Raw genomic sequence first — 1022929 nt, 5'->3', positions numbered from 1 at the left:
TTTAGCAAGGGCGAAGGTGAGCTGGTGGAACTAACAAGTGGGTTTTCAGAAAGCAGTGCTGAATTTGCCATAGCCACAACCCGGGAGCGTTTTCCCCAGCCAAGCACTGGGGCTGTGTGGGGAGCTCTGCTGGGTGCAGTCGGGGGCAGCTGAGGGGTAGACAGGCTGTCCTGGTGCTTGGTGTCTGCAGGGGAAGGGGAATACAGCAAGTACCCGTGCATGCTGAAATGTCCCTAAAGACCTCTGATTAGAAGATGCAAATGTGATGCTTTAAAAAGTGTAATTTACTGGCGGAAGAAAAGCTAATAACGAGCTGAACAATTAGCCTATCTTTCACCTTTCTAAGCGCTTTAACAGCTAAAGATTCAATCTAGAAGAAGTTGGACCATTAATTTGGGGCTGTTGAAGTCTTCCTGATAAATTTATGGTGTTTTTCTGGAGGAAGAGTATCTTACTTCAAGTTATCTTAACCCTCACTTTATTATTGTTACTGGTTAAACTAATTGCTGTCTTTGTCAGAGGTGACAAACCCTCCACAAACCTGATTATATTTATTCAAACGTTTTCATTTATTGAAAGGTGAAGGGATATTAAAAAAGTAAGTGAACTTTGGCGGTTCATTGGCGTGAGGAATCAAAACTGGATTTTCAGGACATCTTAGTAATATACATGACTCTGTAGAACCTATCTGAAATTTTATATGTACTTTAAGGCTTGCTCTTGTTCCAGTTGCAACTTTTCCTCTCTCTTCCCAGTCATCGTTTTGAAAATGTCAGAGGAGTCCTGCCTGAGCTTTGGGATATGAAAGAATAACATTAGCACACAGAGACCTTGGCTTCTTCTTGGATGCATCTGGACAATTTTATCAGGAGTCTACTGGTCTGGGATCACCCTGACAGCAGCTGATGGTGAGCATCGCCAAGATATGGTACTGGGCTGCTAATCAATTTGGTGTCTTTTAGAAGATTTGAAAAATTAGATTCATGAAACGTCACTCCCGTAACCCACAGCCTCACCATGAGGACATTAGGGCAGCCGCAATGGTACAAAGTGTCTTCACCAGCAATCTTGCACCCTCTGACAAATCTTTTCTTCTTGAAGGTAACTGTGGGTGGTCTGCCTTTGTCTCATTTCTGTAAATTCGGTACATCACTTTCTAGTTATGCAGCTGATACTCATGTTTGTGTGAATGGCTATTTAAAAAAAGGAAAGATCAGATGTTTGTTGTTTCATTTCAACATAAATCAAACTTTGTATTCACATAGCAATTCTAGTTTAGCCCCAGGAATAGCTTTAGTATTGCTAAGTGTCTGGAGAGTATTGACTACAGAGACATGATTTTAAGCAGGCTATAATAGTTTCTACAGCTGTTACCAGCTCGCAGAAGAAAGGCAGCATTATTCATCGGTGTTTAAAATGTGCATGACTTGCATTGCACAGAAGTCAGATTGGGAGAATGTCAGAATTTTTTTTTCTGAAATTCTGCCAGGAAAGTCTCCAATAACTGGAGAAATTCTTTTCACTGGTGAAATCAACATGCAGCACATTGTGTTATTATAATTGCTTATAGCTCACCATGAAAGTTGTCTTTGTATGCGTGGATGTACGGCTTGTACTGTTTTGTTTTTATTTATTCTGCATTCTTTATTATAATGTTCTTTCCTTTTTTCCAGACCAGAAAGATTGTTATTGAGCCTTCCACAAAGCTGAAATAATGCTGTGTGTTAAAAAAATGTTAACAATTTGAAGAAGTTATAAAAATTTATAAGTTGACTGAATGCTTTGGAAATTTCTGCATATTTTAATATAAATAGGTAATGCAAATGTTTGTTCTTTGCATTTAGAGGTGGGTCTCTGTTTTCTAAAGGTCTTGTATATAAATTTGATTCTTAAAATTACATTAGAACAAAACCAGTATTTTTTCAGATTGTATAACAGGAAAAATGTATTCGCAAAAGACACAGAACATACATGGTTGTCTCGGAATGTCATATACTCGTGAAATTTAACATAAATAGTATCAGTTGTTTGAATGACTCCATTAAGCACATTTAGGGGACTGCCTGTTGCAGTCAGATGAGGTCTTTCCATTCAGTTCCACGGGTCCTGGGTTGGCCCACAAAGAAAGGACCCAGGCGGTGTCTGACTGAGAAACCAGAGGTGATTTCTTTATAGTTAGCATGAAGTTCCAGATTGTACTGGTAGAACTTGCATAGAACCTCAGTCACAGAAAATCGAAGAAATCACAGCAGATGAAGGGGTTGTTTCAGATGAATTTGGTGTTAGCAAAGAGTTTGAGCTTTATTCCCAACCAAAATTGTAAAACAGAACAAGAATGTCCAAAAGAGAAAACAGAGCAGAGATAGGTGACAGGGACGAGGTGAGCGACAGAACACGGGCAAATAAGCAAGGACCTAAATGATGACGGACAGCTTTAACTAAGACTAGTCCAAAAGGGCAACAGTTCAAATGTTATGATCCATTGGAGGTGCTGGATGGGTAAATATCTGAAAAGAAAGGCATCAGGCTGCTTTTTTGGGAGTCTGAAGGAGTGGTGACATGGGATGGGGCAGAGGTAGGACAGCACCTGGGGGTCACCAGGGGCTGCAGTGCAGGGTGAGCACTGCAGGAAGGAGAAAGGGGCAGTGATTGATGCAAGGCTGCGCAGCTGTGTTTAAAAAATTGAAAAAGATGCAGTGCCCTTACCATGCATCTTGGAAGGAGGATTGTGGAGTGGTTTTGTCCAATGAAACAATATTATCCAGTAACGTCACTCCAGAAGGGGCAAAAGTACCTTTTAGACGTATGCGAGGTGACAGTGATATTAGTTGAAGCTTTGTGGTGTCTGCCTTCTCCTCAGGATGAAGAACTCCCCAGGAAAATTGATGCCTATCCTAATGTGACTGTAATTTAGTATTTCAGGATGCATTATCTCCTGATGTTTTGCGCATTAAATTTTGATGGGACTTGAAGCACTGTAACACCAGCTCCTTTAAGAAGCGTCCAAAACTAATGCACAAGATTCCCAGGTTTTCAATGCATGGTTTTTATAGATCTTTTTCTCAAGGCAGCCTAGATCATGCCTTGCTGTGTTAAAAGGCTTCCTTGGCTCTTGTGACCAGTGCTGTTAAATAGTATTGCTGCTAGCTGGTGGTTTGCTCTTTAGAGAGCTGCTCATAATCTCGTAAGACTGCTTTCCAAATGGAATCACTATGGTAAATGAACCTGTTTAAACTTACACTCGCAAAACTGAATTCAGTTCAGGAAACAGTGTGGATTCTTCAGTTTTTTGTGAGTCATTTCCACTGTAACATTCTCTGGAATCATTCATTTTTGAGTGTAAAGAATGACTGGTTGGTAAAGGGGAGTTATCACAGATTCAGAGGTATTTCCACATTCCCTGTCAATGTGCCACTTCATACTGTATTTATTCTCACAGAGCCTGTTATGTAAAAGCACCATTTTACAGAGCGGAGGCACAGTGAGAGTAAATGATGTATTTGAGTCTGTGTAAGGAAATGCATTGCAGAACTGATCTTGGGTTTCCTCAGCTTATGGTGTTTCTCTGCTGGAGCAGCTCTGCAGTTGTTTGCAGCACAGTTCTGTTCCTCTCTTGCTGTGGTTCCTGCTTGTCCCACCCAGCACAGCCAAAAAGGCTGCACAGGTACAGCCATCAGGCGAGTCTGAATGTTACCGGAAAGCTGATTGGGTCCTTAGCTTTAGTGACAAGATTATGTGAAGTAACATGATGATTAACTGAGACAAATGTGTTTAGTACCTAAGTGTAGCATGATTATCTACACCAGTACTTCAAACACAAGGAAAGCGAAATTGTATGGACAATAGGTTATTGTCAAGAACTGTTAGCCTTGCAATGGGCACACACAAAAGTTTGGCTTTTGAACTTTGCTAAAATGATTTGCTAATATTTTGGTTTATGAAAGATGATGAAATGCATGAGCAGAACACAGAACATCTGTACTAGATCTTGTCAGCAGTCGTGAAGATAAATTTTATCAATGTTAGGATTTTCTGGGCCTTTTTCAAAATGACTGTGTCGCCTCGCAAACTATGCTGATTGTTGTATGTCTTTGTCCAAGAACAGTTGGCCTTAATATCTTCTGAGCAATATTTATTTGGAAGCTCTCAGACAACAAAAGGTAATCCAGAGAAATCCGAATGAATCTCTACTTAGAAACTAGCCATATTCTGTTTGTAAAATACGTAGATTTCTTTTTTGTTGTCTTGGGGAAAGGCAGAAGAGGGCAATAGGTGTAGGATGTGGAGGGAAGCAGCAGTGCCATGACCCTACAGCATTTCTGCGTGTTGAGTCAGAGAGTGACATTTAAACAATTCTCACTGCACCCAATGTGAAGAACTATGATGCAGGTCAAATTGCTGGCCCTGCTCAGAGAGAGATGAGGAGGAAAAAGGTAAGGGTAGCTATCTATAGGTAGCCGTTCCTGTGTTTTGGATGTTGAAGGAGCTTACCAGCAAACCAAATTTTTCTTTAACGCCTTCCCCCCCCCCCCCCTAATTCTTTGAGGCAATGAATGGCTTTGGACTTTCCATCTTTAGAGCTGGTGGTTTCCACACCGCAGTGATTCAGCCAGTGTGAACTCTTGACCAAATCCCAGTTTGTTTCCTGGTTTTGTTTTTCTAAAATATTTTACATTTAGGAGGGCATAAAGGCCTCCCTGCTACGTGATGGCTTAAGAAGCAGAGCTGTGCTCTTTTTACTGATTAGCTCTCAAAGGACAGTTCTTTATGCTACTGAAAATGCTGCAACTAAAGCAGTTGAAAAGGAATCACTAAAACTGAGACCAAATCCTTGCACGCCCCTTGCTTTTTAATGCTGTGTATTTATGCAGAATTTCCTTTGAGGTTTAATAAGGTCTGATTTTTATTTGAGAAATATGCCCTGCCTGAAATGTTCTAAGGTTTAATCAGTATATTGTTGCATAGGAAACTCACACATTTGTTTATTTGCTAAATAAATAGATTAATATTGACAATTATTTCAGGGGATAGTAGGTTGTTAAATTAATGTGAAGGGCCTTGTTCCTTTGCCTTAGTGGATGTTTTTTGATGACTGAATTCTCTGGCATGCCCTTTTTAGGGAATATGCTGGTGGTTATCACTGCTATTGCGTGGTAGCCCCAGTAAGGACTCAGAGTAGCTTAGCTCTGGAGTTTTAAACACAGTTTATTTCAGAGTCCCCTTCATGCAGTAATCCCCATTTTCTGTTTTGTTTTTTACATGAGTCTCCTGTGTCTCCATAATTTTCTCCCTGTAGTTCAGTGATTTGGTTTCTGTCTCAGGTTTTGCCTGGGTTGCCTGAGGCTGTGGGCTGAGGTAAGTTAGCTGTGTGGGGACAAGCCGCCTTTTCAAATGTCACTACTTTTTAAATGGTACACGGCATCCAAAACACAGGACGTAGACGTACGGGTATGCTAATAACATTACAGCTGATTAACAAACTTTCAGGTCACGAAGTGCTCAGAAACTACATGTCTGATCTAAGGTTGTCTTTGCAGTGGAAGTTCAGCCTTGTTTTTTGCATGTTACAATGAGGAAAATACTCATAACATGATCACATAGAGTGTTGTTTTACTTTCTAGCACAGCCTTTGAGTGGAGCAACCAGGAGGGAGCTGATGCAGCCATTGCGATATGCATAGGGACTTGAAGAGTGGCTCTCCAGCCACCTCCTCATGGCACTAATGCTGTGTCACCTTTGCTTTGCCTGAGTCTGGCCACAGTGCACGTGTTGCATGTGAGGCCCAAAGGGGAGCAGGTAAGTGTCCTTGCTGCTGTGGCTCTGGAATCATTGATGACAGATTGCATTGCTGAAGCCAGTGATATATGATCATCATAACATCCATAATTATCTCTGAAACCTCAGATTTTCACATTTCAGAACGTAAAACACCACCACCTTTTGCAATCCGTTTTGTAATGTTACTGGACCAGTCTGAATGTTTTGTCCTGGAGCGGGAAGCAAGTGTTGTACCCTATGTGGAGGATACTATGTCGTGTCCCATATTCAAATATGTGGTTTTCTTTGTGAACAGTGCAAGATGAAAGGAAAGAGAAATAATTTCCTCTAAGTGAATAATTCACACTGAATTTTTCTAGTGAATCCAACCTTCTTTTCTGCTTGCATCATGTTGATGATGCAATTGCTATTCTCTGGTATTTACGTACCTTTCAAAATTTGTATTACTTTTTTAACTCCATGGATTGATGTGAAACAGTGTTTCGTGAGCTATTGTTAATCATGGTGTTGGCTTGGTGGGGTTTGAGTGTTCTTATTGTATTGTTGATGGTTTCTGTTTGGATTAAAGCACAGCCACTTCCAAAAGAAATGCTCCTGAGCTAATGTGAACTTCAGTTTCCCTGAAGGCTGTTCTGTGAAGCTCAGATGCTGGCTTTCTTTAAGTGCATTTGCTGGTACAACTCAGCTGCACAAATGTTTGCAGGTGGTACAGAGAAAAGGGGCACAAAGAAAACCTGAGGTAATGGACTGGAGGAAAAGGTCTGCAGCACAGGCTTTAGCTCCTAAAGGATTCTGAGCTCTTTCTGTGCTCAGAGATGCTTATTGTTCAGAATCTTCATATGCATCAAAGATGAACTTGCAGGACTACAGTGTATGCTATCTGGTAGCCACTTGCCCCTGCAAGCAATAGAGAGATTCCTGTGTGGGTCTGTAGTTTTGAAAATGTCTATTTATTTTGTCTGCCTCCATGATTAAGAGGCCAAGTTAGGTCTTATCTACTTGGGGAAATCCCTGCTAAATAGGCTAGGGTATGAATTTACAGCCTACTTAAAGACCCAGCAGTCAATGCAGAGTAAATTCACACTTCAGCTTACTTCACAGGAACTCCCCCGCAGAAACAAACCCTCGGAGTCACCTCTGTACCTCAGTCTGGTGCTAAAAGTGAGTGGAAGCTTCTCAAAATGTGGGCCTCCGATTGCATTTTTATAGCTGGGTTTTTCTGTCTCCTGGGGCTTTTTGCAGCTGCTATACATCAGTGTCGCTTTGCTGAGGCTGGAGGAGCTGGGCCACTTTGCACTGCTCAGGATCTGACCCTTTGCCTCAAGTAACCTTTTATTATCAATTGGCCGGAGGGTACTTTCCTTTTTTACTGGCTCGTTATTAAGCTTGTTCATTCACTCCCACCACTGCTGTTTTATTTATTTATTTTTTTTTTTTTCCCTGTGAATTTTGTGTTGTCTCTTTCCTCCCATGTAATTTCCTAATAGTGAACTAGTGACAGAGTGGGCTGCTGGTATTTCATCTTGTGGCTGGAGAGGTCAGGCTGTTTCTGATACAGACAAACACTTCATTACAGTAAACTCACAGAAAATTTCCTTTTCAACCTGAAAGAAGAAGGAAACAGACTGTTCACCAGTGGGCTTTCAAGAATTAGTTCTGTGAGCTGGACTTGCACTAAGGGCCAGTTTGGTAACGTTCTGTGTAGAGGAAGGGGGAAAAGAAAAAGAGGAAGACATACTATTTCGTCTTTCTCTTTTTGCCGAGACTGGGCTCAAGTCTTGGCTCCTTATCAGATTGTAGTCCTGCAGTAAAAACACCAACCTTTTGCACTGTGCGTTATTGAAGAAATAGTCATTGTTGATGTCCAGCTAAAAGAGCACAAGGGTTTAAACCTTCAGAGTTCTCTATCTGCTTCTGGTATTTAGGAAAACTTGGTTCTTGGCAGGAAGAACTCAGTAATACGGCAAATATATAGCACAATATGTTAATCTAACCCAGAAGTAAAGTACCTCTTCTCTGAAGGATAGCATCAGAGCAAATATTCCCGGCTTTGCCCCTCCAAAGCTCTGAGCAAAAGCCGTACATAGTAACGGTGAGGCGAAAGAAGTTGATAGGAAACTTTCATTCCCCTTCCGCTCATCATTTTTAATGTTTGCGAAAGCGCGCATGGTTGCCAGGTTTGATTACAGAAGTAGCCCTTGGCACTGGAATCCTTTGGGCAGATTGCTGCCCTGCAATATTGGTGCTCTCTGAGGAAATTCAGGCCCGCACACAGCAGCAATGTAGCTGGGAATGTCTCTGTATTGGCCCTGCTTTGTCCAGTGGCCGAGATCAGTTCAGGTGGTTTTAGGTTTTTTCAGTTCCTGTGTGTGTCCAGTGAAAACCCGTTTCACCAGTGAGTAATGGTTTCTCCACAAGTGACATGCTGAACTAGTGCTGTGCTTATTTCTGTGTTCAGATTTATGATTTTTTTTTCATGTTTTATGGACTTTAGCATGTATTGTAAATATGTTTACAAGAACAGAATTTGACTCTCTGTAATAATAGAATACCCACAATAACCTATGGTTTTGCACCATCTGTTATTCACTCTTTGTTTGAACGACAAATTTCTGTTCACTGGAGTAATTATTTCTGTAGAGAACAATAATCTACCTAACTAACACACGTAAGCACCACTACATAATACATGTTACATGCTTAATTAATTTGGCTGTCAAGTGACAAACATTATTTCTTTGTGGGGTCAGTTAAACGTCCATCTTGTTCTCTATATGCCAGTTGTTCAGGTAATTCAAAAGGCTCGGTCTACTTAGCAGATATTGCAAGTTGATAGCAGTAGTACTGGTTTTTGAGTTACATGTGAATAGTTGCCTGAATGCTTGGTGACATCTGCATAAAATATGTCATTTATTGCCTGTTGAAAAAGAACTAAAACGTGACTGACCATCACTACAAGATAAGGAAACCTTTCTTGCTGTACTCTAGAGCAAGTGTAAAAACACTACCGCTGTCTACTTGATGGTAGTTTAATTTAAAGTTATTAGACTGCTCCAGGATATACACAGGAGTCTAATCCTGTACTCTGAAGTGAGGTTGTATGTACCCAGTGTTGCAGTGTTCCCTGTGCATGGAGTAATTTGACAAAAAATGTGCCTTTTACTTCTACCAGTGTAGCAGAGTATTGTCTTACTGCTCACTGCTTGGACTTAGCTGAGTTTCCCTCTATTAGGAAGACATGAATAAAGTTAACCTAAGTTTTGAAGGAATAGAGACTGCAACATAATAATTATTTATGTGCCAAACTTGACATAGTATCATAAATCAATAATTTTTGAAGAGATTTAATTATTCTTTCTGCCTAAGTACTTGATTTGTGGCACCAATTCACTTTTTTTTTTTTTTTTCCTGTGGTAACTTGAGTAATTTTATGCTTCTCCCTTCTACAGAAAGTTTAGTATTGATTTAATGATTTCCTCTTTAAATGCAGTCGAAAATCCCCTATTTGGTAAATTAAGAAACCAATAGCATGGAATGAAAACATGCACTACATTGCATTGCCTGAACGCTGTGATTTTTTGACTTTGACATATGCTGTCAATTATTAAAATATATGTTTTTATTAAATATATAATATTTTATTTTCCCTACCATTCTGGTATTATACTTGTATGAAAATACTAGGTTAGAGAGTAGCTAAAAGTTAACATATTATCAATTGAAAAATGTTATTTGAAAGGTGACCTTGTAGTTGAAGCAGTTCTGTTGCTTGAATGGACATTGCAAAGTCCAATGTGGATCAAGTGAAAAGAAAGTCAACTGATGTGTGTGCACGCTTTTCTGCTAGGTGTCAGGCATGAATATTGCGTACACTTGATACTCTTCTCCCAGCTTTCAGGCACTGATTTTTATTATTGATTAAATACTTGCAGGAAAGAGACAGTGCCCTCCTGCTGCTCTTAGTTTGCAATGTGTCTATCCCCAGCACGGACAGAACTTGGCCTAAGCAGCCTGCCTCATTTATAAGCCTTGGAAACGGGATCCTTTAAGGAGCAGTACAGGACAAATTGCTGTAAGTAGTGCTCTGAGAGCGGTCACTTGATATTGCATAATAAGCCTATTTGGGTTGGTGGCATATGCTTGAATGTGACTGATCTTTTAAGAGCTGGTTGATGGGAGCTTGGGGAGCCTGTGGAGCTGGCAGTGCCTGGCTGCCCAACGCTGTGTGCTGGCTCAGACAGAAACCCTGGTTCTTTCTGACCGTGGCTGGCACAGGCACTTTCTGTCCTGCCTCAGCCATGAGGTGGGTATGAGCCCAGTCAGATTGGTGTCTCACTGCCATCACAGTCTCTATGCCCAATCTGTGTTTGAAGACATCTCCATTACTCTGGTCAAAGTTCCAGTTTAAAAAAGAATAGTTGGAATTTTTCAGAGGGAGAACAATACACAAGTCAATGATCAATGGAGTGTTAAATGAAGAATGATGTATATATCTTGCAGTCTTCACACCTACAAGAAGCCTTTTCAGAGCCTGTGCCGTATTTCATCTAGCTACCTGCTTTATGCGTTTAGAATGAAAATGCACAAAATCCTGTTGCCCCCAAGAGATAAAGGGCCATGTCACACCACACAGCTGGGTGTTTCAGAGCCAGTCGAACTTGAGCCTGTCCCTTGAACTGCCCTCTCATGGGCACAGCAGTAACCTTCACTGCAACATGGGCGGCTGCTCCAAGATCACTGGAGCACAAGGTCACTGCGTGTGAATCTTGTACCTCTGTACAATGTTGTGGATCCATTGGGTCATTTCTGCCTCCTGGCAGTGCTGCTGTTGTGGAGAGAAGCTTGGCAGCTCACCCTGCCTGGTGCAGCCTTGCAAGAGCTTTGGAGCCCCCAGGAGAGTGTCCAGCTGCTTTCCCACTGACAGACCTCGTTGTGCCCTGCCGCTTCCCCAGCTGTGCAGCTCGCACCCAGCGGACTCTTTGCGGAAGGGTGAAAGTGCTGCAGAAGCCAAGCTAAGGAAATAAAACTATGCTATGTTCAAAGGACCGAGTTGCAGGTGTTTTGTGCAGGATACCGAGATCATGCAGAAGAAATCTCATGACCTGGTGCCCAAAACCTTGGGCCAATGGCTCCTTTTCTTCCTCTTTGAAAACAAACACAGCCTGTGATTTGGCAGTGGCCTTCACACTGTGATACACATTGGCACACGGGTAGGCTGTGGCACACTTGAGTTTCATGTGGAACAGTTGTTGACTTCTACGAGAATTACCTTTTGCATTATCGTCATTACTATTAGTGTTATTTGATGACTGCTTTCATGATAATTTTATATGGCTATTGTGTCAAGAAGCCACAGTCTGAGTTCCTTTTTCATTTGTCTTGACCACTGGACACATTCAAAAGAAAAAGACCATCCAGGTAGAATATATCTTATCCTACTTGAGCTGTCTGAAGGCTACGGATCTAGTCTAAGGAAAGTGTATGGGCGCTTCCTGATTCTCCCTCATCACTGAAGACAGCCAGAGTGATTCATCGTGTATCTAAGATAGTGAATCATCTAGCGATGCTGTCTGTCTCTGCTGGTGATGGAGAGAGCCAGGATGATTAGCCTGGACTAGGTATTAACGTTAGGCTAAAGGGGCATGCTTTTCTTGCTCAGAGCCATGGAAGTGTGAGTTTAATTTCCAATTAGCAGTATTTATATGCGGAGAGAGCCTGGAGTGCTGCATGTCAGCAAAGGCAGCTGTGGCCACTGATGGATGTGCTGCAGATGCTTGAGCACAGTGTATATGCCCAGAGCTCCTCTTTGCCACATCTTCAGTGAGTGTCCCTTACATGATGTGACACAGAGGTTCCCTTTCGCTGACTCTGAAAGGGCAGCTGTAACTTCTGGCAGGATGCACACAGACAGCTAGGGTGGAAATGTCTTGAAGTCTAGTAGAAGGTGGACTGAGTTAATCTGTCAAAAACCTCAGTCCTGGTTTCCTCATGCCAGCAGTCTATAAAGGGCAGTTAAAGGCTGAAGTTTTCTTTACTGAAGTCCTTTTCCTCTTGGGAAAAGTGTACTGCTCTGCACTGAAAGTTTGTTCCCCTTCCTGTGGAACACATCAAGCCTTCTTAGGTCAGTTCTGCTTTATTCATACCAGGAAAAGCAGGGGAAACTTCAGAGTTAGATCTTTTTTGTTGCTATCATGGTGCAAACAGGCATTTGTTATAAAAGAGCACTGGAACATAGTTAAAAATGTATCTTTACGGTTTATGGAAAAAGAGGGCTACTGTTAATCTTATTCCACCATGGTCAAGTTATTCCTAGTGCATAGTATGAAAGTCAAATCAAGAAGTTTTAGATATCATCTTTTGAAGAGAATGAAACTAAATTCAGTACAGCTAGCTGTAGAAAGGCAAGGTCTAGGTACAACTGCAGTATACAGTTACTATTCCGGTTGCCCTTTTTTGTCATCCTTATATATATATGCAAAGATGATCTTAGATTATCTGATTTATCTAGCTCAGGCATGCTTTAGTTCATTCTCTCTAGTGTTGTCATTTAAATCTAAGACTAATTCTGGGGTTAATCTGAATTATTTCATAATGATGAGAAGTCTTGAGGAGGTATCTCAGTGTTCACAGAGCTGTATCTTGCTGTACCACTCTTCAGGGTTATCAACACAGCTAATTCTCCTTTTAGTCTATTATATTTTAACTAGCTCCACATCTTGAGTCATAATATGTTTCTATGGGGCTGAAGTGAACACACACATATTTAGCACTCACATGTCATTTTCTGATCCCATTTCCTTTCTTGATCATGTGTTGATCAGGCAAGAGCAGGAGAAGGAGAATGAAGCAGTTAAAAACCTGCACGGAGAGTAACCACTTCTCTCCTACAACAGGAGCAGAAAATAGCAGCTTGTGTCACTTTGTGTAATGATGATTGCAATGAGAATGGGAAATAGTACACTTCCCTCCTGTCTTCTGCAGCTTCAGGAGTAGATGAATGATAATTTTGGTTCCTTCTCTTCAGATTGAGGAGTGGATGACTAATGTCATTGTGACTGGTGCCATCTAATTGGCTCAAAAAGTATTTTCTGGTTGTTCTCATGATTAGCGTCACTTCCCATCATGTGCAAGCCATTGGAGAGCAAAGGCCTCCTTTTCAACTGTCATGATATGGAGAAGACATTAAAGTACTGAGTTTCTGAAGCAATTCAATGTATATGAAGTATGTATGAATCAGTATTCTGATCTTCCTGTGCAGCAAGTCATGATGACTGATCTATTTCTGCAGTTGCTAAATATATTATGTTAAAAAAGTACTTGGTGTTTAAGTGACTTTTTTGCAAAGTTTCTGTGAAGTTGTGATTTAAGAAGGACTCACCAGGAAGGTACAACTGAAATATTTTGAGTCAGTTTGATCCATTTCAGAATAGTTTGTTGATCTGGATTGCTGTGTATTACTTGATATTAAGTCTGAGCCATCTGCCTGAACTTCTGTGCTATTTTTGGGACAGGTAGCATTGTATCCTGATTATTTCTTACAGCCACCCCCACATTCCTGGACCAAGGGTCCATTGCAGTAACCCTTCTTACCTACTACAGTGCTGGATCATGGGAAACAGCTTGGTCAGAGACCCTCACTCCAGGCATATGAGACAAATTGTGTGATGTCAAACTGAGTCAAACCAAAATAATTTGGTTTTGTTCAACTAATTGAAATGAAATGTTTCAGTTCAGGAATACCAGAACACTTCATAGGAGTGCTCAGTTTGAAAGATGCCAGTGCAAATGTTACCTAGGTAAGCAAAAATTAGGAAACACAAAGAAGAAAAACATTGGAAGGTTTTAGAGAGCGAATATTACAATAGCACCTTTGGAAGGTTAAGAGGCCAATGTCAATACAAACTTGGGAAAAAATGTAAAGGCCCTGAAGTTCTAGTGTAGAATAAAATTAAATACTTGATAAGCAGTATTTCCTGGAATAAGTCACAGGACAGTATTAGTACAGCTAGTTCTGGAAGGACAGGCTTGGAGAAATGGAGAAGCATTATCCGTACTTGTTCTGAAGACGTGGAATAAATGAGGGATAGACTTGTCTGGGTGAAGTTAGAAAGAGAGAGAGAACAGAACCTCTTTGGTAGGTGGGTGTAGTTTAAGCCACCTCCCTGGGAGAAGTTGAAAGATGTTCTTGAGTTCTTGATGTTCTTAGTAGCCAAGCCCCAGTGCCAATGGACACCTTATTGGGATATTGCTTGGAAAGGTAATATGGCAAAAAAACTCAGCGTGCCACCATATTGGGATATGTTGAGGCAACTCTGTTTCATAGGGTAGAAGTTATTAGGGAGTTATTTTAGTTGAATCTTACAAAGGAGGGCTTGCCTGTGCGTCTAACGAAGGGAATGTTAATGAAATTGAAAATGCTAATCCACTTTAGAAAGAGGTTTGGATTCCTGGAACAGACTGTCTGACAGTCTGTACAGAACTAGATTGTAAAATGATTAAAAAATATAATTGCAAAGAGTAATTAATGTTAAACTAAGGTAATTTCCCAGTTTGTAGGGTGGTTAGGTAAGGAAAAATAAGGGAGCAGTAGATATCATAGAGATATTATTTTGATCTTGATATAGCTCTTGATCTTGGCTTTTAACATCATCCTTCGTTATATTCTCTGACTAGATTACCAGTTAAAATCTGGGTAAAAAGACTGGGTAATTTGACCCAGTCAAAGTTGCCTGGTTGGACAAATATCCTAATGAGGTGATAAGGTAAAGCCGCAAGGCTCAAACATTAGGAAAAAAGTTCTAATTGCACGGAAAATTACACAGATTATTTAGGGAGAAAGTAGAATCTCCTTGACTGAATTTTTGCAATAAGAAGGATGAGAAATATTTTAAAGAGCTGGTCTAAGTAGTTATTCTGCTTTAGAGCAAGGGAAGAGATTAAATAATCTCTCCACATCCCCTCTAGGCATGGATTTTTCAGCTTCTATTCACTGGGCACTTTGGGGACTTTTAAAATCCCTGCTTCTCAGGTGGAGTCTGGACAAGGATAAACATTGTGCTACAGAAATTTTCCTCAGGGCAGGTGTACATACAAGCACGGCTTTTGGGTTGTACTGAAAAGAATTATTCTTTATCTGCTCTGGAGAACTTTAGACAAGGATGCCCTGCTTTCCAGGTTGAAATACTGCTTTATCAGGCCAGCATAAGTGTTTCTGGAGGCTACAGCAGATTATCTGAAAATGTTTTTGCACTAACGTAATTTCATTAAAGAGTTATGCTCCAGTGATGAGGAACAAAGGAAGGGCACGTGATGGAAGCGTGCAGTGTAAACCTAGCAACTGCATGGTTTTAATTGGGTAACAGATCATGAACTATATTTGTAAAGATTATTCAGCAGTTTCAAAAACCAGAAATATTCAAGAAAGACATGCCCTTCTAGAGACAGCTGGCAAACAGATAAAGAGCCAAAGTTCATTAGTAGATGAGTCATGGCTTCTGTGTCCTTCCCTGAGATACTCCGACAAAACTCCTGCTGGCTCCAGCGGGTGGTGTGGGCAGCCCGAAGGAGCGCGTGGTCTCCTGGCCTGGCTCTGGCCTGACTCCAGTCTCACACTGATTTGTTGGTGATTTTAGGAAAGTAGAGAGGAAAGGCCACCATAACCATGAAGGTGCTTTAGTTTTCCTCTTTCTCCCTTTCTCTTTCCTCTTCTCACCCTGGCCCTCTCATTGCTGCTCATGCTCTCCTCATGGCCAAGGACTTGCTGTCCCTTTTTCTGGGTGGTGACCCCATGGCCAATCTCTTTGCAAAGCCCTGGCTTGTGAATGATAGCCATAGAACTTGCCTTTAATTGTCCACCACTGCTTTCTTCCAGAGTACCTTGCCCTTACTATAGGGATGGCTGTTGCTTGTGAAGCAAGGGGTGATTTGCAAATGATAAATTTTTAATAATTCTATGTACTTTTATATTGTATTACAGAAGTACTGGTTTCATTGACTACATGGATTTGCAACCAGCAGTTCAGCAGCTGCTTCATGAGCCATCCTTCCAGGAGGGGAACCTCAGAGAAATGGGTGAGTTGGATGCTCAGAAATGGGAATCGGTCTAGTCATCCCAAGAGAAATCATCCCTACTTGTGAGTCAAAGCCTGCAGTCTCTTGCCTGAGATGAAGGGAATCTCCCCAGAGTAGCTAATCTTGCACGATCTCATCACTCGAGATCAAACATCATGATATCAGGTCAATAGATATTTCTAAAAGTGCACGCAAACCTCATTCAAATTCACATTTAGCTCTAGCCAAAACACAACCCGAATCATGATCCAAATAACCTCCTCCTCAGCCCACCTTCATTGCTGTTCTGTTTCAGTGGCAGAGGCAGCATGGAAAAGATGCCTGAATGCTTAATTCAGAAATTTACTGTTTAAGGCATTACTTGTATGAACACCAGCGTAACACGTAGAATACCGATGCCCTAAATTTAGTAGTTTTGTCTGAGTCATTTTCGCTGCGTGGGAGGGCTGTGAAGACACTCCACCGAGTGGAGAAACTTGCTGGTGGTGTCTGTCCAATGAGATTATCTTTTTTTTAAAGTCAGAACACAACAGAATGACAGATATGTTTGTGAGTAAAATGCAGTTTTGTTGCAGACTTCGGTACAGGAAAGGGGTGGTGTTGCTCTCCACCCACTTCAAAAGCTGAAGTCGAGTTTGGCTGATATGTATCTCTGCTACTGAAATAGGTACTGAACTTTTCATGACAGCAACGCAGACACAGGTAAACACTCTGGCTGCGTGATTTGGATGGACATGATGTGGTGTAATCCCCAGATTTGTCTGTGCAATTACATCTTATTTTGACATCTTCTAGCAATAGCAGCTGAGTTGTCACAATCCTACATGTTAGCAGCCAAAAGCTATTCCTGGGCTTATTCACTGAGGGATGAAATGTTGTCCCACTGAAGACCAGGTGACTTTTGCCACAGAAGTTGTTCAGTAGGGCTAGGAATACACATAGTTTTTGAAATAGATGTGGGCACAAATAATTAGGTGTGGATGTGAAGGAGGCATTTAGGCTTGGTGTTCTAAACTGGTAACACTTGCCTTCCTGCCAGTCTGGATTTTATTCTTATTCAGTTAGCCTTTCTGCTTGAATGCAGCTGATTTCAAGTTGATATGAATGAACTTATAATAACAATTCCATTTTGGAGACTTTTCCTAGAACCTTGTGGAATAAACTTGCCTCTCTCCTCAAATGAAAACCTAACTTCACCACCTGAGTTTAGTCAGAATTTATCATGGTTTTACTCTGAATAAAATTTAGTTCTTGCTCAATTCCTGCACTCTGGGTTTGGAGTGGACTCTTCATCAGACAGAGATGAAGCATGTTTTCATATACGGGGTACAGTCTGATATCAGCCATGGCAGATAGGTGAACGTGATAGATAGGGACTGGATCCGGTGGCCCTGATTCTCATGAGTAGTGCCACCAAGTTCAGGGCTCTACTCACACAAACTGGTGGACCTGTTGTCATGTGTTTAATGCCAATGAGATGAACTCTGTTCCCAGAGAAACTCCAGCAAAAGCAAAAGCTTGTTAATATAATAGAAAACGTAGTTAGCTGTTATCACAAACGGAGCAAAATGCCGAACAAAATCCTGCTCTGCTGTTTGTTCTCATGCAGGCATTTAGCTGCCAGGAAAGACCAGTCTTATAAACATGAAATTATATCCATGGTAACATGCAAGCTGTGTTTAACTTTGCAGTATGTTAAAAGGTACATTAAAAAAAAAAAAAAAGGCCTTACTGCTGAGAATAGCAATTATGACTTTTAAGTCAGCTATTTTAACTCAATCAGCTTGCAGGTTGTTGACTGGTGAGGGTAAGGGCCAGAGACCACAGCTTCTTCCTCGGAACACTTCTTGTTGCTAGACATTCCCAGAAGGTATTATTGCTTAAGTACAGCTTGTGTTTTCTTTACCCAGATTCCTTTAACTAGAAAGATAGGACAGGCTGTGATATCAGACTGCAGTGAAGTCCCAGCTGTGCTGTTCTGCCCATCCTGAGCGAGCAGTGCTGGGGCTGTGCAGCTGTCATGCACACCCCATTTTTGGGTAAGTACTGGATTCAGGGAGCCTGCTTTGTGATTGGCACCCTGGGATGATAAGCACGCTGCTCAGGTGCTGTTTGGTGACTCCTGGCCCATGCCAGAGAGCAGACATTGCTCATGGAGCTGGGAGTAGTGTTGAGGCTGGAAAATGGGAAAAGTAACAGAAAGATCCCAACTTGGAGCAAAAGCTGAAGCTGAAAACTGCAGATGGTTTTCTTGTATGTATGATAACGTCAAACCCAAAAAGGGGATTTTTCACACTCTGTTGTCTGTTTAGCGCAAAGTGAAAATTATGTACTGGAAAATGGAGCCCTGTGTCTGGAGAAAACAGCTTTGACTTTGCCTATACAATACCATACAGAGCTCTGTGGAAGTTTGACTGCTTTTGTGGAGGTCTCTGAAGCCTTGAACTGTCTTTGCCATGGAAGAAGGGAAAAAGAGCAGTGAGATTTGTCATGAGTAATTTTCATCTATGAGCAACCTGCATGGTAATGCCACTCTGAGTGAATTGTGCCAGGAATGACTTCTAAAAAACAGAAATTACATCTCTAGGGGCAGCAGAACAGCCAACGCCAGATGTCAGGGAAGTGACAGAGGTCACAATGGCTACAGCTGGAAACCGCAAAGTGTGGTGGAAAAGAAGAATGGGATGTTCCAATAGCTACTGTTGTGTGTGTCTTGAAGCAAAGGGATTGGTGGATATAAGTAGCCTGGGTGTTTGGCTCTGAAAAGATATCAGCATCTTTGAAGGATATACACATATTTTTTCTGTCTTCCCTTAGATGTTCTTTAGGGTTCCCGAGGGGTTTTTAGCTACACAGAGGTGAGAAGAAGATGATACAGGGTGCACTTTGGTAATAAATTTAAGAACACATGTACTAGCATGTACCTCTCTTAGAAAAATTGAGGTAGTTTATCAGCACAATGTGTCCCCTCACTTGAGGAAACTCCTTTTTTACTAACCATCAACACTGTTGTGTAGGGGAGACTCAGACCTATTTCTCTGGCTAGACAAGGAGGGTTGGGCTGTGCTGTGCCTTTTCCACTTCTGTGAAGTGGACATGGTGTGTTTGAGCAGGGTGTATGATCTGGCACTGCAAGACCCAACAGTGGCTCAGTTACTGCAAGTACTGTCTTCAGGCTGGGGAGAATGAAGAGTGTCTGGGATATCTTACCACTAAGTTGTTTGCTTACTGGTGCAAGGGGAGAGAGATAAAGCACCAGGTGGTATCAGAATGGCATCTGAGGGGCCTGAATCCACAGCAAGTTTTTTCATGCCACTTGGGGGAGAGTCATCTGTTCCATCATCTTTGAAATACTCATCTTCAGATGCCTAAAATGAGAGCCCAGGAGCCTCCTCAAGTACTTAATTTCAAGAAGAATATGGCTTTTGTTTGTAGGAAGTTTCCTGGAAGAACTTTAGTGGTCGTTCTGTAATGAACTTTGGATTCTGCCTTGGTGGTGGTGTCCCTTGTGGGCTGTGCATAGCACAGTCTGTAGAGGGGTCAGTGCAAGGAAGATTTGCTGTATCAGCCCTGTGGGTGCTTTGGCCTTTGCTCTGAATCTTAGATCTAGCTATGCATCTCTTCTCCTTTTTCAGGATGATGGTATCTTTAGACCTGTCTGCTGGGTTCTTCCTGCTTTCATGCTGAAGAGGTGTGTGGGAGCAGGTGGCCAGGCATGTCACTTGTGTAATGACCTTTTGCAGCTGGAGGCACACTGGTGCTGTGTACTGGCAACGTGCTCCAGCAGTGGATGCATCTGTTTTGGCAAAGCTGTGCCTCCTGCTGATTGATCTTGTGGGAGCAGAAGGAAAGAAACAGTACTTGCAGGAGTCTGGGTTGGGAGGTGGTGTTGTGTGTGTAACAGCTGTGCTGGTGGACACCCAAAGTGGGGGTCCAATGTTAGCTGTGGGTTTTACCCCTTCACATTTTAGTGTGCATAGCCATGCATGCAAAGTCAGTTGTGTGCATGTAGCTGGGATGTCTTCTGCTGCTTTCATTTCTGCTCTGGGAAATCTCATTAGAAGGTCCTTGAGCACTGGCTAGGAGAACTGTGGCACCCGTGTGGGCACACTGGGACTCTGAGACCCCATTATCTCAAGGGCTTTCCCATAGCCTTGGCAGACCTCAGGGAAGACCACTTGGATCCCCAGCTCAGACCAAATGCCTCTGTCAGGTGTCTGTGAGGGGAATTTGACAGGATTTTCCTCATTCCACTCTAAGTGCCCACTGGTGGGTTGTTTTGTTGAAGAGACAACAGGACCCACCAAAAGGCTATTTTTCCATGAGGTTAACTTCAGCTTTCTGCTCACAGCTATGGTGGGTGGCTATTGAACCAGGAGTGTCAAAGCCAACATCTAAAATGACCTTTAGGCTGTTTACTCAAAGCAGTAACAGACTCGCCCCCGACTTCCTGATAGGGGCCATCACTTATCAAGATATAAGAAGAGCAAGTGGCTAGATATGGAAATCATTGTGGGAGTGAGCCTAATTGAAAACATACAGCATTGTACACAAGTAATATTAATACACCGGTAACCTTTACCTCTTCTGTGGAATATGTACATAGAAACTAAACCAGGAGAATTACCAGGAACTGGGAAAAAAAGAAATATCTATTAAAAGCCCATTCTAAAACAAATAGAAAGCCTTTCCTTGGGCAGACATATTTATAGTTTAACTCAAGTATCTCCCTAAGGCCGTTCCATGTGCCCCATGATCCTTTTACCTAGCTGTGCAGTAAAGTGTCAGAAATCAGTGATTTTCTTCTCACTTGAGTAAAACCTTTTAGAAAAGGAGTCTAAAGTAAACTAAAGGATTAAGTGTAAAGTAAACTAAGGGATGAACTTAAAATTCAGTAAGCTCTTAACTGAGTAGCTAGATAAGCAGAAAGCTAAGTACCAAGTAGAAGCCAATGAAACTGGTTTGCACTCTAATATAGAAAGCTAAATTAGGTTCTTACTTTAAAAAAATTCTACATAATCATAAAGCAAACAAATATGCACTTTAATACATGCTTTAATATGATTTTAAAAGCGCTCAGAATTTTAACGGATTTACCTCATTAAGTTATATTGTAGCGTTTCACCATCTCAAACTAAGTTTGCTTTTATCTAATGTTTACCTGGTTTTGCTCAAGAGGTTGTTTTGGTTTTAATTAATTTTTCTGTTCATTTGAGTCAGAATAGCAGCACCATCTAATCCCACTCTTATATTTGCTAGAAAATGTCTAGACTGGCTAGCGTGATTTTCATCCTGGAAGGTTTTAGTAAGATGCTTCTCCACTTGGTATATACGTCACATAAGTACTGAAACTGAAAGTTTCAGATGTGATAGAACACCTAGTAATAAAATGATTTTTTTTTTTTTAGAGGAAAAGAAACACCATCTTTTGGCAGTGTTTCCTCTCAGACCTCAGAGACTTGCTGATCTGCCATGTAGATCTGTACTGTGGTTGCAAAGTATGAAAACAGAACTAAGGATTTTTATATATACTCTTCCCACCCAGCGCTCACGGCTCCTTCCCCCTTCCCTGTCTGTCAGGTAGTTGCTGAAGGCGTCAAGAAGATGGGAAGGCGAGGGACGCAGAACTGCCTGTTTGACAGATAAATGGACACATAGTGCCAGCAAATAAGCCTCGTTTCTGTAGGAACGTAGCCCAATAAAGCCTTGGTAATTAGAATGGATTTTGAATGTTTTATTTCTTGTGGAAAACTGCAGGTTTTTTGAGGTGGGGGTGGAAAACAAAGTAGAAGCAACTGGTTTCCATGTCAGATTCACGAATTTGCAAGTCTTCAGGGCAAATGACCCATTTTCTTCCTTAAACCTGAGGCTTTTTAAATGTGAGTGATGGCTTTCTGTCACCTTGTGCTGTTGTGATACATCATGGGAAAATCTGGCAATGATGCATGTTGGACATGGAGTCCAGTTGCAGCAAATGGTCCATGAAGGATAATGGCATCCAAGCCGTAACTCCAGTAAGTTGCTGGGATGTTCAATTTCTTATAAAATTTTGGAAATTTCTTTGCAATTTTCTATGCAAAGCAGGCACTCGGAGTGAAAAGGGTCATTTTGATAAAAATCCAACTTTTATCTAAAATCAGTTCTCTTCAGCACCCTGTCCCAAAATCTGTTATGTTCACAGTGTTCCAGAACACTTGCCATCTGTCAGAAGCATTTTTAGGTAGCAAATTATTCAACCTAAATGTGCCCTATCTTTGCCACACCGGTTGTGTGTATCTTTCAGGTTCCTTGGGACAGATAAGCCTGAGGCTCCCCAGTGCCTGCAGGAATCCCTGCAGGAGATGTGGAGGGGGAACCCCTAGAGCCAGGAAACAGAAACATCCCGAGGACATCCTGAAGGACCAGCCATCTCCTGAGGAAGAGACGTCTTTACCTACTGCTGCAGAAAGCGAGTGTGTTTCAGCACGGAGGTAGCGCTGTTTCACAGAGGAGTGTATGTCTTGCTCTCCCTTTAAAATGGTTCCTCTTTTGCATATTGTGTGTTTTGGTAGGAGGTGGGAGGTCACACTCAGACTCTTCCTGACAAGATCCAAATTCATATTATCCACCCCCAGTTACTGCCTAAAACATAGGAAAAGTCCTCAGATGAAGGACTCATCTCTTCCAGCCATGTGTCCTAATCACTGGGCTGAATATTCAGCCCTTTTAGGATCAAAGCCTGAATTTTTGTTGCATTATTTCAGTTGGATAAGAGGGGAGTCCCCTATCCAAAGCCCTCTGGTTAAGGCACCTTCTGAGGAGGTGAGAGACATGGGTTTGAATTGATGAATTCACACATTCTGCTTTCCTTTCAAGAGCATGCTAATTACTAGACTGTGATATGAGAATCAGAGGGTGTTGCCACTATCAGATCAGTTACTCAGCCTGGGTTTCAGAAGAAAGTGGCCGCAGCCGAGTTTGAGAGCCCAGCCAGCACTGGGCCAGCGGGCTCGTAGCTGCGCTGCCTCTAGCCTGAGAGGTTCTGGGTCCAGGTTTCTGTCTGGATGCGAGTTTGGTCAAGTTTCTGAGGCTGGGGGTCTCCTGGCAGGCAGGGGGAAATGGACTCCAGTGGGAGGTGGTCAGACGGTGGCAACATCGCAGGTGCTGGTGGGGAGGCAGGAGGGAAGCTGTTTCTACTCATGGTTCTGGACTTGATTTTTTCCAAATGCTTAGATGTAAATGCAACATGTCACTATGAGAGCTGTGGAATATTTCATCATGAGACCACTAATAAACCTGATAGCCACCTCATCCACCACCAGTTGGTGGAACAGATTTACCCATCATTTCTGAATTTGGGTTTAAGTGAATGGGACTCCACTTGTGGTTAAAGGTTTGGGGTTTTTTTCAGTGCACTTAAGTATTTCGCTGGACTGGGACTTTTAACAGTGTTATTTTGTCTCCTCAAGTCTCCTTCAAGATAAGGTTTTCTTGTATTCTGAAATGATGTGGCAGAAGGCAAAAAATAATCTTGTGACTCATTAGGAAATAAACAGAGGCATAATTGCCATCTGTGTTTCAGTCCGTTTAATCTTTTCTCTCTCCAGTCATGGAAAAAAGTTCATAAGAAAGTTGAGGTCTGGTTTTGTGATATTTTTGAGAGAAGCTGGCTTAAAAAAATTACAGAAAAGAAAGGAAAAAAAAAACCCCAATACTGGCTCTATACATTATCTTAGACAAAATGGATTAAATTTCTGACACCCTACTCATCAAATTCTGACCTTGATTTGACCCCATTGGCTTTTTACTGTTTGATGTTCTCAAACGATTTGGTGCCACTTTTCCTTAGTAGTGCAGTTAATTTTGAGTGTTAGATAGAGATCAATAGTCATAGCTTGAAATTGGCACCTTTGGAGGAAAAATATGTTGTGTGGCAGTAACATAGATTTGATAGTACTTCAGTTAAGAAAATGGTGTACTCTTTCATTATTGTTTTCAATGACAGTATCCAGAGTGTTATTTCATTCTCTTACCAAGCTTCTGACAGTCTCTTGTAATATCTTATCTATCAAAGCGTTTTCATTCTTCTCCTTTCATGCTTGGCTTCTGGAGTGGAACTTTATTTAAAAGGTCCCTGAAATTAGAAAGAATGGCCATGGCACTTTTGCTATCAAGCTGGTCAGTAAGAAATAAACCCCCTTACCTCTAGACTTGCATCTGGCCTCCTGCTTGCCCACACTGAAATCTCATTTAAGATGCTGGCCATGCAATGGGAGCGCAGTTGCCAGGAGGAATTAAGTAGCCTGTTGGATAAGGTCTGATCTTCTCGCAGGTTGCTGCGTTTGGATTTTGGCGTTAAAAGGAAGGATGCGAAAGTCATCTCTACCTTTGTCCGTACAAAAGTGCCGCGTGCCTTGCTTTCAGCCCATTGCTGCAGCGAGAGGTGGGCCTCTGTTTGCAAGGGATGGTTGCTCCTACACTACTACTTGGAGTAACTGCCTCTGGAGGACACAGCTGCTCTGGAGTGCTGGGCTGGGGCTCAGACAGTCTCCAGGGCACAGGAACTGCCAGGACTCTGCTCCTTTCTGTGGGGTCCCACCCCAGAGCACCTGGTACTGTGGAGGTGCGATGGAGCTCTTCAGGCTCACAGCAGTGCAGGTGTTGAACAGCTGGGGGAGTTTTCACCATGCTCCTGATGTATGTCCTCCAGTGCAAGTGTGCCAGTCCTCCCAGGTGATTTTGGATATCCTGACTAGTTTCATACAAATTTGACAGGTGGTTGGAAATAGCTTTTTGAGCAAATTCAATGAAATTACATATGTGGAGATAGGGAAGAACATGCAGACAGGCCCAAGAGAGGAGAGTCTGTGGAGAAAGGCACATGGGAGACAGATATCTTGATGTCTCAGGTGCAGGGAAACATCAGCCATGGCTTGTGCCTTCTTCATACCCAGGAGTCCAGCCTTGGGACACAGATGGATAAGGAACCTGGCTGCAGCAGTCTGCTGCTCCTGGACCTATTTGTTTAATTGTCACATATTTTCTAGGATAATTATGAGCACCTCTGTTCCACCAGCTACTTGAAAAACATTCCCCTGATTCCCCCCAAAAAAAGTTGTTTTCTTCAAAGGTGAAGTAATTTGTTTTTCAGATGCCTTCTGAAGAGCTTTTTAAATGCCAAGCACTGAAAATTTCAGATCAGCAAAGTCTTTCGTTTTTCTTTTAAAATGGAAGCGGTGACAAAAATTACCTGGATGCGTTTTTGGTGAGTGGTGGTGATAAAGCAGGGAAGGGTGGAGCTGTGTGAAACGTTACTCTCCTGTGCATTAGTTAACCATTGTAATTACTACAGTGTAGTCTGGACAGTTGCCTCTTCTATAACACCAGCCTTGTGACTGCTGCCTGGGGGTGGGAATAATCTTCCTCTCTGCTGGGAAACAGCCCATTCAGATGTAGTGATGGGATATTCAGATTCCTAATTTGTAAGAAATCTTACCAAGAGAAAACCTCATCAAAGTGACCACTGTCAGTCATAGCACATGCAGCTTCTCTTTCTAAGTGCATCACTAAGGCCAGATTTAACTGACAGATGAGGAAAGAGTTGTCTGCTACAATAAAGTGATGCTCTGTAGGAACTGGTGCTGATGGTGGCAGTGGCTGGGCAGGAGAGGCTCCTGCTGTAGGCTCAGTGACTCCATTGAGGCTGCTGGCACCCAACAGTAATTATAGCACTGTTTTCTTTGACACTTCAGTGTGTTACTGCCATTATTCCCCTGGTTTGAGTTTGTGATTATGGGAAACAAATGCACCTAGTAAAAAAGACCACAAACATACAACTTATTAATATGTTCTTCACAAGTAATTCAAGAGGATTTCAAGAGCTGTCCCTTTAGGAGTGCTCAGCTCATTTATAGCTGCAAAGGATGGAAGAGTGTTATCAAGTGAGTCCTTTCTAGAGGCACAGCTCTTTCTTATCCCATTCCACAGAAAGGAGTATTAGTTTATGGTTTTCAACCTCCATGGCCTCTTCAGGCTGTCTACTTGAGAAAAAGGTGCCCAAGCCACAAATAATTTTTACACCTTGGAAGCCACGATGCCCAGTTTAAAACCATACCGATTCTTATTGACTCTGTTCTCTAAGTCGTGATACCTAATCTCACTGAGAAAGAGAGTGCACAATATGCAAAGCAGTGGCTCAGATGCTATGCGGGATCTTTGGGTTGTATAAACCACTGTGAATTCAAGAAATGCAACAGAGCACTGTCCATTTACAGTCACTGAAGATCTGCCTTGCACTACTAGCAATTGAGTCTCCTTGGGGCAAAAGAGAACAGGGAGAGGCTTTGGAAAGGCAAGGTTGTCTTGTGCCATGTCATTATCAGCTCATCCTAGCCAGTAATGAGAAGTTAAAGGCTCTGAATACAAATACAGACGGCAAGGTAAATGAGAGGACAAGGCCCTGTTTCCAAAGGATTCCTGCATCTTTGGGTAGGGACCTCAGCAGAGGTGGCTCTGAATGGAAACCGTTGCGGCAGGTGCACCATGGTGCTTTTCATGAAGAAGTGAGGACTTCTGTAACAGGGAAAGGCCTCTGAAAGTGGTAGTATTTTCCTTTCTGCTTTCTTTACTCTTCAGTCTCTGGATAGCATGTTCAGATAAAATGGGGCAGAAATATTTCTCCATGACTTTCTGGCTGCTTAGCAGAGGAGCAGTGGCCAAGTGATAGAATAAAGACTGCTGAGAAGGGGTGTTGTAGATACCCATGACTCATGCTCTTCACCTGACAGCACCTCTGAGACTTGCAGATACAAAAGGGAGTACTAAGGAGTTTCATGCTTTCATCCTCTTACTCAGGACTGGAAAAGCTTTGCATACTGCTTTTCTGGCATGTATCGCCTCCTGAAGGCAATTGCATTTCGTATGCTTTTCAATAGACCTGTGTTCCCCTAGCCACAAACCACAGCCTGTTGTCAGGAATGCTTGGACCTATTAAGGCAATGATCTCCCAATGTGTGACCTGAATTTAATATGGAGCTGTCTGGAGAGTTTTCCCTGATGGGAGCGCTTTGGGTTTACCAAGATACCAACTTCTCAGATGCGTGGCTGGAGTTTGTAAGTCATCTTACATAAAGAAGTCCATAGGTGTACATGTACTCCAAGGGGAGGACTGAAAACTTAAGTTCCTTTCAAGTGCATGTCTTTGTGGTGGACTCTGGTTGTGATCAGTGAACTCATGATAAATCATAAATTCCTCTCCTAGAGACAAAGCCTCAGTGGTGCTGAATACCAGCAATTCCCATTGGCTTCAATGGCAGCTTCAGGTGCTTAGTGTCCTCTGCAAGACTCTGAAATAAGGTTGCCACACCACTTTAAATCCAGTTTAACAGCGGGAACAAAGATTCAGTAAAAACAAACCTTTCATAAAACTTTGTTTATCTTAACTACAGTTTTTACCATCCCCTCAGGGTTGTTTAGCTAGGCCAGCTTCTTCACATACCCTCTGTGACTCTTCTGGGTCCCCGAGCAGCTGCCTTCCTTCCCAAGCTCAGTTTTAAATGTAGAGCAAGGCTCAGGCCTTGCTTCCCAACAGCCAGTAAGCGTGTTTAGAAAAGCAGCACCACTGTAGCTGCTTCTGCTCCTCTTGTTTACACTTTTTCTGGCTGATACGTTTCAGCGCCTATGTACATTACTTGTGAGTTATTCTAGAGCAGCTCCAAAGCTGTGCCAGGGAGTTTTCCCAGTTTATGGCACCAGCTGTACAAAGAGGTGTTTAACAGCCTGCTTGACTGTGCATTTAGGTGTTTCCATTGATTGCTGAAGCGGCACATACGCTTACAGGTACGACATGATTTAAAAATGTCTTGTTGTTCAGGACCGGAGCCCTTAATCTGCTCTGCATACTGCAGTTCACCAGGAATGCTGGATTTGGTTCAGCAGGAGCAACCTCCAAAGTGCTGAAGAGGTGAATGAAAGAGAGAAATTACTGGAAGACTTTGCAATGAGATCTGATTGCCTCGTTGAATCTGGGGATTCTTTAGGGATGGCATCTGCAAGAAATCCCTGGCATGATGCTAGTTACATAAAATTGCTATTAACAGTGAATTATTTTTAGAAGGGAAGCTGACATATTGTAAAAGTGTCAAATGATAATGATATAGTAGTTAGTATATGTAATGTGCATTTGCAGCCTGGATTGTTAGGCACTTCTATGGTTACTAGAAATTTCAGGTACAGCCTTACTGCAACTTTTAGTGTGGGAAAAATACACAGCAATACTTCAGTAAATGAACTGGAACAGGAATTGCAAATTCAAAAGAAATGTCTGATTTACTTTATTTCTAGGGACTACACGTGCTTAAAGAGCTTGGTCCGGTTCACTACAGCCAGATGTGAAAATGCTGCCTCCAGCTAACTCCAGCCCCTGCAAACTGCCTTCTGTGAGCACCTTTCCTACCTGCTGCCCATCTCCTGCCAGACCCCTGATCTCCGCCTGGCTGGTGAGTGGCTGCTCATCTCACCTTTACAGACCCTTACCTCTAAGTGCCCACCCCCTCTCTAGCTGAGCCCAATGCCTGCATGTCTATCTCAACCCCTAGCAGCGTTTGCCTGGTGTATACCCATATTGGTGTGGCAGATTGCATTCTTTATGTGACTGTACAGAAAGGAGTGTCTGAGTATTTGTGGATCTGGAAAGGACCATTTTGTGGGTGCACAACTGGTATGTGGGTCATGAGTAAGAGCAGTTATGCCATTTTATAGACTGAGAACAGTATGCTGGGAAGCTTCACAGTGCCTGTGATATTTTGGCTGAGCTGTTTTGATCTAGGACTGAGTTTGTCTGAATTCCAGGGATAGCCATTTTGAACAATGTCTTGCTGTAATGTCCTGGAGCTGATTGCAGCAATGGGATAAAAGAATGGAGTGTGAGAAGCAAAGGAAATACTGGACTTCAGTGCTTCTAGGAATAATAAAATATCTGTTCTTCAACATGTTTACCAGTGCATACAGAAACAAATAATCTGTGGGGCTGCTTAGTGTGTTTCCAAGCTTTCATTAGGATGTTAAAGGTAAAATCTTGGCCATCTTGGGTCAGGATTTCTCCCTTAGATCTGTGCCTGCTGTACTTGTCAAATCACCAGAAACCCCATTGCAGCTAACCTGGTAAAGCTGGGAGGAGCAAGCGCTTGAGCTTTACTTTCTAAACAAACTGGAGTGTCCCCAGTCAGCACACGGGGCTGGACGTTGTACCTGCCACCCTCAGTCATCTTCCCACTGAGGGTCTCCTGAGCAAAGAGGTGAGAAGAGCCAACAGGGAACACAGATGCTTGAAAACAGGGCTCAGAGGTAGCTGGGGAACTCAGGGCAGAGCTGGGAAGAGACCCCCTTGGCCTGACCACCTCTGATGGTGTAGCTGTCTGCACGTGTAAGGCGTTTAGATAGTATCACGAGCAAGTAAAGTTACACTGCATTAAAGGTATCCCAGAAGAAAGGAACTTCTGCTCCAAAATCCCGACAAACAAACAAACTGAAAAAAAGCCTCTCAATTGCCCAGAAATCTCGCTTATTAATATGCATTAGTGCGTGGGAATTCTCCAAGTTTAAGTGACAAATGTTTGGGGCTGGAGTGTGTGAAGTGGTGCCATACCTCATCTCTGAGCAGTGCAAACCCAAACCAGTTGGACCACAGGCACCTCTCCTCTGGTGCCTTGCTTCTGAGTAGATAGATTATAATAACTATTCCTACTATAGTATTGCTTTTCCTCTTTTGACTTCTGAACACTTGAAAAAGAGGATACTGCCTCAGCTTAATCCTGGGCTGGGAATTCCTGTGCCAAATTTCAGCCTAAGAGCAGTTGCAACAACCCAACTTATAAATCTTTCAAAGATCTTAGAACGATACTGCTGATCTCCAAATGATAGCCTCTTAGATATTATTACCGAAACTTTCTGGAAGTCGTGCAAACCAGGAGGGAGCAACTAATCCTTGGAGTAACCCCATTTACTCGAGCAGTTTGGCCCTGAGGGAGCAGGAGCAGTTGATGTCTGTCAGCAGCCCCAAATGTCAGTATTCCTCCCCTTGTGCATTTGCCTGCTTGCTGTGGAAGATTTCATGCCATTATAAGCTGTTTATGTACAGCCTGATCAAAGTGCTTAATGACAGGGTTAATTTCTACATATAATGAGGAAGTCAAGACAGGAGACAGGTACTGTGTAATCGAATTTTTCATTTTGGAATTTGTTTCTTTTCATGTAGGGCTTAGCTTTGATTTTTATTACCATTAATGTCTGCATTTACTGTTCTTTCTAGTCTGTGAGATGAGCTAAACCTACTGCAGAAACAGCGGAGGCACTGAATTGTTCCAACAGCTTCCATGGAAGCATGATGATAAAGTTAAAAGAGTCTATAACTTCTCTACAAGACCTCTAAGTATAGTTTGGTTTGGGGGACAGTTCTTAATAAAATTACACTGCTTAAATAGTCTACCAAGACATCTAATCCTCATTTTATGACTTGGTATGTGCACAGGCATGGATACCTAGATAGGTGTGTACCTAGCCAGAGAAAGAGACAAAGATCATGTTAAAATCTGGAAATATTATAGTTTATGAAATGTATGTCTTTGACAAGACTTTGCAGACGTGAATGAATCCACACGGCATCCCTTTGAAAGAGCTGATGGTGGAAAGAGGCTGGCGGTCCTTATTTGTCAAGAGATGGAAATGAGAAATGGAGCGTTAGATGTGCGTTTGCCCTGCTTATTTCGGTTTTCATTTTTAGGTGCACTCGGCACTGTGAATGTTTCTGGATATTCAAAAATCTAGGGGTACAGAAGTGATGGAGGCCTCAGAAAACACAGCTCTCACTGAGGTAGCCAGCTTCAGGAATCGAGCTGGAAGTGGAGATGAAATTACCGCTGGGCATATCCAGCTCACCCTGTGTCCACTGTGTTTCTCTTTTTCTAGCCCTCTGTCAATTTTAGGAGAACAGGGAAGTAAAAGTTCATGTGATGCTATATTCTGTGAACTACTGTTAGCCAGATTTCCATATAGCTGAGGTAGAAATCTCTCTTTGTGAGGAAAGTGTGCACCTCTATAAGCACCACTGTGCAAGCTGTAGTTTGCAAATACAGTGGGAGGCTTTGCTCATGCTAATTTGGGCTCAGTCATGCACCTTCTTTTCCTCTTTTACATGCAAATAGCAGCTGTGTCAGTCTCTGGGATGCCTGCTTGTTCCTTTAACGGAGAGATTCCAGTTCATACCTTCTACCAGTGCATTTGTGCGTGGGCAGAGGTATAGCACAGTGGTACAGTTGCTGACAAGGAAAGAGCTGTGATAGAGGTTGGAACAAGTTATTTTCTCCTCTGTCTTCAGCCTTCACCTCTGCTTTATGATTGTGGCTACCTGAACCAAGCCACTACGTTACTGTGGCCTCTTCCTCTTCTGAGAGGCCATCCCTGTGCTTGTGTCACAGAAGTCAATGCAAAATGAAATCAGATAAAATAATTTCAATGGCACCACATTGGATGCCACTGAACTTACTGAAGAAAGTCGGCATTAGTGCCATGGGGCCATGCAGTGTGTTGTACAACAAGGACCTGTTTAAAAGGGTGTTTGATTTAGGGCGTAAGGATCTCCAGGAATCTGGAGTGCAAGGTTTTCCAGGAAGGTCAGCTCAAAGAAATATCATGTGCCTGTGAAGTTCTCGAGTCTGTAGGTGGCTCGTCACAAGGGTTTTCAGAAGGTGACAGCTCACCTTTCAGAAAGCCCTGGCTGGTGTTTGTCCGTTCTCCCCCGAAAAGGCTGCCTTGATGTCAGTGCCAGAGCGGGACTCGGTGTATGCCTGCTTCTCGGTGTGCCCATGGACATCCTGGAGGCTGTAATGTAATACCTGGGAAATAACTGTGCTTCAGCTCCCCTCTGACCCGCTTTATAATCTTCTGGAATAAATCCCCTCTGTCTGGATGCAAGTGGCAGGGAGTGGGGTAATGGGAAGATATGTGTGCACATGCCATCTTCATCTAGGAAATACCCTTAAACACTCCCCTACCCTCTCCACTTCTCTGTGGGGAAACAAGGCTGTGACCTGTAGAGTTTCCATTGACTTCAGATTTGACGACGCTAAATGAAGTGGATAATGTTGTGATGCCATCCTGGCCCTAGTAATGGCAGTGGATTTTCATATTGATTTAGAAGGTATTTTAGGATTTCAGCTCTAGAAATCAGTTGCAAACCCCATGATGAAATAATCTAGTTATTCCCTGTCAAAGAGAGGCTCCTCAGCAACATGGATGTTATAGGACATGCTTTACAAATGGAAATTTATCCTGTTGCAAAGGAATACCTTGAGCTATTGACCCTGCAAAGTAATACATGCATATAATGAAGTAATTGCCTGTCTATTTAAAACTTCCTTGTAATAACGTGGGTGGATCTGGTTATGCTGTTCTCCACCATAACAACAATTTATCCAAAGCAATTTGTTGCCTGGCCCAAATTTTGCAAAAAGATCTTGTCTTTAAAACCTTTGAGAAAGGGGGGATATTTGCACCTGACATGTCTACAAGTAACTTAGATCGGGTTATTGATCAGTCCTGTATATGTTGTTTTCCAGTGGGAGGATGAGACAGAGAGGCCAATCCATTACTGCAGCTCTCTACTACTGCAAAGCAATAGCGCTAATGATACAGGCTTTCAATAGCTGATTTATATTATCCTGCAGTCAATAAAACCTCGTGATTTTGTCACTGTATTGTTTAAAGCAATGCTCCCAAATGCTGGCACGCCCCAAATCTGGCCCTCTGTACCACAGCTGCTGAGTTACAAGCAGGGGAAAACTACAAAACCCCACCAGTCCCCCATAGTGTGGTCTGGGCAAGCTCTTTGCTCGCTGAGCAGCGGGTCCTGTGAGCCCGAACTGGTATGGGCCCGGTTCCAGTGAGTGATCCCAGTCCAGACTGGTCCCCCAGCTGCTCCCCTGCCCCATGCCGCTTGGGCCAGGGAGGATGAAGGAGTTGCAGTCCTGTCTATGGGCAAATATTGCACTTAAAGTCTCAGTGACTGACTGGCAGTTTGGGGGTGACTAATGAGAAATCTGTGTCAGTGGCTATAAATGAGAGGCAGTGAATGGATCCTGTGTGACAACAAGTGTCTTTTTGGACTTGTACACACCTTGTTTTCACGCAAACATTTTGTGCAGATTTGTAACGTGCGATAGCTGCCAAGCATCTTTTACACAGTCACAGTCTAGTGACTGAAGGATCCACTAATTAAGAAGCCCCTAATTAGGCTTTTAAATGATAAACTGTAATAGCTCTAGTGCAGCTGTTGTAAACTATAGAGTAAATTATACCCAGTTGAAAGAGGCTTTAATTACATATTTATATAACAGACTTTAAGGACTTCAAAAGATAAAAGAATTTTTAGTATCCACAATTAAAAAATCAAGAGAGAAACAATAGAGCTCCTAAACCAATGAAAGCAAGGAAATTAAAAGTTAATCTGAAAAGCTGTGCTCGTACTTTCTTTTATGCTCATGGCATTCTAATTTTTGGGGGGTTGTTTTTGGTCTCTTCATTTTCTTAATGGGTGAGATAAAGAATTATTGTCAACCAGGAGTTTATGTCCCCTGCTCTCGATTTTCTAGCTTTTATAGGTCCATGTACGTTCTTAATGATACTTCGGCAAACTTTCCGTGGTTTCATTTTTGCAGAAATCCTAGCAAGGGGGCCCTTATCAGCCAGCTTTTCTCCTTGCATCCTGGTTTACAGAATGGTTAATTGTATAATACATATGTCTTCGTGAAGTCAACAGGAGCTCAAAAGTTGGTTGTATTGGGCCCTTGGAGACCACATTCAGGCCAAATCTAGCCTGCACATTGCTGGTGCAGTTTTGACAGCCATTCACAATACTGTGCTTACCAAGTGGAGAAAATATTTGGATCTATTTGGAGATTGCACTCTGGGCTTCTTTTTTACAGGGCTTAGTCCTGCTCCACTGGAATCAAGGCGAGTTTAGCCCTTGCTCACATTTGGGGCTGGACCCGACTCCAGTCCGCCTGCCCTTCAGACAGCAGCAGTGCTCCTCTGCCCCAGCTCTGCCTGGCACCCACAACCCCGCCGGCTCTGTCCCCAAACTTGGATCTGCCCTCAGGCTCCCCATGTACCCAGCCCTGCCTGCTGCGCTTCTTGCCACAGATGCACTGCAGTGAACAAATGCCTCTTTACAGGGAAAAGGAAAGATGTCTCTGATGTGCTCTCCGTTGCCCGGTGGCTTTGCTCCTCTGTTGCCAGTTCTTTTAGTGTCTTAGATTACTCAGGGTTGTGCCTTTTGTGCCTGTGTGCTGCCACATCGAGGGTACAGATGTTGGGCTGTGATGTGCAGAGAGCTCAGCTCCTTTAGGTGCTCTTCAGGACCGGCCTTCACGGCTGTAGAACGTAGCAGCCCATGGCAGCCAAACAACGGAGCACTTTTTGTTTATTCCAGCCACATCCAAGTATTTTTATCTGGAAATGTCACAGCAAGGGAAATAAGGAATACAGTTCTCATAGTTAATTTTTATGGCTGATTAATTAGCCCAAAGAGTATTAAATTGTGCTAATGTAGTTTGCCTCTTCGATGCTGTCTTTTGACTTCAATGGAACTAAATACATGCTTAAAGTTAACTACATGCCTAAGTGCTGTGGTGAATCAGGGCCTAGGGCATTAATTAGAAGTTGGCTCAGATTTACTTTCAAGGCTTCCCCCCCTCTCTCTTTTTTAACTCTTCAGCGCTCAGCAGTTTAATTGGTATGCAGATGTTCCCCTTTATTGCTGGCAGAAGCCTCTGTCACTGTTCTGAAGGTACTCAGACATCAAGGCTGGTACAGGGGGCAGGAAGAAACCCCCCCTGAAGGCTTTCAGGCTTTGTGGGCAATAATGATGTATGAGACAGGGATTTCTTTGGAACCTGAAGAGAACATGACAGACAGAATAATATGGGAGGAAAACATTGTCTTCACAATTGAGACTGATGGTCTCATCTTGTCTCCTTGTTATTGTCACCAACCAAGACTGGGATGAGCTTTCTTATGAAGAACTTCATTTTGTGGCAGGTTCTATATGTTGGACACACTGCACTCAGTGGTAGCTTTCCATCCGAGGTACAGATACTGACAGGCTCTGAGGAACCCTTTGGGGTGGTGTTTTAGCTTAAAACCTAAAATTCCTTCCAGCATTGAGATGCATTTTGCTGAGAATGACAGTTGCAATTTGATAATCTTTTGCCACTTTGCCTGCCTATCTCAAACAGCTAGCTGGAGGGGAGAAACCCAGGGTTGCTGGGCACAGGAGTGTCAGCTTCATGAATCAGCTTTTCTCACACTTTATTAATTTCACTTTCCAGCGGTTAGTGCAAGAGACAATTGATTTGTACGGATCTGTGTAGGATGGAGCGAAGCTGGAACTAAAGGAGGAGTGAAAGTTGACAGCAATGCAATAGCTCTAATTGACAGATACCAAAGGCACTATTTAAAGCAACTTTTCTTCTGCTGTTTAGGTTAAAAATGGCCCTCAATTTGTCCTCCAGTTGCCATGTTCAAAAAGGAGGGTTTTCATGTATATTCATTTTAAATGGATTAGCTGAAATATCAAGTGCTCATTTTCTATACTTATATTTTCAAGTTAGATGATTCAAAATGCTGTTCTGCAAGGTACAGGAAGACGGCTGTTTCTTAACTCCTCCAGAGTAAAAGCTGTCTTTCAGGGGATGCTTTGCACATGTGAGGTTTGTGTTAGTAGTTTTTGGCACCCACGGTTTCATCAGAAATGCATTTCAGCTAATGGGAGGCAGAAAGACTAATACACATGCTGCATGTTGTAGGTGCAAAAATGCAAATAGAAATTACACCCACCATGGAAAGGACTAGGAAAATGTACCTTCCTGGATATGAGCAGAGCAGGTTAGGACGCATCATCTTCCTTTTACAATTGGCTGTTACTCTTTACATTTCTGGAGAACTGGGATCTTGCTGTTAATCTTGCAAAAATAGATGCTGTGGTGAAGCCTCAGGCATGAATAAAATTGGATGTTAATCTTAAAGCAGATTTTTTACAGCTATGTACTTGGAGCCAGTGAATCCAAAATTATTTGGGAAACTCTGTGTTTGTTACTTATTTAGATCAAAATGCCGTGGGGAAAGAGGTCAGTGGCACAGGTACGTATTGTAACATCTGAGACTCCTTAAAGTTGAGTAGATAAGCACAGCAAACATTAAACGTCTCTGGCTTGACAGAAATAATAGGCAAAGCTGAAAAAAGCCTGCTGACAAGAGGAGTGGGTGTTGGTGGGTGACGTGCTGCAGTTTTAGAGCTGTTAAGTGTAGGTTTTTTAGCATTTTCATTATTTAAAAGTGGAGTGGTAGTTTCTTCACTCCCTCTGAAAAGTTACTAATTTACTCTGAAATACAGGGTAACCCACAATGATTTAACAGATTTGTAATGTGCTTTAGAGTGATTTCAAGTAACAGATGCCCTCCTTCTCTCCAAGCTTCCCACTGTCTCAGCTCTGCCCTCACTGCTTTCTCTGTGTGCATCTGCACCAAAATGCAAAGCGGGGGCTGCCCCATGTGTGGCTTTCATCTGTCTGGCTCCAGTGTCAGCAGGCTGGGTGGCTTTGACCACAGGTGGTCACGCAGGTTTTCCTCATCCCCAGTGTCCAGAAATAGAGGCTGAGTTAGCCACATTTGGATGTTGGGATCATAGAGCATAGAGTCATTAAAAAGCAGCTGCTTTGCAGGTACGCCTTTAGAAAAACCCTGTGTGGAAAGTGCCCCGTGGAGCACGGCCAAAGACTCTGATTGTGGTCCCCAGGATGCCCCTGGAATACAGGCAATATTAAATAATCTGCAGTCATCTGTGTCTGATTCAGAGAAGGCAGCCGAGGCGTTTTCCCTGTGGACTGTCTGACACCACAGGCAACCTGCAGGGATGGGAGGTGGTCAGGGGATTCTCACCAGTTCTCAACCCAAACGGGTGTCGGCTATCTCCTGCTCCAGCCCATTTGTGCCTCCACGTTGCTGTGCTAACAGCCGTGTCTATGGCAGGATGCTTAAGCCGGAGGTCCTTTGGATGAATGATATTTAAATTTGATGGAGGCTTGCTGAGGAGGAGCTGGCCTTGCATGTGCTCAGACAGGTGGCTTGTGATAAGGAATTGGGACCTGGGGCTGAAGCCACAACTTCCAGGACGAAACCACAGACTTCACACAATGGCCATGGCCTGCCCGCTTGCCTTCTCAGCTGAAGGTCTGTCTCACCACACATCTGCTGTTGCCTGCTCTTGTCATTGCTGTTTGAGGGAAGAATCTATTTTGTTCAATAGAGCTGTCTGTCTTAGTTTAATTTTATTAGCTGCTGCTTTGTTATTCAGTGCATTCATGAGTTTGTTTAGTATCAATAACAAAGGGTAGAAATACTTGAATAGAAGGCTAGGTGGAAATGCTGAGACTCTGGAGGACTCCGGGGTTTCTTTTGCTCTTCATTTCCGTGTTCTAGGAGGCCAGGAGAACATTTATCCATTCATAAGAGAAACTACTCCTGGCTGCACGGGCCCGAAAGGACACTGCAAGTTTCTATTGCTCTTCTGGTGTGACTGGTGTAGATCACGTCTTCTAGCAAACGTGAAGGAAGAAAGCTTTTGTTACAAGGAGAGACAGTGAATTTGTGCACCTAACCTCTATTTGAAAGAATATTTTGTTGTGAAACCTTTCTCCTTCTGGAAGCTTGAGCCAACTGTTTTTGATCTGGGATCCTACAGAGTGGGTAAGCGGGGATGCATGAGGCAGGTTAGGTGTCACCCTCGGGATTTGCACACATAATGCTCCTTGACTTGAACTGTGGAAGAGCCTATTTGTTCACTTTCATTTTCTGTCATGGAGAAAAATGAATGCTGTTCTAAAGAAGCTTTAATTTCTTCCTTTCTTCCCAAGTAGATGATGACTAAAGAAGGCCTGAACTGAGTATACATATTCTTATATTTACTTGAAATGAATGTAGCACATAACTCTTATTTTAGCACCAATCTGGAACACTGCTGTGAACAGATTTACAATGTCTGTCTGTTCATTACCTTGGTATTCTGGTGTTTATGCTCATTCTTGCACCAATATTTGGAAGTTTAATGAAGCCTGATGTCTGAAAGGTGAGTAGGTAAAAGGTAGACACAAACCTATTCCTTTTGTGTGCTCCATAATCTTCTTTTAGTTCTTAAATCTGGTTTTATTCTTCTGATTCTAAGGGTCTCAGCACTGATTTTTGTTCTGGTCTGTGTGTCATCAGCAGGAGTTATTAGCTGTGTTCTAGTTGCATGGTCCTTTGTTGCTGGATTGAAAAGATCTAGTAACTTCAACCGTGTGTTTTTAGACTAGAGGCTTACAGAAGACCTTAGCTGTGTTTATACAAGAGCAGATTTAATCTGGAAGACATTGAGAGAAACTAATAAAGTACTTCCTTGATGTGATTTTTAGAGTTACTCTGTGGAACTGGATTGTGTGTTTTCAGGTATTGGACAAAAGGGCACTTGAAAGCCTAAAGAAGGTTAAGTGTAGACGATAATGAAAATATTCTTGGTATTTATAGGTTGGCTGATAATGTCAGTATATTAAAGTGATGTGAAATATCTCTTTCATTTCATGGACAGTGCCTTACTGTATATAGTTTACTGTAATAACATGATCCTTGGTATACATTGATTATAAGTTTATCTTTTTATAAAGTTTATTAGTAATCAAATTGCCTTGAAATGCCTTATGAAAAGTATGTTTATTACAGAACACTTACAGTTGCTACCTGCCTAGTGGTATCTCTGTTATAATGACCAAAACAAAGAAAACACATTTGGAAAAACATGTGCCAAGCAGAGAGGTTTGTGAGGGTTTTTTTTTGTTAGACTTGCTGGAAACATTCATCAACAGTTGGAGATGCGGTCTTTCAACTATATTTCTTTCACACAGATTATATGCAAATTGCAAGATTCTTCAAGCATAAAGTCATATGCCAGGATGATGTTAGTGTTTCTTTCAATAATAATAATAATAATAATAATAATAATAATAATAATAATAATAATAATAATAATTTTTGAACAAGCACCTTGTGTGGTGAATTACCTTCCTTGTCATTCATCACTGTGTACCATCTTTGTAGAACTGCAGTAACTGGAAGGAAGGAAAATACTGGGAAGTGTTTCTGTAATTGGAGCTGGGTTTGGCAGAGAGTTTAGCCTTCCTGGGAAAAAAATGTGGATTTTGATTCTTCACTTTGCCATCCCCTTTTTGTGCTGTTGTGTACTGAACTAAAAGAATAAAAGTGAGCACTAGATGGGCTGTGGATTCCCTTTGGACCAGACTTTAGGAATCTCTGCTCCGACACACATTTCGGTGTTACTTTTTCATGGAGGACTTTATTCACAAAATGTCAGAACATATTCTTCCAATAAGATTTTGCATAGTTTGATAAATGTTTGGATAAATTTCATGCCATCTTATCAAAGCAGACACAGTAGATCTTTATTGAGAAACTAAGCTTAAATGAAATGCTCATATATGTTGGTGGGATAATTAAGACTACAGATCCAAAACAGTGGTTTGTTATTATTTTGCAGGAGTAGGCTGAATCAGAGTCTCTGTCAACAAGTAGAGCTGAAATACTGAATTAACATACCAAATAACACATCAGGAGTACAGCCTTCTCCTCGGGACAGTGCTGAGATGTACCTTGCTCATAGAAGCTCTGGAGATGGTGTGGGACTTGGACAAACCCAGCACATCCTCGGGCTGCGGGGATGCTGCTGCTCTCTGAGCACCGCACACTCCGGGCGTGTTCTCGGCTGATGGAAATCTGCCACTTTGGGGGAGCTTTGTGGTATGGGAGACAGTCACAGCTGCTCAGTTAGGATGGCTTAACACTTGTGGGGCAAGATTCAGCCTCTGTTCTCTTTTGCACCTGTGAAACTGGTATAATATTAATTAAACTGTCATTGGGTTTCATTAGTGAAGCCACATAAAAAGAGGAATGGATCTTCAGGGATGCTAAAACTTAGTATGTTGGTTATATTAAGTGGGTGAGCAGAGATCAGTAACCATGAAGACACTGCTTTTCCAGAAATATGAAATGTTTATGTAAAATATCTAGGTAAAATCTGAACACAAATTTGATTACTGCCTGCTAAAATGATGATCTCTTCCCTTCTAAACAGGTTTGATTCTCCTCTTGATGAGACCCCTGCACCCTCACCTACCTTCCTGAATGGATCTGACCACCGAAGAAATCTGGACCACCGCATTCCTTTTCTTTCTGGGCAGTGAATGAAAACCGTGTGTCTTTTGAAGAACAGTGACTGAAAGAAATATTGATGTCTGCCAGGGCATCTACAGAAAAAGGATAAGAAAATTACTGCAACAGGGAAGACAAAGGGGCTTTGTTAACTCTTTCTTGTAGGTTGTATATATTAATAGTAACAACTAAAGTTTTGTATTTTTTCAGAGAAACACACAAGGCTTTGAATTGCATTGTTTTAATTGCAGCTCACTGAATGAATGAAGTGGAAAATTGCGCACAGTACTTTGATTGTCTAACTCTCTGTATGTGAGGCTTTGGGAACAGCTTGTTATTATAAAAGAACAGCACTAACAAGAAATCAGCCTAACAAATAATTGCTAGGCTGAGGGGCAGTTTGGGCAAAGCTGATGTTTGTTTATAAATTATTAAATAAAACCGCATAATTTGTGGATCATCTCTCACTGCCTCCACACTTCATACATTACTCATCTTCCTAAATTTCATATTCTCCAGGACCTTGCTTCTTATATTATAACCAGTGCAGGCATCAAAACCACCCACATCCAGGAAAGATGCCTGTTCCTTTGTTACAATGGTATTTTTCGTTATGGGACTCATGTGAGAACATGAGCCTTCAGTTCAAGGAGAGAACTCTTGAACACTTGTAAAGGTTGTTTTATGTGCTTAAAATACACAGGAGCACCTGGGAGTCTGTTCAGGTAGCCTGAACTCTGACTAGTGTTTCCTACTGACTAGTACCTTTGGAGACTTACAGTCATCCAATACCCTAATCAGAAAGACTTAAGAGCAATTTAGACATTAAATTAACAGAGTTCTCAAAGACGTTGGTTATATAATTCTTATCAGTTTTGGTAAGAATAAGGTCACCTCTGATTGTCCCTTCTGGTTCTCTCTGCACATTTGGTGCCTTAGTACCTTGGGAAACTGCCACTTTGCAAGACACAGAGAGGAGGTAGGTGGTGGTTAAACTCACCAAGAAGGTGGAAGGTACTTCATCCTCACTGTTTTTTGCTACCAAATACCTATTCCAGCTCTCCTGGGGGATGGAGCTGCCATTCTTTCCTTCAGCATAGATTTGTGGGCTTTTTTCTATGGCGAGCAGAGAGAACTCCTGTCGCTGACCCAGCTCTTCACAGCTGTACACATTTTCCTCTCATTTCTAGGCAAGAGCCAATAAAGTGAAATTATTAGGGGTTAGCACTCTGAGCCTTTCTAGCTGTGTGGGAAGAGCATTCTCCTCTCCACCTTTCCCTTCGCAGCTGAGGAGATGATTTCTGGGGCCAGTCACAGCCCAGTTCCTCGCCTTGCCGCTCTTCTCCAGCACGTGCTGGTGGCTGTGGCACCCACGGTCAGGTACGTAGGGACACCAGTAACAGTCTCTGTTTCAGAGGACCCAGTTTCTACCCAGGTGCCTTGATGCCTAAGATACATGTCCTGCAGATCAAGAGGCCCTTGGTGTTCTGCAGGAGGCTCTGGGGATGGAAAGTGCCATCACCTGGGCAGCTGGCACTGCTGGACACACCTTTGGACTCACTGTGCTGCTATGTAGAAATGACATTCATGCTGGACAAACAAATCACAGTATTAAACCACTTAAACAGTGTTTATGCAACTTTAAAATGGTAGAGGCTTTTATGACATAATTTGCAGGCTTGTTAAAAATTCTGTGTCCACACTGAAGTGCTGTGAAGATCATGTCACTACCTACCTAGCTGAAGTGAGACTGTGTTGTGCAGAAGGTGCTCAAGAGGTTCAACTGGGCAGAGTTTAGTTTTGCACAGCTCTTGCCAAGAGTTGTCCGGTCAGTGTTTTTTGAAGTCCAAAAATATTTTCCACAAACAACCTATTTTTCTACAAGAGAACACAGCTGCATTGATGAAAGGTCTTGGCTTTTACAGTAAATCTGGTTTGTATAGTTTCCTCTCTATATGTGTGTTGCCTGCATAGTTACCAACAGTCATAATGAAAAACACAGTTTTGTTACATGACCTTTCAACAGTGGTTTTCAGTAATTTAGAAAATATTGGAGCTACTTCCAACAAAGGAAAAAATCATGACAAAGGAGATTTGAAAATGTTGATATACTTGGGGAAATAATTTTTAACCCTCTTGTATTGTTCTCTCTCTGATGTTAAAACCCATATAAAGCACTATTGATTTCAGCCAGAACAACAGGAGACAGCTTGGGGCTTCCAGCCTGTGTTGGGGGGGTAAATCTCAGCTGTGTGACCGTGCAGCCTTTGGCTGGGTTTCATGGGACAGCTGAGTTTGATGCTCTGTGAACCACAACAGCTGTCCTCGCTGCGAGAAGTAACTCACCTTCGCTGCACCTCTTTTTCCAGCAACATGTGGGAAAGTTGCTGGATTAAATTCTCCTCAATCATGAGACTTGATGTATTGGAGGCACTCAAACTATACAGCCTTTCAAACCTCTGTGAGTTCACAGTATTTAAAGATAAGAGCACAGTATTGCCAAAAAATGTGGCTTGTTGAGGCCCACAAATAGCTTTATCAAAAGAAGGAATCATATTTTTGCCTGCTGCGGATAGAGGGTGCATCTCAAAGCAGACTAAAGTTAAAGATAGATATAATGTCTGGTTCAGATCATGATATGAAGAAAGATTCACGTTAATTAGTATTTATTCTTAGTTTATAGTTATTCCTTTTTGGCTTGAGCTAACAGGAAGGAGTTGGAGCCCCACAAAGTTGCTTCTCCTGGGACAAGAGATGAATGAGGTGGTCTCCATGACGAAATGGTATTTAGGGATGGGAATGTCACTAAGGAGGACTGGCTTGGCACAGGCGGAGTGGGTTAGGTGTTGGCATGGACTGAGGAGCCCCAGGTGCCATGGAGAAAGGGAAGTACCCCAGGTCCCTCCCTGAACAGGTGCCCTCACATCTCCATGCCTGCGTGACCCCCATCTGCCACCTGTCACCCTTTCTTGGTGTTCGTGGCTGCAGAGAGTGGTTGCCCAAGCACAAGCCAGCAGCTGGCGGCCACCAGCCCGCGGGGAGGGCGGCTTTGCAGAGCCCGTCCAAGGCTTTCAGTTCCCCTTTCCTGACACCATTTCCCACATATGGCCATTTCTCTGAAATGGAGCTGGTCTTCGCATGGGGTCTCTCCACTTCTCCTGCAGCCAGGAGGGACCACCTGGCTCTGGACCAGACCTCCACGTTTTCGCAGCTCCCATTTTTCACACTTTTCCCCCACCCCGTCAGCATTCAGTTGGAGTTGAGCTGTTCCTAGCAGGATCTCCTACGTATTTGGGCAGAGCGTCCCTTTTCCAGTAACTGCATGGCCTGTTTTATTCCCTCCAACATGCACAGAGAAGTTGATTTCTATTTTGGGGGGAATTTTAGATGCCTGGCTTCTAGATGCCTGGTTCCAGTGGCCTCCCGTGGTGGGCCGGGGCTGTTGGTATAAAATGCCTGTGGGGGGACCCTGAGGAGATGGTGGGTGGGAAGAAATTATGGTGGGGCTGGGGCTTTCCTCAGGGCTCACAGTAGGGTGTGCATGTAGCCATAGTGGGGCAGCCCCCACCTTGAGGGCACGGCTGGAGGCCAGGCAGTATATGTGGGTTTATGACTGTCCCCTCTTTTCTGGAAATACTTGCTTTAAACTCTCAACAAAATCCAAGTTCTGTTCTCTTAATGTGCTCTGGGCTGTGCTCTTCCCAGGCCTGCCCTGCAGAGGGGCTGAGTAGGGACCTTGATGAGGAGATGCTACGTTGAATAGAGCTCAAATAGCACTAACTGTGTTTTTTTTGAATGCAGGGGGGTGGGAAAGGGCTCCCAAACTTGCACATAAGCAAACCAGACAGTAATTCTGCTTCTGGAGAGGGTACTGAGGAGCGAGCTCCAGCCTCGGCATCATGGTCTTGCAAAACTCCAGTATCACCAGCTCCTCAACAGGAGCCTTGGTGGACAAGGCTCATTGCTTTTAGCACGTGAAAATTCTAACTTTAAACCAAATAATGTATAGCAAATGCTAAGACCATCCATTTCAGCAATTCTTGTGCCATTATAAAGAAACTACTGAAAGAAGAAAAGCAGGAATATGCTTTGTTGCCCACTTAATCATGGAAGTTTAACGATGTTCTGCTGTGCTGGTGATAAAGGCCTGTTACCAAGGCCAAGTCCTAATTTGATCAGGTGTTTTCCATGTAATTGTAGCCTTGAGAGTCAGCTGTTTTAGCAGTGCAACAAAACATTTGGGCCAAGCAGCCCAGTTCTTTGAGAATTTGCTTGTGTAGATCCTCTATTGACTTTGGCCACAAATTACTGTCAGCATGGCATCCTTACACTGCTCTTAGGTGTGGACAGATGGGCTCGAAGGTTATTAAGCTGATTTAATTTTCTTTGTTTCCCCTTTTCCTGCTCCCTTCTCCTGGTCTTTAATTAAATGACTGTGTGCTCAATAAATGCCTACAAACCTCCTCTGTCTTTTGTTTATCCCCAGAAGGAAGACAACAGCACTCCTACCTGTTACCTGTGTGATGGAAACATGAGGACAACTGTGAATCTGCAGCTAACTTCAAGCCGTATGGCAGCTACAGGTAAATTCAGAAATTACGCTGTTACTGTGAAAAGCACAAAGCTTGGAAACAGTTTGCAGTTGCTCCTTGTGCTGACTACTTGAAAATAAATCCAGGTTTATGCTGCGCTCAGACACAGGCTTTTCCACAGGCTGAGTGTTCTGAAGGTTCACTGGACAGAACTGAGTTTGTGTTTTGGAGATGTGGTGAGGCTGGATGGGAAGGTATGGTAGATGGTCTTCTGTGGATTTGCCACCCTGGACAGTATTTGAGCTGGATTTCAGTTGTGAGATGCAAGAGTTGAAAGAAGTTTTCAGTGTGTCTTCCCTTTTATTTTTGCCTTGTGCAGGTGGGACTTGGAGTCTGGGGTTTTGGATTATTAATTTCTGCTCTTTGCTGTTGCAAAGTGATGGTGGTCCTCCTCCAGTCTTTGCACTGAGTTGGAAAGCTCTGAGTGGGCACAAATCTGTTCCAGGGCTGAACATGAGTGTAGTTGTCAGTGCTAATGTTCAAATTATTATAGCTGGTTTTCAGAGTGAGCCTTTCTTTTAATATGAATTTTGTGCTTCTCTGAGCTGTTGTCTCAGGCTTTCTACAGGTTCACAAAGACTACTTTGAATGTTGGTAAGTTTATACTAAAGAGGATGTGTCTGAGTTCACATTTTGAAATAGCTTTTCCACCACAAGGCTTAGTATCTACTGCCTTTCTTTTAACTGATGGCTTTGATTCTGTAGTATAAATTTGTGTCCGTCTCTCTGGAATATATTTGTAAATGTATTTGTTATAATATATTTGTCAAAGTTATATATTGAACAATTCTTCTGTTTCCAGCATGTCTCAAATGATCACGTACAGGATGTAATTAAAAATGAATATGCTATGGTAATTGCATGTTTCTATCAGCTTTTTAACACCTTACTAGGAAATACTTTTTCTTGTGTTATTACATCTTTGATTTACATTTGTAATTGACATGAGGAAAGTACGCATATGCACTGAAGGGAACTGGCTAAAACTATTAATCATTAGGAAGCATTTTCACACTACAGGCCATTACAAAAATAAAAACATCCAGTGGCACAGGAAGCCTGTGGTTTTCAAGTATTTGGTGTGTGTGGAAGGGAAAGGTTATAAAAGAGGCTTGTGGGAAACATGTGAGGGGAAAAAGGAGGCTGACTTTTTTTGCATGGTTTGTTGACTGGTTGACAAGTCAGACCATATATATTTCTGTGTCTTACCATGGCTGGCCAGGATCAAGCAAAGGATGTCTTGGAAAGGGAAGAGACATGTCTTGGATTCCCAAACATGGTGAATTTCCAGTTGGTGATTATCCTACACTCAGTCCTGCACAGTGCTAAGTCTTTGGTTAGTTTCCCGTACAGAGAAATGGAACACAACTGAAGCAGAGATTGACACTGGGATTGCTAGCATGTTTCACAAAGTCCATGAGCTTCAGCAACACTCTATACAAGCACAGCACAAGTGCCAAAGTATTCGTGTTTCTTCAGGTAACATCTCACAATGCTGTGTTAATTTCTGAACTTGTATAATTATTAAGAGAGTAAAAAGTACTTGGAAAGAACATATTTTTTTCTCAAAGGTTTTCCGCTGATGGTTTTGGTTGAATCTACCTTACTGTACAGACGTGTTTGTTGTGCACTCTGTGTAAGGGGAGCACTCCCTAATAATAAAAAGTTACTGAGCCCTGGGGAGCACCACTTGTAACTGGCCACCAACTGGATTTGACTCCATTCACCACAACTCTTTGGGCTGGGCCATCTAGCCAGGCTTTTGCCTAGCAAAGATTATGCCCATCCAAGCCATGAGCAGCCAGTTTCTCCAGGAGAATGCAGCAGGAAGCAGTGTCAAAGGCTTTACTGAAGTCTAAGTACACGATATCCACAGCCTTTCCCTCATCCACTAACTGGGTTAGCTTGTCATAGGAGGAGATCAGGCTGGTCAAGCAGGATCTGCCTTTCATAAACCCATGCTGACCGAGCCCGATCACTTGGTTGTTGTGTACCTGGCGTGTGATGGCACTCAGGATGATCTGCTCCATAACCTTTCCCAGCACCAAGGTCAGACTGACAGGCCTGTAATACTTAGGGAATGAATGTAACTTTTATCTGTTTATGGGTTCTGCAGCCTTCATAAGATGACCTTTTCCCACTGCGCTGAATACTTTCCTGTTTTCCCTTAATGATGCACATAGTATCGGGCTGTATATATTACTTTACACCAGAAATCAGTTTTATTTAATGAAAGTGGCTGTTTATAGAGAAAATTTGCAGATGAATGCAATTTAGGCAGATATGTGACAGAGCAGTAGAATAAGTAAAAGCCTTGAAATGTTTAACTTTGTTTCTATAGACTTCCTTTTATCTCTGGCTACTAAAATTAGGCTGTCTGCATAGATAGCCTGTTTCCCTGTTGGTCCTTCAGATTCCAAGTGCGTTCAGTAAACTGCTGAGCTGGATGCATTTAGGAGGGTGGGCATGGTGCTGATGTCTTTGCAACCTGAGACAATGAAAACCACTTTGGACTAGTATGCTCGGTGTTTTTAGGAGGCTTTTGTAGTATGAGGAGTGGGCAGATGCTGGAGCAGGCATGTAGCCTAAGTAATACTCTATGGATCTTAATATAGGTGAGACTACTATAGGGTAGGTTGGTGCTACAAGCAGCAGTCCCCTTCAGCACCGTGGAGCCTGCTTTCTTTGGAAGGAGGTAGAAGAGAGGAGATGTAACATCTGCCATTTACACCCAGGCTTTCCTGTCTTCAAGGAACCAGCAGAGCAGCCCATTGCACTCTGGCATTGCCAATGCAACGTCCTAGAGAAGCAGGTGGGTGTTTCATTTGAAACACATTGCTTTCTCTTTTCAAACCCTTCCCGGGCCTCCTGAATCATATGCTTCTGTCCTCACCAAGGAACTGCAGAAACACCCAACCGTGCAGTCTCCCTTTCACTCTCCATATTCTTGGGAGAATGATGGACAAACAATTCTAGTAAAGCTGCTCATGTGCTTAGGTAGTCAGACTCTGTCTGTCCAGACATCTCTCTGAGATCAAAGAGCCCAATCCACACTGCAACACTTCTGGAGCTCCTGTGTTTCTCTGTGTGGACCTTTCAGCCTGTTAAACGTCCCCGGAAGAGCCCTGCTTTTGCACTTGGAGGCTATGGTGCACAGAATGGAAAACTATCCAAGTGTTAGAATAGTCATTCCATAGAATTCCACAGAGCTGTGAATCCCTCTCCACATCAAGTCACTCTCCCAATTCTTCTCTCTCTCTCCCAATGCAAAACTATTTGCTTCAGTAGATCCCTGACCACATTGTCTGTGTGGCTCCTACTGCAATACCATCCAAACTGTTCAAGATCCTCCATTAATTTTCTTTATGCTATTGACAACACTTAGAGAAGTGATACTCACACTGGAAACATTAAAGCAACCAAAGAGCAACTGGGGCTCTAGAGCACACTGAAAGAGCATTGCCGCTGCTGTCCTGGGTCCCCGGATGGGATGTCCTAAAGGCTGCAGCTGCTTTGCCATCTTACCTTAACTCTCCAAACAAGGGTGGAGAGGAAGGGAGAAGAGAAAGATGTTTCCGCAGTGATTGCGACACGCTGTGATATGAAGATTCCCTCTCCCTGCCCTGTGACAAGCATGGTGTAGGCCACAAAGTGCTGCAATCCTTATCGGGGCTTTTTCGGCTGTCTTTTAAAATAATCCCACCTTTGCTGTCACATCTTCCTCCCTCACTGGAGCAAGGACTGACTAATTAGCAATGGTTCAGCGGCAGATGTTATTGTGAAAATGGTTTGATGGTGATCTAACTGGGAATAAAATCCTCTTAAAGGTCTGGGGAAACATTTTCTAACCTCTCTGTGATACGGATTCTGTTGGCTGGTGCACAAAACCAGCCTACACAGTCCTCAAAGGATGAACCCTGTTGCTTGCAAATGGCTGCTCCTCTTCTGAGATTATACCCGTGGGCCTTATAGTTATGTCCTCTGCTTGTACTCACTCATGTATTGAAACCAATCATGGCATTGACTGGTATACCTAGTAACATTTTCTAATAGTAGAATAAAATGCCAGGGTTGACAGTAGTTACCTGCTTGACTCCTCCAAACACAGTTAGCATGCAATCGACATTGGTTATTTTCTTCTCAGTTTGAAATCACATTAACATTAGTCATGTAAGAGGCTATACTGTTTTGAAATAAATATTTATCAACATATCCTATTGTGGTTTACTTTTAGTCTGCTGATGTGTTTGACTAGTATCTCATATGACCATGACATTTGTAAACAGAGCAGGGAGGGTGTGTCACTGCCCTTTAGGTTGGTGTTTTCCCAGTAATTGTTATCAGATCATGATATTCACATGTCAGACCCCCAACTCGAACAGTACAGACAGGAGACCTACAACTTGATTTCTTGTGGTAACCAGCTTTTTCCAGTTATTTTAATTTGGTTTTCAGAAGAATGATTCAGGTGTGTAAATGCCATTTGAGGTGCCCATGCATGTGGTGCCTGAATTTCAGTTATTGCTGCAGAGAGGCAGTTGCCTCCCAAATGTCCTGTGCCACAGTCTCAGACCTATGCAGGCATCGCAGATGCCCAGAGGTGGCTAAATTGTGTTGGACAAGTTGTCCAGGCAACTGACCCTCATCTCAGGTTAGCTGTTTCCCATGGGTGTCACCAGGGAGATACCTTCAGCACGAAACCATCTGGTGACACCTTGCAAGGAGATCCTTGTGCCTCCCTCTAGGCAGGCACAGGTTTAGTCTTCTGAGTTACTCCTGAACTACTGCATCGCTCACTGCAAGCTTGGTGATTTGGGCAGCCTCCAGGGAGAGGTGTACATCCTTCTCCTCCTGGATACTGTTCGGGAAGATTTCCTCACACGTTTGAGAAAATACAGTGGTCTTGCCAGCAGACGATAGGGAAAAGCCTGAAAACTTTGTTAAAACTGCCATGCTTTCAGGTGCAATGAATTTGGCTTTTTCTACAAAATTTAAATCTATAGATGTAAGTCAACTGTATCCATCGTTTTGAGCCTCGTAGAGCTGTCGTGCAGGAGATCAGTGAGTAGTTCAGAGGTGCGTGGGCTGCAGCTTGGCTAGCGGTGGTGGGCTGTGGGAGGTCGCGGCAAGACCCGAGAAAGCCATTTGGTCTCTTACATCTCTCCTCATTTCTGATGATGAACTGTGGAGAGAGAAAGTGTCTCTCACATTTATTGTGGTACTTTCTCAGTGCTGTACTGGTTTTCTCCACTGTAATTTCCGCAGCTGTCACAAGAGTGGAACAGGCTTTGAGGTCGTGGGGATGTGTCCTTCTCTGTCTGAGGTGATGTTCGGGAGCTAGCTGGCAGGTTTCGTGCCTCAGACAAGAGGCTGAGGCCACCAGTGGGGACAATATTCCTGTGATCATTGCACAGCAATGGTGGGGCATGTCCTATGTGTGGGGCTGCTGCCTCCTGCTTGTCCCACTGCTCACAGATGCTGTGCCTGGCAGGTCCTTCCTTCCAGGTTGCAGGAGGAAGTAAAACTGAGGGCCCGCTCCTGTGAATGGCCAGGCTGCCCAGGAAACACGTTTAACTGACCATGGATGGTATTTTCAAGGCAAACTGAGGGATCTGTCCCTGCTCATCAGTATTTCCATCTCACCACAGATTGCTGCGCGCCTTCTCAGCTGGTCTGAGCACTCACGGAGGCTGCTGGGCTGTGCTGTGTCAGAGTGCTTTCCATGCCTTGCTTAGCCTAGCTGATTGTGGCAAAAGCCTGCTCAACCACTGCTACAAGGGAGATTTAAGTTTCCAAATCCCTTTGTCTGCTTAAAAAATCATAAGCTGCAAAAGCAAAAAAAAAATCTGGTGGATGGAATTACGAGTTAGGCAGTTAAGAATATACTAGTTAAGAAATGTAGGAAATAGAGAGTCAACCAGCTTGTTGCCTAGGAGAGGAGGATTTATGGGATGCTGGAGTTCCTGATGCCTTAGGAAATACTGTGATGACAGGCCAGCAAGGCAAGAGAGAGCACATCACTGTCACGTTGATGGTGTGGTGCAGACCTCAGCTGGGATGAGTGGGTGGCATCTATCGCCTTTGCTTGTCAAACTCCTGGCCACCAAATAACGAGTTGCTTGTTAAAACCTTTCAAAATACTTCACAGGGCATGCATTTGCCCATGTTAATTTAACTCTTTTTTAAAGCAGCGGTGATCAGGCAGTGTCTGTTATCTCAGGAAGGAGTGTCTCCAGCCCCAGTGAAACTGGGGGGCTATGCAGAGGCACCTGTGCTGGTGGGGAGGTCAGTTATTACTGGGCAGCCCAGTTTCCCTTGGTTCACAGGGCATCCTGACTGCCTCTCTGTGCAAAGCTGGCTGAGCCGATGGCAGAGTATGGCAGAAGGAACCTCACTCTTCTCCCCACCTTTGGTTTTACCCTGAGGAATGGAGACTTCAAAATCCAGAAAGTCACTGCCTTCCATCAGTGCTGCAAAACCAAAGACAAATGCTAATTGCTGAAGCCTCTTTCAGTATGAATGGGCATACATCAGCTCCTGAAAAACACACTTGCTGTTTTAGTTAAAAATAAACAAATCAATTCTTGGGCTTTTGAGCATTTAAGCTTCCTTAAGTAAGCAATAGATTTTTCAAAAGAAAAAGAATTTACTAGGAGGCAATCCAGTGAGTTCCATTAAGCAGCAACACTATGACACCCAGATGCAAATTTTAGTTCTGCTAACATTTCCCAATATATTCCTAGAAAATTTAGCTAAATCCTTTGTAAGACAAGAATTATGTTTCAGTCTGTTCACAGTGTACTTTTCTGATAAACCCAGAGTGATGACAGGTTTGCTACAGATGGAATAAAATTCACCTTGCAGATGGGGTAATGCGATAACTAATTAGGTACAATGTTTTTGTAGTGTTTTTGATGCAGTGCAAAGGCAGGTGCTATCAGTTCTCTGGTTGTCTGAAATCACTGAGGGGAGCAGCATGTCTTGAAAGAATCAGTTGCTGAAATGTTCTCGTAGCTCATTTGCATTGAGTGAAAGGATGGTGCCATCCTCAAGTTCTTAATATTTCTATCTGTCCTCACTGAACTGAGAGCGCTGGTGGAGGCATTGGCAGGTAAGCACTCCTGCTTAGAGCCGGTTACTACGGCGGCATCTCCTCCCTGCCAGGATAAACTGGATGCTGGAAGGAAAGAATAGGGAAGGTCCCAAACAGGCGTTTCTTTTAAAACAAACAAAAAAGTATTTTTTTTTTTTCAGTTTGTGGCAGTGAGGCAGCCTTAGCGTTTGTTTCATGGAAACCTCTGCAGTTGATCAAGACAGACGATGAGTAAGATCATCCTCTGCTCATGAAAGCACCTTCTTCCAGAGACCACTGCTTGCTCCTGATCTGCTGCTAATTAGTCTCCGCCCTGTGATACTGAGTCATTATATTCTTTGCCCTTTTCCATGGCTGCTTTTGACGTGGAAACTGAGACAACTATTGCTCCCCTGCTGGAAATCATAATCATGTCATCAATTTCATCAGTACCTGTAAGCCCAGGCAAGAAGGGAATAGATATATAGATATATATATCTAAGCCCAGGCAAGAAGGGAATAGATATATAGATATATATATATATATTTTTTTTTTTTTTCCAGTGATCACTGACGGGAATGTTTTGAAGTTCAGCCATGCTCCATGTTATGGTGACACACTGCATATAGCATCTGGCTAGTTTCTGCAATGTCAAAAATTATTTTATTTTTCAAAACAGCAAAGCTATTAAGCAGCCTTTAAAGCTACCATCAGGGAAAGGTGGAGGAGGGATTCCACACTTGAGGCTCTTCAGTGCTTCTCTCTTTGTTAGTGCTTGCCCACAGATTGAACAAGGTGCATTACCTCCAGCCTTGACTTCCCAGTTCATTACAGGATTGTGCAGCACATTGCCCTACAGCTTTCCTGTATCCCCTTTTTCCGTGCATCACTGGATTAAATGCCTCCTGCCTGATGTGGCAAGTTCTGTTTTGCTTTGTTTTCTTGGTGGAGGAAGAAGGCAGTAGGTTGCCAGGGTCACCAGCATCTTTCCCGGCACAACGGACTTCCCTGATTTGGCAGGCATTACTAGCATTGGGCTGTTGTTGAGAATGTGCCCTTCTGCTGAACTGCACTCAGCCGAGGCTGGTTCAGGCTTGGTGCTGTGACTCAGATGAGCTGGATACAGACCCTCAGGACTTATGGAAACAATTAGATTAAGATGACCGAGTTGGAAAGTTGCTTAGTGGGTTACTGTAGCAGATGTGTGTGATCATCCCATTGCGCCTTAACCCCTCAAGTAGGACAAGAGCCCCTCAGTAGTGTCCACTGTGATGGGTGGCAGCAAATGCCCAGGCAACAAGAGTAAATCTGAAGTGGGTCATTAAAATCTGAAAAAACATTGAAATAGATGGACACAAGTTCCCCAAGAATCCATGTCTCCTGCTGTATTGTTCTGCCCCACTGTTATCTCTGAATCCCCAGTGTCTGCTGTTTCCCCTTCTTCAGCACTTTGGGGCTGGGTGACATCTTACCTTTCCAAAAGAGATTCTCAGTTGAAAAGTGTAATTTGCCTGGATGGCCAGCGTGTGCCTCTGGATTGAAGGCTGTGGTGAGGTCAGGAATAAAAAACCCCATAACCTGGCTGAGCCTTTCTGCCTGGGCCGTGCAGGGAGTGTGAGGGTGCTCTCCTAGGGGCTGGGAGGAGGCTTCCGAGCCCTGCCACAATAGCAAATTCCTGCTTTTCTTTCTTTGCTGGGTTCCTGTTGGAATTAAGGTGGCTGTGCCATCCTGGTGGAAGTCATTCCACCCATTACACACATATTGCACTGATGAAACTGATGGTGACTGTCTGAAAAGGCCACATAGATGGTGACAGCTGTCAATGATGGAGGGATAAGATGATCATAATAAACTGATTTTTCTGTGGCACAGCAATTATAAGAGTTGAAGTAGCCCAAGTATCTGATAGCACCCTGAAGAACGGAGGCTTTTTCTGTTCTTTCTCCATGTTTGTCTCTTAACAAGCATCTGTTGCAATAAAAACAAAGATGCAGGAAGAGAGTAAGAGAAGAACCATCTGCACTCAGGTGAAATGTTAAAATAAAGGCAGGTTTTTTTCAAACATGCTTGGTGAAATGGTTCTATGGTAACACTGAGAATCCCAAAAGAGACAATTCCTCACCACTGAATATTTTTTCCTTTTGCATCAAGCCTTGGTAAAACTCAAATAGTCTCTGACCTTACAGTACTAGTTTACAGTATCAGTAGTTTCCTGCCATGACTCAGTGGCTGGAACAGTAATATCTGACAGTCATTTTTGTTCCTCTGTCTTTCCAGATCTCTTTTGAAGATTCTCAGAGTGGGCAGGGGAGACGAGTGACAGATATAGTCCTGGTTCTTGCCCTTCCTCTTGCCCCCGCCCCCCTTTTTTTTTTAGAAAAAATATAAAGAGCCTACTCCTGCTTTTTCTGTTCCTTTCAGTCCTCTTATCTATCCAACTTCCCTTTCACACATGTCCTTGACCAAATCTGACTTTCCTTTTCATTCCTGCTGGTGGTGTCTAGGCCCGCTGATAGTGCCTGGGAAATACTGAGCTCATTCCCTCCCTGGCTTTTTCCCCTCACTTGTACTTTTCTACTCTCCAGATCAAACCTCTTTACATCCTCCCTTCCTCTGCAGTTATCTTGCTGAGCCTGCACTGCTATAATAAACTCTGCTACCAGCACAGACTGAGTTTTGTATAGTCTGGGCTGGAAATGGTGTATAGTTAAGGCTGGAGTAAAAATTGGCTGTAAGGTTGAGGGCAACCTGCCCTAGAAGGCACTGCTTCATCTTTGGGTGGTCCATAGCTGTGCTAATGAGGGATAACGGAATAAGGCAATGGCAAGTGCCACTTGTGTGGAAATGGTCCTAATTCTGCCCTATGGCCTTGCTGTCACAAGGCCCCCTGCTCCAAGGCTAAGAAGCAGCAATTGTTTATTCCTATCAGTTGTCACCAAGGTCTGAGATCTTTCCCAGGAGCCTAGAGTGAAACCCTCCAGCCTAGAGGTGGCTGAGCCACAGGGTTAGGCCAACTAGGAGCAAGGAACATGTTTCATTATGTTCACAGATGTAGCCCTTCGCTCTGACTGCATAAAGTGTAAAAACCTACATGTAGTCCTGACTATGCTTTCTGACCCTTCTTAACCTTTCAGTCTGGACAACAGAGCAAAAGGCCTTTCTCACCAAAGTTAAGAAAAATATTTTGGAGTCTCCATGTGCTGGTACCAATTTAACTCTCGCAGATTTTCCAACACAGTGTAGTAATCCTGGCTTTGCATCTTCTCTTCTAGAGACCTCTAGTCCTGCACTTCTGAACAGCACCCTGGGAGCTTATGTAAGACCACAGTTAAGAAGTCCTTCGAATTTTCAAGTGGTGGCCCTGAGCCAGTCTTCTAGATTGGCAAAATTATTTAATAATTTGAGTTCCGTACTTTTCTGTTGAACTTCATCCTTGTGTAGGCTGTGGATTAGGAGCCCATTTTTACTGGAAAATTTAGCTTCTCAGGTCTGGAAGTAATAATCATGGCTCTGCTGCATGCATTCAGGAGATGTGAATTTGGGAGGCTGAGAGCAGATAGGAGTTCATTTCAGGTAAAAATTAAGTGCGAAGTGTTTTATTCTACCAAAGGCCATCTTCAGCTTCGTATGATCCTTTCAACTGCTGTCTAACCCCAGCAGGTCCACAGGCTGAGAAAGTATCTGTACTCGGTAGAAGTTACTGGTATGTGGAATTGACTTGTTTGTCCAAGGTTACCTCTTCAGGGCATGCAAAGCTGAGGAACAATTTCTGATATGCAGCTTGTCTGCAATCCACTACATGGAACCTGAGTAGATGAGGAGTATGGCTGAGGCCAAAATTAAGCACAGGGTATTTGAATCTATTATACTGATAACTGTCAAGTTGATCATGTCTGTTGCAGCCTCTGTTTCTGGGAACATTCACACTAATATAGGCAATGAAGTAGAAATATATTTCAGGCCAAAAATTTGAGGGAAAGTCTACAGACACCAATTTTCCACTTTCCCAGTGGGACATACAATTTGGCAATGGTCCTGGTTTTCCTCAGCAGAACCCTAGCTCTAACCCTAATCTGTTATCAGCCTAGGAATATGTCTTGGGCTGGAGAATCAGAAGACGAGTGAGACTGAAGGCACCCAGGCTCTCCTCAGGGGATCTTCAGCACTGTTCAATGCTTTTAGTCCTGCAGCTTCTGTTATGGGGAAAGAAATTAACCTAGATTTTTGAAACTGAGTTATAAACCTGACCCTGCTCTGGACACCATATCAGCAACAGATTTCAAGCTACAATTACTTGGAAGCTGTCACAATCTTTTGTTTAGGCTATGGCCTGAAGATGTTTGTCAGAAAAAAATAGGATTATTGCAGGTTACTGAGATCAGCCCTTGGCTCAGCTATGCAATATTTGCTAATAGGAGTTACAGTCTTGTCTCTGAGACCTACATTCAGGCAAACGCCTAATGTGAAGTAGACAACAGAGCAGAATAAAAAATGCTTTTCATAAAAAATGTTAAGTAGTAATGTTAGTGTATGTGGACCAGACTTCTCTTTATCTTGCAGGACTTTATAAAATCAACTTTTTAGCTATACTCAAGGAAACTCTTGAGTAATTGTTTGGCTGCGAGAGGAGGAATGCTTTTCAGGACTATATGAAGTAAAAGCTACTTGAATTTGCTTTTATGTGAAGCAGAAGAGACCAACCCAACAGAAAAAGAAAATCTTTCATAAACTCTGTAACATGGCTTAGAAACCTCCACTGCTGTGGAGTCTTCCTTGTCTCTGCATGGATGTCCTTGTCAATAGGAGCACCGTTTGGGACCCCATGTCCCTGACCCATGGTGGCAGGAGGTGGGGTTCACTGCTGGTGGAGCTGCCTTCTCTGCATCCTGTTGGCAGGCAGAGCTGGCCGACAGCTTTTCAGTGATGGGAGAGCACATTAAGCAAAAGAAGAAATTTTTTGTAAGCTGCTTTCAGTGTCTCCAGACTAGATGTAAACAAATGGTGAACTGCTGCGCTTTGAAAATTGCTTTTTTGTTGTCCTTTCCTATACATCTTGGATGTTTACTTAACTTTGTTTTTTTTTTTTCTTTTACAATATGTGCAATTTCCTATGAGAATTTAGTCCTTCAAAGCCCTGCAAGACGTTTGTGTATCTAACTATTTTTTCAAAAAAGCAAAGCTGCTTCTCCGACTTCCACTTTCCCATCCCTAGCTATTTCCACAATAACCTCCCTCTCCACCCGAACCCCGGGAGCTGCGAACACACCTTGACCTCGGGCACGTTTTGGGCCGGAAGCAGGGGCGATGCTGCCAAGCACGCGTCCCCCACTGCGGCCCTGGGCAGGTGCGGCCAGCGCTTCCCTCGGGGCCGCGCCGCCCGTCTGCCCTCCCGGGAGCCCCGCGCCCGGCGCTGCCCGAGCCGCCGGCGCCCTCTCTCGGCTCCGCGCCGACCCCGGCAGCCTCGGTGACCCGGCGGATCCCTAAATGTTGAGAGATCTAGTGTGCTAGAAGGAATAGAAACCACCTGAAATTTTAGATCTCAGTTAAGTTGCTCTGGACAACAGAGAGGCCGCTGCTGGGAAGTAGGTAGTGGGATTTCCCTTGCAAGTCCTTTGCTTGACGGCTCCTTTTCTCCAGTTACTTCCTCAGAACCAAGTTCTGTCAGGGAAGGTTGTTGGAACAGGCTGCCCAGGGAAGTGGCGGAGTCACCATCCCTGCAGGTGTTTAAAAGGCATTTAGATGAGGTTCTTAGGGACATGGTTTAGTGCTAGAGTTAGGTTAGGTTATGGTTGGACTAGATCTTTGGGGTCTCTTCCAGCTGAAATTATTCTATGATTCTAGTAAGGAGACAACTTATCAACACCCTGAAGCCTGTCAAATTCGTATAAAGATAGACCATTTGAGGGAAAGCCCTAGAGAGCTCTCAGGAGACTTCAGATACTGAAAGTCAGCAGACCAGGTCTGGCTGATTAATAACAATAACCAGTGATCTAAATTCTCTACTGCAAAGCACTCTTCTATCTAGCCTGAAATTTTGGGTTTGTTAATTTTTTAAGTAGCATGTGGTTGGGAGTATTAGTCATGCTAATTTCAGGAAATCTTTTCCTTGTGCTGCTGTCTCCAAATTTAATTTTAATGTCGAATACCAGGATTTGCATGTGAAATCTTTTATGATCCTGAAGATTATAAGAAGGTGAAACCGAGTCCTGTGATCTCAGCAGTATTTTGTGATAACAAAAGTAACAGGCCTTTGCTTTGTCAAAGGCTATATTGATCATATTAGGCCAAAGCATTGGGGAATTTCAAAGCAGAAGTCAGACATCCCCTTTGGATCTTATTGCAGAGGTGTCTGTGCATTTCCATAGCTCAGTGCTGTGGTTACCTGCCTGTCTCACATTTTTTCATGCCTTCTGGTCATCTGGAGTCACAGCCCCATAAGCTGTTCTGAGGAGAATTCACAAAATGTGTTGGGTGCTTGCGCTTGAAACTGTACTTACTGTGCTCCAAAAACACTGATCCTGTGAAACAGACCAGTAGTCTGGCAGCACATAAAGGTAACTCACAGGCACTAAAGAAGGTTTATAAGTGGGTACTACGTCAGCCGTGAAACCAGAGAAAAGTACTGCGGTAACATGCCCTGCTCCAGCATCTCTGTTTGAGCTGAGTGTGGCACTGCTGGGTGAGCAGGGCTGAGGAAAGGAAAGAGATCCTGAGCGGCAAGTGATACAGCCAGGAGCCCTGACCTGGGTATGGTCCTGTCTTGATTGCTGGTATTGTGATATATTTCAGTATTTGTGGAAGCTTTCTGTCAATACATGGCTTTTAAAGAGAAAGTGTGGAGGGTTTCACCCTGTGTAGAACAGCTGTTGCCAGCCCTTGCCAGGGGCACGATGCAGGGCCGGGGAGCATTGCCTGAGGCACAGGGGCAAGCTCCTGCCTTGCTCTGAGGGAAAGCTGCACAAGCACCTGGGATTTGGTTTATTTTGTCAGCACACTTTCAGGTTAAAGTGTGAAGCATTGTAGTGATTGACAATATTTTATCCTTTATACCATGCTTTTTATTATAGCTAAGATGGAAGTGAACAGTAAAATCTTCCCCTTTGCTCATTTCTTCTCTTTAATACAGCACATATATTTCTGCTGTAGTTGTTGCTATAGATCCCGTGTTCATCCCACTATTCCTGTGCCAGTAAGGGACTGTAAAATTGGTTTAAGAAGTCACCTGAGAAATTCTGTATTGTGGCCCAAGTTCACAGGTATCCAGACAGAACTTACACCCCAGTAAGACTGTCCAGTGTCACACTGGGCTTTTGCTGTTGCAGGGGTCCTCTGAGCATTGCTGAAGACAGAGCAAGTCCAGCAGCTTTCCTGTGGCCACAGGGTCTGAGATCTCATACTGAAATTCTTCCTCTTACCTGGTTGCATTGAGATGTGAGGGCTAGTGAGAAAGACACCATGTCTGCAGGACCAAGTGGGAACCATAAACTATGCGGAAGCTTTGCCCCATTATCCCAATGATCTTTTGGTTTTAAACAGCTTAAATAGCAAGTAAAACTCTTTCTTCTGCCTGAGAACTGAAGTGCTTAAGCAAAGGACTGTCTTGCGTGGAGAACGGAGATGTTTGTTCTCCGAGTGTTTCCATGCTCCAAAAAGGTGTATGAATTGCTGTGAACCAGCTCTTTACTGGGGCATATTAATTTCCTAAATGATTTCCCTGGCTTTTGGGCAAATTTTTGGACTTTTTGCTGCATGTCTTTCAGTCTATTGCCTTGTCTGCTAGCAGGAGGTGGAAATAATTTTGGAGAAAACACCTTTGCAGTTTTCTTTTTCTGTTTCCTTCTGTTTCCTACAGAAAAGACCGACAGGGCCAGGAGGCTTTGAGTCCTTAACCTGTTGGTCTTCAGAAGATTTCTCTCCATGTGTTCTGGAGGCCCTGTTTCTCAGCCATCCGAGAAAGCAGAGGATGGAGGTGGTGGAAGGTGGATTTTTAGTGCAGAGTTTGCTGCACAGACCAATATATCAAAATACAACCCAGTACAGCTTGTCAGGGTTTGGTGTGTCACCTAGTAACAGACTTTGCAATTAGATCTCTCTCGCTCCCACATGTTAAAAAATCCTCCCGACCTTGGAAGGGCTCTGCTGCTGTTGCCTCCCTCGGAACTGCTGCTCTGGCTGGCAGGCACTGAGGGTTTCGTGTTGAAACCAGTAACACCAATATTTCAAAGCCATGGAAATCTGGGGCACGCGTCCTCCCCAAATGGCTGCATTTGGCACTTTCTCCTCCAGCATCTGTCAGGGATGTGGTACCTGTTTCTAGTGACCCACCCTCCAGTGAGAACGCTCACAAGCTGTGAAACATAGTAGATTTTGCTTCAGAAACTCTAGTCGCTTTGGGTTGATGGTGGCTTAACATCTGAGTAGCAACCTAAATATTTATATGTGTGTCTACATACAGCAAGTCACCTCGATAGTGGTAAATCATCCCAGTTAATGAATTTTCAATGTGGCTTTAGGTAGCTGTTGTTTTTCTAAACAAATGGGTTTGCTGTGCATGTTTCTCCACAAGGGATGGTTTGAGCAAAGTGCTGCTGACAGTTGTGAGCAAGTAGCAGTGCCACTTCAGATGTTTTGTGTCCCTTTGATGTCATGCGCTTTGCGGTAACGCAGCATAGTGGTTGTTAATGAGAAAGCGGGGTGCACCGGCTCCTGTCATTCCCGCGTGAGAGCTGCCGGCGCTTGCACGTGTCTTTAATTCTGTGTACGAGCACCCTGCTGAATCAGTGGGCAGCTTCAGTGAAACTCTTTCGAGTGATTTGTTTTATATAGCAGCGAACAAGCAGCCTGGCTCAGCACAGCTTCAAAGCATGACATTTTTAATATTTTGATTGACTCGATACAAAAAGGGATGAGACTCCGGCAGTTACTGTGGTAGGTGTTACCAGTGATTAATGTCTCTTACTTTAAATCCAAACCTCTCAGCTCTTTTCATACATTTTTTGCTAGCAACAGCAGATCCTGTGCCAGTCTCCTAGGTCTGAATTTCTTGAGGTGCAGATATTATTGCCAAATTTGGTTTCTTGGCAATTTTGGGCTTAGGAGTTCAGCTCTGACTACACATTCAGATCCCTGAGTATTCTGCCTGGAAGTTGTTGATCTGTTGAGCTGATTTATAGAATGTGTTATTCTGCTTTCCTGCGGCATTTTTACTGTATGGAAAACATTTTGTGCTTATTATCACTTGCCACATGCATTTAATCTATTTTGGGTAATTCTTCAGGGCCCATCACCATGGTATCCTAGTACCAGTGAACATAATGCCGATATCCATTCAGTATGAACTGCTGATGCACAACTCCTTCTAATATTAACACAGCTTTGTTATGTTACTTATTTGTGCTTTAGAGAAGAAAACAAGGCTTAAAGCTAAGACCACGTGTGCTGTAGACGGAACCATTTCTAAATGGCCGAATAGAATTAACGAACCCAGGGAACGAGACCTGCCCGTAGTAACGCTGGCTACGTGTTATCTTGTTGGTGATACACTTGAGATGACGTGACACAAAGTGGCCCAAAGTGCTCTGGGTAGCTCTGTTTCGTGGTACTGTCTAAATATTTTTTTCCTATGTGCTGGATAGTTTTGAGTCTGTAGAGCATGTAACAGTCGATGTGATGAGGGGCAGTGGTGTAACACACAGCGGGAGATGGTCAGTAAGCTTGATGCACAGCAGTGGATGTATACCAGTACGCTTGGTGCATGCCAATCAATGGCAGAATAACAGTTCAGGGATTTCTAGTTTTGTCTGAGCTCATACTGTAGGAAAATGAAGTGCTTAAAAGACATAAGTGGATGAGTATGTAGAAGATAACGCTCTAACAGGTTGTGATTCAGCTCTGCTTCTTTCAGCATAACACAGAAGTTTCCTAAGGTAAATATCTTTGTGCAAGACAATAATGTGCACATTTAACATGTTCAGTGTTTTTCTTATTACCTACACTTACCTCTTGCTAAATCATTATGCAAACGATTCTGAACTAAATGCTTCACAAATATGAATGAAAACAAGGTGGTATTTATTCCCTCAGCACGTACAAGCTCAGGGTATATTTAAAAGACATCAAAGAGTGCTGTGTGGGAAAAATGTAAACACCTTTGGATCAAAACCAAACCAGTAACCTTGTGCTGCTGCAAAAGGCTGTGGTGGGAGCTCTCTGGCACCTGCTGGGCAGGTGTGTGAGGAGAAGGCGGCTCTGCCAGGTGAGCGGCACGTCCTGGTGAGTCTGAGCTGTGTTCTGCTCCTTGTGCACCTGTCCCACCAAAAGCAAACGGGTGGCTTAATATTTTAAGGCCAAAATCCACGAAAGTCCCAAATGACTTGTGTGCCAACAAAACATCTTTCTAAAACCAAGCCTGTTGTTCCTCCTCTAACACCGGCAGATCGCCCCTTGCACTTTTTGTGGGTGCCTTTGTACTATGTCCCTGTGTCAATGTAAGGCAAGCGATACTTTATTTACATGTAGAGCTCTGTGGTGCAGTGGCTTTTTAAAAGTAATACATGTGTATTTTCATTATGCCTACAAAATATTTATAGGAGGATGGTTAATCTCTTGGCAGAGGTTACTTTTAAAGGTTTCTACTTTAGCCATAGGTGTCCAGTCACTGCTAACTGCCCACATTCACATGGAAGGGTGGGTATATCTGAGATGTCTCAGGGCTGGACAAGTTGTGCTCTGTGTTTCCAGGTACTGCATGTCACTGCGTGATTACCAGGTTCTTACAGGAGATAAGCTGTTGTGATTGAAAATCAAAGCAAAACCAGAAACTTCAGCATTCAATATCTAGGATGGATTTAGATGACAACTGTAAAAAGTAGCTGCTGCCCATGCAGACAAGTACCACCTTTGCCAGTAAAGGCACTATTTCCTTTCTTTAGTTTTAAATTATGCCCTTGTTCTGTATAATATTATCCTAATGAGACTAAAAGAAAATTTAGCCTTTCCAGCATGTGCTGGAACTGTTGTTTGCAGAGTTCCTGTTGACTCTCTAATTTCTGCGAGTGTTACAGTCCAGAGTGGTGTAGCTCATCATCGGTCAGGAAAGATCATTTCTGTGTAGTTGTGGAGCTGGGAGCACATCGAGGAGCTCTTTGTCAAAAGCAGGATCAGCATTATCTCCAATTTCTGAAGGATGCTTGCACATTGTTCCTGCATGCTAGAAGCCTTAAAGCTCCCTGATGCAAGCTGTAGCTTTTCTTTACTCCCTTCGCCATGAAGAGGGTTTAGCTCGTGTCTGAACTGTATCTTCCCAGCCGTGCAATAAACTCATCACTTCCTACTCTCTTCTGTACATTATGGACATTAGCAGGTAGAGTCTTCCTTTCATCCAAGCCACAGACTTTATTTATCCCCAAACTGCTTTCAAGAGTTTCCCAGTGTTCATTTCTTTAGATGAAATAATCCTGTCTTCTTCCCTTCTTCAGTGTTGGTACTGTTTTCTGGTATTTTAATTGTCCTTCTTCTTCACTGGATTCTTTCCATTCATTCCCATATTTTGTCAGGTTCAATGCCCAGCCATTGAAACAGGTGTGGAGAAGATGAAGCCTGGGGGCAAGGCTGTGTGCACTGGACAGGTGACTTCATGAGCATTGAAGGCTTCTAGCTCAGTCTGTTCATGTCCATGCTGTGTTCAACTTTCTGCAATACTGTGGTGCAACTGACTTCTGGTCTCCCCTGTGACCCATCCTTCTCTGCAAAGCTGCTGCCTGGACATAGTTGTGAAGCTGATTATTCCTGCCTGGCAGAAGCATCTTTCAATTTTCCCTGTTGAGTTGAACCCCCGCTTCCCTGAACATTTCTGCAAGCAGTCAAAAAAGTTAAGTCCAAACCTATCCTCCAAGATACTGACAGTCCCATCTGTCTTGCCTCCTAGTTTGTGGTGCCTTGAAAGACCCTGGTCTCATTTCTTCTGCCTATTTGTATATTTCTATCCTTACTGCAAAGCTTGAACAGCAAGCTACAGCCTTAAACTGTTTTCTTATGGCGTCGTCAATGTAAAGTAATACTGATCTGGCTACCATTTATTTTGGCGAGTGATGGCTGGAAATGGTCAGGACTCAGCAGTCTCCCATTTATCATATCCCAAAGCTCAAATATCATGAGCAGCAGGACCTGAACAGTCTAGCACTGGCATGTAAAATCCCAGTATCAATAGTAAAACACCAGACTAATCTACCAAGTGGCAAATCAGTTGTCCTTTTCACTAATACTGAAACTAGGTATGTGTTTTGATTCAAAAAGGCAATCTAGTTTGAATCTGAAACCAACTTTCATTTGGCAGATATGTCATGCACTGATATTTATTATTTTCAATCTATTACATGAAATTAATACAATTTCTATTTAAAAGGCTTGCTTTTTCCTCTCTACCTTGCTCCTGCTGGGCTCAGGGGAAGCCTGCCACATAGTGCATGTGAGGAACTTATGCTGAACACACAAGTGGGGCTGGAAGGATCCAGTCCAGTGCTCCTGGTCTGTGATACACCGTACATTGCTGACCCACTGCTGTTGGCTTCACACAGTGTCTGCTGGAGTTTGGTGGCAAATAATTCATTGGGAGCAGCTATAGCTCCAATAAGCACCAGGGCTGACTCATAGGCCCAAGTGCTCATGATAGTATTTTTCCCTGGCTAAATGAGAGGATTTGCTGGCTTTTGTGGTTTTTTAGTACTGCTTTGCTGGGGCACTTACTGCTTGCTATTCCAGTAATGTTCTGGTAAGGTATATGTTGTTTTGAGAGAAGATTTTTATGTCTGGATAATACCAAGCAGTGGTCTGTCTCCTTGCAAAGACTTGGGAGGACATTTTGGAAAACCTTAGGTGACTCTAGCAGGTGTGACCTGTGTGTTACACAGCTCTCTTGCTCATTGCTGTTTTACCAGCTGTGCCCGTCTGCTGGTAACCTCACAAACAATGTCCTCAAAGGGGAATAACAATTTACAATGAGCTTCCATTAGGTGGTGGAGTGCAGTGAGCTGTGATGGTGGCCTCTTCTTCTGCCATTTGCAAGCTGGCATCTTTTTCTGAGCAATGCCTGTATTTTATCCTTGTGTTCAAACTCTCCACATTCTTCCATTTTCTGTCTTCTCCATTGAGAGTCCAGAAACAAAATAACCTCTAATCATTTATTCTGTAACTATATAACTGGAAATGTAAGTGTAAAGGGAAATGTAAAGTCTCTTCCTGTTGCTTATTAGTCAATATAATACATTTTCTAGTCTCAGAGAGATTACAGTAATATTTTATGCCACTTTTTTCTAACCTGCTTTCTCAATTATAAAATCCCTTGGAGGAAAACTTTTCAGTTCACTCATCAGAACAGTCAGAGTTGCTTTATGTGCTGTTTCCATTTTCATTACTCAAGTCTGTATCAGGAAGGGCAAAGAATAACACTTGTATGAGTGTCTGTTCTCAGCCCATCAAGGAACACAGCAAAATTTAGGCTGCCCAATTGCTGGCTCAGCCAAAGCCCAGGGCTCTTGTACTGTTCAACTCTGCATATTTCTATCAGCTTGTGTTTCAGGCTTTCTCTGCATGAGAGTTTAGATCTAAATGTTGCTTAGAAAGTTTGTGAGAGGAGGGAAAGATCTTAGAATAAGGCCAAGGCACTAGAGCATGTCTTCAGTGTTGTGATTCAATCATTCTTTCCATTAGTCTCAAGGATTATAAATTAATGACTCCACTATTTCTTCATTTTCTCTCACTGAAGCGTTTGGTTAAGCCCATAAACAGCGTGAGTCTGTAACTATGAAAGGACTTGGCATTTGATGCCTTCTGTCATACCAGTGGGGTTGCTGCTTTCTGTTTTCCTCTTAAAGTTTCTGTTCCTAAACCACCTTGCTGTATACTCCCTGTGCCAGGATTACTTCGAGGTGACAGCAATCCTGTCTGTGTCAGCCCAGGATGCTCTCATGCCGAGGGAATTCATGACAATACTTTCCTAGCTTTGCACAGCTAGAGCAGTAGAGGAGGGAGAGATCACGGGTAGATGTAGCAGCAGAGCACACTACGATTTGGAACCCTTGTTTTTACTCTCTTCTGACACTCCCTGGGATATCTATGGTGTGAAAATAGAAAACCATTGCATTCAACCTGCTGCAGAGAAGTGAGGTGCTTCCTCCTGGCAAGGGAAACTTTCAGATGACACATACTGCAAAGCACGCCTTTTAAAAGAATTCAATTGGGTACCAATTAGCCATAATGAAATAGGTTTGGCGTGGATGTTTTCATACGGAAGTGAGTGTTAGCTGCTGCAATGTGCAGCGTGGATGGCAGGATCCTGCTTCACAGGGCTTCATCGTGAGAGGGTCAGAGGCGTAATTGTTTGCAGCTGTTCCAGGCTTGTTTCCACTGTCAGTGTAAATACTGGGGAGGAGTGCAGCAGCCGGCTAGACTTTGGGCTGACCTAGACAGCTTCTGGAAACTCAGGATGTGCCATTCCTTAAAAGCTCCTAATTTTTCCCATCCCACCCTGACTGAAAGCATTCCTCATTCAGCCAAAATGTGAAGGAGAGAGCAAGAGGTCCAGCTCAGCTCCCATTGAGAGCAGTGACCCATCTCAGCCAGGGCAGGAGCTGGCTGACAGCGGGTGACAGCAGTCTGCTCATCAAATCAATCTGATTATACCATTTAGAAATACAGGATAGTGTCCCCTGTCATGTGTACCGTGCCACACCCCCCAATTTTCTTTAAAGTTCTGGAGTTGGATTCTGTTTTGGTGCTGGTATAGGGGCCTGCCAATTTGCCAACTATTTCCCTTGCACCATCTGAAGAGCTGGTCCATTGCACAAGCCTGTAATTTTATTTATTTATTCATTTTTAAAAGTCTCTTAGGTGAAGCACTCTATCCACTCCACGGTGAGCACACGTAGGTTATAGGAGCAATAGCCTTTGATTCATTCAAACAGTATTGTAGATTATTTACTGTGTAAAGAAAACAAATAAACAAAACCAACCAAACAAAACATTTTAAGAAAGGAACAAAGAATGAAAAGGGTTTTACTGTAAGGAAAACAGTTTGAAATGAGCCTGGCCATGGCAGCGTCTGCCAGGCTGGTGTTTATTTATTGGAGTAGTCACATTTTAGCCACAAATGGATGACAGAGGAAAACCCACAATTGATGCAGTTGATTATTTCTGAGGCTGATCACTGGACTTGTTAAGTTCCTGTTATTTTCATAAATTGGTAAGTTCTAGCCTTGCATGTGTAAACAAGACAGCTTTGTGTTTCACAGGCTGTCTGAAAAGTCACTCATCCAGAGGGAGAACAAACAGGTGAGCCCTCGAGACAGGTTACCGAGAGCAGTGAGATCACCGTGGTCACCTCCATTGAATGCAGTGGATCTTTCTAGATCTGTTTAAGCCATTGGATGTCAAGGTTTTAAAAACCCGCCATCCTGGAAATGTCTCCAGGAACCTCTTGGGCACTGTTTCTCACCTCGTTTCTGTGGCTGGAACAGACCGTCCCAGCTCTGGCAGCCACTTGAGTGCAGCCTGGGGATATCAGCTGTTAGGAAGCCCTGGGGCTGTGAGCCAGACCTGCTGCTGTGTACAGTCAGCCTGATGCTTCAAGTCATGGTGACTGTGCCAGCCCTGCTACTTATTCTAAGGGCTGAACTTGACCTCTAGAGATCATAGTGTGCTTCTGCGAGAGTTAAAATCCACGAGAAATGGCTTTACAGAGCTATTGAACGACGTGTATTATCCCCATTAATACATTACGGCCATAGGACCCAACCTCGGTGAAAAGCAACCTGGTGCATGACAGCTTTTAAACCTGATTTCTGTTCTCTCTGCTGCACTGTACAACAGGCGTGAGCGATTATCTATGAACACACCTGCCAGTTAACACCTCTGATATTATTGTCCCACTGTGCTAATGAGGAAGTGAATGTAAGGTTTTGTAGCTCATTTTCACCATGTGCAAGCTTTTATTTTTGTGATAGGAACTCCATTTGAACAATGTGCTTCTGCGCATGCTGCTGCCCCAATGCTTGCAGCTGGCAACTGCTTTGATTTGGGCGCAGGCAAATTAGCACTTCTCTTTCTTTGTGATTTCCTCCTCTCCATTTATTTCCAGTTTATGTGGAAATACGTTCTGTTGGCTATACTCTAAGTAGAGTTTTCAATGAAAAGGTAAATTTGTTTCCCATATTTAAATTATGACATTGAGGTATGAAAGATCTTGCTGTTTGCTGTGAGGTATTGAATAGGCTTGCCAGCATTTGGGGATGGAGGGAAGCAAGAAATGTTTGTGAGTCTTGTTGCAAGCCAGAGGAATTTGGCAGCACACTCCTACATGGGGAAGGAATTCTTCCCTGCTCACTGCTGGGGTAGCCCTTAAACAAATAAATAGGATGACCAGTCAGGCTCAAAACTTGTTCTCCACCCTGGTGTGGAATCTGCTGGGTTTTGAAACTCCTGGTAGGATGATTTGCTGCTAGCCTTTCCTCCCTTTCTGGTCACTGGTGGAAGATCTGTGTTGGACAGACACCTCTTAGGCTGATGGTCAGGGTGCAGCTGTAATCCTGGAGAAAGAGGATCATACCTGTTCCTCTGAGGGCAGCCAACCTGAGAGCTTCCAAGCCAGGTAGAAGAGGAGGAGGAGGACAAGCAGGGAGCCTCTGTGTTGTACCAGCCTTGGCTGTTGCTGGCATGTAACATAAGGTGGTCTGAAGCCTTCACAAAGTCATGGTTGTTCTCAGCTACTCCATGTGAGTCAGCACAAGGCTGTTCAAGATGAAGCAGGTGAGCTCCAGCTGTTCATCTGTTCTAGCTGTTCATCTTGCTTCAGAAGGGTTTTATAGGGGGTGTTAGTCCAGACCCAGAGCTCCCTGCACCAATGCATGGAGCTGGGCAAGACCGAGGAGCCAAAAACCAGAGGAAAACACTCCAGAAAATCTTAAGAAACACTGGTGCTGTGCAGCACGATCTCACATAGCCCTCCGGCCTTTGCCATCATGCCTGTCAGCAAGCTGATGTTTCTCTGCCTTTTGTCAGGTGGACATGAATTTCTACCGCTCAGGACAGGTGCACTTATCCCATAGCAGGTGTGTATGATGCAGCCGAGATATTTTTGTTTGTTTTCCATCCTGTGTTTGTGTGTGAATTCAGGGATGTTTGCAAGCACATAAGCAGTGCAAAACAATGTGAATTGCTTGATCCATTATCAGAATCACGGCATAGATCCTCTTTCTAGTATAATTTACAACTGAAAATCATTTATATATTGACCCCCAAAATGCAAGACATTCTTAGAATCTGAATAGAATATTAGAATATAAACATATGCATGTATACATGCATGCATTAAAAAAAGCTTTTGCCTCAAAATGTGGAGCCAAAAGAAGACTGATTTAGCATCTTAAAGTTTCATTATCTCTTGGGTAGAGCTGATTTTTTCCAAAATTCTGTGTCATTGGGTAATCAAATTTCATTTTAAGACCACACTACAGCCTTTTAAACCTGTAAAATAGAAACGATTGAAATATGCTGGCTTTTCCAAATAAGTGCTCTCTGTTAGGATAAAGTAAAAATGAGGATAACAAAAAAAAAGTATATTGGTTTGCTACAACTGATGTCCAAACATCTTAGCAATGTTAACCATAAAGAGTTTTAGTGATTCAGTTGCACTCCAAAAACTTTAGATTCTTTTTTAAACAGTTTTGGTAAAAGACTATCTTGATATATTAGCAAGAAAGAAAAGGTTACACAGTCAGGTAAGACTTCATTCCTTGGTTATTCATTGCTTCATTCATATTTTTCATAGAAACAGATGAAACTTAAATTCCAGAGCATGATGCTAATGAAAGCGATAGTCTAGTCGCAAAAGTTTGGTTTTTTTTCCTTCCCTGACTCTGTCTCTTTTTCCAATCGATGTTTATTTGTATTGCTGTCTGAATTGGTTTTGGACACCGACCTTACGATGTTTCCCTAACTTGAGACCTCATGAAGTGAAATACGGTTTCCTTAGACCCATGATGGAAACAAATTAGATGGGACCGGTTATTTAGATCACATTGTGCAACAAAACTGAAGGGAAAAGTCTTTGGCCCAGGTCCAGGCCAGCTGTGGCTGGTCGGATGTAGCTGACTCAGAGGATATCAGACAGTCCGTGCTGGAAGACGCTGAGCACGGTGACGAGCTGGTTTGGAAAAGGCTCCCAGCTTGTTTTTGAGTGGGCAGGGAGAGGAAAAAGAGTGCAAAGCCACGGCACATAGTTCAAAATAACCTGTGTGATAGGGCACCCGCAGAGTGAAATCCGTAATTATAATGCTGCATGGTAATAGCCCGTGCATGAGCTGAGCCAGCCAAAGCTTTGAGGGGACCCATGTCAGGAGCCAGGCTGTAAAAGTGGCTGTGATTGCTGGAGGCCGCAGTCTGTCGCTCTTCCATCTGGAGCTGGCTGAAGCCATCCCTAAAAATAGATGCGTGCCTGTGAGTCACAAATTACCAGTCTGAAAAGAAATTAGATTAGTAGCCCTCGGCCTTGAGTATGCTGGGAGCCTTCCCCCAGATGTGTTTTGGGGAGTGGGAGCCTGTCCCAGCCGCACACGGGTACCCGCAGGCTTGGCAGTGCTATAGGCTGGCTGGGGTTGTTGGTGGCTGGCAGTTGCTGGGCGCCCTGTTTTCTCACAGGTAGGTTCTTATGTGTGACTGTCACGCTGAGTAGAAGCTTAATGCCAAAACAGCAAAGACTGGAGGAGCAGCCAGTTCCGCCTCGAGGTTGCTGCCCGTGTACCATCGGCACTCAACATCACTCCATCCCTGTGCAATGGACGTGGTAATAGGGAATTGGAGGTAAAATCCTTATAGATGACTATTGGCATAAGCTGTCTACATTCACCCTTCTCTCCCCTCTTAAGGAGGTGTTTTGGCTGAGAGTTAAAGCATTTCTTTACTTAGAAAATGGATCTCCTGAAGAAATTCACCTACATCACACCATGGCTTTTTGGCAGAGAACAGCACTCCATTTGGGTTGCTGGATTTATTGAACTGTTAGGTACAAATAGTATTTGCTCCTAATTTGTTCCACCTCTTTCAAAAAGGACAGTGGAAGGGTTGAGTGGCTTGCTTCTCTCTCAGGAGTGCGATCTGTTCCATGCAGAGCCCCTCTGTTGGCCTTGGCAGGACCAGTGACTGGAAAGGGGAGGTCTTGGTGCTGGAGTAACTACACCATTTGCTGGGAAAAAGTTAGTGTGAAAAATATTTAGTCTGAGCCTCAGGGTTGTGGAAAGAAGCCTGGCAGTTTGTTTGGGAAACCAAGTGCTTTCTAAGAACAAACAGAAAACTTTCTACCTCCTTCTCTTCACATAAATAAAAATATTGATGATGGTGTTTTTCAGCCTCCCTGCTGGAGTAGTTACTATGATGTCTGCTTGTCCCATCCTCTGTCATACTCAGGGTTGTGTCTTAGCACCTCAAATAGATTTTGTTTATTCATTTGTTTCTTTTATTTGTTTGTAAGACATTCATATTCAGGTATTTAATTTCAAATCTATTGGCACATTTCTGAAATTAATGTATTCAGAAACAGTTTGTTTAGTTTGGGTACCACAATACATTTGTTTTCCCATCAGTATATTGAGGGTCTAGATGAATATGTGATGGATTTGTAAGAATGCAATTCTGTTTCAGAAGCTGTTGTAAGGATCTTCTATCTGCCTGCATATGCAAAGCGACGCCATAGCTGGAACTCATATTGAAGGAAATATCCAGCGGCATAATCTGTTTCACCTCTGCTGCTTCATTCACCATTCTTAATAATAGTGGTTACATATCTGTGGTTCAGTTTTGCAGTTCTGCACATATGTTGAGCATGCAATTTCCTGTTGTAATTTAGCTGGCAAAAATAGAACTGACATTTTTCACACAACTTGGTTTTTATTTGTTAATATCCGTATAAAAAACTGGATTTACTGACAGAAAATTTCAGAAGGACACCCTGCTTCTTCAAACCTGAAGGCTGTAGAAATTTGAAGTGCTGAGGAAAGAGACCCACGTTCCTCTCCCGTGCCGTGACACCTCCGGCACTGTCAATAAAGCTCTATTGATTGCAGGGTGCTCATTTCCATCTCGGGCAGATAGCAAGAAGCAGGGCACACCCTCACTTCACCAAGTTCACCCTGGGTAGCACCTCAGAAATGACCGTGAATACTTTTATCTGAGTAGATCCCCTCCGACTGTCCCACCTTGCAGAAACAAGTTAGCCTCCGGGCCTCCGAGGTCGTTCTTGCAGATTTTGAAAGAGGACATGGGAAGCACAGCAATGTTTTTGTCTACTAGACACTAAGAAGGGGTGGTTTGTGAATTCTAAAAGTCCAGATGCTGTTTCTGAGAGCTGCGGGAGGAAGGAATGAAGTTGGGAACGGACAGCACCCATGTAGGAGTCCCCTGCAAGGGAGAGCGGGACAGGATGGAGAAGGGAGGCATGAAGGACAGCTGAAGCTGCTTCCCACCCTAGTCACAGCGTGGCCTTTCTGCCTGCGCCCGGGCTGAGGTTTGGTGTTGCAAGGAAAAATTCCAGACGCATTACTCATTTATGTTAGAGTCTGTTGACCTGATACTGTAAGCTGGGAAAACAGACTTTGAAACAAAGGGGCCAGACGTGAGTGAACAGAATGGTAATGACTTTACAGTAAATCGTGCCGTTCTGAAGAGGTTAATAATATGCTCGTATTTTACTGAATGTATTAAAACTCTTAGTTAAATATTGTATGTTACTGGAAGGGAAATAAAATTTTATTTAAGTGGGAGCGTTTTAATTTTATCACATTTCCTTTGATTTCCTTGAAGTCTCCAAAACTGATTTTACAGGATTTTCAAAGTAGATAGTGTATTTATCGTTTTGCTAGGTTTGCTGCTGAAAACAAAGCAAGCAAGGCTTCAAGATTAACGTGGTTAAGAACCAAGCCCTGCCAAAACTTACACATGTGCAACTGAAAGCCTGCAAGTATTCTCTGTGCACTAATTCAAACTACTCACGCATAGAGTTAAGAGCTTAATTGCATGCAGGTATTGTTTCTTCAAAATTAAGTAATTTGGTTTCTGAGGCTGTGAAGACCTGGTGTTGTGCAGCTCCCATGACCCTTGAAATAAGAAAGCATTGTGAAGACTGCACAAAATGACTTCTTTTGTTAAAATATTACTGAGATGAATGCTCCCCTCCCCGCTCTAATCAATATAATCTGAACGTTACACCATTTCATCTAAAAGAGCCACAGGTTTATATACTTTTTCTGTACTGAGCCATATGAAATGAAAACTAATGAGGTTCAAAAGGTTTCTGAACATTTAAAAAAGAAGTTTCGTTTCAGTTTCCCATCTGGAAACTGCCAGAACTGAGGGGGGAAGGGCTCCTTATTTTTCCACAAGATCCTCTTGAGATCTTTTGTCACTGCGAACTGGCCCTCACGAACCCCCAGAGGGTCTATTCCCAGATGTTTTCCCACCCGCCTTTCGGGACAGACCCCCAGATGTTTTCCCACCTATGGTCCCTGCCATTGGCACGGTGAGCACAGGGTGTGAATTCCATCTCATGGTTGGGGCTGAGTGTGGCTGGGTTGGCGCAATAGGATTTTTGGCAGCAGCAGGCAGTGCGTGTTCCTGGCTCCATGCTCAGCTGTCTCAACCTGCCGGCATTCACCTTCCTCCCTCGGGCTCCAAGTGTCATTGTTATAGATGTGCCCCCCACCCTGCTTGTAATTTGGGTTCAAATCCTTTGTAAAACCTCAGTGTGGAGTTGTTTCCTCCAACTCCAGTAGTTGTTTCAGCTGAGCCGACATTTATCTCCTTCCATTGAAGTGATTTTCACCTGCAAATGGTTTGAGTCCAGTTAGAGACGACCTCCTTTCCTGAGTGGCATTCTCACCCGTTCTTTAATTCTCACGCATCCTCTCCTGATGAAAAGCATTTTCTTGGACACCTCGTCAGGCCGATGTCCATTCCCTGCTTACGGGGCGGGAGTTCTCCGATGACAGGGCTCTCCCATTTCGGACTAAATTAATTACTCTTTTTAACATCTGCTGGCTCCCTGGAGCAGTTCACTTTTAATAACTCTCCCCACTTTGTGTAGGACGGCTGTTCGTGTGCCACAGCCTTGGCTCCTGGGAGCCTTTTTTCTTTCAGTTGTGGCACCCAGGACTCTCAAACCATTTAAATGGAGGGTGCTTGTGATCTGCTTGTGACAGCTCCCCCCCAACTTCAGCCACAATCCTTTTCAGTGTATATTTTAAAGGATGATCATTGATTTCGGGGTAGCTGTTTTTGGCCCCACAAACTTGAGCTATTTTAAAATGGTTTCGCATTTTGGAGTTTGGTGGCAGGAGTTCATCCTCCAGGGATTCTGGGATTAGCCCAGACCAGAAAAAGCCCTTTCAATTCTTGAAGCAAACCAAATATTTTCCCTTCCTGCTGCATATGGATTTCCATGCAGACAGAGGGTGCTGAGGCAGGAGGAGGTGGGGAGGTGACCGCGGTGCAGTAGGATGGCCAGGGTGACACGGGATTTTTCCCAGCCCACCCGTGGCAGTGGGAAGTGCTCTGTTTGCTGCCTTTCTCTGCGCCAAAGAGGGGGGGGAAAAGGCCATTGTTGAAAAGCGCATCTCCTCACAGGTACTAGTTAACTCATTTAAATGTCACTTATCAGACATGTAGACACAACCCTGCTGTTTAAAACATTCTATCTGCTAATAATCACTGCAGAGGGAGTAAAGGCAGCTGTAATGAGCTTGTGGGATCAATAATTACTCTTAAGAGTCTCTTTCTGCCTGGTTTTAAACGCTAGCAAATACGGAGAAATACCCATGTGAGAGAGCTATATCTTGGCTGCCCACTTTGCCAATGCTGGTGCTGTAGAGAAGCAGAGTAACAGCTGCCTTGTGAGATGGGATCAGGGTGCATGGGGCCATGGCTATGGGTAGGGCAAGATACAAACCATCCCAAAATACACTTCCCCTGCTCCCTCGGGGGGCAGCAGCAATACCAGCCAGGCTATGGGGCTCTGAGCCACACAAGCTCTTTCCTGAAGCAGCAAAATTAATTTTCTTTGACTTTACATACCCCCCCCAGCTCCAATCAAAAATCATCCTCTTGAAGCTGGTATATTAGTGAGAGCTGATGGCTGTGACAGCACTCACAGGTGGCCAGCGTCCTCCTTTCACTCTGCTGCAGGGAAGAGAGCCTGACTTATCCATCCTCTGCAAAGGCCTGCCCCAGGTGCACTCTGACATCTGCTTTCCCCCTCCTCCCCATTAAAACTCATGTCTCATTCTTCTGACAAATTTCTGAGTTGTTTAAATCATCTGCATTTGTGGTATATGGCTCCTGCTTTTGATACACGTCTTAGCTCCTTGCTGTCAAATTCACATATTCCGACAATAAATAATGTCACTGATAAGCAGGCTGAACAACGTTCACCCCAGTGCCAGTGCTGGGGGAGCTGAACGGATGCTGCTCCTTGGCCTCCTGCAGCACTTGCTTAATGACTCACTGCTTCCTGGATGTCAACTGGGTTTATACTCACCTTTATTGTATTAATAACTAGACAATAGTTCCTTGCTTTCAGTGAGCCACCTCCATGTCAGAGATTTTGTTAAAACCTGACAAATGACTGTTTTTCCGTCACAGAAGTCTTCAGATTTACTATCTATGCTCAGCAACTGCTCAGGCTAAAAAGGAACGATCATTGAAGTAATAGGTCCTAAACACAGAGTTGGTATTTGCTACACAAGTGAAAACTGCAAACAAGAGCCACAGGTGACTCACTAAAACACTTTGGTGTGATGTGTTTCCAGAGGCTCAGCAGTCAGCAGAGCACTGTAGATGGCTCAATATATGACTGGAAAGGAAAATAAATTAAGCAGCAGGAAAGCCAAGGAGAGGCTTGAAGCAAGATGCTGATACAATTACAGCAGAAATGAAACTCAAGCACTCTCTGAAGAGCTGCATAACATGTATGGTAGAATTGTTAATGTACCTGGACACAATACCTTTAAAAGCAAAATCCTGTTCATTTCCTCCGGTAGGTTTGTTTCATACTGAACAAGACATGCAGTTGGAACACAATATTTAAGACAATGCAAGATGTGCTGGCGAGTGGCCAGCAGCTGCCTTTCCTCCTGACTGGACAGGGAGCTGGTGGCTGGCAGGGTGCTGTGTCCCACCTCACTCCTGCAGGCAGGGGTCCCCAGGAAGTTTGGTGGCCCTCATCCTGCTTGAGAGCAGCTTGAGCCCCCTGGGCTGGGTGAGGGGCCAGCGGGCTGGTGATGCACCCCTGCACCGGAGTGGCTGTAGATTGAGACCATGTGGCACATGTGGGTAGTGATTTGAGGAGCAGACATGCTGCTCCCTGGCTTTTCCCTTTGTTGGGCAAAACCTCTCTGCAGCTCCTGAGAGAAATGTTTCCTTCTTCTTCTCGCCTGGTTTCCTCATGGGTTACCATCTCCTTCCTTCTCTTGCCCATGGCTCCCCTTTGGGCTGGGTTGCATTTGACCACATGATGCTGGCTGTGTCCCTGTCCTCTGTGGCAGACCTGGTGGTGGTTTCTCCCAGGTTTGGGTGCTGTGCTGCTCCAGGGAGACTTGGGGATCAGCAGAGCAAAGGGATAGAGTGGGTCCTTGGGCACTGCTTTTCTCACGTGTCTCGTATAGCAGACCTGGCTTTCCTAGCTGCAGTGTCACCAGCAGAGCCCTGTCTGTCACTGGGTCATGGTTCCACAGGCTGGAGTTTTACAGTGCAATCATGGTTTAGCACATAACTGCTTTATCTTGTACTAACAAATCAGGTTGGAAAACTGAGCCCAAATGATAAAATACTTAATAAAGAAAAGTGAGAAATCAGATTCCAATACGTATTTGGCTTTATTAACTGAAGGAGCAGCAGTATTAAAGCATCTGTTCTCACTGCTGGTATTTTTATTTCCAACAAAAGCTGGAACAGCAGACCACTGGTACTATTAGAAACAGGTATTCCAGTCACTGGGGAGAGATAAGGCAAAAACCCAGCTGAGCTGTGGGCTGTTACCTCAGCTTTGGACAGTCGGTGTGTGTCCTGAGTTGTGGCTGCAGACAGCAGTGACACAGGAGGAGGTACCTGCCTTTACATGAGGCTGTTGTATGTGACAGTCGTGCATGACAGATGTACACCATCAACAGAGGGACAACTGAGTAACGGTACTATTTTCCAGTGAGGTTGTTTCAGAGAAGTACAAATAGTTGTACTGATAAAATATTTCCTGGTTATTTTATTCTTGATGCAAACTGTCTTCTCTAGAAGTTGTCGCTCTGAAATTCTACCCTTCACGAGCACCAGTGACTTTTCTTTGTGCTTTATTTGCTCTAAATATCATCTTTCTGAGGAGGGGTCTGCTGCTTCCCTAGGAAATTGCGTATTTAGTTATGGAGTTCTTTTTTATTTTGAAGGGTAGGCAAATATCACGAGCATTCATTTTCAATCTTCTGGTTTTATTTTTAGGCATAGGACATTAATGAGACAAAAACGTATGAAAGCACTCTTCGTCTTAAATGATATGCAATGTACTGATATGCAATAATACAATGAAGGAAAACAAATAATTGCAAATAGCTATTCTAATTGGTTCTATGTACATTTGAATATGAGTGGGAATTAAGTGGGAATTTTTAAAGGATGATACTGGTGCTTTCTGATGGGAGGTTTATATTTGTCCATAATGACTTGTTTGTCTATTTGGCAAAGCCACATCTAATGGGCCTGTGAGTCAGTCCCCTTGGTAGACCTCTGACATTCTTCTTGAAAGCAGGCACACCAGGGACTCTCTGGTGCCAGGTTTTCTTAGAAAACAGGCTCCAACAGGGTAACTTTTTGAAGCAGAAAATAAAAAGGCTCTTCTTGTGTCCTTGGAGGGCAGGTCCTCATTTTTGAGCCCTGTGCCTCCTGTGTCACAGCCTCCAGCCCACACCCGTGTGTCCCCAGGCAAGCCACCATCTCTCCATCACCACTCAGGTTGCTCCAGGGTGCTCCCCACTCCTCCTGGGGGTCATGCCAAGCCCCCTGGCTGTTGTGGTCATCCCCGTCCCCTCTCACACTCCTTCTCCAAATTGAGGGTGCTCTGAGCTCTCCGAGGACGGACAACTTCTCTCTCGTCCCAGGATGCTACATCAAAGTGCAACAGCGAGAGCAAAGCAGATCAGCAGCTCACTTCTGTGTGGGTGCAGCCCGCTGGGACACGCTGTGCACGTGCAGACAGCAGAGAGCAAACCTGTCAGCTAAAGCTGGGCCACCAAACTCCCTCTTTTGCAGAATTAGTTTGCATTTTTGGAGCTCAGTTTTTTAACCACTCCAAAGTAAGGGCATGGAAAAGCGATGGGAGTGAAGATGACATCGTGGTATTGCCTTGGGCAGTTGTGTTGGCGTCACAGCTGGAGACAGTGGCATTTGTATTGCAGGGCAACTACAAATCGGTGTCAATCTAGTCTAGAAACTCCAGACTTCTTGGTAATATCCGGCTGCATAGGGTTGTTTCTTTGCAAGTTTATTTACTTTTCTTGTATAGTCAGAAGTGTGAGGAAGCGCCTTGTGGAAGGCAACAGGAGCAGCTCTCAATCTGCTGGCTGAAATGCCCAGACAGCACAATCGCATTTCTATTTTTTGTCTAAATAATTGGAAGGGGAAAAAGACCGTAACATCTTTGTTTGTAAAGACTTTGTTTATATTAAGGAAAGTTTACACAGCTTGTAGAGAATTAATTTGTAGGAAATTAAACCTCTGTATCTTCTCCATCTTATATACATGGTCACCACCTCATTCCAAATGACACGACTGCTTCAGTTGGGACTTAGGGTTATTAGCAAGGTTTCAGGTTCCAGAAAGAAATGCTTTAAGTCTTAGAGAAAAATTAACAGAAAGAAGAAATGTAAAATCTTGCTTTATAGCATTTTCAGGGGTGCTAGGCTCAGTTAATATTCTGATCTAAATCTGAGAGATCCTGGGAGGATGCAATTAGTCCAGTTGCCCTAATCTTTATGTCGTGGGGCACAATTTATGTTGGTGCCACCAGGTGCTGATGGGACTCTGTGTTTTGCTGGCCTTACTCTGGCAGAGGACATGGCAGCAATGAGAGGTGTGTGAGGGCTGCCAGGACCTGAGCGTGGTACACAGACACTGGAGGGATGCTCAGCCCCACGGGGCAGGAATGGGGAGGCATGGCTGATTCCTGGGCACGGGAACCAGGAGAGCTGTCAGAGTCGCAGGAAAGCTGCATCAAAGTGACGACCCGGGCTCTGAATCCCTCTTCCCAGGAAAAAAGCCAAGCTTTCTAGTCAAAGCTGAATGGGAAGCTTACAGTGTTTAGGGTCACTTTAAGAATGTAAAAAAGACAGAGTCCTGAATGAACTTTTTATATCCTCTGGTCCTCTGCACATCCTGCTCCCGTGGGCAGTGGGAATGACAAAAGCCTGGCCTATGCTCGTTATATTTTTAGCCCAGGCTGCAACCAGAGGTGCCGGACATATTATGGGAGAGCACGTTTCCACAGACCTTCAAAAATATTTGTTTTAATCTGTAAGGCTTGGGCAGAAGTCAGCTGCCATCTGAGTCTCTGATGCTGATGCTTGTCCATCAGTCAGCTGAAACAGGTATGCTTGTGCTTGTGAAAGGCACTTGTCATCAATGAACGCAGTACCGAAACAAAAACTACGCCCAACGGCACTTGAAATCTGTGGCAAATGAAGATGTTTTGGTGAATGTGGAATCCTTCTCGAGGGACAGAGGAGGAGTGAATGAATCCAAGGGTTCTGGTTTCGGCAGCAGTCGTGTGTGGTCGGTCAAGAGTGCCTCTGCACAGCTTTGGGGAGCTGATGGGCTGCGACGCTGCAAGACTTGGTGCCCCATGCTGCTGGCGTTTTGGACTGAGGGTGGCCAGCTTGCCGGTAGTCTCCAACCCTCTCTCTGCGGTGCCACGTGAAACCAACAGTTGGTAGAAACCTTCTTCACACCCAAAAGTAAAACCCTGGTTGGGTTCATCTGAGAAACAGGAAGGAAGCAAAAGTGTCATTTTTGTGTTTTCAGTAGATTTCCCTTGCCTTCCCTGGGGAGTTCAAGTGCTCCCGTGGCCTTCCTTGTTTAGCCTGGCACAGCTTGAAGTTTTCCATTGGACTGTCACCAGGCACTCACGGTAGCATCCACACTCCCTCACACAGGTCCCCAAGTTGTGAATGTCTCTTAAAACCAAAATAAGAGCAACAATAAATAAATAAATACTGTCATCCAGGACTCCTGTGAGAGAAAAGAATGCAGCCTTAATAATAATTAAGGGTCAAAACATCAAGGAAACACCAGACAGGAAATAATGGGGGGGACGGGATGGGATGCAGCAGGGGCTGGATGTAGTGGGGGCATTGAACTGGCAGCCACGTTGCCAGCTGATGGCTGAAAGAGCTGATGGCCTAAAGAGCTGGTGGCCTCTGATCTGGGCTGTAGCAGGTGGTGGTGCTCTCATGACATGGCATCTGAGTGGTGGGGCCCTTATGCCAAGAGAAATCCCTGTTGTGCTGCTGTGCTGGCTAATGGGGCACCCAAAAAGCACAGCCAGGTGGCACAGGCAGACCCCTGTGGAGACTTGCTCTGCTGCTGACCGTGCTGGGGTATGCCACAGATGAGCACTAAACTCACTGCATTTTTATGAAGAGGAAAAAAAGATTTATTTTCAAGATGGATCATGATGTCCTTTCCCTTTCCCTTTCCCTTTCCCTTTCCCTTTCCCTTTCCCTTTCCCTTTCCCTTTCCCTTTCCCTTTCCCTTTCCCTTTCCCTTTCCCTTTCCCTTTCCCTTTCCCTTTCCCTTTCCCTTTCCCTTTCCCTTTCCCTTTCCCTTTCCCTTTCCCTCTTCTTCTCTTTCTTTCTCTGTCTCTCTCTTTAAATAAAGACCAGTGCATGAAGGGAGGGACCTCTGCCACACAAAATCAATATCAATTACTACACTGTAAAAGACAAGGCCACGCATATGTGCTGCGGCAATAACCAAACCGAACCCCCTTTGTGCAGGGAGTACTTAGCTCTTTCATAGCATTTGTGGCTGTAGTGGTAGTTGAGCTATTACAGGAACAATTGATGAGGCTAGCTGACGTCAATACTTGAAAAGAACTTCACCTGTTTTAGACGCAAAAATAAAAACGGATGTCTGTTAAAAAATATAATTTAAGGTAATCAGAATGCCATATAATGAGAGCACGTAATTGGTTCTCCTCTCATTTAGTGTAGCAGTTTGTCTGTGTTCAGTTTCCTCACATGGTTTGGTTATTGCTTTTGGTTATTACTATCTGTATCTAATGACAAGTAAACTTGTGTTCTTTTTTTGTCATTCCCTTCAAACTGGCCTCGTGTCATCTTGCATTTAAGGGAAAAATACACATTTACCTGGCTGGGCAAAGTCCTAGATAGGTTTTGCCGTCACAAATTGCTACTTCATTCAGGATTCAGGCTGGTTGGCTTTGGTGTGTGAGCAGAAGGAAAGACGTAGAATTTCACCTGGGAGGTAAAGCTCTTGTATCACACTGGCAGTTTGCTGCTCCAGGGTTAGTGGTTTTCTGTCAAGGTCAGGTTGTGATTCAGCATTTTAGAGTGAGCTCCAGAGCCTCTTATGCTTCTCCAGCAAGACAGGCTGACCTTTCTGTTGTCCCATGGCATTCAGCAAGAGAAGCTTTCTCTTACAGTTTCCTTTTGCCAGTGTGTTTTCCCTCTCAGTCCCTCTGCCCCAGCATTAGCTGCTTATGTTATCAGAGTTTGCCCCCCAGATGATCTGTTAGTTGGGTCTCTGTCCAGGATATATTAATTTGGAAAAGAGGATCATCAAGTTTAACAGCTTTCCTTTCCTGTGCCAGCTGCTGTAATTTTTCCTGGAGATTTTAGCTCAATACTGAAACAAAAGCGTACAGAAAAGGCAAGAAAGTCCCTCGTTTAAAATGGGCTCTGTTCAAGGAATGCTCCCCCTCCCCAATCAACGGCTCGGATGTGTGGAAAGGGCCAGCTGAAATGTGCATGTCGGAGTACCATATTATGCTGAATGTTTACTCTTATGAGATTTCTGATGAGATTACTAGATGACCCCTTAAAGCCCTTTCCCACCCAATTATTTATGATTCTGGGTTGCTCTAAGTTCTCATAATGGCTCCTTTATGACTCCTTACATAGTTTACTCGCTATTGAAGTTAAATGAATTGCTTAGTAAATTCCAGGATGCCCCTTTTTATAACTCAGTTGAGTGCTGTATTTTGTAGCTCTGAAATCCTCTGGCACCTCATCTGTTCTCCATGAACTTTCAAAAATCACTGCTCAAGGTATCGCACTTCCCTCTATTAGCTCTGTTAGCAATCTCGGATGCTTGTCGTTCAGTTCTGTGGGTATATAAATACTTTCCCAGGAATTCTTTTCATCTTCCCCTTTGATTTACTCATGGCTCAATCAAATCATTGATAGAATTCAAGCCTCAAAGTTCTCTTCCCGACCCCCCCAATCTTTGATTACAAAAAGGCAGCAGTAATTGCTGAAGAGACCTCAGTTTCTCAACACAGGAAAAATCCTCTTGGTGAAGCTGGTCAGCTGAGACCCAGAAAGACTAATTCCTGCTGTACACTGAATGGTGTTTCTGTTCATGATTGTGAGCAACACATTGGTCAGAGAGCATGCAAATTATCCTTCTATGAAGGAAAGTTGTTGGTGAACTACAAACAAATATTTGATTTGGTTACGAAGACCATCGTTGCTTGAAGAGCTGACTGCTCTGACCACATCTCATTTAGTCATCTTCCTTCAAAATTCAAGTTCCAGGAGCTCAGTAGCAGATCAGGCAGGGGATAACAACATGGGATTAGACAAATTAATGTAATAATTGGAAGAATACTAATAAAATGCCTGTAGTACATTTAATGATCCACTGATTTCAAATACCCTGAATCCCCTTGACAAGAACACTGATTGTGACATATATCTGATCAAATCTTGAGTCAACTAGGCTTAATAAGAAATATGTAGGCAAAAGCTCCTTGAAAGTGTGAAAAATCTTCAGTAATTTGGACAAAATTGTAATAAAATAAATGAAATAATTATTCAGATTAGTTTTACATGGTTCCCATATGCCACAAACTAACCTGTAGTTGAATCTAGAGGAACTCTAATCACCATTGTATAAAAGTACATTTAAGCAGATTGGGAAACAGGTTTAGCAGCAATAAAAAAATTAGATTACAAAAAATAAAACCAATAGCTCCTGGTTATCAGGGGCATGTCTGTTGAGGGAATCTCATATTTCTGACTACATGCTGGTCTCAAAATACTCCGGGCTGCAGCAGAGGCTGTTCGGTTGGCTCTGCTCAAAACCCTTCGTGCATGTTTAAAGTCAGAAAAACTTCCAAGTGATCTAGAGGAGAAAGGCACTGAGGTCTTGATTCTACGCACACGCATATGTTTACACCCGTGAATTAGAGTGGGAACATTCATGTGCAGAAAGCTTAGCATATGTGTTAATCTTTGCAGGACTGACATGCCCAGTCCTGATACAGATCCATGATGGAGCTTGTTCTTCTGCCAAGTGTTTATCCTGAGCTCCAAATGGGCCAGTCCTCCCTCTCGGCGGGGTGCGAGCTTCCCCCACAGCGAGATCTGTCTACAGAGAGATTTCCCGCAGCAGCTCCAAAAATATGTCCTTTGGAGAACGCTTTTTCCCACCTTCTGCAAGTCTCAACCCATGTGACATTCAAACTTTTTTCTTCTGTCACATCCCTCCTTCGTAGGAGAGAACAACACTGGCTGCTTTTTCTCTTTCAGGCTTCTCCAGAGACTTGCTCTTTCTATTTCAGTAGCTTTTTGGAATAGTTAATCTCCGCCTATGGATATCAGGCATAGAGGAGTTCAGTGTCATCCGTCTGTACTTGCAGACCTCAAATTTTGCTCTCAAAGTGGCAGGAGTGAAGAAGGACTTTTATAGAAATAAATAGCACTTATTTAACCAAATAATATTTAACCAAATAATATTTCAGCTCCTACACTCCAACAGTTACAAGTGACAAGAACTAGACTATTAGATTTCACCAAATGTAGGCAGTATTTTGATGTGTGGGTGTCTGTTGAAAAACAGACCACAATCTTTAGAAGAGCCCATTGTGTGGTATTTCTGAATAGTCCAAATCCAAAATGTCTTTGAGCTCTGCTCTTGTAGATCACAGCTCTGTATCATCCCTGATGTGTCCCTTCTGTTTGAATCATGTTGTTGCAAGAAATTCTATCTAGTAACAATATTTTGCTGAGATCTTCAGTAAAGCACTCATCATCTTCCCTCCTTCTTCCTCCCCCACAGTTTCATTTGTTTTCACACTTGCAAATGTCCCTTCTACAGCTGATCACTTACCTCCTGTTATATAAAAATAATAGAAATGTAGCTGGTACATTTGCCTGAGAGGGATTGTGGGTGCTTAAACACAACCATTGCACCCAAAGACCATACTGAATGAGTGATGCACAACTTCACCAACTGGTGTTTACAGATGAAATATTTTCTGTGCATGTGAACCACAACAAACTTCCTATTGCCTGTGTAAACAAAATCCTGTACAACAGAAACCAGAGACTATCCATATTCATGAAAGTAATTGAAGATTTTTTTCTGTTAGCCATTTAAATGGTATTTAGTACAGAAACTGAGCTGAAATCCAGGCACAAGGAAATCAAGCAGGGTGGTAGTAGAGATTCTTCAATGTCCTTTATCTTATGTCATTTGTATTCCTAGAAGTATCACAATTTTCTAAGCTTCCTAAAAGTGTGAAGTGTATCTCTGTTTCCCACATACGTTACTCCACAGACATAAGTCATCTGCTAAAATAGACTCTGTAATAGTCTGAGAAATGCCTCTGTATCTTGCATGTTTGTTTTGGCATTTGTGCTCCAGGCAGATGCACAGGAGGAGGGATGACAGGGGCATCCAAGGGGCCTGTAACACTTGGGGATAAGTAGGGAAAATCAAGTCATTTGTGAGGAGAAAGTCCGCTCTCCCAGTACTCTCGTCTCTTAGAAAGACAAGTGGATCAACAAATCTGGGTGACAGGAACAGACATATTTGTGTGCGTGTATGTGCATACACAGGACTCCAGCCCCAGGACCTTTGCTCTGGCACCCCCACAAGCTTCTCTGCCCTTTGGTTAAGCAGCTGAGCAGCATGATTGCTTTCACAGTGACTAGAAGCAGACCCAGGACACACAAAATCGCAACCCTGGCCCCTGGGGACCACTTATCCAAACCAAAGAGACATCCCAGTGCTGGGATAAGGATGTGCAGAAGCACGTCTCTGAGAGCTTTGTTAACAGCTAAAGCCAAACTCCTCCCCAGGGCCTGGCAGCAGGGGGAAGGATGCCAGGGGGTGCCTGGGGAGCATGCTGCCCAAAACCAAGTATGTGTCTCCTGCCCGGGATCTTGCCCTTGGCGATGTAGGCAATGGTACAGGTAACAGGTCAATGTCACACAGGGATCAAAGAGGAATAATTCTCAGAGTATCGTGTTTTTAATTCAGTCATCTTGTGACTTTTCCATTGAGTAAAACAGCATGTGTCAGATATTCAGTCCTTTACCACTTAGAGGATCTTCCTAGCACATTGGAAACTTCAAAAGATGTTGTCTGATCCCCAGATTGGAGCCTGTTACTATTGCAGTGATTGTAGCTGGACCTGGATTTCCAACAAATGGATAAGCTGTGAGCTAGAGGCAGTGATGCACCAGCTATTTACTGCCAGGAATGGCTCCCCATATCTGTACTGCGGGAGAGCAGCTGGTGCAGTTTCCTCCCGATGCATCGGGCTGTGAGTGAGGCAGTAACCAGCGCTGAGCTTGCTCTGCCCATCAGTTCAGGAAACTTCTAAAAAAAATAAAATCAGTTCTGGTTTGATTCTCTAGCTCCACAGACCTAATGAAGCCGTGTATGGAAAGGGCAGTGTTCCTGTGTAATTCAGTGAAAAATACCCACAGGTTAAATAACAGGATGCACTTTGCATGTGTGTTTTCAAAAAATCCCCCCCCAACAATGGCAGTAGGGACTGTGAAATAAGGTAATAGCTGTGTTTTTCTGTTCCTAGATGGCCTTTAGCTGATTGGCGCTTGAGTGTGCATGGAGAGCAAGGTGCACTCTTTTACCTTTTTCTTTACATTTCATCCAACTGTGCTTTGTAAGAAGATAGTTACCAGCATCAGTGGGAGTTGAAAGCAGCAGGGAATGGCATAGTTCAGCGTGCTTCTGCTTCAAGAGGGTGCTGTTGAGTCACCGCTTAGCAATCCAGAGGCCCACTGCATCACCGATATTTAACATGTCCAATTACTGCAATCTTTGTATTTTATTATAGGATATTATTCATTGGTAATGTACCTGAAATCAGAGGGACAACAAAGAAAGCAGTGAAGAGCTCTGTAGCTCTCATTTTTCCTAATTAAAGTGGTTTTCTGTGCATGACAGATTGTACACCTGATAGAAATGGTAACAAACAAAATCCAGATCTGTTGCCTGCAGTGAATCTTTGTCAATAGCCCACATACACCAAGGCACAAATCTTCTTCGCGAAGAGTCCTTGGCGTTAAGAAGCAATTTCTGCAATAATGTTTATTTTTGCCCTGTGATAATCCCACACACTGACTTATGTAGACATTCCACACATGAAATTATCTGAAATTGAACAAACGTTTGTGCAAAGTAAACATTCAAAATGTACAGAAAGAGAAAAAATTTAGGAAGTGTCCTTCAGCCTGCAGCAGACAGCCCTGAAAATAACAAAACAGGGCTGGTAAAATATACCTCAAGTGAACAGCTTCTCAGTTGTAGGCTTCATAGCAGCACAGGCTCTTCTTTTTGAAAGGGCTAAAGAGGAGTCAATTCTCCTTGTGCACCCTCTTGTGCAACTTATGCCATTGCATAAGTGCCACCATGAGCTGCACTTGTTCAGCTCTTCTACAAGCGGGCCATATTTGCCTAGCGTGCTCGTAAGAAGGCGGCAATGAGACAATTTCATTCAGCTGTTCATCTCAATGCAGCCACAAGCCCTGCTTAGCTGCACTGGCCAGCCCTTTTTTTGGTGAGTGCAGAGAGCAAAATTGACCAAGGAAGTGGGCTGTGTTTTTTTTAACTTTGCATTCATTTTGGTTACTTTACTCTTCACTTTTTGTCAGCCGTTTTCTTTTTTCTTCTCCATGTCTTTGCCCTTGCCCTCCCCACAGCTGCAGGTGACAGAGTGCTGGAGGGAGACCCGCACTCCCCCGCGGTCCCTTCTTTTTACCTTTCCTCATCTATTTCTTTATCCTCGTAGTTTTAGTTAATAATGATATACGTGAGTATAACGCAGTCATGTCAAATGCAAGCGTGCAATTGAGATGGCCACACATCCAGCCTGCAATAAGGCTCTCGGTGCCTCTGGAGCAGATGTGCAGGGAAGAATTTGCTGCAGCAGCTTCTGTGAGGTACTCGGCTTTCCCCTGTCTAGGAGTTGACCCACAATGTGCAAAAGCAACTTCCAAAGTGCCCATGGCTAAAATATAACCTCAGTTAGGCAGGTCTTGGTATTTGAAATTTACTTGGCCAAGTTTATCCAAGTTTCTTGGTGATTCATATGGTGCTGGCAGAAGAGGAGTTGGGGCCACGTCAGCATGAGACAGGTACGAAGCTGGTCCTGCAGTGATCACGGTGGTGCCGTGAGACTTGAGGCATCGCTCCTCCAGGCACACATGGCTCTTTTGATGCTGAAACCTCAACAACCATCAAGCAAAGAGAGGATGAAATTAAATACCTTGCAGAAGGATTCCTGTGAAAAGTTTGACCAGTGTTTTTGAGAAAGGGTATCATGTGAGTAGGAAGCATTTATAAGGCATTGGAGATTTTTTTTTTACACTACTCATGGTCTCAGCATCCTCAGTACGTGTTACTGTGAGTGTTGTGCCAGAGTAGCATGTGACCACTATTAGAAAGGGATGTGCATCTCACATCTTGTTCAAAATTGGCTTCTTGTCTTCTACTAGCTTGGCATGAATACACAGACCTGCCAATTTCACTGTAAATACTCAGATACGCTAAAACAACCAACCAAGACAGCCATGAACCTATTTAAAGAGCTTAGATATAAAATGTTTTACGGCAAAGGCTTCAAATGCTCACACCCAGTTGTCCACCAGCCTAGGTAGAGGGTCACTGAGATGTTCCACGAGACTATGAAGAGTACACATTATTATAGCATAAATAAAGGCAGTCAAATAATAATACCTGGATGTCCGAGGAGAGAAAGCCTCTTGAGACTACATGGGTGCCTTTTTGGTATACTAACCTGTATGCAGGATCCCCAGGGATGTTATATTCAATACTTTGTGTGCAGCTACAAAGTAAAAGTGCCATCTGGACAAAAAGCAAATACAAGGAATACCTGACAGAGCTGGGAGCCAAGGAGAAATATCCCACTTCACCATTAACCATGTGAGCTGCATTTCAGCAGGATTTATACCAAATCATCCAGCGTCGGGGGGGATGAAAGCCAGGCAAAGTCAGGCAGACTTGTTTCGGAGGTAGGCACAGTCTCCAGCACAGCATACTTTGGGAGAAAGTGGACCATTTTTGCACAAGAAAATACTTGGATTTGGGGATGACATTAAGAATTGAGTTCTTTGCTGGGGATCTGAGCACTGCCGGGGAAGCTGCTGTCTGAAGGGAGCTGCTGGGCAGTGGCCTCTCCTGCCACTCAATGGTAGGACACGTGTGCCATGGAGTGAAAATCAAAGCCACCTTTTAGTCATCTTTCCTTTAGCCTTTTTTCCGAGTATCAGGTGCACTATCAGTGCAGTACTGAAGTGTGCAAGGTTTGTGCTGTGGTGATGGTTTGGAAGTTACCGATGAAGTTACTTCTGCACACACAAGGCACTGACTCAGCCCATTCACAGTAAAATGCTCCAAGATTAAACTAAGTATTTGCGAAATTTGGGAGGAAAAAGCACCTCGTGCTCCTTCCCCTCCCAGCTTTCATCTATCACTGTTTTTAAACCATATGAATGAGTTGTAATGCCAGTCGTTTCAGCAACACAGATGTTTGCAATAAGCGTGCAGTTGGGAAGTGTAAAGTAAAGATGAATGTATCATTATTATGCGTAAGTAAACTTTTGTGGCCCATTTGTCAGATCAAGCTGAATTGCGTCTTGTCTTTCCAGATTACAAATGGCTTGCATTAAAGCAACAGCTTTTTAAGAAGGCTGGGAAAATGTCCTACTCTGACTGCTCATTGTAAATACTTTAGCACAGAAACTTTGCCCAGGCTCTTCTCTCTCAGCTTTGGAAATAAAAGCTTAGGTAAAAGCGCTATTATTTCCAGTCTGAGACTCTGTTCTGTGAGAGGCTGCCAGATCCTTTCCTATCAAGGAGAGGTCCTAGCAGCTATCAACTACTGCATCTATGACAAGATGCTCAAGTGATCTATAGATGTGTTCCTCCATTTGTTTTTAAGTTGCTCTTAAACACATTTTCTTTGGAGCAATGTTTCAGCCAAACAAGACAGGAAGGTAGATTTTTTTTTTTTCCTTTAAACTGGTGAACATTTTTAAAAGTGAGCTATGCTTCAGTGTTTTTTGGCACATGGAATCCATCTTAATGTGGAGTACATGACAAAAAGTGCCATGCTTTCTATAAAGATCTTAAGGAGAATGACTGAGCCCCAGTACCACACTGTAAATTAACTATTGTCCTTTGTCAGCACTGAGTGTGCCCCGTCATGTCAAATAACCACAGTTGGCATCCTGTCTATGAGCATGGCCCCATTCATTCCGTTCACCCAGCAGTGAATAATTCATATAGCAAGTTTTACCCTGGGCAAAATACACTGACATCAAGAGTCACTAAACTATAGTCATTCATGGAACAAAATAGTTATTCATGCTTTCAATGTGAACCATTAAATCTTGCCAGTTAAATTTAAGAATGAATCGAATTAATTCATTTAGCATCATCTGAGCTCACAATAACGTTGTTGCATACTTGCTGTGCTTTGCTTTACTTTCCTTCTTTTTTTCCCAAACTGTTTATACCTGGAAACTGAAATGCTGTGCCAAGCAGGTTTTAGTAAGCCCTGTAAAAGAGAGAACTCGGGAAAGAAGATAATTCCTAAGTCATGATGTGGCACCATCAGTTTACAGAGTTTCTTGCATTACACATCCTCAGTTAATAAATAGTAATGTGTTTATTGGTGGCATTTGATGCAGCTAAGTGAGCTGTGATTGCTCCTGAACACCCATACCTGCCTCCCACTGTGCACCAGGCTGGTGGAGAGGGACAGATGAAATGGGAAAGGGTTACGTGAAAAGTCCTGTTACGATCAGCTCAGGCTTCTTATTTGTTGTTTCCTCGCAAGAAAGAAAATGGCTCTTGTGTGCTGGTGGTGGCTCTGTGTGGCTCTGTGTGGCAGTCACCACAGAACCCCATTGGGAGGGATGGTGGAGCCCTTGCAGGTGCCTCTGGTGCTGGTGGCCTCTGTCAGGGGTCTCTCAGGGCTGTCACAAAGGCCTGGGGAGGGGTTTGTGGGTGTTCTCTCAAAATGCTGTCACTTACAGGAAAACAATGGTTCCGTTGGAGGTTTATCTCAAGACGGTAAACAGGGGAAGTGAGTTTTCGTCTGCCACGACCAAAAGGGCCGATGGATGGGTGGTGTTGGTACGGTCCCGCTTAGTCATGTGGCGAGGAGATTGCATTGTTCAACCTCCACGTGTTGTGGCTCCGTCCTTTCAAAGCCTGGTGGCACCGAGAGGTGGGATGGGAGTGGCACCTAATTAGGAGGTGTTAATAATTTACTCTTTTGTGAGTGACGGATGTGCTAGCAATATTTGCACTGCAGGCTCTCTTCCCTTTCAGCGTAACCACTTTAACCTGTTGTGTGCTGGTCATTTCAGGGGTGATGGGTGTCCATGGCCTAGCAAAAGGAGCATCTTCTGGTTGAGAAGGGGTTGACATCTGTTTTTTGGCTCTGTGGCTGACAGTCTTTTCTCCCCATCCTGCAGTAGTCCCTGTGAACATGTGCATCCCCTGGCTGTTTCAGCCAGTCTTCAACAGCTATTTTGTTTATACTGCACAAGGTCCCTCACATTTTCTATTTAATTGCTTAGTTTTCTTCCCAGATGTGTTTAAGTTGCTTGTTAAGTTGGAAAACAGAAAGGGAAAGATGCAACAAAAATTGTGTTTTACCTCAGGCTGGCTGCCAGTGAAGCTGTGCAGAGATGCATGTGAGGCAGGTTGGATCCTTTGCTGCCACCACCCACCATGCCCTATTATCACTGTCAAGCCTAAAATTTGGTCTAAAGTCCTGAGTGTCTTCCAAGCTGACAAGTCCTCTTTGGAGACAGTTTCCTTATGGTTTGGTGCAAAATAATTAGCTGAAAACTATTTATCACATCCTCCTGAAAAAATAGATCATATTCCAAAACACCTGCTTCCCTCTTAGAAATCGCAGCTTCTCATCTGTGTAACGTAACACCGACAAATCCAGGTTGCTGCTTTTATTGTGATGAGGGATATATGTGCTGTGTTGTTTCAGCCTGTTCCCTATGTGTGGTGGAGAGGGTCGGGTTTGGCGCTGGACACCAGGTAGCAGGTCCTGCACACACAGGATGCTGCTCCTGTAGGCTGCAGTGGCTCCACTGCCTCAGCATGGCACAGCAAAATTGTGCAAAATGAGCCTGTATCAGCGTTTGATCCCCTGGACAGGTTGTCTCACCTTTTGAGAAATGTGCTCTCAGCTGTATGAGCCCTTGTGCTTCGATGTGAGCTACAGCCACTTTTACGGCAAGAATTTAATTGTGCAGCTCCAGGTTATCTAATGAGCGTGACTAATCCATCACTGTTTACTTTGGATCGCAGTTCACCCGGAAAAGCTCCCTCAGGGGCTGGAGGGAGCACAGGGGATGTGCACGCCTGGGTCTGAGCTTCCCCATGTCCCCTCCTGCCTCTTGTGCCCCATGGCCAATGCCTGTCCTCGGGAGGTGATGGTCCTTTGGTGCCACCTCCCTGACATGACTCAGGCAGAAGAGCTCTCCGGGGGCTTCCCCAGCTCTAGTGGAGACAGCAGCTTCTCACTGGGCACTCACCAAATTTTAATGTGCACAGCCTCCTGGCTACCCATGAAACAAAACAGAAAACAACTCCCTCTCCTCCAGCTGTAAGGGCAGTTATGTTCCTCTATGGGAAGTTCCGAGGGAAGCGCAGTTTTGTGCAAGTTATCTGAGGACGTGGGCTGTGCACAGTCTTCTTCTCAGGTACTTTTCTTAAGGGCGTGTGGTACACAAGGTGTGGATTATTATCACCATATTTTAAAAAGCTATATAAATTTCTTGGGGTAGTGTGTGGGGGGGGGGGATTTGCATTTTAGTAAACTGGCTTTCTTGCCCTGTTTCCTTGAAATTGCCATGGTGTCCCTCCAAAAATATGATGCTGGTAGAGAGAAGAGCCCTTGCCCTCTCCCGTGGCAGGCTCCGCTTCAGCCTGCGGGACACAGAGGCGGAGGAGCTGGGAAAGAAAGGTCCGCCTGTGGCACTAGTCTCTACCCAGACAAACCTCTCTGATTTGTTCTCAATTTGTTTATGTCTTAGTCTTCTGGCAGTTTCAGGTCCAAATAATTTATTTCTGATTGTTTTTTAACATGGCAGAAGAAGGCATGAGAGAAGTCAGTGAATAAACATTAAAGCTAGACAAAACCAGGCTCAGAAGAAGGCGCACGTTTTTCATAGCAGGCATAGTTAACCATCAGAGCAACTTGTGTAGGGGTTCAGTGGGTTTTCCATCACTCGAAGGATTTAAATTGAGCCTGCATGTAATATAATATGCCTTAAGCAGAACTTGCAGACTTGATTCAGAGTTGCCTCGGTGAGATTTTTTTGGTCTGTTTTGTCCAGCTGGATGGAGCAGATGGTCAGAAAAGCTATGAAAATAACTCCCCCTAAGAGATCTGTGTTTAAATAAGCAAACAAACAAACCCCTTGAAAATTATATCCACACATACAAATGGATGAAAATTACAAGTCCTTAGCAAGACTGGAAAAGGAAATGTTCATATCTGCTATAACTGACTGGTTTGGTACTCCAGACACAGGGTAATTTGCAGGAGAGCATGGTAAACTAATGGTTCTGAGGAGGAAAGGGTTAAGATGTGGCACTTTTTTGAGCGGGGGATGACCCTCCTCTCCCCCAACAGCCACCATCACAAGGCACCAACCCTCCCGGAGAATGTCAATGAACAGTTGGAGCTCTTCATTAGAGAGAACCTAATTAGACGTTTATTATTTATGTGATTTTACATTAATGGCCTGGCAACAAGATTTATTTCTCAACTTATTTGTTTCACAATGTGGTTTCTTCAGCAATCAATTGATATTTGGTTAGCTTAATAACTATCTTGTTAAAATTAAATTAAATGCTACTCTGATTTAACTGTATTAAAATAAATGTTGTCATTGTTAATGAAATGCAAATAACTATTTAAATTGTAGCAGTGCTTCACTGAGTTGCCACTTTTGGGTGGAAGGATGTTGAAGAACGCGCGGGTGAGGCGGGGGGTGGCAGGAGGTGCCAAGAGTTGCCAAGAGTTGGGACCCCCAGCCAGAACCAGTGATGTGAATGGGAGCTTCGCTCTGTCTCCAGCAGGTCCTGGTCAAGAACTGCTACAGCATACAAAAGCAAACGTTTGCTGTTTCAGGAGGAAATGTGAACAACTTTCACTAGGCTAGAAATGAAACTGAGTCTGGCTATGAGCATCTGAGAGCAGATGCGAGTCCTCTGTGGCCGAATAGAGGTTTTAAAGACAATGAGTTAAAATGAGGGATTCTCTTTCCTGGCTATGTGGGACAAAGCCTGACAGAAAGATGGGCCCCATGCTCATTCGTGTTCTGGCACTGTGGGGTCCCAGGCACAGAGGCAGCACCTCAGCAGAAGCAAACGCAGGCAGGGATGGTGAGGTGACTCCTCTGCGGGTTCCTGCAGAAGCCTCTCCCTCCCACCTCCCCATCTCATCCCATTCCTCTGCCAGAGGAACAGCGAGCAGGCACGCAAAAAGTCTTCGGTGAGTTTGGGCTGGAGATAAGCGCTCACGAGCAGACATGCAGCTCATTTGCTGTAAACTTCTGCTGCTCCTTAGGTCCGAGGAGGATTCCTTGGGTGCAGGTGGTGGGTTACAAAACACCAGCAAACTCAGCATCTTCAGCAAATCAGGTGGGGTAAAGGAAAGCTGTGGATCTCTGCAGATCTTTCCATCTCTTTCCACACAACAATGTCCATACAAAGGCGAAATGTGTTACCAAAGCTTTCTGCTGATGTGAATGCCTACATGAAATTGTAGAAAGAGCAGCTGGAGCCATCAGGAAAAAAAGTCCTGATGTGTTGCCAAAGCTTTACGCTGAAACTACGCAACCTAAAACGCGTGGCATGTAGGGTTGATCTGGCTTCCTTTGTAGCCAGCACTGATACCCCCTGGTCAATTCCTTGTTTTTGAGGTGCAAGTACTGTGAGAACAGTTGTGTGTATGCAGTGGGAGCTGTGCCCACAGAGAAATCCTTGAAACAGCTCATGGCAAAAGGATCAGCCACAGGGTGAGTTCCCTGTCCTTCTCTCCAAAAGCACAAGCACATCCAGGTGGTTAATATCCACACAAGCTGTTAACCCTCAGTGGGGCAGCAAAGAACAAACTTCTAACAGAAACTGTGCTGCAGCTTGTAACACTTGTATTTTTGACCATGTGTATTGCCAGTTATTGACAAAAGCACAAGGAGCACATGTGCATGCTGTGCCGAGAAGTTATTCAAGATGAAGTGCAGTCCTGGGTCTGCATTCCCTCCACAGTCCAGACACAGGCGTTTCACCACATATGTGGTGAGGGTCTTTTGTTTTTTTAGGGGGGCATTTCCAGATATAGTGATGCAACAGCTCTAAGCGTAGGTGATATAATAGGATGAGGAATCAGAAAAAAAAAAGGGAGTGAAGTTCAGCTCACCACGAAATATCCAAAGATTTAAACTTGGTGTGGTTTTTAATAAAGTTAGATGAGCAACATATGCTTTGTGCTATATTAATGTTCCAGCACTTGATGCTCCACGTGATTTTCCAGCAGTTTTCATTTACTGAATTTCCTGCTCAGATTTTTAGTGAAAAGCAAGGAAGATTATGAAACATCCCCTTTTTAATTCTAATTTAATTGCATACAATTAGCTAAATACATCATTTGCTACGACTTCAGTTAATACATTGTTAAATATTATTTTTACAATAGTGTGCCAAATGACATGTTAATAATATTTGGTGTCATTAGTACTAGATTACAAAAATATTTGCATACTGCTTATTAGGATGTGATATGATGCGTTTCCGCATTGGTTTGCTATGTAGGTGACTAAGGATTATGAAACAGTTCTCAACCCATATCCTGGATTTTAAAACTTCCAGATTTGTTTGTTTATCTTTAAAAAGAAGTAAAATCAACTTCCTGACACTGTTTTTGTGGCATTGTTTTCTAGAATAAGTGCATTCAGTCTTATTCCTGGTCAGACTACTCTTTCGTAGTTATCCTTAGCCTGCCCCAATTCCCTGAAGTTTGGTTTCTTTATTCTTCTCTATTTCTCAGCCTGCTGAGAATGATGAGGAAAAACTGATCTTGCCTTGAGGATGAGGGACCAGAGTAAATGATCTCCATGGGGTCTTTCCAACCCTGTTTTCCTTCGATGCCGTGCAGTCTGGAGCGGTCTTCCATCCAGCCAGCTCGCGGTGGAGTCCAGGCAAACCAGTGTCCACGCTCGGCTGCAGCTTCTGTCCTGAGAAAAACAAACACAGCGCAGCTCCAGCTGTTTTTCTGACTGTCGTGCTGGTGGGACAGGGGGCTGCAGGGCTCCCGAGCTGCAGCTGCAGAAAAACTGAAGGTGTTGCCTGACGTTGCGCGGCACAGAGAGCCAGCGGCAGCCTGTGCCGAGGTGTGCCAGCCAGCCGTGTGCAGGAAGCGTCAGGATAACGCAAGAGGGATTTGAGGTGCCAGATTTCATCCTGGGTTTGAACTTTGTCTCTCCTAACCCTAGGGACAGCTCGCTCCAGGGTTTTGGTCTGGCCACAAAAGTGATGACAGGAAGCATTTGCAAACTTGAAATGACATTTGGCTTTCCAGGGCCACCCAGTATTTGGGCTGGCCTTTCCAGGGCTACAAGTACTTCCAGGTGTTTGGGGCAGAGCCATGCGTAAAAACATCCTTTTCAAGAGCAATAGGCTCTGCCACTTGTACTGTCTGCAACACGGAAGCTACAACAAACAGGAAACCTTAGGGATGAGGGTCAGACAGAAATACAGGTTCTAGTGACTAACTGGAAACTTTGAAGTTTAATGATTAATTTGGAAAAGCAAAAGTGAGGTGTTACTTTAGTTGTCATGCCAAGTTGGGCTGACTGGCCCAGAGGCTGGAGCTCCCAGGTGTGCTGAGCAGATATGGCAGCTGCAGCGAAGCAGTAGCATTCCGTATTTATGTGATAAACTGAATTTTGTGATTTGCTTTGAAAAGAAATACAAGTAGCTGCAACTCAAAAAATGCACACGTTCTCCCCAGAGCTGCCTTTGCTCTTCTGGGGGATCACATCTGGCAAAAGGAGAGTTTAATCTGGGTTTTCCTGCAGTTCTTGGGCTGGATACCTGTGTCTGTACTGGTGGTAACCCCAGGCACTCTGTGAGACTGCAAAGTCTGTTTGACAGCTATGAGGTGTAATGATGAGCTCATGGAGAAAGAATGGTTGCTTTGGCTTTTATTGTGTCCTTCTGGATTTTTGTTCAAAAGTAAAATTCCAGGATGCTGGTGGAGCATTTCTTTATTTCTCTCCTTCTTTCTTTCTCTTAGCATCTTGAGACAAAAGTGTTTAACAACAGACCTTAATAGAGTGGAAAGTAAGTAACAGCTAAGAGCAATCAGCGAGAGGTGAAGTGAACATGAACTAGCTTCCGCAGCTTTGACAGCTCATCTGGTGGGAATAATGAGTAATTTATGTAGCATCCCCCACTTCAGATTATCGAGTGGCTAGACTGAAGCTGGGAAACACTCCAGCTCCAAATCAGATACAGCAAAGGGGATATTTGTAGTCCTTTGTGTATTCCTTTATTGTGTTCGTTTTTATTAATTTCCTGATGCTGAAAGTATTCGGGGTGGGGAAGACAAGGTTTCACATCCCACACTCTGTCCTTGTGGTAGTCACTCAGGGTGCCGGGGCCAGCACGTCTGCAGGGCTCCGCTGGTGTCCTCGGGTGGGATCCCCGCGTGGGGTGCTCTGCCCGGCCCTGCTGCGTAATCCCTCACATCCTGGATCCCACTGCTCACTGGGGAGAAGGAACCAAAGAAAGAAAGTATTGAGGTTTGATTTACCAGTAGGGAAGGGTGCCTGTGAAGTACCACCAAATCATTTGCTGGTCTACAAGCAAGTCAGTTTGCCTCTTCAGGTCCCTCGGACATGCAGCTGGTTCTGGTTTGTCCCAAAACCTGGGCTAGCAAAGCGACGTCCTCCTCCCCGGCAGAGAGCATGGCGAGGGTGAAACTGCAGCCCCTTTCTCTGCAGTTTCAGCCCGTCCAGCAGCTCCTCCCCAGCTGTGTGTCTGGCGAACAGCCTGACTTTGTAACCTGGTGGCCATACGTCAGTCCCTGTCTCACCCATACAGTCAGCATCATGGCATCCTAGGGAAGAACAAAGATCAGAGAAGTGCTTGGACGGGGTGATGCTGAGGGAGAGAGTGGTCCAGAAGACTGGACATGTTGAGCTCGTCAGCTGCTGCCTCTGAGCTAGTGGTCCCAGCCCCATCGTTGCTCCTGGCACAGTTTCTCTGTTCAACAGAGACACCTACGTTGGACAAGATGATGCTTTGTTGGCTGGAATATACCGGGGAGCTGTGACAACCTGCTCTGACACCCGGGAGTCTGTCCTGCCTGCCCCCCTCGCCTTCTGGCTGGGTTTGGTGGGGAGAAGTGGTGGCATGGGTGCCCTTCTCGCACCTTGGCTTCCTCAGAGAGTGTGTGAAGAAAAAGGCTCTGCTGACGCAGAGCAGATGGGCTCAGGGGGATGCTGCGCAGCGCTTACAGCTACTGCGAGATTTTGGGTTGGTTTTATTTGGTAACATTTGTAATTACTGCACTAATTGTGAGTATCCTTTTGTGTATTTGCCTAAAGAGAAATGATACACAGTAGACTGGGAGATGTTTCCTGTTCTGTAAAAACAAACAAAAAGAAAGAACAAAATATAAATAAACTCCTAAAAGGCGTTTTTCTACCACAACTATTCTACTATAAGGAGTCAGGAGAGCTTTTGTTAAAGGGGGGAAAAGGAATTTCAGCTTGTAATATATTTTGCCTGTTTTGCTGCTAATGAAATCACATGCTACGTGTAACACTTAGTGGCATATTACTTTACAGATTGCAAATAACCTTTTTGGGTAACTATTCAACAAGTTTATATGTGTCCTAATTACATTTATTCACAGCAGCTAAGATTATTGGAAGTAACATTACTTTTCCATTGGAAATCTTTATAGTCGATTTAACATTTCCATTTCTTTCCAAACACATATGTCCTTGAAGAAAAATACACCAACAATTTTTCTGAGCCTGATTCTCTCCATCTGCAATCCTCTTGCTCCATTGCATCCATCTTTTCTAGACAACATTGCTTACTTTGGGTTTATACCAGTGTGGCTAGAAACAGAATTAGGTCTTCTTCCTCCAGTTGACATTATTTGGTGTTAATTCTCTTTGGCAGAGGCAGCAGCCAGGTCGCTGCCAGCTGTTGGCAGGTTGCTGCAAAGCACTGGTGTTGATGTCAGTTGTAGAAGTTGAAAATGCACATGATATTTGATGGAGAAGTATCATAAGTTTCTTTTAAATAAGTGAGAACGCTTAAAGTTTAAGGCAGCTGTTAGGATGGGCCCTCTTTACTCCCTTGAGTATTTGGTAGCTGCTGAGAGAGGAAACTGAAAATGAATTGTCTATTTTTTTCCATTCTTATGCCAATTTACTGTATTAGCACCTTAGTATCTCGGTTTGTCCGTAAAATGGACAAATTGCTCACCCAGACACTCCACCACAGGGCAGTGAGGCTTATCTAATACCCCACAATAGCAATGTTATAATTGTAGCCACCTTCATCAAAAGGACTGAAAGTGTTCAAAGGAGTAATCGTTATTCTAATCTTATAAGTGGGGAAAACGAGGCAGAGAACCACGATGAGATGTCAGAGGGGGTGAGGGGCAGGAGCTGGGCTTCCCAATGGCCCCTCTTCTCCCTCAGGGTGTCAGGTACAAGCTCAGGGCAAGGCAGGAGAACTTCACATGCATTTTGAGATACTACAGATTTGTACGTAGAGTACAGCTTTAGGATATCGACTTCCCTGTGTGCAGAGGAAGCTCCTGCAGAGCCTTCCCAGGAGGTGAGATAAACCATATTCTCCTTACAAGATCAGGGCTGGTTCATCTGTTGTCATAAGAAGAGAAATATCCATAGTTCTCCCCTCTAAAATTTGATATTAAGAATTTCATGATGCAGTTTCTTATGTACTCTTCCTTGCCTTGTTCTTGTGTTGATAAAAATCTACATTTTTCTCTCCTTTTGAGCAAAAGGCTAGTATTTTTTCCATCCCACACAAACTAAACCTAGAATACCTGCAGTTAACTTAAACACCACTAACAAAACCTCAATGTTTTGCAAAGAGTTGGAGGCAAGATGATGTAAAGTGACTCATGGTTTATATACAAGTATATGAAAGCAAAACTAGCCTTTGGATAGCTATGGATAATTCTTTCTGTCCCATAAAAGACTGGTAGTTCATACTGTTTTTTGTATTTTAGTCACTGGGATTTTGTACCGATTATAGTATTTATTTAAAATAACAAGCTATGTGAGTCTGTCCAATTCCCAAGAACCCCATTGCCACCGTTCATTGCGAGCTACGATTAGTGACAGGATTACATTGTTAATGTCTGCAGGTATTCTGAATATTAGACCTGTGTCTTGTGTGCAGTTCTCCCTTCTGGTTACCTGGGAGTTGTCTGCTTGTATTCCCTCACCTCAGATCTTTACCAACCAGAAATTATACACTTGTAAGTCAGGCATGTTGTTCTGTTACCGTGAATCAATGGCTTTGCTCTCAGTCCTCTTTTCATATGTTATTAAAAGTCTTTCTACATACAGCATGACTACTGTTGCTGATTAGGAGTTTGTGTTAGATTTTGAATTGAATCCTTGGTACAAGGGTGAAGGTTAAGTTTGCTGACAGCTTGTGGCTCCAGGTTATGTATCTTTTAAGCTGGAGGTGAGAGAGGAGGACATGATGATGGGTCTTAGTATCCAACTAGAAAAGGATCAAGTGATGGACCAGATTTTGATTTCCAGAAGACTGAATCTTATTTGCTAGTACAAGCTAGTGTTGGCTTAGACCATGTTGAGGCGGTCAGTTGAATTTTCGGTCAACTTGTGATGTAGATCTACTGTTCCGATTCATCTGTAACATCTCTAGAATATAACTTCATTTTCCCATTAGCCTGTACTTTCATTATAAAATAATGTATTTAAACAGTGGGTACAGCCAAACCTTATATCTCCAGTTTCCAATTCTACAAGGAGAAGCCAGCAATAGCCAGATTTGTTGTGGCTGTCTGAAAATGCAGAACAGCCCATACAACCACACAACGGTCACAAGGGCTTGTTAAACAGAAGGACATGTGGTCTCAGAGATTGGGTAGGTTAATTCAGATTAGAAATGCTTTGGGATTTTATCTATAAGATGCGTATACCCTAGCATGGAGTGGTTACCTTTCTTCTTAATGCAGTCTTCAGAAATCTGTGCACTGCCCCATATGTAGCGGCACAGTGTGATGAGTAGGACAGTCTCTCGGTGGAGCTCTTTAATACGGATTTTGGAGTACGGTAACAAGGAGAGCAGCATCCAGTGCACCCGTAGTACAGTAATCGAAGGACAGGGTTGGACTGTGTCTGCGACCGATATTTACTTCCATGGGAAATCAAACTGCAGATAATCTGAACAAGGCACTTGCAGAAGATTTTAGTCCCTGTATTGCTGCAAGAACAAGACAGCCTGAGTTAAAGTGGAAAGAAGGCCTCATTCCGAGCCCCATAACAACATGTTTTTCACGTCTTTCTTTTCAGTTTGACCAAAGTGAAACCAATCTGCCTCAAATTTCATAGTCAAGATTTTGTGCCAAGATTATATATAAAGTGGGTCAGCTATTCAGAGCTGGTAATTTATGTGAATACAGGATTTGTACCAATTTGTTGTTATCTGAAGTGACTAGTGTTTCATAAAAACAAATTTCTGCTTGCGGATGGCTCTGAGAGCAGCGAACACGGCGTCTGTACCAGCGTGTCGCTCTCTGGTGCTGCTGCGGGTGAGCAGTCGCTGCAGCCAGGCAGCCTGTCCCCCTCCTTGGGCACGGGTCGCTGCGGTGCAGAAAGGCAGGACAGCCCCTGAAACACAGTATCACAGTAGGTTTGGGATTGGAAGGGACCTCAAAAGATCATCTAGTCCAATCCCCCTGCTGGAGCAGGAACGCCTAGGTGAGGTCGCACAGGAACGTGTCCAGGCGGGTTTGAATGTCTGCAGAGAAGGAGACTCCACAACCCCCCTGGGCAGCCTGTTCCAGTGTCTGTCACCCTCACTGAGAAGAAGTTTCTTCTCAAATTTAAGTGGAACCTCTTGTGTTCCAGCTTGATCCCATTACCCCTTGTCCTATCATTGTTTGCCACCAAGAAGAGCCTGGCTCCATCCTCGTGGCACTCACCCTTTATATATTTATAAACATTAACAAGGTCACCCCTCCAAACTAAAGAGCCCCAGATCCCTCAGCCTTTCCTCATAAGGGAGATGCTCCACTCCCTTAATCATCTTTGTTGCCCTGTGCTGGACTCTCTCCAGCAGTTCCCTGTCCTTCTGGAACTGAGGGACCCAGAACTGGACACAATATTCTAGATGGCGTCTCACCAGGGTGGAGTAGAGGGAAAGAGTGGGTGTAATTTCTGGAGTGAAGGAGGAGCTATGCCAGCTGGATTAATACATTTCTAGAACATCTGATGTTGTTTGGGGAAAAAACCCTGACCTTTTAAATATATATTTGCATCCGTAAAGCCCCTTGAGGCTTTCTCGGGGCATAGAAACAGCTGATCATCAGGCTTGTGTGCACAGTGAACTGATCAGTGTAATAATGATGGCTGTAATTGGTACATTGATTAATCTTTGATACCTCACCTAGGTGAGAGTTGCCATAGCTCTGATCATCTAGCACGCCCCTGGCATTGGTTTGGACCTGAGCAGGAGCCCACCAGGCAGGAGACCGTAGGGAACATTCCCCTGCCACTGTTCCCACCCATGTGTGGCCTGTCCTTTCTGCCTCACCATGTCTATCCGCCCCTGTGGAGGGGTCCCCTACAGCCCTCATTTTAGCAGTACCCTTACCAGCCGGGGGGTCTTCAGCAGACTCTGACATGGGCCATGGTAGAGCATCAAGAAACAGATGGGTGCACACTAAAGCAAAGGGGGGCCATTTGGTGTGTGGTCGTTAGCTGTTGCCGAATGCATTAGCCCTCTTACATCTTTCAGAAAGTCATCATTTTATAACAGAAAATTGCCATTTTGTTCCAAGCAGACTTAATTTCTATAATAAGAATAAACCCCATTAATTAGGGTTATGAAGAAGCAGAATATCATGTGCTGAAATCCCTGCGCCTCACCAGCCTGCCCAGCACCTCAACCTTTGGCCACTGTTTCAGAAAACTCTGCTTTTTGTCAGTGGACCGTGGTGGACGTTGTACAGATTTGGCTTTGTTAGGAAAAAGAAATTTTGTTAATTTATGTTTGGTGGTTGTCTGTGATTTTGGGATTGGCTCAGCTACTGATACTATTGCTAGCATCCTGTTGCAAGTGACCACGGGTAGCGTGGCATTTGTTCTCTTCATTCACTGTCTCTAGTTAACTAAATGACACTTTCACGTATATGGTAAAGTCCTCTGGTTAATGTGCGGCTGAGGCTGAGGTCAGGCAGAGTGGGCCGTCTCTGGTAACAGCACAGTGTGTTCCAGTGCAATATGCACAACTCCCCGATGGGAACGTGAATGTTGAGGCAAGTGTGAGCTGCTCAGATACAGTGGGACAGGGACTGAGAACATGCTGCACCAATTCATTATCAGCCATCACCACCTACTGGCAAAAAGGCTCCGTCTGGATTCTTCTGCCGATTTATGTGTCTCTTTCAAGGCTTTTTTTTTTTCCTTAAGAACTGGAATATCAGATAGGTTACGCATTTGCTAAGCTGATTCTGGGCTCATGCTGGCTTCTGTGACAACATGAAATTTCCTTCTGTGCAGGGAACCACTTCTGCTTCATGCAAACTGACACCTGAACTGACTCATACAAGTTGCCTCCTTGACAGCTGTGTACAGATAAAATGGAGCTGGTTTAGATCCTGTCCAGAAGGCAAACAGACCTTTTACACCACCCAGATTCACACCCCAATCCTGAAATCCAAGGAGATGGGGATCCGTGATGTAGGTTTTCATCTACATACAACAAAGGGAATAGAAGCCCCTGTCCCTGAAATAAAAATTAATCTGTTTCTTACAAGCCCTTTAATGGTGTACCCTAGAGAACAGGGGTGGGAATAGTATACAGGATTGAGGTAGGACAGGCACCTCCCTTTTCTTGTTAACAAAACTAAGTTACTGAAGCCCACTAGAAGGATAGATGGGAATAGAAACTGTATTGCTGTCCTGGCCCCCTCTTTTAGCAGGTGCAGCGTTAATCTGTTTCAACTGCATCAGTTGCATCTTCCTTTTCATTCTCCCTGCCCACACTTCTGGAAAATTAAACTTCTGCCTGTCCCCTGGCAAATGTTCCTCCTGGTTCACTTGGACCCAGGTTTTTGCTTTCTGCCTGTTGCTCCCAGTGCCGCCCCCCCCCCCGGAGGGTGAAATCCAGATAACATCTAGTAACATTTTCTTCACACAGAGAAAGACTGTACAATAAAACTTATTCCTGACAGTTCAGTATGCTCACTGTGGCAATTAAATCAACTGATAAAGGAGTTACGGCTCCTTGATTAGAGTTGTGATTATGCTTGTAATTTCACTATATGCTAATGGATGAAATGTTCGATGCTCTTCAGAGGACGTCAGCGGGCTGTTTGCTGGCAGAACGGGCTCCCTCTGCCCTTTCTCTGAACTAGTCGGCTCCCAGCACAGCTGAAATAGTTCCTCTGCTTCTAGGGGACTGGAGAAGGGCAGGATGAGCTTGTACATGCTCACAAACTGCCCTTTGAGGTGGTCTCTCAGTGCCTGTAAACTCTGTTTTCAAAGCTGCTGTATGTGATAGAGTTTTTCAACTTATCCTCATGCCTCCCATTACCCCAAATCTTTTGTAGGGCTGGTGGGGAGCCCAGGCAGGCTTGGGAACTGTGCAGCCATGCAGGCGTGCCGAGGAACCAGAGAGCCGTGGCTCTTGGTGCAGAAATGGGTTCAGTTCCTATAAAACCAGTTTGCTTCGTCTGCCCTCACCAGGCTTTGGGTGATGCCTGATCCATCCCTTGGAACCTCAGGCTGATCCCCACGAAGGGGCTGCCCGGGGGTGGCCCTGGCAGAGCTTGGCATGAGCACCATGGCAAACACTGGTGACATGAAAAACGGGTGACTTTCACATGCTCCTCCTAAACAGGTGCTTGCTCAAAGCTTCAGAGGGTGGGATAATTAAACCATGTCATTTTTGGGAGGTCACTTCTATGCTCTGACCCTCGGCACAGTTGGTAGGCCAAGCAGTCTGACACAGAAATAATTAATGGCTCAGTGGTGGGCGAGCTTCTGAGCATAAGCCTCATGGATTTGGGATGATGCAGGTCCATGATAAAGCATTTCAGTTTTTCTGGCTGTTTTCTCTTCACTGTAGGAAAACATGAAAAAAATCTGAGCCTATTTTTTGCAAGGGGGGGAAATTTCTGAAAAAATGCTTCAGATTAATATGTTCTGTGATGCTGAAAGTGATTTTCAGTTGAAGGTGTATATCCAATTCACTGACTGGCATGGTAGTTTTCTTTTGACAAGTTCAGGTTTGGGTTTATATCCAACAGTAATGTGTAATCTTAGTGAAGAGTAAAATCAGAACAAAACCTTCTTTTGAGCATTTTCTTGACCCTCTCTTAGAGTGCACACCAAAGCTGTAGTTTGCATGTATGTGTGTTGTTCAAATACCCAACAATCAACCTTCCCTCTCTTACAAAAAAGCCCCCAACAGTGCTGGCTGGTGGGAGATCAGAAATCCCCTGAGGAGCAGAGGTCTACAACGCCTGCCCAAGCTGTACTTCAGTGGAGGGCAATTACCATACGTATAATATTCCTGTGAAAATACATCTGAAGCGTAGGATGCTTGGCCAAGGCTGCCCTCATTCTCTGGCTGCGGGGCGATGGGCTGCAGATGTCTTCTCAGAAACACACACCTTTGACCTTTCCTCGTTGGTCTATCATCCCTTTGCAAACAGGCATGAGAAGCACGACTGGCGACAGGCAGGCCTGGCACCGGGCGGCGAGGAGCCTGCGGAACACGTGGGATGCCGTGCTAGGAGCCAAAGAAGGAAAGTTCAGATTGGACATTAGGAAAAATGTATTCACTGAAAGGGTTGTGAAGCAGTGGGACAGGCTGCCAGAGAAGCCACCATCCCTGGAGGTGTTTAAAAGGCACATAAACAAGGTTCTTAGGGACATAGTTTAGTGCCAGAGTTAGGTTATGGTTTGACTCAATCTTGAGGGTCTCTTACAGACAAAATGATTCTATGAAAACAGTAATTAGCCTTCAAAACATGTGTCTACAGTGTGATTTAAGGACAGAATGTGTCAGGCCATATATATGCTGACGTGCTGTATGTTAAAGCCTCTTGGGAACAGTGGGCAGCAACATGTCCCCCACCCTTTCACTGCTGCCTAACACGTAATTCTGGTGTCCCCTCATCTTGCATCAGTGCACAATAAATCCCTCTGAGCTGTCACATTCGATCTTTGAAAGTGACTTCTCAAGCGAGTGGAGGATTTCTCCTTCTCTTTCTGTGTCTTGGCTCAGAAGAGCCTCTTCCTCTTTGGTAACATTATAATGAACCCCAAATCTGCTGTATCTATTTTTTCCACCATTTTATGAAAAATTCAAGCCAACTTTTAGCTGCCTGCAGTATGCGATGCTAGGACAGAGACAGAAAGGAGGGAAAGGCTAGTCAAGCCAATGACTGCATTTAACCTATGTTGCTTGTTTCCCCATCTCCTTGGACAAATGTACAAATGAAAATAAAAGAGATCACAATAAAAAAGCGTGGCTAGAGAAGGTGGCATTAGCAACAAAATGGGAAAGGACATTTTGTTCATGTCACAACAGGATCTATTTTTAAGAGCTTGTTGTATGTTTCATGTCATAAAATCACTTCTGGGATTATTTTTTCTAAAAAAAAAAATATATAATAAATAAAATGTCCATGCCTACTGCAGAGAGCACTAAAATAGTCCACTCTAACCACTTCAGACAGGATGTATGGAAACAATCAGCATTAGTCTGAGGCAAGAACAAATAGAGGCAACGATCTGGTGACGCAGAATAAAGAGAGAAGAGCGGGATTTTGCTCAAGTAGATTGAAAGAGCTGGAACATTGAAAGAATTATTAGGGATGATAGAAGTGGCAATTTGTTTGACCTAGCAACTGCTCTAATTGGTGGCCATCCCTTTGGATATGAATATCCTGTTGAATATTTCCAGTAACTCTCCTGGAAACAAAGCAAGTGTGTTCAGATCTCCTCTGGGCAGGAGGGGGGGGTCAGATGCCATCAAGTGCTTTAAAAACATGCTCTCTATTCAACTGGCAGGAGCATCTCGAAATGATTGTGGTTTTTCTATGTACAGCTCTAATTAAAGGTCTTGTTTCAATTAGTCTCTTGTTTTCCTGGCCTATAATGTTACATGTCAGAACATTTTGTTTTAAGCAGAACGCTCACCTGGAAGGGTCCAGCTGGTATACATACTGCTCTGAAATGTTTTTAGTTACAGGCAACGTATGATTTTAAAAATGTATATGGGAATAAGACCTCCAGGTCCTACTGAATTTCACTTTGCTGTGAGCATACAATGCACCTAGATGTCTTCAAAGCACCTCAGGGGGCAGAATGTGGTAACTGCTTCAAATTCATTGACGAGTGGTCAACTTTGTCAGAACGCTTTCAGATTTTTAAAAAATGTTTTAAAGCTGACATTTTCTCACCTCCCAAAGCTCCCCCAAGCTAACAGCAGTGATGGTCAGGCTTGTGCACGTACTGATCCTTCTCAGGCGTTCCACCTTTGTTAATGGGACATGAAGTGTAGGCATCATCCACACTTGCAGCATCAAGTTCTGCTGATGACCAGACATTAACCTCAAAAATAAGCGTAGATTGTGTAACCATGATAGGGAAGGAGCCTTTTTTTCCTGACAAACGTTATTCAGACCCTCAGGTGTCAGAGGGACCTCATCTCCATGTCCAGTCTTCTACGGCATCTCTCCCATGGGTTATCATCGGGACCTGGTTCCCCCAGGGGAAGACCTCTCTTTCCAATGTAACTAGGGAGATGCTTGATGATCCAGCATTCCCCTGAATTCCCCAGGAGCCCCTCTGCCCTTATTTACTTTTTCTGACCCTTCCCTCCACTCTTCCATGTCTGCTTTGGGCAGGTTGTCTGACCATGTGGGTTAGCTCAGGAATTATTTCAAGCGTCACTGAGTAGGAGAGGGGCAGGTGACGCGCAAGCTCTGTGGGCAAACACTGTAGCTGTCGTTCAGGTTAATTTGTAATGCTTTGAAAGATCACAGTCCAACTTCACTGACGCGGTGTTTTATCTGAGCAATAAACACAAGCCCAAGCAGCGGCTGCTGTTTCTTTTTCCTCTGTTGTTGGGGAGGCTTTTGTATTATAAGACACATTGTGTTTTCACAGAATTAAATGACACAGTAACTGAGAAATATATCTTTATTATTAGAATGCTTATATTCTAAAAACTTTTATTTGGGGTTACAGTACAATCCAATTTCTTTCTAATTAACTAACCTGGCATTTGTTCAGGAAGCAACTGTAATTTAGGATTTGAAAAGTCAAGGTGCATGCAACTTCTTTTACTCGCTTTTCCTCCCCCAAAAGAACAACTTATAGTCAAGATTTTGGTGTGATAATAAAATAAACTTCTCATTTGTGAGCTAGTAGTTGCACTTAACTTTGGTGATTAACAGAGTAGATAGGCATTTAAAAATAAAAATATTCTTTCAGTGTCAAGTGGATACAGGAACAAATTAATATATTTTACTTTATTATATTTCTAAAGTTCACTTTTATTATCTTCAAAAAGGGTAACTTTTTGGGGTTTGTAAAAGGATATGGGAAGCAACAGAAGAAACCAAAGGATGTTTCTGTATTGTGGCTTGCCTAAGGAAGTTGTCGTAACACACGATCTGACCCGGACCCATGCAACACAATTAATAACTCCTGTTCACCACACACGATGCCCAGCGTAAGGCCAAGTGGGGCCTCATGAGGCGGTTAAAGAAGTATTAAAACATCATTACAATCTAAATACCTGAATTGGTTTTACACTGTGACTTTCTACTGAAACAGTGTTGATAAAATTTAAACATATATCTGATTGTTTCATATACACTATTTAAAATAAAAGTGAGGAACAATACTCTCTTCTATCTGCTACTTTCTGGGAGCTCTGTACTCTAACAAATGTATGACATCTGTAGTTAGCTGATCCTAGTTGATGGATCAGTCATCCTCTGCTTTTAAAATATTGGAACTCAGGGGCTTATTGCAGCAGTAATCATAGCGATACACTGTCTGTTAATACTCATTTTTGCTTACAGTCATAGTTATAAAAAATGAAAAACATTTTTCACAAATCTTTGTACACATACTGTAAAAATCACCTTCCACAAAAACCATTTACATCTGTTATGAGCATTTAAAAAATAAATTACACAGACTTGTCTCACCTATCCTTTTTCTTGAGAAAACAAATCTCATCAGGAACAACACCAGGATGTTCATATCTGTAAACATGGCATGAGGATTCATGTTACCAAAATACTGTACACAAAAAAAAATCATCTCAATAAATAACTCTGATAAATAAGGATCCTTTTAATTGGCACAAACCAGTGTAAACATGCGCATTCCAGTCCTGCAGTCTTCTCTAATTTCTCTGCTCTTGGCTTTTTACTTGAAATTCAGGGATCTCTAAGCCCCGTAAAGATTTAACAGAGATAAAAATGTGAAGGGTTTTGGATGCGACCGTAGCCGTTCACGGCCTCTAATGTCTAAAACCACGCAGGGGCAAAGATGTGGTGCCATGCGATGGAACACGTCGCTTTGGCCTCTCCCTTGCTGCACCACGGCTGGTGACAACATCCTGCTGAACTTCTGCTCCACGCGGTCCGTGCTGCTCAGGGCTGCGGTCACAGCCACTGGGCTCCTCGCCAAGTGACACCACAGGCTGGTGCTTGTGGACAAACCATAAAGCTTCTGGAATTCGAAAGCTGCGCTTCAGACACCGGCGCAGGCCAAAGATGTCTCAGCAGACAACATGGCAGGATTGAGCAGTTTAATGTATGTAATAAAATCTGGAAATGTGCCCAACTGGGCTTACGGCAGAAAATCTAGAGTAGCAATCTACTGCTGTGAACAGCCTTCAAGTAACTCAAGCAGATCTTTTGCATCCAAGTATGTCTGTGCAGTTAAGTTATCATTGATCTTATTTCTACCTAAGCTGAAAGATTGAGTATTTAGGTGCCGATTAAATGGATTCTTCTGGAGTTCAGCAACAGCACAGATGGAAGATAAATTATCAGGCCACATGCTGCCACTAAAATAATTAAACATACAGACACAGTACTGCCCAGCAAGGTAACTGCAGTCATTTAAAATAAGCTTAAATAAATAAAGAAATAAATAGAAAAGAACCTCCATGTAAACTGAACGTCGCTTCTCTTAAAGCGCCCAAAGAGGGAAATGGCATTACTTAATAATATAAACCTTCTATACTGTATATATTTCTATATATTATATCTGATATGTTTTGGCATGGCCAGATGAATAGGAAAAAGTAGGATGATTAATTTAATTCAATATTATTTCTGTTGAAGCCAAGCTCCTGTGTTACTGTACATATCCAGCCGTTTCTATAGCGGTTTGGCCTTTTTACCCATCTTGGACTTTGCGCTCACTTTCCTGGCAGAGCAGACCGGTTCACCTTTCTTTTGTGCCCTCCATATTTCTCTTGGGCAATCAACAGGTTCATAGAAGCATTTCACTGGCTGCAAGCTGGTTTTTTCATCCTTTGCCTTTTTCAACAAGATTCTTCCTTTTTGAAAGGAATGAGGCTTTGTGTCAGGGATGTTATATGAAGCATGTTGACTTCCTCGGCTCCTGAAATTAATAACAGTCATTTTTATAACTGTTATTCAATCTTGCAAATTGAAGGTCCCCAAAATGTCCCAAACCCATACATTTTTGAAGACAGAAATAGCCTTGTTTTACAGGACCAGGCTGAAAGTTAAAAACAGAGCTGCAAGACGAATTACATTTCTCAATACTCAAAAGTATCCCTCTCTGTAAGAATCCCTAACATGTTATTGGTGGACTCTTCGTGCATGTTCATCTACACTTTCATTCTGCTGATTTTGGAGTGCTGAGACCTTTCCACATTCTCATGACTTGGTGACCTACAGGGATCTGAAAGATGTATGTGCTCATGGCAACCTTCTGCAAAGAATGAACATCCCATGGGCTTTGGAGGACCACACAGTACCAGTAACAGCACAAAGCAGGTGCAGGTACTGCAGCAACTTCTTGGTGGGATCTCAGCACTGCTACTAACAGCCAGTAGCTCAGGAAGCTCCCTGCCCTGCCTTTGTGCTGGCCACCCATCTAGGGAAACTTTAGCTTTGCTGCTAAGCTGTGATCTGAAACAGGAGAAGAGGAAAGTGGAATACAGAAATTGCTGGGGAGAAGGGTATGAAAGCTTAAATGCCAAAGTAAGCTGAGTTCTTTGTTCAGCAGCTGAATTCTTTGTTCAGTTCCAGTGTATGACTACTTCTTGGGCACTGTTACCATGCATTACTTTGTTGTTGTTAAAAGATGTAGTGCTCTGTTTTTCTCAGATGTTGTTATGGTGAAAAAGTTACATCACTTATTCCCAAAGAACATGCAGGTGTTAATTGGAGGCGTTGTCAGTTGCTCCTCTGCTGCACTGATTTATGCTGTTACCACCAGAATTGAACGAGTTTATGGTAGAGAAGTTGGACGCCTGTCCCTAATTTGCAGTCAGGGTAAGAAGGCATGTAAGACAAATGAAGAGGCACGTCACTGCACATGAAATGCAGTGATGCCAGCTCTAGATGTGGGCAATGTTTTCTCATTGAAAGCAGCAGCTCCTCGATACATGTGACTGTGAGAGTTTGGACTTCTACTCAAACATATTCCTGATCTCCTTCATTAAGGAGAAAGACTAAGCTAATGTGACTAAATCCACCCCATTGCCACAGGCACTTGAGAGCAATCCTATTCTTTCTGCATTTCACAAATATCAGTTATTTTTCAAGACAGGTCTCATGATTTCAGGAGATCTAATTCTTAGTTTCTCCACAATGGGAGCTGGCATTTAAAGTCGATTTAGGCACAGAAGTGCCACGCCTCTGAGAAATGGCTGGTGAGCATCAGCAAAGCTCTGCTGTGCCCTCAGTGGGGCACTTACTGAAAACAGCCAGGAGAAACTGGAAAGAAGGAACTGGGAACCAAGCCTTGGAGCAAGAGGGGTTGCAAGACCAGCCATTGATCCCAAACAATGTAAACCACTGGAGGCTCCAAACCCTCTGAGATGACTCTGAATTTTCTGGATGGGTGGCAACACTTTCCATTTTTTTCAGCTGGTACAGATCATTAAAACCTCGTTTTATGTATTTGTCTGAGTTACAGCTCATAAAAACAGCTGGTGTGTTGAGTGCAAATGCTGGATTCATCCACAGAATAGGGAAAGCAAAACTTTCCTACCTCTCAGCATACTCTCCTCTATCCTCTCTGCTTCGTAAGACAAGTTGGGATATTATTAATCTGGTTAGCACCAAATAAAGGCTACTACTAAATTCTAGTTTCGACAGTGTCTTTTCAAAGGAGAAGAATATCAGTAGTTAAACAGAAACCTTTAAACAATTTCATATATGCCTTGAACTCCCACTATTTGTCAGCAGTTAATGGGTTTTACCAAACTACGTTATATTTAGACCAAAGACTTTTCAGTGGAAGGACTCATCTCACTGAGTCACAGAATTCACTGGCTATATTTTAATACTATTTTCCTCGAATCCAATCATATTAAGACATCTAGAAGCCTGAAAAGTGTATATGCAGTCAACTCAAAGTCTACTTTGGACAATCAAGCCCCAATGAGTTCTGCTGCCCCGGGACAGCTGCTGGGGTGACCTGAGGTGCTGGCAGTGCCTGTGCTTTGTCGGGGCACTCGTTTGCTTACACGTGATTTTTAAGTCGACAGTGTTGCTGTCAGTTAGGAAGTGACAACTGTCTCTCCCCTACCTACCGAATGTTAAAGATATTTTCAGCTGAAACTTGGCCTGTGTTTGCTGAGCAGATTCAACTACTGTAGCTTTGCACGAGGCTGTTACAGTCAGCAGGAAGGAGTCATTCATTTAGCGGTTTTTTTTCTTTAAAGAATATCTGATTTTAGCTTCGATTTAGCACAAATCTGTTTTTCCTTTACTATATGACATAAATATAGATCATAGTGAGGTACAGAACTTATGTAAACCCAACCTGATACAGGCTTTTGAATAAGGTGAAATGCAAAAGCAGAAATATAAGCATGTCAAGTTAGTATATTTAAGTAAGAGAAAAATAAAAATATATACATACAGGCATCTGGGTTTCTTATTTAATGAAATGTCTGTAAACTGCAAAGGAAACAGAAACAGGTTATTAATATTACTATTACATTATCAAGTAATTAAAGGACAGGGATAAAATATATTCAGTCTTCAAAATCATATTTCCATTCTCACCTGCTATCAAAAACTATAAGAATATCCAAGACAGAAAGTGAAAAAAAGCTTTTAAAGAATATTACTCCTCCAAGTCTTTACTTCTGTTTTTAAAATTTGTAACATGTGAGTTGCTAGTGGTTGGATTTTTCCCCGTTATTTTTATCCTAACTGTAATCAAAGTAAATTGCTAAAGAAGTGTGGGCTGAGCAGAGATCTTCCACATTAGATTAAACAGTATGGACACAATGAGAAGTAATTATTCTGTTCAAGATAATTAATAACGGACAGTGCCTGAATAAGATGTATTAAATTAACTTTCTCTCAAGCTTTTAATTCTGCAGTGATACATTTCCTTCACACCAATGGCTCGGAAACTCCTGTGACGAGCCCTTGGCTCTGCCCCCAGCAGCACTGAAGGGTGGAGGGTGAGAACTCAAGTGTTTCTCTCCCTTCCCACCCCAAATCCTCAGCCCAGCTAGCGACAACGTAGCCTCGGTGCCAGCACAACTTTGCATGACTTCATTTTTTTACAACAGTTTGGTTCACTGTGTGGAAACACTTTCTAGTCCTTCTTTTTAGTGGGGCTCAGGAAAGGAGGTGTTTCATGCCAGCTCAGCCTAAATCGGTTTGAGTACTAAATCAGTTCTTTGTACTCATCTCTCATCAGTAATATGAGCAGTGAGCCTTTGAATATCATTTAATGAAGTCACTGAGCCAAGGAAGTCAGATCTGGCATCTGAAAATGATTATGTTCTTGTAAATGTTCCCTCTGTCCCTGGTATTGTCCGCACTTTGCAGATGGACTTTTGCCCAGCCTAACTTTGCTTGTCATCTGTCTTGGACGGATTCTGGAGCCATCTCCTGGTGTGCTTTTCTGTAATTACCTCCTGAAGGTCAGGCTGGTCAATACTCGGATGGATGACTTTGGAGGAATGCTGAAGTCACTCAGAAAGCAAGGCAGCTGCCTCAAAAATTAGTGCTTTCCCCAAGGGAGCCTGCTGAGCCAGGGATCCCGGTAACACATCAAGAGCAGGTGAGATTATTTAATACTGAAGCCCATCTCTACAGTCCCCTTCAGTGTTCTCACAGACATGGAGATGTCCTGTGCTAGATTTCAGCACATCTACATTTATTCAGGTCTTACCTGAAGTTCTTTGTCTTCCCAGTGTCTGTCTATTGGAACCTTTGTTTCCCACTGTTACACACCTGTTCAGTGCTGGGCATAACCCAACACCTTTCCTTTTGCCTCCCAGGAAGAGCAGGTACTTAGCACAGGCTGTACAGGGTACTCATTTAAACTGACGTGTTCTTTGGAAGTCATGCGGCTAAAAATTGCCATATGAATGTAATGCATTGCGGGGAAAATACTGAGCTTAAGTATTAATAATGAGAGTTTTCAAAGAAATTATGTATTTTAAAAAATAGCGCTCAGATAGCTTTGGTTTCTAATCTGTGAGGGACAAGCCTGTGGGAATCCATTCACCATTTCTAAGTCCCATGATAGGTAACTACAGAGAGCAACTTGACTTGCCAGCAGACTCAGCATGTCCTCTATAGGGATCCACAACTTTCCTGAAAATCTTTACAGACCTCCAAAAAACTGCCAGGTCACTAAGTGACAAAAAGCAAAGTGTATCTTGCAAAGGTAACAGCAACAATTGCCAAAGCTGGGGAAAAAAAGTTCAATATCTAGCAAATATTTCTTTATTCTCTGCTCTCCCTTTCCCATCTTCGCATACTGCTGCCCTTGCACTTTCTGCTCCTTTCACCCATGTGAAGTGGTAGTTTAAAACATAAATAAAACAAGCCTGAAGAAACATTTTACAAATCCACATGTGTCTGAAGTAGCAATGAGCCTGTCCCAGTGAGCCCACCCGTATTCAAACTCCAGCGCTTTCCCTTTGGTGGCGGGTGACAATGATGTGAAGGACTTTGCTGGCTTACCACGTGCTCGCTGACGTCGATGTGGTTGCAAACCATCTGCTGATTTTGGTAATATTCTAGCTGCCTTTCTGCCAGGTCCACACGCTGCAGCAGGTTCTCGATGAAGTGCTGGAGCCTGGCTTTTCCCCGCACTTCTTTTTCCGCCGCTTCTTCCAGGAAGTGGTTGAAAGTCACAACTTCTCTGCAGGATGGAAACATTGCAAAGAGGCCACATTTAAATAATAGGAAGGGCTCTGGTCTCGCCACTGTCAAAAAATTACTCCTTTTCACAGAGATAGCCCATGGTAGCTAATTACTGTCTTTCACCTCTATTAAAAGATTTCAACCTTTTTGTGGACACAGGAAGATCTGGAGCCCTGAATGCTGAACTTAAGTTTATGGGCAGTTAGTTTGGGTTTTTTTGCCATGTCTCCTGGAAATAGTGCTTAGTGTCCATAGGGTAGAAATGCCATTGAGCATCACCTCTTGAGGTACCTGGATACAACTTACAGACAGTTTATCTTATTTTTTTACTTAGCCATGTGAATATCAGCCCTGAAACATTAAGAAAAGTGGATGAAGCCCCAAATTCATCTTCCTAGTTCACCATAATCTTACAATGGTAGTTTGATGTTGCTACTGGAATGGCTCCTAACTTAAAAGAGCTACTGTGGCCATAAAACTTAATTTTGGCTGCAATCCTGCAAGTATGCCAAAGTGCAGCGTTATGATCTGGAGCTAGTGGGAGCGCGGGAGATTAACAGATAATCTACAGATTACAGACTAAGGAGTGTGTGCGTGGGAAGAGCAAGTTTTAGGTCAGGAGTTAAGAAATGTTTCTTGTCTGGTAATATGACTGGAAAAAACAGATAGTACCGCTGACTGTAAAAGGTCCCAGCTCTGCACTGAGACATAGCTCATTCTAAGTGCTCTGCATACTATCAGTTTACTATGGGTAATCAGGCCACCGCTTGCACCTCTGGTATCAGGAGCTTCTGGGTGGGAGAAGTTTGGTTACAGACTGAAGCACATACTACGAAAAACAGCAAATCTGAGCATGTAGGACTCCCCCAGTTAATAAACACCTGGATAGACAGTTCTTGCTCTGCCAATGAAACCATGTTAATTTTTGCTTTGTACAAACCAGAGGGGTGGGAGTTGGGGGAACCAATGCTTGGCAAATGAAAAGGGCATGATTGCTTGGTGGAAATAATACATTGCCTGAGGAAAAAACGTTTTAAGCAGAAACTAGGAAAGAGTTTGTAGCAGTAAGAGCCTTTCAAGGCTCAGCTTGTTTATAACACATGCAAAGTTTCTCTGCATGTCCTTGTTTTAACTCGGTATAGTTGTAGCTAACTGGTTTCACAGTCTTGGTGTTCTAACAGTGAGCTGGTTTGCGTCAAGAAGAGTTAGGCACAAGCGGTCAGCTATGGCCATTTGCCACTTGGGATTCAGGCTAGGTCTGCCTGCCCTAAACCACAGCAGAGCTCAGCAAGAGGCTGTTTGGTGTACCTGACCTGATAGCAAGAATGAGGTAAAAAAAGCACAAATTATTTGGACAAGAACATCAATTATTATTAACCTATATTATCTTAAACAATCTGATTTAAGAAACAGAGAGGTACCTTGTTTATTGAGGTCAGCTAATCCATTCCATTTCAAGGCTCTGTACAGTTTCTATGACTATTAGCTTGCACAGAGAGACTGGGTAATAAAAAGCTTGAAGAACGCTCAGGAAGAAGCCAATCTAAACTCATTAAGGACAATTTTAGGCCTTTATTCTCACCATGCTTACAGCATTGTAGCAACTTTGATTTCATTATGCCAATCTGTAGTTGTGTTGGGGTAGCAGCCACCCCAAGCCCTTGGCACTCCGGCAGGCTCCCCTTGGACAGCGGGCAGGGAGCTCAGCAGGACAGCAGCTCAGGTCCCAGTCCCTCACCCTTTGCGTGAGGAAGGCGAGCTGTGGCGGCCTGCCGGGCCACTGGCTGTGCTGCAGGAACACCGGGGCAGAGCGGGAGCTGCTGGCCTGGGTCACCACGATGAGGTACCTTCCAAGGCCACCGTCGTTGTGCATCCCACCGCAGTGCAGGCCACAAGCACTGAGGCCTTGGCATTTGTTTTTAGAAGGGTGGTATTTTCATGAATGCTAACGTTTGTAGTTGTGTCAGCAAAGGCAATTCAAAAGCATTCATTAGTCGTCTGCTCCGTGGCATGAGTGAATCACCCACAAATTTTCCTTTCCTACAAGTATCTCCTTGGAGAGCTGTGCTATGGGGGGCAGAGGGAAGCAGTGCTTTTTTCTGGAAGACTTTGGTCACTACCAGGAGGAAAACAGAAACACAGTGTCAATAAATTCACTAGTATTTTCCTTGCTTTCGAGACTACTCAAGGTAACTTGGCATCCTACATGTCCTCATTTGTAGAAGTTGTTATGAGCAGCAGTAGCACTTCCACAATTTTTTCTCTGTTTGTTTAGCTGCCTCTGTACAGCCTATGAACCTCCCTTTAATAACTTTTATCTAAAACTTTTCCTTTCAGCTGAAATGGTACCAGCATTCTGCAAATTCCCTTTATAAAGTCAGGAGCCAGACTATACCCACCTACTAGGTCTTGGTCACACACCTTGTCCTGATAAGCAGCACTCCCATTAGTTCAGCAACTTTCTTTGTTTCCACCTCATTCTCATTTCTCAGAAGAACAACATCAAGCTCTGAGGTGTGACCGCTAATAAGTGTCTCTAGTTGCTCCACCACCTCTTCCTCAGAGAGCTCGCTCTGTGCCCTGGCTGTGCCTTGGTTACCTGAAGGGAGTTCCCAGAAGAATTTTTACCCTTCTCCCACCATGAACAATAGGGAAATGGTTCAAAGAACTTGTGTAGCTTCCTGCAGCCGCTGTTTATCTGTTTAATTGTCTTTCTTGTATCTGGTAGTTTGCCCAGACTTTTTCTTAGCCATACTGATGACCTTCTCCCTTCAATTCTATTTCTAGATAGCTGTGATGATTTTTTGCTTATATTCTTTATTTTACTTTCAGTTTATATTTCCAGGCCTCTGCCAATTTTAGGGAGATTATATGATATTGACTTCTGTGTTTTACTCTCTGCTTTTAAGCTTGTGGAGAGATGGATGTTCACAGAGGTCAGATGCTGCTCCTCACAAAGTCAGGGAGAAGCTGAGCCCGTGAATATTGTGGGGCCCAGTTGGCAGAGGTATAAACCACCGTGGGCCTGCTGGGCTCTGTGCCTTGACAGAACAGCCATCAGCAGCACTCACCTGAAAGAGGAGCCATTTGCTAAAGCCTGGCTCAGACCCGAAGCATTGCCCTTTCTAATAAGAGGTCTCTGCTACCCTGCGCAGACTGCTCTACATCTGGAGCTATACTAAGCAAAGGTTTTATAGAGTTACTAACTGTCCTTGAACTCCTCTGCTCTCAGCATCACCTGTTTCTCACTGCTCTCTGCCTGTCAGCCTGCAGACCCTTGCCACTGGCTGTAGCACTGTGAACTCCTGATCCGGCCCCTATACCTTCTGAGCAGCATAGATGATGCTCAGTGCGGCTCAGATCTCTGTAAACTTCTGTAATGGAGAGCGGAGTGATCTCATCTGTTTGCTCATAGTTTACTATTTTAATATTAACCCGTTATAGTTAACCAGACTTAACAATTAATAGTTTGGTGTTTTGCATTCCAATTGCAGCCTAGCTGCCCTCATAGAAAAACTGCAGATAGCCTGCCTTGAAACTTTTCCTGAGTTCTTCTTTATGGGGGCTGTTGTCATGAAACAGCATCAGCTGCAGTAAAGTTATAAATCATAGACTGACTAGGTGACATTTATTCTTCTGCCTTCACCACTAGATTATACAGCGCTCCTTGCAGGACTACTGAGCTGCAGTCTGTGTTTACCAGAGCAGTTGCTGGCATGTGGACCCTGCAGATGCCCTTAGTGCTGGTGTGGCTTTCAGCAGTTAAGCATGTGATCCACAGAGGCTGGGACAGCTCCAGCTCCCTAACAACTGACAGGAAGGACTAATGATTTCTCACATTGTGACCGAGCCCTCCTACAGATGCACAATACTAGTCCCAGGACTATTTACAGCAACTTTGACACCTGCAGCTGCTCTGTAGGTGGAGACAAGCATGAAGCGCTACAAAGATTCTGCACCCAAGTATCAAATGCCTTTAGAGAATTGCACTTGGAATAACTCTGCCTGAGATCGATAGAAAACCAATACTTAGTATTATTTTACCTGAAGATACGAAAGTTCCTACTACAGTAAGCAGTAAAGTGATTTACTTGTGAAAATTTCACAAGTGATTTACTTGTTGAAAACATTTAAAATATGTACGTTCATTAAGTATGAACACCACTGACCTCATCCATCATCCCACTGCTGTTATTGCCTGAAGGCTGCTATTTGTTATTCATTAGGCTGTTTCACATTCCTATACCACTGTCAGCATATTCGATTTAAGAGGTTCACACCTCCTCCCTTCTGAAAGTTACTGTCCTACCAGTTGCAGCCATTCAGTGGGCTGTGCTCTAGATCTGAGCCCTGAACTTAATGGGGTGACAGTATGGAGATGAAATGCTTTATTTCACAGAACCCTTCTGTGGGATAGTCATGCTACACTGGAACCAGTGCAACTGGAGCAGGGAGTAATCTCCTGAGTGGGAAGATAAAAGGAAATGGGCGAGAAGGAGTGGGATCACCTGAAAATGAGGGTGGAAGAACAGTGTGTAGTTGTGGTCATATTCTTAGAGCAAAATCAAAACTGTTTTGCTGTATAACTGTAATATGCATTTTAAGGAAGGCTGTTGTTTTAAAGCATAAATTGCAGTGACCTCTAACAAGCCAACTCTTAATCTCATTGTCGAGACATTGCTTGCACAGATAGTTCCATTACCTGCAAATTTAAGGTGAAGGCAGTGCCAAGAATAACTGCTCCCCACCACAGCTATTCTGAAGTAGCCCTCGCACTGCAGGGTATACCAGAGCAGAGACATGACTAAACAGTCTCAAAACAAATTCATTAGACTGGTTGAAGAAATTACTGTCAGAGATAGGGCAACTTGCTACATTAATGCTCACAAAGTGAAATGGTTTAAGACACTGCTGAAGGTAGCTTCCAGCTGACAACCATAACTTCAACCGTAACAGCTTTCCCTGTTCAGACATACTAAAAAAACATCTCCACCATAAACAAGTCTGTTGGTGTCCTCTAGAAGTTCATCGCTGATTTTAGTCTCAGTGGTTTTCTTGATATCTTGTTCAATGCAGTCTTATTCCCTTTGGGCAGGCTTCTGTGTTATCTTTAAGATCACAGTACTCACTCTGAGTTGCATTCTCCTTCAGCAAACATTGAATAATCCCTTTTGGGGCATATTTTCTAATTAAATAATTCATTTGCTCAGCAGCTCTGCTGAAAGCTTGACCGTGTAGCCATCAGTCATCAAAACTGCCCAGGGCCCAAGTGAGGCATCTTGGTGAACTGGGACCTGCTTTTGGTAGCTGTGCCTGCTGTTTCCTGTCCAGTTTCCATTTTTTCCCAAGTAATAAGAAAAAGCTTTGGCCTTTTGACTCTCTAAATGTGAGAATAAATGACACAAGAGTGACTTCTGTAACACTTTCCTGTGCTTAGAGTAAGACTACTTCAACTATGCATTAGTATCACTACTGTGGTATCTCCACCTGTCTCGTTCCTCACCAAATCTCATCTCCACAAGGGCATCCCACTAGTGTAACAGCATGTACCCGTGTGCATGTTAGCACAGCCATTTTGCTAAGGGAGCAGGAACAAAATTTAACTAAAGAGACATCTTTGCCTTATAACTGCCTTTGTTGGACTGCTATAGGTTTTATTTAAAACAAACAAACAAATCAACTGACAAGTCTAAAGAAGTAACCCTGCTGACCCTACAAACTCTTTGTGCCTGCTAGTTGCCTAAACCAACACAGAAAAAGGGAGTAAACAGTAAAACCTCCTTGTGCTGTCATTTGAAATTAGTACTTTGATTAGCAACAACAATGTAACTCTGAGAAGAATTTACTCGCTATGGAGTTGTGAAGTCCACAGCCTTGCTGCTTGCTTTTGAGAACACACCAGAGAAGTCATCGTCTGACAATGTGGCCACTTGGTGGATTGCAGTTTTTATGTCTCTATCTCACGTGCTCGGTCCAGGCAGAGGCTCAGGACATCCAGGGGCTTTTGCAGGTAGAACAGGGAAGCAGGAATGAAATGCCATCAAGCTGAAGTGACCTCAGGTCTCCTGCCAGAGTCACAGCAGTGTGATGTCTGTCTTTGCCACGCTGGGCTTTTGCTGAGGCTTTGCTATGTCTCAGGCCTAGAAGAGCCCCATCTCCTCCTTGCAGAAACCCAGGTGCTTAAACGAAGAATTTAGATCTCTCCTCCCTAAGTCTTCTTGGGGCTTCCTAACCAAATTACTCTTGCTAATGCACATTTTTCCTTTCCTTTAGCTTTCCTGTTTGCCTTTACAACTGGATCCAAAATCAGAACCATTATCCAAAGTGCAATTGTCCTGTTTGGTTTTTTGTTTTGTTTTTGTTTGTTCATTTTTTTTTTCTCTTACACCCTTCTGTAAAATAAATTTGTTAAATACCAACTTCCTCTTTTTACCATAGCAAATTTATACGTCAGGAGTAATGGTTAAACCTGCAAATGCATCCTCTTCTATATTTCATTAATTCTTTCATTCTTACATGTAGATGCAGGTCTAGCCTAATAGCCCAGACAGGTCCCTGGATTATATGGACACAATTTGTAAAGATGAAAATAAACTGGACTATTAAATTCAGTATTATGGGGCTGTTTGATCTCCGACAGTGACTGTCCACTCATGTAAGAAACTGACAGAGTAGTTGTATATGGAGTACACTCCAGTATGGGCCCAGTATAAACACCGGTACCTTCTTTATCAGAACATTGTTATTTTTCAATAATTACTTGAAGGGATCCCCATAAAAGTAGTCAGCTTCTCTACAGAGCCTCCAAATAATAGTTTTTGTGACCTTATCTAAGACTTGGACTAGATTTTTTTTCCTCTTTCAGACAGTTTGTTGGTTTGGAGTTTTGTTGTGTTTGGGGTTTTGTTGTGTTTGGGGTTGTGTGTGGTTTTATGTTTGTTTGGGTTTTTTGTTTAACCCTCAGACTGATCTCTAGTAGTCACACTTCAGTCCCTTTGACATCTAGAAATGCATATTTATTACAAACCCTTTCTTTTTTTTTCCCATGCACCCCATTCCATGATCTCTGGTAGAGGGGGCAATCATTCAGCGACCAAAGAAAGATGGGTTTCTTTTACTTTCTTAGAAACAGAATGATAATTAGGTGTTTTCTTTTTCTGAGGAACAAATGTTCACCTACAGTTGCTCAATATCAATGCTACTTTTGGGAAAACTATCCATATTCACAAGACTGCTTATGGAAAAAAAAAAATCCAAAGAAACTGATGAAAGCATTTATTTCTGAAGGTCAGCAAGTATCAAAGCAGTCCCCAAGGGCTGCCTCTGATTTTCCACAATCTGCAGTGAGAACTCCTGCTTCTGCAATTTCCATTAAGCAGTCTTGTTTGGCTTTCTAATCATCTGGACTTCTTCCAGAAATCCAAAGCCAAAGTTGAGATCCTCCTTTTTTGAAGGAGAACGGCTTCTCAGCACTCCAAATGAAGTTTTTGAACACATAAATGAGTGAATATGTAGACAGGTCTCAGAATTTACCAACAGCCCATGAGAAAACCAGACAAGTGATGCTGTTGTTCCCAGAGTCACGAGCATCCATTCTTCTCCCCTCTGCCATCCAGAGCCTCCCTGCTATCGGCACAAAGTAAGTGTCCCAGGCACTTTTAGACATTCAAATCCAAAAAGCTGCCCTTAGAACTAGTAGTCCTGCTTTTACAAAACATTGTTTATACCTACGTTCCTTCTCAATTTGCTAATCATACAATGACCTTTTAATTGGGAAGCCATACAGTGCATTTTTCTACGGCACTATTCCTTGTTATCCCCAAGATGGGGAAAACAGGAATCATCTGAACAAGAAAAAAATTACATATTTTCAGTGTTTCTAAGTGGACTTTACCTATTTTTACACCCTGTCTACCCTCCCAGCCTCCTCAGAGGACCTTCATAGTGCTTGCTGAGACAACACTCTGGGGCCAGGCACGGGCACATACAAGAACATACAATGACTCCCCCCTCTTCCCCTCAGTACTTTGGGCTGATATTCTTTCATTCCACCCACTAGCAAGCATTAGGCTCATTTACCATTTACCTTTAGAAATTAACACATCAGAAATTAACCATTGCGTAGTATCTATTCACTCATTCCTATTGCTACTTTTGCTCCCAAGGTTTTTCTATCTTTTCTATTGAAAACTGAAGCAAGCTGGTGCTAATCCTACAAGAGCAATTCCCTGGGTACTCAGGTGAAGTCCCTTGTGCAACTGCCTCTTCTCATTAGTGTCTCTTACCAGTCAAATAACCTTCAGTTTTCCCTGTAACACTGACTTAGGAGCTGCCTCCTCATCTGCTTATGCATTCACCCTTCTCCTTTGGAGATGGCTAGAATTATAACAGCAATCTTCTGAGCTCCTGCCCCTTTCCCACATCTGGCAATGTCCTAGTGCGAAGGACAGTAATTCCCCACTCTTCCTCTCATTCTGCATTCAGTCTTTTCTCAGAGCCACAGCCTGCCACTGCTGCTAGTAAGCAGTCTGCCAAGGGGGCAAGCAGCCTCTTCCTCATGCCTTTCCCTAATGTAGTTAAAAACTGCAACTTTTGCTGCCTTGTTCTTTTCACAGATCAGTTTCCTTTGCAACTCTCCCCATCTCATACCATTTTTTCTACCCACATAACCCTTCCTCTTTTTCCATGAGCTCTTCTGCTGCACTGCAGAACTCTGGTTTTGCTCAACTGAATGGTTACTGCTTTCTCCTGACAGTCATGTTTTTCCTGTGGATCTCAAGGCTTCAATCTTATAAGCACATTCCGTGTTTAGTTTGGGGTAAGTTTCATACCACTTAACTTTTTATATCTGAAGTTCAGCATCTAGCCTAAGATGGCTGTTCACCTGAGGTCCCCCCTTAGTCTGCAGAGGGAGGAAGGACCTCCACAGAGCAATCCCTTCCTCGCTAAGACACTTTTCTGTAGCACATAGGATGAATCACACTGAGAAAGAACCCATAAGGGGAGCTTGGCAAGATGGGAATACCAAAACTGCTTCAAACTGTAAGTTATCTTCATGGCCTCCTTCCAGCATACTTTCAAATCTCAGTTCCACTATTATCTTTAGCTTCATCTTGAGTCCTTCAGTTTTCTCTTCCATGAGGATCACCTGATATTTCAGGAATCAATTCTATTGCATATCCCTTCATGGAAGATACAGACCGCAGGGGCTCAAATCCCACCACCGTTACTGTCCCCTTTCCTGGGAAATCTATAGCACTACTTCATTAGATAACTCCTACTGATATAGGAGCCATCATCATATTCTCTTTCCAGTACTTAGACTACAGGAAGAAATGATGAAAGCCCTCTAAACTTCCTACACTGAACTCCTACACCACCTTTCTCATTTCTTCCAAGATCAGCGTCATGGCAACTAGCGCTTCTCTTCTTCCCTTTGTAAGCCAATGAATTGGTTTAGAGGCACTCTATAACCAAGGCCCTTCCTGTGCATTCCTCTAAATAAAGTTGTGCTGCTCCAAAAAGCCTGAAAGGTTTCAGCAAGTGCTGAATAAACTAAGTAGTTCACGTATAAATAATATATCACCTACCACTACATATTTAATGGATGCATCACAAACATATTTTTAGATGGCCTAGGTTAGTCAGAATGACTCTGGCATCTGCTTCCCATATAAGTGACTCCAGTTTCAGGGTTCTGTGTCCCTCTGAAACACCTACTTGGATATGGCCTTTTCATCACCGTTTCCAGTACAGTTTAACTACTGCACAGGAGACCATCCCACTCCACAGGCTGACTGTGTTGGGATGACTTCAGGAAAAAGGTGCTATTTGGTATTCTTACACACCTCCTCCAGCACTTACCCACCCATCTCTTCTTAAAACGATTGTGGATTAGAGTTGTCAATCAGATTACACACCAATGATAGCTTCTACTTGACCCTACTCTGTGAAACCAGTGACACAACACAGATATTTGAGAGTGTAGAAGTTGGTCACTGGGAAACCATGCATGAGAGCCACCTGCATTGCCGGGGCCACAGTCACATGGGCTACAACTCTAGAAGTACAGTGATCAGAAGCTGGTGAGTGACAGGCCCTTTTATAACCAGCAAGTAACCAAACCCTCCCCCCTCTTCTCCCCTCGCATCTTTTGCTCGCACAGGTGTCGGCCAGCCCGCGCCAAGCCACGGCTCTCGCCTCCCCACTCACTCCTCTTTGCGGTGAAGCTCCTCCTCGGACTCGCTGAGCCGCTGCTTCAAGGCGGCGATCATCTCCACCGCCACGTCCACCTGCCTGCTCAGGGCCCGCTCCCGCCGCTGCACCTCCTGCTTCTTCTGGGACAGCTGCACGAAAGCCGCCCGCACCTCCAGCAGCTCCGCCGTCTTCTGGGCCAGCTCTTTGGTAAGCTTGTCGATTCGCTTCTCGATTGTTTTGTCCACGGCCTCCACCATCCTGTTAAACTTTTCCCTGACGTGTGCCTCAAAAGAGGCTTTGGAGTCAGTGCCCGGGAGGCCGGGTTTGGAGACCTGCTCGCTGGGGGACTCGGCCGACACATAGTTTGCAACGTAGGAGACAGGCCGCTCGGCTTCCACCTCCAGAGCCTGCCCGCGCTTCTCGCAGGAGGCATCGCAGAAATTCAGGTAGGAGCCTTTTTGCTGCGCGGCACCGCCGGGGCTCCCCGGGCTGCCCTGGCCGGCGGGCTCCGGCGGGGAGATGAGCTCTGCGTCTTTCAGCGGGGAGAAAAGGCTGCTCCTGCCCAGCAGGCTCCTCTCCTCGTAGCTGTGGCTGTACTCCAGGTGCGCCCGCAGGGACGCCAGGCTGCGGAACCGGCTGTGGTCGCCGCATCGCGGGCAGCGGAAGGGGAGGCAGAGGCTGACGCTGCCGAGCGGCTCCTGCCAGGGCTGCCTGCCTTCCTCCCGGGCCGCCCCGTGCATTCCTCGCCGGGCCCTGCGTGGGAGAGAAGAGCCCGCGGTCACGCCCGCCCGGGGCAGCCTCGCCAGGAAACTTGGGAAACTTTCCCGGTGCCTTTTTTCAGGGGTATCGCGCCATCTCCGCCCGGCGCCCGGGCGAGGCACCCGCCGGCACGGCCAGCCGCAGGGCCCCGGCGACGCGACGCGGCTCCGCTCGCCGCAGCCGCCGCCTCCCGGGCCTCTCCGGGGCGGGGCGGAGCGGGGCAGGGCCCCGGCTGGGCGCGCGTCTCGGCCGGCCGCAAGGTCGCCGCACTCACCCGACTTGTTGCTGGTGGCGGTGCCCGGTGGCGGTGCGGCGGGGGAGCCGTTTGCAGCACAGCCGTAAATCAGGCCGAGCGCGGCGCCGCCGCCACACGCTCTCACCGCCCGGCCGCCGCGGGGCGGGGCTGCGGGGCGGTACCGGCGGCAAGCGGGGCCGAAGACGGAGCTGGGGCCGCTCCTCTCCCGGGCAGCCGCCTCCTGCCCGTGCGGGCCGGGGTGTTGTGGGGTCGTTGGGCGGTCTTATGGCTTTTTTATAAAAGCAGCGAGCCCGGTGGGGCGTGTGCTGGGGATGCTGAAGGATAAGGCAAAACTTCAAGCAGCCAGACGAGGCTGACATGTGCAAATAGGTATAACCTGGCCTTGGCTTCTGGTGTGTGGTTGTTTTGTTTGTTTGTTAATATATTGACTAGCCAGAAATATATATATTTAAATATGACCCTAATCTAGCCTCAGGATTTAGGGACGGGGAGTCAGGTGCTAACAGGATTTAAATTTTGAGTATGAGGAGTGGATGTTGCTGCATATGGGCCCCCTCAGCATGGGAATGTGCTTCTGAGCTTTTTTTAAAATACCACAGATGTGTGTCTATTTTTACAAATATTTGGAGACAAGAACAAGGCTGGTTGTAGAGTAGCAGCTTTTTGGAGGTAACAGTGAAACACTGCTCTTCTAAAATCTGATGCTTGAGGCCGTAGTGGTAACATACTGCAGATTTTTTTAATTACTGTGGGAGAAAGCACTGCGGTAAAGTTTAGTTCTCTACTGATATATCTGTTCCTTGAGTGCAATATACAGGCAGAGTCCTAAACACTGAGAAAATCCACAGGCATTGATAGATGCCTTTGATGTGCACAGGATATTCCCAGTAAATTATTCACCAGATGGCACATCAAAGGAAGTTACCCAAATTGCATTTCAGAGCTTCATCTAATCTCTGAAGTGCGTGGGCTACCATCCAGGATGCAACGTTTTGCATGAGTTAGTTGTCCTGCATCACCTTGTCCAAATGTGGTGATTTTTCCTTCCAAAAACCAGGAGGGAGTTCAGGAAGGAATAGTTTTGAACTGAGCTTGCCTCCAAATTGGGGGATCCTGACTACTTCTTGGGAGGACACCAGCATTGGCAGGGCCAGGTGTGTGGGCCTGACCCTGTTTTTGTCCCCATTTTCTTTGCTGTTGTTCTCTCTTCTCTGTTATCTCTCTCTGTTGTGCCCATTGCCCTCCTACCTTCTCCACGTCAGGGGAATGTAATTGATGCTGATGCTCAAAGACACAGACAAATGCTGTGAGGTAAACTCAGCATGCTGGGATGCTACCTGAGGCTCCATCCACATTTAAAAGAGCTGGCACCCACTTGCCACTTCCAGCTGATGGTAACAAGAGCCCTCATGGTCTCGGGAACAGAAAAATGTAGGTGGCTTTGAAGGAGCCTGTTGATCTGCAGCCTAAGCTGTGTGGTTTTGTTCAGATCTCAAACCCAGCAACCATCTAGCCCCAGCAGCTCTCCTTTCCCGATTTCTCAGGGTTTACTTGCACTCTAAATATTTGTTTTGCTGGACTGGGATCTCTTCAGGTATCTCCTCTTGCTGCTCCCATTTGAACATGTTGTTCAGTCATTCTCTCAACATTCGGAGAAGAACAGTCTCCCTTTGATATATCAGCAAGGGTGCATTTTACAGTGGAGGATGTACATCAAGCATTGCATGTCTGAGCTTCATCCCCTGTGATTTAAATCTGGAGTGGGTAGAATCTAACATGATCACTTACACAAAGCCCAAATTTACACAGCCAGAATGTATGACTCATCTCTGAAATTCTGCCAAGTGCTGGGGAGGCATTATCCAGTTTATTTGTGTGCATCTCTCAGGATCTCTTTAAATACTTTGCAATAAGATTTGCAGGAGGACCAAAGTTATTTAAATGAAACCAGCATGTACCAACCTGCCTGATGCTGCAAGGAAGGTGGGAATATTCAGAGTATTCAGACCTTTTCAGGTAATGACCTGTATCTGCCACACTGGGTCCCATAGTTGCTGATTTTGGGTGGAAACTGATTATCTGACCTCTTCCTATTTTGAGGGTTCCTACAAGCTTAAAAATCATATTTCAAAAGTGAAGTAAATTTTGTTTGGCTGATAATTCCACTTTACTGAAGGTGGCTAGAAAAGGGAGTTTTATAAAATCAATTTGCTTTTCAGGAGTTGTCCTAGTTGTTCATCTTCTGGGTTTGTTTTTTTTCTCATCACAGGCAAGGAAAATAGGTATGTCTGTTTTGGTTTTACATGCAGCCACTTTCCCCTTCAGGCTCACGATGCTGACATGTTCATGGGGGTCTTTTTCATGTGGTGTCAAACTGGATTCACTACAATCACTTTGGCTGCATCCACCAGCCTCTGTTTTCCCTCATTTGTTTATTGGCTTGCTTTGTAAAGGGGTTTCAGGAATTTTTGTCTCTCCCCTTCACGCCTGCGCTCCCCACCCAGGTCTTCATTGTGGGATCTGGCTGGTTTATAGGAGATGCGAATCTGCACAGTTTCTGTTAGGGAAGTTTTACTGAACTCTATATGAGTATTTTAAGATAGATGCACACAACTGCACAGCCATTACCACTGCATGCAGATGGGAGTGTGAGCTTGGCTCTGGCAAGCAGCACAGTCCCCCCATTCTGTAAAAGCTCTGCCCGAAATGGGGGTGTCTGGTCAGCTCCATTTGTGTGCTGGGAAGTGCCGTGTTTGTCTTGGTGTCTGAGCACTCTGAGCACGAACCACAAGTGATAAATTGGGTTGCTGAAATTTACCTGCATTTAATATCCACTGTCTCCTGACTCTGTTTATTGAAAGGAATTAACAAACAAGTAGTAAAATCTAAGGAAAGACCTTGGCAACTTGAAAGAAGTATTTTATAGACTTTTACAGTAGTGGTGCATTCGACATTCATATTAGCTTTGCATGCAGATATATTCAGGATACATCAAACATACAATAAAGTTAATTTTATTGCCATGGGCATTCATACCCACCTAGTAGGAAAGAGACTTCCTGTGATGCATTTCTAGCTTACTACTGGGCTGGACTCTGCTTGCAAAGAGAGTGAATGGGAAGGAGGACAATGTGACTCTACATATTGGGTTTGGGTGGTTATTTGGTCCTGGTCAGTTGTTGCCTTCTCTTCCTGGGGCGCTTACATCTGGTCACTGAAAGTCAATCTACCATCTTTGGAAATAAAATAAAAAAAATCCAGTCTGTGTTTTCAGAGGAGTTTTCTTGTCGCAGCAGTAAGAGGCAGCGTGCTGGGAGAGTGCTCTTGGTCCTGCAGCAGCTTATCCTGCAGAGTTTGCAGTTGACTTCCAGCCTTCTGCAGACTTTTCAGACTCATTAGTGTTCCCATAGGCAACCACCTGGCTGGAGTTGATTCGGTTATTTAGCTTTCCCCTTCTCTACCCGTACTGTTGCATGATCTTATGGGTAAAAGAGAGTACAAAGTGTTCTTTTATGGGTTGATTTGCACTGTTTAGCCCATACCTGGTCAGAGTTTTCAGGTGTGAGATGTCTGTGGGCATATTTTCCAAAAGACAGGAGGCAAGTGAGGTAGGGAGGAGCATCAGCAGTGGTCTGGCCTCTGCTTCAGCCGTCTTGATTTTTCCTCAAAATAAGTTGCTTCAGTTTGTTAGGAGGATTTAAAAACATTTATATATGTATAACACCACTCAACAGAGGAAAAGTTGGGGGGCAGGGAACTTCCCTTTCAACTGGGCTGCTCTTTACTGTGCACATTTTGAAGGGGAAAAGTTATATGATCTCCAAAGCTACAACTGGCAAACTACAGATAAACCATGCCAGGCTTGGAGCCGTTCCTGTCTGTGTTCTTATTTTTTGCAAGTTACTTGCCTTGTTGGGGTGTCCCTTCCCATGTCTGATCCTGCGGCAGGCAGAGCAGAGCAGAGGTCCCAGGGCAATGTAACTCTGTGGAGCAAACCCTCACGGATAGGAACATGCCAAGTTTCCAACACCTTTTCCTCAGGGGATGAAAATCTAAACTCTGGGTTGTAATGTACACGAGAATGAGGTGAAGCCTTTTAACAAAGCTGTCTCACTTCTGCTCCTTTTGAAATCTTCCACAGTGTAGCAGCACCTCTGGCAATGGCACGGGAAACTTCAGGTCTGGTACTTGCGGACAAGTAAGAGCAGTTAAACAGGGTCAGGACATCACTGTTGGTGGTGAGGGACAAACCTAGCATGGCTCTCCAGCTGGGACAGGATGTTTTATATGGCTGCAACAAACTGGCCTTGCTTAAGCCAGCTCTGTGCAGCAAGTCAGTTCCAGCTTGGGTATTAACTGTGGGCTTAGCTGCCAGATCTGTGCAGCAAAAGAAGACAGAAGAGAGCAGAGAGGTGTACAGCAATTGCTGTTCCTGGAGCTTTTCTGAAATGAGGGGCAATCTGCTGCAGAAAGGGGCTCATTCATTTTTGGAAGAAGCTGCCTCACACAAAAAGAAAGAGACTAAAATACAGCAAAAAAACCCCCATGTCAGGGCATCTTTAAAGAAAGGTTTCTCCCTACAGCAAAGCCTTTCCCTCATTGGGACTTATTAAAATATAGACATTTTCTCCAAAGGAAAAAAAAGTACAAAGCATGCCATCAAAGCAGAATTTCAAGCTATTTCATTCTCATAGCATTCTTTCTGCAATGTACACCGGATGGTAAGGAATATCACTTTTAGAAGTTCATACCACATGCCTTCCACGTTTGAGGAATTACGTGTGAAATAAATCACACTGATTTCCCAGCTGAAAAAAGCATCCAAAAAGGTCATAAAAGGACTGAGAATTCCATCTATAACTAATTAGCTTGCTTTGGTGCCTAATCCTATGTGCTGGGGTTTTAGAAGTTTTTAATTTACATAAGCAGAGACATAAAAAGAACAGTGTTAAGCTGTGCCGGAAAATTCAGCCTCTACCATTTCCAAGCAGGTGGGAGAGCTCTCCTGGGGCTGTGCTTCCCCTTCCCATGTTCTGCCCCATCCCTGATATCTGCGCTGTGGCTGGAGAATTCTCCTGTCGGGTGGGAATGTTGCATCTATATCAAAGAAGTACCCTTGCTATAGGGAACATGCTGAGGAAGAGAAAATGGCGTTTCTGCAGGAGGGACAAAGTATGGCAAAACCATCTTTCACCTCTCTAATGGACAAAAGATCCACTAAGGGCCACGTGATAGCAACTAACATCAGAATTGTCAGGAATCTGTCTTTGAAGTATAGCCTAAATCAACAAAATGTGAAAATGAAACAAGCCAACAACCAACACTGAACCAAACAGGCAAAACCTCCACCTGGTCCTACCAGGAAAGACACCAAGTGTCACATAGAAACACAAAAGACAGTTCAGACCTGTGTATCTGAAAGTATATTGATTTTACTGAATGTTTAGGGACAATTTTCTTCCATTCCTTCATGCTCTCTCCTCTCTCCTCTTTTCTGGTATTCATATGAGCAGTTCATTTTCTAGTTTGCATTATGTGTAAAGGTCTGAGGGATCAACTGTTGCTCTTCTGGGAGAATGACTGACAGGCTGAAGGTTCCTGCAACCGGGCAGGACACTGAATGGGGAGAATTAATGGGACTTTCAAAGAAGCTGGAGAGGGACTCAAAACTAATGGGCTTCCTATGTGATGAAGAGAAGGAGGACACAATATATGATAAAGGGGTGGATTTAAAAGGAAAGTACAGAGCACTTATTAGTTCCTAAGTGCTAGCAAGAGGAAAAAGCCTGGTTCTCTCTGGTGTTTTAGCTTTGCTGGCAACGTTCAGTATTCACTGAACTGAGGGAGTGCGGTCTAGATGATTGAGTAGTGAGGTGGACTGCGAACTGGCTGAAGGGAAGAAGCCAGAGAGTCGTGGTCAATGGGGCGGAGTCTGGTTGGAGGCCAGTATCTAGTGGAGTGCCTCAGGGGTCAGTACTGGGGCGTATACTATTCAATATATTCATCAATGACTTGGATGAGGAGATCTGGAGTATTGTGTGCAGTTCTGGGCCCCTCAGTTCCAGAAGGACAGGGAACTGCTGGAGAGAGTCCAGCACAGGGCAACAAAGATGATGGAGTGGAGCATCTCCCTTATGATGAAAGGCTGAGTGAGCTGGGGCTCTTTAGCTTGGAGAAGAGGAGACTGAGGGGCGGCCTCATTAATGTTTACATATATATGAAGGGTGAGTGTCACAAGGGTGACAGGCTCTTCTCAGTGACAACCAATGATAGGACATGGGGTAATGGGTACAAACTGGAACACAGGAGGTTCCACTTAAATATGAGAAGAAACTTCTCCTCAGTGAGGGTGACAGCGCCTGGCCCAGGCTGCCCAGGGCGGTTGTGGAGTCTCCTCTGCAGACATTCAAACTCGCCTGGACACCTTCCTGTGTAACCTCATCTGGGTGTTCCTGCTCCGGCGGGGGGATTGGACTGGATGAGCTTTTGAGGTCCCTTCCAATCCCTGACATTCTGTGATTCTGTGATTCATGTCGCAGTCAAGCAACAGCTAAAACTGAGCAAGAAAAGCGACGTGGCTGCACAGCCGTTTAGAAAGTCCTTTGCCTCTTCTGCAGCAGGTTGCATGTGTCAGTGACAGAAATTTGTTGAACACAGTGGGCACCTGGGCACACACACCTTCAGCGTGATGGCAAAGTGTCATTTGTCCCTTGATGCAGCCCTGGTCTCGTCTGAATGGTTGTTACTGTGGGAGCATTAGGCGCTGGCTCTTGGCAGATATGGGCCTTTATTTACATCTGCTCTTTTATGCCAAACAGCCTATGTAAAACTAATGTGAAAAATAAGGCATGAGTTCATTGGCCTTCAAAGGACAATTTTATTTTTGTTGTTATACTGAATTTGCAATTGCTCATTCTGCAGTACTCAGCGCAAGGTGATGGATCATCTCTAATATTTACCACTTTGAAGGCACTGACCATGAGCATGTGAGCAGGTTCAGCTAATGGTTTTCCACACAAAGCAGCTGCTTTTCAAAAGAGGCCTCTGAAGCTGGTGACAAGTTCCTATTCACAAGGGTTAAAAAGTGGGATGAGCTGCTGAGGTCTAAAGATTTATGCAGGTAGCAAATAAATAGACATTGCCATGCTTTAGCCAATTTTAACAGATACATATCCTTAGAAAAATTAAATAAGTAAAAGGCACAGTACTTGGGAAATATTGTGCTCCTGCTACTGCCACATCTGCAATGAAAACATAAGTACACATAATTTGAAAGATAAGATAACAGCTGATGTGGAAAAAGATGCCTGAAAACAGATGACTTCACATACACTTCTGTCTTTCAGGCAGTAGGTCTTGAGGGCTGTGTGACTGGACACTTCTAGCTCCATATGAGGCTAGAGACTGGAAGAACTTGTCTTCACCAGAGGAAAAATAAATAGTATTGTGACATAGTGCATTACATATTTTTCTCAAATTTCTTGCCCCCAGGTGGCTGTTAACTTTATGTAATTTGTAGCCTCAGATCCTCCCACAAGGAGCAGGAACACAGCCCAAACCAATCCCATCTCTGGACTGACTAATTCCTATGTTAAGCTCAGGTGAGACTGAACGACACAAAGGGCAGCTGAGGAGCAACAGCCCGCTCGTGCCTTTCAGAGCTCCCGCCTGGGCTGCTGTTTTAAAGATGGAAGTCAATACAGGTCTGGAAGAGACTGTATGGCAGAGTGAGGGTATTTTTTAAAAATGAAGACTGTTGTGTGAGTGTCCACACTATGAAATAAATGAAGTAAAATCGGTCTTCATGTTAGGTAATGGCTTGCTTTTGCATATGTTTTCCCCCACAAAATGTAATGCATGTACATGTAAGTAAGATGACTCAGTGTTGCAGAGATTGTTGATGGATGGGTCAGGGAAAATATTCCTGAATGTGGAAAGAATAAGAGAAAGCAGATTAAAAATTGTTGTTTAAAACTGTGTATTGCCGGCCTTTGTGCACAACCACTGTTTGCACAAACATATTTGGGAATTATCTTAAGAAGGTGAGATTCTCTGTGTCCCAAATCAGACTTGGGTAACTTCCCCACTGGGTCTGCATTAGCTGCTTAAAGAAACCGTTATGAAAAATTTACTTGCTGTTTGTTGGGTTTTCTTTAAACAGCCTGATTACATTTTGATGACACTGTGCAAACACACGGTTAGAATCAAGTGCTAGAAATAGCTTCCTAGAACTCAAATGGTTTTTTAAAATAAGCAAGTAAAAATGTGCATGTGTGTAAGCCATGCATGCATCCAGGCATAACTAGTAATTTTTATTCCTCCAGATGAAATTGTCTGTAAAAACATGAGATGCTATTTATTGTTACCATTATTTATAATTTTAAATGTGAGCAGTGACATGGAGTGTTGTTTCAGCTCGTTTAACAGGTTGTGAAATGGTTGGAAGGATGATAGAAATCTCTGACAAACCAGACTCAGGTAAAATGTAGTTATTCGTATTTGCTACTCAACCCCTGCTTTTTTCATAATGGTGAGTAAAAATAGGTCATCCCATTAGGCAAAAAATACTATCACTAGCAAGAAATGTTTCCATCTCCCATTGAGGAGAACATAGGCATAGCCCAATGTCACCCCCTCCCTGTGCTTTAACTTCAAGGGGAACTGGAGTAACAGGAGAAAATAGCTGGACTTGCTCTCCGCAGTGAAACCACAGTGAGCTTGAAGAAGGTAACACTGCCTGTCCCCCGCCTGTGGGGCATTTGCAGGGCACAGTGCCCTTTGCAGCAAATGTCTCTCCTGAGATCTTTCTACCTTAGGAAAAAGATGTTTCAGTTTCTCTTACATGTGAATGGACAGTTTTGACCCAACACTTGAGTGATTCAACAAAAAATCATCACCTGTATAAAAAGCACATACGTCACGGAGCTTATTCTCAGGAATGGCCTTATGTCCCAGAGCAGGGTCCCAGAATCAGCCGTGCCATGACAAATGCTTTTTCTTGCATTAAGGCTCTTTTGAGGTTTCTTGGAGGCAAGTTATTTCACAATGGTGTTGCACTCTGAGAGGGAAACACCCTCTCCAGATGTCACACAGAAAATAAAACACAGCAAAACAAACAGAAACGGCACACATCCCTGCCGTGGAGTGCTGCCTTCCCTCTGGTCATTGCTGGCAGGAGAAAAAACCACCGCCGAGTTTGGATTTAGGGTGAAGTCTGGTGAAAACACAGGGACTAGGGATGCTCAGAATGGAAAATTGTCTGGCAGTTCTAAAAATTTAAATACTATTTTTTCCTGTGGATGTATTTCTTTAATCTAAGCACTTGAGTGGTTGAACTGCTCAATAGCTTTTTGGTGACTGTTTCTGTAAGAAATAACTGCAAGTGATGTTTTCATTAAGGACCAGATGCCCAAAACCTTTGATAGAGTCCCAACTACAAATGGTTATTATGTTGCTTTTTAAAAAACAGTATTGATAGTGATGATATATTCTTTGTTTTTAAGTGTGTTATTTTTCTGAAATAACATTTGCCTTGATTCTGCTTGTTTTGGCGGTCTCCTTGGCCTGATCCATATGACAAATGCCTCTTTATGCAGCTGGTACCCAACTCAGGACTTGGAAGAGTGTGGAAAAAAATCATAACTTTGTGACAAGGCAGGAAGAAGTACAGAGCTACAGATGGTTATATCCCTAAGTGCAACTGGGAAAACTATGGAGACAAACTAGCTGCTTACTGATGAGAAACATTTCTTAAGGCAAAGCGCGAGTTTGCAGTAAACTACAGATTCCTACCCATGCCCCTTTGAATGTCCTCCCTGAGACAGGATCAAAACAATTGAGCAAGTGTGTGAAATGCAAAGAAATAGTGATTTTTTTTTCACTAGTCCTACCAGACATGGGGTATTGTGCCTCAGTTATTTGGACCCACATCTGTCACCTCGAAACGTGCCTTGCTAAGGGACAGTTGTTGTTGACTTTCATAGCAATGCTGCAGTGCAGGGGTACAGCCTCAAGACCACATTGTTGTGCTGTTTTTCGCTCCTTAGATGCAGTACTTAGAAAAAATCAGAGAAAGGTAATGGTGATTCTGTCTAAGCTAATATAGGCACCCGCATGTTTTAGGATGACATCTTACTTAACTGACTCCATGACTGCCTTAGAGAAGACGCTTCCTTCAGGCTGCTCAGCTACGTAAAATGGAGACTTACAAACTTTTATCTTGCTTTTGCTTTGGTAGCATTAGGCTTTAGCTCACTGGCATTGTCCAGATGATTAATTTTCACCTTATCTAGTCAAAACTGAAGTGGAAGCACATGACAGTAAGGTCATTACCTATATTTAATTGTTTTGCAGGACTACATGTTGACCCAGCTCAGTGAATGGGAAGACTTCAACTGACCTCAGCAGGCTGAAATGAAGAAATGAGATGGAGGCCAAAAATTTTGCCTTTTAACTTAGCCCTGGCATCAGTAAGCGTTCTGGTAAACACCTGAAATTACAGAGTCTGTAATGGTCATGTGTCATGGAAATCAAAGTCAGTGGCAATCTGTGGTAACAGTTTGCTTTTTGGTTTAAAATTGAATAAGTAGAAGTCAATTATAAAAAGCCTTGCAAACTCTTTTCTGTGTGTCCAGCACAAATCTTCATATATTTCCATTTGGGTGAAATCTGAATGTGAATTGAGTAGATTTCTACTGGCACACTCTGATGATATTCAAGGAGTAGGTGTAGCAAGTTGTGGGAACTAAGAAATTAAGAAAAATATTGCAGTGCTGTCAAGAGTAGGTGTAGACATTTTGTACCTGCTAAACCAAAATTATGGGTCTAACATTTAAAATAATATGCTGATGTAATGCTTGAGCAGAACAGTGATTTAGATAGACAATGATCTTTCCTTTGCTATCCAGTTTCCCTAATACTAGAGGAAAGCCAAATGTTTTGCAATGCAAATAGAGCGGCAAATAAAAGGATGGTGTGAAGGTGTGATTCATCTGGAAAAAAAATCACTTAGCAACCCCAGGAGGCAGGATATAGATCCCCGATTTAATTCACCCTACCCCCTTCTAGTGTGTCCGTACTAGTGCAGCAGTGACGGCGCAGGATTTTCCTTGTTCTGTAGCTTGTGCCTTGGGTTTTCTTGCCCTTCAGTGGACGCTTGTTTGGGGAAGAAAACACAGTTACTATGCTTCCTTTTTTTATTGTTGCTGTCTACTGGGATTATTCTTAAATTAGGGAACAGAATAGTTGCTAGCAAGGTCCCAGATCTCTGGGTGGCATAAAACCTTCTTTATTTCCAGTGAGTCTGTGTTCTGCAACAGCAGGACAGTGTAGCTGGAGTTAGGCTTGGAGTGTGGAGAGAACATCTTGCCTCATGTAGCATCTGCTGACGTGCCATTTAAAGCCTCAGCCTCATGTTCGCTTGAAGGACTAGAAGTTTGGTGCAATGTTTAATTTTTTAATGAAGCATCCGACAGATCAGCTGAATTATGAAGCTTGATTTTGCAAAGAAAAAAGCTTAACCTCTCTAGGAACTGAGTGCAAAAGAGGACAAAAGCAGAAGCAGGTGCATGAAAAGCCAGACTTTGCAGTAACATGTTTCTAATGTAGTGGGAAACTGGGCGTCTGAACCAGCTCAAGAGCAGATGCGCACTGAGCTTGAGAAGATGCTATTCACGTTAATTAGGGCTGAGTCCTACACATTTAACTCCCACTGATTTCTTAAGGGTTCCAATTCAAGTCAATGTCAGTAGGAACGTGTAAGGGCTGCAGGCACGGGCTCTTTACGTTATTAGTAGTCACATTTTGGGGCTTATTAAGATGAGGATTTGCTGAACAGACTGTACTGCAAAACCATGCTAATTATCATCTAAAATTCTGGAAAGCTGCCACAGATTCCTGGGAGCTGTCTACGCCACCAGAGAAATGGCTTCAGAGACGCTGATTGCCTGAAATAGATTGGGGCATAAGTTGTCCTTTGGCGGTGATTTTTATTGCGTCGCTGTAGCCACCCTGGCTTTTGACACAACACTTTTGGTGCACACCTGATACAGCTGTTCTCAGCAGCCTCACAGGGAACGTTTCTGGAAAACTCGAACCAGTCGGTTTGTTCCAGCATCTAACCCAGAGTGCTGAGCTGCTTGGGATGATTCTGGTTGGAAAGTGTTTCAGTGTGTTTTTTTTATGTGTTGTAATAATTTTCTGTGGTGGCATACTACTTTGTGAGCTGGTGGATGAATTTCGGTAAGGCTGAATTACAGCAACTCTTTCCTTATTTGTTTATGGAAAGGCTATCATTTCCAGCTGCTCCCACAGTTACATAAAACTCATCGAGAGGTTTCAGCCATTGATAATTGTGGAGACTGGAGCTCCTCCTCACTTACTTTGATCAAGCCTTGGTTCAACAATAATGCAGTTTATATAACTGGAGACTTTCACTTGCTTCATTTCAATTCCAGAAACGGTCTCTTCATGACATGTCCCTGTTTCTAGTTTTCCTGTACAACCCAGAAAATGACCTGGAGATTTTTGAGGCTGCAATCCCATCCCTGACTGATTCAGGAGAGTCCAGACCACACCTTAAGAGATATGCCTTACCATGAAGCAGAAGGGCACTCTGATTTGGCATCTCTTGTGCTCCCCTATTTTGATGGGTCTCTCTTGATGTGTCTGAAATGCTGAACTCTGTAGCAGAGACAGGAGTGCGAGGCTCCTGCTGGAACGCGTGAAGCACTAGGATTACATGGAGACTTCCTTTTGATCTCCCTCAAACCCCCTCTTAGATATCTTGGGTGTCCATAGGCAGCTTGTAAGGATCATACCTTGATTAATCAAAAGTTCCCTGATGGGATTTACCCACTGGACATAGGGCAGAAAAATTTATTTTGAACAGGGGGCATATCTAAAAATGGGAAAAAACAGAGTGTATATGAACATATAACCTAGGGTAGGGCTTCCCACTTGTGGCATTCGTCCTGCCAATGGTACGCAGTAGACTTCAGGATGGTTTGAAGGTATTTCATGAATATCTGAATGCCTCCTTACTCTCATGAATGTGGCCCAAGACAGAAGCAGGCACTGCTGAACAGGTGCTGCTGCCATCTCTGCCTGGAGGTGGATACTGAACACTCTGGAGTAAGCGGAGCTCCCTGTCCTCTGCTTTCCACCCAGGAATAAATACCTTCCATCTGGAAATTCATGATTTTCCTAGAAGGCTGGCCCCTTGGGTTTGTGCCCATGTTACAAATGTCACGGGGCAAGCTGAGCTGCCAGGCACCTGCGTGAAATTCCGACAAAGCAACAAGGCTTTTCAAATTTCCCCTTCTAACTGTATTTTCTTGTATTTTTTAAAAAAGCATATGTTAGCTGGGAGACTTCTGTCTCCTGCAGAAAGCTGTTAGCAACACGGTGTGTCTTGCTTGTTCCAGCACATTTTACTTCTTGCAGAAGCTGACAGCCCCAAGTGAGGATCCGTGCCCATGGCCATCCGATGGGAAAGATGAGGAATCAGGGATGAGGGATGGATAGGAGCCGCTATTTTGGCTAATTTGTCATGTCTACTGAAGACAACCTGAGCTGCAAAACTGGCAGCAGGGGAGAGACGGCTGCCACTCCTGCCACTCCTCTCCAGTCAGTGCAATGAATAATTGATGCACTTTCAGTTTATCACAGAATCACAGAATGTCAGGGATTGGAAGGGACCTTGAAAGCTCATCCAGTCCAATCCCCCCGCCGGAGCAGGAACACCCAGATGAGGTTACACAGGAAGGTATTCAGGCGGGTTTGAACGTCTGCAGAGAAGGAGACTCCACAACCGCCCTGGGCTGCCTGTTCCAGGCTCTGTCACCCTCACTGTGAAGAAGTTTCTTCTCATATTTAAGTGGAACCTCCTGTGTTCCAGTTTGTACCCGTTGCCCCTTGTCTTATCATTGGTTGTCACCGAGAAGAGCCTGGCTCCATCCACCTGACACTCATCCTTACGTATTTATAAACATGGCTCGCACGGCCGTTGAAATGCCATCGTATTAAAGTCGGATAATGACTTTCTGCGGGACCCTGCCCCTGATTGCAGCGGCCCCGGCGGTTCGCGCCCCGCGGGCGGTGGGCGGGGCCGCGGCGGCCGTTGCGGGGGGCGGGAGTTTTGAACGGCGGCGCCGTTGAGGAGGATGCAGCGGTGTCGCGCGCCGGGCGCCGGCGGTGAGGAGCCGGTGAGGCGCGGGCGGGAACGAGCCGGTGCGGGACGGGGCGGCGGGGGAAGGTGACCGCCCGCGGCCCGGCGTTGCTCCGCCCCGGGGCAGGTGCGGGCCGTTAAGAGCTCCGGAGCGGGGGCAGCGCAGCGGAGTGGTCTGCTTTGCGGGTCTGGGCGGGCAGTGGCGTGTGGGAACAGCCGGTTCGCTGCCTGGGGTGACGCCGCCTTGGGGCTGAGCTCCTGCTATCACCCTCTTCAGGCTCTCGGAGCTCTTTAATCTTTTAGCCATTGATTTTCCTATTAATCAGGATTTTTTAAACCTCGGATCGCTTAAAGACCCGAGTTGGTTGAACTCGACTGTGTCTGTAAAGCTGTTGCTGTCAATTGCAATAAATACTCGTTCCTGTGTCCAAGCTAGTATCTTGATTTCACAGCTGCTGTTTTAGAAGAATCCTTGCTGCCTGACTACTTGCCTCTTTTAAATACGTGTAGTAGACCTATGAGGTTTAGATGTAAGCTACTGTGCTAATCGATCAGCAATATATCCTGGAATAGGCTTCTGAAAGCCTGTATTTAAGATACCAATTAAATAAAGTAAAATTTCAATCTGTCCTGCCTTCAGCAGTACCCATATCATTTTTCTTGGCTGGTGTTGGATTTGTTTTGTGACTCCATCACCTATGTACAACTAGAAATCGTTTAAAATTTCTTATATTCTAGGTATAATTAGGAGGGGAATACAAAGATTTTTTTTTTTTTTTTTCTGGAAGTATTGCTTAGGCGGTTTCTGAGTACAAAGCTGAAAAATCTCAACAGCTACTAGTGATCTTGGCTGGGTTACTCTGCTGCTGGTGGGAGAAGGATGGAGACCGCAAGGGAAACGGTGCATTAGTAGACAGCATATGGCAAAGCAATGCTGTGTCATTCCTCCAAGTCCAGATGGTGTGCTTGTATTTTTAGAAGGAGTTGAAGAAAAAAAAAAGCTGACCTTTTTTTTTTTTTTGGTAGGCATGAAGAATTTTGTACATTCCAAATCAGGGTGCTAAATCATTTCTTCAGCTGAGATTTTTATGGTGTAATTATTTGAGCTGTGGCCCAACAACCATTTTAATGCTAGTCTAGAATATTGTATGTGAGCCTGGCTGAGATGTTGTGTAGTTCTGAAAGTCCCAATACTGATAAACACAGATGCCCCAAACTAGGAGAGTTTGTTTCCTGCCCATAGTTATGTACCAGGTGATGGACCTGGAGAGGAGCTGCGTGCTGTGCTGGGTCAGTGCAGAGGCCTGTTACCCTGGGAAGTGTTGGGGAGAAGTACCACTTCACTCTTCTGAGATTAAATTTGGCTTTCTAGTAGCTGATGTGTTAGTTTAAGTTAGTATAAACTTTGGCTTGAATGGAAAGAAGATCTATTAAAGCTATTCTTTCCTTCTAGAACAAGTGCTGAGAGAAAGCATGGCTGGCAAGGCAGGTGCTGGGGATGTGGAGGTGCTGCTTTACCTTGCGCTGCTTGCTGTTTAAACTTGTGAAAGCAAAGCCAGGAGGGGAAAACTGGGGTAGTCTACAGTGCTGTGCTGGGTCTCAGGCCTTTGTTTATCGACTGTAGGGAATACCAACAGAACTTCTATGGAAAACATCTCTGATGTGGTCTTCAGGGTCTCAGGTTGAGAGTTCTTAGTTTCTGGAGAGTCCTCTGTGCTTTAGTAGTGTCCTTCATGGTGATGTCTAGTCATCATCTGTGTTCTCACCATGTGACTAAATTGTCTTAAACTCTGGCAAGTTCAGTAGAACATATATTTGTCCTGCTTTGCCTGATTACATGAGCCTGGGGTCTTTATCATTTTGGGGGGGTGGGGGGGATGGGATGGGATCCACCTCCTTTATTACCTGAGGAAAATTACAAACTATGTTTGTGTATAGGGTTTTAGCAACTTGCTGGGTCTTGATGTGGGGCAGAAGAACCTGCACAGCTCTAGGTCCCATTTTCACAAGAATTGAGTTGCTGTGTGTAACAGAAGAGGTGGGAAACAGAACGAGAGGCTTATTCTGCTGAAGGGATCTGATGGCCTCTGGGTTTTTATTATGTTCTGAGATGGCTGGTAATGACCTCTGTTCAGATGCTGTGTAGTAGAGTATTACAACTTGAGCACATTGCTGTGCTGGTACTGAATGTGGCTTATTGATTGGATCTGTAAGCAGATGGAACAGCAGCTGAAACATTATGTGTTTTTACATTATGGCATCAGACCTTCAAAAAGAATCAAACCCACTCCTGCAAGGCTGGGAGGGAATGGGCCATAACTATGTAGTGAGCTTCCACCTGCCTCTTGCGATTGCTCTGAAGGGTCACTTTCTCATGGCAAAGGCAGCTAATGACTGATAAGTCCCAAGTAAAGAAGAAAACTGTCTGCATTACGCCTTTCATGGCTTCCGAATTTCTCAGGTGCTTGAGTTGTGGGGAAATCAGCTCCTTCTTGTTTCTATCCCATTTAGAGGCTTGAGGGAGAGCAGCTGCCAGTATTTTACCAGCTGAAATACTGAACTTGTCAATTCAAATTATTGTAGCTTGAGTTTCAGTCAGTTGCTTATAGATCCATTCCAAGGCACTTGTTTAAGAGTTTGGATGTACTATAAAACTGAAAAGTGGCACAGTGCTTTTAATTCCAGAGGTAGCTGGGGCACTTTCTCGGTGTTGAAAAAGCTCCACTCATCACCACCTTGCAATGTATTTGCCATGCAGCCCTACAGTACAGTGACAACACTCTAGTTTTTATGTGTCAGAAATATTTGGTTTGGCCAGGGATGGCCACATAACAAGGAAATGTGTATCAGAGTCACCAGGGGCATCCAGCACACTTTTGGGAGACAGCAAATGGTCTGTGTTCCTTCACCTTAGTCATCTTCTGGCTAGCTGTGGATTGACCTTTTTGAAGTAGCAAGTGAGGAGCAATGCACATTTATAAATATTTGATTGCTCTGAAAGTAGGTAGGAAAAAGGTGGCTTCCCAGAAATTTTTGTAATACCTAAAAAAAACCCCACTCCTTCAAAAAAACAATCAAGTATAGGGATATTCTCCCTTTTTTTGCCTCTGATGTTACCTGAATTTTACATCAACTGGAAGTGAAAAAACCCCAATTTTTAAACCATTTTAAGATGTCCGAAGAAGTAGTAAGATCGAATTTCCGTTTTTAAATATTTCAGATAATTTCTAGAGTTTAGAGTTTATTTTAGTAGGGATCACTTTAAAAAAGTGGGATGTTAATTTATAAGCTTTGTTCAGTTAGGATTCTCAGTGACCATATGAGGGGACCATATGTTATTTTCCTATGAATGACTCACTGAAACATAGATTTTTAGTCACTTTCAGCTGCTACCTTGAGTTAATGTTGCTGCCTGGTTTGGAAGTTGCATGTGTAATGGCTGTAGTGAATCTGTTACATCCTGTGTTTTACTCTTTTGTTCCTGGAAAGAGAACCATTATTTTGTATTTAGTAACCATCTCCTAATGGCTTCATATAATTAAAACCTAGGGTTTTCTATCCAAACTGTGAAGTAAGTAGAGCTTGTTAAAAATTCAAGATATTGTTAGTTGGGTTTTTGTTTAGTCCTCCGTTTGTTTTTTTGTGTATCTAGGAATGCGACATCCAAGAGAAGATCAACTTTGAAATCCGCATGCGAGAAGGCATCTGCAAACTACTCGCAGTGAGCACACAGAAAGACCAACTCTTGCAAGCGGTTAAAAACTTGATGGTTTGCAATGCTCGTATACGTGCATACAGGACAGAGCTACAGAACCAAACCCAAGAGCTGACCCCGTGCAGAACTGGAGACCGGTGAGTAACAGCTCAAATTCAAATGGAGCATTTCTACGATTCATTATCAAGCAGGCTTTTGCATAGGTGAATTCTTAGCAGCCTGTCTAGGAAAGTGGATTTAAACCCTTCATTCTGTCTTCCCCCATTCAAATATAAGTCACTGCTGCCTTAAAATATAAGACCATTCCAGTATCTTCTTTCAACTTTGGAAAATTAAATACAAGTCATATTTTTCTATGTAAGTTTTATTATTAACATTAAACTATAATTCTGCATCTGAATATCAGGTAACATAATAGCCATGTATTCTTGATTACTTTTAGCATGCAAAAAGATACCTAACCAAGTCTGAAGGAACAAAACAAAACTATCCAAGTCAGAATACACCTATTTCTACTTTTCATTCTTTCTAGTGTTATTAAGGTCCCTTTAATGATGGAATCATCATGGTTAATTGGTACCCTCTGCTGGCCATTTCTGTTAACTACAACAAAGTAATCAAGAAGTATGAAAAAAAATCAGTTCAGTTGAAGATATTCTCACGTTATAACTCTTGAATGAGCTAAAGTATACGTGGTTTATTGAATAATGTTATTATTTTTTGCTTAATGGAATATATTTGAGAATCATGATGCAGAGATGCTATTGCTCTCACGTTATTTAATGAAATATATTGTAATTCAGCATAGAAACCTTCCGTGAACATGTGTAACTCTAGTTAGTTTTATCTGTAGGAAAAGTTCTGCTACTTTTTTGCTTTCAGAAATGTGGTCTTAGAGGTGAAATTTATTGAAGGAAAGAAATGTATTTTCTGACTATATCAACTATTATCATGAAAACTGATTTTGAAAACTCTCGTAACTTGTGGTATTCTGTAACTATTTCAATTGTATTGTTTTTTCATACTAAGATGAAGACCTTTGTAACAATTAATCTTTTATTTATGCTTTTAATGATGGAATAGTATGAAGTATGTGTAGATGCTGATTTACTCAAGCTTCTGGTCTTTGATGTGAGTGAGCACAGAATGGTGCTGGCTCATGTCCAGAGCAGGGCAGAGGTACTTGCAGATATATCTGAACAGCTGCACTATTTTCTTACAGTCATAGTCAGCTGTATTGTTTACTTGATTTGTGTCTGTCATGCAGTGCTTAGAATTCTGTCTCAAGGGGTCCTTTGGACTGTCAGGAGAGGCCACTGGAGAGATGCATTCTATAGAGTTATTTCTCTACCATTTAGATCATATCTTTGATAGCTGATAGTACATTTGCAGTTCTTTTTTTCAGTATTTGCTCAAGACTGGAGTTCAGTTAAAGCTTAATCCAGATAAGATGATAATGGCTGAGAGAAAGAAAAAGGGTTTTCAAGGGTTTTCTAGGGTTTTTTTGTCTCTGTTTCTTGTTACATGGGTCTGTAATTTGTGATCTGAAGATCTTATAACTGCCTCTGGAAGTCAGGATATTGGTAGCAGCTAGAAATTTTCATTTCACCTTATATGGTTAGGATTTAGCCGTGGCAGATACAAGGAGAGCACTCTATTGTTACTCATTATCTACAGTTTGTTTTGATTCAATTCAAGGTTGACCTTGAGATCTACAGTCTGGCTACATAGTAAACTGTCTGCCTGCACATAAAATCACAATATTAACAATGCAACATTTTGTAAGTGGTCTCTATTAATAGAGGAGCAGGCAATTGTCTAACCAATAACCGAACCGGTAAATTATGTTACTTACTCATTGATGTCTACAGAAGGGGAAAAGTTAGAATCATAGAATCGTTTTTGGTTGGAGAAGACCTTTAAGAACGAGTCCAATTGTTAATGTATTTGATTCTGTTGGAGCTGGAACAGACAAGGAAGATTAATCTACTTGTCTTTTAAAACTCAGGTTAAATAAGCTTTGGAGTAAAATCTTCTAGGGAATTAGGAAAATTGATGGTGTACTTTCCTCCCAGATTATCCTCAAGAATCTAATGATTCGTATCTTATACCGCAGATACCAAATTTAACTTTAGAGAAAAGCAGTTGAAATGAGCTATAATATGAAAACCCTGACACTTTTTAATGTTTAAAGGGTTGCATTTTAGAGGTCTAAATGCACAGATCTCACCTTGTTTTTCTTCATTTTGGCAGGTCTTCAGAAAATGGGACAAAAGACAGGGTGGCATGCAGAGCAAGGGTTGCTATATCAGGTAAGCAGCTGGGTGGTCAGCTGTAGGAACTAGTTGGCTGGACAGTAACTTGTAATACAAATTATACAAACAAGATAGTATTTTTAAAGTGTGCACATGCTTTTGAAGATCCTACCTAGTATTTCTATTTTGCTTTCAGGGACTCTCACAGTGGGAAATACTTTTTTCTGTTTGTCACTAAACACTGCATACATTTCAAAGCTAAATAAGTGTAAATGTGCTGATAATTCTTTTTCTCTCCACAAAGACAGTCTTTGATATGATCATGCAGAGTATGTCTAACAAACTGGGGGCAGAATTATAACTATTAATAGTATGCAAATGCTATTTAGATAATGCAGATTGCATTACTACAGCAAAGGTATAGTTGTATGGCTTCAATGCAAAGTAGTAACAAGAATATTTAACAGTGATTTCTAGTAGGCTGGCACACTGTTTCCTAGCCTATTCTCAAACTTCAGCACTATGAACTTATTTTGTCTGCGTGTGCCAACAGAGGATGTTACACTCAGTGTCCCTGTAGCTGTTCATTTGGGCTGTTCTAGCTTTGCTAACAGATCTGTTTGTGCTCCCTGACTGGCTTCATTAAAAATAAAATAGTGTAGGGCTCACTACTCAAACTGCTTAAGTTAATTCTGCATATTTTGACATATCTTTAAGCACGGTAACTTCTAGTAGAAGAAGAGTGATGAGCACATGGCTCAGAAATGTTTTCTGCCAGCACAGCTGTTTGCAGAATGTGTAGCTGTCTTTCCTCCTTATGGTAGTTGTCTAAAAGCATCTGTTTGCCTGTCTGTGCTGTGGTTGCACCTTTCTTTGGATTTGTAGAGTTATATGCAGTGAAGACTTTAGGATCATTTAATACATTTTGTTATCTTTAGAAAATCAGAATTATGTAAGGACTCTATTTCTAGTACGAAAATTTTGTTTAGTATATGAAACATTTAGGTATGATAGTTTCTTTTGATGGGACAAGAGAATAGAACCACTTTCTATTGTGTGCCAGTGATTCTGTCCTGTTACTAACATAGCGGTTCTCAAACCTCAGAAGTGTGGCATAGATTGAATCACAGAATGTTAGGGACTGGAAGGGACCTCGAAAGGTCATCTAGTCCAGTCCCCCTGCCAGAGCAGGAACACCTAGATGAGACGAAGAAGAGAAAGAGGTACCAGCTACCTCCGTGTGAACTCAAGTTTGGTGCTAGAATGCTGCCATGCCTTGCCCATCTGCAGATACTCATGTCAGGAAGCCTGACCAGGTCCAGTTTACAGCAGGGAGGTCTAAATATTCTTCTTGGGATCTGCTGAGAGGTTTATGCTTTCTATAGGTCATCTGTTACTAACTCTTTGTTTTCCACTGTGCGTGCCTGAGACGCAGAGAACTGGGGCACATGTGAAGCAATTGCGGGGACAGGCTTGTTTGTGCTTGGCAAGGGCAGGAGCCTCTGGGATACACGATTGGGAGACCCTGAGATGACATTAATACCTGCCTCCCTCGTTCCTCCTTGCGTTGTCCTCTGACCCATTATCCTGTGTCCCTTTAGCATGCCAAATCAGGTCCTGCCCGCTACCACAGCTGCAGTACGTCCACATCTGTAATGTCCATTAGTCATCTTTCCCAATCCTGGTGCAGCACATCGGGTGTGCTGCATTTCTTCTCTCTTGTATGCTGACCTTCAGTGGATTTGCAACTGGAGCTGCCCTGCGTTTTTGGACAGCACACTTGTGTATGAATGTGCCTGCCTTGTTGGGAATGCAGTTGTGAACAGAAGCAGCGTGTATCAGGAGATGTCATAACTGTATTGTCTGGGAGAGGCTGGAAATGAGGAGTGAGCGGTGGTCCATGTAGTGTGACAGGTCATGTAATCTAAGAATTGAAGATATAGAACAGATTTTTTAGGGGAAAGTAATCCATCCGCTTATAAATATATTAGCCTGTCAGATGATTAGTACATGCCAGAAGCTTAGACTATTACCAAAAAAACATGCAATCATGTGGCCAACACCTAAAGTTCAGGAACAGCTATGCCGGAGTTCTGAGGAATGTCCTCCTACGGAAAGCAACTGTGTGTCAGATACTGTGTGGGGAGCGCATTCCTTAATCCACAGATTTTCACACTTCTATTATTTTTACTTATTTATCCCCCATACGTGTGGATAAATTATGTGATTTATGTTATCAATCAATTATTTTGTCAGAAGACAATACATGAAATGTTGATCAAAAAGCATAATCATAAGTTAAAGTAATTTTATAAAGCAATCATTGGCTTTAAATCTGATTAACTGTAGTGCTTGAATGCATCCAATTTGAATCCACATGGATTTACAGCTAATGGTAACTGAAATTAAGGTGTGTGAAAATTGATCTTTGTTTTTGATAAATGGCAGCTCTTTCAATCCAAGAATGAATTGAAAACTGATTTACAAGTATCATGTTAAACTAGCTCAAGCAATTGACTATCTATATCCTGATGATTTTCTGACTAAGGCGCAGATTTTTCAGCTAGTATGATATTGAAAGTGGCATACAGAAGTAATCTTTAATCTAGTACTCTAGTTGTTAACAAGAACTATTGAGCTCATTAAAATTGTCATTTAGAGTTTGTGTATGATTAAAGATGAGAAAAGGCTTTTATTGTAACTCTATTTTCACATATTTGTGTAAATTTAAGACCTTTGTCTTTTAGGGAAGTAACATTCTGTGCTTTGTCTCTGACAGAGATAACTATATATGTTTTTAAAGTTTGAGAGTAACTTTTAATGAAACTATTTCTGTTTCCTTATTTAAAAACGGTAACTATTTTTAGAAATGCTTACTATACAAATGCTTCTGTAGAAGTGAAAGGCAGTATCGCAACGTGACACTGATTTTTAGGAAGTTGTGGCAGTCTACAGCTATATACTGGCAGTTCACAGTTGAAAACTCGTTAGTGTTCGTGAACGATTAAAAATAGATGAATTTGCAAGTTTCAGAATTGAAATAGCATGTATAATAACATGTCCCATACTATAATCAACATTACCTGAAGTTTAAATTTTTCATGTAATATAGCTTCTGAAACAGAGTGACTGTATGCAGTTTCACTTAAATCAACAACAAGTTTTGTGAATAAAACCCTGTAGGAATACATGACAATCTGTTGCCAAAATACCACTGCTGTTTTGCTTCTCAGCATACTTCATGCCAATTTTTCCATCAGCCTCATATGAAGATCAGTACAGGAGTCAGCAATGCTCCTTTACAACTATTTTGAAGATTTTTAGCAAAAGACAATTGAACTAGAGCTGTTCACTGCTGCCATCATGTGTCACTTAATATATTGCATATACTTTTAAACAACGCTGTGTTCTACTTGGGAAAACAACCTTGGATTTAAAAAGCCTTTACTGCATTTGCCTTTTAACAAGGGACTAATAAGAAACATTATGTCTGAATTGAGTCCTGAAAACTGGGAGAAAATGTCACTCAGTACTGTGTTGGGTTGAGTGGATAAATTGGAAAATTTCTTGAAGAAAATACTCCTAATATTAAAATTGCAGGCATGACTTAAAATAACGGTTCTATAATTGCCCATACTATGGTTCTGATGTAGAAGGATATTTTTGAGTTAAAAAAAAATTCTAAACTCTTTTTATGCCAACAAAGAGAATTCTAACTGGGCATGTGACGAGAAGTGATATTTTCTCTGTAGTTAGCAAAACAAGACTTAAGTGTTTGCAGTATAAATATCCTGGTCACTTCCATTAAAACAGGAAGTTTTTCTTTCCGTTGGATGAGCAGTTTCCAGCAGAAGGCAAGCAGAGCCTCAGTTTACATCTGTGCGCAATAACGGGCTCTGAACCTCCGACTTCTGAGAACACCTCTCAGAACTATGTTACACAGCCACTCTGAAATGTTATTTCAGATACTTTCGAATGAGATTTAGAATATTCTTTATCCTAGAATAATTTATACAAGAAAATGGCACTTCAAATTGAACTAATTGATTAATTTTCTTTTGATATGGAAAATAAAATTGAAATAGCTATGCTGTTCATTGGGTAGAAGGTCCTGTTACCTCTCAAACATCAGGAAAAGAAACAAGAAACCTTTTGTAATTTGTTTGATCACAGATCTACAGTATTGGCTATAACTTAATTTCCCTACTCTTTTCTTTCCTTTAGATATTCGAATCCCATTAATGTGGAAAGGCTCTGATCACTTCAGCAATAAAGAAAGTATGTAAGATGTAATGAACTACTGTGATAAGCATTTGCTTGTGCCTGTAAATTTAAAATGGATGGGGAAGTCTATACTCATTTCAGTCTCTTCTTTGACCTTTCAGTAGGTCCATAGTTTACTCTGTTTGTTGCATAGTTGCTCTGATCTCAAAGCTGTTGGTTGTAGCGAGTTGAGTTAGTTCAAAGTCCTGTATTTCTGTATGTTTAAACCCCCGTCTCCAAGAAGCCCTTCTGAGGAGAAATTTCAGAGGAAGTAACGCAGAAGTATTGTTATTAAATGGATAGCTGAGAAACTTGTGATTAAATATGTTGTTCTATGTCTTGTCTACACTTGAGAGAGTATATTGGCAGCTGTTTCCAGTGAGAAATTTAAGTGAAAGTTGTCTGTTGGTGTTGAGTGGATTATTGGATAGTCTTCAAGTACATGCATTCTGCTGTGTCATGGAGATTAACCCTAAATCTGTTCCAGCTGTCACCTGGCATTGATTTCACTTTGATTTTCAATAGGGTCAGAGGGGCTAAGCGTGGCAAAATAGTCTAATCCCATATTGTACATTCATAAAATGATTTGTGGGGTTTTTTTTTTGCTTAAGATCAGTTTTATTAAACAAAATCACATTTTTACTAACATTTCTGAAGTTGCTAGCACAAACTACTCCTGATTATCAGAAAAGAAGTTGAGTAGAGGTAGGCAATTTTCCCCTTGAATGTTGTTGGTAGTTCAATTATAATAAAATGCTATGACAGAAAATTTCTGGTGGGAAGAATTTGAGGGCAATTCCTTAGAGGTCCGAATTACCATTTTTTCTACTTCTGTTTACTGGAAGCATTTAGTATTGTGATATGTAATATGGCTAATAAAATATTTCTTTGTCTCTCTCCAGAATCACAGCGCTATGCCGTTTTCTGTTTGTTCAGAATGGGAGCTGAGGTTTTCGATACAGAGGTGGCTATTGTAGATAAAGCAATAACAGATATCTGTTTTGAAAATGTAACCATATTGTGAGTATGATTTATTTCTGTTGACTGAAGTATAAATATTGCTGTTTTCTTTTGAAAGTGGATATGACTCTGAATATATTGGTTGAGATCCACTAAGTTTTTCTGTGGGCAAAGGCATCAGTAAAGGTCCTGATAGTTTCTGTGGATAGTTGATCCCCTCCTCTGTGTTTTTCTGTATATAAAGAGATAAACAAACTTGTATCTCAAGGACAAAATTAAATTAATACTAAAACCTGAAGGCCTTATAAAAGTATAGGCATGAATGTTGCACCCAGTGTTTTAAGTCTTATTCTGTACAGCAGGCTACAGTCTCTTTTGGTGTTCCCCTAAGTCCCAGTTCTCTTCAAACCAATCCTTCTTTTCCACACCTCATATTCTTTTACACCTATATGAGCATGTGCTACAGCCATAGTCCTTAGAGTTGAGGAATACTAGACAGGAAATTATTCACTTATCTTTAACCTGGAAAAGAGTAGAAAGGTGTTCTCATGTACTTTTTTGTTTCTTTATAATTTTTAAGAGAGTCCTGAGAGGCACTTAACTTTTAATTTTTTTTTTTCCTTTACCCTGCTTTATTTTTTGCATTAGCAATTTAGATTCAGTCTCCTGAGGAAGACTGACTGGAAAGCTAGAACTACTGAAAACTTTAAATCGAGCTCCTGAAAACTGTGTGATTGAGAGTGGATCTTTAAATCAGATTTTAAACTCTCCTAACCACCTGTTAAAGTTAAGAGTGGGGCAAAGATTTAAATCTGATTCTTCAAAGATAGAAGACTTGACCATTATAATTTTCTGTGAAATACCGCAACAAAAGCAGAAAAGACACTCTAATTTGCCTTGTATCCCGTGAGATAAAGAAAGACTTTTTATAAAAGCCTTTGAGCTAATTTTGTTATGGGCATATGTGTAATGACATGATTTGTATCTGGAAGGTGAGGTCAGGCTTCTGTTTTGATGGTGAAGCTTGAGAATATGAGAATCAGTAGAAGTGAAAACAGAGAGCACAGGCTGCGGACAGAAGAACACAGCAGTAGGTAGTTAACTTGTGAATGGCAATTTTTGCTGGTTATGAGACAGGATTTTTTCAGTCATGTGAAAGGGATGGGGTATGACTAAGGTAACTTTGAAACAGTTCACTCTGATTTAGGACCATAGGCATGGATAGGTTTTCAACATGTGATTTTTGCGTAACAGTAGAGGGCAGATTTAAGTGTGTTTGGATGTCTTGCCTATGTATTTCCATAACATTTTTTTTCCCCCAGTTTTCACCTAAACATCAAATTTCCTGTTTACAATTGTTTATGGTTAATTATAACATCTATCCCATGACTTCAACACCAGATTACTGCTGTGTACTCCAGTCTTTAATTCGCTATTAATGTATGTCTTTGCCTGAATCTGATGGCATTGCTTCTCTTGATTAGAAATGTATGTTATTTAATATGTATAGTAACAGTAGCATTCCTTGGCTGCATGCTCAAGTTTATTAACAAATGCTCTGAAATTTTCTCCTCCCCCCCTTCAGTGATGAAGCAAGACCAGATTTCCAGGTGAAGGTTGAAGTGTATAGTTGCTGTACAGAGGAGTCTTTATATGTAACAAACACTCCTAAGAAACTAGCAAAGAAGCTTAAAACATCCCTCAGCAAAGCTACAGGGAAGAAACTCAAAGCTGAGCTGGAAGAAGACAGCACCGAGTCCCTTTTGCCCGCTGACCTTGTCATCCAGTAAGCCCTATATATTGGTATTCTGGTTTTATATTTTTTAAAATAGAAATAAGGCAAATATATTGTAAATTTATGGAAAATTTCCAAGAAAGTGATTATTTCTGTACTTACACGAGTGAAAAAAAATTTACATTTTAAATAGGAAATGAGAAAGTAGGTGTGAATTCCAGCGATGTCACTCAGCCCTGGGGCCTGGTTCTGATCTGAAACACATGAGCAGGCTTTATCTTTCTGCTAGACAGCTAGCTGGTAAATCCACTGTTATTTGCAAACTCCGTAGTGTTTTTAGTTTAATCTCTGGAGGAAATCAAGCTTGTGTGATCAGTCTGTCGGTGTCCCTCTGTCCACCCACCTTTCCTTCTCCCCTCTCCCATTTATTCCTCCCCCACCTTATTTTTGTACCCAGCCAGTTTTGCTCATGCTTGGCAGACAGGTAGACGCGTCTAAAAGTTACAAATTGTGTGATATAAAGAAGTGTGGTAGATAGAAAGGAGAAACCTCCCTTGTAGCCTCTCCCCTAATGCAGCTGACCTGGGGTACATTCTGTGCCCGTGGGGACCATTTAACTTGCTGGCTTTTTGGTAAATTTTTGGGTTGTCAAAGGCACTTTACAGTTACAAGCTGCTTAACAGGAATTTTCTTAATTGACTTCAGCACAGAACATTTTAAAATGACTTGCTGGTTTTCAGTGTCCATGTAAGTAAGTGCTGCTCCCAGTGATTTACCTGTTTCCTTTTAAAAATGATCTTAAGTCTTTCATGCATTTTTTAATGAAGTTAACTGCCTGCTAATATTTCCCAGCTACTCTAATTGCATTGGGATTTAAGCAGACCAAGTACCTAAATTGTAAATACTAATTATATTGATTTTTTTTTTTTTTAAGAAAACAGTTTTTTAAATGATTTATTTATTTATTTGTTTTGGTGGCTGAACTATAAAGAATCAATGCCAAATTCTTTCCAGGTGTTGAGAGTAGTTTTAGTCTAGCTTCATATATCTATTTGCCTGGGTTTTAAATGGAAACATTCAAGCATATTCTATCTTTGTCAAACTGATATTACTGCATACCGATATTACTGTTCCAATCAGAAATAAACATCCAAGAGATCCAGCGTGTTGCACCTAAAGACAGTGTACCTTTCAATCTGCAGCATCTCCAGCGGATCCGCTTTGCACAAGCTGCACTTGGGCGATGACACACTGTCATTAGGCACAGTTTGCTTCAGATCTAACCACTGGTTTATTTGCCAGCCATACTCACTTGAATATAGATTGCCTGTCTTTTGAGGAAGAAGTGTCAGTAGACAACCCAAACAGCCGCCTCCTCCCTTGGGTTTTACTTTTGGTTTCTCAATTGTGATTGTATTTTGCTCTCCTCCATCTTGAAGTTTGTTGTTTCTACTGTAAATAACTATCTCACAGTGACTGTTACTTTCTTAAAGGAGTTAAATAAATGATGTGTTCGATGACGACTTTGCTAGGTGATTAAAAAAGTGTCTTGGAAAGAAATAGGTTATTATAGGCAGAAAATAAGTTGTCAATTTTGTTCTAATAGGCTCCCCTTAGGATTTATGTTATTAGGACCTTGGTATGTAGCCCTTAAAAAGGGAAAGAGATTGCAAGATTACAAGAGATCTTTCAAGTATTCCCAGAGAGTTTTACCAGCCCAGCAGGAGAAATTAAACTGCACCAAAAAAGGGAACTTTCTGTATTCTGTGAACACCTTTTCTCTGTAGATTTCATACAGGCCTTTTTCTATTCAGAGCACACATGGGCGAAGTTCTCCGTTTTCCAGAAGCTCTGTGATCCCTCTATGTCATAATCTTGGCTTAGAAATCTCTCTGGTTAGTAAGGAAACTGTCAGCCTTTTAACTTCTTGCAAAAGCTTAGTGACAAAGTGCTTTGAATGGTTGCTTAGGTTGGTTAACTTCAGTTATACTACTGATATTCTCTCTACTCTTAATTATCCCTCTTTTCATTTCTGTACAGTCTTTTGCCAGCTTAATTTTTCTATGCTAGCTTAATATTTTTTTCTTTTTACATTTGTCGTAGAAGGAAGATGTTTAGTGCAGTTATACTATTGAATTCCAGAGCAATTAGGTTGCTCTTTGGATAAAACGTTGGAGAGACTCCCTGAAGAGCACATTTATTCACTTGCAGAGCTGGCCTACACATGGACTTGTTGTTGTTTCCTTTAATGCATTGTCCTCCACTGGGCTGGGGCACGGCTTCGGTGTCCTGTGTTTGCCTTGGCAAATTCATAGTGATGTTCTGTGAGAAGGACATCGTCTAATCTAACAGCCTCACTTTTACAGCTGGGTTCTTTTTAGTACCTGAAGATTGTATTTGGTTTTGCCTTCTATTACTTAAGATCTGATTGAAAAGTAAGCGTATTAGCTGATTATTTGTTTTGGGGGTTTTTTTGACTCACAAATCTTCCACTCTCTGTATCTGGATGAGTGAACTAAAGTTGGGATTTCTAACACTGGGATTAATACTCAGAAACAGATTCTGGAATCTGGGATGTGTTCATTAATATGCATCGATGGAAAGGGTGATGTTGTTACACCTTCCCACGCCAGTGTCTGTGTGGCAACTTTGGTGCCTCTGTCTCTTGATCAGTAAACAGATTTAACAAGGAGCCTTTGCCACAGGCATGTTGTGGAGACAAGCTGATTTTTTTAAATAAAGTTATTACACGGAAAAAGACTATAGATATGCAAAGTACCGAATGAGATGCAGCAGGCAGATTATTCTTTGTTATACAAAGAAACTGCCATTTAAGGCAGCTAGCTAATTCTGTGAAATGGAGAGGCGAAATGTAGTCAACAATCCTGATTAGCCAGTTAAATTTGAAAAATATTTGCAGATAAAACTTTTCTAAATTACATTGCAGCTGGCTGAAAGGAATGACTGTTATATTTTTGAACGAAAATGTTACTGTGAAGCATATTTTAAAAGTGAAGTAGCTATTTTTTTTGGCAAGGTTGTTGTGGTAATTAGTCATGCTTTAGAAGAAAACTAACTTTAAAATCAGCACAGAAGTTTTATCTGTGAGAAGAAACTGAACTTTTCGGTACAGTTTAGCTAGAATGGTAGTGTATTGATCAACTCCATGGCAAAACATAACCAGTGGAGAATCTTTTGTTAGGGAACAGTCTAGCAGGGAATATATACACATGGTGATGAGTTTCTGTTCATATTGCTTTCTTGAAATGTTTCATAGCAGTGTTTTTTTTTTGCCCAGAATGTTATATTTAGTTTTCTCTTTATTCCCTCGAGATAGATGTGTAACAGACCTCCCTGCTGACAAACTTGCTACTTTTTCTCTTCCTCCTCTTTTGTTAAGGTTAGGGCTAGGTAGGCATCCCTCTTGTTCTTCTGCAGAGCTATGTTCCCACTGTGCTATTAGAAAAAATAATATTTGAAAAATATTATAATAGAAAACTTTTTTACTGATGTTAGTTCAGTAGTATCTTCTCACCTTTTACACCACTAGGCTATCTTATGAGCTGTTGAAGATATTGTCAGGATCTTTTGCTAGATCCTGTTAAGGAGAGTACTTAGTGATATTGAGGGATTTGTTTTCTTGTGAACTTTGTTTAAACTGCCGTTAGCCAGGTGGAATTCTTACTGCATTGCTGGACTGTAAATCTGTTACTTGGTCTGAAGAGTATTTGAGGGAAAAGGTTAAACATGTACCAAATTTATACTAGTTTATTCCAAGAATTGCATTCCATGTGCACTGTGCTGAACTGTAAATGTGATTTTTTTTTCTTTCCCCCTAGGCAAAATCCAAAACAAAGATATAAGATTCTGAAATGTATAAGCACAACAAAAGAGAGTCCTTTATGCTACAAAGCTGACTCTAGGATTTCTGCACAGATTTATGCGTGCGAAGAATCAAGCTATCAGATACTATTGAAAAAATACGTATATAAACAACTGTTTTATAAACAGTGTAGTCTACACAGTCAAAGCAAAATAGCAGAGCAACATGGAGGAGCAGTATAAAGCCTTTAATTTTTAACGTGTATTTTCAGATGAAGTTTGTCATCAGTCGTTCTATTAACTATAGATTTTTTTGAACCTATTACCAAGTGTATTTGATTTAAGCTTAGGAATAAAAGCTGGGGGGTGGCAATCTGTAGTCACTAACAGCTGCTGCCTTGCACCTTGGCGTTCCCATGTACCCAAATGTGTTATCTCAGGCACGTCTACACTCCCTTTAATGACTGCCTGAGCAACGTGAAGCAGAAATGTCTTAAATGTGCCTTTTCTTTCACATTCAGTGGAGCAAGATACAGTTTGCTGGCATATACCACTTTGGGGCTGGAGAGTGCCGAGGACAATTTCAGGACTCACAACCTTACCATTGTAGGAAATGGTAAGTACATGTGGTACCAATTTAAGGAAATAAAAAACCAGTAACATTTTGCATTTCTCTTTCTTGTAAACTAAAGAGCTTAAAGAGATTATTTTTCTTGATACTTAATACAGAACAACTTTAATAAAATATTTAACAGCTCTAAACCAGGCATCTGTACACAGCTGAATAAACTATAAGTTGAGTAAAATTTCAAGTCCAGATGAAAATTTAATTCTTTTGGGAGCTTATTCTGTCATTTGCATCTCGGTCTTATGCGAGTTGTAGCTATATACAAATTATTTCCCCTTCCTCGCAGCCAAGGAAGGGCATCAGAATGAAGAACAGCTTTTTCCCTCTGCAGTCAGAAGGAAAGTAGAAAAATAACTTCAGTTCAGCAAGGTTGTTTCAGGCCCAGATTTAACTCAAGACATAAGCACGTGTGCTTGCAGTTTGCCTTGGTCGCTGTACTTCAGGTCTGGGACAGCACAAGTTGGCAGCAGTCAACCTAGATGCCAATACAGGGACTTTGATTATGCTGCAACGGAAGGTAATGCTTTAAGTAGCAAGAGCACAATTTTGGATACTTCATCCAGCGTTTGCTGAAAGTAGAGCCCCTTCCATAAGCCACTCTCTAATTGTTAACTTTAGACATGGGACTTTCACCATAGCTTCTGGGAACTTTATTTTTTACTTGGGTAAACTTGACCTCAAAGAAAATTTCATTCTTTACACTTCATTAATTCTGAATAAGTAGAGATTTGAAGATTTATGGGGCATTTGTTTCTTGAAGGGTCAGATGAATAATTCTGAGTATCTTTGATATTTGTAAGCGCTTCTTTATTAGTATTTTATGATACTCTTTCTTCAAATTCCTTTTTCTGTCATTAATTTACGTAATTTAGTCTGGTGAGAAATGACATACCTGGATGTTTTTGTTCATTACAAGCATTTCTAAAACATGACCGAAGACAGAGTCATGTCAATGGAATGTTGTATTACCTGCTTCTAATTACAGAAGAGGGAGCCTATTGCACAACGGAGCTGAACGAGGAGGGATATTGCAATTCGTTAAAAACTCCTTCGAATTCTAAATGCTCTTCTAGTGCTGAAGAAAGGAGTAGATGCAAATTCTGAGCATTAATAAAACAATCTGAAACGAAGTGCTCATGTGTAAATGTAGCTGTGTGCCGTGATGGGATGGGCTCAGGGATCCTACTTAGATGAAATGACCAGTGTACTTATCTTTTAAAATGTTTCTAGTTGTGAAGGGAGATTTAGAGCTATATTTTATGTAAGAACAACTTGGTTTTGCAGAACATGTCCATTTTTACTTGAAATTCTTCTGGAAATTATTTTTTTTTAATACAAGTAGGTTACTGAAGACTAAAAATCAATTTTAGTCTAATCCTACAGGATGAAATATCTTTCTTTGGATACAAAAAATGCTTATTTACATTAATGATCTTCATGTAAAAATTGATGTAGAAAGCTAAAATATACATTTAGGGCAAATGTTTGGAACTAAGTGTTTGTCTTTCTTTTGCCTGGGCTTTTCCCCCAGAGGAATCCTCTTTTTGGCTCCCCCTGTACGGAAATATGTGTTGCCGTTTCGTTGCTCAGCCTTCCTGCATGGCTAGGGATATGATGGCAGGATTTCTTAATCAGCAGGTAAGAAGACCTTTACATCCTCTTCTGTTAATGGCAGTCACAGAGAGTCAATTTTTAAAACATTTGCTTTAACCTGAAGTGGTTTATTGAAAACTGTTATTTTTCACCTGTTCTACCTAGAGCAAGGGGAAAATTCTGTCTCACAGCTGCATTTCCAAACAGTATCTTCAGTGGCTAAGTGTGAAGAAATAAATGTTTCTTCGTCATGCTTATCAATAAAGTTTTTTAGGCTGTTACATAAAGATCAAGTGTAGTTGTCATTTCAGAGCTGGTTTAGGCTGGTGCTTGACAGCAGCAATCCTAATAATGCTGTGGCTCTCATCCTGACCATGCCTCCTGTTGTGCTGGCACTGGATTTCATATCACAGCATGGTGAATCTGACTGGTGAACTGAGCCGTATTTAAGCTCTCCCTTCAAAAATGATTAATCCGAACCCAGTTTACTTCTCTATTTTGGTTCATTGCACAACGAGGCAAACGAGGGGGTGATAGCAGGAGGCCAGAGGGGCTGGGTCATTTGTCAGGAGTGCTGAACCAGGCTTTGGACTGGTTGCGAAACTATAATGCATTTACGAAAGCTGTTCAGAAAGTTCATTTGAGAAAGTGGAAATTCTAGACAAATGTCTTTGCTTGACATTTGTTGAATGTACAGTGTATTTCCAAAGTGAGATAATATTTTTATTTCTCTTATTGTGTATTTACTGCAGCTAATAAAGGTGGTTTCTTTCTTAGGGTAGACATCAGTTCTAGATTTCTTTCTGTGTGAGAAAGCAGATTCTCTATTGTTAATGTCACACAGCAATAAATCTGCGAAAACTGTAAAGCACCTAAAGACATTTAAAGTATTGCTAACGTTTCAACAATCAGTGGCTCTGAAATGTTCTGCAACAGAAAGCCTTTGTTTTAGGAAAGAATTCAGTGTGTCTAAGTTTTGATCACACAGGGCTGGTCTTTATATAACTTGTAATATGTTCTTAATTTGTATGTTGTTTGGCAATTTCTGACTGTTTCTTCCCCTTAGCAAACGATAGGAAGTCTCACTAGCTGGAGAAGGCTCTATTGCGTACTAAGAGGTGGGAAGCTCTTTTGTTATTACTCGCCAGAAGAAATTGAGGCTAAACTGGAGCCAGCATTGACAGTTTCTATCAACAAGGTAAAATTGGTTGTATAGGAGTTTTTTGTTTCCTTTGAGGGAGGTTGGTTTTGTTTTAAGACATACTTACAGTCATTTGGGCTCTAAGCTGCTGGTATGCAGAATGCTTTATAGGTAGCATGTGGGTGGGATATGCTCCAGTGAAATTTGCAGTTGCTGAATTTTCTAAGCAAGGACATTACGTATCTTAGCTGTGGACATAAGTTCCTTCTATTGCATTAGACTGGTTAACAGAGAGGTAAAAAGAAAGATGTTTTTCTTTAGGAAAAGTGATAACTTGTTATATGACAGTTCCATAAGACAGTCCTTGGAAATGTATTGCTTAGAGTCCCTTAGCAATGTTCTGGCAGACTTTTGTCCTCAGCAAGATGGAATTTTAACAAAAGCTTTTTTGTTGTTGAGTGTTATTTGGCTGCAGCCTTAATTAGAAGGAGAGCTGGAAAATAGTTCAAAATACTTTAGTGCCTTAATATAAGCTGCTTTTCTTAATACTGGTTTTGTACAGGGCACAGTAACTTTGGAAGTTCTGTTCTCTAGGATGACATTATTGCTGTTTTTCAAACCCTCATTGGAAAGGCTGAGTTTAAAATGTAAAGTGAAAATATTAGTTTGGCTGAAGAAACATTAAGTATTTAATTTGACATAATATTTAGGTGTTTAATTTAGGAATGTTATTGGAAGGACCTTTGGAATGGCAAGCATTAGCATGAACAGATGCTTTCAAAAACTGTTTTTGCTGCAGTCATCAAGAGTTAATATGACACAAGGATGATCAGAGGAATTTAACGTTATTTGCAATTGACATAGCTGGCTTCATCTTACATAAGTGAACAGGCACATTTGGAAGTGGTGTTAAGCACCAGTCGATCTGGATGCCGGTGCTGTACTGCTGTGAACACCCGATGCCAGCTCTAGTTCTGGGAGAAGCATTCTCCCCACTCTGGTCGCCCTTTCAGGCCGCTGTGCTGGGCAGGCACTGGGGCAGCTGACTGATGAGTTGGCCAAGGGAACTGATGTGGGTTAAAATGAGCTTGTTTTGGGGGCAAGAGGAGGGTTGGCTTCAGCGGCGGTTTCTGTTAATAAATTCTCTTATCTAGTTCACTACATGGCTTCACAAATACTTGTGTGGTACAACAGAGCGGCAAGGCTGGGACTGGGAACGTGCGGAGACACAGTAACAAAGAACTGCTGCTTACAACAGCACCGTCAGCTTTTGGTGTCTTTGAAGTTTCTGGAAAATATGACTGCATTCTCACTGAGTGCAAGACTTGTGTATAAACCAAACATTTAAACTAGGTATAACAATGTGACCCATTTGTGTTAGGTCTTCTTTTTTTAGTCACCTAAGATTGAAATTGATTCCTTATTTAAAAACACCTTTCTGCTAGTGCTGGAGCTTTTAACAAAGCCATTTTTTCTTCCAGTTGTTCACACATTTACATGAAATAAATGTTTAGACGGTGGTATATATTTAGGCAGCTTTACTTGCTTACCTCTGCAGTCAATTTTAATTGCACTAGTCAGCCTTTGCCATAATTCTGCTTTCCGACCGTTCACAATGTCAGTTAAGAAATGGTAAACTTTGGAAAATTATAGAAGACTAAATCCATATTCTAAAATGTGACCGTAATATTTTAAAATATGATCTATCAGGCTATCTCATATCTTTCCTTGGAGGTCTTTGTTTTGGTATATATCCTAGTTTTGTCTTTCCTTTTAAAATAACCATATTCTACTAAGGTATTTTTACTCTTCCAAGTTACCAACACAGGTAAAACCTAAAATCCAGCTTATTGAGCCTTTGCTGAGAGACTGTCCATACATTTGCAGAGTATCATTAAAGCTAACATGTAGAAGGTATATAAATCTTGTATCATACACCATTTTACACAAATGTTAGTCTGCTGGAGAATATGACTGTGAATCTTTCTTCAATTTAAATTGAAACCAGAAAAAAATTACAATTTAAAACATATTTGAATACTTTACTACTTAAACAGTTTCTCTTGAAAAGTAACTTAATAACTTAATGCCTGCAGGTATTTTTTTATTCTTTTGTTATGAAATTTCTCTTACTGATTAAATGAAAGCAAACTAATCATATGGGCTTTTCTGCTACATGTTGTTATAGAAACAGCAATTTCAAAATGCAAGTTGAGGTTGAACATCAACTCTGGACATTCTAACTAAAATCTCTTCAAGTTGCATATGTGGCATTTCCATTTGTAATGTGAAGCTGATCCTTTATGTGTAATTGAAAGATACTTTCTGAAAAGTAATGAAATCATTTGGATTTATGAGAAACTCTCTGGAAAATATTCACACTGATAGCCTTATTTCCCATTCCCTTTGAATCGAGACTTGAAGAAGCCATTAAGACCAGTAAAGTCATTACTTCAACTTCAGATGACTTCCCTGCTACTGCTGTTGAGCAAGAATGGTTCTGCAGTTCCTATTATGCAAGTGCTACTATTATTGTTCCAGCTAAATGTGATTATAACACATTATCTTGCACAACTAAATAGGAAAAGAGAAATGATATTTTCTGTAGTGAAGAAAATTTGCTGGAATCCAATTTGAACACAAAATATTCCTCATGGGCCAGTCCCTGATTTTTTTTCAAGTTTTCTTTAGTTCGAAATGAATAATAAAGGCCTTGCCTATACTTGATAGTTTAGCAAATTGCGCCAGTGGTTCATGTTATTTGCTCAGTATTTGGAATACATATTCTATTGTCTCCTGGTCAGACACTCTAAAACTTTTTTCTGTGCCATGTGTGCCTGCAGCTTGAGGAATTCTGGGATGTCACTTTGAATTAACCATACATATCTCCAGGGAACCAGGGAGCAGAGGCATATTGATATGAGTTCTTGACCATGCCAACATTTAGGGAGCAAGCAATAAGAGAAATATTCTTTGTTTGTGTCAGGGAGCTCCAGCAGTGGTGAAATGAGAGCAGCCCTGAAAATATCTGTGTTCTCTGTAGTAAGGACGTTGTCCCACTGGTTGGCTTAGATAAAGCTTTATACATGTGAAAATATTTTGGAAAAGAACAGACTAGGTAAGTGCCTCCAAATGTCTGGTATCTCACATAGCATTGCTCAATTTAGTCCTCAATTGCTTGAAAGAGCTTGTGGATGCGGGCAGGGGAAGCAGATCTAATACCCAGATCCCACAGGCTGGACCTGGTAACACACACGCTCAATTGAGTGGTTTGGAAACGACACTTTATGGCTCCCTGGTGCTCCACAGAATGCTGGCTGGTCATACAATGCTGTCTCCCCTTCCTGGTTTTTAGCTGCTGCGTTGCACCAAAGATAGCTAACATGACATAGAAAACCTAATATTGTTTTTCCGTATTGTATTTACACATTGTACTTGTCGTCCAGTGGCCACAAGAATGTTACATTAATACAAGTACACAAAGCAATGAAGATGAAAGGAGGAAATATTCATAGTTGATCTGGTGAATTTGGTCTTGGCCAATAATGTGCTTGAAAGCCATACTTTTAAATTTAACCATATTTCCCTGCTTGCCTAAAACAGACCCTGTGGAAATTATTAACATTACAGCAGAAACCGGCAGATGAACAGACTGTATTTTGTTTACAGTGTTGTGTTGTTGTTTCTTAGTTTATTTTTTGGTACTAGAAACATGACAGAAGTTTGTTATATGGGATTCGGTTTGTTTAATCTTCAAATGGATACACAGAACTAGATCCTAGGTTATTCAATATTACTCTCAACAACTGTCATTTGTTTTGATGTCTTAAAATGATCTTTATAACCAGTGCTTCTCGGTGTGTCAGGATTGGCTTAACAGGAAAGTATCTCACCTCAGCAATAAAACAGTTCTCTCTCTCTTTTTTTTTCTTTCATGTTTCTGTTTTATTTTCGGCTTAACAGATGAGCTTTCCAGAGAGGTATTATCAGGCAAAGAGATTTTTTTATTTTGGAGGTAAAGTACAGAGGAAGGTTCATATTTACATTCCATTAAAAAAAACCCCAAACCTATTATTTTCTCTTTTAGTCTTTCCCCACCTTCAAAAAACAATCTTTTGCATATAGGATGTAAAACTGTCTTCAGCTTCCCGAGAGGAGTCATTTGAGTTCAAGATCAACTCAGTTTTTCCTATTCAAATCCACCAGGTGTTCTGGTTTTTACAAGGGTTGTAACAGAGTTGGTTCAGTTGTCTGTAAGACAGCCAAATGATGAGCATTATTGTAACATGGTACCTTTAGACACTTTCATTCTTGTGGTGGTGCTTTTTGTGTGTGGGGGTTTTTTTTTTTTTCCTTTTTTATTTTTTTCTGTTTTGTTTGTTTTGGTTTTGGGTTTTTTCTGTGGGTTATTTTGGGAAGTGGAACTGGGCATGTAGTATAATTCACCCAAGCTTGGTAAATTCATCAGCCCATTACTGTAATAGCATCTTGTATCACTCCTTAAATATTCAAGCATCAGATATAGATCGTTGCTTGTGGATTTATCTCCTTTGAATAATACCGTAGTTGTGGGATAAAACCTGCAGCAAATATCATTAAATAAACCTGTGTGTATGGTATGCTTGAAGTTCTTACCTGTCAAATGTTAATCCATTTGATTTAATTTTTTGCTGGTATCTATGGTTACCTGAGTTAATGGGATATAGAGCACTTATGGATGAATTACTTCATCTCCTATTTTTAGACAGAAGAATTTAAATGAGCATATCCATCAGCTATGCTACAAGCAGCTGTTGGTATTTCAAATGGTTACTTCAGTAACGCATTTAAAATCCGGGGAATGTTCTGTAGAATAATTTTTTTTTTTTTCTGAGTATCAGAACTAGGCTTATCCCCATGGGATCCCATGCGTAAACTTAATTTCTGTAGGTGTATGTTTAACATCTTTAGCAGATGTTTGACATTTGGTTAAATTGTGTAAGAAGGAACAGGGCTGATGTGTCCCCGCTGTGTTTTGAGGAATGGCCTGATGCCACCGCTGCGGTCAGGGCCACTGTCCGTCCAGAGGGGACACGCTGGGACGCAGCCTGGCTGTGGGTGCTGGGTGGAAATTCTTTCAGTTGTGTTTTGTCCAACTTTTCCTAAAATCTTTCAGTATTTTACCCACGGGGGGGCGAATCACTCAGGAGTAAGTGCTTTTTTTATTGTAGTAATGCCATAACAAAGAAACTAGATACTATGAAAATACCACTGGATCTAGTCTAGGTATTAAAAATCAATTGAACTATGTCCCTGAATAGAAGAGGAAACCTTGGCTGTAACAGTGCTGCTGTGTAATCTGAGAACCTTTCTAACATTAGCTGAAGAAATTTGATAGACTTATGATATACTTCTCATGTATATTTTTAATTGTTTCTATGTAGCTCTTCCTAATAAGGGAAAACTAAAATGTCTATTTTGAAAATACAAGTAGGATTTTTTTTTTATATTGGAGCAAAATGTTTTCCAATGCTGGAAATTTATTCTGTCGGAACTGCATGGGTAACTGCTACAAATGCTCTTTTAAATGTAGACTAGTAAGTTTCTTTTTAAATTTCCTGTCACTATAGTATTAGCCCTGAATGTCCTGATTCACTAAGATGAACATAAAATAGATACAAGTTTAGAATACATTGCAGAAACAGTGGCCCACAGAAGTACGGTAGGAGATCTAAAAAGTAGCTGTAACAATGTGGTTGTCCCCCTGAAGAGTCAGAGAAAAGGAGCTGCTCGCTGTTATTTTGGATTATTCATAAAACTCCTGTGGGGAAGAATGAGGAGTGTGAGATGTGCTGGTGAGGGCAGACGGAGGGGAAACACAATGTATGTTCTGTAATTCAGAACTAAACTGCAATGATTGTACTCCATTCCCTTGTTTTTCATATTTTATGCCATTTTAATGATTGTATTAGAAAATACTGTTATTAGTCATTCTTTTTATTAATTGGAAATTAATCTGGATTAGATAGAAAGCCAAACAGTATCTCCGTTACGCTGTCCTTGGCCAGAAGGTTATACCAGAGTGGAGCTGAAGTCATAACTCATTACTTGTCGTTCCTAGGAAACCAGAGTTCGAGCTGTGGAAAAGGACTCCAAGAGAAGAACTAATAACTTCTCTGTTATCAACCCCGTGTCTGGAGAGGCTTCGGTGCAACTTTTTGCTACTGACAGTAGGGAAGAACTTCAGAAGTGGATGGAGGCTTTCTGGCAGCACTTTTATGATCTGAGTGAGTAAGCAGGCAGTGCTGGCAGCATGCCCACCCACTGAGGGGGTATGTAACATCAAAGGGGTCTTTGAACAATTTGAATTGGAATTGCCTCATAAGCCTTTGTTTGCAACTACGAGAAGAAAAATGTTCTTTGGGATAATATTGGGTGGTGGTCTAAGCTGTTGGAAGGCAAATATTTGACTAAACCAAAGTCCATGTGTTCAGTCCGGGTTTTTGCAAGCAGCCAGCAGCAGATTATGTCCAGCAGTGTTCTAGATAATTGTTTGAGGACTGCTAAATTCTCACAGCCTCTGCTGTAGAGTCCACCTTTGCCTGGGAAGCGACAGTGGGACGTGGTGGGGCTGCTGGGTTCACTGGGGCCTTGGCTGGGATGCACGTTCAGGCAGCCCTTGCAAGTGGGCACATGTCTATGGGATTTCCTTGCCCTGCAGTATTACGGATTAATTAAATTGTAATTTATTGCATTAGGATTTACTTGATTCTATTGGTAATTCTTGGGTTTTGGTACCCCTTGTCACAGGGGAATATGCTCACCAAGACACACTCCAATCCAGTCATGCAAATACACGCTTCTTACTAGATCCTGGTGTAAACTGTGCCAGAGGCCTTAACAGATGATATAAATGAGATGATAAATCGATACCCCAACCCTTTGGCTAACCTCTGGAACAACACTGTTCCTACAGGAGAGAAGAAACTCATTTATTGGTGTAAACCAGTGAAATGGTATTGAAGTAGTATACTGTGTTGCTTGTTTAACACCCAATATTTATTATAAGATCTATATAGATTAATCTCCATTCACCTTTTTCCCCTGATTTAGTAGTTTGACTCACAGGTTTATTAAGAGTAGAGAGTAACTGTCAGTAGTTACATTGCCATTGACAAGGTATAGTTGGTTCCTGATAGCCATTTTCATCAGGTCAGAAAACAGAACCAGGTCAATTAATGAAATATCAGTGTTCAGTCAGAGGCCACACCAATAAAATCAGTGAATTGAGGCTGCGGAAACTAGGTATTGTAGTTTGTATTTCTAGTCCTTTTTAGCTCTGATTTACAATGAGAAAAGGCTCTATCAATTAAAGAAACACACTAAGCAAAAACTAGGGCATCCTCTTTAAATTAGCTGTGGAGTGGGGTAAAAGAACTACTTCTTATTCATTATAGATAGAATACCCATGGATTTTTGGAGACATTTTCCTTAGGTTTAGAAAAAATGGGTCACTTGGCATTTAAATGCCTTTTTTCTTCCCTGGTTCTAAAATTCTCTTAAAATTAATGTGCTCAGAAAACTTGGAATGATTGGTATGAACAAAGTAATTTTACTGTGCCTTGTTTTCCTTAAGGTCAAAATCTATTAATAGAGAAAGAGGTTTCCTTGTCTGCTAAGGGATAAAAAGCAAGTTACCCTCCATTGAGGACAGAACTTTCTGTTATGTTGTAACATAGCTGTAGAACATCCAGCTTGCAGTACATTGGAGGTTGTCCCCTACAACTTCCTGAAGCGTCCCTAACCTTTAATGAATTTATACTGTGTTTGGGGATTTGATGGCAAATTGTGATATTTAACCTTCGTAGTTTAACAGTACTGCTGGGATGCCTTAACTAAAGATAGTATCTTACGACCTTTGTGCTAAGAGTTAGAATGAGTACAGAGTTGAAAATGCAAATGTATCCTGAGCATTCCTGCTAAACAGAAGGTAAACACTTACTGTTCAGTGTTACTTTGGACAGAGTTTCCTAACACAATCTAATAACTTCAATTTTTTTCAAGCTGAAGTGTTTAAGTTCCAGTCATTGTTCTATTTTCTCTCTCAGGCCAGTGGAAACATTGTTGTGAAGAACTTATGAAAATTGAGATTATGTCACCACGGAAACCACCTTTGTTCTTGACAAAAGAAGCGACCTCTGTCTACCATGATATGAGTAAGTGGGATTTGTCTTTTCAAGTTGCAGGGTAACAGAAACAACATTGTCTGTATTCAGATGGCTTCTGGTGTTGATGTTGAAACACTGAGTTTTTCAAGGGCAATTCAGACAATGAAAGAGCAACATAATTGCATACCAAGGAGTTCATATTAAATCTGAATTTGTAATAGCACAAATAACTAATACATTTTTATACCTTGAGCCAAAAAATTTGCATTCTGCACTGTAACTAGGGAGCTCTGAACACATTCAAAAAAGCTGTCACTAGAAATAAACATTAATTGCAAGAGTAATATAAAGCTCAGGAAATGTAAAGGTAAAGAAGTCTGGACTGCAAACCAATAATGTCTTTAACTAGCTGCATTAAATTAATTTGCAGTTCTTAAAGGTATTTAAAGACTTACTCGACATAACTTACCTAATTGTTTGGTCTTTGGTAATGGTGTTGAAAAATATGCTTGGAAAATCTCTCTAGCATGTATGTGAGACTTCTATTTTTACCGAGCAAAATGGTATGCAGCAGGATTATTTTAATAGTTTCATTACAGAAATAATATTTACAGAGTAGAAAAAGTAGGTCACTTTGTTTTAATGGGTCCGATGCAGTGTTGGCTGAGAAACTCTGTACAACTATAAATGCCTGACTGCTTGCTGCTTGAGATTGGAACTGTGAAGATGCTCAAAATGCCACGTGGGTCATTGAGTTACTGTGCATCAGAGCGCTGAACAGTCGAGAGACTCCTATCGAAGCTATGAATGCAGAGCAGAAAGGCAGTAAATCACCTATATAGAAGTTTTATGAAGGTAACGCTGTAGCATAATTCTACTGATACTCAAGCACAGCAGTGAGGAGCAGAACACAAACTCTGTTTCACTCTCATTATACCATTTTTTTTCCTGCTTATTTATAGCATTAATAGATACAACCCTGTGTTTAAAAATGTGTTGAAAATCATTAACTTGTGGCCTGCAATAGAAAAGATATTGCTGCTAGTTTAGAGGCTAGTATTACTGCAGTATATATAGAAAACTCAATATGAGGGATAAGAAATGAGGCAAGACAGTCTTAAAGCACATAAAGAAAAATGATAAATGTGTAAAGATGTCCCATTTTCTGCAGTCTGGAGGCACAAGAATGTTTAGTCATAGTCTTTTTCATGGGCCTTCTGTGAAATGAAATTTTCAAAGCACTATACAACAAAATATGTTTAATATCTAATACATATAGGTTTCCCAGTAGTACATTATGTTTTCTATTTTCACTTGGGAAAAAAATATCAATGCCTAGCCTGTTGCCTCAATGCCAGCTGTCATGAAGACTGTTCCCTCCCGTCACCTCAGTTCTCTCTTTGAAAGCCTCTGTAATCTTTTTCATCCATTAATACTCTTAATAGTAGTCCAGACTTCATGAGACATAGTTAATACAATTTTGTATTCTGAATAGCAATAACGAAACAGGTAGCAGTAAAATCATTGGTAGTGTTTTAATCTGAGTTAATTGCAGTTCTTTAAAATTACAGGCATTGATTCTCCAGTGAAACATGAAGGCTTAGCTGATATCATACAAAGAAAAATCGAAGAGAGTGATGGTGAGTTCCTGCTTGGCCAGCAAAAAGAGTCAGCAGCTTCCTTATGGGCTTCACTCTTTGATGGATCTCATGAAATGGTTGTTCAGAAAAATGTGCATCTTAGCCCAAAAAGAGATACTACAAGTCCTAACGATAGCAGAGGAAAGAAAAGAAGAGCTCCACCTCCACCCTCTGACAAGGCACCATACAGTGCAAAAGCACAAGTGAACACAGAGCAATTGGGCAAGGAAAACCAGGCGAAGTCTGACCGCACACCTGCTGGTAGTTCTTCCTTTGATGCCAACTTAGCTACAAGAATGCAGCAGTTGCAGACACCTGTTGCTGCTCCTTACAAAGCTGGTGCTTGTAGAAAAAGCAGCTTAGCTGGCCTTGGGAATCCCATTTCACTGCTTACCAAGACCAAGTCTGAAACCAAACCGGTACCAACACCTAGACAGAAATGCATCACAGAAATGCTAGACCCTAGATCATGGTTGCAGCCATAGACAGCATAGTTAGCTTAGAAGAGTCCCTGGAATTTTAAGTTTCTTGGCCTTCTACTATATACTTTTTTTTAGCCCGGGCATTACTACTAGCTGCAGTCTCAGCTGTACTCATTATCACTAACATCTACGTAATTGCACTAGTAACAGGAGTTACCTCTATCTGAAGTAACGGTGCTACTTGTGAAAAGACTGGTTCAGTGCTTTCCCCTTGAAAAGCTGGCAGTGTTCAGGGTAACTCGGTGTCCCTGCAGCAGGGATGTCACTGTTCTCTGTTTAGCCCACTTGCAGCTCCTCAGACTGGTTCAAATGGGAATTTCACACACCTTCAGCACAGATCTTGCAAAGCTGATTTTCTTGGGCTCCATACTTGGCTTCACCTAAAATATTCTTATCTTTCCCTCCCTGTTTGGGAACCACTGCTTTTAAATTAATGTACTATGACAAGTTATTGTGCCCCCTGAATGGCTCTGTAACTCCGTATGAATTTCTGAAGCAGTTCTACCAATTTAGTGTGGGATCTCCTAAGTTCTTGCTGGTGCGCACACTGTCCAAATTGACCAGGGTTGTCTGTGAGCAAGAGTGTGATCCATCACTGCAGTTTGTTTTGGACTAAGATGAGCATTTAAAAGCAGGACTGCATATGAAGAGCTATTCAGGCTCTCATTTTCATGTTGTTGTTGTTTTTTTCCTGGCTAATGTGGCTCTGTAGCAAAGCTCTTCCTTTGTGGAGCCTCTCAGCTGTTCCTGGTCGATAGCTGGTTTGTAAACACGGCAGTCTTACTGGTGGAAAAATCGGGTTTTGTTTGCACTACTCGTTCTTTCAAATAGCAGAGAATAAGTACTTCCGGTGAAAATATTGAACGTGATTATTGAAATAACCAACATGTTCTCCATTTTTGTAAGAAGCATGGATTATTAGGGCTCCTGTGATACCTGCCAAACATTTATTGCATATGAAAAGATTCTGTTCTCCTGGATCCACAGCGTAAATATCCAAACCTTTGCTTGGTTGCTCAGATGCTGGCTCTTATCCATGAGCAAATGTCTGCTCTAGAGCTTTGGTATTCTGACCTGTGTTGAGATGGTCGTATCAGCAACTGTTCATGAATTTAACTGTAATTTTTTCCTAAACTGCAGATGGTTTTGGTGGCTTTACCATTTCTCCAGAACATTCTATGTGCATGATTGGTTTCTCTGTTTATCTATTTGTTTTTATTTCTGCTAGGCTCTTGGCTGCCCAGCTGTAAAGGTATCTGCTGGATTCCCTCAATGCTTCATTGGCTATTTGGGATGGGGCTTGAGGGGCAGCTTTCATTTACATATCTTTCTGCAGGATTAGAGCCCTTCATTTCTAGAATGTCCTTATTCATTCTTCATTTAATCACGTTGCATTTTTCCCCCTGAAACAACCACAATCATTCTTACAATAAATCATGCTGCTACTTAAGTGGATGGTTTGTGAAAGTTTTATAAATAGGAACAGAAAACTGAAGAATAACTACATGATTATGTAAATTGGACACAGTCGGCTAAGTGGACTGTACAACTCTGAACAAGAAATAGGAAACATGAACAGAGGGGGAGGAAAAACATATTTTCCAAAATGCAGATGCAGTTTATTTAGCTTTAAATCCAGCTTTAAATGTTATTGTGCTCTGGAAAGAAAGAATACCTTTTTTTCTTGGTAACCCCTTTCCATTTAGTTGTTAATATTTCACAATAGATCTCATAAATATATAAGGTAAGAAGGGCACCATAATGAGCATTTATTTTTAAATTCAACAGACCATTGAATTTCAACAAGCAGTTTCGCTATTCAGTGGCTTTGTTTTGAACTGAACATTTTAGGAAGGCATTTAATATTAATTTAAAGTCTTCAAGTGATGAGAATTCACTCACATCTCCTGTTGCAACAGTTAATTACCCCACGTACATTTTTCACTTGATTTTCTATTTGCATTTCTAGCTCCACCTTAAGTTATTCTGGTCTTTTTATGCATTTGATTGCTTATATTGATCTCTGTAGTATCAGCTTTTCTAATTGCTTGTGTGTAGTTATAAATCATTATTATGTCCCTTTTAACCTTTTCTCTGATGAGATGTAGTGAATTCCTTAACTTTCTTATGGCAACAAATGTTATCCAAGACTAATTAATCTTCACGTTTTCTGTACTTCTCATGTATTGAAATATTTACAAGTGTGATATCTGAATTAGATGCCACATGATCTATCAGGACCATATAGAGGCATAATGTGATCCTCTTATTCTAATTAATAACTCCTTCCCTTCCTTGCTCAAAAATTGTATTATCCTTTTTTTTTGTGGAATCATTGCCTTGTGTGCTGACTTTTATGGCTCAAGTCCTCTTCAGAGTCTTTTTCAAGAATGTGGTAAATCATCCTCTTATTATCCTACCTTATTTTTTTTAGAAATACACACTGTATTTTGCCAGCATTACAATACCGCTCATGAAGTGATGCAGATTGCTCTGTATAAGTGACCCATCCTCATTCTTTACTACTCCAGCAGTCTGCTTCTCCTTTGGAAATTTATCGCAAGTGATTTTTTACAGTTTCTTCCAGATCATTGATTTTTAAAATGGAATGCAAGGCAAGGTTTGTGGAGAGAGGTGGTAAGTTTTTATTGCATCAGTGACATGAGTAGGGTGATGGGGAAAAGCAAACAGGCCATTGAGTTCATGTTCCTTTTTTCCCAGAGCCTTTAAAAAATTGTATAGATGGAAAACAACTATAGTTCTTACTGATTCCCTACTAGTACTGCATTTTGAAATGAGCTTTCTGTCTTCAACGTAACATTCTGTATTGATATCATCTTGTACTGATATTTTAAAGGAAGTGACATGTTCAGCTGGTTTTCAGGAGGTGATTTTGCGTCCTGACGGGTAACACCTCAGGGCAGGTGTCTTCGTATGAAAGAGTAAAATTCAACCAGTTTTTCAAGACCTGTTCTCCATGAGGCTGTGTTGATTGACGTTTTATATCTATCCTTAGCCTCATATGAGCCAGTTCACTATGTTGCCCTGCTGACTGCTAAGCAAACCAGGTCATTAATTACTCTCTGATCATCCTGCTCCAGAACACCAGTGCTGTTCTCATGGTCCTGCAGACCATCAGGGCAGTGTTGAGACTTGTGTAACTAATTGCACATTTGGGCTTCTACAGCTGGGAAAGCTTTCGCTACTGAATGTAGTCTCTGTTATTTCAGACAACCAGTATGTAATCCCTATTATGAAGCATCAGCTGACTTCAGGTTTTAGTATTTATTGTTGCTGACTTAGTGTTTTTTTGTTTCCTTCTGTGTTGCCATTTATTTGTCTTTGCATCTTCTGTCAACCAATTGGGTTTAACTGATAAAAACTGCAGGTTACCGGCAAATGTTGATCTTAGGTATAAAGTCATTTGTAAGAAATACATTTGTACTCAGCTTTTGTCTACGGAGGAGAACATAAACATTAGTAATATAAACAAAGCACAATTTTAGGAGTATGATCAGATTATATATCTGTGAGGAAAATCAATTTTTTTTTTCTTTTTCATATAGGGATGAATTGTAATACTTTATTGCTGACATCCCTTATCATCACTCAGACTTGTTCAACAATTAGAACTCTTTCTTTGTAGTTGTTTTTTTTTGGTTGGTTGTTGTGGGTCTGTTTTTTTTCTCAAGTTTTCCTGGCTAGAATGAGGATGAATGTTCAAAACAGGATTTAAGACCAATAAATGGCTTGTACCCAGGTGCTCTGACTCATGTGACGTTGTCCATCTCAGAGTGAATGTCCCAAACCACCAGTGCAGCACTGGGAAGCCACAGGGGCATCTGCTGCTGCTGAACCACAACATGTGATGAGGTCCTTTCTGAGAAATGTGTCAGGCCCACGCTGAAAATTGTGCCTGCTTGTTTGCTGCTGGAATGAATTAATTGCTGCTTAAAAGCAGAATTAAGTAGTGGGATTGCTGTCTTGAAACTGGGTGGAGACAACAATCAAACTGAACTCTTCTTTGAGGAAATTCAGCTTTGAAAGCAATTGCTAGTCCAGACTTGAATATAAATTCCACAGAACATGAACAGCTTGTGAAATATTGACTGAACAAAGACTTAATTTAGTAACTTTTAATATCGTACCTAATGTCTTCAGCTGTTCGCTTGGTCTTGGAATGGTAGATGGTACATTTTGTGATTTTAAAGACATTAGCTTAAATTGTTTACATTTTTACTAGTTATGTGATTTTATTTTTTTTCTATGTTAATTATATTACTAGTTATTTTATGGTAGTTTGTACGTATTTGGAAATACTGTTGTAGTATTCAGAGTTGATTTGTAATTAATGTAGATTGCCTTAATAGCAAAATGCAGATTTGGAAACTAATGTATTGTGAAACATTAAACCAGAAATCTCTCTTTGCTGCTAACACTGTATTTCTGTTAAAATATGCAAGTTAAATTAAAAACGTTTCTAGAGAAGAAGTGTTTTGATGGAATTTTCTTGAATCCTGGAAAACTACATTAAACATTCTTCCATTTTATAGACCATGGGTGATGGCTGCTGTAAAATCAGATAACCTCCAGGTAGTTGCCTTTCTCCTGGGCCTGTGGAACATGTCCCTCTGGGCTCAAACTGATGTAGCTCACAGTGTTGGCCTCAGCTTTCTGAGCTGGAGAAAAGGAGAAAACACGTGGCAGCTGGCACGAGTTGCTCAACTGCTTATCCAGTGTGACCACAATGTGGCTGTGAGGGAACACCTGAAGTCAGAAACAGTGTCTAAGATGCACCTTGTTCCCACAAATGTGCCTAAACTTTTAGGTGCCATTGTACTTCTCTGTAGTCTTGCTAAATAGATAGATAGATTTTTAAAAGTGAAGCAGCTTTACCTCGTTCAGTCTGCTGTGTGAGGTGACTTCCATGTAGCGCTGCTAATTCCAAGCTAACTGTGTCACTCCAGTAAAGCGTTTCCTTGGCCTAACTGTCATAAAAGAACCATGATAAACATAGAATTAAGACATTTAATTAGTCAAATATTCCAAAACTAAAAGAGCCCATGAAAAAAAAAACAAAGGGTGATTGATAATTGCAAAGCCAGGCAACACAGCCGAGTGGTTTAATGAAAATCACACTGCAGCTAAAGCTGCTGCAATTTGCTTTAAGGGGTCATAGTAAAGCAAGATATGATGATCTCTTCATATAACCATTACCAAATGGTTATATTGTAATCTTGCCATATATGTACTATATACTCACAGAAAATTCTGTTTGCAAGACATGAAAATAAATTGGTTTTCATGGGGAAAAAAGCAATCTTTCAACATTTTTGTATCAAGATAGCTTTCTTAATGTTCTTTATGTACCATCCAAAGGGAGAAAAAAATAGTAACTGGTGAAGTATCTTTTGTTCTGTTAAGGCTTTTCTTCACATTTCTATAAACCTCTTCCAAAATATTAGATTGGTACAAAAGTAAAGTAATTGCAGGTTTTGGACTGTGACTTTTAAGTCATTATAACTTGACTCAAACACATCTTTGTTAATCAAAAGAGGAACCATCACAATCAACACATTTTTGCCAACCAGTAATAAGTTTGTTTATGCCTGTAGCATAAAAAAGATTGCATGCTTCAGGATTAGACGAACTCTTGGAAAGCATTTTCTGCATCCTGCTTGTTGTGGAAGTGTTTTCCCTGCAAAACGTCGAGATGCTTGAAGAAGTTGTAGTTGGTTGGCGAGAAATCAGGTGAATAGGGCAGATGAGGCAAAACTTTGTTCCACTTTTGAAGTGCTTGTTATTCAACATGCAGTCAGGTCTTGTCATGGAGAAGAATTCGGCCCTTTCTGTTGGCCTATGCTGGCTGCAGGGGTTGCAGTTTTCGGTGCATCCCATCGATTTGCTGAGCAGACTTCTCAGACGGAACGGTCTCGCTGGGAATCAGAAAGCTGTAATGGATCAGACTGGCAGCAGAGGACCAGACGCTGACCGTGACCTTTTTTTGAGGCCACTTTGGCTTTGGGAAGTGCTTTGCAGGTTCTTGGTCCAGCAACTGAGCTGGTTATTGTATAAAATCCACTTTTCATCACACGTCACAATCTGATCAAGAAATGGTTCATTGTTGTTGTGTAGAAGACGAGAAGACGACACTTCAAAATGACTTTTTTTTCCAAATTTTTGGTCAGCTCCTGAGACACCCACTTATCGAGCTTTTTCACCTTTCCAATTTGCTTCCAATGCCAAATGACCGTAGAATGGTTGACGTTGAGCTCTTTAGCAACTTCTCGTGTAGTTGTCAGAGGATCAGCATCGCTGATTGCTCTCTGTTGGTCAGTGTCACCTTCCCACGGCTGGCCGCTACGCTCCTCATCTCCAAGGCGCTCATCTCCTTTGTGAAACCTGTTGACCCACCACTGCACTCTACATTCATCAACAGTTCCTGGGCCAAACACATTGTTGATTTTGCATGTTGTTTCCACTGTTTTATGACCCATTTTGAACTCAAGAAAATCTCTGGAATTTGCTTTTTGCCTAACATCATTTCCATAGTCTAAAATAATATATAAACAGCAAGTAATGTCAGTAACAAATAAAACAAACAGTGAGAAAAGCGCATTTAAGTGACATATAACGTAACCACATTTAAGAATGTATTCCAATGTCAAATGGCAAATTTCAACAAGGCAAAAACCACATTTCCTTTTGCAGCAGCCTGTTACAAAATAATAGAATTTATAATATACATTGTCTCACCTCAGTTTTTCTCTGACATTGTCCCAGTGTCACCTGTGTCAGAAGGCGATGGGGAACACCTGCAGAAGGAAGTTGCGGAGTCACTTTTGGTACCCAGCTTCTTCCCAGCCCTTAGTAATTACGGGCTCTTTTGTAAGCAGACGTGGGAAACCTTTTAGCCTGTTGAAGATTCACTGCACATCTGTCCGGACATGAGTTCACACTGGCACTTCTAAAAAAGTATTTTTAAAATTTACTTACACCTTTCCATCATTATTGCCTTGTAGCCTTTGCAATTTGATTATATGCCACGAGAGTTTTTTTCCTGAGCTTTAAAATTTGTATATTTTCTTTTGCTAAGAGGGAAAGAGTTAGTAATTGTCCATCACCTTCCTTTTTTTGTCAGTGTTTATAGAGATGGTACCAAAACACAAATATCTTTACTTAGCTTTTTTCACCGTGAAGGCAAGCAGTCCCAGTCTTCTCCATCTTTCTTTAGATTATATTTTCCATTTTCTAATTAGTGTCTATTATTTCAAAATCCCACATGGATTTTGATAGTATCTTTCTTGAACTGGATGCTCAGAGCCGAGCACACACTTCTAGCTTGGGAGTACTCTTGATTTACAAGAACGTAGTGTGTTCATGAGTATCATCTCCATTTTAGCTGCTCGTTTTGCCTTAGCAAAAAAACAAACAAAAATGTTTCCACTGCTCTGTGACCAGAATGATCTGTGCTTAAATGAAGATGCGCCTTAGGAAAGATAAGAAGATCCCAGCACCATTGTGGCGAGCTTAGCATCTGACTTAAAAATTTCTCAATAGCAGGAAAAATGTTATGGATGCGGAGCTGGCACAAGTGAGCTGCTCTGTGCACACAACATTTGTTTTTCAGATGGCAGCAGCTGCTTTACTTCCTTTGTTTTGAGAGATCGCTACTCTTCAGTCCCTCATGTCTGTATGCAGGGGTGGAGAGATTATAAATGAAGAGAGAGCACTTTAACTGACCTGCTCACGATGTGGATGTGTCAGCTGGTGTCACAGGACCCACAGTCCTGAGCTGCCGGATCCTCAGCCCGTGAATTTGGCTTGTAGGAAAACCAAGGGCCTGTGGCAGGTTTGCTTTTCCTTCTCCCAAATCCGGGCTCATGGACTGAGCGTAGAGGACAAGGCTGCTCCTCTCACCGGCCCGGCTTTATCTCACAGCGTTTGACATTACCTGGGGCACACCAGCTCTTCAAACCTGGAAGAAACTTTGCTCTAAGTCTGGAGAGTCTCACTTACATTTTATGAATTAAATGAAAAACTTTCTATTAAGCAGCAACTCTAATATTGTTATTCCACACACAGCTCCAGGTCAAACCAGATTTACTATACCATGCCTTCAATATATCAGCTGTTTTTATTATTTTAATAAGAGCTCATTTTAATGTCCAATAATACACTCTGTTTTACTCGTGACCTCATTAGAAAGTTTCTTAAGTATCTGCTTGATCATTACCCTTCAGTGAAGAAGGGTCTGCTCTCTTGGGACTAGCTCAGGTTTATCCCAGCTCATGCAATAACCAGTTAAGCCTATACACCAACGCATGCTTTTCCATTTATCCATTATAATAATTGCATAATTCCTTGGCAAGTAAAGCTAGTGATTTCCAAGCATTAATGCTTAACCCACTATTTACATTTTTCATAAGGATAAACCAGAACATATCAGTTTTCTTCTACTCGTACAGCTTGCAAGAGTGATTAACACAAACCTCAGCAACAACTGTTTACATGTTTCTTTCAGCAGGGCAAATTCTGTCAACCAGACCTGGATAAAAAAAAGGAAAGATAGAGCCAATTATTTAGCTAGGCTCCATCTGTCTCTTATTGAAGCATTAAAGAGAGCCAAGGGGTTACTGCAGAAACAATTATTTGAACCAGGGCACATCGTTACACGTGTATAAATTCAGTTCGGTCTCACCTCTATTAAACAAGAGCCAATGCAAGGGCTATGGCTTCTCCTCACCTATAGGCGGGGACAGGAGTGGCAGTAGTGAACGTCACAGTTTTTGAGGCATTAGTCCTTGGCGGTGCTGGATTTTGCAAACAGTGCAACGTTTCATGGTCGTGACCCGTGACCGCCATCCTCACCGGCTCTTCTGATCTTGGGTCGTGCAGGAATGGGAAAAGAATTCCAATTCTCCCCGTTTCTAGAGAGATTACACTAAATAAGGTATTTTTAATGTAAGAACAGGGCAGTACTGAAAAGCTGACTGTGTCAGGAGTTTGATCTGACCCACAGAAGCTCAATTAGAATGTTTTTTGCAAAGCTGCCTGACGTTACCACTACCCCTCAGCTTTCTGGGCAACTTTTCCAGCTTTTTCTAGTGACAAAGTATTCAGAAATGAAATTGCTTAGTCCTCGTACTTCGCTTTTGAAGCCCCTTACAACAGAGGGTTTGGAACTTTTAAGTCCTCCTTCCCTTTCAGTGTCACTGTAGGAATTAGTCTGATCTGGCAGGAACACATTTGATCTCACCTGGCTTGCAAAGCACGCAAGGTGCAACAGCTGAAAAATGGAAGCGTGGCTTTATGTTTGGCCAGCGCATTACAGGCTGTGACTTGTCTGTGGAGCAGAGTTTGGGGCTGTCTCATGTGAGACACCGAGATCCCGCTCGTGCTGTCCAAGGAGCAGCAGTTACACCTGTGAAAACCCTTCCCGTAACACCATGCGGACAAAGGAGCTGAAGAGAGATCAGAAACTCTTTTCCGGTGGGAAGACCCAGGTCTTCAGTGCCTGGGTCAAACTTGAGCAGCGATCCTGTGATTTTCCATGGTGCTCTGTTCACAATGAAGCACTAAAATGTGCACAGGTGATCCAGACTCTCCTGGACACGTGACAGAGAGCGGCCGGGCCGGCACAGCTGCGCACCGAGACACTCGCCTGTCCGGGTCCCCAGCTCAGACACCCACAAGCCTCGCTCTGCTGCCTATCCCACGCCAGTGCAATCACAGCAGCTCCCTTCGGGAGAAAGTCCTAAAGTGCTTTATAATCATTAAACCTCACACTACCCCCTGGGTTAATGATTTGTACGGTGGGGGAAGTCAGCCACAGAGGCTACGTGTATAAAATATCTGTGTGTCAGTCTTTACAGAGATGCTATGACCTGATTGTGCTCAGGTTTGTTTGTTTTTCTTTTTTTTTTTTTTCTCCATTTTATCAGGATCCTGATCCAATAGTCAAATTATATGTGCAAATTCTGATTTTGATAAACTAAAGCTCAGAAGAACAAACGAGTTTTCCATGGCTCCTCTTCTGTTGCAGTCCAGCGTTTCGAGGTGCGATCCTCACCAAGTGCTCCCCAGAGCTGCAGCTTTCCGAGCCAGAGCCCCTTCTGGCACTCCCATTCATGCATTCTGTCAAACAACATCTTCTTTGATTTTTATCAAGATCTTCTTGACTGAGAGCTTCAAAGCAATTAATTCAGTGCTCCATGATTGCAGCTGCTGAATAATTGTTTGTTAGAGTATTTTCTTTCCCAGGCAAGAGATGTAAAATAGTTGCTCCTCTCAATAAACAAGTTGTCAAATGTGATTAGTTAATGGACCTGTAATCATGCACTATCATAAAGGTAAGGATTTGGTAAGTGCTATGTGAAAATGCATATTTAAATTAAAGCTATAGGGGAAGATTTTTCCCATAGGAAATCTTGCTATCAATGCTGAAATAGACTATTTACCATTCATAATGATTAACTGTAGATCATTAATTAAAGAAAACAAGAGATTAGTCATCAGGCATTTCAAATTAAAGATGCATTGATTATTTGAGTTACCTTTAGGTCTGGCTGGGAGATCAGGTTAGTGCCCAGGTCCCTGTGCCTGAGCCAGCCTTCCTCCGTTTAAGGTGAAAAAAGGACTGGTATATTAAACTCCAAGAACCTTAATGTGATCTGATATTCCTGGTCACCAGCCCTGTGACTTCTTGTCCTGTTCTTGGTCAGACGTGTGTGAGAAATGGAGCACTTGGGCTCGTCAGTTAGTGGGAGAGAGGGAACGTCTCATTTTTCGGCAATAGCGCTAAATTCGAAGCTAAATGCAGTTATGGTGAATGTGTATTATAGCTGAAAAAGCTAATTAGCTTGTTTTCATCCCTAAATAATAAATCTACCTTTCTGACAGCCCTTTAGAAGAGACCTCAGACAATCCTGCAGTGGCATCTGTGGAAAACCAAAGGCCTGCACAAAGGCATCTTGCAAGTTTGGGGTGTTTTCCACCCTCACTTGGGAAATGTACATTCAACAGTATCATTTTCTAAAGAGTTTTCCTTGCCAGAAAAAGAAAACTTCTCTTTTTTTTTTTTCCTTTGGTTAAAAGCTGTTATCTATTATCGAAATTTAATTCTCCATTTGGGAATTACAAGCAGTAATACAATAATAATCATTGTTGGTTACTACACGCTAATTTCAAACTATTCCAGGCAGCCGCCTTCTGCTTTCTGTGCAATCATTTAGCATTAGGCTCCAATATAAAATGAAATTACTCTAAACTGTCTGTCAAATTTGACTATTCTTTTAAAAGGACGTAGCTGTTACTTACATCATATAATAGCAACAGGACTAATTTAATTACTAGTCAGGTATGAAAAATAAGAGTTCAGCTTGCAACCTTCAGGTAATTAAGCACCTACCTGCTATTAAAAAGAAAATCATCAGGGCCAGCGTGAGGGATGATGGTACCGGGTTTCTGCAGGACTTGAGTTTGATGCACCTTCCTTGATGCTTTTCACAAGATGAACGTTTGACTGGGACTGCAGGCTTCCAGGTATGTGTAAATACACCTCTTTGCTAAGAAGATTCCCCTTTGGTAACCCCAGCTCATAACACTGAGGCAGCTGGCTTTTGAAAGGTCATGGAATATTATTTGTATTGACGTTTTGGCTGTTCAATCCAGTAGGTCACACTGGGGAGGCTTTGCTTTTCTCCTCCAAGGCTATTTCATAACGAACCTTGAGATTTGTGAATATGGTGTTTTCAGACACAACCCCACAAATTAAATCACTCACAAAGAGCACCCGGGTTTCCTTGAAGGCTCGTATGTGCTGGAGCAGTGGCTGCACCCCCTTATTTCCCCACACGTTGCTGGAGAGCCGTCCTCCTCCTCGTTAGTATGCAGCTGGTGCGGTGCGCTGGGTCTGCCAAGCAGAGCTTTTTAATTCTCCCTCACTGGAGAGAGGAAACTTCTGAACAAGAGAATGATTAATGGGGGGGGAAGGGGGAGAAAGCAAACAAAATTTAAAAAGGAATAATAAAAACCCTCAATGAAAGTGAAATGATCAAGATTTACGAGGATTCTATGAATTCCTCACATTTGGGCAGAGCAGGATTGCGTTAGTTGCAGCACACCGCGCTCGGCACGGCTATTAAAGAGAAGAGCCGTGTTTACGCTTTCATTTACACCGCCTTCGTGCCCGCAGGCTCCCAGCGCGAGGCCTGTTCACACACGTAAGGAGAAAACAGAAAGCCAGGCCTGAGCAACTCAGGACCAGCTGGAGGGTTTTGGCTGCGGAAGGTGGGTGCTGCTGGCGTGGGGACAACCGGGGAGGGGGACACGTAGTGGGTGACTACAGTGAAATCTGGTTTTTTCAGGACTCCATGAAGCATGGTATTCGGGTAAATCCAGGTTTCCCTGGGAAGGCTAACTAGCTCGCATCCAGCAGTGTTCACTGTAGCGCTGGAGAGATTTCTCAGGCGCTTGTTCTCCTGCCATCTCGTTCACAGCTTTGGTGGAAGTCAAGGAGATGTTGCTGATGATGTTTCTCACCATGGCTGTGGACATGCAGCCTGCCCATGCTCCTGCAGCAGCAAGCGCCAACCAAACTGCACTAAAGGTGCCTCCAAGCTGCTTGAAATTCGAAATCATTGGAGCACATACACTTTAGCAGGTCTTTTTTTTCTATTGCAAATCCAACAGAGAAGTGCCTGGCTCAGCTGTGACACATTTGCAATGTATTGTCTTCATATGAAATACTTCGCTCCCCATGACAGCAGTAGTAGTCTGAGCACCTTTCTTTGAATAGCTTGGCTTTGCTCCCCTTCAACACCCAACTCTATCACTGTGGGTTTGTTAATGGCAGGATCACTTGGGTCCCAGCCAGCAGAAGTCATAGAATCATAGAATCATTTTGGTTGGGAGAGACCCTCAAGATCATTGAGTCCAACCATTAACCTAACACTGTCACTAAGAACCTCATCAGGTCATTATAAAGCACAACTCTTACATGATTATCTTTGTGGGCAGCACGAGCTGACACTTGTTCAGGGTGCATCACAGAAGCTCTCAAACATGATGTATTGCAGAACAACTGATGGAAGCATTGGGGACAACAGCCACAGATGGGCAGATGTGATACCCAAGTGCAGAGATGTCTCAGCCTGGGCAGACAGAGGTGACACCTGAACCCTTCCGAAGAGGTTTTGCAGCATGGTCACTCCTCAGTGCCATGATCCTAAGCCCAGACTGCAAACCTTTCTGGACAGATTTGGAAGCCAGATCAAAATGCTGCAGATTAGTATGACCTACACCAGAGTGTTTTGGAAGTGGCCATGCCAGTACACAGAGTAAATTCAGAGGCCGTGAAGAGGAGAGACAGAGAAGCAGAGACTGCATCCCTATGTAATCCAGATAAAAATAATTCCTTTTTTCTTTTTTTTTTTCTCTATTTAACCTTCATTCTGAGTATTAAATGTAGGATAAAAGAGCCATACAATACAATGCAATAGGAGGTAATCAAAACCAAACTGGGCTCCTAGGAATGGAGATACTCAACATTTACTTATGGAAATTAATACCTCCATTGTAGCTGAAGCAGCAGGACAGGAACCTTCTAGCCAGCTTTGGCAAGGCTGGGGACACACCGCAGCTCTGGCTGCAGCAGAGCGCCCGTCTGCTCCCTGCCCTGGGACCAAGGCCTTCACAGGCAACACTCAAACAACTTCTTAGAACAACTGTGGGAAGAGAAATATACTTTTAACGTGAAGCAACTGAGCCCAGCCTTCTAGAAGCCCCTCTAGGCACTAAAAATACTTGGAAGATTCTGAAAAAAAAACTGGGAATGACAGGATTTAGGAAACTTTGATGAAAACAGACACTAACGGTCTGTGAAATGTTCTGCTCACCACAAAGCAGATACTAATGCTACAGAAAGAGCCTGCAGTTGGAAATCCGGAGTCATTGTATATTAATAATCTAAAATTAAAGCCCGAATGCTTTGCATTGCGCAGAGAAGCTGGTATAAACGCCTCCACTCCTTGCACTCCTGCAAGCCCCCAAACCCCTGCTACAGATGGGTCATAGGGGCAGGATCAGTGCTGCTGAACAGCAAGCACCAGAGGGAGATCCCAGGTTCCAGCAGGTCCCTGCTGGGACATAGCATCCTCCTCCTCCTCACCTGCTTTTCCCCAACCCTAACCCTGCTAAAACTGTACTGGAAGATCAGGAAAGTAGAGCTGAATTACCCATTTCTGGATAATAATCACCACAAGAAACCATCACCTTGTGGAATGCCACTCCAGTGGAAAAATGCCAGTGGTCCTCCAAAGCGCCTTGCCCTCACAGCAAATACTGAATCTTTGGCATTTTGGAGGGTAACAGAAATCTGCCTTTTGACTTTTTTTTTTTTGTATTGGTCTCACTTCTTTGCTTATGGACACTTAGAAAATGGTCTGTCCCTCACACCCAGCTGGCACGAACCGAGGACGGCAGCCCCTGCCATCCCGGCAGGGACACGGTCTCAGAGACGTGCAGCAGCCACACTGAGCACACACACGTGCTCCCTCTCTGTATTAGTGTTGCATATGAATCAATATTTTCTACTCCTTATTGACCGTTTTCTCCATCAGAAATTCAAGAGCCATCTAGCCACAGTTCCTCGAAAGCCATGGGTGGCTGGGGGGAATCCAGGCAGGACGGCATCAGTGTCCCAGCAGGGCAGGAGAAAGCAAATACATCGCAGTGTTTGGGCATCCACATTTCACAAGCTTGTTTCCCTGTGGACACGCTGCTTATGCAGTCAAGGCGCGTTTCCCTGTGTGCCCATGCGTGTCAATTTGTCAGTCGGTTTCTTCCAAATAAATTTCGAGACTAACACCAACCAAATAACCTACTAAACAATCCCAGCTACCAGGGATGGAGGAGCAAGCAGTCTCTGAGGTAATTACATATTTCATTACATATTTATGTAATGAAAGTATGTGTATAATGCAAGTATATATATTTATCCATAAAAATATATATATATTTAATTATGTATTTTTATAATTATATATTTCATCATGCCCACAGGCATTATGAAACCCTGCGAGTGGCTGGAGAGGCAAGACAGCTGGTGTCCCCATCCTGGGGAGGGGCTGAAGTGCAGGACCAACTCACAGACACTGAGGAACCCCCGAGTGACGAGAGGGTGGATGCAGAACCATCCCCCTACAAGGGGACACCCCTCGGCGAGCGGCCTCCCCAGCCCCGTGCAACACGCTCTGCCCGCTGCCGCCTTCGCTCGCGTGGTCAAACCGCTGCTACCCACTTCAGTGCTGAGGCAAATCTGCTAGAAATTCACCATCTCACTGTTTCAGGTGAGCGCTGAGAAAAACACCCACTTTATGTCCTCCAAGGAAGTTACCCAGCTAAAACAGAGACCATCAGCCTAGATACTTGCAGTCCCAGCAGAAAGCAATGCTCTGCTCTCCTTCATTAATTTTTAGGGGAGGGGAAGCAGACAGGGATGATGACAGAGGGAATGAGGTGTGAGTTTGGCTGGGGCCATTTCACATTCACTTTCTCCTGCATCACAAGAAATCAGAAGTGACACAGATTATTTTTGTTCCTCTTTTGTAGGTCACCTCTAATAGAAATGTTAATAATGCTTGCTATCTGTATATCTGAAATCTTGTATGGTAGCTGTGTAATTCACCATCTTTATCAGCCTTCTTTAATGTATAATTTAATGCTTGTATAACTATTTTGTTTGGGAATGATTCTCAGAATCACTACTGAAAAAAATCTGTATGCTAGTTAACTACTTTTTATGGAACGTATTTCTTTCATGTTATTTTAAAACCATGGAGCTGGGGGAAGTATTTTATGGACCCAAGTACCTCGCAGGGTAGTTAATTTCTGTTTGAGCTGGTTTCTCTGCTATTTTAAAGGGTGCCATCAAGATCATTGCTATTTCTCTTGGTTGGGAGCCAGCTGACTTTTCTGCAGTTGCGACACATGCTTAAGCTGCTATTAAAGCTGGGGAAAATAGTAAATACAGGAGCGGGGTGCTGCATCGCCCCACACCAATGAGTGCAAAGAAGGATGGAGCATTTACCTCGCTGTCCCAGGCACCCCAGGGCAGCCACTGCTTGAAATTAGGCACTGGGGATACTGCCTCCTTCTCCTGATGGGCAGAAACTATTTCACCATGGGAATATGGGAAAAAAATGATGAGGACAACTCACATACCCGCTGCCACCGGGCCGTGTCCCAGCCGTCCTGTCCGTCAGGTGTGGGGCAGCCGAGCCGCTGCAGCCCCAGGAAAGACGTTTGCTTCCCACAGGCAGCAAATGTGTCTCGGTGACGTGTGCGCCGGGGGCTCGATGATGCACGTGGGCCTTCGCCGTGTGCCGTGGCTTGGAGAAAGAGCTCTCTGCTGTAAGAGCAGTAATTGGGTGGTCAGCCGAGCCCTAGGCAAGCTCAAGTTATGCGCTAAATATTCCGCCCTTTGTTTCATAATGAATTATTTTGTGTATCTAAGCAAAGTGGGTTTTCTTTTTGGTCTTTTCTCTGCAGTTTGTTCCTAGCCTTCTCGTGGGTGTGTGATGAAATCTTTGCCTTTTGCTTATGAGGTCAAGTGCTTTAATCAGGAGCAAAAAAATTGTGTGCTTTAGTCCTAAATTCTCTGAGCGGCTGCCAAATATAATTAGAAACAAATGGCTTTATTCCTCATTTGAGAGCTCCACAGACATTGTGGGGGTTGAAGGGGGAGAGCTTGCTTTGCCTGGCTGTTTTTTGGGGAGGTTGCAAACAAAAACACTGCCAGAAACACCCGAGGAAGCCCTGTGAGAGGAGGCGAATGCCTTGTGCTCTCTGCAGAGGCCAGAGGGTGCGAGGGGTGGTGTGGGGCGCAGTGCACGGGAGGCTGAGCATCCCCTCCACCTCTCTGGTGTCTCCCAGGACGAGGAGCGGGTTTGTTGCATGCACAAGCTCTTGGAGGTCACAAACCACCTGTCTCAACAAACAGCTTTGGCACGAAAATGGCTACAAAGCATCACTTACCGGCTTGTTCAAGGTGTGAAGTTTTGCAGCATTGCATCACAGCCTGGCATCACCTTGTGGCATGGCATTGCCTCATGGCATCACCTCACAGCGTGGCATCATCTCATGGTATCACCTCCATGGCATGGCATCACCTCACTGCACTGCCTCATGGCACGGCATCATGGCATGACATTGTCTCATGGCAACACCTCACAGCGTGGTGTCACCTCATGGCATGGCCTCACCAGCATGACATTGTCTCATGGGATCACCTCACTGCGTGGCAACACCTCACGGCATGACCTCACCTTGTGGCATCACATCACCTTGCAGCATCACCTCAAGGCATGGTGGTGCCTTGTGGCGTGGCCTGCGGCTGAATAGGGGTGCTGGGGGAAGACAGGGAGCCCACTACCACCACCACCAGCACCAGCACCAGCACCACCACCAAGCCCCCCTGCGGCCATGCCAGTGCTCTGGGTACCAGGACTGCCTCATACACCGGAAGTGGATTTTTTTCTTTTTTTTTCACTAAATTTCAGAGCAAACTGGATAAAACTTGCAAGTTCTGTGTTTTTTCCCTCGCTTTCTCCCTTTCTTAAGGAAGGCCCCCTTGGGGTGGGCACCCTCAGCCACCTCCTTTCCCTGGAGAGCAGTCTCCGGGGTTCAGGACTTTTAAGTTTCCTGAATGTGGGATTTGCACTTGGGCCGTTGGTTTTCAGCAGCCACAAAAATCCTTATGAATTGGTCTAATCCAGTTCTGAACACCTTTGTCCGCAGCCCGATGGCCAGTGCTGAGGAGAAGGAGGGTTCAGTCCCCAATACCCCAACCCAGGGACAGGGACATCCCGTCCCAGGCTTCACCCGTGACACTGGGGGCTCATTCCCCAGGTGAGACACTAGATGGAGCATCTCACACCGCAAATACTTGTTTTTAATCACGTAAGGGATAAATGGAAAAGCTAAATGAAAACACAGATTAGGTTGTATCCAGCAGCCCTCGTGTCCCTATCTGCTCTCTGGACACGCGTCACCTCAAAAGTAGGCGCCCCCGCAGGGGGGACCCCGCCCGGGCCACGACCACGGCTTTCTCTTGCAGAAACACAAACCGGCAGTACTCACAGGTCCAGGCGCACATGAGGGAGACAGGGGATGCTTTGGTGGACTCTCCTTTTGCTTTCCTCGGGGCCATCCACCCTCCCAGGTTCCTCTTCAGCTGGGGAGACAGCACACGCCGATAGCAAAGATACGGGACCTGGTTTTCTTGCTCTGGGAAGAGCCGAAGGTGTCTGATATTCCTGGAAAGCCTGTGGGCGAGCGCTTGTTTCCCAGAGCAATTATGGTGTCAGGGAGGTTCACAGGTGATGGCTGTGTGTGATCTGCTCCTCCCAGCACCAGCAACTTTCCTAAGATCGTTCCTGAAAGCTTGTGGAGCAGAGACACCACCGGTGTGCCAGAGGAAGCTGAGGAGGTGTCTGTGTTCCTCTGCAAGCCCTTGGGGTGATGTTAGCGCAGCCTCCTCTGCTCCACCGCTTTCACATGCATGCGGGTGCACCAACGGCAACACCCAAGGGACCCCAACAAACCCAGTTGGGCCAAGGTAGGATGCTGCAGCCCCTCAGTGCCACTCACACACAGCCCAGACTCATCTGAGTGTGCTGCTCCTGGGGGTCTTCCTCCTGGCACACGCTGCAGCATGGGTATGGCAGCCCAACAGGCACACAGCAGGAACACGCAGCGTTGGATTACGTTAATCCACAGGCTAGGAAGGGCTAAAAAAAAGGAAGGAAGCAAGCATGGTGCTGGAAACCAAGTTGTGTCGGCCACCTCTGCAGCTACTGCAAAGGCCAGCATCCACACGTGTCTGCGTTCCCCCCACCCCCTTCAGGTGTTCGCCAGTAGGTAATATTTTCGATATACGAAGAATAAAATACTCAGCTTGACAAAGACAGAAGTGGATGGGGGAAGAGGTTTGCTAGAGGGTCCCATCTTCTCCCATTGCTTCACAGCTGGTGTGGGGACAGCACATGTGGTGTGACAACTGTTTCTCACAATACAAGAATAGACAACAAGCATCAAAGGAAATTATTGGGCAGCAGGTTAAACCAGAGGAAGGCGTATTCGGTCTGCCCATTCACAGTGCATACTGAAACCACAGAATCAAGTTTGGGTTGCCTTCTCAGAGGGCCACCAGGTTTAAGGAGTACCAATTAATTTTACTTTGTGGCTGTTTACCGTCACCAGCAACATTACCAGGTAGCATCTGATTCCAAAATCCTACTCATGGTCTGGGAAGAATGGAGGGCAACTTTCAGATCCCAGCTCGAGCCTGGAGCACTGGCGGAATAAAATCTTGCTCTGAGATGCAAATGGAGCAAATTCGCCACTGGAGCCACTGGCTAAGCATGGATGTTATCCACCAAAAGCTATTCCTACAGCCTGCCTGACCATGCTTCAGTGCGAGCACACTGCAAAAATAGAGGGGCACTGACTGAAGATCTTGTCTCTTCCTCCTTTAGGAAATTGCAAACTTCCATTTCTTTAATCTAATCATTTGCAGGAGGAGATATTTTTTCTAGAAAAGCCAATATAAGAGGGCTGAAAGGTCAGATGGGATAATATGTAATCCATTGCGATAAGGGCTGTTTACAGAATTATTAATCAAACACAAAAGGGAACAGATAGTAACATTTTTTATTAAATATTACAGTGGATCAAAAAGTACAAAATATCTTTTGCCTGCTATGTGATTGGGAAACTATTGGCACATAATACAGTATCAAAAGCATTAATAAGTACAATTTGGAAAACATACAAAAATTGAGTGTTTATAGTTGGCTCAGCTTTATTTCTGGTAGTGTTTAAACTAACACAAAGGTTACTCAATAACCTTTTAAATGGGAAACTATATAATATTACTGGGCCATTTTTATATATACAAATCATCACCTTACAGAGCATATAGGCTACATAACTTGAATCACAAAAAGTATACAATATTTACAACAAAAGAAAGTTAAAAAAGTATAAACAGCTAGTAGATTATGCTGCCATTATTAGAACATATTTAAAACTGCGGGGCTGGGGGGGGGTGGGGAGGAGGAAGAGAACGAGCAAAATCTCAACCACATGTACAGCAAACACCGCAGGACGCGCTCACAGCAGCGCTGCCAATGCCGCCAACTCACACCAGCGCAAGACGTCCTTTGCTCATTAAAATCACGACAATTATGAAAACCGGAGCAGATGCCACCTTGCTGACCACCGCAAAGGCAGGGAGTTGAGGGGGGAGCAGCCAGAGGACCCCAGCCCTGTGCCCCCCGAATGGGGCGGAACTGTCCTCTTGCACCAGCTCCAGGGGCTGTCAAGCGACTTCTCTGCCATGGGGACAAACCGCATCCCCGGTGTGACACCGTGGCAGGTCCTGGTGCCACCCCACGGGCAGCCACCACAGACCTGCTGCGCAACACCAGCGCGTTCCCGCCCAGCCGTGCTGGGTTTTACTGGGGCTCAGACCCTACTGCCCCCACGCCTTGCAAAGCCCGGCTCAGCGTGCGGCCGGGGGCTACACGCGAGCTGTTTGCTGCGGGGCCTTCTCCTTTGAATCTCACAACCTTTAGCATCCCTAATGAATCCTAGACATAGTGCGTTTGAATTGCAACACTTCTTGGAACCGGCTCCTGGTAAACAGATTTATGACTCCATTGCCAATTAGATTCCACAGTTTCCTTTACAAACCTACCAATAACAATGGTTTGATTGCACAAAGAAAGGCTTGTGCAATTTCATTCAATAATAAGGCTCCTTGAACTCAAACAATACAAACAAAGCCCCATTTAAGACATTAAAAAAAAAAAAAAGAGACTTCTCAGCCAATGGAGAATTCAATAGTCTTTTGAAAGATTTCCAAGAATTCTGTTAATAGTTTTTAAACAAATAATGCACCGCTTCTGTTGGGGGTTTATACTACCATTTCTTCTCCTTCGCCCTGATGTTTTGCCCAGGATATTACGAGCTTCCCCAGCCAGCAGCGGCCAGTCTCCCCAGTCCCCGTCCCCAGCCCCGCGCTGCCCCAGCACGGCTCCACAAAGGCTGCGCCAAACCCCAACGGGACGTAACCAAAAGGGAAATCGGACACTTCGCGTCAACAAACGCACGACTGCGGGACACACAACTTAAGCGCAACATGAAAGAGAAGCGTTTGCTTCGCCAAACACACAACAAGCCTCTGTTTGTGTTTGCTGTAGATTTTTATAGTCTCTCCCTTTCCCCCCCGCCCTCTTCCCCCCCATCCCCAAACCCCTGATTCTCACGTGATTCAGATCTAGTGCAACTTTTACTAGAGGTGACCTCCACACTGCGCCTCTGCCGTTCTGATTCCTGTACGGTTTGTTGAGCAGCAGGATGCTCTGCACCGGCACATCCATGTTCTAAGTTCTACTAGTCTGTTTATCGATCAATTAAATATCGTTTTACCACAGGAATATAAAGTATGTAATTGAAGAAGCTGGATCTTTAACAGTAGACGAGTATATTATTCCGGTTTCCACCTTTGGATATTAAGTATGATACATTATATATTGTATTTGGCTTCATATCATGGGAAAATTTAATGACATGCCTAGCATGCAAAGTGTTTCTTAGTAGTTTCCATTTTTCTTTTCATATCGATTACACTGTCTTTGAACAGAAACTGAGATGGTTTGAATCACAACCAATTTTCACATTGTAAAAAGCCTCCAAGTCACACTTCGCTTTATCAGTGTTTATGCTCAGCTGCATGTTGGTGGCGTCCTTCAAAGTGAATATACATCCACAGGGAAGCCTCTCCATGCCTAGGCCGGGAAAGGATGCCCAGGGAGAGGCCAAGATCCCCGCAGGGGTGTGAAAGGACTGTCCTGACCACCGCACGCAACCCCCGTCCCATCCTACCGAGCCCGGTCGCTCGCCTGGTCCCGGCCCCGTGAGCCTCTTGTTCACACCAACACCAGCGCCTGTCCTAATTTCTCAAATTCCCGACATTCTCGCAAACCTCAAAACGCGTTTTCTGGGCTCCTTTGTCATCCACCAGCTTGTGCCAGGGAGGTTTTGTTTTCTAGACCATTTCTCTGGTAGGCAGGAGGGTTTCACAGCCTCGGTAAGGGAAGTACAACGCTCAACAAATTCACGGACCACAATACGGGAAAGCAAAGCTCGGCAGGAGGGGAGAAGTGGCGAAGGAGCCATCATGACAATGGGAGAGGGGCAAGAGGTGCTCAGCACCTCACAGGGGCCGACTGTGGGGAAAGGAACCGTGTTTGCACCCTCGCACCATAACATCACCTACAGTATGTTTATAACCATTAAGATTAATCTGAACCAGTTGCTTCAGTTTGTAAACAGTGAATGTTACCACAAAAACAAAAATGCTGCTCAGAAGTATAAAGAAACCGGAAAAATTACAAACACATTAAAAAAAAAAAAAAATTAGGACAGCCACAGCCTTTAAAAAAAGTTGCAGGTAAAATGATACTGTTTAATTTAAAAAAAAAAAGAAACCCCAAACAAAAAGAAACATAAAGAGCACAGAATATACTGGACAAACAAAACTATATAAATTATTGTGACCAAATGTGACACTGGTAGTTTACGAAGTGGATATGTACAGTCAAATTAAACAGTGTTTACCCTTCTGTTCTAATAGTGTTAAAATGAAAAATCTATTGCCGTTTTACTATACATTGCATTGATTGAATCTTTAAAAGTCAAGAAAAGTTACCCAAAAAAGCACATCCACTGATTGTACGGATTTCCGGTCTGCTTCTCCTTTCCAGGTTCATCTCGAGTCCTCGACTCATGGGCAACGAGGCACAGCCTCTGTCCTCGGCTCAGAGAAAGGCAAAAAGGTGAATCCCTCACCTGGGATTTCAGTGAGCTCAGGACAGGGCCTGCACTTCCACGGCTCCCTTTGAACATTTGCTCTTACCATATAAAAGTCCTTTCAGAAAACACATATGCAAAATCCAATGATTTTTTTTCCTTTTTTATTTCCTTTTTCTTTTTTTTTTGTTTGTTTTGTTTTTGTTTGGTTTTCTTTTATGCAAGGGCAGAGATAAGGGGTGAGGGGGCTGACGTGGGAGCCAGAATTAAAGAAGCAGTCCTGTCTCCATCGAACTCTCAAGCGCTCTTCTAGGTGGGATACAACCGCATCCTGGTTGACAAAAACACAGATCACTAAATCTGCGAGCCAGCATCACAGGGGGAGGAATGTCGCCAACTTAATGTTTCTCCTCAGACCTTTTTTTGTGAGCGAGGGGGTTTTACAGTTTTGTGCTGGGATGTACAGAGGACAGCTGGGAAGGTGGGAACGCGGCTTGAGGGTTTATAGCAGCTAAAGGATAAATGCTGTTATGCAAAAGGTCACCGTAGGAACTTCCTACAGGTGTTGCTGCAGCCAAGTGTCTGTACAGTTGCTGGGAGCTCGCAGGGGACGTGAGGAACTGTCTCTGCACCATGAAGGAGTGAAGAGCCAACGGCTGCATTAGTGGGGAGAGCACGGTCTGATTTTTCAAGTACTGCAGGGGATGAGAATACCCGGGCGGGAGGCGATTGTTCAGCCCTGTGCACAGGCTTCCCGGGTACAAGCCTGGGAAGATGGGGGCTGAAAGGGGGAATTTGTGGCTTTCCAGCATGCTGCCGGAATGGTGGCCGTGCACCGGCTTGCTGCCGTCCCCCTCCGGGTCGGGAACCTTGTCTTTCGCCGGGGTCTCCTTTGGTAAGTGCAGAGGAGAGACAGCTCGGATTTTTTTTTCAGAAATGACTTTGTCCAAATCCTCCAGGCTCCGTTTCAAAGGCCGGGCAGCTCCCACGTTTTGAGGGCTCGTTCTGCGGCTGACGATAGGATGCACCATCCCCTCCATCTTCCTCAGATTCTCCAGTCTCTGGGCCTGCTGCTTCCCAGACCTGTGGAGCAACTCACTGTGTTTTTTGGGGACTGTCATGGCCATGGGGGACACACGGCAAGCTTTGGGGTTACAGTCCAGGCTCACCGCCTGGCTGCTCACACCCTGGAACGGGGAGATACCTTTGCCTTCTTGCTGGGCCATGGAGGAATGAGGGAGGCTGGAGCCCGGAGCCTTTGCAGTCTGTTTGTGTACACTCTTTGGAAGACTCAAATCTGTTGGCTGATCATCTGAAGAGGCCTCCACTGCTGCCTTTTTTTCTTGCTGATGCAAAGACGGGCGATAATTTAAATTTAGTTTTTCTTGGTGTTTGTGTTGAATAAAAGTGGAAATATTTTCAGACTCTCTGAACATGTCCCGGGGGAGGTACTTTGATGTCTCTTCATTATTAAGGTGGTGCTCTGTGTGCCTATAAAGGCTGTGCAGATGAGGTGATGAATAAAAATCTGCCAAGAAAGTGGGCACATGGGAGTGCTGCAGTGCCCTTTTCTCACTCATTTTGTCTTTGCAGTCCTGGATATCCGTCTTCGGTACGTATGACTCAGCAAGAGAACTGAGGTGATGCTTCGAAAAATCACAGCGCTGAGGATCCGGTTTACTTAGCATGTCATGTTTAAAAACATCATTAATCGATTTCCTTTCTTCCTTGGTTTTAAAACTCTGTACGTGTTGTATGACTGAGGGCCTATTAATTGCTACAGGATCAGAATTAGGGGCGTGGGGACCGTGTGATATGCTCAAGGACAGTTCATCTCGGCTGTTCAGTTTCTTTTTGCTGATCAAAGGTGGCGGAGAACCATAAGGATAGCTACAGGACAGGGCTGCCCCACTGACCTGTGACAGCAGCTTCTTCTTTGCCAGGGGTGACATGATGCCGGGATTACCCTTTGAGTAGAGCAGCGGCGTGTAACCAAAAGTGGAGTCATCGTTCATGGACCCTGGCAGTTCCTTTTCCTTGAACATGTCGAAGTTCTGGACCACCAGTACTTTGGGCGTTTGCTTTAGTGCATTGTGGATGTCTTCGTTTCCCAGCTGGTCCACTTTCACCGTGCAGTTTGCGATGTAATCGGCCATCCCTGGCAATTTGTCATCTTCCACGTCACTCTGAGTGGGCAGCTGGACTGGGAAAGCCGTGAAGGGCATTTCTGGAGGTTCGCTTTCTAAGCTGTCAGCAAAAGCTTTGTGTAGTCTTTGCTCAGACTTTGTATCTTCCAGGGCATCTGCTGGGGGGTGTAATCGTTTTGTGATGGTGGCATCCAGCACGGTGTCTTCTTCTGGGGGCACAGATATACTTGAGAAAGAGGACGGGTGCTGAACCTCCTCCTTGGCTTTCTCACTGTTTGGGCTGTTTTCTGTCGGGTCTGTCTTTTCCAGCGGCGCTGGCCGGGCCGTCTCTGATAAAAGAGGTGGAGGGCCTTGCGTGGGTTGTTTCGTCTCTCCCGTTGTAGGATGTTCAGGGAAATTTTTCTGGTCTGCTGCTTCTTGATCCTTCTCTTGTTCTGATGAAACCTAATAAAATGATTCAACAGACAGTAATAAGAATGTGGAGCATTTGGGCAGACTGCTCGTAAGATCACACACGGGTCACTGTTGTCTACTTTTAGAGAAGTACTTGTCAATCATCTTGCTGGCATGTGAAGGCTCTAACGCCAGGTATCGGACTCAAAAAAAGAAACGTACCTCCTGGAAATATTAAGAAACACCCCATCCCTGCCAGGGTCACAATAAGGCATTTCAAAACAGCAGATGTTTGTAACCTGATGAGAGGCACTGGTGGCTCGACTGGATAGCTAAACGTTGAGGTTATACTGCTTAAAAATTAATTAGGCAAATGCAGGAGAGCAGATTTCATAATATAAACGATAAGGCTAAATAAATTTATCCCACTAGCCCAACTTCACCCACAAAAATGACAGGATTTTCATGTTCTTTCTTACATAAAGTCTCTCCAGCATAGCTATCTTAAATTTCAGTGATCACAGAGGATATCATTCACACCCAGTTCTGCATTAAAGTGTGAAAATGATAGAAATGGCATACTAGGAATCCCTATTGTAGGCAGCAAATCACTGCCACAGCTTAACTAGGACACACATTTTTTTATTAATGGATTAAAATGAAGTTGTCAACATTCACTAAGTGTGTGTGCCTGCTATTACAAACATGGCTTTTATACGTTATCGTCAATGGGACTGCAGCTCTTTCTGCTCCTCCATTAATAAAGCTTGTGTGCACAATTCACACCATTCATCCCATTATGTAGCCGGCTGAACTGTGACCCACAGAGGTCACCAGAGCGTCCCATCTGCGACCCAGCTGACTGACAGCCCTTTTCAAAACTGCTGTCACTCTCCTCTGACACGCCGTGCTAGAAGACAGTCATAAAACGGCAGCATTGTGCGAGTCCTTCATTATTATTGTTTTCTTTCTTTCTTCGTTGTAAAGATAAGACGCATCAAGAAAGTTATTTTCTAAATGCTGCTTTATGGTCTGTCAGAGGAGCGGGGCATTGGAGAAGGTCCTAACGAATCTAACCCTCTCGGATTTATTTCTTCACAGCTGCTTTTAAATATTCCTGTCTGTTTGGTTGGCCTATTAGTTACAGTGTCTGTTAGTCATCCTAACTTCTTTTTAAACTCATAGCTGCCTTTTGCAGCCAAATACCATCATTAGGTCCTTTACAAAGTACCATCGCTAGTCTCTGGAGCTTATAAAATTACAGGAAAATACCAGACAGATGAGCAAAGCAAGTAGGACAAAAAAAGAGAGAAATCATATTTAATAACTGTACATTCTGCTCTTTGTTTCTGTTAAGCAACATTTTGATTGAAGTTTCAGCTATTGTGAGGAAATGTGCAGTCTAAGGCTAATAGCATTTTCTCTGGTATCTCGTTACATTGACAATGTCATTGTGATGGCAGGAAAACACCGCTAAGAGCACAAAAGCAAACGCAACCCTAATAAATTAAAGTTATATTCTCTCCCCGCATACTTCTTAGGGTGTATGAGTTGAACATGCAATTGAGAGGACCACACATTTATAACTTGGTTAGGCTTTAACAGCTGGACGTCTCCTTTCTGTGTGCCCCGTGGCGGAGCGTGGGGAGCTCTGCAGCTTCGCACCCACCTGGGGTGAAGTGCTGAGGCCATTCAACACCCACCCCCATTAAACAGGGGCAGGACATGTCTTCCACCCCAGTCAGGGAGGAGACGTTAATTCTGCTATAAAAGGTATCATTTTACAATAGGAAACTGCCGTAATTGTACATTTTTAGTGTCTCATCTAGGCTCCCTACATTTCTGATAGGCGCAGCTTAAGAACTCTTCCTGCAAACCACACAAAAATAACTGCAGTTTAAGCAGCAGGAAGTTTGAGATAGGGAACAACAAAAGCAAGGAAATTCAAAGTTAAGGCTGACGCTCTGTTGCTGATGTGTTGTGCTTAGCGGTGGCGGTATGGACAGTGTGCAAAGGATCTTGCAGATCCAAGACTCAATAAATAACCAGGCACGAAGGAATGACACGGAAAGCGAGCACAAGCCTTCACTTGGCATCTCCTTGCTTTGGGCAATTTGTGTTGCAGCCTTCCAGTGACTGAAGCAGGTTTGTGTTCACTCTCCTCTCCTCTCCAGGTATTTTTCATCCGAAGCGGTGGGGTTTTCCCCCAACCAGGTTCCCTTCTTTAAAATTACTGTGCGAAAGAAATAAAAAAACCCCTCCCCCTCTGTGGAGTGCTCTTCTATTAGATATTGAAGGTACGGTTGATCAAGGCAATTTAAAACACAAATTCTGGTTTGGATGGGAGATGAAATTGTCCTTGTAAGCAGAACTTAAAGAGGCAGTGGGACGTGAAAGTCAAGATTTTCTGTTCTCAAAACTGGGTGCACGAAGTCTGAGAGGCATCAGTGTTCAATGGCCTGCATTGTTTTGTTTGAACAATAAGGAGCAGGGCTGTTGGTAGCTGACTCAATACCAATTTCCAAATTGGATTTACAGAATCATAGAATCACTTTGGTTGGAAAAGACCTTTTAAGATCATCAAGTCCAACCGTTAACCCAACGCTGCCAAATCGGCAATGAAATCAAGGGAGCAGCCGTAGTCTGCCGGGCACATCATGTGTTTCGACATTCTTTAAATACTTACTTTCACTGCAATGCCTTGAAGGCTGCTGTGATCTGGCAGACTGAGACAGGAAAAGCAACGCGGTGTGTCGGGTTGTGTGCGAGGAGCTTCGCCGCCTCCTTCACACAGGGCACACGAGAGCGTGGGCGGGAGGCGCCAAAGTCCTTAAGTAACACCGGAGCAAAAACTCCATTGATTTTATACCACTTAACAACACGTGAAACTTATTCGCACACAAATACAAATTCTACTGATCTGTCTTACCCCAGGCTGTGAACATAAAATCTGTTCCACAAGGGCTGTCCTATGACTGCAGGTACCATGGTTCTGCATAGAAAGCAGGGCCTGCCTGGGGAAAGCTGGTCTCAGTTAGGGCTTGAAAGGTGTTTCCCTCAAAATCTGACCCTTTTAATCCAAACAGGAATTAGTATAACACAATAAAAATCCTAGGGAGCGATCTGTTTTTTGACATGCATCTGTGAGCATGGAAGGGCTGATCCAGAGGTTACCATTACAAAAATCAGCCGCGTCCAACAGTTACCACAGTATTATCAACACTATTAGAGGCTCCCGCACCCTACACTTAGATTAGGAAATAACTGTGGTAGTTGTGTGGTTTCCTTTTGGCAGCTGCTGATCTTTTAGTGGTGACCACTGTGTAATACAATGAGCAGAAACGGTACTTGTTAGATCCAGTGCTTGGTTTTCTGCCACCGCTGTTCTGCAACGTGGAGCCAACCGGCTGTGCTTGCAGCCCAGCAAAATCCCAACACAGACAGCACCACAACAACTGAATTTCCATTGCTGAGCAAACTCAAAGGCCGAATGGCTGGAATTCTCCAGTTTAAATTATGTATTTTATCACTGGATTTCACATGATTAAAGCTGTACATTTTTAATTGAAAAGTTGAAAAGCAGGAAAGCAACCAACCTCAGATGCATCTTGGGGTTTCTGTGCATTGTCTTTTTCTTTCTTGCTCTTTTGGTTTTCATTTTTGATGCGTTTTGTTCCAGACACTTTTGTTTTCGCTTCACCCTCCTGGGAACTGTTATCCTGTTTTCGAGGTTTCACTGGAGGCAGTGGCTTATCTTCCTCTCCTTTAATAAATCTTTCATACGGCAGGATTAATCTAGGGGATTAAGGAACAAATAATTGATCGGGTTTTGCCATTCTAGCAAAGAATAAAAAGTATCTACTATGAGCAGGTTACTTAATAAATCTATTTTCTTCCATGCCATAAAAGCAGCAGTGTAAACTCTACATCTACAAATCCAAGTATGATAAATCAATTTATTTGGCAAGATTATCATGTGGCATAAATTCAGTGGAGTTGGAGTGGATCAATTGTCAGTAATGCTGCAGTGGTTTATGTGGCTACACCGATTCGTACCAGATGAGGATATGAGCCACCACGTTGTAGACTGATTAAAAAAAATAAATTAAAAAGAAATCCACCATTTATTTTTATTTTCCCTCCCTAAACACAGCAAAACCCCAGGAAAACATCTACAAAGCCAGAGCCAACTCAATAGCAGCTCCATCATCAGTGCAACAGGACAGGGACACGCACCCGCTCCCGCCTGCGCCACCCAGACATTGCTAAGGAGGGAGGAAAAGAGTTAAAAGCCAAGGCATTTTTCACAGTGGAACGGTCCTCCGTGAAATCACTTCAAAAAAAAGCAAGGAAGAAACACAAACAAAAAATATCCTCCCCTAAAAGCATCAAACACGCCGAGTTTTAATCTATCTGCTTTCCCTTTGCAATTCTTGATCTGAAAGGAAAAATAACGGATATAATTAAAAGGGATGGATTGCATTACAGTCTCAGTTTCAACTTCAGTGATTAAAGTTTTTATAATGCATTTGGTATGATTAATGACTTACTGTGGGATTAATACAAGACTCTGACTTTAAAAATATGAACTTTAATACAGCAAACATAATTTGTTTAGGAAAAAAAAAAGACAAGTTGACTCTATGAAGAAAATGTACTTTGCTTATAAACAACATAAATCTGTTCAAATACCAGGAATCCTTAATTATCTTTAATCTAAGACTCCAAGGCAGAAACCTCTTTGGTTCAGATATTCGTTTGTTATCCTAGAATCGGTTTCTAAGCATGCAATTTTGATTTACATACTTAGATGTTCAAACACAGTTTGGGCTTAAGAGAGCAGAAATTAGATTGCTCGTGATCATAATATTTTACATTTTAATAAAATACAACATAAATTATGTTAAAATATAAACCTAATTTATGCTATATTAGAAACAAAATTCATTAACTGAGCATGCTCTGACATGGTATGTGCAAAGAGGCGTGAATAATACTTTCTAGCCCTGAATTTGGCAGGGCTCCAGTAATGAAGCTAAGCAGAGCCCACAGGGAATATTCATCTTCAGATCCCATTACAAACTGAGTTTAAACATGTTACAGCTGCTAAAACTGGAAACTGCTCCCTCTATGCAAACTTAGCAAAATAATACATAGTTGCCAAATACCTGCTTCCCACTGTAATATTACAGTTTAATGTTTATATAATAAAAAGCATAACTAAGCAGAATAAGAAAAAAATAATCCTGTTCATACTTGAGGCTGTTACATTTCATTCGCAAAGCGCAAATATTGGTGAAAACGCTCGGTTCCTGCACAAAGCGCTTTGGACTTCACTAGAGGCAAGGTTGGGTTTCACACAGGGCAACGGCGAGGCCGCTCCGCCATGTGTTAAATATTTAAAAATCCCTTTTAATAAAAACACATTTTATTACAATAATTGTTAGCACTGCGAGGGAAGTGTTTGACTTTTGTTTTGTTTCCACGGGAACGCGTCGCCCATTAAAAAGAATTGACATATTCCATCCGCAAAGGTTTTTCAGACGCCGTCCCGCGCCCCGCGGGAGCCAGGGACAGTCCCAGCCCCAGAGTGGGGTCTCTCCCTGGAAGATGCCACCTGGTTGCCCCCCGGCCATGGCCAGGAGTGGGGCTGGGGACAGGAGCAGGGCTGGGGCTGACACCATTAATCACACTGGCGTGTTCTGCACCGAGCCTTGTAGGGTAACGCGGGACGCAAACTCCTCCTCCTCCTCCCGCACCTCACCAGGACTCATTAGGCTTCGGCGCTAATTACTAACCGTGGCTTAAATTTCCTTTTCTGATCTTAAGGGTTCATGTGGGAGTAACAAGGTTTTCATTTTAGTTATTTTTCACTGAGCTCAGCAGTTGGCAGGCCGACAGCAGTAAAAATACATTTCACATAGCCGGTCAAAGGCTCGGAGCCAGCGGCAGGAAATCTGGAATTAAATGTTTCGTGTATCGGGGAGGCGGAATGACTAAGGTAAAACTGAACCAAAACACAAGGATGGCTTGTTCTAGGATTTTCCCCTCCTCGCTTGAAACAAGGGCCGGCGGCTGCTGTTCCCCACCGCCGCCGAGGTGGCTTTTGGGGGCAGCTGGGGACCCCGGGGAGCAGCACCGAGCCCGGCAGTGCCAACAATTGCCGTTTCACATAGAGATTTCCGTCAGTTGCAATTTTCACTGAATGTTTTTTCAGTTATCCTGTCATGGTACAGCACAATTACCCACAGGATATGATCTTATCATTTGATTATTAGAAGTTTTTACAGCGCGGGAGTAATAAAGCGCATACAGCTCTCGGAACATGTAAGCAGCCGCCTCACATACCATGAAAGCAGCGGGCTCAGCCAATTTAAGGTCAATATTGCCCAACACAGGAAGAATGTGATCTGCTCTTAGCCAAATAGTTTAGCAGAATGTGACATGTCTGAAACCAACAAAAGATCCTTTTTGGGGGGGTCAAATATTTGCAGCGCAGGTAAGATTTAGTCAATCTTTGCGCAAGGACAGGTAAAGACGACATCCAAAAACGCAGAGCCGGGTCCCTCGAATGTACGGCACTTTGGAAACAACAGTCACGTTCTCGGTTGCTTTGAAGTGTGGCTGTATTCCGCGGCGGGGGGGGGAGTATCACAGTATTCATAAAAAAGGAAAAGGGAGGGAATATTTTGTGGTCAAAAGAATATTTACTTGTAAAGCCTGCGAGGAGACCAAATAAAAGGGTCTTTATCATGATCAAGATTCCAATATTAAGATTAATAAAATGTATTATTTATAAGTCAATTAACATAAATAGAATATGTAAGCACTGGTGTATTAAAAAAAAAATCTTTCCACAGGCAGCAGATTTTTAGCAGCATGAGGGTTTTTTTTTTTTTCCCCTGGAATAATACAAAAATAACATTTTCCAGCCAAGAGCAGAAACAGTAGGGGAGTCTTTGCTATCACAGGGCTTCTTATTAAATTCAGTCACTGTGAAAAGCCAGTCTTTTTTTTCTTTTCTTTTTTTTTTAAATAAAGACAACTTAAAATCAATACAAGTTAGATTAACAAATCAGTACTATACTAATCCTGATTTATTACAATCGGCAATATTAAGTTTAATCACGTATAAACTGCTACTCAAAAAAAGATTTTGCTTTACTAAGTACTGAATTAAATAATGGCGCAGAGTGTACTGAGTTTTTAGATCTGCATCATCTGATATTATGAAAAATTCAATGTACTTCTCTGCAGCAGATGTCAGAGGTCAGCAAATCTATTACAGTAATGTAAGTAATCTGGCTTTCTGCCAACCTTTTTTTTAAAAACACTGAAGCAGATAATTTTATATTTACAAATTCTAAAATCCTCCAGGGACTGAATCTCTTTCCCAACAAAAAGCAGAAACTTCACATTAGAGGAATGTATTTCACAGTATATCAAACATGTCTTCATCATTAGCATTTCGTAAAAAGAAAAAAAAGCCCTTAATCTTTATTAGTCAACATTTTTTTTTCCCAGCTACAGAACTGACAATACAAGATTCTCATCTGAGCCACTAACCACTACATTTTCATGTATTGATTATGCAGAATGAATGACTTTTTTGGCCCGACTCTGCTTCACAGGACACGAGAGCACATCTATTTATAGACATGATAAAAAAAGCAGTTACAATAATGCAAAGGATCTGACCGGCCCAGAAAGAGGAAGGAAATTAAATGTTAAGGCTGCCAGCTTCCTCTTTAATTCTCCCCACTGTGTACACATATGACGGGGCTCTCGGGCCGGGGAGGAACCATATGCCCAGGACACACAGGGTGAAGGAAACACTTCAGCACAACCCCTACGATATTTTTTTTATACCACTCGTTTCAGTGTTTATTTTTGTTTTCTTTCTTGCAGAATAAAATACACCATCACGTCTCCCATTGACATCATCTTGCTTTCTCAAGTGCTCCAAGCCCAACACAGAACAGGGCACAATGGAGCCTCTCAGCCACAAGAATAATCTAGGAAGGACTTAAAATACCGAAGCCCATTCCTTGGGAGATGCTGCCCCATTCCCATGCTTGGCCAGAAGGTTAAGGAGGCTGATTGCAATGGAAATAGAAAAAGATTTAAATCTGCCCCACCAAATGAATACAGCAACTGGTTAACCCATGGAACTCACTGCCAATGGATATCTTGGGGCCAAGGGATTAGTGAGATTACGCAAGGATTAGATGCTAATGTAAATCATGAGAACATTAAGCTCTTACAGTTTCAAAAACACTGAAAAGGGACAGGCAATAAATCTCTTTACTGGTAGGAATTTGGAAAACCCTTCCCTCCTGGGCACATTATGCCCCAGTGGCTCCTGCTCCTCCCTCTGAAGGCAGCACCGGAGCTGGGGGACGAGATGACCGCTCTGCCCGGTTCCACAGGACAACATCTGGTTCAGTGGGTCCTCCCAGCAGCTGCAGAGCTGCCCGCACCCCCTGCAGCCAGAGCTGGCTCCAGCAACAGCCCCCGCAGCGCAATGGGGCCCCTATCAATAACCCCAGTGAGAGAAACAGGATTCTTGTCCCCTAGAAAATCGGTGGCAAAACATTCTCTTGTTTTAAGGGACCAACAGGAATGCCCAAGCTCTGATCCCAAGAGAAGTCTTGTCTTTTTCACCTTGATGCTCTTCAAAAGTGATAAATCTTGGAGCAATGCCGCCAGAGAAAGCACAGGAGACAAGCCACCTTCAAGAGCCATGAGCTGGTGGGGATGGCCAGGAGCATGAGGCAGCTCTCCGGGGCACCAGCAAACAACTCCCAGCAGAGAAGAGGGGACAGGAATAACCTGAACTCTAAGGTTTCAGCCTGTTTTCCAACATAGGAATATATGATGCGTTGAGGAAATCAAGCAGTGTGTTCCTCAAGCCAAATTTCCCTGGACCACATTGTACAATACAGGAGTTAGGAATGCCTTATGTGCTTTTATGCAGAACACAATAGCAACAGGATTATTTGCATTTGTCTGAAGTACAAAACTGGCATGTATTTTATCAGCAAAGACAAAATATGTTTGAGTTCAATTTTCTTTCCAAGGAACGTTCCTCCCTTAAAGAAATGGCTCTTTCATCCTTCCATCAACAACTTTCCTCTCAGCCCACTGGGAGTGCTGGTGGGTAATGAGAATGGCTCACTGCTGAAAGGTGGGAACTGCCTTGCTCTAAGAGAATTCAAAGACACTTTGTTTTAAGTAAACTGGAAATTAGTGACATTACAAACACAGCTGTTGATATGGCTGCACAGCCTGGAGAGGGAAGCTCAGCCACTCTTGATCCAATGGCTCAGCAGGGGAAGGCGAACAACCCCAGTCTCTCACCTTTGGTGCAGACTTACTGTATGGGAAAGATCCAAAGGAGGTGTGACAGGGACAGAGCAGCCTTCCCAGGTCAGTCTACTATAATCATTGCAAGCCTCTGTTTTGGCCACAGTCAGCATTTCTACATCTAAAGACAGACATGCAATTTGCTTGGTAGGACCATACAGACCTTGCGATGCTGGGTCCCCGCGCTTAGGACAGCTTGCAGATGCCACTTGGCACTGCCTGTGGTGTGCAGGTCTCCTGGAGGGACTCCAAAATCCCACCAACCCTCTCTGGGAGCTCTGAGCCACATCTCCGTTGCACACAGCTGAACAAAGTAGGGGTAACCCCCGCCGTGTTTGCAAAGTCCTGCAGTAGAATACACGGTGTAGATTCCCAGCCGACCTGGGGAATCTGATGGGAAAGATCTTACTTTCCAGTCCTGGTGCTAGGGTGACAACCCACCCGGTAGCACTGGGGAGGACATGGGATCCCCCAGTTCCACTGGGACAAACTCCCAGGTGGAAGGAAGGATGTACTGGGAAAACAACTCCCTGCAAGCAGAGAGATATCTGTCTCCAGGCACGGGAAGGCTGGGCCCGACCGTCCCGCCTTCTTGCACCCAAGGACTCCTGCTGACTGCAGTGCTGGCCACTAAGTCTCCAAGGCTGTAAACCCAGTCCTGAAGAAATTCTGAAAAAATTGCGTGTTCGCACATGTTTTGAATGGACAGCTAAGGATCTGTTTTAATGGTAAACAATTACATTCCTCTGTCATCTGATACTTTTTAAATTTTGGGGAGGGGGGAGGCTTTCTGAATTTTCAATAGTTCCTTTGTTAAAGCATCTGTTACTCACATAATTGAAAAGATGTTTGTTCAGTGGTATGCTTGAGAGTACAGTTATTTAATCTTAATGATAAAGCCCTGAGGGCAGAAATTCATAAGTAAAAACCTCTTGTTATTTATCAAAAAGAAAAAAAAAGAAACACAAAAAAAACCCAGGAAAAGAAAGAGAGGACTGAGACACCTCATCTATCTTGAGGCTTAAATTTGTGCTTGATGGAAAACTATTGAGACAATTTGCAAGTTGTGAAGTTTTCTGGGAGTCTGGGACTAGCTGAATTGCGAGGTGGCAGGAAAGCGGGGTGAAGACAAAAATAAAACAACCAAGTTAGTGCGACAAGAAAAAAACTGTTGCTTGGCAAGATTTTTGGGTCAAACAAAGCGCTAGCTGTAGTTTACAGCATGACATAACACTTGACTAATTTTTGCCTGAAGATGTTTTCACACTTAACAGCATAAATAAAAATCTTCTATTAATTACCATGAGTATGAAAAGATAACCATAAGCATTTTCATGTAGACGCTACACTAGCCTCCTATTTTTTGGTCTCTGTGGCTACAATTTCCTACAAAGCTCCACAGAAATGCTTACGCATTCCCAAAGTTATCCAAATGCTCTAACAAAACCAAACGGCATTTGCATGGAATGTGGGGCGCTCTTGCATATTGAATTACTGCACAACATCCTTAGGGTAGAGAGACTTTACGGCTGTTAAAGGGACTTATCCTGACCCACCTCGTGTTTCTGATAATACATAATATTTATGTGAGCCATTTAGACAGAAAAATGGGAGAACAGGCTTTGAACTGTATCTCCTGGGGTTTAGTCCCCTGGGAAAGGACTGACGTGCAGGGTCCTCTCTGAGTGCCCAGGGTCCACATTACCAGCCAGAATAAGCCCCTCCATGGGTCTGTGTCTCCAGTGGGGGCACAGCCACCCCCCTGGACCAGCAAGAACCCATCATCTCACCTCCCTGCTCCTCATCATGTCCCAGGTGGTTGTGGCTCTGCAGAACACATTCCCACTCAGTTGCCTCAGTCTTTTGAGAGCGTGAAGCCTAATAAATCCCCCTCCAGCTGGGTTTGACCTGGACCGTCTGGTTTTAAAGGCACTGGTGACTCGTGAGGGTCATGGTACAAGCTACACTGCTGAAGAGCAGAGCACGGCCCATGGGAGGCTCTGGGTCCATCCCAAGGGAACCAGGCTCCCTCAGCACCCAACAAGGTCAGGAGAGCTACTCCTTGATGGGACCATCCAGCTTTCTGCTAGGAGACCCTGCTCATATTTTTAGTTTTATTCAGTGCATTTGATTGGGAACTTTATACACCTTGCAAAATAGCAGCATTTGGTGTGTTTTTTTTTTCTTGTTTGTTTTTTGAGGGGTCATGGGGGTGTAATATTTATGAAAAATCCCTAACGACGTCACCAGCGCTGCAGAAACACAGCCTATCGTTCACGTCGGAAAATTAAAGCTGCCGATCATGTGTTTTGTGTAAAAGCGAAAGAAACCTCAAACCCTGCACGTGAAAACCACATCTGCATTACGAGGGGAAGGCAGCACGGAGAAGAGTGCTCTGCAGAAAAAATAGCCGTTTCTGAGGGTTTCTTGATAAGCGAGAGAGATGTAGGGTACTGACAAGGGCTGTTAAGAGTTTCACAGGAAAGTCTGAGGCTGAATCAGCCAACGCCAACCACACACGCCTCTTGCTTGCTGTGATCATGCGAGGTAAGTGCATTAGAGGCGCACAAATGAAGAAAGTAATGACCAAAACAACAACACGTAAGCTCTGTACGGTTTGAGACGTGCACAAAGCACCAGCCCCGCGATGGGAAAACATTAATGCTTTTTATATTGGTAATCATCTGTAACATGAGCAATTAAGTACAGTACTAATGGACTATAGCCAAGAGCCTGGTACTAATATTAAAAACTGACAGAGATGAATAGGTTTGGAAGGAAAACTAGGCTGACAAAGACATTTTTATGAAGTGCTTGGGCCTATTTGGAATAACCCAATCAGAGGCAGGTTCAGACCAGCCGTGCCTACAGTGACAATAACGCATTCATTGGCATTATACGACGCCTGCTATGCTTTAAATAAAAACACCCATTGCTTCTACTCAGCAACCTGCACTTTCATTATTATACTCATTAATAAAACAAAACTTGTCTAACTAATATACAAATAACACTTACTGAAACACTGGCAACCTCGCCTCATTTTAAAATGAAACCAGTTACTGGAAACACAAACCGTACTACATGAAAAATGAATCCATTGCTAATGCACACAAAATCTTTCTTCCCCTCTTACCAGGGACACAAAGCAAACACCGCACTGACCAAAATGCTCTGCCCACCTACAGCCAGCACCACAACCCCTGCTCCACACACGGCGATGCGGGGGGGAAACTACAAAGCATCCCTACGGCCTTTACATCTGACTGTCTTCCAGCTTTTGCCATCCTTGCTACCGTGGGTCTGCAGCAACATGTTGGCTTTTTAGAGGTTATAAGCACCTTTAGGCCAAAAGCAACAGTTCTTCATGGGATGTGCTAGACAGAGTGGCAAGGATGTCCTCTCCTTTTTTTTTCCCCCTTTGAGTTTTTGTGCAAAACTCCACCTTGCAGAGGGGAACTTGGAGAGGTGAGGAGGGTAGGATGCAGTACCTGAATGGGACATACGTGCCATTCCACTCCTCAGCATCTTAAGGATGTCACTGAAAGGCTGCTGCCACCTAAGCACCCTCGCTGTGCTAAAGCCGCTGCAAACAGCTAGTAGCTTCTCCATCCTCTTGGGCAAAATCTAGTTAGCAGAACACAGATGCCCTTGAGATCTTAGTTTTAGAGATAAATGGCAAGGACAAATCAAACACAGCAGCAGGATCAGTGAAGTCAGGGAACTGTCTGTTCGGCCTCCAGTAAGCAAGGAAAGGCCAGTGGGATTCAGAAAGGAAAAGCCATGAGGTTTGTTCAGCATTTACCTCCCAGCTTAATTTAATTTCCAGTTTAGCTTTACAGCTCACCTTCAAGTTAGAAAATGTATGTGTGTTCTGAATCATGAATACGTATTCTTGCACTGCAGTTCTAGTTTCAGATTAAATGTCATCTGAGCACTTTGGCTATAAATGAGCATTACATTTACAGGTGCTGTAGTTAGAATTACCAGCTGAAACAAACCATGACAATTTCATTTACTTTTTTCCAAGTCTGAGGCTTAATATAGCTTTCCTGTGGTGGAAAATAAAGTGTCTAACACTAGAAATCTAGAGATTGGATCAGTCACTGAAGTTTTTTGTCTGCGTGTTTTGATTTTTTCAGACCAGGGCTAACCTGAAAAATCCTACAAGACTTTTTCTCCAAATTCCATCTTTTGACAGCCTGTCAGAGACCTGGAAAATAGATGCTGCCTCATATCAGACCTAACTCAGAACTACACAATAGACTGGCATCCAAGAACTCAGATTTCAGCTCCTTGGTGTGCTAAGAACAATCTAACTATAAACTAAAAGACTCTTTCCTCAGACTGGCTCAAGGCAAGCAAAGCTGCTTTTGGGTAGCCTGGAAAGGCTTTTCAGTCTTCAAAAGCGCCAGGTTTTCTAGTGAGCACAATGGGCTTTGTGGCACTTTGCAGCACACCCCTGAGTAACTGCTGAGTAAGTCACACAGATGAGTCTCTATGCATCGAAGAGCAGTTCGAGGGCTTTCCATGTAAAAAAATGAACCACTAGCACGAAAACAGAAGAGAGAGACAGGGATTCATGGAGTACTTGTGAATGCCTCATTTATTTTTCCACAACTACAAGAGACGCTCTCTGGGTGACTCCAGGATTCCAACACGGAGCCAGCCACACTCGCTCCCTGCACGACCTAAACCCAGAGACCCAACTCTGGTGTGTGCCTGGGTCTCCTCAGTCAAATAAACAACATCTCAAGCACATCTGGCGAGGGAAGGCCCAGACTGCCAGTCTGACACCCACCAGCTGGCTGGGGGGCAAGAGGAAGCCCGGAGCCTCCCAGGGCTGTGACAACGGAGGGGAAGAGCCGAACACCCACAATCTGATGAGTCAATTAAAACAATCTATAAGATTCATCCGCAACGCAAAGGCAGGGAAAAGATTTGGTCTGATGCACACAGCAAGTCAATGCATTTGCTCTGCCACTTGGCTCTATCTCCAGAAAGCTTCTAACTCCAACTTTTATAGTGGCATTGCATGCAACTTCTTCGTGCACCCAAGTCCTCCTGTAAATGAGGGTGATGACCCTCCCCCTGAGGAGGGCAGCTTCTCCCTTGGAGTGGCCAACATGCCAGGCGAAAGAAGGCGAAAACCTGCCCCCTGAGCACGGGTCTGCTGTGCCACCTTGTGCACAGGCAGTACAATCCCTGCCTGACCCCAGCAAAGCCACTTGTTTATGGGCAGGAACAAGAGCCTGGGCCTTCCTTATCTGAGCCTGAAATTGCAGGGCTTTTATTAACATTTGCTTGTCTAAGGAAAAAAATAAAAAATAATAAAAAAAAAGAGGGAAAAAAAAGAGAAAAAAAAAAAAAAGAGACTTGTTTCTAAACCAAACCAAACCAAAACTCTAGCTCCAGTATTTTATTCAATGCGTGCTGGCTTCACAAGCCCTGGAAGTTATTATCTACATGGGAAGAATAAGAAATCAACAGTTCTGACCAGCAACAATGGCTGCAGAGAAAGAGTGTTTGGCAGCGGCTGGCAGGCAGGGAGGAGGGAAGACGCACAACGAGGAAGAGGAATGCAACGCTCTGCACGACCCACAACAGTAACAGCACCCTGCATTGTGGGCCGCCCCATTACTTTGATCACAACCACAATTTGCTTAATTGGTATTCCTAAAAAACGACAGAAGACAAGTGTTTGCATCAATTAGCTGTCGTTTCTTATTTTTCCCTGAGTACGTTTTGCTCAGTTCTTCAGCTTCTTTAACCGGAAAGCTGTTGTAAAAATTAAAATACGCACCAAAGAAAAATCAGATGTTTGCTTTATTTCTTTAGTCACTGGAGAGATACACTCTGGTTTAAATGACAATAGATTATCTGACTAAACTGTTATGGGAATATTTGCTATATCTTTAAGAAGCCTCCCTCTCTCTCTCTTTCTCTAATTCTTTATAAAACGCTTTGAAGGCTCTCCAAATTAATTTTTTCATTATTAAACAAGCATTTCAGATTTGTTATCTTACCTTTCATAATGTCTGCGAGTACATGTAGCAGCACTTGTGCTTCCAGGGTTACCACCTAATTCATCATAAATATGTTTCCATTGTCGACGGGCTGTTATCTGTAAAAATGGCAATGGAAAATTTAATCTTGCATCTTTACAGATTCTACAGCATTTGAGTTCACAACAACAAATGCATGTGTGACACTTTCAGAACAGCATGTACTACAAGCACTATAAAAGCCCCTACAGAATATACAGAGTGCACAGAGCTCTGGGTGTCTTTTTTTTTTGGTAAGTTAACACTGTATTTTGTTTCCCTCTAAAATGGAGTGATCTGACTAATTCATTATCAAGTCACAAGCAATACAGCCTCACAAAAGAAAATCTCAATCAATACAGGGTCATTAACCATCAGAAGTTATGCAGACAAATCCCACGGTGAATTATGAAAATGAAGCTAAAACCATACTCAGCACAAATAATGATTACATAGTTATTTTAACTGAATTAGAGAAAATAAATCCGCTGTGAAACCCAAATCCACCACAGAATTCTGCAAATCCACAAAAGCATAGTCCGTAACTCTATATGTTACAAGCTGTTTATTTTTACCCATTTATGTCAGTAAAATATACAGATCAAATAGTAATGAAATCTTAACACGCTCCAATGTTAATATTTGAGCTATGTACTTTATTGGACCACGCTGATGAAAATAAACATCTTTGTAACATATTGAGTTGCATACCACGGTTCTGGTTTTTTGTACAGAAATTAGGATTATACAGAATAACAGATGGAAGACCTGGCAAAAGAATTGTTTCTGAATTGTTTCATTATTTTATATATTCTGCTATATTTAAAACAGGAAGAAAAACAGGAATTGGACAAGCACAACAGATCACCCTCTTTTGCCTGCAGCTCATAAAGAAAACCAGTGGAAAATTGTGGGGTCAATTTGGGGAGAATTTTATCATTTTCTACGGAATGCTGTGGATTTTAATACATTCAGCCCCGGAGGCTTCTTTGGAGTTACCCACAGAGCAGTCAATGGCGTTTGCTGAGGAGCTAAAGGCAGCAATCAGAAGAAAACAAATATTACAACTTGCAGTCTGAGGCCTGTAATTTTAGTCTAAACAAGAGGAGATAGGTACCGTCATTAAATATTACAGGGTGAGAGGTGTTTCTTTTTCACTCAACAGAAAAGGAAAATCCTTCCTTTGCAGAAATTATTCTCCAAAGCCAAAAGAATGGATTGAGACTTATCATTTGATAATATTATAATTTTTTCAAGTGTATTTTGCTTGCTCCTTAGAAAACATCAACACCTCCACCTCACTGTTAGTACCTGTACATAGTTTGCATCTATAGGTGCTTTAAAAAAAAAAGGGGGGGAGTATTTTATCCTAAAACTTATTTAAAGCAAAATGTACTGACTGCATTGACTAATTTTATTTTCTGTCTTCTGCAACCAACCCAAAGACCACAAGAGGCACAAGAGAGAGGCTGCGATTCAGGGATAAATTCTGCACAAACAAAGTATTTAAATACAAATACAGATCAAACACTCATCTGAGGAGAAGGTTAATTACAAGAAGAAGGTCTGTTTTGTTTAAGTTCTTATGCTGTTTCTTCCCCAGGCTACCCAACACTCCTTCAAGCCCTTTAGTAACAATAATAGGTGGAACTGGAATCCCAATAAGCCATAAAGAACATCACCTTCCAAGAATGTGAAGAAATGCTCTTTCTGCAACCTGAAAGGTCAAAAAAGGGCTGGACTCTGCTGTGGAGGAGTGGGAACCTGCTTCTCGTCCCGGGAACCTTTGAGTCCAAGTCTCATTAACCACGAGCTAAGGCAAGAGTTGATACTCAAGCTGGAATATCAGTTAATGCGACCATCTTCAAGGGGAAAAGGCAATCTCTTTGAAACCACTGCAGCAGTTTTGGTGTCTCTCTCCCCTAGGCTGCTTAGAAAAACAGTATTTACACAAACATTCGCCCAGCTTTAACCAATTCTGCCTCTGCAATGGACCAGAACTCCTTGGCAATTAGCAGAGCTGTGCCCTCCCACATACAGAGCTAAGTTTAAATTTGACATTCCCTGGAACAACTGTTATTCTAACAAAGCCTGGGGTTGAGTCTCCCCCTGCTCTGGAAAGTTTAGGTTTTTATGCTTAATAAACTTCAAAGGACTAAAGTAACAGATAAAGTACAACCTTAAACAATTTGAATAAAATGCTGCTCTGTGGAAACCTCCCAGTAATCATGCTGGGCAGCACTGCTCAAGCTGGATGCTCACGCTGGCCACGTCCAACTCAAGGACAGCTTTCTAGTCTCATACAAGTCCCTCCCGGCCACCTCAGTGATGATGAACTTCCCAAGGAGCCAGGAAAGGGCAGTGCTTGGCAATGCTCTGCTTACGGTTGCTGATCCTACCAAAAATGCCTGTCCTGGCTGCTTTCACACAGCGATTTTAAGCCTGAAAGGGCTCATATGTGCTCCCAGTTAGTAACACATTCATGACCAGGGCACATGAGGAACAGAAAGACAGATAATGGTAAATTATTTTAGCTGCCTGGGCATGGAATTTCCCACAAACACTAAGGAACAAAGCACTGATTTTTTTAAGGGCATGGAGCTATAGTGGCATAAGGCAACTAAGACCCTTCAAAAGTTTTAACAAGTGGCCTGAACACTTTCATTTCACACTTTTGATTAATTCAGTTTCAGTTTCCTGATATAAGTTGACCTGCCATAGTACCAAACATAGAGAAGACAAGGAACCTTTGCTGCTTTGGTTCTCTGATTTGTTTTTCCCTATTCCTATCAGTATATACATCTGTCCCAGTGCCTGCCACATTTTTGTAAGTGCAGGATGCTCCAAGCTCACCCATTAATCAAGGCATTTGCACAGGCCCATCTCACCTCTGACAGCTTCCCATTCCAATCCTGGCTTTAGTTTTAAAGTAGTCTTCTGGTTTGCAGAGCTCTCCCACAATTTGCTCCCTCCAACCTAGAGCTTCACAGTCCTAGAGCTGGGCCCACTGGAAGCCAAAAGCTTTGAAAACCTCCGTGATATCTTTCCCAATCAGCAGAATTTGGAGTTAAGCAAGAGACTGGTCTGGCCAGGGACCTGAGAGCAGATCTGATCTGGTTCCTACAAGCACAGTATTAGGCAGTGACTGGTACTCAAGAACAGCCAAATAAAAGCAATTATCTTATCTATTAAAGTAGAGGACTGTTTATACACATGCTTTTAATGGTGTCTTCTGCTTTGAGAAATCTTAAGGACTCCTGCACTGCAATCCCAGCTCCCTTCCTCATGAAAAGGCTTCTTGCTTATCTCCTGCTGCAAATCTAATGTGAGATTTTCTGGTGATGGTATGCGACGGTCACAACACTCTTCAAAACAGAGCTCTGGGTATTAGCTCTGTATGAAACAAACCCAGGTAGCTTTGCATTCCACTGACACATCAGTCTCCTTGGGCCTGCCCAGACGCAGGACTGCTCTACGTGTCTATCACTAATTTTTAAAAACCAAAGTACTTTATTGTTGCTTCTAGGAGGCAGCAGCTAAATGGGATCCCACCGACCTTTGGCAAAATTTAAGCTGCTACACAGCAAAGGTTAAGCTCCACCTAATTTTCTTTTTACCCTCCTTATCTTTCTAAGACATCTCCAGGTAGGGTCCATTCAACACCACAGCCCTCTGCAAACATGTCAAGGCACTCCTTTTGTGTTGGCTCAAAAGGAAAAATGCCACTTCATGACTTGCCAAGAACAACTGTTTAGCTAAGTCCTGGAAGCTTCCCATCTACAAACATCTGCACCTTTTACTCACCTGACTTAGGGTGACTGAGAAAATTCCAGGCAATGGCTGTTAAATGCCACTGCAGCTGAGCCCCCTAGAAGGTGACATTGTTTTATATTTCATCCAGAGACTTGAGGACATTTTAAATAATTCATACTGTGAAGGTCTGCTATAGAGAGTGCTTTCCAATGCACTCTCCTATTATTAGTAACAAAGATACTCATTTCATGTATCTTTGTTTAAGAGAAACATGATCCCACCAATTCCAAAGAAACAGCTTCATCTGTTAAGGACTTAAACCAATTTGTATAGGTTGCTGTTTTTATTAAGCCTGTATTATGTCCAACAAGAAGTACATGGGAGTGTGGTATTATAGTTACAGATGACAACTAAGAATTAGTAATCAAATAGCAGACAGATAAGAAATGACCCTCACAAGTACTCTAACTGGAGAGCCCTTAAGTATGACATATCACACACAATCATGACTTGGCACTACTAGGTATGCAGTATATATATCCCATATGTACAGGTAATACTGTCTGTCAGGCCCCACTAGGTCCATTCTATGGATATACATGATAATAAAGTCAGACAGATTTCTCTGCATCTCAAATCCAATCCTTGTTTTCATTCACTTTTAGATCATTGACTGACAGGGCTGGACTCAGAGGTCTTGTACTGTTCTGTGAATCTGGGTGCAAGCTGGAAAACACCGTACATAATCTCTGCTTGTTTCTCAGATGTGTTTTTAAAGCCTCATCGAAACATCTATACAGGGACCAGGTGGATAGGGCAGGGGATGAAATTGAAAATGAGCTGACTATCACTGTTCTGCTAAACAGAAAGACGTAAAGTTTGCAAATGCTTTAACTGTGAAGGTGTCTACAGTTGGTAGTAAAAAACTAGTCATCTGACCACTCTAAGTTCCCATATGTGATTTTAACCAATCTTTTCTTTCCTGTTTATAAAAGGGCTCTCATATGCTGAAGCCAAATACCTACTTTAAATATTATTTTATTTACAATACGTGGAAGTGAAAAGACCCATTTCTATCTCAATGCACAAACCAGAGACTTGTGAAATTTTACAAGTTAAAGATGTTGAAGCCCTTATAACAGACAAATGACTCATTCAAGTCTGATGGAAGGGTCCATACAGATAAATGTCTGTTTATCAGAGTAGGTTCGAGAATGCCTTTGCTCTGCACATGACTTCTCATCGTCAATAGATATTGGTACTGGATGTGTGAGTGGCAGATTCCGGTTGTTACTGAATTACAGCACTCACTCAAAATTTCTACGTCTAAGCAGACCGGCCTAAGATTCTGGAACTCACATCGAGGTCCATGTCAGTCCAGTCATCGACTGCCTTGCTGAAAAGTGAAACAAGAATCAAACACAAAAGCCCTTCAGCAATGCTCACCGTGATAAAATATATTCAAAAAAATGCAGGCTGGCAAACTTGAGGAGTATCAATTGGCCACAAAATAATAAAAATTGGAGTGTGCACAGGTCAAAGTATTGCAACAGCTACCAGTTTCACAGTCAGGGAATATAAAGCAAAGAGAGGTCCATATTGAGGACAAGACTGTTAACAGAAGAGAATGAGGTCAGGAAACCTCATGCTCCACCTATGACTTATACTGCATCACAATGCTCCTCACAACTTCAGCTCTTCTGCAGGGAGCACAGACACCGCTCATGTCATACGAACAGATCAGGCCCATCATTTCAGCCAGGGTCACTCTCAACCAAAGCTGGGCTCCAGGTATGCCAGAGGGTGTGATCTACGCTGGCCTTGCTATTTGCTGACCAGTAAGCTGTTGCCTGGTTTCTTCTCTATGAAGAATACGCATCCCTGGTACATTTTCATCAAAGGTAACAAAAGCCCCTAAATAACAGGGAACATCTGTCACTGAGAAAAGGACGGGAGCTTTGAGATAAAGGTGGACTGATGCTACTCTGGATGACATTCTCACACAAGTGATCCTTCCCCTCTGCTCGTTTCTGCTTCCGTTGGTAGACCTGGCTCCCTAGTCACCAAGGCACCGTCCTATTCCTGCTCTGCCCCAGGTACAGAGGTTCATCTTCTCCAGCATTGCTAAAGCCATCCCTTTCCCCCTCATTCTGGCACTAAAACTCAGCTCTCTCAGGCCAGCCACCACTTTGGCATCCCTGCTTCTACACTCGGTCTCTTCGAGCAGATCCGAACCGCTGTGAAAATCAGCCGACTCCCTGAGCACTCCAAACACGCCACTCTCCCTCCTGGCCTTCCCTTGTGCTCTGGATCAAGTTCAATCTTTCAGTCCTCATTTTCATTGCACTTTACAACTCACGGCAATTACTGTTGGCTCATAATTGCTGTAACGATCCATCTATGGTAGTTATTAATTCATACATACCCATGAGCACACCTACACACACCTCTGTACGTAAGCATGGTATGTGCTGATTAATGAAAGATAGAGGAACAATAAAAGCCAAATCAAGCATATATTTTTGTTCAGAATGTCAGATTTCGTGTTTCACAAAAACCTAGCCACACCCATGCTAACCAACAGGGCTGCTGAGTTCCAGAACAATACGCTGCACTGCATGGAAGGAAAACAGTGAGTTTGGTATTTTGGTTCAAACGACTTTCAGTTTCTCGATAGTGCATTTCTTCTTGTCATTTCTCTACAGCACAGATATGTCCCAGATTACTTCGTAAACAAAGCAAAAATAATTTCTTTCATCCAACTGTGGCAGGAACTGAACAACTTAATCTGATCATTGTGTGCAAAGAAAATATTTCCAATGACGACATCTTCCTATGTCAATTGGTTTTTATTACAGATGTCATCTCGATGTGCCATATTAATGCAGCTCTTTCTTCTCATTTCAAGATTTTAATCTAAGTTTGTTGCTCTAATATTTTATTGGTTCAAAATACATGCTGTAAAATCCATGGCCATCAAATTTTCCTGTGAGCTAAAAATAAACTGCTCTTGTCAGATACAGTTAGCTGATAAAAAGTGTCAGAGACTTCTCTGAATTACTTTGATAACTTCCTGTTTATGTGGTACTGACCCTTGTCTAATAAAGATCTTTTACACTTGGAATAAGAGAAGATACTGCAGCATACTATTCTTTAATGGACAATGCTGATTACTTTTGAAAGCCTTTAATACATTTCCCATATTAGACATGAACAGATGTCAGGGATGTTGCCAAGTGAAATTTCTTTTATGCAATCTTGGCTTGTTGTACAATAATAGCCCTTTCTCAACATGGGAAAAAATTACAGACCCAACTAATTTCCTTGACAGGGAAGAGTTACATATGTTTTCCACTTGTAGTTTTTACGGCAAGTTTACAATTTTGCCAAACCTGGAACTAATTGGGACCATTTCCAAGAACGGTCCAATAAACTCACAATGTGTACAGCTAGCCTAAAATGCAGCAAATGATTGTTTGCTTTTACATTTTTTTTTCTAACAGGGAAAAGTTAGATTGCACAATTATTTCATTTAAGTTACTTAAACACTTACTGTTTCATATCCTCCCAGTTTTTGAGCAGCTTGAAACATAGTCCAAAGGTTAACTGTTAGAGGGACAATAAGTATTTAGATAAGCATTGCATTAACCAACATATTTCAAAGAAATGTAAATTAAACAGTTTTTAAATAAGAAAAAATAGAGAAAAAAAGCTCACAGCCCCTCAAAAAGCTCCTGTGAAACATTTTCCAAATAAGTATTTACATAATCTGAAGAGTAAATATTAACCCATACTCTCTATTTATTTTTAATTACACAAAAGAGAACACACTTAGATTCCTTAACAGGACTGGAAAAATACACCGAGACAAAGGTAATGGGCTCATTTGACTTTGCTGATAAGAGGCAACGTGTAATGACTGTTGCGTGTTTCCATAACTTTGATAACAAAAATTACTCATTGGGAAGAATGTTGCTTTTAATTATTTGCTTAATACCGATTTCATTAGGAAGCAAGCATGAGCCACACACTGGCTCACAGAGAAAGCCTATCGATTAAACAACAATATCCAGTATTTACTGCAGCTCTGATAATGGCCTCCATAATCAATAAACAATACGCTGCATTCTAACGGGTCCTGTATGAATGAACCCAGAGGGAGCACAAATGAGAATTGCCATAATAATTATGGCATGGGTGGTTGTGCCTTGCCCACAGCTGTGGGGTTGGAAGGACAACTCAATTCCAAAGATGTGTTGGGAGATGCTTGTTTCTTCCTGCAGAACTTCTCTCATGTGCTTCTCATCCTGGCCCACAGTCCCATGGGGGCACTGCTTGCTGCTGGTGTCTCACTTTTATTATTTTATTTTATTTTTTATTTTTATTGCCAGAAGAAAAATTGATGTCTTAGCTCTACGAAAGGTGTATGCACTATTCCACCAACAAACAGTGATTCCCCTTAGACGTGCTACCAATACTTCAGGCCAGACTCAGCGATTAGGCTGTGGACCACGGAGGACGGGATCTCTTCCTCTGCGGGGGATGCTCTGTTGTAGCGTTCGTACTCCTGCTTCCCACCAGCCTATTTATATTGGCAATGTTTGCACGAGTCTCGCTGGACAAATACAGAGCCCCGTCCTGCAAACATTTCTGTTCTTCTCAATGTACTTACTCTTGGCATTTCAGTATCTGCCGGATCAGGCCCCTAATTTATAGTGAATGTCAAGGAACTTTCCGTGTATTTCAGCTAAATGTTAGCAGAGGGCCCTACCCCCAGTGGGGAATTTTAGAAAGAATACTTTAGCTTGTCTTTCAAGCTCACCCTGTCCCCAGGCTTGAGGGAATGCAGAATAAAACAGAGGGGGGAAAAAAAATCCTCTCTTCAACACAAAACGTTCTGAAAGCCTCATTGAACCTTGTACTGTTTCAAAGCTATCAAGAGCTTTGCTTAGGCCTTGATTTAATCTGAATCAATGCATAATGCAACGAAGCTGTTCATAGTACATTAATTTTACTTCCATTTCAAGCAGCCAGTTTTCAGACAAACACTGTAATCATTCGGAGTTATATAAGTTTATAATGGCTGCTGGAGGCCTGTTGCAATCAGTGCCAATTGCTATTAGGTATGTAAATTGTTATGTAAAACATACAGGTTTGACATTCTTCATCAAAATAACACATGGTCTTAATCTGGGAGATAAATTAGAGTAAATAATACTTCAATGCATAGAGTTTTCCCTTTAAGGAAATAAAATATCCTACAATCTATAGATAAGAAGGAAAAGTACCCCCATTTACAGCTTTTGTTGGTAACAGAAAGATCTACATTGCGCTGCAATATTTATGTAAAATTTAGTTACAACTGTATCTTCCCCACATACAATTGCTTTACAGATTGTGGCATTACAAGCTGTACATGCCAAAGCAATTCTAAACATTGCATTCTGCATTAAATAGATACAGTCTGGTTTTATATTCTCCACAGTCAGTAATTTATTATCTATAAACACATTTTGGGGCTTAAAAATACGATAGCTTTTGTGCCTTTCTTGACCATGTTTAAATGTCTTCCTTTAATATTTGTCCTTTCATAAAGAACATCTGGGCACAATAAAGATACGTCATATTATTAAGTCAGAAGAAAGGCATTACAGACACTGCAGATTTACAAAACAGAAAACTAGAGAGTTTTCAACATGCCTATTTCTAGTCATAATCAGTGGATTTAAACCTATAAATATCTGGCAGCAACTACCCCAGAAGGAAGAGATGCAAATCCAGGCATAAGACATTGAAATGCCTGGACTGGAAAATGTGTAGATATAAACGTGGTCCCCCCATCCGTAAGGCTTTAAAATAGACTTCGTGTGCAAATGCTTTCTCCAGAGAAGCCAAACCATTCTAAAATGCCAACAAGAAAGTGAGAAAAAGGATACTTACTCTGCTTAAAACCTAAATAGGGTATTCGTTCAATTGGTGTTTTCCTTTCTTTCATATATTTATAAAGAGCCACAAGGAAAGCCTGCTCATCAGCTCTGCATTCTTCACCTACGGCAATCTTTGATTTATCCTCACTTGAGCCTTTTTTACAGTTGCTGTTGTTACTCTTGGGTTTGGGCAAAGCTGACTTAGCCTCACATTTTACCTGGGAAAAGAAAAGATGTCATATCAGATCTGGGTAACCTTTAATTTTCACTTAAGGAGTAAAAACCCTCTCCTAAGCAGCATGGATTGTTGAAAAAAAATGGAGGCCAAACCATGCAACTGTGTTTGAAGGGAAACAAAGGAAGCTATTTATAGAGCTAAATGTCTTGTTCTGAATCTTAGTCACAACATTTTTAAATAGCCACATCTTTAAATCATTATAACCCATTGGTAATGCTCTCCAGATCTGCATTTTTATGACTATACATTGCTATGTCACAGACAGCTCCCATCTCTCACATACACTTGCCATTAGCAAGTCTAATAATAACCTTCGTTCCAGGATTGACACTGAGCATTGTCAACTCCCGTAGACAACCCTTGGAGCTGAGGGTGCTCAGCCCCTTCCAGGAATGCTTGAGCAGCCAGCTCTGAAACGACACATTTTTCTCTCCTTTGGCCCACCGAAATAGATGCAAACCTTGGCAAGCCTTACCCAGGCAGATCAGAGGCTCTGCTGTAGCACGGACTTGAGTGGGGCTGAGCATCTGCTTAAACTTAAGCATAGCCCCTAGTATTCAGCAGAAGGAAGAGGCTGGTAGCCGGAACCCTTCCCGACAGACGCCGGCAGCCCCAGTGCACGCGACTCCCAGAGCTCCGGTTCTCCCACCAGCCGCCCCGGCAGCCCCGTGCCAGTCAGGACGTCAACAAATTGGAACTGCTTTACCTCTCATCAGGATTTAAACATGGGGAAAAACGTCCAGAGAGAGCAGCTTAATCCTGCAGTCCTCCTGAAGATAATCCTCTCATTGAACTGAGCAAATTACAACTCCGGCATTCGCATAATTTATGTATACAAAAAACAAATAGCAGCACCTTGCAAACTGACGTTTAAAAGCCCTCCATGACCAAGACGGGATTGATACACTTCCAGTGAAATACTGGAAGTCCTCTAATACAGAGCAGTGGAGATAGTTACACATATTTTGGGTTTGCACTGTCCCTCCAATGCTTTTGAGTGCTGCTCCATGGCCCATCCAAGATATGTCTTTTGTGCTCCCAGGGGGAGCAGGGAAAGTGCAAGAGCCAGAATTTGGTATTTTAGGAGGACATCAGAGGAGAGCAGGGTATCTCGCTGAACAAGAAGGCAGGAGCTCATAGCCAAGTAAGTCACTGACTCTCGTTCACTCTCCCCACTTCCAAACCAGGTGCTTCCTGGGTACTTGTTGACATTTTGGAAGTAAGTGCTATGAAGAGCATTACGTAAATGCTTGTAAACAAACACCTCATTGGAAAGACTATGATATGTTTATTTTATCTCAATAAAGCTACCCAGTGTTCAGGCTCAGGGAAAGCAAAATCTTTTATATTCCTCCACGGTATTAACTTCGCAGAAAACACTGACTTAAGGTTAGCTGCCTCCATAGCTTTCCACAGATACTGGACAAAGCAACACTGGCTCCTAACCAGAGGGGAGAATGGCCATGATTTTCCAAGGTAATGGATGCTGCTGATAAATCTTCCTGGTGGACGCTGCATGGTACAGACTTGCTTCTCCGAGGTAACGCCGCAGGGACTGGATTTCCTGTGGGATTTTCCTTGACCACTTGCTGCTAAGTTTGTCTGCTGCACTGCTCGATATTCTCTGTTTGCGTGGTTCGAAGAGGTATTGTCTTCCTACGGCACAAGACACCATGCTTTGCCTTTTAGCAATAGATGTGCTCGTTGATTAAACTTCTGTAAAGATCCTGGGTTTCATCCAAAACTCAATGGAGCTAATGGGATTTTTTTCCTATTAAATGAACTTTGGATTTCCTCATCCACTTTTCAGTTCAGAGCTGTAATCCCTTGACTTTTTTACTTTGGCTCCTCGCAAAATTATTTAACAGCTTCCACTTAATAAAGTTTAGATTACATTGTCACAGATTTCAATGCTATACCAATGAATGGGTTAGCACTCCCACTATGAGCCCATTTTCAATAAACTTAGGATTCTTAATTTGAGCTGCAAATTTGCTGCAAGTGAAAACCTGGAATGAGTTCACTGGACCTGGGAACAATTCTTCAGTTTGTCACCCACTTGCTAAGTCAAGTCAATCAATCAATCAATCAATCAATCAATCATCTTTTTAATGGATTTTCCTTTTTCAAACTAGACAACTCAGACCAATATTTGCAAAGACAGCCTGGGCACGGACGATAAATGAAATCAAAGCTCACTACAATGCAAGTGAACTAACGGCAAGGGATGCTATTCCCAAGGAGACAAAAGGAAACAAAAAAATGACATTAAAAAGCCACCAGGAGTGAAAAAACCCATGTTAACACACAACCTCCTTCTCTCCAGGGTACAGTGAACTGAGGTCAAAGCACCTGTGGAACTCAGAGGTGTCAAAATGCAATGGATGGACTCCAAGCAATGTCAAGTTCAACCATGCTTTGAAGAAGGCTGCAATGCTTCATCTGCTCAGGGTTCAAGGCACAAGCCTCACTTACGGAACCTCCCCGCTGTCTAACAGGAGATATGGATGAAGGCCATGATCAATGATTCACGAGAACCAAAAGGGACAAATGTCATTCTGGGTAATACCGGTGTGAACCCAGCATAAACACATAAAAGTCAGTGACAGCAATGCCAGATTTGCACCAGGCACTTTTCTCTCTCAAAACATAATTTTGCATCCTCCTAGAGGGCAAGGACTGGAGGAACGTCCTGAACACAGAGTTTTGCTTGGTTCTGCTCTCTTTTTTGGTCTGCTCATGAAGCCTGAACGACTCCATTACAAATGAAGAGTTCGATTTCTGCAGGAGGAGTTAAAGCTCTTTCATTGTAGCCTCAGTGTGAGGCCTCCAAAAGGAAACAGGGCTAAGGCCCCAACAGGCAACCCAGCGCTGCGGCGTGGATAAGCTGGGGGTGTTCTGAGATGGGCTCTGGGAACATCTGACCACCTCCTACTGTGTGTTCCATCAGGGGCGTATGATCCAAGACCAAATGGCCGGTGAACACTCGTGGGTACCCCTTTACAGCTGTCTTCTCCTGCCAGAGGTCACAGATAACACAGACCACCGCAGACCCGCATTTTAGAGTTTCCATCAGATAATGGCTGAGGCGCTCAGAATAAATCTCTAGGTCTGAAGAGCATGCCAGGACACCTGTGGCCACAAGAAGAGCATATCCTGGTAACTTTTCTGTACAAACGAAGTGAGAGATTTCCTTTAGCATTTGTACTAGGAGATGTAATGAGCAGACTCATTTGGGGACAGTTTCTGTGTTTAACAAGTTAATCCTTTCAGCTCTTCAAAATGGTCAGATCAGCCAGTTCTAAGAAGCTCCACAGTGCACGTCTGCACACTTCGGATGCGAACACTCTTTGGGAGCTCGAAGCAGGTACGACGAGTCTCATGTTGGAGCCTACAAGTCCCAAAAGCATGTCCAGCACTGACGACACGTGAAGAATGAAAGCTTCCAGAGTCCTGGGAGTGTTTGGAGAGAAGAGCTTGATATATGTCTCTCCAGGAGAGCTGATCCTGCCTCAGTAGGCCATGTATTCTTGTGATTTTAACATTTCCAGCCTGGGAGGGAACCCCCCTGGGATCTTCCCCTGGAGGTACTAAAATGGATGCAGTGACCAGCAAGGACATCAAAAGCAAGAGACAGTTCACAAAAGACCCACTTCCCCTGGCAGCACCTGCAGGTCCAGGACAACATTGTCTGTCATGCTATCGCTCTATTTTTAACAAGCCACCTACACTGGAATTTATTCAGAGTTGCTCCTACCCAACCAAACACTCTTCTGTGTCAGGTAACAGTAAAAGCCCATAAAACGATCTGCTCATGGTTCAAGGTAAACAAGGCTAATGAGAACTAAGTTGTAAGAAGGTACAAAGCTTTCTAGTCACTGGCAGCTGGGAACATGAAATTCAGCAAGTCATGACAAACACGTGGCTTCCATTGGCCTTGACAGGCTCAAACCCTCAGTCTTCAGAATGTCGCTTCTGCCGTTTTCCAACCCAAACTGTACCGCCACTGTGTCTCCATCAGAGCCATCACCCTGCCTCCCAAGAGATGAGGCTGCTGCCAGACACCAGGTGCCACAGTTTGAGGACAAAAGCAGCAGAACTTCTGGTCAAAAGGGATTTTAGCTGGAACAGGAATACGGCCAGGACCGCTGCCAAAATGTTTCAGCATCTGACAGAAGTGGATTTGTCCTGTTTACACTAGCAGTGTTCAACCCTGCTCTCCATGGACCCGTTGTCAGCATTAATTGGAGATGCAGTACGGACAGAGGAGAAAAACTGATTGTGAAGCCCAATATGGAGACTGAGATGATGACTTAACATCTCAGCTGTTCCCAACAATTGGAAGACCATAGGTGGATCTCCATTCTCCCCTTCTCCAAATACTCTTTCCCTCCTTTCCCAGAAGGATCTGTATGAAGTGCAATACTTCTGCTGCAGAGGGTTTCTGATTCACTGTCCTCCTCTTATAAAAGTATATCCACAGCCCTGAGATGCAGATTGATGTGAAGAGCAATGGTGAAGTCAGCGTGACTACATGCAAGGACATTTTATCATGAGCATGTCTATTATTTATAATGAAATTAAGCTGGCCAAGATAATTAATGCTATTAATATCTGCACAATGATGAGCACAGTATGACTAGATAAATAGGTGGAATTACTTCTTATCTGAAATATCCTCCCAATTGACTGGAAGGGTGAACCCAAATATAAACAGGGAGGATAAACAATTTGGTATGAAGTGTAACTGCTGTTTTTAATTATCTAATACCTATATATCAGGTACTGAAGAGGCAGAACTACTCATGCTACAGTCCTGGATGCTCTGACAACATGGTCCATGCAGCAGTTTGCTGGTAATATTTTAATATGAAAATGGGTTGGGGGAGGGGGAAACTGAGGCAAATTGAGACATTTTCACACCACAGATTTTGCACATTCTTCCACAGAGCAAAAAATTCCAGGCAAACTCTATAGTGTCTGGCAGGACCCCGCAACTCAACACACCAGGCTCCATCGCCTTCAACCATTCCTGTCTAACACGATAGTACAGACTCCAACCGAGCACAACAGGGCACAGAAAGAAAGAAACAGTGACTTAAGGGCAGAGCTTCATCATGAACTTCAGCCTCTTTAATCGTCATCAACAGAAGGCACAATTTTAACTGAACTCCTAGGGAGGAGGAGGAGGTGGAATTTAATTTGCCTTCCTCTGAGAAACTGAGAGCTGAACACTTCCACTTGACCTCTTTAACCTCCTAATCTCCCAGGACATTCACTGCCTACAACAATACCAATGCAAACGGATCTATAGATCCACTGTATTTCCTAAAGAGATGGTCACAACAATGGAAGTGTTTCTCAGATACACATCCATCTAATTTATTGAAACAATGGATTCAGGAGGAGTTGGCCTAAAAATTCAGTCTATGCAAACCTGTTTAGCTCAAAAGTATCACAGTGACAGAGTTCTGCCTCAGATAAAAATCTACAAGTACTGCTCTAAGTAATTTTCCGTCTTCACATCTTACAGTTTCAAATTAAATCACCCTGAAAGAAGCCATTTGTGCTGCCCTTTTTTTTTAAAGAGAAAACCAAGTTCCTATTTAAAACCACACAGACAACATAGAAAATAGGATATAAATTACACTACAGAAACTCAATTTTAAAATATTTTAAGGAAAACATACAAACCCATAAATATCTAAAAGATTAAGTCTATAAACACAAATCAGTGATCCAATTTTTAGTTGCAGTATGGGCTAAGCACTGCAGCACATACAGACGACTCTGTAAAAGCAAGCACTATTCAACAAACCCTGGAACACGCAGCTCAGCACTCAGAATTAAAGAAACAGCCCAGATTTTGTTTTAATTTTGTACTGAATTTCTGCCTTTATATATATACTTTTTTTTTTTTAAATTTAAAAAAAGTCAATATCTTAACATTGGGGTTATGTCGTTTGTGTGTGCTTCTTAGAAACCATTACTGAAGCGGCTCTTGTTTCATAGTCTGTTTATCTTCAAACTTATATTTAGAAGTACATTGTAACAGGGTGAGCTGCTCCCAGGTTTATTTTTAATTCAAAGATACTGTCACAAACTATGTTTGTGTGTCACAGAATGTGAAAACTAACACTAGATGCCAAGAAAGCTTAAGCACTACCAGTTACCAACAAGCTGATAGCATTAGGTTGTTAGGTGATTATAGTTGCTGGTAACTTTGAACACAGTCACGATTTAAAGTGAAGAATAAAACTACTGAAAAAATTACACTTATCTCCTCAAGAAAATAAGTTACATTCTAAATTTGAAACAGCATGCTGGGAAACAAAGGCAGGGCTGTACCTAAAAAAGGAGAGTGTAATGAAAAGAGTATTATTAAGCGATTTACCTTGGCAACAGCTTTGCTTTCAGAATTATTGTTGGAATCCTTAATGCCATTTAATGAATCTCTTCTCTGTGGGCAAGGCTTCTTTTTGCGCGGTCTGCCTTTAAGATTTGGCGCTGAAAATTAATGGAGAACAATTTGAGCACATTGTCTTATACTGGCTTCTTAACAGCTGAAAGCACAATAAATAACTCCACTACAATCAATCACAGAAATGTACAAATCTGTCTACAGTAAATGCTTATTACAAGACTCCCATCCTCCATGGGTTACATCTTGACACACTATATGTTTCTATAGAATATTCCCCCAAGTCTAATCTATTCTACTTTCACATAACTAATTAATAAAAAGACAAACACTGGTCTCCGAAGGACTCAGAGAGAAAGCACAAATATTTCTCCATGGTACAAAAAAAGGATCAAAATAGAATATTAATAGGTAACTTTGCATTAATCAGCCTGCTGCAATTATTATTTCTAATATTCAAGCAAGAGTACTAACTACTATTTCCAACTTTGGGAAACATCTGTTTTTGGAAATGCTCTGAAATATTAAAATCCTTGCAGCTCCAAGAACTGTTTATATATCCTGTCATTCTTGTCAAAGTTCTTCTAAAAAAGTTTTTTTAAAAAAATTACCCTCGAGTCCTGAAATGGATCAAAAAACCCCTTAACAACTAGTTCTGGAAGTTGACAAGTACTGAAATAAGTGATTGATTGTTTCATAAGGGTTACATACCACACATATAAACTAACATGAATCACTTTCAGTTTTGTCCAATTCTTAAGATAAAACAGCTCTGAAATAACACAGTGACTAAATACTAACTGTGCTGAGCCATACGCAGAATGGGATATGGATCATCATAAAAAACATCAGACTCATCTTTCAATAGTGGTTTTACAACATAAATTACAATCACATATAGAAATAATAGATGAAGCAGATGTTTGCTCATTATTACGTGTCCTGCCTGCTTTCAGATTTAAAAATCAGCCTCTGACTACTATGGCAACATTTAAAATGATAAACAATTATTAACTAATGACTGTACCGAAGAAGATAATTTCCTTTAAACCTTTAATTTCTAGGTAACCATTGTTTTCATTACTTAAAGGGATGATTAGAACAACGTCAGAAATCTAAACACCACAAACCTCTTGAGTGCCTTCTAATTGTTTCTAATCTTACATTTGTCACACAGCAAGCCAGTGGTTTCAGGACATTTTACATTTTAATTAGTTTGCAAACACAATAAAGGGTGCTAATTTGATTTTATAGTTTGAGTAACAGTGTCATATTTGGTCTGCTCAGAGAAAAAGAAAAGCCATGGGTTTAAAACCAAAAGTCCAAAAGACACATCCTTTTTCTTCCCCCAGCACTGGCACACAGTCAATATATACATATATATATATATATATGCATGTGCGTATGTGTGTAAGTCTATAATTGTGTCTATATAAAAATATGTTTATCTCCCTATAGAAATATCTCCATCTATCTCCAGTGAAGCACATTCTGCTTATTGAAAAGTACTGCAGAAAGCAATTCTGAAATTGTCATCTGAGGCTAACATGCAAAATCAAACAAAGAGAGAAAGAAATTATTACCCATTCCAGTCGACAAACATCTGCCTGATTTATATCTGTACTCATGAATGCGACAGCATGTGACTGCACACTACGTCGCTGGAAGTCTCGACTTGGTGTGGATGTCAGTCTTACACAAAATGAACACTGAGAGTATTTGCTCCGTGCTTACAACTCCCCTCCCCCTGCCGCTCCATTACTCATCTGAAGAGAAACGAGCGGCTCGGCGGGAGCGTGGGACGAGCTCCCAGGATCCGCTGCCAGCCCTGGTCCCAGTTACAAACCCCGTTCAACCCGCCGCCTTTGATGCCTTCCCAGCACTTACTGGTTTGTGCACACCTCTGCGATGGGACGGGCAGGTCGTTGAGCACCGTTAGCCCCACCAGTTGCACCTTCTTTAAAAAGGTGCTGAAGAATATAGAAATGTTCCCTCAATGTACTACGCTGGCATGAAAACATCAGCCTTCAGATGAATGGGTCCCTGACCTGGTCTGAGAAATGGCTGGAGCGAGATGTGGTTCAGCTGAGACCAAATACACTTGCTTGTGAATTGCTTTTTCTTTTTTTCTTTTTTTTAACAAACAAACTAGTTCAAGTCTCAATGTTTTCCAAACATACTTGTTATCCTGGGTTTTGGCACTGTACTTTGTATCACACTATAAAGCACTCCTCATGTTTTGCTAAAAGCTTTAAAAGCAAGAAGGCGTTTGTTCCTGAATTCCAGGTATATTGAGCTTGCATATAAACGCTGTTTGACTTGGAGCCTTCCAGGGCAGCGCTGGCACTAACCCACCACGAAACAGGGTATTTACATTCTGCCCGTGGCTCGGGAGCCGCAGCGGGAAGGTCTCTGTGCAGCACACACGGGAACCGTCCTGCACACAGCACCGGGCGACTTAAAGCACTTTAAGCCATTCCAGATCAGACATACAATTAACAAGAAAGCCGCAACTGGAATTAATACCAGAAGAGAAGGTCCCTGCCTCTGGTATCTGCTCCGTAAGAGAAAACATTTGAAATAGTTCCAGTCACACTTGAAACAAAGCCATTAACATTTGCTCCCTAAATCGTTACAAATAAATGCATTATTTGAAGATTATTTATACTTCAGCCGTATCCATTTTATTCTCTGGAGCTAGGAAATACAACTAGGACCAAAGGAATAATTTACAAGTCACATACTTGTTTTAACTCTTTCCATCTTTTGTTTCATTTATGACATATTCATGAGCACGCTGCAGATTTTTTGCATTTGTTATTCATAATTATTTTAAAGCAATTTTACACACATGTTGTGGACTAGTCCTAGTCCATTTCCTGATGACATTGGATGTTCAGTATGTACTGGACAGCTAAGTGAATATCCCATGTTTTTTTGTGCTTTCTGGTGGAAAAGGACTTCTGGTATGACTACCTGAGAATATCTGAAACAACTCAATTTCTTCACGTTTGTGCACATGGCTTTCAAATACATTTTCTCAAAGTGTTTGTGGCAATGAGACTTGATAACTTGTACCTTCCCAGAAGGTGAGAACATAAGCAAAGCAAATTAAAGAAAAAAATGAATAAGTAAGTACAGAAAAAACTTGTATTTATTTGCCACCTCTTTGGTTTCAGTGCCTGAAACTGACATAGGAGAGACAGGACATGCTACCAATTTAAATACTTGGTTTCCCAGGTCTTTGACAATGATTGCTTTTGTCATTTCCTTCCCTTCCCTTCCCTTCCCGATGTCAACTAAAAGAGGGAAAATTCAGCTACTGGTATGTCCACTAGGAGCCTTGGTGGGCTGCTGGGAACTGTTTTGCCTCTACTTGGGTGTGACTCAAAGGCTGGATTAGCACAGCAAAGGTGCCCTGTGCGCTCAAGGTTTGGGATGCAAACCAGAACATCCCACTCCTGCAATTCGCAGGTGACAACACCCCAGGAGAGCAGAGCTGCTGCTGCTGCTGCTCAATGCAGGGACAGATGGACGGAAGGGCTGTAAGTAGGGAGGTACACCCGGTACAACAGAAATGACCCAAACCTCCGAGTTCAGACCTCTGGCAGTGAAAGGGCGTTCATCTACTTGAAGCCCACACAGGCCTGTGCCTTGCTGACTCGAGGAGCCTCTTCTTGAGATTACAGCTCATCCCAAGTTTGCCAGTCATCACAAAGGGCAAGGTCATTTCAAAAATGGCAATGCACAAGAAACCGTCTTCCCTGCAAAATCTGCAGGTGCAATACCAATCTAGAGCCAAGCAGGGAAAGCCACTTCACCTGCTGAATCCAGGCACATGTTTCGGGTATGACCAGGTAGAACACAAGCAGTTCCAGAACGCACACAATATGAGCTGATGCTCCTCGTATTTTGAGAGCTAGAGGAGCATGAGGGCTCCCCACCTTGGGCTGGTTATCTTTCCCATAAATGTCACCATTGTGCCTGCTACCTATACCCATCAAAAGGAGTTCAGAAGGACGTTTCAGCGCTCCTCAGATGCCAGTTTTATACCAGCATGTTGTGTTGCTTCTTTGTTTCCCCCTGAGCCCACCAGCCTGGTTGGCCGCGCAATGCACCCACCACCACCCGCACCGCTGAGGCTGTAATGTGGGGTTTCAAGAGAAATAAAGCAAGAATCCAAGATGAACGAAGATCTAATTCAAGTGCAAGCATTTGTAACTGTAAAGAACAAAAGGTGTGATTATTAACTAGGATGCATGTGGTGTGGACTTTGTTCTTCAGCTGACTATTACTTGGTAGAAGTGCTCCTGATTAAATGAAAGTGTGTGAAATGGATATGTCACAAATATCAACAGTTACACAAGCCAGGATGACAACCATATCTTAACAACTCTTCCCATTCTGGAATACGTCTTATTGCCATCTCAATTGTGAATTCTCAGGCAAAAGAAAATCATTTATAGGAATCTGAACAGAGACAGGAATGTTTTATTCTCCTCCATGTTCGAAAGGGTCCCTGGGTGTTGTCTGGAAAGAGGTAATCATCGCAAATCACACACAGATTGCTGCTTGCCATTTGACATGAGGGATCAGCATTTCTCGGAGGACCACGAAAGGTTAACTTGGGACTGAGCAGGACACAAGAAGACCGGGCAGAAGAAAAGAGAAGAGGGAACAGCTTGTGCCTGTGGCAGTGGAGTGAGAGAGGGAGACGGGGAACCCAAGATCTCATTTGGAATCACACAACTTTCCCTGGCCACAGCCATGCTGAGCTCCTCCCCAATACCCCTTGGTTTGTCTAGAAGCACCTTCAGGAGAGCAAAAGGAGGAGCACACAGCCATGGTCTTCATAAGCAGCAAGTGAAAGGGAAGGTGAGGTGCAGAAGCTGCCACTGCCACCTCCTCTGTGCAAATTCTCACTTACAAGCCCACCTGCCTTTAAAAAAAACAAAAGCATTTAGTCCCTGATGTAACGTAAGTGCCCTCAGTAACATGAGATTAAGATTTAAACACTTTTATTCTTATATGGAGACTTGTATCTTGCCTTCTTCCCCCCAAACCGTGGTTAAGCTCTGCAGTGCCAAAACACCAGCAATGCCCTGCATGTTTTTATTACAAACCCTCACACCTGAGAGGTTAAATGCAAACCCTGCGTTTTGCATGGCACAGTGAGTCAGGTTGTCTGTAAATGTAGACTGGCAAATCTTTGCTGACTGAAATGTACCTCAGGAAGAAGGTAACCTGGTGATCACAAAGCCTGTTCTTGTGAGTTATGGACCACCATAAATCAAACAAGGAGAATCCAGAGGCACCTGCAGCAGAGAATTAAAGACCAGGTATTGGAGATAAGCTCAGTAGCAGGCTCCAACCCATAAAGCAAGACAAGCCCCACAGAAAAGAGAGGAGCTCAGGGTTAATGCTGCTCACAGTAGCTAGATGTGTCCTCAAAGCCAGAGGTCTTCTCTGTTCATGAAGCCATGAAACAGCATCATTGTTCAAAAATTACATCTTCCCCTTCAGCTCTCTCATCAGCCTGTGCAAGCATCAGGATATTGCAGGTGATCAGGAGACGACTACGCTGCCCACCCACTCAGAAAACTCCCAAGGTTGTGGTCACTGCTCTCCTGCCACTACCACCCTCAACTGCTCGACTTCCAGGGACACTCTCTGCTCAGCAGGACGTGAGAAAACAGGAGCATCTCCAAGCCTTGCCACCTAGTATAACTCCCAGCTCGGGGTTAAACCCGAGGACGGCAGGTTCTATGCAGGGGAAAGAGAAGCACCCAAGAATGGGAGCTGCTGTGGTCAGCTGTGATTAAACACTACATATGGTGGAAAAGCATAGGCTGCTACAAGCAGACAGCACCTCCACCAGCCACCTTCTTTACCCCAGGAAGGGGAAACGACTGCCAGACTTACCATCTCCCTGTTATCAAGTCATCCTTGCTTGAGCCATGTCCATGCTGAGAATGGAATGTACTATGTACACACAGCCACCCCCAGATGCACAAATAAGAGACAATGGCTGTATTTCTGGGGTACCTGACTTTAACAGGTTAGTTACAGTAGAATTATCTTTTTTTTAGGAGTCTGATTATCATTGGAAGTCCAATGAGTTCAACCCTCCCCACAGCACTGTTCTCTAGATACACATATTTTGGCTGATGTAAAAGATGTGTTGTTATAGGAAGGGTGTTAAAAAAATAGTGGCCTTCACACAGCTGAGGTCAAGCTATGTTGGCACTTTGTCAAAATCAGTGGTGTAGCCAAGAGTTTTTAATGAGCCTGGAATGCATTACCTCATTTGTCATACCTGGATCACTTACTCATGCTGAGTCCAAAATAACCTTGGACCTTGCTGGCTGCTCAACAAACCATGTAAGTAAACAGTACTGTACTCATGCCTAAAACATGTACCTTTTTCTTGCTCACTCAACATTACTTATTCTAGAGAACATCTAAGCAATTGTAATGCCCACGATCAAAGTTCTTGCCCTTCCCAGGCTTCTCTGATCTACATAACTATTTCCTGATATTACTTTTGATTCTGGCTTGCGGGTACTCCAGTTTCTCAGAAACACTTCAAAAGGGGTGGGGAGGTGGGGGAGGAAAAAGGGAAAGGAAGGATGGTCATTGCCATATTTCGCTGAGCAACGTGCTGCGATAGCTGCTCAGCATTGCTAATGCACTTAAAACTTACACTACCAACCAGATTCTGGCTGCCTGTTGGTTTTGTGACCATGTTCCTATCCTGTGCAAGGATGAAGGAAAAGGAAGGAACAACTGCATTTTTGCCAACTGCAACAGCATGACAACACAAAAAACTCAACTGAGCTTGTAAAAATGTCCAGGACCACTGGCAAAGAAGGGCCAGTGGAAGACCTGGGTCTACGTTTAGGGTGGGCTTAAAAGTCTGGTGAGCTCTAAACCTGAGAGGTGGGAATTCACCAGAGGGAGGTAATCACAAAGCCGGGATTAAGGTGGAGCACTGGAAGGTGCAAGAAGTTGCTTGGCCCTAAGTTGCAAAACCATCAGTAGATACAAAACAGACTAGGAGACTTTCCCTCTTAGGCAGGTGGAAACAGCAGGATGTGTCAGATCACAGATCACCATGATTCAGGTGCCAAGCAGAAGCTGGATGTGGCATACGGAGATGCCCAACCAAAGTCAAGGTGAGAAGAACGGTCCCAGATCTCCAGGAAATCCAGAACCGACCATGCCTGCAGGCAGGTGGCAAATAGCTGGTTGCTGGGGACACCCCTAAAGCAGCCCGGCAAAAGTTTGCTCTTGGCTGAAAAACATGCTTACATGTTGCACCTTCTAAAATGTAATGAATAGAAAGTTAACAGTTTTAATGGTTTTAACACCTACCCCTCTAGGGGGCTTCTGGCATTCTGCAATATCTGATAGTTGAGAAAAGCATATTACTATATTTAAGCACGATCCCAAAAACTGTTCAAAGGCTAGTTAATCTCACATACTGTTCTGGAGTCCCAGCTGCTCCCTCAATTTCCTCATCACCTCCATCTCTTTGTTTTCTCTCCTTCACCTCATTCCCTTTTCCGCATCCCGAGTTCAATATCTTACATTTCATTTATTTTCCTTTCACCCCTCCAAGTTTATTTAAAAGCATCTGCCTCCTGGGAACAGGGTCCAAGGAGAGCCTGTGGCATTTATTGCCCAGGCACAATGAGCAGAGCTGGTGAAAAGCAAATTGCAACCAAGCTGGTACTGCACCAAAAGGCCAGAAAGTCTACAGGATCCTAAGTACACCTTTGGAAGTCAGGGATGAGCACCTCCCAACAACAAGAGCTCTTACACAGCCTCTCCACAACACACACACACACCTCTTGCTTAGTCAGGCTGCAGAGAAAACAATTTCAATACTAAAGCTGTTTTAATAAACAGCTGTTTATTTCTTTCTTTATAACTGAACATGCCAGACCCGTCCTGGAAACTCCAGCGTGCAGCAGCAAACAACCTTGCAGGGAACACAGAGGATCCACGCTGCTTTCTAACGCACGCGGAGAAAGAGCAGGCTTGTGCAGCCATTTCTGAAAGTTTTGTTTTGGAAATGAGATATCCCATGCTCCATGTGGGGAAAATCAATTTGCTACCTCTCTAAAGAAAACATTCCTCATTTGGAAATAAGTGAAACAGACACTTCCTTGTGTGGATTAATGTGGAGACATATGACTTGCTGCAGACTGTTGTTTTGACCCCCCTCCTGACCAGACAATCTCTGAAAAAAGCAAAAAGGTGGTATTTTTCATGGATTACAGTTCAGACTAGCATTGCTTTTAATAGAAAAGTTACAGGCATTGCAAATACCAGGTTGGCCAGTTATGCCAAAAACTGAATGTTTTTCGTTTCCACGGAAGACGGGACAAGCTTCAGGATGAGGCTTGGAGTCTTGTTTTCTTCATTTCAGCATGGTTGGAAGCTAAGACTTTTCCTCGATATGGGCTTCTTTATGTCCTGCTGACTAACATGGGTTTAAAAAACATGGAAAAAGTTCGGGGTTGTTTGTTTGTTTTTAGACAGAATCTATTCATGTGTTAGAAATTACAAAGTGTGGTAAATTGAAAAGGGAAGCTGAAGACTTCAAAGAAAAATCTATGCCTGAGAAATATGGACATTCAAGGAGACCTTAGAGCAAATTAAAATAATAATAATAAAAAATCCAGTGTAGGCCTATCACTGCTTACAGATGACAGGATTGCTATTAATAATTCGAAAGAAGCAGAGGTGTTTGGTAAATATTTGTTCCATTTTTGCAAAGAAGCCAGATGATATGCTTGCAAAAGAATATAATTAAAGCCAGTAAATTGACTTGGTTTTACACAAACCAGATCTTAAAACAACAAAAAAAGAAAAAACAAACAAAGCACCTTATTTTATAACTTGAAACTACAAGCTTGGTTAGAGAAACTAGCTGCACACACGGAACTTACCTGCATTTCTTTAAGACAACTGATTTAATATTAGATAACACTTTGATTAAAAAACAGCACTACATGATTTTATTCAAGCATATATTAAATGGATTAAGAACTGGCTAAATGATAGAGTTAAAAGCAGGCATCAGTGGGGAATTTCTATTAAATGAAAATATTTTTGGTGGGATTCCACAGGGGTTGCTCTTAGCCTTGCTAGCATTCAACATTTTCGTCAGTGAAATAAATATAAGGTCCCCGACAGTAACATTCACACTGACACAAGGACTGGCACAATGCTAACACTGAGTCATACAAACGAGCAATCAGAAGGAAAAACAGACCACGCAAGCTCTTCAGTGCAGCTCCAGCATGAAACCTGTGAGCAAGGACTCCAGGTCCCACTGGCCAAGCCAAGGGTGGCACTTCACAGGCCACCCCCCCACTGGAAATTAAATATACCCTGGCAGGAAGACGCTGTGGCCAAAGAGAGGTCTGTCTTCAAGAGGGAGGTCTGAACAATTCAAGCTGTTTGATCACAAATGACTGAGAAGTGACTTCACCAGGTAATATAAGTATGGCACTCAGAAGCGAGGAGGCACAACCAGGCATGCCTGGGCACTGCAGCACACAGACGTGATCTAATGCCCGAATGCAAAGGCACATATATGACCAGCTTTCAGAAGACCTTTTAGGAAAAGCCTGAGCCAGACACAAGCCGGTGTGTACGGTGCTGGAAGAAAAGTATGCAATTTGAGGGTCTCTGTCAGCCACGGCGAGGGCCGGGTCCGGCCGGGAGAGCTGCGGGCGGCCGCAGCAGCCTGGCTGGCTGCAGCGAGCCGGCGTCCAGCTGTCTGGCTGTGGTCCTTGCTCGAACAGCTGTTTCCCTTCTCCTTCAGAAAAAAGGTGGCGAACTGGATGAAAGCATTTGCTGGTAATTTTGGCCGATGAGCCACTACTTGGGGTTCATACCAGATTAGATGACTCAGTGGTTCTTCGGGTGAGAAACCGCTTGAGTATAGGGTCAAATACAGCAAAGCACTGTGCTGTGCAGGACAAGGCACATGAGGAGCTGTAGTCTTGATTCAGCAAAGTACATGCCTGACTTGTAAAGACCTGGAGCATGCAAAGACCTCTGATGACCTCACTGGGGCTATTCACATTTTGAGGCTGAGCCTGTGTTAAGCATCGAACATGACCAAGCCAGCATGACTCCCTCTGTCACTAGCAGGAAAGAAGCATTCAAGCTCTGAACAAAGAAATCGTCATATCTCATCACGAAACACCTTGTGCTTTGGCAGCATCACAGGATCAGACATGGGTTCAACAAGCTTCCCTTTCCCTCAGAAATCTGCAGTTGCTCTCCAGCCTCCAAGCAACACTCAAAGGATCACAGCAATACTCAAGAAGTGCAAGTCTGACTCCTCAGAATGGTCTGTTGTTTTTTTTTTTTTTTTAAAAAAAAAGGCAAAGAGAGGAAGGAATGAGCGGGCACACAGAGATTATGTAATAACCAAAACAAAAGCAGCTCAAACACAGCAGCGAGAAGTGAAAATGCACAGCAAACCCATGCGAGTCAGCCTGTCCCATCAAAAACTCTGCAGAACACCACCCAAGGCAGACTTCCTATTAGAGGGCTTTAGAACACAAGAGGCAAACGCATAGAAAATCTTAAGGCGGCATTCCTAGCAATATTTCCTTTTCTTTCCAGTAAAAGTCAGCGTTTGTGAAATTGCTGTCTAGCAGAGTCAGCAGGGCCCAATGGAGACGTGACCTACATACCTCAGAAATACAAGAGATACGTAGCCAGTCATATCCACACAGATTTACAGATGAGATGGGCTAATTGACTGGTAAAGGATGGACACTGTGCATGAATCTGAAAAGGCAGAAATTCATGCGAGAAGCAAAAAACGGACAGTTTCCTGAGACCTCGCTTGTGGTAACGACAACAGCAGGTAAGAAGCTATGATCATCCAGTTATGTACAACATGAAAACAGCAAATATATTATTTAAATCTCTTGCATTTCTGATTCATAACTGATTATGTAAGGTTTTTTTTTTTTAGTTTAAGAATATTATAATTTCCTTTCATTTTTTTTCTTTGCACTTGATCATTGCACTGCAAAGTAATCAAAATCTGTTAGGCATAATCAACCTGCATGAAGATATTACTAAAGTGACATGCAGAAACTAGAGGGTGAGCTCCCCCCTTGATGCCTACATCCAGCTGCCACCACCACGAGGACTACGCAGAGATTTAGGTGGAGACAGGAGCAGCAGCCTCAGCCCAAACCCTGCTCCCCATCACTTCTCTGGGTCACCACCAACTTTCCCAGCAGCAGCTGGCAAGGGCCTTGCCAGGCGCCTCCTTGCAAGGCACACAGCCATAAAGAGGTGCAGGAATAACCCTGCTTTGGCAAAAAGCTTAGGACAAAGCCCTGGCACCCCTGGGGTACACCTGACACAGGGCTTTGATGCTGGGGTGTGGAGGTGATGCTGCTCGGCGTTGCTGAGCAGAGGAGGGATCTGCACGTTTTCACCAGTACAATGCAGTGATGGTAACTCCGATAACTTTACCACACTGTGTAAGAGTAGAAAGGGAACCTGCAAAACTGCCAAAACACCAAAAAAAATGACGTTTTTAAAGTCCTGATGGTAAGATCACGTGCCCAGCTTTAAACAAGTAAAAATCCCATGAATCCAGTGTAGCCGTCCCAAATATCAACACAAACAGAACTGAGCACATCTCTGTGATACAGCCCCTGTAATTCTTCAGCACTTGGAAAAATCCAAATAAAACCGAGCTGTACTCATTAATTTATCTGAGCAGGCCAGGGTTTAAACTAAACAGCAAGTCAGTTGTGCAATATTCTTTCGTTGTCAATACCGGTTCTTAGGAAATTATCTGAGTGAATTAAGCGGAGGGACTATTAAACAATTTACACACTTCCTTGTGTTTCAGATGTCTAATTATAGCCGTGTTTGTCTCTCCCCGCAGAACTGTTGTATACCACATGGTATGCATATTTCAGCATCCAGCATTATTAACTCATGACCGACTGTCAGTTGATCATTATCTAACACACGGGGTCTGCAAAAAAAAGCCTTATTTGGGCAAAAGCAGGCTTCTGACCTGCTCCCGCTGTATTTTCCCCCAGAAGAAACTTCAGCTGGATTATTATTTGCTGTCAATGGAAACCCAGAGGTTACACATGCGAAATCTGCAGACAGGAAAATAAATCCTTACCGAGTTTAAACACTTAGTTGATATTAAAACCAGCTCCAGCTTGGTTAAAGAAAACTCTCAGTTGCCCTCTAGTGTTACCCGGCTGCCATGCCAGGCAGCCCGCTTGCCGCAGCCAAGGTCACAAAATTTAACCTGATTTCATGTGATGAGATTTACTGTACGTGTAGTATTTCGTATAAAAGGGTGACTGGGGGTGCTTTCCCCTCCTGGAAATTTCAGTGTTTGGGCCCCTGGAAGCCCGGAGCTTGCACGATGTTTACCGCTGTAATTGCGGCACATGACACATGGGTTTTATGAGCGAGAATCTCTGAAATCGCTCTGCGTGCTGCACTCCATAAAGTTCATTCATAACTAAAAATAGACTAATGTACAAACTGATTTAGCATTATACTGAAGCTAAGGAACATAGGGAGACTGCAGAATTCCCTAATATGGAAGAGAAGCTGAGTTTTCAAAAGCAGCAGTTTATTTGTTTCTGAAAATGGACAACATATGTAAAAGATTTAATATACAAAACCAGGTGTATATATAGCATAGATCTTCATACGTGCCCATTTTCGTTCTATATAAAGTCTTTATACAGCCTGAACCTATAAATTCAATAATAGATTACTAAATTAAGTCTGCACAATCACTTCATAAAAAAAATCATTTCAATTTAAAATACAGCTGTAGGGGTTTGGACAATTTCCTGCATAATAGAGGCCCATCCCTGAAATGTAAATAACACTGGTATTAAAACAAGTCAATCAGGTACATCAGGAAAAAAAAAACCAGGTACATGAAAACATAAATGCATTTTCCAGCCTATCCTAAGTAAGGATGCCAAATCTTTATTTTATTTAAATGTTGCTTTGATAAATCACTACTGCTTCAGCTGGCCTTTTTTTTTTTATTATTATTCTCCAAATGTCCTGTTTTTCCTGAGAGAAATCCGGGGCCAATTAAGTCTTAACATTGTGAATACAACAAACCATCAGGATTGTGCAATAAGAATTATTCACTTCTTTCCTGCGTACCGTCAGCATTCTTAAAATACTGCTACTATAAAATTAAACAGCGTGCTCTTCAGAAACACATGACGTTGCCTGCTCTGGTTTTTCAACTGCAATTGTGCAATTTTAAAATTCTCTTCTTTCTCAATGCCTTTTTCCCAAACAAATACCTTTGATACTTACAAGATCACAAACACAAGTCAGACCTTTTTTTTCTTTTTAAACTTACAGGGCACCTGTAATATTGTTGACTGATTACACAGTAAAAATGACAAACATTACTTTATTTGGTATATATCCTAAGCTAATTGTAAGGCTTTCTCTTCTTAATTTGACAAGACTGAAATATCACAAGAAGTACATATGGAAACTCAGAAAATATAATCAGGGAAAAGGCAAAATGAACATTTGAAAAGACAAATGATTCGATTTGCATAAGCAGATATCTGTAAGGCACTGCCTTTCTCCACCGCCTCAATAGCACCTCCCGGTTGCTCCTGCTCTCACAGCATAGCTCACAAGCACCATAATTGCGTTTTCTACCCCAAAATGTTGCCCTGTTACCATCAGGAGGCTTTAGCCAGCAGCACCCAGCAATGCCGAGATGGGAGAAGAGGAGACACAGTGCAGCCGAGCCGGGAAGCAGCAGCGAGGTGCCAGGACCCCCTGCCCAAGGACCCTGCCCCAGCATCTCCAGCACCCCAAAATACTTGAAACTGCCACTGAAATGATAAAGGGGGTATCGCAGTCCTATTTGACATGGCTTGCTCATGTCAAACTATTTGCTCCACACTCCCAGTGACCAATCCCTGGCTCTCGAGCAGCTGGGAGCATGTAGGGGTTCCAAGCCTGGCTCACAAGCCCAGCAGCAGGGAGCAAGAGCTGGGGAACAACTTTAATACTGACCTGTAGAAGGCCATGGCAATGGGGATGCAACTGGCTGCTGAGCCCAGCATCATCCAGCTGTGTTGGGACCCACCTGCTCGCCTGGCAAGCCACTGTCCCCTTGCCTGCAGACCAGTCTCTTGGGCTGGGCCTTTCTTCGGGTCTGCACAATACCTGATGCTGTGCTCTGCAGGATTAGGTTGCTGGAAGACTGTGTGAGGTTCAGAAAGCTCAAAACCCACCTTTTTCTGCCTCATCAAATACACAGCAAGAATTTTATTAGCTAATCCTGATCAGTCCCCTTCTTCTGACAGCATCTGGACGGGTTTTCACACTGTACGGGAATCCTCATCCCCATTTCCAATAAAGGGATTGCTCCACTCCCAGATTCGCCCACTCTGCCTGCCGTCAGATCTAGGTTTTTCCTAGAAGCCTTCCCACCAGCCATGACCTGACACTGCGTTGTTTAGGAAATCTGACAAAGTGGCCAAACCTTCTGTATATCTAATTTTAAACAAATAAAAATAACAACGAGACAAATCAGCACCTCTCCTGGACTTCCAAGTACACTATTAAGTAGACTTGGACTTCAGCTAAGGTGAATATGAAGATTAATTTTCCCAAGAGATAAATATTGACTGAGGAAAAGCAAAGGTCAAATTGGTCAATATTTACTCAAGAAACTCTAAATCTTGATGCAGTGTAACAGACACTCTGAATGTCTTCATCAGCTGCCTCTGGAGATCTTTTCATTATGACTAAGGATTTCAAAAGTATAATCTTGTCCCCTCTAAAATTTACATTTAAAAAAAAAGAAACTCACGCACACCTATGGCAAGTAGGAAGCTTTCCATGCCTGTGGCCTCAGCAAAAGGGGATGTGTTGGTTTGCAAGCGCTGTCTGCTCAGTCCGCATGCCAAAGCTCAGCGGCCCTGACCTCCGAAGACGTGCACAATAAAAACTTTCTGACTCATCACATGACAGTATTTCAGACTAACATGAACAGGAATTTCTTCTCTGGTAAGGATTAATGCACTCCCTTCTCCCTCCGTCTCAAATATCTGTAAATTAAGGCTGAAATTTTATCTCAGGCTTCTGTTTCACATAAGGAATTACTTTGAGACAATGTCAATCAAGAGCTTTAGGGGAGTTATAGTCCTATTATTTACTGTGGCAAGTATATTAGTCCTATTATTTATCTAAGGTTTCAAGCTTACTGCGTGATTTCTGCTGGTCTTCTACCATGCTATTTTTGTCTGAAGCCACAGCCCTACAGACTCTTCTTTCCACAGAACTGCACTGTTGAAAACAAAAATTCCAGGAAATGTATAAAGGCTGATTTTTCTTAAGATGCATGAGGAAGGAAGACGCACAAATCCTTTGGAGTTTCAATTCTGTCATCCCCCGAACTCCCCCCAGCACCTTCACATGGTCACTCAATGACCGCAAAGGTCCCAACCCTCCCACTCCTGTTCATTCAAACAGTCCAGCATGGCGGGTGAACTCCTATTTCTAACCTTTGTCTCACTAAACAGTCAAACGTAGCACAGATTTGTTGCAATCACCATGGAGATCAGCTGGTTTCAAATTAGGCACAAACTGTTTGTTTCCTTTGCTATTTTTATTGAGTTTTGAGCCTATTATGCTCCTCCCACCCTGCCCTTTCCTTCTCTTTAGTGGCAAATGAGAAAATCTTCCTTTCTTGGGAAGTCAAATCCTGGCCACAGCCACTCCTGACCTCAGCAGGGGGTGGTAGCGATGTCCCCTTCTCAATTGCCTTCCCTCGCTGGTTGGCAAAGAAAGAGTCTGCACAAGGTCAGACTCGGCAGATGACACAGAACGTGCAAATGAAGCCCCTGTTAGCTGGAACAGAAATGCAAGACTTGTTCTATGTTAGGACTACTAGGGATGGAAAAATGAATTTGCTCTCTGTAAGAGGGAATAACAGGTAGGCTTTGGTCTCACATCTGCAATGGCATGGATGAACCATCACGGGCTGCCACCAGAAAAATGGCATTATCCTAGTGTAACAAAGAGGGACCAGGATGGGGATGTGGCCGGGACCGTGCAGAGAAGGGGGGGAAACGGCAAGTGCCTGGCACGGGGAACTGAGGAACAGGAGGACTGGAGCATGGGGCAGTGGGGGAAGCCAGACCTCTGCGCTGTTTAGGTTACACACAGAAAGTAAACAAATCCAGCACCACAAATCCAGGTGCAAGTGTCACTCTTTCACAGGGTGACACCTGGGCTACTGCAGCCAGAGGCTACTGAGCACCCCCTCACTGCGGAAAGGCCGTCCTGCACCTCTGAAAGCACGGAGCAGTTCTTATTTGACTCCCAAAGACGAAAAGTCTCTAACAGAAGTTCCTTTGGAGGCACAGAAAGAGACACAAGGACCGATAGATAGTGCTGAATGTAGGTTTCCCACAGCCCAAGTCAATGGGCTCCCTGTGCCAAACATGCAGCAGGCTGGGATCTGACAGTCCCAAAGGGGCATATGCCAAAGGCAAGCCTTTCCCACAGCTCTGTGACAGGTACAGCTTCCCTCAAAACAGCACCGAGTCTCCACTAAAACATCCCTCTGCTTCTGGAATCATACACAATCCATAATGTGGAACCTAAGTTTAAATTCAAAGACCAATTAAAAAAAAAAAAAAAAAAATCAATGAAATGCTTTTATGAAACAGGAGATTGATCTTCAGCTTAAAACTTCCAGTAATGTAATATTTTAGAACTTTAATAAATAATGCTTTTATCTTGATTGCAAAATAATACCCTGCCATGAAAACACAGAGCAGAGGTAGGAAATTGTTCAACAAGAATTAAAATGTCACACTTTGCACAGAATGCAGCATTACAATTATTGGTGAAACACATTTTTCAAACTTGTTAACATAAAATTAACAATTACATACATCACTTAATTCTATAAGTGCATATCTCTCGAAGTACCCATTAGCTAACCATGCCTAGTTCAGTTTTAATATACATGCAGGCTTTGCAGCACAGAGGGGATGTAACTATGCGAGCGCTGGCACAGTAAACCCTGAAATGGCAAGTGCTATTAAATTGAGATGCAATCACGTTGAAAGGGAAACATTAACAAACAGCAGACAATTGAGAAGAAAATACAGGGCGCTTGTGTTCTAATACATGTGCTTCAAAACCTTATATAACTATTCATTGTCTAGTTCATCTGGCCAGGGGCCCAGTTTGCTCTATGCTATGCTATACTAATTTTATAATAATAAACTGTTACACAAGCTTTATGCAGTCATGCATATGAAGAGGTTGTGGAAGACATTACATTTGATTATCTTTCTAGCAAAGACACCATCTTGAAATGAAACATAGCCTGGTAGAAGTATATGAGTTAAAAAAAAAATAAAAAGAAAACAAATGTGAGTATATAATTAAAAAAAAAAAAAAATCCTTTCAAAAAGGCTCTTTTTTTTCCTCTGAATATCACCTTCACATTATGCATGACAGATGAATACCACTAATCCCATAATACAATGCAAGAATCTGCATGTTCCTGGATTATGTTCATTTGAAGACAATCAGTGATTTTTGGAAATGCACGCCTTTTTTTTTTTTTTTTTTAATACACCTTCTTTTTGTAAAAACAAGGCAAAATGGTTTACAAAGCCAAAAGGAATGCGTGGAATAGCTGGGGTTTAAAAACCCTTTATGTTATTTGTTGCTTTAGCATGAACTAACATGAACCACTGAGATGCTTCAGTTAAGATTTATCTGTACCACAAACATTCGTAGGATAGTTGGAAAACAAGGGGACGAGAGACGGGGCACAAAAGCCTATACAGTACAAACCAGATGCGATCCAGAAAAGTAATTTCATATTCCACATTTGTCTATGGAATTGTCTGAGAATTTTCTGCTGAACATTATTTCCAGGTTTATCACAGCAGTTCAAAACTGGCTATATTTAGTCCCTGACCAGTGCCAGAAAGCACTACCAGACTATAGGATCATGGCATATTTTAAGTTTGATATGTCATCAGCCATCAAGGCCAGAAATAAATGTCTTTTATAATCAGAAAGAGTAAAAGCCTCAGACCTCCAAGATACATACGGGATTTTTTTCAGCTCTAAGTCACCAGATATCAATCTTAAAAATCACATTATTTTGATTACCATTGTGCCTCTGTTACTTCCCAACCACCCCCTGCATATTTTGATTTTAACATCTAATCTAAAAATCCCCCCACTAAAGCTAGTGAACCAATGTTTCATGTGGGGCCCCTGAGGCACTTCCACATGCAAATACCGCCACCACATACCAAAAGCAAAAAGTCAGCAGACAAGTGGCACTGAAGTCAATGGATGTAGGACCAAACCCCAAAAAGCTTTAGTGCCAGATTCTGATCTAAATCACATCACTGTCAATCCAAAGTAATTGACTCCTGTGGATTTACATGAGTGGAAAGGAGATCATAATCTTGCTCTTAACCTTTACCTTTGAAGCTGAGATGGTCATAAATCCAATTTTTCTATCCAACAGAAAAATGCCAGAATGTCATCATCTTCTTCTAACCAGGGCAGGCAGTCAAAAAAGTTCTGAGCAACGCTAATAGACAACTATCAGGCTCTTTAATTTTAAGGTATCTAATGAAAATAAACCAACTGAAAATACTTCTAGAGACCAAAACCCCAGGGCCCTGTGCTCCTGCACCCCACCACACCGAGTGACGGCACAACCACTGGGGAGACCATGGAGCAGCACCATAGCTCATCCACTGACATGGACGGGCACAGGACATGGCCACACCAGCATCGTGGTGACAGAGATGTCCCCAAGAGTATGTCAACCCAGCATGATAAGGTTGTTTCCCACCCTAGACCAAACCTTTCATGTCAACCGTTCTGCTGAAAACCCCCAAAAAAGGAAAAAAGACCATAGTGGCTGAAGGCTGTTACTGCAGAAAATATTTCCATTTCACTCCAATGGCATCTTCCAATGCTAAAAACGGCATCAAAGACTTGACTCAGAAGAGTGAGAAAACCTCCTGTACAGTAAAAGTTATGCCGGAATTAAAATACAAAATGAGAAGAAGTGGGAGTGGGGTGGCAATGCAAGAGATGGGCTGGAGCCAAGCCCCCGGCAAGGGGTTCACCTGGTACTTAGCCCCATGCCCAAAAACCTCCACCAAAGGCAGTGGGAACTTCACCCCTTCTCTAACTGCAGGTGGAATGCAGCACAAGGCAGCAAAACTTTCCTCAGCAAACAAGGAGTGTTTGTTGACTCTCCATCATTTAACGATTGTTACATTGTTTTGGTCCAGGCTCCTGAAACTAACAAAGCCCAAGCGACTGCAACCTCCTGCAACTGCTTCTGGCTGCACAACTCACCCCATCTCTGCATCTGATTGACGTGCAAGACTTTGGCATTGTCTGATTTTCATGGATATTCATGCTCGGGTCCCAAAAGTCAGTGCAGCCCTGACGCCTCCTCCAGCTCACCTGAAATGGGAGCTGATGCTTCTGCTCATTCATCTCGGCTGCCTTTGCTCTCCCGAATATTTCTGATGGTTGCTAGGCAACCATTGTTGAATACATGCATGAGGCGTTAATTGTCTGAGCACTTTAAAAGAGGAAAATTCTTTAAAACTGAGGACATTGCCACACCAAAAATAGGATATTTCCTTTATGAAGGGCAACACTCGTGGCTGGTAACGTTGATGGCTGCAGTATGTCAGAGGCGAGATGAGTCACGGAGATTACTCACATGCAGCACAGCACAAAAGCAGCATCTTAGGAGACCTGACTTTATTATAAAGTTTTATTTTAAACGAAGTGCTTCAGTTCTAGTTTTTTTCTTCTGACTGCTGTCATTGGGATATCACGGTCCATATTTTCTTGAAATTAATGGTGTTGGGTCCAGCCGCTGTTACAGTGCTAGAACTTACTGAGTGTGTCAGTTCACTACCCTCTAAACCCAAAATGGCAGTGGTGAGTACTCCTCTTTGCTACACTTCAAAGAGATACTGCAGTCTCACTGCTGATCCTAAGTGCTCTCCGCTCCTTACCCGTAAATGTGCATTTCATTTTATAGGGTCTTTTTTCCGCAATACATTCCAATGTCATGATCATGCTCTAAAGACAGTAAACACAGACTTCCATGAATTGACTTAAAACTTCTAAACTAAACAACTGCAAGGACTTGCAGCTAGGTAATTTTGGTGGTTTTTTTTTTTGTTTGTTTGTTTTATAACAAACCCATCTCTACCATAACTAAACATTCACAATGTAGACGTATTCATCTTAATTATAGACTGCTTTTCAAAACAGCCAACACCAAAAAAACCCTGAAGAATCATCATTTTTTTGGCAAATCAGTCAAATTATTATGGTTCATTGCAAAACCGAGATGCTATAAAAGAATCAGGGCAACCATACTGCTAATTTTGAATGTGGTATTCTGATCTAAGAACTTCTAAAGACCCCAGGAATAATCTTTTCCTTGTTTTTCACACTCATGCTCTACCTTTGTGAACGTAGGTAATGGGACACAGGCTCATCTCAGCAAAGTTCAGCTGAGGTTTGTAAGACTTCTAAGATGAAGTGACTTATTTAATCAACGAAGTGAGAAGTAGAATCATCAACACCTACTTAAAGTAAACATGCCACCCCACAGCAAAGAGGTGTTTTTATTGGGAGTTTAACTTCTACTATAGTTGCAAATCCAGAGCAAAACACAGAAGGTGATGACAGAGCTGGAAGGCTGCACACTGCCCCTCTGTTGAAGAAGCAGCAGCATCTGCAAATGTTACCCATGGCAGCAGGATGATCACCATTAGTCTTTTCCCGTACTCTCTCACCCTTTCTGTGGGCTGAAATGGCTGATTTCAAATAAATTCCTCCTCTTCTATTACTCACTTGTTGCTAACACCTACTTTTTAATTAACATGCTGTTTAAAGCTATTACGCAAAAGGTAAGGTGACTGGAGACGTCTGTGAAGGACCCATCAGAGAAGACTCATGATGTTGGTACGCTAAGTCTCTAGATCTTGCAGTGTGTAGCTGCACATGCAAATGAGATGCAACTGAGTTACATTTTCCATACTTCAACTGAGGAGACAGCCCTCTGTAGCAGTTACTGAAGTAGCCTAAAATGGACCAGATCTAGTTTTCCTTGAGCAGATGTCCCCAACAGAGCAAGGGACTGATAAGCAGAGCAGAGGAGCTGCGACACAGGCAGCCGCTCATGGTGGATCGAGATTGGTAAGAAGAACAAGGAAGACAAGAGGTCTCAACAGCCACAAAGGTGGACCAGTGAAGACACCAGCATTTAGCTCCTAATGCACCAGGTTCCTCCGTAACCCTGTACCTCAGCCCCCAGTCCCAACAAATGCTAAACTTCACCTTGTCTACTTAAGAGTGTAAGCAAATCTTGGGAAGGTTTGTTGTATTATATAATGGACAAGAGATCCAATGCAGTCAAGCCTTTACTAGCCCAGATGCTACAAATTATTAATAAAGTAACAGATTTTAAGGCCAGAAGGAATTGGTAGGATGTTAGTGGCCTGTTTACTTTCTGCAAATACTGCCTATATGACATCAGAGTGACCACTGGATGAAGACAGTATTTCCTCTTTGGGTGAGGATCGTGGCTTTCAGAAAGCAGTCTTGATTTAAAAGATTCAAGTAATAAATAATCTAAGTTACTCCTAGCTAAGTTGTTCCCATGCTTAATTACCCCTCACTGGTAGATAATTGTGCCTTGGTTTCAGCATTAATTTATCTGCTTTCACTTGGAAGCATGGGGTCCTGCTACGTGTCTGTCTGCCAAATTAGAGAGGTCTCTACCGACACAGGTCTCCTCACGGGGGTACTAAAAGACTGTGATCGAGTCTCTTCTTAGTCTTCTCTTCCATGCGCTAAAGGGATTGCTATTCCTTAGTCTTTCACTTGAAGGCAAGATTTCCATGCTACAAATTGGGTTTTGGCTCCTTCCTTAACCCTGTCCAGTATTTCAATGCAATGTGCAAAGCATGGGTATCAGAGTTGGGCACAAAGCTGAAAGCGGGGAAAAAAAAAATCTCTCTAATAAACTCTTCCTGCTCTTCCATGTTCCTTTGCAGCCCACAGTTCAGGATAATACATTTGAGTATTAGTAGTGCAGTTATCCCATGAAATCGCATCATCTTTTTTTGCAGAAAGCCATCATCATTTGACTGACTTACCAAAAATGTTAGCTCTTAGGGGGTTTGATAATGATTTCCTCTAGCGTCATATGCAGCAGCAGTAACACCTCTATTTCTTCTCACTATCCCCCTGCATATTCATCTAAAAACCAGGTTTGCTCTCCTACTCTCATCAGTCGGTTATCTATCATTACCCTCAAGTAATTTATGGCATTAAGACCAACACAGCAGCCCCGAAGCACAAGGAAATGCTTATCTGATCACTAAAAGACCAAGATACAGCTATATCTAGTACCAGGGCCCAAACTCCAGCTGAAATATAAAATGCTTCACTGGCCTTTGGCTCGTAATGGACAATAAATCAATTAAAAAACATCATAAGGTTCGAATTGCCAATAATAAACCTACAAAAAACCCAGTTTAAAAAAACAATTAGATTTGCCTTCATATTCAGTATTTATGCATAGAAACAAGGTCCTGCAAAGAAACTACCAGCATGCACTGGCTACCACTGGGAGGATGGATGCTCATGCCCTAACACAGTGGTACCTTCTCCAGTGGACACAAGCGAAAAGGGATTGCCGAGGTCTCTTTAAATGTTTGTGTAAATGATAAAGCATTTCACATATTGTCCATGATTTATGGCTTATGAAGATGCTGACAGGTAAAGAAAACTTACTCAAACAGCACTGGGAAAAGTCCTTCCTCTGGATCACGCTGAATGCCTTTACTTGATTTCAGAGAGAGAAAACTATAGCAAGAATTTTAATGCCCTATTTTGCCTCTTTTGCAATTTGCCTGAAAAACAAATTCATAAAAACCCAGCCACATCAAATTTAAATTCTGCAGAAGTCTCACCCACCAGTAATTACTACTGCAGTGTTTAAAATTTTAAAAGAAAACAAACCCAAACCCGAACAAAACACCATTTTTCAATTATTTTTCTTCCTCTGATTTCTCTCCACATTGCATCATCTCCCAATTACTGTGATTTTGCTGAGTGTGCCAGTTTCTTAAAGACACAGCTATAAAATGTATGGACTAATTGTTGAGCAGAACTGAAGAGCTATTAAAACTGCAATAGTACAGCACTTCCAATGGTAGTCTATTATTTCTACATGATTGGTTTTGTACAGTCCAACTCATGCAGTGAAACTCTTAGATAAATTAACTCCTTCGTTTTGACATAAACATCAAAGCGAGAATTAAAGGAGAATGAACATTATTTTCTGCCGCTGTTTTAGACATACTGTTCATAACACCCATGCACGTTCCTGGAAAGTTACAAATTATTTAAACTGAGAAAGCCATTTGCTGTTTTATCAAGGCTGTAATACATAAAATCTAGCTCCAGAATTATCTCATTTTCCCATTTCATGTTTTCCTGTCATCTACATGGTAGAGCATGTTTACAGAACTTTATAATATACAATTCAGTCATTTCTAAACAGCACTATAAGAGTAAGTCTGAAATGTACACATTTTAAAGATTACATAGTGAACACCAAACCCTTTCCCAGCTGTTTTAAATTTTGAATTTCCCAATAAATGAATAACATACTAAAAAAGCAAACAAGATCTGACATTATTTAGTCTAAGTTTCTAAAATGGCATAACATCTGTAGCTAAAAACAATTTTCAATAACTATATTTAACTAGAGCAGTATTCTATTATTCATAGCTCATTTTCCTTACAGTCTAGGGGACATAATGTGGTGTTCAAACATTTCAAACATTTCTTTTAATTGTTTAGGCCTTCCAACAGCCAAACTGCAGCAAAAAGGGGGGGTAACAAAAATCTTTACTCATAACTTTTATATATATTCATGTGACCAACCCATGATCTCAGTTAAGTGCCACGACTGTTCATTAACACACATCACAGCCCCCCAGTCAGCACTGGGAGCTTTGGAACCGCGCCAGAAGCAGGGGCTCAACAAATGGCACTTTGACCTTTTCACTACTAACTTCAATCTTTATTAAAATCTCTAAGACGTCAGCTCTCTCTCCCTCTTTTACCATCTTTTATCTGCACCCCAAATACCTAATATTCATTCATTAAACAGAAAAGTTTGCTACATTCTTACGTAATTATAGATTCCCCTTTCACTGGCAATCGGCTTGTGAAACGCCTTTGACTAAGAAAGAGAACGAAACACTCCCTCCCCGCACCAAGCAACTCTAAATTCAGATTGCTCACTCATTTCCAGGGAAATCAAGCATGCTCCCTAATATTAAAAAAATCTCGCAGCACCCAGGCAAGTTTAGCTTCATTTTATGTTCCTCTCATTAAATTCCAACTTAGCAACATACAACATGCTCACCCTGCCCTTTGCTTGCTTTTTTAATTTCACGTTTGCAACTTCACATCTTCAGTGTGAGCATTTGTAGGGGGATAGAGACCGATTTTTTTGCCCAGCAGGGTTTCTATTCCCTACAATAGAATCACCAAAAACAGTAGTCCCATAGAGTAAAATGTAACTAGAGACAAACAGAGGCTTTGATCATTGTTATGTTGCTCAAACATAGATAGAGGGGGAGAGAAATCATGCCTCATTTTTTTTTTCTTTTTGCCTAGCAGTAATTAACTAATTACACATTAAGAAAAAAAAAATCAGAAAAAGTGCACGAGTCATTTATGTGTTTTCATTCTTTGTAAACTTTCTGGCACACCCTATAAGCTTCATTTCTTGCTTTAAATAAGTAAGTACTGGAAAATATGCACAGTATTTGGAACCAAGGGGAACGACATATTAATTCAAAGTTTGCTTTGTGTCAGTTTGCATTTTCCAGATCTGAAATGAAACTTCAAGGAAACCTAAAAACTCGCCTGCAACCTTTAATTTATACCCCTTTTCACCCCACGGATTACCTAGAAGGTATAAGCTACTCATTTAAGCGGCCCAGGGAAGTATCATCATGAGGTGGCTTAGTTGCCTGGGATACTCCTATCAGCCTGAGCAGTGGGGAACCTGGGAAGCCTGAGCTCCTAAGGGGGAAAACTAAACAAAGTAATGAGTAACAGTTACAGCTCCTTAAAACGTGCACATTAACCTCTGTATTGGGAAACTATTTGCTTTTTCGAGGCAGCACCCTCCGACTGAAATAATGACAAATATTTTGGAAATTCCATCCGAAGCCAAAATGAAATTACTCAAGTGCACTCCGGGAGAACGAAGCTTTTTAGTATGCTTTCAAACGAACTCAGGTAAATTTACAAATGGCCTATACCTAAAAGACCATTAACTAAAATTACATTTGTTTTTATTGAAAGACAGCCTCAAGTGCTGACATGTAATATATGACATGTGATACATAATAATACTCTTAAACCAGTTCTGACATAATATCTCCCAAGGCATAATAACCACAAATGACTGCTTTAGTTAAGAACTAGCCAGGAGCAAAATAGATCCATGTAAAAGTAGCTTTAACCATAAATACCTCAACAATATTTTATGTCACTTTGTAAAAAAGTTAAAGGACTCCCATAATAATTAACAACAAAAACTTCATGTTCTTTACTATTGTATGGTGGTTGTGAAAGGTTATTTCATAGTCCCGCAGCTGCCAATGCCGTAAATTATGCAGGCACCAAGAAGCATTAAGGAGAAATAATAGCAATTTAAACTAAGGCTGACGTAATTCATGATAAACAGTCATTGGAAAATATTACAATGTTGTCTTTTTTTTTTTTTTCTTTTTGAGCGGGTTTAATCAGAAGAATGTGACCATATTCTGACATAAACCACTTCTCTTTTCCATTGTACGGGCGCGGGAACAGGGGCCTTTCCCTGGCTGCAAAGGTCTCCCGAGCTCCCAGCACCTTGGGGACGCTGCTTGTGAGGCTTAGGGTGTGTGGGACCAAAACCTCTCCCGAGACAAAGCCCAAGAGTTTGGGCAGTCCTGGTGCTCAAGGGAGGCACTGACACCAGGGGAACGGTCAAACCAGGATGCTCTAATGAAGTCATACTGCAAACAAAAAAAGATGGCTCCAGAAATGAAAACATGAATGAGGGACATGACTCTCACACTCATGATGAACGCATCTCACCTTACTTCTCACTATAATGATAAGAAGTGATTTTGATAGCTGAATCATAAAACTAGCTACCGAGTGGAAATCTTATATAGAAAGAATTAGTCATTTATATCTACCATCATTTAGTGAATGGACACCAATAAAAAAGACGCATGTGTAATAAATAACAAACCCCATGTGATAAGTTACATTTATCAGACTGAGAAGAATAGCTCACTTGCTGGGGTTACCTTTGTTTGCTGGAACCACACGTTAATTCTTTGCTAAACTCTGGCTAAGAAAACATGTAAACCCCACAATGCCATCACATAATCAACTCTTCAATCAACCATTAAAAAGGAGAAGTTAAAGGCGCCAGACGGGATGTGGGCACACCCAGGCCCTGGGCCCATGGGAGGGCATCTCACCCCCCGTCCCGTGCCAGCCCCAAAAGCTGCCAGGCCACGGCCATGTAGGAGCAGCACAGGACAGTGACACTGTGCAGCCAGCATCAGTCCCTCTCTCCCCAACGAACCCCCAAGGGGACCCGAAAATGGAAGGAGCCACATGGACTCTCCAAGCGGCCTGGGCAGGGGAGCTGTGTTCACAACTCACAGAAAACACACATCTCACATAAAACCAGCATTCTCCAGAAATGAGTCTTGATTACAAAGAGAAAAATAATCTACCTTAATATTTATCCTGGTTACGGCTATGGTTGCTAGTGAAAGTGTACCAGAAAAAAGGTAGAAGCTAACAGCATTTGCTTCTATTGAAGTTCTTGCAGACAGGAAGGTATTTTATCTTACTTTACCACACATTACTTATGTTCACTTAACAGCTTGCTGTTAACATTGAGTGAGATTCTGCCTCTGGTTAACTGGTGAAAATCTTGAGTAACAGCCACTGAAGTGGATCAAGTTATTTTGGATTTACGCCACTAAGTGAGACAGAATGTGACCCCTTATCAGTGCCTTTTTGCTTTGAGTATACAAATATTTTATGCATTTCAATGAGTGACAGAATGCAAAACTTGCAAATATTTATTTTTAGATGTATGGGGAAAAAGCAATTAGAGCTAAAAATGTTAAGAATGAAGAAATCACTTAACAGAAGCGATTATGTTGGGCACATAAACAGCTCTGCCTTCAGACATTTTATTCAAATGCTGCAGAGCACACTAGAAAATATCAATTGTTTAAAAAAACTGCAAGTATTTTTCACAACTGAAAAATCAATCATTATAAACAACATCTGGGGACCATTAATATCTTACTCTACAGTTGAATTAACAAAAAAAGAGAGAAGTCTGACCAGAATCCAGAACATTGCCAGATTTGCTTTTTCAAGCTAAAAGCTTATGTTTACAGAGGTGGGGTGGAAAGGAAGAGGAAATGTACATTTATCTATATGGTATATAGCACTATTATGCATTAATCGCTACTTCCCCTCCAGCTATGTCCTGTTTTTGTTTTGAGAGAGTTAAAATTTGAAATATTTAGCTAAGCCACCCTGCCCAGGACCTTGGAAAATATCTGCATATTTTTCAGACTGTAGGAGATGCCGCCATAAAGCTCTATCAGGATCCCAGTTATCCATGCTAATAAAAAGCCTCCATACTCCTCCTATCGCATTTCTAAACACTTACACGTTCTAGTCTCAGCAGAGGAGCACTAACACCAATTCCACTCCAACATCACATTTGTGTTAAAACAAAGAAACCCGAAGCATCTATCTTGAAACTCTGGGGTTTTTTGAATTTTACTGCTATAAATTATCCCGCAGGTAGCTAAAACAGTCAATATCAATAATGCTGATACGTCAGCTGAAATACGTTAAAAAAACCCACCCTTTCAGGCCTAGTACATTTTTTGTACCAGAGCTGGTTTAAAAAGAAAAGCCAACTTTGACTCACACAAAGTCACCAACAGGAAAACTGTATTTCATTTAGACTGGAAACATTCATTCTTCTTCCCCCTCTTTTTTTTTATGTCTCACACCCTGCCAAGGTTTTGTTTTATTATGTTTTTCCCCTAAACAATTAATTTTATCTATGAGTCACAAACTTCTATAAAACTGAGATGCGCAACGAAAGCAGAGACCAAATTTCACCTATAACCAGGAGTAACGGTACCACTCTACACTCTGATGGCAATCGCTTTCATCCAACACATTTTTTCCGGCACATGACCTATCCCTAGAAAGCCCCTTCTTCTTCACAGCGCTGTCCTGCCATGGTTTCCCTGGTCGATGACAGGAGAGCAGGTGTGTCCTTCTGAAATTGTGGGCTCGGAGGCCGGTAACTCGCCCCTTGCTCCTCACTCCCCAGCCAGCCCTGGAACCCAGAGCATCCGCTTTTCTCCATTGTGTTATAGGGACATCCCTAATTGGTGAAGGTTTTGGTTTTTGTTTTGTTCTTAATGTAGATGTGCACGCAATATATTGTTAAGTTTTACTGGAGGGGAACAGGTGAGGAGGGAAGTGAGGATTGCAACGCCCTTTACACATATATATAGATAATTTTTTTTTTCAATGAGCAGTTTCCCTCTGCATTGCTCGTGTTATGGTAAAGCAAAGAAGTTTCCTTTTTCAGAGAAAAAATGATCTTAATACCACAGCAGGATGTAGTTCTCTCACTTTCTTTGTATGAAATGTTTTATAAAAAATTGGCCTTTACATGCAAAAATTAAACTTTTAACCTTCTTTTTGGGGTGAACAAGTGTTTACAGAACCCCAGGGACCAAACAGCTTTTTTAATGGCATATCGGACCCAGCATGCTTTAAAAATAATCTAGAATTATTTAAGATTTACCAAATAGATTTTAAAAATCAAGAAGAAATAATGTATTCTGTTTTCTCTCTTACTTTTGCTTGTACAAAAAGCAACCCCAAGCTCACAAAACGAAAGAGAGCCTTCTGGTTCATCCTTAGCAGGCAGAATTTGTAATATTTATCTAAGCGAAGCACGGCAATAAATCCTGTGCAAGATCTTCACCTGGGAAAGCTGATGGAGCTGTAGGAATCCACCACCACCCAAGCACCCGACGCTCCTGGTTCTCAGCTGTGTCTCTGTTCCTACCACCTTTTCAGTCCCCAAGCCTGGAGAAGGTGAAGGTCATGCTGACAGAAACATCTCCGGGCTCCCTTGCTGTAGGTGCCCACCTGCATCTGGAAATGCAGCCCACAAGAAGACTGCAAACGGATCCACACTTAACAATGCGCCCTGGGAGTCCCTCGACGCGGTGGAGCAGGAACGAGTCCAGTAGAAGGTTGAGGCACCTTCTTGGGACAAGCAAACGCAGAGGCTGTGTGCTGCTCCAGCAACGGCTGCTCACCCATTTCTGCCCAGTGACCTCAGATACACCTTCTGGACACCACACAGGTAGCCTGGCCTCCATCTACATCTTCAGTTCATAATGAAAACTGTTAGGATCACGATTTTTTCATTCCTTCTCTCTTGCAGCATATCTGACGACACAGCAAATGCCCATAAATTACACGCATTTACAAGTTATCAAATAACAGTAACCCCAGAGGCTGACAAATGAAAAAGATTTTGAAAAATGCCTTTACCAATGACCTTGAGTTGAAGAGAAATGAATTGTTCAGCTGGCACATGTTTTTACTTTAAGGGAGCAATTGTGGACAACTCTACTCCAGCCTCCTATGTGGGTTGAAAATCTCAGATTTCTTGTTCCTAGCCGTTTATCCCAGCATTTCACTGTCCACCCAGGCTGTTTTGTGTTGGTAAGGACCTCTAATTGCTCTTACTTCAGGAGAGAAAGACGTACACAGTCTGACTGTGGTCAGACCCACGAACTTTGGCTATCAAGACATTCAAGCATGGCTTCTGTCTTCTGCTTTCTCAACAGAAGCAAGCTATTGAGACTATTTGCATTCTGGAGGGGAACCCTCCAAGGCAGTTAGATTAACTAATCAGTAGTTATATCAACAAGCACAGGAGCTGGAGGCTTCTCCCTCACAGCAGTCTTCCCTCTGCAAATGGAGAGTGAGCCTTTCCCTGGCAGGCTGCAAAGAAAGAGACGTAAATGTTTGAGCCTTCCAGCTGTCGAGCCGATTCCTCAGCAGCCCTGTTCTCCAGTGGCCGCCTTGACAGGACCTTGTGGCACACAGAACCCAGTCAGAGGAGAACCAGGAAAGGGCTCCCCAAGAACAGTCCTGCCCAGACCACCTGGGCACACCAAAAAAACCCTCTGCATTATTTATTTTCAATAAAGCTTATTTTTTTGTCCTGGTTTTCCTTAAAACAATTTCACATTTCCTGCTTTATTTATTCTTGTTACACCCTACAGAATGGCGGAAAACAAGGGGAGGTCGGGAGTTATGAGGACTCAGAGCTGAAAAGAATTTTTTTTGTTAAAAACGTGTAATAAAAGTAGAGAGAATACTTCCTGGAAAAACATTTTCTATTAAAACTGCCTAACAAGGACAACAGCTTACACGCTGCAGCGAACGGGGCTCTTTGTAAAGGTATTTCTGGTGTCTCACTTGTGACATGCTGGATCTGTCGCACAGTACTCCAACACTCAGAGAACATGTAACACCTTCCTCAACAGCAACGCTTCTCAAAAAGACCTGGCATCCGTATCAGAAGCCAGCACTTCCCACATAAAGACATTAGTAGACCGTATTTCCCAAATTTTGTACTCGCTTTAGAGTTTGGAGAATTTCAGGTGAGGAGCAAATACGTGTTCCAATCTTGCTCCTTCTGCACACTTCTTTCATTTGCAAGGTAAGAAATAGCCAACCCCTTCAAATTAAATGTGTCTGGATCTCCTTATAGACACCTTTTAAGAATTTTAGTCACATTTCTGTAATCTGGTCTCCCCTCAGATTTGACTGATAAATACCAGTGCCTTAGAGTAATCCATTTATCTACTGTACCACCCTGCCTCTGTTTAGCTTTAGCAGTCATCACTTTCCACATGTGACATCAATCTACATGATATCAATGTAAACTGTTTGGATAACGAAGTGTTGTACATTTTATTGTCCTGCCAGCAAAGAAAAGGATAAAATAGCACTTTGCCTGTTGCCTTCAACAAAGGTAGTACAATTGACACCACACATTTTGCAATACAGGAACAGAACCATACCTTGGCCAGTTTTTTCTTCCTAACACAGCAGGGCTTGCAAATCATACCACATCATTATTTTCATAAGAAACACTTTTAAAGAGTAGTAATTTTGTTGTTTGTTTTTATAGGCATTTTTTTAAAATCTGCTCCTAAAACCAAACTAAATTTTAAATACATATTATTAATTTCTATGGCTAAGATTTCTGTGGCTCTGGTTTGATAATGAGATAATTGCCTCGCAAAGGTCAAGAGAATGGCATAGTTAGCTTTCAGAGACTGAACAAAGCACTTGCTATGGTTCACTACGCATGGTTTCTGCATCACTCCACATCTCTTTGATTCATCTATTACTAATATTCCATGATACACTTACATTATGGATCCAACTATTTCAACAAACCTGTAATCAAGGAATGACCCCGAATAAAATACTCCACAGAAAGCAGATGGTACGCTCATCAAACGCCTTCAAGCCTAAAATAACCTTTCCCATACAAAAAGGATAGTTGATTAAAACTGAACTTTATATTCCGAGCTGGAGTTCAGAGTAAATAAAAACCAACACGATACTATTGTGTTATTGGACCCAACTTCCAGGGCATTTCATTCATTTTTTCACCACCTCCACCCTCTAAGAGCAACAAGCGCTTTTATTCATAGTTCATTCAAAGCCTGTAATGTTTTGTGTGAGCGTGAGCAGACTTGACAGTTTGGGCCTGATCCTGCAAAAGCCTGACATCACAAAACTACAACTATCCGCAGCAGTAACATGCTCCAGCGATGGCACATCATGAGGACGGATCTCTCCTGCCTGTCAGGAGCTGAGGAACAGTCCTGCACCACCTCACAAAACGCCCCAATGCCACCAGCTGGGTTGGCGCTTCAGTGCCAACACAAGGCCTGTCCTGGGCACCAAGCTCAAAGCCAGCGTGCTGGAGCTGGGAAAAAGGAGGAGATGATTCTCCCATCGCAGGCATCGCCAAATCCCTTCCCTCTCACTGCTATTGCTGTATGTTAAATGGATAATCAGAAATTCTCTCTCTGAGACCACAGGAGCTTCCTCGCGGAGACGCAGGGATCTCACACCACAAAGGCGCACCCACCACTCTGCAAGCAGACTGCCGCATTAGCCGCAGCGCTGGTGATATGGGTAACAGAACTTAATTCTCACAGCATAGGTACACTGCTACAGAAATTACACTGGACCCATTAACTGGAGCTGCTCTGGGTGTGTGCACAACGTGCATTCTGCCACACACTCAGCAGCACATCCGCTGCCCTTGGGTTGATCTGACACACACCAAGAGAAGTGTGAACTCACCTGGCAGCTATCAGGAGTCAAACTGTGCAGCCCTCTCTCCCAGCTGTAAGGCGCTGCACACTCCCCTGGAGCTGCAGAGTATTCTCTGCATCCTTTGAATTAAGAGGTCACCTCCCAGAAGCATCTCTGCACTTGTAAAATGAAGGTCGTAGCAGTGGCAAAGCCCCCACTGAAGAAGCCAATATTCTGAAAGGCCAGAAGCACACCAGCTACAGCTGACATTTGCTCGGGGCCCTGGGAGCACATGCACAGCTGATGAGTGCTCTGCAACGGGACACACTGGGAGTCTCTCCTGCTTTGCATTTTTTAGCATATTACACCAACAAGGACTTAAAAAACCCCACGCTTTGTAAAGCTTCTGGAAAGACGCAGGATACAGGCGAATGGTTAAGGTAGATAAATTTCAAATCCATACAAGGGATCCTTTCACTCATACTGAGTAACTGTGCTACACACTCTACCCACGTAGCAATGTATTTGATTGTGATAAACTCAGGTTGTAATACCAAGACCACTAGTGGCTAGAAGCCTTCAGTCTCACAGAGGAAAGAGCACATTTGGTACTTAACATTTCAACCATAAATAGCATTGGTTCACTTCAAAGGAACCACATCTTGCTGTTCGAAATCAGTGGACACTTAAAAAAGAAGAAAAATGTCTTTACTTGTGAGAAAAAGAAAATAGCTGTATCGTGACTTACCAAACTCATCACATATACTTTCATTTTCTATTAGAGTTGGATGATCAAATGTATCCCGACAGTAGAAGATTTGGGGATTCTTGCTTGTTACTGCGATGCCTCCCAGGGCTAAAACAAACTGGTCCGTTAGTATTGAAGAAGGCTTGTCCTGAATGCGCTTTAACATGGAACGATATCTACAGTACTGTGGGTAGCTGAGAATTAGCAGGTTTGAATCTTCATCATCCTCACCTGGAAGAAGAAAAGAAAAAAAAAAATACTCTTAGTATGTCAGAAAAATACAAAACAAGAGCTGTATCTCAAGCATCTCAGAAAACTCACAGCCCACACATTCAGTCTTTTCTCAAGACCTATGTTTTATAGCACAGTGGTTTTTGAAAGAGAGGTTAAAAATAGAAATTTTTAAAAAGTTTATTGAAACAGCTTATTCTCTGTCTTTCTGTTTAGTTCTCCTATGCCTACCCACAAAGGCTCTACCTGGACAAGCAAGAAAACACCCCTCTCCAGAAGCTGGCCAAGAGCCTGAACCAAAGTGCTCTCCACGCTTTGCCAACTTGGCTGCTTCGATAGAAACATTAACTGTCATTTTTACTCAGCTCCCTACACAGCCTTACTGAACTCATGTTTACACCAGCTAACGTCTTTTAAAAATAATAATATACAAGCCCCAAAGCACGTAGCTATTCATTCTCCTTCTGAGTATCTGATGCTGGCAAGTCCCAAGGGGCCGTTGGGCAGGGAGGTGGGTTGGTCTGACCTGGCCATTGGTGCTGAGCTGCCCCATAGGTGGAAATAACTTTCCTCACATTAACTGCAAATGCAGCAGGACTCAATAAAACACCTGCAGAGCACAACAAGCAAATGAATTTTCAAACAGCTCATACTGACGAAATGTGGGCTCAAAATATAAAGCAATCTGGAGCTCAGACCTTCCTATTCCCCCAGGTTTTAGATGATATTAGGCATAAAGGCGACAGATTTTGAAATATCACAATCAAGTTTCATCAGATGATAACCAGCAGGAAATCTAAGAGTAAAAAAACCCCACGAACCAACCAGATATGCAAACATGAGAAATTATTCATTTGCAGGTATGCAGCCAGTACTTAACAGCACTAATTTTTATGCTCATTTATCTCCTCAGGTGGGGTAACTGAACGTGGCTTTCCATGCATGCCAATGAAGACAAGGCAAGAGCATTCGCTCTACATTTTCTGCTCTACTCTGATTACTGAATAACTCAGCTATTTCTTTTGTCAGAGACAAAAGGTCTACTATTTAAACCCATTACCGATACTGAAATCATCTTTCTTACCCTTAAAGTAAAAATTGAAAGAAATGTCAGATCAGTTCTCCCCAACTAAACACGATGGCACAACTCATCTTGATTCGCATGAGGCAATGGAAATGTTGACACATAGAAGGCTACATTTTAAGAAGTCTCTAGAAGCAGATATATCACCTAGAATGTCATCACTGAAGATGAACGCAGTGCTGCAAAGAAAATTAACCCAACAGACGGACTTGGGAAGTGCCGGTGTTACAGACACAGCTCCTGAAAGCCAGCGCTTCTCAAAACTCAGAACTTTCCCCACTAGCCTGACATAGGCAGAGAAATCAAACTATCTGTGTAAAAAAGTAAGAGTAATACGTTTTGGTAAACAGCATTGACATTTCTAAGAAAATAACATTTATGGCCCTAAACCCTCTTTTGGTCGATAAGGATGTGGTCAAGCTTTTCTTTGTTTACATGAAGTATCCCACACACAACAGCATGACTGAGCCCCCTGGCCCTCTCATCTTTATTAAGAAACTCTAAAAATCAGATCAGAAAAACTGTTCTAGGAATTAACAAGCATACAATCCATCCTTTAGCTCCTTTGAGAGTTTCATATAAGCCTGCCTGACAGTTATTACTACTTTATACCTTTGTATAGACAGTGGAGAGCTGAATCTGTTGATCTGACAGCAACTTTTTTTATGCCAGGATGTGGTCAGCTTTTTAAACAGGGTGTATATAAATGTATGTCCCATGTGCCTTTGTAGTAAACCATTAGTTTCTAGACAAATGTGGTGTAAGTCACTGCACAGAATTATACAAACTTACTACCCCTGACAACTTAACTCAAAACCCTGGCATAAATTAAAATAAAGTCATTTTTTACAGGATCATTCTTACACGCGCTTGTGCAACTCCAGTGAGTACTTTATGATGCATTTGTTTCCTCTCCTTATTCACTCTGGGTTCAATAGATAATTCTAAGAATGAACAAAGGCTGAATAAACTGAAGATTTGTTTAGTGAAAGACAAACAAAGTGTTCCAGGAACAAAGACTTTTTTCTCTCAACCACGCCCACATGAGAAAGAGAAATCAAAGTAGACCAATCCCTAATAAAATGCAAAGAACTATTTCTTTCTTCAAGCAAAATCTAACACGTGACATTTAATGGTGGGTTTAGTGTATATTGCTGAGTATTCTCCGTAACTATGATCAGAAAGGGTTTACTCTTAGGAGCAGCAGAGATCAAAATGTGGATCACACATCGTTAAAGTCAAGAAAACAACATAATTTCTAAAAACATTTAACTGAGATGCTGTATTTCTGAATCTCATTTTAGCTTCAACAGAGGGAACGTGCTAAAAGACAATACCTACAGCAGGCTGCTTGTAAGGCTCAACTGAAATCACTCTAATCCCATGCTTATGTCATAATTGTGTGTTTTAATAACCGCCTCCAATGTCAATTTCTTGTTTATTTATATATTTCAAGAAAACAGAGAAACTGTAATTAGGAGGCCAGGTTCCACCCCTGTTTTCCGAGCGCTGCCTATATATGCATCAATGTAATCCAACAGTTTCCTTTGTGAGGGGTAAAGAGCTGGGATTTGGCACAGCCTGGCATTTATGTTGGATTACATGTTCTTCAAGTTGTCTTTGTAAGTAAGAGACGCATGAAATGCCAAACACAATGCATCTATGCAAGAACTGACTTTTCAAATCAGCACAACCATTTTTAATATGTAACGCAAGACAATTAAAAGCCCCAAAAGGAAAAAAAAAAAAAAGCGCCTGCTAAAAGCACGAATTCCTAACAAATCCATCTAGAGCCAGAACTATTTACAGAGAGAACAGACAAATACAAAACTGTAACTCGCTTTTTGTTTGCTTGTTTCGGAAACATCAGCCCATAATGTTATTGCTAACCGCCATAATCTACTCTCAACACCAGTAAGCATTTTTTTTTCTTTAAAAAGACCTTCACACCAGGATTTTATAGAGCTTGATGGAAAAACTATGCATGTTCCTTCCTGTACCTAATTACCTCAACTGCAAAAGCTGCCAAGTATTTTGCCCTTTAGTTCTTTTAATCGTATTAGTGCAAATGCGTTTGGATGCCAACAGAAACAAACATTTAAAGATTTTTTGCTTAAAAGATTCCAAATATGTACGAGGCTGGTGCTAGGAAAGCACACTCCACTTCTTCCCAGAAAGCACAGAGTTATTTCTGTGGAAGAAATATGAATTTGTGCCTCTTGTAAGACTAAATGTCTAGTTTCGACCCAATTTAAGTAAAATAATGTCAATATGAACCGCTCTCACAATGATTTATGCTACCTTCTGTTACTTTATTACATTAGACATTCCTTTCTCTAAGCTTTATACTTTTCGCCGTGCTCCTAGCAACCACATAAAGGCTGAGCACCAACTTTACGCGCCTGGCACCCTTCCAGGCTCGACTGTTATTGATAATTATATTGAAGTTTCAATTTAATTGCTGCTCTGTTGTGACAGAGAATATTTTTTGTAATTAGGCATTTCCCATTTTCTGTCCATTCATTTTTTGTATTACTGAAAATGATTTTTTTCCCCCCCCAGAAAACATAAGCAGAACAATGATGCAGATAAGGGTACGTACATCTGTTACTATCATTGCCAACACAGTAATGTGAAGGGAAGAAAAAAAAAATTAAAGGAAAAAAAATTCTGAGTATAATTTCTCGGAAGGTAATTTTCTTTTCAGTTTAAGTGCTCTTATTCTTCTTGCAGTTACTCAATGATTTCCTGTTCTAATTACAAGACATTATACAGAAAGTCATTTTTAAAAAGGAAATGTACTAGAGCAGGAGGCTAAACAGCATCACTCGCTTGGTATGGTTTGAAATTCCAAACTTCTGCATCTCCTTCATCAATTCTCTGTTCTACCTTTATGCAATATATTCTACCACAAATCTCCCATCTCTTCCAAGGCAGGTAACACAAATGTATACATCAAAGAAGAAAACACACTGGCAGTTAAACTGCGGGCAGAAGAAAGAAAAAATCAAATCATTTTTTCCTCTTCAGTGTAGCTGGTAAATTGGAGCCAAGCCAAGCCTAAGAGTGGAAAATATTAAAAAGTAGAAAAAAAAAAAAAGAAAGGAGAAAGCTTGATTAAAAAGCGAGAGAAGAGATATTCAGTTCTAAATCTAAATGAGTAAGCCACAAAGTATTTCATAAAAACATACTGTGACGTAAATTACACATCAGTATTGCACTGTTGTGGTTATTTTGAGAAATGGCTCGTACTGTAAGTCAGCTGGTAAAACCCCACCCTTAATGATTTTGTAATTCTCCATACAGCAATCAACTGGAGCAGTCATGAAATTGCCAAGAAGGAAAACAGACAGAGCTGTAGAGAGTTTGTAATAAAAAGATAATGTACTTTAAACATAACAGAAGTAGAAGATTGGTTTTATTAACTAAAAAAACTACTTAAAAGGTCCCAGGCTTGCCATTTGTTGTGATAAATGTTAACACAGATCTTCATAAGATAAGCAATGGAAGTATCAGGGGAAGCAGATAAAATGGGACAACGCTTTGGTGCATGGGTAGCAAATCGAGCAAGCGAGTTATTTGGAATATAGAGCCAAAATGGAGGCAGTTGCAGGGCTGTCCGTCCAGCTCCGCTCCCGCACGGTGCCCTCGCTCCTCTGCCTTCTCTCATTGCCCTCAGCTACTAAGGGGGTCTCCCAGAGGATACACAGATCATATGTAGTTTATCTCTGCTTGTATGCAAGGCTTTGACCATATCATCAATGTGTGGCAGACACAGAGGTAATGGAAGACGCATCTGGATGTCTAGAGGGACCAGAATGGCGAAGCTTGGCCGTGCTGAATGAACACAGCTGTGAATTCCAGGGTGGGATGTCTCTCGATCATTGCGGGGCAGTGTTCGGCTGTCACTGCCTTCCCAAGCCACTCTGCAACCCACTGCAGCACACGTGATGGGGTTCTTTCCACCTACTAATGCAGATTTAGTCTACAACAGTGGTGCAGATCCCTCTGTAGTCTGAGAGATCTCCTTCCAGACCACTGTTTTTGTAAGACATGGATCAACTCACTCTCTGGAGCTACTACTCCCTCATCAATGACAACCAGCCTTAGTCTAGACGCTTAACTTGCAGATCAAATTGAGGGAAATTATTTCCACCTAAATGACAAAGTAGTCTGCTCTATGCCAAACAGTCCAAATGCATACTAAAAAATCCCCTTCCAGCTGATACACTTGCCATCCAGGTAAAAAAAGTTTATCTCATCTGTGACAACGGACTTTGGCTCTTCCAGCTCTTAAGACGTGATTCTTGCCTCGTTACGCTTTTTTGGCAAGACCTTTCTGCAGTATGGGCATGAGAACACAGGTGTAGACGATACAAAGATGTGAATAGCTGACCCTTCAAAACCAACAACTGCAGGTCAGACAGGCTCTGCACATCTCAAAGCTGCCTGTTCTAAGCACAGCCCAAAGGGAGATGGTACAGCCTTCCAGCAGATAGAAATGAACTACTCAATTACCTAGAAAACCTGAACCTCTTAGAAAGTCTAAAAGCAACAGAAGCAGCAGCACAATGAAAGAGTAACCAGGAGGAGAAAGAAGAAATTTGGTCTTTATGACCTTTAAGAGGAATCATGCAATGGGAACACCTTCTCATGTCACCATCCAGCCATAACCTGCCAAATACCCCCAAATCATCGCCCAGGTAACTGCAGCTGGCCAAGAAGCAGTGACAGCCATCACGTACATCTCTGGGTACTCCTATGAGAAAAAGGATGGCTCTCCCAATGAAATAACCTTCATTGGAGAATGATATCTGGCTTCTTACTTGATCACTTCTTGCATTGATTCCTTTGTGCAGACAAGGCTAAAAACCCTGGTAGGAATCCATGTAAGAATCCTTCGCACCAGGCTGCTGTGATCTTGGAGCAACAGCTGAGCAGCTCAGGTACCTGTATCACTGTCACAGAACCACTTCTGCATGTTCTAGCACACCAATCCACTCTCCAGTTATCAGGAAAGACTTAACAAACACGGATCTTCCAATCCACTCTGCATTTTCATTCCCATGGTCTTTGTTCGCTCTAGTAATGCCATTTGGTGTGCCTTGGCTGGCTAATTAATCACAAGACCTAAAAACATTAATCTAAGAATCATATTTCTCTCACAGATAAATGCAAATACAGTAATGATTTAGCCCCCACTAGGTCTAAAAAATCTGAAAATCTGTTTTGGGGTTTAAATAAATTTGGGTAAATTACTGACACAACAGAGATACCACTTTGTTGGTAGGACCTGTGCTACTCATCCCTGCTTTGAGAACCCCCTCTATTTGAATGCTAATGCAATCAAGAACAAAGGCAACATGTTGCAGGATACCGAACACAGTGATTACATTTATGTTCACCAGATAATGATGATGTTAACAAGTTGCCTGTAACTCTTAGGTGGACATTTGCCTGCCTGATTTTGCTTTTAAGTTGATCAAAAGGCAAAAGCCATTTCTGCCAACATACAGAATAAAAACGTGCAGCGTGTATCAGATATTTCTTCCCTTGTAAGGAGGAGACAAAGCTAATTCTCAGAATTTTGTGTCACTTCCCCAGCCCTCTGTTTTCTGTCACAGTGCCAGCAGAGCACCAGCCGTTCGAAGAATTCCTAAGATCAGTTTAACATTTGAAAGAAAGAGAATACTTGCAAATCTACCGGAGATTGAAACTGCTGTTCAACCCAAGAGCAATACAGTCACTAAAAAAAAAAGGACAGCACCATCTAATACGTACTTAAAGCACATGGTTGAAGAACATTTTACAGTTGGTGATTTGGATCTGAGTTGTTGTAGCCCTATTTAACAGGGACGAAACCAAATATGTTGATTGATGACTGACAGTATGTCCATATAATCAAATCTTCCATAATATTTCTCTCGTTAAATCACTTTGAATTCGAATCATAAATCCAATTTTTGAAGAAGACGAAAGAAATTTAATACTGAAAAAGTTTCCAACCAGGCATTCAACATCCTTTTTCAGACCCTAATCCAATATGCAGCCCCTCGTAACTGCAGCTCCTACCCTGCACTCCCAGGATCCTCCTGCGCCTTAGGAAGCGGGTTTATGAGGTGTTTCTAGACTCGAAAGAAGAGTGACTGACAATCGTCATTTCCAGCTTTTATATAACCCTTCCATCCACAGGCCTCAAACTGCTTTATGGAGATGAGTAAAAATTATTATCCCCATTACACACAGAGAGAAACTGAGACAGAGAGAGCTTAAAGGATTTATTCTACGACATCAAGCAACTTGGAGAGCAACGGCAAGAGCGAACAGGCCAAGCAGAAATCTTTGTCGGGGAGATTTCTGGGTACGTGGGAGCTCGAGAAAAGCCAGCTGATGCTGGGGATGCGGCCACGTTCAGAGCTGGGCTATGAAGTTGTCTCCTTGCCTCCCAAAACCTCCTTCTCTCCTTACCCCTCAGGTCACAGGTATGGGACAGCAAACACCCAAACTGCCACAGACAGCTACAGAAAACCACTCTGATAGAAAAGGTTTTTTAGCTGCCCTATTAGCTTTCTTCCTAAAGCAGATGGAGACAGGGGGAAGGGGGCGATTGATTGTTGAAGGGAGCACATGCTGCCCGTCCTCTTGAATGTTCTGGGTCATGTGGACCATTCAGGTTGAATGTGCATCAGCTTTAAAACAAGTATTTATCCTGGTTGTCGTGGTTACTGATAAGCAGCTTCAGTTCTGCTGATAACAAAAAGAAGAAAGAATTAAAAAGGGGGGGGGGGCCCTGAAAATATAATTTGGTAATATGACAAAGCCAAGAATAGGAATTAAATCACATTAAACAAGCCAATTGTACTGTAAATGGCTCTGCCTCTGTATTTGCTTTTGAATCATCTAAGGCTCTAACATGGCAGCTGCTTCAGTTTTAACAAACAAACAGTAAAAATCCCTTTTAATAACGAAAGGAAATAATGATATACTTTGCTTTAGTCGAATTCAAACATAATTTAATTTTTCCTGAGGTGAGATTTGTACAGGGAACAATCAGATAATAAGTGTTATCATTCTCATAGACAAAACTGAACCAGCACTTTGCAATTCAAAGTGCTATTTAATGCACCATTTTCAGCAATCTCTGAACACCATCCAACATACCACTGAACTACGCTTCAGTACTTACACATAAAGCCTGATCCTGCAAATACTTGAGCATGGAAGTTATGCTACAACACAAGTATGTCCACTGCTGCCATGGCTGAAGTTACACATCCCCTAAAGCGCCTTTATGAGGGGGGTCACATCCAGTAGCTTTTCCTGCAACACCTTCTCATGACCTTTATCATTATGACTATGATTACGTGTCTTGGTGTCCCTTTCTTCTGAAGTGCAGCACCGCACAGAGAAAATACTGGAGAATGAAAAACTCGCAGAGAAACGCACAACTAGAGCCACTGGCAAGAGAGGGGCACACATTTTTACCATGATGACAATCAACCACTAGAAAAATGAGCTCAAGGACTTAACAGGTTCCCTGTTTCAGTGCTCATTTTTTTTTTTTCCCCCCCTGGAGATATTCTCTGGTCCAATGAGTTTTAAACTTGTGGTCCATCATTTGCCCTCTGTGCTCAAGAGGTCCACAACAAATCCATACTTGCCTGGGAAAATGTTATGGCATGAAATACTGGAAAAAAAAAAAAAAAAGGAAAGCCACTGAGAGTTAAACTGAGTTACGGGGCTTAATATCAGAGTAACTGGGTCTCCTGTCGTCTCCTCTCTTTTTCACCTCTGCGCACCATTCAAACACAAATGAGAGAAGCACATGCAGCCTGCCTTAGCAGGGACTGTTAGACCACCTCTTCCCCATGGCAGCATCAACCACCTTCATTTTCCATTGCCCCCAAAAGTATGAGTCAAAAGACTTATCTGGGTGTTTCACACGGGGCCCTTTCACTATCATTCTGAAAATTCGGAGGAACTGCGCCCTCCTCGAAATAGCAACGGCAGAAGCTGCTGGTCCCAGATCTCTGAACAAGGGGTGGAGGGTGGAAACGGTCCAGTGATTTAAACAGTCGAGCTCTGCTTTTGACATTTATGCCCTCTTTGAAACCCTTAATGAAGTAACAACCCCGTTAATTCTTGCAGGGTATTTAGTACACATAAAAACTGCATTATCTACTATTTACAATCTACTACACACAAGCAGTATCTGGCTCCGCACAAAAATAACAAGCTCACTGTAACCCTCCGCTCCCTAACCATACTGCTGATTTCTTTGACACATGGAGAAGTGAGAATAATTACATTTTACTGAGTGCGTCTCATTACACTGATTTAAGTAAGATTTCCAAAGCTGCAAAAATATGCTTTTCAATTTCATTTGTTTCTAGCAATTCACTCCGAAGACGGTTAGTAAAACCTTCAGAAATCATCATCAATATGGACAAAAATTGTACCCTTCTCATGTGGGCATTTGACAGGGGGATAATAGGGTCTAGAAACACCACAGTCAGACGTTTCTTCTCTATTTAATGTTTCCTTCTGTGCCAAACATAATATAACAGACAAGTGTTAGAGAGACATGCAGGGGGGAGCCTGAATAGAGAGAGAGCTTTAAAAGAGGTCCTTAATAGAGAAGCTGTATGCTTAGTCTTCAACAACATTCAATGGCAATTTATTTGCAGCCATTTCCTCATGTAACCTTTCACACAGGAGCAGGTAAGATAGAGCACAAGACAATTTGTCAACTGCCAGATATGAACAAAAGAAACCATTTTTAATAAGCTTCAGTGGCCCCTTGTATTTGTTTTGCAACATGTTAATAACTTTTTTGGAAACCAATCAAAGAGAAGAAGAGAAAAAGAAGTCAAGCTGGGAAACAAAAACCACAGTTAAAGAATTTTGCAGATAAACTTGTGTTATCATCTGCAGTGTAATAATGCTTAAATCCAGGAGTGGCAAAGAATTAGAATTAGCACGATGCCATTCCTTTAAAAACAATAAATGGCAGTTACAAAAATGCTAGCGCCATATATTTTTTCCAAGAATTTGTTGTCATTTATCTCATCCTGATGCATTACAGACCTGTTCCCCAACACAATGTTACTCTGGTTCCTCTCCTTCCCAGGGACGAGGTGAAATTCAATACAAGGACTATCATGAGGAAAGGCCAAACTCCAGGCCCCCAATCCAATTCCCCAACATCCTGCTCCACCAGCTATTCAGGGAGCCTCACCTCCTCACTGAACCTCTCATGTTGCACCAAGTAACCCCCAAATTGTTGCTCTGAAAAACAAACCAAATGTAGCTTCAACAGCTGTTACAGGTAGATGACTAAGTCAGTGGTTATTCATTTAATTCAATTCTGCATCACAACAAAGCAGACTCAGCTGAAGAGGAGTAGGAGGAAGAAGATGTAAAGGAAAAGGGAACCAACGTGCTCCCCCTTCTAGGACACGAGGACCAAAACCAGAGTGATGTGCAGCACGAGACGAACAAACCAATTGTGCAATGCCAGAGCCTTCCTGCGTGACCAGGGTCATAGCGTCGGGTCTTTCTGTGGCACAGCTTCATTTCTGCGGAAATGGAACGAGTCGCAGGTGTGCAAGAGCTTGTGGGACAGTTTTTCCTGATCCCTTCCCCTTCCTGCAGGCACAAGAGAAGGTGCAGAGAGTCTCCCCATACCTGTGCCAAAAAGGTTTCTGCAGGGCTAAGGTGCAATCATTGGGCCAAACGCTCATAAGAGCCCTCAGTCCCATTTCTAAGGGAAGTGTCTTTTGGTGCTGAAGAAAAGTCAGAGCACCCAAACAGAGAGGCATTAAAATCTCAGCAACGTACGCTGAAAAATCTGATGAAGTGTTAAGCAATTTCATTAATGTTATTAAAACACAGAAAATTCCCTTGGAAAATTTCACACAGGCTTTCCCGTCTCGTTGCATATTACTCATGGCTTGAAAGATGCAAGAGGAGAAAATGGAGAGAAATCAAGCTTCTCTCAAGTCAACTTGGACCGAGTCCTAGTCTCACTGGTAGAAAGACCAGGCTTGTGGGCTTCAGTGAGAACAGGGCTGGGTCCTTTGAACTCGATTATTATGGCATCTCTAAGAGAAGTACAAAAGTATATGGTGAGAGAAGATGCGCCAGAGAAGAAAGGTTGCTGCCAGTCAACCCTCATGGTTATAATGATGAAAAGGCTCCCAGGATTCAGCAGACACACGTCTGCAGAGTTTAGTATCCTGTCCCCAGAATTACATTTGCCTCCTAAGGACTTCGCAGAGGAGTCTGTTATCCGGCGAAGAGAAGAAATACAGGCATTTGCTCTTCCAGAAAGAGCAATGGCCTTTTGAATAAGAAAGGGCTCCCTGCGATGGGAACCTACCAGCCCAGCCCCAAGCTCCTCCTGGGAACTAATACAGGATCTTCTCTTCCTCTTCTGCAGAACCAGGAAACCATCACTGCAGAAGAAGAGAAGTTGTGCTACCTGAATTATCTGAAAAGGCCTCAGGTGGAGGCAGGGTGAGAAAGGATTTCAGGGCAAGTTATGCCTATGATCTGAGGAGAACAAGCAAGTATCCTCCCACTCTTTTCTCCAGGCAAACTCTCCTTCCAAGTTTTCAGCGAAAGTGTCAGTCTCCAGCGAATCTGTCCAGGAAGAGCCAGCAGAGCCCTGCCAGACTTCCAGAAACACCAGGCAGCTTTTGCTTGGCTCCTGATGGGCTTTGGTCCGGCACCCAGCAGAGAGGACGGCTCCCAAACAGAAAACAATCCTAACATACTATCTACTAGTCTGGAGCACACTCTAATAATAGATAGCACTGTCTATTTCAAAGCACTTAATGGACGCTAATTAGTCCTCAGGGCATTCCTATGAGGCAGGTAGATAGATAGGTATTATTTTCCCTGTTTTACATATGAAATAACCTCATCGGAGATGTTCTGACTTGCTTAAGGCCACCGAATGAGTCACTGAGCTCAGCTCTCGGCAGGTCCTGGCTCCCATACCTGTGCTCAGACCTCTCACTCATACCTCTTTCACTAGTGCAAAATCTTCATTTCAAACGTGGAAGGAGAGAAGAAAAGAAGATCAAGGAAGGGTGATAACACTGGGAAAAAATACTCTCTGGGAAAGGAGGTTCCAGAAGAACGACAAAACAGAGCCTTATATCTGCTGAATGCTAGATACCAAATCTAGGACAAGGAGAGAGATGAAAAAGGCGCTCTGATACAAAATTCTAAGAGTTTTTGTTATATATTCTCGTCAAGCACACACAGCTATTTATTGTGATTTGTAACCACTGTTAATGCCAGTTAAATAGTTTTAGACTCCTAATTTCTAGCATGACCACAAGTGTTAAAGAATGTGCGAGGGCAGCAGTCCTGGATGCACAGAATATATGTGCTTAGGACATACATGTAAACTACATGCCCACACCCACAAAGTCACACTGAGGCAGTATTCCACACTAGATACTATAGACATCACACTGCCGTGGCAGGCAGGAACACACGAGTGATGGATTCTTTATCTCTCTGGGAAAGAGCAGAGAAGGGTTTCAGCCACCACTCCCGAACGGTGACGGCCCAGCAGTGAGTGGCACAGGGTGCTGCGGGGATCACTCCTGCTCCAAAGGATGCTGAGGGCATCAACACACGCAGGGTCCACATGGAGATGAGAGAATAATAGCACTGACCACACAAGCCCCACATTTCTTATTCCAGACACCCTCGGTGCGTTTCTGACTCTCAACTACGCAAATAAGTGAACCAGGCTCTTTGAAAAAGTGAATGCAGCGTGCCAGCCCGCTAGAACGTTCACTAATTGTTTGTGCTAAAAATAATCTTTATTTTTGTTTCTATGGGATTCAAGGACCAATATCCAGCAACTGCAGGCTACACAAAACATTCCTTATTTTTCAGAGGGAGAAAGATTATTTATGCAATACATTACCAGTCTCAAATGGTGATGCTTAAGCACAAGTTTGATGAGCTATATGCAGCATAATACAGCTGCTTTGCATTTGGATTCCTTTATTTATAGACCACGGCAAATTAATAACTCAAAAATGTTGTTTCAGGCAAAGTAATGGACACACAATAAAACTATTCATTTCCTCAAAGGTCACTCTAGGAGAAGCATACATTGTTTAAAACTCTAGCAGCAATGCTATTGTTCCCAAGAAAAGTGAAAATATATAAAGAGCAGTTAGTGCCTATATCTGCATCGGAGACCCCAGGCTAATTTAAAGTGCAATCTTAAGGCAATCAATCATACTCTGAAATTACTTCATTTTCCAAACTGTTTACACTTTTAAGTTACAAATCCACTTTCTGCTATTTCAACTCGAGATTTACAGCTCCAGATTGAGCCTGCCCTGGCTTGCTGCCAAACCCAAGTCATGAGGGAGCTAATGATCTGAGCAGATCGGGGGCTTCTAATGGAGAAAAGCGCATGCACATTTCCAGCATGTCTGCAAGTAATCACGGCACGATGACTGTAAATGAGGCGGCCTCACATTTATTTTAGGAGAAATATCTTAAAGCTCCACTTTTGATCTGGGCCAACAACAACAAAACTAAAAAACAAAAATTAAAAAAATAAAAAAAAAAAAAATAAAAAATCCTTTTTCAAAGGTACTCCCAAGATTATTCCAAATGATTCTAAATGAAACTGCTAGGCAAACAATATGTTAAAGAATAGTACAATAGCTAATTTCCTTTAATGTTTCTATCTCAGCCAGATCATATCCTTATCATGGCAAGCTGGAACATTAAACTCTCTAGTTCATGGAATCAAAACACAAGAGTGCTTCATATTACATTATAGAAAAATGAGCCATTCCCTACAAACAAGGTCAGATTTCTGGAATGCCAAAGGTCTACATTTAAGCAGAGCTGGGAGGAGGGGAGGCTTTGCCCGCTCCGCTCTCTCAAAAGCAGTGGGAAACTAGACCAGCAATTTAAATTTGTTTTAATAGCCAAAATGGTAGACGGATAGCGAGAAGTCTCTTGGGAGATGGTACTCAAATTAAGTATGATCTTTATTGTTTCATTACAGTGGCATAGCCAAATAATGACTTTGTGTTACTATACACATAATGCCGGATCCTCATTTTCTAGCGGAAATAATTGCTCTATCATTTTCTGCTTACCGTCAACCTCCAGCCCCCTGCCCATGGGGGCAACGGGTTGCGGTAGGTTTGGGGCTGGACTGAGAAAAGTTTCAGATTTTCTCCTGTTTTTAAAGGCCATGCCAAGGAGGCATATTCTGACCCAAAAATGGCTCTGAGAATCAAGCTATAAATATTCTTGCATTGTACTTCATGAAATTCAATTTATTGTGATGGATATTTCTGTTATAACATTATTACATGCCTAAACTCAATTGTATAATTGGATAGGGCCAGAAACAATAAGCTGGCATTGCTTTGTTACAGCATACTACAGCTTTAAAATACCTGTAATCATAAATCAACGTTATGATTTAAAGTTCTGTCACGAAGCAGCGCAGGAAAAGAAAAAATAAACTAGCTGGTAAAGAATCTCATTTTACTTTCTAGAGACTGAAAGTTTTTACCAGCTTTGAGTCTCACCACCACTACAACTGGGAAAGTCCTCCCTAGGTTGCCTGGAAAGGCACGTCCTCCAGAAAGATTTGCTTCCTTACAGCTTTCCAACACAATCGGCAGAGCTGCACCGAGGAATCCCGCAGCTCCAGAGTATGACGGATGCGTCTGCATCGCAGCCATTGACACCAGCGTAACAGGGAGCCAAGGCTGGAAGGGACAAAGGGACCCAAGCCCCTGCAGCTGCTCAAATGTGCCCTGCAGAGCGTGTGCCCAGTGTATGAGAACACTGGGGAGTGCTTCAGGATGGACAGACGGACTGCACTGTGTCACTGTAAGAGGCAGAAGTGCTGAAGGTGGCTGAGGCATTTCTTCCCTCTCCTCACCTGTGGTTACGCAACCGTTCTCCAAATCTCATCTCCACCGACCTCCCAGCCGTGCGGAGCTTCGTGCTTACCGGAGGCACTGGGCTACAGCATGACTGAAGTTAATAATAAAACACGGATTCCTCCTACAGCTTCATTGAAAAAACAACATTGCATTCAGAGGGACGGAGATCTCCAAGAACCTTCTTCTTGTTTTTCTTGCTTCTATTACAGTTAAATAAAAATATCTCTTTTTTCTCCCTACTTTTGATCTTTGTAGGTCTCAAACAATGTATTTTATTGCTTTTGCTACTTATGTAAAAAATGTTAAGTCTTTCATAAAGATACTCTTTTGGCCAAGTGCTTTATGGCTATCAGAGCTCAGCAACACACAGTTCTGTATAAACACACACACACATATATATATATGCACACTTGCAGTTTCATCATGGATAACTACATGTATATACATACACAATAAAGGATACAATTACTGTAACGTGATTAAAACCCTTACTTTCTCAAATTCTCAACTTTTACTCTCACACACTCTGACACCATAAAATGGAGAAGTAGCTGAAAATAGGTGAGACTTGAATTTCCTCAGTCAAAGAATAAGGAAGAAAATCCCCTTCTCTTTCAATATATCTAAATAAGCAAAAAAGGGGGAACAAACAGATCTGAGGGGGGTGAGGCAAGTCAAGTCAAGCTCAGCAAAAAATTCCAAGTGTAACCAAGTATAAATAAAAAGAGGTGATATAAATAGGTAATGTGAACAATTCTCGAGAACAAAATAGCATTTGATATCATCAGGGTTGGTGTCACAGGGTGGCTATTAACCAGCATAAACATTCATGCTCAGTTCCACTGAGTCACCCAGAAAAGCTGGCTCTGAAATAATGAGGCTGATGGAGCCTGAGATCCAGTTCTCCTTTTCCTTACTCCAACTTGGAACTGTTGCACAATTACGATACAGAACGTCAGGATATGATAAACAGAACTGAAAAAGGGAAAGAAAACATTTTTTTCCCCTACAAGTCAGGTTCAGTGCTTTTGCCTATTAAAGTAACCAAATATGTTTCTCTCTGAAATCAAAGCCAAAAGGCAGCTTGCCAGGCACAGTTAACAGATAAATCAATGTTCCCGAAGGGTGGGCTTTTTTGTTTTGGGGGGTTTCTGCCTGACAACAATCTTGTGGCGAGCAAACAGAACACCCACCGCACATCTTGTCAATCTACTTACACGAAACAGGGAAGGAAACATGAATACTTTAGAAGATCTAGGCACTGTTTGGAAAAACCTCATGTTCCAACCTCCCTGTCAAAGGTCATGGTTTTCATAACTCCGAAGTCTGCAGCTATTGTAAAGCCCACTATATATAACAAGTAATTGCAGTTAATTTATCACTAAGGTCATTGTATACTAGCCAGGAGTTTGTAAACAAGAATGAATCACAGGTTTCATTTCTGTGTCCCTTTCAAACTGGAAGACCTAACAGTTTCCTGCTCCAACACACAAAATAGTATTGCTTCTATAAACCTCTTCGGGTCTCCTTGCCAGCAGTTTCCATTTAATTAAACTGACAGCAAAACAGGGCCCTTGCTAATGTGATCCAGACCAGTTTGCCTTCAATGTAAATTCTCGGGCATGAAATTACATCTGAAACAGACACAATAATCCCTCTATATCTTAGTCATGAGTTTAATCTATACTAAAATAACATTTTCTTTGTCTATATTGAAGTCTGTATTAGAACTCAGTGATCTTTTCTTCTTTTCCCACTTGAAGCTCAGGGAATTATTCAACTTCCATTCACCTTAGAGTCAATTCAGAATTTTCTTCTTTCTGTAATTTAAACATTCAGTGTTGGTTTCTAGGTCACGGGTAGCAAAACGATCTCGCATGTGAGAAACCAGATTCAGGACCTACTTCAAACTTTCACTTTCTGGAAACAGAATAGGCTGGTAGCACTATAAAACTAGTTCACCACTGCTAAAGGCCATCTAACTTGCCTAAGCTAGCAGCCTGATCTTCCACACAGATCCTTGGGTTAACCAGCTGTACAGAGGAAAACGGATGGGTTTGTAGGTACCTTCAATGAAATGAAGGTGGGGTTGTTGGTTTAATGACCCGTAACACTTCACGCCAGTCTAGTAATTCTCCTCAGTACGCAACTGATGCACTAATTCCTGCAATGCCCTTGAAGACCTGAATATGCAAACAAATAGTAACTTAATGCACAGCAACCACTGTGTTCATAGCACCTCAATAAATTGCAGGGTGCGTTTATGCACGATGTGAGACGGGAATTTCTGAGAGATGCAAAGCATTTTGTTCCTGGCCCACAGGCTCCTGCACAAGCACCAGGACAAGCTTGATGGCACCACAGCTCCCCTGCAATTCAAGCCTGTGGCATTAGAGGGCTTTGAAAAACAGGGAGGGATGGTACCTACTGAAAAAGTCAGGATTAGTAGGGGAAGGACAAACAACAGATCTTTTCTTACTCGAGCCAGTGCGTGCCATTGTGAGGCACCTTGTCAACCACACTGAGCTCAGAGCATTCCTTACACCATCTGCGCCCCTCAGGACGTTGTGGGACTGGGCCCAAGGACTTCTGTTTCCTGAGAACTTGTGCTCCAGCTGGACATACTATGACCATAAGAAACACAAGTGACAAAACCACTGTAAAGACAAGAGAAAACTGAATCACAGACTATTTTCCAAGTTTCTACTTGCCCAACCAAACATTTGCAAAACCTTAGTTACATGTCCCACTAAAAATACCTGCTGCCTAAGAAATGCTACATGATTTTAAGTAAGAAATTTGCCACATGCCCAGTGAGGTACAAGCAATATTTTTAAACAAATGCAATCAAAACATTTTCAGAACGTGGACAATAACATTTCCAAGCACTGTTGTCACAATCTTCCTCTTCAAATAATAACTTTAATTGCATTGTTTTCCTAAAAAGTAGAAAGTGAAGTGCTTACTTAAAAAAAACACCCATGCATTAAGTAGCCCAACATTCCTGGGAAAAAAAGAAAATTTAATTTGTGCAGCAGAAGACAATGGTCAATCATTAGCACGATCAGAAATCATTACAGGTAACTCTGGCAGCTGCTGCTGCACTGTTCATGAGGGTCTCTTGTTCTGGAAGCAACGCTCAACAAGTATGTTCCCAGTAAAAGATCCATAAATCTTTTCTTACTGCTATATAGACTTTGTCTACAAGTTGATGAGGGAAAAATGGTCTAATACAGAATCGTAGCCTTTCTTCTACTCTGCCCACTAAGATTCAACTGCCTGTGCTACTCCAAGCCTACAGAGGTGGCAAAGAAATACAGCTTTGTGCAAGCGCCCTACATTACCGGCCAAAGATGAGGGAATCACTTTTCATATTAACTCGTACGGATTTGTCAGTATGTCCGATCAGTTAAAAGTCTCTCAACAAGGTAGCAAAATTACCAATAGTTTCTGCTGCAGAGGGCAAAAAATGCTTCTATTCCATTTGTGCAAATATGCTGGGCTCATGTTATCAAACACGTGAATTCCTGTCCACGCTCTCTCCTGCACACCCTGCCATCAAAATAGCAGGGACAAAATTGGCCTCATTTCCTGTAAATTTCATATAGACCTAAACGTTCTCAAGTATGTTGTCAGGGAATATGTTTTAAGGCTGCTATGCTCACATCTGATCTCCTACTCCATGCTTTTAAGATATTAAATAGGCTTTACCCAATAAATCACATGTTTCGTGCCCCGAAATCACATGGTATCTGAAATCACCAAAGGCTAAATCCTGGTTTATTCACACTCATTATATGCAAGTCAGAGGGCCCAGGTCTAAAAAAACAAAGTGAGCAACAACCTTCCCTACAGGGAAAGCAAACAAAAAGCTCAAACCACACTCACCGAACAAAACAGTGGCAAGAGAGAGAAGCAGCCGTTATTGCTGTCTCCAGCAATTCACCTGACCCGTCCCCCAAAATACCAGGAGCCTCCCCCCGACAAAACTGCAAGATCTAACCTTTGATGGTTTACAATAGCACAAAGACAACATAAAACACATTCAAGAAACATTGTGGGAAATGCGCCAGCATGTTAAGGAACGTTCCCTTCGGACATGAAGCCTTTTTTAGCCAAACCACTATGATTTTGTTTTAGTGACTCATACAAATGGATTCTGGATTAAGGTTTAAAAATGGGATATTTTCTCTTCTGCTCCCAGGTTCACCTCAAGACATGTGAATGAAAAAATAGCAGTAAGAATATTAGGCTGGACTTACAATCACCAACAGACACTAAATAGGGGTCTACTAAATTTGTAAAGCTTAGCTGAAGTTTCAAATATATAATTCTAAAAATGCAATTCCTCCTGAAGTCGGGCTGGGCAAGGAACATAAAACTATAAAAAGATACTTTGTCCCTAAAGATTGCAAGAAGCTAATCGTTAGCCACCCATTTACAGTGTTTAGCTTTTTATTACATTATTCTGATTTTTTTTCCTTTGCAGGGACCTACTCCTTATTTCTACCATATGGGTAACAAAAATGATCCACTGCCACTAGGCGAAGTGTTTTTAAAGACAAAGACATTTGCCAGATTAAAAACAAACATACAAACAAAGTGCACATAAATTTGTGTTCGACTACTGTTGGGCATCTGGAATGGCACACAGTTTCTTTGGAAAATTTTTCTTTCAGTTTTTTATACAAACGGCAGTAAAATATGTACCCAGCAGCAAACTGAGAGAACTAAATTTAAAACGCACTTTCAGACCACTCTTTCATTTTGTTTCTTTTTAACTTTCCTTTTCCAAGGCAAGAGGGGAGGAGGGAGCTTGTACTGATGTTTTGAAGTACTGTAAGTTCTTTTGCCTTTTAACAGAAATATGTAAACAAGGTGTATGACTGTAGGGTAATGTTCTAGTCAAAAAGCATTCAAGAGCCAGAGTGAAGCTATTTAAAGAATGGAGTATTCAATTCCTGAGGCCAGATGCTAGTATAAATATGAAACTATGTTCACACTGCAGATTAAATTATTTTTAGTTTCTGCATTTGAACTGCCAAAATTATTTGGGTTGGTGTTTTTTCTTGTTTTGTTTTTTTTTTTTTTTTACTGCACCACAGAACTTATGGGGCCACACTATTATGTATCTGAACAGAGGATTAAAACCACAAGTATAAAAGGACTTTTTCAGCTATTTTCTCTGTGCAACAAAACTAGAGGTGTACAGTGACTGTCCCAAGTAAGGGTTGTTCAGGGAGTAAGGAAACTAAAAATAAAGATGAAGCTGAAACATTTGAGGTTCTTGAAACAGATTTTTATAGTACCTTATCATTTAATTTTCAACCCACAAAGCTTTTAATCTGGAAATACTTAATGTGAACAAAAAGTGAAGACTGTGGTTTTAACATAATTAAAGAGAAAAAACATGCATTAAGACTACATTACAGACTGTCTGCTAGGATTTTTACGAGAGCTCACACAACTATTGCCAAGAATATCAAGTTAAAGTCACCAGTAATTAACTAAAAACAAATAATTAATAATCCCATGACCTTGCCATAGCAAAAAATGTGCACAAATCCAAGAGAGAAAGACAATGAAATAAACTGGGGGTGACAGAAGCAAATCCAGGCTCAGTGGCTGGCTGAGCGAGGACCTATCACTGACACATGCTCCAGCCTAAAATCATCTACAAGGCTGACAAGGACACCCCTGGATGAAAACCATTTCACTGTTGGTATTTTTTTGGTCCTGTAATTATCTTCTCTTTGCTCCATCAGCTGTCAAAGATGGAAGGTCCAGGATGTATCTCAAGGACATGAATCATCAGGGGGTTAGTCTACCAAGACGCAAAGAGTTCCCACATGGAGGGAAGTCAACCAAGCCATAGACCCTTGCCACTACAAATGCCACGAATGCCCTGGAAGGGTGCTTGTATAGCCAGGTGTGTCAATCTGTGAGAAGGGTGAGCAGAACGACTGCAGCTTGGTCAGTGGAGGGACCTCCTGCAACAGTAAGGAATGTGGAATTACTGAGCAGACTTGCTCTGCACCATGCTGAACAGGCATATTTTGCCAATGAGTTACAAGAAGAAGGAGGCCAGTCATCCCCTAGAGCTGTCTGGGGACAGGGGGACGATGCTCGGAGGGGAAGGGGTCCCACAGCACCAGGGCTGTAACCCAGCTCATATTGAGATACGAGAACCAACACCAAGTATCTGCCCCAATTCAGGAAGGCAGGAGACACCAGGCTTAATTACAAACAGGTGACACGGGGCATACTGAAAGCTGTACATGCTCTTGAGTATCACGTCAGGTTCGGCCCCAGTTCCTAATTAACTGTTCTTATCAGGCACGGATCTGGTATCACAACAGTGAAGCCTCCTTTTGGTGGACGGGCTGACAATCCCAGCCTTCCCTGGGTATTTACAACATGCTTTTAAAATGCATTAGCCTGCACTTTAAAGAAACCTGGGACCAGAACGTCTGGGCTTGGGTTGCTTTGTTTCTCAGTAATAAAAAGTGGAAAAAAAAAAAAAGATGCAGATGTGGATAAAATGTTCAGGAACACAGCAGTTACCTTGTCATCTTCTACCTATTTTCCATTCACTGGCCTCGTTCACAGGAGCAGAACAAGACATGAGGGAACTTGGAGGAGGACGAGAGGGAACGTCTCCCGCTTTTTTCTTAAATTAGATTTTCAATTTGTTAGCAGATCCTGGAATTGCACAACATGTAAGGATCTATTCTTCTCATGACACACACGCATAACTCCCCTTGGCACTAATGGGAATGACAAACGTGTTGTGAGAGGAGAATTGCCCCCTAAAACTGCAGGAGTGTGAACAAGGTTGTAAATATATCTCAAGGTTCTGGTAACATTAGAAACCAGCCTAGCATCTTTCTCATGGTTTATTATGATATCACCAAATCCGCTCTATGTATTTATAGCCTTGTAATTCACAATTATTCTGGGTCCATAAATGTTTTTGGCATCTGAATGTAGAACTGATACTATTATTTCACATATTATAGTACTGTCCGTGAATGCTAAATTTATTCCAGCAGAGACTCCTGGAGTTCATTCATCAGATATTTTATGCTACTGTTCTTTTAATGATTCATTTATCCTTAGTAATATTTGTATTCTGAAGTGTGGCGTCTCCAGCCGACAGCACAATGCTCTGCTGAATTATCTTTTTCTTTCACAGCATAACAAAGTAGAGCACAGTCAAATTGAAGATGGCCTTTAGTACATTGTCAGAACAATACTGCTTACCAAGCATATCCAGACACATTTCTCAAACCACACGTAATGCTCTGGCTGCCAACATGCTCATAAAGTCATTAACTGGCATCTTTAAATGAGGGTGTGATACATATATTTAAATGTTTAGGAAAATCAAATGTGTGCTCTTCTAGAAGCTTATTTTGAATTTCATCTTTTACATATATCAATTATACAGCAGTGTGCACATGTAAAAATTCACTTTGCTTTTTCACAAGCTGCTAAAATACTCTCCTGCTAAAATAATACACATTATCTATCACTAACAAAAGCTTCTTCATGGTGTTAACTATTTGTCCTTCACAATGTAACAGAGCAAGAGAGACCAAGCTAAAGGTTTACAGAGCTGAGGATTCATTTTTACATGCAAATTACTATTAGCAGGAAAATTAAGGAGGAACTTATTTTACATGGTGCAGATTTTACTAAATGAATAAAGGTTATGCCACAATGCTCTCCAATAAAAAACCTACCAGGTAAGTTACAATTCATGTTGCTACATTTTTTAGATACACACTTTCTCTGTCACCCACTCCTACAAACTGCACTCTAATTTATACATGTACTAGGTTTAGCCCTACCCTTCCCAAACACCAGGCATGTCACAGTGCACCTGTAAACAAAAGGCAAGTCATCTTTCTGGGCATGGGGGTAATGAAGAGCAACTTAGAAGGGAGGTGGTGAGTAAGTTGGGTCTGGCTAGGGTCCTTCCCCCTATTCCCCAAAGGGAACTGACACCCAGATCAGGCCATGGTGTCAACAGCACCCACAGAAGAGCCCAAGCATCTCAGCACAGCAGCACAGGTCACAAGCCAGAACAATTCCTGAGCTGGCAGGAAGACAACTTCAACTTGATTAACAGAGTGCTCCGAGTCAAAGATGACCACAGGACTCCAAGTCCTGAGCTCTGGCAGTGTGGAATTAGAGCACAGGAAAGTAGCCGGGCAGGAGAGAGAAGGTCCTCAGGGCCCACCTTACAATGTTATATAGGTGCTCAGTTTAGAGATCTTGGTACCCAGCCAATTTTTGGCTGGCTGCATGGAAAGGATACAATGCAGGAAAAAGGCATCTATGATCTATGAGGGACCAGCACCTCTAACCAGCAGGCATGGTGCACAGAGGAGATCGCAGATCACCTCCCTCCATGGTGCTGGGCAAGGGAAGCACAGGGACACAAAACAATAGACGTCCCAATCCAGGTCCCCTTGGGACCCAGAAACAATATGGGCAGGGATGGAAACTAGAGGGAAGGCTGGGGAGGAAAACGGCACCCTCTAAACCCAATAGCTAAAAAAAGAAAAAGGCAAAAAAAAAGGCAGACATTGAGATAAAGTCAGATTCAGAGCACAGCAGCGCTGCACCAGGAGGCACACGTTTCCAGTTACTGGAACAAAACCTCATGGTCAGTAAGAATTAAACACAAGATCCAACAGTGACTAGAAGGGAAAAAATCCTGGAGAGCAGACACATGTGGGTTATTACACAGCCTGGCAAGGTCAATCTCAGTGCTAAAAACAGACAAAAATAAAAAAAGCCGTCAAACATTTTTAAAGGGACACTGTCCCACACTGGCTGCTTTGACGCTGTCTGTGAACGGTCCTTATTTTTTATCTACTTATTTTGTAATTATGTAGGCTACTCCTGTTCCAACCAGAGGCTGCAACAAAACTCTTATTGATGGTGCAAACTGCTGCAACTTGGGCTTTAGGAGAATGCGGGGCAGTTCCCTCTAGCTTCACAAGGCACTAAAATTTAACTCTTCCTCCTCTCTTGTTTTGCAGCAGAGATTCCTTCCCTGATGTTTCCGAATAGACCAGAACTGCAATTGCAAATGGCTGTGTTCTACACCAACGACAAAGTGCCCCGTCATACCAATACATAATTGAAAATGCTGACACAGTGACAACTGCTATCAGCACAATTCTGATAATCCTGTTAGCTTGCTCCTCCTGCAAGAACCAGTGGGGGTGGGGAACAGGCACTGTGATTTTGGGGCTACCTAGAAAGAGAAGTTAGGTGAGATTTTGTTTACAATTCTTGGCAGATCTTCTGCATTTCGAAGAACAAAATATCCACCTCCTCAATTCCCAGGGGCAATGCTACCACCACCTTTTAAAAGAGCTCAAAGGCAGGTCAAACTTTGAGAAGAAATCCAAATTTTATCTCTTTGATAAGGTACACTTGAAGTCTGAGATGTATGGTGTTAAAACTCCTTTCAAGAGCCACAAATAGATGAGGCTCAACACAATCCAGTGGTAAATAAAAAGGCTTCTATTGCCAGTGCTGCATATTAAAATGTTTTTGTCACCCCCATACGCTTCCTCTGTAATGAAGTAGGCTGTCCCCAGAGAAAAGGAAGAAATTAACAGCACTTAAATCATCCCAGCATTGCTTGGGCAAATACATGGCTTCGAGAAGGACCGGGTGGCTACATACAACGTCCTGAGGACTCCACCAACCTCCTCCCAGGGTGGCTGGGGAATGTGCAGAGGAGAGCAGTGGCTCAACAGAGACGGGCAACCAAGGAGTGGAGCCCCAAAGTGCTACTGGAGATAGGGTCACCTCCAGGAGAAAATAAGTCATTATCACGGATTATTGAGGGTACACCACACTTAACAGCAACACCTTTCAGCATTTAGAAAGCAGCCAGCAACTGAAGCCAACAAGCATTAGTTATCTTAACCAATTGGTTTACAAACTATCAAAATAAACATTTATCTTGCCCTCTTCACACAAAACCGAAATAGTCTGTCTGCTCAGCACCTCAGGTTACCTCTGATCCCAAACATGTTAACACTAAAGGTAAGCGGTAATTAAACCAAACGAAGACGTACAACCAAGGGAAGCCTTCCCGCTCCACAGCCGCTCTGAAGAGCAACCCCAACAGCGTTACTCCACAGCCTTCTCCTTCTGCACCAACATGTGCTGGGAGCTGCTCAAGCACAGAAGAGATCGCCAGGCCACAGTCCTTTTCCCCAAGGGAGCCGTCCTCCTCTCTCCAGGCTCCATGGAGCACAACAGACAAGTCAGGTAATAGCCTCATCTATGGCAGAAGAGCTGTATCAATTGGACTGGTTAAAATGAGCTAGAGAGGTCACTCTGACCCACAAGACAAAAAAACAACATACGGTGCACAAGGGCAGAGAGGGGAAAATGGGATAATGGGACACTTACGGGAGCTTTATCAAGATCAAAATGGCATTTGGCTAGGGCAATGGGGACAGGGAGGCACAAGGAAGAAGCAAAAAGTGCAGCCAAACAGGGAAGAAGGGGAGGGGAAGAGAGTTCGAGGCATGACTTAGGCGCAAAATATCCAAAGCAGCTGTTCTCTGAATAGCTAACAATTAGTTGGTCAGAAAATTATTGCATCAAGTTAAGCCAGGAGAGACTGACCTCAGCAGCACGCGACAAACAATGAAAAAGGAGAGTCGGCATCCGTTCAGAAGTCACCACAAGTGTCTGAGCACACTACAGCTGCAGATCATCAGTTTTGATAATAGTATAGCTTGACTACATTATAGCTTGATAGTCTTCACCTGGAGAAGTCATGCCTGCTGCAAGGCCACCAGTAAGTGAAATGAGAAGGGCTGTGGCACAGCCTAGTGCCTGATGAGGAGCCCAGATCTCCTGGATGAAGCTGTGCAGATTATGAGACTGGTGAAGAAGAGAAGGAAAGGAGAGGGTGAGCCAGTCCTGCAGCAGCCAGCCCTGGCTGGCATGCTCCACCAGAGGGTTCAAGCAAGCAAAGCAGGAGACAACTGCTGGAAAACCACCTATGGACTGGGAAAGGGTGACTGCTAAAATATAAACCTCAGCTAGAAGTAGTACTTGATTTTACTGGATTTCATAGAGAACAAATATCTATACACACCCCCAAATGTACGACTGTGAGGCATGACATGGGACAGGACTGACTGCTAAATTTCATTTGGGTTCTCCCTCCCTGGACCCAAACAAACAAGCAACAACTGCAGCAAAAACCCTTCAGTGAGCACCAGAACTTGCTCATCCCAATGACTAATGCTGCCCATGCAGGAGCAGGAGTGCCCACCACATGGCAACCTCAACCACACACTGTGGTGTGATGAAGACTCCTGAAGGACAGACAAAAGGCAATGACAGTTTTGGGACCAAACCCTGAGCCCTCTCATGACAGACCCGTGAGCACGAGGGATGCAGATGGCCAGGACAGCGGCGGTTCCCACCTCCCCGGCGCAGGGACAGGGGCCATTTATTTCTCAGCAAAACACAGGCAGTGCCGCAGACCAGCCTAACTCAAACCAACAGAGCCGGTGAGCACTAAATTCAGTCATTTTCCCCTCAGTCCCTTCTCTCAATTTCAGCTCTGACTCCTCTATCTTTTATTTCTTTTTCTAAAGACACATTTAGAGATGAAACCATTCATAACTGCCTATCCACAGACAGTTTGTGGCAGCATAATTGACAATGAGTCTGCTGCAAAAATGAAAATGCTGTTTTAATAACCTTGGCCCAAAATACATTCTGTTGTATGCCTCAAAGGGTTTCAATAAAAAGTCAACCTGTAGAGACATATTTTCTTGGCTTAAACAACAATCCAAAGCATATAAATGTAGTCCAACTATAATGACATATTTATAGGCCAATAAAGCTTACACTGCAGCTTTCATACTTCACTTAAAGGAAGTCTGTAAGAAGCAGTGTTATATAAAATAATTTGAATTTTTTCAAACTATAGCCCAAGGAATACAAATATGCAACTTTGCTATATTTAACCAATAGTATTTACATTGCTTACTTGCTAAAAATTTTGTAAAATGAAATAATTCCTCTTTTAGTGACTTGCCACTGGTTTACCAAATATGGGTACACAAGTCCATTTTTTACAAAGAAATATCCCCTAAATAATTCTAAACACAAAAATAAATAACTTGCGGCCTTAGCAGTGAATGATTTAATCAGACCAATTCTTCTGGAAAAACAGGTTCTCATGTTCATTATGAATAATGCATTCCTGAGCAACTCTATTTTTATATGCTGCATTGTTGTTCTTTATTTTTCTCAACATTTGAAAGAAATATTCAGAAAGCTATAAATAGGCTTAAGACATAAACTGCTAGAACTCAATATTGACATATTTGTAGAAAGGGACAAAATGTATAACATAAATACCTCAACAGGCAGAAAGAAATAATTCTTAAAAATCATTTTTCAGGCTGAAATCGTGAAGCTCACAAAAAAAAATGCCATTGCTAGATCTTTTATTTAATACAGTCCTAAGGAAAAGTTCTGCATAATTCACTATTGGTAAAAACAATGGCATTTTACAGAAAAAAAACAAATAAAAAACCCCAGTTTCTGCAGAAAAGAATGGCAAAGAGGAAAGGAAAAAAGAGACAATAGGGGAAAAAAGAGAACAAAAGAGAAAAAGAAAAAAAGAGAGAACAAAAAAGGAGACAGAACTACCAAATCTGAATTAGGGTCAACTTTGAATTATAGTTGCACGGTTTCTCTGGGTTGTGGATTAACCAGGAGTCGCCTCAGTTTTGGCTGAGCGAGTGCCATGGAGCGTGCGGTCCAGGGAAACCGCTGCTCGCACCGGGCCCCACTTTGCCCGGTTACTGTGTGAAGCTGCCCTGCTCCCAGCAGCAACATGTTTAACTAAGGGTGTTTGCGCAGTGCCACTTCTGTGGCTCTGTATCTGCTATATTTTCATTTTATCTGGGCTATTTCACCCTCCACCAACTTCTGGACCATGTATGAAAACCGATTTTGTTTCTTCTGTAGAGTTTTTTTGAGCTCTTTGGTAGGGATATAATTTCCTATTACCTTCTACAGCTTGGTTCAAAAAACGTCTAATAGGAAAAATTTCACAATCTACTCACTTTTATGGGATCTTTCTGTAATGGAAACAGGCCAAGAAAAAAGGGGTCCAGGAGATCACCTTGTTTATCTAGACCTTTTCAAACACCTGGTTCAGCAACCTCCTCAGATACAGCCAGGGTTAAATGTGGGCATCCCCACAGACTCATGTATGGCCTGCTGGACCAGCACAAGAAGGGATTTGTTCCCTTCAGATCTAAGCTCTGTACAAAGCGATCTACCCCTCACAGCCACCCACCCTGCCCCATGGGCCAGCCCTCCACGGAATATCCCCATGGGTACAGCACTGAGCATCTGATCAGAAGGGGAATGGTGCTGTAGAGGTGGGAACGGATGGATGTGCAGGAGATCACCTCTCCATTTGGGCTCATTAGCCTTGGCTAATAGAGCTGTGCTGATGCTCTCACCTGAGAGACCTTTGTGTGACCACACGGTGCTCCCTCACAGTTTACAACCCTGTTTTAAGAGAAAAACTACCTCATCCCATTGTGTTGGAGACCTACTGCAGAAGTTATTGCTAGTATATCTTTGATCACTGCAGCTGAGCGTTGCTCTGTTGGCAAGATGCTGAGCATTGGAAAAGGTCTGAGGGCACACATCGCAACAGGCGCTAAACCTGCCATTTTGACAGCAGAGAAGGTAACACCACAGCAGCTCAAATCTCTGTGCCTTGGACACCGCACATTATGCTACTGCCTTTGCCTACAGGTAGGGAGACAGCAATTCCCAAAGCACAATGTCAACCTTGACCAGCCTCTAGAATGAGAAAAATAAGTGTTCCTCACCCAGTGGGTGTCAAACCTCTATCCTGTAGTTCAGCCAAACACCAGAGCTCACAGGTTGCCTGCAGGATGCAACCAAATAGGGCTGCTTCATGAGCAATGAAGATCACTGTTCTGAGTTTTTCTCAGATCTGGGAAGCAAAATATGCTTAGATTTAAGAAATGTCTTTGATTGCGTTTCATAGGCTGGATCGGTTGCCTGTGTCAATGTGCCTACTCAGCTAACTCAGCTATAGGTCTTCTTGAACCTTTGGTTTCACTCCTGCCAACCAGTCATGACGAAGAAAAAAGTAATTATAATCAAACACTAGTCAAAATACCCCTTTCTACTGAAAAAAAAGACCAAACAATAAAGCCAAAGCCACCAACCAAAAATGAGCAACATCAGAATGTGGGTTATCAAAATTATACCATATAGTTTGCATTCCATAAATGTTTTCAATATAACCCCTACTTTCAAAGGCCTACCATGAAACTATAAGCTTTGGGCTTATAGATCATTTTCTTTGGCTCCTAGGGCAGATAATTGCAATTTTGTAACTTACCACAAGGGTTTGTTTGTTTGTTAAAAACAATAAAACATTAACACACAAAAGTTGTCTGAAAAACATTAAGATTCTTCTGACACAACAAACAAATGCAAATAAATGTAGTGCGTAACGAAGATGTTGGGGCAATAGCAGAGAAAATTATGGCATGTAATTAAGAACCAGAAATAAAACCCAACACACACAGAAAAGCAATGGAAAATAGAAAGAATTGCACAGGTTATTTTTTTTTCCCAGAGATGGAATGAAAAATATCTCAACTTCCAACTGCACTTTAATCTTCCAACCTACATATCTCATGGTGAAATCTGAGATTGACAAAATCACTTCACCATTTGATAAGATCAGAAAAACGAGATGCAGAAGATAAATCCTCCAAGACAGATCTTCAGCTTAGTGTAACTTGGCTTCGATGCCAATACGGTCGTGCTGTTATAAAACTGAACTTGGCGCGGCATCTCCTGTTCACGTAGGTACAAAAGCATTTCCTCACATATATCAGCCTTAGCTTTTAATTTCTTACCTTTTCATGCATTACAGCCTAAAGTTGATACTCTTCAAACTTGGAACATTTGTTAAAAGCTTGGTACAATAGAGAAACATCCCTGGGATGCACTTCAAAGCACTGTCTCTGACAGCTATTACACATCCAAGGTCCTAATACCACAAACAGGCACGTTTACTAAGAGAGGACTCATCTCCCCTGGACCTTGGACTCTCACCGTGGATTTTAGAGGTGAGAGTATCTGCGCACCAAAGCAGACCCAGAGCCACAAGCCTGCCTGCAACCATCCAAAGTAGCGGAGCTACTGTTTCCCTCCCTAAAAATGGACAGGCAAAGAAAACACAGCCCTATCTGGAGAGAACAGCAGGGCGCTCACAGGGGGCTGACACTGTATAGTAACATAAAGCTCACAAGGATACCCTATAGAAGGCTAAGGAAGTGACATCTCTCTACCAAACATCACACAAAGATGACCGCACAGAGACAAGACTAGCTCTAGAAGCAGGTGACAATCCTGTGCTTCTGGAACATGGGATGTGAGAAGTGAAAGGCTTCCGCTCTCCCCTGCTTCTTGGAGGAGGCCTCGGGAAGAGGTATCACGGCTCCTCTCCCCATGCACAGCTCTGACCTGATCTCCCAGCCTGCAGAGCCCCAGGGAGAGCCCTTGGCAATTACTTGGGCGCACATCTTCAAGGGTTGAGCCTGAGTGCTCAGGGACATGTCTACAGAGCAGACGGGTATCACAGCATTACCCCACGCTAAGCTGGAAAGAGCCGTGATGAGCTCACCACCAGCACCACCACCCATCCTGCTCAGGCAGCTCATCACCACACCTCTGCCCCAAGCACAGACGTACCTTGGGAATCGTCGACGGCTCGGCAGGATAAGGCTCATCTGCCTCCAAAAGTTGCTCCCTGACAAGTCCCCCTGCCCCAGCAGAAAGTAAGGGATACTCACCAAGGTCAGCCTTCTCCTTCAGAATGTCTTTGAAGTTCAAGCCGCTGTTGAGCGTGGATTGTCTGTATCTCGTCAAGGCCTCCTTCTGCCCATTCTTCCCCACATCCATCGGTTTGACCGGCTCAGCCCGGAAACCACACTTCCACTTGGAGAAATCGGACTGTGCCCATTTTGCCAAGTCCTCGAGCTTCACCGTAACTTTCTCTGAAACAGCAATAACTTCATCCTGCAAGAAGCCGTAAAATGAGAAGACGACACGTCACACGAGGCTCCATGATGACTGATAAACCTGTAAACGCCACCCCACTGTAGACTAATGGAAAAGCCTATCTTGCTGTTAGCAGATTAATTTTTCTGTAATGCAGAATAGCTAGTACTTAATTTATTCCTCCTGCCACCTAAGTGGAAATATTAGTTGTTTACTTGAAGCAAATACACAAGATCTAAAGACAATTTCTAGGATGGGGGCAATGATCCTAAAAGGCATTTGAAATGCAGGTTGCCAAATCACATTCTGTATAACCCAAAGCCTTGAGGGAAAGTTTGTTTTTTAGGTGCAATTAGCTGCAAATGTAAAAATTCATGGCTGGATGACTAATGGTTATAGCTAGTCCTGAAATAAATGGACTAAGTAAATCTCAGATTCTTGGAACTCTGACTCACCAGAAAATTCCTGTGTTTATGGTACATTTTCCCTTGGCTTATACACAAATATTGAATTTAACTTTTGTCCTAAAAATTAAATAAAACTGTGATGTAATCCCAAAAGAAATACTACATAAATGTTATGTGCTTCCCACCAAAAGAAACTTGCACATTCTCATGTTTCTTAAAACCTTTTTCAAGATCAGAACTGTAATTTTTTTCCATTCTTAAACATACATTCTAAGAAAAGCACTTAAACTTAGTTTAGCCTCCAGAACATATACTCGAATTAAACAGCTCTAATTGCTGAATTTTACCCTTCCAGGAAACAATCAACTCCTCTCAGTCATGATGAATAAGCAGAATGTTTTACAGCTGACTCCAGCAAGCAAGGGCTCAAGAAAGCCTCAAAAAAATAAACAAACAAACAAACATACACACATAACCAGCAAGATACACTCAAGAATTTTTAGTTAAAAAGGCAGAAATAATTTATGTTGTAATGAGAGCTGGCTGCATACCACACCTTGCACACCGCACATTTCTAGCACTAAGTAAGGTTACAGGTTCTTGAAATAAATAAACCAGAATCCAATTTTTCTCTCAAATAAACACAAGTATTTGCAAAAGGGACAGGAATTCTTTGAGTTATTAAACAAAGAGAAAAGCACAATTGATTCTCTCTGTGTGTTTTTTTTTTCCACTGAACAAATTCCTCAGGAAATAAAATACTGCTCAATAGGGAAAAAAAAAAAAAGCAAGCTTTATTGTGATAAGCTACACACAATACAAAACCTGAAGTATCTCTGGTGGTAAAAAATAAGCAGATCTGATATTCCTCTCTCCCTTATATAACACCAAATAATTTTATAAGCAGGCACCTTCATTACATTTAGTGCAATAACAAATATTTGGTCAGAAATGAACTGCATGCTTATGTGCTAAGCAAGCTTCTAAAAAAATATTTTCCTTTATCATTGCACAGCATAAGAGCTTCCTCCGAACAACAAACAATAACAGCGATGTTTTAAATCTCTGTTTATGACAAACGTCAATACTCTGTAAACAAGCATTGGGTACTACAAAGTACAATTTCAATGGATGGTTTCACCCGATTTCATTACACCATCCACTTGAAATAAAAAAGCTGTAGTTGCTATGCATTTTATAGCTATTACATGGTGATTATTAAATGTCAGGATGGAAAAAAAAATAAAACATATATAAACATCAGCCTGCCTTCAGACAGTCTCAGCAATTTCTGGATGAAGTCCTCTTTTAGGATGTTGAATACCATCGCCAGCTACTACACAATTTCTAATATTCAACACTAGAGAAATCTATCTAGCAGCAGTTTAAAAAAAAAACAAACCTGACTTGGAGATCAGACGTGTTTTTGGTTAAAATATTATTTTCCAAATAGCTCTCATGATCAAATGATTATGATTTCAATTACTAGTTTCTTCATATCCTTTCCAAGAACTGGTATGACTAATTTTGGCTGGAATACAAAGTAAGCTGAGCAGACAATTTATTAACCAAAAGAAAAGTACAATCACTATTACATCATCAATGAATAAACTTGTTTTTGAGAATACAACCTTCGCACACACGCACATGATGTGTACACAGAAAAAAAAAAAAGGAAGAAAAAAAAAAGCAAGCCTATTGTAACAAGGGTGAAGCAATGTCCATCTTGCACCCGCTGCAACTGCAGCTCCACAGCCACCAACCCCCCCAAAATCCAGAGCCGTTCCTAACATTAGAGACACTGCTGTGGGGTTTCGGGGTTGCCCCGAAAGAAGCGGGGCTGGGGCCAGGCCTGGCCTGCAGAGGCAATGGCCACAGGATGAGCCCCTCGTGAGGGTGGCTGAAGCCACCTCTCCAGCACCCAGCCATCCTTCCACACCAGCTCTGGCCTCATGTCCTCCCCTTGTGCCACTGGGAATCACCATGGCTGCACCATGGAAACAGGGGTGAGTTCACTTCTAGCCAGAAAACAGAAAAATTACCCTGTATATCTCGGTGCCTGCCTTAGGTTGACCTGCCTTACACACAGTGGGACTGGGTAGACCTGCTTCATTTTTTGAGCTTGTTTATTTTCGGCTCAATTCAGAGACAAACAGCCACCTCCTCCCCAACTCCCCCCACACCACAGGTTGGACCACGGTCCTCCTCTGAACGCCACTGCCAACACCAGTCTCGCCAAAGAGGGATCGCATCTCCAGAGACATTTTCACAGAATCACAAAATGTCAGGGACTGGAAGGGACCTCAAAAGCTCATCCAGCCCAATCCCCTCGCCGGAGCAGGAACACCCAGATGAGGTTACACACAACCCCCCTGGGCAGCCTGTTCCAGGCTCTGTCAACCTCACTGTGAAGAAGTTTCTTCTCATATTTAAGTGGAACCTCCTGTGTTCCAGTTTGTACCCACTGCCCCTTGTCATATCATTGGTTGTCACTGAGAAGAGCCTGGCTCCATCCTCCTGACACTCACCATTTACATATTTATAAACATTAATGAGGTCACCCCTCAGTCTCCTCTTCTCCAAGCTCAAATGCCCCAGCTCCCTCAGCCTTTCCTCATAAGGGAGGTGCTCCACTCCCTTCATCATCTTTGTTGCCCTGTGCTGGACTCTCTCCAGCAGTTCCCTGTCCTTCTGGAACTGAGCGGCCCAGAACCGGAAACAATATTCCAGGTGTGGTCTCACCAGGGGAGAGTAGAGGGGCAGGAGAACCTCTCTCAGCCTACCAACCAGACCCCCTTCTAATACACCCCAGGATGCCATTGGCCTTCTTGGCCACAAGGAGGGCACAGGGCTGGCTCATGATCATCCTGTTGTCCACCAGGACCCCCAGGACCCTTTCCCCTACGCTGCTCTCCAACAGGTCATTTCCTAATTTATACTGGAACCAGGGGTTTTTCCTACCCAGACGCAAGACTCTAGGCTTGCCCTTGTTATATTTCATTAAATTTTTCCCTGCCCAACTCTCCAGCCTGTCCAGGTCTCTGGATGGCAGCACAGCCTTCTGGCATGTCAGCCACTCCTCCCAGCTTGGTGTCATCAGCAAACTTGCTGACAGTACACTCTATTCCCTCATCCAAGTCATTGATTAATATATTGAATAGTATTGGTCCTGGTACTATTGAGGGACTCCACTAGATACAGGTCTCCAACTAGACTTTGTCCCATTGACCACAACTCCCTGGCTGCCTTCCTTCAGCCAGTTCACAGTCCACCTCACTACCTGATCATCTAGTCCACACTTCCTCAGTTTAGCTGCAAGGATGCTGTGGGAGACTGTGTCAAATGCTTTAGTGAAATCAATTTTCATCCTGCGGCCTCATCGTACAAACACTGTCACCCAGCAAAATACAGCAGGTAGCTTCAGCCCCTTCTTTCTGAGGAGCCTGAGCCACATGCAGCTTCTAGAGAGGCTGTCTTCCCGACATCTTGGCATTTTGCGGACACAGGAGGTCATCTGCCACAATGCCACCCAAACAGAGGCCACCCAATGATTTCATCAGCTCTGGGATCTCGATGCACCTTGCCAAGCTTTTGCACATCTTTAAGCAACCTTTCCAAGTGTCCAGACCCAAGCTATGAGTTGTGGGTTGGTCTGGGTTGTTTTTTTTTTTCTCTTTGGAGCAGCAGGTGACAAAAGGGTCATCTTTTGTTGAGCAAAAATTTCTCACAACAAAAGTTGCTTCAGGACCTACAGGGCTCTGCCAGCTGCAGGAGCCCCCATAGCCATTCTGTATCAACTGCTGCGCACCTACTGCAGGAGCCCTTCTAGAGAAACCCCTTCAATGAGATGACAAAGGAATACAGATGTTGAATAAATAAAACCCAGGTACACAGTGACACATGACTAACAAACCTTCAGAAGATTAAAGAAATTTGCTTATAGCCTTCATGTCATTCATAATTATATCTCTGTGTAAACATGAAAAACCACCCACGTCGTGTACAGTGCATATATATATCTATACAAAAAAACAACTTATGGTGTATTAACTATGCTCTGAAGTGATATGTTTAAGAGGTCTCCACTGCATGGCTAAGTCTTTAATTGCAGTTTTTTCTCACTACAGCAAGATGAGGTTTGCAGGAGGCAACAGCCAGCACTGCTCAGGAATGAGATTTATCTCGGATGGGCCTCTCTGGATTCTGACTGACCAATGGCAATGCTTTTCCCAGCCACAAAGTTGTCTAAATCTCAAAATAAGCACTGACTATAAAGAGATGCTTTTTCTTCTGTTTCTATAAAACCAGGTATCTCGTCAGCCTATAATTTTAGCACATATTACAAGACTCCTGAGCAAAGTACAATACTTTTACCTATCAAGTGGCAAACACGGAGATGTTTCAAGAAAGATGGTGATACAAAACCTTCTCATCCTTCTTTTTTTTGTTGTTGTTGTTAAAGAGCACATCAGATCTGCATTTTCAGAGAAGTCATCCAGGGAGGAAGGGACAGTATCTTCTTGAGAGCTGTTATGCTTAAATATTATGTCACTGTTGTCTAAGCAACCATCACAGCCTCCTGAAAGCACAAAATGCTATATTGCCTGACTCAGCAGATGGCTGAAATACTTACATTCAGGGAAAGAGGTCAGGCAGTTATAATAGTTTAAAGCGGATAATTATTTTTTAGAAGAAATATTAACTCTTACAAGGCAGGGAGTCACAGGGCAGCACAAGGAGGTCGTACATCTTGATTGCACACCCGCATACGGTACGTCACAACTCCTCACTCATTGCCAATAACTAGGAAAGATTTATATTTAAAACACGCCGAGGCAGCCTTAAAAGAATTACGGCGACTGAGATATCTCAAAATTTTGACATGCTGAGACTGTTTTCACTCCAGTGCTTCCAGAGGTCATTTAAGGAATTCTGGAGGGCACGAGTGAGTTGAACACCTGCTTGGCTGTCTCCTAACATCAAATATGCGGCCTAGAGAGAAACAGGAGACGTACTGTAAAAACTCTTGCCAATAATTACACGAGACACTGCGTGTCATTTATCTGATCAGTACAATTTGCATTAGAAAACATCTTCAAGCCTTTTTACTGAAACCTTTAGCATGGTAGATAGCTGGGGATGCATATTTTACAACCCAGTACATTGCTGATGAAAACACATTCATCCATGGGAGCAAAAAATACAGTGCGACTCTTATGGACTGCATTCACCGAGGATAATAGAACTGCATATTTCACTTGGGCATAAAGGCCGCTATTATTCTGAGCTTTTTTTATATGCCATGTATTTTTTAATTTTTTCGCGATTTAGGTAACAAGAACCTTCCTGTACCTTGAGCTACAACGCAGTTCTCGCCCCAGGAATCTGGTTCCCCACTCCAGATCCCTTAGAGGGGCAGAAGATTGTGTTGTGGAGGTGGAGAAAGGAAGAAGGGGGCTTATTTCCAATAAGCACCTCTCCTGTAGCAAAGTATTTACCTGGATGTTTGAGGAAAGTACCGTCACCCTTACTTGACCACACATTCAAACCAAAAAGCCCTGTTAGCAGAGTCTGCAGTCCAGAGCTCTTCTCTGCCCTACAGATGCTACCAGAGCTTTGGGACAGTGGTAAAAACGAGGCCATCTCCATTCAGCCCTAACCCACTTGCCAAATGTCAGTGAGGAATCTGAAGCCAGGTCTCCAGACTCATGTCCTACAAGCAGTACTTCACCCAAGCTTTCCTCCAGGGACCATATTCAGCCCCGAACAGGCAGAGAACATTTGTACAGGACTGCTTTGCTCTCAGAGACTTTCTCCGGAGTAAGAAGGTCCCATTTCTCTACCACCTGCTGTGGACTGCATCTGTACGTAGGGCTTCTTAAGACTGCGGGGTCTTTCTTTTCCCCTTTCCCTGCCCCGAGTGCCTATTTTGGTGCCATCTCCTCAGGCATCCCTTAGCCCAGGACAGACAGATGTGTCCCAAAGGATGTCTGGAGCGGAACTGACCGCTGGGCTCTGGGCCTGCAATGCTCCCTGAAGATGCCAGCGTGTGGGGACCATCGCTCTCCACCCACAAACATATAGGGAGAGCTTTGAGAACAGAACAGTACAGACCAGGGATTTACCTGGCACATGAGAGAATTTTAAACAGGCCAAGGCAGAACCTTTCATCTGTTAATCCTTCGCTAATTACTTTAAAGGGCTATAATGATCTTGTTAAATTCAGGTGACAGGTATTTCCCCAGCTTAGGCACAGCCACAGGTAGCTGTCTGAAACTTGCATTGACGGAGAGCAGTACATTCCAATGTGTTCATCCCATCTGCTGGGGTCCAAAACCCAAAAGACAAGACCAAGATAAAGGACGCAGGTGAAGTCCTATGGTATTCACTTTCCCTGGTATTAGCAAGCAGCTTTTTCCACATGACCCAGTAGGAACCCAAAGTGATACACGCAAAATGTCCTGGGGCAGGGCAGCACCGTGTTTCTGTAGGATGCTTTGTGGGATACTGGTACATCTGGGCCAGAAGTGGGGTGGGGATGGAGCACACAGAGGGACGGCTGTGAGCAGCCAGACTTGACATTTCTACCGCATGCCTCCTCCTTCATTTCTGGGGTGGTTTGTTCTCCCTCCTCCCACTCCCAAGCAGAGGTTCAAATTGAATTTATATCTGTCGTTGCAGATAGAAGTTCTGACCAAAGAGAAAATAGGCTTCAGTCAAAATGTTTTCCCGTCAGATAGCTCACAGATCTCGAAGAGCTGTTTTAGTTTAGGCAAGCTGACAAGCAATTCATTCCTAATTTTGCCTACTACAGTTACAGTACAGTACAGCTTTCCTCGTAGATTACATAATTATATTTTTCTTAACAAGGAGTACATTGCATTAGCAGGTTTAAATTATGCAAGCTTATTCTTTTGTCTTTTGTTATATTGTGTTCTATTGTGCTGGTAAAACAATATGTGCTTTAATTAGCAAATATCTGTAAATAATTTACTTGCTTTTCATACAGCAGAACAATGGAGCCAATTTTCACATACATCCACTGAGCATGTCTAGGGGGTTTCTTGCCAGAACCTTCCATTGTTCCGTATCTGTATCAATCTGCCCATCATTAGCAGCTAACCTTCAACAACTCAGGAAGACATTAAAGTTTTTGCCCCCGGGAGCAGCCCCAAGCCCCCCAAACCCGAGGCTGCGTTTTGCAAAGAAAGATTAAAATATCCAGAAAATGAAAACAAACTCTTTTATTATCTATAACCCTGGCACCTTCGCACAGAAACATGGACGCTTGCCAAGCATTAAGGTCATTGGATTAACGCCATAAAATGCCGATGTTCATCTGACCTTCTGACTGCATTTTAGCTACAAAATAAAAAGCTCAACTTGATACGACACTATGAATCACGCAAACGTCTAGGCTCTGCAGGGTTAGCGCTGGGTGTGAACCCACACTGCACACACACTAACACACACACACACAAAGAAAAAAGCTCTTAAATCAAGAGTGGATGACTGTTCGGAGACTTAAGGCATTGTTATTTTGAATGCGAATGAAAGGGCCAGAACAAGCATTGCAAGAATATTTCAATTATGTATTTCCCAGAACTACATCTCTGAGCAACTAATGCAAATATTGCTCCCCTAGCAATAGAACTTCTTCCTGAATAAAAGCATATAAGAGCTTGAATCAGAACATACTTTCTATATCATTCGCATATTGTTTGAATATTATTAAAAATGCAAAATCTATGTATGTGTTACTCTCCTGAGCAATACAGTAATTATGATTAAGGGACAAGCAGCACAAAAAGAGCCAATTTATCTTACTTGTGCTTAGGAATACTATTGTGTAACTAAGCAACTAAAGACAAAATATAGTCTAATTAATTCACTCCTATGCTTATTTAAAAGACACAATTAGAACATTTTTATTTTCCAGCCTGCACAGTATCTCAACATGCTTGAGGGTGTACCATGTGAGGCCTATTATTCTCCAAAGACAAGAGTTTAATGTTCAGTGCCACTGATCAGACTGGGGACAGCAACTCTGGAGAGCAGTGGGTGTATTTTACAGTCTGAATGCACTGGGAAGCAGGGCAAAAAAAAAAGGGGGGGCTGGGGGGTTAAAAAAAAAAAGGAATCTATCTTAAGTGACTAGATATGCCAGATTGCTGGCTAATGGCTAGCAACATGTGGCTTCTCTGAGCAATATCATTGCCCTCTCTTTCCTTTGCCAGCATATGCTACTGGTGGTGAGAGAGATAAAAATATACAGAGTGGATATGCAATTACAAAAACCATGATATTTTATGACAAATGCCATTTCTCTAACACTGCTATTACGGTGCGCCTGATTTCCAAAGCTGAATTAATTTGAGCATGTGTACATTGGAGATTGATGCTATTAGCATGATTTTTAAAGCACCCTTTAATAATCATAATCTGCATGTTTGAAACTTGTTGTCATTATCAGTGTTGACAGATACGAGCATAAGGTGCACAACGTGGAGACTAAAACGGGGCCATTCTCATTTCAAATCAGAGTGTACAGATTCCTATGTCTCTCTCAAAAAAAAATGTACTACCGTGCAAAGGGAGTAGCACATTTTTCAAGGGGGATGGCAATAAAGCACCAGCGGTCTTAGACACCACGCTCGGGCCAACCTGCTCTAGTTTCACATGCTGAGGTAGGACCTCCGCACGTGAAGAGACCCTTAGAAACGCGTCAGGCTTCTGAGGGATGCTGTGAGCATCTGTCCCAAAATTAAGAGAGAACAAACCCACCGCCTCCCTTAACCTTCTGGAAGAATCTCTTCTGCAATTATAAAAAACATACATTTATGGAGTGACTTTCCCCCCTGCCCCAATTAGTCTGAAAATGCAAAATACTGCTAGGGAAACAATTACAGGAAACTAGCTGTCTCCTCTCCTCTGTATGAGCAACGCTTACTCATGTAAATTACTTGCATGAGTAAGGATTATTTGCAAGGCGAAAAGCATTGCATCAGATCCCCAGTTTGGGAGAAGAGATGAAATCAACACGAGTTCGTAGTAAACTCAGCTGCTGCTGAATGAACCAAAGGCAGACAGATTCCCACCGACAGGCCGGCCTCGGTGGAGCCAGCATTCACTGTGACACAGGGCAGTGCAGGGAACGTCACACCATGCAAAATAAATCAGTTGCTTGTTTGGGTTTTTTAGGAATTGTACACATCACATCAAATACCATCCCTGGATTTAACAAGAACTAGCTTTGATATATTTATTTTTAAGCCCAGTCTAATTAATGCCAACACCTTCAAAAACATGAAAATACAAGGCACTAACAAGCATTTTGCTCTAGAACTGCTTCTGCAAAGGTCAGCCAGGCCACAGCCCCACGCTGCCCCTTGGAGCAGAAGAGGAGTAAATGAGCTGGAGGAGGATTCAGCCAGGACCCCATGGGCTGCAGGGCTCAGGGGCTGAGCCCACCTTGTGCCCCCTGAGCTCTGTGGGTCCAGGGCACTACACCAGGGGACCAGCTGGCTGACAGCACCTACTTCTCACAGTCGGGCACTGGAAAAGCTGGGGGGCTGCTTCCTACATGTGCCCCATGAAAACGTTTCAAGTACGAGTGTGTGCTCTGACAGCTGCCCCTGAGCATCCTCCTCCAAACCCTGCACAAGGCACCTGCCACCATGGAGGTCTTCCCATCCCATGCGGGAGGTGGCACAGGGGACCATGCCAGCCTAAGAGCAGCCAAGAAAACCAGGGCAAGGAGGCAACTTCCTCCAGCAAAACAGACGCTTTCTCCACTTCAGTGGTGACCCCCCCACCCCCCCCAGGAACAGCAGCCAGCTACTTTTTCCCCACTGGAGAGAAGAAGGCTGCTCCCACTCTCCAACCAGCACTGCACCTGCTGTAGCATTCGGGCTTAACGGTAAGGTTGGGCAGCACAACTGGGCCTCTGTGTTTTAAAAGCAGCAACAAAGTTTTCAGTGAAATAGAGCAAAACTCTTCTAGCTCACCTAACAGCGTCCTCCAAGACAGCATCACTCTCACAAAAACGTTTCCACCGCTCCTGCACATCAAGACCACTGTTCCAAACCTGATGCCAGACCTGGCCCCAGCCTCTCCATTGCCTGGGATGCAATAAACATCAAAAGCCAGGAGTGCTCATACGTGCAGCATGCGACTGACCCCATCCCATGTTTGCCATACACTGAGATTGCGGTTAAGGGGATGCTGAGCCTTAGGCAGAGGAGGGGGTCCCTTGGTGGAAGCACACCTGGGCTTGAACCCTTCACCGGGTCTGGGCCCCAGCGTATGGAAATATCCAGTTTTAGCAGCCGTCAGGGTTATATTTAAGTCTGGATGATGAATTCAGCTAGCTATAAAAAGACTTATATTTACACTTATCACTGATTAGCTCAAACATTTGGCAATCAGATAAAATCCGCCATCAGAAATTTCTGAGTAACAGAAGCATTACATACCTCCTTGCTTCTCATCCCTCCTCGCAGCCACTAGCTGAATATTGTCATAGTGTCAATGCCGCTATTACACAAAACAGGCAGCAAGCTGCTCCTATTAATCATGCTGCTAGCGCGGATAGCTGCTAGCGACTATGTCTAAATCTCCGTTGGGCTCGATCACAAGCCTGCGATCCAACCACTCGCTCCCATCACCAACAATTTTATTGACAGCTGGCATCCTTGGCACCCTCTGTGCCGGACACCGTGGATTTGCAATACACACTGAAGCACCAACTCACTTCATCCCCACTCCCTGAATTAAAGACAAGGTATTTTACCCCCTCAGCAGTCCCACGCCACTTTGGGGACAGCTAGCCATGTCATTTACGTAAGGAACCACGTCTGTGGGGCAGCTGGGTGAAACAGTCTCCCCTGCGTGCCCATGAAGCCAGTTACCAACAGCCAGCGCTTTGCAAAGCACCAGCCAGCACCAAGCCTTTTGTCTCTCGGTTGCCTGTGCAACCCCGAGCGCAATTCGAATTGTTCCAAACTATTAAAAATCAATAATAAAAAAAATCATTCCGATGTCTATAAACAAGTTAATGGAGTAAGTGAAAACAAAGTACATTTCTTAATGGGAGTGTTATGTTGCCCTCTCTAGGCCCTGGCTCTCAGTGCCGGTTTCTGTAGGCTCCCTGCCAGAGAAGTATCACTCAGAGCTGTTGCTGTTGCTGCTGCTGCTACTCTGCTAATGAATGACTAACTTAGGCCAGAGGGGAAATGACATCACCGGGGTGTAAAACACAACTGCATTAGGAAACTTTTTACCTGCTTTACATTTGTCATAATTATTCTGCACAATACAACCAGCATTTGCATAATTTCAAGGCGTGCCATTATCTTAATTGAAAATTGTTTTCATATGGTTGAATAATGCAGAATGACATCAGTTAAAGCCCCAATGAAATGCACAAGTATTATCACATAGCTAATTACTAGCAGTGTTTGCATGTAAAAATAAATAAAATTGTGCATATTATTAGTAAGGTACATGCAGCTGAGAACTCTAGTACCCGAGCAGCGTTTTACTCATAATGGTAGGATTAATTTTCTCTGATGTTCCTACCACAGTAACATGAGCTGATCATTAAGGCGTATTAAAATGATTTGTGTCCCTTTCCCAACCCCCCTCCCTTCCAAATATCTTTCATTTTACACACACACACAAGACACACACAGGCACAGTTTTAAATAGTCACCACGGGCAATTTCAGAGCATCCATTGCTCACTGTCATCTCCCTGATTCTTAGGAAAAGGCTCCCTTATCTCAGTGGCACGCACAGAAAATTAAAGTGAAGAGGTGGCAGTGAGCGAAGGCGGCTCTGAAACGCGTTTCGACTGCGTACGTATGGATATGGGTACACGACCACATCGGCACCTATAGCCACGCGTGCCTCTGAAAACAGCCCCTGCGGACAGCCGCCCCTCCTTGTACCTATACCCCCCCCCGGTATCTTCAACAGAAGTTCCCCTAAAACATCTCGTCCGCCCCGTTTTCAGCCCCTCTCGGGGACCCTCTCCATCCCCGCAGCCCTTTCTGGGTACCTCATCCTTCCCCCTCCCCAGATCACGGACCGTGCTGAAGCAATAAATTTGAAAAGCAAATAACGGGAGGGAGCGGGGATGGGGGCGGGGGCAGCGGCCCGGGGCGGGGAGCGGGGGCGCAACCTGCGCGGCCCCATCCCGGGCGGCGCGGGGCGGGCGCGGAGCCGGCGCGGGGCTGCGCGGCCGCCGGCGGGGGGTGCCGGCGCGCAGCGTGTTTGCGCCGGCCGCGCGGCGGCTCCGAAATACGCCCAGGCATATCTGCAAGTTATTTGAATGTATTATTCCCGTACCTGTCATTTATCACTTTATTCAACACGTCCCTGCCAGCTCAATAGCTTTTGATCTCCCTCAGCCTCCATTTCGTAATTTCCGCCCTCTTAAACATATCGAATACTACAAAAAAGCCCCGAACAATATCGAAATCCCCCCCAACATTTTTTCCCCTCTTTTCTGTTTGTTTTGGGTTTTTTGTTCGTTAACGAAGCCGGAGAAGGGCAGGGCGATCCCCGCACGCACTCCGCTGCCCGCCGGGCCGGGGGCGCCCCGCACCCTGACTCCCCCCCCCAGCTCCCGCCCGCACAAGTTCCCGGGCAGCGCGCACCGGAGCGCCCCGACGGCGCGGCCCCTCCGCGCTGCCCCGCCACGCACCGCGAGGAGAGGGACGCGGGTGGGGGAAGCGGGGGGGTAGCCGAGCCCGGGCATGCAGGTGGGGACGGGCGCGAGAGGAGGGGGCCGGCGCTGCGTTTACCACCTCGCCATGGTCACTGGTCCTGCCCTGGGGGGTGTCCTCGGGGAGAAAATAAAGTTTGGCGCTGGAGAGAAGTTGCCGGCTGGTGCGCTCCTCCCAGAGCAGCTGCAGCTCCGCGATGCAGGCGGGCTCCTCCGCGCGGCACCGCACGAAGAAGAAGTCGCCGAGGGAGAGGACCCGCGCCCGGCCGCCGCCGCGGCGCTGGAAGCGGAACGCCCTGTAGAAGACGTAGGGGCCGTGCGAGCCGCACGGGGCGCCGACCCACTGCGGGGAACAACAACACGGCAGCGGCATCAGCGCCGGCTCCGCGCCGCGCCGCGCAGCGCCGCGCAGGAGGAGGGAGGGCGGGCGGAGGGAGGGAAGGAGGGCAGGGCGGGAGGGCGGTGGGAAGGGGAGGGGGCGCGCAGCGGCGCGGAGGCTCCGCGGCGGCGGGGCGGGGCGGCGCGGGGCGGCGCGGTACCTGCAGTGCGCTGCGCTCCATCGCGGCTCCGGCGTGATTGAACTCAACATTCTCCCAAACTTGTTGGCGTGAATGGAGCCCGGCAGGTCCTGGCAGGGCAAAGCCGGCCCCGCCGCCCGCCGCCCCCCGCCGCCGCCACCCCCGCGCCGCCCCGCCGCCGCCACCGGCCCCCGCCCCGCAGCGCACGGCGACGCCCCCCCCCGCCGCCCGCCCCCCGCTCCGCCGCCCCGCCGGCGCCCCGCCGCGCCCCGCCGCCGCCGCCGCCCGATGCCGGCCGGCCCCCAGACGCCCGCCCCGGCCCGCTAAAAATGCCGCGGGGCGGTGGCGAGCTCCCGGGGGGAGACACGGGGGCGGCGGGCCGGCGACGAGGGCCCTCGCGGCGCCCGGCGATTTTTGGGGGGCCGAAAGGGCGTGCGGGCGCGCTGCGGATCTGACAGGACCTGCCTGTATATGTCTAATATAAAGACCATTTCCTGCGGCGCGAGGGGCGCTGCTCGTCCCCGCGCGCGCCCGGCGGGGCCGCCGCGTTCCCACCGCCGGGCCCTGCGGAGCGGAGCGGGGAGCGGGGCTGCCCGGCCGCCCCCTCCCTGCCGGCAGGCCCGGCCGGGCGCCCTGGCGGCCCTTGGAGGGCGGGCGGCTCGTCCTTAATTTATTTATCGTTTTTCTCCGGGAAAGGAAGAAAGTGGGTTATCGATTATATAAACACATCAATATTCATGCGCCGCTGCGCTGCGCGGAGAGACGCGGCTCGGCGAGAGAAAACAACGAAACCAGGGAGGGGGCGCGGGGAGGCGCGTCCCGCGGCGGCGGAGAGGAGCGCGCTCCCTGCGCGCCCGCGGAGCGCGCAGCGGGACGTGCCGGCACTACTGATCCGCCGGGCGCTGCCGGAGCCGCTGCCGCGGAGAGGCGCGGGATGGTGGACAGGGCGGCTACGCGCCCTGCGGACCAGGGAGGCCTCTCACCTGAGCCCCGCCCGTCACCCCCACGTCGGCACCAAGCGTCGGGGACAGCCGCGGGCTCTGCGCATCCCGCGGAGCCTCCGCGACCCCGCGCTAACGCGGGCAGATTTGTGCGCCGCCGCGGACAGCCCCGGCGAGGGAGGGGAGTGAAGACTGCCGGCTCCGCGGGGCAAGGGGTCCCTTCTCCCGGCATCGCACCCGCGGAAGGGCCGCCCGCGGCGCCGGGCGCGGAAAGTTTCCATCGGGGCCCCATGAGCTGCAGCCCCGCAGGTAGATGTTGCTGCGGCCGGCGGCGGAGCGCGGCCCTCCGCTCCCGCAGAGCCCCCACCCAACCCCGGGCAGTGACGGGCCGGTCACTTCGGTGGGGTTCTGTCCCTTCCACCCTTATTCCTGGATGCTGCCTCGCTGCGCGCCAGCGCAGCCAACTGCGGCTCCGTGGGGTGGTGGAGGGAGCGGTGAGAAGCGGCTCCGCGGAGTCCTGCCTCCTCCCTCCCCCCCCCCGCGCCGTTCTCTAATGCTGGTACTTTCACCCCCTATTTTGGTTTATTTCCCCCAAGCCCCCTCCGCGGACACACGTTTGAAGCCGCCCCAGCGGGGCAGGTCCGGCCCTGCCGCCGCGAAACGGCAGGGGACGGAAATAAATAAATAAACAAGCAAATAAATAAATAACGATCCTTAATAATGACGACAGCGGTGACGTCAGCTCTGCGTGCATCACGACACAGCGCGGCGCGGGGGGCAGCAACAAGTGCGGGCGGCGGCGCTGCGGCCGGGGCGACCCCTGGGGGCCGAACCGCGGGGCGCCGCCCCGGCCCCGGTACACGGCGCTTTGGAAGTGCACCGAATATGAGAACGCGCGTTCCACGTTGCAAAAACAGATTCCTGTGTTGTGCATAAGGAGCAAAATGGCTTCGATGGAGCACAACGAGCCCACAGCCATGGTGTGGCTGGACACTTCACTGGGTCACCCCACCGTCAGCCTTAGGGAATGCTAATTTTTTGGTGACAGGGAAGAAGGCGCAACCCCTGTGTGAGGTGCAGGTGAAGGCTTGCTTGGCCCCAGGCAGAAGGCACATAACGGACACAAGATTTTGGGCAGCGCTCGCAGTGGTGAGGTGGGGGCTTCATCCTGACACCCTCAGCACTTGCCTGGGCCTGGGTGGGTGCTCTGGCCCCGCCCCAGAGATATTGGGTGCTTCTCCAGGGGGAGACCACATTTCTTCTGGATCCTCTGGAGGAAATACCAACTTCTCTGTTCAAGTTTGTAAAAGGTTTAATCTTTCCTGCCCTACATCCTCCTAAGATACCCTGAGCGCCTGTACAACCTGTGGCCCCACAGCCTCTCAGCTCATCCTGCGGCAAAGTGGAAGAGATCTCCAGTGCCAGGGAAGTAGAATTTGCTTCAGGTGACTGGCGTGCCAAAGATGAAGGTGCTGGAGCTCAGGCTGTGGGAAGGTGGATGTGCTCTCCTAGGGCTTCAGAAAGCAGGTGCAGGCAAGGCAGGGGCAAAACCAGAACAGCTTGGGAGGGTTGCGCAAAACAGCTCTTTTGGCCTCTGAAATCTGGTGCTTTGTGCTCAGGAGCTCAGTCACCCAGGGGAGGATGTTTTGCTGGGGATGTGTAGGTATAGGAGGTGATGGAAGGGAAACCCACAGCTCAGTACGTCCCTGCAGAACGGGGAGCAGTGCACCATTTCACCTGCGGTGAACTCCCGGCTGGAGTAACCTGCATTTCTTCAGAAATCTACCTTTGTTTTCACTGACCTTGGCATGTTTAATCAGGGTTATATTCTCATACAGATAAAACCATCCTCAAATGATTGTTACAATATATTGGGCACAAGCAGGTTTTTATTTGTTTATTCATTTTCTGTATCTCAGGCAGGTCTTTTCCCACAATATATAATCGGGCAGCAAGAAGAGAACTTCCTGTCTCTGTGCCTCAATCCCTCTGCTTCTGCCCCAGCAGCCAGGGCCCAGGCACCATCGGCAGCCTCGGTGCTGGCCCTGAGCTCCTGCCCACTGCACAGAGGATCACTCACAGCTTTGGTAGTTGTAAAGTCCCATCCTTCCCACCAGCCATAATCTTGCCCCTCAGGAAGTGGAGCATCCCTCCAAACCATGGCATTAGGGCTGCTATCAAGAAGGTGGTGAGGCTGGATAACCACACAAGGGCACATTTTGGTCCTCTCAGAAGAGACTGCTTATCTGTGCAGCATGCTGGGAGGCAGGGGTCATGCACAGTGACCCAAGCCACAATTCCATGCATTGAGCTCCTGCAGGGCTCCAGCTCACCTCCACATTCTGGGGGTGCTCAACTCCAAAGTCCATATGTGAGATGATGTCTGTGAGGGTTACATCTAAAGCCAGAATTCAGATGGTGGGATGATCGGAAGTTCACTTCTAGACCCAGATCTGTAATGTCTATTAGGTCCCCTGAGTAGGTAGGTTCCTTCTTACTGAACTTCCATAATCTCAAGTTTGTTTTCCAGTGTGAGCTGGTGGTCCAGCTTCATGTCTTAAACACTGGCAGAAGGCAATTACTGAGGATCAGTCACCACTCAGAGGGGACAGTTGGTCTCCCACAGGTATAGATTTGCTTCACTCAAGGCAAAGGTTCATGGAGCCATCAGAAGAGGACAAGATGCTTGTGGCCGTCCACCCACTGTCCCACAAGTCCCTTCCCTGCCACCTCCCAGTGTCCACGGGGTAGGGGAAGGACCCCAGCAAGGGCAAAAGGGGGAGTTCACCCTCCATCCCCATGGCTCCAGCCCCCAGACCATGGTGTCTCTTCAGCCAGTGCTGATGGCTGGTAGGACCATCAGCATCCTGCTTACATTTCTAATTTTGATGGCATTTTGAATGGGATAGCAACGGAGGCGGTGGCAGCACACAAGAATACACATTCTTAACAGCAAACGTATGCGTGTTCATCATTGCTCTGACAGCAATTGTGTAGGAGCCTTCCCTCAACCTACCCAACTCTTTATACTTCAAAATAATAATAATAAAAAATACACAGCTTGTTTATAGTAGAAATTGAAATTCCACATATAATCAAAAGTTGGATTTTGTCCTGCAGGCACTGGATAAGTCTCTTTGTACGAATATTTTGTATCTTTCTCTGGCCAAAAGAAATGTGCAAAATGTTGTAATGTTCCTGTGCTTTCCTTTGGACATTCCAGGCTTTTGCTTAAGCCTCTCATAAAAGGCTATTTTCAGTGGAGGGAGGGGAAAAAAAAAAAAAGAAGCCTACAGTATGCCGAGTCAATAAAGTAATGCAAAACCATAAAACACAGCAATGATAACAACAAAAGATCTGTAGATTACAAAGGAAATAAGATGGGGATCAGACAGAGCAGTAGCTGGAAATGAACGCATAAAAGCCAAAATAAGGCTGCTCCTAATAAACAGCCAGACTTGAACCAAAAAGCATGTGAAGCGTTAATTTATTAAATAGCTTTATTTTCATGCCTTACAATTAAAAATAGTTGTGGTCAGGCATGCTGGGAGACAGGAAGCAATTGGAGTCTTCGAGCCTGGTTTTATGCTTGGAAGGAAACCCAGCCTGACCCAGTCGGCGAGCTGGGCTGTGCCGGCGCAGGGGCTGGCAAGCCAGCCTGGCTTTGGGGTGCCGGAGTTCACTTGCTCATTTGCTACTCCGAGCTTTTCTCTTCCAGGCTTTCAAGGCACAGAGGAGTTTTACGGGGAGGGTGCAGGGTGGGAGATGGAGCCGTGAGGGCGATACCAGCCCCTGCTGGGCACCTGGGGTGGGATGCAAAGCCCTTCCAAGTTGCTGGGAGGCCCTGTGTTCACTTCAGCAGATTTTGGGACTGGTCTCTCGCTTCAGGAGTCCTTTAGATCTGACGCTGGAATCACCAGATCGAAACATTAAGAATACCAGGAGTCATAGCATTTATCTACTCTCCCAAAAATCCACCAGCCCAAATCAGCGACCTAACCAAGCATAAAACCTCACAAGAGATCAGCTTTCAAATCCCAGCCTTTAATTCACATGCGCACTTGGAATTATTTTTATTTACTGTGCATTTCTTTTTTATCATCCTGCATGACGTTTTTAGCTCTCCTATAGGACTGCTAGCAGCTCACCAGGAACAAGCACCCCACTGCCCCAGGGCTCCTGGACCAGGCTTATTAAGAGAAATAATCATCACTGAGTATTGAAAGATTTAACAGTAAAAAGTGACTGTGGTGGGACGGATCACCTGCAAATGTAGAAACTAGGAGGGTGCCCGGATGGTTGCAGATCATTATGAGCCCAATAACAAGGGGTCCAGCCATGGGGTGGGAAGAGCTGGTGTTTCAGCAGCCCCAAAAATATTTGTTCAGCTCTCGTGGTAACAGTGAGCTGAGGTGGCTGCTACCTGCTGCCTGGAGAGCTGGTTTCATGTAGCGGCGCAGGGTGATGGGTCAGCTAAAACAGAACCCACGCAGTTTCTGCCTGATCGCTTGCTAACCAAGATACACTTTTCAGATGCTGTTAATTGAGTCTGATGAATTTTGCTCCAGTGGGACCTATTACGGGCAAAAATACAAGTGACATCAGAGCCATAACTCATAAAAATCAAGTCCCTGAATTACATCTGAGAGCAATATGAAAATGCAAGTGGGATTTCAAATGGTATCAAATAACTTTCTGTCATACCTTATTAATACCACAGAGCTAATAGAAACAGCTATATTATCATCCTAATGTCATTATACATATATAATACACAGGCGCGCATACACACAAACAGTGTGTGTAATTATAACAACATTATTTTGTTCACATAGCCTGAAAAATGTGATTAGATGGCAGCTCTGAAATGGCAATATTCAATCAGGTGTGACTGGTATATTGGCTCAGAGTACAGACTTCTACTTATGTAAAATTATGCCTTGTTACGCGCAGTGGTAGCGTGGACGGCTGTGAAAGAAAGAGGGAGCCGAGGCCATAGAGATCATTTCATCTGGATTCAGAAGGGCTGAATTGTCATTTCAAAGCTGAAACACCGTCACTGTCCAGCAAGCTATCCCTGGCTTTTCCTTCCTGCCTATATCACTTCACAAAACATGATAATTTAGCTGCTAAAAACAGCTGCCTTCTCACAAAATCCCAAATAAAATCTCTCCACTGGAAATGATCTTAAATATGACCCAAAGTATTTCTTTTCATCATAAAGCTCAGAAGGGGATGTTGCCTGGTAGGGCTTTCGATGGGCTTCAGTTTCCAAACGGTGCTCAGGAAACACGAACACCAGCCATCTCACATCCAGCTCCTGTCAAATAATTTAACTCAACTGTTTTTAGTGAAAATATACATATGTATATATATCCCTGTGTGATGGGGATAGCTGGAAATATAGTCGTAAGAATGCCAGGCCATATTTACCCAAGTCAGTGGTCAAAGCAAGTTGCTATTCTCGGTTTGCCAGATTTAAATCGGTTTAAGTAAACAAGCTGACCTCTTTCCACTTAACAGGTCTCAGCCATCATAGCTTTTTTTCTGAGAAAGTGGTTTTTTTAATATAAATTTGGTGGGCCCCAGAGGAGGGTAAGCAGCTATCTCGGAGGGAGCAGCTGGTGCTTCCAGGGAGCAAGCCATGGAAGGCAAGGTGGGTTTCCCAGGCAAAGGATGAACCAGCCAAACTCCAAATTTGCTTTTTTTCTGCCCTGCCCTCACTTGAAAGCAGGGGATTTCATCTCCTCATTGCCTCTCAATACTATGCCCGGCTCTTAGTGCTTATAGCAACTCTTGCTCTTCTGGTCTGGGATTGAGTTTTTCTGTTTTTCCCAGTTTGGTTTGTGCAAGGATATTTGACCTCTTGGTTAGCAGCGTCTTGGGATGAGACGCAGTGACACAGAGAAAAGGCTCCTGCAGTCCCCCAAGTACCTCCCGTGCTTGCAGCTGGAGGACGCGGGGCTGGTGTGTCCACTGCTGGGAACTCCCTCTTCCCTTTGCATAGGGATTTTTCCCTGTAAGCTCTAGCAGACACTTCTACACATTTATTCCCACGTCTTCATCCTCTGTCTGAGCTACAAACGCAACAAAACAGATGAGTCAATTATCCAGCACAGTTTAGCAAATTTTGACCTTTGGCTAAGCTGCCTTCAAGCCGTTCCTACCTAAGTACATACTTGAGGCAGCTCAGCAAACACTTTGCTGGGGGCTGCCCTGCAACTTGCAAATCCCGAATTTTGCCTGAAAAAGGCTTTTGGCATCTGGCGCCAAGTGGTGGTAGAGGAGAAACAAAGCAAAATAGCTGCTGGTACCTCAGCTCCTTGGCCTGAAGGCTGGTTCTTGCCTCGCAGGACAAGCAGCTCAAAGAGCAAGTGCTTCTCTGTCCCAGGGCTGTGCTCCCCGGTACTGGCGTTGGCGGGACATGGACATTTCTGCACCTCCTGCTTCATCGGCCTTGCGGTCAGGCTGAAATAACCGCAGATTATAAACACAGGAGTTGGCTGGTAAACATTGCAGAGGATGCAGAAGTCATTCCTCCTTCTCTCAATTCAGGTGCACACGTCAAACTAAAACACTAGAAGGGAAAAGGAATTGATCTCTAAGTCCAGCTCTACCAAACACACAGGGTTATACAGCCACTGTTTCTAGGGAACACAAATATCTCTTATACCAGAGAGTCTTTCTTCTCCTTTCCAACTTCTTTCCTTACTCATGTGAGCACTGGACACATTTCTGAAGTACAAGAATCTCTGAGGACTAACCCAACATGGATCCAAGCCTCTGGGGATGGTAGAACTCGTGTTTCATTTATTTACTTATTTATTTATTTAAAATCCTCTTGAGAAACAGATGCTTTGGCTCATCTTCATTATACCTAGCCTGATTTATTTTAATTGCTCTGGGTATCCGGATACTACGATTGCATAATCTCATGCACATGCCTTTAAAAGGAAACCTTGGCTGCAACGCCGGGAAGGCAATGTTAGATATGGAAAAAAGTGCTATGCAAAGTCTCGTTTATTTTGGAAATCACTGGAAAGAGTTCTACCTAAAATTTGCAGCAAAACATATGCCACATTTGAATAATGATTTTGAGAAGCGGTGTACCTGGCTTTGCAATAAAAAGGGCTCTGAAAATTACAGTTCTTCGAAAAGATCTCGCCCCCCAACCTCTCAGTTTTGGCAAAATCAGAGGGCAGTTTGGTCCGTGGGGGCAGCCCCAGGGTCGGCTGCCAGGGCTGCTGGCACTGTGCCCCTGGGGGCATCGCTGCCACCTCCCACCAAAATAACCAGAACACAGGAACCAAAGGGAAAACCCATTTGAGCAGAGTCAGTGGGAACCACAGGCTCAGGACGATGAGAAAGGAGGCAGCCTGCTGAGATCTGCCCTTCCTGGGTTCAGAAATATAGGACTTCAGCTCAGTAGAACAAAGCAGGAATAACAGGACTGCAGAGAAATACCTGAATATCATCCGTTTGCCTTATCTGATGCAATTCACAAGAGGCCAAATATTGTCTGCTTGAGAAAAAAGGTCTGCAGAAACCTTCTTCCAATTAAGAAAAAAATACTATTTAAGGTACTTCATAATTGGACCTAGAAAAATGATTTCTTTCGGAGTCAATATCTGTTATATGTTATTAAGACTGCTTTTCTGGAAAGAGATCCATATCTTACCAAAAGCTTTTTCTTTCTCTGTATTCTTTTAAAATTTGTCTCATTGAACAAATTAATACCTGCCATAAATACTGTTCCTGAAGACAGTGGGGGTACTCTGTGAAACCATTTGACCAAGAACTAAAAAAAAAACCAAACAAGCCACACCATACCCATACCTTTGCCCTCTTGATATGTTTTTCTGTCTTCTAGGGAAAGGAAAAGCCATGGATTTTATAGGTTATCTACACTGTATTAATTATTTAAAAATACAACTAGGATTTTGTTTCGCAGGAAACATATTCAATTTATCCTCACCAGCCTTAGCATCCACACAGAGAAACGTGTTTGTGCAGCTTATGCCTCTGAGTGCGCAACAGGGATGATGGAGAATGATGAACCCAAAGGGCTCTGCACAGCTGCCAGGTAAGCAAGCCCAATAAACTGCCCAGGTGAAGGAGGAGACCCATAATCATATCTTCTGATCTTGAAGAGGAACCCAGAGCACTTTTCACTTGATTTCACTCAGTATTGTTTATCTGGGAGGACCAAACTGGATTTGCGTAGATTTGGCAGCACTTGTTTTCCATGCCAGACCCCAAGAGCGCAATCAGTGCTATTGTACCCGGCTGGCAGGTGCTTTGAAAATGGGTCTGATGAGGGGTGGTGGGCAGGCAGCAATGCCACAACTTGCAGGCTACACCTTTAAATGCCCACAAATTCACTCCGCGTTTGCAGATGATAATAAGATTCACTTTTGGGAGAAGGAGCCCACAGAGATTATCAGGAATATTAGTGTTATCACGGAAGTTTATTAGTGCCTGTGTGTTGAGAAGTGGGTAAGGAAACCCGCTGGGTTTTGGTGTGCTATCGGCAATTATCATGCAAGAAGGTTTCCATTCCTGGTCCTCCCTCTGGTAGGATTTGGAAAAAAAGGCTCCAAGACTGATCTTTGGGAAGTGTTTGGGTTTTTAAGTGGCACGGATGTTTTCTTCATTGCCTTCTGCAAACCACCAGTTCTCAAACAAGACCTGAGGGCTTTCCCTTGTCCATACCTCTATGAAGCATTGCTGTTTCCAGCTCAACTAACCTGCCTGCCCCATGCCTGTGATGTTTGCAGGTGCATCTGCCATTGCACAGAACTAAAATAACCCTTCAGGTGTGAGTCTGCACGTCTGTTTTGTTCATGTCTTTCAAGCCAAGCTACAGCCCTTCGCTTCGCTCCCAGCTTTCTCCTGGTGCTCCCATCTCTGTTGTTGGGGAGGTGTCCCCAGGATCGGACGTCTGGTAGAAGTGATGTGGTGCTGCCGTTTATTCAGATGCCAAGAAGTAGTCAGTGGTTGACTCCACAAGGAACAAACCATCCAGATGTGAGCACGGGTTCTGGAAACCCGGCCCTGACATGCCAGAAACCCTTCCTGTCCCTTTTCCTTTCTCTTTTAATGGCTTAAGGGCTATGAAACATTGTGCCTGTTATCTAGGCTGAGATCTAGTCTTTATGAAAACTTTGCATTCTCTTAAGCTCTTTATACATTAAAGAAGGGAAAAAGAATAAAAAACAAAGGAAGAAGCCTGCAGCCGGGCTGACCGATCAGAGAGGAACATCTTGGCACAGTTCAGGGCTGCTGACCAAGGAGGTGTCGATGCCGCAGGAATCGATGCGCTGGAGGCCGGAGCGCCCAGGAGGAGATCCATTTCTGCTGAAAGCTTCATCAAGGCTCCTGAATCCAGGAGGTAACGTTAAAAATGAACCAGACCTCTCTGACTTCTGCATGAACACGCCTGTGTTGGGTTCCAGAGGAGCTGCAGCATGCATGGGAAATTTCAGCCGTATTTACATTTCGAAACAAAATCCAGTCCAGGCCCTGGCTCCAGTAGCTGCCTGGGCTGAGACAAGGCCCCACAGCCACCGCTGCCACCTTTCTGGAGGCCAAAAAGCTCTGGCTCGTTGTCCCCAGGCAGCACAACCAGGCACTGCTGGTCCCTTGCTGGGTGGTTCACCTAAACCTCACCAAAGCGCCCTCCGCCAAACAGCTCCATCGCTGATGAACGTGGTACCCAATAGCATGCCCTGACACCGACATGTCAGCAAAGCTCACCAACTACAGATGCAGCTTTAAATCAGTCTTGGTTAAACTCCTGCTGCTTGGTGCGCTTTGAGAAGTGGGGTGTTTGCTGGTGGAGGAGCTCCTGGCTGTAACATTTAATTAAGGATTCTGCTGAAAGTTCTGCTTAAAATAACAAAGCGTGCTGCTTAGAAAAGCGTAGGTGATTCCCCCAGAGGCCTGGCCAGCATTCCTGCTCCTATTGTACAACATTATTGATTAATCAAAACTAATGCTCACAGCTGTTGCCTGATGGATAATGTCTTTGGTGTTTGCCTGCATATAATTATTTACTACTTTATTGATGTTATTTATTTCTTCATTAAGTATTGTTGGCTGTTTAATTATGTGAAACACAACTGCAAGTGTTGCTGCTAAAAGCCAAGGGAAAGACTGCCCAGAGCTGAAATCTTTCAACCATAAACTCTAAAAATAAATCTAAAGACAAAAATATTTTAGCCAACATTTTGAGTGAAGACCATCAAACCACAACTGCCTTACATGTCATCTGAAGGCTGACGCCGGAGCACCATGTTCAGATAAATTTGCAATGCTGATTTGATTGCGCATGACAAAGGACTTTTGCAGACTTGTATGTTTTATTAAATCTCCAAAACACGTAAGAAAGGTCCCTATCTCATTCTTGGTAGCTGAATGTTTGAAATAAATCAAAGGGAAACTCCGATTTCCCTTACTGTCAGGAGTGCCTAACCAAGCTCCTTTCCAAAGCCAATTCCTGTGCCGAGATCCAAGGACCTGTCCCACGTCCCGGTGATAAACTGGGGAGTCTCTCCAAGAGCTCCCCCCAGGCTTTCCCTTCTGCCCCCTCTGTCCATGAGTGATGCAGACCCAAGGGCCCTGCGCCCCCGCTGCCCCAGCACCCCACTGTCCTTCTCCCCCTCGCAGCAATGGGCACAGCTGACACAGCAGGTCTGTGCCCAACCTCGCTGGATTGCAGAGCTGACATCTAATCCTTGGATCCATGTGAGATGAGAAGGAATGAGCTGAGGCTTAGTTAGTTCCTGATGTAAGACCAGCCTTAAGAGAACCACCTTTCTTTGCCAAGACCAAGCCATGGGGACTTGGGGGCAAAATCAATGTCTTAAATTCTATCTGGAAACCAAGAAGCAGTAAGGACAAACTAGATTTAAGTCATGTTGTGGCTCTCAGCAATCTCTAGGTACTTACCATTAAAAAAACCCCAGCCAGGTACACAACTACAAATATGACGTTAGAGCACTTGGAAGAATCTTCTCAGTCTACAAACAAACTGGAGGGCATGCAAACCAACCCTGCTGTAGCTCACAAATCATTAATGCACCTATAACAGATCAGAAACAGCCTCTGTATCTCCTTACTCATAAAATAAAAATTCCTCCTCTGACATCCTTTCCAAACAGCCCTCATCAGGCCTGTTCCCCAGGGCAGGAGGACAAACAGCTCTGGCAGTCCTCGCTTGGCCATCAGTGCATTTGTCATTCTGTAGCTACTAGCCGGCATGTTTCTACACAGCTCCCTATGGATCTCTTGCTCACTTCTGAGGTAGTACATTTAAATTAGCAAGCTCCTAGCTACTGCTTTTCATAAAAGTACATGAAATGGCCAGTTGCCAAACCTCTGACTTCCCTATGGCCTCTGGCCCAGGCCAGCAGCATCTGCTTTGTCTTTAGGAGCCCAAAGAGGACCAGACTAACACCTGGTGCCAGCAGGTCACCTGCATCTGTCCCAATGCGTCTCAAGCCCAGAACATGAACAGAAGTTGACTGTGGGGTCCAAGTTCTGCCCTTGCTCTTGACACACAGCGTACACTCGCTTTTTTTTGAAAAAAGACACTTTGGGGAAAACCTGAGAGAAGTAGTAAGCAGAGAGGAAGCATATATCTAAAAGCAAACAATCAAACAAAAGATAATAAGAAAGAAGATGGGTCTAGGGAATTTGGTCTCCGGTTCCCTCTTTGTTTCCTCCCCAGCCTCCACGTTTTCATGCATTTCCTCCATCTAGAGCCAGTTCTTCCTCCGCCTGTTTTTTTGAAATGTCACAATCTTTCCTATATCCCTTGTGCCCACATTGTGAGGGCACCATGGGCACCTTTCCAGCAGGGATGTGCAGAGCGATGGGGAGCACAGCTGGGATTTTCAAAGGAAGCTAAGGAAATCTTTATGGAGAACATGGTGAGAATTTGGCACTTGGCACTTTTCTGCTCTTTTGCAAGTCCCACCCTACAGGAACAATCTAAACAAATGTATGCCCCAACACTGATAAATCCGTTTGGAAAGATATCAAAGAAAAACTTGCTGGGTTTGGAGACCTTTGAAGAAAGGGAAATATCCTGCCAACCTGACGCTGAGATCTACTTTGTTCCACCATGTGGTCCAAATCATCAGAGTCCTCCCCAGCTCCCCTTCCTCCTCAGGGCATGGAGGGCACCACTGCATTGCTGAAGAAAGGAATTTGGGGAGCAAGAGGACAGCATAATTTGAGTAAAATTCAAACAAAAAATTACTTGACAATGGAAGTTGTTACTGTATCTAAAAATACCTCAGTGAGTCAGATTACTGAAAACGGCAAAGCTAAGGAGCAAAACCATAGCCTCTTCTCAGCAGTCAGCTGGCTTCATTCACTAGCCTGGCATCTCTTTCCCCTTATGTTTTTAATATTGTAAGAGTGGAGTTTTTCTAAGTCTACAGTAAGTTAATGTTTAATGGATCGCTCTGTACAGTTCTTGGTGTTTACATGTTCTCTAACTAACTAAATTTGTAGAGAAAATTAAAAGTCTGTAAGACCAGGACAAGTGAATTACAGATGTTTGTTGCTCAGAAACTGTCACCTTGTTCAGTCCCACAAGCCCCCCAAATAAACGGTTTCAATTACGTTTTCACCTTCCCCAGCAATATTAACATCTTTCGCTGTTGCTGGCCAGGGCGATTGCTCCTCAGTTTGCAAGGGTTCCGGCTTTGTGCACGTTTGCTGCCTGTGAACGTGCAGCCCCGCGCCGCAGACCCCGTCTCTGCAACCTATGAAACCAGGCTGGCACAGGACCAGGTGCCCCAGAGAAGTGTGGGAGAAGGAAAGGTGGAGACTACAGTGTTGCCAATGCCTTTTTAATACTAATGAGATGGGTGAGCACGGCCCCTTTCTCCAACCCACCAAAATATAAATAGCCAGCAAGAGTTTTCCACTCCCCGTCGGGGAAGCTTCTGCCGAGTGAGCCATTCCCAACGCCACGCCGTGGGGGACTCGCTTGATTTCTCCCATTGTCACACATAGGTGACTTCACCCAGTTGGTCTGCAGGTCCCAAGACGCCTCTGTCCTTCAGACCCAGCCCAGGTGGGACCCTGGGCTCTGGCCCTGCGCCCACCCCAGGACAGTCTCACAGGTAGCTGAGAGGAGAGCCATCAAATTCCCCCAAACACCCCAACACTGACGGGAGAGCAGGGCAGCCCAGAGACGCCACCTTCCCCTTACACGTACCATAACTCTGAATATCACGCACTCTGTGTGATGTTTGGGGTTTGTTTTTGACATTGCCAAGGTCTCCCTGGCGACATGACCCACGGCAGCCAATGTCCCCATGCCAGCCAGTGTTCCTGTGCAGCCAATGTCAGGGGCAGGAGCCAGCGTGGAATCTGTGGGAAGGGGCGAGCACATCTCCCATTCACCCTGCCCCAGGCAGCCAGAAAGCCAGGGGCTGTAATAACTTGGTAGAGCAGGACCTAAGGAAACAAAATGAATTTTTTAGGCTTGAAATCAACAGAAATAGGAAATGAGGCTTGCGTTGTCAGTGGTAAAATTCCCACTGGTGCTGGTGGGACCAGGATGAGGCCTGGGCTGCACCCCTGTGCTTTCCCAGGCTCACAAGGATTTAAAATTTAGGATTTCAAATGATGGTTTATTTCTGGCTGACCTGTTTGACTTGAACTGTTACGTGATTTTGACTGTCTGTCTTATTTTTAATCTACTGTATTAGTACACAAACTTAACCAAGAACAAAACGTTACCAACGCAGAGTGTTGTCCCTACTGCTCTGTCAGCTGAGCGGTTTGTGGTGACCCGAACCCATCGTGACCACCCCCCCCGCCCGCAATGTGCAGCTCCTCTCAGGTCTTTTGGGCAAAGAAACTTCTCATAGACACATTTGGGTCGGGTTTTGTCTTTCGATGTCACTGGTGGGCTGTGACATTCCTCTGTGTTATTTCCCCCACACACACTCCCTGCTATTTGAAGAACGAGATTTTATCTTCCCTTCCCACCCCCCTCCCTATTTCACTAAAACCTGCCTTTCAGGTCAGCGCTCTGGTAAGAGATTAATTTTACACTGCAAGAAACACCGAGCAGAGTATTTCAGCTTTGACGTATGAGACGTCTGTTATAATATTGCAGTTTTTCTAAATGAAATATTAGGAAAAATTAAACCCAATTGTGGTTCAGATTCCTATGGAAAATATTTCTGTTCAAAACAGTCCCTCCATGCTAAATGACTTAAGTAACTGAAAACACAATAAATATGCAGCAAGTTAAAAACCCAGATTATTCAGGTTTTAAGGCTTATAACTAAAAGTGGTTTAATGTTTCATGCCTAATAATAGATTGCTCCTATCACATTTCTAACCTTTATTTCTTCCAGCTTTGAAGTCCAGCCATATAAAGACTGTTTGTAGAACCACACGAAAGTTAAAGCAAATATTACTCAGAGTGATTCATATGAACAAGAATTTGCAATGAAGGCAGAGGGTTTTTTGTGTCTGTATCAAAGGAAATGAAATGTTTGCAATATTTTCCAGTTGATAAATGCATTAAAACATTTTAGTTGTGTAGTATGAACATTGCTGACATAAACAGACTTTGACCTAAAACAGACTGTATTAAGCTCTGTGGGGGAGGCAGCATTAAAAGAAATAGAAATAAAATAAAAATTAGAAATTCCTGGATTTCAAAATCTGCCACAAGGTCACTGCAGTCCTTAATTAGCTGAATACATTAAGAGAAGGCTAGAACACAGATTCTGTAAAGAGAGCAAATGTGTGTTTAATCCGCTGTTCTTTGCTTACAGATTTCCCCTTTCAGAACAAGTAACCTTATTTTCTTTTTAAATATCTATTTACCTTTTTGAGCTTTGCATAGCAAAGCAGGGTTTTCTCTTTTTTTTCTTCCCCCCCCCACTGTTGCAAAAGAAATTAATTTGTTGCTAGTTGCTATGCATTGGCAGGATTTCTGCATAAAGAATGTAAGCCATCTATCTTTGTATTCAAGATATAGTTAATCTGGCAGTTAAAATACTTTGGAAACATTTTGATGACTTATCTGGAAAAGTAGCTTTGCATTTTCAAAGAAAACTCAGAACTGTATTGCAAGGGGAAGATAAAAGATATATGAAGTGTTTGTTCCAAGCGATACTATTCATTTAAAGATCAGAATGTAACCCCACCCAAGCAATTATTGTGGAAAAACAAGACAAAAATCCTTATACAGCTTTCTGACATGGTCTTTATTTGGGAAACAAAATAACTATATTACAGTTATAGCCTAATGGATTGCAAGCTGTTTTATTAGAGTCAGCTGAATCCTGTTTAGCATAAAAAAGAACTCTGTTTGCTATCAAGAACACATTTACATTAATATGACTTTGACAAAGTAAAATAAAATCACATTAAGATGATGTAAGTAGATAAGACAATGAAATCTCTGTGAGATAGTTTTGGCACACCAATTAGAAGCAAGTCCCTACAGGAAAGAATCATATTTTTACACCAAGTATCCATGTGTTTTTAAGTCACAGAGTGGCCAAAACTAATTCCATGCTTAAAATATTTCCAGCAAGGGAAAAGAAAAAGTTTATTATTATTATTATTATTTTTATTTTTCCCTTGAAAGGTAAAATTTCTGATAAACTACATTTTTATTTGCAATAATACAAGCAAGTTTTGTTCTCTGCACTAGCCTGTAATCATCTTGATTATTGCAAGGGACTTTCCAATATAGAGCAGCTGAAAACAAGGGTTTAGATTACATGGTAATTTAGGAATGCATGAAAAGCCAAGCAGTCACCATAATAGAGCACTGCATAAACTTCATGGCTTTTACAGCAAAACATAACATATGTTTTGTGATTCATTCAAATGATTTTTCAATTTTTTTGGTCAAAAAATATGTCGGGCTCTAGTATTTATCCTATATTTAGGCAACCTTGCTCTCGAAAAACGACGACGACACCACCGCCCCAACTTTGATGTCTCTCTTTTTAGTTTGGTCATTAAAAACACGGCAGTGATGGATGGTGATAATGCTGTGGATTTTATGAGTAATCAGGCCTTGGCAGCCACAATATTTCTTGTGTAGTGAAACTTCAATATTCCTTTGGCTGTGCGCAAACTTTTTCTGCTTTTGGAACAACGTTACACAAGCTACTCACTCAGCATTACAAAATGGTTATTACCCAAACGTTAGTGCTTTAATTTAACACCTGACAGGCGCCCCGCTCTCCTCTCGCCCTATTAACGTATTTTTTAGTGAATTTGCTGCAACAAACACCAGGTGTCTCCACTTAGCTGGGCTACAGCTTAAAAAAAGGGGCCTGCCACTAAAAAAAGGAAGAAATAAATAAGGTGGTTCTTTCCACCATTGCTCCTAATCTGCCTGTTGCAAGGCTGTGTGCACAAGGAAGAGAATGTATGTCTGCACAGATATTCTTGTAGCTGGGTCGTATTTTATTTTGTCACTTGATATGCTTCTGTCAGGCAAGGCAGGACTTTCCAGAGTTTGAAATAATCCAAATTCAATCACTTTAAAGCTGCTACAATATGCAAGTCCTGGCAGCCGTTTTAAATTAATGGAACATCAGATGTGCTCTGATCCTCTCAATTTCCTTGGGCAAGGGAAATTCTGCTGCCGTGGTAGTGGGAGGGGAAATACAGGGCTATCAGTAAAATAAATGTCAGCTTTTGTCTGCTGATAAAAAAGTGCATACAGCAAAAAAGCCACAATATTTATTGCTCCATAATTAAAATGTATTTCTATATGCAGTAAGGATTATCTTAGTGGTCTGGACAAGCAAACGCTGTGCGGTCTGATCCACATGAACGGACATTACATTAAACCAAAATACAAAACTGCTTTTTATTTGGGGTTTTACAAATACAGCTATATATTTTGTTTAGGTGTAGATATTTGGTTTTGTGTCTGCTGGTGTGTTTACCGATAAAAATATTAGAATGCCAGCCTTGAAAGCCCAGTTCCAGGGCATGGATAGGATTTTGGCAAGAACTAGGGGGCGGAGGGGTAAAGAATCCCTCCATAGCAAGATGCCAGCCCATGCAAATGCGCTTGGGATGAGATTTACTTAGAAAGTGTAAACATTCATCAGGTTTGTCAAAAGGTTTGCAGACTTGAGAACCTTTTGATCAGACCTGGGCTGTGTTTTGAGGAAACTTGCACTGGAATAAGGTTTTCAAGAGGCAATTCAGTAGCTTTGCTTTTGAAATACAAACAAGCCAAATAATTCAAATCAAGGCTCCGAACCTTTGCACGACAATGTATTTCTTTAATTCTGATTTTTCAATTATTTGCTTTATATGAGGAGAGCCTGGCTTCTTCTGCACTAACTGGGACTCACATTGCCAGACAGTATGTTTTAAGTTATTTTTAAAAGTGCTGGGTTTTGAAGGCTCTTAAATCCTTTGATGTAAATGAAAATAAATTCATAGTCTGGAACCTAACAGAGACTTTTAATCTTGATCTTAAAAGCATGAATCATACTACAGCATAGAGTAAAACTATTTTCTGTCCTCTGCGCTCACCTTCTCTACACATACTGATATTCGATATTTATGGGTGGCAATTAGAGATCTCAGGTAGTTCCAGTGCCTCATGCCAAGCTCTGTACACAGTTACTGCGTTAACAGTCTGTGGCTGAGATTTCTACAGCCTTGCTGTTTTTCTCATTTAAATATGACATTTCAAGGAAGCCCGATTAAAACAAAGTAAAGCAGAAGCAAAATGTCTCACATTCCACATGTGTAAGATTACGGCAACAAAACTTAGACCAATGACTGTCTCAGAGTTGGAAAACTAGTGGCAAAGTAGTGGCATTGCAATAAAATTATAGAAAAAACTTCTCCCATAGCCACCCTAGAGAACCCAGCCATCATTTTGTGCCACAGCCAGGGCAGAGCCCGAGCCTGGAGAGAAATCCCAGGGGAGCAGCTGCGCCCCGAGTCTCTGTGCACAGCTGGTGCTCTCGTGCCAGGTTTCAAAAACTGGATGAAGAATGACCACCTGAAATATATTTTTTTAATCAGATTTTCATACTGTAAAATTCAGACTTAATGCTAAAAGGAGAGCGTCCCCTCCCAAATCTGCCAGCAGAAGCATCTCATCCCTCTGCCTGCCTGGAGCAGGGCCAGCGGCAGCCAGGATGTGCCTCGGGATGGGCACTGGGCAGGGGAGCAGGTACCAACACCCATTGCCTTCTCCAGTGCTCCCCAAACACAGGTGGTCGTGAGCTCAACGGAGGATGCTCTCCTCAGCCCAAAGTTCTCCACTGCAGTCCTCTGCCAAGCCAACCGCCTGGCAGCTGCCAGGGTGCAGCGTGGCTGATGGCAGCCAGATGTGTTGGGTCCTTCGTCCCAGTGTCCATCCCGAGAGCTGCTGGGAAGCTGTATGCAGCCTGTGAACAGACACACGCTGCGGTGGGAAGGGCTACCAGGCCCTTGAGGTGTGCCACGGCTGTTGTCAGATGGCTTTGTCCCAGAAGAAAAGGTTGTGACCAGCAAGAAATGATATCCAGTATTTGTTTACAAGTCACACAGTCTCCTTCCGGCAAGCCTGAAGATGATTCAGGATGCTTTCCACAGTTACACCCACCACCAAGCCATGACAGAAGAAACTATCAAGGTGGACATCCATCCTACCTGCACAATTGAATCCCCATGTCTGAATCCTTCTTGATTTAAAACTCTCCATTACCTCCAATGGAGTTTTAAGGCAAAGAATTTCAAGATTTGTCCCTAAATAAAAAGTATCAAATTAATATAACAGCATGGTGCAGTTTCCATTTACTGCACACAACAGTCAAGTTATTCAGACTTATGGCTCCACTGCAATTGTAATTCAGTTTCCTTGCTCATACATAATGTTTTTATCTACTCTGAATGGGGTTATCTTTAGCTCCTTAACAAGCCCATATAATTGAGCTGTCACAGTTTCCATAAGAACAATACCTTGGAATTTCCTGCCTTTAATTTACACTAACTCCTGTCTATATCATCACATTAACTATGTTTCCAATGTGTGTGGTGACTATGAAATCAATCATTACATATACGTTACACATATATTTATAACATTCAAGTACCATTTGTAGAGGCAATGTCTCAAAGTAAAGTAAGGATCTCATATTGATAAACCTAACAGCCCCAGCTGTTTCAGGCTTTGCAGCTGGGCTGTTCACTGTGAAGGAAATTCTCCTGCCCACGCAGGTGGAGATGACAGATACGAACCTGCCTTGAGTCCTTTCCCCACCTCTTATGCCATGAGGACTTTCCTGTTGCCTGGGCACAGACGGGTGATGGTCCCTCAGGACAGACGTGCCTCCTGGCAGGTGCAGCAGCATCCTGTCTGCTGCAGGAGCGCATTGCGGAGCTCACCCAGATACCCTGTTGCCCTGAGCTGTGCCTGGTCCCGGAGGAGAGGTCTCTATTGCCATCTCTACTTTGTCAGGAAATGAGGCAGGACATTAGCAGTTGAGACCTGAGGCTTCCCAATTAGCCATCCAGTAGTGTACTGACAGATGGCTGTTCCTATTTTTGCCTTCTTTACTCCAGGCCCATTCATTCAGTGCGCTCCTTTTAATTACACAGAACCACATGCCCAAAACTTTGTCCACTTTTCCCGAGTGTATCAGTTGGTCTAAAAGGTTATGTTACTTTTCCCTGGAACATCACTTTAGAGTTTCACCATTCATTTTGCAGCATTGAAGACCTCCAGTTTGATTATGCTCATAACTGGGCAGTTCCCCTCAGCTTCAGGAGACCAACAGCTCTTAATAGAAGAGCAAATATTATCTTTCTCCCTTGCCCCGGCGTCCCACTCTACATACCTGCAAGCTAAGATGGCAAGGAGGGACATCAGGACACAGCAAAAGGCAAGAAAGATTCATCAGAAGGCAATCTGTAGCAGCATAAATCCAAGCAAGGCAGCATCACATAAAGACCTGATAAACGTTCCTAAGTTTCCTTCCTCAAAAGCACAGGTCCTCAATTCAACATACAGTAGGGCCAAAATATATGCATAGGCTAAACAGTCCAAGACATGCTGTTTCATCCCTTTTCCCAGCTCCATATCCTCTTCTCATTCCAAGAGTTTTCTAAAACCATGACTGTATTTTCAAACTAAGAACATCTGTATTTTCAAACTAAGAACATCCTAATCTGCAGAATAAAGAGAACTGATGATGAAAAATGAGACTGACAAAAGGCTGGGGGGTGGGTGACAGGCAGCATCGCTCTGGGGGAACCAAGGAGCAAGCTGCCCTCTGTGGAAAAGCAAAAAATGGCAGGAGCCTGGCCAAGGGGCTCAGGGCTACCTGAGCAGAGCCTGCACCACACACATGGTTTTAAAACCACTTGCCATTTCTGGAAGAATCTCAGTCTGGAACCCACTGTTATTATGCTGCTTACAGGGAATGGTTCTCACCCATTTATCTCCCGTTCACTTGTGATCAATGACCCTATGGAAAAACGACATCAATAATGAATAAGTAGCAAATGATGTGCTCTATCTTTCCAGCCGTGGCTATAACAAAGACCATCAGGTGGTACAAATTACTCCACCTTAGTCATGTTGATTTTCACCAGCTGGGAATCTGGCCCAGGTTTCATCTAGTTCATGAGGGAAATAAAACATATAGTATCATGACCAAATCGACAACACAGGTAGACCACAACTTCCACAAAGTCTGGCTGGAGGAAGGGTAAGGCCATTTGTATTGACCAGATGGCACAAGCACAGTTTACCAAGCGTCAAAAAAACATCCAGCCCCAGAGAGGCTGCTGCAGGCTTGGCTGGGGCACTGGCACCAAAGCTCTGCAGGAACCCCAGCTTTCTAAAGATGCTGCGAGGAGATGTGGGAGCCCATCTAACTCTGAGCAGGCGGTGGCAGTGACACAGCACACACAGATGTTTCTAAGAACACCGAGGGGTGGTTTGGCACTCTGGCGGGTGCTGGAAGCTGCACCACACACTCAGCCACAGCTATCATTAGGGTTTTGCTGCTTTGGCACCTCTTCCTGATTTCCTTAATTTCTATTTATACCACTCTTTTTTCTGTCTCGAGCCTTTATCAGATGCTGACACGTTTTGTGCAGGGCCAAACCTTGGAAGGAGGCTTTGGAAAGAAGTTATTTGAGGGGAGCTTAAAAATGTCAGAGCACTGGGAAGGGCCATTCCCAAGCGAGGGGTGGCCACTGTAATTGTGAAAAAGCAATTGCCCGCTTTTCCCCTAGGCTAGGCCAGTGGTCTCCTGCTCAGCTCCCTGAGGGTCTGTAGGACACACTGGAGAATCTGTGAAGGCTAGTGGGGAAAAAACTCACCATGTTGACAGCAGCTTTCCACACCTGGGTCTGAACCTCTACTGGAAAATTGAAGTAGAGGTCTGCAAATAAAGAGAGGTTGAAAACCACAACATAAACCTGTCCCAGCTCTGTCTCTGGGGTAGCTAGAATTGTGTCCAGCCAATGAGTACTCCTGAAATAAATTGCTCAGTTATTGTGATCATACTGCAAAGAATGAGCAGAGGGTGGGGGCGTATCACTTTCTTTCCTTTGCCTCCCTCTGTGACCTGGTGACATGCTTGTCATGGAGCTCCTGAGAAACAGCTTCTAGGAAAAAGCTCCACATGCTGTATCTGTACAGGACTGATTGGCAGTTTTGGTGGTTACAACTTCGAGAGCTCAAATACAGGTAGCAGAGGAGAAGAACGCAGCTGTTGATGGTGACATGTTGCTGGAATGATGATAAACAGCTGGAAATGCACATGATGCTCTGGGAAATAGGGACAGAGTGAAGAATTTCGGGCTCAATGGAACATCACAAATGAAAAGGCGATCAACTGAGGATGCCTAATTCTTCCTTTGCAAATCACTTGTGGATCTTTTCACTGCTTCATACTACACAGGGCTTCAGTCCCCTGGCTTCAGGAAGATGCACATGACACGGCTTCAGGCTTCCAGGCTGGTCAGGCCTGCACAGGCATCCCCAAAACCTCCCAGTACAGCAAAAAAATGCAAGGTGGATGAATATCTTCAGGCAGAAGAAGAGAAAAGAGAAAGCCTGTTGCTCTGTTTGTGGATGACTGAGAAGATATAGAAAGGGTTCAGCAGAAAATCTCATTCTTCTTATCTCTTGAATGAGATTTTTTTCATTTTTTTTTTCTTCCCCCTCTCTCTTAGTATTTTTTTTTCTCTCTCCTTCTGGGTAATTACACCATTAGCAAGTCCCCTATGCAGAGCAGCCCCAGACTTGAGAACACACTGCTCCCTACACCTCTGTCACCAAGGCCAGGTGTGGCACTAAAGCCGTAGGACTTTTCTTCAAGCCTTCCCCAAGGGGACCAGCTACTGAAGCACAGAAAGCCCTGTCTAGAGCTACCTTAAAACTCTGTATTTCAATGGCATCTGCTGTCGTACTCTGCCATAGGCTTTAATCGTTGCTGTTCTGAAGAAAGCCTTTGTTCGCTGTAACTGCCTACTTCACCATGACATCACCCAAGACTGTGGAAAAAAAGCACAGCTCAGAGTAGTCAGGCATGTGATGATGTATAAATAGCACTGACAAAACAATATTATAAACTCTATTGGTACAGCTGGGATAAAAATAGCGAGTTGCTGATTCATCTAAGATATCGGCTGGAGGGATGGCGTGAAGTTCAGATACAATAAACCTTCTGAGCTAAAAGCATGTTGCTTCATCATGAATCAGCTGCTCGGGTCTTTCATTCTTTTTCAGAAAAGCACCTGTCTCTTTCTGCTCCACCCTCCATTACTGAACACATGAAATATAGAACCTGATTTTATTTCTGCTTTCCCCTTAAGCTGAAATATGTTGCAGTCAGAGAGTTCTCTCAGGCTTTATATACATGTAGGAAAAGCAGAAGCATTCCTAAAACAGCTTGCCAAGTGCTTGGTAACAGCAAGGTTTGTGTTACTGTTCACAGCTATGTTTCTACTTTGCCTGCCTCTAGAAAAACAAACAAGGGACCATTACTTCAGGAAGCCAGGAAATGCTGAACCATACTGGCAACACCTCTGCATCAGTTGTGACGTGGTCATTTTATGGCTTTCAAAAGGATACATACACAGTCAAGTGCCATCCACATACAGTTTGCTTTCCAAACCTTTCAGACAAACAAAATGAAACCTCTCACACTAAGCCTAGAAATGCAGGAATTAAAGGGAAAAAAGAAGCTGAGAGATGGGCGACTTGCTCCTTGGAACACATCAGCAGCAATTACTTGTTCTGTGCCTCACATGGCCCACAATTTATCCGGACCATAACATCAGCCACATGGATGCTATGTCCCCTCTTCACAGGAAAACCCTGGAGGAAATTACAGGGACCACAGTACCAAAAACTAGTGCTAGAGCTGCAAACTCTGGGGCAGCTGCTCTTGGGAAAGAGTCTCATAGAGCAGCCTCTCTGCTTCCAGAGCACGTGTCACAGTGACGACACGCTGCCCGGTGATGGATGCTGCCCGGCCGTGGTCACAGATAAACAGGCAGCACCAGGAAACCCTCTCTTGTGGCAAATTCTCACCCACAATGTGGCCACCATATTTTTAGACACAATTAAAAGAGATCTGAAATGTTTTAACTTTCTGTTTTCAACACTACAGCCATGTGGCAAAAAGAAGCGCACATAATAAATGGTAACTTGTAAATATTGGGCAGGCTTCTCTGTGATCAGTACAACACTACTCAGTGCATTGACTTGGGCTAATGAATAGAGCCAGGACACTCAGAGCATACAATTTCACCTCCTGCACGACTGTATCTCCCCCACAAAGCTGGTGCCTCACCTTGCGATCATAATGATGCCAAAATCTCTAGCAGAAGAAAAGTCAGCCTCTACTTGTAAACACCTCCCTGCTGGATCTCCATGGACAGTGGGTGACAGAAATAAGCTTTCCTCAAATCAGTGCAATTACATTGCAATTTATCATCCATGATTCCACTTACTAGTAACCTCTTAAGTTTCTGTGTGCCAGGAACTTAAGTCCACATTCTGTTCCTCAACGGTGTGAGTATCAACTACATGGACATGAACATACCAGTCCTGTTAGAGCAGCTTGCTTGCTGTAAGTAGAGTGCTTTATCTACTGACGGCATCTTGCTTTGCATCAAAGCTAAGTTGCTTGTTTAGGACCATTAAAATGAGCAAGGCTGATACAATTACAGAACTTTATATTAATTTTTAAAACTTGCAGATGCTGCAATCTGTACATATGGGAATAGTGCCAAATGGTACAATGACAGAAAAAAGAAAAAGTTAGATTGGCTGGGCTTTAAAAGTAAAGAAGCAGGAAAAAGAAAAATCTCACCCTACTGCTATCAAGGCATTACACATATCTGGTTTTGCACACAACTTTTAGTTAGCAGCTTTGCATTTCTGATAGTGAGCTAATCAGTTAATATTTTTATGAGCAAAAAAACCAATAAAATAGTGTGTGGGGGGGAATGACAACAGAAAGCCCTTATTTGCTTTTGAGGTATTTTTATATTCACTAGATCCTGTGCTGCGCATGAGTTTCAGGGAGCAATGCCAGCAGTGACCCTGCACATCTGCCGCTTGTGTCAACACCGTCTTGCGGGGCGAGCAGCGCAGGGAAGAGCATCCTTCGGGACAGCCCTGCACTGCTGTGCAGCGTCTCCAAGCATTTGCAGCTCCAGCATTATTTTGGCTGAGGTTGCTGGTTGATCAACATACTGAGGTGCTTTGCAGAGAGCATTTAAGTGATGCTCAGTGATCTACATAAGCAACATATGTTTTATATTATCAACACCTCCTTTGTATTCCAGTTGCATGTCAGTACTGGTAGAATCTATGGATGCTAAGACCAGCTTCAGCTTTGAAGCTTGGGACAATAACAAAATAACATGCTTTTTGTTTATGTTAGTAATAAAATCTACCAGCAACTATGATTTGATTGTGGCCTTAACATGACGGCTAGCCAAAGGAAACCTCAATAAATAGATGAAGGAAGTGGATGGGCTATCTGTGGATTTTCCAAGAAGCTGATGGTTATGCTTAAAGTCTTAAATTATTTTGGACCTCAGCTTTCCAAAAAATTGCCTGGAGAACAAAGAGAGATTGTAGTGTTTGCCTCTTCCTAGGATAAGCTTTTGAGAGATGGAGCAGAGCCAAACTGTGCAATTGCTGTTTTCCTCAGTCCACCATCAACACCAAGGAGCCAGGGTAGACTTGCTGCCCTGGCACGGCAGAATCTCCTGGTCGCTGCCTTGCCTGGGCATCCCCTCCTGCCCGGCCTCTATTCTTCTGCCACGTGCTCGGATTATCCTGTGCCTGGGGGCTGGGAGAACGGGCACCTTGTTTTGCACTATGAAGCCATCTGGAGAACTGCAGCTGCATGTGCAGGATCACCATATATTTTATTGAATTGAGAGATACATATATATATATATATATAACATAGTGATGATGCCACTGCAACTAGACACACGCTATATGGGAATGGATCAAGTGTGCCTTTTGTGTGTATTCAGTCGTTACGCATTAATCCTGGATTTCTAAGGCAGAAAACAGCTGGTTTATTAAGCACACCTAAGCAGGCAACTTACATTTTTGGCATCTCTTCCCCAATATCTCCACCACTGGTGAACGTGTGAATGTAATGTGGGCTCACCACAGCCTGGCTTGGTGGATTTTTACAACAGAGCATTCCGATAACACTGTAGACTTAGATGTGAGTAAGACTTCTAATATAGCGGCACAATTTATTCCTATTTCCAGTTTAATGGAGCTTTTCTGATTATTTTCACAGCATTGTGCAAGGGTATTCTTTTCCCTGCTGCACAAAAGGGAAAATCTCCTGAAGTGTTCCTGAAATGCCTTATGGAGTTAATGTGACTTATTGTCTGTCATCAAGAGAATGATACTGGAATGAAAGAAAGTCAGTATTTTTTCTCAGTGTCTTAATATTCAGTTCTCACACAGCATAAGGGAGTAAACTCTCAATTACACAAAAGCAAATACAGAGAAATCTGTCAAAGTCAATAGAGTTATTCTGGACACCTGAGTAATTTGTCCCTTGGTATGATTCAGTCTCCAAAATCCACTCTGAATGTCCATAACGACTGTTTGCTATTCACTTACATTTTTAGCTCTCTTATAATTCTAATTTTTTCCATGTTTCGCAAATAGCTGGAGTCAGTTTCTTTCAGATGATGCTGTTTCCCCAACTTGGCTTCCCTATGAATAACCTCCATCATCACTGTGCTACTTTTGCTCGAATGTTTCATTTTCAACAATAAACATCTATCCCAGATGCCTTATTTTCAGCTTCATTAAATGTTTTACTAGTTCATCTTGAGTCACGTCAATATTTACCTTGGACAAGGTTCCACATCCCTTAGTTTCTAGTACCAGAATTCTCCAGACAAGCTTATTGTTCCTGGCTGGACTTCTCCAAGTCACAGCTTAAAACTTTTTTTGACATACTAAATAAGATGCAAATTCACCCAACTATTTGCTTCACTGTGCGCTGCCAGCTATGCCTATTCCAGAGATCTCCAAACTGATTAACTTCAATTTCTGTGTATACATGGGCCCCAAACCTGCACCCAGTTACTGTCAGGTAACTTCAAAGCCAGTTAATCACAGCAATTAGCAGAAAAGGAAGGAGAAATTAGATGTGCCACAACAGACCCTTTCTTCTGGCCTTTTGCATCCCAGCTGAAAGGGTGACAGGGGACCAGGAGGGGTTACCAGTTCCTGCACCTTTGTGTTGGTCCTCGCTGCACAAACTGGGACCCTTCTCTGACAGATGGGACTGGGTTTCCTCATCTCAGCTCCTGACCAGCAGAACCAACGTGTGCTGAGCTGTGGGCAACACAAATGGCATCATGCTGCTCCTTGTACTCACCCGTGTGCTGAAAACCTTGTAAAACAGCAAACAGCAGCAGGATGGCACATTCAGCAGACTGGAGGGCAGCAGCAGTGTGGAAGTAAGTTCTCCAGAAGCATCAACCAGACAGGTAATGGCAGCAACTAGGAGAGAGGAGAGGTGGTGTTGAGGGTCATGTTGGAGCAACAGGAGGATGTAAAGGTGAATGCAACTGGTTCTGCCACTTCTGCAGCTACGTAAGAGCAACCTCTCACTTTGGCAAGAGGTTGGCAACATCTGGGCTACAGCAACGAGAAGACATGTGAAGGAAAGCAGCCATGGGCACAGGGAGGAGCAGGGCAGGTGTGTTGGGGGGGTAATGGACAGTCTGTCCGTGTGCGACCCCAGCGCAAGGAACACCTGAAGCAGCTCCATGTGCTCGTTCCCCAGCAGCTGCCAGCCACAGCCGGGCTGCTCCTCGCTGCTGTACTCGCGCTGGCTGGAGGAAAGCTGCTCTAAATGCCTACAGAACAACAGGGAACAAAAGTTTCAGAAGTGGAATTTTCTTGATATTCTTCTCTATCTTTACACTGAGTTTACTCCAGGTCCTTTTTCAAAGCAGTAGCACAAAAAAGGTAGTGTGAGGTTTGATATATTTATATTCATATACTGCACTGGAATAAAACATTCTGAATTTAATATTGGATATAAAGAAGCAAAGGTGTCAAGCTGGGAAAGTGCTTTGAAAATAACAAAGGACTTCATGTGGGATTGTTTGAGGTCATTTTATCTGTTGTTCCTGACTGTATTTAAATACTTTCTTCCAGTTTCAAATGCCTTCGGTTGTCACTCACTGAAATCGGCAGTGGAGACCTGCAGGGCAGCCGGGCACGCACCACAGGAGAATACATCAAGAAACAAGCACTCTGGTTTTCAGAGGTCTCCAAAGTGAATATTACACCTGTGCCATCAACCCACCTTTGCCAAGAGGTGTCAACGTGGCCTGGAGAAGCCATGAGCCATGTTCTTCTGAGATGGGAGACAATTTCACATCATGGTGACTTCCCTGAGCAAGATCCTCTTAGGAGCAGCTCAAGGCGATTGCTTTAGATCTCAACCCAGGTGTGCAACTGTTTTTAGCAGAAATTCAGGGTTTAAGCTGAGTTCACAGTGCCACGATTTCAGCGATTGCCACGCATGCAGATACACAGGGCTGGTTCTGAAATACCTTGCTTGGGTGCTTTGGCAGTAGCAGCACATGTAAATGATGTCTGTAGTTAGCACACGTGCCATTGCTGGCATCCCAGAAAGAGTACATCTACACAGTGTAATGAAGAGAGTATTTCTGTGTGCCCCACTCCACATTGCAGCTTACCGTTTCCCTTGCTTTAACCCAAAAGGGCTGTACTGCCAAGTGGCCAACTGAGGTTTTATTTGTTTTTGAAAGAACTTGCTCACCTTTAAAGAGAAGTGGCTGTTTTCCTCTTTTGGTCTAAACCAGAATCAGAGAGATGAGTTTGAAACTGGGATGTTCAAATGCCCTTCTCCCCGCCATGTCCCCATGCACATATACTCCAGAAAATAAAAAGCAGCTTGGTACAGAAAGGGAGACAAGACAGGAGGGACCACTGTCTCCCACACACACGTGCAGCCAGGAGATATAAGGGAATGGTTGAATACTAGATTAAACGCAAGTTTCATATAAATGGTCACTTACAGAGACCTAATAAATGATTCTGTGCAATACATTGTCAGAGATTTCTCTCTGCCATTTTTGTTTTGCATGTGTATTTAGGAGCTTTTTCCCCTTGGAGAATAACATTCAGGTTTTAAAATTTATATTGATCTGTCACTACATTCATCTGTCACTCCGTGAAAGAGCTTCTTTTTTTAATAAAGTGCCTTTTTTTCTTTTTTAATGTGTTGCCTTATCAGATGGAGTATTTAGGACAAGCCCTTTCAACAGCAGTGTTGCACAGGGTGGGATGACATGTAGGAAGGCTGCTTTTTACACAGTTCAGTCTCTTCTGACCCAAACAACTAATCAGAGGTTTAGAGAGTTTATATTTACCTTGGCTGGGGACTGGCAAGCGTCTTCACTGCAAAGCTCTCTGATCCCAAGGACAGTCTTCATTTCTAGAGACAGAGGCTTTACTGACAGGTCTCCAACACGTCTTTCAGGCAAGAGTGCTGGTCCAAAAGCTCTCAGAGTGGGGTCTTTAAAAAACAAACAAACAGACAAACAAACAAAACTTTTAGGTTTTTTTTCACCATTGGGTCAGGAGTGCTACTCGAAATAAATGACAAATTGCTCCATTCAGAGCAAAGGTCTTGGACAGCCTCTGCTGGGTACCCTCAGATGTCCTCCTCCCCGCTGCTTCCCATCCCACCTTCCAGCTGGAGGTGACCCCAGACCTGAGCTGCACCTCACCCATCCTGACCTCCTCGTCTGCTGTGGTTGTGAAAATCCCCCTGTGAGCTTCAGCCCTGTGTGTTGACTGAGGCACAGCCATCAGCTCTGTCCTTCCAGCTCTGCTTGGAACATGGTCAGAGAGAGGACAATACAGAAAACCACTGTGGAAAAAAAAACATTGCAGAGGACATCCATATCAAAACTTCACATTTCTTGTTGTTGCTGCCCTAGATAGCCACGTGTGCTGAGTGCTTGCCCACGATCTCACTCAGGTCTGTATAGCTGAGGCCCTGTGGCCACCGAGGACAGCTTCCACTGTGCTGTCTTGGTGCTTCTTATTCCAAACTTGCTCTGCCTTGTGTCCTAACTAAAAATGGCATCAGACTACTGTGCTGTGAACCATCAGCGTGCTCGCTTCCCATCACTCTGTGCCTGTATACCTTCAATTATTCTTTCCCTCAACTGTTTTTTTCTTTCCCATCAAAATACTTGTAAGCATTCCAGCAACTTTCTCCTGCTGCTAAATATGAGCATTTTATTTGCTAACATCCACTTGAGTTTCATCTTGAGCAGCACGATGCCTTTACACATAATATGTCACGTAGGGGCCATGATTTCAGTGCCCATTGCAAGACAGAGATGTGCTAGTCCCACTTGTCTGAGTTGTGTTTTCTCCTTGGCTCTGGGAATTTCCATTTCACTTCACTTCATTCCCAACAGCCCTCCTGCATTTGGCCATATGATTGCTTTCCTCCTGGAACAGAGGGGACAGTCATTCAGCCTCCAGGTCACACCTTGATTATCCTTAGTCACTAGGCAGCTTCACCGATAGCAATCTCATCTCTTCTTTCAGAATAGGGGAAAAACCCTCCATGAAAAGACAGAGGGAGTGAGGATGTTTCTGAATTAGTCACTGACAAAAGGCCCAAGGCTCAATTCTTATTATCAGCCTCTACGCTGAAAACACAGAGTGACTCCAGTAAAATCAGTGGAGCTGCAATGGTGTAGCTGAGATCCAGATCAAGATAGAGGTTTTGGAATATGATGCTCTGAGGTTGGGGTTCTATTTATTTATTTATTTATTTTTATTGAAGACATCTCATCTCCTGCTTTATGAGTTATTTTGAAGGTTTGCTGTATCCAAGAAAGTAGAGCAGGGTTCAGATTATGAACTTTGATTGCTCATGGTTTATTCAATATTTTTAATAAAGTTTGAAAAGGTTCCCTTCCATCAAAGAGTGTCCCCTTTGATTAATCAACTGAATTTGATATTTTCTCCTTGGAGAATACAAAGCAGTATATCCCTCGGCCAGCTGTTTGCAGGCAGCTTTGCAGCACACAATAGAACAATTATTTTCTAAGTAAAAGACCTGTGATCATAAATGTTAATAAACCACTTAATAGTGTAGCATCTTTTTCTTCCTTTATAAAACACACAATAAGGATGTATCAAGCTATTTTTAATATAATCTAAATACTTTCCAAATAACATGTTCAGGGAAACAGAGTCATCTTAAATGGCCTTCTTCACATTTACATCTGTAACAGCTGCAGTAGCAGCTCTGTCAAGCTTGATTTTATTCAGTGGTGCAGGATCAACATAAAATCTAGGCTGAAAAGTAAAAGGAGTAAATGTCCCCCTGACAGTTAAGAAAACGGTTTTGGTCCAAGAGTATTTCTGGCCACAACTCTCTTTCAAAAGAAGCTTTGTCATTTGTGCCTGGCCGAGTCCCAATAAGTGCTATTATGATTTGTTACATTTTCTATAGAACCAGGAGGGCATTTATTAGCCCCATGGTATTGTATTGAGCTTCAATTATGTAATAGTTATTCTTCTGCTGAATATCCAAAGCTTTGTAAGAAAGTTTTAGTTCTGGAAAGAAATGTATAAGGTTCTCAAATGATTTCAGGGAAGATCAAACTATCCCTTTTCTACTAGTAGAAAGAAGAAAGGTCCCTTCTTGATATAAATCATGAATAATTTGAATAGACTTTTTTCTAAAGAAAAACTCCTTTTTCTTTGAAAGCCATTGATAGCTTGGGATTCAAGCAGAAAAGAATAAAAGAAGAAATAATAGTTCCTTCCTAAAAGAGGACGTGATAGGTATGCTTCCAAATTAGCAGGATTTTAACTTAATTATAACCAAGGAGTGTGCGTACATGTGTGATTTGCCTGCTCAGAAGTGAGGAACAAGGGTCTCTTGGTAAGTCACGTGGCAGAGGAGGGGACAGGTCCCCAGCTGCCGTACCCCTCGCCGTACCCAGTTTTGGCAGCTGACCTGGGTCAAGATGTGCCCCACTGTCCTGGTCGCTTGTTTAGCTGCACAGTGGGGTTCAACAACGCGAACTCTGGATACCTAATGGAACACCAATGGCCTTCCACTGCCAACTGGCCTGAACCACTCGCATCTTCTAGACTCATTGACAAATTAACTACCATAAAATAACTAGTTAACTAGCTACTTGTACTGTAACTCATAACTAGTTACCTGACATCATTATCTTTCTATCATTCCTTAGTGTTTCTTAAAAAACCACTTAAATCAAAAGTTTTAAAAAGCACTGACATAAAAATAAGAATCGATCAGCTCCAAGCAATTCTGCCCTTTGCAAGCCATTTTACATGCCAGAAAGCTTCAGCTTCCATTCCTCAGAGGCTTCCCCAGTTCTCAATCGTTTGTAAATTTTTCCCTGCTCTCTGTCCATAGCCAGAGACTCCAGTGCCTGTAACCACCAGGTAAAAGTCAGTCCAGCTGTGGCCTCTGAATTGGTTTTTTTTAAACTAATAACAAATACACCACGCACACAATGCACATACAACATATACATGCAACAGCTGCTCTGCCTGAGAGTAGCAAACCCAATTCCTCTGAGGTATTCTCAGGAAATGGAAAAGCAATATTCACAAGGCTGACAGATTTCTGAAATTAACTTTCTTCAATGTATGCTCAGTTTAACTGGTTTTGGTTTTTTTTTGTTTGTTTGTTTTTTTTTAATAAAATGACTCTAGCTTTATGCCAGTTATAGAGTAAATCAACAAGCAATTTTTTTTAATAGATTTCAGTATCTCAAAATTCACAAACAATGGAAATTTGCTACCAACATTGCACCTCTGTTACAGAAACAGCCAATTCAAACACCACGGCTACAACCTGATGTATTGTTATACTAACTACAGCTGCTGCATAACAAGCATATGTATGCTTGCATGTGTGTTTTGCCCTCAGTGGGGGCAAGCAAGAATAAAGCAGGTGATAATACATTTTAAACACATCCATGTCATCCCCTGGTTATTTTTGCAGCACAAATGAGTTATATACGGACCACATGTATTTGCATTTCATTCACTAATTAGTTCCACTCAGAGCAGCATTTAAGTGTCTGTATTTTTAACAATAAGAGGAAAGAAGTTAGATACTCAGTTTATCTTAAAAAATGTGAATTGAAGTAAAATGCATTTGCAAGTTGCACATTTATTGGATGAAGTGAAATAAGGCATCAAGCCAGAATCTGATCTTGTTTGCCACTATGTAAACAATGAGTAAGTCTGTGAGGGTCACCAGAGCAGCAGTGGAGTCACATGAGTCACAGCACGCTGATCTTTGGAAACATTTCTCCATGGCTAAATATACCATTACAGTTGCTTCAAGAAAAGCTCTGCGTCAAGTTCTAATAAATGCTGGCAGCAATGCTGAGGTCTGAGCAGTCACAAAGCCAAAAGGATGAACAAGAATTAACAAGTGGACTTAAAAACCTGTCAAAGAGAATGGAAGTTTTGTCTGCACAAGAACTGAAGAACCAGAACTCCAGTAACGAAAATCATGACCTAATTTTTCTGCCACCCACATGAAGCCACCTTTAAAACAGACCTGGGGGAAAAAAATTTCTTTGGAATCAAAGTGCAGAAAATATCACTAAACTCTATTGACTAAGTTTGTACAAGTTCCCACTCAACTATGTGAAAACACCAAGTTTGTTTCACTACAGTTCTAACCAGGCTTGTCCCAATAAATGACACCTTCTCCTCCCATGGGAACACATCGAACAAACCTGCAGGAACAGCCACACTGACAGCAGACAAACCAACACTCTGTCCCTGGGACACAGTGAAACATAATTCCCATAAATACCCTTTATATCTCCATCTGATACACCCAGTGCTGAATCTGGAAAAATGAGTGCTCAGTAAACCATAAAAACCCTTTGGTCTGGTCTTCTTTTCAGTGGTGCCATAATTTAGTGCTATTACAACAATAGTTTTAGCTAACTAAAATTGCTTATCAAATGTGGGTTTGCATTCCCTATCGAAGTACTGAATTAGAAGAGATTTCATAATTCCTTCTGAATTTCTCTCCTACCTAGTCTTTCCACTGGAAGCCTGATTAAATGAGTATTATTTCTTCTTAAGTGGTTTTACAGGTCATTTATCTTAGATTTATGAGTATCAACCTACTTTAGAAGGTATTAGATAGCTTTAACGTTTGACACGTATTCTCTAAATCATTTACAGTGCTCTCCATTTGCACTAGACGATCAGTAATCTTCTCAATATCAGGTTTTATTGACAATGCACCATACAGAGTCCTTATTATATGGTAATGATTTAAGATAGGTGCAAGATTGGGAACTAATAAATCCAAAAGCTCATTTTTGATTGTTGACACAGAGACGAGGAATAATGCACATCCTTCTAAATCACTCTGTTTCTCAATAACGTAACACACGTACGTGTTTAACCTGTTCGGAGCGCAGAGATGTGCAAACAGATCCTCATCCCAGGTGTGGGTGATGATGTGGGGGGAGCGGGGGCTCAGCCCCTCGCAGGCAGCTGCTGCCATCCCAGCCCCACAGCCCCAACCAGTCCCAGCACACCTCTGTTGTACTGGGTTATACTGGAGTCACGCCAAGGTAAATATGCCTATTGAGAGCAAGAAGCATTTTGCCTGAGTAGGGAGTCAGTAAGATTGTGATTAAAGGCTTAAAAATCAGCCCCATAATTTATATTTGGGAGGCAGTATCAAAAACTGTCGTATATAACAAAGACACATCTTCATGTAGCCCTACACAATAATAATTTCACAGAAATATTGGCATTTACAGTAATTTAATTCAATTGAATAATTGATTCAACTGCTTCAGCCCCCGTATCTACATTACTCACAGAAAAGTGGAGTGGAATTAAAAAAACCACCTAAAGCAGGAGCCTTTGGTAGCAAATGAACGTCTTTCCACTGAGTTCCACAGAATTAAAATCTCATCTGCAACCCTGTAATCCAAAGGTATGTCTTTGAAATGCAGGCAAGTGATCTATATCAGTCCTGCTTTTATAGTATGTCATTGGAAATGGTTTCTGGGGCATCGGAGCTGCATGAACTGGCAATTTGTTAAATTGAAATGTGACATTTCAAAAAAAAGGCTTGAATGATCTCAGAGCAAAACCAACACAAAATCTGAATCCCGCTTTTATCCCAACAGCCACCTGGTAAGAAAACTCCAGTGGAAAAATGGTGTTAGTGGCAAAATTGTCCTGTGACAATTACACAAGACTGTAATTGTGAATAGCAGAGAAGTACAGTAAAGAGGTGGCTTCCTCTCACCTGGCTCATTCAGAAAACAGACAATCCAAACACCCTTTCTCAGGCCAGAGGCTTGGCAGCTCACCCAGCTGTCTACAGATGATTTAGTAGCAGAGGAACCGGTGCCACTAAATGTTGAGAACTCCAATTAAAACAAAACACACGGTTCAAAGCAATGCAGTAAGCATCACTGTTACTTTGTCTTGGTTCAGTAAAACCAGGCACAGATTTGGTGGGGGAAGAGAGGGGAAAAAAAAAATCTTCCCAAAATTAGCACTCCCCAGCACCGTGTGCACAATTTTGGCCTTGACATGAGGAGCACTTGCAGACCCCCAGCCTAATAAAATATTAGCAGGCCATTTACTAATGTACTGTGAAACAGCAGAAATATCGCAAGTTCCATTTTCTTTGTTAATGGAGCTAACTGCATTCTGCAATGTGGTATCTACATTTTTGTAAGCTTGTTTCATTCACTCAGTTCCTAAATCAGCAAAATTTAGCAATCTTCTACATCTCCCAGCGATGAGTGAAATTTCTTTTACTACTATGAGAAAGGGATGAGGTCAAGAAGGCTTGGGAAAATTTGTTAGTATGATCTGTAATATGAATTTGGCAGAAAAGAAATTGAGAACATTTCTTTGGAAAACAATAAAAGGGCAAAGTTTTCCTCTTGGAGCTGCATAGTAATTCATGACTTATGTGCTCCAAAGAAACTTGTTACTGCGATGATTAGGATAGCAAAATATCCACTGTCTGCCTGACAGACCAAAGATGGTCATTTTTCCTCCCTGTCAGTGTCTTGTTTAAGCAGGGCCATGTGTGTGTCCCTCAACACACAGATAAAGACTGACTGATGCATCTTTGCTTCAGAAGATTATAATTGCTAGACATGGCACAAAAAGAAATGACAAAAAGTAACCGGGCAGGTGGCAGAAGTTTAGGCTCAGCCTTGCAGAGAACGACACAGGCTTCCTCTTACCTGGATCTCAGCTGCTCCTGGTGCACACGAAAAGTCAGTGTCTTCATGGTTAACCACTGACACCACCTCAACATGCACTAGCAACCAGTAAGACCGAGGACCTTGAGAGTCTGAGATGAGTAATCTTGAGCCTCCTGTATTCATTTTAGCTGGGTTAATCAACAACACAATTAAAGAGCAGAACTTAGTGTCATGGAATAGTACTGTGTGGCCAGGAGCACAACTGAGCTCAAACTAGACAAATTCCTGGAGGAGATGTCCTTTGATTCAAACCCCTGTTGGGTCTGGGTATGTACTTTGGCTCCACAGGTGTCTGCAGCACTGATTGATGGAAGGGTTTGCTTTCATGTGGTGGACCTCTCTCAGGGTCCTCCCTTCCTTTACTCTTCCCTAAGCATCTCCCATAGTCAATGCCAAAGGAAGGACCACGGGACACTTGGATCCTGCTTTGTCCAGACATGACATTTCTAACACTACAATCAATGCAATCATAAAAAAAAACACAAAAAAACCAAAAAAACCCACGACTGTTTAGAGAAGAAAATTGTGTTGGCTGGAGTTTAAAATATGTAAGATTCAAATTTTAAGACAGTGTTGTATGAGACATCTTCAGAAAGAATTAAAAAGACCTACGTGAAAACTTTGAAATATTCATATGGACTCACTAAGTGGAGGGAGGCAAAATCCTGAGGCATTCTTTGCCAGCACTGGAGGAACTGGGTCACCTAGAAGGTGCTTCAGAGCACCTTGCAGAGGCTCCTACCATGAATCACCACCCACATCAGCATCCCCAACTGACACAGCTACAGCAGCCTTCTTCCATGAAGAGAGGACTGAACTCATTTTAGGTGAATAACTTCTACAGACCATTTATCCCCGTAGCCTCAAAACAATCTCCTCCTGTCAGGCTACAGGTCTTCCTTCCGCTGCCCAACCTGGCCTGGGCACTTGTAGCAACTCACCTTGTCCCTTTCGGTTCTTTGCATCAGCTGCATAAATATTGAAAATACGCACAACTATTAGCTGGCCTAGGCAATGCTGTGAGTGCAGAATTCTACATGAACACAAATCTCACATTTAATGCTGTCTTTGTTGCGACAGTGCAAGCTTTAAAGGAGAGGGCTACTAAGCCAACTATGTAAAAAGTCAGGTTGTTTCTACCCTAGAAATATTTTACATTCTGTTCTTTCTGCAGTATTAGTAATTCTGAGATCTGTTTAATGCTCTGCATCTGAATGGGACTGTCAATTACATGAGTCACTGCAACTATCCTTTGATTTTTTTTTCTGTCACGTAGGTGTAATCTGAATCCACAACCACTGGAGCCCGGAGCTTGCTCTGCACACTTGAACTGCCACAACAAAACGGGCTGAAATGTTACAGGCAGGTTTGGGTTGCTCATGGCAAGCAACGCTGCCCAAGTGTTCTGTCACAGCTGTCACTTCCTCGTGAACCGTGGCAGAGAAGTGGAGGTGGTTTCACCTTGAACACAACCCTTCCCTATAGGATAACCATGTAGATGCGTGTTGTTGCAGGGGCAGGTGTGACATCGTCCTAAGATGAGGGAGAAGGAGGGAAAAGAGGGTGAATTGACCACTTACCTGCAATATCTCTCGCTGTTGTGCGATGTGCCAGGCTGACTGGTACCAACAGGAGTAGGAACATCCCTCTCACACTCCAGGAAATCTATAGGTATTCACTAGGAATTCATTACCAGCCTTGCCATGTACGCTGAAGTTCTCTTCTGCAGCTCTGTTCTACATACTTCTGGGTCAGCCTAGCATCAAACCCATGCTCTGGAGCCTTTTCAGTGTGATAAAGAAGTACACCTGGATAAATACATTTTGGTCATCAACTGAAGCATGTGCTTAAGAGTCTGATTTAAATGGACCAGTGCACACATTTTGTGGTCAGGTTGGCAGTGTAAGTTATTGAAGAAAATGTCTTTTTCTCACTTGTGAAAAGCTGCATTTGAAGCCTACGCACAGTGGCTTCTCTGGGAAAGCACATTTCCTAGGAAAGCCAGTTACAATTTTAGGAAGGAAACAATGTGGTAATTTTCAAATTCAAATCAAGTTTTGACACAGAAGAGAAGCAAGGCTTGAGGAGAAAAGGTCATGATAAACAACTATGAAACAGGTAAAACACTGCTTTGACTTTTTGTTTTCTTTTCTATCTTTTTCAAGCCAGCTTCTTACTAGAAAAACTGCTTTCTATCCCTTCTAAACTTCCATCACTCTGGCAGTATAATACAGGAAAGCACTGCCTGAATATAGAGCTTTTCTTTTACTAGAGGATAATTACTAATTGTTCACTGTCTCATTATAAAATCCCAGTGAAGACCAGGATTTTATCACGAAGATTCTAAAAAGCTTAAATATAATATCCTATATAGGAAAAACAATGATGTTTTGTCTGTGCTCTGTTCCCTGCAAGACCAGTACTTCTCTGGCAGGCAAAGTAGAATGTAACACGTCTTTCCTTCCTTTCTGAACGATCTTTCTGATTTAAATTGAAAGCTCTGTAGGGTGGGAAACGGCTCGTAACAACGTCAAGTATGTGTATGTGAGGAACTATGTTACATCAACAATGTTAAAAAAAAATACATTGTTATACCAAAGCCTCAACTGTAGGTCCCAGGAATGACAGCATAATTATTTTTAGAGATTACTATAGCAGCAACTCAGCATGACATGAGGGACCTGAGAAACAGCAAGTCTGATTTAAACCAGTGGAAAAGCCAGGAATGCAGAATGGAGACTGTTCTTAATGCACCATATTGCATCTGAACATTTTGTTCCTACCCATCTATCCAAAGAATGACGTTTTGCATTTCATATTAACATTCTGAAGACATTAAAGGATTCTTCAATTTGATGTTCATATGCTGTGTCAGAACACGCACTCTGCCTGCTTAGACAGAAGTTACATCTACCTTTTACCCATCTTCCCTCCTTCAGCCTCACCATCCTCTCCTCCCGCTCCCCCAAAATCCCTGGGGCTGTTTTTATTGGTAGCATTATTTAGTTCAGCAGGAAGATAGTTACAAATACAGTTTGTGGGATTTGAACTTCAGTTTGGATTTCTGCAATACCTCAGCTGTTATGCATATGTACTAAGACGGAATGCTAACAAATCATCAGAGTAATACTTGATGTTCACATACAATTTCTCATCTTCAAAGCACTTTAGAATTTCCCAGAGGTTCTATGAAATCTGGGAGAGGGAGGAAGAGATATGGGCAAAAGTCTTTGTTTAGCATTGGTCTTAACATAAATCATAGTTAGTCCCTTTCTGCTTAGCGCTACAGCAGGAACATTGCAGCCTTCAGATTTAAGTCTGAAGTGCTAAACAACGCTAAATTGCCAATAACACGTTTCACTAAAAAGTATTTTAAAGACTCATTTTTTTTTATACCGATAGCTCTCTTCAGAAGTTCTGTTCTCACCTTAGAATTCAAAACCAAGGAGATTCGTGATATTAGCATAACATGTTGGGAGATGAATTTATGAATCAAAATAAAACATTTTGATTTCAGAAAGTTTTGATGCCAAAATATTTCATATTTCAAAGCAATAAAACAACAAAGAACATACCGGGAATCTTAGCTATACTAAAAGACTGAAATATTTAAAAATTTATATATATTTTTTAAAGGTAAAACTAATAATTCTTCCTGAATTTCTTCAGGGTTCAAAGCAGAGCGGTTAGCTTTTAATAGCTCAAAGGAAGCTCTCACTAATTTTCTGGCCAGCGCTGGGAAGAGCAATCAAGACAACTTGGAAGTGAATCTTACAGAGCTCCCCCCTCCTCAGCGCGGGCCGGGGCGAGGGTCTTTCCTCAACGCATGAGACCCAGGAAAACATCGCCCGCCCAGGATTTCAAACCGCGGCTTTATGGGACGAGCAGCAGCTCATTGCCGGCCCGGGGGTGCCCATCCCGGCGGTGCCCACCCCGGAGGTGCCCATCCCAGGGTGCCCATCCCGGCGGTGCCCACCCCGGGGGTCTGCCCACCCCGGGGGTCTGCCCATCCCGGCGGTGCCCATCCCGGGGTGCCCATCCCGGGGGTGCCGCCGGGTCCCCGCGGAGCCGCGTGGCGGCAGCGCCCCCTGCTGGCCCTGGGCGCCGCTCCAACAGCCGGCGGGAGCGCGCCCGGCGGGAGCGCGCCCCGCGGGCCCGGCCGCGCCACTCGAGGCCGCCAGGAAAAGTATTTCAAGTTATTTTCTTCTTTTTCTATTTTTTTTTTTTTGACTGGGCTGAGTCGGACTGGGAAATTTTTTTTCATTATCACCATAAAAAACGGGGATGAAATGAAACAAAACCTACATTTTTTTTACTTAACAGGAAACAAATATGAAACTGTAATGAATAAAACATTCAGTTTCTCAAATATTCCATTAAACACGTAATCCAATCCAGCCTTCACGCTTGAAGCATGACTTGTAGTCAACATGCTTCCTAGGGCACCGAGTTCTATAACACAACAATCAGTACGGGCTGTGATTTTAAAACATAGATGTTAAACCGGTTCTCCTGAGGTAATTTATTTGGTTAGATTCCTTTTGAATTTGAAACGTTTCCGTAACGTCTGACAAAATATGGAAACATTCTCAGATGAAAGGTTACATGCATTCCAGAAAAATTTCCACTGAAATCAAAAGGAACTCCTCTTGGGAATACTGTAGAAGTGCAAACTCTTCATTTATGCAATTTTAATATGGTGGAAATAAAAAAGTCTAAGATATTAAATTTGTTTAAGAGCTTAGGAAGCAATTTAAAATGAAATAACATGCATATTATTAATGAATAACTACAGTGAAAAGTGTGTAATTACTTGTTAATTAAATTCTCTCCTTGTTATATCTGCAGTGCCTCAAAATGATGTTTTCTCTCTTTCTAACAAAATTTCCTGAAAAAAAAAAAAAAGGTGTAAAGGAGAAACTGTTAAATATTTCACAACTGGAAAAAGAAAAGAGTGAAACTACAGATTTCTTTTTTTTTTTAAATAGGGATTTCTATTCAGAAATGAACTTCAGGATGTTTTATAATTACATATCCTTCTGTTTATTGCCTTCAACTTCAGTCTGAACTAAATAACAACACAGTAAATTTGAGGCAGTGGGATGAACTATTTCTAGGTAAGTGCTAACAGAACCATTTTCCTTTACAGAAAAATAATTACAGTCTTCTGTGTGTGCCACCATCCCCTACCGTCCAATTTCTCTAAGATTCAACATCACCTTTCTTATCTGGCTATTTAGGACTTTTTCATTTTTCTGTTCACAAAGTATGAGCTTCTTCCATTTGCAGCTTTTCATTTATCTCCGCCTGCAAAGAAAATCAGCAGAAAAAGGTGGTTGTGATGGAGCTATCTCAGGCTGCACATTGTCTTTGTGGTTTTGACACGCCGTAGTGTGGTGGGACAGACATTATCCTACACACCTTCCTGTTTTGCAGACATAACGGTGTTTCAGCCTGTACATACGTGATAACACGTTATCACATTGCCGTGCACGGCCCCGACGTGCGGTGTGATGGCCACGAGCAGGAGGTGACCCGGGACGGCCACGGCTCTCAGAACCCGCTCTGGGGACACGGGCTCATTCACCTGGATTCTCCAACAGCCTTTGCCAATAAACACCAAAACAGAGAAATTGCTTTGGGATTTGGTAGTTGCCACTGTTTGCCTTTGCTGCAGATGTTCGTTTGCTGGTGTAATACATTTTATTGAAACATTGCTGGGATTAGAAAGCATTACAGAAAATGAACAATAAAACCCTGTATTTCTGTGATGTTGCTTGTCTTATTAACTACAAACACAATTAGGAATGTGTGTCTCATTCTGGAAATCCAGACTGCTGTATGCATTGAGTGTTTAATTAAGTATGTATCATTTGTGGGGAAGGTACAAGGGTTGTGATGTATTTTAGTGAAATCTTTGGCAATGATAATGTGTAGTAATCTTTAATTCTATAGCATTTGGAAATGTGGGATCACTGAAAAAAAAGACCACAAATACTGGGGGTCTATGGGGAATTTATGTATATTTCTCAATATCAGCATTCATCACTGCAGCTCAGAGTTACATCCTTGATGGACTTCATGTAATTTTTAAGAAGTGAATGGATTCAGCCCAGAAAAAACTTGCAGTACCTTGACATTTTAGGAACTTTTTGGCTTGCCAGTCCTAGAAATCCCTACTCGTGCTATACCACCTATCTATCCATGGATAACCACAGCTAAAACACTTTCAGTGTTCTCAGCAGCTCAGATTAGCACCAAAACCTGGAACTTCTCTCTCAACTTTGTATTTTTGGAGGTGGCCTTCACCACATCCTCAATTATCAACAAATAAGTCCCTAATGCTTTACATTCTACATATATTTAAGCTGCTTTGCTGCAGGATCCTCCAGGCCAATCCTCTCCCAGCTGCCCCAGCTGCCTTTTCTTCCCCAGTTTTTACATCCCTGCCTCTGATTTACCTTCAGTGAAAATCAGCTCACTTCACTCTGGCTCCTGTCGTGATCACTGAGTGTCAGCACCGTGATTTCAGATTAAAAGTTATTTTCTAGGCTCAACTAGATCAACAGCTGCCTTATGTTCCCTGGAGACATAATGCAAATTGTGAAATCACAGTTCACACATGACAACAAAATGGTATGAGTCTGACCATGTACCTGGTAAAAATCTAATGATAAGACTACCTCAGAGGAAAAGAAACTGAAAAATCAGGTGGAAAAGATACAGTGGTGGAAGACTTTTAAAAAGTAAAAGCAAATAATTTTCTGTGTATATAACCAGAGTTGCAAAAGAAGGAAGAAAGGAAAAAAAAAGGCGTTTTTCTTATCTGTGCAGTTTCTGTCAAGAAAAAAAAGCCTTAGCACTGATACTAATGAAATCAAGGTCAAGTGAAAACCAGGCATTTCTGTTTTTTCTATAGGCAGGGACAGGAATAAGACAACATAGGTCGGGTTACCTTCTGTTTATGAAGACATGTTGAAATGGAATATTAAATGAAATAGATAGATCGAATAATAGCATCATTATTCTAATTTATATTTCCCATTCATACATAATCCATGTAAAACCATTTATCAATATCACACTATTTTCAGATAATATTAGATATTTAATAAACTGCTGCTTAGTCAACAGTGCCCAATATGCTGCATCTAAAGTTTAAGTCCCTAATGCCACCTGGTTGTTGCAAATAAGACCAAATTCCACCAGTTCCTTGGTGGAACCGACTTCTAGCTTGTTTGCATTCAATAATTTCATAAGCTTGAGGGAACAGTTTACAAAATAACAATGATCTACTCTGCTGGCTTTCCATATGTTTCAATTTACAGACCTCCCCGCAGAGAGGCTGATCACCCTACAACAAATTTAAGCCCGCTGACAAAAGCTTCCTTCCCTTTCATGAACCCCATGGAAAGAACTCACGACTCCTGAGAGTCTGCAGGCCACATACCGAAATCTGACCTGTTCCATTAAGGCAGCTCTTGCATAGTTACGCACCTACCAAATGAAATCTAGAATTGGCATAGATGTGTTATTTCTTGCACAGACTGAAGGATGTGTAACATAGATACATCTAACAATTTATATTAAGCGCACATCACATATGCTCCATCACAGCAGCTGATCCTGAACACCCCTGAAAAAGAATTTTGTCACTGACATCACTGAGAGCAGGATTTGGCCCATGTTTCTTAACACATAGTAATGCTGAGGATATATGTTGTTACATTACTGAATATTTTTTATCTTATCACATGTAAGCTGACTAAACTAGGAGTTATTTATAGAGGCTAATTCACATTTTTACAGCATATGGATGTGCTTTTTTGCCAGCTTTAGCATGAATACAGTTTATTATTCATTAAGGCTGAGCTAGCTAATTAACCATAGACAGAATTAGTGAATAGCTTTCTAGTAATAGTACCTCGAGGTTGCCAATAATTTCATTTGGGATTTCTTCACCCACTGTGGACTTCTGATCCTCATCAGTGACGCCAGCCACAGCGTCTGCCTCGCAGGACTCCACCTCTGCATGGGGCTCTTCCAGGTCACCCTCTTCATCAGAGCCCTGCAGCAACCAGCCATGAGAAATGCGTGAGTTAGAGCATCCTCCTGCTCCCTAGAAGACAGAGCAGCATCAGCCCAAAGCCAGGTGACACCACACCAAGCCTGCTTTTGAGAACTCCTGCTCAGACCGACTGTCAGCATCTCTCACTGCCCAGGCAGTGGGCTATGAAGGGCTATGAAGTCACATGGGGAGAGAGCCCAGGGGTGCTCTCAAGTGTCCTCTGTGGACTCATTAATGTATTGAAAGCAGCTTCATTCGGTCTTCCAAGAGAATGCATGCTGCATTCTGGGGCATAAATATCATTAGTGACCAGGCTCCAATTGGAATAAATAAGGTAGGAGACTCACAAAAAAAAAAAAGAAACAAAACTCTATACCTTAGATTCTTCCTCTGTAGCTGTTGGTGATACTATGAATGATGAATAGGTTTCCGAAGGTATTTCTTCTTCCAGCAGAGCAGGGAAGGGGGGAACTGCAGGTTGGGCAAGTTCAGTCATATACTGGCAGTATTAAAAAAAAAAGAGAGAGAGAAAGTAATTCAGGTTTAATTATTGTGCCGAGCTTTATTGCAGATTTTTAAAAATGGAAACAAAATGGCTGGCAAACAAAAACCAATACCTTTTTTGTTACTATCCAGGTGCTCAGAAGTGGAAAGCATACTGAAAATGATTATAGATCAGCTTTAATTTCTAGCTGCATCTCAAGGGGGCCTCTTTATAATACTTGGAAAGAACAGATGATTTTCATAATTTCGTAACACTACAGCTTCTTACTCATGTGGATAATTAAGTTTAGAAAACGCAGAGCTTAGGTAACATGCAGTCTTCCCAACGCAAATTTGTCACTTCTGATCAGGGATCCCGTTAAACTTTTTGAATTGAAGGGCCCAGCTGAGCACCAGGGTATTTATTCCCTCACAGGAGTCCGCTGGAGTAAAGTTTTAGTGACACTGCATCAAATAAGGCCCTAAGAAAAATATTTTAGTATGCAACTATAATTTAAGAATTGCTAATGGTCCAAACAGGGTGACAAAAATGAACAAGCAAGCAGCAGGGTATAATATACTACTACAACGATATGTTTGGGGCCTCTACAAGGGGCAGCGCCCACCGAGAATTCCAGGCAGATGTTCCAGGTCTGAGTCAGCTGTTACAAACAGGATTTTGCTTGGATGCTGCAAATCAACCACATTAATTCACATCAGGGTAATTGCAGCTCCCATAAATTAATTCCTTCATACCTTTGAAATCATAGCAAGGTTAATATTTGGTTTGTTTAGTTACTTGCTACAGTTAAACGTGCTGAAAATATTAAAGGTTCTATACGTTTGCAAAAGGGACAGCAAAAATGGAAAGTAAGGGACCTGGCTATTTCACTTCATTGCATTAAAAAAATGTCTCTGTACTCCTAAAAAGCTTTACAGAAATTACATTTGGACTCTGTCATTATCTTCAAGATTCCTTGTCATGCAAGAGCTCCCTAAAAAAGGCAGAGAGCATTAGCCCATAGTTATAAGGACCCAAAAGGCTGACAGAAAGATTTTCAGAATTTAAGGTGAGGGGAAAACCAGATTTTATAGAAGCATATTCCTGTATTACTTGTGACTCAAAATTTACAGCACTGTGCTGGTGCCTACAGATCACAAAAGGAATAGTCAGAAAGTTCTAGTTTTGCATTGAAATGAAAAAGCTTGATGTTGAGCTAAACGTTATTCCTTCTGAAACAAAAAGAAGCTTTGTTTTCAAATTCTACTTTTTTTAAACTAGAGCTCTCTTGATTTAGCAAATATTTCCATTTTCTCTCATGTCTTACCTTATATTTTCTTATTTAAAAATATTAGCTGAATTGGATGAGAATTCCCAATTACTTTCTGCTTCCTTAAACCAACATTTTTTGGCTAGTTAGTTAACTATTCACTCAAAATATTTTATTTAGATTAAATAATTATTTCATTAATTCCCTCCAGTCAAAATGTCAAAAAACAAAATAATGTGCAAAAAACGAGACCAGATTTTTTAAATCAATTTTGGGCTGATCAAATATGTTTTTATAGCACGGATAATATTTTCAGAGGTTCTGTTTTAGAATAATATTTTTACTTCACTGCGTCCTTTTAAAGGGAGCCATTCTTTTACTCATCTGTTCCGCATCTAATAATAACCCTTGGATCATTAAGAAATAACTAAATTACAGCACAACTAGTCTCTTTAATGAGCCATAATAGTCTCAACATTCAGCCAAAAGTTTTTTTTAAAGACTATGAAACTTCAATGTAGAATATCAAGTATTTTGTTCAGTAATAATAAGTTTATGAGCAGCACTACAGTTTACAGCCAAAATATAGTGACCTAAAAATGCCATTCTGCATTGCTCCTTCCTATACATTGTGTCCTTAACAAGTCCAGGGGAAAATTAGAACGAATGAATTGTGGTGAGAGCCCGAAGCCAACAAACGTATTTAAATGAATCCTTCTGATGCAATACTTTCCTTTAAAAAATACAATTAAGTCTTTGTATTTCCTTTGAATAAAACCTCATGTTTAATAGCACCAATGGGTCTGTAGTAAAATCTATTTAAAAACAGAGAAGGAGACACAGTAAGTTTCATACAGCTACAGTTAGCTTTAAAAAATGTTGCTAGCTTCTGAAGTCTGAGTAAATTTATGGTGAATTATTTTCACTGACCTACATTAAAAAATTCATCCTCCTTTTTTTAATTCCTGAAGATTTGTCATTATGTGAGCATTATTCACTATGACAAAGATGTATTACTCAAAGTGTCCTCTTGAATCAATATAACTATCGAAATGTGAGAAAGAGTTTGGCAAGATGATAATGCCTTAAAATTAATAGGCGATATTTTCCTGCACATTGCAGTCTAATGGGTGCACGAGAATTCAAACACAAAGCAACAGTAAGGCAGTTGCACAAATTTAAAGGGCATCTCAGTGTCAGCAGCAGATAAAGGGATGCTGAGAAAGAGACGGCAGGAAGAAGTTAAATGCAATATTCCCACTAATTCCTAGGTGTGGTGGGGTGCCGAAAGGCCACTTGAACCTGGGCAAGTCAGAGCAGGCTGGAGGCCGCTCCAGCATCCAGCTGAGGTTGGCGCAGGAAATATCACCGAGCGTCACCTCCACGTCCCCACCCCGGTGGCATCCAGCCCGGGCACAGCAGGGCGCCCACGCTCAGCCCCACGCCGCGGTGCTTCTCTGCAATGCTTTCTAGCAAACATGTGCGTGAAGAGAGGGAAGTATAAAAAGTGTCCTGTTGTTCCATACATCAACCCACACGTCTTGTTGAGAGCTGGCAAATTACCTTTTTACAAATGTAGGCAGAGCAAAGACAATAAAATAGTATACAGGAAAATTCCTAAACCAGAATTAATGGCGGGAAAGAAGACTGGTAAAGTGTTCTAGTAAACGAGTTCCATAGATGTGGTAGTTATTATAAAATTAGCTTTGCATAACTTACCAATATACAATTACATTTTCCCCCAGATGTTATCTGTTACTGAAATTAATTTTGCTTAAGTTACTATTATTGCAGATTTTATCCACGCTGTATTTTATTATTTAAGTTTCTGTGACATAAAACAAGCCCCGGCTGATAGCATTACTTTTAATAATATATGTAAGAGGTTTTAGTATTATACAAATGGCTGCTGGGTATATCTTAATAGTCATAGCACAGAACGTCTGCTCTCAAAATATTATGTAGATTAAAACTGGCTATTTACTTACACTCTAATTCAAGTCATTGGAAAGGTTTGCAGTATTTATGTATGTGATATGAAGGGAAACAATCTACCCTAGGAATAAATATCAGAGTTTGGAAATTAGCAAAGCTAAGGTCAAGGTCAGTTTGGATTTGCTAACATAGTTGCTGAAAATTAGACTTTATAGTTTATGCTTACTTATTTCATAAATGAGAAAAGAGACTGAGGGGTTGGTGTATTTACCTCTTTGATACAAGGTTTTTGTATCATAGAAACATTTTAAAACCACCTTTTCAGCTTAATATTATCTGAAATTCTGTACTCCTCTCCACAGAGTCTTAACATAAATTCTGTGTAGCTAATCTTACCAAACATAGGGAAATAATTATTTATAAGGATTGGAAAAAATATCCCATGTTCAGCATGGGCCATTTCTAAAGCCTTGTTACATCTTTCAAAGCCTTTTAATGGCCTTTCAATGGATAAGGGTTTGATTTTATATGAATGAGAGGTACATTTTTAAAAGGGTGTTCTTTGTGTGTTATTTTCTATATTCATATAATCTCTGTAGTTCCTAATTGTATGACATAGGACCCTATGCTACCAGAGACCTGCACAGACTTCTCTCTTGTATATATGTGAGATTTGCTATGAAACAAAGTATTTCATACAGGATTTACATTAGTTTGCCATTCATGTTAAGCATGCCCAGCTGCACACCTACAAATCTGCTGAATTTCAGCTGCTGGAATAAAAGGCATTTACAAGATACGGTTTGTTAGCTTCCTTGTATTTCATGTGGTTAAATTTGAATGAATAACTAATGGACAAAGATGCGCTCTCTCACACTGACTCAAATCAGCCTGCCTTTCTTCCCTTTTCCCCTCTTTAACCTGTCAGCACACGCAAACACAATAAATCCACCTCCCACCTTCCAAGGCATCGCCCACCAGCGTCCTCACAGGTGAGGAGGTTACTGGGAGGCAGCCGATAGCTCTGCAAACACCTTTGCCGTCCTATTTTGCAGCAATGCTGCACACAAGGTCCAAAGGACCGATGGATATTATGAAGTGCTCAAAAACTTAATCCAGATATGTGATCTGTGCGGTGTGACTGAGGTGGAAGAGCTACCCTCTGAACGTCTTCACCCTACACATTTGCATTAATGTTTAAAGTAGAATGAAGGTCAATGAAAGACTAAACTTGGCCTTTAAAGTATGTTACCCAATTGCTGATGATGCACATGGAAATTCCGTATGAATGTTCCTGCGCAGGAGTTTTCAAACCGCTTTCCTTAAATGAGACAAAAGTTCAGTAAGTCAAAGGTATCCTTTACACAATTTTTCCTGCATTTCAGAATTCAAGTTAATACGCTTTAAAGAGAGTTTTCCATGTTTGTGAATGGAGATGTGGATCAACTTTGTTGACAATACATCACTAATTAATCTACTCCAAAATAGCATCTGAAGCAATTTGGTGCCTACATTGACAAAACAGGATCTACTCCTCCCCCCAGGAAGCTCTAAATCAGTTGGTGACATCTGGCCTCAAGGACATCAGAGTCATCTGAAATGTGGTAATTTATATTAATGAACATCAATATTAATTTTTAAATAAAAAGAATTTGCTATTGCCATTATGTTTACATAAGGAATATTATTTATAGCTCGTGTTCCTCCTTTCCTACATTTTACCAATGAATTATTGTAAGGAAACACACTGTCACAGTTATAAATATTTTTCCTTGGACTTAAAGCTTTTACATATCCTCTTACTGTTTTCAGCAACTATATGAGGGCAACAACCAGGATTTTCTTGCTGCTCCAGGAACTGCTGCCAATTTTAATGCTCGACTGAGTAGAAAAGGGTGCTTCTACAAAAACAACCAAAGCCTTCCTCTCTAGAGATATCTAAATGCAGAATGCCCTTAATACCTAGATTCTGTAAGAATATCCTGACAAACCAGAAAAGAAATAATACTGATTTTATTGGGCTGCAGTCATCTACTTCTGCTTTTACCAAGCTTCCAATTATTGCTGCCAATTCGCAGATTATTTGGAAAGAGAAAATAAAAGACATTAAAAAAACAATTCCCAGTTGGCTTTCATGTTGAGGACACATCACTAAATGATTCACCTTGGAATGGTCACTCTAAATTCACACTGTATTTAGCTTTGCCAAATCTCCTAGAGTTATGGGATTACAAGAGAATCTCAGCTTTCATTTAAAAATAAAGTTGGTGTCTAGTTCTTACGTTTGCAGAGGAAAGATTGAAAACATAAATCTTGAAAGCTCAAAAACTAGACTGCAAGCAAAAGGAACAAAACAAGCAATTTTTGGGGTTCTGTCTCACCATTTTAAATGTTTGAGCTTAAAAAAAACCCTTTAAAAACAATGCATACCCCACAAAAACAAAAGCACACTGAAAAAAAAAACAAACAAAACCCCACAAGAACCTTGCCCACAGTAGCCACCTAGCTGGGTCTACAAATATTACAAAAAGGAAGGGGGTTTTTTATTAATCACGTGATCACATTAGAAAAGCATTAAAAAAAGGTTCTGTTGAACTCAATACATGATAGGCAGTCTAATATTTTGATGGCATACACCTTATCAGGCCAGAGCTTTACATTTCCTTGTTGTACAATTCTTTTTCCAAATCATTTAATCAAGAAAGACCTGATATGAATGCTGAAAACACTACGAAAAAAATGTGAGAGCATACTTGGCCAGGTGTATTTTGGTACCTCTTTCTGAGAGGAGGCTTCATTCATTTTATAAAGACTTGCTACAGCCTCATACTATCAGAAAAACAATCTGCACAAGAGCATGAGCCTTTGGAAACCAAATGGCCAATAAGAATTAAATTGCCCTAAACCACTTCTTGTAGTGAGCACAAAGAAGACTGGGAGACAGTCAGAGCAACCAGGGTAAGTCAAGAGCTCAATGGTTCCTTAATGCACCTGGACTACAGCAAGTACAGCCGGTTACCTCTCCCCTTGACTATACAGGGAAAAATCTGAAATAATCCTTTCTTTCTCTTCTCTTCTCTTTCCCAAAGGATTGCTGTAGAAACTCAGTGGGATTTAACAGCACCACACCAGTTAGAGCAGGTGTGTCTGGGGAACTGTGTGTTGGCCCACCAGATTTCTCCTAGTTCAGCAAGCGGAGTCTTCAGGATCTATCTAACCATGAGTACAATGTATGGGAAAGCAAGACACCAAGAAGATTCCCCTGAAAAAAGGAAAACTTTAAAATAAACTTTTGAAACAAAAAGGGTTCAAGAAGTGATTGGGAGCTCCTGCTGAGAAAGTCTGACAGCAGAAAACGTATCTTTTGCTGTTGACACAGTAATGTGTAATCACTGCCCCAAGCTGGACAGAGGTGCCATCTCCTGCCTTTGTCCCCTGGCACTCGACCAGCTTCCCTTCCCACCCATCTCCCCCGAAACCTGCGTGTTCCCCAGGCAGGGCTGGTCACACAACTGCCCCGTGCTCTGCATGTTCCTGCACCACAGGCTGGCAAAGGAACAAGCTCCCCTCAGTCACCAGGTGCATTAGCTGTGAACAGCCTTGTCTGTATTGATTCACCCCCAGCTGATGCCACAGAAAAAAACTGCTCTAACATTTTAAAGGCTGGATTAAAAACAAAACAAAACAAAAAAACACCAGCGAGAAAGACCTAAATAATATCGATTCCGAGCTAAGCGGAAAAAATAAAATTGCTCACGCAATTTAAAAACTACAATATAGATTTTTTAAAAATACGCTACATTAGAAAACTTTTCAGGATATACAGTCACATAAAAAAGAAGAGCTTGTGTTCTTTGTTGCTAGACCTAAAAACAAAGTCTTTGCCTGAGTGTGTAAGTTTCTGTTAAAACAACAATTTGTCCTGTGGACTGTAAATTCAATTACTGTTTTTATTGGAATCACATTTTGCTTTGGAAACAATCATGCAGAAAAACAACCAGCAACTTAGACATCTTAAAAACATCTCAAAGCAGGCAGGGCTCTGAGAACAAATCAGTTAGGGTAATTCTTCCACAGTGAACTGCATTGGTTTTTTTAAAATCCATTTCCATATTTTTAATTAACACCTAGTTCAAAAAAAAAATCTTACTGTAGGTCATTTTAATCACAAATTGGAAAACAAATTTACTTTATCAGAAAATTGACTCGACACTATTTTAGAGACTTATTTTTCATGTTTTTATCATCAAAATTAAGTTATTAACATACATTTTCCAATTTGGAAATGCAGAAGTAAGCCAATTTTTGTCTCAAATTTCAGAGTTACAGTTTTCAGTCACCTCTCTATGTGAAACTAGCCTGTTTCAGCACCAGAATATTTGATCAGTACACACAAACCCCCTCAAAAACCTAAGATATCAGTACTTCTTTACAATTGCATTTCTATATAACTCAAATCTGCAGTATCCTCACCATGGCCTGTTAGTCAAAAGAAACCACCACTTCCTTATATCACACTTGAATTTCATATCCCATTGTAAACAGGCTCTCCTTATTCCAGTACATGTTTGCAAATCTGTTTATACTGGATCTCTGTTAGTTTTAACTCTATCTTATAACACTGTCATTCATGTTAAATCAAAATGCAGTTGTGGATAGGGGCAGGGTTGGTCTGGTGAACGCAAGAGTTAAATGAAGCTTTGTCTCAGCAGAGCTTGGCTTGGTGGGTGATTTGAAATCTAATAAGTTTCCTCTTGGTGAACTGCCAAATCCGACCACACCTTGGATGATGTGAGGTTGTTTTTGAGAAGGTAACATCTCTTTACAGATTATCTCCTCCCACTTCAGTTTGGAAGGTTTCTGAGGAGTCATTTCCATTTTTGTTGGGGCATGAAATGGTTTCTGGTGAAAAAAACACAATAAGTCTCATTCTGCTTTGACTTGTTAGGAAGTTCATGACAAATTGTATAATCAAATGTGGATATTTCAAAATTTGTTTAAACAAAGGATGAGAAGAAACAAGCGTCTCTACCAAATAATTTCTCCTAACAGAAAAAACCCAAACAAACAAAACAACAGACCAAACACCCCTCACTTAACTCCTTATCCCTTATGAACTCTAAGTTAACTTCACCTTTTAGAAAACTACCACACATACAAGTAACGAAACCAACAAAAATCTGACATTTGTTCACAGAAGGTTTCCACAACCATAGGGAATTTTAACACAAGTCAGGATCAAGAGCAAATGCTTCAAATGTTAAAGGGAAAATCTTGAGTCAGCTATAGAATAAGTGAATACGAAGGGTACTGGGTTGAATTGTACACTACAGGCTTTCCTCTCCTCCCCTCGCATTTTGTCTTCTTGAGAAATTCTGTTCTACAAGAACAGGCAAAGACAATGTGACCACAAAGTCTGCACACATTTTGCCTGATGAGGTAATGACAATGTGTCTGTGATGGTCAGCTTTTGATGGAAAAAAAACAAAAACCAACCAACCAAAACCCAACAAAACAATGATGTCAAAGGGATTTATCTATTTATTCCTTTTAGTGGCACCTTTTCCCTGGCAGCTTTCCTAAATCGCAACTTCATAACTACCTAGACTGCTGGAGGTGGGTCCTATTCCCTTCCTTATCCACATCAGGCTATTTACCTTCGATAATCCCTTGCTCCATCTAGACCAAATGTCACATATCCCAGGTCCTCCTGTCATATGATTCTTTATTTAGATTTTAACATTTGGCAGAATGTGAAGCAACTCACCACTGCCACTGAGTCTGTGTTTTTGTATTGGATAGAAATATTCACCAAAACACTGTCTTTCTCCAGCTGACACAATCCATACATTTACACATACATGTATAAATCTGTAATTGCTATTTGTTGTTTAAGCCTAGGACTAAAGAATCCAAACCAAAAAATGGCTTTTAAAGAAGGAATCAATACCAGGAGCTGAAAAAAAGACCCTACTAGAGAACCTAAAGAGAAAAGACGTAACTAAATATCATAGACAAATTTTCAGTATAGTCCCCCTGCACAACCTCTCTTCACATTTATAGAACTGACTGGTTTAAGTGTTCTTTGCAGGTGTTCATTATATCATGTACACACCTTAATAAATCACACTGGATGCACCGTTCCATGTGGAAGAAATAGAGCTGATAGGAGATACCTTTGAAAAATTTGACCCCAAAACCAGAGACAAGTTATTTCTCCATGACAAGTAACTTAACAGATATATTTGTCTCTCAACGGTAAATTAGTCTCAAAAGAAACATCCTCCGCTGGGTGAGATTCTAAGGTGCTTTTATAATACAAGCGGTAGCCAATCTGAGCACTTTAACTGGATTTTACAGCCCTAATATTATTAAAATTGTAAACTCCAATTAATTATATTTCAACCAGTGTTTTACTAGTTCTTTCCCTACCTTCTCTGATTTTAATTTTCTCACTTGTCAGCATCTCTTGGCAGCGAGAACAAGAAAGACCTCAAACCTTTGCTGATTGCTTTCCACACAATCTGATTTCTATAAATTAGAAGTTGCTTATGGGGAAGGAGACAGCAGTACCCTTTGATCAAGATACACATCTTGATCTCTTTTATCATTTTTTAAAAAAAACAATAATATTACAACAACAAAAATCATCATACAAGCTTTTCGATCAAAGTGTGTCACTGTCTGCTTCCCAGTCAACATACTGCCAGGAAATTGGCCAGGTGCCCAGAAAGAGCAGGCAGCAGCTGGTGGGTTTGATTACCATCTGTAGATCCACGAATGTACCAAATAGTGTGTCTCCATCTAGTGGGTAACTGCATTTTAGAGGAAATTTGAAAACGGGTTAATGCCTCCTTCCATGGATGGCAGAAGGAGCTTTGCCAGACTTCCCATCAGCAGAACTGGGCTCTAAAGCTGCGTCTCCTTGGGAATATAACTAAAGCAAGGAAGGGATTGAAGCCATGCTGGTGGTTCCATTGCTGTGCTGGCACTTGCCCTTGAAATAAGGTTTTCTCCAGAAACATTCATAGAATATCTGTTTCTTTGGTCTCCCAACAAACCATCTCTTTCTAATACTGTGCAGCAACCTACAAGTCTTAATGGCCAAAACCTGAAAACACGAAAGAGAGGAAAGAGAGGAAAAAGAAGGTGGGAGCGAGGATGCCATTAACATCCAGAACTCCTGAAATAAACTGAAAGGAACAAGACAAATATGCCATGACAATGACTTCCTTTAAGAAGAATTAAATTGCAGCATATTAAAGAATTACCCCCCGACTACTTGATGACAGGACATGCAAAATACTACATTAACTTTCTCCTGGCATTTCAGATAACACCCTTGACTGAACAGCAACAGGGGTATAACACGAGATACGCAAATTTGTTTTTGAGAAAAGTGCCAAGGAACATCCTTGGGACACAGATTTTAGAATCCACGTGGTGACTCAAATAAAGGAGAAACTGAGGCACAAGCCAGTGCTCTGACAGCTCTCTCAGAATAGGCACAGGACTAGAGCAAACAGTTATTAGAAGACAAATTCTACCACTTTCATTACACCACCCTCCCTTTAGTTGATTACCATCCTCTTTGACAACAGCTCTGCCAGCGATGTAGTGACTGGACAACTTTTACGCACAGCCGTCTAGCATGAAAACTGCATCCTAATGAAGAACTATCAGTAGAGCAAGATGAATAAAGAACAACAAGATCTTACTATTGATTTTTTCCATCCACATATGAACTAGACCTAAATCCACTTAGCCTGAAATATCTGTTGAGATAACTTTCCAACACAGCATGATTGTGTTTCATTTAATGACATCTCCAGATGCATGGTAGGTCCTAAAATAGCACTTCTTTTTCTGAATATCTTTTAATAAAGTTGTTAAAGATGCATTTTGATTTGACACACCTAGACTGGTTACAGTAAAGCATTTTCTACTTTTATCATATACTTCATTGCATTAGAAGTTTATTACTCTATAAATAACTCATACAAAGGAACTTCAGTTTAACAGCACCTAATAGACACAGTCACTTAAGGTAGCGTACTGGCAAATCCCAGCTTTAAATCAGAAGCTGATTTGTCTTCATGTATAAGAAAAAAATCAACTTATCAAACAAAAGCATTATTTTTAAGAAACTCAGGCATGAGCACTTAAAAATGAAGTCAATACATGCCAACAACTTTTGTGCTAATTCATTATACTGCTTGTTTGTGTAGGAAGGGGATGAGACTTGTATCAACCTAATCTAATTCCCCTTATTTCTACAGAAACTGCAAGAATTAGAATTGAACACGGTTCTCTCAACGATTTGCTGTGATAGGAGCTTTATTTTTCAGGTCAGCACTCTCTGTTTTTGATTGCTCAATGGCAGCATCACAATGGCTAAAAAAAGAAGGCTCTGTAATGTTAGGAAATAGAAACTGCTGACTACCTGCTGAAGAAATAATGATTTATAATATATGAATAGGGGCAATAATTGGATAGCAGGCTGTACTCAAAAAAGCCTTAATTCACAGATCTGACATCAGAAAGTCATAATCCATCGATCTAGCATCAGAATGATGGATTATGACTTTTTAAGAACATGTAGACATGTCAGCTTCATGAGCATTCCGGGAATCGTAGTCCAAATTGTTTTACTGAGGTCATTTGAACAATTTCAGCTTTTTCCAATAGAGCTGATGCACTAATATTTTGAAATGTAAAAGTTCTGTTGGATCTATTTTTTAAAAACCCTAAAAATCCCCCAAACAAATATCATAGGTTGCCATAAATTGTGACTGAAAAACTATTTTTTTTTTTAATTACTTCAAGTCTGTGTCCTTTTCTTACGGAGAAGAAAACATTTTAAAATTGTAATTGACTTTAATGTCAAAAAAGGCGGGTATTCAAATTCGGAGGTGAAAAATACAAGGTGCAAACCGAGGGATTAATTCCCATGTTTTCTTTCAGGAAGAGCTCTGACATATAATATATATTTTTCCCCCAAATTACTGCAAAAATATCTGATTTTTGACCTCTGACTCCTTCCTTTTTTCAACCCTGATTGTGTTTTAAACTGTCACTGGCCAAAATCAAGTTATGATGTGAATTTAGATGGAATCTTTTATGAAAAGCAGTAATAGTCCTGCAATGTGTGAATACCTAGAGGTTGAAATGCATTTTTTAATGTAGAAGCTTTTGTCATATTAACTCAGAAAGACATCTACCTTCTTCAACAAAACACTTGGAACTTCAGTTTCCTCATAAGTACAAACACGGGATAAGGTTATTGAATGAATAAAATCAGGAAAGTTCCAGAGATCCTTTCATTGAGCATCACCACTTATATACAAGTAAAGCACAATTTAATTTATAAAATTCTATTACAAAGCCTTCTAGTGGTGTTTCCCCATTACAATTAAGTGAAGTCACCTATAAATTAATAACTGCTAAATTAGATTAATTCAACGGCTCAGACAGGTAGGAGTTCTTAAAAAAATGCTTTCTGCTCCAGACAAGTGTTGAGAATGAGAAGAAAATCCCATGTTAAGCACAAAACAAGACTAAATATTTTCAATGTGTACACATATTAAAACCATAAAAAACTTGTGACTAAAACCTCTTCCAAAGGTACAAAAACTTTAAGTATACAAGTAACAAGGGCTAAAGGGCAAAAGAAACAAAGCAAACCAAGCCAGGATTGCATATGTCTATATTTTACCTGCAAACTCCTTTGAACTTCCCCATGTCTCGAAGGCTGAGTTTCTCTTTCTCTGGTCTTTCTCACCTTATTTCCCTTTTACTCATCAAATGTTTTTAAGAGAGCTTATTAATAAATTAACTACTTCTGTGAAGCTTTTTTTTTGTTTGTTTTTCCTGTTGTGTCTGTTGATAACTAAAGCCACTGTAGAAAGGAGAAGTAGTCATAGGGCTCTTTTACAATGGTTCAAATAATTTGTTTCACTAAAAACCATGTAGATTGAGCAAAGACATCCCAGGTACAGCCTCAGCCCAGGTTTCCAAACAGAAAGGTAACAAGACCAAAGGAAGAGACAAGACAGCTGTGGAACAATGCCCTTTAAAATCTTAATGGTTCATAGAACAAAAGGGAAAATAACGCACTTTTTACACCAGTAGACAGAAGCTATTTACTTCATTTTGACAAGTAAATACGAAATGGTTAATAAATCTCCCTGCCATGTTACACACATTCCTTCCTCTAAACATACCTAATCTTAGAGGTCTCACATAAAGGGATCACATCACTGAAACCCAACTACTTCTTTAAAAAAGCCTTCAACAACAATAACACTGCACAACTGATCAAAAGAGAGAGTACCTCATTCAATTAACTTCACTGGACAATTAACATTGGCAGGCTGTAATTACTCACTTAGAAGGCAGTCATGAGGACACCATGGCCAACAGTTTTCTGCTTGTGATTTATATGCTTGAGGTAATGAAAAGTGGTCAGGGTATCAGATCTGCATCTTCTTTCAAAGAGGCTATTGTGCAGTGCCCCAGCAGCATCCCACCAGGCTTTCTAGTACTTCATCATCAACCATCTTCTACCCGAACTTTCCTTGGATCCCTTCTGACCTAGTATTTACCCAGCTCCACTCAATTAAGGTTGTGACATCAAACGAGACCATGTAGGGTGGCTATGACCTTTCTAACCATCCCAGGCTGCAGAAAGAACACAGACCTTAGGGCTGCAGGCAGGGGAAGGCAGGAGCCTGGTAAACTGGGTATCTCTGATCCCTCCTCCTTGTCGGACCTGTACATTAGTCCGACCTCTTTTCTTGTTATTAAACCGGTTGTGTCGTTTGCTTGTCTCCACTGACACCACAAACTCATTTCATGGATGTTACGAAGCAGCAGTCAGATGTTCGCTTTCTGTCTTTAATGATGTGTGCTTGAACCAATGACCTTGAAGCGAAAGGCTCCGTAGATCTTTAGCGTTCCCTCGATACTCCAGGCCCCTTTATTCATCTAGTTTATAAGCAAAACCTGTGTGCAAAAGGAATGCTTACTCACAATTACTATTATGATCTTTCTGCTGTGGCAGTGCACTGCACTGAAAAAATATGAATTATAAAATGCATGGGTTAGTAAAATTTAAATCCAGCAAATGTTTAATATTAAGCTATTTAATCTTTATTCCAAAGTTTGGCAAATTTATTACAAAGCACTGAAATTGCACTTCAAGCCCTAAGGCTTGCAGTGTTGGAGCCTGCCTGATTAATGTAATTAAAAGAATAGCACAATGCAAAATTTATTAAAAATTAAATGTATTTGGCCTTATTGTTTGCTTCCAACTGATAGCATGATTTCTGGCTAAAAATGTGTACTGCTTACTACCTGAGAAGTTGTTAAAGCACATCCCCTTTCTCCTGCTGTGCATATGATTAAAAAAGCAGAGGTTAAACACGGCAATAAAAAAAATTGGGGAATTCTATTTTGGTCACAGTGGTGCTATGTTCCCGCTTCTTATTTTTACAATAAGCAGCAAGTGCTGCTGAAGAGGTGGAAAGTCTCCGGACAGGAGGGCATCGCGCTGCAGAAGCGCAGAAAAATGCTTCCTCAGACAGAATCTTCCTCCCCACTGTGGTCACCAAGTGTCTTGTGTTGCAGCTTTTTATCCTAGAGGTCTGAAAGGCAGGTTTTATGTGACAGAAATCTAATTTTCTTCACTCCAAAACCACAGTAAAAAGGCTTATTTTTTTTCCTGCAAGTGTTCCCTGCACATCTCCATTTTCTCTTGCAACAATTCTTTTATTTTGCTTCAGCCAGTGTACTGATCAGCAGCCCCTCCCAGCACACGAGCTGGAAAATGAATGAAAAAATTAAAACAACTTGGCAAATGTACCTATATATACATATTTCATGTTAGCACAGTTATGCTTTAGAAATTATGGCAACAGCAACAGAATTCTGCTGCTGTGATCATGGATAATCAAAGCAAATGAAAAAAAGACAGTGCTGAAATATTTTCAAAGGTATGAAAGTCTTTGCTGTTGTGTAATTTAAATTTACTTGCCATTACTTGAAACTTTTTTTTTGGTCTGTGTGATTAGAATTTAAATGATCCTAAAGTATATTAACAAATATAATTCCTGTTATATTGCAGAAATATTGCAGTAACCTTTTCTTTGTGTTGAAAATTAACTAGACTCCTTAATCTACTACAGAAAATATAAAACGAAATTAGTTAAAATGTTTTAAATATGAAGTCTTATATGGGAATGATCCCTAAGATGAACTAATACAGCACATTCTACTCTACTTATATGTACACACATATCATAAAGCTATAGCAGTATTTTATACAACTGTAAATATGGTATGTTTGCATTTTGGCAAGAATAATTTTCAATTCAATAATTTTCAGGTTTGGGCCCAATTTTGCTACCATTACATACTGTAGTAATGTAGTGTCTATTTTAGATGCAATTCTAGTAGATCCCCTGAAATTACTTGGGGTACAGTGCATTGAGGATACTAGAATTGGATTCTAAATCCTAACTAGACACTCAAAATTTATATTTGATAACAGTAAAAGAAGGACAGACATTAAAATGGCCTTTGATACAACTGGATGACACTGAGCGGGGTTTAGTTTAACAGTCATGATACTTCTTTACTCTTCATCCATTCTTCCCCAATTGATTTGGCAGAAAAATAAAAAGGAAAATAATAATTAAAAAATTCCATATTTCTGCATAGGTTGGAGTTATTGACACTTATCTGATTAAGCAGATTAATTAAAATTGGTAGTACATTAACTCAATTACTACACTGGTGCCCCCGGGTGCACCCCTCCGGGGTTTCAACACCGATTACAGCTCCGGCAGCCTCAGCGCCGCTCTGCGGGACTCGAACCCTGGACTCCAGCGATCCGACAAGCTCTGCCTCTCTCCACAGCTGGGACAACAGGCACACGCCACCGCGCCCTTTTCAGGAAAGGCAGGCCAGCCAGGCGTGGTGGTGGAGTTGCTCTCTGTGTGAGAGAGCAACTACAATGTACTAAATTCTGCCCAGGAGTGGATGATGAGCAAGTTGAGAGTGTATGGGTCAGGATCAAGGGGCAGGCTGGCAGGGGCGACACTGTTGTGGGCGTCTGTTACAGGCCACCAGATCAGTCTGAGGAAGTTGATGAGGCCTTCTATGGGCAGCTGAGAGTGGCCTCACAGTCACAGGCCCTGGTTGTTGTGGGTGATTTTAACTTCCCTGATGTTTGCTGGAAGGACCATTCAGCCAGCCAGCCACTGTCCAGGAGGTTCCTCCAGTGCACTGATGATAACTTCCTCATGCAGATGGTGGAGGAGCCGACTAGGAGAGGTGCACTGCTGGATCTCATCCTCACTAACAAGGAGGGTCTGGTCGAAGCAGTAAAGGTTGAGGGCTGCCTGGGTTGCAGTGACCACGAGATGGTGGAGTGCAGCATCTTGGGTGGCAGGAACAGAATAGCAAGTAGAATTGCAACCCTGGACTTTAGCAGGGCTAACTTTGGCCTTTTCAAGCAATTGCTGGGGGAAATCCCATGGGCAAGACTGCTTGAAGGTAAAGGGGCCCAAGATAGCTGGATTGCATTCAGAGATTGCTTCTTCCACGCTCAGGATCAGAGCATCCCCACACGAAGGAAGTCAAGGAAGGGAGCCAGGAGGCCTGCGTGGTTGAATAGGGATCTGTTGGGTATGCTCAAGCAGAAGAGGAGAGTTTACAGGTCATGGAAGCAGGGGCTGGCCACTTGGGAGGAATACAAGGCTGCTGTTAGAGGGTGTAGGAAGGCAGCTAGGATAGCCAAGGCCTCCTTAGAATTACAGCTGGCGAGAGGGGTCAAGGACAGCAAAAAGAACTTTTTCAAATACATAGCAGATAAAACTAATACCAGAGGCAATGTAGGCCCACTGATGAATGGGGTGGGTGCCCTGGTGGCAGAAGATACAGAGAAGGCAGAATTACTGAATGCCTTCTTTGTCTCTGTCTACTCTGCCGGAGGCTGTCCTGGGGAGCCCCGTACCCCTGAGACCCCGGATGAAGCCAGGTCAATGGAGGAGTTTCCTTTGGTCGATGAGGACTGGGTTAGGGAGCAATTAAATAGTCTGGACATCCATAAATCCATGAATCCAGATGGGATGCATCCGCAGGTGCTGAGGGAGCTGGCTGAAGTAATTGCTAGACCGCTCTCCATCATCTTTGCCAAGTCTTGGGAAACGGGGGAGGTGCCCGAGGATTGGAGGAAAGCAAATGTCACTCCAGTCTTCAAAAAGGGCAAGAAGGAGGACTCGGGTAATTATAGATCGGTCAGCCTCACCTCTGTCCCTGGGAAAGTAATGGAATAGCTTATCCTTGGTGCCATCTCAAGGCATATCAAGGATAAGAGGGTTATTAGGGGCAGTCAGCACAGCTTTACCAAGGGTAAATCGTGCTTGACCAACCTCATAGCCTTTTATGAGAATGTAACAAGGTGGATGGACGATGGCAGAGCGGTGGATGTGGTCTACCTTGACTTCAGTAAAGCCTTTGACACAGTCTCCCACAGCATCCTCACAGATAAGTTGAAGAGGTGTGGTCTAGACAATAGAGTAGTGAGATGGGTTGCAAACTGGCTTAAGGAGAGAAGCCAGAGAGTGGTAGTCAATGGTGCGGGGTCTAGTTGGAGGCCAGTATCTAGTGGAGTGCCTCAGGGGTCAGTACTGGGGCCAATATTATTCAATATATTCATTAACAATTTGGACGAGGGAATAGAGTGTACTATCAGCAAGTTTCCTGATGACACTAAGCTGGGAGGAGTGGCTGACACACCAGAAGGCTGTGCTGCCATCCAGCAGGACCTGGACAGGCTGGAGAGTTGGGCGGGGAATAACCTAATGAAATTTAACAAGGGAAAGTGTAGAGTCCTGCATCTGGGCAGGAACAACCCCAGGTTCCAGTATAGGTTGGGAAATTACATATTAGAGAGCAGTGTAGGGGAAAGGGACCTGGGGGTCCTGGTGGACAACAGGATGACCATGAGCCAGCACTGTGCCCTTGTGGCCAGGAAGGCCAATGGCATCCTGGGGTGTATTAGAAGGGGGGTGGCTAGTAGATCGAGAGAGGTTCTCCTTCCCCTCTACTCCACCCTGGTGAGACCACATCTGGAATATTGTGTCCAGTTCTGGGCCCCTCAGTTCAAGAAGGACAGGGAACTGCTGGAGAGAGTCCAGCGTAGGGCAATGAAGATGATTAAGGGAGTGGAGCACCTCCCTTATGAAGAAAGGCTGAGGGAGCTGGGTCTCTTTAGTTTGGAGAAGAGGAGACTAAGGGGGCACCTCATTAATGTTTATAAATATATAAAGGGTGAGTGCCATGAGGATGGAGCCAGGCTCTTCTCAGTGGCAAACAATGATAGGACAAGGGGTAATGGGATCAAGCTGGAACACAAGAGGTTCCGCTTAAATTTGAGAAAAAACTTCTCAGTGAGGGTGACAGACACCGGAACAGGCTGCCCAGGGAGGTTGTGGAGTCTCCTTCTCTGCAGACATTCAAAACCCGCCTGGACATGTTCCTGTGTGACCTCACCTAGGCGTTCCTGCTCCAGCAGGGGGATTGGACTGGATGATCTTTTGAGGTCCCTTCCAATCCCAAACATACTGTGATACTGTGATTAACATATAAGTGCTAAGGAAGAAAACAAGTTGTCTTTTTAATTGTATTTATTCACTACGAAGTGGAACAAGAACAATCCATGTTATAGTCTGCAAAGTGGTAAACGTGTTAAAATGGCAATTGAGCACAGAAAAACTTCAGTGTCTAATTCCCAATTCCCAGACAACACACTGTCCCTTGTTTAATATACCATGTCCTGTTGGCCATTAAGGTACACTCTTGAAACTTTCCTGTTTCCTACATAAGCTTCCTTACCGTAGAATCCTACATTTTGTTCTAATGCATGGTTTTTACTGCTTATTAGTTTGTGTAAAGTTCCTGTACTATTAAAGACAAAAAAAAAAAAGTAATCCACAAGACAAGTTCTCATTTTATCTTGCACTTGTCAAATATTAAGATTCTTCTAGTCTGTCAGACTTCTAAGCTTGTCTAATGTCTGTCATTTGCATCTAAAATTAATAAAGTCTATCCATGCTGTATGATTTTTCAGTTGCTCTGATTCTGATAATACACAATAATTTGTAATTTAAATTCACACAAAATGTGCCAATGTAGCAATGTGTTTGTATTGTCAGGTTTAAAGGCTTGGCATTTATGACTTTGACACCAAAGCCCTGTTCTTTCTGCTCCTTACAAAGTTCCAGTAAAGCCTGGACTGACCAATTACTTCTGGTAATTTGATTATCTACCCTCTTTCTTTTATTATTTACCCACTTAACTGAGGACTGATCAGAACAAAGAGACAATTAAGTACACTGCAATAAAAACAGTATGAATAACAAGAGTAGGAACTGAAGTCAAACCAGCAGTAGTTAGGAAACACAGAGATAAGACTGAAATCCTGTCTTCTCCTATTGTGTTTTGCTGTGCCAGGGTTGCAAAGAAAAGGATATTGTTTTTACACTCAGTAACTCAGAGACCTATATTTGCAAGCACAGCAAGGAGGGAGGGACGAAAGATAAAATCTCTGTCCTGGCAAAATGAGTAATGTTTGGCTCCTTACTTCCATCTTGACAATTTCTTGATTCCTCAAACAAAATGTGATTATTAAACAGATACAAATGGTTTAGTACTGAATTACATACAAGCATGCATGCACCTATAAATAGACTCAAGAGGTCATTCTCAAAATGGACAGAAACATAATGATGTTTTTGGAAATCCAGCAGAGTGTACCACAATGTATCACTGGTAGGTCTTAAAAGAAAAAAGACAAAGAAAAAAGGAAAATAAGAAGTCATCAACTTAGCCTCTAGCCCTCACTTTCTTTTAATCTGGGCCTGCAGGGACAACCATAATGCTAAAAATTGAAAATAGTCTCCTGGAACAAGCCTAAGTGAGGGTAAAATCTTTAATTACTTCATCTGAAATATGTTCATTACTGGTAATTTAATATTTCTCCAAATGTAAACCTTCAACCACATCCTAACTCTCGAAGAATACAAAAAACTGGCAAAGTATTTTCCTTAGAACAAAAGAAAATAATGAAGAATCTTAAATGTATAACAGACAGAGATGAAAATGATAAATGGGTGTCATGAATACAGAATTAATACTAAGAAAAAGCCTGAGAGAATGTTAGGTAGATATTAAAAGTAGAATAAGCTATAAGGAACACTCCTATCACTCCTGTGTTTTATTAAACAAGAATAATACATGGAATCTACACACATTGTCAATGGTTACATGTATTGTAAATCTATTCACAACACATAACACTCAGCAAATCTAAAGATATGGACCTGAATTACAGCCCACTAGTGCCTGGAACTTGCTAACAGTCTGGATCAATCCAGAATCCAAAACTTCTCAAGCATGGGATGTTTTCACAACTCCGAGACCATATTTGCATGGCCTAGCCATAAATGAAGCACAACATTCATCTTTATCACTTAGAATGTATGCCACTTCCTTAGACTGTATTGACAAGGCAAATTTGATATGCACAAAATAAAGTACAGAGCAACTGCACAGAAGATATTCTTGTGTAGTTGTTTAAATAGAACAAAGAGACAACAAAACTTTCACCAAGCACATGAATTCTAACACTAAGAACATAGGGCAATACATGTCTTAGCATGTAATTAATGCAAAATGTTTCATGCTGTGAGAGCAGTAACAATATTTTCTGCAACATGTTTTTACAATATTGATGGATTCTTATAGAGCCAACAAAAAACACCAGAAGGACCACTCACCATGAAAAGTGGAGAGCACAGTACTAATGTATTTCAGCTGAAAACATCCATATTTGCTTAGGTTTTACCCTGGACAAAGCATCATCTGCAGTGCAACTCGGCAGAACCTATGCAGGCTCTGGCATAGGCATTGCAGTCTGAGACAAAGACAATTTTGAGAGTGAAATCAGTCTGGAGAAAAAAAATAAGGCAAATAAAGTTCATACAAATACCACCTTAGTGTCTTAAGATCAGCCAAAGATTCTGCCCGCTCTTACAATTAAGGACAAGTAAACATTAGATATAAACAATTAAGCATTCTTCCTCAACTGTTTAAGTTGGTCAAGAGGAGACTCAGGAGGAATTCACTCCAAATTTTCAACACTGTAACATGAAGCCAAACCATAAAATACTTCAAATAATAGTCTTAATCATGAAATACTCTAAGACTCTAACTACTGTCTTTTCAAGCCCAACTTGAGGAGACGCAATACAGTCCATCTATTTGATGTTGGTTTTTTCTGAGTGCAACAGCGGGAAATACACAATGAGATTTTAGCTTCTGTAAGCAATGCAGTGGATTGGAGAGAGACTCCCAAAGCGCAAGGTTAGTTAAGGTGGATGAAAGTTCCAGGTAGGAACCTATTTGCTAAAATAGAGGCAGAAGAGAGAGCGAAGCTCAGTGGGCTGGAGCTGGTGGGACCTGGTCATCAGCCCACGCTGATTGGAAGGATAAAATGTCCTTCTCTGCTCTGCCTCTGGCAACCTGTCGATGACTCCTGCTTCGGGATCAAATGGGGAATGAAATAGTATAGGAACTTGGTCATGGTCCCTTCTTTCCTGCCTGCACCTGGGCTTCCTCAGCTGCTTCTCTTTAGGTGCTCACCAGGCCCAGGGAAAGGAGGATGTGAAGAGCACACTAAGCCTAAGAAGATGACTCTCTTTCCAGCACCATTTGGTAGCTTCTTCCCATATTTCTGGTGCTTCATAATATTGTTGCAGTGCATTCAGAGTCTCATGAAAGCATTATGCTTTGGATAAAGTCCATCTCTTTGCTAAATGTTTTCCTCATTTAAGCCCTAATAAAAACATTGTAAATGATTAAGCTGAACCTAAATGGTGTTGAACTCTTCCAAAAGTCTAGCAAGCTACAAAGAACAAATAATACAAACACAGAAGAAAACAGTTGTTTTGTTAATAATCTATTTACACAGCTGGGATCTTAGGAATTTTATCCATCAGTATATTTAATAAGCAAGGCAAATTAATGTGAAGAACTGCCATTCCCTAAGTGAAAAAAAACCACCAGTAAAATGACAAGAAGGCTCCCGCAGTCTGTCTTTCTCCTCTCCATTCCAGATCGACGTGCACAGCTCCCTTGTAGCCATGAAGCACAAAGTAACTGGAGAGGATTCTTCACAGACAGATGTAATTTATAACAAAGACAGGAAAAAGCAACCCGAACTCAGAGCTTGCTGCCCTTCCTATAAAGTTCACCTCCTTACCAAGAAAAAGCAGAGAATAATTTGTTTGGTTTCTGTACTCAACTCCTTTTTCTTTTATTGTGAAAAGTTTCCATTGTCCTTTTATGTTTTGATTATTGAGTAAGTTTAAAGACTTGCCAAATAGCCCTAGATTGTTAACAGACCACCACTATTTAACTTTGAATGCTTTAACAAAATAAAGGCACAGTTCACATTAATATTCTATGCCCTCATTTTATTTATTATCTTTTCTTTGAAATTTAAACAATTTTCCTAGCTAAGGTTTATTACATGTAAGCCTAAGTAGCAATATAAGTTACCTCACATACCAACCAGACATCCTATAAAACTCAGATTTCTAATTAGTAACACCACATTTTGCTGAGCTTAGCATATTTATAGGAAACCAAAATAATGTTTTATGAATTAAATATTCAAATACATCAGATTCAATGTTCAGTAAAACTACTTTATATTGTATCTTATGACAAGTTGTAAAATCCAAGGTGAAATTAGAAAATATACAAATGTTCTGGTGCATTTTAAAAAGGGACTTTAAAGGATTGCAAAACTTATCCGTTATTTAAACTTCAAATACATTGTTCCTCATAACACCAACTAAATGGATAAAAATTTATAAAATCGTATATTGATTATAAAACTTCACAGTAAAGAAATGACATGCTGTTTATACATATGTCAACATGTTATGCATAACATAAGGTCACAAGATGTATGAATTCGATACATAAATATTCACCCATGGGGATATATTCCCATGAAATATCACATCACTTGTCCATTCCACAGATACTTTTATAAATACTATTTAATCTTTAAAATGATGAAAAGCTACAGACAGAGGTAGGGGGCACAAAATAGTTCACGGATCTCTGTCTGCTAATTAACAAAAATGATGCTGAAAATTATGGAAATACACCAACTGCTCTGGCAAACCAGTCTCATGTAAGTCTCACTGGACCAGCAAGGACCCAAGTGGTACCTGCTGGCAAACAATTGAAAAAACAAACAAAAAAAGCTAAATGTGAACCAGCAAAATATAAATGAAACACAGTGCTTTCTTGAATAACTCCTTGACCCATGCTATGTTACATGGAAGAGTTTAACAAAAAATAGTATTGTTCTGCAGTGGACATACCAGGATAATTCAAATAAAATATGTCTCTTTTATTTTTTGTCAGATTCCTTACAAATGTTATTCTTTGAACTACCTAAAAAATTAGGATGGAGTTGGCAAATTACTTTCTATCAACATGCCAGCAGCCGCCTATCTGGTTCTCACCAGCCTACTTACAAAGTTGACACAGTTTGCCATGCTGGCTGACCTAGCAATCTGCTTTCCAGATTCCTGACTCCCCAAAAACATATCTTATGAACAGCTGGGGGCAGATTGCAGACCCCAGAATCACGTGGACCTTGCTCCAGCAGAGCCAAGTACTCTGTATGGTGCCAGGATGGGGCTTGGGCTCCAAAACCATCTTCAAGAGGTCTGCTTTGGAGTGAAGGAGTTTTAACAGAGACATGTAAGCATAGCAGTTCTGTTAAAAAGTTCATTTATTCTTTTAAACTGGAATTAAATCAAACTACAAAAATCTCAGAATCTTCTATGAAAAAAAAAAAATAATTACTGATCTTTGCTCAGCTCCAATTATTTGGCTTTATGCTGGTCAAGCGAAACAAGAACTTCCAAAGGGCATCAAAAGAGTAAGCTATTCAGGAATACTAGAAAAAAACCCCAAAATTCATATACTAGTAGTCTACCTTCAGGTACTTTGCTTAATGGCTTTAAAATTTCCCCAAGTCAATAAATTTCTGCCAATCTCATTGCGTTCCATTAAAATGTAAGGGTGGGTTGGACTAGATGATCTCCAGAGGTCTCTTCAAACCCCAACCATTCTGTGATTCTGTGAAAATTTACGTACTGATTGATAAATATTTTAAAACATGTGCAATAGTTTCCTGATACAGCGCTTAGTCATTTGGATCTTACAACATTCAGATGAATAGCAGAAATATGCTGCCATTAATATTCAGTCTGTCCTTCCAGTCAAAGTCCACCATTTCTAGCTGACTTGCATTCCAGCAAATAAATAAGCCATTACTCCTGTTAGCAGAACTATGTATGTTTACATACACAAACACACGCATACAGAAATCAAGCCACTTTCTAAATAAATAATTAAAAACTCAGAGAGCACATCTGTGTATATATTAATTCTTGCACAGTTCCAGAAATGTTTTATTGCCAACAGTTCAATTTATTTTCCTCTCTCTGTTATTTAACATCAAGCAGTCAAAAAACGTGATGCTTTGTCAACTGTACAAATGAAATAAAAAGTTACGATGAGCTTCAAAATCTTTTTTGCTCTGGTGTCTTTAGCTTTTCATCCTCCAGGGTGCTGAGCAATGTGACCTCAGTCACTTCGCAGTTTAACTCTGTGTATGTGAGTCAGTCCATTGAAATAAAGGTTCCCAAGTGCTCAAAAGGAGGCACTTGTTTAAACGCTGTCTGGGTCAGAACCACGGTGCTCAGCATACCGAAGGCATAGCCTATGTCAGCTATTTGGCATTTTTCCTGCCTGAATTTTTACTTTCATGACTTCATGCACGTTACTAAATTAAAAAGAAGGTTTGTTTTGTATTTGATGTTTCTTAAGAAAAGAATTTTAAAAACATTTTGCCAATCATTCTCTAAAGCAAGATTTGTAAAAGTACTCAGCACTGGCTTATGAATTCCACTAACTGTCTGGAGCTCTCACTGGCTTTCAGGGCAGCACAGTTCAGCTATTAATACCAAAATTCAGTCATGTTAAAATTGCCGTGGAAGACCATAAGCATGTGACCTATACAAAAAAACCTGCTAAAGGTCAGCACATCTCCACTACTGGCAACAGGGTATGCCAAAGACAATCCTTTCAAAAACAAGGTTGGTTTCTACTGTGCAAGACAGGCTTAAAATATTTCAAGTAATACTGCATACAATTCCAACAGACTCCACTTTTCATACAGACTAATCACAAGTCCTTCAAGATCTCTCTGGTTACAGCCATGGCAAGCTTCAAGATCAAAAGACTGGATATCAGTGATTTTTGTCACAAAACCCACTGGCTCTCCAGTTGCTTACTACAGTAAGCCCATCTTGGATACTACACACTTCTGTAGCAGACATCAAAAATTTCCCCTCAGACATCAAAAGACCAAGTACCAGTTTGCTAGTTTTAAGCATTCATAATCGTAAAATAATGAACTTCTGAAGCTGTAGTTTTAATCTTCATAGCAGTAAAGGCTTGAGGAACATGTTTTGAAGGAAAAAAATAAAAAAGGACATGGAAATTAAAGAAAAATGGGATATAACACAACACTGGTTTATCAAAGATACACGATGCCAGACTCATTTCATAGTTTATTTAATAAGATAACTAATTTTCTAGACAAAAGAAAAGAAAGAGACAGGAATGTCATACAGATGGGACTGAATGATCTTGAAGACTATTCACTCTTGTATTCAACAACAAATTGTGAGGTGACAGTGTGGGGACACAATTTTTTTTAAACCTCCTGGGGACCGGGAGTACCTCAGCTGGAAAATGCAGTAATAAAGGAGAAGCAGAATAGTGATCCATGATGAGACAGCCACATGATACAAGCAGAAAACATGATTCTAGGACTTCTCAGGCAGGCTATTCCCCATAGAAAACAAGAAAACTTTATTGATATTGCACAAGTCCTTGCTTTTATCTCAGCATCAATACTATATCAGTTTGGTCATACATGTCCAAACAAAACTGATTTAAAGTGGAACAACTATAGAAAAAGGCCAGAAGGATGACTAGAGGCTGGAACACATGTAAGAATGCAGGTACTAAAAGTCTATGTCGTGGTTTAACCCCAGCCAGCAACTAAGCACCATGCGGCCGCTCACTCATTCCCCCTCAGGATGATGGGGGAGAGAATTGGTAGGGTAAAAGTGAGGACACTCATGAGTTGATTTAAAGTCAGTTTAAACGAGTAAAGCAAAAGCTGCAGCCACAAGCAAAGCAAAACAAGGGATTCATTCACTACTTCCCATGGGCAGGCAGATGCTCAGCCATCTCCAGAAAAGCCAGGCTCCATAACATGTAACGGTTACTAGGGAAGACAAACACCATCACTTCGAATGCTCTCCCTTTTTTCTTCTTCCCCCAGCTTTATATACCTAGCATGATGCCATATGGTATGAAATACCCTTTGGTCAGTTGGGGTCAGCTGTCCGGCTGTGTCCCCTCCCAACTGCTTGTGCGGCCCCAGCCCACTCGCTGGTGGGTGGTGTGAGAAGCAGAAAAGGCCTTGGCTCTGTGCAAGTGCTGCTCAGCATCGACTAAAACATCAGTTTGTCACCAACACTGTTTGCTACACAGATCTAAAACACAGCCCCATACTTGCTACTGTGAAAAAAATTAACTCTGTCCCAGCCAAAACCAGCATAGCCTACCTTAAAAACAAAGCTTAGAGAAGGCTCTTCCAGCTTAGCTAAATGAAGGCTGATGAGAAGATTGTTGTCTCTTCATACACTAGAAAAAAAACCACTAGGGATGGAACAATAACTAAAGGTCAATACCAGCACAAATTGGCACAAGGACAGACACACCTGAGCTTGTCATGAATACACTTAGACTGGAAATCAGAAGTTTTATAACCATTACAGAAACCTCTCACCAAGGCAGCTTTTTAACTGGAAAAGCAAAGACAAAGAAGATAACTTTTTAAGCTGGAGTTTGACAAGTTTCTGAGGAGGATTATATATGGTTTCCCATGAGAAAATGGCACTAGATCTGACAATTGCAGAGGTCCCTTCCAGTCCTATGCTCTTATTTCCTTCAAAGTAGTCACGATGTCTTTGCCATGGTGATATTTACAAAACAAAGCCACAGAAAATCAACTCAGTGGTTTTTAGGCACTATAAATATCTGAAACCTCCAAGCTTTCAAAAAGCACACACGCCATTAGCCGGAGAATGAGGCTCTCTAGTGTGAACTGATATGCTTATGGAAATGTTCTGGTTTCTTACATCTTTAAAATGCAGTTCTCAAGAAATCATTGAGCAAATTTGTTGCAACAATGATTGATCAACCAATATAAATATGCAACACCTAATGAGGATTATATATCAAAGTCAAGTCCCAAGACTTCAGGTCCTTTGCCATCAGAAAAACAAAAAAGCCTTATTAGCTTTCAAATAGTATATTCTTCCTATTCCCCTTAATTCAAACACAGAAGGGATTTTGTTCAATCTTTGAAAAAATAAAACAAATCCCAACCCACAATTGGATAAAGACCAGACATAGTCCAAAAGCTTAATGTTTCAGAAAGTAAGGAGTACACGGAAAGAAGGCATTAATGGAAACTGGTTTGGAACTCTAAGTACAGAGGATGATATCTAGTGACTGCTATAATACTGAATCTGCACTGCCATTAAACTTAATCTTCGATATTTTTATTGCAACCTGACCCACTATGACATCTCTAAAGAAAATTACATTGTACACTACTATTTCAAGAAGTCAAACTTAGCTAGTCATCTGGGCCATAAAATAGCAGATTACTCCATCAGGCTGGCTAAAGCAACTAGGAATAAAACTAGATTTACCAACCACATTATTTTTATTAGGAAATGTTTCAAAGCAGACATAATCCCAAAAGACCTTAGCCTCATTCCATCCAAAAATACACAACAGAGAGCAGCAAAACATAAACTGCAGTATAAGGTACAATTTGTAAATGTGAGAAAAAAATATACAAGATGTGCTGTAATATATCATCAGAGCAAAATAAATTACTGAATATAGAAAAAGAAAAGAATAAAAACTACACAATACATGTCTTAACAGTTTAAACCTTTGTTATAAGATCTGACATGTGTTAATAGGAATTTCTCCATTGAATCCCTGAACATCAAGATTTAGTTTGTACTCCTTTTGCTTTCTTTGAAATTGCAGGCTAATATAGGTGTACTAAATCACAGCTACAGAGTAAAACCTCTGGAACAGGCAAAGGGAAAAAACAGTATCTTTAACAACAATAATCCTGAAGAACTCTGGTATGTTAGTGCTAAATGCATTTTATTTTGGATCATAGCCATGAAACAGCTAAAGCGCTGCTGCTTCTGCAATCATTCTAAATGTGGGGAACTGCTCATAATAGTAACAGAAAAAAATGCAACGAATTTACTTGGCAATCCTAACACTTCTCGGTAATTCCTTGTACCATCATATTTTCTAACAGGTATTCATGCATACATAATATATAGGTCTTTGCAGATCTGGAATGAAGGAGAAGTAAGGGGTTTGATAGCTGGAAAGGCAAGTTTTAAATTTTAAATACTGCCAAAGTAGGTTAGATGTATGATGTGTGTTTTATCATCTAACCAAGCATTCATGTCTTTCAGTTTTAACCTCCTTTTTTCCTAGGCAATGTGATCACCTCAGGCAGTTTGGTTTAAAGGCTTTAACCAAGGTAAAGATATATTTGAATTATCCAGGCGTTTGTTACTTTATTTTTTTTTAACACTTAAATACGGTCTATATTTTACAAAGGTGGTTCTATTATGCAAGCTGCATCAAACGCATAATACTAATCAGACTGTGAAGCTCCACTAATTATGTGCCACATTTAACTAACTTAAATTTTGTTAAATGGCATGGCCACAGATATTGTATGCATAATCTAACCGAGTTTTGAGTCATTTCCCTTTTCTTGTCTGATTTTATTCTACACAGGAAATGACAGGGTCATTTGGAAATAACTGCAGTGAAAGATCAAAAAGGAAACCTGATTGAGAACACCATATAATTGCCTGTGCTAGAGAAAAAATAAAATCCAATGAGTTTACAATCCATAGCTATAAGATTTTTCTGGAAAACACATACTGCAGTTTCTCTAAAAGGACATTCATCACAACACTAAGTGCTGCTTTTATTTGTTTTAGCTGCATCTCTTTCAAAGAAGCAGGTCTTCTCATTAGGCTGTTGGACTTTTATTTAGTAGATAATGCTTTCAGCAAATGTGAAGGACAAATTTACTCCCGGAGCCAAAGCAAGGCATTTCAGTCAAAGTAAATCATTGCAGTTGAAGCAAGTCATTTCACTGACTTGTATCAAAGTCTTCATTTGCAAAAGGAGATAATACTGTAATTGAACACTTGGAACACCATGGTGCTTGTTATTTGGGCAAATCTGGCCATTACAATTTACAGTCCCCCATTCCAAAAGTACAGACTTTTATCGCTGGAGCTAAAATAAAACTTTTCAGACATTAGCAGCACTCAGCTTAAAGCAAGGATCACATTGAGCTGTGGGCTGGGGTGTGTCTACATGGGCTTTTTTTTTGGTAAGACACTGATCTACACAGCAGGATAGCGGTTGGCCCTTCAGCACAGATTTCCCAGCCCGCCCGCTGCCCCTTGCTGTCCCCTGTGCAGATGCACTGCAGAACACGTGGCTCCGCACCCCCAAACCCCACCGGACCCACCGCCTGTCTGGGCTGGAGCTGCTCATGCCAGGGATGGCCAATGCAGCAGGTAATGCTCTCCTTTGCGGATAAGCAGCCTAAATATAACAAAGTTGTAGAAAAAGAGCTCCAAGTCTATGTCGGGTTCACCTCTCATCACCTTTTAACACATAAAGCAAGCGCCATAAATGCCATAAATTTGTATGTGTAGTTTCAATGCTTTGAACTGTTACTTATTGAAGTACAATGTATCACCCTATCAAAATAAATTCTACAGGAATATAAGTATTGATCTTCTTGGGCACTGCAGCGTGGCTGGACAAAGTAAAGACTCTCTGTTGTGAACTCAGAATACAAAACAGATGGATTAAACTGGACTGGTGCATAGGTAAGAAATACCGTAAAAGAGCTATGGCTAAAAATTGTCAGGAAGGTTTTTGCGATGGTCATAATTGCAGATCGCACTTGTCCCTTTGATGGTTCATCATCAAAGTAATTAACAGAAACACATTTCTGCCGCTTCTTAGCAGAGGTGGGGCTGCCCAGCTTGCTGTGCCATGGCTGGGACAGAGCACACCCGTCTCAGCCATCCAGAAATAGGTTTTAAGAAAACACAAAGACATTTCTTCCAAGCTAGTCCGCAACTGATAAGATACACACGAGAAATTACTTAATCAAAGCCTTGTTAAAAATAATTTTACCCATTAGAATGTGCTAACCAGCCATTGGTTTAACTAGCTAATATAAAAAAGCAACCCTAAGAGAAAACCGCTGAAGTCCTGCCCTGATTATGTAAGGACACTTTTGTCACTGATCTCATCATAGTTGGATTATTAACTCACCTGACAAATCATAAGAATAATTTCTAAATGTTTACATCCATGTCAGGAAGTCTTTCTTTTTTATAATACGGCTATTTAAAAGCAACACGAGAATAAATTATCCCACATCATTTACAGAGTCAAACCACCCGCGTAACGTGTAAAGAAAATTTTCCAGTGCATTAACTTCACTGTGTACTGATAAGCTAAAGTATAAATGCCATCAAAAAAAATCCACTACTGTGCCTCTCTGAGCAACCAGCTATCTCCTAATATCAATTATAAATGTAAATACTTTTCAAAGTACTGTAGCATATATCCTCAAAACACACAGTAAGGCCAAATGAAGGTTTATTTGATGAATTGAAACTGTTTGCTCAAAGGCCACATCCTGCATCCATGTATTTTCCTGTGTATTTTTGCACATATAAGTTATAATACATGACAAAGCTTACAGCCAAGCCAATTCACTGTTATTAACTGAGTGTTTTCAAAATGCTGAATTTCTAGCGTGTTTCTTTATGGTCAGTATAATTAACTGATGGTGGCTACATGAGAAAGGAAACTCTGCACGTACACACGCACACGAATGTTAGGACTGTGGTCAGACTAGGCTTGGAACACAACGTTTTCCGATTTTTGATTGCTGATTTTAAAATAGAGTCAGACTCATGCATTGAAATTCAAATTACATACATCAGCTTATAAATGCATACACAAAAATATTCCTGATTTAACACAACTAACATCTTAACCAAGCAATACATTTACACTTTTTTGAAATCCAAAATTAATTTTGAATATGAGGATCAAAACATCTAACTTGTATTCTTTAATCAGCCATTTTACGTTAGTAATGCAGTAATGTTGACATGAAGTTGCTTTGAGCAATATAAAACATATGCCACGGCGCATTCATTAAATAACTCTGCATAATGAGTTCCATCTATATAAATGACTTACCTCATTACTTATCACAAATTCTTCTCCAGGACTGTGGAAGAGGTATTCATATGCTTTATAGTGTTTAAATAAGCTGGAAAACAAGAGCATATAGTACCATTACAGCTATAAATCTTTGGAAAGGTAACAATATAAAAAAAAATCTGTTAAACTAAGATTCCAGCATGGTAATCCTCCAAATTTTAAAAAGAAACAGTTGTTTAACTTCAGGTACAATATGCAGAATATTCAGTTTACAGGATTTAATATCAGATGGCTGTAGAAAATACAGTATGATACTTAAAAATACATCCACTTTGTCGTTATGAAATTGAACTCCAAGAAGACAAAGTTCTATTCTGGAAAACGTAATTCCTGAAATGCTTATCACCAGGATACTTGTGCCTTTACTATCAGCAATGGTCGACAAGAATGAAACAAAGCCAAATCAACTTTCAGATTCTGGCATGGGCTGCCAGTCCAGGAAGCAAGTTTGGTCTTGGAACATCAAAACAAGAAAGAATGGAAGCATTAATTCTCTCAAGGTCACGTTTCAAAATCAATGTAATATTTCCTCAAAGAAAAACTAAAAAAAAAGAGATGGACACACTAGAGTTTTGCGTACTACAACAAAAGTAACTTTAAGTAGACTTTCTCACTGGCTTGAAATATTTATCTTCCTTAAAACATACATGGCTTTCCTTTTCACGTGTTTTAAATAATTTTCCTTGTTTCCTTTCCTAATGATCAATGATATGTCATTTGTTTAATCAAAGGTTTGGTTTGTCACAGTCCATCTGTTACAATTACTCGTTCTCTTAAAATCATGATACAGAACTTCTGGCTTCTGTCACGTCATTTTGACATATGATTTAAAACATAGCTCTGTGATTTCATAGCAAGTCCAGGTTGAAGAATGATTCCAAGAGTTTATCACACTCCTACCTGATGTACCCATGAAAGATACAGCAATATTTGCAGGGAACATCTGTAACTGGTTCCTGTGCTTTCCGGCTAAAGACATGACACAGGTTCTTTTCATTAACTGGGATGGCAGTGCCTCTTTGCCACATCTGGAACGCCGAGGCCTGCTGTGAGGAGGGCTTTGGACAAGGTGGCCTCCAAAAGTCCCTTCCAACTTCAATTTTCCTACAGGTCTATGAAGTCACTAGTACACCCAACATACATAATTATCCAGCTGATGCTAAAGACACTGCTACCAGCTGCAGGATGCCCTGTCAATGGCACAAAAATGTGTTTATAATACCGGTGCCTGGCCACGCAGCCCAGCATGGGCTGCCCTTTGAGACATGGCACTGTCAGGCTCCAGGAGCAGCCCCGCAGGTGTCCCCTGCCCGCCGGCCCCACGGCACCCAGGCTTTTCTCCCACCCGGTACCAGCCAACTGTGGGCAAAGCCAGAGGCTGCTGCGGTGGCACGTAGGTGCCCAAAATACACCCGTGGCTCCGGGAGGTAATGGGGATGCTGCTGCGGAGTGGATGCGGGGCACATGCTGCTGACTGTCATACTTTGCGACATATGCCCGGCACATATTTTAGCTCACTGTCCATGCCTGAATCACTTACACGCTGCCACTGGCACTGCGGCAGTCGCAGAGGTTACACGAAATGCTGCGGACAGGGACGATTTGCTCCGCATCAGCAGAGTCCAAGTGGTGACGCTGAGGTACAGCAGTGGCTCTGCCAGCCGTGAAAGCAGCTTGGAATTAGGAAACTAAACCAGCAGCATGGCCTGGCTCTGACAGGACGACAGGACATCTTCCAGCAGTCAATCACACGCACCTGTGACACTTTCAAATTCATTTTTACCCAAATGGGCGCAGATGTTCTTGCACATCTGTACAGATGCATCTCCTAATTTGGTGGAAAGTATTACAGCAGCCTCATTGAACATTTGGCTCCTTAAGTGACATATAAAAGTTTTATTCTACAGTGACATTTAATTCAGTCATTGCAATACCATTAGTTAAAAAACTAATGTGTTTACCAACTTGCATAAGAAATTTGCCTATCATAAAATGCAAGTTCCCTTTCCTCAAACTCACAGCACATAAGCAATTAAGTTGTTACAATATTTGCCATTTCATTTGCAGTGCATTTTTGTTGCTGTACTTCACCAAATAATTCGTGCCATGTTTCAGTGGACATACAGAAGTTAAGTTGAAGCAGGCTTCAGGACAGCCTAGAAATGACTCACACCAGTTTATGAACACACACATACACGTCCCCTCACTTACACAACTATTATCTGGTAAAATTCTAACATGGATTATTTGAAAAAGACAAAAAATATTTTACAAACACCACAGACACACAAGAAATAAGATATAGATCTTCCTAACTGCACAGGCAGAACATAACATTTCAAACTTTTTTCTTTTATCTATTCCAGTGCTTTGGACAGGAGCCAGGACTAAAGCACCTGAAAACCAGTTTTTTCCCTTTCCCTCTAAATGTGTTAGGATATTCTTTACAGACCATGTTACAGGTACAGATAATTTATAATATTCCCCAAAACAGAAGTCATTGCTTTTGACATTTCAACCTGGCATACTCAATCCTATATCAAGGAAATAATTCCTCCATTTAATGCTCTTTAAATCAAATCATGCAAATGAAACACTAATATTTATTTAGAAAAAACAGTGTAATTTTCTTTTTTCTCTCAGGCATTATATAAAGTGTTTTTTTTTTTGTTTGTATCTGTTGTAAACAATTAAAACATTCTTAATGAACATTTTTAGCAATTCCACAAAAATAATTTTACACAAGTAAAATTGTTAAGAATAGACCCTCTTGTGATGTCATACGAGAATCTGAAGGTGATTAACGATGACAAATTTCTCTAGCTCCACTGCTTCCTGAAAGAAAATGTCAAGAGCTACGCTGATATGTGTTTGCACATGGAGACAATATAAAAAGATGATAACTGTCACCTTCCACCAAACCTGAAGGTGTCATTATAGTTGCTGCACAGTCTGTGCCAATATGGTTAAGCATTTGTCCCCATTTCCACTATAAATCCCACGGGTTTACAGCTCATCTGTGAAAATGTGATCTGAACTAAAGCATGTCATACTATCATGAGTAGAAAAAAAACCCCAAACCTGATAGGCCTATCATTTAAAATTAAACAAAAAAAAGTGAAGAACAAGAAAAAAAATGTTGAAGCAATACATTAATATGAATTGCAATAAAACCGGTTAACCTATTTCTGAGTTCATGAAGTTCAAAACACACCCACATAACAAGTGTGCTGACTCAGTTCCTATTTAGGAAAAAAAAAAAAATCGAAATGACTAGAATAATGGATTGTATAAACTAGACACATATGACACATTTCTGTGCATATATCCCCGACTTGCAACAGCAGATACTTATTATAAATTGAGCATACAACTACATATTTGGTGGCCAAAATACCATTCTGTTGCAAAAGTCTTGTGGCTTGATTTTATTCCCACCCAGTTAATACCTCAGTGGCAGTAGGATGGAGCACCTAATCTCTTGGATGAAATTCTTGCGACTGTGAAGGAATAACTTCCTAGACAAGATACCTTTCAAAGCATAAATTACACAAAAGCTATAGACATGCTTTACACAAAGACATGCTTTACACAAAAGCTAAAAGACATGCTATTTGGGAAGAACATTTGTTCCAAATAAATATACAAAAGGCATAGTCAAGAAGGGAGAAGTAAAAGAAGTTGAGTGAGACATCTTAAATGCCAAGTTTTATTTTAGTTTATGGTTAGTACTTGGCAGTGCGTTGGTTTGCCTTGACTACAGAAATTTGAGATGTAAAGAGATGGTCATATTTCATTTGGGGAGAACCTGGAGTTCTTTATATTTTCAAAGGAAAAGAAACAAAAGGAAAAAAATTAGAGAACTGGAGAAAGAGACGAACTTCATAGCCCAATTGTAAGAGAAAGCACCTGTGACGGGTTTAAATCCCCAGTCTCAATCCAAGTACCCTAAACTGGAGGGCTATCAGCCATCCTAGTATTTTTGTCTGTCTTCAAGAGGAAATTATTTTCTGCATCCAAGAAAACATTCTAAAAATCCTCTTTGATGTGTTAAACTTTTCCTAGCAAAAGAACAGCCATAAAATTCCCAACAATTCTATGTATGGATCAGCCATGACCTTACTCAATTTTATGCCCCTCTGCCACGAAATCTCTCTCTCTAATCCCTATGCAGGTCAGAAAAGGGGCTGCAGGTTGCAGATGTTGCACAACGTATGAGCCGATATTACAATAGTACCTTTTCCTTTTCTCATCTCCTTGCCCCCAACATTCATGTGTGACACAGCAGCTTGAGGACCATTCTGGCCATCATGTAGTGGAACCACTGGTATGTGAGCAGAGCCACTGTCCTAAGTGTGGCAGCTCAGGGGAGAAAGTTCAATGTACTTTACTGTAGAGTGAAGACTTTACATGGAGAGGTGTGATTGGCTGCTATCAGTCCCTTATTTTTTTTCTCAGAGAAATAACTGAGTTACTGCTGGTTTTCTCTCTTTCTGTGTCTCTGTTTAGAGCTGAGACCTGTCATGAAACCTTTTCATTTAGATGCTGAGCTTTTGCTGACTTTAAAATGCAACTTTTTTATGACTTATATATGACCGCAGCCTTAATTCTGTAAAGCACATAACTTTAAACCACTATAAAAGTCCTCTACAGCTTTCAAGGCCAGATAAATACTACAAGACCTAGGATTCTTTTCAACTGGAATCTAAAAGTAGAATGTTTTAAAAGCAAACCAAGAATATTCTCTATACGGCACTCTCCCCTTTCCCTTTTATCACCCAAAACAAAACCCAGAAGGAAGCTTTTCAGCATAATCTTGCATTGTGATAAACTTCCAGTCTAAATTTATTTCCTGGGTTTTGACATTTGAGACCAGATCTTTACTGCTACTTGCATATTCTCTCTTCTTTCTAATGTTTTAAAGCTAGGTGTGTGCAGTATATTGCCATAGTACGAACATATCCAATTAAATAATTTTAACTTATTTTATCAGCCAATTTCCCACCACATTAAATTATTCAAATAAGAAACAATAGATCCTGCAGAAATACCTGATATTCAAGTAATCAATGACTGCTTTGGCCTGCTCGATGCTGAAGAAATACAAATCACCACTTCCTTCTGAATCAGTTTCTCCTATTCCAGCCATTGCTCTTCCAAGTTCTTTTAAATTATCTCCTAAGGACATATGTTTGTCTGAAAAGCAATCCCGAAGAACAAAAATGAAGTATGAACAGAAAAGGGTGGTGTGGGTTTTTTTACCCATTTTAGTTATAAGACTTACTGAAGTTTAAGAAGTTATATTATGAGCTTTGTAGAAACTTAAAAGGCAACAACAGTCATACATTTTTGTGTGTCACCATTATTCTTATCAATAAAGTGTGCATTAAAATTCCATCACAAAATCACTGATCTACCCTCACAATGTAAGGATCACAATAATGGACATTTGAGATACCACAGCTTGGTCTCTTACTTATGCAGAGATAAACACAGGCAGAATAGTATGTAAATTTGAGATGCATACTGTGTTTATCTTTAAAATAAATTTACTACTGTTTATGTATTGTAAAAGATTGTCCTTGCAATATAAACCAGTAACACGGGAACAGATATTAAAAAGGATAACTAATTTTTTAAAAGTGCTTACAGCCATAATTGATTAAACATAATTATACATAATACTCCATATGTATCATCAAACATTTTGCACACCCCACACCCCCAAACAGATAATTACATCTTTACCCTGAAAATCAAAACCAAATACCAAAGCAGCTTTGAATTAAAATTTAAATTATTTTTGTTAACTGTCTTGACAAAGAGGAAAATCTGAAAAATAAGAGTCTTCACTGAACCTTTGAAAAGAAATGATTCATCTTTCTGGTTTGCACAGTGTGTGCTTTCACTAGAGCCATGCTGGGGTTTACAAAAGTTTTGAATACACAATTTACTTGTTCTTTTTAAGTCCAAAAAACCTAGAGTAGAAAATGAGGAAATACCCACCAGTGGTGAAATAGATTTCTTTTCCTTATTGTTTTAATTCTCTACTGGTCTGCTTCCTTGGGTCTTTGTACACAAAACAAATTAAAAAACTTTCAAGATTCTAGTCTTTATAGTTTTGTCCTTTAGTGGTACAACAATCAAAACACTGAAAATTTCACCTCAGGTTTCAGCAATGGAGGGAGCACAATATAAATAACCATAATTGAAGAAACAAGAAAGAAATACAGAGAATATGGAGGAAATGGAAGCCATGGGAAATGAGAGAGAGAACCAGAAATATCACAGCTCATAGGGAAGTGAAGCCAGAAGGTCAGGAGAAGTCACAACACCCCGGCCTGTCACCACCTAGTCCCAGTTCTCGCTTTCCTCTGCACACCATGTTCGGCCCCAGCCGCCTCTCTCAGAAAGGCTCTCACTCCACTTTGGGGAGGTAAGGAGCCCTTTGCCCTCAATGTATAGAAGATGAATCAAATCACGTAAGTAATTAGTTCTGGTTCCCAGTCAACCGAACACTCCAGTTTCCAAACCTCAGTTTCCCCCTCTCCTTTACCAGCCCTAAATGAGTTTCCAGTACCCTCCAACTCTAAATCCATTATTCCTGCTCCATGCAAGCCTTGCTGTTCTGGTTAAAAAAAGCTCAGTTCTGCAGGCCACTCAGGTCCAGTGTAAGGAAGGGAAAGGAAATAGTCATTAACGCAGAAGACATTAGCATTTTGCTCTTAGTTGAAATGTTCTGCCTTGGAACTTGCACCAGCTGAAAACAGTAATTACAAGGAAATTCATCTCAGCCCTGGGCTACAGCAGACTTTATAAGATGGATTATGCAGGGAACTTAGCTGCGAAAAAAATACAAGAACTCTCCTGTAAGCATTTACAAACTGCATTTTCTTTCCCTAAAAGCCATGTATCTTAGCCAAATACAAATGGATTTTCACAGGACAGCAAAAAGCAAATTCACAACACTCACTTGCCAAACCTTATGTCTTTACTTCAAAGCATAGGGGTATTAGAGCTTTTATGTAAAAAGGGCAACAAATAATACATTTTTTTTTTCCACAGCCTCTGTCTGCAAGCCCATTGAACTGTTTTAGCTGTAATTTTATATATAAATACTAATCAGAGGCAGACACTGCCATGGAAAATTTCAGCTTAAAGAGTTAAAGTTTGGCAAAGCTTTATGCAACTAAGATCACATTCCTGAAAAATGTCAGTCAGCTTTAATCATCGCTTGTGCTACCAGCCTGTCTAGTACACATGCATTACACACAGTCTCATAAAACTCCTTTCTGACATGTTTCCATTCTTCTCCATTGTTATATTAATATAGTTAGCATATGTTAAGATACTTTCTCATTGGAGACAGGAAGGACAACTGGAATTCTAATGATCATAAAGCACGTACATATTCTGTCAAACTTCCAAGTCAGAAAGGCCCTTGAATTAAATTACAATGAAAGAGTATAATAACTATTATGAGCTTGATTTTAAATATTCATCTTCTCTTTGAATGAAACCACTGAGTCCTTTTGCTTTTCCTCTGGGATGGACTTTTCTCGACATAATCACCTTCAAAGTGAATGTTAAGTAAGCATTGTGATCTCTGAAAAATGGGTTTTAGAGGAGGCTGCTACCATTTTTTCTGGCTATTTTGTTCCCACTAGACCCAAGCTACATGCTTTGTTGCAAATTTCCTTGTAGCCACTGGAGCTACAGTCCTTTCCTTGTCATTTTTCATCTTCAGCAGTGATGCCAGTTTACTTCCCTCACCAGTCTTTAGTTAACCGATATATTTTGTGCCAGAAGTGCAGTATTTGCTATATAGAAAGCTGCCTAAGAGTTGACCTCCAAGGATAAAATAAATGTAATTCACCTGCTGTAATGCTACAGGATGTACTGAATACCTCAAACAGCGGAGAAATGTGCCCAGGGCTACAGTGAGTCAGTCACCGAGACAGCTGCAATTGGAGTTTAGGAGCTCCTTGCTCTCACTCTACTGTAATTATTATTTATTTTACCATAGCAAAGATGAGGTCTCTTCAGGACCTGGCTCTTTTGTACCACATACTGTACAAAGAGTGAGGGATATTCTGCTATAAAGACTACAGTCCTCTCTAATGAAAGTTTAATGTCTGCCAATAAGAATTATTTTCAGGTACAAGATACAACATGCCAACATTCAAGAGGAAAAGAAATCATTTTTCAATTACTTGCAATTAAATATGGCTTTATTAAAATGACTGGAAAATGTTCCTACCTTACACTTCAGATATTTATTTTACCATTTTTAATTATACTTACCACTGAGGTTCTCCAACAGGAAATTTAATAGATCCATGAATCCTGAGAGCTGTATAAGACTGAAGTTCATTTCTTTAGCCCAACAAAATCCCGCAGTATAATAATCTAGCAAAATAGCTTCTTTCAAAGATGTCTTTAATTGTTTAAACTTCAGATATTCTTCTAGCTTTCTGGAAGAAATTGCAGAGTAAAATAACAAAATTAAAAACTAAAATATAGGTTCCAAAGTTTAACTTAGTCTGCTTGTAGTTATATCAATAATATTTACTATTATTATATTATACATATACATGTTCCTGGAACTTAGCTACATCAATTTCTAGGCATGAATGATTATAAACAGAGGACATGACAACTGAAAAAAGTAAACACCTACAGGTTTCAACAGACACTATTTAAATGTTAAGATATGATTAATGAAATAACAAATATAAAGCATATATATAAAAAAAGAAGATAAATACACTGAAAATCCCGGATAAAAATCAGTGTTTGTTCAGGAAGGGGTTTGTAGGATGAAATGGAACAATTAGTCTCCAGTTTCTTCTACCATTCTTTCACTCTGATTGAGGTAGTTTTACAGTACTAAGAAGTTCTTTCTTCCCTTTCAAGATTACTTTTCATGTAGCCTCTGAAGAAAAATTACATTTGAAAATTAATGTAAATAATATAATATAAAATTACTTAAAGTACCTAAAATATTTAGAAGTTTAAATTCCACTTTCATAATGGCTAAGACATTTAAGAAGAGCCTCATCCTATTTTACTGGCACACTGTGAAAATTTTTCCACTTTAACTTAAAAAAGCAATGAAAAAATACACTGTCGTGTATGAGACCATACAATGTTGCTGACACATTTATGTCTACTCTAGCCAAACAGAGAATTAGTTATGTCTTCTATAATAATTATGCAGATTTTTCCACATGAAGAGAGGGGATCAGGGCTAGGACTCCAGTTTGCAGCCATGTCTCAGGTAGTTCAGTTCTGCATCAAAGCAATTCTTGGCTTCTTAAATCTACCTGAGGATATGGGAGCCAGTTGTGATCAGAGTTTCTAGTCTCCTGTAAAAGAGCAAAGTCTTCTTCCCCCTCACCGCTTCTCATTCTTCCTAAGAAGGGCATTAAATCTCAGACCTACTGAGCAGCAACCATTAGTTTTTCAGGGTTTTCACCAAGTCACTAGAGATACACTGTCAAATAAGATGAGTTTCTTGTTTTTAATTAAAGCCTCAAGAGCTAACAAAACAAAGCATATAATCCAATCATTTTTGTTTAAAACATGTATTCCTTTGTTCTGCATGACAAATTTGTACGGCTGTACACATGCAAGTCGGCTAAAAACACTTAACTGTGTCCTGAAATAGAAGTGGAACGTGGCCAGCTGAACTTTCCAAGGTTTGAAACAGTCCATATCCTCTCTTTCTGAAGCTTCTGCCAACTCTGTGTTTTCATAATCAGAGCTTCTCAGGGATTTAGATTTTCTCTGATGCTGCTAACTACTTGTCTTTTCAGTATTCTGTAAGGCGTGTCACTGACCAGAGTAGCTATAAATGATTGGGAAAAGATGGGGCATTTAGATTTCCTAGTTGCCCTGATAGCTATTTCTTCCTTTGTGGAAGGTGCTCAAGTCCTACAGAGATGGACGCCAGTAAAAAGCTCCATGATAGACAGGAATGCAGGACACGAAAATTCTCATACTGGATGAGATCAGTTCTGATTTTCTAATGCTAGCTGTGGCCTTCACGCTGCTCTTTTGTACAGACATAGTGCACTATGGCCAACTAACATAATGTCAGCGCTGCTGCTAAACTGCTTAGAGTGCATAAAATACCCTCTGACTATCCTCTTTTCAGTCAGATGCAGTATATACCTTATGTTCCACTTGTACAGAAAATATATGTAAAAAATACATGGAATCAGCTAAGAAAAAATTATGATCTTTCTTCTTTTTTTAATCTTAACGAGGAAAGTTTCACAACAAATTGCACCATTAAGGACATTTTGGTATTCAGTGAGTTGTACGCTTCAGCATTCTCTAAATTAAGAGGCTTAATATGCAAGGGAAAACAGTGAAAGAATATTTTTTTATAATTAATTGATGGGGACAAATTTTCTTTTTCTTTTTTTTTAAGAAAAATTGAAAGAAATCACAGATATAACTTTTTTTTTTTTTTTCTCCTTGGAACAGTGACGAACAGAATACATTTCAGGAATAATATTTTAATTTTTATTAAACAGTTATTCCATTCAGAGGGACAAGGTCGGATCTTTTTATTTCCCCACCCTACCCACCGCCCCCAAGTAGACCAGTGAAATAGCCCTTTGCCTTTTAATTCACTAAGAATTTGCCAGGGGACACAAGCTCTCCTAAATAATTTGGCCATTTCTGAAAAATCCCATCCTTACAATATAAGTCTCAAGTCCCAGGTTGAACTCCTGGCTTCCTAAATTTAGCTGCTATTGCACACTAATAACAAGGGAGAGTGTTGCTACAGGAAAGACAAAATGGGCTTACACTAGAAGTCTTTGGCTGCCTCCGATTTCCCCAGTGCACCATAACGGCTCCCTACTAATGCCTTCCAAAGCTTTCCAGCCCTTTCTGAACTTTGAAAACCTTTCTGATTTTTCAATAACTCATGTTACAGTACAGAATCTTGAACGTTTTAGAAAAAAAGTTACCAAGTGAGGCTTCTACTGGCCTGTTCTTATTTACATTTCGTATTTCATTTACAGCATATTTCATACTATTGTAAACTATCAGAAACTACATCAATATGAACTATCAGTGGGAAAAAAAAGGAGTCGAAGAAAAATCCAGAGATACAGGAAATATAGCAAAACAAAGTGGATCTGAGATCAACAGTATGTCTTCCTATCTTTCATTAATCATATCAAATATCAGTGACTTAACTGAACAATTAAAGAATAATGACATAACCATCAAAAAAGAAATGTAAAAAACTGTCTATAATTCTTATTTATTATATTGGTTCTAGCACTGCTATGTTTGCCACTTACTTTTGAACTCCTTCTACATCTTGTTTGGTCAAAGCAGTAATTTGGGAAAGAGAAAGAAATGCCCGGTTAATAATCTTCTTTTCACATACAGCTTCCTGATCTCCATCTTCCTCCTACACACACATATATACAGGAATATAATTTGAAAGGGTTTATTTTATTATGTCAGTAACTTATCTAAATAAAATTTTTATTTTGAGGAAGTATGCAAGGGATTAAGTCAACAAATGCCAAAAATGTAACACAGCTGTAATTACACGGCAGCAACACTATACCCTAGCATATTCTCACTGGAGAAAAGCTAGGCAGATACATGGAAAAGAATATTTTTATCTTAAATTCATATGGGAACATAGTGACGTATTATGTGCAGCACAAGATTAAATTAACTTGCAAGTAACAGCAACAGAATTATAAAGGCGCAAAAAAATCCATGAATCTAGATTTGACCAGCATGATACTAGATTGCACAGTAATTAAATTTTAAAACAAGTTTCTGCTTAAGATATTATGAGTACACATACACATTACTGTGCTATTTACTCTCCACCCTGTACTTGATTGCATTTTCAGATTTATTGTCTACACTGACTCCTTCCCTAAGCAAAAAAAAAGGTCCAAGATAGCACAGGTAATACAGAAGACAGCTCCTTATAGGAAATACAAGGATGTACATGTTATAGGGGATAACAAACTGAGCATGAATTAACAATGCAATGGTCTTACAAAAACTAGAAAGATTTGATGATATTTTGTTTAGTGCATGTCACCGACCGAAAACATTCGACCAGAGACTTCAGGAAGAAATCTACAAAATAAAATCTACACCCCCACCTGTTTCCCAATAGAATATGTAGGCAGCAAAGTGAGGTGTCAAAGTGCATTATAAAATGCAAGAAGAGTCAGACTCTTCACAGAAGTGCATGGCAGGGGAACCAGGGACAATGGGAACAGAACAGAATATTCCCTTTGGAAGGGATCTACAGTGCGTTAGCATAGGGCAGCATAAGGAAAAACATTTCACTCTGGGGATAATTAGGCATTGGAACAGGTTACCCAGAAAGGTGAAGAAGCTTCATCCTCGCAGGTCCCTGCTGGCTCAGTTCACGTCCCAAAGGTCCCTCCCAGCACCGTGACCCTGAGTCTAACTGGCCTGACCTGCTTCTGCATCAGGACACAAAACACTCTGAGTAAAGCCTGATCACAATTCCTCATGGCAGGTACACTCCTGCATCTGTGGGACTTGGGCTTTACACAAGCGCAGCAAGGCAAAGCCGGCAGACTAATGTCTCTAGCTCACCTAGAGAGAGAGAAGTGGAAAATTTCCTAACATGAGCTGATTTCTGAGCCTGAACAGCATTGTTCTGGGCTAATAATCAACTAAGTCTAGCACTGGTCAAGGAGAGCCCCTAAATAAAGCTACACTGCTCCCCCTGCTGCTGCCAAACTGCAAGATATACTGAAAACTCCGGGACCAGCGGAATTACAGCCTCCTAGACTGATGAAACAAAACTGAGAGCAACATTTAGTGGACAGACTAAGGGTTTTTTTCCCCTATAATTAAGAACTAGAGTGCTTTCACATGTACTTTAATGTTAAAAATTAGTGTTCCCAACTGTAAAGAAGTTAGGCTCCAATACAACTTCTCATCACAACAACAGGAATGAAGTAAACAAAGGCTTCCTTCACATAGTTATGAGCATGACATCACTTTGTATTTGTTTTTATTAGCAATAATTCATGCAGTATAAAAAGAAGTACTCCTACAGCCAGTAATATGTGTATGATATAATCTAAGCTGCATGTCCTAGCTAGGGAAAAAAAAAAAAGGCGCAAGCTCAACATTCTAATATTGTACAATTACTGAAATGCATTTTTTAATAATTAGGAAAAATATGTATGCTTTCCTGAAGTGACAAGTGGTGTTAGAAACTTGTTGAACAAGAGATTCTTTAGAAGTACTAAGAGCTAAACTAAAAGAATAACTGATATAAATGTTTTAGAAACTGAATTAATACCACTTCATCTCTTTCTATCAGGATGTCCAATACATAGGATACTTTACTATGTATTTTTGCACCATTATATAAATGGCATATTGCTGGTCAGTAATGGACTTAATCAGTATAGCATGAGGAATTTAGCACCATATCAGAAAGAAAAGCATCAGAAATTTCAAGGCATAGTGGTTTTGTTCTCATCAAGCTATCTTCCAGCTTCTCCTCTGTGATTACAGGCCAGGCATGAGTAAGAACAAAGACACTCTCCACTACCTGCAGGACTTACAATTTGTGCTGTAAGGAACAGGTCAGTAGGCGAAAAGTCGAACATTCTGGAAAACAGCTTTAAAACTGAACTCCCAAGAATCTTATGCCAACTAATTCCTCACTATGTCTTGAGAGGGATCAGGCAACATCCATCATGTCACAAAAACCTGGTCCAAAAAAGGAATTTTCTTCTGCCTCCAGTATGTACCTGGCTCACTCAAGTACAAAACTTTCTAACCCCTATCGTACTGTCAGGCCGGGCACACTTAACGTGCTGATGCTAAGGCTCATCTCGTTCTCTGAATTAAACAGCTAGAAGGACCTCTGGGAAAATTTACTGAAGTCTTAGTATGTAGTGTTGCACTATAGTGATGTACAAGTTATATAAGGTAACAAAAATTTATTTAAAAATAACTCCAGATGCCTTGTCACCTATAATTTCTTTCAACGCATTTAAAGGTCCTCTAGCATTAGAAACATATTATTTAACCAACAAAAGTTTGCATTTTAAGAGATATTCAAGCTCTTGCAGCTCAGTATTGCAGACAAGGCTCTGTAATCTGCACATCAAAATCTGATGGTTTACATGGCAAGGGGAACACTTCCCATTTCACCATTTAGTGTCTAATGATATTCCCAGCAGCAACATCCCCACCAGAGTGTTCCTCTCTTTGTTACTGCTCATGGTAAGGATGGATTTGTGGCACCGCTGTCCACTGCAGCGAGCACAGGTATCAGATAATAAGAAATACTGTTCCAAATGACCAGTGAGGAACTATAGGAGACAAAGTACATAATTTATACAATTAATTTTAAAATTATATTTTTTTTTTTGTAATTTTAGAAAGGAGTGAAAGTCCACAAATCATTTGAATCATCCTAAATTTGCAGAAAGTTTTTGTTTGGACAGAACTTCACACACACAACTAAAAGCTTATAATTATTTTGACTGAATACTGTTTTGTCTTTCGATTGCTGTCTTTAACAACCATTCCAAATTCAAAGGGAAGTTATTTTATATATGTGTTGACTGATGTCAAAGAATTTACCATTCATTTTATCGTTAACCATAGTGACTGACTGAGGTAATCCAAGGTGAGTTCTGGTAACACTACCTTCATGTGTTGGGAAGAAAAAAAACCTAAACCAATCCTCCCAGCAGTAAATTTAACCTACCGAAATACAGACTGCTATTAGAGAATTATTTGCTGCTGGTTTATTTTCCTCAAAATAATTCTTAGATGTTCTGAACGTACGTTACATTTCTGGCTGTTCAACACATTACTCCAAATGCTTTTGGCATCCCTTGTCAACAGCATCGAATCAAAACACCAGCTCAGATAGTCTAAAACAAAATAATAAGATCTTCTTTGAATCTGTCAGCTGATGTTCACAAACCACCATGAAGCAGAAAATATTAGCAGAAGAGTGATATAGTTAAGTAGCAAATTACAAAAACTCTGCTGCAGCTCGATGGTTTCCAGTACCTGTGTTAGTTCATTTAAAGCTGGCTCAGCCACCTCTGTTCCGAGTGACAGCGCTGACAGCAGGACAGACGTAACCTGGAAGAGTGTTGCGTATCAGTTACAACTTTAATCAGAATGGAATTGAAAAAAAACAAAAACCAAAAACAAACCACAAACCAAACAAACCGACCAGCGATACAGGGTGTTATTTGTATTATACACATTTTGTTATCAAGCTGTCAAGTACTTCAGCAGAGGCAGAAAGTCTTGAAGCTGTCTACATAGTTAAGGCAGAAACAGAAATGCATTCACTGTTCCTGTTTGTCTTTAAAAAGCCCCACTTGTCCGCTCCCACAGTGGGAAGTTAAAGTCAATAGCTGCTATTTTTAGTTGCAATATTTCTTTTGTTGTCAAACAAATAAGGGAATAAAAATAGTAACACTAATTTCAGCTACATTCAAAAGAGAAATACGCAGATAGTCAAAAGTAAAAGACAAAGCTTTCTGAGGACCATTATAAACAACAGAAGCCGATAGTATCCTTTCAATAACAAGATATGTTTCAAAAGTTTCGTACAGGCCAAACGTGAAGATTTATGGATGACCAAATGTCTTATGACATTAAACTTTACTGATGTTTTCACAGCTGCAGGCTTCTTACTGGAAAAAATATTGCTAAAATAAAGCAGTGGCAAGACTTACTAACATTAGGATTTAGATTTTCTAATATGCTTTCTGCTGAAAACAATTACAAGTATGAAAAATTATAAAAATATTCAATTTAAATCAAAAGGAGTTCACTCAAGATCTAAGAAACAATATAACAAAAATAGTGATAGAATCTAGTGTTCCCTACAGCTTACTTATAGACCATGCAAAGATGGTCAGGAAAAACTGGAGACTATACAGTTGGATTTACAAAAGAACCACAATTCCACAGAGTTTATAATAAAAAGAAATCATAAAGGATAGCAGGAAATATCACAAAGGTAAGTTATTGTGTGTAGAACAGAGTTCAAAGCATAAAGAATAGAAAATATGCACTGACTGAATTCATCTAAAGATTTCTTTTACAATGCCACGAAGTAAAAATGATGAAAATTTCAGTGGTACTTTTGAAATGGATGTACAATATATTTTTGACAGCCTGTCGTTTCCCATACAGTACACCTTATATCCTTTTACCATGACCTAACTGACTGCATTACCCCAGCGTTCCACTGTTCCAACTGCCAAAATATTTACAGAGAACACGAACAGAGAACCCTGTGAAAGACATATATTTTTCATAGAGCATTTAGAATACGTAATAATATGCTTCACAGGGAAGAGGATTTATTTATTTAAGGGGACCTAAACGTTAAGCTTTTGTACTGACAATTGCTAGGGTAGGTTTGTGCAGGCTGACGCAACATGGGCTGAAAGTGGTTAATCATTTCTACAACAGCAATGGGAACTTCTCGGCCATGTAAGAAAACACAGCAGTTCAACCAGAACGAAATTATCTCATGGTAGCTACAACTACACAGACAGGCTTGAGGGGGAAGTTCTGAGCTGACATGACACCTCATACGTTCTTGGGAGGAATAACTTGTATTCCTGTATTTCTTTTGAAGTACAGCATGAGTCGCCTGTCAGAAATCACGCCTCTGTCAACCAAGTCAAAATTGCAGTGAAACAAAAAAACAAACAATGTAGGAGGCCAGAGAAAAAAAAAAATAAGGAGAACGACATGGGTTTGGGAAACCCTCCAGCGCACTCCGGCCCCGTGCAGCGATGGAGGGTGAGAAATGCCCATGCTGTCGCTGGCAGCAAGTGGTGCGCTCGCTTCCACCCACCTGTGCTCCTTGAGGGGAAACTGTATGCCTGTCCCTCAACAATCGAACGTTAGAGATTGGTACCAGCACAAATAAGCCAAAAAACTGTCAAATGCTTAATAATAAGAGCCTGTGGCCGACTGCAAGCTAGGCTGGGAACACTGAGGCCTGCGTGGCTGCTGGTGGGGGAGCTGCCCCGGGTGGGTGTCTCTCCCCTAAACTCCCGTGGGAGGGATGTTACACTGGTACAATACCCACACTGCATTTTTCACACTCTGCCCTTTTTACTTTCCCTGAAGCTTGTTGAAGACATTTTTTAGAAAATTATAAAAACAAAGGAGCGGGCGCGCAGGAGGCGGGTCGCCGCTGCCCCAGCCCTACCGCCGCAGCACGGCGGCCCCTCACACCGCCCCGGGATGAGCTGGCGCCGGTGAGAGGCGAGGGACAGGGCGGCGGGGCCGGCTCGGAGGGCACTACCTGCTCCTGCTCCGCCATAGTGCCCGCGGCGTCGCCGTCGCCCAGGCAACAGGGGCGGGGCCCAGGCGGTGGGCGGGGCCCGGGCGGTGGGCGGGGCTCTCTGCGGTAATTTAGATCTCCCCGTTTCCCTAATCCAAATAGTGCTGGTGACTACTGTAAGTGTTGTTCGAATAACAAATATTAAGGACAGCATCATGCAGCTATCCCTACGGTTACCCTAACAGCATCCCAACATTTTCAGCTCCTTGAAAACCATGTTCAAACGAAATACCTAAACCTAAACACAGTCCAAGAACATCAACACCAATTACAACAGCTCAAATGTCAGCAGGTGTAAATCAGAACGTCTGTGAGGACAGATGGAGGGATACAGAGTTAGTCCAGCTCAGGATCTGGACTTAAATGTTCGTATTTTATGCACAAACTATAGTAAGTAGAAGAAGACTTAGCAAATGAACTACATTTTCATTATGATGTACATCTGTATTTGTTGTTTCTCCTCTTTGCCCTTTTTATTATTATTTTTTTTTTAACTTGGAAGACTAGTAAACTAAGCTATAGTGAAATATATTTTCTGTCAGCTTTGTGTAGCATGCAGACTTGCAGCAACAGCAACAATTCAGAGTGGTAACACTTAGCTGCAAGATCAAATAAAATGCAAGCATTTGGTGAGCAAACAGTAATGAGAACAAAGAAAAAGGTAACTTCTTTTGCAAAGCTTGTTGTTGTGCTGAGGGAGCTGGTATGACAAAACAATTTCATTGCAGTGCTCCACATTAAGCAAGGACCTCCTGGGATTTCTACAGCTGTTTCAAGGTCTGCGACTGTTTCTGAGCAGTTTGCCACTTCCTGAAGGTTGTCATCATCAGTTTCTTAAAATGTGCAAACCACTAAGTACAGTAGCTGTGTTTTAGCAGGGTCACAAGAGATGAGAACCTGCCCATTACCCACTAAGATTCTGATTTATAGTGTGAGATTCAACATGGACGTAACTTCTCTCTCTGCTCCAACACCTTGACCCTTGCTGACACATGTACACCAGCCGCGCTTCCAAAAGGAGTCAGAAATCCATTTGAGCGAGGTTCAGAGAGCTGGATCCTGCAGTGTTTTGTAGAATTATTCATAGTATTTTAAAGAATTTCTTAGCTCTGTGTAGAGCCCACACTGTGAATTCCTACAATTTGTGCTGTTCTCTGTAGCTGACAGCACTACAGCTGCAGTGACTTCCTCTTTTACCAAGTATATAAATCTAATCAAATAAGAACACTATTCAGAGCTTCAAGCACCGCACACGGTAAGGCGTAAAAATTGGGGAATTAAATATGATATTTAGATACAATATAATGTTGCGTACATTCATTCTGATGTTACCTAGGCAGTAACAGGCAGATTTTTGACTTAACCCTGCATTCCTTTAGCACTGAAAGTGCCCACCGACTTCCAGGGACATTTTCAATGTGAAAGACATGGAGGCTCCAAGCCCTTAGGAGGAGCTAGTTCCACTTCTCTTACTCAATATTAAAGAACTGTATTCTTTCTTACACAAAACATGCACTGAGCTAGTTGATTGAAGCTGAGCAGTGATTGAAGCTCAGCCCACACCTCCAGTAGTGAGCTCCTCAACTTCCTACTTTTAAATTTTTAGATAGTGTCACAAAGATTAGATATAAAAAGGATACCGACAAAAAAAAGATTCAACAGTAGCATGAAGCCATTCCTTCTAATTTCATGTGCATCCTTCAAGTTTACAAAGCCCACATTTCCATGCACATGTGAGTATTTAAGGCAGCTTTTTAATTTCTTTCAAATGCAAGACTTGTAAGTGCAACACAGAAGTAGTGATCCTAAAACTGATCTAGTCCTTTCCTGCTACAGGTAACCATGGTGGATTTTTCCGTGACCGATGATGGTCACAGACAATCGAGGTCAGAGAAGAACAGCTCCCACTATAGAGCTCCTCCTCCTTCACTGGTGTAGCTGCGCTAGATGTAAAGGTTCCCTGAAGGTGTCTGTTCTAGCATGCGTAATTCAAACAGACCTTATTTGATAATCTGGCTTTACACAGTGTTACACAACAAGTGCAAGAAGCAACCAGAGCTCAGGTTTCTGAGATGTTTTGCTGAGGCTGGTATCACCAGCACATGAGAGTCTCAGCGGGAACACTCTTCTTCCTTCTACCTTTGATTAAACCTCAGCTCATGGTGCCTGGGCCACCCCTAGCCTACTGAAGTTAACCAGGTGGCCCACCTGCACTCAGCCCTGGCAGGAGCTGGGCAAAGACCTGCTTGCTCTCCTCAATTTTTGTCAGGTCCTTGGTTTTTCATTTTGCTCATGATGCAGCGAAGCATCACAAAGATAGCAATTCCAAGCTGCTCAGTGCACAATGAACTGCACTACTGGCTTCCTAGGACTACTTTCTTCTTGATGATATCACATCTTTTGGGGAGGGAGCAGACTCACCTGCATCACCCAGGTCCACATCAGAAGGGAAAAGAAGGTCACAACTGCATGTGAAGCTTCACGGGACTTTGATGGTGCAGGCCACCTGCAATTGGAACAGAAACAGCAGCTGCAAGAGGGCTCCAAAATATTCCATCAAGTCATCCAAAGTTTTAATAACCAAGGTGATTCAGTCTGATTTTGTTACTTGTTTGCAGAGTTCCTTGCATTTCAGCAGCAGATAAAGTTTATGAATTCAAGAAAAAGAATGCGTTTTCAGAAGCTGCCTTTTAGAAAGCCAAGTTTTTGTAAACTCCAAGCCTGTTCACACATGCTCCTATTGATAGAGATTGTATTAAAACATTAAATTGCAAACATGTTTCCACTCACCTTTAGTTAAGCATTACCAAGCACAGTAATTATACGCAGGCAAATTCAGGAGGAAAAGAAGGTGGAAATCCCTAGTGGAGCCCTGCTTGTTACAGCAACATCAGGTGGACATACAGCTCCCCTGACTGCCAGCTCTCACGACAACAAATTGACGCTATTCTTGCCCTGTGGGACAGGGATCAGCAAAACATGGGCACGTGTGGAGATCTTGCACACAGTGTTCAGGTTTGATCTCTTTAGTAATAAATGGGTGATTTGCGAAAGCCACAGTACATTAGTGCTACATGGCTCTTAATAAGGAGTCATGCATTATTGTACATAGGTGCATTAACATAGTCATTAATCATCCCCTCCTGGCTCCTTTATAACATTCATCACAGGTACTCTGTCCAGGGAACAGTATTCCCTCTAGGTAATGTTCTTCTGTTTTACATATCATATATCTTCAAAAAAAAAAAAATAAAAAAAAAATCAGGGCACGATTATTTACTAGAAAAAGAAACACATAAATCCCAGGTTTGTCACAGAAACTTGTTTTAAAAACAAAAATATAATTCTGCCATTTCACAAGCAATGTCCAATTAAAATAAGACACAAGTATGGGAGGATAACTGCTTCAGTGTATCAACAGCAGAATGGACAGCATCTCAAGTTATTTAGGGAGAGATACTGTTTCTTTGAGGTCACCATTCTTGAATACAATCTTGCTCAGAATCTCTCTGTCTGTTTAATTAATAGGCAAAATTTCCATGTGATTTGATAGCAATTTTGAGAGACTTGTAACATTAATAATTGACCCAGCAATAAAAAAGCACAAGTTAAACTTAGCAAATCATAAGTTTTCAATTATTCAAAACAATCTGCTTGCAGAGAAATGAAAGAAGTAAAACAAGTACTTTATCAATGATTTCATTATCTTCTTCCCATAAAGAAAAGTGGCTCAAGAGAATGTAAGAGCAAATATTTGATTGATTCTATTCTTGATCTTAGCCAAAGACTGATATACCTGGTGCCAAAAAAATTGAATTGAAGTTCACAGAAATCCTGAATATTAGATAGAAAAGACTTAAAAATACATGTAGGCCATCTCCAGAGGACCTGTACTTTTTCTTGCCAACAAGAACTTCAAGAAGAATTAGGAATTTGTTTAACCCAGTAGTTTTAAACAGTCCCGTACTATGTATTACATTGTAAAAGTAACATAAACGTGCATATAACATTGTGGTACACTATCAATTTGAACTAAGAAAGCTTAGCGTTTTCTCCCCTCTACGTACCTTTTGGTTCACGAGTCTAAACTATGAGACCTGATACATAAGATAAAGCAATATGGATAATTTAGAGCACAGCTATTTCAGACTACCTAACCTCAAGGTTATCCATTGCTAAAACAAACCCCAAATCTGTATATCTGCAGGACTCCTCACAGTCCCAGCATTCAGACTAGAACAATCCACTAACAATCCACAAATTCAAGACAAGAGACAAAAAGAACAGCGCTGACCATTGAGTGAGTCTAAGCCCCTCAGGACAGGAATTGACTTTCCAAGTCTTATACAGCCGTGCGTACACTGGTGACAATGAACAAATATATAATTTAACAAAAGCTTAATGTAGGTCTTTGGGTTTATTTAGAACGTGTAGGAAAGCATCCTTTTGCTGACTGAGAGCTATATTCTTCAGGGGGACAAGCTGTTCAGTACAGAACATGCCAATTAACATAGTAAGGAAAATTGCCAGAAGGAATAACCCAAATTAAACAACAAAATATATTATAATGGCAAACAAAGATTAAGTTGTTAAATACAATTTTACGTATATTTATATTATTTATAAAATATGAATAATATATTACCCATAAATTAAAGTATTATTTTTATATAAGACATACATATATATTCTTTCTTCAGACTACCTTCTGAGCTCAGATTCCCATCTCCTCTATATCTTTCCTAAAGATATTAACTACCATTAATCTTGACAAGTTTGTACTAACGTTAAACGTCATGCAAAAGACGAGACACTTGTATCTTGGGCAAACTATCTTCAAATTTCATTCTGATAGTCAAAACTTAAATTTTCAGTTTGAACTCTTGTTTCATTCTGTTGGCAGACCAAAGGAGATAAAAAGGCACAACCGGGTAAAACAAAAGTCTGAAACTATTATGACATTTTGATAACATAGTAAAGCCTGTGAAAACAAATGAATTCACTGATTCCCTTGTCCTTGCCATTTGGCCCCCAAATAGGGAACATAATTTCTTTCAAAAATTTCATATTTTACTTTTTTCATGTCTTTGTTGTGAAGCTCTATTGATTTTTTTTTTTTGCCACCTTCTCCATATGATGTTAACCAGCTTTTAGAACAGCATATAACAATATAGCACAGTGAGTGAAAAAATACATCCAGCTGAAACTACAGGGGCATTTTCAATCGAGAGACTATAATTACCCAGGACACAAGTTGGCTTGCATACTGGAGCTTACAAAATCACCTTTTGAAAAAAAAAAATGCCCCGTGACTTTTCTGCCAGCCTGGATCAGTGTGCAACGTTAAGCTTGCCACTATTTCCAGCTTAAATTTGCTGTATTTTTTCTTTGTACCTTTGTGAACAGTTTGCTTGTTGGACTACACAACCAGCTTCCAAGGTGTCTCGATTTTTCTTGTATAATACGGACTGGCAAGCCTGAGTTACTGGAACATAACATAATGCTTAGGTGATGTCTTGGAGCAGCATGACAACTATAGCCGTGATACCTGGAGAGTCAGCACAGCAAGAGTCTCTCCACAGAGAGGGGTCTTTTCAAGAGAGTGAAATTTGTCACTCTGCTGTCTCACAAAAAATCCTAAGTGTCCCCGCCACCAGAACCGAGCAATAAAGTTGGGGTCAATGGCACATGCGTCTTGTTCTTGTGTACGTGGAATCGCGGAGTACAAATCCCAGTGAGTGGGCAAGCACGCTCAGGAAGAATGTGTCCGTGTAGTCTCCTTAAATATCTGAGCATAAAGGTTATTCTGTGATCACTAGGCAATATGGTTAAAATTACGATGAAGCTGTTTGTTATTGCCCTTCCCCTTTTCTTCCCTGACTCATTTGAGGTTATGGACTCATCTTGGCAGAGTACATTAAAATAAGAGGGTGTATAACTCAGTAATCAGTCCTGGGAGCACTTTTCTTCCTGGATTCTGAATGTGAAATATCTGCTGTGCAAGCAGATGTTTAGAGAGAGCTGCAAGGAGGAGTTAATGTCCATATTCACTCCAAAATGATTATGTAGTTGCAAGTAAAAAATGAATTTGCAGAGCTCTAGAGAGCTTAAGTGTATTACTCTTAGTAAAAATAAAACTCATTGAACAGAGGACCTGAGGCCAGCATGTATATTTGTGCTAAGGATATCACTTTAACTGCAGATGAGCTCTGCCTGTGATGTCATATGGAACACTCATGGATTTCTTGTAGAACTGGGGTCAAATGCTTCCATAAGATATTTATTAATTTATTGATTTAGTTGAGGCAAAATCTAATAGAAGCCTCTTTGAGAGTGAAAGTGTTATTAACCTAACCCAGTGTAACCCACTCTTGAGTTCTTCAGTCTCTTGAAACTCAAAATTGAAAGGAAGCCAAAGATGGGGCACAGCTCATGTCATCCAGCCTTTCCCTCAGCCTGAGCATCCAGACATACTCTGTTGCTACTTTGGACTACTCAGTTACGAAAAGCCATGGCATGTTGTGGTCCTCGGGGAGCAGAGTTACCCACATGCTTTTCCCAGAAAATTCAGAAGCAGAATGAAAACCTCAGTGCACGGTTTGACAACGTTCCTTGAACATGAGCTTATGCTTTTTTCATTTGCTTGAAGAGAAATTCGAAGGAAGATGATAGAAGTTAATGGAGTTTCATTCTTGTAAAGCAATGGAAATGAATCAGCCTCCTTGTTTTAACATCTGTGAACACAGTTTTCCTCTTCCTCGCAAAGGGAACTTATGAGATTCTGCTCAAGTTTTAACGCTGTTTGGCGTCTGTGCATATGCTGCCAGGGACATTCAGAGCCATTTACTTTAACAGCAAATATTATTTTTACTGTAAAGAAGGGAATATATCCTTATTGATATTCAGCAAGTGGTGCATCATTGCAACCAATTTATAATTTACTCACTTGTCTGACTGGATTACATTACTCCATGAATTTTGTAGTTTCATCTGTGAAAAATCGAACTTTGGTTCTACTGTTGTCATTTCACATAATTCATTAAAAACAATCTGTGGCAAAAGGATAAAAAATAGGCCCAATAGAAACAGCTTCTAGGGATGGCATTTGAAAGGACATTATTTAGAGTTAATGAATTAGACTAAGAAGTTTGTCATATTCTTTACATGAGCTGTGAGTCAGACTTTGTATACAAGTATTTCTTGCATTTGTGTATTTTGTAAAGGCCGTGGCTTCCTTTGTTTGCTGGGAACCTTGCTGTGAAAGCATTTGGCTTCAGAAGCATGCGGTTTGTTAGGCTGCATGAGTCATATTTCCAGTTGTTCTTGGTTTGCTCAGCACTGGCCACGCACCCGCCCGTTGTCACCTCGGCCAGGGCTCCCGTAACACAGCCCCACAGCCCCTGTGCGGGACAACAGCTCGACTTGCAGCGAAAGCCAGAGCAGCTCAGCGGACACGATGGTGGCGGGACTGAGCCGTTACCTATTTATAAAACTAGCAATTAGAACTTGTACGCAACAAAAATGGAAAGTCCCAAAAATGAAGGATCGGGCGTGCTCTTTCAACTGTGATTTCCTCCTCTGATATAAATTTTGAAACTCCCTTTGATGAAAAGAAGATCAAGCTCCAAACACCAGATTTAGCTTCAAAAGATGATTAGGAGCTTTCCTACACAAAACTGACATTTTGTTTCCTGGGTCTAGCAAACACAATTCAATTTTTTTCTACCTCTCACTTTTACACTATCACACAGATCATGCATTCCTTCTTGGTAACTAGCTTTTCCTTGTTACCCAAGCCAATGAAGACTTTATTCCTGATGAAGGACTATTTAAATTTTAACTGCCTCTGCCATGTTTTAAAGTATAAACTGTAACCGAATGCTTCATATACATATAAGAGAAATATTTTTACAGTGAAAAGTTATTTTGTTGACCATATAGAGTAACTGAATGCAATCCAAATAAAGCATTTTTTAAGTTGAACTCAGTCACGTAAATTCTTGATGCCAAGTGAGAAGTAAAAATCAGAGGCTGCAAGTAGAGGATTAAAATGGAAACCATTTTTCAAGTCCTACCTACACCTTTTGCTGATATTTATGAATCCCATTATCAGTCATGTAATAGTAGTATAGTGATAGTATAGTAATAATAATTACTTCCGTATCTGTCAAAAAAATTCTCTATATGATGTCATCTGATATTGATAAAATGCAAATCATTACAAAGTTGATAATATTTGTCTGGTTATGGAAAAAATTGACTCAATCTTCTTTATCCCCACCCTATATACTAATAATAATTAAAAAAACCCAACACAAAACAAAGCAGAAACCGACTTTTAGCCAAGCATTCATCAGTGTACGTATTGTTAACAGGTGGTGTGTATTTCATTTCCCATGCACATAGTGTTGGAATGCAAAACTGTAATACTGCTCCAAGGAACAAGCAGCATAATTAAAATTCTTTGCGAGTTTGATTTCCTGGCTATTTTCTTCCTTTAAAATAACTACATTGTAAACAAGAGCCAATTTCTTAGATTTGATCTATGGCTTGTACAGCTTATACTTCAGGTTCAAAAGGGTGATTTAGACAATAATGCATAACAGCTGAATAGTCATTTATAATAGCGCAGCACCTGCAGCAGATTGTCAGCTGAAAAAGCAAATCCAAATGCTTTCAAATTCTCTTGTGTATTATAATAGGAGTAGTAGTGGCTGCTATAGATACAATAGTTAGGCATGTAATGTAACTTTTGTTTCTGATTGCTTGCCATTTTCTCAATTTTCTTCCTTAGGATTGAAAATGTTCATACACTCAGTGTCAGTCCATATGCATTTTAAAAAGTCCAGGGACAATTTAGCTTTTTGGTAATTATGGGGGTATGTCAATGAAATTAAATATTAAATAGAACATCAAACTCCTTTCTCATAATTTCAAGATTTCTCACATTTCCCAGACTTTTGTACATGCATAATTAACATAACTTTGGGTTGGTTTTTTTTCTGTCTTGATTAACGCTGCTGAGGTCTCTGAAAAAATTGGATCTGAAGCTTTAAAACTGTAAAGACTTTTTTCTCACCTCAGTGTGTCGCAGGATTTTCCTATGAGCCTTTTCGCAGCGGCCCACATTTAAAATTCTGAAATTGTGCATAGGGACAGTTTCCTTTTATATTTGGTTCCCTTCTGGATTCAAAAGAGCATTGATCACTCTGATGATGTGATAATTCTGCAGTGATCTGGAACACATGTTAGGAAGAAACATAACAGCTTGTTACAGCAGACCCAGGACCATACACAAACTGTCAGTGTGCTGATGTAACCTCCACCCACAACACGAAGTCCATTTAGATGCACCAAGCCACGTTCAGATTTCAACCAGGAGGAACAACTGGTCTGTGAATGTACCAGGACCATTCCCAACACGTGAGCACTCTAAGCTCATTAAAATTTTCACGGCAAGACAGAGTTTTAACTTCTTTTATCTCTTGAATATCTATAAAAGTACCTATTTATTTTCTGAGTGTTACGACGCACGAGATTGATAATGTGCTTTGAGATCTTCAGCTGCAAGGTGACAAGCAGCGTAAGTACAACGGTACACTTCCATTAGAACAAACAAAGTCATATTAGCTTTGAGTAACACTAAAAGCATACGCAGTATCTGTCTCCAGACAAAAGAAAAAGTAGTTTTTAAGGAGCTAATTGCTGATTAGAATACAAACAATAGGAAGAAAAATGAAATAAACCACTGGCCTTTAATAGAAATAGCTGTAATGGAGGCTAGAAGCAATCCACTTGCTCGGGCGTGATGGGATGATGTCATTGCCAGTTAGCATGAGTATTTTGTTTTACAACATCCATCTATTCGATGTATGGCCTATTTTAGCGTGCAGCTACAAAATCATCTTTGGAGTACTTCCACTGGAGCCAAGGGAGTTACTCCAGGAATTAGCTTGGCCGGTGAAGTAGTTTATACGCAACAGAAACACAGAAACTTAATCGGAAAAGAGTAATAGAGAGAGATTAATTCTTGCCATAAATCTTCTTGGCTTTGTGCTAATGTTATTTTTCCACCTGAGACAGGGAGGACGTTATCTGATGTATGCATATTGTGTAATATGGGATGGTGGCTTTGTAATGTAAACTGTCCATTAGTAATGCAAAGCAACTTGTTTTCATCTGCTAGATCATTACTGCAAATTTTTCTCCTGGGTTTTGATGTTATAAATCTTGATGATGTCAACATTTGTTCTCTTTATCCTGTACTTCTGTTTGATTTACTCTACTTAAAACGCATATAAACACCCAGTAAGACCACTGAGCTTTACGTGGTTTCTGTAGGACATTTCCGCTCCTAGGAAGTAGCTGATACCCCAACACCTCAGCCCGCCAGTCGAACTGGGAGAGACTCAGATGCTCCCCTGAACATCCCTCACTCTGTGGTGCCTGCACCACAATAAGACACAAAGGTTTTAAATTGGTTGAAGCACAGCTTGAGAAAGCCAGGAGGAGCTGAAGGGGTACAGCTTCTCCAGCGCATTGGCAGTGACAGTAAAGCAGCTTTTGTCTGAGGGGAGGACTGAGCTGACTCAGGGTCTGACTCACATCCCATCCAGCCTCTCATCCTCCAGTTGCTCGAGCACTTCTTGGCATTGCTTTTGTCAACACAACAGTAAACAATCACTAGCAGTACATTTGGCCCCTTGCCAGCTGGTGACACCAAACCAAATCTGACCTCTTCTACCAACTGAGATCTCAAACAAGTTGCTGTATGGTGAATTTATAGATACAGGTTCACCTGGATTTATTTCATATGGTCACAATATTTACTTCACTTACTCTCCATTTGGCAATAAAGAAAAGGTGGAATGAAAGACTGGAATGACTACAGGTTTGGTGAGAATATCTGGGTTTATTATTAACCCTTTGCTTATAATGCCTATAGAGCACAGAAAGATGTGCTCCAGTGTTGGCCAGCTCCTTCTCATCAGCAAACCTGTCTCCTTAGTGCAACGGCATCTACAGTATTGCACCCAACTGCCTCTCTAGAAGACCAATTCTATGCCAAAGGAGTAGCTTTGCATTCCAATGCCAGGATTATTTGCATGCTCTATATTGTTCCAACTACCTTATAAGATAACAACATTGAAATAAATAACTGGGCTTGTAGGGCACCTCTAGTATTCCACTTCCCACTGAAGATCTGCAAATACAGCCACAAGCACTAACTCTTCCACACTATTATGCTTTCTCTGTAGCTTAATATTTTCGTTAGCTGTTCCTGTAGACTCTCACCAAATGTTGAATGCAGAAGAGCACCAGCTCAATGCTGCAGGTGGCACTTCTGCTAACTTGGTCACATATTTCAGCAGCAGCAGGTCCAGGGATGTCTGTGCTGATTTCACTGAGTATTCAAAGCTGAACCTACTGGCACTTCAGGACCATTAGATGGGCAGCATTTGTATATTTTTGGAATCAAGACAGCTGGAACAGAAAAACCCAGTCCAATACACATACAGCCTGGTTATCGCAGCTAAGAAGGAAAATAAGGACTTCCATTTCCAGCTCTTAAATTTATCTCTCACTCATTTTTGTGATTTTGGTCAAGCCACTAACAATTTTTAAAAGTGATTTCAATATAAAAATAGGGGCCCAAGATTTTCAGAAGTATCAAGGCATTAATGTAAGTTACACCTCGAAGTGTTTTTAAAAAAAACACGGACGGTTTGTATCTGAACCTTACATGCAAACTTAAATTTTCTTTCAAGATTTGTCTCCACTTCCTTCAAATTCTTGATTTCATTATGTAATAATTGCATACACTTTCTAGATATCTTCTAAGTTCACAAAGATGTACTAAAAATTACTTCATTAATATTTATAAACCACAAGTAAAGCTGTAAAGCTTTTTTCTTACAATAAGAATTACCCTTTTAGCATTGCATATATATATTTGCAGGAGGTATTTATTGGGTTTAATAATCGCTGCACTGTAGGAAGCCCACAAAAATTAAGGTTTAGCTGACATTCATTTATCTGGGAAATCCTGATTAGTGGAATCTTACATAAGAAATACAGAAAAGTAATGGTGTTTTGAATTCTCTTTAGGAATAGGCTCTGGGGAATCTGTATTTTTCCCTCTTTGGACAAGCACCTCTGGGGAATTTCAACCCAGGAATTAGAAACTTTTGCTTCTTTCTTTCGTTCTCTTTCATGCCCCATAAGCATCTCCACTCTTCAAAGACTACCAAATAGCTGGCAAGAGGATGGCCTTCATTTTTTAACAGTACTTACCTCTTTAAACATTCACTGACTAATGGTCACAGGTTAATAAGATAAAAGCATTAAGCACTTTCTGTGTGCTTTTCACCCAAGATGAATTCTCAGACACTTTGTACAATATATGAATACTGCAATTTAGCAGTATTCTGCTAAACTAGAGTCATTGGTAGTTGAGCTGACTTTCCCTTGCTGCAGTTAGCAACAATTATTAAACTCGTGTGTGTATTCCACCAAAATTTGTGTGTTACAGCACATTTTAAAATGAATGCCAAGGTTTGGTCCATGTCAGTTCTGTTCACAGTAGCTTCTGGGCAGGCCCAGCGGAGCTGCCTGGGGTACACGGGTGCCAGTGCCTTAAACAGCAACGCCTCGCTCCTGCGGCATGGGTGCTGTCCTGCTCCTTATTGCAACTGTACAGACATGGAACAGTGACTTTTTAATGCTTTTCTAGTTATCAGCACCACTCCTTTTTGGCAGGAACAAGTGAAACACCACAGCAGAACAGCCAGCAGCCATGACCAGGTGCCAAGCCTTCCATGTAGTTCACAAGAATGTAATTTTTGGCTTCAGGCTACAGAAGATGTTAAACCTGCCCATTTGCATCTTCCCCCTCACCCTGGCAGGCAGGAAATGCCTTTCCTCTGCTGCATCTATCATGCAAAGTTTGATGAATGACAACCCTGTAGTATCTCGTATTTACATCAAAGTGGCAGAATCACACTGACTTGCCATCCTGTACCATTTGACGGTAGTCACTGCACCACTGAACCTCCTATCTTACGTGACCATTTTGAGCTTGACAAGCTGCCTGACAGCAAACTGACACCAGATATTCTGAAAACCTTCACTTTATATAGATTAAAGCAATGAAAGCCCATAGGTTATATTTGACTATTGGAGATAAATAGTTTGTTAGCAATAATCCATCATATTTCAAACTATTTGGCAACAGGCAGAGAAAATCTTAAAAGATGTTTTAATTATAAGGCTGAGTAACTTATTTCTATTTATTTTAATAGTATGTATTTTAAAGTGCCCTCTGGGAGCAAAAAGATGTTTATAGAGATAAAGCTGCAGGGAGTAATACATTCATGCCAACACGTGTAGCTGAACCACCAATTTGGTTTTATTAATTTAGTTGCTGGATTTGTTCCTGATATCTACAGCTGTATTACCCCCTCATAGAGGTGGATGAGTGGGCGGAATGAGGTTGATTACAATTGATTTAGTAACCAAAGAGTAATTTTTTTCCATTGTTTGTTCAGCACGTTACTAAACATGTGGCTTAATTACAGTTGCTTTGTGTTCTTTTCAGCCTGGTATTGCTTATTTTACTGAGACACTGATTTATGCAAAATATTAATTGAAATAGAAAACAGACTTACTATGTGAGCTGACATCCATGAAAACATTAGTTACTCATATTTTGCACCGAGCCTATTGGACTTCTCAGGGGAATCAGTATTTACAGTTTAATTTGGAACAACACAGGCTCCCTCCTTCCAGAGAGAGTGGTAGTGCAAGTACCGCAGCCTGGAGAACGGATCAGAATTTCAATTTTCCAGCAGCTGCAAAGGGAAATCCTCAGAGTTCTTCAGTCAAAGTCTCAAAAATGTGCTGAGGTAGCTGTTCCATTTCTGTGTGATTGCAATAATTGTATGCAAATGTCTCATTAAAAGCAATTCAACTTTATATAGCTATAAATAAGCTACTATGCTGTTGTAATGTGTTTCCAGGCCATTAAGTAGTGTAATAAAGATTCATGGATTCTCTCAATAGGTTAGGTAATCAAAAAACCCACCAACCCTCCCTCACCCCCCACCCCACCCCAAATCAAGGAACTATACTTTGAGAGATCTTGTTTTGTTTTCAGAGTCATCTTTGTAATTGATCCGCTTGGAATAAATAATTCAGTAAATATAAATAGAAAAGAATGTTCCGTCACAGAACTCATAACTCAATATATCCAGGAGGAATGTTTTTATATCTCATTTCCTATTCAGGATTTTAATTCAATCCAATGAATTTTGCCGTCGCTTTTTCATAAACCAAATCTAATATCCAATCAACTTTATAACCAGCTAGTCAGAATGCAGAATTAAATGGTTTAGCAGAGACACATAAAATCCTTCCAAATATTTTCAGGAGAGAGTATGAGAATTTTGTAACCTTCACTACCCACTAATAGGATTCAGATAGCCACTGTGAAATGATCCAAATATTTCCTGGGCAACAGCCTTTGCAGTTATAATATTAATGTTTTTTAAAAATACATAGGTAATGCCCATATGTCTATACTGCAGTACAGAGACCATTACAGAAACTGAGATTAGACAATGAGGGGAAGGCAATAGTGAGCCACAATATCAAAGTCAGCAGAAATGGCAGAGAGAAGGGTTCAGATACCACCATTTAGACCTTATCTAAGACCCTGGCAAGAATAAGAAACAGCGAGCAAATTTAAAAATTAATTTAAAGTTTGGCCTATGAGCAGGTGGGGTCTAGAGACATAATTTCTCAGTGGCATTGTTAGGCACCTAAAATTAATTATTGTCTCCTGTATTTCCTTCTGCCTGGCCCAGTTTGGTACTTTAAGATGGGAAAAATCAACGGATTTCCTAATGAGAATGCTAGACATTGTTGTAGAGCCATAAAAAGGTATTATAGTGGTGCATTTTTGCCTTACCTTAACCTCCAAAGATTTTAAAGGATTCAGAAAGAGGAGGCAGTATAGCTAGACTCGAAGTCAAAAGCTAGGAGAGGGAAGGCAGGAGAAGAGTTGAAGTTTTTGTGCCGTTTTAACTTCAGTAACAAAGGACAAGATACATATTACAAGGTTGTGGTGGCATCAGGAGAAAAGAGTCAGGGGAGGCACAGCAGATACAGTTCTCCTGCTGCCTCCAGCCAACAGCAGAAGAACTACATTTTCCCCTCATTCCTGAGAAATCTTGAAGCCTGCACTGGCACGTATCAGTGCTTGCCTCCGTGGGAAGGACCAGCTACAGCTGAACGGTCACACAGCTCACACCTCAGGGTTGTACCCTGGAAAGGGAGGGAAAAGATGGGCACGAAACTGCAGAGCTACTCAAATGTAGCCAACTCAGAACAGGCACCAGGCAAGAGGGACATGCCACTAGGTCTCCAAACAAGGCATCTTCTCCTCCCTGAGGAAGTTCTAAGCCAAGGAGCTAAACCTGAGCCATTCCCAATCCAGGCAGCTCCTAATGAAGTTCCCAGGCAACGGGCAGCACTGACAAGCAAGGTCTGGTTTTGCAAACCACTGAAGGCCATTTTCTAAAACTCTTCATCTATTGGAGACTTCCCTGTGTTAGTGTCTTGGATCCTCCAAAGGTTTGTAGCAGCCTATTAAACACAGTTGTAGTATGATACACTCCTAAACCTTTCCTCCTCTTGGAATGGAATCACAGCATGAGGCAAGATGTGATGCAGTGATACAATGCACATAGTGACAATCTTCCAGAACACAATTATAGGAGGAAAAAAAATCCAAACCCATCAGTCACCCTCATACAGTAACTTGGAAACCTGAACCAACAGGAAAAAAACCAGCAGAGAAAGAAATGAATTGTTAATTCAAGATTGCAATATAATCTGTATAAAATATTAAAGCTGTTTTTCTATTTATTCCTGAACCTATAGTGATTAAAATGCAGCCATAATACATTGTGTTGCTCTTTTTTTAATCATAAATGCAATTTTAAGCAAGTAGACAAACTCTAGGAAATTAAAGTGAATATTTATGTCCATATAAACTTCTTAATGGCAACATTCTTGCTGTGAGCACAGCAGCTGAAGAGGGTGGATTAAATTATTTTGGCCAGATCCTGTTACTATTGTTTTCATTGGCAAAATTCCCACTGACTTAATGGGAGCTGAATTAGATCCTGACTTGAATAAAGTAGAATTCTCAGATGCATATATAACATAATCACTGATATTTCATGCATGCACTTTAGTTTTCATGTCTGTTTTCCCCCTGTGAGTTTTACTAATGCTCTGAAAACACTAATCAGGTGAACTATATACCCATGATTAAAGGTGTGCAGTCTTGTATTTCCAGGGTTTGGGAAAATTTGTGTTTTACTCATATTTGGACTCAAAAACCACAGTATGAATGATATCCAGCCTGTTGTGTACACAGCTTCAAATCTTGGTATGTTTAGTTGACCCTCTTGCAGGCTTTGCAATGCATATGAATAGCATTTATTTAAAAGGCAAGGGAATTACAACGCGTCTGGCAGGCAACAGATGCTGTTGGTATATTTTTCTCTCATTCTTTACCATTTCCACCATTCAGGATTATTCAGAGCGTCCTAGATAAGCAAGGAAGCTCTTGGGCTTAGTTCCTTCCATCTTGAACAATGATCTCACACAGGAGAGAACAAGAGGACAAGGCTATTCTCTGAGCCTCCAGAAATTTTAAGAGGACACATTAATGTGCAAAGGACACAACTTCATGACAGGTCTTACATTAGAAGTTCTCAGCAAGTCACTTGCAAAGATTGCTAATTGTGCATTCTGTTACAGTTTGCATGTACCAGACATGAAGCCTGACACCTAATTACCTGACTTCAGATGTGCACACAGCTCCAGGAAAGGGAGAACAGCCCTGGCAGGCAGCTCAGTCAGGACACCAAAGTTCAAGCTGTCCTTTAAGATATCTTGTTCCTAGAAAAAACAGAAGATGAAATCGTGAGCCTGAGAGGTCTCCAGGACCACCAGACCTAACAGGAACTAGTCACTATGTACTCCATATGCTCTGAATCAGACCCTGGTTTTGCAAACACGAATGGCAGTGAGTGGGTTTTCTAAACGAGAACTCCAAAGCTGCAGAGATTTATCTGTGATTACTAGTGGCCCATCTTTGTTTTGGTTTGGGAAAGCAATGTTACTCTAAAATGACAGCATAATTTCCTATGCAGAGGCTGTTTCTCTGCATGACTCATCTATGTATTATATTCCAAGACGTAAGTATGAATCATAGATAACTGATAGAAGAATGCAAATGAATCCATTAATTTTTTTAATTATGCTTTAAACAGAGGAACTTTTTTTTTTCTCCTTACTGGAAATAAATTGGATTAGATCCAATTGAAAAAAATCTTTGCATTATATAAAGCTGCAGTGTTCTATATATTTTTTTTCTTCCAATGGGACTGGTGATGTGGGGTGGTTGTTGGTGCGGTTGATTTTTATTTTAACTAAGCATGTAGTCAAAGCTTTATGGCAAATGTCATTAGCAGCAATGTAATTAGCTGCTTTTGTTTGTTTTAAATACAATAAAAGCGATAAAAAAATTGACTGCTGTTGGTTATTATTAGGTATCAGAGTAATGGGCTGTGGGTGAGAATCAAAATACAGTAATTCCAGAGTTAATACCTAGCATCTAATAAATGAATACACATTTGATAAATTCACTGCAGACCTATTTTAAAGAGAATAACCTGCCGCGGCAGGTTAACCCTGTAGTACAATGCAGTAATTTAGTTTAAAGAATGGAAAAGTCACCTATGGTGAGGAACCTTTGAGAGGAGCAGATTGTGAGCACCAGCAACACTGAGCCAGTTCCCAGGCACCGAGTGCATGGATGAGTCGGCCACGAATCGGGGATTCTCTGCCCAAGGCTGTTACTGACAGTGCCTGGGGTCCCTTGGGGAGAGGAGCTGGGGACCCGGGGACCCATGGCCCTGCAACAGGTCTTGGGACCATCTCTTCAATCTCCAGGGACACCTGCAAGGAGGATGATGGCCATAGCTAAAGAAGGACAAGTGGCATGGCTGGAGGGATTAATCTAACCTGTTGATTTCCCTCCTGGACTATGCCACCTCTTCCACAGAACAGAGAAGATGTGTAATTCCAAAGCCTGCATGAATCTACGACTGAAGTGTTTTGGTATCTGAATCAATTTAGTCTCTGCACTGTCATTTGGTCTTAAACTATGACACTGGCATCTTCTATTCAATTAGGACTGCTTTGAACTTCAAGGACTGCAGAATCAAAGCTGTGCGTCTAATGAAAGCAGGCAGATTAACAATACTAGATACAGAAACAAAGACAATCTAATTTCCAGCACTGGAATTTTATTGTAGTTTTATCTTGTCTCAGAGCTTTTGTCCATTTAAAACTGAAATGTATGTATTTTTTGATATATTCTTTTCTGTATGCTGCAGGTTTTCCTATTTTAAGACCATAACACTGATTCAGAAGAGACTATTATGCCTGGCATAATAACCAAAACTCAAAATACCTTTTCCTGGAGTCCCTGGGGCAACAAGACATTTATTCCTTTGATGAAATTAAACTGACAATGTCAGCTTAATATTCTCTCATAAAAAGATTAGGATAGCTTGTTTCTAACTGTATTTTGGGATTCGGTAAATGTCTACCTATCCAAACCTCCGTTTTCTGGAAGGACTATTGCTAGATCTGATTCCTTACAAGTACAGGAATTTTATAATGTAACTGCCAAAGTAAGAAAATATGAAATGTAATGCTAGCTCTAATATTTACTTTATACTTTTTGAGATATGTCCTGAAGTGAAAAACAAAATGTAAACTTCCTAAATCTCAAAATCTATAATTAAGAACAACACCTGACAAGATTATTTCTTCCAGCTGACAAATAAATGTCACTTTTAAAGGAATCTTCCACAGAGTGATAAAAACAAGCAAAGGGGCAAAAATTGTTCTGTCTTCATTGGTAAAAAACACAGCAAGGTTTTTGATAAGTACTTACAATGACTGTACTGTTGACTTGGCACACACATCAAAAGACTGACAGACTTGATTCATGTTTCTGTGCAAGACAAACAATGACATGGAGGCCAGATCTGAGCAGCTCTCAGCAAGTAATTGAAAGTAGCGCAAACAGATTCTAAAGAGCAAGCAGCACACAGTTCTGCTGTTAATAAAAAGAATTGCAAGCTAGACATGCACATTGCTGTTTCGTGCTTTTCCTTCAGTAATTTATTTAATTTTTAAAAGTCCTTTTTGCCTTGGGTCAGGGACTTTCAGAGGCTAACGGGTACAGGACCTCTGGAAAAAAGACCAATTTCCTGTTACTTTTGCACTAAGTGGGGTGATGTGCCTCCTGTTGCTGCAGAAGTGAAGATGCCTTCACAAATGAATACACATAGAACCTGTGCACGTAAAGGCCACAAAACGGGAATGTGTCTTGTTTGATTAGATATAGCTGTGGTGGTTCTCCTTAGTCATTTCTCGTTTTGGAATACTGTTCTAAATGATATAGTACAAGCAGTTGTGTTTTTAAATACAACACTCTTTTCACTGGTACCAAGGCAAATGAATAGGAAATCACTAGCAGCACAGCAAATGATGCTAGGTCAATACATAATGCTTTCATTTTCCAGCTCTCTGAATTCAAGTAATTTCCTCTAAAGATGTTCATATGTATTCCAAATTAATAATGCATTTTCTTGTTACATCTTATGGAAAACTATGCTAGTATATCTATCATTCATACCAAAGTCAGAGGCAATACATATTTAAAGCCAAGAAACTCAGAAGAATGTATATTGGGTGGAGCTTGATAGAAGGATAAAATCTAATGGTTTATTGTTCTTGTTATTATTATTATTAAAAATTCTTTGCTTTGGCCACTAAAACATGAATAGTTTTGTGTTCACCTCCAACACATGCCCTATTCTTAGTTTGTTTAAGTCAACTATTGTCTGCAGATACTTGGTGGGGAAGGTGAGAGAAAAAGAGAGTCTTATTTGAAACAGAAGATATTTATAAGGTTAAGTGCTCTGAATGCAGCACTGATTAGGAAAATAAAATTCCACTTTCCTTAAAGTTCAACAGATCTTAAAGTAGGCATTAAAGTAAATTTTAAAGTGAAAGAAAAAAAGAAATCAAAGGCTTATAAAAATATTCTCTTTAAGCTGTCTTTTCACCATAAAGGCAGGAGTTTTTACTAAACATACTAAGGGTCATAGAAAAGTTTCCCCAGGGCTGCATTTAAAAATATGAGGTAACATATTTTGAATTTCTATTAGCCTACATCATCGTTTAAAGCCAAGATAATTTAGCTTCAAAATTTTCATTGAAATCAAAACTTGATCTGGGTGTTTTCTATTCCTTTTTTTTCACTGAAAATTAGTTTAAACAAGTCCTTGGTTTGAGAGCTTCAAGAATCTGTTAAGAACTCATTCAGATAGCCCATCCAGGAAAGAAAAGCAATAATCACATCTGGAGGCAAACAAAGCATAAATCACTGTGCTGGCAACCAGCCAAGACAGTAGGGGACAAGTGTAAAAATATTACTGAAATAGCAGTACAATATTCTAACCACATGCTGTTAACAAGACAACACAAGGTTGAACATTATTTCTATTGTCACAGATCATTGCATATGAGAAGGAAAGAAGAGTGGGGACTTGCAAACTGAGGGTCACATTCATTTGTGGAATAACAAGGAGCAAGTCCTTTGAGAGACAATAAGAAAATGGCACTTATTTACATCAAAACACACTTAACCCACAGGTATTCCAGTTGGGAAGGGTTAAGTATTCAGAAGTTGGCATTTCCAATAAGTGCTTTAATGTTATGTTCCTGATTTAAAATACAACCACACAAGTTCAAAGCAAATCAGGCTGCATTGGCAGAGGGCACTTGGAATGCTACACACATCCGTGACAGTTTAGTTTGTCATCAAAAAGCAAATATAACTGCATGAGATGAATGCCAAAGCTCTTCATTATGTAAAGATTTACATGATGCATAAAATTATTATCAACTAATGTTTAAATATAAGCAAGACACTCCAGCTCAGGGATCCATTATCTTAGACATAGCTTTGAAATAAAAGGGTTAAACTTTGCCACAAAAAATATGTTTGAAAAAACATTTTTTAAAATATCAATTAGATCATGCAGGTAAAATCCCCAATGACAACCATGCAACCTGCAATATCAAATGCAATCTGACACAATATCCACCACTACTCTTATACATATATAATACCTGTGACTACAGGCAGATAGAAAAATGCTGACTTTCTGAAAGGGACAAGACCTCAAGTACATGACACAGAAGACAAGCAAGAACTGCTTCCAAACACTGGGTGACAACATATTATTATAGGTCTTGCAAGGCTCATCTCCATGTTTCAAGCCTGATGAAATGAAGCTGAATTTTTGCTTAGAACCTGTTTACAAGGTTCTGATTTTTTAGATTTTTTCTGATTACTTTAGATACAAACACTAAACAAAGCAAATGCAAATTGGTCATTTGATGAACTTTCCACTTAGGGATAGAATTCTGAGAGAATTTATGACTGACACCAGCTGTAATAAACTGGAATTGCAACTTCATACTGAAATTATGCTTCAAGAACAGCCACCATTTCTTTAGATTCCTACGAAGGCCAAGTGAGCCGTGAATTCAAAATCATCAGAAACCGGTACCTTTGATATATGGTTAAAGAAGAAAGGAGTTTTCTGTAAATGCCAAGAAAGTGATTAGGCAACATACAATGTCAGAAAGTATATGGAGACTTAAAATAGCATTGAATGCATAATATTTGCTGTCAAAATGGCCTACTTCCATCACAGAGCAAATGTAAGACCATGTCAAGGTAGGTCTATGGACACGGACAATTCTGGTTGCACATCAGGTCAGGTGGATGCAACCCAGTTCCAGGCAGTAGCACCAGCCCGGTGTCAGCGCCATGGAGAGGAAGCCCCTCTGTGATCCCCAGATGGACGTTTGCTCGGGCATTAGCTGGGGCCCAGAGAGAGCACACGCTGGGTACCTGCACTTGGCAGTTTGACACATTCTGAGATGAGCAGCAGACACATTCCCACACACATACCACAACCTAGAAAAACCCCAATTTCAGCACATTTCTGCAAAGGTGATAAACCTTAAGATTATAATCCCCAGGTTCAGAGAATCAGAAAGGGCAGACTTACATAGCATTAAACAACCAACTAACACAAGTTCCAGGCCTCCAGATATAAAATTGCCACCTCTTGATACCACAAAAAAATTTAAAGTCACTTGGCACAAAGATAATCTTCTTCCAGCTCGGATCTATTTATGCTATTAAAAAACTCAGAACTACTTGGATGATACTAGTTTCCTAAAAATAGTCTTTTATGAAGGTTTGTGCACACTTTTGATCTTTCTTGCCAGGGCAAATTATCTGTTTGGAAATGATTCTGTCTGTAAAGCAAGAAAGCACTGCTATGTATTAGCTTTCAGTTTGGTGGCCCTGTTTGAGCCACCACATTTTGAACAATAGCACACAATACAAAAAGTGAACAGATTTTCTTTTTCCTTAGCATAGAAAGCATATGCTAATACCCAAGGGCTAAAGGTCACTATAAAGCAGATTCCCCTATGGTATAAATCCCATAAATCTAGTTTCTGTAGAAGAAAACCACTGTACAACACGCTCTTTGGAGGATGTCTACGAGGAAGAGATAGAAGATTCAGAAACAAATCAGAAAGCCAGGGGAAAAAAAAGCTTAAGAAGTTTGATGAAGCAGGATGAAAGCTTGATTGATGAGACACATTACTTGTATTCCTGTCAGCTTAAAGAAATTTGCTGAAGCACAAAGTACATAGAGTTGGCAAAGGAAGCATGCAGTTAACTGCCTGATGAGAAAAGGAGGGAAAGCATTCATCCTTTCTTCTGTTAGCCAATAGTTAGCAGTGGTGAGACTTATTTAATCCTGCATTTTCTCTGAGAGCAGGTAAAATTAAATGGAATTATGTTCTGTGCATGAGAATGTTATGAGTTTTTTGTTTGTGTGTCACATAAAAACAAAACACGGTGTTAAAACATTTTCCTTACTAACACTGTTTTAAAAGATTATTTTGGAAATCCTTTCCATTTTGATTTTCCAATACTTTGCCCCTTCCTAGTTCTGTCATATCCACCTTCCCCTATCACAGATTTATAAGTCCTCTCACACTCACTTCTAATTCTTTGTCTCACAGCCAGTACTAGTCCGTGATGTGGAGGATAAGGGATTATTTGTCAGCACACAGCAGCCCACACCCATACTCTTTAGAGCAAGTTAAGAACGACTTTAAGAAACTGCTCTCACTTTAACACATGGTCAAAGTTTAGAGGGAAAAATAAAAACTGCCTATAAAACAAAAGAATTGTTTAGAAAAATGTAATATGGAAGGCTGGCTGCAAAGCACGTTTTCTTGTTTGCAGGATTTATTTACTCGTTTATTTATTTTAACTCAGCAGGGGATGAAACTTATATACACATGAGGAGATCCTCACACCGGGAGAGGCTCAGAAAAGCAGATACCAGTGTCAGTTCTATAAATGCCAACAGCAGCAGGAGGCTGGTATGTCTGTTTTCTAGTCCAAACAGCACATCCAGAACCTGACTGACGGCTCTGCCACGAGTCTGGGTACCTCCAGCCTGGAGGCAGGAGCATGTTGGGCTGCAGAGCTTGGAGAGCGCTCCCGAGCTGGGGATCTGGGTACACCTCAGAGACAGGCAACCCTGGCTGGGAAACACCCACCCTCCATCAGTGGAAACCATTGTTGAGGAGCCTTCAACAAGATGAAGAGCACAGCAGGCTTAAGACATCTTCCTTCTGCCCCTATCTTACCCCCAAACATCCTCAAGCATAAGTAAGCACGGATTTTCTCTCACCAAAGTACTGTACAAAAGGAGGAATCCATGCCTACCCTTTTCTCTGCTTTGTATGTCTACAATAGTCCTCTGGGTGTTTCACCTGGTAGAATATCTGACCATGCTGCCAATATTGGAGTATGTTCATCAATGATAAAAAGATAAACCTGGTTACAAACTCAGCTACATGTGACAATAGCACCAAACTAATTAGATTCTTGATAAAGTTTGCCATATTCTATCACTTTGATTTGCTTTCAATACCTGATTCTGATCTTATGCCGGTTTTGTACTGGCACAACTAGTTTGACTTTGGTGGAGCTAATGCTGATTTGTAGCAGCAGGCAATCAGAATAAGGCTCTTATTTTTCCTTGGCAATGTGTCCCTGGGGAAAGCTTGTCCATCTCCAGCAGATGTTGCTTTCCTACATCTGTCTAACTTTCCTTTTTAATGTCCATTTTTTTCAAGTTTTTAAAATGTCAATCAGTGTGAGATAACATCATTCAGTTTTCCCTCTTGCAATCAAGTTTTAGCAATCACAGCCAGATGTTGTTTTCATTACAATCCAAACCACTTTTCAATAAAGTTTCACTGTTTAACTATCAAAAGCACTCTTTCCTTTCAATTGCCAGATCTTAATGCTTTCATAATCTATTTCACCCTGACCTGGCATGTTTGATCACCCCTGAATGTTTGCCTTTGTGTTCTTTTCACTTTCTTTTCCTGTTTCTTCTGCAGAGTGTACTTTATCCTCAAACCAGCTCAGTCCAAAGTACTACAATGCATTTCTCTGTCTAAAGATATTTAGAGATTGTTAGAGAGCAGGTAGGGTAGGACAGATGGAGGCAGATGAAAATTTTATTGATTTCAGGACCTGAACTTTAAAGAACTGCTTGATCCTTTTTCTTTCAAAGTTCTGTACATGTTGAGGAGAGATACTGTTGATATATTCAGTATTATACTCTGTGTCTATACATATTAGTTACTTTACAATCCAACCTGCATTTGATTTTTATGTTAAAAAATACAGACAGTTCAGCATCTAAGGAAATGTTTCTATAAGGGTTGAAAAATACTTTAAACAAAATCACCACCTCCATGTTGTACATTGCTCAGGGGCTCTTATGTGGCTACACAGTTGTGCTAACAAGAGGATATAGACTTACTGATGCAGGAAAGTCAGAACAGAGGTCAAATTCCTCTCTGTCGAGTGAGGGCTTTCACACATACAGCCAAGGTGCGAGGCATTCAAGCAAGCCTCGAGCAGGCACAGGGAACGAGTAAGCACAATAAAATTCATCTGAACAACTCCATGAACTATGTAATCATTTCTGTCTTGAGCACTGGCCAGGTTTGCTCTCACCAGTTCTGAAGTAAGGAAAGAAGGAGCCAGAGCCAAGCCTCCACCGTTGTACATTTGCCAACTCATAGCAACTGAACAATGACTACACTTTCCTAAAGGAGCCGCCTGGCTCTTTGAAATGTAGGTTAGTGTAATGTGTGTCAGGTACAAGAAAGGAGTTTCAGAGCTAATCCTGTATTCAACTTGATTGCAAGATTAATTCCTAAATGGTGCTATATATGAGCAGGTCATCATGTGGTATTTTCTCCCTGGAGAATACAGGAGTTCTTATTTAGGCTCCAATCTTGCAATCCAGTCAATAGTGGCCATTCTGATGTCCAAGAGGACAGGCACCTCGTTCCAATGAATGAATAATACAAGCTACATCCAGATAGATAAGATTGAAGGACTGGCCTTATTCTGAAGGAAATTTACATTATTTAAAAGTAAACTTGAAGGATTGAGAATTAGATTCTAATCAGCACTGGGCTTACTCTGTAGTGGTTTGAAGAATCTGGCGTATGGAATCAACAGGAAACAAGACATGGAAGGTATTTGTCATCATGCACCTTGTCACTGCCTGCACTGTGCCAGCTTCTGATGGGGATGGAGGGTGGCATACCAGCTGCTAAACAAAGAGCAGGCAAATGTAGAATTACCTGGTTTATATCAAAGATTTCTCCTAATCTTTTACTGCAGAAAGAAAATCCAACTTGTTAAATGAAATACAGCTCATGAATACATCAGTGAACATGACCGAACAGCAAAGTAAATGACTCAACTCTCCTTTTCAAAATTCCATTTCCAAATCCTGCAGTTTCTTTGCTAAGAGCAATGACATTTAACAGGATTCTTTAGATCACTTCTGTAATGCAATGTCCTAATTACAGTAAACTCTCTCTGTACTTTACCAGTAGCTCGACAAAAATTAATTTGATTTTTCTTTTCATTAGCAAAGAATCAAAAAATAAAAGCTGTGATTACATACAGGTTGGAAAACAGAGTTGCATTATGCTTAGGAACTGCTACGAGGAGAACAGGAAAGTTGAGAAAAAGAAGCCTAACGAAATAAAGTATTTGCTGCTGGCATAACGGAAACAAATGTATAACCAAGTTATAATACATTTTGGATACAAATTAATAAACTTTAGAGTTTTCAGGAAGAAAAAAAAAAACATAAAAGTACTTAAATAAAAGCTGTTTGGTGCTGAGTACCCACACTTTTATAGAGAAAAGACATAATATAAAAACACTGGCTGTGCTGCCAAATACTCTCAGGCCACTGGCCGCAAGGAGAAACTCTAGCTGGTGATCCACCTCTCATGGTGGATTGTTTAAAATGGTAGTGTGAAGGCTGTTGGAGAGATTCTTTGCTATGGAATATAAAAGGAGGTCAGTAACAATGTCAGTATCAGGCAAAACTCATTCCACTTGCATTGTTCCATTTCTGCAGGTGTGTCCTTGGGTGCAACACCTACATCAGCATCTTGGCTAAGAGTGACTGGGACATGCAGCTGGGTTCCGTGCACCCCACCTGGCCAGGACAAGGTGCCACACTCTCTCGTGCTTACGATAGTGGTTGCTAAACCACCAGCTAAGGTTTCTGATGTAGAGTCTAACTAAGGTATGTTTGTAATAAAATGGGTAGACTAAAAAATGTTAGAAGAAAAATACTGACCAGCTGGGAGGGAAGAAAGAGCATGAGCTACGTCTCTTTTGTCTTAGCTTCCATTCACTACTTGATTAGAACACTAAACCTGGTTAAACTGGAATGTGTCCAGATTCAGTCTAAGCCTCAAAGGCCAGATGTTTTACAGCCCCATTTGCCCGTACCATCATCAGGCTTAATATTCACTTTTTAAAGTAATGATGATGCTGGTTCTTTTGTGTTCCACATTCCCCATGGCCTGTCATAGCTTCCTCCACCATGCAGAGAAGAAAGAAAAGACCCTCTTGGCATTTATGTAGAGATCACAGCACCTTTAGAAACAAGGGGAGGAAAGTCTGGCTTTTCAGCAACATACAGCTGAGAAAAACAAGCAAGGCACTTCTTTTCCTATCTCCCTCTCTTCCCCGTCTATTTAGCTATTCTCACCTCAGGGTGCTGCTCTTGTGAAAAAGTCAAATTTATGCTTATGAAGCATTCAGTCACAACAGCAATGATGGCCATGTTAGATAAGTGCTTTCTGTGAGAAGGTGTTTTTTAAATTATGGAGCCCGAACAACTATTGAGCTAAGAAACAGGATAAGATTCTTTCTCTGCTATCACATTTTTGAGTGTTACAGTACAGAGGAAAAAAAAAAAAAAAAAAACAACAAAAACCCCCAAAAAACAACCTCACTCAACTCTAGCACAACTGACAAATATATATTAGTCAATTATCTCGATAAACATTTTTCCATTCCACTATTTGCTTTCCCTTTTACAGTTCAAACTTAGGAACTTTTCTCAAGCACAACTTGCTCTACAGGATAACCGAGTGCTGCTGCGGAAAAGATTTTCAGGTCCTGGGCACTATGATCATATGAATGAGGAATAAAGTGCAGTGCATGAATGAGTTCAACACAAAACATAGAACAAGTCTTATATTCCATTCTAGCTTATGATTTGCTATTCACTTAAATAGGACCGGATCAAGAGAAGTATTTAAAAATTATATTAATTCCTAACACAGAAAGATGATCCTAATGCAGAAATGAAGAAAATAAATTACACAAGGTTTTTTTCCCCCCTCCTATTTCCATATTACTGTGTTATTTAGATTGATTAACAAGTGAGAACTAACATCGATTTCATTCATGTATCCACAGGTGTCCGGAATTGTCACAAGTTTACCTGATGTCTGTGTCCCTAAGTGATACATTATGTACTTTTATCTCCAATGACATTGAAAATGCAGCCAGAAAAGTCTTAATGGCCAAACATCTGAGGAGAGTCAGGGGGGGTAAATTATCCCAGATAAGTGCAGAAACAATTTATAAAGTCTATTTTTTTCAGTTGTGTTTTGTTGCTGTTGGAGTGTGACTAATCAGCAGAGTGCTGAAAGCTCCCTAAAGACAAAAAGAAATCTCAGCACTGGGGCAATCCACACTAGAGACGTGGGGCACAGACCTTGACCAAGACAACACCAGTGCCAGCGGGGCAGTAAAGGTCCATAGGAAAAGCAATGTGCGGCACAGTGGAAGGAACTGAAACACTGTCTGTGTGCATCCCCCACAGCAGAGCTCCCTTCCCAGCCCACCCCATGGAGCTGGTGCCTGGACCACAGCTCTGGGATCCAGGGTGAACCCTCACTGTGAAAAACAAGGGGAGGAGTGAGCTCCTGCTCCTCACGCAGCAAGAACACTCTTTCTTTCCCTCCACAACAACACTGCAGCAAGTAAGTTTGCAAGCAGAATAGCCACCCCAATGGGTTTTTGCCCTCTCCATCTTATGCAGAAGCCTAAGTGTAAGGTAGGGCAACAGGAATTCAGGGATACAGTTTTTCAAGGTGAACACTTTTAGAGACTGCTGCTGTACTTTCCCTGGAGCTCCCTTCCTCTTGCTATAGAGAGAAGATAAATATGAGCTCATTTCCTATTCAAGCAGACAAAATGTAAAATAAATAGTGCCATATATGCAGAGAAATTCATTTCCTGTAACAGCATCCAAACACCCTTACCAATGTTTACCTCACTCCACCAACTCAATTTTATTCTTGAGTAATGGAGTCAGGTCATCAGTTTTACAGGATATTCTCTCAATGAGCTGTCAGATATATGCCAGGATATTTCAGGTGGTGTTACTGAGCAATTTGCTGGCCTCTCTAAGCTCCAGTGCATGAAACACAAGCTTAGGATAACTAGTTCAGTATGGTGCTCCCTACCCAAATATCGACTGCCTTGAACCAAAAATATTGGGGTATTTGATTAAATATCATATTTCAATGAGGTGTTTTATCTGCTACTGACAATCTTGAGACAAACATCATTACAGTAACTTAACATACATTCTCATCCCCCACACACACAGCCCCAATTTTACTCTGCACATTCAGCAGGACTTGGTATCTCTCAGATTGTTCCACTGCCCAGAGGGCTCAGCCTGGCCCCCCAGTAGCCCCCCATCCCTCGTCATGCCCCCTCCAAAGGCTCAGGCTGAAGTGGGCCCGCAGAGTTTGGAGGGAACAGGATCTGCTGCTTGTGCAATTAAAAGCTGCAAGAGAAACTGGCTGCTTAGTATCCTCACCACTGGCTCTGCTCCCCAGTTCCTGTTAAAAGATCAAAGGTGAAGGAGCGGGAAGAGGCTTTTGCTGGATCTTAAGATTAAATGGCAGCCACAGACCTGAACCACTGCTGCTCTTACCTTGTCATCACTCAGCTGCTTTGCACCTGCCCTCACTCTCTGTAAAACCAAGGAATGTGAAAGAGTGCATTTGGTGCTCAGCTATTACTTTGATTTAATTCCTTTCCCAAAGAAAGTTCACTTCAACAGTTTGATATGAATATATTTTGTTTAAAGAATAGATGATATTAGCTACCTCCTGCAGATAAGACTTCCGAGTTTTAAATCTCCCTGTTTTCATTCCAATACTTTGATTAAAGGTTTCAAGAGATTCATTTTGGTCATTTTAATTTCTTTTATCTGGAAAGTGGTAAAGGCTACAGTGAAGATTAAAAGAAAAGGCAAGAGTCCTGAAACAGGACTTCCATTACACTTTTTGTGTTATATATAGTAAAATTTCAGCCTCTAGAAAAAGTTGTGATGGTAGCACGCTAGGCAACCCACATTCATCCTGAGTCCTTGAGACACAGCCTGAGCATGGGAAGATACAGGTCAGCTGAAATCATTGGAACTGCACTGGTTCCAATCAGGAAGGGCCAAAAAGTGGTGGATCTATATGGAAGCTTCTGTCAGACTTGAACTGTTGATAGGACAACAAAACCAAAAAAACAGCCAACCAACAAAAGCAGCCAAAACTCCAAAAGCAGAAGCAGGAGCTATCACTCCATGTGGGGATTAATTCAGCACCTTGTCAGGGTAGGGAGAGGAAATATCAGGTTACTGGGCCAGGTGCTGGGATGTGCAAAGACAGTGCAGTGTGTCCAGCCCCACGTTACCTGACTGGGAACAAAAGATTTCTCAAAACTTGCAAAAAATTGGCCATTCTTACTGTAAACCTACAGAGTCTCCAATTGACAGTACTTCATGTGTTACCTTTTGGATTTTGTTCACAGGCTTAAGGGTTGGGTGGCACCTCACAGTTTCTTCTTCTATAGCTGCCCTCATTTCTGTGGTATTAGACTTATTTCTGATAATAATCAATTAGATTTTGCATGTACACAAGTACATGCATGAAAGCCTGCTAAAAACAGCATTGCTAATGACAAAGTCTGCCTTCCCACCCCAACAGAAAAACATGTCTTGGCAAAAATTGCTATAGAGGTAAAAGAAATATAGGGGAATTAAATTATTTTCTAAAAGTGTTTCTTGGAAATATTTTACTTAAAGTAACATAAATTGATCCAAGCTATTTCACAGCTTGCCAAGAATAACAAATAAAACATGCTCTCCTACTAGTGTTGCATTAAGACACAATAGCTGAAACATTTTTGTTTGTTTGTATTCAATTTAAAGAGTCAATAGCAGCATCTACTACTTAGTTCTAATGCAAATGTGGTTTTCCTTTCCTTGATCACTGTTTGCTCCTTGCAATGAAAAACAGCCCATCACTTAGTTTCATGTCTTCTAAATACATAAATAACCTGTCCCCCAAATGAAAGTCCACTATGAAACTTCACAATTTTGATGCATTTTTAAAATTCCATACCAAAACTTTTTTCAGACATGATATTTTAAATAAATTGCTTTTTGAGAAATTCAAATGCCACTGCTACACAAAACAAATACACCTTTTGAGATGCCTATTGTATATAATTTCTTCTATAAGTACTTTTTTCTTTAACTTTTATTTACCTCATGACATGCATGTGGCAACTTAAAAGGGTTCAAAAGATGTTGTTTCCTTCCACAGCAAACAGCTTTGTTATCTAATGCATGGCAAGATACCTACTACAAATTCTTATCCACCATTATATACAGGAAACTGGAGTGCTTGTGTTTAACCTGAAAATCCTCTTTAATCGCTGCCATTCAAGCAGTACCTGAAAGGTCTGTCCTCATCTGGGACAGGAGAAGCCCATGTATATTAGCTTTCTAGCCCAGCTGCTGTGATTCATTGCTCCTGCACACGACAACCATGGTCCCTTTGGCCCAGAGTATCTCCTGCATTAATGAGCTACTTTTCTTTTCCAAGAAAGCAGCTCAAGTAGCACAGTGAGAACTGCAGTCTGCATGGCTGCCGCTTCCCTCCAAGCACAAAGGTAAGGCAGACAATAAGGATGAGGGCAAAATAAAAAATAAAAACAAAAAATGAACAAGCCAAACAAGGGAAACAGAATTAGTTTGGGGAACATTTCCACTTAAGCTAGTATGGCACATATTGGACACTTTCTTTCCCTCTCTCCCCATCCCTGCCTACCTCCCTTTGAAGATGTTTTCATTTCAGGTCCTATGATTTAAATGTCTTATATCATTTCCATGATATTGAAACTAAGCCTTTAATTATATTCTGACTTTGATATGTTACTCATTGTTTTATATGTGTAATCAACTTTTTTACCACTCTGGTTGTTTTTTTTTTTTCCCCTTCCAGTTAACAATAAAAGACGTGAGATTTCTTAGGCCAGCAGGTAAAGCAGAGCCCACCAGAGCAGGAAGAAGAGGTCACAAGTATTAGGCAAAACTGCTACCTTAAGCTTGAACAATTTTGTTCTCCCTTGGTGACATGGCTAACTTTCCTTTGCTAGTGTAACAGTTTTGAGTTTTTAAATTGGCTCAGCAATAAATACTTCACTTTTACATTGTTATGATGCAAAAGCTCTATGATCATCAGAAGGTTTTGATTTTTATCCTTGTAACTTCATAAAGGATTTTTTATCTCCTTTTAATGCTCTCTATTCACTTCCACTTAACACTTTAATTGCTAAATTTTTTCTGGATGTTTTGGTTTAAATAAACATATGTTAAGCCTTAATATGTATTTATTAGATTTATTAGATTGTTCCCTCTTACACTGAACACTGTTTCCAAACTAAATCAGATGTTCCAAGGACTGTAAGTATCAGTGCTAGGGCACAGATATGAACACCTTTTAGTTTTTATTTTGTTTTGGTGTGGGTTTTTTGTTTGTTTTTAACTATGCTAAGACTTAGTATTTTCATGTTTTGTTTTGTTTTGTTTTTTTTAAAGCACAGAATTCCATAGGACTATATACATGGCACAAAGCTTTGAGAAACAGATTATTCTCTTTTAAACCTTATATCACAAAAAATAAAAAGCTCACAGTCCCCAAACTTACTCTCATACCTCAAATTTTTCTTGTGGGCAACGGATTGCAGGACCTTCATTATCTCCCTTGCCCTTAGCTTCAAACAAGCCTGTCTCTTATTTTCCCCAAGTGCATTGCAGGCTGATGCTGGAATCACTGTGTATCGGTGCATCCGCCGCTCATTGTTCCCTTCTCAATTACATACCACTGGGACAGACCCCACTGGTTTGACTCGTAGATCTCACACGTATCAAACCTTGCAGGTGTGCTTTTCTACAGTTCAAACCACTATTTTTAATGAAGATTTTAAAAAAACAAACCACGCTGCAACTGAAGACCTTGCAAAATATTTGCTCCGATCTGCACACAGTTGCCCTCTCTGCTCTGCTCTTCTGTCCAGTGCTTCCCTACAAGCCTCCCGTGACTCTGCTCTTCACTCATAAGGAAGAATAGTTTATTTATCAGATTGGAGTTAGGCTTGAAGTATGCCAAAGTATATTCATCCACCGATATTCTCCAAGAAAACTGACAGCATTTTTATTCCGATCAGAACTGGCCACTTTGTTGATTATGCTACATAATGAGTGATTGACTGAGCCACACGTTATAACTCACATTCCCCAGTGACTCAACATCAAGTCTTTCAGTCTCTTTTCAAAGCTTAAAGAAAAAAACAACCCTAAAAGCTCCACTCCATCAAGAGTGCCTTTAGGCCAAGATGAAAAGCAGATTCACATTTATCAATCCTTGAACAAGAAAACTATCAATCACTGAAAATGCTTAATGCAAAACAGTGAAGAATGTTTGCTAAAGGCAAACAGCACTGAGCACGGAGTTACTCAGGAATACAGGGTAAAGTCAAACACTGATTGTCTCTGCAGATATGCACAACCTATACATGACACAAAGACACACTGCCCTTTGCCTAAACAAATCAAGATCTATAAATCATGCTGACACTCACCACGGTTTAACTCTCTCACCTGAGAAATTACAGCATTCTTGCTGTTTATGACTTGCAGGGGTACAGTGGAATAAAGTTTGTCCTAGTGAAATTTAACTGTTTCCAGGGTATTTTCAGAGGTCTGGTAATATCGGTGAGCCCTACCATGTTGCTGTAAGTAAGGAGTGATGACATATTGCTGCATGGTATGCAGCATAATTGTTATTGCTGGAAGAGAGTACTTGCAAATTTTGCCTTGCCAGTCAGCAAAGGCAGATCTAAGATTGCCTGTTTACATGCAGCAACGCTTTAGAATGCTTTAGAAGCATTTCCCATATTAACTCTCTCACTAGCCAATTATAATAAGACCAATTTGTACTGAAAAATGGATTAACGATATAAGGCAATTACTTAGCACTGCATGTGTGCAAGTAAAACAGCTTTTTCAGGAAGGGGATAGAGTCAGTCACCTCTAACAGGGCCTGTGCACATAACCTAATCTCATTTGTCCTGTGGGGTTTCTAGGATGTCTGTTATAATGTATCCAATTTTGGATTTCACTTATTTCCTACATTCAAAGAAACCAGTCTTTTACTGACTACACTGATCTCACTGAACAGGAAACGCAATATATTGCTAAAACTAAGGTCCACAGACAATTATCATAAGCTACATTTACTCAGTAAGTCATGTAGTTCAGGCTCTGCAGTGCCATGGAATTCTCTGAAATGTGTTCTAAGCAACTACAACAGTACTTCAAGGACCCTGGCAAATTTCCCACAGATATCAATCAATTGACCATCTCCAAGACACATTCTGTAAAAAACAACTTTTAAACAATTAAATTATCACAGGAAAAAGGTCAGCAAGGGTAGTATTGTGAAACCAATTTGGTCAGCCCCAAGGAACACTAACAGGGTAACAGATCGATTTCTTTAAAATCGGTGTGTTGCAATAGATTGACTTCAATATCTGGGAAGGTATATGCAAGCTTTGGTTGTAGCTGTCCCTCCTACATTTCTGTGACTTTCCCTGGTATGTAACAAGTGACGTGACAACTTTTCTCCTGGTTGGTGAAACATGTAAAATCTCAATGATCTCTGACTTCCGTCATTCCATTAAATTGGGTCCAAATGGGCAATTATTTGGTATAGAACAATAAAAAACAAAACAGGCTTGTTTGTATAAGTCTAAAACCAATCCAAATACCACTGCAATTTTTGGAATAATTCCAAAGGTTAGATTGACAAAATTTTAACATACACATGAGTGGTGATATTATACATGATATGTACATGGTTGTTTGTAAGCTGTCAGGAACATTCTCAACAAATCTTTGAAGCATGATAACTTTTCTTTCATACTCAGATGCTCTGTGACCAGGCAGAAGAATTTGCTCTCAGCCCTTGATGGTTTGGATCAATCCATCTCAGCAGATTTGGTTGGAGCAGTCCAGCATACAGACGGGGCCACTCTAACGTGCGCCAAATAGCTCTAATGGGAACGTACAGCCAGCTAGCCGAGACCCATAAGTACCTCTGATTCTGATTACATTCCTACCATGACTTGAAATAGAGGTGCTGGTGTAGCATCAAGAGAGGTGAGCCCTTTGTCTGCTCAGAAAATGCAAGAACTCTTTTATCACCACTTGCTGCAAGATCAGCAGAAACAGAACTGGAAAAAAGAAAAGCATTGACACGTAAAGCTGATTTTTGGCTGTGTGCCCACTAACATTTATGTTGACTCTTCCCCTGCATATGAATCACACACACACACAAGGCAAAGCACAGCTCTCATTCTATTACTGCAGTTTGTGACCAGCTCTCCACTACAGTTATCGATTCCAAGCGAGCTGTGAGCACAACTCAAATACAGGCACATGGCAGCCCAGTTTAAAAAGAGAAGCCTATAGTAGTCAGAATGTGAGGAATTAGCCTAGTAAAGTGAGAGCAGCTGCATTCATTGATCTGAAAACAAAAGCAAAGTGAATGCGCATTACAATTGTTGGGGAAGTATTTGTTAAGATACCTATTTGTTTTCTCTCTGATTTTGGTGAAGTGGCTAGTATTCCAAGAATAGCTTTCGCAGCAGAACTTTCCACCAAGTCCAAATGGGAAGATGCTGAAATTCTTGTGAGAAGTATCTACTCTTTTGACACTTCCTGCCATATGTTTAGAAGAGAAAGGACTGAACAGGCATCTAGAATGACTAAATATTTGATGATTTGTTTAAACACAGAGAAGCAGAGAGAGAAATGTGCCACACAGTGGTCACTTTAAGCCCTTTATTTTTCCTCATTATTCCCTCTCAACTAGGCCAACAAAACTGCCAAAGGGAATGCCTAGCAGAAGGGTTTGAAACGTCAGCTCCCTGGTGACCTATATATCCTTATGTGGTTACATACTCAACTCATGTCAATCCCTACAGCTTCTTTAAAATCAGAGCATTCAGCATCTGTCCCAAGGGTTTCAGATTTTTTCCTTCTTTCGAGCAGAGCCAGTAGCACCCATTTCTTTCATTACGGTGTGGTAGCAGCTTCAGATGAATGAGAGTTACGGTGACAGTCACTCACCACGACCAAAGCTATTTGTTATTTGCAGCAGTTCTCACATTGTGCAAACATGAGTGGAATCCAGGGTATATCAAAGTAACCAAGGAGATTCTTCTTAGGCTTCAGCACCATATCATATATAAAACAGCTTCATTTGCTAAAGCTGTGCAGCAAAACAGCAAGGTCTACATAGGGAGAGAAAGGCAGAAAACAAGTTTACAAACCCTAAGGCTACTGAAAAGGAGAGGACAGGTACACAATCACTTTGTACAAAAGACTCATTTAACAACACTAATTCAGTTTGTCTTACGTTTATTAAGGTGTAGAAGGAGAGAATTTTAATCTGACAAAAGTACCTGGCCTTTAAGCTGGGAGATAAGGAAAAGTCAGCATGAGAAACATCAAAAATCTTGATGCTTTTGATCATGCTCATCACTAGGTGCTCTGTAATTTTCATTGCCGTTTGCTGAAACCATACCTTTGGCCAGTTTATTGATCACAGAAGAAATAATCAAGGGGGATCTCTGGTGAATATTGTATTTCACCATGCCAACATTTTGTTCTCATTGCATTTCCTGAGGGTGCTGCTAGTGACCTGCTCACTGTGCTTATGCATCACACAGGTACCTCTGTCCTGACCATCACCAGGCTTCCCTCACAGGGCTCCACTGTGCACCTCCATGGTTCACACATCTCAAGCCTAAGCTCTCAGTAAAAATATTTGAATTCAGATTAATTTGTATAACTGTATTACGAAATAATTGAAACCCAGATGGGTCCTGCCAGGTACTCTCATACAATGTGTCCTGAAGATTTCTGGACAGAGCAGCACCAGAGAAGAACATGGCTTTGGATGACATGGCTGCTTCAGGCTGACTTTGATTGTTGCTTTGACACTAACTGCACAGAAATGCCTTGTTGCTCCAAATTTCCTCCTCAACCAGGTTAAGGTCTAAAAAACCACAGAGATAAGTGGTCCAGAATCTAAAGGGTTATCAGAAAGTAGATCTTCCCTACAGCTCTGATGGTGTGTGAATGAGGAGGGTCTTTCACCCATACCTTCTCCATTTACATCTCTGAGGCATATTGAAAATATCTAGCTTTTTTTTTTTTTTTTTTCTTCCCCTGATGGCTGATTTACAACTTTTTTTTTTTCCCTTTTTTCAGCTTTCTGAAATCTTAATTTCTGGCAGTTTTCACAAGCTGCACTTCAGAGTGATTCCATCCATCTAGTGACTTCATCTCAGAACAGCCAAGATAAACAATTCTAGCCATTTCATAGCATTTCATGTATCTCATGATAACTTCCAGATTTTCCTATATTTTTTATGAATCTGGTAACATAGCATCACGCATTTTAGTGATCTGCTGTTTCACTCAACAGCTGTAATGACATGCTCTCCAATTTAGATTCTTCCAATTTATATTAAAACTGCAATGCCTCTGATTACACGAGGCTAAAAGCAGTCCTGAGTTGGCAAAATTTAAGAACTACTCCAACACCCAGTTAGCATAAAGGAAAAGGCTTCAAGTAATCAACTTCAATCAACTAGCTAGTATTCTACTTCACTGACCTTTTCAGAATGCCTAAGACCCATGGAAACAGAGGCTTCTTGAAAAATGAAAGACTAAAACATCCGCTTTAGTTACACACCAGTAGCATAATACCCCCCTATATCTTGATGTATATATTGAAAAAGAAGCAGGACAATTCTGGTCCATAAATCTGGGACAAACAGGTAAATTTAGGAAACAATGTTAACAATGCTAAACCATAAATATTTTTTCCAATGTCAAAGATCAGTGTTTTCAGACAGTAGGATTTAGGTATCAGAGTTCAGAGTCCATTTTGGAAAAGAGAAGAAAAAAAATCAATATAAAAATAATGTTCTGTTACATAGTTCATCCTCTGAAAGTCTTTGAGACTCAGATAAGTGTGTGAGCAGATGTTACCAGCTAAATAAGATTAAAAAAAAAAAAAAAACAAACCAACGGATACTGAGTACATTAGTGTAATTTATGCATTCATAAAACCAATAGACACATTTCTGAAAATCTTTAAAATAGAAGTAATAATGGAGCTAGTCAGCAATGCACCACTAGCAATTAATCATTCTCACAATATTCACAACATTCAGTTTTGTTCTCGTTATTTGAGGAAGTAATGATTAATTGATAAAAGTTTAACAAGTGTACTAATAGCAGGTGCTCCTAATTGCAAACTCTCAGGGATAATTTGGTCTGAGCTACTCTATGCTAATTTGTACAGCATTAGTCATAACAGTCTGTAATTTTACTTTCAGAACAACTTTTTCCTATAGTCCTTATAATCTAATTAAGAATTTTAACAAGTTATTTGTATGGAGAACACTGCTGAATTGTAAATGTGAGAGCCTGATTAGCATAAAAGATTAAAGAAGTCCTTAAAAATATGCCCCCACCTATTAAAAGACCTTGCTAATTGGTTGCAGAGATAGCTGTGTTTTAAAATACTTTTAATGACAACATTTACCCTAATCTTACATAGTCTGAAATTCACTCCCATTGTTCCTCTCCCACCTTTTCTGAAGTTTCCTTTTAACCACAAGTACTTCTCTCAGAGGCTGAACAAAATCAGTAGAAAAAGCTGCATTTGGGTACCCGTTGTCCACTCCCACAGTTGCTGTGAACCCAGAAGGCTCATTGAGGTAAATGAACTCAAGCTACTGGTCAAACAACTGTTAGCAAACAACTAGACAAACAAGCGCTTACTTACAACAGCCAAAGAATTGAACAATGGAATTTTTTATTCTGTTGTTCTTGGGGCAAATGAGCTATATCAGCTCTTGTTCCTCAAAAAAAAAGTCTTTATTCACAAGTATTGCACAAACCATATAATATTGTATTTTTCAACCAAACTATAGTCTATGCCAGGAACTACTACGTTTTCACACATACCATCTGATAGGTATCTGAAATCACGCACTGGGTGCACTGGGGTTCATAATCACATATAGCAAATATGATGGGAATTCACCCCAGCTCCTCCCCTCTCTAAGCAGTCTTCCCTTCCCTAGTCATCTCCCCACCTTGGATTCCTCCTTGTTCCTGGTATTAGGCAGGCAAAGGTCTGGTTAGGAACACAGTACTTAAAAACTGGAGTGTGGTTATAGCAAATGCAATTTACATGCATGAAAATACAGCAGAACCAGCAAACTGCAGAAGGACAACCACAACTGCTGGTAGTGTCAGCCAGCAGAGCAAAACCTTCACATGGCCATGAGTCACAAACTACGCAGACTGACCTCAGAGCCGTGTGGGATTGGAGCAGAGAGGAACTACAGTGCTCTGAGATCCCACAGCTCCAGAGCAGGAGGGAGCTGAGCGGGACTTGTGGCCAAGGTGCAGTGACAGGGCCTTTAGCACCCTGCTTGCTCCACCAGCCCTAGGGCAGCGCAACCCTGCCAGCAGTGCTGGGAGGTTCTCTTGTGGGACTGCCTGCAAGCTGGGACCTGGGAAATCCCTCGATCACGTGGTAAGCCCTCGTGGATGCAGTAACAAGTCAAAATCAAAATACTCCCAGCAACAAGTCCTGTCTTCAATGCCATTTTACAGAGCTATTATAGCTCTTCTTACACAGAAAAAAATAAGAATAGTAACAAACACTGTATCATTCTATATGGAGCAAGTAGATTGTTCACAGGGCATTTAAAGACCTGCTTCAATGTGTATTGGACTTGAGAGATGCTCATATCTCTTCCATGATACTGGATGAGATCTTATCAAGACATGGAAATAAATGGTCAGTTCAAATGCATTTGGAAATACTTTCTGCATATACTCAGTTTTCTTATAGAATTTCATGCTGTGGATTATCTGACAGCTCAAAAGCCAAGCTTGGTGAGTGCTCTCTGAATTTCTAGTTGTCCCATTGGTGTGCAAGCTGATCACACAACAAAACTGGAAGCAAGTCACAGCTAACTCCTCTCATCTGCAGTTCTTAGTAACAGTGGGGAGATAGGATGCAGTATTTGATTTGAAACCAGAAGCAGCTGCCAAACAGATGTTCTTGCCGAGGCATGCAAAAAACTTTGTGCTATACATCTTCAACCAAAATGACAGTTCAAATCTTCTAGCTAGTAGCTAAGCCATCTTCTGCAAGGCTTTGGGAAAGAGAGATGCAGTACAGACCAGGATGTATATACGAATTGCTGAACCTTGTGACTAGAATGGTCCTTTGGAACGCTAAGCATCTTGCCTGTGTTTGAATTTACCCAGTCTACGCTAAGTAAAACTAAAACCTAGGTATTGTTGGATAACTGTAAGAATAGGTGAAAATTACAGGTCCTAAGCTCCTCTCTGACAAGCGTCATGCCATGTGTACAGTACCTAGAACTTAATATCTGAAGCCAGTGCTTAAGCTAGAAGCCCAGATTGGGCTTTTGTAGAACAGCTCAATAAGTGCCCTGGAGAAGCAGCACTTCAACTTAATGCTTTTTTCCCCTGCATTATGGTTATCGAAATAGTTACGTGCACAACAGAGGTCCATTAGCATCTTTGTCAGCACTGTACGTGGGACAGGGAAGAACATTAGAGACTCGCTTCCCTCATTAGCTCTTCAAATTTTTTCTCCCCCTTCACACACATGCACTTCTCATACCTCAGTATTAAGGACTGGATTTCAAATTTCCTTGAACATGAATCATCTATTACTGACGCACTGATTTTGGGCAGAAAAAGAACTTATTTTCCTTCCTGAAATCTGCCCTTCACATGGCCTGAAAATAATTGTCAACTCAGTGGCTAAAAAACTGAAAGCCAGCGATTAACTTTAAATACCAATCTAAGCTCTAGTTGCATTATTCTAAAAGTTCTTATGCCATAAACATCTTTGTAGCACCCAAGTGCCTTCCAGTAGTGTACGAAGCAACCATGACTAACATCTGTCATGTGTCATTAGTACTCTTGTCCCTCAAGGGGAAAAGCATTTGCAGTGAAGTGTTTTGTTTTGGTAGGAAATCAAAAGAAAAAATTGCACGCAGCTAAATGTTTATCTTAGAGGAACCAAGATCAAAGAGATGTATCTTGCCCTTGGAGAAGGATATGATATCTGTGTTACTAGCTCTTGGAGAAGTCTATAACATGGTCTTACACTGCCCCCTCTGGAAAGTCTGCTTTCTGGCACAGGCCTGTATCTTCATCGTAAGAACGTTCCATTAGGTCTGAAGAGAAAATTGTCAATCACAGAGCTGTCAGCTGCCTTCTAGCAGGCCTGAACCTAAGCCATGGGTCTCTGAATAGACACGCTGAGGAGCTGAACTTGATTCAGTGCCAAATAGTAAGTCAGCGTGGTAGAGAAGATGGGCTTGGTGTGCTGAGGGAGCTCATGGTGGCGAGGAGACTCCTGCGCTCTTTGGAGCTTTGGAGACTCGTGAGGCTTTACAGTGAGGTACTGCTGAGCTCCCCTGCAAAGGTGTCTCATCACAGGGGCATCCACAAATGCTCTTGTCAGCTAACTGGAGTCATTGCCACCTTGCTTAAGTTCACCTTCTCCCATCTATTCTTCAACCATCAGCTAACTATGCCGTGTTGCAGTGACATGGCATGGTCACGGGACAGTGTGTTTGGTCATATGTAGGAAAGTACAAATAGAATGTGCATCACCTTCATAGTATAAGCAAATCCAGTCCTCTGTAGGCAACAGCTGGACAAGGGTTGGAATGGGTTTGCTCTAGTTGGAGGTGCAGCCTCTCAACAGTATCCACCAAGAGAAGGCCTCAGACTAGCTGACCTGGTTAAGCTTGGAGAGTACTTGCCAGAGCCCAGGGCAAGTTCCCCCTGGATAGGATCATCTCCACAATTTTACTGAAGCACGTTCAGCTTAATCTCTTGGCCCAAATCCAGATTGTTCTAGGACTGCAATATGAAGCTTCAATTACATTATCTCAAACTTGGCTAGCAGTATTTTATTTAGAAGAAAACGTTTGAAAACTGGTTTCTCTTTTAGCAATGCAGGCTCAACCTGTAATTTCACAGTAACTGATCACTTCATTACAGGTAATGTTGATTTACAGGACTGTACTTGAAAACTTGGGGTGATATAGCAACAATTGAGACAAATGATAAAGCCATATCCAGATGTCTTTTATTCTTTTGCCCCAGACAGTTGCAGGGATTTCCTGGTCTACATCTCCTCAAGAACCAGAAGAGGATTTTCATTCATCAACCTATTTCTAGTCTGATTTTTAGCTTCCTTCCTTAGTGGCTTCAGACACAACAATGCATTAAACCACTTTGAGTGCAGTAGACACCATCATGACATAGCAATTGTTTATCTGCCAAAGCTTTATAGCGCATCTGCCTTTCCTATGCCGGTAGGTTTGCTCATGCAGACATCATGTCTAAAATGGATCCCTGAGCAACACCCATTGACCAAGGTCTGTATACCCTGCTGCAAGGGCTCATAGCTTCTTATGTGCAAATACAAGAGATCAAAACTCCATTAAAAGCTTGCCCTTGGAGGCCAATGCAAGAAATGGAATAATCCCACTCAGAGCCACCAATTTAAATCCCTGCAAGTTTGCCAAGGACACAGACCCTATATTTTAAAGGATGTTTTTTTATACAATAAATACCTGGCAAAAGAAAGACACTTAAACTTTCTGTGTTATTATCAGATATTTCATAGCTCTTTTTATACATATGTGAATATTTTATGTCTGTACCAATGGACAGCATATAGCATCCTTTTTTAACCTGTTTGGTGCAGCAAAAGCAGTTGCCAGGTTTTAAAGGTTAATTATTTTGACTCATGCTGGTATTTTCCATATTCCATTTGTCCCTTACTTAATATGCTTTACTGTGACAATTCTTCTCTTACCAGTTTTATTAGTGTATGATACATGGGCAACAATGACTAAGTATCTTGTTCTTAACACAAAGAAAATTCTCCTTTTGTAATGTGACTAATGCAAATTAAGAGGTAAATGGCATCAAGGGTAAGCATGGGCATAGTCTCCTTCCTCACCAACTTCTGGTAGTGACAGATTGAAGAGGTCAGGTACGCTGCTGAAATACTTAAAAAACCCCTGGTACTAAGAAGTTACTTATGTTACTTAGAAGGAAGATGGAAAAGGATGAGTTTGACAGCCTGCATGAACCTGCAGTACAGCTGGTAGCAAAACTAAAAAAAAAAAAACCACAAAACCAACACACCAAACAAAAAAACCCACACAACCCAGAACCATCAAACTCCAACCCACCCCCACAGAGTTTGTAAAACACTGACTCAGTAATCCTATGACTTCTCTGCTTCCTTTGGGTAACAGCCTCAAAATAAAAAAGGACAAGCCAGAGAGTCCAGATTATAAGAAATCAACTCTGTCTACTCCATTTTTTTTTCATTTTACTCAACTCTTTGATTGTAAACATATTTATCTACAGCATACTGCAGCTCTGGTTGCAGTTCCCAAATGCCTCATTCTTTAAGTGTTCAGTTTTGTAACCATGGTATGTAGGACTTCAAAATCATGGAGCTTGCCAGGAATGGGTGGACAGTTCATCCATATCCTCCAGGGTATGCAGTATGTTCCTTCAGGATACTGTACAATATACTGCATTTATTGCTTGATATATTAACTCATGCTTCACTACTGACATCATCCTAAGTAATGCTATCCTTTTTCACCTCTTACTACGTTTGTAAATCTGTGCTTCAACATCTCCAATATAGTTTCAATTCTACCTTATCTGAAATCTCAGCCACATCTTGCCTTTCTGGTTCGTTGTCAGGCTCAAGAACTGAGTGTTATTACACGTTCAAGAATGCGTATCCAAGCACCACACTGGGAGACTCCTGAACCTGTAGCACCAGTCAGCACATGAGTCATTTCAGAGTCCATTCCTCAGTGTTTAGGCTCACCTCTTCCTTCAGATGCCTCTTTCAGCATCTCTTAAGTTGTGCCTGTTTTGGTGCTCTAATTTAACTATGACCTCTCATTGCACACTAATACCACCTGATTTCTACATCTGGTACAACAGCTTTTTCCTCTGACTTCTCACAGAATGTAGTAACAGCCAGGAAGTTTATTTAACTTTGTATATTATTTCAAATCACAGTCCTACTACCCTTCAATGCTTTGAAAGAGTGAAGTGCAGTAAACCAGTTTGAGATAATTTAATTAAACATACTGTGAAGTATCACAATAAAACTATTAAAATACAATGACAAAACATGAGAATTATAAATGAGAAGTATAGTCCTCCTCATACTGTCCGTTAATGTAATAAACAAGTTAATAAATAATGGCAACAAACAGTAATACAAAAACCACATTGTTATTGTTGGGTTTTTTTTGGGTGGAGCCTTCTCCATTGTAGAAGTGTATTATATTCGGAAACTATCCATTTCATTTGTGCATGACAGTTCACAGACTTTTAGCTAATTATTGCCATCAAACATGGGTAAGACAATTAAGAGAAAAAACACACCTGTCAGCCATAAAGATGAGTTAATCAGTTAAATATATACAGAAAGCTTATGTAGAAACTGGAGCAATCCAAAACTACTGAACCATCCATCTGTATTTCAACATCAGTGTCTCAGAATGTGGACATCATTTACATGTATTAAGTTACCTCAAAGTATGCCAAATTACAGCTTATAAATCATATGCTCATGTGCCATTCACTCTGTCATACTAGTGCCTCAGTTCTGGCATACTAATTTCAATTTCCAGTTCTCTAGCACCAGTGGTTTGCTTTGTTCAATACTCCTCTACATCCAAGTGTTACCTATTGGACCTTTACAACAGTTGTGGTAATTCAGGGTCACAGAAGACAACATTCCTTGCTACAAGGATCAGGAGCCAGATCCTCCCCACACATTATATGTATTTAAAGAATAAAGGTTTTTCTGAATCTCAGAGTTGCAAAGTTCTTTCCAACCAAAGTTAGACATACTTTAAGAAAAGCCCAAGATTTCACAATATTCAGGAAAAGTACTAAATATTTCTTGACTTACCACAGAATGAAAGAATTAATAAAGTGTCTTCAACTTGGAGAGTACTGTAAATCAGGACCCAGAGCTTCTGGGCATTTTGGGCTGCATTTCAAACTATCTTACCTCACCATATGATTTTATACTATCTCTGTGCAATAAAAGTAGTTCTGGACAGCTTGATCAGGCCCCCATCATCCATGCTCACCTCTCTTTCTCTGGCTCCTTTCACCATCAAATTAACACACACACCCAAACCAAACACACAAAACTGAAACCACACAGACAAGCTGTAATTAGTAAAGCAAGGTTTTTCTGATATAACTGTAATTGTGGCCTGCTTCTATAGAACTTTCGAATATGGCAGCTGCCCCTTTGGTTGATAGTCTTCAAGCTCTACATTTTAATGGGCTCACTCTAAAAGATTTTGGTTTTACTTGGTGCAGTCAAAATAATAAAAGCTCCTTCTGTGAACAAGTTACCTCTCTCCTCAAATCCTCCAGTAAACACGTCAAAACTGTGTTGTCTGACTTTGAGACACTGAAGGAGATTGTCAAGCAGAAAACTGACAGAATCTTATGAATCCTGTTCTAGAAGAGCCCCTGTTTTCCGACTCAATTACTAACAAAAAGAATAAATTAGTAGAATTTCTAAAAGTGTACTACATTTAGATAAATGTTGATTTCTACAAAACTCATGTTAAAACACTAAAAGAGTAAATCCTAATCAGACTTCCAGAACAGGAACTCCACAGCTCCTAGTCAACAGAGGTACTGGAGAGTATAAATCTGCCAAGACATTTCAAAGAGCAACAGACTATCTCCCCCCACAGGAACCATTAACAGAAGCTGGCATGGTTGAAATACTCCAGTGGAAACTCTAAGATTAAATACTTTTGCTCTTTAAAAAAACAAACCAAAACCATTATGAGACTCTACTGGTTTTGCCCTCTGTTATTTAGCATGGCAAGTACTCTGATGTACTTCTAAACTTTTCTCCAAAGGAACCTGAGTATTAAGCTGCTCCAAATGCACGCAAGATCCATCAAAACAGACCCTTCCTTGTGTCTTCTTATTTGAATCCTGTAGTGCTGTTACTAGTCTATACTAAACATAGAGAAGTCAGGAGACAATTACACAATCCAGCCTAAAACCTTTCCTTAATATTTCTTGTCAGATGCTGAAGATTCTCCTGGCAGTAAGATTTTCCTATTTCAAACACAGCTTTATCAGACTCAGCAAGTTCTTGAGAATGAGTAGCCATTCTCTGGGATCATTAGTTGGTTTGGTTTGGTTTGTGTATTTTGTGGAGGTTTTTTGTGTATGTGCCTTTTTTTTTTAACTGACTTTTCCCATCAGCAGTACTCAGAATTGACACTTCAAGGCAGTTTAAAGACCATTAGGGACATATTGTGACATTGCTGAGTCTAAACTCCAGAAGATATTTGTACGAGCCTATTATACCATATAAGCTCTCGTTACTCAAGTCTCTCAAGTTATTATGTATACCAAGACAGGCAAATGTCTCAAATAGAGGACAGGGGAGTATAGTTAATGGGATAAAGCACTCAAGAGGAGGCAACAGATGACATTATTTATAAACAAGTTGGCATTGTTAGCCTTATGGTGGGGGCGATCAGAAAATGCTCACTCATCCTTTGATATTGTCAGACAAATGAACAATATTGTTTTACTCAGTAAAAGAAGTTGAAAATCTCTCTGAGTGTCAGATAGGTATTAATAACTTATGGACAAACATCATAGAAAAGAAATCTGGCACTAAGCCTTTTTTTTTGTTTGTTTGTTTTTTTGCCAAGAAAAAAAAATGATTGAGCAGATGGTTTGTTCAGAAACTGCAGTCTTTAGAAAGAAGCTATTTGTAAAATTGAATATATTTTGCAAAGAACAAAGATGTGGAAGTTTTTGTCCTTAGGAAGTTTTCCCTGTTAGCAAAAAGACAGGAAAGCCAGTAGAGTATTCCAGTTTAAAAATATTATGGTTAATCATGCTACTTTCTTTTTAAACTCAGCAGGTCTGTGGCACTCAAATGTAACAGAAGAACAGAATTAAACATCTTGACAGCTTTATGGAAGCCTTGCTCTCAGACAAAGACCCATGTCATTATGTTTCTACTGCAGTGATGATGAATATGATTAGCAGATTGTGACTGAGGGTTTTTTGTGGAAGGGAGAATTGTTTCCTTTATATGTTCCCCCTCCCCTTGTCTGCACTCATGCAATAATTTTGCAATCTGCCAACTTGTATTTTGTGGTACAGTCCAGTCTTTCAGTCCTTTCCAACACACAGACTAAAGAGTCAGCTTAACAAATTAGCTTGTAGAAACATTAAAGAAGTTTTGTACACAGCTTCAGTATTATTTCCTTCATTAAATCCTGAACACATGTCAGGGAACAGACAAAATATACACATACATGCCGATAATTACTGGACCCCAATACTGCCAGAGAGGAAAGTGCCTTATTAGGACCATAGCCAAGTACCATTGTTTAACTGTTCTGAGTGATCATGACAAAGGCCTACACACAAGCTTTATATCATGGAAAAAATACATATAGAAAAGGCACACACAACAAACAAAGACACTTTATCATGTACAGATGTTCAGAGAAGCCAGTGCCCTTCCATCCATGGCTCCCCTGATGAGATACAGTCTGGCTTTGTGAGAGGCATGTCTTCTCATATATCCAGTACTAAAATTACAGGGTTTTCTGGTTTTGTTTATTGTTTAAAATATATTAAATGTTTTGCCAACTGATCAAACTCCCTTACACTTTGGGTTTATCAAATGCATGTAATTGTAATTACCAAGACACCATGCCTGTAATAAGACACTGGTTGCATTACTTTGGCCTCAGACCCATTAGCTTAGACTTGTTGCCATAATAATTACTTTCATACAAATTCCAGTGAGGTCAGATCACGAAGGAAGACGTTAATTGTAAGATACTACGCAAAGGTACCCACAGTGTAAACAAAAAGCATTACCACTAGCTTTTACCTTACAAACTTGACAACTGCGTTACAAAGCCTGAAATATTTCGCCTGTACACCTCATGTTCCATCTGTGAGAGGGGCCAACCTTTTCACTAGCAATAGTTGCACCCAGCCACCATTTCATTGTGTCCCAAACCTGAATAACCTTTTTTTGGGGGGTTCACCACACAATTCTTACAGTAGAAAACAGGAGAGACAATGACTAGAAAGACCATTCGAAGGATTCCTACCCCAAAATGGCAAGTTTTCCTCTTTGCCAAGGATGAATACTATGGTTTTTCAGTGTTTGTAACTTCAGCGCTCCCACTTCAACCATGGTTGAAATGGTGCCTGCAGAACAAGGTTGCTTCTACTCTTCTTTGAAACATGCAGTGCTGCAGAAGTCCTGTGCATTCTCAGAAACAGAGTCCAGACTGGAGGAGGAACTACAAATCCTAAAAAATACTTAACTTTCTTTCCCCTCCAGTTCTTTAAGAAAAAATGGTCCTTCCAGAAAGCTTTTTTCCTGAACTATAAAACCAACAGAAAATATTTATAACTGGAGAGAGTTATAAACTGCCCGTACTCTTTCCCCCAGCTTTAAAGAGAGGGGAAAACATACCGTTCTGCGCCATATTTTGGGGTTGACACAGCTTTGACGTCAGCAGAGCTCTGGCAACTTACACCATCCAACCCTACAGCCAGACGCTGGGTGCTCATTGCAGATCCATGCCCACTAATAAGTGACAATTGCACGTAGGAAGTGCTTTCACCTTCCATTCTCAAAGGCTGTACTCACAATGAATTAAAATATGAATTGAAGTTTGTGCCAAGCTCACTTTCCTGAGTCAGATCTGTGCCTTGGAAGGCACAACAGGCAGTAGCTATCCAAAACAGCCAACCACTTGATGGGCCCCATCCTCCAGGAAAGGGAGAGTGAGAAAACTGACTACAAGCACAAAAAGGGAAGCATGGAGTGAAAATTACGTCCAGGTTACAGAGGGGAATGAGAGAAAATGAGAACGGGCTGGCCACTGGAATCCTTCCACTCTCTTTCTTTGAAAAGCACAGTTTTGCATGTTGGATGACAAGCTTGTACAAGTATTTTTTAAGACTGGATTGTGCAGCTGGCAGCATGGGTACAGGGTGGGACTCAGGCTGCATCTTGTGGCTCTTATAAACTTAATAGCAAATAGAAAGGTGCTTGAAAATACTGGAGACTGGATTTTCAGATGGGGACGTTCTTTTACATGGCTATTTTCCTCTGAACAGAGGCAGAATGGATTGCTAAATTGGAGACTGAGGAAAGCATAAAGAAATAAAAAAGGAAGGGAGGTGAAGGGCAGAAGCAGGCTTATAAGAAAGAAGAGATGGGATTTGTAATGTTCATGAAGTCAAAAGCTAGGAAAATAGATGAAAGAAAACTATCAAGAGGTATATTCTTGTGATTACTGAAACTGCAAAGTTCTCTTTAAGTGAATTATAATTTACTGGATAATAGATAGAGAAAGATCTCCTTACCACCACCTGTAAAACCACATTGGCTTTTATCAAGTAGCTCCTGTTGAGCCCATCTAGTTGATGAACATTCTTATCAACTAGCAAATATAAATGACTTATGGGGATAATATTTCAATATATAATGGCATTGCTATATCTTGGATTCTTTTAAGATCTGGGTTATTAAATATTAAATATCAAAGCTGTAAATTATTGTAGCAGCTTTATACAACTAAATTAAATTCAAACAAAACCTAATTTCCTTAATCATTGACTGTAATCCTCCAGGAACATATGCTATTAACTCATCTACAAATGGCAGAGAAATTGTATGACTTCAGTTAAGTTATTTTATATGAAATTCTAATCCAGAGCCGAGTCCTCAGTAAATCTCTTGCAGGGATTTTAATGCTTCTGCAATCACATTGCCTCTTTACTGGAGAGCTAATCTTTTTCTACTCTGTTTTTTCACTCCTTTATCCATTTCCCTTACACCCTTACTGAGCTACAGCTAGTACCTTCTATATTGTTTTCAAAGATTTGCCTTTCCTCTCTTGCATTTGATCGGCAATTGTCAGGCTTTCACTTATGCCAGAATCGGATAGATTTGTTTCACATGTAAAACTGAATCATTCCCATTTGTTTCAATGTGTATGTTAATTGCCACTTGTTGTGATCTCTCTACAAGGCTGTCAGTTATTCACGGTTTGCAGTCAAGCATTCAGAAAACACAACAATCTCCTCCTCCTTAAGAACCCTATTGGAAGCAAAATTAAGCAGATTTAATTTAAGCAACAAACTTAAGACAATGATCAGATAATAAAGAAATAAACATTAGAGCCCTAGGAGATAAGGCTTGGAGAAACCTCCAGAGATTTCCTAGTCGGCCTTCTGCCCCATGGTGCAATCAACTAAACTGCTGTCATTCCTGGACAGATGTTTCCCTAATCTGTGCTTAAAAGCTGGAGACAATGGAGATTCGACATCTCTCTGCACAACCTATTTCAGTGCTTCACTGTCCTTCCTAGCAAGATATGTCTCCAGAAATCTAACTGCAATCCTTCTTGCTGTTTAAGCCTTTTACTTCCTTTCCTGTGCTTTGGGGCCAGGAAATGGGCCATTCCTGGTCTCCATGCAGCAGCTTCCTGAATACCTGGCCACTTCCATCTCTCCTCAGCTCCTTTTTCTTCTCTAGACTGAATCACAGCACCTTCTTTTTCCTTCCTCTGCCATTTTGTTCTTCTCTGGACACTCTATCCCATCATTTCACTCTCAGAAATGCATCACCTGAATTAGGGTAGTTTAGCTGCGGTCATTCCCAGCCTCAAGGACGGCAGAAATAATAACTCAAATCCGGCATGTTACAGGTCTGTGTATACATCCCAGTGTGCCCCCTTCATAGCAGAACAGCACTGCTGACTTGCATTGAGTTTATGACACATTCTTATCCCCAGACTCTTTCAGCTTGCTTAATACCCTGTAAGTACTTCTTTATGAATATTACAAATCAAATCTTCAAAGTCTTCTGAACTGAAGATGGTAAATAGCCACTACATCCCAAATTTCACTGCCAAAACATTCCTGTTTGTAAGCAATAAAAGTAAATTCTGAGACAATCTCCTTTTTTCAGAGCTCCCCATGAAATAACACTGCATGCGATCACTAAAACCCCCAGAACTTCTGCACTAGAATTCCCCCACAAAGGATTTCTGAACCCCACACTCCTGTCCAAACTAGAGTCTTCTGGGTGCTTGAACAGGGGTCTTTTGATTCTATAAGCACTGCAACCTATTAAGGATGTCTATTTTGCTATTTAAAAATGAATTATTTATGCTATTTATCACCTTCCTACTACAGAAATACTCTTGCACTTCTCCACTGGATTCTCCCCCACTGACCAGAGGCAGGGCAGCACTTCAGCGCAGACCTTCCCAAGTGGAGGAGAGCAGATGCTTTGCAGGTTTCCATTCTGTGTCTAGGTACTGATATGACCACCCGTTTCACAACAGGATGGTACTGCTGACGTGCATTCAGCTTGTGATCCATCTCCAAACCTAGTTGCTTCTTGGGAACTGGTGCAATTTCAAGTTTCTGGCAGTTACGGGGCCTGTTTAGTGAAATCAGCATAGTGACTCAGCCTGAAAGCAGAAATTAGACAAATGCACATACAAAAATTCTGCAGCACAGCTTTTCGAAGTGCCAGATTCCCAGTTTCTGCAGAAGGTCACTGGCACGAGGGCACAATAGTGTTTAATATTTCCCAAATGCATGAGACATGCAGCGTTTGGCTATTATCAGGAAGAGATGTGCAGTAGGTCTTGCCAAGGTGTCTTGGATGAAAATCCCACACACCATGATGTGTTCACACCATCGTGTCCAGGATCTGCCAGAGTACAGCAGTTCATCTGGAAGCATCTAACTCTCAAAGACAATTCTCAGCATTCACATGGATGAAGTTTCCAGATAGCAAAAAGGGGAGGGTATATCATTAGCAGAACACTCCCTATCATGAGTCTTGCTTTGAGCTTGGATCCAACCAGCACTACCAACCTACCATACACATGAACTGTCCTGCTCTTACTCCAAGTTGATTTCTTCAGGGACTGAAAAGTCTCCACTCCATTAGCATAGCCATGTCAGGTCAGACCAAAGGTCCTTCCTGATCTGTGTCTATTTTTCCTTTTTGAAGCTGAGCGCAGCAACGGTAGAGAACTCTGGCTTGTCTTACTCCTGTGAGGATGCTGAGTCTACACACATTAAGATCCCCATTTCAGGGGGGTTCTTCAGCCATTACTTTCTACATCATATCCTGTAAACCACTCAGGACTGAAGTCAAGCATTGCCCTCAAGGGCTCCTGAATGAGCTGCTCCAAAAAACGTCCTCTATCAAGTCTGGATGCAATTCTTGCTTCCTCTAGACTGCATAACTGAAGGCATCCATACCTACTTACCTCGTCTCTCTGCTAAGCCTGTTTTGTTGCCATCATGGTCCATTGGTTAGCTAGGCAGAGCCAACATTATATATTCTACCTACTAAAGTTTGGGGCTTGCACCAACGTGAAGTCTGGATTATTCATTTATGAGATTACCTTGTTAAGCACTTCAGCTCCAAAGTGTCTTTAATATGCAGAACCACTAGCTATCAACAAAGCTCACCACATCCTTCCTGAACACACAATATCATGGGAATGTCCCACTGATGACCATCTTTCCAAGTCGAAGACATCTGTACTGTTAGGATCTCCATGAACAATTAGACATACCAGTTCCCCCATGTCATTTCTTAGACATCAAGCACTCCCACGGAGGAGTATCTTGTTTAAACAATCTCTCAGTCTGTCTGTTCCCTGTTTCCTCTTCAACTAGGTTTGACCTTAACACCAAGGGAAGGGCTGTGAAACAACAGCACTCAAGGCATGATATGGCAGGGTGGCTGCTGGCAGAGGATTATCAGTAGCCGCCCCTTAACTTGAATTAATTTTCCTCTGAGCATGAGGAACTTGGTTTTGTTGCTTCAAAGAGGCATGCTGCACAGTCCATTTATTTACTCAGGCATTTCCTGAGCGAGTGATCTATACTGTGGAATGGCCTTTTGTTTTCGTTTTTTTTTCTGGGCAGGGTTAAAATTGTCTTCCCCACCCCCAAGGATGTCAGCTGGCCAGCACCAGCTTCAGTGCTACATAGAGAAAGAAGCTTGGTTTTGCAGTGAGGAAAATGTGGATCTCAGCAATTGAGAGAAAATATCTGCTTACAAAGGTCACAACTCTTAGCAGAATATCTCCTTGTGTTTAAAGTAGAACAGGATATTTCAAATTAAATCAGCTAGGAAGTGAGGACCTTTGGAGAACCACAATACATTACATGGACTCAATTCTCCATTTGTATTTCACAATCGCGTATCTCAATTCAAGGGCTTTGGTGGTAAATTAATGGAAAACTGGAGCAACACAGTAATAGTTTTGATCAAGAAAAAATTTCTCTTTGGTTACACAAGTGTAAATTCAAATAAAATTTATAGTCGCTATGAGAAATGTCAGAACAATTTTTAAACACACTCTGTACTTCACAAACTGTTCCCATGGAAGACACTACAGGTCAGTCTAGAGGTAACTGACCTAACAGTCAAACTTCTGTGTATTTTTTGTATATGTCTCTATTGGCCTGTTACTGTTAGCCTATATTTCAGCCTGATTTCTGGAGTTCCTTACTAGGGCTGCTTATTAGTTCTGAAGCAGCGTACAGATTGTACAATATACTGGTTTGACTAGATTTCAGTAGTGATTAGCTTTTCTAACTTTTGTTGCACACAGGGATTTCAGCCTTGAACTAAGCACACAGTCTCTGTTTTCTTTATTGCAATGTTAAATTAACAATTTTAAAAGCTCCCAAATATTAAGTATCTATTTCAAGAGGAGGGGAGAGGAAAGAGGGTTTTGCAATCTCAATAAGGCAGGGAAGCTTTTAGCAAGGGAGATTCAAATTAAGAGTGCTTCTTAGATTTTATCTCTTTGCTAGAAATCTACAAGATGAGAGCAGCAAGTGGGGCTAGCAGAGAGGTGGTTACTGTGGGCGACAGAAACCTCCCTGCCTCCTTAAGCCAGAGCTGTGCCGAGCGCTACAAACCACTATAGCCTGGAAGCGTGAGCTCTCCTTTTTTTTTTACCCTTTCAAAAGTTTTCAGGAAGTCTGGAGGAGGGGCGATGCCGTTTCTTTTTTGTTATAATGGGCCCCTTTGTGGAGATGGAAGAGGAGAGGAGCTCTGCGTGGCTGCGGTGCGCACACTGCCCAGGGCTCCGGGACGCGCCGGCCCCCGCGGTGCGGGCCGCGGGGAGGGGCCGGGATGGAGCTGATGGTGCTGCTCAACGCGCTGGTTACTCGCCTGCTCTTTGTGTTGCACTCTCTCATCGGGGTCTGGAGAGTGACTGCGGCGAAGAAAGAACCCAAGTACTGGCTGCTGGCACTGCTCAATCTTCTCCTGTGCCTGGAGACAGGGCTCACCCTCAAGTTTAAGCAAGGCAGAGGCTACAAATGGTGAGCATATCCCACTGGCTCCGACGGAGCCCCTCTTGCTTCTTTGCATGTACTTTGCTGCAGATGTGAGGCTGCCTTCTGTGGCTGCTGACCTGACTTTGGTTCTGCCAGGCTTTCAGGGGATGGCATTTTCTCCCCTGTTGCACCTGGGGGGTGGAGAACTGGTAAAGCCCCGGCTAGTCCACTGCCAAATCCAGAGGGCTTTCAGGAGGGGCAATGTTGCAGCAGACTACTTGGGAGCCACTCTGTACAGTTCCATGTATATGCATATTGAAAAATGTGGGAAATGTAGCTGCAAGGCAAGAAGTACATGCTCTAGAGCTGCCAATGCAGCGGGCTGGGAGAGCAGGGACCACACGAGTGAGGTGCAGAAGAGTGCTGGGGGTCCACATTATTCCATGGGGATGGCCTGCATCTCTTACCCTATTCTGCCATTCCCTGGTTTGCACCTCCTTCCCTGGCGCTGCGTTCCCTGTCTCTGCTCCTTCCAACACCACTAACACCAAGCTAGTGCATGAACCAAAACTCAGTGACAAATAAAAGATGAGCAGCAACCTCTCTTGCAGTAGAGCAAGAGTGGTTTAAATATTTGGATTTGAGAGTCTATTCCAGAGGAGAATTTTCATGCATGAAAGGCTGCCTGAGAAATAAACAAAAAAGTTAGAGCAGAGTTTGCCCAAGCACATGGGTTTTTACATGCACCTAAAGAATCACTGCAGTCATCTACAGCTCATCAGCGCTCAGCCAGCCAAAACAAATGCTCTGTAAAAAGGAAGTGGTCATGTCACTAATTGTCAAGATTTCACTAGGACCTTTTATTTTTAAAAACTCAAACTGCAGGCAGGGCCTGAAAGAAATCCAGGACAAAAAAAGCCCTGGAGTATTTCAATGAGCTTAAATTCCTGCTCGTTGCAACCTGTGAATCTCATTATAAAGAAGTAATATTGTGTGACAATTCACACAAGTATTCCATGCTCTAAATTTGAGTGTAATAAAAGCAGTGATTAAATATGGGACACAGGAAAATTTAACAACAGCAGAGTTCCAAATGCACAGTTATGAGACAGAGTGCGCAGATCTGATTCACTGGGGAGAAGAGGCAGCAGCAGAGCCTTCATGAAGGAAGACTCGCTATGGCAGATTTTGGAAAATCCAAAGAAAACCAGATGCAGAAAGCAGATTCAGTTTAGATGAATACATGTGCTGGAAGACTGGGCTAAATTTAGCTAGAAGGAAATTTTGAAATGGATGTGGTCTGGTACTATAAGCAGGACAGTAAGGTATGTTTATAGGTAAGAACTATAGACAAATGGCCAACATCTATTTGCATCAGGCTAACATTCTGCTATATTCTTCTTCTGTGGAAAACACTCACATTCTGAACAGACAGTATCATCTGCATTTATAGAAACACCCCCATAGTGATCCGGGCCATGGGCAGACTGTGCCACAGTGCTCTCCTGCCTCCAAGAGCCTCGTATTCTCTCCATTCACTCTTGACAAAAGACTGTTACCTATTACATCAGCATAAAAGAATTTAATGGCACATGTGGAGAAAAAGTATTATCATGGGCCTGGCCATGTAATATTTCCTCTAGATTGCTTTCTTGGGAAGAAAGGCAGAGTTAAAGCCCCTGAAGTCTCCTGGCCTGATCTGGCGTCATTAGCTCAGTATTGCTAACCTGCCAGCTGGATAGATTTTTCATGTGCTCAAGTCCTACAGGAAATACTGTAAAATATGTTAGCTCTCCCATTCAAATGAAAGGTGTGTTCTCTCCCAAAATAACCAGGCTAAACCCCCACAGAATCACTCGCTAAGTTGTTTTTTTTTAAAAAAGCAAACAACAAAAGAATGTCACCACTAAAAACAAACACCCCCTCACTCCCACACACACACAAAACCAACCAAACAACAACCTAACACACACAAAAGAACCCCACACAACATGAAAAAACCCCGGGACTGTCTTAGTTAGAGGGGATTGTTTGATGCATTTCATAGCAGCTCAGCAGCACAGTAATTTTCCCGAACAGCAGGCTTTCTTTTTTTATTATTTTCCTCAATACTTAATCTCCACTGGAAAAGTAATGATTACAAAAATAAAAGTACATTCAGGATAGGAATAAACAATAAACACAACAACATTTGACCAAAAGGTTTCTGCAGTTACAAACCTACAAGCAATTTCAGTTCACTGCAGAATGCGCCAATGACAGGGTAGATGGAATCAAGCAAGTATCCTGAGTTTGAGTCCACTGCCCTGCCCCAGGCCAGTACGTATATGTGATGCAAAGGCTGCTGTGCATCTTGGCAGCATTGCAGTGATGATGACTCCATACCATGGCAGAGCTAAATGGAACATCGGTGGCATGAGACCTCATTCCTACTACAAAAGGATAGGAATTGCCAAAACAAACAAACACCCCAAACAAAACTGTCACCTGTCAAGTAAGAAAACATCAGCAACCCTCATAAGAATCAGTGCTTGCAGATAGAGTCATGAAACGTCTCTGGTACTTCTGTATAAACTCAGATCAAGAAGCTGAAGATAATAAAGCTTCACCACCGTAAGTTATATAGAAGACTGTCAGGGAGAGAAGAATTAGAAACAGATATCCTAAAGAATTATACAATTGCCAGCACAAATAGGGAAAGAAGGCCAAGACCCATTTTTATAAACAATTTTAGCCTGCACTGAAAGACCTCCTACTGAAGAAATGCTTGGTTTGGGCAAACTGATGCTATTTCTATATTTCCTGTGTCAGTGCCCAGCATTCCGATCAACAGCCTTTATCCCAGCATCATTCAGTGAAATGACTCAATGTATTAATTCACCCTTCATGAAACCAGAAAGAGCATGTTAGCTAGAGGCTTTTCTTTTATTTTAAGTACAGAGAATGCTGTGTTGGAAATACAAACAGCAGAGTGCCTTTGGTTAGTTCTTAAAAAGAGATTTTAAATAAGCTTCCATATCTGATCTCAGATGGATATACAAATAAACACATAATTCTAATACTGACAGCATGAGGATTCAGCAAAAAATAGCAACTCTTACTTGCAGTTACCCTATTTCTTAATATCCCATATTGCAGGAGGCACAAGATAGATACTTTTCAATGCAGGTAATGATAGGATATTTGGTATTTATGATGTGATATAATACCAAGCTATCTTTTCCTTCACAGGTTTTCACCAGCAATATTTTTGTATCTGATTTGTACAGTACCATCGCTATGGCTACTAGAAATTCATCATGGGACTCAGGTATTTATTATGAGACAAGATGGACTAGTTTGAAATTGATGCAGTATTTGGTATGTTGGATTTGGGCATACAGACAGCAGTCTGCCAGGTCTTGTTCCAATTTTGTATTTTATACTGGTAGGCCTCCCAATCCAGATACAGCTATTCTATTGACTGCTGTACATTTCCTAAATATCAAATAATGACCCTCATTCCTAGCTAAAAATATGACCATTTATTTGTATTTGCCCAAGGAACAGAGAACTAGAAGTTTGAAAAACAGCCTTTCACCCCCAGGCCACCAGTTTGAATCTTGCTCAGGATGGTGAAAGAATTTCATTGCTTTAGAGGCCTTTGTAAAATAATGTATGAGTTTCACAGCACTTACGGGCAGATATCACGACTCAAGCAAGCCAAAACTGAGACAGGTATCAGTGAAAGGGGTCTTAAACTCAAATTACCTCATGTTTGCTGCAACCTAGAAGAATAGTCACAGATTGCTACTACAGGTAGCTGACATGGTAATTTGTCTGTCAGGGTTTATATCCTTCCTTTGTTTGTGCTGTATAGTAATCTGGGAGGGAGGGTGTCTGGATTCCAATTTAGGACTAAAACACATGGTAACATTTTTAAAAGCAATTGTTCTTCTGGCAGATGGGTTAGGGCCAGGACAGCACCATTTAGCCAAGCAGCTTCTCATGAAGGCTGCTTTCAAGTCCCCATAGCATTTCCAGATAGTGAAAAGGGGATTTTTTTCTTTCCCAGCATTTGCACATATGCAGTCCCTTACATCCACAGCAGAAAGGGGCCTGATAGGAACAAGAGCAAAAAGTAACAGAAGAAAATACATAAATTAGACTAAGAAGACATAGTGCCTCATTTTCTTCTTCGAAACATTGTTAGAGCCCACGGAAGCATAATCAAATATTCAAAATTGTGTTTACACTGAAAATGCCTGAGGCTTTTTCTAAATACAGCAGCAGGAATTTATTGTCTTCTTGTTTTGCCAGATCTCCTTAAACAGTCACAGACAGGTAATGTGGATATTGAGAACATTTGTCATAGTTAAATCTAGTTCAAGAAACAGGCTAATTCTGTAGTCAAAGGCAGCAGTTTATTTCCCAAAATGATGTTAGAACATGGCATACTTTGTTCTTATTGATATACTGCTACTGTGAATTAAAGAGGGAGTATATCAAGTTAACAGCTTAGTTTATACCTGGAGAGATAGGATAGAGAGTTCTGGAAATACACAATCTAATAGATTCAAAAACAATACCTCCAGAAGGTGAACAGTTCTCCTAATCATTAATCTCGAACACAGCGCTCAGTCTAGTACTACTCCTCATACTAAAGTATTGCGAGGATTCTCCTTATTAAAATACTAACAGAACGGGTAATGATGCAGCTACCAGATCCACACATTTAAAATACACACACCATGAAAACAGTTCGTGGTCTGTAAGGCAATAGAACTTTACTTTCATGTTTAATCTTTAACGGGAAACATCAGCTGCTTCTGTGGGTGCTGTTGTTTAAGGCACGTGCTAATATGCAGCCTCTCTTCCTTAAGACGGAGGCAGTTCTGCCTCTCTGAGTACTGCAGAACTGGACATAAGTAATACCATTCATATATCAACAGTGAAATACTGACTGCATAGCAACTACTGCTTTGCAGTAGAGTATTTGGGCATGAAATACATGTTTGGGAGAGACTATAAAGTAAATTGAACTGTACTGAGTGAAAAAATTGCTGTCTGCAAAATAGCATGGCAAGAAAATTAAACCCATTTAATCCATTAAACACCTAAACAGTCTTTCTTAATGTTGTGTAAGATCTCAGATAAACAAATACCTCCATTACATTTTCAAATGCCTGGTACATCACTGCCACAGAAAGCAATAACCGACCACCTTTTGCAGGGTTTACCTGACTACCAGTCCTGTAGTCGATGTAGGCTTCCCAGTCAGTAATAAGACTGATACTTGGTAAACCTTGTCATTATTTTTAACCACCTTAACTTGAACTTTTAAAGGAAATAGTTAATATTACTGCCACTTCCTCAGCCTCATTCTGAGGTAGGATTCTCTTAAGCAGCTAAAATTCTAGTGTAACACTCTCCTGAAAGTGTTCTTACATCTTTCACCATTTCTTCCCTCCCACACCCATTATCTTCCTCAATTTGGAAAACAGCTTAAGCAGTCTTCTCTCCCTGTTTTACCTTTCAGCTTTCCAGTATGAGCAAAATGAAGCAGTCACGGTTGCTTTGAATTTCTGACATCACACATGTTGCCATAGCGATGGCCACACTGTTTCCAACACATCGCAGAGAGCAAGCGGGGTACCTGTTGCTTGGCAGAGGGCCCGCTCCAGGGAAGGAATAGCCTCTTCCAAAAGGTACTCAGGCCTCCAGCCTCCAAGCACCTTAGCAGGATTGAGGGAACTCTGCCTTGGTTACTCTTGCAGGCTACACAACAGGACACCACCATGTCATGCACTACAGTTTCTGTTTTGATTAGATGTTCTATAAATCAGAGGAATGTTAACTTCATCTCAGACAAAACAAATGAAGTAAACTAAGCTAGAATTCATGCAATATGTGTACAAATTTTTCCTGTTTTATTTTTGCACAGGAAAAAAAAAGGGCATTTCTGTTTAGCTGAGCACACAGTCTTGATACCTAAGAGTAACAGGGCTCTAGCAGTAAAGAGGTAAACCATGTTTATCAACCACCTGTGAAACTTAGTATTCACTTTTTCCTTGTCACATCCCCATTAAGTCACTACACATACATAATTGGCCAGGCAAATACGCCTGGCACAACAGTTCTATTTCTGTGCATATACGTGATAAAAATAAATGGTCTTTTCCAAACTTCAAAGTGAGTCGTCACCACAATCACCACTTAATAAATATTCAGAGAGAAACAAACCAAACCAAGATATGAACGTTCTTAAATTAAAAATCAGGACTTCACTTAAATGACTGGATTTGCAGATGCAGTTTTCCATTTCCTGCCTGCATGCAGTTGAGAAGAGATACGGACCCAGCCCTGAGAAGCACCATTCCATCAGAGTTCATGGAGCCTTGTGCTGAAATAGTAACCCTCCATTCACCTAGGAGTAGCTGCAAAAAACATATATAAGGAACCTACAAAAGACACTGACAAAGTGAATTCATTTTCTTAAAGTAGTATACTCTGCATCTTTATGCCACTAGAAAAACAAACAAACAAAAGAGCCCCATTGCTGACTCCTGCAGCACCTCTGCCCTGTGTGCAGGTTGAGCAGAGCAAGCAGCTCCAGAGCCATGAGAGCTCTCTGCTCTGGGGTGGTGGTGTGGGAGAGCCACAGCATCTGCTGAGAGGGACCTTTACTCTTGCTACCTCCCATTTCACTCCTGTCCTTCAGCCACCTGATTTACTCACTGGGGCTTCTCATACAGTGCTTGGGAAGGGATTTCCACTGTCTTACACATACAGCAAATGCAACAGGGTGCCCTACATGGGCCCTGCCTCAAATTTGACAAATTCCTCCTCAAGCAAGGTGGCTGTCACAATGAATTAACCTTCATTTTCCAGCAAGAGTTAGCAAGCCCTTTACCCTACCCAGGTTACTTGTTACAAGGTAGATATTTGGTAATATTCTGGGGTGGCTACCCCAGTTACACAATATTTTTAGGTCATGATCTCCCCCGCAGACTGTGTCATGCTGCCTGTGGGGTTACTCAGAAAGGCTGGTTTGGACCTTGAGGGCTGGTCTCTATAGACTTTAGACTTTTTCTACAATCAACAGATAAAAAGGCTTCTCTAGAGCACCAGTTAATTTTCCACTCTGAAACATTCTCTGAACAGGCTGTTCTATCTCTTTCCTTTGCTTGAAGGGCTAACCCAGGGAGATGAGCCCCACAAGGCTGTAGCTGGCAGAGTACCAGCCCCTCCGTTGCACTGTCTCCATGCCCAGAACTTTAGAATTCCCTCCTCCAACTGGAAATATCATGTTCCCCACATCTCTGTGTCAATCTTTCAACACTCTCACACCCACTGTCCCAATAAGGCAAGCATTCCGTTTAAGAGCCCTTACCACCAATTAGGAAAGGAACAAGCACTGACTTTTGGCAGATTTTTCAGACCATGGGAAGTTGCTCCATTTATCTGTGATCAGGTCAGACAAGAGGCAGCATTTACCCAGATACTGAGCAACATTAGAGACCAAGTAAAGTATCAAAGCGAAGTCTAAAATTTGCTAGAATGAGACATTCACTGGAAAATGTTGCCTTGATATTGGCAGGCATTATGCTGAACACAGCTACTCAGTATGCACCAGAACACATTCCAATTGTTGCAGGAAATCACTCCCCATTAAATAAAATGGTGGGGGGCCCAGTGGAGAAATGCAAATCATCTGGTGTTCTCTGGCACAAATAGGACAAGATAAAAGTCTTTAATAACAGCATGGTTTGATTTTCTAATTATCCCTTTTTTATTACAGTGAAGAGAGATGTTAAAGGATTGTTATGAAGGCAGATTTTAGCCACATACCCCAGTTGCTCTGGGGCAGCCTTGGGGGTGAAGGCAGAAGGTCAATGCAGTGCTGCAGACCTCAGGACACAGACCCACCACTGGTTTACTGCAGCTGAAACAACGTTTTAGCCAACACTTGATTTCCCAGAGAACTGGGTACTCAGAGAAAGTAAAAATATCTGTTTTTTTTTTTACTCTGAAGGGGTAGACAACACCACAGGCCCATTTTTCTTAATTATTCCTGACTCTCACCTTTCACATTATGAATTTCCTTGCAGAATAAGACATAGCTAGAAGGCAGGAGATGCAGGTGGGGAGAGAAGGAAAGAAAACAACCCAAAGATCCTACCCCAAATATTCATTTCAACCATACAGAAGGATACAACTATGGCATTTTTTTATGGATAGTAGAGACGAGAAGCAGATATTTTGAGAAAAAGTTTGAATATAGAGACTGACCACGACAAATTTTTACTCTATTTTACTGGTTTAGACAGAAAGAGACTATGTAGGAAACCCAGTAGCCTGTTCAGGAGAGCTGCAGGCACATCGCAGTCAAAGAGTGTGGTCTTAACAGCACAGAGATGTCACCTGCTCCATCAGCCTTTGAATTTACATTCTCTTATATAGCAGAATCCTACACTTTCTCAAAGACCTACCAACACATCACTCCTCTCCTCATGAAAGGAATTCTTCCCTTCTGAATAAGAGGGGAACTTCATTCAGAGTGAGCGCATACCTTTGTAAGCATCAACTGACTTTCACAAAGAAAACCCTCTGCAGTTCAGCAAACCGGGATTCTCTCAGCCACAGAGCACATCTGCTCCCTGTGCGGGATGTTTATGCGTGTGTGATGTTTTTGTTCACAACAGTACTGTGGTAATGAGCCCGGAACAGTCCAGGTGAATGTCAGCAACCAAGACTTCAATCAATCCAGAGACAGCAGTCATGGAAGCGAGGGAACAGATCACCACATCATTCAGACGGTGGGATATATTTCCTGTTTGTAGTAGAGCTCTTACAATATTAAAGAAATTCTATAGGATTATTGTGTCTATTTGAGGAAGCTTCTCACACAGTGATTAAAACTAAAAATAGAAAAAGCAAAAACTGTTTCAGGAAACCATGTTGTGAAAGTGGTCTACAGCATGCTGCATTCTAACTCTTGTCGCTAGGAAAAGTCTCTGTGTGAAGAGGAGACTCTCCTACTACCATTCTCTTCCCAGTCTCAGTAACTGGATTTTAAAACTGTCTGGGTGATGGTTCTGCAAAGGGTGACACTCAGTTGAAAAATGAGAACAGAAAGAGTGGTACACAGAGAAAGACTTATATTCATTACCCAAAGTTTGTATTAATGTGCCTTTTCAAATTATGCCTACCACATAGAAATGATCTACTCTAATACAACGTGAAGGAGAAGAAAAGCAGGCTCAAGGATGCATACAGTTTCTGAAGGCAACTATAATGTCAGTCTCCCAAAGTTACGGTACGTTATTGTTGTTGTCTTTTTGAAACAGGCTAAAGTCTTTGTGAATCAGCTCTCTACGATCTGTGAGACTGTATGGACACTGGCTCTCCACCAGACTTTCCTACTGCTACTAGTGGTTGGCAGATGGCTTCTCCCCATTGGAGTTGAAATTACTCGGGACCAATTGTCTCAACTGCTTCTCATGTTTGTGGGAACTGCAGCAGATATACTTGAATTTGCTAGTGAAACCTTGGACATTGAAGATGTTCGGTAAGGTCTATTTGCTGACATAAATAATTTGCATATTGCGAGACATTTGTTTTGTTTGAAGATTTGTTTGTGCGATCTGCAGTGTTTAGAATAGCGGAACCATATTCCCCACAGATAACAGGCAGCTATGTTCAAGGGCTCCATTTTCCTATTCTCACTTTTTCCTCTGTAAAAGACCTAACAGTCCTAGGAGCTTTAAGGATTACTCATCTGTTGCCAGCAGAGAAGCACGTTGCATCCATCGCAATAAAAGGGTACAAAGAGCCAAACAACCAGCCTAACTGCCCTGCAGCATCAGTTCTCATAGCTACACCCTAAAACACTGGATAGACAGTATGCCTCTTGCAGGTTAACAAATTGTTTTAGACTAGCAAGGAAGAGACTAGAGTTTGATTTAGTGATTCATTATCCAGGTTGCTTCTTTGGTTATCTCATGTGTACTTTCTTCATGATAGAATGACAAAGCGTTCAAAGATAAGAAGAAAGGGAATGGCGTAGTCTGGTGTGAATTTTCAATGTTGTGATCTTTCCCAGAGAAAGTAAGACCATCTCCCCCTCGCAGCACTGAAAGATGAGCTATGAACATCCATCATAAAGAAAAAGAATCACAGAAGAGGTTCATCCTCTTTTACAGACATAGTTAGTTTGGTTTATTTTTTTCTAAAAAATATCAAATAAAAGGCTTTGCAGCAGCAGAAGAGGTCCTTCCCACTTGGCAGAGAAGCTTCAGGCTTGCAAGGAATGTATAATCACTACAACAGTAAAGGTATCTCCTCTTTGAGCCAGAGAGTCTATTGCCATATGCTTATCATTATAACATTAGTGTCAGATATTTAGTGTAATTACACAGCTGGAATGTGTGGCCTGAACAGCAAAAATTCTATATCAAAAGGTGCCTCTGTTTTCCTTACTTTTACATCTCAAGCATGCATTAATCAATCGGTGTTTCACTCAACCACCCTTTAAATTACATTCCAAATACCACAGGAAACATTTTTGTTATCATAAGGAAACTGAGTCTTCACTCTTATCACTTTTTTCCCCTCCCACAGGAAGAATTATGCTCTCATAAATGCAATTCTTGCTGTATGGACCTGGAGTATGTTACAGTTTCCACTTGATCTTGCAGGTTAGTACATGCACATAGACAAGAGATGAGAACAAAGGCTTTTAAGTTTTTGCTGGCATGTCTTCTGGCTGTGCACACACTACAGGCTACACCAAGGGCTTCTGGTGGGGAGCAATTCACATGATGACGTTTTTTGAAGAAAAACCATTGTGGTTTCTTTTGAGGAAACACTTGTTTCTGGTTAACCTCTGATCTCCCTGATAAAACTCTCTCCTTCCAGAAAGCAATAGAATCGCAATATTGTATTGGAGCATCTGCTCCAGCTGGCTGTTACTGCCTTAAACTTTCCCAGGTGAGCTCTCAAGTTAGATCTGGTCCTGGATTATATCATGGTCCCATCTGGGTGGGTTCCCAGACCCTGTGGAGAGAGAGGCTGTCGTCAACCACAGCACAGCAGCAATTACCACAGGGGGATCACCTATTCACAGGGAACACAATGTTGGGATTGTGCACCCTTATCTTCAACTAACAGGCCCAACATTCAGCCAGCTCAGGCTGTTATTTGTCCATTGGCAAAAGGGCTTCTCTACATCCAAGCAAAATGATGAGACACCTCAATAATCATCTACTTCAAGCATTTTGTCCTCCAGTCACTACAAGTTTGCAACTCAACTGCACCAGTTCAAAGAGAAATTATCCTCACTAGCATCTTATATAAAATTCATGACTAGGTTGACACACTGATTAAAATAATTAATAAAATAATAATGAAAAATTATTCCAGGATTTTTTTCATTAGTCTTTTCTCCATGGACAGCACTAGGCTCCATATTCAACACTGAAGTTATTAAAATATTTCAGCACAGCAACTCATCCACTGAAAAAACTGATGCCACCACATTTCAGATTTATCACAGCTAAATTTCCTGTTACTGATAAAATATATTCTGTTGAAGATGCACAACACTCAGGTTTAAAAACAAACAAACAACCCTCAAGTCACCCATACACATCAAAACTATCCAAATAAATTAATGCTATGGTTATTTAAGCACTGTTTGAATTTAAATTAAGTAACCTGTAGTACTGTGCACTTTTTTTTCCTGGCTATTGCTTTTCTCTTTGTTTAATTACATTTATCTGTTTAAAATTAAGCGATGGAACACATATTTCCCTGAAATTTACTGTGGGTACAGTTTATTTTAGGTAGTTCTATACAGTTGTACAGTACTTTTTATTCAAGCATCAGTATGTTTACTCACACACTAAACATGACGTAAAATAGACATTTATAGGCACTTATTTGACTACAGCAATGCAGTTAGGACTATTAAACAGCAATGGCACAAAAACATATTAAAAAATTAGCTGCTGCTATAGCTCTGCTTAATGGGTTCAGCAAATTTCTTTATACTACAGCTCATTTTCCACTTGAGTCTCATCTTGTTTTTTTCCCAGTGTTGACTCAAACAATAGAATTCTTTTGGTGAGCAGAAATGCTTGGCAGTTGTTGCTGCATCACAAGCAGCTATGTTTGAAAACTAATGAAATCCCACTGCCTTAGAGGTTAGTTAATCTCCACTCATTTCCATAAGGGGCAGCCATATTACCACAGACAAACCCTTCTGCTGATCCTTCTCTAGACACCACAAAGAGCATTTTAGCTCACCACAACTTTTATAGCCAAGGGGAATGCATCCATGCAGGTCCCAACGGTTGACGCGATTTCATACCCAGAAGGCTAAGAATGAGTAACCGTGGCTCAGATTTTACATGGCAAGCAGCAATCGAAACTTGTTCCTATCAATAATGCTTGATATTGCCCCACACTGGCATGACTCATTCTTACTATAACAGATAAAGAAGGCAACAGCTATCTGGTCAATCTTCTAAAAGCAAAGTCTTAGCCTGAAACAAATTGAAGTACTGCAGCTCAGGTTGTTCCCATTCAGCATGGCAGCTGGTTTGTTTTTTGTTTGTTTGTTTTTCTAAGATACATATTAGCCTGGCTGGGGAAGTTGTTACAGCAAGATTAGGTGATCTGCTTCTTGTTTTAAAAGCATATAAATGCTCATAGTTTTGTGTGATAGAAAAGGGAAAGCAGTTTTTGGTCCTGTTTGGCAGAGCACACAAGTGCCCACTTAAACATGAGCTTAGTGGGTTTTGCCAAAGCAGATCCCAGAAGATAAGGGTGCACAATCCCAACATTGTGTTCCCTGTGAATAGGTGATCCCGCCTGTGATAACTGCTGCTGTGACTGATGACAGCCTCTCTCTTCACAGGGTCTAGGAACCCACTAGGGGGGTGGTTAGTAGATCGAGAGAGGTCCTCCTTCCCCTCTACTCCACCCTGGTGAGACCCCATCTAGAATATTGTGTCCAGTTCTGGGCCCCTCAGTTTAAGAAGGACAGGGAACTGCCAGAGAGGGTCCAGCATAGGGCAACAAAGATGATTTAGGGAGTGGAGCACCTCCCTTATGAAGAAAGGCTGAGGGAGCTGGGTCTGTTTAGTTTGGAGGAGACTGAGGGGTGACCTTAATAATGTTTATAAATATATAAAGGGTGAGTGCCACGAGGATGGAGCCAGGCTCTTCTCGGTGGCAAACAATGATAGGACAAGGGGTAATGGGATCAAGCTGGAACACAAGAGGTTCCACTTAAATTTGAGAAGAAACTTCTCATTGAGGGTGACAGACACTGGAACAGGCTGCCCAGGGGGGTTGTGGAGTCTCCTTTTCTGGAGACATTCAAAACCCACTGCACATGTTCCTGTGCGACCTCACCTAGGTGTTCCTGCTCCAGCAGGGGGATTGGACTAGATGATCTTTTGAGGTCCCTTCCAATCCCAAACATACTGTGATACTGTGAAATGGAATATGCTTTATGTTGAACTGCTCACAGTTGAATGCATGGTTCAATTTCAGAGAATTATGTTTTAAAATAATTGTGTTTTATTTCCAGTACAGCATATTGGCTGCAAACCAACAGCATCAACCAGGCGGATCCCCAACCTGCTGCTGTGCAGGTACAGCGCGGAACTGTGGAACATTGGGGTCAGCCTCTTCATACAGGATGGTCCCTTCTTCATTGTGCGGTCAATCCTGATGGGTCACTTCAGAATATTCAATCAGATGCTGGTGTTTTTTACAGCTAAGAATATCTTAGTTGTGACTCTACAATTGTATCGTTTGGCAGTGATAATATTGGACTTTCGTGCTACCATTCTGCAGAAGAGCAGGAAAGGAGAAGTCTGCTGTTGCCCATGTGAGCCTTACAACGCGAGTACTCATGCTACCACTGACCAAGATACTGAAATGAAAGACTTTGCTGCTTCTCCTTCAAAAGAGCAATCCCAGGCTCCACCAGAAGATCAGTGAGCACAGTTACTGACTTGAAAGAGGTTGCATTTCCCACAGCTTCTTCAGAAGGGCTTAGCCTGTTTCTATGATCAAACACAGCCTGAGCGAGTGCCTAAGTCATCTCTTCCACCAAGAGATCAACAATTTCTTCTAAATTGTAGGAGAAATTTCTGAAGCAAAACCATAGAAATAGGACATTTTTGTATCACTTTGTATGCTGGGTTTTTACTAATTCCCTATTATATTATCCACAGGGATTTTGTAGCCATAGTTTGTAGTAGCAAGAAAGTTTTGGCACACTAACAAAGTTGGTTCTTACGTTAGCACAGTGCCACCAAAGGTATCTACTTGCATGTATTCAGACAGAAAGACAAGCCTATCCACTATGAGAAGGACAGAAGCATTTAGCTCTACTATAACCCAACTTCAGTGGTCAGGCTGTAAGTAGAGTGTGATGAGCAATATGTTCACGGTGTATGTGAGCATATTCAGCAGCAACACTGTGCAGACAGGCAAGTGAAGGCAGATGACAGATTTCTACTGTTACTGTGACATGGAAATTTAAGAAAGTTTTGTCCAACTATTACCTCAGCCTTGGCTGGATTCAGTTAAAAACTATGCAACATCGTGAAACAGCACAAACAAAACTGCATGGTCTGAGTAGCCTAAATCTTACCAATAAGTAAAAAAGAAAAAGGCAGGCCCACAGATGCATTTGTCCCAGACATTTTCTACAGAGGTGCTTGCCTTTCTATATCTATGAAGTTACATAACAACAAAAAAAGCCACCAAAATATTTATAAAGACTTTTTTTCTGGTTTCACTATACTTGAAGTTGAGACAGGAGTTTTAAAATGTCTCTATTTTATATGATTTTAAAAGTAGCCTGACTCAGGCATGCAATCTAATTAGCAAGAAAATGGCACTGCTCAAGCTTGATGAGACAATCTAGACAGAAGGATTTGGGCTTGTGCTTTACACTTTATGAAGCACCACAAGATCCCATGAAATAATGTGAAAGATTGTCCAGTCTGTTGAGCGTCAAGATCAATTTTTAACAAACAGCTAATAATTATTCATTTACTATTTTGATGTTTGGAGTGAACAACACAGGGTGTGATTAATTTCTCCCAAGAACACACTTTTTATCAGTGTAAAGCCATTGACTTGACTGGTCTTAGCTAATAGAAGCTGAAAGTTAAGTGATTTTTAAAATTCTGCCTAAAATCATATTCTCACAGAAAATGGCTGGTGCTTTTACAAATTTACAAATGCTTTTACATTCATTCTAAAAGAGTAGAGAAAAGCATATTACAAATGTCTAGCAAATATGAAGTGACCTAATTAAGGTAACATCTCATTAAAAATTCACAATTAAACCTTATTTTCGGAAGCCTCCACTATCTAAAAAGAGAATGTGGTTTGAAGAATAGAAGTGTTTCTACCCCCACTGCAGCAATCATATGCTTGTTTATCTATAGCCTGATAAGCAATGATGTCTTTAATCTTCAAAATATTTAAAAATTCCAACCCCCAACCATGTGAACTTGTGGTGAGCTGGTACTGTTCTATGCAGAATCAAGTCCTTCCATTATGAAAGAAGAAAATGTGTAGCCATAAAGAAGTCTCATATACCTTATAGCCCTTTCTAACATTTATACTTTAGTAATCATGTGCAACACCCCCTGCTCCTTATTTTGTGCCTTTTTCCAGTAGAAATTAAAAGCCAGTCATCATTCAGCATGGCATTGTGTGGCAGACATATGGAGAATGGAGTGCAACTTAATTTGGGATTTTAATTCAAGTCTAGAAGTAAAAAAGCTAGAGTGCTGCTGCTGACCAGCTGTGCTGTCTAAAACCTTTCCCACAAGGGTGAATTTAGAATCAGTTGGTAGAACTGTAACACATCTCTTCCTTGTTGATGCAAGGCAGGACTACTCACATTCATTTTGAGTTTACCACTTGCTGATAGAGTAATTATCCTGTTAAAAGGATCCTTGCTAATTAATTTGGAGGGTACTGAGCTTGCTAGAATATCATTCTAAATTCATCAGCACAAAAATTGCAGGATGTACTTTTTTAAACTTGCTGTCTATTTAAAGGGCTTATTTCAGCAACAAACTGCCTACGAGGCTCAGCCCACAGCAAATGCAAGATCCCCTGAGGTCAGTGATACAGAGACTAGTTACAGCAGGAATAGTTTACAAAGAACTGTATTTCCTGGCCTTCAGGCTGTTCCATTTTAAACAGCAGTAAAGCTTCTAATCAGATTTACTGTGAGGAGAACTCACTCCAGTGCTAGGTTTCCACTACTAGATCCCATCCCCATCCACTCACAGACAAAACAGGCTAGATCCTCCCTCACGCTTATGAAGGAATAGATTTGGATTTCCCTTTTCGTCCCTGCTACCAGGGAGGACAAAAACCAGATTGCTTAAAAACGAAAGAAGACCCAAAGAAAAAAGCGCATAAATGGTGGGTAGTTTGTCTCCCCGCCTGTGTGCAGAGGGGATCACACATGCCAGGTAGCAGCAGGAATGATGTGCAGTTCCCTCTACTTCATTGAGAAGCCTGGAAATAGCAATTAAGTCTAGTAGCTTGTATGTTCCGTCACAGTAGCACATCGCAGTTGCAAGCCCTCCTCACCTTGCAAGGGCAGGCTGCAGCCCAGGTTTCCCGCAGGCTGTGGGAGTCAGCAGGATGTGCAGCTGGCTGTGGGGACACACTGCGTCACCCTGCAGGTTCCACAGCTTTGCGCTAGGTAGAGGTAGAACACATTTTCTCGAAGGTCTGCCAGCATCTGTGATGTATCTAAAGAACGAGAGTTTTCATGTTTGCTATTCAGGAAAAGCTGCAATCTGTGAAATATCTAAAGAGCAACTGATGTCATGCTTGCTATTCAGGAAAAGCTGCAATAACTTTCAAAGGGGGAAAATTCCAGCCTTCAAAATGGAAGGATTTCAGAACATTTATTTTAACCATTATTTACTCAAGTCAGGAGAATTACATTACTATATCTCTTCTGCAAATAGTTATCTAGCCATTTACTATTATTTATTCTGGTTGTTCCTGCCTTGTCCTTTTAGATTATTCTATATTAAGCCTCACTAAAATGTTTTACTACTTGTCTCTTCCTGAGCTAAAATGTATTCCTCCTTTGCTTTGGACATTGGATCAAATAAGATCATAGCCCTAAGCCTAAAAAAGAAAAACCAAACCCAACCATTATTTTATTGCATTTCTGTTGGTATTTGTACTGTACTGTATTCTCTGGGACCAAGTGGAAATGGAAGAAAATGTGCAATTACTTTTAAAAAATTCCAATTGTATTTGCAAATAAAAGGCAGTTACCTCCGGCATAGCTGCCAATTTATTATGTGAGAGCTGACTGTTATATGTTCCCATTAATTATATCTTCCACATGCTACTTTTCCTTTCCATCCTTTCTAAGTTAATTACTTAGGCCAGATTCTGACTGCAGCTATTGCTTTGAAAACCCAAAGCAACTGTAGTAAATTCCACTCTATTCTGGATAGCTTCTTCTTTATTCAGAACCTTTATCTCCAAATACACAAATCACAGCACAATCCCAGAGAAGACATGTTTAATATTTGCGCATAGGATGTATTTTACAGATGCACACAAACACATATGCATTAAGATATCCATACACATCGGGCAATGCCTAATCATACATCTTTTATTTCTGTTATGTGTGTGAGATTACTGATGAAAACACCCTGCAGATGTCTGTAAAACACTTCAGAAATACATGAACATTACTAATATCTTAAATCTTGGGGCTGTAAATACTAAGCATGATACTCCCTGAACAATGTACTGGTTAAAAAAATAATTAAAAAACCCCCACACAAACACAACTCCTGCTCGCTCCCTCTCTTCTTACCCTCCCCCCAAACCAAAAGTTTTGTAAGGTCCCTGGAATTTATTCTTCCCATGCAAGTTTCCTAAATTGAATGAAATCTGCCCCATCATTATTTCCCCCTCAAAGGGAAAAGTATTTGGAACAACCATTAAAACAGAATATTAGTGTCTAAGAACCGCACAAAATGTTTTGCTGGTTCTACATCAATAGAATACAGGTAAGCCTTGAAATCACCAGGTTGAAGAGTCCCTGGCCCTCTGGTCTTTGCGTTCAATTCTCCATTTTTTGCCATGCCGTTGCATGAGGAAGGAAGCCTTTCCTTCCTTGCCAGAGCAAGGAAAACAGATTATTCCTAATCTGTAATCGTGAGGCAATAAAAAGGGGTATGATGGCAGAAGTAGCAGAGATGTTTCCCATGAACGGTCATTGCACCAGCAGGGAAATACAGTGGTACAGACCCCTAATGGCATAGATACTAATGACTAGGAAATCCACACTGGCTGTGTTCTGTAAACCTTCACTGGCCCTTCAGAGCAGCATGGGAAAGAGTTCTCAGCCAGCTCCACTCCCGTGATCTCCAGCAAGCTGCTAATACAGAATTCCAGTGGATCATCTGGGTCCTGTTTTTTCCCTTTAGATTGCATTAAAGTAGTGTGAGGGAAAGCGATGTAACAATATAAAACAGTTAATTTATTCACCCAGACTCTTACCTTATCCTCTACATACCGCTGCTCCTCCTCCATCTATGTTTCTGGCTGCTTTCTGGGCCACTTTCCGTATCTCAGTACACAGACAAGAGACACTACACGCAAAACTACCCACTGCTGCCTGTGAAAGTCTTCACATGAGCACACAAGAATTCAGGCCAAAGATTAACAAGAGCCAAGCCTATTTCTTCCAGTTAAAGACCAGAGGTATCTACAGCTGCTAAAGAGCTTCCTCTGTTTGTTTGTAGCCTACTACAGAGAAAATGATGTTTTTCTGAGCAGTTTTTTTTTTTTGTTTGTTAAGGATTTGCTTATTGAAACAGCAGCATCATTTCCTGTAGCCCTATGGATTAATACCTCATTCAATCTTAAGGTCATACAAAGTTTGAAACGAGGCTGCCAGTCTGCAGATAAAAATAAGGTAGCTGAAGGTGGTACAATGTAAAAGTGATGCCCTAACCCAGCGTTTTAAATTCTGGGAGATGGGAAAGGTCTCCAAACCTGCAGTATCATCTGTAATAGCAGCTTAGAAGATCTGAACTGAAAATTTCTCTAAAATCTTCAGTCTCTTAATGTATGTGAACTAATAGCCTCCTGGAATAATCATACAAAATGGATACAATTACAGCTAACAGCTAGGCCTCACAGAAGACTCCAGAACAGCTTTAGAATAGATTTACAGTGTAAAAACTGGTTGAGTATTGCTGTTCTTTCAATTTATATTATCATGAATAAACTGGTGTTTCACATTTGAGGAATGTGTTGAGCTTAATTTTATCCGGCATCCTGCCTAAATTCTTCACAATTTCAGTCCCTTGATAGAATTCACAAAAAGCTTGTCTTTCACAGCCAACTTGCTAGAAGCCTTGTTGGAGCATCTTTCAGGATTGCAAGAGACAATAGTACATTCAGCAACCGCAGTACATGAACCAGGACAGCTGTCAGACACTATAACTCACTGTAGGCCTAATCCTGCTTTCAGTAAGCATTCACAATGCCACTGGTGAAGAACATTACTATGTCTATAGTATTACTAGAGAAACAAAACCAAGACTCATTTTCTCATGCAACCAACTCTAATGTTTTAGGAAGCACTTTCCAAAGAGGTTTATCACAACTGCCAAACTAGAATAGTCTCTTTTTCTCCAAGGCTGGCTCTGCAGAGCAGTTAGCCTTCTCCCCAAGTGAGGGGGAAGGGGAGAACTCATTCTTCCTTCCTTCCCCATTCTCCTTCCAGATTTCAGGTTGAGTTGAAATCTATTTATCCCCATACAATAAGAAACCAACATGAATTCACATTCTGCCTTGTGAGCTGCATATCAAATTTAACTTAAATTTTAAACTCCATTGTGGCAGAAAAAAAAAGAATATTTTGTTTTCTAATTCAAGGAATATTAATTCATTGAAAAAAGACCTCTTACATGCAGAAAAAGGAGAGAATGCATAAGTAAAAGATGCCACAGGGGTAGCCTGAAGCCATATGCCAGCAAGTTACTCTGCTTGTATATTATGAGAATTTTTATCCATCTAATCAATAAGAAATGAGTAGTTACTATGGCAATTTCTGCACTACAAGGTACTTGTGCTGCAGCAGAGTATGTTCTAGAAGGCCAAATGCACTTACCACTCTATTATATGAATTTTTGCACCTTTTACAGTGTTGCAGTGCAGTGTATAGACTTGAGAAAGGTGATAAGAGTAGCGGTGGTTATAAAGGACTACTTGGAAATTCTTACATGACTAACAGATGCCAGGTTAGAGTAATCCACAAACATTCAAATAAATTAATCAGTGAGTGTTTAGATCTTCAGATTGAAAGCAGATATAAAGAAACTAAGATTTCACTACTGTATTTCCCTTTGATTATTTTCCTCAAAGTTTAAACTGCTGGGGCTAGAGACTAGTCTCTCTTATACCGCCATCAATTCATACTAATATTGATTTCAAAGGACAGCAATACAGTCTGTAGTAGTCAGGGCTAATTACAATGGCTGTATTATATTCCCTTGCAGCACAATACTTCACAACCCCGTAGGGACTGCTGACACACATCCAGAGAACGAGGACGTAACTCCAGTCTCAAGATACAGAATATTACAAAAAAAGCACAAGATTCTTTTAAAAGTTTGAAAAGAACTGGTCATAATAATATTTATGAAATACATAAAGTACATATGCCTCCTATAAAATCTTTATCCCTATTCCATCACATTATATTTTGAAGTATTTAGTTTTTTCCCCTACACCTCTTCTCACAATATTATCATTTTTTCAGGTATTAAAACAAATGGGAAAAGACAAATACTGAGGAGAAACTTGAACACTACAGAGACAGGCAGTTCCTGAGAGATGTCAGAGAAGGCAGAGATATCACGGCTGCATACAGACACAAATTAAGACTCATCATAACTGCTGAAGATAGACTAATGATTGGAGCACAAACCTGCCAAAGAGATGGTCAGGAGAGAAGCCAATGTAAATTAGCAACCGGGCAACTTTAGATAAAAGAAACAGGCACGCACAAATGAGGGGGCCTAAGGACACTTTAAAACCTCCATTAACATCTCCTAGAATCCATATACAACTAACACATGGCAAAGTTACAAGTGTGCCCACTTCTGACACATAAATGCACCTGAGTTACAGATGTCGATGCCTTTATTTAAATGATCAGTGCTGAGAACTGAAAGCTAATATGACTAAAGGTACTGGGTTCTTTTCCATAGGATTTAGATACAACTATATTTTTACTCATAAAATACTGACTCTAAAGCTACATTAAAAAGAAACACTAATTCCTACATTGGAATGCGCTGGACCTCACTGTAGTAGCAAAGATATGGCCTCGAAAACCTCACAGGTAAAAAAATAAAAGAAGCAATAAGTATAACCTACAATAAGTGTAAACCCACACTAAATAGACACATTCAGAAGAGATCTTTGAAGTGGAACAATTCCTTTGAAATTTGAGAGGAATGAAAGAAAAAGACACCTTATATCAAAAGATTACACACTTCAGTAATTCTTTTGAAGGCTGGAAAGTTAAATGACAGTTGTATATCACAGCGCAAGCAAAGGCTGAGGTAATGTGTACACATGCAAGCAGAATCTGAAGCTCTAACACACAATGGAAAAACTCTTAAAATAGAAAGGTTGTCTAGCAAGCTTGCCCTACACGCACCATTATGAAAGAACAGACTAAGAGGCTGGGCTGCTCCTGAAGAAGACGCTCAACCTTCACATTCTGCCTGCAGCCTATGTACCACAGTGGCCAACATTTAGCTGCCTAAAATCAAGACTGAGTCTGTCTGGATACAATTTTCTAGAATTTTTGCAAGGACTCACAATTGGCAAGAAAAGAGTTTGAACAGGCTCTTTATTTTCTCTCAATCGTGTTACCTCAACACTACTCCCATCAGATGATTTCAAGTCCATTTCCTTATTAAAAAGACCAGCTACATCAGTCTTTCCACTGCAGAAAGAGGGAGTGAAATACAAGTAGACTGGCCCAGAGACAGTCAACATTATAAAACTAGACTTGGAAAAGGCTTTATTCTCACCTCTTGGAGGTTTACTGCGGTCAATAATGCCACAGAGCAATGCCTCAGAAAATACTGTGTAACAGCTACTAAAAACACAGTTCAGAAGTTAGAGTCTTTCTCTTCAACAGTTACATGTAAGAAATAATATAGTTTTAAAATGAGCAAGAACAGAGAATGGAAGATTTTTACAGCATTTTTTCCTTAACAGAACTGTTTCTTCCAGGAAAGCTTTAAGGCAGTACATTTGTGTTTTAAAGGTCTGTTTCTGTAGATGGGATAGCTTACATCGAGCCTCTCAGTTTGAATTAAGCAAACTGAGCAAGTCTGATACATCCTTTAGGAAATCTTCAGCTGATCACATTTTAATTTGCACCAATACTTCTGTGTCTACCTCCATACAACTCATCCTGGACAGAACTTTCTCATAGCAAGTTGTCCTTTTAACTAGCTCTGCAGCCACAGTTCTCTTTAAAGCACTGAAAATGCTTGTGGCCTACAAGAAAACACAACAGGAATTGACCATGTGTCTAAACTAGCTCTCAAAGTGTCTTTTCTATGGAAGTGTTTCCAATAACGAACATTGACAAATTTCCATTTTGCTATTTAAAAAGCCTGTCACCATGGTCTCAACAGATGTGCAATAGCACCAACTTTTCATATCACAGAAAAAACAAAGCTTTTTAGAAGGACAACATACTTCATTGTGTTGCACTGAGAACACTGGTGCCTACTAGGAACAAGAAATTACCCTGCAAGTAGAAAACTATGATTTGTCCCACAGAATGGTTAGGTCTTAAAAGAAAACATCTAAAGCACGTCAGCCACTCTCAGAACTCCAAGACAGTATATCCAAGACAGAGCATAAGAACATGTCCTGTGAGTTATGAAACACCATGAACTATCTACTTGGAGTATTTTACAGTCCCTAGTCTCCCATTATCTAATTTCTATTGTGTGATGCTCTATTTATAGACTCCAGGCTCTTTGTTGGTTATTTTGTTGTTATCAGTAACAATTGTTTGTTGCTTGCACTAGTTCCTTACCTCAAATTTATAACACACTCTCACTCAAGAACAAAACTAAAACAAACCTCCACAAACATAGCTACATAACCCCACAACACATAACCCACACTTACACAGTGTAATCAAAGATTTAGCAAAACAGGTATTAAAAACACCTGCAAGATCACAGGTCTAAGCAGCAGCAAAGACAATATTAAACATTATACTCAAATTAGAGCATGAAAGGATTTATTCTAGAATGAGTCACTGCTAAACAGTTTAATGGAAAGTAGGATTGTGCCCTGCAGAAGTGTTTAAAAAAGCAAAACAAAGAGGCAGGGGGGAAGAAGACAAGAAAAAAAAAATAAAGGAATAAAGTCCTTTACTGAGTCATCGTAACAGCAAGGGAAGTTAATCCTCTTCATTCTACCTTCCTTCTATGTCCTAAGAGGCTACTCTCCCCACCTTGCTCATATACAGCCTTGTTTCAATGAGTCTCATGGACAAGGATCACTTATTACTTACAGTCATTTCTGAAAGATGGACCTCAAGCTACACAAAAACTGAAAATTAAAGTGAGTAAATCGCAAGTATCATTGTGTTCCCAGTGTATCTCACAGCAGTTGAGAACACTGGTTAAGGACAACAACAGAAAGTACTGCACAGGCACCTTTGTCTTGGTGGAAGCCTGTGTTACTGTAAATATAGATATTGTGTTAGGAGAAGCACATTCATGCAGGATGTGGGAGAAGGGACACCACCACAGGGAGGTTTGACTCAGCTACATACAAGAACATATAGTCAAGCCCTCTACCTGCACATTTCAAGGAACCCAGTGAGGGACCATGTCTTTTTTCAAACAGTAACATTTCAGATGATACTAGATGTGATTCAGAAGTGTTTTGCTTATACACACACAGCTATTAGAACAAAGCCACAGACATTGGGAGGGAAGCAGGTAGAAGAGAATGATGCTTGCTCAGTTAAAAATGGGGCACAGATTTGCACCTTACTCTGGGGTAGGCAAAAGGTTTGGTTAACCCTGGGGTTACTGTAGTTGAATACTGCCTATAATGACTTCAGCACAATTTTGCACAACCATGTGGTGCATACACCTCTTCACACCACACACATCCAACAGTGCAAAAGACACATAGTATTCACCAGCTCGACTTACCGTGCCATTGCTTTCAATTGTCCTGTAAATGGGAAATCTGAAGGACAGTCTCGAGCAGGACAACATCCCATCAGAAGTGGTTACCCTCTTCTCTACTGCATTCAAGATACCAACAAGCCCTTCTGAAGCACCAACTTAGCAACTACTTCTTTGTCTTCCCTTTCTACTCACTATAGGACTATATATGTTATGACTAACATCTCCATCCATCCTCTTTCTGAGTGCCCTGACAGAAGATATCAGAAAACAACAAAACAGCTTCTGAATTCAAAACTTCATTAACAGAAAATGTTCTTACTATGTCAGTACAGTCAATTTCACATCCAACATCTGAGAGAGCAAGAATCCAGGCACCTAAACATTTGAACTAATCTAATTCCCTGCTTTTGCAACCTGAAGAGTTTTCACCTTCCCAGCTGTCTATTCACTAAGCCATTCTCTTCCCTTCTTGCTGTTCCTGGGGCTCACCTGATTGCAGTTAGCAGCTCCAATTTACTAATTCAGCAGAAAACTACTAGGCAAAGGCAGGGAAAAAAGCGGCACAGGTGCATTAACAATTTGGCTTGCATTTAGTGGATCATTACTGACCTGGAGCCCTCTGTTTTGCTGACTCCCGCATGACAGAAGGATTACCCAAGAATGTCTCTGTCCAGTGCACAACATAGAACAAACCAGCAGAAAGCTCCTGTTTGCCTGCACTTGGAAAGTTTCTGAGAAAGTCCAAACTGCAGTAGCAGGATCCCATTCTGTTTCAAGTGGAACAAGTCTATCCAAAATAGCTGCTTGCAAATGGAACAGGAGGCTGTGGGATGCTGATGAGAACACAAAGTGGAGGACTGACCCAAGGGAGATGGACCCTTTCCCCAAGCAGAAAACAGAAGAGGGGCAGTTCTGCCAGTTTTCCACTCTTTCCACACTTCTCTGTGTTCCCTTCATAACAAAGAGGGTTGGGATCCCAGACACTAATGACAGCTCAGACCTCTTTGGCCTCATTCACTTTGGGCTCTGACTATATTCAAATATAGCTGGAAAAAGGATGACTAAATAGCATTGTCAGGTTGACTTGTGGGAAGAAGAAAAAAATTGCATTAAATCACAATTTTAGAAACAGGTCTGAGATTTGGGAGAATTTTTTTAAAGTGACTTAAAAAATTACTTAAGGCTCCTATTTTCATTTGGCAGTTTTTACAAAATATAAACTTCTTTAGTGCTCCATAGCTTGCCTGAATACCAAGTGATTCAGTAAGTTTTCCACTTGAGTACCAGCCAATAGTACGTGTTTATAAGCAATGGTCTGATTCAGCCAAAGAATTCTTTTTGGATATTTTTGTTGTTTAAATGAGGAAGAGAGAAGCTACTGGCAGCCTGCCATTGTGATGTGATATCTTGGCAGGAAAACACTTTGTGTTATATCACAACCATATGGTGGTGGAAGAGACTTTTTTTCCCATTAAGTTCCTGTAACAGTCCATTCCCATTTTTAACACAGCCTTTCTGCCTAAGAATATGGTTGCTTCTCAGTTTTATCACTAGAGTTGGTAGTATATATACACTTTTCTACCTAATAATGGCAAACATTAAAAACATTACAGTTTCAGAGGTACGATTATCTCTTCTTTCAGGAAAAGATAAATGAGCACACTGATAGAATGTAGCTGCTTTGAAGAGTTAACCCCCATTTCCTGTAGGATGGCATTCCTTCTTTTGTTTTTTTCCAGTGGATCAGAATACTGATCAAATCAGCTACAATCAAATGAGGTCTGGCTTTCTTTGGGAACAGTGAGAATAAGAAGATGTGTGGGAAGCTGTTGCTTGCATTTCTCTCTTCACCAGCTCGTCTCCATTCCAGGAACGGCAACAATAAATAGATTCCCTCAGATATCTTCCTATTGTTAGTAGAAACCCAAAGCAAGTCAATGCTATAGAAAATCAAGTTTTTCACACATTCTTAGGACAGGATCCTACTCTGGTCCAGCTGACTTTCTCCTTCTACATGTTTAGCAATCAGTAGATACAAACATCAGTGAATTCAAGTCTTTTAGATTTGGAAATCTGCAGGCTTTGACTTACCTGTTGGGATAACTCTGTTATCTGTATAAAGCTACAAATGAGTTTTTGGCATATGTATTCTCCCCAGAACCCAGTACCACGCATGTGTTACTATGCTGCTCATGTTTCCAACATTCGCTGTTCTTCTATCTTTGCAACACAAAAATGAATAAAAGCACACAATTTCTTTTCCATTGACAGCAATCTGCACACCACCAGAACCCTTTCTGCAGTCATCTATTTTTTTTCCAAGGAAGCTTAAATACAAGATAAGACACAGAGTTACTTATATAACAAAGCTTTCTCCAACACAGCAAATAAATTTCCATTAAGGGTTCCTGAGGCTGATCTGTGCAGGATCCTAGTTCAGAACATGATATCCGTGCAGCTTGCTCTTGCCCAGACACCTCTGCTTGTACTCTCAGGAGCACATAAAGCGGTGGATGGGTAACTGGTTTCTACTTCTTTGCTGAAGTTCGTTGGCCCACAACAGCTACACTGAAGCACAATAATAAATTAAATAATGCCCCTGAACACTTCCAGACACTTGAATGTGAACATCTATGCAGTTAAACAGGATGGCTCCTGGAAGGTTTTTGACCCAGGCAAAACAGTATTGGCCCCTACAGCCCCAAGGTGTGTACTAGAGCCATGGTGTTCCCAGAGCTGTCCCCAGCTGGCAGCCCTGGCACATGTGGAGTTCCCAAGCATAAGCACACACTGTTCTGTGCCAGCAAACCTCAAGGCCTTGATACTTTTATCATTTCTAGCAGGTTTATTTTAGCAGAAAATATGTAAGCTAACCAATTGCCATTGATTTCAGCTATGGATTGATATGAAGAACTAGTTGTGCACCATGAGTTAAAGGAACAGAGTCTGGCCTACATTTGGATTTGCCTCATGATATCATTATGATCATCTGGATGCCTACAAAAAAAAACAGGTAACAACAGAAGTACTGAACTCTGGAATGAAAACCCAAAGCGAGGAGTTTGTGAGAAAATGACAGAAAATTAAACTGCTGTGACTTTTGTGTTGGCAGTGCTGAAGTTTCTGCACTCACCCCCTCAGTAAAAACATTACCAGGAAAGGTATAAATATGAGACTATTTCAACAAATGGTCCATAACTTGCCTACATGTTAGAATTCAATTCTCCCTATTTTCATATACCTTCATTGCACTTCTTGGAACATAACAACCTAAGAGTTTTCTCTTTATGGCATGGAGCATATGAATGTTATATAAGAGTCTTTACAGCAAAATATCCTCAAGAATGATTTAGATTATTGTCAGCTCTTTTGAGGTACTTAGACTAACCCTGTCTTTAAGGATTTTCCTTTTTAAAAATGTCTGTATCCCTTGACAAAGCTCTTCACACTTTAGCCAGAGAAAGCACATTTTGCTCACATGGTGTATTTCTGAATGACAGCATAGTTTGCAGCCTTTACAAATATTCATATGCAGTAGTCAAAACATAGCATGCTTGCAGCCCCTTGGAATCTTAATTCCAAGTCTGTCTAACTTCCTGTCAAAACTTACAGAGTAAGCAGTAATCAGAAAAATCTACTGTGAGAAAGACTAAGTTTCACAGGATCTAATGAGACAAAAGGGTTTTATCTTCTGATTTTCCAGGGCAGAATTGCAAAATAAACAATGTACCCTCAAAGCAGTAAATCTGAACTGGTCATGGTACAGCTCAATGGAGAGTAAATACACTCTGGAAAGAAAATGAGAGATAAAAACTTGTCTGTAATTTACATTTGTTAATATGGAAATTATGAAAATAAGTAAATGCCTATAAAAAGACATTCAAAGAATTCACCCAGATTTACAGTTTGAATTTGATTCTGTCATTCCTTTTTGTACGTAATTCAACAGAGCTCAAGCTGCCTAAAAAGAGTCATTATTACGGTAATACAGAAGTCTGCTATGCCTAGTCATGAATCTTAACTCTACCAGTGGATAGTTTATCAGCAGTAAATGGGCCAAGAGCACAGACCTCCTCTACCTTAACCATTAACCATACCTTCAAGCAAGTGTACCCTGAGTAAAGCTTTGTATTCTGCAGGCATTATTACCACCTCTTTCCAAACCTTTGCTTGCAAGTCAGCTATAAAGAACATCGAGAGTTTGCAAGTGTTCCCTTTGAGATCAGTGGTGAAATTTGCTTATGCTTTGCTGCCTCTAGAAGTGTAATGGCATGTGGGAGCATTCCAAAATGGCTAGAACAGTATAGCAGACTATGACTCTCACTATAAACCTCTGGAGAGATACACTGAAGTTTCTGGTCAGATCCCATGTATAAAGTGAAATCCAAACCCACCTCATTCCAGAGATCACCAAATCAAAACATGGTCAGTGAAAATGTTGATGTGCACACACACACCCCGAGGTGAGCAGGGCTGGAGACAGCAACGCCACTGGTCAGCATGCCTTGTCTTGACAAGAGACCGTACAGATCTGTGCAAAACCAAGTTGTACTATGCCTAAGAGCAATTAATTCTCTCCTCATGTTCATTATATTCTCTCTCCTCTTTATGTGAAAATGATCATTCTGACCAGCAGAAATATGTTTAATTATTATTCACTTTCATGGTCACAACATTAAGTTTTCTCAGAGACATCTTATAAACTGAGAACAAAAAAAATAAAATGCCCTGTTACCTACGAGCCTATTGAAATTCTTTAAGTCTCTGGGCACACATTATGTATTCACCAAGTTTGCTGCTGGTGATGTAAGTTAGAAATTCTCCTGCTGGTTTTGATTACAGCTGTGGAATCACAGACTTGAACAGCAGTAGACAATCATTTTTCTGAGCCTGCACATAAATATAAAAAGTTTTCTTTTTCCTTATCACATAAACCTTCCACTATGATTACTTCAAAATGAATTCCTGTTTTCTTCAGATTTTCTCCACTTATCGTTTTACAATTAACAAAATTTATTCCATCCAACAAAGCTCTGTTATTTGCATATTCAAAGGTCACCATACAGGTTAAAGTTATTTAACTATGAAAGAGATGATAATTTCACAATCTTTTTACATGCAGATAAAATACAAAATTACCTCTGGGTTTTTAATTTGCACATTTACAGACACATGATAAAGAATTTTACAGTAATGGTATAAGCAGCATAACGAACTTTCAATTAGGCTGTGACAGCTCTTCCCTCTAGTCTTTGCATTGTCATTTTATTATTTAAAACACTGTCTTCTCTTTAAGAGAGCAACAAAGGATTTTTCTTACTGCACCCATGCTTTGGAACCAAATGGCAGCTTCTCCCAAGAGTGCTGCTGCAGCTGATCAGCTCACACACGTTCATGGCTTGGCACGCAAATGCTCCTTGCCAAGCAGGGTGGGAAAGAGATAGGATCAGATAGAATCAGACCAGCAGAACATCAGGTTTTATGGGCGTCCCTAGTACCGGACAGTCCAGATCATTGGATCACAGCAGTGATAAATGGTAAAGTCCTATATATTGCCATAGCATGCTTGTGGATTTTTGCTTTATTTCATATTGCTTTTGTACAAACACAACAGAAATACTTCTGGATATGAAACTTAAATTATTCCTGGAAAAAAACAATGCTCACTGAATTTCCTGTGAAATGGTAACAAAGTGAAATTCTGCCCCCCCATCTAAGAAGTTCTTGGTATACCTCACAAAAAATTAGATTCCACAGCATGACACTTTACCCACCTCAGGTAAACCTATGCAACTGGGCTAATTCTGAGTTCAATCCATTCCAGTTACCCTTCTCTCAGCACCATGGCCACAAACCAATCCAGTCTTAGAATGAACAGGCAGAGGACAAACATTTCTTAATATTATGAACTACTTCAAAGTCAGTTGCCGTGACTACTTTCTGTTTGTGTTGAAAGCCAACCATGTCAAAGTCATATTTTGTTTTTTTGTTCCCAACTGTTTGCACTTTTAAACCAGAGAGTAATCGGTTGCAACAAAGCAATTCCTGTATTTTTAGATGTCTAATCAAAACCTGCTACCGCACTTGAAAATTCCTAGAGACACAAGCACTAAAAATATAAAAATTATTTGAATTTCATGAAAAATAAGATCTTACAAATCTCCAGAAATTGCCATTACTTACTGAACATCACAGGTAATTTGATGTCTCAGCTGACTGCAACAGAATGCAGCAATTTCTGGTCATATGTGATGCAACAATATTGCACAGCGATGGTAAATCTTTTACAAATGGAACAATTTTGAAGGGCGTAATCTGTAGGTTGCACAAAACAACAGATAATTTACTTCTCTCTCAGGCACTCTGAACAGAAAAGAAAGGCCAGAGACATACATAGGCAAAGGAATGCTTCTATGTAAGTCACAATAACATATGACTACAATGGTTCTAGAATAGCTATTGAGCTATTCTACTGTCAGAGGTTTTATCCTTTTTGACACGTGTCTTCCTTGTCTTCATTTGCCATGAATTCCATCTGGCCTGGAACTGACAGTTCAACAGGTTACACATTGAGAGCAACCTCCCCTAACCCCATCCTGAGACAGCTTAAAAGATCCCTGCATCTTCTTGGATTCATCTCATTTTATTTTTGTCTCAGTTGTAGATTGGTTTATAGGGGGAGGAGAGCAAATGCAAGTTACAATTAATAGTATCCTAACTGTACAGATTATAGTTATTTGCTGTTTCCCTCATAGTAACTGCCCTCTCCAAAAAAGAAGATTCAAATTAATAATCCAAAATACACAATCTTAGAACTAGAATGCAATTTTTTGAGACTTCTGCTACAGGAAATACAACCACATTCCTTCATGGCTGGACAAGAGAACCCCGATGACAATATTACAATCGCAAAACCAAATGCCATGCATTTAAAATACTATTTAGAAGAACAAAGAATTTAGAAGTCCAGAACACCTAAGACTACATAAGAAGAAGTGATTTAAGACTGACTGAAGTGGAAGTCTTAAGATGTTTAGAAAGTGTTTAGAGGTTGATAAAAATGAGAAACCTGGTGAAGTGCATTTATCTTCCTGATTTCATCTGGAAGTGCTTGTGTAAGAAGCACTACAAAAGACTTCAGTTTGTTGGGTTTGGTTTTTGGTTTTGGTTTTGGTTTGTGTTTTTGTTGTTGTTGTTGTTTTTTTCATGTCAAATAAGGCTACAAATCATGTTTTGGATAACGGGAAGGCTTGTGGCAAGATGAGATTGCCATTGCAGTCCGAAAGAGGACTGCACATGTTTTACAGGTGAGAAGCTTACTTGGATCAACCCTTTATAGAGCTTGATACAACACTGAAGATGAAACTAACAGCTAAACTGTATGAATTAACAACAAAAAAATCCTTCTGTTACTATCACATATAGGACAGAATCACAGTCTAACTAAATTCTTGTCCATGCAATGTACAGGATCTATGGAGTTACCAAGTTGCTTTCAGGAAGTCATCCTGAAATCCTGTCTTTAGTTAGTGCTTGACTGCAGAAAGCATCTTGAAGCCAAAACCTAGCTAGTGATGTAGTGGAAGGAAAAAGTAGTGAAGACTGGTTTGCTATCAACATGCATTTTGAATTACGAGATTTCACATAGCTTAAGGAGTTAGAGGTGTTATTGGTCATAAAATTATTCAGCCCCTTTAAACTATCCAACTACAGTGTCATTCTTGGTAACCTTCCTTGACAATGAATTAAACAGACTTACCAGACATTGAATAAAAGCAGTATTTCCTTTTATCAGATCCACATTTATTCAATTTAATATCATCAAGTTCACATATTATAAAAATAACATAGGAGGATGTTGTTTCCACTATGCATTTGTGCTCTTGATGTAGATTTTTTTTATATTCAACAAATTATTTATCCTACTATTCTTCTGTCCAATGGTATGCCTCTTCAGATTAAATAAAATGATAATATTTTTCTAAAATTGCAGCAGGCATAGAAGTTGACAGTCTTCTTCTGGGATATCTGCTGTCTTGGTACCCTTGCTTCCATTCTGAGGTAAGAAAGGCTCTTTGCATTACACTATAACATGAGCTGTATGCCAAGGTGGTGGAATAAAAAAGACCACTCTTCACCAAACTATTTACCAGTCTATGTGGGGGAGTAACCAAGGCTACTGGATGGAACTGGAAGAAATTATTTTAATAGTCAATTTGTCAAAGAAATTGACATTTCAGGCCAGCTCTCCAGAAATTCGTGCCAAATTCAGAAACATTCTTGCTTTAGAAAAAGGAAAAAGAACACACAAGAAAACAAGACTTGTGTGATCATACCATGCAAATGTTTGTGTGCCTGTCCATTGCTGTCACCATTTTCTTCCCCTAGTAACCTGGACACCCAGTAGCCAATGTAAATTAAACCTCGCACAGCAACAGCAATTGAACAGAAAAATTCCTACAAGTTTCAAGAAAACAAAGAACAAGCTAAAGGAAAGAGATCCTATTAGCACCCACAGTGAGGGGAAACCTCTGACATGAGCTCCTCTAGTAGGTACCGACAGCTCCACATTAGCAAGAGCAGTTGCAGATGCTTCGATTACACTCAGTGTGTTCGGCACCTGAGCGCCAAAACCCGGAGCAATGATTCCTATGAGTTCTACCGCTTTGAGGATGGCAATTAACATACAGAAAAAGAAAGTTTTTCCAACAGTTCCACCACCCAATGTCTAAGCTCCATGAGGGGGAGGATGGAGACAGTCCCACCTCCTTACTGTCTGTAGTAGCCAGGTAGCCTGCACATCTAAGGGATGATGAAGGAAAGGCAGTTTAGTCATTGCTCTAACTTAAGTCAGAAGGAAAATGCTTATCCCACTCCCATTTGGGATCAGCCAAACAGGAAAAGTGACTGAGAGGTGTCCTATATTGTCACAGAATCTCCATGGAGCCCCAGCACTTTGCTCAGGTCTCTGCTTCAAGCCACTGCATCACTCAACAGCTGCTCCACATCAGGTACTACCTGAACACCCAAACACAGCATATTTTCCAGTGAAGAAAATACACATTCTGTTCTTTTAAGGCACAGAAGTACTTTTCTTTCTGTATCTTATAAGTAACTCTGAATTTCTGCTCTTTTCACATGTATTTTAATCGTTTGACTTCAGTTTATTTGATGAACCTTACAGAGATTTTGGAACAATTTTACAAACTTATTTTTTCTCTTTTAATAAAGCCACTCTTCTTTTTTATTGTACCTTCACATTAATATTTTTTATGAATACAATAAAAAGACAAAATAACATCGTATTTAAATGCTCTGCTCATGTTGCAGAACTATACCCTCACCTTTCCTAACCTGATTGCATATGGTGACAAAGAGCTGGATGCAAGAGGGCACAAGGCATTAGCTCAGTGCAGGCTCAGTTAGACCCTGAGGTCTGAGGGCATGGCTGTACACAGAGACTTACCCCTTGACAAGGAACCAAAAGGCAAAACTGCTGCCAGTTGCACTCAAAGGCAAGTTTCCCAGAAAAACACAATCCAGAACTGGAAAGAAAGTAAAAAGATCTTGGCCAAAGGCAGAGTTCCTTCATTCTAACACAGAGAATGTGGTTGCAACTTCCTCCCATCTCTTCCCCCTTAGAACAGTGAGACTTTTTCCAGGTGTCCAGGACCAAAGTGATGGGAATATGGAGCCACTAAAAGGCCCCGAAGATTAGCTATGGAAAAAGAAGGAAAATAATACAAGGTAGAGCATTTTGTTTACAACTTTTAGCAGCAATATTCCTTAGAGAGAGGGAGGAGTCTTTCTTTTTTGGAGTGTGGGTGGAAGAGTAAGTAGAAGGCACTGTGAGTCAGATCGGATCAAGATAGTGCCAAGCTTTCAACTAAGCTTTCTGAAGCCATGACACTGCAAATGACATTCCTTTTAGGCTTCAATTTCCCAGCTGTAAAAAGACAACTTGTTTCATGGAAGCTGAAAGATGGCTGCTATTTAGTGTGGGTCCTTATATATAAGCATTGAGAAGCGGGAGGTTCCAGACAAGACAACACTCTGTGAAAAGCAGAGATTATCATGTCTCAGTGCTGAGAATGTGTTATTTCTCAAGAACCATACCCACTAGTGCTTAAAACTTTCCCCAGTCTGGATTCCAGATGAGTATGAAAGCTTGACATTTCAAAAATTCCTGTGGACACAAAACATTCTTAAAAGTAACATTTTAATGTGGAAAAACATTCATTCTGAAATTATTTTTTTAATGTGGGGGAAAAGAGGATGTGTTTGTCCATCCCCAGGACTTCCCTATGCTGCTTTACCCTAGGAGCAACTCGGGACATTTGGACATAAGGAATTTTTTAGCTCCTTTCCCATGCCGTGATAAGAATAGACAAGAAGTCCTCAGAGTCCTCACTGAGCTGAGGCTCTCAGAGTATTCAGTATGAAGACAGGACCATGATCCCTGGTTGTGAGGCTCCTTGGAGCAAGGATTTCAAACCACCAGAAGGTTTCCAGCCAGCTGGTATGTAGCATTTTGTCTAGAAACCTGGCATTTTGGTCCAAGCTTCCTGAAACCCAAATATTTTCCATGAAAATTCATCTGTGAGTAAATTTATACTGTCTGATGAAATCCATTTAACTAAGAAAGTGCAATTCCCATTCATCCCTCTGTAGCGAAGGGAATAGACCATAAAAATCTCTATGCTAACATTGCAGCAGGAAACTCAGGTAAAAAGGGTGGAGATGTGAGGGGGGCACTGATGTAACAGTCTGTTCTGGGAGTGAGGACAAGACTCATCCACTTCAGGTGGAAATATTTCTAGGTATACCTTACATAAATTTGTCTGTTTTGTCTCTCCCGCATCTCATGTTGTATCTGTAAAAGAAGGCAGACTAGCCAAAGGAGCCAAAATGCCATTTAGGACAATCAACAGTTTTACTACAGGCTTTGAAGGGAAGTTGTTTCATGAAAGCTGCTTGACTTTCTAACCAGCTCAGTATATACTAAAATGTGGTTGTCAGCAAACAGCCGAAAGTGAATGGAATAAGCAGAATTTAGAATTGAAAGGAGTCAGTTTACTAATTATGCACAAAACACTGACATTCCAAAAAACAAACATGCTAAGTATCACCTCTCCTGAATAATGCTGAAGGTTTCATTGTCTAAGCACAGTTACAGGCTTGAAGATGCGTACTGAGTTTCAGCCTTTGGCACTCTTTTCCCAGGCTCTTGGGGAATACACTTACCACATTCTAATCCACACCCTGTTGATTGTTATTGCTGTTTTATATGGTACAGATTAAATAAACTGACAACAGATCAACCTTGACAAGAAAGGTTGATTTTGGAACTGCAGCAAGTCATCTTCTAAATGAGAAATCATTATATCTAACATTAATCCATTAGTATCCTTAGCACATTAAACAAGAACAGTAGAAGCTGTTCTATTTTTTTTATCTTTTCCTTCTTTTTTTCAAACCACCAGCACAAATTTCCAAAGATACTAAAGAAAGAAAGTCTAAATTAAGGGTGATTTAAACACAAAAGTAATTTGGCAGTATCGCATCACTTGATATCTGCATTCACATCACTAATTGACAGAATCTTCCTTTCAATTTTTAAACAATTAATCTATTATATTATATTAAGAAAAAAAAGTTAATTTCTATTGTATACTAACCAACCTTCACATACTATCCCTGAAAAAGCATTAACTATCCATAGAGCTTTCAGGGATAACACAAATCAGAAAGTCCTACCTTTTTTTTTGAATTATTGTTTATTTTCCACTATGCCACAGGTTGCACTTGGATACATACACTTGAATTCTTCTTTTAGCAAAAGCATCTCTTTAAGGCATGCTGCATGACCAAACTGTCAGAAAAGAGTTCCGATGACTAGCAATCATTGTGTGCTATCATTTTTCCCACAAAAATAAGTAGGAGCAAAGGTTGTTTCTTCTATTTGAAGCTGATATCTAATGAACATCCTCAGCAACAAGCACCAATAACCACAATCATTGCTACAGAATAAAATTCTACATCAAGAAAGCCCAAGGAAAGCACATCATTTCTTTCTTCATAAACAGGCATCTGCTAGATAAAAATGATTTTAAAAGGCATTTTAAAACTTGCTTTCAGATGCTGCATTTTGCCTTGACAATTGAGGCTTCTGAAAGGAAATTTCTGGAGTGAATATGGCTGAAATTAGCCAACTGAAATGAGTACTTGAAACCTACTTGTTGCTTCAGGGTTCAGATCCCATCAGCAGCTGCTGTAGTCACTCTGGAATGACCTCATCATTAAAGAGTAAACTCTTGCTATGGCAGATCATCTCCTAGATTCAGTTTGGTTATTCCTTTGCAGTTGATATGCCTTTTCTTAGGCTGAATTAATTCTATATGGGGCACTGCTGCTTGGTAATCATATTCAAGAATGATCTGTATGTTTTGTTTTTTAGCCCTGAGCTAACTCCTTTTCAACTGCAACTTTGGTGCAGCAGCAATCCTTCCAGAAACTTCCTTTGTGGTGACCCTGGATGATTCTTTGGTTTCCAGTCCTATTTCAACTTTCACCAGTTAGACTGACATCCAAAATGATTCTCTGATAGGTGATATGTACCATTCATGGACATCCATTCCTTCAGTTCTCTTGATGGCAATCACATACCTTGCTGTACTGGTTTTGACTGAGGTAAGTTTAATTTTCTGTGTAGCAGTCCCTACGGTGCTATGTTTTGGATCTGTGACCAAACCAGTGTTGATAACACATTGAAGTTTTAGCTATTGCTGAGCAGCGCCTACACAGCATCAAAGATTTTTCTGTTTCTCATACTACTGCTCCACCAGTGAGCAGGGCGGGAATGCAAAAGAAGTTGGGAGGGGACACAGCTGGGACAGATGACCCCAACTGGCCAAAGGAATATTCCATACCATATGATAACATGATCAGTAATAAAAGCTGGGAAAAGCAGAAGAATGGGCATCATTCACAGGGATGTTTATCTTCCCACGTAATCATTACGTGTGGTGAAGCCCGGCTTTCCTGGAGATGGCTGAATTTCTGCCTGATGGGAAATAATGAATGAATTCCTTATTTTGCTTTGCTTGTGTGTGCAGTTTTGCTTTACTTATTAAACTGTATTTCAACTCTCAAGTTTTCTCACTTTTATCCTTCTGATTTTCTGCCCCATCAGTGATCTTCTTTGACAGCATCCTGCTACTCCTGTCCTATTGACGTCTCTAGAACATTGCATAAGCCTAGTCCTAGGAATTTTGGGTTCATTTCAGTATTTAGAAAATGAACCTTGCTTGGGTTTTGTGATTTTTTTGTTGTTGTTTGTTTCCTTCCTTCCTTCCTTCCTTCCTTGCTTTCTTGGAAGGGGCATTATATCATTGGTATAAAAGCCATAAATAAAGGTTTCCTTGGTGAAAGCCTTTCTCAAATGTACTAGCTGTGCCTTCTCACTATCTCAAGAGTGGGTAAACAGGGGAAGTGATTTCTTGAACTTTTATTCTACCACGTCAGTTGCCCAAGCTTGGCACTGCTGCACATTCTGTACTCAATACTTTGTCATGGAAGAACAAGCTCAAAGGAGAGAGAAAGGATAGGAGTGTTTTTCTGTTTATTTGTTTGGGGTTTTTTTGTTTGTGTTTTTACTCCCATAAACCCAGATTTTTTTAAAAAAATATATAAATACCTGTAGTAACTTGTTTTGCAGAATAAAGACAAGACTTATCTATCTAGTACTGTTAAATCAGGAACAGATTTAGATATCTGCTGTACTGAAAGAGAACAGAAATGTATCCAATGTCAAGGCTGAGTGCACTTCCACACAAAAAAGATGGTAATATTTTCCTCCTTGGGAAAGATTGCAGTTCACAGACCAAGGCTAGGAATACCCCATTGTAAGCTGAAATGGCTTTGCTGCCCACTGAGAAATTGTTCCTCTTCCCTTTGTGTAAATGAAAGCTTCAAAGGAAAACCTAAAAAAGAAAATCTGGACTAGACTTCATTGGGTCAACATCCTGAACTGTAGCAACAGCGTCATAAAAACAAGAACTGGCTCTAGTAGTATAAAACGGAAAGAAACTTCAATCCAGTAGAAATATCATAAGAATTTGGCTTAAAATATATTCCCAGGAATGTTTCAACAAGACCACAACTTAACAAAGCTTCAGAACAGTCAAAAAACCACCAAAACAAAACAAAACAACAACAACAAAAAACCAACCTACAACAAAAAAACCCAAACCACCTCTTCAAATAAAACATTAAAAAAGGGAAACAGAAGCAAAGTAATTGTTAATTGTGGTTTGAACAGACTGTTACATGTTCAGTTAGGTACAGCTAATAAACAACTATTGAGCAAAGTTATACAACATATAGAACTACTCTGCTCTGCCTCTTGCAGCAGGGTGATGTGTGCCACAGCTTATTTCTGTACAAGTCATCATCAGATAAAAGAACATGGGAACTCTACCCTGCAAAAAATCAGGACAGCAATAACCCACGCTGCCTCTTCGATACCCAACACAAGCATCACCCTGTTTCTCTCAGGAGAGCAGCTTTCTTCATTTAAACAAGATCATGTTTGATCTCTCTTTTCTCTCTCTTGGGCCTTTTTTTTTTTACTTGCCAGCTGCAAATCAGACTCCAAGCTGACTCTCAGGGTTAGGAGTCTCTTTATCAAAAGGACTGGTTGTCCTTCTAGGTTCTCAAACACCTCATATATCCTCTTACATACCTTAGTCTCCTCTAGAATAATCATTTCATATTTACTTCTTGGTGAAAAATCACGTGTTATGCACCTCTAAGTATTAACGCACCAACCACTTGGCTCCTGCCTTTCTCTTAGCATTGGCACGAATAAGTGTTGTGGGGCTTCCTATGCAACTTCCCCGGCTGGTCAGTTGAGAAGAAAGTAATCAAAGAGGGGACATGGACTAAGGATGTTTTCCTGGAGAGTGAGGGAATTAATAATTGAACAAAAAGCAAGTGTTTCTGGAGAAAATTAACTCCTTTGCTCGTATTACACCTTCAGGAATTCATCACTGAATATTTTTTTCCTACTGGAGAAGCTATTCTGTGTCATCTTGGCCATGAAACAGTGAGGGGAGACTTGGAAGAGGCTGAAATCTCAGTGTGAGTAAGAGCTCGGAGTCACTATATTCTGTCAGGAGGATTTTATGTAGGCAAAATTATAAACTTTACCGGAGTATAGGACTTCTGACTTGGTCAGTCTCATCTGGAGTCAGATTTCATGGTGTCATATGGCTTGGAAGACTATAGCAATTTACAGCAGAGTAACACTCCCATACTGCTTATAGCAGATGTGACTATGTTGACACACAGTTTCAGTGTTTGTTTTCTTAACATTTTCATTATATTTTGCCAATATTTTATTTTGAAAGTAAAAATATTACTCAAATGGTTCTTCCCCACAGTTTTCAATGCTTGTTACTCTAAATTAAAAAGACTCATCAGATGGTTTGTGTTAAAGGATTTTCATAGACCTTTCTTGGCTGAAAAGACAATTCACGTCAGGAAATCAGAGTAGAGAGATATTCCTGCTGGAACTAGAACTGATGAGGTTTCTAGCTCTAACACACTAGAGAAAAGCCCAGGTGCAGTAAACAGCACAGTGTGATTAAGACTGGACAGGTGCTACCACACAACTAAAGGCTACAGCACATCTAGCAGTGATTGAGGGCAGTTTATGTTTAGATTCAATAAGTTATTAATATGACTCATCCGTATGTTACCAAATATCACACCCAGCAAGTGAAAATTGAAACATATGCCTGTGAGATATAAAAGGGAGCTTTTAAGAGAGATCTTGGCAGAATGGGTGGGAGGGAGGGGTAAGAGCAAGGGGAAAGGAATCATGATTTTCTTGCTGTTTGCTTCCTCAGGTTAAATGAACCCATTAAAATTTCCAGGTAAATGAAAATAGGCAACCTCTAGCCTTTTCATTTGTTTTGTTTTGTTTTGTTTTGTTTCCAGCTAGCCTACTTTCTATCCCCTAAAAAAGAATGAGACGAGGATGGAAAGACAGTACATGGAGACACCGTAGCACTGTGCAGAAAATAAGTGCCCTCTGAGGCTCTCTGAGATGTTTCTGATCCCTCCGATTTCCCATTCCTTCAGCCTTTCCTTATTCCCAGAGCTACCTCTGGCCCCATGCAAGCGCAAAGGAGCAGGCATGGGTATAAAAAGGGAGGCTTTTTCAGTGTCCCTCTGAGCTTAGACCAATAACTATTAGAGTTCTTAACCATTTCACACCGAATTCACCAAGTCAGTGGGAAATTACACCGGGAAATCAAACTCCTTTCTTTGATTCTATCCCCATTTATTTTCATGAAGAACACCACTAGATGGCACTGGGAACTGTGACCACCCTCGGCAGCAGCCGGAGTGCGCAAGGGCTGCTGCTCATGGACCTGCCACCCTGGGTGGACACTGCAGTGCAGGGCCAAGAGCACAACACGTTACTCCTACCAACAGGCTCATGAAAGTAGTAGTTCTTCACGTTGGAATAAAAGGTATGATCAGTGTCTTACTACTCTTTAAATCATGCTCAGAATTGTACCAGCTATCTGGCATAATGGCTCCACATGCTATTAAAATAATGATAAAATAACCAGGGACTAATGCTACTACTCCTGATATCAGCAACATCATTTTCAGTTCTTTCAGATTCTGGGCGTGTGGAGGAACACTGAGTTAGTAATGTATTCTTTATCCTAGCCTCACTAACAGGTCTGACAGAAAATACAGAGCAATTATATTTTGCATAAGATTATAGATCCTAGAGGCCAAAAAAACCTTCTGTAAAACTGCATGAAAATACATTTGATCAACGGACTCCCATGACTATATGTACACTCTACATATATGTAATCAATATAATTGAGAGATCATCAGCATATATACCAACTTTTGGTCCTAGTTGTCAGTATATGGTATTTTTACATCAAATCATATTGTATTTGAGATACCATATACCACGTGTCTAAAATAAAATCCTTCCAACACACACAAAAGAATGCATTCATCATCCTAAATCCAATATATAAAACATGGGCTAATCATAGAGCATTCCCATATGTTAGATGTCTTCCATTCCCCTTCTCTTTGTGTGAGAAACTGCCACAATTGATGTCTCTAAGCAGAAGCCAGTTCCACATTGGTAAAGAGCCATTAATTTCAGTTGGATTCGTTCACCCCTAGAACCAGGGCATCGCTCTGAGAGAGGTTGCTTTAATGCTGCTCAGTACCTTGAGTTAGTGAGAGTGGGACTCTGAAGGATCTCTCTCAGCCTAACCTCCCAAGGCACTGTGCCGTCAATGTACATGGAGCTCTGAGCAGAACCTAGAAGCAAAGAAACCAAGCAGTGGGTTTGACAGAGATAAGCACAAACATCTGAGGTCAACAAGAAAAAACATATTTGATCTTTGTGGCTCTGCTTCCCCATTAAAGAGACAGTCTCTGTGTGAAAGGAATATTTATTTATATGTTAAAATGATCTTAGGAACTTCTGCAACCTCAGTGTTCGCTGCCTGTTCAGCATTCAGATGACTTCCTAGGTCGCAGTGGCCAATGACCTCCAGCATCTAACAAATACTTCTATTCCTTACTCTCACACACACCTTCTAGATAAGTCTTTTTACTAAGAATTTATGATATCCCAGTCATCTTCTCTCAATGGCCCAGAGCCATCCCAGCTTCAATTCCATCAACACACACTGCACTCAGTTTCCTTCCTCTGACTGTTTCCAATTAAGGATGAAGGACCAACCATTCATATATTGTCACCTCCCCATCTCAAATCAGCTCAGCAGGATGGTCACTGTAAAACTTCACATGTAGGTCACAAGCAGTGAAGGAGATTGTGCATTTTCTGGGTGTTAGAGGAAATCTGATGTGGAAGTTGTCCCCCTATAAAGACAGTTTTCTAAGTAGAAATATTTATTGGATGTGAGGTCCAATTATTCAGTTCAGTCTCATCACAGACACTGGCAATCCCAGGAGGTAGTTTTTTAATCATTCCGTGATACACAGAAGCAAAGTCAGACACCTAAAAAAGTTAAGCAACCAAATATACTTTAGAAGACTGTGATAAGTTCCTTTGGAATTTAATCACAGACCCAGGGTAATGAAAAGAAGTCATTTCCCATATGCTGCTAGTCAGCATTTTCTTAAGCATCAGCCAACATGTTACACCCATGTCGCAGGTCTAATCATTTGCAACAGCAAGCAATTGCTGAGCAGGCAACAATGCAGTTGGGAAATGCAGACAACATCTCTGAGAAGAGGCCGATACAAGCCTAAACTCACTGTGCAAAAGGTTACCAGAGATCTACAAAGCATTCCACAGAGACATAAAGGTGAGGTCCAGTCTGGTAGACTGGTGGACACAGATCCTTGACAAGTCACAAAGAGAACTGAAAAGTTTTTGGAAGCACAATTTAGCTTTTTCTTGACTGTTAAAATATTTTGTTTCAACATCTGACTGTTCCCTCCTGCTTAGAGAGGAAAAGACAGAACCATTCACTGAGCATTAACAGTATTCCCAAGATTTTAAGATCCCCAAATTGAACATTTTGGCAAAGTTAACTTTTCTACAGAGGAGGCAAAGAATAATCCAGCTCCACATCTCCACTGCAGCAACGTAACTCTGCCACAGTAGTGCTCAGAATAATTGACCAACTCTGATCACAGTGAAAACTCTGTTGCATCCTCGAAGCATAACTCCCTCTAATACTGACTTGGATCAAATTTTGTTTGAAATATTAACCTTCTATTTTTAATTATTAGGAATACTAAAACTCAAATTTTAAAAGACGCATTAGTGCCTTTCTGAATGCAATTGGTACAGACATAAATCTAACACTGGTATATCATGTATTAGCTCTTTGCTACTCTCAAGACCCATCATAAAACAAACCAAAATCAACAAACACACTCCAGCTGGTGTTTGCAAATCTGGCCAGTAAAAGTACTTGGACAGCCCTTCCATAAGTCCTGGATGACTCCCCACAAATGTCCTAATTAAGTTAGTTGTCATTCAGAATTCCCCCAACCCAGAAAGCAGCAAACCAGAAACCAGATAATGTCTCTCCCCAAGGGTGTTTGGCTAGCTTTCCAGATGCTAAGTAGGCAACGAGACGTAAGTCCTCCAACAGTGGATTGCAGCAACAATGAATCCAAGCGAGCTTAACAGAATGACTGACTTCACAGTTTCAGCTTTTTGGAACTGTATCAATTTCAATCTACTGCCTGATTGACAGTTCCTTCAGATTAAGAACATTTTAAAAAGTAGACCTTCCTCTGTCTTGTCATTAGCTGCGATCTCATGGATATTTGTAGCAAGGTGTACACAACCTTTTTTAATGCAGACAGCTAATCCACAAGGAATAGCAAGATGATTGTCTCCTTTCTCAGTTGTTCTGCGATTTATGCTCATCATTTACAAGAATTACAACAGCCTGAAAAAATAACTTTCTTTTATCCTTGGTTCCCAGCCCAAAGACGCAAATGATGCTGCAAAGGCAACAATTCGTTGACTTTTTGCTTTGTCAAACGGCAGCCTCTGTTCCCATTCCCATCCACGCAGTACCTTCATAGAATTTCATTCCAACCTACCTACAAAATTCCTCAGTGCTAAAGGAAAACACAAAGTCTATCCATATCCAGCTTGCTACACACTATGAATTCTTATGAGCAGAAAGAGAGAATTCTTGTACAACAGCTGCATTACTGGAAGACTAAGTATATTAAGAAATTAACACCTGGTCTAAGCAGACCAGTCTCAAGACAGACCAAAGATTACCGAGTTGCTGAAAATAAACACAACTGCTTTCAGCTTCAAAGGTTTCCCCATATGTTACTGGATTTCTATCCTCTTCCTTCTGTACCTTTAAAAACTGATTTCCCTGAAAGGCATGTGCACGCTAGAAATGGATTCCTCACTTTTAATCCTGAAATACTTGAGAGTTTATCAAGACCAGGAAATTTCATAAGAGAAAGACTTTGCCTTTTCAGAGAAGAAAGATTTTTGACATTTTAAACGTTTATGTTACAGAAGTCGGGCATCCTCTGGCTTCTGCTACCAGTAAGAACAGTTAAAATGAAATAACCATGAGACTGAGAGCCCAGTTTCCGTACCCAGCCAATCCACTTGCTTCAATTAACATTAGTACCATCCATGCATACATAGAGGAGAGCAAAAATTTTGTAGCTCTCTTCAGATAGAAAACACTGCACAAATATTGATTTCCCTCTCCCTCCTTATGCCTTAGATCATTAAATATTAACACTGCCAATACATCAATGGTCTAAACTTTCACATCAAGCAGCAACTTAAATAATTAATTTGAGAGAAAAGAAGATAAACATCTAATGTGTTAATTGCTTGGATGAGTAGAGCAGATGGTAGGAATCAGCACAATTTTATGGAAGCTATAGGGAAGCATTATTGGATCCAGATCTATCCCCACAGTCAAGAATAAGCTCTGCTTTCTCTTTGCTCCCCTTTCCTGTTGGATTCCCCAGCCTAGATTCCTGCTCTTTGTAGAGGGGCAGCAGGGAAGGGGGTTGGGGGAATATATTTGGGGCCAGAACATCTGCAACCAAAGGGAGGAAGAAAGAATTAGATTCCCAAGAAATCTTCTGGCTTAAGAGATGTCCAGGCAATTAAGGAACAGGGAATGTAACTACATGAAGAACTTTCAGTGGAGATTTAGTAGAACTACACTGACTTCCTGCAATGGGTTAGAAAGTATTGTGAAACCGCATCTTGACAAACCTATGATTGAATGAGCAGGTTTACATTTTGTTATTAGGGAAAGAGTGCAGGGAACTTCAAGCATCTTGGAAGACCGCAGCCAAGATATTACCCTGACGCTTTTTTCCCGTACTTTAGGTACAGATGTTTTTAATATGTGAGCATTAACACTCTGCCTTTCTAGTTTTGCAGGCCTGGACTCTTACATCATGTTTAAGAGGTCATAAATTTAGTGTAATAAATCTGAGCTAAAACATTTAACACAAAGTGTGTTCAGCACTACTTAGAAACTACTTTTAAATTCTGCATTTGCAAGGCTCATGTATTTCCACAAGATTTTGAGAACATAAAATTCTTTCTTCTATGAAAAAGCCACATTGTGGGTTTTTCATGCCTAGAGAATAGTCTGAAGAAGGATTGAACATTCAAGGGTGAATGTTCAAAACAGTGTTAGAAAATAATGTGAGATTAATTAACACCTCTCTTCTTGCACCACGAAATCAATTCTGCCTGTATCCAAGTTCCTGGAGAAACCTCAGTTGCAAACCTTGAATTGTGGTTTACCAGCGATCTCTGCAAGATGAGGCAAAGAAACATCCACATTTCCTTTGGCTTTCTCGGCCTGTGTGTGTGAACAGCGAAGTAGATTAGCTGCTGCAGTGTTTCCAAAAAAATAGATGAGCTCAGGAGTTCAGTCCTAAAGACGTGCACTTAACTTATGAAGGCAAATTACGTAGCAGAAAACTGAAAAGGGACATTGGCTTGAAGTGTTCTGGATAAAGCCTGGAGTGTGAAAAGACTTGTTGATCATATCTCAGCTGCCAACACATTTCCAAGCCGATAAAGAGGGAGAGAAAACAACTTTTCAAAGATGCTTCATTATTGTAAATCACCTTTCTCTTATGAGGTTTAAGACACCCCTGAGCAATCTTTAAGGCTGACCGACTCTGCACATCTATGTTTGGTTTGTTTTGACTGAGCAACAAAATGAATTAGAGCCTTCAAGTGATTAATTACTCTAGTCCATACAATATTTTTTGTTACTCCCTCATAACAATACCCCATATTGCCTTTGTACAGACATATTGTATCCTTATATTTGGCATGTGACAGAAATTATTTTCTCATGAAAATAACACCTTGACAATCCCTAAGATACCAGCAGTACATCTTCTGAACCTGCAACTAGATTGATGGATGAAAGAATATTATTTAGTGATTCATACTTCTACATTTACAGGATAGTTTATAGATGCCTCTACAGCAGTATTGGAAATTTATATTGACACTGACTGAGTAGCAAACACAAAGACAGCAAAGAAGCCAGTCTCTGAATGAATTAAACCCATGAGCCTGAAGAAAAAAGTAGAGGTTTTGTAGCATAAACTGAAATCAAATTGTAGATTGGTTGGTTTGCTGGATATTTACTGCATCTTGTCCATTAGCTGTCTTTATGGCACGTCTGGAATCTGCTCCAGGAAGATCTAGGCTGGACATTCACTTCCAAGCACTGGAGGAACATTCCTACATTAGCAAGTATAGATAGATAGATGATAGGTAGATAGACAGATAGATAGAAGGATGGATAGATAGATGGAATAATTTACTAAGTCTTTCGTCAATATCACTTGATCACACATCCATAGGATAAGACAAAGGAGACAGCAAGACACTCACTGAAGCTTGTAGGAGCGCTCCAAGTTGGTGTTAAAATGTTCAGCTAAGGAGAAGAACGCCTCTCCCAGTCACCTGACTCTGCCATCCAGACAAGAGTATCTCAAGCCAGGACTTACGGCAAGAACAAAACAGTGTGGAGGACTTGATGACCACATAGTATGTATTACGGGCACAGTTGTTCTACCAGTTCTAGTCTGATTCTGTGGCCTAAGGGCTGTTAGCAGTCCTGTCAGCCCTATCTTATCCTCTCTCCAGAATGAAGTTTGCAACTTCCTTACACACCCTCTTTATTTTCAGTGTCCTAAGTTTGACTTCATAGTTACTCCATGAGACTACACATATTCCACAGCAACAAGATAGAAAATTCTGTAGAATTTCCCAAAGGAAAACTTGAGGGTGTGTTTTCCTACAGTTATATAAATAGCCTGACCTATTTCAAATGCCATTTTTCAGTTCTTCCAGGCACAAGCGCTCACACCTTCACTTGGGGAGTTTCATCACAAAATCCTCCCTTTGCTCTCAGGATTTGTTTTTTAAAAGGCCAACACAACAGCTTCCATAATAAGGCCTTTATCTTCCATGCTGGCAATGGCAAAACCCAACAAAATGTCACTGATTTGAGACACAATAGGCTGATGAAGTTAACCTATTCTTCTTATTCTGTCTTCTGAAAGAGAGTGATACATAGGCAATCTTCTGAGATTAAGTTAAAAGGGACTTTGGAAACAATAATTTTTATGCTGGAGCCTGTTCAGGCACACAGATATGGCAGGTTTTACACATCTTTCAGCAAAATCAGAACTGTAAATGTAGATTCTACCACTTCAGAATATCACTTGTGTTTGTGGCATTCCTCAGAAGATTTCTAACTCTTAAATCAGTTAAAAAGTGAAATAAGTATGTCCTTTCCTGATACACATTGCCTCTAAATAAAGTTAAACTCAAGGTCTGCCCAAAGTAATTAATTCTCCTCGAGATTTGATTACAAAAACCCTGGCAATAATTCTTTATTACTTTTCCCAGTACCAGTAACAATACCCAATTCACTGATCCCTACACAATAGTAATAAACTGCTTGGAAAATGAATATTCTCAAAGAGTATTTGAATTTCATAGAACATATGTGAATGTCTTTGGATGCTTCAGAATCTTCTTGTCCATTAAACTTTACTTTAATAGCACAAACAGAACAAACCAGAAGGCTTGACCAGGCTTGATCACAGTTTTATCTCTTCTTTTAGATGCCTGAACTAAATAATTATTCTAAGGCTCTAATTATTGCACCAGCTTCCTAAGTGTAATTCTTTTTACATGTTTTACATGTTTTACATGTTTTACATGTTTTACATGTAGAGAAATGCTGACATTGTTTAGAGGAAGACAAAAGCCATAAATTGAGAACGTGCTTTTAAACAAAATTCTTTCCAATTGAAACTACTCCAAAATAAGCATTGAATACACTCAAAACAATAGAAAGAAGCAAGAAAATATTCTAACTTTATGAAGGATGCAGTGTCACATTTTGGGCTAAATCTGCAAGGAATGTTTAATAGCAAGCACTAAAGTCACAGCCACTAAAGTCGCCACCTGTCAGCAGAGCTGCTGTAACCGGCCTGATGGATCCTAGTCTGGAACAATTGTCCAGGTAAACACCCAGGCTCAGCTTAAACTGTCCGTAAGGCAGCGCCATGTTCCAACTAGAATAATTTACTCTGTAGAGAAGGATGAATAAATCTAAATAGCGTTTTGTGCTATTTTGACTAGATTGTTTCTGACATCCAAATGAGAAAGAGAATGCTCTGTTTAGGTTGAACTGAAATATGAGCAGCTCCTCACTGCCCCGATACATCATCTGGAGAGCTAACACGCTTCACAGCAGCCAGTGATTTATTCCCGTAAGTAAACAAGGCACATGGGAGTGGGACATAGTAAGTAACACTGGGCACTTGAAAACACAAGACCTTTGGATCTAGCCCAGGGGCCAGGAATCATATTAGTTTAGCAATGCTCTCATGGAGGAAAGTTAAGAACACACACCAGAACCAACTACTAAACTCTTGACTATTGGGGATAAAAATCCATTTTTGGAGGGGTATCTCCATCCGTACTGAAGTTTTTCTAAAATATTGCTAACAATGAGAACAACAGTGCCATCCAACTGTGAAAAAGCACCAGAGCTGCTGATGAGAGGAAAGAACATCATAGCTTTGATTTCTGATGAGAGATGTGCCGTGCAAAACACAAGCCTTTGCAGTAATATCTTCTCATTCCCAGTCTTTTAGAGCCTGTTAAATCTCTTTCCCCTGTGAACACAGTACTGACCTCTCTGCAGAGATATTCCTTCCCCTGGAAAAAAACAGTCTTGTTGCCACGGGAGTTAGAGGGGATACAAAGCATTTCTTTGAACAGGAAGTGACAATTTCTTATAGTCACTCAGAACAAATTATTTTGTTTGTTTTCTTTTATTTGTTTGGGGGTTTCGTTTTGTTTTTAAAGAAAAAAAGACTAAAAATCTACGGGATTTTTCTGAAATCAGAAACAGTCAGGGAGGAGGGAGCTTCTATGCTATGCTCTTTATTTATTAGTGTGTGCATATTTGCTGTCTCTCTAAATTTGTTCCAAAAGGCACAGCTCTTCATACAGGCTTCTATACATTTACTGAAAAATAATAACATATGACAGGTAGAAGGATGGAATCCTTGCTCTGCCGCATGTACAATACTACATGCAATAGGAATGTATGCAGACATCTAGAGTTACCCCATCCATGTAGTTTTTAATACACTTTTTCAGATTTACAGATCTTTGCTTTTTGCATTCAAAGCACTGTTCTTTCTACAAACACATTTCTTCCACGGACAACAGTGAAGCTTCTTCATCAGTAGGAACAGTAGCAGTTTTAGAAAGAATATTCATTACCTTGGAAAATAACTTTCTTCCAATTACACTGGATAATTAAATACAGTTATCAGCCAAGGACATTCTTCAAAACATCAGTGTTTTCATTATTTTAGACATGCAGTTACCACTTAATCTATTCTGCATTGGTGTTGGTGCAGAAAGGATTCCTAGAATTTGACGTTTAAAGCTGAATATTACAATACGATTAAATTCTTATTCGTTCTACAATGCAGACAGAAAAAAAAAAAGAGCTTCTCTCAACCTGGAGGGTGGGAGGGAAATTGAAGTTTCACTGACCAAAGTCTGAGTACTTCTCCAGCCAGGCATCCCATTTAGGGGTGTTTGCTCATTACCTCAGATGCACACATTGCATTCCCTGGTGTCATGTGCCCAATTCCAAAACCCATTAGAAAGTCACGAGGTAAAAGGCGCGTGAGTGTGACTGCATAAACCTCCCACAAGCTGGGAGGACACATTCATGTCTCTGCAGCCGTCTTCATAGTATCACCAGTGCAGTCTCTTCTTCTCCAGTTCATAAAGCTGGGAATAGCAATGTCTTGGCCACCTACAAGTTTTACCAGACAAAGCATTCGGGAGCAGGGATCAGGGAAGTAATAGCTGGCTATTAGCACTGAGCCAGTTTTCCTTGCAGCCATGTGGGGTACAGAGATTTTCGGCTCTGTCAGACTTTTCAAATGATGTGTGAATACAAGGATGCACTTTTAGTGCATCCCTACAGCAGCCACTATAACAGGCAAATGAACAGGCAACTCTGCTAGACAGGAACAGGAGCCATGGCCCCAACCTCTGCGCAATGCAGGTCATTTCAAAAACTTTCCCCAACAAGGGATTGTTTTTTCCACCCTTCCTGCTGACAGGTAAACAAGGTAACAGTGCTGCATAGTTTCCCTAAGATTGTGGCATATTTCACCCCGCAACCTTTTGACATGCAGAGTCATATAGCCTATAAAAAACAAGAAAGAAACTGTTACGTATCATGGAACTCAGGATTTTACATGGTATAACACTGTTTCCTTTCTTCCTATGTCTAAATGTTCTCAGAAATGCACTACCTTATAATTTCTCAAAGCGATCATGAATATTTTGCTCTGTCCAAGTATATCTCTCACTAGTTAAGCCTGCATTTCAAGATCAGGAAGTACTCTATCAAGTGAAATTTTCTAACTAAAAAGTACATTAATAATTCTATAAAACAATTTTGGTGTTTAAGCAGTGAGTGCTCCTGCTTTGCAGATAAATTATACTTTATAAGCTTTAAGATTTTGTTCTCTTAGCATTTTACATCATGTTTAACTACTTAAATCCCAGAACTGTGCTATGAGCAGCAACAACAGAACATAACAAAACAAAAAACACACACACAAGCTAATCCATTGACGTCTTATCATCGTTCATTATGATTTCTAGTGTAAATGCTTCTGAAACTTTTCCAGCCCTAGAGCAAAATAATCAAATATGTAAAGTGAGACCTTCTATAGGCGTTTTCTCAGTTTATTGTTACTAATGTGATGGTACCTACTAGGTCAATATTTTGCTTGTTTACAAAGCACCACAGCTGTTTACATTTCTGCTGTATATGCCAAAAGGAACCTTCAGAAATGTGCTGATTTTCTTCCATATTCCTAACAAGAAGGGGACAAAAATTGAGGGGAGAAGTCCTGTGTTTGCATGAAAAGTTGAAAGTTTGGTGATTAATAAACAGCTCTAATTAAGTCCTCCCAAGCCAAGATCTTTCTACATTAAAAAAGACTACTTGTTTGACTCTCTCTGAATTACTGCTCTTAGAACAAGGCCACCTGGGGATAATGAACAGCTGATTTAATTTTTAATCAGCATTTAAAAGCCTTTTAAGTGGGGCTCATTTTCATTAGTTTAAATAAAGAACACCTCGAAAAGTGAAAGGTCATTAAACCTCTGGAAGTACATTCATGCCAAGTCTTCAGCTAAACATAGGTCCTTTTAACAGGGTGTCGAGGGATTTATTTAATATAATGTGAACAATTGCTCATTTCTGTAGTCAAACAGAGCCTCACAAAGGGATCTATTGTCTCATCAATGCCTTACACAGGAAATTGCTGTAAGAACTGTATTCTGAACATGCCTGTGCAGTCTGAAAGCATCTTTGTAATGACCCCACTGCACAAGGTATCCAGAGCCTGGTTTCAGCCAGATCTGGGAAGACTCTGCACCTCCCAGGATAAGGTGTGATGAGCAGGACAGCTGTAGTACAGACCCAGATGCTTGATAAGAAGAAATATTTTGTGTCACAGTACTTTGATATGAGACTTGACCATTTTTTAATCTGCGGTCACACCCACCATTTGTGAGAGAGTTGTATCCATTTGGTTGTGCAGCCATTTTTACCCTGACTAGTTAACTCAGGCTTCAGGGCTGGCTTTCCAAAGTACACCAGGTTTTCCTTGCCTAAAGAACAGATTTATTCTACAAGACTAACTTGCATACCCTTCAAGTTTTTAATAAAACATTGTCAAGCATAAATAAAGATGAATATGATCAAGGAATGGAAAGTCCATTCAGTAAACAGAGGCTGCCCTGAAAAGCATGAGGCTCAATTTTATCGTTTAATTTTCAGTTTTGTTCCATTCTCAGAACAGTCTGGGGTTTCTTTTTTTGTGGGGTATTTTTGTTTGTTTGTTTTTTAATGAGCCTGTAAACATGTAATAGAACATAACTTGTAACTTCAAGCTGGGAGCCTCAGCTCCTGTGATGCTCATTTTTCAAAAGCAATCAGCTCAATGAATGAGATTCAAGACACATTTAGCACTGTCTGAGATGTTTAACGTTGCAGCCAGAAAAAGCTACCAGATACTAGCTGCATAATGTTTCTTGTTGCGGGTGAATTCGTACAGAGCATAAGAGGATACAATCAGAATTCACACTACCCCATCTCTTAGCAGTCATGAGATCTCGGTGAGGAATACCAAAGAACAGCCACAGTCCCTGGAAAAACATACACGCTTCCACTTCAAGAAAGATTTAAAATATCACCTCTGCTTCCTGTAGAGGTCAGGTTGGGATTGATCTGAATGTGCAGGTTTCTATTGTCACTGGCAACTGCTGGGCTGAAGTGTTGGCTTTTAGCATGACAATTCTTTCTGCTAATGTGTAACATGGACTAGAAATTCAACAGGGAGATGGTGAGCATCCCGGTGTAAGCTCAATTCAGACTGAGCTCAGGGAACTGAGTCTCCCTCAACATTATGCTCCCCTCATCCATTGTCCACACATAACTCCTGCTGAACTGAACACCTCTTACGGTTTCCATCAAAAAAGCTGAATTTTCCCATCCATTCATAAATTCTACCCACATCAATCAGAAGTTCATGTTTGAGATAGTACTTTGTATACGGCACGTATGTGTAAAATAGACTCAAGAATTTGACTAAATTTCTACATGACATGAATGGAACAACCTCTGTGCCCAAGTTTTCTTGTCAGAAATATTAACTTCACTTTCCCACTCCAGCCTGTTAGATGGCTTAACTGTCTCTTTATTCAGAAGACAGGTCTAATTGAAATCATTTCCCCGTAGTATTAATAACTAAGGACTTGAGATTGTAGATTTGCAAAATGAAATCACACATTATTACTTAGGTTTTTCTTTTAAAGCAGCTTTATAGTGTTCCCTCCTTAAGAACAGATAAGCCTAGTGAGATTGGCATATGTTTTCAAGTACAGGAGAAAGTCACAGCTGTAGATGCCTACACGTGTGCCTCAAGTACACTGGTAAACTGATGCCTTGAGAGATGTTAGAAACAATTCTAATTCTCCTGAAAGGGTCAAGCCACCTTTAATTGTTATTAGTGATAAAAAAGTAATTTTTTTATAATGCAGAGATAGTAGAAACTCCATATTTACATTTTCTTACGCAGAGATTTCTTTCCAATCATGGTCAATCAGTTCATCCAGGCTGAAACATGGAGAACATTAGGGAAGAAGAGGCAGTTTCACTAGCAGTGCTGTTCTAAAAGTTAGAGATCCTAATGCTCTGGTTCCTTACGTGTTTCCTCGTTTTCATCTATTTCTGGAAGAATGTACCATATATTTCCACCCAAAAAATCACAATAAAGTGATTAAGTATACAATACCTCGCAATTAATACAGGACTTTGATCATTTCCAGGACATTCTCAGGAACTGTTGTGGCAGAAAGATAATACATAGTTGACTGCTTCCAAATAGGGGGGAAAAACCCCTCGCAGAAACAAAGAACTTCTGTTTTAAATTAAAACAAGGACTAGGTTTCCAAGGGCATGTGATCATTAATTTATAAAGGCCATGGCTTGCTTATCAGGTGACATTAATGGAATCACTGACCTGTATCAAAACTTGTGGAAAAAACAAACTTACATTCTTTGAAACAAATAGGTTGGTGCCATGTCTTGGTTACAGATGTTACTCTAGCTTGTTTTGACCTGTGAAGTGTCCATATCCAGCATGATAGCACAAAATCTTTCGTGATATTCCCAGGAATCTCTGATTACAATGAGGTTTCAATTACTGCAACTCTGGATGTAAACCAAAACCAAACCAAACCAAACCAACCTTTAAAAAACCTGATAATATAAATAACAAAAACCGTCCATCCCTGAGTAGTAACACCATGCTCTGAAGAAATGACCACTTGGAGCTCAGGAACAACCTACACTTCTATTACCAGCCACTGCTTTTGTATAGAAGCTGGGACAATACTGCTCCAGAGAAGAAACCTGGGAAAATCCTCTAGTTATGCCTGATAGGTCCTTTTGCATTACTATTAAGGAAGACTCTTTAAGATATTTACAAAGAGTGACAGATACAGGGCTCACTCAGGAAAAGCAGTGAATATTTTGTCTAGATCAAATAAGAGGGATACTCTGTGGATGGAAGGTTAAGAATTGCAGGTCCCTCCAATTGGCCAGTGTTGTGGCCATCACAAAATATTGCAAATCCAGCCATGCACTTTCACCTGAGATTATCAGGATGTGTATAAAATAACCCACTCATCCCTAGAAGAAAATACAATTTGTAAGATATAAGTCAAATGCTGCAACCACTTTCATGCAAAAACTGCCCATGTGCTAACTAGACCCTATTTAGACTAGTTATATGAATAATAGATATTATATCAGCATCAAACAAATGCAATGATTTTTACAGGAGAGATTGTTTATCAACAGTTATATTAATTTTTAACTAATTGTAACTAGAATAACAGAGAAATCTCTGGTTAAAATATACCAACTTGGAGTTTATGAAGTGAAAAAACCCCCATCCAACATTGTTGCCTCTTCCTCTAAATTATCCCCTTTTAAATAACACCTTTGTTTCTGTTTACTCTTGAATGGACAGAGTAGTCAACTGGAAAACCAAGTAAATGCTGTTGGAAAGTTTGCAGGACTCATTTGTTAAAACTGACTGAACTGACTTTTGATATGCTTACAATTTGTGTTTCTACACATTGAGAATGGTTTCAGAAACCAGAACCATGTGGCTCATTCTCATTTCTAAATTTTAGATAATTCCCGATGTATTCATTGGAGGATATGTAAGCTTTCAAAAGCCACCCTTCACCTATAAACTTTTGGATAAAGAGTCCAGTCAAATGCCTGTTCTTGAATTTGTGCATCACTGTAAAGAGTCAAATGGGAAGTATTATTGGAAATATCAGCTATTTGCACAGTAAAATCAATGAGATATTCCTGTCTAATCACCTGAAGTTCCATTTATTTCATAGGCCTTTAAGCAAAACCAAACCCTTAGCAGCTCTTGTATTTTTTTTCTCTACCTCTTTGGATACAAACCAGAGGCAAGATATAGAAATCTCATCTAAAAACAATTTCAAACTATGTAATTCGCAACATTCATTTATAAATATTAGCTAGGTACTTCACAATAGCCTCAGTGCATATATTCTATTGGTTGACACTATGTTTACATTAGAATATTATCTGAGTTACAGAGTTGTTAAAGATTAACATTGAAAATGTCTTGGAAAGCAAGTCCGACTTCATAAATTTCATGTAAGGATAGTTAATCCTAAAACATCTCCATTAGTTAGTTCAAACCTTTTGAACTAAAACCTAAATGTGACCCAATTTAATTGCTCCTATTACTACCTGAATGAGAATCAGGTGGCTTTTCACATATTAAATTCAATATTAATATATTTATTTCAGTTTCTGGTCAAGGTCTGATACTCTCAAGTCAGTTGTAAGAACTAACAAAACCTTTTGGCTTTTTAAAGGATAATTTATACGTATGTTTATACACAGCTTTACAAAAAACCTTAGTATAAATGGAAATATCTTAACATAATAATAATAATATTTATTAAAATAAATAGAGGTGGTGGTAACTCTTGATCTTCATCAGTTTTACAAAACGTTAATGGATGGAGGAATTGCCTGTGAGTTTAGCAGTGCAAGTTTTCCATACAGGGAACTTCCAACATGTCTGAATCAGAAACAAGAGCATATGTTCATCAATGGAAAGGAGGATGGAGACAGATGAGACAGAAAAAGAATAAGACTGTACTGATGTGAAAAAAAACTTTCAATTGTTTTGCTGACTCTTAAGAATAATACTTTAATGTGCTTAAATGTGCTTTAATGTGCTTAAAAGGCAACACTTTGCCCTTTGTGAAATGGACTTGGAGGAATTCTCAGCACTGAACCAATTTTGCCGTCCTCTTTCCATTTCTAGGAAAGAAAAGTCATCATGGAAACACAGATACAGAGTTAATGATTACGGAATTCCCTTGAACAATTTCACTGGAGCAGATAAAGGCTTCAAGAAAACAGGATGTGGAAATTAGATTAGAAACTAAAATGTAAAAAACATTTTTAGAAGCTATACAAAACTCGTTGCTGCAAGGGGTTCTGATGAATGTTTAGCTATTGTTTCAAAAACCAGCATGGTAATAAAGTTCAAGCAGTTCCCAGCTGAGAAATTAAAACAAAAAATAATTAAAAAAAAAAAAAATAAAGCTCCTTTCATGGCTTCTGAAGAAACTTGCTGGTTTTGAACCCAAAATAGATAATGCTACTTTCCTTCTCTGCCATCAAAGACTGACTATAAATGCTTCATGGCTGAAGATATACATGAAGATTTTAAAGGCCCAGACTCCATGTCTGGCAGTTGACTGTAAAAAGAGGTGAGTTCAAGTTATTCAGAAAAAAAATAAAGAAGGGGACCCTCAGAAAACTGAAAAGAACTGGAAAAAATCCCTGAAAAATATCCCATTAATTATTTTAGACAATTAATGTTAAGAAGTTAAACCATGGGGAAGTGCAAAACCAGTGTAAATGGAAATGCTGCACAATCACAACCTAATCATGACAGCAAGCAATCTGCACACAGCTGGCACAGCGTGGGGCACCTGCGGGTGGCAATATGAAAGGAGAGCTGCTGACATTTCTCAGTCCTCCTAATGAATTTGCTAGGTATATTAGATATGATAGAAAAAAAATAGCAAAATATACTCATCAAGTGGTATCAATAGGGCAAACAGAAAGTATTTCTCTCTAAACATCCATGATTTGCAAATTTCCAATAAATTGAATTTAGAGTTCCTACAAACCCTCCCTAGGTCCACAGCAGTCTGCTTGGGACAACAAAGCTTTCTGGTGTGTGCCCCAAGACAGGCTCAGAGGTCAGGCTTCCAAGTTCATTGTCACAATGCTGGCAGATGTGTGGGCTGAGCCTCCTGACCATCATGAGGAGCCGAAGGATTTCCACACTCCTTGCTCCTCAGCACAACCTTGAAGTAGGCAGCCCACAGCCTTTTAACACCTTTTAAGCAGACTGCCCAGAGCTGGAGAGGTCACAGTTTCCAAAAGTTTCCAAAATTTAACAATCACAGAATGATGAGAATAATAATCAGCTGCTAACTAGTCATATTCATGGCACCTTCCAATGTACATGTTTCTTGCATATTTTATTTTCACGGCATTGTGCCTTGACCTGTCAAAAATTGAGGTAAACATGATCTGGAGAGAAAATCTGGAACAGGTCTTCATGGATCAGGCTTAAATAAAAAATAAATATTTTCCATTATTTTCCATTATTTACCTTTTCACATATTCACCCAGTAACAGTGAGTCCTTCAAAAGTCAGACCCTTTTCCCTACTCAATCCCAGCCATAGGATACCCAAGTTTATTCCTTTTAAGATAGTAAATGAAACTATGAATTAAAAATTATTCAAAGCCAGTCTTCTACAGAGTAATTGTTCTTGCTCTAATAACTCCTGCCATTGGCTTACTCTTCCTGCTTCTAAGGTGTTTTATAATTGATATATTTACACTTATAAGAATACAGCAAGCAGATTACATGTCCACATAACACACTAACAACTGCTTGAAAGTGTTAATTAGTTTCTTCATTTTCCTTATGATTAATAAACTCCAGAGTGCATGTAATCCAGAATATGTAATGCCTCCAGGAGGAGAGATGCTGGTGTTTTCCTTTACTGGGAGAAAGGCACAGATGATGAAGGTGTAACTGCAGTAGGGCTGTCACTGGGGTTCAGCTGAAGGGCCTCTGTATTCCTATGGGTTTAGCAGTTATTTTTACCAGAACAGAGTTGTGAAAATGAGTGACGTCATTGTTTTTTTCTATATTTTCCTCCGGGCATAACACACCTGTCACTATGCATAAAGACAGCCAGAAACACAGAACAGTTTCTAACTATATCAGTACAGCATTTCTTTATTAGGAATGATCTACTGTGGCAGTGCCAACTTTTTGTAAGCAGTAGGCAAAGGAGAATATAATTTTAAGGGAAATATTAATTTTCACACACATAACCTACTGTGCAGTCCCCTTGCCTACCTCCTAAATGTTCTTTGCAAGGGTACCTTACTGGTGATAGAATTCATTGCATAGATTGTGCTCCCTTCCTCTTCCTCTTCCTCCTGGGTACACCTTGATAGGGGCAGTCAGACGCACAATTGTTCTTTGGTTGAACATATTATTACAACAACCAAGTAACAGTCATGGCCACGAAGTGCAGTTGGTTCACACAAATCTAATGGCACTAAATTCAAATGTGGACTATATGCCTGCCTATGCCATCCCCTATACCAATGTAACTCCCTGTACTATATACATGGAAGTACAGTACATGATTTCTAAATACAATTACATCTTCATCAGATGTTTTTATTGGGAGTTCACAGAGACGTGATGCCTTCCTGATACAATGTGCCAGCAGAAGGCACTTCAGTAGACAAACTGATGCCTGCAAAAGTGTATTTTTGACAGGGCTCACTGATTCAAGATCTGTTTGTCCATGCACTCATGTGCACAGATGTGTATAAGTGTGTGTGCAAAAAGATCTTTCAGTATGATTTGCGCTTATATATAAGATTAATTTGTCTGAGCAGCACACTATACAAGTATATTGATATAGACAAAGTGCTCCAAGAAAGTATCCAAGGTAAGATATTCACAAGGTACTTCAATGCTGCTGAATTGCTTCAGAATGCTTTAAGGAGTAGGCTTCCTAATAAATATAGACAACCCTAAGTTCAACCCAAATCTCACTATTTTTCCATTATTAGAAACATTAGATCACATGCCTTCTCTAGGAGAATGTCATAAAAGCAGTACAATTTTTAACAGAAAAGTTCCAGGTGCCTTTAAATAGCAACATTATTCTGATATTGCCTTAAAATAATTTTAGCTAAGTATTTGAAATGTAGTTGTGCTTTTGCAAATCCTTTTTGTCGCTCCTGAAAAGCTTGCAAATCTTACTACAGCTGTACAGTAGATGCTGGGCAATCAAATGTACTGCAGTTTCAAAGCATCACAGTTTACTTTCCATGCATTTCTTTCATGTGATATAAAGAAATGGTCAATTTTTAAATTGCCAGGCTTCTCACGTGGTTAGCATTACAATAAAAAAAAAAAATTGCAGCCTGTCTAGGGTGCCATTTTATGCTTCAAACACCTCTCAGTACAGTCATCTCCTGATCCAGCCTACACCTTGTCCGATTGTCACCTTAAAAAAAACCCAGAACATATATATATATGTGTATATATATATATATATATATATATAAAGCACTCAGAAATGTGGAATAAGAGGTCTTGGGGAAGGTTGCTTGGGTCATCCCATTTCTCTGAGCACATCTTAGTAGAAGTTAAATTATCAGTACAGCCACACATCCTTCAAATTCAACAAATGGTTCTAAAATGTCAGGAAGTTGCACTTAAGCATGTCTATTTTCTGGCTTCTTCTGGTGCAATGTTACTTTATGAGAGGGTCATACTGAAGCAACAGTGTACACAAAAACACTCAGAAGAGGCAGAAACTGTGACCTGGTCACAAAGGTAGGAAGGAAGGAAGGAAGGAAGGATGGTATTATTATATGTGCTAGTCTGGAACCCAGGGTATATCCTGGCTTCATGATAGTACTTCTCTCACTTGATCTCAGTACTTCTTCACATCCAGACCTGGCCCTCTGCTAATCCACACTGCCTATCTCTTTGTTCACTTTTGGGCTGCCCTCCAGAGCCAAGTGACTAGCTCCTTCCAAGAGGAAATCACAGTACAGAATATTCACTGCTGGATCCAAACTAGATGCAAGGTAGGAAGCTAGGACATGGACCACATCTAGTTTGTCTCCTCTCCACCAGCATCAATCCTCCAACAGGACCCAGCAGGCTGTGCTGTCACCCTATGAGACTCTGCAGGCCACCTCAGCATATCCAAGGGTCCGAGCTCCCTGTGCCATACTATGAATAAACATTCTGGGCTGCTGCAGCAGACACCTTTGAGTATTTGAACCCTTGACAGAAGGACAGTAACAAAGGACAACCATGCACAGGGCCAGATGAATGTCACATCTGACTTGATGAGGACCCCAGCTGAGTATGGTACAGCTTAGGCATCTAGGTTCATTTGCCAGAACCTACAGAGTGTGAGCTGACCCATGTGAACTGGCCCACAGAGCAAGGCTTGCTTCCCTGGAGAGGGCAATACAGCAGGTACCAGATAACTCAATCCCTCATTTTTAAAAGAGATAATAATCCCTCTTCTGCCTTTGAAAAGCCATAATGCCACTGAAAGCTCACATGTCTAAAGCAATATGTGAACCACTGCCTGGTTCTGTCTCCAACTTTAACTTCACAGTAGAGCCCTGGGCAAAGCTGGACTCAAGTAGAAGGTTGGCATGTTTGAGACAGATCCTGTACCACATCCTATTATTGTACCCAGTGCAAGGGTAGTGCCAGTACAGGAAGGAGCAGTGGGTGGGTATGGATGGAAGTTTATTTTCAGCCCTTCTCTTACTTTATTTTCTTTGATTCTATTAGTGTCCACCATCCACACAGCATGCATAACAGGTGGCACAAGTAAAACTTCCTGCACCTAGAACAAGTTTAAATACCCTTACACATCATTCAGCACATCTTTCTGAGCTGATTCAAGAAGTCACCATTCCTGCCTACCGTTTCCAAGCTCATGACTGTTACTGCTCCCAGTAGAGAGGCAATAGAAGGGACTATGTGTCTGAATCTCTGTCTTCCATGACCATGAAATTTGTTTTGCACTGAAGAGTTAAGACACAAACACACGATCCTCATCCTGCTTTTCCTGCTACAAGTTCAGTAACCTCCATCAGGAGCTGAAGTGGAGAACAGACAAGTATCTTAAACCATCCCAGGAAAATTTACCAGTTTGGGCACAATAAGTAAAAAATCTGCCATGTTATGAACTCTGCAAACTCCCTCTGGCCCTACCTCTAAAAATAAAAATACCTGTTCCTAGCATTCATGAGTACAAAATTTAAATACCAAGCTAGGTGATTTATCTTATGAAATGTTTCTTTTGTTAAAAACTTATTGCTCTCAGGGTTCACAGTACCATCACAAGTGGCATACAAACTCCTTTTTTTACCCAGTTTAAGATAGTGTTACTCTACTGTTTAAATACTCTGAAAACACACAATGTCCTGGTGAAGAGAAGACAGTTGTGATGTATCTGCATTTTCAGGCTTGGAATACAAATTCTCTTTCGTCTTTTATCACTGTTCTTTGAGCTGAATTCTAACATATATTGCAGTTGTTCTCTTGTCAAATTACTGGATTGTGTGGCAAAGTCGTGATTTGGCACTTCAGGCTCTGAGTAACTGTGAAAGAAAACCTGAATTAAATTAGAAGAGGAAATGCTAAGTAAATAAGGCCAATGGCTGAGTACTTTTGCTGTTGTATTTCAGCAGCAAAATCCTAGCCCCACATTTTTGATCTAGCTAAGCAGGAAGCAGCTGGTTGTTCCTGAAATGCAATTTCAACAGCACAAATAAACCCACAAACTGGACCTTCATTTAGGCCACTCTTATATACTAATTAATTCTCAACAAAACACCTCAGGAGGATGAGAAGTGATGAAACAATCTGACTGTGGACAGAAAGTCTGTGTGAAAGAGGAAATAAAAGGCTGGTAATCCATTTAAAGAAAGGGTAGAGATTCATCTAAACCTGAAGAGGTGTAGCTATTTATTTGGAGTATTCTTTTCACAAACAACCTTATTTACAGAGGTTACTTACAAAAAGACTCAACAAAACTTCTTTGCTTGTAGCCTCATACTTAGATCTGGATCAGACTCTTTACCAGAAACATGAAATCTGTGGCAGAAGCACAAACCAGGAAGCTGTGAGGACTGATTCTTAGGAAAAAAAAAATAAACAGCAAGCAAACAGAAATCCTAGGGACTAAATAAATTTTAAAATGCCCCCTCTGTAAACTCAGCCTGTTCAGATTTGTTCAGATTAGACCTGCTTGGGAAGAGCCAGTCCTGTATCAACTACATAATATCAATCCAATACTCTGGGCTAATGTCGAATGGTCACAGTATACAAAACCCTACATTTTTCAGCCCAAGCATTTGAGGAAACCCTCGAATTTTTATGTCTTAATTCTTTCAAGAAAAACCCTTATAGGAAGGACTAATTTGACTACAGCCCACCTAGAAAGTATCAACAGCACCTCACTTGCAAAATTGGAAGACCTGAGCAGTAGAGTCCAAAAGTGCAATTTTCATTCTTGGCCTATATTATTTCCTCCATGAATGAACACTTAAAATTTTGCAATTACTCAATATCATCTCTAAATCAAGTACATTTACTTGCAGCTGTGACACTAATCCTATTTATATCTTTTTTAGTGAATAAAAAAATGTGATTGAAGTGTTTCAAGACAATAAAAATGTGCTATTAATAATGAATTGTGCTAAAAACATACCCTTCGGTGTTAGCACTTGAGCATCTCACTTAACATGAGAATATCAAAGACACAGGCAATCCTCCAAGCTATCTACTGAGTCCTGTCCAAATGAGAAAAAGACTAGACCATTGTATCATGAATTTTCCATTGTCTCCATTTTTATTCGCTACTCCCTTTTCATCTCTAACTACTTGTTCAACTATGTTCATTCAATTACTGAAATCCAGCTGGTTGAAATGTACCCAGTTGGGCTTTATCATCTCTTGAACTTCCTTTTTAAAGAGGTCTTTAATGACTTTCACTGTTGTTCTTGCAAGTCTCTTTCACTCACACTAGATAATGCAAGGTTGTCTTTGTGAAACCCATCTACAAACTTGACTCAAGTTCAATTGTATGCAAACTTCCAGGATGGAAAAATGCATTTCTTACACAGTGAGAACACTCAGCATTCATTTGCTACCTTCCAATAGCGTTTTATAGTAAATGCTTTAAAAACTGTCTTAAACAGAACCAGATGTTTAGAGAAACTCTCTCTGATTGCTGTCCAAGTGAAACTATCTTCCTCCCTTTCTCTAAACTCCCTTTATCATTAAATAATGCATTGAAATGGAAATATTGAGCATGCAATGATTGCCAGAATTAAACAAGGGGCAGATGGAAAGAAAACTGAATCAGCTGGGGTTTTATGGCTTTCTTTTTGTTATCCAGTCTCCCTTAAACACATTCCATAGTATGTATTTTGATGCTGAAAGTACATGTTTATTCATGACAGTTTCTTTATGGATCATTAAAACACAGGTTCTTTTCTGTACTTTTGTTTATACTCTGCAGTGACCAGCTTTCCATTTTCTTGTGGGGCTGATATGGCCAAGCCCAGAAGAGGAGCAGAAATTGCTCTCACACATTCCCATGATGCACATTCCTGTGGGAACCAAAAGCTCCACTAGGACAAGTCTCCTGTGGAAACCAGTGCTTCTGTGGAGATGTTCATCGTGGCAGTTATGATCTTGGGGAAAAAATCAATTCAGGCATCTATGTCATTTAAAATGCATACAGCATTGGAGCACATAGTGGTTTCTTTCTCCAAATAACAAAGCACATTGAATTCATCATCAGTGAAATTACTAAAACCATGGTAAATCCAGCTCATGATTCACAAAGACACGTATTACTACAGCCAACAACTGAATCAAAGGGAAAGTAACATAGTGTATTAAGCTATATAATCAAACAAGGTTCCTCATGCCATTAGAGGTCAGTGGAGTTGGCTGTGACATCAGCAACATTCTCCGAATATGCACCAATTTGAATTTAAAAAGAAAAGGAAAACACGGGAATTCATTTTCTTGGAATGCACTTCAAACTTTTTCTCCCTTCTGAGCGAAATCTCAACTGGATTCAATATAAACTCCATAAATAGCATTAACCCCCGACTTCCTGTTGAAAGAATGTGATTTGCTTATGTAAATGTTAGTGATCTCTAGTTTTTGAACATTCAGTTAGAAATATTGTGTAGAAAAGCCTTAATTATGGACCTAATTCAGCTCAATAAATTCTGCCAATGTTTGTCCTAAGTGTGCAGTTGTTGTGGCCACCCAGAAAGTCCTGGGAACGAGCAGAAGGGGGAAGAGAGCATGTCATTTCATCCAAACCTTAATATGACTTCAAAGCCTGACAGCAATGTAGAGTGTTTGAAACACGATATCTATTCCAGGTGCTCCATCATCTATATATGTTTGTATAGGTGCACAAAGAACGTACATATTCTCTGTTCAGCTGCTTTGATGATGATATTTTAATATGAGTGCAGACTATAACCCACATGTCCTTAAGAGTCTGTGGCACCCATCTTTTCTTCACTACGTAAGGCAGAACACTGATAGGAAATTATTCAGATTACTGAATATTTGTCTGCACACAGTGTTACAATGTAATACATGGACTAGCCATTAACCTGCAGAGCCCCTGCTTTCATCACGATAGCAGCAATATGGTTCAGCATCAATTCTGCAACTCAGCAGTAGCAATGACAGGTTGATAGAAGGAATCGGGAAAACCAGTGAGAGACTGAAACCCACGTTTCTCTGCTTCCCAGTTCCTCTGCGTAGACCCATGACTGATTTTGGCCACTGTTTTTCTTCATAGTTCCTGTGATCAGCAGTGTTGGGACTCAGTTCAGACCAATGGCCTGATGCAGCTTGGAGGCAGACAGCAGAAGAGAGTGACAAAAGTAGAAATATTTGCAAAGCATTTTTCAAAACCTGTTCCCTTTCTTTTGGCTGGTTGTTGTTTCAGCTTCGACTAATAAGGAACAGTATCACTTCCCCCAGTGGAGGGATCACTAAACTCTGTGAGAGGGCCAGTGCCCTGTATTGTCAAGACCATTGAGTGCTTCTGGTACACCTTTGGCAGTAATGAGACAGGTTTACTTAGTACAGGTACTAAGTACATGTACTAAGAGAGAGAAGTGCTACTGGACCAGTACTCCTCGCACCTCAGATTCCAGGTTTAAGCAGCACTTTGTGACACTGCCACTTCCCTGCCCTGTTCCCACTAAACAAAATGCAATTTCAGCCTTTCATCTCACTATACACAATATCAGTCTCTCCATTTAACTGTGTTATTCAAAACGTCTCTACCTCCAGCCCCATTAACTTCAGCGGGGATCACACAGAGAATACTTGCAATATAGGGGCTGTTGCCAATAACTAGCACTGACCAACATGAAGCAATTGTCCTCATTAAGACTGCAGCTCACGAAAGGAAAGTAACATCCTAAACTTCAGGAAACTGAGGTATCACAGCAGTGAGTGCAGAGTAAGAGCAGAGAGAAGAAATCTCTTTGAACAGAGCCCTGCTGTAGCAATTACCCATCTGACAGGAATGTTACTTCATTAAGCAGGAGACACATCAAGGCTATTATCCCCTAAGTTCTACATCATAATTGAAATATCTGCAGAGGTATTTCTTTTGCTATCTGATACATCTGCTTTTATATCTGCTGACAGGAATTCAGCTGGAATTAATAGCTATAAATGTAGAATGTATAAAAGAAGTGTAGCTCCACACAGTGCACTAATTTTTTCATTACTCTTTGAGCACCTTAAGGATAAATGACATTGAACACTTGGATTCTGAAATGTGTTAAACATCCCTGTGACTCTCAAAGGCATCACTGATTTCACTAATAACAAGTTATGCTAATTGCTCTGTGCACAATGAGGGCCAGATGTCTCAGTACCGAAGGTTACAAACATTCAATGGTACTGAGGCACCTCACTCAATTTGGTCATACTGCTTCTCAAAATCTGCCTTTAGCCCACCGAATCCACCCCTCCAGGTTGCCAGAGCCAAATGTCGTTATGAAGGCTGGGTTTCATTTTGTTTTTAATAAAGCCATGTCAAATCTAGAACCAGCATTTACGTATATCTGCATATACTTGGAAAAGATTAGCAAAGCTTTGTCATATATAGTTAAAAAAATCACTGCAAATTACTTTAAAAAACTTCTGCTTCTGCAGACAGATTATATTTGTTCTTTCATCTCTCGATGTGTTAGGTGCTCACATGATCTATCTCTTTGTTTTCTTTACTTTTTTCACCCTCTGACCCTCCCACTTTCCCTTTCCTCCCACAAATCATAATTTTGTTGATCTTAAACATGTTTCTCTGTTGTCCTACATCTCTACCATATACACTTCTTAATTACTGATTGTATGTTCTTATCCACCAAAAGCTTAACTAGTATTTCAAGCTGGTCAAAACACACCAGAAAAAAAAATTCTGTTAAAAAACCCAACAATAAAACCTAAACAAAACATACACACACACAAAACCCAAACAACAAAACCAAAAAAACCTCAACAACCCCACACCAAAACATCCAGACCTATTGCATGCATGTACAACTAAACAAACAACTAAAATAAGTTCCACAAAACATATTATCTGAACTATCAAGCAGTTATTTTTAAATACTTGGAAGTACAAATGTTTTCTAGGAATGTAGCTGACTGTGAGAATGTAAAAACATAGTAACCTCAAAGATTTTCGGCATCAACAAAAGGCTTTTCTTCCTAATACAAAATGTAGTATTTAAGATGATCCTCTATTTGATGAAGTCTTGTATTCTGTAAAAGGGACTAATGCATGATTCACTGCCTGTGAAACACGCTACTCTCATAAGACCTGTAACCAGAATAAGATAATTATATGGAAAAATAACTACTTGTCAGTGTTCACTACGGCGTTGGTATAAACAAGGGTCTGTCCGGACAGAAACATAGTCAGTAAAGGATCTCCTTGAAGAACAGCTCTTCTCGGTGCAAAATTGAGAAGAATATTTACATTCAAATGTGGGAATCCTGTGTTATATTTAAGATTCTGCATACATCAAGCTATAGCTTCTCAGATCATTGCTAACAGATGAAAATGTTTAGAAAGGAAAATGTGCTTGGAAGCACTCTGAGAAACAATACTGCAAGGCATAGCAGGACTTGAATGAACCAGGTTTTCATGTGTACAGTCCTCCAGGCTGAATTTTAATACCGTTACACAGCACTTTAACTTCAATGAGACTTTCATACATTCCAGTGATTTTAAGAATTGTCTTCCTCTGTGATGCACAGAAAATTCTGATTTCTGAAGCATCTGTTCAGTTTCATCCTTACTAAGCTTGATGTGGTGTATGCATTGTATAAACTCCATGTAGCGATACAAAGGGACAGATGAACCCTTTATTAAAGACTTTTTTCCCCTCCATTGAGAAAAGACCAGGTCTTCAGCTCAAATTCCAGTGAGAGCAATGAGAGATTTATTGTTCAACTGTTTTCTGGATAGCTGCCTATTAAAATGGAAGTATTTCCTTTAATTTCCCCTTTTTAGTCCATTTCAGGAGCCGCAAGTTCCACAAAACCCACATTTAGAAATACAGTAATTGTCTGTCAGCCCACCAAGATTTTAACAAAATTCCTTGTCCTATTCTTCTAAAAAGATTTGTATTCTTAATGAACAGAGCATCTGGATCAATTTGCCTAAAACACTGATGTAATCCCTAATGGCAACAACTCCCATCCCAAACAGTCTGATAAAGATGACTGTAGTACTCCCACTAAGCTTGATTCTGGTCTCATTTAAAATTGTAAAAAGCAGCAGATACTGCAATGAAATGGAATTGTGACACAGGCCACAAAATGTTTTTGTTGCATTTTGTTTTGTTTTCTCAGGATGGTTTACAAATACTGTGAAAATGATTCCGAAACAAATGTTTGCCAGACAAGTCAAGCAGGCAGATCAGCCGCCGCTTAGCCTAGTGGGCAATAGAGCAGACTGGGCTAATTCCTACGATACTCCACAAATTTGGGTGTGGGGTTTTTTGTTTGATTGTTTTGTTCTGTTTTTCAAAACTATTACTGAAGTTCAGCTCTTTCTCCTTTCATCCCTCTTTCACCTCCACCTTGGAACGGCTGTATGTAACAAATTAGTCCTTGAAAGACAATAACACTGAAAATATGACAGAAAATAATTTCCCCTGGGTGTGTGAAGTATTTGTGTTAAATGAAATGAAAAATCAACTTAAACATTCATATGAATGCCCAAGGAGAAATATTTAAGCACTGTGATAGTTTCTACCTTTTCTCTCCTCACCAAGGAATAGAAAAAAATATTTCCATTAAAATAATGTTATGTATGAATTACACTTTGCCCATGGGGAACAGGGGAAATTACAGCTTTTATACTCTGTAATTTACAGGGACTTGACACTTGTTTTGGGATGCACTATGCTTACTACAACAGTCCTGAGTATTAAGTGTTTCTAGAGTGTAAAATATGCCATTTAGAGAAGGAGACCTGCACTGAACACACAGACACCATTCCAGTCATTTCAAGGGCTCTGTTCCTCAGCAATGTGCAGAAAATGCTGATGTGTCTGTTCAAAGTGCAAGCACGAGTTCACAAAAGGACTGGAGTCATTCCCATACCCTAAAATCTTTCTGAGCATTTGACAATACTTGGCTTCTGGCAAGTCTGTTTGATGGTTCTTATCTGTCAGTCAGAAACCCAGTTAAAACCAACTCACATGGATGCCACCTGATCCAAAAGATTGACCATGAACCATGGAGTGGATGAGGAAATAAAACCTTCACATCTTGTACTCTATCAAAAGGTGCAGTTCTCAACTCCAGATGCAACAGCATCCTCGCATGGGCACAGTTTCAGTTGTATTTAAATACTCCAAGATATGGTCCCAAGTACGTTTCTTGGCCTTTTTAGCAAGTGAGACATGTCTGGACACTTTGTGGCTTCACACAGCCAGCTGCAACAAGACCTGGAGTAAACTACTTTGAGTGTCACACCAGAAGCAAAATTCACATTTCAGCAAATTTAATTTTTATTGTAAAATTCACTGTACCTACTCAAAGTTATTACAAAAGCCAGAGTTATGATGGCACTGAGGTATCTCAAGCAGAGAGAGACTAGGTGAAGTGATGCCAGATTCGGTCCAAAGAGATGCTCATAAACTCATTGGATCATATTTTGCCTAAGAGTTAGGGCAGCTTTCCAGCACAGAACTGCCCAGAGATACATTCATATTTAAAAAGATGAAAATTAGTTTGAAAACTTTTATCAATATATTAATAAAACAATCTATATACTAACAAAACAGCTACATATGAGATGCCATTTCTTGAGGTATTTTGACAAAAGATTCTTATACCTTCTTTCACTTGTTAACAGGGCTCAGCAATTGCTGTGTGAGGGAAATTTTGTTTATTACTTACCCATGACACTCCTTCATGAAAAGAGACATTTTGGGCATTAATCTGAGCCCTCTGCAAGAGTGGCAGTGTATTGAATGCAAACTTTTCTATCCAAGTGAGACATAACATGGGAGACTTTGAATAATATGCACATCAAACACTTTCTGACATTTTACATATAACTTCCATCTTTGCAGTCCTACCTAGCCAAGGAAGGTGAGGGAGCTTTTAGTCAAGACAACCAAAGAAGCTGGTAAAAGCTTTAAATTGCCCTTAAACTGAACCATTGTGCATAATACATTCAAAATGCTTTTGTAAATTCACCCAGCGCTTGCACAGACACAGACTGAGCCCTGTTCATCACTATAGCTCTCAGGCAGTACAAAGAATAAACAGTTATTATCATGCCTGATAACTTAATGATGCCTTTGTGATTTTACTTACAACTTTGTATGAAAGCACTGCAAAGTGTTGCCTCAGTTTCCTCTCCCCCCCAGATGATAATGACCTCAGTTGTTATGTGCTCTGAAAGCCGCTTCTGGAAAGTTATTGAAGGACATTTATTATGAAATGAGATTCAGCTTTTGTTATACCACATTCTTCTACATGGTGTCTGTCTCCTTGCATACACAAAATGAGGTGCCCTATCAATGAATCAGGGCTGTGTAGTGGCAAGGGTATCCGGAGAGGGGCAGGATAGAGAGGAAAGACAGCTTCTCAACCCCAGAGACTGGAGAAATTGCAGATTTCCTCTGTCGCAGGCCTTCTGATGGGATGGGCTATCTCAGAGAGTAAAGCTGTCTTGAAAGGTCATCTTGGCTGCACTTCACAAGGATGAAGACAGGTAATTTCTAAAATTCCTCTATATTGGTTCATGGCTGTTTTTTGCCTGCCTCCTATCTAGGCTTTCTTTTTTATCTTGAAAGTGCCTGTGGCCCACTTTTTAGCCTTTCCAGGGCAAGTGAGGTCTGCCCAGGTACTTTTCCATTAGTAAACAGAAACATTTGCTGTCTCCCAGGTGCTTTAGCAAGAGGGAAGGGTAGAGCAGATGTGTACTTCTTCAATTCTATTAATAGCAACGTAGCCTGATTGTCATTCAATGTGGAAATCACCTTTCAGTAAAAGACTGCTGGGTTGATGCAAAGAAGTTAGAAATACAGATGAGCGAAATGTCTTTTATATGTCTCCAGTCATGTCCAGTGTTAAATCAATTGTGGGTGGTTCTTGTTCAAGGTTAGAAAAAATATCATGCACAGTTGGAGTTGTGTAAATCCCATTTTCAGATCTGCCCTCTCCACACAGCTTTCCTTCTTTCGGTCACTGTCCTCTGATCATAGTTTACCCACAGATGCACAGAAATGCCTGTCTCTGTTGGACATGTGCCTTTTATAGTCCTGAGTACTCAAGAGGGCTGTGCGAGGCTCACACAAGGTCAGGCTTTAGAACTACCAGTCCTAGCACCTGGGGAACCAGGTGCAAAACTGGATCTTGAGACCTCTGTTACTGAAGTGATGGGAACATACAGCCAAACTGACAGGAACTTGAAGTGGGCTGCAATATTATTGTCACACTGAGCCATTTTTGATCCTTTTAGGCATCTTCTTCTTGCCTTGTACTTCTCCATGGATACAATTCTGTACCAAAGAACCCTGTCTGGACCTGCTGTCTCAGTATAGCCACCAACTTGCAAAAGAGCTATGTAGGATTAATGACTCGCTGCCATTCCCGGTCTGGGAGCCATGGCTGGGAACACTTCACTCCCTACATGTTCCTTTTCTCACACCTCCCTTGGGCTCACTCACTGTCCACAAGGCTGGCAAATCTGCTCCAGGTGCTGGACTCTGCTCTGTGAGACATTTCACCCCTGACACTGGCATGACTCACTATTTGGGGAATGGGTAGGCTAGGTAATTATACAGGTTTACCTTATCATCTGAAGATTATTTGGTTTTAGTCTCTTGTTGTGTCCAGGCTATTTTTATGTGAGGACTTTGCTGGGTTTTGCAACCCTAAACATACCAAAGAGACTCTGAATATGCTCCATAGCCATTTCTTACTTCTCATGGATACTTATTTTCTACACAATTTTGCCAGCTGACTTGGTGTTATTGAAATGAAAGCACATAAATGCTTCCTAAGAAATACTCATGATTTATTTACTTCTCTTTAAAATTCTAATCCAAAGGATGGATGCATGGATGTTATGCCAAATGCCACATTTACATGTAAGAACAGCATCCTGAACAAATATTTAGAAAAACTGCAGGTTTTTTTTAATTAAACCTGTTGTGAATGAAAGAGCAGATAAATAATGCATATAATAATAAACTTTCCTTAGTCAATCCACCCCTTTGGCAGTGTATTTAGTATGTGATTTTATAAATATTTTTAAATGGGTAACATCTGAGCACGATCCTCCCTGTTTTTCTGATTGTTTGTTGACTGCATAAATGTACATACAAGGTTCATCAGATCAGCTGATTCTCCCATCTGTTCATTTCTGCCTGGAAAAGGAGACTTAATATTTTGCTTATCATGAGTAAACCATAACATAAGCAGCACAAACCCAGATTCAGAGAGACCTAGCCTAGCAAAAGAGCAGCATTCTAATTTCAGAGGACCTAGCACAAGGACTCCGACATTCTGACTCAGTGATCAAAATTTAATACTCCAGATGGGCGACAGCAAAACCTAAACTCTTATCTGTAACAACTGTACTATAAGCAATTATTCTGTCTCACTAGCCAAACAAACTATTATAAAACATTTATGCTTTTTTTTACACAGAAGATATGGTTTAGTCTGCTACTGGAGGCCCATTTTTATTTTTCTTCACTTGCTGACTGAGAGGCTATGCAGTCATTTCATCTGACCCAGACCTGGCTACACGTAAGGGCCGTTCCTGCTCACAGAGCTTCCACTGAAGTTCTTCATTCTATGCAGGAATGAGACCAGCTGCCCTGGGGTTACAGTGTGAACTAGTACAGAACACAACAGTTTCCTTCTTGAGTCACAGAGTGTACTGCTATTTCATCACTAATCTGATTTTAAGACTGGTGCAAAAAGGATTAGAAAGCCATACCACTGATTTCTATCTGTGGACTTATGATCACTCTGTGGTCCTGGCTGGCCATTCAGTGCACGAGTACAATGTCCAGCATCAGCTGTGTCCAGACTGAACCAATAATCTGATAGGAGAAGAGCAGAGGCCAGAAAACACAGAGAAAGAGGTCCTCAGCATTCCCCTAAGGGGCAGCAATATGCCAAGGTCACTCTGGCTGTAGCTGCTGTTGGCCCATGTGGCTGCAAGGTAGGCTGAGCTGCAGAAGTAGCCACTATATGGAGCTCAAATGTGGGCATTGCAGTGACTCCTGAGCTCTGGGAACAATAACTGAACACAAAACACAGATCAACATTCACTCCAGAACCAGAGATACAAATGAGCAGTACTCCCATCATGATTACAACACAGCGCAAACCCAACTTCTCTTATCCACCTTTTCCTGCTTAATTTTCTACAGATTGCATAAACAACAAGAAATTATAGACAATGTTTCAACTTGGGTAAAAATTATGCAGACCCATGGCAATTATGGTGAAATACCATATGTGACTAATATTTCCAGCAGAACCAGACACACACACAAAACTTCCCCCACGCAGGGACAAACAAAAATCCTACTGAATGGGTTAAAATTCATGAAATGATGCAAGGAAACAGTCATACTCTTTCGCTGTCATTTGTAATAGGAATACATTGCATTTTGCATTACTCTATTGCACACTGAAAAATTATGTGGCCCATAGGAAATGACTTACATTATAAAATTCCTAGTACATAAAATTGGTGCAATGTTACCATTAAGCACTCTTAAGAAACAAAGATGCAGTCACAAGATTTCAGGACAGTCTATTTCCAGACAAATAATTTTTCTCCGGTAATTTTTTGAATTTGCTTTATCAAATCTCCACAAGAAAGTGTGTATTTTTTTTTTGTAGAAGATGCTCACTAGAATTTTTTTCCACCATCTAAATCCAGCTTTGGTACTTTTAAATAATAAACATACTGGGAAAAGTTTTCCTTGTAGGTGGTCAGGGAATAGTCCTTGTTCTGCCTGCTGTGTGTCACCACGCACTGAACCATGACTGTGCCAGCTCTACAGCTGAACACATCAGGCTGGTTATTATAGATCAACCTCTATGCACTGGAATTGTTTGAAACTGTGTGTTTCCACAGGTTATATTCCTGCGAAAGCATTATTTCTTCTTTTTAGCAATTTTGGTATATAATTTCAAGATTAAATGTTTCAATGGTTTTCCTCCTCTCATTCATTTTTTCTACTTTTTCCACGGAAGGCAGAGGAAGTTGTAGGGCTGAGGAGTAAAGTGTAAAAAAGAGAAGAAGAAAATAATAATGGAAATTTCTTGAATTCATCAATTTTTTCTTTTTTTGAAAATTGTGCACCAAAAGCCTTAGTCAGGATTTCAGTTCTTGTCATTGCCTTCAGCCTGACCCCAGGTCATGAACTATTACACTAACTTCTCATATTCTCTTAATTCTTTGGAGCTGGCACTGTGTTATGCAGGCTTTGGCCTAATACAGTGATAATTTGGTCCTGAGGGTGACATCCTAGATGCTATAGGAAAACAAATAACAAATTGTAACCACTGGGAATGTGTCTCAACATGCAGAACTTTATTAAGAGCAATTTCACAGCTTTTGTGTGTGTGTGGCTTTTTCTTGTTTTTTGTTTTTTGTTTGTTTTTTTTTTTTTTAATATTGAAATACCTAAGGAATTGAGGTAGAATATTAAGAAATGTAAAAAAATAATTCTTCACACTGCAAATGCAATCCCCTAAAATTAAAGTCTTTACTGATGCATTTTCAGTGGTGAGGGCTCAAACCCAAAGAACCTCTCCCAAAGTTTCATTCTGACATATTTAAATAATGGTACAGTTTAAATCAGCTGCAAAGCTTCCATTTACTTCAATGGGACTGAGTTTCCTCTGAGTATCTAATCAGTTTCCTTTATACTGTCATTTTTCCTGTTCTTATTATGAAGACTACAGAAATTTATCTGCACAACCTTCTCCATAGCTTTTCAGCTCCAAGATAATTTCCTGATTCAGTTTAGCTCAAAAACAACTACATCATTTCGCTCTTCAAATATATTTCAAAAATGGTAAAATTTCCACAAATTGACCCCAACTCAGTTAAATTTGTTCCATCTAACGTCAGTAAAAGCACACGGATTTTCCTCAGGATACATTGTATAATACTTTTGTGTCTGTAGCTGATTATAGCTAGTGTTTTTCTGCATATCATTATAAAGGAGCATCTTCAATACAGCTCACAAAACTAATTCAGATTCTGAACCTACTCTTTTTTCTCCCAAAAATACTAATTCTCCTTTAGAAGTGTGGAGCTTTTTCACTCCTACTTAATGCTCAAATTCACTCATTAATTCTGCCAAGTATAAGGAAGAATTAATAATAAATAATGGTACAACTATGTGGTAAATCTCAGCTGCTCTGTTCATTAAATGCTACAATGGTTTCAGCACACAGTATTTACTCATTATGCTGCAGAATGCTACATATAATCTCATCTAAAGAACTGAACTTGCCTGTTGTGGTAACTTGTTTTGCAATATCTAGAATGATAACACACCACGAACTTATTTGCTCATCAAGTCACTGGAGGGAGCTAAGTAAACACATCAATTATGGTGAAACAGAATTAGTATCAAGAGCACACAATAACAATTCCAGACTATTTGTTCCAAACAACAGTCTAGAAAGACTATGAAGCCTTGAAATGTTTGATGAGTATGAAATAATACGTAGTTACTTTTAAAATTTTGAAAGAATACAGACAGTGCTGCTCACTGGTGGAACACTCCTTAGGTGAATCAGCAGTTTGGAACAAATTCAACATGGCAGAGGTTCAGTTGAGGAAAATCTATTCATATTCATGTAACGACTTTGTAAGAATCAGCTGGTTTCCCTGATTTGTATGTGTAAACTGTGTCTGCAACATAACCTCCAAAATTGCTGCCTGTTCATTTGACTTATATATGTACTCTATTTACAATACTTTAATATTTTTTTAAATCAACAAAATAACAGAAAAATTCATTAGCAACCTGAGCCCTGCTTCAATATCATGTGAGAGGTTACTCCCAAGGGATCACATTGCCATGGAAAAGAGGAAGCTAGTGATGCTCCCTTGTAGCAAGGGTGTTCATATTGACAGAGTCAGATTATCACTCTGCCCAACACAGGTTAACACAATACAGGTAAGTGACAGAATGATGGACTACAAGGTGGTAAGTAGAAGGAAATAAATCTGAACTAAAAAAGACATTATTAGGAGAAAAATATGTAACAGTTCAAAATAACATAGCTGAGTATGAACACACTTTATACCTTGGACACCTAGTGTGCCATACTGCCTTATATACTGCGAGAAATTGAGATTGTCTTGTGTGTTTTTATCGCATGTGAGAAGACAGTGCTAATTACAAATGTCCACATCTTTTCTCCCATGAACAATACATAGATCAGCTTTTCCAGAACATGCCTCCCAGTTTTGGCTTGATGCCCCTGTATCATGGTATTAGAGATATATACAATCAGATCAACTGCTGGCATAAGTGAGTGTAGTATCACTCTGATTTACACCAATGACAAATCTGGCCCACTACTACACTGGATTCAACTGTTACTGTTGAAAACAGAGAAGGTAAAACATCCTAGCAGAAGGGGCGATGTGCTGTACAAATTCATAACACCCAATGAATGTACGAACCTAAAACAGCCATCAGAAGGAAAAAGGCCCTGTCACTGCTGATTTGACCAAAGTGAAAGCCACTCCTAATCATTAAAAATTTCCTGAGTCAGTGAGTTCCCTTAATGTCTGTCACTAATCACACAGATTTACAACCCAGGACAATATTTGTGAACCAAGGGAAACCCTCTGAGATTTAAAGATTATTAAAGATTATTACCCCAAAACTGGGAGGGAGTGAAGCACAACCCTGTAAAGACAATGGTAAGGTGGTAAGCAATGGAAGGATTTTGACTTACAACATTATCGCAAGATAAGAAGCATCTAATCTAAGCAGGGGGAAACAATTACCTAGGGCTAGCTACGTGTACGGCAACATGTCTATTACCACTCTGCTAAATATCAAAGCTCCTGCAGTCCTTCCTTGCTATCCCTGTAAGTTGGAAATCAGCTTTGCCATTTATAACACATGGCATTTCACTGAGGCACCCAATTGGGAGATATTTTTAGACTACAGAGGGGAGATTTGTTGGTTAATAACCTTGCAGCATTCCTGCATTATGTTGGTGGAAGTGTCACTGACAAAGCAATGGTTTGAACACTGGTTTTCTGTCATAGCCTTGTTCTTTGTTGAATTCATCACCTTCAACCAATGGCTTCTAAATAGCTGAAAGTTCAGAAGTCTGTAAAAGTAAAATGCCTGTGTGCAGTGTCTTAGATAAAATTCAGTCAAAGATCACAAGGTTAGGAACTGATGAAGCAAAAATTTCTATTGTGGGAACAGACAATACTTAATTAGACCTATAGATTTGACCTGTTTTGTGTGTATATATTTAAAATCATTCTGTTGTCTGCTGGTGCCCACTTTTATCTTGCTTTATCGACCCTTTTGTGGGAATAGGTTACTTACTATAATCAATGGACATTTTACTTTAATAACATATACAAGGCATTGGCTCACATTACACTGTCACATAAGAACTCCTCACATCACTGAACTCTTGTGGATAGGTTGGCAGGAGAGGGCTCACAGCTTCTGGAACATAAATTCACTTTGTTTTGTACATCAATGTCTCCGTGTTGCTGACCTAGAGAACAGAAGAGATAATTATGAGGTGTTTTCAACACCATTTCCCATTGAAATTAGCTTGCCATATCAGGAGCAGAAAACAAGCCCTGCAAAACAGGTAGAGTCCCCATATCTTCCCACTGAAGCAGAGTGAGTGTTACAGATTCAGCACATTTCTAATACTGGTTATATTGTTTGTGCAATTTAGCTTTCACATTGTGTAAGATATCTTATGCCTCTTTCATTAGCTGAAGCAATTAAAATACAGTCAGACAAAAGATTTATATTTTCATATTCCCTCTTTGTGCGATTCATTTTGAGATAATTAAAATAATTTTTCAGTGAGGCTGTCACAGCATAATGAAAAATGTTATGGGAATATAAACAAGACTTGTAAACATTTTATGAGATTTTTTTAAAGGGGGAGGAATCCACAACAGCTTTAAAAGATCAAAAAGGATTTCCAAGGTGAAGAAAGAACTACAACAGGATTTTTAAAAGTCAGCTTACAATTACTTGAAAATAATTACTTTCCCAGAACACAGGCAGATGAGAAAAACATCCGCTGATTAAAATAATACAGCATTTTCCCCTCTTATTTTCTCTGTATGGTTATTACTGTACCTGTCTAGATAAAAACAGAACAGACAACGTGAAACAGTACACATCATTTCCTGTATTAGCTGCTTTAATCTGCTGTGATTGAAAATGTATTTCTGGACACAGTCCAGACAGGCCTCTGGCAATCAGAACAGTGAAGAGATCTGATGTACCTTGTTAATTCTCTTAAGGCTAAATCCCATAGTCCTTGCCCAGGCGAAACTCTCATTGAGAGTTTTATCTAGGTTAGATTTTGACCTATTAACCTTAACATCTTGAATTCATGGTTCTTTCAGCCATACTTTTCCCTCTTTAAATAAAGTATCAGGTTTACTTAATATACTGATACAAAAAGGTATTACTTGGTACATCTAATGTCATGTATCATCATGCCATTGGGGAACAGCACTAGAGAAAACCTTTCTTTGAGTTATGGTGTAGTTAAACTGATGTGAACACACTGAAATAGAAGATGGGCATTAGATCATTCACATCCCCATTTTGCAAGCTGATATGTACAGGAAAACCACTGAATCCGCATACAGCACCAATTACCTTACTTCAGGACTGAAGGAGTTCAGTCCAGCTCAAACTTTTTGAATTTTGTCCCACTTCAATTACTGTGTATTCCTCTGGAGACTGATCTACATTTTACAATTTTTTCTGAAGTCATCCTTGTGTTCTTTGGCAGTCTGGAATTATTTAATCCTTTGTGAGCATTCACAAGCCAATGTAAGTACTTTGAGGGTGACATTCATTGAAAGAATATGCTTCAACAAAGATCTCTCTTGTTCCTTCAGGTATTGGTTTTGCAACACCTCCCCAGGTAATGAGCAGAGATCTTGCCATGTCTGTCTGCTTTCTCAACAACTCGAATACTTTTATTTGCCTTTTTAATTAAAAACATAAAAAACCCTACCCAAACCAATTCTACAGCAAAAGCTAAGTGTTTCTGCCCTTCTGGTGTCATTAACATCAAATTCATCATTCAAAATAATTCAAGGCTTATTTTCTCTTCAGTACATTCTGTCCCTTAACATTTGTAAAGTTCCTCCTGTATCTCTGTCTGCAAGTTCTTACACAACCTGAATAACTACAATCTCCGTATTCCTTATCCTTTATGGCTAGCATTAACCACCTCTGTTTGTTTGTTGGACTTTTTGCCACAGTCCCTGCTTCAGTCTTCACTGTGTACTTTCCTAAACTGCAGGTCTGGAAAGCTTTCTATAGGGTAACGCAACAGATAGATATCTAAATACCACCGAGTGACTGAAACGGATGTTGGATTTTTTTCAAGGTTCACCATGCCACTTCTCTATCTTCACTTTTGTAGTTCCACTTACTTATGTGCCTTTACTTCTATTACTGCAGAGAAATATACTCTCTGCTTGGAAATGCCTGCTGTCAAAGGCACAATGTAGATAAAGTTATTTGCACTAGCTTTAAGCTAGATGGTCCAAAAAACAACAGTATTAGTGATGCAATAGCAGAAATTTCTACACATTAACAGCAAATCAGTCATACTCTACAGACGTATCCTTTTCATGACAGACATTCCTAGATCTGAAGCCTTCCTTCCTTACAGGTCACACTAGAATAGTCCAAGAGATCACTAGTAAGTTAATGATTCACTTCAGAGCAGAGAGTTCTCTTAAATAAATTATTCTTAATCATATGAAATTTCTGGTACTTTCTTCATCATCTGAAGCCAATACAAATTAGCCTGTTGAATACTTCTTACCTGGAACTAGCTACCAAAAGAGCTTTGATTGTTATTGTAACCCAGAGTTTGATGCTGAGCAATGTTCTCTTTAAAAAACATTTTAAATCATCTACTGCTTTTCATTTTTAGTACTAATACCAAAGCTGCCTGTGCATGCAATGGCATAAAGTTAAAATTTGAAGAAAAAACCCCATGCTTTCTATGTCTAACAGTTTTGTAGTAGGCAAGCACTTAAAAGGAACCAGACCACCCAGTTCACAGCACTGTTCTATTTGAAGTCCTTCTGATGTCGAAACTAATTATGCATCTAGCTAGGCAGGCTAGTATCATAACTAGAGAAAAAGCTTGGGAAAAAACCCCACAACTATTTAGGGTTTAAAGGATTAGATTCACACCCTAATGAGAAGCCACAAATAATAATGAACTCTCACTTTGTTTTATGAGAATTCATTGCTGTTCTGTTAGATGAGATACAGGCTATTTTTAGATAGTAGTTCATAAAGAAAATGTCCTGTGTAGTATGTAACACAGAATGTTTCCTTTTCTTAAGAGTAGAAGTAAATTTCCAAGTTACAGCCATTGGGATTGCTGTGTGCAATAAGCAAAAGCCTGACCTTCCTTTCAAAAACCAACACAGATTTTAAAGAAAGAAACTAAGCTGAAGGTGGAAGTCCTCAGAAGGTAAGTTAGTAGTGGCACACCTTCCCCTGGAAAGAGTGTTTTGGCCAGCATAGTTTCCATCTGTTCCCTAAACAAAGTGAATAACTGTATCACTAAAAGGAGGTTTCTACTGGTATAATCATGTTCAGAGCTGGTATTTGCCAGCATGAAAAATGCACTTTAAAAAAAAAGGCCATTAAGGGGATAAGAAGCTCTGTTCCCTCTCAGAAAAGGGTAAGAGAGAAAAGAACAGAAAAGAATAGAGAAAACATGACAAGCAACTTTATCTTCTGTTTTTCACTATTGTCCCAGTAAGACCACTCTCACCTTACCTGTAGGTTCTCATTCACACACAGCTTCACTTCAAACCTGTCCCTTTCACACAAACATCCTTGTTTCTTGCATAGTTACAGGTCTTGCTTTCAAATGAAGAACAAAGTAGTGCAGAGAATCTACAGCCTCCAAGTGTCCATAGGGCAAATACTCATCTCCTAACCACAACCCCTTGGCAACACAGCAAAGCTACTGTTTGAAAAACGTGCATTATGGGGTAGGGTGTCATCCACCCTACCCCATACTCCATCATCCACCACTGCATAGACACATATGTCCTAGTGACTTAACTTGTGTCATTTCCCCCCTTCTCATTCAGAGCCCTCACAGAATCTCATTTCTGCCAGGCATCTGCAAGGGCAAGCTAACCAAGGGCAAGCCCTCAGCAGAGCCACAGCACTTCAGCAAGAGATGCAGCAGATGTAAGTGCTAGCAAGGACATTGATTTACATACACAGCATCAGCATACATCAGTGTAATTGGAACTGCAGAAGCAACACAAATATCAGATGCAATTAAGAAACCAAAGTTCTTTGGCAAGATAATTCATATTTGTAGCACACCTTTTTCTAAAAAAAGGAAGTTAAAATTGTGTTTTGAAACTTCCTTCAAAGTGGGAATAAAATTGAGTATGAAAAACCTGTTTTTTTAAAAGTGCCATGCTGATTTCTCCTAAAAATGACATCTTCTATTTGAGGACACAACCGCACTTAGCAGTGAATGATGCTCAAAATTTCTATTCCTATTAGCTTTTTCTGAAGTGTCTGCTGTCCCAAACAATACTTCAGAAATGTTATTTAACTTGGGAAAGCTAAAGGTACATTTGGATTTCCAAGCAAATAAAAAAATGTTATTTAAATGTTATTTAAATGAAAATAATCCAGCACCAGTTCCCACTTTCCTTTTTCTGCCCATAGTTTAGACACATGGCTGTTTTTTGTATTTCTTTTTCTCCTGAGTCTAATCTGACATTTTCTTCCAACACACACAATTTAAGTCCTAAAGAAGGCCAGAAGCAAAATTTCTGGCTGGTAGAACTCCACTGAAGTCAAGGGGAATTTATCCCATGTGTAAAAAGATCTGGGGGCATAGCAGCTGTAGCTTAAAAAGAAAGCAGAAAAGTTGAAGCACTCTGGACACAAAAATGAGGTGTAGGAGTTTGCTTATACAGGTAAATTAATGAGCTTCAGTAAGTAATACTGATTTACTGCTCTACAGCTGTCACCTGCTGTATAGAATATCCTTTACAGCCTTGCTCCTTTTATAGTTACAAAGGAGCTAACCCTACTATAAAGGGATTTTAGAGATAGAGAAGTGAATCTACAAAAAACCCAGATATATTTATTTGTAAAATAAAAAACACAGAGTATTGAAAGATAAAAGCAAAAGCATCCTGCACAAAAGACATATATGAACATGACTACTGAGACATTTCCTTCATTTAAAATTAGTTATTGCATGAGCAGCATAACTAATGAAACAGTATTCTGATAGATTTGTCCCCTGCTGTCATGACGCAGTTCCTGCAGCAGTATTTCCAGCCACATCCTGCAAGAGACAGGTAGGAAACAGAATTACAGCTTATCTGACAGTGCACAAATGCTAATTGGATACTCAGGTATATTTTGACTGATCAGCTACAACCAAATGTTACATGTAACATGTGAGTTCTCTCAAGGGGTTCTTCATTTGTACAGTTCTCTTCTAGACACACTCTAGTTCTCACAAATTTTATACCCATTTAGACACCTCTGTGCATCCTACCTATTCCTCTTTCAGATTTCACTAACATTAAGCCCTGAGCTCAAAAGTAAAAGGAGGTAGGGGAAGAACTGACAAGAGGGACAACAACTACACTATGAAAGTGTTTTCCTTCAGCACCAGACTTACAAATAAAAAACCATAACATCTGGAAATATCTCAGCATCCCTGTCACTATAACAAAATACTTCATTTAAACATCACAGGGTTTCTTTCCTTAATCACACATAATTAGAGACAGCAAACATATAACTTAAGAGGAGATGCTTGTGCTGTTATTGCCACCATCTGTCCTCTGTCTGAGGACAAGCTGACGTAACAGATTAGCTTTGTAACCTCAGGAGTCAACCAGTTCCAAGGTCTGAAGGTCTTCACGGGTTTAGAAATAGGGACTGCAGTGGGCTCAACTACCTTTTGGAGCGGAGTTGGTGGTGAATATGGTGAATCTATTTTATTTTTTTTTAAGGAAAAGCCTTAAAGAGGATTGGAGAGAAAATAACAGTGGGGGGAAATGTGAAGCAGCTGAGTCTTGTTAGTCTGTCAGAGCATTTTATAACGTTGAAGACCAAAACCAGATATTCTTCATCAGCAAGGCAACCACACAAACAGTTGTCATGAGTTCTAACTGACATTTCTCTGAGCAGACAGGGTTTGGACATTCAGATTTCTTCCTCGACACTGGCAACGATTTAATAAAGACAGTGGGTGGATCCACCTGAATTGCAGGACATTTTCCTCACCACTTCCACCCTGGGAAGCATGAGAGTCTCAGAATTTTTTAAAATACGGGTCATCAAGTAGTTCCCATAAAGGGAGCGGACATGTTTTGTTTTCTTTCCTGAAACCAAAGTGTTTTGTTTGTGGAAAGCTTTAGTTGTTCCTAAGTCCTAAGCTACATGTTTTCTTAACACATCAGATTTTATTCAAAGTCAGCTAACTACAGTTTGTAAGATGGGGAGGTGTGTGAGAGTAGTTTTCATCTTGGATTAAAGACAGTACAGTGGCACTTGCCTTCCATGACCCTATTTCATCTGGCTAGGCAATGTAATCAGAACTCAAGGCTGCAGCTGCCAGCACAAAATAATACAGCAAAATAATTTAACATATTCAAATATTCAGTGATTTGTTTGAAAAAGGCAATGTATGAGTTGTGCCACCCAGTGGAACAACTAAGAAGAAAATAGTGTATACAGAAAGTTCTACAGTGCTCAAGTTGCAGAGTACTTTCCATGGTATCATTCAGATCACAGTTGCTAATTCAACTCTATTATTTATTGTTCTTCTGTAAACTCAGTAGAAGCTAACCGTACTTCTTTGCCAAAGCAGCAAAAATAAGATTTTAAGCAGTATGCAGAAGGCTAGTTGATGGGAGGTGTGCTCGTTTACCTTATTCTGTATCTTTCATGGGTGCATATAGATTTGATTTCTGAAAGATTCCCTTCTAATAAATTAAAATGTTCTGTCTCAGCCATGTAACTTCTCTTTTTGCTGTTTGGCACTATATTTATTTCTACAAGAGATTGAGGCTGCCACTGAAAAGCCAATGAGTAAAGACTATAGCTCTAGTCTCATTAAAAGCCCTGTAATTTTATCATGCAAAGTGCAAGCAATTTCAGTCCCCATACACAACAACCAAACTGGCACAGGCAGATTTTCTGACCAGAAACACTCATTCAGGGTGTCTAGCAAGATCAAAGGAGGTGCATTTCAAACTAAAGTCTCTAATCTTGTGGCAAGAACTTAAATAAGATGTGCTTAACATGTGCTTGTGGTGACATCTTTTCCTAACTTACTATTTAGCAAGACATCCTCTGCCTCACTCATTTGAGAAAATAGTTTGGAAAACAAAACAAAACAAAACAAAACCCCAAACAAACAACCACAATGCCTGAGGCATTTTCAGGTAGAAGCAAACTTTGACTCCCTTTAAGCCTCCTTACTGTAAACTAAAGGACTGGAAGAATCTAAGTGAAGCTGCAGCATGGGGAAAATACCTTCTATTTTGCCTGGGCTATCAAAGTGGGAGACAGTCAATGCCTTAGCAAGTGCCAAAGGTAACATTCAGAATCATTGTGCTCTGGAGATGATAAAAAGCTATAATTCCTCTCTCCAACAGCTGTCAAAGCCCAGACTCTGGTATCTGCTGATGCATGCTAATATGCTAATACCGTAACATATCTGTCAAGATACACGTTTGATATGAGGTAGAGCCTTCTATATAAACGTTAAATGCTTCCTCTAGTCAACATCAATTGCTGATGTAACTGTCTAAGTCATCTTAGTTGTCAACATCAGGATGGGAGAGTTTTGCTTAAATAATGCTATGCCTTTGTATGTTTTAAAAGGCCTCCAAATACAACGCCATTACACCAGGCACGGAGGAACACTAGGCCTCTTTTCAGAATCCTTGAGAAGCATGTTAAATTGTATTATTCTTAAAACATTAAACAAGTTGCCATACTGCCATGTGACCTTTCAGTTGCAAATCTCTTTTCAAAACTGCTTGATTCCCTAATCATTTGATAGTCATCACAAAACACAAGATAAAAATGACCATGTCTATTAAGATGAAAGGCAACGTGAGTGCATTGTTTTTCGGCATATATTTAAATATTTGCTGTCAAATATGAGACTACCATCCAGCTTAAAAAACTGTAAGCTTTGCATTTTTGGGGCTTTGCCTAAGTGCATTTAAGCTTTGCATGTGTTTGTGTGCATGCATCCAGCAACGCAGATAGCAAAAAAAAATAAAGAAAAACTTCCAAGTACATGCAAATATTTCTTGAATGAAAGCATCACCCTGATTCAATGAGCACATTTGTAACAGGGGCAGCTTCTCCTCTTTCTATGTAGATAAGGATCCTGTTGTGACAAGAGACACAGGTACAGATATGAAGAGAAATCACCAGCTGCTCTTCTCAGCCTTTGCATCGCCTATGCAAGACAAGTAAGAAATAGCAAAAGGATCCATTATGATAAATACACTGTCAATGACCACTGTACTATTCTTAAACTTTCACCTGTGTGATGATTTCAAGGCTGCTTACACCTCATGTAACTTGCAATTATACACACAGCTGTGATCACATGTTCGTGATGAAAGAAGTCTGAAGATGGTTAAATTTCAGAAGTATGGAGCACTTAAAATTTCTTTTTAGTTTGTAATTATGAGTTTAAACATAGGAAGTATATTTTACCCAGGCTGTTTCTTTATTTCACTGGAAATATTGAGGATTGAAAATGCAAGTGAACAAAGACATGGAGAAAATTTGGTTTTGAACAATCCATATGTAATTTACATGGATAGTTTTGCATTTATGGAAAAGTTGTGATTGTGTATTTGCAAACAAGTAGTTATGCCTTTCACTGTTGGCAAAAATCATTTGTTACTAAACCATTCTTTAGGCACATTACCTTCATTCCAGTGTCACCTCTATAGCTTCCAATTTAAACCATGCATCTTTCATCCTCATATACAATATCTTCAATGTTCTGTATTTTTTGTTAAAAAGTTACTAGTCTTTCAAACCTGCATTATACCAGTATGTTCAAGTGTATGTGCACCACCTTTAATGAACCTTGGCAATATTGCAGCCAACAGAAATGGATTTTTCTGTTTACGTGGTATTAGCCAAGCGAAGTGTTGGGCTGACTAAGATGTTTTGTATTATTATCCTGTAAGAGTCATGAACTCAATTCAAGGAGCCTGTATTCTAGAAAAGTGCTAGCAAAGATTCCAGGCGAAGGACACACAGGCATAGATTGTCTGCTTGGAGGAAAAGCCAACAAGAAACAGGCAGCAGTGACTACCTTAGAAAGACCACACCAGAGACAGTCGGGCCTTAGAACTGCCTCTTAAGTTGCTTCATTAGGAGTTACTTGGAGTGATATAACCAAATTTTGCTCTAATGTTTCATATTTGTGAGAGAGGGATATTGGAGTGACTACTCTAGCATCTTCCATTTCTGTTCACCTAGCTCAAAATATCCTTGGTACTATTAAGGTGGTACTAAGTTGTTCTGACTAAGTGACTCAGAACTCAACAGTTAGTCTGGCTTCCTGTGATCTGCTAGGCTCTTCCTCCAGTATCTGCCACTTACTCTCCTCTTTATCTCAGCCCTTGAGGAGTGAAGAGATGGTTGGCTGAATTTAGCGTCTCGCAAGTGTGCTTATGCACTGGAGCATGAGTATGTGAGTCTGACACGGTGAGCTGGTGGAAGAGTACAGCTGATTTAGCAATCACAACAAAATAACCTTTCAAGCCAATCATGTTGTTCCTCTAGGCTCGTGTTTCCAGAGGATCCCAGCTAGAGGGTTTACAACAAAAACAAAGCAAATGTGTATTGCCAGGAAGCAAAGCAGAACACCTTGATGTGGGTCAGTACATCCACCACCTCACGACAGAGCTGGGGCTCTCACTGCTTGAGGGCATGTTCACTTTTGTCTACCAAACAGCTACTTCAAGTTAGGTATTCTACCTTCTGCTGTGGTCTTGATTTTCTTAATGTCTCCAGCTGCATTTTCATATTTTTCTTGGAGCATCTGTGAGAAGGAGAGTAGAATAACTGCTGTTAAAAGCAGTTTGGAGTGAAACATTAGAAAAAAGTATGTATTTTTCAGATCTGCCAGGTAAGACAAATAGCAGACTGTGACTCCCATTGAAACTGTATGGCATTGCATCACCAACTGTCGGCATAGATATCAAGGCAGTGCTCCTCCAACCACACAGACTGGCCTGAAACCATGTCCTTAATTCATTTAACTACATTTCTACATGAAACTAAGCACATCTTTTAGTCTGCTCAGGGCTTGGGCTCGAATTCCAACCTTAGAATTTTAATTTGGTTTTCTCCTGTTGACAATGGATAAACCAGAAGGAACACAAATTTCCAGATCTGAAATTCACTTGGCATTACTGGCAGCTCAAGGCTAAATGTGATTCTGCTAGAAAGCTGACTACCTTTTACACTTCTTTACTCAGATTTGAGTAAGGTGGGAAAAGATCATTGTCACAGGGCTCCTTATATACTAAGAATAAAACATGAGCAAAGCAGCTGCTCTTTATAAGAGAATGATAAATAACACCTTTATTCCAGCCAATGATTTACATGATAATCCTGGATTCTTGCTTTCAACCCCCCATTATATAGGATTCTCCTTTTTTGTGTTATATGAATGCTTAACTTACTCTGTACTTTCACGTACTTTGAGGACCCTCTTGAAAAGAGAGCCTGTATTTATTGTGAAATATGGATATATAGAAATAGAGGGACAGGGAAGAGCTGATCATATCTTTCATTTTAATGTGGAAAGACATGTTTCCTTAACTCAAGAGAACGTCTTCTCTTAGGGTTCTAGTCTGGGTATACTTCCTGCCTATGTGTGCTCTGCTATGGTCTGAGTCCTCCAAGGTATATAGTGTTGCTTAAAGCAGGAGGCTGGACTAGATGACCTGCGGGATCCTTTCCAACCACCATGTCTGCAATTCTGTCTCTCATCTCTATCATATCATTCCTTGCCCTCTCCATCTATGGCAAATATTTAATTTGTAAATTGTCCTAGAACAATTTCCTTTGTCTGCTTGAAACTACTGTCAGCTGGCTGACATATACAGCTGTGCCAATATGCCATAAACTGGCTGCTCAGCAAGAACAGAAGCAGTGATCTGCTCTAAGGTTCTGTTCATGAGAAAAGCTCAGGAGGCACACACAGAAAAAAAAAAAAGAAAAAAAAAGGAGATCTCTACCAAAAGGTCAAAAAGTCTGCTTTAATTCATGAGGAGCCTTGTGCAGTCTGCCTGCCCTTCCTAGCAAAAGCCTAAGGAATGATATGACAACAGTCAGCCAACATTAAGACATCATGAAGTAACTAAGGTCAAGAGGCATCTATGGTCATATCTGTTATAATTATAAACTGTCTAACTAGAATAATCTCACTTAGATAAGTGTGTCTGTGTCATGAAAACTGATCTGACAGCAATCCCAGTTACTGTCAAGAACGTCACCATTAGCCTGTGCAATAAAAATATAACTTACCAGTCACTGTCCTCCCTGCTCCAGAGGTGACCAGTGTAAATCAAGAGGCTGCTGTATCACAGATGAGCTGAGTGACTTTAATGAGAAATCTCGTCCTTATGGATTACTGTTCCCTTGCCACATCTTGTCAGCAATTCTTCAGAAAATTATTCTACCATTCCCAATTGCAAGGAAACAGATGGCACATGGAGGGAACCTCTCTGATGTGTAGTCTCTTGGTAAAACAAGAATAAATATGTTAAAGACCAAAGGCCAACACTAATATTGTCTTCTACCAAAATGCTCTTTAACTAGGCTACATTTATTTTCTATTTAGCAGTTAGATAGGACAGTCATTGTTTGACCTGCATTTAGCTGATTCCTGCAATAGCTGCCTAAGCAATATACACTGTTTTCATAATGTAGAATAACAATAAAACAATCTATTGTAGGGCATAGAAACAGATGAAGTAATATTACTAGGAACACATGATTTTCTTGGATTTCCAAGTATCTGAACAAATATCAGGGCATCTATCCTTTAGTCATAATTTATACATAGGCATACTGCATATGCATCTATGCATATGAAATCTATCCAAGAGATAATACATACTCAGTAAAGCACATTCATAACAACTCTTGCTAGTGCGATGAATCTCAACCCTTATGAATTAATGTGGCATGCTACAAAAATGAATATCTAAGTAGCAGTGAACTGATACAAAACGTATTCTTTATTTCTTTCCATGGTTCTCAGCTATCTAACAGAAAAAAAGAGATGACAATTTTCCCAAAGGCAAAAGTTATACACAAACTTCTAAATAACATCTTTAGCAACTTACAGCTGGAGAATAAGCAGAGAAATAGCATTTTTTTTTACTGAGGTATTATAGGAAAGTTTGGTTAAATTCCTGTTTATAAGGGTAGAGATCGCTCCCTTAGAGAAAGTAATTCATTCAAACATACTTGGCACAGTGTTCAACAATCTTTACTTCTGCGAGCTACAGCCAAGCAAAGCCACTGAGTAAAGCAACAGTATAGATACGCAACTTGTGAACATAATACTAAAGATATCAAAAATTTGCAACTTCTAGTAAGTTCCTGGAACTGTTTCTACATTACTATGCTATTTCTTGGGTCAAAAGCATAGTGCTGTGGAAGGAGACTAGGTACTGCTTATAGGACAAAGAATAATTCAGAGGATGCCCTAAGAACCTGTACCATTGACTATTAATGTGGCTGGTCTTTAGCTGTTCTTAAAAACTCTACATTCATGTAGAAAATGAAAGGGAATCAAGTAATGGTTCAGTTTTGCAGATTTTCATTCACTTTCCAAGGACTCTCCTGGAGAGTAAAAAGTTGGGATAAACATCTGATTTTCCTGTTAGAGGAAATTCCCTTTAAAGTACTGAGGAGACATTCACACAACATTGACTTCCCAGCCCTGTTATACAAGCATCTCAGGCAGGTGCTGCACCAACCTCCAGCCAGCATACATGTCACTGGAACAGTTTCGGTTCTCCAGCCAGTGGCAAGAAAAACAGAACAGAGAATACATAACAATATAAGAAATAAAAGCCAAAAATTAGATACAAATTGCTATCTGAAGTCTGCCTGAACAGTGTTTATCTTATTGGCAATGCTACTAAATCATTCATTCCACCATAAAAAAAGAATTTATCTGGAAAAACAAGACACAGTTTTTCCTAGAACCAATCCAGTAGCCTGGCAGTTGGCATTAAGCATATTAAAGTTTTGATGAAGGGAGACTGAGAACATGTTTGCTGTTTGTAGAAAGTGAACAGCTTTAATGCTACCTTTCATATTTCATAAGTTTTAAATAAAGTAATTACACCCAGTCTTGCCTTCCATGTCACAATCTATTACTTTTCACCTAAACACAGCTCTGCTGACACCTTCAGCACATCAAAAGAAAATGTTATTCTAGAGGCGGTTAAGATGACCAATTCGTACCTTCTTTTATTTTGTGCTGGCTATATGGTAGCTGTTATGATGTGAATAACCACTTATCTCGCAGGGTTAAATGTAGAGGATATGACTCACATGCCCTGATACAGACTTTTTATTAGTCATGACCACATGACCATGCGTTTGTGCTATGATAAGCTCTGACTCCTGCTATTCCTATCACGCCCATGAGTTTTTGATGATGATACATGAGAACATTCAGTTGTAAATGAGAACAAGGTGCCCTGTACTATGATATTGTCTGTTGTACTCCTGTGCATTTTTACAGATGCTGATGGATTTCCAGGAGCAACCGAGCAAACAAACCCAGAGCTGTGATCAAATTTACTGCTGCATATGCAGTGGCCCTAGTTCTAAGTCATGCAGAATTGTCTGAATGTGGATTTCAATATCTTTTGTAAGGCAAAAAGGATAGTTGCACATTTTACAACTTTTTCATCCTACTTTCAGCCAGTAATTCTCCAGCCATGGTTCTTAACACTGTCACTGCTACAGTTGATGTCATTTTCAAGCGAGAAGATGCACCTCATGATTTATCAATGTCACTATAAAACCCACTTATAATTTTCTGTAGTCTGTGAAGGAAAATAGACAGCAAGCAATTATGCATCTTCCATAAACTGGCACGAGACTGCAGCCCATCAAAGAGTCAGATATGTAATGCTTTAAGACAAACAAGTGGAATTGGACTAGCTGATCTTTCAAGGTCCCTTCCAATCCCTAACATTCTGTGATTCTGTGAAACACACAATAAACACAAGTGGCTACTCTGAAAACATTAGGCCTGGCGGTGGTTTGTAAATTCTGAGCTGTAAGATTTTATCACTGGTGGCTTCAGAACCTAGAGAACCTTCAAGTGCATAACGTAGATCCACACTGCATTTCAGGCATGAGTTCCGACTCACACCCATCCCTGAGCTTAAGCTATTCTCCCACCTATGTTATTTCAGTAAGATCCAAGACATGGTGTGTCCTGTTCTACCCTGGAGGTGATTCCAGACACACACCTTCATGCAGTGTGTATGAATGCACACACTGTGCCCAGTCCCATTTCTCCTATCTGCACCTGCTGTGTTGTGACATGGTGACTGGTACAGAACTCTTCACTGAAGAGATGGTGGGGTTTTGAAGGCTTTTGGCACTTTTATAATTTTATGGCCTTGAATCACTAAGTTACAAGTATTTTACATGCAGCAATATGGATAAAAATAGCCAGTTTAATTTTAATTTATTCTTTGACCTGATGTATATAATGTTCATGACTGTGGGAGTCAAAGGCCATTTAATATGGTCATATGGCTTCCCATCCTACCTCTATATTGCTGACAACACTGGTGTTTGTCCAAATATTTTCCAGAAGCCATCCAGACTTTATTAAATATACCAAGAGGTAGACAATCCATCACTTTTCTTAGTATTTTACTATAATTGGTTCACTTTCATTTTTAAAGTTCTTTTCCAGCTCACCAAGTCATTGATTCTTATATCTTTCTTCATCAGACTTGGATGAAGATAGTGGATAACAATAGCTCCAGTGTCACTGTTATCTAATACTGTCAGTAGATCATAGAAATACATTTATTGAATTTGTTGTAGAAAACCTCATTGAAGATTACAAAGTTTTAATTGATACATTTGTTATCAAGAAATTGCAATAAGAGATAAAGATCTTATTTGTGCCAATGGATATTTATGACATAAAAAGTATCAGTACCCACTGTATTTATATCAGTTATACATTTCAAACATTCTAAAATGTAAAATAACATATGTGTGTGTGTGTGTATGAATGTAAATATATATCTATATGAAAAACGTATTAGTTGCATGATAAAGGCCTGATTCTGCAGAAACTCTAACTTTCTGCTCAACTTTACTTTTTGTGAACAGGACAATGCATGAGAAGGACAGTGCATTATGTCAAGTGCTCACATAGCTCTTTAGTGGCTTTGAGCAGATTATGTGTTAGCATCATTTGGCCATCAGCCTAATTTATTCTCCCAAAGACAGCCAATTAACATTACCTAAGGAACACACAAACCATGTCAATAATTTTGCAGATTGCACTGTATTGTCTGACTGAGGTCACTGGGTGAGGTTTATATATATGCAATGAAAATCTGTTATTCCAGTTGTTTTTAACTTGCTTGATCTGCCAGTTCAACAAATCCAGATACAAGCAGCAGATTTTCCAGGGTTATGCTATATATATCCATATAATGCACATAGTCATACCATCCTTGGATCAAAACTTCTTGATAGTGAGCACAGTCACTATTCAGTGGTTTGACCTCTGCCTGCCACAGCAAGTCTGCACTATACTTGTTTCTCATGTATGCTACAGAGAGATTTTTCTGCAGTGGCCTTTTAGAGTGACTGCATACAAATTATCATGCCCTGATATAGTTTTTTGTGACATCTTGAAGCACTGCAGCTACACGCTCAAGGAGAAACTTCACCAGAAAGGAAACATTCTTTGAAAAATCAATGAGATTAGATGTCCTGGCTTGAGAAAGGAAGCAATAACAAAGATTACAAAACATCATTATTATTCAGAATACTACAGATTATTGCACCTAAAAATTTTTGTACATTACTGTTCTTATTTAACTTGTAAGAATTTTCAGATGAACAGCACTGATCTCACCTGAAAAGCTTATACGTTAAAGATATATAACTTTACTCAAATTTTTCTACATCAGCAATTATTCTTTAAGTGTTGTACTTGAGATACAGTGCCGAGCTCTCTTCTATGGAAACAGCAATATAAATAATTATAAATAGCTATGTAAATAACCAAGTAAAAAGCGATAAACAATTTTTTCTTTTACAGCAGTTTTTGAGGAAGTAGCATTTTCTTTAACATGCCATATGTTGTCCTCTCAATCACATATTTCTACTGCCCTTAAACATACAGTGCATAAGGCATATTCATACCTTCTATTTATTATTTAAAATAGAAATTATCGTAGCTTTTAATACTTTTCAGAGTAATGTCTGAATTTCTCCATTTCAAAGAACTGAACCAATTTTATAATTGATCTTTTATCTAAAGCATTAACTTTTTAATACATACAAATGTTAGTCTGACGCTCAGCCTTAACTGAATCAATCTGTCAGTCCCAAGTTGCTTATTTGTGGAAAACAATCTTACAGCTGGAGCTTTTGAAAGTAGGAATTGACAGAAGAAATTCTTCAAATTATAATAAACCTAAAGAACTAGGATATGAAGATGGAAAATAAGATCACAAAACATTTTATCATGTTCCAATCCAGGGTTTCTCAAGTGTGAGAACACTGAGTTTTACTGAGTCTCTCAGGATATAATTGTCCTCAAATAATCCACATCCACTTTTTTGTAATGTTATAGTTTTTTTTAAATATAAACCTTTCTTTAAGGGACTAGCTGAAACAGATAATTTTGTTCATTGAAATGAAAAATAAAAGTCAGGTATTTGAGAGCTCTGAATAAAATAAATCTCTCAACTTTTTAACTTCAATATTTGTTTTCAGAAGTTACACTAGATTATTTATCATTCGTTATTTTTTGCAGACTCACTTTTCAGTGTCATAAATCTCAGCACATATAGTATCAGATTGTTCTAACTTGATGATCATCATAAAAAATTCAGCACATTGTGAAGCAAAAAATAAGCAATTTATACCTAATGTATGAAATTACTATGTGAGGACATGCCTCAACATCTCTGTGCAAAGCTGACAAAACAAACATCTGTACTGTGGAAAATATTGGTGGCTAAGAAAAAGTGATTGTAAGTTGTTATGAAGACAACATCACATACCTTATCAGTAACATACATTGTTGGATCACGTGTTATAGAAGACCTTCAGACAGAGATCTAGAAAGGAAACAAATATTAATCAACAGTTACTTTGCTTAGTATGGCTAGGAACATTATGTTGCCTTGATAACGAATTAATTCAGAATTCCCAGGGCAACCTTTAAAATATGGTTAACCTTCTCTCTGTAATAGTCACAGGAGTACACAGAGTCCTGGGATGCCAAATGGCCCATGGCAACAGTGGTCCTGTGCAGTCACCAGCATCTCTCCCACACTGGCTGCTATGGCCCAGTCGGGAAGTGACAACCAGAGGATTCTGCAGATCTTTTATTCTTATTTGTTCAGACCCCACAGTCTGTGCACTATGATGCCTCTTTTGTGGCCTCATCATTACAACCTCAACAGAGAATATGGCATAAAATCATCAAAGAAGTCCTCATTTGAGACATTCCCAGCAGATTGTATCCTATCTCACCTGTTAGTTACCTTACACACCTTGACACTTTATTGATAAATTCTAGTATGCACTATGATTTTTCAACAGCAAATTATGTCATAAGTTCATTTTAACAAAACAAATCATGTTTTCCAGCCTTTCGTCAGCACACAGATAACTGTGTTGATGGTTCAAAATGTTCTTCACCCTGTGGTCCAGAGATCACTGGCAGACCATAACCCATCATGAAGTAATCTACAAAAAGAATACAAAAGAAATCCAACACAGAAACTATGCATACATGTTCCCACATATGCAAGGAAGCAAGCAAATATGTGCAGGGAAGAAACAAACACAATAAATATTCAGAGTTCAGCAACTTCTGGCCATTATACACAAGATTTTCCAGCAGAAAGGAACAACACTACCATTGCATGTAATTAATATACCAAAGTCAAAATACTCATGTCAAAACAACCACTTCAGATCTCAAACCCAACAGACAGTTATTAAGCCACTTACATGCTAATTAAACTTCATTTTAACATATAATATCCTACAGATGGCTTTGCACAGGCTTTTTTCACTGTTGTAGGATGAGTCTCACCAGGTACCACCTTTGGTCTCTACAGTGGCAAATTCTTTATCGGCAGATCTAACCCAAAAGCTGGTCACTTATCTCCTATAAAATTCATAAAAAATGTCCATAAGCTTTGAAATTCAAAGCCAAGCAATATATTTGCTTTCACTCTTATTTTGTTTCAAAATGTCAGAATCCCCTAAAATTACTGTGAGGGATGCTGCATCAGTAATTAAGCCTGAATATTTAAAAGGGCACACAAAGATGATATAAAATTAAGCAAGGAGTTGTATACTATTTGTATAATTGGGAAAGTTCCAGTTTTGGACTTGATTATCCTTTGCACTCCACTGGCCTCCACTTGCATCGTAAGACAGCGCAGGGACTGTTCTCTGGCACGGGATGTGTGTTGTTCACCCTGCATCCTGTGTGAATCTGTCAGGATACATGACAGTGACACAAAAAGTTCTTTTCTCCCTCTTGGAGCTTTGTGCTGAATAACTTGGCCAAGCCTCAGAATCGTGTTGTTGGCATGCAAATGGCACTGGAAAGTGTATCACACTAAACTGCACTGATGTGCTTCCTGTGCTGCTTTAGAATGTCAAAGCAATCTTTTTACCATTTTGAGTCTAATTGAAGTGAGACAGGGACAACTCTAAAGGTTATATCTTGTGTTCTGCTCACAACCCTGACCTCCTTACCTCATTTCCACTATTAATTGATTTGCATTCCTTAAGACAGTAATAAATGAGGCTAGTCTTGTAAGCGGAGTAGTATCTTTTAATAGCTGAACTGAAATAATAGAAGAAAACAGAGAAGCTAAAGGTGTGGCTTGTGTGCTGAACGCTCTTCTGTTTTCTCCTGCTACAGTAGCAGGTCTAATAAAGGATAATATCATGTTATCTCTCACAAATCATGCTCCATTTGTATCCCAAGACCACCACAACTGCAACAAATCTACTTTAGACAGGTAACAGTTAACAAGCCAGTTTAAAACAGAGAGGAATGGCCTAATATGAAAAGATATGTGTATATCTTCCAGTAACACGGTGGAATAAAGTTGCCTTAGTTGATTAAACAAATAAAAACCTTTCTGTGTTTCTGTAAATGGCAACTAATGGTAGCAAAAAAAAAAAAAAAAAAAAAAAAAAAGTTGTAATTCTGATTTTCAATTGCACCTTTAATTCACATGAGTTTTAGCTAGTTATGTCCCCAGGATTTTCTACAGTTCACCAATAAGTGATACATCTCAGCAACATTATTAAATCAAACTCCTTATATTTAAAGCCCACAATTTCCATTTATTTTTTTTACACAAAGATCATGATTTGCCCTAACCAACTTCCGCCATCCACAAACTAGAATCCTAAACTCACCTTGTCACCCAGGCTCCCTGGCAGAAGAAGAGACAAATACTTTGAGGGGATGACTGATTTGTCCAGATGTCTAAGACAGGCATGCACAACCACCTCCTGAAAGTGCCAGCTTCTCTCTTCTCTGAGCACACAAGGGGCTAAGATAATTTTCCTACGCTAGGAACTAAATGCAAGGGTCTAGTCCCCTGTGAGATGCTCCAGCATAACCATTGCTGCTCCAGAAGAGCAAAGATTTGCCCCAAGTCCTGAGTCATACCTGCCAGCCTCACAAAATGTAGGGCATCTCAAATAACTCCGTAGGGCATCTGAAATGGCACTACATGTCTTCATTTAGGCAATTGATTCCCGCTGTAGATGTCTAACTAGGAGCAGCTGAAATTACATGGCAGAAATTTCAGCCAGAGGGAAAAACAGTGAACTATGTAAAGTTAAAAGATTTTCAGGATAACAGTGTAAAGATGAGACAGAGAAAAGGACAGAAAGCAATGAAGGTAACTCCTTGTTTTCTGCTAAGGCAATAGGAGGCCTTTTTCCCCTACCACTTCTGTGCTCAAAACTGCCTTTCTCCCCAGCATTCCCTAATTTAGATGCTAAGGAAAGAGCTTGCCTTGTTTCAATATACTTCAACCAGGGTCAAAACAAGCTTAAATCTGAGGCACATGTTTATTTTCACAAGGGTAGAACATAATTTGTGTTTGTGTCCTGCAGCAGTCTTGCTGTCACTAAAAGTGGGTTCAAACACTTTCCATTTGCAAATCCACAAAGCCTTCATGAGGCCTGGCTCTCCATCACAATCAAAAGCATGTTTACAATTACTCGTAATCAGCTGAATTTATGTGAACAGACAATACATGAGATGGGACATTTGCCTCTGCACTTGCAATTGCTTTTGATGTTTACTTTTAAAGAAAGATTTTGCAAAAACATAGCATTTGCATCCTGTTAAAATCTGAAATATCTCACATTTTCTCTGCCCACTAAGAAGAAGAAACCTGGGCTGTACATTGCTTTAGTTGAGAACTATTAATACATGGATGTGCAGTTCCTGAATGCAGAAAGTTTGGTTAAGAACAGATTTCATTCCATACGTTGGACATATATCTTGATTATTCTGCATCTACATCACTTTAAAAGAGGTGTTAAAAAGCACTATCAGATTTCCAAATTGAGTTCACACCCCTTGGTATGCTAAGAATTTTAATATGTCTCACACTCTACTGTAAGAATTATGAATTTTGCATTCACAACCTATGCTTGTTACTAAGTATATGATATAATACTCAAAGAGAGAACTGCTCTATATCATTTTATACAGCATGAGCCAGCTAACAACCATTTCTGCCCTGCAACATGAATCAGGAAAGTCTGCTTTTATTCATTGCAACATGAGTGTTTGAAGGCCGTGGAATTATAATCCTATTTTAAAACCACATCTTTGTCTGAAGATACGTTTCTTTTCTAATATATTATAAGAATGCAGTAATTCTAACAGATAGTAAATAAAGCAGATGCAAACCATGAACACTTGGTTAGAAAATGTGGGATGAGGTAGGATGAGATGATGCTATCTTTCAAGTGCCATCATCACTTGATCCAGCTCAAGAATAGATGTTTTCAAATGCAAATATTTATTCTAAATTAGCTGTTCCTCCCTGACCCTCAGAGACACTCAACTGCAGTACAAACCTTTCATATGACTCCATATGCTCATTTTAAGTCAGCTTTGCATCTGATGAATGGTACTAAACAGCTCTATTTGCATAGTCGAAACTCCTTAAATGTGAAGAAAGTAACAGGACATGCAAACTACCAATCAAAGAATATGTCTGTCCTTTTTGCCAAGAACAAGGGGAGTCATATTTGAAATACCACATGTGATGAGAGGGTCACAGGAAGGCACAACACACCAGTTTAGGCAGGCCACATTTTCCTTCCAGAATCAAATCTCGCAAGGTAAAATCAGAGCAGATTGATCTAGACCACAACTGTGATCTAGAAGCAATAAGTACAGGCCAAATTGACATCAGCAACACACATATGGGTTGTTATCTTGTCAGCAAATATATTCAAAGCTAGCACCAATCCATTAAATACCTTCAGGCTCCATTACCTTTTCCTCTCACCCAGATGCTGTTTACAGACAAAAGGAATCCATTCTGTTTTGCTGAGCAGATCAAAGTGTAACTGGCTATATATGGCCTGCAGCGGAGGAAAACAGCGTGGCATGCCATCCCGCTGCATTGATGCAAGGTAATTACAGGCATCAACAGTGACACACTGACTTTTGCACCTACTGCAATATTTTAAGCCTCTTTCCACCATGTCAAGTACAGAGTTCAGCCACCAGCAGCCTCAGGCAAAATGAGCCAGTGCCAGCCAAAGAGGGCTGGGACACAGAGGACAATGCAAGACGCAGATTTGCAAGCTAAGGTCTGACTCAACACTGCCTAAGCCTTCTGGGCAAGTGGCCGACAAGTAAGGTTGCGCAGCAAAGAAGACTCAAAACCCAGCAGGAGAGAGAAAGGAGAAATATCAAGTTTCAACCATAGTTATCTGTTGATAGAAAACTTGTGGAAGCTGCTCCTTTTGCTAATGGATTCTTAAAACATATTTATTGCACAAGAGTTTTCAATTACTCTCTGAAATCCCTGATTTCTTAATTTAGGTAGTTTGGGTATTACCAGTATAGAAAGAAAACTGCTCAACTGTACACCAGGCTATGTGAGCACAGAGGAGGAGGAGGAGGTGGTTTATCCCACTCCCCATATCCTCATGCTGAAAGCAGAGACAAGAACTACAAGCTCTCTACCAGGCCTTGCAAAGCAGAGGAGCAGACATGTGGTTCTTCATGAAAAATCTACTGCTCCACCAGCTACTGCCAGTCCCTTTCAGGGAAATAAAGCCAGAGGGATTTTGTCCATGGACTACTTCAAACTAGTTCCCACAGTCCTGTGGGATAAACAGCACAGCTTGGGAAGACCTGCTGTGGAAAGTGGAGTGACATTTTAGAAATTTCATAGTAGCAAAGAATTTTGACCTGCAACATTTCTGTCATCAATGCATCAGAAGGCACCTGGACTAGAGAACTTGGCCCTACACGGTATAAATTCCACAGGGGCAGGTTCACATCTTTGTCTATTTTGTAACTCAAAGCTGGCACAGCAGTGACAAGTAAAGAATCATTACATTACAAAAATCAAATTCTCCTCTTCCATTCTTAAGGTGTTATGCCAATCACTGAGACAAGTGACTCTCATTCTCTTCAGCATAATTTTGTGCATGAATTATGGAAACAGTATAGTTGTAGTCATAAGTATCATTAAAAAAGTGTAACTGTTTTGTACTTCATTTCATTTTCACCGGCAAGCCCCAATACCTGGGGTCTACAGATTTAATGAAATGTTTGTTTGTTACCTAGGTTTTTTGGGTTTTGGTTTGGTTTTGTGTGTGTTTTTTGTTTGTTTATTTGTTTGTTGTTTTTTTTTCCTGTACATCCAACATGTCTTCTAGTCTTATGAGGCTGTAACAGAATATCATCATGTGAAGCTCTCTTTAGCAGTCTAACCTATTAGTCCTCCACTCAGCCTAAAGTTCAGGTTTAGCATAATGCACAAACAAACCTTGCTTTCTCATCTGACAATGACAGAAAGCATACACAGCCACCGTGTGTACAGAGGGGACACTGGACTAGTCTTCTTCAATTGCACTCGGTCCCTTTCTGATCAGCACAAGGAAAAGTACTGCTGGCTTTGGGGAAGCTCAAATATGTATAAGGGGATAGCCCTGTATCAATGTGGGTGAATCAGTATGTACAGACCTGTCTAAAAATGCCTGAAAAATTTTAAATTGATTTAAATTTACCTGAACAATTATTTGCATAAGCACTGAAACTAAGAGAAAGAAAACATTTTGGTCATGATATCAGTAAATATAGACACAGTTACTAGCTAATGAGATTCACATCAGCACATACAGGGTGTTAGGAACCAGTCCAGACCACTCCTATATATTTATCATAATTCCCTATATTGTAAGGAACTGTACTATCATGCTGTAACATGCGTGGTAGCTTGTGACAGTTACACAGTTTGTTTATTTGCCTTCCAAAAACATGGTATAGCAGTTACCTACAGTAGGACAAGAATGTCAAAAGATCAGAAAAAAAGATGCACTAAAACAAAATATGTGGATGTGATGTGATGTGATAAACACACCTCTTGGAATGAAACAGGCTTTACTTGAAGATTTATATCACTGGAGAATCTAAGCTAGGCTGAAAACAGTGAAATCACAAGCTAGCTAGTATACTGCATGCAGAGAAACATAGTATTGTTTTATAGACTAGAATATGATTAATAACACTATGGGAATGGTACACTCCAGCTGACATACACAACTTCAGCTTAAAAGATTACCTTTTTTTTTTTCCAGTCATCTTTATAGTAAACATTTGTGTTAGCCAAACTAACAAAAAGGAAAGAGGATTTGTTTTAAGGCAAAAAGCATCTCTCACATTGAATGTTTAAGAACCTTTTAGCTTTCCGTTTTCGATCAACATGACTGGTTTATAAACTGCTTGTAAAACAGACATAGTATACAAATCTTGTCAGACAACAATACAACACACCACTAAGCTGTAGCAAGTGATTTCCCTTAGGGTTAGATTTTGCCATGTGTCCAGAAAAGACCAAATAAAATCATGTCCTTGCTAAAATAAAGGTTTTTTTTTCAAAATCCGGCATCCTTCCCATACACAAAACTTGTACTTTTGAAACAAGGTTTTGTTCTCTTCTTGGTTTATGTGTAGAGTACGGCTTTCAACAAATGCCAGTAAGAACAGAGCAACTTCATCAGACTCCTCAGATGGTGTTTCATCTGGCTGTATAACAGCTGCATATGGCATTTAAAGCTGAGAAACCCTAGGTTTATGATTAACGATTTAAATTAGTTGCATCACAAAAGAGGTGCCTTGTGCAATCTTCTTACATAATTTACTGTACATGGTAGTCATTCCAACATGAGTTACAAGTCATCCATGAGTAAGTTCTGAAGAATTAGAGGAAGCTGTAAGCAATACACAGGGAAGCCCGACAACAATGAGCATTTGTGATTTGTTGATAAGTTGATGTGAACCTTTAAGTTTTGGGTTTCCAAATGTTAAGTGTAATTATTAGAAATCTCCAGATCAAATAATCTCTCACGTTCCTAAAATGTAGAATGGGCCTTTCAGACTTCCTTTTTTTTTTTTTTCCAAACAGCTATCTTTGTTAGTGCTTACTGCAGAAAATTACATGCAGTCATAGCTTTTGATGGCAGAACAATGAGCTTCTGAAAAAGTTGGGGTTGAGCATGATCAGGATCACATTCACTTTATATGTGTGAATGGCCTCACGAAACTCTTATGACTTCTTATTTTCACTCAACTGGAACTACTTTTCTCTATATACATAAGGTTGCTAATGCATTTGAATAATTGAATATTTCATTGAAATTAGTAGTTCACAGCAACATTCATAATACTGTAGCTACTTCCTAAACATAACAGCAACAGTCTACACTCAGTGGAGTTAAGCATTAGGGAACAGTACAAATAGAGGTAGAGAAAATAAAATTTCCTAAGTGCAGCAGTTTTTTCAGAGGCTTTCAGGGGGCCTTTTAAATGGAGGGCTGTTGATGAACTGAGGGAGAATGAATCATGCTTGGGGACTAGGATAACCAGACATAAATATTTGTCATGAGAAACACACCCAGTAAATGTACTATTCAGTAAATATGGGCATCACTCATACAAGTGCAAAGTTTTATCACTCACCTCATTGGAAAATTAAAAATTGTCAAATCCCATCCCATGTGTAGAAGACACACTCCTAAAGCTACTTTCCTCTCACAGGCCTACAAACTTTTTGCTTACAGTTTTTAGACACTCTTCAAATTACAAGGCTGATGGGAGTAGGAACTTCATTTATGTAGCTCTCCATACGAAAGGTGATTTACACATAACAGTATCAGCAATGCATCTCATATATTAAACATTATGTTACAGCAGAAAAAGATCTTTCCATTTAAAACCTGCCAGCAGACTCCAAATATTACTGCAGTTTCTTAATGGAAGCAGGAATAGTCAAAGTTGTTTTGAGCTGTTGTGCCCTCCTTATCCATAAAGTGTTTAATTCAAACATCTCTTTTCACACCAAATTTATCAGACCTCAGGGATTCCCTTGGTATCAGGAATTCTGGCTCAATAAAGCAATTAAATGGAATGGAAGAACTGGGTCACTGATTAATTTGTTCTCCTAAGTCTGCAGAATTTGACTGAGTGACCTTTGTTGCACATGGAGCCTGCTTCTTTCAACATCTCCTCCATTGGACCTCTCTTATTGCAAGAGGCACATACAGGAGAAGGCAATGTGCACTCTCTGCTGGTATAGATCCCAATAGCCAAAGCTGTTCTCACATGTGCCAGTGACCAGCCTGGCACTGGGAGGGCTGCAGCTCTGCAGCCACACAGTGGAGCTTCCTTCCTTCCAGCCTCAAGCAGACTGCAGACTACTTTGCTGCAAGGGTTGTGCGAGGTACCAAATAACCAGTTCTCCTTTATACTCAGTACTCATCATAGCGGGTGGATTGTCAGGAATTATTTACGGCACACCTGCACAGCCAGAGTACAGTGATAGAAATCAGCACATGAAAAGTGTGGCAATGCTGATGTTTTTTTCCAGGAAGCAACTAAGTCTTTGTGTGCAGATCTATTTTTCCTTTACACAATTGCTTTAAATGTTTTGTGGCTTGTTGGGTTTTTTTTTTTTTGGCTTAAGTTGCCATCAGCTGCTACACACTATATTTCACAAAACTCAAGCTCTGCCCTGATAATTTAGCTAAATTTTCCACTGCCTGTTCACTGACCTATGACTTTCTGTTTGGTTTCCCTTAAAGGCTTAATGCAGTTGTGATCTTACAGTATGTCTGTTTCCACACAACTGTCTGTGTAGTGGAACCACAAATAAAAACAGCAGGATATTCCATATAGCCATACGCAGAACATGTATGTACATATACAAAAACTGACAGAGCCATGCATATAGGATAAAACCTAAGAATCACAGACAGGAATTAGCGATTGTATCAGTATCAAGGGATCATACCACCAGGCCTTGTGGTAGAGGAAAATTATATGACCAGATTTGGAATTCTTCTTTCAAACAGTCTGTTCACTATGACAGAGACAGAAGATGGTCATCTTAAGTCCTAAGAGAATTAGATTAAAGACCTGCATCTCAATGAAAGTATAAGCTATCTTCTTCTCAGTCTGCCATTTCTGTTTCCAATGGATCCCAAAGACCATAGTTTATTGGAGTAGGGCTGTATTTCACTCATTCTGCTCCTGGGCTCAGAGTAATTCCCTATTTTGCATAAAAATGAGTTCTGCAAGTCTGAAGGATTATACTTTAGTATCAGTAATTAAGCAAGTGAGAAGCTACATAAGGCTACTAAAGGTACAAGACATATATGTGTTCTATATATCTCCAGTGCATCCAAGATGTTTAATTAGCTTTATCCAGATTAATAAGGCTGAGAAAAACCAAGGTTGATAGGAGATCCCCACAGCCGCAAGTGTTTTCTGACCTCTTGCTGCAAGAGTTCTTTTTGTGATTATTATGAAGCAGGTTCTTTCCAGGTGACATTATTTCTGCCCAGAATCACAACATACCAAATGTGTAAGTAAGGAAATTACATGCTGCTTTATAGAGTACAATTTGGGAAAAACTGGATTTGGAATGTGATTTCAAGTTCATGGAGTCAAACTGCCATGTTCATTCTGGATTTGTGAGCACTGCCTTATGTTTAGCTAATCTGGCTTTGTATTTTAATGTGGAATAGAACAATAATAAGAGCTTTGTCTGAGAGACATGTAAGACTTAACGGGAAATTAATGATAAGGAAATTCCCTATGGTGCAATGTGGGGTCACCTGGGCTGAGTAAAGATAACAGCCGAGATTCTGAAGAGTGTCTTAATTCTGGGATTGCAAACGTGAGACATCTTGAAAAGACTGGATTTTCAAAGGACAGGTGTTCCACACTTTTCAGAAAGAAGGCAGCATGAGTGCCACTGGCAATGAGCCAGTAAATTTTGGAAAAAGTGCCTTATTCCAAGAAGAAAGATTGTTTACATTAAGGGTAAATGGTTCTTTTTCCATTTTGCTTTACACATTTGAAAACTCTGCCAGCATCTGCAAAACATATGTGTTTTAATGACTGTACAGGATAAGGCAGTTGTAAGGAAACTGATGGCTATGAAATCCTAAATTGAATTCTACATAAGATAGCTTTACTAGTTGCTGGAAGCTTCTGTATTTACAGGAAACTCTCTCCCTTGGCATGTCCATTGGAGTAGACAGAACTTTTCATAAAGTTGCCTTAGAATCACGCTATAGCAACAACTATAGCAGATGTCCCTAGACCTATACAGAGGAGGATTATGTTATTCCCCTAGTTAGTTTATATCTGCTTTCTGCTGTGCTGCACCCTGTTACTGTGTGCAACTAAATAAAAAAAAAATGTAATCAAAGACCTCCCTCTGTGATGCTAAAAAGATATGTGGTTTATTGGAGGGTGGGTAGGGGCAAGGCAGGTTAAGGGGTGCAAGCCACCTTTAATGCCTCTCTAAGATAAACTGTATTTACATTTTCTCAGCGCCTGGTGTGCAATGACCTTGGAGCCCAACTGTTCTCTCAGTAACTGTCTATTGTGAAGGCAAAAGTACTCAGGTAGCTGCTCCCTCTGCTGCAGCAAGCTAGAAAGCAAGGGAGAGCACAGGCTATCCTTCACTTTTAAGAGTATAATGTACCAGATTAAACATCCCTTTGCCTGTGTGCCTTTCTTTTTTTATCTCTTACTCCTTGTACAGAACTGCAGAACTGCTTAGGAATGCATTGCCATCCACAGCTGCCTCATTGCCTCTGTGTCCCACCTCTCCTCAGATTCTAAATCACAGCTGGAATCCCTCCAAAGGCCTATGGAGATGTGAAATTTCATTTCCCATGCCCTCTCAGTTAACACTCTCCACTAGCTCCTCTCCCTCTGACAGATTTTTATTTTTTTTCATAATCACATATACATTTATAAACATTGGCTGTACAAAACTACTTGATCTGCTCCTTTCTACCATGCTGTTTTTAATGTGTAACTGCCCAGTTGCACAAGCATCATATATCCCAGATATCCAAAAGAAAGAATTTATACCTGGGTGTCTTCTATAATGACATGACATGCAATTCCTGCCCCCTGATGACATTCCTTTATCATATGAAATAGCATAGACATTCAAGACTTTGAATATCACTAATATCGCAAACTCCAAGGTAACAGAAACTGGCATTCACCTATATACCTTGGATGTACAAGACTACAAAACGGAATATTGCTTCCTAATTTTACATGATAGGTAGCCAGAAAGAACAGAAATTGGGTGAAGCCCAGTCATTTCAGGAAAGCCAATGTTCTAGCACCACAAGAAAACCTTGATAGTGAGCCAGCAAATGTAGCTTGTGGATGAACTTGTAATTGGAAATGCACTTGACCGAGTACTTCTCAGGAGCATTGTATACAAAATAAACAAAAAGGATTTCCAGTTGTAATGGCAAGAACATGAACTTTGTGCAAGTCATTAAGTGGCTACCTGTATGCTGAAAGCACTTCACTGATTGAAACAGGATCTTAGAAAGAATGCAAAAAGATTCCCTGCCTCTCAGCTTAAGGCTTAACCTAATTTATTTTAGCTACTGTACAATGATACCTGTGTGGACATCTTTGTTAGAACTGGCTCACTAAACCCTGAGCTCCATGCTGAAAAGTATCGCTAAATCACCCCCATCTTCACCTTTTGGACTATCTAAACATTGGCTATCTTGTCTATTTATGAACATCAAAATATTTGACACATTTTAGTATCTTACTGCAGAAAAAGCAACAGATTTTCTTTCTTATTAAGCTCTCTTGCTTTGCTATACAAGTACAAAATGCATAAAGGAAATATATCTGGCCCTTCTATGACCATGCATGCAAGGAAGCAGTCATGATTTTACAGGATACAGTCAAGGTCACAGATCTCCCCATCTGCCTGCCACCTCCAGAAGAATGTGAGCAGAGGTGTTCCAGGTTTCAGACTTTTACCTTGCATTCGTGAACACCTGGGCAAGCACTCAGCACATCCCCATACCTCCTAGGGACTCAGCTGCAGCCAAGAATCAAAGCCCAGGTCTTTTTATTCTAATGCAACACTATAAGACACATTCAAGAGCCTGCCCTTCACCTTCCCCCACCCTTTTCTTCTCCCCATGGCTGTCAACTCTTTTGACTAAGTACAGTATCACTGGAATAAATTGCACAAGACTTACCTGAATGCCAGTCAAAATGTTTAACCTTCCATTCACCCACACACTCTGAGACACATGACCTTCTTTAAACAGTCACCCTGTGATTTGCAGGTAGGTAAAAAGTGAACAGTGTGGCAGCAGAGTAAGTACAGGGCTTAAAATGAATTGAACTTAAATGTTCCCTATATGCAGGCACTACTAAACAGCAAAGTCCTTGTTGATAATAGAGACTATTTTACCTTCAACCCCCAGTGACTTATCATACTTCATTTGTAAAGTCTGAGCATTAATTCTTCCAAAACCAATGCATTTCATTTATTCATATTGGTAAATCTTTCCCGAAGGAAACTGTCTCGCTAAATCTGTTAGGGCTGAGACAATGCCTGTAATTGTATATCAGCATAAATAAAGGCAGTAAGAATGGGCCAGTTATTCCCATAGAACACGGGCAGGAAATCAGCACCATACATTCCTCGGAAGCCTGCACTACCCTAATCCATTTCACAGCGGAAAATTAAGGCATAGTATATTTTACAGAAAACCAGGCTAGTAGGAAAAGAAACCTTTAAAAATGATGACTTTCATAGCATGACACTTTCTTTATATTCACACATCTAGTCATATCCTAATATCTAGCCAATTTCAGCAACAAATATCCTAACTGTGAGGAAAAATTTGGTCATGATGCAGACACTATTAGATCCCCAGAAGATGCAAACATGAAATTGGATCTTCCTTAGTTCTACTGCTCACAGAACTATTTGTAATTCAAGAGAGAGACATAAACTAGACAAGGTGTCCTGGCAGATCCACAAAAGTGCTCACTTCCTTTCCTGGTAACCTTCTAGTTGCAAAAATGACAACCCTCTTCTCCAGGCATGTGATACAGCAACTACTGAAGACATTGAGTTTATCAAAGATACTCATTCCAGACAAAAAATCCTCATGCTGCAGAGTTTCTCACATTTCCACCAATTTATGCCATGGGCTTTTTCACTTTCATTGCCTCATTCTGCCACTAAAAAGAAGATATGAATCCATCTTATTCTCACTAACTAGTTAGCAGTGCTCTTTGCTTTTAATTCCCAGCAGGATCAATTATCAATAAATAATTAACAAGAGTGCTTGAAAGCTCAGAAATACAACCTAAAGAACTGAAATGTTTTCAGATGAATGCATGGGATTTATTAATCAATTTTACAGTAACCAATCACAAACTGCTTCTTAGTTCTCTTTCTAATGGCGGAGATTAATACCAGAATACAAATGTCCTTGCCAAATTATTCAGAAAGCAAATCATGTCACAGGTGCTACAGCTTTTTTTTACCTCAGAGATCCACTGCAGCCTAAGAAATGAAAAAGTCACATATTTTCCACAAAACAAACCCAAAATTTAAAATAACCTGGCTTTTAACTACGGATTTTGTCAAGTTTTTCTACTGTATTTTCTGTTCTTGGGAGCCACAATATGTAACTGCACAAGTGATGTGATAGAACAGATGACAAGACAGATTGCCATGTTTCAAAGAGCCAAAATAGATTCAGGGGTGGAAAGGAAGGAAACCTTCTATACTCAGAAGTACTGACAATGATTTCCTATCTATGACTTACTTGCTAGGGTAGGTCCTTGCAATTGATTTGCTACCAGTAACATGGTCTATGACCCGCTGATGAGAAGAGTAGCCTCAAAATAAGACCCTGCAGAAGTGTTCCTTCTCTGCACAGTTGCAAATTCAAATTCCTTTTGATAGAACTGAATCTTGATGCCCTGTAGGTTCTGCTGGTGGTGGCAGTATCAGGGTTGCCAGGCCTTCAGCCCTGAAGCTGTGAGTCTGACTGTTTACTGAAGATTCACTGGCAGCCTTAAAACCCCTCTGGCCTTGTGTCTCAGAAGTTTTATTTAGAGAAATTGAGAATAACCGAGGTTTATAAAGATAACTTGGATACAACTTCTCTTAGCAACTCCAGTTGCTGCCATCTAAATTGGCAGGACTCTTCTTTTAGATTATTTTGCTGTTTCAGAATTTGTGGCCAGATTTAATTCTTCATTTCCCCCTCTATCTTTTTTGTATTGACTAGTGGCTATGTGTGCAGTCCCAATGGGATGAAATGGAGCACACCTGTGCTGAAAGACACAAGCATCAATTGATCCTTTTTAGTACTAGTGGCTTGTGTTAACCCTAACAACTGGCAAGTTCCAGGGTACAACTGGTGAGTTACACCATAACTGTTGTCCTGCATTTTCAGAACATAGAAATACCATCAAGATTTTTTTTTTCAGAAGTTCTCAAGAATTTTTCAAACCTCAGGTTGCTGAGACAGGAAATATTTCTAAAATGTGTATGTCAGTCAAATGGCAAGACTTGTGCTTGGATGTCTGCTGGACAAGGAACAGAGAAATTAAAGGTGCTGTTCTTCATAATAGACTATAATTGAAGTGGCAAAAATATTTCAGAAACGTATAACTAAATTTATAGAACCCTTAAAAGCAAAATAGTTCACAGTTTCTGAGCTATATAGAAATACAAATGTAATACACAAGAGTTCAGTGAGTGATTAATACACATTTTAAACATGTCAGGGACAAAAAGGCATGATATTATCAATATTTGTAATGGCTGAACCAAAATATTAAGTACTTATGAGCATATTTTTAACTCTTTACAAACTGTTGAAAGTTTACTTCAGTGCACCTGCTTAAGAGCTGGTAGTCAAATAACAAGAAGCAACATTGCCTGTGCCAACTGGTCTGTACCTTTCTCAGATTTCAAAGCATCTGAATTTTCCTGGAATATTTCAGACTATGATTCTTCAGACACTCTGATATTTCCTGAAAGTCCTAGCAGACTAGCAATGAATATCTAGAAACCTGGATGGAGCTTTGACAGTGATTGATCTCATTAAGGACAATGGAAAATTTTCTTGAGTTTAGTAGTATATGTATTCAGTCTGAAAAGAGTAAGTACTTGGTCAAAAAATGCAGGAGGTTGCCAAAATGTCTTCATGCTTTTTCTTTTTTAGTCTACAAGTACAGCATGCAATGTTTACAGGAGCCAATAATGTATTCAGAAAACAACCTTTCTGTGGCTATCAAGACATACAGACCCCCAGCACAAGTGAAGCTCTCCAGAGATTAAATACTAGTTTGGCATTATTTACTTAAGTATTTCCATAGAAATGTAAATCTGAAAATTTGAAAGTTTTCCCTTTCTTTTTCTCCATATTTTTAAATTTTCTTATATTTTAATAGGTTCATTTAAATGTCTCTGGCATCTTTTCAATCTCTCTCCTGCTGGAAAATGCAGAGAAAATCTCAAAGTTTTCTCATGTAGTATCATAGAATGTCCTTGGTTGGAAGGGACCCACAAGGATCATCGAGTCCAGCTCCTGTCCCTGCATATGAAAACCTCACAGTTCACACCATGTGTCTGAGGACCACAAGCTTCAAATGCAGAGGTAATACAACAATCATAAGCCTCTTCCTCAATCTTCTTTTGTTCTCCAGCTCCACAAACTATTAAAACACAGACCATATGGAGACATTTGTCTGATCCAACATCTTGCCAGAACAAACAGATCAGAATCTGAATGCAGACACAAGGACTCTTCACTGCAACTGCCATTGTAGCAGACATTTCTTATTTACCATGAGACAATTCTGGTCTCCACAGGTCATAGCCTGGTGACTGAAAGGTGATTCTCAGCCAAACACTTCAATGAGAGTCTCATAAGCTAACAGCAAATTAAGAATTCCAACTGCACCTGCAGCAAAGGAGAATGCCCACTCGACACTCAGGTGCCCTCTTAGGGATGGCTTTGTGCCATGTTGGCTTTGGTTTCTGAGGAAAACACTCAACACTTACAGCCCGTGGCAGAAGGCAGGACATAAACCTGAGCTTTGGTTTGGGGCCTTTTTAAAAGCTAAAACTTTTGTTGAAAAAATTTATATAAAAACCTACATTTTATTTTAGCTGATAAATGGGAGATGGAACATAGAAGTGAAAATAGACAGAAAGCAGATTAAACTAGAAAAAATACTATTTATTGTTAATGTTTCTGTTATGGACAGTAGCCTATTACCAGATCTGGAAAAAGATATCTACATGAAGTTCAAACACTCAACAACTAAACGTAATCACAGTAACATATAGTACCAGCTTGAGAACTATCAAAATTGACAGTGTGGCCATTTTGGATATGTTTGTATCTATTTTTGCATGCACATCATAATCTGAGACATTAGAAGGCGCTGTTTTTCCTGTAATTATACACACTGGATTGTTTTGGCCAAATTACTTTGGTACTGTGAGCAGTATTTGTAAGGACAGAAACAAAGTTGTATGTCATATCCTTAATTGCTTGTTCTAACTTATGAACAGGATAAATGGAGGGTAGGAGGAAGCAGGCATGGCAGCTCCAGTATATGCTCCAGAGTTCTTTCACAGCAACCAGCGTTCAAACTGATGTATACTCTCATTACAAAAATTATGCTTATGTGAGAGTGATGCTTATGAGAGACTCCCACACATACTACACAAAAAGAGTTTGGTCCTAGATGATAAAGGTTGGAAGTAGTGTGCTCATCTTCTTAACTGGTCCCAAACTTCAAGATCAGGAGTGAAGGCACACAAAACAACTCAACATTTGAATTGTGCTAAACCTTGGAAGGATGATAAAATAGTTTTGTTTTTCTTGGAAACTGATGGTTACCAGAAGAATTTGTGCCAGCAAACAAGTAATTTGATTAAATCCAATGTGCATTTCCAGCTAACCAGCATTTAATTCACAATGGGCCTCCTTTCTGTTACTTGCCTCTGATCACTTATGTTTTCCAAAGCAGAGTAAAGCTGTTCTAGTTTGGTAATGTTTCACATTCACTGCATGGTGAAAGGTTATGGTGAAAGGTTGCTGAGAACTAAGTCCAGGTGGTATCACAAGCCTTGGCTTGTTACACTGAGGATTAGCTAGGAATGCAGCTACATTGGTGCAAATTCTCCCTACTGCCAGAGTAAACAACTGCACACTCTATGCATTGTTGCAATCCACCTTGGTTTCAAGCAGGGATTAAATTCTGCAATTGAGGCTAGTCAGAGGAAGACTACATGGACGCAATCCTTCTACCAAACGTTGTAGGAGCACACAGCCCCACACAGATGGAGAGACTTAGTCCCTTCTCCTGTCCCATAGTAAATCCATCCCTGAGCTCTGTAGTGACTGTGTAGAAAAAGGATAGGATGGGAATTTTTGGTCAGTTCTTGCTCTGTTTCAGTTGGAGAATGGAGTTGGAGAATGGACAAAGTTCAGACAGTTTAACACTTTACCTTATGAACCTTTTTTGCCTGGATCAATTTTGTTTCATTATAAAGTCACATAAGCTTTCATTGATTAATTTTGTGCTTTCCATAAGACTAGTTGGGTGTGGCTAAATATATTGACTATGTTTAATGAAACTGTAGAAATGAAAGAGGGAAGAGGTTTGTCTTCTCTAACCACCTTACATATCACTACTGTTCTTTCCAGTGTTATTTGGAGTGTATCTTTCATAGGTTTGTTCAAGCTGGCTATAATATTTTTTATTTAAAAAGAAGGAGCTGTATGAGGACACCATTTTGACTGATGCTGGATAAACACAAACTGTCCATCAAAGCAGAGTTAACAAAAGTTCATTTGTTAGAACCACTAGACCTCAGGAATTCTGCTGTCATTTCACTCCTGCTATTTCTGAGCCTCAAAGCAATAGGAGATTCAGGTAGGTTTGCCAAAATTAGGAATGACATCCCTCTGCATGACTTTTGCATATTATAGATCAGGCATTTCCACAACCTAACTAGTACTTCTGCTCACACTAAAACATTTCACTGTTGCAACAACCTGCCAGTGATATCCTTTCTCTCTCATGTAGTTTCCAAGCCAGTATCTTTACCCAAACAAACCTCCACCAGCCTTACATAGAAGATTTGTCTAGTATGAACACAAAGTGATTCACAGTGGTGATTGCTTCAGTGTTTATAATATTATGTTTATAATAGCCTATAAAGATGATGTAAACCTTCAGCAAAAGGTTATAACATGCCTTCTGATGTTTTATTCAGTTGTTGCTCTGCTCACAACTCCCATTGAACTGTGTATAGTGTTTCAGGTGTGGGCTTGCCAAAATCTCATAGAAAAGAAATAAAACCTCTCACTACTCTGGAATGATCTGTTGTATTACAGTTTAAAGCCATAATAAGGTCTTCTAAGAAAGGCTCTGAAAGCCCTCAGTAGCTAAATCAGTGTGATTCTGATGCCTTTTGAGACAAAGAAGCAGCCACCAGGCCAGTACAATCTTTGCCCACACAGAGATGTGGAGAACAGGAGTTCTACCTGCCTAACACCAAATGACAGGCAACAGGAATGTAAGCCAGAGCTGGCCACCACCTGCTGGAAGCTGTGGACAGTCAGAGAATACTCAAGGATGCAATGCTACTACCTGAAGTCTGCTCCTGGCAATGAAGGGCTACAGTAACCACAGCCATAATAATAAGACAATAGAGAGTAAAATATTAAAAACACCTCAATAAATTGTAGCATAATGAGCCATTGGCTTCCAGGCCTAGCTGGAAAGGCCAGGGACATCACTTCCCCTCCCCATCATCACCTCCCATATGAGTTCCCTTGTCACTACAGCTCAGCTAGCGGAACTGCGTGCACAAACACTCCCTATTCCACCACAGTACAAAGGCCTATGCTCTGTCAACTGTGAGTGAGACCTGATGCTTCCAGGCACAGTTTGAAAACAGGTGTTAGGACTTCCGGTAAGTTCAGGCAGTCTATCTCCATCCTACATGTTTAGGGGGTGTTGAAGAAGGCAAATGCACCAACCATCACAGAATAGATTTTGTATCACTTTTCTGCAAAACAAAAACCTCTCCCAAATCTACTATCCTTTTAGAACTCAGACGTATAATGGAAGACCTGAGTCATCTGGAGCTACTGTAGTCAGAATAACATAACCACAGCTCATCTACAATGGAGCAGCAATGAAAAGACTCACAACCATAAATATTTTGTCACCACAGTATCTTCTGTGAATGGGGAACAATGTCATCACAGTCTTGACATCATGACTGGTATCAGCTTGTCTCATGACTCAGTTCAAGAGGTATTGTCATAAAAGTTATACAGCTGTCAGACAACAATTATTCTTAACAGCACATTTAATCAAATGCGTTGGTATCCCTTCCTGGAAGCCTAGGACTTAATATAGCTTCTCCCCATCTCCCCATGGGCACTTTGAAGGATAATATATCCCACGCTTCATCTCTGCTTCTAGCTTCAACACGTGCAATTTTGCACAATAAGAAGCTGCATCTTAAAAGCATAAATGAGTTTTTTGCAAAAACACAAAAGACAATAAATCAAAGTTGGTGAAAACAGAGCAAGTGTGCTGTAAAGACCATTAACTTTCCAAACTACTGCCTAACTAATTTAAGGCTGAAACAGAGTCATCACACTTTAAAAAAGATGATTACTTACTAAATACTTGTTTTTTTTCCTCAATTAAACACACAGTCTTAGTATCCAAGGCATAGTTTTAATGCAACAAAAATATCCTAGACCCAGTAATTACAGGGCAGGGAAGAAACAGGAAATCCTGCCTTTGCTGGCATGAGAAATTAAGTGAATGGACTATCCTCAGCTTAGCAAAGTATCCTCCCTGATAGCATTGAGAAGCTTGCTTGTGCTGTACCCAGTCTAGGATTAAACACGGGAGTTCAATTTCCAAAACTGCCAGTCAAGAACCTTTCACACAGCCTAAATTCATTTTGAAGTGCTAAAGGAAATAACATGAAATAGAAGCAAGTCACTCAGTGTTCACAAAACACAGCTGATTTAAAGCGAACTATATAACCTGTTGCATGGGTTGATTTTTATCTCACATGGGTTTACTTAGCAGAGCTAAAAATGTCAGCCAATACAAGGTTTGAGGCCATTTTCTGAACAGACGCAGATGATAACCTTGTAAGCTCAGCTGTCTGCTCCAACTGCCTTGCAAATGATAGTGTGTTTCCAGCACAAGTTACAGGAATTTAGACAGTTTGTTTCTACTAATTGTAATTGCACGATTATATACTTCTGTAAACAAATACTGTGGAAGCACTGTGGAGGCTTCCTCATTGGGGCTCTAAATATGAGTCACCAGAACTCTGAATAAACTCTTCCCAAACAAGATAATCCTTCCATTCCTAGGGAGTAACAGGGGCCCAGCAACCTGTCTTTCCCCTAACCCTAACCCCTAACCCTAATCCTAACCCTAATGACTAACCCTGACCCTAACCATAACCCTAACCCCTAACCCTATTCCTAACCCTAATGACTAACCCTGACCCTAACCATAACCCTAACTCCTAACCCTAACACAAACCCTAACCCTAAACCCTAACCCCAACGCTGACCATGACCCTAACCCCTAATCCTAACCGTAAACCCTGGCCACATGCAACAAAGGTCATTTTATTTCAGGATTTATTTAAAATCTTAAAATTTAGCCACATTGTTAACACCTTTTTTTTTCCTTCCTTAACAATATCAAGTGTCATTTATTTTAAAGGCCCAGGTCCTGGAATGCTGTGATTATACTCCCACATTTATGTTACAAAGTTAAAGCACCAGGTATGCTGGTACTTGACAGTTTTAAAGCAATTATTTATGTGCTGAAGGCCGTATATCTATGGCAAGCATGGAGTTCCACACAGGCCAATTCACCCTGCTGCACAGTTCAGCATATTGATACACCATGTATTGATACAGGATGCATGTATACAGCAGTATTGATATCCTATAGAGCAAGTACATTTCAGGCCTTCATGACTCCACAGGAAAAGGCACGTGAAATGTAAAGTATCAAAAAAAAAAAAAGAAAGCAAATTCAATGAACTCTGCTTTTGTTCTGATTTTCATGATCTAGGGGCTAGAATCATTAGTTCTTAACAGGATTTCTGACCTCTGCCATGCAAATGGGAGAGCATTTTGACAGCAAGCCCAGCCTGCCTCTACCTGCAATGCTGCCAGCTCCTGCTGCCTTCAGGCGCTGTGTCACTTTTTCTTCAGCCTAGAAGAGCTATGCTGTCAGAAACCCTCCATAACCAACATTAAATGTCACTGCTGAGTGACTTGAAACACCGGCAACTGCTGAATACCTGGCCTCCACAGTCCTTCAAACTCTTCCTAAATCCATGAACAATAAGGCCCAGCTCTGAAAATCAAGTCCAAGACATCGAGCGAGCAGAGAATTCTTTTAATACCAGGCTACTGGGCCATTTCTCAGACTTTACCTAAGTAAATGGGCTCTACAATGGGCTCTACAAGCCTTTAAAATACCGTACAACACTGCATTACTTATGACTTCCTACTATTGTTCTCTTTGAAGAGTTCTGTTGGTGTATCATTGATACAGAGGTCAGACACCCTGAGGACAGTATAAATGGGAAGCATCCTGGTAGGAAAACAGGCTGAACGTTGCTTTTTAGCTGTGATTCAGCCTGAAAATTCTTTGTGGGGAAAGTGAGTGAACAGTTCAGTGTATTTTACGCAACAGACAGAAATGTTACACACGCAAATATACACACTCCATTGGAACATACAGACCCTGATCCCGCGATCAGATGCAACATTTCATCACGCGTGTGCTTACACAAAGCGCGGGTGTCCTTGCCAGCCGCACCGCGGGTGGACACGGGACCTCCGCGCTGCGAGAACGCTCGAGCCTGGCCCCTCTCACCACGACCCGCAGGATTTCCTGTCTCGGCAGCCCCTCAATTCCTGGAAACGGTTCTTCCCGAGGGCAGGACGGGCGGCGAGCAGCCCCGCGGGGTTCACGGCTGCGGAGCCGTCGCACCTCACCTGAGCAGCGGCGCGCGGCACCGCGGAGCGCAGCGCCGCCCCTCCCCGCCCCCCCCCGCCGCGCGCGGCTGTAACGGCTGCAACGGTCGTAACGGCACCGCGTGCTCGAGCGCGCTCACGTGACGGCTCCGGGCAGCCCGCACCAGGGGGCCGGTCGGTTGGCTGGGGCGCGCCGGCCGCTCCGCTCCCCGCCGGCCGGGCAAGGCAGGGCGGGCCGCCCCGCACCGCGTCGCTGAGGAGGCGGGTCGCACCGGGCAGAGCGCCGCGGGCGGCGGCGGCGGTGGTGGTGCCGGCGGCTGGCTCTTTTACCTTGTCCCCAGCGGGTTCCGCTCTGCGCTCAGGTGAGACGCGCGGCCCCGGTCGAGCTCCGCGGGCCGGGCGGGTGCCGCTGTCAGGCGCTGCCCGAGTCTCTCCGGGACGCGGGTGACCCAGCGGGTTTGGTGCCGGACGGGCTGGCAAGTTGCGGTGTACCCGAGGGGAGCGGGAAGCTGCGGGGCAGAAGGCGCCGGCAGCCGCCGAGGAAGGAGCGGCGGGCGGCTGAGGGACCGCGGGGCTCGGGGCGGTGGTTCCCAGCGGGCCGGGGGCAGATCCCGACAGGAGCCCCCGGCTCCTCCGGGCCGCTGAGCGGGGTCGCCGCGTCCGGGCCCTGCGGAGACCCGGCACCTCCCTAGCCCGACTGGGCGTCCCATTCCCTTCCCCGGGAAGGCGGAAAATGCTGACAGCTCTCTCGGGTGTGCGGACGGTCCCGCTGCAACGCTGGAGAGCTATCCAGTACCGTTACACGTAATTATTTCTCCGGTTGAACACGGTGTAAATAATGCGCTGGGATATTTCTCACTACACCTGATATGGCTTTTACCTGTTCGTGCAGAGGGCTTCTGTATACTGTTTATTCTGGCTACACCCTCTTTTGAAAACTCAATGGGCAAAACTGAAATCTTGTTCCTTTTTCCTTTTCTGGGTATTGATCTGGCACATTCGCCATAAAAATTAAACTTGCATATAGATTCTCCAGGTACTTTCTGAATGCACTTTCTTTGAAAAGCAATTTACTGAATTAATGTTAGCATGCACAAAGATAACTTGAGTTGACGTACTAGCAAAGTAACATCTATTGCATGAGCAAAAATGAAATGTTGCTGCCCTTGGGTTCCTTTTTAATCTTAAATTATTAATGGGTCTCTGCATTACATGAATGAAATTTGCAATCAGTACAGAGTGCAAATGCATGTAGAGATCTGGATACAAGAGGAGCTGGTTATGAAGGATGTGGCTCCAAAAAGGTGAGTAGGAGGCTGAAGTTAGAAAGCCCCTTCTGTTCCTTGCAGTTATTGAGTTCCTCTGGGGGAGAAGCAGTGGGCCATACCCAGCCCAGCACTTTTTGCAACTCTCAGGAAAGAGGAATAAGAAAAAGACAAAACCTTTCCTTGCTTGGGTAACATAGGAAATTAGAACTTTAGTACATACACTTTTGTTTAGCAGCTCTTTAGCTTAGTCTTGGGTGCTCCTAAGGCAGGGTTAGTGGCAATCACAGCATCCCATCTTCTTTGAGAACTTGCTTGTCAACTTCTCACCAATGCCTGCATTTGTACTTAGTTTTTTTAAAAAGTCTTTATATCATGTGGCATCAGTAACTTTTGTCTATGTAGTCAATAGAGGAAAAGGATCCTTTATCTGTCAGGGAGACTCCAGAAAAAGCACACCTGTCTAAACTGAAGTAGGAAGGGCAAAACATTTGCATTTGTTATAGATTCTGGAACATTAAATGTTTGAAAATATGTTGAGAAGAAATGTTGGTTTAGGTATCAATGGGAAGTAAAATTTCTACTGTCTGTTCAACCATGTAATGTACAGTAAGTGAGGTGTGTCATAGTAAAGATTGCAACAGTGAACCAAGGTTCCGTTCTTTGTTTTACTTGAGCTTCTTTCAGTATTTGAACTTTTAAAGGCAAAAGTTTGAAGACCATATTAAACAAAGCAGAAACATAATTCTTATAAGCAGTTACTTCTACATAATCCCTCCAAGTTTGTTGAAGAGATTTTGGGCAGACATACTGAAAATGTGTGATGTTACAGAAGCATGAAACGAATACCTAGAGATGATAGGCTAGTAGAAGGAAAGGTTAAGAGGTTAAATTCTGCAATATTAGTGTGGTAATCTTAAAAAAAAACAACAACAAACAACACAAAACAAACCAAAACAACAACAGCAACAACAAAAAACTGGGGGGAGAAAAAAAGACTGGATTGACCTACGCTACTGAACAACCCAAAGGTGAAGCTGGAGTGGATTTGAGCAGAAAATGAGGCTGAGTTTTCCCTGAGTTTTCTTTAGCGTCATTGTGTTAGAAGAGCGATTTGTCCATAGCAGAAGAGGCTTCTAAGCCAGATCAGACATGACCGGTTATGAGTTGTCCCAGAAGGGGCAGTCCAGGGAACCCAGCATTCCACGTGGTCTTCTCTGCATTCCTTCTGGGCACTGCCATTGTATCACCTGCCAACCTGTGGCAACAACCAAGTCTTCCTCCCCTTCCCACCCATTTGAAGGGTGTTCCCCACCTTGGAGAATCAGACCATATAAGTACAACCTTCACTGAATTACTCTTTGTTCCAGCTGCCTTTAGTTTCCCTCAGTTTATGGTGACCTCACTGCATGTCTGCAGGCAGCACTATGGTGCACTTGCTGTTGTGGGTGAGCGTTAGTTCAGGTAATGCTTGCCTGGGTGAGGAGCGGATGGGGGAAAGAAGGAATTGCACTGCTACAGCCAGAACTGATACTCTCTGATGCAGGCACATGGGCTAAGAGTCACATAAAGCCATGTTTCTTTTCAGCTATGAGCTCTTCAAGACTCAGATAAGGAAGCTGCACAAAAGCTTTAGCTGCTCTGTTCTTCTGAGTGCAGATGACCATCACGGAAATAGATCTTCCTCCACTACTGTGATAGGGAAGATGTTTATAATTTGCAGTTGTAACCAGGCAACATAATGCTAATTAATATTAACCTTTCTTTTGTGGTCCTAACTTTCTTCAAAATCAGAAAGCCAAGGTAAGATTGAGGCACAGAGGGATGGAGGCAAGAAACTTTTTTTCCTGTGAAGTGGAACTTTTAGGCTTAGGCTTTAGTAATGATGAAAATCAGGTTTAACTACATTTCTATAATCTCTTTACACTCTTCAAACAACCGGACAAACTTTAAAGCATAACAATTAAAAAATCTCTCAGCAAGCAGGAGAGTTTCAAAGTGGCCTTTAATGGGACAATAATGTAAATAATTAATGATTTCTGAAAAAGAATTATGAATGAGCTGGTAAAAGGGCTTTGTGTGTCTGTTTGAGAGTTAGAAGAGTCTCAATGTATCCATGGGGACCATGTCTGTGGGTTTTAATAAGGGCAAAGCAGAGAAAGGCTGGTTGAAATGTATGAGATCTCAGTGAAATAAAAACAGAGAAAGCTCTGAGTTTATCATCAGATAAAACAGATTTCTTCCCCTCCCCGCCTCCCCCCCGCTTTTTTTTTTTAAAAGAGGTATTCTAAAAGAAGTTATTTATTTCTAATCTGCCATCAGTACAGAGGAGACAAATGAACAGTTATGAAAGGTACAGTACCACATAAATAGGTATATAAACAGTTAGAGACCTCTGTGTGTGCTAATGCCACTACTTAACTATTTGGGGTTTTGTTTCATTGTGGGATAAGGCTGTTATTTGTAGGGCTCACAAAGGGACCTATGTGTGGAGGCTGTAAGGGCCTGCCTTGGAGAAAGTCAGGGTGAAGACAATAAAAAAGGTGCAGTTGTAGCTGCCTGAAACATACCAGTTAGGGAAGACTGATATGGTCTTTACCACTAAAATGCTTAAGGATAAGTACCAAATGCGCTTCAAGGGAAGGACTTCTAGAGGGATAAAAAGACATGCCTCTAGCTGTAGTGTCCATTCCAGTGGCTTATCTATTCCACAAAGGTGGAATGAGGTCTTACTTCATTTTCTGTGTTCACTTTTGCTGTTGTCTTGTGCAGGGTGTCTACAGAAGGTGGGAATTTCTGTGAGAAACTAACTTCAGTCCTAATTCAACTCTGAAATGTAGCTGATAAGAAGGGAGAAATGCCTAGAAAAGCTAAGCAGGCTGCTAGTCTCTTCAGCTCAAGAATCTGTATTTCATGTCTGCTTTTCAAGCTAGCATGAAACCTCTGAGAGCTACTTGTGTCACTGAGCATTGCTTTTAGGGCAGCATCTGAGGTGAAATCAATGTTGCTACCACCTTAGGTTCTTGGGAAACCTCAGCCTTGGCATGGGATGGGAACCAAGCCACAATAATGCAGCCGTTTACCAAAACCAACAAAGCACTTCTATAGTTAATTTCATTTGGGACCAAAGGTGGAAGCAACGCTGAAGTCCCAGTTCACAGGTCATCAGGCTGTCAGCTCATATTTTAGAGTCTTGTCACCTTCTTGAAGCTGGGCAAAACTCCCCTCCTCAAAGTCTGTTAGCTAATGTATGAAGAGCTGGTGATCTGTGATACAGCGGTGTTTGGTTCACATATGTAAGGTAATTTTTTTAATCTAAATACACAGGAAAATTATTCAAGAACAATCCTTATTTAACGGAGTTATGTCAATCTTCAGTTATGCTCAAAAGCTTATTTATCTACCCGTGATTTCTTCAGTGCCTTGGAGTGAACAGCTAGTATTTTAATGCAGATATTCAATTTACCTGTTTGAAACTTTGAAAGACTGTTTTGTTGACCAAGCAGGCCTGTATTACAATATAAAATGGATCTTAAGACATGTCTTTGGTATTGTATGTGTTGTAATTTTAGATTGAAAATAGTAATGAAAATAGTAATGTTTATTATCAGGTTTATCTTTTTTTTTTTTTTTTCTCCTTTCCCCTTCAGGAATGCCACAGTAAAAGAAAGACAGAAATATCTTTAATGGAATTCTGCTTTTGATCAAGCTGTTAAAAATGGATTTGAACATTATTTTCTTCTGTGAGGTAAGTATTCCCAGGGAGAAATAAAAAAAAAAAAAAAACAAAACAAAACAAAAAACTTGTCTGTTACCACTGCTCTTCTATCCAGCAGCTTTTGGCCATGTATTTTAAAGTTATAGCATCTGTGACTTGGAGAACTTTGTACTGAAAGACTTAACTGAGAAGCCCTAGAATTAATTCTTTCACTTACAGGATTAGTCAGTTTTGTTCTGATATTCCAGTAGATAAAAACAAATGTAGAAAGGATCTGCACTTTGCAGAGTTGGTATAATGGGTGGCTTCTGCACATAGGAACTTTTGACCCAAGGTCAAGTTTTCTTCAAAGAATCAAAGAAATGGAAACTGCTAAGTCTAATTTTCATGAGTGAATGCTTACACAGACTAACTGCAGAAGCGGGAAATGAGTGACATCCTGGGATGACGAAAGCGTTTGTACCACAAATAGGCAGGTACTCTTTCATGCAACCAGGTAGCTTTCTCTGTTCCTGCTCTGTGCAGCCTAGGGAAAAGGTGGGGCTGTTGCCAGCCTGAATTACATGTCCATATTAATAATGCCTTTGCCCACACCAAGATCTTCACAGGGTCATACAGTAAGCATGTAAGTTGGCAAAAACAAATACATGTCCTTAATTTAAGAACACGGAAAAATTAAGATTGTAAGGAACAGGAGGTCATATAGTCCAGCCCTCTACTCAAATTTTGGAGTGGTCAATGGCGTTAGGAAATTTTCACCCATTTGCCTTCCCAGTCTGTTATATGTTCAGAATTATTAACAAAAGGTGGATTTATATCTTGCCATGTGTATTAAATGCACATTATAATAATGTAGATAGGAACATAACATGGTACTAAAATTTGTCAGAAAAGAAAATATTTTAATTAAGACAGGATTGTGCAAGAATGGCCTGTTTTTCTGAACAAAGGAAACAATAAATCTCTGATGTAATTATTTCTTGCAATTACAAATGAAACGTCTACAGGTCATCTAGCACAGTGACGTGCTGCCAATATTTTCAAGACAGGTTCTCTGCAAGAACATCCCCTTCCCAGGCATCTCTAGGGAATCTATTTATTTACTTTCTCATGTAAGCAAAATTGCTTTCTCATAATAAAGGGAAGAGAAGCGAACACGTTGCCTGATGCATGTTCTTGCCTGATACATGTTACTGAAACATCTCCTCTGAAGTATAAATATTTTTTCATGGGAAAACATAGTGACAGTGTGAATAAAAATAAGCATATTGTCAGGAAGCTTAGGGAGCAAAGTAAACACAAACAAAGCATTCTTCCCCCCTCATTATGTACTACCAAACAGAATGCTTCATGAGCCCTAGGAATAACTACTTCAGTGTTCTAGCAAGGGAGAGTCATGCAATGAAAGGGTTAATACTGTCAGAAGGAAGAGATTTCAACATTCAGAGCCTCATAGGAGGGTCATTGAAGTGAAGAGATACTTGGTGTGCTTTGGATTTATGCTTATCTCAACGTGCTTTGAATTGATCCCTCAAAATTGGTAATTTAATAGCTTTAATAGTTACATTAGTAATTTAATGAGCCCCCTTCAGCACATCATCAAAGTCAAACATATACTTTGTGAACAAAAATAGAAGTCATTTTATAGGTAATGCAGTTCCTGAAAGCCAGCATAAAATATTACATGTATGCAAGTTGTGATGCTGTGAATTATTTAATATACACTAAGAGTGATCTCAGCATCACAAAGTACTTATTAAGGCAAATGGCACACCTAAGAACCAAACTGTCTCTCTTCACCTCTGGTCCCAGTGTCAAGTCTCATTTCCCAGCCTGATTTTCTGTTTCTGAATGAATTTCTGAGTAACACACATAGCTTATGTAATTAAGTTACAGAATAATATTCTTGGAAATGTACTTTTTCCACACCAGTTTCTGTTGCTTCTGTGATTGGGTTTCAATTCTGGAAGAGAACATATCTGCAGGTCTGGACAAAAGTTAACTTACATATTGTCATGTGCTTGAGTCAGAAAATGCTACATCTATGGTAGGCATGTCTTTGTAGAGGTGTTATTTGCTCCTTAATATTCGGGTCACAGCTTATTCGCTTATGGGCTTCTGTGTCACTTGAGGCATTATGAGACAAGTAGTAATAAATTTAGCCCTCTGGCTAAAGAAGCTACTGCTCTCTGAAAGATTACTTTCTCCATAGTCAGTGGATTAAAATAAGTATGTGTGTTAGCCACTACAGCACAGAGTCTGGCAATTTAATTTAACTGACAATTCAAAAAGGTAAAAACAAAGTTCTGGACTGTGCGAAGACAACAAGGGTGTATGTGTGAAACAGCAACCTTCAACAGAATTAAATATAGCAGAGCAAATTTTAAATTTTAAAACTGCTTGAGCTAGTTCTTGGCAAATTTATGATAGCCTGGGACTAGGGATTAGAAAACTGGGAGGCTGCTGTGTGTCTGTGGCTGGGGTGTAGAGGGAAGGGGCAGTGTTACTGTTTGTTACTTTTGATCTTTGTAATTAAATGTATGTGCTCTAGCACTGTCTATCATAGACTATTGAAATCCTATATTAAACACATTTCTAACTTCATCATGGGATTTCCTGTGCTTTCGTTGAAAGAGAATGATTCTCGCAACACCACCTATGTAGAATCAGGAAACAATTCTTTGTTATTGTTAGGTGGGAAATAAAGAGAGAAATGGTGCAGTTCTCAAATGTCCATTAATTCAGAGAGCTTAAGCAACAAGGTAGCCAACACAAGAAGTGCCAGCTGTGATATAAAAGCGGTGCTGTCACCCCAGAGCATCCTCTTGACAACTGAAATTACCTGTGTCTCACACTTCTGGAAGCAAGGGCCTAACACTCTCAAGATGAGGATTTGTAGCAATAAAAACATAATTAGTATGGTATCAGTACCTAAGCTTGAGTTACTGACTTGTTTTCACCACTTTGTCAGTGGTAAAATGTGCTTCTAAACAGGCAGATGTTCCAATAGTTGTCCTGAGCAACAGGTACCATTTACTCCTGAGACAGATAAATATGCTGTGGCTCTTATGACTATCCATGTTTCAGTTCTTGATTTATGGCTGTTGCTTAACAGTTGACCTCCTTAAATTTGGCCCTTCTATCTGAGATACATGGTTTTGACTGTTATATGTGCTTAGGTATTTTTTTTTTTTTAGATTATTGGTCACTAAAGAAAGAGGAAAGTTTAAAAAAAAAAAAAAATTCTCAGTCTCCTAAGGAAAATGCCTGTGGGTCAGGCTTTTCTTGAGGCAATGCAACTGTCTCCATTGTAATTTCTCCAGGGGTGAACTTGGTTCTTATAATCCTCCTTTTTCGGTGTGTTTGCTGCAGTGGTTCCCACTGCCAACAATATAGTTAAAGGACTTCTCAGCATTTCTCTTACAATTATGGAACAATAGTATTTTAGCTGTAGCTCTGAATTTCAGCTAGAAGCCTAAAGTGAAAAAAATAAGTGCTGTTCACCTATTTTAAATTAGAATGGTGGAAAAATGTTTATCTTCTGGCAGGCATTCTGTTCTCCTGAGGCTTCTGTAATGCTACAAAATGCACCCTGCTCAAGCACTTTTAACAATATGTATGGGAGCAAATAAGATTAATGCCTTTGTAGTAGTTCTACCCTTACCCAGGAAAAGGACTCTTGACCTGGCTCAGAAAAAACTGTAAAGGATTCTTTAAACATAAAAAGCTACATGCCTTGCTACTTTATTGAAAAAGAAGACAACTCGTAGCAGAATTTATGATTCTTTGGCAATATAACTTCCAAGAAATAAATGCATGAGAAGTTTCAAGGAACTGAAATACTTCTGATTTTGTTAAAATTCCATAAATTCCTTATTAAGTTCAAAACCACTGCTGGTGGTTCTAGTTTGTTTTTAATTTCACAAAAGTAAATTCTGCTCCTGGCATATTTAAACACTGCAGTTATCTGTTTGTATATGTGTAGTTGGAAAGTGATGTCTTTTTCTCCATACTTTACAAATCAGTATACATAGTAGCTTGAATCCTTTAAGCTCACTGTCTTTTGCCTGATCTGTATTTCATGACTGTAACAATGATACTTTGACAGCTCCTGAAGGTAATATGTTCTGTACCCTCAGTAAAAACTGCAAATATGTGCAAGAAAGGTGTGCTTTTGTGGTTGGTGGCTTTTGAATGGTAGCACTGAAAGAGAGCAGAATCCTTTCTGGTAACTATTCCTAATAAACATAATGTGGGAAAGGCTCATCAAACAGCCTGCAAAATGTGCAAACTGCTTTCATTCTCTGCTTCTTAGATTTGAAATCACTTGTGTGCATTCACTTATATGGATCACTTGTGTGCATTCTTTTGCAATTTCTTCAATTATCATTATCCTTCAGCTACACAGTTTTGCTAGAATGTACAGAAAGTGGTTCAGGGGGAGAAAGATGTCCATCAGAAACAAACCCAGTAATTTTCTGTATATGATCTAAGGCCTTGACTCAATGCAGAAACAAAAAAGTAGTAACTAGATTTGCTTAGACATATTGAAGTAAACTGCGAAAAGGGAGGAGCAGTGTTTGGACAGTAGTAACCTTGTATTGGTATCATGCAGTCTAACCCACTGAATTTAAGTTTGTATTGCGAAAATGTAGTCTTTGCAAGGCAATCAGTGCTGGTGTAACTAAATCATGTCATTGAACTAGTGTAAATGGTTGGAAGAGGCACAAGGTCTTACCTTCTTGGCAAAGTTTTCTCTTTCAAAAAATGTATGGTTCAAAGGTAGACAATGTGTAGAATGTAACAGGAGTGAATGATTAAAGCCACAGTGTTGCTACTGTGCAGAATCACATAATTCAAAATAAATGAAGAATTGTACTGTTGTCTTGCGGGGAGAGGAGAGGGAGCGGAATTATAATCCAAACTGGTATATTCTTTGAGCAACCTGGTAGAAAAAAATATAAAATAGTATGTGTTTCATTCAGTGCTGTTTTGTTTCAGGTTGACTTCCATAAGAGTCAATGGAAGCTTTTCCCCATCAGTTTCAGTAGGATTTATATCAGGCTCTTAAACCATAACTGGGGTCTTTTGCATCTAGCTGACTATGGGACAGAGGTGCAGAGGAGTAAGTTGTAGTTAACAAGGCTCTTCTCAAAGATTAATGATGGTGAGATTAAGCTGCCCTTGATTCTACTGTTTAATCCTGCTCTGTTGGTTTAGCACCCTGTCAAGATCAGAATAGGCTGTTGGCTGCTGTTCTTGTATATAAGCAGTGATTCAGAGACCAATGATACTAGTCTTTGGCAACTGTGAAAAAGGAGAGAAAATCCACTTTGTTTCCCTTCCCGTCACCATCCCTACCCTACACCTTCCAGGTGTATGTCCAAGACTTATCGTCATGATCTCTGTATAGCACCAGTTTAAGCAACTCAGAAAAGTAATGGCATGTCATTGCATGCTTTTATGTATTGCTCCTGTAGAATTTATGCAATCTTTGACCAATATTTCAGCTTCTGAGATTTGGTCTACATATTGTATCCTTCTGCATATAAAGCCACTAGGCGTTTAATACATTGGGTGATTTTTAGAAGCTTTGAAAGGCAGGGAGAGTGTTTATAATGCTTTAAAGAATGAGAGCTGATCCATTTGTCAATGGCTTTCATAGCTCAATAGCTTGGATCAAGAATGAGAAATAAAGACTGTGTTTGCCATTGAAAACCTGCTCTTGTTGTATAAAGGGGTTCCAAGATACCACTGTCCCTTTGAAACTCAGTACTCAGACAGAAGTGCATTTTGACTGATTTATGTAGAGGAGGGACAGAGACCAATGGCTAGCAAGAGGGTCAGACAGACAGAAAGTCTTCCCCAGCTGACTGTTTGCTATGATTATAATTTCATTCCACAAAGAGGTTCTTCCCATTCCATTAACAGCTGATTAGATGGCAGAAACATTTTAAGAAACTCTTAACAGTTATGCAGATGCTAGCACTGCAGGTGAGATAAATGGATAACATAGTACAGACATTAAATCAGTTTTTCAAGGTGATGATTTGCTCCTGGGATTAGCATTTCATATATGTGTGAATGTTGCCCTGTGAAGTGGCAATAAAGTATTATTCTGAACTGAAAATGTATTTCTGGTATGTCCCAGCCTGCAAACAGAGACAGTAAGTAGGGACACATTTGTCAAGAAATTGGAATAATTCTCAGTCAGCCTTTCACAGCTGCATTGAGCATAGTGTTACCCTTAATTTTGGTTAGTGAGCTTTGTAAAACATGAAACTCCAATAGATTGCCATAGATGGCAAACTACTGATATGAAGATGAATCTCCTGTACCTTGAAAACCCCTTTAAATACTGGAAATGTCTGATAAAGCAGGAATGATTTGGAGCCTTGAGAAAAAGTCTTATGACACTTCGGTGCAATCACTTCCAGTTTCATTCCCTTGCCAAACAGCAAAATGACATTCATTCAAGAAGAAATCCTCCTACTAGTCAGTTCTTCCCATTTAGCTGCTGTTTAGCACTGTTTTCATAAGCTGATTAAATCTTTCTTACCCATGTTGTAGTTCTGAGGATCTAGAAGCAGGGAATATAGCAAATACAAGCTGTTGCAAACTCGTTACCATTAAAAAATTACACATCTAATAAAAAACTGTGCTGTACAACAAATTCTCAATACGGCCTTGTCCTCAACGGGTTGTGAATGCAGCGAGCCATAACTCAGCCACTTCTTCCTTTGGGAGACTCTTATCTAACCGCTCAGCTGTTTCTCTTGCTGTTCTTCATACGAAGCCAAAATTTTATTTTGTTTTATTGTATTTTGGTACACCTAGCTTTGCAAACTAGGACTATTCAAATGAATCCACTCCCTTTTAAGAGCAGACTATGCATCCTATAGAAAGAGAAGTACAGTAGCAGAGGCAGTTTTGTAATGTTTCATGAGATAGACTCTGATAGCCTGAGTGAAGAGCCTGAGACACACCTGAGTCAGCAGAGCGCACTTCCAGCAACAAGGGCTGTTCAGGTACTGGGTGGGCTGCGTTAGGATGCGTGCAGTGAGGAGGTCAGTGGCAGTGGTTATTCCCCAATACTCAGCACTTGTGAGGCTGCATCTGAAGCACTGTGTCCATTTTCAGGCAGTACAGTACTGAAGAGAGATTGACCAACTGAAGTGTGTGCAATGAAGAGCCACTAAACAGTTAGGGGACTGAAATGCAAATCTACATAGAGAGACTGAGGGAGCTGTTTATCTGGCATGGAGAAGGCTAAGAGGGCATCTAATTACTATCTCAGATACCTAACACAGGGTTATAAGGTAAACTAGATTCTTCTTACAGCTACACAACAAAAGGACAAGAGGTACCAGTCACAAGTAGCAGGAAGGTAAAAGCCTACTTGATGTGAAGAAAAACATTTTCATAGTGAATGGCTAAGCAGTGGAACAGGCAGGTTGGAGACTGTGCGCTTACCATCCTTGCTGGTATTCAAACTCAACTGGATAAAGCCCCGAGTGACCCAGTGAAGCTTTGAAGTTAACTGTGCATTGAGGAGGAGGTTGGACTAGATGACATCCAGAGGCCCCTTCCCACCTAAATTGTGATTATGTTGTGGAGTGACATGGGAAGAACAGGGTCTTATAATTAACAGGTTAAATATGGGAACAGGGGAAGGCAAAAGCCAAAATCCTACATGTGGTTAGACTAAAAACTAAAGCATTGTTGAAATATAACCCTCTGGAAAAGTAGTAGGTATCTAATTTCTTTTCCAAATCAGAAGTACTGGCATTTTCCTCCTGTAGATAGTCCCTTTCTTGTTTACCCAGCTGTTTAAAATGTATGCGTATATTAACTTCTATATCCCTCTGCTAGTGAAAAATAATTTGGAAATACAATTCATAAAACAAACAACTGGTGCTATATATCATTCATATAGAATGCTCTAATAAATCTGGTGCATTGCAGGTTTCTTAAGTCATTATGTTCTTGCACTATATTTTGCATTCAGTGAATAACTGAAAAAAAAACCCTAACAAATAAATGCACAGTGGTCTATGTTAGAGTGTCTAATGCACACAGTGAAGATGTTGTATATGTTACATCTCTGTCTCTGAGAACTGAGAAAATTGTGTTGGATAATATGAAAAGGGGTGCAACTGGCCTAATCAATTTGCATAGTTGGCTGAGCATAGATGTTGACATCATTAAATAGAAGCACCTTACGTCAAATTACGTCTGTTCTTATTATACCAAAGAGAAAAAAGGACTGCATGCAATACATAATAGTTTTGAAAAGAGAGTGAATTGTGAATGCATAAGCATTTGGCATGGGTATGTTACAGTTCTGAATGCAAAGCCATTAATACAAAAAATTGTATTTGACAGGAAATGACTTGAATTTTATTTCAATGTGTATAGCATAGGCATTTACATAGTTTCCTTGGGGCATTTATTCTCTTTATGAATTTTTTATGGATAAAATCTAATGGAATATATAGTAATCCATTACAGAAGTATGTTAGAAATTATTTTGATCTACCCACATAATTAAAGCCTGTAAGCCTAATTGTGGGGAAAAACTAGACTTCGAAGACAGGAGCTGGATAATTCTGATATTTTGATTCCCATGCTGCCAGTTGGCTGGGACTCTGAGACTACATGTATCACATACAATGGGTAGATGGTGAAGTCCATAACTGAAGTACTACATCCCCTTAGTTTGGCTGTACATCATGTATTCATGTTCTTTTGTATTGTTGAAAACAAGTTTTATGGACTGGTGGAGAGCACCTTCTGTCCCCATGAGATTGCCATATGCAACATGGAGCCCATATGGGATAATTTAACTTACTTTGTTTACTTACTTCCTTGTGCCTTTAAACTTATTTCCACTAACAATCTTTTAACATGCTCTTAAAGTCTTCTAGCACAAAGGGCCCCTGTGTTCGGGGATAATGGAGAGAGAGGAACTCTTGTTTGTCCTGTATTACTGAGTTTCATTTTGAGACTGTCCCAGGCTGCCTCTGCAATGGCAGGTCTGCCCTCTCTCAGTGCACGTTCAAGCCTGGTCCTGTAACTGTCCCTGCTGACTGCTGTCAGTGTGTGTGACTTGTCTTAGAAAACTGCATTTGTGTTCGGATGCTACTACCTGAAACAGAAGGGAAATAATCTCAGTTATCCTGAATTAAAAGCCTGAGTGGGTCCTCAAAGGGAGCAAGGAGCCATGTTACTAGATTTTATTTTTTTTTTTAGCAGACATGTGCAATATACCCTGCTTAGACCTCTAATAGAGGGAAGAACTGCTTGCTTCTACATGGCTTTGAGTCTGGATTGGTCTGGGATGTAGAATTTCTCAGAAGGCTGTTAAACAGTAATGCAAAAACTAAACCCCAGATTTAACCATGCTTAGACCATCATTCTTCTGCAGATACAGCAGACTTAGATTATGATGGGTGGTAAGAAGCATAGGCTAGTCCAGTTCCTTGCCTTCCAGAAGTTTTGACAAAGAAGGTTAAGTAAATGCTTGTAGTCCCCCTCTTCATTCACCTCCTGTTATCCTTGGCTGGTATTTTTTCAACCTAGCTACTTCCTGAGCTTTTCTGTGCTGTCAAAGGAGTGCAGAGGATGGAAGGGCCTAAGGGCCCTGAGCTTCAGCATTTCTGAGCTGGTAGAGAGCTCCCTAAGGAGTTCTGCTAATACTGCATGTTGGAACAGCCTCTGAAGTTTAACTCTGCAGATACAGGAGTATAAAGCTTATTTGTAAACTCAGTTATGGTTTATGCACAACTGATATTCTCTGCTAATGTTTTTTAATCATCTGAGAAATACATTCTCAAAAACAAAAGGTTAATTTAGCCCCAGAGTAATAAACAAGGTGTTAAGAGCATACGGGAATATAACCTTTACATTTACGCTTCCAAATGTGTTTTGTGATTTAGCAAAACTAAAATAATTCTAAGTAGAATTCTCTATGGGTGGGAATGCATTTTTAAATTACTATTTTATTCTTTTTTATTCAGTTATTCTCTGAATTGTGTGATAGTGTTAAACGTAATGGAGATGCAGTGATGTGGCACACCTGGCAGCCCATAGCCATGTTTTGGAAAGCTGTATAGACTTGGCAGAAGCAGACTCTGTAGTTAAATGCTAGCCATGGTCTGATGCCTTGTCCTTTAGGATGGCTTGCAAGGATAGAACTTCCCTCTCTCTTCCCTTTTTGCTATTATTGTCCCCAATAACAAACAAAAAAGAAAAATCCAAGCTGGCTACCTGGAATACTTAAACATCTAATTGAGTGAAGCTTTACCACTCATATATTTTTAATGCTTGTGCAAACTCAGTGGGAATACTTGTGGTTTATTACTGTGCTTTCTTGTATCAAAGCCTAGAAACTAGCGGTTGCTCTACACCATGTTAGAGATGTGTTCCAGCCAGTTCTTAAGATGTGTCACTCAAGTTTATGGTCAAAACTCTACTGTTTGTTTAAAAGTTTGGAACAACATAAGTATGGTTCAATAGGCTTATGCCTCAGAGAATGGAGAGATTCTAGCTGTCCTGGGTTTTTATTTTATACTTTTCTGGAAAAGTTGCAATTGTAATTGTATAAGAAGTTACACGTTTGTGGTGGGAAAACAGTGAATGGTTTAATAAAAGTTGCTGTAGATGGTCATTAAAACAGAAACTACATAGTAGCATGTAGCTGTTCCCACAGCTGCACAAGCCTTCAGGCTCTAACCACCCTTTGATGAAACAGAAAAAAAGGGAGAAACTGGAAATGTTTTCTTTATCCTCATCAAAAGCAAAACCTAATTTCTCTTTTTCCCATTTTTACCACCTGACTAATCTTTGTCATTGCTGTATTCTGCTCAATTTACTGTTGTGCACTAAAAGTAACACTTTCTCCCTTCTTTCTGCCGTCTTCCTTTGTTCTTGCATAGAAACTCTAACAAGATTGCAAGCAGAGCTGAAGGTGTTTGTTTGTTTTGTTGTGGGTTTTTGTTTGGTCTTCATTTGTTTGTGGGGTTTTTGTGTGTGTTTTAATTATTATTTGTTTTGTTTTGTTTTGTTTGTTGGGGACGTTTGTTTGTTTGTTTTTTTAATTGCAGTCAATATTTCTCAAGTCAGTATCAGAGCAAGTCTGGTTGCTTTCTCCCACGTGATGCTAACTTACCTGTTAGGACAATAATGGTTGCTCTGTTTGCAGCAGTGATAGTCGAGGTGTGTTTAACAGAGACACTGGGTTCTAGACTGGATTTGTCTTCAGAAAGTCATGATTTAGACTGTAAAACAAAGGTACCTATACGGAATTAAGATTTGCTGTACTGAAACAGTCCCCTTTATATCACCCTCCCATTTTTTATCACCCTGCTTTGCTCAGCCCCCTTGAATTAACCGGGATGGACCTGGCCCTTATTTTTTTCCTAGAAGCTGTGTGTCCCAGAAACAAGTGAATACTTGGGATTTGTTGTTCTTGCATAGAATTAAAGTTTTTAGCTCTCATTTTTGGAGAAAAAAATAGTTCATGTAGAGCTTGAAACTTAAGAAATGGAAGGTAATTATTCTATTAATCTTAAATCTGTAGCTTATGAGATTTTACTTTTTACTTTTTTTTTTTTTACTTGCCTGCATTATCAGTTCAATATTTCTTTGGTTACAAGTAGATGTCTGAGTGAAAGTTGTTTTAGTTTCTGATGCATTTGTCTTGTCAATCCAAACTTGGTGCAAAGCTAGAAAAACAACAATGTTTGCAATGGTGCACATTGTTCTTCTGCACCTAACAGCCTCCTGTGGTATGAAGTTGCAAACTGTAATTGTAGATGTACTCAACTGAAAATTATTGCAGTCTCACCTGGTTAATGTGATTTTGGCTTCTGGATGTTTGAAAAATGCAAATAATTGACTATAATCAAATGCAGAGGGATGTTGTTAACCTGGTATTGGTACTGTTATTGGAAGTGGTGTTTTTAAAACTTTATAACATCTTTTCCAAAAAATGACTGTGTTATTGCTACAAGACTGTGCAATATGTGAGTCCAGGTTGCTCTAGGACAATATTTTCTTTCCAACAGTCACAACTACAACCATGTCTAGAAAGTTCCCTTAGCCAAAGCAGTGTTGCTCATGCCCTTCACTGCACTAAAGGATTAGTTGCATTTTTTGATGGTGTAAAGTAGTAAATAGAAGAGCCAGAAAGCAGTGTTTTAGCAGGGAGCCTGATCTGAGTTGTGACCACTTTTCCCATTTAGAGACAGGGCCTTGAGCCATTTTCACTGCTTAGAAAACTCCAAGTCTACATTGTCACCTTAAGAGAGCAGCAGTTGTGGTTTAGTTGCATGTCTGTTTTACACGAAGGGTTCAAATATTAGAGGAAATGGAGAGAAGTAATTTCAAACCATAGCAGAAGCACCTGTGCTAAGAAATTGCGCACCCAGTTTAGCAGATAATCCAGGGAGGCCTTCAGGACCTTTTTACAGAATCACATTCATTGTTTATGCACACACAGTATTTGTCGAGTGTGTGTGTTTATTAGTTTGTTTTTTATTAGTTTCCTGTCCGACCTTTTCCCGTGCGAGGCGGTGGCAGAAAGCATCCCGGCCTAGAGTGCTAGTGCCGGGATGGAGGATGAGGAGGGTGCGCCTCTGGGCTGCCCCCGCTTGCGGTTCCGCGCTCCCTGCGCGGCGGGAGGCGGCCCGGCCCGGCCCGGGCGGAGGCGGCGGGCGCGGCTCCAGCCGCTGGTTTCATGAATGAAATCCAATCGGCGCGCTAAAAATAGAACGCGGGGCTGCAGACGTCAGCGCGAGTCAGCGGGGCGGGCCGGGGCGGGCAGCCCGCCGCACGCCGCGGGGCGGGCGGGCAGAGCAGCGCTGGCGGCACGCTGCCGCCCTGCCCAGGCGGGCTGGCTCCTGCCGCTGCCCCGCCGCTGTGAGGAGCAGCGGGAAGGGGGCGCGGCGGCGGCTGCCACCGCCCTCCCGTCCCGCCGGGGCCGGGGGCCAGCCCCGCTGCGTGCACGCCGGCTGCCGGGCATCCCGCCCTCCCGGGTAGGTCCCGCGTCGCCGGGGCGCGATCGTGCACCGACCTGCCGGCGCAGCCTACGCGGCTGCGTGTGCGGGGCTGGGTCGGGCTGGCAGCCAGCGGCGCCGCAGGGTGCGGGTGGCGGCGCCCTTCGCGTCCCGTCTCCCCGCAGGTGCGCTCCCGCCTCGTCGCGAGAGAGAGGAGGAGGCATCCTCCCCTCTCCTGAGGACAGAGAGAGCTGAGTCCTTGATAAAGCAAATCTGTCTGGCTGCTTCTAACAGCGAGGCCACAAGGTTCAAGGCAAAAATAGAGGGGTACGATGTGTACGGGAAGCAGAAACCTCCCGGTGCTTGGTACTTCTGAGTTTAATTTGCTAAAAACCTGAAGGATTTCTTTTTCCCTCTTTTTTTTCCCCCCTTTTTCCCCTCTTCTGTGTCTGTGGAGTCTGTTTGTGGGTTGCTGTGACAACAGCAGGAGGCTGCAAGGGGGTCTTGCAGGACACAGATTATCAGGCGTCTGTGTGGGGACCTGTTTGCGGGCCACAGAAAGGGGTTGTAGAGACGAACACTAGTGGACTTTAATTTGTTAAGTCAACCTTTACTGGGTATTGTGGCATCTGACATCTACTGCAAAGAGAAGTCAGTCACTGGACAGGCTGAGGCAGGCTAGTCAGAGAGCTCCAAATTGTCTTCTGTTGATCAAGGCACTACTCAGGCTTCTGAAGGCAACGATATACTCATTTAAAAAATGATAATAATACAAGAAAGCCCTTGAAGCTCTGCATATGGTCACAGCGAGAGCAAGGAAGTGATGCCAGAATCTTCTCAATGACTTTGTTCATCCTCAGTTTGTGTGCTATTTCAGGACACACAGCTGACTCAAAGCCAAATGTTCAGCTTGAGCTGTAATAGAAGCTGAGGTGAAAATTCATTTGTTCAGTGTGCTCTTAGGCTACTGGTCTTTCTAGGCAAAAGTAAAGCATGTAGGGAGACAAACACCATTGTTAAGATTGTAATTTCTTTTCAGTATCTTTCTGAGGTCCTCTCCCATTAGGCTATACTTTTATATGCACATTGGATTTGTATGCCTGATTCTATATCTTAGGTACACAATGTGTTTATACGCTATTAACAGAAAAAAATAACTTGGTGAATTCTATATTTGTGCTAGGGTTCTTTATCTAAGTGACATAATACTTACAGAGCATAAGATCTGGGGCAAGAAGAAATAAACATGAATTTTAATTCTGGAGACCTTTCTAAAACTCCTGCCCTTTTAAAACTCCGAGCTTCACGAATACTGTAAAGCATTAGGCTGAGAGGAAGAGATGATCACTTGATGAGTAAATCCTGATGTTTGATTCTTTGCTAATACATTTTGTTCACTGGAAAAATACTTTAGTCCTTCATCCAGATGTTGCCCTGTGCTGAAGGAGATGAAAGGACAGAAAAGCCTCAAAGTAGGAGAAGCAAAGGAGCAACAGGTGTTTGACATGCTCCTCCCTTGCTCCCATCTACCCTGTCAGAAGAGTATGCAAATATTGAAGAACGAAGTATGTGCTTGGGAGGGAAGAAAAGTCTGAGCAGTCCTTGCTGCATACAGCAGACATGCAGAGCAGCTCATAGCAAGACTAGGCTTGTGAATGTACCCTTGGAGCATTGATTTGGTCTCCATAGAAGAGCTCAAAATGTTGTGCTGAATGAATAAGAAGTGTCACATAAAGTTCAAGAAACAAGAAACTGATTCTGTCTTTTAGAAGAAAACAAGCACAGAAAGTTAATTCAACAGCTCACTGTGCTAGAAGGTCACTAGTGTCTCTGGAATATTTTTCTTTGTTTGTTGCTCTCTAGCAAAAGTTGATAAATATTTTCCCCACAGAAATGCTCAAAAGTTGAGACAATGCCTTGTTTGGTGGTTATTTTTTTTTTTCCCTTCTATCCTGTTGGGAATAATGCCTTTATCAAACAGAGTATACAATATCAACACTTGTCTTTATAAATGGGTAAAATCAGTAAGAACCTATGCTACAGTTTTGATAGTTTAATGCTGTACAAACTTCTAATGCTCTTGATTACGTAAGAGTAAAATCGGGAATTTCATGGAGTTTATTACCATGAAAAACAGTAGTGTTGAATCAGCTTTTTCCAGTGATCTATCTCCCTCTGATCTGGAGTTTTGTATGTTATCTCAGATACTCATGAGCATTGCAGTCAGTGAGGATTCAGCTGCAGCTTTGCCCCAGTTAGGTTGATCCAAATAACAAAGCAGGAGTCAGAGCATCTGATGCTCTATCTGCATTAGGGAGTTGTGTGATGCAGTAGCAGGGGATCTGGGGATGGAACAGTTGGTGCTGAGAACCCAGTGTCCGCACTACACACATTTGGGGGGCAAAGGGTGTTAACTCAGATTGCCTTTAATCTGCTCCTGTGGGCTGAAAGCTCGCTCATTGTGGTGGGTGGCACAATTCTCACTTCAGATTCACCTGCAAGGAATTCAGTTTGTTCACTCTGAATGCATGTGATGTGAACCAAAGCATGATAAGTGGTGAAGACTGGGATATTTGCTTCAAAACTGTAATCCTGATCTGAACTCAGATGCTAGCAGAGGTGAACCCTTAATCTGTTCCTGCAGTGTAATTTTATGTTGCAGAAGGTGGACTAACCTAAGCACTCAGTGCACAATGACATTTTATGGGTGGCTGCTTTATGAAGTATTAGATGTTTGGTGATGGTTATCACCATCAATGGGTATTGTCTGTTCTTCATTCACTTTGGCTCTCAGCCACTTTTATGAATGTCAGCCACACTTAATTTCAGTTTGTGATGATATGCCAGATTAGCAACCACAGCAATGCCAGATCTTGGTCTGTGCCTAGTCTCCTGTGCCTGCTATGGTCATCTCTGGCAAATGGCAAAAGCAGTCAGTTGTAGCTAGATGTATCCAGAAGCCTAGCAAAATGCATCTGAGAGGCCAAAGTGTGAGCCTTAAATCAGTCATGTACCAGCTTATTCCTGTCTTACCAGGGGTGAGTTCAGTGCGGTCACGCTTCGTCACAGCAAGAAAGAAGAAACAAAAGGAGCCACAAGGCACTGCCCCGTGTTGTGACCTGTTCTTGAGGTGGACTCTGAAGAACTGGTTCCGGGGAGGCAGTGTTGCAGGCTCTCCCACCATACAGAAAACCCTCACCCTAGATTCTCACACACGAAGTTCTCACATGTTTACATGTCCTTCACCTGCTGTATGGATTCATTTCTAGAGAGATGATCTCACCACAAAGGATATCACAATGTATGTCACAGATCAAAATTATATGTAAGATGCTCAGTGTAATCAGCTTGTTGATTTCTGCCCTTCAGGTCTTCCAGAACTTGTCTGAAAATCGACATAGTTCAAGTCTAATACTAGGCTTTGCGTTTGGATCTCAATTTGGTCTGATGGACTGTGCATATAATACAAAGACAGGTCCTTGTGGACTGCACATTTTCAGGACGCTCAGGAGAATCAGTTATTTTACCTAAAACTGGATATTTCATCCTCAGCTATTGAGCTTCAGGGCAGTCTGTTTTATACAGTAGTATGGAAAGAATATGTATTTTGCTACTGTCTCTGATTTTTGGTCATCTAAGAAGTGCTCATTTTTACTGATCAAAAGGTGTTGTGTCATCACAGAGGTAAGTCAGGTTTCAGTAAGCGTCCTGGTAACTGACCTTTAGAAACAAATCTGGAGTCAAGCGTACTGAGAAGGAGCAGCCTGACAGGCTCTTGGTACTACAAGCCACAAATTATATTCCTTATCTCCAGTTTCTACAGAGAAGTGGTGATGATTTGACTGAGAAGTTTGTCACAAATTATATTCTTCATCTCTACAGTTTCTACAAAGAGGTGGTGATGATTTGACTGGGAAGTTTTCTAGGTAAACATAGAGATGTCTGTTCTGTCTTCAACTTTATATCTTCCTTAGAGGTTCTTCTTTCATTTCTCTGGGTGGCCACAGACAATTTTTTGCTCTCTTCTTTAAAACTTCAGGGATAGAGCAGGAATGATGGCAGCTGAATGGAGGCTTCTGAGAGCTTTCTTCCAGCATGTAATACACAGTAAGGGGTAGCATACAGGATTAAATCTGATGCTTGTTGGCCAAAAGCTGTTGTGAAAGAAGCTGGTTCAGGCAAGCCAAGTGTAGTCTGTCTGTCTTGATGACAACCAGAATACCTACGTTCTCCAGCTGTATAAAATTTTAGTAGTGTTCTGTAGGATTTATTTCTTTGTTAATACTGGCCCAAGGCTGAAAACACCCCAACTATCCCAGAACAGCTGAAAAAGAGTAGAGCTAGGTTCTGCCCTTGTGGAAGATAAAGCCATTTCTGCTGACCTGCACTCTCCTTTTGTGGGCAGCAACAGCCAGGGTTATCTCATTTATCACCTTGTGCAGTAAAACAACATTTCAGTCAGCTAGCCTTATCTTTCTACTCATGGTAGATCTGAGGGTTTCACATTTCAGATCAGGGTAATGTTAGAAAATAAGCGCTGTTCTCCATCCCAAGCACTGGCTGTCTGTTGTCATCTTCTGTCAATGGGCCAGGTAGGGCGAGTAGTTGATAAATTCCAGCGTTAATCTTTAACTTCTTTCTCCCATGTTGGTTTCTTCCTTTTCAGTCTTTCCATGTAAACTGCCAGAAATTTAAATAATGGCAACAGGGCAATGCCTCTTCATCATGAATGAGAATCCAGCCTAATATGCATCATGTCCATCCCTGTCCCTTGGTGACCTAGTGATCTGATCTCACCTTGAGTCTTATTACCCTTTGTTACCAGCTGGTTCTTTGATGCTCACAAGGAATAGCTTTTATTTTTAAAGCCATCTCCCCATTGCCCCTCCTGTAATTTAGTTAAATACTGACATAATTTATACCTTGTGAAAAATGTTTTGTGATGACCTTTCAGCAGCTGGTATAGTTTATCTGTTACTTGATACCATGTTGTGATTTATTTCACAAATATACTTGGTGGAGCCCTAAATTCATTTATGAAATTGAGCCAAACCAGAAACCAGCCTTTTGGCCCCCGTCCTTTCCACAGATCAGAGCTGTCTGTGGATTCTGTGCTCTTGCACAAATGAACAGTAAGTCTCATTGCTTTTCCCCTGGGATATATGTGTTAATCCATTAAGATTCTGAAACAGCACATGGCAAGTTATGTATTGAGAACAAACATTTCATGTGCTTGTTCTGGCTCATGTGTTTTTCGGTCCTTGCCAGCACGCTGTTGCCTTGGGACTCTACAGTATAAGGCAATGACTTCAGTGCCTGAAGAACCTGGCATTTTACATCTCCTTTTCCAGTTTCCATGGTTGCAAGAAGTAATTTTGTAACCTGGGGATGGAGGTCAGAGCATTGGGTACTCTTGTAAAAGTTTTTATACTCTTTTGGTACGTTATTGGGTAATGACTCTCTGAAGGAGTCACTCCAAACCTATACTGTCTCCAGAATTGATTGATAATATGGAATACCTACGAGTGCTCTTTCATATGTTTTCAAAAGAGTGTGTTTTTCAAGGACAGGTGTTGATGGTCTTACTACCTCACTGGTGGCCTGAGTTTTTCAAATAATTGCCACTCAGTTCCTTTAATAATAGTGATGCAATTGTGGTTGGTGACTTTTGAAGGACTTTCTGATTTGTATGTTTGGTCAGATTACTTGAGACAGATTTGAATCATTAATGTTTTTTCCATGAAATAACTTGAAGTAAAAGTTTACTGAGCAGACAAGGTTCTTACATGCTGTCGCTCTGAACCTTCAGCTGAAGAGTTTGCTTTTAGTGATTGCTTGTTTTCATGCTAAGAACTGCTATCTCAGTCTTATTGGACGTGTTTAAGTACTGAGCTAAGAAATAATGCCTACAGGATCACTTGGTAAAAACTGATTAATGTAGACACTCTTAGTTATTTGTTTGTGGAATGTTGCTGAAGACAAAAGGGTTGATAATTAACTACTGCTCTTTGAAAAAATCTTGGGTATGTTTTGTATATGCCAAATGATGATTTAAAACATTTGGAAATTTCAAAATGGGCAGTTTTAGGCAGTGAGATCCGTAGGGAGGGATTCCTGATCCTCAACAGGGAGCTCACAGTTCAGTTTGGATCTTCATCCACTTTCTTTCTAGCAGAGAAAAATGCAATTATAGCTTTAAGTATATTAAACTGCATTCTTAGAAGAAGACAAGTTCATAGTTAGGATCTGGTTGTCTCGTATATAGGCACACCTACATTAACACACAGAGAGAGAAACTGTATGCATCTGTTGTGTTTAATCTGTATACCAGTGGACTAGATAATCAAGTGATATGCTTCATCTACAGATCTTTTGGAAAATTTCTTTAGAAAGGCAGTGTTGCATTACTGAGACCGACTGGCCGGAAGGATCTGCATGCTATGGCAACCACAACTGTTTTTTAGTGATAATAATAACAACTACTTCAGCAATGAGGAAAAACTGAAAAAAAAAACCAAGCACCATACAGCAATTTGATGTGAATGTCTAAAGAAAGAAATCAGTGACCGTAACCATCTGCAAGCCATGGTTCAGAACAGTAACCTTATACTTCTTTGGAAATAAGTCAGCTTTATTTGAAACAGTTTGTATCTGCTAATCAAGCGAATTGATTAAATAGCTTTATCTTAGGTCTTGAGTCTACTCACATCTGATTTTTAGCTGCCTCTGTCTCTTCTTCATCTGCAAACAATCACAGGTGACAATGTAAAAATAGAAACATCCTAAGAGATTTTTGACATCCTGTTTTATTCTTCTGAGTATCAATTTTCATTTCCATCCATCTGCTCACCTTTCTTTAGAACCAGGTGAAGCAGCTGAATGTTTCACTGCTGGCTGTTGGGAACAGCCATAGCTGATCAGATCTTTGCCCTAGCAGGTTTCTGGCTGCTCCTTGTTTGATGGTCTTTCTGTCTTTCTCTGGCTTCTTTGGCAGTGTCCTCTCCGAGACTGGTCACACTTCCAGCAACTTCCCTTTTACTTTACCCTGTTTTGTTGGTAAACTAAACTATTGCAGGTTGTAGGTTGTTTTTAGCAAGTTTTTCATTGGTCTTTGAATTTTATGCTGTTTTTTTGTTTGGTTGGTTAGTGTTATTAAGCTTTATATGCCGTAGTTTGCTCCTGTCTAACCAGTTTTGTTTCAGTTCCAGTTGGTCTTCCCAGATGTTACCAGACTTTCAGAGCTCAAATTCAGATTTTTTTTTTTAATTTAAGTTTTGTAAATACATGTTTAGCATTTTTAATCAGTGTGGTTATATAATAGTTTTAGCACAAGCTTAATCTAGAGGTTACCTTAAAAAAAACTGACCGGGGCTGTATTTTTAAGATCTTGTACATATTCCTGGCTTTAATCATTCCAGTAGCCAGAAGGCTTCTAGCTACATTTACAGGTATTTATTCCACATGTTTTGCTAATTGTTTGTACTCTAATTTGTTGTTATCATCTGTTTTTATTTGGGATATCTAGATATCCGTCCAGGCTTCTGTCTGTCATCTCTTAAGGAGCTATTTCTATTTTAATACCTTTCTGAAAACTAGTGAACAATATTAAAATTATTTGCATTTTTAATACGTAGATATGCTCTATATACCAGAGTGGATTTAAGAACTTTCCTTAATATAGCCACAAAGGTTTAGATTTGCTTTTATTCCCAGTTTATTTTAATCTCTGTCCTGTGCAGTTCTGAGTCACACTAAAAATATCTTCATTAGACTGCCATTGATCTACAACAGGGCATTACGGCATGCTGTGTCTGAGTTCTGCGATAACTTTGCTTTAATTAGGTTACTAAGTACCTTGGAAATTTTTAAAAATAATAATTTTATTTTCATACATTTCCTTTCTAGGATTCTCAAATAATTGTATTGATTTCGTCCCTTATTTTATTTAGATTTGGCTATTATTTTTAAACTTGCTTGGTTATCCTCTTGGAAATTTTTTTAGGATTCCAGTCTGTTCTTTGGGACTGACTGAACAGCATTTCTGCAGAACTACCACTTAAGAACTTTGGAAGAATTTTAAAATCAGGTTGTTATATGATGCCTCATCTGATCTGTGTAACAACAATTTAATGGAATATTGGGTTGGAAGAAAAATTGGTCTCTCTGGTAGTTTAAAACCAATCAGACATATTGGCTATCCACGCTTTTTCATTTTGTTTTCCAGCCTTGTAAACATTTCCACATTCCATCTGTGATGTCTAGTCCATGCATGAATAAAATAGGAAGTAATTTATTACCATATATTATGTCAAAGGGTTGCTGTTTATTCTCAGACTTGAAATGAAATTTTTTAGATCACATACTGAAACCTCTTGGGTTTTTGCTCCTCATTCAGGGCTCTGCCTTTGGGGCCATGATGTCTGATTCTCTGCAATGAGGGAAAAAAATACTGGTTTTGTACTATTATTTATGTTGTGGCTGTGTTCTTGGAAAAGATGCGGACAAGGAAAGAGAAGTTAACTCTCATTTATTTTCTTGTATTTGGTCTCATGGAGTGGTACAGAGGCCATGGCGATCCCAGCTACCAGCCTCATGGGAGCTTGGATCCAACAGGCAGCTATGGCTGGATGGCAGACAGGTAACTGGAAGTCTCTGTAGTCCTTTCCCTCAAGAGTAGTAACCTTTCACGATGCAGGTTACAACTCAGATGAAGGGATAAAGGCAATATCGTAATAGCTTTGTTTCCTTATCAGCCAAAACCTCTGTGCTGCTGTAGCAGGTTGGTATCACAAGGCCATTAGGGTTTATATGCAATAATTATTGCGCATATGTGTTTGAAGCCATGTTATTTGTTCTACATCTGACAGATTGCAACGCTCTAGTTGTGCAACCACGTACTTATGCCAAGATGAAGAGTTTCTGGGCCCATGTTTCAGTCTAGTGTAGGACAGCTCTCTAAAATGTGTTCTTACATGTTAGCCTGTGCTGTAGCATTTCCAGAAGCATTCAATGTTTTCAAAAATATATCAGTGTGACACAGTAGTGGCATAAATTCATCCTTGCATCTTGCTGTCTATTTGGTCTCCAACTCCTCCCATCCACACATAAATAAAGATTATAACTGTACTTTAGCCACTATAGCTATTAGCATGCAGTCCATACTCAACATTTTAAATAAATAGGTAACATTTATTTCTAACACTTAATTTCTTGCTTTGCATCACTTTAAGTAATGAAAGAATACAGCTAAAATTAGTGTTTGTCTAGTAATTACTAAGCATGCTTTTTCTTAATTCAGATCACAGGTCCTCTGACAGTGAAAAATGTACACCAAACCAGCTTATAACTATTATTTTAAACAGCCTGACAGTTAATATATATTCTATATTTATGTGCAAATGAGATGTGAATATTAAAAAAGGTATTAAAACAAATAATTTGATTTTTCTGTCTGTAGTTCTTTCTTCTCAGGAAAAAGGACACCTTCACTCCAGATGATGACCTGTGTTTTGTCAATTAAATTGCTGTAGGTTTCCTTGTGGGAATAATTATTAGGCAAGCCTTCCTGGACATGTTTGTTCCTTTCATTTTCCCTTTTCTCCCTTCTTGTTTACAAGTCTCTGGCTGATTGCGCAGCAGACTATTAGACATTAGAAAACCAAAATCAAATATATCAAACTATGATTCCACATTCCTTCATGTGAAAATGACAGACTGTAGTAAACATGCAGGAGTTGGTTTTAGTTTTTCAAATACAAATTTGTTCTAGTTTGCATTCATATCCAGGTATTTGTTCAATATGTTGCCATAGAATATTTATTTAATATTTTCAATAATAACTTTCCATGAGGCTAATATCTTCAAAAATCTCCTTCTCTTCACTTTCCAGTGTCACATGGAAAAGAATTTGTAGATATAACTAAAAATATTTGCAAGTTCTTGCTGAGCTCTTTGGTTTCATTTTAGTCCATAATTTGTACAAACTTTTCCTTGGAAAAGTGTGTGATACATGCAGGATATGATGGGAGCTGTGGTTTGCAGAGAATAGAGTCTCTGGAGTTATCTTACAAGTCAGTCTTATTGTGTGCACATAACTAAAATCATCTGTGTGACTTGCTGCTGGCAATGTTGTTTGGACAGCCCTAAATCAAATCCTGAATGGGCAAGATTACAGAAGGCAGGTGTATACTGGAATCCTGCAGGTTAAACCCACAGGTATCCAGTCTTTTCTCCTTCTTGGCATAAAAAGTATTAGCAAGAGGTAAGTTTGTGCTAGCTGTCCTTGTTTCACCAAGATCTACCTCCTGCAAACAGGCTTGTGTTTACAGAAACCAAAGTGAAAATAGCATGTGAACAGCATAAACCAACTGTGGTCAAAATAGTCATGCATTTGCATAACTGGACGGTATTTAAAGGAACAGCTAACTTACTTTGGTACAGTTTATTACAAGTTTTTCCTTAAGAGTTTATCTTCTTCAAGCATCTCTTAAGAAGTGGAAGGCTGTGATTCTAAGTAGGATTCTTTTTGCACAGTAGTTGAAAACAAATCTAAATGTTTTGTTCCAGTCTTTGATGAATGGATGCTGACATGGACTACGAAAGACCCAACGTTGAAACTATCAAGTGTGTGGTGGTTGGAGATAATGCAGTGGGAAAGACTCGTCTAATTTGTGCAAGAGCGTGCAATACAACCTTGACCCAGTATCAGCTGCTGGCAACTCACGTACCAACCGTCTGGGCCATTGATCAGTACCGTGTCTGCCAAGAGGTAAGGACTGCAGGTGCACAAAATGCAGAGCACATGCTGCGAGGTTGTACTATGATTTATTGGCAAGCCTTTCTTTGTCAGGGTGCAGCAACAAGCTCACAAGTACTTTGTGCGCTGGCTGTACTGCAGCCATGGTCTGATACGCGTGTCCCCAAGTCTCTCATTCCAAAGTAATTTTTTTATCAAACCTATTTTTATGAAGATACATGTTCTGCCTGTTTCATAAAATACAGCATTTACTGAAAACTATATGTAGGAGTCTCTTGGTCTCTTATGCTTTGGACCTTGTTATGGGGATAATTTTAAATGTACTTGTTTAATGGAGGGCAAGAGAATGTTATGTGTGTTCTCTTCTAGGTCCTTGAACGCTCAAGAGATGTTGTGGATGAAGTGAGTGTTTCTCTCAGGCTGTGGGATACATTTGGGGACCACCACAAAGACAGGCGCTTTGCTTATGGAAGGTAAATTGATCCCAGCAAAATTTTAATTAATACTTGTAGTAAAATTATAAGGCAGGAAAAAAATTGCAAATCTTAATTTTGAAAAGCAAGGACTTAAAAACCATCAAGGGTATTCATATTCCTGACTACTGCAAAGAGGATTATCTGCTGCAAGGATTAAAAAGATATAAATATTTAAAAAGCAGCATAGTTTTACTATGCTACATTTCCTTGAACAGCCTGCTAAGCTCTGTCCAAAACTGTTGTACTATTTTGAATTTTAAAGAACATTCCCCAAAATAAGATTGTAGTTTTACAAAACATCAGCATTCCCTGCCTGTGTAAGCAGTGTATGATATAATTACCTAACAAACAACTAATAGGGAGACATGTTGGTAAACATCACTCCTACTCTATTAAATATTTATTTTATTATAACTTGTGATGTTGAATGGGCAGCTAACTTCTTGAGAGCAGAACCAGTAGGATGATAGGTGAGGCTCTTCTCCGTTTTCTTAAAGCTGAGGAAAGGAAAAGATTTGCTTCTATAAATATCAAGTGTCTGCTAGTGAACAAATGATTAAACCTGGAAATTATTAAAACGAACAAAAGACCCAAACACCACCACCACAAATGATAAAATGAATGTGATGTAGACTTTTCCCATGTGTATAATATGAATTCAGCACAGTCTTGACAAGGACTGAAGCCAGTGATAGTTTTTCTGTTTTGTTCAATGGTAGTTAGGTCTGGTGGTGTGGCAGTACAGATAGCAGAACAGCTGAGTAACATACATTTGATTACATATATAATGAGAGCAGATGACCTGCACTGGACAAATACTAAGGTGAAGATGGATTTTGGACAGATATTTGAGCAAAGCCATGGTCTTTTTCATATCTGCTTCAGTCACTGCAGATGATCAAACTTCCGTAGACAGATCTGTATTTTGTTTCTAGCTGGGAACACCCTTTGCAGCGTGTCTGTCCCAGCTTTGGATTCCATGTTGCCAAGATGTGCTGTCTTACAGTTTTCCTTTTCTTTGTGCTACCTGATGAAACAAGTGATGAGTGTCGTTCCTGTTCTCCACCCCTTAGAACTGCTGGAGAGGTTTCTGTTGGTTGAATCCACCAGTTGAATTTTCACACTGTAAAACTCTGTATGGCAGTTTGTACAAACCTTCCTTTGTATACGGCACTGTGTTAGTTGTGTTTTCACAGGGTCATGAATTACCTTGAATTTTGCTTCAGCATCTAAAGTAGTGACACATCTGGGCTACACAACCTGTACTATTTTTAAACAAGCTTTGTGAGTGAGGAAAGGTTCTGACTTTAAGGTAACATTGGCGTTAGTATTTAGTGCTACTTGAGTATATGAATAGATATTGTTTTAACATTTGACAGCATACAGAGCCTGCTTCGATATATATGGATGTAACTTAAAGTTTCCACTAACTGTTCCTCTTTGATGTGGCCTCCTGATATTCTGCAACAGATACTGTGTCACTGAGAAGATTACTAGAGATTAGGAGAACAAAATCAGGCATGTTCTGAACTCTGATCCCACGTTTACTGACAGGATGGGAGAGGGGAAACAACATACTTAGATTCTAATCCTGCAAGTGCCAAGGAGGACATGAATAACTTGAGATCTCATGGGCTTAAGCATATGAACACAGTGATTCATTTATGATGTGAGCAGAATTGAACCCATGTAGAAAATCAGGTTTGTTATACCCTGATCAACTTTAAAAGGCCATTCTGGAAATCTGCTGTTCTGTTAGTGCTTTTTCCACAGGTCTGTTAATGGAGAAACTAACTGAAAACTCCAAAGAAACTATTTTATCAATAGAATTTCAGTTGTGAAATTTCCTAATTGTAATCACTGATAAGGTACAGCATTGTTTTGAAAGGTATTAATGTTTCATTTGAAACTAGCTCTTTAGTATTTTATTTCCACATTTTTAAATTTCCAGTATTGGATGTACACATTTATAAGAATTGATTTTAAATCACCTCTTTATGTTGAACTACAGTCTGCTCATAGATGAGTCAAATTTTACAGTACAGTGAGAGGTGTATTTTATGCCAAACTGCTCAAGGCTACACCTACAAGTGCCCCATGTTATTGATTGTCTGAAGGATCATATAATAATGTAACCATTTGGTTCCCTTCAAAATTGTTTTATGCACATGCCCCTTGTGCAGGGGAAGGTTTATTTTAGCCAAACACTCAGCCAAGACCTTTTATTGTCTTAAATATGGTGTAACAAGAACCAGCAGGTCATTAATTCACCTACTGCTCATTGGAAAAGATTGTTCCATACAGTTTTACAAAATGTTGCATAAATAGTTTGTGCTATAGGTGACATGATGAACAGTTAGTAGGACTTGTAGCAAAGATAAATCCTTCTTAATTCTTTGTTTTTCACACACAGGAATGTGACAGGAGGTTTGCAAAAGGGACACAATTTCCACTATTTTTTGTGTGACAGAAACAAAGAAACATATTTGAATGCCACTGAGGATGGAATAGTTAGTGTTTATACTGGCATCCTTTAAAATGGGGGAATGGAAAGTGAGATCCAGCTTGCATTCTGCTGTGTGCTGTTTAGTTTAATAATCACAATCCTCCACAAGCTTTGGGAAACAGTTCTGATAGCTTAAGGGTGGGGGGGGGATGTGGCTGGAGGGACTTGTGGAAATATTTGTCGTAGTTTTTTTTATAGTGTGACATGTTTTTTTTTTCCTTAGACTAGAGTGTGATTTAGTTTTGGAAGTATCCTGTTCAGCTCAGCGTAGGCTCTATGTGGTGCCAAACAGTCATTTTTTGATATTGTCTCACAGGGTTTCATTTGATACAAAATCACTCAAAAGTTTTCTAAAATGACAATGTCTTTGTTATGATTAGTGTGTTGATTTCCAGCTCCTATTCACCTCTTTGTTTACCAACGATCTAGTCTCAGTTCTGTTGTATTCTCTAAGCCCTCAAATAAGGTGGGAACTTCATATAAAGCTCAAGTTGTTACTATGTACCAGTTTCCCTGGAAGGCACATTTACATGTATAAAGACATGAAAACATCATAGTTTACATTTCAGCTTGTCAGGATTCATTATCCTCTGTCCTTCTGTCCAATCTGGTTTTGAGTGAGAGTGTCAACATGTCATTGTGTTCAAACTAATTTTAAAAGCAAAATGGGATAAAGACTGGCTTGTGCTTATTTGCCTTTTGCATCCTTTTTTATTTTTTCAGGTAAACATGTTTAACTACAATTTTATTAATATCCTATATATCCTGGGTTTTGATACATGCAACTCTAGTATGTGTAAACATGAGCACGAACCTGCAAAGACTTAATTCAGTCCCAATCAAATATTTATTCTCAATACCATGAATCTGGTTTGTCAGTTAATTCAGCTACGATGATTTATTTACTTGCAACTTAAATATGAGCTGTAGACCAAACAAAATCTGTTCATACAGCATGGACAGAAAACAGCTTTTTCATCATGACTTTCAAATGTGAATGAGCCTTGCTGTGAGACTGCTGACAGAGCCTCTTCAGATATTAATATGTTTAGAGGATTTCCTCTCTTGTGAATGGATTTTGTGTTTGTGGGTATTGCATGTACACAGAGGATCACATGCATTTGTCTTTTTCTGTGATTACAATTCCCTTAACCAGTTACTTCAATGTAATTGAATCCATAGAAATATACCTTTGGAACGCTGCTGAAAAGGGTCAATAACGTGGGGGTTTATCACTGATATTTGGAAACTTCCATCAAAGTTTTTAGGGTTGTTTTGTTTTCGGTTTCTTTTTGTTAAAGAATGGTGATGAAGATTTCCTTCCTTGACTGAACTGAAAAAGTATGTATAAAATATTATTTGTAGAATTACATAATTTTCCTTTTTTCCTTGCTCTCCTAAGTCAGTGGGTGAGTGGAAAGAGGGCATTTGGGCTCTGTGCTAAAATACTGCAAAGCAACATCAGGGTCTTTTGGAAATGCAAAACCTGGAAAGTGACTCTCCATTAAAATCTTGGTCTTAGTGAATTATTTCTTTGTGAATAGGTGCTAGGTGGATTTCTTGAGCTTTTTTCTGCTCCAGGGTTCTCAGGATCTCAGTCTGGACTTCCTCACACAGAGGAAAGAGAAAAGAGAAGAGAAGAGAAGAGAAGAGAAGAGAAGAGAAGAGAAGAGAAGAGAAGAGAAGAGAAGAGAAGAGAAGAGAAGAGAAGAGAAGAGAAGAGAAGAGAAGAAGAGAGAACTAACTCAGTTGGAAGAGACTGACAATGATCATCTAGGGCAATTGCCTGACCAACTCAGGTCTGATCAAAAGTCAAAGCATGTTATTAAGGGCATTGTGCAAATGCCTCTTAAGCACTGACAGGCTTGGGGCATTGACCACCTCTCTAGGAAGCCTGTTCCAGTGTCAGGCCACCCTCTTGGTAAAGAAATGCTTCCTCATGTCCAGTGTAAACCTTCTCTGATGCAGCTTTGAACTGTTCCCACGCATCTCATATGGAGACCACTCTGCGTAACCAGGTTTAACTATTTTAAACTGAGCTTTTATCACTAACTGTGAGATCAAATTGCCAGTTAAAATTTCTTGCCAATTTTTATAAATTAAAAAAAAAAAAAAAAAAAAAGAGGAAGAGGCTGGTTTTGGAGATAGCCCAAAGAAAGCAAAAAAATGTGAAAATCCATATTTTCTCCCCAGAGAAAGAGACGCATCTAGCATCTGTTAATGTTCAGTTTTCATGTATTTTATGACTTCAGAAGTCACTCTCATACTGCATAGAAACCAGACCATATAATTCTTTCATCTTCTCTGGATTTTTGCCTCTTTGTCTTGTCCCTGGCTTCCTATCTGTGTTCTTCATCAGTATGTATAAGGAATGGTGCTTTTACTGAATTTTGGAACCTGGCTTTGGATCTTCCTTTTTCTCTTTGTTGGGTTGGGTTGGGTTGGTTGTTTTCATCCTTACATCCCTCACCTACCTTGAAATAATTTCTTTCTTCTAAATATGTTGCTTCAGATGATGTTTTGACTAAGTCTCTTCTTTTAAATTCAATAAGTTTTTCTGATTGATCATAGATTCCTGTGGGGTTTTTTTAGAGGATGGGACTGGGAGTAAAGAAAGGGTTCATTTCTTCTTTCATTTATCCTTCTGCAGTATCTTTCTTGAAAGGTAGTTGGTCCTCTATAGCCAGATAGCATGTAGATCTCATCAGTAAACTGCTTCCTTACAATAACAGAGAAAAAGCTTGGAAAAACCACCTTTCTCTATGTTTCTGGTTTTCCCATCATTTTGTGAATTTGTTTCTCATTTTATTTTCTGACTGCTGTCCAGGCACCACAGTCAGTTGAGATATGTCTTCCGAAAACATTTATGGCTATATTCTTATCAGTCCCTTTGTATGATATTGTGAGTTTTGGTGTGTGCCTTGGGTTGATCAGATGTGTTCCAGCTACCCCTGTACCTTCTCTTGCTCTGTCATTGTCTTTCATCCTTCTCCATTGATTTGGTGTTCAGGCTTTGTGTCTTATTTTTACAAACCCCAACTTTGTATGTGATACACAAGAATATTTTAGTATTTCAACCTCAATTAACTATATCTAGAATTATATTTATCATGGAATTTTTGATCCTGGGTTAGAAATGCAGTAGTTGAGATCTCCGCTCCAGGGAAGGAAAAGAGACACGTTTTGGTATTTTATGGTGGATGTGTATAGTGCAAACATACCTGATTCCGAAGACAGTTTTACCAAGTCTACTGGCAAAGTTTGGCCCAGAATTGTGCTCAGAAACCTTGCAGCCTGTTTCGACCTGTGAAGTTCCGTTTAGCACTAGGATGGAAATTTTCATATGTAAATGCTAAACCAGAATTATGGGTGAATTTACTTCTTAGAACCAGCAATAAAATAATCCAAATTCCAAACCTGTGCAAGTAGTGCTTTAAATTAAAAATAAAATTGTTTTCCTTTTATTACATTATTCCACACAACTTTGGTATTCATTTTAGCACTATTGCTGGTCAGGCATTTGTACAAAAATAGTAGCTCTTAGAGGTTTTTGCAATAAAAATGATGTATTTTAATCATTCTTTGTGATATCAAAACACTTTTTCTCATTCTCTATAAATGCACCACTGTTTTCCCATGAACACCTCAAAGGAAATAGAAGAGATTTTGAAATGCTTAACATTTAAGAATGACATATTGTTTGTAAGGAGTGTGTGGGAAAACTCTTTCCACTTTTGAAGCACAGTCTTGAAATATGCAATTTTCTTAAAGGTAGCTTTATCTTCTTTCTATTACTGTTGTTTCCAACTAAAAGCAACATTACAGATATTTTAGAAACAGATGCATGCTACTCACCACAAAATCTGAATATATTTCAGGGCATTTTGAAAGTTTCGCACATTACACCAGTACTTAAGAAGCTTCACTGCTGTCGGTAAAGTATAGAACTAATTGATTCCCCTGCTCCCATCCAGGGCACTGCATGGTCTTGCCCTGCCTTACCTGGATATCTTCAGTTCTTCACATGCCAGGCACCCCCTGCATTTCAGTTTTCCTAGCCTCTCATCTGTTTTGAGTATGTGCACCCAAGTCCTGTGGCTTCAGGTCATTTTGTTACGCTCACCAGTCACTTAATGAATTTCTTCTCATTTCATGTGATGGCTGCAACTGCATTTACTAAAAACTGAGTCCAGTTAAAACATTATCAGCCTTGCTTATCTGCACAGTTTTTTTTTCAGCTCAGTGAGATGCATGCATGAAAAATGTTGTATAACTGAGTGAATCTCTCTCTTCAGAATGTATCTGGATTGACATGGAGATGTAACAGGGTTTTGTTCGGCCTTCTCAATTTAATTCTTAGATGGCCTTCTACTGCCTGAACCTACTGTGTGTGTGAACTTGGGAGTTGGTATTTGCACTCAGGCTGCTGCCGTACACAATCTTTCCTTTCAGGTGGTTGAAGGACTGTGCAGGTTGACTTCAGAGAGAGCTCTTGTCAAATTCTGGCCTCAAGTGGGATAAGTTCTACTGTGCTGCAGGTGTCTGAGGAACCTTGGGAAAATTATGGGACATTTGTAGGGGAAAAAATGAGGGCAGAAGGAGTAAAAGCAAACCAACTTTTTATCGATAGATAAATAAATGTCTAAGGATTAGCTGTTCTGGTAAAGTCAAGAGAGCCTGAACCTCTAGCAATTTGCTTCAATCTTGCTTCTTCTCAGAGAAAGTTGATATCTAAAAATAGTGAAAAATAAATACTATATAAGGAAAAATCCACTGGATTTTTTTTCCCTCCCTCCCAAGTCTATTCTTAAGGTTTGATTTGATTAAATATGGGCAACAGAGTTCTTGTTAACTAAAATATAATTTGTCTATCCTTAAACTGATTTTGCCAGATTTAATTCTTGAGTCTTGTTTAAGCTCTCTAAAACATATGTACTTTTGACTTTTCTTCTAAAAGATGAGAATAGCACGGCAATACAGTTCATTTTTTCTCCTTTCCATCTTTCCTTGCATTCATTTCCAGATCAGAGACATTTCTTCTTCACATTTTGTATTCCTTACAGCTTTATTTCTTTGCCTTTCTGAACCCAACAGTATTATTCCATGACGATATGGCAAAAGATAGCCCATACACGTGACCAGCAATTCTTGCATGCAGTGGGTTTTCCCAGTGACTTGTAGATTATAAACCAGAGGGAACAACATCTTCCTAGGTAATACGGTGTGTACCTTTCAGAAGGCAGCCTGTTTCTTTAGGGAGACATAAACTTGCATTAGCCTATCTGCAGCCAGCACCACAGTATGTAACTCTAGATTCGGACTATGAAACATTAAATTTTTAAACATGCTTGCCATGGAATATATGAGATAATATTTAATGTTGCTTTTTCCTTGAAGTTGTGTCAAAAATAAGAGTATTAAGGAAGATGGAAAATATGTAGCAGTTTCTCTTTGAGAGATGGATCAGCAATATGGTGTGTAGGTACATCTGCAGAGCAGCTCGTTATACCAGCTTTGAAACACACATAGCATGTAAGCAGATGACTCTTTAAAAATCTCCATCTTAAACCAGTTGAGTGCTCTGTTATATGAAACAGCTGTAGTTAGAAAATGTTAACTTCTTTGCTGCTTCTAACAGCTTCATCAGAAAGGCTTGTTACATAGCTGATATACTGTTTTTTCTCTCCCATCTTATGAGTTTCTCATTGTAGTGATTGCAGAGTAACTTCCAGATGGTTACAGTGGTTACCTGCAGCCTGACTACTGCTGATAGTGCCTGTTTTTCAGCAGTGACTTGGACTGCTCTCTGTACACAGTCCATAACTCACCCACTAGGAGCTCACAGGAAGGCAGCACACCATGAGCTGAATCCTGCCAGAGATTTTGTTTCTCTTCATTCCCTGAAGTCTAAAAAGGGGTGGCTGCTTCCATCAAAAGTTCTTCTCATTCAAGTTTGGCAAAATGTGGCTGAATACATTGAGCTAATACCTACGTTATTGGGTTGCTTTAAGAATGGTGGCAAGGCTCCTCCTCTGCCCGCAGAAGCATCCTGTAGGTAGTCCATAACTATATTTAGACAAAGCTGGGCTGTCCTCAGATGTGTGTGTTTTGCATTAGGAATTATTTCTGAGATTCCAAGGGGAGCATTTGAAGTGCTCTTATGCTGCTCTTACACTTTAATGTGAGTCTCCAATGCAGGAGAGCCAAGAAGTGACAAACGTGTGAGTGGTGGTTGATTCACCTCCATCTGAGAGAATCTGTTCCCCTTTTCCACCTGCCAAGTCCCACACATCTACATTGTGTTCTCCCTTGTCTGGAGCCACAGTGAGTAGAAAGAAACCTGTTTTCTTACATTGGTGGTGCGGAGTGTTTCACTGGTGGTTGATCACATGCTGGAGCAAGTCACACAGAAGTTACAAGTTTTGGTGGTACTTAAGTATGTTCAGATGTTTCAAATAATAAGAGCAGATGATTCATAATTTCTTCTGATAAATTTGTGAAAAGCAGAATGTAAGTTACGCATATCCAACATGTACCACTGAATATATAAGATGATGTGTTTGGTATCCAAACTACCGTTTCTCTCTGCTGAATTATTTGTAATACTTGTCTTTGTTTCTTGTGATACCTCAGTCTCAAACCATCAGTATTCCCATTGAGCGTAATCCTACGATTTGTTGTATTTAACAAAGGTAAATGCACAGAGTACCTTATCTGTTGCCCATCTCAATTTAATGGTGCTCTAGGAGGAATATGATGGTGAAGTTCTAAAGCACTTTTTGGTATTCTAGTCTATGAAAAGGTTTCTTGAATCGTTCCTGAATTTTACTGGGAAATGGTTATGAAATTTCTTTTTAGAAAGAAAAAAATACAGCTTGTATTTGTGAATATATTGCTGCAGAGAGAAAGAAGAAAGCAGAAATAAACTGTATTTATCCTTTCTCATTCCCCAAGTAACCAAATCACACCTAAATGGCAATATTTTTTTTTTTTTAATCCTATGCTTTAAGTTTCCTGAGAATATTAAAATAATGTGGGTATATTAATGCATTATTTTAACCTGACAGGTTTTAGCTTTTATGAACAAATGTCAAACCAAAATTTATACTGAGGCATTAGCAAGTTGTGAATGTGCCTTTGACGTTAAAAGGGATGGTAGGTATTTTAATTAAAATTTCTAAAGGACAGTTTTTCCCAAATGTTCACAGTCCTATGTAGACAGTTAATTTCCCTTACACATTACTGTCTCCAGTTTGTACTAATAGTGCAAATCATGCTTATGACTTGAATGAAAACTTAATTTATTATGATAAGGTGGATGTCTTTTGTGAGCTCGCAAACTCAGCTGTGGTGCTACAGGTTCAGCATGTGAACTCTGTCACTACCCACTTTCCCACCTATCCTGTTTATGGCACAGGGCCATCTATTTCTCCCTGTTCGGTACAGAATTCTCAGGATATTCATTTTATGGGGAAGACTAGGTTTTAAGACAGGATAAATAATATGCAAATCACATCTGTTTACCTCTTTATTCTGTTTTTCACTTAATTCAGAAGGCAGTAGGATGGAAAGATCCTGTTAGTGCAACGCTATGTGTGTTGTAAGTTATATGTGAAGAAACCAGCTTTCCACAGCACAGTTTATGGTTGCCCAGGGAAGGTCAGAGGTGATGAGTTGCTCAAGAACTGCATGCAGCTCTGTGGCAAAAATGCGAGACTGCCTTGGCAAGGGCTGTAACACATGCAGGGCTGTGCTGGGGCCAGTCTGCTGGCTAGGCTGGGCCTGTCTGTCCAAGGAAACAGATCATCCCTGGCTCTTCTCAGGAGCCCATGGCTGTGGCCAGTTCAGCACTAGGCAGCAGCAGCACTGGCGTGGGGCTGTTGTCATCTCCTGCCTGTGAACTCCTGCTGGAGCTCTGTTTCCTTTTGTTTTTCTCAGAGATGTGATGTGTGTCTTGTGGTTTGTAGAGTCAGGAGGGTTGGATACTCGTGACTGCAATTACTTGGCTTAGGTATTAATTTCTAAAGTACGCAAGACAGTCTGTCTCTCTAAGGTGCTTATAGTTAGGGCCAGCCAGCCAGCCAATGCTTGCCTCTCTGGCAGTTCTGATGATCTTGAATTAAACAAGAATTGACCAGATTAGAATATGTGTAACACGTTTTTCTTTCTTTTTTTTTTTTTTTTTTAAATCTTAGCTGTACATTGATTTCTCCTTTCTGAGAGCTAAGAACATGTCTTCTTCTAGGGCCTAGGTTTTACTCTTATGTGACCTTGAATAGAGCAAGTTTGAGTTTAAAGGATGTTTGCCTGTTATGTAGAAGACTAGTGTATTAGTTGCTTACCACTTTGCTATTTAGTAGATAAATATCCAGTTTGAAAAGCCTTTGTTTCTAGATATGATGGATGTGTTGCAGTTAATATAAGATACAAACTTGGAGCAGGAGCATTTCTCTTGCATCAAATTTATGCTCACAGCAGTACCCGTACTGTATGCAGCTATCTTTAGATTGCTGGATATATCTGTGTCCTCAGTGAAATGCAGAAAGCAGCAGTACTGAGGAGGTATTTCATTATTTAAAAGGTGGATGTTAAGATTCACTGCTGCTGCTCTATGCATTACATGAACTGCAGACACAAGACATTTGTGCTAAATTAAAGAATAATAGAAGAGATATATAGATATAGTATTGCTGGGATTATCTTGCTGACAATTCTGTAGCAATAAGCTGCCTCCTCAAAATGTCCCTTCCCCTCAATTTTTCTTAAGAGTTTCAATTCAAGTTTTAAAAATTCTTTCCTTTTTCTTTTTTCTTTTTCCCACGAGAGATGCAAGAGCTTCAGAACTGCTTTGTAACATCCCATCCCAGTTTATATATAATGAAATTGCCCCAAGTTAGGAATGTCCTGATACAAGTATTCGAGCATTTCTCTGCCTCAGGGTGCTGGCTCTGACAAGAATGAGGTGGTGGTTTAGTGGGTGAACTGTCAGCCTTAATCCTCATACTTACAATTTATAAAGAAAGTTTATTTAGTGAAGTACTCTTTGTCTTCTTAAAACCTGTAAAAGCCTTCAAATATTGTCATGCTTACTCTGATTTAAGCCACTGTCCTATTCTGCACTTTACTGCCCTTATTTTCATTGTAATGTGTATTTTTGCCTATGTTGTAGAAGCGGCCATTCAGCAGTAGTTTGACCTTCTAGCAGGTTATTTATTAAAGATGTCAGAAAATTGCTGTGCAAAGGACATTGCAGAGGAGACCACCTCAGTGTCTAAAGCAGTGCAGTAAAGGTATTTCTCCATGACAAGTTCAGAAGTGATCTGTGTCTGCCAGCGTGGCTGTTCTGAAGTTTTGCATAACACCTTTCTGTTTCCTAAGCACAAATGATCTTTGAATTGCAATTTAGGTGTCCAGTCAGCAGAATTATTTCTTGAGCAATGACGGCCTGTGAATAATTGTAGTGTAAAAGTAGAGTGACAAGTCCTCTTCTTAGTGCTCTGTTCATAGGTACAGGGATCATCTCTCAGCATAGAGGGGCAGTGCTTCCCTGGTATGTGAATTTGTGCTCCCATGCTTTTGTGGTGAAATGTGTAGCTTCTATCAAATCTCTGCACGAACAACATGTATTCAGGCATCTGGGTGTCAGTGCATTTTTTTGGGATAGCTTTTAAGCTGGAATGATGAAAATCGGTAAAGCCACAGCAGAAAGCATGTTTGTTGGGTTTTAATTAGATGTTTTCTTGTTGCCTTTCTAGGTCTGATGTAGTTGTTCTGTGCTTTTCAATTGCTAATCCTAATTCCCTGAATCATGTGAAAACGATGTGGTATCAAGAAATCAAGCACTTCTGTCCGCGCACACCTGTCATTCTGGTGGGCTGCCAACTAGATCTCCGCTATGCAGATCTCGAGGCTGTTAACAGAGGCAGGCGGCCTTTGGCAAGGTAAAGTCTAAACAAAAATAAGAATTAATAAAATCACCTTGGTAATCAGGTACATCACTTTCAAAAGGTAAATGGTAGAGCCTAGGGGTTTTTTGTAAAATGAGAATGTATGTGCTTTCTTCTTTTTAACTCTGTTGTTTTAGTTATTTCTTTAACAAACACAATTGTTATATGTTTCCCACAGTATTTTTGTACATTGGACATCTAAACTTGTTTGGGTGCCTGAGCACTATGATAATATGGAGATAATGATTACTGCAGGTTTTCATGTATGTCTTTCTCCATCTGAACACGTGTATCATGTCCTACGCTGTCACTACTGTCAGATGCTGTTTTCAACTGACTGATTCTACTCAAATTTTCTTAATTCTCGGTTATTATTTTTTGTAAACATAATCCTACATCATGGCAGAAACTAGTGGTTGCAAATCAAATGTTTTTTAAGTTCTGAGATTAAAAGAGAGTTTGGGTTACTGTGGAGAAGTTTTTCCCAGATTCAAAAGACAAACATTCACAAGTTTAGGCAAAAAAGTCCCACAATTACCTGCTCACTTCTGATTTCCTCCTTTGATATGAATTTGAATGAGACTGGATTAATGGTTGCGTAATTAAAGACTGTATTGTAGCAAATTTCCATAAAGGGGCTGAATTGATATTTCATGGGCTCTTGGAAAATTCTGCATTGTGTTCAAATTCTTGACTCGACAATATGATTTTCATAAGTTTGTTTATTAAACATTTCTTCATTGTGTGGGAGGGGTGGGCTTTTTGTTGACTCTTTGAAAGGAAATGTTCTTTCGAAACTCAAAATTCTTCCTCTGCCCCAATCCTCCTTTCTGATTTCACCATTAATAAAGATCAAATCAGAATTCTGCATGTCTAGCACAGACTTCTGCCACCTGAACTGATTATTAGCTGGCGACTAAAGAAAGCTGTTGTCTGGAGTGTGTTCAGGCTGTGCCAGCTCATGTCTGCCCAATATGCTGTGCTCACAGAACACACTGTTGGGCCATGTCTTGTGGTGAAATGATTTTTTTGGTGGGAAAATGGATCCTAGCCCAGACTTTTTTTCTGGTTTGTTTACCCCGTGTCATGTACTAGAACTGCTCTGGAAATTAATGAGTTCCTACAGTGCTTCTACAGCCAAAACAGACCTATTTCTTGAAGTGTGTCTTCAGTTACACTTTTGTCATAGACTACTATGATTTTCTTTAAAAAGCATAAGCTTAAGAAATATTTCTCATTTCATATTTAGCTATATCTGTGGCATGTCTGATAGATACTGACAGAATATCTGAGTGGAAAGGGATGTTAGGAGGTGTTTTAAATAATGAATGTTCTCAAGCGTCCTATCAACTTTTTTACTGTAAATTTCCCTTTAACGTGGAGAAGGCTTAGTCCATTTTGTGCAAATGATTTCTACACGTTTTAGTAACATTGTGAAGACACCACCAAACTCAAACAAATTTACAAGTACGTGCTATGCTAAAACTCTCTGGAGTCACAGTTGTAGATTTGCAAAGGGCTTTGTGTGCTTCATTTTATCTTTTGTTTCATTTGAATGAAGACATTTTGTAAAATTCTATGCTTTCTGAAGTAACTTTTTGATGACCATTGTGTGTGAGAAGGTTTCTTTTTTGTTTGACTCTAGGCCAATAAAAAGAGGAGACATTTTGCCCCCAGAAAGAGGCAGAGAGGTTGCCAAGGAACTTGGGATACCATACTATGAAACCAGTGTGTTTGATCAGTTTGGGATTAAAGATGTGTTTGACAATGCAATTAGAGCTGCCCTGATCTCCAGAAGACACCTGCAGTTCTGGAAATCTCATCTGAAGAAGGTCCAAAAACCTTTGCTTCAGGCTCCATTCCTACCTCCAAAAGCCCCTCCTCCGGTTATCAGAATTCCTGAGTGTCCTGTTCCGAGCATGAATGAAGCTGGATATTTATTGGACAGCCCACTCTGTGCAGATGTTATGTTTGTTCTCCAGGAACAGGACTACATTTTTGCTCACAAGATCTACCTAGCTACCTCTTCTTCAAAGTTTTATGATCTTTTCTTAATGGAATGTGAGGAAAATCCGGACTTGGAAGAAACACAGTGTAAGAAAGAAAATACAAATAAGGATGTTCTGACAAGTTACCTTGAGACAAATGGTGACAGTGATGATATATCTTTGAAATCTCCTGATGTTAAAAGTCCCCCACCAGAAAGTACTGGCTCTTTGAACATGCTAGAACTCAAAACTGGTGAAACAAATTCTGCAGCAAAATCTCTGTCATCCTGGGGTAAGGGGTTTGTTAGTGTGCATAAAGAAATGCAAGTGAATCCTGTCTCGAATAGGACATGTCCTGTAACTGTCGTAAAAATGGATTCCTCTGTGCAGGCCAGACCTTTTAAAACTGTTTTGCAGTTTTTATACACAGGGCAACTAGATGAAAATGAAAAAGATCTCACAAGACTGGCTCAGATTGCTGAAATTTTGGAAGTATTTGATTTGCGAATGATGGTGGAGAATATTATGAATAAAGAAGCCTTCATGAATCAGGAGATTACTAAAGCATTTCATGTCAGAAAAGCTAATAGGATAAAAGAGTGCCTTTGCAAAGGGACATTTTCTGGTAAGTAACTACATGCTTTAACAGGAAAAGCGCTAATTCTTTTCTCATGCATGTTACTGTTGCTTCGCTGGCTTCAAAAACTATGAAAGCTTACATTGTTCTGAGAGGAGGGGTGAGCCCAAAATTAGAGTGCTATTCAGGGCCAACTGTTCCAACCTGGGATTCTGTTGAAAATCTACATCTGGGATTTTCTCAAAATCTACACACAAGCTTTTAAATAAGTGACCCAATTTTCCAAAGTGTTGAATGTCCAATATCCCCCTTTTAAGTGAGACTTTTTATTTAACTATATAAAATGCTAAAGTTATCTTTGAGGTGGGGGTCATTGGAAGTGAAAGAAGTCCTTTGTTAACAATGTGCAGGTGAAACATACTTTTTTCAGACACAGTTTCACTTTAAACGCAGACTTGCAGCATGCCTGTTTCTTTGTTCCCATGGCAGATGTGACATTTAAATTGGATGATGGAACTATAAATGCCCACAAGCCGCTGCTGATCTGTAGCTGTGAATGGATGTCTGCTATGTTTGGAGGATCATTTATTGAAAGCTCAAACAGTGAGGTATTTGTCCATTTTGCTTATAATATCTGATGGATTTAGGGTGATGGAAGCATCATTTTGTATCTGTTTGAAGGGCTGCAATAATCCCTGCAATAATTCTTTATTCTTCCCTTGCAGACCTGGGATGCTTTTCTTCTATAGACATTAAATTAGAATGCCTAGGAGAATAACATCTTTTCTGCAAGGCATGAAACTTCCTCCAATGCTGGAGGGTGTGTTTTAAACCCAAAAACCTTTAAAATATTAAATATAGGGGAAAAGAAAACATGGATTTGTGAATTTCTTTAAAATAAGTTCTGTGAATATAAATTTATATGGTGAGAAGCATTACAGAGAATACTTGGAGCAGAGACATTGAGGAAGAAATTAAAGGGAAAAAATGGTTAAAGAACATGGAGTGTTAAACTAGAAAAGGAGACTGACATCACAGTACTTCAGTAGAAACCAAGCTCAGATTCTCTAGTGCATCAGCTTGTTCCCTTGAGTAAAGAAGGTATAAAGTACAGTATAAAAGATCTCAATGCTTTGGATCAAGATTTTGCAGCAGAAGCCTTGTATTTTCAGGTGCCTTCATGGTCCGTGTTTCAGATTCTCAGTACTCTGCTAACATTTTTTTCTTGTGTCTTATCCATACCCACATTTTGATTTTTGTTTTGATTTTCTTTTTCCTTTCCATACTTAGAGGTCTTGTTCATATGAAGAGCTCAGGGTTTTTTGTATTTAATATTCTGGAAGGTTCTGTTCTATTTAGATTTTTCTTGCTTCTTCCAATACAGCTGTAAACATAATTCCTTTCCCAGAGGCAAGCTTGACAAGTGGTTCATTAAAAATACATAGTTTGATTTGGCAATGAAAAATATACATTTTTTTCCTACCAGCCCATTTCTAATGATCAACTTAACAGTCTTAGATCATCTTTCTAATTTAAAATGTTTAGCTTCCATTTTGCAGAGTTTAAAGCAATCAGTAATGCTTTTGGAAGATTTAAAATATAGGTAGATATGAATTGAAGGGTTTCCTTTGACCGCTTTGCAAAAAATAAAGCCATCTACTTTTTATCTACTACTTTTTCTGTATTTGGGACACAACGTTTTATAAACTCATTCACTGAATGTACTGTTCTCTGCACTAACACAAACATGTTAATAATGAATGAGTTTCACAACTAGCTCCTCTTACTTGGAGAACAGAGCTACTTCCCAGAGTGGTCGATATGTGTAAGAGGTTCACACTTTAGCACTAACAGATCCAGGTTTGAATCCCACCAATCCAGGCAGAGCTGAAAGAAAAATTCACAAGCCCCCGAAAGGTCAGTGACCAGTTACGTGGCACAACTAACCCCTGTCTAGCAGGAAGGGTGTGCTGACTGCTTCCAAGCTGTCAGATTAAGTTGCATGCACATTTAATTCCTCATCATAATTTTATTATTATTTTTCTGCTCTGCCTTTTTTTTTTTTTTTACTGCAAGTTCTTCAGAATACCATGTTGCATTCTTCAGTGCCAGCAGTTATGAAGATCTGCATTACAAACTGCTAATTAATGAGATTGACTAGCTTGGGCGGTGGAAGCAGACTTACCTGCAGTAATCTTGAGCCCTGCAACAATCAGTTTTACCCTGTTCTTTGGAGGAGTGATTGTGTGTGCAAACTGTAGTCGAGATGCCACAGTGACAGGTTACAGGGCGGCTTTCTAACTCTCCTTCCTCTTCTTTTAGGTTTCCCTGCAGTGACGTGGAGTTAGGGTTGTGCTGGCGAGAAATTAAATAGCTTTTGTCCTAGCCATAGTTTCATGACACAGTGGTTACACTTAATTACATGTGTGTGGCAGAAATGGTTTACATTTTTTTTGACTAATTTCTTCAGTTTTCAGTCCCTTCCCAAACATAATTTACTTGGATAAAATGGCTATTTATAAACAGATTGAGAGGGGTGGGGGGTTTGTTATCCTTTGGTTTTCTCTATTTTCAGAATCCCCGGAATACCATGAGCAAGTAGATTGCATTCCTCAAGAAGTCTACCAGGGGAGGTTCGGCATGGGAAGTGCTCAGTGGCTTTATATATCCCACAAAGCTGTCCATTCGCAGGCTAGAAAGCATTAAACAGATTCACTGTTTGATGTGGGTCCAATTTAGTAACTTAGTAGAGTTGCTTGTATATAAACTGCCAAAGGATCTGATTACAGAGCTTTGCTTGCCTCTTGGCAGTTTCTTGAACCTTAATGGGAAATTTTTTGAAAAACGTTTTTCTTGCATTTCTAAAATAAGAGAGAGAAAAAGTGTCAGTCCAGCAAAGCAGCAGAAATTAATTATGGCCTCTCTATGAAAATTTCTCAATTATTAGAGACTTTTTTCTTAAATATCTTTTCCAGGTAGTTCTTCCCAACATAAACAAGACTTCCATGCAAGCAGTTTTAGATTACTTGTATACCAAGCAACTGTCCGCCACTCAGGAACTGGACACACTTGACTTAATCGCATTGGCAAATAGGTTTTGCCTTCCTCACCTGGTTGCTCTAGCAGGTAAGAATTTGTGGCCTCTGCAGTGCAGCGTCTTCTGCAATGGCTGAAACATGTTTTAAATGGTTTAGAATGCACCGGATTTTATCAAGTGTCAGAGAAAATAAATACTTTTTTTGGTGAAAGCAATATCATAGTACAAATTGATATTTTCACTTAAAAAAATTATTTGCCTTTGTCTTGCCTTTTTTAGTTTTGTGCTAAATTACTTCAGAACATTCAAGTATTCTGTGCTTTAAAAAAAAGAAAGAGCAAACCTTCTCTTTAGCATTGATATAATGCCTATGGTTTCTAATATCTATTCTGTTGTTTTTAATTTACCTGAAAACAGGATGGACCCCAGGCTTTCCATTATAAAATGAATGAGGTGCTCCATTATACATTTCTATTCTAAGAGACTAACTGAGCCAATTCAAAACTAATATAGATTATGATGGGATTTTTTAGAAATGCTGTCTGGATTCCTTTTAACTGCTTAGATGGGAATTGGGTATTTTGGTATGTACATGGGAGTTCAATCCTTATTTCAGGAAGAAAAACTTTTCTATCACATATTTGGAGAGAAATTACAGGATAGGATATTACTTAGTTTTAAAATTAAATCCATGCATGCCCCAGTCCTCTGGGGTTGTGGTTTCTGTTTGTTTATTTATTTGTTTCTGCCTAAGTATGTAACTTGGCATTGTTCTGAAGACTTGGCCAAGGCCAAAACTGGGAGACAGATGGGGCAAAGCTACACGTATTTACAGGACAACATTTAGGTAAAATTTAATCACATATGAAATCCTAGCTCTTCTTCAATTGTGCATCAGGACTCTATACCTTGTCTTCACTGGTTCTGACAGACCAAATTGTTATGACCTGATTTTATACACACATTGGTTATTTTTTTTAGTTGCAGCATAAACGTACAGTATTAAGAATATTTCATTCTATTTAATTCTTTATGAAAGAATTTTGAGTACAAAGGCTACTGCTAACAACTGAATTGAGTAGAATCACATCAGCTGACAACATTTCTCAAAAGACACTCAAACGTCTAAGGTCCCAGGGAGCAGTTCTAGTAAAGGCTTAAGGAGACTTTTGAACTGAAGTGACTTTTGGGGGAGCTGATCAGCCTTCATCTGGATCCCTAGGAATGGCTAATCTGAGGATCTGAACAGGACCTAAAGTGATCTTTTCTATATCAGTGCTGTGGGTATAATTGTTAAGAAATCCACAATGCAATGGCAAGTGCACTGTTGCCCAAAAACCTGGATACTGCTTTTGTATTACCCAAAAGAGACAACTGATCTGGATTTCTAATTTATATTGAATATTGCACTCATCAATTCTGCCAGAGAGAGACTAGTGGCTGCTGAACTTTGTCCATCTGTAAGTGGTTATTAATTGCAGGCTGCCTTTCTGTAAGAAACAAATAAGAATTGTGTTTGAAACCAGAAATAAATAGTTTGGGTTGAGGCAAAGTGGCAAATCCTCATATGGACTGTGCTCCACTGGAGCAAGCCCATTTATATAGCTATGATGCAAAATCTCCAGCCACAACTCTAAAGGCCAGAATTTGACTTCACCCAAATATGAAGTTGCTCAGGATACCTGGGTGAATGTGCCACTTGCATAATGCTGGAGTTAACACTAGGAGGAGGGAGAACATGCCTTCTTGGTTCTTTGTCACTTGTGGATGATCTGACTTTGAAATGTGACCGTTTCCCATGTGAGTGATGAGTTTTCTCCTCCAACAGAACAGCATGCAGTACAAGAGCTGACAAAAGCCTCCATGAGCGGCGTTGCAATAGATGGAGAAGTACTGTCCTACTTGGAATTGGCACAGGTCAGTGTGCACTGTTTTTTGAAGGTAATTCTGGCCATCTGAAGGATTTGCTTTTAGCACCGTACTGTTTTTGAGCGTTGCTTCTAAGTGGCTCAAGGTCTGCAGTTCTGAGAGTGACTGACAATAAAACTTAGTTTTATCTTCTATTTTAAAGACGGTTTTTCCATTAATTCAAAGGTGAAACATCTATTTAAGTAATCTCAGAGGAGCTGTCTTTCAAATATATATTTTGGTTTTCCTTGATTGTGGAGCTTCCAAGCTCCGCGTTCTCTTGGCCATGCTTCAGTAATGTGAAATGCAATGTAATGAAGCTCGTCAGCTTTGTAATGGTGAATGATTCCCCAGTTCTTTTCAATGCAATTCTTGAAAGTATATTTAGACCTGTGTTGCAAAAGCAACGTTTCTTGTATTCCTAGACTTAACACTTAGACTGGCTACTCTGAGCCAGTCACCTGATAGTTCAGAATGCGTGCAAATCTTACCATTTTATGTTCACACATGTTCCAATATTTCTTGAGTCCCAGAAACCACAAAAAGAGCAAGCCCCCAGCTTACAGTTTAACTGCATACCTCTGTTTTCCAAAAGGAGTGCTATGGCAGTCTTCCAGATACAGTAGTACAAGCTAAAATATTTTTAAAATTTTATTATTCTTGATTTCACACTAGTGATGAGTCTGGCTGCAGCTTGTCTTGAAGTCTGGGGGTTAAGTAGCACTGAAAGACAGCACAAGCTGGCCACCAGGCAAGACTTCTGCAGCTGCTTTCAAGTGCCTCTCTTGCATTACCTATGATGCTGTTGCAAAACAAGGACTGAACCCCTTCCAAGAGAAGGCAGCTCACTTAGTTCCCATTTTATGAAGGATGTTTTTCCTTTTCTTTCTTTTCTTTTTTTTTTTTTTTTTTCCTCCTGGTTGAAGACAGAAGTAATATGTTTAACTACAGTTAGGATATCTTCTGTGCCCAGTATCTACATCGATATGATGTGTTTATAACTTGAGATCATAGTAGACAGTCAGAACGCCAAAACAGATACACATGCTACACAATCTGACTTGCATTATAGCTGTGCTTTCTTGCTACCATAGCAAGTTTGTACCAGATTTTGTATTGAGCTTTCAGTAATACTTTATTTCTGTCAACAAGCATAGTTTTCCCAGGAGTTACTTCAGAACATGGTTTGCAGTAACTGGTAAGAGATATGTGAGTGGTACAATCACACCAGAAAATTCAGGTCCAGCATGCCTTGGGTTCAGATCCTGTGTGGGACTGAATGCAGTTTGCCAGATGCTGCGCATCCTGAGCACCTACTCATGAGCCTTTTGGGCCACTGCTTGTTCCAGCAGAATTGTGCAACAAGGTCTATGGCATCTAGAGGCCACTTCAGTCTCAAAAGCTCCCCTGTATGCTTGGGAGAGTGCTGGGGACCATTCTAGCTCAAGTTGTTAATTGGGGATGCAAAATGAATTATGACCTCAGGAAACAATAAGCTCTGTGTTTTTCTTTACAGTTTCACAATGCTAACCAGCTGGCAGCTTGGTGCTTGCACTATATCTGCACCAATTACAACAGTGTTTGCTCCAAATTCCGCAAGGAAATCAAAGCTAAATCTTCAGGTATGGGCCGTTTTCTCCCCCAACTTTCATGAGGTTTTCCCTTCTTTCTCCCAATCTAGTTAATTAAGCATGAAGACAAAGATGAGCTCAAATAGCTGAGCCATGAGACTGAACCTCTGCACTATCTTGAGTAGCATTCATAAATTCTTCTTATCTGTAAAAGAGAGGTCATAACCATTAGCCTGATTCTAGGTCAGGCATTATGTTCTATACCTATTTCAGTGATGCTAAAAGGAACAGAGCTATTTTCAGGCTCCACGATAAAAAATGCACTCTGTAAAGGACTTGCTTTTTTTACACTCTTGGTGGACTAAGGCCTCTGGAGTGCAACTGCTTTCAAAGTCTTTCCCCCCCGTGAGTAAGGCATATGAGGAAACCGTGGGAATCCCCAGTAAGCCAGCTAATTTAGAGACTGGGTAAGTGATTAGCAGCAGAGGTTTTTGCAAACATTTCTGGCATTTCTGTATCTTACTGGCTTTGGTGGGGGGGGATTTGATTGTTTCTTTTTAATCAGATAATCAAGAATATTTTGAGAGGCATCGCTGGCCGCCTGTGTGGTATTTAAAGGAAGAAGATCACTACCAGCGAGTTAAAAAAGAAAGAGAAAAGGAAGATGTTGCACTGAATAAACATCATTCAAAGCGGAAGTGGTGCTTCTGGAATTCCTCTGCTGTAGTTGCCTGAACAAAGAAGAAAAGTGGAAATCCATAGCCAATGTCAGACATCAGTCTTCTTGTTAGAAATAAGATGTAGTTCGGGTTTTCAGGAAACTTTGTTCCACGTGTGCATTTATTATTGCTAGGGTCAAAAGCACAAGCTCACTGAAAGTGAGCCTGGAACAGCTCCTTGAAGTCATATGTATATTTTTGGCTAGTAAGCAGATATATGTCTACCATTATTACATTTCTTTTTATACAAAAGAAAAATCCAGCATTGATGTTTCAATCTCCAATTGGGAAATATTTTTATACTGTCTGGTGTGTTTTGTTCAGATAAAATTCTGGATACTGTTTTATTTTACAGACCACAAAATAACCGTGTAGCAGCTTTGTAATTAGATTTTAACTATTTTTACTATGCGAGTGCAGTGAAATAGACAATCTTCAGTCATAAGAGACCACTTTTAGAGTATCTCATAAAAAGTTATCTTAAGAAAAATTCTAGTTGCCTAGAATAGGTTGTCTTTTTTAAACTAAGTACTGTGCACTGGTAATATAATTAGATGGTTATTTCCCCTTTCTAAAGTAAAGGGTTAGAATAAGATCCAATAACTGCAAGATATAGAGCGCTTGATCTTTGCTCAGCTGAATAATAGGCAGTATAATTACCTATTCAACTGCAGGCAAATGTATTTCTAATATTTGCCATGTAAGTGCAAATAATTATGACTATGTGGGCCATGCAAAATCTAGTGATTCTAAGTATTCAGAGGTTTTATATGTCTAGATCAAAGAGAATATTTCTAAAATCATTTAGAAGGGCTTATTAATTTATAGCCTTATACAAGTATGGATCTGAATACAAAAAGCAGTTACACTGCTTGCATTTGAATTACTGCATGGCAGTTACCTTGTTCTGTGGGATCTTAACCATGCAGCCATTCCTCATGCTGAATTCCTTTTTGCTTCAGTGCAAGCAAACGAAAGGGCTGCACAAACAAGTAGGAGTTATCTAATCTTACAGCATTTTGTAAATGAGGAAAGGTCTTCACACACAAGATCACTTCAGTTTGATCTAAATTGGTTTATAGCTTTTCCCAGGAAGAACTCAAAATGTTAGATTATTTGAAAGTAGATCATATATTTCCCCGGAAGTAGGTGTTCCCAGAAAACTGGGGGCAAAATGATGGCAGAAAGGCAGGAATTCTGCACGAGTGGTGGTGCAAGAAAAGAAAAAAAAGCCTCCAAATGTTTTTAAATGGTCTGTGTGTTTGTGACATTTTATCAAGCATTATTCTAAAGCTGTGGTGTTACACTAGGTTACATAAGGGTGAGAGCATTTTTTAAAAGACCAAAACTAAGATACATAGACTGTAGAAAATACACATGCAATCCTGTACAGTGTCTCAGGCACAATTCTATAACCAAGGCAGTATCGTGCATTAGGTTCATTAATATTGTTTTGTGCTGGCAGCTCAGCATACCAATGTGAAAAGCTGTTTGTTTGTTTGTTTGTTTGTTTCTGTGTTCAAAGGCAAGGCAGTACAGTCAAACCCCAGTACTGTAGGTCAGGAAAGACTTTGGACTGAAAGCCATATCCACCTCTACATATTTGCATTCTGAATGGACTAATTCTCGGCAGATGCTACCACAGGATAGTAGAAGCCACCCAGCATGGAAAGAGATGCTGCTCTACAAACTTCTATAAGGAGAGCAGGTGACAGATTCCTACTCCTATAAGATTCATCACCGTATGGTGATAAAGAAGGGCTATTAATGATGGCTGCAAATATGTCTCCTTAATTCTTAGTCAGTGATAACAAATAGTGTGAAGGAGAAGAATGAATGAGAGAAGACATGTCAAGACTGAGATAAATATCTGTTGTCATAAAATGGTAACCAGTCACATTTTAAGTAAGTATTGCTATTAGGTTTCACACAACCAAAGCTACTATATGATTGTAATTTTGCCAAACTGTAATGGATATATAAATGAACCTGAGGTATATGCAATAATATCCAGTTGTTCTAGTTATCAGCTACTATAACCAAGTGGCTGGTTCATTTGGTTAATGCTGTCTATGGCCTTTAATCTTGGTGGTTATTTTGTGTTTTTTATTTTGGGAAAAAAAAGGTCAATAAAACTGTTTAGTTACAAATTGTCTCCAGGCTCTTTGAAGAAGCTTCCTAAGTGTTGCATTAAGTGCTGCCCATTCTAGTGCTGCTTGTAAGCATCCAGTTATGGTATCATTCCTTGAATTTTACTGAATGGATATTTGCATGCTGTATTATGATTTACAGTTGGAATGTCACAAGGAAGCCCTAGAGTGTTTGTACATGATGGTGGAAGGTTGGTGTGTGTCACTTACTGTTAAACTGCATTGCAAAAAATCTCTTGCTGCTTTTCCCCATTGTTTCTGAAATTTAATTACCATTATATTACCCAAGGGACATGAAACTAATTAGTCATGACAGATGGGGGGAGAAAAAATGCAGGTAAACAGCAGGAAATCTGTAAGGTTTTCAGTATGCTCTAAACTTGGTACAGACACTGTTTTTCCTGCATTCTCAGTGCCATAATTGTCAACTGTTATACAGAATCCCTCATTACCTGTCAGTGGACTCTCAGCACCTACCTCCATGAATATAGGTTATATAATTGATAGAGGTAGAAAGTTGATGCTTTTCTAGAGGATTTTTGCAAGATGTCATGCAAAGAATGCCATGTTTGTGATTTTTTTTTTATAGCTCTTAAGCAATGCCAAGGACATTGAAAGTAAGCACATTCAGCACAGAGTGTACATTTTTTTAGTTGCTAATTTATGAGAATGCTACATATCTCGGTGATTTATTTTTGGAAGCAAAATTTTATTTCTTTGAACTTACCATTAGAAAAAGTAATGGGCTCAACATAAAAGGCAGTGACATTAGATGTGAATTTTTTTTTTTTATTATGATAAAATGAGTAGCATGGAAGGAAGGGCCAAATCAGAAGCATTGCTCTTCAGGACATTCTTTTTTAAATATTATTGTCATTTAACAGAAGTTGTGTGTCCTTTGATTCTGAGGAGTCTCATTCAGCTTATTTCTTAGAAACAATGTTTTTCTATTTCTTCTTTAAGATAGAGTTTCTGCGAGCAAGTTCCTCTGCATCACAACACAAACCGGTTTCTGTGGCTTCCCACCCACAAATAGCACAAAGCCAGAAGTCTTTAGTAAGATGGGATTGGCCACACTTCAGCCACAACTCACTCATTTCATTCACTGAATACCTACTCATCACTGTCTTTTAGACAGATCAGGCCTCAAAATGTGCAAAGGTAAGCTAGATAGCTCTAAATATGTGGGTACAGTAAGAAGGGTTGCCTAGTAGAAGAGAATAATCTGGACATCCCTTCTGAGCACTGGAAGCAGGATTGTACCAGAGGGAGTAAGGCAAGAGCAGTAAACCACTTTTTTTGCCCTAATTCTTCAGTAGTTTACCCACAGATATCCCTCAAGGATAAATTATGCCTCAAGAGTTTGATTTGTAAAATAAGAAGGTTTTTATCATGTTCTAATAACAAGAACTAGGAGACCAGCTGAAGGCATCTTAGAAATCCTGCTCTGAGGGCAAAGTCTTCCACCTTCTGTACAAAGAGGTTTAGGTAAAGATTGAATGCACTAAATAGGATTCATTTTGTTACCTAAAGTCTAGGATGGTGAAATATTTCCATTCTTCCAGACTTTTTAAGATTACAGTCTTGTGAAGAGATTTGCTTTGTCCCTATTCTGTCTCTTTTTTCTAGATCACTGTTCTATAGTCTTGTCACTGGATAGGCCAGTATTTATTTACTCTGGGTTGGAATCCAAGGTATGTACTATGCAGTGACATGTCTTTTAAGGTGACTACTTGCCAGTCCTGAAACCCCTTCGATTTTTTGTCTATTAAAATGACCTAACAGCATTTACATTAGTCTCCTTCTCCTGCAGGAGAAATTCCTATTGAAATGGATGAGATGCCCTCCGTACATACACTTTGGGCTTTGAGGTGCCACCTAATGAATTTACACGTTATCACTTGCCAGTGTTCCAAATCTGCTAACAGAAGTTTGCTCTGTGTATTGCATGCAGGATAAGGCAGTGTGATGATAGCAGCAATAATCCCCATCCTGCAGGCTCTACAATAGGATAATTCATTATCAGTTAACATATGTCTTTGCCTTTAGGTAAGAGAGCATAACTTGTGTCGTAGATTCACTTTGCACTAGCAGCCAGAGTAGTGAGACTGTTGTATATTCATACATGCAAACTAAATCCCTCACTGCTGCTTACATAAAAATCTTGATTTCTGGTAGAAATATGAAAAGCTTTTGGATCAAGGCTGCAGGAGACTAAGAAGAAAATGTGAACATCAGAGGATGCAAGAATAATTATGCTAATGTATCCCAGCTCTAGAGAAAGTCAAACTGAGATAAAGATGTGATTTAGACAGAGCAGTTAGCATGGGACAACAGAATTGTAATGGCTCCTTTATAACTGTTCAGCCTTATTATTTCATTTGTAAGCAGGCCATACAGCTACAACATCCCACTGGGCTGTTGTGCAACAATAGATGTTCTCATCACGCAGGTCCTGCATCCCTCCTCCACAGGGTGGGGGACCCAGGTTACTGTTAAAACACTGTGTTGCTGATTCATCTCAAGTCCTTACTTGTATAGCATTGATACCCCACAACCTGTCCTTTGGCCTGCACAGGAGCTCAGTATCACCTGCTGGACATGGTATATCTGGTTTTGTCTCATATTTAAGGATGTTCCAGAACAGCAAGGATCTCACTTCAGCATATGAAGGATCCTCAGCCAGTCTCCTTTACTGGGACAGCACATACTGGAAGAACAAAGCTCCATGACAGCCAGGTCTTAGCCTATTTAAGGATTTCAAGATAAAAAATACAAAATAAACAACTTTGAAAAGCACTCAGGAAGCCGGAGACTGAGTCACAGAACACACAGGGACCAGCTGAATGACAGCCTGGACAACAGTATTTCAGGTAGCATTTAAAGATATTAAATTGGGAAGGGGTAGATTCCCTGTAGATAACAGCTATGTTTTTCATCTTTAAAGAAAAGCAGCCTTCACCATTAGATTAAATTATCAAACTGGGTGCCAGCCTTCCATATTGCACATGTCTGAGCAGCCACACAGGAGGACTGCTTCTTCCCCCCCACCCTATTCTGGCTGCTCTGAAGATAAGCAGCCAGGTGATGACACACAGGGAGGATTTTCTAAAGAAATTTTCTTTTCTTTAACATGTTAAAAAGAGGATTCTTTATTCCCCGTGGGGATTAATATTTTTTCAAGTTATGTCTGTATAATAAGGATTACATGGCATTCCAGGTATTAGTTCTGAGTAGTCAAATTACCATCATAGGTTAAAATAAAAAAAAAAAAAAAAAAGAAAGAAACAAAACCCACAGACTGCAATTAGGAGAAGTTTAAGAGTATATGGTTAAAATAGATTCTTAGTCATTAAATATAAGCTGGTCACTCTGACTGGATTAGCAGAAGTGATTGCACCCACCTGCCAGCTATTATAAATATTAGTTGTGCACTACATGTGTCTTTAGATTTTTCTCGTGGGTCCTCAGTGAGACCTACAGCCTGCTTGCAAAGTTTTGTGGATCCCTGTGCCGATTATATCATATCTACGTTGTCAGTTACAGAGTGTCTGGAGTGAGTTTTTAAATAATTCACAAATCTCATTGTGTGATGAAAGTTTGTTAGATAATGATGCATTTTCCCACAAGCAGTATAAAGAAAGGGGGTTTCTAAGGAGCCCCCCAGGACTCTCCAAGGCCGGGGCAGCTCTGTGTATCCTTCTCGCTCCTGCACAGCAGAGTCTGTGGGAAGAGCTGCATTGGCTTGGAGAGGATGTGGTCAAGCATCACTAGTCCTGTGGTCTGTAAGGCAGCAAACAGCGCTCTGTAAAACCTCAATCAACTGTAAGTACTCAAATGCTTATTGCTTATCTTCAGACATCCAGATTTGCCTCTACTTCATAGTTGTCCAAGGGGTACACAGAGCTTTTCCCACCTCCCTCAGGCTGGTTTGCTGAGGCAGGTCCTCCCCAACTTCATTCCCTCTTCATTTTGGCTGCCCAAGGGCCATAAAGTTTGAGAACACTGAAGTGATTTCTGGCCTGCAGGACATCCTGTGTCTCTCTGGCAGGTACTGCAGTCAGAGGAGGACAGCAGTTCCCACACCTGCACAGTCTTTCCTTTCTCAGGTTTCCAAGGCTAGAAAAAGGAATACTGGGAAGGAGCTGTAGAGACTGATGTCTGCGCTTAACAGAGTTTTTATTTGCCTAGGGCGCCTGTTTGTTTGCTGTAGTCACAGCAAAGTTTGTTTTGTGAAAACTGATTCATTAAGAAGATAGGAGGAATAAGAAATAAACCTGAGTGCATCAAAAGATAATTCAGTAATTAAGTTAAAGATATGCTTTCCTTTCTTCTCAGGCCTCTCCAGTCTGCAGGTGGCAAGGGAACTGAAGATCAGTGCAGGGGTTGCTGGGCAGAATTTTCCTAAGTATTACTAGAATTGATTGCTCCTCCACAGCCGAACAGAGAGGCAAGGAGGCTGGTGCCTCAGTTTGTTAGAAGCCATAAAATGATTTGATGACCTTGCGGTTCTCATCTAGCCCCATGCCTTTTGTTTTTCTCTAGATAAAGACACCAACGAGATATTTATTACCCTCCCAGTCCATTAACACAGGGTGAGTAACCAGGGCAGTAACTTCTTACTTGGAACTACATCATCCCCCTCGTGATTCAAAAGCTCGCTTCTTTAAACCTGGGTATGCAGGCACCAAAGAGAAAACCAGCAGTTCTGCCCACTGCACTTCCATTCCTTCTAAGCTGATTTTCAGTCCTTGTCAGCCAGGCTGCCCATGCAGAGCACAAGCTTGCACGTGACACTGGGCATGTGAAGAGCTTGCACAAGTTTCTAGGTAATTTGGAAAGGTTCACGGATGAGAAGTTTACTGGAAGTTAATAAATACATAGAACATGTGCCTGACTGAGCAATTTCCAAATTCAAACCAATAGCTGGTAGTTTTCAGGAGGGGTATCACTAACTGGTCATGCTGTTCATTCTTTCTCTGAGCATCAAATTTTTAACAATGTCAGAGACAGCATAAGGGACAGATGAATCCTTGGTCTGACCCAGTGCTGCCAGTCTCTGTGCTCCAAAAGTGTTGGGATGAAGGATTCAGTGCAGGGGGAGCTTTTCCGATCTGTCCATGTCTTCCTTTGCAGTGAGCTATCTAATTGGGTTCTTGCCATGTCATTTTGCTGATCACCTTCCATTATTGGAAGTTCTCATGATGCTCTAATGCTGCTAGTAAACCCAGGTGTCATTAATTGTAGCATGCATTAAAAAAAACAAAATAATCATCTGTGCTTTTTGCAGTTTAACATCCAGCACTTCAGGGTGCTTTTACTGTAACACCTACGCTTAATGGGATTATTACCCATTCACTAAGCCCCATCTTCACAGGCTGTCCACCATCCCCGAGAGACCATAAATGCTCTGGCACACCTTACATCTGGGTGTTTGTCCAAAAGCTGTACCATACTGGCTCTGAATTTTTACCTTGATTTTACAGCAGATTTGAAAAAGAAGTGGTTTTGCCAGGGTCACGCAAGTGATTAAGACTGATCTCTCTTCTTCAGGTGCACAGCTAGTTATAACCAACTCTTGAATGGACTGTCAGCTGTAAGCTACAGGTCCAACTAATCTGCTCTTTCACTGTTTCATCCACTGCTATTTTCTTTCAGGGACAGATCTTTTTTAATTCCCTTTTGGTCTTAATTACAATACCTAGGGAGAAAGATGCAGCCACAACATTTTCCCCCTTTCTCTTCAGCAGTCAGCTACACTGTCATCTTCTGATCTGGCAGCATTTGAGTGAAGCACTAATCAAGTCAGAACCATGTGATATGGGCACTTGACATTTCATGAGCATCGTCATTCTTTAATACAGGCTATAATTGGGCATAGGGAGGGAAGACTGGCACATTCACTGCATTTGTGCTGAGCTGTCTGCACATTTGTAGGGAGTGGCGTAACCTAGGAAACCAGAAGGCTTTTCAGGAAGAGTTGGTCCTCTTAGCCTGCTAAGAAAGCAGACGTCTGTATTACATTGAGGGCTGTGTTCATCCTGGGGTGGGGTGAACTGGAGAAGCCCAAGCTCGTGGAAAGGCTGTCAAGGAGCAACTGAGCACTCCCGTAGTACAAGAGCTGAATGGCATCGAATGAAACTAGCATACAGCAGGTTCGCAAACAAGAGCATCTCTCCACACCAGTGCCAGTTGAGCTGCAAAATTTCTTGCCAGAGATCACTGCCTGGAAGCTCACACAGCTCCCAAAAGAAACCTTTGAGGAGGAAAGCTGTTCAATACAAGATCATCACTTCTCCTTCGGAGACTTAAACCCAAGGCACTAAAAGTTGGAAGTATACCACCAAATACCATTTTGTGCTTACCTCTGCTTTATGTTGACTGAGGCATCTGCCGTTGACTACTGTCAAAGGCAGGATTTGGGATGTTCTACTTGTGGCTGTTCCTGTGACCCTCATTAAGGACAGTTGTACTTCACTGTAGAAATATCCACATCTTGCTCTTCCTGTCCCTATGCTGCAGGGACAGTCCCTTGTATTTGTACAGGTTGGTCTTCTATCTGGTGTCAATTCAACTGCTCATTACTTCTCTATTGGCAAGTACAGGCTCAGCCCATAAAGGGAGATGAGGGAAAGCAGAGGGATTCATCCTGCATCTGTCCTTGGAAGGAGGGAAAGCAGAGGAATTCATCCTTCATCCCATTCCTGGAAGGTTGTAGTGTTCCTGTATTGTTTCTGTGCAAAGGATTAGTCTTCCAGAAGAGGTCACATCCATGAAGTGATTGTGTCTACAGACAAAAAGACCGCAAAACAGATGCCCCTTTGAGCACAGGAGTCAGACCCAGGCACCAGCTCCGGGGAATGAGATAGACTAGTCTTGCCCAGTATACTTAATGCAGAAACCTGGCCTCACAATCTACAGAAAATGTTGGTTGTTGTTCTGGATGATGCTAAATCACATGAGAATCTGCAGCATGATAAATACAGCACCTGCCAGGGATTTTAAAGCACCTCAAATTATTTCGCTCTAACCAAGCACCTAAGTAACATATTAGATTCAGCTCTTTGTGTTGTGATCCCCAGAGTCACACTGTCCTGCTCTTCAGGAGGCCCTTCTGCCTGTTGGGAATTAATCAGTTTCCAGTTTTGGAGCTGCACATAGCATATTAAAAATAATCACTCTGATGTGAGCAGTGATACTAGGGAAGTATGGAGATACATCTTACCTTAAGTGTAGCCATCAGCCTGTCACTGATTGTAAAGAGCCAAGGTACATACTGTCTCCAGCCACCACTTCTGCCTGCCCTCTTTGTCTTGCTTCTTACTCACTTTGCTTGTTTTCACACACAAGGCTGATAAAGCACCATCACTTAGTGTGATACACATTTCTTCTATTCCACTGGGAATAATCTTTCATTACAATAAGCTTTTTCAATTTTCTTAAGGCGTTTTACCACTTTGCCAGTGTAGCATAATTTATTTTGTTGAGTGGTTTACACATTAAAGTGTGTGAAGTTGTATTTATATGTCTCTGATGAGTTCTTTGCTGTCTAGTGGATCAGTGTTGTGTTTTGTTGTTGTGGGGGCTTGTTTGTTTGTTTCCTGTTGTAGCTATCTGCTTTTGCAGTGCTATTTTTCACCTAAAAATGAGACTTAAAACCTGCTGACTTCTGACACCTCACAGCAGTTCAATAACCAGTTCAATTCTCAGCTCCAGATAGTCAGTGCAGAGTCTGGCATCCTCCCTGCAGCAGGAGCTTCTCACTTTTGTCCAGAATAGCAGAGGGCCCTTCAAACAGCAAGCTGCAACTGTCCCTCTGAGTTGTCCTTGGGTTTTCTGGCTCCATGCCCTCAGTTAAAGATACATATTTTTATTCATATATATATATATATATATATATATATATATATAGTTTTAAAGTTTAGGCTCTGCCTACTATTGCCTTTAAAATTGAAATAGTTCTCTCCTCCCTCTTGTAGCTTAAGCTTTCCTTAAGCTATGTAGCAAAGTGTGGGCATTAAATCTGATTAAAGATGACTGTGGGCATACTCACATCAGAGCACAGGAAAACTTAACTCAGTTTTGTGCAAGTGCCATTAGTGATGGAGAGTGTGTGCAGCTCTTCAGGTAGGATAAAACAGGGCACAGTCAGAGCCATCAAACACTGTCCAGTCCTCACTGTTTCTTGTGAGGAAAAGAAGGGGCAACACGCTCCTCCCAGATATGCTGATACCACATTGCAGTCACTTGATCTACCTTTTGGGAAGTGCCCAGGTTCAGCTAACTGAGAACTGTGTTTATGCAAGGCTTAGGGCCAGAGTCTATTGGTATTAATCTGGTTAACAAAATACACAGCTTTTCCTAAAAATAGGTTCAGAGGATTTAAAGTTCAGGGAGAGCTGTGTCTTTTGTCCTTGCCCTACATCACTGGCATCCTGTTCTGCAGACTAGGCCCTTAGAAATACACTGCCTTTTGGACTGGGGAGAGGAAAAAAGAAAATAATGAAAAGCAGGTTGTAGGCAAGCCCAAGAGAAACCAGGGCTTGTTTTTCAATGCACAATTATCACTACAAGTGGATTCACCTGCATTCACCTTAGCTGAGAAAGGTGTTAGCAAGCCTCCCACATGTGCTTAGCTCCTAGTCCTTCCTCTTGCACCATCATCCTCCAAGCTCCAGCTGCAGGAAAACACTGGAGCAGCTTGTTAGGCGGTACCACTGGTGAGACCTTAGCACAACCTTTCCACCATTCCCTTTGGCTGTGTGCCACCTGCACAGATGGCTGCTTTTGGCTCCACTTTCTGCTGAGTTGTACATATTAAGAGCCTGCCTTAGATCAAATCTGCCTTTGCTTAGCTAGCCAGAACATAGCTGTGTGGCTAGTTGTGAAAGAGCATCACATTCCCTCCAACATTCCTCTATTTTGAGTTATTTTACCCACCTGCTGAGAGTTTTGAAGGTTGCCAGGAGCAGAGGAAAATGTGTCAAACAAAAAATGCATTACAATATCTAAAAAGGGTAAATTAAAAGCTGAATGGGCAGTTGAAAGCCTGATTCAAGCAACAGGAGTGGCTGATCGTTAACTTTTCTGTAGTATATGAGGCAGTGCTATAGAAGCTTACTAAAGATTAGTTAATTTAGCACCATAACACCACTTTTAGGTAGGTGGATTACCACACTGAATAGGCAAAAAGTATTAAATAAAAGTAATCTGTGGGAGCTAATTGTAAATATATTAGCTGCACCGAGCCCCACACCTATTTGTCTTCACTCATCCCATGAAGCTACAGCAACAATACCCTCTCTAACTTCAAGCAAGCCATTTTCCTTGCTATTAGTGACCAGCTAGGATTTGTGGTCAAGATATCCCACATGGCAACTCATCCCTACAGCTGTTAGATGTTTTACTACTCATTCCTTAATTAAACACATCTCTCTTTAGCACAATAGTGTAGTATAGCAGCAGGGAAGCAGAGACTAAAGTCTAAAGATGACAGGAGCTAACAACTATTTCCTAACAAGAGGCTTTCTACAGTGTTATGAACTAGTATAAGCCAACCCAAATGAAACCAGAAGAAAAAGATCAAAGTCTTAGATGCCAAATCAGGACAGAGGGAGCTGTGAGGAACCCTTAGCTCAGCCTATGGACAAACATAACACCTTAAACAAACATGGACCTGAACTGCCAACAGCCTGTGACCACTGACTTGTCATGGGATGGAAGATTTCTTGCAAAGGAAGAAAGGTTCCTATAGACTTTGCAAGATACAGTTCTTATCTTCCAGCTTACACTTCTGACACAGCAGGAGAAAAATACCGGCTTAAATCAGGTAAGTGTGAAGCAGTTTACCTTTTGCTGCTTTTAGCTCTGGGTATCACTTCTCTCCACCAACAAGCTCTGAACTGGCCAGGGCTGCTGTTTCAGCTTTTATAGCCATCCTGTCCTCCAGAAGCCTTTGCAGCCTCTCTTCCTCTTCTTCCTCCCTCGGGCTTTATTTCAATGGCCTTTAACATACTAGGAGAGTAGATTTTTTTTTTCAGATACAGCATGGGTTTTAATTCTTCTTTCTTCCTGTTTTTCATTGGGGGAGATAAAATAGTTTACATGAAAAAAAAAAAAAAAAGAGCTTATTTCTTACTGGGAATGTATTCATAAGCTTTGACAGGTTCTTCTGTGAGGAGTCATCTACTGCACCCTTATGTAAAATTCAGAGCTTGGATCTTGAAGAGGGCCTCAAAGAGGACCTTGAGGAAAAAAGGTAAGAGAATTCTTCTGACTAGAAATGAAAGACATAGGGGTATTTAATCATTTTCTGTGTGCTGCTGCTTCTCCTTTGGTCTCCAATGAAGTTTTCCTCAAATTTTTCAAGTATAACTTTTCTTGTTTCCATTAGGCAGCAAAGTGTGAGGGAAAAGTGTGTTTTTGTGTTATCGTTCTTTGTACAATGAAAGGAAAATGATCATCATTTGCAGTTGTTCTGTACTGTAGAGGTGCCAGATTCACTCCTTCCTTGGCGAAGCCTTTCCTTTGATTCTTTATCTACCCATATCATACACATGACATTTTGCTAACAGCCTACAGTTTTGTGCAGCTTTGTTAGGGAAAGGTGACTAAAACCTGAGGAAAATGCTAGAGACATTCATGTGCTTTGCTTGTGTTCACCTGGAAACTCTCTCGAGCTATGTTTTCTCCAGCATTATGAAGCTCTCAGGAATGCTCTTCCAATCTGATCTGTGGTCTAGGTTAATGTTCCTCATGCTGGAATTTTACCTGCTGTAGGCAAGATGCTTCTTGCTGTGATCATTTGGTTGTTTATAAAACAGGTCTGTATGGGTTTGTCTGGGTCTCTCCCCTTTGTCTGCTCCTGCCAGCTCCTTTTGTGCCACCAGCAGGGTTTGCCAGTGAGGCAGCCAACTCCAGAGCAGATTGTTGCTGTGGGATATGAGGCAGTCCTGTGTGGCATCTGGGAATGAACCACTCATGGAGCAAGAGCACTGGGGAGGTCCGTCCTTGCACATGGATGGGGGTACCTGAGGCTCTTTGCACAAGGTAGTTGCTGCGTCCTGCCAGCAGATCCAGGCTGACAAGCCATAGTCCAATACAGTTGGTTACTATAATGGTGCAGCTTTTTGCCTTCCAGTTTCTCTGTGAGGCCTAGAGTCTTTAAAATGAATCAAAAAGTGTTTTTGATGAGAACAAATACACTGAGAATCTTGTGTAGCCGTAGGACTTTAATTCTATAGTATTGATGTCTGTTTGGCTGTTGTATCTGGTCAGAAAGACTTATAAGGCCAATAGTGGTCACATTGCTCATAATTTTATAGACAGAAATTATTAAAATAATAAAGTAATAGTATTACACCTTCACGTACTTCAATGTGAAATCTGTCTGACTCTAACTGATTTCTCCAGCTTGCATGTAACTCACATAGCCTGAAACTCCTTTGAATGAGTCCCACACTCTTGTTACCCAATCCCATGGGTAAAAATCTCAAAAGCTGACTTTAACTCCTCAATAGGTGAAAGGCTTTTTAAGAGATTATAAGATATTTTACTGAACAGGAAAAAATCTCCTTTGGAAGCCAACTTATTAAAATGACAAAGTCAAGCACTGTCAAAATCATGGCAAATGCTGTGAGCCTGTCACTTTGAAATTGTAGGGGCAGATGGTGAGAAACTTTCCTGCTGGTCAGGGAACTTCCTGAAGGCTCAGTTACTTAAAACAAACTGTTTGGGTTTTTGGGGGTTTTTTTGGTTTGTTTTTTTTGTTTGTTTGTTTTGGGTATGTTTTGGGGGCTTTTTTGTGTTTTTTTTTAATATTTTGGTTGGGTTTTTTTTTTGTAAGAGCTAAACTTGGATGGCCTCTTATTTGTCATAGACTAAAAGCATCTATCACCTGGTACAGGCCAGCTGCTTCATGGTAATGTAACATCCCAGAATAACCTTTTCGTTTGATTATGCCTCTGGTAAAGCAAGGAAGATCGTAAGCTTATTCCTCAGTCTGTGCTCCTCCTCAAACTTAGCAAGCCAGAAATGAAACGTACTGGCACGTTGGTTTGGTTTTGTTTGTTTGTTTGTTTTCCCCAAGAGACCTGAAGTCACAGAATACTTTCAGAACAGGGCTTAAGAGCTAGGCAGCAAGACAGTCCGCATTCAAACATGAGGAAGGACTGGAGGAATAACTATTGCTGAACGTGGGCTGTCTACCAAACTGATAGCTGCCTTGAATACGCCAATAACAAGCTTTGAGGCCGTTTGAAATGTTGAGGTTTTGGTTAGGTTTTGTTTATCTGGTTGCTGCTGAAGCACCTTTCCTTTCCCTGATTTTTAAAGACGTGTTGTGACCTGTTACTTACTACGTTTGTTTGATGTGAAACTTGAGTCTGGCCATGTCAAAGCACACGGCAAGAATGTGTTTATTTTGCTCTCTGCTGGAGGTAATGCTGAACAGCTTAGTTTCCAGTTTTGCTGAAGTTTCATCTCAGATTTGTGTTGTAAATGTAATAATTACATTTTAGGAGGAAAATTGACATGTCTAGTTTACAAATAGAAGACCCAGAGCCTGCAATTTTGCTATAGCTTCCCCCAGGCTGTGGCTTTCCCCAGGCAATCAGCCATGTTCACATGGAGCTCATTGCAGAAATGGTGCTAGAAACACCAAAGCCCAAATTCACGCTCATGTAAATCTTCCCTAGACAATAAGAGGCCTCTCTAAATCACATCTGCTGAGACTGTTGGCTTCATCATTTGGGAGATACTCTCTAGATTCCAAAATACTGAATGGATTCTAAGTCCATTTACCCCTGTCTTAAGAATTAAAGAAATCAAATCAAACAAATAATGCAACAAAAAAAAAATCAAAAACATTTTTCAGTTCTGCTTGGTTGCAGAGAGATTGCAAAACAGAATTTTTGCTTTGCAAATACTCTATTTAAAATAACCAGTAGATATATGCAGAGAATACTCTTGATTTCCATTCAAATGACACAATAGAGGTGTTGAGGGCTAATCAAAGCAGTTGATGTTTGCTCAAAGCTTGAAGAAGGGAAAATCTGGACAAGCACTGCTTTTTATTGTCCATAAACTCATCTTTTTCTAAGCCAGGGCTATTCTTGTCTAAAAAAATATTTTAAATTGAGTTACATTAATTACATGTGAAAATTATACATAGCACTCACCTATATAAAATGGGTTTTAATTGCAGTAGACCATCATGTCAGAGCTAAAATTTATTCTTCTTACTGACACAAGAGCAAATTAAACTCCACCTTATTTTTCTAGGGCTTTTTTTGCTTTGAAGGGACCAGCCTAGTTTTTCTTGTACGTGGCAGGAACAGCCAGAGGACTCTAGTTAGCATACATTTAATCGTTTGCTTAAGGAGCAAAAAGCATCTTCCATAGATTTCTTTCCTGCAGCCTTTCAGTAAGAAGTTGGGTGATGCCTTGAGCTCCCTAGTCACAGGGTCTTTCCCACCTGCAGTGCTTGCCCGTGTCTCTCCTGCTTCTGAGGCTGAGGAGGAGTCATTACTTTACAATGACTTGTGACCGAGAACACATCTCTCAAACTGAACATGTGAAGCTGCGAGGTTTAGTGTTGATGTTGGAAAGGAACAGAGCCTGGTTATGGTCTGGGGCTTTGAAAATGAGCAGCAAGAGCTAAAACATCCAGTGGATCTTTGACAGGGTTTTCAGGAGCTGAAGAATGATGTACAGCAACTCTCTGAGTTAAGCCAATGACAGATTTTTATTAAAGACTCTCTTTTTCTTTGTACTCAGTCTTTGTCCTTAGAATTGATGTTACTTGTGGAGGTGGATACATTACATGTGATTTTACATCTCTTTCACTGCAGAACACCCCATTATAAAGAAGCAGCACTGGTATTTTTCCCCACTTACTAGTACTTACAAGTACTTTGACAGGCCTACATGCCATAAGAGAGGACACCTGCTGTATATTTACATTTATTCGTGCTTTTTGACAAATCGTGAAATGCACTTTCACCCAGACTGTATTATAAGCACCTGAATGAGAATTGGGAAATTATTAATGTATATTTCCATTCTCAAAGACAATTATCGATGTACATCTCCTACACATTAGCACCTGTATTTCTGCCTTGAGCAGCTCAGTAAACAGAATTATTAAACTTTTGTTAGTTATGTATCTGTACACTGAAAAAAAAACATAGTAATGATTCATGCACCAGCATGGGGTGAATTTTGCCAGGCATGTGACTGCGTAATCCCATGTCTCTAAGAGCAGATCGAGTCATCTGGGAAGCATTTTACATGGTTCTGCTTTTAGTCAAAAATGTTTGCATTTAGGAGAACAACATATCAATAAATAAAAACAAGGCCTTATATTGAAAGTCATTGTTAAGGACCAGATTCTCAAATGCTATAAACTTGACAATTATTACTGTTAGGATTTTTTTCACCAGCAGAGAATCTGGTCAAGCTTATGAAAAGGTACTTAAAAAATGAGAGACTGCAAATCAAAACCAGAGGCACAACTTTGCACACACACATCAGGTACAGAATGGGAAATCCAGAAATTAAGTGTGTGGACTTCTAAAAAAAAAAAAAAAAATATATATATATATATATATATATGTAACAAACAAACCCCACCACTGCAAAACTGGCCACTGTGGAAAAGTGATAGGGATTTGTAAGACTGATGATGAACCTGTTGTAGTTTAACTACATTGACTGGCACTTCTGTGATACTTGCCTTATTAAGCCTAGGCATTTTGATCATTAATTTCAGCATGAAATAGTTTTACAGAGGCTTTTGTGTGTCAGCCTAAGTGATTCTTCACTAAAGAAAGAAATCAGTATGTCGGTATGGTATGGGACATCTTTGAAGTTAGCAAAATTTAACTGCCCAGATGTTTCATGAAAGGCTTTCAATTCAGATAGTATTTTCAGCCTGGCTGCCTACCAAATAATAAATACCCTTCAATTTTTCATGGAGCTGGGAGAGTCTGGTGGAGTTTTCCTCCTCTTCCCCGCCCCCTGCCGTGGTTGTCAGTACCGAGGTACCAGAGTGACATCTCGTGGTCAAGATGGAGCCAAACCAAGGAAAGTTTAGGGATACGAGAATGTACTTTTCATACTAAATGCACATCAGGCCTTCACTACATCTTGTCATAGTTATTCTAAAATAACGTTTCTTACCAATCCATTGGTTTTATCTTCATGCATTTATGTATTAAGCCCCAAATACTAAGAAAGAAAATAAGGTTTTTTTAATTACTGATCCAGGGAAAAGTACCAGATTTCTGCAATGATATAAAAAGTCACGCTTTCCCAAAGTCTTTTAAATTTTATTTTACTATTAAAATCATTATTATTTGTCAGACAACTTAAGAAAGGCTTCCCCATAAGTCTTTTTTCTTCCTCTTATGGGAACAGAAAAATAGTTTAAGTTTTCTCAGCCATCTGCCAATTCTATATGTTCTACCCTGTTTCACTTCTTCCTTTCATCCTTTAGCCTGTTGCCAAAGGATGCCGAGTAATTATTGACTTCCCGGCAAGTCAGTAGTACCAGTACATCTCAGGATGAGATGCTGAGGTAACTCATAGAAGCCATAATTCCTCATCCTCATATTATAGTTTTAAAATAAGATCAAGACAAATCTAAAAGAGAACCCCCTCCTCCTATTTTTGAGCCCACAAATTAAAAGATATTTCAGAAATACATGGCTGCACTACAGGAAAAACATTGGCAGGTGTCAGGGATATTTGTAGAACAAAGTATTATATTTTCAGAGTCCAGAGCAAATATAGTTCAGCAAACAGCTGTGAAATATTTACACTACTGTTCACAGTTTACACAGCAAGGGGTTGAAGTAGAGTATAGAAGCTCAGGGACTTGGTCACAGAAAGTGATGAGGGTCTCTTCTGAGATAACACATAAAAGGTCAAGATCCTGTGGGAGGCAACCAAAGATGACCCATGAAGAGGGACACTAAGAGACTTAGTCTTTTCCCTGCCTCCCTCCAACTAGTCAAATCCTTTCTGATCCCCACAGGTGTCTGAAGACCTGCTAGGTCACAGCATTAAGCTGTCACAGCATGATCCGTTAAGAGAGGCTATAGGGTGAAGAGGACTGACCTTTTCTTTTATTCCTCCATGCCATCAATTGGGAGCATTTTAGAGCCTGAGCTCTCCTCTGATATTAATGAGTCAACATGGGACAACCTTAGGTATTAGGTAACTCTCCTCGTTGTCTTTAGTCCCCATTGGAAGCAAGACAGGCAGAGCCAGCCCTTGTTTTGGTTATGGTGTTCTTTCTCTAGTTGCTGTCAAGGAGGATGGCCTTGAAAAAGGTCTATCTCTGCCTCTTATGTCAATAGACTCATAACAGAGGGGAAGAAAAACAGCACTGAAGGGCAGTTGGAGATGAAAGAAATAGTAGTGGGGGCTTTTAATTATACAGGCACAAAATCTCCTTTTTTAGGCAAAAATAACTTCTGAAAGACCAACGGCAGGAAAAGTGATAGTTAATGGGCCTTGAAAAGAAAAAAAAAAAAAAAAAAAAGGTAGTAAATGCAGTGCAAACAAAGGACAGGGAAGCTCCTTTGGCCCCACTTGGGTTAGAGAAGCCCATAGGGCATTGTTTGCCAAGGAAGTCAAAGCTGTTGTGGGGGCAGCATGTTCCTGCAGGACTAAGGATCCATGCTAGAAGTTACCAAGATCACAGTTTTTGCCTCTGTCACAAGCACATTGCCTTGCACTTACTTGATGTTGTGTGAGTTGTAGACAGGAACTTTTAAAAACTAAACTCAATAGGTTACCACTTCATAGTTTGAGAAAATATTTTCTTAAACAACCCCCCTCCAACATTCTAGCCCAAACCCCACAGAGGTCAGCAGAAAGGCTTTTACTAAATTCAAAGAACTGAATATAACTAATCCTGTAAAACCACTAATTACCCCCAAAGGCATAATACCTCTCACTTTAACAGCTAGGAGAGACCAGCTACCACTTCCAATTCTTGCATTAAAGGCAGCCAACCGCCTATACTAGCTATATATGTTTGAGCTCAGACAATCAGTTAGCAGCAGCATCAACAGAGATTGCTATTGATTAAAACACAATGAGAATACATTGGAATAGCCAGCAGACCACACTGCAGTAAAATATGCCCAGCAACAGACATGAACACCCAGTACCCTGCTGACATTTACATCTAAGGAGACAATACTTTATACAGGAATACACAGTGGGAACAGAACCAAGAGTCATTACCTGAACTCAGCCATTGACACAGCAGATGTAAACCAGAGCAGCTGGTGGTCAAAGAAATAGAAAAAATATTTACCCCATAAATTGATACAGTTTATCAGAAAGTAAGGCAAGGAGCCTGATTGAGAATAAATAGTCAGGCTTAATGAGGTATGGCCTCTGTATCAGTGTTTCCTTATTCTCACTCGGTCTTCACAAAGGTAAAGCAAAATAAAATCAAATAGAGCCAGCAGTAGTGCTATGTCTTCATGCAGGCCTATAGACACCAAATAGGAAATACTGCTGTTCAAAACTAGCTATTCAGAAGTCACCTCACATACTGGTACAGGAATGCTATCATAGTAAGTTCTCAGTCATTTCATACAGAAGAGTTTTATTTGCTGCCTACAAGTAATTTTAAGTGTAGCAAGTACAGCTGCAATCTTGCTGCATATTTTCTTGCAAGTGGTTTATGATGGCAACAGGTACATTTTCCATCCCCTGTGGGCAAATATATATCTTACACCTACCCAATGCTTCATCAGATAAAATAGTAAAGGAGCACTTTGTAGTGCATGTTCCAGGAAAACAGGAGGTTCCTTAGATAATTAACAGAAAAGATGCTTATGTGATCCTTTTTAGCCATGTCACAATAGCTTGACATCCCCTCCCTCCTGGAGAAAACTGATGATACAGATGCTGAAAGCAGATCTGCACACAGCAGTGAGAAGCTAAAGGCAGCGTTCTGTTAGCACCATGGGAATGAGACCAAACACGCATTTACCAGCTGCTGCAGGACTGTCCCAAGGCAGAGCCTATTCAGCTCCTAAAAGCCTCATACCTCCCTGAGCTGCTCCATTTAGTTAACAGCAGCTTTATTCTTTAGTCAGAAACCAATTTATGCGTAAGGGACATTTTCCAACTTTAATTGTTCAGAGGTGTGCAGAAGTTTCCTTCATTTTTTAAAAATCATTAACCTCCTTCCTTTTGTCACACATATCATTACCTTAAGTTTATTCCGTTTGGCACTAACTCTGCACACAGTGTAAAGCAGCAGGTAACATTCTCATTTCCTGCCAAATTGTGGTGCTGCAGTGGACTCGGCTTTGCCAGTCGCAGTAAACACAGTCTTCTGGTTCTAGTACCTGCACTTGCATTAAGTGTTGAAGTTTTTCTTTAGCAGCCCAAATTGACAATAGCCCTTTGCTAGCACTGACAAGTTATTACTAGTTGTAACTTGGGTTAGGACAGGCGTTTAACATATTTCTACAGCACCTAAGGTTGATGTTATCAAATCCTCTAGGTGCAACTATAATTCACCTAGTGAGGGGGGAGAAAAAAGCCTTCCCTCTCTGAAGGTACTTCCTGGTTCCCACTAAGATTTAAATACTGCTATTTTTCTTTTCTAAATTAGAGATCAATTCTGCTACACAGCCCTTAGAAGGGTTCTAACGTCAGGTTGAGTGCGGGAGTCTCAAACTGAAAACTTTCTCCATTGAAAGAGTATTTACAAAACTTCTCCTGCATCTTTCTTGCTATTCATTGCCTTCAGATCACCCTTTTTCTCTTGTATTATTTCTGGTGCTTGCATTTCTTTTGTCCCATATTCTAAGCAGCCTCTTACCTGCTTAGAAAGACCCCTTCTTTCTCATCAACCATAGTTTCTCCTTCAGATCCCCTCAAGAACTCTTCCTGGCTCTCCTCACAAATAAGAGGAACAAAAAAAACCCAAACCAACACAAAACCCCAAACTCCAAACCACCACTCCACGAAGCACACCATTGTGTTGAACTGCAGGATTTAAGAATGAAAACTTTGTTCTTGTCCAGAAAAATCATGAGACTTCTTTCTGCCACAGCCCTGATCACTACCCTAAGATGCACATGCTAATGCAGAGCTTTCCAACTCATGGGTGAGAAGTGCTAATGTTCCTGGACTTGCCCTTGCCTTTTCTCTTTCAAGTAACTCTGTGTATCTCCTACCCCAGTAAATACTGGGCAGAGAATAGCAGCACATGGAGCCAATGAGCGGGTTTCAAGATTGAAAGCCTCGGAGAAAATCAGAGACACTTTCAACAGCAAGTATGACTATAGAACTGGCTGATGTATGACAGGGGAAAATACTTAAGACAAGAAAATAAGCAAGAAAGAGGTATACCCTAGTTATGATTAAATTGTCAAATAAGAGAATCTGAATTAAAGGGAAATGCATGAACAGATGAGTTCTGCATGTTTGGTAGCATCAGTTTCAGGAACAAAGGTATCTGCTTAGACTGTTCCATTTGCAGGTGTTGTACAGGCACAAACAATTATAAGAAGGAGCCCACAAGAAGACAGGTAATTAGAAAAGAGCAGACTGTAAATGAAACTGTTTGAAACAGGTTAACTCCACAGCAGAGCCTGCCTATCAACCAACCCTGCTCTACCTGTTCACGTTAAAAAGAGGCTGGATTCATTGAACACCGCAGCACAAAGGCGTTGCAAGAAGTACCAGCCCAGTATCTGACCCTGATATCTGCACCAGCACATGAAGAAGTATAGGTTTCTTTTTATACCAAGTTTTACAGTATTTACTCCATTCAAGGATTTAGAAAACGACATTCTTCCTCTTTTCTTTGTTCCCTTTAAGATCTCTATTTTTAAAGCCACTTATTTTAAGAGCAGCAGATGGTAATACCGTATTCTCACAAAGATGAATAATGTCCAACTAAAACAAAAGCAGCTGAGCTCGGTCTACAGGTATATAGTAGTTGGCTATTTCAAAAAGAGAAAGCTTGCTAGCACTTGGAAACTAAAAAGCCAAACAAATAAACCACCAAAACTCTACTTTGATCCTGTGTAAAATTACATTCATCTGCACTACTTTTTAATGGGATGGAGAACAAGCAAGTTAAGTGAAACAGCAAGCTAAGTTTATCATTCCCTGCTCTAGCAGAAAACATGTTATTCAGCAGCAGCACCAGAGGTAATACTGATGCAACATTATGAATCTTTGTTTAAACCAAAAGCAGACTACTTTTAAATAAGATAATTTCCCCCCAGTTCTTACAAGACTCAGAAGAAAACTACTGCAAACTTGTAGAGCTTTTACAGATGCTCACTATCATTATGAAATCCCATAAAGGTAATTGTAATTTCAATATAGTTACATTATCTACTAGTAATAACAGTAAGTGGGTACTTAGTACTAAATCTACTGCACATATAGTGGGTAAAACAACCAAATGCACACAAACCACACAACACACACTTCATATGCTGACTTCTAGCCACTTCAGAAATGGTATGATGTTTTCTGGTTTCAGCCATCATTCTCCATCTGCAGCTATGCTGACTTTTGCCTGGTGGGCCCATATCCAACTATTAGTTTAGTAGAATTCGATTGCCTAAACATCCTAATAAAAGTTATGTACCAGTGAAACCCTGCCAAGCACTACAATGTCCTCAACTGAAGGGCAAAAAGTAATGCTGTACTATAGCAATTCAGTTCTCAATACACAGCCAAAGCACTATCAATAAAGCTGACAAATCATACCCGCAGGGGGGTAAATCCCAAGAGTGCCAGACACCCCCATTTTTCACCAGTATAGAATGGAGTTTCAGATGGTCAAAACTGAAGCATCACAAACCTTCCACACACATTCTAGGCAGCAGGGTAGTTATGAAGCGTAGATGATTTATTTTTCCTTGAGTTATTTCCATCATTGGTAACTTTGCACTGTGTTTCAGCATGAAGCTATTAAAATGAGTTATGTCCTGGGGTATGATATTCATCGCCTTATCTGACCTCAGACACAGCTGGACAGCGTTGTGTTCCTTTCAGCCCTGTTTGCTAGGAGTATTGTAACAGTTCATTTAGACCTACAGTGGAAGCTGGGTTACAACACCAAGTGTAACAGTGCATGGGTAAACAAGAAAGATTGCAGACTTGTACTAAATCATTGGGTTTTTTTTTTTTTAAAAAAAAAGAGCTTTCTTGAGAAATTTTAGTACCAAAATCTTTTAGTTAAGATAGGCTAAAGCATTCAGTGTTATCACTTGAAACCAGAGACACACCAGTACTTACGTGACAAAAATAAGGCTTTAGCAGCATTGCAAGCAGCATAAAAGTGAGTTTGCCCAACTTAAGCCTTTTTCTCCACACAAAAAACTTAAAATCTGTCCACCAGGATGAGACAAACTGAAGTTAAGGTCCCCAATATTCACTAAAACAGATTAACTTCTCATTCTCAGAGCAGTTGGTAGCAACTTCCCCTCATTTTTCTACACCCATGTAACCAGTTAGCACCGGCAACACTATCCCTTGGCCTGTAAACTCATGTCGAGTCACTACATTGAAAAACAGATAAATTAACTCTCTACTTTGTCTTGAAATGGCATCCTATCACTGCTGTTAATAGAAAGGAGTCAAACTTAACTAAAGGCAGAGGAGAAGATGATTTTTTAAGGTAACTTTCTGTATAAGCAATTTCAAGAAATCTCTCCTCCTTGTCTCTCCACTGCTAAATGATCCCATTAATATGACAGTCTCCAAATGCTTCTAGAGATTAAGAACCACTGTGCAAACACCAATGCTAACACCAGGACTGATATTTACATACTAAAATACTACTTGTTAACAAAAGCTATATCTAACACTAATACTTCCAGCTGCTTATCAATAGACACGATAAGCAGCTGAGGGACAGGATTTCATCATCATTGCTGCTCAAAGTCTCACTCTTCAGCAGCTGTAGAACAGGGCTCTTACAAACCTTGCTCTTTGTGAACAGTTCACTTTGTTCCTTTCACATACCTGATTTAGAAACTTAAATACCTTCATTACTATTCCACACTTTGCTGCAAGCTTTGGTCCCTAACCAACACTTATATCCAGTAAAACTTAGGACAGACGTGGAACCCCTGTCCATATTGTCACATCTGAAAGCCAAGAATAGAGGTAGCAAGTAGAAATCTAGCATACAATCATTAGTACATACCTCTGTGGGTTGTTTGAACTTCTTACAATACTCTCACCTATTGAGTTAAATGCCAAGGAGCTTTAGAAAGCTCCTGCTTTAATCATGGGAGAGTCTACAGACATGTAGCATCTCAGTTGATGATTACAGTTCCTAGCAGTCAAGTTAAGTCAACATTTACATGAGACTTCATATAGCAAGAGAGACTAGTTTTCAAATTCAAGCATAATCCAGGGGGTTCTACCTTTAATAACAGAACTGTATCACTATTAACAGATGGAAGGGGCCATGTTAAGCAGTTACACATTGGTATATAGAGTCCATGTAAAATTTAAGATATCATTAAGATACATTACCTGGCCCAGGAGCTGGAACTGTGCCAATTCACAAGTTAACATGCTGATGTGTAGATAAATTCTTTGGCCTTTGAGATAACAGAAAAGCATGTAGAGCAAGGATTTTTCAAAATACCTTCAAAAACTCAAACCCTAAAACAAACATGGCCATCTACTTGCCTTACATAATAATCTGCAGCTCTTCAGTTCAAATGTCTCATTTGAATGTCCTTTGGCACATTGATTGCCATGCTCAAGTAAAATTTTAAACTGACATTATACTGAGACAACTCAAACTTCAGAGGAATTTCCTGCAATATCTTCCGACTATATCAGGAACAACAACTTAGTAGCACAGGTTACCCACCCTTTTTAGACAAGTGGAACTTTACCAGCACATTCCAGGGAAAACGAGTCCTTTTGTAGAGCACCCATAGTCTGGAAATAAATTCAGTCCTTCACTGGATTTAAAACTTTATTTTTAGAAACTTCACTGCATTAAAGGCAGCAACATTTGCATTTTATTTGAACTCAGCACTAATAGGTTAATATTTACATTTATAAAACACTTAAACCAAAACAAACTAAACACAGCCACAGTTTTAGAGCAGAAAGACAGACATACACATTACAGACAGGCTTAAAATTAAAAATAATCACAATTATTTCACTCTGGCTCATTTAGTCCAAAGGCCTGTTATTTCTTAATCAGGTTAGCAGGAAGAGTGGATTTGTCCAAGTCATCAAAATATGGATGGTTCAAGGCCATTTTGCCAGAAATTCTTTTTGCAGGATCATAAATTAACATTTTCTGGAAGAAAAAGGAAACATATTTACTCCCTTACGAAATGACAATGAAAATAATGTTAATAGGTATTTAACCACAGTAATAATGAAGTAACCATAAAAACAAGTTTTCCCCTCCATGTTCTGCGCTCTCTCATAGGCAGAGAGGTCATTTCCACCTACAAGTCAATAGCAATGCATAAAATCTCAGAAAGCGAGCACAGATTTTCCCATTCAACAACCAAGCCCATTGGGGTACCACATGCACTGAACTAAATCCAGAACCGGGCATCAAGTGGCAATAATAATTAGCCTCAGTGTCTCAACTAAGAGAAATTAGTAAGCTTTGGCTGTTAAAGCCCAAAATGCTCACAGGGACAGGCAACCCTATGCTTGTTTTGTTAAGCTGACATTGAAGAAAGTGATGTAAAATTACTTTAACTTGGTTTGGTACAGTCATTTACGGTTAAAATGAATGAATGATCACACAGCTACCAGATCCAAATAGGAAAGTAGTGTAACAAGCAGGTGGAACTGAAGAAACCCAGAGTTTAAAAACCCGAGTTTCTTTGCAGTAAGTTACTTCAACTGAAGACCTCAATAATGAAGTTGATAAGAGCAAATACAGAGGATGCCCTAGCCACTAAAACAGCCTCTGGATCTTTCTAGCACAGGCAAGAGATGTGTTTTACCAGCAGTTTTAAAAAAAAAAAAGTCTACAGTTAATATCATACAGCTGGGGCCAAAAAAGAGAAAGCGGTTAGCAGTTTTCTACTAGATCTAAAATGAGCAAAGTCTGAGGGGTCTTTTTGCTCTTATTTCTCCTTAAAATACATTTCAGATTCAAGTAATCAGAATTCTACCAGCTGCTTCTCTGCCATCCCCACAAGCTTATCATCCGGAAAAAAAAAGCTTAACCCGTATTACTGTGCCCAGTATTCAGTCTTGACATTTAACTATCTTTAGATCATCCTACAGCAAGTCTTCCAAGTTGTTTTAAACCACTGAATTTGCATTTATATTCTCTGAACGCCTGCCAAATGCAATACTGTGTCTAGATTTAACCTTGTAGTCCAATTTTACCTTAAGTGACAGGTTCCCTTTAGTTATACCCCAAAACAACAGTATCCTCTAGCTGATACTGGAAGCTAAGGTTCTCTGAAATTGACTTAGACAAGAAGAGTCAAATTTATCCAAAAAAGGGATGCTGTGACATTGAGACTGTAGCACTTCAGCTGGTAAATTGACTGTTTCTACTCTGAGCAGCCAAGAACACAGTCTTTTTCTGGGAATTAGCATCTGATAGACCAAAGCTTTTGATGACAGCCATCAAGTGCTTTCAAATGCTGGCCACGGAAGTCTTTTTGGCTTATGAAGGTCTTAAGTTTACAACCTTACTCAAGCAGTTGGTCTTAACACAAAAATATGTAACACTTTTTCCAAGATAGCTGTTTTACATACTGCTTCCATCTGCAATAGTCTAGAAGGAGGAACTGACATTTTCCTTGACACATCTGAGCTTGTGCTCCAGAACGGAATATTCAGTTAGTTTTGTTGCCTTTAAAATCATATTACTGCTTCAGGCTTAAAAGAGCTATAGGAAACTTAAATGGATTCCAGATGTCTAGGAATTCAGCCATATGATTGTCATCAAGCACTAATAGGAAACTAAAATTTCAACATTTATTAATATAAGACAAAACTACACAAGATTTTACAAGATATGCTTTGATATTAGTACTGTGTTAACACCATTTGAGGAACTAGTAATTTTTTGCCTTTGTTAGCAGCAGCCCCAAACCTTGGTTTTGCACAATGAAGCCACAATTAAGCTACGGGTACTTAGTAGGTCTAATGACTATCAACAAGATTCACTTGCCTGCTCAACTGACTTTAATTTGTAAATACAATCAATAACAATACTACTTCAAACTGATTTAATAACAGTGCTGTCAGTGGACACAGAGGAATTATCGCCAGCACAAGTCAGTTCTCTCTGTAAAAGAATACTGCTACAGGGCTCAGAGAGCCAGCCAAAACAACTATGTGTTTAACTGTTGTGCAGGTCTGAACTGTGGCTCTGTTCTCACAAAGCAAAATTGAGAAAATGTAGTCATTTGAGCTTCTTGGGTAAAACACCTTTACTCAGAGTATTTTGCCATATTGATATGGGTAAACTATTTTTGTTTGGGACGGCTTAAAACAAACCAGCCACACAGGTTATTGCTGTACAAGGTTCCCCCCGTACCAAGATGGTTCTGAAGTTTCAGCTTCAGTTTCATCCCCATAGGCAAGTCTGCACTGGATAAATGCAGCTTTAGGAGAACCAAAGCATAAGTTACCAAGGTACATTTTTATACATAGGTGCATCTAAGATCACACCCAAGATGTAATTTAAATTAGTCCACAGTGGCTGCATATAAGCTGGAAGGGCACTAAATGGAAAAGCCAGATGAAGAACTTGCCAAATAAAAGCTTAGCCTGGTAGTTCAATTGCATAGCCACAGAACTAAAGTAAACTCACACTAGACACAAAATATACCAATTAAAAGTTAATCAAACACAGCTGAAAATGTAAAGGCAAATTGGGACAGACACTACAGACTGGCTTAAACGAAGTCCCTGGTTTCTCAGCTAACCAATAAACTCAGCTACTTCCATTACTGTTTGTCACTTAAGACCACCATGAAATCTTCACCAAGATGAGGCTACAAGGATTAATCCATATGCAACCATAAGAGAAAAACATTTCCAACTGGAAAAACATTTTAACTGGATCAACAGTCATACTGCCCCATTACAATTAGTGCTGGCACCAGAAAAGGGACAGCTACAGTTTGTGGGCAGGAGCCTCCCCTTAAACCTGTTTGTAAAAGCTCAATCTCACTCGCAAATTGCACCTGGCTTATTAGCATAAAAAAAACCTGAGGCATAATTGCTTAATGAAAAGTAGTCTAGTCACATATTATCTATGAAATAAGTGAATGTCACACAAGGTGTCGGTTCTGCAAGAATGACAACCCATATCCAGTTTGAAGATCTCCATACATTCATTCCTGCCAAGACTGATTAGTACAGATCTATGTACGCTAGAGTATTTGAAACAACCGGTTGAGTTTCTTAATTAGCAGTTTAAGATGGACTACTTACAGACAGCAGATCAAGTCCATCTTCATCCAAGTTTTTGACATGTGTTTTCAGGCTGCCAGGTTTCCATTTTGGGAATGTATTCTTGTAATCTTGCAGGGATTCCACTTCAGGCCACACCTCGTTGTTGGGGGTTCCTAAAGCTCTGTGCAAACATAAGCAAAATACCAAGCAGTTTAGTCCAAAATCTGTAAGGCACTATGATTTTCCTAAATGCACAGCCCTGTTGTACAATGTTACACAAGTAGCAAGGAAAGGTTCAGCCTGACATACCTGAAGATTCTGAAGAGCTGGTCAATCTCAGAGTCCCCATGGAAAAGCGGCTTTTTAGTTGCCAGCTCAGCAAATATGGTTCCTATGCTCCATATATCTACAGGAGTAGAGTAACGAGCAGATCCTAGCAATACCTCTGGAGACCTGTACCACAGCGTCACCACCTATTCAACACGGAAATTTTTTTTGTAAGTTTATAGAATCAGGTCCTCTAATTGACTGCAAGCACAATGGCTCATTCATTATAAAGCAGCATTCACAGGTTTTTTTGTTAGAATGATAACCAGTACAAGAAGTTTTAGTGAAAATACTAGTTTCAAACTAATTTACAAATAAGTGTAATAAACTCCTTTGCAGTAGTTGCTACTGCAAACAAGTTGTGTACAGTACTTCCCAAAAGAGGAGGAAGCCTTAAGCACCTAGCTGCTACAGCCCTCAAACTCTAGTACTTTGTGAAGCAAAAATGTCCTTACAAGACAACAGCAACAAGTTCTGGCCCATCTGACTTATTGTTATGGTAATAGCGTGATTCACAAGATGCTTCGGAACCCTAGAGTAAACCCACAGTCAGGGAGATGGAAAGACATTGAATGAAACAAAACCAAAGTAACTTTTTTTTTTTATACACTGTTAGTTTATGGCTTTAAAAGTTCTGTAATATTTTTTTTAGCTGTTTCATATTCAGTTATTACCAGGACGCTAGTAAGCACTATCCAAATCACCAAGAGGATGTTCCAACTCACTTCATGAGTGTACACCCGCACTGGAATTCCAAAGGCTCGAGCCAAGCCAAAGTCCGCCAGTTTAATCACTCCTTTGTCATCTATTAAGAGATTCTGAGGTTTTAAGTCTCTGTGCAGAACTCTTCTTGAATGGCAGAAGACAATACCTTGCAAGATTTGATACAAGTAACTCTGTAGAAAAAAAAAAAAAGTAAACTTTAGTACAAGCCAGTGTTCTGCAACATAAAGCTGTTCCCTTAACATTAGCTCTCCACATTGTAGGAGGAAATGAAGATCCAAAGCTTTGCAGATACTGAGTTAATAACAATCATAAAGCAAACAATACTTAACTAAGGCCTAGTTTAAGGCAGTTTAATTTCAGTAATTAAAATAATTTGAAGTGGTATTTCAGAGTAAAACTGACATTCATCTTATTATCCACAGCTGTTCCTTTAACCTTTTATTTCTCCTCAAGGGGTTAATTATACTGAAAATAAAAGCTGCTTATAGCTTAGGTCACCTCTCATATTAAGAAATTGTCCTCATTACCTTAACACGTGAACGATCCAAATATTGGCCAGATGGAATAGTATCCAAGTATTTCTTGAGATCCATGGAAAGGAATTCAAAGACGAGGTACAGTCTTGCGTCCTGCATGAGAACATCCTGAAGACTAAAAATAGAGTGTACAATCAACCCCATTGCAAAATGCATGGACCCGCAGTTACATTGTTACATTTCACCTCTCAACAGGGATACAAGCTGACAGTTCCAGGTTCCTATTAAGAAAGCCTTAGAAAGCATCCAGTTTTCAAATATCAACAGACTTAGCGAGTTACCTGTCATCTGGAAAAATCAAGTGTATCTGATATAGTGTCAGATAAACTCCCTATCTGCATCCTCTTAATCTTACGTTCCCTCATGCCTGGTATCAGACAGAGGAAGTCTGAGGAAAAAATCCTGTTGCTTTTAAAAAAAGACTATGGGTGTTGACACCCAGCTTCCATTTTAAGTTGGCTTATTATAGCAGAGCCTGAATAACTAGGAGGGGTTAAGAGAATATTGTAATAAGAACCTAGTAGACACAGCAGGATTTGCAGATTTCTGCTTCATCCTTAATAGATAAGGGCTCCTAAGCCCAAGCATACATAGATGGGGATATCACATGGCTGGAACCTGGCCAGTTTTAAGGTACATTAGAGAAAGTATTTTGCTGCATCAAAGGGCAAGTAAATATTTTGTGGGGAAGACAATAGTTGTGATCAATTCTACAAGTCAGCTAGTCACTGATGGAAGTTTCACTCACAGCTCTGATGTGCAAGCTATGACAGTGTCATAAAGCAACACAAATCTCTGCTACGAAACAGCAAGGAAGTGATTAATGGCAGAGGCTCCCATAAGCACACTGAGGTCAAATGGTCTGTTCCAATGTGGCAAATAAAGTTCTGAGACTGACTAAAGTAACAGCTTCGGCCAGTTTTCATGAGGTACAGTGTTTCTGATAATAACTGCTCTGAAGACAATTTACATAAATTACAAAAATGTGTTAGATTCCTAGAATGGGAAGAGGCAGCATGAAAAAAATCTTAATTAGAAAACTGGCATCAACACAAGACTTCGTACTATAGCTATTTCCTTCACAACAGATACTGTGTTAAGCAGAGTAGCTCTCATCTTACTAAATTGGTGGAAGAATAATTTCTTATCTGAAGGGAATGAGTGTCCTTCGAAGAGTTTGACTAAATAGCAGTATATGCATACCAGACTATATTGGGATGATGCAGCTCTTTTAATAAAGAAATTTCTCGGATAGCAGTACTTGGAACACCTTCCTCCTCACTTTCTAGACGTATTTTCTTCATTGCAACCACTTGGCCTGTGATTTTGTGCCGACCTTTATACACAACACCATAGGTACCTGAACAAAAAGACAGTGAGACGCATATAGGAAATACCAGCTTCAGGTACAGGTAAGTCATTGCAAATAAGAATTACTAACATAGGCAAGAGTCCTTGCAATCAAGTATTTTTGCTTTAATTATTTGGCTTGATTATAAACTACTACTTAGTTTTGGCAGTTTACGCATGCAATAGTGTAGCTTGTTTAAAGCATGCCACCCATGAACAGTATCATTTGTTAGGACAGCGTACTTGGCAGCCTAAGCATGAAACTTCAATATTTGAAAGATGTAGCTGTAAAATCAGGTATTAGTTGTATTTCAGGTCGATTAGCTTTCAGGCGAGTTCACTATACCTCCTCATCCCATCCCCAAGGGGTTACAATTTTGCCATGGGTACATCATATTAAAAGGTTAAAGGTTTAGCTGTGAAAAAAAAGTGCTCCCCATGCAATCAGAGATCTATCACTCCACTGGTCAGACCTACAGAAACATCTGTAGCACAGTCCTCAGTGCAGGAGAGAGGGTAGTGCTGTGGGTCTCAGCAGAAGTTAAAATTGGAACCAGCAGTAAATCTCAAATCAATAATGTGTTTTAGGCATTCACAGAAGTAGAACCCTCAACCCAAGACATCCTCAGTATTCTCTTTTCACCCTTCTTGAAGCATTAATTCCTCAGATTAAGCTCCAACTAACTAGTTTATTTCAGGAAGAAAGATCCACTCACAAGGCTTCAATTAGGAAGCTTTGTTGTAAGATCCAACCCAATGCTTTTTGCAATTACCTTAGAGAGCGCCTTCTTAGAGTACCATACTACAAATTCTCAGGTCTGCATAAGGCTAAAGCATTAGAAAACACATGGACTTCTACATTGAACATCGGCTGGATTTCCAGTGAAAAGGAGTTTGTGTCTAATGTCTGCATTGAAGCAATCTTCTCCACACCCTATAGTAAATTAATTGTTAAAATTCACTTCTCCACAGAGTTTTTCAATCTGCTCTTTCCCTTGACAAGTGTAGTGACTGGATATAATCCAAGCAGAACAATCCACGAGCCACTACTCCCTACCAGCAGCTTCAAGCAAAATAAGTATACCACACAGTACAACTCCAGGAGTAAGTGGTACACAAATTCATATACAAAGGAAAGGAGGAGCTGGCTTCAGGCCTTAGAACATTTCTTTTTTTCCCCTGTTGGAGGAAAATTACACCCATTATGCCATCAATATACGAAGGCAGACACTTCTCAACAGTGATCAGTTATTTTAAATAGACCAGGTCATCCTCAAAAGAAGGGCAGCCTGGAAGATTTATATTTAGAGATAATTACTGCAGTTAACCACAAGCTTATTTTGCCAGTTAGTTGAATCTCAGTAGTTCCTCTAATGGAGCGCGCAGAGCTTCTATGGCAACTGGTAAACCGTGGAGTGTTATAGGGCTCAAACAGCTCTCCATACTTACCTTCCCCAATCTTCTCTATTTTTGTGTAATCATCCATTGCTACGGTTATCCCTGAAATGAACAGAAAAACAACGAGGGTTAACAGTTGCTGTCCTGAAGATGGCCGAGTAACCGAAATGACACCAGGTCTTTGCAAGCTCGTTTTGTCTTATATAGCTAGGACGCAACACAGAAGGCTCAGGGTTCTGGATGCCAGCCTCGTATCATTTGATTCAGTACACAGCACAATCTTCACATCTACAAACCTAAACTACATTAATGGGCACAAGATCCCAGGTGGCATTAGCACCTGGTGGGACTGGCACTTCACACCTTCCATGCTGCTCTAAACCTCCTTCATCGAGCTCAGCTGAGCCTTAACACCAAGTTCGGAAGCGTTAAGGGCAACGAGGGGGCTCGTAGCTACCTCCAGCTCCCGAGTCCCGGCAGCCGCTGGCGGCGCAGCCGAGGCCAGGAGCACGCTGCCGCTTGGGCCCAGCTCCTGCTCCGCTGTCACAGGTCACAGCCCCTCGAAACCACCCCTCAGTACCGAGCCCGGCAAAGGGAGAAGCCCAGCGGGCGCCCTGCCCCCCTCCCTGCCCCGGGCTCGGGCCAAGGGTGATCCTGCCCCAACCGGGAAGGGACCAGGGCCGCGCCGTGTCCCGGCCCGCTGCCCCACGGGGGAGAGGGATCTCGTTCTTAGCCCAGCCGCCGCAGCGAGGGCCAAGCACAGCAGCAGCGGACAAGGGGCGGCCCCCGCGCCGGCCTGCCCGCCGCCGGCCCCGCTGCTGGCCCGGGCGCGACAGGGGACGGATAACAACCCCCCAACAACCGTTACCCGGCCGCAGACACCAACGGCCGCGGAAAAGCGAGTCTCCAGCCCCCCCGCGGGACCAGTGCCGGCCTGCCCAGGCCGAAGCCCCCACCTCCCCCGCCGGCGCTGCCCCGGCCCCCGCTGCCTCTCACCGGAGCCGCCGCTGCCGCCGCAAAGATGTCCCGAAACGCGCTCGGGGCGGGCACGGCGCGTTCGAACTAGCCGCGCGCCGCCGCGCTTCGCCAATGGCGCCGCGCCGGGATGATTCAAACCGGCCAATCATCGCGCGCCGCACCGGCGGCGCTAAAGCGAGGCCGAACGGCGCTTTCTGTTTTCCGCAGTAGAACCGGCGCGGCCGGGAGCGGGAAGCTGAGGATGGTGTCGGGCGTTCTCTTGGTTCGCGGATGGGGCAAGGTCGGGCGGGCGGGCGGGTAGTTCCCTGTAATCTGGAACCTTTTTGCCCAAATGGCGAGTTAGGAGGGCACTGACACAATGGGGTGTGCTGGGACAGCCCTAATGGGTGAGCTGGTTGCTGCTCAAATAACACGTTAGGTTATTTACATGGTACAGGGAATATAATTGTGCTTGGATCGATCTAGGCTTGTGGCTTCAGCTGCCCTTCTTAATTAAGCAAGTCTTTTGGATTTACGGCCAAAACGTAAATTAATTATTTCTGGCTGCAAGGGTGCTGATCTGTGAAGTACTGCTGTGACTTTTGAAGCTGGTTTTGAAGTACACACGTTAATAAAAGATCATTGGGTAACTTAATTCCCCAGAAGCTGGGACATACATCTCTAGGCAAATTAAAATTCTGCATCGCTGCCCCAGGATTAAGAACAGTTAGTCCCTGTGCTATCACAGTTTCTGAAAGAAGATAGAACTAGAGAAGCACCTGCCAGGGTTTGCTCAGGGAGTGCTCTTGCAGTTGCAGCCTCACTCCATTGGTACCCAGGGAAATAGTAACAAAATACACTTACATACGAAAAAAAAAAAAAAAAAAGCCTGGGAAAATACTATTCCAAATTTTGCAAAATCGTATTAGTGAGAAACTTCAGTGCTAAGCAGATTTGCAAAGCAAATGTGCTTCTAGTTGTATAGGTCTTTCCCCTACCGGATGATTTCCCTGCGGGTTCTGTGTCGCTGCCGGCCCGCTCTGGCACCCGTTTCTCACCAGCACCAGCAGTGCTGGGTCAGCACGCTCCTGTGGAAACCTACAGCCTCCGCAGGAGAGGGATACGAGCATCGCTCCACGTTGTTGAAGTAACTGTATTTTTTTCTTACTTCATTGCACCACCTGAAGGATGCCGCTGCTGCTCCCTCTCAAGTGTAAGCAGGGCAGGCTGGATGATGCAAACATGTACAGCTCCTCCCCAAAAGCATTTATTTGGGAGGGTGACTGGAGCAGGCAGGACTGTTGATGTTGCGCTTCCTCCTTCTCTTCCCTGGCCGTCAGCAAAGGCGAGAGGCAGCCTGTCCAGCAACTCCACACCGACACACAGACATTGCAGGGCTAAAAATTCTCCACCTCCCCACCCTCCTGGGGAAGCTTTTCAGAACAGTGCACACACACACAGCTTTTTGTTTACCTTGATTTGTGTATTCCCAGCACTTGCTGGAGATTTACCTTCCTAGAACAAGGCTTTTGTACGTCTGGGAAATCCCAGGCAGAAATGTGACCTCACATCTTGTGCAATTCATAGGAAAAGAGTCCGACATACGCTGTGCTGCACGGATATAGAGAAACTCTTCCCTGCATGTGTGTAACGAACCCAGCAGAGCCAAGACAGCCCAGGCTTGGAGGTGTTTGACACGTCCTTCTGTGTGACGTGTCTCTTGGGCCTGACCCTGCACTGACAGCACCACCGGGCTGCAAGGGCTCGATGGCTTTGGGGGGCATTGCTTTTTATAGCTGGCACAGAAGTGCAGCTACTACTGCTGACTCTGCTGGACTAATCCTTGCCCAGAGGCCATAGGAAGGTGGCCAAAGTCCACCTTTTATTTCAGAAAACATGTCTGGGAAATCCCAGACATACAGTAGCCTTAATTAACTTGGGGGACAGGGGAAGGTTAGCAGTATCATGAATGTTTAGTACTATAAGTTATACTAAAATGTATGTGGATTATATATATGTATAAAATATACTGTGTCTGAAAGTACTGAATACACTGATCTGAATTTTCTTTAAAGTGGCATTTTCTTTTTTTTTTTCCAGTTTTAACCAGCTTTAGTTTAAATAAACAGAAGTATTTCTTAGTTGTGCTCAATCATTTCTGTTGGACACTAACCATTCATTCTCAGAGTGCTCACTGAGCTTTCAAACTCTTTGAGATTACAACTTTATCCATATATCCCAGTGCCTCATGAGTTTTGAGTGGTGAAGACCAGGAGGCCCCAGCAGGAAAGCTGGTCAAAGGAGAACAGCTCACTCTTACACAGGAGCCCCGGAGCCTTTCTTCTGTTTCACGTGCAAGGAGACTGTTCCACAAGCCAGCAGCATACAACGCTGTGATCCGTGCGAGGTGGTTGTCTCCTCGACTGGTGCCTGAGATGACAAGTTCAGCCTTTTCCCGTAGCTTTAGAAAAAACACAGGAGGTGGATGTCTTGGAGGTCTGATTGCCGTTGCACTCGAAGCCCAGCATAGCTGCCCTGCCTTCAGGTCCTTGTGACTCTGCCCCAGCGCACAGATTGTGCCGGCTCCATCACAGGAAAGCAGCTCAGGGGAATCATTTTGTCACAGTCTCCATGTTCGGTGGACTAGCAGCTGTTCAGCAACACCTGGTAGCAACAGAGAATGTTGTGTGCAATGGTTTCCGTCAAGAACAGTGGAGTTTGCTTTGCCCTTGGTGTGTGCTGGGAGTGCTCAGTGGCCGAGACAGTGGATATTGACTGAAAGCAGCTCATGTGGATTCCGGCTTGTCCCTGTCACTTCACGGCACAGCTCCGCCCGCACTGATACAGGTGCTGTGTGCTCCACGGCCACACTCCCCACGCTCGCTTTCTCTGTCCCTCTCGGTGTAGCAGTAAGCTCTGGCCAGCTTGCTTGTAAGGCACAGCAAATGTAAGTAATTTGCCAAATATCAGTCTGACAGTTCTGCTTGCCCAATGTTTCCCTCCCTCTTGCTGTTGTCTGCATATCCTTAGGATATAAGTCTCCTTCTTGACTTGTGCTTATCTTGGGTGGATCATTGCTTTAGCTAATGATGCTGCTTGAAAGGAGCAATAGCAGCACATTTGTATTGACTTTTGTGTTTGTGGGGATTTACTGTTCTGCTTGAAGGAACAGTATTAATAGCAGTGAGCCCGCTGATGGACAGAGAGGTACAGACATGGGAATCCCTGGGACTGCTGAACCCCTTTACAGCAAAACATGGATTCAAGTGCAAAACTGAGGGAAAACTTGGAGGCAAACAGCAATGGAATGAGGGTCTATCTTACAATGACACATTAATTCCCATTTTGCTTATATAAATGGACAAAGGGCATGTATATTAAAGCCTCTTTGGCATCCAAAACTTCCACTTGCTTGAACTGCATTGCTATTTGTGCAAGGCATATAGGATCAGATCTACAATGCCAAGCTTGGATTATAGTATTACAGTTGTATTCATGGCTAAGAACCCAGCCTAATACTCTGAACAACTCCTTCTATGCCGAGTAGAGGGCAGCTGCAAAAGTCAATATCATCTTGTCTTGCATGTATTAATCATATTCTCCTCAGCAATAGCATCACTGTAAGGAAAAGAGAAACTGTGTTCTGTCTTTTACATAATGATGTAATTAAAAAAGTTCAGCTGGTTTGTGAATACCAGTGAGGGTATCTAAAATACGTTGTGTTCACTGTACTCAGAAGCGGATAAATACAAACATTAATTGACCTCTTTTAACATTTATTAAAAACAAAAGTTTATTTTGTTAGTATGACAATGCAGAAGTACAGTAGAAGAGATTTAGTAACATTTGGAAAAGCAAGATAATATTAGACGGGTGATATCTCCTTACTACATGTCTCAGGTGATGCTTTTAACCTGTTGAATGCTTCTTGTTATGCAGGGAACTTCCCTATGTACTATCAAGAAACATGGAAGAACTGCTCTTATCCTGTAGTAATATTTTGACAGGATGCCAGAAAGCAAAAAGCTTCTGAGAACTGTTTGAAAATAAAGCAAAAGGATGGAAAATGCTAAGAAAAAATAATTGTCACTGTCTCCTGAAAGCATGACTAAAAAGATTCAAAATGCATTTAAAGTACTTGTATTTATGTTAAAATTATTTTTAAGTGTCATGGGGTTTTTTTGTACCATAGTGTGCAGCATGCACTAAACCACTTTTAAAAAATGAAACATTGATATGATTACCATAATGAAAATATAAACCACCCCTTCATTTCAAAGAACGAGATTGTAGATAGAGGGAAACGTCAGTGTGGTGGTTATTCGTGGGCTGGTATCTTCCTGCAGGAAACCTGGGCTGAATTTGAAATCAGGGGAAGTTTTCCCTTGAACTTTTCGGCAGCACACGAAGAGCAGCCAGCAGTGAGAATGGTGCACAGGGAGCTGGTGGGACCGAGCAGAGGGATGCGCAGAGTCCCCAGCAGCGCTGAAATACATGTGATCCTTGGACGTAATTCTGAAACCTTCCCTTAGCTCTGGCTTTGCCAAACTCTTGTCCCACGGTAGGGAACACTTTACTGTCACTGGAGCTCTTCCTTTGTTGTGGGACTCACAGCTGGGTACATACAAACACACCCAAACTGGATTTTACTTTAATAATTGTAATTAAATGAGAAAGGTGAACTGGGTCTATGTACCAAGACAGAGGAAAAAACAAAAAACAAACAAAAAAAAAAGAGAGAGAGAAAGAAATAAAGAAGTGCTTTCTGTTTCTCTAGATCAGGGGTGTCAAACTCATTCTCACTGGAAGCCACATCAGCCTCGCAGTTGCCTTCAAAGGGATGAATGTAATTTTAGGGCTGGATAAATGTGACTACTCCTACATTTGTCCAGCTCTAAAATTACACTCAGCCCTTTGAAGGCAACTGTGAGGCTGATGTGGCCCCCGGTGAAAATGAGTTTGACAACCCTGGCTTAGACTTTGTCCACACTTAAGGCCCTGTCAATACAGCTGTAGCAATATAACTCTATCAGCAGGTAGAGACAATTACACTTGCTAAAAATCTGTTTGCTGATATAGCTATTTCATTTCAACAAATAATACTTCCCCCCCCTCAATTGCTGCAGGCCCAGGCTTTCTCTGCACTCCTTATCTGTTTATCCTTTTTCACCTTACAGCAACCACCTGCTACAGTGTTCTATCAGATCAAACACACTGCAACAGCACATGTAAATTCCAAGCCTCCGTCAGGAAGCCTGACCTGAAACTTCTCCCCAAGTAAAGGAAGTTAACTTTTTCTTCCCTCCAGCTATCATTCCAGCTGCCAAACAAGCAGGTATACTCTTTCAGATGAGAGAGTAGGTGACACAAGTGAGGTATGTAAGCCTATAGAAATGGACTCTGGATTTACATGTACACATCACACTTTGTTTAAAAATTCCTCTTCCTAATAGTTGTGTCAATGGAGTTACAAAACACTTTTCACTTAAAGTAAAAATGTGGTGGTTTTGTGTGTGTGTGGGTTTGTTCGTTTGGCTGTTTTGTTTTTGTTTGTTTGTTTGTTTTCTTAAGGTGTTATTTTCTCTTATAATCTGCAAATTGTTTGAGTCTTTATAATTTTCCTGTATGCAGTGATGCTGTGGTATGTGAACCATATAAAAATAACGTACGTCCCAGTCTCGGAGCTGCTAGTTGCCAGTGCCTGCAATAGAACTCCTCATCAGTAAAGGTGCTTTCCCCTTTTTTTTAGCCAACGTGGAGCTTGGGATCCTTATTTTCCCTGTCTCTGGCTCCTGGTTCTCTGAGTGGGCTGAGGAAATGAGTCACATCCAAAATAAGAGGGATAAAGACATCCTGGGGAATTAACTTCTCCAACACAGCCAATGTCTTTGGTTAAATATTTTTATTTGGGTTTATATACAAAGGAAAAAGTATACGCTTTAGAGAGTGACAAGCAATTGGTTACACAGTATCACAAAGATGTGTAAACCTGTAGGCAATTTACACAGCTGGGTATTCAGTTCGTAAATTGCACCTAAAGGGCTAAGGCCTGTGGTAGTAACTGGATTGGGCTGTTATAGCAATATTTCTAGGTGAATTAGTGCTTAATAACATTTGTTGTATTTAACGGCTGCTAATTGGTAAATCAAGTTCTAATGAAAACAGGAAATTAAGTTGGTGCACCAGAACAGGCTTTTGACTGGGGAGGAAAAGTAAGACGATGGGATAAAGCCAGTTCAGTTAAAACAAAAATAAGTGCTTTTACAATACTTTCACAAGCTCAAGTTCTGCTATAAAACACACTTTAACAAGATCAATTAAAATATTTTATCAGACTTTTCAAAAGTGTAAATACTAAGAAAAAGCACAAGAAAACTACTGGTTTAATCAATGCAGCAACTCATGTGTGAGGTTTGAAGAGCCTTCAGCTTGGACGGGGAGGGAAAAACCCCAGAGAGACCCACTCAGGCTCAAGTTTACGAGTATCAGGTAATCGTTATCCGTCCAGCAGCTCCCGGCTACGCTGGGTGTGTGAGATATTCGCCTGTTGCCTTTCACACCTGAACGACTTCATATCTGCATTATAGTGAATACACTACACCTGTAGTGCTCATTAGGGAAAACCAGCAGCCACCCTTTAGGTGTAAGCATGGAATTCATTAGCGCCAAGCTAGAGGATTGAGCTGGCTTTTCAATTGCGGGTAACAAACTTCATCTGGGCTTCCCAAACCCGCACCCGGAGCTCTTGCGGGGAGCAGCCGCCGTTCCAGGTGAGCCGCGGTGCGGGTGGGGGCTCCCAGGCCCTCCGAAGTCCGCCGGCACCTGTGGTCCTCCCGGTTTTCCTGTGGGGGAGGCTTCGGGGCGCTCCCCCCGCAGCAAGGCACGTCATTGGGGTCGCAGCCGCTGCCCAGCGACGGGACGGGACGGCAGCGGCTCCTGGAGAGGGGCAGCCGGGAGCCCGTCGTGCCCGCCCCGGGATGGGAGGCACCGGCGGGGCCCGGCTCCACCTGAGGGGGCGGCGGCGGCCAGGGGCAGGCCCGCCCGCCGGTGGGGGTGAGCCCGGGCCGGCTCTGCCCCCGCGCTGGGCGAGGTGCCTGGGAACGCTGCAACATGGCCTCCTCCTCCTCCTCCTGCTCCCAGCCCGCGGGACGGGACGGCACAGACCAGGTGAGCGCGCTGCCCTCGCTCCTGCGCCGCTGCCGTCGGGCGGGGTGCGGGCAGGGCCGCGGGACCGGCGGCTCCTTCTGCTTTTCCTCCTCCGCTCCCTCCTCCGGGCCGCCCCCGGGCAGAGCGGGTCCAGCGCCCGCCGGGGCTGCGAGCGGCGACACCGACGGCGGCTCCGGGCGGCGGTTGCGGGGCGGGGGTGGCTCGCGCTGCCCGCGGCCGTTAACGGTCGCCGGGAGCGGAGCCCCGGGACGGCTCTGCCCTCGAGTGCGAAGGCTGGAAGCGGGCGCGCTGAGCCGCCTCTCCCCGCCGCCACCGGGGCTCCGGGCGGGAGGATCGCCGCGTATCTATGCCTTCTGGGATAAAACCGGCAAAAGTGTATTTTAAAACAACCGTGTGATGACGTTACGTTAACACTTGTGGTGTTCGGTATAATGTGCTTCAACGTGTAACAAGTTGGTGTGTTGTGTGTGCTTGGTTTATGTGGCTGGCATGTTTTGACCCCCGTGCGACGTGCCTGTGGGACGGAGGCTGGAAACCCTCTTGGGTGGGGGCTGAGTCGCCTCCATCCTCACTCACACCCGGCTGCCCAGCCGGGGCCGGGGGTGCCCTTGGGGAGGTGGTGGTGGCTTGTGCCCTGTGTGGAAGAGGCATCCATGCCAAACGAGTCAACTGTCGCTTTTGCCAGCGGCACGGCAGGTAAAGAGAAGGTGCTGTGGGAGGTTCTGTTGCAATGGGACGTGAGTGGCCACAGGAGCTGCTTTTCTCCCCACGCCTCCCTTCTCTGCAGCAGCGAGACCCAGGCCCTAGGGTCAGGTGAAGGAGCTTTCCTTATATGTGTCCTTTAGGTGGTCAATGTGATCGTGTTCTGTTTATTGTTCTAACAAATGCTGCCTTGTGTCATGACTGAGCGGACCGGTCCAACATTCTTCCAGTTGAACACAGATGGCATAATCACTTTTAACTGTGAAGACTTGTGTTCTGAGGGCAGAAAAAGAGCACATTTTGACCTATTACACAATGTCTGACCAGCAAAATAACACTTCTTCTAGTAGAAAAGTTTTAAGGGATTGGGAAAGTATGATAAATGTTGAATTACTTTTTTTTTTTTCTTCTGGCTATGTGCCCAGAACTCCTGAAACTAAAACTGAAAACTAAAATTACAGCTATAATTAATCAAGAGTGAATAAGCTTTATTATTTTTTGTTTTGTGAAGTTGATATCTTCCAAATCATAAAACCTCCCTGCTTCTTATGCTGCTTTTGCTCCTACTTAGGACACTTAATATCCTCTCTTCTATGCCCAGTTATCTCTTTCATTGTAGAGTGCTATGATTTCTCATGCTTCTCCCTCAAATCTGTCCAGTTTTCACACTTTAAAATGGAATGTAAGTTAATGCCTCAAGAGAACTGATCAACTAGAAGCAAAGTGCTGCTATGGCAGCCAGGTCTTCTAAGTTCTGGCTCAGCAAGCTGCTGTTCCCCTAGTCCATCGCTTCTTCATTTAGCGAAGCCAGTGTTTGAAGGAGGAATCCCAGTGCGTGAAGACAGCACTTCTTACTGTGCTGTTAGTGCTCCAGGCATTTTTACTTCTCTACTTTCAGCAGTTGGATCAAGGATAAATGGGGAAAATGTGGCCTCCTGTGTGTTCACAAAGCGAGCGAGCACCTTCTGAACTTATTCTGGAAGGTTTGTAACCCAGGCTGTGTTGAACACATTGCAGCACTGAGTCCTTACAGAAGGTGACTCTTTTCAGTCTCCAAACTGTGCAGTTACACCTTGGGCCTGGAGTAGTTGCAGAACTGTTGAGGTGTCTCAACTTTGTCATTTGATCTTTCAGACCATCAAGGGCAACAGATTTCCCGTCAATTTGAGAAGACTGTTAGGTCAGGCTCTATGTTTTTAGGGTATCTCTTTGCATGGTGTGTTGTGGGTTTTTTTGGGTTTGTTTATTCTTCCACAAAAGGATGGTGGATGTGTAGGATGCTCAGAGCTTGAGATGCTTCTAATGCCCAGTGTTAGAAATAAGGGTGTGCTTTGCAACATTTGGTACTTTTAGTGAGTTCCTTAGAATAATCTTTTCTTCTATTTCGTCTCACTCTGATGTCACAGAATCACAGAATGTCAGGGATTGGAAGGGACCTTGGAAGCTCATCCAGTCCAGTCCCCCACTGGAGCAGCAACACCCAGATGAGGTTACACAGGAACGTGTCCAGGCAGGTTTTGAATGTCTCTGGAGTGTCCTAGACACTTTCCATGGGAATTTGCTAACGCTCATTGCTTGATTGCTGTTACAAAATGACATGGTACTTGCCATTGCTGTGTTGATACTCGCTGGAGAAGATGGGGATTTTTGTTACTGAAAAAATTATCACCTCTCTCATCTTTTCTGGATAGTAATGTATTGGTCATATGTGTTCTTGTATTTTTTGTTTGTTTTTTAATAATGAGATCTATTTGTTATGATGCAGTGATTTGCAAATTCTTGTCAATGATTACACCTGGATAAATATTCTATTTCTATTTTTTTTTTTTCCCCAAGATAACTTCTAAGCTTTGCAGAGGGAATCAAATTGCTGTAAAGACATAGGAAAGAAAATAACTTGCTATTAAAGATATTTTTGTGTGACTGTACTACTCTACTGTTCATTATTAGGACTGTTGTGGTTGCTCTTCATTTCATTTCAGTGTATTCTGAAATGTTTTATTCAAAAGTTTGTATTTTTTTAAAAAGGAACAGGAAGAGTAGAGTATGCACTTTCATGTTATAGGTCTTTATCTATGACAGTTCCGGGCCCCAACACTGAGTGTTACTGAAAGCCAATGCCTAAAAGTAAGTTAATTACACCTGTAAATCACTGACAGTGCTGTGTTTTGTTTTGTGGTGTTTATATCTGGTCAGTTTACCTACATTTTCTTTAGTCATTGAAAACTTTGTTGAAAATTGTAGTTCTGTAGTTAAGAAAGCAAATAACACCAGAGACCCCTCAGTTTGTGTAGTATATAGATCAGATTGCATGAGTCTCAGTTCTGGATAAATGTTTGGTATAGGTAGTTTCCTGCCATTGCTGTCTGTTCTGGTTTTATCCTAATTTTTTATCAGTTTAACATTAATCTTTTTTTTTTTTTTTTTGTCTGCTCCAAAGTTCTTGGAGTTCTGTTCTTACGTATTCTATTTCTCAAAATTCAGCACTCTTGGCACCATGTAAATACTGTTGACACACTGGGTTGATTACCCATTAAAAGTGATTTTTGCCACTCTGTGTTGTCTGAGGTGTCAGTATTTCCCATAAGCATTAGGTTTCATGAGAAGCTGTTGACAATGGTACTTGTACTCCTGTTGGCATGGTTCTCAAAATGACAAAATAAGACCTGGCATGTTGCATTAATTCTGAGGAAAGCATGGTTTTGTAATCTTTAATCAGGCAAAGTTTCATTAGCTCTTTGAGGGAGTTTGCAATGACTTGGCTGAAGGACTTTTTATTTTCTTTTCTTTTTTAAATTAAAAAAACAAAGCAAAACAAAAAACCCCAACCAACCAACAACAAAAAGCCCACCCAAACCAAAAAGAGACCCAACAGCTTGTGGCATGTATTAGGTTTTTCCAGAGAAGCAGAGAGTGTCATGGAACCTGGGGCATGCGGGTAATATAAAATATTTCTGTGGGTTTTATGCTTGAATTCTGAAATGCATAATGTTAAACACACATTTATAATGCTGACATGCCAAAGAAGGAAATGAGAGTTCTGAAGTTTTAATTTTTAAAAATAAATTCTTCCGTATAGTTCGGAACATGTTTATTCTTTGACATGCTAAATCTAATCAGGATTACTGTTCTTTTTTCCCTGAAAATTTTGCAAGATTAGGCAAAAATTGGAAATAAAATGTTGATTTGGCTTTCTCTTTTTTAGTCTAGTGTGGAGGGGGAGAAGAAGGAACTCCAGACTGTTACTCTCAGCTTAGCAGTCAAGAGATACTGAAATTTTGCTGCTCTTTTGATAACTTGTATGTGCTGTGTGATGGTCAGTGCTAGTAGCTCTTGCTCTCAACTATTGAGTTGCATGAGCATTCACATAAAATACATGGTAAATTTTAGTTGGTTGTGCTGTGTTTCTGCTGTCCTTGCCATTGGGATACAGCATGACTATGTAGACAGGGTATGTTACGGGTTGAGAGTAATGAGAGAGGAGGATGAAGAGGATGGCAAAGAAAATTGTTTTATTAAAATAGTAACTAGTGTGATGGTGAAATTCTGAGGAACCTTGCTCTGTCAGTCAATGTCTCATTGTTCACATGACGATTGTGTACTCTTACAATCTTGCCCAGTTTCAGTGGTGTCTTGAGGAAAAACATCCTTTTAAGTCTTGGAGTAGTGGCTGCTGTTCCTTTTATGCTCCCCTGTGACATGCCACAAAAAATAATTCAGTATTAGCCACTTAAATTGATTTAATAGAAGAAATTACAATATAATTAAGACTTCAGTCCCCACTGATCTGCTGAAGAGAAAAAGGTACCATGTTTCCTTCAATCTCCTTTTAAAATTCAGAAAGTCATTCTCCAAGGTTCTCAGGTTGGTGCCCTTCAAAGGAGAAATTGTTCAAAGTTTCCATATAATATCTGATGTGTGCATCATCAGTGTATCACAGGTGTTATCAATGCTATCTGATAATGACTTAGAAAATGTTATGAGCTGATGATGGGAGTTTTGCGTAGCTGTATTAAGCAGCATTCATGGGCCGAAACATCCCCATCCGCCCTGTGTGCTGCTCCTAAAGCAAGAGCTGGCTGAGCTCTGGTCTTGTGTTTTACTTTAAACAGGTTGTGATGACAGCTTCTGTTAGTAAGAGAAACTAAAGTAACATTCCGCAATAACAGAGCAGTTGATAGCATACGTGAACTTGTTTCTTACTGTGAGTCTTCACAGAAAATTGATTCTGGGTTTTAAAACCTTTGTGTTAGAACACCCATTTTGGAAAGTTTTTTTCTAAGTAATTCTAATAGGTAGTTTTCAAAAAAATAACATTTGTTTTATGCGAGTTTTATTATTTTTGCATGCTACTGTTACTAGTACTATATTTTAAGTGTGTGTGTGTTGTGATTTTTTTTCTTTACTTTAAAGAAAGAACTATGGATTCTCTAGCTTCCATGACAATTAGTTTGCTTCATGAAAAAGTAGACATTGGAAAGGTTATGAATGACCACACCCAGACCTAATAATTAACATAAGTTCTTCATTTATTTTTTGTGGAGTCAGAATTTCTACCTGTTACTGTATTGAGGATGCTGATTATGCAGTTGGTGAGGAATTACTTAACATTAGAAGATGATCAGGCAGCTGTCTCTGTTTTTCCCTCTGAATTTGAAAGCTGGAAGTCTAACATCCTCTGTGGTGGGAAATGTCAATTTCCATAGAAACATTATATGCAAATGACTTGGTTTTGCCTCAGTTTACTATTCTGTAGATTTTTGTTGTGTGTCTCACTCTTAAAAGATTATCTGCTTTTCTGTTTATTGTTGTAACTTTTGAGGGGGATATATATACATATATGAATTTCTCTGTTCCGCCCTGTAACCTCTTACTCATTTCTGTCACTTGAATAGTTTAGTGCAGCCTCAGGCAACAAAGCAGTTTCTGTGCAGGTTCAGTTTCCTGAAAACACCTGTTTAGCTTTAGGACAGGTTCAAAGAAAATTCATCCTAGAATTGCTGGATTTACTGTGCAAAGAACAACCAGTCACACCAGACAACAGATCTGACAAAGCTGAAAAATTGATTAGTTTTAGTTTTTCCTTGCTGAGATGAGTCTGGTCTATTTGTGAACCCACAGTAGATTTTAAAAGCACAAAAGCTGGACTCTTATAGTAGGAAAATGAGGCTGATGGGGGAGGCTAAGCAGCAGAACCGCAAGTGTTGCTTACTGAGTAGCTGAATAATTAACATTTTCCTTGTTTCTTCACTTTTTTCCCCTTATTTTGGAGCTTTCTGTTTGTGCTTTGGGGGAATCATAAAAAGCAAACTGCTTTGCTTCTGTACTGACCATTGTGTTATATGAAGGTGTGTAAAGTGCTTTTCTGTAAAGGAAAACATTTTATTGTCAGCCTTAAAATAAAAAGGGTGGCTCAGCACGGGTTTTAGAATTTATTTAAATAGAAAAACTCTATGCTTTATTTTGTTAGTGGTTTTTGTTTTCTTTTGGTTTTGTACATATCAGGCAATTTCTATAAGTGATTATTTCTCATAGAGATTAGATTTAAGGTACAGTAATTGTTATTGCCCCATCTCTCCACTTGTGAGTCCTTTGTGTAATATTTGAGGTACATAAACTGGCACATGCATCACCCAGAACTGTGGAGCGAGTTGCCTTTAAGCTGCAGCAAGTGCAGAGGTAAAAGAAGTTAAAGGTGGAAGATACTCTCAACAGCCTCTTAAACCACTTCACCTGAGAACGTTACATGCACCTAGACTTGCTCTTGAAGTTGTTGGAAACTTTAAGCATAATAGCTACTAAGTGATTGTATTTATAAGTTTTATGGGGCTTTAAATTAGAAGGAGTTAAATATCTGTGTGTCTTCTGAATATCTGGCCTTAAAATTTGTATTATGTGTGGTGTGGGGGTGTGTGTGTTTATTTTTTTAAAATCTGCACCAACAACATGTTCTTACTTTCCCTGTTGTTTCTAGTACAGTGTGGAGGATCTGCTCTGTGCTCTGGCTGAGGTAGCACGGGCAGCTTGCTTTTTATTTAATCTCAGCATCCATAGCAGCATACTTTGCCTCATTATGTTCACTCTGTTTAATAAGAAGCTGTCTATTTTTTTTTTCTGCACAGCCTCATAAGCCTTCGTTATTTATTTGGGGAATTCAGCTCAAATTCTTGGGGTACTGTACCTGCAACTTGACAAAGATAGGAACAACTCCAGGATGTTTCAGGAAATGGACTTGATCCTTCACTGACATTCATTTTTACAAGTAATGACTTCTTGTGCAACAGACATGACCCCATTTTGCAGGTGAATGATCTGTATGTGTGATTCAGTGTTTTGAATATCTGATGGCAGAGCCAATTTCCTTTCTTCTTCCTCTCTACACCTTGATTCTGCTTGCTCCTCTTCAAAGAAAACTGCAGAGAGCACATACGCAAATAATTTCACAGGTCATGACTTTGCAAATGCATGGATCATCCGCACTTTGGGATAGGAACCTCTGGTGGGAGCAAGTTGCTGTGAATCAGGAAAAGGCAAGAACCTTAACGGCATCCACCTCTTAATAATTACCCATGTGAAGTAGCACCAACCAGTGCAGTTCCTCAGCTTTTATATTGAGGAGCATATGTAGCTCGTAAGGCTCAACCTGAGGCTTCCTTGCTTGGTGCTTGTTTCCTTGGTTGGGAACTCAGCCTGTAGCTTCCATATCTCATTCCAGTACCTTTGTTGCAGATAATTTTATCTTTTCTGTGTTTTGAGTTGTGTGTGTGTTTGTTTGATTTGTTGCCCTTTTATTTTCCCCACCCCTCCCTTGGTGCATCAAGCCTATGATGACCCTTACATTCTTTTCCTAAAACGCTTCTTTTCCTAAACCCCCTCTGATATGACTTGTTGAAATTAATCCAATAAGGTACTCTTGGTTTCTGAAGTTATTGCTTTTCCCTATATTGATACAGGCTAAACTTTTTTGACCTTTAGTTGTTTTGGTGATGTGGCTTACAGCACAGTTTAGAAGGGTTTGATTTCTGTAGCTGGGGTGAGATGGGCTGGAGCAATGTGCTGGAGAGCAGGGCAGGTGCTTTGCTACCTGGCTTTATTGCTGCTAAAGGTGTTATGTAAATACTTGAGACTTTCCTCTGATTTCTGTGATGTGTTTCATAAATAAGCTGTGTTGTTTAAAGGTCAAGTGTCAGAGGTAGCAAGCTGAATACTTTCAGAAATAATGGCAGGTCTGAAGAGTAATGTACTTTTCCAGTGATCCTCACGTTAGGAGTTAATCTTGCATTCCAAGGAAACTCACTGGAAGCAGTATCTTTCTGGAAGGGTATGACAAATAGTAATGTGTTTACCTGCGTTTTAGTGGTTAGAAAAGTCTGGGGCTGGCAATAAGTGGGCCAATGACTCCTAAATAAAGCTTTTTTATCAAGTCTCATGAAAAACAGCAATAGTTTTGATATGAAGATGAGATACACAGTCTATTATTTTAATGGAGTCATAAATCAAGTAAAAAAGAAAAAAGAAGAATGCCCATGCATCAGTCTGTGTCAGTTCAGCATGCTTTTCTGTGTGTGGCCTGTATTTCTTTTCATGGACTCCATCCCTGCAAAGCTGCTTTGTGATCTCAGTATTGATGTGGGTCAAAAGGGGAGGATTGTTAACATTCCTCCTGCTCCTCTCTATCACCATCAGCAGCTCTCAGTGGATATCAGCCCTTTGGGATCGCGTGGGAGAGGACTGTGGAATTTTGTGATGCTTGTAATCACTCTTCCAAATATTTCTTTCAATCTGTGTCTCTTATCTGCACAATAACCCAGATCCCAATTTTTGATGATTATTATGAATTGTGTTTTAGTAATTGGAATGCCAATATTGCTGGCAAACTAGTATTTTCGTGTTCTATTGGCGTTATGTGCCCATCAGGAAGTCTATGATACAGCTAAAGAAACAGTTTTTCTCCAAGAGAATTACAATTCCAGGTAGTATTCTCATAATTGCCCTTTAAAAGTTGCCTTGTTTGTCTCTGGCTGGCAGCTTTAATACTGCTGCTTATCTATGTGGCACTTTCTCGCCCATTTAATGATTGTGCTTTGTTTCGCTGCTAGTATAGTTTCACAGTGACAGCTTTGGTTTCACAGGGTAGAAACAATGACTTTTTTTTTTTTTTTTTTTACTAAATTCAGACTGTTTTCAAAGTGAAATGTCCTTTGTTCTACAAATGAATTACACTGGTTTGTTGCAAGCAGTTTAGAGCTGCTTGTTACAGTGATACAAGTAGGTAACAACGTGCTTCTGAAGAGATTAGGGTCTTATTTTATGTTGCATTTGTTCCAATCGTCACAATTCTAATTAAATGCATGTCTCTCTTCTGCAGTTTCTTTCCCTTGTCTTTAATGTGTCCGTCTTCCTAAACAACTTGTTAAAGAATGTATATTCCCTTGATCAAACCGGAACAAAAGAAAACATTCAGTAGTGAACTACAGCTTGAAGAGCAAATGTACAAAGATCATTAACCTCATACTGAGCTCAAATACATTCACCGTTGCGGGAGGGAATATACCAAGTTGCAAAGGTTAGATACTAGGGAGAAAAAAGACTTGGAAGCAGAACCTGTGTTGTATAGCCACTAGAGATAATCTTAAGAGGAATATGTATAAAAAAAAAAAAACAAACTCATAGGTAACAGCAAATTCCATAAAGCTTGTGCATTTTGTGGTTAATTTTATGTCCTACTTTTACTACAGTTAACAAAACCAGTGTAATGTAATGGAAGAGTCTACAGTATGATAATTTTATTTAGTCAGCTGCATGTTATGTTTAACTGGACTGTGACATTTAAGCAACAAAAAGGAATGCCATTCAGAGTGTTCCATGGAAGGCAAAGTAATTGTCTTGAACACCTGTCATTTTGTTATCTGCTTATTTTTGTGCCAATTCCACACACTGCAGATGAGTTTGGCAGTTCAGCATGATAGGTGTGTTAGGTTTTCTGCGTGAAGGACACAGGTATCTGAAAAAAAAACTTCATTGGTAGTGTAAATAAACCACTTTAATGTTTTGTGTTTTACTATGTAAAACCCTTTTGTTCTTGTTTGTGACAGTTGTTGCTGATGTAAGTACAGCAAATCCAGCTGCACTAGTCACTCAAAGTCCTTGCTAGGGTTTTTTGTCAGTTAAAATTCTATACAGTACTCTTCAGCAGAACTCCAAGCTTTACAAACCTTGGAAAGCACTGATATAAATTGTGTTTTCAAGTATAATGTGCCAACAAGTTTGACCTTCCTGAAAATGTGTCCGCGTGCTATAGTGAATTTCATATATCAAATTATGTTAAAATAACAATAGTGGAACAGCTAAGAAATAGTAATAGATTTTACTGCAGCTGTTTCTAGCTAAAGGACGATAAATGTTGTGTGACTGCTGCTGTATGTGATTGCTTTAATTGGTTCAAACAAAAAATGCAATCCTGTCATGTCTTAGCAATACTTATATTTAAAAGTTGCATATCTGTATTTAAGAGCATCACAGCCTTCAGTTGTCATCATCCATACTCATCACAGTCACTTGCTCATGTCTTTCTTTACTCTTCATAGTGCAGCAGAGTCTGCAGCTGAGAAAGTGGCATTGGCTCTGTCCCTGTCCCTTGTGTGCAGCTGCTGACGGGTTTGACTTCTGAGAGGTGCTGAATGGCAGTGGCTGCACTGGAGTTGGAAGAAATGCAGCTCCTCTCAAAAACAGACTCTAAGACTATATGGTCTTATTGTGAAATACTAATTTAGGTGATATAATGACCAGGGGAAATAGTGATGGCAGTATTGAGGAATGACAGATTTATTTTTCTTTTTTGAATCTATGTATATTTTTTGAGATTTGGTTGGAGAAAAGTTTGGGATTAAATGCAGAACAATTTCTCAGAGCTCCTGAATTCTGAAGTTGAAATGCTAATATTTAGATGAATAAGTGATTGATATATACATAAATTTTATATATAAAAATATACTTTAAAGTGTATGTATTTGAGATTTTTGTAATAATAACTGGGAAAGAAGTGTCACAGAGACATAAAACAAAGGGACTGAATAACCAGTCAATATATCTGGCCAGTTCACTAGGGCAGTAATACTGGTAGGAGGCCTCAACAGCCAAATTATTTCTATCATAATGATGCTGGTGCCTGGAACTCTGACTCCAGCTTTTCATCTCTGTCCTCTTGGCTTGTATTTTTGGCAGCCACCTTGCAGGAGTTTCAACCTAGAATACTGTGGTGTGTTAAGGAAGGAAGAGGTCCAAGAAGTGTGGCCTCTGGGAGAGGAGCGATTCGGCAGAAGGTGGGGTAGGAGATGAACTAATCTGAGCCTTTCCTGTCTGTCAGTGGTATCTTCAGTGGTTCCGAGCACACACTCTCTAGCTCTTCTGTCAGGTCCTGGTTATCCAGTTGTTGGTTCTGGCAAGGTCCATCCTGTGCTGGTGCCATTTTCCATGGCTGCATAGATGCTTTATTATTCATTTCTGCTGTTTGTGATGCAGGTGTTACTGTTCCCCTGTGTACCCAAATGTGTTTGGCTGTGATTGAGGTTAATCTGCAACAGAAAGCTGATCATTAAGAAATAACCTTACATTTAATGAACCATGCCAAACAAAGCTCGGGCTCAAAAACCTGCTGATGTTAATAGAAATCTTGAAGCTGCTTATGAATGCCGGAGTGGGTCTCCTTGTAACTGCTATTACAGTCACCTTCTCTACTTCAGCATCAAGTTTCTGTCCTCTTTCATAGTGATTAAGTAGCTAACGTCAGGCAGTGCAAGTTTTATCATTGTTTTCCTCCCCATCCTTGGGCAAAAACACATTTAAAAAGTAATTCTCTTGTGTTCAAATGTCTGTTTGTACAATGCCTATAAGAGAAAGGCCATCTCTGAATTTATTATACTAGGAATCCCACAACGTCTGGTGAAATGCAAGACTCATGTCCTAGTGAAATAATCTACAGTCTTACCTTCCCAAGCTTACTGTATCTCCTTCCATGAAAAAGAAAAAACAAACAAAAATGATCCCACAGTGGAAACTAACATTTCCTTTTTTTTCTGAGATCCTGACTCTATTTCCCCATTAGTGTTAAAGGGAACCCCTGAATACTACTGTGAGTGAGCTCTGTGCTTTCTGGGACTGCTGTGTGCTCTGAGGTCTTGTTGTGAGAGACCCCCAGCAAGGACCATCCACAATATTGATACCAGATTTTCCTAAAATCCTAAATACTTTCCTAAAGATCTGTGTTGAAAAACTATTTTCTGCTATTTGATATTTGCAGCTGGCAAGCACTCATCTGAAATTTTTTCTCTTCTGTTTTTAACTGTGACTATTTAACCCTTGGCACCTGACAACAAAAAGATCTATCTCTGCTTTTTTAATTTTTTAGATTTTTTTTTTTTTTTTTTTATTTAACATTGTGTCCTGTGTAACCAGGCAACCCGATGTGAAATGAAGATATAGAACTTAAGACAGAAATGTGCATCACATTTCCCAGCTAGGTTAGTGTACAGGGCCAGGTAAGCGAAAGTGGAGGCTGACTTTTTGTTGCCTGTCACTGAGACCAGTGGCTCCAGGGCTGCTGTTCCGTCAAAAACATCTGCCAATATGTGGTGTCTTGCACTTCCCCTGCTGGAAGGAGAGTCCTTGTTGTGTTACTTAGACTTGTCAATACAGCTGCCCCACAGGAGCTGACCATCCACTCTGTTTGGGATCTCTCCTGCTCACAGGGATTGGTAGGTGTTTGTCACCCTTGTCATAATGTTCCTCCTGCTCTGCTTTTCTGACAGATGCTCATACCAATCATATGGCTGATTATTCTTTGGGTCAGAAAGCATGTTGAATGCTGGGCTGTTGTCCATCTGAACCACCAGTCCTCTCAAAACACTGTCTGGAGCTTTGTGATGTTCTGATCGTGCTAAATATAAAAGCTTTTCCATTTTGCTGAATGTATTCTTTCCTATTTTTAGTAACTCTTCTAGTTAATGATTAGTTTAATTTATAACAATCATCAATGTCTGCATTATTTCAGTCATGCTGATAAACAGATCTGTGTGTAATAATACATGGTAGTTTGGGAGGGCAAACTCACTAGAATATCTAATAAATGAGCAAATACTTTTGTTAAAGATGGAAAGGTCACTACACTGCACACCTGCTAGCTGTAAAAAATTAGTTTAATTTGAAAATGTATCTAAGGTTTTGTTCAATTTCACTACCTGTCAAACCTGTGAAGACCAAAGAAATTAGGTAGCAATACATTAATCTTTTAAAATGTATATCTTAATGTGGTATAAGGATTTTTTAATCTGTATGCAAAGTCATAGGTTATTTCTTAGGAAAGATTGTAGTTTATATTTAGATAACAATTACTATAAATAAATTTAAATAACAGTTACTAAATAAAAGAACGTGTTTCAGTAATTCTTCTCCTTTCCCCACCCTGTGCGGCAGCCTGAGGTGGGGGGGAGAACCCAACCTGTACGGAAACTGATCTGGTGTTGGTGCTAGTCAGCAGTGAATACTCCATTTATCTGCTCTCAGTTATTTGACGTGGCTAACTTCTAATAAATGAGCTCCACGGTCTTCAATTGAGACTCAGTGATGTGTGTATTCTTGTTTTGTAATCATGTTTAAATGATTAGCCAAGTAGAAAATTGCATGCTCAGTAGAAAAATAAATTGAAGAGGGTAACATTGTCATATTAATCTTCTCTAAATTGTAGTAAAATGCTTTCAAATGGAAGAAACATGTATTTCATGATCTACTTTATTACTAGCAGAAAGTTGTCTAATTTGAATACAAACAGTTTTTCTCTTGTGCTTAATTAGGTGAAAAAATAAAAAGAAGTCTTGAAATTCAGAACATAAGCAAAGTTTGGAGACTTGCAGCCAGTTTCTGGTTTGGAAGTCTTTTAAATGTATAAATTTCAAATGTTCTAGGAAGTCTCTCCTTGTTGCTTATTTGCTCCCACCTACTAGACATCTGGTCTTACCCCAACACTCGGTCCTAGTGAGTGTCAGATTTAAATGGATGCTTTTGGCAGGTTATGCATTTCCCAGTCTCTTCAGGATCTTTATACTTTCAGTAGGAATTATAAACTATCCAGGACTGCACTAATTTGGGCACATTCTCCAGTGCTCTTAGGACATGTTGAACACCAGTTACGTTCTGAACAAGTGACTTCTGGGTGCTTTAGGGCATAAATTACACCAGCCTAAAGACAATGATGTGATGGTCACGAACAGCGCAGGCACATCCTCTAACATTCACCCTGTCATGATTACAGGGCGCACTGCACTTCTTCTCTGTCAAAACACTGGATGTTTAGATCATGCGTTCTTGTTTTCATTCCTCAGAAGGATTTTGCAGAGTACAGTTATTAGTGCAGACCTTACTCACAGTGCTGAATTCATCATACTGCCTGGCCTGATAGTTGAGAGTGATCTTGGATGAGCTCTGTGTGCTGTAAAACCCTGTGATTAGAGGCTGTCTTGAAACAAACTTGTTGCTTTAAAGTGCAAAATATTTAGGAAAAGAGCAATTTAAAATTGTCTCAACGATACATATCCCACACTGTAATAGAGGTACCAACACGTTGAGAAGTCCAAGCGTTCCTAGGGATGAACTGTGGATTTCTGCTTTTAGTTGATTTCTTGAACTGAGGGCTTTTCAATTGTAGCAATGCTTCTTTTTCTAGCCTGTTCTTTCTTGTCCTACAAAACTTCAAATGTAGCTGGTTGAGCACTGGGATGTGCTGTCAGCCAGGGTGGAGCACTTCAGGATTAGCAAACGGACTTCGGTTTTGATTGAGGAAAAATGGGGATTTTAGCAGAGGGAAAGGAAGATTCTTTTAGTCTTCAAAATCTTGCTGCTTTTTTTTTTTAAGTTGTGTGATCCTTGAGAATCTGTAGGTGTAGTACATGTACATAAGCCAGAAATATATATATAATTATTAGCTTCAGATCCATATTTGTAGCAGCTATCCTAAAGCAATGAGAAGAGGGGGGAATAAATACCGCATTTAAAAAAAAAAAAAATCTGTTTCTTGATGCTAATGGAAGCTCAGGTCAAAGTACTATAAGTTAGAAAGAGATCGGAAATATAGAGCAGGCAAAAAATAGGTTTAGCTTCACTTTTTTCCCCTAAATGAATGTTTTCTTCTAAAAGCCATATTTGTATATGTAAGCACTGCCTGCAATGTGTTAGATATTGCCAAACGATCCAAACTGTTGTACAGTTGATATTCAGGATGTATCGCCTTGAAGATGTAGTGAAGCCATTGCAAAGTTGGACAGTGCAAACTGGTCTGACATCTTTTCTCAAACTAGACCTGAGTGTGTGTGTTTCTCACTTGCCTTTCCCTTTCACATAACCAGGTAGTTCTGTGTGCGTTCCTGTGAAGGAACCCTGGAGTTTCTGCATCAAAAAATGAGGTGCTGTTTCCAGAGAAGCTGCAACATTGTTTTACATGCGTTTTCTCTGCCACTCAGATTTATTTGAAAAGCAAAGCACAATGACTTTTTTTTTTTTTTTTGTGGAAAGGAAAGTGGGAGATTTTACCTGCTAAAAGTGATGTCACAGGTTTTGCGTAGTTTACCTCTACCTTGATACACTGGATGCGCTTGGGTGAGAAGGATCCAGAGAGAGGATTCTGAGACATGCCTTGAAAGAAACCAAAGGAGCAACTGGTGTCAGATATAGCCACAGTTTGTGTTTTCTTGCTTGGTAAGCCTATTACAAAACTGAAAGAACTTCCAAGGGCAAGAATAGACTTGCTGTGCTAATTGATATTTAACCAGAGTCTGAAGCAAGTGAGTCTGACAATTTTGGGGTGCTTGCACTTCCCCAGAAGTGACAAACACAATGTATGTGAAGTTACTGAGAAGCCTTCCAGATAACTGCAACGCAAAAGTACGAGAATCCCAGAGGTGGGGGATAGGATGGGGAGTTGTTTCTTTCCCTCTTCCTCTGTCTCAACAGTTGGTTTGAATTCAGGCAGCCCTAGGTGAACAAGTAGAGAAATAAATTCTGCTGTGTACCGAGCCGGCCTGATACAGGACACAGAGCAGATATAAAGCAAGAATCTATAGCTTGGGGTAAACCAGGTTATGGTGGACTTTAGCCTCAAGATTTAGAAAATAAGCAACATTAAATGTTGTTTGGTGGTAGACCTTGCAACTGGATCCCAGACAGATACTGAAGAGACTGCTGGCTTGAACTTTGTATCAAGCCTTACAAAAGCTGGGTACTGATCTTAACTCTATTGAACAGGTCAATAGGGAGAAAGACCAGAAGCTGTTTTGTAAATAGACCTCCTCCTTCAAGTTAAATATGGTAGAACACTCAAAATGCTGGTGGGGAAAAAATATATTTTAATGAGTTACATTCGTGAATCTGATTCCAAATTTCTGGAGTAACTTTTTTTTTTTTTGTGTGTGTATGACCAAAGTTTTGTCTTGACCATTATTTAGTATGTGTCTGTGTGGTGGTGGTGGTATTTTGTTTGGTTTGTTTTTTGTTTTAGTCACAGTACAGATTAGCTAAAGGACAGGAGAGAGGGTGCAGCACACAGGCTCAAGTCCTGTGATGGGAATTCCTTTGTTTTTCACCCTGGTTGTGGCCAAGTGAAAGTGTATATTTAAGTGTGTAGAGGTACCCTACTCCTAATTTCCCTGGAGCTCTAAATGACCATTCAGCTTGAATTTTAGGAACCCCAAATTGCTCTACATGATCAAGTGTTAATGACCTTCATTGCAGGTGGGCTTGGATCTAAGATCAAGGCAGTTTCTACCCCTTTCCACAAACCAGCCCTGTCCTGTATGCACACCTAGGCAATTTGAGCTCTTTTTCATGACTTTTTGCCCTTCGTGCTCTCTTTATAGAATAGTTAGAAGTGCTTTTATTTACGTATGTGTGTGAGGGGAGTTTTTCTGTAGGTTTGGCACTTTGTGCAATAATGGAAATACAAATTGCTAGTCTGTTTGTAGTGTCTAGTAATCTTGTACATTATTTCTCTCCCGTATGTTTCCAAATTTGTCTCCTTTGCTCAGAATAAGTGACTTTATTCTGTACTGTCAGGATAGTAGAAAAAAGAGAAAGTAAAAGGTTTCCTTGTATCTTCTTAATATTTCTGTAGTGTTACCAAAGAAAAGAACACCATTTGTGTTAGCATTGGCAAATCTCAAGCACTTTATTGGTGAATATAGATAAGGAAGAACTCTGGGAGGAGAATCTGAAGAAAAACTTGCATGTTTCTGCAGTGAATGGAGTGTGTGATTGTTTAAACTAGTGATTGAAAGAAACTTGGCATGTTCACTGATGAATGAATGCCAATTTAAAGGAAGAAAAAAAGCTAAATATATATTAGTTATCTAACCTACCAAAGAGGAAGTTGTAATCCTGAAGTTTTGATGTAAATGGTTATACTAAATTGTATAGTGTATATCTTGAAGTGAGGGGAGCAATAAGAAGCCTTGTTTCTCTTGAACTGATGTAGGGTTTTTTTTGTTTGTTTTATTTTTTTTGTGAAGGGGGTTGTCCCCACCCTGAGAATAAAGTAAAACCAGAAATATGCTTGCTCCAGGGGCCACAGAAGCTAAAAAGTGGGAAATGCTCATCATTTATCCATGAGAAGGTTTCTTAAATCAGAAGTGGGAAGTATTTTTTTGGCATAAAACCTGCAAAGATGGCAGCAGCTATTTTATCTTAAATTTAAGACTTTGGCCTTAATCTGCTTGGCTGCATTTGGATCTTGTCAAATTAGATAAGGTCTATTTTTAGTCTAATTCCAAATAGTGCTGAGAGTTCTCTCCAACAGCTGCATGAAAAGGCATTTCGGGAACCACAAGTGATACAAATTGAATGCTGTATGTGCTTGTATCAAGTCAGGCTGCCACGAATCAGCTTTTATGGAAGAAAAAGATTATATGTGCATTTCTACAATTGCCAACTATTCTCACCTCCCCATTAATTTATTTGGGTTAATCTGATTCCTTTTAGTCACAGCATTTTGAGGTTCACTCTTTTGAGAAAGTGAGCAAGCAGCATTTTTTTCAACTTGTTTTTTTTGATCCAAGTTTATTATATTGCTTCCTGAATAACTGTTCACAGCCTGGAGTGGATACTTAATTTTACACTGAAGTTAATGATTTCTGGATCACTTTCTACTTTTTCAGTGCACAGTCCTTCAGTACAGACATCTCTGTTTACTTCCTGGCAAGAATAGCAGGGTAAAAGAATTGCTACCCAATTAATACTAATATCATGCTGTTTTTATTGCTTTTGGCTGACTTTCAGCAAAGTACCTGAGAATATCTGTGGTTTCTGTTGGACTGTAGCACCTGATGAATTATTCTCCAGAACAGAAATATGTTCCTGAATTGTAACCAGAAATTACGATTCACAGCTAAAACACTACTACTAATCTTCCTGGAAGATTCATTATAAGATGTAGGAAACAGAACTGACATCTTAAAGCTCAAGCTAAGACACAAATCTTGTGCTAAGTTCATTTAATAAATAATAGGGCTGCTAATCATTTACCATAAAGAAGTTTGGTTCAACCAAGTATTGTAGGCTTGAAAAATTCTCCGCTATATTTTTGCTACAAAATCTCTCCAGAAGAAAATGAAAGCAAAGAACCTTTCCTCTCCTGCAAAGCACAAATGATTCCAGAGGCAGCAGGTTGAACAGCTCCAGGACTAGGAAATTACAAGTTCCTTTTGTTGTTGGGTTTTTGCTATGAGTTCTGTCGGTCATCAAGGGTGCATAAGCACTTTGTAGGTTGTTGAATCACAGTGCCAACATTCAGCCATTCAGCTGAATCACTGTTTAGTCTTGACATTGTTTCTTTTGGGGAGGAACTGCATGTGGGAGGTAGAAAGTTCAGGGTAATTATTTCACTACTGTGTTGAAAACAAGCTCTGTACCTATTGTGTGCACTTGCCTCTGAAGTATAAAGTTTATACTTTTGAAATGTTTTGGGAAAGCAATGAAGGTGTTGAAGGAAGGGTGTGATTTGTAGCTATTTAAACTTCTGTATTTTGTCAAAGGAGAGCTTTTTTCATTTCCATTTACACTTAATTGATTCAGCTCCAAAGTTGATGTTAAACTGATACATGGATTGATCTAATTTATGGGATCTGTTATGGAAGGTATCTTTACTTGCCTGGTGCTCATAGAGGCTGAGGCTGGGCAGGTCTGAAGAACTTTTGTCACAACAGAACTCTTTCGTGGGGAGGTCAATGGGGGAAAACTCTGAACCTCACTGGTAGCTGCTTCCATTCTGTTGTCTGTGTCCAGCTGACTTGCTGTGGCCCACAGTCTCCTCCAGTTCATCTGGCTGCTGTCACCAGCTCGGCTGGGAGGGCAACAGCCCCAGCCAGAGGAGCTTGGGAAAGCTGGGGGAGAGCATGGAGCCCACAAATACTGAGTTACTGGGATTTGCTCTCTCGCTTGTCATTTTCACAGCTTCTGCTGGCTGGAAATCACTCTGGTTGGAGCTTCCAGGTGCAAGAAGTGAGACAGAAATTGTGAGCAGAGCCAAGTGTGGGAAGAAGCCTGAATCCTCAAACTGGCCATGATGGCTCTGCTATCAGAATGTCATTGCATGGGATAGCTAGTTGAGAAGACAAAGATCCCAGTCAAACCATTCATATATTTTCATCTGTTGAGTGTGTTACTGCATGACCTATTAAATACATAACTCAGCAATGAGCTGACAGAATGTTTGTGGTGAGAGAATGTACTTTTCAGCTGGGTTTTCCCACACAGTAATCCTTTCTGTCAGCCTCTCCCTACTGACGCTCAAGACATTTTGAACTTCTTGGCTGCTTTTGATTAAATTTGACAGACCAGAAACAGTTCAGAATTAGTTTTTCACAAGCTTCACAAAAATAGGTGGGCATACAAATTTGCATTCCCAGTTTATCCACTGTAGTGTGAGCTTAGCTGTATTACTGCACAGCAAAGAATCTAAGTGGGGGTGGGGAGCAGACAGGGTAAGTTGTTCACAAAATGGCTTGCTTAATTGTGTCACATGCTCCTGAACCAGTGGTAGCACCAACCTTTGTTAAAGTTTACTGAAAATGAAACTGAGAGCCAGCTCACAGGCTTGGTTCAAAGATGGGGAGCACATTTAAGAATAGAAGACTCTTTTGTTGTTGTCTGTGTGTGGGTGTTTTGTGGTTTGTGTTTGTTTTTTTTTCTTTATGTTACATATTTACTAGGACCATGTGTCCAATGGAAATAATTTCTCATCATAACAGAAACAGGGTTATGGCATAGGCATGGACACCTGAAAAGTTAAAAAACCTAAGATCATGGAATCTCCATGGTGTCCTACCTGTGGACTTCTCTTCCTGTAGCTCTGCCATTGTAGAACTTAAGCCAACGCTGCCCACAGTCTCCAGAGCTGCTCTTCCGAGGTACTAGTGGTGCTTTGCAATGAGCATCTGGGGATCAGTGCTTTTCCCCCACTCCTGCCCTTCCTTCTTCTCTCCCCTCTCTAATGTTGCATTTTCTTGCTTGTTACTTCCCTCTCCCTCCTGTCTGTGCTCTCATGTCAATGGAAAACGTTTTATTTTTGTGAGTTTGGTTTTTCAAGGGGATCATGCCTGTTTTTTTTTTCCTTGGCTTGGTAATTCAGTTCTCATCCATACAACTGGGCAGGTGGTTTTACTGTGTGGGTAGAGAGCAAAGTGAATCTGTGATTAGTAACTGCTGGTACAAGTTGAGGGGTTTAAACAGAGTCTCCTCAGATTCCTTCAGAAATCAGACAGAGTCCTGTGGATGTACAGAGGAACACGCAGGCACAGTAACCAGCACAGTGCCGCAGCTGTGGGGAGTACCAAGCCTCTGAGGTTATAAACCCTGCGATGAAGCAAGTACACACTGTGCCAGGAGGAGGGACAGGCATTTCTAGTTTATCTCTGGGTGAGATGACAATTATCGGTTTTCTACTCATCAAAGAGCAGAAGAACTGGATTTTTATGCAGAGATAAATTAGACTGGCACGAGGCTTTGCATATTTATTACAATGAGATATTTTGTTAAACAGTGGTTAATTATTAGTGAACTGGGAAGCCTGTCCAATATGTGGTTTTCTTTAAGCTGCCTGTAGGCTGTTGGGAAAACTCATTTGAAGGATCTGCTGTTTTTCACACCTTTTTGTCTTTATCCATAACAGGCTTTGTGTCTTAAGAGTCACATTATGGATTCAAAGTAATCCAATCCTCTCCCATGGTATAGGATCTAAGCACTTAATTTTCTGTAATTTGACTTGTCTTTTAAATAAAACAGAAATCCCGTGGGAAAAGTTCGAATTTTACCACTTCTGTTTGAGAAAGTAACAATTGGAGTGTATGTTATCCTAGAATATGGACTAGGTATTTAAAATCTGTACAGACAATGTATATGTGGGACTTAAGAGAACTGTAATAAAAACTAATTCATTTTATGCTAAATGGGTAGGCTTGGAAACATGCTGCTATGCTCATTTCATTAGTTGAGATGCAGATGTGCTTCCAACTGAACCATTAGAAAAGGAAGGGTGTATATTTACACTGTTCATAGTAGAACCATGAAAATCAGAGATAAAGTTCAAAACTATGCTTAAATGCATGGAAAGAACGAAAAGAAAAATGAGCATTTTGTTTACTTTTTTTTTTAAGACAAATGGCCGTTAAATAATAAGATCAATAGTGCAGTTGCAATCCATTTTGTGGTCATTTGTCATAATAATGTTAAAGATGACACTTTGAATCAGGAATGTGTTGGGAACTTTAAAAAGGATGGATCTATTTTAGCTATTTAATTCACTGCTAAATATGGTAGTTTGATTAGTGTGTTTGTGTGTGTCTGTCAAGGAGGCAGATAAAAAATAACTATACAAATGTTTGGTAATGAAAGATGTTTTTGTAAAACACAACCTTTTTTTTTTTTCATACACAGTTTTAGACAGGGCAAGAGTTTAATCTTGCCTTTTAGGTTTATGTTTTATTGTAACTTAGGAATACCTTACGGTAAGAGTTTCTGCCTGTGGCAATTTCAGTTCAACTCATTCAGTCTCCCATCTGATTTGATTTTTAAAATGTAAATGTCCGATTTGCATAAGGCAAGTCCATACTGGATCTACCTGATACATCGAGGTGATGGCAAAACTTAGTTACTTGGTTAAATGATTGGTTTAAATTGTATTTTTAGCCTTTCTATTGAATGGACACATCTATAGAGTTTTGGTCAAAATTCTTAAATCTAGTTTCTTTAAATTTGGATTCAGAAGCCTAATTTAAATCCTGTACTACAAATGATTTTTAAGCCACTAGGGTATTATAGAATATGTTAACATCAATATTGCAAAACATGCCTTTTGTATCTTTGTCTTATTTCCATATTACTGGCCTGGAAGCTCTCTAGAAGCCTAACTTTAAATAATTTTCTAGGTTTTTTTACTGTATCCATAGCCCGGATTTCAGTAGTATGTAACCTTACACACTTGTTGGGCATCATCTTCATCATAATTAACTTTGCCATCTTTGCAACCACTAGAAAAAGTTATGCCACATGAAAAAAGAAAGGGTGCATACTTTTTATTTTAACTTCTATTCACAATTTCTACCAGTTCAGTCTAAATTGGATAATATATTGAATATATGAATAATATATAGCATATAGAAATAATCAAGTTGAATAATACACTAGTGCTCAAGTAGTGTACATGGTGGAATGCTCAATTTCACGTGTGCCAAAACCTGAGCTCCCTGGATAAGAGCACAGGGAGAAGGGTGGTTTTGCATTATTTGTACTTTAAACAAATGTGTTGATTTGAGGTTGATATGCAAAGGTTGTGCAACCCTTTCAGAAAAGAATGGGGAAGAAAAACACTTTCCTCTTACAGGAAGTTATAAATAAAAGTGGTGTATTAAAACAATAGCACTGCATGAAAACACTCTGATCTTAAGTTGTGTGTCTGCATAGGTAAGAATGTATATAAGGATTATGATTACAAACAATGAAGTCAGTTGTATGACCAGTTTCATAATGTGTGTATTTATATTTATATGCACTTTAAAAATATGCTAGTCGTTGACTTTTTAAATACATTTAATATTAAAATTAAGTTATGATGATTTTTATCTGCCACTTTGTAGCAGGATCTGAACTGATTGTTTATTTTTGATTGCATTTTCTGTTTTATGCATTACTTTTTATAAACAGAAAACTAATAAATTCTAGGTAGTTATTTGTATCACGTGTGCGTAAACTTGACCTATAGATTTAGGGATGTGTTCAGAGCTAAATTACAGTGTAGTTTCCAAACATAACCATGTAATAGAAGTGCTTTTTGTTGTTCAGATGTGCTAAGGAAACTGATTAAAGAGCTGACTCTGCACACAAAGATCTGGTGGTAGTTTTTCCTCTGGTGTTGTGAAACTGCACAGTGAAACTGCTGCAGTGTTTGTAACAGGTTTATTCTCTAGATGTCAGTATCAGGTATCTCCAGGTGCCTTTTACCTAAACCATTTGGGCCTGAGTTCTGCAAAGCATGTGTATGTGGCTGCATTGGCTTAACTTCAGTGCATCCCTGGTACTTTGCTGGATCAGAGCTGTAGCTCTTTGTTGCTTCTTTCAAATTTTTTTTTTTGAAAGTATTTAATTGACTTCATGCATGTAATGCTGTTGGTTATCTTGGTGTGGCTGAGCTCATTGTGCTTGGAGTGGTGTGCTGGGATGGTTTCGATGGGCTTGTGTGTGGCATCAATTGAATAAATGTGGCTTCCAGTGCAAGCAGGATCTACATGCTCTGCTTTAGCCTGACATTAGATGAGTTCAGTGTGTGTGGGGGGTGTGTGTGTTTGGTTTTTTTAAATAAGCAGTATGCAGCTGAAACCTTATCAAAAGGTTTCATAGAGGATAAAAGGATCACATAGAGGTTGCTGCTAAAGAGAGGATTTTATGCTTCTGGTCTGATGCCCTTGTGCCATCTCAGCACTTGCTAGTTGGCATGGCTCACAAAAATGACAGAAACAAAGCAAGCTAGCAGAAAGCAGCTTGTTTGTTTTGTTTTTGAGGGTGAGAGGAGTGGTTGCTGCTTTAATGTGTTAAAGGCTTGCAGAGGGTCTGCTGAGTGCTGGGGGACGACAGGAGTGACACTGGAGGAAGGTGAGGGGGACCTCTCCCTTCTGATGGCAGTTCTGGGTGGGGCTGCTTCTCTCTTCCAGTTTCCCAGAAATCCAGAAGCCAGTGATCCTTCACTTCTTGTGTGTGAAGAACAGATCTCCTTGCATAGTGTCTGAAGTCTTGGCTGTTAGCCTGGGGGTTAACAGTTGTTGTTTTGTAATGCTGTTGCAAAACAGACAAAACAGTTTGCTGCTTTAGCATAAGAATGACCTTAGAATTATGAAATAAACACCCAATATGGAGAGCAATCTTTGGTTATATTTGAATTTGATCCAGCTATGTAAAGTATATGTCAATGGATATATGCAAAAGCATATTCCCACCTTGTAAGGGCTATGAATGACGTCAGTGATGTTATTATTCAGAAAACTTCATTTTGCCAGTAGTGGTATTCAACTCTTACATTTTTAAACTGTTTTCCAAATACTCATAAGCATATGCTTGAACATTATCACTACAGAGAATATCACAGTTCTCTGCAGGAAGTCGGTCATTTTGCGATTGACAGGTTTTCACCAGAGAGAGGGACATCAGTAAATGTACAGAAACACTTCATAAAAGGGTTCTTCTGGTACAACAGGTTTCTCCTTAGATGCTCCAGGATCCTGCCCCTTGAGGAAATGTCAAGGAAAGCATGCAACTCAGTTACTTAATGGAAAGCTCTAGATCTTTTAATTGTTACTAGCAGCAGTGTAAAGGTAGCAGTAAGTGGTGGCTGTTCTGCTAAGCTTACATTTGTATGTGTTTCATCTACAGTTGCACAAAACCTATAACCAATACAGTGCTCTCCATGTACAATGTGGTAATGTGATGTTTGTTTAGTGAACCACAGGACATTCAGACAGCATTGTTTTTAGACTTCTTAAGGCTGATACATTTTTATTTTTAGGTCATCTACACCAGTCTGTGGCATTCTGTGCTAAATGGGGTTTGTAGTTGAAAAACATACTTGAAAGTCACCAGGTGACTTAAGGAAATTAGAAAGGTCTTGGAGAATAGCAATGAGCAGAAACGCTTTTACTGTAGGAGGAATTTGGAATTGATCTTAAGGTATTAACATGAGTCACCTGCCTTGTGCTGTTAGACATTCGGCCCTGTTCCACTGTTTAGTGTGCGCCTGCATGATCACAGCAACAAGGCATAACGACTTGAGGCATTGTATTTTTAACCCTCACTGAAACTAGCCAGTCCTCCTTAGCTGACCTGACTAGATTAGTAAAGCAAATTTGCTTATTTAATCAATTTGCCAATGGTGATTTACCACTGCCTTTACTGGGAGGAGGACCTAAAGACACATGGTCCCCACAACAACAGGGAAAATAGGGAGAGAGTGTTTAGTTTGTTGCAGTCTTTCAATTGTGTGGTTAGAATTGTTGACTTCAGTTGTTTTCACCACTTTTCAGTTGAAAGACATTTCTTCTCAAAACCATGGAAAGGTCTATGATTATAAAACTTCTGATGATATCCAAGAGCTTTAAATTGCTTAGCAGGCTCTGTGGTCAGACTCCATCTCAAAAGCTATCAAGTGTCTTGTTGGATTTGACATCTTTCCTATCCAGCAGGAGTATGTGTAGAGCTCTCTTTTATTTTCTATAAATATATACTGATGTGTGTACTTATAGTTGTTTCATGTGATAAGTTCAGTGCTTTTGGGAAGGAGCAGACTTGGACTGTGTGTGTTTCAGCTTTCTGCAATTGTGCAGTAAGGCTCAATGGAAACCAAAATTACTGGATACGCTGCATACGTTTTTGTAGTATGTGGTGTAGGGCTGATGCTTTCAGAAGAGCACAGACCAGTGAGGGAGAATAGATGCAGTAGGGTTTCTCTTAAAGTTTTGCATTTATTGTGCATGGCTAAAACGTGCACTCTTCTGCATTGCTGGCTCCAGGCATACTGCTAGTGTGTTTAGGTTTTCTTTGCTCTTAACTTATCTTAGAGTAATGTTTGGATGAAGCTAATTGTTTCCCTTCATTTTTTCAAAGTTTGTTTTGTGAATTACATGGGTAACTTCCCCCTACTCACCATAAACGGGGATGCCTTGTTTTATTCCTTCAGAACACTTTCATCTCTGTGCGTATCTTTCTTTGCCTCTCAGTGTCGAAGCATCCTGTCACCATCTTTGCTGCTTAACTGCTTCCTCCAAGTTATGCTCCATGCTCTCACACCATTTTTGGGAGCAGAGGAAGGAAGCTACTTTAATTTCCTGCATATTTGCTAGAAACAATCACCCATTCTATCACTATTTTCCAGCAATTTCTCTATGGTGTTATTTTGCTATGTTTTGCTGATTCAGTTCAAGCAGAATGACTACAAAGTTATATCTCTCTTTCCAGACAACTACAGGGATGTAGCCTGAGCACTATGTCCCCATTATTAGTTGTACTTATTGCTTTGTGTCCAGTATTCCAGTATTTTTTTTTTTTCTGTGAGACATTTAGATTTCTGTGAATAGCTTCTTAATGCTTTTGAAAGATCAAAGAAAAAATGTGCATGACTATCATCACCCTTGGTCAGTATTTGGTGGATCTTCAGGAAAAAGAGTAGAAGAAGGATACATTTGAATTTGGTCACTCCTCTTTACAAGACTTCTTTTCACTGTAGACTGCCTTTTCAGGCAGACTCCCTCTGCCTGACTTGTTGATCAAGTGTGTAGCCTGTGCTACAAACTCATTCCATTTTTAGCCACATTAAAAACCACCTTTGTGCCTACCTGCAAAGCTCTGAGTCACATTTGCCAGTACGTACTACCAACACCCCCTCCGTGATGTTTGTTGCAAAGTGTTATAAATGACATGCCATACTTTTATAGTGTCACAGAAGAGTTGTCATTTTGCTAGATGTCACTCATACTACGTGATGTTGTGCAGCAGACTTTTTTTTTATGGTGGCAATGGCAGACAGTCATCTCAAAACAAATATCCTGGAGCTGGGAGATATATACTAAGAAAAAGCAAAAGAAACCTGAGTCCTGGTGTTACTAGTGGGTGGGTGGTGTTAGGAATTCCAGTGGTAGTTTTTTAACAGCAGTAGTTTCAAGATATAAAAAGAAAAGGTCTCATATAAACTTGTATAACCTTTGGCTTTTACAATATGCCAGAAACAGAGGAAACTGTACAAGGTTTTTACTGTATGAAATGTCTTCCTCCTTTTCTCCCACCTGTATCAGTTATTAGTTGAATAAAAGATACTACTACTTTGGCGTATTGTTGGAGCTTATAAATATATAATGGCTCTGAAGTAGGTATCTTTGGGAAATTAATGAAAAGTGTAGGGGAAAGAATAATTCATCCATTGAATAAGTGAAAACAGTAGGAACAGAATTGAACAATAAGCGGCTGTCATTTCCACGTTTCTGTAGAATATTCTTCCTACCAAAAATCCTGAGCAAGCATATAGACACTTGTTTTAAATACATACCTGTCTGTGAAAAGATGTGTCATTTAACGCTATCTAGTGTTTTCAATCCTCCTATAATTAAATAGATGATGCTTGCCCACACCCAGACATTTTGGGAGTCTGTGTTTCCATGACAGCTCAGTACCCACTTGCTTATAGATGGGAGTAGAAACTAGAAACGGCCAGTAGATGGCATTGAGGCCCCACGGCTGCAGAAACCTTCGCCTGTCAAAATCCCCGTGTGCTCTTGGAGCTGCAGAATCATATGGCCTGACTGTATTTTTCCACTTTGGACACTGGCATGTTTAGGCGCATATCTCGTTCAAACGAGCATCTTTTAAGTGCTATACCAAGTAGTTCGGAGAGGACACAATTTTGTTCCTAAGAGCTCTTGAGAAATGTCAAGCCATTATATAGAACCAGGAATTTCCCTTTGGGTAGCGACAAATTTTATTTTGTTTGGTGTGTGTATGTGTGTGTGTGGTGTTGTGTTTTTTTTTCCTCTTTTGTGATTTTTGTTTGTAGTGTGTGTGTAGCTTGTTTGTGTGTTGCGGGGTTTTTTTGTCCCACTTAAACATAGTATGCTTTTCATACTGTCTATCATTTTATAGAACATCTTGTCTAAAAAGTAATGAAATTGCTGCTCTGCTTTAAAGCATATGCTTCTGCCAGGTATAATCTTCAAGTGCTTTAGCAAACACTCTAACTCTACACAAAGGTTGTAGCTTTGTGTTGTCTCCTATGCTTTTCCTTTCATGCATTTAAACAAGGACCTTTGGAAGTGAATGCCTTTTATCGGAAATGCATCACTAATAGGCTTTTAGTGGATAGACAGGTGTCTAATGAAACATGGGAAAGACCCAAACTCAGCTGTTTATGCCCAAACCTGCAGGTCCTTTCTCTCCCTTTTCCTTCTGACAAATTCAGTTTGTAAACATGAGTTGGTTTTGCTTGACTCTCTCGGTCCAAGGTGGGTAGCTTTAGCTGCAAGAAGAAAGCATTTCTAAATACTTATTTCTCTCATGTGTGTGTGATACAGGCTGTGTGTAAGTAGGGGCAGTGCTAGCTCTTTTGTTCTGTCTGCAGTGTGTTCTGTATGGCTCCCTTAGCTTGCCCTTCTCTGATAATTGATCTTCCTTTCAGCATTTAATCAGTTTAGCAGGTTCAAGTACCATCATTCACATTTATGACTGGTCCCTGAAGTACCACAGCTGTTCAATATCTGTAGGAAGGGCATTAGAAAGTAAGAGGTCATCACAAACCAAGTATATTAACTGAGTAGACGGCATTAAAAAAAAAACATAAACCAAGGTGTTTGTTTATTTATTTTTTATTTTTCCTCTGCACAATGAAACCCAAGGTAAGTAATAGGGTGGGAAGGATTAAGGTGATTTAAGGCTCTAACAGCCCAAACGAACTTGGGCAGATCTTAATGTGCACTTCTTAGATGGGACTCATGGGACTTCCCACAACTTCAGGAGCTCAGACCTTTTTAGTTGTTATTAGAATTATCTCAGTTACATACAGAGAAATTATTCAGACAGTTTCATTTGGTATATTTGGGAAATAGCATCTTGTTAATGTTCTGAACTTGCCATGCTTGCCTGACTACCACTTGTAGTAGTGCTGCCAATCCTTCCTGTGTAAAAGGAGTCCTTGTATTTTCCAGACTAATGCAGAGAAGTCTATAGACCACTGTCCCACACTGGTTACGTTGTGCACATGCATCCTGCATATGTAAGACTGCTCTTCTGTGTGCACGTGTTCTGCATGTATATAGCCCAAGTGGTTTTTCAAATGAGCTCCTAATGTTCTTTACATGCAGGAACAGAAATGAACAGTATGTGGACATGTGTGGTTTGCATATGTTGTGTATGCTCAGTTCCCTGCAGTGGTAGAGGGTCAAAATATTCTGACAGAGTTAAGGGCATGTGTGGAAAAACATCCTTGATCAGAGACCCTGTACAAGACATTTCAGTTCTGGTGGAAACAAGGAGGTAAGGAGGAAACAAGGAGGTATGCTGAACTATTAGTGTGAACAAAGACTTTCTGTGCTTCAGATCAGGGAACGAGGAAAAGCTAAGGTTTCGTCTTGCAACTTTGTCTGCAGACCTCTCTATCCTGCCAAACCTCCTCAGGTTAAGAAGTGCTTTCAAGACTAATGGTCTTTCTAAATTAAATAAAGAGGTTTGAGTTGTGATTTTTCCTAAGGTTTCTCTTTTATTGCTCCTGGAGGGGAGTTGTCATTTTTTGTGGCCACATGGCACAGTCTGTAAGAGAAAAATACAACCACCACTAAAACAAAAACAAAACCACCTCTCCCCCCCGCCCCCCAACAAAAAAAACCCCCACAAAACTCACAACCCCCACAACAACAAACCAAACAAAAAAACACCCCCAGCCAAACCACCTATAAACCCCAAACCAAAAGCCCCCCAAACCAAGCCAAACAAAAACATACCTTCCTTTAATTTACTAGCAAATGTATAAAGCATTCTAATGAACAAATCTGCCTTTTTTGTTCAAGGAGTAACTGATATTGCTGACCAGAGATCAATTAAATCCTATGATTTTCTTCATAGGAGATGATAATAAACTACCCATTGAGTCCCCTTACAGATAGAAACAACAACAAAATTCCAGCCCAATATATTAATGGAAGAATAGGGTTTGGAACAAAAAAGTAGTCTCTGTCACACACGCATAGCTGTGCTGTTGTGTTGTCTCGAAATTTAGTGCAAATGCTTTTTTCCCATCTTGATACTCAGTTCCTGTTAAAACTAGATCTTGAAGTGAGAACAGAAGAGAGGCTGGGTTGTATATTGGGCTCGGTAGTATTTAGTGGAATTAAAACAGTTAAATGAATAACTGGATTCAGTCCCGTGCAACCAGGCTAGATACAAGAAGATGAATTTTGCACTGAGTAATGCTGTTATCACAAAAAGAATGTTCCTCTGTGGGAAACTGTTGCCTTAAGGTCCAACAAGGGTTATGTTTGTCACATCTTTTTCACCTGGAGTATGTTAAACTGCTTAAAAAAGCAGTTAGCTTTTTTCTCTTTTTGTTTGTGATTGAATCTATATTAATTGAAACTTATGAAACAAAAAGGTTAATTTAACTTGATTTTGTTGTTTTGTTCTATGATACTATTTCGAGGAAACAGATCCTTAATTCAGTACCAAGGCTGCATTTTGTGTTGCTAGTTCATCCCACACCTTATGTGTCTCCAAACATGCCGACTTATTTATGCAATTCACTGAAAACTCTTAATGTAATAGTAGTTAATGCTTACCCTAATCTGATAATTCTGAATGTTATTCATAGTTTTAATATTATACGTTTGTATGTATGCATCCAGAACATTATGGCCACAGCCAGTGGTGTTTGGAAGCAGAAGAGGCAGTTGCCAGAGATTAGTCCAGGTTAGCCTCATGTTGTAGGTTACACAGCTCCTGAGACATATCTGTTCTGTAACATTGTGGTTGTGGCCTCAGATGAAGAAAGACCTTCCATCTTCCCTGTGTTTGGAATTCCTGCAGGAAATTGGAGAATGGCTTGTGTTTGGGTTACAACTGTGAGATAAATCTCTGTCTGTGAATACAGGACTGCCTTTGTACCAAATCTTGTGGAGTTCCTAAGTGTGTGTACTTGTGGTTCCTTCTGGCCTCTACAAGCTGCAAGTAGATTAGAAAATGGGTTAGTATAAGCAAGGTGTCTGATGCAGGTCAGAAAGGCAACTTCTGTCATGTGGGGCTACGTCTCTTAGGCTTGAGGAGCTTTGCTGAAGGGACAGTGGTTTGGGGTTTTTACCCCTGGGATAGCATCAGTTTTTGTAGTCACTCAGAAGCAGTGAGAACGTGGGACCTGAGCAGCTCTACAAACATGAGACTGTTGTGAAATACCTTTCAAAAAACATGTTTCTTTATCCCTAATTGCTGACCTCAGTGCTCTGCCATTTGGGAAATGCAACAATTGATCTATTTATACCAGGAGGCTGGGTAATAAACACATGTAACAGATCATGTTTTGGATGCTCTTGCATGAGTGTTGGGGGAGAGAAGAAAATAAGTCTTGTATCTAATGCTTACATCATTTTTATATTTTTCAAGGAGGAACCCATTCAAGGAGGCCTAGTTATAAGAGCAAATAAGAAGAGATCAGGCAAAATCTTAGCTACAATTACCTTTGGTTTCCCCATTGCTGGTGCAAATGGAATCCTGGCACTCATGATCCCTGGGAGGTTTCCTCTGACCTAAAATTTTGCTGGCTCTTGATGTGGCTTATCACATATAGTGTTTCCGGGACAAGCAGCACTGGCTTTCCAGCTGGGACCACCTCTTTTTAAAAGGGTACCTGAAAGTGCCTTAGATTTTGATAATTTCTGTAAAATCTGGAAAGCGTTCTGAAAGACATCTTTAGAGAGAATATTCTAAATGCACCAGATGTCAGCTGATAATTTTACCACTTTTAATACCAACATTTTGTTCTGATATGCAATTTTCAGCTGTGGATCCTTTTTCTATAAGCAAATAAAAAAAACCCACTGCTCATGCATTTTGTTGCTGGAACATTCCTATAAAGTAACAAGGATCTGTTGTCGCGAGCCTTTTCTGAATTACCAAAGCAATGCTTTCTGTCCTTGCAACGTGAATTGCGGCAGTTGCTATATGGAGCACAGATATAGGCTCAATAGAGTATTCTGCGTTGGGTAAGAATGGCACCCTCTTGGTGGATGTAGAATACCCCAAGCCTTGTGTACAGATAACTCCTACATCGGGGGCTAATGATACTGTTCATGTGCGAGATGATGCAAACATTGGTTGTATGACTACAGATATTATTTTGGTTTGTGGAATTTAACTTCAACCATAACATTGCCTTGAACTAGGATTTTCCATTTATACTAGAGCCATGTAATTTTTACACTTTGCAATATTGCCACATATGTAACATTTTGCAGGTTTCCAAAACCCATTGAATCTGACACAGGAATTGTATAAATATATTTATAGTTGTGGTGCTTTTTTTTTTTTTTAATAAATGATACATGAAATATTTGGTCTCAAGACATCTTGTCTTGAGCTTTGCGTTGCCATGGGCACTCATTAGTATTCCAGGGAGGCCTGGTTGTCATGGCAAAGTGTGTAGTTGTACCATGTTCCCATGGCAACCTCCACCATTACGTATCTTCTGCAGATCTGCTAGCAAATCTGTTTGGGTAAATCAAAGATCATTTTATGGTAGCATTAATGTTTTAAATAACATTGCCATCCCATTGCTAGGTGATTAACATTGAAAACATAATCTGGATGTTAATATGGACCATTGGGTCACTATAACACAGTGCAATTTTGGACTTCAGGAATATTGTTTTCAAAAAGCAGCAGCAGGAGATAGCTCAACCCCTAAAGAGGTTAAAACAAAATTGTCATGTGGAAGATGTTTGTTTTTCACACGTTCATGCATGTGTCTGGATTTGAAACTAAAACATTTGAGTTTGCATCTCCTGCCTTGAATGACCTTCAACAGTAACAACCTTTCTGTGTACATTTAGGTGCATGTGAGTGAGTTTTGGTCTTTGAACCCCTTTTTATTTTATTTCTTAGGAAGAGAAAGCAAATTATGTGCTGGCACACAGCTTGCTGTGGTTTGCTTAGGGAGCAAGGTATTGTTCTTGCTGGTGTGGAACAGCATTGTACGTGGCTATCTCTGGATCAGTGAAGTTTTCTACCTATTGCTGGAGAATTTGTTTTTACAATGGAGATGTTCAGCAATGTGGTGGACAAATTAACATCTGTCAGCTCCTTGCTAATGACAAGCTGTTTACTTGTCTCAAATTTTGTTCTACATTCGTATATGTTTTTCTAGTTTGTGATGTCCCTAGTCAAGAAGCTGATGAAAAAACTGCGTTTTTGTGTAATGGTCCAGCAGATGTGGAGTGCCATGCATTCAGAGGGCAATACACTTACGCAGCCTGTTTAGATGGGACAGCTTGATTGGCCCCCGTACAGACGCCTGTCTAGTGTCTATTTTCAGCCATAGAAATGAAGTAGAAAAATATGTAATTGGTTGGAATGCAGGAATCTGTCCAATTTTTTAAATGAAATATAAAAAAAATAATGCTGTGTTTCTGAGAAGTGGTGATGTGACACATCTGGGAGAATTTCGTTCTGCTTAGCCATAAAGCATAAGATTTTCTGCAGCCCTAGAGGGTATGTTAATTCTGTCATGGTTCTGATTGTTTTCTTGTTGTAGTTAGCAGATAAAACAAGTGACTTAAACGAAAGTTATAATTTGGATCAAATTATGTGAAGATTTGAACATTAGAAATCACTTTAGCTGCTCATGTCCTTATTCTTTTGCTTTAAGTTCATAAAGCCTCTTTCCCAACACAGTTTAGGACTTCACATATTTTTTGGAGTCCTTTTTTCTCTAAGCTCTTTTGCTTTTTATATGTCTGTGCTGAAAAAAATCCCTCTTTTGATGCACTTGCTTAGAGAACATCACGAACTTAAATGTGAATTGATAATCAAATAACTGAGTTCTATTTTCAAGCAATGCAGTCTTTCAACATACTGAAAGATGATAGCCAGGAAATATAATGCTTTTTGTCTTTTCTCTGTTTCTTCAAATTGAGTTTGCTGTCAGGCTGCATGGCCTGAATCGCATCTGTGCTTCTGAAAATGCTGTCTCACAGCAGTCCTACACCTGAATAAAAGCAGCGTGCTTTTAAGCTCTTGCTTAGGAAGAAATACACTGTCTGAGGCAAAAGAATATACTTTTGTGTTATAAATTTGTTAATGCATTAAAAAAAATATTTTTATTTCAACATCGGTTCAGCTTTGTTTTGCAATGACCTAAGAATCTTTTCCCATAAGAATCTGTTAGCTTTGTTTAATAATTATAGTTTATATGTAGATGTAGCAACAGCTAAATGCATGGCTCCTTTGAGTTGATGAGTGTGAAGATGGGGATCTGCAGTAGCCAGGACAGGTTTTCTTTTTGTTCTGACTGCCATTGATTCTTCATGGAGTTGTTTCTTATTCTAGGTAGAATTTTTGTAATTAAAGGAAAACTATTTTTTTAATAAAAAGTAAAGGCAGGAAGTGATTGATAGTATGATTAATCTGCACAGTGAAGAGCTGTGCTAATATGAGCAGATGTTTAAGCAGCTTTTTTTAATATAAATCTAGAACCAAGCAGTGAAAATGATGAGAAGCTCATTTTTATACGTTTTTTTATCTATTACTTTTTTCCATTAGTGACTGGCAAACTAGTGTAGAGAAATTAAGAATAACTGATGGAAATCTGGAAAAAAAAACACTTTCAAAGGAATTGAGACTGTGGAATCAATTGCCAGATTTGCACTGGGGTTATGGGAGCTTTTAGCTGGTGTCACCTGCTGTAGCACTTGCCATACCTCTGTACGTTGCCAATGTTGGGTGTTGGAAGTGCTTATTTCTTTCTATCCTGTATATTTAGTCCCCATCAGATTAAGAGGAGAGAGTCTAGTGGAGAAGAGGATAAGGCTTCTGAGTCATCCTCATTGGTATAGAAACACAAAATTCCCAAAAGACACTTGACTATAGCCTGCAGTTTTGGTGTTTGTGGTTTGGAAATGAAAATATGACTCAAGCTTAGAACTTTCCTGAAGAAAGCTTTGGCAAGTTTCTTCATTTTCTGTCAGAAATACTAGGGGCGTGCTTAGGCTCTGCCCATGGAGGGCCTTTCCCTGAAGCACTGGGGTTAATGTGGAAATGAAAGAGAGTCCAAAATACATTCTTGTATCAAGTCACATATTTCTCTTCAATGTGTGTTCTTGTGCCCTTCATCTAACCCTGCACACATAGCTGAAGCTTGCCTATTTGGAAATTTATTGTCTGTGAACTCTTACATAGAAATGTAACAGTTGCATAACTGAATAACCCAAGCAACTACTTAGTAACTTCAAATTGTGAGTTTTGTTTTTCTTGCCAACCAGAACAATATATTGAAAGCAAAAACTAGTCTTGAAATAATTTTAGTCTGTAGGTGGTTCATAAGCCACTGATTTGAAGTGCTTGCACAGAGCATGAAAAGTTCTTACAGAACCATACTGTTCTCTGCCTGGAAGAATACAACCCTTAACCCTTAAGTTACTTAACTTAAATAATCACTTTGTCATTGCAGATAACTACTGTTTGTTTGTAGCAATCAGCTGGGAAGTTACTGATGTATGCCAAAGGAACCTGTTACAAACATATTACATTAATTCTTTTTGTGTTCTATTGCTAAATGTATTGATGACATTTCTTCATCAACAGTTTCTTTATCAATTAAGTATTAATATAACCATAAGAGCAGTGACTGTTGGTAGTAGAATAATAGATGAGATCAGTAACTCTCTATATAGCCCATCTGGGGACAGCAGAGTACAAAATGTCCAGGTTACCGTTAAAAAGAGAGAAGTGAGTTGTCCCTTCCATTATGTGAACTTGGAAGCCTCTCTAGGTAAGACATGGATGTAACTAAAAGTTATATGTGACCGGTACATTATCCAGATATTTGACAGAACTGCTCAGTGTTCAATTGTGGTTTGTTTGTTCGCCAAGCCATTTTCTGTTTGTTTGTTTTTACCTCCTCCTTCCCCACAGCAATGAATGAACCAAGGGCTTTATTCCTCACTTATCTAAATACAGATATTTCTGTTCATGAGAGTACAAGGTTAATTGCGTGAAATTAGATATAGTCCATTAACTTACGTAAACTCTCAATATAAATGCTAGTATTTAATGCATGGGTGGGGGGAAAGAGTTTGGCAGAATAAATGTTATGCAGTGATACTCTTGAAATTTTGTGCTTGGAGCTATTTTTGCTGTCCTAATATTGATGATACTCTCGCATTTTGCGTAGAAGTCAATTATTCTCTTCTGAAAAATATTTGAAATTAATTGTGTGGTATGAGATTGTTATATTTATTTTTTTTCACTATTCTACACACTTCAAATCATTAGCTTTTAAAAATAGTGTGAATATTAATAAAATCTGGTATATTTCTTAGGAGCTTTCTGATTATTTATTAATTAGCATGTCAGTAGATTGCAGTGAAGTGTTAAACTGGATGCTGAGCCTACTTATGGGTCTTTAGCTTAGTAAATATGCAGGTTGTTTAATACACACGGCACTTCCGTACCAATCATTACTGCATAGCCAGGCAGCAGCTTGAATCTCAAAAGACATTTTTCTTTCAGTGGAGCAATTAAATCCAAGCTAATAGTGTCTTCATTGTTGTTGACATACTGGAGCTGTAATAAATTAAAATGAGGAAAGAGAAAGACACAGAGCTTACAACAAAACAACCCAGACAACTTAAACCATATAGCATGCTAGAAAGGCAATCTTGTAACATGTTAAATAAGGAATATTATATGCATGTATTATTATAGTGATACTGAGAGAGAAACTTTCCTGTTTGTCTTTGTAATAATAATTAAGAGAATGTTCTTTTTGTTAGTAAGGCTCTAATTAAGGTGATAATGCCATTTCACTGGTAGTTTTAAAATACTAATCATGTTTAAAGAGGTCTTTCTACACCGCAAGTTGGAAGACAGATGTCAACCACTGTAAGTACTGGCTGATATATGGATGTCAATAGTGGCACTTGAAATAGTTTGGGTGGTCTCCCAGATGAGGATTTCTGAGACATTCCTGAATGTGTGACCTGAACAAACGAAGTTCTCATTGAATCTTTTCTGGGGTGAGATTAAAAGTGTGTCTTGCAGTGGAGATAGAAGTGAAGTCATTTAGAAGACTTGGACTTCAGGCTCTGACTTTTGTGGGAGTGTTCTACTCTGTACATATGGAGGAACAGAAGAGGCACAGAAGAAAGAATTTGAGGCTATCTGTCATTGCTTAGCCTGCAGTTATTTAGAGAGAATTCAGAAAACGGGTTGCTCATTTTCATAGCTTTGATATGTCTCTCCAGCAGCGGTGGTCCGTTCAGCAGTGGTGGTTGAATGAAAACACTCTGCATTCTGCCATTGTGGCAGTAGTTGCTGACTTGCATATGTGGCAAAGTAGCAATGCTTTGAGGCTGGTCTCCAGAGTGCTGCCTGTTAGAGTAGTATTAGCGTCTTCCATTCCAGCCAGTGGTGGCTGCAGTGTGTGCCTTTCCGGTATTGTGTATATAACTCTTAAGGTGAAGCGTAAATACAGGGATATACTGAGGGTGATAATGATCTTTCAGGAGTCCTGTTTTAAAGCAGTGCAAAGCTGCATCATGAAGGTGTCTCTACAGTTGTAAAAGAGTATAATCATAGGAATGTGTGGGGTGTGTTTTTTTGTTGTTGCTGAGGGAACCCTGTAAACTGAGCAAGGATGTGACTTCTGTCTGGTAGCTGACTGCAGCGTATGCTCTCCTGGTTCTGGAGCTAGCACTGCTCCTTTGAACTACGTAGACAAGCTGGGCTCTTTACTGCTTGGGCAGAATAGCTGGCTCAAACCTGGGGTTGATCTGCCTATGTGTGCTGTGGCCCCCAGTGGAAAGCAGTGTGAGCGCAGCAGCACGTGGCACAGGTAGCCGAGGTGAACACGCACTGTACAAGCATGCTGGCACAGCTGAGAGGTGGTTGCACCTCTGGAGTGGAACAGCTCAAAAAAGATGTTTTCCACTGTTTCTACATAGTGTATATTTTTCCAGAAGAATGCTCTGAATAAAAGACAGTTTTAAAATGGGAATACAAAAGGACCATATGTGGAAATGTGTCCAGCTATAGGACTTGAGGTTTTGCATGTGACCTGCATAAATTAAATATTATGCCTTCATCCCACTTATTAAAGTAGGAACCTGTAAATGCAAATATGAACGCTGCCTGCCCTTACCAGTTGCAGAGTATTCTTCTTTAGTCTAAGCATTGGACAGTAATGAAAGGAGGTTATTCCTGTTGGGAATTGAGCCCTTTATTCAAAATGTAGTTCATCAGTTGAGCTGATGAAGAATATCCATTAGCTACCAGTAATAGCACTTGTATCCCCTTTCCTGTATTCTAGCTGCTAAATGGCAAGACATTAAAATGTTACAAAAGCCTGTGTTGAAATGGGACTAGGTACAGCTTTTAAACATTTAAAACCTACCAATTTGAGTGCTAAAGAGCTCATCAGAATTCATACATCAGCTGAAGGTGCTGCTACCAATTTATAGGGAAAAGAGTAATCTGTAAAATATGCAATTTTTTTCAGAAAGAATTGCTAATACATCTGCATCTGTTTCCTATATTTTGGCTGTGTTAAAGTGTGTGATAGGACTAACCTGAGCCCCTGAGCCTCCTGTGTGAATTCAACACAAATAATGTGGTGAGAAGGGGTCTGCGACTGGGAGGTGTGTCCCTGACAAAAAGGCGTTCTCAGGAATATCAGAATGTCTCCCAGCAATGTTACTGTTGGCTTTTATTATTTCTGAAATGCAGAAGCAATCAGTCAAATAACTGTCTAAAACTTTTACTCTACCATAAAAATTCAGTTCTACCCACAATACATATAAACATTTTTAGTGTGAATCACTGTTGAAAGTGATTGATGTTTTTCTTGTCTCTTTCTTAAAAAGGTGAAGCTTTAGAAGCCCATTATCAAATTGGTCTTCTCATTATTGGATTGTGAAGCTTTTATGCGTGGCTATGTTTATTGTTTTATTCAAGCTATGAAACTACCCTTAGTGTTACATCCTTTTTTCCTTCTCTCTCATGAGAACTATTGCGTGGAGTCCTTAGAGTTCAGCTCAGTGTCTTTGAGGATGCAGAAAATAAGTTTCTCCATCAGTGTGAGAGACTGAGCGGACACTTACTAGTGCTGGAAGTGTGTTTGCACATCATTAGATAGTGCTTGTGAGTCACCACATTCCTGATTGCCTTGTAATGCCCTTTCTGCTGTTTTCAGCATTGTGTGATTCTTTTTGGAGAGTCATTAGACCAAATAATTCTGTCTCATAAAAGGCTTTTTTGCATTGACTGCCTGATGTATTGCCAAGGCAGGTTTTGTTGAAGAACATATGGAAGCTTGATGGGTCCCCATATTTTTCTCCTGTAGATCTTATATTAATATTTTTTTCATTGATATTCCAGTTTAACTGGTAGTGGCTGGCATGGGTAGGAGTTGCAGCAGCTGTTTCAGGTAATAGGTAACATCTGATATTTCTAATCCCTTCTCATCAGTGAGCAAATGACATGGTACACCTTGTTTGCAATACCTAACATGGAGCCAAATTCTCTAAAGCTGGAAAGTGATTAGATTTCCTTCCTCAAAAGTGCTATTTACGTTACCTGAAAATGTAGCCTAATGTCTTTACTGATCTCTGTTATTCTAGACATACAGGTGCCCTTTCATAAGTATTAATCTAAGATCAGTATTACAAAAAATAGCATACATATCCATGTGCACACCTATGTGCATGCAGAAACATTTCACACATATGCACACATGTATTAGAGCTCTGCTCAGTTGAATATTCATGAGCACTGTGATGCTTTCCCATAACCATCTGCTACCAAGTATTTACGTGAGGCCAGGATGTTGTAGACTTGTATTCTGTCAAACTCTGCTTGTGTATAAGACAAGACACACAAGCAGCTGCAGGAAGAGCTGACTGTTGTTGTACTGCCATTTACAGAAACTTCAATGTAGCCTAAAAGTAATTTGATAAGAAAATGAATCAAGAGCAAGAAGAACCCAATCTATTAAAAATTACATTATTCAGAGGACTCCTTGTGCCTTACAAGCACTTTCCTGTTTATAAAAAATAGATATGTTTCATTCCTTCCCCCATCCTGCACCGCAAATCTACAACCCAAATCTCTCAACTTCTAATTTGTTAGAAAAGATTTTATAGATGTCTGAATGTGATGATGTGATAATAACTTTGATCATCAAGTTCAAGTCAAAGTAACATATTTTTTTATCTAATGCGAATTTTGGAGAATATGGAGACTGACATTCCCATGGAGTGTAAGAAACATGGTGAAGAGCTAAGCAGCAGGGTATTTGTGTCCTTTTGGCCACTGCAGACACACAGTGACAATTTGTTGCTCTGATACCAAAGCTCCAAGGAGTTGCCTTGCTTGGTTTTGTCGAGCCATATCTCTTCAGTAACCACAATCTTGTCTAGGGATACCAGCATCTACTATGAGCATTTCATTACTACTTTATATATTTTACTGTGCAGCCTCTTGTTGCCTTCCTTTAGAAGGCCACTGTAATAATTTTTTAATTACTGGATTCCTTTACCTATAGAGAAAAGCTCCAGTGCTTACATCAGTGAACACACCAAAAAACCACTGCTTGTCATGGCACATACACTCTTGGTCATGTTATATATTTGCTGAATAATCTCCTCCAACATTCATCCTTGTCCAGAATACTAAATTTTGTGCTATATTGCATTTCCCGAGTGTAATAATTAGCTTATAAGGAACCCACCATGAGTTAGCCTATGACAAATCCAGCTATCTGGATTTTCAAAAGGTGTGAATGCATGAGTAAAACCATGAAAAATTGCTTTAGGCCTGGCACAGCACTGGCAAATTTACCATGAGGTAAATCATGGCTAAATGTTGCCACTTTTTCAATTGCTTATTTTTCAGTGTTGGTTTCCCACACTTTAAAACACGGATCTGCTTATTTATACACAGCTGCTACAGTGTGATTTGCTCCAGCTTCACAAATTGCCTCTCTTTTCATGTGTTCTTGGATGTAGTTACCTTTGAAAAACAATGTTAGGATAGAATAAATGGCCTCTAAAATTTACCTAAACAATTGTTTGTTCAGTAGATTTTGCTGCCAGTTTTGGTCTTGTTCTAGGCAATCATTTGTATGTATAGTCAATTAGGGACTTTTATGCTAACTAGCTAAATTCATGTTCTTTATTCCCTAAGTGCTGTGGATAAATGTTTCTCCTCTCTCTGTGCATCCTCCTTACTGTACCATAGGCATTACAACATCACACACAGAAAACTGCACAGATTGCACAGCCAACAGAAAATACCTATTATTGGACTCTTGTCTAGCTGTCTTGATTTTTCTCATGCCTTCCATCATATAGATTGCTAAGGTACAGCAGTTGCCCTTTGTGTCTTTCCAGTGTTTTGTAGTGTTTCTTCCAGTTCCATGGAAATTGGTCAAAAACATAGTGCTTTTAGCTGGTCTGTAATTTGTTCACAAATCTAACATGCTGCTTAGTTTACAAAAAACTGTAATAACTGCCAAAGCAACATATGCGAGTGACATGAACAGTATTGTAGTAAGCAGCCAGCTACACCAGCATCTTAATTCATCACTCAGTATGGGAGAGTGACAGATTAGCATATGGCCAATCTCTTCAGATGCTGGTTTGTTATTTCAGAGATATTCAGGACTATTTGGATCTTCCATTTGGGAAGTAGATTTGGTTTGTAAAGCAATTTTTCCTTGAGCTTTTTGACCATTCCTTGGTGGTGTTCAGATCTCAGAGTTAGAGCTATAACTGGATTAAAGTTGCTCCTTTTATTCTGGAAGAGAATGGTGAAAGGGAAATATGAATTATTCACTAGGGATTGTAAATTCCTCTTAGGGTACATTAAGGATGGATTGTTGAGTGGTACATGTAATGTTTTGCATAACTTATGAATTAGAACCGGAACAGTATTTACAGAAACAGAACCTATTGTTTGTTTAGAATTATAGCCAAATAATTACTGAACTGAAAGGTGGTTTGACTTCGTGGTGAGAAGACTTAATGAATCATTGAACAATGCTATTCCTCACCTTGCTGTTTGTTTTTTTTTTTTTAACTGATTATTAGTAAAGTGCTTTGTATTCAAGTTAGATATTGGAATAGGAACTTTAGAGATTTATTATATGAAAACATTTTATTCATTACTGGAGTTATTGAAGAGAATGTATTTGGGAACGGGAATACTCTGTTTGGATTTTCATAAGATGTACAGAGAATTAGGTGAGCTTTATACAGATATTGTTAATCCTTTCTGAATTCTCACAGTTTAAAAAAATAAATACATTCTTGCCATGACAAAAACCAAAAGCAAGTGTATGCATCTCTGAGCTTTGGTTCTTACAGGGATTTAAATTAACTGGTATGAGAACAGTAGAAAATGAGCAATTTTACGTGGTACTCTTTCAGTAGGGCTGTTTCTGTAATAAAGGGGATAATTTTGCTTAGTTGATACTCAATCTGGGCAGTCAGTGACAGTACAAGCATATAGTTAATGCCAACTAAATTTTGTAATACTATTATACGTGCTTCATTCACAAAGAAAGCAGAGAGGTGACTACAATGTAAAGCTTAGCTAAATGTTTTGTAACTGCTATGGAAATGCAGCACCTCAAACTGATAAACTCTTCTGTGGGAAAACATAAATACTACAAAAAACAAAAAACACACCAAAAAAAAACCCAACACAAAAACCAACCAAATAACAAAACCAAACAAAAAAATTACAAACAAAACAAAAACCTCAAACCATCCCCGGACTCCCAACAACTTCTGAAGAAGAAAAATCTCTGCTTTTTATGTTAACAGTTGGGCAGATAAGCTTAGCTACAGCCCAGTGCTTGAAGTCTCTTACTGTAACTGAATGTCACTTCACCTGTATTTGAAATCAAATATGTCTCTTTACATTTTTAATAGATTCAAGAGAGCAAGTAGATTAATGTTCTTTCCTGGAGTCGTGTTGGCATTGATTCCTGCATTTCAATTTGTACATTTTCTTGTCTTTTGAACCAGAGAGTTGAGACAGATGGACTTCCATAAAAAGCCGGTGTTTCATTCGATTGGCAGGTTTAACTTCCTGCTTTTTCACCTGAAGAACTGAACAGTTGGACAGCCCGAACTCTGTAGAGATATAAGAAGGATTCTGGGGACTTATTTCATAACCCCATGAAATCTCCTTGGCCTCTTTTCCAACCCCTGCTGAGAAGTTATTGTTGATGTAGTCAGGTCTTTGACTCTTTTCCTTGTTGAAAAGCATTTGGTGAAGCACCGTGGGTGGCACCTCAGATACAAAGTCACCAAGATGCTTAAAACTAAAGTGTGGTGAAGAACATGGTTGGTCCCTGCTCTTGGTATTTTCCAAGTACGTGAAAAGGATATAAGTATATGTAATACTATTTTGTGTGGGTGATGGTTTTTTGTTAGTTTATTCTTTTTTTTTCTCTCCTTGGCTTCATCTTGCAGTTTCTTTGCCCATCTGCAGGTCTTGGCAGAACTGGAGGGATGTTACACTCTCTTGGTGCTTTACAGGGACTGTTTGCCATTTTCTTCTGTCTAGTGACTCCATATTTCACAGCATTTAATCATTCATTTTTTCCTTTTTGAGGGACTTAAATCTTTTGCCCTGTGACAATGTATAGATCTGTTTAGGAAAACTGTATGAACAGATTTCCAGGATGCACAGATTTATGTTTTTTTATGTAGGACCCTGGGTTGAAAACAACTGCTGTGTGTAATATTCCCATGAGATAGTGATGCATCATCATTCTTTGGGATGTGAAATACCTATTGTGACATCAGTCAATTGTGGGGTGTGAAACACATGTGTGTTGTGACTTCATACTTTTGAAACTGATGCTCCACGTTGTATTTCTTGTAAGGTATAGCGTGTGTTTTCCTGAGATCTTTGTTAGAAAGCAATGATGGTCTTTGGATTGTTCCACAGCAGACCCTACTGATATTATATTTTCATGTAAGCATTATGTTTATTTTTCTACTACTAGGGAGATTGTTTTGTCTACCAGTTTTAATTCTTTCCAATTTAATTTCTTTCAGGTATACCACAAATTCTACCCTCTAGGAAGCTCTAGAAAGGTAAAACTTTAAAAATCCCTCTTCTGTTCATTCCCTGGGTTTACGTGCCACTGTTTGCTTTGGTTTTGTCCTTAACATATTGCTATAGTACTGAGCTTATCACTGGAAAAAATCAGAGCATGGTATACTGTAAAATCTTTGGGACTGTCTGTTTTTGAGCACTGGCAGGGAGTATGTTTATCTACCACCTTATATTTGTCTTTGCTTTGGAGCCTCTTCTAATTCATCTGTTTCTGCAAGCATCTGTGTTGCTGTTGTGCATTTCTTTAGTGTTCCACATCATAGATGTTTTGCCTTGTTTACCTGAGCAAATTAACAGTAACTCTTCACCTGCGATCACACGAAAGACATTATCATTTAGAATAGCTTGTTTACACATCATTCTGCCAAAAACTTCTTGGCTAAAGATCACTTGCTATAGAATTTGCTTATTCTTAACAAAAATCCTCTGTCAGTAATTACAGCTGTGCTCACCTGTGGCTGAAAACAATTTGATTCAATGTCCTTCAACAAGGAAATGCCAGGTACTTAGACCTTAGTGTTTTGTTTGGTTATGTCCTCATCAGCTGGATGTTCAATTTACCATCACTTCAATGAGAAGTTAAGCTATGCTGTACTCTTATGCTTGTATTAGCAGTGTATAGTGTTGGCATAAATCATTATTGCCTTTCCCTCTAAAATACCACCTGAAACCTGCATGAGAAATGTAGTCTTCAAATGTTACAAATCTGTGTACAGCTTCCTCCTAATTGTCTTGTTTTCAATCCAGTAATGCTCTGGTGTACACTTTTCTGCCTTATCTCAGGCTAGAATAAGGTGAACAAAGTAACCAAGTTACAGGAAATTTTAGACAGGTGGACAGGGATGTGTCTGCCACTTCTCACTCTCTCTCATCTGCCTTTTTTTGGTAACTCTCCTCCTTGGCTGGATTATGTTTATCTTGGATACAGTCACTGACAAATTACAAAGCAAGATGTATGGAGAAATAATTTACTTGTAGTTTCTCTGGTTTTGTACTGCAACTGGACAGAAGTTGTTCCTTCTTGTTGATACTATCACCCACAGAAACAAATGTGAGCACTGGGCATGCTGGAGTCAGATATTTAAACATCTGTTGTACCATGTAATTAGATGGTTACACTGACTGTATCTCAGCTTTGTTGTTATATTGCTAAGGTGTGGAAATTCTACTTTTTGGGTATAAAAAGAGTTGCTTAATAGAATGAATGCCTTTTGTTGTTTATATATCATATTTATCTTTTCCAGAAAAAGCATTTGGCATGACTGTCTCCACTTAATTTCATATTTGCTGTATCTTGTGACAGGTTTAAAGTATCTAATACTGCAATAGGTTTGATGGACAAGTCTGTCACCCAATTTTCTATGCTATATTTTGTTTTGTGGTTTAAATACCAAGGTTTAATGGTGCTCTGAATTCTGCTGTTACAAGCATTGTATGTTGCCATTAAAGCTACTGGGATTCAGCTGAGAAGGAAAAAGCCTGGTCCCGACACTGCCATCATCTTGGTAGAACCTGGCAACGCTGTTAGAACTCTAAAACTGTAATAAATTTAAATAATGTGGAAAATCTACACTGAACTGGGGAAGAATAAGAAGGTAAGGGAGAAAGTGGCTGAAGCTGGCTCCACCTGCCTTTAATATCTTTTCCATGTTCAAACTGGGACTTCCTCACATGCTCCTCTGGTGAGCTTAACACAATTAAGGAAAGAAGCATTGGCTCTGGTTTTTAAGCTTCTTGGCCATGGAAAACTCTTTGAGTGTTCTGGTAATCCATTGCCTGTGAGAGGGGAGGAAGCAAGCTTGATTCTTTTTGCCAGGGCCATCTGTATAATTGAGTCTATGGAACAAGTCTTGAATTAAGGAAACTGAATTTAGCCGTTAGGTTTGAACTTGTCAAAGTTCTATTGAAGCTGCGCTGTCCCTGCTGTTTTGTTTTTGTACCCAACCTGACATCTGTCAGCTGACTGCAAAATGGAACTCTGCACTGCCTATAGTGAGAAGGAAAAGAAAGGAACCGTGAGATTAGCCATGAAGCAGCAGGAATTGTTCCTGCTTAGCAGGTGCTTCTGTTCTTACCACTGCTCATCCCCTTTTAGCACTGAGTAGTGGTGACCACCGACTAGCAATTACCTGTAATGGGAATGACCAAGCTACTGACCAATGATGATTGTGTTCCTTTTCAATTCTCATACCTCCAACTATGTCACCATGCACGACGTCCACATGTTTGGTGCCTCCTGAGCTCTTTTGTAGTAATCCTATTTTTATTTTCTGAGAGGGTTAAAGTCTACTGTGTACATAACGTATGCACCTAGATGAAATTACACCATTGTATGAGTTATTGTATGTCTTAATAGCTAAGGTGAATATATTTTTCTCTAAATTTCACTAACAAGAGTTTAGACTAATAATCCAGTTTTAAATTTTTTTTGTGATGAAAGAAAAATGAAATAGAAAAACCTTAAAAAAAATATGACAAATCCATTAAACTGTGCAAAGAGCTAAAACCACTTTGTTTCTTTGTATATTTTCGAACTGACAGTCGTTGTCTGAAAATGTAATTGCTTTCTCTTCTGCTTGACATTAAGGATGTTCTTTTTATTGTTGTTCAGGAGGTTATTTCTTACTGTTATATCTTTAACTTGTCATGACTCAATCCAAATTCCAACATTTTACTGATTTCAAGAGCTTTGAACAAGATGATGTTTGAGACGAAAGCTTTTTTCATTACTTAGATTACATATTTGTGTGGGATGAGAATCAGATGGCAGCATTTTGGAAATCTAGTTCACTACTTCAGTCTTTTGTGCCAGTTATCTGTCTGGTGAAGACTTTGATATAAAGGCTTGGAAATTAGAGTTGGCATCTGTAGGCCTTTTTGTTTAAAGGTAAATTGAATTAAGAGAAATAGGCAGAAGTAAGGACTGTAGAAAAAAAACAAACCAACCCTCCCAAAAAACCCAACCAACCAAAAAAACAATGAAAACTAACCCCAAACTCTGAGGCTGAGACTCAATTGTGACACTCAGGCAGGAATGCACAACTCAGGAGATGCGAAGCTGCTAGAGAATAAATGGTCCTTACAGAAATCAGACAGAATCATTAAGTAATGTTAACTGCATCTATTATATGGTGTTTGCTGGTCCAGGTTTATGTAACACCAGATCCTGGAGTTGGAGAGGTATAAAACATTTTTTTTAACCTTGCAGATGATGTTGAAGTGACTGAGGATCCTGGGTCTCTGTGCAGGAATTTGTAGCACAAACAAACAAACAAAAACCCACCACCAAACAAAAACAGACAAACCCAAATCAAAACAGAAAAATTCCCCAACAACAATAAACAAACCAAAACCACCACAAAAAAACCCCAACCAAATGAACAAACAAAAAAATAAACCAAAACAAACAAAAACCTCAAAACCAACCAAACCATTCAAAGTAACTTTCAGGAAAATACGTTGACGTTGACTTTGAAAACAGAGTATTCAGCTCATATTTTGGTAATAGTAGTGTGTCTTACTGCTAGGATCTGCACCTGGAAAACAGTTGGTCCCTTCTCCCAAGTTTGTTCTCCAAATGAGAATTCATTTTTATTGTCAGCCAGTGGAGGGGAAAAAAAAATCAGGCTGTCAGCTTTGGATTTTCAGCTGATGTGTAAAACTGCTTCTAGTAGTGCGCACTTCGTCTTGACTCTTTAGCTGTGTTCATGCTTAGTCTTGATGTACATCAAGATATGTGCTGGAAGTCTTTTGAGCTGTATGAAGATAAAAGTATAATGTGACTGCATTGCAAACGGATGAGTGGCAAATTAACTCTTCTACCTTTTTTTGTTTATGCTTATTAGAAATCTCAGGAAGTTATTTTTAACACAGAGGGTGTTCACATGCTTATGTACTTAAAAACTACAACAAAGATTTTTCAGTGTCCAACCTTTGTTTTATGAAGTGTAGATTTGTATGCAGAGCACTGCAGGCAGAAGACAAAGGTGAACTGATAGTAGTGGGGGCAATGTTGAGAATTTTTGTTTGAACACCTAAGCTTCACTTGGTGTAAATAGGACAATTTACACCTACATTTTCCCAAAGCATGCTATAATTGGGATTCCCAATTTAAGTGTTGTCTTCTGTGTAAATCTGAAAACTTATAACCATGGCAGGGGCCAGGAGGTCAGTGAGGGGGAAGTGGGCTCTTACTTTTTTCCCCTTCTGGAGTACAAACCAGCCAGCTAGTTTAGCTATTTTTGGTAGCTGAATACTGCTTTAGCTAGGAGCCTATTGTACTCTATTCCTTTTAGAACATTTTCATAAATACATAAATCACAATAATGGTTCTCAGACAGGTTGTTCTTTCAGTTTTTAGTTAGATCTGTTTTGTTTTACTCCATGCAAACAGACAATAAAATAGGAACAAAAATTACAAAGCCCTTTGGCAATAAAGTACTACAGAAAATAGTAGTAGTGGTGATCAGTAACATCAGCAATCAGTGAAGTTCTACCTATTTAATTACTCTTAGTGTCAGTGGCCTACGTGTTTGGGTTTTTTTTGCTTATTCAGGATTTTTTAAAGTTAACTAGTTTATGTTGGTTGTTGCTTTATTCACAGTATAAGAAGTGTCTCTTTTGCTAGGCAGACTTCAGCCTGAGTGTGTTCCTGTAAGTGGTGGGGTTTTTGGTGTTTTTTTTTTTTTTTTTTTTTTTTTTTTTTCTCCAGTAGAAGCAAAACAGTACCAAAAAGTTTTAGGTTTAGTTGTTAATATTTTCTGCCTTTCAAACAGATTACAATTTTGAATTTCTCTTTTCTAATGATAAGAAAAGTTTTTATTTCTTAATGCAGCAATTTTATATGCAAAGTGCTGGGAAGGAGGTTTAGGTTCCAGCATTGTATTTTCCTGGCTTCTTGGCTCCTGAAGTAACGGGCCAGAATGATGCCTTGGCAGAAGATGACAAGGCTTATGGGCTTATCTCCAAACTCCCATTATGTGATGGCTTTGTTGTATCTGGACAGTACTTGTTGGAGGAAGGGTGATAAAGGAAAACTTACTTCAAGCAATGGCTGCTCACAGAAACAATGAGCTTGAGGACAAGCAACATCAAGAGATTACCTAAAAGACAGAGTAATGGAAACTGGTAAAGTATGCCTGAAATTTCTGGGATGCCAGTGACTTTGAATCAGTCTGTTTAAGAAATGCTGATGACTTTGTGCTTCTTGTGTATAGAAAGTATCATATTTTCTACTATCCTGTCAGTACCATAACTACGTGGCTTCTTCAGAGCAGGAGACAGGGAAGTCTCCTGCCAAAGCAAAGAGGAGAAACCATTGTGATTTGAGATATGAATTTTATTGGACATTTTTTTCAGTCAGGTCAGAATTGTGAAAGGATTTAATCCCTTCCAACTTTCCTTAAGACAAAGGTGAAGAGTAAGACTGCTAGTAGTTCGAAGACTGCAAGAAACTGCAGGAGCATTGGCAGAGGGGTTTAATAGAGGATGAACCAAAAAGCATTGGAGGTCACGAAGAGGAAATTCAAATTGTAACCGCTCAGTAATGGGTAGGAATGTATGTAAGGAATTGGCTCTAGACTCTTTGTAGAACTGCTTATGATGATAGGACTGTCCAATTGATTGTTCATTATGTGTTTCTTTATATTTAAGCACAAACTTGTATTTAATTCACCTCAAAGGGTGCTGTAAATATTTCCCAATACCTGGAAGATCTCTAGTATGGGCTAAAAGGGACTGGTCAGGCTGTTTGGAAACTAAACATGGGAAGAATAGCCCTGCTGGGTTAAATGGGTGTGGATGATGAGAGAGACCTTGGAGGCAAAAAACACACAGGAAGAAACAAATTAGGGAAAACACTAGACTAGAAAGTGAAAAAGTATAATAAAATGGTGAAAGTTGGTATAAAAATTGGGGCAGATGCTAGTAGTGTGAGAATCAATTAGCTGTGATGTTACACAGAACGAGACTGAGCCAAAACGTAAGTTGGAAGTGAGCAGGTACTCATGCTGTGCCTGGAAAGGAATTAAATAGTAGGGAAATCTTAGATTTCTCACAACAGCAAGGAAGAAATGGAAAAGCAGCTAAAAAGTAGATAGGTGAAGAAATTAAGAAAAAAAAACATGTTTCATGGTAAAACAGATAAATACCACAGAGCTGTCCTAAGCGCTGATGCCAGACCCTGGTGCACGTGCAAAAGGTGACATGGGGACAGAGTTGTGTATAGACAAGGCATATGGGAACAGACAGGTGAAAACGGGTGAGTTTTTGACAAAATGCACTGGCCAGTGTGAGGTTTCAGTGGTTTTGCTGAGAGGTGGAACACTGCACACAAAACTCGGGAAGAGGCAGATGAAGGGATGGAAGATAATGGCAAATAATGCTAGTTCAAGGGGAAAGCAGAGGAGAAGGAGAGTAAGTTGGAGGAAGGGCAAAAGGAAAAGATGTCAGTTACTTTTAAACTATTTTTGCGAAGGATGCCATGTTCACTATGCAACAGTAGAAAAATGACATATCAACTTGTAACTCTTTATGGATATAACGTAATTGGGTGAACGTAATAAAGTGAAAGGTGGGATTGTACTTGCAGAGTAACTTCTGTCCATGTTTGGCCTGATAGAATTAATCAATCAGCTGATAAGCTGTTATAGAAAGTAATCAATGCTGTCCTTCATTTTTAAGTTACAAAAAATATTGACAACTTGTTTGTTAGCAGCTTGAAACTGAATTGTTATGTAAATTGGAGCTATTTCAGTGCTTCAAAAGTGCCACAAGCACTGCATGTACTTTGGACTCTTACTTTTCTCTAAACATGTGTTAATAATAATGATGTCTCCATGAAGCATTTATGACATGCCCTGGAGTTTAATAATGAGGTGGGGTTAATCAGCTCACTTGGTCAGCTATTAAGACTTGAAAATGGACTTCTTAAATATAACATTTGGACTTTCATGTTATGGTAATGAAAGCTGAACTGCTTTTCTGGCTATCAAAATTGTATAAATAGAAGCTGAAAATGGTTCTGAAGAACAAGACGACATGCAGATAGTGAAATGTGAACCTTATTAATGCAACATATGGAAAGCTGTTCCTGCTAATGCCTCCTGCTATCAGAACAAGCATTGTCATAGCTGTTGAAGGCTCTTGTCATCCTTCTTGCAGCAAAAAGATGCTGTATAAATAATGTGGAAACGGCATGTGGAAAATGTGTAAGGATTTGTCTTGAGAAAAAGCCAGAGGGCATGATTGCTGAGCTGGAAAGGTTATTTGAGCACAAATGCTGGTTCAAGCGGCACAGCCAAATATCACAAAAATTAGATTATTTTTCTTTCTGGTAGTGAGCCCTGGAGTTATCTTGAGGGCTTAACTAGGGAGCTAAGGGAAAAGTGATTCTAAAACAAATTGTCTTAAGGTCAAAGTCAGAGCTTTCAGTCTTTTCTTGCTGTTGTTTCTCCAGCTTACAATAGGAACATACATTTAAATGAAACCTTTCACTGAAATTTTCATTTGGCACCTCTACTTTTTTTTTTTTTTTTTTGTAAGATCAAAGCTACTATTGAGGCCCCATTTCTCTTGAGAATTTTCAGATTAATGATAGTGCAGTTCAAAAAAGTGAACAGAAATTAGAAAAATGGGGAAATGAATTTAAGAACTTTATTCAACTCAGCACTGTTATAGTAAAAAATATCTATAGATCTCCTTTAATGCTCTGTGGAAGTTTCAGTTGTTCATGGGTGCAAAGAGAGCTTTACTCCCTAAGATGCTTCCATGGCTGGAATAATTCACCTATTTTGAGCTCATTTTGAGGAAGTGAAACCTGAAACTGAAAGCTGAACAAGTTTGGGTTTTTTTTTTAACTTGTGAAGCTAAACATCTTTAGAGAGGAGGCTGTTCATAATTGTAGTGGAAATTGAGCACACCCATTTGAATTAACAAAGACAGACTGAACAGCCCTGAAGCTTAACCATTTAACAGTTTTGGTTTTGCAAACTCAATCTATGTCGGTGGTGTTAAAACCAATGCCGGTTTTCTTATTTATGCTGTCAGGTGGATTACTTGCACTCCTGAATTACAGATTTTTAACAGTTTTGATTGGAAAGCTGCAAATTATACTCACAGTTGCTCTAGACACCCTTATGGCTTTTACCTACCATGGAAAATGATACTAAACATGATGGAAAAATGCTGTTTGGAAGCTAGAGGAGCAGATCTTTCAGAATATTCCATGTTTGAATCCTATTTGGTATGATTAAGGAGGTGCAGGCAATTACGCTTGTGTTAGCAGCTCTCCATACAGAAACAAGATGGTGAAAAGCCCTTGCAGAGGTGGGAGAAGATAAGAATTCTGAGATGGTGAGAAGGAAAGAGCCTTTCAGATTCTTGCTTTCCTCGCCAGCCAGTTTCCTTCTGTTATCTGGGAACTCTAGTGGCTGTTGTGCTCTTTCTGTCATATATTTCTCTAAAAAAACATTTGACTTCCCCTGGTGCATTGAAGGGCTTAGATGATACATGTTGTCCTCATGCTGACTTTTGTTTCTTCTGGACCTTGGAAAAGTGTCTCTTAGGCCAGTACAGTGGCCTAAGATAATGTGAGAGGAAGTTGAACATAGAAGCCGTTTTCCCCCAGGGAACAACTTCTGCAATATCATGTTGTAGGGCTTTTATTCCTGAATATCTCTTCAACTTTGTACTCAACAAGTTATTGGAGCAATTGAAAGGCACCATTTCTGGAAGAGGGCAGGTTGTGCATTAGAAATGCAGCACAGGTAAAACTCTCCTTTCCAACAGCTTGGACACTCTGGTATTCAGTGTCCCTTTGAGTTGTTTAGCTCGTGTTGTAACTGCAACATTTGTGAGAATGTGAGTCATTACAAATTGCTCTGTTGTGTTCTGTGCAGCCTGGTTCATGGCTTCAGAACAACAAAGTTATTTTACTTTACTGCTGCTTATGTTCACTTAAGCATTTCTGCATACTGCTGTAAAAATTGCAGATGTGGAAGTCTAGATCTTAAGTGCGCATTAAGTATGTAAAATTTATATGCTATAATGACAAAGTAAATCTTATTTAAATGGTGTCTTATTTCTCTTACCCTCCAGCTGATGAGAGGGACAAGAAAATATACTTGAGATAAAGACAACATTTTGGTGATAGTCATCTTTTACTGACTTTTTTCCTTTAAAGTTTTGGATCCTTCCAAATACAGAGTGTCTTTTTTCCCTTGGGCATTTCCTAATTTACAAAATCTGACATTTTAATCACAGACTTTAAATGAATGTCAGTCCTTCTTCTTCACGTGCACCTCTAAAGAGCATAACATTGCAGTTTAGATAACTTTCTTTTATCATGAGGTCTGTGCAGTGGTCCCAGACAGCAGTGGCTGCTGTTGGTGTTGGCTGATATGGCGGGTTGACCTTAACTGGCAGCCAGATGCTCACCCAGCCACACGTTCACCCCCACCTCAACAGCATAAGGGGCAAAACTAAGATGAAAAAGCTTGTGGATTATGATAAAGACATGGGAGTTCACTTACACAGTCATGGGCAAAACAGCCATGAGTTGGAGAAAATTAATTTATTGCCAATTAAAATACAGTTGGATGGTGATAACAAAAGAAAATACTTCCTCTAGAACGGTTCATTTCAATTTGGTATAATAACAAAACTACACACAAATTTCAGCATCTTGACTCTAAAGTGTGAGAAAATCTGTTCCATTGAAGGCAAATACTGTAAATTATATGGAAAATGAGATCTTGTGTATTCTTGGAATTGAGTTGGTTTTCTGGGAGATATTTCCTGGTTGGTTTTTTTATTTTTGTTTGCATTTTTTCCAGTTATTTCATAAAGATAATGTTGAACTATGTTGTACAGGAGAGAGCAGTTTCGGCACCTGCAACATGCACAAAGCTGAAAGTTTGATACTTTTAATACCTTCCACTATATCCAGTTGTGTTTTACATTTAATGCCAAGTGTTGTTGCCATAGCATCGAATATGAGATTTCATGAATTAATTACTTAATTATGAAGCTTTTTCTGCTCATTTTATGAGAAATTGAAAATCTCTTTGTTTTAAAGCTATTCTAATTTAATAACAACCCAGAAACTCAAACTGGCCCTTGGCTAAATTGAAAAAAATCCATATTCTTCATAATGATTGAATTTGTGATTACAGAAACAGAACAAGAATAGAGTCATGTGCAACCCTACCCCTAGTACTTTCTTGATATTTATTTTTCTATTTATTTTTTTTTATTTGTACATTTTAATAGAGAATCTTTCATGTAGTTCCAGTTTTGAAAAGGTTCTTGGAAGTTCTGTAGACAGAAAATAAAACGTACAGGCGGTGTTTGTTTTAAATCTTCCTAACTTGTTTTAGGCATAGAGCTCTACATTATCATGGTGTTATAGACAAACAGATTGTAGAAAGAAGTTTAATTTTGATTCAGTTCTGTTGAAGCAAATATTTGACAGACCTTTCTAGATAAAAGTTTTTCCTTTTGAGCTGTATGTAAATTGCTTCCATAATTGCAAGTGACTGTTTTTAATCAATAGGCACTGAGGTAGAGCAGCTTAAAATTACTCTGTTTGTTCTTGAATTGCTGGGTTTTTTGGTAAAGAAAAGCTTTTCTGGAAGATACAGTACACATTGTCATGTTGGGAAGAGGTGAAACTCCAAACTACTACTGCTTACATGAGATTAAAAAAAATAATAAAAAAAATCATACCAAGGCCAAAAACATTTGTTGCTGTTAGATGCTGAAAGTCTCTGGGATACTTCAAATTATGGGCACAGTGATAGAGAGAAAATAATATAACATATAGTAAAATATAAGTGTCTCATTCTTTTTACGTAACTGAATGATCAGCTTTAATGCATTTTCCTGTTTGACCTCTTAGACTCTGTCTGATCTGGTCTCCCTTGCCTCTCCATTATTTGTGAATTTATTCCCATCCACATACTTTCTAATGAGAGAAATCTAATCATGGTCAGCATACAGCCTTGAATATAAATAGGATATGGTTTATCATTTGGTGCTCTGTGGAATAATTATGGCCATCATTTCACCCATTTTGTATGTGTTGTAGCTGGGCAAAAAGATTACTGCTTTTGGTGGTGGTGATTTAAAACCAAACAAAACCAAAAATATCCTAAACCAAACAAAAAACAAACCCACAAACAGCACCCCACCACAAACCAATCATTTGTTTACCATGGGAATCGCTTTGTTTTTCAACTTTTTCTCCTTACTAATGGAGCAGGAGAATGATACTGTATGACAGAGAGAGGAATGGGAACACCTCCTCCTTTTTTTTCCCTGACTCCCAATGCTTTTTCTAGCTGATATTTTTGTAAAAATTGCAAAAGAATTGAAAAATTTCAAGGAAAATTTTCCTTTTGGAGGGGGAAAATTCTAATTTGATAACTTACATAAACTGATTAACCTCAGGACTCTACTGCAGAATCGTTATCTGTGTGCAAATATAAATAGATTTATAGAGATAATGTTGCAGTATAGAGTAGATTTCATCTGGGTAACAAATTTAGGGGTTTTCTTCTTTAAAAGGCACCTGGGCAGATGGCTGTTAAACCCAAATATCAGCTCTTGCACACACTTAAGGTGCTGTTTGTTGGTCATAACAGTGGTGAGGCTACAAATAATTTTTGTTTTTATATTCCTCGGTGGCAACTTTAAGTTTGAACATTACACATTTTACAGTTAGTGCTATGACTTAACGCTTCTCTTGCAGTTTTACAATGGTTTTTACAGTGGGTACATATGATATCATGGTTTAAAATAAAAGGTAAGAAATGAAGAAATTATCACCTAACCAAAATGAAGCACATTTTTCTCCTGAACTGGGGAGAAAAGCTGCTAAATACTCTTACTGTGTTGTTATGCTCCAAATGTGGTCCTCAAGCAGAGTTGCTCCGACATAACCTTTTTTTCCTGTGTTTAAAAGAACTGCTTTTCTTGCTGCTGCTCTGATATTACCAGTAAAATTCAGATGAGTGTCTGGATTAAAAAAATCCCTTGCAGCCTAAGGCCTTAGAATCAAAGCTAAATTTGGGTTGTTCAGCACTTACGAGTTCAGGGAATTTGTAGGGTTGTGAATAATCTGTCATACAGGCTTACGACATTTTCCTGGCTTGTGAAGCTACTGTCCCTTTTTTCTTTTTATTCCACATGATTGTCAAAACATGCATTTTTCTGGGGAATAAAGAGGCTGCACATGCACCCAAGTATAGATTTGCTTAATCTGTCTCTTGCATTCCATTGTCCCACATACTTGTCTCAACAGGATTGGCATAAGGCTGGATTTACCATACACCAGCTGCAGAGATGTGCTGTTGTGGGACACTGTTGTCAGGTAACCGAACAGGTGAACCCTGTGATGACATGAGACCTGATGGTCCTGCCTGCTGGCTTGTGGTGAAGGAAGCACCATGGCAAGGTGACACACGCTCCCTGGCCACCATGCTTCAACACAGCCTGAGGAGCACGAGCCCTGGGAGAGGCAGCACATTGGCTTGTTTGTGTGGTCTTGTATCCTACATGGAAACATGAGCAGACACTGTGCTGGCAGGCAAACTTCAAATCCTGCCATGACTTCTGATGGGAAGGACCTTGGAGTATAATAAATAGTCTGAAATATTACTTTGCCCCACACTCTGGTCCTTTGGAAGTTTGCCTGAAATTGGCTGTTCTCACTCCCATCCTTCCTCTACAGGAGTTCACTGACAGCTATATGCATGCTTGCTATAAAACCTGTAAACTTAGCTTAGCAAAATGGTCTGTTTTTTCTAGGTTGAAAATTGAACTTCTGTAAAATAATAGGAAAGAAGTCTTGCAAAATGCAAAAGGAGTGAAATGAAACCCCATATCTATCGTGAAGTATCTCACAGCAGGTAAACAGGAATTGAAAGAGCTTGAACATGAAGTATGATCTCTTTGTGTAACTATTTTCAAGCACAGTTAGCAGAGAATTAACTTTGCACAAGCTAAATAATTTCGTAGTATTTTGTGGTATGACTTTTTGTTCCTTACCTAATTTTTGGTTCAGTATCCCCTTGTTAAAATGAACTGTGTTTCTCACAAACTTCAGTTGCCAGGGGATGTTTAAGGCAAGCTGATTTTTCCCCCCTTAAGGAAGCAAGGAAAGGAATTTAATCTCTCAGCTTTCTCCCTCAGAGTAACTTCCCAGCCACTCTGGGCTTCATTCCCAGACTCCCTTCAGTTCCATCCTCAAGGGATACGTGTGTCCTCGAGGCTCCTAAATTCAGTTAGCTAACATATGTTCAAGTAATTGTGGAGATGAGACAGCTTGGTTTTGATTTACGTTAGCATCTCATGTTCAGCCCTGGACTTCGATACGAAAATTAATTTTAACTTGTAAACCTGAGTTGCCTTGTCTTTGCTTCTCTTTTCTTTTCAGTTAGCCTTTCGAAGATCAGAATAATTTTTCTTTTTTACAGTGTAGATATTTGTCCTCTCGAAGGAGCTGTAGTAACTTCTTTCCTGATAGTGCAGGAGAGTTTGCCACACTCGCCGTTGAGGGTTTAATCAGAAGGCTTTTCATTGTTATGGCTTTAGTTGACTTCTGCTTCTGCCTTAGAAGGGGTTTGCATTGATGATACACCTCCACTTAAAAGAAGGGAGATCAAGTGGTATAATGACAGCCTGTAGCATGTGATTTTAGGACAAAAATTCTTCAGGTTGGTAGCTGAGTCTATAGTAAACCATGGCAGTATCCAGGCATTGTTAGTAAGTGGTAATCGCCACTCTATTCTCAATGTTACCTTGAAGATAAGGGGCTTTGGGTGAGATAATGCACCTTTGCAAACAAGAGCAGATAGGTAAATAGGCTGTTAGAATTCTGTTAGAAGTTAATGAAGTCAGTAATGGTAGTATTTGAATTGTCATTTTTTGAACTGGCATTTTGTTCAAATTATAGTATTTGAAAAAGAATTGAGACTGACCACAAAACTATTTTTTTTTCTTAGCTTTCCTTAGCTTAATATCTTAACAAAATGCTTCATTACATACTTGAAGGGACTATATGCATTGCACCTAAAAGGGGTATGACTTTTAGTTGGTTTTAATTTTGTTAGAGAAAGAGGATTAGAGTTGATTTGCTTTTGACTCTCTGAGCACAGATTCCATTCCTGTCTAAGTAATACTTGATTAAACCTTGAATTTTGGCTTAGCATTGAATATTGCTTGAGATGCAAGAAGTAGTACTAAGCCACCTATTTGCAAAGTGATCTTAAAGGAAACGTTGAATGCCACAAGATTTTGGATTTCTACACACATAAATATCAAGCTGGCTTTTTGTCTGCTCTGCCTTCTCCATACACTTAGGCCCTTAGTTAGACTTTGAAGTTGTTTGGCTATTTGGATTTGGATGTTGTTTTGGTAAGGCAAGTTTCTATCAAAGCCATGCTTTTTAAAACCTGTTGCACTCAGTTACAAAACAGATACCAATAACAACTTGCATACCCCTTGCTTCTTGCATGCAAGTCACTCTAATTTATAAATAGAACTGTCCTGATAGACAGAACTTGGCCTATCCTCTCGTCCTCTTATGCGAGTTATTTTGATTTAAAAATAGAACTGTCCTAGAACTGATATGTATCAAAGAGGTTGTGAAAGTTCACTTCTAGATGCTACTGTAATTAAGCAGTAAGTTACAGGGAGCAGTGTGTTTGTTTCTTCAAACACGCTTCTTGTGTCTTCATCAATAATCTGTAGCTTCTAAAGTACAGTGTATTAATTTCAGTTTTTCAAGGAGCTATGTAATTGCAAACTGTTACACTTCTGCATGTTATTCCTTTTGCTGTAAGTTGTCAAAACATACACATGCACTTCCAACGGGAAATACCTGTTGTGAGCGTTATGAAAAGATAAAATACTTCTGTGAGCAAGGGTTTTTTAGAGATGGACTGATGTCAGCAGACACTTGATAGTTGTTTTAATATTGAAGATAACTTTTTTGGGCTCTGCAGAGGAATGAAGTTGAAAGGCATGATTTGAAGAATTATTTTTTATTTTTCTAAAAGCCTTTCCTAAGGGTGTTAAATACTCATATCTACTTAGCTTCTCCTTCTGTCATAGTGGCTTTACCTGGAGTAAAAGAACTTGGCACCTTTTTTGAGGTAAGGAAGAAATGAAAATAAACCTCATAAAAGGGTCTAAATGTTGACATATGAATGATTGCTTCAAATGGCAGAAGATAGATTCATTACATTTCTTTTCTGCAGGGTTGCTATGGTTAGCTGAGCAATATGGGGAAAGAGGAGTGTGAGATCTTTTCCTACCTCTCAGAGCATCTTGTGACTATGAAATTCTTCTATTGCTTATCTGGATTTTTTTCCTTCATGTTCTAAATATACCAGTGCTTGGGAGATTACTCATTTTTGTGAAAGTGAGCGAGAAAACATGAAATTTTAAAGGGGTTCTGAAGTCAGGAGCCACCAAAGGTATTGATGCTTTAGGAATAATTGCATGCTCTGAGAGTTAGAAACAGGACACAAGTCCTACAGCCCAGTAAACACAGTTTCCGTGTCATGGGCTGGACTCGGGTGCACAGCTGAATAACCGAAGTTCAGTGAGAACCTGTGGTGTTCCTTGGCCTGTGTGCCTGAGCTCAGGGACTGGTTTAATGGGTCAGCTTCTCACAGAATCACAGTATGTCAGGGACTAAAGGGACCTCAAAAGATCATCCAGTCCAACCCTGCTGCTGGAGCAGGAACACTTAAATGAGGCTACACAGGAATGTGTCCAGGTGGGTTTTAAATGTCTCCAGAGAAGGAGACTCCGCAACCCCACTGGGCAGCCTGTTCCAGTGCTCTGTTACTCTTACTGAGAAGAAGTTTCTTATCAAATTTAAGTGTTCCAGTTTGCACCCATTACCCCTTGTCCTACCATTGGTTGTCACTGAGAAGAGCCTGGCTCCACCCTTGTGACACTCACCCTTTATATATTTGTAAACATTAATAAGGTCTCAGTCTCCTCCAAACTAAAGAGCTCCAGCTCCCTCAGCCTTTCCTCATATGGGAGATGCTCCGCTCTCTTAATCATCTTTGCCCTATGCTGGACTCTCTCCAGCAGTTTCCTGTCCTTCTGGAACTAAGGGCACAGAACGGGACACAATATTCCAGGTGTGGTCTCACTAGGCCAGAGTAGAGGGGCAGGAGAACCTCTCTCAACCTCCTAACCACCCCCTTTGTAATACACCCCAGCATGCCATTGGCCTTCCTGGCCACACGGGCCAAGTGCTGCCTCATGGTCATCCTGCTTTCCACCAGGACCCCCATGTCCCTTTCCCCTACGCTGCTCCCTAATAAGTCATTCCCCAACTTATACTGAAACCTGGGTCTCACCAGATAACAGGTTACTGTGGAAGAGGAATTTTGTCATTTTTATTCCTGAAGAACCATGACTGTGCTTTATGACCTTTTAATTTCAAAAGTAATACAAAATGACTTTATAATGCATACCATTAGCTAAGCATGCCACAAATTGCAGAGGCTTTCTTTTAGCTAGCCAGTTTAATGTACCAAAGCCTTAACTTGTTTTCAGAAGGCACACTTGAATTGTACTGGAACTCTACCTATTTGGACTTATTTAAGAAAATGTGTTGTCCAGGTGGATGCAAGCATAATAAAAAAGGTAGTCTTGAAGAAAGGAGATTTACTTGGCACATGCATTAGGTTTGGATGGTATTTTGAGTGTTGAAGCATTGTTTTACCTGCTGTTAACCAGTAGAGAGCACTTTAGTTTATAACATAACATCTATAAAAACTGTGAGATTGGGAAAGGCTGGGGTTCTTTTTCTTTCTCAGAAACAGCCATTAAAAACCAACTGCCTGTGAAAATTAAATTCCTGGTTTTGTGCATTATCAACGCTCTTTGTGTTTTGTAGAAAAATACTGCTTTATAAGTATAAATTTCTTTGTATGCCAATGATGGAAGATTGATGTAAATTTTATCAGTATTCTCTTTACAATGTTTATTTAAAGAGGTACAGATATGAGGTACATTTATGAGGTACAGTTCCTCAATATCAACGTTACCAGGCTGATGTGGACACTTACCTCCCTAATTTGGAGCCACAGGTTCAGACAGTGCAGGTTTGTTTCCAGCATGTGAAGATGGTGAGCACAATGACTTGTTGCCAATGCACAGAAAACAGCCTCTGTGTGATGGTGCTGTTGTGGTTGCTCACTGGAATTCATTTACAGGGAAAGATACAAGGAGAAAGCTTTGAGGCAAATAGCATTATGAATCAGTGCATTAAATCTTCTTTTCTTAGTCTGTGCTGTGCCTATTGGTTGCCATGATTGGAATGCTGCTGAAATGGGGGTGAAGGATGGGGAAATATGAAAAGATGAGAGGCAGAGGATATTGATATTCACCTCAGTGTCCCCCATCTGCCATCTCCCCCCAAAGAATACATATATTAATTGGAGGTTGCCTGTTTAAAAACAACAACAAAACAAACAAAAACCAAACACAAAACACAACAAAAGGAAAACCTTGCATTGTCATTTGGCACCTCTGATGTGACTGGAGTTCCCAGAAATGAGCAAATGGATGTTTTGCTACCTCAGATCTGCAGAGTGAGTGCAGTGCATGGGGCTGTTGTGTGCTGTCTGACACCTGTCCCACTCTCCCACAGCCAGCTTGGTGGGAGGGGGCAGGTTGGTATAGGAATCTCTGGATGTACCTAAAGAGAGGTGTGTTGTCTGAAATGTGGTAGTGACATAACATAGACACGACTCCAATGACTGCTGTCATGGCTGTTGGTAGTGTGTGGGTTGTGTGGAACACATCTTAGTGGGCACAGAGGGGAAAGAATTATTGCAGTTAAATGTCTGGCCTCTCCTGAGTTGTTTTTTTTTTTTTTCCATGAGACTTGTAGAGAAGTAGCCAAAGCATTCTGTGGAGTAGGTCACAGCATGTGGAAACATGATCTGTAACCTGTCAGTCGTGCACACACATGAGGCACGTAACACTTCAGTGGCGGAGCTGCGTTAGTAGAGACACCGTACAAATCCTGTCACAGGAACAGGCGTTCAGGGAGGAGCAAGCTCTCACAGGCACGGATAGCTGTGCATATGTGTTTTGCTGAAACATTGTTGCTGCTTTTACGAGATGAATAATTAATATTATAAACCTTATTGTTCAGAGTGGCAATTTGCCGTTCCTTTGGATGGGGATGTGGAGCTGTTGGAAACGTAAACATCTCATCTAGCAATTTCTTCAGCAGAGTGTTGTGCCTTTTATTGTTTGAATCTGCCTGGGAGTGGCTTTAAGATCTGGTAACCTGATCTTTTATCACTCTTGGAAGCTTCCTTTTCGGGTATGCCCTGATGCATTCAACACATGTCGGTATTGTACGCGACCGGCAATCAGAGCGATTCAGGCTCGCTTTTGCTGTCTGCAAGAAACGGCAAATCATCCGCTGGTGAATGCTCCTCCGACCTGTCAGCTGTCTGAAGCTAATTTCTGTGTGGCTCATCAACCCCATTCAAGACTGGAAGTGCTGTGGATGATCAAGCTAGAGAAGCATTGACAAGATCTTATCTCTGGAGTAAAGACTTAGTTAAGAATGAGAAAGGAAAAGGGTTTTCTTGTCTGTAGAGGAACGAGACTGATGTGAGAACACCCAGTTTCTCACTGAGGAAAACAGAGCAAGGCTATGAGCAATTCAGGCTGAGCAGGAGGAGCAGAGACTGCCTTTAAACAGCAGTTATTCTATTACTTGTCTGAGAAACGTCAGCAGATGGACTTTGGTTTCAGTGCTGTGAATATTTGCAGTGGCTTTGCATGTTGGAATACAAGCAGTGATCTCTTTTATTCCCCTTTCCCTGTGTATTTACCTGCTGAAAAATGAGTGAGGAAGCAAAGGAGAAAAATGCTAAACCAGCTCACAGGAAAAAGAAAGGAAAAAAGGTAACTCCCTATACAGGCAGTCTGCTGTAATGCCTTTCTTTTTTAGTCATTTTGTGTTCTAGCAGTTTGCTTCTGGGTGTGGAGGGGCTTTGGTTGGATAATTTGTTTGGAATAAGGATGATGGTAGAATTGGGAAGGTTTTGTTTTTGCTAGATGCTGATGGGTGTGTTCTTTGCTAGAATCAGTGAAGCCATCTCAACTCAGTTGGTTTGAATTATTTAAATACTCCAGTGTTTAAATGTGTTAGTTATAGAATTTCAATGTGTATATAGTTTGCCTAGTGTATTTGAAATGTAACCAGGTACCTAAATGAAGCCTTTTTGAAAGGAGAGACTGATAATCAACATGTGCTCTTGTAAATGAATATTATGGATATTGCTAAGAAAAGCAAGTTTTATAATAAGGCTACATTTTTAAAAAGCTACTTTTTTTTTTTTTTTTTACTGTATGCCACTTTGATCAGTTTTATATATTTTTAAGGCTTAGAAATATTGTGGTCACACTAAACTCTGGAATACAATTCCAATTTCAGTGGAACCAATTTACGTTATGGTGTCGTCTTTGTACGAGGCTGTACTTAAACAATTTCTATTATTGCCTTCTGTGTTGCAGTTTTTTGCTTTCCTGATATCCGTGTAATTTTCCCCTCCCATTTTGAAATGGGTGTTTTTCATGTGCTTACACTCAAGAGCCAGATTGTTAAATCTAGTAACTTGACTTCTTCAGGTTTTTCAAACCCTTATTTTAAGTACTAACTCAATATATTAATTTATAATGTGAATTTTCTCAAGTACTATAAAGAAGACATCCAAAAGGTTTATCATTGTTGCAGATAATATATTCAGACTCCCATCCTTCATTTTCTGAGTGTATGTTTGCCTTCCTACTGTATGAAAGTGTATGACACCCTCATAGCTAATCCATTTCCTTGGTGAAGGATTCAGTAAAGGTTGTTGAAAAGGCAAGTTAAACCAGATTGACCCATCTATTCTAAAACTGCAAAGAGCAGCTTTGGAAGGAAGCAGGGGAAAATATAACTGACATAACTTTTAATGGTAAATTAGGATACCTTCCTGACATAAAAAATGCTTCCGTCAGGCATGACAGATTGATCATAGAATCATAGGTATCTACAACTAAATTCTGGAATGGGTTTCAAATTTTGACTATGTTATTGCTTTTACTCTATTATACAGATAATTTTTATTGCATTCAGCAATTTAGCTGTAGTTTTGTAGCACACACCAAGTTTTATGGCTTAAGCTCGTATAGATCTGTCTTTAGATGACAAACCCAGCGGCCAACAAGACAGAGCAGCTCAGGTGATTTAGGTTTATGTGAAGTTTGGAGTCTCACTTGTTATTCCAGCAGTGGCTGGTGACTGTCTACCCATATCTTCACCTTATTAATTTGATAATCTCTGTGGACAGGAGGCTACAGCTGCCCTGTCCAAATGTGCCCTCCATTGACTGGCACGGCGTGTCTCTGGTCTGAGGGGAGGTGTGTGGGGGAAGCTGTGGGATGTGTTTGTTTGTGAGATGCTCCTGTGAGCACCGAAGGCCAATATCACAATGCTCAGTTGATGCCTTGCAAAGGCAATGGTGAAGCCTACCCTTATGTACCTCCAGCCTTCACTACACGAGCTGTAGGTAACGCCAGGGTGTGACTGCAAACCATTACACTCCAATATGGAGCAGCTAGAGCTTTTTAAACCTGCAGAAAGTATTGTTTCACTGCTCTGTTTGATTTTTCTTCATGCAGTTGGAATCATTGGGACTGTTGCTGGGATATGCTGCATGAGGCTGAGGCGCATCCCTCATGACTAGTGCATATCAAGGCTGCTTGCATGTCAGTGTGAAACACAGGCTTGGGCCAGAATGTACCCAATGGAAAGGGAAACACTTATTTTTTATTTTAAACAAGAAGTAACTATTTCTTCTAGTCCTAGTAGATATTTTCCCCACTTTTCACAGTTTGTTGGGGGAAGGTTCTAAATTTATTGTTTTGATTCAAAAGATAGATCTCTGAATGGCCAGTGAAAAACCTGGTTAACTCAGGAATGTTCTCCAAGAAGAGTTTATTAAACAAATGGTGTTTGGCTGCAAAATCTTGAGCCAGGTGAAAGCTTAACTGGGTCTGGGATTCCATCGAGTTACACCACCTGTCTCTCCTAAAAGTAGGTATCCTGAAATGGGTATTTCTGTGTCCTTCTTTCTGTTCTTTTTGATAGTTCCTTTCTTGGCAGCTGTGCTTTCTCCATATTTAGCCTTTCCTTTGCCGCCTGTCTCATTTGTCTTCAGAGATGAGGGGTGGCAAGTCTTCCTTCTGCTCTTTGACTGCTGAAGTGTTCATTCATATCCCATTCCCTCTTTAGCAACTCTTAGTTTTCTTGTTCTTACACAATTTTTGAAGTATAGATACAGGAAGAGCAGGAGGACAACAATGGAAAGCTCACCCAGTTTGCTATAGGGAAATTATGATCAGTAGTGTGTGGTCTGAATTCCCAAATTTGTATGTTTAGGGTGTGCCACAAAAATAAGCCTTAACCTGGCAAACAGTTTTTCACATTTGAGCACAAAGATGTGCAATAACTGTGTATTTAGAACAGATTGGCCAAAGCAGATTTTCTGCAAGTATGCTGAAAATTTCAGTCTAGATGGAGAGGATGAAGACAAGAAGTAAATTGGGAGTTGTTGCTGAGATTTATTTTGAAGGATGGACAATTGAGATGAAAGCAGAGCAATTCTGTGTTTAGCACTGATATTGTGGGGATACAGCTTTCAAAGGATGATAACGGTACTGCATCAATATTTATTACTGAGGCTACACTGAACAGGATTATCTCTAATGGAATAGGAAGCCTAATTAGTTTCTCTGTTCCATCCTTCAGGGTTTCTCTCTCCCAGCAGCCTGTGTCTCTTGCGCTTGAGCTTCAGTCATCCTGCAATTTCCAGCCATGCTTTACAAAGTCAGTGCTTTGAACCTGTCAAGTTGAATCCTTGGGCACTATGGAGTGGCTTTATCTTGTATGTTTGTGTCATCACTTTTCAGTTAACTTTGGAATCTCAGTTATAGAAGAGTACTGAACTTGACTGTCACTAGAGATGCAAGATGTGTTTTGATTTTTAACAAATGAGAAGTATTCTGTCCTTTTTTGAATCAAACTATCGGGACAAAATCAGCCATGAAATATTTGTGGTCCTTTGAAGCTTTAAAAGATAATCAGGAGTGCATAAACAAGAAATAAATTAGACCATCTCAAAACTTCTGTGGTAAAAGTTGTTTTTCAATTTAATTTTACAGTTATTTGCTGGGCGTAAATCACTTCTCAGTAGTGGGAAATTTCACATTAAACTCTCATACCAGCAGCTTTGCTGGAAATGCATATTTTTTGTTTAGAGGAAACTTTTATTCCTCTCTTCCTGTGTTCCCTACAAGTTCTTCAGACAGCCTGCATGATTAATGTTGCTGTTGCACCTTTCAGTATGTGTATAGCACAAATCAGTGATGGAAACTCCTAACAGAAATGTGTAAAAAAAGAGTTTATTCTTAAATGTGCATGAGAGAGCTCATGCTGAATTCTAAATGTGATTCTAGAGTAATCACTGCCTTATTTAGTTGATCGCTGTAGTATGCTTTCAATGTTGTGTTTTATTGTTTTGTGTATAATATGAGTATGTGATGCAGAGAAGAGTGAGCTACTTGTGCAGCAGATTGAAAATCAGTGCTTGGGGTCTGAATATTTAGGGTGGCCAACATTATGATTTTGGACTAATAGGAGGTTTAACTCAATCCTCATATTTTGAGCCAGTAGCCTTGGCTCACTGCACTGGGAGCACACTTTGCAGTTTCTGCCAGGGATTATTTGCTCTGTCGTAGCTTCAAGGTTGGACTCAGCAGCATTAGTGGCTGTCTCCAGAGAGGACTCCTCTGTTGTTGCACACAGCTGAAAGTCTCGTCAGTGGTGTCTTTATTGGGATGAGAAACTTTGAGGGACAGTTGTGTTGCGAGTAGGTGCTGAGAGGTCAGAGGTTCTCACGGGTGTGATGAGCCACTCCCCACTGTAAAAATGCAATAGCAACAGTGATTTGGGAGAAGAGTTGTCACTGCCTGTGATGGAGCTGGATCGGGTCCTTTATAGGCAAAGATTGCTTCTAGTGAAGTAGCATCACTGATCTCAGTGGGTACAATATTTGTGGGCCTGAGGTCTTGGCATTTAATCTTTAAATGGTCAAATGATTTATCTGTGTGTATGTGATTACAGCGGGACTTTTGATGATCATAACTCAGGACCTGCGAAGAGCAACTTTTATCATGACAAGATGAGAAATGTTGTTTTCTTTTAGAGATTCATGGTGGTATTGCACTTGTTTCAAAGCTATCTTTTACAATTAAATTTACTGATTTGGTTGCTTTAATGAACCCTGTTGATCTATGTTCAATTCTCAAACACATTATGGTTGCTGAGGGAGAGTATTCACTGGTGTTTCCTCCCAGTGGAAAAGTGTTCATTGCTAATGGTAAAGAAAATGTTCGTGATAGAATCAATGCCTATGTAAATATCTTGAGGGTGGAAGTCGAACACGTGGCAACCAGACTCTTTTCAGTGTTGTTCAATGATAGGATGAGGGGCAACAGGCACAGACTGAAGCGTTTGGAGGTTCCATCTGAATATGAGGAGAAACTTCTCTACTTTGGGGATGACGAAGCACTGAAATTGGCTGCCCAGAGAGGTTGTGGAGTCTCCTCCTCTGGAGACAGTAAGAACCCACCTGGATGTGATCCTGTGTGATCTGCTCTGAGTGAACCTGCTTTAGCAGGTGGGTTGGACTCAATGATCCACAGAGGTTCTTTCCAACACCAACTGTTCTGTGATTCTGTGATTTTTCTAATTTTTTGTAGCTTTATTTTTATTTGTAATATTAACTTATTACTTGGAGTGTAAATGGATTTCTAAATTTGGTTGATTCCTGAGAAGGTGAGAAACTAAAAGCTGCTTAGAATTGTGAAATAAAATGGAAAAAGACTCTACAAGGAAACGGTTTCTCTTCTTGTCTTGGTAAATAAGGATCTTATAGATTTAAATTTGACTGTATGGTGATGATCTTAAACCTTAATATGTCGATTCATCCTGTGCTGAAAATTTAATTCAGTGGTATGATAAACACAATTGGTTTGGCCTTGCTTGGCAATTTCTACTTTTTCAGCTTTAACATCTGTTTTTTTGATGTGATAGATTATTAAAGTCATGTTTTCAGCAGGAATATTAGAGGAAAAAAAACTCCACAAAGTACAAAAATCCTCAGACTTCTGGAAGATACTCATCGTTGGCATGCCTGAATAGCAAAAGCCCAAGAACAATAGAATATGGAAAGTTTTCAATCATTATGACTATTCTTCACTTATTTGTTCTATTTTCTAAAACTTCAGGCTTTAAAATTGTGTTCTTCCGAATCAAATGCGTTTACATTTTCATGCTATCTACAATTTCCTGAATTGCCCCAGAATATTAAAATGCGTTGAGTCCTGTTGTCTTGATTAGAATCACTTTGGTACTTGGTAATACCGTTGTTTTCCTTTTCTCATACTGGAACACAATAAAGCGTATGCAATGGCAAGTTAAGCATCTTATTGCTTTGAAAAGAGACATTTCAAATGTTTATTTTCCCTGGAAAAAAAAATACTCTGACATGACTTAGCTTCAGTAGTATTAGTCACCAGTTCCTACTCCCTAGGTGTATAAATAGTTAAAAAAGAAGTAGTTATTGTTATAGTTATTGTTATAGTCTATCTAAATGAACCAGCAATGTACATTAAATTATTGGATTTTTAACATAATTCACTCTGTAAATAAGTGTCAGAACTTGTAACTTGAGAGACAATCCTTCCATTTGCTGCTAAATTACTACTCACGCTGAAGAAACAGACTTATTTATTTATTAACATGATCTTTTAACAGAGGAATCCTGCAGTTTGTGAGAGAACGTGAAACTTCAGGGAGATTCTTGGATCCTGCGAGATGATTTCATCCTACAGTTTTGAGCTTTTTCCAGAACATTCAGGTGTGAATAGTTCTTGTGCTTCTGAAGGATCTAGGAAGTAGAAGTACTATCGTGGATAAGTGGGAATTTTCCTCTTGTTTCAATGAGTGATGTTCCCAGCTCTGATACAACCAGGTGTTTCATGGTGTTGCCTTCTTTCTGAGCCCTGTGTTGATGTTTCCTTTTTCAATTTATTTTGCAGCATTTCCTCATTGGGTTTCTGAGATGTTCTGTCCTTTGAATGATCTTGGCTGTTGCCATATGTTCTCCATCAAGAAGTTCATGGCCTTGAGTGTCTTTGTTTGGTTGAATCTTCTCTTCTCTCAAGACTTCACCCATATCGAACCAGACACTTTATAGTGGGTTTTCATCTCTGGTATATAGAGCCTGTACTTTTTCAGTCATATCACCGCCCAAAGGACCGAGGCCCCACGTGGGCTCTGGTTCCTTGGTGGCCTCTTCTGGGTACGCAGTGGCAGAGCACAAGTGCAATGGGCGTTCTTCCAGGATGGCTTGTGTGTAGTTACTGATAGTGCCTGGCTCCTCAGCTGGAGGACTTCCAGCACCTCCTGCTCCATAAGCTGGGCACTTGCTGTCCAGGTCAGGCTGTCTCTTTTGCAGTAAATTGTTTTATATACAATTAGGTTACTGTTAGATTAGATTACAGAAAGTGGGTTTGAGCTGCAAGAGACCTGATGGGTCAGGTTCAGTTATATACTGTGGTTTTGCAGTAATCAGTGGCATAGAAAATGATATAGAAGTTTCTGTAATAGAATTATTGTAGTAAACACCTGCGTAAACTTCAGCTTACTCCAGCTTCCACTTATTTTGAATGACATGCAGATCTTAGGTAGAGTCAGCTTCAGGTTTTAAATTTTAATGCTGTATAAAAACATTCAATGGTAAGTGTTAGTCCTCATTTTGAGTGATGAAACTTCTGATCAAACCCATAATGTAATGAATTCTCCTTGGTCACATTTCTAGACACCTCACATGTCAAGTTTGGAGTACAAGCAATAGCTAAATACTTTCACAAAGTAATAGTAATCACATTGTCTTCCAGTTATTTTTTTTCCAGTTTGCTAACAGAGGTGCAGGTTGTTGCATTCCACTGACTGAAAGGTGCTGAGTCAGTCAATTGGAAGTATTTCATGGATGAACTGAAACAGCTATGAGCCTTGCGATCCTTTCATTCCCAAAACAGCATGTGGCAAACCCCAAACTGTGCCTTTTTCCCTTAGCGCTGAAGAAGAATGAAATGGGGAAAAACTACACATGGGATATTTTCTTTAGCATTTCTTTGATATGTAATACACACTATGTCATCTTATGTCTAAATTAAATGCATAGCTAAGTATATTTAAGACACTTAATTTGAAGTGTTACCATCACAGACTTGTCTCAGGTATGTGCTTACAAGAGATATTGTTTGCTGAGAATTCTCCATGGCGCATTAGTGATTTGTGAATGTAAACAAGGATTGATCGGTGTGAATACCTGTTTTCAGGAGTTGTTTATTATAAAAGGGAATAATGTTAAGCTATGTGGTGCTTCATGTTGTACACCATTAAGTCTGTTTCATAGCTTTATTTAAAAGTACTGTTTAGGGGGAAATCGTCTTTTTGAGGGGGGTAATAATGGTTATATAACCATCATGTATTGCTGTTGTGTGTGTATGTGGCCTTTTTCTTCTATTATATTCTAATTGTTTGATGCAAGCTTATCAATATGAGAATGAACAGATCACTGCAAGATGCATTCCTTCTTTTTTTTTGGACACGTCATTCATAGAATAATCTGTAGTGAAAGATGTTATTTTTTTTTCCTTAATAAAATAATGTGGAAAAATAAAGTTAAAGAGAATGCTAAGAGTTCATTATCAGTTCTGTATCAGGGAGTGAATGGGAAATCTGTGAAAGGAGAGGAGGTGGTGGAGGAAGTGGGGTTTTTAGAAGTTCTGTCTGGGGGTTGAGTTTTTTGGGGCAGGAGCAGAGACAGGGCCTTCACCCTCTTCTGCTGGTTTCCAGCTTTTTCTTGCTAGACTCCTTTGGCAGGGGATGGTATCTGGGCTTGCTTGCATATTGAAAGTGTGTGGATATATTGAGTGTGCAGGCTCTGAGAGTAAATAATGTTTGCTAAAACACTTTAAAACAGAAGGCATTATATATGGTGAGCATGAAATTTCTCCTGATGGAGATGGCCACCTTCAGGCAAAATCTCAACTGTGTGTGAGGAATGTAAAGGCAGAATATACAAGCCTCAGGCAGAGTGCTGTAGGGTTCAGATGTACCCTAGTCAGACGGGGCTAGTCCTCTGCAAGTGATGTGGTGGATGCTCTTCCCCTTTTCCCTGCTCCCCTAAACAGCCCTGTAATTTCATTTACTTAATTACTGCTGTGTGCTGTTGGGAGACAGTATCACTACTAATTTGTAATTAATATTTGCAGTAGAATACCAGTGTGGAGTTATCACAGGGGAAAGCCTTAGGAATAGAGCAGTGTCACTTTGAATGGTTTTCTAGCTGAAAATTTGTTATCAAAGATGGTCTCTGTAATTCTAGTGGCTGATTCCACTCATACTCAATTGAGTTTGAACAACACATGCTAGAGAGCAGCTTTATTTAATTGTCCTTTTATTATACGAAAATCTAAATATACTGATGTCAGTTCACACTAAACTATGGTGGGATCCAGCTAGTTCAGTCATCCAGGCACCACAGATTTAAGGCTATTTGGTACAGAGCAGTTTCTCACAGCACCTTTCTGCCTAACATTCAGTTTTCAAACAAGTTTAGTTTGAACATTTAATGATCTTCATATGTGTTAGTTACATAATTCTTGTACAGCTCCTTCAAAACAATGAATGAACTGATGAGCCCCTTTCACACCAGTTACACACAGCTTCCTGGCATTTCCTTGGCACCTGGTAAGAAACAGTTCTCTGTCACTGAGAACATCAGATGATATAGTTATGGAAGGTAAAAAATGGAAGTAGTATTCCCTAGGGAGATGAAATCAGTAAGTAGCTTTGCTTTTATAGAGCCAGGAGAGTAATTCTGTCACATATCTATAATGTGCCTCCTATATGGAGAGAGACGATCCCAGCCGAAAATAAAATTTATAGTATTTTAGAATGTGTCTATGGATCATACAAGGATATTATTTGTCTTTTTTTAGACGTAGAAGTGTTGTGAGGATGAGCATAGTGATAGTTTTTAAGTAACAGAAAAAAAAGTGGATGTGTATAATGATGAAGATACGGATCTGAATCAAAATGTAGTTTGAGTTAGCTAATCCAAACCTGTTCATTTTACTGAAATTTTAACAGGAAAATAAAAGGTAGTGCAATGATGGTGATCACTGTGGTAGTATTTGCTTACTACCCAAGTATTTGAGGGAAAAGGTGTTAAAGCAGCTATAGCAAACTTGTGTTAAATAAGGTGTTCACAGTATTGTTTTTAAATGGAACCTCATACTTAATAATGCAATAAACTCAGCAACTTAGTAGCTCAATAAATGAAAATATTTGAAGATCAGCTGCTGACAATTAAAACCAAACAGGATATCTGTTCATCCACAGGTGTTGATGAAATTATATAAAATAATGAAGTGTCATATTTGCAGTATGGTCTGTAGGTGATTTGTCTGAAAGCTGAATTTTTGAACGTGGAATCATGGCTTGAAACATTCTAATTTATGAAAAGAAATTGAAGAGAAAAACCAAGGCTGACTGTTCAGGGTAACTCTTAAACAGGAGCATATCATTTATTTCATTGAATTTAGGACTATAATTAAACTCAAGAACTACAACCTTTGTTTGCACTGGGTTCCCAAATGCATCAGTCAGTTTGACTAGCCATGTAAATGCTAGCCTGACTAGATTTATGCTGAGCCTGTTAACACTACTGTATTACTGGCAACTTACTATTTTGGATCTGTCTGGAACCACTAAAGCTTATATTTCAGGGAAGATACTTGGAATTTTGTTTAAAAAGTTCCTGAGTCCTAGAAATAAGAGTCCATGTGTGCTACATAAACAATATTGTAAAACAATTTCAGCCTGGGAATTCTGCTGTATGCCGGTTTCTTCTGCATTGCCCCCTAGTGTTCTGTTAAACCAAAAAACCCCACAAAACACCACACAAAACAGAACCCAAATGCAACAAAACTGAAAAGTCATTTGCTTCTACTTTAGTGGTTTTTTTTATTGTCACTGAGCCAAGCCTTTGTATTTATTCCCAATACCATGTCTATGCCATTTCATTAATTTGACCACATGCTTTTGTTTTCTGTTTTTCCTATTAAGTTGACTATGAAATGGGAGCCCATGACTACAGATATTCTATTTACCTTACCATTTCCAGGCATCTTTGTCATATCCATGATTTGACTTACTAATACAGGTATTTCTCTCTCTCCATGTCTTCTGCTTACCTTTGTACTACACAAACATATGTGTGTCACAGAATGGCGTCCTTCCTATTCATCCTTGTCTTGGGCTTTTCAGTCATATGAAAACCTGCAGTTCTGTTAAATGAAAAGATGTCTTTATGATGAAATGTTTCACTCTTAGCTGTAGAGCCAGCCTTTCTTACTTCCATACTCACAGTTCTGCTTTTAGGTGTTGGCTACAACACCTAAAGATGTTGAAAACAAAATCAAGCTGTGGTTTATCGCTCTGTGTTTCACTTCCATACGTATGTATTTGTAAGGAAGATGCGTTGTGGCAAAATGGAACCTGATGTCAAATGAAATGCAAAGCTGGCAGGGTCAGTGTGGAGGGGCAGGCAGCAGCCCTCTGCTGTGACCTTGACGGGAAGGGCTGCTGTGGGCTGCAGCATCAAACCATTCCCTGGAGTGGAAGCTCTGAGAGGAAGGCGAGGCAGACTCTGCCTGATCTCTGGAGTGGGTGTTTTTATCAGCAGATTTCAAAGTATGGTATTTACAACACCTAATTGTAAATTAAGGCTAAGCACGGCTCATTTTCTGAAAACTGTATTTTATCGAAGGGACCTATCTACTTGATTCTGACAGATTGCTTCCAGGGCACACCAACAATTGTTGATGGTAGTAAGAAAAAGGCAGCTAGTGATCTAGGTAAGTTTGAGTATGAGACAGGCAAGCTGACTGCCTTCAAAAAGAGTCAATCTAGCTTGAATTTTAAAAATACTGGAGGACATAGGCCACTCGGTGTTTCGGCAGGCCATGCAGGGCAGGAGGAGTGGTGCTTCTCTGACCTGCAAGGTCGCTGGCTGTGTGACTCCAGCTGCTGTCAAGGGCAGTGTGGCTGGCTACCCTAGTTCTTGTGCCTTTTAAAGACTCCATTGCTTACTAAAATTACCAAGAACTGTTTTAAAATGGTGACATTTTCCTGCAGCAGATGATCTGGGGTGGGTAATCGGGGTGTGGGTTTGGTTTGTAGAGTGGGGCATATGGACAAGAGCCCTCAGTTTTCACAGTGCTCACCTCACTGCTTTTGTTATTGCTTTTCCTTCTTGGTTCTTGCACATATGTTAAATTCGGTTGTTTGCTTTGTAGTAATACTCGGAAATAGAAGGGGGAATCTGCTTGCAAATAATGTGGGTAAAGAATGGTCAGCATATCCCTTACAGTCCTTTCAAAAGATCTGCTAGATCAGTTTGCTACATTATAGTAATCTCTGAGATTTGAAGTGTATGTGTAAGAAATATTCATGGTAATAATAAAATGGCTTAAATCAAGTTCAGGAATAAATTTGTCTATTTCATCTCAGGTCTGTTTCTCACCTTTTGAATTTACTGTGAATACACTGAGAAATCAAAATTACAAGGTTGCAATTGGTCCCATTTTTGGTGGTCCTGAAATAACATCCTATCTCATCTTGTCCAGGTTTCTGTAGGGCATCCTGAAAGGACAGCAAATTTCCGTAAACAATGTGACAACTTTGAATGCTGAAATTATGTCAGCATTTCTTCTTTGTAGTCATTCAAGCTTTATGTAGGGTTGGCATGCTTTGTCTGGTTAGAGAACTCGTTTTTATAAAATGATTCCAGAAAAAAATGGCATTATTTTACAGTTTTCATATTTATCTTTATAATACTACTGATTTCTGTGGTGCAAAAGTTCATAAAAACAGGAGTTCATGCTCTTGTTTGATACAGGACCTGAGCAGGTGCATGTCGTCTTTTCTGTTTGTTCATTTTTTCAGAAGTCCTCTTGAATTTGGAAATAAGGGGAATTTAAGTAAGCACATAAAATATTTTGGGGTGCTTATGTAGTCTCTAACAAGGTGTGTTGGAAACATGAGAAAAAGCCCACTATACTTGTACATTTTCCTATTATCCAGAATATTATCTCTTTAATTGCAACTCAAAATCTAGACAATAAATATGCAATAACACTTTGCCTGTGAGATTGTAAAATATAGTTTGAGGGCTTTATGTCAAATGCAATTACTGTTCTGTCTTCTGATGTTTGCTACTTGTGCTTGAAGCTATTTTATAGCTGGGAGGGACAGGACAAACTCTAAAATAGGCAACAAAATGTTAATCTATGAGAGGCTGGAGTTGTGGTGCGAAATGTCAGAAAAACAAACAAACAAAACAAACAGAAAACCCCCCACAAACCCAAAACCATCCAACCTGTTAACTACTGTTTGAGATTTGGAACTTAAAGGGATGCAGTCAAGAGGTGTCATGAAACAAGGTGCATAATAATTTTTTCAAAGCTTACCTTAATATGATGTAAGGGGACATGGACAGAATCTAGATCTGTAATACAGGCTGGTGCAAGTGAGTACTAAAATCTCACTTGCAACAACCTGTATTACAGATCTGGAGTACCCTTACACCTGCCATCACATCTCAAGTCAAAGCTCCATGACCAGTACAAAGCTAGAGTAGTTCAGACTCCTACCAAAAATTGTGCTTATTTATTTTACTCCCATGGCAGGGATTGGTATTGACTAGACTTTTGTCTAAAGTCAAAATTTTCAGAAGGCAGACTAGGAGCAGAGATTACGGAGTGCTGTAATTCTGAAGTGTTGAGTGCTCAGCAGCTTCACTGAAGAGTAGGAGTTGCTTGTCTGTTCAGCGGTTTTTAAATCAGGCTACTTGTTTAGCCCAACTTAGCCTGTGTGTTTTTTTTAAATGCACTACAGCACGCTTCTGTGAATGACTATTAACAATGCCATTATGCAATTCTTTGCCATTCATAATGATAGGCATGTTGCAGAATGCATGCAGAGATAAATCCAACAAAACTAGGAATGGGTTTATAATTAGAACATTGGGGAAGAGAGGGGGAAAAGTAGCTATTTGGAACATATTTTCATTTTATGTCTTTATTTCTGAAAATGTGTAATGCATCTATCTGCAGTTTAAGCAGTATCTGTGCTCAGTCTGTTGGGAAAAGTATGATGGAATGTTCTCACAAGCCTCTTCTGACTGTGCTTCCATCCTTGGAGGAACTCTCCCCTTGCTCACTTGTACCAGCTATCTGTCTCATAAACTGAATCAAGATCTTATTTGCAGTTAAGAGGCAATAATGTACAGGATAGAAAACACTGAAAGAATCAGTCATAGTATTGGCTTGATCTTTCTTTTCAGGAATTTTAGCAACTTTTTTTTTTTTTTTAAGTATTCTACTGTTACGTGTGTTTTCATCTCATTATTGAGGTGTGCATTTCAGCAGAACAGTCAGCCTTAAAAGTCTGCACGTAAATAAAGTGTATTTTTTTTATTTAAAAACAAAGCTACACTAAGGATCACATATCTGAACTGTTCCCACTTTATAAGCATGGTGCTGAATATATAATTAAACAAATCTGAAAAAAAATCATTTGATTTCTCAGGTTAATGAGGGACTAAGAGTATAAGTGACCAGTTCATTCAGGACTATACAGAAGAGAACAGCCTTTTGCATAGCTGTTTTTTTTTCCCCTCGTATTTCCTAAGTAAATGATTTCTTGATGTTTCGTTAATGACAATACTAAATAAGTGTAGTTTATACTGAGATTGATGAGGGTTGTTAGTAGTAGGCAGAGTGCAAGTTTGTTCTTGGTTTCATTCTGGTCTTCTTCCTAGTGTTGTTATTAAAATGATGCAGCCGTAAAATTATTTACGGCTGTTGAACAGTAAAGATGATGCTGTATCAAAATGTTTGAGGTGTATTTCCATCGCTTTTGATAAGACTGTAGTGGTATGCTACTGATCATGCAGGAGGTTGACTGTTCAGAGGAACTCAAGCCTCATAAAGACAAATGTGGGTCATGTGCTGGTTATTGGCTGAGCACGGGAGCCAGTATCACTCTATATGCAGGGGTTCAAACAAGCCGTGCTCTACTACTGACCTGGATCAAACCTTGAGGGGATTGAATAGAGAAATCCTGACATCTTTCCTGGTCAGAACTGCTGTTTCCTTATGACCAATGTGCAGGAGAGTTGTGTGAAGTGTTAGCAGGCACTTGGCTCTTGTGTGTCCAAACCGAAGTCATGAAGAGCTGAAAACAAACTTCAGGATTGAAATTGGCTTGAAATTTTATGTAGTGTGATTCACTTTTATCCTTGGAACATGTACACACTGTTGGGATTTTTAAATAACCTTTAGATTTTTTTTTTCATTAAGTTAATGCATATTAATTCATGGCAGAATGAATCATATATTGATTCATATTGTGCACTGCTTGGATTTAGTCACTAATGCTGAAATTAAAGTGGTCCAAAAAATAAGCAAATGTCATCTTATTCACTCAATACTATTATTATACATTTCTTCTAAGCTCAGGTTTTCATATAGTGATAGTATGATGCAAACAAACACATTACTTCTTTAGTCCTTTAACACATAACTTTGAGGGAAAAATGAATCTCCATCCCTAACCAAGAGCTCATGTCTAGAACATGTGAACATTACATCATCAAGAACAAAATAAATGCAGAGCTATTATTCTAACTGATTCAAAGGAAGAGATAGGCAAGCTGTCCTTATTTTGCTTCCTGGGGTGGAAGGGGGGAACCAACCAACCAATAAAAAAAAAAAAACCCACATAAAGCCCTCAGACAAACAAAACAAAAAGCATGGGATGAAGTAGACACTTTGATTTCAAACTTTGCTTCAGTCTTCGCTCAGAAGCCTGTTGTTCATTGAAGTCAATGGACTGAGAGGAAAATAAGGAACAATTGAGCCCTTATCTGCGTCTGACTGTTGTTTCCTATAGTAAAGCACTACCAAATCCTGACCTCAGGCAATCGTCATGCTTCCATTGCCAAAAAATAAATGTGATGACCATTACAGTATGAAAGTGATTGCAATATCCACAGTTTACAGAATGAGTTTAAACGCTTCTTGTTTACAACAGTTTTATATTTGTGCCACTGATGTGAAAAAAGTATGCCTTTGATAATATGTGATGTACAACCTGATGCAACATTTTGTGTTAGTAGTTGAATGTTTTGTGGGTCTTGTAGTTTTTGAGGTTTTGTGGAACATTCACACTTTGACAGAATTGAACAGAACCTGTTAACAAGTTTGTGATAACAAAAAAATCTGAGTTGAGAAGAATGTAATCAATGACATGGTGAGGGAGGGGGTAAAAGAGGAGATTTTGGGTGTCTGCCTTGAGAGTGGGTTATCATCTAAATCTGGCATGCTGTTGCCTTTATTTGTCTATATTTATTGCAGTGAACTGCAGATACATGCTGCTTCCAAACCCAAGTTTACCACTCATTTCCTTCATACTTGATCTGAATGGATATAAACAGCTGCCAAATCTACAAGGTACCCAAGGGTTTATAGCTTAGGACTTGTGTCTGCTGCCCCAGTTGTGGGGTAGCCATAAAAGTAGAGGCAAGGTCCTCTGAGGGTACAGCCTTTCAAAGCAAGCTGTCATTGTTCCTGAAGTATAAATACCTGGATATGAAGTTGTGGGGTGTTTATATACATTTAACAATCACAGTGATTATACTTTCATTTCCTGTTTATAGTTATGTGCATTTGAAATTAATAAGGTCAGTGAAATTCTTTACAGCTATAATGCTGCAGTATTTATGTGCCTTCATACCTGAACTGTCAATTAAACTTAAAAGTGCAAATTCAACAGCTGCTCTGAGTACGGGAACAGGCACTCAGTGTATGCTGAGAAACCTGTGGGTTTTCCTTTACAGTTTTGTGGTTCTATAAACACTCAGGAAATGGTAGCTTGCTTAGTGCCAGGACCTCTTACGACTTGTAAACATGATACGAGGGTATAGAACAACGGTGAGTTTAAGCTCAGCTGATAGTTCATCCGGTGTGGATTTACATTTTTGATTTATCTCCAACACTTCCGCTGCTTCCTGGGGACAAGGGTGTGCATCTGAGGCAGTGCATGCTCTAGTGAAAGGTGATAACCATAGTGCAAAACTTAATCACTCTTTCCAGGTGTTATATTTTTAGTATATACTAATGATTGTTGAATATCTAAATAATGCTTAGTGAATTATAGCAGTTTTGGGGAATTATGAGTTATGTATCTTTGTGTGTCTTTATTCAGAATTGCTGTATATTCATTTTTTCTCATAAGAATTTTTCATAATTGTTATTTTAAAACCACACCCCTTAGGACTTTTTTAAAATGGCTAGTTAACTAAGGCCCAAGTAGCTTTTAATTTTAAATGCTTTGTAACCCTAAGAGGAATTTAAAGACAAGAATCCATTTTGGTTGACTAGGACAACTTTGCTTTGATTTCTGCTAGAAAATGTATGCATCTCCCTGCTGAACAAATGATTGGCACTTCACTAATTTTAAGTAATTCAAATAATTACAGCAAGCGAATTTATTCAGTCGCATGATCCATTGCCAGGATAAGCATTAGCACTAATGGCTATCTCAGCAAAATCTTCTGTGGCAGCACAAAATGGCAGTGCTGGCAGCCTGTTTTGTGATGAATTATGTTGTGAAAAAACGATAAGGTCTGCATACTTAGGGAGAAGCTAAAAAGCTACCTGCCATTTTGGTTGAAATTTAGGAACCAAACCCCAGATGTATAAAACCAGTTCTAACTGCAAAGTGTCTTAGCTGGTGATTATTTATGCGTGTGTGCTGTTTGGGGTTGTGTACCTACGCAAGGGCACAGTGCTGGCTACGTTCAGGGCAGATGTGACCAGAGGGGTTTGGCATTGATCTCAGCCCTCAGTGTGGTGTGTGGAACGTGCAAGTTTTCTCATCAGCTGCAGCAGCCAGGAAGCCTGAAGTGGTCCCTGGGGTTTGCTCCCCACCTCTGACACCAGGAAGGTGATCCTTGGTGATCCTTTCTGTGCTTTGTAGTGCAGGGTTGTTGTACAGCTATTAGCTCATATTTTTGCTAGCTTTAGTACAACCAAAGAACTGTAAATGGAAAACCAGAGCAGTTTTCAGAGGAATTCAAATATTAAGGGAACATACAGCTGGAAGCTTGGTCCCTTTGACATGGTGGTATCAGCAAAGTAATCTGCACAAGCTGCCTGAAAGATTAAAGCCGAATGCTGTGGTGGAAGCCCAACATCGCAGAGTGAGCTTAAAGGAGCGTATTCAACATAGAGCACAAACACAGTAGGTATTATTCTTATCTACTTGACTTGGTCTATATTGAAAATTTACCATAAAGCTTGAAAAGAAGGAAAAACAATCAGGACTGTATTCACTTATGTATTCATTGTAATTTATGTTTGTTTATTTTGTCTCCTGGCTGTTGATTATTTATGTACATTTCAAGTACAAGAACTTTGGGTAAATAGTGTTTCAGTATAATACCTAAAAATAGACAAGTGTTTTTGCTAGTATTAATATCTACCAAAATAAATGATCTCATTACACACAGATACAGAAATATCTGTGATCTGTGATGGAATGCAAGATGTATGTTGTTCAGAGTAGCTATTTTATCTCTTAAGATATCTCTGTAGCAAGGAGGCCTTAATGTGTGAAGAAACCAGGTTACACAACTCTTTTTTTTCTCCCTCTCCTTTGCCCTGTATAAAAATACATTTCATTTAGGCTTGATTATTTTTCTGCTGTCAGAATTCTTTCATCCAATTGCAAAACTATGTGAAATGGAGGAAAATATTTTCAAATGTCAATGCTATACCGAACTGATACAGACATTTTGGTTATTCTGGTTACTATGGTGAGATCTGTGGAGGATGCCTGTAGCGCATCGGTCTTTTTATGTTCAGGCAGAATGTTTTTTATTTCCTAGGATCATTTACAAGCTGTAATGATATTAATCTATTTGTATCCTCTTTCAGCACTTCCCTTGTTTGCAGTATAAGCCCCTTAATACAGATTGACTGGAGAAGAGCAGATTTGTCCTTCTTGCTGTCTGTCTGAAGAGCCCTGTGTGACTCAGGAGGGGCTATCGGGGGAAGGATGACCTAATATCCCGCAGGCAGGAAGCAGAGCTGCTTAGTCTGCCTCACAGAGATGCCATTACAGGGTGTGACTGGGGGAATATAAATCTGCCACGGAAGGTGTGTGGTTGTGTTGTGTGGTGGTTGTGGGTTTTTTTTGTTTGTTTTGGGGTTTTTTTTTGGTAGAAATGAGCATAGAAAGGAATAGAAGGAAATAAAATCTAAGCACGTATTCATCAATATTTGGTTACTTATTGGTAATTCCCTCCAGATAACATGACAGGGATCCTTCTCTTTCTTCTGGCTTCCCTAGATGAAATGATGCCATTTTTTTTTTTATTTGTTTCTTTGTTTATTTATTTTTTTATCCCCCCCAATGCAGAAATGTTTTTTCACAAAGCAGAATAATCCTCACAGCTTATCAAGTACCCACCTCAGGGATAGTGTGGAATATCTGTGTTTAATCCACTATCTGCTGGTTCAGGACAGAGATTTGAATTGAGAGAAGCTTTTGTCTGGTGATTGAGAGATGTGGGTTCAAACCCCTTCATGGAGAGGAAAACAGGGTATTTGTCTTCCTCAAATCCACATGAGCAGTACATGGAGCTGTAAAACCAAAGGGACACAAGGCAAGAAGAGCATGTCAGTATACCATTGTGACTATTTTTTCAGTTGAATTACTTGACAAATTCAAAGTATATCTGTAACATATCAAGCTGAAACAGTCTTTTCAAGTGAAGTTTCCGTATATTGGATAAATTGCTGCATAAATTATTTCTGGTGACATGATGCAGATGGCATTATTGTCTTTGTGGGCATTAACATATTTAACATCATTGAGGTAATACTTCTAAAATCAAAAAAACCCCAGCATTTTGTCATAGTTGCCGAATGCAGCAATGACAGCAAAGTCAACTAAAACCAAAGTGAAGATGAAGTACAACTTGTTTATTTGTGGAAAAAGAGCTTAACAATTACCTGACCTTAAAGAGGAATATAAGAGTTACAAGAGGACTCTGATCAGCAAGAGGAAGCTTAGAGCCGATGTGGTATCAATAAAAACGATTCAGTTTGCAAACAAAACAGGGAGGCAAAGCAGTTGGCAACACCAGAAAACGATAAAATTATAAACAATTTTGGATCCTATCTACATTAATATAAAATGCAGGATACTACTTTCTATTTTACAAATGAGTAGCACATGTCATGCATAGGCTTTAGTAATTTTCTACTGCTGTGTTGTAAAGTTGCCACTGATGGAGTTCTCTGTATTGCTGTAACAAGATGACCATTTTGGTGTATTTGATTTCAGTTTAAACAGCTAGAGGCTTACACAGGTTACTGAAATTCTGGTTTTGCTACAATTCTCCAAAATTATGGGTACCCTGCCTGGTCTCTGTATTCTAGGTCTTTGGTAGAGTAGTTTAGAGTTGCTGTAGTACTGCTTGTTTCATTGCAAAACACAAATAAACCTGGGAATACATGCAAGAAGGATAATTTTGTGGTCTCATGCTGTAACTTCTGAATGACTCTCACTCATAGACATTATAACCGACCAGCAGAGATGCTCCATGATTGACAGCTTCAAAGGTAGGGCAGAATATTGGAGGTGATGTACTTCAGAGCTTGCAGTGAAGTTGTTTCCTGTAATTGAGATCTGCATCTGCAGTTCACTGGCCTCAAAGTAAACGTATAAAACATATTCATCTTTGCAAAGTATTTAGTCTTTAGGGCTGTAAGAGTATACTCTGAAAGCAGTTTATTATTTTGGCAGTTTAGCAAGAATATTATTTTAACAGTAGCGAACTTCCTATAATTTAAATGTTACCATGTAGACAGGTGCATTTGATCCTTTGAAGTTTGAAGGAAAGAGTCTGAGTTGGGTAAGTGAAAGCATAACAGAGTTGAAAGAAAACTGGTAAGGGGGATTTCTGTCTCCTGCAGTAAAGCATAGGGAGGCCAGTCACAAGGACCTTTTAAAGCATTGATGTATTTCCCAGCACAAGCTATGAAAAACCAACACCATCTCAGGACTAGCAGCCAAAAAAGCTGCTGCATGTGCTCAGGGTGTGTTTAGTTACCTTGCTCTATTCCTGTTGTGGCAGGTTAATACTTTATTTCATACTGCCTGGTTTTGCTCCTGTTGTCCTCTCTTGTAGTTTTCACCATTTGTAAGACAATGGCATTCATAGGGCTGAGTCTGGATGTTAGTTGTCTCTGCTCATAGACATTTCAAAAATCAACCTGGAAATGCTAGAGGATGTTTTTTTCAGAGGGGAAGAAAATTTAAATTAAAAACTCCTTGAATTGCTCAGTGTGCTACTTCCCTTTGCATTTTTTTCTTTCACTATCAATGGAATTTCCAAGGGGAAAAATAATGTATTTAAACCAACTTTAGGATAATCTATATGTACTTTTTAGAATGCATGATTTAATGAGCACATTTTTCTCAGGACCATGGTGGGATAGGTGAGGATAACAATGTCTATTTTGCTGCTGAAAAATAGCAGCAGTGGGAAAAAAATGATTGAGGGAGTTTCTCTTAGAAGTCTTGTATTCATAAGTTTGAATTCATGCAAATGGAGACTTAGGACTGGAAGCCTCTGCATGAAATAATGGACACAAACCAGTGCTTGTTCTGTCCTTTTTAAGACTCTTCATTGTGCATCTGTCATTGAGCTTTATACTGGAACTATAAGAAAAGCATAGCTGATTGTTAATGTGTTTATGTGATGAGCTAAATCAATAGCAGCCACTTAAACTGGCACAGATATGCTAATAAGCATGGGTTGCTGCAGATTTTATGTACAGCTCTAAAGCTTTTTATGTGACTAATACATATGTATTTTCTTATTTAAAAGAACTGGGTACATTAATGCTGGAAACATTTTGAAAATGATTTGCTTTCTTTTGGGATGTGTAAGTATGGAAACATGGGAGAGGATGGAAAGAGTAATTTTGTTCTCTCTGACTGGTACACTGTCAGTTATAAAGACTTCAAACAAGACCCTGCACATTGGAAACAATATTTTGCTGCTCTCCCTTCACAATGAAAAGCACTTAGTGTGAAAACTTTCACACTATGTTGTACTGTATGCCATGAACTTGATACAGGGAGAAACACACTTGATTAACACTTTGCAGTGTTTATGTATTCAGAAACAATTTGCCCATCTTCTCACTTGTCTGCCTTGCTTCTTCCATTTGCTGCTCTTCAGTATTGCACACGATTTCAAGGCGGTCTTAACGTCATGTAACACTTCTCTTTCTTCAATGTAAAGGTAACATTTTTCAGCATGGTTCATTGAAGAGATTTGAGAACTTAAATAGTAACTTGGCCTCTTTCTTCACTTACATGTTTTGAAGTGTGCTGTTTATCTGACAGGCAGGCATTTTAGGTGCAGGAAGCTAATTTTAGCCTTCTGGTTTAGGGTAAGTGGCATCTCTCTAGAGCCACGTATGGCTTGTGAACAGTCTCCAAGTCACTGATGTGCCAGAACTTAAAAACACATGATGCTGTAGGCGTGTGATGGCTGCTGAGAAAATAGAATTACCAGCTCCGAATTGCGAACCGCACTGGGTCTCTCTGGGACATCACTTCCTAACAGTGGAGTGGAAATCTGGGGAAGCGTAATCTTTACCGACCTGAAAACCAGGGGCCCGGCTGCTTTGCAGCCTTTGCAACCACTTACCTCACGAGTTTGAGCTGGGCACCGCAGGCAGAATTTTGGGAATATTCTGTATTAAGGGTGTGTTTTCCCTCCCACTCCATCCCACTGTGCCCCCACACTGTTTCACTGGGTTTGGGGCTCCAGAATGAGATAGGAGTACCTATAGAATTTAGTCAGTTATGTGGTTTTTGGCTGGTGTTTTTGACATGGATTTGAAAAGTCTCATCTCAGTTTTGCAGAGAAGTCTGTGGCTGTTGTGTCATGACAGAATGATCTATAGGAATCATATTGATACACAAGCAGGGAGTTTCTGCCCAAATTGTCTCCTCCTGTCATTTCCACAAGCCAGTGGGATTTGAGAATCGGTTTCTAGATCTTTGCTATGCAGTAGAGTGAGGGGAGATAAAGGATTGATGCCATGTCATAAGAGAAGGGCTGTGTTCCTGTCTGAGATGGAAAGAGAAAGCATTTTTGTCCCTACTTTCAGTATGTGGGATGACAGCCAGAGAGGGAAAGCAGACTTCCAGCTAACACAGGCAAATGTTCCTGATAAAGTGGAGGAGCATTTCCATTTTGTGTTCCAGTTAATTTTCAATCGCGTCCAGGCGAAATGAAAGAAGCTCACAAAGGACCCAACAGAGAAAAAGCAACTGATGACAATCTAAGAAATTGAAAAATCCAATTCCGTTTTTGTCACTAGTTAAAGCTGAAACTGTTTAATTTGAAAAAGAAATAAAACATAGCTCTGGCTTATCACCCAAATTACTTTTGCATTATTTCAGCTGATTTTTAAAGCCACATAAAAGAGGAGAGGTTGTGGGGGGGCACAGTCAATGTTTACTGTACAGAAACTCTTAGTTCTCTTTATGTGTTTAAACAAGCAATTACACTGTAGGGAAGGAATATAGCGGTTTAATGCAAGATGTCTTAATGTTCCATCGGTCTTTTCCTTTGTCTCTTGTAAGAAGACAAATTGCTGTTTTCTTCACAGGTGGCACTCAGTCAGCCAAAACCTGCTAAATATTTGTTGTCATGGTTATCATGTCCATACATGCCATTCACTGGACAGCCATCATAAAATATTAAATGTCAATGCAGGATAGTTCAAGGATGTTTTTTGGGAAGAAAGGGTGGTGTGTTTATAGTGAGAAAGTGGTGAAGAAATGGAAGACAGTCTGAAAAATAAGAGCCATCAGTCTGGGTTGCTGTTTTGGGATGTGAAAGAGTCGAAGATGAGAAATTCCTGTTTAGTAAAGTATAATCATGAATTGTTTCTTAGTAGTAGCACAGAAGCCACAACTATAATCAGAGTCCTTTTACACTGCAGACTGCATGAGGTAAGGACCTGGTCCTTATCTTCAACTTTTTCACCATCTAGAGTCAGAAATTGGGGAGCAAAATATGTGGTCAAGGAGAGCAGTACAACCATGATGGTTCCATGTGTCTCTAAATTTTACTGTTCAATTATTTATGGTTTGCATAGAAGACACAAATCTGGACAGCCTGTTAGGATGGAGGCAATAACAATGGCAACAAAAAGGGAAAGCCGGAGCTTAAGCAGGGAGGAAAACTGTTAGTGGAATGACTAGGGGTCGAGAGGAGCAAATGGTCAGCCAGGAGCTGGGAAGGGCTTGGGTTCAGTGTCAAGTGACCACCTTGGCACTGTTACTGTACTGGTGTTTTGATGGGCTGATGGCAGCTCCATTTCCTTCAAAAAGCTAAGGAGTTTCTTAGGGCCTTTGAAGAGAGTCTGTAGGATGGAGGGGGCTTGCTAGATTTCTTTTTTTTTTCTCCTTCTTCCCATCTTTTATGCAGCTCCTAGACAAATGCCTACTTCTGCTTACCCAGCAGACCTCGACCTGATCTCCAGAGCCCCTGGGGAAGTTCCTTCCTCTCTGTTACCAGTGAGGATGGAAATGGGGGACAGAAACTTTCCCTGCATTGACATTGTTGCAGCTTTTCATGTGAAATCTTACATTACCCCTACTTGAATTCCATTCTGGCTATAAACTGAAAAGCAAGCTGTCTCACAGGCTGTGATCAGTGAACCAGTAGTTATTAGGAGAATAGAAGTAAGTTAGTTTTTAAAGCAGTGGCACTTTTTACCATAAGCAAAGGAGGGCCTGGAATTGACTGCTGTAATGATATCCTCAAGTGGGTGGAGATCACTTGATGTGTGCAGAGCTCTTAATTGACTTACTCAAAAAATATTTTGCCAATGACACTAACACAGTGAATAATGTGGCCTCTTTTACTTACAATGAGGATAGTTTTAATCTCACTGGCAGAATGCTTGTATTGTTGAACTTGAGCTGCTCACTGCTATCGTACAAAAGTAAGTATGAGTAACAGCCTAAACAATTTAAAGAAACAAACTAGATCAAAACCTAGCTGAGAATTGAGAGATGGAAGCATGTACCTATTAATCTACACAGAATGAATAACATTAAACTGATAAATGAAGTACAGGAAATAATAAAAATTTCACAGTGTTTTTAACACGTGTGAGAATGTATATCATGGTTGAAAATAGAAGACCTAGTTAAATTGTTTTACATAGAGGGTTGCAAACACTGGTTATTTTTAAAGGACTTTTCCAGCAAAGTTATGATAAAGGTACTCCAATGAAAATTCTAGTGAACTGCACAGCTCTTCCGGAATAGCAGTTTTAGTTGCTGTGTGTTCTACTTCCATTAATAGGAAAGGTCAGTTCTTTGAAAAACTCTTTAGCAGTTTTTGAGTTTTTTTTTTTTTTTTTTGCACTAGGCTTCCCAAGGCAGCTTCCAGTGTCCACATAATACTCTTATTCAATCTAGTTCATCAATATTGAATATTAGCAGTCTAAGTTTCCTGCAGTGTCAGAATATACACTTCCTTTATGAATGCAGGTAACCAGGATGAAATACAGGGTGGAATACAGCCAATAAATTATTAGCTCTGCTCTTAGTATGCTACACAATCACTTTCATGTATTTTGCATTAGCACAAAACCACATGTGCTATATACTTCATAATATCTCAGCAGGATTTTTGATGTGGATAAATGCTCTGAGCTGAAATCACCTTTTTGGGAATGTTTAGCAGGAAGATTGTTGTAAACTCAGATATATAAATGCCAAAATGCAACTTTGCAGGATCCTTATACTGTTGACCACCTGAAATTAGTCTACTCTTTCTGGTTGATGCCTTTGTGGTTGCCGCTTCTGAGATGGGTGCAGTACCTGCCTGAACTCCAGCGGCCTTCAGGTATTAGTACTAATACATAAATTCATAGCACATAGAGCTAGGAAGAATCGTGGTGATTAAATTCCTCCACAGCATGAGGCAGGGAATTTCCCTCTGACTTTTTTTTTTTTTTTTTTTCTTCCTTTAACCAGCTCCGTAATTTGTAGTTCAACAAATCAGGTATCTGATTTTACTTCAAAAATTCTCTATATATCTATTGTACTTTTTAATCATACTTGTCCACTAAATAACTCCCTTAAGGGTCAATTGGGTGTGTGGTTGTTTTTTATTTTTTTTTTATTTTTTTTCTGGCATTAGTACAATCCATTATAACGTGCTTCTGCATGCTGCTTGATAAGGTTGACTTGGTATTTATTGAAATAATTGTGGGATATATAACACTTGTGCATGCCAGTTCCATTAGGTAAATTTCGGTACATCTGGATAAAGTACCAAGTAGTGTAGTGTCTTGATGCCAAATACGGCATGGTATTTCATGGAAAACAATGCTTATGTTGTGACTGAAAGGTTAAGTATTTCCTTCTGTGAAACAAGTAGTGGATCAGAAGCAAGCTCTTTGTTATTTTTTTTTCAGCTGTGGAACTAGCTGGCATTGTACCAAAAGCAATATAAATTATTTTAGTGAAGAAATCATTACAACTACTGTAAAGCCACTGTTTTTCCCAAAAATTACTAAGAGAGAAAGTGTAGGAGGGAAAACTTTTGTTGAATTTGGAAAAAGTAGTCTTTTCATCAGATTTTGAACTGTTTTGTGTCAGTCTTCTCAGGTAAGTGATGCTGTCAGTACCCTCAACACGTGTCCCTGAGTTTTGGAGAATCTTTTGTAACCCCCTGTACTGTATTTTTCAGTCTTTACCTTTCCAAACTGTATTTAAAAGAAGCCTGGTAAAAAGTCATTGGATTGGTTCAGGAACCTTTTGGGATTCAGCCTATGTATGCAGTGACCATGTGGAAAAAACAATCCCAGCAGCAGTTTTTCCCATTCAGTCCCACTTCACAGCCTTAGCAATTGCCTCCACCTCTGCTTTTTTCACTTGAGAGTCCTGGTCTGAAGATACCCAGGCCAAGAGCAAAGAGAAGAGAGAAACTGTGGGTGGGGGATATCTGTGACATGGTGAGATGATGAATTTCTTCTAAAATGCAAATTAATGCTCGGCACTTCAGGGATTTCATTGTGAAATAAATTCTCTCATGTCCTAATTTATCATGGTTCCAGCTTGTTAAAATCTTGCATAAAGTTGGAGCCATCCACAGTCACTCAAAAATTAATCTCCAGGAGATAACCACTGCACTGTCTTTCACTTTGAACATCTGTTTTTGCTATGTGCCTTCAAAGGATTATTGGGTAGAAAATTATTTCATTTTAGCCAGGCACTAGGGGCAGCCACTTTTTGCCACTTTTCTATCCTTGTTGCTCACTGGGAATTGGAATTAATGGTCTTTTCTTCTAGCAAAGCATTTGCTGACTTTCCCTTCCCCTCCCTCCACCTCTGCCTGAGTGGATTGAGTTTCTGTTTTCAGGAATTATTCTGGGTTTTCTTTGGTTATGTTGGGGTTTTTTAGTGGAGCTTTTGTATTTTATCTTGGCTCTATGTGAACACATTCATGTGTTTTAACTGTAGGCTAAATGTAACCACTCTTACATTTATACAGTCCTAAAATTACATTTGGCCCTTTGAAGGCAACAGCGAGGCTGATGTGACCCCCAGTGAAAATAAGTTTGACACCCCGATGTAAACTGTTATGGGGCGTGAGACCAGTTAACTCTGGATGATTTTTTTGTAAAACAGCTGCCTCAGTCATTTTCAGTTTAGTTGTTTTTATCTGATTGCAACACAGCTGTTCGGAGACTTTTTCTTCCAACAGCTGTGGTCAGAGTGACTCACATGATCCCCAAGTTACTTTCAAGAGGTGAATAGTATTGTATTCTATAGAAGATGCTCCCAAAAGTAGAATAGATTTTTCTTTGCAAAAGACAGCAAGTCTTCCTCTACTGCTGAAAAGCATTGCTTCAAAAAATGTCATGTGTCATTTCAAATATTACATGTTTTTCCTTTTGTGTCTTGCATTCTCCTAGACAACCCTTGTTTCTCAACAGTGCTTGTTTCCTAACAGTCAATTGTAGGGCATGGAAAATGATGCCTAAAAGACATAGCAGATCTTTTTTTAATTTTAGAATGTAAATGGAGCAAAGGGGCATTTCACAATATTAGTATTTTTTTCAGTTCTGTATATATAAAAGGTTTCCAGATTTACATTCCTTCATTGACTGCAGACAGTAAAAACTGGAACCATGCTATTGTTTGGTGTCATAAAATCAGAAAGAGCAAACAGAAGGAAGTCTGACTTATTTGGTAGAGATCAGATACAAAATCCACTTAATGAATCAATGATTTTGTTCAGTTTCATTAAAGCATGTGACAAATTTAGTGTGAGAGTCAATTTTTCGAGGTCTAGTAGTTGGCCACTTACTGTTTGCCCTGCCTGAGTCTCTGCTCAGCTTGTTAGCTATTGGACAACAGGAGCTGATGCACAGGTTTATGAATTAACTGGTGGTATTTTCAATGTTTTATGTTCCTGGACAGAGGTTAAATTTGTTCAGATGAAGGATCTATACTGCTGTTAGGGACTTCAATTATGTCTGCATTCATCTCTTTCACTTCCCAGCCTACTGGTGGAATGAGAGAAAAGTTCTTGGGAATTTCTGGTCAGCTCTTGTAGGTAAATATGATGATCAGCAGTGTCACCAGTTGTGAAACAAGAATGATTGCTCCTTTAAGACAGGCTTGAAGAGTTAAATAGATCATGACTCTTCTGAGGTGTCTGGAGTAGCAGCTGAGGTGCTGATGTAGGCTTCCATTGACATTTCCTTCCCTGCAGACCCGAGAACCTTATATTCCTTTTCAGACTGTGTGGTTTAGATGTGATGCGTGGAATTATTGGTTTGCTGATAAAGGAGTATCATACTGTGTTTAGTGTAGTGACACTTTTTTGTTTGCTTGTTTCCTGTTTATTTTATCCAAGAGAAAAGCCAATCTTTTGATTTTTAGTTCACTTTTTTAGCAGCAGAACATAACTGTCATCTGGAGAAAAGCACTTAAGACAACAGGTTTATAACTTAAGAGTGGAGCAGAGCTGATGCCAAATTTGACCGGACATGTATGGAGTGGGGACTGATGCTGGGTTTCCCTAAACTGTAGCTGGTTTTAACGTGTTGATTTTCTTGCTCCAGGGAGCATCACCTCTGTCTGTGCCAACAGTGTTGATGTTGCTTGGAAGTCCTACTTTTCAGAATTCCACACATTTTTAGACAGTGTACAATGCTATTGGTATCCTTTTGACTTTTATATGCAAGACCTAAATGGAGCTCAAAGTTGTGCTGGTCCTTCACTGGAGATTGATTGAACACTTGATCACTTGACCAGACTTTTCATGCTGCCTTTACATTATATTCAAAACCTTGTTCAATTTTGTCTTTCCTACCTCATACCCTACCCCAGTCTACAGAAATTGCTTACTCTAGTTTCAAACCCTGTGAAGTATTTCTTCTTGTTTTTCATACTTGTTCTCCTAGATTTCCTTCTGTTCTGATGCTTTTTTCCTTACTTCTGTTCTGACTACTGCTTCTCTTCTTTTCCTTCCTTAAATAACTGCTTTCCTTATCTAAGGGTAGCTTTTCTTGCCTTCTTAATACCACCACACTATAAAATAGTGAGTCAGTCTTAAATAGGGAGAAAAAGCAATGTGTTCCTTTTTCATACCGCTCCTCTGCTAACCTTGACTGTGCTCTGACAAGTCTTCCTTCTCCTTTCCTTCTATCATCTCTTGGCTTGGCTTTTCATACTGCAGAGTTCTGAAATCTGTCACTTTCTGTTCACTTCTGCTGATATAAAGTTGGCTTATGGCATGGTTTTCTCTTGGCTAGGTTTATTGTGAGCTCATCCCTCTTCTGTCAGCTCTGACTACCTTTTTTTTTCCCCAGACTTGCTGGGTGTTTGGCATGTGCTTTTGCCATGCTGCTCTTTTCAACTCTTTCTGCATGAAGTTAATATTTTATATTCTGATTTCTAAGACATTTGCTCAGCTCTGTCACTACCTCCATCTCATCCTCTGTCTCTTCAGTCAATGCAATATCTTTTATTCTGGTTTTCACACCTTCAGACTTCTTAGCATCCTGAATCATGTTCAGCTGATTAGGTTTTGCCTTTTATTTATTTATTTATTTATTTATTTTAAACCTCTTAATTTTGCCTGGCTGTGGTTCAGAACAGGGGCTGGCTCTTCTAGTTCTCCCCTCATCTCCTGTACAGAAAATACTGAGGCACGTGGAAGTGTATGACAAACCTGGTGTAATTTTGCGCTGTCATCTTTCTGTGGGAAACTGGGCACTGGAAAGCAAATGAAAATTCTTGGTTTGTCTCCAGTGGGAAGTGTGCTCATTTATCCTCTTGTAACTTGCTTGCAGCTGAAGAAATAAACCTGAGCCTCTTGGTTTTTATAATTCCCTAGTAGACTTGCGACGAAGTTTGTCCCCCAGAAATGCAACAGTTGCAAAAAAACATCATTACTAGTCCCTTCAATGTAAAATGTGAGGTTTCTTCATAAAATTTCCTTGAAGTAATTACTGTATTTTCTTCTTTCTTTCAGAACATCTTTTGACACTGGTCCATTTTTCTGTTGTGTTTGTTTGATGGTGGTGTTGTTTTTTTTGTTGTGTGGTGGTGTTTTTGTGTATTGTGGTTTTGCTTTGTTTTGTTCTTCCCCTCTAAATGATGTTTCTGGTGTTCTTAGCAGAACTTTGATAACAAAGAAAAACTTCCCATTCATAACTCTTTGTAGGAATGTTGTGCTGTAATTTTTCAAGGAGGCTGTTCTTCCCTCCAGTCTAAAGACATATTGCAAAAATTGTCTATGCAAGGAAGAATCCTAATGCAGGAGGTCTTGCCTTTACAGTTATTCTTTGTTATTCTCTGGATAACATCAATACTGAAGGACAGCCATTTGTCGTCATCTTCTAATAGCCTGATGTCCCTCAGCACAGCTGCTGCTGTTGTGTTCTTGGTTTTTGCATCTTGTCTTTTTCTTAGCTATTGCTGTTGATTGTAAGGTCTTGGATCAGGTCTGTTATTGCTTTCCAGAAATACTTGCGAAATTGCTTCTGGCCACCTTGTGCACCCGAGGCCAAGCTTCCAAAACCCTTAACATTTTTTTTGTCCAGCTGAGACCTTTTGTGGGATCTCTGCAAAGGCTTGGTGAGCAACAGCTGTCCCCATTCCTCACAGCCCATCCAGATCCTTCACATGATCAGAGCTGTTAAACAGATATTAACTGTATACTGCCACTGGGACTCCAAACAGAAAACAGTCTTCAAGAAAAGGGAGGAAATAAATAACCTCAGGAGATGTTGGTTGTCCCATCAGCTGAAGAGATGCCTTATTCATTAACAGACGTGACTAATTTGCTCATGTAAGGAATGAGCCTCCTAATGCTCAACACTTCCAACTGAAGACCAATTAAAGACAAGTGTATCTACTCAGAACTGGATTCCTAGCTCAGCAGCTAAGCATTCTAAAGCGGTTTGGTTTCAGTTAATACTGTGTTCCTGGAGGCTGCCTACCCTGTGGTGGCAGAGGTTGACCAAGATAACCAGATAGCTCACTTTGGCTGTGTCTGCACGACACAATACAACATTATGCAGATGTGTCAGAAATCTCTGCGCAAGTCACCTCACCTGGGGGTTTGTGTGATGTACCAAGGCTGTTTCTGAATATTTGCATTACCTTATGTACATCTTCATTTCTTATTTTCATCATGCAGCATGAACTGCATCTGATGAGTCCCTTTTCAACCAGACATCTTTGTAACTCTAACTAAAAACCTGTAAATAATACATTCTGAGTTACAGCAAAACTCTGTATTTAGCCTAAGCAAGACATTGTAAGACTCTTTACACAGAGAGACCTTATTTACCTGCAAAGCTGCTTCAAGTTTTAAAATTGAACTATGCATTTATTCTAATAAAAATGATACACTCGTGACGTTTTTATGTCTGTTTATAAAGGTGTCTATATGACTAATATGTTTACTTATGTATCTCCTTGATATTTTCTCTGTTAAACATTGGGGGAGGCTTTAAAATTAATTTTGACCTTATCAGCATGACACTGACATTAGTTAACAGGATGAGATTTTCTTATGTTTTGGTTGTTTATTTTGTTGGTGAATCTGTGCCTGCTGTTACACGATATCCACACTATGCATTTGAATAACTCAGAGAATACTTTTTTTTTTCTGAAAGCATCCACATATTATATGGAAATATATTTTAAAACTAGAATTCGTTAGATTTTTGAGTCAGTTCCTAATTCTTTCCATAATCTGTCCTGGAAAATGGTCAATTTTCTTTGTAAAATATTGTAATGTGATAAAAATACAGAGGAAACAAAAAGATAAATAAGCTTGCTGTGTAGCTACTCTATAATAAATTTTTAATAATTCTAATATTTCTTTATAAGACACTTGCTGCTTTTCCAGATGAAGTACAATGAAAATTGCTTAAGAAATTAAAAATTACATTTAATGAGCAAGCATGAATGATGAATTGTTATTCTTGGAGAGATGTAATTAAATAATATATGAATTGTAATTCAGAACAGCTGACAACAGATTACTCCTATTTTTCATTTGCTATTTATTGTATTGCTAAAAAAATGCACGAGCGACCTACATTTAATAAATATGTTTGTATTGTAGGCTAAACAGAAATGAGTAACTGTATAAAGTCATTATAATAAATCTTTAAAATATATGGGGATAAGCGCTTGTTTTCTCTGATGCCTGAGGAGCCCAAATGAGTACCTTGCATTAAAAAGAAATGTGTGAACACTGCACTGTTTTCAATTGAGATTTTCTTTGTAAAATCTATCTAATTAGAAATACTTTTTAATAAGCTATTAATTTGTTTTCTGTAACTAGCACACAAATCTGATTCATATTGCCAACCTGTGTGGCTGTAGTATGTTAAGAAAGGGAACACATGCCTTTTTGATCACCTGTACCTTTGTAAGATGTATATTTTCTTGCACAGTGAACGTTACAAGTGCAAACTGCTTTGAGCCTGAATTCAGGAGTGGGGTTTACTGCTTCTATTTGTGGCTCTTTGAGCAGCCTGTTGCCAAGGAGATCACTGGCAAAACCCCAGCAACTGCTTGTACCAGGTTAGCCTATAAAGTAAGCGCTGCAACAGATCTAGTGACAATCATTAGACACTTCCTGAGAAAACACCCTGGAGGTTTTACAAGGGTTTATATTTCTACCACCTGTTTCATTGTCACATCTGCTCTTCAGCAAACAGAAAGGGAAATGTTTGTGATCTCTTGATAAATAATAATGTTTGTTTCTTTCCCCAATTTAACAAATCAATGTCTATTAAAAAACATTTATTTTCCTGCCTCATGTAATTCCTCTTTGTGTCAGAGATAATTAGCAGCCATCTAATAAGATTAGCTAACTTCTGTGATTAGTGAGCTCAAACCCTGTGCTTTTCCTTTTGCAGGTAAGTGAATGTGGCATTGAGCATCCCTATCTACATTATTGTCACTTTCTTTGGCTCTTATTTCTGATGCCAATGTATGGAATGAAAACAATAAAGGCAATAGGAGAATACTGACACGCAGGTACTGTGGATGCTATTGGAATATACATATTGAGGAAGATGGTAAGTGGGATGTTTTCCATCTTTGCATACACCGTGATAGCATTTTCACTAATGTGCCGCTGACAATCCAGCAGCAGCCTGTTGTGCTCTTGGAAACCAGCTCCGTGTGGCATTGTTGAAAGGAGGATAAAATGGGAGCTGCTTTCTTGGATTGGTGGATACTAGTTCTCTGCAGATTTGTTTGTTTGTTTTTGGTGGTTTGCAGGGGTTTTGGACACGCTTCTCTCTGAAAGGTTATCAGCATTTTCCTTTGGATTTAGATGTTTCAGCTGGGGAAGGGGATACTGTTTCAAGAGATGTTGCAGGGTGGTACAGTTAACCTTATATTATCAAACTAGGAGGAGAGATACACAACCAGAAATGGATGTTGTGTACCCTGCTGAAAATGACGGGAGTTTTCAGCTGAGCATGTGTCAAGGAAATATTCTTAGACCACTCAGAGGCTTTGCAATTAAATCTAATTTGAACAAGATAATTGCATTACTTTTTATAAATTAGAAATCAGTCAGGTTTTACAGGTACTTAATTGTGCTCCAGGAGATGCACAATGTAGGGGAGATTTTTGGTGGAATGGAAATATACCACTGTGAACTGATGTTTAAAGGAAAAATATAAGAAAGAGCTTGTTCATATCAGTGCTAGGGTGGATGGAGTTCCAAGTGAGCTCAGTATTATGCTGCATTTTCAGAGAAGGAAAAAAAGGTTTTTGCTTTCTGCAGCAGCACCTGTCCATAGTCTGACACATAAATGCCTTTGGGTGGGTCTGCTTAAATCCTTATAAACAAGGGCTGTTACAAGAATGGTGCTTTAAATATCATGTTTTACACTAGGTACCTCTAGAAGCATTAATGTTGAGTGAATGCCAGTACAAGGTGATGTCCCTGCTTTGCTCACAGGTATTCTAAGGTGTTTCACAATACTTCCAAAGGGCCAAATTACTCCTACTCCTCTAGAGATAACAGCTTCTAGCTCCTTGTTGCCGTTCACACTTGCAGAGGACTCAAAGGGCAGTCTACCCAGTATTGTGATGCATTCTCTACGGTCTAATGGCAAATGAGGAATTTTCGTGATATATTCAGAAGGATAAAAGAAAATTTGTAATACTGATACAGTAGCGTCTCTTATGATATTGCTTAGCCTTAACAGTCATAATTGTGCTTACCCATGTTTCTATGAATTAAGTGAGGTTTAGCCCTTAAATGAGAATTTTGATGATATGAAGGGTCAGTGAGATCTGCTGCATGGCACTACTTACTAGTTAATTCAGTGCAACATGTTTTCTGATAAAACAGTTCATTCTGGGAGAGAGCCAAAATGATTTCCTACCCTTAAAGCATAAAACCCCATGAATTCTTGGTCTTTCTCTTTGTGAATGAATTTCATTGCTTGTTGTAACATCTTCTGTCATCTTTAACATATGGCAAAATAGCTGAAAACCTGTTTACAACATTAGTTAAAACTACTTACATAACCACTTTCTGGAGCCTTTATGGGAATTGAAATACAAGAATATCAAATATAATATACAATAAATTATAAAGAAAAAATTATAGGTACTAAATACCTGAGTTCATTGTCCCCTACCGCCTTACTGCAATTCTTATAGGATAATTATTTATTCATAAGCCTTTTGTTTTACAGAATTATTTTTTCATGCTTTCTATATACGTATGTATGTATGTGTGAATATATTTGCATAATATAGATTTTCTGTACAAATGTGGGTTCTAAACCATCCTCTGGGATATACATGAAATAATATTTATAGTTCCAGAATATTTATTCATATCATCTGTACCCATTGAATAGGTGGTTTGCATTATATTCGCTATTATAATCTCTCCTTATTTAAAACTCATATGATTCACAAAATGCTATAAAATGTCTGGGGATTTGTGTTTAGTATTGCTTAAATGCACAAGTAATTTCTGTGACAGGATTACGAGACCAGTAAAGATTTGGTGATAGTGTGGCTCACTGTAAAAATCATTTTTTTTCACTTTTGTAAAGTTATCATTATATTTTTCCAATGCTTGGATTGTTTTCTGATTTTTAATATTTTGAGGGGAAGTGAGTGGAAGGGAGAAGAAAAGGATATATTTCAAGACGTAGCTAGGGTCAATTATTTTCCTTCCCTCTCCTATGAGATGTCAAAGCAAGCTGGATTGTTGTCATTTGACATGTACATCAGGCCAAGGGGGATGGTTTGTGGGCTATGAGACTATCAAGACTGTCCAGCTGGAAACACCTGGTGGAGTGAGACAATTTGAGAGTGAGTTTGTGATGAAAACTGGCTGGCTTGATCAACAGAAACAAGGTTGAGGTACCACTGAAAGGGGTAGAAGCAACTGGAAAAGGTGACGGAGACTGTAGTGAGATTGAGCCTGACAGAGCATCTTTGTTACTCAGGTACCACTATCTGTGTCTCCACTCAAGCAGATATGGCTGTTTTACAACCTGCAGGGAGTGGTACCTCAGGCTTATTTCAGTAAACTATACTGGTGAGCATCAATGGTTCACCTGTTAAGCTGTCACATTTGAAACCCAAGTTGTCACAATGTTTTAAATGCACTCTGCTTTCCTTATTAGGGCATAGCAAAGTGGTAAATCACTTGAACAAATCTTTATACTGGGCTGTCCATGTCCAGGAATGGGTGGACTACTGGCTTTGTTCTGTAGAATCAAATTTCTAACTCCTTGGGAAGCTCTTCCCTCTCTACCCACCAGCAAACACAATTAGTTGTGCTCATCAGAAGCAACTAAATCAAGAACTTCTAGAATAATGAAGATGAGAGAATTGCGTCAATGCCCTAGGGATTCTAGGTTGCATTTCCTTTAGACTGAATGGCTAAGTCCTATACTCTCCTGGAGCTTTTGATGATGTGGACTGTCTGACACAATGTTGTGAGGACTTCATTAGTCTGTATTAATTATGCAGAGCTCCTATATACGCTGGGGCTGAATTACTAAAAAATACTAACAAGTTAAACATTTATTGGCATTCTTGTTGGATAGCCTCCACAACATGTAGGTAGTTCTAAAACTACAAGGAGATCTTCCCAAAGGAAGCCTAAGATGGCTTTATATCACATCAGTATCAGAGTTTTCCCTCTCATTCTGTAGTCAGAGGACTTTGGGGAATCTGCAGTTGTCAGGAGTTGTGGATTACATACAGATCAGTAAAACCCCAGTTTCTCTAAGTAGCCAGGTTATTAATATGGTTAAATTAAAACTTTTTGTTTTGAACTGTGGTGCAACAGGTACAGTGTAATAAGTTAAAATTGATAAATATATTGAATATTTTCTTGACCTATTCCTTGGTTACTTCTAGAACAGTGCTAGTGATAGGTCAATCTTCTGATAATTTGCTCTGATCATGGTAATGTGGCATATGGCTTCACCCTTATGCCGTCATACATATAAATGCACTCAAAATATATCTGTTTAGTACTAAATATATGATCACACATACTACTTAGATTTGAAATTAGCCTATGTTCATCCTCTTTGGCTTCTTTTATGCTTGTGAAAACAATTTATTAGCTTAGCTTTAGTTTTTACTAATTAAATTGTGCTTAGTAGAAGCTACTATTTGCATTAAGAATTGTAAATACGCATTTATTTTTGAAACTCCACCTGCACTTGATTTATGTCCATGTTCTGTTCTTATGTGTGCAAAGTGCTATTTGTGAGTGATAACTATACATTAGATACCCATCAACTACTTTGCATCTGAACTTATCAATTTATTCAGAAGTCCCTTTTTTAAGTATACTTATCTAAGAACATGCACAAACACACAGACTCTGCTGTTGTTGGTAGAACGAAATCCTGAGAAGCTGTCATCACTAAAAGTGTAGAAAAACAGGTACTATTATCCTGATTTGTGGGGATTTTTTTGTTTGTTTGTTTGTGGTTTGATTCTTTTTTTCTTTCTTTTTTTTACTACCCCTTGGAAAAAATCCAGTTTGGCCATTTATATGTTGTGCGCTCTATCAACTCCATAGGTAACATCCACTGAAAGTGGAAAGGCTTTTCAATGGTGTCATTGTTGCTGAAGGTTAACACTGTCTGCCTCAGGACTGGAAACTTCACTGAGGTCACCTGTTTCCTAACTGCAATTTTTGGTGTTGTAGCTCGTGAATTACCATGGATGTGTGGTCACGCGTGTCCCTTAAGGCTAAGCTGAGATTTTGTGCGATTCATTATTTTCCTCTTTTGCTATTTTTAATCTGGAGTTCCAGAACAAAATTTGCACACTGAGAAACAGACCCTATAGAGGCTGATCTTTCAAGGATAAGTGGATAAATCAGTAGTTAAATTTCATTTTAATGAAAAATAACACCCAGCCCTCTCCAGGCAAAAAAGGCTGGTTATGTATTTTGCAAATGTTCCATTTCACTGTAATCAATGTTTCAAAGTGCGTCTGCAGTTAGTTAATTATTCTTTTCCATTGTACTCTTGGTTTTCCCTTATACAAAATCACCAGGATTTATGATCAGATCATAGCTACTGTGTACCCTTGCTATTTCATTAGAGGGATGTCTATACTAAAAATACTATCCTGTTGTTTTCTGTAGGGTAAAAGCAGGACATAGCCCAATCTGTAAGTTTTCCAGTAAGCTTCTAGCCTCCAGTAAAAATACTGGCAAATCCTTGTTTGTGAATCACGTGGGTGTTTGCTAAAGTTGTTGAGGTGAGAAAATCTTAGCTATAAACTTATCATAATGATGGCATGACTTGTATATTCTCAGAAACTTGTGTGTGTATATTATGCTTATTTGGGTAATAATCACAAAAATAGAAAAGTAGATCTAAAAATTCTGTTTTTTAGAGATAAGAGTATCTTAATCCATTGTGTTTCTTTGGTGGCAATCAGGACAGAATGAAAGTGGCAAAACTCTTCCTGTCTCTCCCTTTAGCCCTATGAGACTGGGGAGCAGATAAGGTGAGTGCTGGACTGTGTAGGTTGGGGATAAAGGCGAAGTTCAGGGCAAGGCTTGGAAAACACATAACCTGACACTTGGTCACTGAGGCTCTGTCTTGTTGATGTTTTTACCCCTCGTTCCTAAGGCATGGTGGTAATGGCTTCCTTGGTGTAATGACAAATGGGACTGAAAATGCTTTTTATGGCAGAATTGATGCTCAATCTTTCCTTTTAGCAGGGAAGGCAGTGCATTATCTGTACTTCTGCTTCTTTATGCTGACTTGTTCTTGGCTAAAGCTCTGTCCCAAGGTGCACACTCAGGAGATTTCCTGGTGGATTCCCCACAGAGAACCACCAGCAGGGTGGCATGGAAGGCACACCCCTGCAGAGATTTAGAAAAACCTCTTGATTTATATTGAATGTGTGAAGAGAATTCAGTTCCCAGCACTGGAGAAAGCTATGACTCGAATTCTGACTTTTTGTGGAATTTTGCCTCACCTTTAGCTTTTTAATTAACGCAGTTCTTGTCTTGTAGCCATACCATACCATCTTAATTTCTTTGCGATTTCTAAGTTGGCAATGGATTGATTTTAATTCAGATGACTACAGGCTACAACTGGTTTTCTCTTTTTTGCTGCAGTTTCTCAGTTGCATACTTCCATCATTTCTGACTGGCGTAGCATTTTCTACTGTGTTGAAATAAACGTATAGGGATTTTAAAAAGGAACGTGTATTTGCATTTAGCTACATATTTGTAGAAAATGGCCCATATGGCTAACACAATTTTATATTGATTATCTGCCAAGCTAATCTTGTTTGCAATTAAGTGGGAGGCATATCCATACAGATGTCTTATTTTTAGTATCACAGTGCTTTGTATGCATTGTGTCCCAGTAAAATCCTTTAGCTTAGCTGGAAAAATGTAAGTTCAAGGAATTGTTCCTGTAAGGTATTGTTTTCATGACAGCACTGTTTCTCCATTGTTGCTAGAAAGCAAGTGTAACAATACATGGGAATCAATAATCATCAAGAGCACTACATAACTTCTCCTACTGACTTCTTACCAAGAGTAAGTCCTTTGCAAGAAGGACTTTTTCTTTTGGGCTAGTAGAATTAAGCTACCGGTCAGACATGGTGGTAAAATCTCTACAGTAGTTCAAACATCCTAAGTGTTTTTAATGTGGTGATGTTGTTATTACTACTGAAGTTGTAATGGGTAAGATGTACTGTGAGGTTTGGAGGGATGTCATACAGGACAGAAGGCTTACGCAAAGCTAAAAAGAACATTGTGTTTTCTGCATCACTCCCCTTAGCTGTGGGAATGAGTTATGAATACTATGAAAGGTTCATTCTCAGTAAGGTAAAAATGCAGTGGATGTGACAACAACCCTTACTTTTGCAGAGAAGCATCCATTTTTATGAACATTGAGGTTTAAAGCCCCCCATCATCCTCAGAAGAATATTGTTGGACTTTCCAGGGTTGTTGAGAAGTTGGATTTGTGCTTTTCATTGTAAATTGCTTAGCTTCCCTCTCATGGAGGGAAGACCACTCTACTTTTAAACCTGACATGGAAAAATCTCTAGGTTTATAAACCAAGTGGGCAGCAGTTCACAGAAGAAAGAGAAAAGGAAAGGAACAGTAAAAGGACTGCCTAGTAATATTACAAAATCTGAAGGTGTGCACCTGATGTTGGACGAAGTATTCCTACAGAAGACTGACTGATTTTCTTAAGGCCAGCAATGACCATTCTATTCAACCTGTCTTGATTTTTCTGCAAAGCAGCACATAACAGTTGTAAACATGCTGGTTACATTGCAACACATTTTATAAGGACTGTTAACTTTCATTTGAAGTTTCAAGTGAGAGAGTTCACTCCATGTTTTGGTAAACTATTTTGTTAATGAAATACCCTTACTGTTACAATTTTGCCAGGCACATATACTCTGAATTGAGACATTAACAAGGTGTATCATTAATCAAAGTTACACTTCAAAGGCATTATCTTACTCAAATATCAACTTTTGCTTTAAGTAGTCAGCTAATTGCTTCCCTAGCTTTTAATATGCTGAATTAAGGTATTTTTATTGTCAGGGGTTGGCTTCATTTGTTCAGGAAACTGGTTGTTCTCAGGAGCTTCAGGTCCCCTATGTAAGTACAAATCCACAAGGAGCTTTTCTCACCTCTTAAAAATAGCCCTCTATTTCAGATAGCAAAATTCCACCCTCAGAGTTTCCTGTTTGTTCCATTTGGTGCTCAGAAAAGTATTTGAAAATGTAAGATAGGAACGGCATATGCCGTTTGCCTTCGAAAAAGCATAAATTGAAAATGCATAGAGACAGAAGTTTTCATCATCTATCTGTAAGGACTTCTGGTGGTACCTGAAATGGCAGGGATGGATGGATGACATGCATGGATCCCTCTTTTCCCCACGTCAGCCTTGCTCCTTCACCCCGTTGTCTCCCTGCTCCTGGTGGCGTTTTCCCGCCTCTTGTCTCCCTGAGGCGTTGCTGAGGGGCCGAGCGGCTGCCAGAACCACCCAGGGCAGCCCTGGTTCTTCCTCACAGAGACCCCCCCACCTTGTTGCCACTCCCAGGCACTCTGTGTGTCTGGAAAAAAGTCAAGTCTTTTATGCTGTCCCCCACAACTCTTACTTGAGTGAAGTTTATTAAATTTTTGATCTGGTGCTGTGAGGAGTGCAGCAAGGACAGCATCTGGAGAGGGGCTACATGTGAAGAGCACGTCCATTTTGCAGTGGCTGCCTGCAGGATCAGAGCAAGTGGTGGGGAGAAGTAAGACCAAAATCTGGTGTCTTGTTTTTGCTGTATGACAGCAACACGGTGGTGATTATGCAGCTTTGTTTCAGGTCTGATCGGTATAGCTGAGCATCATGTGTCTGTGTATTCTTGGCCACTGTTCTTCTGTGTTACGCCCGAGTTGTGCCGCTGATTGTGCTTAGCTCCTTCAGTGGCATTTTCCACAGATGCTATCGCTGCACTTTGCCTGAGAGCAACAGGCATTTTAAGCCACTTCCACTGCACCAAGTGTGGCTCTCTACTCTTGCTCATACTCTCACAGTCTGGGCTGAAAAGTATTCACAGGAGAAAACTTTCCTTGTAAACCAGACTTCACAATATACAGCAGATCTCTCCGTATATGCACACAGAGTAAGAAAACCCCGGGTTGCTTTTGTGCCAGTGAGTACTAATTTTCCCGTATATATTTTTCAAATGTTGACTTGAGGGTGTTGTGCTGAACACAATAGGCTGTTTAGCTGCCTCCCTTTCTCACATCCATCCACCATTGTGTAACAGAAGTGTACTGTGTATGATTAACCCACTTGTTGGCAGAAGGGAAGATGGACAAGCTCCTTTGCTGTGGAACTGAAAACCTAAATACAGCCTAAGTTTTGCCTGTTCTAATTTCTACCTTTTAGGTGGCTAAGTGGGACATTCCTCGTATGACCTTAAGGGACATGTATAATACAAAATGCCTTGTGCATTTCTTCGTAATCCTCACTGCTAAGAATGCCAGCATGTGTTGCTTCATACAGCGTGGCTTTAAGCTATTCTTGTCCATATCTCTCAGCAAAAACAATCAGTCTAACAGGACAAGTTAATTGGGTTGGGATGATCCACTCTTAAAATTTGCTAGCAGGTCGGAGGCAATGTCCTTTATTTAGCCTATAGAACATAACTCCGTGTAATTCCTGGGCTGAGTGGCTTAGAGAAAGCATCTTAATTATTGCAGACAAGTAAACTGGAAAAGAATCAACAAAGCAGTATTTGTTAGACCGTATGAATGCAGCCAGCCTGGCTTATTTAATCGAGAGGGTGAAACAACATTTCAATTTTTACATCCCTTTTAAAGTAGAAATTGTTTGGATACAACTTTGATATAACCAATTAGCTGTAAATATTTTAAACTATACATTAAAATTCAGTTTACTATTCCTCTTCTCCACAGGGTCCTGGAGTTATAAGATGGGATGAATCACATTCTTCTACTAAGTCAGGGCATCTTAATAGAAAACTTGACCCTTATCTGTAGTTTTATATTAAAACAGATGTTTCTGTATATATGCTTATTTCTGTGTTTTGCTGTGATCTGATTTAGAGCTTTTTGCCTTAGGTGTATGCTTCCCACTACTCTCATTTAGTTTTTGCAGTTTATAAATGCGGAACTTGAATGTTTTTTCCAACTGGAACTGTGTGATTCCAGTTCTTAGCCAGTGAGGCTCAGTCTAACTGGCTTCAAGGTGTTGCTCTTGATCTATGAAACCTTTGGCAACCTTTTGACTTTCTCTTTTGCCTTGTAGCCTCATGTGTTTCTGAGCCCTGAGGTATTTTGTACCTTCTGATGCATTAGGAAAACACTTTCTGGTTCTTAGAATTAAAAAAGAAAAAGAAAAAAAAAAAGGAGAGTGAGTATTATGTTTCTACTTGCTTCCTGTAAGTTCTTTTTTTTGTAAGAATTTCTGTGTGTAGTTGCTATGCTGTATTTCTAAAATTCAGTAATTCTCTTCAAACTATCCTATAGCTGATTACTTGTGGATGATGTTGAGAATGTGGTTTCTTAACATTTTATTTGTATGTACCCAGTTAAAAAATAAAAAATGAGAGAAAAATGTCAGCAGATATCTAGAAAACTGAATAATATAATTATAGAATGATTCTTCTGTGATGAATAGAGGCAAGAAGAAAACTACTACATCATTAACATGCCTGTTTTCTATGGTGCTACTTTGAAAATGGCATCGGGAATCGTTGTAACACCTCCTGTACCATCCTTTGACTAGATATTGGATGTCCTGATTGCAAGGTGTATATATAGTGGTGATTTCACTCACTGCAAAAATGTAACAACTGTTGTTACTCTGTGTCACACTGAACATGTTAGTCTCAAACAAGAAGGGAAGAATATTATACTCTAATGAAACTGCAGTGAATACGTATAAAAATAAGTTGAAATTTCCCAAACTGAAATTTATCTGGGTTACTGAAACAGGCATTGAGGTATCATGGGATCTGTAATGATCACAAATGGTCAGGACCTTGTCTTGTATTTAATTTACAACTGCAGCAGGATAGTTCTACTAACATCACACTGGAGAACTGGTTCAGCACTAACTTGCTCTGTGTTCTTGAGCGTCCAGGTGTTCCTCTGAACCACATTAAAGGACCAGTCCAGCATAACTCTGCTTGGGGAGGCAGGATCACAACACCTAGTAGTACATTGTTATACATATTGGATTAATCAGTATTTTTAACTTTGAAATACTAATCTGTTTGGAAATCTTCAAACCCTTTCTTCCCAATTCAGTCATTCTGGATGAGGATGATTTTGCTTTCCTGAACAAACATATCATCCAGAAATAACTTTTAATGGTGAAAAACAGAGTTACCATACGACCCGTGGTAGAGTAGGAAAACTGAGGTCATTCTCTCTGACATTATCATGACTCATTCCTGCTTAACATTTTGATTGTACTGTGGCTATTGTATTTGCAGATTCTGACAAACAAAGCTTGACAAGCAGTAAACCCTGATGTATAGCAGTGAGTCACAGTTGAAGCACCTGGTACTTTCAATACATGTCTGAAACACCTTCAGGTAACCACAGTCTTGGAAACACTGAATTCAAGAAACTTCTGTGATTATTTTATTCATGGCCAGTGTTGCATTATTATTGAATGTGTTGTGGTAGTCTCCTGAGGTTATGTTTTCAGGGCTGTAATGTGACTAATGTGCTTTGTAGCGGGGACAGAATCTACTGAGAATATTCAGAGATATGTTTACTGGTATGAGTATCTGTGCAGTATTTACAGCTATGAGAGACCAGCTAAGTATCCAGGGAGTATATGCAGTGTTTTTGATAAAGGATATATGCAAAATTTGTCCAGTAGTTGGAACAGAGTAACTGCTTGTCAGTGCTGACCTTTACTTTGGACACATAGAAGTCTGTATGTACGAGAACATTGTAGAAACATAAACCCATTAGTGGAAAAGTGTACAAAAAAAACCCAAAACCCTGAAAATATTGAAACAGCATGAAAATGTGATGTTGAAAGCTTAAGTTGCTGCAAACTAGTGCCTTACAGAAGCTGCTTGTTCAGCTCACACAATGTGGGAGGATCATATTCTAATATTACTCTGTGGTGTGTTGCGCTGAAGCCCCTGGAAGTTGTTTAGATCCTCCCTTGTGTGTGCCTACACACCATTGAGACACAGACAGCAGATCCTAGTGAGAGTCAGTAAAGAGATTTTTGTTTGCTAAGAACAAAAAAAAGCCAACAAAAAAACCCAAGCAATAACCCCCCTCCCTCCCACCCCCCAGATTAGCTAATCATTTGACTCATCTCTTAGAGAACTATACCTGAAAGAATTCTATTTGTTCCATCCTTGTTTCACTTTCGATATTCTTTGTCAGATTTTAGTGGCATAATGCCATAGTTACATTAACAAATACCATTAGTCAGCTTTCAAGAAGTGCAAATGTATTTGTTATCCCCCTGGCATCTTACACAGAGGTGTTTAGGCTGCCAAGAGCTGTGGTCTACCAACATCTCCATCATCTTCTTTCTTGTCTTGTACATAACTTCTAGTACAGACCAATTATAGTGTTTTGCAGATCAGCACAATATTGATAAAAATAATTTTCTGAAGTAACTGATGTGTTATTCTAGACAAATAATATTTTAGAAGGAAAAAAGCCCCTATCACTGGAAAAAAGTCTCACAAGGAAAACTGAATTATAAATATCTGTCGTCCTTAAGTATATGGATCTTTCCAGACATCAAAAATAGCCATTGCCTAAAATGGAGTATGAATGGAGACAGACTAAGGCAGTTGGAAGCATGTGTGAGAAATGGTTGTGAATGCTCTGTTCCATATTCTGACATCATCTTTAACATAATGTTATTTTATGTAGAGATTACTATGTAACTTTTTTCCTGTCTTGAAGACTTATTTCGTGCGGAAAATATGAATAGCACAAATGAAGCAGGTGTGCTAACACTCACACTTGTTTATCTGATGTTTATCTGCATCTTTGTTATTACTAAGTATTAATGCAGCTAGATCTGAGTTTAAACTTTGGCCTCGGAGTATCTTGATTTAAAAACAAACAAAAAAACACACAAAAAAACCCCAAACCAAACAAAACCAACAAAAAAACCTCAAACTTGACAAAGCTTTGGCTATCACTAAGATCTGCTCAATTAAAACAAATCCCATAGGCTGAATGAACCTCACTTTCAGAACTGTTAAGATGGAGAATGAATGTTGTGCAGGAATTGTTACAGGTTGGATGGATTTTTCTTCCAGCAATGATCACTATAATTTAAAACATAAGTAGATATACCTAAACCACATTTTTTTCCATCACATTTAACACACGGAGATAATTTCTTTTGTAATATTCTTTATTTTGACTTCTTAAAAATCTTGTCTTTTTTTTCTTTTTTTCAATAGGCCTAATAAAACATGTACTTGAATATTAGTGTAAGAAGAATTCAGAGTCTTTTACAAACAGCCACACAAAAGGATGTAGAAAATAAAATTTTATGGAAATATCACCACATCTAGGCAGGCAGCTTTGTACTTATAGCTATCATTCCTTTCCTGAAGGTAAAATTTTGAGATGAAATTGTACCCGAGTCTATTCCCAAAGCCAGCATTTCAGGCTTTGGCTTCCAAAACACCTAGATCTTTGGCCCTGCACAAGTCAGAATGTCTTTTTCTTGAAAGCAAGGCAGTAGGATCTCCTTGGAACCTCTCTTGCGTGTTGGCCCCCCAGAAGTGTGTGATGCCTCTCACTGAGCTGTTCTGCTGTACATATGGGACCATCCTGGCCCAGCTGGGGTGTTGCACCTTTCCTCTGGCAAATACTGACTGCAGGCTTCCTCTCTTATTGTGCCCTGCTGTCCTGGTCCAACCGATGTGCTAGCTTGTGTCTGTGTATCTCATTGAGACAACTTTGTTTTGTTTGTGTTTTTTTTCTTGAAATCCCACCAATACTAGTAATTAGTCAAGTTTAGATAAGGTATAAAATTCAATTTTTTTTCTCTCTTAACGGTTCTTCATTCAGACAAGGGCTTGCTTTGGTTCTCTCCTGCTGTTGTCTGAGTAGGCATAGAATACTGTGTGTGTGATAAGGATCCCTTTTAAGCTGAATTGTTTGGATTTAAGCTAGCGTGTCTTTCAAATAGCTTTAAATCCTTTAGCTGCATGGTACTACACTGCTAAATACGTTCTGTTCATTGTCATCAGGGATCCCAAAACAGGAGGAGCACATAGTCACCTGTGCTAGCATATGGAGGTACAAAGCCCATCCAGAAACTGGGAGCAGGGGAGAGATTCTTCCTGCAGCTGGCAAATGAGTCTGTTCTGTGTGTTGTATCATCACCATGGGCAGCTGCCATTGTGTTCCTGGCCTGTTAATGCACATGGAGACAGGACTGCCGGGATCTTTCAGATCGCCCAGTGAGTACTGGGTTGTCTGATTTTACATATATATATATATATATATATATATATAAATATATATGTAAAATATATTTTAATCCTGGGAATCCTGTTTTCATGAGACATCCCTAGAAACACTGGGAACCAAATTTGAAGGTGATCCTCCCATTTATTTAACTAGGGAGCTGGTTGGGGTGAGCTCATAGCAGATCTCCATAGCAGGTGAGTTGTTTAAATGCTTCTTCAGTAGACAGTCTCTAATCTGCCTTCAGAGTGATAATTGCAGTTTGCCCATTTCTGTAAAATGTATTTGCTTTTGGTGGATTAGATTTTTGTTTGTTTTCTTTTTTTGAAGGGAGAGGTCCTGCAGAGCAAATGCAGCATTTCTGTGAATAGCATATGATCTGTGTTCCAGGTTTGCAAACAGTACTCACAATTGAGGTAGAACTGCACTTGGTACTCACATCTTTTGTTTTTGTAAAATTTAGCAGTAGGCTAATCTCATCTTACTCTCTCACAAATGTTTTGTTTTCATTTTACCTGTATGAAGGGTTGGGTCATAAAACAATGTGGAATTACATTAAATATGTTGATTTATTTCATGATTAACTTATTTTTGGTAGAAAAAAAAGTTAATGGCTTCTTTAAGCATTGTTTTTTCTTATAATACGAAAAGAAAGCAGTGCTGTACCAGTTGGTACACTGACAGCATAGTAAATAAGTGTCAAATGTTAAATGGAGCTTTCTTATGAAGAGCATGGCGATTATTTTAAAAGCTTTTCTGTAAGCTTTAGATTCTGACTTTCGGAATAGATTTGCAATTAATTTGTGCTTTAGAGATAACTTAAAACTGATTTTTTAGATTAAGCAGAGCAAAAAAGAGCTCTTTCTTGAAATATCCAGAATCCCAGAATGTTAAAAGATATACACAGGCAGCAGAAAATAAGTGTGCAGATGGGAAGGCCCAAAAAAAACATCAAGTGCAGATCCTGAATTTATGCACATTGTTGGATGAAAAATCTGCTCTTATCTTCTATGGGTAACCATGGCTACCGTGTGATGATTTTTTTCAACACAAAATTATATACAAGTGCAGGAGAGTGGTCTTGTCTCAGCTTGCACCATATGTGTTTTGGAGATAAGGATTACAGTCAATGAATGTGGTTATCAGTGTGGCACACTTGCTTCTTTAAAAATAGGCTCAGATTTATGTCTTCATGTCTCTGTTAGTCTGTAAAGGGGAAATGCTACTGTATTTCCCAAAGTAGTTACAAGATATTTAGGCCATTTCCTTTTATGTTAAAATATGTGTATGTTACCTCCTTGTATTTGAGTCAGGATCAAATATAATTTGGGGTGGGGGAAATTCAAAAGGCAACACAAACATGAATATAAAGAAAGCATTGCAGCTTAAATTTTATGATGCCTCAGTGCCATATTCTTAATTATCAAATATTTATTCCCTGAAGACTTATGTACACTTTAGATTAATATGCTTCCCTGTTTGACCTGCTTTTGTTCTCATTCAGATTTTCAGCTTTGATGAAAACAGAGGTGAGCCATGAATTCCTAACCACTGAAATCTCTCTGCCGTTAGGAGGTTTTGTAGAGAAGCTGATGAATGTATTCTTAGTTCCATGCACAAGTTATGTTTATCTCAACAAGTGCATGAGTTGTACTCCAAGAATGGTGACTGTGAATCAAAAGCGTTTGCCTCGCATGGGTGGTGAGGTAGCCTGCTGGATCCTCAGTGCTGTCCTCCTGCTTACTAGGAGCTGTTCTGGGCAATGCCCACTGCTGTAGTGGCATATTGGTAATATTGTATTATACCTGTCAGCAGAAGAGATAGTTGTCATTTGAAGAAACTAGCTAAAATTGCAATTTGCAATGTTTCAGACCTTATAAATCATTGGCTTACCAGTGGGAATTATGTTTGCTTCAGAACAATCATTTGGATTACGGGTGCAAGTCCTTAAACTTCTGGTAATGTTGATTTTGCTGTGATTTGAAAGTGTTTGAATTTATATTAATACTTACCTCTTGCATTTGTTGCCACTTTAAGGGGCTTTGTAACAAACAGTAGAAGAAAGGTTTTGAGCAATATATCAAGGAACGAACAGTGCCTAAATATTGTACCTTTGTAGCAAAATCTTTCTGCTGCACTACAGCAAATGCTCATTTTAGGTGTGGTTTGGCTTCTGAAAGAGGCTTGTGAAATTAAACACGACAATTTTGCAAAACGCATCAATGAAAATAATACAGGCAGCATGTTGTAGGTCAGTCCCTCATAGCTGAGTGAGCCATACAAACTAAAAGGAGAACTAGGAAATTCTGGTGGAATGGAAGAAGCAGAAGAAATAATCATTTTTGTTTGAGGTAGATTAAAGTTGGAGCATGATTCACAAGCAGTAGGCTGGGAAAAGCTCTGTAAAAATCAGTAAGCTTTCTGTAAATGTCTTAATATTAAAAATATGAGATTATTTTCATGTAGTTTTATAGTAGAAAAATCAGGACAAAGTATGCACTTTTTATAAATGTATGGAGAAGTATCTTTGCAACTGTTGAAATCCAGAACTGAAAAAGAGATGACTATATCGTCTGCTTTGGGCAGGACACCTGTTACAGGCAATTATATCTTCCTGAAAGTTAAGCTAATTAATGTAAAATGGCAACTAGAATGAAAAATTTAGGAACATGACTGAGAAGGCTAACAAAAGTCATGCTAAAGCTCCTGAGAAATACAGGAATATCCAAGATACTACAGAATGAGGATGAAAATGCTGCTGCATGACCTTTTTCTTCAGTGGAAGTACAAGTACAGAACAAAACAGACAAAGGTGATGAGAAAGTTGGAACGTGGGTCCAGCAGAGAAAAACATAGCTGTTGAAGATAACCCTCAGAGTAGAAGAGTGGAGTAATTGTAGCAGAAGAAATCATTACACTGAGGACTCTGCCTTATTTTCAGAAGGCAAGCGGTGACTCACAAGGATGAGATAGCATATATGTGACATGAAAGCAGTTCAAAACAGCAAAAGTAAATGATTTGTCGAGCTCAGATTAGCGTCAGATACAATGACAAGTCAGTGACACACAAGAAAACAGGAAATTGAATTCCAAAGATGCAGTAGGACATGGGTGACTGACAGGCTACAAAATCATCCTCAGCAGTAGGCAAGAAAAGAAAGCAAAACTGCAGGCAAAACCAGGCAAATTAAAAATATGGGATGGCTTCCTTCTGCTGAAGCAGTGGCCAGGAGCAGTGCTAGCAGTCCCAGCAGAGCAGCTGAACAGAGACACCTCTGAATTGAACACAGTGTCTGTGCCTGAAAGTCAAGGTTAAAGTTTCTACTAAATAAGAGGAAAAAATATCTGAGGTCGGAAGCCATTGCTTTTGTCCCCGATGGCTGAGGTAGCCAAACTCTTGCCTGTGAGTCGTTCCTGGCTGTCCCTGTAGAAGGGCTATGACTCACAGGGACTACTGGGAAACATTGTCAGACAGTGACACTGTGACCACCATAAATTGGGCAGACATGCAAATTGGATGTCAGGCTGTTTCAGATAATGGATTCTAATTTTCTTACAGCGAGCTTGTCTGTGAATAGGAATTTGGGCATGTTGCAACATCAGCTTGCTGTGACGGATCAGACAGTTAAGTAACTGTTAATATTGTTTAATGGTCCTCCTCAAGAAAGCTTCAAAAAGCAGAGAAACTGCCAGTTCACGAAACGCTCCCTTGGAAGTTCTTGTGAGTAATGCTGTAGAGAAAGCTTCGTGTGAATAGAGAGATAAAATTCTGCCTCTGGCAACTGAAGGTGATTGCAAAACTGAAGAGAAATAATGTAAGCTGGCTACCCTCCGGAAACTATTTCCAAGTGGTACCTAAAAGACACTGTTTGGATCACATTATTACTTCTAAATGTGGTATAGAAGTAAGTTATATACCTTGAATAGGTAAGTTGTAGTAAATTTTGGACAACTTCAGATAGTTGTGCTTACTGCATGCTACAGATAGAAGAGTCATGGGTGAAACATGTGAAAGTGTGGTGAGATATTCCAGTTTGATGAAAAGCTTGCTCTGCTGAATGTGGTTATCAGAAAACAACAGAATATCTGGTGAGAAGAAACTTCTAGGAAGCAGGGAATGATTTTAAAAAACAAAACAAACCCAAACCAACAACAAAACCCAAACAAAACAACAAAAAACCCCAAAACAAACAAAACAGAAAACACCAATAAAAAGACCAACTTTGCATACCCAGAACCACTAGCATGTAGCCATGCTCTTTTCAAAGAAAACATTTGATTTTGAAACAAACCAAGATGCGTATATGTTATTTTGTAAAATAGAAAGGCAGGAAAAAGCAGATCTCTCCAACTCACGGGAAAAGATTCAAGTTCTCATCTTAGAATTTATAACTTTTATTTTTGTATGTATAATAATGATGGATATTTTAAGATCATATAACAGAATATTAAATATGTAAGAAGATTATGCTTTTCCTTATTAATTTGCCAAACTCAATTACATGTGACTGAAGAGACAATATAATAGCTTCATAACAGGGGACTCAGCAGGATGTACATGAAGAGCTTAATATCTAGAAACTTGGAGGATGTGAAGTGCTCATTGAGAAAATATTATATTCCTAAATGAAGCAGTATTACCTTGGATGCCTAACTGTTCCTTGTCTCATGCTGAAACATGGATCACTTGCTTTGCCTGTCTTCCTTTGATCCTGATTTATCTTAGATTTTGGGAAATCCTCCCATGTCACTTGCTCATGGTTTTGCTTTTTTTTGGTCTGTGTCTTATAAAATTCAAGTCTGTTTCCAAAAGTCTGGTGTGGTTGTTTTTTTTTTTTTCTTTCTGCTTCAAATTATCTTTTCTTTTTCACTGTCCTCCTTTAGGTAAGCTCCACCCTGCTTTCTCTGTATTTTGCAACAGCCTCAGGCTTCTCTCTTGTACTCTCTTCTAGATGCAAATCCCTTAGCTCTTCTTTTTTCTTCTTTGCAGTATTTGTCTTTCCTCTTGTTCCCTTTCTTCATCAGGGTTTATTTCCCAGATGTTAAGTGTTTTACATCAGAGTCGTTTTCACAAATGCATGTCACGGGTTTTGTGCCTTCCATTTGCTCTTTCCTAGTTCCTTTCGTCTGGGGCCTTTGAGCTCCTGCTTATAATGTATGGGCTTTGTCTTCTGCAATGGCTGAGCTGGAAAGGATGGTTTTCAGGGGCTGGTAAATCTGGTTTTCCTCTTTTAAAAGAAAGTACTCAGGAGTTGGGGAAACTTTGTGGACCTGCACTCTATTTAGAGCCTGTGCAAATAAAATAGAAGAGTTTTGATCCTTTAGCTTGTTGTAGTACTAGATTGGGGTAGGAATTTATTAAAATTTGCTGGGCAAAGGAAAGAAGTCAAAGATTTAAGTAATATGAAGATATGTTGTCATATTGGAATGCTTTTTGTGTTCCTTAATACCAGCTTGCCCACCTTCACCTTCCATATGATGATCTAAGATCTCATTAAGTCACATATTCCTTCTACCTGGGCCAGTCTAGTAGCTTTAAGGAAACAGGTTGCATTATAGTGAATATGTATTTGGGAGGATTAAGCCTGTGCTAACAAGCAGTTTGGACATTCTGAATGACAAAGAATACTTGACTCTGTGCCAGGGAAGAGTTTCCTTGTGTTTTACTTAATATTTTGGCTATGGAGAAGGTCAGAAAATAAAGTTACACAGTCAATGATTGAACAATTCCTGGGTGTTTTGTCTGTTGAAAGCTACTTGGTAATAGGCTTAAGAATGTAGAGGAGCTGATGTATGTAGGATATTGTGGGAGTTACTGTTTGACATCTGCCAAGGGAATATTATGCTTTCCTCTAGGTTTTGTGAATGACATTCTGCTCATGGAGGCGGGACTGTGAGATATACTTTTAACGGTTACCACTGATAAACCTGAAGACTTAGTGAGGGGGAAAAAGTCCAAACTGAGATTTTCACATTCCCAAAGAAGATAACTATCTCCTGTAGCTCAGTATCATTGTACATTGCTTCCTTGCAGCTGTCCTGGGTGCAGACCTTTCAGTGTTCCTGTGCCTTCAGACGTGCTCAGGTTGGAGTTTCACAATCATTTGAACTAGATTTGGCTACTGTTGAGAAAGGCAGCTCTGGCTCATACTCTTCCAGTCCCAGTCACTCATTCCTGCCTTCCTTGTGCTGTTACTGCTCTTTGTGCATTCATTGGCTTAGCCGAAGGAACTGATCAGGATGAAAGACTTATCTTTATTAAATTTTCCTGCTTAATTTTCAGTTGATCGATTTATTGTTCCAGATCAGTGCACACCTCAGGCTGGGAACAGAGGGCAGGAAGGAGGACAAACCCCCTTGTAGTGGTGGTTGTTGTGAGTGTGATGTGTTTGTGTGGTTGGTTGGTTGGTTGTTTTTGAGCGAGAGGATAGGGAGAGCATAGAGAGGAATGAATCTTCAGGCAGACTTAGAATAACTGCAAATCTCACCATCATTCTTTCTTCTTTCCTGACAGTGAAATCATGTGAGTTTCTTTTGGGGTTTTTCCTTTGGAGCTTCATACCACAGTTGGTGTGTTTGACACCATTGCGATATGTGCAATGTACTACGCCCAGAATTTCTGATTGCTTCAGACAGCTTGTTGGAGGTGATTGCCAGTAGGATTTCTGGGCCTACCCCAATCAAAGTCAAAGGAAGAGCACCAGAATGATTCTTTCTGCTGGAAAATTATATCCTTGTTGTGAATAGCTGTTATCAGTTTCCCAAGTAATATAGTAGCACCAAGCCCAGTATAAAATAGCATTAATAATGAAAATGTCTGAAGCTCTCAGACTAAATTTTTCCTACCCTTAGCATTTATTCATTCTGAATATAGAGATAAGCCATAATATTATTAAAGAACTGTTGCAGGTCTGTAACTATTGAAGAGACATCAGCTACGATGCAGTATATAGCATTATCTGTGAGTTAAGGTTAATAAATTTGCTGTCATATGAGATACGTGGCTTCCCTTAAGTGTCTGTTTACAAAATGCCCACCTGTCTCCAAGAACTAATAGTATATGAACAAGTTGAAGTGACACACAATAAATGTAAAATAAGCTCAAATGTTTTTTGAATATGGATACAGATGAATGTAGCAAGATGAGTAAATAGAATGTGTAATATTTGATGTCTATAAATAGTGAATCATGTTTAAATTCATATACCGCTTTCCTTGCAGTTTTTCAGTGGAACATCCTTTCCTACATGACAGTTTCAAAACGTCCTTCAGTTATTTATCTTAGTTTCTACGTTCTCCCTCTTTATAATGGCTCCTCTGCTTTCACAAATATGGCTTTGTAGAGCTCCCTCTCCCTATAGAAAGGTCCCTGTGAAACTGGTCCTGCAAATTACTGTTGATCTAGTGAAATCTTGGCAGATGTGAAGTCGTCTTGTTGTTGTTCTGCAGAGGAAGGTGATGTATTCTTTTAGTGAGGCTGCTGAAAATGCATTTTCCTCAGTTCTAATCCAGGGTAGTTAATTTCTGCTGTTTCAAGTTTCGTTGCCCGTGACTTCACTTAATAAATTGCACATAAGCAGTATCTGTTAACGTACCTAACTTAGGTCTGTTTAAGCATATTTGAACATCCTGCTTCAAAATGAATAATGTAGAAATTGCTTTTCTAATTGTTCCCGAACTTGTTCCTGTGTTTAGACTAGAAAAGCCTACAGCAAAAAATACGTTAGATGATCCCACTTCTGCCAGTTTGTAATCACAAAATGTGAATTTGAAGTGGTGGAGATATTCATTTGCAAACAGTTTTTGAGCATCACTGTTCAACAAAGTTGTTTGTTGTGGTGTGTGGGTTTTTTTGTTGTTGTTTGTTTGTTTGTTTTTGTTTGTTTTTTAAATAGTGTGCACTTTCTGCTAACCTGTTATATTCACAGCAAGCCTTCAGTGAGCACCAAGTAGAGTAGGAAAATAATGTGCTAGGGTATTGCCGGATATCTACAGAGTTTACAAATGTGCAGACACTATCTCTGTAATTCATTGTCGTGTTCTAGTATGCCCAAGTGTTAAAGTGTTCCCCAGTTTGACATGTTTCAGCAGTTGCGCAGAGACTGAACCAACAAACCCAGTGTACTGTAGTGGCCTCAAGCATAATTTTTCTTCTGTGCAAGTGGCTGCTGATTAAACAAAGAAATGTTGAGTGTTGGGTGAAAGACAATGTCATGTCTAGTTTAGGAGAAAATATTGATGGATTTTATAGAAGAAAAATAAAAAAATTATTCTGTCAGTAAAGGTGGAACAGGGTGCTGTTGTGTTGTCCTGAAACATGTGTTTGTAAGGCTCGGCTTCCTTGTGAGCCTCTGCCACTTCTGCCCAAGTGCCTATATTGGTACAGCGCAGGGCACAGGATAGCAACTGCAGGGCTGCACCAAGGAAACCTATCGCTTCTTCTCATTGTACTTCGTTTTCCAAGATAAGGGATGTTTAGACAGGAGAAGAGGTGGGCAGCTCAGTTCATTCTGAAAACTGGCATTTGATTTGCAAAGGATTTAGTTGTGGGTGTCAGGCACCACTCTTATATCTTCTCCCTCATTTCCAGTGCCTTTCTACGGGGGCAATGTGTCCCACTCAGAAAACTTGAGTTCAGGATGGCTGACTCTGAACATGTGAAGCACTTCGACTGCTTTGTTAGCTCCTATCAATATGTATAGCCTGTTTTGATAAGGAATCCAAATGGTATAGAAGACATTTCTCTTTGAATAAAATGGAGGCATTATCCATTTTTTCAGGTACTAAATTAATGAGGGAGACTAAAAGTATTTGTAAAACTTCAGCGTTGGTGCAACTTAAGAATTTTTACAACTGGGATGTCTTTTATTGATACTAAACACAGACAAGAGAGCACCATTTGGAGAATAAGATTTGCCCAAACACTTTAATATTAAGTAGCTTCTCTTTTAGTATCACAGCTACATAGTTCACTTTGGCAGTAGATCCAGCTAATTGTGTAATACTGTGGTGCAAATAATAGTTCATAGCTCATTTGTTAAATAAAAAAATAGAGTATAGAGCAAGAGAAATTGTTTCACTTATGAAATAGGGCAAAACTTCTCAACCCTGCTTTGCTAAGAACAAAAAAAAAAATGATAAAGGCAACTTGGCAAAGGCAAGCCACTGAAGTGCAGTCTGGTATTGGCATACAGGAATGCCTTAGTTCACTTTAGTGGAACAACGGTTGAAGTATTTCAGTCACAAATTGTTCTAGAAAAAAAAAGTACATCTCACTTATTAAGAAAACCAAATAATGAAGATTAGGTTTTTATGGCAATGGGGATTAGGCTACTTGAAACAGAATTATGAGAGAAAAATTCTGTATTCTTTTCTCCATGAGGATATTCTTCTACCCGACAGATTAATTAGGTTCTTAATCTATACCATGTTTTGTCACTGAAAGTGAGCACCCTGTAGAAAGAACATGCTTTCCTTGTTGCTCTTCTCTGTGCCCTTTAAAATAGTTCACACTCTGGGGACCACAAGCTGAAAAATTGTTCTGTGTGCATACACAAAATATTTTTTGCTTTCCATTTTTAAAAAATGTACATGTGGAATACACACTAAATGCTTCATGTGAATCATGCTCTTCTGGCTTTGGATTCACAGTTTAATGGCTTGGGCACAGAGAAGAGGTTTGATCTAGACTTGTAAGTTTAGGTACTTTTCTTTTTTTCAGTTGTACTTCAAAATATCAGTATTGTTACATTAATTGGAAGAACCTGCATGCTTAAGGTGAGCCCACATTGGCCTCTCATCTTGATGTCTTAATCCTATTTGCTTTGAGCTTTACAACTGAAGTGCTGTTATTCTGCTAGTACTAAATCTTATTGTTACTTAGCATTGCAATGGACAGTGAAAGTGCTGTAGAATACATTTCAGATAAGTGCATTTGCTTTTGTATATAAAGAAATTTGCTGAAACTAAATATCGAATAATCAAGTAAAATTAGTGGTTAGACATTATGTAAAAAATGATCTAGATGCAACTTGATCGGAGAAGTCACTATGAAGATCAATCTTGTTTTTCTTCAAGCAAATTCAGAGAAAAGATGCTGTGAACAAATATATTGGTTAGATAGCGTTCAGGTCTTCAGGGAAAATGGCCACATGCTTGTATTAACCAATGTTTCTGCGAGTGTGCTTTTTTGCCTGAAGACTTCTTTTTGCTAACCAGAAACATCAGTGAAAATGATGTAAATTGACAAGATACAGCAATATACCCTGTAGTTTATTGAGACCATGGTTAGGGTAATACATCTTCATGTTTTGTTGTGAGCCGCAGTACACTGAAATGTTACTGACTGGATTAATGGTCACTGGAGATGTGTTTAAAACTCAGTCTTATGGAATGCCTCAACTTTTGTTTGGCTTTTTAGTGCTGCCAAAGAAGACTGTGCTACCAGCTGTCCTGGTTTGGAGATCTATAATGGGCATTCGTGGGCTTGGCTGTGGCTAGTTTTGTCCTAAAGCCCTTGTTGCTGAATTCCTGGTAGTTCCACAAATATCCCAGGGAATGTAGATGTCGTCAACCCAGAAGGATTTTCTTGTTGAAAGCATGGCCAGGGTTAGCTGGAGGAAAGGCTTTTGAGTTGTAGACAATCACGATACAGGTTGGTTCTGTATGCAGATAAGGGCTCTTGTCAGAATGGTAATTGAACTGTTTTTCTAAGTTTGAATTCTGATTGTAGTGTTCCAACTGCAAAGCAGAGTGCCTAATTTTAGGACTGTTGCTCAGCTTTTGAGCTGTATACCAGTTTAGCACCTGGTGAAGTGGTCAAGCAGTTGGTGCAGTCTTTTACAAGTAATAAGGGTTTTGAATTCTGTGGTCACTGTCTTGTGGGAAAGGAATATTCACTTCCCTTTCTTCAAATGACTTTGCTGTAATTCTCAAACCAGTCATGAATAATGTACCCTTAGTCTCATACTCTATTAATACCCATGGATAAATAGGTCCTAGTTTCCAAATAAGTTGATGTCTGGCTGTTTCATCTTCTTTTTCTGAAATGAAAAATATGGTCCTGTAGAACTCCAGTCTCTTCCTGTTCTGGTCTTGGTCAGATGTTGGTTGTTTTCAGCTGGTGGCTTTCAGTGTATCAATATTTTCATCTCTGAATAGGTGAGCTGCTGTTTTCCTAATCAGGATTTTTGTGCTCTTACTTTAACTTTGCAGCAAGTTTTGTGCTTTGAGATCTCTGGACAGCATCCTTTGTTAAAGCCCACAGCATTGTGAAGTGTTAACATATTGTATCTAGTGCTGTGTAATACAGCATGAGTTTCAGGTAGCATGATGTAACGAAAAAGCGAATGGCTTGAAATTCAGCCTGCATTTGGTTCTCAGCATCACCAGCAATTTTTTACTAATATTTAAGGTATCCTTAGTAAATATGTTATTGAGAAGCTTCTTTCATTTCTATAAGTGGGGAGTGGACAGAAACACCATTAGATTAGTTCTAATTCTGTTAGCTAGGATACTAACCTGTGCAGCTATACGTGTGTCATTAAACCTGGTTAGACTAATCTTTTCTTTTTTAAAAGAAAGGTCTGCTAGAAGCAAGTACTCAAGGAGGAGTGTTCTTTGCAGTCTTTAAACTCTATAAAAGTGATGTGAACTTTAATGAACTGGGTCTTAGGACATCATAGAATTCTTAGCGTCTTAGGATATATAGCAATATAAGTAAGTCCAGTATATCTTTGCAAGCACTGCCAAAATGATGTGTATGTTTAGGTTGTGTCACAGTGTTGCTGGCTTATTAAAGCCTTCCATAAACAGACCTTGTTGCTAAAGCACTTCAAAGACAACTTCAGGAAACCCTTCTTGCCGTTTAGTGAACTAATAGTTCACCATGAACTATTAGTGAACTTCACAGGTGAACTAATAGTTCATGGAATTTATGGAAATAGACAAAAGAGGGGAAGGAGTAGCATTCTGCACATTAGAGAAAAAGAACTCTTGAATTAGCTCAAGTGGCTTGATGAGATTATTATCATAATGTTATATGAAATATAGAAGAGACAAGGGTAATTTGGAGAATTGAATAATATATTCTTCTGATTAGAAATAAGGAAATAAAATAGTGGGGAGAAAAGCTGCATACAATTACATACCTGTTCAGAAATATAAGCATTTTTTTCTATAGTGACCCATTTTTGCCCCCCTGTGGACAGATTGTGGCATGATTTTTTTTTTTTGGTTTCTTTGGTGGTTTTTTTTGGGTTTTTTTTTGGTTTCTTCAAAGGCTGTGGGAGAGGCTGAAATTAATATAAATCTAAGTTATTTACACAAATTCTGAATCATAGGCTCTGTAGCATTTTAAACATAGTTTAAATTTGTGGTTGGCTGTTTTTATTTCACATTGCATTGGCAAAAATCTAAGATCAATTTTTTTGCTGTTCTTGGTAACCACTTCAAAGCAGCTCTCTTTTCAAATACTGAGGGCAATTCCCTGCCCTGCTCTTTGCAAGCATATGGTAGAACTGTCCTTGGAGGTACAGGTTAAATGCCAATCAATGTTATATTTTCTCTCTTCTTGATACTCTTTCTCCTACCTCCCTTTCAAAAAAAAAAAACCCAACCCACAACCAAACCCATCCTAACACACCCCTCCCCCCCCAAAAAAAAAAAAAAACCAAAAACCAAAAAACAACAAACCACACACCAAAAACCCCACCACAGAACACAACAACAAGAACAGGCAAACAAAAAAAATCTCAACCACAAAAAACCCAAACCAACCCTTTCCCTTCATCATCCTCCTCCTGTGCCCCCCTAGACCCACAACGTGTAAAATGGAACAGAATCCCTGGTTGAGTATGGGGGCTTTTAGCTATGCCTGGCTGACTGTGCTGACTTGGGGTCCAGCTGTGAGCAGCCTGTGTCCTCCTGTGCTGGCTGTGGATCAACCTGAAGTTCCACTGAGTGGAGGAAGCCATCAGGCTACCTGTTCAGAAAAGTTGTAACAAGAACCCTTTGTTGAAAAGTAGCCCCGTGATAGATTAATGTTAGTGAGCAGTGTTGTACAAGGGAGGGCATCACTCTGCAGAGCCAGGCTGGGCACAGCTGTGTGCCAGAGCTGCTGCCCTGCACCTTCTGCCCACAGCACAGGGCTGGGGATGCCACGGCCAGCTGCTGAGGCAGGCACGCTGCTTTTGCACAGCTGAACTGCAGCCTCTGCCTTATGCATGTACATTTTTCTGTGCTTGCTGCTGTTGAATGGGCACAGGCTTCTCCTTAGCCACCCACAATGCCCCTGTACTGCAGGTCATTTGTTTTACAGCAACAGTTATTTTTTCTTCTTTCCCAGTTACCTGCAGGGCATTCAAGCTGATGTTTGCACATGAAAAACAGACTTTCTTGGAGGCAGTCTCAGTTGTCTGTATAGCTTCATGGACGTAATAAAAACATGAAGGGGGCAACCGGGCTTCATGCTAAGAAATCTTAAAACACTATGTATTTTAAACACATTCCTGCATTGGCACTGGCAGCCTCATTGGTTGTAGCCTTCTTTTCAGACCCCAGCCACAGCAACAACAAAAAATTTCTGTGCTCATAACACTGTTTGTTCTGATCCAGTCATTGAATTGCTGTCCCTTTATAGAGTTGTTTCTTAAACTGACAATGCAATGTTGGTTGCAAATCCTGTACTGACAGATGTCTCTTTTTTGTACTAATCATCAGCAGACAAGATCCCAGTTTTATATTTTGCTTAAAAGCAAAAGCATCTTGAATAACAAAAGATGCGTCCTACTTTTGTTGTTTTTTCTGAAGTGATGAAGAAGTGCTACAAAAATCAAGGTGAATGGAGAAGTGGTTATGGAGGGAAATGTTGCCCTTCTTATTTGTATATAATTCTCATTCGGTTGTTTATATAAGCATGTTGAGAATACTGAAGTTTGGACAGATGCCATTTTACACACATATTCTTTCAGCCCAATCTGAGTGATGAGAAAACAGTGCTTTCTAGGATTGTTTTGTTTTTAGACCATTTATCTGTATTGATCCACTTAAATTATTCAACTCTATCCAGTGGGCTTGAAGGGAAAAGCACTGCTCAATCACGAGTAGGATATCTCCAGGTAAAAGCTATATCCGGCTCATCTCAATTTGTTAAAATTTGATGTTTGCAAGTGTTGATGATTATACCCATTCTTGTGGTTTTGGGTATATATTTGACGCTCCACTATAAACATTAGGTGTATTCTTGTAATAAACCAAATGTTATTAAAATTCTTTCTATGCATCATTTGAATTTTGACCTCTGCAAACTCTCTATCACAGCACTGGTATCAGTATTTCCTGAAATGTAAGAGCTGCTGGCCATTCTTTTTGGTTTTGGCTTTTTGCTTCCTTCTTGTGGATTATTAATTCCCATGAAAATCGTATGGCAGAGCATTGAAACATACTGTGTGATCAATGCCATTTGTCTTAGGATGATGACTTATGGTTAATAGGAAAAGAAAGAAAAACTGTAGCTCTGGGCCAATCTACAGATAAAACCTGAATGAAAATTAAGAGGAAAAATGTGTTGTGCCAGATGACACCTAGAGTTGAACTCTACTGCACATTTTTCCATACTTATAATACAAAGAGGGATGTTGAAAGAATAATATTTTTATCAATCTGTCCCAGCAAGAACTGTAGTAATAAATTTTTAGAAGATGCAGTTTTGGTTGTAGTCCTAGCTAGAACAAAAAACGCTGTAAGATTCATGCCCATCTTACACAGGTTATTTAGATCAACCATGATCTCAGGATTTGTCTTTCACAAGCATTTGGTAACTGGGAGGCTGACGTGAGGATAAGGAATTCAACAAGTGATTCCAGGCTACAGAAGTGGAGCTCAAAGGGAAATGTCTTCTCTGATCCTCTGGGACTGTGGAGCTTAAGCCCCAGGCAGTCAGTCAGAGCTGGTGGAGCTGGCTGGCAAACAGATTGAGGAGGGTTAGCAAACTTTCAAGTTAAAACCAAAACAAAACCAAAAACAACACACACATAAACCCTCACAAAAAAAAAAACCACTACCAAACCTCAACCTAAATAAACCAGGCTTCAAAATGTGACTAGCAGGAAGAGAAGTAGTCTGGCTGGATCAAGGAGTCCTTCCCTCATAGACAATCTGAAAGAAACAGATGCACCAATGGCTGTGCATCTGAAATACTTGTACTTCTTTTAATTACATAAAATTCAAAGTATTGAATAGTATTCTCATGCAGTGTCTCACAAAAAATGGCATAAACCAATGTTCATAAAAGTTCAGAAGCAGAACGGTATGGTAATAGGTGTACTGCAGAATGGTATGAATGGTGTCACATATAACACCAAAGCAGATATTTGGCATTTGGTGGCATTTTGGTGTCTAAAACCAAACGGCTTTTTCCAGCCTACTGGAAGGCTGGATGTCAGAGTGCACATTGCTACAGTCTTGACATCCTTTGGGTTAAACCAGCCAGCTCTAATAAGCATGGATGCTGTTCTCCTTCCAAAGTCATATTATCCCATCATGACTGTCAGACTGACTTCACTTGCCAAACTATTGTTCAGGCAGTTACTTATTTATATTATGCTTAGTTCCTGTCCAGACATCAACCAGTCTGGCGGTCATTTCAGACCCTGCAGCTACTCCTCTCCGGTGAACATATCAACAACAGAGATTTTTGCGTCATGCAGTCTGATGTCTGTGCTCTGTGCAGCAAACAGGCACATTATTTAGTAGAAAGCAGAATATTTTCTAATATTACTAAAGGAAAGTTCTGTGTGACTGTTATTATAGAAAAAATTAAAAGAATATCAGCATGGAGAGACCTGTTAGCAATTGAAATATCTGACAGGTGAAGAGTGATAGCGTCATTTTAAAAAAACATCTTTGCACAACAATTTTATTCCCTTGTGTGCTCTATATATGTGCTCTGTAATGAGATGCCTTTAGCTGTTATGCCTGGCTACCTGTAGCTGATCTTAATAAAACAGAAACAAGAAAAAAATACTGGCATAGAAATGCTGAAGTTCTTCTAGACTATGGCAATCTATTGGTTTAGCTGATCTTTTAGTCTGAATAGTTTATTTTGCAATTACTTCTCCTGTTATAAATATCAGATATTTTTTTCTTTTCCTCTGATGAAAGAGCTACTGCTGGGGGACTAAATCTACTATTTTTACAAGCATTTTTATTTTTTCAAACATACTGACTTCATTATCCAAAATAAAAACTTCTGCACGATCAGTGTTCAGACTTAACTTAGGTACGATGACCTGTTAACTTGCATTCTACAAGACTAATAGAATGTTTTAGATAACCAACATGCTTTTAAAACTTCTATTCATTTTTTCCCAAAGCTCCAGTCTCATGAATCCCAAGTAGAGCAAAGCAATAGGCTTAAAATGTGCTTATTTTGTTTTGAGCTGCTTGTAGAGAGGGTGAGTCCCTTTAGAAATGGGCACAAATTCTCAATTAATCTGTTTTCTGTCTTGCAGTATTTCCAGTTTCTCACCATTTTAACGCAATGAAGAGTGACACAGCCTGCTTTGCAAACACAGTTGGAGAATAGAAATTTAGATCTTCAATTTTAAGTCCTAGAAGGAAAGTCAAAACCTGTGATTGCATTCAGTCATCCATCTTGTAATTTTTTTCCTTTTTTCAGCTTAGCACGTGACCTTTCTGTTTGGAAAGAAATGAACAAATTCAGCTGCATTTCTCTGCTGTTTATTAGTTGCCCTTAGGTGCCATGGGCACTTCCCCCCACTGTCCTTTCTCATTAATAAGTTCAGAGTAGATTTCTATTTCAGATGTTTCATCTCTTAAGAATCTCTGAAACATCTTCTGGTTGCTATTGTAAGCTTGTAATGCCTTTCTTGAGAGTCAGGGGTGTGAAATGACAGTTTTGTTTTAATCTCGTTTAGCATAAAGTTGAACATATTTACGGATATAAATATCAAGAGACAACATTCATGAAAATTCCCCAAAATGAACGTGAAGATGGGTTATCAGCCTCTTTCTGTCATTTGTAGTTCCTTGTGGTTGTAGAAATTATTGCTCTCCCCTGGATTCTTGCAGCCTTTTCTGTGTCATTTCTCATATTCTGCAAGTGATCCTGTATTTAACACTGGGGCTGATCTGTCCATGTTTCCTTCTTTTCCTGGTATTTGCTATTTTCAATGTTTGACTGCGCTTGCAGTGGCTTACTTTGGGAAAAACACATCAAATACGGCAGGGCTTTTGTTTTTAATGAAATGCTTTGTTTTACGTGAGGGGGAGATTTTAATTACAAAGACAAAAACTAAAGAAGTTTAAATGTTTTATTTTTCATTCATGCTTGCGGCTTAGATCCTTGTTGATCAAGGGTGCTGCTTGGAAGGCAGATGAATAGACTTTGCTCTTGAATGAAGCCGGTGTTAATTCCCCTTGCCACCTGCCCCCTCAAACATTTGGCTCCAACACTACAGCAAAGCCCAGGAGGCCAGAGACCAGCCCGCATGGCTGTCCTCTGCAGGCAGAAAAACCATGTTGCTAACATCTTGTGAATCTGATGACTGTGCTTGGCTTGCCTCTCTGATGCTTTAATCAAAAAAGAAAGCTTTCATTGCAGCATAGCCAGCCTTTGAAAAGAACATAAAGCAGTAGAAACTGACTTTCTGCATTTTTTTGTAGATGAACATTAATCATTTCTGTCTTGCTTCTTAAAAACTCTTGACAGTATTTATATTTAATGGACAGCATTTTCCATGTTTCAGTCTACTGGGTTTCTTTCTTTCTCCCCATTTCTCTTAGCTGTGCAAACTGAAATGCTGATCATTCTTTATTGGTTATCTGCAATATTGATCAGCTGCTTTCACTCTGTTGCTTTGTAGGAAGAAATATTAAATGAAATTGAACATGATAAAGTAGGTTTCATGTATGCCAATTTCTAGAACTGGCTTCCAGATTTTTCTCAGTTCACTTCCTCTCTTTCTTGATGTGTATTTAAAACATGTTTTATAACTTTTAAAAAAGGATATTTCTGATAGACTTTCCAGATATTATAACCACCGGTAGTGGGTTTTAATAGTTTTGAAAAATTTCAGGTATAATTTACAAGCCTAGATTACTATATATATTTATATAACATTCAAACACATATTCATATCAAGGACAAGTTTTAAAAAAAACATAGACAAAGCCTTTTACCTGGGTTCTCTTTTTTTGCATTGTCAGTTGCTCTTCTCAATTGCTGTTTAATCAAAAGCCATTGACATTTCTGTGGAAAAAAATCACCCACACCTAATTGATATGCCTTAATGACCAGGTAGGTGTTTATGGGTTAGTGAGGCTTGTCATATAATCTCAGTGGCTTGCCAGTTTCCTCAGTTATTAACAACCTGTTGTCTGAAGAATTTCATAAACTACAGTAACTATTAAATGCTGCTGGAGTAAGACAGTTTGCTAAAATCAATAACTAATAATTGTAGGTAAGAATAATTTGCACAGAGCTCTGAAGATGCTCCCTCTTGATATATTGCCATTAATTGTTCTTGATGTATGCTGGGTTTTACATATATGAGAAAACAAAGTGGAAGTTAGTTTGTCTTCCTTTTTTCCTCTCAAAGTGTTGGTTGCTTTTTTAGTTAACTATTTTATGCAGAAGCAACAGTGAAAGTTTATAGTTTTAAATGTAGTTCAAACCACACTGAATATTGCTATTTATTGTAGCTACTTAGTGGATCTTCTTAGCAGGCTCACATGCCTTCAAATAGGGCTTGGTACATACGTATTTTGAGATACACTTAGTGTATGTTTCAACAGGCCACATGTCCATTCTAACAGCAGTACTGCACTGTCCATATTTGCACAGGAAGGAAATGAGACTCAAAGGCAAACAGTTATAAATTTCTGGCAAAATTGATGTCCCCAGAGTAAAAACTGCCTCACCTCACCCTTTCCCTTGGCGGTGGGACACTGGTCACCCCAGGTTTGTGGGAAAATGTCAGTCACAGCCCACGCTGATGTTTGGCTGCTCCCTAGCCCCTCTCACTGTCATCTTTGGTGTCTTGTTCTCAGAAGCTGAGCTCTAATCCTAACCTTAAACCTGGCCTTGTCTTTGAGGGCAGCAGCCCTGCAGCAGCGGTCATGGTTGACCCTGAGGATGTCGGTGGGAAAGCCCTATGGTCTTCCTCAGCTGTGTTGTGCTGCTGGCATGCACACTCCTATCTGTGTTTAACATTAGTAGAAAACAATTTGGATTCTACTAAGCTGATCTGACGAAGATGGACTGAACTATCTTGAGTGAAAGGTCTGAGGCTTTCTGTTAATCTGCAGATCTCTAGGCAGAGGTGAGGGGAAAAAATACCTTGTCCATCAAATAGTTAAAATCAGTTGTAAATTTAGATGCTGTGTAAGAGCTTCCTGAACATACTAGATGACTGCTGGGAAGTTTCTCAGTTTTCAGAGAAGAATTATGGATGTATTGGTGAGGCAAATGCATGTATTTTGAAAGAGGCACTTTTGACTTGGCTCTTGTGGATGGCTTTACAAAAGATTTGAGATTTTTTTTTTGACAAAATAATAGAGAAATAACTGAATAGAAAACTCAGCTGCAGTTTGGTAACATATTCTGTTGTAGTTAAGAATCTAGATCTTCCAAACTTATTTTTTTTCCAAAGTGGGCGGGTGGGGGAGGAAGTGAAGTTTTGTTTCATAAAATATTGACCAGTTTTACCAATGCTAATTTAATAGCATCTCTCTAAATGTGGAGTTTCTAAAGGTGGGCATCCAAAGTGTTTACTTTTCACCTGTTATATGGCACCATTGTCTACATGCCGTCATGGCTGGCTGATATGCAGATGATGAGGCGATTGTATGGAGGACGTGCCCTGGGGTGTTAAGCCTGTCCTTGGCACACAGCTGCTGCCACCACCCAACACTTGTCAGTGGTTTGGTTCTCAAATCATTTGCAGTTCTGTCCTGATAAAGGATGGATTGTGTGAACTCACCTGCTTGGTTTTCCAGGCAGAGAAATCAGAAAGTGAGGCTGTTTGTACCTGTCTTAGCCAGTTGTCTATGTTTACTACCTGCTCTGATGTTCACTTCAACTGAGGCAGTTTTCAGGTCTGGGGCCAAAGCCAGGCTATTGTTAAAAATTCACATCTTTTTGAAGATAAAACAGTAGAAAAAATAAAGGGTCATACAGCTGCTGTAAAATCAAGCATGCAAACAACAACAACCTAATGATTGAGCATGGATAATTTGGTAAATCCTGCAGTGGGAATTTTGCTTTTAGCTGTCAGCCTATATAAAGTCATGAGTATTAAAATCAGCTTTAATCTAAACCAATATAGTCTCCCTTGTAGTAGAGAATGTATGTTGTCCCCCAGTTCAGTTCTTTGGAGAGTTTGAATGAAAATAATTCCTCTGAATGTAAATGCAAAATGCAGTACATATGTGGCTCCAGAAAATAATTGAAAAAGCTGAGTCATTTAGTAGCATTTTATTATTTGTAAATAATTTCAGTTTAAGAAACAGAGCAACTGCACCCTCTAGTGACAGACCGTTCATGTACCAGAGGATTAAGGCAGCTTTTGAACTGTCTAGTAGCATGAGAGAAATAGAGATTTCATGTTACAGATCAGGCAAGCTTTGATGGAAACAGAGCATTATTTGTTTTTTTAAATGTATTGATGAGATTCTTAGAGCATTGCCTCTGCTGTAAGGGACTTCTTAGCCTGTCACTGAGTGTCAGACATAGTGAATCGCTATTTATGTTGAGCACATTTGATTAGAAAGGAACTGTCACATTACTTGTCAGTGTGTCATGTCATGCTTTTGGTTACTGCTAAAAAGAACTTCTTGTTAGGAATACCATTAATAAAACTCTGTTTGTTTGAATGGTACAATGTGACAGTGTGTCAAGCGTGCTGTAAGCAACAGCGATTTTCCATGTAGGGAAACAAGTCGTGTTCGAGTTATTTGCATGCATTAGAAATGCACAACTTCCCCTCTGAACTTATGCTATCTGTGAGGTTGCTGCTACAATGCTACTATAATGATATTTTCACCAAAATACACATAAGTCAGTAATGAATTAAATGTAAATGCTCTCAGGGCTTACAGGTGAAGTTTGAAAATGCATCTGCTGATATGCAATATTGTTAAAAGATACAACAAAACCAAAAGCAGAATAAAATGTTGTTGGTGACTCCATTCAAAGCAGCTTTGACTCAGCCAATATTTTGTTATCAGGTACTTAACTGGAACATAGGTTTTAGCCTCTTCTCTCACATAGCTCCTTAAACGATGTTGATATATCCTGGAAACATTGCCTTCCCTGCAGCATACTGATATTGCATTGAGACGGCTTTGCTTGTCAGCTGCTGATTTATCAGTATTGCTTCCTGCCACCCCTCCTCAGCTTTGCTGGTTTCCCTCTGGCAACCATTCCTCTCCCATTGCATCTGAGAGCTGATAGTCCTTCAAAAGGAGAGATGGTTTCATCAGCCAGCGAGACTGTGTCTTGTGTTGGCTGGAACAGTCGTCAGATGTCAGGATGTGTCTGCCATATGTACTTCCTGGGGAGATTTTCCTAATTATTAACTGCATGACTTTTGAAGTAGACGTTAATGGAACATTTTGTGTTTTTCAACTGAGATATCTCACAAAAATAGACATTGAAAGACATAGAAATTTTCACTTGAAAGTTATTTGCATTAGTGGTTTTTGCTTTCTACTAACAAGCACGTATCTTTTTTGGTGATATTATATTTACTGTTGCTTGAGCTAACCAACAATTATTTTTGCCACTCTAAAGAGAAATAATAGTACATTAAAAATACGGAAATGTATTATTTTGTGGTGTCTGTAATCAAATGTTGATATTGTGATATATTAGTGATTCAAACCCCTAAAGGTCTAAGTATTAAAATCCTCAAAGGTATGTTTTAAAAATGTTTCTGAAAGGAAGCCATTACCAATATGCATCAATTCTTTAAATATAAACTTCAACCATTTTGTTGTTTGATTGTCAGAACAACATAGGAACTGAACTCATAGAGAGCTGTTGGATCTTCACATCTGTGGTTAGTGGTGAAAACTGTCTGTGCTCTGGAGATCATAATACTGATACTCCGAGTATAGATGCATAAATGATGCATGTGTGAAAATTTGTACTTGAAAATTTTCATTGTTGTAAGTATTGTTACATAATACTTAATGTAAACTCTGGGGCTGAACACCCGAGTTCCAATTTATTTTGTATTTATTTAAAATATAGTGAATTGAAAACAAACAAAAAACCCCAAACAAAACAAACCACAACTTTTTAAAACAAATATTTTAAAGATTAGACTTAATTCATCAATTATAAAGTTTTGCAAAGAGCAGAAAGTTGCAGATGGCAACATTCAGGAGACAGTGAAAGTACTTTTCATTTAAAAAATAAACCCGAAACACCAAACCTTTTTTTTTTTTTACCAAACGTCCAAGATTTTAATACAAAAGAATGCTTTCTTCTCTGAAGGATCTTAACGATATGAAAATTTCAAGGCTTCCTGTGTTATGTGGCATGTTACAGTAGCTATATCATATAGAAGGGTTTAGAGTAACTACTGAGACGAATCTATTCTACTTCAGTTGTTTCTGTTGTTCAAGGGCATTTCTATTAACAGAGCTCAGCAGAAGTGTGAGAATCTGAAGTCAAATCAGGAGCCTGGTTCTAATCCCAAACTAAAATTTAAATGTAATTTTATCGTTAGATATAAATTTAAATTCCAGTGGCATTTCCCAACATCTCTACAGCTAAATCCAATTTAATGACTGCGTGTACATGTGTCTACAGGCTTCTGAAATGAAAAAGGGTTTCTCGTATGTACTTGGGCACTCTCACGTTTGGCGCTGTTTGTGACGTGGTTTCCTATAGGACAGGGCATCACATTCATTGCAGTAGCTCTCCTGTGATGGGCTAGCTCAGGGTGCCCTATAATCAGCCTTTGATTTTATAAATTCAGAAACTGTTTCAGGAAAGCAGGCAAGTTGTTAACTCTGCATTAATCATTGAACTGTGAAGAATTACTTTTTGAAAGAGGTTGTCTTTAGGTGGCCACATATATGATAGAAACACACACCCATAAAACTTTTTTAAAAAAGTGCCATGAAGAATTCCCAGTGCTGTAAACATGGGCAAGAGCAAAGCAGTGCTTTGAAATCAGCTCATCCTGCTGTGTTGATTCACCAAACAGGTTCTGGACATGCGGTAACAATGAAAGCTCCCATGGGCTGCCCAGCATTTCTTTTCCCCTACTAACACCCAGTTTTATCTTCCACTTTGGATCAGGTATAAGCCTGCCAACAAGAACTGTAATTTCATCTCAAATTGGATGAAAACCAGGCTGACTAGACTAGTCAGACTGTTTTCGTTGTCTTCATGTCTACGATTTTTCAGTCTGTAGAACAGTTATCTTTTCTGGGCTTTATCTAGAAGTGCTGTAGACCCTGGTTCATTAATAGGTGGATTTGAGCTTTCCCCCTGCCCAGTTCAGTCTTGTTAGTCAACTATGAATGTTGATTACCATTGTGGTGGGTTTTTTTTTTTTGTGGCTTGGGTAAAGTTTAGGAGCCGAGCTGTATCTTTTTCCCATACCAGTATTGATAACTCAAGTTCTCTGAAGTTTTCAAAAAAGTGATTAAATAATTGAAGCATTTTCTAACTTAGATCAGAATTGATTCTTACGGTGATGGTTTTATTTTGAGCTGTTACTGTGTTTTCCTGCAAATAAAGTGAACATCAATAAGGTGGGGATAAGCTTTCATCTGTGTTTTCAGTCTGAACTTTAACAGCTATTACTGTTCAACACGTCACTAAAAGTAGAAAGCTTCACTTGTGTGCTGGCATTTGCAGCAGTACCTTAATAATATAATAAATGATGACTTCTATAGATACAATACATAGCAGTACCTTATTGACAAGCGGTGATTCCTTTAAATATTTGATCAGTTATGGGACCTGTCAGATGGCTTGTTACACATGATCATCCTAGAAGATTTTTTGCATGCTGTGGAAGGGCTGCCAGACTTGTTTTGAATTCTTGTGTTGGCACTGAAAAACATTTCTACAATGTGATCTAAATGTCATTTTGGGAACAATTGCATTTTACCAAAATAAAATGTTTAGTTGTGTTATTTTTGGCAATATGTCGAAGCTAACCACATTATGTTGATGCAGCATCATGTTACTTATTGAATGTTTCAACTCTGTTTAAGCAATGCTCATTGCTTTCTTTCTAAAACGATGCTATTTACGTTTTCCTTTTTAGAAAGTCTGAAAAGATGCAACTCTAGTCTTGCAATAACTTGTTTGCATCTTTATGTGAGGTATCAGAAGTGAGCCTGAACAGTGGCTTTGGGTGGGGTGCTGGATGGTCAGAGATGAACCATGAGGAAGTATAATTTAACCTTCAGCAGAAAGGGATGTAGCCAGTTTTTAAGAAAATAGTGTGAATGTGTTTAGCCTTTGTATTATCTGCATTGATTAATCAGCCTCAGCCCTTGCTCTGTCAAGAGGCAGACTGTGAGATCAATACCAAAAGGTGAGCTGTGCCTTCCTGTAGCAATGAGACCCTGGCAGCCTTGTCCCAGGGAGAGGGCTGGGCAGCAAGGGCCAAAGAGGAGCTGTGCTGAATCACTGCAAACCTAAAGAGCTTTGGCAATTCCCCTCTTCTTGGTTAGCACTGCTGCGGTGAAGTCTTTGGATTTTGTTGGTGATTAATCTTTCACAGCTTAAGAGTGAAATGTCTCATTTAATTGTGTATCCTTTCAAAGTACTTTTCAAGTACTACCAAGTAATTGTATATAGCAGTTGAATGAAAGAAATACAGTTGCCTTCTTTACACTGCTGTATTTTTAACAATATTACTGATGGTACAGAAAGACAACCAGACTTTGGCATGATAACACATATTTAAATACGTTGTCTATGAGCAGATTACGTCAATGATTAGGTATTTGATGTTCTTAGCACTTTTTGAAAACATGTCATTTGATTCACTGTTAGCAGGAAAACTTTAATATAACCAGGCAGTGGACTAAAAGTCTGTGCATTTTTTCTTTATCTACTTGTCTCATTACACTTCGATAAATTCAAAGATCGTGTCATTCTCCACAGTTTAAAGTTTGTATAGCTTATTTCTGGATCCACACAGGACATATCTTATGAGAAAGAGAGATGCAGAAGAATGATTCATCATGGAGCTTTAACTGTACTGCAGAGAGGTTCCGAAGACACCCGCAATAATGGGTTGCAGAAGCGATAGAGACAGTTTAGCATATTTCAAATATATACAACTTATATATGTGTATACACACATAGAAACAATGTTTGTATACACACACACACACATATGTGAACAATGTCTTAAAATGTGTTTTCACAAATATTACATATATACATTCGCATGTATATATACAAATATGTGTTTTGAACCATTGCTAAGCAAATCCCCAAAGCTGGCATAGAGTACCAGGCTGTGTCTTCATCCTTCAGGTCACAGGGTGCAGCTGTGCCTGCTGGGGAAGGTCCCACATGTGGGCAGGTGACAGCATGGAGCTGTGCAGAAGGGGAGCTGGAGTCAGCATGGCCTTCACGGGTCTTCTGCTGCTGCTCTGTATAATCTTGCCATTTTGGTGAGAGCTTTGTCCCAGGAAAGGCATCCAGGCATTGATGCTGTCAAAAAGAGGTTTGGTGAAATCTGCCAAGACATAAGAAACTAACAAAATGTTCCTAGTTCTAGGTAATATTTACCCAATGCAGTTTTAGAGCTCTTTTCACTGATTAGTATATACTCTGCATGTGAATTGGTTGTATACATAGAACTTCATTTATTGTTTTTCCTAGATAGTCCACAAGATGGTAGTGCACCAAAATCATGTCTCTTTTTGTACATTATGCTGTGTAATAATTTTTTTTAAACCTCATTTCAATTTGCTGACAATTCAGCAACAGCAAAAAAGATTGTGCATTTAGCGAAGTTAAGTAACATATTTTGAAAGTAAATATGCTGGAATTTATTTGGGAAACTCCTATTAATGTTTGTCATGAAGTCGAATACATAATTTCATAAGGCATCTTTGAGATGATTTCCTACTCTCTGCCTTTGGAAGGAAAGCTTACAGTTAAGAATTAATCTTCAGGCATCTGGTGGGACTTCAGTTACCTTACTGATATTATTATTATTATTATATTATTCTCCCAATCTAATTTTTTTTAATGTCCATCAAAAATATTAACTTTCAAAAATATTTGTAAAACTCACTGAAATGGAGGGAGCTGTTGACTGCAGCTTCTACTTGTCAGGGAAACACTACTGACATTCCATGGGCTTACAGCTTAGTTTCCTGGAGACCACTGTGGATGTATGTATGTACGTATGTAAACACCTCTGTTTTCTCCTGTCCTTTTAAACTTCCTTTCTTGTGCCACTTTCAGCAAACTCTGGCTTTCTCATTACTCCTGACTCCAGTGAAGTCAATCAACATTTTGTTATTGGTGTTACAGTTGCATGTCCATGTTTTTAGCTGCTGTGAGTAATTGTGCTGAACTAGTTTACTGATATTTAGTGCAGCTCTCCTGACAGATCCATGCATGTGTCACTTCTGGATGATTATGCTTCAGGTCATCATTAGAAGGAAGGAGCCAGTGTTTACCTTTGCAGTCTTTACCTCTTTGATCTTCAAGATTACAAGGATGGATCCTTGTGCCTATTTGCAGGTGGAAAAGAGTCCTGAGATACAGGGAATTGTGATATGGAGGAGAAGAATTCCTGAATACTTAGTGGTGCAAGTACAGGTGCTCCCAGACTTGTAAGCACCTCTGCCCCTTTCTGGGCCTTCAGTGGGTCTAAGTGGCATTGATTTCTGTCTGACCTGGAGATGGAGAAAAGGAATCCCATCTTATTCATGAAAGGCACTGCCTTCTCCAGCTGTCTTTGATTGTGAGAGAAGCATTGAAGTGAGAGTTGTTGGTGTGAATGGTCCCTGCTCTCAGCACCCTGGCTGACAGCTTCATTTCTCAGCTGTCAAATTGAATTGTCCTAAACCAGCATGTTCTATTGAGTCTTGCTCAAACAGGGATCTGTGAGCGTTCACCTCTAGGGTGCTGCACAGGCATTGCCCCCCTCTCAACAGCTTGCCATTTATCTCAGTTTCTCCAAACAGCTAAGCTCTCAGTTGTCCCCTGCAACAAGAAGGGGATTTATATGGTTTGAACAGGGCTATATGTGCTGTAGGGAAGGGGATTTATATGGGTTGGACAGGGCTATACGTGCCGTAGGGAAGGCTTTTCCACATCCTTTCTTACAGCTATGTGGAAGCAGCGGGAGGCTGTGCTCCACAGGCGATTCAATGCCCACAGGTTAGCATGAGTTTTTAAGTCTTTAAAGTACTTGGAATGGAGTTGCAGATTTGGGGAGATGAAGTCTCAGTGATCCCAGAGCCCGTGGATGTGGTGTTTGAAGGGTGTGATGGTTACCCATACTATTACATGAACAAGAATGCTGATTTCTAGACCTGCCTGTATGTTTATCATTTTAAAGAAAACCAATGGGTGAGACAGTAAAACTGGTTAATAAACACCAGTTTGTATCTTTCTAAATATGTGGTAAACTTTGTGGATAGATTTTGTATCAGATGTTGTTGTGAGCTTTATTTATATATTTATTTATTTATTTTCATTTGTTAGATGATTTTCACTTTGACAAATCTATTAACCCACATGTTTGGCTATAGCATTTGCCTGCCAAGTCTACTTTTAAAGTAAAAATCATTTTTTTGAGCCATCAAGGCATAAAATAGTCTTTAATGAAAATACCAACAGACACTTAACTCTACCCATTCCAGCCAGATGTCATAATAATGTGAACTATCAAAGTGAAGAGTCACTTTTGATCATAGGTATCTTGAAATCTATATTGATAGAAGGTTGTTGGTATGATATGTAATTTTACTGTATTCTTAGTATGTATTTTTGAATATTGTATGGTAAAATAATTTTTAAAATCAGATCCACTCATTAATTACACTGAATTCCTTATTTTTTGGTTAATCTACAGTGCCAACTGGAAATACTTTGTTAATATAGCTCCTCAGCGAGTGTGCCCATAGGGCACATTCTGACATGCTCAGTTCCCTTCACTGCTTCGACTCCCTTCTTCCATGGCCTTGACTATTTGCCTATGGCTTTATCTGTGCCAGGTATGACACAACCTCTTTAGAGTTGCCAATGTGAACAGCATGTCCTAAAAACAAAGTGATCCAAAATGGAAAGAAATGTTCTCCTTAGGGCCAGGTTTTCAGTGGCAATGTTGAAATCTAATCTCACTCTTAGAACAGCTTTGCATGAGCATTGGGTATATCCTTGAAAATTGAGGACTTGGGGAGCTTCACCTTTCTTTTTTAATTTTAAGACCCTCAGTGGTCACTTTCTGATTCTAGGAGCAGTAGTTTCATCACCATGACAAACAGGTGACCTGAAAAGTCAAATACTCCAGAGGACGGGATCAGTTCAGCCTTTTTCATTGTCATATGCATATAAGATAGTGGTAGTCACTAGGCTGTCTGCATTTATTAATGTCTTTGCTGCCTGGACTTGGACTGGTGCTGGAACTTCATCCTTTGCCAAAGAGAAGACAAGAAATGAGGCTTTAGGTTATTCAGAACTTCCTTGAGAAAGATTCAGAGTATCAGTAAAATACAACATCTTTGCTCTTGTTAGCCCAAGTTGAGTGAGTTTATTTTAATAATAATAAAACAAACCAACCCAAAATATTGTCTAAAAATTTGATAAATAGAGATTTTTTTTTATGCTGCTCTTGCTACAGTGCTCTTTTATGAAGTTTGAAATCCCAGTGATGATAATGACTTTATTTCTTGCTTTAATGAAGTCAATAAATTCTAAGTTGGATATATTTGTTCTGAATATGGAGCTGAAGTCTGATCCATGATGTCTAAAGTTAAGCTTGTGGAAAGGGTTCATACTGGAGAAGGCAGAAGGGGGGAGGTACCTGGGTTCTGTTTTTTTTTTTCTTTTTTGTGTAATGCTATGGGCATCAGTTAGCTTTGGCTTTTGCAGTTATGAAAAGACAGATCTCAAACCTTAAGAAAATAGCTGGTTAAGAATGCAGAATGTCATTAACATTAAACTGCAGCAACTTACCATAAAGCTCTGGAAGCAACTCAGAATGATTTTATGCTCAGTCATCCAGAAGTCAGATTATTGCAAAGCTAGGGGATCATTTGCAGAAGAGAGACCAAAGTTTATCACTTTACCTTATGAATTGCTTAACCCCTGCTCTTTAGACTCGTTGTGTCCTGCTGCCTGTTTCAGCAGATTATTGAGAAAAGCCTTTTAAACTTTAAGGTGACTTTCCAGCTGGGGTGTATTTAACTGATGGTTTTAAAAACACAGGCAAGTTCCAGCCCTTTATTGGGATGCTGCCAAACCCCTGGATCAGAGAGTATCTTGTTGCTAATGCCTCTGCCAAGATGTTACTAGCTTCTGTTATTTCATTTCCAGAAACTCCAACTCAGTCTTGTCTGAAAATAAATAGGCATTCATTTGTCTGTTGCTCAGCCTTTCTTCTGCAATGCCATTTGCAGATGACTTCTTTCTTGACTTGGTGGCATTTCTGAGAACATTCTTTTAGGCTTGCTTTGCTTTGTTTCCTATCAGTTACTTAGATATTAGTTCATTGGCCTCAGTAGCATGTCTTCTGATTTGTACACCCATATAGCGAGATCAGAATCATATCCTTTGTGCATAAACATACCTAAGGATTTCGAGCAATTTCATATCTTTTGTGGAGTCTTGAGTACTAATGGAAATTACATTGCAGTTTTCAGGAAAAAATAAGATTCAGTCATTTAAATCACAACTGTATAAATCATATGAGATGTAAGCATGTAATTTTTCCTTACTCGAGGGTGAACTTGGCAAGTTTAATGGATGCCTTCCTTCATCTTGTGCATTTCAATATCTGAACAGAGATTCGGTGTTTTGGATTTCTTCTTCTTTTAATACCAAAAGTTCAAAACATGCAGGTGCTGCCTTAATGTGTCTGTTCACAGTCCAATGGAATGTAAGTAACATTGGGAATAATTTGAAACAGAATAGAAAACAAAACAAAATTATATTCCTTTGTTATATTTGCCATGTTCTTAGATTGAGAAGAGCTACTGTTGCCGCATTACCCCATGTCTCCTCACAAGAAAAATGTAAAATTAGAATAGATGAAAAGAATGACAAAAGAATAACTTCTTGTATGAGGGGAAATTAAATAGGGTATGTCTCTACAGCTTCCAGAGGAATGAATAAAGAGGAATATGAAAAAGGTGAATACAATGCCTGATGTGGAGAGGATGAGCAGGGAATGAATCATTGGTGGATTTATACAACTGAAATGAAATACTGTTTCCACATGCAAGGTGCAGTTAAATTGTGGATCTTACTGCTGTACTGTTGTGAATGCAGAAAGTATCTGTGGTTCCAAAGCAAATTTCTGCTTCCAGACTTACTTGCCTACTTAATGTCTTCATAGTTGCATCTGTCACTTTGCATCCAACAGATGTAAATTCATGCCAGTTTTCATAACCATAGGCCTCAATGTTTGTCAGCGACCGAAAACAAAGCATTCCAATAACATTAGGGTTCCCTTCCATGGAAAGGACTGGAGATTGCCATCCCTTCTAGACAAATGGACAATAAAAAAGCAGTAGCTGTTTTCTTATGCCCATGATAGTCATCCTTATTTTTTCCTGCAGAATTCCCACGGGTTACTGGAGAAGTTTGTCTTTATCTCTAGTTCTAATCTCAGAGCACGTCGGGTTGCAACAAATATTCCCAGCTCATCTTTTCCAGTTTACTGCTTCTCCAACCCTGGTTTTACAGAATCTTCCCCAGTAAAAAAAAATAATAATTGAAACAAACAAACAAAGAAAACACGCACACACAAACAAATACACAGAAAAACCACAACCCACCAAGCAAAAATCAGCCCCTCCTCCCATCCTCAAATGCCAACTCTGTTTGACTTGAATGTAGTTTATAGTCTTCCCGAAGTTAGGTAGAAGTGGACCAAATGTCATTTTCAGAGGGGCAAAATCCTGTTTAAAGTCCCTGAGCAGTGTTGTCTCCTGGCCAGGCTTTTCCAAAGGCCAGGAAAAACCAGGTACAGGCATGTAGATGGAATTTAAATCATTTGAACATGGCTCCTATTTCCTTTCTTGGAAAAGAAATTTAGGCAAAAGTGCTAACTAGCTATTTTTTGCTCTCCCTTGATTTAAAGGTCTAGATTTTGCACAAAGGGATAGCACAAGCCTCAAAAATTGCTGTTCATAAAAACTACCTGTTGTGAATGAGCATATAATTTAGCCAAATTTTTTTTTGTGTGATGTTGATACTGGTAATTGTCTGCTTTTCAGTTTGTGTGTGTTCAGTTTAACTCCAGTTTCCCAAGGAAATGAACATTACACAAGTGTAAAAAGGCATTTTTGAGAGCTATAGGAAAAGTGGAAGAGGACTGGCTGCTACAGAGGCTTAGTCATGTGGGAAGGAAATGACAGGCATGGTGAGGGTGGGCAAGCTGGGGAAGGGCCGGAAGGGACTGTCAGGAGACCTCTGGCAGTAGCCTAAAAGAAATGATGGGGACCTAAAGTTGTTGTGCAAGGAGTATTGTAGAGACACAAGATCAAAATATGATATGAAAAATTAGACCTTATCAGCTCCACTTTTCAGGGTGTAACGTCTTTAAATTTGAAAAATTTTGCGGGATTCTGGACAATGTACCTGTAAGGCACATGGAATGAATTAACATGAGCATCCAACTGAATATATATTTCATACAGTAATTATGTTTTTTCTTTTAAGGGTGAAAATATGTCCTTTGGAGTGGTTTCTATTTATACCCTTCCTGTAGTGGCAGACCTGCCCGTATTCCAGGCAGCACTGCAACAACCTGCCAGAGAGCTGCTCTTTTTCTGCAGGCAGCAGCAGCCAGCCTGTGTCGGGAAGGTCGGGCTGAACCAGAGCCGGCTCCAGCAGCATTCCAGGAACTGGCAGCTATTCCCTTCTGCCGTAAGACTGTGCTTTCTGAGAGTTTACATGCTGTAAAAACTAAAAAGCATCTACACACTTTTGTAAAGTTTTGGAGTGTGACACTGGGTATCCAGTGCTAAAAGCAGGTGGGAATGAGGCTGGAGGAGGCTGTTGGGTAGAAATCCAGCTGGCACTAGTCCACAGCCTTGCCTGACATGAGTTCATACTGATTAAAAATCTTGTCCAGTGTTTTAAAGTTGTTGCAAATTACAGTGCTTCTCTCTCCCTTGGTATGTCCTTGTGTGTGGATGCAGTCATTAAATACACATGTATCTTACTAAGACAAAAAGAGAGATTCTTTAGTTATGTGTGTATGCTGTTCATAATACATTTATTATGGAGGCAATAGTTTCTGCCCTGTTTTAGAAGATCAAAGATCACATATCAGTACATAGTGTGAATGCACTGGGTGCTCTTTTTGCTTATCCATCAGGAACTGTCATCTGTCTTTAGGTTTTGTACATTTAATTTTGCCATGGAGGTAGTTGATGGAACACTGGTGAATGCCCACTTCCTTTTGCACGAATTTACATGCCTAACCAGACCGATAGCTGGTGTTAATTTCCACTGTTTTGTTAAATTAGAGAAAACAATATAACTACACTTAGAAGTAGATGACTTCAGACCTCCAGTATGATGGGAGGGAGAGGGAAGTGGTGGCAAAAGGCAAGTTTTATGCCCTGGCCCCCATACAAAAAACACAGTAACATGCTGCTTTTGTGAAGCAGAAAGTAGGTTGAAAAAATGAGCTACAGAAAATAAAATTGCATATCAATTTTTATTCTAATTGAGATGCACACTGCTAGTTTTTATTGATACTGATAACTTTGCTATTTCTTTTGAATTAAAGACATAATGGAAAGTGTCTGTAACAACAGGAATTCCAGTCTATGCTTTTCTGTCTACAAAGAAAATCTAGAGATTTTGTGGTCTAAGGCATGAAAAACAACAAGGTTACATCCTGTATGCTTTAACAACCAAGGGTTGAAGCTGCAGGGTAGGATTTTCTTCAAATGCAAAGACTCAGTATGGCTTGTTGTGGGTGTAGGTGTCCCAGCAGCATTTGGGATCTTTGAGCGCAATGGTGAGATCATGGTTATCATAAAGGCTATTATCACGATGAGACAATTATTCAGCCCACTCACTGGAAGTCTATGTGAACTAGCTGATTCTGATTAGGGCTTCGCTGAATAGTATACAAATTGTTAATTTACTGTTCGCAAACACAGGGTGCTTGTGATGCTGTGCAAAACTTGTTTTTCATGATCACTGCATCCGTAGCCGTTGCCAAACTACATAGGTATTCAAACTATATTTGTACTAGATTATGGCCTCTATAACTTCAGAATATATGCAACAACCCTAGAAAGCAGCTCCAAGGCTACAAATTAAACTTTTTATTTTATGCTTTTATAAGTTAAGTTATATATATATTTAGAAGGGACATGTTATTAGCTGCTCCGATATCTGCAAACAGATGTTATTTTATGCAGTGCTTTTGCAATTTAACATCAAAAATGTTGCAGTCTCTATAAAGAGTCCATAAAAAATTGCAATTTGGTGTGTGCGGTAGAACAGAACATCATGTCTATGAGTAAAACGGTGCCTAAGACTTCAACTCACAGAAGTAATCAAAATGTTATTATAAGATAAGACAGGGAAAATGCCTATTAGATCATCTTAGCCATTACTGTGAAAATGTAGAATAGTTCCTTACAATTCTTTTCTGTATTTTCTAGCTCAGATTTAAATGGACAAGTAATGGGCTACCACCATTCTGTTTAGAGTGGAATTTTGTAGTGTGCCTGTTATTTAGAGCAGACTTCTCAGCTTATTGTATATTTCAACACAGTTTATTGTATTTAATTTCTCTTAGTTTTTAAACCCATGAACTAATTGTAGATTTTTTTAAATTCTATTTTGCATACAGTAAAAAATACATTTTTAAGACTTTCAGACTCACCCGAATAATTCAGACACATCACTATTCTTTTGATTTTCATCTTCATTTGGAGCTCTGTTATCTGAAGCAAATGCTTCTGATAACGTGAAGCATGTTAACGGTCATAGATTTTTATATTAGGAACTGAAAATACATTTTTAACTGTCCAAACTTATTAAAGCATACAATACCTAAATCAATAAAATAGTTTTGTGCTGTCATACTAAGGTTGAATTAAGAACAGACTTCTGGATGCTGATATGTCTGTGGTCCTCTTGGTACTGTAGTCATAGGGTGGTTATGACTGTCACCAATATAAATACTGCCAAATGGATCTGAATATTCACTTTAGAAGGGAAAAGCGGTAAGATTTCCATTCTGAAGGTCATAGTTAGAATTTTATATTGCAAAGATTTTGTAAATGGCCACATAACCAACCTTGTAAATATCCAGGATGTAGTTCCTTCAGATTTCTAGTCTGGCAAGGGGATAAGGCTTTTAAGTTTCTTCGGACATTTATACATTTGATATCACAGCTGGCATTTTTATGTTTTAAAAAATTACTCGTGCCTTAGTCTTCTAATGTTCACGTATTAAGCTACATTAGGTAGATCATGTGTTTATGATACAGGGATGTCTTAATTCAGAATGCTATTTAGGGGGTTCTCTGACCCACAATCAGGGCTGCTTTGGTAGTCTTTTATCTTTCTTTTTCAACTGCAGGTCCTGTTATTGATTTTCCAGCTCTGCATGCATTATGTGAAGCATTTTCATAGTGTTCAGCTCTTGCCTTTTGCAAACGAGCTATGCACACGTGTGTTCTTGTTTTTGTAGTGTCCTGCTGACATTCATCAGGCTCTGTAGTATCATGGATCCTGTCTGCTTTCCCTAAAGGTTCATGATGAAGTTGCTGAGTTTCTCTTGAATAATGTAACTCTGCAACAGAATGCTTATTGTTAAAATTTTTCATAGTATCTCACCCAGAACTGTGTTGCTGATGTTTAAACTTTTTATTCCCATTACTATCCATAGTAATAGTGGAGAACAGACTATTTTTTTTTTTTTTCTGCATTTTGGCAGACTTTGGACTTGAGTACTGTTGCCATGTTCCATTAGTCATCTTTTCTTTAGGTTAAATGAGGTTGTGTTCTATAGACTTCTCATTGCTCTCATTGTTTTCCAAATAGTCATATCTTTCTGGAAGCAGAACGGCAGAAGTCAGTCACAATATATCTGCAGATTTACAAATGCTTAATAGAAGAGAGATATTGTTTTGTTGTGCAGGCTATACTTCTACGCTCTACTGTCCTGTTTATCTTTTGTCCCATGTTGAACTTACGATGTTTTATACCTTCCAGACCATGCTGAAGAATGAATTCCCTCTGCCACCTTACTGCCCCCCCACCCCATTCCTCTGGTCTTATAATTTTGATCTGAAATTTCCGTCTTTAATAATATGAATGTACTTATAGTTTCCTGTTTTGTGCGTTGGCAACAAACTTTCTTCTCTGTTGCTCAAGTCATTAATGAAAACACTAGAGAGAAGCAAAGCCAGGGCAGGCTCTTGCAGAACATCCATCCATTTTTGACAATAATTGTTAATATCTCATTCCTGAGTTCAGTTATCATATCCCTCTTGGATTAATCTAACAATCTTTACATCAACATGTGTCTCCTACCTTCATTATGAGAATGTCTGGTACAAACTTTGCTTTTCTCCTGCCTTTAACACCTGTCACCCTTTCCTAAAACAAAACTAATTTTATATAGTTTCCTCTTGACAAATCCAGGTAGATTGATTGCAGTTCTGGGTGATGACAAATTCCTTGATATAGGAGTTTTCTAGGACTGGAAGTTAACTGGACCAGTATACAAGCTTGTTATCTCCTGTTCTCTCAAGTTTTCTTTCCCCACCCTGTTCTTTCAAGTTTAGTACCAAGTACCATGGCAAGTAAACGAGCAAGATTGCAGAGCTGACTGGTATTTGTCTTTGCAAAGGATATGTGTACATATGCATGTCCAAAGCTATTTATTACTAACCACAGATTCAGAGAAGCATTCAGCATTGTTTTGTGAAGAGCAATGATTTCAGAATTAAAGCAATAAATTCTTCAGATCTCCAGCCGACAACTTTTTCCTAGAAATTTAGTGCCTGAAATAGGACACAGCGTTCCAGCTGAAACCCCAGCAAAGCTGTGTAGGAGAGAGATTTCTTTCCTGTGCTTTCAAGGCTCTTGTGTTTTTACATCCCCAGTATGATATTTGCTTTCTGTTAACTTATGTTCACTTTGCTGTACAACACAAACAAAACAACCCCTTCTCCAAGTTCATCATCTCCAGTTCACAATTACCTCTCTCTAAAGCAGGAGTTAGTCCATTCCCCTGTATGTTGTGTATTTAGCTTACAAACAGGTCAGGACAGGAATTACCTCTTACTATGTTGTTCTGAATAGGGCGCTAATATTACCTGGGTTTTCAGGCACCACATAAATACACACACTCTGTGATAATTACAATTATTATACTGGTAAGTGTATTTTTTTTTTTTTTTATAAGCTAGCTTGCTCTTGCCAAGCCAAGAAACCAGCTGGTCTCCTGTGGACATTAATAGCTTTATGTGAAATTTATGCATAAATAACATCTCTGAATTTCTTTAGTGGCAGTGAATTTGGTTTTTTGCATTTGACCAGTCTCTGGTAGTTATCTTTCTTGCTCCATGGGTTTGCTCCAATGGGATTTTAGCATGAAAATTCTAACAGTTGGACTAGCTGGACTACTTATTTTCTTTTTTTTTTTTTTTTTTTTTTTTTTTTTTTAACAGAAATGTCTGTTTTTAAGTTTATTTTTTTTTTACATTAAGTTTTTTACATTAAGTTTACATTTAAGTTTTTTTTATGATACATCCCTGTATCGTAAACACATGATCTACCTAATGTAGCTTAATATGTGAGCATTAGAAGACTAAGGTATGAGTAATTTTTTAAAACATAAAAATGCCAGCTGTAATATCAAATGTATAAATGTCTGAAGAAACTTAAAACCCCTGAATTATATTTGATATTAGCTGTTATTTTCAAAAAATTGAGAATTTTCACATGCTATTGTTTTAGTTGTAAACTTGCAGATTTTATGATGGATATATGAATTTACTTACAGGAAATGAGAAAAACTTCACTTGAAAAATACACATTTGATAGCCTTATGCCTTATTTATTTATTGTTAATGATTCTGCTTCTTTATATTTTTTTCCCTATAAAAGTCAAATTACTACTGCATGGAGTGTTCAGAACACTGACAGTGCTGAAATCTCACTCAGGCAACATGTTGAGATTTTAATGATTCCCTGATTTAATTTGTAGAGGATCCTTCGGGAATGAGACCAAGATGGTCATTTGAACATAGGAAAAGAAATAATGAATAATCATGGAGTTTAATTAAGTGAGTTTCTTATGCCAGAGTAGATTGGGGATTTTTTTTTTTTCTTTGTATTTTCATTTTAAGTGTTTCCTTAAAACTTAATGTATTGCGCATATATTGGTATGAACTAGGGGTCTTCATGAAAAATTCTGCACTTTAATTGTGGACTTCCTATTTTAGCAAAATTAAGTCAGTCAGCAAACCCGACCTCTGTCCTTGTTGAGGGAGCCTGGGTTCAGCATGCAAGTGTGGCACTGGATAGGGAAGGAAATGAAAATGCAGCTCCCTTTGGTAGCGCACATGTACCTGTTTTCCTTGTCTTAGGTGTCTTACATGTGAGTTGCAGATTTTTTTTTTTTTGCATATGAAAGTAGTTCAGATAAATTAAAAATGAAAAATGTCTACCATACAAAACAAGTAAAGGAAGCATTTGTCTTCCTTTCTTGTACTCTCTGTATTTTTGCACCACAGAAATTCAACCAGAAATTGTACAGTTGAAAGCCTCAGGTCAACTGGGAAATGCTGGAAACTTCAAATAAAGCCTTTCTTGTGACCTTTGCCACTGTGTCCTCTGCTACACTTATTCAGCGATTTTTTTATTTCAAAATAAAACAAGCAAGCTGCTCTTGCTCTGCGGAGGTTGACAACAGGAAAAAAAATGGGCAGTGGGTCACTTAGTGCAGCTCCCTACTGTCGAAAGTGGGTTGGGGAGAGAACCCATTGCATAAGATGATGAAGCTCTGCGTTTGTCCAAAGTTATACATATTTTTCCTTTTGTGACTTTATTGGGGTGGGGTAAGTAAAGTAATATTTTCATGGCCAGTGTCTTCTTAAGGTAAAGGGTTTACTAGCCCTGGATACACATTATGTGGTGATTGATGTGTAGGTTCATTAAGTCAAAATTTCTTTTAGCCTAAAGTATATATATTTTTGACTGAAGCCTAACAAAAATCAAAGGACACTAATTAAAGAACACTGGAAAATGATCTATTAATTACAGGCAAAAGTCTTGCATCTATTTGTGACTGTTCGTACCATCCCACTCTTTGTCTTGCAGCTTCTTTTGCTTAAGCAGATTCACTTATTGACCCCTTTGCAGGCATTGCAGTTCTGCAGTGATGTGGCTTTTCATGTAGCTTTTATTATGAGGGGACTTGATGCTGAGTAACTTTAAATACCACAAAGCTTTTTCTTGCTGCTGTTTTGGGTTATTTTTAAGCCACTTTGAGACATTTTTCACCTGAGACAAGCAGGGAAGAACTCCTCTTGTATCTGTTTGGGGGCTGGAGGACCTGGCAAAGGTGCTTCTGAAAGCTATACAGGGACCTTCTTGATCTCTGCTTTCAAGATGTTGAAGGAAACCCTTCCATGGGCTCAATGTTCACTGGATGTGTTAGTGAATTGGCTATTACTTTCATGTGTTAGAGCAGAATTTAACAGATGCAGCAGTGATTAATCATCTGTTCAGGGTGAAGTTTCTAGCTGAACCATAAAATCTTGGTGAATGTTTTTTTTGCATTTCTTTTTTGAAGCTCACCAGGAAGGGATAGATCCTCCCATCATATCACAGTGTTCAAGTTATGTGTGTGGGAGTGCAAAACTGATGAAAAGCCTACTTTTGCACTTAATTCTATAGTCTGGGATAGCTTTTCCTGGCTGTGTTGGTCTATTTTGCAGAGGAATCTAACAATTTCCAGGTGAACTCTGGTACCAGGTAGCACCATCCCACTGACCTCCTGGATCCCTATTGTACTGGGGCTTGCAGTAGCAAAGCTAGAAGAGCAGGTGGACTAGGCAAAGACTAACTATGAAACTAGCAATTGGGGGAATTCTAATATACTGAATTTATGGTTTTAGAACATTATTGAGTAGTTCCAAACAAGGATTGAAAAATATGTCTCTAATTGTGATCTAGTGTCAGTCTCGTATATAATTTTCACGTGTTAACATGTTTGAAACCAATTTGCTACCGTTTCATAGAGTGATCGTTGTCAACATCACTAAGACACTGATACTCTATATGTGAACTTCAGTCCTGGTTGTAGTCTGTTATCTGAATTCATGGAAAAACATAAAAAAAACTTTTCTAAAAGTGCGTGCTTGTATAATTTCAGTGGTTCCCAGTAAATGTAGGTTTTCAGAAATAGTCTTAACAGAGGAAGAATAGGAAAAACTTTGTGTTTGCTCAGCAGCGATTTAGAGCTGACATATTTTACTTGTATTAGGTACATTTCCTGGGCTCCTCAGAAATTCATCTACAAACCCACTCAAAATTTTTCCTCCAATTAGTGTGCCTCTATAAATAAGATACACCAGTATCTTTTTCTTAGTTTGTATGAGTCAGAGATTAAACTTTTCACACCATCTTCGCAAAATTGTTAATATTAATTTGTCACTTTTAGCTCCCTTTCTCTGCATAGGCCTCAAAAAAAACTATCCTGTTTTGGAAGTCAGGGGTGATAAATCTTCAGGTCCTGGGTACTCTACAGACTTCTATAGCCACGCTTTCTCCTCTGCTGGTCCATGAGCACATTATTACCCTCTCCCAGTTTGCTGGTAGGCAGATTTACCGTGCCTGGTGGTGGCCTGGGACAGTTGAAGAGTTATTGTCCCATTTTCTCTGACCCTGAGGCCATGGGTTGGGTAAGCCTTGAGTCAGCTTTTGAACTGTCCTGATTTACAGTGTTAGTCTTAAAGGCAAACCAAAATCAGTAGCTTTTTTTCTTTAAGTGTCATGCCTCAAACTGGAAGTTAGTGATGAATTCATAGACGTATGTTGGAGAGCATGGAGGATTAGTAATTTTGCTCTTAATTCTACGAGATTGAATGTGACTGTTGATTTGAGCTTGAGTTCAGAAGGCAGGTGATATGTCTGGAGAGTGCTTAGTGAAAAGCATATTCAATGTATTCCATGATTGTTTTTTGTGGGGGGTTTCGGGGGGTTTTGAGGGGTGTGGTGGTTTGTGTTTTCGTGGTGTGGGTATTTTTTGGTGTGAGTGCTGTGTGGGGTTTTTTTTGTTGTTTGTTTAAGTTATTACTATTTCTACTAAATTTCTAGAGAGGGCAGCAGGGTCATTTCAGAAGTAGTAAGCCTCTTGGTGGTACAGTACAAAAACTCTCAACTTCAAATATTTGGCCATTATCACTGCATCCTGGAATTTGTGTCATTTCCAAAGCTTTTTGTAAGCTGTTATGCACTAAAGAAATCAAATAAGAAATGAAATGTAATTCAATAAAATTCAAAATATTATATGGGGTAAGCACTATAAAAGTGGTCTATAAAAGGCAGTTTAGATATTTCCTTTCTCTCTGTGTAGTGCATGCATCCCTTTCTGACTCTGTCTCCTCAGAGTTTCTCTGGGATTGTTATTGCCAAAACAGTATTTGAAGAGAAGAGGCAGGTGTCGGGGGAAGCTCAATGCAACAAAACAGAAGAGCAAAACAAGTCTTAACTTTTCTTATTTGCTATTCATTTGCTGCTTAGTGACCTCAATTTTCTGCATGTTTGAAGATGGGTCAGTCCTGTTCTGACATTAGATGTGTGAAAAGGGAATAAAAGGAAACCTAGATACTAAATAAGCTTTTAATCTTGTTTGTTTGGTTTGGGTTTTTTGTTTGTTTTTGAGACACAAGGGCTGCTAGTGTAACGCATGAGCCAGCGAATCTTATGAGACTCCTTTGAAGGGTTCTTTTATAAGTTAACTAGGTATCATGTAGTGGTTTTTTAGAAACCAGAACCCTTATTTCTCCTTGTTTCTCAATATTACCCTTATTTTGAGTATGTCTTGTCCTTCTTTCTTCTCTTTTCTTCCCACTTCCACATTTTTTCCTTCAATAAAATAATCCAGAGCAGGGCTATAGCAGCAAAAGGATAGACCTCCTCCTCCCCCTTTTATCATTTGTTCTCTATCAGATAACTCAGAAATTAAGAGTAACTTGACAAGAACTGGCTTTATTTTCCTTCATGTGTTTTGCTCTCTGCTCTTTCTATTCTACCCATAACACTTCTTTTCTTCTTTGGGAAAATGTAAACATACTTTGTTCACCACTAAGATTTATCATAGTGACCTTCTAGCACTGTCTGTGATCATAAGCCTTTTTTGACCCATAGTGATCTAAGTAGTGTAAATATTGAAAGTTTCTATGATGTTCCATCTTTCCTAAAAACCTTAGATTTTCATAGATCTATTTTTGGTATATTCTTAGTAAACTTATATTTTCATTATTATATTATCCTTTTTTTTTTTCTTGTGTGACATGATTTCTTAACTCTCTGTGCTCCATCAGCTGATGGCTAATTGATAAATTAACTCCAGTAACTAGAATGTGAACACTTTTTCCCTCTTGTATCTTCTTGTGGATTTTCAAGATCTGCTTCAATGTTGAGAGCTAATGCAATTTTACAGTCTCTCTTGAATCTAGTTTTAAAACTAGCAACTTAATCTAAACCAAATGACACACTTCACTTTCAAGTTGATAAAATCACTTCCCAGCCATTTGTGAGTAGATGAAGCTAAGTAGACGTTATCCTTGTGCTAACAGAATGCGTAAATTTCCCATTGTTCAAGTAAGATACAGTTTATCATTGTCTGTAACTTTATCAGAACCCTATGGATTGTGCTGAAACACTCATTGGCATTCCATTAACTTTGTAATTAAGGGTGAAATCAAATAGCTTAATTATTTTACTGAAGTCTGAAAAGCAGCATTTAATGAAGTTTTCCAGTACCTGTTTCCCTTGAAGTGAGTTCTGACATATCTGGCATGAAAACCTTCACACTTGGTCCAGCTTTCATCTGGGCGCGCCCAATCACCTTCCAGTGGATGACGCCAGTTCATCATTTCCTCAAAAGCACAAGTTGTACATATACACTGTCATTTCCACAGGGGTCTGAATCTTTTACTCACACCTTTTTTGTAACCTCTTTTCTGTTTGAGACTGTTCCAGCCTGCAAGCTATACAAAGTCTCCCTAGTATTTCTCCAGCTATAAAGAATCTGGTTTGTGTGTGCTTTTGTGGGGTTTGTTTGTTTTGATGACACTAAGACATAGTTTCTCAAAATCCGAGCTTGAAAAGATATTTTTTTTCTTTCTGAAATCTAATTCAGGAGTTAAGACTCTGCATTCCACAGGGATTATAATCCACATACTAGAAACATCTACATGTTTGGTCCAGCTTCTTATTAACAGAATATGTACTGGGATGAAGCAGGCTTGTCTGACAGATAAAATCCTTGCACTTATGCATATAGCAAGGTATTGGGCAAGTTCACTTATTATCCTAATTTGTTAGAATTATTCTCATTAGTAGAAGCTTGTGTTGCTTTCTACCTGTACAGAATATAGCCTGAGCATAAAGTGGCATTAGGGCTTTTAAATTACATATGTGCATAATATTCTCTGTGCCAACATTTTTAAAAGTATGCTTCAAGTATTTTAAACACACAACACCCTATAATACATTATTTGTATTTCCATTTAATTAGGTTATTTAGGTATAAATTACAGTCTAGTATGGTTAAAAGGATGATGGAAAGTCACAGAATTAGTTAGCAAGCAGTGAATGACAGCAGCATTCACTTTATTTGTGGCTTGAATAAGAAGTTGGTTTCCTAAGGCAAAGTTTCTTGAGTCTTCCAAATTGAGAAGGAAATGTGCTGTGAATAAGAGGGATCCAACCTTATTGAATTTTGTTGAATCTGCTTTCAGTTTTGATCCTGCTGTAATTTCTAAGCACTTCCCTGCTAATAACTGTGTTCTGCCAGACAGGGTACTAATGTTAACTTTCTTTTACAGAGGAAGAACTGAGCTTCAGAGAAAATAACTGCCAAGGTTATGCAGGCAGCTTGCGAGCTAGAAAATGAAGCATTGGGTGCTTTTTTTTTTGATATATACATTTTTTTTTTTTTAATAGGCACATTGCAGTCTTCCACTTCCTGCTGAAACTTGATAGTTTCTCCACTAGCCTCCTTGAGATACCTTCTCCAGCCCTCTTAAATCAGTGACTTTGCCAGTTCCCCTCTCTAGTAGCGCTGCTGTGGTACAATAGAGCTGCCCTGTGCTTCAATGAAGAGCTGGGCCAAAGTCCGGATACCTGTCTGAATGTAGCATTTGACTTGCTTCCAGTGATGCCTTACAGTTGAAAGCATGCTCTGGCCATCCTTTGGGTATACTCATTGCATCTTTAAAAACAGAAATATGTTTATTCAAGCACCTATAGCACATAGAGAAGTGGGAATTTACTACTTCTGTTTCAAAACCAGGCGTTGCCCAAGTGCAACATTCCTCTTTCCCCAGCTTTCCAAAGGCAGCATTATTTGAGTCTGCAGAAGTCTTTCAGATGTAGAGGAGGAAGAGGGAGAGGTGCATGGTTGGTGTGTAGGTACAGGGAGGTTTGGATACAGACAGGAACCTGTGATTTTACTGCACCAGGAAGAAAGGTCCCTAAGGTCACATAACTGTGGTCTCCATCCTTGAACATTTCTTAAAAGTCATTCCAAAATAAAAATCTCTCTAAACCTAGTTTGTTAACCAGTGAACTGCAGACAAACAGTCCACTATGTGCTGCCTTTTGGACAACATACAGTATGTTCAAAGTAGTTTATATTTCAGAGATTTAAAAGGTTTAAATTTACTTTTAGGCATGTTATGTGAAAACTAAAGCAATGGATGTATGTCACTTACTGGACATCAACAATTCAGAAAACATCTCTCCAGTTCAGGGGAAGGAAACTTACAAGCTTGTGAGACCTCTCTTAACGTTATGCTACACTCTGAAGATTCAAGATTATTTGGCTAATCACACTTCCAGTTTAAATTTAACCTTATTTTTAACCTTATTTTTACAGCAAATTCTTTTTTTTTTTTTTTCTTTCTTTCCTTCCGGAAAGAAATACTAGTATCATGTAAAAACATCAGTTTCACTTGTGGGGACTTTTGGTTCTTATCTGGAAGAAATCAGACTGCCTTAAAACGCAAATGTTCATTACTGCAATGCATGCTACTAGGAATACTGGGAAAGGTTAAAAACAGCAGTCTTGAGGAGAGCTGCTGATTGTTCATTTTTGTGTAGAAAAAAAATATGGTTCTGTATTTACTAGATGCTTGCTCTGTGTTCATACTAGGAAAAGATCCTCCTGCAGGCCTTAGTACTGCTGCTATTTTACCTCCCATAATGAATATTCAAAAGCTGCAGTTAGTGAGGACTCAGGTGGCAAAAATAGTAAGATGATTGAAGCAAGCCTTGACATAAAAGCCTAAAAGTACACTTCCAACTACATGGAAATAATGCTGATTTCTTTCTGACCACGTAGAGGAACGGTGCCAGGAAATCTCGCATGAATTAAATGCCTGTTTCACACACTAGCATGATTGCATCTTTCTTTCTGTATGATGTGTTGTAATAAGTATGTTTAAAAAAAAAAAAAAGACAACAGGGCTTTCTGTAATCCTCTCTCACAAAATATATTGGAATTGAAAAATGGGTATAAAGGACACACTGTTAAGATATGGCAATGCATGCATTGTTTTCTACATAATGCAGTCAGGGTCTCCATGGTAAAAAGAAATTTTTATTTTATTTTTTTGTCACCATCAGCAGTTAACCTAAAGTAGGAGCTGCTCCATTTCATTATAGGTTAAATGGCTTACCATAAAAATCTAGCCGAGATATGCACATGATTAACACTGCATTTTTTAATAGGTTTTAAAAACATCCTTTAGAACTAGTGAAGAAAATACAATACAGCATGTGTTATTGTTCTGGAATCTTTTTTAATAGAAAGCGCTCCTTTTCAGCATTCCCCCTTCACTGGAGTCACTTAGACACTTCCAGCTGGTGGCAGGGGATACAGCCATAATACAGCTTTCTCTGTCCCAGCTGTCTTTTTCATTACGTTAAATGCATTACGATGGCTGCACTGTTGTGTCGAGGTTCAGGTACAGAAAGGTATAGGAAGAAATCTGCAACTCTGTATTTTTGTAGTGACTGCAAGCTTCTGTGAGATCTCTGCATCCTGAATGTGTTTCTGGCTCTGGTCACAGATTTCCTTCCAATCACTGGAACATTTGCTGTAAGGGCTGGTGAAAGGTGCCCGAGGAAATCACCTTTTACAAGGCAGTGTTGTTGCAAAGGATTTTTAATGCATTATGGCTCACGCAGCATCACAGTTAAAGAAAACCAGGGATTTAGAAATTAATGCTGATGAAGAAACTGAGAAAAAAAGAAAACACAGGAAAAGATCCCGGGATCGGAAGAAAAAGGTATCTAGATCTGTGCCAAATTCTGACAGGGATTCTTTTGTTTTAATTTTCTTACCTTGCAACTGAAGTATGAAAGCTTGTTCTTGCATGTAACTTGGTAGTTGTTGGAGTAATTTGTTAACATTGTGAAACAGCATTGATAACCATGGCTGTGGGGTTTGCAAAGCAATTGAATGTTTAATTGGATATTAGTTGATTGCAGCGTTGATGCAGAAGGTGTGCATTCGTTTCCCAGATAAATCACTTGTGTTACTGTGATACCAAACTGACTGAGAGTTGATAATAGTTTGTAACTGTGATATGAGGTTAAATGCTGAGCTTTCTCATAGGTTTAACAGCATCATAGTTTAGCCTTACATACATGTACTTAAAAGGGATGTGTGTGTGGAGGCAGATTTTTTTTTTCTTTGTGTTGGGACTGTGTCACATGTTTGGCTTCTGCAATATCTGGTTTTAGGATAATGTTACAGAAATAAGGTGTTTCAGCGCTTCTCTTTTTCCCTAAGGGTGAGCTGTTTTAAAGAATTGAGCTGTAACAATCTGTTATTAGCAACTTTCTTTTGTTAGGGAAATAGGTGACTGCGATCGCAGAGCCTGGGTTTTCTCTGCTGTAGATTCATCTTAGCTGCAGAAAACCCTCCAGCACACCAGGATCTAAAAAATTCAGTAGGCACTGCATTGCTCATTGTTCGATTCAGGAGTCTCTCTGTGATTCCAGCTTTACTGTTTCTCTCTAAGGTATAAAGCACAATAGTTGTGGTTTGTGTCATAATGACAGATAAAGAGGCCAGCCACTTTGCAGCTCTGTGGCTATGTCCTTAGAAATGACACCTTGTACTCTGCTCTGTGGAAATAAGGCCCTGCCATAATTTCTTGCTTTTGGCTGAGTTTTATTATCATTTTTCAAGAACATACCAAGAAGCCACTTGTCTTAACAGAAACCTGGGTATGTAGTATTTCTGTGTCTGTGAAATCCCCCTAAGGGGGAACTGGATAATCTTCATATGCTCAGAGAAGCAGTGCATGTGCTTCCTAAATGACATGTACATTTCCTCTAACATATGTGCATCTTTTGCTTGGGTGAGAGTCAGTATTTCCTTGCCCTTTTCTCTTTTTTTCCTCTACCATGGCAGTACCATATATAATGAAAAGCACTAAGAAACCCACTGCCTTCTGTTCTAGTGAGCACATTAGGAGACTGTTTAGATGGCTGCAGCTAATGTACTGCAGCATGTTAACTGTAGGTATTTTTTCTGTGTAAATGTATACAAACAGATCTTCCGAATCATCTTTAAATACAAAGGAAAGCGTGAAAACCAGATTCTGTCTTTGGGGTCAATTTTGAGGTGCTGCCTTTTGAAACTGGCCTGAATTAGTAATATTTTCCTTGACTGCTGTTTAGATTATGTGCAGGTCTGTAATGTAGCTATCAGGGTGCTTTTTTTTTTTTTACCCCATCTGAACATGACCACGAGAGTGAAGAATTTTAGGAGCTGGCTATATTTATCTATGGCTTGTAAGTTAAAATGTATAGTCTCTCAGTTAACTACTCGTGATGCGGGAAGCCCACGTTGTACTTAATGTGCTCGAGTTTAACAATAGCATGCGCAACCATACCCATATACTGTCTTTGTGTGAGGGTGCTTTCTTACAGTTTGTGATCAGAACAATATAGAAGGGATGTAGCAGTGAGAGACTCTTGAATTCAGTGACGTGAGACAATTGCTTTGTGGACAAAAATGCTTTATTGTTTATACAACTCATTGCTGTAGAAAGGAAATCTCATAGCAACCAGAGTGGCACATGGATGAATATCAGCCTGTTAATCTCAAATGTGTGGATTTTTTTCAGCGTTCTATTTATGCACCTTAAGAATGAGATGAAACTTAGAGCTTTTGATCCATGACAGGCTTTTATTTGGGTTTGGCTCCTCCCCCAACCCCTTCATGTCACACTGGAATTTTATACCTTATTCCAGTTTCTTTCTGGGTTTTCTTAGGACTTTGCAGATTCTGAGCATGCAGAGACTGACTGTACTAGGAGAATGGAGCAAAAAGCAGCAATTGCTTCAGTTAACATTCATATGTTTTGCAATCAGTCTTCTCATAGCAAAGATATGGTTTTGCCACCCAGTTCATGGGGCGTAGGAAGTCCAATAATTGTGGCTTGCCATTTTGTACTTTCTTGACTATTTAAAACATTTTCCCCCCAATTTTTCCACTATGAGTTGTGAGTCACTTCTTGTTCCTCTGCACCACCCACAAGCAAGCAGTATTGAGGGTTTTTTTTTTTCTTGTTGATCACATGATACTGCACAAAACTAACCCTTTGCTTTAGTGGTATATGGAAATATCCTTTAGGGTCTTCGAATCACATTGAAACAACGGAGAGTGCTAATGTTTCTGGATGATTTATACAGTAAGGAGACCAAGGCTGCCAATGGTTAGAAAGTAAGGCTGGTGAGAGCACCCAGCATCCTGGAGTTGATGATTCCAGCAACAGTCATGCTGATTTATGTTCCTATTTAGTTTGAGGATTGCATTCTGAGGGTAATATTTCACTGCTTTTGACTGGTTAAGCAATTAACAGTGTAATAAGGTTTCTGTGAAGGCTTGTTTCAACACTTGCAGGAGAGAAATGACCTTTTTAAAATATACACAGAGCAAACCCCTATATTATATCCAATCCCATTCAATTTCAAGGTGAGATATTTTCAAATGCCCTCACTTAGCTGTGTAGAGACACTGTGCTTCTGTGTCCTATGGGCCCACCACTCTCTTTTCATTTGCCTGAATTCAAGATGTTTCTGAAGGTTCAGAGCTTAAATAATTTAACTCATGCAAAAGAAAGGGATGGGGCCAGCAAGTGAAGTGAGTACACTGAAGGGTCTGCATCATACTGGTTTCCTGTTTAGTCTGTTCAAGTTTATATTACAGCTTCAAACCATCCTTCTTCTGGATGGTTGTGCAGTGTCCTACATGCGGATAGTTTGAATACACCCAAGGGCAGACCTGAGCTTTAAATGGTATCACAGAACAAGCCAAGCCAGCCTTACCAATAAGTGATTGATAGGATGACTTGCTTGATTCCTTATAGTGCGGCTCTGTCATGCATTGCTTAGTTTGTGAAACCTAGAAATTTTTTATCGTGTAATAATGTCTGGAAATAAATTAGTTGCTTAGTCAGTGCTGTTCCTAAAATAAAGGTGAAATCTCTGAATTTTTTTTTTATGTTCTCTGTTCAGTACATAGTAGAAGAGAAGGGCAGCTCTTGGCACATATTCAATGATTTATGTTTTATACAATATTCAGTAGGACTGAAGTGGTTTCCATTTGCGTGTAGTGCTCAGGAGTTAGCGTGTTCTTTAGGAACACAGCATAGCTTGAGCATAACGCAAAGCCCGGCTGCTGCCATCTCTGAGATGTTAGGGGCTGCTGCTGTCATATCCTTTGCTGCTACAAACTTGTGGGCAGCATGGAAAAGAATGGATGCCAATGTGGCAAAACCTAGTAATTTCATCATAAGGCTCACAGTGTTTGAAGGTTTTACTTAACTTTCAGGTATGCTAGAAAAATTGCCCTGCAATTTCCTAATGGGTATAAATTTAAAGGCATCAGGAATGATCAGCCTGTAGGTGTGCAGCTGTTCATGTGGTTTTGAGGAGCTTATGCATCTTCTGTCCTGGGCTCTTCTCCTGGTTGTGAGGGCCTGTGGGACACGGCTTGGACTGCCCTGGGTAGTAGAGCTGAAAACGTCTCCCGGGGCAGCAGGACCTCAGGAGGACATCATCATATTCTAGCTGAGAGACTCCCACTCTTTCTTTTCCCCTCAGCTCTTTTGAGGCTGTCAAATGTTTTATGGATCTCAGCCGCATCAAGGTTTCAGTATGAGTCTCATGAAACTGAAAAATTCACTGTCTGCACCCACACAATTAGCCTGAGCAAAGGGTTGCGTGCAGACCAGCTTCAGTGCAAGTGGCTTCTTCAGTTTACTTCACAGTGATAATTAAGCAGGTTTGAGGAAAACAGGGATAGTTTTCTTTCTGACAGGCGCATGCTCCTGCAATTAATTGTCTATGGTTTTAAAAACAATTTAGGTTGAAATTGGTGCAGTTTTCACTTGCAAACAAGTCTACCTGTCATCAGGCAAAGCCTGAAACGTGAGCGTAAAGGCTTTTAACTCAGCAAGTACAAATCCCCATCTATTTAAAAAAATCAATTTTATGATTTTTGAACAAATCTCAGGGTTAGATGATCTGTTTCATGGTTTCTGAACAGTTGAACTTGACAGTAGTAGAATCCAGGTAGTTCGGGCACAAATTATTGTTCCTTAACTCATTTGTGTTAAGGTACAAACCAGGCAGATGTTGCTCTAACATCTGGGAACATGACCTGTGGTAAATGAAAAGATAATGTAGATTTAGGGCATGAAGGAAAAAATTTTAAGTCAGCGAATCTTTCCTAGTTGCAAGTAAAATTTCACTTGTATCCTTGATTTTTGAACATGAAGCTCTGTCAGAGGCAAATCTAATTAAATAATTTTAAGATATTTTTGACAGATATTTAGGGGTAATGGTGGATGGGATATATATGAACGGTGTGGAATTCTTACTAGCGTGGGGTTTGTCGGTGAAAGTGTGTTTCTTTTTCAGCTGGAAAAACAATTCCTTCTGTGAAGATGACCCCCACAGGAATGAAAAGATTGCACTATGTTGTGTGGGTAGCACTACAGCATCATTTGAAGTGGGCACTGCTCAGTGTTACATTCTTGTTTATAAACCCAGAAAAAGCTTTTGCACTGTTATCCTTCAACATTTTTATTTGGGCAGTTTTACCAAATTTACCTTGTCCTCTTCACCTTTTTGATGCCTCAGGATTGTGTTGTCACAACAGATGGCCATTAGTTATTATGCAAATGTCAGTCTGGGTTACAAACTGTGTTATGCTGAATGTTACCAGCTCTGTGGTGGGAGGAGATGAAGAAGAGGGAAGACTAACAATGGGCAACCTCACCCTTATAGGGAGATTGTTCAGTGACTAGATTTAGAGCTGGACTCTCACTGAGTGTAAATCAATGTTATTTCACCTACCTGGTTGGTATTAATGGAGTCTTTTATCCTTTTGGTTTTTCTACCCAGGCTGGGTTTTATTTGTTGTGGTTGTTGCTGTTGTTGAGGGGAGAGCTGAAGGGGAGGGAGTAGTAGGGAATGTCTCCTATAGAGAAAGTGGATGCTTTAGAAGCAAAAGGCAGTTCAAAGTTTATGTTTGGTGAACAGTGATTTAAATAAAGAAATAAAAATCTCTTTACGTGGTTATGAATATTCAGCCCTGCGCCAAAAGTCAAAGCACTGCTAATTTCAACCTCTTTCCTGAATTGATGGCTTTATAGTAAATCGCACCTACTTGGATACAATTCCCCTTGGCTATTCACTAAATGTTTTTTACTGAAAGCCAAAATATTTGTGAGTGAAATTGGCTGAGCACCTGCTAAAGTTGAGTGTAGACTCAACCAGACCTAGTTTGACTGAAATCAGGGGCTAAGAACCAGGCTCTTGGTGTATGTGGTGTGGGTAGTGAGAAGAAATAGAGAAGAAAAAAAATCTGAGTTGTAAGTTGTATTTTAAAAAAACGCCAACCCAGTCATCACTAAGTATCCTTGAGCCTTGCAGCTTCAGCTGAGAGCTTTGGGCATTCTGCACATCAGGCTCTGGTGTCTATGGTGGATCTTTGGGATCATGTAACACTTAAAAAGCTAAATTAAAAAAAAAAAATCTTTCTGGTATGTTTGTTGCCTGAGCATGGTGTTTGTGTGGACTCTCCCTTTGTGGTGGCCAGTGCTCTGTGCAGTGGCCAGTTCCTGATGCTCATGGAGGTGGTCAGCTTTTGTTTTTATTTCTTTTTACAAAAGTTGAAATCACTGTGTGCTGACTTGAAAGGGAAATACAACAGAATGGTTCCTTAGTATTTAAGACTAATGTGGATAGGAGAACTCGATTGAAATAAGATTGTTTTTCTAATTGAAAAGAAAATTCACTCTGAGATGTATTTATTAAAAAAAGAAAAAATAATAATTTTGCCAGTAAGCTGAAATTCTCCATTATTTAAAAAGTTGTGACTGTTTAGGAATGTGAATTGATCACAGATGAGGTTGTTAGTGCCCTGAAATGTACATAAGCTAAGTACCTCCCTTTGTATCATGTATCAGAACTAAAACTGTATTTTGCCTTTGTAGTTACAGAAAGATACAAGACGCATTGTACTGCATAGTTACCTTCATCTGAGCATTATTTTGGAAAACTTTTAATGGTTTGTTTCAATGACCTGAATGATGTATTTTACCTGACTCATTGGTTCTTCAGCTAGGTGTTATTCGCAGTTTTGGATTTTAGCTTACTAGGTAGCTGAGGGGTCTAATATATTACATGTTGTGCCATCACGGTTATCAACTTTAAATCTCAGTGTGAGTGTTGTTCATTTCAGTATTTTCCTAATCTTTCATTGAAAATCATTTATAATTAAATAGAAAATAACACAATAGGAGGGGTTCATTTGCAGGGGCTTTTTAGGTTAGTTAATTATGCAAATTCTGGAATCCTAGTTTATACGAAATATATCCCACTCCATAGTTATCCAGCTGAAATTAATGGGACTTCATAGAAGCTGTTACTTATTGATAAAAGCGTCAGTATCCAAGGCCTCAGAACACACTCACTGCTCATGAGACCAAGGAGGAGGTGAAGGTCAGTACCTTAACAGGTGTCCACTACCCCCTCATGACAAGGTGTGCAGATGCAGTCTGCAATTATTTCATGGGTGCGACGTGACATATATATCACAGTGCCTAGAGAGGAGGTTGCCCCAACAAAAATATTCATCAGTAGTGTTAAACTTGGTGTCTCTGGTGGCCCCATCTCTAGCAGGAGCCAATCGCTGTGATCCTGTTGTTTCCTTCACTTGTGCAGGAAGGGGTGCATGTGTCACTTTGATACCTGATCCAATCTCAGTGGAAATCACTGCCTACTTTCTGCAAAGAAGTCTACGATGGCTTATAGAAAAGTGCTTTGTAGATTCTGAGCAGATTTCTGAAGTGGCATCTTTGGTGCATATCGAGGAAACTTCACTGGTCACTAAATGAGCCTGAACTACACTAATGTATTCCACACTCATTTGTAATATCCCTTTAAGTAAATATACATAGAGGGGATGAGGGTATGTCAATTGTTTATATTTTTGTAGAATATGGAAGGTATTTTTGAAAGCAGCAAAGTGTATCCTTTTTTTTTTGTGAAATCCTGTCAGCTCAGCTCTGAGCTGCAACCTTATCCTTAACCCTGTGGCCTCTGCCTTTTGAAACAAGATGTTACTACGTATCCAGGCTCTGCTGGGATAAGAGTTGGGAGGGAAGTCGGAAGACGAGTCAGGTAGTTGCGAAATCCTGAGTTGCTACTAAAGGATTTCCGGAGGCTGCTGAAGTCGTTGTTTTTGCATAAATGTATTTTAAAAGTAAGCACCATGATTATGCAAATCCCTGAACTCTGATCGACTACAAGCAACTAGTAGCTAATCTGAATTCAAGTACTTGCATAGTTCACTCAGAGGAGTAACTGTGGGGTGTAACACAAATACTCTTCTCTGCTAATGATGGGATGTGCCAAGCTGGTGCCCTTTTGAAGAGCTGCTTGCATGGCATCTTTGTGCTCTGACTGCTGAAGAGTTCTAGCCGGGTACAAAAAACCTTGTACAAGTCGAGGATATATGTACAAGGAAATGTATGTGTAATGCATGTGCGTAGGGCAAAAGCAGGAGGGGAGGTGGTGGTCAGGGGTGTGACTGTGACTCCCCACCTGGTCCTTTGCATCAGTGTATCTGTAGCCCTTGCTCAGGCATCTCCAAAGTGTCCCTGCTTCCCACAGTGATTCTCCCTAGCACAGGGAGCACTTAGGCTGGCAGAGGGTGCGTGGTGCTGCAAGAGGTTTAGTTTCAGAGGGAATGTGTTCCCTTTGCCCCCGTGCAGTGGCTCCTGAAAAGCCAGGCTCAGCCCAGTGCTACTGGCCAGTCTGGGTCCTTAGGGAAAAGCTGTCCACAAAGTTGTTAATGGTGTTTTCTAAAATGTTCCCTGTGTGTGTGTTTATAAATAATTTGTTTCTTCATACATGTAATTTACAGTGTGATTCCAATTCCATTCTATCAGTGATTCCTAAAGGAATTACAAATACTTTTTTTTCTTAATAAAAAGAAAATTTGAAAGAACAAGTCATTAGATCAAAAAGTTCAACGGTCTTTTCCTAACTTCTGCTACTTTTCTTTTGAAATTCTTCAAATGACAGCATCACCAGCAGTTTCTGCATCATGTTCTGAGTTCACAAACTCAGAACAATTCACAAGTCAGTGCAGTTGTTAATATCTACCTTTCAGCTACAGCACACTGATTTGCGTATTTTTTTAGCACTTTCCTTAAAGGCAATATTAAAATGAGAAACCACAGCGATGCTATCCTGCCTGTATCCTCTGACAGAAGCCATACTTTTACATGCCCTGTTTGGTCATTGGTAGAAAATACAGTTGTGGAATCCAATTTCTGTTTAGCACATCAGTTCATTTTCTGGGGAGTTACTTTTAAATGTCAGGATGTAAAGTAACTCCATCATTGACTTCTTTCAGTTAATTAAGATTGTCACAGTTAGCTGGGCAGTTGTCCTTCCCAGTGATGTGTCCTGTGTGTTATCCCCAAACTTACCCATCTGGAGGTGGCCTCCAGTGTTCTCTGAGAACCTTTAGAAAAGCTGTGCAATATCCACTGGATAGATATTCCCTCCACTTCCCAGCATGAGTTTATGGTGAATTTTACTAACCGAAGGGAAATGTGGAACCGAGCCACTGACTGTAGCCAGCTATGTATAACTTTCAAGTGATTTTTCCAGGGTTGTAATCAGAGTATCTTATAAATTAAGGCATTTGTAGCTTTAGATGATACTCCTTCATAGGTTGAACAATTTTATTTTCTCCCACACAGCTTTTTTCTTTGTCCCATAACTGCATCACCGCCCCTTCTGGACCCTACCATGGTATTTCTGAAATTGCAATCATTTCCCATTCATTAATCACTGGCCTAATGTTTAGCATTTGCAACCATCTCATCAGCTGAATTTACCACTGGCCTGTGAGGAAATATCAGTGTCTGAGTAATCTGAATCTGCAACCTGTTCTCCTGCCCCATTGGGATTTGTATGAATCTAGCAATCACCTCTGGTGCTGAGACTAATGTTTTCATGCCCGAACTGTAGGAAATTTATGCAGATATTATTCTGCTGACTGGACCTTGAAGCACAGGCGAATAAGCCTGGAGTGCTCTCCATGCTTGAGGGGAAAGATCCCCCAAGAGGAGAGAGACATTGTATCAGGCACAGCATGGTGCAGCAAGTTTAAAAAGAGCCTCGATCTATGGGTAGAGTAAATGCAGCATTTTCCTGTAGTGCTGAGGAAGCCTCTCTCTAAACAGGCATTATTTTGGCCAGGCAGTAGCAGACAGTATGTTCTGGAGGGTGGCCTTGGATAGTTTCCTTTTTCTTACACAAGACTGTGAAAAGTTAAAACATCCCATAGTGAAATATTGCTGAGAAGTGGGTGGGAAAGGCTTCCTTTATTACATTTTTACCATCTAAGCAAAGAAAACATCTTCAAGGAGAATTGGTGAATGCACTGCAGTCCTAGTTTTTCCTACCACTTGATTTAACTTGAAACCACCAGCACTTTGAAGCTGTTAAACATCAAAATTCTGATAACTAAAGACTGCTGTTTTTCTACCGGTCTGAAAAGATTAAAAAGATGTTGAGAGGAAAACATCTCTCTGCACAGTTAAAGTTTCTAAGTAGGGCAGCCTGAGGAACAGCAAATGCTTTTTAACAGTTATGGGAAAGTGTATGTTGTTTGATGTTCCTATCTGATATTTTCCTGTCTACCTTTTTTGTAATAACAGAATGTCTGGTTATGCTTAAAGAAGGCTTAATAGATGTTTTGCACACTCAGCACACACTACCCACATAAAAGATAAAAGTAAGCAAACTTCCAAGTCATCCAAGCAACAAACACAGGATGTAGGGGGTTCTCCCATTGACTCTTCCAATTTGATCTTAAGCAATTTATTTAATCTCTGGTTTCCCTCTCTATAAAATACCTCCATATTTTCTTTTTCTGAATTTTAAGGATCTCTTTTCAAATGGCAAGTACTGACTGTTTTTCTGTTCTTCATATAGAATATGGGTTGTATGCCTTGTGTAAGGACCTTGGCTACAAAATAAGGCCCATGCCAAGTTTAAAGTTTTTTAATGACTTTGGAACTGCTCAGTGCTGCCTTGGTGTGTGACCTACTGGCTGTGTCCACAGCTCTTGGGAACATTTTGCTGGTGTCTTGCCATAATTCAGGAGGAAATTATTTTTTTTTTAAAGAAGTCTATGCTTTTAAAAAAGCTTTTGGAGGAGAGGAAGTATTAATGGTAACAATTCTAATTATGGCCCTTGATATTCAGTATAAATATCTGATTTACTGTTATTTAGATTAATTTTATTTTATATAGTATACCACGCTATTAATGAAAGGCTGTTTTATAACAACTGATCATACTAATTAAATTGCAGATAGAAATGTGTGTTGCTTATAAAGATTTTGTAAAGCTCTTTCAAGATTGTTTCTGTTTAGCCCACCCAATACACAGGAAAATTGTTGAAATCCTGGTTTTAGAAGTGCATGAATTTGATGTAAAATGGCTAAATGTAGTGTATTTTATAACATTGTATGTATCTTCTTGTTGACCTATGTGCCTGTTATCCTTGAAGCTAAACTCACTGAATCATGGTCAAGTCATAGGTTCAATTAGAAGAACCACTGAACATATGCAATAAATTCAGCTTGAAAGGCCACATGCACAATTTGCCCTGGGTTGGAAAGCCAAGAGATGCTGTGACCAAACAAGATCTGCAGGGAAGCTGTTCAAAATAGGAACCCTTTGTCCCCAAGAGCAAAGCTGCCCCTTTCTCCTTGTTTACTACCAAATGCAAATGAGCAAACAAAGCTGGTGCACTTTTAAAACAAATGGGTTTGAAAGAAGATCGGAAAAAAAGGAATACAAGCATTAGAAATGGCCTTGATGTTTAAATGTGAGCAGTGATGAAAGGGAAGATACAGGAGGAGTGATTCGGGTGGCTGACCCAGAAGCTGGGCTTTATTTTGGCTGTAACTAGCTGCTGGGAGATGAACTCCTCATTCTGAGGAGCTTCTTATTAACCTGCAATGCTTTGCCCAGCCCGAGTCGCTAGATAAATCCTGGAAGGGGAGGGAGCAGAATTAGGACAAAGCCATCAAAATTCAGTCTCTGCTGGGGATGGGGCTCCAAACCCTGCTGCGTTCAGGGTGGCCTGCGGTTCGTTTCAGTGTGGTGCAGATATGCTGCGTGAGCAGTGAAGGTGATGTACGGCTGATAAGATGGCTGAGGGGCTGGCTCTCCTCCCTGCCAGCATCAGCCGTACTGCAAGTGAGCAAATCCTGGGCTGCCTGCAGGGCTGCTGCTCTCTGATTGCACTGCTGCTGTGGGACTGCAGTTGTCCTTGGGAACCCCTCCTCCCCTGACAGGGATGCTGCCCTGTTGGGAGAGAAATTCAGGCATCGAAGTAGGCAAAAAGATAAAAACCCTCTAGCTTTATATAGCAGGGTGAAGAATTTAATTGGTTGGAGGACATCCAAGAGATTGCATCTGATTAAGTCCTTGAAAAGATGAGATCTCTTATCCATTACCTGGTTGCATGAATTTGTGCTGTGGATATGTAGCAGAGTGCTTTGTCAAGTTCCACAGAGAAAGAGGTAACCACAAATTAATCAGGGCTTGTCAGTTTTAAGATATTTCTGGTACAAAGTTGAGCAATTAATTTATGCCTAGAAAATAGAAATTGTTCCCTGAAATAGCATTTTGCTAAACAAAACATATTGGTTTTACTTTTTAAAGAAGGGTGAACGCAAAATTCAGCTTCATGTCTTTCTGTGTGTTTCATTTGCAATAAAATTTTCTCACATTTTCTTGACAAGTCAGAATCTCTGTCCCAGTTTTTGCAAGACATGCTCTGTGCCTGTTTCCTAGAAAATAGTTGCATGAAAAAGGAGCAAAGGTAATAAATATCTCCAGAGGAAAATAAAGTCACAGAATATATCAATGTTCAAACTAAACATTATCTTAATGAAACATGGAGGAAATATATGAAGAGAAAAAAATAAAACTGGAGGAGAGTAGGGGGAGATCTTGCAAAGCTGGTCAGCAAAAGCCCTGCCAGAGCTTTTGGAGGCTTCTGACTGCAACTTTATAACTCATTGGGTCTTCCTGTTGGTTCAGTTTTGTCTGTTTTAATTATTATTGTTATTATTATTTTTTTTTTCAAGAAACATGCATGTTAATTAGCAGCAGTTGATTTTGTTAATATAAATTCTCTTATGTATTTATTGTTCAGATAAATATTCAGTCCTTTGATTCTTGGACAGTTTTGTTCATGCAAATATGAATTGAAGATATGAAGTGTCATTAACACGAGAGTTGCCTGGCATCAGTTTTATTTCACGGGTAGCTGGTTGCTGTTATTCAATAAACGTGATTGTCTATACTTCTTGTATTTGGCAGTCACAGATTAGAGCTGCATAGCTTTAGGGAGGATTTTCTGCAGTATCATTTAGTAACATATAGCAACCTTGTTTTGAATGCATCCTGCTGTTTGATGAAGACAAATTAGTGGCTGCTCAGGGGAAGAGTGGTGGCAAGAGAGGACAAGGTCAGAGGTAACTTGAAGTATATTAACCAGCCTTAGAATGTCAACATGCACTTTTGCCAATGGCAGAACCAGAATATTTAAAAGCAGAGCAGTGATAACACTGGATTTCAGACTTCCTTCTGTAATAAGAGAAGGGTGGTTATATTTTGTGGGAGACTGCTGATGACTGTCCTGGCACTGCATAGTAACAGTTCAGTGAAGTCAGCAGAGGAAAGCTGGTCCTTCAGCTATGCATCGTATACATACTGCTGGTATTTTAGAGAATATTTTCCTTCCATTATGATGCATTACAAACATTAAGATTTCACGTTAAAAGATGTTGCATGTCTTTCAAGTCTAGTTACATTGCTCTTGGAATGACTTAAAACCGTTGGACTCATGGGCTGTAACATTGTTGCGTTTTCTGAATGATGCTGCCAAATGCAACGGGAGTGCACTTGGGAAGGAGTCAAACCACTTGTAGCACAGCCTGCAAAATGAGGGAAACTCATTTATCTCATCAAAAAGAGAGAATTAAATAAATCTCTCCCTCTAGAGAACTAAGTTTCTTTGTATTAGATCAAGGAACGATTCTCTTTGCTCTGATTTTAAAAATCTCTAGCTGCAAATAATGTATTAGCTATTGTGATGGAAATGCATAGGGAAAAATGATGCTATGTACCAGCCACAGATTTCAGTTTTCAGAAAGCAAAATATTTCGCAACTAGATAGGCTGATCAGCTTTATGTGTTGATCTGACAAGAAAGAAAAACTTTGAGCAGCTTCTGGTTTTGAAATCTTTCTTTAATTTGTATTTCTGCATTCAGCTGGAAAAACAGACAATAAAAAGGTGCACCACTGTTTCTCAGAGCTCACAAGTGACTAAGCAGACTGTGTGATATCCTTGCTTTGGTTGTTATGGGTCTGGTTAGTCAAAAATGCTAAATATTCTGGTACTAATCCAGTACTTAAGTGTGCACTTAAGTTTAAGCCTATTTGTAATTCAGTTGCATACAGAGGGAGCACTGTGTGCTTAAAGCTGGGCCAAGTCTTAAGTTTTATGTTGAATGGGGGCCACAGTGCTTAGTGCATCAGAAGGCAGTGAGTTCGTAGAAGACAAGGCCCGTCCTGAAAAGCTGTCAGTTATCCCAGCTCTGTGCACACAAGGATGGATGTGAGCGCTGCGAGATGCCACCATCTGCAGATGACATAATTTACCTTGAATAGCAGATTGAAATATGGGGGATTCTGACTAGCACCAAAATTTGTCATTTCAAAGACATTGTTTTCTTCCTAGGTGCTTTTTAAAAAAAACCCTGTGTTATCAATATTTGTACATGAGTAAACAATGGTCAAATACAGACAGTGAGAAAACCTTGAAAATGAGAACAATAAGTCCATTAAAAAGGCAAGGAAGGCCACCTAGTACTATGTCACAGCTGCTAATCGCACTCATATTATTGATTTAATCATGCTTTTAAAGCAGCTAATTAACTCATTATATAGCGGGTGTTAGAGAGCTATTAATCCAATATGTAATACGTAAGTATATAAATTCTCTGTTGGGTGGTTATTTGTATGCTACAAGCAAATGTAAATTTGGAACATACTGGCCAAAGCCTAGCAACTAATTCAGGCCAATTTTTTCAGATAAGCGTTTCTTAAGTTGAAAAATGCACAAATTTGATGTAAGCTTAACAAAGTATTTAAGTCAATAGCAGGAAAAAAACAAAACCAAAAACCCAAATGAAAAAAAAAAAATAAAAACCAAAACCAAACAACTCATAAATTTTGAAAATGAAAAAAAAAATTAGTCACTTGAAAGCTTTATTTTGGCATGTTGAACCAAAGGATTTTACTTTATTTTTCTGTTTTGTTTTGAAATTGTTTGTGAGTATTTTGGAACGCTGGAAATTCTTATTACAATGTGTCATTTATATTCAGCAAGGGATCCTAAAATAATTTTTGTATAATTTGGTGCTTTTTTTCCTTTATGTTGTTGTTGTTGTTGCTGTGAGCAAAGGGAGCTGCTTCAATCAGTAACAGTGCTCTCTTTGTCACAGCCCTCCAAATTCATCATGACCCTATAGCAACTTCAGTCTTGTGAAAACTATTAAGGATCAGCTTATGCTAAGACTGCAAGTGAAATGAAATACAAGCCTATGGTGCTGGCAGTTAAGCATGTACTGTCATTCTTGACACATATGTGATTCTGGAGTCTCAAATAAGCAGGAAAATAGTTAAGTATTGGTGTTATTCATATGAGCATGTTCTGTGTGACATTGCACAAGCATATCTCATCCTGTAAAGTGGAGTAAGTTAATTTGCTATAGTGTTTTCCTAAATCCAGGAGTGAAACATGAACATCTCTGTTATGGTTAATACAGGCATTTCATGCCATGTGCTCTTCTAGTGACTACTCCATTTAGTGTTCGCAGTGGTATTAATATTGATTGCAAGTAACAAAACCTGGGCTGCCTGCTGAACTGGGGATGTATGATGCACCAGGAAGTTCGAGGCTGTCCCCCTTCCCATCACCTGTGGGGCTCTCAGGATGAGGCCCAGTGCTAGAGAGGAATGCATTGGTTCTGTAGGCATGATGAGTTACACGTGTGCGTTTCCCTTTTCAAAAGCATAGACAATTTTTTTATGTTTTGAAACCTTTTAAAAAATAGTTAGGGTCAATGGATTCAAACCTAAGATTGCTAAGAAGAGTATTTAAAATCACAGCTGTTATCTATTTTAATTTCCTCTGCTGGAGAGTACCCCAAAACATTCATTATGTGGAGGGTATAATCTCTGAACAAATGACATAGCGGAATTAATGAACAATTAACTATGATCATACATTATAAACAGAGCTGATTAGAATACACGCATGCCTGGGTTTTAGAAAGACTCTTTGACTCAGCTTTGTGTTGCTGAGGTAGGACCATGCAGTCTTCATCTCTTATTCACTGTGTGAGCATAACATCATTTCCTCTGAGGCAAGGCTACATCTTATAGTTTTCATGGCAACCAGACAAAGAATTCACAATTCTTCAACTTCTGTGTGTGGGGAGGGTAGGGGTGAGCAAAATAAGTATTTTTCCTGGTAATTCTCCTCTTATTTGTTTAGCTCATGTGCTTCAGTTACAGACTTTCTCCCATATTCTCAAGCCTGTTCTCCAGTATCCAAAGTGGTGATTAAATCAGAGAGAATACTGTAAAGCTGGAAGAAAGGGAATATCTGTCCCCTGTAGCTGCCGCTGCAGTGTGGCGTATGCAGCGTGGAATGCAGTTACTGTGCTGTGCAATTTACTGTCTTCATTAAATCAGACAAGCGTCGGGTGAACCATAGAAATTCCATCTGCGTTCGCAGTGGGCTCCATGCATACTATTTACACATTTTTCTTCTTACTTTATTTAACTTCTGCAAGTATGAGTTTAATAAATTAATACCATTATAAATTATAGTGATTCTTTCAAAACAATAACATCAGATACTATGATCAAGAATATTTTCGACCTTAAAGGGAAAAATGTATCCATCATTTAAAAATAGAAGCAGGCCTTGAGCTCTCCTGATGTCATTGGGGACAGGCGAGGATTTGTTTCAGAAGCTGCAGTGCAGCACCAGGCGATGACTGGACATACAGCTGGATGATTTTGCATCACATAAAAGCACAAGCTTCCCTCTTATTGCCTCAGTGCTCTGATCATCCTGAAAAGTGAGACAAAAGAAATGATCTGCTATATACTGACCTTCATTGTAGCGTCAGAAACCTTTCATTATTTCATCGCATTACTTGATGCCCTCAAGGGCGATGCATTTGAAACTAGGAAATTTCATTTACAGAAAGAAAGCATGCAAAATTTCTGTTGCATAAGGAGAGGTGGAGTTTTACATGTGTACTTTGTGTAATTGTGCTTCTCAAAATAGGTGCATTTGAGAGATGCTCAAGCAGTAGCTCACAGAAGAGCTCTTTAGTCAGAGACTGTTATGTCTGCATAATTTGTTTTGAATTAATAAAAAGTTGTTCCTGAAGTAGGAGCAACTCAATCAGATACAATACTGTAAGTGGAGAAAGGGTTTGTCTGAATTACACAAAGAAATGTTCAAATGGTACTTTTAATATTCCTAGCATGCTTATCAAGTGTTCTCTGCCTGTAGCGTTTTTTACATTGGTAGGGAGTATGCACACTAACTGTTAAACAATGAACGATTGACTTGCAGGGTTTTTGGCAAAATCCTCAGAATTCTGAGGTTATTCACATTTGTGATGTTAAATATTGGTATGATAATTTAGTGTGTAGACTCATTATATGATTCTTGTGTGTTCTTATCTTGCATTACTACCTACTTTGAATAATGTCCAGATACAAATGGAAAAAAATAAAAAGTTAGGCAGATAAATCCACAGATGTTCAGGTCTGGCTTATTTTATTATCAAGTGTGTTTTGCTTTTAGTATGTTCTATTTTAAACCATGTTTTATCCCATTATCTGTGCAATAATACTGATAGCCTGAGACACAAATTATGAAACTCTGCTTGTCTTCAGATAAAAATGCTTTTAACTAGGAATCTGAAAGTGTCTTTTAAATTATTAGGTGCTAAAGGCTTTGGCCTCTCTCCTCTTTGCAAGGTAAATGTGGAGTCTGTGGAATCTATCTACACCTTTCATAGATATACAGCTGTTATAGGACTGTAGACGCAGTGGCTTTGACCAAAGACTAACAAACATGCCAAAGTACTCGTGGATGACCGTGTTCCTGTGTGAAGGTCCCAGAGCACAGTCCCCAGCTGGATGTCATGAGGAGAAGACCTCAGGAGCCTGGCTGGAGGCCATGGTGCTCCCACTGCAGAGAGCTATTTGTGTTTTTTTCACTGTGTTAAAGCAGATAGGAGAAAACATAACAGGTTTTGGGTTGAAGGTGCAGGGGAGTGCAAGAGTATACATGTAGTAGGCGGCAGGCTTTGTCTTCCTTTGTGCCTTCAGCTTTACAGAGACTGAGCTCCAAGGAGAAGAGCAGGTCCCTGGGTCTGGAGTATCCTCTCCTGCCTGCTTAACTTTAGAGCCACTCTGCTCTGCTGGCTGCCCTGGCTTGAGCACAGCTACCGTTTCTTGCAGTGGTTGTAGATGTGACAGCTTGCTATTAGAAAGGGTTTGCTGTCTTTGGGATGAAAGTGAGGTTTTTGTTCTTCTTTCTCACTGTATTGGGGAGTTTGAAAGCAGTAAGATTTGAAAGTTGAATGTTCAAGAAGGTAAGGCTTGTTTCAGTTGGTGTCTGGAGTCTGGATAAGAAAAGACAAGGGTCCAACTCTCCAGGGAATTGTGAGTTGCTGTTTCAATAGGATTAAAACAGAAATCTTCACAGAGGAAGAGTCCTTCTCCTTTAGAAATTTCTGTTACACACTGATCACTAGGCAGAGACCCTTCTTCTGGCTCTTTATAAAGCAACTCCACAAACAATATAGTTTTATGGGACCATTGCTCCTTACAAGCTGCTGATAGCAGCTTTCCCATAGCCCTCTGTTGTGATTAGGACACTGCTGTCCTCATGCAAATGTTCTCCTTCCAGGATCTGAACAAGTCTCTCTTCAGGGCTTTTCATTGTTCACCCTGGACACGCTAGGCTGTTCAAAGCCGATGTGACTGTCCTTGATTCAGTTCTGCATGAAGTCAGGAACATGCTCTCTGACTTCTAGTAGCCAAAGTAAAATGCAAAGTTCTACAACTGAACTAGATCTCCTGAATCAACTGAAGGAGTATCTTCCTTCAGATGCAAATTTTTAATTCTAAGGGATAGACAACATGGTCAGTAATTGAAGTAAAATTCTTGCTGAGGGCATATCATATTCTTTTCCAGGATAAAATTAATAAAAATCGTGGCTTGATATATTTTGCTTTTTGCAAGAAGCCTTTCTATGTAGAGTGTGGGCGTCTGGAGACCAGACCAAGAAACTGTTGATCAATATAGCTGAAGGAACTGTACGACATTAGTTCCTCAGTCAGCAATACAATTGCTTAATAACTTGTGGCATTGATTATTGAGGAACTGAATACCGTGTGCTAAAAACTGAGAATATAGATTAATTTACGACAAAGTGGCTCATCCCTCTTCTTGCTTTCAGAGAATACTTGTAACCATACTGTGAGCTATATCATGTTGGTGACCCTGGAGAAGCAACAGGGCATTAAGATGGATGAAAATAATTGTGAGACCTAGTTGTAGTCTCAGTGCAATCTTGGAACATGGCCTCATGTTTTTTGGTCTAGATAGACTCCCTGAGCCACTTGCCACTGAAAGTTGCAGGGCTTAACTCCTCTTTTTTCTGCATCTCATGACCCCCAGTATTTCCGTGTTCATATTGCAGATATTCAGTTTGTCTTTAGGGGGACACCAGTGGTTTGGGGACCTAGCAGTGCTGGATCTGTGTGAATCAGAGGTGTGTGTTGGGGCAAAAAAGAGTGCATGAGCACCCTTTGTTTTGTTTGTTTGTTTGGTTTTTGTTTGGTTTAAGATTAAAACACACCCTCAGCATTTTTATGGCATGGTTCTTTCTGTTGAATAGAAGCAGAACCATCTTTCAGCCTCTTAGCTGCTTTGCAGTTTGTTCAGTAACAATTTGTAGTTTCAGATGTAAAAGTGTAAACTAAAAAGAATACGTTTTCAAAACACGCCATCAGTGTCTTTGTTTATCTTACAGGTGTTATGGATTTTTTTGTTACTAAGTTGCCATATCTACAACATTTCTCAATAACCTCACTTAATACCAGGACAATATTTGCCAATTAAAAAATAGTGCCTGGCATTTACTCAGTTGTTTTACTGATGGTAACGGACAAAATCCTGGTAGAAAGAACCAGTTTTTCTCCTGTTATACCTGTCTATTTGAATGATCAGTGTGGCTTTAGTTTGATTAGGAGCATGAGTGAAACCTCTGTGGGCTCAATTCAGGCTCTGATTTCTCCCCATTGCCATCAGAAACTCAAATTACTACCTGTGGTGATAGGAAACATTCAGCTCCAAAACCTCCATTTGTTACCAACCTGTCACCTGGCTTATCTTTTCCTGTGATTTTATGGAAGCAGAAGGAAAACATTGCGGAGTCCAATTCCCAGAACTTTATGGTTTGGCAGTGATTACTATTTAGCTTTAGGGTTCACTGCTGTTCTCTTGTTTCTGTGCTGTGGTGGATTATGCAGGTGTCAGAACTTCAAAGCTCAGTTATCTTTGTTTCCACAAACTTAATTGTAATTTTGGTCCCAAAAGTGAGTGTGAAAAAGCAAAACAGTGTGAGTTTTGAAAATCTGACCCTGAAAAGTATGTTGCTGTTAAATCTCTGAGCTTTAACATTGAATTTTTAAAACTTTCTCTTAAGAAGAAACTGAAAAAAGCTGGTCAATAAAGCTTTCACAACAGAATGCTTTTGCTACACATGAAGTCACGGCATCAGTAAGGTTAGAAGTATTTGCTAAGGCACAAATGATATACCGAGGAGGAAGCAAAGGCAGGTGTGATATGTGTGTTCACTGACTATGGTGAGTGCTCCCTGACCGGCAGGTTTGAACTCACGAGACAGATGCAAACTCTGTAGGTGTAACTGCTCTGGTGTTACAGACCAACGCAATAGGGCTGAGGACAGTGACGCAGGATCTTCTGACTTGATCCTTTGTGGAAACCAAAGTGAATGCTACAATACAAGAGACTGACTTTTACCAAACCTTTCTACTTTCCTCTGTCATGCTGAACATATGTTGGTTTACTCTCAATGTAACATTTGGCCATATGTTGAACAAGTCCTCTAGGAATGACTTGCCAAGTGACAGAAAATGCTCTGCTGTGGCAAATTGACAGATAGACTAATGGTATTCTCTTTTAATGGTGTTTTCACATAAGTGGGGATTTGAATGTATATATTAATATATACATAACATATTCAGGAGGGACTGAGGTTTCTTTAATGTGATACAAGAAAAGAAACAACCATGAGCAGTGGCTTAAAAATCCCTGCCACCTCAGGTCATTTTTTATTAAAGGAGAGTTTAGACTTTTTTTTTTTTTTTTAATATTATGCTTTAAGTAGTTATTTACCTGTTTGTGTTTGAAAGGAGCCTTATGAGATTCTGCTCTGTTAATAGTTAGTCTCTCACCTCTTCAGATATAAATGGTTCCGCTATGAACAAACCTCAAAGAAACAGACCCTAGTGAGCAGGTTTATCCCATTTAATGTTCTGAAGGGAAAGAGTTAAGAATTTTACATTTAAGTCTACCAACAAACATACACATGGCAAAGAAGTGACAGAATAGCCAAACACAAAGATTTCTTGTCGTTATTTAGAATAAATTGAAATGTGTGGTTTCTTTGCAACCATGTAAATTTATTCTGCTTATATAAAGAGAGTATTAGTTTCTTGCAGGGATTGCTGTCTGTATGGAAAGGAATCAATACATTTAATTCCAGTTGCATCTTCTTTTGAGACGGAACATTAACACTTTTCAAAAGGAACAAATGATTCCTGGGTTCCTCAAAGAAGAAAACTGTGTAGACTGGGTTGGGTTTTCTTGGGGTATAAGAAGAAAGCAACGTTCAAATGGAAACTTTTGAGTGTATATATAGTGAAGCAGTCAAATCAAACACACTTTTGTGGATGAGCAAATATAAAACTCCAAAAGACTTCCGAAACTGAAAGTGACAGGAGTTAATCTGAAAGCCTTTCTGTCCTGCTCCTGATCTGGCCTGGGGTCTTCCTGGAAATTGTATAAGAGAATTATTTCTGGGTTTGTTTTGATTTGTTTAACTTGCTAATTTATGAATGAAAGTGGAAGGTTGAAATTGTTACTTTGCACTGAAGTCCTTGTATGGATAATATGTTATTTATTACCTGTGGCTTCTCAGGAGACCGAGCAGAGATAGGAATAGGTATCAGATCTTGTGAGACTATTGTGACTGTAGAACTGTTGTGGAATTCAGCACATCTCCAGTACAGTTGCTGGCTGGTTTTGTTTGTTTTAAACTGAATCAGCAGAACTTTTCTTTGCAGGATTGTTTCAACTTTGTCTTCAACGTTGTTGTAGTATGGAATATATTAATACTTGCAATATTAAGTTCTCAGTGTTTCAGTTAGTGCAGGAAATCTGAGGCAAGCATAACATTTATGCTTCTTTTAAGGGTTAACATTAGCCAGCTTTTTAAACCAGCAAATGTTTTTTATACACAAATATAAGTTATAATTTGCATGAGTTCACATATATGTATGTGTTCATACACTTAGGTTTCTGTGTATGCTTTATATTTATTGCAAAGTACCAATGAAAAACACAACCATAATAACAGTATTAAATATTTTTCAACATTTGATTACATTTTCTAGCACTTTTTCTGCAGTGCATTCTGCCTTGATAAAATGAATAGCTCATCAACACCTTAGTAAACATCAACTACAGCCTCCAGCTTTATTTTTCCATCATTAAACAATTGACGATGTGTTCAGTATCTTACCCCAGCTGATCATGAGATCAAGCGTGACTAAAGACTAGATCATCTGGTGGATGCTCCAGCATTTGATATGACACAAGGGCTCCTTTCTCCTCCCTGGCTTGCCCGTGCTGCTCCTTGTGCAATCAGTGGGAGCTGTGCGTGCCGCTTTGGGGCACGTTGCTGTATCTGAAGCACTTGCTCTGTTTCTTCATTGAAATTAGCCCAGCAATAGAGACATCCAAGCCAAGCACAGCCACCTCTTCTCTATTTGTATATTCAGCTGTTTGCATTGTTAGTTTAGTGGATGAGCTTCTCTTTCATGCTTTTGTGCCTTGCATATAGTCCTATATAGCTGACTGAGGGTGGTATTAGACACATCCATTAACTCTACCTAGAGGCTTCCTCACATAAATATTTTCTCGTTTTCCTTTATTTTATGATATGATCTAGTTTAGTAAAAATCACTGTTCTGTAGACAAACACCCTGCAAATAAGGTTCACAACTGCTGAAGGTGCCACTTTGATTTATTCACACCAAGTTTATCCTGGAAGGACGATCTCTTTGGGGACAGCAAGTTCTACAGTTGCCAGGTGCAGGCAGCGCTGAAGCCACTAGATGTGATACGTAAACAAAGAACTAGGTACCATTTCTGAACACATGATAACATATGAGATGGGAACTGAGCCCACCAGGTCTCCTCTGTGCTTCCTTCAAGTACAAAATTGCAGAGAAGAGATCAATTTAGACTAATGTCAGAGAGCTAACATGGTTCCTTTGGAAGCCTTCTGCTGCCAAATGTTTAGTTGCTGTTTCATGGCTGTAGTTCCTTTATAACATTAATTATTCAAGCTTTGTGTATTTCCCAAATGTGGCTTCTGTTTGTGCCACAGGCCATGGAGACAGAAGCAGCGGCACTGCCTTAGTCTTTGTCTCCATGCAAAGGCAGGGCTGACCCCTGTTGGCTTCAGTTTAAATGTTTTCTGTATCTTGGTGCCTGAAAGCTTAGGAGTTTCGCTTTTCCTAATACCTGAAAAAGGACTAGAAATTTGCATCTCACATGCCAGATACAGCTGGAAGCCCTTATGTATGTCGTGTTGTGGGTGTCTGGGCTGCCAAAGACATTTGGAAATACTCAGCCCTCTGGAAAGAGTCAGATCCTCATGTATATAGGAGAATTTGTTGCAGCTCCTTTTGTAGCCATCCCTTTAGTAAAAAAAAAAATATGGAGACTGCATTTGCACAGTGTTTGTGCTGCTTGCATAGGATTGCTCATATGCACAGGACTTGAATGTATCCATGTGAAGTCTTCATTCAAGCTTTCTGGTTGCAGTGTAGACCATATCTGCGTGGCTTTTTACTTTGGCAGACTCTTGCGTTTTTAAGACCAATGTTGGAGTTAATGTGGAGAGCTATGCTAGGAGCACAGCAGCATCTAAAGAGATGAGAGGCAGCAGAGTTTATTTAGGTCCAACTAGTTGGAATCAAAGGTGAAGATAGCACAAGTTTAGTTGCAGAAGACTGTCCACCCTACACATTGCCAACTTAGTGCAAGTGTTGGCATGAACTCAGTTTGAAAGTAGAAATCAAGGACAGAGTACTGAATGATGAAGCATTTAGATATTTTTCTCTTAATTGTCATTCTTTCATGTGTACCTTCAGTATATTTCCCACCCACCTCTGGCCTAAATTTCTGGTTTCGCATTATCTTTTCAATACTTGCTAGAATTTTTCCCTGTTATGATCAATTTCTTTCTTGTTATGGGAGCTGCATACAGGCATCTGTATGTGTACTGTACCTGTGTGTTCCTGGATCAGTTCGGGCATGAACCAGTCTCTATGGAAATCCATGGGATTTTCGCACTGATCTCAGTGAATGGTGATCAACAGGGTCGGTGTGGGCTACCTTCTGTCTGGAACCACAAATGGCAGCATGTGGTATTTGACACCTACACCCTGGAAATGGCTTCTTTGTTATGTAGCACAAGGATGTAAAAATATCATTGACAAAATGGAGTTAGGGTTTTCATGAGCTGAAGCTTAAAGTGTACCCACATGGGTACACCTACATGGGGGTACTGATGGCAAGAGGGCTGGGGGCAGCGTGTTTGGCTCAGAAAACTTCAACTGCCAGTCAGACAGTTCATGCAAAAATTGTAAACGGTCCTTTTCCACAAAAGTTAACCTTTGGTGTGCATGCACGGGCATTCTAAATCAAACTGATTGATCTACCTCATAAGTGTAATTCTGGTGTATTCTCTTTTCTTGTAAAACAGCCTGTGATAGCACTGAAGTGAATAATTCTGTATTTGGCAATTATTTATGAACTGCAGATCTCATAAACACAGCAGATGCATTTCCTGGATGGCAGCCATTAGTGCATCTGGGGACTTATTTACTAGTTATTGAAAATATTGGACTGGAAGGGAAAAAGATACTGCTACCTCTTTCTAATTTTCACCTAATTTCTGAGGTGCTCCACAGCATTCCTTCCCCAAGATTTGTCACATCAGAAGCATCCTTTAACATCTCTCAAATATTTCATTGTCTTCCAAAAAAATAGTTTTCTAGGATATGCTACAGACCCTGCTTCTCGGAAATTTGCACCCAAAGCCATTTAGGTCAGCACCTACTTACTTTAAAGAAAAACAAGAACTCCTTGCAACATGATCTTAAAATGGTTTTCTTATTCTGCCACACATGACTAAATGTTAGAGCAAATTTCTAGAGTAGCTGAAAAGTGAAATTTGGTATCTCGGATGCCTTAAGATTTCCTGTGAGCTACATGAAGATACAAACCTAGGACAATGAGGGGTGCCTTGTTCCAGTTATGCAAAGGCCACTGAGGAGACTGAAGCAGCAAAAGGATGTCCCGTCTCTCTGCTGTTTCCACCTTGGCTGCCTTGGTTGCAGCTGACTGTAGCGGCGCTAAGCACGGAGATTTCCCATGTGCCATTCATACACTTGTGCTCTTGGGCTGGTGCACGGGCTCCAGATCATTTTACAGGCAGCAAAAGATTACAGCCACACACGAAATTTTGGGGGGAGATAAAAAAATCAGCAAGATAATGGAACCTTTGCTGCTTTTTTTTTGTACTTTGTAAATGTACAAGTACTCCTGCTTTCAGAACTGAAGTAGCAATATAATGGGTAGAAACACCTGTTTTATGCTGATCTTGGGAATTTCATGTCCATTATCTCAATGGCAAGACAGAGTGTATGTTAGACAGTTTGTCTAGTTTTCTTTTTGTTGTTGTCCAAAACTTGTCTTAGTGGTGTGGGGAGTATTGGATACTCGCTTCCATTTTCCCATTCTTGTTCCTCCTGTCTTCCATTCATCTATTTTTCTTTCTTTAATGTCTTTCTTTTGAGAAAAGGGGAGTTTCAGTTGTAATAAGAATAGGCCAAAAGGACAGCATTTGCTTTTATTTTTTTCCCTTTTCTTCTTGAGGAGAGGGGAGGGATGATTTCAGGTGATTAAACATGCAACAAAGCATGCATATCTTTGCAGTTAATATTTCCTCTCCCTGAAACTGAGAGATTCAATTTTAATATGGACTTAGTCTAGGGAATAGCATATTCTTTATGATATAGAGCATTTTGTTCAGTATGGGTTAGGATTTCCAGAGCGAGTCTTTACGGCACTGAGACTGAATCCCTCTGGCTTCCCCAGGAGGCAAAGTCAGTGACAGGGATTGTAGTATCCACTTCCGGTCATAGAATATATTTTTCTGTAGTGGATAAGCAAATATCAAAGGTTATTTCTTTAGCTTATTGCCTCTATGTAGCTGTATGTTGTATTTTATAAATAAAATAAAACACTTAAATATGTATAATAAAAGATATACCAAGTCAAATGCTTATAGAAAAACACTTCTAATAGGATTATGAAAAGTTACCCATTTGAATGGTAGCCATTCATGCTTGATATGTCATTGGCATTTTCCATATTGAGGTGAGACCAAAAGAAATAATGCAATAAGGGACTGAAAACTTGGAAGCACAATTTGATTAAAATATTCCACTTGTATCCTGGTTGCTTTTAATCTTCATGATGGTTGGGAGCTTTAGTGTCGTCACTACTGCAGTATTTTTGAGGAAACTTTTGGCTTTGTTTTCTTTTCGAAATTATATTATTTAAAAAAAAGTTCTGTAATTGCCTAGTAAATAACTTAATTACAAACATTTATCCTACTACTCGTAATAGAGTTTGTCATTTTGAATATGAATTCATTTCCAGTCTTCAAAAATGTCTTGGGGCATAATAATCTACAGTGTGGATGTGAGTGTCATTTTTGATAATTTTCTGCTGCTGCATCTTTCTAAGAAATATCTTAAAATTTCTGAAGGGCCATTAGGGTTTGATGCAAGATAGCAGATGTAGCAGTAACATATAGCTCTTGGGTACATGGTTCTCTGTTATCCTTTGTGTAAGAACATGGTGCTGAGATGCAACCTTTCAAACTGAACCATGTTCCTAAAAATAGGTTAATTGTTTTTTCCAAAAACGTGGGGTAAGATGAAAGACCCACTTTCTTTGCCAGTGGGTTCTTATACATTTCTGGTAACACTGCTTATGTATTGGCTTCCACATGAAACCTTAAACTTGAGGAAGGACGTCAGAGAGGATACTACAGAATACATTACTGGACATTTTAAATAGCATACTGTATACAGTGTGTGCACCTGAGGGCATTTTGTAAGGTAGCAGTTTGCTGTTAAGACATATCCTTGTGTGCTGGCTATGTGTCTGTCAAAACCAGGCTTTTTTCTTGTCGTATGAACTCTAGACTTTCATTTAATCAGAGTCTCAGAAGTTGAAGTCTCAAGTCCAGGTCTGCAAATACTCTGTAGCGGAAACTTCTACTGATGTCTTCCTGCCATTACTCAGAGTTCATACTGAGTCTGGAGATTAATGGCTCTCACTCATTTGTGAACCATCAGAGGTCCATAGAGTATTTGCTGCTGAGGTGATCTTTCCCTATCATTGCTACTTTAAATGAAAATAAGAGGAAAATACCTGATTTCTGCCATTGCTATAGAGCGTGCTGGGTCACTCATAGAGAGCTAAGGAGTATCTGTGCACTAAAAAAGGAGGAGAGTCAACAAGATTATTTCAAATGAGAGAGATTGCCATTTTATGACCATGAGCTTGAAAGGGACAGATTGTGCAGTTTGATTTCACCCACTGTGCCAGCCCTGGACACGCGTTGTCCCTTGTGTGAGGAGACAGACTTGGGTGAAAACTACCTTCAGCACCAGCTGCCTCCCTGATCAGGATCCTACTGAAACGCATGGGCACTGGAGACACAGAGCTGGCAGCACAAGTGGTTTCCTTGCAGAGCCCGGGGCAGCCGGGCTCCCAGCCTCCTGAGGGTGCTTAGTGCAGCAGACGGTATCGATCTTCTGCACCTGTGCTAGGGAGACCTGCAGCTACAGGACCGCATGTCAGTCAGCACATTTGCTGAAATCTCTTGCTCCATAATGGCTCTTTGGAAGTCACTTGATTCGTCTGATGCTGGGCTTGAGCAGCCTCCTTCAGGTCAGTAGGTCTTACCTACAAATGTGGGTCATTTGGCAGCTCTTCCCTACTGTCAGTGTCACTAGGGATAATGCCACATCGGTAAAATGGCTGCCATCAGCAGGATGCTTGCACTGTCAGTTGTAATTAAAATCTTTGGCCCAAATAATCCCTTCCGGATTCAGACAATGAAGGGACTTTGCATATTTCCTCTGTCTGTGCTGAGGACCATGTCAGCGCCCACAAAGACACAACTTCAACCCCTTGATTTGGCAAAAGATTTTGGCTTGCAGTACCCATGAACAGGGAGTAGCCTTGAGTCTGTAGAGAACTGTTTTAGACAGGGAAAGACCTGCCAGGCCCTGGTGGGGTAAACTTTGGACTCAACAGTTTTCATTGTTTTGAACTGGGGAACATGCAGGGTTTTTGGAGTGGGTCACTTTCCATCTGAAGAAGAAATAACCCAGGTGGACACTGGATACTCACCCAGTGATACCGGTGGTGGTTTCCACATTATGCCTGTTTATATTAGACGAAAATATCAGCAGCAATGAGAGAATTGTGCATTAGGTCTCATACACACAAGTAACCATCTCAGTCTCATATCTATCAATTTTTGTGGACTGAGAAATAGCAGCTTCCTTGTGCCAACTCGGCTTGGTTTTAAGTTAAGGTGTTTTGTGTGTGTGGTGGTGTTTTTGTTTGTGTGGGTTTTTTTTGTTTTGTTTGTTTGTTTGTTTTTGTTTTTCTTAGTTGCTTTTGTTTTAGACTCTAGTATAGACAACCCAACCTTTAAAATTCTCTGACTGGTTAAACTGAGTTTTTTGGAATCACCTGAGTTGTAGTCACAGCTTTAAATCATACACACACACAGAAAGGTGGCATCTCTCACTTCTCTGTGGGCAAAAGATCCTCTCAGCTGTTTTGTGCTCTTTTCAGGCGGGCTGCATCCCACCTGTATCTGTGATTCCAATGTTCGCTGCTGGGTGGCTGCCTTTGCTGGCTCCAGGCTGACACATGAAGCCTGGGGACTTACTGCCTCTTCTGCCTATTCCGTACTCACTGAGAGGCAACCTCCTCAGTTGGAAGTCATGTTGCTTTAATTCCTTACACCATACAAAATGCAGCATAGGAAGGAAAAAAGGCTGTTTCCCTCTGCTGTTGCCCAGTTGCTTATCAGTGAAAGAGACCCCTTCAGCCAGCTGGAGCTAAAAGTGCCCGTTCCTGGAGACAGGCGTCACGAGGGAGCTCTGTCACAGAAACGTGGGGCTGCGTCCTGGCAGCTCTCGGGTGTCTGTAGGTGGTGGCTCCGGCAGCTGCTGTGCTGTTCTCTAGAGAAGGCTCTTTAAATCTCAGTGTCCAGGGATGTTTTGTGTCAAAGCTTGATTTACTATGTTAACTTCATGTTGAACGGCACTCTCCTTTTACCATAGTGGTGAGAAGAAGGAAAGTACTTGCTGAAGAAAGGTTTCATAATTGCACATGGTTTTATTCCTGTTATGTGTGTTACATTAGTTTATTGAAAGATCTCCATCGATGCATTCTTGTGAAAGTAAAGAAGCTAATATCTTACTGAAAAAATTGGCAAGTAAAGATAATCCAATTAGGCTGCTTCATGTGGCTGAGTTTTTTAATTATTGATGTTGTTTTAAAACTGGCTGCCTTATAATGCAGTAAAAGCTGCAATGTAGAAGATATATTTAGCTATAGTCACATTGTGATATTACTCTGCAGTATCTTTTAAAAAAGGTCCATAAACCAGATTTTTAAAGAGACTTGTTTTGTTTTAGAGAGCACTAATACAAAAGAATATGTTTATAAATGGAACATCCAGGAAGCAAATAGCAGGACTTGGCTGCAGTGTATCTGCACCTGTCTGTTGTTAAGCTTCAGAGGGAGATGGTTCCTGGCTTTAAAGCTAAACATGTGTGATGTTATTGGCAAAACTCAGGCCAAAATTTGAATCTTCCCTGTTGCAGTTGCCCAAGGGAAGTCCACTTGCAGCTTTTAACTTGAGGGAGGAAAATATTTTTTGTAATGTGGCTCTTGAAGTAAACAAACAAATAAACACAATAAATCCCCACCTAAAGCCAGAGCAACTGGGCAAGCTGGATGGCAGCAGTTCATGCACATGAGCTCTGTAGATGAGGCTGCAGCTCTGGTCCTCCCTGAGATGCTGTGGGATGGCTGCACGAGTCTCTGCAGCAGTGTGATCCAAAACTATTTAGCGCAGGGATGTCCAACTTATTTTCACTGGGGCCACTTCAGCCTTGTGGTTGCCTTCAAGGGGAACCCCTGATTTAGAGCTTTATTTTTTCAAACCAAATAGGCAACAACCATAGCACAGTGATGCTATGTATTAAGACAAGAAATGACTAAAGAAGAGTGCTCTGCACAAATCTAATCTAAAGGTGATATTAAAGCCATGGATCACAGTAGCACAGTGTGTATCCAAAAGCCAAAAGCAAGGGGACGAAATGTCCTCCACAGACAGATTAAAGAAGGTGTATTGATTACTGTCCCTGTTATCAAATATCTGGGACACTAATCAGCATGTCAGTTGTGCATTTCAGTAACGAAGGAGAGCAATAATTCAGTGCTTGTGAAGGCAGCATGATTAAGTGGGAAGGAAGGAGAATAATTATTTTTATTCAGCTGCTGTCCAAAACAGAACATTAAAACTTGTCATGATTGATTTTTGTTTTCTAAGGGGTCTATCTAAAGTATTACTCTAGCAGAATATCCTATTTTAAATGTAAACCTGGACAAGTTTACTATTTCCCATATGTTTTTGTTGAAAACAGCTTGCAAAGTCTCACATACTCTCTGAATAAAGGCTCTTTGCCAAAGAGGGAATTAACCCATTAGTCATTTAACAGTTAAAAATGACTGTTAAATGAAATCCATAAATCCCTATGAGATATTTCAGTTCAACACTTGTTATTTGCTGCAGTTATGATGCCAGTAAAACATAAATGGAGGAAGCTGGGTACTTTCTCAGGTCAAATACCCATCTCATGCACATAAAAAATGAGGAAAAGGACTGTTTTGAACATCTTTGTTGAAACAGAGGAGATTAACCCTAGCTTTCAGCTTTCACTAGGAGCATATTCATGGCACTTGAATTAGGACCCTCACACCTCTCAGTAATCCCTGGAAAGAGAGCGACACCTCCAGAACCCGCCTTGGGCAGCTTCCCAGAGCAGTTCAGCTGACCTCCCCCCACCTCTGCGCTGGGACTGACCTTCCCCAGGGACCTCGACCGAACGCCTGAGGTCACTCAGGATAAACTTGGGTCTGTCTGCCTGTGCCAGACCTTCCTCTTTTGTGTGCATTGGTATTTGGCTTCCCCGTGTCCAAGCTATGGCAACTCATACCCATGCGGTCAATTCCTGTCCTCCCAGCAGGTATTTATGGCTCTGCTGGCCTGAGCGGGAGCTTATCAGAATATTGTGATTTATATCTGTGAGTTTGTTGTTCAGTGTAACGGAAATAAACACCTGTGCAGGAAGGCCTTAAGTTGTGGTTGGCAAAGATGTTTAAACCACTGTCAGCTAACTCTGTTTAAACAAAATCCAACTCAAAAGCTAGGAATTACAGTTTGCACTTTGTGCAGTGTATGTGTGAGGAAACTGAGTCTCTCTTAAGAAGTTGTATTTCATTGTGCAGTTCTTGAGACCTCATTAAAAAAAACTGTACTGAAAGGAGGGTCACTATTCTTGCATTTAATCCTCACAGGTTTTCAATATTCTCCCTTGGCTTCCATATATTATGTAGCTTTAAAGGCATCTCTCAGAAAATATCAAATACATTCTTCCCTGTCGCTAGAAATCAAAGTAATTTAGGGTTAGTATCTAGTTATTAGCTAATATTTACAACTGAAATTACACAGCCATAATTTCTGATCATATTGGATGTATTCAAGGTAGGCTGAGTGTCCTGAAAGTTGAAGAACAATGGAAAATGTGAATCAAACGCGTGAGGATATTTGTATTAATTTTGCAGGCAGACTTGAGATTATGAATGTACAATGGCATTGCCCTCTTGCTATTATTTACGTATTTCCTTTGTGATTTCTATCATTATCTATTATTTCATTGTATTTTAATGAAAAAAGTGTTTATTTTCATTTGAAGAATCCTAAAGGACTCTGCTAAATGAATGATGTAATTCATAATATGTTGTGTGTATCCAATATTTTGCTGTGCACAAAATATTAAAGAAAAAAAAATAGGGTAAGAAACCTCATGTTGGCACTGAAAATGCCAAATGTTTAGCAGCAAGTGTAGCCAATAGTTGAGGTCAGCAGGTAAAGAAGAATACTATAGGTAATTGCCACCACTTTGGGAGAACTGAATTCCCTGAGCTGGAATTTGGCCATGGCAGTCATCTACCTCTAAGTTCACAAAAGGCAAGCTGGGATCTTTGAAGACTATAACATGCTAAGGGGTCTTGTGCTTGATCTAAACTCTTACTGATAATAAATAAGCAAAATTAAACAGCATAAAGACAGGTGAAAGCTTTTTTGTATAAATTTACACAGTTGTACAGACACGTTTGCATGAAGAGTGAGAGGCACGTAACGTATTAATGTCCAGTGAGATTTAAGTGGTAACTGCACAATCTTTTCACAAATAAATACCAACTTAACTCCCAAATCTTGCTGATATTTGAAGGCTGTATGTATCATCCTACTAGTCCCACCCTCTTCATGTTTTAATCATTCTTTTACAGTCCTGTGATTTTCCTGATATCACTGTTAATATTCTCATACAGTGTGGATCTACATGGTGAGCTAAATTACGCAGGAGGACACCACCGGGAACAGCACGTCCATCAGCACCTTTGTCACGAGAGGCAAAGCTGCTGCCCACCTCTTTTTTTATTTCTTTTGTATGCTTTTAGGAAGTGATTTTCCAGCCTTCTATGCATATGATTAGATCAAAGCACTAAAGTAGTTGATAACAAAATGAAGAATGTTAGTTATTTATATTCCACTTGTATGTCTACTAAAATTCTAATAACAAGGACAAGAATAGTGAATTTTCATTTGGGTCATACATACTGATTTGGTATTAGGCATGTGAATGGTGCTTATTGCTTATTTAAAAGGGCACTCTTGCCACTAATTTTAGGAAACCTGATTCATGTCAGTAGTGACATAGCTTTCCATCCTGGAGCAGTCTGTCAAAGCTCCCAGGAGGGTTCATTTTAGTTTAATATTTGTAAATGAACTAGCCCTTGTAGAAGAGCTTCTCTGCTTTTTCTATTTACATTTCAAATAATTCCACAGAATTGTGTGGGAGCAAGAGAATTGTCTGCTGAATGCTGATGGGTACAATAATATTAATAATAATATCATTAGCACTGCTTAGGAAAAGAATAGATCACATCAGTTTGCGTGTGCCTTATTCTATAAAATCCCGTAGCATTTTTTCTTCATTTGCAATATGTTTGCTGCCATTTTAATTTGAAAAAAGAAAGCTTTCCCATCCAGTCTGTTGGATGGCACCTTCCATAACCCAACCACCACAGATTCCCTGGTGAAGGTTAACGTTATGCATCCACAATGCAGACTCATTTTACCCAGCTAATATTTTACTAAGTGCTTGAGCTGAGCTTTTGTGATAAGTACCCTCTTCTAGGGAGAAAGACATTTGCTCTGTAAATCAGAAATGACAGTTTGTAATGGAACTGTGAGATAGGGAAGAGAAGAGGGGGAAATGAAGCTGAACTCTCCATTATGGAGGGACTGTAGTTTCTCATTATAGCCCTGGGAATCCTGATGTACAATTCTTTGCCAATGAATACATCAGCCCTGTTGTGCATAGGGCTTTGTATGAAGGTAGGCAGGGACAAGATTGCCTTAATGCTTTGGGTCGGAGAAACGCTTCTTTTCATTTTTTATTGTGGGTCTGGATGAGGGGAGAGAAACAGTTTTATTCTTGTTTTTTCTTTGTTTTATGGCCAGGTGGCATTCCTGGTCGGTTTATGAGAGAAGCTTGTAAACCTAGATTTTCTTCTAATCTGCAGGCTTTGTAGTTCCACAAGATGGTGCTTACAACTCAAATCAAAATGGAAGTATCTCCCCTCCTCTTAAATTCTCTGCTGATAAATCTCAAATGAGATCCAGTATTCCTGTAGAGACTACTTGTGTGCTGCAAACTACCTGGTGTTTGTTAGACAGCATGAAAAATCCAGTTGAACTTAAAGCACAGTTACTGAAATATGCTAGTAAAATACAGTTTCTGATGCATTCATTTCCCCTTTTGATTGTTTTTGTTGCTTTAATTTATACAGTTAAATAATTTATAATGCCTGGTAATTAATTTATTAAGGAATCTCATTTTTGTGTGGGAGTTGGGTCAAATTTTGTGCCTAACTTCAAGCAGGAGTGGTACATGTCCAAATCCAAGTAATCTTTATTAATGGGAAAAAGACATCGTATACTTATTGGTTATGCTGCTTTGTTTCTCAGGAGTGTGTTACTTCTCTATTCCCGTTTTCTGAACAAGTAAAACCCAGTTGATGAGGTCCATGGCTTCTTTTTGTTTTAAATTAAGGATCAACACTATTCTCTGCAGTTTTCAGACCAGCAGCTGTTTGCATGTTCAAATGTATTGGACTGGGAGATATTTTTACAGATGTCTGATAAACTGTGTGTGTGTGTGTGTGTTTGTGTGCAAGCAGAGAATCATTTGTCTAAACATGGAAATAAGCTTTTTGAAAGATCTGTTGCATTTCCTACCACTACAAAAAACACAGGTAAGTTATTGGAGAGACAACTTTACCCAAAGCAAAAACTGGATCACTGATACACTTATAACGTATCTTAGACATCTTTTAAAAACCACATTAAAGCTTTGGTTCTTTGGTGATGGCTTCAATATGATTAGAGGTCATCAGCTACTGCCCTGGAGAAAAGAACAGAAATATAGAACAACTGTTGGACTCTGGATTATTCACAGGAGGTATAGATACAGGACTGATATTTTTTCCTGGAGGTTCATGTGGGTTACATTTTCAGTTAGTAAAAACCGGTTTGCTATTTGGATGCAATGATCACCTAGAGAAAGCTCTGGGCTGCAGAATGAAATACTGTATATTAAAATTATGTTAAATACCAATGCCTATTGGGGGTGGGGAGAAGGAGAATTAGGAAGTGCCATTTCTGTGTTATGCATGAAGTTTTAATTCTTCATGTCTTGCTCAGAAACTGTAAAAGTTTTATGGAAAGTAGGAAGCTCTTGTCTGTGAAATTATAATGTATTTGCCAAAGGAAAATTTAATTGAGGTTGCTGGGACAACATCTTAAAATCTTGATTTTATCTTCTTGTAGCATTGTAATTTTTAAAAATCTAGGCTTGTACGTTTGTTTTTTTTAATTCCAAGGAAAAAAGAAGGGGATTCTGTTTTTTTAATCTGATTTTAGCCAGGTGTTGTCAGCAAACCTTGAACTCCCCAAAGCAGAGCTCACAGTCCTGCTTCCATGGAGGAACGCAGCTGGGTTGCAGGTTGCACACCCTGCCGGGCTCCTGCCCCGCTGGTGTTGGGACTGTGCTCGAGCAGGTGGTTCCGGGGTGCCACCCTTCCTTATCGCAGCTCCTCTTGAATTCCCAGCACAGTAAGCCCATGATGCTGCCTCAGTGGGGCCCCAGCTCCTTTGGGTGATTTTTGTATAATATTTTTATTTTACTAAACTGAATGGAGAACTAAGGGAAAATGACAACTTTTTTTTAATGGTTGGATTGTCAATTAAAGTTAAATAGGATTTTTATCAATCAGAAAAGGTACATCTGTGTCAGTGAGTTTTGAGATCTGTAAAACAGATTTATAATGGAAGAAGATATTCAGTACACTAAATATAGCAGCTGCTGCCTCCTCCATAATGCAGTGTGAACAGTAGCTAGTTTGTCCTGCCAAGGGACTGCTTTTTCGTGGAGCATCATGTAGGTAATACAGATATAAGAAATACTACTGCTATACAGTAATTTTAGAAGCCTTGTGAAAGCTGTTTAACATCAGATAAGAAATAACAGTTCAGAATGAGAAAGAAATTGTGAGAGCTAGGTGCAATAGTAGCTATAGGCTTAAAGGTTCTCCCGAGGAAAAGAAATGCAATGCTAACTAAGCGGGTTAGAAAAAAACAGAATATGGCCACGTGTGGCGTTGTAATGGCTGCATTATTCATGCAGTCATTCCAAGCTCAATATTTTGTGCATCTGCTCAAAATATTCAGTATGAACCTATTTTACTGATGTAGCACAGATTACAGCTAGACAAGCCAGGACAAAACCCAGTAATATTCTAACCTCATATAGTTTGAAATGCCTTTTGATAAGTATAGCGTGACTATCAGATACAAAGTGGGATGTGTAGGAGTTAAAGCAGTGCAAAGAGAGGGACATAGCTCCTTCATAAAGGCCTTTAATAGCTGTGATTTTTGGATTTTCCCTATAAAGAAAGGAAAAAGCACCCTTAATTTTTGAACAAGTTTTAGGAGAACTCCTTTACTGTACAATAGAAGTTCTCTTCTGGTAGCTTAAAATACCTGCAGTATAGCTGGAAAGTATTGCACTACAACCCAGTGTAATCCACTATCAAATAGCTACACATCTTGAAAGTTCATCTCTATCTTTAGGAATTATGCATCCTACAGTTTCCTCCTGCTCTCCTGTATTTAATTGCCAGGGAGCCATATGAGCACTGATGAGGGCTCTGAAGCTACCCTTTTCTTTTCCTTTGTAGTTCTGATGCAACTTTAGAAAGCATCCGTCTTAACTGTGGCCAGCATCTCATGTGTGTAATGCACATAAAGAGACACAAAGTCAGGGGCAGTGCTTCAGGGACAGCATTAATACTTAGGCAAGCTGCCAGCACTACAGTGAGAGCTGAGAGACGTTTTTATACATGTGTGCTGACAAATATAAGTCCCGTTTGGAATGCAGTTTGCACAGCTGTCCTCATCCCCCTGCAGAATGTCAGAAATTATCTTGATTAGATATTTTTTTAATTCATTTTATTAATTTTTCTCTGTTTGGGGAAATTCCTGCATAAACCCAATGCCAAAGAATGCTTTACCCCTTCCTCATGTAATACATCTTGAGGCTTTTGCATCTAATATCTGACTGCTGCCCTTGTTTTTAGAAATCGTTATTCACAGCCTCAGTGCTGCTGCAATAACAAAATGGAGGCAATATGGCCCTAGTTGTTACGGCCCTACCTAGAATTCGAGGAGGAAAATGTCATGGAAATTTCTTGTATTTGCTACCCTGACATTTCAATGTGGAGTTAAATCTGAGAGACAGTTTTGTACCTGATCAGAGCACTGAGGTCTAAGAAGCTGGAAATTCAGTGAATTGTGTGTATTATTTTATAATTTGTCTGTGCCTTGATTTTCTGCAGTTGAATAACTGAACGTTGAGTAAGATAAATCATTTGAGATTTTGCTGTGGTTACTTTGAAAAGGGACAGTGCATGTAAGATTGTGTAGCTCATGGTGCTTTCTCCTTGATGCACATTTTATTTGAAAAAACTGTGCCTTAGGAAAGGAGGTTGGTAGGGAGGAACCTACTGAACAGAGCACTTACTGGAGGTCGAAGCTAGGTTTTAGTCATTGGTCCACAACAAATACAGATTAATGTTTTAATTGGGAGCAACACCCTGTAGCTGTGAATGCTTACTGTATAGTATTATGATTTTTTGACTGTTGCTGACTAGTTTGCCTGGGTCCTAAGAGGCTACATCAATATTGAGACTAAGGATCACTTTTGAGTGATGCTGAAATCAATCGTAGTCACAGTCACTCATTTTTCTTTGATTGTGTTCATTGCGTTGTATCATCTTATTTTTATTTCATTATGAGAAACTTGAACCTTGCAGTTTTCCTTGAAAGTCTTTCCAAAGTGTAATTTTGAATAAATTTCAGAGTACTTTGAAATGGTAACTCGTAAAGTTTGAAAGGCATAGCAGCCCTGCCAGTGCCTTGAAGAAGAGTGGGCTGTGGTCCTGTGCGAGCAGCGTGTTCTTCCGTAGAGGGTCTGCAGGTGGGGCTCACAGGGACTGCATGTGGCCAGGCACTTGTGTTCAGTGGCTTCTTGTTGTAACATCCCAATGACCTGATGCTGAGTGTGGTTTGCTTGTAGGGGAGCTCTACTCTTCTTATATATCACAGAACTATTAGAAATGGGATTGGGTGTGACTTCAAGGGCTTCCTTTGTTTACCGTCATCCATAATCATCTTTGCTAATCTCTTCCTGCCAATTTTTTTGGTTTATTCTATTTTTTTATTTTTTTTTTGTCCAGCATTCTTAAACTGCATGTATTAGAAATCCCATCACTTCATAGGCAAGCTATTCTCATGTTAGTTTTCTCATGAAAGTTTTAGTGTGTGTCTGCACACATTTTCACAGTGCAATGATTTGGCTGTATTCTATACACTGGAGCAAGCAGCAGACTAACTGGCATTTAGTAGCCTTGGTCATAATACTGCTCCATCAAATTGTCGCTACTGCATTTGTGAACAGATTCAAAGGATTAGTTGTAGTTAGTTTGGTGGTCTGTTTTGCTTTTGTTGCACCATCTCTAAACAAAGATTAGTAAGCCACTATACTTAGGTGATAGCTGTGTGAAGTTGCATTTATTTAACAGGTTGTCAGGCAACCCATATGCCCTGCTTCCCATGGGAAGTGGATACACTTGCGTACTGCTCTTGGTATTTAGTCTACTTCTGTTTTCATTTGATTTGTTCCTTTAGATGGTCTTGAAGACGAGTAAAGTCAAGATGTAAAGTAAAATATTTTGTTAATAGTGAGGTCTTTTTGGCTCAGGTATTGCAGAGACAGTTGTCAGGTATCCTGTACAACTACTGCTTTTGTAGTATTGCACTTGGAATGTATTACACGATAGAAATTTCTTCTGTGCAGAAACTATATCTGAGCATTTGAAATTATCTGGCTTCGTATTGCAGTTATGTTCAGAATAAGTCTAGAAGATAGACAACAGAGAGAGGGAGTGTTTGGAACTACTTACTTGCCAGCAGTCACATTTCTGGTGCTCAACTCAGTGTTAGGATGAAATACTTTGCTGTTGTCACCATGAATCTTAACGATTAATTCTTTGCTCCTGGCAATCCTGAAATATTGAATATTGCTAGAAATAGGATTCAGTCTAAGAGCCAAGTTTTTGTCACATAGATGCCATGCACAAATGGATATGCAACATTCCTCTGATACTTTCAGCTGTTTTTTTAATATATTCTTTAAAAAATGAAGTTATTTCTGAACTTTTCATTATTTTCCTGTGCAGCAATAGGGTTAGCAAGTGTTTTTTATTTCCCTATGTATACTTACATACCTGTGTACCTATGGAGACCATCCACAGTCACTGATCTCACTAGCCTGCTAGTGTTATCTTCTGTTAACAAACAGAAGTTCCATATTCACTGAAAATGCTGAGCTCTGCTGTTTGGATCCAAGGAATCTCTGCTTTCTGGAATCCTCTGCTCCAATGAAGTATGTCAAAGAAGTAGTAGGGTAGTTGCTCCTTTCAGTTTGTACAAAATCCCAATTTTCAGCATGACTTAGAACAAGATGCATGGCATGCAACAAGCCAACTCATTAACCAGCAGAGAATTTGCAAACATCAGCAATGCTTCATGATGATATAGGAAGATCTGATATCGTGTCTCCTTGTGCTTTCCACATATAGTTCTTTGCCCTTGCTCTTCCCCTCATCTCCATGAGAGTTCATGTGAGGTCTGTGGTTTGACTTAACATAGGACTGCCTGGAGTTTCTGGTTTTTGTTCTTTTGCCCTTCCTAATTGGCTTTTACTAGTTATTTTTCAAGCATGATGGTGTCAAGTTAATTTGCTCAGGAGTCAATCATGTGATTTTTCACCATGATGCTTATGTAAACGTTTCTTCCAGCTTGCAGCTTTATTAGCCCAGCTTTTTCCAAAGGCTTATTGAGGTGCCGTCCATAGCAAATCAATGATATGGGTGTCTTCTAGGTGATCAACAAGAGAGAAGGAAATCTTAATAAAGCCCAAGGTCTTTTAGCTGGCTTAACTGAGCCTGCTTTTCGTGGTGCTTACAGGACGGTATAATGAAACTCTGCTGCTCTCTTTAGTTCTTTATGACTTGGAAAGTGGTCTTGATGGCAAGACATTGCCTCAGTAAGTATTATCTTAAGCTCCATTTTCACACAGCAACTGATTCTGGGCTTTTTGTGGTATTGTGGCAGTGTAATTTTTGTAAAATTACCTTTATCTAGGATACATGTGGAAGATGCACCTTTGGCCATGTAGAGGAGGAGAAATTGTTGAACTGTCAGTGGTTGAAGCCTTGAGTGACGTATGATCTGTTTTGGACAGGAGTTTGGGTTAATCTAACAGTCTGTATTCCACTTGGTCGCAGTTGGTCCTATTCCCTGGGGACAGGGTTATTCTGGGGGAGAGTTTGCTGATGTTTTAGCCTCAGGGTAGCTGGAAGTTAAAGGAGCTTTAGAAACTGGGCATGAAAACCACAGTTACTAGATGACAATGAACCAAAAAGGGCTGTTTCAGAAAGCTTGAGATGATTAGCAGGGAAGACTGGAAGTATGTAACCTACTCTGTTAGCTTAAGGGTACAATACAGGGTTAAAAAATGGAATTTGAAGTGCTTTTGTAGATAGCAGCTTAGATGCTTGGGACATACCGCTCATACCACACATGTGTCGCTTATTTTAGTCCGTAATCCCGAGAGCCCCTTGCCCTGCTATTGAAAGCAGCACCCACGGGGTAGGTGAAGTGCTGATGGGGAGGTAACAGGAGCTGTTATGGATCTGCACAGAGTAAACGCTGCAGCGCTTCCGTGTGTGTCTTTCATGGACATTTTGAAGATCTGTAATGTACTGGATTTCACAGGTCACAGCAGGGCTGGCTGCTGGACATGCTGTTTCCAAGTGTTTGGAGAACTCTGAAAAATTACTGTAGGCTATCCTTCAAAAGTGATCACATTTCAGTCTTCAAGGTTTGATTCCAGCTACTGCTGAGGAAGAATGAGATGAGACCATGGGCTTCCTGTTCACTCATTTGGAAAGCCTTTGAAGAGAAATTCTAAGTATCTTGTAGCAGAAGTTATAGGATTTCCTTTGTTTTAGTTCTGCAAAGGTTTAGATTATTTGGTGTGATGGCAGATGAATATCCTTGTCAAAGTTAAGAAGAGAAAAAATAGCTGAAGGATTTGTGGATTTTGTAGATACTTTGTGTTCAGAAGCAATACAGTAGCATAAAGGAGATGTTCTGGGGAAAAAGTGTATCATCCTCTTGTTTCATAATGCTTTTTTAGAAAGTATATTTACTTTTTTTTGTATTAGTGAAAGAGAATGTATGCTTCTGACTATAGATTCTGTGGATGTTTTAACAGAGGAGCTGAGCTACCAGCATTTAAATTGTGTTATAACAAACAATATTTTCTTGAGAGAAGGTGGTTGAACAGCATATTAAAAAAATCGTACAGAAATGACACTGATCATTTTGGTATTTTACAATTAGTAAAGGATTTTGTTTCTGTGGCTGTATATTCTCAGTATCCACAATTTGAGCAGTTAAAGGATAACTGAGTAAATCTGAATTTTCTCTTGGTATCAGCTTTGTTACAGCCTTATAGCTATCTGTTGAGGATAAGAGTATTATGTGCTTAAGATGGGGTCTCTTAAATTGAAAGAAGGGGGATTCTCTGTCTTATGAGCTTCACTATGCCGATCTTGCTGTCTGCAACGTGTGTCTTTCCTGGCTTCACGTACGAGCCTGTGGGTCCCAGGGAACTCTCTCGTGCCTTTGCAATGTCTGCACTTGAACTGCTGTTTTAATGTGTCTCATTTAGGGCATGTGTTAGCTATTATTTTAATAACTACAACAGAATCTTAGGTAATTATATTAAATATCTCAGATACTATCACTGGTTTCTGTGGTATAAGAAGTTTCTAATAGTGAGGACCCTTCGTAGGTGTAACTTGGATAAGCACACATCTGTACTGATGCTATTTGTCAACCATTTGCTCTCTGAAAAGGGGTGCCTGAAACACCACAGAACTAGAAATCCCCTGCTCTGGTGGGCTTCAGCTGACTCTTCAGCTTTTGGAACTGTCTGACATGCAATCCACTGCATTTCAGGAAAAAAAAGAAAAACTTCATTTCTTGCAAAATCTGGATCAGTAACTCCAGGTTATGGTTTAAACTATTTCAGCTCATCTTTCCCATTCTTGGGAAGATATTTATATTGTTTGTATCTCTTGTCAAACCATGTTTTTCCTTCTGCTGAATTCTGCCATGTGTTGCTTTGTTTGCAAGTTGCTTCCAAGCCAGTAATCATAAGCACTCCATCTGGCTGGGAAGCAGAGTAGTGATAATGTAAAAGGACATTTCCACTATTCTGTTTAAAAGAATCCTCCATCTGTACCAAATCTGCCATTTTAATGAGATTGTAAAGGGTTTTGTTGTTTCTTTTCTTTTTCAAAGAGAGGAGAAGATTGGTTGTTGAGGATTTTCCCCCCACCCTCCCTGCTCATTACACAATTGTATCCATGACCATTTCTCTTTCCCAAGCTGAGAATGACTACATCCTGAATGCTGTAAAAGTGATCCACAAGGTTAAAAAAATATAGTGTCACTACGATTTATGACATGAAATTTCAGCAATCAGAGCTGAATTGATGGATGTGAATGTGCTGAGAGGACTTCTTGGTGCTGGGAGATTATAATTTGTGCTTTTCTTTTGCAATTCTGATTCTTGCTCTTTTAAAATTAATGGAGAGAGAACTGGGCAACCTCTTTCATCGGAATGTCACAACCTAAACCAGGACAATTTTGTGGAGGTCAATAGGCGACAGTCTGAGTCAATCATCCACCGGTCTCATCATAAGAATGTGAACTCAAAAACTGACTGGAAAAGGACAGTAGCTCTGGCAGAATAAATGAGCAGGGGCTGGGTAGGGCAGAGTGGTCTCAGAGGAGCTGCCGGCAGGAGCAGCCTGGCACCCAGGCCATGCTGGGCTGGCACCATCTACAAGACCCAGGCTGCCTGGGGAATGAGTGACACAGCGCGCTGGTAAAACCCAGACTGTGGTGAATCCTTTTCTTCAAAAGCTTTGTTGCTTAGATTGCCAGTTCGGTGTCACCATTCATTCCTCTGGACAGTAGGTTACAGTTCAGTGGCACCTGGTGACATGGGGACATCACCCCACAACGGGCTTGGTTTTCTGGGTGGAGTCTTGTGAGTTCCTGCAAAACTGCCTGATTTAATCCTTTTTTCTACAAAGTTATTCTGCAAGCTATAAACTTCATGTGATGCCCTTGAATCCCATTCCAGAAATCATCATATTTCCTTTCTCCTTGTTCTTGGGTACCTTCTCAAGGGCAGGAGAAAGGTATTTAGGCACCTGGCTTTTATTCAGAGCCAACCCCTCTTCAGTTAGAAAAAAAAACTTCAGTCACTGGATAGTGAGCTTGTGCTCTTGGGTTTCTAGAACTGGAATGTTCCTTTTATTGTTTTGAAATTATAGTTCTCAGTCCTCAAAACAAAGAGTAATGCCAAATCAAAATTCAGCTTTAGAAATTGAATATTTTGGAGTAGTATGTATTGTTGTGGCAGTTTGCAATGATGACATTCCCAAGGTAACTGTGGTGCAGATGGTTGAAATCTCTGCTACAGGGAGCTCTGCACAGGTAGGTCAGGGAGGTAAATTCATTTAAACTGACTTGGTCATCATCTTGTATTTAAATTGAGGTGAAAGGCTCCGCCACCCCTGCAGACAGCTCTTGGCTTCTCCGTGTTTAATCAGCAGCAGAAGTGGGTCTTAGTCATAGATACTATAATGCCATAAGCAAAAATGTGCAGAAGCAGAGAGTAGTTGTTAACAGAGCGCATTATCAGTGACATTAACGAAGTTATCTCAAGCTAGATCACCTGAGTGCACGGTCTACAATGTTTATTTAGTGATACATTGGAGCTTCAAATTTTGCACCTTCTGTTTTTACATAGATAATTAATAATAAGTTCTGCATTATAACCCAAGAGCACAGAGTTGTTAACTGGTGGCTGGGCTCTAGTCGATGCAAACATGGAGAAACATTTCTTAAAAATTTGAAATGATCCTTATAGTATTTTACATATAGATTATTTCCTTTCACAGACAAATGAGATATTGGGCATATCTTGTCTGACAAAAATATTAGACCTTGTTTAATTTTTTTCCCTGCTCTTATACTTTGTTGTTCTTCTGTACCAGTGAGTATCTCTGTGCAGCTCATGTGTGTGAGGTGTGATGCGCAACAGGCAAGCGCAGTGCACGTTGTGCAGGTGCTTGTGATGGATTGAAGAGAATTCCATATTCCCTTTCTCAGGAGGTGGACATTCTTTAAAGCCACTCCTTATGTAAGTGACTGTTGGGGTAGTATGCAGAAAATTCCTGCTGCTGGCAATAGCTTTCATGGAATAGGAAGACATCTGTTGTACTGAAATCATGAACCTCATTCTGGATTTCCCTCTGAAGCAAAACGGTTTGCTCTTGCCACTGCTTTAATTTCTCTGGTTTAGGAACTTGAAGTGCACAGAGAGCAGCCTTTTAGTTCAGGAAAATAACCTCTAGAACCAGCGACACAAATCTATCATAATTAGTCATCGGAGAATCTGAATAAATATAAAATTACCATGGAGTAGGAGGCAGGCATATGTGGTATTCAAAACACACGGAGTGTAAAATGATGTTATTGTTGCCTTTAGAAACAGTTCAAAGTAGTCTGCATTAGAAAGAGCTGATAAGCAGAATGACAAAAGCTTGTTTCATGAGTGATTCCAAGCAGCGGTGGTTTTCTGATCAGCTGATGCTGCAGCTATTTTGGGTATTCCACAGATCATGATTACATACACGGGGAATGATTGGAGGCAGCAAATATGGTAAGTGAGCCAGGAATCCTGGGACACGCTCAGTTACTAACTTAATAGTCTTATGATCCCTTGTCCTTTGCCATTTTAATAGCCAAGGGAAGTCTAACAAGTGACTGTGCTTAGTTATTTTTTCCTTTTATTATTTTTTTTAAAGGAAAAAAAAAGTAAAACCACTTCCTGAGGCCACTATTTTTAGCAATGGAGCAGTGTCCAAAGTGTTAACTAATTGAGTCATCAGGTTTCATATCTGGCCACAGAAAATGGCAGTGGAAGAGGGAGAATGCTTTCCAGAACAAGTAAGCATTTGTGGATTCTGAAATTAGAGTGAAGTCTGCATATAGAGTTTCTTGTCTTAGTGTTTTAAGTCTTTGATAGTATGAGACAAAGCTGGATGTAGGAAGAGGTACGTTTCAGCTTGTTTGGTGTATTTTGTGTTCTGAGGGTTGGATTATGGTATAGGCTGAGGCAGCAGTCAGATGGTATATGGAATTATTTGTTCTCTCCTTATCAATGGCTGCATTCTGCTCAGGGCACTCTGTAGGAGATGCCCATTAAAGTTGCAGGAACATTTTGTAACGTCTTCTTCTGCGATCAGGGCCTTAAGTAACCTAGATATACTTAACAATTTGTACACTGAAATGTTCTAGCAAATCTTGTGTATTTTGGAAAAAATAAAAAAAAGAAATCTATGCTCTTAAGGTGTATTTATGAAATAAAACACGTCTTCTGCTGACAATCCATAGGTCAATTAAACTTCAAAAGGAACAAGCTACTATTACCCTAGTAGTGACCTGTAAGGAGGCGCCTGTCTCGCTCTTACAGGAATGGTCCCATTGACCTCCAAGGGCTCCTTGTGTGATTTAAAAATTCCTCAAGTGAGTAAGTGGCTGTGAAATGACACCCCTGTACTCTGGGCTCTGAAGTTCTGCATAGCCTGAGTTATTCACATCAGCTAAAAACACAAAGTTAAAACAATTGTTTTCCCAGCTGCTTTACTGCAGAATTAAAATACCAGGTTCCCAGGAAAGTGTGATATTGTGTTATTATTTTAATATTGATGTGTGACAGGCTTTGTGGAAGTGTCAGTTAATGGCAGCACTTTTCTTAGTTAGAGATATTACCTGATGTGGCACCCAGCAGTTTACTAACTAATTTCAGTATCAGCAACAGCTTTGTGCTCTGAAAAAATATTGCAGTGAATTCTCTTAAACATGTTCATTGCTGTTTACTTGCTGTCAACGCAGGACTGGGGGATTGTTCCCTGTTAAAAACCATCTTTGAATATCTGGTTGTTTACTGGTGATGCTATGCATGTTTGTAAATTCATTTCCACCAGTAATTTCAAAACTATGGAGACTTTTATTTAGGGCATTTTCTTTGTGAAGCCTTCTCTCGCCTGAGAGTTTTGATAGATTCAGATGCTTTACGGTACTTGATGAAACTCTATTTTTTCTGACTTGAGAATATTATTTACTGTCTCCTGTTTTTTAGCACAATAGTGTCAATCTTCAAGTTGATAAACATCTTTGCTGACAGTTTATATGAGTCCCAGCATTACGGAATGTGATACAGTTCTGCTGGTTTCTGTGTGCAACAGTTTGTAGAGCAAAGTGAGGATGTCGCTGCCTTCGGGCCGTGGCGTTGGCAATGCGCTGCTCGGCACTACGCTCTGCCCCTCTCTGTTGCAACGGAATGGTGTTTACTCTTGCTTTACAGGGTTTTGTTAGAAGTTGCATGGAAACTGGTTATTCTGTTAGTATATATTGTTTATTGATGGTGCAGTAGCTATTTGAAATAGAGCTGAGCGATGGAGAATGGGTACAGTGTATATTTGTGTGGGTTTTTTTCTTGCTGTTTGTTTTTTTTTTTTTTTTTTTTTTTTTTTGTAAATTCTGTTTTCATCCATACATATTTGAATAACATCATACGTATTTAAATCTATTATAGGTTGCCATGCATATTTGAAGTGTAAGGGAGAAACCAGCTCTGCTTCACTGTGTGTTTGTTCTGGCTATTCAGATGTGATACATTAATTAACTTCACATGCTAGGGGAGATTACTGTGTAGAGATAGTAGGCAGAATTGTTGGCTATAACTCATCTCTGTAAGTGTGCAATAAGCTGATGTTCGCTTTAATGTTTAAACTAAAAACTCATTCTAAAACTGTGTTTATTAAAATAATAAAGGTAAAGTCTTTTAGTCCAATTTGGGAAGTGTTAATTCATTAGCAAAATATAATTATTTTCCTATTAAACAATGATGTGTTTTCCAAACATACATCATTCTGATGCTAAGAAGCAGTTGTAATTTTCAGATTAAAATCAACTATGGAGTCTGGTTAAAGTGAAGTACAATGTTCAAATAGTTCTGTGGTTTGTTTGTTTGTTCATTTTCAAAGAAATTAGAAGTCCCTCCTGAGATGTTCAGATCATCTAATGTCTAATGTGGAGTGGCTTCGAAAGCCAGAAAAATACTAGTTCAGTTCTGTAACTGAAAAGTGACCATGTGAAAATGACACCTTCTAATCTGCAGTGATTTATCTGCATATTTGGTAATTTTATTTCACTTTAAGAAAAAAAAAATGAGCTATGTCGTGTTTTCCTTCCCCCTCTGTTCATCTCAAAGACTGCATATAGCTAAGCATGTTCTCACTGTTGCTGTTTTCATGCTGTTTGTAAGTGTAAATCCTCATCCTAGCCTTGCCTCCATGGTGGTTTAGACTCCTTCTCCTCTTTCAAAACAGAATTATGTATTTAAGTCAGTAATTGAATCTAGTTTAAAACTTCTGATAACAACTGCAGGGCTCTGACTTGTAGTTGTTGCTCATGGATTTTGGTGCTTGGGCTGGGATAAGCCCACTATCAAATCCGTTTCACCTAGGCAGCCTCAACAAATGCTATCACAGAACTTTCCATGCCATTTCACAAGTTTGTGGCAGTGAATGTCAGTGTTTAATCACAGAGGAGGAGAGCGCAGCGCTGGGCTATGTGCAGACTGCTGTCTCTCCTGTGCCTGGCCCCACTGCTCTGTGAGGGCCACACAGTGTTGCTGCCCATGGTATAAGGCATCATGTCGGGGAGAAGGAAGACAAGTTTTCCTCAGTGTTTCTAGCAGTAATAAATGGCAGTGTGTCTAACAGCTGCTCTGGTTTGCCTTGCCTTTGGGGTTTAGAGGAATGCAGCGAATTACAGAATGGATCTGGAGTTGTTGGGTCCTATCCATGTCAGCAGAATCAAACGGAACACAAGATCACAGTATCACAGTATGTTTGGGATTGGAAGGGACCTCAAAAGATCATCTAGTCCAATCCCCCTGCTGGAGCAGGAACGCCCAGGTGAGGTCGCACAGGAACATGTCCAGGCGGGTTTTGAATGTCTCCAGAGAAGGAGACTCCACAACCTCCCTGGGCAGCCTGTTCCAGTGCTCTGTCACCCTCACTGAGAAGAAGTTATGAGAGGTTATGGTCAGTAGGGAGATTCAGCTCCTGTAGAAGAACGCTACCAAGCCAACTCAGCCCAGAGTATTCTCCAATAGGTCTCATACCTGTCTGGATCATGTTTAAAGTTGTTTCCCTGCAGGTTGCTTAGCTCCTGCATCCTGTTAACAATCCTGTGAGCAACTGCCCTCATGAGTTTGGCAGGTACTATCTGGTATTTTCTGCTCCTGAACCACCAAAACTACCTCAGCCAGTCTCTGGCTCTAGGGAGATGTTCGAGTCCTTTGGTTTATTCAATCCATTGATTCTTTCTCACTGTACCATGGCACACATATATCTCACAGCATTTCTACAAATAGGTGTCAGGACTGATTGTTCTGTAAATGTTACAAGCTGTCCTAAGGTTAATTGCTATGACAAAGCTCATGTGATGCCCCCAGCCAGCCCTGCAGAACTGTTACCAAGTTTATGGGGTTTTGCAAATCCTGCCCCAGAAGTCCTCTTAGTACCTGGAAACTGTTTAGATAATTTCCACTGACCCTTCAGATTCTGTATCTGCTACATGGGCTTTTCCAGCTTGGACTCTCTTCAAACAAAGTATTTAGGTATGTAAATTGGAAGAGGCTCTCTGCTTCCAACAGAGGTCATAATCCCTGCTAGGAGACCTATACTTTGGCATCTATAAACTGATAAAAGTTTGTAATTCCTGTAAGAATCCTGAACAACATGCCAAAAAATTGAAAACTCTAGTAGATAGCTTTAAAACTAGCCATTCAAATGCCTCTTAAGCCTACAAAGATATAAACTTTAATTACATGTGGGATTTGCAATGCTTGCTGTGTAAATTGATGTTTCTGCTTGTGTTTTTGCCACCTTAGAAATGGCTCGCCTGGTTTACCTAAAACAATCTTTCAATTTAAAGATGTTCAAACTTCTAAGGCAGAATTATTTTGCTTTTGAGTGAGAGATGCATTCACAATCAGGCATAAACTGGAAAGGCAAAAAGAGAGAAGGAAATTTCTGACTTCACTGTACTGAAAGCTCTTAATAGATGGGCTACAGAAGAGGTTATGTAGCTTGTCTGCAGTTCCTATAGCTTGTTATCTACAATATTTTTAGGAAATACTTACATGTGTTACACTTCTACTGACATGCAGTTTGCTCTCATTTATGACCAGTAACTTCCACTTCATCTGATTGAAATGTATTTACGTAATATTTTTGTAGTGAGCTCATTTTGAGTGAATAAAATATCTCCCCCTAAAATCAGAAATATTTTTTGATTTAGGCTTATACTACTTTTTTTCCCCATCTGAAATTATAGACAAACAAATATGCTTTAAAAAAATTGCTGATTTTTTTTTTTCCTCCCCTTTAGAGGATCCTAATTCTAAAATCAGATGCACACAGAGAACAGGAGGTGGACCAACGGACATAATTCATGCAGTGATCTGAAGAATGTGTGTGACTTTGGCTTTAAATTTGAGCCTGAGCTGTGCTGAAATTATCTCTGTACTCATTGGGTAGTCAGGTTCTGAGAGAAAAATAGCAGGGAGGAGATCAATGGCATCTCATTTAGTTCGACATATAAGAGAGTTATCATCTTCAGGTGAATATAAACATAAGAAGAAACCCTCAAAGCACATCTAGCCTTTCTCTAGGTCTTTGTGACTGTGGTAGCAGTTATGAAAGCCAGTGATTTACTTTTCACTTGTAAATGTATGATAGGAAAACTTCAGAGAGTGAGAGATGAGTCATTGCAGGCTCAGGAATTTCTTCCCAGAGTTTGAAATAAACTTGTAGAAGTTGAGGCTGTCAGCCTGGGGAATGAATCTTGAATTTTAGATGCTCAAATCTTTTGCCCTCAACTGTATCAGATCCTTTTCGTTGATTATATATGTGCGTTGGTCACGAAAGGCCTGGATCATTCCCTGATTGTGCAATTCTAACGGAGTGCAGTGATTCGCTGGTTAAACCAGTGATTTTTACTGGTTTTGAACAGAGTGTGTCCCAATTTACCTTGTCATTTAAGTTTGTCTTTTCCTACAGGGCAGTTTTATAGCTGAAAAGTCAATATTAAAGGAATCTTATTTTCCCGTTAAAAGGAAATACTTCTTGTGATTTGTTATTAATGCATAATTAGACAGATTGTGTGTCATACAGGCGTGCATTGATTTTGTAGTCCTGGAAAATTAGGATCTTGCTTTTAGTGTTGTTAATTTAACACATTTGTATAAGTAATCGTTTTCATAAATTCTTTAGGTGAAGCTGACACATCAAACTTGTGTTTCAAGGTCTCAAAACCCCACCTGTGCAAACTGGCAAAGAGTATTGGAAGTTGTGTAGAGCCTCACCTCCTGTCTGAACCTTGTCCCTGTGGGATGGGTTTAATCTCAGTTCAAGTGTTTTCTGTTGGGTTGTCAGATGTTAATTTTGTTAGAATTGCAGTTAAATCATTCTGTATTTGTTGAATATCTGTGGTGACCAGTAAATAGTATGGAGATGACAGCTTTAGTGGCATTTTCAACTTGTAACATGTTGAACATAATATCCATGTGGATGTTAGGCAATGGTTTCCCATCTAGTTCTGCATGTGTCTACTGTGCCCTGGAAATCACAAACCCTTTTGCTCCTTGTAGAAAATTAGAATAACGACAGCTAACTTTCATTTCTATCTTGTGCTGGAACTTTCTTAGGAAGCAGCTGTTCAGGCATTTAAAGACACCCAGGGCTGGATAAGTTGCATCATAAACCACAGGACTGACTAGATTTATGGTCTACTGAAAAAGACTGTGTGCATAAGGTCTAACTTATACAGTAGGAAAGCTGCATCATAGCTTCACAAGAGATGTTTGTCATTGCAAGCAAACAACTTGCTCTAGACCTCGTGATGCTGTTAAAGGCAGTGATAAGCACCTCTGGTACTAGAAGCTGTGAATGTTTTTGTACATACCAGCCCTAACATCTCAGGGTCTGGGTCCTTTTCAGCCATCTTCCACTCAATACAGGTAGTTCATTTTCAATGCTAATAGCGAGCCACAGATTCAGCATTTTGCCAAGACAGACTCTAACAGGTAGAGTGCTGCAAGTGGTCTTGAAAATGGTTTATACTAAACCTGCATGTCAGAGACTTACCTTGTCTCGTGGCCTAGTAAGGACAGAGGCTTATTTGTTTGCTTGGATGTTTTCCTGGTTTGGTTAAGGATTTCTAGAAAGAAGGAGCTGAATCTAAAATGCATTTTCCACACTATTTTGAACTGCTTAAATGCGTGGTTTTCAGGAAATATTTTCTTTACAAGCATGTTAAGACTGACTGCTGTACAGGGATAGAGCCTCAGTTGTTGCAAATACAGTTGATTATAGATTCATATACAACTTTTTCCAGAAGTATGAGGTATTTTAGTCTTCACTGGGGTGACCAAGAAGAGGGGTTTCACGCAGCCTGTAGCCAGTGTAGTTTTTAACTGATGGAAAACGTATCATAGTCACATAGCCGGAATCGGGCCAGCTACGGCAACATTGTGAATATACAAAATATGATCAAAGTTGATTATTAAGTTGCATGGCAGGGCAAACAATTAGAAGGATTTGCTTGGGTTTTGATCAATAATATAATATTCAGAGTAGCCGAAAGATGTTTCCTTTGAATTGTCATGCAGTAGGAATGGAGCTTTTCCTGTCGCCCTGTGGTTGTGTTGAGGGCTGTGATCCCAAAAGCATCTCTCTAAAGGATAATTAACAGCAGAACTTCAGATAGCAGTTGGCCCCAGGCTGTCACATTCTTATCGGAAGGAAACACGTATGGTAGTATGGTATGTAAAGCATGAGTACAGCCGTAATTGTTTGCACAAAGAGGATCATCACCTTCTCTTTTGGTGCAGCCAGCCCGCTTTCTGATAAAGGAGATACAAATGAGTCTTTTTTAATACAGATTTGATTATGAGGTAGTAGGGAGATAAAAAGGATACAGACACCTGGAGGATGGATGAAGAGCCTCCCCAGGAAAATGATATGTCTGGTTTATTTCACATCATTCACACATTGCTGTTAACTGGCCAAGATTGTTTATTTGAAATAAAATTACATTCCTTCCAAGTAACTGTAACACATTTGCTTGCAAGAAAGTTCTAAATTAACATAGGAGCAAAATGTAAGAAATGTCAAGGACCTCCAGTTTCCAGTGTAGTGCTCAGTGCCCATCAGATTTGAGCCTTACTGCAAAAAAAATGCCAGCACTTGCTGTAAGCCCACCCACATCAAAATAAACAAAAATGTTATCATCTGTTTCCTCGGATCACCTCATGCTGCTGCAAGACTAGTTTTGTTGAGTACATTTCCAAATGGAAGTAATGTAAGTTCATCCCTTCAAATGAGGTAATTGCCTCCCCCCACAACAAATGTTAGGCATGGTTAGCATCTTTTTGTTGGGACTCAAGCCAGAATGCATCCTACTACGGCACAATGGGAACCTGCTGGGGGTTTCCCTTCACAACAGCTACTGTTAAAGATGGAGTGAAAAACAAAACGCTGCTCCCAATGTGAAAAAAGACTGGATTTTTAATCTGAAAAAGAAGCCACTGTAAGCAGAACACAAAGGAAAGAGAGATGAGCGTAATAAAAATGCCATCAGTATGGGAGGGGACCTGTGCTCGTTGAAAATAATGCCTTTGCACTTTTGAGGGTTCATTAAATAAAACGTACTCTCCATTTTCTGAGAGGACTCTCTCTATTCCGTAGAAAAGACCAGACCCCATGTTGACAGTCAGTGCAAATTTTCTAACATTTTTTGTCTGTCCTTGTGTTAAATAGTCTCTTACTTTGCTGGGAGCTCTTGGAAAAAAAAAGGTTGGGAAGATGTATTTGCTAGCATGAGTCAGCATCACAAATTTCTTTTTTTAAAATGGAGGCTTAAGATAATATCCAAGTGACTTAGGAATTAGTTTTTCCTGTAACAGAAATGTTTTTGACTCGCATAGCTTTTCCTCAAAATGGGGAAACAGTTCTCAGGTCTTAACCTGCACATCACAGGGCTCTGCTGTCCATTGTGCGGCATGACTTGACAACTTCTAGGGTAAACAAGGGTTGGGAAATTTAGGTTTATTCAGCCTCAGTCCTTTCCAGAGACGTCTCTGGGATGAAGGCTGTTGAAACAAGCTCCAGACTGAAAAACCTGTTGAGAGCTGCGGGCAGCCCAGAGTCTGCAAGCTCATCAGCCTGCTGTACATTACAGAATTGGATTTTTACAGCTTAGTACATTAAAGGAAAATACAAAAATTGAAAAGGAATACACATCGCATAAAGACTGCATTCATTAGCCAATCATCTGCTTTTACGCATTTCTTAGAACTAGAAATAGTTCCTCTTTCTTCCAAGAAAGTACAGGGGAGGGGGGAGAAGTTGTGCAATCTATGAATAAAAAGCCTGGTATTATGCATCCATCAGTACTCATAAATTCACTGTTTATTAAATATTGTCTAAATAGCCATTCTATAATTAAATGCTGTGCACAGGGTCTGAGGTCTGTATCTCCAAGAATTAAAATTCTTGTTAGAATTTTGATTTTTAATTTGAGTCTGGGTGTAGAGATTGAAAAGTTAGCATCTTCAGGGAGCACAAGAGGGAGCAGGGAAAGGCTTTGGGGATACAGGCTGACAACTGGGTTCCTGTGCAAACACACAAGCCTCGTGGCTGACTGCAAGAACATTGAAGATTCTGGGTGCTTTGATGTATGTCCTATGTCTGCTGTTCTCTTGATATTTGTCAAGACAGTGGAGAATCAAAAGCCAATTTTCCTCTTTATGTTGGGGTTGATTACAAAAAAACCCCATATCAGAATACATGACTAGTACAGACTATGCCTCTCTCAGGAATATTGAGGTTTAAATAATTAGTATTGGAGAAAATGCTTATTAAGTCTGTTAATGGAATGTCCTGTAGCCATGCTGGCTGTGTGGGGTTTGTCTTTCGGATGCCAGCTAGTGAGGAAGGTGGAACTGGGTACATCAAGAATAGTTCCCCACAGAGGGACCGCTTATCTGTGCAGGTGACCTGAGTGATGGTTGGTAACCTAAAATCTGTTTGTCCCCTCCTGTGTTTTTAATGCGTTTTATATAATAGGTTCTTGATCAGTCTTTGACACGGGCTTCCAGGCATGATGACAATTCATATATATATATATAATTATTAACATTATTGTTACGCTTGTTTGATTTTTGAGTCCTTCAGTGATTTGAGCCTAGGCTCTGATGTTACTCCTGTCTCTTCAATACAGAGGCAATTACAAGCTCTATGAGGGTCTCAAAGAGGCTTTGTTTTAAACAGAACAGTGCCAATTGGAAATGACATTTTTCTGCTCTACTCTGGTATCTTTAAAAAAAAAAAAATAAAAAATTTAGGTTTAAAATAGAAATGTAAAGTTGAGAAAACTTTAGGTTCAGAAATGTGAAAATTTTGGTTTGATGTTTTTGATCAATTTTGACTCATCCCTATGCTTAGTTTTTGGGAAATTTGGATAGCATTTATTGGTTCTTCTGGGTTTTGGAAGTGGAATATCTCAAAACCAAGGGTATTTGAGACATTTTAAAAGGTAAAAGAAGTTTGAAACTGTTCTCTATCTGAGCACATCTGGTGTAATGCTTTGGTCACAGAGAAAGTAATGCTGCTTTTAGAGAGGCTGGAATTGATTTTGGTTTCCAAAGATGCTGGCTGTATGTTCTCTCTAATTATTGCTGCTTGTTTCTGCCCATGGCAGAGACTGTAATGGATGGAGAGAATCCCAGAAGCCTTGCTGAACTTTTTGCATACTGGTACAACCTCAGTCTGTTATCCCTCTGTGCAAATCTCAAAATTTCTGTGTCTCGTGACCCAGAAAGGGTGAGTTAAGCAGCCTCAGCTGAGTTAATCTGGTCTGAGGGCTGGGGAGTTTTAGCCCAGGTCAGATAAAAAGGTTTTCCCCCATTTCTTGGTGCACAGTGATGTGCTTCACCCTGACTACTAAGGCAGCTCAAAGTTTCACAAACTAGCTCACTTCACATTCAAGTAACTGGAAACCAGTAAGGTGGAAACTGGAAGTGCCAACTCAGATCAGCTGAAGTGTGGGAGAGTTTGTGCTGTCCCTGGCATGCTGTTAAATGGCAGCTTCTCTGGGTGCTTCCCAGTTGTGGTTGTAGTGCCAGCACGTGTCAGTGCTGGTGCTTCTGTGCAGTGCCCTTTGTGCTGGGAGCCTATCTGAGCCCAGGGCGCTGTGCCCAGGGCTCCCCAGCCCCACCGCTCAGGTTCCAGCCTGGCTGCTGGTGTCGGTGGTGCTTCTGGACAGTTTGAGCAAAAGGAGTAAGTTTTGAGTGGTGACTTGCAAAGGAGGCCCTGCTTTTTGCTGGAGGGATTTCAGGATTTGTGCATAGCTTAGCGGCACCTGAGCTAGCTTGGTTTGAAACACTTCTATACATCCCCAGGCTGGAAGTGTGACCTAACCTTTGTCCTTCCTCCCCTGAGCAAGCAAGTGCTTCCAAGAGAAGTCCTTAAAAGACATTGGCATTGCTCTTCCTCTACAGTGAAAGAGCCGTTAGCTATTAATGTGAATATCAGCTATTTATCACTCCTCCTGCCTGCTGACTGACAGCCACCTCCATTTTGTTTGAGCAGTTCAAAAGGTTTAAATGTTTCTGAGTATGAGCAGCACTTCTTGTCCTGCATGCATTAATGTGACTGGCGGGAGCTGATTTTCCATAGTAAGCTGCTCTGGTGCATCCCTTCCCCACCCAGCAGCAGCTGTAAACACTGATGTTAATTATCATCCACCTGCTGACTGTGCCAAACAGACATGCCATTACTCTGGGACAAAAAAAGGCTCCCAGTCTATTAAGTCCTCCCTCATACCTTTGGTAATGCTGATAAAATGCTGACCTGTTTTTTACCCCAGTGGCTGCCGTTGCTAAGCGCTGGGAATATGACCTGTCTCCTGTAATAATCTGCATTGCACAGTTCAGATGATCTTCCAAATGTGAAACTGTTTTACTGCACCTTTCAAGGCAGCTGTTTTTGCCCATAGTCTTTACAGTTCTGACCATATAGTTTGTAGCAGCAAACTATAGATAGAGCCAATTAAACATTGGTACTTGGGAGATATTTTGTGGGAAGTACATCACAGAAGTTGACTCATAATGATCAGCATGGTATGCTTGGAAAATAATGATTAAGAGCCAGGAAGGTGGTAAACTAATAACTTACTGTTGCAAAGTGGAACACCATGTCTGTAAAACTTGGGAAAAAATGAAGAGTCTATAAGTAATGATTCTCTCCTTGGAAGAGAGAGATTCTAGTATTGAAAGTACTAATAAATAGTCTTGTAGCTTGTAGAGCTTGTACGAAGAGGAAAGCAGACTTTATACCCACTTACCATTTTGCTGGCATTATGCCCAAGATCACTTCATCTTGCACATGAAGGTGATTTCAGATGGGCTTGAACAGAACATCCCGTTTGTGGTGGCTGCATTGACAGGAGAAAAGTCTGTAGGAAATCTAGAAAATGGGCAATGAAAAAAAAAATCATTTGAGCACTGAATAAGCAACCGAGCTTTGGTGCCAGGATGTTTTTGAATTCTTTCAGCAGTTACTGCTTTTAATTTTTGCACTCTTTTACTACCTCAAAGGATCATAGGGTACTTAAAGTTGTAGAGATGTAAGCCTATGATGAAATGATGCTGAGGGAAAAAAAACCCAGACAGTTCCTGTTATACCAGTGGAGAAGAGGGCACAAAACAATGTGTTGACTGCCCAAGGTGCCAGGGTAAGCACAGATAAGATCAAAGTTTATACAATTTGTACCTCTTGAAAGCTAACTCAGTTCATTCCACTTGCTCTAAGGCAGGATCAGCATTATCTAAACCGTCCTTGGTGGATATTTGCATAACTTGTTGTTAAAACCCTCTGGGGATGGGAATTACTTTCAGTGATCTCTTTCACGACTTAACCATCCTTTCTGCCATCCTCATGTTCAAGCTGAAGTCATCATACAGCAAATTTGCACGGCTATCTCTAAAACAAGATCTGAAAAAAAAAGTAAAATGCAGTTGAGATAATGACACCGTACCCAGGGAATTCTGGCTGCTTCACTGACTGTGGACAGATATTGTGAATAAAATCTGCCATAAATGAGAGAGGATGGAGAAAATAAAACAAAATGTAATCAGACATTAGACTGTAAAGTGCTTTAATTCGTAGAACTATGTTTTTTCATTCAGGTAGTCCAGTACTTCAGTGCCGGGTGTTTATAAATTTGTGCTGGTCCGGTCTGTTCAGCCTGGACATAAAGGTGGTGTGGCACATTTGGAAAGGGCAGAGTGGTTTCCATGGAGTCATCCTGAGCCTTACCACGGTTATCTTCCATGCTGGGTACCAGATGTGTCTCTGGCTACTAGCCTTGCATGTTAGACAGTGCTACATAATTCATGTTTGTACATAAAGTCAATTCTTGTGCTCCCCAGTCAGACAGATAGCCTATTTACACTAGAGGAACTCTGCATAAGCAAGGAGGGCAGGATTTGACCCATATTTGATAAGGCAGTTTGGGATACTTTGTGTGTAGTTAAATGTATGTACAATATTTTATATCATTAGTAACTTGTTTGCCAAGAGAATATATTTTTATACTGTGCTATAATTTCTAATGGGACTTTCCTTTTTTTCTTGTAGTCTGACACAAATGCAAGTTACCTGAGAGCTGCTCGAGCTGGCAACTTGGAAAAGGCTCTCGACTACTTAAAAAATGGAGTGGACATCAACATTTCAAATCAGGTTGATAAAATATTTTTATCAAATTTGCTGGAGGGATACTTTTCTCACTGTTTCTCAAATCTGTCTTTATATTTACACTTCATGTTAGTGATAACTTAAGTGGTTTTTGATGAACCATATTTACTTATTTTATCCAATCAAAACTTTTATTTTTACCCCTTACCAAAACATAATTTCACTTCTACTTAGAGAATGTTGTGCTATTTAATGTTATCTTTCATTCCATTTGTATTACATCAGCTCATGGGACAGCACACAGAACTTGGGGCCCCAGAGCTAGTATATCCTGACTTAATTAATACTGTTTCCTTGTAAAATAGTTCTTGTAAAATTTATGTAAGAATAGTTTTTGGAAGCAGTCCTCTCACTGGGATATAATAATTTGTCTCCTGATATGTTGTTTGCTATGCTGGAAAACCTTTGCCAATCTTTTTCCATTGCTTTTCTTTTTTTTTTCCCCCCTTTTAAAAATCAGAATGGGTTGAATGCTCTCCATCTCGCTTCCAAAGAAGGGCACGTAGAAGTTGTCGCTGAACTGATACAGCGAGGTGCCAGTGTTGATGCAGCAACAAAGGTTAGTCAGGCCTATCTAATTGTTCTCTTGTTCACACGGATGGCACGGGCACAAAGTGTCAGTCAACTGATTACAGACATTACTGCAGCAGTAGTTGCCCTTTTTCTGCTGGTGAAGTGGTCTCAATAATTGTTTAATTGAAGCCATCTAGATTACAGTAAATGTCACAGGTTAGTAGGGATGCAATTTACTGAACAAATTGTAGATTTCTGTCTTGGTTTCTGTCTTTTAGAATAACTTATTAAAAGTACTCAGAGTATATTATGACAAGAAATACTATGTTTTAAAGTGAAACATGTTCTTGATAGTATTGTCATGTATTCAAGCTCAAGTTTTGTACTCTTCAAAAATTACCATTGCTCGTTTCAGAAAGGAAACACAGCATTGCACATAGCCTCCCTCGCTGGACAAGCAGAAGTAGTCAAAGTATTGGTTACGAATCGGGCCAATGTCAATGCACAGTCTCAGGTAAAGTAATATTTTTCCATTTGGTACTATCAAAAACTTTGCTGACATTAAAATCCTTTTCCCCTTATAAACTGCAATATTGGTAAATACGTTTGGTAGATCTTCTTGTATTAATGCTGGTTCTTGAAAACAGGGTATGGTAGAGTCAGTAAGAAGAATGTCATCCTGCATTCCTTTTTTGGTTGTTCCACTCACATTGGTAACTGACAGCAGGTGCAAGGACAAAGTTTAAACAGAGCTACCATTTTATTAGTGAAGCGGGAATTTTAGTGAGTGTAGTGCTGAGTTCATACTCACTTTGTAACTCAACATACAACTAAGCTCAACATGAGCCATCAGTGTGCCCATGTGGCCAAGAAGGCCAACGGTATCCTGTCCTGTATCAAAAATAGCGTGGTCAGCAGGACAAGGGCAGTGATCCTTCCCCTGTACTCTGCATTGGTGAGGCCACACCTGGAGTATTGTGTTCGGTTCTGGGCCCCTCAGCTCAGGAAAGACATTGAAGTGCTGGAGCGGGTCCAGAGAAGAGCAACACGACTGGTGAATGGACTTGAACATACGACCTATGGGGAGAGGCTGAGGGAGCTGGGGTTGTTTAGTCTAGAGAAGAGGAGGCTTAGAGGTGACCTCATCACTCTCTATAACTACCTGAAGGGAAGTTATAGCCAGGTGGGGATTGGTCTCTTCTCCCAGGCAGTTAGCAATAGGACAAGGGGGCATGGGCTTAAACTCTGCCAGGAGAAATTTAGGCTGGATATTAGAAAGAAATTCTTTACAGAGAGAGTGGTCAGGCATTGGAATGGCTGCCCAGGGAGGTGGTGGACTCACCGTCCCTAGAGGTTTTTAAACTGAGATTGGACATGGCACTTAGTGCCATGATCTAGTAAACGGACTAGAGTTGGACCAAGGGTTGGACTTGATGATCTCTGAGGTCTTTTCCAACCCAGTCGATTCTGTGATTCTGTAATACATTAAATGTTTCCAGGTCTCCCCCTTCTGCTCTACCCCTTCCCAGGTGGTCGGAGTGGGCAGATCAAGTCTTCCCCGATAGCCATGACAGCACAGTGAAATGCCAGGTTGTGTTCATGTCTTTTCCCACATGAGATGGCAAACATAAGTTGAGCTTAACTTTGAGTTGCCCCTCCTCATTCATCAATAGAGAAAGTATAGAAATAACATCTCTGGTTTAAGTTGTCCAGAAGCCACGCAGATGCACACCCCTTGAGGTGAAGAAAGCAGAGGTACCTCCAAGGGTGTCTGCAGGACATTGGGAGGGGTTGTGTAACAGGCAGCACAGAAAAGCATTTACCCTTCAGCCTTAGATCTGCCCTCCAGTGTCCTATGAGCTGCTAATTGTTACAGAGTCAGAAGAGAGACTGACAGAACAGAAGAGCGAGAGAACTTGTTCAGATGAAAAGGATCCTGTTTCACACAATTCAGTGTCTCTGGCTTAATCGAGCTCATCCCCTTTGCTTGTACAAGGAGGTACTGCAAACATACACAGAGCTTTTAAGTTGGGTCAAGTCCTTTGGATGAATATTTAGGTCAATTATAGAAAATGTGAAATAAGAAAAAATTATGCTGGTGTTAAGAGCAAAGCAGCAAAATGAAACAGAGGAAAACTCAGGCTCAAAAAAAAATGCATAAAGCACAGGTTGTTGCAAGGAGGGTGGCTGTACCATGGGAGGTGTCCCTGCACTGCACTCCAACCCCGTTCTCCCTGCTCAGGGGCTGGCAGGCAGTGTCAGACACAGGGATCACATTAAGAGATGGTCTGTTCATCTGGCCCAGTGATGCCATTCTTCTGTGTTGTAAAGATGTGGGCATGGTAGAAAATGTTTTTTAAAAAGGGAAATTTAAATATGTACATTTTAAATAAACTTTTTTTTTAAATGATCTCTCAAATAATATGAACAGTTTAATTGAATCTGTTTCAAGAATGTTAGTTACTTGTGATCTGTATTTCATGTTTCTTTCACCCAGACAAAGAAAATGGGCTACTCAGTTCTCTTTTCTTATTCTTTCATACTAGCTCAATACTGCAATATTTGGTTCCAGGCACCATATAATTAGAATTCAAAGAGAACAACAACAATAGCAAAAAATAGTTTTAAGTACAATCTTCAATGACTGTTAAGAAGTAAAACAAAGCAGAATATTTACAGTGGTTTTCTCATTAAAGAAATTAAAGTAACTTTGAAAGAATCTTTACTGGTTGTTTTTGAGAGCTTGTGTATTCATCCCTAAAACTAAAAATGAGGTTGTAAACATCTTATGTAACTGCATTGGCCATACACTCTAAGGTTTTGCCACCTGTTAGCCTTATTTTGCTAACATAGGGGAATTAAAGATTTCCACCCCCCTCCCTGCCCCCCTTATAGATGCCTGTATGTTTGCTTGAGAGACATGTATATTGCCATTCCCCACCAATACCTGGCAATGAGATGTTCCAGTTGGGATTAGTCTTTATGGGGATGTCCCTGGAGCTCCCTGTTACCAAACTGCCCCTGGACCAGCTTTTTCTGTGGTACTGACCATCACTTGAGCCTTCCTAAAGCTTAGAATAAAGTTCTGCTGAATTTAGCATTCCCACAAAGAGAACACCCAAAGATGTTTGTATGTTTGGCTTTGTTTTGCTGCTGACCTTGTTTTCTGTGAGTTCGGCTTTATCTCCTTTTCTCTTGGAGGTAACAGCTCTGCTCTGACAGCAGCAGGGTTAGGGTTGTAAGGCCTTCTTAATCGAGTCTTCCTGTCATTAAAAAAATAATTAAAAAAAAGAAGGTGAATTTTTACTGAGTCTGATTTTGTACTTCTTTTAAGGGCTATTTATTATATTGAAGACAAAATGCTTTCCTTAGGCTTGTGGCTCTCTGGCAGTTTTTACCCCTTTTTAAAGACAGAAGAAAAAGCAAAATATGGAGGGAAACACATTGTGAATACCCTACAGTGATTTAACATAGGAGAAAAGGTTCTACGCTGTCTCCAGATTCTAGTAATACTTGGTTATGAGAATTTTTGCCTATTAATTTTTTTCTGAAACTAATAATTAGGAAGTATCTCCTGCTTTCTTTCTAAATGCAAATGTTTGAAACAAAAATTAAAAAAAAAACAACTTTGTTTCCAGCTGAGTTACTAAATAGATATTGAGTTAGATATTGAGTATGCCATGAAATGATAGGGAAAAATGCCAGACTCTGCTGTTCACTATACAATAATAAATTGTAATGTAACGTATTAGGAACCTTAGCAAGTTCTTTCTGGCTTCTCTGTTTTTCATTAAGCAGAATTTTAACTACACAGTAACTAAATCGTTAGGCCTTGGTTCTGGAGAGTGCACTGAAACACAGGTAACTTCAGGCTGTGGCTCCAGTAGGACTTCAGCGCCTGCTTTGAGCTTGTAGCCTCATTTTCCTGAATAGAGACCAAATTATCAACACGCTGGAACAGCCCCAGCCCCTATAGCCTGTGCAAGCCCTGTAAACATGTGGCTTCACAGCTGGTTGGTGTCTCATTGATGGTCAAGTTCCTCTTGGATCAAACATCAGTTCACGCCTTTTCCTCTCCTACTGCTCTTTCTTCTGTTTGTCTCTCCTGCACGTTTGGCCCCGGGTCACCTGTGCCCTCCTGCATACTCTGTGCTGGACGTGTGCCACGCAGCTCTACCCCGTTGCTGGGACAGTCAAATGTCTCTCAGCTGTTTTCACCGTGGCTACTATAACTCAGCCAAAATTTCACTGCTGTAGTTCTCAGGCTACAGGTTTCCTTTGCCTCTCCAGAGCCCAGAATGTTAACCTTTTTTGATGCAAATATATGGCCCAACTCTGAGCTCACCTCTGTTCGGCTCCGTTTGTTTCTGGCAAAATCTAGGTCAGTGTCATTTGTAACTGTTGTAGTCGAATTGCTGAGCTGCTGCCCCTGCTCCTCCCACCCTGCCCAAACGCCTGCCCTGGCCGCATTGCCAGCTTGAGAGTGCTGGTGCTGTCTCAGCCAAACCCACTCAGATGGAAGCACTTCCTGAACTTTTCTGTTATTTAAGCCAGGTGAAATGTTCTGGTTTACATATTACTTTTAACTAGGCTTTACCTTCTATCTTATTTTGTGTTTTCTTTCTTCCTTGTCCTCCCCATTCCCTGGAGTAATTACCAGAAGTGGTGTGTGGTAGTGTGGGAGGTCTGGGGGGATCTCGGGGAGCAGCTGTTGAGGGAGTCTGCTGGCCCTATTGCAGCTGATTCTGTGCGAAGTTTTCTTTAGAGAAATCAGAGGTTCACAGAAATCCCAATGGTGTGAGGTAGTGAGAGGAAAGACAGCGTCCTAACACAGCCCACTGAAACCTCAGTGACCTCTTGGCATCATCAGCCACGCTAGGATGAGAAAGAAAGGAATCTAGCAAAATCTAGCAGCAGTATGTCTGGCAAAGTGTAGTGCTAGAGTATGAAGGGTAAAAACGTTTATCATGATAGAGCAGAAGAGAAAGGGATTGCTCTTATTGCTGATGCTGCTTTGGTTGCTTCAGCAGTATCAAACTGCTCAGTCAATACTATATGGATATTTTAAGTTATTAACATAAAATGTATTTATCACCAGTTCACAATTCTGTTGGACTGAGGGACATGCTGTGCTATATGAAAGCCAAGCAATTTCAGCTGTAAATCAGCAACTTTTATAAATTCCTGTAGAGGTATATTGAACCTAGGACAGGTTTCATTACTTCTTTTCACTGTTTTGGTTTTGTGAGTGAAGTCAAAGCTGTGAATTTCACAAATGTTTGTAGAACAATAGAGAAAAATACATTGTCTTAATGTTAGTCCCCAAAAATTCAAATCCTGAAAGGCTATGACCTGTATACAGTTAATGCAAAGGCAAAAACATTGACTGCAGAAGGAAAGCATTTGCCAAAGAATGAGTTAATACTTTAATACTTGTATTGCATTGATTGAATAGTATAATTAGAGAAATGCTCTAATGTGGTCGGAAACACTGATAAACTTCAGTCTCAAACTGCTGGGAAACAATGATCTTCAGATCTCCTGGTGGCTGAAATCTGAAGTAGCTCAGTGACCGCAGGCAGGCCATGCTCAGAAGGCAGCTCTTTGAGGAGACAGAAGGCATAAGTAGCCAGCACAAGCGAAGGAGAAGTCAAAGCTAATGGAAAGTAGAGAAAAAATTGGAAAGCATTCTGAAGAGCCACTGCTCTTGCTTTCGCTACAGACGTGCATTTTACTTGTCTGTCCCATTTTGCATTTCCACGGCTGTGGCTGCATTTTTCGGGAATGATAAATCATCTTTACCAAAGGTCTGTCCAGAATGTTTTGTAGTTTGACTTCACAACAGAGGTAAAAGAAAAGAGTCTTGATTAGCTGTGAGAACTGTATCTGTATCTGCCAAAAGATTCTTCTGTGTCCTTTTAAATATTACCCTTCTCTTATCCTCCTATCTTCATTTAAATCAAGGGAGATCACACCATTAACTGATGTGTGTGCGCACAGTTTATTCGATTTCCTCCAGATCTACCAGGGTTTGGCAGATCTGAGGTATGTATGAGATGTTTGTAAAGTGTTTACACTCTTGCTTTCCTATTTCAGAATGGTTTCACTCCACTGTATATGGCAGCCCAAGAAAACCACCTGGAGGTTGTTAAGTTTCTTCTTGACAATGGTGCCAGTCAAAGCCTTGCCACAGAGGTAAAAGTTTTCATTTCACACTTTATGAACAAAGTAAAATGTGCTTCAGCAGTGATTCTTGCCAACTTACATTAGTCTACTAAATACAAAATTAAAGGCCAATATAAAGTTATCTCTCCAAAGAGTGTGCTAATGAATACTGAGCTATTGGCTTTTCAGTAATTTAAACCATCTCTTGCTCTTGCCATTTCTAAAATTAAAAAAATTACTTTAACTAGAAAGAGTTCTAAAAATAAATATGTTCTTAGTCAGAACTAGTAATCTTTTAGGTTAAGTGCTCAAACAGGGAGCTGTGTGCATAATACGGAAGTTCTCTGTGCTCATTAAAAATAGTGAATAATGTTGAGGGCAACCATAAAGAAAGAACACTGTTTATGTGCGCTTTGGAGACAGCCCTGGGGTATCAGGGGAAACCCAGGCTCACATAATGCTTGGAGCATTTTCTGAACTGCATTTATTGCCCTGTTGATACCCTCTCTGCAGCACCTCGTTATCCCATCTGGTCCTGCAGTGACAATTTCAAGCCGACAGAAAGATGTGAGGTCCATCCTTGAAGGTGTTCTCTAAGCTTTCTAGAAGAACACTTTTGATTTCTTGCTTTAAAACTTAATTCTAACTCAAATAAGGCAACCTGGAAGGAAAAAGAAACAGCAGATATATTAATAGTAGTAAATGTACTGCATTGAGATAGGTTTTTAATCTGATGAATTTTCATTTGGCCTAATTTCAAGATTTTGCTACAATAAAATACCAAAAAAGTATTTCAATAAGTGCTCTCTCTAATATTTATTAAATTATGGTTGCTCTATCTGAACTGAATCCATGAAGGAAATAATGGTTATTTGAAAAAGTCCTACTTCTTGCAAAATATGAAATGCAAAATTATTTTATTGCATCACTATACCTCATAGTATCACTGTATAATGATGTGTGTATGGCCTCTTCTGAATTCAGCCCTGTAAAAAATTAATCACTAATGGATTAACAATATGTTTTCAAAATCTGAAAACCGCAGTTTTCAGAACATTAATTTTTATTTCTGTGTAAAAACTTGGAAACAAAGAAGTCACAGGACCCCCAGAGATTTACGGTAGATTCAGGCATTCAAAAATCCGCTTGCCACTGTATGACTTTCTGAAACTAGAATTTTAAAAAATTGTGCATGGGTACTTGGTTATTTTTCTCTGGTATTGTTTTTCCTTTGAGCATTGGATGTCAGTGCAGGTTGAGCTCTTCTCCAACTCGATAATAAGGTGCAATCTAATTTTATCCATGGAGAATTCCATTGGAGATACCAGACTACAAAACAATGTTACCTTTATTACCATACTTGTTTATGGGCACGTTTTAATCTTCTCTCAGTCCAAGTTTTAATACCAATCTGATTTATCTTTATCTTTCTGAGTGCAAAAGCCTCTGTTATTAACTGATTGCCACTTAGCTAAATATTCAAAATAAAACTCTTTAACAAAGATGTTTTAATCTAAATAAAAAAGTGGACCTACTTTTTTTTCTGGTTAGTTTTTTTTGAGTTTGGTTTTGCCTTATGTTTTAAAGCGAAGTTACTAAATATAGTGCTGACACCACGGTGAAAAAATGCTCTTTTTCAGAACTCCTTCTGTTTCTCTTGCAAAATACTCTTTGGTAAGCCAGAGAGAGCAATTCCTTATTAGAAAACATTACTTTTATTTTCAAAAGTTAACACTTGAACTCTGCACTTTTGACACAGAATAATGTAGATTCTCGTACTATGTCATTGCTGCACTTCTATATCCCACTTATACAGTTTCACCATGACAGAAGTAGTTGAAAAGTGAAAGAAGGTGTTTATCTACTAAACTGCAATGAAATTTGGTAATATAAGCTTTGGAGATATCTGTTGAGAGTAAAATGTAATAAATAGTCCATGTAGAGTAATTTTCATTTGTGATTTTTTTGAGTGATGTATGGGTATTATCTTGTGCAAAACTGAATGTGTTCCTGGACTGGAATGATATTTCAATGTTTGGGCAGAAGCAGAATCTAAGTGGCAACTCTTTCATTCCTTAGTTTTATATGAATGCATAAAAAATTATTTAAAAAAATCTCAAACTGTACTTTTCACACATTTGGAGAATCCACTCTAAAATCTGTTAAACAAGAATGTTCAGTTCTTCAGGTTTCTTAGTCTGTACTACTTGGACTATTTGCTAGTCTGAAAGGAAATAACTTCTGTTTGTAAGAGGATTGTCCATCACACCTATATACATTTTCATAAATGGAAGTTGTAGTAAAATAACTGGTATATTGGGAGAATGTGGTATTTCTACTCAAATATTATTAGATTTTAAATCCACATATAAAATAGATCAGAGGACAGAGTTGAAGTGGTTTTTTTGTTGTAGTTGGCTGGTTGGTTGTTTTCTTTCTCTTAAAAAACATAATCTGTAGCGGGGGGAGGGGCCTGGATGATAACTTGCTCTGGAGATCATTAACAATTGTAGTTTTAGGATTTCAGCTATTTATATCTTTTTTACATAGTTATACAGTCTGTTATGCACATATTTATGTAACTGTTAATTTGTGATTAATTTCACCCTTTTTTTTTTTTTGAGTCTTGGTCATTTTTGTTTGCTTGTCTTATTATTTTATATTTAGGTCTGGGCTGCCAGAAAGGTGTTTTGAGCATTTGGGACCTAGTTCACCAGCACTTTACTCCAATTTCAGTGACATTGCAGAATACTTTTAATTTGTACTGTGTTACACTTCACGTTTGAATTTGAGCCAGTGCTGTTACTAATGCTGAGATCTCTTCCCTTCCTATTTCCATTGCCTGGGGAGCCTGGAACATGTGTTGAGAGTCCCCATTGTATGTTGCAGGATGGCTTCACGCCTTTGGCAGTAGCTTTGCAGCAAGGTCACGACCAGGTGGTTTCACTGCTGCTGGAAAATGATACGAAGGGAAAAGTCCGTCTTCCTGCCCTTCATATCGCTGCTCGCAAGGATGACACAAAGGCAGCAGCTCTGCTCCTGCAGAACGACCACAATGCTGATGTGGAGTCAAAGGTTAGTTGTAAAAAGCAACAAGGTTTGGTGATGTAAAGTTCTGACCACGTGTATTACATCCAGTGAAGGTCTTCCTTAGTGTGAAGTATTTTGCTGCAGTTACACATAACTTTCTCCTATAGTGTGTAATGAAGAATAATGTTTCATTTGCTTTCTTTGCCTCTTTCTCCCGTATTCCCTTTTTGTTTTAATCAGGGTTAATTTCTCCTGTAGAAACTTTGCAAACGGAAAATAATAAGCAAAATATTGTTAGAATTAGTTTCTTGGGGATGAAAGCCACTCCTGCAATGGTGTGCGATAGGTATTGTGCAATTAAGTAATTTGATTAGTTGCTTATGCAATTGCTACTTTAAGAACTTGGTAAACATGTAACAATTAGCATTCAAAATACTCGATCATTCAGCTTCCATTCAGTCGAGCTTCCTTTGTGTGCCAATTGTGCTGTCATCTGAGCTGCCGTGCCACATAGCAATCATGAGGCTTTTTGCATCCATATCACCAGTGGTGAACTAACCGTTCATTTTTTCCCCCTCTTTGCTTCCAAATGTGTTAACCTAGATGATGGTGAATAGAACAACAGAGGTATATATAAATATATATATGCATCATCACTCCTTCATGACTTAGTGCTGCTGCATCATTTCTTCCTCCTCCTTTTTGCATCGCCTTTTATAGGATAGATACCTGCTTTAGATGAAATGAAGTAGCATGTGCTAGAGAAGACTGTAGTTTAGATACCAGGGCTCTCTGCAGCTGAAACTAGGGTTTAAAAGTAAGAGTAAGCATCTTGGGAACTAACTGCCATCATAAAAGAGCCATATTATGTAAGATGGAGATTTCAGGGATTCTCATGGAGCATATGTTTATTAGATGTGTCAAGAGCTGCAGACAACCCTGTCATGTTGTGCATCCAGGTCTGATTTTAGGCTTCTGCATGACACTTACCTTGATGGTGTCAGCAAATAGAATGATCTGAGAGTGGTTTTATATCTGCAAAACTCCCAAAGCGAGGCAGTGGCAGCTAGCATGGCTTGCTAACAATTTAGAAATGCATCTAGTTCCCGTAAGGACTGATGGAATTGCTGCATGTTTTAGCATTATTTTAAAAGGAAATAAAACTACTTAAATATGAAAATAAGTTCCTGAAGTAATTTTATCAGTAAGGCATCTTCTAATTAGGGTGGTAACTCGTGGCGTCTGAACGTAACCCAGTGTGATTGCCCACAGTGGGAGACTGATCTTTATGGTACTAACCCTTGAAAAAAAATAAATCCATATTAATAATTTAAAATAATCTTTGATGTTGTTTTCATTTGCATCTACTTTGAATTTATAAAAAACAGTTAGCAAGTATCACTAAATGACTTGTATCTGAACTCCTGCAAAGAATCTCTAAGAGATTTAACTTGTGACACTGACATAATACTGGTAACAACTAGATATTTCTAGTTATTAGAAACTAATTTCTTATAAAAGACAGGTCATTGCTTTAATACTCAAATGTTTTGCTATTGTTTTTCTGGAATAATGGAAAGTGTTATCCTACTTTGGGTCTTGTAGAATAATTATGTTAATTTTTTTCCTCCTGCATAGCAATATGATTTTATTTAGACTCTCTGAGAGTCTATAAATAAAAGTCAATGAGTGGAAACTAGTACAAAATTGGAATGGTGACGTGCAGCAGACTCCTATTACCAGCTTTTGTCAGTGATGTGATACAAATTTTTGAGTACCAATGAGATATAAAAAAATAAGTATCTATTGGTTTTGTTTCTGTTTTGTTTTTCCAGAGTGGGTTCACTCCCCTCCACATAGCTGCTCACTATGGAAATATCAATGTAGCAACACTGCTGTTAAATCGGGGTGCTGCTGTGGACTTCACTGCAAGGGTAAGTGTGAAATCTTAGTCACACTTAGTTTGCTTAACCATCACTTTGAAACACTTTTTCCACAAAGGTGTGGAAAGGTACATGGCTCTTGCCTGACTTCTTCTGTTACCACACGCTGTAAAGGGGTTTCCCTGGGCTGCTGAACTGAAGCTGAGCTCTAGTCCTCTCCTTTGAAAACTTCCGTTTTAATCAAAAAGAGCTGTTATTTTCATAGATCCAGTGTTACAAAAGGTAGGCTGGGATTCAGTGAGAGGAATGCTTTCACCTGTAGCTTTAACATATGGCAGGAGTCCTGTCCCTGATGAATTGTCCTCAATATGCAGTTATTTCCAATGAACATGAAGTGCAGGTGTACCAGCAAATAAAGCAGCTGTGCCTTCTCTGCATATGTGAGCGTCAAATGATACGTAAAGGAGATCTGAGAAACTGGAGAGTTAGAAAGTGAAATGAGGTATAGAAATAGAGATGAGTCAATAACGGGACTTGTATGGCAGAAGCCATGGCGGCATTTCGCATAAGCTTTGGCATTTAGTATTTGATAGGCTCTAATCACAGGAGCAAGGAAGACGAATGGAGTCCGTGGTCTTATGTCAACACTTTCTCACTTGGAAACAAGATTAGGGATTAGTAATGCTACTATGTTAGTAATTAACAGCATTTAGTATGAGTACCACTGAACATCATCTGTCTATGACTCTTTTAATAAAATAATAAATAGGCTTCAGCAGCTCTGTTCTGGATTAGGGGCACTGATGAAGAGCACATCCAAAGTAGTAAGGCCATTCTCCCTTCCTCTTCAAGATCTAGAAATTCCAGGTTCTCCCTCCATGAGTTGTCACGTCAAAGAGGGACAGACTGCTGAGACAGCCGGGGCAGCGTGGATGCAATGACATCAGCCCAAATGAGCAGTGGGCTGGCACTGTGCCTCAGAGCCCCAAATGGCCTGTTTGTGCTTGCGAGAACTGGGTGGGGGCATCCGCAGAGCACATCTCTGCTGTATGGTGGTTGCAAATCTAGATAAAGTAGCTGTGACAGAAGGAATCGTAGCATAAATAACTGTAATATAGAGCTGAATTTTGTTATTTGGTGCTTATCAGACTGCAGGTAATGAAAGTGCTTCACAGGAAGCTGAGTTAGATTCTGATAGAGCAGTGAATATGCAGGCAAACAAAGCAGCAGTACAAATTGAGTATAAAGTACAATTATCAGCACCAAGTAACAGAGCCCTTGCTTGATCCTTGATTATCCAAATTGCAAAACAGGTAGAGGTACTGCTAGAACAGATACTAAAAATGACCCATGGGCACAGCCTGCTCACTGTGACCTCATTGCCTTCTGTTGTTTTAATATCTGTAAACAATACCTACAATGTGCTGTCTCCTCTCTGGAGGAAGGACCCTTATTTGAGTTGTTGACAATCTCAGATAAGCACAGAGCAAATATATGGAAGGGCTGTAACCCAACTAAAATCATACTGTATGTACTGTAGCTTCCAGAAGTAGGAGGAGTGAACTGTAGGATGGGGGTGGCAAATGCACTTTGTGCTTTTGCAAACCACGAACCATTTTTCCTTTGTTCTTGTTAAATAAATACAAATCAACATTACTGCTCTATTTCCCAATTTATGTTTAAGCTATTTAGGCAGGTATGAGATTCGAACAAGAGAAGAGGATTAGAGGAGCAGAAGATGCTCGTGTGGACCAAGCGACATGAAGACAAATATGTCTTCATATTTGGAGCATATAATGCCAGGATAAATGCCTGCTCCCACCACTGGTGTAGTGAAGGTGGAGAAAGGTGGAGAAAATGTGAATGGATGTGCAGGATGAAGGCAGAGCCTGAAGCCTTAAGAAGAATGGCAAGTGTGGTGGAAAAGAGGAGCTGGTGAAACACTGTAAGAGAAAGGAGGGCAGATGTGTGGCAAAGGACATCTCTGCAGCTGCTGTGTTTTCAGTGCATTTCTGAGAGACCTCACAGAAGAAAGATGTTCCAGCAATGAAGGCAGGGAAGGATGTGAGCTTGCTGATGGCTCTTGGTGTGCGGGCAGGGGGTGAGCAGGGATGCTGTACTGTAAGTAAGTTGTGTCCCCGGTGAAATGCAGTAGCAGCTGCTCCCCTCACCCCTGCCGGTATGCACCTGCCTGCCTCTCAGCTGTGGTATACTCCCTTGTTCCCCTCTTTCACTGCATCTAAGAAAAATAGTCATGGCTTCAGGGGCTCTTACAGGTGCTACACAGCCTGCCAGCCTCTTTACTTGCCAACTGTCAAGGTTGGGAGGGCTGGAAATGCACCTGCTTTTGGTTTGCATTCTTCCAGCCAAGCAACCGAATTCATGTCACCTCTTTGAACTGCATTAGCGCTTCTGTGTCTGTGCTTTCTTCTCTGTAAGTGCAGGGAAGATGGCACAACATGGAAAGTTCCCTGTGGGATGCATGGAGATCATTTCAGTAAATCAGCTTGTGATGCTCCTGATTCTACCCGTTTACAGGGAGGCAAGCTCCAAGAACCTCCATAACCTCAGTCCAAGTGAAACAGGATCTCCTCCTTGGGCTGGATGTTTTCCGTATTATAATGAAGGAAAAATACTCACTCCAAATTGCTTGACTTCTTGGGCTCAGGCTCAGCAATAAACCTGTCACAATTATAGGCAGGGTACGCATTGCAGAAGTAACAGGCATTTTATGTCTATTCATCATTTTTCTGTAGTACATTTTCACGTGTGTGGTTATGCTTCTCTGAAACCCATCAAAGCTAAAGAAATCCTTTCATTGAATCACCATATATTTTCCTCTTGCTTAACTGGGTGGCAATCACGTATGGACTAAAGAAGTAAAAGAAGAGAATAAAGGGTAACTGAGGGCAAAGTCAGTCTCCTTTCTTAGGTAAACATGTAAGTGCAGCCGCTGCCTGAGCTTTGAAGGATTGCAACAATTCCAGGCACTGTTCTTTTAGCTAGCAATGGCACCAAATGCTGGAGAGGTGTAGATAAATTCTGGTTACAAACTGAAAAAAGGCCAAAGACCTTTGAGCCAATCTATTTTATCAAATTTTCAACAGGAAAAATTGCTGTTATTTTAAGAAAAATATTGCTTATCACCCACTTGTGCTTTAGAATCAAACTGTATCTGATGTGTTACCTAGAGTTTTAATAATTTTGATATCTACTTCCCATCTTCTGGAATTACCAGCCTAGTGATTAGTAAGGCGGAGTGGAGTCCATGAGGTGGGCTCTCCTGTTCCAGACTTTCTGTTCAGGAGATCTGTTGTTGGCATACAATAACCATATGCTTAGTGAAAACTGCTGTGCTCCCAGCCTGGCTGTTGCTTCTGGAGCTGGGTGCTGTTGCAGGGGCTTTGTGCCGTGGACTTGGCTTCCTTTACCAAAATCAGGTCATCCTCGTCCTGAGGATGGGTGGGTGCTGGAGGAAAGGGACAGGATTTCTTCTCCTTTATCTCTACTGCTCCCTTCAAATTTGCTCCAGACTGCCTTGCACTTTAATATCTAAGGACTTGGAAAAGTGTATCCAGAAGTATGCTAAAACAACTGACAGTCATTAGAAGGAATGAAAAACCAGCTTCATTAGCAGTCTGATTATACCCATTGTACCCTGTGCAAGAAAGCTCTTTTGCTATAAATCAGCCCTTTGCAGAGTGGCTGCCCTTTCCCCTTCAGGTCTTGCTGGGCTGTCCCCAGGAGCAGTGCGCAGGAAGGGCAGATGGTTCCAGCTGCTGCAATTCCCAGCCAGCTGTGACGGAGATGCATGTCCAGACTGCCCTGTGCTAATTCAGCAACAAGGAAGTGCAAAGTGGTGTTTCTCCAAGGCTGCTATGCAGAGCAGGGAGGTGAGGAAGGTGCTTTGAATGAACTGTATTTTCTGGGAATTATAGTTAGGAAAACATTATCTTTTGGGGGTTCACAGAGTCTTCAGAAATCATTCTTCTGTCTGAGATTATCTTCCAGTGGAGAGATCTGTCTAGCCCAAGTGAGGAAATGCCTCTGAAGCTCCACCTGCCTTTGGGGAGCACAGTGGTTAGAAAGGAAGAAAGAAATTGTTCTCTGTAGTTTCCAGAGCAGCAGCTAAAAGAAATCTCTGTGACTCCCGCATCCACTCCATATTTGAACAAGTCAGAAGATTGAGGTATCAAGGGAAATCCTCTACATGAAGATGACCTCTCCACATATTTTTCTTGCCAAAACAAACAAGAGGTAGTCACTGTGCCATAAAACTGCATCCAACCCTGTGAACAGCCTTCCTGATACACAGCACTCCTTATTCTGTTCTGCTGGGATTGAGTTTTGCCTGCAGAAAGTTTGCTTACTGGAAGGTTGAGAAAGGATTTAGTAATTTTGAGAGGGTGGTGTGAGGACAACATGCATTAATGATGACCCTGAGGCTAAGGAGCGGAACACCATTAGCCCATCAAAAAGAGCAGGCAATATGTAAGTGACAGTAACATAAGAAAGGAACGTATTTTTGTTTCCCTAGTGGTAGTTTGCCATAACTTGCTATACTCTTCCTCCTTTTCTTCTAGGAGTCATTTTATCCATTTAAGCCTGGAGAAAGATCAGTATATAAGCACTCAAGAACTAAATTAGAACAATATAAGACCTTCATTAACTAGAGAAGAAAAAAGCTGAAAAAATATGCACTGTTGTAAGGTTTCCTGGAAAGTATCTGATTGTGTGTTTGTACCTATAATTTCTTTAATTTCTGAAAGTCATAAACAAGTCTCAGTAAACACTGTAACTGCTACTAGAATATAAGACTTTTCTCTGCAGAGATTTGGCTGTGTTGTACTTCCAGTTCTGAACTGCAGAAAAAATATAGAAGGAGAGAATATAGAGTGTTTTCATATACAATTGTGCAGGTACATCAACACATTGTATATGATGATCTTCCCATACATGGTACATAGCGTATGGGTAATAGTGGTAATATCCATGCAGCATTGTTCATGACAGTTCTAGTATATGACAACCAGCAATGAACATTATGCTCTTTCCCTAAGAACCCCTAATGATGGAGGGATTTTCCAGACTGTACAGGAAATTTCTGCTTTAGCAGCTTGGTTATTTTCAGCTTCTACTTTATTCACACATTCTTTGTCAATAGTGAGCTCTTCCCAGAGTCTGCTCTTACTTGAGAAGCGAGAGGGACAATCTTACTAAATTCCAAATTAATCTGAACATTTTGGCATTTTAGTAAGAAACTGTTTTGTCTTGTGTTTTTTTTTTTTTTTTTTGTTTGTTTGTTTGTTTGTTTTTTTAAATCAAAGATTAAGTCATAAAATTTTTGTGAGTAAAACTACATTCCACTGAAGGGTTGGGAAGAGGTGGATATAAGCTCTCTGTAGTCCCAAAGATGCTGTCAATGGGTTTTCACAGTCCCTACGTGATCTGCCAGTCAATCAGCATTTAAAACAATGTAGCGTGTGCCTACGAGAGCTTTACCATTTTCTTGTAAGCTTTTTTTTTTCTTTAAAGCTATGGTTCAGAGCTCAGCATGATACTATAAGAGCAAATATTTCCTTTTATGAGCATCCTTATGCTTGTAAACTCAGACAGTTTGACGGGAGAAAGAGGAGATCCCGTAGGACAGCATATCATACCAGAAAGCAGGGGGAATTCTTCATTTTCTAAATACATTAAAATAAATCTACAAGACATACTGTGCTTGCACTCTCTCAATTTTAAGTTTTTTCCCTACTTTTTTTCTGAATTCCTAACCATTTGTGCTGCTAATGTGCAACAGTATGGAGTAATTCTGACTACTGTGGGGAACTGTGATGGATAACACCATGTGTCAGAGAGGACCTGATCTCATTTCAGATGGGAAATGTAGGTGGCTTATTGCTTGACACAGCACAACTCCAAGTTTTTTTTAATTTTCTTGTCAAGCTGTAGATAGAAACAATCAGCTGAAAGGGTTTAGTGCTTTCTCAGAGCAGGCACAAGCAAAAGCCACTGAATGGAAAAGCAGGTTACTCTTCACTCATCGTATTTCTGGATGTTGTGAGACTCTGATGAAAGGCACAGGGCCCTGTATGAGAGGGTGATGGCTGCAGCAGGCGAGGGAGAGAGATAAGGAGAAATCAGCCATCCACAATGTTGTGAGGTATAGAAAACAACTGCCTGCATCTAATCTGTCACACTTTGAGCTATATACAGTTTCAGTTTTCATGTCATATACTCCAGGAAATCTGCCAAGGGGGAGAGGAAAGGCTAAGTGCTAGTTCATAATCCTATGAGCGTTTATGGCATAGTTTTAGGTTACTGTTCTCACCAGTTATGTTTTACGTTGCCTATAGAATTTGTTAACTCTCTAGTTGAATGACAGGTCAGATCTCCATGTCACAGGCTCTACCTGAGATATTATCCAGCATTTGATATCTCAACAGCGAGGGCAAGAAAAACAGACATCCTAGATCTTAACCGCTTCTTTTAATGGCAGCGTTTTGAAGACATTTCAGCTTTTTACTGCAGGAAAACATCTTCAAAAGTTTCCTGATTTACTCTTCTATCTTAAGAACAAAGAGAGAAATTTATAGAAGATCAAACAGATAAAAATAGAATGAAAAGACAGCAGATGCTGTTGATTCTCTGAAGAATTCAGAACCTTGCATTTGGTGGCTATATTGTTTGCTGATACCACAGTTTTAGTGTTAATAACCTACACTCAAGCTGCACATATTATGAAGCTTTTTTTTTCTTTAATCTCTAGTTTCTTGTGACAAATACAAACAACTCAATTTTGAGTTGCTTGCTTTGCCTTTTGTCATCAGAAACATAAATGATGGTGTCTGAGGTTTATTCACTTCTCAGTTCACTTTCTTAATTGTCAAATGAGAGATGGGAAGGGGCCATACATGTGATACATCTAGGTATAATTCTTGAAGCTTTGGCATAACATAATAATGACCAAAGACAATCCGCTTGCCCTAAAGTTCAGTGTGCAATTATTCAAGCATTCACATAGTGCATCTCTTTATCTGTTCTGGAGTCAGAACTTGCAGCCAGCAGAATTATTACCTTATATTGTTGTCTGCCAGTAAAATCTCAAATAGCTAAATGGCAAAATTGAAATCTGAATAGAGACCTGCCCTTTCTCTTTTTTCCCTCTTTACTTCCCCCAAGTGTTCTCTGAGCTGTTAGGGCTGAATAAGGCTAAACATGTTTTTTCTTCTTTGTTTCTTAATTATTTTTAGGAACTGTCTGAACAGTTTCGTAGAATAGAACGAAAACTGCATCCTCCTTCCCAGAGAGTGAATGCCACAGTGCTCTTTTCCCAGGAAAAAAAGGAGCTGAGTTTGATCATCCATAAAGACAGATATTTCACTGGGCCTGTAGAGTTTCATTTGCTTGATTCCTCCTGCTCAATTCTTTATTTCAGGGTAACTGAAACTGTAACTCAAGGTTTCAAGATCCTAGAGATGTTAAATTTATATATTTTTCATAAAGACAGGTGATCAAATGGATGAAAGATGGGCTGCTAGCTCTCCAGCTTGCTGAAGTGAGCTCAGTCCTTTTTAGGTGCTGGAGGATTTCCCCACATTCCCAGCCACTCTGCTTGCCCCTGTCAGAGGCTGGGGGACAACTGCACAGGGAACACGTTCTGATAGTTTCAGTACTAGCCAGAAATATGAAGGTCATTTGAACAGGGCTCCTTTTTGACTGTGAAAATGGATTCTACCTGTTGTAAGCAAACGGTGTGACTTAAATCAAAAGTACTGAGTGGAAGTCACATCTTCGGGAGTTGAGGTGCATATCTGTCAGTGCTCATTCATCCACTCTAGAACCAGGTCTTCTTCATTTAAAGCAACAGGAGCTTTGAATGACTTGACTGGCAAAGTGTGAGTTCTTATGTAATTATACCCTCCCTTTTGCTGCACTGGATTGTTTCAGATTGGTGTCAAGATGAATGAGAACCAGGCTTCTAATGGGTATTTTTCCTACCTTTTGTAAAGCTGTCCCTTCCTCCGTCATTTCTTCTTGATCCTTGGAAAAGGCATTTCTTTTAGTCTGTGTACGATACAGTAGATTATTAGCAGTAATGTATTAACAGGGCACTAAGTTCTATTGGACTTTGCCCATCAACCCCAGCAAGCAGAAAAAGGTGGTCCTTCAGCCTAAATTACCCACAGCACCCTTTACTTGAAGACATGAAAATTATTTCCTTGACTGTTTTTTCTCAGGAGAGTAATATTGATCTCTCTCTCCCCCTCTGACCTCAGTAACATCTTTCCTTCTGGGAAGAGAAGAAAAGCAAAAAATATCTTCTTATAGTTGTGTTTTCCCTCTTTTTATTCTGTCCTCTTTGTGGCTGATACAGTAATATAGTGACACCAAATTATATCCAGTGTCAACTCTGAGTCAAGTAGATATTACTCTTCTTTCAAAACCAACTCACAAATTACAAGTTAAGCAATTACATATCTTTACATCCCTAGAAGGACTATGTATAATATACTTTTTAAAAAAAATATGTTAATCATCCATTTTTTTTTTTTTACTACATTTTTTAAATAAATGAAAAGCCACCCTAGAATAGTAGTCGCTTTGCTGCTCTGATGGTCATTAATATTGAGGAAAGAAGTTCTGTCGTTTCATCTTGCTAAAACGTATTTTGCCACTGTGATAGTATTAAATAGTACTATCTAGTAGCTGTGCATTAGCTTCATAGTAAAATTGTGTGTAAATGAAAGTGTACCATACTGGATTAGGTACTCAGCATTATTATTAAGCTCTGAGTCAGCTTGTCACATCTGAGAGGGGATTTTTTTTTCAGTGCTGGTTTTCTACCACTCCGCTCACGTGTGGTTTAGAGGAAGCACTAGTAAATGATCTGTTGGCCAGGCAAGACACCTGTAACCACTCTCCAGCTATTCAAGGTGATGTGTGCCTTTCTGATTCAGTCAGCCATAGCACACATGCTCACTAAAATTTACCGCTTTCTGTTCAGTCACAGGGAAGCTGGTTTTACGCAGCCAGCTGTTTGTGCCACCCCTGAATACACAGAAACATGTTCTTTAAAATTCTATTTGTCTTCCTACAGTAGCTGCATGCTCTATTTAAATCCTTTTATTCTTACTTGGCTCCATATGATCAAGTATATACAGGATGTGGCTTTCATACACCATAAGATAAAGGATTCACCAGAGCATGAAGAAACGTCCTAGCCACATCTTGTTAAAAAAGCGCGTGTGTGCGCACGCTGGGGTTATGTAACTGCCCTGGATGTGCAGCCTGGCTGTGTGCGGCGGGGCTGCCTGGCACCGCGCAGGGAGCACATACGTGTACTTACAGTCTTACCTGAAGTACAGCGTTACGTCCGTTAGAGGAACAATTTCCATGGACAAAATTAGCCATGTAACTGAAACGAAGGTGCCTAAGAGGCTTTTGGAGTTTACTGAGAATGTTCATAAATAAATAGCATTGTGTTTTGTTGCTTTTGAAGCAGATTTACAGATGTAATGGTTTTATTATTTTGCACGGCTCCTGCAAGGTCAATGAAATTGTGAGGTGTGAATCCTTGTTGTTACATGCTCAGAGACAACCACAACTGATTTAAATTGCTAGGGCTTAGTCAGTAAAATTGCATAAATTTCACTATTATATGAAAGCCAAGAACTGAGGCACAATCATGTCTTCTTATAACTACAACTACAACTTGATTGTTGGTCTTCATCATACATATGTCAAGCTATCAGGCCAGTAAGTCACATAGGTGGATAGACACAGCTTCCCTTTGCTTTCCCAGGGAAACAAAACCATGTTATACTTTAGCAAATTGGGCATAATTTATTCTGTGAGCAAACTGATCGTGGAGTTGATGAAAGAAAGATATATGGATTTTTACTTTCATGTTTTGTTCTTCACAGAATGATATCACACCATTGCATGTTGCATCGAAGAGGGGAAATGCAAATATGGTCAAACTCCTGCTTGATCGAGGAGCTAAAATTGATGCCAAAACAAGGGTAAGCTTAAATGCAAATGCTGTGACTGTGTGGGATTCTTGCCTCTGACCCATTAGTTGCTTTACAGCTTAAATTGTTCGTCTTGCTGGCAGTCTACCGTAGATGCACTGCATTTCTCTTTTATGAAATTGTTGCAGTAGGATGCTAACAATTTATATCTCTTAAAGCAGTGTGTGAAACACCATGTCTGGTAAGCCCAGAACCAACAATTCTCCATGTTCTCTGTAAAGCTTTTAATTAGGAGCTGCTTCTAGCTACTTGGGGGTAGAGGTGAATGTACAGCAAAATACTGAAAGACAAGAATTCAATTAAGTTATTTCAGAATTGGAATGCTAAAAGAGTGACTTTGAACTGCAGTGTGTGTTTGCCTTTCACTATCCATACGGCAGCGTCGCAGGACAAGATGTTGCTGATGAGTCTCGTGCAGCTCAGGCTCTGACTGGGTGGTGGCTGCTGACGGATTTGTCAGCAAATGTGCCAGGTGTAGTGACAGTTCCCATCATGTCAACACCTGACACAACTTACTGAGTGACTGAAAAGCTCAATGCATATAGTTTTATCTAACCACTGTGGTTAAAACCCAATCAAACCTGGTCAGGGGTATCCACAGTGGCATTCCGGAATGAAAAAGTTCAAATGTTTGTAACTAAACCTGGAACTGGTGGGACTGTGGACTTTTACAGCAGTCTTTGCAATATGCTCCTGTGCACATGAGGTAACCTTCTGGAGCTGCACCTGTAACTTTTTGACAATTGTCATTTTCTTGAATATTAGCATATAACTTGCCCACCTTCCATTTTTAATTATTCTGTATCATTTCCACGTGAATCATTCTAAACAAAACAAATGTCTAACCTAAGAATCTTTTTTTGCTGCAGTTATTACTGTATCCTCAAGTTTCTGTTTGGTTTTCCAATGTTTTAGCAGTCTCTGAGATTTCCTGCAGTGCTTGTTGATGTACATTTGTATTTTTTATTTCTGTAGGTAATTCAGAAACTGGGTCAATTTGTATTGTCTTCATTCTCTCCACTTGTTTTTCTTTAGTTCTTCTTCCATTTTACCTTTAGCAGTCGCTCATGATTTCTTTGTAAAGTGTTTCTGGTTTTTCTAATTGGGGGAATGTGGAAGAGATGACTTTTCATGGATAATGTGAACAGTGGGTATAATTTCTTGACTGAAATACCAGCCTCCTACATGCTACATGGGGGCTGCCAGGCTGAGTGGGCCGCATTTTGGTGACGTGATAGATGAGTGTTTGGTCAGAGCAGGGAGAAAGGGACATGGCAAGGGACTATTTGCTTCCTCTCTGCAAGAATTTATATGGCCCACTGCAGCCAAAAAGTTGGGGACCTCTACTTTAAATAGTTGGAGTCCAGCTTGTTCTCTTTTTTTGGTTATGAAAATTCATGATCTGCTTCATTTTCTGTATCACAGGCTCCAGAGTCAGACATTAGGATAACTTATGTAACTAAAAATACAGTCTGGGGTGGAAACAGGATGCAGGAAGAGAGCAGGAGCATTAACAGCTCCTGAGTCTGGCAGGGCTTCCCAGCGAGGCAAAAGGCAACGGATGAGTGCTGTTCCCAAAGTGGTGGTTTGTTTTTTCTGGCTTCCCTGGAGACTGCCTGTTTCCCCAAACACCCATCCTCCCTATGAACCAGTAGGGATTTGCACTACTTCTCCTGCTTGTGCTGTACATGTGTCACTCATCGTTGCCCTTCTCCGGCGTTACCAGAGCCATCATTTTCCAGCAGTTAGTGACTAAGTGCAAGTTTTGCCCCCGACGGCACTGACTCACCCTGGCAAGGCTTCACCAGCCTGCGGTCTGGGCGGTGTGGCTCTGCTGAGGAGACTCGCTGCACCGAGCAGACAGCTGCATGATGGAGAGAAAGGAAGAGTATCTCTGGCAGAGATCAGGAAGGATTTCCAAATCAATAGGAGAAGCAATAGAAAGCTGAGGCTAATGCAGCGTTAGATGAAAAAAGGACAGTGTTTCAGGAGTGTCTGCGTAGTTCTCATATTCAATAGCTAAGATTAATTGCTGTGAGCTGTTACAACACATGTTGCTGCTTAATCTCTCTTGTTATTCCTGCCTGACCCACTGTTGTATTCTGAGGCAGAACAGTTGAAGTATGTCAACTTCGCAGTCATTTCACTTTTTTAAAGATCATTCTTTTTTTAATGTCCCAGGCATAGGATGGCCATATGAAAATGCAGGATGAGAAAAGCTTCAGTCATATACTTTTGCAAAAACATCACCTCTACTGAATGTATAGAAAGGCAAAGAGTAGGCAAAGCTGTCTTTTCTGATACGTATACCAAATCATGCCCATCAATCAGCTGGATGCCCAGTCCGAGCCCAGTCTTGTGGTGTTCTGCGAGGGGCGGGTGTGGGTGCTGAACACACACACAACTTGATACACAGATGGGTTTTGAACATGAAAATAAATGAGGCTTCTATTACCAGATTCATAAGCGTAAAAGCCCTCTCTCTCTCTCTCTATCTCTCTCTCTCTCTCTCTCTCTCTCTCTCTTTTTTCTTTTCATTTTTTTTAGTGGTTTTAAAGAGCAGAATTCTAGTGAATAAGATATGGGTAGAAATTTTTTTATTTGGTTAAAATAGTTTTTATCTTGGATACCGTGATATTATTTAATGCAAATGTTGGTTATGGAACATAAAATACCTCCTTAAAGGTGAATTGACCCATATGAATGGCCAAATTTCTTGAAAATTGCTTGTTTCTTTTGCTCAGAGGCAGAACTTCCTTCACCTCTGTTTCTAATTTTTCAGATCCTTAATTCACCTTTAAATGAGTATGCAGAAGATACTGGTTTGTGCTGTTGACCAAACACTAACAGGGGCAGGATTCACTACTCTGTTAGATGTTACAGGTTTAGCTATTCAGCGGTTGTTTTGAGATTTATTCCTGCAATCCATTCTCTGCATGGGGTACTGGAAATATTTTCCATGTAATGTCTACTTTTATTTTTCACAAACATTTTCTAGAAAAATTTATATAAAGCCTTTCCTGAGTGTTTAATAAGTTGGGGTAATTATTTCTTAGTCATTTTCAAGAGCATTTGCGTTTGCTGCTGGCAGATGGTCCTGGAAACTGCAGTGCTGAAGTACTGCACAAAAGGTTAATGTGAAGGGCTAAACCCTTATCCTGTGTAAATTATTGTAGAAGTCATCTATAGGCTCCCTATTTCTCTGTATTCAGTAGGACCAGGATTTGATGAGCACCGTAAGTATTTGCACACCTGCAAACTGAGAGGTTCGGATGACGTGTGAGCATATGAGATTATTTCCAAAAATGATCTTACAACTATTTTGATGCTAAGCCATCATTTTTTTATTTTTCCTTTTAGTTCATGCTTATAGTGCATTGTTTATTTTAACCAGCTGTTTATCTTCCCTCTGTCCTTTTTTTGTGTGAGATGTTTAGCAGCTTGGGGCTTTGTAATGAATTCTTAAGGGTACTCCTCAAGAACTATGTGTTACTTTTGTCCATCCAGGGTAGCTTTTATTGTTCAGGTTTTTAACTAGCATTCTAAGCAGAGACCTGTCTCTGTCTCATGTAAAATGTTTGCTGAATATTGCCCTAATTATTTTTCTTTATCTTCCAGAAAATAACTTTTAAAATAAGTTTAATTAGAGAGGTTGATTAAATTAGCTTGATTTGCTTTGGCTGTCTAATACTGTATATGCTAAAGTGAATTTGTGTGTGAAGCAGACAGAAAGCACGATTTAGACTGGATTAACAGTAAGTATTTATAATCTTCATTCTACTGATTTTGCAGCTAAATAACAGATCAGCAGTCTTATCTGCATAAAACATGTGGGATATGCTCTTTTAAGATACATCAGATCATACATAAGCTGCTCCAGAAAAACCACATGTATTAACACATAAGATAACCACACGAATAACATTGTCTTGGCACTGCAAGTGCATTTTGTGTGTGTAGGCAGAGCAAACTTCATTTGTTACCCTATTGTACGAAGGGGCACTTTGCAGTGGTGCCAGTGAAGTGAAGAATTCAGGAGACTTAGAGCACAGAGGGACCGCGAGATGCAGAGCCCGGCTGGGCTGAAGCACAAGCTCAGGGACCCAGCAAGCAGCAATGGGGATGATGAACTCTGGAGGCAGCAGTAATTGCTCCCCTGCGGATCACAGCTTCTGCCTGCGGCTCCGGGGAGCAGAGCGCCTGGCACGCTCCTGCCAAGGCCATGGACAGGCTCTGGGATTTGCCTCAATCTGATAAGATCTTGCTAAATATTTGCATCACAGTAAAGGTTTTATTGTGTGTTGTGCTTAACTTCATCACTCATAGACTGGGTTAGAAGCTGGTGCTCACTGATGTGGTACCAAGGCTGCCATGGATTTGGGGTACAGCCCAGAAGAACCTGTTGTGTGAGGGAAAACCTGGGTGGGCATTGACAGGGAAGGGGTAGCTGGGTAGCACAGGGAGGCTGGTTCAAGCTTACCTGTGCTGCTCAGGGGTCTCTTAGAGCCAGGCGTGGTGGCAGGACAAAACATGCTGCAGCAGGGAGGCTCAGCTGCCTGCACTGTCATCTGATAACCTCAAGCCAGTTGTGACCTCAGTGTAACAAGGTCAGAGAGCTATACAGCTGTCCAAGTCTCAACAGGGACCGGAAAAAATGCTTAGATCTCCTTTATTTTGGAGATATGTGTGTGTGTTTGGAATAAATTATAAAGAAAGAGCAGCAGCCCCAGAGATTAGTGTGCAACACTATGGGAAGCTTGTGCCTAAGCAGAACTCTGCCTATTGTCCTCCTGGCTTTTCTGGAGCTGCTCTTAGACTCTCTGGAGGGATAGATAATACAGATGATATGATTTATCATGTCAGTGCATACTTACAGACTCCTTAATCTGCAGATTATTGTCATAATCGTTTGTAATGGTTTTTCTGAGCCATTGCAGACTATCATATTAAAGCAAGTTTTCTTCCTAATACATGTAATATATTTTACGCTTCACATAGTAGAATCTATATGAACAGTAAGCAACTAGGAAATCTCCTGAGAAAGTCAATGAAGTCTTGCTGAGTTCAGAGCAGTCTCTTTTAATCTAGGATTCTGGGGTTTTTTTTAAACAAAATCTTTCTGTGACCTGTGTTTCAGATTGCCTCTGCACATTTCTTTGTGATTTTCAGTGCCAGATAGCAATTAACCAAGTCAAGCAAATAGATGGTGTCCTTTTAGCATACCACAAAAAAAAATCTCTCCAGATAAATGAGCTGTCTTCCAAGTGTTTTTGCTCTTTACAGTGGGAGTCCTGACATCATCTTAACAATAGCTAGAGAACAGCTGTCCCAACAAGCACCTACATTACATTGTGAAGTTGTGTCATGCCGTGTGATGCATTTGGTGGTGGTGGCTGCTGTGTGGACTCGAATGAGCTCTCGCTGGGCAAGCATGACCCACTGCCACCTCCTGTGCCATGGGAACCCTGCCAGCCACAGGCACAGCCGGGCAGGGATGGGCAGCCTAAACGGGTTGGGGCTCTATGCTCTGGCAAGTCCTGAAATAGTTTTTAGGTGTCTAGTCTAGCAGGTGAAGATGATGAAATGTGTCTCATCCTCTGTGAGCATGGTATGTACTATCCATGCTATGTTTGTGAAATGATTTGGAAGGCATAAAATCTGGAAAATGTTCCCTAATTTACAATTTTGTCCCTGATCTCCCTAAGTGTCTTTCTTTGATGTACCTGGAGAGTATGATAATTGTAGGAAGTAAAAAGACTGAACAATCTAATGTACACGATCCTCAGACCCTGCCTACAGGTTTCCAGTTACCAACTTTGCTGACTTTTATTTTCTTTCCCAGACATGCTTTTCTGTGTGAGTGATGTTTTTACCTTAGTTGTTTGCACTCTGTTCACTATTTGATATGCCCTTGCCTGTGGACACTACTGGTGTGGGAAACATGCATTACCTTTTTTAAACATTTGTGGAGCTAAGCAAAACATTTGCACTTTAGCAGATAAATGTACTATTCACAAGTTTTTATATATTTTTATTTTTGTATTTACTTATGTGTTTTGAACAACACATCTTTATTTGGTGTATATAATTTTAACAAGATGTCATTCCCTGTACTTCAAGGGCTGAAATAACAAAGAAGCATAAATGACAACAGCATGGTCTCCAGAGATGCCAGTAAGATCATAGTGGGCCAAACTATATTCACCTTGCATGAATAAATGACTCCCTGAGTTCTGATCAAGTTAAGTCTGAACCAAAATGTCTTCTTCATCTACATCAAAAACATGTGCCTTGCTTTAAGTGGAGGAATATGCAGAATGCAAACCATAGATGTTTTAAATTAGACTAGCAGAAAAAACTAATCACAACAATTTCTGTGCTACCTTTCATAGGCTTATCAGGAGAGGGCAAGAAAGTAGAAGCAGAAGAGTGTAAGGCCTCCTGAATCACTGTCTCCCTCTCCTCAGCTGCCCTTGACACACTGCAGCCCTGAAGCTGGTGTTCCAGTAGAGTGTAATGCTTTAGAAATTATCAATAATATAGCAATTATGCATGGAGAGGTACCTTAAGGAGGTACCTTAATAGTACTTGCTACCATACGGAGACAAACAGGAGTGCACGTGCATGAATTAGTGAACACAGGAAGTGTGAGAAGGAATTTTTAGATAATCTTTTTTATAAAAATGATGTGACACATATATTTTATACAATATGATATATATATATATATATAGATATGTTTTTAGGAGTGCCAGAAGACACTGGAGGAAAGAAAAAAAAAAGACCTCTTCCTTTATGACTTTGGAAAACTAATAAATACTTATGTATCTTCTTGTACTGGTTTTGACTCGGACAGAGTTAATTTTCTTCACAGTAGCAAATATGGGGCTGTGTTTTGGATTTGTGCTGGAAACAGTGTTGGTGACACAGGGGTGTTTTAGTCGATGCTGAGCAGCAATTGCACAGAGCCAGGGCTTTTCTGCTTCTCACATCCCCCACCAGTGAGTGGGCTGGAGGGGCACAAGATGCTGGGAGAGGACACAGCTGGGACAGCTGACCCCAACTGACCCAGGGGATATTCCACACCATATGACATGATGCTCAGTATATAAAGCTGGGGAAGAAGAAGTAGGAAATGGGGCAAGTTTGGAGTGATGGTGTTTTTCTTCCCAAGTAATCGTTACTCATGATGGAGCCCGGCTTTCCTGGAGATGAACCATGGGAAGGGGTGAATTAATTCCTCGTTTTGTTTCGCTCATGTGAACGGCTTTTGCTTTACCTATTAAGCTGTCTTTACCCAGGAGTTTCCTCACTTTTATGTTTCTGATTCTCCCCCCCATCCCACTGGGGGTGGAGTGAGTGAGTGCCTGTGTGGTGTTTAGTTGCCAGCTGGGGTTAAACCAGAACACTTCTTTATTAGTTTCAACCTTTCTTATAAAGGCTCCTCTTTTGACATATTTAGTGAACATACAATGTTGTTTCTGTGTGGCAGTATCTCCTGCATATTTGTTTAGCCTGTGATAAATCAAGTGTTTGCTCTTACTAATTCTGAAAACATTATTTTTCTTCCTTATTTTTCTTGAAAATGTGACATTACTATTTGTAACAAGCACTATGTCAAACAGCATTGAAAAACTGCATGTGACTTCACTCACAGTTACTCAAGACAAATGTGTTATCTTTCATCATAGCATTTGTGTACAGCAGGTTACTTAACCACTGTAAACAGGATACAAAGCATAATCAGTTTGGGATAACTCTGTTCATGTTAAAAAGAGTCTTTTATTTAAGGAATGTATTTGTAATATGATAACTCTTTTTAAGCAGACTATGCTAAAAGAGGTATTGACAGTGTGTCTTGACTCCAGACTGGTCATTCAGCTGGAAGTCACACAAGCATGGTCTACATGACAGAAGACAGAAGTTAATTCATCATAATTTTATCGCCTGGGATTAAGATGGTTTTCTCGTCTCATATATACCCGTCAAAATCAGTATAATAATAGAAATCTAAGCAGGAAAGATTTTTTCCTTTTCCTCTCAGATGAAAGGACTATCCATTGACTTTGATGCATACTGACAAATTAAAGACACAGTTTTCTTAAAGGCATTCAGGCAAAAAGTACCTTATATTTTTCTTGTATGTGCATTTACCTCTTTACCACATGTACAGTGAGAGCCTTGGCAGTAGCCCATTGCTTGAACACCAATTTGATATGACTATTTTTTAGAAAAACGGAGCCAAAATGTACATTTGAATAAACAGGTTCAACTGTTCACTTGTGTAAACGCAGCATTCTGCAGGAATTAATTAGTTTTGTAAGACATGGTAGGTCTTTATAAAAGTACACAGAATTTTACTGTTTCTGAAACTAATCAATTCTCCTGCTTGTGTCCCGCAGGATGGGTTGACCCCTCTCCACTGTGGAGCAAGAAGTGGCCATGAACAGGTTGTAGAGATGCTGCTGGATCGTGGTGCCCCTATTCTTTCCAAAACCAAGGTAACCAGTGCTTTTTTCTGCTGGGATAATCCTTGTACTTTTTTTTAAATGTGATTCTGTATGTCTCGTATATTTAAGGGTTTGACAATAACTTTCCTATATCATAACTATTTAAAGTAACTGCGTGGGAGATCTCCAAAGTGAATGCCGTATGTAGCGCACATGTGCATATGTTAAATGTGTTAAATTGAGAAACACTCAAAGAGGTTTCTGTACCACTCGAAGAGGTATGTATGGTAACTTTATCCCTCAGAATCTGAGTAGCTGAAAATCTCTGTATCTATCATGGAATAAATGCATGGTGATTACAATATTTCTTCAGCTTGCACCAAATTGCCCTAGGGCTAGAGTAGCGATAAGAGATAAAAATAGAGCAATCTCTCTTTGCAGAGACAGCTCATATTTCCTTAGGACTTAGCCTGATTACCAGTTTCTCTACTTTCTATGTTTCTGCAGTTTATCGTATAAAATTCTTCACGGGAATTTCAAATCACCTGTGCCAGGGTGTGCAGATTACTTTAGACCCAAGGGTTGGCCTTTAAGCACACACTTGCCAGGATTCTGCTGGTAGTGGTCTCTGCTGTGCCACAATTGCTGATTTTATATCTCAGTGCAGCAGCTTGTTTTGGAGCACCACTGCATTCCATGACTTTCCCTTTCAGGACTGACATTTGGGTTGTGCAGTTTGTTGAGGTTCTTTCCCAATATAACCTTCCACTACATTTTTTTTTCTCAGTCTGTAAGCAATATATTTCCAACAACATTTCTTGTTTCTTTCTGTTTTTTTTTCTTTTCTGTCTTTGTCATCCTGTCCTATTCTGTCTCAGCGCCCTTCTATATTCTGCTGTTCTCCTCCCTCTTCTTCCTTTCTTTTTTTTTCCCCCCTTACTGCAATATATTTAGCGTTTGTCTGAGGAGGTTGACACCAGCTTTCTCTTGCTCAGTGAGTCACTGGCAGCTGCTGTCATGGGTAATCTGGCAGACAGGATCCACCCCTCCTTTGCTTGTGGAGTTTCCATGGACTCCCCAACCCTGACTTGCAAACTTCAGGAGCAGGGGGAGACAGCAAGGGGCTGTCCAGGAACCCCTGGGGCACATTTCCACACCACTGCTACTCTCAGAACCTAAAGTTCATACTCCAGGGAGTAAGGTTTTTCCCCATTCTCTGGTAGCTCAGTTAATTACTTACACAAACAAACAAACAAATGTAAACCCCATTGCTTTGTTTTCCACCATCATAAATGAGAGCCGCTCTTAGGGAGCTACATTTCTCTGCCGCATGGGTTTTGTATGTCAGGTGTTACCTCTAAGCTTAACCTGCTGTTCAAGGGTTGTAGTTTGAATTTGTTACTTTTTCTGAGGAGATTCACACAGCCTGGCCCAGAGTTCATTAGCTAAAATCAGGCAGATGAGAACACGGAATAGTGGTTTTGAAACAGCCTAAGGCTGAAAGACACACTTTGGATGTTGACCTGCAGAGGCTTATGTAGACATCTTTAGCAAAATGGGGGATCTTCTCTGGAAGGCAGAAAACTATGTTACACGTTGAAAAGTGAAAAGAAGAAATTGCAGAGCTTCCTGAGTTTCCCTCTGATGTGTTAATTCTGTTGTTCTCAGCAGGTAAGCCAAGAAGTAACAGTACCTTTGAATGACATTAATGAATCCATTCGTTTGGCACTAAACTATAGTACTGTCCTCTGCAAAAATAAGTGGCTCCATGTTCTTCAAAATAAGCCATATATAATTGGAAATAGGACACTTCTTTGATAGAATTTGAACTTCACAAAGTTTTCTCATGTTATATAAAGCTCAGAAGAATAATGGGACTGCAGTTTGGTAGCTGTTTCCTGCTAAGGATTGTTTAGAGCAGTGCTGGCTCTTTTTTGCACTGGAATAACCTTAGAGTTATTTTCAGGGGAAGCAATGGATTATCTGGGGTTTTCTACCAGTGAAAGGAAAACTGAATTCTGGTCCTGAGTGTGTCAATGGTCTTCTGTGTGAGAAACTACATGTCTGTGCATCAATTCTATCCTTTTTTAATTACTGTTTTTCTAGGCTTATTTGGCTCTTTTCCCTTTTTCTTCCCTCCAGCCCACTTTCCCCACCCCAAGTTAAGGACAATTTCCCTGATTAAAGTCCTTTGACACAGCTACAAAATAAGCTTTGTATCACTGATAATTTTATGTTTGCTCAGTCAGGCGTTTGATACTCTATTTCATCTTGGTGGTCCTCTTCTGATTGTTTTCTTTTTTTAAGGTATCATGTGATTATCAACATGTTTGATTAATCTTGAACGTCTTCATCTTGTAATGTTTTCTGGGTAATCTTCAGATAAACAGTAATGTAACAGTGTTTATACAGTGGTTTCATCTTGGAGTATCAATCACTTCTTAAAGTCCTTGATGGATTGTCTCTTACAATGTGGATATGGGAGAGGAAAACATTCTTATATGTAATATTTCTATATTAAAAGTGGGAAGACAGAGGCATTGAAATACTAAATGACTTGTCTAAGATGGCAGATTATCTTCTACTGTAATGAATTAAGAGCAAACCTGGATTAGGTCACAACAAAAGACAATATTCCTAGGATGTTTTGTCTTCATGAAATTCTTTAGCACCCAGTCTTGTTTCTTACTCTTTTGTGTAAAGTCTTGGCTAGTTGCTGCCCTTTTCTTAGCCCTGACAGATTTTTATCAAGCATCTTGCTGATGTTCCCAAATTGATGTGTGGCTGCTCCGTTTCTTCCCTTCTTTTCCATCAATATCAGCCTCTTTCATACAAGTCTCTCCTATGAGGGGGTCTCATGCCATCTTTTCCATTTCTTCCTCCACTAGTAAGCATGGTTTATTGGCTGTTATTGTTAAGAATGACACTTTTCACCTGAAGGATCTTTTTATAAAAATGGAACAGAACAGTGTGTAAAGTTTCATTACTATCACCTAAAAAGCATCATCAGTTACAAATTGTTATCAGGAGCACTTGGTGACAGAGGGAAATTAGTCTTTTTTTTATTCTACTGTTGAAATACACTAGAAGACAGTGAAAACATTTAAAATGCATTACTAATATGAAGCTTCCATGCAGATAATTGCTGTAGTAGCCTTTGGGAATGGGAGAGAAGCTTATCCAAGCCAACATAAATCACAAGTGAGATGCCCATGAGATAGTCTCACTTGAAAGATTTAACTGTGTCCAAGAATGTCTGCTTCTCAGCACTGAACATAAACTGCTTTTAAATTCTGACAGTTTTAGCCTGTTTCCTTTCACCATCCTTCTCCCATGTCACTTCTAAAAACTACTTCACTGTATATTTCCACCTTTATTTTGAATGTTTGCCATTAGTGTTATGATATGGCCGTGAGAAGAGAGAGGAAGGGAATAACGTTTCACAAAGCCTGAGATCTCAGCTGATTTTACGCTGCTACTTTGCCTTTGCTAACAGCGGTCACATGAGGGCACTGCATCTGTGAGCAAGAGTTTCAGTTGCTCCATGATGGTAAATCTTGTGTACTTTCAGTCATTTATAGATTATATGCTATTATGTGTTACCAGGATAGCTCCTGCAATTGGATCTAGTTTTGTCATTAGAGAAGGACTAAGTTAAACAAATAAACAAAAAGTATGTCGAGGTTTACCAAAGGAGCTCATATACCTCTGCTAACAAGACCTTTCATGCTGGCATATTTTTTAACATTTTGTCATGAAATAACACCAGTCCTTTAAAGTTCTGAGAATTATTTCTCTTGTTTTTACTCTGGAAATATAACAAAAGTTGGCAACTTGCTGATTAACTATTGTAAGCAGTGCAAGAAACAATTTTTGACAGAGTTTTCATTCTTAAACTTGAATCTCTGTCAGGTGTTTCCTCAATGAAATAGAGCTTTACCACGGCTACTTGGTATGACATATCACAGTGGTTTCATTCGGATTTTTTTAGCCCAGTTGCACTTGAAAGTTTTGCTGTTGTACCAGTGTTGGCTGGAAAGAATGATCTCCACAGGTGTGTAATGTGGTGTAAGTCTCGTACAACAGAAATTCAGGAAAATAGTAGTGATGAGGGAAGGTTGTAGTGATTGCTGAGCGATGCTCTGACCTGCTGTCACATACCTGGTATATGCAGGCTACATTAGTGTGGTGAGTTTAATGCAGCTTTTAGAATCAGCAAATATCAGAAATCACAAAGTGCTGTTCTTCACGTAAGTCATGTAACTCAAGCAATTCATCTGAGCTATGCTGGCTGAAATAAGCTATGTTTTGAGCATTGCTGGTATGGTATGACTGTTTCTTTAACATAGAGCTGCTTACAAACTCTAACCAAACAAGCTGCAAATTCCATGTGGCTTTTGACAGAGCGAGAACCCTCATTGTTACATTGAACATGTTAAGTTTAATTTGGGTGCTCTCTGGGCTTGTAAAATCTTTCATACAACAAATGCTTTTAAGAACAATGTGTGGGAGTTTTATTTCTCTGAGTAGCCTATAACCCATCAGCGTTTTGTCTTTTTGTTCACAGAATGGTTTGTCTCCGTTGCACATGGCAACACAAGGAGATCATCTAAACTGTGTTCAGCTTCTGATTCAGCACAACGTGCCTGTAGACGACGTCACTAATGACTATCTCACTGCGCTGCATGTTGCCGCCCACTGTGGCCACTACAAAGTTGCCAAGGTTCTCTTGGACAAGAAAGCTAATCCTAATGCCAAAGCACTGGTGAGTACACCGTGGGTTACTATTAACTAAACATTTCTTCCAAAGTTGCAGTGAGACTTATTTGAGAGTTATTTTCTGCCTGCTGATGGCTGAGAGTGAGGATCTGCTGTATTGCTGCAGCCCAAGAGAGGATGCTCAAGGTTCAAAGTGTTAATAATGTATCATGTAATCAGAGTAGACCTTTGCTTACAGACAGTCAACAGTTATTTATGAATTTCTAGTGTAACTAGGGCAGTTTTGCCTCCTGCTAGCTTGTTATGGTCTGAATACATGAAGTAGCTGTAGATGTAACTGCTGCAGTTTTTAGTATGGAGACAATTCTCATTTTCTCAATGTTTGTAAAGAGAAAATAATCAGCAATGCTTAAAATTGAATTTTTATTAGTTCTCAAATCTCTGAAACAATAAAATGTAGGAATGGGTTACATAACAAAAATCTGTGGTATTTTATAATTATGTCAATGGAATCATATGCTTTTCTACTTTAAAAACGACTCCAGCAACAAAAACTTAGTGTAATTAAACTGCATAGAAACTGAATGCATTAATGCATTTTGTTCAAAATTGTACTTGCAATCTATTGGTTTTAAAACGTCTTTTTGATTTGCTCTTTAATGACTGTTCCAAACAAATGTATGTTCTGACATTAATTGGTCTGACTGTTGGTTTCGCAGCCTGATGCAAATAACTCACTCAGTTCCTGAAATATTATGTGAGGTCCTGAAACCCTCACAAACCAGGTGGGACTGACTCTCTTGCGAACAGCACAGGCTCCACAGATTTCCTTCTCTCAGCCCCTCTGTTTTTGTGTGTCAGATCAACCCGTCATCAGGTGTCTTTTGTCAATGTACTATGATATATAGAGTTCGTTCACTATAACCAGCAAGTGGGGAGGCTGCAGGCCTGTAATTTTTATTTTTGCCTCCTGAAATCATCAAATCATCGTGAGGTTTAGCTTGTCAGGCTTGCTGGCAGTGGCCTCTCATTGCTCTGGTAACCTAGCCACTAATTTCCTTTTCTTCTAAATCTTCTAGTGTTCCCTTTTATCCTGTCCTGATCCCTGCTCAGGATGATTAAGTAGAAGTAGCGTGAGCACAGTATCTGGAGCTCGAGCTCACCCTTCCCTGAAACGCATCTGAGCATCCCCGGGACATTGTCCACTAACAAGGGAGAGCTGAGAGCTGCTCGTGCTTAACTGGGACAGACAATTGCGCTGCCCTCATATGACAAAACCATACGATATTCTTTACTATATGGCAGGTAAAAAAAGCTATTTTTTATCAGATTTGAGGGACCAGTTCTGACAGCTGTTTTCAGAATTGTTTTGCAGAGGCTTTTTTGATGAATATACAGAGCGACATCAGCATTCTGTGCACTGATGTTATTGTAGCAGTCATGGATGCTCTGGACTGCTTATTTTCCTGTTTAACTTGTTTTCTGTTGTATTATCTCATGCCAAATAAGATGGTGGTTTTAAACATTCACTCTGCTGCGCATGCAACTTTTTTATAAAGGGGGGGACAAAATAATTGTAATTACATTAAATTGGCAGATAATGCATTAAATAATGGAGCTAAGAATAGTTTAGAAGAGGATCCAAATTCCAGATCTTGTAAAGGTGAAGTACTTTTTTTTTAATCAGCAGCTCTGAAACCAAGAAACCCCAAACCCCCAAAAACCCTCCAACACACACACACAAAAACCATTCAGTTAATACTGAATATCCTTAAGCAAAAAATAAGCTTTCTATAGTTTTATGCAAACTGAAATTTTTTAAAAATAATTTCTTTATTGGAGTGGGAAATACACTGCATAATTAAAACTGGCTATATGAAATACATCTTTTTAGAAGGTTTTTCTCTTTTACATGAAGAATTTAGTGAAGGCAAAACAAATATGGGAGGTGTTTTGCTAAAATAGAGGAATGTTTTCTGTGAATTCCATACCCCATTCTACTTTTTTAATGACAGACGTGCTATCAAAAAGTATATTCTTTCTCATTTACAGAATGGTTTCACACCTCTTCACATTGCCTGCAAGAAGAACAGAATAAAAGTAATGGAACTTCTTCTGAAGCACGGTGCATCCATTCAAGCTGTGACTGAGGTAAGAAGTGGGCTTTTTACATTTGTCTTTGTTTTTCCTACAAAATTCACCATAACTGTATTGTGTATTTTTTTATATTTCTGAAAGAGCATCTACTACCATTCAACTCAACAATTATTTTCAACTAGATATTACCAAATAATAGAACTGAATAATGAAGTTAGTTGCCCTAATGGGTTATAGCACCCAAACAGTTTATATACTTTGGGAATATAGTGGGGATAACAAGTGAAACGTAACAGATTTAAAAAAATTTCATAAACTTTTTTTTTAAATCTATCATTTCTGATTTTTACCTATAATTTCCTGCACAGACAATGAAATTCACCCTGTTAAGGAGATCAAGTTGAAGACTGTGCTTCATTCAAGTCCTATTTTGATAGCTGGTTTAATTTGCAGACCTTCTTTTGGTTTTCCACACAGCAATGATATTCACCCACCATCTCGGGTCATCACAAATCAGATAGACAGAAATCGATTACTTGCTATTACTTCAGTCAGCATGAGACGGTCTGCCCCCAGTTATTGGCACAATTTAGACATTCATGAAGTACCTCCTGAAAATTTGGTATTTGTGTGTATACTCTACTAAGGTAGGAGGAAAGGTCACATGTATGAATGTGTGATCACTGCCAAAGAAGCCAGGTTACAAATTGATAAACAACTTAATTAATTAAACAAGATACAGCTGGGATCAGTTCGCGTCCCCAAAACAGAGTTTCATTTGAAACATGGGGGTTTGTTCTAATTATTCAGTAGTGAATCATACAGCTCCCTTCTGGCTTTCTTGAGAGAGAACTGAGCTTGCCCTTGCTACAGCTCACAGATCTCCAGACTAGGTTTTAAAAACCATTGGGCTTGTAGGTTGAGCTTGCAGAGTCTGGTTTGAAGTCATGTTAGCAAATCAGAGGTGCAAAGAGAACCTTAACAGAAGAGATGCCATATCTCTCCTCCTTATTAGTCAGTCACTGTGGAAGCAGAAAAAGTATCTTTTTAATTTTATTCCTTTTAAATACAAATAATTAAAAGAATGGAAGCAACAGCAATACTTAACTATACTGTTTTGTGTGAGTAGACCAGGTTAACAGTCTGATCTATATCATCTAAATTGCTTGTTCAAGCAAAAACTTTCCAGAACAAGAGCTCTTCCTTTATATCCTGTAGCCTCACCATGATCTCACATGATCTCAAACCACGTTTGACTTCATTTATTGAGATCCATCACTGTACTTTACTGTAGGGGTCTGCTGTCCTGCCTGCCTCTTTCACTGCCTGTGTCGTAACAACCTTGCAAGGCAGAATTAGGAGCTGATACTTAGCATCCATAGCTAAGCTGCTACTTCTCTAGTGGCAACAAATGGGCCAGAAAACTTCACAGTATTCCTTCCTAAGAAAACCTGAGACTAAAAAAGTGTTGGTTGTGAGATCTAAATAAACAATGCAAATGTAGCAAGAGGAAACCATACCAAATGTCACAAATAGCCATTGTTGCACGTAAACTGTTTATTAAAGGTAATGCTTATTGCCTTTTCTATGGTATATTCTGCTTTCCAGGTAGATTCCATGCTTTCACTGATACACACGCTTTCATGTGTAGATACTGCACCTGTTTTTTTTAGCTGCAAGCTTGAATCTCCACAGTACGAGTTAGTGTTTATGGTTAAATATGCCACACATGCATTGTGTTTCCTGTGGTCTATTATTTGAAAAGCATTTACTAAATTATGTGAAACAGGGAAAAGAAATTACATACTCAGCCAGTTATTCTGCTTTCCTGCTCATTTTTGTTGTTATGCATGAGAAAGGAACAAAAGGGTGTTATCCTCATGTCTAGCCTCCTGGGATGTGTGTATATCTATGGGGAAGTTGCCTAAATCAGAGGTTTTCCAGAGACCCACTGATCTTTCTCCTTTTCCTGATAGCAAAACTCCCCTCTGCAGCCTCTGGCAGACAGTTGCTCCAGCTGTGCTGAAACAGCTGTGAAGAGGTTTTAGGGTAATGCCACTTGAAGAAATATTAACTATTGATTGGATTTCTAAAGCAAAATCCTTGAGGTCATGCCCTGCTAAATGACTGCTCCCTTTTTTCCCCTCCCCTTCTCCCTCTCTCTCTTTCTTTCCAGCTGGTCTTTTATGTCTTGTATAATGGCAGTGGTACAGATTTGTGATGGTGCCACAAGGTCCTGAGGGAAGGGGGAAATCTCTTTAGCCTGTGTCATCTGTGTCTGTGCCTCTCTGGCTGGATGCCACAGTTTTGAATTCCTTTTCTCCTAGAGAACCAGGAGGGATGGAGCTCACCACTGAGTTTAATAGGCCTTTTTGTTCATCCAAAAGCAACAGGATTTAGTGGGGACAATGGACACTGCACCTTTTTTTGCATTAGCTAAACTTTCCAGAAAGTCTTATCTTTGTACCAGGAATACTTCTACTTTTTCTTTTTTTAATCCTAGTTCAAAATGATGTTTAGCAAAAACTTAGGGAAGAAATCTTGCTTTTAGCTATACTTGATTTTAGTAAATGAATAGTTACCAAATCCCTAGAAGGTTTTTATATTTGCTCATCAGTCATACTCATAGGTGTTTCTAGTTCTGTGTGCCCTTTAGTTTGAGCATGTGCGTGTGTTTTTGAGAAGATGAGATCCTCTCAGAAGAGCAGGCATTTAGGTTTACTTACTTCAGAAAAACTTACTTTTTCCCTATGGCATTCATGTAAAGGAGTGTGGAAGCAGGTATTTAAGTTTGGATTTGGTTTGATTTTCAGTCGGGCCTAACTCCAATCCATGTTGCTGCCTTCATGGGACATGTAAATATTGTATCGCAGCTAATGCATCATGGAGCATCACCCAACACTACCAACGTGGTGAGTAAGAGGTTTCTCCTCAGCATGGCAGAACTGTGAAAGCATTATAACATCTGGGAGCAGCGCGGTCGTGAAGCGCCCAGTTCTGGTGTTCACCACCCACCTCTGCAGCAGTTGTGGATCCAGCTGGAGCCAGGGAAAGTGCAGACTGCTGGCTCCCATTTGGGAGATGTTTGGCAGGTGGAGGAAACCTTAAAAGAGGCTGACCTGTATTCTTTTTATTTTCTGAAGCAAAGAGTGAGAACGTATACTGTAGCTTCTCATGCAGTTTTTGAGATGTGTACTTGACTGTTGAGCACTGTTTTCTAGGACCCAGGGGGCTTACCATTTAGGGGAAGTTGTGCTGTTATCAACAGATTGCAGCAGATTGTCGGGACATATTGCCTGTGTCTGTGCAGCGGTGCAAGGCGCTTTTCTGCTGGATGTGCACTGTGTGCCCCGAGGCTCCCAGGGCATGTGTAAAAACTGAAGTCATTGTTAGATGGATATCTGAAATTCGGGAAATTCGAGGAAAGTAGAAGCTTGTAGATTCTTTTTAGCATTTTGGCCTCAAAATCTCCCTTTTACCTTCCATACGCATGTGCAGTTGAAAGACAACTTTTTATTAAAGCCTTAATCTGTTATTTCTATTAGATTATATGAAAAAGCAACACCACTTGTAAATTAGTAGGTGTTTGCACCTGAAGACATATCGATGTCCAAAAATGTAGAAAGCTGTTTCCCCTCCTGAATTTTTTCTGGTTTCCTGGGGTTTGTATTTCATCAAGTCCAGGAAGCCTCAGATTAATGTACTCAGTAATGACTTTTTTTTCTCTTGTTCACCCATCTTGGTGCTTGTCAGACAACAAATGATAGTGGGGACACAGGGCATGGCAGGAAGAAAGCCAAAAATAAGTGTATCTAAATATAAAAAAAAAAAAATCAAAAAACAACAACTTTTTGTTTTACTGAATTAGGCTCTATTTAAATGAAAGTAATTTTTAACACCATTAGTAAAATGCTAGTAAATACAAGAATTGCACTGTCTCTTTTCAGCAAGAGTAGTGACAAAGGCATTGTTGCGTTGGAAAGCTGACCCTGAAATAAATTGCTTTGCAGCATAAGGCTAAGAGGTCAAATATTGACTTAATCTCCCATTTTGCTCACAGACAACTACTACAGAATATTCTAGCGGAGATTATTCTGAACTGGGTCACCGGTATTTTTGTGTTTCTGAAACATGTTGGAGGTTTTTTTTTCCTGCAGTGTATTTTTAATGATATTTTGGTTTTGCTGCTGTGTGCTAGAGAGGAGAAACGGCACTGCACATGGCTGCCAGAGCTGGCCAGACAGAGGTCGTTCGATACCTGGTACAGAATGGAGCTCAGGTGGAGGCCAAAGCTAAGGTAAGGTGATGGTCCAGGTATAATAATGCTAGATTGTCTATAGTTAAAGCAAGTGATCGCATTCATCTTGTGTGTGTTCCTTGGGAAGAGAAAGGGAGATGAAGCCAAGTGCCTTGGCATAATGACAACTGATATTTTGTTAGGTGCTCTCTTATTGTAGTTATGAGTGATCTGAGGAGGCAGGATATGTCAAATTCATACCATGCCTATACCATACTTTTAATAGAAACTGTTCTGTCTTTGAAGAGTTTTGTTTTGGGGTGGGAAGCAAGGAGGGAAAGGAATGCCTCAAATCTGCTTTTATTTCTGTAAACCTATAAACCCTGTGCCACTTGTATCTCCTGTTATGTCCATAAATCATCAGATGGTATCCATTCAAAATAGTTATACTTTTAAAGAACTTCTGAAGTATGGAGGCACGGTAAGGGGATGTGGCATAGAGCTGGAAAGTAGGAAGAGACCCTACAGAAACAATTGCAATTGAGGAAGATAAGAAGGAAGAAAAAAAAAAATGCTCAAGAGCCACCGAAGAAACATAAAAAATTATGGAAGTAAAAGAGTTCCAGGAAAGAGACATGGGAAGGACAGAAATGGGTGCAATAAGTAGCAGTCTTAGTAGGTAAAACCAGGAAAACTTTTTTTTTTTTCCCCCAAACAGTGATTAAATTAATACCATTTCAAAGAAATCTGGTTTTCACTGTAGAATTATCATCTGTGAATTGGCTCACAAATAAAGATACTAGTAAGAATAGCTACTTATAAGGAACTCTGACTAAATATTTATAGCAGATACTTTCCATATCTGCAAGCAGTCTGACAGTAGAAGTGAATCATGTGGTGTGTAAATCTCCCAAGACAGCCTTGAAAGTGAACAGCTCACGCTCAGAAGCACAGTCATGCAAATATTTTCTAAATAATTTCACACAATGAATTAATTTGTGCAAACTTCCATTGCCTGTGATCAAATAAGAACTAAATACAAGTAATAGATTATACATCAGCCGTTAGAAGTTTGTGGGAAACAGGCATAAACTGGAAATGCTGAAGAACCATGAAGGCTCTCTACCAGTCAGAGGAGAATTTCCATGTAGAGAAGCAGCGTTTGCATCCTGATGCTCTCTCATCCTAAATCCCAAAGGTGTAAAATCAGTGTTGTAGGATGGGCATGGGCAGAAATCTCCCTGGCAGAGAACACCCCGAAATACTCTGCTGCAGGATGTGGGGTAGCAGTGCTCAAAAGTTAGGAGATTCAACAGGGGAAGCTGGAGGGGGAAAGATGTTTGATGATGTTTGATGTGAGGAACAGGAAAAAATAAGGTCATAGGCCTAGTTGGCCATACTGTTGCGATAGCATGCTTGACTGTAAGATTGTACAACTGAGAATGGGGAGGACAAAAATACAAAACCAAATAATGAAAAAGGAAGAAATTAGCTATTGGATACTCAGAACACAGCCAACCACAATATATTCACTAAGAAAAATAAACAATGAGATTCATGACAGGGCAACATCTATACTTAGAACTACTAGAATTACTTTGCCATTTTCTCACTGCTCATTCAGAACAGTGCATTTCAGCACTGTGCTTTATTTTCAGTTACATCCACTGTAAAGTTATCTGCAAAATACCAAACAAATCATTCAGCAGAAAAAATAAAAAAAGCACAGAATACAATACTTAATGCAGGTTACAAGTCAATAATATGCTAAGGACCTCAGGTTATCCCCAGCAACTGATTGAGTTGTTAAATGTTGATGGGAATCATAAGAAATCAAGATGTGAGGAACAGAGCTGTGCATTCACTGCATTTTAAGAAACATTTCAAGTTCAGTGGGAAACTGAATGCACCTTAGTGGCAAAGTAAAGTGAGGCAAATCCAGATTAAGAAAATTGATTAGTTTATTTATTGTTATGGATTATGTACCTGTCTGGAGCACTTTGTGATATATCAACAAAGCACAACATATCTTTATTATATGACAAAGAGAAAGCCAGCGTGCATTATTCAGTAGGTAAGACCTCAGTAGAATTAGTGCTTGTCTGCAAATTTGAAAAGCAAAAGAATCTGAGTAAATATTTTCTGTCAAAATATGAACGTTAGTTTTCTTACATAGGACTGTGTTGTTTCCTTTGCGTTTAGGATGACCAAACACCGCTGCACATTTCTGCTCGACTGGGAAAAGCAGATATAGTACAGCAGCTTCTACAGCAAGGAGCATCTCCAAATGCAGCTACGACATCTGGCTATACGCCCCTGCATCTTTCTGCTCGAGAAGGACATGAAGACGTAGCTTCTGTCCTTTTGGATCATGGTGCATCTTTATCTATCATTACCAAGGTAGGGGAGCTGCAAAAGTGCTAGCTTCAATAGTAAGATATATGAGTAGTAAATGCTACTTGTGAATTAAATGCTGCAAGAGTCATACACACCCACAAATAATGTAAGAATGAGCTACATTTTGTTAAAAGGGCACAAGCTTCATGCTTTTACCTCAGAGTCAGATGTGTAATGTATCCCAGTGACCAGACATGCATTTTCTCAGAATGAAAGGAATGCAGGGCAGAAATTCTTGTCGGGAGTAGATAAGCCATTACCCAGCCTTGTCCTTGGGTCTTTGTGGTGTGAAGAAAGGAACTGACTCTTCCCTTTTTACAGTTGTTACAATGCAGATGGGGCTTTGCCTTGCAAGCGAATGCCTCCAGACCTGCCAAGGCAGCTAGGAAGCTGCAGACTTGCAGTCTGTAATCAGGACTGTGTGAGGGAATGGATGGAAACAGCAGTATCCTTGTAGTTCAGAGAAAACTTTGCCCTGAACAGAGTTGCACAAGCCTACTGTATAACTGCTTTTTCTTACAGAAAGGATTTACTCCGCTACATGTGGCTGCAAAATATGGGAAAATTGAGGTAGCCAACCTCCTGCTTCAGAAGAACGCATCTCCTGATGCTTCTGGAAAGGTATGAACAGAAGTGGTCACTGTCACTTGCACAGCAAATATCTAAATGCACATAATATTCTAATAATATCCTTCTACCTACTTACCGTCACGCTCATATCCACAGCCTGGATTTAACTGGAATGAGTTTCATGTAATAATCTAGTCCCTGTTGGGGCTGCCAAGAATCAGCAAACTCCTGACAAAAGTGAATTATTGTCATTAGCTGTCAACAAAATTGTGTCCTCTCTGTATGCATCCAGGAGAACGGAGACAAACCATACCCCTACCTTCCTGCGCAGACTACTTACAGTCCTTATCAGAGGATTCAGGCAGCTGGCTCTGCTCCCCCTGCTCTCATGACGGGGCAAAGCCCAGTAGGACCTCAAGCTTTTTAAACCAGCCCAGCTTGGATTTTTACAGATCCAAGGGACAGTTTACTTATCCACTGCAGTAAAAGAAAAACATTGCTGAGGATGTGACCTCAGGGTCAGAATTCCTTACCTGCTCTGTCCTGGGGGCAGCACAGATACGTTCTTCTCTGTTCATCTTCCCTGGGAAAAGTGAAAAGGGCTTTCACAGCTCAGTAAAGACTTTCAGATATCTGTTTTATTTGTTGATTCCGAAGTTACCAAAGACTCTGGACACATGAATGAATAACAAATCTGTTTTTTCACCTTATCTACTCTGATTGCCCAAACTCTAAAGTTTTCCCTGGAGAGGGTCGGTAACAGCACTTGTTTGTTCTGCATGTGTTTTTAGAGCGGTTTAACACCACTGCATGTAGCTGCGCACTACGATAATCAAAAAGTGGCACTCCTACTGTTGGACCAGGGAGCTTCACCTCATGCATCTGCCAAGGTACAAGTACTGGTCACTCTGGGGGAACAATACCTAGGCTTTTGGTGTCACTTTATTCCCTGTCTACCTCTGCTCTTTCTAGACTGTTTATGCTCATTTACCTTGTTTATTAATTTCTCACAACCACATAAGGCTGTTAGAATAATTCTGCAGGTAAATAAACCAGCAGTAAAAAAGGCAAATATAGATGTAGAAACATTTACAATTTCTAGTTTAATTAAAGGTCAGTCTTGGCAAATACTGAGCCTTGCTTTCACTTGTCCAGTCTCCTCAGTACCTTCCCCAAGCCAGCCAATTTTATATCATTGCATCTTAACATCTATACAGGGCAGGCTTGGAGTTAATGCCTTGTTAAGTGGGGATAGTTCCCCTGTATTGTGCCACAGGATGACTTGTGAGGTGTGATATATTTCTCAGTACCATGCATGTAATTGTTAATGTGCTTTACAATACTTCTACCACAGTGTAAGTGGACTGGTGAGAAAATTTAAAAAAAAAGTCACAACCCTGCTTTGATTGTAATTTACTGTGGGCAAGACAACATACAGTGTAAGATTTTAGGGGATGTAAAAAAATAAATAGTTAAATATTTTCTAGTTCTGAGTAGAAGAAAGAATTTAGAGAAGCTTAGAAGTGTCTATATCTTTTGTGGATCCCAGTTTTAAGTATGGATCAATATCAATAGTTGGAAAGAAGCAATAAGTAAAACAGGGTGGAAGCATAGGTAGGCTCAAGCGGGATAAGTGCAATGTAAATACCCCAGCTGAAACAACCCAGGTATGTTCCTAAAATCACTAGAAAAAAGCACTGTGGAAAAGGGAGAGCTAGTTGAAAAGCCAGTATTGTAGATAGACAGCTCTCCTTGGTTGCCTTCCTCTCACACGTGACTGAATACAGCCATAACACTAGGGCCTTCTGCATGGCTAAAGAAGAGGTTGAAGTCAGTCATATATGATAGGTCCCAGAGCTTGGAGTGTGAAAGAGAAGAAAGTTAAATAAACATGGACAGCCAGCAGCAACGGCACAGTCTAAAATCAATAATGTCGATAGTGGCAATCTGCCAGAGCGGTGCCCCGGGAGGTGAACTGGAGTGATCTTTGATCTTTTACTACTGCAACACAGCACTCTTAAATGCCACTGTGGGGAAGAAAGGGCCTTCTGAAGGAGATGAGAAGACACTGACCCAGTTTTCACTGAAAGAAACTGCCAGTGGGAGCTGTGTGTCCTGTAGAGGCTGGGATTGCAGCACCCACTGCCTAGGGCTTGGGAAGCCCAAACCAAGGTGGAAGCATTATACACTATGGTATATTATTAAACAAACTCATGTGTCTGGTCTCCTTAGCTTCCCCTTCTGTAAGAGAACGGTTTTGCAGCTGCCCCTTCAGGCCTTCAAGTGCCCGCTGTAAGTCTTCCTAAAAACAAGTATTTGTTAGTATTCTGCAGCAAGTGAGCCACAGCAATGCCGAGTAGAGCATCAGGACTAAGTAAAATTAATGGCAGCATGTTTGTTGCTTTAGGCACTCAGTGTGCAGTCATCTGAAAGAAGATGTTGATAACAGCAGATGATTTCCCATTTATTCTGTAAATGTTGTCTAATAAATGAATGTGTTGTGTCATATTTGATCACTGGCTCCACAGTTAGTTTCATTAGCATTTGCTTTTCCTGTGACGGTCCTGTCTTTAACATTGATCTTAGGACTGGCTCAATAGCTTGGCCTGGCAGCATTTGCCTTGAAGAGTCATCTGTTGAAAGGGCATGGGAAGTGGCCATGTCAGAGCACAGCGCAGTAATAAAAACAGTTATCATGATGAACCATTCTTCTTTTTTAGAGGCTAAAATCAGCCTTGTGCCTAATTTTAATTTGGCATCGACCTTACAATGCTTTTCTTCTTCTCCCTCCTGCCTCCAAAACCTCAGTTTGTGTTTTCATCTTTAACCTTTTTCCCTCTTTTCAGTGGCAGGCAGAATAACCCCAAACTCTTCCTTCTATACTTGTCTCTTTGCTTCTGCATCTATGTGAAGTGGTAGAGAATCCCTCTTATCATGAAGAGAAGATGCAAACTGAGACTAAGCTGAGTTTTGGCTTTTATTTTACAGCTCTCTTTTGGCCTTCTGTTGGCAACCTTCTGCTTTGCATTCCACTGAAAGCAACATATGCCAATTTCTGAGGAAAAGACTTGAAAATTACATTTGTTATTTCAAAAAATACACATGAGCTTGATTTAAAATACACAGGATTTAGGATATGTGCAGGATTTAGCACACAGGGTTTAGGACTTAGTGGGTGCTTATGTGGTGATGGCTGTTTTACATGTCGGTCTTGTGCAGGAAGTCTAAGGGAGAGCATTGTATTTGTTTTTCCTGAGGCATTTTATCTTCAAAGTGAAAATTCAGTGGTCATATACTTCTCTCATTCATTGTGGCACTGTGTTTCCCAGGTGTTGCTTTGAAATATCTTTAGCATCTAGGGTCTGAACTGAATCTGATTTGAATTTTGAAGATCACAGAACCTTTTCCAAGTGGAGTTAGCACGGTGCATTTCTCTTGCTTCCATATTATTTTGAAAGCTCTCTTGTAATAATTTCTTTGCCGCTGTATATTTACTCTTTGCTCCTCCCCGCATCTGTTGTGACCTGCCCTCCCGTCTAGTCCAGCCCTGCTGCCCCGCAGGGCGCAGCCCAGCCAGGTGAATACTTTGTGCCTTTAGATAGATTTTATTGGCTTGTGTAATCTGAGATGCACATGGTACTTATGATACCAGACAAAATAGCATTAAGCAGCTACGGTCTCAGCCCCCTCAACCTTTATACATGTACACGTTTCCCATTTACTTTAAAATGAGGGCTAATACACTTCTGAAAGACAGAAAGTTCTTGATTAAACAGGCGTCACAGTCTGTACGAAAAGCTGACCATACCTCAGTCAATGTTTTGGTATTTACATGCTGATCAGTTATTCTTTATTAATCTATTTTCTGCCAAATCTGTCTTTTTTATAATTATAACATTTTATCATACAACAGATACTGCATTTTTCTTTTTAGTAGTGGGCTCACTAAGTACATATTGGAAGTAATTAAAAAATAAAGAATGCAAGACTCTAAAGTTATATGCTCTATTTTTCCCTTGATCTGAATGAAAAGAGCCTGTTAGTAAGGTTAGGTTAAATGCTTCAAGAAAGGCCATATTTCATGTACATAATGCTTTCATTCACACTAGGAAGTGGGGAAAAAAACCCAAATAACAGCTGTTCTGAGTTATGAACACACATCCTCTTATTTTATTTGTTAAAGATTTTATGTACATTTAAGGGAAAAGTAGCAAATGTCTGTGAAATGAATCTCAAATTCCTATTGCTATATATTGTACTCTTCTGAACAGATATATATTTTTTTTTCCAAATTTGAAAATTTCTTTCAGAATCCTCCTATTTGTAGCAGTACTTTCAAAAACAAGTTGCTTAAAGGTCTGATAACATTAATTTGTAAGATTAGTAAATATTGTGTTTTACTATGTTTGACAGAATTTTTAGTGCTGATGACTTGCTTTCATAGAGTTGGGGAGGCACAGGCAAGTGATTTATCACATTGTTTAATGAGTAGCTTGCAATGAAGTGCTTTCTGTTGACAGAACGGCTACACGCCGCTGCACATAGCTGCCAAGAAAAACCAGATGGACATAGCAACTACACTGCTGGAATATGGTGCTGATGCCAACGCTGTAACCAGACAGGGTATTGCCCCTGTACATCTCGCCTCTCAGGACGGCCACGTGGACATGGTGTCATTGCTTCTGACTAGAAATGCCAATGTAAATCTCAGCAACAAGGTAAGCGGTCCCCCTGCTTGGTGTTAAGGCAATAAACAAACGTAGTGATGAGGATAGGGGCCTGCAAGTCAGTTTTGTCTGCTGTGATTCTACAGTTTTTGAAAACCTCTGCAGGTGCTTGAATACACATCGTCAGTTCTTCTAGCAAGGCAAGCAACATGCCGTGTCACATTCAGTGAACTGTATTTCATACTACCCAAGTTTTGATGATAGCACATGCTGCAGAGGAACTTATTAATCCATCTCCCTTCCATGTTATGCTAGTCTGCCAAAACATGCCCAGAGAGAAAATGTATTCCCCCCCTCAGCGGTTAGTGGGTTGGCGTGTGTCATTTACGAGTCTCTGGATATATGCCTGGCCATTAAACAATGATAACGACTAACTTGTTAGGAGAGGCTGCTTTTTTTAATGGGATAACAACAGCAAGGTTGTCTGAGATTTTGTTCATTAATATAAGTGATTCTTTCTCCTCAGGGGATGTTCCTTAGAGCACAGTGACTTTTGCTATAATTTCTCCTGGGGGCAGGAAAGGGAAGTTGGTAGATTTTGGTTTCTATATGTATGAAGTTATAGGCTATTAAATCTGCTGTATAGTAATGATTCTAGCAAATGCACAGCCTTAATACTTTAAATGCCCCACTAGACATCCGAGATGTTGTAAAGTGCAATTTCAGTATGGATTTATGTAGCCAAAGTAGAAAGGCAAGACAGAAATTTTTCATGGAAAGTATTTCTTATTCTGAGCAGGTAGAAAGGCTCAGTGTCCTCTGAGGCTGCGGGTGACGCTGCACAGGGCTGCTGTGTATTCCTGTTTCTAATTTGTCAGTTTGGTTATGCTTGGGCGCTCCTTCAGGAAATTTCTCTGGCAGATGTTGATTTCTTTTTTTTTTCCTTCCTAGTTTCAATAAAGTATGTGGGCTTATGCAGTGCAGGATGGACGATATGTCCCCACAGGACAGTTTATCATATAGGCATTCTGTATCACACTGGTCATCGTGGTTTTGCTGCTAAGGCTGATACAGAGAGCACAATTGCAGCTGCTTGACAGTTTGATTCAGTCCCACCAGAGGTTAACACTACCTGCAATATCCTGCAACCTGTTACTGTGCAGTTGTAATCTCTAGTTTCTCATTATACTGATAACAGCATGTTTAGAAAATAGTTGCCCTGGACTCCCTTAGGGTTGCATGTTTCCTTCGAGCTCAGCACCTATATTTAAAGCCAGACATAAATTTAAAGCACACTAACTTTTGACTGTCGCAATGGGAATAAAAATCACATTTGTTTCTTCAGAAGCCACAGAATGGTTGGGAGATGAATACTCAGAGTACCAGTATGGGCGCTAAGCGCTTACTATATCTGTTTAGAAGGTTTGGCCCATGGTATCCAGGCTCCATTAGGTAACTTGCAGTTGGTTACTGTTACGTATTTGTGTAATGCAACCCACCTAAGCTTCATGGTTATCAGGACTATATGTTCAAGTGCAGTACAGTAGGATGTACTCAGCAGTTACTGCCTTTGGTAGCGAATTGACCGCGAACATGAGTTTGGGTTCAAAGGTAGGAAACTTAGCAAGTGTTCCTGCCTGATGTGCCAGCTGCTGCTGCCCGCTCTTCTGTCACCAGTGCTAAAGGCACTAGGAACAGGAAGAGAGAAAAAGAACTGTAATTTGCAAGTAAAGGATATTATTTCCCATTGCTAATAACATCCCTTCAGTGGATTCTCCACTCTACCCCTTTTACCTGAGGTCTTATATGTGATAGAAAGCTGCATAGTTTTCTGAGGTTTTAAGGACTTTAGATCTCAAGTCTCAGATAAGACAAATAATGAGCTATCCAAAAAGTGAGAGTGTCAGTACATGTCATCTAGTAAGTCTGTATACTCCCTGGGCAGAGAGAAATGGACTTGATCTCACAGAAATGTAGTTTTATCTTGTCTGTTTGTGTTTGAAAGGAGATTAAAATGTAAATCTACAAAACTTGTACAAGTGTGAACAATAATTCAGTATTTCTTTTAAAATGTTATTCTAAGGAAGTGAATTAACTAGGAGGTAAAAATTACTATGAGACTTTTCCTTAAAGTGCTCTAATTTGCTATCCCACATTGAACGCTGCATGAAGAAACGTTCCTGGTGTAAAAGAAACATTATCTTCCTGGCTTTCAAATTGTATTTTCTTGCAAGTCAACAAATGTGATTAGGAAGCACTTTACACAGTGAAAGTGGAATTTTATAATTTCTTTAAAATCAGTAGGATGTTTTGAGTCTTACTGATACCTGACACTGCATTTTAGTATTCACATACTTCCTCTGAAGCTTCTTACTTGTTGCTTCTAATTTACAGAGCGGACTGACGCCACTCCACCTGGCTGCTCAAGAGGACAGAGTCAATGTAGCAGAGGTTCTTGTTAACCAAGGTGCTGCTGTTGATGCACAGACAAAGGTACAAACACCACTGTCAACATGTATTATTTCCTTTTGGGGAGGCATGAGCCTATAGACTGGAGTGGTAATCGATTACAGAGTGAAACTGAGATAACAGCAGACAAATATTCCCTGTAACAGATTATTACAGAATATATTCTGAAAACTGAAGATATGTAAATTTGAGCATTTAGCGTTATGCTCAGTCTTTGAGAAGTACGCTTATTTATTGCCAAATATTTAGATCAATACAGATTTAGATTGTATCGTACTATTCTGTTTCACTAAAGGTAAGCGGGATCGATCTGGTTTTTATGTAAGGGAATTTCCAGGAAAGTTTGCTCTCTCTGCACAGAGAGCCATATAATCTTTCACCACATGCATACACTCATCTGCTTTTGGTATTTTTTATGTGTTGCACATACTTTACACTCAGCTGACAACAGAAAGAAAAGACAGAAGAACTGTTACTTAAAACCTCTGTATTTACAGCAAGAGAAACAATGTGAATGCATTGTAGTCATTCCAGGCTATTAAGTGGTTAATACTTTTTCCCATGACTTAAGAGACTTTGTGAAATGAAGTTATGTCTTTACTCTGAGCTGATACTAAATAGCCACCCATCAACATGATTTTACAAGTAAAGCCATTGTTCATTTGTAAAGATTACCCCCTACTCCTACAGCTTGACTCAGCCTTCATGACTGGATTCCTCTGAATTTCTAAGCCACTTTGTTTTGCAAATCACAGTGAGGTGAACTATTTCATCATATGGGTACATTCTAGGGGACTGACTTTTTTCTCATGTCCCATGTTCAGACTAGACCATTGTTCTCCCAATGGTAAACATTAACCTGTTAGTCTGTCAGTAAATATTGCTCTATTCTAGCTTTAAAAATAATATTAGAGATGAAACATTTAACTCTTGAGGACAAAGTTGGAATTCTTTATCACTGTTTTCTGAAATGAAATAAATACATGCAATGATGGTCCATTTCAAATTTACTTGCCTAAAAATAGTTTTGCCTAAAGTAAGAGACCTGACTTTTGCTTTTGAGACTCCAAGTAATGATGCTGCCCACTTCACAGTATTGGTGTTAACAGCAATGTAAATGAGTAAATTCCAAGAGCCTGAGTATAAATGGTTTTATGTTCACTAACAGTGTATACGGTTCTCACAATTTAATGATAATGATCTCAGTGTTGATTACACTTAGATTCTTCGTGTGTTGTCTAGATTTCAGAGTCATTCCTTCAGCTGGGTGAGAAGTCAGCTGTGATCAAATACTTGGACTCTTGCTGATCAAATCAGCTAAATGAACCAAGTCTTACAATCTGATCTGCACCATTTGTGCAGAGTAGCAGCTTTCACAGCTCTGTGCAAGGTGTCTGCCACAAGTGAGGTGCTGTGCTTGCATCCCAGAAATGTCCAGGTGTGTCAGACTGTCCAGTAATGTTATCATTCTGTCATCACACTCACATCTCAGCAAGGGCTGAATCCATCATCATCTCTCACTGCAGCTCAGCTGATTATAATCTGTGGTAGAGCGAAAAGTCTTTGTTATGTGTTTTTTCTGCTTTGTAATTCCAACTGTATGGGCTACTGATTTCAGTGGCATTATTCTGACATGAAACCAAAATAGTTCTGTTGAAATCCGGGGAGCTTCTCCAGCTTTATACTTTTGTAATGTGCCCTCAGCCTATATTTTACAGATAATTCAGTCTGGATCCTTATCTGCAAAATCATCCAGCATCAGATGAGATCTGCCCTGGTTCATTCTTTGCCTGATTTTTTCAGATGTATACAGTTGCCTGTCTGGAAATAGTTCCTGCCTGGTTTTGGTTTCTGTAGCAAGACATTGCAGAACCTGCTCTTTTAACTTGATCAGAGCTTAATAGCCTCCTTGCCTGTACAACTTGTCTGTGTTTGCCTTTCTCCCACTCTTTTGTGTCCCACAAATAGTAAGTAGTCTAAGGAGATGCTTACATTGACAGGTGCAGGCAGTCGTGTGTCCCCTTTGCCTGCTCTTCAGTGTTCAAACAGGATCCAGTTCTGGACTAGTGGCCTTTTAGTCACATTAACATGGTGGAAACGTCTGAGATGCTGTCACAGCTGAGAGGCAGAACATGTTTGTTGGGTCACAGGGCCAGCCTGGCACAGTTGCACAAGCTCTGTACTGAACTTTAAGCCTGGAAGGGTGACAGTGTGGTGGAGCAGGCGTATTACACACAGAAAAGGGGCTTCAGTTTCTTATGCAGAGTTCTCCTCTGGGTGGACCTGAATTTCTTAATTGCATCTCTGAAAATTGAACTAGTCAGTAGGTAAAACTGTGCACAGGTCAAAAAAGATGCAGCCCTGTTTGAGTGTCTGCAGCTTGAATCCTGTAATCTGTAACAGTCACATAATTTAAAAAAACCCACACAAATAAATCAAACAAAAACAAAACAAAAACCCGCAAACAAAAATACAAACCAAAACAGTAAGTCCCTTGTTGTTTACCTTCATTCCTCTGTTATATTAATATATGAAACTTGTGCACATTTGCTTCCATGGGACTGCCCATAGTTGTCAGGAAGTGGGGCTGGGATTCATGGGTCAGGCAAAGTCATGGTGTGTTTAAGCAGAACTACTTTGTGGTGTAGCAAATCACCTGCCTGAGAAAATGTGCATTATTAATCCTGTAAGCCTCTGTGGTGAGTAACACCTGCAATGGCTCATCCTCCTGCTAATTTGCCCTCTCTGCTTTGGGGACTGTCTGCAAGAAGGTGCTCATGTGCCTTGCAGGATTGTGTTAGAGTGAGCTTGATGTGTATTCACTGGTTTGGGTTGGTGCGACTGGGAGCCCTCCAGGTCACAGGGTGGTTGTCTGTCAGATATCCACTCACCACCACCTGTGAGATAAGAAAAGTACCAATGCAGCACCACGTATCTTAGCATGGAGTAGGATCTCAGGTTCCTTAATAAAGAGCTGACAAGCTCTGGAATTCTACAAAGAAGGCAAAGTGTTATGCTATAAGAACCACTATACTTTCACCTCATATTCTGTGCAGGTTAAGCTTAGACTGGCTTGTAAAACAGCAGCTCTGTAGCTACAAGGTCTCTTGTTTAGATGGATTAACTGTTCTATGGGAATAAAAGGTCTGTGCACGCTGCCTCTAAAACCAGAAGCACTGGAGAGCAAGATATAGCAACAGCTGAGTTGGCTTCAGAAGCACTGTTGCTATACTTGCATTTTTGCACGATACCATCCAGCCTGTCCAGTTCAGATTCATTACTTGGGACATACAGTGGCAGAGATGTGCCCATCTGTGCCTTAGAAGTCAGTGAAGACACACAGCTTAGAGTGGCATTATAGTGGCAATCTCTGCTACCATCAGTTTCACAACTAACCTGTTTTCTTCTCTCCATTCCACATCCATATGCATTTGTTACCTCAGTTCTTGTGGTCTAGATGACTATTCAGTAGTCTTTTTTTTTTCCTGTGTTTTTTTTTCTTTGTTTAGGTTCTTTCATGATATTCCTCATTTTCCCCTGTTAAATAAACATCAGTTATGTCCCTTCAGCACAGTATCTGTCAATAGAGGGAGAACACTTAATATCTTAGTAGGTCATTCGACTTTTTGGGTAGGGACCAATGAGCTATCATCTTCCACCTCTAGTACATGTTCTTTAATCATCATTTATATATAACTTACACTCCCTGTGAAAACATGTAGAGTTTGCAATTCTGACACATGGGAGTTCTTATTCCTGCTCAGGTTGCAAGTGCCACACACAACTGGGGTTTTTCAGGTGTTTAGAGGAGAAGATTGGGAAGAAATATATTTTGTATCTTGAAGCTACAGCAGGGAAAAAAAAAATCTAATATTACAGAAAAATCTCTTGTGCGGGAGATTAATCTGTGTGATTAAGATCAGTTCTGGCACTAAAATTTATGAACATTTCCAAATTTGCTTTCAGACCTGAACCATTGCAATTGTGGTTCTCTATTGGGTTGCTTTCCCTCCCAAGAAATATTTTCCCCTGAGCTTTGTTGTAGGAAAAAACACAATAGGAAGAATAGCTGCTGGTTTTGAAGTCCATTTATTGGTGGTGTTATGGGATCCTTCTGGTTCTGCTGCATCTATTAACTAACGAGCCTCTAATCCTAGAGCTGTGGGAGTCTGTCTCAGCCAGTGTTGGAGCCTAAACAACACTGGTTTAGTGTGCCAGAACTAGTGCTTGAGAGGCCACAAGGCTGCTCCTGCCACTTGAAGATGGGATTTTGTTATGTGGTTTTAAGACTGGCCATGTTCGCCTGAGCTCCAACAGATGAGCCACAGAAAACACCTTATCTCAATATGCAAGAAGCAATTAATAGAACGGTAGAAAAGTAGCAACACTAAAATGCACTTCCAGTAGTGAAGTTTCAAAGCCTTCACATTTAGAAAGCTTTAAAAACTTGATTTAGTGTTCATAGAAGGCACATTAGGGTCCCTCTGCAAAGGCAGCAGTTTTTGTCCATTCTGGCATTACATTTTTGTGCCTGAATTTAGGTCTATTAAAGAGCTGTCAGTGCTGAAACTGTGTTATGCAATAGCATGTTTAACACAAGGAATGTCCTTCTTGCACATAATACTGGTAGTTAAAGTCGATCTGAAGCCATGGCTGTGAGTGGATATTCCTTCTCTGGTGGTTGTGTTGAGTGTGTAAAAGCTACATTGGTACATGTGACATTGCTTTCGTTGCAGGGACTTTCTGCTGAGAGTTGGCATGAGTGAAATATTGTTTCATGGCTCAGCAGGTCTCCATATCTCATTTTTCAGCTGTTTATCCCATTGGATAGTGTTATTGTGGGATACAGCATTACGGTGGTGGACTGGCAAAGGAAGACTTAGAAAGAGTGCTGGTGTTCAGTCAAGGATGAAGAGCAGGACGTGGAGCTTTGATCTCAGTGCAGGTCATTTTGGTGAAACAGTTGTTACACTGCACTTAGTGTTGGGCTTCTGCCAGGGGCATTGATGGACTCACAGTCCCTGGTTGCTGACTGTCTGGAAAATAAAGCCAGTATTAAACTGTCTTTTGTTCCTGAAACTGTCGTATTGGTAGGAGATAATGGTGACTGAGAGGTCATGATGTTCTTTTGCAGGTTGAGTTGAGCCTTTTATTTCAGATTTATTCAGGGAGATTTATTCAGGTCTGCCTGCCTTGTTCTAACAGGGGGCCCATAGCAGCCTGAGTGCTACAGTGATTCATAACAGCAATCCAATTTTTCCATTGGAATATCTGATTTTCAGATCCAGAAAGAGGTAGGAAGGAGGCAGGGGGAGCTGGAAGTGCTATGAAGAAGAAATGCTTTCATAAAGAACCAGCGCTCAAATGCTGATCCCTTCGGTATATCTTCATGGTATATTATGTGTTTCTCCCTGGCTCTTGGTACGTACTTGGTTCTTATAAAGACATTTGTGTGGACATTTCCAGCCTAATAACGTGCAATAATGAACCTTTGCTAGGTACTGCAACTTGGTAGGCCCCGATTCAGCAAAGCAGTGAAGGGTGTATGTACACAAGGTTTGCTTGTTTCATTCAATCAAGGCTGGATACCTTTGTGGTCTTTGGGTCTACAACATTTTCTAGCCTTACCAACAATAATACTGTAGCTTCATTGTCTGACATTTACAGCAGAAAAACAAAAACAGAGCAGCTTGAGAGTCAGCATGACTAGAAAGATGCAGTAATTCAAGCTGTTAAGATTTATGGTTATTACCAGTGGAGGACATTAAAGTAATTCACTGACATGATACACAAGGCTTATGATAATTTCCTTAAAAAAAAAACTGAAAGACAAGAGAATAAAAGATGCTTTGTGTTTGTATGTTCCGTTAGTATTGCGAAAAGCACAGTATTTCTGAGTTGTTGGGTTTTGGTGGGGGTTTTTTGGCACTTAGTCTTGTGGCTTTTGATAAGCCTTTCCCAGCTGCTAACTCCCGTATTGCTGCTCATTCTTTAAAAACAGCTAAAAGTAGCAAGGTAGCTGAGTGCCAAAAGGTGATGCGTGTTAAAGCTGTATTAAACAAAAGCCCTGATTTTCTTGGAAGGAAGTTTTTCTATATTAGGATGCCTACTAAGTCCCTTGGTGCTTTGCCAGTAAACATAACTCTGAACCTAAACTGCTGTGAAGAAATGTGCATAACTGGGGCTGGGTTTGCTTGGTTGTTGTTTTTTGTTTCGAAGCAAAATATTTTAGCCTCCTGGACACATTTCTATACAGAGTAAAAGTAATGAGCTCAAGTAGCCATGAGAATTACTACTTTTATAGTTAATTTCCTTCTGAAATTCCATAATCTTCCAGTTGGAGGGTTTCAGAAAAATTAACACAATATCTGTTTTCCATGAGGATGTTGAAATATAAATATAAATGTTGTGCCTTCCTGAGACAGAAACAGGTGAATGCAGGAATCTGTGCTGTAGCTGAGAAGCTAAAGAGACATCTTCTCTGGGTCTCAGGCGTTAAAATGACATTTTGCTAATTAGTTTTATTTTGACCAATGACTTCACTACTACCATTGCTGACTATAAACATGAAAGTTGTCCTCTGTTGGCTGATGAGGTCTAACATGCCCTGTGAGATGTGACCCACCGTGTCAGATCTGTGTCACTCTGCTGTCAGCAACTGTGTGCTGCATTAGGCACTGCCTCACCAAACATGACGTGACGTGAGGTGACCACAGGGTATGGCAAACTCAAAAGAAAGCTCCTGGGCTCCTCTGGGGAGTTCAGACAGGGAAGTGGGATTTTGCCACCAGGCTAGCAGGTGCCCACATCACTCCGCAGGACATGTGGGATGCCTGGAGCAGAGAAGCTGCCACACTTGACCAGGCCAGCAGCACCAAGAGCTTCAGAGGAAGCCACTTAAAGCTTCAGCTCTGGGACATCAGGAGCTGTAGCAGGGAGAATAGTGACCATGTCACCATGGAGATGTTAGTGATTTCTGCCGCACATTTGGAGGGGAAAGAGGAAAAGTTTTCACTTAGTCTCTTATTTAAACATCAGACTGGTCAGGAGTGCATCAATAATTATTCTTCTAGCCATTTATGAAGACACCAGATGTAAAACTTTCTATCTACCATTTGTAGAGGAAATTGATGTTGTACTACAGTAAACATCAGGAGTTTGATAGCTCCTTCTTCAGTGTTACGGGCTGGAGAGAGGAAACTTTACACAAGCGCTTTGAAGGGAAAGTTGAGATCAGATGGTCTTGGCTCTCTCTGATACTCTCCAGATTTTAATGTTTTAGGGTTATTAGCAGGGGGTTCCCAGCAAGTGGCCCTTGACTTTGAATTTCATCTCCCCAGTTGTTTTTGTGGTGCCTGATTTTTGTTGATCTTGCAGTTGATGTTAAGAGGCCTGTATTTTGAAGGGGGACGAGGGAATTAAGTTTTTGTATGAGTAGGTTTCACAGCATATTTTTTAAACTGATGATTTGGTAGTTTGGCCGTGTTTTTATTTGAGTTTGTCTTTGGACATGTAGGAGCATGGGCCTTACAAGCTGCATTTGAGGTCCATGGCTGTGAGTACACTCAGTGTCCTGCTGAAGACTCAAGACTGACCAGCTCAGAGAGCCCTGTCAGCTTCAGACCCTGGGAAGTTGTTAGGCCAACCCTAAACTAACAGCAACTGTAAGACGAGGTCCCAGCGTTTAGTTCATGATGATTACGTGTTAGCTGGTGCTCAGGCTCTGTGTGCAGCTATTCTGCAGAAAAGTTCTTTGTAGTCATCTGGCGTCTGATTCAATGTTCCCATAAGTCAACGGAAAGTTTCATTCTGCTGATGCCAATGGAATTTGGATCCAGTGCTGTTTCTTGCAATGATTAACTTGTCCTGGTTGTCAAAGCTAGTAGTTTCTTCAGATGGCAAAGGGTATATAATTAACTGAAGAAAAAATACACACCCTAATTTAAAGTAACTGACGCAGCTACCATCTCTTAGCATGTGTTAATACAACTGAAATTAGGTAACCTTGTGTGAAGCAGTCTCAGAGGCGAAGTGACATGAAGAAAATTGTGTGTCTAAACACTTGGACACTCAAAACTTACATCTAGTGGAAAAAGTTCACATTTGAAGTTTTCTTTTTCTCCTGACCAACTTTGACCTGATGGTTTCAATATATAGGGTGATGCTGGCTCCTGAACCCCAGGCTGACCTTGGACTTGCCTCCTCAGTGCTTTTGACCAAGTTGTCTAACCTGGCCACACCTCACTGGCATGGATGTACAAATGAAGAATGACTGGCTGCAGCTTTTGACTCCCTGTGTGTCTCTACCTCTTGGGCACCAGGCTTTTCTTCTCTGAGCAGGAAAGCACAGACACTTTTTCACCTTTAAACACTGATGAGAGCAGCTGGAACCTGGTCAATACAACACCAACCCATCTTTCAGTGGTTCTACCCACAAGGCTGGCTTTTGGATCTAGTTCTAGATGGTTCAGTCCCAAAGAGTGTATTTTCCTTCTGGCTGTGTGACTGCTTTGGACTCTACCAGTAGCCAAGACATACACCATGGCCGTGTTTCCCCATATATATTATAACTGACTTTTCTGCCACTGGAAATAAAACAGGATTCTTACAGATGAACAGCAGTGCACGTTTGCAGTGTATTTTACCATATGTTTAATGCATTTGTATTTCATATCAGATATGGTTTTTACAGGCTAGCAATTTCCATAAAAACTGGTAGTGGAACATGGGGCAAATACTGCATTGGAAGTCCCACAGAGTAGGAAAAAGACATATTACACTGGCAGTGCAGTTTTATCCTGCTTGCAAAATGGTGAAGCCCCTTGTGAACACTAGCTAAGATCATGCTTCTGGCATCTTGGAGTCTTTCAAGCAGGCTCATGAAACCTGACCTTTAAAGGAGAAAGGAATCCCAGCAACTCATCTCAAGAGAGGGGAAAGCCCTGTTAATGCACCTCTGTGAGCCCATCAAGCCATCCCCTGGAAAGCTGTCAAGCTTTAGGCTTTAGTATGAGCTGGGGGAAGGTTTGGGGAAAAGTGGCCTCTCTCCGTGCCATGGGGTAAAATAGCAAGTGTCCTGTTTAGAGGGAGCCATCTCCAGAACTGTCCTTTGCACAGCTCTGGATTGATCACATTTGTTAAGGAAGAAGAGATAGTGTTGTCTTGCAGGGAAGATAAGGCAAGAAAAGGTAATTACTTCAAGAAGGATAACCTAATAATTTCGAATAGGTTAAGCTCTCAAGTAAGTCCCAACTTTTTCAAAACTGCTAATAGTGTTCTCATGGACTAAGAGATTAGAAAAAGAGCAGCAAAATCAAGCTTTGGTCCTCTTTGTTTTGTTGCATTGTATGTTAAATGTTAACTGTTGATGATAGTGCTTATTACAGTTAACAGGTTTCAACATGCTGTTTGACTTATTTTAAATATGTGGGGTTTAAAGTGAGCAAGTTCAGAGTCAGCCTGGTGACTCCCGCTTTGCTACCAGGAATTGTTCTTAAAAAAACCGTAGGTTTTAAAAACCTTGTCAAGTTTTGTAGTGATATTCTTCTTGAACTAACTGGTTTTAGAAAAATTTCCAAAATGCATGTACCTTACTATAAAAAGCCATTTAGCTCTGTTTAGAGGATTTGATGGGGGAGTCCCAATGTTGACAAACATTTTTAGTCTGTTCCCTAGCAATGAAAAATAAGTAATAAGGAATGAAAAGGATATATTCAACTTTCTCCTCTTTGCAGTTGTCGAGAAAAGGCAATAAGGCAACTTCTTACAGTTTGTATGACATAAGGCCAGACGTGAAAAATTAGACCTTTCTTTCTTAGACCTTCAATTCACCAGCTGGTGTTCCAGTTTCTGCAGGAGTTGATTGTTCTGGCAGAGCTGGCAAATCAGTTGCATTGTTTTGCCTTCTGGGTGTTTCAGTCAGAATGGATGGGCTGCAAATTGCATGGGATCTGAGGCAGCCCTCAGCATGCCTGGTTGTCAAAAAGTTGTTATTACTTACTTACTTATTTGTTTATCACACTGTAGGAGCACCAAGCATGTGAACCTCACTGTACAAGGCATTATACACACATTTATTTAAAAAGGTGGGCTCTGCCCTAGATACCTGATAGTCTGATCATTGGAGAGGAAGGCAAATCTTTAATCAACATTGCGCGTGTTGAAGATTACAGAAATACAAGGCATTCACAGAGGTTCACAAAGAATGGGACTTGAATCAATATTCATGGGTAGTGCTTTTGGTTTTGCTTTTTTGGGGGGATTTTTTGTTTTGTTTTCCCCAGGGTTGGAGGATTTTTCACATATGCCAAAGAAATAAAGTTGTGTTTTGTTTTGTTTTTTTTTCCTGTCTCTTGTCTACTTTCTTTGCCAGGGGACATGTGGGATATTCTTGTTTACTAATAGCTTATGTTCATTCTAGATGGGATACACTCCTTTGCACGTTGGCTGCCACTACGGAAACATAAAAATTGTTAACTTCCTTCTGCAACATTCTGCAAAAGTTAATGCCAAAACGAAGGTGAGTTTTTTCCGCCTCTGCCTTGCTCGTTCCGCGGGGGCAGCCTGTGCTCCGCGCGCGCTGCAGCCCGTCCCTGTCCCTTTCCCTGTCCCTGCAGAACGGGTACACACCGCTGCACCAGGCTGCGCAGCAGGGGCACACCCACGTCATCAACGTCCTGCTCCAGCACGGCGCGGCACCCAATGAGCTCACCCTGGTAAGTGCAGGGGGTCTTTCCCCGCCCGGGCTCAGTTGTCCCACCCCACATAATGCATTTTTGAGCAAGGGAAATGTGGAAAAAAAGTGCACGGTGGGAGAGGAAAAGAGCAGAGGAAGCTGATTCCCATCACTCCCGCATCCTCTGGGCCATCATCACTTTCAAAACTAGAACAGCAAAGATCTGAAAGTCTTTTAATTCTCATCCCATTTCTCTAAAGAGTTAAAAACTTGTAGTTATATATCTTACTACCCAAAAGATATTTATTTCAATCACCACCACGCAAAAATGTATTTGACCTGTATTGTGCATTTTTCTACAGTTAGCTAGCAGTCTCTACGCTTAGCCTTGCTAACGTTCAACTGTTGTTATAAATGCTTCATTTGCCAGAATGGAAACACTGCCCTCGCCATTGCTAAGCGACTTGGCTACATTTCAGTTGTTGACACATTGAAGGTGGTGACAGAAGAGACCATGACTACAATTGTAAGTACAGCTTAGTTCAGTAGTGAATGGAAGAATTTGTCCTAAGTGTATTCAGCTTTGTTTAGTTACATGTCAACCAAGATTCCAGTTCAATTTCTGCCTATTTCCTTTTAGCATTATAAAGTGGATATTACATCAAATATGAGCGTTATGTTTTTAAGGTAGTAGACATTATCAGGATGTATGCAGAAAGAGTATCAACTGAGCAGAAAACAGTGCAAATGACTGGTCACAGCTGCTGTCTTTATGTGCACATCTTGTTTAGGGCACAAACCACATAACTACAGTTGAAAAGACATTCCTATAGACTTGTGGTAAATAGAAGCTACTTCTGCCTTTTGAGAGGGTTTGCTAAGGGACTGATGTATAATGGCTTGTATTTGGCCTAAGAGAACCTATTCCAATCTACAAAATGTTTGGAATTTACTTAAAAGGACCCCATTGCATAGTTCCTGTCGTCTTCTGAAAGATGGTGAGAGGTTGTCTTCTGCAAGCAGCCACAGTCAGCCCCTGCAACCCTAGACAGCCATTCCCTCACCCACACATGAACTGCAGCCTGGCTCTCAGACAACAGCTCTGTGAGGTGCGGAGCCTCCCTGCACCACCATTGTAGTAAAGCCAAAATTGCGTCTTACGAACATAAATCCAGAGCATTGGCTCCAAATTTGCTTTTCGCTTTCTGCAACTTCTTTTTTTCTTCTGAGTAAAATGAAAAAGGGGAGCATGTGCACATATGTATTTTTAGGAGTATGAGAGATGGAAAAGAGTTACTGTGTGTTCCATGTTTTGCCGTCCCCCCGTATGCGTGGTCTTCCAATGCAAGCAGGTGGTTGCAGTATGATGAGCGTTTGGGATGACAGGCACATTTTAGCTCTGCTGCTGCATGTGCCTTTTATTCCAGTGACTTTCCTGGCTGTGCTCTATAATTCAGTGGCTTACAGAAAATCAACCACACTAAAATGCCAAAATGATAAAATATAAAGGAGTATGACAGAAAATAATCACGATTTTTTCCTACAGCTTATCTCTAGGTTTTCTGAGGAACACGTTTCTCTCTAAAAAGATTTCAAAATAGTTTTCCACAGCCTGAAAAAATTTGATGGAGAAGATTATATAGGGTAGCATAAATTTGAATGGTTGCCTAGTATACAACTAGGTAGTTTCAGGAAAAGTAAACACACATTTTTCTACTAAGAACTCCCAATATTACAAGGTCATTCTTAGCTTGTAGAACCAAGAAGCTGGAGGAACTTGTGCTGCGTGAGATGACTGATCATTCATGTCCTGTAGATGAAGAATAGTAGAGAAATGGTGGGTCAGGCTGTGAATTATGCTAGAAGAAATGGCAGATGCTGAAAGGCCAATAGTACCCCAAATACCTGCTCTCAAGATAAACCCAGAAATAGTTTCCATTAAAATCAAAATATGCTGCTTATCACTCACAAGTGTGCAATTGTCAGACTCTTGAAATCTAGACATGAAATCTGATTTTACAACTGAGGTTCTTCAAAACTTGACTGCTGAGACTTATTTTTTTGAAGCTTGTGGCTAAACAACTCCCAAAGATAAATGTAATGAAACCAGGGATGAACATAGCTAATTTTACTACAATTTATACTCAAACACCGATAAAAAAATTCGGTAGTGCCTGAAAAAAAAAGTCCTGTGGTTTTGCTAGTTTAACAGCAATGCGTTTAAAAACTTTGCAAGTAATGCCCACAGAATGAAATAGGTGTGAGGCTTTTTATAAGCCTTGTGATGTTTGAGCATTCAGGAGCTCTCCTGCTGATATCAAGTGACGGCAATAACCCAAGAAACATGAACAGCCAAATGGGTATTCATGAGACCAGAATTAAAAACTATTCTAAAATAAATTAAAATGGAAAAGCTATTTTGTCCTCCTGAACTTGTTAATAATTTGTTGTTTATATATCAAGGATGATATGGTGATTAAAACCAACGTAACATAAAAATCCCATAAAGATGGGAGTGGCTTTTGTATGGTGGATTTTTTTGTTTTGGTGTTGTTTTTGGCTGTGTTTTGTTTGTTCGTTTGTTTTAAATTCCACTACACTCCTTGAATAGTAACTCTGCAAAGGCTCCTGCGTGACCTAAAACTTTACCAGTGCTTGTTGTGCTGTACCCCAGCTGGAGCTTAAAATGTGTATGTGTCTGTCATTGTGGGATATACAGGTATTCTAGGAACATATTTCGGCCTTTCATAACATACGTTTTTCTGCCTCTAATATTTGCTTTATATTGGTCTTTGAGTCTGAATCAATATAAACATCAGGATGAAAGTCAACCAACCACTTCTGAGTGTCTTTCATGCATGAATTCCTTAAGGGGTATCATTTAACCTGTATGTGGTTACAGTTGTTCTCATTTGTGGGAAAAAACCACACAATTTATGCTGATGCACCTCTGGAAAAATCCACATAGATCAAGCCTGCTCCCAAATTGCAGCACTTTTCTAATGACAAAGCCAAAATACTTTCCTCAGAAAGTTTAGTTTAAATAGAGATGACGTATTCCTGCTTAAAATTTAGACAACTATTTAAAGAGTTATTAAAAACCTTTACATGGAAGCCTTTTCAGTCGACTTGTTTCTTCTTTTGATATTATGATCTTTTAGGCTTTCAGCTCATGCTTTTTCTGCTGTGAAAATTTGAATATCGCTTAAAGTACAAACATATTGCCTATATCTGTATTATTTAATATAGTCATTTTTTAATGTGTAGTTCAATACATCTATGAAAAGGAAGGTGAAAAATAAGGTAAAAAAGCTAAATCTTATTCTCCTAATTGCAGATAAAAATATGTCCTACCTTGCATTTAATTTTTAAAATAACTATAATTTTAAGAAAAATTATGCCTGTAATCTGAAATGATTTTTTTCTTTGACAGACTGTTACAGAAAAACACAAAATGAATGTGCCTGAAACCATGAATGAAGTTCTTGATATGTCTGATGATGAAGGTATTAAAAAATAACAGAACCTTCTTATTTTCCAGTCTTTTGTCATTGTGAGAAATATTTGCTTTGAAAAGCCACCAGCAAGCATTATTGGTTTGGGTATGGTCTTTGCACATTTGTTATTGTTTTACATTGTTTTGTTGACACATTGTATCTATGCTTTTATTTAATTATTTTGTTTATTTAAATCATGCAGTTCGTAAAGCCAATGCCCCTGAAATACTCAGTGATGCTGAATATTTGTCAGATGTTGAAGAAGGTATTTGTACATTTTTGTATTGCAGTGATATTTAACTTAAGCCTCTTTCTTTTATTCGTCTGTCTGAAAATTAATCCTTTCAGATAATTTTCTTGTTATCCCACTAACAATAGTTTCTGCTTTGCAATTAAGAACACTTTCAAAAATTCTTTGAGCTATTGCTGATAATATTCTATTTTTTCTGAATCTCTTACTCCCAATTTTACCTCTGGTTTCCTGGAATGCTGCTTTTGCTGCTACTTCTATAAAATTGAGAATTGTTTTATAATTGGAACTAAAGAATTGAATATTGGGCAAAATGGTCAAATATCAAAATACTTAAGAAGAACGCACTGACGATGAAAGCAAATGGCAGAAGAATTTTTTTAATTATTACTTTTTTTTTAATTCTCATGTGGATTAAGCTCTGAAGTGGTTGATTTACATTGGTAGTGGACTCTTAGCCTGAAAAGAAGTATTTTCTGGGTGGTGGGTTGGTTTTTTTTTTTGTGCAGTGTGGGTTGATGGTTTGGTTTTGGTTTTAATTTTAATATATAATATTTTGGTCATGATGTTCAGTAAAACCACATCAGCCTACTTTTGTCCTGGAGAAAGAGGATGCAGTGCTGGATTGGACTTAACCTGTTGGTGTGTGTTAGTGTGGCAGAAGTACTTTGTAGCTGAGATTTCATTTGTATCATCCCGCAAAGTGATGTGAAATCTGTGAGGGGGTAGTGAAGTCCTCTGTTTCCCATGCCTCTGACAATGCTTCTGAGGTGTTTGCGCTAGAATCTGCCCATCCCAGCTCACTCCTTGGTGCTGGATGGGCTTGATGTGGTTTCAGTGGTTCCCAAGTATTTAAAACTCCTTTGGCAACTGCTTCCCTCCCCTGTACCAACATCCCCTGTTGGGTCAGACCTCCCCTGGTTTGGATGTGCAGGACCCTGTGCGAGTTTCAGCAGGAACTGCAGCTTGCCAATTGCCAATTTATAGCATTTAAGCAGTAAGATATAAAATCTATTTAGCTTAGCTCAGTGTCTGCAGCTCTTGTTTAATTCATGCATTGAGGCTTTTGGTTTGTTTTCAGTTCGTCATTGAGTTCCTATTGCTGCAGTTCCAAATGGTTAGTGTTCTTACCCTGCACCTGTGTTTTACAAATAACTCTCTTAGGCCATTGTACTGCTCAAAATTCTTCATTGTTTTAACTGACTGAAACACTGATGCATAATCATGTTAGTTAGCAGAGCAGTAACTAGTGTGTTATCCCACTGTGCAACATGCGGTGAGGTACAGATGAGAAACACTCCTATATGGAATCTGAATCTTAGAACCGAAGATGTAAAATGTGTCTTTTAATATACAGGATCATTTGTTAAAGCCAAATGCAAAACCTGCAGGAATCTCTGAGATCTGTGGAAGATTTTTATAGTTAAGCTCCATTTCACAATAAACAAACAAACAAACAAAAGACGAAAAAAGACCAAAAAAAAAATCCCAAACAAAACCAAAAAATAAGAATGCACGTAATATGATCAATTCCTTTCCTAGAAACTATTCTGCACCCATGCATCATGTTACTAGGAGAGTTAAGAGACTGCTTTATATATATGAGGGTCATTTTCAAACCTAACACTGAAAGGGAGCTCTCACATCAAACAAGAGGTATTTTATTAATCTGAGCAGAAGCGTTCTGGTGTGCAAGGTGTGTGATGAATTACAGGCTTTCAGGTAATAACCACAGGCCTGTCTCCTGACTTGCACATCTGTAAAGACAATATACTGAGGCCCATCCCACAACTCTTCACTGTTGACAGGGTATTTGCATACAATGCATCAATCACTTATGCCAATAGAAATATAATAAATATGTCCAAGATGGCAATGTACTCTGGCAAATGTCATAGCCAGGGAACTGATTCCAAGCAAGTGAAGGGCACAAATTTACCACCCAAATCCAAGCTCTCCCTCACTTGGCTAATGTTCATGTCATCAGCCAAAACTCTTCAGTGAGAGAAACTTGATTAATGGTTTCTCAATATGCCTCAATCCTCAAGGTTTCTCTCATCAGAGAAATTGAAAGTTTAGAAAGAAGTCTCAGAGCTCAGTGACAAATGTCAATAAACGGTTTCCTTGCATTCATGTCTTACTGTGCCTGCTAAATACATATTTACATGGGAATTGTGTAATTTCTCTTCCCTGCTGAGGACAGTTTGGTTTGGAGTCAGACTTCCTTTTCTTAGACTACTCTGGCAATTCTGCCCAAATGAGGTCAAGTGCTGGGAAACTGCTACACCGCAAAAGAAAAAAAAAAGTGTTTTTTGAAAGATGTGAACATGATTTTTGGGGAAAAAATGAAGGCTCATCTTCATATGTAACAGAAAGTTTGTAGAATAACATAGAGCAGTTCTGATGCACGCTGAATGTGTGTGCTCTGCTTTTAGTTTTCAAGAGATTGCAAATCTTATAAATGTGAAACCTGAGACTGCAAGAACTTGGTCTTTCCTCTTACCATCTCCAGATGTGGGCTCGCACCCCACAGCTGCGGGAGCCCCAGCGGTGCACCCCGTGGCCAAGGGGCTGGTGGAGAGCCAGGAACCAGCCGCGTTAAGCACAACCCGAGCTGACTGCGGGAGGCCCAGGGGGAACCCCCTCACATGTTCAGCCTCAGAGCATCCCTGTGAGTGGGTGCAAGAGCTTTAACCTGGTGGAGGAAGCTGAAGCCCAGCTGGGACTGCCACAACCCAGCACTGAGCTCTGCCACAACAGCCACACCCACCCCCAAGCTGCTGCTGCTGTCTCGGAGGTGAAGGGACAGCAAGCAATGGAAGCTGACACAAAGAGGGGTGAGACTACTTGAGCAGGGAAGGGGAAAAATTCAAATCAATACACAGTTCAGGTGTTGAGAATTTTGTCACTGTCAAGAAACACTTATTGTTGAGCTTCTAATTTTATTTTTTTTTTTTTTATTTTCAGTAGACAACAAACTTTTGGGTGTAAATCAGGACACTGTTTTAAGCCCATTTAATGGAGATTCATCTCAGTAGGGATAAGTATTATGCTAATCAATCCCCAGCAGATTAGACAGACATCCTAACAGGACATGAACGCAGACTGCCTGATTTCTGAGCGTAGGTGCTGAGGTACAGTAGTCTAAGTGCGTTCAAGACAGGTCAGGGCATCCCCTTGCATGAAAGTCTGTTATTGATCATTTTAGTAGGGGATGATTTATTATATTTTTGTGCTTGTAGTTTTCTGAGCTGCTTTGTTTCCGGAAAATTTTACAGGTTCATAAAAGTTTCAGTGGTTTGGTCTTGGCTTTTCTCCATACTTGTGTGAAACCAAAACCTTGGCTACAACTGGAAGCATCCTGCTCTTCCCTGTGGCTTTATCTCTCCTGCCATCAGACAGCTCTGGACAGGCTGTGACAGGGAGTGGCAAAAGCTTTGGGGATCTTTAGCAAAGCCAATGCAGATGCCCATTTGGATCCCAGGCTATGATTAAATTTTATTTGGGACTTCTCCCAAGCCACATGATCCTTTCTCTCCTGCTGCCAGAGAGCCTCTATTTCTCACTGGTCTTTAAAAAGAGCACCTACCCTGTGCTCTTGCAATTGCCAGCTGTAGGAGACAGGCTGAGGACATGGAAAATGGGGAAAACATGAGAAAAGGTGACAAAGGTGATGAGAGTATGAAAAAAGCTTGTGAGATGAAAAGAATAAACAGACTAGGGCCGTTCTACCCCAGGAAAAAAGGTGAATGAGGGATAGGCTATAATGTATAAAATAGTGGGTAGCCAAGTGAGCAGTAATGCTTACTGCCTCTCCAGAAGTCCAAGATTATGGGACATCAGTGAAACCAGCAAGAGACAGATTCAGCTTAAATTAAACGGTTGCTCTTCCTGCAACAGGTGGTTAAATTGTGTGAGTCCTTGGCACACATCCTTGGTGTGGGGAATGCAAAAAGTTGACATGAGTTCAAAGCACAATTGGAAGAATCTAATAAGGGGAAAAAATTGTGTTCATGACTATACAAACCTCTTGTGGCTTTAGAAAACGTGAGCTCAAATCACTACCATCTAGAAGAATGATCTGGAGGATTTCCACTGCTTCATCTTCTTATATTCTTCTGTGAAGTGTGGCTGCTGTCAAGAGACAGGGTGTGCTAGGTCTGATGGTCCTTTGCTTTGACCTACTGCCCCTATTACTTCCTGGATTTTGAATGGTTTCCTACACTTGTGATAGCTGAGTTTGCCCACTGTTAACAGGGACACCATCTTTCTTCAGCACATAACTTTATAAAGGGAAGGGTGGCAATTGCAGCAAAGCAATGCAATATTCCATTTCTTTGGTACTTTTTCATCCATGACTCACGTCTTGAGCATTTATCTATCATTCAGAGACGAATTTTATCTTCACTTTCACATAGGTTCTCTCTCTGCAGGAATATAGTGTGCTGTGAGCAAACACTCTGCTTATTACCTGAAATGCAGAGGATTAGGCTGTGGCACCTAATTAAACAGAGCAGGATTGCTGAAACGTGCACCACCCATTTTGCTCCAGCCTCCCACAATCGCAAAACAATGTCTGGAATTCTTTGAAATTACCACTCCTAGATGCAGTTTTTCCTTTGATGAGAGCATTTCATCAGAGTAATCCTGCTCTGGCTGGATTAGCTGCAGAGCAGGATAACATCTAATGTATTTTTCAGCTCAACTGGAATAGCTTCTTATCGTTCTCCACCTTGCCTTCGACAAACGACGCTCCTAAAGAAAATGCCTTGTCTGTTCCTTGCAGTGGTGCAGCGCTCGTCTTCAGGTGTTGTAAGCGCAGAAGTTTCCAAATTTACTTAAAGTTGCCCATCTCTCTGACCCGCTCTGGGTCAACTCCAACACCTCCCAAGCTGGAGTCCTCTTTTCTCAAGCACCTGAATTTTTCACTCAGGACACAGCACCCCACGCTGGGGGCGGGGACGGAGAGGGAGTGGGGGCAGCACCCAGACCCCGCCGTTGGCACCCCCGGGGCTCCACTCGCCTCCGTGCCCCGGGGATGAGCGGGGGGAGGCCCCGACGAGGGCGGGCGGAGCTCAGCGCCCTTCCCCGCAGCCCTGCGCTCCCCCCCAGCCCCGGCATCAAGTTACAGAAAAACTACACCCTCGCAGCACCCCTATTTACATACAAATAACTGGAGTGCCTGCATTTATGTCACCATTCAAGAGGCTTGCCAAGGGAGGCTGTAATCCAATCAGCAGAAGCTTTAAAGGGATGTCTTCAGAGTGATTAAGAGGGGATTTTTTTTTTAACTGTAGTTATTATTTTTCGTTTTGTTTTATATTTGCAAAGAACTTTGATCTGAGTTGAGAGGAAAGAGATGCACATGTCCTAAAATACATACGAAGAGATCAAGATGTTAAGAAGATCTCGGTTGTTGTGTGGAAAGCGAATATGACCCACAGGGATTAGTTTGCTTGTGCTGGTTTGGAGATTAACCCTAAATCACTGCTTAAGGACTAATAGGACTAATAGGAATTCTTGGAAACATCAGGGAAAAAATTCTTATAGACCAGACTGCTGAAAATGGCTTTCCAAAACAGTAAGACTTTTTAAAGTTTAACTTAATGTATAATGTTTCTGTTTCTGGGCGGGGTTTAATGCTTTCTGGTATGTTATGAACATTTTAGCTTTTAAACTGTTACTTTAAATACTGGTTGTTGCTGGGCTGGAGAAGAAAGTTGGTCTGTTTGTTTGCCGTTTGTAAAGCAGTAGCTGAAGGGGTATTTTTAGAACTGATTGTTAGTTTAAAACCAGAGCTCGCCTGTGGTTTCCTGAGTTAGGTGAATGGAAACTAGTCTAAACTCCTTGAATGAAAGTGGGAAACGTATCGCTGGGGTTGCGGAGTCCCTCACCCTTCAGAACACGCTGAGAAACTTCTCCGTTGTGCAACTTTTACACACCTAAAATGCGTTCACAACGAAAGAGGAGAGCGTGAAGGCAGGCAAGTAATGAGCTTACGGGGAGCTCTCGGCTCTGTGTTATTGAGGAAACAGGGGGAAAAAAAATCCCACAACCGCAAAAGGCATATTTTGGACTTGCTCTGTCAATGCAGGAATGTAGGTTTTGCATGATGTAATGGTATGCAAATGCTGCTAGCCAGAGCGAGCTGCTCCGTTAACCCTTTACGGTATCTACCCTCCTCTCCGAGGATCTAACTTTCCTTCCTTTCATTTTTTTTCTAAAAAAACCTGATCCTCCGCGTCTGTCTCGGTGGCCGCGCAGCCCCCGCCCGGCGCTGGGCGGGCTGACCCGGGCGCTGCGGGCCGCGCCGGCCCGGCCGGGGCTTTGTTCTGCTCCGCGGGGCGGGGAAGGGGCTTCGGAAAATCAACCTGGGACTGTGAAGCAGTGCTTTTTTATTTTTTCTTCTTCTTTTTAAAGTAAGCAATCCCCTCTTACATTCGAACTTGCAAGAGTTATTGAGCAATAACGACGCTGGAAGGCGGGCCTCTTCTTGTACTCGGCGTCCGTTTAAGCTTGCCGCACTTTTCAGCACCGGTGGACAACGAGGCTCTTTCTCACAGCCACATTTTATTAGTATTATTATTATTTTTTTCATGCAGAATAACTTAACTTTAGTTTGTCAGGTCATGTGTTTTTTTGTAAGGAAAGCAAAAGTGAGTGCAGTGGTACAAAGTACAAAGGAACCCTTTAGCCTGCTGAAACGATTGGTCAAAAGTCATCCCTCGTAACTTTATTGGATTTATGTCAAGGTGGAGTTTTACTTCTTGCATTTGCCCCCAATAAAATTATTTTCTCAGGCCCGTTCCGAGAGTGGATGATTGTACTCCATGGAAAGAGCCTTAGGCAAAGCGGGGGTGATGGGATTGATTCCTTGTTGGCGAGCACAGAAGGGCGTTATGACTTACTGAGCACACAAACATTTACAATACGTGTAGCTTCTGATTTCAGCCTGGCTTTTGTACTGGCAGGTGAGGATGCAATGACAGGTGATACGGACAAATACCTTGGACCCCAGGATCTGAAAGAGCTGGGAGATGATTCCTTGCCTGCTGAAGGATACATGGGCTTTAGCCTGGGAGCCCGCTCGGCCAGGTATTGTATTTGCTGTTTCTCATGTTTTCATGTCACCAGAGTTACAAATGTTTGCAAACCAAGCGTGCTCTTTCACACAAAGCTGGAGTCTATTTTGAAAAGAAGTAGAAGGGGTGCACTGCTGTGTTATGGTAATACTGTGCCTCTAAAGCATATATCCATTGCAGTTTTATTTCATATTCTTTATTCATGTTGGCTTCTTATGGCAATGATATAGAAAACTAACTATTCACTTTTTCTGGTATCTGCTCATGCTCTGAACATCACCAAGGCACCTCTTTGCTTCACTTTGCAACTGGTCTAGAAGCTGATCTAGAACAGGCAGCAAAAACCAGCCAGGTTTCTCTTTCAGTACTGTGGGTCAGATGGGTACTCACATTAGAGTGTTCCTAATTTAGCCAAAGATTGTAAATGCCAGAAAAACTGAATGACATCATTTTGCTATTTTGGTGCTTTTATTTCTTTAAAGGTTCTAGTGGAGATCGCCAGTATTAAAAAAAAATCCTTCCAAAAGTAAAAAAAGCAGGGTTTCATTTGACAGGGAATGGATTACGTGTTAGAGAAAACAGGCCAAAGTTTCTGTGAACCTGACAAAATATAATAAACTTGATATATCATCTGACTAATGTTGATTTCAGCTCAGGTGTTTCTAGATCAACATTTCAGATTTCAGTTTTGAATCTTGCTAAAGCCTGCAATGTGCGTTGCTCAAAACAATTAAAGCTATATGAGCAGAGATTACTTCCACGGTTGTGGATTTGCAGTGTACTTACTGACAGTTGAATCGTACTGAAGCTAATAATTAAACCTCATAAGCTGGAGCCCTGAGGACTTTTTCCTATGCTGTAGTTTAAAGATCTGTTTTAAAAAATGAGTTCATTGTCTAAGAGCAAATGGCAGCTCCCATAAGGTAAAGCTTAGATGTCTGCCCTTCAGTCTTGTTATGGTCACATTAGAAATGCAAGCATGCAGTGCAAATTTGCTCTTTAGTAGCGCCCAGCCATGTTTTGCCTCACTTACAATTTTTAGGTAAGTTAATAAGTGTTTATGCGATCATACATTCACGAGGAATGCCGAAATGCATGTAAATAGTCCATTAGCTGGAAAATCAGCGAAATGGATGAGAAGGGAGGATTTTATGTCTTTGTAAGCTTATTTAACTAAGCTCACCTGCCGCTTTTAAACAGAAATTGGGGTGAGTGAGGTCATCACGCAGCACTGTCAGATGTGGCCAGTCCTGAAGCGCCACAGTGATGGAGAGGGAACATGCTTTGTGTCCAGAGCTGGGCACTGATTTCCAGGACACCTTCCACTCATTACAGTACTCTTCCCTCACATGTCTAATTTCTCACAGTGCAGGTGGGAGAGCAGAATTTCACAGTCAAAATCCGTCAGGCAGATCTGAGTGTTCAACCTCCTGTTATCTTTTCTTTGAGAGAAATCTAATATATCCCATGCTTCTGATTTTAGCAGTGCCATTACTATTTGTTGCAGCGTAACTCATTTTTTTACATTGCACATGTTATGCTCAGAGGAGACAAATACAGTGTTTTTCCTGTGAAGTATCTTATTTAGCAAAAAGTGTTCTGTGGATGCAACTGACTGCTGATTCTGAGTGTAACATTAAGAAATAAACACATTAAATATATAAACCATCCAACCATAACATCTTGCTTTTCCTGTCTGATTCTTTGCTTTCTATTTCTCCTGTTTCTTTTCCACTGTAAATTGCTTTAGTCCAAAAGTCAGGTAAGAAGGCATGGCATCGTGTTACATCTTTCTGCTGCTGCCATTGCTCATCTTCATTTTATTCAGCATTGGAAAGTGACATGCTTTCATTTTTGGGCAGGAGGGAGGGGGCTTAGCCTTAGAGAATATCCCTCTGTTATAACAAATATAACATGGTTTCTTTATACCCTTTATCATGTGAAAGTCTGCTTAACATATTCCTGCAGTGTGTAGTTAAGATCCCAGTTCTGCTTCCAGTAAAAGAAGGAATGTGTACTAAAGCCTAGAAAAGTTCAAGTAGCAACTACAAAATGCATGAAACAGGTTGTACAGTTTTGAGTCTGAAAAGTGTTACTAGTATAAAAGTGTAATATGTTGTTGAATGTTGCTTTTTATTAATTCACGTTTTTTACTACTTTATTTTTGTCACGTAGCAAGCATGTCTAGGCCTGCAGCATGTTTAGCACATACCATAATGTATCTTCCAGGGTTAAGTGTAACACTCCTACGTTGATTTAATTACAACACATTCAGAGTGATCATAATTATTTCGAAAGAGTCTAACATGCACAAAATAATCCCCAAAGCATTGGAATCTTTATTTAATCATCAATAAGCAAATTTCTTTTCTTTCTTCTTTCATTTCAAAATTATCTTCTTTTCTAACTAAATTAATAACTAGAGTGGTTATAACAAATTCAAAAGTGTTTCAACCACAAAGAGAGCAACACATAAAACTTAGTTAAACCTGGTTCAGCAATCTGAGCCATATGGGCAGACACTGTAACATACCCACAGCTCCCCTGGGACATGCCCTCATGGGTCTCCTTTCAGGATTAGGGTGTGAAGACATTTATCAAAGTTCATCTAAATACTCAAATACACTTTTCTGGATTTATTGTAATGCCAAAGCATTACTGCCAAAGCAGTAAACACTCGTGATTTTGCTGTATATGGTAGGGAAGGGGATATTTAACTGTAATCAAACTTACTATTCCATTTTTCCCTTGTATTTATTTCACAGATTATGTATATTTTGCCATCTTATGCTGTCCCTGGAAGTTGCATATATTAATTTTTTTATTTTTATTTTTTGTTCATCTCATTATCATCTGCACTTTCTATGATAAATGGTAAATACAACAGCCTCCGCTCCTTCAGTTCGGATAGGTCCTACACGCTGAACAGAAGTTCTTATGCCAGAGACAGCATGATGATTGAAGAACTGTTGGTACCAGCAAAGGATCAGGTACGTGCTGCGTCCCAGCCACCAGGTATTCAGGCTTTGTATTTACAGGTGGTGAGAGTCTGCAGCCCTCAGCCATGCTTGCAGACACTGTCGCTACTCTCTTAAATGCTGAAAAGGGAGAAGAAAGGAGCTGAGGGAAAGAATCGATGGTTTTACCACTTCGTGGTTTTGAACCTGAAAGTGACAGGGTGGTAGGGTCCCGAGCCAAAAGAGTCTTTAGGGGACAGGTTACATTTCCAAGTATGGGGTTGTCCATTGAAGTCAGCGGGAGCATCTGTGAGTTTAATGTTACGTGTATCCTTAGACTGCTTTGATAAGCTGGGAGCAAAGTGTTTTACACTGAACAACCTTTGTCTGTACTGTGTAGCCCAGGAATGACGTTTGCCCATTCTGTCCACGTGGTGGGGACTCCAACTGCTGCCCTTGTTTTTCCACCCTTGGGAAGAATTTGGCCTTGTAAAGATTGAGCTATTATGCTCTAACCAGTTTATGTATCTTCCAAACATTTGTGCAATGACTAAAACAGCAAAAGCAGAATCTTTTGACCTGGTTATGGCATGGGAAAATCTGTCCAAAAGCTAATGCTGGAGATGATAGAGTACTGTACGCTTTGTTTGTGAGTTCCTCAGCATTTTGCTTGGTAGACTTGCTTCAGATTTTCAAGTCTAATTGAATTACTCAAGAGTTTCTTGATATGCACAAACCAGAGATCTGCTAGGAAGCTGGATAAAAATGCACATAGAAATCTTTACTTGGGGATTAAAGGACTGTGGAGTGGAACTGTTGTTTATATCCTGGAAGAGCAGAAGGTGGACTGTAACGAAACAGAGGTTTTCTGCTGCCTTTTTCACAGAGTTACCTCTCAGCAGTGGCAAGTATTCCTGCACAGGGGGTTATTGATCTTTGAGTCTGTAAATTGTAGCGTAATATGGATTATTGAGTTTTACTACAGCTTTTGCACACTGTTTTGGTAGTGTTATGGCAATGGCAGAAACATGATTGCCTTTAGCAACTGGATGTTTATTATTAGGTTGTTACTTTCAAGTGAAATGCTGTAAACCTCCAATAACCTTGATTTGCAACAGCCAGCTAGGGACTGCATGGCAGTATTTTTGTTGGTTTTGTTTGTTTTGAAGTCAGAAAATAAAATCTGCAACTACTGGCACTGGGAACAAGAAGTTATGTTTCAGGGCTGAGACCCTAAAGTTTCTCTGACACTTCCTACTCCTAAAGCTTCATTAAATCTTCTTGATATAATAGAAATTTCAGAGGAGAGGAAGATTCTTCAGTCTGAGAACATATTGCATTGTTTCATGATTTTGGCCATTTTCGTGATAGCCATCACAAGTAGATGGCATTGATTTATCAGATAGGGTGTATTTGACCACATAACAAGATTTAAAACCAGCACCGTGCTGAATAACTCATGAAGAATATTGTTCAAAATGGGCAGCATTAACCACTTTTGTATTACAAAATTTCACTAAAAAAACCAAATAAACTTAGCTGTACATGGAGGTGTTGTAGTCATACCACATCATGTACAGGATCTCTGCTTTAGGGCAAACTTTGTTTTCTCTGTGAGTGGTTATGGACATCTTTGCTTTCTGGAGGGTCACTTGCAGCGCTGGCTCTTGAGCCGAGAAGACAACAGATATGGAAACCTTCTAGTACTGGTGCTGAGCACTACTGTATGTTGTTTTCATTGCATTTGTAGTCTTCATATTTTTGTGATTCCCGTTTTTGGCCAGCAATGATTGTGCAATTATTGCAGTTCAACGCTGGTCCAAATTTGTCACGTAAAATGAAGCCAGGCTGGAGACCTGCCTGACAGTCTAGTTGTAAATGTTATTCTAATCTTAATCCTCTAGACAAACTTCAAGTTTCTCAAATCCAGGTGGGTATCAGAAATGATGAAGGTGGCAGTGGAAAAAAATGCCAGTCCTGTCTTGAGAGGTTACTAAAACCAGGATCCCCTGAAAAACAAATGACAGTAAAGCAACAAACTATCTTCATGAAAAAAGGAGCCCATGAAAAAGGCCCAGACTCTCATCTTCCCACTCCTCCCTCTGTACATTACTGGGCTTCTAGATAGTCTTTGCTATGGCACTAGAAAGCAGGGAGAAGAAAGCCACCTCCTGTTCTAACAACGGAATTCGAAGATCGTTGTGGGTCAAAACCAATATCCTGAAAGTCCATCTGGAAACTGATAGTAGTTAAGGCTGTTTTGGGGTCTCATGTGACTTTGAAGAGTGAGCCAGTGCCTGTCGGCATATTGAATTTCTCTTATTTTGTGAAGCTCACACCTGCTTGGAGTTCATGACAACAGCAAAGTCTCAGAGTAAAAGGAATTAATTTTATCACAAATATGAGTATGTAAAAAATTAAGGGGAATAAGTCAGCCTCTTGATCAGCTTAAAATAGAAGATCCCGTGGCCACCTCTCCCCAGGATCACTGGGAGACTTGGGAGTCTGAGAAGTGTAAATGAGAAAGATTTGAAACCACTCAGCCAGCATGACACATTGGGTGTTAGAGAAGAGTTTCTAGTAATTCCCTGAGAAGTCAGAATATTCTCTATTGTTTGCATTTGGTGGTTTATGCTGATCCTGTTCAACAGGGAAGTCTGAGTCCAGGCCATACTGTGCCTCAACCTGGCTGGAGCAAAGTTAAAATATCTGGGTCCTGGTGTGTTACCATGGATGCAGCAACTCAGACCAAATCCGAATTACTTTGTCCGTGGAATAGTTTACATCAGCCTCTGAATTTAATCAGCCAAAGGCAGGATGAATCAGGCTGTCTGTTACATAGCAGCTTGCTGAATCTCTTCTGTCTGGATAAATTCATCTGGGAGGAAGCATAAGTTCTTCTGTTTGCTGAACTCTGATATTACACAGCCTGGATATTCAGTTATGCAACCAGCAGGATCCTTGCCAGCAGAACCACCAGTATTTTTATACACGCATTTGCATTTAAAGATGCCACACCCTTTAGCAAGGCATATTTAATCTCCCTTGCTCCAGGGAGGGAACACTGGGACCTGACCGAACACAGGATGAATCATGTGTTTTGATGTCACTGATGATGTACCATCTTCTGGACTGCTCATATTGCAACTTAAACAGGAAGATCTTTTTCCTGCCTGGAAAATCCAGAACCTCAACAGACTGACAAAATGACATCAACAGATGTGTCGTGTGAGATGCATGTGTCTGGCTATTTGCTTCTCCTACTCTCTTTCTCTGCCAGAATTATTGGCCACAGACTTTGTGCTTTTGTTGGCTGTAAATATATCCAAAAGATCTTTTTGAGTACACTTTGCCAGAAAGGAATGCATCAAAAAATATAGTCACCTGATATGCAAACAGTATCTCAGGGCAACGGAAGAGACCAAGGAACCTTGTGTATGTGTCTAAGGAAGCCTACAGCAACTCGGTGATTCTGTAGTGCTTCTGTTGAGCATAGAGTATTTTAGAGTGGTGGTATTTCCTTGGAAATTATGTGTCCCTACATTTAATTTTCTGTATCACACTGCTGAAGGAACTTTAGTATTATTCTTCTGTTATAGCAAACATCATCCCACGTTAATTTGTTGATGTGTGTGTCCTGTTGCATTCCTGGACCTCACTGCAGTGACGCTGTTATGATTTAGCAGGCATTTGAATGACAAACACTCAATATGGTGGGGTTTTAATGCATTTCTTTTATTTCTTTGTTTTGTCCTATTTTGATGATAGTGTTAGTCACTGAGCAAAGGAATACATTTATTTTTGTTTATCCAAATTTTTACAACTTCTGAGACCAACTGTCTGTATCTTGTGCTGTTTGGTACCAAAAGTAATAACATACTCAGTATGAGCTCTGAAGAATTTAGATCACTTGGAACAGCAGAATCCACAGTGATGGCTTTTCTGCCTAAACTGCAGGCTCTTCAAGGAATTGTAAGAAAATCCCTAGTGTTCTATTGCAAAGAGTTAGAAAGCTGTCTTCATTAAACTAGATTATGATACATTTTTCAAATTGTTGCTAATTAAAGCCACTGCTGTTCCTTAATTGCCATTGTTTTAATGGCATTCATTTTATCTTTTATGTCTGATGGTGTATTTTGGTGTTTGACATACACAAGTTTGCCCTTTGTTGTTGTTGTCTGTGCTTGAACCGTCAGTTTTAAAGTGTGTATCTTAGAGCAAAAAGTCTAATGAAAGATAACAATAAAAGAGTTAAGGTAGCAAAAAGGGGAGGCATCAAGCCAGGTGTCACAGTGTTGAACAGATGACAGAGCAAAGTTTTACCCTATAGGTGTTTCTGTTGATTGGCAGTAAATTATAATGTTGATGGGTTTTGGAAGCAAGCCTGGGATGCTCATCTGAAATAAATGTATAGAGAGAAGGTTTTTGTAAATGCCAGAGAGATGGGAGGATTGCAGGTTCTGTCCGACACTAGAGCGCTGTCTGCTTGCTTATCCAGTGGGAGCTTCTCAACAGAAGTATTTTTGTGTGTTTATGACTGGCAGATTTACTACTGATGCTGATATTGCCATTCAAAATAGCCCATTTGCACTACCTCTGTGTGCCAGTACGTTAAAAGAAAAAAAAAAAAAAAAAAGAGAGGAAAAAATGAGAAAATAACAACACATCCCTCTGCAGAAGTGTGTGCTTGGCTCAGGTTTGACTTGACCCCACGGAATTTAGTTTGAAAATGGCCTATGAGGTTTTAGTCTTCACAGACTCTGTTCTCTCTAGATGTATTTGCCTGTAAGCAGAAAACAACCTACTTACAGGAAACACTGACATCTTTTGCACCATATTGGGTGAAGATGGCGCGTATTGCATGACAGCATGTTGACTTAATTTTATTGACGTAACTTCTGACAGTGCTTCTTAAATTGTTTAGAAGCTTTCATATCACCATGGAAATATAGGCACACAGTATTTGGAGATTTCATTTCTTTAATTTCCTAGGAAAAAAGGAAACAAACAAAGAAAAAAAGAATACTTTGCTAGAATGTCTTTGCTATATAGATAAGAGAATTTATAGCGCGAGACCTTGTTGTGGGGCACAGGACACATGGGTGTACACGCGCTTGGCCATGGGCAGCAGCCAGAAACAAATTACGCCTCAGTGTCTGTCAGATGGGGCAGATAATTATAGCACCGGTGTGCCAGCCCTTCACAGCGTTAAAGCTATTTTTATAGAGGTGAGTAGGGACAGTGCCATTCCACAAAACAGTGTTCATGTTGGTGGTTCGTGTGAAAAGAGAAACTAAACCTTCCTCTCACTGGGAGCCTGGTCATGAATCCACAGCTTCCATTAAAGTCTCAGTGAAGTTACTCACAGGTTCTGCTTGCATAAGGATCTATCCAGTGGCATTTTCTGTGGGGGAATATTATACTGCCTGTCTATACGGTGTTTGATTGCAGTACAAATGGTAGTTTTGTTTTATTTTTCAATCATTTTAATGTTGCAAAACATAAAAGTTGGAGAGAAGCATAGTTGTAAGTGAAGGAAGTGGGAAAAGTGGCACTAAGAGAGTTTCAAGATACGTAAGATTAGTTTGCTTGTGGATCCTATAATTGTGTTATGAGATTTTCAATACTTTAACACTTGGGATATTAGTACTGTTATGTGGGAAGGGTCCAGATCTGAATTTAATAGAATTATGTTAACAAGCTTGTATTTAAGATAAGTGGTTTTCATGTTAATTTAAAATTTCAATTTATCTTTTTTTTTTTTAATTATGTTTTTAAGCACCTGACGTTTCAAAGGGAGTTTGATTCTGATTCTCTCAGACACTACAGCTGGGCTGCAGACACCTTGGACAATGTTAACCTTGTTTCAAGTCCCATCCATTCTGGGTAGGTCACTTAACAGATTTCCTTTATCTTTAAATGCGGAAGTGTATTGTTAGCTAAGAATACAGGCTGCTGTAATGGCTGATAACTTTCCTATTCCTGCTCCTGTTGAAGCCAGTGGCAAAATTCACACTGACTTCAGTGAGGGTGCTTAATAACAGGAGTCAGTCTAAATTCTTTCATATAAAACAAAAAACTTGACTTTGCACTTAATTTTCTGAATGCCGAAACATTGTAATTCCACAGGCTTCTCTCTAATAGTCCTGTTTTCTGTTTGCTTGTTTTTCTGTTGCTTGTGTTTTGCTTTTAAGTGCCATAAGGTGATTTTGTTTGAATTGTATTAAATTATTTCCAATACAAAATCGGATAAATAACATGCATTCTGCTCTTTCATAGAGGAAAAAATGGGGGGCTTTAATTTAAATTCTTATTTTATTTATACCTCCAAACTTCTGCCTATTCTCCAATATCTGTAGTTTGACTTTAGTGGTTCTGATCATTTACTTATGAGTCATCACTGTAGTTGTGCTGCTTCTCAACGGTACCACATACACTTGATTTTAATGCAGTACCAGTAATGTTTGAACGTGTATTTTAATGATTTACAAACAAACGTGTGCTTATTTTAATGATTTGCATATGAGATTGTCTAGTATAAATATTTGTTTAATTTTCAAGATCAGGACATAAAATTTCATATCTTTTTTAATTTACTTCCCCATTTCATGACTAATTGCGTTCTTACATACCAAAATATTTTAGTTCCAAAATAGCAGCAAGTCCCACAAACCTAAAGCTACAGTCCCACAATACATGGAAGCATCTGCTTCTGCTGAACAGAACTACATAATGGCGGGCTTTTTTGTGTCCTGAGCAGATACAACGCTGCATATGGTCAATGCTAGAGTAGAAGTGTCAAGATTTGCAGTTCTGCTGGTTATCGAGGAAAAGTGTCATCAAAGGACCTCAGAGAGCCGGTAGCCCACCCTGCATTTCAGCAGGATAAAATGTAACCAAGCCTTTCCTGAAATACGCTTAATTTCTTCATAGTCACTAAAAGGAAGAGATTCTATAGTCCTTCCAGCTTCAGTAGTTCACTATCCCTTGTTATGATATTTCTTCCCCTGATATTCAACTTAAAATTTCTTTCTTACAGATTAAGCTTTTTTCTTGTCATAGCCATAGTAGTCATGGAGAAAAATACCTTACTACTCTCCTAACAATGGTTTATATGTTAAAAGAGAGGACTGCATGTCTTTCATAGAATAAAATGTCCCAGATCCTCCTAGCTGGTGCTTTCCACATTGCAGTGCAGTCTTGCTGCTGTCCCCTGGCTCTCTTCCCTTTGACAGCATATTTCTGAGCCAGTTTGGGCACCAAACTCCCAAAGACGTGTCACCAGTACTGACTGGGAGAGGATCGCTACCTCTTTGGTCTGGAACATGACACACCTAATCTTAAACAATCCCACAATGAGAATTATTATTTTGTTGACTGCATCTTTTGTTGAGAGATGTTTGTGATCCACCAGAATTTCTTGGTTCTTTTCTGAAATTCTGCAGTCTATATGTTTTGTGCTTACATGTTTGTTTTCTTCCCTCTGTTTGCATTTACCTTTAATGTATTTCAGTTTGTTGGTTCCAGACCCCTTTTCCATTTTGGCAACACAGCTTTTAGTTCTGATCCTATTTTCCAAAGGCTTTTCAGACCTTCTTTCTTTTGAAGTCATGAATGAAACAATTAGCCTGGTACCTGGTCCAGGACAGCAAAACAAAATCTCCGCTTGAAGTTTCCTTTCAGTTTAACAGTAAAGCACTGATTATATCTCTTTTGAGGTAACTTCTCAGATGATTGTGCACTTACCTTATCTATACTATACCTCAGTTGTTTAATGTGAAATACCAAGACAGTACTTCTACACATCCAGTGCATCAGTTACTCTGTCAAAGAAGGAAGTCATATTAATTTTACATGAGTTACTCTTGCCACTTACATTTTGGCTCATTTTTATTTTGAGGGCTGGTGGTAGGTGACTTGTAATCTCTTGATTATCCTTTAGGCCCTTATAGATTGATTGTTGGATAATTTATTCCTGAATATTTCTGTTAATTGAGGTTAGACTGATTGGTCTAAAATTTTCTGGCTCCTTTTCATCCTGATACAAGATAGGTCTGATGTTTGCATCCTGCCAGTCCTCTGGGGCAATACTTACACGCCCTTAGTTCTTCAGCATGCTCACTAATGGTTCCAGCCTTCCAAAACATATACTCTGTGGGCACAAGACCTTTCACATCAACTACTTCAGATCTGCTCCTGTTGTACATCAGTCGCTGCTGACACAGATGTGACCTTATCTGCTGCCCAGAGGAGAAGGGCTGCAGACCTGCAGCAGTGGAGCAAACTGGGGGGCTGCGGGGGAGGGAGAGGATCTGAGCGCCAAAATGTTCTCCAGTCATGTATAGTTTTTTTTGACCTATTATATTTCTCATTTGACAGATAAAGTCCAACAGAAATGATGCTGTGATGACTCAGTTCTTTTGTTAGAAAAAAAATCCCTCACTCAATTGCTTATTTTCTTTCCAACTGTGGCCCCATATTTTATATGATACTGTTTGGATTTCCCTGTTACTTTAATCTAGGAGCAATCAACAGATGTTCCCTTCACGTCTTCCAGTATCTCAGCACATCTGATACACAGAGCATCATGACTTTTCACTTATTTTCTACCAGTTTTTTTCTGAAAAGCAACTCCTTTTCTGCTTGTTCACGATGCTTCATCCCCAGCTTTGTCCTCAGTTCTTTCTGTGGCCATAGGCAGAGAGACACTGGCTGGGGTTGCCTGTGGCCAGTGCCTGACCCCACTGCTCTTTGCGTTCCTTGACCTCCCCCACGCTCTGCAATGTGCCGTGTGGGGGGAGCTCCTCCGGGTCCGCTCCCTCGGGTTGCTCTTTTCCCCGTTCACCCATTGTCAGAAAAGAGCGTTGAAGTTTGTTCCCATTTCTTAACTGAGGCAGAAGGGGAATTTTGGGAGCAGGACGTGGAGATCCTGCAATGCATCAGTGAAAGGGAAAGAAAGAAGGAATTGTTGGCAGTAATTTCAACTCTTCTGGTTTTTCCTTTTTTCAAGCCAAGATAATGTTTTATGTTTTTCTATTTGAGTTCAGTTAAGTTGTTTTGCCAGCATATATTTTGAACAGGGTCCATTGTAAGCAGCACATCGAAATGTGTCATGAATCTTGAGGCCTCTGGAAGGGTAGAGATCCTTTGCCGAAATGACCTTCGGCTTTCAGATGTGAGCTTACTCATGCAACTTTCCCGAACTAAAATGTGGGTGTGCTCTCTTCGTCTTGCCTTTTTTTAACTCCTTGGTTTCTTAGCTGAAAGAAATTACTGCATCGCACTGCCTTCCGTATTGAGAAACTCAGAAAAACTTAATTCAATCTTGCGAGGTGGAATGCATAACATTAATTATAGTTTACTCCATCCTCCTGTACACACAGCTGAAATCATTTTTTGAAAGAAGTGTGATGAATAGTGGGGACTGATACTCCCTCCAAATATCCTACCATACTTATCTCATTATACAGTATACTTTGGAAAATAAATTGCTATAAAACAGTGCAAGAACTGGTTTTCCATGGCACAGTTGAGCATCTTTCAGGAATTAAATAAAGAATTTATGTTACAATAAATTCTCTTTTGACCTAAGCAAAATGCAGATGCTTTTCCCCGCGTACTTCTGCATTTCTTGGAGAAATTATGGACTTGTGCTGACTAATTAAATGAACACTTTCTTTTGGATTTTTTTCCATCTGTGGCATATAAAACATGACATAGGTCATGATATGCAAAGCAAAAGCCAAATAATTTCTAAAGCTGGCCTTCGAATGTGTTGCTTTTGTTATTTTTCTGATTGTTACTTTTCCTTTGCGCTTATGATTGATATTTTTCTGTTGCTTGCCTCTAATTATCTTAAATTAATTTTTCCCATTTGCTTTCTAAATTATTTTGCAGCTATTCCTCTCCACTTCCCCAGTATGATTCAAGGTGATAACTCTGTGCTTTCTGTGAATCCTCATTTTCTTTTTTTTAACTCTTTTCCCACAGAGTGTGTGTAGATGTTTGTAGTGCATCCTCCCACATCCTCATCCCTTCCACGTATTCAAGTAGAAACGCTCATTAGTGTTTAGCATTGTGTTTTAGAGATCATATTGTAGTTTCCATTATTAGTGAAGTATTAATTTAGGTAAGCATCAGCTACTAATATTTTTGATAGAAAGTGCATGAAATGCTGTTTGGAATTATTGTTTTAAATGGTAAGTTGCTAATTTGAAAACTAAACAAGGAAATAACTAATATGCTGTTGACAATTATTATCTTCATATGGGATCTATATGCATGAAGGCTGATCTGTTGAAGGTTTTGTCCTCCCTGGAGACTGCAGTAGGGTGTAGACCCCAAAGCTGGCTGTCATGGGCTGGTTCCTGTGGATTTAGACAAAGCATCTTATCTAAGTTCAGGCTTTGGCTTTTTTGCATTAGATGGAAAAACACTTTTTTTTTTTTTTTTAAGTGAATTATGAGCTGGTTTAACATGCCAGTAATCACGTACACGATAGGCAGCTCTCCAAAACATTGCCTTTTACCAAGCCATCAGGCCAAGCCCAGCCTTGCCAAGCTCCCTGGAGGGCTCCTCTCGGTTTGTTCTGTGGCACGTGGACCAGACGTACCTTCCCAGAGCTGCTGCTGCATCAGCCCTGAAGGGATGCTCCAGCCAGCAGCCCCTCTGCCCCATGCCCTCCCATGGGGTTTAAAGTGGCTCCAATTTCTTTGTGGACAAAACCCGCACACTTCGTAGAGGCCACCTACTTTGGTTTGTAATATCTTTTTTTCAGTATTCTCGCTTCAGTGACCAAGGGCTGTGAGTCCCTGCTTAATATTTTATTTTGCTTCATAGTAAATTTTAATAGATTGTCTTGAACTCTCTTCACGACTAGTCACAAGCTGGCTCCTTGCCAGCTCTGAAGACCAACCATTGAACTACCCATCCACATGCTCAGTGGCATCAGCCTCCTACCATCAGCCTTCAGCACCCACTGTATAGGGCAGTTGCAGGGAGAAAAAGCAACATAAACATGCTGACAGGCTTAAATTAGTGCTCAGTGAGCAGAAGGGAAGCTGATATCTGCATGTTACAGCCCTTTTGTTAGCAAACAGAGCAGTGTTCCAGTCAACAGAGTTTACATACATTTAAGATCTTGTGATCTGTAAATATTAATCTTAACATAATTTATAATTTAAAGATTGAGTATATTGGTTTTGACATAGACCTAGTGTTCATACAGAAGGTTTGGTTAGCCATTCAGCAAAGATTCTGTCCCACTGAAACAATTCCTCTTATGAGGAGTTGGGATACCCTAGTGGCAACATTTGGATGTGTACAGTATGGTTAAAATACAGGTACCATTTATTTGTATGAAAACTGCTGTGAAATATTGTTTTATTCCATGTTTCAGTATTATAAAGTGTCTGGGGCATAAGAAATGGTAAATTTGTGTTACGGTCATCTCAGAGGGCTTTACCTCCCCATCTTTACTGATGGATTTTAATTTCGTTTGAAGAAAGACAATGTAGCAATTTCTTTATCTGGAATTAAATTGGGCAACCTTTCTGTCCTGCTTCATATATTTACAGCTTGTGTCCCTACCCGTCTGGCTCCTGCAGACCACTAAATTCAAACTTTTGGTCAGCCTCCTGCTTTTGTGCTGATTTTCCCACCCACATTTCCCAGACTTCCGAATGCAGCTGATTTGCAGGCCTGGCCAATGCACGTCAGTTGTTACTTTTTGGTGTCCTGCTGATGTCAAAACCAAATGTAACTGTTGTATGCAAATTCCCATTCATACTTCAGAGCACTCTGGGGCTTTTTTAAAGAATTTTCACGACTCCCCTGGATTATTGGCTCGTACTCTTAGTTCAGTTTACCAAAGGGAGCTGGGAAATTTAATGGATTCACCTGTTAATCATGTGAAGGTTTAATTCTTAAGATCTGGAAGTTTTGGCAACAGCTTTGCAAACAGTGAAACCATACAGCAGATGTACCAACTATATCAGCGTCTGCATGTCACGCAGGAGCAAACAAAAAATGTTTTGGCTTCAAGCCTGAGTTGGTAACTCATGTCCCTCTTGACACTGGCCTGTTAGTGCATCTTCTACCTGATGCTGTTGTCTCTCAGCAGCTTATGGTGCAGAGAAAAAGGGAAGGTATTTTGGGGTACTGGAGGAGGCCCCCGGTAACTGTTTAGCCCTCCAGGAAGCTGTATGTTTTGGTGCCTGTAAATCTGAAGGATTTTTGCTGCAGCGTTTTGAAACAGGCAGAAGTCTGGTTTTGGTCCTGGGAGGAGACTTCACTATGCTGTCACTGTCCTGTTGAACACAGTAACACTTCACATATGCAGCTTCTCAGCATTTCATAGATGAAATAAGCCACAGCTATTAATGATTATTCTTGTCAATATTCTTTATTCCCTTGCTAATAAAAATAATTTTATTTTAAAATCTGCCACTCACCACTTACAAATATAATTGCTTACTCTTCTATTATAAAATGGAAAATTATGCATTGGAATTACACTGGCAAATGTGATTTTTCTTTCATGTCCCTTTTTGCTAATGAATATCTTCTTCACAGAAGAGTAATGGCATGATTTCCTCCAGAGTGCTGGCAGCCCAGACAAAGTTATGTACTTGATATTCTCACTCATTCCCTGTCAGTGGAAGCCCTTACTTGTCTGGTGTGACTGTCACCCGCAGTGCCAGCATTTGTGCTGCCAGCCATCAGGGGGGTTTGCAAATTAGACTGTGAGGAGGTTTTGAAGACTGAGGTCCCCAAAATAATAAACATTTTTGATTCTTCTTATTCTGTGCTGTCTGGTTCCTTTCTGCATGTGAGGCTAACTACCCCTGTTTATGAACAGTAGAGCTAACAGTAACAGAAGGATGTTTTTAAATCTAATAAATCGCTAATACACTACTCGTACACTCTTTTAATCCAGATTACTCAGTAGCACCTGTTTGTTTCACCGTGTTGTTACTAGACCTTTAGCAATTCCTGCTTTTAATAACCGATAGTTAACATGTAAGTATAAGTTGTAAAAGAATATTCATGTTCTTTTGAGTTTAGCTGGGATCGGGAGGACTTTTCTAAAATTCTAAAGACTGTCACAGTTAACTTCTTGCTGATCTTCTGCTTGTTTTGTGACCATATTCACTGACGTGTTTCCTTTTCCCTACAGTTTCCTGGTTAGTTTTATGGTTGATGCACGTGGGGGTTCAATGAGGGGTAGTCGCCATCATGGAATGAGAATAATTATCCCACCACGCAAGTGTACGGCACCAACCCGCATCACCTGCCGCTTGGTAAAGAGGCATAAACTGGCCAGCCCGCCACCGATGGTTGAAGGAGAAGGATTAGCAAGTAGACTTGTAGAAATGGGGCCAGCAGGGGCACAATTTTTAGGGTGAGTTCTTCTATGAATTTCATTGTTTACACTCATGTTGCATCTTTCATTTCTGTTATCCTGTGGATCTAAGTAGTTAAACATTGACTCTACCTCATTTGAGCATGTAAGATAGGCTATTTAACTTGAACTATTAAAAAATTGCCAACCTGCCATCCCTTCCAGAAAGTACCCATGTATTTTAGGGGCAGGTTTTCCTCTAGGATGACTGCAGGGTGAAGCCAAAGGTAAGGAAAGCCAAGAAAAGGTCAGGTCCTGCCCCCATCTATTCATGCAACCTGCCTTTGGAGTCAGGAGGAGTCACATGCCTGTTACCCAGAACAGGTTTTGACCCTCTTGCTTGCAGGGTATTGGAGAAACATCACTGTCACAAAAAAGGGTCCTAAAATCACCTACAAGGACCCAAATATTGAGCTCTGTTCCCTGTGTCACAGCATTTGCACAGCTCCTGATGGAGTTGCTGGGAGCTGCCTGGCTCCATCCTGTGGAGTGATGGCAGAGCGCTTACTGTAGAGCATCAAGTAGTACAAATGCTAGAAACTGACTTTTTTTTTTCTTTAAAGCTTAAATTAAAGGAAACAATCCACTATGATGTGGCTTTTTTTTTCCTGATTATAAATTTTGTTCATTACCATGAGTGGCACCCTGGTGTAAACTGCCGGTTCTGTCGGGAGTGACAGCTTGTTCCTAATTTCCCCTTCTCGTTTCTCTTCCTGCTGCATGGATGTTATTCAGTAAACTTCATCTTCCTAACACTCCTCCCCCTCTAAATGAGGGTGAGAGCATGGTTAGCCGAATCCTGCAGCTTGGTCCACAAGGAACAAAATTTATTGGGTAGGATATGTACGGAAAAGATACAGAATGTCTACAGTTTTTCTTTTGTTTCTAATTTTCCGTTATTCCCATTTTATTTTTTTTTTTAGTTTTATAAAGCTTTCAGTTGATTTATGTCACTGAAAGAAAATCATAGTGGCTTGATTTAATATAGCTCTGCTACTACCTTGTGCTTAGAGGCATGTAAAATTCACTGCCAGCATTCTGCTTTCATAACTCCTGTGCTTTTGCAATTCTTTAAATTTGAAGTGTTTCAACTACATTTTAGTACACAGTGACAGTCCTTTAAGTTCAGCCCTGTGGTAGAGAAGGTATTTACAGGCCTTGAGTGAGTATGTTTTGGGAAGAGCATTTGTAAAACATGATGGCATAAAGTCTACTATTTGGGAATGATTATTTAGAAAAAATGTCATTTAGTGAATGACTTCATTCAACAAGGTTGAAGAAATACTAATCTTTTCAACCTGCAAGAGGCATCTTGTTAAAATAAATTTATAGAGCCAAGTATGCTGCCCAAAGGAACTGCAGTGTATAGTCTAAAAATGTAAGACCATTTTTGTATATTTTTGACTGCTGTTTTCAAACCATATTGTGAAATTTATTTCATTAGGTTTTCAAAATATCAGTGGCTGTTTGGTGTTCCAAACCTGTTCAATACCTTCTCACTGAATATTCTCGTTAAATGTCATGCACAAAATTGTGTGGTTTCTAAATATTTACAGAGACAGTATCTGAACTATTAGCCTGCAAAGATTGTACTACTGTTTTAGTTTTCAGTTTGTACTTTTTTGAACTAGAGAGCAAATATCTTAAAAGATGTATTTGAATTTTTGGTATTTACTTGCTGTGCACAATGGGAGACAGCAGCTATATTCCTGTTTCCTGTTATAGGACTTGTGAGTAGAATAACAGCCTGGATGTCCTTAAAAGCACATAAAAGACTTATTAATTAAATTATCTTTCTCTGTTTTCATGTGAAAAAATACCCTCTAACCCTCCTCCCTTGGTATTTTGTGTGAAAACTGGACTTCCAACTAGTTAATGTTTTTCCTCATGAAGGCTGTTGTGATTTCCATGCTCAGGTAAATTATTGGTTAATGTGCCCAACACTTTGCAGGTGCACGTTACCATAGAAGTGCTGTGTGATTCTCCCATCACATGCTGCTACTTTTAACTAAGTTATTACAAAGCAGTGAAATCCTTTACAACCTCTGTAGGAAAATAATGATACTGTCTATTTAAATGTCTTAAAGCTGCATAATCCATAATTGTTCCCTTACTGTGTGATTTCAGTCGGTTTGTCTTAGCATACTTTAAAACGCATATCCTGCCTGTGAAGTGTTTGGCAAAAGTGTCTGTTTTGTTCAGGAATGGCACATGAAGTGAATGGTGGTTTCTGTCAGTTGTTCACACTAACTGTTCAGTAATGCACTTGCAGTCCTCTGTGGAAAGTACATTGTCTGGTGACATGGATGTATTATTAACCACCTTCTCATTCCCTCTCCTTCCCCCAAAAATGTTTGACAGTAACTAATACAAATGTGGTCGTGATGTTGCTTAGCTGAGAGAAATCCATTCTGAAAGGATCCAAAAAATCCCCAGTGATGTTTACAGTGCAGATGTTGCAGCTGTGATTTTGGGCATGAGAATCAGAAAGTGAAGCTAATGAGAAACAACCTCTTGTGTTTCACAGGAGCTGTACCAACACAGAGCCAGGCAGAGCTTTGAAAAGTTTGAGACTTAGTTTGAAGTTTAAAACCCACACGCATGAGCGGCTCCTGCTGCAGCCAACAGCCGTTGCATGCATTTGGATAGCTGGACTGTTTCCGAACTGACTTTGCTTCTGTAAATCCCTGGAGCCAAATCCAAACTTTGACTGTGCTAATGCCAATTCAAAGTCAGCAGTGCTGGAGGCAGGTTGGATGACCTGCGTCCTGGGATAAATGAGCGGGGACAACTCTCCTTAGCAAAATTTGTCACTATCTTTTTAGCTGTTTCAGAAAATTTACATTAAAAACAAGCTATATATTAATAATTTCAATTTATCTATTGATTGTAGTTTAAATAATAAAGGATTGTGCAGCTTTGGCAACTTTAAAAACATTTTTACTGTAACAGTGTTATTTAAGATGTCTGTAGTTTTCTTAAGGACTTAACACCCATAGGAAATTAAGGGCAGTGAGGAGATATAGGGTTAAAAATAATATGATTCCTTTTTCTCTAGCCCTGTCATAGTGGAAATCCCCCATTTTGGATCAATGAGAGGAAAGGAAAGAGAACTAATCGTACTTCGAAGTGAAAATGGTGAAACGTGGAAGGAACACCAGTATGACAGCAAACATGAAGATTTAACAGAGATACTCAATGGCATGGATGAAGGTAAACATTTTCTTAAAGCTTTGGCAAGCCTTACCTTTGTGCAGGCTCGCTAACCTGACTCTGGGGAATACAGTGTGTGTTACATATTAAACCAATGGAAAAAGTGTAAAGAGAAATTGTTCAGCAGTGGCCTGGAGACATCCTGAAATGAGGGGTAAATTTTGGTCTGAAGTGCTGCCAAGTTTAAGGAAAGTTGCACAGTTTCTTTACAGCATGAAGTTGAGAATAACATCCCAGCTGGAGGGAACTGTGTTTCTGCAGCTCAGGCAGGGCCGCGGGAAGGTCATTCCAGACCAAGGTTGAAGTGTAAATATCAGTTATATTAGACTTTCCCACAAACGCAGACTTAGCGTAGGGAGCGTCCTTCTTTGAAATGGGATTGTTAGAGGGTGCCTCTCACAAACACAGAACCTGCCTTCCTGATGTGAATTCTGGCTCTCTTGTTTTGCTTGGACATGCTGTTTATGTGAGAGTCCCTAAGATGGGAGGACTCAGCTGTACATGGTTCATCAGAAGATGCTGTGACAGATGGTCCCTGTGGACACATCACGGGCAAAGCCAGGCTGGGGCCTCAGTGAGCCCTTGGCACCACCACTTGCTTTTCCTACCAAGTAATTTTCAATACTTGTGCTGGTAAACAATTGCCTGAGCTCTTTGCATCTGAGTGTAAACAAAATAGCCTGTGCTTTGTGCTTTGGTTTTCTTTAAGGGTTTAGTCACAGGATTTTCCCTGGATAACCTCCTACAGAAAGTCACACTGTGGTAGGGTACCAGCTGTGGGAAAGTTCTTTGATTATCAGCAAAAGCATTTGAAGCAAATGATCAGGCTGTGGATGGCAGCTATGAGAGGTATCTGTGAGCAGGGTCTGCCTTTGATCTTGGCCTCTCCTTTGAAGAGGGCAGCCTCAGCAAAAAGCATGCTTTGAGAGCAGTGCTGTTGTGCGGGCCTCCCTGGACATCTGAGATTCAGCATTTTTACTGATTTCCTGTCATCTGGGAATGGGAACAGTAGAATGAGCTTGTGTAGTATTTTCACTTCAAAGTACTTGAACTGCACATGAGTTTGTAAGAACACAGACCAACAGCAAAGATCTGCTTGTTACATGTGATGACCTATTGCAGCTATTTATTTTGAAATAAATATGATAGCATCAATCAAGCAGTTAGGGCAGAACCACTGCAAATGTTGGGCCAGTGGGTTTGGAAAAATACAACAAACCTCATCACATGAGGCTACCTAAAAGCAGTGGAACAAGCAAAAGAGTGAGCAGGACCTGGGACAGTATTTTTTGGGGAAGAACTGCTTCAGGATCAAAGGCAGTTGTTGCAGCTTTTCTGAAAGATAAGATCTCACCACCATCCCCTCCTTCTCTGCACACCAGCATGAGATAGGAGGTATTGATTTGGCAAATGGGTGAAGTATCAATGCTGTATCAGTGGTGAGGTAGTCAGAACTGATCCGCAACTTGCTGATTCCTTTCACGTGCTTTCCAAACAGAGCTTACTTCAATTCTTGGGTAGCAAATGTGGGCACAAAAACACTCTTCTAAAGTTCTCCAACTTGCATCACTTATGACAGAGCTCCCTAGCGATGTCATATGGATAAATTCACATTTTGTGGAGAAGAGAGCTCAATAAATAAAAACGCTTTAAAAAGAGGTGGGCATGAAGCCCTCAGTATGTAGAGCCTAAAATAATAAACTTCAAAATTTGGAGCCAGAGTACAACTTTTGGATCTGTTGAGAGTTTCGGGTGGTTCTTCCCTTCTGGGGAACTGCTGTTTGAGGTTAGCAGGTATATGTACAGCCAGTGAATCATAGAAAGTGTGGTGGACACTGCACTATTCCCTTAGAGTGAAAATATTTAGCACTTTAAAAGCCAAGCCACAGAAATGCCATTTACCAGGCCATTTATGAGGGGGAAAGAAGGAAAAATACTGGAGACACACCCAGAGCATTGTTTTGATTATTTGTTCAGTTCATTTTAGCTTAATCCTTTTCTAGTTAGGAAAATAAAATTGAAAACAAACAAACAAAACCTGCATTAAAATAGTACAAAGGTCTTGACAAAATTCTGATCCAGTTAAATAACAACATTTCTGTGTAAAAGGTCTTCCAAGCAATGACATAAAATTACAAATTTTTAGAATTAAAAGCAGAGTTGGGTGGGCTTTTTTTTTTGTGTGTGTGTGCATGTTTTGTTTAGTTTTTTTTTTTTAATCTGAACTTTCACTGCAAAATACTACAAAACACTACAAAATACTGCAATTAGACTTGGGTCCGAACAAATATCTTCCATCTCAGAAGCTGTTATTTTGGAAGAAGTTGTATTCCAGGTATGAACTCTGGAGGCAGAAGCAATCTTTAATTGAAATAAAAAGCAGCCACATTGTCAATCATTTCCAGAAGTTTAGTGTGTCTCTGCAAGAAAAATTAATCTGCTCAGTCATCTCTAAATGCCATAACATGCTGCAGGAGTGCCCGTTTTTCCGTTAAAAGCAGATGGTCTGTTTTGTGTTAGACCTGCTGTGATTTACTAGTTCTTTCCTATCTGTGTAGTGAAGGAGGGCAATCAGACTTTTATTCCCAGCTAGTTAATATGCTGAATTTTTAAAGATGCGGTCTGCTTCTGTTTTGTTTTTCCTGTTTTGCTCCCCCGCTTTGCCAGTGGGGATGAGAGTGAGGACATCTTTGTCCTCCATGGGGACTGCTGAAAACCTGCCTGTGCTTTACTGGAAGCAGCACCATCTGCTGGAAAAACTCATCTCAGACTCAAAATAATCCAGAGCAGGAGGCAACACTTCAGGGCATTAGACGCAGGCTTAAATAACAGCAGAACTTTGCTTTTATTATCATGAAAGAACAATGAACTGTGATGTAAAGAGTCTGTTTTTCTTTGGTGCCATCAGGTTTCTGCTTAAGCAGTTTTTATTCTAAAGATGGTGCTGTACTTAGGCAAATATAGGGCTGAGGGGACACAGGGAACTTGGCATTTTTAGGAAGAGGAGGAGTTTGATTCCAAACACAAGAGTAGCAATTCACAGCTCTCACCCATATTAAATTTATTTAAACTTTAATCAAATTTATATAGATCAAGTATACATAGATATTTAGGAAGAAGCTCTCTGTCTTGTGATTGGTAAATAGTTTACATTTTCAACCAGGCTTTTTATAGGTATAACTTATGTTTGCTTTTTGCATTCCTACACCCTTTACTCCTACAAATGTAGGAGTAGTTACATTTATACAGTCCTAACACAGTCCTAAAATTACATTCAGCCCTTTGAAAGCAACTGTGAGGCTGATGTGGCCCTCAGTGACAATGAGTTTGACACCACTGCTTTACAGGTACCTGTAGACAAATTGTGGGCATAAATGCACACACTGGGGTAGCAAATCTTTTGACAGGCATTTGCAAGTTAGTGAGTGAGCCAAGAAATGCAAATATTTGTGGCTACAATATCCTTTCTGCTGCACAGTGTGGTTTCAGATGGGAAGCACGAGTTTTTACATCTACAGATCAAATCAGACTGTGACCTTGTTTATGCTTGAAGTTTAAAATGTCGCCATACGTCACTCTGCTGTGATTTTGGCACTTTTCCAATAAAAGTTTTTGAGCATACTGCTGTTAAACTTCATGTTGTGAATAGCAAGGTAAGAGACTGTGAAAATAGACAAAAGAGTGCAGGAAGGACATTGACTTATTTGAGGATGAGACCTCCAGAGTTTTCAAGACAAGTCTCGCTGCCCTCAGCTTTTCCTTGTCCCCTCCCATGTGCTCTTTCTGCATCCATCCATCCATCCATCTCCTGTGCTGCCTCCGGGGTGCCCCACTTTTAGTGCAGCAGTGTCTTAGTGGGGACATCTCTGTACGAGTGAAACTCATGTCCCGTGCTCGTCCCACCTCTCAGTCTCTGCACAGTGACAAGGTCTGCTCTGCTCTGGCCAGTACTGCAGGAGGGTTGCAAAGCACAGAGGGCTGTTCAGTCTGCGAAGTACAGGTGAGATTTGCTTTTTCAGTGCTAGTAAAACTCCTTGTAAGGCCCTGGTGATGGAAAACAGGTTACCAGATCCCACAAAGACACCTTAAAGCTCATAAAACAGCTGGATGTTCTGTGACCTGTCTTCTTCTGTTTCCAGTCAGAAAACACTTGCTCTATGTTACTTTATATGAAAGTAAAAAAGAAAGGTATTAGACATAGGATGAATTTGATCCACAACTGCCTCTCAGCCGACAGAACTGGTTTGATTGATTTCTTTGGCCTGAGCCTCCCTGTGTGAGGTTCCTCTCTGACCCTGGAGGACATAGCTGGGTTTCTTTTTTCCTGTCCAGGAACTTTAATATAACACTTAATGTGGCAGCATGGACTAGAGGGTGTGGAGCAGTGATCTTCCTGTCCTCCCTCCTTTCCATCTCTTCATCTCATCTCCATCACTCCCACCAGCCACCACAGGACAAGTGTACCCTACACTAGGGTGGCAGGGGAAGACATATCTGCAGGAAGTATGCAGAGTACCTTAATGGCAGTAGGTGCTCTTTGGGCCAAGCACAAATCTCTGGCACAGTGGCACTGGGACGCTCTTCTGAATTCTGCCAATAACCCCTCTGCTTTACTTCTCTTTGCTTTGCCAGCTCTTTGTGTAAGATAATGTGTATAGCACGCTTCTCTCTGGTTTAAAAAAAAAAAAAAGGGGCAAATACACAAAACCCAACCAAGCAAACAAAAAAATCCTTTGAGGTTTTTAATTGAAACACATTACATAGGAATTAAGTGTCAGCAACTGAGGAAAACAGTAATGATGACAGCTCTTTCTGTAAAGCGTGCGAGGTGTGTTCAGGAAATGTGACCTCTCCCAGGACTAGTTTTCCCTGTTTCATTAATTCTGTCATGCTAACACTGCATTTCTCTTGGCAGTCGGAGAGGTGGTTTGATGGCTTATCGTCCTTTATTTTTTTTCTGTTAGAGGGAAACTTCATATCGAAGCTTACATACGTAGTATTCAGACATAGTCTCCCCATACATAGCCCAACTCCTCTCCATGCCTAACTGTTTTGCCACTCTGGTCTTCACATCTTCTTCCTCTAAAGGAGAAGAGTGCCTGCCAGGCTCAAAGAATTCTGAAACATTCTTATATAAAACACTAGTTTTCTGCTTCAGGAGAATTTTAATTATCCTTCATCTTTGTAAGAATCTTATAGTGGGTTTAGTCTCTAGCATCAAACAGGAGAATGCATGGAATTTACCAGTCAAGATCATACCTGCCTGGGACATTTAGAATCCAGTTTGTCTCCTGCACAAGCCGTTGCTTCCAGAGGCTGCAGGCAGAACACCTCATTCATTAGAGGGCTTCAGATATCAATCTCTGCATCAAAGTAAATGGAAGCTGACGTTATGATAAGAAATTATCTTCTGGTAGCTACACATGATCCACAGCAACACCGTGCAATTAATCCAAATTATCTGCTGAAAGTTTTAAAATGTAAAACTGACAATTTACCCCATTTATATTCTAATTCTTTTGGAGCTGTAATTGAGCTTACATGTTTGGAGAAAATGTCTCAGTCACACAGAGAAAAGAATTGTACAAGTGTCTTTTGTCTTGGTACCATTTCTGGTCTCCTTGCTTTCTCTTGCTACATCTCATAGAAATGTCATCTTTCGAGGAACAAAATTTCTTCTTTGGGAATGCGGTGACCTTTTTAAGGAGAAATATAAAATTGGAAAATTATGGAGTGCTGGAATAAAAACCAGTTACAATAACTAAAAGGACTGAGTGCAAGAAATTACAGGAGAAATGCATGGCAGTTGTATAGTTATCTTCGTTTGTGAATAGTGTTTATATCACAGGGATTTCATTAGTGCATATGCATACACACACATATAGTTGCATGATTAGTTGTATTTGTGACATGTCACAGAATTTTCTTCAGTGCATATATGTCTGTGTCATCTTCTTAATTAGTTCACGTAGGTAGATACTCCATGCACTTTTCTCGGCCCTGGTGACCCTATGAGTTGGGAATGTGGCCAAGGGCACTAATCATTGATGGTCTGTTTCTGTTGTCTTTGAGGATGCATTATGTTTCTTTAGGAGCTGAGGAACACAGTGCAGTTATTTTGGGCCAGATACCTAAATGGCTGAAAGCCTGATGTGGGAAGGGATCCTTGCTATGGTTTCATTGGTGGTACTGACAGACAGACCTCTGTCACATCCACAGTTTGCCAAAGAGCTCAGTGTTTGGTCAGGATTAGATGGATGTCAGTTTGAGAGACAACTCTCTCAAGCACCTTAGCTATGCAAATCCTGGATTGCATACTTGGTGTGAAGTTAGATAGCTCAGGAACTGACTGGGATTCCTCGTGGTTTTCTGCGTGTTGGAGCTATGTGAGAGAAGAGGCTGGAAATAAATGTCTCTTTGAAGGTGTGCACAGAAAGTTCAGCATGCTTGTGTGCTTCCAGGTGTAACAGATAGAGGCCAGAACCTCGGCCATCTCCTTCAGACCTCCTTGGACTCCCATGCTGTGTGACAAACCTGCAATCCTGCAGCAGCTGCTGCTGCAGAGACTGTCACACCACTGTGCTTCAGTGTCCCGGCAGACCTGTGTGTCCTGTGCCGTTGGCCTTCATAGTTGATATCAATGCAAAAGTTCAGAGCAAACCAGAGCTTGATAATTGATAGCACTGGATAATTTTTTTCTCCTCTAGTAAATTAAAGAGTTCTCAAGCATTTTAAGGCATATTCAAAACTTCACACTCACAGATGTGTCTGGTATGACAGGTAATGCCCAAATGTTTAAACTATCTTCTCCCACCAGAGCTGGACAGTGTTGAGGAGCTGGAGAAGAAACGTATCTGCAGGATCGTCACAAAGGATTTCCCTCAGTACTTTGCCGTGGTTTCACGAATCAAGCAGGAGAGTAACCAGATCGGGCCAGAGGGCGGGGTGCTGAGCAGCACGACGGTGCCGCGCGTCCAGGCGTCCTTCCCCGAGGGTGCTCTAACCAAAAGAATACGCGTGGGCCTGCAGGTAAAAGTGTCCTCCTGGTTCATATCTGCAGCGTCTACAAGCACATCATTGGTCTTAATGAATGAGGTTTGCAGCTGAGGAGGCTGCTGCTCCTTGGTGGTGGGTTGCAAGGTGGGCAGTGTTCACACCTGAGATCTGAACTGACATGTGTCTGCCCAGGTACACGCTCTGCTGCTTAGTGCCCCCAGTACAGGTGATGCACAGTCCTCCTCCCTGTGTCAAAAACCAAGCTCTTCTTCTATCATCACCTGGAGTATTGCTTAGCAACGGAAAAACAGACAGAAATGCCAAGGCCTGGAGCTCCTGCAAACCCGGTGATGTTCTCTGCCATCTTCTGTTGGCCATGACCGCCAGCAGCTACAGGCTGCACAACTGCTGTGCAGTGCTGGTCTCCCGTGGCAAAGTAGCAGCTTGTGATTGGTGTCACTGGGCTGTCCTTTGCCATCGGAATGTGTTTGGTAAGGATTTCACGCAGCTGTTTGCCAGCTGTTACTAGGTTAAAGACACCCCCTGTATACATCTGTTGTAGCTTAGGACATTCACAGTTGGTGTTTCGAGCAATGGCTGGAATCTGGCAAAAGTAAATAGCTTAAACTCTCCATAACCAAACTGCACAGCAAGTGGAGAAATATTCTGTAGGAGTTATCTTTTTCTTTGAGTTCTGTTAATTATCACTTAAAATTACTTAATAACCTGACAAGTCTGATGGGTTCATGAAATAGAGATGCTGGTTTGGATTCCAGTGCTTGGAATTCACACTGGAGCATTTCTGTTGATGATATTTCACATCTAAAGATGATTAATCTTGAGAAAATGAAAACTCTGCTATTATGGTTATATAGCTGCCTTTCCAGATCTCTCTAATGTGAAGGAAGCACAATGTCTCCATGTGCTGTGTTGTGACTGCTGAGATTGCAATGTAGCTGCATATTCTATGCATATCAATACATTGTGCAGTTTGAATAATGCAGCAAGTCACAGGTCAGCCTGACTGAAACAGACTTTAAAGCTCAAAAAAAAGGCAGCACAAATTTATGTTTGGAAGAGATGTGAGAATTGTTCAGTGTCTTCAAGACAGTGTCTACTCCTCACTTCTCAAGACCCTGCTAGCAAAATAAGCCTCTCTCTATGTTTTCAAATTGTATTTAATATCACTCATCACTGTAAACTAAAAGCAAAATCAAGCATTATCTGAAAAACTCCCAGCAAATACTGCAAGCAACCTTCTGAGATTTATAGTTTTATTCTACAAGTTAGCTATTAGGAAATTGTAAGTAGATTGTTGAGAAAAATAATAAGCATGAATTGTAGTAATAATCACCCTCAAGAGCTATAGGAGAAGTCTGCTTGGGGAAAAAAAAATATTGTACAGAAAATAAAAGGAAAATTGAATTCTCTTTTGGAAAACAGTTCTGCATGTCTATAACCAATTTGTAGCTCTAGTTTAAATGCTTCTCCTGTGTTGACAGGCTCAACCAGTTCCAGAGGAGATTGTCAAAAAAATCCTTGGAAACAAAGCAACTTTCAGTCCCATTGTCACTGTGGAGCCAAGAAGGAGAAAATTTCATAAGCCAATAACCATGACAATTCCTGTGCCACCTCCATCAGGAGAAGGTGTAACCAACGGGTATAAAGGAGACACAACTCCCAGCCTTCGACTTTTATGTAGCATTACAGGTTAGAGAAAACCATGTGCTCTTAGCAAAGGTTTATGTGACAGCAATGCCTCGGTGCTCGAGACTCTCATAACTGCCCAATTCGTGCTTTCCAGTGAGGGAACGTTGGTGTGCTTGGTCCAGCAGTGTTCAGATCAGCCCTCCTGAGCACAGCCAGCTGAGGTCACTTGAAAGGCTCCCAGTGATGCCCTGGGCTTTGAATCTCATTTCCTGCAATTGTAAAAGAACTTTGCCAATAAATGTTAAATGTTATTTTGTATTTAGCCAGTATGAAGAATTTCGACCTTGGCCATTAAACAGGGTTGTCAGTAAAAGAAGTCTGCTGAAATCTGTCTTAGCTGATATAGAGGGGAGGTTTGCTATTGACTTGTAGGTATGTACTTCGCTTACATCAGCATTGTTTTCTGGTGAGTAACATGTGAAATCATATATAACTTGTAGTTCAGCTGTTGGAGAACATGATTGTCTAGGTTCTCTTTTGATGTGTGAAGCAAAATAAGATAATGTAGCCTGTGTACACTTGGTGTTTGAAAGAAAATCTCTGTGGTTTATATTTACGTAGGCGGTACTTCACCCGCGCAGTGGGAGGATATCACGGGTACCACTCCGCTGACGTTTTCAAACGACTGTGTCTCATTCACAACCAATGTTTCAGCCAGGTATGGTAACAGAGTTTGCCAAATGCACCTAGGGAGTAGTTTCCTTTGATTAACAGACAGCATAGTTCTGGGGTTGTTTTTTGGTTTTCTGTAAACCTTTTGCAAGATTGACGAAGCAGTAATGGACCAGATGCTTCTTTGTCACTATGTATCAGCATCCCACACATCCAGGGCTGCACATGAAGCTTCATCCTGGCCTTTTCTGCTGTGGTGATGTCTCCTGGAAATCACACATGCTGTTCCTCTAAAGGCTGTGGTGCCACACAGGGTTCGTTTTTCTGCAAACAGCAACGAAAAGGGAAAGCTCTAAATGGTCATTCAATTAAAAAACTGAGGGGTTCATAAAAACATTTGTTTTAAAAGTTAAAAGATATTCAGTTTCTGGCTGCGGGCTTTTTAGTTGAAAATTATGTAAAATTAATCTCACAAAAATATCACTTGCCAAAAAGTCATGGCTTGAAATGAATTTTGATGGACTTAGTAGACTTACATGCTGATTAACGGCATTCAACAGGATCTGTACAAATCATGCATCCTAGCGGAGAAAATTCATGGTATATCAGGTAAAATGTTTATCATTCAATACATAACTCTTGCACCTATAAAAAGCTTTATAAAGAAAGAGAATTGCTGCAAGAAACAAATAGATCAGAACCAAAATATTGTGGAAAAGACTTGTACAAACTACAAATTAAAATATTTATAACGTATCAAAATTGTCATCAAACTTGTGATCTTAAGATGGGAAAATAACGGTAAACATCCGTCTCTTTGGGAAACTTCACTGTGGGCATAGTTGGTTTCAGCCTTTATGGGAGATGTGATTTTACTGTATGTATGTGTTATAAAGGAGGTTGTTTTAACAAATCAAATGTACAGTACATCAGCACATTACAATATACATGCTGTGTGGTCACAAGAAATACAGTTTCCCTATTTTGGCTTCAAATGAGGCTTAGAGAGTTTTGTGAGATACCAGTGTGAGAAGGGGCAAATACGTATATCAGCATTTCACTGCTGTGTATTTTCATCTTTGAATTGTTAAAACTCCGATTAAAATAGAAGGAAAATTACAGCTTTGGGGAGTCTACAAGGACAGTACACATACAAAATGGCCACAGATCACAGGACATGGTTTCTCTTTAAAGGATTAAGTGATGTTAGAGCATAATGAAAAGTTGATTAATGGTTTACTTTTTCCCACTCAGATTTTGGCTCGCAGACTGCCATCAGGTACTAGAGACTGTTGGTCTGGCAACACAGCTTTATAGGGAATTAATATGCGTTCCTTATATGGCAAAGTTTGTGATATTTGCCAAAATGAATGATCCCGTGGAATCCAATTTGCGTTGCTTCTGCATGACTGATGACAAAGTGGACAAAACTTTGGAGCAACAGGAGAACTTTGAAGAAGTAGCAAGAAGCAAAGACATTGAGGTATATTTCTTACTCACGGCTGCCTTCCTCTTTGTAAATGGACTGTGTGTTTTCTGAGTGGCAGCAGGTCCTGCAAAAGCTGCTATAAGCCCAGTTAAATGAAGGTTCACTCCAGAAAAGCCACTTGTGTAGCTCACGGTTTCCCAAACTGCCTGCACTTCTAATACCTTGCTGTAATGCATGGTGATTTTCTGAGTTGTTGTGGAATTTAATCTGAGTGGGGCCTTGTGCTAAACTCGGGATCTGTGATGGGGGAAATAATGATATATTTGCATGCATGAATCTACTATGAAAAGAAGTTTTATTGACTTTTATTTATTGTCTTGATAGGTTCTGGAAGGAAAACCTATTTACGTTGATTGTTATGGAAATCTGGCCCCTTTGACGAAAGGAGGACAGCAACTTGTTTTTAATTTCTATGCTTTCAAAGAAAATAGACTGCCATTCTCTATCAAGGTAAAAGCAAAACAAGCCAAATTATTCTGCTCATATTTTTTCCCTCAGTGATAACACTTTTTGAGTCCAATAGGACTGACTTGTCCTGAGGATGTGACTGTCATTGTTTAATATATGAATAACATGGAGAGGGTGCTTTGCATCAAACCCCAGAACAGCTGCTGGTAGAACTGGAACCAGAATATCCATGATAAAGATTCATAGTCTTTTGTTAAAACCATATCTCAAGTTAGACCTCTAGAATAGTACCAGTAGATCACTATTCCATAGGGACAAAGGAGATGCATTCAATACCATACTGTACAGCAGAACAACCTCCAAAAGTGTGCAGACTGTTTATACCAAAATTACCATGAATGGGTGCTCACCTCCCTTAACCTTATCACAGCTGCCATGCCTTTTGATGAGCACAAATGCAAAACACGGCAGAAAAAAATGAAGGTGAGCAGAAAATGTCTCTCAGCAATATCCCAGTATGAAACGGCCTGTGGACTCATTCAACATCTTGTCTTGTGTGAATTTACCATCAGAGAGCTTCAGGTTGATCTAACTCTTTCGTGGTGTAGTGCCTTTTTTCATTCAGCACTTCAGGCTGAACTCCAGCTCAGTAACATTTGTCTTTACCCATTAGATAGTTTCTTGTGGAAAGAGACTCTGAGAAATACTCCACAAACCTCCTCTAGGTCTCTAAATTACTACATATTACCACACTGCACTAAAATTTCTTTTCTAGGTAAGAGACACCAGCCAGGAAGCTTGTGGTCGATTATCGTTTTTGAAGGAACCAAAGACTACTAAAGGACTGCCACAAACAGCTGTTTGCAACTTGAATATCACTCTGCCAGCACACAAAAAGGTATTTGTTAGGAAAAGTAAACACTTTCCTTAGGGTTGGTTTGGTTTTATTTTTGCTCCTTAAGTTTTTGTCTTTTTTAAATGTTTTTTTTTTCTGTTAGTGATAAAGAAACCCTGTGAAATGCCACTAAAGAGAATGCTTTGGAATATGATGAAGGCTTTTTAAATTTATGTTTTATTGGTTTCCCGTATGTAGAACGCTTTTAAAGTCTCTTGTTACTGTGGTGTCAAGTACCTATAATTTTTCTGATTCTGTTTACAGCTCATGCTTTAGCCTGCAAGTCATAGATTTATGCTTTCAGTAATGTCACGTGTTGATTTGCATTGGGTGTAAGATTTTATTTTCTTTCTTTTGTGTTGACATTTTGGATTTGCTTTGCCTTATAAATCAGCTTGCATTTTGTGCTCCCAATTTGGTCCTTTTCATATCCTGATATTCTTTTCCCTGCTGTCCATTATAATATTCCTTGTCTCTGCAATGCATCTTGGGACCAAAAGGAAACAGAGTCAGATCAAGATGATGAGGTAATATAAACACTGTCTTCTGTTTTCATTTCCTTCAGATTTAGTGCAGAGAAGTAATATGTTTTAGGAAAAAACAAACAACTATTTTTAACTATGGCATTGAAATGATATCTACAAAATAACAGTATCCTTCATATCTAACAGTCTGTTTCAAAACAGTAGAAGTGCACCAATGTGGAAAAAACATGATTATATATTATAAAATTAACCAAAGCATTGAATAATAGCAGTCTAAAGTTTAACTCAGTTTCTTCTGAAAAATAACTTATTATAAAATTCAGACCAAGTCAAGTTTTTGCAAAATCAAGAAGAGTTTAGTGGATATGATTTTTACCTATTAGAGTAATAGACCCAATGCTTTGGTAACTTGTATTTCTGAGAAGGAAAGAAGTATTGCTGAGGCCACAATAGTGGTCTGTAATATTTTATTCCTGAAACTAAACTGGATTCTTCTGAAAAAGCAAAGTAGCCAAGAGCTATTTCTAAATATCATGTACAAATCTCTTTTCAAATAAACCCCACATACTTGCAGCTTAAAAACTCACTGTTTGCTAGAAACTGCCTCATGAGATTGTAAGGAAATTGAGTGGGTTTTACTCATTAGAGGTAGTAATAAATGAGATCACCCTATAAAGAAACTACGTAGATGTATCTCTTTTACATAGTAGCCAAGTTTTCTTCTCTTCCTGGTGGCAAATAAATAGCAGTAGCCACCTGCTGATTAAAATAATGAAAAAACTCAAACCAGAACACTCCTTACATGTTGAAAAATAATAATAGCAACCGCATCACTTTATCTCCACAGGAGTTGTACCCAGTGAGCTATTATATACACATAACAATAGTTTTCTTTCTAAACAAACCATATTTTTAGCCACATAATCCACTGAGCTGATCTCTGAGGGACTTTTGATATTTAAGACATCCCACTAGCAGCTATGCCACTGAACACAGCAGCTGATGATGCAATTTATTAGTTAATAGTAGTCTGCTTTCTAATCTGCATCTTTGCATTTTGTGCCTATTAAAAAAATCCCCTCCCATGCCTTTTTTGTCCTTAATGTATTCACTTTAAAGCCAGTGTATATTGTGGTGTATGTGCTTCCAGGATGAATTAATTTGGGGAAAAATATTTGACTGGTCCAAATTGTACTCTTATGAATGTTTTATGTCTGTATCTGTAGTCTTTTGTGTTGATCTCCTGTTTCTAGTCGAAGGTGGTTTATTTTACAGGGAATGAATAATACCACACCATTTCTAGTAGCGTGAAGCAGTTTATCTAATGATAATGGGATAGTATAGTATTGAGATACTTAAAAGCAGGTTCATGAGCTGCATCTGCTATCTAAGCTCTTCTACCTCAGAAGCAGGTGTGGTGTGAGCAGGAATGAACCCGTGGGGTAATCTCTTAGGGTTGCAGTCCCTTCCTTGCTTGCTCCAGAAGGGCTGTTGTCCGCAGCAGGTTCCTGCCACCTCCAGCAGCCACGCTCCCTGCTCCGCAGTGCCTGACACCCATTCCATGGCAGACAGGGATGGAGATCCAGCTCTGTCCATTCCCTGACTTCTTGCCCAAATTCGGCTTCAGCATGCCTTCCTGATGCCAAACACAGGCATCCTTTCTCCCTTGGGTGGATGTGTACCGCAAAATGAGGCCCATCGTGCTGAGGTTTGATGAATGTTCTGTTCAAATGAGGAACTGCGATGCTAAAGGCACTATACAGTTTTATGTTTTCTTGCAGACAGAGAAAGCTGACCGGCGCCAGAACTTTGTCTCCCTTGCTTTACGTAAGCGCTACAGCTATCTGACTGAGCCTGGAATGAGTGAGTTGCTCTTACCAAAGTACTAAACCATATATACGTGATTTTTCATAAGAAGAGACATTTTTTCTATAAACGTTGTATTTGGTGTTACTCTGGGGGAAAAAAAGAAAAAAAAGAAAAAAGATTAAAAAACCCACCTATCTAAAACAAAACTCCTGGATGGACTGTGAACTCTTGTGTTGTGAGAGCTTGAAGAGTCCTGACTGGCAAATGACGTGTTAAGTAAAAATATAATAGTTTTAAAATACGCCGTGTAGCTTCAGAGTCGTGGGATTGCAAATTGCTTTCAAATAGAGCCTGTTCCTCTTCCCTTTGAAAGAATAGAGAGAGCTGCTGTAGAAGAAAATGTTATGCAAAAGTTCACAAGGCTGGAGAATGCCGTTCAGATAAGCGCTTAAATGTTTTAGATGCTTAGCCAAAATGAACTCTCTCATATTTTATATTTTCCCTCTTCTTTCTTCTCCCCTGTCCTTTTTCCTCTGTTCCCTGCAGATGCTTTTTATTCCCTGGCACCACACATTGCTTCTTAAACTTATGTTCCCCTTGACCAGACCTGCAGCTTTCCTTTCCTTCCCTGTTAAATTCAATAATGTATTTGGCTTAGCTCTTCTTCCCTCACCTCTCCTGAGGTTGACTGCTATTGTTCCCCATTCCCAGGCTTTTTCTTGCCATTTTTTTTACCTTGTGACTTCTCAGTTGCTACCCTGCAATAGACCCTTTGATATAATTCCATAAAATCCATAGACAGACTTCATCGGGTCTTGGGAGTTCCCACTGGATGGCTGCTGTTTAATTATCCTATAAGATCTGTGGCTTCTTTGGATCAGATTTGCTCCAGAATATATTACACTTCTCAGGCCTGGAAGAAGACTTCAAGCATATAACATCTGAAGAAGCTATCAGATCTGCTGAGACATCTTGATGGACTGTTAAGGTATTGTCAAAGGCTTGATGGGAACTGAGAGGGAAAAGGAAGTTGCTTGAAAGTAGTTTGTGTATGTTGCTTACAATTAGTTTTTCAGGCTTCACCTAAAAAAAAAGAAAGAAAAAAAATAGTAGCCATGTTTATTCACCAAAGGTCCATCAAGACTCATTTTCAAAAAGCTGGAAGGGAAAAAACTTAAATCCACTTGAGCTGTACTCAAAAAAGAGATGGGTTAATGCAGTAGAAGCTCCTGACAATTCTTTAACTATCCTATCCCTTTTGGCAGTGGTTACTACTTAAGGCTGTGAGCTACCCAAAAAAGGGTATGCAAAAATGATTGTGTTTGCCAGGAAAGGTCATAGATTGGGGTTTGGCCATCAGCCTGAGCACCACCTCCTGTGCACATGTAGCATGTAGTCAGCAACTGCCAATACCCACCTGCACCATGCTGATGAGGGAATGACATGGTCTTGGAGGTGCAGCTCCTCTAGAGAGCACAGGCTGCCCAGCATGGAGCCAGGGCTGCTGCTGTGGCTGCTTCGCACCGCAGGGTGTTTGCTCCAGTGATCGGATGTGAGTGAGGAACCTCTACCTGTATCCAGTGAATTTAATGATGCAGCTCCTGCAGCTTTGGTAGCAGCAGGTGTTGTTCTTTTTACTCACACAAACTCCTTCGTGCACATGCACACATACAGGTTTTTTTTCCCCTGCGGCCCTGCCAGTGCTGGTGCAGGAGAGGGAGGCAGATGGGATATTTCCCAGCCTCCCTGTCCCTCCTCCTGGTCAGGGAAAGGGACCAAAGGGCCCTGTTGCTCTTCCCAGCAGTGATGTCCCCACTGATGGGGAGTGCTGCTGTGGGCTGAAGCTGCTCAGTCGTGGCTGTTTTGTTGCAGCTAAAGAGGACAAGGCTGAGCTTTAGGCTTCACTCAGCACTTTTATTTACCTCTGCAGGCAAGGAAGTGTAGTTCTGTGCACAGGAGGTAATAACTAACAACAGTTTTCTGCTAAAATCTTGGATGCAGAATGATGGAAACCATTAAGGCCAAGAGTATCCAGTAGCCAAAAAGGGCTGTTATTTAAAACCACTCTTTAAAATATTATCCCATTCTAAAGTCTTGGATGGTTGTGGGGATTTCTTTGTTATTTCAAAGTAGTAAAATTGCCCAGTTCCCTGCTGTTCGAATTATGTCATAATTGCACACACTGGTAAATTACTGTTTTCTTTGTACCAGTTCTTCTTCTCAGCTGCAATAAAGAGCACAGAAAAAGCACCTTAAATGTGTCTGAATCTGTGATTTAACAGGAGAAAGAGCAGTTAAGAGGGGAGCCTGTTGGTCTGATTGCCTCCCTAGCCAGTGGTGATAGACGGGCTCATCACAGCGCAGTGTGGTCCTTCTGAAGACATTTCCAGACACAAACTGCTGAATGAGTTGTTTTGCTGCTAGCGCTTTTCAGAATGATTTTGGGGTTTGTTTCTTGAACTTGGGACTGTATGAACTTTTGGTGAATCTTAGCAGATGCTGCTAATATATCTTCACAATAAATTCTAGCTCATTTAATGAAGTACACTATGTTTTCTTTGAGGGGATAAAAAAAGTATGTTTGCACTTAAAAATAAAATTGCAAGGAAAAATGGAAGTTTCTTGACATAGGCTGTGCCAGTCAGGCCTGGTATTCAAGCTCTCTTCAACCTAAATGTTCTCATATGGCAATATCACCAGCCATCCACATCGACTTCTGGCTTTGATTGGCTTCTATAGGACTAGCACATGTCTTCCTGCAGGATGTGGACCTGTGGTACACTGAATATTCACTATTCTATAGGAGTGCATGTGCTTTTTAACTGTTTAGTGTTAGCCTTGCTAAGCTTCTTTCACTGTAAGGTACCATCTGTCTATAAGACAGATCAAGCAGGTTTGACAAATTATTAGTGTAACTTCAGAGAAAGGTGTGTTGAAATAAGTTGTTTGGATATTTTAGCTCTATTTCTAACCCTAAAGAGAAAAAACCAACCTCTAAGTTCCTTCCAATGTCAACTCTGAATGTTATGGCTCTATCAGAGGATATGTATGCTAATAATGGGGTTCCCAGAAACACTGTCTTCTGGCATGAGTACCTCCTGTGATGCAAAACGCGGTGGATGATGATTTTGTTGAAATGCCTATGAATAACCTGAATGTTCTGGGGAATGATAACAGTTAACAGGTTTGTACTTGCCAGGAAGTTTTTGCATAATATATTGTTCTTTGACTGTTTTTCTAATGTTACCTTTTGAGAAATGTAAAGTTGAACAGGTCTGTCTTTGAGCTGAATACAAGAAATCTCCTCAAAAGGTACCAAGACACTACATCTTGTAGAAAAAGTGTACTCTTCTTTTAATGGCCTCTTGTGAAATGATTTTGTAAGGTTTATATATTTGTGCTAAATACAAGTTATTAATCTGTGTGCTCGTTTTGACATGATATATTGTGCATGAATAAAAATTGATTCAGTTGCTTTGCTTGCTCACGTTTATCATATATCATATTTTCTGTATTTCATGTATGACATATGCTTCTTAAAATCATTTCATGTAAAGTTTTGCTTTAGTTTTTACCAAACAAAAGGAATATCGCATGAGAAAAAAATGCAAAAGTTCCTTTCTTTTCTTTATTTTAATTATTTTTTAAATATTGACTCAGAAAAGCTCTTGCTCTTATTGGCTTTGTGAGTGTGAAGCATATCCGAATTGTGCATGGGAGATAGAGATTTTAGTTTATTCCAGTTGCTTCACAGTTTGCACATCAATTGCCTGTCACTTAAAGGAATTTTGGATTGTGCATGAAATAGTTCTGAGTGATTTAAAAAAAATAGGTATATAATGTCGTTTTACACAAGTTTATATTTTGCATAGGTTCAATATCTGAACAGAACAACAACAACAGAAATTATTAAAAGGAAAATTCTAATAGTTGCACAAAGCAGAGACATACCTAAACAGGCAAAATAGAACTGATACAAATATTTCAGAAGTAGCACATCAGAAAGTCAATAGGAAGTAAGAGAAGAAGTTTTGATGTGATTTTATTTTTACCTTATGGGTTCCTTCTTTGTGTTTTCTGTTCTTCATTGTTTGCAGATTTGTTTGCTATGTGCTTTCTGTCTTTCATTTCATGTTGCTTTTTGGTTTGGACCAGTCATCAGTGTATGGCTCATTCCTATTTTTTTCTTTCCTTTTTAAATCTTCTTTTGCCTCCTTCATCCTAACTCATGCAAACAATTATACTTGCTTTTTGTAATATTACAACGTTTACTGACCAATTTTCTTCTCTGGTCTCTCTGTTTTTCAACCATTTTTGTTGATTTTATGTTTGATTTTAATTTAACATTTTAAGAAACAGTTGAACGGAGTGCGGGAGCAACAAGATCCCTACCTGCTACTTACTCTTACAAGCCATTCTTTTCACCACGGCCCTATCAGTCATGGACAACAGCTCCAATTACTGTGCCTGGGCAAGCCAAATCAGGCTTCACTTCCTTATCAAGCTCTTCCTCTAACACTCCTACAGCTTCCCCATTAAAATCAATATGGTCTGTTTCTTCTACTTCTCCAATCAAATCCACGTTAGGAGCTTCTACCACATCTTCAGTTAAATCTGTTAGTGATGTAGCATCTCCAATTAGATCATTTCGGACAATCTCTTCACCAATAAAAACTGTGGTATCACAACCTCCCTACAATATGCAGGTTACTTCAGGCTCTTTCGTCAGAGCTCCCGCAGTCACAGAAGCTGCTGGTCTAAAAGGGCTGGCATCCACCACCACATTCCCCTCTCGGACATCTCCAGTGACTACAGCAGGGTCTCTCTTGGAGAGATCGTCCATAACCATGACGCCTCCAGCATCTCCCAAATCCAACATTAACATGTACTCTTCAAGTTTACCACTTAAATCGGTCATCACATCAGCATCTTCACTTCTATCGTCCCCTCTAAAGTCAGTGGTGTCACCTGCTAAGTCAGCAGTTGATGCTGCTGTTTCATCCTCTAAAGTCATGATGGCCTCGGCTCTCTCGTCGCCAGCAAAACATGTAGCTGGGCACACAGATGTACCGTTGCTTAATGGATCTGTGTCACCTCTCAAATACCCACCTTCTGCCAACTTACTAAATGGATCCAAAGCTGCAGCTGTTCTTCAAGACAAGATCACTGCAGCTGCACACTCTGCAAGTTGTGCTGCTAACACAGTTGCTGACACGGCTGAGAGAGTGTTTTCAACAGCTACAACAAAGTCATTTTCTCCACTCAGGTCATTTGTGTCTTCAGCACCCTCAGCTTTCCAGTCAATAAGAACTCCTCCCGCAGGTGCTTTGTACACAGCCCTTGGGTCAATATCTGCAACTACCTCGTCAGTAACTTCATCAACAATAACAGTGCCAGTATATTCTGTAGTCAATGTTTTGTCCGAACCAGCATTAAAGAAGCTCCCAGAGTCGTCTTCACTCACAAAATCAGCTGCTGCATTACTGTCGCCTATTAAAACATTGACTACAGAGGCACGCACACAGCCTCCCTTTAATCGAACTTCATCTCCAGTAAAATCATCCTTGTTTTTAGCACCCTCTGCTCTCAAATTGTCCACACCATCTTCTTTATCCTCCAGTCAGGAGATACTGAAAGATGTTGCTGAAATGAAAGAGGACCTAATAAGAATGACTGCAATATTGCAGACAGATGTTGCAGAGGACAAACCGTTCCAAACTGAGATACCGAAAGAGGGTAGAATTGATGATGAAGAGCCCTTTAAAATTGTTGAGAAAGTAAAAGAGGACTTAGTAAAAGTTAGTGAGATTCTGAAAAAAGATGTGTGTTTAGAAAGTAAAGGGTCGGCTAAAGTATCCAAAAGTGATCAAGGACACCTGTCTGAGGATGACTGGGTAGAGTTCAGTACAGAGGAGATTGATGAAGCGAGACAGCAAGCTTTGACAAGCCCTCCTATATCTGTTCCAGAAAAGGTCCAAATTAAAACCAAAACCGTGTCGGAAAAGGATTATAACTTGTCAAAAGTTATCGATTACTTAGCAAATGATATCGGTAGCAGTTCCTTAACAAACATAAAGTACAAGTTTGAAGAGGGGAAAAAAGAAGGTGAAGAGAGACAAAAGCGTATTTTAAAACCAGCTATCGCTTTGCAGGAACATAAACTTAAAATGCCTCCAGCCTCCATGAGGCCATCAACATCAGAAAAGGAGTTGTGTAAAATTGCAGATTCCTTTTTTGGAACAGATACTATTTTAGAGTCGCCAGATGACTTTTCTCAACATGATCAAGATAAAAGTCCCTTATCTGACAGTGGCTTTGAAACAAGAAGTGAAAAGACACCTTCTGCCCCTCAAAGTGCTGAAAGCACAGGGCCAAAACCACTTTTCCATGATGTACCCATCCCTCCCGTCATTACAGAAACAAGAACTGAAGTAGTTCATGTTATCCGCAGCTACGAACCGTCATCCGAAGAAATCCCAGAGCAGAAAGCAGAGGAGCTCCCGGCCTCAAAACCTGCCCCTACATTTATGGAGCTGGAGCAAAAACCAGCTGGATCTATTAAAGAGAAGGTTAAAGCTTTTCAAATGAAAGCAAGCAGCAGTGAAGAAGATGACCACAAGTGTGTGCTTAGTAAGGGTGTCCGAGTAAAAGAAGAAACTCATATCACTACGACAACTAGGATGGTTTATCATAAACCTCCATGCACTGAAAGCACATCTGAAAGAATTGAGGAAACAATGTCTGTTCATGACATAATGAAAGCCTTTCAGTCTGGACGTGACCCTTCCAAAGAACTGGCAGGTCTGTTTGAACACAAATCATCACTTACATCCGATGTTAGCAAGTCTACTGAAACTTCACCACAACATGCAGAGAAGGACAGCAAAATGAAACCCAAACTGGAGCGAATAATAGAGGTCCATATTGAAAAAGGTAATCAGGCTGAACCTACTGAAGTCATTATTAGAGAAACAAAAAAGCATCCAGAAAAAGAAATGTATGTATATCAGAAAGACTTGCCTCGGGGAGATACTAACTTAAAAGAGTTGGAAAAACATGATGCTTTTCCTTGTTCAGACGAACAAGGTCAGCAAGAAGAAGAAGAGCTCACGGCTGAAGAGTCACTTCCTTCCTATCTGGAGTCCTCTAGAGTTAACACTCCTGTGTCCCAGGAAGAAGACAGTCGCCCTAGTTCTGCTCAACTCATGTCTGATGACTCTTACAAAACACTGAAGCTTTTGAGTCAGCACTCAATAGAATACCATGATGATGAGTTGTCAGAACTAAGAGGGGAGTCTTACAGGTTTGCTGAGAAAATGCTTCTTTCAGAAAAGCTAGATGTGTCTCATTCTGATACTGAGGAGTCAGTTACTGACCATGCTCTACCCCTTAGTGCAGAGTTACAGGGGTCCGATAAGCGATGCAGAGAAAAAGTAGCTACTGCCCCCAAAAAAGAGATTCTCTCCAAAATCTATAAAGATGTATCTGAAAATGGTGTGGGTAAAATGTCTAAAGATGATAATTATGATAAAGTGACAGTGTTACACTACACTGGAGATGTTAGCAGTCCAAAACATGCCATGTGGATGCGCTTTACTGAGGACAGATTAGACAGAGGTAGAGAAAAGTTGATATATGAAGACAGGGTGGACAGGACTGTTAAAGAGGCAGAAGAAAAACTGACTGAAGTATCACAGTTTTTTCGGGATAAAACAGAGAAGTTGAATGATGAGCTACAGTCTCCAGAGAAAAAACAGCATAAGAAAAATGGCAAAGAAATACATTCTAGCCAGAGTTCTGCCAGCAGCAGCCCCGAGAAAGTTCTGCTCCCTGAGTTGCCATCATCTGGTGATGAATGGAGTAAGATGAAGCAGTACGCACGAGATGGGAAATGCTTTCCCAAGGTGGATGAAAGAAAAGCGTCCAGTTTGCCCAGCAGTCCTGAAAAAAGGATATTTGTGCAACCTGCCGAGGACTCTAAACAAACTATGGAACACAAAGCAAGTGCTCAGCAGACTGGAGTACCTGAGGTTTCTCAGGCTGGATTTCAGCTGAAGCAATCAAAGCTCAGTTCCATCAGGCTTAAATTTGAACAGAGTATAAGTCCAAGGAGTAAGGATGTAACTCAAGAAGAAAAAAAGCTGGATGGTCAGTCCAAAATTCCAGTAAAGAAATTGCAAGAAAGCAAGTTACCAGTGTATCAGTTTTATTCCAGAGAGAAACATGCAAAGCAAGTAGAGCTCATTGATGGGAGCATAGCTTTACAGAAAGAGGTGAAAATACAGGAAGATTTTGTTCCAGGTAAAGGGAAAGCTACTGAAGACTTCCATGCTTCAGACACTCAAAACCAAAGAACTGAGATGAGTAAAGGCGTTCCAGAACACTGTTCAGAACCACAAGTAAAAGACCTGACATATGGCTCAGACTCAACAACAAAGGGACACTGGGACAAAAAAATCTATAGGACATGGGAAAGTCCTGGAACTTCTAACCATAAAACACAAAAAGAAAAGCTTTCACATGTGCTGGTTCCAGATACAGTAAAAGAAAACCACGTTGATCATGCTGAAGCTAAAACCGACAAAAAAAGTGAATTTATCACTGTGACAGAGCACAAACTGGCAGCAAATGGAGTTCATTCAGAAGAAGTGAAGGAACTGACTGTAAAATCTCCCTCAAAAAGGGTTTTATACAGAGAATTTGTTGTCAGGGAGGGGGAACGTAATGGTGAAGTGGCTGATAAAATATCCAAAAGGAAAGAAGAAATTGCTGTGTCCCATATTCCAGTCAGAATTGCTGAGGAGAAGAAAGCCATGCCTGATGGTGTCTATGAACTTTCAGCTAAAGTATCCCAATCAGCTGTGATTAAGCAGAAAGTTGAGAGGCAGATTGATTATGTGGAAGATGAAAAAAGAAAGCATTCAGAAATCAAAAAAGTTAGCAAGCAGCAGACCTCAATAGGTCTAAGTCCTCCTGTTGAGGAAACTGAAATATCCCCTAGCAAATCACCAGACTCTTTAGAATGTAGTCCAGGAAAGGAATTTCCTTCGAGTGATTTAGTTGACCCTGGTGCCATTGATTACTTGGATAAAGTTGCGCCACTAGTAAGCACTGAGGGAGTAAAAGAAATCAAGACGTTACCTGTTTATGTCAGTTTTGTTCAAGTAGGAAAGCAATATGAGAAAGAGGTGCAACAAGGAAATATTAAAAAAATTGTCAGTCAGGAGAGTAAGACAGTGCAAGAGACGAGGGGGACGTTTTACACAGCTAGACAGCAAAAACAACCTCCTTCTCCACAAGGTAGTCCAGAAGATGACACACTAGAACAAGTGTCCTTTATAGATAGCTCTGGTAAAAGCCCTTTAACACCAGAAACACCGAGTTCAGAGGAAGTGAGTTATGAGTTTACATCTAAAACACCCGACTCACTAATAGCTTATATCCCAGGCAAACCCAGTCCTATACCTGAGGTATCTGAGGAGTCAGAGGAGGAAGCAGAGGCTAAGTCAACGTCTGTAAAACAGGCAGAAGTTGAGGAACCACAGGTTGACAAAGCATTGCCTAATCATATAAATAAGGACTCTAACAAAAGACCCAAAGGTAACCGAGTTGCCTACATTGAATTCCCTCCTCCTCCACCACTGGATGCAGATCAAGGCGAGTCAGAAAAGAAGCCTCATTATTCCACTGAGGGTGAAATGGAGATGACAGAAGTGAACTTGCAAGACGAACATGACAAATGCCAACTTGCTGAACCTGTCATAAGAGTACAGCCACCGTCTCCTGTGCCACCGGGAGCAGATGTCAGTGACTCCAGTGATGACGAATCTCTCTATCAGCCTCTTCCACTTAAAAAGTATACATTCAAACTGAAAGAACTGGAAGATGACCAGAAAGAAACCTCAAAACAGAAAGCCCCTGAAAAGATTGAGAAACAGAAAGAGTTAGGACATCCCGCTTCTGGGAAGCCTAATGAGTTTGACATTGGGCTTGATTCACCCCAGAATGATGTAGTGCAAAATGGGAATAACAATGACCAGTCTGTCACAGAGTGTTCCATAGCAACCACTGCAGAATTCTCCCATGATACTGATGCAACAGAGATTGACTCTCTTGATGGTTATGATTTGCAAGATGAAGATGATGGTTTAACTGAGAGTGATTCTAAACTTGCAGGTCCAGCAGTTGAAACCAAAAAGGATGTATGGACTACAGAAGGCATTCTAAAGCAAACTGATCGCAGCTTTAGCCAGAGTAAGCTTGAAGTCATTGAGGAGGAAGGCAAGGTAGGCCCTGAAGAAGACAAGGCAGCTTCAAAGGGTCCAGCTTCTGAAAAAGCCAGAGATAAGAGCGAACAAAAGTCAGGGGCACAGTTTTTCAGTTTGGAAGGCAGACACCCTGACAGGACTGTATTTCCTGATTCGTATTTCAGTTACAAAGTAGATGAAGAATTTGCAACACCTTTCAAAACGGTGGCCACCAAGAGTCTAGATTTTGATCCGTGGTCCACTAACCGAGGTGACGATGAAGTGTTTGAGACTAAATCAAGGGATGATGAGGCTAAGCCATTTGGTCTGGCAGTGGAAGACAGATCTCAAGCAACAACACCTGACACAACTCCAGCCAGAACTCCAACAGATGAAAGTACGCCAACTAGCGAGCCCAACCCCTTCCCATTTCATGAAGGGAAGATGTTTGAGATGACTCGCAGTGGTGCAATTGACATGAGCAAGAGGGATTTTGTTGAAGAAAGACTCCAATTTTTTCAGATTGGTGAGCATACTTCTGAAGGGAAGTCAGGGGACAAGGGGGAAGGGGATAAAAGTACAGTCACTGCCATCACACAGCCACAGGCAGGGGACAACACTGTAGAAACAAACCTAGAGAGACCAGTAGAAACAACAGCAGTTGAACATAAGCCCATCATCCAGGCCAGTGGAGATTGCATGGAACAAACCCTTGGTAGTAACTCACTGGAAAAATCATCGGCAGCGGTAAATGCTTCTAAAGTTGATCCCAAATTGCGCACACCAATTAAAATGGGAATTTCTGCTTCCACCATGACTCTGAAGAAAGATGGCCCTGGAGAAGTGACAGATAAGATAGAAGCTGTGATGCCAAGTGGTCAGGGATTAGAAAATGAAACTGTATCAGTGACTGAGAGTTCAGCTTCTAGCCAGACAAGCTGTAGGCAAACAGAAAACAGTGATTTTCCAAAAGATAATTTTAATAACAACAACAATTTGGATTCATCTGCTGTCCCTACAGATGATGTTACCTGTAATGTAGAGCTAAAAGAACATTTGGAACCAAAATGTTCCCTCCAGAAAATTAATCAAGTGAAAAGCACTTCAGGAAAAGGTACAGGGACAACACAAGGACACAGAGTAAGAGATAAGCAAAAGCCACACGGAGAGCAGCAAAAGTCAACAGAGTCGGTAGGGGCTAGAGGAAAATCAAAGCTTCCCATAAAGGCCAGCTCAGTAAAAGAAGTCTTTTCACAAAATAATCTCCAAAGTAATACAGGGAAAGTGAGAGGGGCTAGTAAGCCTGACAAAGCAAAACAAAAGAATTCTTCTCCCTGTCTAGAATCAAGGTCTAGGATTCCTGTAAAAAATACACATAGGAGTAATCTAGCTAGAAGAACTCCAACCCTGCCAAGACAAGAGCAGGTAGAGAAAGAAAAACCAAAACAGCCTCCTTCTAAATTACCAGTCAAGGTAAGATCTACCTCCGTCACCATGACAACAGTTAAAGTAAGGAAAAATCAGCTTAGGGAGGTATGTAAACATTCAATTGAATATTTTAAGGGAATTAGTGGTGAGACTTTAAAGCTTGTGGATCGTCTATCTGATGAAGAGAAAAAGATGCAGTCAGAGGTCTCTGATGATGAAGAAGACAGTACATCAAGGAACACATCCATATCAGAAGCTACTCAAGTTTACCAGCCTTCCATTACATCGAAGTCTACTAGAGACATGAAAACAGAGGCAGCATCTATAAAATCAAAGAGTGAAAAGGCCGACAGTGAGAGGAGGAGGAGTAAGAGGACTGGTGAGAATGAAGGCAGTCAGGTTTCTGGAGCTCTCATGGCTCACCTCGTGGAGATCAAGCCTAGTTTGTAAAACTTTCAACTTGTTGATCCTAGTGCATGAACTGTTGTGATTGCCTGTGGAGTGACTTAACTGTAGTTTTCATTCTGTCATTGTCATCTGTATGTGCTGTCTTATACTCTTCTTTCTTCCTTTAAACAAATCCTGTACTGTAGAAAGCTAGTGAAGCATGCCGAAGATATTCATGTAACTCAAAATTTGATGTAACTCAGAAATTGAAAAATTTCTTTTGTGACAGCAAATTTATTCTGTCAAAGTAGAGAAAATAGATGTTAATCTGGTCTTGGTGGCTTCCACCAGTAATTGAACAACTTGTGTACAGTCTAACAGCTAGATTGTCAGCATGTTTGGTTTCATTACACGACATCATGTAGTTTGACATTTGGCTTCACACAGGTCAAAGTATAAAAGCTGTGAAAAAAAATTGCTTTGTAGGTTATTAGGACACACAACCATTCCAGTAAATGATATAAGCACTGGCAACTTAGTCAAAGCTATTACTTATAATAAACTATTGTCCGGTATTGTGTTTTTTTGTGCAAATCCTTTTTAATCGAGAAATTGTAAATCACAGGTCCACAGAGTCCATGTGAACGGACAGATATAAGGATGGCAATTGTAGCCGATCACCTAGGACTTAGCTGGACAGGTAAGCTTTTGTGCTTTAATATTGAAATTAGTCTGTCGCTGTTACATTTTTAGGTAGTCTTTTACCAAAAGCCACAGTAAAGCCACATTAGACTCTCCTGAATTAACGGTGAGCCCAGCCTTCCAAAATATGCAACATATTGCTAAGCAAAGGTGCCTGATAGGAAATATCTGAGAGGAGTTATCCTGTGGTTTTACAATAAATCAAATACAAACTCATAGCAAAAATAGCTAAAATGGTTCTCAAGAGGTTCCCCCAAGGAGCTGAGTGGATCCATCTGCTCTCTAGACAGCAGCTTCCCCAAAGCCAGGGAGGTTGCAGGGGGGCATTGCCTGACTGTGTGAAGGAGTAACAGTCACCAGAAAAAAACAGGTTTTCTAAATTAGTGGTGATGGGGTAGTCTCTACGGAGCTGTTCTTCACCATGTTTAAGAGGCTTACTGGGTATAAATATGATAATAGCTTGCAGAGATAGGATTAAAATTCAAAATTATGTCTGTCTTAAGAAATTAAAGTATGACCGTAGAATGCCATGTTCATCGTTATCTGTAAAGTTACCCATTTGTGTCGGGTGGTTTTGTTGCTATCTGTGTGATCTAAGAAAGGTGATATTTTTAAGCCTAGCAGGATGACTGAGAAATTTGTGCTTTGTTTGTTGGTTTTGTTGTTGTTTTCTTTTCTTGCTTTTTTGTTTGTTTGTTTTTATAGAACTGGCAAGAGAATTGAATTTTTCTGTGGATGAAATAAATCAAATCCGAGTAGAAAACCCAAATTCTCTCATTGCTCAAAGCTTCATGTTATTAAAAAAATGGGTTACCAGAGATGGGAAAAATGCTACAAGTAAGTTCAAGTAGTTACTTTTGTTGTTTAGAAGTTATAGCCCATTTAATCTGTTGCCTGCTCTAAACAGCCTGAATTGAAGAAAGCATTGCTTATGTCTATTGCAAACCACTGATGGGGAAAAAAAAGTTTGTTATATTTTTACCAGAAATATGTTGTGTTTATTCAGGATATATGCAGAAGGAAATAATCTGTTGTCCACATCCATAATTGATGCTACAAGTAATTAACTTAAATTCTGGTAAGGAAAATATTAGGGAAAACTTTTGAATAGCAAGGAATATGAAAAAGGGAAATAAGCTGCCTGGCAAAGTTAGGTAGTGTCAGAGTATTACGGGTCTAAAGTCTAAACCTCCTTCTGTGAGGAGTGATGGAGACACCAATTCTGTGCTGATTCTGCTGCTTTTATCTGCGCACTTCACTTGAATTGTTCAAATTGAGAGAGAGGTTTTGATTTTTGTTTTAGGTCAATGGTGATCATTAACATTCTCTAATCCATACACTCCTACACAGTATTTGAGTTTACTTTGATCTCTTTCATCATTAAAGTCATTTCTAGTATTACTGTATTCTCACAGCAAGATTACTGTAGATGAGATTTCATGACGTACTTTATGAATAACCTTACGTGTGTTATTACCTGCATGGCTACCTATTCTGTTGTTCCTCAAAACAGAATGGTTTTATGCTCCAGAATCCTTTTATGCTCCAGTAAAAGGATATTTTGTTTCAGTAGTAAGTAAATATGATTTTTAAGAACCTTCTGATCTTATTGTCTGTGCCTTTTGTGTTGTAATATAAATATACTTGGCAGGGCAGGGAAGACTCTTAATAGATATATATCTTGAATAAGTAGGGAGCAGAATGGCAACTAGACAAATGATGGTGTTTGCTAGAACCAAAGGTACTGGGACAGAAACACATGCCAGCAATTTATAATTAATGCAATGTGTAACTGAGAAAGATGATTACACAGTTCTGCAATGCTGAACTTTTTTCTGACATGTCTTATTTGTTTTTCAGCTGATGCCTTAACTTCTGTATTGACAAAAATCAATCGAATAGATATCGTGACCCTGTTGGAAGGACCAATATTTGATTATGGAAATATTTCAGGCACCAGAAGTTTTGCAGATGAAAATAACGTTTTTCATGATCCCATTGATGGTAATTGAATTCCATGGTCATATTTAGTTCAGTGACGCGTCCAGTGGTATAATAATGTTGTATAAACTAGACTTTGAAAGAGACAGTAAGTTCTATAGAAGTAATTATTTTTAATGTGGAGGCTTTTTTCTCTCTTAAAGCATTTTCATGGTACAATATGTGGGTTGCAAAGAAGCAGCCCAGGATCCCACAAACCAATGCCTGAGTAACCTTGTTCCCACCAGCCTCGGTGTCAGTTGACAAGACCTGAATGTTTTACTCCTGCAATCGTTGTGCTTGGAGGCTTTCCCATGTGTTTTTTCTTTTTAATGTACTTGGTATTGCACGCTTTCTAAATTACCTTGAAATATATATATTGTTTGGTTTCCTGTCTAGTTAAGCAATAGTAAGAATTCTTTGGGGAAAAAAAAAAAAAAGAGAGGAGGAAAAAAGTGCTTACTAATTGCATAGAGTAAACTAACATGTGATTTACTACCAAGCCTCTTCGAGACAAGTGAATATCAATTGCTTTATGATTTTCAGTTGCAGCATTTCTGCAACAGTAGTAGACAAGTAAGAAAATGTTTTATTAGTGCATGAGAGAAAATCTTTTTTTTCATTCTACTACTGGTAAAATTGTGTAATAATTTTCACATGGAAGCTGTACCAACTGAAAACAGAATTGTGCAGGTTAATTTTGAGCCAGATTGAAAGGATAAATGAAGTTCTGCTTGGAAAACAGAATTGCCATAGGTATACTTATTATTTATCAGTATGTTGAAGATGCTAAATGTTGTTTTTTCTTCTTTTAAACGTTACTGAACAGGTACTGGGTTGTTACATTCTTTATTTTGATTTTTTTGTCACATGTATTATGAATAACTCCTTAAGTAAGATTTTTCTTTTGTAAGTAACATTTTCTTTGTTTTTTTGTAATTCGTTCAAGTATGTATTGGGCTTTCTCTGTATTTTAGTAAGACTTTTTTTTCTTCAGAGCATATAACCTCAGTGTACCTCCATTATTGAGCAGCATTGCTGGTCATTGAATCATTGCATTACAGAAATAACTTTCTGTCGACATTTTAAGAAAGTTGCTCTTGAAATGTTGATTGCACCTTTTAATAGTAGCATCAATGTTTTATGATAAAAAATGCTTCTCTGCAGCTGCTTTCTGTCTCTCCTCCTCTCCGAACCTTCCTCAAGCTTCTTTTCCTCACCAAGACCAGACCACCTTTGCCTTTCTCTCAGCTGATTCAGGAAAGAAAAAAGCCAGACCCTGCTAATGCAGCACCCTTTGCAGGCAGCGCACCGCCCAGTAAACCCCACAGCATGTATTCTTTCCTTTCATAGGTTACCCAACCTGCTATTAGCTGGAAAGCGAACTTCAGATTTTGTTGTCATGTTTATGTTTATATTCAGTTTAATCATTTTGTATGTTTTTTTCCCATGTTTTCATCATTTTTTCTTTTCTCTCTCTATTTGATCAGTGTATCTGATTGTACCCATGTCACCAAGATCGCATCACTCTCCAAGATCACCAAGATCTCCTTACTCACCACAGTCCTCTCACCTGAATAGCTTAACTGTACCTGAAATATTCATATAGTTCTCCCTTGTTGTGTTTATGTTCTCTTATCCCTTTGTTAACTTCCTTTTTTAGTTTTTTATCCTGCTATGTATTTAGATCAACTATTCTTCAGTATCCTCATTAGGATCCATTTCTGTATCTCGTTCTTTAACTATTCCATTCTCATGGCTCTATGGTTAAACTGAAGATATTTATTAGTAGCATTGTATTGCTGGTATTGTATTTTTTTAATGAAAGTATATTTAAAATGTGGACCTGATTTAGAAATAATACCTAATGACAAAAAAGTGGCTGTCCAATTTTATGATCTACTTCTGTCTTGAAAATCTATTTATTAAACTTCCAAATTTAAAAACATAAAAACTGGGAAAGAAAGATTTACATAACATGGCTGGAAGAGATTGTATTGGATATAAAGGGACAACCATCCTTGTCCACATTTGATTTATTGCATGCTCATAAGATGGTCTGCTATAGCTTAAATATGTTAAAATGGCTGCAAAACCAATTGCTGAAATCTTTACAGACTATTTAGAAAATAGTCAAAAGTACTGGCTTCACTGTACTATTCACTGGCAGTACTCATTTTTTTGTTCCATCTGTTTGGGACAAAGTGAAGAAATCTATCAGAACTGCAGTTGTTGTTATACACCTGCACCTCCTCATACGTTTCATACTTTATGTAACTCATGAGTCATTTGACATTTGCTTATTTGCTCCATGCTTTGTCCCAGTCAGTCCAAATGTGCTGTCTTCCTTAGGTTATCCCTCCATTCAAGTGGAACTGGAAACTCCCACTGGGTTGCGCTTCGTGCCGCCCACCCCTTTCCATCAGGACGATTTCTTTAGCGACACCTCTAGCCTAGAGTCACCCCTTAGAACTCCCAGTAGACTGAGTGACGTGTTAGTGACCTCCCAGGGACATGTAGATGGTACAGCAGCAGCACCACCAGTGGTGACTGAAGAAGACACTTCACTGGATGACAGCAAACTTGATTTCTCAGTGCCTAGAGAAGGAACACCTAAAGATATTTCCATAGGCGAGAGCCGGTTGGAGGAAGTGGACCTTAAGGATTTTCCACGGTATCTTGGTAGTTATGGCGGGATATCAAAAGATGCTAAACAAAGGCAGAGTGAAGAGACTAGTAAAGCAGGAGTAAGGACTGAACAGCCTGAGAGAGAAAAGTCTGGTACTGATGAGGAGATGACAGAAGAAAAGCTTAAATCTCTATTTGAGGACATTCAACTGGAAGAAGGAGCTGAGTCTGAGGAGATGACGGAAGAAAGAGTATGGTCAATTCTTAAAGGTGTTCAACAAGCAGAACACGAGATGTCTTCAATTACAGGTTGGCAGACTGACTCGTCAAGTGTCACCGAGCCACTGACATCAGGACGCAGAATAGGTGGTAGCCTGCTAGGTCGCTTGGATGATAGGTGAGCATCTTTGTGTGAGAGTGTGTGTGTATAAGAAACATTCCCATGCCATTTTCACCTCTGGAAACAGTGCTGAGGCTGCTGTTCTACTGTTCTATGAGGGTATATACACATATAGAGAAATATATATATGTATTCGAAAGAAAAAGTAATAGTTGCCTTCCCTCAGATAGTCATTGCTTTTTCCATAAGCCAATTTTTAAATTGCCATTGTTTGTATAACACTTCAAGCCTTCTATGTCATGCTGATTTACTAGACTTTTAAAGAAATGAGGTTACAAGGCATAAGAATGGTGATATCAGGTCCCTTTCTAGTGCCAGACATTGCCTCCCAGCAGTGGCTGCAGAGGATGCTCGGGGAAGGAGGAGAGGGGATTGTATACACTGTTTTCCTTCAGTACTTTCCCAGACTCCACTCGCTTTCAGTATAATGACCTGCTGAGATGGGTGCTTTCTGCATAGTTATCCTCAGTCCATTTCTCTTCTGTGAGCTTTTCCAGCCTCCCCTCGGGCCTACTTAAGCTTTCAACATTTACAATATGCATTGTCGTGTTCAGCCTTACTGGTACTCACTGGATGAAGAGCTCCTGCCTGCCTTTGTTTTGAAGGTGGCTCCCTCGATTACTAACTGAAGGAGCCAGCTCTGCATGAGCTGTAAATCAGCAGAGAATGATTATCTGCAGAGTGATCATTTGTCTGTCAGCAGTTTACATCCTTTGCAGCTTTGACTCAGGATGTTTTAAGGTTCCAGATAGCATTAAATATTCTCTTATTGAATCCACTGGGACTGCCGTCGTAGATTTCAGCAAACTGATTGTCTTCCAGAACTGTAACACATCTGATCTACTACCAATGTGATTTCTGTTCTGCTAAGCAAGCATTGTTATTCTGCATTTTATATCGTGTTAAATAAGTAAAACAGATCAATTCTAGAAGTAAAAGGGCTTCCTGAAGAAGATAATCTATGAATTTCTAACTAGATGAATTCAATTTGCTATCTTTCATAAGACATTTGCCAGAAAATAGCTATAGTATTTTCTGTGTACAGTTGTAGTGCTTATTTAAAAGCAAGGAAAAAAAAAAGAAGAAGAAAGCCATGCATCAGAAGTGCAAGTTAAGCCTGTCCATAGGTAATGTGAGGCAAAACTTTGGTCAGCTTTCTATCTTGTAGTAACCTCCCTCGCCTGTGGCTTTGTGTTTTATTGAAACTCTGTACTGTCTAAGGATTTATTTTTAGATACCAACGTTTTTTAAAAGCCATGACTTATCTGGAGTACAGCTATTGTAGTTTGGTGGTAAAAATAACATTAATTATTTGGTCATTACTGGTAATTGCATGGTAGCAGATACTTTCATCACCTCCTTGGCTAGAGAACAGGTTAAAGACTTAGTGCCTCAGGGATTTGTCTCTTGATTATACAAGGGAAATGATAGGTTTTGTGTATTTTTCTTTCTCGCTTTCCTTCCCTTCCCCCCAAGTGAAAGGGGATTAATAGAAAACATTTGGCCTTATTTCTAGTGTTTCACCATATTCTAGTTTCTTCTGTAAAGACACCATGATGCAGAGAACAGGGCTATTAAATAGATTGATGTTTGCAAGCTGAATTTAGAATTTTCCTTTTTCTGAAACACATGTGCTCAGAATGAAGGCTCAGTAAGAGGGTTAGTGCTTTTCCTTTCTGTGTGTGATTTAAGCATTGAATGGCTGTCTATTCTGTTTTTCTTGTAGCTCGGACCAATGTAGGGATTCTGTTACCTCATATGTCAAAGGAGAAGCAGGGAAGCCGGAAACAAATGGAAGCCTCTCCGAATCCACAGCAGAGGCAAAAACTAAATCCTACATTCAGGAATCTTTAAATGATGTGGGAAAACAGAGTGACAAAGAAGCCCTGAAAACAAAGTCCCAAATTTCAGCTGGTACTGATGAGCAAACATTATCATCAACAGCATATCAGAAATCTTTGGAAGAGACTAGCAAGCCAACAACAGAAGGCAGCAAAACATCTGTGCCTGTCAGTGTGAAGAAGATGGGCTGGAGTACTTCAGAGGATGGCAAGCCAAGAACAAGCATCCAAGAGGAGGAGGGAGTAGTAATGTCTGAACAGAAGGTACAGTATGTCTTGTAATTATTAACTGTGTGAGCGGTCCCTATTGCTTGACATAATTTTTGTAAGATTTGTAATGTTGTTTGTGACAGGTTTTGTTTTGTTTTTTTTTTTTTCCATCATTTTTATGCCTTTTCTATTCACTGCTAAATTAAGAAAGCTGGATGTTAGTGGAAATTTATATTCTGCAGTGTGAACAGAATGAGGTGGAGCTCGAGGCAGGCAGGGGAGCCAAGCAGGGCTCCTGAGCCCTGGAAAAGGTTAGAGCAGCTTCTGGGATTGCCATCCTGCATTACTGCAGAACAAGCCTTTTCCCTGCCCTGACATACCACCTGTACAAACAGAGCCAAACAGCTCAGCTGTTCTCCATCTGCTTCCAGGAAGGGGATGCCACTGGTTTCTGTTCTTTATTGTGACATTGAAGGGAGCAAAGAGACATAGGGACTCTTCAGCCCCTGTGCTACTCCTTGTCCTCAACACCCCCAGCATTTTTGTTGTTCTGTTAAATTGCAGAAATATAAATTCGGTGTAGTATTTGATCTCCTCCATAAGTTTTTTGTTTCATGGCCTCATTCATCCCAACTCAAAAAGGCATCCGGCCAAGGGGAATCAAAAGATTTCCAAATGTGTAAAGCACTATTCCAGGTGGTGGTTCTTTCTTAAAATACTGCGTAGGGGCTCCCCTTCATTTCTGCCTTGCCTGGCTTGCACATCCTTAACTGCAAAACCTCAGTTATAAATTTGTTTTCTGACGATGAAGATTTTAATAGCTCTCTCAGTGGCTTATATTTATTTCTCAGAAGCTTAAAAGTGAAGTTGGTTCGAAGAATGGCTTATAGCCCTGCAGCTGCGTGTATCTGACACCCTGGCAGTGGGCGGGTTGCCACGGAATAGTCCACAGGGGCGGCAGGGAACCAGACAGAAATTGCAGTTTCTTCTGTATTCCTCTCTCTGCTGAGATTGTCTTTTCCTGGGTATAATACAGGAAGAGATCATAACTTCTGGAAGCGAGGTATTTCAGCAGAATTGCTTCTAAATTATATAGTACTTTTTTTTTTTTTTTTATTGTAGCACGGTAAAAATGTTGACTGTGGTTGCCTGCAATACATCATTCAGGTTTGAATTACTTAATTCTAAACTATTCTTTTGATTATACAACCCAGAGTTCTTTTATTAGATGTTAACGTAATCAGTCTCAGCAGTTATGCAGCATATGATTGTTATTATCTTGTTATTAGTTCGTGATACAGTTGAAGCAGCGACAATCTTTCCTAATGTTTGCTAATTACTGGAATACTTAAAAAATGTAAGTAAGAGCCTTCTGCAAAGGCAGCTAAAGGCAGATGGCAGAGTTCCTTTAGTGCTGGTAGGCTTTGGGGCAGACCTCAGGCTGATATCATGCTCAGTTTAAACGCGGGGATAGATCCACGTTAAAGGTGCTGAGGGTGTGTAACAGTGCTGCACTTTCCCCTCTGGATTACCCTCAGCGAGAAGATAAGTTGCCATCCACTTCTGTGTGCTCTTTGCTTTGGGATATCCAATCTTTACTGGGAAGAAAAAGCACATACTTTTCTTATGTGTGCTTTTCGCACTATTTTTTCTTTATAGGTAAGGAGTGATAATCTTATATTCTAAGTAACAGGTCTTTTTATAAACATGATCTTGAATGATCTTGAACTGGTATCAGCAGATAATATCATTTCTAAACATGGATCTCTCACAAAGCCTGAAGAGGTAACAAACTAGTGTGTGTTAGGATGACAACGAGAATCGCTTCTAATACCTTGTTGATATTGCTTCAATAATATCTTCTAATCTAATTTGAAGTCGATAGTTTAATTACTAGTACAGTACAATGAATGGTGAGACACTTCATGTGCTGTCATGAAAATAGAAAGGGGATTACAACTGCAGTCTTTCTGCAAAGTGTTCTTCAGAAATGCTGCATAAAGAGAAAAGTATGGAAGAAAAATAGATAGACATCTGTGGAAAGAAAGGGGAAATAAAATTACTTCCCACGTAACAGATATTTTCAAGGACCCGTTGGGGCAGAGCTGAGAAGCAATGGTCATCCACCTGCAGGGTGAGGGCTGACACACAGTTTGCACAAAGATTAAAAACTGATATCGGGCTTCTGCTTGCTGACATGGATGACACAAATTGTTGGCCTCATCCCAAGTCCACGTAAATGCCCAAAAGTTTACAAAAGCAGTGTGGTGACAGGGCAGGCGACATAATTCTCTATGAATGCTCAAGCATCAGATTCCAGTGATCTTTTTAAATGAGAGGAGCACAGCACAGTTGTTCTATTATCCCAAAGAGGGGGACATCCACTGCATGGCTGAGGTGACTCCCAGTGTCAGAATTCCATCACAAATCAGCCACTTGAAGCTGTTTATTAAAAATAATGTTTCCTCCAAAACTTCCATGCCCTCTGGGACTCTTCTCCTACTTCCTGTTACTTCTTCAGGATAGGGTTTGGTTATAATTTTTTGTATATATATTTGGCCAGTGTCAGAGGATAACTGGAGATCTTACATGTGGATGAATACTGTCAGAATACTGTCATCCTGCCCCAAATGCTTTTTGTTATATCGTCCTTTTTTTTTTTCTTCCTATACCCACCTATGCCTACTCTTATTTTGCACATTATTTCTGAGAAATGCTTCTTGTTTGGGATGCCTTGGGCCAGATTCAAAAAAAGAAACAGAAATGCACTTGACAATAGCAGAATGATTATACATTGCACTACGATTCTGCTACTCAAAAGTAGATAAATACTGACTATGAAAAAGCCATTTACATGGAGAAGTAATTAAAAAGGCTTATTTGCAATCATCTTTGTGGAGGTGCTCCACTGAATCTTTCTGTGTGACTGTTGCCTGTCTTTGTAAGGGAATTCACTTCCCATACCTTGTGGATCCATACAATTTTTTTGAAACATTCATTTTTGAGGAGAAAAACACAAGCGCTTATGACAAGCTTTCTTTGTACACAAAATTTTTGACAACCATGTAAGATTTAGAAGTCCTGCAGGTCAGATGCATTCCAAATACCATTTTCTAAGACTTAAGAGTTGCTAAGATATTCTATACCTGGTATACTTACCAAGCTGCAGCAAGCAGAGAAGAAAAAAGGCCTCCTCCCACAATATATTTTAAGAGCAAAACTGCGAGTCATTATGTACATAATAGAGACAGGAAAAACACACTGTCCGTGATAACCTCTGTGTTCTTCTCCAAGTCCTGATCAGAATGTTCTGTCTTGCAAGTGCGCTGTTCAAATGTACTAAAACTGCATTTATTAGGAATGTAGTGACAGTGAGAGTGAAAGTGATTCGAGCTCAGATGAAGAGCAGAGAATTACTACAAGAGTTTACCGACGGCGGTTGATTCTGAAGGTATTTTTGTGATTCGCATTCCTGAGGTGGTGTTGGCATGGCCGTGGATTTGGACTGCTGTGTCAGAATGGCGGGTTTGGCATACTAGAGGCCCTCTGGTAGTGTGCTTTTCATCGCCAGTACATATTTATAACCAAATGCTAGGTAGCCTTTCCTTGCTTAACCCAGAGGTTCATAGTTGTCTTCTGCTAGAAGACAACTGTGCTGCATGGCATGTTGTATCCTTTGCTGCCACTGCTCTGCATGGCATCTTAAAGGCTATAGCTAGATGCAGTAGGTTGGTTTGATGTAGAGCAAAGTGAATTGCAGACAGATAGAGGTGACCTTTTTAAAAAAAATTATTTTCTTAAAAAGAAAAAAGAAAAAAATACCTAAATTATCAGGTAAATAATTGCAGGAATATACATGGGTAGCATATTGGACAGTGTGAGCCATGTACTCTGGTTGAAACTTGTGGTCCAAAGTGCTTAGTGTGTTTTAGAAAACCTCAAAACAACAGGTGATCCTTATTTAAAGCCTACAAAACTTCATAAATGTCTTTGCAGTGCCTTCAGTAGGCTTTATTCAGTATATTTATTTACAGATGGCCTTTATTTACACCACAACATGCTTTATATACTGAGAGCAATGACAGTCACATAAATAATTGCATTTGCCCTCAAGTGTTTTTCTTGTATAGTCATATAGTACGGCATTATTCACCTGAAGCATATAGCATATGAAAATAATTCTGGATCAGAATCCATTATGTTAATCTCTCAGTAGCTTACAGGATTTATAAGATTCTTATTAGATAATCATGTAGTCAAGCTGTGAAAAAAGACAGTCAGCCACCTCAGTGCTATGACAGCACTAGCTCTGTTTGCCTAAGATGTAATTGTTACTTTAGGACCAATTAACGATGCTCTGATTGCGCATCTCTATATTGCTGTTATTTCCATGCTTTGTGAAAAAGCATACAGACACTGCACCTCTTGTGTAATGTGGAGAGCAGATAGGCTGCTCTGCACAGCTGCTGATCTGTCCAAGAGACAGACACTTTCGGAAGAGGCAGGATGACACTTCTGACTGTCTTCGCCCTGAATTTCTTCAGTATACCAGTCATGCTCCTGTACAGGACAAGGCACTTCTGTTATTTTCTGATGATTTATGGCTGCTTTTTTGTCTTCCGCTCTGCATCTCAATACAAACTTAGAACAAGAAAAAATTTCAAAGCAGTGATCATCAGGCCTTTTAGTGAAAGAGTTTAGTAGTGGAAACAACAATTGCAACAGGTATATTTCGATCATGTAAAGTTCATGAAATAGTGCTATGAAGTGGAAGAATCAAGCTTTAACATTGGTAGGGATCTGGACTTTTAATTTCTGCATGTTCCTGGGAGCAGAGGTTCAGATTGGGTGAACGGCAATCATTGTGAGCGCAGGCACAAGCTTTGGAGAAGCTTTTCATGCAGGGAAGAGGTCCTGGGATCCAATGCTCAGAGGTGCACAGAGCAACTCTCCCAGTGTACTGGCTAAAAATCACTCTGCTGTTTATGCTACATGGCCCTGAGCGCGGTGGGAGCATCAGGCTGTCATCTGCCAGTGCCCAAGTGCCTGGCCCATGGGTGCTGTGCCCGACCCGCAGCCCCTCTCCGCAGCTGGCACCAGGTGGGGCTGGCATCACTTGCATGGAGTAGTAGCGAGAAAGGAATGAGCCTCTCCTCCTCCTCCTGTGTTTTCTGAAACTGCTGGCTAGCCAAGCAGTTGTTAAGGGGCAATGCAGAGTAGGAGACAAGGACATTTTCCCCTCCAGCTCTCCAGTCCCCCTCGCAGCAAGCCAACCCTACACTGATGATGGAATGCCCCCAGGCTTTTCTGCAGTCATGCCTGGACCAGGAGAGTACTTACCCTAAACTGTCTTACGTTTCCTTAGAGCCAGGCCTGGAAATCTTTGTTGAGTTGGCATTCTCTGGAATAAAAAAGTGGTCTGAACATCTGAAAAACTTAGGCACAGGCTTCATAAATGGATGGCAGTGTTGTGCCCCTGCCGTGAGCCCTCTTTGCCAGCTTGTCCCAGCAGCAGGAGTGTGAGGGCGTGAGGGTCCGCTTCAATCCTCCGCTGGACAGAGCTCCGCATGGGGTCTGCGTTGTTTTACCATAGCGTAATTCATTACTGTCTGCCGTATATTCATTACTGTTGCATTAAAAGCAACAGAGGCACTCATGTAGCCTGCAGGGATGAAGTTTGGTAATGCCAAAACCTCGAGGATAAATTGAGACCTGTGGAAAAAAAGGCTTTGCTGTGTGCCTCCACAGCTACTGTTGGGGCTGAATTGCTTCATTACCTTTGTTCTTCTTTCCCAACTTGTTTTTCATTTCAGTGCCATTCTGCATTATTGCTAACACTGTTATTTCCGTTTAACTGCTACCTTAGCTCTCTGTCCTGGCCCAAATATGGAGAAAGGCTTTTCTCTCCCCCGGAGGTATTTTCCCAGCAATCCCAGAGCTGAGTCCTGTCAAGTGTTCAGCACTCTTGAGCACATTCCCATGGGATTTAGCACTTCAGAGGGCTGAGCCCATAAAACCAGACAAGCAAGGACTGATGCCCATTTCCACATGTAATAGGATCGTATTCTAACCTCAAGGTAGTGCAGATGTTTTTGTTTTTGCTTCCTTTCCCTTCTTCTGTTCACATGGTGGATTGATGGGATGGGGCATTGCAAAATAAATGGGTTTTTGTGGTAGTGCAGGAATGTGAGCAATTAGCACACAAGGGAAAAATAAGAGTGCTGCCACAATGTGCACATTCAGACCCTGATCCAAAGCTCCTTTTATTCAGTCATGGCAGAAATCAGTGTCTAATTTTTCATGCGTTTTGGGAAGTTGTTAAATTTTTCATGTGTACAAACTTTTGGCAAAAACTGTTTAGTAAGGCTCTTGCCAAAAAGTTTATGGTAGAATTTTGTAATGGAAAATAAAATAGATTTCTAAGCAGGGGTTATTCAAATCTGATGTAATTTTGTATCTTTTACTTTTATTATTTCTTGCAAATTTATATTAAAGATTTGTCTCTTTCCATATATTTTGCCCATGAAAGCCCCCATTACTGATTGAGGATGGTTTAGTTCAGCCTGCACTGGAGGAGTGGCATGGGAGCCTGAGCAGCAGTCAGTCAAAACTAGAACCAGCAGCTTTCATGATCTTATTATTCAGAGGAGACTTATTTTTGGAAAGGAAAAATGTGGCCGTGCTGTAGGTGAGAAGAACTGAGGGCCTGTGCCCCATATAGGTCACAAGGGAAGCATTTCCACATGTGTATTCAGCTGGGCGCAGCCTCTCTGCCGCAGTCCCTGCCAGGCTGGGAGAGCTGCAGAATCGCCTGTAAGTGCTCTTGCCCCAGGAGGGATGGGCCAGGATGGAGCTGCTGGCCTCAGTAAGATAACACAGAAGTTAATTAAGACACAGACTACAAGTGCTGTTATAAGGTCTGTTCATTGTGTTGTCCTCCACGCAACAAGCAACAGACCTTTTGACCCAGCTCCCAGTATTGGACTGTATACTCTGCTTCATTTATGGCACCATTTCCTTTCAGATCTCCTTGGTTTGCCTGTCTGCCTATTGGTTTGGTATTTCTCACCCCCTCCACACTCCCCCACTATGGCTTTAGCAATACATCTGCAAACAAGCAAGTACAGACTCGGCACAGGCACAGAGAGTGAGCCGTGGCATCTGATTAACAAGGTCTCCCTGAACAGGCAGAACTCACTAATGAAAATGACCTTAAAGAAAGATGTTTGTTCCTACTGCCACAGAGGCTTGAGACCCTGAGGAGACAGAGGCGCAGCTACTGGTTATGCATTACAAGAATGTGATCTCGAGACTGAAAGGATAATGTCTTGATGGTGGTGTAGGCTAGTAAGGGGAGAGGTCTGAGTGCTCTGTACAGCTCCTGTTCCCATTGCAGCATTGTCCCGATCTTTGACAAAATTAAACATTTAGGAACTTTCCATCTTGCTTATTTCTGTCTGCTTTTAAATTCCTTTCAGTCTGTCTAGGTAAGAGACATCCAGCTATACCCTTTTCCTTCACCTTTACAACACTAGATTTATAGAAGGAATAAAAGGGACTATTATCCCTTTAGTAACAAAACAAACACGAAAGAAAAACAGAGCTCTGACAAATCTGCAGTGAACTTTGGCACAATGCTGCAGCACTGACTGTATAACTCCATTTATCTGCAGGTCCCTGGGAACACCCATAATCTGCAAATAACTGTTAAGAAAATCAGTGGAGCTGGCAGGAGACTTTAAGGAAGCTGCTTTTTGCTTCTCCTGCCCTGGAGAGCAGCAAAGAGAGGATACCAGTTGGTTTTGGCAGGACTACACTCCAATGAGCAGGGTGACACTAAAGGATTCTGCTTTGCAAAGCTTCCTGGCATGTTCTGGGACTGAGGCTTGCAGAGTGCAGCCTTTGTGTGGTTTAGTCCCAGGGATATAACTGAGCTTCCAGTAATCACAGTGTTTTCTCCCTGCTTTCCTAAAGCTCTTGGTATTGTGACAGTGATTTCAGCTGGTCAAGGGTAAAATGAAGCCACCATTAGTATGATGCAGCAGAAATAATTTTATTCTTTAGCTCTGACGCAGATGCACCAGCTTGTGTTGACAAGGTCATCTAATGTGCCACTCTAACCCAAAGCTGGTTTGAGATCTGGCAAGTAAAACTGCCAGTGGGTAAGGTGGTGGGGTTTTTTTGTTTGTTTTGTTTTTTTCCTAGCAAACATTCGTCTTTATAACTGCATAGGATTAGAAATGTCAGTAAATCAGATCTACCTCCTGCCAATTGTGAGCCCTCCTGCAATTTGTTTAACTACCCACCAGGAAGAGAATTGTGAAAGCTGGATTTCATGCCTGCTGACTGCTGAGTATTCACAGCGTCTATCCTTAAACTGTGCTTAAAGGAGCATGTAGCTAATTAAAAAGCAAGGCTCACAACACCTTTAAAACTACGTTTTCTTCCTAGAGACGTCCCTCAGTGCATCAACACATTTTTCATTCTCAGGCTGAGCGCTAACATGTTTTAAGGAATAACCTTGCTCATAGTGGCAGTGAGGAGTCAAAGGACCAGTAGAGGCAAGCAGTATTGGCATGCCAGGTAGTCTGGTGACCTTGCATGTCATTTTATTTCTGTTTTTCATGGCTTTTACTGTAGTGGCTTTGGAGAGCCTATCCATGAGAGGGAACCTCTCCATACGTCTGTGCTCCGTGGGGTGGGAGGGACATCTCCTGTCCCTTAGGACACCATGTGGGAACCTACTGGGGAGTCTCTGAGCCCATGGGTGGAGGGCCAGGAAGGAAAATGCGGTTAGTTCCCCATCTGCTGTGCTTCTGATTAAAGTATTAAGTCTCCAGGATTGGTACTTCCCCCCTGTTAATTGTGGCTAGGAAACCCCAAAGGTTTCAGTTCCCAAAACCTTTGCCCAGTCATCACTCCCCTCCCACAGCAGCAGCCCCCGTGCTGTTCTCATTTCTGCTATCTGGTTCATGAGAAAGGAGGGGGCAGGCTGCAGGACTCAGATCTGCTCACCGGGGGGGGTCAACCTCTTCCTTCCCTCCTGCACGTAGCCTGACATCAGTACTTAGGCAGGTGTGTCATTTCTCCTTTCCGTGACCCCTCAGCAGAGTCCTCTGGGGGATGAATTGTATGAGCCCAGCCCAGGCTCCATCTAAATGCTTCAGCAGCCATTTGTTCTGGCGTGCTTCTTGTAGGGTGCCAGTGTTCCCAGGCCTGGGGATCTCAGCCAGGTCCCTTCAGCCCAACATGTATCTCAGACACATGACCTCATCTTTACATCTATATGCAGTGACGCCTGCCTGGCTGTGGAGCCTGCCCTTCTCTTCATGATGCTTCCTGAAGCATCAACGTTCAACAGGTTGTACGGTTTATATATAGTGAAAGCGTGGGGGAAAAGACATACAAAATGTCCAAAACTGTTTGATTACTTAACCTGTAGTGAAATTATTACTTGACAATTTCAATACAAAATAAGCAAAACTTCTGCACTTCTGAATAATGACAAATGCTGAGGGGGCTGTGATCTGCTCTTCAGGGCTCCCCTCTGGCTTCTGCCGCCCTGCTACAGAGGGGAAAATGGCAAAGTCTGGATATAGAAAATACCAAAAATGGCTTGTAAACAAAACGAAAGGTTTATTTGGTTTAAAGCTTAGAAACAGCATACAAATTTGATGTTATAATGTACATATTGAAAAAGCTGCATGGTTAAAGCAGCTTTAGCTAAAGAATAGTTAAAAAAAAATAGACATGGCATCACTGTATTTGTTCACTACAAAGCAGTGCCAAAAGCTTGTGTAGACAACTATGTAGCATGCAGATCAAAGTAAATAGCAAATATATTTGACCTGTGCTGTTTCGTACACAGAAACATCATGAAAGCTTGATGTTGAGCAGTAATAATCTCATTTCAAATGTTATTTTGTTGTTAATATTGGTCTTACATGTTTTATACCATGTTTCTTTCTGCTTCCTCCCTCTAGTTGCCATTTTTTCCATAGCAGGTTGAGGGTGAGGAGAGAAGAAAAGTTTTAAGGAAATTTTTGGTTTTTTGCTTAAAGGGTTATTCATTTGCCTGTGGAAATTTGTCATATGTAGGCTGGCTACATTATGATTAGACTTGTTTTATTTATATAAAATAAATAAGCACAGGTGATGGGTATTTTTTAAGCACCTAGGTTTGGAAACCTGACTTTATGATGCAAAATTGTCACAGTTCTTCTGGAACGTAAGTTCATGACTGCCAGCTTGCCTTAGACTCTAAAGTAATGTCATTTATTTCTAATTTGAGCAATAATTCCTGTAGTGGTATTAAGTTACTAGCATAGCAGTTAGGAAATTGCTTTTATATTCGTTTACGCTGGTCCTATAAATCACTGGTGCCACAAGCAGCAATGGCTGGAGTGTGTCCGATCTCAGTAAGCTGTGCCCCAGGCTACCGAGGCTCCTCGGCAAGCGTTACTATGTGTCATGTAAGAGACCCTTCTCCGTTTTGTAAATGCTCAGAAGTTTTGTCTTTTGTGTGTGTCTTTAAGATCTTGTGTTTAGCAAGTTATTAGCAGAGCTGTCTTTTTAAAATCCCATATCTCCCCCACCTTATTGTGGTGTTAGACCATGTTTCTGGGTGTTCTGGTCTCTGGGAAGCTGTGAAATGGATGTCGGATTAGAAATTATATTGTCACGAATTTGTGCCTCCATCTCATAGGACTCAGACTGACCGCAAGATGATTTGTTGCCCAGAGAGCTTCATGTCATGAATTAGTTAATAAAAGCAATGTGCTAGAAGCTCACTACAGGCTTTAAGGACACATTCTGTAGAAAAAATGTGCAGGTATTGGCATGCTAAATGAGCAAGGCTTTCATACTATGTGTGTGACATAAAGCAAACTGTTACATAAAGTTGAAGCTAGCATGTGCTTGTTGCTTGGATTGGTGTGGAAATATGTGTGGGTTTGGCAGAATATAGGCTGTGTTGCTAATCTTATAACACGTTCTTTAGGGTGAGGAAGCAAAAAACATTCCTGGTGAATCTGTAACAGAGGAACAGTTTACCGACGAAGAAGGCAACGTCATCACAAGAAAAGTAATCACGAATTACATCACTGCTCTGAGTCTTTGCATTCAAGTAACTTTTAACATACTTTCTCCCTTTAGAATCTAGGAAAAAAAAAAAACAAACAATACTTTTCACATATTGCTTCCCACAGATCACCCGGAAGGTAGTAAGACGCATTGTTATCCCCCATGAGAGGAGAGCTGGTGAAATGGTAATGGAATGGGGACTACCAGGAAATAACAGTAGACGTAGAGGGTTGTGGTGACTGCTAGAAAGTGCTGCTAAAGGGCTGGATGTTTGCATTTAACAAGAAGCCTTGGCAAAAAGTGCAGTGCTTGCAGTTATGGACAAGTTGGGTGCTTGGGTAATGGGGCAGGGGTGTTTCCTTGTGCTGTGTGTGAGCAGGGGCTGTGTCAGGGGCCCAGCTGTATTCTGTCAGCACAGAAGCATGAAGGTCTGTTTCTGTATAACAAGCAGTAGTTATAAACCATATGTTTAGATCCTGTTTTGTGCCATCAAGATGATCCATGTCTGTGGGTTTGCTTAAGCCCTCGCAGAATTTGTGCCTTACACCCATAAGTGTAGTGCATTGTGTTTTCACAGGAATGAGCTGCAGTCAGGTCCCCACCAGCCTCTTGCTCACCTGTGTGATGCCCCTGTGCTAGTGACAGGGGGTTTGCAGGATTCAGGGGAACATGAACATGCCCAGGCAATGGTATCTGTTACAAGCAAGCTCCAAGACAGAATTTTGTCCTTGTCAGGGGGCTCCGGCAGTGCAGACAGGCACAGGCAGGCTGAGCTTCGAGTTGTCCTCGCTCCCAAGGAGACCTCAGGGGGACAGGCAGCACCTCTGGAGACAAATGGCTTCAGGGGAGGCCATGCCTTGTTCCCCAGCACGTGGCCCTGGAAGGTCTTTGCTCCAGTAAAGTTTTCATTTGGGCTAATGGAACTTCTATCTGAGTGAAAACAGATTCAGGAATAAACAAAGATAACAAATTCTCTTTATCTGTTGCTAATAATAAAAAAAAAGCAAGGCGGGGGGGAAAAAACAGAAATAGGAGAGTTGAAATAAACCTATTTCCAGTCCCCTCTTTTGTAGTCCTTTATCAGGGAAAAAATAATCCTGCCTAGCAAAGGGGAAACATTTTCAATTTGTTGCACCGCATTTAGATTAGTCGGAAACTACAAATAGTTACAAATGCATCAATGCAGATCACCCGAGGGGTAAATTCTGCCGATAACCACACATAAACAGATGCCTTTCTCTGATGTGAATGAGGCTTGTGATTACTGGAGTATTTATTTTTAGAAGACTATTGAACTTCTAATGAGCAAAGATGAACTCTATTTGGGGGTTTGCTGTTTTAAAGACACTGAAACCTGTGCTGCTTATCGCTATCGTTGGTTTTACTTCTGTGCTGCTTCAGTGGTGGGTTTCGCTGGCTTCCTTCCTCTTCCCTTCATTCCACTACTAACCAGCTCACTTTAAAGCACAGACATTGTGAAACATCATAACAGCAGCCATGGCCTATGTTGTTGGAAATCTCTGCTAATCCTGGCTGGCCCGCAGGCTGGTCGGGAAAGGTGATTTTCCTCAGTGGTGGCCCTGAATCCTGCTGCGGTTGGTGGCCCTGAATCCTGCTGCACTTGGTGGCACTGAATCCCTCTGCAGCTGATGGCACTGAATCCCAGTGCAGCTGGTGGCAGGGGCTCTGCCAAGGGCCTGAGCTGCGTGCTCCAGCCCTGGGATCCTGCTGAAATTGTAGACCTGTGTTTTCTACTTGAAGATGATATTTCAGGCCTGTGCTTTCGCAGCTCAGCAGAGTGGATAGGTAGATTGTGTGTATCTTTGAAATGAAGTGTTAATGTGATTTAACTGCTTTCTACTTATCCTGTTACAGCAAAATGTGGAGCCTGTTTTGGAAGCAGGTTTATAATTACGCGTCCTCTCTGCAGACTATGTTAATGTTAATACTTTTCCTTTAAAGCAGGGAGAAGCTTATAAGGTTAAGACAAAGAAAGAAGTCAGACATGTGGAGAAGAAAAGTTACTCGTGAAAGCCGACCACTGAACGGTCAGTGTGATCAATTTTCTTCCGTTGCTAAAGCTGTTTGCCAGCACAGTGCTGCGCAGCACGGGGTCTGCACCATGGCTTGGGCAGTAGGGCTGCACCATGGCTTGCCTCTGCTACCTTGACATTGCTTTCAAGCTGCAAAGCTGATTAAATGGCCCTTGATCTTGTAAGCAGGAAATGTTCTGGAGTTCCTGTATAGAGACTGAGCTTTGCTTCCTGATACATCAACCAAAGCAATACTGAGGCATATGTAAGACTTTTGGGAGTTTTACAAAGTCTAGTGTTTGCAATCCATGCCACTTTCTACTCCTGAAAGTCAGCTTAAAGACAGAGAGTGAAGAAGTTGCACACAAGCAAATCTACTGGGTGTGAAAGGCTTTTGCCACTGTCAGACATGTGACCTGGGGGCAGTTATGCAAGTCAAAGTCCTTGTAAGAGCCAGTGAAGTGTCTCAATATTTGCCAACAAATAATCCTCACCAACTGTTTATTGTGAATTTTATTGATCCAGCCTTACAATTGTAAGAAAACAGCAGCTGTGACAGTATAAGGGCTTCCCAAGCCAAAAAACAGATGCACAGACTCATACACCCTTGCAAGGCTCTGTAGCAGTGTGCTGAAGCACCATGAAGCTGGAGCTGCTTTGTCTCCATCACGTAGCTACAGTCACACAGCAAATGTGCCTGTAAACGTGGGAGGAGCTGGTCTGTGCCCACCAATGCCACTCATGGCTTCAAGTTGCATCTGTTTACCACATTCAGGTCTTTTTTTTCTACTCAGAATTTTCTTAGCTTTGGTGGGTTTTAGGAATTGGGCAGAGGAAGAGTTCATGAAGTGCAAGTCTGTGTGTTATCCTTTTTCCGTTTGGTATAGGATAGACTGTAGGATTTAAGAACAGGATAAACAGGAGCTGAAAAACATACCAGAGAGTGATGTGGAGGTAAAGGCCAGAAGCCAAGTTTCTCTTGAGTCACTAGTCCCTTCCGACTGCTGCAATGTAAGGTAACCCCTAAAGCCATCTGCCCGCACGAGCTTTCTGTGCCTGTGAGCAGTGACATTAAGACCCATGTCTGACATGTAGCTGAGGGCTTTTGGGGATTGAGCCCTAAGGAGCTAGCTCTGCAAGATGACTGGTGTACTTTCAGCATCTGGTAAGCACTAACTGTGTCCATCTAGCACGACTGATAAATTCCTGCTGTTATTGAGAGCCCTCCCACCTGTGCCAATAGAGTAGTACCACTTCACGTGGCTTGGTGCTTGATGTTTTCAAAAGGAAGGCGATTCTTTCAACACGCCTTGCTGCTTTGTGGAGCTCAAAGGTACAAGAGGAAAGCAAGCTGGAGGGATGGTGCTGCTTGTATGAAATTGTGTCCCAAGTTGGCTCCTGTGCTTCTCTGCTGTCAATCTGCAGGGAGAATCCAATGAAAATTCATTGATTTGAAGGCACTGAACGCAAAATGAGGCATTGAACCCCATAAGCAGTGCAGATAAAGAGCCTGCCAGCATACAAGCGTGATGCAACACACACTGGGGACAAGGGAGAAGGATTTCATTATAAAATAAAATGCCATTAATAAGGCAGTCCTTGCCTAGTGTATGAAACATATTCTGACCTTCAGAAAGCCAGTCTGAGTTCCTCAGTACCACATTTGCTCCCATGAGTGCTGATCTACCTCTCCTGTGATTTCCAGTAGGCAACTCTTCGGTTCCCCTGAGGAACTCAGAGAGTCTTCCTTAGATAATAAACATTTGCTCAGGGGGAAACTTTGTCCCATAACATGAATCTCTGTGGTCCAAACTTTGATATGATAAGCACGACCAAATATGTGTTTAGTAATAGTGACCCCAGTTAAGAGTCTACTGACAACATTTTATTTGAATGCAAAGTGGATGTATTTGCACAGATAGAGGATTCTGATAGAAAACCAGTTTGTTTCTCGATCACAAAAGACAAAAAAAAATCCTGCTTGGGAGGCAGAGATGATGCTTTTCCTTTGAATGTTTGAAAAAAATCCCAATGTTAGCTAGATTTTGCTGTAAAAATGTCATCATCATCATTGCAAATAAACCTGTTGCAAAATATAGATTTTAAGGAAAAGGCCAAGAACTTCTGCATGCAGTTCTGCAGGACAGCACCTTGTGCGCCAGTGTGACTGCTGCAGTGTGAACAGCTGGCTTTTAACAGCAGGATAGATTTATGACAAGCACAGATGTGGGCAAGGACAAATTGTTTTAGCACAGAAGGAGAGTGTGAGCATTCCTGAGGAATGCACATGGACCTGTGACCTGATCAGTAAAGAGGCACATCCCTGCTGGCCTGAACGCCCCAGGCCCCGCTCCCAAACAGGCTGCCCTGCGCCCAGGTGCTGGGGTTTGTGTTGCTGCTTTCTGCCTCCTTGCTGCAAGACTTCACTGGTGTACAACAGATGGAACAAACTTGCTGTCTGTCTGTGCATGGCTGTTCTTGGATGAGTGAGAGAGCAGGAGCTGGACCCCCTGTCTCCTTGGTGCCAATCATGGGCCAGGTGGGAGATGGATGGGGCTGCTCCTCTTCCTCACGTTGTCCTTCACCAAGTCTCCTGAACGCTGGATTCCACATTCCTGGCTCTCCCGATTGCGTTCCCCGAGCAACTGGCAGAGGTGGATGTGCGAGGAGTGCAGGTTTTCCACCACAGCGGGGGTCCTTGCAAATAATACATGAAAATGTGCTGTGAAAACAGCAGCTCTCTCATTCTGGAGATGATGCTGTTTCTTCCGCTGCAGGAAGTACCTGTTCCTGGTCATCATCAGATCTGACAAGCTGGTACTTTGTCTGGGGTGATGAAATGCAGTGTGTTGCAGATGTATTTGTAAATCAGTTCACAAGCAACATGGACATCTGCAGCTGCCTTTTACCTTCATGCTGGGAGCTCAACTCATGTCATTACCTACCTAGAAGGACTGTGATTTATCCTAGTGCTGAACTGCCTAATGCCAATGCAACTTTTCTGTTTAGTCAGGGAAAGGCACAAAATGGATTCTAATGAGATCTTCTGAAATGATTTGTGCTGTCTTTTCTTTCCATAGGACTGTGTGCTTTTACTGCCAGTATTCTAGAGGGACACTCATGGAAGAAAAATCAACAGGAATTAAACATTCACCTATAAATGTGTGCGTGTGTTTGCTGCTTCCACACATTAACCGCATGGTTTTTATGCAAAACCAAAACCAACCAAACAAAAATTTAATTTAGCATGAGCCAATTTACAGAGCATGGAAATTCACGTTCATTCACAGGACTGGAGGGTGCGCAGTTACCAGTGCAGTGTATATACAAGATGCCATGCTGTTAACAGCTTCTTTTAAGCAGTTTGATGTCATCTCAAAAGAAATAAATTCCTGTGGCCAGAGGGGACATACGAAGACAAAATGGTTAAACCATGGAAAGACACTAAAATTACTAAAATCCACAACAGCTCGCCTTATTTTTCTTGGACCCAAACTGTCAGGGTATAAAACACTATTTGTTTCTTTTTTAAACATCAATAGTTTTGCTGTAAATAAATAACACTGTATAAATTCTAACAAAATAGAATAAATGTTGATAAGGCACTGCCTTTTCGATCACAAACAGAATATTGCAAATGCATTGAGCAGGCTAGGTGTCTCAAATGGCTGCACCTACAGGGATATTCTGGGTGTTATCTTCACAGATTCTTGTATATTAGCAATTATAATGTTTGTATATGCAAAAACGCTAGCTTGATTTTAAAAAAATCTTTAAAATCTGCTGCAAATTTAAATGATTCCCAAAATGAGGAATTCTGTAGTTCTGTGAAAATTTTTCTTCAGAGTACTAATATTTTGATGCATGTGTTTCACCTTATTTTGATTAAATCTTTTCCAGTTTTGCAAACACTATACCGCAACATGAAAAATAAGGTTTTATCTGTAAACACAAAGCCCTTCATCTAATATTTGTTGCTGTTGCCAATTTTTCAATGAAATGACCTAAAACCCATAACATATACAGTAGTTGCATTATGGGGAGGGGGGTGCTATCTGTTCTCGCTTTATAACGGGGGTAATGCTTGCAGCTTTAGAAGTGGGTTGGTGCTCTAAGGAGCACAAGTTTGGGATATTTTTAAATGAACTGAAGAGAAATTATTAGCTAATAGACTGGCAGCACGCTGTAAAATTATTACTGTATTGTGTACTGGCTATAAGATGTAGAATCTTTCAGTAAGCCAATCATCTGTAATCATCCTAGCAGTGTAATATTAGGTTGTTAAGGCTGCTGTGTTTTAAAGGGCATTTTTATTTGGGTTTTGGTGAAATACTTTAATTTGTTGATTATATTCATATGGAACAGCATTCATTGATAATAGCTCTAATTACATATGTATGAAAACAACAAACACTGGATGATCTAGTTGATTATTTAAGCATAAAATAAATTGTGTTAAAACTCTTGGATAATGTGTATTTGGCAGTGTTCTTGCACCCCACAGACGTGCGGCTTCACCGGGCCGGCCATTAACCACCCCTGGCTTGTTGCTGCTTTTTCTCTCAGTTTCTTTTGTCTGATCCACCTACTCATCTTCCCAGTGTGACAGGCCACCACTTGGCAGGTTGTCTGCAGGTGGGGGGAATGCAAGGAAAACACAGCAGCCAGCGCATCCTCAGCAGAGCCAAGGGAACCCACCTCGCTGGGATGCAGGAGACCTCCTCAGGTGTGGGGAAAGGACCTGTGCCACAGGGGTTTGCGCAGCCTCTTCTCCAACACCTCTTAACTCTGCACCTCCTTTAATTTCTTTTGCCCCATCGAGAACCAGGAAAAGCTCTACTGAATGCAGACTGTTTCCCAGCATGTATCAGAGAGACCAGC

At 40.6% G+C, this 1022929-nt stretch overlaps 8 protein-coding genes and 3 long non-coding RNA genes across 91 annotated transcripts; 6 read left to right on the top strand and 5 right to left on the bottom strand.

The window, feature by feature from the left end:
• Positions 1–107887: 107887 nt before the first annotated feature.
• On the bottom strand, positions 107888–126489 carry ZNF365 (zinc finger protein 365). The gene is made up of 5 exons (XM_065068608.1): positions 126337–126489; positions 125319–126056; positions 114924–115104; positions 112852–112889; positions 107888–110352 (listed from the first exon to the last, which is right to left on the bottom strand). Exons 2-5 carry the CDS (start codon positions 126041–126043, stop codon positions 110106–110108), a joined length of 1191 nt encoding a protein of 396 aa, XP_064924680.1. The 5' UTR covers positions 126044–126056; positions 126337–126489; the 3' UTR covers positions 107888–110105.
• On the top strand, positions 125371–175354 carry RTKN2 (rhotekin 2). Of its 8 annotated transcripts, none has more exons than XM_065068599.1 (13): positions 125371–125510; positions 136672–136787; positions 144138–144337; positions 146454–146512; positions 150680–150733; positions 151621–151738; positions 153264–153464; positions 157757–157851; positions 159395–159501; positions 160523–160654; positions 166698–166863; positions 168685–168792; positions 170316–175354. In XM_065068599.1, the coding sequence occupies exons 2-13, from the start codon at positions 136740–136742 to the stop codon at positions 170867–170869; spliced, it is 1842 nt and encodes a 613-aa protein (XP_064924671.1). In that variant the 5' UTR covers positions 125371–125510; positions 136672–136739; the 3' UTR covers positions 170870–175354. The 8 variants fall into 8 exon arrangements, with proteins under 8 accessions (XP_064924671.1, XP_005498210.3, XP_064924673.1 ...); XM_005498153.3 differs by having other exon boundaries at positions 136672–136799; XM_065068601.1 differs by lacking the exon at positions 136672–136787 and having other exon boundaries at positions 125376–125510.
• Positions 175355–180642: 5288 nt separating this feature from the next.
• On the top strand, positions 180643–188579 carry LOC135579838 (uncharacterized). 5 transcript variants are annotated; one of them, XR_010473658.1, is made up of 5 exons: positions 180643–181218; positions 181769–181890; positions 182379–182410; positions 183063–183157; positions 185930–188576. It is a non-coding gene; the product is annotated as an uncharacterized LOC135579838 (long non-coding RNA). The 5 variants fall into 5 exon arrangements; XR_010473657.1 differs by lacking the exon at positions 181769–181890 and having other exon boundaries at positions 182339–182410; XR_010473656.1 differs by having other exon boundaries at positions 180643–181890.
• Positions 188580–190560: 1981 nt separating this feature from the next.
• On the bottom strand, positions 190561–306640 carry ARID5B (AT-rich interaction domain 5B). 5 transcript variants are annotated; one of them, XM_065068592.1, is made up of 10 exons: positions 306489–306640; positions 306032–306292; positions 292606–292831; positions 261410–261640; positions 228007–228119; positions 221388–221592; positions 219001–219053; positions 211677–211774; positions 199881–200079; positions 190561–196335 (listed from the first exon to the last, which is right to left on the bottom strand). In XM_065068592.1, exons 1-10 carry the CDS (start codon positions 306507–306509, stop codon positions 194185–194187), a joined length of 3558 nt encoding a protein of 1185 aa, XP_064924664.1. In that variant the 5' UTR covers positions 306510–306640; the 3' UTR covers positions 190561–194184. The 5 variants fall into 5 exon arrangements, with proteins under 5 accessions (XP_064924664.1, XP_064924666.1, XP_064924663.1 ...); XM_065068594.1 differs by lacking the exon at positions 306032–306292 and having other exon boundaries at positions 306489–306524; XM_065068591.1 differs by lacking the exon at positions 306489–306640 and having other exon boundaries at positions 306032–306371.
• LOC135579839 (uncharacterized) lies at positions 238155–258560 on the top strand. Its single transcript, XR_010473659.1, has 2 exons — positions 238155–238930; positions 257173–258560. It is a non-coding gene; the product is annotated as an uncharacterized LOC135579839 (long non-coding RNA).
• A 3852-nt stretch (positions 306641–310492) lies between the features above and the next one.
• LOC110356891 (uncharacterized) lies at positions 310493–344692 on the bottom strand. 5 transcript variants are annotated; one of them, XR_010473652.1, is made up of 6 exons: positions 343253–344692; positions 336356–336501; positions 334324–334448; positions 326078–326173; positions 313723–320884; positions 310493–311315 (listed from the first exon to the last, which is right to left on the bottom strand). It is a non-coding gene; the product is annotated as an uncharacterized LOC110356891 (long non-coding RNA). The 5 variants fall into 5 exon arrangements; XR_010473650.1 differs by lacking the exon at positions 326078–326173 and having other exon boundaries at positions 313723–313985; positions 320643–320884; XR_010473649.1 differs by lacking the exon at positions 326078–326173.
• A 2871-nt stretch (positions 344693–347563) lies between these two features.
• Positions 347564–575225, bottom strand: CABCOCO1 (ciliary associated calcium binding coiled-coil 1). Of its 10 annotated transcripts, none has more exons than XM_065068613.1 (18): positions 572463–572722; positions 550024–550080; positions 544250–544463; positions 542693–542756; positions 533030–533156; positions 417908–418010; positions 410119–410275; positions 403461–403545; positions 398729–398803; positions 394975–395087; positions 391955–392124; positions 388702–388846; positions 383627–383699; positions 356283–356351; positions 351718–351840; positions 351198–351341; positions 348493–348580; positions 347564–348161 (listed from the first exon to the last, which is right to left on the bottom strand). In XM_065068613.1, the coding sequence occupies exons 7-17, from the start codon at positions 410166–410168 to the stop codon at positions 348533–348535; spliced, it is 1095 nt and encodes a 364-aa protein (XP_064924685.1). In that variant the 5' UTR covers positions 410169–410275; positions 417908–418010; positions 533030–533156; positions 542693–542756; positions 544250–544463; positions 550024–550080; positions 572463–572722; the 3' UTR covers positions 347564–348161; positions 348493–348532. The 10 variants fall into 10 exon arrangements, with proteins under 10 accessions (XP_064924685.1, XP_064924683.1, XP_064924682.1 ...); XM_065068611.1 differs by lacking the exon at positions 347564–348161 and adding an exon at positions 536453–538001 and having other exon boundaries at positions 348293–348580; positions 572463–572712; XM_065068610.1 differs by lacking the exon at positions 347564–348161 and adding an exon at positions 497181–497274 and having other exon boundaries at positions 348293–348580; positions 572463–572712.
• TMEM26 (transmembrane protein 26) lies at positions 455251–472990 on the top strand. The gene is made up of 6 exons (XM_005498149.3): positions 455251–455677; positions 458864–458942; positions 464317–464430; positions 464962–465182; positions 466235–466311; positions 469212–472990. Exons 1-6 carry the CDS (start codon positions 455487–455489, stop codon positions 469625–469627), a joined length of 1098 nt encoding a protein of 365 aa, XP_005498206.1. The 5' UTR covers positions 455251–455486; the 3' UTR covers positions 469628–472990.
• Positions 572874–626266, top strand: RHOBTB1 (Rho related BTB domain containing 1). Of its 3 annotated transcripts, XM_065068596.1 has the most exons (11): positions 572874–573012; positions 577566–577663; positions 601198–601399; positions 601757–601860; positions 614125–614310; positions 615962–616929; positions 617371–617489; positions 619857–620007; positions 621747–621835; positions 623343–623448; positions 623963–626266. In XM_065068596.1, the coding sequence occupies exons 3-11, from the start codon at positions 601208–601210 to the stop codon at positions 624130–624132; spliced, it is 2085 nt and encodes a 694-aa protein (XP_064924668.1). In that variant the 5' UTR covers positions 572874–573012; positions 577566–577663; positions 601198–601207; the 3' UTR covers positions 624133–626266. The 3 variants fall into 3 exon arrangements, with proteins under 3 accessions (XP_064924668.1, XP_064924669.1, XP_064924670.1); XM_065068597.1 differs by lacking the exons at positions 572874–573012; positions 577566–577663 and adding an exon at positions 577719–590670; XM_065068598.1 differs by lacking the exons at positions 572874–573012; positions 577566–577663 and adding an exon at positions 605951–610693 and having other exon boundaries at positions 601308–601399.
• Positions 626267–649252: 22986 nt separating this feature from the next.
• On the bottom strand, positions 649253–658148 carry CDK1 (cyclin dependent kinase 1). 2 transcript variants are annotated; one of them, XM_065068620.1, is made up of 8 exons: positions 658021–658148; positions 657076–657126; positions 655480–655636; positions 654268–654391; positions 653740–653910; positions 652997–653160; positions 652727–652868; positions 649253–649601 (listed from the first exon to the last, which is right to left on the bottom strand). In XM_065068620.1, the coding sequence occupies exons 2-8, from the start codon at positions 657110–657112 to the stop codon at positions 649488–649490; spliced, it is 909 nt and encodes a 302-aa protein (XP_064924692.1). In that variant the 5' UTR covers positions 657113–657126; positions 658021–658148; the 3' UTR covers positions 649253–649487. The 2 variants fall into 2 exon arrangements, with proteins under 2 accessions (XP_064924692.1, XP_064924693.1); XM_065068621.1 differs by having other exon boundaries at positions 657981–658055.
• Positions 658149–664998: 6850 nt separating this feature from the next.
• Positions 664999–1022520, top strand: ANK3 (ankyrin 3). 50 transcript variants are annotated; one of them, XM_065067838.1, is made up of 49 exons: positions 820109–820451; positions 878280–878381; positions 878857–878955; positions 879325–879423; positions 885006–885104; positions 887964–888149; positions 888708–888731; positions 889940–890038; positions 899917–900015; positions 908427–908525; positions 913042–913239; positions 915246–915344; positions 918104–918202; positions 919489–919587; positions 921730–921927; positions 922447–922545; positions 923286–923384; positions 927015–927212; positions 929556–929654; positions 940051–940149; positions 940247–940345; positions 940736–940831; positions 943739–943811; positions 944005–944067; positions 951024–951147; positions 954022–954124; positions 959871–959977; positions 963989–964021; positions 967269–967493; positions 970552–970706; positions 977524–977735; positions 979205–979412; positions 979974–980070; positions 981279–981507; positions 981838–981963; positions 982697–982819; positions 983317–983343; positions 985083–985164; positions 989464–997164; positions 997798–997872; positions 998580–998711; positions 999735–999878; positions 1002792–1002879; positions 1004609–1004987; positions 1008292–1008384; positions 1015933–1016016; positions 1016141–1016200; positions 1017978–1018063; positions 1021129–1022520. In XM_065067838.1, exons 1-48 carry the CDS (start codon positions 820338–820340, stop codon positions 1018044–1018046), a joined length of 13314 nt encoding a protein of 4437 aa, XP_064923910.1. In that variant the 5' UTR covers positions 820109–820337; the 3' UTR covers positions 1018047–1018063; positions 1021129–1022520. The 50 variants fall into 50 exon arrangements, with proteins under 50 accessions (XP_064923894.1, XP_064923896.1, XP_064923898.1 ...); XM_065067862.1 differs by having other exon boundaries at positions 820115–820451; positions 989464–992043; XM_065067854.1 differs by having other exon boundaries at positions 820116–820451; positions 989464–992043; positions 1002207–1002879.
• Positions 1022521–1022929: the final 409 nt, after the last annotated feature.

This window comes from Columba livia, chromosome 6 (assembly GCF_036013475.1).
Source record: "Columba livia isolate bColLiv1 breed racing homer chromosome 6, bColLiv1.pat.W.v2, whole genome shotgun sequence".
Taxonomy (NCBI): domain Eukaryota; kingdom Metazoa; phylum Chordata; class Aves; order Columbiformes; family Columbidae; genus Columba; species Columba livia.
The sequence above is the reverse complement of the archived record's forward strand: the minus strand, read 5'-3'. Positions and strand labels throughout refer to the sequence as shown.

What these genes read in the sequence shown, in the direction of transcription:
- ZNF365 (XM_065068608.1), bottom strand. Translation starts at nt 126,043, where the DNA reads ATGCACGGGGCGGCCCGGGAGGAAGGCAGGCAGCCCTGGCAGGAGCCG. An exon ending in GAGCTTCACCGCAAAGAGGA is followed by an intron (nt 115,105 to 125,318) that starts GTGAGTGGGGAG and finishes TCCATCCTGCAG; the next exon opens with AGAAGTTGTGACTTTCAACC. An exon ending in TCGACGTCAGCGAGCACGTG is followed by an intron (nt 112,890 to 114,923) that starts GTAAGCCAGCAA and finishes TTTCCTTTGCAG; the next exon opens with TTTACAGACATTTCATTAAA.
- RTKN2 (XM_005498153.3), top strand. Translation starts at nt 136,740, where the DNA reads ATGAGATGGAGGCCAAAAATTTTGCCTTTTAACTTAGCCCTGGCATCA. An exon ending in CAGGATTTCTTAATCAGCAG is followed by an intron (nt 159,502 to 160,522) that starts GTAAGAAGACCT and finishes TCTTCCCCTTAG; the next exon opens with CAAACGATAGGAAGTCTCAC. An exon ending in GCAGCACTTTTATGATCTGA is followed by an intron (nt 166,864 to 168,684) that starts GTGAGTAAGCAG and finishes TTTCTCTCTCAG; the next exon opens with GCCAGTGGAAACATTGTTGT.
- ARID5B (XM_065068591.1), bottom strand. Translation starts at nt 306,322, where the DNA reads ATGCCGCTGCCGTGTTGTTGTTCCCCGCAGTGGGTCGGCGCCCCGTGC. An exon ending in GGACCAGTGACCATGGCGAG is followed by an intron (nt 292,832 to 306,031) that starts GTGGTAAACGCA and finishes GGCTTCTTGCAG; the next exon opens with GATGAAGTTATTGCTGTTTC. An exon ending in GAAGGAGAAGGCTGACCTTG is followed by an intron (nt 261,641 to 292,605) that starts GTGAGTATCCCT and finishes TTCTTCTTCCAG; the next exon opens with GTGAGGATGATGAAGATTCA.
- CABCOCO1 (XM_065068612.1), bottom strand. Translation starts at nt 410,168, where the DNA reads ATGTGGGCCGCTGCGAAAAGGCTCATAGGAAAATCCTGCGACACACTG. An exon ending in GATGTAGAAGGAGTTCAAAA is followed by an intron (nt 392,125 to 394,974) that starts GTAAGTGGCAAA and finishes AATTTCTTCCAG; the next exon opens with AAAGCTAGAAGAATATCTGA. An exon ending in TGTGCATCATCAGCAATTGG is followed by an intron (nt 351,841 to 356,282) that starts GTAACATACTTT and finishes TAATACTGCCAG; the next exon opens with TATATGACTGAACTTGCCCA.
- TMEM26 (XM_005498149.3), top strand. Translation starts at nt 455,487, where the DNA reads ATGGAGCTGATGGTGCTGCTCAACGCGCTGGTTACTCGCCTGCTCTTT. An exon ending in CAAGGCAGAGGCTACAAATG is followed by an intron (nt 455,678 to 458,863) that starts GTGAGCATATCC and finishes TTTCCTTCACAG; the next exon opens with GTTTTCACCAGCAATATTTT. An exon ending in ATCACCACATCATTCAGACG is followed by an intron (nt 464,431 to 464,961) that starts GTGGGATATATT and finishes TTTTTGAAACAG; the next exon opens with GCTAAAGTCTTTGTGAATCA.
- RHOBTB1 (XM_065068596.1), top strand. Translation starts at nt 601,208, where the DNA reads ATGGATGCTGACATGGACTACGAAAGACCCAACGTTGAAACTATCAAG. An exon ending in AGTACCGTGTCTGCCAAGAG is followed by an intron (nt 601,400 to 601,756) that starts GTAAGGACTGCA and finishes GTTCTCTTCTAG; the next exon opens with GTCCTTGAACGCTCAAGAGA. An exon ending in GGCAGGCGGCCTTTGGCAAG is followed by an intron (nt 614,311 to 615,961) that starts GTAAAGTCTAAA and finishes GTTTGACTCTAG; the next exon opens with GCCAATAAAAAGAGGAGACA.
- CDK1 (XM_065068620.1), bottom strand. Translation starts at nt 657,112, where the DNA reads ATGGATGATTACACAAAAATAGAGAAGATTGGGGAAG. An exon ending in AATAGAGAAGATTGGGGAAG is followed by an intron (nt 655,637 to 657,075) that starts GTAAGTATGGAG and finishes CTTTTTGTTCAG; the next exon opens with GTACCTATGGTGTTGTGTAT. An exon ending in CATCATCCCAATATAGTCTG is followed by an intron (nt 654,392 to 655,479) that starts GTATGCATATAC and finishes CTCTATTTTTAG; the next exon opens with TCTTCAGGATGTTCTCATGC.
- ANK3 (XM_065067820.1), top strand. Translation starts at nt 820,338, where the DNA reads ATGGCTCACGCAGCATCACAGTTAAAGAAAACCAGGGATTTAGAAATT. An exon ending in ATGTCAATGCACAGTCTCAG is followed by an intron (nt 879,424 to 885,005) that starts GTAAAGTAATAT and finishes TTCCTATTTCAG; the next exon opens with AATGGTTTCACTCCACTGTA. An exon ending in ACAACCAATGTTTCAGCCAG is followed by an intron (nt 980,071 to 981,278) that starts GTATGGTAACAG and finishes TTTCCCACTCAG; the next exon opens with ATTTTGGCTCGCAGACTGCC.